Source organism: Pelodiscus sinensis, chromosome 2 (genome assembly GCF_049634645.1).
Source record: "Pelodiscus sinensis isolate JC-2024 chromosome 2, ASM4963464v1, whole genome shotgun sequence".
Lineage (NCBI taxonomy): Eukaryota > Metazoa > Chordata > Testudines > Trionychidae > Pelodiscus > Pelodiscus sinensis.
Window position 1 is genome coordinate 46,100,517 of NC_134712.1, and position 1,153,433 is coordinate 47,253,949.

A 1,153,433-nucleotide genomic window follows, 5' to 3' on the forward strand; every position below is an offset into this window, starting at 1 on the left:
CAACCTCACAGGATTGACTGAATACCAATCTATGTCCTTAGTGCAATGAAGCTATTCATTCCATTCTTAAAAGTTTAGGTTTGTGTTCTGTAAAGTATGGAGATGAAGTAGTGGCAAAGAGGAAATTTCAGTGACCCAACAGTCCAGCTGGTTATATCATGTGGTTCCTTGCAGGAAATTAGAGTTCACTTATAATAGCATTATTAGAAATGAGTCAGATCAGTTCAGAAAAGTTTAAGCAGAATACTTCTGAATATATGGGTTTGGTGGGATCAAGGATAGTACATGTTCAAAAGAGAAGTAAATGCTATTAGGAATGAGGCTTTTCCTGGAACAAAAGGACCCCAGGTGCCAATTGGTACTACCCTGATGAAGTACCATATCTTTGAGGTACTATTGGAGTCACAAATCTCTCCACCATGATTGTATCTTTAAGATCAAGCAAATAGCTAAATACATTGGGTATTGCATTCTTTGTCCATTTCTAAGTTATACAGGCATGTGGTGAGGAGCTGTACTGGGCATTTGCTACCCTCTGTTAGAAGCTCTGCCCAATGGAGACAGTGCCCTTTTGTGGAAAATAATGGCAGAGAAGTTAGTCCTCCAGGAACTGCTTCAAGAGGATGTCCAGCATCAACTATAGAGGGAACCAATGAGAACTGGACCTACATCAGTTGGAAGGGCTTGGAGCAGACAAAAGTCAAGAAGGCCCCATGGCACTGTAAACTAGCCTGCAAGAAGCAATTCTGTCCAGAGTTAGAGGAAGTATTTTTCCTATCTTAACCCCCAAACTCAGTTGTTCAGCCAAAGATTGTTTTTGTTTACTTTGTGGAATGTAAAGCCCAGGTGGTTACATTGAGTTGAATATCAGTTTGACTGCTGTAAAATTATAAGGAGTTTGTTTGTGAGATGGTCCACTGGCTTAGAGAAACCCATAACAGATGCATTATGGAAGACATTGACAAGTCTGTCTGTTAAATTTGTGTCTGTTATTTTTCTTGTCACTCAACATTAGAAATGAAATCAAAACCAGCATCTCTGATTTAAGTATATTTATTAATATTGGGTCTGCTAAGGCAGAAGTGGTGTTACTTCAAGTGCAGTTATGCAGTTCTTTTTCATTGCTCTCGCTACCATAATTCCGACAGCAAAGGAAGAGACCATCATAATCAATTGCTTTTAGATACCGAGTTAAATTCTGGTCTCAAACATTTACACACAAATGTCAGAGACATTATGATCAAATGCATATGTGGCAAAATTTGGCCTTGATATACGTAAGGAAAATGGTATAGTATTAAAAATGGAAATGACATTACTTTTAGGATGCTAAAGGGCTTTCTACCAATTCTATGCTCTTAGTTTGATCTAACAACTTGATTTCAATTTTCAGAATAAAATTGAACAATATTAATATTTCAGTTTTTAAAATCTTAACTTGCTTTAATTATCAGTGGGAATTTAATGAGTCTCTATACCCTCCAGAGTTTTATATGAATGCAATGATTAAAAATCTGTTCCCAGTTACAGACAGGAGTCCCCACTGGATTACGTTAGTACAATTGATAATTTAACCCATATTGCCCATTTTAAATTCAGATGACATTGTTTCTATTAGTTGGAAACCTTTATAGTCTTCAAAACATGAGCACTGAAGAAAATAAGGATACTAGGGAAATGCCTTTTGTAGCTATTAGTAATTACACCTTTTTTCTTCCATAGAAATATCCATACAAATACAATTATTAAAACTAACATGGTTGCTATTGAGATCCAAACATTTTCATGCTAAGGTTAGATTCCACATTTTCATGCTAAGGTTAGAATTTGCCTCAAGTTTGATTATTTTTAAATACTTCTCAAAACTAAATTAATAGATCCATGACATTTCATTACTCAGAATTTCAAAATGAGAAACAGAGATCTGCCTCTAGAGGAAGAGCAGTAGAGGGCACAAAGCTAACTAGACTTCGGGATGTAGGAATTTCTTCACTTGAAGACACCCATTTTTAGTATAGACTTTATTGGAATGAGGCTTTCACCACCCTTCCTTTCACAGGCTGAGGAGGGCGCCAGTTATCCACCATGGGGCGCACAGGTTCTGTATCAGCATTGATGGAGAGGCTTCGGAGCTTTGTCATCTGCAAAAAAGCAAAATAACAATATCAGCATGGAATTCACTTAGGGGTAATTTAAGGCGTGATGCCTAGACCGACTAGCTGGGCCAACCACTGGGCTAATGTATGGAGACTACTGAAGGCTAATGGCTGGAATAGTCTCCGGGGATTCTTACACAGTAGATCCGTTAAGCTGTGGAAACCTTTGAACATGCCTAGCCTCTTCATGACAGATCCCCACATGTCCTTGCACTGAGGAGCTCTGTGATGTGCCAAGGATAGGCAGCCTTTGTATGCCCCTTGTGCTGTGGAACTTCAAGGGAATTTTTCTTCATGATCAGGGAGGCAGGATAAGAGTACAAAGGCTGACAGAAATCAGAGCGACAGCTGGCCTGTAGAGTACTTAATTTTGAAAAGCAGTAAAAAAGTCATCTGAATTAGTAATCTGAAAAATAATAATAAATCCATAACGAACCTCATGGCTCACTGTATGCCATGTTCAGAATGTAAGGCTGTCTTATTAGGCTAGAGAAAGAGTAAGAGTGATTTAACAAAATTGTATTAAATGAAATAATGTAATTCTGTTGTAGAGAACACAGACACGTGGAGTGACTAGGCTCTGAGGCTCTCATCAGGGCTGGGGAGAAGAAATTCTTCCTTAAACCCAGAGAGTGACTGCAATAACCTTTGTGGCCAGTATGCTACCATCTGTGGGGTAAAAATAGCCTGGGGGTCCATTGCCTTGAGCCATCCACAGGCTCAAGGTGATGGGGTGCAGAGAGCACTGGTTTGCAAAGTTCTGTGACATGCAAGAGATGTGGACAATCTATGCAGGGGCCCCAAACCCTGTCCCCTTCCATTCGGCACAAGAAATGCAGCATTTGGTCCTACCAATAGAGGCTACAGAGGAGGTGTCAGGATTTGGTCCTGTAAGAAGCCCTTAAACGGCTGGATTTTCCAATACATTTTTTGCTTCACTAACATGCTAAGGCACAGACTGTATCTTGTTGTCATGTAGCAGGAAGACTCAATACCCATGGCAGCAAATATTACTAAATGGGATGCTCCCTCCTGCAATACTTTGAATGGGTTTGGAGCAGGCCATTCAGTTTGTTTCTTTTATGCTGAAAAAATTAAAAATAAAAAAGTCCGGGTTAACTTCTCCTTGTGTGATACCACAAGCAGCATTTTCCAGGTCCTTTTATGACTTGATAACATGCTCTGGCTCTGCACCAGATAGCCAATGTATCCAACTGCTGCTGTACCCCCATTTGCCCTATATATGAATTTGCTGTAAAAATCCAGGCAGGCCACAGGGGTTGTAGAAATAATACAACAAAAAGTGGATTGCGTAATGATGCACAGCCTAATGTATATCGGGAGAGCACATCTTTCCAAGTGCACCAGTTGCACATTGGACAATTTGGCCTTCAATGTCCCAGTCATACAGACGAAGAACAAACTTGACCTCTTTGGCAAAGGGACTAGTACTTACAATTACTGTCAGCAAGCCTAAACGTTAGCAGGCTTCTAAGATTAGCGAGCTTTAAGGGTCTGATCCTGTGAAGTTCTCTGAGATGATTGTCACTTACACAGCGTCAGCTCTTTGGGGCAGAGACTGTCATTTTTTTCAGTGTTTGTACTGGGCCCAGCTCACTGTGGCCTTGATCCATGACTGGGGCTCTTTGGCAGCATAACCACAAATAAACAACAAAGCACGGGCTACAAGTATAATTATTTTTTAAATGATCAGGCTCTCTGTTTGAACTGACTGAAGTGTTCACAAGTTACACACAAGCTCTGTTGGTTACTGGAAGAACAATTAATGCCTGGATGTAGCAGTTATTGGAAATATATCAGATGAAGTTAGATCAATGATTCAGCACATAGCTGTTGCATTAATTTCACAGTAAAATAAACCCATAAAGTAGGGGAGAGGGAGAGAAGAAGTTGATATTTTTATTGCTAATGCAACACAGAGCTGTTTGTTAACAACTATGCCTTCATGAAAGTTCCAAATAAACCCATATCTGATACCCTGTTATGCAAATAGCTGAGTCAGTAAACACTAACAAGAGTTGTGTTGTTGAGTCAAGAAAGCTGACCAGAGCCAATTTGCATTTTGCATGCTAGGAGAAGCTTCCAAATATCTAATACCTTTATATTTAGGTGCAAACAAAGGGAAATAGGGAAATGACCTCCAGACCAGTGCTGTCTTTGAATGAGCTATGAAAATACAGCTCTGAGATATGTAAATATAGTCATTCAGGAGCTTTTGTTAGCTTTCACCTTTTGGCCTAGGTTTAAATCAGCCCTCAGTTCTAGTGATCTCACTGTATTCATTTACTTCATTTTTCAGATAATAAGCAGCAACAAAAGTATGGGTCAGAATTTGGAAAACAAATTATTTTGTGATATATTCATGCCAACAGAATATGTACGCAGTGTCAAAAATGCCTGCCAGGGTTTATTTGTATCACATTATAAAACACTTTGAGATCCTGGGTGAGAAGTTACACATATGTAAGTACATACCGGTATATATAATCTAATAGATACATAAACAGTCCCTTAAATTTTCATTTTCCTACTGAGTCATAATCTTGAAATTTGGGACACTCATACATTGTGGACTACTGAGTGTAGGAGCAATCCTATATTAGAAAATTGATCTTTACATCTGAGATTGCCAAAAAGACCTTTGGTCAATTTTATCAGCTTTCCACCATTAAAATTTACAGATATATTTATTTATCATCAAGGACTATCATCTTGGGTATGAAACCTTCAGATCAGTGAACTGAAGGTCATCCGAAATCACCACTTCTGCCTACTAGAATTTAGCCTAGAAATTAGGGATGCGAAGTTTTAACCAGATAACTGGTAACTGGCAGGGCTGGAACAGCTCCCCACTTGTCGCAGGCAGGGATGGGGAGAGGGTGCCGTGGACAGGCGCTACTTCAGCATCCCAGACAATGCAGCCCCTGGCCGTGATGGGGTGGGACACAGGCAGGGGATGCTCTGGCCTGTTAGAGCAGCCCCTGCATATGGGAGAGGAGGGAGGACGTCCCAGCCCAGCAGCAGGGGTGGGGAGATGCTTGGCCCCTTTTTATAAGTTAACTGATCAAACAATATGTTTAACTGGTTAGCCAATTAAACAGGATTTTACATCCCTACTAGAAATGTAATTTTTACATAGAAATTATTGCAAGTTTCACAGTTGTCTTTATTTTCCACTGCTTCCTAGAATGTGGGGCAGGTCATTAAAGGTCACATTTCTTTGGAAAACAGTATTTCAAATAGACTGATATTAGGGAAGAATCTTTCAAAATATTAAATAAAAAGTAAATGTAAAGGAAATTATGGCTGTAAAATGAATCCCTGAGAAATGCCAATCATAAGGTTGCATTTATGATACAGTTTTTAATTAGATTATCATAAGAACCTTTGTTTCTTTCAGTGCGTAGTGAATGAAACAACAGTTCACTGTTTAGTATTAGTCTCACTCATCCTGCCCTCATTTGCTGCATTCCACAGTAAAAGTGTAATTTTTTTCCTCAGTCTTCATTCAAGAGTAAATGGTGATTTTGCTCAAACTTTAAAGAGGAAAAAAATTGACCTGGGAAATGTTCTGCCTGAAAGATGAACGCTGGAGATGAATGCCAGAAGTGGACATTTCATGGAGATATGCTGAAATTTGCTTTAGTTCAAATTCAAAATAAAAACAAAACATTTAAAAATACTCTGGAGCATGGGTTCTGGGGCCATCCCTTTGGGACACTGCCAAGGGGGTCACAGATGCTAGAAGCCCTGATGTCCCCAACCCTGAGGAGATCCTGTCCCTGAATAGGGGACAATGGGCTTTTGAGGAGCTGTGAGCCTGACAGCCAGGTGTCCCACTGATCCCAGGCTCTCAGCTCCCACTCAGCTCTCTAGGGGTTCTCAGGACAAATTTTGTATGGCCTCAGAGTGGGGCCACCAACTCTTGCTTGGGGCCACTCTCATACTTTTCCATAAAAAACTTCATTAGCTTTAGGAAAATAAATATGCACATATACATGTCCAAATCATTGCAGTTTATTTACTGCTAGCTAATAAGCCTATTGTGAAAAGTGATATTAACAATTATACAAGTATCACTTTTCACAGATGTACTCGGCCTGGACAAGCCTGGGGACAAATTAAGCCATGAATGGAGGGAGGAGTGGCCTGAATCTTCATAGCTGGAGGATGGAGCCCAAAACTGCCCAAAGCCAGAGCCAGCCTCCTCACAGTCAGAGCCTGTCCCTGCCACCCCAGGACTGAAGTCCAAAGCCTAAGCCCCACCACTCCTGGGAAGGTGGGTAACTTGCCTGCCACCTGCTTCTCCAGCATTAAACCCCAGATGTCTCCAAAGCCAGGAGTGGGCCCAAGCCCTGTTGTTGCCCCAGCAACCAACACCAAGCCCATACATCCAGGAGCACCAGGGAGGGAAAGAGGCTTCTGTTTGTTTCCTACCCTCTCCTCCCTGCCATAACACCCAGGAGGCCGTGTCACAGGAAAAGCCCCTGTGAGAAAAGCCCCTTTGAGAAACGTGGGCTGTTGAGGAAAAAAGAACCTAGAAGCTTGGGCTCTCCAGATGTGACCAGGCAGGCTGCCAAGAAGCCAGGCAAGCAAGCTGGCTGAAAACCAAGCAGGGCAGGCAGGACTCCATTAGAACCCTGCCTGGGTTCTGTTAGAACATCATCCAAGTCAAACTATCTCTGCCATTAATTTAGATTGCAACAAAATGGCAAATTCCAACAAAAAGTTTAATTTTATTTCTTCCAACCAGCTCTAACTGAAAATCCTTTAAAATTTAAATGGTTTAAACATCCATAACTTTAACTTTTGCTACATGCATCAAGTGTTCTGCTGATTTATCTTGCTGTGGAAGTATCTAGGTTAGTGGCTTAAACGTTGATAAGCTTGATGTGTGAGCAGTACAGGCTTTAGCTTCAGCAAGACCCCATGTGAAGTTGGGTAAGCCACGTTCAGCTCCATCTACTGCATTCAGGGGTTAAAGTAAGAGGAGAGCAAACAGAGAGGAAAGGGAAAGGTACTACTTCTCCTTGCCGATGTGGTGAGAGCTCCTTCTTCTCTTTCAATCTACTGCACCTTGCCTTATAATCATTCCCCTCCACATAGCCCTAAACTCTCACATTCACTTCCTGGTCACCTCCTACCTCCCTGTGACTACACCCCTCCCCCAGCCTATCACAACTGATTTATGATACTCTGTCCATGGTATCTGGTGGCTTGATCCCTCCCCACTGACATGGCCTAAGTAGCCAAGAAGGGGATCCAAAAATTTTCCAAAATGATTTTCCAATTGAGGAATTTAACTAGAGATTTAGATCTCTTCTGCCACCTGCTGCCACTGGCATTATATAATGACTGGGAAGTAGGGCACTTGGGTTGGGTGGCTATGGAACAGCTGGCCCAGGGAAAAGTGGAGTCCTATACAACTCTTTTCAGAGTCCCAGTGGTGTTCCTAATAAAGCCAGATGAGTAGTTTCTAATTGAAGAACCCAATCCTGTAATTCAAAGCTCTCACTTTGTTTTAACTCAATTACTCATGCAACTTCCCACTGACTCCAGTGGGAGCTTTCCTTATTGAAAGATTAAGGTCAGGGAGGCACATAAATAAATCATTTTAAATTGTGAAAGAATGATGACACTAGGGAGGTTAATGTCCAGTTGAAGTTTACCTGGTCTGAGCTGACAATAATAGGCTCCCTCAGAAGAATCCAGGTAATGCACTCTTCACACGGTGGTGTAGTGAAGGAGCCGTGGTACGTCCAATAGTCCCGAGATTTAGGGAAAAGAATTGACGGATCAAAGTTCTGAAAAGGAGCCTCTTTCCCCTTAAATAAATAAAAAGAAATATTGTTACTAACACTAATAGAGAGAGGAATCTTGCTTAAAGAGAGACCCAAGTTTCCATGCAATAATGGGCAAGGATGATATGTAATGGATTAATCGTCTCCTCCTTATATGCCCTGCAATTTACTGTTCTAAAAATGAGCACTAACCCAAGGCTGAGATTACCCATGTAAATAAAATAAGATGTACTTTATCACACTGTCCACCGCTGCAAATAAAGTTTGAAACATCTGACAAACTCATATCACCATAATGTACATTTACCTAACAATTAGGACTGTACATGAAATATTTAGGTCCAAGACATTTTTAGTAACTTGTCTTATACATAAATAAGTAGAGTTAAAGAGCTTTATCATCTACCAAGAAAAAATAAGTGTAATAAATATAATACTTCAAAATAAATACACAGTATCTTGTAATTCCTTGTCCCATGCTTTCTCTGCTTTACTTGAACTGTTTCAATAGCTACAGCACAATTCTACACTGCTTTGAAATATGTGTGGTGGCTAGCTTTCACTATCCAAACCTGAACATCTTCCTTTCCATTATTACTAAAACAAGGTGTAAAATCTGATAAAGTTAAGGAATCTCAGGTGCCATTTAAGGAGGCTAGCTTCACTGCTGTTTTTTTTACCATATTAGATTACTGTGTTCACCTATTTTCTTAAGAACTTTTGGTTATGGTTATGGTATTGAAGCTGTTGTTTATAAAGGTGTTTGCAAGAGTAAGAAATGAGTGGAATTTTAAGGGCTGTTGTCTTTGGCAGAGCAGAGAGTATAGGAGAGGGTGATAAATGACTCAGGATTGGATAAGTAGGAAGAAGTAGAGTTATATAGGGACTAGAGCAGAGGTGGGGAATTTACATTGCCTGGATCCAGCCCCTGAAGTTTTGGTCGGGGACTGAAGAGCCAGTGTTGGTGCTCCCGCCCTGAACCTCCCCATCTTGCCCAGACCTTCCACCCCTACCTCACAGACTGACCTCTTAACTCCAGCCCATTCCTGCACCCACCTTCCCAACTAGTCTCCACACCACAAATCCACTCCTGCACCCTATCATCCTTCCAGACTCACCAACCCCCAACCCACTTCTGCATCCTCCTTCCTGCCCTGGTCCCACATCCTTAGCCTGCTTTCCAGGAGTCCCCTCCCACACATTGAACCTCTTATTTTTGGCCAGACCCAAAGCCTATGGGGAACCACAACATCTACTAACCTGTCCCCACCCCAGGCTCTGCTATGCAAGGAGAATGTGTAGAGTGTCTTTCTTCTTCTCATTTGGGGGCCACATCAATGAGGGTTTTTTATTTTTTTTTTTTTTTGCTTCGCACTTTTGCACAGCCCCCAACTGATTTTTTTGTGGGTCAGTGGCCCCTGGCCCAAGAAAGGTTCCCCAGCCCTGGACTGGAGGATAAAAAGAGAGAAAGAAGTTTAAAGTTGAGGTGACAGAGAGTAGGGAGCTAGTGGAGAGCTTGAGGACTGGATCCCACATATCAACTGCAGTACTCATGTGCTTAAAGGCAAGCACACACAGACTAATATTTTTAGGAAACATCCAGTAGTTGCATTCACTTCCAGTGTTAAATAAATCTAGACCTAATACTATAATTCTTATGCAAACTAAGCTGCCTTCTGTGGGAATTCTGCCTATGGAAGGCCCTTAGGTAACTATCTCATTAATTTGAAAAACAGTTCAGGATAGGCTTTGCTGTCATATTTGTGCTGCTCTCAATGATGGCAGATCCAGAGCTCATTGAAGTCAATGGAGGATCTTAGAGAAGTGAGAGGAGGAATTACATTTCTCCTTAAAGAAAAGAACATACTCTGGGGCTGCTTTGTGTTGCTGGAACACTGCAAAGCACACCAAACAGACTTGCAAATCTAGCCTTCTGGATTTTGTTACTGCATCCACCTAGCTACCTTTATACAATAAAATTGTTTGGTTACCTTCGTCTTAATATTATCTATTTCTTCAAGAATTCTCTTCATCTCTGGTTTGGGAGTTTTTCCTACCTATAATGGAGAAAGCATGAGTTGAATAGTAGTTACAGCAGCTGAATTTGTTTTCCATATCTCACGACTGCATGAAAATTCAATTTGACCCATCCCATCTGTCAGTTAACATTCTTTAACCATTTTGTACTGAAAAACAACAAAATGTTACTTCTGATAGAAGAAAAAAAACTGTCTAGAAGGCTCAGTCATTCTCCAGTTGAAATGACTAGTATAATTCCCACTGATTTAAGTGAGGCAAGATGGCATGTACACTATCTTATAAACTTGATGCAAAAGAAGAAATTCTGATGATTACAAGTAAATTAGTTTTACATCTTACACAATTTTTACTTATAACAAACAGAAAATGTATTCTTCCATTAGCATGTATATGCACCATGTTAATTTTCCTACCAAATGCATGCTTTAGTTTTTGTGAGTTTTATATAAAGGCAATAAGATGTTCTCTGTCTTATTCTCTATCCCTTTTTTAATGATTCCTAACATTCTCTCTGCTTTTTTAACTACCACTGCTCATTGAGTGGATATTATCAGAGAACTATCCACAATGACTCCAAGATCTCTCTCTTGAGTAGTTATATCTAAATTAGCCCCCATCATATTGTATGTATAGTAGGGATTATTTTTTCCAATGTGCATTAGTTTACATTTATCAACATTAAATTTCACTTGCCATTTTGTTGCCCAATTACTTAGTTTTGTGAGATTTTTTTGAAGCTCTTCACAGTCTGCTATGATCTTGACTATCTTGAGCAGTTTAGTATCATCTGAAAATGTTGCCACCTCACTGTTTACCCCTTTCTCCAGATCATTTATAAATAGGTTGAACAGGATGGGTCCCAGAACAGACTCTTGGGGGACACCACTAGTTAACTCTCTCTATTCAGAAAATTTACCATTTATTCCGACCCTTTGTTTCCTGTCTTTGAACCAGGTTTCAGTACATGAAAGGACCTTCCCTCTTATCCCGTGAAAACTTACTTTACTTAAGAGCCTTTGGTGAGGGAATTTGTCAAAGGCTTTCTGGAAATCTAAGTACACTATATCTACTAGATCCCTCTTGTCCACATATTTGTTGACCTCCTCAAAGAATTCTAGGGCTGCGTCTAGACTGGCATGATTTTGCGGAAATACTTTTAATGGAAAAGTTTTTCCGTTGAAAGTATTTCCGCAAAAGAGCGTCTAGATTGGCACGGATGCTTTTGCGCAAAAAGAGCTTTTGTGCAAAAGCATCCGTGCCCAGTTTAGACATGCTTTTGTGCAAGAAAGCTCCGATGGCCATTTTAGCCATCGGGCTTTCTTGCGCAAAAAATTAAGGTGCCTGTCTACACTGGCCCTCTTCTGCAAGTATTCTTGCGCAAGAGGGCTTATCCCTGAGGGGGAGCGTCAAAGTATTTGCGCAAGAAGCACTGAATTCTTACATTAGAACGTCAGCGCTCTTGCGCAAATTCAAGCAGCCAGTGTAGATAGCTGGCAAGTTTTGTGCAAAATCTTGCCAGTCTGAATGCACCCTAGTAGATTAGTAAGGCATGATTTCCCTTTACAGAAACCATGTTGACTTTTCCCCAACAAATTGTGTTCATCTATGTCTAACAATTTTATTCTTTACTATAGTTTCAACTAATTTGCCCAGTATTGACATTACACTTACTGATCTGAAATTGCCAGGATCACCTCTAGAGACCTTTTTAAATGTTGACGTCACGTTAGCTAACTTCCAGTTATTAGGTACATAAGCTGATTAAAGGATAGGTTACAAACCACAGTTAACAGTTCCACAATTTCACATTTGAGTTCTTCCAGAACTCTTGGGTGAATAACAACATCTGGTCCTGGTGACTTGTTACTGTTAAGTTTACCAATTTGTTCTAAAACCTCCTCTAATGACACCTCAAATGACACCTGGGACAATTCCTTACCAGGATTTAACTTCCACTTTTTAAACTATGTTTTTTTGTCTCTCACTATTTCTTTTCCTTTGTTGTTTACCCATGTATTTTTTTGTTTGCTTACTATATGTTTGGGTTTGTTTTTTTTAATTTGGGGTATAAATTTAAATATGGTGTCTTTGAAAAGTTTCCATGCAGCTTGCAGAGATTTTACTTTTGTCACAGTATCTTTTAATTTCTGTTTAACCAACCTCCCTATTTTTGTGTAGTTCCCTTTTCTGAAATGAAACAGTGTTGGGTTGCTGAGGAGTTTTATCCACCGCAGGGATGTTAAATTTTATTACATTATGGCCACTATTTCCAAGTGATCAAGTTATATTTACCCCTTGGGCCAGAACCTGTGTTCCACTTAAGACTAAATCAAGAATTGCCTCTCCCCTTGTGGGTTCCAGAATCAGCTGTTCCAAGAAGCAGTCATTTAAGGTATTAAGAAATTGTATCTTCGCATCCTGTCCTGAGGTGATTAATAAAGACTTAAAGGGTGATAATATAATGAAGGCCATCAGCATGGGTTTATGGAAAACAGATCCTGTCAAACTAATTTGGTATCTTTTTTCATAAGATTACAAGTAATAGTGCTGATATAACATACTTAAACTTTTATAAGGCATTTGACTCAATTCCCCATGACAATTTGATTAAGATACTAAAAATACAAAATCAACATAGTGCATACTAAATGAATTAACAGCTGGCTAACTGACAGGTCTCAAAAGGTAACAGAAAATCATCATCAAGCAGATGTATTTCTAGTGGGGTATTGCAGGGATACCCCTGGAAGACAACATAAAATCATTGAAAAAAATTTACATCTTCCACAAAGACAGGGGAAGTGCAAAATAATAAAGAGGAGAGATCACTGATCAAGCAAAAGCTCAATTGCTAAATTCAACAGGATTCTTATTCAGATACATGTATGACACTCACATGTATGAATGTTATGGATGGTGCTAAAAGTCTATTTTATCGGTGAGAGTGCACTAAATTTATATGGATTTAGGCCTAATATAATCCCAATTTATGCTTCATTCTGAATATTATCCTCTCAATAGGTATACAGCTGACAAGTAAAGCAGGCTAGCAGAAGAATAGAGGTGTGCAACAGAATAAAGAATGAAAATTTCCAAACTCACTTGAAGAAAAATGCCCACGACAGCCACTCCATCAGGTTGTTTCAAAGCTCCAGCAAAATTACTATATTTCGGATTCCAGTGTACCATATGTAGCTTGAACCAAAGAAATGTAAATGTTATAAATCCTGTTATAAAATAAAAAGCCATTACTGGCCCAGACCTGCATTCCTTGTGAATCCAGGTGAGAGCTTTGAATGCATAGGGAATACAGAATTGGGCCCCACAAAATCCTGCAAATGAAGGCAAAGTAAAAGATTTTTCTTGATAGAACAGAAGTTTGGAAGGACAGAATGCTCCCACTCAACCCCCTAGTAATAAATGAGATACCCATGAAACTGGACCATGGCTGATACTACAAAGCGTAAGGGGGAAAGAAGAAAATCACCCACAGCCTGCATGCCTTCCCCTGCCCCCAAGTTTTTGGCCATAGGATATATGATATTTATCTTGCCTGCCACCATTTCTTCCAGATGGGAGTTGTTGTAGAGCCACAATATATATTGGAAGAAACACTAGCAGGCTACTACATGAATCCACATAGAGAGTAAACATGCTATTTCTATGGTAGTTTGAGACTTACATGTCCTCCTATATATGAGATGGAAAGAAGGCAGAATTTGTTATTAATTTATTGTGAACAGAGCTTAAGCCCACACTGATTACACACTGGGTCAAATTCAGCCATTAACTACAATGAGTTTGTCCCATAACAGTTTGTGTGTTTACACCAAAATATCAACAAATATTTATTTAAAACAATTCTTGAGAATACACTAATACATTTTAAAAAACATATTTAGAATATGAAGGATATTCTCCACTCCACCACTTTTAAGGTAGATTTTGGACCTCAACTAATTGAAATGTCCTTGTAATAAAGTCCTCCCTTCAACTGGTAATGCATCTGAAAAAATAAATCCTGGGGCTCTAATTTTACAAATAATGAAATATATACCAAAACCTACTAGGTTATGTCTACACAGCAACATTATTGTTAAATAAATAGCATTATTTCAAAATAGCATAGTCTAGGTCTACACAGCCAGCAGTTGTTTCAACATAATGTCAAAATATCGTCAAGCTGGAGGACTTCTTGCTCTAAATTCTATAACCCTCATTTTGTGAGAAGTAAGGGCAGTTGGAGGAAGATTGCTCTATTTTGAAATCAATGCTGTGTAGACAGCACCTAAACTCTAAATAAGCTATTCTGAAATAATCTACGCAAGTGACAAAGCTCAATATGCGTAGCTTATTTTGAGTTAAGCCCTGCTGTGTAGATATGCCCCCTAGTGACCCATAAAATCCAGAAAAAAATTACATTATTATAAGTTTGAGAAAACATAAAATACTGCTACCAAAGTTTTGTTTGCTGCAAAAAGATCTCACTGAAAATGGTGATTTTAAGGCAGGGGCATGTTTACAAATATTTATAGTTCTGGTAGGAGGCAGGCTTGGGATTGTATTTTTGTTTATGAAAAGCTGTTTTTGTTGGCAGCAATGATTGACCACAGGACTAATTTATGAGTAGTAACAGCAATAACATATTTCATGCATAAATCAATAACTACAAATAAATACTTGAAAAGGAAAGTAGTAAATGTTGCCCAACTGCCCAGTGCACTAGAATAGACAAAACTAGGTCCCACCTCAGCTGCATATTTCACTCCATCTACAACATGCTCAGAGCCGTGGTCATCAGAAGAACCCCAATGAAAGTGAAGCTGACGCAGCCTGTAGGGTCCTGGGAGTGGTCCACCTCGCAGAACTGCAATTGATAATTTACATTTAACATTAGGAACAGACCTTTTTAAGGAAACTTTGATTCAGTACAAGAGGACAAACTTTTAAGGTCATAGTTTTCCAAAACTGAAGAAACTGAAGAAATTCATACCCTTTGAGATATTTCATCTTCCAGGGTTCCCTCAGTTTTAAGAAATGCAATGCAATTCTACTACTCTGATAGCAGTAGGATATATACCAGTTTTACAGATGTTTTTCTGATATTTCCTTAGACTTTGTCCATAGAGGCTAAGCGATTTAGTAAAAGACTCAGATCGCCACAATATTTTTATTAAACTGTATTAATCTGGATAGGGCAGTCAGCATTCCAAATTCCCTGGTCCTACTTACTTCAGAGAAAACAGAGGCAACGAGACATATTTTGACAATACCAGTAGAGGTCCCTTCTGACCATTTCTAGATAAGGATATAATCTCGCAAGGGTAGTTTTACCTTATACTACCTTTCAATTCTGGGCCTGTTTTGATCAGTCACTAGCATAAAATAAGCTCCCAGCACCATTTTCATTTTGACTTAAGGCATGAATGCAACCCATGACTCCAGAAGCAGAAAACTAATAACCCAAGCTAGTGCTGCAGTCCCAGAAGACCTTGTCTGCAGAACACTGAAGTTCTGACCTCCAACAATATTATGGAGGCTCAACGTTAACATTAATACAATTCTTAAATCCTCTAGTGCATAAGCACTATTGGTCTCAAATTAATACTAAATACCAGACATGCTGGAATACCTAGGGATAAAAATTGTGCTAAGTACAAACTGACAGGCTTAACTTTGCAGTTTGTCTTTACCTGGCATGTGCCTTATCCACTAGGGTACGTAAGAAAAACATTGTACTGGCCTTTAGCTGTATAATTCTTATGCGTCTTATTGACTTCAGTAACATATAAATAAACCATCATAAATAATTTGCAGATACATAAAGCCTTTTATAAAAGGATATCAAAATGCTATGCAAAGATAAATAAATATTTATCTGTACATAATATAGTGCCTAGAAACCCAAGACATGGACCAGGCTAAGCGCTGTACAAACACAGAACAAAAAGATGGCCCCTGTCCCAAGGAGCTTTCAGGCTAAATATGGCAAGAGACAACAGATGGATGCAGAGAAAAGGGGGAATGCAAGGAAATCATGAGGCAGGCAGTGGTGTCATCATACCAGCAGACTAACCGTTTTAAGTTTTTGGTAGTCATCACGTCAAAGAAGCATTTGGAGGAGAATTTTGAAGGTGGATAATGAATTAGCTTTGTGGATGTTTATGGTGAGCACCTCTTAAGCATAAGGGGCAGCATGAGAGAAAGTTTGAAGGTGCTGGCTTAAAAACGGAACAAAAGGGCAATGGAAATAAGTGTCTTAGTCATTTGGCAGCAAGTACTAACAGTTTGATGGTGAAAGAGAGATAACAGATATGGTGGAATTATGTCATAAAAGGCCTTGAAAGTTAAGATAACATATTTTATGAGAGAGAGAAGGGGGAGCCAGTGAAAAGATGCAAAGATAAGGAAGACATGATTAAAACAACAGACTAGGAAAACAATCCTTGCTGCAACTTTCTGAATGCATTTGAGGAGGGCAAGAGTGTATCTGTGAAGGCCTAAGAGAAGGATATTGCAGTAGTCAAGACAAAAGATGATGAGAGCTTGGATGAGTGGTTCTGCTTAAGGATGTTAAAGATCGATTAATTTACTAGTTGACTAGTTGATAGGCACTTCTGCATTCCTCCTCTGAAATATACAAGAGCCCCAGTGGGGGCTATTATGTATTTCAAAGTTGGGACTCTGCGTGCAGCCCAGGCCAGCGGGAAGTCCCTCTGACCCTGGGCTCCACACACTTGGAAATGCACAAGAGCTTGGGGGAGTCCTCCAAGCTCTTGTGCATTTCAAAGAGGAAGCACTCACGTGGAGTCCACAGTCAGCAGGACTTCCCGCTGGCCCCGAGCTGCACATGGCATGTCAGCTTTGAAATGTACAAGAGTCTCCAGCGGGGGTGCTTGTGCACTTCAAAGCAGCAGCACTGCATTGACCCTGGGATCAGCTGGGGACTTCCCAGCAGACTCCGGGTTCCGGGGAAATGCCACACGGTGCTCGGGTTCAGCAAGGGAATCCCCAGCTGACCCCAGGCTCCACGCGGTGCTGCTGCTTTGAAATGCTGTGACAGCATTTCAAAGGGGCAACACAGCACAGCTGATCCCAGGCTCAGCTGATCCAGGCTCAGCTCAATGCAGTACTGTTGCTTTGAAATACCGCAGCAGAGCTTCAAAGGAGTAGAGCTGCACAGAGCTCAGGATCAGCTGTGCAATGCTGCTCCTTTGAAACACTGCCATGGTTTGAAGCCCATACCCTGGGTTCCATGAAGCACTGCCACTTTGAAGTACACCCTCTTCCCCCCCCTTTGCTGTCTCTATCTGATAGACTATCTTACTGGATAATCGACTAGTCCTTAACGTCCTTAGTTCTGCTGTGTGGATGGATAAGAACAACTGCACATAAGAGATGTTATGCAGGAAGAACTGACCAGACTTAGACCTAGCCTGGATGTGAGGATCTAGATAAGGGTGTGAATCAAAGATGGAACCCAGGTCATGTGTCTGAATGACAGGCAAAATAATGATGTTGTCCACACTGCCTGAGAAAGCAGGTAATAGGGAGATCTAAGGTTAAGGGGAGAAGAAGGTGAAGATTAGTAGTTCTGTTTGTGCCTTGTTGAGTTTGAATTAATAGCTATGAATCCATGAGATGGTTGAGAGACAGGCCAGATTTTAATCTCAACAGGAAAAGAGAGGAAGATATGTAGGTCACCAGCATAGAGATGGTAGCTGAATTAGTGGTATAGATTAAATTAACTATGGATAAAATGTAGAGGGAGAAGAGACAAGGACAAGGACATATCTCAATGGAACACCCACAGGAAGTTGGAAAGCAGATTCAAAGGATCCTCTGAAGGATCCCATTTCAATTTTGCATACGGGGAAACTGTGACAAAGGCTAAATGGCTTACCAAAGTCAGACAGCAAATCACTGGCAGAGCAGGAAAATCAGTTAACAACTAGATAATGTTGTATCCCTGTAATGTGAGATGTGGGTCTAGAATAGACTGTAGCACTTTAAAAAAGTATCTTTTGATTTTTGGTTCTCTCTAACTTACAAATGGTTTGGTTAACGTTCTAAAGGATTAGAACAAAATCAAAGCTGTTCTTATGCCAGATTTTTTTCAGGTTAAAAACAGAGTTTCTAATTATTATTTTTATCCTTATTTTTTCTATAACTTCAGAACTCAACAAGTGAACATTCATTTATCAAAAGTTGTAAAATATTCCTCATGAAATGCATATACAATTTTTACTTTAAAATTCAGTTGCTATCAGGATTATGCATGGACTTCTTCTAAAGAGAAACATTCCTATGAAGAGCTATAATGCAACAGTGGAAAGTCATGCAGGAACACAGAGGAAGTTTGCAGGAAAATATGTCTGAACTGTGAAGCTCCATGCTCCTGTCCTGCAGCTGGCAGAAAGTCAACAGCAAGAGGATGGCAGTGCAGATGGCCAGAGAATTTGCACATGGAGGCTCAGGGGAGACACTGGTGCCTTCCTGGGGTAACTTTAACCTTGGAACAATCAAGGTCTATTTCCAAGAGAATGTACTGTACATAACCACTCCTGCAATAACCTGACTAGCTCTAGCGTACCACAGCTCAGGAAAGATGCTGATAGACTGTAGAGAGTTCAGAGGAGTCAGAGAATGACTAAAGCATTAGCAAACATGCCTTACAGTGATAGACTCAAGGAACTAAATTTATTAATACTAAAAACCAGATGATCAAGGGGTGACTTGATCACAGTCAGTATGTACCTACATGGAAAACAAATACTTATTTATGGGCTTTTCAATCCAGATGAGAAAGATGATCCAGTGGCTGGGAGTTGAAGCAAGACAAATTCAAAATGCAAGCAAAGTATATAAACTGTAACAATCAGGATATTCCTTATTTTAAACACAAATTGTTCAGGACTTTTTCTCCAAGCCCCTCACATCGTTGCCCATTAATTGTAACTGTTCTTTAACCAACAAAACTCTCAATCCCAAAATTCAAATTTTGAATAGCACGTAGTTCTGATCTAAAGCTTAATTGATCCGATTCTGTGGATCCAACCTAGGAATGTAAAAATTTGTTTAAAATGGTAACCATGTAACCAATAAAATTCCTATCGGTTACATGTTAACTGTTTTACCTGGTGATATACAGCCCGCTGTGGGCTCTGCATTCCCAGAAAACGCCAGATCCTGGAAGCTGGCTACCCCTGCTGAAGGCTCTACTCCTAATGCATAGCCCACAACAAAAGCAGTCAGCTCCCTGAGAGTGGGGCCCTGGTCCTGGGAGTGGAGCTGGCAGAGCCCTTGATGCCATTGTAGATATACTCTGGGATTTATTTTGGGGGTGCTTTGTAGCCTGTGCTACACAACAGGTCAGAGTAGATGATCACAATGGGTCTTTCTGGCCTTGAAATCTATGAACCTGTGAATCTATGAGTACTTCCACTGCTGTCTTTCACTTAGTTTGGGCTTTAAAAAAGTTGTTTAGAAACTGGCACATTAGAAGTATTGCTGGCAGAGATGGCATAATGCAGGAGAGGTACTAAAAAGTACATAAAAATATACTTTTTTACATATCAGAAGGGTAGCCGTGTTAGTGTGAATCTGCAAAAGCAAAGAGGAGTATATTTATACCTATATATGCCTGTATATTTATAACTGCATCTGGAATTTCCACTACATGCACCTGACGAAGTGGGTCTTTGACCACGAAAGCTTATGCTCCAATAAATCTGTTAGTCTATAAGGTGCCACAGGACTCCTCATCACTTTTTTTACATGTATTTGCAATGTACTGTCTCGTCCTGATATGTATACCATAGAAAGCTTCATCAGATGCCATTTATGTGTGGCTATAAATGGTCATAGATATGGGCATGGCCATGTTTACTGGAAAATTTAAGAAAATGAAACAATATCTAAATGTTGTGATTTGAACTTATTTATATTATAAGAATTATATTGTTATTTTGGGTAAAATCCTGAGGTCTTAATTTATTATTGTTGTTATTTAACATTTATATATTGTTCCTTAGGTGGAGAATGAAGACTGAGCTCCTGTTCTAAGGAATTCAGAATGGAGGCTGAATTCAATAGGAAGAAGGACATCTGGATCTGTCCTATTATTAACATTATTATACCCTGAACCCCATCCACAGATGCATCTGCAAACACAGATCTGATAAGCAGTGTGAAATGAGCATTTTTCTGCCCATACAATGTTCTAAAGTTGACCTTCTTTAACCTGTCACTTTTTCTCTCTCAGATCAGAATCAAATACATTGGCCTGGTCTACACTACATGGAAAGGTAGAAATAACATACACAACTCCAGCTACATAAATTACGTAGCTGATGTCAACATAGCTTACATCGCGTTTCCATGCCATCCATACAGTAAGGGTACATCTACACAGCAACATTATTTTGAAATAACTAGCGTTATTTTGAAATCATTTAGTCCACGTCTATACAGCAGGCAGTTATTTCATAAAAATGTTAAAATACTGTCAAGCTGGAGGGCTTCTTACTCTGACTCCTGTAACCCTCATTGTATGAGGAGTAAGAGAAATCAGAGAAAGAGTGCTTTATTTTGAAATAAGTGCTATGTAGATGCTCCCAATTTTGAAATAAGCTATGTAGCTCAATTTGTATAGTTTATTTCGAGTTAAGCCCTGCTGTGTAGATGCACCCCAAGAGACTGATGGGAGCAAATGATCCCATTGGCTTCCCTTATTCCTCTTGAGATGCAGGAGTACCAGAGCCCTTTGAGTTCGATCTAGTGGGTCTTTACTAGACCCGCTAAATCAAACCCCGGAAGTTCGATCCTGGCAGTGTCGATCTTCTGCATAGTGTACCCTTAGAGAACAGTTAATCTGTGTGAAATTCAGACTATCATCAAAATCTCTTTACACCACCAAGTATGGCATCAACGCTGTATATTGCTTGTGGCTAGGTATTTTATATATTAACTAAAGTTATTGTTAATAAGTAGTAGTATTTATTTGTATGACAATACTGTCTCAGGACTGCAGTCATAAATCAAGGCTTGGCAGTACTAGACAATGTACAAATACATAAATGAAGAGCCCTGAAGAGTTTAACACCAAATAAAAAATGAGAGACAATGACAAGTGGATGCAATGTACAGATGGATACATGTGGCTCATCAAGAATAGAATTCCAATGCAAATGCCACCAAAAGTAATCTAATGCAAATAAATAAATAATACGTTAGGTAGAAATTATAAATGATCTTCAGGAAGTAGATGTTTTCCATATTGCTAGAGAACTAATCAAAGTTCTGCTTCAACTGTTCCCAGTCTTTTGTATAGTTATGTTTTTTATTTTATTGGATAACTTCATATTTAGACATATTTAGACTTTGGATTTGTGTTCATTGAAAGAAAATCAAAATTAAGATGCACTCTGCACTTAAATACATAAGAACATTGAGTCTCTTAGCAAAATTCCTCTCACTAAGTATGACTATCCCTATTAACAATACAGTAACAGTAGCTGAAATTTACTATAGTTTAGAAACAACACCATACATCTAGACTACAAGCTTCTTTCGAGAGAGGCTTTTTAGAAAGAGCTCTTTTGAAAGAGATCGGCCAGACAGCCACAAGAATTTCGAAAAAGCCATCTAATTTTTCGAAAGAGAGCACCCAGCCAATCTGGACGCTCTCTTTTGAAAAAGCCCTTTTTGCGTTCAAGAATGCTTTTTTTCGAAAGAGCTCTTTTGAAAAAAGGCTTCTTCCTCATAAAAGCAGGTTTACTGCTGTCGAAAAAAACGCCACATTCTTTCGATTTAATTTCAAAAGAACATGATGGCAGTCTAGATGCAGGTGAAGTTTTTTTGAAAAAAGACACTTTTTTCAAAAAAACTCTGTAGTCTAGACATAGCCCATATGTTATACTACTATATGGTTGGTCTTTCACCCCATAAAATGTGCATACTTGCTCTTCCTTGCTGTTGCTTGGCACGTATTACAAATACATGGCAAAATCCTGCAGACTTTACATACAAGTATGAAGACTGCAGCCTTGTGTCCAAATATTGTATATCTTTTCCAAAGCTGGCTGAGGCATTGGTAATTATTGCTAGTCTGCCTTCAGGACTACGCACTAAAAGCTTTGCAACGATGGAAATTTAGAACCATTTGATTTCTAGAGATGCGAAAATTTAAGTTGCAATATTATTCATCTGATTCCTTTTTAGTACAGTAGTTAAGAAATTTCACAGCTTCTTGCAAGTTACTTTTTTCTATGAAGTGCTGAATCAATCTGAAATTTCAGTGGTTTAGTCAACAGATGCTAAATATTTCTAGCACTTGTTAAGCAGCAGTAGTATCTCTAGTCAAAATGTATGGCCACTCCAACAATTAAGAGTCACAGAATAAATATGCAGCATATTGCATGCAGTGGTAAAGTATTTGTGGATGACCAGGTTAGTAAGAGTAATGATTAATAACAGTGCTAATGTTTGCTTTAAAGAAGCTCATTTTAAACTGAAAATTTTCAGCCTTTTCCTTTTGTTCTTGCAGTCTAATTTAGCAGAAACAGCATGGGCTTAATCCTGCTATCCTATCAAGTAAAAATCTCATTTATGTCAATGGGCATCTTGCTTAAGCAAGGACAGTGGAATTTGAGGTTTATCTATGTAACTGCATTGCTTTACACTTTTCAGAAATGGTACCTTGCCTTTCCAAAGCATTCCAGCTGTGCACCTGAACACCCTTCATTGAAAGCCTAAGGATTTGGCTCAATATTAAGTGCAGAGTGACAGAGAAGGGGAAATTCATCTTCAAACCCAGGGCCAAGATTCCATACCTGCCCATACCAAACTCCCCCCCCCCCCTGAAACTGTAGGTAAGCACTGCTATAAGAGTCACAATCTTCCTGCTCCAGTTGTGTTGAGAACTGGGGCAACTGGATCTTCTCAAATGCAGGTCATAGTTTATCCCCCATTCTAGCCCTAATGTGGCCTTCTCTGCTGGTCTTTGTAGAGACCCTTCGGCAGTAATTAGCAAGCAATACACAGGCTGTCTTCCAAGCACTTTGTAACCATTAACTAATTCAGAATAACTTCTTAAGATACAAGTAAAACTAACCTGATCTATCAAAGGTGTCATCAAACACAACTCGGCAGGTTCGCCCGTTGTTCAGTATGGTCTTCGCTGCACCGGGATCATACCCAACAAACCAAGGGGGCAAAGAGGGGTCGTGCTGGACCTCTTTGGAATTGATTTCAATAGGTGATTGATGGTCTCCACTGGCAATAGGGTAATATTTGTGCCAGTGTTCCGGTCCTAGGAAGAAGGCAAAGGAATGTCATGAAAATGTCTTCCGCTTGGCCCCAAAGCTGACATCTGCTCAACACAAAGCCACTGAGTGACACGCAGTTCTCCTGCATTTACACCCCGCCTCACCGCTGTGCTATTCGCTCCCGGGTGGGTTTTTCCCGCCTGCGGCATTCGCGGCGCTGGCCGTGATGCCAGTCAGAAGGAACTGCCCCCCCGCACAGGCGATGAATGCGGGCTCAGCCCTAGGGCTGCGCTGGCCCTGCCCCTGCTCCTCGCCCGGGCTGCCGCGCTCCCTGCGCCGCGCGGGGCGGAAATCTGGCTGGGACCGGGGGCCGAGCTGCCCGTAAAGCCCTGCCCCGGTTTATTCCCAGGGCAGCAGACGCTGCAGGAGGCAGGAACCTACGGAGCAGCGGGCCGGGCACGTGCGTGACAGCGCCGAGACCGGCTGCGCGCGGCGCTGCAGCTCCCGCCCAGGGGCAGAGCAGGCACCGGACCGCAGCGGCCGCGGGGCGACTCGCCCTGCCCCGACCTCACCCACCGTTGTCAGTGTCGTAGCCCCACTGGCAGGATTGCTGGGCCATGCTCGCGGCGCGGGGTCTCAGCGCTTCGTGCCCGGGCTGCAGCGCTGTGGCGCCGGCTCCGGCTGGGGCTTTTATAGGCTCCTGCCAGCTCCATGCCCCCCGGGAGCCGGCAGAGGTGGAGAGGGACCGGGGCCCGGGGGAGGTGGGTCTGGCCGGCGAGCAGGGGGCGGAGAGAGCGATCCCCTGGAGTCCCCTGCTGGCCCCACCCACCGCCCCGCGGGATGGGATACAACTGATGCTCAATCGGCGGCATCGGCATTTCCCCCGCCCGCTCGCTGGGCTGCCCCGGGCTGGGAAATCAGGGACCGCGCTGAGCGATCTCGTGGGATCGATTCTTTAAGTGGAATTAACTGTCCATGGGAGCTGCAAAGAGCGGGGTGATGGTGGGAGCCCTGCTCATGACCCGGACTGTGGGGCGGGGTAACGTGCATCGCCCTTGCTGCTTGGTTAGTGCCTGAGAGCAGGATTGATCGCCCTGGCTGGCTTCGCTTGTTCCTTCGTGGCGTTTCACAAATCACTGCACAGAGCTGTGTGCGGGAGGGAAGGGAGACTCAAGTACATTGAAACAATGATCCTGCAGTAGAAGGTGATCGCAGAAATGTCCACAGTAGCCGTGGCTTTTGCTTAGGTTATTTAACTGCCAGAACAAATGGCAAAGGGGACTGGGCTGGAATCCCTGTGGCATATATTTAAACTTCAAAAGTACAACTCTCCTTTCCACCCTACTGATTCCAATCAGTTTAAACCCACAGTACAAATAAATTGAAATATAAATATATGCATCAGGAGCAGTGCAGAGCCCACATAATTCATTCCATGAGTTATGCCATTAAGGGGTTGTCCTTGGCTTACTCACTAGCTTTAGCCAATACTCTCAATTTCACTATTCTTATTTAGTGTTTCATGTTTCACCATTCATTAGTAAATGTTGCACTAATTTTAAAAAAAAGTTTCTATTTTTTTTTAAATTCATCAGGTGGGAAAATGGTCCTTTAGAAACAGGGGCAATCTTAATGTATTCCTTATAGTGAACTTAAGGGAGAAAATGCTAGAGGGAATTTGAGAAAAGGAAACAGACTTCTTAAAGCTACTGTCTCCCTCTCCCCCTACCACTACCTCTACCCCTGCATGCATGTGACAAGATAGACATCTTTTTCATTTCTAAAGGATTTAAAAATATATGTGGAAAGCATAAATTTGTCATTTCCATTTTTGAATAAAATAATCTTTCTTCCCACCTCTGCTCCAGCTGTCAATGTAAATTGGTCAAATTGTTTGGCTGGTTGAAAAAATGCAGAGAATTGATATGTCACATTGGGTAGACACTGTCACATCACTGCAGCTGTCCAACTGTACAGGCTGAGATATAGAAGTTACTCTATGTTATTAACTTCTCTCCACAGCACAAAAATTAGGGTACGCTGTTCCTCTTTTACCATATTTGACAGCTGCTTCCATTCCTCTCTAGGTTCTGGTAGGAGGAGATAGATGGCTGTCTGCAGTATGGAGATGGCCAGTGGAGGGCCAGTTTGCAATGGTAGGAGTGCCCAGATGGGAACAGTACTTCATAGAGACACAGATTCAGCAACATACCGCCCCTCTCTTTCTCCCCCCCCCCTCCCACACAGACAGGTATGAGTTTGCTTTAATCCATACATAGACTCTACAGTGTCCTATTGACTTCACAAACAGCCTATCTAAATCAAAACAACATTGAAAGTGAATATCCACTTTTCTAGCTTTTTAAAAATCACTACTTCCTATGAAGAGGAATCTGATTAAGCTGCAAAATCATTACATTGTAAGAAAGGAAGTCTCCAAGAACTCCTGAGCCCTCAGTGTGTTGCTGTGTCCAAAGGGGCTAATGTGATCCTTTGTATGTGTAAACAGGAAAATATTGAATAAGAGTAGGAAGGTTATGTGAGCTTTGTATTGGCCGACCGCTACCTAAATACTGTGTTGTAGTCTGTTAATCGCAGTTCAAGGAATATGTTGATAAATTTGAAGAGGGTTCATAGAAGAGCCATGAGAATGATGAAAGAACTGGAAAACATGGCATACAATGAAAGACTCAAGGAGCCCAATCTGTTTAGTTTAACCAAAAGAAAACTCTGGGGTTATCTGATCATAATCTACAAGTGTCTATATGGGGAGCAGAAATTTAATAATAGCAGGATTTACAATCTAGTAGTCAAATGTATGACAAGATCCAGTGGCTGGAAGTTGAAGCAACATAAATTCAGACTACAAATAAGATTACATTTTTAAGCTTGAGAGTCAGACCTGTCAATGGGTGAAAGGGGAGGAGGAAGGAGCAACTGCCCTAAAGCCTGGCGATTCAAAAGTGTCTGGGGGCCCCAGTCACTTTTACTGTGGCAGTGATGGTGGCTGGAGCCCCAGGCCCTTTAAATCACCACTGAAGTGCCATGGAGCACTCTGGGGCTATGTTTACAAAGCAACATGTTTTTGAAATAATTAGTTCTTTTCCAAAATAACTTTAGTCTGCATCTACAGAGCAGGCAGTTATTTTGAAATAGTGTCAAAATACTGTCAAGCTGCAGGACTTCTTATTCCAACTCCTGTAACCCTCAGGCTGCGTCTAGACTGGCGAGATTTTGAACAAAAGTAGCCGCTTTTGCGCAAAATCTTGCCGCCTGTCTACACTGGCCACGAGTATTTGCGCAAGAACACTGATTTTGTACTATACATAATCAGTGGTTCTTGCGCAAATACTCCGATGCTCCCGTTCAGGGATAAGCCCTTTTGCACAAGTATTCTTGCGCAAGAGGGCCAGTGTAGACAGCCAAGTTAATTTCTTGCGCAAGAAAGCCATCAGAGCTTTTTTGGCCATCAGAGCTTTTTTGCGCAAAAGAGCGTCTACACTGGCACGGATGCTTTTGTGCAAAAGATGTCTTTTGCGCAAAAGCATCCGTGCCAGCGTAGACGCTCTCTTGCGCAAATATTTTTAATGGAAAAACTTTTCCGTTAAAAGTATTTGCGCAAAATCATTCCAATCTAGACGCAGCCTCATTGTATTAGGAATAAGGGAAGTCAGAGAAAGAGTGCTCTATTTTGAAAGTGCTGTGTAGATGCTCCTGATTTCGAAATAAGCTATTTTGAAATAAGATATGCAATTGACGTTGCTCAGTTTACATAGCATATTTTGAGTTAAGCCTGGCAGTGTAGATGCATCCAGGATGGCTTTGTGGGGGATTCTCCATCTCTGAACTTTTTGAAATCAACATTGGATATTTGAATTTAAATATGAATTAATTTAGGAAAGCCTGTGGCCTGTGATATTCAGGAAGTCAGACTACATAGTCACAATAATCCCTTCTGTCTTTAATTAAGCTATTAATTTACTCTGCAAGAGGGGCCTTTGACTTTGGAATTAATTTCATCCACCATTCAGTCTGAAAGAGCCCAAATCTGTTGACCTTGAGGGCACATTGCAAAACTTATCTGTTTTCTCAGACGTTTGGATAGCGGGAGGATAGAGTATGATGAGACTGATGTGGGATGAGTGGATTTATTTGTTCAGTTGCTACAACTGGATGAGTTCTTTCTTTCTGAGCATATACTGATTGTACTGGCTTCTTGTATGTTTTGCATTTGGAAATATATTTAAGATGGTGTGATACCTACTGCTGTTTGGCAGGGTGTTCTTTATTGGTATTTACAAAAAAAATAATTAAAAAAAATATTCCATTACAGCAGATGTGATGTTTATATGGAAGAAAGTTTCACAAGTTATATATCCCTCATATTAAAAAGGATTCTCTTCTGGTTTCTATATGTTTCCACTTACTTTCAAAGATCATATTGTTAATGTGCTCATTAGCAACGGATCACCACAAATGGCGGTAATATGTCCTGATTGTGAGGATTGGAAAGGTGCCCCATAAACGATAATACATGTTCTTTATTTATGCATGATTTTTATTTATGCATGATTTTTCTTTGGAGAAAGTATACTCTTTGTGTACTTCTCAGAATTAAGTTTAAGCTTTTTTTCTTCCAAAGAAATACACCCAATAGAGAATTTATTAATCCAATGTATACAGCAGCATGTATGTCCACAATGTTTTACAAATAGTTACTGATGCTATTCAATGACAGAATCTTACATCAAAGATTTTTCAGTGATGGAATATACGTAGACAAATGTTCCTAAAACCTAACACTTTAACTATTGCTTGAGATGACAATAATAAGATATCAATTGTGTTAAAAAGAAAGTCAATTAAACCTGTTCAGTGTTATATATTAAACAATGTTAGAAAGGGGGCATTTTAAAAAAGAAAATGTAAAAGGAAAACCAAACTGGATACAATATTTTACAAGATATCAATAATTGCTAAGGAACAAATTCTGTCAAATATAATATCTAGGGCATGATACAAAGCCCACTGAAGTTAAAGAAAAGACTCCCTTTGATTTCAATGAATTTTGGTTCAATCCCAGAAATAAGATGGCAATACAAGCTTTATAAATATTGATAGATTAGATTAGATTAGATTAGATTAGATTAGATTAGATTAGATAGATGCATCTTTTATGGATTTAAAGTCAATCAGTCTATGTACATATAACGAAGATTTTGGCATTAAGCTCTATGTAAGAAATTAGATATTTTTCCTGGAGTGTTGCAATTTTGTTGAAATTTCAGTGATTCAAAAGTTCAGCTGTTTATCTTCTCTGTAGATATCTAATAGAGTGCACAGGAGAGTCTGTAGTGTCTGGATACCTATATCAAAGGTGAAATAAAAAAAATACAGATTGATTTTTGCCCTTGAAAGCAACATCACATGAATTCAACACAAAGCACCCATAATTTCTCTAACTAGTTGACTACCATAGTTTTGCAACAGGCATTCACTTACACAGCATGCACACTGAAATCCAAGTCTCAATACAAAAATGAAAATATGAGCTGAGCTATCACAGTCTGATCTCAGAATAATCCAGGAATGAAAATCTGATCTAAGCTGTTTGCTTTTATAAACTTTGGACGTGTCTGCTTTTAACTTCCAGCAGATTGGTGGCTCTTCTCTACAAAAACAAAGCTTTATGTCTCTTGTTGACCTTGAATTTTACAGTTTAAGGTGAATATTCGGCCAACTGGGAACAGATAAAACTGAAGGATATCAGAACAGTTTGGGGGAAAAAAGCAGCTGACTAAAGGGAAAACCAGTATTTTTCTGCAGTCATCAACCCTAATTGTCTTGCCAGAAATATTAATGTGAATACCAAAACACATATACACAAAAGATGGAACTAATGGAGAAATCTCCCTAATTAAACCATAAAAATGGTCCCAACTCCCAATCTATTTGTATCTCTTACAATGTTGACACTTCTGTGTGAGGTGAACGGATCACGTCGGGCATGATCTTTATTAGAAAGTTGTTTAGGAATAGATGCTCATGTGCACATGTATTGTTCATCTGTGTGCTTTCAGAACAACTATGAGACACATCCTGCTGCTCCCATCTTGCACAGTTGCTCAAGGTCCACAGAGTATTAGAACTTACTGCCATGGTTTTGCTGCATGGGGATTGATGGGCAGGTTGTGAAGAGGCTTCACAGAAAGAATTCACGGCCCTTACATGTCAATGAGAAGTGCTCAACCGAGGCACCCTCCAATAGAGTGCACAGGAGAGTCTGAGTATGGGGGAGTGCAGAAGATTGGATCTGCAGCCATGAGGATCCACTGTCCTAAACCCCTTTGGTGTTGGTGATGACGGCTATAATCTATAGCAGCGGCTATACTTATGTTTCATAAATCACCACCAGATAGCAGAAGAGAATTCCATTCATATCAGCCCTTACATAGCTTCCTTGCAAAGTCCTTTTACTTGCACTTTGCTTAGGGGACCCAAAATTAGCACTGTCATTGATTGATTACCAGAATATCACTTCTATCTTTTGCCTCTCTTTTTCATTATTTAAAGTGCAGCATAAATATATGCCTCCCTGTACAGGCACATGAAAGACAAGATCCTTAACCCAGGAGCCAGCAGTCTAATTTGGACAAGTACACTAACAGTTCCAGTGTAAGTGACCAAGGGATATTGCTGGCTAGGAGATCAAAGTTGGAAGGGTGTGTTTCCTTCTCACACACATTCTATTTAGACTTACAGTTATGGATAGATATTCTTCTCTGCAATGCTAATCACTGTTAGAATGAAGACCATGACAGAACCAGTGAAGAAAGAGCCAGAAAACTCATACCGCTTTGGCCAGCCAGAAAAAAGACATAAAGAGAGCCCAAATGGCTAAATTCACAAAGTCTCAGGTGCCTAGCCTCCCTGTGCAATGAATGGGGAGAGATTCACAAAAACCAGCAAGCCAAGTGGCTCCCTGCCTAAGTTAGCTAGTGGACTATGCCAAGATCAGGGGTATGTCCTAAGGTCTGCCCATCTCAAGCATTTTGGTGCCCAAGTCTGGACTGAAGGTAGGTGCCACTCTCTGTTTCTCTGATTCTCAGCTGCTAGCCATCTCTTTCATTCGGTGCCTACACTGTCTGTGAAAGAAGCTGGGAAAATGAGAGGGATACCAGAGTGAGCAAGCATGCACTTACTTTTAGCATGAATGCGTAAGACCTGGGATCCAGTCCTCCTGCTCCAATGCCTTTTTCATTACTGGGTGATAGCAGAACCATTTTAACAGATAAGCCTGCTATCTGACTAGCCCATGGCTCACAGGGGTGGGCACTCACAAGAAAGGTGGCAAATTACTGTTCAAATCCCTTCTCCCCTTCAAGGGAAGGGGAGACTGGAATGAGTAATCTCTCACATCCAAGGGGACTACCAAAACTATTGGGCTAAAAACTATGATGAGGGTTCCATTCCATATCCGTTTTTTGTGAGCTTTCTTTTGGGGCCCAATTCAGGAAGTGAATTCTCCGTATACATCCTGGATTGGGTCTTGCAGGGCGAGATAGCAATGCCCATCTTCCCACAGTTTGCACATTGCCTTGTTGTTTTTGTCTCCCAGACACCTAGGGTACGTTTACACAGCAGTGTTAATTTCAGAATAACTGATGTTATTCTGAAATAACATAGTGTACATCTATATTACAAGTCATTATTTTGAAATAACGGCGAGCTAGAGGATATCTTACTCCAACTCATGGTAACAGTCATTTTAGGAGGAATAAGGGAAGTCAAAGGAAGAGTTTTCTTCCTTCGACTTCCTGCTGTGTGGACAGCACCAAAACTCAAGTTAAGGTATTTCGACTTAATATATGCAATTGACGTAGCTAAAGTTACATAGCTTAATTCGACTTTAGCCCTGCTGTGTACACATACCTTTAGACTGAGGCTGCAGCATGTATGAGCAGAAACATAGGTACCTTGGGAACTTTGATGGCAAAATAAGGAATGGCAGTTGCTAAGAGAGGTTTTGTGAATACCAGTAGGGCCTGAGGGATTTAGGCATCCAAAGTATCAATTAGGCACCTAAATCCTTTAGTGAAGCAAGCCCCAAAATGCCTAAGTTGAAAGCCATATACTTTCCTAGATACCTGATTATTATATTTGGCAATAACAAAGACATAGAAACCCCGTTCACTGCCAGATTTGCACCCACACATCTGCCAAAACAAACAAAGGATTATATGTAAGCTATGTTGCCCTTATAGAGTGCAGAGATACACTTAATATTCCAAGGTACTCACTTTTTTTTTTTTTACAGAGATCAGAAATGAGCCCAACAAAACAGCTGCTCAGACCTTTTCATCTCTGGCCTCAGAAATTTCCTACTACTATGTTTGATTGAGAACATGAGTAAGAGGCTATCAAAGCATTGTTCAGCCAGGTTGGTGGGTCAAATTGCAGCCTGTAAAGATTTTTAACATGGGACTATGTAGCTATATAAATTCATCGCAATACCTCACTCAAACTATGTGAGAGCTTCAACCTAGGACTCCTCATATTTCTTTTATTAATTAGCAAAGGATAGTTGTCCTTCTGATATTAATGTATTATTATTACCATCACTTCATACATTACACGTTGCTGGGATCTGGTCTTCTGCTGACAATGTATACTGCTTTGGTGATTTCTATTATGAAAATGTCACAGGAGAAGCATCAACTCCCCGTAATATTGAGCTAGAAAGATCAGGTAATTGTAAGACTGGCCTCTACGGAATCTCATTCCTTGTCTGTTCCTTTGAAAACTCACAATTGAAAAAGAGATATATATGTTTTTGGTTTCACAAAGAAATCGCTGGTTTCATCTTCCCCTTTGTTATATGCCATCAGTTAATTTATTATCTCACTTTTGTTTTTAGCACAACATGCATATAAAACTGACTCCTACTGCAATTTTAATTCATAAATCTTAGCACAGGCGTTAATCCCTCAGAAATGGTTTCTTCCTCACCTACTGAGGGACAGAAACATTTATGAGATCATCAAATTCCATTTGGAACAACTCATAGTTGTTTAGTAATTGTAAACAGGTGGTGTTAGCAGTCTTGCTTAGAGGCACATTTAATCTACTTCACACAGAAAAAGAACACATAACAAAGCCATTTATGGAAATAAGAGATGCATTTTTAGTACAAAAAGGAGAGCTATACCTACTCCCCTTCTAAATTGGTTTCTTCCATTTCATTCTTTTTTAAATGAGCAATTACTTCCATTTAAGAATTACTACAAACCACAAGACAACTTTTACAATTTTAGCTTTCCCATGAACTTTACCAGATTCCATTGCAAAACAAGAAAAGTTCACTGTGAACTACAGAATATGGTAATATTTCAGCACCGAATGAAAAATGTAGAATCTAGGGGGAAAAAGTCATGTGGAATCAGTCACAGTTGGTAAACTGCCTCACATTGTATGGTTTTGATGTATTATTGTCACCCTTTTGCCTTTGCATTTTATCATGAAATGAAGTGAGCAAGTAGAGAATGTGATATCTTTAACTGGATACTTGCAAATTGTCATACTAAAATGTTTTGGCCTTCTCCCCAAATATCCTTTCTTTAAATATTGGCAATTAAGGACCTTTTTGATTCATAAGCTTGTTATGGTTAATTGTCAACACAAGAGCCATCTTGTCCTCTTCCCCTTTTTCTTGGGAGCAAACATTTTCTGCAAGTAATGAAATTAAGATAGTCACCCAGCAGCCATCATTGATTATTTAAGACATGACACCTTGAAAGCTTAAGAAAAAGGTAAATATCTAAAGAATTTACAACTGTGCGCAGCAAATATTTATTCTGTTAAATCTCTCCAGTGCTTACACCAGTGCACTAACAGGGCAGTTTCCAGAAGACATAAAATATCAAAGGTCAGCAAAACAAGCTCAGTTTGAATCACTGCCAAGTGATTTTAAGAACTTGTAAGTATGTAGGTATATGAAAACCTCCTCAAATCCTAAATCACTGCAGTATCTGGAGAGACCACAACTATTAATAAATGGACCCATTTTATATATGGGGAAATGAGACACAGAATGTATAAAAGGTAACATCTTTAAATTCCTAATGAGATTTGTGCTCCTAAATCACTACCCCCTGCCTCCCCTAAACCCTGTGGCGATGGTGCTGGGGGGAACCAACTTTTAAGCTCTCCCTAGCACCAGCTCCTGCTGTATATCAGAGGCAGCAAGGGGGGCTTTTGCTTATCAGACAGTCGACTAGTCGCTTACATCCCTAATCCTGGCCTCCTTCCCTCAGCAGCACAGAAGCTTCCTGGCTCCCTCCCTGTCCACATTGCATTGGGCCGCATGCGAGGTTCTCCCCACCCCATGTTGCATTGGGCTCCTGGATCCCCCTACATCCCACAGAGTGCTGCAACTCTCTGATCCTGGAACATCCGTGGTCTGGCAGACCAGAGAGTCCCTGTTTGTAGAACAGCAACCTGTACGAATACAAGCATTGGTGCTAAACTGCTTCTCTGCTACAATACTACAGTCACCCATAAAAGTGTGTTTCAATAGGTCAAACAAATACACAGATCATGCACCCCTGCATTTCGGAAAAACAAGATGATGTGTAGTATAGTCAGTGTGGATAGGTTTTAGCTACATTCTCATTATATATACATGTATATCTGAGTATGAGGAACCCATTTTAGGATCACAATATATTTCAAGAGTCTACTGAATATCTGTCATCTAAGTGAAAAATCAAAACAGAAGAGTCAGCACTAGTTAACAGTACATAGATGTGAAACACTTATTGGTGGATTTTGAATCAATAGGCAACTTTCCCTCTTAGTGGGATGCAATAGGCAAAATCCTGCTCAACTTATCAAAGTAACCCAACTGAGGACAATGGGGCTTTTTTCACTTGAATAAGGTGAGCAGGATTTGATACAATATGGATATTGGCCCTGACCCTTGGCTGCACCCCAAATGAGCGCAGTGCAATTAGAGGAGAGGGATATGCAAAGGTAGCTTGTAGCCACTAATCATGGGTCAATTGCACACTGAGGCCAGTCCCTAAGCATAAATTAAAACAGACCAAAGGCTGCTGTGATCAAATTTATATCAATTGTCAACAGCTTCCAGGGGGTCAAAATGGCAGCGGAGGCTGGATGATTTACAGAGAAGTCCTGGTTGCACCTCTTACAACAACCAGGAGAGGGGAGATCTCAGTTACAACACTGCAGCTACGTCTACTTCTAGAAATGCTTTTAACGGAAAAGTTTTCCGTTAAAAGCATTTTCGGAATAGAGCGTCTAGATTGGCACGGATGCTTTTCCGCAAAAGCACTTTTTGCGGAAAAGCGTCCGTGCCAATCTAGACGCGCTTTTCCGCAAAAAAGCCCCGATCGCCATTTTCGCGATTGGGGCTTTTTTGTGGAAAACAAATCTGAGCTGTCTACATTGGCCCTTTTGCGCAAAAGTTTTGCGTAAAAGGACTTTTGCCTGAACGGGGAGCAGCCTAGTATTTCCGCAAGAACACTGACAATCTTACATGAGATCGTCAGTGCTTTTGCGGAAATTCAAGTGGCCAGTGTAAACAGCTGGCAAGTTTTTCCGGAAAAGTGGCTGATTTTCTGGAAAATTGGCCAGTCTAGACACAGCCTGCCTGTATACCCTTTGAGGCTCCCTTTACACTGGTGTGAGCTTGCCTTGCGTACTTGTTTTAAGGCTACTTTGCAAAGTGAATGTACTACAGTGCAGAATATAGCCCAATATTCTCATAAAATAATCTAGACGTAATTATTCAAAATGTATTACAAAGATAAAGTATCCATTTTATGTGACAGCTTTTGAGAGAGAAAAGAACATAACAGAATGGAAAATGATTACGCAAAATAGGAGTGGGACTGTGATAGTTCATGGCATGTTGCACATAGCATGCCGGCAGTTCGAGAAAGGCATGTCACGCTGTGTTTTTGATTGAGGAATGCCATAGTTAGGAGGCATGTCAGAGCCAAAGAGCCAGATTGTCATTGCCTTTAACTTCACTGAGGTGCATGCCTGGATATGGAAAGCATGGTAGGCGTGGATGGAAATCCCGTTAACAGTCAGAGCATGGTAGGAAGAGCTGCCAAACCAGAAAGGGCAGGATACGAGGATAAGTTCTTCTGCCTTCATAACCCATGGAGCTTGGCCAATTTATTCACTTTTTTTTTTTTTTTTTTGATGAACAGCAGAATCTACCACACATAGACAAAGATTAGACAAGCCTTTTCTATCCCTTTTTATTTCAATAGGCATAGAGTGATATATTGTCAGCACAGTATGTAGCAGCTGTCATGCCAAATCCCATCAGAATTATACTAGTTCAGCAATCAGTCCATCATCTCCGTTAATTTTTACTCAATGTAAGGTAAATTAGCCTGAAAAAAACAAACTTTGGAGTTTACTTAGCACCTGCAATTAAGAGGCAAATAAGAGCGTTTTCCCTGTGAAATTTGATTAAGTGAACATATAATAAAGAGAATATTAGAATCAATGTATACATCTAAGCAATGAATCAATTAGTACATATGGGACTTCCACAACATAAGCTTTTTGTCCATTTAAGGCATAACTTCCACATTTGACACATTGAACAACATAATCTCTGTAAGTAGGTGACTATTACACATTTATCATTGGGATTTGCTTGCATGACATGCACTCTGAAATACAAATCTCTATTCAAGAATGAAAATCCGAGATGAGCTATCTACTTTTATACACTCTGGCACAGTCTGACTCCAAATAATCCAAGAATGAAAATCTGACCTTTCATAAGATCCAGGCGTCTGCTCTGAAATTCCAACAGACTGGCAACTCTTCTCTACCAAGGTACAACTTTATGTCTCTTATTGACCTTGAATGCTACAGTCTGACAAGAACATTCAAATAGGTGAGAACAGTTCAACTGAAACAACAGAAATGTTCAATTAATGCCAGAAAGACTAATAAGCTATGGAACCAGAACTGTCAAAACACACTGATGACATTATCCGGTGGAAATAAGGGGGAAAAATTACTTTGCAGCATATATATTGATACAGCAGATTAGAAACTTTTGCCTTTTCCACCCACCTCAGTAAGGGGATGGTAAATGAAAAGAGAATGCCCCAATAAAGGCAAAGCTGTATAAAGAATGTCACAACAAAATCCAGTCGAGATACATGTGAGATGGAGCAAACAACCAGGTTCTTCTCTAGCTAAGATATTTATGGGGAGGCTTTCCCAATGCTCTCTAGAGAGAACAATATTGTGGGGGGGAGGTCAGTAGTGGTCCCTTAAACTCTCCTTCATGTTCATTCTCCCTATGAGATAAATGCTCATCCATAAGTAACCTTTAAGAGATTCAAACTCCATACATGTTCCCAGTTCATGGGACACCCATTTCTCCATGAAATGCCTGATATGCAACATATGCATGTTAACTCTTAACTGATCACAAACATCTGTCTACAGACTCAGCAGGAGACCCGTGCATCTCTAATCACTCCTTCGGCGTGTCCTTTAGAAGATACTCTTCATTCCCCTCTAACTTTCTGTGCAGGCTGCACATGGCTCTGTCCTTGATTACATTTCCCTCCTTTTTTCTACTTTATCTCTGGGTAATCTCATCTGTAAACACAAATTCAACTCTATGCTGACAACTCACATCTCTTTCTCTCTATCTTCCAGACATGTCTCTTTCTGTCCAGACTAAAATCTCTGCTTATCTCTGCACATTCCTATGAATGACCTATGGATGTCTCAAACTCAGCAGGGCTAACACAGAGTTCTTAATCTCGCCCATCTCCATCAAAGCATCCTACCAGTAGACAAAATCTTGATTACTGTAGACAAAATCTTCAAGCCTACTGTTCACTCAGCCCCATAATCTGGGAATTGTTTTTGCTTTATACTTTTCTCTAGATCCTTATATTCAGGCTATGTTTAAATGCAGTCTTGCTCTTCTGATATCCATTCATAATGCTTTTGCAAAAATCATTCTCCTAGCTTCTCCAGAGTTTACATTTATGTAAATGAACTGATGTCAGTGGAATTACTACCAATTTATTCCCAGCAGGATTAGATTGTGGATTTAGGGCATATCTGCATTATAGATGCATAATGTAGATGTCTTAATACATGCCATTGGAATAAAGGTTAATATGGTTCAATATATCCAGTACAGCAGTGTTTGTTGTCTGTTCTCTCCCTTATTCCTACTCTCCTATGATTTTTCCCCGTCTATCCTCATTTCCTCATCTTGCTTTTCCTTTCTGAACATTTTTTCCTTTTGCTCTGTGATGGACACCATTTTGTCGTCCTCCCAGCCCTCCATTTTATATAAATTACATACACACACACATACACACCAGCCAGAATTGGTACTTGGCACTAGCTATGCCTGAAGGCTGTTCCAACATAGGTTTTCCTTGGATGCCTACCAGCATCTCTCTCTTTGAAGGCTGAAGAGCTTTGGGTGGAGTAACACGTGTTCAAAAGAAATTTGCAACACTCTGGAAACTGGCAGCCCTACCAATTTGGCTGAGAAGGGAAAAAGACTATCAACACTGTCTTTAAACTTTATCTAATCTCAGATGTGACCTTGGCATATCGGACTTACTAGGCAGACACCCACATTTAATAATGTTCATATATGTTTATTTCCTTGCCATCTCTCTGGCAAGTTTCAGTGAACACTAGTCAATCAGATGTCTGTCACCGTAAATATTGTAATTTCAGTGGCACTGCCCACATGCTTAAAGTGAAGCATGTGAAGTATTTTGGGGAGTGGACCAAAGCACCCAGGACCTTGCAGGATTGAACCCTGAAAGCATAAGAACACTGATAAACTTTTTTACACTTTCATTGTTTTACATTTGGTCATGGGACTGTTTCAGACAATGGAGTATTTTCTGAGTGCATCACCACATTTCCTGGTAGATGGTTGCTTCACCCTAAGAATATGGGTGGCCTTGATGTGCTGAACCATTGTGGAGCTAGGAAATTTGGGCTAGTCACTGTAGTTGGAGTCACTATAGTTGGGGCACTCTTTGTGTAGCATTTGCACAGAGTAACAGGGAGAGGAAAATTTGAGTAGGCAGCAGCAATGTGCCAAGGAATGACATCAACAGAGTCCCTCGGTTATTAGCTGTTATTACTAGGCCAATGACAACAGAGATAGGACTATGCTATGTTGTAATTAAGGGTAGATATGTTTTATATAGGCAGCAACTTGAAATATATACTGGTACTGCTTTTGCATGGCTATCTTCACTATTAATTTTTCTTCTGTGCACTTCTAATGGCATTTTCTAAATTTCCACTTTCATATACAATAGGCATGCCTTTCTTATACTACTCAGCAGAAACTATAGCAAACTACCCCAATACACTAGGCATAGAAGGTATTCTTTCTGAACTTACACCACTGTACTTTTTACTAGAGCTGCCATTAAATCAGTGTTTCAATTATAGATCTTACACACATTGTTGGGCAATAGGTCAACAACTTTCCTTTGTTTTTTCCAGGACCAGCAGCATTTGTCTAGCTGTAACTTTAGAGAGGCTGAAGATACTGATAGCCACACTAAACTCCACTGAGACAGAGAAAAGTATGTGTTTTGTTGATCTGCTCTCATTAGCAAGAAAGGAAACTTCACAGGATAAAAGCTCATAAAGTTTGGGATTTAGATGTGGAAGTCAGGACCATTAAAATGACTACATACTTGGGCTATGAAAGAAGGGAGGTTCATGGTACTTTAATACATATCCTTCCTTCTCTAATGATTGCACAGTGGCATTAACTTCAGTCTTATGATGCTAGCCAAAAGAATGTAGTTGGAATGGAGAAGAGGGATATATAGGAATAAAACAGTGGTCACATAACTATGTCCCATCTCTCTTGGATCATTTATAGTTAGGGTAAATAAAGCACTAGTAGAAATATTGCCGAATAATCCTGCATTGGCAGGGAGATGGACTAGCTGACTTTTCCAGCTCTAGCTTCTATTACTTTACACTGTGATTCTATGAATCACGAAGAGCAGCACCATGGACTCCAGCTGGACTATACTTTAGTCTCTAGTAATATAAACTGCACACACAAAACCACACGGGCACATGCAAACAAGTGTATGAGAAAAATATATACTTTCTGTATGCAAATGGATATGAGACTTGTGCTACAACAAAAAATTAAATGTGAAGATTTTGGATATCAAGTATATATTTAGATACACCCCTTTCAAACACATATTGAATTACAGTTGAGTTTTCCAGGCTGCATGGTAAGTAGAGGCCACCAGAAGTCTGGCCCTGCAGTAGCCTCCGGTAACTAGGAGAAGCTGGTTCAATTTCCTATCCACAGTTCTGCATAATGCAAGTGCTTGTGGTTGGGATGGGGCAGGAGTTTCCTAGATAGATGAGTCTCACACTAGATGAATGACACTTGCAGGCATTTTCACCACTGCTGGTGAATATTTTTCTCTGCACCTGAACTCTTGCGTATCTCTCTGCCTAAAAGCTCCATCTTTCAAATATAAATGTTACTCAGGCTTTGGCCCTGAGCCCCAGCAAGTCTCAGCTAGCCCTGGTGACAACATTAAAATGAGGTTGCAACCCTTTTTGGGGTCCTGACCTATAGTTTGAGAACTGCTGGTCTAGAATATTCTGTGATGTGGTGACTAGCATGTGAACATTGTTCAGATTTGGTTTGCAAATTCGAGCCCACCAACATTTCATGGACCTCATTTTGACATGCACAAATAGAATAACGGAAGTAGTGGCTGCCATGAGACCCACCAGACCTAAAAAGAAGATTAATTTTTGGCTTTCATAATGATGACTCTCTGAAATAGATTACACTATCGTCAGAAATCTTTCCTCTATAAGGAAAGCCCTTGAAGCTACTGAATCCATTACCAATCCCATAAAAAAGAATTATTTGCATCAAATAGAGATTTGGAATCTTCACGTTTAGAATTAGTCCTAAATACATAAGGGTACGTCTACACTAGCCCCCTAGTTCGAACTAGGGAGGCTAAGGAGGGTGACCGAAATTGCAAGTGAAGTGCGGGATTTAAATATCCCGCGCTTCATTAGCATGTTCCAGGGTGGTCGCCCTTTTGGAAACTGACTAGCCTGGAATAACTTCCTGCGTCTACATCCTCGTGGAATGAGGTTTAACAGCTAATTTGAGTTAAGGGGTTTACTTTGAACTCCTGTGTCACTGCCGCATATAGATGTGGGCAGTTATTCCGGGCTAGTCAGTTTCCAAAATGGCGACCGCCCGGAAACATGCTAATGAAGCGCAGGATATTTAAATCCCGTGCTTCATTTACAATTTCAGTCACCCTCATTAGCCTCCATAGTTTGAACTAGGGGGCTAGTGTAAACGTACCCTAAGAAAGGAAGCTAGAAAACTGAATGCAAGTCAACATATCCTCACACAAACTGACACCACCAGTCAAATATCTAAGTATAGGTAAATACATACTTTTGCCAACCAATCTATGCATGAGAGTGAGGAAATAAGGAAGAGGGATAGATTTAACTTTCAAAACCAAAGCTTCTGGATGAACATGTTGAACTTCCTTACATCTAAAACTGAATGGAAACCTTCATGTTTTCTATGCACCAGGAAATATCATAAATAAGAGCCTTCACCACAGATTCTGGCTACGTCAACACTGCTTCCCTCTTTTGCAAAAGCCTGTGCAAATGAAGCACAGATTAGCATATTGCCGCAATTCATTTGCATAATTAATTAGGAGACGTTTCTGTGCAAGAGGTTTTTGTGCAAGAGCCATTCTTCTTGAAAAAATGAGGAAGGAACAGCTCTTGCACAAGAGGGTGTTTTTTGTGCAAAAAAGCACTGTGTAGATGGTGGGAATCAAACAAGGCTTCCTGCCTTATGGAAATGTTATATAAAAAAGGAAAGGAAAAATTATTGTCTTCATCTTGCTTCACTGCTGCCTTCCCAACCCAAAGAGATACTTGAAAACACATGGAAACAAAAGGATTATGACTGAATAGGTGGAGGAAGAACTGCTGGACTCAAGCCAAGAAACACATGGCCTGTGAAGGACTTAATCTGAAACAATAACTAGGATGAGAAGTTATTATTTGTAACCTGTTTTTTTAATGAATCTTGTTTAGATTGTATGCTTTGTATTGTTTTCTTAGTAATCTGCTTTGTGCTGTTGACTGCCTTTTTGACTACTTAAAATACACCTTTTCATAGTTTAGTTAATGAAGTTATTTCTGGTTTATAATATAATGGAGATAATGTAATTTCTAACTGGGGGAGGCAAGACACTGTGGCTACATCTACACTGCAGGCTTTTTGTGCAAGAACGGCCATTCTTGTGCAAAAACTTGCAGAGCATCTACACTGTACGCGCATTCTTGCTCAAGTTAATTTACAGTAAAGTGTCGGAAAAGAGGCTTCTTGCGCAAGAGTTATTCCTCTCCCCGTGAGGAATAAGACCTCTTGTGCAAGAGCTCATGTGCAAGAAGGCAGTGTGGACGGGCAACAGGGGTTTCTTGCGCAAGAAACCCCTATGGCTAAAATTGCCATCAGAACTTTCTTACGCAAGAGAATGTCCACACTTCCATGGATGCTCTTGTGCAAATGCACATCTTTTGCGCAAAAGCACATGGCAGTGTGGACGCGCTCTTGTGCAAGACCTTTTGCGCAAGAACTCATGCACAAAACAGTTCTTGAACAAGAAGCCTGCAGTGTAGACATAGCCTTTGTGTACCTTCCTTCTCATTGAGGAAGGAAGTAAACTTCATTTAACTGTACCCCAAAGTGAAGAGGAAACATACATGACCACAGTGTCAATATTTTCTTGTCTGAATCTGGTTCTGCATGGCTGAAATATCATTCACTGACATTGTTTGGAACACGTATGGATGCACAAACCTGCACAGTATGTGAATATATAATAAAAGACATTATACTGTAGTGAACATTTCTATAGGAGTGTAAAACTCCACAAAACTTCATTACGATTTAGGTTCTTTTATCAAAAATTTCAAATCTACAGAATTTGGGGTAGCACAGATGAAACAATATATTTCAGAACTCATGGAGAGTAAAAATGATTGCCAATCTCTTGGTAGCTATAGATATTTAGCACCACTAAAGATGAGATTTAAGCTCTTCTATGGTTGTCTCAGTTTTTTTAGTGGGAAACCCGGTAACCTTTATGAGTATCCAAATGAGATTATCACCCTAATGCCCAAGAAGTGAAGGAATATATCTGAGAAATGAAAGAATGCACAGTCGGATTATGAGAATCATATCCTTCAAGTTAACAGTATAAATCTAGAATAAGGGAGATCAGATATGGAAAGACTTTCCTAATCACTTCCTCTGAGTATTTTAACCGAAAGTGTTCTAGAATATGACCAATGAACTACGTGAACTCTGTATTATCTTCCTCTTTCCGGTTTCTGTTAACAGGAAACATTTCTCAGCTGTCTTTTCATGAAAATAGCATCCCCGTCTACACCTTTGATTGAGAAACCATGTGAGTACAGCAGAAAAGACTTTGCAGAAGCACAGATGACACAGTATAATTCAGATACCAGAGCATGAACTCATGGACCCTTGAGTTCTGTTTTTATTGTGACAGAAAAATCCAGTGAATCCAGGAGGAGTTGAAATGAATACCTCCCCCCCCCCCCCCGCCGCCTTTTCTAGCTGCTGGCAGAAATGAGGTGATAAGTGAATGCTCAGCACCATGCCATGAGAATCATAGAATAATAGACTCATAGGGCTGGAAGAGACCTCAGGAGGTCATCTTGAGTCCAGCCCCCTGCCCAAAGTAGGACCAATCCCAACTAAATCATCCCAGCCAGGGCTTTGTCAAGCAGAGACTTAAAAACCTCTAGGGATGGAGATTCCACCACTTCCCTAGGTAACCCATTCCAGTACTTCACCACCTTCCTAGTGAAATAGGTGGGGGAGGTCTAATATCTAAACTAGACCTCCCCCACTGTAACTTGAGACCATTGCTCCTTGTTCTGCCATCCGTCACTACTGAGATCAGCCTCTCTCCATCCTCTTTGGAACCTACCTTCAGAAACTTCCTTTGGGAAGGTGAAGGTTGCTATCAAATCCCCCCTCACTCTTCTCTTCAGCAGACCAAATAAGCCCAAATCCCGCAGCCTCTCCTCATAGGTCATATGCTCCAGCCCCCTAATCATTTTGGTTGCCCTCCGCTGGACCCTCTCCAATGCATCCACATCCTTTCTGTAGTGGGGGGCCCAGAACTGGGCATAATACTCCAGATGTGGCCTCACCAGTGATGAATAAAGGGGAATAATCACTTCTCTAGATCGGTTGGCAATGCTCCTCCTAATGCAATCTAATATGCCATTAGCCTTCTTGGCTACAAGGGCACACTGTTGACTCATATCCAGTTTCACATCCACTGTAATCCCCAGGTCCTTTTCTGCCGAACTGCTATTTAACCATTTGGTCCCCAGCCTGTAACAATGCTTGGGATTCTTCTGTCCCAAGTGCAGGATTCTACACTTGTCCTTGCTGTAAGATATTTTAACACTTTGGGGTTTTTTGATTGTAAAATAAAAATCTTAAGTGTAATAATGAACTATGAGATGGGACTTGGTCTCACAAACTAAGTTTCAGATTCTCCTTCTCTATCTGCTCCATACTGTGACTCAGCAGGGCCAGAGAGCTGCAGGTGAGTGATTGATGGGAGATATTTAAGTCCCTGGATGATCAGGGCTTTATTTTCTGTGGACTGAGGAGATGTTAACACAGGATAATTAGAGCAGCTGGGGCCAATTAAGACCCTACCAGAGACCTAATAAAACACCCCTGTTCTAATCAGACAGGAGGAGGGGAAGGACAGCTGACTGTAGTTTGGAGGGGCACTGTCTTGACCAGAGCTCAGAGTACCAGGAGAAGGAAAACCCTGTCCAAGCAGAGCAGCAGTTCTCCCCAGCACAAAGGATATAAAGAAACCCTGCCCAATGGGAAAGAGGGTAAGAAGCCAATGAAGCTAAAGAGGTTGGGTCCTGAAGTAGGGGGTGGATCCAGATTTCTTTCCTGTTCCCTTTCTCTCCCTCCCCAGGGTACTGGTGGAGCCCAAGAATAGGAGCACGTGTGGCACCCTCATCCTCTACACTAAAAAAGACCACGGGATTCTTCACAATAGCATCAGCCATTTTCCACAATACACCATAATAATCAGAAAGGCATTTGGAATTATCACTACAACACAGGAAGGAATTTAGTCATAAATTTAGCTATCTGGTATGCAAGAATGGAAGCCAAATCTACAGGTTTGTATAGTGCTGCAGTGAGTTCTTTACCCAGACTGCTTCCCCTTCCACTATGCAGATTTCGTCAGGGTCAGGACTTCTCTGATCTTTACTATGCCTCCTTTGCACCAACATCTGTAACTTAAAAAGTTCTTTCTCTGTGACAACTGCTCTTCCAAGTGATCCTATAGTGTCTGGGGGTATGTCTACACTACAGCGCTAATTCGAACTAACTTAGTTCGAATTAGTTAATTTGAACTAAGCTAATTCGAACTAACTCATTCAGACTAAAAAACTAGTTCGAATTAGCGTTTTGCTAATTCGAACTAGCTTGTCCACACAGAGTGGACCCTGAACCGGGATTAAGGATGGCCGGAAGCAGTGCCGGCAGGGCATCAGATGAGGACTTAGAGCATGGAGCTGCTGTCTCAGGCTAGCCGAGGGCTGTGCTTAAAGGGACCTGACCCCCACCCCGGACGGACAGTTCTCAGGGGTGCCCTGCTTGCAAAGCAGTCCTGGCTTGGATTGCCCGGAGTACCCACACTGGGCACATCACAGCACACGGCCATCAGCACAGCTGCACTTGCCGCAGGCTGCCATCTGGGGAGAGGGGGCAATCGGGGGGCTGCAGGAGAGGTTCCACCCCCAGAAGCCCACAGAGCCACCCTAGTCCTCCCCATCGGGAGCTTGTACTCCATTCCTCCCTCACTTCCTTCCACTTACCCCTCACTAGTCCCCCTTCCTGATGTACAAAATAAAGGACACGTGTGTTCAAAAATAGAATCTGTCTTTATTGAACAAAACTGGGGGAAACTGGGAAAAGGAGGTGGGAGAGGGGAAGAGAGAGGGTGGGAGAGGGGAGGGCAACTACAATGATGAGGGGTTTGGAACCGGTCCCATAGGAAGAGAGGCTAAAGAGACTAGGAATTTTCAGCTTAGAAAAGAGGAGATGGAGGGGGGATATGATAGAGGTCTATAAAAGCATGAGTGGGGTGGAGAGGGTGCCTCCAGAAAAGTTCTTCATTAGTTCCCATAATAGAAGGACTAGAGGACACCAAAGGAAAGGAATGTGTAGCAGGCTTCAAATTAGTAACAGAAAGTTGTTCTTCACAAAGCAAAGAGTCAACCTGTGGAACTCCTTGCTGCAGGAGGCTGTGAAGGCTACAACTAGAACAGAGTTTAAAGAGAAGTGATATAACGTCATGGAGGTTGGGTCTATGGAGTGGTATTAGCCAGGGGGTAGGAGTGGTGTCCCTGCCCAAAGTTTGTGGAAGGCTGGAGAGGGATGGCACAAGACAAATGGCTTGGTCACTGTCATCGGTCCATCCCTTCCAGGGTCCCTAGGGTTGGCCGCTGTCAGCAGACAGGCTACTGGGCTAGATGGACCTTTGGTCTGACCCAGTATGGCCATTGTAAGCTCAGGGCTCAGGGTCGGGGGTCTCAGTGAACCACCTTGCTTTTCATGCACACCTGCTCCTGGGTGGCCAGGCTGGCAGCTCTCCTGCCCTAGATGGCCACTTTCCTGTGCCTAGAGCGGAGGTCATGGACAAGGTCCACGATGTCCGCACTAGACCAGGCGGGTGCCCGCCTCTTGCGGTCCCAGGCAAGCTCCCAGGAGCCGCCAGCCTGGTCCCGGGAAGAGGGGGAGAGCTGGGGGGCATCGGGTGGCTGGCTCGAGCCGTGCCAGGTGCAGAGTCTGCTGGCTGGGTGGTGGCAGGCTTGCACCTGGCATGGGCACCATAGCCAGCCCGTGCCCCTTTAATGGGTCCGGGGCCAGGAGGGGGGCAATAGAGTTTCCCTGGTGGTGCCCAGAGTGGCCACCAGGGAAAGCTGGGGAGGGCTAACCTCCCACTAGTTCGAATTAAGGGGCTACAAAGCCCTTAATTCGAACTAGTAAGTTCGAACTAGGCTTAGTCCTCGTAGAATGAGGTTTACCTAGTTCAAACTAAGCGCTCCGCTAGTTCGAATTAAATTTGAACTAGCGGAGCGCTTGTGTAGCGCCTGTCAAAGTTAATTCGAACTAACGCCTGTTAGTTCGAATTAACTTTGTAGTGTAGACATACCCTGTGACTATTTGAGGAAGCTATGTACAACTTATGAATTCAAATTGATTTTATGAAATTGCTATATCAATGAATTTCCTGGAGCTGTGATACCAAGCCTGATGATGTATGGCTGATGCTACAACTCCCTTCCAGGCCAGGGACAATGGAGAGTCATTAACTGTGTTTCAAAGGGGTAGCCATTAATCTGTTTCAGCAAAAACAACATGGAAGCCTGTGGCAACTTAAAGACTAACAAATTCATTAGGGGATGAGCTTTCATTGGCTGGAAGCCACTTTGTCAGATATGTCTGACTTCTCATTGTTTTTATTAACCTGAGTGGATCCCATGCAGACACCTTGGGACAATGGCATGGCTGTTTCAGCTGGTGAGATAAAAATAACAGTTGTGGATCATGCAGCATAGGCAGTGATGCTAAGAAGCTTGATATCCAGGGTCAGAGTTTGTGTGGCTAACCCAAGCTACCACTTGTGCCACAACATCCACACTGCTATTGATAACTTGCTAGCATGGGTGGCTGTTATGCTAAGCGGGGAAAGGCATCGCCTTCCCAAACCACCAGTCTGGCCCCGCCCACACTCTGCCTCAGAACACCTACTGAGAGTGGAGTGTTGCTGCCCCCAGGACCCACTCTCCCCATGCTCCAGGGCCAGGAAAGTTGGGGTCACACATTTCCCCACCTCCCTGTGGTGTGGGGAGGGTAGGGAGTGGTGAGATGGCCTGGCTCCCATAGGAGGTGGGGTCTTGGCAGAAGGGGTGGTGATAAAGGTGCCTCCCCCAGCCTGACCTTCACCCACTGCCCCTGCTTGTTAGTGAAGTGGAGCTACCTACCCAGGCTAGGAGGCATTCTTCCCACCTGCAGTTTAGGCATGCCCTGGAAGTCTGACTGAGTTAGGCGTACATCAAAACTGACAGCATGATCATGCAAGGTACTGACTGCCTCCTGTGATATTTTGAGCATATGCTACTCTTGCTGAAATAACAGGAGTAGAGGTTGCGCAGCACCCTGCAGGATCAGCTCCTCTGAAAGGAGTTCAGGACTTGGCCAGCTGGGGTCATACTGGGCAACCACTAGACAACTAGTTAGAGAGGGCATGGAACCCAAAGGCTAGGAAGTCAGTGCTGCCATTTTCTTCTCTTGTGCTCTGTATGCATAACAGAAAGGATTGTGGAGAGAATTCCCCTAAAACAACCTATTTATTTGTTCATGCTAAACTCCTGTGGATACTTTATTTTGGTACTTAGAAATTCCCGGAGCACGGGTCTTTCACAGTTGCTGGAGATGGCAACAGAAACAATGTAAGTAGGGTCTGAACCAGAGAATATTGGGAGATTGAGACCAGAACTTCTCTAATGCTGGTTTTAATGTACATTTAATGGGAGTGTGTATGGCATTTAGTTAGTAGACGGGGCCAGCCCGAGCCATTCGTGCACCTCAGGCCTCAGGAGCGTGGCGCCGGCCCCGGGAGTGAGACGCATGCGCAGTCCCGCCCCCGGGCACATGGCACCCCCGCCCCCCGGGTGCCCGGCACATGCGTGGCGCCACCCCGGTCGCACGGAGCATGCGCAGTGCCACCCCCACCCGGGCCAGCAGCCCCGCGCAACGCCCCCTACAATGGGGCGCCCCGGGCAGTAGCCCGGTTGGACCGTACCTTGGGCTGGCTCTGTTAATAGACAATAGGCTCTTGTACTGGTCTGGTAGAGTAGCGGTGAGCAACAAATGAACATATACCAGGCAACAGATACTGGAATATTTTTACAAGTCTGGGTTTCACTTATTCATTACTCAGAGTATCAACCTCATAAACAATAAATTAATTTCCTTTAAAAAGGCTTTATTAGTGAAGGGCTACAATTAAAACCCCAGTTCTGAATATTTCTCATTTGTGCTTCTTACATCCTTTTGTGTTACTTACGAGTAACATAAAATATTTCTAGTAATAGAGATGTAGCTGTGTTAGTCTGATCTTGCTGAAACAAAAGAAAGGACTATGCAGCACTTTAAAGACTAACAAGATGGTTTATTAGGTGATGAGCTTTTGTGGGCCAGACCCACTTCCTCAGATCAAATTCTGGAAGAGAATATTTCCATATTGAAGAACTGGCTCCCTCCAGTGGTGTGTGGGCATTAAACATTTTTGAACCATTAGCAGACAATCTTCCAGGAGAATTAGAAAACTAATGACATTAAATAAATTTCCTTTGAATAACTCAGCCAAGATTGTAAACCTCTAACTACTGTGTTGCTCTTCTAATGTGAGCAGTAACATGTGCTTTAAAACGGATATCCTTAGCGAAGAAAGCAGGAAACGGGGATTATAAAGGAATATTGAAAAGGTACTGAGCAGCCACTTGTCCTAGTATACTTAAGATGGGAGTTATAGTACGGTATGTAAATACTTCAGTTAAATCACACTGTTCTTGCATATTCATTTGCATTCATCTAAACAAAGAATTCATGCTGACTTGGCAATGACCCAGAAGGGCTGGGGTTGCTGTCAGCAGAAATCTACTCAGAGCAATTTCATCTTCCTCCCAAATAATTACAGCTTTCAGTAAATTAATTTGCTCACAAGGATGACATGAGGTGGATGGATCACAGTAATCACAGTGCCACGGCAGAAGTGACATACTTGTTCTGAGGAAAAGGATATGCATGGTGCTCTAGGATTATTCCCAGAATGGTCCTGCCATCCACATTTTCCTTCCAGGCAAAGAGACTCAGTGAGGTTGATTTCACATGATGCATATATGCAGTAACACACTTAAAATTATGTATAATTGTAAGCATCTGAGTAGTCTTTGACACTTTAGCAGGACTGCTCACATACTTAATGTTACAGGAATGCTGAAGGGCTTTGCTAGGTTGGAGATGTAGTTCTGGACCAGCTAGTCATATAAGCATTTATAGCAATCGAAATTTGGAATTTCACTCTTAATTAAATTCCATATCTAAATTCTCTTACCATAAAGTTTGGGAGAGATTGCTGAATGTTGCTTCCTATGCTTCCTAAAATTACCCCTAAGTGAGCATATTAAGGAAATTGTAGAAGTGAGTAGCCATCAAATGGAAAAGAAAGGATGAAATATAACATGTAAATATAAAGCACATATCAATACTGGAGAAAATTCCAACTCTGCCTAATCAAAGAGGATGCCTAGAATGTTACTTCTAGGGCAAGTCACTTATTGTACTAATTTCAAAACATGTCATTTTAAAGCTTTAGTCTTTTACAAAACACAATTAAGATGCAATCTACAATACAAATAAGCATCATGTCTGTAATTGGATTAGAGAGAAATTGAGTCTACACAACACCCTTGCTGTTATTGTATTTACAGCTTAAACAGGGCATCAGACTACATTGTGAGCTCAAAAGTCCCAGACTCCTTTTACAACATTTGAAATAGCTACCAGTGTCATCCCACTCAATTGCAATACCAATGCCCTTTATTCAACTACTTGTGCCCAAGAGGATAAAGAACATCTCACCCAAATTTCTCTCTTGTCAAAGTCATGCTGACTTGGCTCACCCTTTCAGTTCTATTTAAAAGAAGAAATCCTCAAAAATATGTAAACAGTACTGAGCTAGTTTTAAATGTCAGGCTTAATCACTGTGCTATTGATTCCTATGTAATCATATCCTTCACTGTCCTGTACTAGCCATGTTTTTGCTTTGTTTACTGAATAGAAAGTTAAACTACAAGATTATGCCGAAAATCATTCGGTGTGAAAAATTATTTCCTGAGAACCCATCCTAGTCCATCCTAAACTAATGCTCTTCACTCCACACATACCTCATGACCAGGGAGCCTAGTTTTCTGTGTTAAACCCAAATTCCGATAAAAATATAAAAAACCTGTGATTTTTCTGTGATTAAAATAAAACACTCAACTCTAATTTCCCTAAAGTTATGGGTGTGTGTGTGTGTGTGTGTGTGTGTATGTATACTGTATATATATGTCAGCTGAACACAATGTTTTATTGATATATTTACAATTTTTAAGCAAGTCCAAAGCCTACCTGTTTAGCACTTCCCATGTGTTCTACAGGTGTCTGTCTTTGATCATAATCTACAGCTTTGCTGTATACAGTACAGACCAGCACATTACTATCAACATGACGTCTGTCCTTGCCAGTCGGTGATACAGTCTCCAGGTGTGATTTTTCTAAAAGCATCTTTTAAAAATGAATGAAATTTAGCATCTTCTCTTAATGTTGAAAACTTTTTAAAAAAATCACCCCTGGAGACTGTATCACCGACAGGCAAGGACAGATGTCATGTTGATAGTAATGTGCTGTTCTGTACTTTATACAGCAAAGCTGTAGATTATGATCAAAGACAGACACCTGTAGAACACATGGGAAGTGCTAAACAGGTAGGTCTTGGACTTGCTTAAAAATTAATCACCTTTTGAGGCGGAAAGTAAATTTGACATACATTAAAACATGGACCCCCCTTACTGGTGTTTCATAAACTTTATAGGCTGGGAGCAGTTTATTGGAGTTTGTTTAGCTATGTAAATTTAAAGTGCATTCAAAAATTAACCACAGGAGTGGAAGGGTGTGCACATTAAATAACTAACACCAGTACTTTCAGTAAAATGTAGTTAATATGTGTTCATTTTTTTTTTACAACATATAAAAGCTAAATGACATATTAGGTCACAGAGATCCCCTTGAGACTGTCATTTGATAGGCTGATAGTTCCACTGAGCCTGCCTACCTCCCCTCCAGGGCACCCCCCACCAGGCTGTTCTGCTGAGCCAAAAGCTCTGGTCTCCCCCAGCAAGGCACAGAATTGGGATTATAGCCCCCGCCAGAACAACACAGACACTGAGAACAGCTCAGCTCTGGGAAGGCTCAATCAAAGGGATTTGACATGGCACCAGGTGCATTGCCCCACTGAGTTCAAAACCACAGATAGATCCATATGACTCTGCATAAAAGTTTTCCACCCAGCAAGATCATATATTCTCCCCCTTTATCAATGAGAGAAAAGCACAACTGTTGTCCCCCTGATAACAGTTATTTATATTGGGTTCATTAATAAACAAAAGTGATTGTATTAAGTACAAAAAGTTGGATTTCAGTGATTATAAGTGATGAGACAGATCAAAGTAAGTTACTAAGCAAAATAAAACCAAATATGTCAGCTAGGCTTAATATGCTAAGAAACTAGTTACCTGCAATTTCTCATCCTAACAGTAGTTTTAATCATTTTTCTCACAGACTAGGCAGCCTCCTAGTTCAGGCTAGATCCTTACCTCTATTCAGTCTTACTTGTTTCCAGGAGTCATTATGGTAGTAAGCAGGGAGTGTCTTGGTGTCTCACAATTGCCAAATCCTCTATTGTCTGATTCCCTAGATTTTGTCCAACGCAGGAATACTTTGTGTTCATCTTCAACCCTTTCACATCCCAATGGAAAAGTACCATATTCAAAATGGGTTCCAATATCCAGTGATCTGGCCACATCTTGACAGGCCCAACCATAGTCCAGGCTTACAGGAAATACAAGAAATACCGATCATTTTATTGAACAGCAGGTAATTAAGTTCCTTAAGTACACTTGCACACAGATTAATAAACAGGTTTACATTTCTTATTTCTAACTTCAAATACAGGAATGATACATGCACATAGATAGAATATACACATTCAGGGGATTACAAGTTCTTTAATGAGAGGCTACATACCCCATTTTTCATAAAGCATATTTGAGTTATTCCATAAAAATATGGAGTGCAAGTCATACTACAATTCTATGTAAAATGAAAATTCCACATTATTCAGTGGCAAGAAGATTCCTGGGATCTCTGCTCATCACTAAATGTTCCCTTTGCATTCTTATCCAACTTTAATATTTGTGAAATTATTTCATGAGGTCCTTCTTTCAAGCTCCCTATCAATTGCTGGCATTGATCTCATGTTCTGTAATACCTTATTAATATCAGTATTTCTTCTGCAAGCTTCTCAGGGTTAATCCACCACTCAAGAAATGCTAGTCACACAGTATGGCACAAGCATGCTGGGCCTTTATGTAATGAATCCAACCCACCCTTCACTCACACATCTGTTGTTTGTTTCTATTTAGATTGGAAGCTCCTTGGGGAGAGGGAAGATGTCTTTCCAAAGATCTGTGCAGCATCAAGTACACTGCCAGCCTCTATCAGATAGAAAATAAGTATGATAAAATACAAATAGTAAATACTAATGAGAGAAGAAGAAATCATCTCAGAGTAAGAAAAAAAAATTAGTCAGAGAACTGTCTTGTTGAGCAAATCACTCTACTTTCAGATTAAGCTTTTTTAGAAACTCACCATACAGACAGAAACATTTAAGAACAAAGTATAATCCGCAAATGTGTATATAAAATAATCAAATACCAAACATTTCAGTGTTGAGTCTTTTTTCTAGCCCAAGAGTAGATGTAAGCAGCCCTCAGAAATCAAGGCGTCATTGAAAGAAGATTCTCTTTCAGTCAATCAATAAAAATGTCCATCTAAACTAATGCCACGTATACTGTTTGCTTTTAAGTTTTATTACGGTATTTGTAGTAATATAAATTACATTAATTTAGAGCTCACTGTGGTGTTGGGCAGAGGACTAGTGAGGTCCGTACAAGCTGCTAATGTGGCCCTTAGTAAAAAAATAAATGTCTTACTACTCTGGGCAAATAGCCATTTAATTCCTTAGTAGTAGCAAATAAACATAAGAAAACAAGTTTCAGAGGGGTGGGTTGTGCCCATGAAAGCTCATGACACCATCTACATTTTGTGTTAGGGTACGTCTAGACTACATGCCTCTGTCGCCAGAGGCATGTAGATTAGGCTACCAGACATAGTAAAATGAAGCGGCGATTTAAATAATCACCGCTTCATTTAAATTTACATGGCTGCCGCGCTGAGCTGACAAACAGCTGATCAGCTGTTTGTCGGCTCAGCGCGATAGTCTGGACGCGCGGGTGTCGACATCAAAGGTATTTATCGACCACCCAGGTAAACCTCATTCCAGGAGGCATACCTGGGTGGTCGACAAATACCTTTGATGTCGACACCCGCGCGTCCAGACTATCGCGCTGAGCCGACAAACAGCTGATCAGCTGTTTGTCGGCTCAGCGCGGCAGCCATGTAAATTTAAATGAAGCGGCGATTATTTAAATCGCCGCTTCATTTTACTATGTCTGGTAGCCTAATCTACATGCCTCTGGCGACAGAGGCATGTAGTCTAGACGTACCCTTAGTCTCTGAGGTGCTGCAAGACTATTCCTTGTTTTATAAGAAAATAAGAGTGACCAGAAATGAGGGATTCAGATTGTGGGAGTGGACTGAGGTCTGGGACAGGGGGTTGGAGTGAAGAAGGAGGTGTGGGCTTTGGCTGTAGATGTGGGCTCAGGGTAAGGGTCACATACCATTCTCTCAATGACTTTAAAACAATGCATATTGCTTCAGAGAGATTTTTACTCCAGACTTCAAAGAGAAGCTTCAGAATTGTCATTCATGCTTAAATTTGACACTTTATGTACTGGTCTCAACAAAGATGCTAATTATCTCACCCATTACAAAGATACCTTCCCCAATTATCACCCCTAATGTCATTACCTCACAGACACTAAACTTCCCACTCTGTTCAAAAATTTGATTTGTCAATTTTATATAATTTAGCTAGGCCAGACTAACATGGCTGCATCTCTATCACTTTCCAATACAGACACCCTGCCCCCTGCTGCTGAAGTGGAGACCAACCCAGTTGTTTGTTCCTTTCATTCCTTTACATTATTTCAAGGCTGTCTACACAAGGAATAGGGCTGAATTTTTTTTATTGACAATTAAGTTCAGACCAATAGTCTGCCCTATGAACATGGACTCAGACAACATTCTGTGATCCACAGCCAGCTCACGTGTTTTACTCTTTTAAATCTATGAGTGAAGTAGCATAACTTGATGTTACAGATTATGATTTGAATATAAGAAGGGTAGATACCATTTTCCATTTCTAGAACTGCAGCAATCTGGGGAAAGCAAGTAGTTTTCATTCCTGGCATGAACACCAGTTTAGGGTTTTCTGGATTGTCAGAACTGCATGACCCACTGTTGCCATGAGAAAGGAATAGATATAGTGATTTAAAATATTAAAACATTGCAATAGTTCTTACATGTAATGTTTGCTCCTGGCTAGGTATTCATTAGTTACATGCCATTCATGAGTTACTTCCAACGGTAGAGAGTCTTCTTGGATGGTGTGAGAATCAATGAATGCCTTCATTTCCTTCCAACAATTTGTATTGCATTAATTCCTAATAGTCCATCACATTTCTGCATCTTGGTAGGCAGAGTAGTAAACCGTTCATCAGCACCATATTTGCAAAAACAGTAAACAGAACTACTACATGTTTTGGTCAGACACAAACAGATCAGGGCATGGTATCTTTTACAAATGGCAGAGGTGATTTAATGCTGTTCCTATGAACTGCTTCAGAGTCCAGCAGCTATTTATGTTTGCTAAGGAACAGTGATTGTTAAATTACTGTTGCCCTTTTCCAAATTAATAGATTTTGAATGAGCCCCTGCAAAAACAGGAAGACTATTGAAAGACAGCCTTTGTATGAAAGGTGTGTTGGTGAGGGCCACAAACCATCAGATGAGTACAGTGGATACACCGTTATAGTTTATTATTCCTGTAGAGATAGTATAAGTTTTAGAGATTCCCATATTTGACATGGGGAACAGCTGACTAGGACTGATAATCGCTCTATTGCTGGTATAAATGTAATCTGCCCAATGCACACTCATGCTCAGGAATATGTGCGCATATTTGTACTATGCAGTTGTGAGTCATACACATACACATTTTTTTCCAGTACCATTTAAAACTGACCCCCTACCATAACAATGTTACAGTTAAGTTTGAATTGATACTCTGTCTAAACTTCATTTTCAACACATCTTTTATTTGGGGGCTTTTTGGTAGAAGTTTGAAACATTTAAGACAATTGAAATAGGAATCTCTTGCTCTGTCTCTAAGGCTGTGTCCAGACTCAGGGTTTTTTTCGAAAAAAGTAGCCTTTTTTCGAAAAAACTTCCCCTGCGTCCAGACTCAAGCCGCGTTCTTTCGAAATTAATTCGAAAGAACGCGGCTTTTCTTTCGATGGCAGTAAACCTCAATTTACGAGGAAGAACGCCTTCTTTCGAAAGTTCCTCTTTCGAAAGAAGGCGTTCTTCAATGTAAATAGGGCTTCTTCAAAAGAGAGCATCCAGACTCACAGGATGCTTTCTTTCGAAAAAGCAAGTCGCTTTTTCGAAATTTCTCCGTGCAGTCTAGACGCTCTCTTTCGAAAGAGGCTCTTTCGAAAGATGCTTTCGAAAGAGCCTCTTTCGAAAGAGGCTTGCAGTCTAGACATAGCCTAACACACAAACAGGCACTATATTTGATGAATGAAACTGGTTTGGGTAATATAATTAAAAGGTGCAGCAAATAAATATGAAAGGCAGAGTGACCTGACTGAAAAAGTCTAGCATGATACAAGGCCTTCTGCAGATATTCATGAAATAATGGCCCAGAAAAGCACACATCCACACAAATTTCTCTGTGTGTATGCGCGTGTGCATATGCATTGCAACAAATGGGATTTGGGGGTTTGTTTCACAGATAGCATACAATTTCCATCCTTTTACGGACAAAAAAGATCCCAGAAACAAAATCATTTAACATAGGTGACCAATCACAACCAAAAGGTAGAGCTTAAAATGTGAAAAAGAAACATGAAAATAAGCTGTACATTTTTGCAGACATCTTAAAAGCAATATTTTTCCATGCAAAATGTAACCCCAAAAAGCAGTAGTAATGTCATAGGGTTGTTTCAATTGCACAGATGTTTTAGGGATTTGCAATCAGATATACATGCCAAGTAAACAACATTTTATTCTCAATAGTTCACCCATTTCAAGCAAGCAGCAGGGGGCAGAGTTTGCTGCTGAAAAACCTTCAAGTACTAGTATTTCTGAATCTGCCTCATAATGAGACACACTAACATAGGATTTGCACACCCAATATCTCTATTTTCCTTCAACACTGATGTCCAGCTGTGGCTTCTGAAGATGAAAACATACGTGACCTGGCAAATTATCTGGCACTGTAAATGAGGGGCAATATCCTTCCTGGCACATGTAACAATCAGCTTACACATTAACACTTCAATAACTACAAGGTTATCATTGAACATAAAGGCAAATAGTTTATATAAGCTCCTTTAACACTGAATTTCATAGTTTGTATATGGATACCTTCTATTGGCCAAATCATGTAGTTATTTGGACTGAATAAAATAAAACATTTATTGACTCATATGCTATGTGCGCCATATTAGGTTATTTTCTGTGACTAGAAATCTGCTGTAGCATTTAAGTATGTTTAGGTTAAATTTAATAAGTTCCATTAAATAGACACGAGATACACATTGACATTAGATATATCATGTTGCTGCTTGCTCGAAAATAAATGGGATATCATGTAGCCAATAAAAGATCTGATCAGACAAATGCATGAATGCTTACTATTTTCACATAGGTTTTATTTTTCTTTGCTTCAAATTCTGGCTGTCCAGCGAGGGGCATATGAATAGGACAGGGAACAACTGTGGGGATCAATATTCTATGTGTGTCCCCCTATATAAAAATGAAAAGAGGCAAGGACTTGCTGTGTTGTTGCAGTCAAATGCCCAGATAATAAGGGGCAAGTGCTTCTGTCCTTAACAAAAGCAAAACTCCTTAGTGAAATCAATAGCTTTACTTTCAGAATGAGCTGCAAGATTTGGCTCTATACATATTTTCATTTGTGGCTTATTTTATTATTCAGAAACAAATTTTATTTTTTGTACAGAATCCCTCTCACTCCCCACTATATTATGTTGAAATATGCTGAGTACTCTCAACTTTTTGATGCAAGGCCCAGAAAGTCAGTGGAAGGTGATGATGCTGAGCAATTTGCAGGGGGCAGGATCAGGAAGGTTGTGTCAAAAGTTTGAACAGGGCCTGATCCTGCTTCAGTGAAAGTTAACGTCCATTAGCAGCTAGGGAGCAGGAGCATATGCCACATAATAGAAGGGGAGCTGAAGTTTCTGTCGCCTTGTCATTTTACAGTAGCTTTAGAGGAAGGATCATCTGACATCCCCTAGGGTATGTCTACACTACCCCGCTAGTTCGAACTAGCGGGGTAATGTATGCATACCGAACTTGCTAATGAAGCCCGGGATTTGAATTTCCCGGGCTTCATTAGCATAAAGCCGGCGCCGCCATTTTTAAAAGCCGGCTAGTGCGAACCCCGTGCCGCGCGGCTACACGCGGCACAGGCTAGATAGTTCGAACTACGTAGCCATTCCGAACTATCTGTACTCCTCGTGGAACAGGGGGAGTACAGATAGTTCGGAATGGCTACGTAGTTCGAACTATCTAGCCCGTGCCGCGTGTAGCCGCGCGGCACGGGGTTCGCACTAGCCGGCTTTTAAAAATGGCGGCGCCGGCTTTATGCTAATGAAGCCCGGGAAATTCAAATCCCGGGCTTCATTAGCAAGTTCGGTATGCATACATTACCCCGCTAGTTCGAACTAGCGGGGTAGTGTAGACATACCCCCATTTACTTTGAGCAGAACAATATAAATAATAAAAAAACTGTTATTTTATTGTAAATATAAACAAAAATTAAACAATACAAGCTGGTCATGACTTTTTTGTAATTTTGATGAAGATTTTTGGTGGCAATTTCTCAAAAAAATATGGTTTTTTATCCGGTACATGAAACAGCCATTCTACTTAGTACTCTACTATTTTTATCTAATTTTTATGCTTCTAGGCCCCAGCACTACAAGCACACATGCATATGTCTAACTTTATGTGTGTGAATGTCCCATTAAAGACAATGGGTGTATTCATATGAACATAGTTAAACACATGCATAATTGTTTGCAGGATCAAGATCTCAGCTGTTAAGATTTTGTCCACACTGGTCTAGGTAGCATGGGTCTGCTTCTGCTACTGTCAATGGTTTATTTGCCAAAATGTTATATTTCTTAAATCTTAGTTTGCTGAAAAAGTGCTAACATGTTCCTTGACCCACAAAGATAGGCCCAAAAGTTGAGGTATTAATTTATGGTGGATGGAATCTAAGCTTGTATTCTAGAAAGTTCCCTAGGAATAGCAGTTCTTCTGCTTTTGAGTCCAATACCTTTTTCAAAGAGTGCCTTTAAACATCTGGGGTACTTCTAGACTACATGCCTCTGATGACAGAGGCATGTAAAATAGGCTATCCGACATAGTCAATGAAGCGGGGATTTAAATATTCCCGGCTTCATTAAAATAAAAATGGCTGCCGCGCTGTGCCGGCTCAGCTGATCGTCGGCACAGCGCATGAGTCAAGATGTGGATCGGCTGACAAGGGAAGCCTTTGTCGACCGCTCCTGTAAACCTCGTTTCACGAGGCATAAGGGAGCGGTCGACAAAGGCTTCCCTTGTCGACCGATCCGTGTCTTGACTCACGCACTGTGCTGATGATCAGCTGAACCAGCACAACGTGGCGGCCATTTTTATTTTAATGAAGCCAGGGATATTTAAATCCCCGCTTCATTTACTATGTCGGGTAGCCTATTTTACATGCCTCTATTGGCAGAGGTATGTAGTCTAGACGTACCCCTGATGTCTTGTGTGCATTAAGAGAAAGAACTACTTTTTATAAATGCTATTTTTCTATTATATTTTCTTCTTATCCTACTGCTGGCTATTTTTCCTAGTGGAATGGTAAATGTCTTTCATTTGCTCCATAGATTATCATTAATACCAGGTTATTAAAAAATGGACAAAAAAACCTGTAGATCTGACTCAGTCCTTATCTAAGTTGCCATAGAGTCCATACTTTGAAAGAGGTTTCAAAACTGGATGCACTTTTCACTATTTATATTGCTTCTACTACAGTATTTGTATTTCTCAGTTTGTTTGTAGCCAGCTTCTTCTCATTTTCTTTTCCTGATTTTCATACAATAATACAATACTGCAATGTTTGGACAGTGAACAACACGATAAAACATAAAACAGCCTCTTTAAAAATATGATATTTGACTGTATATTATTTAAATAATGTATTGTTTACAATTTGTATTACGTTTTGTAAAACCTTTTTAATTTGGGGTAAAGTATATGGCACTGTCCCTTTAATTCAACTCTCTTTACTCACATTACTATCATCATCATTACAAATAATTTGTGGTATAGATAATGAGTTAGACTGGGTACCCATTCTGGGCTCCTCAAAGAATAAGAGCTCTCCTTTGCACTCCTGTGTAGGTTAAATGGACCATAGGTCCACGAGCTCAGCAGAAACTGTGTCTGCTACTTCCCCTTCCTGCAGCCTAGGGTGACATGTACAAGGGAAAGAGTGGAACTTTGGTTCTGCCTGCCTGACAAAAGGGCTAGCACATATTGAGTTGATATCATCATTAAATGTTTGCATAGGCCAGAGAAAATTACTTCCCTCTACCCAGAACAAGGTAGAACCCGGGAGGGAACTGTGCCTTTCAGGCAATTCTTTCCTTTTACTGCTCCTGGTGCATCACATACACATACACTTTAGCCCTTAGTTATCTGTAATCTGAGGCGCTACATCTGTATCCAAAAAAGCTTTCATTCATCATTACTTTTTATAATGATCATTTTTCCATAGATTTTCCTAAGAACATGGTGGTATGAATAAGCTATCAGAAAGTATCTTCCATTGTTTTCAGTCATTCTTGCATGTACTTTGGTTACCTAATAGGAAATATCATCAACAAATAAACAGGAAAACCCTGATAAAATTAAAAACAACCATTTGTTACCAGTTACTGTCTTTAAGCAATTCTTTAACAACATCGCTGCAATTACCAAGGCTTTGACTTAAACCAAATACAGTTTCTTACTCATGTGTAGACATTTTGGCTGTAGGTCAATATTGCCAACCACAAAAGTTCAAAAAGCATAAATGAGATTTCCCCCCAAAATTATTAGGTTGGCTTAAAAATCATGAGATTCTTTAAGATGATACATTTATTGAATCATAGAAGGTTAGTACTGAAAGAGACCAATTTTTGTTTGCTTTCTGGTTTCTGACCCTTTAGGGTGCACTTGCTTCAAATATTAAAGTTTTTTTTCTTTAGCCATGAGGGCTAATAACTTACTTAAAAAAAATAAAAGCTGAGATTCCCAGCAACTGGGGAAGTAAGAATGTTAATATGAACAACAATATCACAAAACTAGTGATAAAATCGCAAGAGTTGACAAGACTGATAGAAATAAATTTTGAAGTTCACTGAGAGGGTGTAAAAGGGCATGCACCAGTCGGGGGAATATGAACCAGTTGTTTTGGATTTCAACAGACAAAACAGTTGTCCTGTCAGTCATGAATGGCCCATAGCATTAAATGGGTGTTCTAAGATTACTTCAAAGATTGGCAGATGAGACATGGAAAGATCAGACCTCACTGAAAGTTGGCTGCTCCACTAAGGAGATCTTTTTACTGAGTGTCTGCCATGCTCACCTCGCACAGAAAGAATATTTTTCATAGCCAGAAAATTGTCGTTAATTATCTGATATAGTAAAAGATACCTTAACATGCTTTTCCAGGTTGTATATCCCCCTGTATCTGTCAATTAGAGTAAGATCTATGTTTCTGGTGGCTCTAATTCCTACTAATGTGTTTCTTTAGCTGTTAAAGAATTAGAGAAAATTTCACCCAAAACTCTTCCATTCTTATTTAATTTCTTAAGATGTGGTTGCTCTGATATCCTATTAGAGCAGAAGACTGTTTCATAGATAGAGCCAGCAAAATTGGCAGATCAAAATGGGTTTCAGAACTCTCTATAGGAGAATACTATAAAGTTGGTTGTCTGCTTTTTCAATGATCTATTATTTTACTAGAGAGACTCTGGGTTTTCAACCTCTGGTACAGTGGATTTGCTATAAATCTCTCCATATACATATTTCGCATTGGCCATCTTAGCATACAGGTAACATGCAACACAGGAAGAGTTTGGGTGTGAAATGGAAGTCTATATTTTATACATATAGTGCGAGTGAATAATTTTTTCATTTCTTCCATTATTTAAGGGAATTATATTGATTTTCACCTATTACAATATACGACATAGACAATCTTGGAATCAACATGACAAATTCTGCAGGCTATGCAAAGAAAAATAACACAACAGTATCTTGTGTGCCTGTCTTCAGTTCTGGACAGCTGCATGATTCTGATATCAGCAGTTTACTACCAAAAATGGTTTGCAGCAGTAACAGAAAAACATAAACAGGTTCATGTTTTTGCAACGCAGGATGACAGGGCAATGTTTAAATATGTTATGTTGAACCTTATTTTACGTAGAAATTGTTACCTTGAAATTCTGTGCTTATTAACAACTGGAAATAAATAAACAGCACAACTATTTAATTATACTGTGGTATGGTGAAGTGCAAGTTTATTATACGTGAAATCCTACAGATAGGCATTTAAAAGCCGGATCCTGCAACTTTTACTCAAGCAAAATCCAACTGGTTTAGCTTTAATAAAAAAAGCAGGATCAGGCCCAAATATTTTATTATAAAAAAAGAGCTTCACTTTTATTGATCTGAAACCACTTGATAGATGGTAGGTTGACACTATAAGCCCATGTTCAGAAAAGCAGTTTAAATTCCATCCCAATTCAGCCCCCCCTTAGCTTGAGTGCTGTCCAGAATAAGGGACAGGATCTTGAATTAGGACCATAATGACTAGATTAATGTTTGAGAGAAATATCTAGATTGTTTATGAATAAACATTTATGGTACAGATTTTCTTGCAGAAAATCCATACAAAGTGGGTCTTGAGAAGGATATCTCAGTGAGGACCTCCCCTCCCTAGAAAACACTACAGACCCTATCCCTAAAATTATTCCCCCACATGTTCAAGTCTGGGACCATCCCTGCTATATTTGGATCCACGAGAGTTGGTCTGGACCTGAATTATTATTAAGAAGAATATTATTTTGCATTATAATTAACACATTTGTTAAACTATTTCAACTGTCTGAGTTATGTATTTTACATTACTCAAAGGTACCAAAGCCAATATTTTAAAAAATAAATGCCTAAAGTTAGGTTCCTGAGTCTATATTTAAGACATCTAAATAAATGTCTGGGATTTTTAAAAATGAAGAACTCTCAGCTGCTCCCACTGAATTCAAAGACAAATTTTGGCCTTGGAGGTTTAATGTGTCAGATACCTTTTGCCAACCTTTAAACAAATACAAGGGTCTAACTTTTAAAATCTTATTGGTCTCTTATAATTTAACATGTTCACTGAATCAAAATGGTAAGGATACATAGACTGTAAACCTCTGTTCTTTTTCTTCCAACCCCCTCTCTCTCTCTCTTTTTCCCTCTTTCTCTTTACCCATTTCTAGTGTCATGAGATCAGGTGACTCTATAAAATCTGATTATAATGTATTGCCAAATCCCTTACTTGGTGATGTATATAAACACCCCAGCCTAACGCAGAAATTCTGTAGTGAAGAAAAGCACTGGCCTCATCCCAGAATCAGCAACTACAGGCACCACCAATTTCTCTTTGAAGACAATATCTTGCAGTTAGAAGAACATGGCAAGTCTAAACTGGAGTTATGAAGGTGACAATGGTAAGAATAACTTTCCCTAATAGCAAACTAATTTAACTGACCAAGATGGGCTCTTTCTTTTCTTTTTTGATAAAAGGAGACATAAATCAGTGATCAGACCATATAGAGTGATACATTTTTTTATATTTAAAGAGGACTAATCTACAACTTAGACAGGGCTACTATAAGATTGGTGCATAACTCACTGGATAACCATTCCGAGAGTAGTTATTAATGGTTCTCAGTCATGCTAGAAGGGCATAACAAGTGAAGTTCTGCAGGGGTCAGTTTTGGGACTGGTTCTGTTCAGTATCTTCATCAATGCTTTAGATATTGGCATAGAGAGTACGCTTATTACATTTGTAGATGATACCAAGCAGGGAGGGGTTGCAAGTGCTTTAGAGGATAGGGTCATAATTCAAAATGATCTGGACAAACTGGAAAAATGGTCTGAGGCAAATAAGATGAAGTTTAATACGGAGATATGCAAAGTACTCCACTAATGAAGGAACAATCAGTTTTGCATATATAAAATGGGAAGTGACTGTCTAGGAAGGAGTACTGCAGAAAGGGATCTAGACGTCATAGTGGATCACGAGCTAAATATGACACTGTGGCAAAAAGCAAACATGATTCTGGGATGCATCAACAGGAGTGTTGTGAGCAAGACATGAGAAGTCATTCTTCCGCTCTACTCTGGGCTGTTTAGGCCTCATTTGGAGTATGGTGTCCAGTTCCGGGCACCACATTTCAAGAAAGATGTGGAGAAATTGGAGAAGGTCCGGAGATGAGCAACAAAAATTATTAAAGATCTAGAAAACATGAGCTATGAGGGAAGGCTGAAAGAATTCAGTTTGTTTAGTTTAGAAAGAGAATACTGATAGGGGACTTGATAGCAGTTTTCAAGTATCTAAAAGGGTGTTACAAGGAGGAGGGAGAAAATTGTTCTCTGTGGCCTCTGATGATAGGACAAGAAGCAATGGGCTTAAACTGCAGCAAGGGAGGTTTAGCTTGAAAATTTGGAAAAACTTCCTAACTGTCAGGGTGGTTAAATACTAGAATAAATTCCCTAGAGAGGTTGTGGAATCTCCAAGACTGGAGATATTTAAGAGCATGTTAGATAGTCATCTGTCAGCAATGATCTAGATGGTGCTTGGTCCTGCCCTGAGGGCAGGGACCGGACTTGATAACCTCTTGAGGTCCCTTCCAGTTCTAGTATTCCATGAGTCTATGATTATTTTTACAACTATTCAAGAAGAAACCACCACAATTTGGGAATTATATATTAAAGCTAAAGTAGCAATTAAGAACTAAATGAGATTATTTGTGTCTGTCTAGGACCTGACCAGTGGCACAAATTATACCCAGTTGCCAATGGAAACCTTCAGTCTCCTATTGACATTAAAACCAAGAATGTAAAAAAAGATCCCTCTCTGGGGCATCTCCATGTCACTTGGAATTTGAGCACCTGCAAAGAGATTGTCAACATTGGACACTCCTTCCATGTGAACTTTGAGGACAAGGATAACCGATCAGGTTAGTGAACAGGGTTCTTTTGTTTGTTTTTACACATTCTTTTTTCTTACCCTTGCCTAGAAACAAAAGCAAATGGACGTTCAGCTCCATAAATACCCATTCAAATGTGCTCCCAGATTTAGAATACTAATGCAGTGATATAACTTTACACTCCATGGAGGATCTGAAATACATCATTTTAAAATTAGGATTTGTTGGCAAGGGCTCTATTATTATAAGCAAATTTAAAATTGGCCAGATTGATCAGATTTTTCCAGGTAGTAAAATATCCACAGCCATGGCTGTGTTCTGGTGAGTTTCCTATGGACAAGACTCTACTCAGATTTGAATTACAGAGTTAGCCTTGCTTTATAAAGGGAAAATAAGGTACTATTTGACTATTCTAATTTGCAAATACTAATACAATTCCCTGAAAGAATTTTCAGGCAAGAAATTCTTAGTGTGATGGTTAAGCAACTGCAGATTTCTATCTGCCAGTAGGACTGAACACACCTTTGTATTTTGGTAATGTACATATCATTGACGGTGACCTACAACATCACTAACAAGAACATTTTAGCTTAGCTTTAAAATATGGGTAAAACTAATATGTTAGACTCAGAGTATCTTATGTGCATTACTAGTTTTTCTTCTTGCACAGAAAGGCAATTAAGATCTATAGTGGCAGAGTCTCTTCTGCCCGCAGAAGGAATGGATTGGGTGATCTAATAGGTTGTTTCCATCTCTCACTCTTGGAATACTAATCCTGTATCTAGTGAACTGCTGCTACTGTATGTTTCCCTGGTTTTTGTTTCCTTGCTTAAGGAATTAATAGTCTCTGTTCATGTATGGTTTACATAAATGTTTGGGTTGAATTTGACAGGCATGCTGTTTTACTATAACTAAGCCATAATATGTACATATCACAGTTTTTATTTCTAAAGGCTTGCATTAAATCATGAACAATCTTATTTTTAATTTTCAAATAAAAATTACATGTTACGGTAGATTAATAATAGAGCTAATATTCTGATTGTCTATATGTTGGTAAGAAAGTTTTTTGATGTGATGATACCTGTGCTGTCTGTCTCCAAACTTGATCTTAACAAGTTATTTCATTTCTGTGCAGTGGTGACTGGTGGACCTCTCACTGGAAACTACAGGCTGCAACAGTTTCACTTCCATTGGGGCCGGACTGATGATTATGGCTCTGAGCACACTGTGGATGGTAGAAAATATGCCTCAGAGGTAGAGTCAATGAAACAAAAAGGAAAGGTCACATTTTCAAAGCTTGAGTCCTAAATGGATATATGCACATGTCAAATTTTCTTGAAACATCTGTATCTGTGTTTTCTGCTTGGGTAGTTACATCTATTTGCACAAGCAACAACCTGCTCTGCATATGCAAAGGGGATTTTGCAGGTGAAAGTTAGGGCTTGAAGCCAACATTTTCAAACTTGTTTGCCTAAATATCCACCAGCACCAAAAAGAGGGCCCAGTGTTTCAACTGTGTGAGTTTTCTTGTGAGCAGTCCTATTGGCATTAGTGGAGCTAACGAACCACATGCATAACTCTTTACAGAATCAGACTCCAGCTGCTTTGCACGGGGTCTGATTACCCAGAGCCCCCACTGAAGACAGTGGGAGCTGGACATGCTCAGCAGCTCATATATCAAGCCTAATGCTGGTTGCTGGACTTCCTGTGGCTTTCTGTTAGTTCTTAAGGAGAATAGCAGTAAGAGGGCAAAGCTGGAAGAAAATAAGGGAAGGAAGGGAACTGAGACCCACTTTTCAAGGAATGAAAGGCTCTTGTGATGTGACTGCTTGTGTTTGCTTTCCCTTATCAATATGCCAAGAACAACTTATTCAGTGTTATCTTTAGCAAATCTTTAGATTTTAGACGATTATTGCATATAATGAATATAATGAGAAGACTAGAGCATTTGTTTATAATTTAGGCATCATCGCACAACAATCTTCGTTAGGAAAAATTTCCACTGTTAACGGTGCTATAGCTATCTCACGTATGCAGCCCAGATATGAAAGGGGCCTCCCTTTAGAACTGCTTCCTGCTATAATTAGATAATGAATTTGGACTGTGTTTGAGCAATACAGTCCCTATACAAATATGTTTTACAGATTACTTTGAATCAGACATTTAAAATATTTTTTTTTAAATAAAGCTGTTGCAGTTGAAAAAAGATGGCAATTTAGCTTAAAATCATAGCTGGGAAAAACTTTCCCATTTTTACTTCTTTAAACCAAAAAAAGTATTCATTGCATAATTTCTGTTACTGATCTTCCACTGCCATTTTTAATTAAACATACCACTTGTTCTGATTTATTGATGGAAGATACTATACAAGAGACGGACAATAAAATGGCAGCAATTTGCCCTGGTTAGTCCCTGGCAGACTGCCGCTGCTATATTTCCCTGGATCTCCACAGGGATGGGTGATTGCAGCTCCCATTGGTCACAGATCACCATTCCCAGCCAATGGGAGCTGTGGGAAGTAGCACAGACTGGGACACCACTCCCCACAGCTCCCATTGCCAGGAACAATGATCCACAACCAATGGGAGCTTCAAGTGCCTGTACCTGCAGAGTCACAGGTAAATATAGCAGTGGCGGCCCACTAACCCTGGGGGTTAACCCTGGTTTTATCACCCAGAGTGGGCAAATACTGGCCCGTGGATGGGATCCAGTGATCTAGATCACGAGAAAGTTATTTGCCCACCCCTGTGCAATAAAACCAGGTTAAACTGCTATAGTTACACAGTTGCTAACTTATTCTAAAATAATTTCATGTGAATTAAGAACTTCAGCATATAATTTCTAAGACTTCCAGATTTCTAAATATGTTATTATCATGTGAAAGATGCAACACTCAATAACAAGGTATTATAGGCAAAAACATTGGTGTTGAACAGAAGGTACCATAAGCCCCTTTTCAGCTGATATTTAAAGGAAAAGACACTAAAATATCTGCTTCTTGTATGTACTAGCCTCTAAATATGCCTGCATAAATCACAAGCATAACTGTTTGTCACGCCACTAGCTCCACTGCTCTCCATGATGGACCAGTAGTTCATACGCACACTGCCAATTGCAGATTCAAGCCCTAAGAATGTAGTTTTGGTTTGCCTCTAATGTTGTTGGCTTTGGTCACTATTTCTCCTTCATTTGCTTTTTAGCTTCACTTGGTTCACTGGAATTCAGACAAATATTCAAGTTTTGCTGAGGCTTCTGATAAGCCTGATGGCTTGGCAATCATTGCTGTTTTTCTGCAGGTCAGTTACACGATATATTGAAACCCCCTTTTATCTCTTTTGTTTCCCCTTTTATCAATGCTTTATATATTATCTGATCCACAAACCACAGTCCATTCAGAAAGGGGACAAGACAAAGCAATATTATCTCTATTTAGAGACCCACAGCCATGTTGACTTTCCTTTGATTTCAGTAGTCTGGTTATTTTTTTTCAACCCCAAATAGTGAAATGGGCAACTCATTATTAAACTCATTTTATCATGCTTCCTCTGAAGGATAAAAAACAATTTTGCACTGCGGAACCTCTGAGTTTATATTTCTGAATACAGGCAGTCCCCGGGTTACGTACAAGATAGGGACTATAGGTTTGTTCTTAAGTTGAATCTGTATGTAAGTCGGAACTGGCGTCCAGATTCAGCCGCTGCTGAGCAGCGTCTGGGCTGTCCGCTGCCCGCGTGCTCTGCCGCTTTGCTTCCTCTCCCTGATCTGCTGGAGACCAGGGAGACGGCCCCGTTCATAACTGCGGATCTGACTTAAGTCAGATCTGTGTAACTCGGGGACTGCCTGTATTTGGCCTACTCTTTGTTTTACTTTAGTTATAAGTAACTAACTATAGCTTTAGCCTAAAAAGTTACACAAGACACATCCCATTTATTGCTGTTTTCCAAAATTTTCTCTTCCAGAGCATGGGAAGACATTGTATTGCTATGTGTAACTCAAACTGAACTCAAGTAATTCACAATAAATCTAAAAAAATAACTGAGCCAAAATTATATTCAGCTTTTATGAGAGGAACCATGATCTTATGGTTAAGGCATTGAATGAGGCATCAGAAGACCAAGGTTCTGTTCCCAGTTTTACCACTGTTGCCTTGAAAAAAAATTCTTAAGTATGCCCTGCCTCAATTTCCTTATCTGTGAAAAGGGATGTAATTATACTTAGTAGAGCTGAGCTAACAGGATTTACTTAAGTAAATTGCCCTTACTCACCCTTTTGTTTTTCCTTTCCATACTAATTTGTGAGATCAGCTTTTATTGACATAAACCTTCATGGAAAGTAACTTTCAAGTCAATCACATGTGCAGGTATTACTGGAAAACAAACATTAAACTCAGATGCATAGATATCCAGGCCTGACATGAAAAGAACAGTTCACAATAAATCCAAAAAAGTTAAAATTAAATTAGCAAAAAAAAGTATTGAATACTTTCAAAGAAAGAAGGAAATTGAAATCACAATAACAAGAGGGTATGCTTGATAGATACATTAATAATTACTGACTAGATTCTGTTGCCATTACTCAGACTCTGGGCTCTGCTTGGGTCCATCAGCAGACTGGGCTGTGCTCCCCTCCTAACCGGTGGGCTCTGCTGCCAGCCCCGCCTCTGGGATCCCTGCTCTTGGGCCGCCAGGCTCTGCTGCCCCGAAGCTAGCAGGCTTCCAGCTCCACATTCCTGCCATGGGGCCCTAGTCCTGGCTGTCAGACTCCACTGCCCCCCAGCCGCAGGGTTCCGCAGCCAGCCCTGCACTACCAGGCCCCTTCATTGCTGGGCTCCGCTGCCCCAGGGCCTCCAGACTCTGCAGCCAACCCATGGCCATTGGGCTCCCTGCTCCCAGCCACCAAGCTCCTGGCTCCACTCCCAGCTGTAAGCCTTCTGGTCCTCTCTGGTCCAGGGGCTCTCTGGTCAAGCAACATCCATGGTCCTGCTGGACCACTGTTGTTACCAGACCCAGAAAGTCCCAGATTAGAGAGGTTCAACTTATGGTTCCACTTATTTCAGTGGGACTACTTGGGAATTAACACATTACTCCACACAAATAATGGTGTCATCCTGATTTTATGAATGATTTGCTTAGCTTTAAATCAGGGGTGGGGAGCCTTTTTTGGATTGGGGGCCATTGACCCACAGAAAAATCAGCACACAAGTGAGAAGCTAAAAAAAAAAAAAAAACCAACCTCACTGACCTGATTCCCGACTGAGGGGAAATACACACCCCACATTCCTTTCACATACCAGAGCCTCAGAGACAGGATCCTGGCAAGTCGGGGGCTGCATTTGGCCCTAGGGTCTTAGGTTCCCCCAACCCCAGCTCTAAATTTTTGCTTTCAGAAGAGGCTTGCTAATTTATAGTGGGTTTGTGAGGCTAAACTAATTTATATTTGTAAATCATATTGAGATCTTTGAGTAGAAGGCGGAATGTTAATATAAAATAATTATATGTTTACGATTCAACAATTTTCTCACTATGTTTATATTTGAAGGTTGGTCCTCCTCATGAATGTGTACAGAAAATTGTGACGGCATTAGGTTCGATAAAGACTAAGGTAAACATCACTGCATGGTCACAATACTTTAGAGTAGGATACTGATTTAGAACTCTGGAAAATGTTAGTTGTGTTCCTTACCTTATGCCAGTCTGAAATGTGATGAGATTGCTTTGCATAGCAGTTCCATCTGTATACTTGCCATATAAATTCAGAGATCAACTGATCATCTAGGGGCAATATTGAATGTCCAGCTTAAATTGCCTTTCTGAGTCTAGGAGTAGACACACACATTATGACCTTTATAAAATTGCAAAAGAATAATTTATAGTCTTAGTGCTCAGCATATAAGCTGCCAAAGGCCTCCTGTAAAATAAGAGTTGTCAGTTCCCATTAACTTATTTTAAGTGTATCCATCCACTTAAAGTTCATCTTTAGCATTTAGCACCATATATCCATCTACTGACTGGATTTAGTTTTACCTCATCTCTACAGTTTATCACATAAATACATGCTGTTCAAATGTTCAAGTAAAACAGACTATGAATGTCAACACAGTTAAGATATAGCATGTATGTCCCATACAGTATTTGTGGAAGGCTATGGCTTTGATCTTGGGAGGAAGTCAGCAATCAGATCCCAAGCAAAGCACTTATGTATATAAGTAGTCCTGTTAAATTCAGGACCACGGTGTTCATCACCTTGCAGGTTTGGTCCCATAGAACACCTGTATTTTAAAATGAACCCCCCTCTTTCTTATAATGCAAAAAATCTCCACTCTTACTCTCAACTATTATATAAACAACTAGCCAATTAGCCCATCATAAGACAGGATTTTCAGGTCTCTTCTCCACGTCGGTCTTCTCTCCTGAGCCTCCGGTCTTTCACTCCATCTCTCTCTCTCTCTCCTCCTCCTCCTACTGCCTCCCCCTCTCTCTAAGCTCTTCTCTGTCTTCTGCCTCTCTCTCCATCACTCTCTTTCTCTTCTCCCCCTCCTGCCTCTCACTCTCTCTCCGCTCTCTTCTGTCTCCATCAGGGATACACGCTCGTCCAGGCCCCGCCCCCTGGGCGTGTACGTCACTGCCTGCCCCACTTCTCCTCCCACCATGGCGCTCAGCTGACTTCTGCACCACTCAGCTGGGCCGCCGCACAGGAGCAAGCAGCACAAACGGCCTCTTTCTCTCTTCTCTTCCTACTGCCTCACCCTCTCTCTCTCTCAGCTCTCATCCGCCTCCTGCCTCTCTCTCCCTCTTCTCCCCCTCCCACCTCTCACTCTGTGTTTCTCTTCTCCTCCTCCTGCTGCGTGTCTCTCACTCTCTCTCTTGCTGTCCTCTGCCTCCTCCATTCTCCTCTCTGTCTCCTCCGCGTCCTCTGTGTCTGCTCTGCTTTCCTCCTTTTGAATCCAGTGCCCTTTCCTGATGTCAGAGATGCACACTTATCCAGGCCCCGCCCCCTGGCTGTTCCCTCTGGGTGGCGCTGTTGCCTCCCACCAAGGTGCTCGGCTGACTTCTGTGCCGCTCAGCTGGGCCACCGCGCGGGAGCAAGCGGCGCAAGTGGCCATTTAGGCCCTGCGCTCCCCGTGCAGCACCTCCATGCTGCATGGGGAGTGCAGACCCCAAACAGCCACTTGCGCCGCTTGCTCCTATGCGGCGACTCGGCTGAGCAGCGCAGAAGTCAGCCGAGCGCCACGGCAGGAGTCAACAGCGCCGCCCAGAGGGAATAGCCAGTGTTTCAGAGTTACAGAGTCACAGACACTGGGCTGCTATATATATGATAACTGATTGACATATACTCTTACTACCATTCTCATTAAATGAAATACATTTTCCACAGGGTAAAAAAGCTCCATTTACTAATTTTGACCCATCAACTTTACTTCCTGGATCCTTGGATTACTGGACCTATCCTGGCTCTCTGACTCATCCTCCTCTTCTTGAGAGTGTCACCTGGATTATCTATAAGGAACCTATTACTGTCAGTTCAGAGCAGGTATAGTACTACAAAGAAAACAAGATTTTTCTTCATAGAGAACACAGAGGATAGTATAATCTAATTGTGCACCATGATTTGTTTATTTTTATTTTTCTCATTTTCAACATCTAAGACATGAAAAACCTTATGTTATTTTTCACTTTATTTCCTATATGTCTGTGTAACTTTATGCCATGAAAGTGTTGCCACTTATTATTCTAGAGGTGGGTGCATGTCACCATGAACAAAGTCCTTTCTGTGTAAGTTTTGTATACAATTTTATAAAGAGCTTTTGGATCTTTTGGGATAAAAAGTACTGAGAGCTCATTTATTAACAACTCATTAATACATAGTAAGAGATCTTGACACTGAGGCCATTAACGTGTATGCTTGATAGAAACCTGACACAGTTTGAACCCCTCTAGTCCAGAATTCTCTGGTCTGGCAATATCCATGGTCTAGCATGATTTTAGCTAGCTGGATGTCCGCTTATCATGGGTGTGGCCAAGTTTCCCACAGTCCCATACATTTTTACAGCCACCAGTTCTGGCTCTCAGTGTTCTGTGCCGTTATTGAGCTCAGTAAACATTTGTCTTATTTACTCCTAAATGTCTCCTAAGAGCCCAGCAAGCAGTGTAAGTGTTGGTAATGCTGCTAGACAATATTGACCTCCCATAGCCTGGCAAATTCTCTGGTTTAGCACCAGTCAGGTCTTGAGGGTACCGGACTAGAGAGGTTCAGCCTGTGTTGCTATTTTAAGGGAAAATATACTATTTGCTTATTTCATTTATTTTCACTTGTCTTATTAGACCATCACTGAAACAGAAAGGTAGCCAGTGAGATAGAGTGCCAGAGTAGAAAAGTTCAACCTGTACAAGGAGTTTTGGCTAAAAAAGCAGTTTTGTAAACCAATATTGGGGCAAAGTAGTAAGGAAACTCACAAAAAGTTGTTTTCTTTATAGAACTGATTTATTACACAGATGCACCAGCACCATCACTGAATATCTGATAGATGTGTATACTTTCCAGTGACAAAGGTGATAAAATGCACTAAGTGATCAAACAATTTGAATGGGTATCTAAAAGTATAGATCCTAATTCATAACTGTGTCACTCCAATGTAATGCTGTCAGAATTCCGCTGATAGCAGTGGACTTCTTATTTCCATTTGTTGATGATTGCTTTAATTATAAGATTTTGGATTAAGTGCATGAACAGAAAATACTAACTATAGAGCCAGCCTAAGAAATATTACTTCTTTTTAATACAAGGCATTTAAGTTGGAAGCTAACTGTGTCTCTTTTCTCCTCATTTAGTTGGCCCAATTCCGTAGCCTCACAGTGACCAATCACCGACTTCCCCAGCCACTGAAGGGCAGACAAGTGAGAACCTAATTCCAGGCAATTAAGAATTACGCAGAAGTGAAGATATTTTATTAAAACCAATATATCTAAACAGAAGGCCATGTAACAATTCACAAAAATGATTTTAAAAAATGAATCTCTGTTTAAGATAGAATGTTCATATGTGTTGCCATTGACTGTAATGTATTTGCTGGAATAAATTTGTGTCTTATACATTGTGAAGCAAATACATTTTAATGTGTGGTTTTTACCTTGAGTATTTTAAAATATTTTGGAATAATCTTCATATTTTTACTACTTGTTTTAAATAGCCTAGATATTATGGTGATGAATAGCAAAATAATGCTTGGAATAAAATAATAAAATAAGTCAGTATTCAGACATTGCTAACTAATCAAAGATTTTATTTAACTATAGTAAAATCTATTAATTTTTGCAAAGAAGTGCTGTAAAAGTGCTAAGTACACGTTGAAACTCCGGAAAAGGGCTTATTTTCCGGAGAATTACGTCTAGACTGGCACTTTTCTCCGGCTTATTCCCAAGCCGGAAAAAAGCGTCGGCCATGTAAATGCAAATGCCGCGGGGGATATTTAAATCCCCCGTGGATTTTGCTATTCCAAAGTGTCTCATTAGCATCCCTTTTCCGGAAAGGGATGCCAATGTAGACACAGCCATGAAGTATACATCTTCTGAGAAAAAGAAAGCACTGATAGCTTTCAGCTTGGACATACTGAACTTCATTTCTATCTTCCTTTTTTTTTATTTTTTGAGCAGGCAAATGTCATTTTAGCGTAGCCCTGTTCAGTTCTCCCAAAATACACCTGTTTGTTTAACGGAAAAAATGACATGGCAAAGGCCATCATATTCACTGGATTGCCTACCTATCCTTTTGGGAAGGGGTTATCTTTGTGATAGTAAAACAGCTTTGTGGTGTTTATTGTATTTTATAAATGCACACAAGGATTGTGATGGATGTATATTTCAGAAATAAAAACAAATCCAGTAAAGAACTCTAATGCACACCATTAAAACTTGTTTTGATCATCCTCTGTTTACATTTTCGTGAAATAAACATGACTACTTTCTTCAAAACTCCATACAAATCAGAGCCATGGAGTTTGGACCTGGATTTGGATCACAGTTTAAATTTTCCCAAAATGTGAACATGAGAACATAAGAACATAAGAACATAAGAACAGCCATACTGGGTCAGACCAAAGGTCCATCTAGCCCAGTATCCTGCCTACCGACAGTGGCCAGCACCAGGTGCCCCAGAGAGGGTGGACCGAAGACAATGATCAAGCGATTTGTCTCCTGCCATTCCTCTCCAGCCTCTGACAGACAGAGGCCAAGGACACAATTTTATCCCCTGGTTAATAGCCTTTTATGGACCTAACCTCCATGAAATTATCTAGCTTTTCTTTAAACTCTGATATAGTCCTAGCCTTCACAGCCTCCTCTGGCAAGGAGTTCCACAGATTGACTACACGCTGTGTGAAGAAGAACTTTCTTTTATTAGTTTTAAACCTGCTCCCCATTAACTTCATTTGGTGTCCTCTAGTTCTTCTATTTAGGGAACTAATAAATAACTTTTCTTTATCGGCCCTCTCCACACCACTCATGATTTTATAAACCTCTATCATATCCCCCCTCAGTCTCCTCTTTTCTAAACTGAAAAGTCCCAGATGCTTTAACCTTTCCTCATATGGGACCCGTTCCAAACCCCTAATCATTTTAGTTGCCCTTTTCTGAACCCTTTGTAGGTGCATTTGGACTTTAGTTTCTGGCTCATGGTAGCGATATGTCCAAGCTATAAAGTTTGGCTCTATATCCAGATCCAAATTTTCCTAAGGTTTGGCTCTGATCCTGCAACTGGCTTCCCGTAAGTGAAATTTTATATCAATATAGAGTTCTATGGAAATCATAGATGTTCTGCATAAGTGCAAAGGTCCAGTCAGCTGGATCCAGTTACAGGCTGGGCACCTGTGTGTGTCTATGGTTGCATCTACACTTTACCGTTATTTCGAGATAACTAGCGTTATTTTGAAATAACAATGTGAGTGTCTACTCAGCCATTCCGTTATTTCGAAATAACAGATGGCTTATTCTGAAATCTGTAAACCTCGTTCTACAAGAAATAGCACCTATTCCAAAATAGCTATTTTGAAATAAGGCACGTGGAGACACTCAACTGCTGCTGTTTTGAAATAGCCCCTCACTAGGGCCAGTCTGAGTTATTCCTCCCCATTGCCTTCTGGGACTCTAAATGAAGATAACACATCTACATTAGGGAAGCCTGCTTTGGACCAATTTTAAGGGTCCCCTGCAGTGTACACATGCTATTTCAAAATAAGCTATGTCGGAATAAATATTCTGGAATAGTTTATTTCAAAATACCCGTGCAATGTAGACATACCTATAATATATGTGGCGATAAGCAGGGGAGAAAATCAAGTCACTGTTCACTTCAGGCCCAGCTCCAACATAAATTGCACCATCCTGTATTTCCTATGGAAGGGGACATGGATCAGCATTGACATTGAACTCCCAGTCTGTACCCGGCCCTACCCAGGGAACCTAATGATACAATCAGTGAACCAGATTCAGTGATGAATCCTGATCATGTGCCCCCTCCCCCATGGCACATTGAACATATGCTAAGAAGTTCCTTCGAGTGAATTCTTCCAAAAAAACAAAACCAAGCAAACATAAAACAGATGGGAAATACTAAATGGGACTACATATGAAAACCAAAGGAACTAATGATGACAACCAAAAATGACACTTACTCTTATAACGTATGTTTTACTCTCATAAAATGTAAAGAAGACTAAATAATCTTGATAATGTAATCTACCTGGCAAATGGCAAACCACTTTGTCTCAATACTGCAATCACTAGTGACATGTCAATCTGTTATCCTTATAGCAAAGGAAGAAAGCAATGTATCGGACTCAGGGATCATATTCCAAGACATTCAATTCACATAATAAGATGTATAATGATATATTTTGCAATCATATACATATCATATACATATACAATATGACATTTGAAGTAGAGCTTTTTTTTTTTTTTAATCCACTGCTCCACTGCTCCACTCATCTGAAGAAGCTCCACAAAAACTCATGATATTATATATACATTTTTTTAGCCTCTAATATACTACAGGACTACACATTTTTTTAAGGTTACAAACTCACACAGCTGCCCCTCTGAGACTTCTAAGATAGAGATCATTATTCAACCTGTTCTTGTCTGAACCCAAACATAAAATTCACTTCTCCTGTGAATTAGGTAAAGAGGTGGTTAGGAGAGTTTGCAGAAATGACAAGTATTATTGCATAAGAACATAAAACCAGCCATCCTGGGTGAGACCAAAGGTCCACCTAGCCCAGTATCCTGTCTTCTGACACTGGCCAATGGCAGGTACTTCAGAGAAAATGAATGAAACAAGACTCATCAAGTGATCCATCCTCTGTATTAAAATACATGAAACTATCAAGACATATGCCAGTTATCACTGCCACCACTTTGCTTGTATATTGCACCCTTTTTCTGACACAATCATGTTGTCTGTCTTTTTCTATTGTAAGCTCTTTGGGGCAGAGACTGTTTCTTGCAATATGGCTGTTCTGTGCCTAACATCCTGTGGGTGTTAATGTAATATTAGTAATAATAATTTATAAAATGCATATTTTCCTCAATATCTCTGTTAAGACCAAATAACATTTAATAAAATTATATGATTTCTGAGATTAAACATCTTGGATGCAGGATACAGTCTGCATGCTCCTAGGAAGCAAAAATCATAAGGCGGGGATCATTATTATTATTCCTAGATTTAAAATCCAAAGACACCATTAGATGATTAGATAGGGCCACGATAACGTGGGTGCATAATTGGCTGGACAACCGTAGTCAGAGAGTTGTTGTTAACGGTGCTAAATCCTGCTGGAAAGGGATAACAAGTGGAATTCCGCAAGGGTCTGTTTTGGGACCCGTACTGTTCAATATCTTCATCAATGATGTAGATATTGGGATAGAGAGTACGCTTATTAAGTTTGCAGATGATACCAAACTGGGTGGGGTTGCAACTTCTTTGGAGGATAGGGACATAATTCAAAATGACCTTAGCAAGTTAGAGAAATGGTCAGAGGTAAACAGGATGAAGTTTAATAAAGAGAAATGCAAAGTGCTCCACTTAGGAAGGAACAATCAGTTCCATACATACAAGATGGGAAGCGACTGTCTAGGAAGAAGCATGGCGGAAAGGGATCTAGGGGTCATAGTGGACCACAAGTTGAATATGAGTCAACAGTGTGATGCTGTTGCAAAAAAAGCAAATATGATTCTAGGTTGTATCAACAGGTGTGTTGTAAGCAAAACTCATGAAGTCATTCTGCCGCTCTACTCTGCACTAGTTAGGCCTCAGCTGGAGTACTGTGTCCAGTTCTGGGCGCCACATTTCAAGAAAGATGTGGAGAAATTGGAAAGGGTACAGAGAAGAGCGACAAGAATGATTAAAGGTCTAGAGAACATGACCTATGAAGCCAGGCTTCATGAACTGGGCTTGTTTAGTTTGGAAAAAAGAAGATTAAGGGGGGACATGATAGCAGTTTTCAAATATCTAAAAGGGTGTCACAAGGAGGAAGGAGAAAATTTGTTCCTCTTGGTTTCTGAGGACAGGACAAGGAGTAATGGGCGTAAAGTGCAGCAAGGGAGGTTTAGATTGGACATTAGGAAAAAATTCCTAACTGTCAGGGTGGTCAAATATTGGAATAAATTGCCAAGGGAGGTGGTGGAATCTCCCTCTCTGGAGATATTTAAGAACAGGTTAGATAGACATCTGTCAGGGATGGTGTAGGCGGAGCTTGGTCCTGCCTTGAGGGCGGGGGGCTGGACTCGGTGACCGCTCGAGGTCCCTTCCAGTCCTATGATTCTATGGTTCTATGATCATCTAGTTTGATCTCCTGTATACCACAGGACTTAGAATTGTATCCAGATATTTGTGTGCTACGCCCAGTAATTTGTTTCTGACTAAGGATATCTTCCAGAAAGGCACCAGTCTTTATTTGAAGACTTTAACAGATGGAGATTAACTACTTCCATTGGTAGCTTTTTGTAGTAGTTAAATCAAAACTAGTGAGTTTTGAATTCACAACATCAGTTTACAAGACTAATATTCCAATCCCCTGAATTTATTATTATTTTCATATTAAGAACTTAGAGAACACTGATGCAAAAGAGACTTTGCAACCCATGTTTGGATTCTGCAGAGAAAAGCTCTGAACACAGCACTGTGTGGCATGGCACAGCTGATCATATGGAGAATGAGTCAAAAAGAGGTGTCACTTCACACATTAGTCATCTCTTTCTGCCTGATGATTGCTGCTCAAAAAACCAGTATAAATCACTTGTTTGTGACCATCTGCATCCCCAGATGGTTAATCCTTAGGGGTTAAGTATTTTTCAATCCAGCAAGTAATAAACACTTTAAAATCAGCACAAATGAAACAATACCAAAAGGTTCACTAGATATACAGTAACTGTAATCAAATGTATTACCATAATAAATCCATTGGATAGATAAATCTACCTGCTTTAGTTTATGTCACCACAATATATGATGACCCCTCCTTTTTTTTTAGAGACCATCAGTGACAAAAGAATATCATTCTTGTTCAGCAAAGTGCTAAAGAGATCACCTCACTGGCAACAAAAGGCCTGATCCTGTAAGGTGTCCAGTGCCCTGAGTTACCATTGACTTCAGTGAAAGTTAAGCATGCTCAGTACCTGGAGGATTGGGCTTACAGAGAATGAGCTCCCAGCATAGTGGCTGGGTCTCACATTGCAAGCCTGTCCAGACAATCTGAAACCTAAAAAAAATTTCAGAATGCTAATGCCATGTGGAGGTCAGTGACAGCAGCAGCACTTTCTGGTCTTGTATCCTGGAACAAAAACTTTCATCACTGCTAAACTATCTATACCCGACTCACTTTTTATGCCTGTTAGAGTCACTTCCTATTGTGTCTAGAAAGCACCATTATTATTTATTAATAATAGAACAAATATAGTATATTTGTAAAAAAAAAATTTCATAGTAAAAAAAATACTATGAAAGGCACAGTGATGGGCTGCCAATATTTTAACAGATGACACCTACAAAAATATCCTCCCTTTGCTTGTGATAGGACCCTTTCACTGCAGTCAAGTTTGCTTCCAGAGGAGAGGACTGGAGAATCTATTCATTTTATTTCCTTTTTAAAAAACAATGCTTTCTCATAATCATAAGGAGGCAACACAGCATGGCAAATAAGACTTTGTTCAGGGTCTCAGGGCCTCCTTCAGGTGCAAGCGCCTTTCCTGGCCCATAGAGGTGTTATTCTTTGCTCCTTGTGCCACCACTAAGGAAACTCACCTAATACACTTTTCAGGAATCATCCCGGGAAAGAGCAAACAGTGCAATCATTGCTGTGTGTCCTCTGAATTTTCAGCTGAGGGAAAGAAAATCTTTCCATCATAATCAGGCTCCACTGGCTTCTTCTTATGGAAAATGAATCAGCTCATTCCCCAACTCCCCTGGCCGGGCTTATTAATGGCAGTATGCTCGCTGTCTCTGATTCTAGTTGCTTTGACAAGTAGCCTAACTTTACACCATCAGGCAAGGAATGGAATTTATTTCCTGAATATCTTAAGAGGCCATGTTGGGATGAATTATCTAGTTCGCCTGCATGAGATCAGATCTGATTACGTAATAGCTCAATTATATCTCCTCTTTGAAGGGAAAGCATGCAGGAGAAATGCCATCACACCTGGAACAGAGCTTCCACTTTGTGGTTACTATTACCTTGTGATCTTTACACAGTTGCCAGACAATTTCAAATTGAGTCTGTTTCCATTACATCACCCAGGGTAAAGCTTGCAACTTGGATTCCTGTGTCACTTGGTCAAGGAAAAGAAAGGCTAAGGGCAGGGGGGAGACTTCAGCCTGCTTTCAATACTTCTTGCCACTGAAAGACTTGCCGACCCACACAAAATTGTTTCCTATTTCATTAAATCATAGGATTGGAAGAGACCTCAAGAGGTCATCTAGTCCAGTCCACTGCACTCATGACAGAGCTAAGCACCATCTAGACCCGTGGTTTTCAAACTACAGATCATGACCCAGTACTGGGTCATGTTGCTGCACTGGGATCAGATGACCAGTAGGGGTGCTAAGGCAGGCTACCTGCCTGTCCTGGCATTGCAGACTGCGCTGCGTCCCAGAAGCAGCTGGCAACAGGCCCAGCTTCTAGGTGGGGATGGGGGTGGAGAGTGCACAGGGCTTTCCACACTGCCCTACTCCAAGCACTAGCACTCCCATTAGCTGGGAACCTGCTGCTGGCTGCTCTGGGGCGCAGCATGGTCTGTGGTGCTGGGAGAGGCAGGAAATCTGACTTAGCACCCTCACTGCACCATGGACCAGGAGCTGCTGAATGTAAACCTCTGATGCCCCAGCCCTGACACCCCCCCTCACAAAACCAGAGCTCCCTTCTACATTTCAAAGCTCTCATCCTCAGCTCCACCCTGGAGCCTACACTCTAGTCAAATTAGGTCACAGACATCAACAATTTTCTTCAACTGGTTCATGAGAAAAAAAGTTTGAAAAGCCACTGATATAGACCATCCCTGACAGGTGCCGGTCAAACCCCGTCTTCAAAATCTCCAGAGATGGAGATTCTACAACCTCCCTAGGCAGTTTATTCCAGTGTTTAACCACCCTGACAGGACATTTTTTCTAATGTCCAACCTAAACCTCCCTTGCTGCAATATAAGCCCACTGCTTCTCATCCAATCCTTAAAGATCAAGAACAATTTTTTTCCCTCTTCCTTGTAACAACCTTTTATGTACTTGAAAATTGTTACATGCGACCCCTGACATATGACCGCCCGACTTATGAGCCCCGCATTTACAACCGCCCTGTTCCAGCCGCCGCCTACACCTGGCACTGGCCCCAGCTGGATCTGCAAGCAGCTTGTGCTGTACCGCACCGCCTCCACCTGGCACAGTCCCCGGCTGGCTCTGGGCACAGTGCACTGGGGACTACAACTCCCAGGAGGCAAAGCGGGCCAGGAACAGAACCCTCATTTTACCATTATGCCTATGGGAAATAAGGGTTCAACTTATGACAGCTCGGCGTACAATGGTTTTCCAGGGATCAATTAGGTTGTAAGTGCGGGGATCACCTGTATCATGTTCCCTCTCAGTCTTCTCTTCTCCACATTAAACAAACTTAGTTCTTTCAGTCTTCCCCCACAGGTCATGTTTTCTAGACAGATTATTTTTGTTGCTTTTCTTTGGATTTTTCTCAATTTGTCCATATTTTTCCTGAAATGTGGTGCCCAGACCTGGACATAATTCTCCAGTTGAGGCCTAATCAGTGCAGAGTAGAGTGGAAGAATTCTTGTGTCTTACTTAAAATAGTCCTGCTATACAACTCAGGATGATGTTTATTTTATTCGCAACAGTGTTACACTGTTCACTCATATTTAACTTGTGGTCCACTATGATTAAGGCTGCAATTTAATCACAGAGGTCATGGAAGTCACAGAATCAGTGACTGCCAACAGCTTCCATGACTTCAGCCTGCAGTGGTAGGGAGCTGCAGCATATCCCCGCAGCCCACTGGGGCAAGAAACAGTGGGGTGTCCCCTCTGTCTCTTGCAGACACCAGAGCTACAAGCACCTGAGGAGGGTGGGACTACCTCTCAGCTCCCAGCCATCCCGGGTGGCAGGGGAACCCCTGGACTCTTGATCACCAGGTATGGTGCAGCATTGGAAACCTGAGCTCCAAACAGGTGGTGGTGGGGATACTCCCCCTGCAGCTTCCTGATGCCATGGGGAATGGGTGAAATCCCCTAGCTCCAGACACCAGAAGGCCATGAGGAAATCCCCCAGTTTCTGGCCACCAGGAGCAGTGGGGATATCCACTGCTCCTAGCCACTGTGGCTGCCAGAGATGGTGGGCAGCTCCAGGCTGCTGTAGAGGAACCCAAGGTTCTAGCCCCTCTAGATGGCGGGGAACTCCCACACTCCCAGTCCCCCTGGGCAATGGGGGATTCCCGGAGGTGTAGGTAGCCAGGGTATCCCACAGCCATCAACTGCTACAGGAAGCTCCTACTCCCTGAAGCAGCCCCTCTTGAAGTAGTGTGGGGATCAATCGAACCCAACTTGGTCAGGGATATTTTTAGTAAAAGTTAGCGACAGGTCAGAGCTTCTGTGAATTTGACCTGTCCATGACTTTTACTAAAAATATCTGCAACAAAATCTATGACCCTTATATCTCTTTCTACAGTACTCCTTCCTAGACAGTCATTTCCCATTTTTATGTGGGCAACTGATTTCTCTCATTGTACCTTGCCTAGTCTCCCAGCTCTACTGGTAGGACTGCTGCTGGACCTATCCTCCCATCCCTTTGTGATGGTCCTGCCTCCAAGCTACATGCACATTTTCTCTGGGGTGACATTTTAACATTTTATCTCATTTGGGCATATCTGATTTACACACGGAGAATGGAGATCTGATGCCTGGCTCAGGAAATCACAATACCTGAAGATCTAGTTCTAGAACGGTCCCTGGATCTCCAGTCCTAAACATCTACAGCAGGATTAGAAGAGATGGGTCAACATAATTTTGTTATAGAATACATATTATTATTGATGCCATGGCCACAGGGTGTGACATGCCTAGCATTATAAAGCTCTTTTAATATGTAAGTCTTAAAACACAAAGGTGGGTATGTATAATTATTCTAAGTTTATAGGTGGGAAAATGAAGGCATGAGATGTTAAGCTAATATTCTCAAACCTGGGTGCCTAATGCTGAGCTCCTAAATCTGCATTTAGTCATTTATAGAAGAATGGCCTGGTTCCCAAAGTGAGCCCCTGCAGCTACCGTGGTTTCAGTGGTAAGTTGGGCTGAGCTCCTGTGGAAGTCAGGCCTCTTCCTTTTTAAATGCCTAAATACAGATTCCAGAGCTTAACTTTGGGCACCTCGGTTGGAAAATGTTGGCCCCATGTGCCTTGGCCAAGACCACAGAGTTCGTTGGAAAGCTCAGAAGAGATTGCAGGCTCCCTGCTCTGTGTTTCACTGAGACCATACTTCCATCTGCTATCTCACTGTCCTGGGCAACCTTATGAAATCATCCTAGTTAAGGATGGACTTTTTCCTGTTTACTCGGAATGCAATACACTACTACACCGTGGGTTTTTTTCTGGAAGTGGAAATGCAAATGGAGTGCTCATTTGCATATCTTCTTAGGATTTTTTTTGCAGAAGAGGATTTTGTGATAAAAAGCCATGTGTAGTTGGGGCTATTTGTCAGAAAAAAAACCTTTTGCGCAAGATCCCTTATTCCTCAAAAAATGAGTTTTACAGGCTCTTGAGCAAAAGACAAATTTTCTGACAAATGGCCCCGTCTACACAGGCTTTTTATCGCAAAAACCTCTTCCGCAAAAAGGATTGGAAGAAGATATGCAAATGAGAATGTGAAATATGCAAATGAGTGCTCTATTTGCATTTCCCCGTCCACAAAAAACCCACAGTGTAGATGTAACCTGAGAGCCGCACCTTTGGTAATCCTTGTTAAAGACAGATTTAAGTAACGAATTCAACATTTAACACCACTTGCTGTCATTTTTACTCACGACTAGTACACTGAAGAACCCTCATGAAACTTCTGGGTTTTTTTTACTGTTATCAGATATGTGGAGTGTCCATGAAGTACTTCTCATTTTGTTATCACGCTTGCTTCTGCCCTGCACTTTGATGTCTATGTTGCAAAGTCAGATTGGTTCCTATTGGCTATATTGTGCCCTCACAATTCACATGCAACTGACACAAAGAGTGAAACCCTGGCCTCACTGAAGTCAATGGCAAAACTCTCATTGACTTCATTTGGGCCAGAATTTTACCTTATGAGTAATAGAATTCGGGTCTCAAACGTAGCTCTTTACTAGTCAAACAAAAAGGTATGGTGTACAATCAGCCCTGTCAGGTGCACTGTTTAGAGGAAAAATCTTAACCAGTCCATATGTGATTCCTGGTTTAAAAGTGAACTGCAGTTTATGAGTGTGCTGCTCTGGAGGGATCCCAGGTTTAAATGCCTGTATTTCATTATTTACCCTCAAAACAAAACAAGCCTGGCAAATAGGGTGAGGCACTGTGATGCGAGTGTACGAGAACATTTGCCCATTGTTCACACATCTACAGTTAACAGATCAGTTAATAGAGGTGCACAGTTCACTTTCAAGCAAGGAGTCGCATGAACCAGTGATGATTTTTCTTTTCCTCTGTACATTGGACAGTTCTGCCTACTCAGAATGTCCTTGTGTTTGTCTCACGAGCAGGATACTAAAATATCTTCATAAGGTTCTTTGGGCCAGATCCATGTAAATGGAAGTTCTGTTGACTTCAGTAGAGCTGCACAAATTTATAACAGCTGAGGATATGATGCAGCTTCATGTGGGTATTGGAGACAAAATATGACCCTTAGTCTACTTTCACGTTACAATAACCAGGAAATAATCCATCTTTGCAACATGGACATATGATTGCAAGGCATGAGCACTCATGATATCAGGACTGAGCAGTGCTCCAGGATGCACACCACACCTATTTGATAGTGTAAACAGTGTAGAGAGACAGCTCAGTGTTCTCTGCTGATAGCCCCAGGAGGCTTGTATCGTGCCTCTGCTAACCTGGATAACATTTTAAACAAAATATCCTCCTCCTCCTGCTCAGTTAGTTCCTGAAAGATTCTCATCTTGTCACTTATCACTGTGAAACCTGATTGAAGAGGTTTGCCCAGATGTGAGCAAGGTGTTGGGGCATGAAGTTGCACGGTTTAATGAGGAGAGCGTGGTTCACTGAGGTCTATGAAAACAACACAGCTTGTGTACAATAAACAGGTTTTACATCATCTGAAATCCATGAGTTATTTCTAACTTACACTGGTGTAGCTGAGAGGAGAAAGACGTCTTTTGCTTGCTTTAAAAGGGCGGGATTCTGCCACCCTTCCTGACTGTGAACTTTGCTTACTGCATAAGAAGTTAGAGTGTAGTCAATGATGCAACACTTTTGTAAAAGGAGAGCCAGATCCAGAACATGAAAACATTTTTTTAACTTACTTGTCAATACCCGTGTTCAATATCTGATGTCTCCTTTTCTAATCCTTTTGGCCCTTTGAAGTTTTACAACTGTTGCAGAGGAAATATGAAAACCTGAGTTCCAGATTGCATGTTAATCCTGTCAAACCTACAGCTGCAAGTCAAGAAAACACACAAATGTCATTGCTGACTCTTCATATTCCAGTGTTTTATGGTGTTAGATATACACTGTTTCCTGCTGGCTGAAATGGTAACAACTTGTGGCTTCCGAAGAAGAAGGATTGCTCCTCTTTTATCATGAGACACAGGCAGATAGCAGGTTTATTTAAATGAAATCTCCATTCTCAATTTTGCTAATTCTCTCCACAGAAGCACTAATCATTGTGGACTCATTGCTTATTCTCTTCCACCTTCAGTTGCAACAATATCCAAGCTCAAGCAAAATATGGGGCTTAAGCATGTGGCAGGTGGAGAAGACGTGCACACTCTGACTTTAGGGTCTTGCAGACGTGCACCCCAGCTAGAGGACTTTGCAGGGACACTTCAGATGTGTCTGAATTCTTTATCTAGGGTTTGTTAGGAAATATGTTGTAATCTCAACCAAATTCTGTAAATGATATATTAGAGGTGCATGTACATAAAAGTGTGTGCAGTTGTTTGCCTAACTTTTTGTGTGTGTGTGTGTGTGTGCACGCACATTTACTGCAACTTCAAATTGGGGATTTGCACTTGCAAAAGGCCAATCGGGGTCTAAATGGGCAATTATGTGGGAAAACAGCTGATACTAATTGTTCTTGCAAAGTAGGTGAGCAGTTGCATTCACATTCTGCACAAAGAATCATCCATAACGCAGCCCATCAAACCTGCACATATATTCTTACAATCTGAGATCTCATTTGTTCCTGTCTTTTTAAAAGGTGAAGCAAAATGCAGGACAATGTAGCACTTTAAAGACTAACAAGATGGTTTATTAGATGATGAGCTTTCGTGGGCCAGACCCACTTCCTCAGATCAAATAGTGAGGAAGTGGGTCTGGCCCACGAAAGCTCATCATCTAATAAACCATCTTGTTAGTCTTTAAAGTGCTACATTGTCCTGCATTTTGCTTCAACTACCCCAGACTAACACGGCTACATTTCTATCACTATTTTTAAAAGGTCTCGCAATTCACCTTTAAGAAAGGAAATAACCCATAAGCACAGGCACATCCTTAGTCCTTACATCATTTTACACTATTTCTCCCCATGAGATTAAACTTAATGTAGTGCATATATTTTCCCAGACATTGTTACAAGTCTGACACACTGACCACTACTTTGTTTGCAGTGACACCTACTGGTAGAAACAGGCTGCAAAGACTAAGAACTGCCCGCTACCTATTGTGTTTTTTCCCTCTCCATGGGAACTCTTCTGTCAGGCATTTATGCCCAGTTGAAGTCTCTCACTCACTGAGTTAATATAAAGCTATTCATTATACTTTTTGCAGATTCATTGTCTTCCCTATCATGGAAAAGATGGGTGATCCTGCCACAAGAATATGCATCACAAAATCTTGTTCAGATAGTAATAATAATGTAATACTCAAAAGTGTGGTAGGCACTTCCCACAAATAAGCAGATATGGTCCCTTCCCTGAGTAACATTCTGTCTACTTACCTACCTGCCTGTCATGGTCTTGGTTTCCTATAGGCCAGTGTCAGATACCTGCAGTCACCACCAAAGTTCTCACTTGGAAGTTTTGCCTCTGGGTATCCTTCCCTCCATTTCCTGGTACAAGGACCCTGGCTTTAGGAGTGGCAGGGGGGCGGGTCTCTGATAGGTATGGTCAGTGTTCTTCAAAGGCTGTTGCAGAAAGTCCCATTCACCACAGCCCCACTTCAGACTGAATTAACAAACTTAGCCCATTATCCTGGTTTCTACATCACCCCCTAGCAGCCCATATCACCATCCTCCCTAATGGACCAGTGCCTGGAATCTGAGAGGCCTCTCTTGGCAACTTTCACAAGACCAGACCAAAGCATATGCAGCTGGAAGTTGTCCACACTCACACCTCCAAATTGTCTTCTTCCCACCGCTGGCTTTTGAACTAACATTCTGAAGTGGGTCATAGCAACACAATGGGCGTCACTGAGTCTTTAGATTTCAAGTCACTCTGGGTATGTCTACACTGCAGGCTAAAGTTGAATTAAGATACACAACTTTGGCTAGGTTAATTGCATAGCTGAAGTTGAAGTACCTTAACTCAACTTTTGGTGCTGTTTATGTAACCACCACCAGGCGGATTTGAACCTGGGACCTCTGGAGCGGAGTATAGGAGCCAGGGCCAGCTTTAGGAAGTCCCAGTCTCTTTAGCCTCTCTTCAGATGGGACCTGTTCCAAACCCCTGATCATTTTAATTGCCTTCCCCTCTCCCACCCTCTCTTCCCCTCTCCCACCTCCTTTTCCCAGTCTCCCTGAGTTTTGTTCAATGAAGAGAGTTTCTATTTTTGAACACACGTGTCCTTTATTTTGTACATCAGGAAGGGGGAATTAGGACTGGGCTCCTACATCTCATGTTCAGAACTGACTAGGACACTTATGACCAAATTTTCAAAGGTGTGTAAAGATCAGATAGATATCTTTGAAGATCCGAGTTGGCAACTGTCTCTTTAGGAGCTGAATTACCTTTGAAAATCTGAGCTTAGATTTCCAAGTCCAATTTTCAAAAATGACTTTAGTCACTCAAGTGCTTTTGAAAATGTTAACTGGGGTCCTAAAGAGACAAAAATAGACAAAAGGCAAGAGATATGGTATTCCTTTTAAAAATGTGTGACATCTATTTTTAACTACATTTTATATTATTTTTCCTCCCAGAGGCAACTGACACCTCCGACCCCCTCACTATGCCACTGCCTGCCCCCTGCAGATCTATCATCTTATGCATGTGCAAGATCTGTGAGAGCCGTCCCATGAATCTGAAGTTAGTGTCTGTGGCACCTGCTTTTGGGTGGTGTCTCAATACTGCCACATTCACCTCCAAAGAGGGGGCTTCCCAAAGAAGGCCCATGCTGCAGACCCCCCAAGGCATCCACAGGTCCAGTCTCCTTTCAATGGGCCCACTTCCCAGGGCTCATTGATCTTGGATCTGGCTTCCATCCCCTCTCCAACCTTTGCAACTGCCCAGAGGTGCTCACCTTCCACCTTATCCATTCCCACCTCATTCACCCCACAAGGACAGTTTTTGCCTCACTTGTCCTAGGGACTATTTTACCAAGATGTAATACAAAGTTTCCATGTAAAAGGACTCACTACAAAGCTAAAAACTTCAATGAGAGAATGATTAATACAGAGACATGTCTACATCTGCTGCAGGGAGACACCTCTGCCTGCCTCCACCCCTCTCCCCCAGGGTCTACAGCCCCTTTGCAAAGCGGGCGAGTGAAAGGAAAGAGGCTGAGGCCCATCAACGGTACTGAAGCAGTCATGAGCAAGCCATGCCCGGGAATCATTGTCCTGTCCATTGCTAGTGCAGTGTTGCTTCAGGCACGCTGAAATGCAGTCACCTCTAGGGTGGGCTGGAGGGCTGTTTAACACCTGCACAAGGTTTCAGGCAGGGGGCAGTGCAGGCTACCTTCCTGCAGAGCCCCTATCAGAACTACCGTGCCCTCTGGCTTAGGAAAAGAATAAACAGGAGGATTGGAAATTAACCCACCCAGTCTCACTTCCCCTAGGCAGAGAATGAGCCTACGTTAGGCCCCAGCTGGAGTATCATGTCCAGTTCTGGGTGCCACATTTCAGGAAATGTGGAGAAACTGGAGAAAGTCAACACAAATGATGAAAGGTCTAGAGAACATGAGATATAAGGCAAGACTGAAGAAATTGGCCTTGTTTACCTTGGAAAAGAGAAGACCGAAAAGGGACATGAGAGCAGCTTTCAAGTATCTAAAGGTATGTCTACACTACCCCCCTAGTTCGAACTAGGGGGAGGTAATGTAGTCATACGGAGTTGCAAATGAAGCCTGGGATTTGAATTTCCTGGGCTTCATTTGCATAAAGCCGGTCGGCGCCATTTTTAAATGCCGGCTAGGTCGGACCCGTGCCGTGCGGCTACACACGGCACAGACTAGCTAGTTCGGATTAGGCTGCCTAATCCGAACTAGCTGTACACCTCCTTCCCTTAAAGAGTATCATAAGGAAGAGGAAGAAAAATTGTTCTGCTTGGCCTCTGAGGTTAGGATGAGAAGCAATGGGCTTAAATTGTGGCAAGGGAGGTTTAGGTTGGATATTAGGGAAAACTTCCTGCCTGTCAGGGTGGTTAAACACTTGAATAAATTGCCTAGTGAAATTGTGGAATCTCCATCACTGGAGATATTTAAGACCAGGTTAGACAGACACCTGTCAGGGGTGAGCTAGGGCAACTCAACTTTGGAAGCCCCAGGGGCCACACTGATACCTATAGAACATGCTGAGGGCCTCAACTTAAGTGTGGTTGCATATACAAGCAAATATATACAAATAGTTTCTCTCACACTGACAGGTATGAATACAAAGATTAAGGCAAGACTACGCAACACACAGGCCCCATTTCAGTCAGTTCTGCTGATATTAATAAAATGCAATATTTACCCGATTTCTACCCATGTGACAGCACTTTTCATGAGCAATGACAGTCCAAGAATTTAACTACTAAAACACATATCAACAGAAGATCATTACACTGACTACCTTTTTGTTTCGGCTCCCACTCGCCGGCCACGTGTTGATTCCCACATAAACCCAAACTGCACCGCGGGGCACAAACAAACTGGCTGTGGGCAGCATACCAAGTTATTAATAAATATTTTTAAACCTTTCCCTTTTCTCTCTGCTGCCATGTCTCCTCTCCTTGCTCCATCATCACCCCTGGTGCCTACTGCCCCCCAACTCCTCACCCTCCTCTGCTGTCTTGACTCCTGCCCTTCTCACTGCCCTCAGCCCTCCTGCAACCTGCCCCCCTCCACCAGCCCTTCTCTCCCCCCTGTGCCCGCTCCTCCAGTAGCCCCACTCTGATCATGGGAGCTACTCCTCTTCTAACACCTCCCTCTACACACCTGCCCTGCCTCTCTCCTCTGGTGCTGGTCCCTCCCCTACAGGTGTCTGCCCTTCTGCTTCACCCCAGAATCCCCTGGCACCTGCACCTTCCCTTAGCCCTGCACCCTCCTGGTGCCTCCCCCTTCCCTTCCTGCCCCTGCTCCCTTTGCCCTCTTTTTCCCTGATGCCCATCCCCTCACCACTCTCTGCCCTGTTCCCCTCCTGCCCCTCTGTGTCCTCACACATGACTTGCTCCATCCCTACCTTTCTCATGCCCACCGCTTCTTTCAAGCCCACTCCTCTCCTCTCCCAGCATCACCCTGTCCCCCCCTCCCATTGACACCTCCCCTCCTGCCCTTTCCCTCATTGTCTGCACTTGGCCCCCTGACATTTGTCTCTCTTGCACCCTGTCTCTTGATGCCTTCCCCTTTCTTACCCTCCCCCCAAGCACCTTCCCCCAAGCACCTTCACCTTCTCCTTTCCCTCCCCCTCAGCCCTTTCTTTTCTCTTCCCTTCCCCACCCCTCCGCCCCCACCCCCGCCCCTTCCCTTTCCCCTTCCCTACCTTCTGCCTTCCACATTGCGGGGCCAAAGTCTGCACTCAGGCCCCAGAGGCCGAACACGGAGGCAACCCCGTAACATGCCTCCGAAGAGTTTTAAAATCCCGGGTCATGACGTCACGTCATGCCCGGGCGTCCTCCCCGCCCACCTGCAACATGCATGGAAGCAGCAGCCAGTGAGGGGGAGCTGCGCTGAGCCACGCATGGCAGGGATGGTCCAGGGCCAAGGGGGACGCTCTGGGGGCGGGGTGGGAGGACGCGCGGGGGGGGGGGGGGGTTGGCGGGGCCCGCTCCAGGCAGAGCCGGGAGAGAGACCCAGCTCCACATATTGGTGGAGCAGGGCCTCCAGCTCTGTAATTCGCCGGCACTTCCGGGTTCAGGGGCGCGGGGCCCCTTTAGGCATGGGGCCTGATTCGGCCGAATAGGCTTGAGGGCCGGCCCTGATAGGAGCCTCTTCCCTCTGAGCTAAAAGCCAGCTGGCTCCCAGTCCATACTGTAGAGGTCTCTTAGTCTTAACTGTTGCTGTGCTCTAGGTACCACTTGCATTGCTCAGTAACCACACTAGGGCTATGTCTACACTGGCGCGATCTTGCGCCAGAGATATGCAAATGAGGCTAAGCGTGGACTATCACCGAGCCTCATTTGCATATCTAATGAGCTGCCATTTTTGCGGAAGAGGATCTTGCGCCAGAATGAGCTGTCTATACTGCCCCTTCTTGCGCAAGAGGGTTTTTCTTGTGCAAGAAGGAGTAGTGTAGACAGTTCCTTCTAGTACAAGAGCCTCTTCCACAAAAAAGGTGGCTCATTAGGTATGCAAATGAGGCTCGGCGATATTCCATGCTGAGCCTCATTTGTATACTTCTGGCGCAACAGCCTGCCAGTGTAGACATAGCCTAGGTGGGTTACATCGACACTGCAGGAAGTCAAAGGGAGAACACTCTTTCTTTGACTTCCCTTACTCCTTGTAAAATGAGAGTTATAGAAGTTGAAGTAAGAAAACCATTATTTTAAAATTATTTTGAAATAACAGGCTTGCTGTGTAGATGCACACTCTGTTATTTAAAAATACGGTGAGTTATTTCAAAATAATGTTGCTGTGTAGACATGCCTCTGACCCTTTACCCATATTTTTTTACTTCCACATACTTCTCACTTAAAAATAATAATACCCTAACATTCTACACACTGTTTGGCTAAGAAATCTTATGAATTCTAACGCAATCATCATTATAGCACCAAAACTCCTCTGGGATCGAGGTCCATGCCATCAGAGGACAAAACAGCCAACAAAATTTCAGTTTAATTTTATTGACCTAACAAACGATACAATTGTTTTCAATGTATAAACACCAAACAGAAAAGTTCAATTATTTGCCCTGCCTTGCTAATAAGAATACTGTGTGTTATTTTTACTATCTACCATGCAGACTAACAACAATTATTAAGTATCAATGACAATGACACAACATGCAGTCATTGCCTACTCATCATATCAGAATAACCGGACAACCAGAAATGAGCCTTTTTGGTCAAAAATACAGCAATTTAAAACAATATTGTTTTGATAAATAAGCTGTTTTCTGATAGGCTTAATCACAAAAAACCATTCATTCCCTATAAAATGAGTAATTGTCACAGTAGTGTAATGCATTCTTAAATTATCTTTCTCCTATTGTTATTTTAATCAACAGGTAAAGTGGAAAGGAAGTCATAGTTATAGAATGCTATCAGTGAATAAATATATCTCACTTTGCTTTTCTTCTTCCTCAGTTTTACCGGTAAGTTGGCTGTGTCCTCTTTGCATTGGCATTGATCCAGTAGTGAGGGAGGATGACTGATCCCATATCCTACTGCACTGACATAATTCCTGCTTAAGGTTTATTTATTTATCCATCCATTCAGGTTTATTGTAAGAGAATAGTATTCAAACACGGTCCCAATAACTGACAGCAGACATCTCTGCAGACTTCCCTAGCTTTCGATTTTTTTCTTGTTATTACCAAGGTCCCATGTATTCTGTTGCAAACCGGACCTAAATTATATAGGAAGGTCCTAGTTTTCTGCAGATAACTAGTGCAACATACTGGAAATTCTGCAGTAGATTTAAATATTTTAAAGCAAGTGTTTTGATTAAAGAAATATGATACTGAACAATCAACTTTCTTCAATAAGCCTTATATTACTTTGACCTTTGACATGGGAGGCATTTAGGATTGTGGGATGCAGTTGCATATTTGTTGGCTAATGTTAAAATGATCCACAGTTCAATAGCTAACTGAGGCTACCTCTACACAGCTTCCCTCTTCCACAAAAGCTTATGCAAATGAAGTGTGGATTGGCATATTGCTGTGCTTCATTTGCATAATTAATTAGGAGCCATTTTTGCGCCAGAGGCTTTTGTGCAAAAAGGCGCCATGTACACAGTGCCTTTTTGCGCAAAAAAACCCTTTTGCGCAAGAGCCATTCTTCCTCATTTTTTCAGGATAGACTGTCGGGCCCAATGGGCAGTGATCAATGGCTTGATGTTAGGTTGGCAGTCGGTTTCAAGTGTAGTGGCCCAAGGATTGCTTCCAGGGCCGGTTTTGTTCATGACCTGGATGAGGAGATAGATTACACTCTGAGAAAATTTTCAGATGACACTAAGCTAGGGGGGACAGGTAGATATGTTGGAGGGCAGGACAGGTTCCAGAGTGACCTAGACAAATCAGAGGATCGGGCCAAAAGAAATATGATGAGGTTCAACAAGGACAAGTGCAGAGTCCTGCACTTGGGACAGAAGAATCCCAAGCATTGTTACAGGCTGGGGACCGACTGGCTAAGTAGCAGTTTGGCAGAAAAGGATCTGGGGATTACAGTGGATGATCAACCAAAATGATTAGGGGGCTGGAGCAGATGACCTATGAGAAGAGGCTGAGGGATTTGGTCTTATTTAATCTGCAGAAGAGAAGAGTGAGGAGGGATTTGATAGCAGCCTTCAACTTTCTGAAGGTAGGTTCCAAAGAGGATTGAGAGAGGCTATTCTCAGTAGTGACAGATGGCAGAACAAGGAGCAATGGTCTCAAGTTGTGGTGGGAGAGGTCTAGGTTGGATATTAGGAAAAACTATTTCATTTGGAGGATGGTGAAGTACTGGAATGGGTTACCTAGGGAGGTGGTGGAATCTCTATCCCTAGAGGTTTTTAAGTCTCGGTTTGACAAAGCCCTGGCTGGGTTGATTTAGTTGGGGTTGGTCCTGCTTTGGGCAGGGGGCTGGAGTTGACGACCTCCTGAGGTCTCTTCCAGCCCTAGGATTCTATGATTTGATGAACCCAAAGTTCCTTTTCTATGCCACCTTCTGCTCCCTCACTACAGTGGTTGTCTTTGGTCAGTGAGAACCCAGGACTCAGACATGAATCCTGTGAGTTCTCTTCCCACTTGAGGAAGAAGCCACTTGGCTTTCTCTGCCATCTGAGCAATTGCTCTGGGTGGTCATCTCACCAGCCACTCTTCCTCACCACCCACGCTCTCTCCAGCAGTTCTTCCTCACTGTCCCCAGCCAACTGCTTACCACTTTCATCAGCCACTTCTGTCAGTCCCCTTTTGCTGTCAGCTGGTTCTCCACTAGAACCTCTGTAGGTCAGTATCCTCATTTTTTTAAAGCTCTCAGCAGGTTGGACAGAAACACTGCCCCCATCAGAAGTGATTTCAGCTGTTATTGAGTACTTAAAATCACAAATGGCTCCCAATGAAGCCTATTTAGCTGTGTCTTTGAACAGTAGGGAGGAACTAAGGACCCTTACGGACAGTCCACTCCTTTTGGCTGGGACACCTGTCCCTACCCCTCTTAATTTTATAGGGGTCTGGCATTTGAGCCCCTGGTTTAATAAGGATCTTTCAGAAAAGGGTAAATCCCCTTATTTGGAATAGGCTAAGCACAGTTCTGCTTTCCTCTATTCATACAATAAAGACAACGCTGATAACATTTCTTTAGACCTGCAATCAGTACTAACATGATTTGAAACCCAACCCCTGCCAAAGTTGATCACTTTGAGCATTACTGCTATATCTGCTGGATCTCTTGGCAGAGTAGGTGTGTTCATGTAAATGCAGTTGGGTCCTGAAATCTCTCCCATCCCAGCCTGCACATTCAAACCCTGTTTGCAAGTGGGCACAAGGATGTTTTTCTGAGAGTCATGCTCTCCAGATCATCATATAAACCACATATTAGCTTACAGTAGTCTTATAATAGCGTACTAACAACATTTTCAGCCAAAATTACTTGCTAGTCCATGGTTTTAGTGAACACAATTTCGGTGGTGATGGTTATTGTTTATCAAAGTGTCTAAGAGCCCCGGTCATAAATGGTCACTGCCCCCAAACAGCTTACACTCAACATATAAGAAAACAGACCACAGATGGCTAGAGCCAGACAAAGAATGACAAGGAAACAATGCAACAGTACTGGCTAGCATGATAGGCAGCGGAATCAGGGCACCAATGTCAAGTTTTTTGGAGGGATCAAAGAGAAGTTTGGGGAGCATTTTGAAGAGGGACAATGAATTAGTTTCATGGAAGTTTATGGGGAGCTCCTCACTTAAGCGAGAGCAGCATGGTAGAAAGCACAAAGGTACTTGTTTGGAATTTAAGAAGCAGACAACAGAGGCCGGCATTAAGCCAGTCAGAGCAAGTGACAAATGATAAGCATGGTGGGAATAAACCATAAAAGGGCAGCTTATGTTTGATGGGCTAGAGAAGGGGAAGACAATGGAAGCATACAAAGACAGGGGTGACAAGATCAAAGTGATGGCTACCAACTTATTTGTAGCAGCACTGTGAATGGACATGAATGGGGCAAAACTGCACTTGTCCAGGCCAGAGAGAAGGATTTTACCACAAGATGATCAAAGGTTGCCCAAGTGTTTTAACTGAGTGGAGGGATAAGAAAGGCCGTATCTTAAAAAACGTTATGCAGAAAGAATCAACAAGATTTACAACTAGACTGGAGGTGAGGATCTAGAGAGAGGTCCAAGTCGAAGATGATGCTCAGAATATGGGCCTCATTTACATACAGGATGAAAGTGCTGTCTACAATGACAGAGAAAGGAAGAGTGTGGGAAGAGGCTGGGGGATGGAGTGGGGCTACCGATGTTGCTGGGCCCTTGTGACAGACCCCATGGGATAGGAAAAGTCCAATACCTGGGCCCTGACAGGGGGCAGCTCCCAGCCTCTGGGGTGATGGTTAATAGGAAGCACAGAAACTCTGTCCTGCATGAAGCCACCTGGGCTGGGACTGCTGGTCCCCCTCACATAAGCAGCAGTGGGGTCCTCTCCACTGGACAGAATGGGAGTGCCCTCACCTTGGCCCCTGAGCTTCAGCCAGTCCTTCCCTCGCACCTTGGCCCTTCTACCAGTAGTCCTAGCCCATGTACTCCACACTCCCAGTCAACTCCAGGCTGCACATCCTGCCTCACACCACTCACACCCCCAATCCATCCCAACCTGTATCACTCAGCCAGTCTCCACACCCTCAGCTCTGCCCGTAAACACCCGCCCTCCCCAGCATAGTCTGCACCTCCAGCCCACACCCCTCACCCACAGTCCAGACACCACCCCACCCCATACATTCCATACCTCCAGCCTGCACCTCCCCCGTCCCCCGACCTTTCTGGATGTGCTCTTTGCTGTCAGACTCACAGCAGTCCTGGTGGTAGCACCTCCCGATCCTGGAGACAGTAGAACCGAAGTGGCAGCCAGGGCCGACGTGGAGTTGAGTGGGTGGCTGCACTTGTGACCAAAGCCCTTGCAATGCCACTAGGAGTATCTCTGAGTCACCCAGCACTGAGTTATGGCCATGGCAATGAACTTAGCTGTGCTGGGGGTGGGGAGTGGGAGCGCTTCCTCAGCAGCCTGGGCGGGGGGGGGGGGGGGCTGTTTCTCAGAATCCTGGCTACCTCCTCCCCTAGCCACTCTTGCCAGCCCCATGCCTTGTCAATCACAATCTGTCATTCTGGGCAACTGCCTAGTCTGCCTATAGCTGCATTCTTGATTCAGTATCTCGCACTGTTCAAACAGCTTCTGGGAGTTGGGCAGCCAGAACCAAGTAATAACAGTCCCGGGGCTGCTCTAAATTGTGCCAGTGTTGGAACTGGCCTCTGACAGCCATGAGAATCATGAAGCTCCCTTGTCTCACTGAGGTCCCGTGCCAAGCACAGCTGAGCTGGAGCCAAGGGCCTGTTTAATTCTGAAAATAAGTCTTGTGACAACCAGCCACCCAGCTATGTGTCACTTCTGACAACTCCAGTTCTCAGCAAATGCCTTTCATCTTCTGGGAAACCACATTTCACACTTCTTGGTATCAAGTGGCAAACACATATGGAGACAAACACAAATAACATCTCTAACAAAGCCAATGCTACAAGGCAGAGAAGATCTCAGTTGCTGTATGTCTCAGCAACAAATAGGGCATCACAATATTTTAAACACATTGTATTAAAATAAAAAGTGCCAATGACTGGATGACCTAAGATTGCCCAAGACATTTCACAACTTATTTTCACCTAATCTGTCTTTGGACAGAACACAAACTAGAGGGGCATGTCTACGCTGGGGAGTTATTTCAAAAAAACAAGGTGAGCATCCACACTACCAAGCCTGTTATTTTGAAATAAAGGGCTTGTTATTTCGAAACAATAACTCCTACTTGTGAAGAGGAATAAGCTTATTTTCAAATAGTTATTTTGGGACTTATTATTTTGAAGTAACGTATTTCGAAATAACCTGGTAGTGTAGACATAGCCAAGTTGAAAAGCAAATGCTGACTCTGAACCACAAGCTTGGCTGTAGGCATCTAGGCAAAACTGTAGGTTATCAGCAAACTCCAAGACACATTAACAACATTGGTTTTTATTTGATAAAATCCTTACAAATATCAAACCAGTGTATTGACTCCACTATTTATTTTAAATGCAGGAAAAAACAAACTAAAAGATTTTTTATTTCTAATAAGAACACACACAGCAGTAGCCTTGTTATTCCTGTCCTCAGGCAAATCATTTAATCAGCGCCCTTTACACCACGTTTAAACTTCATTCGTGACATTCTGCAGCTACTCACACAATAGGGAAACATACCAAATGCAACATCAGGTCAAAAAAGGAAGTGAAGAGACATACACGCCAGCAATTAAACTCCACACACACACTTGTCATTGTCTTTTGATATCTATCTGTGTCCTCCTGCCTATCCTGGTTAGCGGGGACTGAAAAAAAAAGTGCCTGCAGGTTTTACATTTGGCCATTCTTGTCCACAACTCCTGCTGTTGCATTGACTGTATTGCTTCTCCCATGATGCGTTTTCTTTTTCTCACTGCTGAAATACTGTATTACAGTGAAAGGACTTGCAGCAACAGAAGCAACATGCTCCCCTGGTTGGAAGCACTCTACTAGAGTGGAGGAGAGGACAATAAGACACATCTATCTATCTATCTATCTATCTATCTATCTAACCTAACCTAACCTAACCTAACCTAACCTAACCTAACCTAACCTAACCTAACCTAACCTAACCTAACCTAACCTAAATCTACTTATTTATGGAGGAATACAAGCAACTCAGGAACCTCTGCTAGGTTGGCTTTGCTCGTACGATATCCCCTCAATTTTCTCCTCCTGGAGAATGGATCAAAGGACCAATGGAAGAGGCAGCTTACAAAATCCACAGTCCTAGAAGTCTTGGAGAAAGAAATGCTCTGTTGCATAGAAGGGTGGCTTTCTTGCTATGTGGCTGCTCTGACACTTCCTCCCAGCAGTCCTGCACGAACTGTGTGACCACTGGCTGATTCTCCCTTGACTTCACAGTTGCAGCCCCAGACAGAGTCAGGGGAGTTACTACCGCTTTGTGTGCCATTAAATCCTGACTAGATTTTTTTAGAAGAAATCCACAAGGGCAACCAGCAGGTTGCAGTAGAAAGTGGGTGGTCCCTAGTTCCACTCCCGTTAGCTTCCAGTTCTGTTCTCAAAACAAGACACGGCACCAACTCTGCAGAAGACCAGTGTAGAAGTGCTGAAGGAAAAGGGTTGAGAACAAATAGCTACTGAGATCTGGTTCCCTTTGCTAGCAGAAGGGACAGTTTAGGCCATATTTTTTATATTTTTAGGGAAATTTTACATAAACTGCTTTCTACAGCTAATTTCTTAAAAACAAAAGAAGAAAACTGACAATCAAAAGCTTAAGCTTCCTGTTCATGGGCATTATGGAACATGATCACCTTAATGTGCCCTGTTAACTGGGAATTGTGAATGTGGGAGTTCCTTAACTTTATCTAAAAGTAGGTTTTTTTGTCATGTGAATGAAATGTAATCTGACATCTGACAGAGAGCCCTGATAATGGAGCAGTGCTCCAGCAGGTACATGGGAGCATTACACACCAGAGAAACACAATATCTTCAGCAGCATGGGGTAAGAAGCGGCAGGGCTGTCTTCTGAAGTGACTAGTGCACACCTAAATGTTAGGGAGTGCACTTCAAGCAATATGGGATCACATCAAATCCGTTCTACAGACCTGTGCTCCAGACCAGATAATGGAGAGAGGTTTCATGCATCCTTCTCTCTTGCATGCCCCTGTAACTTCCAGGAACTGTCTGGCTTACATGAGATGGAACTTGGGCATGCAGAATCCATATGATATGATTGCATAGTGCATATTAGCATCATATTTCTAAACCATGCTGCAATATACTATATCCTATCACACAGTCAAAACAAAGGGATTGTAATACATTCATAAGCGCCAACCCTCTGGATGCTCCAGGGTTGGAACACCCATAGAAAAATATTAGCGGGTGCTTAGCACCCACTGGCTGCCAGTTCCTCTCCTCCTGTCCACTGCACCTCTTTCCCACTGTACCCTGCTGATCAACTTCTCTCCCTTCTTCCCAAAGCCTCCTGCCCACTGCAGTCAACTGTACTGCAGCATATAGGAAGTGCTGGGGGGGGGGGGAGGAATGAGGCAGGGCAGAACTTAGTGGGAAAAGTCATGGTGGGTGTGGAGCAGGGATAGGAAGAGGCAGGAAGAGGGGGCACCTCGGGAAAAGGGGTTTGAAAACCCAGGGGCCAGTGCCTATAAATATATTTATATCCTTTATGTATGGTTAAATGTCATTGTGGATCCTATATTTTTTGGTAAATCCATCAGCTTAAACAGGATCGCTTTGCTTATGATCAATAAAGAAATCCCACCAACTTTGAAATACTAAGTTCTCCTTCAAAATTAAAGGAAGATACCAGTCTAGACCCTGGCCTAAAGAAAGATGAAGGTGATAAACAAAACAGCTTAGTCCTTCAGGGAGCTATGTATCCTCAATTGTCACTGACATCACAAGGAGCTGAGGGTGTCTAGCATCTTGCAGAAGTTGCTCAGCACTCAGAGTCAATATGTATGACTGCATTCACATGCACAGCTGGAAACAAAGTTGTTCAGTAAGCTCTGCTACAAACACCAGCACCACCAGGCATACGTACCAACAAGGGCAAAATCCATTCAAACCAGTTAAAATTTCCCCAACTGCTACCAATCAGCACTTCTTTGTCCTGTTGAAATAACTGCATGGTAACTAAATACTTAAATAATACTTATTCATTAGACACAAAACATATTATTATTATTAAAAACTAATGCAGCCTCCTAAAGGGTCTCAGCAGTGGCTGATTCTTGCTTTACTCCTTTAATTCCTTCTGACTTCCCGTCCCTTTAAAGGTTGTGGTGGCCGGTAGTTTCTCAGCATACAGCAGGCTGCCTCCCCCTCAGCAGTACACAGAAGGCTGCGGAATTTGGCTAGCTGCAGATGAAAAGAGGTATAAAGTTCAGCAGAGAATTGCCATGCTAATACTAAATGAAGGATTCTAATGAATAAACATGAACACACTTGTCACTTTTATTTCACCAAGACGTATGGGGATCATATTTTCTAGAGCACATGTAGAATGGCAATTTTGTCAGATTAGCCCTTATTCCTGTTAGCTACTATTTTTCATTTACACTTTGTGAGTGTTATTTCGGGCATTATCTGAATATAACATGGTATTCGCTCTATTTTGAGATCCAAAGGCCAACATAATTCCCACTGATTTATTTGTTCTTAAGGATTGCCTGGGAATCAACATGAATAGGCAAATAAAATCTTGTTATATGCCCTCATGGTGCAAGAAATATCACAATCAGTGAAGAATGATGGATGCTGTACTTAAAAACACTGCTCCGGTTACCATTTTTATGTTATTCACCCTAGCACACGATAAAAAGCAAATAATAATACTAGACATGTGCCCAAACTGATATCTGATTCAAATTTTCTCTCACAGAAATTCAGGATTAGGAATTTTTTAAATCTCAGTCCAAACTTCACAACGTGGATTTATTTCCACAATAAAGCAAACTGGAATGCCCAGCGCAAATTACTATCTGTCTTTGATTCCAGATTTGAACCTTTGTAATCTGTCCTTCTGTGGATAGTTATTAGTACTAGCTTGCTTCAGATTTATTTTCCTTATGTAGATAACATTAGTAGGGCAGCACAAAAGTCATTATTCTTCTATTGGCTATGTGGTATGTTATGGCAGGATCACTGTTTGAGGGAAAACAAACATCCCTCAGAAAACAGGCATTAAAAATAAAGTGGGTATTAAGAAAGTTATCTGGGATAGGCAACAGAGGGAAGAAAAAAATCACTGATGACTAGATTCTGTCACCTTTCTTCACATATCAAGTAGAACCTTCCTCCTCAGTACTCCCACTGATTTCAATAACCATAGGTCACTGTCCTTTGCTTTAGGCTGTATCTCAGAAGTACAATTTAGCCCTAAGACTATAGAGTGCCCATAGGGCATTGGGTCTGGCCAGGAGTGTCCCATTTGGGGGGTATTACTATGCTTCAGAGACTATGCCAGCACAGTCATGTTATCAAAGCTATGTTGGCATAATCACTTAGCACAGATGTAGCCTACACCAAAAGGAAGAGATTTTCCCAGTGCTATAGGAAAACCTCCCCTCCAGCAATGGAAATATTCTTCTGTCAGCATAGATATGTCTACACTAGGGGAGGAAGGCCAGGAGAGAAGTTTTTTTTCCCATATCCCTGATCACCATAGCTATGCCCACCTAACTTTTAAGTGTGAACCAGGCCTTCATGTCTCATCTCAGGCTTGTGAGCTCCACACTCCCAAGTAGGCAAGGGTATGTCTACACTACCCCGCTAGTTCGAACTAGCGGGGTAATGTATGCATACCGCACTTGCTAATGAAGCCCGGGATTTGAATTTCCCGGGCTTCATTAGCATAAGCAGGGAGCCGCCATTTTTAAATCCCCGCTGCTTCGAACCCCGTGCAGCGCGGCTACACAGGGCTCGAACTAGGTAGTTCGGACTAGGGTGCCTATTCCGAACTACCGGTACACCTCGTTTCACGAGGAGTAACGGTAGTTCGGAATAGGAACCTAGTCCGAACTACCTAGTTCGAGCCCCGTGTAGCCGCGCTGCACGGGGTTCGAAGCAGCGGGGATTTAAAAATGGCGGCTCCCCGCTTATGCTAATGAAGCCCGGGAAATTCAAATCCCGGGCTTCATTAGCAAGTGCGGTATGCATACATTACCCCGCTAGTTCGAACTAGCGGGGTAGTGTAGACATACCCCAAGAGAGAGTGGCATGCTAGGCTGCTTTTCTATGGTTACAGTCTGGATTCTAAGCACAGAGAGCCACCTGCAGATGCATCCTCCTCATGGAGCTCTCTAGAATTAAGCTGCCTGTCTGTGACCCTAGAAATATGACTAGAACAACAGCACTAGGAGGGGATACAGAATGAGAGTCACTGTACCCACACCTCTAGGGCACAGACAGGACACAGACCAATCTCTAAGTTGGGGTGGAGAGAAGTTCCAGGTACAGGTGAAAACCAGAGAGGGTTGGAAGGGGTTATACTGGAGAAATTCAAAGTGGGGGAGGAGACAGATGGGTAACTTAAGAGGGGAAGGGAAGGGGAAATGGAGGAACTCCAGAGGGAAGTTAGCCCAGGAGGATGGGGTAGGGATGGAAAGGCAAGGAAAAACTTGAGCCAAAGTAGATGAAAATGATTGATTGACAGTGGCAGGGAAGGGAAATGTATAGAAACAGTGTGGAGATATTTATACATTACTTATGTAAATCAGTATAATTTACATAATACATCCAGATTTCCAAACTCACATCTTTTATCATATCTGTCAGTGTCTCAGTCCACAGAATAAAAACAGAAACTACTTGACTCATACTTGTAAATCATTGGCTAGACACATCACTGACAAAACCCACAGGTAAGGATCCGCAATGTTATGTTAATTGAAGTGTTTAAGTAACTAATAACATGGCACACTCAATTAAGAAAACATATCTTGGAATAAATACATTTTCATTAAGTAATTAGTTAACAAAAAAGTAAAAAAAAACAACAACAACAAAACTCTTCCTTTGAAATTAATATTAAAAAGTAAGCATTTTTTCCCCATAATGTTGTTTCTGGTATTTCACTGGAAGCGTGAAACTGACAATTGTTTCTTTATTTTAAAAATATTTCCCAACTGGAAAAGGATAACATCAATAGAAGAAGAAATTGTATTTTAAGCTTCTAAGCAAAAAATATAAAAATGAAGGGTTAACAAGAAAATTGAAAAGTAGTACCAGTCAGGGGATGAACTGTGACTTCCCTTATGTTTCTATAGCACAGGGCATGCTTTGGGCACTACTGGAAACAAACAATAGGTAATAATGATTTTTGTATTTAAATACAGAACATTAAAATATTACACATTGAATAAGAGAGATAGAATTTGAAATAATGCATAGTAAGAAATGAAGTAATTTGGTGCATCACAGACTGATGCTTCATTCCCTAAAAATGATATATACATTCCTTGTTCCATGCAACATTTTACTTTTAAAATGTCTTAGCTAGAAGATTCAGTCAAATTGAAATTCTGGATCTCGGAAGTTCAGATCTGCTTTTGAACTTGAACAGATATAATAATCATCATACTGAATATTTATATAGTGTCTCTTCATTTTAAAGAGCTTTACAAAGTCCAATATGCATTATGCCTATTTTACACATGGGGGAGGTGAAACACTGAGTGGGTAAGTGACTTGCTCATAATCAGTTGTTCCCAGAGCTCAACATCTCTTGATTTCCTTACAGGAGTCTTATGCACTGAAACAATGGTTTGCATTTTGATCAGAGATTCAGGCCAGTTCTTATTTCTTCTGAACTGGTTCTTTCATTTCTAGTAAAATGCTACTTCAAGAAAATGTTACACATGAAGGGTTACTTTTCAAATGTCCTTTAGACTTCCCAGCTCTTCTTTTAAGTACTTGAACTCTCCTGAGAGACAATGCTTCTAGGTTGAGATCCTGTCCCACTGAAGTCAATGGGAGTTTTCCTTCTGACTTCAGTGGGTCCAGGATTACAATTCTAGAATCACCAGCAAAGAGATTCCAACCAAACTACACCATTTAAAACTCAGCTGCCAGTCATAGGGGGTCACACATTCTATCCATCTTAATCACACTAAGAAGTAAAACAGTCTTATTCTCCTTTATATGACTGCTGGGGGGTTAGTCTGAGCTACAGTCTGGCTCAGTGAGGCTATTCGTTGGCAAGGCTGGTCATGAGAGTAAGGGTGGCATTATCTGGCCAAGAACAATTAATTTTCCTTAGTTATCTATAACACAGCACAGGTAAATATTGAGATGTGATAAGCCACAGGGTTTTAATGTGGCAACTGGAGTAATGATACCAACAGCAGCACGGGTTACCAATTTCTCGTAGTAGAAACTGGAAAATCACATTCCCTTTAGCAATTGCACTACGTAAGAGTATTAAACTCAGTAACCATTGGGTGTCACTGTTGGTCTACAAATATACAGCCAGAAGGTCAATTTTACAACTGTAAGCAATAGGAGAAATATAAAGGGTTGTTTCAAGTGATGTGCTCATCTTTCTCCTACATTCATTTAGCCTGACTGTTAGGAAACACGCTATTAGCTGTAACTACAGTATTTCGATTCACAAATGTTATACTCTTGTAATCTAGGAAAGGATCTGTATTTATTTGCCCATTTACTGACATGGTATTCTATAATGAATGAGTTAAATACAAAAAAAGAATAGTGATGATTTGGAGATGGTAAAAACTATGGAATGAAATGCAAGTGCTTCCTCTTCTCATCAGACCCCTCATATGAAATTAACTGTCAGCTTCTTTAATGCATCTTTCCTAAGTTGTTGCTCCCAAAGCATTTTTAAGCTTTCAAAACATTTTATCAATAATAGTAATAATAATAATACTTGATCATTCTGATTCCTAAGGAAATCAACAAAAATTCATAGTAATTTCAAATTTCTCTAGAAACTCAAGACAACAATGTAAAGCAAAAAGTTTGGTAGAGTAAGAAATGTCACAATTAATTAAATATATAACGCTATAAATAAAACATCCTTCAAAGTATCATTTTGAACCATAGTTTAGTTCTTAAAACATTATATGTGAAGGGTTGGGGAGATCAAAGTGTACCTGCTCAGAGGAAACACTTATAGGCTCTCTGACAATTATCCAGATGACACTTTCAAGAAGAGGTGGAACAGTAAGAGAGCCAAGGTAAGTCCAGTAGTCCAGAGAGTGAGGAAGCAAACAGGAAGGGTCAAAATTTGTGAACAGTGCTTGTTTACCCTGGAAAAAGAAGCATGCACATTCTAACCCAGTACCACCACATTTAGTAACCACTTATTATGCAGTCTTGTTAATTTCTTTATGGTGTCATAAAATTTTGTTTCTTTAAAAGTGTCAAGCAGCATCTTCCCCACTAATCTTACCAAATTAGAATTATGGGGTAAATATTAAGATACTGTTCCATTTGTGGGGGCAAGGTTTGCATGGCTCTGGAGGATCAAGGGAATATATCTACACAGTTCATGGCAGTGAGCTTCTCATCAAAGGTTGGCTCTGGCCAACCCTCCTCCAAAGATATCAGAACCTGAGCTGCTACACCTACACAGTTCTATTTACCATAGTAGCATGAGCCCAAGTCTGATGACCTCGGATGCAATATTCCCTCTATTTTGTCCCTCCATGTGTGGAATAAATGGTATGTGCACCAAGGTACGTGCAAATGTGCACCACCAGTAGAAACACATGCTGTCAGCTGTGGGTGCTCTGCTAATCAGCTGGGAGGCACTTGCATCTCTCCAGGGTGCCCACCTGCGTGCACAGCTTACAGGGAACACTGGGTGTCACATAAATATAATATATTCGGATGTATCCACCTTTGCTTGCAATGTTGGAAGAGCTGGTGGGATAGCAAGCTGTGTTTTCTTCATCTGACATCAGCTCACTCACTCTTCCCTGGCCCATCTATGCTCTCCCTCACCATGTAGATTTCTGGACCATGAGAGAGACTCCTCACAGAGATAACTACCCCCCTCAGATTAAGAAGGGCCGATTAGTGTATGCGAGGCCACTCCATATCATGATCAAAAGGGACATGAGCCTCTTCTTCCCCCATAAAACAAAACTCTCCATATTCTTAAAAAATTCCACAAAATGCGCAATTATCCAGCAGTACTGATCTTGGTGCAAATAGGATTTGTCAGGAATTAAATTGTTACAGCTAATTAAGGATCTTCTCCCCTCCTCCCACATTGTACAACAAAACAATTATAATGTGCTGGCTTGTTTCTGATTTTATCCAACAAAAGTGCCACTAAATTGCCCCCAAATAGGGTGAGCCCTTCTTTACCAGCTATAAGGTCTGAAAGAATGTGACTGTCAAGCATGGAAGAAAAAGAACAGCAGCAGAAGTAGTGGAGAGTTTTAGGAGAGTTACTTTACCTTGGCTCTAATGGCATCCAAACGGTCAGTAATTTTCTTCAGCTGAGAGTTACATTCACCAATCTGTAAAGGCAAGAAGACAAAAATCATACTTTCAAGGGAAGAATCGTAATTCACTTTTTTCTTTACTAATGTTTATTTTCAAGTTTTTCACATAGGGTCTGATCCTGCACTCCCAGGAAGTTAATGGTAAAATTCTGATAAACCTCAATGGATACAGTCAGGCCATTATTAATTCAAACAACCTGACACAAACACTGATTATTCAACAAGAGGGATGTCATTGACTTTGCTGACACTATCTTTTTGTTAGCTGTTTCAGTCTTGAAAGTTAATTTTATTTTTACTTCACTTTTTTGCACCAGTAGAATAAAAGTTATTTTTCTGACCAATGTTTTATAGAGGAACATAAGAACCTCAGGCTATATACATATGAATAAATTAGTCACAACCCTTTTAATCTTAAGTTCCATTAAGCACACTGGAAAATTCACGAATTCATTAATCAACACCCTTTTTAAGCTTAAGTTCCTTAAAGCACACTGGAAAATTCATGAGCATGACATTTCTGTATAACTTGGGCAGAATCATGGTTTCTTAACACACAGGAGATGTTCATTGGGTCAGGAGCACGTACACTGGGAAGGTGACAACATGTATAAAGAGTAGGATAGGTTCAACATGAATAAGCGGCATAACATATCAAAGATCTCTGCTGACACTGCTCTCTGCAGCATGACAGCTAGAATATAGTCACAGAGGTGAAATTCACCAGTCACCACAGCGACAGAAGACTCCAGGTGAAGCAGAACCATTGTAGTTACAATGTGGGAGGAAAGTGGGGAAAAGGCAGCAGGCCTCCAGGCTCCTGATACCAAGCAAAGCTTAGTTTGAATTTGCTTTGCAAAGACAGGGTGTGTGCCTTTTGCTTAGCTTAAGGTCCTGCAATTATATGCATGCAAAGGTCACAAAATTCTTGAACAGCAGGTCATAAGCACTTCTCCAGACCAGAGCTTTAGTATTTTTTAAGTGGCCATCACCGTATCAACTTGACATTGAAGTAGGGGCCACAATGCTGCCAAGCATCCTGTCCTCTAATCACAGGTTAGGGTTTTGTGTTCTCTATGAGGTTCCTTGCACAGAGTCAGTAAGGCTCGGAGATGGGGTGATTTAATTTATACTGAAATGAGCAGCTTATCAAGTGTAAGAGGCACAATTTTGCTCAGAGATTTTAAGGAAATCCTTTAATGTTTGTTTTCCTCTTTAGACAGAAAAGATGCAATTCACCATTGGCACAAACAGCTAAGAGAAGTGGTGAGTTCTCCATCTCTTGATGTCTTCAAATCAAGACTAGTGATTTCTGGAAGATATTCCTTGGAAAAACACAAGGGCTGAGTCTACATTGGCACCACTTTCCGTAAAAGGGATGCTAATGAAACCAGTAGGAATTGCAAATGCCGCGGGGGATTTAAATATCCCCCACGGCATTTGCATGAACATGGCTGCCGCTTTTTTCTGGCTTGGGGTTTTGCCGGAGAAAAGCGCCAGTCTAGACGGGATCTTGCGGAAAATAAGCCCTTTTCCAGAAGATCCCTTATTCCTACTTTCAAGTAGGAATACTTTCAAGTAGGAATAAGGGATCTTCCAGAAAAGGGCTTATTTTCCGCAAGATCCCGTCTAGACTGGCGCTTTTCTCCGGCAAAACCCCGAGCCGGAAAAAAGCGGCAGCCATGTTCATGCAAATGCCACAGGGGATATTTAAATCCCCCGCGGAATTTGCAATTCTGAAGTGTCTCATTAGCATCCCTTTTCCGGAAAGGGGTGCCAATGTAGACACAGCCAAGTTCTTGGATCATACAGAAGTGCTTGGGTGAAATTTAATGGCCTATCATTATAGAGAAAGTCAAACTAGATGATCTAATGATCCCTGCTGGTCTTAAACTCTATGGCTTAAACTCTGTTTTTGTGCAAAACCCCCCTCTTGCGCAAGAGCCGTTCTTCCTGAAAAAAAGAGGAAGAACGGCTCTTGTGCAAGAGGAGGTTTTTGCGCAAAAAGGAGCTGTGTAGACAGCTCCTTTTTGCGCAAAAGCCTCTTGCACAAAAATGGAGCCTCATTAATTATGCAAATGACGCATGACAATAGTCCATGCTTCGCCTCATTTGCATTTTTTTTGTGCAAGAGGGGGCAGTGTAGACATAGCCTATGACTTTGGTGTCTTCCAGGTAGTGCCGCAATCTATTATTACAAACACATTAAAAAATAGACATGTGGGTTTTGCCTTCTTATTTTTGCTGCTGCAGAATTATGGGTAAAGAGATTTTTGTTGCAGAATAACAGTTTTGTTGTTTAAGCTTACAACAGAGATTTGTTAAAAGGGACAAAGCAATCTTTGCTTACCCTTAGAAACACCGCCATGACAGCTAGTCCATCCCGCTGCCGAGCAGCCTCAACAAAACTGGAATATTTGTCCGAGTTCCAATGAACCACATGAAGCTAAAAGGCAAAAGCACAAGTACTGTCAATTCCCACTGTACTGGTGCAGTTACAATTAACATCCAATTGTACTAGTGCTGAGGTTTCTACTTCACCTGTTTATATTCAGACGCATTCAATTTTCCAGCTGCAAATATTTATGTTTATTGAAATCTGGAAATATATAATCATACAAAGGGCAACAACAAACACTGATATGGCTGAGATTTGAAAAAGTATGAGAACGGCAAAATTAACGGGGTTTTTTACATTGCAAATACAGCAGTTACTTTTAAAAATCAAAATTTAGCAACACTTTGGGTTGAAATACTGTGGGTACTCACTGTTCAAAATTGGGAAACACGGCAATTTCATAGGCCAAAACTTTCAAACATCAAAGGCTAAAGTTAGGCTCTTAAATCCACAAATAGTAAAGCTGGTAAAAAAATAAGTGGTGGAATAAAACCATACAAATTTCATTAACATTTTCTTTTCCCCTGCCCTCATTTTCTCAGTCATAATTTCAGCAAAATATGGATCAGTTGTCCAGCTGGTCATGAAATGAGAAGGGATATGGGGAAATGATTTTTTCACAATCTCTCTTTTTTCTCAAAATTTTTATGATTTTTTTTTACCAGCTTTTGTATTTAGCATCAAGTGGCCTGATCTTCAAAGGTGCTGAGCACCTGCAATTCCAATTGATTTCTGACTGGGACTATTTTGTGATAGATTTGTAATGAGCAATTCAACAACACAACACTTGCTTAATGTGTAATTGCTTGGAAGGTCCACGAAGACTAGACCAAAGGTTGGAAGATACACTCTGACCAGTCCTAGGACTGCCATGATATGGCTAAGTAGAAAAAACAAAGCGATTTCTGACCCAGTGCCTCCCAGCCTCTCCCACCAAGCCATGCTCCCTTCAGTCATGCCCATACTCCCCTGTCAGGAGTTCTCAAGTCTCTATTTAAGGAACTAAGTCAGAGTCAGAGGTCTCTTCTCTTGTGCAGAGTACTGCTGTTCTCTGCACTGCCATGCTGTTGAGTGCACATACAGTAATTGTTAAAGAGCATTTATTAGTATTGTACAAACTTTATCTAATTCATCTCATAAGACTTATTTTCACCCAGAGTCTATCTTCCCTATTTTTCAAAGACGGAAATTCAGCGTAGTTGAAGATCAACTTTTTTAAAGGAGGCTTTTAATTTTGGCCTTGTCTTAAGCATTTCAGACACTGATTTTCAGAGATGATGAGAATCTCTTGCTCCCAGTGACTTCACTTGGATTCACGCCTGTTGAGCACTTTTGAAAGTAAGGCTCTAGGTAGACACACAGAAACTGGGAATTCCAAAAGTAAAGGCCTCCTTAGAAATTGTGAGTCTTAATAGCTTGCCTGAATAAACTGCACAGAAGGCTGTGGGGTCTTCTGGATAAAACAGGAGTCTGGAAGATCTTGGTTCTAGATCCTGCCTCAGACATGGACTTGGTTTTTCGCACGTTGCTTAATCTCTATGGCCTTATGGTCTCCCTATTTGTAAAATGGGTATAATAATACTTGGTGTTGTGAGGCATAATTAATGTTTGCCAAGCTCTTAAGCCTCAAACCAGCAAAGTAAATAAGCATGGGTATGTCTACACTACCCCGCTAGTTCGAACTAGAAGGGTAATGTAGGCATACCGCACTTGCAAATGAAGCCCGGGATTTGAATTTCCCAGGCTTCATTTGCATAAGCGGGGCGCCGCCATTTTTAAAACCCCGCTCGTTCGAACCCCGTGCAGCGCGGCTACACGGGGCACGAACTAGGTAGTTCGAACTAGGCTTCCTAGTTCGAACTACCGTTACTCCTTGTGGAATAAGGAGTAACGGTAGTTCGAACTAGGAAGCCTAGTTCGAACTACCTAGTTCGTGCCCCGTGTAGCCGCGCTGCACGGGGTTCGAACGAGCGGGGTTTTAAAAATGGCGGCGCCCCGCTTATGCAAATGAAGCCCGGGAAATTCAAATCCCGGGCTTCATTTGCAAGTGCGGTATGCCTACATTACCCTCCTAGTTCGAACTAGGAGGGTAGTGTAGACATACCCCATGTGTTTAACTTAAGCATGTGAAAAGTCCCATTAAAGTAAATGGAAATACCCCCATGCTTACAATTAAACACATGCTTAAGTGTGTTTCTGGATTGTGGCCTTATGACTTGTCTACATGGGGAAATAGCACAGTATAGCTACTACAGAATAGCTCCTGTGTGGACAATCTTATTCCACATGGAGAGTAAGAGTGCCCAGTTGGGGAGTTAGTACAGAATAGCTATTATGCTTTAAATTCATACTCCAGCTTATTTAGCAATAGTTTCCCTGCATAGACAAGCTCTTAGGAAAGCTGCCGCAGAAGTCCAAAGTATTATTATTAAGACCAGAAATAGAATATAGGAATTCATACCTCACTTCTCAGTCCAACAGACCATTCTGTGTGCACATGAATGCATATTAGTATTCTGGAGCTTACAATGTCTGCATCAGACCATTCACGATTTTAGATTCACAAAAGCTAGATTGAATAACTTTTAAAACGTTATATTTTGCATACACAAAGAGGAAACAGATACTTTCAGTCGAAATGACTTTTATTGTGAATTAAAAAACAACAAACAAGAAAAGACAAAGTAAAATCCCCACAGATAAAATAACCGCACTACTCCCTATGATTTTGCAAAAACAAACAAAACAAAAAAAAAACAAAAAACAAAACAGAAACAAACAAGAGTTGTGAGACATTTTGGGGTACAGCCCCATTCTCAATGGCTTGTGACTTCTCTTTTAAGGGATGTATCCCATCTTACCACCGCTCCTGCACTGCAGCTTGCTGGAGAGAACTTGGTTTGGTCAATGCGATGTCACAACACAACTGGATGGTGGTGCCCTCCTGTTTCCAGATGTCCTCTGACTTGGGGCAAGCCATGTCGTCTTCTTTGCTTGTGAATGCTCTTTCTTCGAGCATATGCCAATTTGGCAGAGGTGCTTTCTTGATTTGTTAGAGCATTTCTTCAGGGATTTCATGACTTGAAACTGCATTCTCATCTCCTTCCGGCGTATTTCTTCTGCATGAATAGTGCTCAGCAGCCTCACTCTTTAATTCTGGGTTCCTTATCCCAAAACCAAAACGATGTATAAAGCGCTTCTTGCAGAAGGTTATCAAAATGACAAGTAGGGGGAAGCTTTTTTAGACTGGCTAGAAATTCAGAGATATTTTCTCCTTCCATTTGGTTTCTGAGAGGGAACTTATTTTTTTTTTCAGCTAGCAATTTGGTTTTGGTACATAATGTTTTTAAGCACCTCTATTAATTCTTTATACTCCATCTCACCTGGTTCCTGTGGAAAACATAAGCCTTTAAACACTGCAAATGTCACTTTCCCCACCAGTGGTAGAAAATTTGATTTTTTTCTTACCACTGTCTTCTATAGCATTTCCAATAAAATACCAACCAGAACTTTCTCTATATATGTCAGATTCTTCCTCTTTTGCATCATAGTAAAAATCTTCCATATTTCGGTAAAATTTAATTTTTATATTTTCTATTTTTTTTACCCAGGAAAACTCTCACTTCTCTGAATTATTGGTTGTTTGAGATCCCATTTTCCTCACTAAAATACTTGTTTTGTTTTTCCCATATGCAAAGAGGAAACCAATACTTTCAGTCTGAATTATTTTTATTGTAGATTAATCAAAAGCAAGGAACAAGAAAGCAAAAAAAAAAAAAAAAAAAAGACTCCTCAAGAGAGCACACACTGCATTTCTCCTCTGTGACACTCTGCACTGAATGGAACACACATAATGACTGCCTGTCTTTGCAGGCAGCATAGGCCTTAGAGATTTAAAGGTGCAGTACACAGAAAACAAAGGCATAACTATCGCATTGCTAAATACACCACAAAGAAAACCCACCCAACTCTTCTGCAAATGGTAGAATCCACAGGTCCTAAGTAAAGGTGATTAACAAAACAACTTTGTAGCTTCTAGGCCAGGCTTATTTTGAGATATAACAATCCCCAAGGAAAAGTTAAAAAATAAAAATAAATGATTAAAACAATTCTCAAAAATTGAAGTCCTCTAAATGTTCCACTTATAATAGCTTCTCATCTTATCTTTTACCAAGGTCTCCAAATACATTCTCCTTTGGCATAGGATCACACATGATTTCAGGCACGCTGCTCATGTTTTGAAAAAGTTAGGGGTCCAAAATCTGTCTTATACTGGAACATTAGTTATGGCCTTAACTACAGAGAGACTATGGCCTCCATATAATTCATTGCAATGCCTTACCTCTGCTGCATATTTCTTTCCATCCACTGCGTGCTCAGAGCCAACATCATCACTTGCCCCCCAATGAAAGTGAATTTGGCGCAGCCTATAGCGTCCAGTGAGTGGTCCCCCTCTCAGCACTATAAATCAGATAAGAAGAGATTTTTAACCAAGGGAACGAGCATTATAATAAAATCTTATGTTCTAAACTTTCATATATAGAGTACTATTCTAGGGTCCACACTTCTCTGTTTGGATTCTGATGTAGAAATCATGAGGGTGTATTACCTCTATATTTGGCACGGATACGACTACTACTGGAATACTGTGTCCACACTTCAGGAAGGATGTTGACAAAGTGAAGAGGGTTCAGAAAAGAGCCTACAAGAATGACTAAAGCAGGGGTTCTCAACCAGAGATTCAAGGCTTCCTGGAGGGCTGCAAGCAGGTTTTGGAGGGGGCTGCCCAACATGTCTGGCATTATATATTCTCTGGCTCTGGGCAGAAAGCCAAAACCCCACCACATGAGGCTGAACCTTGGGACTCAATCCTTGCCTCCTGGAACTGAAGCCAAAGCCTTAGCAACTTAGCTTTGTGAGGTGCCCAGGCATGGGGCCATGCACAATTTTCCTCCTTGCTATCCCCTAACACTGGCCCTGGGAGGGGGTGAGATGCTGGGGGGATGCAGAGAGAAGGGTGGGGTGTGGTACATACTTGGGGCATCCCCCTCTGGCAGCAATTCCTAGGCAAGGCAGGAAGAGGTCTCCATGTACTGCTTCCCAGAGGCACTTACCCTGCAGCTTTCCATTGGTATCAGAGGTTCTCAGGGTAGAAGCAGCATAAGGACACACACACGCATATCCAGGGCTGTAGGACATACAGGCAGTCCCCGGGTTACGTATAAGATAGGGACTGTAGGTTTGTTCTTAAGTTGAATCTGTATGTAAGTCGGAACTGGCGTCCAGATTCAGCCGCTGCTGAAACTGATCAGTTTCAACAGTGGCTGAATCTGGACGCCAGTTCCGACTTACATACAGATTCAACTTAAGAACCCCAGGCATCCCAAGTCAGCTGCTGCTGAAACTGATCAGCGGCTGATTCCAGGAAGCCCGGGGCAGGGGCTTCCTGTAGTCAGCCACTGGTCAGTTTCAGCAGCGGCTGAATCAGGACGCCTGGGGCAGAGCAGCTTGGGTGCTGCTGGGTTGGTCCAGTAGTGCCGAGGAGCGGCGGCACTACTGGACCAACCCAGCAGCACCCCAGCTACTCTGCCCCAGGCGTCCCCAAGTCAGCCGCTGCTGAAACTGACCAGCAGTGGCTGAATCAGGATGCCTGGGGCAGAGCAGCTGAGGTGCCGCTACGGGACCAACCGGCAGCGCCCCAGCTGCTGTACCACAGGCGTCTGGAGCAAAGCCGTGGAGCACGGGGGCAGCAGGACAGCCCAGACGCGCCGTGGCTGTCCTGCTGCCCTCGGGCTCCGCGGCTTTGCTCTGCTTTGCTCCCCGTCTCCCTGGTCTGCAGACCAGGGGGACAGGGAGCAAAGCCACGGAGCATGAGGGCAGCGGACAGCCCAGACGCGTCTGGGCTGTCCGCTGCCCGCATGCTCCGCCGCTTTGCTTCCTCTCCCTGGTCTGCTGGAGACCAGGGAGACGGGCCCCGTTCGTAACTGCGGATCCGACATAAGTCGGATCCGCGTAACTCGGGGACCGCCTGTATTGGCACCTAGCAGGAAGCTACTTTAGCCCCACTGTGCTACTGGTGGTACTGGCAGGGGCTCCAGGACATTTAAAATAAACTGGGGATGGCAGGAGGCTGGGGGAATATGGGAAAGGGAGTGTGCAAGGGTGTCAGGTGGAGCTAGTGTTACCTACCAGTCCTGTGCTCTTGGGGAGCCAGGGAGTGATATGCATGGAAAACCTTCCCCTAGGCCTTTGCTAGAATCAGACAAAGCAATGAAAAGGCCAGGGAAGACACACCTCAACTAATTAATGAAACACCCCAGCCTCCTCTGCAGTGAAGATAGAACTCATTAGCATACAGAATGGAGAACAGATCTTCCAAGGCAGGAACCGCAGTGAACTATGGGATACAGAAAGTAGAGAAGCAGTGCCTGATGGGAAAACTCTACTACCCTGCTCACACCCAAATTAGTCATTTTCAAACCAATAATTCTAGTAACAATCCTATTGACATCCAAAATACTGAAACTGCCCAGTTGCATTGTGAGCTCCTTCAAGGAACATCACCTATAACCAGGTGTGATCAGTCTCTATTGTCTCACCTCTTTCTCTTTGAACTATTGTCCTATCCCTATAAAAACTCCTATCCTTGCCCCAAGGAAAACTGTTCTGATACCTGGATTTAAACTGCATCAGTTCCACTGAGACTTCATCATCTCCTGTCTGATCGTGCTGGGGGCTCTGCTCTGCTTGTCTCTTGCCCTCTGGACCCCCGGCTAGCATCATCATCTGGGAACCCCGATCAGTGCAAGCTCTGTGGAGTGGTGAGGTCTCTCTCTCTCTCAATCTCTCTCTCTCTCTCTCTCTCTCTCTCTATCTCCTACTACCTATCTTTAAGCCTAGCCTCCTGACTCTGCCCTATGTAAACTGTCATATGGTTAGCTAGCCCTAACATTTGCAATCAGTTCTAATTAGATTTAATAATGTAACTGTTAGATGTAATATTGTAACTGTTTTATGTGTTTGGCTCCCTATACATATATAATAAATAACTTTCATTGTTAAGCTGGTTGCTTCTCTCTCTTTCTTTCTCTTTTTCTCACTCTTCCTCAAGGGGTGTTGTTTTGGCTTCCCCATTCGCTCTGCAACAACGCTTCTTGTACCCAAGCTAAAGATCCCTGGATTGCCCAAAATCCTGTGGGGTGAGATTGTGTGGTTTACCAGTGAATGACTGTGGTGGGAAAGTGGGGATAGGGGGTACTGAACCTGGGGGCTTTTGAGGATGGCAGTTTAAAGTGCTGTTTAATTCAGCCCAATGAGTCCAAAGGCTCATGAGGGTTCAGTGTGGCATTGCTGTTAACCCAGCCTGCTGAATGCAGGGACTTATGAGGGGTCAGTTTGTGAGTGCTAATTACCCAGTCCTCTCAGATGTGCTCTGTTAGTGGGTGTGAGTGTCTGTGTGTTGCTAAGGTGGGAAGAACCCCATCCTGAGGAACCTAGTTCCTGCAGGAGAGCTCCAGTGGGAGGGGGAATTGGCAGCAGGGAGAGAATTCAACTCCATATGAGAGCACACGTAAGCACAAGCAGCACACTGATAGAATTGTTAACCTCCTCCCAGTCCCATAAGAGTAACCCTGATAAATGAGCATACCCCAGAGTATTGGGCAAATCTGGTAACACTAAGGGAGAGGCCCAGCCCTGAACTTTAGTGGAGTTGGGCACTGAACCAGGAATATTTCTGGTACCCAGGTATAACGGGCCCATAGAACTCGCCACCCATATCAGACACTGTCAGTTCTCCTTTTAGTTTGTGCACTTTCTAGCAACAAAGTAGGCAACTAGTTTGATTTGGGCCCATTTTGAATTGTTGTCATGACACTGTTATTTATATAAATAAGTTAGGTGAAGAGAGTTCAGCAAAGATATTCAATATAGATGTACAGCCAACCCTAAACATGTTGATCCTTGTATCTCAGAATGAATTATTTGAATACACACATGTAAACGACAAAAATACAATATCTAAATTAAATAAACAAACAAAAATATTAATAACTCATTAAAAAGATTTACTAATAATTTTATTGGGACCTTTTGATAAGATATTACTGTTCCATTTCTGTTTCCAAAATTTTCATTCAAAATAATGTCCACTGTGCCAAAACTTTCATATAATCATGCTTCTGCTTTGTGAATATTGCACATAGGAAAAAGTATAACAAAGTTACAAGAAGTTTAGAGCAGAACTTTTAAAAATCAACAAGATATAGTAAATGCAAGGAAATGAAACTGTTACCTAAAGAAACTCCTTACATAAGGAGGCTAGATTCTCTTACTCGATTACTTTGTAAATCTTATTTTGTCCATGCTTACATTTTCTAAGGGCATGTCTAGACTACATGGCTCCATCGATGGAGCCATATAGATGAGTTTACTAGACACAGGAAAATGAAGCGGCGATTTAAATAATTGTCACTTCATTTGCATCAAAATGGCCACCGCGCTGTGCCATTCAGCTGTTTGGCGGCACAACGGGGCAATCTGGACATGCCACGGTCGACAAGGGAAGCCTTTGTCGACTGCTCCGGTAAACCTAATTTCATGAGAAGAAAGAAAGAAAGAAAGAAAGAAAGAAAGAAAGAAAGAAAGAAAGAAAGAAAGAAAGAAAGAAAGAAAGAAAGAAAGAAAGAAAGAAAGAAAGAAAGAAAGAAAGAAAGAAAGAAAGGGTGCCTTCGACGGAGGCATGTAGATTAGCCAGATCGGAAGAGGGAAATGAAGCCGCGATTAAAATAATCGCGGCTTCATTTAAATTTAAATGGCTGCCCCGATCTGCCGATCAGCTGTTTGTCGGCAGATCGGGGGAGTCTGGACGCGATGCCCCGACAAAGAAGCCTTTCTTCATCGACACAGGTAAGCCTCGTGAAACCAGGTTTACCTGTGTCGATGAAGAAAGGCTTCTTTGTCGGGGCATCGCGTCCAGACTCTCCCGATCTGCCGACAAACAGCTGATCGGCAGATCGGGGCAGCCATTTAAATTTAAATGAAGCCGCGATTATTTTAATCGCGGCTTCATTTCCCTCTTCCGATCTGGCTAATCTACATGCCTCCGTCGAAGGAGGCATGTAGTCTAGACACACCCAAAGAAAGAAAGAAAGAAAGAAAGAAAGAAAGAAAGAAAGAAAGAAAGAAAGAAAGAAAGAAAGAAAGAAAGAAAGAAAGAAAGAAAGAAAGAAAGAAACAAACCTGATTTATTTTCTGTGTCATCAAATTCAACACTAGTGGAATGTCCGTTGTTGAGGATGACTTTAGCAGACGTTGGATCATAGTTAGGACTAATAGGCGGAAGACCGGGGTCATATTTGGTTTCTTCAGTTTTGATGTCAATGGGAGACTGACGGTTTCCGTTAGCAACAGGAAAAACCTCTTTCCAGTGAGCAGGCCCTAAAATGCATCAGAAGAAAGTGGGGAAGAAAGGGAGAGAAGGTATTTTTAAATGAATGAATGAATGAATGAAATTGTGTTTGCTATTTTCATAGAAACAAAGGAATTGTCATATGAGAAAAATCAAAAAGAACTCACCTGTATTATCTTAATTAAGTTTGTTTATTTATTTTAAATTTAAAATGATTCTCCACAGAATATATCATATGGCTGTCTTTCCTGGGTCATCGGACAGCTTTCTGTTCTCAACACAGATCCTTCTCTAGTCTAATTGACTAAACATAGATGCAGATTAGAATATTAGTTTGGCACTTTTTTGCTTCTTTCCAGGTACTTCTAGCCAACAGGAATACAGCAGGCACCAGTACATTCAGAAAGTGCAGACGTGTTTAACTCTTCATCTGATGAAATAAAATTCCTTGATGATATCCCGAGAGGCAGAAGCCCTAACAGTGTGAGCCCAATAGATCTACACTGACAGAGAGTGGGGAGGATGCTAAGAGAGCATTCTGCACAGAATTTTCATGTGGGGAGGCTGGGGTTTGAGCCTGACTACTACTATCAATTCTAGTACCAAAGTACCCTTCCCACCTCACCGCAGACACAGACCATCACAGTTCTCACATGACATGTAACAGTAAAAGCCAGAAGAAAAATGGATCCAATTTGTGGTTAAAACAAACACCCCCATACCCAAACCTAGCGTTTGATACAGACACTGTCAGACTCAAGGAATGGCAACACTCCTGGCAATTAAGGCCCGTGACTCCAACGCCAGCCTGTCCTGGATGATAAAAGAGGAAGAGAGAACAACTGGTTGAGATTAACGCCATCCCCTTTCAGAGAAATGCACCAGAAGTCCGATGAATATTAAAGGAACTATCACTCAACAGTAGTGGAGGCTCAAACTAACCTCCCTTTTCTAAGCAAGTTAATTAAAAAATTACCAAAATAAAACTCTCTTTAATGTCACTTATCTGCTGCAAGTATTCTAACAGGATAGGGCAGGGGTTCTCAAACTTTGTAATACCGCGACACCCTAAAATTCTAAATGAATTTGTGACCCCCCCCCCACCCTCACTGCTCCACGAGTAAAGGGGGAGTTGGGGGCAGTGGAGCTGGCCGGGGGAGATCGGGCAGGGGAACGGGCCGGTGGGAAGTAGGGCTGGCGGGGTGGGGGGGGGAGGCGGGTTGGGTGCAGCGGGGTTGGCTGGGGGACATTGGGAGGAGGAGGGGAGGACTGGCCACCAGAAGCAGGGCTGGAGGGGGCAGCAGGGCTGGCTTGGCAAGATTGGGAGGAGAAGTGGAGGAGAACCGGCCGGCCAGGAGGGGATTGGGGGAGTGCGAAGTGGCCAGCGGTGAGCGGGACTGACCCGGGCATGTGCAGATCCCAGGGGGCTGCCCGTCTTGCGCATAGTCCCGGCGAAGCGCGAGTGAGTTCTGCTGTGGCTCCACCACACACTTGACCAGCGTTCAGAAGCACGGACAGGGCTTCCCCTCCTCCCCAAGGTGTCACTGCAACCAGAGGCTCTCAGCGCTGATAGCGCCCTGCCTCCCAGCCACTCCCCCTACCTCTGACAGGCTTCCGTCGGGCGCCCAGCTAGAAATCTAGAAAATACCGGACACTGCACATGTCTGGTATTTTCTCAATTTTTTTACTAGACTGTCCCAACCCCCCAAAAAAACAGACTGTCCTGCGACCCCCATGGGGGTCACGACCCACAGTTTGATAGGGTATAAGGTGGCTTTGGCTAAAACATGGTAGAGTAACACTTGTTGCTTTGGCGGATGACGCTTATGCAGAGACAAGCGAAGTACTTCCCTTCTCATTCTTCAGGATACCTCTCTCCAGCATTTGTTACCTTGGATCAAATTCTCTTATCCCACCAGCTGCAGAGGTGGACAGAGATTCCTTGAAATAGCTCAGCTTATACTTCTGTGGTCAGGGGAAATTATGGGCCATCCATCCTTAGAGCCCTCACGAGTGGAATCCCATGACAGTCAGTCCTCCATTCCCTCCCCTATTTTATTCAGTGACGAGCCAATGGATGAGATGGTGGGGCTACACAGGTTAAAGTGTCAACAATATACAGAAGACATTACACTCTTTATCTCCTTTATGAACAGCATCATCTCTCAGTATTCTCTGTGGTTAGCCAATATCTGCATATGGAAGGAGCACAAATGGCTTAAAATTAATCCAGGAAAGACTAAGGTGATGTACTAAGAGGAAATCATTTTGAGGAACTTGTTTCCTCTGTAACCGCATTCTACGTCTATTATTACAGGCATCTGCTCTCAAAGGGTATGTCTATGCTGCACCATAACTTGAAATAAGATACACAATTTGAATTACACAAATTGCGTATCTTATTTTAATGCTATTTTGAAATAGTTTATTTTGTCAGACAGCGCCAAATTTTGAAATAGGGCGCTATTCCCAAACATCCCTTACTCCTTGTAGAATGAGGGTTATAGGGACATCGGAATGGCGAGCCCAAAATAATGGGCTTGTTGTGAAGACGCAGGATAGCTATTTCCATTAAATAGTGTTGCAGTGTAGACATACCCAAGTTGTTAAGTCTGTCTATTGCTTGAGGTCCTTTAGGACTCCTCAGTGCTACCATAAGCCCAAGCTGAGACTGGGAGCAGTCTCACACAAACAAACAATAAAGACCAGAATTTTATATCCCATCCTGTCACTATCAGAATTAGGCACAACAATACAATCATTTATAACTTTTTGATATTACAGTTTGTTATACAGGCTTGATAGAATTTGATTTTACATATTATTTTGACAGATAATACCAATGTTTAATTTTAAGCTTAACAATTTTTATCTATTTAAATGTTCACAGTTGCATAAAACTGTGGACTCAACATCAGACGTAAAATATATACAAAGTAAACATATTTAAATCGAACTCTAATTCTCAACCAGAATTTTTCTTATGTGCCTATCTGTAAATTTCAGTTATTATACATGAAAATATTTTTCAGCAATTTGTCTATGTATTGTGAAAACAGATATTTACTAACATTAGTGATAAAAATACAAGCCTTCCCAAACTATATATAGGAATAAAGCCACACACACTGGAAAAGTTCCAACTGGTATAAAAAGCAGCAGCCCATCTATATAATAACACAGGTTATGATACACTTGATGCACTGTTGCCTATTCAATAGAGAGGCCAGTATGAGATTTCTGTCCCAATAATCAAAGTTCTCTTCATGCCTGGTCTTAGCTACTTAGAAATACCCCCTTTCATTCAAAATGATTAATCAGTGGGGCAGATGCATGCATACTAGGGATGTTAAATATCAGTTAATTGAATAGTCAATTAACCTCATGAAATCTTATCACTCACTCGACTATTCTATAGTTCCCAGGGGTGAGGCTGGCAGTCAGTATACGCCAGCCCCACTTCCTAGGAACCCCCTGCCACTCCGTGCTGCTGTTTCTGTATCAAGGCAGCAGCATGGGGTGCCAGGCTGGAGCTGGTGCAGGAGGAGAGCCAATTTAAAAACCAGCTCCCCTTCCAGACCAGCTGCCTGTTGCCCCATGCTGCTGCCTCTGATACAGAGGCAGCAGCGCAGGGTGGCAGCATCCCCTGTCCAGGGGAGTAGGTCTGAGCTTCAGAACACGGTGCAATCCAGAACTGAGCTGGGCTGCCTGCCCACCTCGCTCCTAACAGACTTTAAATGCAGAGCCACAGCAGGGGTAGGTCCTGGCCCCGGTGCAAGCCAGAACTGAGTCGGACTGCTGGTCAGCCTACTAAAAAATTCACTAACTAGTGGAGGGGGAAATGTGTGTAGTCTAGCATTAACTAATAAATTTTGCTTATTGGTTAATCAACTATATTATTACTTCCCCAATGCATAGTGGAGACAATATGTTCCTAGGAGCTGGAGCTAGACTGCAGAATTTGTGGTTAAGAAAACTAACCACGGATTTCACAGAATTCACAATTAAACATCAAGCTCATCTTTTAAATTTGTCTTTCCTTCAATAACAGCTTCGTATATCCACATAAAAAACAAACACACAAAACTATTTCTCTTTCAGACTAGAAACAAATGTTGCTGCAGCTCCAGCAGGCACAGCGGAGGGAGGGGTGTATGTCCCCCCGGCTGGGGCAGATCTAGGTTTGTCTGCCCCCTGCAGCCCTCAGCCAGAGTGAGGAATACAGAAAACTGTGCACTTTTCCCTTGCTCCCTGACATAGAACAGCCAACAATGTTCCCCTATCAGTAGGGGGACGGAGGGGCTTCAGCTCCCCCTGCCTTCTCTAAAGGATACCTGGGGTGAAGGAATGGGGCAGGAGTAATCTCAGGGGGGCTCATCCCCAGCCAGCCCCTTTCACCTGCCTGGTGACTGTCTCTTTTTTATATAGCTTTATGAAAAGCAATCCTGTTCCAGGCACATCCCATTTTCCTAGCACAACGAAACCCTTACTTACCCTGCTGTAAATTATAAGAGGAAGCTGCATACCAAATTTGGTGATCCTACTTCTTACTGTGTAGGAGGAGTTCTTGAACAAACAGAAGAACACATTCACCGACACACGGACTCTGTCAAATATATAACAGACTCTCTCTAATATATATAGTAAATATTAATAATTTCTAATTTGTAAATAGTTTTAGGCATTTGACTACAAACATAACAAAACTAGATTAATAATTTATTTTGAAATTCTTTACTTACAACTACTTAATCCTTATGTGGGAAAGAATTTCCTTGTGAATTATTGGACCTCTCTGGGCTTGTGACAAATAAATAGGTGTATTACTTATGTATTTGGCACTGTGCAAGCACTTTTGAAAAACTGTGTTTAGTCCTTGTGTGCAAAATTCAAGAACAAAGCTGATAAATTGGAGAGGGGTCAGAGAAGAACCATGAAAATGTGAGGGAGATTGGAAATCATGTCCTGTAGTGAGAGGAGCTCAATGTATGTAATTTAACAAAGAGAAGATTAAGGAGAAACTAGTTCACAATCTGTAGGTACACTCATTGGAAGCAAAAATTTGATAACTAGCTCTTTAATCTAGCAAACAAATATAAAACAAAATCCAAAAATGGCTAAAAGTTGAAGCTAGACAAATTCAGAGTGGAAACAAGGCATATATTTTCAGAGTAACTCGCCAAGGATTGTGGTGAATTCTCCATCACTGGCAATCCAGATTGGATGCTTTTCTAAAAGATAGGTCATAGTTCAAACAGAAATTCTTTCAGGAAATCATACAGCCTGTACTATGCAGGAGTTCAGATTAGATGTTACAGAAGTACCTTCTGGCTTTAGAAAATATGAAAGGGTTTGATCCTGCAATTCTTATTAAAAATAGGTTTGATACAATAAATAAATGGAACAGTGCAAGGCTTTAGCTCAGGGAGGGCCAACCCATTAAACAAAGAGAGCCAAAACAGTGGCGGAAAAAAATGCGAAGTCTCCCCAGAATTATCAAGCACAAAAAAAAAAAAAAAGAGGCTGCCTCTTTAAGACAGCCGCCATCTTGGGCACCATTTTTAAAACCCCGCAGCTCCAACCTGGGGTGCGGAGCCAGCGGGGACTATTTTGGAGGGGTGCAGGAGTGGCTTCGCGAGCCGCACTTTTGGGGGGCAAGAGCCGCATGCGGCTCACGAGCCGCGGGTTGACCACAGCTGCTTTAGCTAGTTGTGCATAGGGTTGCCAGATGGTTGAAACAAAAATACGGAACCCCCCTCCCCAAAAAAAACACAGAGAAAAAATTCTGTTGAAGGAAAAAAAAGGGGGGAGAGACCAAAGTTGCTGAGGAAAAAAAAAAGACTCCAAGACCATTTTGTGCTGGCAGCCTTGCAGAACCAGGTAAGCATGGAGGCTGGGAGCTGGGGGTGTTGGGAGCCAGGGGGGGCTCAAGGGAGGGGGAGGCAAGTTGCTGCTCAGTTTAAAACTCTGTGGTAATCACAGGGATAGGATCACTGCTAGAGTTACCAGGTAGTCATTTTAAAAAAAAATACCAGACACACTTTATGGGGGGAGGAGGGAGAAGGACTGGCTGGGAGGGGAGTGGTGCTGGCCGGGAAGAGGGACCAGAAAACAGAGCTAACGGGAGGCAACGGGGCTAGCTCGAGGATATGGGGGCCTGACGGAAAGCAGGGCTGGTTGGTGGGGAGGAGGGGTCGGGGGGAATGGGGCTGGCCACGGGATATCAGGGGAGAGGGGGCGGCTGGGGGAGCTCAGGAGAAGGGGAGAACTGGCCACGAGAAGCAGGGCTGGCGGGGGGTGCAGCAGTGCTGGCCGGGGAAGATCCAGAGCAGGAACCGGCCAGCGGGACGCAAAGCTGGCAGTGGGGATGAGTGGGGGGACTGACCAGGGAAGATCCGGAGCAGGAACCGGCCAGCGGGACGCAGAGCTGGCGGAGGGGGCAGGGGAGCGAATCAGCTAGCGGGGAGCAGGACTGACCCGGGTTGTGCAGTTCCTAGGGCACTCCTGTCCTGTGCGAATCATTCTGGCAGCAGCTCCACCACGCGCTTGACCAGCGCACAGGAGCATGGACTGGGCTGCCCCTCCTCCTCCTCACATGCAACCAGGGCTCCCAACGCTGATCGCGCCCCGCCTCCCAGTCACTCCCCCTGCCCCCGCCAGGTTTCCGTCTGGCACCCAGCCAGAAAACCGGGAAAATCTGGATTTTTTTACCGGACAGAGGGCCCCAAAAGCAGACTGTCCGGTCGAAAACTGGACACCTGGCAGCCCGTGCAGCCAAAAGTTTACTTTGGTTTACAAGAAAATGTGAAGACATATGTAACAGATAGGCATCTGCTTTTGTACTTTTCATAAATCCAGATTTTATTTGTTTGCTTCAGCTGCTTTTACACCACTCCAAGTGACACAAAGCAACCATAAACTTGGGCTTTTCAGTGAATCTGGCTAGAAGGTCAAAATGTTTTAGCCTTTATTTTTTCTTATTTTTACAATTTTGTAAGCCATTTACATTAGGGATGTTAAATATTGATTCATTGAATAGTCGAGTAACCTCACAAATTCTTATCGGTTAGTCGATTATTCTATAGTACCCAGGGACAGGCCCAGCAGCCAGCGTGCTCCATCCCCACTCTGGGGAGCTCCCTGCCACTTAGCGTACCAGAGGCAGCTCTCTCACTGTATCAGAGGCAGCAGCCACTCACTCATCTTATCAGCCACTCACTCGCTCACTGTATCAGAGGCAGCAGCATGGGATGCCAGGTGGGAGATGGGTTTGCGAGGGGAGCCAGTTTAAAAACCAGCTTCCCTCACGGGATCCAGCACGAGCTGCAACCAAGCCAGGCTTCCTGCCTGCCCAGCTCTTAATACACTTTAAATGCAGAGCTACAGCAGGGATAGGTCCCAGACCCATCGCAAGCCAGGACTGAGCCAGGGTTCTGGTCAGCCTGCTAAAAATTTACTTGCAAGGGTGGGGGAAAGGGGCCCGAAATGCATGTAGTCTGTATTAACCTATACGCTTTTGCTTACTGATTAATCGACTACACTTTTACATCCCTAATTTAAATGGTCTGTCAATATATTTACATAACTGCTATGGATATCGTGCCTGATAAGCCTACAACTGAATCACATATGAAATGATGGAATAGATATACATGATGGCCAAAGTCATTGCTCAGTGCAAGTAGGTGGGATTACCTTGCAGTTACTTCATTCTTTTCTGAGGCTTGGTCTTGGTCTACACAAAGAACTTATGTGGATATAACTATGTTGCCGAAGGATGTGGAAAATCTGCACCCCTGAATGATGCACTTAGACTGACCTAATCCCCAGGGGACACAGCACTGTATCGACAGGAAGGTTTCTCCCATTGACATAACTACGGCCTTTCAGGGAAGTGGATTAACTACAGCAATAGGAGAAGAACTCATGTTGGCGTAACTAGCATCTTCTGTAGGTGCCACACCGGAGCAGCTGCAACCGTGCAGTGTTGTAAGTATAGTCAAGCCCTGTCAGAGAAATCCCAGAGAGCATTTTGTTAAGAATCCCAGAGACTGTTAAACAAGCAGATAGCAACAGTGGCCAAGATGTTTCCCCCTCAATCTGAAGGTTTCATTCCTTTATCTCGGATGCAGAGCTCACTATACGTCCCCCATGTCTTTGTCACTTCAAGACTAGGCTATTGCAATTCTCCAATCCGTACAGGGCTACACCCTGTATCAACTTGGAAACTGCAACTCGTGAAGAGGGCAGCCATGCACTTGTTAAGAGATTTTGCTCACCCTGATGAATTCATGATACCAGTGCTCCAAAATCTCCTCTGGCTCCCTGCTGGTTTTTAGATGGAGTTAAATGTGGTAGCTTTCACCTATTAAGCCCTAACTGATGAGGGACTTAACTATCAGAGATATAGGCATTTGGGGGGCAAGGTCCAGACGAGGGTATAGATTTATATTTATTGACATGGATTAGTGCTTTGCAGGAGCTGAGTTCAGGATATTCAGTGTGTGAACTGGCTTATTTTATACAGAGTAAGACCATTGGTTAGTACTGGGTTTACATCTTCGATTATTTGTACAAAGCAACTATGGCTTGGTTTTCTCTCCCACAAAAACTTAACTATTGAAGTTACAGAATATCACAGTGCTCTGAAAAAATATCATTTTGAAGGAATGCTAGCACTAAACAAAATAAATTGTTAAAAATGCAGAGTTTAGCATGTACTTTTCAAACAAGATACTGAAATTAACTTATGTTATGGGGGCACTGAAAAACTCAAACACTCTTATTACTTTATTCACAACAGTTTCATTTTAACTGTGACGCCCAAACCTCTTTAATCCTAAAATGGCTTCAATGACTTTATAACTTACACTACACATACAAACATATTCCAAATTAAAGAAATAGCACAGTAAAGGTAACCAGGCCCCATTTGTCAGTAAGGCCCAAATCCTGTCAAAAGCTGAGACCACCTTATTTATGTAGGGTGTGCTTAGCATCTTACAGGACTGAGCCTTATTAAGTATCACTACTGTGCCTCCCTATATTAACCAGATGCCTACATCATCAAATAAGAACTCTTACAAGAAAAAAACAAAGATTAGTGTGATAAAGTGACACTCCCAGTATTACTGATATATGTATATTGGGTAATCTGTGCTGACCATTTTATCCACCTGGATATAGTGTATATCTGTAGCTATATAGCATAGCAATGAGTATATTGTATCTGTTTATTTATATACTGAAACATGTAATGCTTAAAAAAATTCATTTGCTCTCCCAAGCTATGTCAACACTGCACACTTATTTCAAAATAACAGAGTGCACGTCTACATAGCAAGCCTGTTATTTCAAAATAATTTTGAAATAATGGGATTCTTACTCTGATTTCTGTAACCCTCATTTCACGAGGAGTCAGGGAAGTTGAATGAAAAGTGTTCTTCCTTTGACTGCCTGCTGTGTAGACAGCGCCAAAAGCCGAGTTAAGCTATTTCAACTTCAGCTATGCAATTAACATAGCTGAAGTTGCATATCTTAACTCAACTTTAACCTGCAGTGTAGAAGTACCCTCAGTGATGAGCAAAAACCTTCCCCGGCAGGTGGCACCTGAGCCATCAATTTGTTCAGACAGAAACTTTCACTTTTTAAAAAAAGCTTTCATCATTATGGTTGCAAGGATTTCATTCAAAATGTGAACTGAATGTAAACCACTGCAGTAAACCTTCCTGAATCTGCAGGGAGACAGCTCTTTGCTGCTCTTCAAACAGAAACTTTGGCAAGTAGCAGCACGCTGCTATTTGAAAAGCAGCAAAAACACTAAAGCTGGCTCCTTGCAGAATCAGGAATATAAAGCTGCAGTAGCAGAATGAAAAGACAACCAGTTTATAGAAAATACTCAGACTCGTATAGAGCAGTGAAATGGTCAAGAATCATATCAATTTCATACTTCCTCTGCTTAGCAAAGCTCTGAGCAAGAGCAGAGACGGGCAAAGAAGAATCATAAAAAGATGGGGAATTAGAAAGTGTTGCTAGGGCAGAATAGATTAGAAGTACGTAGTTGCTAGGGCAGAGTAGATCAGTGGATATCACCTCTGCTCCCACTGAGGCTGAATGGATGAATTAATGAAGATCTGCCTGTGTAGCAAGAGTGGGGAGCTTTCAAGGGGGGTAGAAGAGAGAGAATCTTGAAGGGGCAAAGGGTGTGTGGAGTTTCAAGTTTATCAGTCCTCAACAGAGCCGGATAGGAGAAACTGGTGCCTCCACAGGTTCCAGGGTCAGAAACCTGAGAGAAATTCCAACACCCTCCCTTTTTCCCAGAAACTGTGAGGGTGGAGGGGGAGGAGAATGAGGGTATCTTATCTGGACCTAGCAGGTGGGGCCCAGAACCTTGTTTTTCAGATCTGATGCTTCAGCAAGGAGGTGTTGTCATTCGTTATTCAATGGGGCATGAGGAAAGAGCGGGAGAATATAGAGTATAATATATAACAATAACAAAACTAATAATTTTTAAATTGCCACATTTCAACATCTCCCAACTATTCTGAAAAGTATATTCCCACAAAAGTTTCAGAAGCGTAGCCATGTTAGTCTGTAACTGAAAAAAAAAACAACCTTAAAAACAATGACTATTTCCACAAATACAGAGAAAAAAAAAGAGGCAGGGAAAGAAGACAGAGACTTGCATAGCAATTCCTCCTGACTGCCTATCTATAAAAGATATAATAGCCAGATAGCTACACTTTTATACTCCTCATTTTACCTATTAGCAGGGGACCATTTTCAGGATTTTTAAAGTTTTATTTATTTTATTAGGGCTGCCTCTCTTCATGAATTCACTGAAAAAATCTTGAATTCTCCTTTCACTTATGCTTGTGTCAGTCAGAAGTCCACTGAAGTCATTTGCCATTACAGATGGGAGAAAAAACAATCCCCCAAGATTAACAAATGAACCTTGATAGTTCAAAAAAGAATGATAATATTGAGAGAAATCTGAAAATGTTTGAAAAAATCACAAGCCCATTCACCAGTGGTAAGCTGAAAGAGGTCAAATTTCACTCTTAGTTACAAAAGGTGTAAATACTGAGCAACTCTGATTTCAATGGAAGCATTTGGGATTTACATCTCTGTAACTGGAGAACTTATCTGATAGCTACAATTAACTCGTCACTTTAAAAATATAGCTGATGTTGACTGTCCCTATTCAAATTAAAGAAGCATCATTCTAGCAGGAATATGTTTGAATACTTTTGTAGGAACAATTGTATTACTTAGCCATTAACCAATAACACTTTCTCATGGATCACAGTACAGGCAGTCCCCGACTTACGCGGATCGGACTTATGTCGGATCCGCACTTACGAACGGGGCTTTTCTCGCCCCGGAGCTCATGGGCGGCGGATCGCCACCCGTGTCCTCCGGGGCAAGAAAAGCTTCTCCCGGTCTCCCTAGTCTGCTGGGGGGGTCCAGCAAAGCCGCTGGACCCCCCCAGCAGACCAGGGGGACATGAGCAAAGCCGCCCAGGCGGCGGGGGTCCCGCCGCCTGGGCAGTTTTGCTCGGGTCTCCCTGGTCTGCTGGGGGGAGGGGCCGCAGCTAGTGCGCCCCCCCCCCCAGCAGACCAGGCTTTTGTTGCGGGACACCTCGGGTAGAGCAGCTGGGGTGCTGCCGGGTTGGTCCTGTGGGAACCTACCAGGCAGCGCCCCGGCTGTTCTGTCCCAGGCTCCAGATTCAGCAGCTGTTGAAACTGATCAGGCTGATTCCAGGAAGCTGGGGGCAGAGCAACTCTGCCTCTGGCTTCCTGTAGTCAGCCCCTGGTCAGTTTCAGTGGCAGCAGCTGAATCTGGAGCCAGTTCCGACTTACATACAAATTCAACTTAAGAACAAACCTATAGTCCCTATCTTGTACGTAACCCGGGGACTGCCTGTATACACTAAAACAGTCCCAACTTTCAATGTTCTGTCATTTATCTGCACATGCAACTCAGCCTGCTACATATTCTTTTGAGTTATGCTCCATGTAGCAAAACCTTCTTACAAACACAGCAGTTGCCAAAATCATTTTTGAAGTATAAAGTTCTGTAAGAGATCAAAGAACATCTTCACTGTTTGTGTATCTAGTTTTGACAACCATCAGCCACTCGCAATCTGTCAGTGCATCATCTGGATAACTCTTCTCATATGAAAGAAACAGTTACTGTCACCGAATCACTGCACAATATATTTTTTTCTTTTTATAGGGGTATATTTTGCCATGCCTCACTCAACAAGTAGCGGAAATTGTTTTAGTGGATTTTAGTGGAGATCTTCACAGAGTAAAACATTGCTCATCTCCACTAAAGAGGGCAGATTCTGGCTTTTAGAGTTTTGGTGCTTTGATACCACATTCATAACAAATATGAACCAATGATTGACTGACTGATAGATGTAGAAGCAAAAAGCAGACTGCTGGGAAGCTGGCATTTCTTTTACAAGCACTTTCTTAGCAGTGCTAAATAGGAAAAAACAAAAATTAATGCTGCAAAAATATGAGGGGGAATCAAAATTCCTACTGAATAGATTCTAAAGGTATTTAAAGTTATAATTTAGCAGCTATAAATATATACTTCCAAGTGCAAACGTTTGCAATTGACCATTAACATGAAGAACTATTCTAAATAAAGCCAGTTGGTATATTTCCACTAACAGTTTTAACAGCGCTTGATAACAAGACAATATTTCTTATCAAGGGATGAAACCCCTTATCTCCCAAGAGCAACAATGCTCGTTTGCTAAGAAAAAAACCCTGCCTAAGTCCCACTTTAAAGCCTAATTGTTTGAGCCAAAGGTTCTGTTGCACTAACACTGCCTGGCACTAGGATCGGCCTCTCTCCCGTGGCATAAAAGAAACCCTCCCATAGGGAGCCGCTCCCAAGCGGGACATCTGTTTGCTGCTAATAGCCAGAACAGCGATCGACTCAAGGACCATTAGTGGGGCAGACCCAGGAAAGCTTTTCAACCTGCTAACTAAGCTCAGGCACCACATTTCCTCTGCTCTCACCGGCAGCTTCCCCACAGCTTCGTCCCCTACACTTCCCAGCGCTCGCACCCCCCACTGGAGAGGGCGAAAAGTTGGAGCAAACTCTTGATGCAACCCCGACTGCTGCCCATCCAAGGTTGGCTCCTCTCACTTGGGCTCGTCCCCTACCCCCCTCAGGAGCTGTCCCCTCACCATTGTGCTCGTCGTAGCCCCAGTGCAGCATGGCCACGTCCCTGCTAGTTGGCGAGGAGCAGAAGGTCTGGCTGGCCGGAGCGAGGCGCGGGACGCTCTTGAAAGAGGCAGGCGGCTCCCAGACGCGCAGGGACTGATAAAGGCTGGTTGAGCCCGGGGAGTGGCCACGCGCCGCTTGGGGGGGTAGGGCCCCAACCAGCGCACAGTCACGCTCACATTGCTCGTCACTAGGATTGGGATTCCAACCACTGATGGGATCATTTGTTCCTATTCATCAGAGACGGGCCTGAACACAAACCCAGGACCTGAAAAAGGCCAACCTTGGGACGAGTTCAGATCTGGCTCCAAACCTTGCGGCTCCCGTCTCCACCATTAATAGTGGCACTTTTGACAGAGGAGATTTGCTTGCTGTCTAATGTTGTTAGGGGATAAGTGTCAGCACATGGTGCTCAGCATTTGGCCTGTTCAGGCTCCTCACTCATGCATCCAGATAAGCCCCAGTCCTTCAACTGTATCCAGGTAGGTGCAGAGCTCTGCCTGCATAGCTCCAATTGCAGACCTGGGCTTCAAACAGAACAGAACGAGTAGCAAACTGATCTCAACTCAGTCAAAGGCTCGAAAGCCTCGAAAGCCTCTCCTGTCAAAAACGAGAGTCAAGAAAACACCTAGGCTATGTCTACACTGGCGCGATCTTGCGCCAAAGCGGCCGCTCTTGTGCAAAAACTTGCTGCCTGTCTACACTGGTCATGTATTCTTGCGCAAGTAAATTGCTGTTCTACTGTATAAAATCAGGGCTTCTTGCGCAAGAACTATGATGTTCCTGCTCGGGAATAAGCCCTCTTGTGCAACTGTTCTTGCGCAAGAGGCCAGTGTAGACAGGCAACATTAATTTCTTGCACAAGAAAGCCCTATGGTTAAAATGGCCATCAGAGCTTTCTTGCACAAAAGAATGTCCACACTGGCATGGATGCTCTTGCGCAAAAGCACATCTCCTGTGCAAAAGCACATGCCAGTGTAGACGCTCTCTTCTGGAAGAGTTTTTGCACAAGAACTCTTCCGCAAAAGAGTTCTTGCACAAGAAGCTGCTAGTGTAGATGTAGTCCTAAATTATAACACTGGCAAAAGGCGTTGTAACTATCTATGAATGTTATGACCCTAATCACCAGAGTATCTGAGCATACCTCAAGTATTTAAAAATAGAAGTAATTTGTCTGTCTTCCTTTTCAGGCCAGTAAAGGGGCAGTGTGGGGTGTATCTTATAAGGGGTTAGGTGTTAGTTTTTAGCAAGTGTGTAGTGCTGTTCTGCTGAGGGGAGGAAAAGTGAGGCAGCAGCTTTTAGTAAATATGTGGCATAGACATTTCTCAGTTGTTAAGGGCCAAAATGTGCTATTAACACATCTGACAGCATGTTCCCAAGTTTTCAGAAATCTGTTTATTCATATAATACACCATGAACACCTGGCCCTGCCAGGTGCAGCTTCATCTCTTATGCCACCTCCATGGTTCAAGACAATGACATAAATAAAATTGCTGAATAAATTGAGGATAAATAACTAAAGGATATTTTACTATACCCAAAAATGCACATTAGCAAACACTAACTATAGAAATAAGGCATCATACCTGTGAATTACAAAATGTACTGTAAAGACTGGCTGCTCTTGTCTTATGTCAACATTGACTGGTTGGACAGCCATCAAACTAGTATACTAGAATATTACATTGGGGAATACCTGTGGTGCCTGAAATGGAACACATGGAACCTATGCATATTGCTCCAACTGTTCTCTTTGAGCCCCAGCGATTTTCACATACAATTTCCATTAATAGTAGTCAGCATGAGTTCGGAGTGAGTCAAGATTGTAGAAACAAGCCCAGGACAATCAGCAGAGGCATTAGCCATACCTCTTGCCTTTTATCAGCACAATGGCAGGTATTGTGGGCCTCCACTGTTTGTAATAGTGTGGCTGTGCCTGTGCTAAGTTGTATTTTCTAGAAATCATCTGTTTTACAGCAGCCAAAAGTGTGCTAGGAACTTTACAATAACAAAGATTAGAAGATGTCAGCCTTGAAGAGCATACATTAAAATAGAAATCCTTTCTGCCAAATGAACATAAGAAATGCTGTCTATAAATGAGGTGGCACTCTGTAGTGTATGACATTGTATATCATTTTGCTTCATCACAAACAAACTTGTGCAAAAGCCTGCTGGAACAGCTGTTTAGTTGCTATGCACAACTACAGGTGCGGATTATGGATGACAGAGTAGGGATATCATATGCCCCTACTTTACCCCACATTTTGTAGCTTGTCCAATCCTCATCACTTACTTTTGTTAAATATGGTTCTGTAGGCTGCTGCTGCTACTGACCATAGAATTAGTTTTCACACTAGACAACACAGTTGATTTGTTAGTAGAAACACTGAACATCATCTTTTCCTAGAGGTTGTATAGCCATTGTAACTGTATAAATGGGACTATATTAGAGCCAAAGATACAGCCCAATCCTGAGCAGTGAGGTAAACACACAATTCTGTTGAGAGCAATGGTAGCTGAAGGTTGCTGGGTGCCAGGAAGTGCAAAATTGGCCTTATGTTCACACTACTCAAGTAAGTTCAATTTTAAGCAAGCTAAACATTCCTGTTCAAGCACTTAATCATACACATAGCTAGAACAGGTGATGCATACAGGATGGAAAATGGAACCAGAAATAAACTCAAGTGAGGCCTGACATGTAGGTATTGCTGATAATGTTTTTCACGTTTTTTAAGCAAAAGACATTCATTTTTGAGAAACATAAACCAAAATGGGACCTGAGCCTGCAGAACAATGATTGCAGTGGGACTTGAGAGAGTTCAATATCCTACAATCTCACCCTCTTTTTAGCGCTGTGTGTGGTTGCATATCCAAACAGACCTGTATCTTTATAGAGCGCTCTAAAGATTATTTTCCTCACTTTGATGAATAACATTCTTAAATTGGAAATCTTTCATCTGGGAAGTAGCAAAAGGCATGAGAATTGCACCAGTTAAACAGGAGGTGTCCTGCATTTCAATTCAGATACTTCTAAATGAATGTGTGGTTACAGAGTGGGCAGGAAGGCAGGGCACCACCACAGAAATCATATTTATCACTAGGATGCTGGATTGAGTCAATATGCAAGCACTGTCCATTACCATGTGCTCTCCAAGTGCTGGTCACACCCACACAGCTGATTGATCTCAAGGTAAGGTGACCACCAGATGTCTCATTTTTAAAAGGGCAGTTCTGTATTTAAGCTCTCCTGCAGGTCTGCAAGTGTCCCAACCTTTTCTTAAAAACGGGCAAATTGTTCCATATTTTCTGTTTGCCCTTCATGAGCCTGGTAGGTCCTGCTGTTGGCCAGATCCCTGCATGCCATCCACTTGCCCACCAGCAGCGAGTGGGGGATTGAGTTGCCAACAATGGCGATGGGTGTGCAAAGGGCAAAGCTGCACCGTACAGGGCCAAATGCTTTTCTACTGATTTATCAGCACAGCCCCTTCCATGTGCCAGCTCTTATCCAGCAGTGCCCCATCCCTTATGTCGTTTCTGGCCAGCAGTGACTATGTATTGTGAGCAGCAGTGAGCAGGTGCCAGATGGTGCTGTTATTACTTATGCCTCCTACCATCATCCTTTGCTTGCTCCCCTTCTTGCTCTCTTCTCCCTGCTAGGCCCTTCATTTCTCCCAGCCCCATTGCTTCTCCACATCCCTCTTCATGGAGCAGGGCCCTTCCCAGCGATCCACGTGTACCAGGAGAGATGGGTCTGTCCTGGGAGGCCAGTCCAGTAAGGAGGGTGGAGAGCATCCACCAGGTAGGATCAGGTCTGTTGGTTACCGGGTGAGTGAGGAAGGAGTAGAGGAGTATGTATGGTGCTCTCCCCTGTGAACACTAAAGCCTTCAGAACGAGAAGGTAAATAAACTAATCCAGCTAGGCAGTAGTTATGTTTAGCAGGGATTCAGGCAAGGGGATGTTACACTGAACATCTGGAATGCAAAGTTCTGGTGGCTGTTGACCTCGCTTGACCATAAGGGCTACGTCTAGACTGGCATGATTTTCTGCAAATGCTTTTAATGGAAAAGTTTTCCATTAAAAGCATTTGCAGAAAAGAGCGTCTAGATTGGCACGGATGTTTTTCCGCAAAAGCACTTTTTGTGGAAAAGCGTCCGTGCCAATCTAGATGCGGTTTTGCGCAAGAAAGCCTTGATCACCATTTTCGCCATCGGGGCTTTTGTGCACAAAACAATACCACGTTGTCTACACTGGCAACGGGAGCAGCATAGCATTTGCGCAAGAAGCACTGATTTCAGACAGTAGGAAGTCAGTGGTCTTGCGGAAATTCAAGCGGCCAGTGTAGACAGCTGGCAAGTTTTTTCACAAAAGCAGCTGCTTTGGCGGAAAAACTTGCCAGTCTAGACACAGCCAAGTAGTTTTACCTGGAGTGCTGTGTTGAGCAGAAGGCAAGATAGTCACCCTGCCCTTGGGGGTGCCTGTAGAGGGCACTTGTTTGGTAACTGAAGCAAGGCGTCCCCGGCAGCAGCACCCCCCACTGAAACACGCGGGGCAACACCGCCCCCTTGCGCTCGCTCCCGGTGTGTCGGCTTGGAGCCAGCCCCGTGAATAATCTGGGGACGGGAGCCACTGATTAGCGCGCCAGGATTCGCCCTCGCTGCTCGCGCCCCTCCCAGCCTCAGGGCCTCCTTGTGTCACAGCGGCCGCTTCATGCCCGCCAGGCGCGCGCCGGGGGAAGGAGCAGGCTGCCCGAGGCGGCCGAAACCCCCATTGCCCAGCCGCTGCCTGGGAACGCAGGGGCGGGGCTTGCAGGAGCGCTCCTGTGATGACGCGGGGCCGCTGGCGCAGAAGCTGTGCGAGCGGAGCGCTGGGCGGCGGTAAGTGCCCCGCGGGGTCACGTGGCGGGCGGGCGCCCCTCGTGCGCCAGCTGAGTCGTCGGCCGCTTTCGCTGGGGGAGCGGGGCGTTGCCATGGAGCAGCCCGGCCCGGCTGCCGAGCAGCCTTTGCGCCGCCGGCCCGGCCCCGCGCTCTAGCTGCGGCGCGGCAAGAGGCCGGCTGCGCCCGCCCATTAGTCATGTCTCGGCCGGTCCGGGGGCGGAAACGAAGCCTCGTCCCCGCCTTCCAGAAGGAGTCGTGGGGAAGCGCGGGCCGGACTTCGCAGCGCCGCTCCGCTGCGGCCGGGCGAGGAGGGCTCCTGGTCTTTTACCCCTAAGCGCCCGGTCCCGGTTTGCTCACTGGGGCAGCAGGCCCAGAAACCGATTTGATCGCAGAAACCGCTGGCAGGCGCCGCTGCTCCTGCCCGTAGTTACAAAGCGAACAACATTGTTCCCCCCCCAGGCCATGGGCAAGAGCAAAGCAAAGGGGCCAAAGGCGAAGAGCGTGTTCCACGTGGCCAAGACCAAATCCCTGAAAGCCAGGAATAAAGCGAAACCCGTCACAACAAGTCTGAAGAAGGTTAGTACAGCCCCTGCAATCCACATGTGCACTGTGGATTCATTCCTCCTTGGTGTTTTTTAAAACTTTCCTCCACACTGTGTAGTAAAGAAAACAGGAAGGGCTGCTGTCCATGCTGCAGTCCCTAATTCACAGCCTTGAAAAACACATTGTGGGCTATGAACTCTGATATTGTGTGTGATTTTATACTTGTGACAGTTCGATCCATGTTTCTCAAATTGGGGGCTAGGGTTGCCAGATGGTTTCAACAAAAATACTGGACACATTTGACATTACATCACAATCTACATTACATCTTATTTAGAAAATACCGGACATTTATATTTTCTCAATTTGTTTCCTGAACAGAAAGCTTAAATACTAGACTGTCCGGTTCAAAACCAGACACTTGGCAACCCTATTGGGGGGTCCTGACCAAAAAAGGGAGTTGCAAGATTATTTGGGGGCAGGCACAGTATTGCAACGCTTTCTTGCACTGCTGCTTTCAGAGTTGGGTGGCCAGAGTGGCAGCTACAGGCCTAGCAGTGCAAACATTAGCACATAGGGACATGTTGGGAAGGGACAAGAGGATATGAGCTGTGACCATTTCCTCATGTGGCTCCTCACCTGTACCTTCTCTATCCTGGAGGACTGTCGCTAGAAGGATGCAGGGCCCAGAATCACCCCTTCCTCCAATTCAGGCCCCAACTTTTCCTCCAAATCCCCCTCTGCCCACAGGTCCATGGCACTAGTAGCAGGGGTTCCCCACCCCTGGTGCTCACTGCTGGTAGCAGGAAGCAGAGTGATCCAGCCCACTCTGCTCCTCTAGCTCCCAACCACATTGCTCCACTAGTAAGTGCTGGAGTCAGTGTCACCCCTTCCTGCAAGCTGTCAAACAAAACCTGACAAATAATATAGGTTACTGCAATAATTGTTACTAGAGCTGGTTGGACATTTCAAAGCTAGAAAAATGAGCCTGGAGTAAATTTTTGCCAAAAGTTTTTTAGAATGCAGTTTGTTACATTAGTAAGTACAAGAAGCTTCCAGATAGGAATATAAATTTCTAAATGTACTAGTTAACACTGTTCATTAAGGTAACTTGAAGGCAAGTCCAAGAAATTGTTCTAAATAGGTCCAATACAAGCATTTCATACTGCTTTATCTTGTAGGTAGTTATTATGAAAGTCATTTTGCAGCATGTTATTGATTATTGGGGAACATGGTAAGGATGTTAACTAGTGATTAATTGACTAGTCAAACAGTCAATGGAATTTCCATCAACTAGTGCATAGGCACTTCCACATTCCTCCTTTGAAATGTACAAGAGCCCCCTAGTGGGGCTCTTGTATATTTCAAAGGAGGAATGCGGTATCAGCTGGGGAGTCTCTAGCTGACCCCAGCTTCTGGGAAAATGCTGTGCGGAACCCATGGTCAGCTGAGGAGTCCCCAGCTGATTCCGGATTTCGTTCAAATGCCTCAGCATTTCAAAGGGGCAGTGCTACACAGCTAAGCCCCTGAGCTCAGGATCAGCTGTGCAGTGCTGCATGTGGAGCCTGGGGTCAGCCTGTGATTCCCCAGCTGACCCAGGGTTCCATGGAAATGCCATGCTGGAGCCTGATATCAGCTGGGGACTCCTCCCACTGACCCAGGGGCTCCACTGTGCAGCACCGCAGTGCTGATCCTGGGCTCAGCTGTTCAGTGCTGCCTCTTTGAAATGCTGAGGCATTTCAGCAGAACCTAGAATCAGCTGGGGAGTCCCCAGTTGACCCTGATTCCACGCTCGTAACTGAATGAGGCAGCAAGAGGGAATCGACTAGTCTTTATCACTAGAACATGGAACTAAACAAGACTTAATAGTGATCCCTGGTTTAATGGGCTTTCATTTTAAAATTAGACTATTGTACTGGTGATGCACTAGACCTTGTAAATCACTGCACAACTTGGCTTTGTTTTCCAAAAGTGTGCATCACTCTCCCGAACTGCATAATCTGCCACAATTAAACTTCTACAAATATAATAAAGCAATAGCAAAGAATTTTCCAGTACATATTTTCAAACGGTTGAAAAATGTATGGCTAAGCCAAAGGTCATCACATTTTACTTTGAGGAGGGTGTTTAAGGGAAGAGGCCTCTAAACTTTCCGGCTACAAGTTATAGACAAAAAAAACCAAATTACTCAAAGTGGGAAAATTACCAAAGATATTGAATTAAACAGTGATTCTAAAGGAAAATGTCTTGTGTCACTGGCACCTGAGGATGTTACCAGATACAAAGATAACTTTCAGTGATAAACAGCAGGGAGTTTATATTCAGGAATATCTACAGGTAGAGCCTAATCTCCATTGTTTATAGTACTTTTGTATGTAACAGTAGAACAGATTTGAGAATGCTGTTACAGAAAAATGGCCCATTAATTCAAGTTAAGATCAGATTAGCAGCTACAAATGACAAGTACATACCTGTTTACCTTCCTGCTGGTAGAAATAACTTTCCTGGACTGGTTGCCTCTTCATATTGGCTAAAATAAACTGAAGGAGTGACAGTTTGTCTGAAACATTCTTCTGTTATGTGTGTTACATTTCGAGAAGGAAATCTTTCTTCCCCTTTTATCCTCAATATAACAAGTTACATTTACCAAATAGGTTAAAGCTCTCTGCTAGTGACCCCCATTCATATTAAATTGTATTAAACATTCTATTAAATTCATTCTTTAATTTTACACATTCAAACAAGTTCGACTTCCCTGGTCTAGCACCTTCGGGACTTGAGTCCCGAACCAGGGAGTTTACCAGACCAAGGAAAGTTAATGCTCCCCTGCTGGCACTCCACTTCTGGACTCCTCTCCTTCCAAAGCTGGGCTCCCACGCTGCTGCCCACTCTGCTGCAAAAGTTCCTGGGGATACTGGCTAGGACTGTCTGGCCACTGCCAGCTCTGCTGTCTCTGGGTAATCCCTGGGGCTCCCCGGCCAAGGCTCCCTTGCAGCCACTGGGCCCTGCCAGAGGTTCCCTTGCTGGGGCCCTCCAGCTATGCTGCCACTAGGATTGCCCAGGTTCTCCGTCTGGGGCTCCTCAGCTGCCTGGTCCTGCTGCTGCCAGGAGTTCCCCATCTGGAGCCACCCACTTGCTGCTGGCCAACTGCCAGAGCCAGTCCTGCTTCCACCAGGCATTCCCCAGGGTTCCTTAGATCGCCCAGCTGCTGCCTGGCCCATTGCTACAGGGGGTTCCTCAGTTGGGGAAGGGACTCCCCAGTGGATGCCTGACCCAGATGTCGGGTTCCCAGGGCAGGGCTCCCCCTGCAAACCCTGCTGACATCAGGGTTTCCCTAGCCTGGCTGGGGCTCTGCACCTGCCTCCTGGCCCAGTCACTGCTGGCCCAGCCAGGGCTCCCCAGTCTTGCATTCTTCCAGCTGCTTCTGGCTTCCCACGCATGGCTCTGTCAGACCAGAGAATCCAAGATTTGGGAGGTTCAGCCTGTAAAATTATAGTCCTCCCATTCCTCACTCTTAAGTTGAACAACCCCTTCCCCCACCCCCAAAAATCAATTTGCACAAATGGAAATCAACCTCAGGAAAAATTCCCCGCTTTTAAGTTATCTTGGACTTATAGCAAGGACGGCCTGTATATATATTTAAGCTATGAATAAGTCTTATTAAAATATCTTACTGCATTTGACTAACTTGTGCATTTTTTCTCCTCTAAAGATAAACATTGTGAATGATGAAAAAGTTAGAATGATAAATAAAGCATTTACTGAAGTACAGAAAGAAGTCAAACAACTATCAAAAAGCATTTCATCAAAACTGGAAGAAAGGCATCGGGTAATAATTATATGGGTCCTATTTAATACATCTTTGGTTGTGAGGGTGGCTGCAATCTCAGGTTAGAAAAATTCCAAATTTAGTGTGTAATTTTAGTAAGTTTTTAGCTCTTTACTGGAAAAAAAACCTTCCATGACTCCTTCATTCAGAGGGATCTCAAGTCTGCATGCAACCTTAACAGTTCTGAGGGAGCATACTTCCTCTAATCAGAACAGAAGAGATGATTGAGCATCTCTAGGTTGTTGCCAGAATGAATTTTTCATTTAAGATCTGGATGTTTTGGTTGATTTTTTTATTGGAGAGCTTAGAAATCTATTTTATTAATTTTTAAACTGGAGACCTTGATTCATCGAGTGGACCCTTAACACAAATAGGCATAGAAAATGAAGGTAGTTGTTTTTGCAAGACATCCTGGATCTCTTGGCTGAACCATTTGATAACCACATCAATATTCTCTTTGTAAAAACATCAGCCTCCCCACTTCTGCTCCAATTACAACTTCCTCATCAAAATATAACATTTGGAAACAATTTCTCTCTTTCTGGAGCACTAGGAGGGACCCAGTAATAATTCTATTGATTTCTGTGAAATAAGATAGCATATTAGTCTATGTACAGTAATTACTTCCTTTACAATTTTAGATTTTGTTGACTAGAGCTTTCAAGCCTATCTCCATTTTAGCCATTTATATTATGGACACAGATTTTTGGTTCCTCTAAAGCAGTGTTTCCTGATTTTATTTGGCCACGGAACCCTTTTCAGCTTAAAATAATTTCAAGGAACCCCTAGGGTTCTCAGACTTGGTTGAGCAAAAAAACCTGCAAAATACTCTGTCTTTTTAAGAGGGGGTGGGGCAATGCCGCATTCTCGTGGAACCCTTACTTTCACTCTGCGGAACCATGGGGTTCCACGGAGCACCAATTGGGAAACACTGCTCTAAAGCATGAAGTATTGACCACTAGTACATCTAGTTCGGCAAATCACATTCCCATTGAGGGTACATGTACACCACAGCGTTATTTTGGAATAACTGATGTTATTTTGAAATAAAGTGCTTGTCTACACAGCAAGCTGTTATTTTGAAATAATTTTGAGATGGAGGACTTCTTACTCCAACTCCTGAAATCCTCATTTCACAAGGGGTAACGGAATTAGAAGGAAGAGTGTTCTTCCTTCTACTTCCTGCTGTATAGATAGCCTAATTCAGCTTTTAGCACTATTTTGATTTCAGCTACGCAATTGATGTAGCTGAAGTTGTTCATCTTAATTGGACTTTTGCCCTCCAGTGTAGGTCTGCCCAAAGTGAATTAGTTATAAGAAATAGAGGATGTCTTGCACTTCAATATACCAAGCAAATCAATTGAACAGACAGCAAGTATTTGTAAGCTTTATATCCTCCCTCAACGCATCTTTTTATACAATCTCAGCTTCCTTCTTTGTAATTTTTTAAAATTATTTTCAGGTTTCTACACACCTGGAGGTTGAACCAGTGAACGTGGATGCAGCTGCAAGTTTATTATCTCAGTTGTAAAGCATAATGAAACATCTATGAATTCCAAAAGCAAAACTTACTGGAAAAAATCTGTGGATGGCACATTGAATATTCTGTTTGTACAGTTTTATTAAAAAATCTTGTTAATATACAAGCATTGGCACACTTTTAATATGAACTACAAACAGATCTTTCCTATAACTTAGGAAAGTGGAATGTCAGAAGTCAAATGTGAGAAACTTAAAGTGCTAAAACAGAAGGCACTTCACAAAATTGGTTCACTGAAACAATTTAACAAAACCCATTTAATGCCCTTCACTTCACAATTTGGCAGTGAAAGCTTTAAAAAAATTGGAGTGAAAGGTTACAAAACATACAGAAATCTGCTTGGCAGTAAAGCTTCAGAAAGAAAATTAAGTGAGAAGGTGGGGTGGGGAGAGGAGGTTGTAACTGATCAGAAGGCTACAAAACATTTTTCACTTTCCTTCTAAAGGAAAAATTGTGGGGTAGTTTAGGATCTGAACTCTGAGTTACATTAATGTAACTTGTGAAAGAATATCAGAGAATATTCTGATAAAAGCCCCTTTTCTTCTGGTATGGAATTTGTGGTGTTTTGTGAAGTAGTTAAGGAAGCAAAAGGAAATACACTCCCAGAGTCAGTGAACTAAGAGGTTATACATTCATTATTTAAAATACTTAGATTATGAAGAAGTCTAGAATGTTATAAAGTTAGAGGTAGATATGACAGCCTGGTTTCTGCAGAATCTAATAATTTAGTATCTGCACATCAAAAAGATCACAGACTCCTTCACTATCATCCAGGTTAAAGTTGTAGTCATCTCCAGGAGTAGGAGAGAGTCGTAAGAGAGGAAAAACTGTAAAACAAGAACAGTACTGTTAATCATAGAATCACAGAAGTTATTACAATTGAAATTTTGCCTTGCAACATTCCGTACATTTCAGATCATTTCTAGCAGAGGCTAAATAAATATTGATGCCCAGTTTCAGTAGTCCAAAATATTACAATTTGCTTTGTTTTGGCACTAGCGGTCTGCAAGCACTGGACTTTACATTGGGGAGGCTTGTGCAACTACAAAGTAAGATTTAAAATAAATAGTGCCTATATATTTAAATTACTTACTATGCTTTAAATGAATTTCCTTTACCATCTTACCTGCAGCAATGCCAGTGCAGTATAACAGAGGTTGGTCTTCTCTGCTACAGCAAAGCAATACTTAAGCAGCCTTTGTGATTGCTACCTAGCAGAGGATCTATTGTATGATATAGCATCTGCTAGTCTAGTAGTTGTCCCTCCCAATCTTCATATGTATTTGTCTTGTGAGGCAGGGTCATGTTGTTATCCCCTTTTACAGACTGGAAATTAAGGCATGAAAAGACTAGGTGACTTGCCCAAATTCAGAGGGGAAGCCTGCAGCAGGGCAGGCTTGTCCCTGACTCAGTCATTCTTTCTTTCTCTCTCAACCAGATACTAAATTTGGCCCTGAGCCTGCAAAAAATTAACACACTAGCATCACTTCATGCATGTATAACATTACTCATGTGTGTTTGCAGAATTATCTTGACAGTGGCAGCCAACATGGAAAGTAAAAAGGGAGAGTTGCAGCAGGAAAAAGGCGGGAGTGAAATAGGTCATGCTTAAAATGGTGCTGGCAGGTCATAGGTACCCACTGCTTGGGTGCTTCAGGCTGGAGCACCCATGAAAAAAAAAATAACCTGAGTGCTCTGCACTGACAGGCAGCCCTGCCAATCTGCTCCCTCACCCAGTACCTCCTGCCACGGCCCCGCCAATCAGCTCCCAGATCCTTCTGCTGGCTGCAGATTAGCTGTTCAGAAGCATACAGGTGGTACTAGGGCAGGGGTGGGCAAAAGGGCCTCTGTGGGCCAAATCTGGCCCGCTAAGCGGTTTGATCCAGCCCGTGGAGACCCTGCCACTCCCTCGCCCCCAGGTCCTAAACTGGCCTGGGGGTGGGGGACTGTGTGAAGCCTCTTCCCGCCCTGCCAGGGGCATGGGTGCTTAGTGGGAAGGGGGGAACAAAGGGGCTCCCCACCCCCAGACCAATCATGGTCGGTGGGTGGGGAAACCCAGAAGCATCCTGGCCCCGTCCTTTCTGTTTTAGGCCCTGCTTCTTTTGAAGTGGCTCCTGGCCAAAAATTAGTGCCACCCCTGCACTAGGAAGAGGAGACAGGGCAAGGGCAGGGTGCAAACAGGGGAGGGGAAGACAGGGAGTGGGGGGAAGCCTTGGAGGAAGGGGGGGGAAGAGTGAGGCCTGGGTCTGGCATGGAGTGGGGGTCTAGCACCCCCAGGGAAATGAGAAAGCTTATGCCTATGTGACAACTGTTTTAAGATCAGATATTTGTAATTAATTTTAAGATCAGATTTGAACAAACATCTAGGGAAGTGAGGAGTTCAGATATGAATGACATTTGCTTGAAATAGCAGAGAACTAAATTTACTGAGTCAGGACTGGAAGGGATCTCCTATGTTCCTATGAATGAATCACATTCTTAAAATTTAACTGCTTATTAAAAAAAAATAGGGCTGCTGCATGCTTACCATCTGAAGACATCAGTTCGTCAATGATATCACTACTAATAGTTCCTGTTAAACGCAAAAGCACATATTAATGAAAGTCAGCCTGGATTCCATGCATTAAACAGCTATTGAAATGGAGCAGGTTAGCTGTTAGGCTACCACATTTGGAACTTTAAAGTTTGCAAGAGCTGTAGATATAGTCAGCCAAGCCAGCATCCTACTGGGTTAAAAATAAATCAACCTCCTTTTCCGCCTGGACAGTTTCTGGTCCTAGTCTTAGATTGCAAAAACACTTATAACTATAAAAGGGAATGTAAGTGTAACGCTGACAAGCAACCAAACCTGGGACCTCTGAAACTCAGTGCATGAGCCTCTACTGCTTGAGCTAAAAGCCAGCTGGCTCTCGGCTAAGGCTGTAGAGCACACTCATTCTTGCTCTCTAAGTGGTCTAAGTGCTACTAGGTGGAGCAGTGTACCACACCCAGAAGGCAATGTGAAGGACAACATCTTTGTGAGGGATGTACTTTACTGGAAACCAGACAGCAACCACAGCCAAAATGGTAAAGAGAGGCAGGAGGGAGAAGGCAAAGGCTGCAATTCATTCTAAGAAACTGCTGGTCTCTTTTTTCCCTGGGAAATCTGCTGCTAGCTTTGTCAGGAAGGAATAAATCAAAGAGAGTCTGCCTACCTGTGGGCTCGTCCATCTTTGCCATATCTAATGAGTTCGGCTTGAGAATACAATTAACATCCAAGGGTAGCAAGGCCTGATAGTCATTTGAGTTAACAGTAGTCTGTGTTGTATCTGTTGCAAGGGTTGTATACAGCAAGGAGTCTGGAAGATTTGAATAAGGGGTTTCTGGAGTAGTGTTCTCCTGTGCACTGTTGTCTACAAAGGCAGGAAAGTGCATATTACAAAGTCTGTTATGGTAAGCTATATGCAGTGACACCTGAATATGGCTGAGTTTTATTGGTAAAACATGGCCAGTATGTGAGATGAGCTGTCTCCTCTCAAGAACCAGGCACTGTTTCTTAAGGGCCTTCAGAAATTTGGCTCACCATGTCTGTAGTAGAGGCAGCAATTACCTTGAGAATCAGCCCAGAACCCTGCTGAAGGCTGCTTCCTAAATCACTTCTGAAGTGTTTCCAGTACAAGATGATAAACTGCAAGTGGAACAATCCTTTTCAACATAAATCTGAACAGAACAGGAAGAGGCTAGTGACCTCTCCCTGCAATTTCCAGCCAGCTGATAGGAAACCCATTGTGGTCAGATCTCAGGCTGGCAGCTGCTAAATTATGCCAACATTTGATTCCCCTTTTCTACCCTGTTTTCTCTAAATAGATCTCTTTTTTGGGGGTGGGTGAGAACAAGCGGGACCCACCTGATGGTGTATCTGTAGTACGTGGTAAGTGCTGCCCCTCATTAACGCTGTGCTGCTCTGATGTATTCTCAGTAGTTGCAGTAGGTTTGGGGGGAGTCACTGGTGTGGCAAGTTGAGATGGGGGCTGTGCAATGTCATCAGGTGGAGGAACTGGAAATACCACAGGTGTGGAGGAACTTGATTCTTTATTAATAAGCAGCACCTGGATGGGTCCTGAACTACTCTTTAGACTGATCTGGTATTTCTTTTGTCCATTTTGTCCCTTAAAAGGAGACAGAGGTAAGCAACAGAATTTCTTGTGATTGACAATTAAGCCAAAACATATGCAGGCAGTGACTGACTTTGAAACGTAATGGAAACGTATATTTGCATAGTACAATACTTCTATTTAAAAATAAAATTCTCAAGGTGACATACAATTTTCTAGTCATAAGACCATGCTCAGAGAGTTTTATACAAAATTAATGATCACATACCAGATAGAAAAAACTAATTTAAAACCACTACAAAACACCCTTAAACAATAAGATTACATCACTTCTATATTCTCACAGGCAACAACTGTCACATGGCACTCAAACACAGAGTTCTGTGCAATGGTCCTGTAATTGAATTCAAGCTTTGCTGCAAATCATAGCAGGGTTCTCACTGAAAACTGACCACAGGAACACACAGTAGCCTCTTTATGATATTTTCTCATCTGCAAAACTGACTTAATTGGAACTAATTGTCTCACCACAGCCAAATCCTTTCCCCCTTGATTCAGTGAACACGGGACAATTAATGTTAATGGAGATATTTTTCCTGCAGAATAGTGAACATGTTAAAGAGCTAATTCTTGTGATGCAATGTAGTATGTGCAGGGCTGCTACCATTTGTTATTTCATGAGATTAAGTCATTATCCTTCTATTTTGGGAACAAGCGAGAAGGAGTAAGGAAATGTCCAGTTTGAAGTTAAAATGAAGTGTGTTTCATAAAACTAACCTCAAACCATTTTAGAAGAAAATTCAGGGAGGGGGAAGAAACCCAACAATGCTTTTTATTTGGCAGATACAGGCAGTCCCCGGGTTACGTACAAGATAGGGACTGTAGATTTGTTCTTAAGTTGAATTTGTATGTAAGTCGGAACTGGTACATATTGTAGGGGAAACTCTAGCCAGACATTTCTCCAGAGCTCAGTTTTATTCTCCCACACCTCACTTCCCTCAGTCCTTTATTCTCAAGCTGAGGTGTCTGCTGAGAAAAGCCGCTCCGCGTCTCCCTGGTCTGCTGGAGAGGGGGGCGCTAGTTTCGCGTCTCCCTGGTCTGCTGGGGGGAAGCAGCTAGTGTGAGGTTGCCTCACCCCGTTTGTAAGTAGGGATCCGATGTAAGTCGGATCCATGTAACGCGGGGACTGCCTGTATAAGAAATCTGTGTTCCCCAGTACAAGGGACAGTCTCCATAGATTAGCACTGCAGTTCACATTGTGGTTTTTTATTATAACCACATTGTTTATTTACTGTGCTTTTACTCATTCCTTGTTCAAATTAAAATATGGAAAATCAAATGGACTCACTAGTCTCTTGCAACTCCACAAAATTATTTGCCATCTTTTCCATTTATGTAGCCAGCATGAAAAACTGGCACAGAAATTGAAGATGGCAGAAGGTAAAAACAAGAAACTAAATAGTATATCTTTGCTATCCACCTTTCCTGGCTAAAGTTCTGTTACATTATATGGTTTCTCTCAATGACATACCATATATACTCACCATATAAGCCAAATGTTTTTGGTAAGAACGTGAAGGATCAAAGAGCAAGGGCTGGCTTATCAACAGATCTATGTTGTCATTGTGGATCTGGGATCAGCACACTTTGGCTCCTGGTCCATCAGGGTAAGCAACACGCACATCAGGACATTTTGTTTACCTAGAGTCAGGGGCGGCCCGTCCATCAGGCGAACTAGGAGGTCGCCTAGGACACCAAGTTAAATGGGGTGCCAAATGGTGGTGCAATATTGAGGGGCTTGGAGGTGGGGACGCCAATTGAATGGTTCGCCCAGGGTGCCAGTTGCTGCCAGCTAGTCTAGGGTTGCCCCTGCCTGGAACATCTGCAGACACACAGCCCCTTTGCTTGTATTGCCAACTGAAGCAGCAGGAAGTGGTGGCCAGCATGTCCCTTAGCTTGCACCACTTCCCACAGCTCCGATTGGCTAGGAATGGCGAACTACAAGAACAGGAAGCTGAGGCGTAATCTAATTTAATGTAATCTAACAAAAAAATCCTGTTATAATATTAACAGAGTACGTATTCACATACCTTCAAAACTGCAGTTAATGTTTGAAATATCTATTTACTGATTTTAAAGTCTCATATAATTCTAATGTACTCATGTTTTTTAAAAAAAATCTTAAAAATCCTTTCAAGTCCGAATCAGTCTTCAGTTCACCAACCAGTGCATTAACTTTGCTTCAGTTATAGCCGCTGCTGCATTGTTATTGTATAAGTCAGCAGTGTCATCTTCAGACACAGATTCCACATCAGCCTTTGTTGTGCCATCAGCAAATATAGTGCCATTTTCTGACCCATCAAACATATTGCTGATGCATCATTTCCTAAATGATGTTTCTGTCATTTTCAAGGCAAGGGACTCTCATACATCCATGACCCAATGGACAACCAGATTAATTTTGGGTTTCATAAGATTCCTGCCTTTTGCCAACTTCGCCATGCCTGAATACATGCAGTCAGACTACATTTTGCATAGCCTGTCTTCAAATAGTTTGTTTAGGAAGAAATCATCTGGTTGTATAACAGAAGTTAAGCCTCCAGGTTCTACAGCTAAAGTGGTTTTCATTACTTTGGCCACATTTTACCTCATCTGTCTTGTGTGCCCTGAACACGTCCCAAATGAGCATAGCAGATTTCCTGAAGTGCTCACGGTCTCTTACTCCACACTTTTTCCAGCTGTCCCATAGTCCCACTTTCATTCATCCATCCCTTTCCATGTGCACATAGGATGACATAAGCAGCAAATGTCATGATTTTAGGCAAGGTTTTTCTTTTAACAACAGGAGGGAACTTTGATCCATTGGCCAAACATGATGAAACTACTGTAAAATGGATTTTTTTCATGGCTAGTGGTTTTAATTAAAGCTCTTTTTTCACCAACACCAGTTCTTAGTGTTTTGTCCATATTGCACGTCTTTTAGAATTTAGTACGCCGGCCAGCCCTTCTCACTGTGCCATTGAACGGAAGCTGCAGAGCTTCATGCCTGCGGACGCTACAGGTGAACAAAACATCCCAGCATGGCAGAGACTTATACCAATGGACCAGGAGCTGAAGTTTTCCAATCCCTGAAATATAGGGTCGGCTTATGAAAGAGAGATAGGGTTTTCCCATTTTTACCTATCCATCTTGTGGGTCGACTTATAAACAAATGGGCTAATGAATATGTAAACTATTTTTCCTATAGCTTCCTTTGTTGTTCTATGGAAATCTGATTTGGGCTTCAAATTCCTTGACCCAGCCAGGGTTGGGAAGAGAGGAGCTTGTCACTAAAAGACCAGCATTGACAGATTCTGAAAGAAACATCATTGCTTTTTCCCCAAGAGAAAACAACAGCTATTGGGCTTCTGTGAATGGAAGAGAAGCTGGAAGGGGAAAACCCAGTGAATCTTAGTTTCACTGAAAGGCCCAATCACGTTTAGTCTGTGTAGATGTGCAAAAATGCTGTTTACCCAATCCAAACAGTCCCCATCCAATTAAGTCAATCGTAATTTTTTCCTTGTACACAAAGACACAAACTTTGCTAGCTGCAACACATACATCCTTTACCCTCCCTCATGACACATATATAAACAAACAGTTTGTACATACCATTTCAGGTATAGGTACTTCTAATTGAGTACCACAGGGTGCTTGAATTGCTAGAAGTGTGTCTCCTAGTGAAGTAGTAATTTAAGAAAATGTTAATCATATATAATTTTACACATTGTTGGATTGCATGTATTCAAATGGAATACAGTTCTTCTCTAATGCCACTTCAGCATTAGCTTGATACAAACCCTGCACATTCTGATGTGCTTCAGGAATAAACAGGAATGACAGCAAAGCTTGAAGAAAACATTTCTATCTATGTATTCATAACCACTGTATCCAAGGTCTTAGCTTATGCACCCCCAGAACTCCAGCCTCTGAAGCAGTAACAATGTGGGTGTGGTTGCCTTTCATAGTGAATTTAGACATCACTGGTTTTTTTGTAGCTTACTGTTTGTAATACCCAGGGAAGTCACTTCACTTTTCTGTACCCCCGTTTCCCCATCTATACAATTAAGATAGTGCTTCTTTCTCTCACAGGGTATTATGAGACAGATGGTATGTAAAGTACTGCAGCTATACAGTGACAGAGAAGTGCTAAGTGTTTCTATATTTTTGAACTCTTGTGGGGGGAAGGGTTCACTCCATAGGATATAAGTATATGATGATAAACATTATCTTGAAGTTCTTCCTTAGGCAAAACTCTTAGAAGAGTTAAAATAAAAAGGCATTTTGTTACTTAGTGTTGTTTTCTCAACTTCAGACTGCAGTGGCCCCCTCTTGTTGAAAAACTAGGAGAACCTGAAGGGGAAATCTCTACTAGAAATCTTTGCCGAGTCCCCTGCATCCTTGGGGGGGGGGAGGGGAAGGGAGGGCAAGAGGTTCCAGTTTTTCACTATCCCCAAGCTTCGTGTAATATGAGGAATCCATGGAAAGACCAAGAGCCATCTGTACAAGATGAAAGGTGACCTAGTCTGACCTAGTCTCAGCCCCCCCCCCACACACACACGTTATGACTTAACAGGAATTATGCCATTTTTTGGTGACAGGACACTCCATTAGGGCCCATGCTTCCTCCATTGCATTTCTGGCGCACATTCCCATTCAAGATATATGCAGGGCAGCAAGGTGGTCATCAATACACGTTTACACTATGCTACTGGTAAGTTCTCAAGGGCTGGTGCAACTGTTGGTAGCGCAGTGTTCCAATCAGTGATTCCTAACTCTGATCCCAGCTCCATGGTATAGCAGCTTGGAGTCACCTGATTGGAATCAACATGAACAAGCACTCGAAGAAGAAAAGACAGTTACAGGCTGAACTGCTCTAGTCCGGCACTCTCGGGACCTGACCAATTCTGAACCAGATAATTTTCTGGACCACAGGAGGAGACTATGGTCAAGCACCATTACCAACAGGGTTTGACGAACGGCGGCGAAAACCACTCGCCAGCCCCGTACTGTGCATGTGCACGCTGCAAATGAATTCTTTGTTGAGCCCTGATTACCAACACTTCCTCTGCTTACTAGGCTGTTAGAGAACATAGGGAAATTAGAGGTAAATAACAGCACAGAACACTGAGAACTAGGACTGATGGCTGTAAACAAACTTTATGAGACCAGAGGAAACTTGACCACACCCATGAAAAGTGGACATTCAGCTAACTACAATCATTCCAGACCACGGATGTTTCTGGACCAGAGTGTTGTGGAATAGAGAGGTTCAACCTGTACCTTTCTTCTCATGACTGGTGTTCTTTGAGATGTGTTATTCACATCCATTCCAATACCAACCCTCCTTCCCCACAGTTGGAGTAACTGGCAAGAAGCAACCAGTGGAGGGATCGGGTCGACAGTGGTATATAAGGACTGAAATAATGGTGCCACTCTAAGGGTCTCTACAGCCGACCCTACATGAACTGCTAAGAGAAAAAAAAGTTTCCAATGCTCATGCATGTGACACGTGCACACTTGATTGGAACTGATATGAAAAAGCACTGGAAGAAGAACTCGAGTCAATATCATCTGGGCCTCATGACTTATAACTGCTTAATGAATCACTGTTCCAAAACCATCTCTACTGACACCTCAGATCTGCCACCTAAAAAGAATGGTTCAGGTATTAAAATCTCCCTCACAACCTTTGCAGTGATAATCAATGAAAAGACTTCATTTAGCTTCTCCACTATGGCTTGGTCTTCCTCAATTAAACCACCTGCTTCAAATATCTTACAAAAATACAGTCTAACAAAAACTTACCATTGAAGCAATTACAGATGTCTTCATGAGTGACGTATGAAAATGTGATTTATGTCAAGAAAATGTTCAAGTAACAAGCTGACATTTTTGCCTAAGCAATATGAAATTGATACTTAGTGTACTTTACAAGAAAAATTGGTGTTCCTACTATGTGTTGTTTAAGCCAGGTCTACATTTTAATTTTTTTTACTGTTATAGTTAATGCTGGTCAAGTGTGAGATCTATGTCTGACATAATGGTGGCAACAGCCCAAAGCCCATAAGGTTGCTGAAATGATATAAAATGCAGAATGTTGCCAATATTATCTATGTCCACATTATAAATGCATTGCTAGTATAGCATTCCAGTATAACTAGTCCAGCAAAGCCTTTCCAGCTTAACCTGGGTCTCAGACTATCATTAGAACATTTCCAAAATGTTACTTAAATGTATTTCTCACAGAATACTAGAATATCCTTTTTACTGATAAGTATGGTTAATGTATCACTATGATACAGAATGTTCAAAGCCATCAGGGATCAGCAGCACTTTCTCCATAGGATTCCCCAGGATGAATTCTGCCAGTGACAATACACTCATCAAGGAACCAGATCAGGGGTGGGCAATCATTTTTGACTGGGGGCAGAAGAGACAGGGCAGGGCCAGGACACTTCCATGCTTCCCCACCGACAGACCCTGATTGGTCTGCAAACCTCCCTATATGTGCCCACACCCCTGGCAGTGGGAGGAGACTTTGCTCATGTCCCATCCCAGTCCCCAGGTCAATCAGGACCTGGGGGAGGATAAGCATGGGAAATCTCTTGCTCCGTGCCCCCGCCCTGCAAGAGAGAGCCACTCTTAGAGTCAACCACCAGTTGAGCCCCTTGCAGTGGGGGAGAAGACTTTGCACACTCCTCCCACCCCCAAGCTCTGATTAGCCTAGGGGGAGTGCACAAAGTCTCTCACTCCCTGCCTTCTGGCACGTGGAGCTTAGAGTCAACCGCCAGGATTGACCAAGCGCTACATGCTTCCGTCCCTATGCCCTGATTGGCCTGGGGTGGGGGAGAGGCAGAACTGCCGTGGGCTGGATTCGGCCCATAGAGGCCCTTTTGTCCACCTCTGAACCAGATGCATTTTAGAATAGGTGAGGCAAGCAGTTTTGGAAAAAACCCACAACATCCTGTGTTTATCTCCTGGATTTAATTTCCTAGATTTAATTCACAGTCTATGGGAATTTCTCATAATACAGGTTTAATGATTTTTTTCTGATGCAATGTGGTGCTGTCAGATGATAGTTGTTAACTCTGCCACCATTAACATAAAAGTTATTTTGTAATAAATGTAAGCCACTGAAAACTAACCACCAAATAGTCACCTGCTGATATTGAGAGACAGGACAGAGCACTCTGGAAATATCTCATTGGAAGGGCATAGTAGAGTTTCCAAAAGTACAAAGCAAGTTCTGTTTTAAATATATGTATGTACTTCCATATCCCCAGGGCTTGACAAACCGTGGCAAAATCCACTCGCCAGCCCCACACCGCGCATGAACCAGACCCGCACTGCGCATGTGTGCGCCGCCGGTGAATGGGGCGACTGGCTGAAATCTACTTGCCTGTGGCGAGATACACTGATTTGTCGAGCCCTGCATATCCCCATACACTTACAACATCCTGGAAACTACTTGCTTTCCCTTTCAAATGGGTCCTAGTCAAATTCTTCCTGAAAAATAAAATTTTGGATTTAATCCTTTAACCCCGTCACATACCAGTAATAATGATTTCAAACTGAGTACTCCACATGGCAGTCTTTTAGGACTAGACTTCACTGCGAGACCATTCACAGAGAGAGAGAGAAAGAAAGAGAGAGAGAGGCAGAGACAGTGCCATATATTTTTATAAACTACTGGTGGGACCACCTGACACCATCAGGACCTGAATGATCCCAAACCACAGAGTTTGCGGACCAGGGAAGGTCAAGACTCCCTTCTTGTGCCTGCTCCCTGCTGCAGGCCCAGCAGAGGCTGTAGCCTCACCTGGAGCTATGGCTGTGTTCCTCACCACCGGGGGCCACCACCCATACCCTACTGCCTCTGGCCTGGCAGGGGCTGTGCTCCCTGCCCCTGACAGCTGCTCTGGCCCCACTGCCTTTGACCTGGATGAGGCTGTGCTCCCTGCTGTTCCCACCTGGCTGGAACTGTGCTCTTGGGCACCGACACTGCTGCCTTTAGCCTGGCCAGAGCTGTGCTCCCTGCCACCAGCCCAACCCCGGAACCTGGCCAGCCGGGGATCTCTCGACCAGCAATATCTGTGGTTCTGCCAGACCACAGATGTTGCAGGACCAGAGAGTCCCTGATTTTAGAGGTTTAACCTATATTTTGAAATTTCTTATACTAGTCAATATTTCAACTATTTTATAACTAATCACCATAGTTTCCCTTTCAAATCTACCCTTTTTCAAATGTAAAAGTTGGTTTGTGAAAGTCGCTTTATGGTAGTGTTTAGAAGTAGAGGCCAACCACTCGAGTTTTTTGTTTCGGGTTTGGAATTTTTTTTGGTTTATTTTGCGTACATTATTTGCGTTTATTTATTATTCAGTTTGCAGTATCACACAAGAATAAAATAGCCCTACATTGCTTTAGATGTTTAATTGCATTCCAATTACTAAATTATTTTGTTAACAATATTGACTATTAAACCACTGTGGAAGAAAACATTGTCCTCACTCTGCGTTTGTAAGCAACAAGTAGCCAGAGGCAGTTTTATTACAAGCTGCAGCGAGGGGAAAACTGATTCAGACGAGGGGGAGGCGGGTGGTGGCGGCAGATCTTCTAATACAACCAATTATGAAGCAGTTTATATACTGTCCATTAGATATAATAACCAGGGCTCAGCGAGCCCTGCCTGCCAGCCGCACGGAACCGCACGCTGCACATGCGCAGACAGCACCGCGTGGCCGTGCCGAGCTAAAATCTACTCGCCACGGGCGAGTAGATTGCCTTAATTGTTGAGCCCTGATAATAACAATTAGTCTCCTTCCCATTACAAACACCAATGGCTAACAGTTATTTTAGTTCCACCCTGATGCTCCTTATCTCAAGGTCCCTGCCAGAGTCAGCATTCTATCCTTATCTCTGTATGGAGGTAAGAGGCAAAGGCAGCATCTTATTACCGCTCTCACGTTGTGAAGAGTCAGAATTAGCCTTACTCTTGCTCTCTTGCTAACAAGACCAAGGTGGCTGCACGCAAATTCCCTTATTCCCTTTTTCCTGCCTCCACACCTCCACAGGTGGTTTGGTGTGCCCAATCCCACTCTGTTACCAGCAGTCTCAGCAAACAGACTCCATTCAGGTCTTTGCGAAACGACTCAACCTGTGCCTTCACAATTAATAATTCATTTTAAAATGGAATTTTTGCACATGTAGAGTAATTTATTTTCATTCAATGGAAAATTTAAAATTTCACAGCTCATTTGGGCCTTAATTCATCATAGCACTTAAATACATATTTAATTGCTCTGCTGATTAGAAGCCTTATCTGTTATGTTATCTGTACTGAACCAGATTCACTTCATTAATCTGACAGACTACAGCTCTTCTAATCTGTGTATTTAAGCAGGCCCTGGCTTGATAAAAATCACTGATCTGATTATAGCAGTTTCTGTTGAACACCAGAATACAGTGTTAAGTGCTTCAGAATTTCTTATAGACAAGACTGCATGATCCCCTCCCCAAATTCTCTAATAACCTATTTTGTTCAGTATCCTGTAAGAATGCTAGACACATGATTAACAAAGTAATGAGCAAACACTTTAAACAATATACTCGTTACCTGTTTACAGAGAAGATAATTTCAGTTCCAGTTCAAAAGATTTAGATAACCTATCCTATGAACATCTAAAGAAATGCAAACCAGAGAAGAGTATCCTGGAGTATCCTAAATCTAATTTAAATCCACAAACGCAATGAATTTCACCGTTAATGCTCAAAAGCTTCAGAGGGGTTGTGCCCATGAAAGCTCATGATACCATCTACATGTTTTGTTAGTCTTTAAGGTGCTACTAAACTGTTAATGCTAAATGTTTGGATTTTCTGTGTTAAATATTACCCCTGTGTACATTTCTCATGGTTTATTTCCAGATTACCACTGATAAAGGTCACAGAGATTAAAACTTGCAATGATCTATTAAACCAGTGGATTTCAACCTTTTTTCATTTGCAGACCTGTAAACATTTTCAAACGGATCCCTTTGGAAATCTTAGGCATAGAGTGCAGACTCCTCAAGGATCCATGGATCACAGTTGAAAACCACCGTATTAGACCATTCAATGCCTCTTTCTACCAATACCAGATTTTTTAAAAAAATATCTTTCAGTACTTTGTCTACCATGGTTTTAAAATGTCACAAGCAAAGTTTCTTCTCCGTTAACTCTCACCATGTATTCCACAGCCTAATGAATGGTGCTGTTGTCTCATAGCACTGCAAGCTAATTTCACCAACAGTGAAAAAGAAAATTAAAATCACATTGTAACAGAAAATGCCTGAGACCAGTACCATTTCTTCTAGAGTTAGTAAAACCCCTTGGTCACCCAATTCAAGTTTCTTGTCCTTGTTTCTAGAGCAGGTCATATTACATGTATGACTGGTGCTTTTAATGTATGCCTGGTGCTTTAATTCTATTTCACAAATGCACACAATGTATGTCACAAAGGATATTGGTTGTTCGTGGTGTCATCCATAACATTTTTGATGCTTTGCTGCAGCCACAATTTTTGCTGATCCAGCTCTTTTTCTTTTAATTCCAAATCTTCAATTTCTGCTTCAAGATACCTCAGTCTGTCTATGACTTCTTTTGTATTGCAGCCTGCACCTACACCTCTTTAAAAAACGTACAATATTTTATGCAATCATAATATGTGCAATAATCATGTAAAATACATTATAGTCTGAAGCACGAGTCTTGCTTTAAAAAAAACATATGAATTATATTAAATACTAAGAAGTAGTATAATCCCTGCTTTCTTTAGTAGAAAATTCTGAAAATTGTATTAAATGTGGGGTCAATGTTAGGCTTCCTCTGTCCCTGTTTTCCATTTTCAAGGCACATGGTGTTTTCTGTGTTAGGGCTAGGTTGTGTATAAGGATGTGAATGATTAAACAGTTACTGATCGATAAGCACTACTCTTATTGGGTTAACCCACAACTCAGAGCAGATTACGGATGTTAAGGACTAGTTGACTATCCGACAAGCAAATGCTTATCAGACAGTCAGTCGACTAGCTGACTAGTCAATTCCCTTGCCCTTGCTGCCTCTATCATATAGAGGCAGCAAAAGGGTGGGGGAGAGATGGGATACTTCAAAGCGGCAGCGCTGCACATCTTCAAAGGGGCAGAGCCGCACAACTGATCCCCGGATAAGCTGTATCTAAGCTAACTGCCCCTCTGAAATGCTGCCTCAGTGTTTCAAAGCTGCAGCGCTGCATAGCTGAGCCCAGGGTTAGTTGTGCCACTTTGCAACACTAAAAAAAAAAAAAAAAAAAAAATTGAGATTGCCTATCTCCTAGAACTGGAAGGGACCTTGAAAGGTCATTGAGTCCAGTCCCCTGCCTACACAGCAGGACCAAGTACCACCCCTGATGAATTTTTGCCCCAAATCCCTAAATGGCCTCCACAAGGATTGAACTCACAACCCTCGGTTTAGCAGACCAATGCTCAAACCACTGAGCTATCCCTCCCCCCTAAGGCAGCATTTCAAAGTGGCAGCAACAGGTGGAGACTGGGGTCAGCTGGAGACTTTTCAGCTGATACCAGGCTCCAGGTGACATTTCCACATAGTCCCCAGCTGAACCCGGGTTCTGGGGAAATGTCATGCAGAGCCCAGGATCAGCTGGGGAGTCCCCCACTGACCCTGGGTTCCATGAGGGCGCTTCTGCTTTGAAGTGCACAAGAGCCTCCACTGGGGACTCTTGTACATTTCAAAGCTGGACGCCTGCATGCAGCCTGGAATCAGCGGGACTTCCCGCTGGCCCCGGGCTGCATGCAGAGTTCTCCTTTGAAAAGTAGAAGAGCTCCAGCGGAGGCAGGGGGCCACTTCAGTCCACATGGGCTGGAGCAGCCCCAAATCACTCCTGTTTAAGCAGTTAACCAGCTAAACATAACTTTTAATCGGTTAACTGATTAAATGGGATTTTACATCCCTAGTTACAAGTAGTCCTGTAGCACCTTATAGACTAACAGAAGTATTGGAGCATAAGCTTTCGTGGGCAAAGACCCACTTCATCAGATGCATCTGAAGAAGTGGATCCTTGCCCACGAAAGCTTATGCTCCAATATATCTATTAGCCTATAAGGTGCTACAGGACTATTTGTCGCTTTTGCAGATCCAGACTAACATGGCTACCCCTCTGATACATAACTAGGGATTTAAAGTATCCAGTTCAGTTCTCCAAAGTTAGCTCTTCACTGGGGTGATGGGAGAATGAAACATGTTTTCTCTTAGGCTGAATCTTAGGCTAAGACACTGCCTGCCTGCTTGCTTCTTGGCACTGCTCTGTTGAACTCTGCCACACACATTAGAGCCACATCTCCAATCCCTGCCCAAATTCACCCTGAAATTCAAAGATTTATTTCTTTTAAGTTGCACTTTATAAAGCTGTATAAATTCTAGTGCTCATGAAAATCGACAGATTGAAAATCCTGAAAAGTGAACATTTTAATCTAGACACGATACATCAGTGCTAGATTCCCAAATTGCCCCTCCAGTATGCTGAAAACCTCACACTTCACAGCTCAGAATATTTCAGTTCTTGGCCTTTCTGAAAACAAAGATACCAACTGCAGTGAAGACACTTGGTCATTATGAATTGGACTGAGACCACTGACATAATCACATAGACTACCACTGATTACAAAATAAAAAGGAATGAGGCCAACTTTTTTTCCCCACGAGAATGTGAAAATATGCAGAACTGACACTTCTTACTTCCATTGGATGCTGTTTTTTGACTTTTTCTCAATTAAATCTATGCCTTCCAAAACATTAGTGATGTCATAGATTCTTCTTTTTTGTCTTACAGCAAGAGTATCAGCAGCCTGTTAAAAAAAGAGAGGTAAGTGTCAGCAATCTGCACAAGGCAAAAGACTAGCTCATTAGGCTTCTCAATTGAAACTCAATGAGCTTCTTGGGTACTACAGATTCTAGGTATATGGTTTCTCGAGCAGCAGGTTGCTACCCAAAAGTGGATTGCCAGAACATGTTAAAGAGTCATAAGGTTGGCTGGGCTTGGTTCCTTACTCCATGTTGTGTCCTTGTATGCAGGGTTACTGCACCACTTAGATTTCACCCAGCTATCCCTCTATCATAAGGACAGGGGGCCAGCTGGGCCAAATGTAAGTGGTGCTACAATCCTATGTGCAAGGTTACACTGTCACTCACAAAAATTAGCCACCCCTGCCCTGCCAGAAGGGAGACGTGGCTAAATCTGATCACTTCAGTACACTTCAGCACTGGTGTATATGCAACACCCAGTGTGGAGAACCAAGTCCAGCTGGCTAAAAGGACAGGAAGCAAGAGGGAATAGTTGGTGTCACATTCTTCAATAAGTACTGGCCTCTCAATGTGCATCCTGCCCCCAAGTTGTGCAACATCCCATCTTCTGCTTCTGCCCCTCCCACCAAGTTTGCCCCCCAATGTTCCCCTCTTATAAAGCCAGGTGACTTCCTCTCTGTCAGACTACCTTATCCTGGCCCCAGTGACCAAGATCTTCCCCTACCTGTATGTCCTGCCTATTCTGTTCCCGAACTAATTCCTTCCTCCTTTTTTCCTACTTTACCTCCAGGACTTCAAATTCCCCTCTCCCCTTTATCTTCTGCTTCCTATGGGCAGTGCATGAAGGCTATGGTTTTGGGGGTAATATAAGCTCACTATCCCTCTCCAAGACTGCTTTGCCTCCATATCCTTCTACACCCCTCCGTCCCTCCACCCCAATTTCATCACCAGCCTTCCCAGGACACTTCCCTTCCACCTCTGACACAGGCCATGTAGGGGAGACTATTTTTTGGGTAACATCTTAACTCATCCACCCCAGTTGCTGGTAGGGGATGTTTCCAGCTGTTCATATCTGCTTGGAACATCTGGCATCATAGCTCCAAGCCCCACTCTTCCCCTGCATGAAGCCTGGAGGGGGCACCACTAAGTTGCAACAGGTCATCAGGGGTTTACTAATGGTCCTGAACTTGAAAACATTGAGAAACACTGCTCTAGGCATAATTTTGAAGGGAGAAGCTTACTATTCAACAATCAGATACCCAATTACACATTTTTAAGGCCCTTAGTTTTCAGTTTTTACCAGTTTAAAAAAAATCCCCAATTTTACAAAACCTATTATTCAGCCTTTGCAGGCCAAATGTGTACCATGTAAGTACACAAAAAGTACCGATTATGTTAAAACACATCTACTGAACGAACTGGATATTCTTATGTTAACAAATTATGTCTAAGTGTAAATGCAAGGCTGTCTGTTAAAGTAAAGCAATGTACTGGAAAAATACACACATGCACATGCATGCATATACATATGTACAGCTAGTGAAATGAATCAGTATTAAACTGCTTTTACTTTCAAAACTCTTACCTATTTGTTTTTTCTTTCCTTGCATCCCTCATTATTAACTGCTGATATTTACCCAAAAGTATGAAATTGAGTTTATGCATCTGTTTTCACCCATATTTTAAAGTTTTGTAACAAACACTGATACATTCTTGAGAAATTGTAAACAAAATATAAACCAAACCAAAAGGCTTTGCACATTCTGCACCACTGTCCTTTAAATCAGAGTCGTTGGCTAAAAGTGCAGCCAAAGTCCATATGAAAATGGCAGGCAGAGCTCTACAAACTATGCTCAGAGAGCATAGGTGCCAGTTCTTCCATAGGTAACTGGGTAATGCCAGGCACGAAAGAGTACAAATGCTGTTCACATCCCAAATATTAAATAACCAAATCCATTAAAAGTCTAAAATTTTCTTTTTGAAAGGTGGAGAATGAGAAAGGCGGTATTTCTCTATAATGACCAAATAAACCCTCAGAGAAGAGAGGGCTAGAAGGGAGTCTACCTCTTCTGGTGACTGAAAAGTTAATCTAGTTCTATGCTGTATTAACTCATTTGTTTTAGAACCACACATCACAGTATAGTTAAAGCTTCAATAAACCAGGGATAGTCTAGCCTCCTCCCCTTCCCCCGCAAAAAATCCGTATGTCTTGTATGATATAAACAGAGCAGCTACCTCTGTCAATAAATGTCTGGACCCCACCACTGGCTCTTCTCTCCAAACTTTAAATCATTGAGGAAACATAGAACAACAAAACAGATTGATTCTTCGCGTGTTCCAATAGAACTGTAGAAATCATAAGACATAACAGAGTGTACTAACTTTATAAGCAGGAAAACTTTTAATCTAGTCCCTTCTATTAAGAATGTAATACAGAATTAGAATTGGGTGTACAATTTATTTTGCTTTCATATCCACATTTGTGCAAAAAGTTGCTGTACAGTATTTCTATCTCATTAGTTTCTATGGCTATGTCTAAACTACGTAGAATTTTTGAACCACCGGAAATTTGCATATCTTCTTCTGCTCACACTTTTGAAAGAGGATCTTTCGAAAGTAAAAGTAGTTTGGACGCAGGTTTTTTGGTAAAAAACTCCTTTTTTGAAAAAAACTGCACAAACCTCCTTTTTAAAGGAAGAGTGGTTTTTACAAAAAAGGTTTTTTTTCCAGAAAAAATGCATCCAGACTACTTACACTTTAGAAAGATCCTCTTTTGAAAATTCTGCATAGTTTAGACATAGCCATAGAAACTAATGAGATAGAAATACTGTACTGCAACTTTTTGCACAAATGTGGAAGCCAATAAACACTTAGCAATAGTTCACAGCTTTGAACAGTTGAAATGTTTCACTAGAGAAATGAAATGTTTATTAAATCTCCAGAATTATCCCCTTCCTTTTAAAGAAGGTTCAATGAGCTTAACGTCTACCTAGACGTCCAGCAAAGACAGAAAGAATGAATCTCATTTTGGAAACTCTCTCTCATTTATGGAATACAACTAAATGCAACAACATTCAGCACTTAATACTACACTAGTTCTATTCCAGAAGACGAATCTGCCAACTAATATTAAAAAAAAAAATCCACAATTTTCCTCCTCTGAGACTGAGGTATTAAGAATAAATGAAAGTAATGAAAAAAAACCCACCATAGGGCTCCCATTCTACTATTGTTTTACTTCAAGTAATGCTGCATGTATTACATATCCTGCTTTTTAAGTCATCTCTAAAAATAGGGAAGGATACTAAACTGCAACAGGTGTGAGGAAGATTTAAAAATAAATCTCAATATAGTCTTCAAACTATTTAGTGAGCGTGCAGAAGACACGAAACTATTTAAATGAATAAAACACTTATACATAAGGATTATGGCAGGTAGGAGGGATCAATAATGATTCAAATGAGTAATTTGATTGAATACTATGATAGTAAATTTTGACCATAATGTACAAGTGAGTTTCATAATTAGAAATACAAAGTTACTAACAAATACATTCAGTATATCAATCTGTGTAAACACATATTAAAAATGGCAAACATTAGAATAAAAAATAAGTCTATTGTACAGCAAAGGCCATACATTTCACTGCAATATCTTTTCCAAAACATAACCAACTCACTGACTTGTCAAAGCAATTGTCCTCCTAGCAGGAAACAAGTTGTAAGGAATTTCAATTAGAGCAAACTGTACTGATTAGTGTTTTAATGAACAAGAAGAAGATATAGTATAAAAAGGAAAACGGGGAAGACAATTTTCAGTCAGGCAGTGTAAGTAAAGGAATGCTATTTCCATATCTTATTCAATACCTATCAAATGAGGGTATTTATGGTAAGCAGGAGTTACTACAGACAATACAAAAAAGAGCATATTGTACTTCCCTGGCTTATTAAACAACTGTGCAACCTTAATTTTGTCACTTCATGCACAACATTGTTTTACAATCTTTACTTATATAAATACAGTATGCACAATTTCTTTCATGAGACCTCTGCCTCATTCAGTACACAAAATGGACTGTGCACACTTGGGGCTGTTATTCCGAAATAACTATGAGACCATCTACACAGCAATTCGGTTGTTTCAAAATAATTTTGAAATAACGGACAGCTTATTCCGACTTCTGTAAACCTTATTCTATGAAGAATAATACCTATTCCAAAATAGCTATTTCAAAATAAGCCGTGTGTAGATGCTCCACTTCTGATATTTCAAAATAGCCCCTCAGTAGGGCCATTCTAAGTTATTTCTCCTGGGGCTCTAAATCAAGATAGCACATCTACATTAGGGAAGCCTACCTCAGACTAATTTTGAGGCTTCCCTACGGTGTAGATGTGCTATTTCGAATTAAGCTATTTCAGAATAACTATTCCAGAATAGTTTATTACGAAATAACTGTGCAGGGTAAACATAGCCTATAAGTATATCCAGTGCTTTTTTTGTGATGGTATTGCCTAGTACACATTATCGGCACCTCCAGATGCAGTACCAGCACCTCCAGTCAGAGTTCAACAACTTTTCCTCTGGATTACTGGCACCTTAAAAAAAAAAAAAAAAAAGCACTGGATATATCTCTATACCAGCATTTCCCAAACTATGGGCTGCGGCCTGCTACTGGGCCGCAGCAAAAATACTGGGCCTCAGTATGGCTGCTGGGGCGCCGCGTCCCGGAGCCTTGGCCCGGGCTTCCCGCAGGATGCAGCCGGGAGTTCCCACCTCCCAGCTGGCCCGTGCGGCGCCGCGGCTCCGAGCCCTGTCCTGGGCTGCCTGCAGCCGGGAGTTCCCCCCTCCCAGCTGGCCCGTGCGACACCGCGGCCCCCAGCCCTGGCCCGGGCTGCACGGAGGATGTAGCTGGGAGTTCCTCCTCCCAGCTGGCCTGTGCGGCACCGCAGCCCCAAGCCCTGGCCTGGGCTGCACGGAGGATGCAGCTGGGAGTTATGGGCTCCCGGACTGCCCATGCGGCGCTGTGTCCCCAAGCCCTGGCCCGGGCTGCACGGAGGATACGGCTGGGAATTATGGGCTCCCAGACTGCCCATGTGGCGCCCCCAAGCCCTGGTCAGGGCTGGATGGAGGATGCAGCCAGGGTTGCTGGACGGTGGTCTCCATGGGTAAGTGGCGGACTACTTCCTATGGGATTTCAGTGTCTCCTCCAGGGGGCGGGCTCTCTGGGGCAGCACAGTGCTTTGGCAGTGCCAGGGAGCGCAGGCCACCTGACAAGGGCAGGGAAAGGGCTTTGTCTCCCTGGAACCACGTGTATTTTCATGCAGCCAAGCTTGTGTCATTGGTTTTCCTGTCACCTGATACGGCAGCCTCAGCTTGTTTCTGCATAGTGGTGCACGTCCTCTTAGGTTTACTGCTTAAGCTTTCTTCATTTATTTTCAATAACATACCCTTTCATTTTCATCTTCAGTATGGATAAATGGCTGAAGAATGTAACTGTAAATACAACTAAAAAATGTTTGCATGATGTGCAGCCTAGTACAAGTGAGAATAAGAAGATAAAAACTCCTTGGATCTGAAATTATTCTGATGAGTATTTGAAATTTGGTTTTATAAGTGCTGGTAGTGATAATCACTTGCCTTTATGCCTAATCTGTCACACACAGCTATCCAACGAGTGCATGAAACCATCAAAACTGAAACGCCATTTGGAATGCAAACATCCAGAATACGCGAGTAAGCCCATAGATTTTTTCATAAATAAGAGAATGAATTAGCTTTTGCTAAAAAAAGCATAAAAATTGCACTTTCAATTGGCTCTTCAAATGAAAACTTTGTGTTGGCTTCATATGAAGTTTCAAAACTAATAGCCGAGACAGGTTACCCGCATACTGTTGGTGAAAGGTTATTACTTCCTGCATTGAATATTATTACATCCCGCATTTATGGAGGAAAAAAGGGAAATCAGTTGGGATCTCTGTCTTTATCCAACAATACAGTGAAACGTAAAATTGAAGAAATGCTCATTCATCGACTACAGAATAGTCAGTTTTTTGCATTACAAGTGGATGAAAGCACTGATATAGCTGACGCTGCCAATTTGATGTGTTTTGTTAGATATGATTATAAAAGCTCCATTCAAGAAGATTTCTTATTTTGTAAACCACTTCCAACAAGAACAACGGCTGCCGAAATCTGTAAGTTATCAATGATTTTATTATTCAAAGCGATATTGACTGGAAAAAGTGTGTTGGACTGAGCAGTGATGGGGCTTGAGCAATGGCAGGGTCTCATACTGGGCTTGTCTCGCGGATTCGAACTGCAGCGCTAGACTGTGTATGGGTGCACTGTAGTATTCACAGAGAGGCACTAGCTGTGAAAACTATGCCATCACGTTTGAGTTCCACTCTTCAAGAATGTGTGAAGTTTATAAATTATATAAAAGCTCGTCCTTTGAATTCCAGAATCTTTACTTTGTGCAACGAATTAGGAAGTGAACATGAGCATCTCTTACTACACTATGAGATTCGATGGCTGTCGAAAGGAAACATTTTGAAACGACTCTTTGAAATGAAGGATGAAGTTTTATTGTTCTTGGAGCGACCCCCTCCATCAACAAAAGATGTTATATTTACATTTAAAGACAGGTTTCATGAGTTTGATTGGTTAACAATGGTAGCTTACTTATGTGACATATTTCGTCTTTTAAATGATTTAAGTTTGAATTTACAAGGCACTAAAATTAATATTTTCAAAGTTCACAAAAAAGTTGAGGCAACAATTAAAAAACTTCGTTTATGGGCACAGCGAGTTAACAAGAGAAACTTTAAGTCTTTTTGTATTTTAACTGAATTACAAGAAAAATATGCTCAAACTAGTATCTCAGATGCGATTTCTGTAGCAATCCAAGAACACCTCTTGGGGCTAACATCAAGTTTACATGAATATTTTCCTCCAATTGGTGCCAATAAAATGTGGATTAAGAACCCGTTTACTATTGACACCGAAAATGAAGAAATACTACAATTGAGTGCATCAGAAGTGGATTCATTAATTGAACTTTCCTGTGACTCTGCCTTAAAAGTGAACTTTGATAAACTCTCCTTGATTGATTTTTGGTTGAGCTGTAGAAATGAATATTCACATTTATCTGAGAAAGCAGTCAAATTCTTAATACCTGTCGTCACGCCATATATGCGTGAATCTAGTTTCTCATCTTTGGTTTTCTTCAAAAATAACTATAGAAATAGATTGAATGTTGAACCAAATTTGAGGATAAAGCTTTCTTCTTTTGCTATGTGATGCAAAACAACATCACCCTTCCCATTAGTTCTCTTTTTAGTTATTTAAAAGTTATAAAGTGCACACAAATGATTTATATTCAACTCATTCAATTATAAATAAACTTTACAACTGTTAAAATTCTACTGGTTAAATTGTAATTAAGATTTATGTTATGTACTGTTATTATTGTGAATAAATAATACACAGTGAAAATGTATTCATTTTTCATTCTTTTTCTTAATATGCATTTATATTTTGGGGCTGCAAAAAACAGTACTAAAAAAATGGATTCCAACTAAAGTAAAAAGTTTGGAAAACCCTGGTCTAGCCAGCTTTCTATCCATCTTACGGTCCACTTATCCAATCCATATTCCCTTAACTTTCTGGCAAGAATATTGTAGGTGACTGTATCAAAAGTTTTGTTAAAGCTGGCACTGACGGCTTAGGGAGGACCAGAAAGTTATTTGCATATTCATCATTTGCTTAATGAATATGCAAATGAATGTTACCGGTCCTCCAAAAGCTTATGAATGGATTTACTGGTCCCCGTCTCAAAAAGTTTGGAAACCGCTGATCTATACTACTAGCCAGATCAATGGGCGGTGATTGATCCAAAAGGGTCGATTTATTGAGGCTACTAAAGATATGATAAATCGATCACTGATCACCTTAGCTTCAACTCCGGTATGCCAATTCAACAAGAACTGCAAGGGGAGTCAATGAAGATACGTCTATACAGCATTATTATTTCGGAATAACTCACATTATTCTGAAACAACACAGTGAGTGTCTATACTACAAGCCTTTATTTTGAAATAATGTCAAGCTGGAGGATTTCTTACTCTGATTCACAATAAACCCTCATTTCATGAGGAGTAAGGGAAGTCGAAGGAAGTGTTGTTCTTCCTTCGACTTGCTGTTGTGTAGACAGCGCCAAAAGCCAAATTAAGCTATTTCGACTTAAGCTACACAATTGACATAGCTGAAGTTGCATAGCTTGATTCAACTTTAGCCTTGCTGTGTAGACATACCTTGAGAGCATATCCTGTCAACATTAAGTAGATATAAGTATGTTGCCTTCCGTAACATTATTCACGTATCTGAAGTTGTATAACTTAGAGTGATCTTCCCCTAGTAGTGTAGACTAGAGATGTCAAAATGTGCGCACACATGGAGCAGGAGGTGGCTCCCCAAGAGCTAGTGTGTGCGGGGAGACAACTTTTAAGCAGGCTCCAAACATGTACCAGCTCCTGCCTACCTCTCCCCCCCACCTGACCTCCCCCACCCTCAGCTGCTCCATCTGTATCAGATGCAGTCACAGCAGGAGAGGGGAGGGAGACAGAGGGGGCTGGTAGCTCCCTGGGAGTTGGTGCACACTGGTAGCCGGTTTTTAAGCCAGCTCCCCAGACATACCAAGCCCCGTGTGGAACCATGAACTTTAAGGGACAAGTTAGCCATGTACATGGTTACACTTTCACATCTGTTCTGTGGGGCTAGCTAACTCCCTGAAAACATAGCTATGGTATGCCACTTGGTTTCTACTTTTCTTAATAGAGAAATCTGTAACTACTTTACAGTAGCTACTGAGCTAAACAGATGTTTAGTTTGATTGACTGGTCATTACAGTACTAGTTAGTTATTCACTACAGACTGCTCTAACAAAGTTTGCCACAATTTTCTACTCATACTTAACTACTCAGATAGCAAAATGTATAAGAAACCAGTTGCTGACTTAAATCTAGAAAACCTGCCAGGATGTAGTGAAAGAAGTAATAAAAATTAAACCTGAGCCTTAATTTTCATTCTTCAAATTTTCTTTGCTTTTCTATGTAGGAATCTTGCAGCTTTAAATATCAATCATCACTATTACTACACTACCATGCCACTAAGAGATGCTACATACCAATGAAAAAGTGGACAACATGCAGGCAACTCAGCAACAATACAAGCCAGCCCCAAACCTACAGAAGAACAGGAAAGGAAAAAAAAATTCATGCCCTCACCCCTGTCCCTTGGGAGAGGATCCTGTTTTTGATTCAGTCCCTGCCGACTATAGCCCATTGTTACTGAAAAAGGCGTCTTAACACACTTTTTAGTTTCTCTTTGGAAAGCGAAGGGGGAAAGTCATAGTTGCATGGCTATAGGAAATAGAATGTGTCCATGAGAAAAACTCGTACACTCTCTGGGCGTCAGATCCCCAAGCGTTTTTCGCGTTCAATCCCGACACAGAGACAAGCTTCAGACTCCCTACCCCCAAAACATAAGCCCTCCAATGATGTACATCTCCACTACAAAGACCACCCAGATCTACCACACACAGGGACTTCCCTTCCACATACCCCCCTTACAGGTGGGCCCACCCATGCAAGGACCCTCCCACGCACCAGACCAGCAAGCTACACAGGTCCGGCCTCCCCCAGCCCCTTCACCGCTCCGCCCCCGCCAACCTCCTCACGCCCCCCGGACAGGTGAGCCCCCCCCCCAAGTCGTCCGGGACTTCCCCCCCGGCCCGGCCGGCCACGCACCGCTTTCAGGTCCAGCACGCCGTCTTTGGCCTCCTGCAGCAGCGACACGAACTTGGTCGTGAGCAGCCCCAGGCTCTTCTCGTGCCGGCTGCTGCCGCCTGCCGCCGGGACCCCGGCGCTGCTGCTCACCGCCTCTGCCAGAGCGGCCATGCTGCTGCCCGCGCTCCCCGCGGCCGGCCGGCCAGCGAGCCGGGCTTCTCCGGCGGCGGCTGCCTGCGGCACCACGTGTCCCGGGCGGCCCGGCCACAACAATCCGAGCCCCAGGGCCGGGGAGGCCGCAAGAGGGAGGAAGTGACGCTGCCCGCCGCGGTTGCCTGGAGACGGGCTGGGGGGGGGTGTGGGGGAGGGACGGGGGCTGCCCCACGGCTGGAGAGGGCGGGGAGGGAAGGGGCAGTCCTCCCACGAGCGCTCTGCGCCGGCCGTCCAGCGGGCGAGCAGCCCCCGGCTCCCTAGCGCAGGCCTGGCCCGCTGCCGCAGAGATGGGGCAAGGCGAGGTCCGTGCTGTCCGGGCGGGGGTCACGCAGCGCTCACCTGGGCTGCTGGAACCATTTTTAGAGAGCAGGGGCTGATGCTGGGACTCATGTATTTGGGGGCTGTTATTCGTGCTTCAAGATGGGTGGGGTGGGGGGAGTGCATTGTGCCCTTGTAGCCAAAAAGGCTAATGGTATACTGGTGTGCATTAGGAGAAGCATTTCCAGCAGATCCAAAGTAGTAATTATTCCCCTTTATTCAACACTGATGAAGCCACATTTGGGCTATGGCTACACTATAGCCTCTTGCGCAAAAATATATGCAAATGAGGTGAAGCATGGAATATCGCCACACCTCATTTGCATAATTAATGAGGCTCGGTTTTTTGCACAGTAGCCTACATGGCTCCTTTTTGCACAAAAGCCTGTTGTGCAAAAATCGAGCCTCATTAACGAGGCGTGGCGATATTCCACCCTTTGCCTCATTTGCATACGTTTTTGTGCAAGAGGCTATAGAGTAGACGTAACCCTGGAGTATTGTGTCCAGTTCTGGGCCCCTTACTACAGAAAGGATGTGGACACATTGGAGAGAGTCCACTGGAGGGCAACCAAAATGATTAGGGGGCTGGAGCACATGACCTATAGGGAGAGGCTGAGGGATTTGGGTTTATTTAGTCTACAGAAGAGAAGACTGAGGGGGGATTTGATAGCAGCTTTTTAACTACCTGACGAGGTTCCAAAGAGGAGGGAGAGAGGCTTTTCTCAGTAGTGACAGATGGCAAAATGAGGAGCAATGGTTTCAAGTTGCAGTGGGGGAGGTCTAGGGTGGATATTAGCAAAAACTATTTCACTAGGGCTGCATCTAGACTGGCATGATTTTGCGCAAAAGCAATTGCTTTTGCGCAAAATCTTGGCGCCTAGCTACACTGGGCAGTATTTGCACAAGAACGCTGACTTTGTAATGTACAAAATCAGTGCTTCTTGTGCAAAAACTCCAACGCTCCACTCAGGGATAAGCCCTCTTGTGCAAGTATTCTTGCACAAGAGGGCCAGTGTAGACAGCCAACTTGATTTTTTGCGCAAGAAAGCCTGATGGCTAAAATGGCCATTGGAGCTTTCTTGCACAGGAAAGCGTCTACACTGGCACGGATGCTTTCCCTAACCCTAACCCTAGGCATATGCCAGTGTAGATGCTCTCTTGAGCAAATACTTTTAACGGAAAAACTTTTCCGTTAAAAGTATTTGCGCAAAATCATGCCAGTGTAGAGACAGCCTAGGAGAGTGGTGAAGCACTGGAATGGGTTACCTAGGAAGGTGGTAGATGCTGCATCCCTAGAGGTTTTTAAGTCCCGGCTTGACAAAGCCCTGTCTAGGATGATTTAGTTGAGGTTGATCCTGCTTTGGGCAGGAGGCTGGTCTCAATGACCTCCTGAGGTCTCTTCCAACCCTATGATTCTATTCTGTGATTCTATGAAGGTGATTTGGTGCCACAGTGGGGATGTGTGTGCCATCTATTGTCTCACTGCAGTCCAGAAACCGCACTGCTGCAAATCCATCCACTGTAAAGTAATGCACATTGGAAAAAATAATCGCAACTATACATACAATATAACGGGGACTAATTTAGCTACAACTACTCAAGAAAGAGATCTTGGAGTCATTGTGGATAGTTCTCTGAAAACATCTACTCACTGTGCAGCAGCAGTCAAAAAAGCAAATAGAATGTTAGGAACCATTAAAAAGGGGGTTAAGAATAAGACAGAAAACATCTTATTGCCTCTACCTAAAACCATGGTACAGCCACGTCTTGAATACTGCATACTGGTCGTTTCATCTCTAAACATTTATATCGGAATTGGAAAAGGTTCAGGAACGGGCAACAAAAATGATTAGGGGTTTGGAACGGGTCTCATATGAAGAGAGATTAAAAAGACTTGGACTTTTCACCTTAGAAGGGAAGAGACTACGAGGGAATATGACAGAGGTCTATAAAATCATGACTGGTATGAACAAAGTGAATAAGGAAGAGTTACTTATTCCCACAATATAAGAACTAGGGGTCACCAAATGAAAATAATAAGCAGCAGGTTTAAAACAAACAAGGAAGTTTTTCTTCACTCAACACACAGTCAATCTCTGGAATTCCTTGCCAGAGGATGTGGTGAAGGCTATGCCTTTACCAGGATTCAAAAAAGAGGTAGATAGATTTATGGAGATTAGGTCCATCAATGGCTGTTAGCCAGGATGGGTGGGAATGGTATCCCCTAGCCACTCTTTCTCTGAAGGTGGGTGACAGTTGGAGGGATCATGTGAGGATTACCTCTTGTGATCCTTCCTTCTGGGCATCTGGTATTGGCCACTGTCAGCCGACAGGATGCTCAGCTGGATGGACTGTTTGTCTGACTCAGTATGGCCATTCTTATGTTCTATGTCCTGTGTATTGTTGAGTGTCACAGCCCTGTGCAACAAGAAATGATTAATGGCCCTACACACTTGAAGGAGAATGTCCTCTCCCCCCCACCCCCGCCCCCGCCCCCGTGGATTTTCCAAATCCAAAATGATTTCCCATTGATCACTAACAATCTGGTGTTCCAATTTACAGAGTATGATCACTACTTGCTTCTCTATTATCAATGCAAATCTCATTCTAGTGCCCCTCTGGTGTAGTGTTGGGGTGAACTTGGCACATAGATCCAGAAATACAGCCTTTTGCATCCAAACGTTCTGCAGCATCTATTCATCACCCCAAACCTGCTTTAGGATGCAATCTCATTAGTAAATGTTAATTTATTGGGTCCTGAAGCAGTGGTCCATCACCTGTAGCTGTTCTGTGCATGCCACCAACAGGAGCAATGCATGGGGGATATGAGAGGGCATATGCCTCCCCAAATGCCATGGGCAGGAGGGCAAGGGGCCAGCAGCGTGAGAGCCTCTGGGCAACCCAGAGGCCTAGCCAGAGGCCTGGCATTGGCAGCAGGGGTCCCCTTCTTCCGCACTCACTGGCAGCAGTAGGGGAAAATGGAGTGACACAGCCCCAGCTGGCTCTGTTCCCCTGCTCCCAGCCATGTTGCTCAAGGGAGGGGGTGGGACTGCTCCTGCACTAACAGGAAGGAACAGAGAGACAGGAATTGCGGGGAGCAAAGTGGGCTGGAGCTAGGTTGCTCTATTTCCCCCTTCCACCAAGTGCAGGGCCGGGGGCGAAAGGCCTTCACTAATCTCTCAGGCCATGTTGCACAGGGAAGGGGTTGGGAAGAGGCAGGGCAGGAGTGAAGGGATGTGTGTCCTGGGAAGGAATCTCATTGGGGAGCGGGGGCTGTCACATGGGTGGTGCCCCTCGATATCCATCTTCAACAGTTGCCCTTGGCCACCAACATGTCCCTTAGTAAACTGTCCTTGAAAGAATTGTCATGTCCCTTGTTGTAATATTTCCTGTGGGGGCTGCAAATACAAAAGGATCATAGGTTCTATATTTGCATAATTAATTAACAGTGCAAAATACAGCAGACTCCATACTTCTGTAATTAATGGTAGACATTGAGAAGTACCACTAGGGTTTGTGAAAATTAAAAAAAGGTACAAAAATTATGGGATATAGTTGCATACTGAGAACTTAACCCGTAGCTCCCTCACTGATCCATTTCTATCCACTGCAATGTACTGTGAAAAATTCCCAAAAGGCATTGTGCCAGCTGACAGCATGTGGCACCTGGAATAAACTATTCATGATTCAACAAAAGCACTCCTGGTGAATATTTATAGTGCTGATGACAGCATGGTTGCTGTCCACTGATGATAATCTGCATTTGTAGTATAGGCACAGTCTTTGATAAAGGTGAGGTAGGCCTATAGGATGGAATCTTCCCCATCTCATTCCCTTAATGGAGAAGCTGATTTGAGGAGGGGTCAACTGATGGGTGATCAGATGTTAACCTCAGACAATCCTCTAAGACAGGGGTCTCCAAACTACGGCCCGCGGGCCGGATGCGGCCCGCGAGGCCCTCTCATCCGGCCCGTGGAGACCTTTTTGTCTACAAAACTTTTGCATCAAGGTACCTTTCAATCTCTGGAACAACATACCTGTGTGAACAAACATTTTCAAGAATGAAATACGTGAAGAACAATTTGAGAACAAACTTGTCCGATGATAATCTCAGGTCACTGTTGATGTTAGGGACAACAAATCTAAAGCCAGAAATGTCTGCTATTATGGCATCCAGGAAACAATTTCACCATTCACACTAATACAGGTGTTCATGTGTAGTGTATCAATGTGTTATTAAATAATAACTGAATAAAATAATCTTAAATAAATAATTAAAAACAACATCCATGTTTTGATTGTTTTTTATTTGGACCTCAAGTGTGTAGTCGGCCCCCGAACTGCTGTTTGATAGTTAATGCGGCCCTCGGGCTGAAAAGTTTGGAGACCCCTGCTCTAAGAGAAGACAAAGAAAACTGACCGTTCACAGAAAACATCACTCAGACTAGCTGTGGGAAGTTAAATGTAGATTAATCAAATAGTTGATGGAATTTCCATTGACTACTTGATTAGTTGATAAGGGTGCCTCCACCTTTGAAATGTATCAGGAGCCCCACTGGCTCTTATTACATTTCAAAGGCAGAAGCGCTGTGGGGAGCATGGGGCTAGCAGGGGACTGCTTGTGTACTCCACTCGCCTAGTGTTCTCTGTGGTGCTTCTGCTTTTGAAATAAAGCAAGAGCCTCCTCTTGCTACTTTCAAAGGCAGAAGTGCCACCAGTTCTCCACTCCTTCCCCTGCCTCCCTCCCCCCCAAGAAAGTGGTGCACGGGAGGAACCGGCTTTTAAACCGTTACCCCCCTAGCACCAGCTCCTGCTCTCCTGCTCCCTCCCTGCTGCCTCTCTCTGATGGAGGCAGCAAGGGGAGGGGGAAGCAACTAGTCAAGTCACTAGGCGACTATCCGAAAAGCATATGCTTATTGGATAGTTGACTAGTCGCTTACATACCCAGAGATGTATAGAACCTTTTCTTCTAGCACTATTTCCAAAACTTAGTCCAACCAAAGGGTAAAGTAAGGGGAGGAAAGTCATGGAAACCATAACAAATTAGCTTTAAATGAAGCAGATTTTATGGCCACAAAATTCTATTTGTGAATGATGCAACCTCTACTAGGATCAAGAAAAAACCTTGCACATTGGGAATATCTCCACAGCTGCATACCTACATAAAAAATAAGGACAGCCATAGATTGTGTTCTAGAATGCCATGGGCTTGACTTTGGCCACCCCTTTTTCTGTCCAGGAACTTTTTCTTAGGACCTCCAATCCTGCCAGAACTAGGGATGTGAAGGACTAGTTGAATAGTCGCTTCCCCCCACCTTGCTGCCTCTGTCAGAAAGAGGCAGCAAAGGGGGTGGGGGAAGGAGGGAGTACTTCAAAGCAACAGTGCCGCATGGAGTCTGGTGCGAGACCCTGGGCTCCACGCGGCGCTGCCGCTTTGAAACGTTGCATGCAGCCTGGGACTAGCTGGGGTGTCCCCAGGCTGCACACGGCATTTCAAAGTGGCAGTGCCCTGCGGAGCCTGGGATCAGCTGGGGACTCTGCTGCTGACCCCAAGCTCCATGCGATGCTGCCACTTTGAAATGCTGCATGGAACCTGATGCTAGGCTCCCCATGGCGTTTCAAAGCAGCGGCACCGCATGGAGCCCGGGGTCAACAAGCAAGTCCCCCAGCCTATCCCGGGCTCCACGCAGCACTGCCACTTTGAAATGCTGCGAGGAGCCTGATGCTGCACTCCCTGCAGTGTTTCAAAGCAGCAGGGCCGCAGGGAGCTTGGAGTGTGAAGGGGAGTCCCCAGCTGATCCCAGGCTCCACACTGCGCTTTTGCCTTTGAAGTGTAGCAACAGCCATAGATCTGTTGATACAAAGGCAGCGGTGCTCTATCGATTAATCGATTAGTCGATGCAAAATGTATCGACTATTTGGATAATCAATTACTTGCAATTTAAACTCCTAGCCAGAATGTAAGCACTTGTACAACTTTATTCACACATGCAGTCACACTGAACACTATGCATGTCCTTAAGTGTTTGCAGAATCCGGATCAAAGTTTCCAATAAGCTAAGGAGCCAGATACAAAGACTAGCAATTAGCATTAATGTAAAATATTGCAACACAATATTTAAAAAAAACAAAACAAAAAAAAGAAACCTAAGAGGAAATACAGACTCCCTCTCCTGGTTGCTTACGGCAACCACTTCTCTTTCAGTTACAAAGTTTAAAGTCCAAATCAAAAGGAGGTGTAGACAATGCCTCCAACAAATCAGGCCTCTGTTATTATGCTGTTACTCATTAGAATTGACCATTGAAGTTTTGCTTTGAAGAGTGTAACCTTAAATAAAAAATAAAATAAAATAAAATAAAATAAAAGCCCCAAAAACACCAGAGCCTTTTCTTGTGGATTAAAAAGTGATATGACATACTTTTTAATCAGAGGAAAACATCTTACATAATGATCCTAAAGCGAGTGTTAGATTTATGGAATTAAAATCTAAATATATTTATAATGCTGTGAAAAATAAAATTTTATTTATCTTACCTGCCAAGACCATCTGGAATTGAAATTTGTGCTTTCTTTGCAGTTTCTTCAGTTGGCTCAATTTTGGTGATGACAGTGTTCACCCCCTTTTGTAATGCACAGAGATCCGTTAATCAAAAATGCTAATTTTTAGTTACTTTCAGGAAAGCTGAAAGATTCTGCTTGACTAACATTGTAAGGAATTAGATAGAAAATACTGTGATGGGTCTGGGTCTGTCCCATTCAGCATTTCTCTCTTCATTACCTCATCACACCAAAGAGCAATGCCTTGGGAGTGCAGTTAAGTGGCTGGGATTCCTGCTGCACTGCTGTCTGGTGCACTCTGGCAACTACAATGTAAAGAGTAGATCTATTGTAATGTACATGTCCAATTCCCCTCAATAACAGTCTGGGGTCTTCCACCTCAAAGGTGGGTGCCCTGACCACTGGATTTTAGAATCACACTCTCTGGCCTCACTTTCTCAGATACATTACTTCATTTTTTTATTGTATCCCTTTGGTATAGATGGCCATGCCAATTTTCTTCCACAATTTGATCTGAGGAAGTGGGTCTGGCCCACGAAAGCTCATCACCTAATAAACCATCTTTATTAGTCTTTAAAGTGCTACATGGTCCTGTCTTTTGTTTCACTCTCTGGCCTAAGAGCTAAGTATGTATTTACAGTGGAACGGCTTTAACAGAAGAAAATGAGAGAGCTGCCCCCAGTACCATACACACAGCAGAATATCCCATTGCTCAGTGATTAGAACACACCCCTGAAAGGTGGAAGGCCCCTCGAGGGGCTCAGTGTTCCACCTTTGCCAAATGGACCCAGCAGAAGGGTACTGATTGTCCTGGCTACTTGGATCACAGCAACCTCTATGGTAGATTTACCCACCCCAAACTGATTCACAATAGCAGTCTAGCATTGCAAGCTTCCACAGGTCTATTGCCTGCTTCTCGGCTGTCAGAGTGGGTCTCATTTTGGTATTACTGCACTTCAGGTAGGGAAAGCAATTTGCAAGTGGCCTTATGCATGCAAAAGTTTTGCAGCCACTGATCACGGCATCTGCATGGATAACCAGGGAGAGAAAGGTGTGAAATGATTGTTTGCCATTACTCTTATGGACAGAGGGAGGACATAAGCAAGAAAGACTCCGAAGTGGGGAGGAGGGCGGGTCGTGGAGCACCCACGGGGACACACACCTTTAAGAACCATCGTTACTGCACAGGGTGAGTAACTTCTTCTTCTTCGGGTAGTGTCCCCGTGGGTGCTCCACTGTGAGTAACTTCACAGCAGTAGCCTGATCTAGGCAGCAGGTTCGGAATTAGTGGTTCTGTGCTGACATTAACACCGCTGTGGCTACCGTTGTATCAGTCATGATAATATTTTGTAGAGTGTAATGCTTCGCAAATGTCGAGCTCGAAGACCAGGTTGCTGATCGGCAAATGTCTTTAAGGGGGACTCCCTTAAGGAAAGCAGTTTGAAGCCGCTATCGCTCTGGCGGAATGAGCTGTAACGGTGTGAGGAACGGTGTTGTTTATTTCTCAGTTCATAACATCGAGTTATGCAGGAAACGATTATTTTGGAGATTCTTTGCGAGGAAAGAGGGGACCCCCCTAGAATGGGTGTCCATAGAAATAAGTAAGTGGTGGGAACATCGTATTTCTCTAGATGGGTTGAATGTGAAAAGCAAGGGCCGTGCGTACATCCAGAGAGTGCAATCTTGCTTGCTGCTCAGAGGTATGGGGTTTCGAGTAGAACACTGGTAGAATGATGGGTTCATTTATGTGAAATGGAGAGTTAACCTTTGGCAGGATGGATGGTTGGGGGCAAAGGATATCTGCCTGAGGGGTAAAAATAGTATACGAGGGTTTGGCCGATAGAGCTGCCAACTCGCCAACCCATCTAGCGGATGGCCACAAGGAAAATGACTTTCATGTTGAGAGTATTAAAGTCACATGTAGCTAAGGGTTCAAACGGAGGATGCATTAGCATGTCTAATATGAGCTCTAAATTCCAGGAGTCCGCTGGTCGCTAGTGCTCAGGAAAGAGGTTAGTGAGTCCTTTTAGAAATCTCCTCATAATTGGATGAGGAGTTGGGAACCTCTTGAGCAAGAGGTTCATGAGAAGTGTCCCTGAAAAGGGAGGGGGCGGGGAGGTTGGCAGAAGGGAAAGGAATGGTATCACATAACCCGATGTTATTAGTTGTGTGACCCATCGATCTGAGGTAATGGTGACCCAGCGATGTTGGAAGGGCCTTAAACGATGGTGAAACAATGGTTTGGTAACGTTGGCCTCGGGTATCATTGGGATGGTACGCAATCCCTCGATATTCGCGTCAAACTTGCTGTTTGCTTCCCTGTTGTTGAGTTGGCTTGTGTTTTTGGGGGCGACACCTCTGGGGTCGTTGACGACCTCTCTGGGCCTCATAGTGCCTGCTCTGATACGGCACGTAAGGGAAAGGTCTCTGCCTCTGGTAGGGCATGAAACGCTTGCACTTAAAGGGTGGGGTATACATCCCCAGAGTCCTTAACTTAGTGCGCGTGTCCTTTCTGGAGTGCATAACTTGGTCCATCTTGTCTGCAAACAGGTTTTGCCGATCAAAGGGCAAATCCTCCACTTTTGTCTGGAGCTCTTTGGGAGTCGCCGCCATGTGGAGCCATGACACTCGCCTCATAACAGCCATCGCTGAGGTACGTGCCGCTGTGTCCGCTGCATCCAAGGCAAAGTGAATTACTGACCGTGAGGATGTAAAACCTTCTTGTATGACAACCTTTAAAACCTGTCGCTTTGCTTTTGGGAGATGCTCTAGGAGAGGGACCAGTTTGGCGAAGTTGTCAAAGGAATGGTTTGCTAACAAAGCGGAGTAATTAGCCATGCACAGCGACAGGGTGGTGGAGGAATAGACTTTCCTGCCAAAAAGGTCCAAACGCTTGACGTCTTTATCCATTGCGGTGGTCTTATATTGAGGCGCTTTCGCTCTCTGTTGGGCTGCATCAAGGATGAGAGAATTGGGTCCAGGATGGTTGAATAAGAATTCCATGCCGGAAGCAGGAACATAATATTTTCTGTCTGCTTTTTTGTTCGTGGGCAGAGCAGAGGCCGGTTTGCCAGATGGAATCAGCTATTTCTAATATTGCATCATCCAATGGCAATGCTATTTTTGCAGACTGAGAAGGGTGTAGATTTCTCAGCAAATGATGCTGCTTATGTTGACCTCACCCACTTTGACGTTTTGCGATTCGGCAACCCTTTTAAAGAGATCTTGAAAGTCTTTTATATCATCCGTAGGGGAGGCATCACCCTGGAATATAGCGTCATCAGGGGACGATGATGCGACCTCCGTTGGGGACTGACAATGAGAGTCCTCTGTATCAGGAGGGAGAGGTACCTCCTGTTGCGTGGAGTCAAGCAGCATGTGTTGATCATCTGAGGGAGTCGGTGGTCTGTCAGGCTGCAGAGAGATGGAGACAGCTGTAGGTGGCACTGGAGACGATGCGGCTGGTGATAATGATCTAGCCGCTGAGTGGGAGTGTGACCTGGGTGATCAATCCCTGGGATCATACGGACGGTACCATCGGTCATCGTGGTAAGGTGCATAGTCATAGTGCCTCACATAATGTGACGACCTGTGATATGATGGTGACCGAGGCGACCTGGAATGCCATCTGGAATATAAAGGCGATGGAGAATAACAACGGCGGTAATAATACCGTGGAGGCGAGGTGTGAGAAGAACGCCGCGTGGTGGGTGACTTGTGGTGAGGCACCCTGGGCGAGTATGGCAGTGGAGAAGGCGACTCTGGTGAAAATGTCTCTGGTCCTGGGCTGGGGGACAGAGAAGGGAGGCGCTGAGCTCTCTCTCTAAGACTACTGGACCTCTGGATAGGTGACACAGAGTGGAGTTGATCTTCAGGATGGCCCCGGTGCATCACTGAGTGCAGTAGTTGAAGGTGTTACAAGTCTCAGTGCCGGAGACGGCATTGGTGCCTTAGCTCTCGGTGCCAGAGGCGGCATTGGTGCCCTGGCTCTCGGTGCCGGAGGCGGCGTAGGTGCCTTTGCTCTTGGTGCCGAGTAGGGCGTAGGCACCGTGGCTGTTGGTACCGACTGTGTTCTCGGTGCCGGGGGCGAGGACGGTGCCCTGACTCTTGTTGTGTCTAAAGAAGGTTTCAGCACCATGTGTTCCGGTGCCGGAGACGGCGTTGGCAGGATTGCCTTGTCCCGATGTGATGGGTGCTTAGATGAGCTCGGCACCGACACACTTCAGGCATGTTTTTCTTTCTCTGGCCTACAGGACCCCACTGAACCTGAGGTGCCTGGCTTGTCCACTGAACTCACTCTTGCTGGTAATGAGTAAGACGGGGAGGAAGGTCTTTTCTTATAGGCTGCCTTTGTAAGGACATGACCGGCGGGCTCTGTCAGAGGATCAGGCTGCGGTGCAAGAGCCTTGTAAAAAAGCAGCATTTTCAGCCGCATTTTGCGGTCTCTTCTGTGGAATGTGCCCTTCACCTAAGCATTTGATGCATGCCGAGTGCCCGTCCAAAACGGGGATTGAGTCCCTACAGAGAGCGCACCTCTTAAAGCCTGGGGATCCAGGCATTATGAACTGCTAAGAATAACTAGAACTATGATGATTTTTTTTTTTAACTTTTAAAACTGTACAACTAACTAACTACTAGAATAACTATAACTATGAACACTAACTAACAAAACGAACTCAATCCTGACAGGAATCAAAACCAGCAGGAGAGGGAGCAGTTTTTCTGTCTGTGTCCGTGGACGGTTGAGAGAAACTGGCGAGCTGGACTGCACGATGCAGAAACAGAACGAAAAGCTGCAAGATGGCCACCGCGCACGTGCGGTCCGGCAAACAACAGCTAAAAGATCTCCGATCTGCGGTGCCGGGATGGGACCCGACACCCACAGTGGAGCACCCACGGGGACACTACCTGAAGAACCTTTTTTGGGTTAGGGAACACTGTCCCACAGAAAAATCAGTTGGGGACCACACAAGTGAGAAGCAAAAAACCAGCCCCTTCAGAAACCTCCAACTCTCTCTGATGTGGCCCCCCAACTGAGACACCTCCTCCTCTGGTACTCCAGCCTTGTTGTGTGGGGGGAGGGTAGGTAGGGCTGAGGTTCAAGGTCTCAGGTCAGATTAACTCTCCTGGGGTTCCAAGGTTGGATTTTGTGGGGCCCCCATGCTCTTGGGGTGGGGCCAAAAATGAGGGATTCAGTGTGGACAGAGCAACCAGTGAGCGGGATCGGGGTGCAGAATCAGGGTGGGAGACAGCGTGCAGGAGCAAACTGGGAGTGTCTGGCCAGGGGGGAGGAGGCAGGAGCAGGGTACTAGTGGGTGTGGGAGGGAAGGGCTGGGATGCCAGAGGCAGACTCTGGCCAAGACACTTACTAGTGAGACTTGCAGCTCAGCCCATTTCTTCATCAGGAGACTGCCCTGCCATGTGCTTGGTGACTAAGAGCCTGAGGGTGGGGAGTTGCTTCCAGCACTGCCTGTTCTTGAAACAGGCAACTTCCCTGGGCCAGAACCAGCCAATGGGATTACGCTGGGGGCGGGAACAGCCATGAGGCACTCCTCCCTCCTCCCTCCTCCCTCACAGTGTGTGGAAAACAAACAGGCCCACAGCAGTTTTTCTGTGCTCATAGTGTAGACCAGTGGTCCCCAACCTTTTGAGGTTGTCGGGCGCCAGGGGGCGTGGCCGTTCGCCCGCCGGGCGCCAGGGGATGGGAACACTTGCGCGCCCGGGGGCGCCCCCCCCATAGCTGCATGCCTGGGGGCGGGGCACCCCCAGTCACACGCCCGGGGCCAGTGCCCCCTCCAAGGGCCACGCGCCCGGGGCCGGCGCCCCTACCCTCAAGCACCGCATGCCCGGGGCCGGCGCTCCCCCTGCCAAGTGCCACGCGCCCAGGGCCGGCGCTCCCTCCCCCCGCCGCGCGCCCGGGGCCGGCGCTCCCCCCCGCCAAGCGCCGCGTGCCCGGGGCCGGCGCTCCCCCCCGCCAAGCGCCGCGTACCCGGGGCCGGCGCTCCCCACGCCAAGCGCCGCGCGCCCGGGGCCGGCGCTCACCATGCGCCATGTGCCCGGGTCCAGGCCAGCCCCGAGCACCTGGCGGGCGCATGCAAATGTCCCCGCGGGCACCATGGCGCCCGCGGGCACTGTGTTGGGGACCACGGGTGTAGACATAGCAAGGGAGGCTGCCCAGAGGCTCCCTGCTGGCTCTGCAGGCCCAATCCAGCCATCAGAGGGTGTTATGCCCAGGCCTGCTGTAACACCAGCACAGGCTGCCTGCTGCAGGGGAAGCACTGGAGGGGAAGCGGGGGGGGGGGGGGGGGGGGGGGCGCGGAGGGGGCTGGGCTTTAGGTTCTAAAGAGCCATTTCTGGCTCCTTAGTAAGCCATATTTGGCTCGCAAGCCGTATGTTGCTGACCCCTGTATTAGCAAATGCCTCTGCAATAAATTTCCCTTTGCTCATCCCCAGTAAAGCATGGCCCTGCTGTGCCCTGCATTTGCTTAACTCAAATGCTTCACAGAAGAGTATGTTCATGGCCTTCAGAGATTCGTCCTCATTCCTGTGGATCTTGGATCCACTTTGGACATACTTCAGCATTAGGTACACCAAGGTTAAAATCATCATCATCATCATCATGTTTGATGCTCAATGAGATCCAGGAGGAGATCCATGTTTAAGCTGCTATGGCATCTGCGTGGATAACCAAGGGAAAAATGGGCATGAAAAGACTGTTTGCCATTCCTCTTGAGCAGGGGAGAAGCGAGAAAATGAGTGCAGTATGGAACACTGACAACATGTACCCAGACCCACCCGCTGCACAGTTTTGGTCCCAGGCACTAAGAACATAACCCAGAATGCAAAGGTATGTAGGCACTATGCACTGTGCATTGTTCTTAAAGTCACTTTGCTGGGGACACGCAACTTAGAACTATCACAAATTCTTGCATACAGTGGGGACATGCACCAACGATGTTACAAAATCTGGTGCTAAAAAGTCAACATTAATAAATTCAACCTTATCTCATAGTGTAGACATGGCTATAGTGAATGGTAGTAGGGATACACTCTGTTGACTGAACAGGTTTAGTGCAGACATGCACCTTTGATTTTATAAAATCTGATGCTAATTTCATAGTGTAGACATACCTTAAGTGAAAGATTTTTGTGTAGGCAGGTTTCTTACCTCTTTTCAGATATTTAACTCCACGTCACCTTTGACTGAAGGGGCTCTCTCAACTCACAAGAGCTCTGCTCCCTGTTGTGTTTCTAGTAATGAATGCCAAAGACAGTTTCTGTCTTTATCTTCCAAAGTTCAGTGACTTAGTTTCAAGAGGTAGGGTGACCTAGGACTGTTCTTCCCTTCCTGAGGGCTTCCCCATCCCCTTGCTGACTTCCTATGTAAATGGGGCTTAGGCTTCTATTAGTTTTGGTCATCATTTTGCTTAATCACATAGACAACATGTGTGTGTGGGGGGGGAGGGAGGGCTTTACAAGGGGTAAAGTCCCTCAAAAGTGGGAGGGGCAAAGGGATGGCCAGCAATCAGTAGGTAGGGTGTCTGGTGCCCACAACAGGGGGTCAATCCCCCCTCGCTGTGCTCCTCTGGCCAGATTGCTCAGAGGAGGACTTTATTGTGAGTATACAATAGTGTCCAAACAAAAAAATCAAGTCTCTGTAGTATAAAATCCTAAGCCTGTTTATGAAAAGGAATTTTTGTACAGTTCTTAACAGTAAATGTTTAATGAGGGCATCAACCATACTTTAGCTGTGCAGGTCATAGCACACTACCTTAGCACTTTATTCTGTTCCTTACGACACTATCCAAACTGAACCTCTTTTAGATCTGTTAGTTCTTCCTATCCATCACAATAGGCCTTCTTATGGCAAATATCCCCAGTCAGGTGAGCTCTTTTTTGAAGCTGGAGCTTTCTGTAATGAGAACTTGGGAAAATAGAAATATGAAAATATGCATCCTTCAAGTGAGGCAGCATACTAGATTCCCAGATCCAGGGAGGGGATAATGGACAGAAAGCTCATGCAAAACTTCAACTTGAGAGACTTGTTAAGGCAATACAGGTCCAAAAATGGCACTGGAGGCCCCCTTTTTGCTTTTGGGATTAGGAAGTAGAATCCTTTTCCTTTCATGCCCAAGGGACCTTCACAACCACCCCCAAGTGCAAGAGGTTCTTAACTTATTGAATGAGAAACTGCTTGGGAGAAAGGTTGCTGCAGAGGGACAGGGAAAGGCTGGGCGGGAGGATCAGCAATGAACTGCAAGGTGTAACCCAAAAATATTATGTTGAACACCTGATGAGCTAAGGTCAGCCATGACTAGGCTGACTGAAATAGTGCAGGCGGTTGAGGAAAGAGGAGGGTGGATCCTGAGATGTAACTGGAGTGTCATCCTTGAGTGTACCCTCAAAATGCCTCCTTCTGGCCTCCTTGGCTCCTACAAGGGCAAGGTTGAGCAGATGGAAGGGAGGACGATGAGCGATGCTGATTAGACCCCTTGTCTCTATCCTTTTTCCTATAGCTGCTCAACTGGACCTAGATTGGGGAGGTGGAAGTAGCAGAGGATAGGCACCTTTCCCCTGGCCTAAAACCAGCTGCAGCTCTGAGCTACTGTGTCCGGGAGAGAGGCACCCCTCCCATGACTGCGGGGGGACGCACCTCTGCCTTGGTTCCACCCAGCCTGAGCCCAGATTGGCAATGGTTGGGGAACAGACACTTATCCTACAGTATATCAAGTATGTTTTTAGTAGTACCTGTTTGTTAAGCCTCAGTATAATTGAGCTCATATTTACAACTGTAAATTCCTGATCTTAAGAACTTTATTTAGACCTTTAAGCTATAAGCTGTTCCATCAGTGTGGACCACGGAATGGCAACAAGAATGCATCCTTTGAACAAACAGCATAGTGTATGAAAGACATCAACGACCAGCATCAGGTTTGAAAAGTAATGTTTAGGAGAAATTACAGAACATATTCAGAAACTGATGAGGTAAACAAGATTTCTCTTTTCTCTGAGAGAACAGTAATAACTCATGCTATCTCTGAATGTTAGTGTTAACTCCAGATATGCAAAACGGTCATATACAATATGTGTTATTAAAAAGTCTCTCAACTGATTATGGGTGCAATCTGTGTTTTATTAAAAGGACATGAGCATCATGATTGCTTAACTTAAAGAACCCAACTACACGAAGGACAAGCCTAATTCTTTTTCATATCCTTACTTCATACTTACTCCATCTGCTCTTTCTTAAAAATAATTTTTAACTCATACAGTGCTTTTCATTTGTTGATTTGGTTGACCTATTTCTTAGACAGCTCTGACACAAATACTAAGACGTGTACACCACCAGTATGAAAATACTATATAAATCTTTAATACATCTTTGATTCTTGAACTCTTCAAATAAGATTACACAAATAAAAATTCCTCTCTGGGAATCAGTTTTAAAGGAAACTAAAAAGCACAGCAAGTAGTTTGACAAACTATATAAACAATCTATACAATGTCTTTGTTTATGTATATATTTTACATTACTTCAACTCCTTTTATTAAGAGAAGCACAACAGTCAGATTTAATGCATTACACATTTCAGAGATCTTGCTGAATGTCACTCAGTGCACTTGTAAGTCGTCTTATTTTCTCTTCCATTACCTTTTTACTGTTTGCTGTTTCTTGCAGAAGCTGACGCATTTCTTCTTCAACATGGTAAACCTGAAATGATAAAAAGACAAATATAAAAATTCAACCCTCGTGTTAGAATTATATAGGAAATCTATCAGATAGAGGCAGCAAAGGAGGTAGAAGGGAGAGAAAGTACTTTGAAGTGGCAACCTTGGCAGCGTTTCAAAGCAGCAGCGCTGCATGGAGCCCGGTGTCAACTGGGGCCATTTCCGCAGAACCCAGAATCAGCTAAGGAGTCCATGGGCTCCTTGCGCTTTTCAAAGCGGAAGCACCTGCGTGGAGCCTGGAGTCAGCAGGACTTCCTGCTGGCCCGGGCTTCACCTGGAGTTCTGCATTCCTCCTTTGAAATGTACAAGGTCCCCTGTAGGGGCCCTTGTACATTTCAAAGGAGGAATGTGAAAGTGCCTATTGACTAGTTGATGGAAATTCCATTGACTACTCAACTAGTAAATTAACCGGTATTTATCATTCTGAAGGAAAAGTAATCTTGCTTATATTTAACTAGAAGATTTACCCAGCTCGGATCCTCAACTCAAATAATCTTTGTTTTTCTTCATTTAAATAATTGTTCTGGGATTGGTCTGGGGATGAGGGCTGCTCCAGGGAGACAGGACAAACCTGGGCCTCTCTCACTGCAGCAGCTTGGGGCCAGGTGAGAAGTGCCTGTCCATGGCTGCTGCAGCAGGCACAGCTGGGGAACCAATATTAGGGATATTGGTCGACAATCCAATAAGCATAAATGTGTTGGATAGTTGAGTAGTGACACGACCAGTCGCTTCCTCCTCCTTGCTGCCTCTTAAAAGTTGGCTCTCCGCAGCACCATCTCTGTGGGGTGGCCAGGGGCGCAGAAGAGAAAACGGTGTAAGTAGGGGCTGAAACAGTCCCCTGTTCGCGCCGGTTCCTACTGAGGCCACTTTAGCCGCTGAAATGTACAAGAGCCCCATAGTTCCCCAGCTACCCTGTGTTCCCATTGTGGCTGCTTCGGCCCCGTGCTCCCTGCAGCGGCACCCCCCACCTCCTTTGGTGCTTAAAAGCTGGTTCCCCCCCACCACCGTCTCCAGGGTGCTGCTGAGGGGGGTTTAGGGAAACTGCTGTGAAGCAGCCCCTGTCTGCGAACACAGGCTACTGCCGCCATGCAGCCACTGTTCGCAGCAGCCAGGTATGGCCTCAGCCAGGGGCCACTCCACTCCAGTGGCTGCTGCGAATAAGTGGTGGTGCCAGAGCAGCTTCTGTTTGCAGCAGCCAGCCTCGTCTACTATGAACAGAGACTGCTCCAGCACCACCCCGTTTGCGATGGACACAGGAACTGTTTAACTCAGCATGAGCTGGTATGCAGCAATCCACACTAGGTGCGACTGCCCAGTGGCTCTTACCACATTTAAAATGCAGAGCCGCAGCACAGGTGGCTTCCAGAGCTGGCATGGGCAGGGACTGCTCAGTCCCAGCTCAAGCCGGCTCCTGGAGCTACCCCCTGCTATGGCTCTGCGGAACGGTCCTACTGACTAATCATATAGGTGATACAATTAGCCTGATAACCACATATTAACATCCTGAACTGATATATATGACCAATATGGCAACAGCAGTAGTATGAGGAAAAGGAACTTTTATGAACAATTGTGCAACATGAAAACAGGTTATAAAAGACGACAAGACTGGGTAAAGCCAGGGAGTTCTCAAAATTTAATTGCACTATGTCCCCCTTCTGACAACAAAAATGACTACACAAGCCCAGGAGGAGGATCAAAGCCAGAGCCTGCTAGAGCCCCACCATCTTGCAGGAGACAGAGCACAATGTTGAAAATTAAGGGCTTCAGCCCCAGGCAAGGGGCGTTACCTGAGCCCTGCTGCCCAGGGATGAAGCCCTCAGGATTTGGGCTTGGGGCTTCGGACCCCCACAAGTCTCTGCCATGCATTGGGCTACTTGGGATTGTGGAAGGCGAAGAGGAGTGCAGGGTCTTGAGCATTCCTTAGCTTGAAGGATTTAGCCTGGTTCAGGTGCCAAAAAGAAGCTCCCAATGGCTTTACAAATCTTAAGTAAAAAAAATTATCTAGTAAGTATATACTGCATTAGTCACCATTTTAACATACAATGTAAATAGAAGCTGAATAAATTTAAAGTTGAACTACAAAACTGCTTAAATGTGTATCCTCTTCGGCTGTGTCTACACTGCACCCCTTTTTCTGATTTTAAGAGGAATAAGGGACCTTTCGGAAAAGGCTTTATTTTCCGAAAGATCCCTGTCTAGACTGGCGCTTTTTTCCAGCAAAGCCCCGAGCCGGAAGAAAAGCGGCAGCCATGTTCATGCAAATGCAGCAGGGAAAATTTAAATCCCCGCTGCATTTGCAAGTCCGACTTGTCTCATCTGTATCCTTTTTCCGGAAAAGGGGTGCAGTGTAGACACAGCCTTCCTGTTTAGCAAAAAGCATAAAATTTAGTGTAAAGGCTACATGTAGTTTAAAGTCAATGGCTACGTCTACATTGGCATGATCTTGCGCAAATACTCTTTAACGCAAGTGCCTTTGTGCAAGAGATGTGCTTTTGCGCAAGAGCATCCATGCAAGTGTAGACGCTCTCTTGCGCAAGAAAGCTCCAATGACAATTTGAGCCATCGGGGCTTTCTTGCGCAAGAAATTCATGTTTCTTCACTGGCCTCTTGCGCAAGAACAGTTGCGCAAGAGGGCTTAGTCCTGAGCGGGAGCATCATAGTTCTTGTGCAAGAAGCACTGATTTCACACATTAGAACGTCAGTGTTCTTGCGCAAGAACTCACGGCCAGTGTAGACAGGCAGCATGTTTTTGCACAAAAGCAGACGCTTTGGCGCAAGATCGCGCCAATGTAGACACAGCCAATATGTTTTAATGATTACCAACCATGAGAATCAACCCGACTTTAGGAAAACAATTAAAAAGTACAAACTGAAAACAAGTCAAAAATAAATGTAATGCAAGTTCCTGCTTCAAACCACTATTGAAGACCAAGATTTAAATCAACCCATCCTGCTCCCAAATGATTTTTGTTCTTGGAGGAAAATCAGTAAACCTCCACCAGGGAGCAAGAACGCAATCCCTAGCTCATGAAAATACAAGTAACATTTGTAGGAAAGTTTATGACTAATGCACTGGCACAGTTCAACATAGCAGTCTTTTGTAGTTTGCATGCTTCCAATGTCTCATATCTATCACCAGAATTATAAAAGCTATAAAAAAAGGTTCAGTGTCATATAAAATACTTGAGCACCATTTTTCTTGCCTCTCTAATAATTAAGGGATGTTCATGCACTGGATAGTGATTGCATGTTCCTTGAATAAAAGAATATTCCAAGTCAGCCTATTGTCTACGCACTTGTAGGTAATCCATTATTAGGCAAAGGTTAAAAGTTCAACGTCAGTAATGCTTTTGTCAATGGTTAGCCAACACAGACACCCAAAAAGATTACAGGCAGTCCCCGGGTTACGTACAAGATAGGGACTGTAGGTTTGTTCTTAAGTTAAATCTGTATGTAAGTCGGAACTGGCGTCCAGATTCAGCCGCTGCTGAAACTGAAGCAGCAGTGGCTGAATCAGGATGCCTGGGGCAGAGCAGCTGGGGTGCTGCCGGGTTGGTCCAGTAGCGCCCAGAGCAGCGCTATGGGACCAACCGACAGCGTCCCAGCTGCTGTACCACAGGCATCCGGAGCAAAGCCGCGGAGCACGGGGGCAGCGGGACAGCCCAGACGCGCCGTGGCTGTCCTGCTGCCCTCGGGCTCCGCGGCTTTGCTCTGCGTTGCTCCCCGTCTCCCTGGTCTGCATAAGTCGGATCCGCGTAACTCGGGGACTGCCTGTATAGCATATAACAATATTGGGACAGAAAATACAGATTGGAAGCCCAATAACATTTTATTAAAATACAATACCTTTTCATTTGCTGCTTCAATTTGCCTTTGTTTTTCATTTGCTAGCCGCAGTAATTCTGCCTGATGAGCTGCTAACGTTGACTCAAGCTGTCTTCTAAAAGCATCATCCATTGAATGAAGTTTTTCTATTGCAACCCTATGATCATATGAAATATATTAATCCTTAAGAAAGCCAGAACTAACTAGTATTAGCTATCCTTCTTAAGATTGTGTGTGCTTTGCCTATTTCTATATTCTTTATTGCTTTATGTAACATGGACATCCAGAAAGATTAAAATTATTTCGCTTCAGTTCTTAGTTCCAATGCTATCTTGTAACAAATCGATGTCCTAGTTCTGTGCTCCATGGAAAGCATGGAAAGCTCTGAAAGCACTCTTGATAGAGAATTGAAATCATATACTGAAACATTAAATGGGTCCAAATGCAAAAACAACACTCCAATATTTCAGTAACAATGTGGGAGAAGAAAAGGAAATTGAAATTCTTACTTATTCTTTTCCCCTCAAATGTACTAGGCATTAAAAGGAAAACCTAAATGCTGGCAATTAATGATAGCTGCTTGTCTGGTGCTGCAACAACACAAATGCAAAGTTACACAAACAGGAATACACATTTAACTCTGAATTAATTTATGCCAAATGGGCCTCGTATCTGTAGATTACAAAATAATGTCTAAAAAAAAATCTTAACTCCTATATAAATTCAGTGTGGTCACAGATCTAATCTCCAATAGGTAGTAACTTCAGCTGAGTAATAAACACTGGGGATGTCAATGTGTAGTTAAATACCCAATCAACTGATAAGCTTAGGCTTATCTGTTAATCTTATGGACTACAAACATTCCTTCTCTTACTTTATCAGATAGAAAGGGGGAGGCGGCAAAGAGGGCCCAGTACAATGGGGAGCTGGCTGTTAAGCTGGTTCCCCACGAGCACAGGATCTGAGAAGCTGCCTTTCCCCTCCCTCCAGTGCTGCTGCTTCTGCTAGAGGCAGCAGTGCAGAGGGTGAGAGGGGACAAGTTGGAGCTGGTATATGCAGGAGCTGACTTTCAAGCCAGCTCCCCATACATGTCGGCTCATGCGGAGCCGCCTGCCCTATTCCCAGCACTGCCGAAGAACAGTCTAGCCATGAAGGGCCCAGGCTCACCACAAACAGAGGCTGCTCTGTGGGATGTAGGCACAGCCTGTCTGTAGGGAGCTCTGCCCTCCTGCAGACAGGGGCTGCTGCTGTGGAGAAGCCTCAGTCCATGGTGAGCTTGGGCCTGCTGCAGACAGAGGCTGCTCCACGGGATGCCGGAGAGCTCAGGCCCCCCAGGCAAACAGAGGCTGCTGCCACCACTCACTGCTGCCTCTGATCCAGCATCCCTGTTGACCACAGAACTCCATGGCGTCACAAGTAGTAAGAGAAGTCAATAGAAGAGTTTCCCCCCATCAACCTCCTGCAGCCTCGACTTAAGGTACTTTAACTCCAGCTACGTTATTTTTGTAACTGGAGTTATACATCTTAAGTAGACTTTCTCCCTAAGTGTAAACCTGACCAGAGGGCAAGATTCTGCCAATTATCTCCTTCACAGAAGAAGTCCTTACTCATATAAGAAATTCTTGTGTACATAAAAGCATGTTTGGGATTAGACCAGGCCCAGCAAAACATGGCCTGCAGGTCAAATCCAGACCGACAAGCCACTGGATCCGGCCTGCAAATGCAGCGGGGAGCCCCAGGCAGGCTGCCCTGCTTGCCCTGCAGTCTGCTCAGAAAAGCAGCTGCGGGGCTGTTTCTCTTTCAAAACTGTGATCCTGGGAGATGGTGGGGAGGCTTCAGGCGCTGCGCTCACCTCCAGGATAATCCAAAAACTTGGAGTGCCCCCCCCCCCCCCAAAAAAAATTATTGCCCAACCCTGGATCAGACCGATAGAAAGTACTTATAACTTCATTATGAACTCTAGTACTATGTACCAAAGTTTCACCTGTCTTGTATGGTGGAATGTGTACAAGTTTAACAAGGAAACCATTATTAGTATTGTGTCTTTACTTCTGAGTTTGAAGGCTTTTGTTTTTCTCTTCAATCAACTTCTTTTCCTTAATATCAAAGGATTCTTTCATTTGTTTAACTTGTGTCTCCAAATGGCTTAAAAGTTCTCCTTTATCTTGCCACTTCTTATTCATTGTACTGAAAATAAAACACACATGTTCAGGGTGCTTACAGATTCTATCATCTTTTAAAACTGTAAGGGAAAGTGATATATCGATACTTCCCCATTTTCGAGTTCTAATGATCAAAAGTTAGGCTGTGGCCTGCCTACTGAAGTGCTCTTCTCCTAACCAATTTGAAATTTCGGTGTGTCATAACATTTCATTATGCTTATTTACTATATATTTTAGAGAGTTTATGAATCTGTCTGTCCATTTGAGAGTACATTTGTTCAAGAACTCCTCCTAAACCCATGGCATCCAACCAGTTCTGAAGCGGTAGCCACTACTGCAATAGTAAACTAGCCACACTCAACCTGCCAAATAGCTACATGTGGTTAGTGGCTAAACTGTTGGGACACCGTGTTCCTAAACAGTAAGAGTAAGGATCACTAAATTTGGTATGAAGCTTCCTCTTAAAGCAATGTCAGAGTGTGGGTGCGCCAGGACAGCGGGATGTGCCTGGAATTCTATTGTTTTGCATGAAATAGAAAGGAAGGGGTGTAATAGCAGGGAGAAACTGGCAGAAAGCCTGTGCAGCCTGGAAAGAAGCCGCGTGGACAGGCTGCTCAGCCCACATCACCCGAGGCCAGACCCAGACTAAAGGCTGGGTAAGTCTTCTAGTATTATCTATTATACATTACCTGTATGCTTTCCTAATATCTTCCAGTTCTGCTTCTTTTTCTTCTAGCAGTTGTTTTAATTCCTCTTTTCTTTCATTTTGCCTTTCTAATTTTTCCATTATCTCTTCCAACTGCGCAGTTTTTTCATCCAATTGTACCTGAAAAGTCTTTTTGATTTCAACATTTTCTTCATGCTGTTTTCTGATCTGTTCATCTCTTTCCTGTAAACCCTATAAAAAGACAAAAACATCTGCTTTGGTATAAATGAGTATAAACTAGCTATAAATAAATGTAGGTTGAAAATTAGATGAAAGTTTCTAGCCATCAGAGCAGTTAAGTTCGGAACAGGATTTCCAATACAAGAAATGAGGGCTGAAAGATTTGCTATGATAAATGAGGAAAAGATTTGAGCCTCAATGGAATTTGTAATAGTAGTTTAAGTATTACCCTATTGCTTCCTGAATGCAAAAGGAACAGAATAAAGGAGAAAATACCTTATATTGGAATATAAGATTTCAATCAAATTTAAACAACAATTTGTAGTGTTTGCTTCATTAAAACATATTCCATGAGACCCTGCCCTACGTTGTTCTTCTACATTTCTGGTGAAGTACATAAACAAGTTTCAATGACATGATCACAATCATGTCCTACACCCAATGAAGTGTATGAGAGAGTACCCTTGTTAGACTACTATGGCACTGTCTTTCTAATTTTATTCAAGTCATTGCCATAATTTTCATTCCAACTCTGTTTTTGCATACATACATATGTGCGCGCGCACGCACGCGCACACACACACACGCACACACACAACTTACTTCTTTTAATTTCTTAATTGTTTCTGTTTGATCTTCCACTATCTTGGTCTTAATTCTTAGGATATCATTGTCACGTTCACTTTGTTTTTTCAGAATCTCACATTCATTGGCTAGAACTTCAATTTTTGCTTCTAGTTTTCCACGATCTTGAGCAAGAGAAGCTCCTGGACAAACATATCAACGTATGACACTGGAGATCATGAAAGCATTTTTCACACAAATTTCAGAAAAGTGAACATTTTATGCCAGTTTAGACATGCTTATAAGACCTGTGTAGAACAAACTACAGATGGAGAGCTTAATACCATTAAATTATGTTCTTATAAGTTAAGCAACACTTACTGTTTATATCTCTGGGAACTTCTATAATAAATTAACAAAAATACTTCTAGATCTAAACAAATTTCAAGAGACCACCAGATGGTGCTAATCTGTGCTGCTAGTACAGTGCAGCAAAACAAGCAAGATGATAAAAGCCACACATTTTACTCCAACATTTTAAGTTAGCTATCTTCAAGGACATCTGCAACTTATGGGGGACAAATGGCATTATATGAGACAGATATCAATGCAGTAAGTAATGCTATTTAGAACTGAGTGAATTCCCTCAAATCCAATGCAATTCTTCATCATTTTATGTGTTACCCTTTTCTCTGAATTATCAACAAGAGTCAATTAAAGTAACAGGTGAGTGCTAACTGGGGATATGTCTACACTACCCTGCTAGTTCGAACTAGGGGGGTAATGTAGGCATACCGCACTTGCAAATGAAGCCCGGGATTTGAATTTCCCGGGCTTCATTTGCATAAGCGGGGAGCCGCCATTTTTAAAACCCCGCTGGTTCGAACCCCGTGCAGCGCGGCTACACGGGGCTCGAACTAGGTAGTTCGAACTAGGATTCCTATTCCGAGGTGTACCGGTAGTTCGGAATAGGAATCCTAGTTCGAACTACCTAGTTCGAACCCCGTGTAGCCGCGCTGCACGGGGTTCGAACCAGCGGGGTTTTAAAAATGGCGGCTCCCCGCTTATGCAAATGAAGCCCGGGAAATTCAAATCCCGGGCTTCATTTGCAAGTGCGGTATGCCTACATTACCCCCCTAGTTCGAACTAGCAGGGTAGTGTAGACATACCCAGGGAGTTTAGAGAGGGAGTTCTCCAGGTAAAGGAGAAGCAGATACAGGACTCTTGAGGGAAGTGTGTTTTGTTGTTGGGGCTTTCTTACTGTGTGCTGAGCTTGTGTTTGTTGGTGTGTGATGGTGTGGTGGTTTTTTTTTTTATTGTCTGTTTGAGTGAAGCTTTAGAGAGGGAGTTCTCCAGGTAGAGGAGAAGCAGATACAGGAGTCTTGAGGGAAGTGTGTGTTGTATATGGGGCTTTCTTGCTGTGTGGTGAGCTTGTGTTTGTGAGTGAGGGTTGGTGTGTGTTCTTTTTTGTGTATTGCTTATTTATTTATTTGTTTCCCCCTGTGTTTGAGAGTGAAGCTTTTTTTTCTTTTTTCCCCTCCCCACTTCCCCTTTGCCCTCCCCCTCCCCTTGATGGAGATTGTGCTGTGATTGGTAGGTGGAAACTGTTGGCTTCTAATTAAAGTTTGAATTCTAGAAGCCTCTGCTGATTGGCTGAGCCTTGGTAGGGGGAGGGGCTTTATAAGGCAGTGGGCAAGCGACCAAGGAGCTTGCGAACAGGTGAGTGCTAACAGGGAGTTTAGAGAGGGAGTTGGGAAGGGGAGAGAGAAGGGTGTGAGGTTCTCTTGCCTTTCTTTTTAAATCCCTTCTCTAAGACAGCAGCGATGGATGGTTATAGGTCTGCTGTTGTTATCTGCACAGTGTGTAAAATGTTTGTCTTCTTCCCGGAAGAAAGAAGGGATTTCATCTGCACTAAGTGCAAGCTGGTCACAATTTTGGAAGAAAAAAATTAGAGGACTGGAGGTCCAAGTGTCAACCCTACGCTCGATCAGAAAGGATGAAGACTTCCTCGATAGAAGGCAGCGTTTAATCCTTCAAGCACGGAAGGCAGAGGAATCAGAGAGGGCAGTACGTGACCAAGAAGGGAACTGGCAGCATGTAACTTCTAGAAGGGGAAAAAGGCCAGCATGGGAATCCCCCGATGCTATAGAGGTAAGTAATCGCTTTCAAGCTCTCTCCACAGGCTCTGCAGAGGTGAATTCTTTGGAAGGGACCTCACAAGGAAGAAACCAGAAGCGAACACCATCTACTGGAAGGCATGGGATGCGTAGTTCTAGGGATTGGGGTTCCACGGTCACCACCCCCAAAAGAAAACTACGGGCGGTGGTGGTCGGGTACTCCCTCCTAAGAGGGACTGAACCATCCCTCTGCCGTCCGGACCTGGAATCTCGAGAGGTGTGCTGCTTACCGGGAGCTCACATTCAGGATGTGACTAAGAGGCTTACCAAGCTGATCAAACCTTCCAATTGCTACCCCTTCCTGCTTCTCCACGTAGGAACTAATGATACGGCAAAGAATGACGTTGAGCGGGTTACTGCGGATTATGTAGCGCTGGGAAGAAGGATCCAAGAATTCGGAGCGCAAGTGGTGTTCTTGTCCATCCTCCCTGTTGAAGGGAAAGGACTGGGCAGGGATCGTCGAATTGAGGACGTAAATGCGTGGTTGCGCAGGTGGTGTCACAAAGAGGGCATTGGTTTCTTCGACCATGGGACTCTGTTCCGGGCACAAGGATTGTTAGGAAGAGATAGGATCCACCTAATGAAGAGAGGAAGGAGCATATTCGCGGGAAGGCTTGCAAACCTAGTGAGGAGGGCTTTAAACTAGGTTCGTCGGGGGATGGTGACCAAAACTCTGAGGGGAGAGGGAAAGTCGGATACCGGGAAGAAATTCAGAGAGGAAGGAGCAAGAAAGGAGGACCTCTGTCTCGAATGGAGAAGATAGGGCAATCAACTGGTTACCTGAAGTACACTAATGCTAGAAGCCTGGGCAACAAACAGGAAGAACTGGAGGCCCTGGCCCAGTCCAAGAAATATGACTCGCATGACTGGAGCCCTGTCATGGAAGGGTATAGACTGTTCAGGAAGAACAGGTAGGAGAGAAAAGGAGGAGGAGTTGCGCTATATGTAAGAGAGCACTACGATTGCTCTGAACTCCAGTATAAAGAGGGAGAAAAACCTGTTGAGAGTCTATGGGTTAAGTTTAAAGGAGCAAACAGCAGTGATGTTGTGGTTGGTGTCTGCTACAGGCCACCGAATCAGGTGGATGAGGTAGATAAGGTTTTCTTTGGACAACTGAGCGAAGCTTCCAGATCGCAGGCCCTGGTTCTCGTGGGGGACTTTAATCACCCTGACATCTGTTGGGAAACCAATATGGCAGTACACAGGCAATCCAGGAAGTTTTTGGAGAATGTTGGGGATAACTTCTTGACACAAGTGCTGAAGGATCCGACCAGGGGCTGTGTGCAGCTTGACCTTCTGCTCACAAACAGGGAGGAACTAATAGGGGAAGTAGAGGTGGGTGACAACCTGAGAAGCAGTGATCATGAGATGGTAGATTTCAGGATCCTGACCAAAGGAAGAAAAGAGAGTAGTAAAATACACACCTTGGACTTCAGAAAAGCAGATTTTTACTCCCTCAGAGATCTGATGGGCAGAATCCCATGGGATGCTAACATGAAGGGGAAAGGAGTCCAAGATAGCTGGCAGTATTTTAAAGAATCCTTATTGAAGGCACAGAAAGAAACCATCCCGACACGTAGCAAGAGAGGCAAACATGGTAGGAGACCGGATTGGCTTACAGGGGAAACCCTTGGTGAACTTAAGCACAAAAAGGAAGCTTACAAAAAGTGGAAACTTGGACAAATGACCAGGGAGAAGTTTAAAGGTATAGCTCGAGAATGCCGGGGGGTTATCAGGAAGGCGAAAGCACAAATGGAATTGCGACTGGCTAAGGATGTGAAGAATAACAAGAAAGGTTTCTACAGGCATGTTAACAAGAAGAAGGTGATCAGAGAGGGTGTGCGGTCCCTAATGGATGAAGGAGGTAACCTAGTGACAGATGATGTGGGGAAAGCTGAAGTACTCAATGTATTCACGGACAAGGTCGGCTCCTGGACTTCTGCGCTAAGTGATGCAAGATGGGATGAAGATGGACAGCCCGTGGTGGGTAAAGAACAGGTTAGGAACTATTTAGAAAAGCTAAACGTACATAAATCCATGGGTCCGGACTTAGTGCACCCGAGGGTACTGAGGGAGTTGGCAAATGTCATTGAGGAGCCTTTGGCCATTATCTTTGAAAAGTCATGGAGATCGGGAGAAATCCCGGATGATTGGAAAAAGGCAAATGTAGTGCCCATCTTCAAAAAAGGGAAGAAGGATGATCCAGGGAACTATAGGCTGGTCAGTCTTACCTCAGTTCCTGGAAAAATCATGGAAGGGATCCTTAAGGAATCCATTTTAAGGCACTTGGATGAGAGGAAAGTGATTAGGAATAGTCAGCATGGATTCACAAAGGGAAAATCGTGCCTGACCAATCTGATTAGCTTCTATGATGAGGTAACTGGCTCGGTGGACATGGGGAAGTCAGTGGATGTTATATACCTTGACTTTAGCAAGGCTTTTGATACCGTCTCCCACAATATTCTTGCCAGCAAGTTAAAGGAATGTGGATTGGATAAATGGACGGTAAGATGGCTAGAAGGTTGGGCCCAGCGGGTAGTGATCAATGGCTCGATGTCAGGATGGCGGTCGGTTTCTAGTGGAGTGCCCCAAGGTTCGGTTCTAGGACCAGTTTTGTTCAATATCTTTATTAATGATCTGGATAAGGGGATGGATTGCACCTCAGCAAGTTTGCGGATGACACTAAGCTGGGGGGAGAGGTAGATATGCTTAAGGGCAGAGATAGGGTACAGAATGACTTACACAAATTGGAGGATTGGGCCACAAGAAATCTGATGAGGTTCAACAAGGACAAGTGTAGAGTTCTGCACTTGGGACGGAAGAATCCCAAGCATAGTTACAAGCTGGGGACCAACCAGCTAAGTAGTAGTTCTGCAGAAAAGGACCTGGGGGTTACAGTGGATGAGAAGCTGGATATGAGTCAACAGTGTGCCCTTGTAGCTAAGAAGGCTAATGGCATATTAGGTTGCATTAAGAGGAGCATTGCCAGCAGATCCAGAGATGTCATTATTCCCCTTTCTTCGGCATTGGTGAGGCCCCATCTGGAGTACTGTGTCCAGTTCTGGGCCCCCCACTACAAAAAGGATGTGGACGCATTGGAGAGGGTCCAGCGGAGGGCAACCAAAATGATTAGGGGGCTGGAGCGCATGACTTATGAGGAGAGGCTGAGGGAGTTGGGTCTGTTTAGTCTGGAGAAGCGAAGAGCGAGGGGGGATATTATAGCAGCCTTCAACATCCTGAAGGGAGGTTCCAAAGAGGATGGAGAGAGGCTGTTCTCAGTAGTGACAGATGGCAGAACAAGGAGCAATGGTCTCAAGTTATGGTGGGAGAGGTCCAGGTTGGATATTAGGAAAAACTATTTCACTAGGAGGGTGGTGAAGCACTGGAATGGGTTACCTAGGGAAGTAGTGGAGTCTCCATCCCTAGAGGTGTTTAAGTCCCTGCTTGACAAAGCCCTGGCCGGGTTGATTTAGATGGGATTGGTTCTGCCTAGAGCAGGGGGCTGGACTTGATGACCTTCTGATGTCTCTTCCAGTTCTATGATAAGGGGATGGTTTGAGAACATGATCTTGGTAACTAATTGACCATTCATTATCAGTGGGAAATAGGTCAACGGAGTTACTATAGAGAACTTTCTGGGTGTCTGGCTGGTGGGTCTTGCCCACATGCTCAGGATTTAGCTGATCGCCATATTTGGGGTCGGGAAGGAATTTTCCTCCAGGGTAGATTGGCACAGACCGTGGAGGTTTTTTGCCTTCCTCTGTAGCATGGGGCACAGATCACAGCTGGAGGATTCTCTGCATCTTGGGGCCTTCAAAGTATTTGAAGGCTTCAATATCTGAGACATAGGTGAGAGGATTATTCTAAGAGGGGTGGGTGAGATTCTGTGGCCTGCACTGTGCAGGGGGTCAGACTAGATGATCATAATGGTCCCTTCTGACCTTAAAGTCTATGAGTCTATGAAAGTAGGTTGCACAGTTGTTCCAGCTACCATATGAGATGAGATGTATATTACCCAATACATTAGGAGTACTAGCAAGGCCAATTTTGAATCACCACGCCTGTTCCATAACAACGCTTCTGGCATTGTGTCTGAAACTTAAATTAAATAGATTTAAAAAAGCCACCCAAATTTCATTCCGGCAAGCATAACATTTTGCCAAATATATAAACACACCTGAATGAAAAAGGAGGGCATATTTCTTCTTCTGCAAAGTGAGAACAGGATACATAGAATATTTGTTGAGTTAACATCTTTGAATATACTGAGATACTATGATTGGTTTTATGGATATCTTTACACCATTTTTCTAAGTGTTAATGAACTGTTGCTGTGACATCAAGTAATCGCTTGCACAAAGTAATGGCCTGCACAAAGTAATATCTAGCAAATTATCACCACCACTATGTAAAAAAGGAGAGAGAGAGAGAGAGAGAGAGAGAGAGAGAGAGAGAGAGAAGATTGTGACAATATTTTTTCCTGTTGCAATTCATAATTAATGTGCGTTGGAGCATTACATAAAAGATAATCACAAGTGTCCTTCCTAACAGACATATATCATATATAAGTAAAAACAAAATAAAAAAGTCACATGGTCAGGTAATCTGAAGTATCCCTTATTGGATTTACACACTAAAATAAATAAATAAAATATAAAAACCAAGTCAGTTCATTGAGTGAACAGAATACCTCACAAAATTATAATTAGTAACAACTTATTTTTTTTATCTTGGATCTCATATTCTGATGAATTTTAACATTTAACTATGGTATCCTGATGGGTTTATTTTATTTTTCACATAACCAGAATAAGCAACATTGTGTTTAGTGAAAATTATAAACTCAAAAAGTTAACTGTTTATGATTTTTCTGCAAGGTTCCTGTTCCCTGGGATTTTATTACTCATTTGTTGTATATCTTCAATCTGTCCTTCTATTTAAAAAAAAACATACAGTAGTAAATATTTATGCCACTCCTATAAAAAGTAGTCCTTTCTGTGTCAAATAAGAAATTAGGGAGGGTTTGTCTCAGGTAGAGCTATGGTCCACTGTGGCACTATAACTGGTGAGGGAAGAAATGCAAGTGAAATATCTATAAAATTGTTCTTTATGCTGATATATTACACAAAAAACTGTTGAATTTTTACCCTGTTGCGCCAATTCTTGTCCCCATATTTTTCTTTCCATTTTTAATCCTTCAATTACAGATTCTTGGGCTGTCAGTTGAGAAATAAGTTTTGATTTTTCCTGTTTAAGGAGTTCAATTTGAATAGTTTTTTGTTTGTCCTCCTCAACCATACTTTCAAGTGTTCGGATTCGATTCTATATATAAGAGTAAATAATAGAGGAAAAACAATAAGTTTCTGTAAGATAAATAGTCAGAAATTCAGTACTATTAACACCATTCAACTATGACCGTTAATTCTAATTAGCTATATTTAAGTGGCTATTCTATTGCACAGGTGTTGTCTGATAAAAATTGGCATCTTTTACCAGCAATGAAGCACAGACGCTTCATCTGTCAACATTGTTTACACATTTCCCCCCCACAAACCTAATTATATAAAGTTTTCTTGTAAATATATATTTATATAATTTAAAGGAAGGTAGGATAACTTTGTAATTAAAAGAAGTTCCAAAAATTCTGAAAAGAGGAAGTGGAAAATTTAGGTTGCACAGCAGAAGTTAATTCAAAGGAAACAAATGAAGGCTGCACTGAGGTGAGCTGTCATCCCTTGAGACATTGCATATAACATGAAACATGCCATGTCCATTTTTCCCATCTTATGAATATGCTTTTATAAAAAAGTATTATGTACTTTTAAAATAATTTCTAAGAATCATCAAGTCTTCAGCAGTTATTCTCTGACAAATTCCATTTGGCATAATACTACAATAAATTTGAGAACCTATCTTCTTTTTGAAAGCAGACTTAATTCAAGTTACTTATTTAGTGTCAAGAGACTGCAGATTGCTATGCATATCTTTTCACTGGCTTCTTGGAAAAAGCTACAAGAAAAAGTTCATGATAGATAGACTTATATTTAACAGCTGGAAGGCCTGGTCATAATATTGTTATGGCCATTTGTGATTATAATATTGTAGATAATATTTACAGAGTGTGCTGCATACTAGAGATATAAGCGACTAGTCAACTATCTGATAAGCAAAAGCTTATTGGATAGTTGACTAGTCGCTTCTCCCCGTGCTGGGGGAAACAGGGGGAACGAGGGGAGCAGGAGCTGATGCTGGGGAGGGCCAGCTTAAAAGCCAGTTCCCCCAAGCACCGTCTCTGCAGGGGTAAGGGGGTAGCGGGGACCAGGTGTGAGTTAGGAATCAGCTGATTCCCAGTTTGCGCCCAGTCCCAAACACTGCACTTCTGTTGATTCCTGGCTCGCTCTGGGTCCATCCTCCACCCCCCGCACTGCGCTTTAGCTTTTTAAATGCCAACAGGCTCTTAATACAGTTAAAAGGCAGTGCCACAGCTAACCCTGCTGCAGCTCCCTCGCTTATCAACTAATCGACTAGTTGATTAAACTGCATTTAACATCCCTACTAATGTAAATTACATGTAGTTGCTATTATATCATTATGTAATTACTGTAATAATGTTCGTTATATAAATCCTAGTAACAGTACTTTATGCAGTACTTAGCAAGTAAATGAACTAATTTGTGTCCAACCATTTTAAAATAACTGTTCTGCAGCTAAAACACAGTCATTTCTGAGTTTACAAAAAAAAAAAAAAAAAAAAAAAAATCACAGTATTAGATATTCTCTGAATCTCAGTTTCCAGTAGTTACTGTCATGTACAATTTGTTAACATTGCAAAATAGGAGTGCAATTGTGAGGAATTGTATGAGTGTGTATTTGGCTATAACTGTGCACCTGAGACGTCAATGTGTGACTGTTAAGGACACAAGAATTGAGTTTGTTATGAATACTAATATTGGCTAAAAATGGAATAAGGAAATGCGTAATGTTAATTTTAAGCTGAAATATATCTAGTATAGATAGGTTCGACACCCTCGAGACTTGACTGGTCCTGGATGAGGGATTTTTCTGAAACAGGGAGGTCTTTTCTCACCCTTCTGCTGCCAGCACCACAGGGCTTCCTGGCTCGCCTAGCAAGGTCATAAACTGGGCTTCCTACTCCCCCTCTGCTGCTGCTCCCCACATGCCAGACTCAGTTGAGCTGCGTGGGGAGCTACGCACTGGCTCCAGCACCTCATCAGGCCAAGATCCTGCCTCCTTTTTCCCCCTGGAATATCTGTAGTCTGGCCAAACCAGCGAGTCATAGTTTATAGAGATGCAACCTGTATTGTTAATGTTGCAATTTCTTGTCTAAAATACTTTATAATTTTAAAAAAAGGCTTAAAAACATATACCTTTAGATTTGCTGTTGTTTCTTGTTTTGATTTTACTACCTCCGCAATCCTTGTTTTCTGTTCTTTCACCATGGATGTCAGCTCTTGAATCAGAGCTGCTGACTGCTTTTCCTTTTGCTGAGATTGAAACAGGGCACACTTATGTTCTGCTAACTCAGCAGTAACATTTTCAAAACCATCCTTTACCTGTATGATGAAAAGATGTTAATAAAAAGATTAGCTTTCCAAATGTGTCGGAGTTGGGTAGATTGGAAATACAATCTGGTAATCTGAAATAATGGAAGTGAGACTAATTCCATACATTCCGAAAGGCATTTTATATTACTTGATGTATGTTAAATTATGAATGCATGGAATTTACTAAGTCAAACTAAATGAAAAATGTTTGAAATACCATTATCACAAGATTAAATTAAAGCCAATGTTAATCTCTCTCTCTCATATATATAAAAAAACTTTTTCTGCGGGATGAGAGAGTGATGTCATAACATCACTCTGCGTCCTGCAGCCCCTCCTTCCCTGGTGCTCTGTGGCTGGAGGGAAGAGTGAGGGCCCAGCAAGGCCACGGAGAGGCCTCCATCTCCCCTGCAGGCTAGGGGGAATAGTGTGTGGCCTGCGTGGCCCAAAGCCATCAATTGCATGGCCTTCCCCCGTCATGGGGGGGAGGCAGCAGCCGGAGGTAGAGATCTGGGGCAGCTGCTGCCTCAGTTCAGCTCAGCCTGGCTCCCCCCAGAAGCTGGGCAGGGGGGAGGAGGGGAGAAGAGAGGACGAGCTGGGGTTGTGTATCCCCAAACAGGGAGGTTCATGAGCGTAGTGAGCAGGTGGCATTGTCCCCTAATAACTTACTCATTGTTGATTAACGAGCAAGGCAAGAAAAGGGTTTTTTTGTTTTTGTTTAAGAGTACAGAATTTTACAATCTCCATGACACTACACATTTTGCAATACACTATCTTAATCTTACCTCTTTAAACCTTTTGGCTTCAATAGTTAAAGCAACACGAAATTCATTTTCTAGCTCCATATACTGCTGGTTTAACATACTTATTTTCTCTTGAAATTCTTTAATACGTTCTTCATGCCTCTGCTTTTCTTTAGCCATTTCTTTTGACAATGCATCTTGGAATTCAGATCCATTCAAAGCAACTCGGGTTTCAAGTTCTCTCCTGGAGTTACCAAACATATGTATATTACATTTAGAATTACAGTATCTTTCAATACTAGGTTTATTATAAAAAATTAAAAACTATGTAATAAGATAAAATCCACGTATTTTCATTATTGTCCTTCAAGTAACACTCAGTTTTTATGAAGGTCAAAGAACAGTGAGCAGATAATCCATGTTTCATACTTCAGTATAACAGCACAATTCCAATAAAGAGGGAAAAACAAACTATTTAGTGGGGAGGGGAACCCCACAGTTGTAATTGCCTAAGGATGCTGATGGATGTTTCCCTTAGCATCAAGCATCAGTTAACATACCTTCATTCTCAGGGCTTGACAAACGGCTGAATTTCAGCCAGTTGCTCCGTGTGCCCCATTCACCGGTGCTTCGCGCATGTGCAGTGCCAGTCTGGCGCATGCGTGGTGCGGGGCTGGCGAGTAGCTCTTGTAATTTCTTGAAACTTTAAAAGACTGCTTCTTGGAGCAGCTGGTTCTGGAACCCACAAGGGGGAGAGGCTATTCTTGATTTAGTCCTAACTGAAGTGCAGGATCTGATTCAAGAGGTAAATGTAACTGGATTGCTTGGAAATAGTGACCATAATATAATAAAATTTAACATCCCTGTGGTGAGAAAAACCTCAGCAGCCTAACACTGTGGCATTTAATTTCAGAAAGGGAAACTACACAAAAATGAGGAAGTTAAACAAATTAAAAGGTACAGTGACAAAAGTAAAATCCCTTCAAGATGCATGGAAACTTTTCAAAGACACCATGATAGAGGCCCAACTTAAATGTATACCCCAAATTAAAAAATACAATAAGAGAACAAAAAAAGTGTCACCATGGCTTAACAACCAACTAAAAGAAGCAGTAAGAGATAAAAAGGTCTCTTTTTAAAAGTGGAAGTCAAATCCTAGTGAAGAAAATAGAAAGGACCATAAACTTTGTCAAATTAAATGTAAAAATATAATAAAGAAAAGCCAAAAAGGATTTTGAAGAACAGCTAGCCAAAAACTAAAAAAGTAATAGCAAAATGTTTTTTAATTACATCAGAAGCAGGAAGCCGTCTAAACAACCATTGGGGCCCTTGGATAATCGAGATGCTAAAGGAGCCCTCAAAGATGATAAAGCCAGAGTGGAGAAGCTAAATGAATTCTTTGCTTCACTCTTCATGGTGGAGGATATTGGAGACATTCCCAAACCTGAGCCATTCTTTTTAGGTGACAAATCTGGGGAAATGTCCCAGATTGAGGTGTCATTAACAGAGGTTTTGGGACAAATTGATAAACTTAACAGTAAGAAATCACTGCATCCGATGGCATTCACCCAAGAGTTCTGAAAGAACTCAAATGGGAAATTGCAGAACTACTAACGGTGGTTTGTAACCTATCCTTTATATCGGTTTCCGTACCTAATGATTGGAAGATAGCTAAAGTGACGCCAATATTTAAAAAGGGCTCTAGAGGTGATCCTGGCAATTACAGACTGCTAAGTCTAACGTCAGTACTGGGCAAATTAGTTGAAACTATAGTAAAGAATGAAATTGTCAGAACATGGATGAATATAATTTATTGGGGGAAGTCAACATGGTTTCTGTAAAGGGAAATCACACATTACTAATCTGCTAGAGTTCTTTGGGGGGCAAAAGAGGGGGTCAACACACATGTGGACAAGAGGGATCCAGTGGATATAGTATAGTTAGATTTCCAGAAATCCTTTGACAAGGTCCCACAATAAAGGTTCTTAAGTAAAGTAAGCTGTCATGGGATAAGAGCGAAGGTCCTTATGTGGATTGATAACTGGTTAAAAGACAGGAAAAAGAGAGTTACTCACCTGGTGCAGTAACGTCTGTTCTTCGAGATGTGTCCCCCCGTGGGTGCTCCACTCGAGGTGCTGGGCTCGTCCCGGCACTGCAAACCGGAGGAATTTTCACTAGCAGTAGCCCCCTGCCGGACCGCGCATGCGCGAGTGTCCCCTTCGCGCCTTTCATCTGAGCGCGGTCCGGTCTCGTCAGTTTCCTCCCAACCGGAAGCATCTGAAAGACATAAATAGAGGCTCCGAAGCAGGGAGGAGGGTGGGACGTGGAGCACCCACGGGGACACACATCTCGAAGAACAGACGTTACTGCACCAGGTGAGTAACTCTCTTTTCTTCATCGAGTAGTGTCCCCGAGGGTGCTCCACTCGAAGTGAGTACACAGCAGTGGTCCAGCGTGACCTGAGTGCTTCGGACCTATCGCTTTCGGGCTGTAGACAAGACAGCCTGAGCTACCCTCGAATCGGAGTTAAGTATGTTCGCACGGGCATAGTGTTTAGCGAATGTGAGGGTGGACGACCAGGTTGCTGCACGGCATATGTCCTGCAATGGTACTCCACGAAGATAGGCAATGGATGTAGCTATGCCCCGGGTGGAATGAGCACGAAGACCGCTCGGAAGAGACTTGTTGCGCAAGGCGTAACATTGCGTGATGCAAGCAACAACCAAACGGGAAATGCGCTGTGCAGAAAGCAGTTTGCCTTTGGAGCGTTCGGCTGTAGAAAGGAAAAGCCGTTGAGATTTTCTAAAGACTCGAGTTCTGTCAAGGTAAAAGGCCAGTGCTCGCCTGACATCTGGGGTGTGTAGACGTACTTCTTCCAATGAGGAGTGAGGCTTCGGGTAGAAAGTCGGTAGAATTATAGGCTCATTTATATGGAAAGCAGAGTTGACCTTTGGCAAAAACGCTGGTTGGACACGCAGTACTGCCGCATGACTGAAGAATTGCGTATACGGTGGATCGGCGGAAATAGCTGCTAATTCACTTACTCGACGCGCCGACGTGATGGCAAGCAGAAACACAGTTTTCATCGTGAGCATCCGTAGACCACACGTTGCAAGCGGCTCAAAGGGTGTGCGAGTCAGAGCGTCCAATACCAGAGGTAAGTCCCAAGGCTCTGGTGGGATCCTGTGGGCCGGATACAAGTTGCCTAGCCCCTTCAGGAATCTCTTGGTGATAGGGTGGGCGAACACTGAATAGCCGTCAACGGGAAGACGGAAGGCTGAAATTGCCGCTAGATGCACCCTCAGGGACGAAATAGTTAGCCCCGTCGTCTTTAGATGCATCACATAATCCAGTATCTGTTGTATAGACGACAAGTGTGGGTCAAGATCCTTTGCCAAACACCACGAATGGAAACGGCGCCATTTGTATAGAGATAGGATTTACGCGTTGTACTGCGTCTACTGTTAACCAATACGCGTCTCACTTCTTAGGAACATAAAAGTTCCGAAGCTTGGAGCCAACTAGGAGCCATGCTGTGAGGTGCAAGCGGTCGATGGCTGGGTGAAGAACCGTGCCGTGTTTCTGGGATAGCAAGTTGGACAGTTGCGGTAGTCGTTGTGGATAGGCTGCTGACATTCTTGACAGCTGTGTTAACCAAATCTGTCTGGGCCAGAAAGGTGCTATCAGAATCACTGTTGCGCCATCCAGTGCTATCTTCTCCAAAACCCTTGGAATGAGTGGAAGAGGAGGAAAGGCGTACAGTAATTGGTGGTGATCCCAGTCCAGAAGGAAGGCATCGCCGAGAGAGTTCGTGCCGATGCCTGCTCGTGAGCAATACTGAGGACATTTCCTGTTGTGTTGAGTGGCGAACAAGTCCACCTTGGGAAAACCCCATTGCAAGAAGATGTCGCGGAGCACTTCGGGATGCAATTCCCACTCGTGCTGTGAGAGGAAATGCCTGCTCAGAGTATCGGCAATTACATTGTCCTTGCCAGGGAGGTATGCTGCAGTTATGGTGATACCTTGTTGAATAGCCCAATTCCACAGGCGCACAGCCTCCGCACACAGGGAGCGGGAGCGTGACCCCCCCTGCTTGTTGATATAATACACCGTGCATATGTTGTCGGTGAGAATCTGTATGGAATGTCCTCGGATGATGGGCAGAAAGTGCTTGCAAGCCTTGAAGACTGCTCTTAGTTCGAGAAAATTTATATGCTGAAGCGATTCCTGGGGCGTCCATAGACCCTGCGCACGGAGCTCCCGAAGGTGGGCGCCCCAGCCGAGTAGAGAGGCATCTGTAGTGATTTGTAGAGCCGGTTTCTGGGCATGAAAGGGGACCCCTGTTAGCATGTTGAAGGGGTTGTCCCACCATGCCAGGGAAGATCGCACCTGACTGGGCAGAGAAACCACCCTGTTCGTACTGCGCACCCGGGGCGTGTACACAGTGAACAGCCAATGTTGAAGACTTCGCATATGGAGTCTGGCATGCGGAACCACATATGTGGTGGCTGCCATGTGTCCCAGTAGTTGCAGACAGGTAAGTATTCGGGACTTCGGAGAAATTGATATTGATTGTACCAGGTCCTGTATGAGTTGAAACCTCTTTATCGGCAAGTATGCCTTCGCGGTTAGGGAGTTGAGTCTTGCGCCGATAAACTCCAGGTCACGAGTAGGTGTTAGGAAGGACTTCTCGACATTGATTATGAGCCCGAGGGCTGTGAACAAAGCGGTAGTTATAGACACTGCCCTTGTGGCCTCGTCGAGTGTGGGAGCCTTTAGCAGGTAATCGTCCAGGTATGGGAAGATTGTAATATCGAGACGTCGCAGGTAGGCCGCCACTACCGCCAGGGTCTTGGAGAAAACCCGTGGGGCCGCCGATAGTCCGAAAGGCAGCACGCGATATTGATAGTGGTCGGACCCCACTGTGAACCGAAGGAATCTTCTGTGCGCCGGGTGTATGGTTATGTGGAAGTAGGCGTCCTGAAGATCGAGGGACGCGAACCAATCCCCTTTGTCGAGAGCCGGGATAATTGAAGATAACATGACCATCTTGAATTTTTGCCTTCTCAGATGTCGGTTGAACCGACGTAGGTCCAGGATAGGCCTCCAACCCCCTGATTTCTTCTGGGTGAGGAAATAGCGAGAGTAGAACCCTCTCCCCAAAAAGGGTGTCGGCACCCTTTCCACTGCCCCTAATATGAGAAGGCGTGACACCTCTTGATGTAGAAGCGTCTCGGGAGAGGGGTCCCTGAAAAGGGACGGGGCAGGAGGGGAGGGAGGGGGAAGAGAGGTGAAGGGGATGACATATCCTGAAGTAATTATGTCGTGAACCCACCGGTCGGTGGATATGACAGCCCAATGATGCTGATAAGGTCTGAGACGATGATGGAATACGCCTTTTGTGATATCCGGAGTCTCTTAACAGGGGTGGTCCGAAGTCCCTCGATCAACCCATCAAACCTGCTGTCGGCCCTGCTGCTGGACAGGCGTCTTGTTGGGTTGCTGGCGACGCTTCTGGGGCCGTTGTATGGCCTGGCGCGTGGTGTCGCATATGAGAATGGTCTTTGTCTATTGTAGGATATGTATCTCCTACGTCTGTGGGGGGGTGTACATCCCTAGCGTCTTCAAAGTCGTACCTGTGTCCTTGCCCGAGTGGAAGACCTGATCTGTCGACTGAGCAAATAGCGATTTGCGATCGAAGGGCAAATCCTCCACCTTGGCCTGCATCTCCTTCTGGACAGTGGCTTGGTGCAGCCAAAACGCCCGACGCATGACTATGGCCGAAGCTGCGGATCTAGCAGCTACGTCAGCCGTGTCAAGGGCGATCTGCAAGGCTGTTCGGGCGACTGTGTAGCCCTCTTGTATCACTGCCTTAAGCATCTGACGTTTGGAATCCAGCAAGTGCTCAAATAGAGGGATCAGCTTTGAATAGTTATCGAAATCGTGGTTTGCTAGCTGTGCCGCAAAGTTACACATCCTCAGAGCAGAAGTAGAGGAGGAATATACTTTCTTGCCCAAGATATCCAGTTGTTTGGCCTCCTTGTCATTTGAGGGATTCTTGGTCTGAGATGATCTTGTTCTCTGTTGTGCGGCGTCCATGACAAGGGAGTTAGGCTGAGGATGTGTAAAGAGAAACTCCATATCTTTCTGAGAGATGAAGTACTTCTTATCCGACCGCTTATTAGTCGGTAGCGAAGTGGCCGGGGTCTGCCAGATGTCGTTGGTAATCTCCAGTATAGCTTCATCAAAGGGAAAAGCGAGCTTTGACTTTTGGGAAGGTTGTAAATTTTTAAGCAATCGATGTTGTTTCTGTTGCACGTCCGCGGTCTGAACGTCCTGGGATTGTGCAACTCTCTTGAAGAGCTCCTGGAACTGCTTGTGGTCCTCCGTAGTAGACAAGTCTGCAGGGACCACTGCGTCATCCGGCGAGGATGAGGAACGCTGCGCCGGGGAATCAGGGCTTTGCTGTCCTTGAAGAGAAGTGTGTTCCTGCTTATCCTCCTGATATTGCGAATCCAAATCCCCAGCCGAGGATGGTGGCGCTACATAAGGAGCAGACTCGTCCAGACCGTGTGGAGATTGATGCTGAGAAGAATGCGGTGATCGCGATCGCGAATACCTTCTGCGGCAAGATGAATGAGAAGAGTACTCGTGATAATAGCGGTCCTCCCTCCGACTGCGGCAGGGAGAACGGCTGTATCTTCTCAATGTGTCATATCGCCGATGGCAGTCTGTACGGCTTGGGGATCTCGGTGAAAGGGATCTCCTATAGTAGCGTGAGGGCGACCTCGAGTAGCGATCCCGATAGTACCGACGTGGCGATGAACGACGAGGTGACCTATAGTAGGGTTCCCTGGAGGTCGAGTAACGGTGACTGTGACGACGGTAATCAGCATGGGACGAGGTAGGTGAGTCAGGTCCAGGTGAGAAGGTGACACTGTCCGGAGTTATTGATGGTGTCCGGACTCTTGCAGTCTTTTGCTGCGCTTTGGTTGGCACCGAGGGATTGCAGGCAGGCCGAAGAGGTGCTTGTGTCAGAACAGCAAACAGTGGAGAAGCCTCTGCCACTTGAACGTCTGCCACATGAACGGCAGAGTAAAGGCTCGGTGCAGCTTGATCCCCCGAAAGGGTGAAAGCAGGAGGCTGGGCTGGCAGAGACTCATGCGGTGAAGGTGCATCCGGTGCCGATATGCCCGGCACCGAGGAGCCCAGGGCGGCACCTAAGGAAGGCGCTGCGGGTGCCGTCATGGCTGGCTGCGAGCGCGCATGCGCCGGAACTCCCGGTGCCGGGGCTTCCCTTGCCGGCTCCGCAATCGCCGTTAAAGCCGTTGTTGGCACCAACTCCGCTCTCGATCCCTTCTTGGGTGTCGGATCGGAGCTTTTGGGGCAGGCTGTAGTTGGGGCAGAAGAGCTACGGCCCTTGCCTGCCTTGCCCGCGGGGAGTCTCGGCGCATAGCCAGAGCTCCCCGGCTTGCCTGCAGTGGCGCTTGGTGTCCCGTGGATCCTGGGGGCTTGCCCGGGTTGCTCAGGAGATGCAGAGTGCGGCTCGGAGACCCCCGGAGCTTGGAAAGCCTTATTGAACAGAAGGACTCTCAACCTAAGCTCCCGATCCTTTCTAGCGCGAGCTGTCATCTTCGCGCAGTGACTGCACTTGGCTGGGACATGAGTGTCCCCGAGACATTGGACACACCGGGAGTGTCCATCTGAGATGGGGATAGCCTCCTGGCACTGGAGGCACTTCTTGAAGCCGGGTGATCCTGGCATTTTTGAGTCCTTTGTTCTTGTCAATTTCAGTCAGGGAAGCCCTGACCGCCCGCTGAAGAAAAGCGGCTTTTCTTTTCTTTTTTCTTTTTTTTAAAGGGGGAACTACAACTAGAACAGATAACTACCTATCACTAACCAAACAACAACTAGGAAGGTTTTTCCCTTTCCCCTCAGAGAGGAGAAGGGAGCCTAAACTAACTCCGTCTGCGGCTGCGGACGGTTGGAGAGAAACTGACGAGACCGGACCGCGCTCAGATGAAAGGCGCGAAGGGGACACTCGCGCATGCGAGGTCCGGCAGGGGGCTACTGCTAGTGAAAATTCCTCCGGTTTGCAGCGCCGGGACGAGTCCAGCACCTCGAGTGGAGCACCCTCGGGGACGCTACTCGATGAAGAACAAAGGGTAGGAATAAATGGTAAGTTTTCAGAGTGGAGAGAGGTAACTAGTGGGGTCCCCCCAAAGGTCTGTCTGTCCTAGTCAACCTATTTATAAATTATCTAGAGAAAGGGGTAAACAATGAGGTCGCAAAATTTGCAGATGATACCTAACTGTTCAAGATAGTTAAGACTAAAGCAGACTTTGAAGAGCTTCAGAAAGATCTCACCAAACTAAGTGATTGGGCAACAAAATGGCAAATGAAATTTAATGTTGATAAATGTAAAGTAATGCACATTAAAAAACATAATCCCAACTATATATACACAATACGATGGGGACTAATTTGGCTACAACAACTCAAGAGAGATCTTGGAGTCATTGTGGATAGTTAAACAGAATGTTAGGAATCAATAACAAAGGGATAGAGATAAGACAGAAGATACCTTATTGCCTCTGTATAAAACCATGGTACACCCACATCTTGAATACTGAGTACAGATGTCGTTGCCTCATCTCCAAAAAGATATATTGGCATTGGAAAAGGTTCAGAAAAGAGCAACAAAAATTATTAGGGGCTTGGAACAGGTCCCATATGAAGAGAGATTAAAAAGACTTAGTCTTCTCTTCTCTAAGATGAAAAGTCCAAGGGGGAATATGATAGAGGTCTATAAAATCATGACTGGTATGGAAAGAGTGAATAAGGAAAAGTTATTTACTTACTCCCACAATATACTCCCACAATATAAGAACTAAGGGTCACCAAATGAAATTAACTGGCAGCAGGTTTAAAAACAAACAAAAAAGTTTTTCTTCATTCAGCACACAGTCGACCTGTAGAACTCCTTGCCAGAGGATGCGGGGAAGGCTAGAACTTTAACAGGGTTCAAAAAAGAGCTAAATAGATTAATGGTTTCTAGGTCCATCAATGGCTATTAGTTAGCATGGGTAGGAATGGTATGCCTAGCCTGTTTCTCTGGAGGTGGGTGACAGGGGAGGGATCACGTGAGGATTACCTGTTGTGATCCTGCCCTCTGGGGCATCTGGTATTGGCCACTGTCGGCAGACAGGATACTAGGCTAGATGGACCTTTGGTCTGATCCAGTATGGTCATTTTATGTTCTATATTTCTCAACACTCTGTTGGTTGCTTTTCTATTGGTTGCTTTTCTGACTATAAATTACATACGGGTAAAAAAATAATAAAAAAAATACAGAACTTCTAAATTTGTCCCCCAATACATACAACCATAATTCTGTTTACAAAACATTGCAACAGAATGGAGAAGAAAAGTGAATGTTAAGTATCAGAAGTGATATGAATAAGACATTTTCAGAAAGATATATATGAGGAATATTAGTCCACTACTTGAATGTTCTAGAACTAAGAAAATGTTATTTTAAAAGAAAATGCCAGGATAGAACCAATTAAAACTCTGAGAGCATATGACAATATTCAGCTAATTTCCAGGAAGAATCCTGCACAACATTGCTTGTATTTCACTGACGTATGCTACAATTAGAGTATACAACTGCAATCTCTTTTAAAGCTATTTTATAAAACTATACTATTCAGCAAAAGTTTAATCACAAATCAAGATGAGGATAAAAATTAGTACTGCTTCTTGCACATAATTTGTCTTGTTTTCCGTGCTGAGCTAGCCAAACTGCATATAACAATGTGTGTTAAAACCTACTTTCCCCAAAGGCCAACACAACTGCAATCACTGACAAAGGACTCATCTGCTAGGATTATTCCTGAAGTGAGATGCTACAGGATTTGTCTAATTTTCAATATTTTACAAAATGAAAGACATTTTGTATAGAAACAATTTAAGTTTTGATATGCATTTACCCAGGGCAGAATATATGGTATCTTTTATTCAAGTCTTTTTGACAGTTTTGAACAGTGTCATTGCCTTAACAAATCAAAGACACATTTGAGGAATAAGTATATCCGTAGGGAAGTTTCAGATGAGGGAAAACTGCTGCTCAATATTTCCTTCTCAGCACCTCCTATGGAGCGGATGACAAAATGGAAGCAACTCCCTCTGCTATTGTCCCTAAATCCCCTCAAATCTGCCATTTTAATAGAAGGGCAGAAACAGGACATGACTTCTCAAAATATATTTTTTAAATAAAATGGCTTAGATACAAAACAAGCACATCTTTCCTGGATTCTGCAGTATTTACATGTCCTTTCTGGATTGTGGTAAAGAAACAAACCTGTGCTCTTGGTCTCTTAACATGAGAAGCTCATGTAGATGTTGCACCTTCTCTTTCTGTTGTCGAAGAGATAAGCGAAGTAACTGTACTTCTCTCTCGGTTGCTGAAGCTTTTAATTCTGCCTCTTGAATCCGCTTCATCTGTATAAAATTTATAAAAACAGAGTAACAAGTCTTAAAACTGCCCCCTTTTCCTAAAGTTTTCAATTAGGATAAAAAATAAACACACTGCTTTAATAAGACTGTTACCAGGGCTATTATTTCTGTGGCAAATGCCATGACTGTTATGATATTTTCATAAAAGGCCATAATTTTTGTTACTCCACTAGTCCAATACAGAGCAAGACTTCTCTATGTAATACTAATTTCATATTCAAAGTTGAAAATTTGTACCCCATATCAAATGCAACAATGTTAACTGAGAATCTTCAAAGGGTTTTTAGTACTTTTCTAAAAGCAAAGCAATGTTTATTTACCAATTTACAGAGTAAGGATTAAGAAGAATTAAAGAAACAAAACAAAAAAACCCTACACCTTGATAGACTTATTTACCTCAATTCACAATTTCAGGCAGAACATCGGAGAAATGCCACAATCTTTAGAATACTTGGTGCAGTCTCTAGTAATGTGGACCAATAAAGTCTGTAGTTTACTGATTTGAGTTAAAGTTATTGTCACCAAAAGTCAACTACATTCCATTGTGGATAAGTAAGTCAAGAGTCATTAAGCCAGAGAGAGAACAAGCATGAGAATAAATGATGGATGGAGCACTCACTAAAGATAAAGTCCTCCTGCTCCAATGATTCTTTACTTATTTATCCACAGCAGAACAATTTCAACAGGAGAAACTGAGGGAATCCTTTATGAGGATATCCCATAGCCCACTGGTTAGGTCAATCACCTAAGAACTGACAGATTCTCTTCTTCAAATCCCTTCTCCCCTTCAACCAATGGAGTGGAAGAGAGACTTGAATCAGGTGTCTCCTTTATCCTAGGTTAGCAGCCTAAAATCTCTAGGCTAGAAATTATGAGAGGTAAGTCCCACCCACTAATAGGTCCTAACTGCAAGTGAATGTTTGCAGCTGAGACTCTGAAACAGAGAGAAATGCTTCCCTGCAGCATGGATTTAGGGATTTATTTAGGTGAGGAGGAAGGGCTTAGGACCATCTGCCCCTCTCCCCAGCATTTCCTATTGGCTAGTTTAGGCAGGGAGCCACCTAAACTTTATGGCTTTTGTGAATCCTGTTCTGAGGCACCTATCTCCCTGCGGTCATTATATGGGAAGCCTGAGTACTTAACCCTAGTTGTGGGAATCACAGTGATTTTCTAGTCACCAAGAAGTTACATTTGACAAAGCTGAGCCAGGAATACTAGAACTAAGGGGTGCTGAAAGCTGCAGTAGCACCCCTTGGTTTGAAGTAACAACAGCAACAGAAAATTCAGCTTCCATCCTATACAGGGCTTACAGTTTTGTTTAATGAATTTCAGAAGCCCCACAACAAAATTGTTCTAGACCCACCGTGCTGAATATTGCTAAGCTCCTTTCTAGCCCAAGTTGGAAAACTTTCATTTGATATCATAAGCTTTTGTGGTGAATTCCTTTTCTCTATGTAGTTGAAAATAGTTTTTTCCATATATCACAATATACCCTTTATACCCTTTGATAAGAGGGAAAGATTGGATTATAACCAAAAAAAAAAAAAAAGAGTAAAAAAGTAAAACAAACCCCACCTTGATTTTATATAAATAATACACTCAAGACAATATCTTCCTACAACACTGTCTGAAGATTCAGGTCAGGATATGGAAGAGACCGTATAGGTGCTTTTAATGGATGATTTCATTATTTATCACTGGTCTAAGGTGGTGCCTACTTCCAAGATATACAACAGTATCAACTTCTATATTGGATGTCCCCTTTTAAAAAGATTCTTCCTCCAGGTCATTGTAGACACTACCCAGCAGCAGATGCTAAATCCTTCCCTCTCTCTACAGAGCAGAATACTCTGGCAGATCTCTCCTTCAGCTCTTGTACTTTATTCAACTCTAATCTCTGAAGCTTTGTTTTCTGGGGTGCCAAAGCTGTTAATAGTTGATCAACAGACAAAGCACTTTCTTCGATTATCATTTTAAAAAGGAATAATAATTAAAGCAATATGACTTAAAGCATAGAGATGGAAGGGAAACAAAAAAAAAAAAAAGTAATTTACTTTCCTGCTCTCAGAAACGCAAAGCAGAGCAGTTTACTCTGGCATTATTTTCTCCATCTTCCCAACTGACACTGGATTTTCATATCAATCAGAAGGTCAAAGGACATTTGTGATATCAAGCAAGTAAGTAATTTGAGATGATATTGTTTTGGGGAAGATAATCTCCCTAACAGATGCCCCATGCCAATATATAAAATCCCTGCATTTTCAAATGGCACACGATCTCCTGCATGCAAACTTTAAAAAAAGAGGCACAGGATCATCTTGGTTAAAGTTTAATTGGCAATGTGTTCCAAAATTACCTAAGAAAGTGTCTAAAGACCAAGTTGCTCAAGCTAATCAAGTTTTGTGGATATATTTATTCTCCGTAATAAAGGCATTATTTCTAGTTCTTCATTTTTGAAAGGATATGCTTCCTCATAGGTCACATCTAACAAATCTATTTGTTATCATTGTTATTGGAAACCAAACAAAGCACAATCGACTTTTGTTGTTGTTCTTTAAATTCTCGCTACATCTCGATTTCTTTCACAAAAAGAACCTTGATAAAGACTCTATAATCTAAATGGGGAAATGCTTTTTGGGTGTGTCTAAACTACACCCCTCTGTCGGCATCCTGCACTTCATTTGCATAATGGCAGCCGTCGATTTCTTCAAAATGGGGCTTTAAAAAAAAAAAACCCCGGCAGTTTAGACAGGGCATTTTCGACAGAAATGCCCCGTGTCGAAAGATCCTATATTCCTCAAAACATTAGGAGTACAGGATCTTTCGACACGGGGCATTTCTGTCGAAAATGCCCGGTCTAAACTGCCGGGGGTTTTTTTAAAGCCCCGTTTGAAAAAAGCGGCGGCCGCCATTATGCAAATTAAGCACGGGATATTTAAATCCCTGCTTCATTTGCACTTTCGATGTTTAATATACATCCCTCTGCCGACACAGGGGTGTAGTTTAGACATACCCTTTGAGATAAGTTAACCATACAATGAAAACACAAAATTAGATTAATTTACAATATGTCATAAATGTCTTAAATTCACATTAACAAAACAAATAACTCTTCAGGAACTTATACCAAAATAATTACCTTTATCAGTGATAATTAGGTTCTCAACCATCGTATTAACCCCCTCAAAACTGAGGCAATGCCACGCTGCATTACAGAAAAGAACTCTATAAATATTCTAGAAAATAATATTCTAGAAAACAAAATGATGTCATTGCTACCAAATAGCAAGAGATTTATTCCAGGATCTTCCCTCCACCAAGGAATTCAAGGGCTTTATGCACCACTAAAATAATTACCTTTCTAAAACAAAAAGAACCGCCACACCAATACATAGGGGAAGAGTACAGGCAGTCCCCGACTTACGCGGATCCGACTTATGTCGGATCCGCAGTTACGAACGGGGCTGCCCCAGAGTACACGGACTGCGGGACCTCGCGGTCCTGCCGCCCGGGTACTCTGGGGCTTTGCTCTGCGTCTCCCTGCTCTGCCCCGGGCTTCCTGGAATCAGCTGCTGATCAGTTTCAGCAGCAGCTGACTTGGGGACGCTTGGGGTTCTTAAGTTGATTCTGTATGTAAGTCAGAACTGGCAGTCAGTTTCAGCAGCGGCTGAATCTGGACGCCAGTTCCGACTTATATACAGATTCAACTTAAGAACAAACCTACGGTCCCTATCTTGTACGTAACCCGGGGACTGCCTGTATTTAGATTTGGTCTCTCTCTTCCTAAAAGGCAGGATTCATACTGGGGACTTGGAGATAATTTCCAGATTCTCAGTAATCCCAGACTGCTTGTAAAATAGTTTGATGAACAGTATTATATAATATATGCTCTTTATGCTGTATAAAAGCCAAAAAGATACCAATGCCTCCTTTGGCCATAGCATCACCATGCTTTTCCACTTCAAGAATGAAAAGCATCTAACACATTATTGTTTTGTTGTGTGTAAACTTACAGAGAGGCATGCAATTCATTTCTTCTGACAATAGATACAGGATAACGTCAAAAAATGTGTAAGTATTGCAGTATGCCTAAAACCAGTTTGCCAATTTAAAGAATAACTATTTCAGGTTGCTTACAAGCCTTTTTTAATTATATACTGCAGAAAAATCCCACTAAGTCTAACAAGTAATTGACCCTAAACTATGTTTCTTATACACACACACACACACACACACACACGTTTAATACTTTATTGCCTCCCATTCTTTAAATTTGAAAGAACTGCAATTAAAATTAAATATTTGATCAAATATGCATTTTCACTGTAAATGCTAATTTTTTTTTTTTTAAAAAGTGAGGCTTGTGACATTTTAAGAGCTCATTAATATCTATATTGGCTTATTAGAGACAATCTGCAAAATATATACCCCTGTTGCTTCTTGTTGTATTCTGTGTGTCTCCATCTTGGATAATGTTTCTTCTAAAATTTGAAGAGCCTTTTGTTGATCTTCCTCTTTATTTCTTGCTTGATTTAACTCATTGGTAAGTCTTTCAGTTTCATTTTTCAGTTGCTGGATATCAGCTTGCAGTCTTGTTTTTGTATTTCTCTCTCTCAAAATCAGTTCCTTTAACCTAAACATTGGTGCAGTAACAAATACATTCCTTTCAATTATATTTACTAAAATATATAATGTATTTATAACAATGTATCCCATCCTATACAAGAAAACTTCAAATATTTTTAATAAGTTTAATTCTGGCAAATAATAAAACACCATGCTGAGCTTTATTAGGCATGTTGATAAGGTTCACTACGGTAATGTTACAATTTCTAAAAAAAATTAACTTGATTTTTCTTTAATTTGATTTAACAAAAGACAGAATCACATCTCACTCTGAAATTCTGGAATAAAGGTTAGTCATCTTAGGTACATTTGTACCAGAGTGAACATCTATTAATGGAAAGAAGAATTGATTCTGTAACCAAAAGAAAAAAATGTGAGGGAAAAAAAAATCTTCCAAATTCAACATGGATGTTTCAACTTGGGAAATATTTTTGCCTCATTTTTCTTGTGAAGCACGGCCCACCCAAGGCAAAATGACTGATCGACAACTCTAATATTACTCAAGACTCCATTAGGAAATAGAATTTATGAAAATGAGTCCAGCAAGAATATTAAGAGGTTTATTGACTTTTGCTAGTCTGAATGTTAAAAATGGTGTACTTTGTAATGGTTGGGTGTTTTCTTTCATTCAGGGCTGGCACAGGGAGGCAAGAGAATTGAATGCATGTAACTCATTAGAGCCGCATTTCTCAAACTGTGGGTCCCGACCCACCGGGGGTTCGCAAGTAACTTAGAGGGGGGTTGCGGTATCACAAAGTTCGAGAACCCCTGCATTAGAGAGCTAACACTTTGTCCATTTGGAAGACAGTAAAAATGGAGGAACAAACTTTGAAAGAGAGGATTTTACTAAACCAATCAGCGGAATAAACATTTTTCCTTTACCTTTCTGTAGTATACACAGCCATACTCTGAATATCCTTTTCTTCTTTTGACTGTTTCTGCAATTCTTTGATATGTTCTTTCAATTTCTTTTCAGCTTGTTCAGCTTTCCATCTCTTCTCTTTCTCCTGATCCAGTTCTTGAACTAGTGCCTGAACATAAAAATATTAAAAACCAACATTCTGAAAACTTCAGGTTTAGATAAAATAGTTAGCTCTTCTGCTTAATAGCTCTGATAAAAACTGCTTGTACTTTTAGAAAGCTGATGGAAAACCAGGTTAAGTAAAAGAATATTGGGTAAATAAAACATCTACTTCCATCAACAGGAGGAAATGCATTCATCTGCTCAGGGTAGGAAAGCTTAACAGAATCACCTGTCCAACCAACTGGCTCATAAAGAAGGGTTATACAGGTTGCACCTCTATAAACCGGAAAACTCTGGTCCAGCAAGACCACAGATGTTCCAGGGTCAGAATATCCTAGTGCGCTTCAGGGGATGAGAGTGGTGATAGCCCCGTACAATGCAGGTGGGTGGGGGGAAGGAGGGGATGTGGCGACGCATGGCCTAGCTGGGCTTCCCAGGGGAGCTAGGAAATTGGGGGGGGGGGGAGAAGAGAGGGAGAAGGGGAGAGAGGCAGGGCAGGGGATAGGGCCAGCAGTACGGGGGCCTGAAGGTGTTAGATCAGGGAGGACCAACCTGTATCATTACAACTTACTTTTTCTTCTCTTCTACTTATTTGTTTACGCTGCCATAGCGTAAATTTGTAAAAGTCTTAGTAGGAAAAGTGAACATTAACAATTTGCTATGACAAAAAGTGCATAATAATATATTGCTGAAAAGTTTATGTTTTGAGCTTTTTTAATTATTGAAACTTCACTACTTTACAGAACAGTTTAGCAAAATGATCCTATTCAAAAATAATTTTTAAATTTTCCTTGGACAACCTTTGTATTTATTCTTGCTCTACTACCGGTGAAGACTAAATTTTTCCATTTCCTATATTGCAAGTAAGAACATACTCTGTAAGTGGATTCCTCTGCAGTACTTGAATTCACACCTTCTGTTTTTCTTATTTGACTCTTTGGTCTTCCCATCAATTTCTTGGCTGATTTTCCCACCACTTCTAAGTCTGGTGTTTCTGAAGCTGAATTTACACAAGAAGAGTTCTCTTTCATTTGAGAATGCAGACACTTTGACTTCAAGAAATTCTGCTCCTCTCCTCTGAAATAATAGTAAAGTTAATATACTTAAAATGTGTACAAAGTTAAATCTCTCTTTACACACTGAAGACATCAAATATCAGCTGCTCCTACAGAGCATCAGAAAACAACATCTGTTGATATTAGAAGCTGGAAAAGTCAATTATACTGAACTGCACATCTAAATTTAAGGGAACAAGTTGTAAACAGAGTGGAAATTGACAATAATTAGATTAACTGTAAAAACATGCCATCCCCTTAGATATATATTTTGAAAACTATTTAATGCTCATCTACAGAAATTCTCTCCTTATCCAAATGTAGCAAGAGAATTTCAGGCATTTGGTTTTAAGATCAAATCACTGGTATCAACTGTAGTAAAAATTAAAATTGTCAGACACATGGATGAATATAATTAGTTGGGGGAAGTCAACATGGTTTCTGTAAAGGGAAATCATGACTTATAATTTGCTACAGTTCTTTGATGGGGTCAACAAACATGTTGACATGTGGGATCCAGTGGATATAGGATACTTAGATTTCCAGAAAGCCTTTGACAAGGTCCCTTAAGCAAAGGTTTTTAAGTAAAGTAAGTTGTCATGGGATAAGAGGGAAGGTCCTTTCATGGATTCATAACTGGCTAAAAGTCAGGAAACAAAGGGTAGGAATAAATGGTACATTTTCTGAATGGAGAAAGGTAACTAGTGGGGTCCTCCAAGAGTCTGTCCTGGGACCCATCCTATTCAACTTATTTATAAATGATCTAGAGAAAAGGGTAAACAGTGAGGTAGCAAAATTTGCAGATGATACCAAGCTGTTCAAGATAGTTAAGACTAAAGCAGACTGTGAAGAACTTCAAAAAGATCTCACCAAACTAAGTGATTGAGCAACAAAATGGCAAATGAAATTTAGTGTTGATAAATGTAAAGTAATGCACATGGGAAAACATAATCCCAACTATATATAAAATATGAGGGGGACTAATTTGGCTATAACTACTCGAGAGAGATCTGGGTAGTTCTCTAAAAATATCTACTCAGGGTATGTCTAGACTGCATCCCTTTGTCGGCAGAGGGATGCAGATTAGGCAGGTCGACACTGCAAATGAGGCAGGGATTTAAATATTCCGTGCCTAATTTACATAAAAATGGCCACTGCATTTTGCCAGCTCAGCACTTTGTTGGCAAAAAGCGGCAGTCTAGAGGAGGATCTGTCAAGAAAGAAAGCCTTTTTCGACAGATCCTGTAAACCTCTTTGTAGGAGGCATAAGGGATCTGTCGAAAAAGGCTTTATTTCCCGACAGAACCCCCTCTAGACTGCCCCTTTTTGACAACAAAGCGCTGAGCTGGCAAAACGTGGCAGCCATTTTATGCAAATTAGGCACAGGATATTTAAATCCTTGCCTCATTTGCAATGTTGACCTGCCTAATCTGCATTCCTCTGTCGACAGAGGGATGCAGTCTAGACATACCCTCAGTGTACAGCAGCAGCCAAAAAAGCAAATAGAATGCCAGGAGACATTAAAAAAGGGATAGAGAATAAGACAGAAAATATCTTATTGCCTTTATATAAAACCATGGTACGCCCACATCTTGAATACTGCATACAGATGTGGTCGCCTCATCTCTAAAAAGATATATTGGCATTGGAAAAGGTTCAGAAAAGGGCAACAATTATTAGGGGTTTGGAACAGGTCTCATATGAAGAGAGATTTAAAAGACTTGGACTTTTCAACTTAGAAAAGAGGAGACTAAGGCGGGATATAATAGAGGTCTATAAAAATCATGACTGGTATGGAAAGAGTGACTAAGGAAAATGTATTTACTTACTCCCACAATATAAGAACTAAGGGTCACCAAATGAAATTAATTGGCAGTAGGTTTAAAAACAACAAAAAGAAGTTTTTCTTCACTTAACACACTTTCAACCTGTGGAAATCCTTGCCAGAGGAGTTCTGGTGAAGGCTAGAACTTTAACAGGGTTCAAAAATGAACTAGATAGATTCATGGAGGTTAGGTCCATCAATGGCTATTAGCCAGGATGTGTAGGAATGTTATTCCTAGCCTCTGTTTCTCTGGAGGTGGGTGACAGGGGATGGATCATGTGAGGATTACCTGTTGTGTTCCCTCCCTCTGGGGCATCTGATATTGGCCACTGTCGGTAGACAGGATACTGGCCCAGATGAACTTTTGGTCTGATCCAGTATGGCTATTCTTATGAGGATTACCTTCTAAAATTTCACCTTTTACATCTCACACTTCACATGTAAAGGAAACTAAGACATAATTAAAAAGCAGGCAAGCACAACCATGAAGAAAAGTGATCATCAGACCTGAAAAGTAGTTATCCAAGGCAGGGGTGGGCAATCATTTTTGAATGGGGGCCACTTAAAAAAAAATGTTTGGAGTGGTTGCGGGCTGCACCAGAGGGGATGGGGCCTTGGGCGTAAGGGGCAGATCTTTTAAATAACAGCAATTGAAAGGGCTCGAACCTCCCCTGAAGCTCCCAGGCATCATGTTAGTGGGGAACAGGAGCTGCAAGCCCTTTCAATTTCTGCTATTTAAAAGGGCTCATTGCTTTCAGCCTCACTATTGGGGATGCTAGAGTATTCTAGTCTTGGGCGGGCTGAATTTTCTTTTCGGCAAGTTGAAATTTCTTATGTGCAACACCAACATTGATGTAGTGTATGGACTCACCAGTTGTTTATGTGCACCCACCAGTATATACAAAAACCCTATATTAATATATATTAAGTAGTCCATAGGTGTGGAAGAAAATATATTAATATGAGGAATAACTGACAAGGAGCAGTGCTTATGATTATTTAATATGAAATCAAATAAAAAATTAACACTATCCTGAAAGAGTGGACCGTGCCACATCCCTTTGAGTAATGCATTACTCAAAGTTCCAATGATCACAGGCAGCGCTGAAAGGAAGATTCTTTACCTGCATTTGGGGTCACTGCAGAAGTACTGCTTAACCAAAATACTAGTACACTTGTTACTTCTCATCTAAGTAGCACTCTGGTCTCAGGGTTTTATTTTTAAAGGGAAACTACCTGCACGTATTGAGGGAAGAACAGAGTTCAATCTCGTGTATCATCACAACCATCTACTATCACATTTCCCACAGTATGGAGCATGACCCTATGTGGGAGTGTGGACGGACCACATTTGTTTGTTCAGAGTCTGAGCTTTCATTAAGAAGTCTTTATTTATTTTTATGATTATGGAAAGACTCTTCAAAAACATGGCAAGTATAATCAATGCTTGAGTTTGCATGGAACCTAAAGCAATATGTGAGATAAACAGTCCTGTCCATTTAAATGGGAATTAACTCAGATGCCAGTGAGGGTATTTCAGATGTCAGCACTGTTAATTAACCCATCACTATGCAAAGTATGTTGGAAAAGAAAGTAAACATTAAAATCTGTACCGATTTACTCTACCATTTCTCAAAGAGGGGCCCATGAAAGACTAATACTAGGGAAAAAGAGGCATAAGAGAAGAGCTCAAAAAAAAAAAATCCACAAAACCCTACACCAATCCCAACCATGGATACAGGAGTAACATAAAAATGGGTTAACTGACTGCACTAATCAATAAAGATAACACGAAATTTCTAAAAACTGGAAACTTCATTACTGCTATAAAAATCATCAGGCATCAAGCAGCACTCTTAGTACAAAATTTCAAGTCCGAGTTAAATTAATTCAGGAAATACTCGACCTTTTAATATGAACTTTGGGTTTTCATTGTGGCAGAACTCAAAGTACCTGTCTGTTATTTTGCCTTTAAAATGATTAGCATGATGTTTAGTAGACAAAGTAGATTTACGATAATTAGGGATCTTGCTTCTTTTAGCCACCTTTCTGTTGTTTTCTTTTCCGCTTTCACACTCACTCTCAGAAGTCAGATCAGTGTCTCTCTTTGCTTTGAGAACTTTCAGAGGAGTGCCTGTTCTTGAATAATTAGAGACCTAAGAACAAAAGCAAGTAAAAAGTTGTTAGCCTAAAAAAATTACATAAGTAATTTCTACAAGGATTTTTTTCATGTTATATTTGAAGGATTAGGGTTTATGAAATGGCTTTGATAGACGTAGATTAACTAATGAAGATGCCACAGACTGTAGCTAATTAGTTAATATTTCTTGACCGTTGCCAGCCAACCATTTCAACCCTTCCTTTCATGCAGGAAACTTAGCTATACTGGCAGAACACTGTGTTAGATAATGTGTAATTGCTTACTCATTATTCCTTGAACTTCTGAAGTTATCACGGAAGGATGTTAATGTTGTTTCTCATAAAGAATAGTTAAAATTCTTGACAATTTTCAGTTCACATGAAAGGAAAAAAATTCTCCAGTATAGATCTCTGACAACAGGGTTATAAAGGTGGGGGGAAAGTATATTCATAATTTGTTCCCACATCAGATGAAGGATCTACAAAACTGAAGACCCTCTATCTTAGTTCAGCTGGTCCTCTGAGGATTAGGGCCCAGCACTGCACGAAGTTTTGTGCCCCTAAATCATGCCCCCTTCTGCCTAGTGAAATTATACTGATTCAACTCCCACAGACTTATGTATTTATTTTACCAAGTTTGTTAATAACCAGAGATCACAGAAACTTAAGACTTGAAGTTCCTTCTAGAGGTAATCTACTCCATCCTCTCCAAAGGAGGCAGAATTAAATATACTTAGAAAAACATTTTGTCTAGCATTGGTCTAACTTATTTTTAAAAACCATGACTGACAGCTTGTTTCATTGCTAAATTATCCTTATAGTTAGGAAAGCATTCCTAACACCTACTATAAATCTCCCTTGCTGCAAATTAGTTCGAGTTCTATTCTTGGTGAAGTGGAAAATAACTGTGTCTATTGCTTTTGTGCATTTAGTCAAGATATTGTAAATACAGGCAGTCCCCGAGTTACGTGGATCCGACTTATGTCAGATCCGCAGTTACGAACGGGGTTTTTCTTGCCCCGGAGGACAGGAGCGGCGGGACGCCCAGATGCGCCGCGGTCCCACCGCCCGCGTCCTCTGGGGCGAGAAAAGCTGCTATGCATCTCCCTGGTCTGCTGGTGGGGGAGCCCCCCCCAGCAGACCAGGGAGACGCTGAGCAAAGCCGCGGAGTACACGGGCAGCGGGACAGTGGTTACCAGCAGACCAGGGAGACGGGGAGCAAAGCCTCGGAGGACGCTGGCAGTGGGACAGCAGCGGCGCGTCTGGGCTGTCCCGCTGCCCGCGTGCTCCGCGTCTTTGCTCTGCGTCTCCCTGGTCTGCTGGAGACCAGCAGACCAGGGAGACGTGGAGCAAAGCCGCGGAGGACCTGGCAGTGGGACCGCGGTGCGTCTCGGTCCGCCACCCGCATCTCCCTGGTCTGCTGGGGGAGAGGGAAAAAGGGGGGCGCAGCTAGTGCGCCCCTCCCCGCAGCAGACCAGGCTTTTCTTCGGACGCCTATGGTAGAGCAGCTGGGGCGCTGCCGGTTGGTCCCGTAGCACCGCTCTGGGCGCTACTGGACCAACCCGGCAGCACCCCAGCTGCTCTGCCCCAGGCGTCCTGATTCAGCCGCTGCTGGTCAGTTTCAGCAGCGGCTGAATCAGGACGCCTGGGGCAGAGCAGCTTTGGTGCTGCCGGGTTGGTCTAGTAGCGCCGAGGAGCGGCGCTACTGGAGCAACCCAGCAGCACCCCAGCTGCTTTGCCCCAGGCGTCCCCAAGTCAGCCGCTGCTGAAACTGACCAGCGCTGACTACAGGAAGCCCGAGGCAGAGTTGCTCTGCCCCGGGCTTCCTGGAATCAGCCGCCGCTGATCAGCTTCAGCAGCAGCTGATTTGGGGTTGCCTGGGGTTCTTAAGTTGAATCTGTATGTAAGAACTGGCGTCCAGATTCAGCCTGTTGAAACTGATCAGCGGCTGATTCCAGGAAGCCCGGGGCAGAGCAACTCTGCCTCGGGCTTCCTGTAGTCAGCCGCAGGTCAGTTTCAGCCGCTGCTGAATCTGGATGCCAGTTCCGACTTACATATAGATTCAACTTAAGAACAAACCTACAGTCCCTATCTTGTACGTAACCCGGGGACTGCCTGTATACCAGGGACACTATGTACTGTCCTTAACAAAAAAAACAAAACAAAACAAAAAAAACACACCATCACATAAGAGTTGTAAACAACTAGTCGACTATCTGATAAGCAAAAGCTTATTGGATAGCTGACTAGTCCCTCAACTAGTTGCTTCCCCCCTCCCTTGCTGCCTCTATGAGAAACAGCAAGGAGGAGGGCGGGGGAGGGAGAGCAGGAGCCGGTGCTTTGGGGAGCCAGCTTAAAAGACTGTTTCCCCCTGCACCATCTCCGTGAGGGGTGGAGAGTAGTGGAGACCAGGCGCAAGCTGAGAATCAGCTGATTCCCAGCTTGTGCCCAATCCCAGACGCTGCACCTCTGCTTTTTAAATGTATTAAGAGCAGGCAGGCTCTTAAAACATTTAAAAGGCTGGTGCGCAGTGGGGGAGATCGACGTGAGCCAGGAATCAGCTGTCCCGGCTCACACCAGGTCACCCCTGCTGTACTTCAGCCTTTTAAATGTATTAAGAGCCTACACACTCTTAATAAATGTAAAAGGCAGAGCCACAGCAGGGTTAGCTCCCGAGGCTAGGAGTTAACCCCACTGCAGCTTCCCCGCTTATCGAACAGTCGATTAGTTGATTAAACTAAATTTAACATCCCTATACCACATATACTCTAGAAAATATTGTCCTCCCAGCCCCTATGAGAAGGTAGAGTAAAACTCCATTGGTCCAGCATCCAATGCTCTGGCACTCCTGATGGAACCCGGAAGTACTCTGGCTGCTGGACAATTGGAGCTGCTCTGCACCCAGCTTCCCCGATTCAGCCGCTGCTGAAACTGACCAGCGGCTGATTCCAGGAAGCCCGGGGCAGAGCAGTTCTGTCCCAGGCTTCCTGGAGTCAGCCGCTGATCAGTTTCAGCAGTGGCTGACTTGGGGACGCCTGGGGCAGAGCAGCTGGGGTGCTGCAGGGTTGGTCCCGTAGTGCCTGCCCCTCAGCGCTGCGGGACCAACCCGGCAGCACCCCAGCTGCTCTGTCCCAGGCGTCCCCAAGAGCAGCTAGGGTGCTGCCAGGCTGGTCTCGCAGTGCCGGGGGGGGCGGGTGCTATGGGACCAACTCGGCAGCACCCCAGCTGCTCTGCCCCAGGCATCCCCGATTCAGCTGCTGCTGAAACTGACCAGCAGCAGCTCAATCAGGGACACTTGGGGCAGAGCCGGACTATCAGAAGGGGGAGCTATGAGGGGTCTGGGGCAGGGGGGGGATGCCACCCCAGACCCCTCATAGCTCCCCCTTCTGATAGTCTGGCACATCTGATAATCCAGCACCCCCGGGTCCTAAAGGTGCCGGGTTATCGGAAGTTTATTGTAGATTCAAACTGATTGGGCCATTATTTTGTATCATTAACAACTTCCACAATTCTAGGATTTTATCACTTTTTGTATTTCTGACTGGTTTGTCAAATGTGTCAAAGGATTACAATTAACCTCCCCCCCCAACTTAATAACCAAAAGAGAATTAAGACAGTATAATGGACCAAAAGCACCACACATTTAATTCTGTATTCAAATTTCTATTATCAGATGTATTATCTACAGTTTTTTAAGTTTATGAATAGTCTTACATTGGCCCATCATCACTCGTGGCATCTGATTTCCTTCAAAATTAGTGTACACATGTTAACATACACATTTCTGTCCTCACTCTGTCACACCATCATCAGCCAGCAAGGATTGACTTTTTGTTACCACAGATGCACATCTCAAACATAAAAAAGGCCTTTTTGTGTATACCTTAAAACTAGTTACCTTCTGCAAGAGCTGTGAAATTTGATCCTCTAGTTTTTTTATCCTTATTTCACTGTGTAACTCATTATCTACTTTAGCCTTTTCTGGTTCTGAAGAGGATATTGCTTCTGAAGAATCAAAGGTGCTTTGTGTTGCACGTTGTCGAAACTGAGTTAACACCTTATCAATATGAGGAGTGATCACTCGCAAGTTAACACAACTCTTAAAAAAATACATATAAAAAGATTCAAAAATTATATCCAACACAACAATAATTAAATTTGTACACTGTTTTTACACTTGAAAATAACAGTGAGTACCTGTTCTTCATGGCAGGGAGAACTGGATGAAGCCAAACAATCCAAGAGGCCTTCCAAACACTGCAAATCTGATGAATTCTCTTCTATCAAGTTTATTGGTTCACCAAATACATTCCTTCCATCTAGGACTGTAAGCTGAGGCAAAGTCTGAAGAATAATCTCTCTGTAACCTTTAGGGATGAATTATTTATAAACTTATTTCAATTAAACGTAAAAGATGTCTGCCAGATTCTAGGCATGCTACCATCTTAGAAGTAAAATATATAATACTAAGTTAGACGACCCAGCCAGGAAACATTACAGAACAAAATCCTCCTGGAGGATGATGGTTGAAGCCTTAACTAGACTGGGCTTTTGTGTACTGTTGTAGCTACAGTGAGGTACCTGCACTGAACAAATCCCAGTGTGTGCATGCTACACTAATGTTTGCATGAGAATTGAAAAAAAAAAAAAAATTACCTACCTTGTACGTACTGGATATGTTACAAAAAAAAGATGTATTTGATAAACCAATTGATTTATTTAAAAAATGAAGTATTATCTGTTGTTAAGGAACTGAAGTGATGTGACTAGAAACAATCTCTTAAGATTTCAGATCCAGAGAATCTCATCCTCTCATATGAAGTTTTTATTCGTATATTGGAAGAGGAAAACAAGTTTTCCTGCTTTTTTTCCCCAACTCCCAATACATTTCTTAACTTTCATTGACTTGAACTACAGTAAAACTCCAATTGTCTGGCATCCAGTTGTCCGGCACTCTGACGAGTCCAGCATCAACTGGAACCCAGAAGTGCTCCGGTCAGCTACTCCACGGCCGGGCCACTGTGAACCGCATACGTGTTCGCGGCCTTGCGCCCTTCCGTCATGGTCTCCAGCGCACACCGCGTCCAGCCTGCACTTGCTAGCAGCTGGCCACTGAGCACAGGCAGCTGCCTTGGGACCCGGACATAAGGTTGGGGGAGAAGAGGGACTGGGTTACTGCAGGGACAGGAAGTGTTTGGCTCTGGAAAAGAGGAGGGGAGAGGGATCGGGTTGGGAGTATTCTCCCCTATAGTACCTCCTGGTTCTCTGGCATATCCGATAATCCGGCACGACCTAGGTCTCAAAAGGTGCCGGATTATAGGAAGTCTACTGTATTTAAACAAAAATGAAGAAAATAATTGTTGTGTGGCAGATGCAAAGATAGTATACCTGGTTGCAGTATTAAGTGTATGACTACAGTATTCTGTGAACCACTGTGGGCTAGGAATTTCATTTCACTCTAAAGGGAAATGTTAACATAGCTCTTCCAGGAACTAAAAACAGTGTGGGATGATTACTGCAGTCCCTGGGATTGTACATAGCTCCAGAGAATTGATCACTCCTGGGTGGTTGATGTATACTAGTCAAACAGGTACCAGAGGAACAAGAAAAAAGTTATTTTGGGAAAAAAAGGTTTCATTTAATCTGACAGAGGCCTTCTTTTTGTATTCAACAAACAGACTGGACTGATGGTCTCAGGGTGACCTAGCCCTACTGAAGAGTGGAAAGAATTAAACCTGTCATGTTCCCCATAAGACTTATGAGTGACTTATGGTATGTTTAGGTTTTGGCTCAGATCATTTGTCTACATCTCGTTTTGTTAATTTTCTTTGGATTCTTTTGTCCTTTAATAATGCACTCTACTCTGAAAGAGCAGTTACAAGTAATCAAATGACTGTCATAGCCTTGGGAGATAAACTAAAGAAAAGGGGCTGGATGTTTGTCAACCCTGTCTGGAAAAAAAACAGTTTTGGGAAAGTGGACTGCAACCTCAAACCCCTGCTCAGAAAGGAGCTGGACATAAGTGACACAAAGAGTAACTTTAGGATTATTCCTTGAGCAGACCACAGAAGGAGGAATATTTGTTAAAGCTCTAATATTAAGTATGTATTTAAAATTATTTTAACATACTTTGAAATTAAAACAAGCTATTTGTTTTTAAAAGCAAAAACTAATTTAAATCCATTTTTTTGCCTTTTTTGTTTGTTTGTATTTAAATAACTTATTTTTATAATGGAACCTGAGCACAGGGCTCAAGCTTTCCAAACACTAACATTCCTATTCTGCACAGAGTTAAAGCGAATAGTCGACTAGCTTAGGCTTATTGGGTAGTTGAATGATCTACTTTCATTCTGCCCCTCCTTGCTGCCTCTGTACTGGGGGGGGGGGGGGGGGGGGGCACGCTGCCCGGCTCATACTGTCTTTTAAATTGCAGAGCTACAGTGGGGTTTGGGTCCTGGTGTGAGTTGGGACTGAGTCGGTTGCCTTCCCATATCAACTACTCAATAAAATTCTACTGACTACTCAATTAGTAAATTAACCTAATTTTCACATCCCCAGTGCAGAAACCAAACATGGATCACAGTTTAGACTAAAGTTTTTGGACAATATGAACCTGCAGTTCCAAAAGGATACTACAGAAACTGTTTCTTCACCATTAACTACTGACAACTGCTGTGAACACCTTCATGCTAAAGATAATTTAAATATGACTCCAATAAAATGTTCAATATAATATTTATCTAAGACAGTCTTTCTATACTAAGATTTTCAGTTTAAACATGTCATTTTATTATACTACGTATTAAGTTTAATTATTTCTTTTAAGTAATAATTTCAGTTAAGGCTCATCATGTTCTGGACTAGCACCACTAAATATACTGGGACAAACTTAGCTCTTGGTGGATCATAGCTCATTCCTTATGAGATGCATGCACAACTGATAACTCAAGTATTTTTTCTCTCATCCCCAGCATGCAGAACATACAGTATTTTAGGTATGCCATGATACTTCTTTAAGCATGCTGAGAGTACCCCTGGTACAATTTAAGGAGCAGAATTTTTTTTTCCAGTTCTCAAATTGTCTGTATTAAAATGTGAACACTGTTTCATAAAACTTCTCTCTGTCCATTTGCAACTGACTAAAATCCCTGCCCCAGCAATTAGTATGTTAAAATGTCTTAATCCTATTTAGTAGCAGGAAACAAAGAGGCAACATCAGATGGCCCGCCAGTTCTCAGCTGACTTTTCACAACTGCTGCTCTTCTTTGACAAAGAAACAGTTTGTTTTTGATCAAGCCTTAATATTTAAATAAAGCAATAAATAATAATAGAAAAAATACTTTCAACATGCATGGTACACTGTACAGGAAGAAAGGAAGAAAACTTCAAGATTCTGAGAGCATGAATCTGGTAGTAGAGAGGTCACTACAGTATGACAAAATTTAGGTTTCTGATGGCTGGCCATTTATAAATCAAGCTACAGATTGGACCTCACTGGTCCAGCACCCACAGGTCCTAAGTGGCCCCAAACAAGGGGATTTGCCAGACATGGGGTGGCCCCTCCACTTGTAGCCATGTTGCCACCAGACTAGGGCTCTAGCCTGCCCACACGGCTCCCTCAGCCCTGCTGCTGCCAGGCTAAAGCACCATAGCCAGAGTTCCACACAGCTGGGGTAGAGCTCTGCAGCCACCTGGCCCTGCAGCTGGGACTGCAGCTCCATGCCCAGTGCAGAAGGACGGGGTCGAAGCTCCCTGGCTGAGGCTTGAAGTCCATGGCCGCGGCCAGGTTAGAGTTCCCCAGTCACTGGGGCCAGGGAGCGCCACTGGGGCCAGAACTCCCCACCCTGCCCTCCCCTCCCCCACACACGGCTCCCAGCTGAGTTGCTGGTGCTCCTTACCACACTCCTGCCCCAGACCTCCCTCTTCCCTCTGCCACAGTGGGCTCTGTGGTCCATGAAGATCCATGATCCAGATGTTGCCAGACCAGGGAATCCCGCATAAGGGAGGTGCAACCCTTACTAGTTGCAGAAACTAGATCACGGGTTTATAAGACACAGAAGCCACAGATATCTGGACAGTAACTAGAGTTCAAAGTAATTATCTATTATATTATTCATACCTGTTATGTCACAGACTGCATTGCTCTTTCCATTTTTTTCTAAAGTAAGATTGGTCAAGTAATGCAGTCCCATCATACACTGGAGTAAATGGTTAATACTACTTATGCAGTTGCTGTGGAGATCAATGTGATTAATTTTATGACTGGCTCCACGAAGATCCAAAAATCCTGTAAAATTTAGAAAAATACACAGCAGTGACTTTTGTTACAGACAAGAACAAACATTTTCCAGATTGGTAAATGATAGCAGAGCTATTTACAATAAAAATAAATTAAAATATTTTACATCCTGAAATTATCCAATATTTGATCCACTTTCCTTCCACTGTTTATTCATTATAAGACAATACTGCTTCAATGTTAACTGTAGAAATGTGAAATGTTAATTGTTAACCTTAATGGGTGATTGGCTCAAATTAACTGTTAACCTGTGCCGTGGACAGGGAGCTGCTCCAGCTCTGCAGGGGGCACGCTATGGCTGGGGGCTGCTGCTGCTCCCAGAGCAACCTCAAAGAGCTCAGGAGCACTGCAGGTAAAGGGGCTGCTCCCACCAGCAGGAAGGAACACTCCACCCCAGCGGAGCTCAAGCAGCCCCCCCTTTAATTAAACATAATGTTTAATTGGTTAACCGATTAAATGGGATTTTACATCCTTAGTTAAACTGTGAGAAATAAGTCAAAAGCGATATTGTCAGTTGATTTTTTTCCCCCAAAATCAACTTAAACATAAGAGAATATTCTCATGGCAGATTTATTGTAGTAAATGCAAAGTACACCACTAATATTGAAGTTTATACTCTATTCAAGTACAGTAAAAACTCCAATGGTCTGGTATCCAGTTGTTTGACTCCCCCAATAGTCCAACAGCAACTGGAACCCAGAAGTGCTCCGGTCAGCCACTCTCACGGTCGAGCCACTGTGAGCCACATGCGGGCTCCTGGCCCACACCGTTCTGCTCATGGTCCCCAGTTCACAGAGCGTCCAGCCTGCACTTGCTAGCAGCCAGCCGCTGAGCGCAGGCAGCTGTATTGGTACCCGTACATAAGGTTGGGGGAGAAAAGCTGGGTTACAGCAAGGAAGGGAGGTGTTTGACTCTGGCAGGGGTTGGGAGTATGCCCCCTTATAGCACCTTCCGGTACTCCAACATATCCGATAATCCGGCACCACCTAGGTCCCAAAGGTGCCGGATTATCAGAAGTCTACTGTAGTTAGGGTCAGCTCTAAGAATAAAAGTTATATTTTTGGTGTACAGGCAGTCCCCGGGTTACATGGATCCGACTTACATCGGATCCCTACTTACAAACGGGGTGAGGCAACCCTGCACTAGCTGCTTCCCCCCAGCAAACCAGGGAGATGCGAAGCTAGCGCCCCCCCCCAGCAGACTAGGGAGACGCGGAGTGGCTTTTCTCAGCAGACACCTCAGCTTGAGAATAAAGGACTGAGGGAAGTGAGGTGTGGGAGAATAAAACTGAGCTCTGGAGAAATGTTTGGCTAGAGTTTCCCCTACAATATGTACCAGTTCCGACTTACATACAAATTCAACTTAAGAACAAACCTACAGTCCCTATCTTGTACGTAACCTGGGGACTGCCTGTAAATCAATCCCCTTAAAGAGGGGATTTAAAAATATGACAAAAAAGAATTATTGAAAAAAAAAATCAAGCAGAAGATACAGATTCCTGAATAAGGTTAATCACACTTCCTATTTGGAAACAGTTCATTAATAAAGTTTTACTTTAAAAAGCTTATTGTATATTGATGGACATTGTAAGAAGTACAATAATAGAGCAGCTCCTGGGAGGCTACTTTAGTGGATTCAATCCTTCCGAAATTTACATAGTGGTAGATCTTCCTATTCCACCTCTACCAACTCCTCCTGCTGCTGACCTCGCTCCTGTAAGCATTATCACACAAAGAACCTTACACAAAACAAGGCTCATCACTGTGGAAATAGTGCTCCCTCATGTCTAGTTCTCACCACCCACAATTCTGTAATATGTATATTCTTTGCAGCCACCCAGGGAACAGGGAGTTGAAGGAGGAATAAGTAGGCTGCATAGGAGCCTGGGAATCTGTTGGGCACCTGGGATCTCAGGAAGGAGCTTTGCCAATGGATAAAAAGACCAGGCTCTTCGATCCTCACACTCCATCTTGTAGGCCAGTGAAAGTGCCCCTTTGTTGCTCAGATCAGTGCTGAGGACACTCACCACCAATCTGAGCAAGGGAGTGGACATACTCCACCACAGTAATCACTGCATTGTTGTAAATTGACCTAATATAGTTCAGCTTAACTTTATATAAACACATTTTCTTAGACTTTATTTCTCAAGGTCTAAATCGGGGTGGGGAACCTCAGGCCAAGGGGCCAAATGTGGGCCCCGGCTTGCCTGGATCTAGCCCCCTAGGCTTAGGGGCCCCCAGCATTGGGGAGCCCATACTGGGCCCCCCTAAGGTGGTGTGCAAGGGAAATGTGGGCAGTGTCTCTCTCAGTCAGGGGCCACGTCAGTGAATGGTTTTTGGGGGTTTTGCTTTTTTTAAACATCTTACTTCTGTAAGGCCCAGACTGACTTTTTTGTGGGTCAGTGGTCCCTGGTTTCAATAATTCCCATTAGTAAGAACACACATCACAGATAATCGACTACTGTGCTTATGTTGCTGCCTAGTAATACCTCAGCTGCTGCTGGCTTGTTGAAAGAAGACAAACCGATTCCTAGTTGTTGAAAGTTGACAAAAATCATTATGCTAATGTGATGGGATGGCCAGTCCAATTGACAGGGCCACAATGTCTGCTATTTCCATATACAATGGCACTGCACCAGCACAGAATACATCATTGCAGACAAAAACGCAAAGATTTCATAACGGTGCTTTTACAATGACAATGGCCACACTAATACCTTGTGTTTTGATGTCAGAGTGGATGCTTTGTAGATGATAAATATTGCAAGCACCACTTGAAACATCTTCTTTATTTAGTGCCAAAATCATTGTGTACTACTGTTTATTAGGGATGTAATAGTGTACTCAACAAAATGATGAACCAATACATGGGTGCTTATTGGTTAACGTTATTGACTACATGCAACACTCCCCCTATTCTCTCCCCCACAAGAACATTTTTGAGCCAGTGCTTGGGCAGGCTGGCTCTGTCCTGGCTCGTGCTGGGACCCAGCATCAATCCCCTCGTTGGCTTAGTACTTGTAGTGCAGAGCCGCAGTGGGGGTTGATGCCAGGTCCCAGCACGAGCCAGGACTGAGCCAGCCTGCCCATGCACCGGCTCTTAGTGCTTATACTGCAGAGCTGCAGCATGGGTTGATGCCAGTCCCGGCAATAAAAGCAGACACACAGGCAGCCTGGCTCATGGCGGGACCTGGCATCAACCCCTGCTGCAGCTCTGAACTACATAAGCTTATAGTGCAGAGATGCAGTGGGGATAGTTGCCAGACCCGGGAGAAGCAGGGCTTGAGTGGTAGCTCTACCCCTTTATTGACTAATTGTGTAGCTGACAATTAAGAAATTACTTGTTTCTTAACATCCCTACTGTTAATAGCACACACTTTGAATTAGTTGCCTACATGCTGTGACCAAAGTAAGATGTGATGACTACTCCAGGAAGTTAGCCTAAAGATTCATTTTCAAAGAAGCTTTTCTCTTGCATTCAAAAAGTATCTATAGTACATAAAATACAGGACACAATACTCATGGGCTACTGTGAGGGCAAGTGATTAAAACTGTTATTTGGGACCTTCAAATGAAAGATTTTACAGAACAAAACTATTATGATAATACTCTCCCTAATAACATTCTGTATCTGGATATACAATTCAGACGTTCTCAAGTTGGGGAGATTTTGCACTTTACAAACGTAGCAAGACATTGGCAGAACTGAAAATAAAACCCAGGTCTCCTTCCTGCTGTACTATTTTTGAACTCCTCCTTGTTTAAAACATTTTGGATTTTTTTAAGTGAATATAGTGCTCATTGTACAGGACCGATTGACAACACTGTTACAGTACAATGCAACTCAAGATTCTCACTCTGCTTCAGCAAAAGTATCTAAACATGTCCACTAGGGATGTAGAATCCCATTTAATTAGTTAACCAGTTGAACATTAATTTTAACTGGTTGACTGATTAAATGGGAGTGGGCAGGCTGGAGCGGCTCCCAATCCTGTGCTAGACTGCTAGCTCCTAGCCTACATAGGGCCGGAAACAGCAGTGGGAGTGGATAGAGGGCTATCAGCTCTTAGTCTGTGTGAGCTCATGGGCTGGAAGTGGTAGCCCCCTCCCTCACTCTCCCAGATGCCACTTTTGGCTCTATGTGAGACTGCAGACTCCCAGCCTGTGAGCCCACATGGGCTGGGAGCCAGCAGCCTGAGGAGCTGGAGCAGCCCTCTGCCTGCAACAGGCCGCAGGTGGGAAGCTGCTCCCAGGTAACCCGCATTACCCATTCACATCCATAATCTTTACAATCTTTGATTGCTCTTCTGATACTACCAACATGAGAAAAATAGGCTCATTGCAAATGGTGGTTCAAATGACAGTGCATCTTTCTTTTAAGATTTTTAATGTATTTCACATTCATTACCATTTAACAGTGAGGTGGTTAGTTTCAGCCATTATTGACCTGGTCAGGATTTTTACCCACGATCTAAACAGATTAAAAGCATCACTTTCCAGTGGTAATAAATTCTTGAGCCATCCAACCTCATACATTTCTTATATTTTAGTTCTTAGTATAAAGCATCTGACCAAATGTCTTTGCAAAGTGTGACAATATCACTGCCAGACCCACTTACCAGTAAGATCATGTATCCGGTTGTATGACAAATTCAATTTAGTTAAATTATGTAGCTTTCCTAGTCCTAAACAAAACGGGGAAGGGGAAAGTTAGTGTAAAAGCTTTAAAAAAATACTCAAAGATAAGCATGTTTGGTAAAATAAGAAAAACTATCAGACTAGACACTATCAATGACAAATTACTATTTTTTTAAATTTAATCCAATACATAATATGGGATTGACTTCAAGAGGTTTAAACACATAATAAAGATTTTTCTTGAATCAAAGCTCAACATAACTTTCAAGAGGCTCATAAACTGTCAAAGGGAAAGAAAACAAAAATATGCTAACCCTCTACTTTTGTTATCAAGTTACAGGATAAATTTAAAGTGCGAAGATTAGTCAGGGTACTTAGTCCTTCAATTTGATTTATTTGATTAGATGACAGGTCTAAATGCTGCAAACTCCGGATATGACCAAGCCCTTCAATCTTGGAGATCTGGTTACAATGTAGGTTGACTGTGTGAAGTTCTGAACTGAGAGTTATCTCCAACAAGCTATAAATGAAAATACCCAGTATTAATTAAGATGAAAGATCATTTACTTATTAAACTTGTCTAAATCTCAAATTAACCAATATTTTAAGGGGAGCAAATCACAATTTGTATTCATCACTAGTTAAAAAATGTTTTTATTCAAGTAGAATAGTTTACTATAGCAAATCAAAATAATGTGCCTTACATTTAAGGTTCTCAATATTTAAATTTGAAAAAAAAATCACTATACTTATCAGTATCTTTAGTCCTCCTTCTCTAAAAAGTTAGTAGGCCTTTTTTATATTTCTGACTAGAAGTGTCACTTTTCTCACAGTACAGAGTATAACACCAGGGAGGCACGAGTACATACCAAAAAACACTTCAGAACAATAATTAACTGAAAGGCATCTTTTGGAAATGATATTTAACAGAGGACACTTAGAATAATGTCTGCCAGATGTTAAATCCCCTTCCTCCCCACTGCATCTTCAAAGAAGACATGATCACAGTCTCAAGTATAGGCTAGTTGACATGCCACACTTACAACACTACAGCTGCACTACTTTTATATGGACACTAGCTTTGTCAACAGAAGGGATTTTCCCATTAGGGTAGGTAAACCACGCTCTGAGTGCAGAAGCTAGATTGATAGAAGAACTCTCCTAAAATTCTGTTTAGGCAGAGATCGACCAATTAACTTAACTACTCTGCTATGGGATGTGAATTTTTCACAACCAACTCCTGTAGTCAAATCAAACTAATACACTGTATTTTATAAATACCACGATTAAAACAAAGATTCTCTTCTAGCCACCTACATTTACTACAATGCTGTCATTTGAAATGTGGGGGACAATTGGGGGAAATCAGAGTTTAATAGAGTAATTAAAGGGTTTTTGTCCCCAGAGCAAATTTCTGTCTCTATTTAAAAGCTTCTGTTTGGCTTCAGCCAGGTTATTGCCCAGGATCAGATAAGTATAAATATTTAGTGCTTTTAAAATTGAAGATTTCTAAAAAACAAAATAAATAAAAAAAGAACATTAAGTTAGAAAAGCAAAGAACTAGGCTGTGTCTACATTGGCATGATTTTGCGCAAAAACATGCTGCCTGTCTACACTGGAGGGGAGTTCTTGCACAAGAACACGGACGTTCTAATGTATGAAATCAGTGCTTCTTGTGCAAGAACTATGATGCTCCCGCTCAGGGATAAGACCCCTTGCACAACTGTTCTTGCACAAGAGGCCAGTGTAGACAGGCAATGTTAATTTCTTGCACAAGAAAGCCCGATGGCTAAAATGGCCATCGGAGCTTTCTTGCGCAAAAGAGCATTACTGGCACGGATGCTTTTGCACAAAAGCACATCTCTTGCAGAAAGGCACATCCCAGTGTAGACGCTCTCTTGCGCAAATACTTTAACGCAAAAACTCTTGCGTTAAAAGTATTTGCGCAAAATCTTGCCAATGTAGACGTAGCCCTATTGTTTAGGCCCTTTAATATGGGCTTGATACCCACGTCTGAAGGCAAAATTTATTGAAGGTTTACTGATCTGCTTACTTTTAAAAGCTGGTTTAGATAACACGCCACTATAAAAGATATGGAGGAGCTCAAGTAACCTTGACAACAGTATCTACGCTTGGTCACATACGGTCTGGAGCTAAAGCGTTAAACAGAAAGTACCGCCTCTCTCCTACACCCCTTAGTTTCTGGCGGTCCCACATTCAGCACTAGGGAAAACTCTTTAACATACATCGCTATGGACGACAGCCCCCTGTAGCCACAGAACATGGCAGGGGGCGTGAAGCGGCTGCGAGGAGAACCCACCAGGCAGAGTCACACAGCTCGGCCCCGCGCGCGACTCTGCTCTGAAGGCGGCGAGCTCGGCTCTGCGTGAGCACCGGCTACAGCGGCTCCCGGTCCGGCCTTCCCACGCGCGCCCGCCTGCGCCAAGTGGGCAACGCCACCCCGCGCGCTCTCCTGCGGGCAGTGCCCCTCGCTCCCCAGCAGCGGCTCCGCCCTCACCTCCCAATGCCTTTGTCCATGAGGCTGAGCTCCCCAGGCACGGCGCCAGCCCCCGCCATGCTACCGCCGGCCCAGGGCCCCGCCGCGGAGTCTGGCGCCTTTCACTTTAAATCTCCCACACCCAACGGCATCCGTGAGTGCGACACTTCACTGCTAGTTCAGGGAGCGTTACGACACACTGCCGTAAAGCAACAACCCCCCCCCCCGCCACCGACTGTGTGCGATTCCTCCTCCCTTCCCAGTTGGGCGCGTGCCGAGGCCTTTATTTCTGAGCATGCGCGTTAACAAGCGGGATGTGGCTCTGCCCTTGTGTTGGTCACTGGTCGGGGAGCTGCGGCGTGATTGGGAGCCCTGAGGGCTCCTAGTGTAGCGGTGGCCGCTGTAGCCCCTGGTTTGATCCCTGTAATCAGGGAGCTCGTGCGAGGCGGCGCTGTGGTGCCCCGGGTGTAACAGATGAGCATTGCTAATCCTCTGCCTTCACCCGCCAGACCCCTAAATCAGGAGTTTGTTATAGTGACTGTGTAGCAGGAAATGAAACCAGTTTCCTGCTTGAGTAAGAATGTAGATCTATATTTCACTGGTGACAGGGTCAAGCAGGCAAGTAGGAAGTGTAACCCCCTATTGTTCAGCAAGCAAATAAATGTAACAAACAATTGTAACCTCGGAGTCAGCAGGTTTGCATAGTGCAGCTAACCTTATTTGGAGATAAACCTGACTTCCAAGGATATTAGAAGCAAAATAAGGTAACCAATCATGTTAAGGCACATAAACCAGGAAGGATGCTAACCCTATAAGACCCCTTGCTTACCCGATGCTGGGGGTCGGCTTTGCTTTGAGCACTGAGCTTCTTAGCCGAACCTTGTTTGCAAACAATAAAATTGAGTTGGACCCAGCCTAAAAGTGTGACTCTCTTCTGTGGGCAAATTAGACTAGCCTCCAGGGGATGAACCTTGCAATTTATGCAACATCTGGGGGGGATTTTCCATTTGCATTTAGTTTCTGGAGGCTTTAGGACCAGAGCTCACACTGTCTAGCTTTCCTGTACAATTACAAAGAGGTAGATTCTTAGGGCATGTTTACACAGGGCAAAAGTCGACTTAAGCTAAGTGACTAGAGCTATGTCAATTGCATAGCTTAGTCGAAATAGCTTAATTTAGCTTTTGGTGCTGTCTTCACAGCAGAAAGTCAACTTTCCTTACTCCACATAAAATAATAAGGGTTACAGATGTCGGAGTGATTTGCAGTGTAGACATGCTCTTCGTTATAATTTCAGTTATTCCAAAAGAAAGCTACTGTGTAGACATAGCCTTACTCTCCTCCTGTGCCCCCACCCGTAAATTCTTATGTCACTTGAATCCAAGAGCTGAACTACTTGATAACTCTGGCACCTGAGTCATGCCCATACCTGAATATTGCACATTTCAAAGATTCATGCTCACACGAGTTTTTTAATACTCTGGGGCTACGTCTACACAGGCAGCTTCTTGCACAAGAACTCTTTTGCAGAAGAGTTCTTGTGCAAAAACTCTTCTGGAAGAGAGCGTCTACGCTGGCATGTGCTTTTACACAAGAGATGTGCTTTTGCACAAGAGCATCCCTGCCAGTGTAGACGCTCTCTTGCGCAAGAAAGCTCTGATGGCCATTTTAACCATAGGGCTTTCTTGTGTAAGAAATTCATGTTGCCTGTCTACACTGGCCTCTTGCATAAGAACAGTTGCGCAAGAGAGCTTATTCCTGAGCGGGAGCATCATAGTTCTTGCGCAAGAAGCCCTGATTTTATACAGTAGAACGTCAGTTTACTTGCGCAAGAACACACGGCCCGTGTAGACAGGCAGCGAGTTTTTGCACAAGAGCGGCCACTTTGGTGCAAGATTGCGCCAATGTAGACACAGCCCTTAAGGCTTGTAATCTGAAATACTAGTACAACCACACATCTATTCAAAGAGTTCCCTACCAACCCACAAATTGTCAGGACCCTCTTCGTTGCTTGGAATGCTAAGTTCAAAGGCTGCTAGCCAGTTCCCCCAATTTCTATGCATGCTAGCTGCCTTGTTTAGGCCAGGACATACCTGGGGCAGGGATGCATTTTGGGAATCCCGGAGTTCAGTTGACAAATAGTGGACATTATAAAAGCTTCATAGGGGTAGCTGAGTTAGTCTGTAACTGGGAAAACTTAAAAAACAACAAATATTCTTGTAGCACCTTAGAGACTAATATCCACATGTTTTCTTAATCTCTAAAATGCTACAAGATTATTTGTTGTTTTTTTTATGTTTTTCCAGTGGGCATTATTGTACAGCTATGGGGCATAAGGAGAAAAATGGTTAAAAGTGAATTTTGATTAACCAGCAGTTCAGCAAGTTTGGGTTGTAGTTACTACCAGGCTCTTTATTTGCAAGGCCTGTGGCTTTTTTTTTTTTTTTTTTTTTTTTTAAACAATATCAGTGCGTTGTTAGTGCCCTTTTAAAATACTTTCCTGGGCAGATATTTGACCACACATTTTTTTCACTTGGAAATCTTCACTACATCCTTACTGTGCAACGGAAATACCTGGTGCAGAAAGTGTACAACAGACTTGTGGAGAGGTTCATGAGCCATATTTTCTCATTTTCCTTCTGACTTGACACAGCATGACATAACAAGAAAGGTTTGATATGGCTCTTGTTTATAGCAGTTTATGCAAATTTTCTTTGATAGTCTATGTAATATGAAGGGATATGCTCCAGGATGACAAAACATCGAGATATCCTTTAGGGTTGGCTGTTTGAACTCTGTGGGATGCTGGTTTTGTAGATGTTCTCTGATTTAGCTATTAAGCTAATGACCTATATTTCCTTAGCAGCAATAATACAGAATGACACAGCTGGTATTTGCCAAGATAAATATAGGTTAAGTCACTTAGTAAAAAGGCAGATGTACACTAATTTTGGCAGAGCTCCAGAAAAGAAGCAAATTGCCATGACACTAGTTTAAATGACAATTCCATTTTTTAAATAAAACAGTCTTTAATACACCATGGAGCCCAATATGGCAGATAGCAAACTGACTTCTTTACAGTGGGGACTTAACGAAATTGTGGAAGTGCTGGTGAGCTCCTTTGAGGTCATTCACTAAATGAAAGGAAATTGTAAAGCTTTAGCACTGTATATTACTCATAAGAAATGAACTGAAAAGGTGAAATAGATGGGATGTATTCTTTTTTGACAGATTACTAGAGAACTAACTGCCCATGAGTCTGCATTGAAGACTGAACATTTTCTTCTATCTACATTCTTTCTTCAGTCCTTTCTCATTCCTCGTGCTCTTGTATCTCCATTGAATTACAATAACAAATACAAAAACTTCTTTAAAGAAACACTGCACAAAAAGAAATATTCACTACAGCTTTGGAACTGGATTCTGCCCTGATTTACATCCAGCCACTTCCAATATAATCAATGGGATTGCTTAGGAGATAAGTGATCACAAAATTTGGCCCATAATTCTGAAGAGAGAGAGAGAGAGAGAAAGTGTGTGTGTGTGTGTGTGAGTGAGTGAGTAAGTAAGTAATACAGGAATGTCCCATTATATACATGCCATACATATTTATTAAAAACTATAAAGTTGGTCAAAGTGGATTGAAACAAAAGTACATAAAACTAGGGCATAGTACCTATGCTTCTCTTTGGGTGACTAAAATAGTTACCCCTTCCACACACATCTTTAAGAAAGAGTAAGTCCTGTACATTAATGTAATTAAAACTATACTATTAGAAGGATACAATTATTTCAAGAAACCAGAACTTGATAGTGAGGAATTTCAAACGTAAGCTTTAAATACATTTGAAGGTCAAGAAATTAGAAGGCTGTGGTTCTCAAAACATAAAATCCAGGAAAACTGAAATTGCTCAGTTAAGGTTCCAACATAAATCTTAACTATTACATAAAGTACCCATGGGCTCAATTTATTGGCAGAAGCAGCTTACTAGTTGGCACTCAAATAAATATAGTTGTTGCCCGTTGAACACTTTGTTTTAATGATGATATAACCTTTCAACCTACATAAAGTACTAGGGAATACTCAGGCTTAGAAACATCCACTGGATTATTTATTATAGTTTCTTATCTTTATCCTGTATCTGGAGCCAGAGCATGAAGTCTCTAGAGAATGGGTGCCCAAACTGGGGGGCATGAAGAAATTCCAGAGGGAGCACGAGGCGACCCAGCCTCTCCGCCCCTCCCCCCCATCAGGTTTTGCTGCCCCGGTCAATTCTTTTTTTTTTTTCTCAATAAGTTTTGCTGCTATTTTTTTTGTGGGGGGGAGGCGTGAGGGTTTTTCAAAACTTAGAAAGGGGGCATAATGCCGAAAAGTTTGGGAACCACTGCTCTAGAGTCTAGACGGAGGTGGGAAGGTCATGTGATAGAGCTGGGTATCCAGTGCAGGATCAGGTCTTGTGTGTATAATGCGGAAAGGGTAATATGAGACGTTGAGTTAATGTTACAAATAATCATTTTTGGCAGTCAGGTTTGTTTTTTCAGTCGGGACAAGATGTTACATAATCACAACATGCTGTAGAACTGGAATCTTGGCATAAGTAAATTTTAATAAAGATTCTACTTTTATATACTGAGAAAAAGGCAATTTAGTCTTTAATATGTAATGATTCTGCTTTTATATACTAAGAAAAAGGCAATTTAGTCTTTAATAGATAATGATTCTGCTTTTATGTACTGAGGAAAAATGCAATTTACTTGCTGGATCCTTTAAAAACGAATTTTATTTTCTAATTGTACACTCACTGAGGTCCTCTAGTGTTCTGGTTTGTAGCTTCTGAAGTCAACAGTCTCCAGAAGTTTAATTTTCATCAGTTTTGTAGACACATTCTGATTGTTCTCTACCTCCTACTATGACAACACACAAAAATAAAAAGATGTACTTTTCATAAAACTTAAAAAGTTTCATTAAAAATATAGTAAAAATGTAACAAGATAATCTCATTGGGGTTTTCTGAAGCCAGTTAGGAGCATAAATTATTAAATGAAATCTAAATTAATTGTTTTTTTTTCTGTAAATTGTAGACACACCAATACTGTACAGGAAATTAACATAATTTAAGATGAACAGCAAAACACATTAAAAAAGGCAGCATATTGAGATAGTGTCCACCACTGACTTCCCTATTTGTTTGTTACTAGCCTTTAAAACAGCTCCCCATGGGTATGTCTACACAGCAGGGCTAAACTCAAATTAAGCTATGTAACTTCAGCTTAACTCAGCTTTTGGCGCTGTCTATACAGCAGGAAGTCAAAGGAAGAGCACTCGTCCTTCGACTTCCCTTGCTCCTTATGAAATGAGGGTTACAGGAGTTGGAGTAAAAAGTCCTCCAGCTCGACATTATTTTGAAAAAAAGCTTATAGTATAGATATGCAAAAAATGCTGCTATATAGACATACCCTGAGTTCTCTTCACTCTTACTCACAGATTACAGGTCTAATTCTATTCTTTGATCATAGCTCAGTCATACTATCACCAAAGCTAACTCCATCTCCATCTCCTCTTTGGTCTCTTGTGTGTATTCCACTTATGGGTTACCTGGATTAATTGTCCTAACCTTCTATAGCATTCTTTACTGGGAGTGGATGCTTTCCACCTTTTGACCAAGATGACAGTGGGGTCTTTAAATTTTAGAAGTTTTTTTTCTGTGATCCATGAGGTTACATATGTATTTTCTCTTCAGAGATGGGACTGGGTGAAAGTTAAGAATTATACTGCACCACTTCTCTAAAACGAGATTTATTAAATACTAGACAGAAAATAATTTAGCACAAAATAAACAGTTCTCTCAACATATCCAGATTTATCTTCTTCATTGACTATTCCCTGATGCAAGAATAGTATCTTTCAGGGGGGGTTCATTCATGGATTTTTAGGTGGCTGTAGAGCCCAATTAGTGCCCTGAAGATTTTGCCACATAAGTGACAACTGTAATCCTAAAGGAGATATAGTTGTTGGCTGCAGTGTAGTGCCCTTTCTTTCCTCCGTCACTTCTCTGTCTTATGAGCATGTTTGTTCTCCTTAAAGTGAGCTGTAACTTGGTGTATGGAGTGGCACCTCTGCGTTGTGTTCTATGCCGAGTCCCCCCAGTTTATTGAGCTGATGCCTTCCTTTTAAAGGTGTACTTTCAGCATATCTTTGAAGTGCCTCCATTGCTCAGTTTGCCTGGCCACCACAACTGCAATTTCAAATATAGCTTGTAAAATTCAAGCTCAGTTATGGATGCAGTGGTTTTGATGATAGCTCTGCCATTTTGTTTTAACGGCTACAGGGTCTGCCCACAATATATTGGCACTTGAGGCTGGGAGCTCAAATGACACCTCCATGCCACCTTTTCTCCTGCCTGCTTGTTATGTCTCTTGTACCCTCCTTCCTCCAGCACAGCACTCCACCATCTCTGTGCATCTAGAGCAGAGAGAATACATATGCACAAGCAACAGACACAATTTTCTACACTCTGGATCCTAAGGGCACCCCCCCACATAGTCTGGCACCTGAAGTGGCCGTCTCAGTTTGCCTCATGGTAAGGCCAGCCCTGCATGGCTCTATTCAGTGTGCTTGGGAAATGTGTTTACTCCATGTGTTGTGTCAATTTGTGTTTAGTTGCTTTCTAAAACATTCATCCATCGACTATCATTTTTGGTGCTGCCGGCAGTACAGCCTATTATAAAGGTCTCCCATCACTTCCCACTAGAAGAACCCATAACTTTGCTAAATTTAAACTATTTGTGTTGCAATTTTTAATGCTGTATGTATATCACTGGCTGAATTTTTTGAGAAAATTTCAGTTAAGATGTTTCAACCATCAATCAATGCTAGGGAAAAATATGTTGTTTTTTCCATGTTAAGATACTGTGGTAATTTTTTCCTCTCTAGACTGTTTAGAGCAGGGACTTGAAATAGGCAAAAGGGTGGCATTAGGGCAGGGACATGTCTTTTGAAGTCTCCTGGAAAAATCAGCACAAATTTAATTAAATTATAAAAACTGAAGTTTGCATATCCTCAATAGAAGTTGTGCAGCAAATGAGACAGGGATCCTGCCGTTGGAAAAATGTAAGTGATGATGCATTTAAAAACAATCATAAAGCATATGCAGAAGGTGGTTCCACGGACAATCTTTATTCTGGAATTTCTTAGCTTTTGAGTGCTTGACTTTTCATCCATAGTATAATTTTTCAATGTAGTTGATGTGCATAAATGGGGGACAGACTTTCATTTTCTGTCACAGGAACACTTCACATTTGACACCGGGTAACTTATTTAACCACTCTGTTTCAGTTTTCTCATTTGTAAAAACGTATTTACCTACTACACAGAGTAGTTTTACTATTAATAGCCGTTAAATGTTTTAAGACCCTTTGATGGAAGGCATTACAGAAGAAAGTATTTATTGTTCATTTATAATGGTGCCAGTTGCTTAATAAAAACCCTCACAACCTGTGAAGTACAAGGTTATACTGCCATTTGATACAAAGTTCTTCTTGCAACACTTAGTTAATCATCATAACACATTAAACATAAAAAATCCCAAAGAAGGCTTTGTCTTCTGAATGATTAAGCCAATCTTCCTGAAGCATTTCACTAGCGTATAAGGTTGGGTTAACTTAATAACACCTCCACAGATAAGATAAATGAATGCTTCTCAAGCCCCTATGATCAGCTGAGAACAGAGAGAGAAAATGGGAAAAGGAAAGCATGACCATCTCAAAGAAGGAGTGAGAAGTACTGAAAATGACAAGATGCAGCTCAAAAAAACTATAGGGTATTTTGATGGGGTAAATTTTATTATAGGCACCATAGTAGGTGCAGGGATCTTTGTGTCTCCCACAGGAGTGCTAAAATACTCCTTACTTAATGTGGGTGTTGCACTAAGCATCTGGACTGCTTGTGGAGTAATATCACTGATGGGGTCCCTCTGTTATGCAGAACTGGGAACTGCTCTACCTCTATCTGGAGGAGAATACAGTCACATAAAAAGAGCACTTGGATCGTTACCTGCTTTCATTTTTATCTGGACAGCAGTGTTTACCAAACCAGCATCAAATGCTACTCGAGCCTTGTTGTTCGCTGAATATGCTACCCGACCTTTCTATGGTACATGCCCTGTACCAGAGCTGCTAAAGAAATGCATGGCTTTGGCAGTTCTTTGGTCTCTGGGGATTCTGAATGGCCGAAGTGTCAAAATGGCTACTTGGGTTCAAACTGTTTTCACCATACTGAAGATGATGGCACTATCTGTAATCGCCATAGGTGGCATTGTCCTGCTGGTTAGAGGAAGAAAGGAGAATTTAGCAAGGTTTGAAAACGCATTCAGTTCAGAGATTCCTGATGCTTCACAGATTGCAGAAGCTTTCTTCCAGGGATTATATGCATATGGCGGTTGGTGGTCCCTCAATTACATGGCAGGTATATCTCCAGTTTTTTACATTTAATGTTGTGGCCAACATTCTTAAGTTTCTCAGATAATGTTATTAGAGCTTGTTTCTGAATGGGAACAATTTAGTCTATTAAGACAAACACTGGCTATATCCAAGGCTTGTTTCTGCATGTGTTCTAAAGATGTGTTGTCCTCTTTCATGCAGTTTATTTGCTTAATGTTCATTTAATTCATTGGTGACAGTAACTTAAAATTTCTTACAGGTACTGTCCTATTGTAACTCAGCTCCCTGCCTGCTCTTTAGATAGCTCCCTGCTGGCTTTTGCTGCAGCTCAGCCAGCTCTTGCTGGAGCTGCGCACAGGGCGCACCTGATTACTTTCACCTCTGATTTAATGTCTCCAGAACTAGATGCATATTTAAAAAGGACAAATGTGGAAAATGAAAGGTTTAATTTAAATCTATATGCAAATACAAATTGAGGACCTAACCCAGTGATATTTCCCTCTCCCAATGCTACTGCAATTATTTACAAGTGGGTATGCAAAGCAGAGTATGAATGTCAAGACTGAGTGTCTTCAGCCACCCAGGGTGCATACCGAAAGCATACTCATGTACACCCTTGAATCATGGGCACCAACTTCATGGGTTTTCTGGGGCTGGAGCACCCATGGAAAAAAATAGTGGGTGCTTAGCATCCACTGACAGTCAGCTCCCTACCACTCTCTTAGCACCTCCTGCCTGTCAGTGATCCTGCTGATTGACTCCTTTCTCTCCCTCCCAATGCCTAATGTCTGTTGCAGTCAGATGTTTTGTAGCATGCAGGTGGTTCTGGGAGGAAGTGGGAGGAGTAGGCAAAGGGCTTGCTTAGGAGAGAGGGCAGAAAGAGGTGGGGAAGAAGTGGGACAGGGTCTGGTGCTAAATGGAACAGGTTCAGCACACTTTCCAAGCCCAGAGGAAGCCAGTTCCTGTGCCTTGATTGGCTTATTTTCATGAGTGCATGGCCTATTTCATTTTGCATTGCATTCAGAAACAATTCTTTTAATCATATCCATTTTGATTTGCATAAGAACTGATCATTTCTCTGGGAAAATAATTCTTAAAAAAAGTAAAGGAAAAGAGTTAGGGAAATGTTATAAACATCATTTCTGTGCTATTGATATCTATATCTATAGATATATTCATAGAATCATAGAATAATAGGACTGGAAGGGACCTCGAGAGGTCATCGAGTCCAGCCCCCCGCCCTCAAGGCAGGATCAAGCTCCGTCTACACCATCCCTGACAGATGTCTATCTAACCTGTTCTTAAATATCTCCAGAGAGGGAGATTCCACCACCTCCCTTGGCAATTTATTCCAATATTTGACCACCCTGACAGTTAGGAATTTTTTCCTAATGTCCAATCTAAACCTCCCCTGCTGCACTTTAAGCCCATTACTCCTTGTCCTGTCCTCAGAAACCAAGAGGAACAAATTTTCTCCTTCCTCCTTGTGACACCCTTTTAGATATTTGAAAACCGCTATCATGTCCCCCCTTAATCTTCTTTTTTCCAAACTAAACAAGCCCAGTTCATGAAGCCTGGCTTCATAGGTCATGTTCTCTAGACCTTTAATCATTCTTGTCGCTCTTCTCTGTACCCTTTCCAATTTCTCCACATCTTTCTTGAAATGTGGCGCCCAGAACTGGACACAGTTCATTTTAAAACATTAAAGAAGCCCTTGTTTTTGGTTAGACATTTGGGGTATGTCTAGACTACATGCCTCTGCTGACAGAGACATGTAAAATAGGCTACCCGACATAGTCAATGAAGCTGGGATTTAAATATCCCCGGCTTCATTAAAATAAAAATGGCCACCACACAGTGTCGGCTCAGCTGATCATTGGCACAGCGTGCAAGTCAAGATGCGGATCGGTCGACAAGGGAAGCTTTTGTCGACCGCTCCATTATGCCTTGTAAAACGAGGTTTACAGGAGCGGTTGACAAAGGCTTCCTTTGTCAACCGATCCACATTTTGACTCGCGTGTTGTGCCGATGATCAGCTGAGCTGGCACAGCGCGGCAGCCATTTTTATTTTAATGAAGCCGGGGATATTTAAATCCCGGCTTCATTGAGTATGTTGGGTAGCCTATTTTACATGCCTCTGTCAGCAGAGGCATGTAGTCTAGACATACCGTTGGTTATTCCACTTTCCAGTAATATCTTATAATATGAGCAATGATCACAAACGTACATGATAGGTGTTCATGATATTATAGTTAATCATGAACACTGGAACTACTCACATGAATTAGAGTTTTGCAGAATCAAACCATGTACTTCAGTTTTTGTTCTTTAGTCTTTAACATTCCTTGTTAGCTTTGTCCTTTCCTATGAGTCAAATGTTAAACAAACTACTGTATGACAAAGGTTAGTAGAAAGAGGAACATGAAAAATTAGTTAATGTTTTAAAAATAACAGTGTAGAAACTCTTATTTTAATGAGAATATGCTGTAGGCAAAAGCTTTTCTCTCTCCTCTTTTAAAAAAAGTTAAAATTTTAATTTTGAAGTCACATTAGGATTTTTTTTTGCACTACAGACAACTATTTATTTTAACACAATTCAACACAGGTTTTTTTTTTTCATAATGTTCTAATTTGTTTGGATTCATTTACTGTTGCTTCCATACAAAATATTTGATAACAGTTAGAAGCTGCAACTGTTGTCAACCTACATCTGAAATAATTTCTTACAGTGAATTCTCTTCTTTTTAAACAATGGTTTCTACCCTTATCTGCCATGAGCCAATGTATTCAAACTAAAATTAATGCCAGGCATGTTGCTGATGAAACAAAAGTTGGGAGACAAAAATTAAAACTGGGGTTCTAAGTATTCTGCCTTTTGATAGTTTAAAATACCAAAAGCAATTTGCTACATATTAGATGGTTTTTAACTAAAGCCCAAATCCTCCAATTGATGTTGCTTGAGATTTGCCTTTAAGCTCATTAAAATCAATGGGGCTTTGTGGCAGGTAGAATTGTGTGCAGTTTTGGGTGTAAGATTTTATACAAAAACAGAGAAGATTTTGGGGGGAGGTGGGGAAGAATCTCCCACCACAGCTAGTAATAGGCCACTTCCACATCTCTTAGGGTACGTCTAGACTACAGGCTTTTGTCGACAGAAGTTTTGTCGACAGATACGGTCGACAAAGCTTCGGTCGACAAAGAGCGTCTAGACTACATTCGGTTCTGTCGACAAAGCAAGCTGCTTTGTCAACAAAACCCCGTAGTTTAGACACAACCCTAGATGCAATAACACCTTCTGTTGACAGAACTCTGTCGACAAAAGGCGTTATGCCTCGTAAAATGAGATTTACCAGTGTTGACAAAACTGCTGAGTTCTGTCGACGTTATGTCGACAGAACTCAGCGGTAGTGTAGATGCAGGTATAGTTTTGTCGACAAAAGTCCACTTTTGTTGACAAAACTCTGTAGTCTAGACACACCCTTAGGCTGTTTGGTCCTTGAGAGCTGCCTATGAACATGCTTTATGCAACCTTTCAGTCTATGCTCTTTTGACTGAGATGAGAATAAAAGTGTCTAGGGTCCAGAAAGTCTTTACACGTTAAGACCTTCTTGACTACTTTGCCTGAGTGATGGTTGTTTCAAAAATGGAGCAGGATGTAGAGAGCATGTATTTCAACAAAACAAGATTTATTAAAAATAAATGGCTGTCTCAACATATACTTGGTTAGGGCTTTGTAAAGCTTTTCCGTTTGTTTGCTTTGTGCATTTAAGAACACTTCATATATACTGTATTTCTGACCAACTCTTATTAAAAGCAGTTACAAGTTTCACCAAGTACTACCTCTGCCAATTTTCATGGTTTCACAGTCATCGTTTTCTTTCTCCTCTGTTACCTTGTGAAGCATACCAGAAATTTGCTCCTTATTTCTATCAAGCTTGTCAGGGAAGTGTGCTTTCAAAAGCTATCTTGTGAGTATATTGTTTTATTAAATAAATTATATTTTTCAGAAGAGATGATAAATCCTAGTAGAAATATCCCCTTGACTGTGATGACTGCACTTCCTGCAGTGACTTTGTTTTATTTACTGGTTAACATCTCATACCTGACAGTTCTGACACCTAAGGAAATTGTCTCCTCAGGTAAGGATATATGTCTGTTTGGCTGATGGAAGAGGTAATTATTATAACTATTAATCTGTGTCCATTCTATTGGGGTTTCTAGGGTTCAGCTGAATTCAGGGTTTACATATAGTAAGACACAGGACTTTTCAGTCAGGAGATTTGGCTTCTGTTTTAAGCCCTAAGGGTGCATCTAGACTGGCAAAAACTTGCCAGCTGTCTACATTGGCTGCTTGAATTTGCGCAAGAGCAGTGTCTTTGTAATGTACAAAATCAGTGCTTCTTGCGCAAATACTTTCATGCTCCCGCTCAGGGATAAGCCCTCTTGCGCACGAATACTTGCGCAAGAGGGCTAGTGTAGACAGGCACCTTAATTTTTTGCGCAAGAAAGCCCGATGGCTAAAATGGCCATTGGCGCTTTCTTGCGCAAAAACGCATCTAGATTGACATGGATGATTTTGCGCAAAAGCACTTTTTGTGCAAAAGCATCCTTGCCAATCTAGACGCTCTTTTGCGGAAATACTTTTAATGGAAAAACTTTTCTGTTAAAAAAGTATTTCTGCAAAATCATGCCAGTCTAGACGTAGCCTAAGAGTATAGCTACATGACAGCTGGATGCAAGCCTCTAGCCAGAGCAGACAGACTTGTGCTAGTGGGTGTCAAGCTAACATGCTACCATTTACATGTTTTGTTAGTCTATAAAGTGCTACCAGACCATTTGTTGTTTTTTCAGTATACGTGTACAGACTAACTCAGCTACCCCTTGAAGCTTATGCTACAAATAGCAATACAGGTGCTGCTGCTTGGGCTTTCAAGCCTAGGGTTTTGGGTGAGCTTGAGAGCCTGAGCTCCAGCCTGAGCTGCAATGTGAATAGCTAATGCTATTTTTGTGCACTAGCTCTAGCCACTGTAGCGTGAGTGTGCCTGGCTGGGCTGGGACACTTGCTTACAGCTTTCAAATAGACATTCTTTAACGGAGACTTCGTATGTGACTTTTGTTATGCTTATAAGAAGCACACGGGATCTTTTTCAGGGGGATAAGGCAACACGCCACATTTATTGATAATATAGCAAAGTAGCATATTCATTTACACACACACACACACACACACACACACACACACACACACACACACACACACACACACACACACACACATATATCCTGCTGATAGAATAGTTACCAGTCTGTTGCTCGGCCCAACCTATTGGCCAGATAGGTCAGGTGCGAGGAAGGAGCTGGCTTCTTGTTAGTCTGTACTGATGCTCCATAGTCTTAGCAGGATGGGAACCCGAAGAACCATACAAGATGCCCGATCCTATATAGGATTTTCCTTCCATGCAAGTCTATGCATTTTGCCTGGTCAGGCCTTAATAAATCATTCAGCATCACAATCAGTTTTTCTGCAACATATGTTTATCTGGAGGTTGTTCTCTCAGTCATCTGCTATCAGTATGCTGATGACCCCTCCTAGGTGTTGTCTTCTGGCGAGACTTGTTATCGGTTCCCTATCAAAGGGTGCTTGCCACTAACTTCAGGGTCCATCAGTCTGCCCCGGTAGTCTGCGTCTTTAGTGTGCTTTCACTTAGTTGATAATTATTTGGTGCTTCTGAGTCTCCAGTCCCTCTTCTGACTATTTGAGCATGCAGTGGCCTTCACACTTATCTCTCCTAAAACATTCTCTCTCTCATTCACACAAACAATACATATAGGCTGTGTCTAGACTGGCCAGTTTTTCCGGAAAATCAGCCGCTTTTCCGGAAAAACTGGCCAGCTGTCTACACTGGCCGCTTGAATTTCCGCAAAAGCACTGACTTCCTACTGTAAGAAATCAGAGCTTCTTGCGGAAATACTATGCTGCTCCCGTTCGGGCAAAAGTCCTTTTGCGCAAAACTTTTGTGCAAAAGGGCCAGTGTAGACAGCTTAGATTTGTTTTCCGCAAAAAAGCCCCGATCACAAAAATGGCGATCGGGGCTTTTTTGCGGAAAAGCGTGTCTAGATTGGCATGGACGTTTTTCCGCAAAAAGTGCTTTTGCGGAAAAGCGTCCGTGCCAATCTAGACGCTCTGTTCCGAAAATGCTTTTAAGGGAAAACTTTTCCGTTAAAAGCATTTCCGGAAAATCATGCCAGTCATACAGAATTGCAGCATGGAACAAGGAGGTACTTCTAGTCACTTTAACAAACTTACAAAGTCTTTCAACATTAAACTTCTTTTTATCTATTACAAGGCCTTGCCTAATATTAACATCACTATGTATTACAATATTCCGTCTCTTCACTTCAATATGCTAACATCAAACAGAGCTGGAGTAGATTAACAAAGTTGCCTGTCCTGTCAACATTTTGTATTTAAGTTTAATCCAAACCTTTTGCTATAAAATACATTCATTATAACGAACTGACTTATTAGTTACAAAATTCCAGGGCTACACTTTGAGGAAACTTCTTGGGGCTTGTCTATGCAGAGACATTGCCATCATTTAATTTAAATATGCTTAGTAAAACTGGCATGGTTGCAGCCATGTCCCTTCCAAGATAGAGAGAGAAGGAGGGTGAGACAGTATCTTTTATTGGACTTACCTCTGTTGGTGAGAGAGGAAAACTTTTGAGCTTATTCAGAGCTCTTTTTTAAGAAGGGCCAGGCCTTTACATCTAGACTGCAGCACTTTTCCAGAAAAGCAATGCCGCAACCAAGGAACGTGTCCGCTTTTCTGAAAAAAAAAAATATTGGAAAAGTGGATGCATTCTTTCGCCATCCCTGTAAACCTCGTTTTACGAGGAAGAAGGGATGGCTTGAAAGAGTAGGTTTTCCCAAAATTTGGCGCTATGTAGACATGCCAAATTTTAGAAAAGCCTCTTTTGAAAGAAAAGCAGAAAAAGATATGCAAATTGCAAACTGCAATTTGCGTATCTTTTTCCAACCTTTCTTTGTAGTGTAGACGTAGCCTCTGTGCTTTAGCTCACTACCTCCCTCTTTCACAGGCAAAACTCATTAACGTTTAAAAGTTTCAGAGGGGTTGTGTCCACGAAAGCTCATGATGCCAGCCACATTTTTTGTTAGTCTTTAAGGTGCTGCAGAATTATTCATAAATGTTTGTAATCAGGGAGCACCATAGAAAAAGCCTAAAAATACATAAAACAAAATTGTCTTATTACAGGCCTATTTAGGGGTTAACTTTCACAATAAATGTCCTCATTCTATAGGAGGCTCTATACTAAAAGTGTCATGCACCTAGTCTTTTCCTCTTCTGCAAAAGTAATTCAGTAACTGTGCTGTGAGTGGGGTAGCTATCACTTAGCAAGCCAGAGCTTCTAATCTGCATGTTCTCAGGCCATTTTCTGATTTAAAAAAGCGGACAACTACAAAGCAAGTCTAAAACCTAAGAGAAAAAAACAGTATTCAAAATTATATACTGAGCACCAGTAAATGGGAGCAATTCCTGTGATGACAAACTATGCCAACTGTTGCTCTGGTCCCAAAATTTTTAGTCCATCTCTCAAACTTGACTATGCATTTCTGCAATTCTTGCAAATTCACTCAATGCCTTTTTCTGTTCAAATCAACTTTTTATACTGTGCACATCGCTGTAGTATTGAATACCTTATGCACTTTGGTTGTTGGCCCAGTAAATAACAGTCAGTTTGCAAAAGGTGCTGCTGGGAAGTAGCCCTTCACATTTCTTTGTGGAATTTCACCATGGGATAGAGTAAGAGTTCTCAACCTTGTTCTTTCTGAGGCCTTGTCAGCATGCTATAAAAAGTCCACTGCACATCTGTGCCACAACTGGTTTTCTGACTATTAAAGCCAGATCCAATGCTATGGGGTAGCAAACACGGCAATTACTCGGGGTCCTATGCTATAGGAGGTCCTGCGCAGCTAAGTTGCTCAGGCTTTGGCTTCAGTCCTGGATGGCAGGGCTCAGGGTCCTAGGCTTCAGCACTTGCCTCATTGTTTTAGCATTCTGCCCCGGACCCCACCAAATCTAAGACTAGCCCTGCACGATAAATCCCCTGAAACTTGTTTGCAGCCCCCCAGGTACCTCTGTATCCCTAACTGAGAACTGCGGAGATAAAGTACTAGATGATTTGTATGCTGATGAAACACCTGTTCTGTCCCTGCCCCCTGCATACTGGGAGAGTTCCCCAATAGTAGTAATCTCATGTTATATAGAGGGTAACACATTTGTTCTCCCCACTGTATTCTGAACTCATCTCCTGCTTCTGCCCACTTTCACTGTACAGTACCAAGAAACCCTCTCTACCCACCAGTTCTTACTCTGACAAAGCAATTCCATTGAATTGTCATCAGTAGTAAAATGCCTACTGTTTTAATAACATTTTGTTTCCTTGCAGTTGCTGTGGCAGTCACTTGGGCTGACAGAGTGATCCCCTCCGTTGCTTGGGTTATTCCTCTCTCTGTTGCTATCTCAATATTTGGTGCTCTGAACAGCAGCATGTTTACACTGGGCAGATTAAGTTATGCCGGAAGTCAGTCAGGACACTTGCCTGTTTTAATATCCATGCTTAATGTCCACTATTTGACTCCAGCACCAGCCATGATTTTTTCAACCACCATTGCATCAATTTTTATTATCCCTGCTGATCTAATTACTTTGACAAATTATTTTGGGTTTTCTGTATGGCTTATGATTGGACTGACTTGTGCCAGCCTGATTGTACTCCGATACCGGGAACCTAACCTACCGCGACCATACAAGGTAAATGGGAAAAGAGTTAAAAATTGTAACGTTTTATCTTGGGTTATGTTTAACATTGGGGGAAAATTCCTGAACATCTAGTTTGTGAACAGCAATTGTAAATGGATAGTTCACAATTCATTTTTAGATGAAGCTTTGAGTTATTCTTTTGCTGACATAACCCCAGGCAAAGGGACGATAGGGTAATTAATTGTGCTTGCAATGTGGCAAAGAGTTTTTAGTTCTCTTGCCTATAATGCATAAAATGGCAACTGTCTATGTTTGCTTCTTCTAACAATTTGTTTCTTTCACAGGTTTTTTTACCAGTTGCATTTGGGATGGTGGCAGTTTCTTTGTTTTTAGTTTTGGCTCCTATAGTCTGGTCTCCCAAGGTGCAATATATCTACGCCCTTCTCTTTATGTTGGGGGGCCTTCTGATTTACCTGCCTTTTGTACATTTTAAATTACATTTTGATTTTGTTGACAGACTGACTTGTTACTTACAGCTACTGTTGGAAGTTTCTCCTGCTGATGTATATGCTGATGGGAAATATGAATAATAGCAAATGTTTAAACCCTATATTGCTTCCAAGCAATAGACATTCTTCTTGAATTCAAGTGTTCACAGTCATGGAGTTAAGACTCTGATTCAGGAAAACACTTAGGCCCAGATTTTTAAAGGTATTTGGGGAATGCAAACTACATGAACATGTAAATCCCCTTTACAAAAGGGATTTAGGTACTTAGGAGTCTAAATCCCATTGACTATCAATGAGATTTAAGTTCCCAAGTGCCCAAATCTCTTTTGAAAATAAGAGTTAGGGCTTGCCTACATGGTGAGTTAGTCCACCTAGACTAAATTATAGAGCGCAGTAGGGATGTTAAAAATCATGTAATAGAGTAACCATGTCACTGCTGAAAATCTCAGCAGTTACAGGGTTACCTGCACTGTGGGTTCTGCAGTATAAAGCTTAGCTTTAAAGTACTGCAGAGCCCACAGCAAAGCCTTCCCGGGAGCAGGGCCGCTAGCCCTGCAGACCCAACTCCTGGGGAGGAAGCTTTGCTGCAGCAGTGAAGTCTCCTCCCCGGGAGCAGAGGAGGAATCCTTTGCCCACCTGACTCCCAGGGAGGCAGCTTCGCTGAATGTAACCAACACCATTAGCCAATAAGCATCCAATTATCAGTTAAACAGTTAGCCATTTCCACTCAAACATCCCTAGTGTGCACTTGTGTGTTGTGCATTAATGGGCCACATGGACCTCTTAGCATGCATTAAAAGTTCCCAACTATTTGTTAACATTGTCCCCTTTGAAATGGAATTCACATCCTTCTCCTGTGGCTTAACTCAAACTCTAGTCAAGCCCTTAGACCATGGTGGGGAATAACTTTTTGCAGAGGAGCCACTTCACCATTTTGGGTAGTGGTTGCGGGCCAGGTCCACCCCTGGAAAAGACGTGGGCTCAGGCAGAAGGGGTGGTTCCCTCCAGGCTCTGCGTGCCCCTGGTGGGGAAAGGAGATTTCTCACCCTCCAGTGGTACCAGACTCCATTGGCCTGGGGGTGGGGGAGTGTGCAAAGTCTCTCACCCTCACCCTGCTAGGGGTGCGCAGCACCTAAAGGGAACTGGCAGCTTCCTTGAACAGCTGGCACTTCCCTCTGGTGCCTCACACCCCCGGAGTGGGGAGGAGACTTTGCACACCCCCACTCCCTCAGGACAATCGGGGCGAGGGAGTGGGGGAGTGCGCAAAGTTATTTGCTGTTCAAAACTGCTCGAGGCTCCCTCTAAGTACCGTGCCTAGATTGGGATGAGAGCAGTCAGCACCTCACATGATTAAGTCCTTTTATGTATATAGAATCTCTTTCAAAGTGGTAGAATCTGTAAAATCAGGAAAAAGTGTGTTTGCCCATTGTAACAGTAGCAAATGTAAATACACTATTAACTGAATACATGCCAGTACAGGTTGTATCTCCAAAATCCAGCACGCTCTGGTCCAGCAACATCCCTGGTCCAGCAGGACCATGGATGCTCCTGGACCAGAGAGCCTGGAGCCTAAGGGCAGGAGGGCCGCTTGGGCTGGGCATCAGAGTCAGCAGCCCAGCTGGGCAGGATGGGACCGGGGCCGGAGCCCCACAGTAGTGTGTGGGGCAGAAGCCAGAGCCTCATAGGAGTGAGGGATCAGTGTCCCTGCAGCAACCCCCGGAGCCCTGGGGCTTCCCCTGGCTGTGTGAGGTCGGGGCTGGGAGGCCAGATCTGGGGCTGCATGGGGCCAGGGTCAGAGCCCCATGGCTTTCCCCAGCTGTGCAGGACCGGGGCTGGGGCTGTGCGGAGATGGGGTTGGAGTCCCAGCACTGAGGCTTCCCCTGGCTGCGTGGGGCCAGAGCCCCGTGGCAGAAGCTGGAGCCTGGGCAGCTCAGGGAGTCAGCAGTAATTGGGCAGGGTGGAGGGGAGGGCAAGGTAGGGTTGCCTTCTGGGGCAGCCTGCCAGCAGCGGGGGATGGGCTTGGGGGTTAGTAGCAGGTCCAGCAAATTCTCTCGTGTCTCGACAATGCTGGACCAGGGAGGTCCAGCTTGTATGATCATAAATACTTTAGGGACCCAATGTAAAGTAAATTGTAGAATAAATTGATGTTTTGATTTTTTTTTTTTTTTTTTTTTAGTATTAAGTAGTTTGTATTCTATGGCTTCTGGGTTTGAATGCTTTGTAATTTTTGTTTTTTCTGTTTGCCTGACTTGATAAAACCTTTAAAAAACCTAACCTTCTTGCCCAACATTTTTTTTTTAAATTCCAGAAAGAATCCACAGGGAGTGCTTGACTGTTTTAAAACAATACACCCAAATGTTGAAATGATATTGTGACAGTCCGGGCCGTGTCTGGGCACAGCTGCGGGCATCCGCTCAGGGCGAATTGCTCAAATCCGGGGTTCCTTACAGCCCCCGACTGGCGACCTCTCCACACAGGCCACAAACCAGTCTCACAGAGCGCTTCAGCTGCCTGCCTGAAGCCTCCCGAGCAAAACCCCTCTGACACCCCAGCAATATCCGTGCCCCAGATGGCCCCGGGCCTATACACGGGTGGGGGGTCCTAGCACCCAATCCCACCTACCCCGAACAAGTTCTGTCCGGTTCCAAGAAACCAGCCACAGATCCCTGGTCAATTTACCCTCTGGACCTTACCCACAAATCACGCTGGGCCAATCCTTTAGAATCTATATCTAAAGGTTTATTATTACAAGAAAGAAAAGCCTGAGAGTAAGGTTATTAAAGTACAGTACGTTACATGCACCGAATCTCCCAGTCCTCGATGCAGGCTCTAGCAGAGATGTTGCAGCTGCTGGTTAAAAGTCCTTATTGCACATCCTACGATCAGGATGGGTTCACAGGTCTTCCGGGCTCTTCAATCCCTGCAGTGCTGCCTCTGGGATGAAGTGCTGAGCTGAGAACAAAATGTCATCGACCACATGGCCTCTTTATACTCCTTCCTGGCCTCTTCTTGTATGCAGCCAGTCACCTGGTCAGAGGCCAATCTCTATGTTTCCTGCTGGCTGCCCTCAGGTGACAAATCCCATTCTTTGGGTGTGTCCATAGCCTATTGAGAGTCATTGTTCTACAGGGCTTTGCTACTCAGCCTGTCCATAGCCATGCTTAACCACATTCACAGAAATATTCAGCTTCCACACAGATTACAGATTCCTACCTACACACACAGACATTATACACTCACATAAATAGTGTACATAAGATTAACAAACAATAAGCTCCCATTCAATACCCCACATGGCTCCCCCCATATCAATTTCTGGGGCCAACACCCCCACCTAGGGGTGCAGCAGCGATCTGGCTGCTTCCCTCCAATTTGGTAATGTGACAGATATCTTACTAAATATCAGAAGGTAATAAAAGAGTTGTTTATACTGTTCAATAAATATACACAGGCCACCCCAGGGATGGACCAGGGTTCTTGCTCCATCCAAGACTCCATCGACCAAAAGCTAGAAGTGTGCTACTTGCTACCAACTCATATTTCATGGGAAAAAAGGAACACTTTTCCGTGATTATTTCTTAGGCCCTAAGCATATGAGTCCAGGAATTTACTCTAATAAATGAGCCATTATGCACCACAGTCTCCGCATCATGGTGAAATGAAGTGGTTGCATCATGAGGGTCCCTGGCTCAGAGTGATGGTGATGCATCATCTTGGGTGATGTAGTCCAGCTGGGGAAACTGGGTCAGATGGGGACATGAGGCAATCAAAATGCAATTATCATGAGTCCTAGCAGGAGGATATCCAAATCAAAGCATTCAGATTTTGGAAGTTTTCACTCCCGCCCCCCCAATATTTTCAATCAAAAGCAGACTCTTCACACACAAAAATTGTCAAAAAAACAAATATTCTGTCAAAAACAGTTTTGACAGAAAAAATTTCAACTGTAACTATACAAAATACATACCACAGCAAGTGTAAAACTCTGCTTTAATGTCCAAATAGAGGAAAAAATTCCAATAACAAGGTATAAAATAGCTTAGATATTAATGTAACTACTGGGAAAGCAACATGAAAAAGAGACTATTGCCCTTGGCTAAACGGTAATAGATTAGGGGGCTATGTACATTAGTTTCCCATTAGAGTATAATCAGTGGAATGGAATCAGGGTATCTTCTCAGTGTATCTTGTTCATTTTCAGAATGTTCAGACCTCCTGTTTCCTGGAACAGAAGTGTTCACAAATGACAGACAGGCAATGCTTTTTTGCAGAATCACCAGCTAAGGTACCACTGCCAATCATCAAGAAACATCTGTCTTGGGTTTCTGTCTCTCTTGGACTTAACTGGAATCTGATTTTTGCTTACATACACTGTTCCCCTTTCCTGCCTCAGCTGCTGGTATTACTCCTGAGAAACCCTCTAATCCACAGCTCCTGCCCTAGGGTCACATTTAAGATTCCCTGAAAGTTGAGTGCTTGGGCAGCCACCCAGGAAAAAGTCAAATTCTGCCCAGCTAATTATCAGAGTGCATGTGTTTCTTCTGCTAATGCACATCGGCACATGCTTCAGTGCACATAACAAAATTTATTCTGCACATGGATGGAAAAAATTACAGGAAACATCTGTCACATGGCTACAAATTCACTTTTTATCCACTTTTTCTGCAGTGCAAGGGAACCTTAGGAAACATGTATTTGCCTATCCAGAGAGCACTTTATATCCATAGAATCCCTATCATGATCATCTGGGTTTGATTACTGCATGGAGTTCCTTTAATTCTTTCTAAGAAGAGTTTAATCATGAGTGCTTATACATGAATGACTCATAACATTCATGACACTAGCCTCTGTTGTCACAATTCTTTTCTTTCTTACATAGAAAAATCAATAAAAGTATTCCCAGAGACTAGAGAAAACAAAGTGAAATTTACTTTAACGATACAAATTCAAGTCCCCACAATAAAGAGGCACTTGTCAGCATTTCCTGAAAGAAGCTAAGATCACCATCTTCCATGGGCCTTGGTTCTGATTCCTGATCTCTCTAAGGATGTTCACTTTTTGTCAAAGAAATAAAATGTGTCTAGAAAATCTCAAAGATCAAATAAGAAGCACCCAAACAAATATGAGCAGGGAAGATCTATCTGCTGAATATCTGAGAAACTGGGGAAGACAAAATGTCATAACTTCCCTCAGACAGAGTTACCTGTACTTAAAATCAAATGTAATATATTAAAATCAGGGCATAATGCTATATTTTCTACATTTGGGAAGGTGCATCTAATGCCTGGGATTTAAAGCAGCCATATTGTTCTTTTTCACCAATTTGCACAAAGACAATACCACAGTATTGGCAGTAAACTTACTACTACATATAAATTTCTTCTCATTATTAAAACCTTTGCAATGGCTTCCATTTTCCATGTTGTAAAAACAACAGGGGGTTTGACATTCATAGTCAGAGTTTTTCCCTAATCAAACCAGTAAAACCAAAGACATCTTTGGGATTCTTTGCTGACTCATATTGCTGTAACTAACAACTCCTTTTGGAGTGTTCCTTACTTTGCTTCTGGAGACAAATATTAGCTTTGTAAAAGAAAATACTGAAGCCTGTACAAGGTCTTACTGATGGTGGTGGGAAGGATTGTTTTCAACCATATTTATAAATAGTTTGTTATTGGGATATATTCAGTCCATACACATTCTAGTAATAATTTGGAATTTCAAATCCTTTGAAGAGTAATTCATTACATATTTAAGCACATGCATTGTGTGTGTATGTGTGTGCGCTCAAGTGCATGTACATGTGCATCCAGTAGATGGCTCCATGCTAACATAGCTCTCATTACAGGAAGTGTTGGATTCTGTAAAGTCAGGTTACCTAAGATAAATAGTTTTAGACAGTATTCTATTACAAAACTTATAGTAGTATAAGAAATTCAGTTCTCCAGCAAAAAAAGGAATAAGCTAAATTTGTCTGAGGATAGTGAAACCTGCTGCAAACCTAAAAATACTATGGGAACAAACCATGTAATTCACTGGAGCCCTCAGAAGAGTATTTGGGTCAGTCCTGGGACCAATCCTTTTCAACTTATTCATAAATGATCTGGAGAAAGGGGTAAGCAGTGAGGTAGTAAAGTTTGCAGATGATACAAAACTGTTTAGGATAGTCAAGACAGAAGGCAGACTGTGAGGGACTCCAAGATCTCACCAAACTGAGTGATTGGGCAACAAAATGGCAAATGAAATTTAATGTGGGTAAGTGTAAAGTAATGCACATCAGGAAAAATAACCCCAACTATACGTACAGTATGATGGGGGCTAATTTGGCTACGACAAATCAGGAAAGAGATCTTGGAGTTATCGTGGACAGTTCTCTGAGAACTTCCATGCAGTGTGCAGCGGCGGTCAAAAAGGCAAATAGGATGCTAGGAATTATTAGGAAAGGGATAGAAAATAAGACCCAGAATATCTTACTGCCCCTGTATAAAACTATGGTACGCCCACATCTTGAATACTGTGTACAGATGTGGTCTCCTCACCTCAAAAAAGATATTTTGGCTTTGGAAAGGGTTCAGAAAAGGGCAACTAAAATGATTAGGGGTTTGGAACGGGTCCCATATGAGGAGAGGTTAAAACGACTGGGACTTTTCAGTTTAGAAAAGAGGAGACTGAGGGGGGGATATGATAGAGGTCTATAAAATCATGAGTGGTGTGGAGAGGGCCGATAAAGAAAAGTTATTTATTAGTTCCCTAAATAGAAGTACTAGAGGACACCAAATGAAATTAATGGGGAGCAGGTTTAAAACTAATAAAAGAAAGTTCTTCTTCACACAGCGTGTAGTCAACCTGTGGAACTCCTTGCCAGAGGAGGCTGTGAAGGCTAGGACTATAATAGAGTTTAAAGAGAAGCTAGATAATTTCATGGAGGTTAGGTCCATAAAAGGCTACTAGCCAAGGGATAAAATGGTGTCCTTGGCCTCTGTTTGTCAGAGGCTGGAGAGAGAGGGCAGGAGACAAATTGCTTGATCATTGTCTTCAGTCCACCCTCTCTGGGGCAGCTGGTGCTGGCCACTGTCGGCAGACAGGATACTGGGCTAGATGGACCTTTGGTCTGACCCAGTACGGCTGTTCTTATGTTCTTATGTTCTTATGTTATTATTTAATAAGAAAATGTATTTCACAGACTCAGCTACATTTTAGTTTGGGTAATTTTTAGAATTAAACACTGGCAAGTATTAAAGGAAAGCATGGATGGTCTTGTGATCAAAGCAATGATGGGGCAGTTTAAAACTGTGTTTGGTGATTGACTGCACTATAGAGGTCCATTGTGTCTTTGTGCATTTAACTCTGTGCCTCAATTCCCAATCTATAAATTTGGGTGTTGTAAGAGGAAAGAAAAATAATCCTTATGAGGTGCTTTGGGTCTATGTCAATGGGAGCCATATAAGTGCAAAACCAGAAGTTAAGGAAACAGTTCATCCAAATACTTAAAGCAAATGTATAATTTTAAGCATATAAAGAGACTCTTCTTAATTATTGGAGATATTTCTGTGCTTAGGACTTATATTCATACTTAAATACCATAATGGATAGGGAATTAAGCTTGTAGATATTCTATCCAGTCCATTTCTGGGTGACAATATAATGTGTCAGCATTACAAAGCATGAGTCTGTAGGCTGAATGATTTCAACCACCTAAAAAGTACAGCATTCATTCCGAAATCCTGTGACTGCAGTTTATTGCTGCTAGTATGAAACAGAAAACAGACATAAATATAAAAATTGCACCATCCCAAGCATTCTTAATGTTATTTATTGATAGCCCTGTGTGTGACTCTCATCACTAACCTTGGCATCCACACAGCTTTATTTGTAGCCAAGGCACACTAGGTCCACCTAATCCCATCTTTGTGTTTGTTTACATCCCTTGTTCTGTATTGTTTTACATACTGATATCGACACTGACTCTGTGTAGGTGGATGTCTATGACCTTAATCGGGTCTGTTGTAGTTGCAAGGTCAGAGTCGTAGGGTACATCTACACTGCATGCTTATTTTGAAATAAACTATTCTGGAATAGTTATTCCAAAATAGCTTATTTTGAAATAGCATGTCTACACTGCAGGGAAGCCTCAAAATTACTCTGTGGCAGGCTTCCCTCATGTAGACGTGCTATCTCAATTTAGAGCCCCAGGAGGCACTGGGGAGGAATAACTTAGAATGTCCCTGGTGAGGGGCTATTTCGAAATAGCAGCAGCAGAGCATCTACACATGCCTTATTTCAAAATAGCTATTTCAGAATAGGCATTATTCCTCGTAGAATGACATTTACAGATTTCAGAATAAGCCATCTGTTATTTTTAAATTATTTAGAAAAAGAGGAATGGCTGTGTAGACGGCCATTTCTGACAAAACCTGAGTTACGTCCACACTGTAATCTCATTCTTCTGAAAGTAAATCGAAAGAACAGAGGGGTTTTCCTGGCATTGGTAATCCTTTTTCGACAAGGAAGAAGCCTTTTTGCAAAAGAGCTCTTTCGGAAAAAGGTATGTGAGGATGGGGAAAAGGGAGTTCTTTCGAAAGAGGAAAGAGGAAAAACCACAGGTGCCCTGATGGCCACTCTGTCCATAGTAATCACAGCTTAAATGCGAGATAGCGTCCATTCAGTGTGGGCGCTATCTTTTGAAAAAAGCAGATCGCTTTTTTGATGCGCTTCTGTGTGCGAATGCTCTCTTTAGGAAGAAAAATGGTTCTTCTGAAAGAAGCCTGCAGTCTAGACATAGGAGGAACCTGCCTCATATTAATTTCGAAGCTTCCCTGTAGTTTGGATCCACTATTTCAAAATAGTTATTTAGGGAGTTATTATTTCAAAATAAGTTATTTCAAAATAATTTCCTACTTAGCCCATAAGCCCAGATCCTTCAAAAGGTGTTTAGGTGTCTTAATCTCGTTAAAATAAATAGGAGCTTGATTTTTGAGAATCTGGGCCCCACAATTTCCATTGGTTTTATTTGGAGTTACAAGTGGCCCAACATCTCTGAAAGCCAAGTCACTCGTGCATTTGAAATAGGAAGATTTGAATTCTAGCCTTGCTTTCTCAGAACTTCAGAGTGACCATGGCATGCAGCACAATAATTGACATATCTTGGTTAGCTGTGGGTTTATTTCAAGAATTACCACCTCCTAGAGCGATTATAAGGTTTATGGTCTCAAATTCTTCAGGATCCTTGGGAGAAAAAGGCACTATATAAATGTGACACAGTCATCTTATTCTGTGGCTTTGCAGTTGCCCAGAACGTTTGGGGTTCATCTTTGGAATTACATGATTTAGCTTATAAGAAGATTTCAATTTTCCTTCTCACAAAAGAGGCTGAAATTCGCTGGACTATTTAGTTCTTGTGCAGCCATGAAACAATTGTGAGAGTGGCTACATTTCTGGGCAAAGCTTAAATTAATCAGACAATTTCATTTCAGCTTGTTAAATATATTTTCTCCACAAAGGAAGAATGCATAACTTCTATTCCTGCTGCCATTGCTTCTGAATCTCTTTGTGAATTACAGAGCTTCAGTATTTTCCACACATTCTGCAAGGATTTGCTGTAAAAGTAATTCCTATTAGTATTTCAGAGTTTCCCTTCTAGCTCTTTTTGTGAGTTCTCCCTTCTCAAAATCACCTAATCATTTCACACAGTAGTCTTGAGCCATTTCTAAGCCAAAATGGTTATGGGCTCATTCTGAATTTACTGCTGAAAGCTAGTGAAGATAAACAATACATTAGCCAAAACATGTCAGCTGAATTTTATCATATTTCTTCCATGTCTTGTAAATTCTGACTTTCTTATCTACAGTTTATCCTCATTGCAATGTCAATGGCTGGAATTATTTGGCAGACCAGGCCAAAAGGACCAGAATAGAGTCATGTGTAGGTAGATCTGGTCTCCTAACTATTCTCTAAGGGTATGTCTACACTACCACCCTAGTTCCACGAGGAGTAACGGTAGTTTGGAATAGGAAGCCTAAATCGAACTACCTAGTCCGTGCCACGTGTAGCTGCGGGGCACGGAGTCCGCACTAGCGGACATTTAAAAATGGCGGCGCCTGGCACTATGCAAATGAAGCCCGGGAAATTCAAATCCCAGGCTTCATTTGCAACTCCGGTTGCCTACATTACCACCCTAGTTCGAACTAGGGTGGTAGTGTAGACATACCCCAAGATCTGTACTGATCTTGGGGAATCCATAGGTATGTGTAAGCTACGAGTCTCAAACTCAATTTATTTTGGGCACATTGCCAGTAGTCAAATCCTCCTAGTGTGCCTGCAGGCACCTCCACTCTGGCAGGGCTCTGGAGGGAGCTCCTCCATTCATCCCCTTTTCTGTGTCTTCCGGCCGCACCTCTTCCCCCACATACTTCCTCCCTGTGCTGTCCCCACATAACTTGAAATCTGCCAGGAGCTCTGGCCTCCACCATCAGTGAATGGGCAAGTGACACAGCTCCCAACTCCAGGTGGGTGGGTGTTGTGGTCCACGCCCTGGAGTGCTGGGTGGGTGGGCATTGGTAGCCTGGAGGCCCAAAGCACTGGGAGAGTGGCATGGCCCTATACCAGGCAGAGTGACCATTGGCCAGCATAAGCCCTGGCCCCAGCAGCCTGGAGTTTCTGGCTGCTCTTACTAGTTGTGCACAATCAAAGGGGGATGGGAGCTGAGGAACAGCTGCAGCCCCAAGCACCAGGCTGTGGAGACATGGGAGCACCAAAGTCACCAGCTCCATGGCACCAGCCAGAGCAGCAGCCTCTCTGCACTGTCCAGCTCTGCCTCCTCATCTCCAACCTGGCCAAGGGCAGGGCTTTGGGAGGGAGAGGAGAAGGTGGAGGGGTGTTTGGTACTGTCCCCAGGAGTGCCAAGCTGTAGTTAATAAGCTGCAGTTTAGGGGCGGGAGCCTCCCTACTCCACTCATGAGCTTAGGCTTCTGCTCTACTGCCAAGCCCCACCAATTAGCACCTCGCCCTTCTCCTCAATGCCTCCTGCCAACCACAATCAGCTGTTCTGTAGTGTGTAGAAAATGCTTGGGGGTGGGGTGAGGCCCCGAAGAGGAAATACAGGATGTCATGGCCAAATCCCCACTGTGGTATGATAAATGCAGAAGTGGGGGCCTGGAAAAGTACTCTAAAACCTTATCTTTCCAGGCTTTGGTATAAAACTTCCCCCCCCAAACCTTCATTGTTTACAATATAAGTGCTTTCTTAGCCACCCACCACCTGAGTGGGAGAGAGTGGTAGGAATCAGGAAGAGAATAGAAGAGCAAGTTCCAGGTGCAGTCTTGTAGATTTTGTGTGTTCCAGCCCTGTGGTGGGGCAGCAGAGGGGCTGGAACAAGTGCAGGTTCCAACCTCATACAGCAGTGTAAGTTCCAAGCCTCACATAGATTCTCTGCTCATATCAAGAAGGGGGATCTTGAACATAATAACAGCTATTAAATAAAACTATCTATATATTGTTCATGGCTACATACTCTGTAATTCACTTTCAGAACACTTTTCTAGTGTTTCATAGGGGGAGAAGGAGAAAATACATTTTGGCTTTCTACAAATATTTGGTATAAACCATAATTTGATATCCCTTTAGTACAAATACACAGAATTGTAAATAATACCCTCCATCCTAACAGCAGGGTAAAACAATCTACAGCAATTCTCGCATATTAGAAACATGTTTTGTTTCAGTGTCATGGGACACCTCTGTCACTCTCCAGCGTGCTGCGCTGCCTGGCTTTCTTCTTGATCACATAACCACAAACACACACTAGGTTGTTACCCTTACACCACATGTGTATTTATTTTTCAGTTACATAGTATAACAGAATGCATTGCAGACTGACAGTCAGAGGAGTCTTCCATGCAAATTTCTTTCCTCAGTGCAGGCTCATGCTCTCTGTGCATGCCCTCCCGTGTTCCTCCCATGTGTAACCTCTTAATTAATGAAACAGTTGCCAGCCCTGTGTCAGTATTCTCCCACAGAAACTGATTGTTTGGCTTCAGATAAGCCTGTACTCTTAGTGCAGTGGCAGTCTCAGTGACCAGGGTGCTCCTGATTAGTACCGTGTCAAAATTCAAGAGAATCTTTATAAGAGTTTCGAAGATAAAGCAGAATACTCAGAGATATCACTAGGTCTAGTTAAAACACCTTTATGCAGAACATTACCCAGGTTCTAAGAAGGAAGGCCTGCCTGGGACCAAGTAATGGCCAGCTTTTGCAGTAGAAAGCTGTACGTCCTGGATTGCTGAAAGCTCTCTGCATAGGAATGCTGGAGGAAGAGAGGGGAGAAATCTGTGGGTGGGCTGGAGGGAGGCTGAACTGTAACTCAATACATAATTTGGATCCACTGGCCCAGAATATACGTAGAGGAGACAGTAAGCTTTGATCACTGTGCCACTCCATAGCCTTCATTGGAAGACTCAGCCTGATTGTATGGTGGCTACTGAAGTCATGAAACTAATTGATCTGTTCCTCAGCCCTGCATTTGTTTGGCAGAATTCATAGTTAATCTGTTTACTTGGCCCTGGCTCTCTCTCCTTGGAGTTAGCTCATAATACATCTGATTTCATTGGATTACTCCTGGGATATTTTCAAACTCTCTTACACTTTTGCCCTTCCCAAGTACCCTTGTTCTGTCCTACATTTCTGCAAAAACAACAACCTCTCTTCCCCCCAAAAACCAAAACAACAAAAAACATATCAAAACCCACAAAACTTAATGATAATCTGGGGAGATAGAGAGGGGAATAAGAAAAATGAGCACATAGCTAGAAACCCTGTTCAGCGCACTTAACCATGAGAAGTACCGTATAAGCCGAGTTTTTCAGCACAGTTTTTGTGCTGAAAAATGCCCCCCTCGGCTTATACTCGAGTCAGCCTCCTGCTCGCGGGCGGGCTCAGCGCGTCTCTGCCACCGGCCGGGTCTAGACGCGTGAGCCTGGAGCTCCGGCGCCCCTACCCCTGCCCTCCTGGCCCTTCCGGCCCCTGCCCTCCTGACCCTCTCAGCCCCCAGGTCCCCTTGTCCCCCCCAGCCCCTGTCTCCTCGTCCCCCCCAGCCCCTGCCCTCCTGGCCCTCCCGGCCCCCCTGTCCCCTTGTCCCCCCGAGCCCCTGCCCTCCTGGCCCACCCAGTCCCTGCCCCCTCGGCCCCCCAGCCCCTGCCTGCCCGGCACCACGGGCCCTTGCCGCATGGGAGGAAGGGCGTTTGGGGCCGTTCGCCATGACGCTCGGGTGCAGCGCTGAGCTCGGGAACAGCTGGGCCAGGAGCCGACTCGGCACCGTGGGCGTCTGTTCTGGAAGCGCCCGGGAGCCCTCATCACGAGCTTGGGCCCGATTCTGGGGCAGGTGCACAAGGACCAGCCACTGCTCCCTGCTCCCCCTCCCCTCCCCTCCCCTCCCGTGGTAAAATCCAGCCAGCACCGGCACCCCCCCCCCCCCGCTGGCTCGTTTAGAGGGGGCTCGTTGGCAGGCGAGGGGGCCGGAACGTGGGGGCTGCGGGGCGGGGGCGGGGGCGGCGGGGGCTGAGCTGTGGCCGTGCCTGCAGAACCATATTCTTTTTGTTGACCCCCTTTTCCACTTACAGAGCTAGGTTATTGTTTTTCTTTGAAATAAATATTCATGTAATTTTATTGGTATCTATCTTCATTTTTTACATTTACCAGTAGCTGCCTCATTTCCTACCCTAGGCTTATACTCGAGTCAATAGTTTTTCCCAGTTCTTTGGGGTAAAATTAGGTGCCTCGGCTTATATTCGGGTCGACTTATACTCGAGTATATAGGTAATAAATCTGACATCATTTATCAGCATAACACCAGTGTATTTTTCTCTCTCAACTTTTTTTTCTCACTAATGGGCCATTCTACAGAGTGTCCCCAAGTAGAATGGTGCTATTCGAATAGACATTTATTAACATTGGTGGACACTCATAACAGGTAGAAGAGGAAAACATGTATTAGATCATTCAATACATCTACTGTCTATCCGGGATCATCCCCAACAGCTTGTTTTCTGGTCTAGCTTTATATTACATTATGATTTTTGTTTCAGGTTCAGTAAAAAGCTGATGTATTTCAAGCTGGAGATTCTGTAAAATGCCTACCATTTTTTTTCTTCAAAAGGAAATCAGTGCTAAAGAAGTGATCAGAGGGGGCATTCAATATAATTCAAGGGTAGATAATTCAAAACTGATACAAGGAAGGATTTCTTCAGTTCCCCCCATTTCCAGCTGACCAAAGCCATTGGGAGGAGAAGAGGGACAGTGATGCTGAAAGCTGCTCTAACTCCAAGAGTTGGCTTTGTCATGTAAAGACATTCTGCACTCCAATTATCTATTTCACACTTAAGCAGTTCTAATCTCTTTTACAAGAACAATTGTAATTGCAATGCTTTTCTTGGCTGCTCCAGGAACAGCTTTTGCCAAGGAAGAAAGGCTGGTTAGATGTGCAGCAAACATTAAAGCTGAAACGGATCCTGAGGCTGGGTTGATGAACAGAATGAGTTCACGTAATAGTGAAAGAAGGAATAGGGAGATGATTATTTCTTTTTCTTTTCATGAATAGGCCCAATCTCATTTACAATCATGCTAATTCATCACTTTCAATTTCCTGGTTGTAAATGAGCTCAGATTTCAGCACAGTAGAATGATACCTGATAAAAGGATATTTTTAAGTAGAAATATAACAGGAAAAAGAAAAAATACAGTGTGTTCAGGCTGAAACTCTACAGAAATTCTACAGGCTAAATGCAATTATATGTGGAACATTTATTAAGCAAGCAAAGTACTGTGATTTTCATTCACTCACATACACTAAAGTTTCCCTTTACTGATATCATGCTGCAAGAAAACCCCTTAAAGTTAATAAAGTTGCAGCCTTTCCCTTTAAAAGACATCCTCTGTCTGTTTCATTTTTTCTGTGTATTGTGTATGCAGCATCAGTGTTAAGTACACAGTCTTTTGCCCCTCAAAACACAGATCTCTCTCTTTTAAGCTAACAGATGCTAAAAGTAGCAGTATTGGATTGCGCACACCAGCCGAGAAAAAATTTAATTACAAACATGATGAAATAAAATTTGAAAATAGTAAAAAGCCCACTGATATTTAACCATCTTTATGCAAAATCACTGCTCAGGGGGCTTGAACCAGGTTAACAACATCCTTTCAATTTACCCCCTAATTTTAAAGAGGTATCAGTGAAACTCTTCTAATTCTTCCTGATGTTTGACTTGGATCCGGTATTCTTTACTTGTGAAGCTATCAGAGGAAAGGCAATTCTTGATTTATTCCTGAGTGGTGCCCAGGATCTGGTCCCAGAGGTGAATAGCAGCTAAACCACTTGCTAATATGACCCCCTTGGTATTCACTATTATAATTAGGTCAATGTAAGCTGCTTTATATCAAATAATGTAATAAATAATAATAAAGCAGCTTACATTGACCTAATTATGACAGTGAATACCAAGTGTGTGTGTGTGTGTGTGTGTGTGTGTGTGTGTGTGTGTGTGAAAAAATTACTGTCTGGGAAGCCTAAATTAAGTACTAGGCAAGTTGGTTGAAATTATAGTAAAGAACAGATTTATCAGACACATGAACATGACTTGCTGGGGAAGAGTCACTATGGTTTTTGTAAAGGGAAATCATGCTTCACCAATCTATTAGAATTCTTTGAGAGGCCTTTCATTGATCAGTAACTAGTTAAAGGATAGGAAAAGAGACATTATTAGGGCACAGGAGCAAACTATACCACTGGATAGGAAAGATAGGCAGTATAGCTAGAGACAAACCTGGCTTAACAAGATCTTTAATGAACCTCAAGAAAAATCTTACAAAAAGTGGAAACTAGGTTAAATTACAAAGGATAAATATAAATAAGTATATAGGAGCAAAATTAGAAAGGCTAAGACGCACAACAAGATCAAATTACTTCGAGACAAAGGGTAAAAAGAAAATATTCTACAAATACATTAGAAACAAGAGGAAGACTGAAGTAGGGCCATCACTCAGTGAAGAATGAAAAACAGTAATAGAAAATATCAGTGACAGAGGCACTTAATGACTTCTTTGTTTTCATCAAGAAAACAGGTGGGAATTGGATGCCTAACCTACTGAATTTCAGTGAAAATGAGGTAGGATCTGAAGTTAAAATAGGGAAAGAAAAAGTTAAAAATACTTAGACAAGTTAGCTGTATACATGTCATCAGGGCCTGATGAAATACAGCCTAGAATATTCATGAAGCAGACTGACGAGATACCTGAGCCATTAACTTTTATCTTTGAAAAGATATATTAGAAGACAGGAGAGATTCCAGAAGACTGGAAAAGGGCAAATATAATGCTCATCTATAAAAAGGGAAATAAGAACAAGCCAGGGTGCACCTACACAGCACCCTAAATTTGAAATAAGATACACAATTGTGTTTTGAAATAGCTTATTTCAAAATTTGTTGTCTACATAGTGCCAGATTTTGAAATAATGTCGAGACATTTTGAGACATGCCTTAAACCTCATGGAACGATGGTTCAGGGATGCAGAAATAGCATGCCTGTTATTTCTAAAAATATTTTAAAATTACAGACACATTTTAAAGATGTGGGGTAGCTATTTCATGATACATTCAGTATCTCAAAATAGCCCCGCTGTCTAGAGGTACCTCAGAGAATTATAGACCACTCAGCTTAATTTCTGTACTAGAAAGATAATGCAGCAAATAATTACCAAATCAATTTGCAAGCATCTAACAGATAATATGATGATAAATAACAATAAGCATGGGATTTGCCAGATACAAATCATGTCAAATCAATCTGATAGCTTGCTTTGATAGGGTAACAAGCTATGTAAATGGGGGAAAGCAGTAGATGTGGTATAGCTAGACTGTAGTATGGTTTTTGATATAGTCTTGCATGATGTTCCCATTAGTAACCTAGGGAAATACAGTCTAGATGGAGCCCAATAAGGTGGGTTTATAACTGGTTGTCTCCCAGAATCAATGGTTCACAGTCATGCTGCAAAGACATAATGAGAGGGGTTTTTCAGGAATCAGTTTCTGGTTCTGGTTCTGTTCAATATCTTCCTCAATGATTTAGATAATAGCATAGAGAGTACACTTACAAAGTTTGTGGATGAAAACAAGTTGGGAGAGGTTGCAAGTGCCTTAGAGCAGCAATGCTCAACCTTTTTTAATTCATGACCCCCGTGGCCGGGAAAATTTTGGTTGAACAACAACAAAAAAAGGCACCAGGAACATTTTGTTGCAGCCCCTTTAATTTAAAGTGCTTGTCCACTCCCCTGCCACTCCCCCCACCCCCACCACGTGTATGTAAGGATCCACGCTGGGAAAACAAAATGGCAGCCGGCCCAGCACTGCGGCCCCCCAGGAAGACAGCTGCGACCCCCACATGCACCACTGCCTTAGAGGACAGGATTATAATTCAAAATTTTTAGACAAACTAGAGAAATGATCTGAGGTAAATAGGGTGAAATTAACTACGGACAAATGTACATAGGAAGGACAGATCAGTTGCACACATACAAAATGGGAGATGACTACGTAGGAATGATTATTGTGGAAAGGGGTTTAGTGGTCATAGTGGACCACAAACTAAATATGAGTCAACAGTGTGACACTGCTGCAAATAAAGCTAACATCATTCTGGGTTGTATTAACAGGAGTGTTTTAAGTAAGACAGGAAAAATAATTCTTCTGTTCTACTTTGCACTGATTAGGCCTCAACTGGAGTTTTGTGTCCTGGTCTGGGCACCACATTTCAGGAAAGATGTGAATGAATTGGAACAAATCCAAAGAAGAGGAACAAAAATGATTAAAGGTTTGGAAAACATGACCTATAAGGGAAGAAGGAAACAATTGGGTTTATTTAATTTGGAAAAAGAGAAGACTGAGAGGAGACATGATAACAGCTTTTAAGTACCCAAATGAGTCTTACAAGGAGGAGTGAGAAAAATGATTGCCCTTAATGCCTGATGATGGAACAAGAGTCATTGGCTTTAAACTGCAGCAAGGGAGGTTTAGGTTGGCCATTAGGAAAAACTTCCAAACTGTCTGGGTGATTAAGCACTGGAATAAATTGCTCAGGGGAGTTGTGAAAGATCCATCATTGGAGATTTTTAAGAGCAGCTTAAATAAACACCGATCTGAGATGGGCTAGATGAGCTTCGTCCTGCTGTGAATGCAGGGGATTGGACTAGATGCCGTCTTGAGGTCCCTTTCAGTCCTACGATTCTATAAAACAAAGGGTCAGAATAAATTGTTTGTTTTCAGAATGGAGAGAGGCAAATAGTGGAGTCCCCCAGAGAGCTGTATTGGAATCAGTACTGGGGAACATATTCAAAAATGGTCAGTCCTGAGACCAATCGTTTTCATAAATGATCTGGAGAAAGGGGTAAGCAGTGAGGTAGTAAAGTTTGCAGATGATACCAAACTGTTTAGGATAGTCAAGACAGAAGCAGACTGTGAGGGACTCCAAGAAGATCTCACCAAACTGAGTGATTGGACAACAAAATGGCAAATGAAATTTAATGTGGATAAGTGTAAAATAATGCACATCGGGAAAAATAACCCCAACTATACGTACAGTATGATGGGGGCTAATTTGGCTACGACAAATCAGGAAAGAGATCTTGGGAGTTATCGTGGACAGTTCTCTGAAAACTTCCACACAGAGTGCAGCGGCGGTCAAAAAGGCAAATAGGATGCTAGGAATTATTAGGAAAGGGATAGAAAATAAGACCCAGAATATCTTACTGCCCCTGTATAAAACTATGGTACGCCCACATCTTGAATACTATGTACAGATGTGGTCTCCTCACCTCAAAAAAAGATATTTTGGCCTTGGAAAGGGTTCAGAAAAGGGCAACTAAAATGATTAGGGGTTTGGAACGGGTCCCATATGAGGAGAGGCTAAAGCGACTGGGACTTTTCAGTTTAGAAAAGAGGAGACTGAGGGGGGGATATGATAGAGGTCTATAAAATCATGAGTTGTGTGGAGAGGGCTGATAAAGAAAAGTAATTTATTAGTTCCCTAAATAGAAGAACTAGAGGACACCAAATGAAATTAATGGGTAGCAGGTTTAAAACTAATAAAATAATGTTCTTCTTCACACAGCGTGTAGTCAACCTGTGGAACTCCTTGCCAGAGGAGGCTGTGAAGGCTAGGACTATAATAGAGTTTAAAGAGAAGCTTGATAATTTCATGGAGGTTAGGTCCATAAAAGGCTATTAGCCAGGGGATAAAATGGTGTCCTTGGCCTCTGTTTGTCAGAGGCTGGAGAGAGAGGGCAGGAGACAAATTGTTTGATCATTTTCTTTGGTCCACCCTCTCTGGGGAACCTGGTGCTGGCCACTGTTGGCAGACAGGATACTGGGCTAGAAGGACCTTTGGTCTGACCCAGTACGGCTGTTCTTATGTCTGGAAAAAGGGATAAAGTGAGGTGTCAAAATTTGCAGATGATGCAAAATTTCTCAAGATAGTTAAGTCCAAAGCAGATTGTGAAGCCTTACAAAGAAGTTTCACAAAATTTGATGACAGGACTACAAACTGGCAGGTGAAATTCAGTTTTGATAAAGGCAAAGTAAAGAGCATGAGAAACATAATCCCAACTATACATACAAAATTATGGGGTCTCAATTAGCTGTTGCCACTCAAGAAAGAAATCTTAGAATCATTGTGGTTAGTTTTCTGAAAACATTTGCTCAATGTTCAGTGGCTGTCCAAAAAGCTAACAATGTTAGGAATCATTAGGAAAGAGATAGATAATAAGACAGAAAATATTATAATACTGCTTTATAAATCTATGATACACCCAAATGTGTACCATGTGGCAAATGTGGTCACCCCAGTTCAAAAAAGATACATTGGAATCGGAAAAGATACAAAAATGAGCAAGGGTATGGAACAGCTTCCTATGAGGAAAGCTTAGAAATTAGAAAGACTGCGATTTTTCAGTTTAGAAAACAGATGACTAAAGGGAGATATTAGAGAAATATATAAAATCTTTACTGGTATGGAGAAAGTGAATATTAAACAGTGTTTTACTCCTTCACATAACAAAAGAATTAGGGGTCACCCAATGAAATTAATAGGCGGTAGATTTAAAACAAAAGGAAATACTTCATGAAACGCAGTCAGTCTGTGGAACTCTTTGTCAGGGAATGTAGTGAAGGTTAAAACTGTAACAGGATTCAAAAAAGAATTAGATATGTTAACAAAGGATAGGGTCATTAATGGCTATTTATCAGGATGTGAAGGGAGACAACATCATGCTCTGAGTGTCCCTTGCCTCTGTTTGCCAGAAGCTGAGAGTGGACAGCAGGGGAAAGGTCACTTGATGATTGCTTGCTCTATTCATTCCCTTTAAAGCAGTGGCCCTCAACTTTACTAGACTAGAGTACCCCTTTTCAATAGTCTGATTTGTTGTGCGTACCCCACAGATTCAAATTAAAAAATGATGTGCTTACAAATCTGTCATAAAAATACAAAAGTGTCCCTCCACACTGTCATAAAAATACAAAAGTGTCCCTCCCAGCTTGTGCCTTCTTGGTCTGGCACGCCTGGGACCTGAGAGGTCCCGAACAAGGGAGTTTGCTGGATCAGGGGAAGGACAAGCCTTGGGCTCTCCTAGGGCTCGTCCCCTGCTTGCCTCCTCTGGCTGCCAGCATGTTGACAGGGCTCCACTCCAGGCCACTGACTCCGCTCTAGCTGGTGGTGCTACCTTCTCTCAGCTGGCAGGGTTCGGCTCCTGGCTGGCAGGGTACTCCCTGCTCTCAGCCACGAACCCTGCTCTGGCCACTGGCCAGATCGGCTCCACTCCCAGCCACTGGGACTCTCTGGTCCAGGGTATTTCAACCTGTATTACTAAAAATGGCTGAATTTCTCATTTTAATCATAATGCTATAAAGAATTTGGAATATAAATATTGTACTTGTTTTTTCAGTGTATAGGATATAGAACAGAATCAATTTTAATTTGTATTGACTTTGCTAGTACTTGTTATGTAGCCTGTTATAAAGCTAGGCAAATACCTAGATAGGTTAATATACCCCCTAAAAAACCTCTGTGTACCCCAGGAGTATACATACCCCTGGTTGAGGACCACTCTGCTGAAGCACCTGTTGGCCACAGTCAGAAGATGGGATACTGGACTAGATGGACATTGGTCTGACCCAGTGTGGCTGTTCTTATGTACTTCCTAGTCTAAACTATTGTGTAGTGTCAGCATGTGCTGTTTAATAGCAGTTCTGCTTCGTCCTAGCAGTGGCTATACTTTGCTGATGAGTCCTATAGCTATATAATGAGGCATACAGTTTGTACCAGTAGTTTAAGAATTACAATTGCTATGGTAAATATAATATATTAGAAGATTTACCTGTCATTGCCCAGATCCTTAACTCAATTAATTTTTATATTTTGGAAAATAAAATGAAAATGTACATGCCTCAACCATTGCTAGGAGGTAGGGCTGGGGATGAGAGGTTCAGTATGCAGGCTGCATCAGAGACAGAGGACTACTCTAGCCCTTTCTCACCATAGCAGGTTGGGACCAGGTGAGAAGCACCTCTACATGATCACTGAAGGTCCAGAGGGCATAGCCAGGGGAGGTGTGTATGTCCTGTGGCTGAAGCAGGTCCAGGTTCATCTGTCCCCTGTGCTTCATAGCCAAAATTAGGAACTCAGCAAACCGTGCACTTTCCCCTCACTCCCTGACAAAGAGGAGCAGCCAGCAATGTTCCCATACCAATCTGGAGAGGGAAGTTTCAGCCTACCTCCACCATCCCTAAAGGGTGCCTGAGGAGTGAGGAGCTCAGGATTGGGGCAGTCCCAAATGGAGAGGGGAGAGCCCCCAGCCAGCCCCTTTCATTTTTCTGGTGATTGTCTCTTTTCTGTTTGGTTTTATGAAAAGCAATCCCTTTCCAGGCACATCCCATTTTCTGGGACAACCAAACCCTGACATTGCTTTAAGTTATGATAAGAGGAAGCTGCCTACCAAATTTGGTGGTCCTAGCTCTTATCATTTAGGAGGACTTCTTGAACAGACAGACAAACTCTCTCAAATATATCGTAGATTAGTTATTGTGTATAAGATATATTGTCTTTTACAACTTCATGCTACAACTGTGTTTGAGAGCTTGTATTATAGGAAATACATAGCAATTGCTGATATGAGACTAGAGAACAATTACATTTACAATTAAAAACCAATCACCTTCAAAAAATTCAAAGAGGTGAGTGAAATTTTGGAGGTAGTTGAAACAGACTCTGGCTGATTTCACACATCAGCACTTAGAAAAATTCATTGTCCTATTTACTTTGCATGCTGAGGTTTTTTCTGACTAATGTTGCCTTTTCAGCATTCCAGAAAAGAAGATTGGGAGTTCATATTTAATTGCTTCATCTTGGATTCCCATGTTTTAAAAGACTGCTATCAGAAGGCAAAGACCAGTACCCCATTGCACTATAGAAAGGCCTTTTCCTTTGCCAAAATGCTGATTAAATGTGTTCTGACCTATATTGCTTTTCACATCAGTGCCCTTTCGCTGAAAAATGGAAATAGCCATAATTAACCTCAATGAAGCATGACTTTAAATAGGAATCAGATTTGTATAGAATACTGAGCTAAATATTCTTTTAAATATTTAAAATTCTGGTGGCTGCTGCAACGCAACATGTTGTGTTGTATACTCAGTGTCCCAAAGTAGAAATTAAAGAGATTTTTTTCATGGAGAAAATTGAGGCAAGAGGGAAAATATTTTATTCAATAGTTCAAAGATTTATCTTTAGGTACCAAATGTTTCAAGCACCTTAGGTTAGCTTTTCTTGTACTATAGTCTAAAGATATATTCACTATGCATGGACTCATATTAAAATACCAAATCTTTATTAAAACCCTACTACAGGGAGATTAGAATCTGAGCCCATGCCTGAATTTTGCAAATGCTCCTTATCTTTATTATATAAACCCCCATACTCCTGAACACTACTAAACTGGATCTGGGTTATTATGATCCAGATCTGAATTTTGCAGCTTTGGCACCATCATTAGTATTTATGGTTGGCTAGTGAAAGCACCAGCTGGAGACAATTAAAAAATAATAATGATTTGTTTTCTCTATTCTGTTGAAGAGTAAACAGCTTACTGCAGTTGTTTTGGCAGCTTGTCCATGCCAATGTATTTTGGAGGAGCTGACTCTGGGAATGAGTGTATCAGATCAATTCTTAACTCATATTGGCTCTGCCAATGGTCTGCTGCGAAGGCACCATTTATGGCATAGTAGCCCCTCCTCCTCCTGGATTTGAATCCCCTAGATTTCATACTTGAGGTCTGCTTTAAGTTGCATGCTCTGGCTCTAACTGCAACAAAGTTTGAGCTGCTTGCGGGTTGGCCTTTGGGGCAGGGAGTTTGTTATAAAAAGAGGAAGAGGTGATTAAAAATAACAAAAGGTTGAGCATTCCAGTAACTGAAGGATTGTTCGATCATCATGAAATCATTGCTGGGTACTTCAGGAGGAGAAAAGATAGGGGGAGCCAAAAGTAGAAATGAGTGTTGTGCTGCTGGGATTTGCATGTTGATTACTGTGTTAAATTTACAAATGTTGTAGAAAAAGGGATGAACAGGGACCAATTCAAAGCTGACTGCAAAGAGCTACAAAGGGATTTCAAAAAATTAGGTAACTGGGCAACAAAAAGGCAGATGGAATTCAGGATTGATAAGTGCAAAGTAATGCACATGGGAAAATATAATCCTAACTGTAGGTACATAATGGTTGTTACCAGTCAAGAAAGAGATCTTGGAATCATTGTGGATAGTTCTCTAAAAATATCTATTTAATGTGCAATGAAAGTTAAAAAACTAAAAAGCTAACAGAATATTATGAATCATTAGGAAAAGAATGCATAATAAGACAAAACACCATATTGCCTCTACATGAAGTCATTGTATGCTCACATCTTAAATACCTTATGCAGCTCTGGTCAACCTACCTAAAAAAAGATTGTTTTTGGAAAAGGTGTTGAAAGGGCAATGAAAATTATTAAGAGTTGGGAACAGCTTCCATATGAGGAGAGATTAACAAGATGGAGATATTTCATCTTCAAAATAAATGATTAAAGGATAGGGGAATAGGTTACAGGTCTAGAAAATCATGAATGGTGTGGAAAAATAGAATAAGGAAATGTCATTCATTGCTTCACTAACATAACACAAGAAGATGACCTGATTCAATTTATAGGCAGCAGATTTAAAATAAAAACTTTTTTTTCTACAACCAGCTTGTGGAACTCTTTGCCAGGAGATGATGGAAAAGCCCAGACTATAACAGGGTTCTAATAAGAACAAAAATTTGAGGAGGATTGGTCCACCTATGGCTACTAGCCAGAACAGGCAGGGATGGTGTCCCTAGCTTCTGCTTGCCAGAAGCTGGGATTAGGCAACAGGGGATGGATCACAATGATTGCCTCTTCTGTTTATTCCTTCTGAAGTACCTGTCATTGGCCACTGTCGGCAGACAGGATACTGGTCTAGAAGGACCTTTGGTCTGACCCAGTATGGCCATTCTGATGTTCTTATATAGAGCTAAAATGTATCTGCCCCCCTGCTGTAACCCACTAGACCCCACTCCCGTTTCAGAGCTGAGAGAGCTCCCAGGAGTTCTGATGGACTCTGTCTCTCTCTACAGAGTTAGTAACAAAATAAGAATATACATTAAACTTTTAAAGCTAACCAAAGTCCCTTAAGTAAGTTGCCACAAAATGTCAGAATATGTTAGTGTTAGAGCTGAGTGAGTGTAATATTTATTTAATTTTCTTTCTTTTATATAGGAATTAGATACAGTGCTCCGGTCAGCTAACTGCTAAGTTATCTGCCAAAAAAAGTAGAATTTTCCAGCAACTTGGTATCTCTTGGATAGAGGTGATGCGTGTAGGGGAAAGGGCAGATGGGGTTGGTTCCACCCTGCCCCATTTGGTGCATGGCTTGTACTGCACATGCTCAGTAACACTGCTGAAGCTTCTGTCCTCAGTGCCCCCCCATGATTTCACTCTCTTCCCCCCCCCCCCATCATGATATGCACAGGTCACACACCCCCTCATCTGAAATGGCACCCCTGGTCTGCTGGATGACTTTTCTCAAGTCATTTCATGTCCCTGTATCTCAGTTCCCTGTCAGTACAACAAGCAATAATACTGTACTCCTTTGTAAAGTGGTTTGAGCTCTACAGATGAAAAGTGCTATATAAGAAATGTTTATTAGTAACATGGAAAGTGCAGAAAATATGGAACTACTCAAGAGTGCATAGAAAACACTGCTGTTCCAAGGTTTCAGTCTGTTGAAAAGGAATTCTTAAATCAACCTGAGAACAAGTAAAGAGGGAATAGGGTGAGAGCTGGACTAAAAAAAAAAAAAAAAAAAAGTGGCATATGAACATACATAAGAACACAGCCTCCCCTGGCAAGGAGTTCCACAGGTTGACTACACGCTGTGTGAAGAAGAACTTTCTTTTATTAGTTTTAAACCTGCTACCCATTAATTTCATTTGGTGTCCTCTAGTTCTTCTATTATGGGAACTAATAAATAACTTTTCTTTATTCACCCTCTCCACACCACTCATGATTTTATATACCTTTATCATATCCCCCGTCAGTCTCCTCTTTTCTAAACTGAAAAGTCCCAGTCGCTTTAACCTCTCTTCATATGGGACCCATTCCAAATCCCTAATCATTTTAGTTGCCCTTTTCTGAACCCTTTCCAAGGCCAAAATATCTTTTTTGAGGTGAGGAGACCACATCTGTACACAGTATTCAAGATGTGGGCGTACCATAGTTTTATACAGTGGCAGTAAGATATTCTGTGTTTTATTTTCTATCCGTTTCTTAATAATTCCTAACATCCTATTTGCCTTTTTGACTGCTGCTGCACACTGTGTGGAAGTTTTCAGAGAACTATCCACGATAATGCCAAGATCTCTTTCCTGATTTGTCATAGCCAAATCATACTGTACGTATAGTTGGGGTTATTTTTTCCAACGTGCATTACTTTACACTTATCCACATTAAATTTCATTTGCCATTTTGTTGCCCAATCACTAAGGTTGGTGAGATCTTTTTGAAGTTCTTCACAGTCTGCTTCTGTCTTGACTATCCTAAACAGTTTAGTATCATCCGCAAACTTTAGTACCTCACTGCTTACCCCTTTCTCCAGATCATTTATAAATTAGTTGAACAGGATTGGTCCCAGGACTGACCACTGGGGGACACCACTAGTTACTCCTCTCCATTCTGAAAACTTACCACTTATTCCTACCTTTTGTTTCCTGTCTTTTAACCAATTCTCAATCCATGAAAGGACCTTCCCTCTTATCCCATGACAATGTAATTTTCACAAGAGCCTTTGGTGAGGGACCTTGTCATAGGCTTTCTGAATATCTAAGTATACTATATCTACTGGATCCCCCTTGTCTGCATGTTTGTTAACCCCTTCAAAGAACTCTAATAGACTAGTAAGACATGATTTCCCTTTACAGAAACCATGTTGACTATCGTCCAACAAATTATGTTCTTCTATGTGCCTGATAATTTTATTCTTTACTATTGTTTCGACTAATTTGCCTGGAACTGAAGTTAGACTTACTGGTCTGTAATTGCCAGGATCACCTCTAGAGCCCTTTTTAAATATTGGTGTCACATTAGCTACCTTCCAGTCATTAGGTACGGAAGCCAATTTAAAGGATACGAACCACAGATAATAGTTCAGCAATTTCCCATTTGAGTTCTTTTAGGACCCTTGGATGAATGCCATCCGGTCCCGGTGATTTGTTAACATTAAGTTTTTCTATTTGTTCCAAAACCTCCTCTAATGACACTTCAACGTAGGACGATATGACCTTTGAAAAGGCTGGGGCAAAGCAAGGTTGGGAATGGAGGAGGAGTAAGTGCCTCCTCCACTCCTTAGCAAGTGATGATTGATGTCTAAAACATAATCTCTGGATAATTTAGCTACCAAATTTGAACAACCCTCAACTAAGCATGTGCAAATTGAGATTTAGCATAGGGTTATAACTTGGTCAAATTTGTGCATTTTTCATTAACCAATTTAACAAAGCCCATCCCTGACCAACACCCCTCCCCGCCAAACAAACAAGGTTTTAAAGTTCCTGTCCAAAGCCTATAGATGCAGTGTTTTGGTTTTTTTTTTTTTTTGAAGGGGGGAGGATTGGGAAGGGGGGGGAGATTTTAAAAATGGGGAAATGTATTTTCCCCAATATCATTATTGGTAGAGAAGGAACTATTTTTGCTGAAACATTCTAAAAATAAACATAGCCTTAGGCAGACACCTGGCATGGAAAAAAAATCAGCCCCAATGGTTCAAGTTTGGAAAAGTGACAAGCAACTGTCAAAGGATCTTGTAATTGGATGTGCCATTGGGAGGTGGGGTGGAAACTCTCCTTGACTGGGGTGAGGCAGAGAAGAGGAGGGGAAAAAAGGAGAGATACTGAGGATACAGCTAGACTGCGGGGTGGGGTGGGGTGGGGAGGCGTTCGGGATACTGGAGGTATCCTGAAAAAAAACACTCTGCCACGTCCAGTGAATGCATTTGCTCTTCCGCTTTTTTTTTGTGCAGAAGATCAAATATGCTCTTTCGGAAGCCCCTGTATTCCACGTTTAACGAGGAAGAAGGGGGCTTTCCAAAGAGGGCTTTTTTCCAAAATTTGGCCCAGTCTAGATGGGCCAAATTTTGGAAAAGCCTCTTCCAACAAAAGTATCAGAAAAAGACTTGCAAAATACGGAGCACATTTTGCATATATTTTTCCAATAGATCCTTGCAGTCTAGATCAGTGTTTCCCAACCAGGGTTCCGTAGAACCCTGGGGTTCCGCAGACCTTCATCAGGGGTTCTGTGAGAAATCATGGAATAAATAAATACATTTTTTTTCTTACAATGTAAGCTGACATGTACACACACACACACACACACACACACACACACACACACACACACACACACACACACCAGCTCTTTACAAATAAATTTTCTTGACAATAATTTAGCAGTAATTGAATTGCGCTCCCCACTGTAAACTTTTTCTGGCCAAGCAAACATTTTCATAGGTAGGTGTTCCCCGGGATATGAAAAATTATTTTAGGGGTTCCTCCATGGGAAAAAGGTTGGGAATCACTGGTCTAGATGTACCCTGAGAGACTAGCAGGAGGTAGTGGTCAGGGCTGGTTCCAAGTTTGGTAAGGATACACTAATAGTTCCTATTGCCATTTCTGGATGATTGGTGCCCGGTGAGTCTCTGCATCTTGACACATGGCAGAAAAAAGTTTCTCCAATAGCGTGCAGTTTTCCAGATTTCACTATCCAGTGTGACACAGCAAAAGATGCCTCAAGAGAACTTTCATGTGTTATAGCTGCTGTTCTCTGTACTATTTTCTGGCTCTTTAGCTCTCTCAGCTTTCACCGAAAAAAACAGCAACCCATGAGCAGTTTTGTTGGACGAGAACTGTGCTATGTCTGCAAGTACTGCAGTATTTTAGATGGTTTTAAGCTCTCCTTTGCCAGAATCTCATGACATGCCGTGACCAGGGAACAGCATGAAAACCAGGCCACGTTAATCTGTTTTCCAAATATTTTGGATTTTATTTGTGGTTTATTGATTTTTTTATGGCTAATTTTAAAATGCTTGATTTTTGTTTAATGCTGTTAGGACACTTGTTGTCAGTCCTCCTTTTCTTGCAAGTGGCAACCAACTCCCCTTTTCTTTGGAAAATAGTCCACTGCTCAAATTATTTCTACAGCAGCTTTTCAAGCTAGTTTCAACACAACATATAGTGAGTGGGCTGCTAGGTAAATACATGTGCCTGAGTACAGGAAGTGATGAACAGGGTCTACAAAGGACAGAAAACAAGGCAATTGCAGAAGCCCCATGGCGCAGGTGGTACCTTCAAGCTAATTGCCCAGGTGGGGTTTGAGTTTCAACCCCCCAGCCACTGGTGGATCTCCTATTTGTGGGTTGGGTTTCTGCCCCAGTGACTCTGGCCAAATGGAATTATGACCCACTTTGAGGTCATGGCCCATAGTTTGAGAACCACTGGCTTATATGAATTTCATAGAGTGGGATTTAGCTCTGTGTTCCTTAAGTTCTCTGCTATGTTTGAATTTATTCTTGTGGTTTTGCATTTTATTTTACAAAGGCACTGTTACTGGACAACCTCAAAATGTCATTCCATATGATAATGAATAGTGACATTGTTGTAATGATGTATGGTATAAATCATTTATCCTTTATTAAAGTTGCTACCCATTGCCAAAACCAGTAAGTGCTTCTTTCGTAAGTAGTGTGTCTTATGATGGAGTTGCCAGTACTATAATGAGCAATTGATGGCAAGTTTATTCTCTGTCTCTTCATATGTTGTTAAGAATCATTTTATAAAAGTTCAAATTTTTTTTATGGTGAATCTTGATCTTTTGCAGAGAAACCATTTCTGTAGAAACCAGAAATGTGTAAGAAATCATTGTTACAAATGACAGTATTCTACTTAGAGAAGATAGTACATGGAATTCTTTATTAAATAAACGAATGTTTTAAAAGCTGTCATGAGGTAGCAATAGACTGTGTTATTTTTCTATACATTTATCTTAAATGATGACAACAGCTAACTCGATAGCCCATCTTCCGATGGTCTTGATGTCACTGTAGTGGAGCTAAGCACTTATTTTATTCTCCAGCAGTTAGATTATGGCATCTTTCATTACCTTACTTTTAAAAAAATATGATCTGTTTTGAATTAAACCCATTTTTTATCTATTTTCATGCCTTTATGAATTTTGGAAAAGGAATTTTTCCTTTTAAAATATGAAAGCATCATCACTCAGGTAAAGCATAGTGTGTGCAGTAAGACAAGAAGCAGAAACTTTATTAAGACCACAGTGTTCATCTTATATTGGACATAAGTGCTACATATTTTAGAAACTTAGTGACATTTTATACTTACTGTGTATAGCACCTTTCCAAAGTGAAATGCTTCTGAGAGGGAAGCAGCTAAATTGCAATGCAGTATGCCCTGAAGCAGTTGAAAGTGAGGGGAACAGGACATTTAATTACTGACTCTTTTGGAAAGCAATGGCTATCCAGAGCAAACTGGACAATGGCTTTTAAGATCTCATCCGAAAGATCTCTAGAGAGAGCTACATGGAAGTCAGTTGATCTGCCTTACACCTAGTAAATATGGGCAGTTTTAACCCTCCCTCCCCCCAATGGACCAACGATACCACATTTTGGGACTTCCATCTCTCTCTGAGAAATTCCACTATAGAAAGAAGCCATCCAAGTCATAAGGCCACCTCCCATTCACCCAACTATTCTAAGATCCAGAGCAGTAGGCCCTCTTGCAGATTAGAACTATTGCAGCACAAACATGAGGCTCCTGTTGTACCTTCAGAACTCACCAAAAACAAGATTAAAATCCCAGAACCCTCTATGGACCCACATCTAAGATTCTTAGGGTATGTCTATACTCCAACACTATTTCAAAATAACTAGCACTATTCCGAAATACATCTACACAGCAGGTAGTTATTTTGAAATGACAAAATACCATCAAGTTGGAGGACTTCTTACTCTGACTCCTGTAAACTTCATTGTATGAGGAGTAAGGAAAGTCGGAGGAAGAGTACTCTATTTCAAAAGTGCTGTGTAGACACTCCCTATTTTGAAATAAACTATTTTGAAATAATCTACGCAATTGATGTAGCTCAATTTGTGTATCTTATTTCAAGGTAAGCCCTGCAGCGTAGACACACCCTTACATGTAACTTAGGGTACGTCTAGACTACATGCCTCTGTCGCCAGAGGCATGTAGATTAGGCTACCCGACAGAGTAAAATGAAGCGGCGATTTAAATAATCGCCGCTTCATTTAAATTTACATGGCTGCCGCTTTGAGCCGACAAACAGCTGATCAGCTGTTTGTCGGCTCAGCGCGATAGTCTGGACGCTCCCCTGCCGACATCAAAGGGAGCTGTCGACAACCCAGGTATGCCTCATCCCAGGAGGCATACCTGGGTTGTCGACAGCTCCCTTTGATGTCGGCAGGGGAGCGTCCAGACTATCGCGCTGAGCCGACAAACAGCTGATCAGCTGTTTGTCGGCTCAAAGCGGCAGCCATGTAAATTTAAATGAAGCGGCGATTATTTAAATCGCCGCTTCATTTTACTCTGTCGGGTAGCCTAATCTACATGCCTCTGGCGACAGAGGCATGTAGTCTAGACGTACCCTTAGATGCTGAGGCTCTGGGGAGAACCCTATGGAGCATTTTAACTACTCAAAACAAACAGCTTGTCAGTGACCCTGTTGAGCAACCACTGATATCTGTCAGAAAGACAGACACAGATTGAATCAGAGCATCTCATAAGAGATGTGAACAAACCCTTTTTAGATGGAAAATGTGACAAATACCTGCATGTGACTGGTCACCAGCCACAAATGATGGAGCCCATCATATCTGAGTGTTTCTTTCATTCTTTCACCATGGACCTGAAGGACATTCACTAGCTCATTCTTGCGATGATCTGTTGGGGTATGTCTACACTACCCCGCTAGTTCGAACTAGCGGGGTAATGTATGCATACCGCACTTGCTAATGAAGCCCGGGATTTGAATTTCCCGGGCTTCATTAGCATAAGCGGGGAGCCGCCATTTTTAAATCCCCGCTGCTTCGAACCCCGTGTAGCGCGGCTACACGGGGCTCGAACTAGGTAGTTCGGACTAGGGTCCTATTCCGAACTACCGTTACTCCTCGTGAAACGAGGTGTACCGGTAGTTCGGAATAGGCACCCTAGTCCGAACTACCTAGTTCGAGCCCCGTGTAGCCGCGCTACACGGGGTTCGAAGCAGCGGGGATTTAAAAATGGCGGCTCCCCGCTTATGCTAATGAAGCCCGGGAAATTCAAATCCCGGGCTTCATTAGCAAGTGCGGTATGCATACATTACCCTCCTAGTTCGAACTAGGAGGGTAGTGTAGACATACCCTCAGTTATCAAATCCAGATATACATTTGTGCTCATTGTTGCCTACCAAAGTGGGGGTGATGGTGTTGGTGGCGGCAGCAGCAGCGAAGGAGAAGGTGGAAGAATTTGCAGGAGCTGGATAAGATATAGAAGTAGGTTTGCCACTTCTGAGGTACAAAAAACAGGACATCCATGATGATTCTAAGCTCATAAAACTGGATAGCTGGCAGTGTTAGGTTTCCTGGTGCAGCTCCCTCAAAAACAGGAATGATACTGGGAAAGTCTGGACAGATGGCATCCCTACATTGAAGTGCCATTTCATTCCCTAAAATCCAAAAGAACTATCATGAGGGAAGCCTTTTCTTTTTCACACATTCCACTTTCCTATGATGTGCTGACCTGTGTTCCCTCTTTCCAGTGATTCTCTCAGATCTCCAACCCTCCCTCTTTTACATGGCTTATGGGTTTTTTCTCCACTCACAAAGAAAACTTGTGGAGTTCTCTCATCTGTTCTTTAGTCTATTTTTAAACCCATGTGTTTTATTTTCCATTGTCACATTTTATCTTATGCCCCTGAGGTGGATGAGGCAGAGGCAGTCAGCAGAATAGGCTCGTGTAGTTCATGAGTGTGACCACCTCTCCTCCCCCGTTTCCAGGAAATAGAGAGACAGAGTATCAAGTCTGCGGGGTGTGGTGGGGGGCAGAAAGGGGTATGATTTTTGGCTACAGGCATTCTGATGTGTTAGCTGAGGTTTCCATAAGCAGCAGCCACCCTGGATAATGTCCTGGACACATCAGAGTCAAAGGAACTGTTGTTAAAACAATTGCCAGAAATCCCATTGAGCATCATGGGTTCAAGATGTCACCTCTTCCGTATAATCTTGTTTTTGTCTGCCTTGAGTAGTGATAACAAAGCTTGTGTAAATATTGTGAATGAAGCAAACTTTGTGTGTCTGACTCCTCTTCTAGAAAGAAACTAGCACACTCCAAACTGCCATAAACTATTGCTCAGCTAACAAGCAATAAGAGGCATAGAATCAGGAGGCCATCAAATCCAACCTCCTGCCCAAAGCAGGACGAACCCCAACTACATCAAGACATTGCAGTGAAAGGCAATCCACAGGCCTTTGTTATTCACAGCTGTTTTCTTTTATTTTTCAGAGACTATTTTAACATAAATTATTTGTTTGCTGTTGCTAGCTATTTTAATAGATTGGAGTATTATATTCCAGCTTTAAGAGCATTCATGATTGTTTGAGCAGCACTTTCAAAAGTTCTCATTAAAATATATGAACTATGCTCTATCCAGAACTAAATTATGAAGCAGAGAATGTCAATGAAACAGAGTCTCTTGACAGTTGATGGGCATTTTTTAAACTAATTGCTAAAACTTAAACTATTCAAAACATGTTTTAAAGCCCTGAGCAGCAAACTTCACCATGGGTTTCATATGAGAAAACTGTCCATCATTTTTTAGAAACATAAAGAGCTCATTCTTTCAGGGTCTTAATCTGCTGGCTATGTTATGCACTCTAATTCTACTGAATGTTGCAGTACCTTGACTCAGGTACACCGAAAAGTCTTTTGTCATATTGTTATTGTTCTGTTATCTCTCTCATTCATTGTTGCCAACAACTGTGATTTTGTTGAGAATCTATTGTTTAATGTTTTACTTAAAGCCCCAAGTCATAAAGAAGAAAAGATTGTGATAAGCTAGGTTTGCTTTCTTTAAAGATAAGTTACTAGCTCACAAAGTTGCAGAGAAAAACAAGAAAATGGGCCTGAGTATACTCTGAGCTCAGGAAAAAAAAGATGACAAATCCCCCCCTCCCAATATTTTTAATTATAAATTTCAAGACAATCTTTTTAGAGATCTTACTCATGATTTCTGAACATTTGGAGCTGGCACTACTGTGCAGAGCTTGAATCCCATCACTTTTCTTTGATTCCTTACACTGGGTCACCCTCACCTACTAATATGAATGGAATATGCTTATCCTTGCTCTCGCTGTGAAGAGCTGCCCCATCGTTTTTTACTGTATCCTATCTCACCTCCTTCACTGGAACATTCACATCTGCCTAACCTTTATCTTTGTGAGCCAGTCCACTAGAAAAGAGACTTTGTAGTTTGATCCACTCCTAATTTAACACCCTCATTCCTTATCTATTGTTTTCAAGAAACATTATTTTCTGTGATAGAATTCAGATCAATCTTAGATGTCTTCAACTTACCTAATTGATAAGTGAAAGATGTCTGTAACTAAATCATTACCAAAACTCTCCATGAAAACAACTTAACCCTTATTGACTTATCAATCAATGGTTAATTATTCCATCACTTACAGAACATATGTGGATGATAAGGGAATTTGTCAACAACATCATCTGTTAACTGCAGTGAACATCTGTAGCAACAGGCATTCTTTGTTAATAACCTGTATCTCAAACACAGAACATGTGTTATAAGCAGGGCTCCACAAACTATAGAAAACCCTACTCGCCAGACAAAAAAGGGACTCACCACCCTCCCCCAAAAAAGTGTTTTTTTTAATTGTATAAATTCCTAATAAGAATAAGGACAGTAATTACTAATACGTTCTTAATAAACATCACCCAAGTTATTAATAAATATCTTATAAACTTCTACCTTTTCCTTGTGCTGCCATGTCTCCTCTCCTTGCTCCATCAGCTCCCCTGGTGCCTGCTGCCCCCCAACCCCTCACCCTCCTCTGATGTCCTGACTCCTGCCCTTCTTGCTGCCCTCAGCCTTCCTGAGACCTGCCCCCTCTACCAGCCCTTCTCTCCCCCCTGTACCCACTCCTCCAGTAGCCCCACTCTGATCAAGTGAGCTACCCTTCCTCATCCCCTCTCCTAACACCTCCCTCTACACACCTGCCCTGCCTCTCTCCTCTGATACTGGTCCCTCCCCTGCAGGTGTCTGCCCTTCTGCTTCATCCCCAGAATCTGCTGGCACCTGCATCCTCCTGGTTCCTCCCCCTTCCCTCACTGCCCCTACTCCCTTTGCCCTCTTTTTCCCTGATACCCACCCCCTCAGCACCCTCTGCCCCCATTCCCCTCATGACCCTGTGCCCTCACACATGCCTTGCTCCATCCCCACCTTCCTCATGCCCACCCCTTCTGTCAAGCCTTCTCCCAGCACCTCCCCCTCCTCCCTCTAGCCCCCAGTGCCCTCACCCTCTCCTCTCCCAGCATCACCCTGTCCCCTCTCCCACCGACACCTCCCCTCCTGCCCTTTTCCTCATTGTCTGCACTTGGCCCCCTGGGATTTGTCTCTCCTGCACCCCTGTCCCTTGGTGCCTTCCCCTTTCTTCTTCTTCTCCTGACCTCCTCCCTTCCCCTCAGCACAAGTCCCTTCCCCATATTTTTCCCCTCCCCACAGCCCAGCCCAGCTGCTTCCCCTCCCTCAGGGCCAGCTCTCGGTTTTTTGCTACCCCAAGCAAAACATTTCCTCCCCCCCCTTTTTTGTTATCTTTTACACATTTGCATTTTGCAATGGTTTGTATTTTTTGTTTTCATTTTTGTCCCAGCATTTTAGCCCTATAAATAGCAAATACCATTTTCATTCATATTTTTTTCCATAAAGGCAAAGGTGCTTCAAGTGAACTTCCCCTTTCATTTGCTGCTGGGTCACAGCAGCCTTTCCCCTGCCCTGTCCAGCCCCTCCCTCTGGACAAGCACCCCTCACTCCCGACCCACAGGGGAAACAGGGTGCAGGGACAGCACAGAGCCAGAGGGGTGCAGGGAACAGTGTGTGTGTGTGTGGGGGGGGTGAACAGGGGTGGCTCGGGGAACAGGAGGCACAGAGCCAGAGGGATGCAGGTATTGGGGGGAGCAGTATGCGGGGTGTGGTGGAGGCATGGGGAATGGGAGGGGCAGAGGGATTGGGGTCTAGGGGCAGAGCAGGGAACAGGCAGCACAGAGCTGGGGGGGGAGCAGGGATCGGGGGGAACAGGGTGCGGCATGCAAGGGTGGCACAGAGCCAGAGGGAGAGCAGGGGATCCGGGGTACAGGGGCGGCATGGGGAATGGACGGTGGAAGCCAGATGGGATGCGGGGCAGGCGCAGCAAGCTGGGCGGTTGGCAGGGAGCAGTCTCTCGCCGGTGAGGGGCTGGGGCCGTGGCAGGACTGGAGCCGATGGGGCGGGGCCTGGCTCCTCCGTGTGCTGCAGCCAGCTGCCGGGAACACGCAGCCAGAGCCAAGCTGCTTTAAAATCCCTTTAAAAACCCTTTAAAATCGGCGGAGCCACGTCACACCAGCATCCTGGTGTCTGCCGGCACTTCGCCTCCTCGCGCCGCAGCTGTACACAGGCAGCCCATTGCTGAGACTCACTGCAGTTCCCCCTCCCCGGCAGCGCTCTGCTCCTCCGCCGGCTGGCGGATTGGATGGGGCCGCGCTGCCAGTAGTGCGGGCTTTGGCCAGCCTGTTACAACGGCCCACCGGGCCAATCCACCCCTGCACTCGCCAGCTGACAAAATCTACTCGCCCCGGGTGAGTGGGTGAGTATTTGTCGAGCCCTGGTTATAAGAAACATATAGTTAATTACGCATGTTCCCTCTCTGAAAACAATTCTCCACAGGTCAATAAAATCAGAGTAAAAGATTATATCTAGTCCATTATTGATTACATAGAAAAACGACGAATAGTCTAACGCTTCAGGGAGTAGCTGAGTTAGTCTGTTATAGAAAAAAACAGCAAGCAAATGGTCTGATAGCACTTTATAGACTAACAAAACATGTAGATGGTATCATGAGCTTTCATGGGTACAACCCACTTCTTTAGATGAATGGAGTATTAAAGTCCAGAACCAAAAATAAATAGGGTATGGTGGAAAGGAAGGGGAAAAAATTGTGAATTAGAGCAATGTTTCTCAACCAGTGGTACAAGTACCCTTAGGGGTACTTTGGAGGATACGTCAACACAACTGAAATTTGGAGAAAACTGAATTTGTTTTAAGTTTAATAGTGCTTTATTATTTTTGTACTTTCAACACCAAAAATTTCATCACCCTCCCGGCTACAATTAAGTTGTTTAAACAAAGGTGTTGCAATGGTAGAAAAAAAATGTGTGTCTGAAAACTACAGGTATTGGGGGTACTTCATAAAAAAAGGTTTAACACTAATTCAGTGTTTCTCAAGTTACAGAAGCTGATAGAGGAGGTGCAAATTGTTCTTAAGTACCCATTGTTTACTTGGTTTTAGTTGATGGCATAGATTACATCACATCAGGGGCTCATTTAACTACACATCCACTAAGGCTGTGGTTCTCAACAGGAACATTGTCCAAAGTCACATGGTATGAGCAGGTGCCACCGTTAGGCTTTTTAATGCTGTGTTTACAAGCACATGGCTTGTCATCCATAGTGTCACCTAGGACGCAACCACATTGTGTTGCCAGAAACTTCTGTCTGAGGCTCTGAGTGTCAGTGTAGCTGCCGCCATCATGCTGAGCGGTTGCTGCGTCATTCGTCCTGTGCTACATGTGCTGGAGGTGGTCCACAAAAATTTTGATTGGCCTGGTGGTCTGTGGACTGAAACGAGTTAAGAAACACTGCACTATAATGTGATCTATGCCATCAAATGCCAGAAATGCCCTTCTAACATGTATATTGGCCAAACTCGACAGTCTCTATGGGAAAGAATGAATGGATACAAATTAACTCCAGATTTCAACGAGAAGCTTCAGAATTGACATTCATGCTTAAATTTGACACTTTATGTATGGGTTTAAACAAAGACTCTAATTATCTCATCCATTACAAAGATAGCTTCCCCAATTATCACCCCTAATGTCATTACCTCACAGAAACTTACCTTCCCCCCTTACCCCCACTCTGTTCTAAAATTTTATTTGTCAGTTTCACATGCATTCATTTTTTTTTGATTGTATCACTTTGGTATATATGGTCGTGCCGATTTTCTTCCACATATTGATCTAAGGAAGTGGGTCTGGCCCACGAAAGCTCATCACCTAATAAACCATCTTGTTAGTCTTTAAAGTGCTACATAGTTTTGTCTTTTGTTTGGATACAAATTAGATATCCAAAAAAGCAACACACAAAAACCTGTTGGAGAACAGTTTAACCTGCCCGGGCACTCATTAATGGATCTCAAAGTCGCTGTGTTGTTTGAGGCCAATTCCACAAGACAAATACACAGAGAAGGATTGGAACTTAGCTTCATTTGCAAGTTTGGGAGCCATCAAAAATATATGAATAAAGATATTACCTGGCTAGCACACTATCTTCTACACCCTAATGACTTAAGCAGAATTTGCACCTCCTCTATCAGCTTCTTGTAACTTGAACACTCTAATTCACTATTTCCCCCCTTCCTTTCTACCCCCATCCCTATTTATTTTTGCATCTGGACTTTTAATACTCCATTCATCTGTACCCACGAAAACTCATGATACCAGCTACATGTTTTGTTAGTCTTGCAACACCTTACAGACTATTTGCTGTTTTTCAAGTTTTTCCAGTTACAGACTAACTTGGCTGCCCCTCTGAAGCTTTTGATTAGAGCTCTTCATTTGGTATCTCTGTCAACCTAAGTACAAAGAATAAAATTTTCAGTTAGATAGATACAAAGAACTAGATTTGTTGATTTAAAAAAAAAAACTTAGGTTTATACTCATTAACTATATTTGTAAACACACTCTCTTTCCCTACTCCCACACAGAGCTTGGTAACAGGTCACCAAATAATCAAATGGGGCACTGGGTTTTGCTCCCTGAGCTGCTGCAAAGCCAGGGACCCTATTAACCCTGGGATTCCAAGTTTTTTGGGTTTTTTTAAGGCAGAATTACCAGTGTATACGGTTGAATCTGGCCCTGTATTTTTCTCCTATTGGTGTAAGACAGCTGAGGAAAAGTGTATGTTCTATGGATTTAATCTATATCACACTGAATGCAAAAGGAACTATTCTATTGACTTCATCTGGTTTTGTATCCACGTCACTGCTATTTCTCATTTAAGCCACCAGTTTGCTGCTGCTTTGGGAATACAGAAGAGTCACCAAGAATGTTATATAAACTCAGGCATAAATGTCATCTGACAATCAAACAGCTAATCCATTTTAATAGCCCCAAAGGCAAAAGAATAAGGTAAATCATTTCATTTGTAGCTGAGTGCCACTCAGCTGTAAATAAATACTTTTATAGTTTGTAGGAATTGTCTCTAGAGCTTAATTATGATTGACCCGCCTTAGCATTAAACTGACTAAGAAGAAGAATGTGTTTTGCCTTAGCTAGGTGGAGAACTTTGGACACATTTGTATGATAAAGGTTTTGTATATAGCAATTATTAAGATGTAATTCTCAAAACGAATTTTGTCAAAATCAGCTGAGTCCCCTTTGCTCAAATTTCCTCTATGCTCAATCATTTTTAAGGACTTTTAGAAGCCAGTATTTTCAGAAACTGAAGTCCAATGTGCAGAAGACCATAATAATTTAAATAGATTTCTTCTTGATGATGCAGGGTGCCCATCTTGAGAGAAAAATTGATCTACCAAACTGCAAGTGCTTCATCCATATTTACAGCCTGCATACATTTAGCAGCATGTTTTGATATTGCCTTTCATTACAGTACTTTTACTAGGATTACAGCAGAAACAGACTTGGTATAAAATACAAGGCAAGATGTAACATGGATGTCATGAATAATGATTGGCGGAGCCATTTCTAGGTACTTTGGACACAGTAGAACCTGAAGGCATCTGCAAGCTCCTGGATAAGCCTACTTTATATTATTTTGCCACCCACTATATTTAAATTCAGACCAGCAGTATAATTTCTCTGAATTGGTCATGGATGAATTATCACAGGGAAATTAATGCTCCACTAAATATTTTCTTAGAAGCCCCTTCTTTGTTGTAACTACTTGAGCAAACAACTTCCTGTCAAGTGAAGCGTTTTGAAATACTAAAAACAAATCCTCATATTAATACAGCATAGTGAAGAAGATTTGAAGGTGGCCTATAGGAAAGATGAGGTTCTATAGGGGACTGGGATTCAGTACTCTGGGATTCTATTTGCAGTTCTTTGACTGATTTTTGATACCACACAATGAAGTCATTTAAATTCTGCCTCCATTTGCCCATCTTTCGACTAGAAATAATATTGAACATCTGTATCTCTCATGATTGTCGATGCTTATATTTTATGAGGTGCTTTCTTGAAATATACTAAGAGTTCCAGCATGGTTTCTGGATTATGTTATTTTGTATGTATAGTTATTTCATGAGTTAAAGACAGGGTATTCTATTAAGTGATGTCAGAGTAGTGGAAATTACCAAAATAAAAAATAGATACAATAAGAATGGCACTTATCTTGAATACAAGTTGTCAATACTCCTCATTAATCTGTTTTAAAAATGTGTTTTCCAGTCAGGAAGCAGGACTAGTATTGTGATTTTGGTAATTCATCACATACCATAAATAGTTAATATAGATAGAGCTCTAGCTTGCTATAATATTATTTGTCCAAACTATTTCGCAAATACAGTACAACTAAATTAATACTTTCAACAAGATCAACATCTATTTATGTATGATACCTGAATAGTAAAAGGGTTACATTTTTCAGTTTACTCACAATTCATATTTAAACCAACACTGTTGTATATTTATTTTATATGCTCCTTTAAATTACAACCAAGTGCAACTCTCCATTGGCTACAAAGGAAGAGGTCATCTGTTATAGTGGATAAATCAAGTGATCTGTCCTTTGTCACTGTTTGAGAGAAGGTTTCAGATGGAGAACTCTTAAAAACCTTAATGGAGCAATTGTGAAATATGACTGAATATCAGTTTAGGAGACAAATCCTCTCGAGAAAAGAGCAAGTACAATAGCATGAAGCTTCCTGACAGTGCCCTTCTGAAATGTGACACTATTTATCTGTATTTGGAAGGATTCACTTCTGAGAGTGAGAGGTTAATTCATTCAGTGTCCAACCCTCAAACGTCACAAATCCCTTCAACTCCCTCTAATGGGAGGAAAGAATACTAATCACTTCTTAGGATCAGGCCTCGAGAAAGAACTTTAACAGTAGATCCAAGTCACTGTGTAAGGAAATATTCTGTTGAAATATACTCAGGCTTCAGTGAACTGAAACGATTACTATATCAATAACCAAATTCCTTGACTCAGAATCCCTTAGTAAATGAATGAATTTCCTTTTATCCAAGTGCCTCAAGTGCTTTATAATTAAATGATGTTAGAAAAAAGAATTACGAATGTATGATTAATTATATAGCACTAATAGTTTTAAACCAGTGAACAATGGATCTTTTCCATACTGCTCTATGGCCTCATACAAAACAATGTATAATTTGACAGCGTCTGAATTTTTGGAAATTATTTTAGGCAGCATTCAATTAAAAGTGCAGAAAATTTACCATAATTTTACAGTTCATCTCACTCCTTTTTCTAATGAACTTGTTTCACTGTGCTAGCTATATTGATAGCATTCTAAAATAAAGTGTCAACAAGGAATCCTTAACAGAGGAGGAAATCATTGTTGTTCAATTCGTTTCTCCCCCGCGATTCTTAGATGTATTACATTATTAGTGGAATATAAAACATGTCTGACAATAAAATTCTGTAACATTGCAAACCATATTGAGTAAAATACATTAGTCATTAAAGGCAAGAATTGACTTTTCTCCATTCAGAACCAAAAATTATCAATTTATATATGAATTGGCTTGCTATTTTGTTATACTGAAAACATTCAGTGTAAAAGATTTGAATTCATAACATTCCTGATTTTATATGAAACCTACTCAAGGAAGAAGCTAGTCTACCATAATGTGAAATTTATTTTAATTTTTCTTATGTATCAAATAATGTAATTTATCAGCACCGCTGGGGTTGGTCCTAGGGCCAGTTTCATTCAACATCTTTACTCATTATCCGGATGATGGGTTGGATTGCAAGTTTGCATATTACACTAAGCTGGGGAGGTGGAGAGTGGGAAGAGGAGGTAGATATGCTGGAGAGTAGGGATAGAGTCCAGAGTGACCTAGAAAAATTGGAGACTTGGACTAAAAGAAATCTGGGGAAGTTCAACTAGGACTAGTGCAGAGACTAGCACTTAAGATGAAAGAATCCCATGCACTGCTATAGACTGGAGACCTGGGCATTACAGTGAATGAGAAGCTGGATATGAGTCAACAGGGTGCCTTTTTTTTGACAAGAAGGCTAACAATATATTGGGATGCACTGGTAGGGTATGTCTACACTTGCACCCTATTTCAAAATAGGGATGCAAATGAAGACATTTGAAATTGCAAATGAAGCAGAGATTTAAATATCCTGTGCTTCATTTGTATATTCATGTTATGGTGCTATTTTGAAATAAAACGCACTGTGTAGATGCGTTATTTCGAGAAAATATCCTTCTCTAGAAATAAGTCTTATTCTTCATAAAATGAGGTTTACCAGTTATTTTTCTCTTGAAATAACACATCTATACAGCACGTTTTGTTTTGACATGGTGCCACAAGGTGAATATGCAAATGAAGCACAGGATATTTAAATCCCAGCTTCATTTGCAATTTTGAATGTCTTCATTTGCATCCCTATTTCAAAATAGGGTACAAGTGTAGACATACCCATAGAGCATTACCAGCAGATTGAGGGAAGTGATCATTCCTCTCTATTTGGTCCTGATGAGGCCACAACTGGAGTACTGTGTCCAGTTCCCCACCTCCCCGCTCCACACACACTATAGAAAGGATGTGGACAAATGAAGAGAGTCTAGTGGAGATCACTGGCAATTATTAAAAGACTGGGACACATGACTTATGGGGAGAGGCTGAGGTACTGGGCTTATTTAGTCTGGAAAAGAGAATAAGGGGGGGATTTGACTACCTAAAGGGGGTTTCCAAAGAGAAAGGAACCAGGCTTTTCTCAGTCATTGCAGATGACAGAGCCAGGAGCAATGGTCTTAAGCTGCAGTAGGGAGAGGTCTAGATTGTAGATTAGGAAAATACAGTTTCACTAGGAGTGTGGTGAAGCACTGGAATGAGTTTCCTAGGCAGGTGGTGGAATCTTCATCCTTAGAGGTGTTAGACAAAGCCCCGGCTGGGATGACTTAATTGGAGTTGGTCCTGCTACAAACGAGATTGGAGTAGGTGATCTCCTGAGGTCTTTTCCAACCCATATTTTTTATTATTCTATGATACAAGTGTTATGATACAGAAGCTTGACTAACATTAAGTAAGGCCCTCACTAAATAGGCTTTTTTATGTTTCTTGCCAGCCATTGACATACCTGGCAAAATTAAATAGACTGAAGGAAGAAGCTATGCTTTCACTGGAGTTACATAAAAGTATTAAAACACTAGCAGTGGTTTACTAGGAGAAGAGACAGATTTAGTAGGAAAAAAGTCCAGCCTAATTTGTGTCTTTGATATGCTTTGAAAGGAAGTTATAGGCAACAAAACATATTACCTTTATTTTTCAGCATCATTTTTATGAAGTTATATACATTTTGAAGATTGCTTGTAGAGGGAAGACAGGTGTACAAGGAAGTGGCTAAAGAGAAATATGAAGTAACTTTCCAAAAGTCCCTGTCCACATGCTATTTTTTAATCATACTTCCTAACCTAAGCAGGGAGAGCGAGACATGAAGATTTAAAACATGTCCCTTTTGTGATGCTGCTGTGTTGCTCAGTGATGGACATTCTAAGTCTCTTTTCATCTTTTGCAATGGACACATTCCTGATAAATGGTTCATCTGCTGCTCCTTTTCCAAAAAAATATATAAAGAAAGGAAAGCCCATCTCAAACTCTTCCTTCTGGATTACCCAGTGAGAGCTTCAAGATTCAAAATCCTGCCAAGATGACTCAGTTTTTCAACCTGTAGTGGAAAGTCTCTCTTATCTGGCACTCTCTGGACCTGACTCGTGCTGAACCAGAGAATTTACTGAAGCATGGGAAGTCAATATTGTCTAGCAGCATTACCAACACTTCCACTGTTTACTGGGCTCCTAGGAGACATTTAGGGGGTAAATTAGAGCTAAATAACAGCATTGAACACTGAGAAGCAGGACTGGTGGCTGTAAACAAACTTTATGGGACTGTGGAAAACTTGGCCACATCCATGATAAGTGGACATCCAGCTAACTAAAATCATGCCGGACCATGGATGTTGCCAGACCAGAGTGTCAGACTAGAGGTTCAACCTGTACTGCTCTGATGAGTCATAGCCCATCCTGGGCTATTGGGCTTATTCTTCACTAGTTGAGGAGTTTGATGAATCAGGTACAGCAGCCACCTAGCTATCATCAGAAAGAAGAAGAAAGGAATATTGTTCCCGGGGTAAGCTGTTCAAAGGTCACCCTCTCCAATGCTGAGTAAGATGGAGACAGAAGACCCATCATATTTCAGTACCATTTCATGCCCTTCAGCCAAAAGAGAGTTCATGGCCCAGATTGGTACTTTGGCACTGGCTGGTCACCAAATAGCCATGGACCCAGCTGGTCTGTACTATCCTTGGTACTGACTCCTCAGTACTAATGCCAGCACCAGGGCACTTTGTACAGACAACTTTGTCACCAAGGTTGGCTTCCATAATGCAAAAGTTTTCAGTGCCAACTTTCTCAGTGCCCAACACATGCTTGATATCAAATGATCTAAGATAATGCAGTAACAGTCAACCTTACCTTCTTCATCTGCTTTCCAGGTGCTACTGCCATGGGACCAGTTACTAATACTACTACAGTACCCATAATGCCTTCTGTTAAGATGGAGAGGATTTTGGAAGTTTCCTAGGACACCTGGCAGGGTACACCCTGCTCACACCCTTCTAATACTTGTGCAACTTGAAAAATGCAATGCTAACCAGAGAGGATGGTAGTACAGTTAATGGCTGGTTTTCCATTTCTTTACCGTACCAAAATGGACATTACTGTAGCTGTGGACCTATCAACAATTATCACTAAGGTTGCCTAAGTAATTCCATTCACTCAGTTTTTTAAAAAATTTCTCCTTTCAGGCTGAAATTTTCCCAAATTGGTCTTTGCCTGAATATTTTTTGTTTTGAAAGTATGAGCAAAGATGTAGGATTATTCAATCTAGCTTTAAGTATTATACATGATACAATTCAATACGCAGGCATGAAAACACACCTCAGTGAATGCATTAAAGTCCAAGTAAAACAGCTTACCTCTCAATGCAAAAGACTGAGTCATCCAGTCCTTTCCTCAGAAATAAATATACTCTGGCCTGGAGCCAACTGAATAATGAAAGTTATTCACGAATAATTATAGCATGAAAAATTGCCAAAGTTTGCAATAAATTTTATTCACAATGGATTATTTGACTAGCTCTGCTGTCTACTGCTATGAATAATTTTTTCCAAGCAGTCAAATCACATCATATATGAAACACACATCTCAATTTTATTAAATTAAATTAAGCATTTCTGCAGTACTGTTCATGATTCACTATAGCAAAAGAAATACTTTATTCTCTGAAGCAGCTTTTTATGGTGTTATAAAATATTCTGAACACCTTTAAAACTATCAAAGGATTGCCTTGGGATTTGTCCACCATTAAATCCTCTCTTTTCTGCATCTCCATTTTTTGTGCTTGTGTTTTATGGCATCCAAGTGACAGTAGTCAATATATTGCTAGATCTGTAAATCATGTAGCTTGTACAGGCAGTCCCCGGGTTACGTACAAGATAAGGACTGTAGGTTTGTTCTGAAGTTGAATTTGTATGTAAGTCGGAACTGGTACATATTGTAGGGGAAACTCTAGCCAAACATTTCTCCAGAGCTCAGTTTTATTCTCCCACACCTCACTTCCCTCAGTCCTTTATTCTCAAGCTGAGGTATCTGCTGAGAAAAGCCGCTCTGTGTCTCCCTAGTCTGCTGGGGGGGGGGGGGGGCGCTAGCTTCGCGTCTCCCTGGTCTGCTGGGGGGAAGCAGCTAGTGCGGGGTTGCCTCACCCCGTTTGTAAGTAGGGATCTGATGTAAGTTGGATCCATGTAACCCGGGGACTGCCTGTATATTGTTCCCGGATGGAATATCTTTTGGAATCAGGGTTTGTTTTACTTTGGACATATGTAGTATAGCTTTTTTGTTTATTAATATGTTCTAATCTAACACCTTTCAGTCTGGAGGATCCCAAAGTACTCTAGTAGTGTGAGAAAAGTTTTCAGTCTATATAATATAGTGAGGGTTTCCAGAAGCACCTCTGTGACTTAAAAGTGCCAGTCCCATTGAAATCAGTGAAACTGAATCTGAGAAAAATTAGGTAATTTAAATGACCAGATTTTGATAAATGTATTGATACCAAAGAGCTCCTAATTCTGCAAAAGACCTCTTTAAATCAATGAATAAGGTGCTCTTAAATCCACCTACAGGACATTGATGATTTGGGGCCCCTGGGAAGGCAAATGAGGTGCTGAATATAGTACTGAGCCCACCTTCTATGCTAGCCTGGGTTCCCTTTATCTGGTCTTGCAGAGCCACATACTAATTCCTACTCCTGCAAAAATCACAGGCAGGGTCACACTGAGCTGCAGAAGTTACAGACACTGATATGACCTCTGGGAAGACTCAGTTTAAGTAACTTGTCCCAGCATCTAGGTGTTCACCCCTTTTTGGTGGTACAAATACAAAATTATATGAAATTTACCTCTTTCCTCAATGTGGAGGGAAGCATGAATAGCTTCCTGCTTTTCTAGTTAGAAAATACATAAATTGGGCTATATTATAAATTAGAAGTAAGTTTATTAGCTGTAAAAAGATGTATTTTAAGTTGTCAAAGAGATAGTAAACTGAGCAAAGCAGATTCTAAGAAAATATGAAATGTGCAAACTAAGTTAGATTCACTGAAGAGATTGGTTACAAAGAATAATTCCTCACCCTAGAAAATGTTTCAGATAGAGTCATGCACAAGCCAGATATCTTTTTAGCTTGTGTTTAGCAATTCTCTCTCCCCCCCCAGTTCAAGTCCTTTTCTGGTGTTTTCAAGTATCAATTTGGGTGGGCATAGGAGAAGCAAACTAAAGACAATCATTAATTTCTTCCCCACCTTGTATAGGCTTTCCATAAGGTGAAGATACTTTGTTTGATTTCTGTACCTTCCAGTGGAACAGTTTGGCAATCCAAGATGAAGGTTAGTATCGGGTGAGCAAGACTCTTTAGCATCTCAGACTATATCTACACTACAAGGTTTTTGTGCAAAAAAACCCAGCAGAGCGTCCATACCTCAAGCACATTTTTGAACAAGAAAAAATACAGTAAATCGACAGGACAAAGCCCAGGAAGAATGACTCTTTGCACTACAGCTCTTGCACAGAAAGGCAAGTGTGGGTGCTGTATAGGGGTTTTGTGCAAGAACTGGCCTCCCGGAAAAAGCACAAATGGCCTCTTGGACACTCCACAGCAGGCAGTCACAACTCTACAGTTCAGTGGTCCCCAACATTTTGGGGCTGTCGGATGCTTGCGGGCGGGGCCACTCGTGCACCACATGTCCAGTGGCAGGGCCGCTCACGTGCTGTGCGTCTGGGGTGGCACAGCACATGTGCTGCATGCCCGGGACAGGGACCACTGATGCACCATGCACACGAGGCCAGCACCACACACCCAGGGCAGGAGCCTCCCATGCGCCGCGCGCCTGGGGCTGCCACCGCACATGTGCCACACGCCTGGGGCAGGGGCTGCCCATATGCCATGCACCTGGGGCTGGCACCACACATGCACCACGCACCGGGGGTGGGGCCAGCCCAGATCATTTGGCGGGCACACAAATGCTCCGGTGGGTGCCATGGCACCCATGGGCACCGCGTTGGGGACCACTGCTATAGTTCCTGTCTGCTGGCCCCCTTAAAGCTGCAGGCACCCTGCACAAACATTGTGGCAGGAAATTTGCCCACATGGCTCTGTTTGCAGAGCAGCAAGGTGCCCGAGACCCCCCTGGCCCTGCCAGGGAGCAGCCACAGAGCTCTCAGGACTTTCCCCAGAGGCAGCAAGCACCACACCCCAGCCTGGTCATCTGAAGAAATAACGACCCTCCTCAAATTGTAGAGCAAGGAGTTGCTGCTCCAGGAACCCCGGGCCAAGTGCCATAATGCGGACATCTTCACCAACACGGCCACATCTCTGACACAGCGAGGTCACCCTGCTCGGACCATGGAAGAGATCCGGGTGAAGGTGAAGGCGCTCCATCAGCAACGGAGGGGATGGCTCGCTCGGGCAGGACCCCACACCTACCCCAACTACAGGGAGCTCCACTACATGGGGGGGTAAGAGAACCCTCTTCCCCCTCCATCGTGGTGGACTCCAGGCCAGAGCAGCCCATAGTCTTGCAGCCAGAGCTCATCCCTGAGGAGACAGAGGGGCAGGTCCAGCCCCACACAGAGGAGGAGAAGCAGTCTGGACATCTCAGGCCTCCGAAGAGGCCTGGGAGGGATCTTTAGGTACATTGGCACGCACGCGCGCGCGCACACACACACACGGCATGGGAGGTGGGCGCACAGGGTATAATGTCGCACTGGCTGGTCAGCCAGCACATTCTGCTGCAGTCTGTGCACATGCAACCACATGCAGCAGGAGGGTGCAGCAGACGGGCACAGCAGCCAGCCCCTCAACGTGGCTGGGAGCCTGCTGCCAGCCTCATGCATGGCAACACAAATCCTGCCCCCAGGAGGAGAGGGGGTGTAGCCAGCTGCAAACAGGCTAGCCTCAAGGGCATAGGTATGACCCTACACATGCCCTGGAGTGCTGCACACAGCCACATTGGCATACTTGCACATGTGAGGAAGCAACCGCTCCCCCCCACAGCACAGCAAGCCAGGAAGAGGCAGGCTGCACACGGATCCTCTGCTGCTCATCAGAAAATCCCACTCTGGCCACATCTCCCTTGCCTGCCTGGCCATGGTGTGTGCGCACATGCGTGGGGGGGGAGGGGGGTGGAGAGGAGGGAAAGGGCAGCACGGTCCTCTGGCCACCTCGGGTTCCCTGAGACACAGGGCGTGCTGTGCTGTGCCAGCCACACGGGGCCTTGCAGTGCAGACTGGTGCAGTCTCTGCTCCTACAGGAGGGCACAGTCACAGGGAATGTGTGCAGGGAGGACTGTCCACCCCTCCCTCTCGTGTCTTCTCTGCAGCCAGACCAGCCTGGACAGAGCCGTGCCACACCAGTGCAGCCACCTGCTACAGTCTGGGGGATGCAGACACAAGCCAGGCATGCCGAAGATCTCATGCACCATCACATTGGCATCACATGGGACATCCACGGCACCCTGTCATGCAGGCTGACCACTGACCTGGAGTGGCAGCAGCAGGCCTGAAATGACCTGATGGCATGCTGCGACATCATGTGCGGCATCCTTTCCCACATGGGGGGGGGGGGGGGAGGAGAAGAACAGCTGTCTGCTGCTGCAGCTCCTGCATTCCATCCTCCTGTCCTCTTTCCTATGTTTACCCATCTGCCACTCTTGCCATGCCTGTCCTCCCTCTCCATGCCATGCTTCTGCTCCCTCCCTTCCCCTTGGCCATGCCTCCTCCCCTAGTCATGCCTATGGCCCCTCCTCCTGCCCCCCGCTGACCCTGAACCTGCTCCAGCAGCCAGACATGCCCGATCCCGACAAGGCCCTTGCACCTGAGGGGGCTCTAAGCCACCCCAGTACTCCTCCCAGTCCTGATCTCACCTCCTAGTTCAGACAATCCCCTTCTCCCTGTGCCCACTTTCTCTTTGTTTAATAAAGACTCATTTTGTTGTGAAACCAGCCAGGTGTATTTATTGGGAGGTCAGGGGAGGGGCAAGAGCAGGGATCAAGTGGGGGGGGGGGGGGGGGCGCGCAGAAGAGAAGATTGAAGAAAGGCCAAAGCCCCTGTTGTGGAGTCCCTGGGAGAATTACTGTGGGTCCTGAGAGATCCTGTCCCTCAGGGCCTCTTGGATGCACATCCCCCCGACTGATGGGCCTGGTGGATAGCAGATGCCTTGGGCTGCTCAAAGCCATAGGCCTCACGAGCAGCAAGAACTCCCCTTTGCTCTCCACTAGATTGTGGAGCACGCAGCAGGCCAGTACCTGCTCAGGGATATTCTGCTCCCTGATGTCCAGGCGGGGGGCAGGAGACAGTGGAAGTGTCCTTTGAGGCACCTGAACGCACACTCCACCTGCATGTGGGCTCTGTTGAGACAGGCATTGAAAATGTCCTTGGATGCATCTAGCTGGCAGGTGTAGGGGTGCATCAGCCAGAGAATTAGGGGGTATGCAGCATCCCCCACTATGCACACTGGCATCATGTGTTCACCCACTGGAAACTCCCTGCGAGGAAAAAAGGTGCCCACCTACAGCTGGGCACACAGGTTCCTGAAAATGAGGGCATCATGTGCCCTGTCCAACCACCATGAATATTTGTGGGAAGTGGCCATGGCTGTCCATCAGGGTGTGCAGGACTATGAGAAATAGCCCTTCCGGTTCACAAACTGGGCCACTTGATGGTCCAGGGCCTGGATGGGGATGCACGTGCAGTCAAGGCCTCCATCGCAGTTAGAAAACCCCAGGACAGCAAAGCTGCCTATGGTGGCATCCAGGTGCTCAACACGGACAACTCTGCACAACAGCAGGGAGTTGATGGTCTGGATGACCTACAGAAGGAGACAAAAGCCCCCCCACAAAACATAGAATGAGAGAGGTTGTGTGATCCCAGTGGGGTGTGCGTGTCCCCCCCACCCCGGGGCTGTGTGAGGCTGAGAAGGCACAAGCCCCTGGGGCCAGAGCTCTCCTCCCACACTGTACAGTTCCCAACCACCCTGTCCTGAGGCTCCCCCTCATGCAACACCCTCCCTGGGCAGGGGCTGCAGCCCATGGTCTTACCTGCATCAGGATGGTCCCGATGGACTTCCCCACCACAAACTGGTTAGCCACCAAGTGGTAGCTGTTTGGGGTGGCCAGCTTCCACAGGGTGATTGTGACCTGCTTCTGGAGTGGAATGGCAGGCTGCAGGTGGGTGTTGCATCATTGGAGGGTGGGTGTGAGCCAGGCAGAGCTCCTGGAAGATGGCCTTCCATATGCGGAAGTTCTGCACCCATGGCTGGTCGTCCCACCTCTCCATGACCAGCCGGTTCCACCACCCCAAGCTGGTGTTCAGTCTCCAGAATCCTCTCTATATGGTGGGCTGGGGCAGCCAGAGTGGAGAGGCTGATGAAGAGGATCTCAGGGTCCACCTCCAGCTGGAAAAGTAATGCTGCTTGAAGCAGGTGATGCAGGGAGTGCAGCATGGTCCTGAGGGTCCATCACATGCCTGGGGCAACTCTGGCTCCATAGCACACAAAGGAGAAGAGGGAAAAAGCTGTGGAGTCCCCCCAAAAAAGCAAAGGGCAAACAGGCGGAACTGCTGAAGCTTTGCTTTCCCAAAGAGGCTAGCAAGCAGGCAGCAGAAATAGAAGTGGTTGTCCAGGGGGTCCCTTTAAGCACACATCTCTGGAGGGCTCTGACAATAGCACTCAAGAGCAACTGGTGACCTAAAGCCTGGCTAGATTGGTTCCAGGGGGCTTTATATGTGAGAGCATCCAATAGTGCGGATGCTTTCTTGCACAAAAAGCGCATCACCTTTGCGATGCGCTTTTGAAGTGTGGATGCACTTTTCCACAAAAGCTCCTTGCGCAAGATCTCTTTTGCAAAATGCTTCCTGTGCTAAAACCTTGTAGTGTGGGTATAGCCTCAGTACCAGTGTGGAGTGTTCCAGGAAGACCAAGTCTGTTCAAAGTTCATTGTCCTTGCTGATGGCCATCAGCCTTGTCTAGTTTTTCCATTGTAGTCCCCAAAGTGTCAGGAGTAGGACTGACCCAAAGCAGCAAATATGAAATAGATACATAACTCAATATTCCTAACTTCATGCATACAGATGGGATAACATTCAACATATAACCTTCCCAGTGATATCTTACATGACCCATATTGCATTAAGGACACTGCAGTTATGTCATCGTCATATCATAAGCATATTTTCATAAACATTGGATTATAATGCCACTGGTATTAATATCTAGCCCTCAGTTGAATGTTTCCCAGAACAGCAGAACTAACATATGTACTGCCATGAAAAGTGCCAGCAGCTCTTCAGTAACAAATATAATCAGAAGGTTTTAGTGAAATCTGAAAGAATGTGACTCTCCTCAGTGCTGACTAGAAAACACAGTGGCTTCCAGTTCTATCTGGTTTAGCAAGAGTGAGCTTAGCTGGAGATTGAACTGTGTGTTAGCTCTCTTTATCGCCAATCTGCCTGCTTCGTCAGCAAATGTCTCAAGCCTCAGTCTTTGATTGGTACCTGAACCAAAGTAATGAGCCCCAGTTCCTAACTTCCCCAGAGTGTCTAGTCCTGAGTTCCCTCTGTAGTGTTTTGTCCCTCTTACTGGACACTCACACAAATTTGTTAAGTTTGTTGCCTCTAATGCTAGTACACACACCAGCCCATTGGTTTAACTGAGGATTCACACTTATTTCAATATAACAGCACTGAGATAGTTTATAGTAAAATTAAAAATAAATGTAAGTGGAGATAATGTGGTTGCAAACAAAGTAAATTACACTCTGGTATCTAATACTTAATTTTATCAAAATGCAGGACAATGTAGCACTTTAAAGACTAACAAGATGGTTTATTAGATGATGAGCTTTCGTGGGCCAGACCCACTTCCTCAGATCAAATAGTGGAAGAAAGTAGTCACAACCATATATACCAAAGGATACAATTAAAAAAAATGAACAAATATGAAAAGGACAAATCACATTGCAGAACAGAAGGGGGATGCGGGGGGGTGGGAAGGGGGACCTTCCTTCCTCCCCCTTCCCACCCCCCCGCATCCCCCTTCTGTTCTGCAATGTGATTTGTCCTTTTCATATTTGTTCATTTTTTTTAATTGTATCCTTTGGTATATATGGTTGTGACTACTTTCTTCCACTATTTGATCTGAGGAAGTGGGTCTGGCCCACGAAAGCTCATCATCTAATAAACCATCTTGTTAGTCTTTAAAGTGCTACATTGTCCTGCATTTTGCTTCAACTACCCCAGACTAACACGGCTACATTTCTATCACTATTCTTAATTTTATCAAGTTACAATCCTTGCCTAACCACATTTCTCAGTTACATTAAGCCACTCGCATTGCCAGCCTTTTAGCAAGAGGATCCAACATTCATGAAATCAGAGGGTGCTGTTCCACTTGTTCCCTAAGAGATGGACAGCTAGAGTGTCTTTGTCCTCTTATAGCTTCCAAACTCCAGAAAGACTTCCTGGCAGTGCTATCTGTCCCCCACACTGTGCGTACTAAACTGTTTCATCCACCACCAATTAGCTTAATTACTTTGTTTACCTAATATGTAAGTGTTCTTTCGTTTCATTGCCAGTAAACAAGTTACTTCAACAGGAAAAAAAAAACCCAGAAAAACACCACATACTTTAAGAATGTATTTCCAGCTTGTACTTACATCACAGTGATATTCCTGTCCAGAGCATGAGAAGTTACCTTTTGGATACATATTATGCCAATAGTGGGTTGGAGGTAGTGCATGTGTCAGCCTCATATGAGTTACAGTATAGAGGGCCTCTGCCACTGGGCACTGAGGGACTCTGAGGAACTGTAAAGCTAACACTTCCCCTCTTACAATGGTGCAGAAGAGTCAGCCACTTGCCAAACTGTAGGCAGATGATCAAAAATGTATTTCTTGCACAGGACATCTGCCACTAGACCATCCCTTTAACACGCACAAATTCCAAGTCATATTCCTGCATTGTGTTCCACTGCAGCTGTTTGGAATCAGCACCTTCATTTGTGCATAATCCAACCAATTGAGAATGCTCAGTTAGAATCCTAACTTTTCTGAACTAGGGCCTTGGCTACTTGATTGCCCATATAGTATGGGCATTGGGTATGTCTACACTACAGCACTAATGTGAACTAACTTAGTTCGACTTAATTCGAACTAAGCTAATTCAAATTAGCACATCTAGGACTTAAAAACTAGTTCAAATTAGCGTTTTGCTAATTCGAACTAGCATGTCCACACTGAGTGGACCCTGAACTGAGGTTAAGGCTGGCCGGAAGCAGTGCCAGCAGGGCATCAGGTTAGGACTTAGAGCGTGGAGCTGCTGTCTCAGGCTAGCCGAGGGCTGTGCTTAAAGGGACCTGACCCCCACCCCGGACAGACAGTTCTCAGGGGTTCTCCGCTTGCAAAGCAGTCCTGGCTTGGAGTGCCCTGAGTGCCCACACTGGGCACATCACAGCACTCGGACATCAGCCCAGCTGCACTTGCCGCAGGCTGCCATCCGGAGGGGGCGTTAATCAAGGGGCTTCAGGAGAGCTTCCACCCCGAGAAGCCCGCAGAGCCACCCCAGTCCTCCCCATTGAGGGCTCGTACTCCATTCCTCTCTCACCTCCTTCCACTTACCCCTCCCTAGCCCCCCTTCCTGATGTACAAAATAAAGGACACATGTGTTCAAAAATAGAAACTCTTTATTGAACAAAACTCGGGGAGACTGGGAAAAGGAGGTGGGAGAGGGGAGGGCAACTAAAATGATCAGGGGTTTGGAACAGGTCCCATATGAAGAGAGGCTAAAGAGACTGGGACTTCTCAGCTTAGAAAAGAGGAGACTGAGGGGGGATAAGATAGAGGACTATAAAAGCATGAGTGGTGTGAAGAGGGTGCATAAATAAAAGTTCTTCATTAGTTCCCATAATAGAAGGACTAGAGGACACCAAATGAAATGAATGGGAAGCAGGCTTCAAACTAATAAGAGAAAGTTCTTCTTCACAAAGCAAATAGTCAATCTGTGGAACTCCTTGCTGCAGGAGGTTGTGAAGGCTAGAACTAGAACAGAGTTTAAAGAGAAGTGAGATCAAGTCATGGAAGTTGGGTCCATGGAGTGGTATTAGCCAGGGGGTAGAAATGGTGTCCCTGGCCTCTGTTTGTAGAAGGCTGGAGATGGAAGGCACGAGACAAATGGCTTGGTCATTGTTTCGGTCCATCCCCTCCAGGGTCCCTAGTGTTGGCCACTGTCAGCAGACAGGCTATTGGGCTAGATGGACCTTTGGTCTGACCCAGTACGGCCATTCTAAGCTCAGGGCTCAGGGTTGGGGGTCTCACTGGACCACTCTGGTTTTCATGCAAACCTGATCCTGGGTGGCCAGGCTGGCAGCTCTCCTGCCCTAGACGGCCACTTTCCTGTGCCTAGTGCGGAGGTCGTGGATGAGGTCCATTATGTCCGCACTAGACCATGCAGGCACCCACCTCTTGCGGACCTGTGCAGGCTCCCGGGAGCCGGCAGCCTGGTCCCAGGAAGAGGCGGAGGGCTGGGTGGCAGCGGGTGGCTAGCTCGAGCCGTGCCAGGTGCAGGGTCTGCTGGCTGGGTGCTGGCAGGCTTGCACCTGGCACGGGCACCGTAGCCAGACCGTGCCCCTTTAAGGGCTCCGGGGCTGGGAGGGGGGCAGACGAGTTTCCCTGGTGGTGCCCAGAGTGGCCACCAGGGAAAGCTGGGGAGGGCTAGCCTCCCACTAGTTTGAATTAAGTGGCCACACAGCCCTTAATTCGAACTGATTAATTCGAACTACGCGTTAGTCCTCATAGAATGAGGTTTACGTAGTTCAAATTAAGCGCTCCGCTAGTTCGAATTAAGTTCGAACTAGCGGTTTGTATGTGTAGCGCCTATCAAAGTTAATTCAAACTAACGTCTGTTAGTTCGAATTACCTTTATGGGTATGTCTACACTACAGAGTGTTATGCCAGAGTAATTCTGTTCAGTGTCAGTTTCTAGCTCAAGAATGCAACAAGGTGTATTAAAACTGCACCCAAAATGAAGTTCCATGCGTCTGTGCAAAATTTAAGGGGTCTGTGAAAGTCTAGGCTGTCCAGAACAGGCTTTACTCACAAGATGTTCTTTACCTTATCAAAGCCATCTTGACAAGCCACTCTGCTTGGCTTCCTCTTCTTGCACAAAACTGTAATAGACAGCAGTGGACCTGCACAAATGGTCAGTAATTGTTTACCAAACCTTGAAAGATTGGACTTGCTTTTTTTTCGTCTGGTGTACTGGCCAGTTAATAACATCTACTTTTATGGCCAACTCCCACCAATGCAATTTTTGTTTCTATTTTCCATTTAGTTGTCAAAATCAGAAGTGAGGTCTTCTAGTCGAGGCAATACAACCCACAAGTGTTTGTGATCTGATCACAAAATGCTGAATATTGCTATATTGTAGCTATAAAATCATGCAGTCTTGTAATCTTTTTAACACCTGGCTGGCAAGCCTCTGAAAAGTGTCTGCTGCATTAATCAATCCAAAAAGTAACATAACATCAGTAACACTTTTTTTTTTCCTGGGCATCATCATAAAGGAATCTTCCAATGACCATTCACCAGGTCAGTTGACCTCAGATATTTTGCTTTGTCTAAAGTTTTCAGCTTATTTTTAATTCTGGGCAAAATTAATAAGCATCAGGAACTGTGACAGCATTACTTTTGTATAATCCACAAAACCTAGGAGTGTTGGTTCCTAAGAAAAGTACACAACAGGTGAGGTCCAGTAGCTGTCATACTCTGACTATCCTCATATCTTGCATAGTTTGCATTTTGTCATGAATCCGATCCTGCACTTTGCCAGTGGTGTGGTATGCCCTGCTACGTTCAGTCTAGGATCCCACAGTATTGATCCTATGAACCATTTTATGAGTCATCCCCTGAGCATGGTAAAAAATATCTTCTGGGGACTTTGTAACAGCCAACATTTCTACCCTCTCAGTCTGGATAACTCTACATAACTCAGTGCTCCCAAGTAATGAATTATAATGACATTCAGTTATCAAATCAACGAGTTGTGATGTCTCCTACTCCCCTTCAATTCAAATCAATGAGTTGTGATGTCTCCTACTCCCCTTCAGTTCAACAAATCATATTCACTAAGGTGTCTGTTGTGAAGCCTATTTCCATGCACTGTCAGGGAGATAACTTTGCTGGGAATCCTTTTATATCGTATTCTTCTTCCTTAAACCTCATAAGATGCATCTCATAAGTTTTGCAGTTCTGTGCCATTTTACAGGGAGTAGCACTAATACTAAATCCTTCAGCTCAAATGAGTGTTACAAGCATTCCTATCATACCATGCCTTGTGCGCTTTGACTTTGGTGGGGTTAGTTGGAACCACTTCCATCATGTACATAAAAAGTTACAAGGTGGAGGGAGAAAAATTCTTATAGAATAGTACAAGCAGCAATGGGCTTAAATTGCAGCAAGGGACATTAGTAGGGCTCGCCAAGCCATGGCGAGCCCTGCTCGCCAGCTGTGCTGTCCGGTTTTCTGCACATGCGCAGATCATTCTGCACATGACCAGATCACCAGAACCTGGCTCTTCCGGGTTGTAATCTACTCGCCACGGTAGAGTAGAAATTCCTTGAAAGTAGGAATAAGGGATCTTCCAGAGAAGGGCTTATTTTCCGGAAAATCGCGTCTAGACTGGTGCTTTTCTCCAGCAAAAACCCCGAGCCGGAAAAAAGCAGCAGCCATGTAAATGCAAATGCCGCGGGGGATATTTAAATCCCCTGCAGATTTGCAATTCCGACTCGTCTCATTAGCATCCCTTTTCCGGAAAGGGATGCCAATGTAGACGTAGCCATTGACTGGTTCCCTTTCTGATTCAGTGTTTGCATCCCAGGACTCCCTGATGGGACCTCTGGATCTATCACCTTTCTCCATACAGGAGATCAAATAGAGCAAACCCTGAGGACCCTTGGGCAATGTACCTATAATATTTGATCCTAGTCTCTTGCCCATTTGCATACATTCCAAGCACAGATTTACTGTCCATTGAACCATTCTGTGAATCCTTTTCTGACATTGGGCAGCCTTCAGCTATTTTATACCACACACTTTCTAAATAGGTAGGATATAAAATTTAAACCTGTGATCTGTCAAGACCCTCATTAGGCTCTGATACAGGGGCTGCTTCTGGATATCTAAGTGGCATAATCCATTATCACCAAAATATATTTTTCCTGTTTGCAAAATTGATAAGGAGGAAATGGGGATGCTAATGACCATGTAACCCCCCCAGCTCAGAGAAAGGCCAGGGCATCTCCCCTCCCCAGCTCTGCCCTCTTTCTGCCTTTCCTCCCCACAACTAAGTCAGCCTGGGGGACTAGCAGGAGGGGTGCCTGGAACCTGCAGCAGGGATCCACCCTCCTCCCCACTCATGGGTGTCAGTAGGGGAAGTGGAGCAAGGCAGCTCCAGCTTGCTTCTCACTGGGCAGTGCGGGGGCGGCCTTGCTTCCTCCCATGGCCTAGCCATCAGCTTATCGGTTTCCATTACTGTTACATTCAGGCCAGGAGCAGCTCTGGCAGGGGCTGCTGGCCCTGCTCCTGGGTAGGCTTTGCTGCAGGATCTGTAGTATAACTTTTAATAATTCTACTGCAGGGCCTGCAGCTCATGTAACTACTAGGATTTTTAACAGTTATATGGTTATATTTTTACATGATTTTTTTATATCCCTAATATAGATCAAAAGAAGGGAGTTACTCTTATGAAGTGTTGGACCAGAATTAATGAGGACTGACTGAATCAGCCTCATTAACACCGGTCCTACTCTTGATAAGTAACTCCCTTCCTTTGATATGCTAATCTATATATACATACACATATATCCCTACGTCTGATTTCCACTGCATGCATTCGATGAAGTGGTTTTACCCATGAAAGCTCATGCCCACATATATGTGTTAGCCTTTAAAGTACCACAGGACTTACTTTTGTTTCTGCAGATACACAGTAACATGGCTACCTTTCTGAGAATTTCTATTGGGGTTACAATGACTCTGCACCATGAAGAAAGGGAGACAGGCATGATGCCAGTGTTAAAATTAATATTTTGTCAGCACAAATTATACTCCTTTTAAAACTTCAAGTCTATGTAAGTTCCTTGGTGCTTTTAATATTAATTATACCTAGCACAGTATCACCATTTCTACACATCTCACTCCCAAGGAAAGCAGAAAGACTTAAGTCTACTAATGCTTCTCCATCTGATAGTTGCTTTAGGGACATTGACAGCCATGTTTTATCTTCCCATTGCTGATGAACAACCCAATTTGTTTTGCTAAGTCTGCCCAAAGCTGTGTGTTCCATTAAGTGGCGTGTTTAACTTATCAGGACAGGATCATTAGCAAAAACATGGTAATCCATTTATGATTTCTTAATTCCTTAGTTACCTTCTATGGTTACTTTCCTCATGCCATATTAAGTGACCAGTGCAAATAGTGGGGACATAATATACGCTTGCTTTACTCCTGTTGTCACTGCATGCCATTGGCTCATGTTTCCACCACGTATGAACACACATTCAGCATCATATTATAGGGCTTTCACTATTGTTTTTGCTGTTATTTTGCTGGCATTTGTACTATGCCATAATTTTCAGAAGACCGTCTTTGTGTATACTGTTAAAAGCCTTCTGGAAATTTTAAGCTTTATCACAAGATGTGTCTGCCTCAATACTGTTCTCAGACATTATAGAACAATATTCATTGTATTCTCTCAATGGACTAAAACCTGCATCTTCCTTTCTACACTGGAGATTTGTTTCTTCTTGTATACTAGGCTGATGTTGCACCTGATCTTCCCAAGCACAGAGAAGAATGTGATTCCTTTCCAGATATTGCAATTGGTAAGGTCATCCTTCTTTGGCAAATTTATATTCAAGCTGTGCCCATTTTCTTCACTCCATATTTTATCCAAAACTCAATGTCAAAGCAGCACGGCAGACATTCGTTAAGTTAAGCATTTCTCTAGTACTGTCATCCTCTCCAGTTGAATTGCCATTTAAGTTTACTTGCTGATGACTTTCTATTTTCTTCTGTTTCAGTATCTCCCAAATCAATATCAAGTCATCAGTAGGCCTTTATCATATATTTCCAGTAGTTCATCTGGCTTTGGTTTATTTGAAACAGACAGAAAAGGTTCTACCCATCTTTGCCTGTACTAAGAGTCTTTCTATTTGCATCTTTAATAGGGCACTCAGAACTGTTAAAGTTTAATCTTAGCTGTTTGATTGGCTTCTAGAGGTTATAAGGTGGCATTTTTGGCTAATGTCTTTAGCCTCTCAACATTTTCTAATATATGCCCCTTTCTCTCTTCTAGCATTAATTTTACCTATTAATGTAGAGCTCTGTGTTTGTCTTGCCATTTGCTTGTCTATTCATGTCTTCGCATTAATGAGATTTTGCTTTACAGTTCTTCTTTCCCCACAGTTGCCAAACTACCATTGCTAATGCATTATTCCTTCTCATATCATTAGTATGACTGTTTCCTCCCTTTCTAGTTTCCATCAGATACCCAAAGACGCCCTCCACCACCATGCAGGCCCTGCTGAGTCTGGCGTTGAAGCATTCCTTGGTGTGGTCAAGGTGTCCAGTGTCTCATTAGCCAGGGCAACAGAGGGTAAGTGATATCCCCTACAATGCACACTGGTATTTCCACATCCCCGACCCCCTGGAAGGTCCCCTTCCCCTCACACACCAGGAACAACCCCCAACTTCCTCCTTTACAAAGCCCTGCAAGGGGATGGGGTGACTGAAATACCTCCTTGGGAGGGGGCTTCTTCCACCACCACCAGCCACCCCTTGCCTATTGTACCCCTTTCCAGCACTCCACCACTCTCCTGGGACAATAGCCAAGAGCACCATACCTGCATGATGAGGGCCCAGATGGTTGTTCTCCCCATGCTGAAGTGATTCCTGATGGATCAGTAGCTAACCTGTGTGGCAGGCTTCCAAATGCATGGCGACCCACTTCTCAAGGGAAGTGGCAGGTCATATGTAGGTGTCTTGTCACCTGAAGGCAGGAGTGAGCCAGGCACACAGCTCCAGAAAGGTCTCCTTCCGCATGCAGAAGTTCTGGAGCAGCTGCTGGTCATCTCACTGCTCCATAACAAGCTGATCCACAAGTCGGAACTGGTGTCCAGATGCCAGAAGCAGTGCCCTCAGAGAGACGATGAGATTCTCTGCGATGAGATGGGGGTTGCATTCCTGCAAGGCCAGGAAGGCAGCCTGCAGAAACTGCTGCAGGAGCTGCTGTACTATAGATAAGAGCTGTTGAGTGCTCGGAGGCTCGGAGCTCCATGTCTAGAGAGCTGAAGTGTCCACAAGTGCAGCCACAGCAGGCAAAGTAATAGGTTTGCTGTCCTTCATGGGAGGTAGGCAAAAGAGAGGAACTTGAGACATAACAGTCCCGGGGGTGGAGGTGAGGGGGTCCTTTTAAGTTCAAGCTTCAGGCAGCAGCTCCAGGAAGGGACTGCTGTCCTGATGCCCTGCCTGAAATGCTTCTGGGTGGTCTTAAATGTGATTCAGCATCCACTGAGTGTGGACTCTTCATTTTGAAATGCTCAGTGCTATTTTGACGGGCATTTGTTGTGTAGATGCGCTATTTCAAAATAAGCTACTTCGGAGTACAGGCATTCCTCGACTTACGCGGATCCGACTTATGTCGGATCCACACTTATGAATGGGGCTTTTCTCGCCCCGGAGCTCGCGGACGGCGGGACCGCCCAGAGCGCAGCGGTCCCGCCACCGCATCTTCCGGGGTGAGAAAAGCTGCTCCGGGTCTCTCTGGTGTGCTGGGGGGTAGATGTATAGAGCAGTGTTGCTCAAAGTAGCTAGCTGCTCTCCACAGTGCAGAGAGCCACAGAGAAGGGGAGAAGCCAGCCCATGTGAGCTAAGAAATTTTGCTGGGAGCAGGGGCAGTGTGCAAAGTGTCCTCTCCCTGCAGCACAGAGAGCCACATGGAACAACCAGCCAGGGGCTACTGGCAGGTAAGGAAGGGTGCTGTTGGCTGGGAACTGTTTAGGGAAGCACCTCCTGGCCAGAATCTGTCTCTGGCACCCCCACCCCTTCCTTTATCCACCTCCCTCCTAGACCCTGCACTCTTCTATACCCCTCCCTCAGGACAGAATCCTTCTCCTGCATCCACAGCCCCTCCTGGATCTTGCACCCCAGTCTCCTGCCCCAGGTCACCACCTAAACCCCCTGCACCCTCCTCCCCCAGATCACAACTCCCTTCCAGACCCTGTACCCGCTTCTACATCCCTCCCCAAAGCCAGAATCTTCCTGAACCCATACCCCACCTCAAACCTTATCCCTGCCTCAGGTCACAATCCCTTCCTTCACCTAAACTCCCACTTAGAACCCACGCCTTCTCCTGCACCCCAGTCTCCTATCCCAGGCACCCTTCTGCACCTAACCATCCCAGACCCTCTACCCACTCTGTAGAAAAGTGCAGCCCTCACCTTCTCCTGCACCCCAGTCTCCTATCCCAGGCACCCTTCTGCACCTAACCATCCCAGACCCTCTACCCACTCTGTAGAAAAGTGCAGCCCTCGACCACTTACCACTTACCAAAATCTTGGAGTGACCCGCCCATCAAAAATGATTGCCCACCCTGATCTAACTCATAGTTGTTAACCTAAAGATTGGAAGTAACTCCTGAACAGTCACTATGATACCATGTTTAGCGACCTTGATTAGCACATCTTGTAACAAATAGTGAAAAACATTTTCCTCCTTTTCACTGAGGAGTGCACAGAGTTGTAGAGTGTTATATTGAAGCATTTAGTCTGAAAGAGAGCTCTAATAATTCTTTCAATGACTGATTCCCAGTCAGTGCCTATTATGTGTCATTTGACATTAGAAATGCTGTGCCTGCTTCATATCATCCACAGTCCCAGGACAAATGGTCATGTTTGTTTCTCTATAGTATAGTTTGTTTGAACCTGCCCTTCTATATTCACTGTCTACACAAGGATATTAGGATGGCCCATTTCTTTAATTTGAGTGATTTTAGTGGTTTCATACATTATTCTCACATTCCAAAATGCCAGTTTTCATTACTGATCTGGCCTTGAGTAAGGGACTTTTTTGGGATATGGACTTTGACCAATGTCCATCATATTGCTCACATGGGGTATGTGTAGACTACATCCCTGTCATTAGAGAGATGTAAATTAGACATACCAACATTGCAGATGAAGCAGGGATTTAAATTTCCCATGCTTCATTTGAATAAAAATGGCTGCCACATTTTGCTGAGTCAACAGTTTATCGGAAAAAAGTGGCTGTCAAGACGGGGATCGGGTGACAAAAAAAGCCTTTGTCGCCCGATCCCTTATGCCTCATAAAACGAGGTTTACAGGACTGGCCAACAAAGGCTTTCTTTATTGCCTGATCCCCGCCTTGACAGCCACATTTTGTTGACAATGCTGACTCAGCAAAATGTGGTGGCCATTTTGATTCAAATGAAGCATGGGAGATTTAAATCCCTGCTTCATTTGCAATGTCAGAATGTCTAATTTACATCACTCTGGTGACAGAGGGATGTAGTCTACACATACCCATGCAGTTGATTTCTTGTTCAAGCCAGATGCATACCAGTATGACCGCTAGTCTTCATTTCTAGAGTCAGTTTGATTTACACAGTGAGGTTACCAACCCTATGCACAATCTTAGCTCCAAGACTCCTTAACTCTTTATTAGGAGCTGCCCACATGTGGACACTAACTCATTCACCATGCGAGAGACATGCATGATAGGCACTCATTACTCCAAATTAATTAGACATAACATAATAAGTTGACCAGGTATGACCATGCTGGGTAGTTTATACACACTATTACATACATCTGGTTGGAAAATTTTGATAAGATTAATTTTAATATGGAAAGAAAGCCTAGAAAGTTTTGAATTTTCAGGTTCACCAACACTACACTACTTTATTTCATGCAAGACCTTATTTTATTCTGCAATATTAGTTTGCTATGCTCTAGCAAATTTCTGAGCTATGAAAATATCTGTAGTACACAAGGATAAATTCACAATATAATGTCAACAGTGCAGAAAAACATATACGTAACCCAAACATCTCCTCTACAAAATGAGACCCTGTTGTATAATTAGATCATTAATAGTTGTGCATTAGATATATTTATTGGAAGAAGGAACAACAACAGGTTTTATCATTTCTCATAATGTGCCCTGTCACAGGGCAGACTCACCACCATGGCACCTCCAGCTGGTTGCTCTGGGAATTAGCTTGTTGACTCACTGGACACCTCCCTCCAGCTGGTGTCTCCCTGTGTTCCTCTTTGTCCATGGTGTCCTCTTCAGGACACTGCCCTCCAGTAGTGCCCACTCCAGTCTCTCTGCACCCCCTTTCAGGGGAGTGTTGTCTACCCAACTGTGCACTCGAGGGTCCTCCCCTCCCAAGGGGCACCCAGTTCTTCTCCTAGGGAACCCCCAGTTCCCCTGTACCCACCTTGCCTCAGTGACCCACTGTCACTCTTCATCTAACCCTGGCCTCAGGGGCAAGCTGCACTCTGTAATAGCCACTCAATACTGGCAGAGGAGTGTGGACCTGCTGTCCCTGCCTATCATGGCTGCCCCTTGTAGCCTGGGGGTTTACTTGGCCAGAACTTCCCCAGCACTGCTCTATCTCCAGGAAGCTGCCTGCTTCCCAGCAACCTAATCCCTCCTACTCTCTAGCTAAGGAGGAGTAACCTTTCTCCTCTCCTTCCACGAGTCCCTCTTTATATAGCCCCCAGCTGGGCCCTCATTAACCAGAACTGCCTCAGCTGGGGCTTCGCTTTCAGCCCTTGCTCAGGGCTGGCGTTCTGCCCTTAAAGGGCCAGTGCAGGGCAAACGCCCTGTCACATGCCCTATTGCAAATTTACAATTTTAAAAGCAGATTTCCGTACAATAAATGCCCTTGAAACTCCTCGAGTTACCTCGATATGTCTTGTCATTTCAAGTCTCTTGAAACTGTTCATAATCATCATGTTTGTTTTACATGAAAAAATATCCTGGTAGAATTCTGTTTCTAATTTTCTTCTATTTCTTTATAGTTTATTTTCTTACTTAACGCTATGTATACAGTTCACAGCCAAGGCTGAATAGGGTCAATACAAGTACAACTCCCTCCAACCCATCCAAAATCATCCCTTTCTCTTCCCTATCCTCCTATGCATTGTCTTTCTGAAGCTGGGGTCTGGCCATGTAAGAGTAAGCAAGCTCCATGTACCATGGAAAGGGTTCAGAAAAGGGCAACTAAAATGATCAGGGGTTTGGAACAGGTCCCATATGAGGAGAGGTTAAAGCAACTGGAACTTTTCAGTTTGGAAAAGAGGAGACTGAGTGGGGATATGATAGAAGTATATAAAATCAGGAGTGGTATGGAGAGGGTGAATAAAGAAAAGTCCTTCATTAGTTCACCTAATATAAGGACTAGAGGACACCAAATGAAATTAATGGGTAACAGGTTTAAAACTAACAAGCGAAAGTTCTTCTTCACACCGTGCATAGTCAACCTGTGGAACTCCTTGCCAGAGGAGGCTGTGAAGGCTAGAACTATAACAGAGTTTAACTGTTCCAAAGACCTATAATATAAAGAGCTTGATACAAAGTTTTGTAATACAAGGGATTCTATAAGAAGGCTTAACATAAAGATATACAGGCAGTCCCCGGGTTTCGTACAAGATAGGGACTGTAGGTTTGTTCTTAAGTTGAATCTGTATGTAAGTCGGAACTGGCATCCAGATTCAGCCACTGCTGAAACTGACCAGCGGCTGACTACAGGAAGCTCGAGGCAGAGTTGCTCTGCCCCAGGCTTCCTGGAATCAGCCGCTGATCAGTTTCAACAGGCTGAATCTGGATGCCAGTTCTTACATACAGATTCAACGTAAGAACCCCAGGCGTCCCCAAGTCAGCCGCTGCTGAAACTGATCAGCGGCTGATTCCAGGAAGTCCGGGGCAGAGCAACTCTGCCTCGGGCTTCCTGTAGTCAGCGCTCGTCAGTTTCAGCAGCGGCTGACTTGGGGACGCCTGGGGCAGAGCAGCTTGGGTGCTGCTGGGTTGGTCCAGTAGCGCCAAGGAGCGGCGCTACTGGAGCAACCCAGCAGCACCCAAGCTGCTCTGCCCCAGGCGTCCTGATTCAGCCGCTGCTGAAACTGACCAGCAGTGGCTGAATCAGGATGCCTGGGGCAGAGCAGCTGGGGTGCTGCCAGGTTGGTCCAGTAGCGCCCAGAGCGGTGCTACGGGACCAACCGGTAGTGCCCCAGCTGGTGTACCACAGGCGTCCAAAGCAAAGCCGCGGAGCACGGGGGTCTATTTGAAAAACCATGGGAATGTGGGCAGGCAAAGCCCGCCCACATTCTAAAAGCCCCTCCTCAGCCTTACGGGAGGGACAACTGAACCCATGTTCAACTAATTACTTGGGACAAATAATGACAAAAGGCACAAGGGGTGCAGGCTAAAGGTTTATAACTAGGGAACCGGATGCGGAGCACGGGGGCAGTGGGACAGCCCAGACGCACCGGCTGTCCTGCTGCCCACGTGCTCCACGGCTTTGCTTCCCGTCTCCCTGGTCCGCTGGTCTCCAGCAGACCAGCAGACCAGGGAGACGGGAACAAAGCGGAGCAAAGCCGTGGAGCATGCTGGCAGCGGGACAGCCGCGGTGCATCTGGGCTGTCCGCTGCCCTCGTGCTCTGCGGCTTTGCTCTGCTTTGCTCCCCGTCTCCCTGGTCTGTTGGTCTCCAGCAGACCAGGGAGACGGGGAGCAATGCCGCAGAACACGCCGGCAGCGGGACAGCCATGACGCGTCTGGGCTGTCTGCTGCCCGCGTGCTCCGCGGCTTTGCTCCCCGTCTCCCTGGTCTGGGGAGACTTGGAGCAAAGCCACGGAGCACGCGGGCTGCGGACAGCCCAGACGCGCCACGGCTGTCCCGCTGCCGGCGTGTTCTGCGGCATTGCTCCCCGTCTCCCTGGTCTGCTAGTCTCCAGGAGACCAGGAAGACGGGCAGCAAACCCCGTTCGTAATTGCGTCAGATCCGCGTAACTCGGGGACTGCCTGTGTCTAAAAAGGACAAGATCTATATCAAGTATCAGAGGGGTAGCCGTGTTAGTCTGAATCTGCAAAAGTGACGAGGAGTCCTGTGGCACCTTATAGACTAACTGAAGTGTAGGATCTATATCTATATCTATATCTATATCTATATCTATATCTAAGGAAAGTTTCTTCCAATACAAAGCCATATGAGAATGACACATGACCATATGGAAATGTTACAGAGATTCTACAAGAACACTTAACACAAAGATATGTCCAAAAGGACAAGATCTCAATATAAAATTATATGAGGGTGATACATGGTTATGTGGGAATATTACAGGGATTTATCCACATACTGGCAGGCAGTGAATTGCATACACATTGCCATGAGTGGAGCACATAATGCAAAATATAGGATAGTGCAAGCTTCCCAAGAGCATTCCACCACTACACTTCAGTTCTTGCAACCTTTACTGTTCTAACACTTGACCTGTCTTGGAAGGAAGTGTCTGGGACTCAGATCCAGAAGAGTGCACGTTTTGGGATGGGATTAACGGTGGCAGGGTAAATGTAACCCACACACATAGTGGATGTGGTTCACTGTCCCCTGTACTGACACTTAGACCATTTTCAGCAGAGAGATAAGAATGAGTGAGGGCTACAGCCTAAGTTGAGAGGCAGCTGGCTTTATAGTTCAAGCTGTAGGAGCTCCTACACTAAGTTCCAGAGGTCCAAAGTTTAAATCTGCTTCATGGTGGTTATATAAATGCCAGTTAGATAAGCTTTATTTATTTCTGTGTGCTTTGTTAATTGATTTTATTCACTTTTAGTCTGGTAAACCCTATTTCTTTAAGTGGTTAAGTAAAGATGTGTTACTTCTAATTTAATCAATTAGATGTGCATTATTTATAATTGTTGTTTTGGAGTTAGATCCAGAATATACTGGAATAAGTTTATTCATGGAGCCCTCCAAGACACACTATTAAGTGTGCACAGGGCCAGCCAAGTGGAGGCATCACCACTGTATATTCCTTTAGAAGAAAGGGACTGCAGCAACGGGGTGGATAGTGGATCCCCAACTATCCAACATCACCACTAGGATACTCAGGATCTCCTTTAATGTTAAAACCAACAGGCATCCAGGCACTCAGGTGAGCATGGCCTGCTCCCAAGTAACCCAGGGAGGAAAGAGCGAATTACAAATACAGTTATAGGCTGGGCTTGCTGAGCCGTGGTGAGCCCCATTCACCAGCCGTGCTGTCCGGCGATCTGAGCATGCGCAGATCGCCTGAACCCGGCTCTTCCAGGTTGTAATCTACTCGCCACAGGCGAGTAGATTACATAGTTTGTCAAGCCCTGGTTATAGGGATGTGTTTTGAGATAGACAAGACATTTAATTGAGGCCAAACAGATTTCACTTTTGAAATGACCATACATCATTAACTAACTCTGACCTCCAAATCAGTCATTTAGTTTCAGTACAAAACAAACCATGATCAGCAATGTGGATAAGCATTATAGCCAATGTACTGTACAGCATATCCTTCATTCAGAGCAATTTGGAGTTGATGGGCCTCAAGAGATTATTTGCCTGATGTATGGTTAACCTGACTCAAAGAAAAGCAAGTACCATGATCAAACAGCTAAAAAATGAATAAATTCTTATATTCTTGAAAGTATGCTATAAATATCTCTTCCAGACAAGAACATGTACCTGCAGAGTCAAGAATTTTAATAAGAAAGCTTCATCCTTTTAAAAATAGTCAAATGCAACTCAGAACTAGCAAGGGAAATTGGATTACTTGAACTTTGATGCTGAGCATCTTCTGAAGGTCAAAACTTGTTTCTGTTAAATATCTTTAAAAATTAACTATATTGTTTCATTTCTCCCATCTGCTCTATGAGTTTATTTAAAAACTAATTAGTCATATTATGGAAGAAGTTATTTACTAAATTGAAGGAATCAGAATGTATTAGAATATGACACACATTTTAGTATGTTTCATAGTGAAGCAGTTACTTTTGCTGTGTATTGTTTGAAGTTTTGTGAAATGCAAGTAATGTAACATTTTAAGGAAATTCGAAAATAAAAACAAAACAAAACAAAATTTTTTTTACATTTCAGATTACAGCCGAGTAAATAATTATTCAGTATGGGATATAAAAATCTGGAAAAAAATGTATTTCAGTTCATCCTCATATGCTCCCCTTCCTCTGTATTTCTTTCATTTAGTTCCATGTTGTTTGGGGGCAATTTTTCACCCTTCTATATTTTTTAAAGAAATATTTAGCTACATTTAAAAATAAAACATCATTTTGAAATTATGTATTACAAAAAGGCCCAGATAAAACTGTTTTGACATGTTTCTGTTTTTTTCTTTTTGGCTGAAATTATTGACTGAATTCAGTTTAAACTTTCACGTTGTATCAGTGCCCCCATAGAATGTATTTTTGATAACTTTAGTATTTGCTATTTTTTTTAATGAGACTGAGTCAGACACTGGTTACAATACAGTTGTTACCATAAGTCATTGTGGAACTTTCAGGTACATTTGAATACTGTTTTCTCATTTACCCCAAAGACCCTCAATGTTCTCCCTCAGATCCAGAACTTTTTGGAAAACTGGGCATGGTGACTTCTCAGAGCTAGCTAACAATACCAGCCTCAGAAGGCTTAGTGAGGTCAGCCTTCCCAGACACTGAACTGTTTACTTGGAGTGAAAAATGGTCATGTAGGAAGGATCAAAAGACAGGACTATGAAGCACTTTAAAAACTAACAAGATGGTTTATTAGGTGATGAGCTTTCGTGGGCCAGACCCGCTTCCTCAGATCAAATTGTGGAAGAAAATTGGCATGACCATATATACTAAGGGGATACACTCAAAAAAAGTGTATCCCTTTGGTATATATGGTCATGCCAATTTTCCTCCACAATTTTATCTGAGGAAGGGGGTCTGGCCCATGGAAGCTCATCACCTAATAAACCATCTTGTTAGTCTTTAAAGTGCTGCATAGTCCTGTCTTTTGTTTCAGCAAGACCAGACTAACACAGCTACATCTCTATTACTGTTCTCTATGTAGGAAGGATGACATAGTAGGGATCTGGTATGCAAAAAACATGGTGACTCATTGAGCCTGCATTGACATCAGAGTTTGTGCTCTATAACTAATCCAGCTGATTTTCTGCTCTTTTGCATCAGTCTCCTGCAGGGACCTAATGCATAACAGCAAGAGCTGGAGAAACTCAGTGTATGCATGGCCTCCTAGCCCCATACGGGTCAGAAACTCCAAAGAGAAGAGGAGAGAGTTTACATAAACAGAAGGAGCCAGCCAGCTGAGGGAGCTGTAGGGACTATGGCTACGTCTAGACTGGCCCCTATTACGAAATAGCTATGCTAATTTACAATTTTGGAATAGGGAAATCCGCACGGGATTTAAATATCCCCCGCGGGATTTAAATAAACATGGCCGCCGCTTTTTTTCCAGCTTGGGGAAAAGCCGGAAAAGAGCGTCTAGACTGGCGCGATCCTCCGGAATAAAGCCCTTTTCCGGAGGATCTCTTATTCTTACTTTGAAGTAGGAATAAGAGATCGTTTCGGAATAGGGCTTTATTCCGGAGGATCGCGCCAGTCTAGACGCTCTTTTCCAGCTTTTCCCCAAGCTGGAAAAAAAGCGGCGGCCATGTTTATTTAAATCCCGCGGTGGATATTTAAATCCCCCGCGGATTTCCCTATTCCAAAGTTGTAAATTAGCATGCCTCTTCCGGAGAAGGGGCCAGTGTAGACGTAGCCTATGTGTATAGAAAAGGGGGCAAAAAATTATGAACATCTTCCATAGAGTTAAAATAAGTTCTCAAGTGAGTGTAACTAATTGAATAATGAACATGTTGAAGGAAGTCATCCCACAGTTATTCTGTAAGGTTAAATTCCTTGGATAAATTATTCACTTTTAATTACTTAGCCTTAGCTCATCTACACATTGAACAAGAATGAGAAGATGGAAACCTAAAGGAATTTACATGTGGCAGAACTCAGGTAGTTGACCATCCTTTCTATCTTAAATGTTTAGATTCTGCCTGAAAGACACACCTGAGGATACAGGAAAGCAACCCTAACCAAGAATGACAGGTCCTACGGATGGATCAATAGCACCTCCTGGTTAACTATACAGACTGCTCAAACAGATCATTAAATCATTATGGCTAACTGACCTCTATTTTTTTGCCCACAACCAACCCAATCAGCCCTTAAAGTGCAATTTCCACACACCTTCACCTGAAATATTTAGTGCTGGCCACTGTCAAAGGCAGGATGCCAAATTAGAGGAACTACTGGTCTGACGTGGTTTAGCAATTGCAATGTTCAGACCTCACTGCCACTTTTTTTTCCTGAACAATTTCATTCATCTTAGTTACATTAAATCACACTAGTTTTAATAGAGCACTTTGGGAAATCTGATCTTCAAAGTGATTTCATAAGGACAGGGCGTTGGAAAAGTTCGCTCCTTTACAGATAAAAACAGAATCAGGCTGTCTTATCATCTTCTTACTGTCCCGTAGGTTACAGGAGTATTTTAACTTCTTCTAAAGGTTCTCTAAAAGCTCCATAATGGAGACATCACTCATCCAGCGCAGGCTTAAATATAGGGTGAGTCCGTTTCCACACTCTTTTTTGATTTTTCCTAGGTGAAGTTCAATTTTTTACAATTGATGCAGGTTGTGGAGGAGTAAGTACACCAAAGGAAAAGAAACTCTAAAGTATCTGTCTGACTGGGAACTCTAAAGCAAATGGCTTTTGCAATCTTACTGAGAAAAAAAAACCACTCCAAACTTTCTAAATTAACTCTTTATTGAACATGCTGGCACAATCTAGTTTGCACACCAAAACCCACACTTTTTTTATACATTTGTATTTATCTGACAAGCACTTACCACATAGGTTTTGGAGAACCTACAGTTTGTAAAATAAGCCATAGACTGTGCTCATGTTAATTGGTGTAGGTCCACTGAAATCTATGGATTGTGTCAATCTACATCAGCAAAGAATTTGGCTCAGCAAATGGGGAAAATAGATCCACTTTCCCTTTGAAGACTGGGTCGCCAATGGCTTGTATTCCATGGCTACTATCTGCCCAATGAGGGAAAGACCTTATGTTGAACTCTGAAGGTCAACAGTCTGAGACTAGGGCTACATACCGGGCTTACTGCTATAGTGCTGTTAGTGCAGATGCTCTAAGATGACAGGAAAGAGCTAATCCATCAGCTTACTCACTCCATTCCCCCGTGAATGGTGGTAGTTATGTCAGCAGGTGCATTTCTCCCACCAACATAACACTGTGCATATCAGCGCTTAGGTGGGTATAATTATGTTGCCTGGGGGTGACTTATTCACATCCTTGAGTGATGTAGCTTATACTACATAAATTGTATATAGCCTAAAATGCCAATGAACTTCAAGAGGAAATATTCCAGAGCTGGCAGCTCTCCACTGAGAAAGTCCTGCCTCTAAATTCTAGATGATCAAATGCAGAGAATGGCAGCAAATCACACAAAAGCTGATCTCAGCTGCCATGGCTAGCTAGGATCTGGACCGTACAGCTTTATAGTTCAAGGTGTTAAAGGAATTGTCGTTGAACTGCATTCTGAAGCAAATAAAAAACCAAAGCTATCTTGGGGAAACTGAAATAACATCAAGCAGCAACAATATGAAATGGTTTGCCTCCTTCGGTCAGGGGTGTGAAAAATCCACACCCTCATCAGCATAGTTAAGCAAATCTACATTGCAGTATTGCTAGTGAGTGAGATCTTCAGGTTTTACCTTGTCACTTTAAAATGTTTCTTTTTGCCATTTTAGAACCTTCACATTTGTGGAATCTGAGAAGTTATTGTGACAAAAGGAGTGGGAAAAAAGCCAAACAACCCACTCACCCAAACCCGGACATCACTTATTGTATGCTAAATGGAAAATGATAAAAGAACAGGCAAAAGGTGGGGGAGGAAGGGGAACCAGAAGAATCTTTATAATTATCCTCCAATGTTTTGTGAAAAATTTAGAAAAGACAAAACCAATTGTATTTTAACTTGAAAGTGACAAAATTCTTACAACATATTTTTTCAAAACTATTTCCTTTTTTGAGCAGTTCTAATTAATATTTTTAGTAGCAGGAGAAGGCACCATATTTGCCATGCTCTCTAAATACTTTCTCAGTCCCTCAGTGTCATCACAATTTTGCCTGAATTCAGCCTCACTCACACCATAATCTTGACTAGGCACAGGGAAAGCAAAGACAATAATAAGCAAAGGGCATATCTATACAGCAGCGTTATTTTGGAGTAACTGGCATTATTCCGAAATAACAAAGAGCACATCTACACAGCAAGTCATTCTTTCAAAATAATGACAAGCTGGAGGACCTCTTACTCTGACTCCTGTAACCCTTATTTCACAAGGAGTAAGGGAAGTTGAAGGAAGAGTGTTCTTCTTTTGACTTCCTGCTGTGTAGACAGCACCAAAAGACGAAATAAGCTATTTCGACTTCACCTACGCAATTGATATAGCTGAAGTGGCATAGCATAATTCAGCTTTTGCCCTGCTATGTAGATGTCCCCTAGGAGTTAGATTACAAGGGAGATCTGAGAACTGAAAGGTGTGAGAATCGCTATGGAGGTGTGAGAACTACAAACTGCTTCACTATCTCCTCCATCACCTTCATGAACACACTGAGGTGACACATTGATCTGAGGAAGTGGGTCTGGCCCATGAATGCTCATCACCTAATAAACCATCTTGTTAGTCTTTAAAGTGCTACATAGTCCTGTTTTTTGTTTCAGCTACACCAGACTAACACGGCTACATTTCTATCACTATTGAGGTGACAGAATGTGATGCCTGTGATGAAAGTAGGATAAAGTAATTCAGAGCATCTGCCACAGAATGTAGGTTTGATGTGCTACCTAATAAATAGTGCTATTTGACCAGTACAATGACCCAGGGAAAAGCAAGAATATCTTACAGGAGAAAAAAATGAAATTTTTCTTTGATGTAAAGGAAGACCAGCGGATCCTGTCTTGTTAGCAGTGGATGTGTCCTCAGCTGTATCAAAGCTACGAGTGCTGCACGTAAAGCAAAGCAAAATGAATATGCTGTGGAAATGAAAGGGCTGTTATCTGAATATATTTAGGATATCTGTAGCATTTAAGTGAGCAAGGATTCAAGGTTTACAATACTGGCAGAGCCTCAAAGGAGCTAGGCTCCATGAAGAGCACAGTGGCAATGATATGCCTCAAGGAAGAACACAGTCAAAGACAACTACAAGGTCTCTATAGTGTGCAACATCATGTGTTATGTTGTCATTGGAGGCTCTGCAGTTTTAAAGCACTGGATTGTGTATTGGAACAGGGAGTCGGGTATTTATTAAAAATCCAGTGGGCGCTTTGCCAACTATATAGGAAGAATCATGAGAACCCAAATGACTGGTGAAATATATGTCTTATGGGCTGGATTGGTTCATTATTGTGAATCAAACAAATCTTTTCTTAAACCTCATTGCATATGTAATAATTAGAGTGGAACAAATATTTATAACCCAAACAGAGCAGAACCACCAGAAAATAAATGACTGACTATGGCAGGTTAGGTGAAGCAGAATCAATGAACCACAGGAGGAAAGGGCTTCACTTAATGTTTATGAAATGTGATGGGTTACTAAGCAACTGGGAACAATTCACCTTTGTGGCCATGCATTCCCTTTTCTGTAAGTGATAGGGTGCACATGAATTGATGAGCCAAGGTTTCTATAGCAGTCCGTTGTGTGAGGGCTTTTATAAAATTTCTTCCAAGTGTTCACTCAACATGGAGGGAAATAAAGCTCACCATGTGAAGTTGTTGTTTAATAGTTGTACAGAATACATTAGAAATGCAAAAAGTGACCCTTTTTTGGCTTACACATCATCCATACCTTTTTTCCAGAAAGTAAATTTTCAAAATGTAGTATGAGGCTTTAAGCTAGATGACCTTACTATCAGACTCAGTAACTGAGTGCTTTTCTAAAGAAACGCATAACAAAAAGCAGATTAAGACAAAGGGGATGTGAAAACGAATTAGCAACAACAGGAGTCTAAGCTTTGAGAGTCCTCTAAGAGGGAACAAAATGGAAACCTGCTAATAGAACATTTGAAGGGCTAATCAAATGTTACCTACTGATATAAAAATACATGCTATTTTTAGCATGTGCTAAATTATTCTTTTATCACTTGAGAAAAAAATCAGACTTTGGCACCTATTATTGCCATTAGATGGCCTATTCTTTAGACACAGAGGCTCAATTATTGCAACAGTGATATCTTCAGCAGTCTACAAAATAGATGCTCCCAATTAAAAGAAAATTACAGTACACTCATTTTCTTAGCCTAACTGTCCCTCTCCCCAGTTTCCCCCTCCATCTCCAGTCTCTTTATAGATTCTTGCTTGTGTCACTTGTTTTTTTCTGATCTCCATTAGCTCCAAATATACCTCCCTTCAGGCAAGAGGAGAAAGTGTCATCTTCCATCTAAGGGCAGGTATATACTATATTGGAAGGTCGGCTTAAGATACACAACTCTAGCTATGTAAATAATGTAGCAGGAGGTCAAAGGGAAAAACTCTCCCATTGACTTCTCTTACTCCTTGCAACTGCAAGAAGTTCCAGAGTCTATGTGGGTATCCTCAGAGTTTGATATAGAGGGTCTTTACTAGACCCACTAAATCAAGCACCAGAAGATGGACCTCTGCAGCATTGATCCTCCATTTAGTATAGACATGGCCTAAAACAATCATTGTCCCAAGGCATTTTGAATAGTATTTTGAATAGTGCTAATCACCCACCATTGTCTTTAGCCGGGCAGAAGTATGATACAGCCCTTCACTTTGAATGGTCCTTTGAAACAGGCCTTAACTAACTATGCTAAACAATCTCTTCCACTGTGTATTTGGCTGTGACGTGTTTCCCAGAACAGAAGAAGGGCTCTGTGTAAACTTAAAAGCTTGTCTCTCTCCTCAATAGAAAGTTGGTCCAATAAAGTGTACTGCCAAACCCACCTTCTCACAACACTGATAACTCATGGAGCTACATACACAGAAATATTTCCACGACACAATATCATGATATACAATTTCATAACATCGTCCACAATTCAGAAGTGGTACAGACAGACCCACCCAAATCATCACAGGAGCTATTATGAAGTAATGAACCAATTTCAGCCCTTTTTTTCTGAAGAGACCTTAGGAGAGCATCGGTTCAGCCCCCTGCTTGACGCAGGACCAACCCCAGAAAGTGGCAGCTGTTGGTCAGGAGTCCAGTTCTGGAGGCAGAGCCACTGCCAGCAGCAGCACAGAAGTAAGGATGGCATGATATAGTATTACCACCCTTATTTCTGCACTGCTGGGCCCTTGGCCAGCAGTCACCATTCTCTAGCCAACCAACTCTGAAGGCAGGGCAGAAGGAAGTGCAGCAAATATCACAACTCCTCTACAACATCTCTAGCCTTGTGACCCATCCTGCAATTCTCTTTTGGTTTGGGATCCTCAGTTTGAGAAATGCTCATCTTCCCTCTGAGTCTGTATAGTATTAGTAAAAGTACACAGAAGACCAGATTTCACAATCCTTAAAATGTTTTTCACAGCCATGAATTGGTAGGGCCGTAGGTATCTAAAAGCTATTTTTATTACTAAAAATAATCTTAATGCTCTTTAACAAGAAGGTACAATAATTCCCTCCATTACAGGAATTAGTGGGCAAAATTCTATGTGTTGTGTTCTGTATAAGGCCAGAATAAATTATAGTAGTGTAAAATAAAACAATTTCATCTGGGTTCAAGGATAACAACTTGTTTTCCATTTTTTGCCCTCCCCCCATATGAGTTGGCTTAAATATCTCTCTCTTTCTCACATACACACAAAATTAGAATAGTGAAACAAATACTTTTAATATTAATAGAGTAGTGGTTGTGCTTAAATATATATCACGTTGCAAAAAATACTCGGGTATTTCTTCAGTGAGGCTATCTGCAGTATAATAGTTGATTCTTATTAAATTATAGTGACATGATTTACAAGCAGTATGTCCTATTCTTTTCAGTGCAAAACAAATATCTACTTCACTGTTCTTAGCTTTTCTGAAAATCAAGCTTCAGTTGGATACATTTATAAATAATACATGTTATATGTTTTCTCTTGGATCCTTTGTGAGTTTTTAAAATTTTATCTGCCCTTCTGCAAAGATCACTAAATTTGATTTTGGTTGGGAAGGTTTCTATTATATATTATCATTTTCAGTTTGGGGGATTACATTATTTTGTAACAGTAAACCACATTGGGTCAAAAACTGGCAACAATTTGTCAGCCTGAAACTCAGATGAAACTGTTCTATTTCAATAAGTTTTGCTTAAAAAAATCAGTGGTGCAAAAAGGAGACTACCTGTTTCTGTGTATGTTGGAAGGAGAGTTTATTTCCAACACAATGGTGAAATATGTGACATAGGCATATGTGTCCATAAATTAACTCTTTCCTGACCTAAGTCACTATCCTTACATCACTAACCTTGAAATAAAATGGGAGTTTTGTTTAGTATAGATTGACAATTACTTTGCTTCTTTGTGCTTCAGATTCTCCACCTATAAACAAACACCTATAAACAAAGGATAAGCTAAATTCATTAACCAAATTCAGCTCTGGAACAATCCAACTGAAATGAATTAAGGTTTATCCTCAAAGTCTGAATTTGTCCCTGGTGAACAGAAGTGAAAGGCTTTATACCTTGGACTAACAGCCTGAGAAATACATTTTCTTAGTAGAAAATTTTGCTGCATTCTGTACTCTGAAAAAAGCTAATACTTAACAGATGAGACAAATCACCAAACAAATGGTGATGAAGATGGGGGAAGGAGGGGAATGGTTTTAGCCTGTCCCCTTTAAACAAAACATTTTTGAAAAGCACTTTCTGAAAAAAACAATTGGACATATCTAATATCCATTCAAGTTCTTTGTTCCATTTAGAAGCCAGGAGAAATATTCTCTTTTGGTTCATACATTGAATGTGTTTTTTAACAGTGATGCTGCACTTAAATTGTACATTTTCTAGAGCAGTCAGCCCTGTGATTTGTCTACATGGCTGCCCACATGTAATTACATGGATAGTGATTTTTAACATATTTCTTCTTGCTATTATTGATTGTCTTTCTCATCACGCTACATTGTGACATCTTTGGGTCCTTGGAAACCAAATTTGAACTAAATTGTTCAGAATGAGCAGCATTTTAACTGATAGCAATGCTGGATTATTGTTTTTCCATTTTGTCAGTCTCTCACGAAAAAGCACCGAGAAGGCACAATTCACTTACAAATGATCTTTAAGTAAATGGAGAGGTATCCAAATCTAAAAGGTCAGTCATCCTTGAAATCACAACAATTGATTTTATGTAGCTTGCTGTCAAAAACTACTTTTGTGTTCTCAAGAGGTGATCTGATACAATTGCTCTCTGAAGCCTTGTCCTTTAAATAACAGTGCTTGATTAAATAGATATGTAAAATAGCATTGCATAAAATGATTGATATTATATTGCTTCAAATCAATGTAATCTGGCATTAGAAGTGAACCAAAGCACAGAGACTTCAATGATGATTTCCTAACAAATGCAGCTGACACTGGCATACTCAGGACCAAGGAGACAATAGTGTTTTGAGTATAGTTGTTTTATAAGAACATAAGAACAGCCACACTGGGTCAGACCAAAGGTCTATCTAGCCCAGTATCCTGTCTGCTGACTATGGCCAATGCCAGATGCCCCAGAGGGAGTGAACAGAACAGGGAATCTTCAAGCAATCTCTCTCCTGTCACCCTTTCCCAGCCTCTGACAGAGGCTAAGGACACCATCCTACTTATCCTGGCTAATAGACATTGGTGGACCTAACCTCCATGCATTTATCTAGTTCTTTCTTAAATCCTGTTAATGTCTGGTCTTCACAGCCTCTTTTGGCAAGGAGTTCCACAGGAAAACCATGTGCTGTGTGAAGAGAAACATCCTTTTCTTTGTTTTAAACCTGCTACTTATTAATTTCATGTGGTGACCCCTAGTTCTTATGTTATGGGAACAAGTAAACAACTTTCTTTATTCACTTGTTCCATACCAGTCATGACTTTATAGACCCTTAACTGTCTCCTCTTTTCTAAATTGAAAAGTCCCAGTCTTTTTAATCTCTCTTCATGTGGGACCCGTTCCAAACCTCTAATCATTTTTCTTATCCTTTTTTTCTGAAGCTTTTCCAATGTGCAGCTAGAGTGACAGCTATATGATTTTTATCTCTTTAATGTTAAGAACAGAATGGTAGATTTTATTGTAATATGTTGTTGCATAACTGTTGGTTAAAAAAATTCCATATTTTCTTTCAGACATACTGTTATGTGTGTTTTATGTAGTCATGGTAGTCTAACTATTCTGGAAGTCAAATTTTTTATTGATTAAACCATCTGACTCCATCTCCTGAAGTGGGAGGGAGCATAACTGTTAGAAGTTGGTTTTCAGTGAATATTTGTTTTCACAAGTTCAAAATTCTGTTTTTGCAAACACTCCCCAAATAGTGTATTTGTTTAAAACTCACTCTTTTGGTGCCAGTTTAACCCGTTTATGAGAGGAAGCAAGTCACTTACGCAGGCCCTCTGACAAGGATGAGTGGTACAGCAAAGGGGGCAGTTGCTCTAGGGCCCACTATTCTAAAAAGGCCTAGTGCTCCGGTCACCATTGCTGTTGCCCTCCCAGCCCAGCCTCTTCTGCCTGAGTCCCTGCCCCTTTTGGGAGCAAAGAGCCCCCCTTACCTTGCCCAGAGGCCCAGTGAGGCTGTCGGCTCTACTGCTGGTACATTGCTGTATAAAACAGTAGTGTAAACAGTGAGGGTATGTCTAGACTGCATCCCTCTGTCGGCAGAGAGATGCAGATTAGGCAGGTCAACATTGCAAATGGGGCAGGGATTGAAATATCCTGTGCCTAATTTGCATAAAAATGGCCATCGCGTTTTGCCAACTCAGCACTTTGTCGGCAAAAAGCGGCAGTCTAGAGGGGGATCTGTCAAGAAAGAAAGCCTTTTTCGACAGATCCCTTATGCGTCCTGCAAGGAGGTTTACAGGATCTGTCGAAAAAGGCTTTCTTTCTTGACAGATCCCCCTCTAGACTGCCGCTTTTTGCCGACAAAGTGCTGGTCATAGAGGGGACACTTATGTGCTGATGCAGGGACATCTACTATCTCCCTTTTCTCAGGACCCTAAAGAGAACCACTCTGCCAAACTGAAAAAGGGGATTGATATTGATTGGGCTGTGAGTAATCTCTTATTGAAAGGGGGGGAACATAGGAACAGAAAAATATAAGAATGGCCGTACTGGGTCAGACCAAAGGTCCATCTAGCCCAGTATCCTGTCTGCCGATAGTGGCCAGCACCATGTGTCCCGGAGGGGGTGGACTGAAGACAATGATCAAGCGATTTGTCTCCTGCCATCCCTCTCCAGCCTCTGACAAACAGAGGCCAGGGACACCATTCCTACCCCTGGCTAATAGCCTTTTATGGACCTAACCTCCATGAATCTATCTAGAGTCTTTTTAACCTCTGTTATAGTTGAACAAAGTTGAACAACTAACAACTAAGGGTATGTCTACACTACCCCGCTAGTTCGAACTAGCGGGGAAATATAGGCATACCGCACTTGCAAATGAAGCCCGGGATTTGAATTTCCCGGGCTTCATTTGCATAAGCGGGGAGCCGCCATTTTTAAAACCCCGCTGGTTTGAACCCCGTGCAGCGCGGCTACACGGGGCACGAACTAGGTAGTTCGAACTAGGCTTCCTAGTTCGAACTACTGTTACTCCTCATGAAATGAGGGACAAAATAAAGGACACGTGTGTTCAAAAATAGAAACTCTCTTTATTGAACAAAACTCGGGGAGACTGGGAAAAGGAGGTGGGAGAGGGGAAGAGAGAGGGTGGGAAAGGGGAGGGCAACTAAAATGATCAGGGGTTTGGAACAGGTCCCATATGAAGAGAGGCTAAAGAGACTGGGACTTTTCAGCTTAGAAAAGAGGAGACTGAGGGGGGATATGATAGAGGTCTATAAAAGCATGAGTGGTGTGGAAAGGGTGCATAAAGAAAAGTTCTTCATTAGTTCCCATAATAGAAGGACTAGAGGACACCAAATGAAATGAATGGGTAGCAGGCTTCAAACTAATAAGAGAAAGTTCTTCTTCACAAAGCAAATAGTCAACCTGTGGAACTCCTTGCTGCAGGAGGCTGTAAAGGCTAGAACTATAACAGAATTTAAAGAGAAGTGAGATAAAGTCATGGAGGTTGGGTCCATGGAGTGCTATTAGCCAGGGGGTAGAAATGGTGTCCCTGCCCAAGGTTTGTGGAAGGCTGGAGAGGGATGGCACGAGACAAGTGGCTTGGTCATTGTTTCGGTCCATCCCCTCCAGAGTACCTAGTGTTGGCCGCTGTTGGCAGACAGGCTATTGGGCTAGATGGACCTTTGGTCTGACCCAGTACGGCCATTCTAAGCTCAGGGCTCAGAGTCGGGGATCTCACTGGACCACCTTGATTTTCATGCAAACCTGATCCTGGGTGGCCAGGCTGGCAGCTATCCTGCCCTAGACGGCCACTTTCCTGTGCCTACTGCGGACGTCGTGGATGAGGTCCACAATCTCCGCACTAGACCAGGTGGGTACCCGCCTCTTGCGGACCAGGGCAGGCTCCCGGGAGCTGCCAGCCTGGTCCTGGGAAGAGGCGGAGGGCTGGGTGGCAGCGGGTAGCTGGTTTGTGCCATGTCAGGTGCAGGGTCTGCTGGTTGGGTGCTGGCAGGCTTGCAACTGGCACGGGAACCGTAGCCAGACCATGCCCCTTTAAGGGCTCTGGGGCCAGGAGGGGGGCAGACGAGTTTCCCTGGTGGTGCCCAGAGTGGCCATCAGGGAAAGTTGGGGATGGCTAGCCTCCCACTAGTTCGAATTAAGTGGCTACATAGCCCTTAATTCGAACTGCTTAATTCGAACTAGGCATTAGTCCTCATAGAATGAGGTTTGTATGTGTAGCGCTTATCAAAGTTAATTCGAACTAACGTCTGTTAGTTTGAATTAACTTTGTAGTGTAGACATACCCCCTGATATTTGTGCCTAAGATTAAGACAACAGAAACATAGTAGACTGATGTGCACAGAAATTATCTTTGCATACAGCAATGGCAATTGCTGGCTAATGTAGAAAATATTTAGAATTAAATATTATGGCCAAAATCTCTACACATCCACTCATTTTGAGCTCTGTGATTCTGATAGTTAGGGCCTGATTTTCAAAGATGCTGAGTACTCAACCAGTTTAATTGGAGCTGTGCATGCTCAACACCTCTGAAAATCAAGCTCTAGCTGTCATTAACTGAGCATCTAAAATGGAGACATCAGAACTGATGGACACTTTTCAAAATGTTGAGCAAAGTACTCAGAGAAACTTCAAAAGTATTGGATGGGTAAGGAGTACAGTTCCTATACATCCCATTAAATGTGGGCTCTTCGGCTACGTCAACACTGGCATGATTTTCTGGAAATGCTTTTAACAGAAAAGTTTTCCGTTAAAAGCATTTTCGGAAAAGCGCGTCTAGATTGGCAGGACGCTTTTTCGCAAAAGCACTTTTTGCGGAAAAGCGTCTGTGGCCAATCTAGACGCGCTTTTCTGCAAAAAAGCCCTGATCGCCATTTTCACGATCGGGGCTTTTTTGCGGAAAACAAATCTCTGCTGTCTACACTGGCCCTTTTGCACAAAAGTTTTTTCGGAAAAAGACTTTTGCCCGAACGGGAACAGCATAGTATTTCCGCAAAAGCACTGACAATCTTACATGAGATCATCAGTGCTTTTGCGGAAATTCAAGCGGCTAGTGTAAACAGCTGGCAAGATTTTCCGCAAAAGCAGATGATTTTGCGGAAAAACTTGCCAGTCTAGACACAGCCTTCTTGTTTTTCAGGTTGACACAAGTTCAGCAACTTGCTTTGGGTCACTCAGTCACAAGCATGATCACAACATATACTGAGTTGCATATCCACTACTTCTTCAGCTATACTGTAAAAAAGGCATCCCCTTAGCATCCTCTTCCATTGCCCCTCTCTTTCTCAGCCATTTAAATTTCTGTGGTTCAGAATCCCCTACAACCTCTGTGGTTCAGTACCACCTGAGTTGGTGGCCACAATATTCTTTCAGAAACCTTTGCCAGCAAAAATCCTTCTTCCTGGGAATCTCTGCAGGGGTAAAGTCTTTCTGCCTTCCTCCATAACCTCATGGTTAGGTGTCACAACTATAATGACAAGTATCAGAGGGGTAGCCGTATTAGTCTGAATCTGCTTAAACAATGAGAAGTCCTGTGGCACTTTGTAAACTATGAGATTTATTGGCGCATAAGCTTTCATGGGCAAAGAATTCAGTATATCATTTCTTTGTCTTACCTTGGCTGGGGCAGAGCAATTGGTAACTAATCTCTCCCGTAACAGTGACTTCTCATAGTGAAAGCGGGAAGCTTTTTGTGTGGTTTCTTCCCCCAAACCTTCCTCAACCCACAGCAACTTTGTCTTTTGATTGAATAGAGGAGCCTTACCCCACCCTACACTCCAAGGGTACTGGGTCTGGTCCTTAAAGAAACGGCAATATTTTCCTCAAGACTGGCTTTCCCCAGGACTATTTCTGCTCTACTCACATCTGCCCCTATTGTCCCCTCAGGGTCTTTGTGGAGTTGGAGCTACTTAGAATGGGGTAATCTCCTTCCCTACAGCCCTCTTTTTCCTTAAAGGGCCAATATATCCCATGTGCTTATAAAAAGAAATATGGAACCAGCTATTTTTCTCTGAATGTATAAGTGGGTAAGAAATCACTATAGCCCCCATGGAATACCTCAGTGAAAATCATTCAGCTTTATTGAAACTAACAAATTAGCAGCACCAAAATCCACAAATGTTTATTTTCTGATGCTCTCGGTGATTTTTTAAGCATTTCCTCCAGGGGGTTTCATATCAATTTTCCAGAACTGCTTAGTATGAAGGCAAGGATCAGCAGCATTAAATATATTGCTGCAGGCACTCTGCTTTTTTCTGTTTCCCTGTCTCCATGGAACTCATATACACATGGGGAAGAAATGCTCAGAATTGCACTATTTAGTCCAGGGTCAGTCCTTGCTGGTTTTACTTTGTTTGTGAAACCCTTTCCTGTCATTGACCCTGGGGCAGACTGGCTGAGACATAGATAAAAAGCCCTGAGATAAATGTAGGGCAAAGCAGGCGCACATTCCCAAAGCTGAAGACAGTTGACTTTCACTTACTCACAGGAAGTAAGACAGCACCCTCCTCAATGAAGGAAGAGAACAGAATCAAATACTGCATAGCGCTGGTAGCTATAGTGCCTGTGTGTATGAGAATTACATTGCTTAGCTTCACCTATGGGCACATCCCATAGAATTTAGCAGGGATGAAACCAATGAGGTTCAATAAAAACAGTCAGAAATGATTTTGGAACAGCATAGAATTTAAGAAAGATTGAAATCCTTTCAATAATTGTTGAGCTACCTCATAGAATTTTACAGCCAAGATTAATGCTTTTATGACATTCTGTAGAAGAGCTCAGGAGGGTTATTATTTTCTGTCAACTGTTATAGCACATTTCTACAAAGACCAGGGATCCAAAATGTTTTTTTCCATTGAAGTCAAAGGACATTGGCTCAGGCCCAAAATGTTTCTTTTCCTAAGAACGTCACAAAAGATTGGACTTTAAGGCCTGGCCATTATTTTTAAAATGAGGATCTCAATTTTTTGTTATTAAATGTTAATTATAGAAAAATCCAGTCATTTCATCATCTTAAAACATCTTATTGTTGATGTTTGTTCTTGTTTTTAGCAAATGATAAAACACAGCACTATTTCACAAAACTATAAGGTGTTTCCCTTTAAGAAATAAAATATATTAGTTGTGTCTGTAAATGTTTTTTTCTCTAAGCTTACAATTTACCAGCAGAAATTACAAAACTGAATTATTGCATAAATAAAAGAAAATATGTATTTACAGACAAGTAGAAACTATGCTACGGCATTTTAAGGAAAGCTGTCATTACACAAGTGTACATGGGCAAAACACTGAACACTTTTAATTTTAGTTACCTTTCAATAGTGCCTATTCAAATGAGCATTGCTTACAAGGCTGGAGCTATCTACATAGTTTTAGTACAATGATTATTTTTTCAGAACTAAGTAATATTCTATGACTCTAAACAGGCTCCTTCCCCCGCCCCCTGAAGCAATGGTAAAACAAGAATTTATAGTACTAAAAATAGTTCCTTCTGGATCAAACGGTAAATTTTCCATTTTTTCAACAGCACAAGTTGAAAAAGTAACATGATGGAACAGCAAACAACTCACGTTTAAGACAATCAAGGAGCAGCAGGATGGAATAGATGAAACAATGGTTTCTTAAACAGAGGGTGAAAACCTATGTAGAAAATGTTTTATATTATTTTAATATGCTATTCCAGAATTTTACTATATAATTTAGAAATGTGCATTTGTCTGTCTGCCCATCTGTCCATCTGTGAATCCATTTGTTCAAGAATTCCTCCTAAATGGGAAGAGATAGGACTACCAAATGTGGTATGCAGCTTCTTTTAATCATAAAAAGTTGGATTTGATTGTGCAAGGTAAGGATTTGATTGTGCCAGGACAATGGGACATGTATTTAATTTGATTGTTTTTATAAAATGGGAAGGGAGAGGTCTGGCAGGAGGGACAGTTATATTGTAATGACCACAGGGGGCAGCAAGGAGCTAGAAGGGGACCCGGACAGTTATAACACCATTGGGCCAGGAAGGGGCAGGGGTGGAGAAAGGGACAGCTGTCTACTATATATTTCAGAGAATTTGTCTCTGTATGTGTGTCTGTCTGTCTGTCCCCCAGATGGGGAGAGGGAGGAGATATGCACCCCTCTGCTGGCTGTGCTTGCTGTAGCAGCCATGGACAGGTGCTTCTCACCTGGCCCCAAGCTGCTGAGGAGAGTGAGAGCCGGGGATGTCCTCTCTTCTCAGGGCAGCCTGCATACTGAACGCCCCTCATCATAAGCTCCACCCCAGAGCAATGATTTAAATGAAGAAAAAACAAAACTTATTTGAGTTAAGGACCTGAGCAATGCCAGGTAAATAAGCTGAGCAACCTGAATATTCAATAGCCAAATTGATTTTTCCTAACAGTGTTATACAACAGAAGTAGGTACCTGAAATGGTCACTGGGTGTTACTGTGGCTCTAGAGAATTACAGCCACAAATGTCCCTTTTTAATAGCTATCATGTAATTTAAAATGTTTTAAATGATCATTTCGGACACTTGGTTCCTTACTAGGGTAAAGTGATGCTTATGCTGAATGCTATGGATCTCATTCTACTTTACACTGAGGTTCCTGTGCATCTGACAATATAAAGGTTCCGTAAAATGTTTGTAATTTATATTTACACTGCCAAAGTGGTGTAAAAGGGGCACTAGCATAAATGAGAATCAGGTTCTAAACACTTAGGGTATGTCAACACTGTGATTCCGTTTCGGGATACTTCTGATATCCCGAAATAGCTATTCCACTTCTTTTAAACAAGCCCATTATTTCGAAATAGCTTTTGAAAAAACAGGATCAGTATTCTGACATCTCTGTAACCCTCATCCCACAAGGATTAAGGGACATTTCAGAATAGCGGTTTATTTTGAAACACACTCGAAATAAGCTATGCCATTAGCATAGCTCAAAGTGGTAGCTTATTTTGAGCTACGGGTGGAATGTCGATGCACCCTTAAGGTATGCATACACTAGCCCCCTAGTTCGAACTAGGGAGGCTAATTTAGGCATTCGAAGTTGCAAATGAAGCCCGGGATTTAAATATCCCGGGCTTCATTTGCATCTTCCCGTGGAACGAGGTGTACCGGTAGTTCGAATTAGAGATCCTAATTCGAACTAGCTACTCCGTGCCGCATGTAGCTGCGGGCACGGAGTTTGGACTAAGGGGAATTTTAAAATGGCTACGCCCGGGAAGATGCAAATGAAGCCCGGGATATTTAAATCCCGGGCTTCATTTGCAACTTCGAATGCCTACATTAGCCTCCCTAGTTCAAACTAGGGGGCTAGTGTAGACATACCCTTACTGCTTTCTCTGTGCTGCAAAGAATATGTAACCCCAAAAAGCTAGTAATCAAGTGTGTGTGACAATGGCAAGCAACTCTATACTGAATGTGTGACAGGCAACATAGAACCAACTCCTAGTTAAAGCTCCCTTCTGTGTTCTGAATCTAATGTGTCATTAAGAAATTTATATTATACAGTACGGCAAAGCCATAGCTTTCAAATCGAATAGTATCAATAGGCCCCATCTTAGCTGTTGTTATGCCAGAAAAAAATACTTTCAGGAATAAGCTCATGGTGTAGAATAGTATTGTTGACTGTTGAGATTGTACTCATTCTTGTAACCACCAAATATGGATGATACATTAATGTAAAAACTTTATATTAGTATTACACAGTGGTGCAATACTTTACAGTTCATAGTATCCATTTAACTGTGGCTTAGTCGGCACTGAGCTTGATCAGGGATTGCTTATTCAGACCACCAGCAATATAGAATCATGAAATTATTTTAACTACTAGCACAGTAACCATAACTGACCTATTAAGAGGACCTTCTCCATGATTTCAAAAAGATATCAGTTCAAATCTCATAAGCCTTTAATAACTCCTGAGGTAAAAGTTCCACTGAATTGATAGGATTTGGATTGACTATTTATTTTTAAGTGTAAATCAAATAGGAACCATGAGAATGCTGAACATTGGTATTAATTTTTGTGGCTACAAACTATGCATATGATGGAATATTTCCAGTTTTTAGTAAGTTTATAGAACAACAAAAAGAACAATTATATCTTGAAAATTCTTCCCTGGTATTTCAGTGATTACCAGACTATTTGGTATTATTGGGGCTGACATTACTGATCATAATACTTTGTTTTAGTTTGCTGTGATTGTAAAACAAAATGAGCCACAGTGTTAATCTTTTATGTTGAGCAATAGTCACTCATAGCATTGTTCTCATTCAAGTAAATAAGCAAAAGTCTGCCTTCAGTGAAACTGGTATAATTCCACTAACTTCAGTTGAATGATTCCCAATTTATATCACTGTAACTGACAGCCAAAATATCTTTTCTTCATTTTCCGATTGACTTAATTTCCCTATACATTCAAGTGGAACCTGGTGCACATGTAGTGCCGACAAGCAGAATAGAACCTGGGATCTCTGGAGTTTAGTGCATGAGCATCTAAAGCTTGCAAAATCTTGCTAGCTCTCAGCTAAGGCTGTAGAGCAGGCATGTCAAGCTTGAAGCCTACTGCGGGCCGCAAAACGAAAACTGATAGATTTCAGGGCCACCTAGGATTCCCAGATGGTTTGTTGAGCAAACAAATTGTAGGTGCCAGGCAGACGGAACCAATACAGGACACCTGGCTTTTAGGTATATTTTATAAAATTACAATAATTTGATGTATAAAATTGACATTTGCTCATATTAAATAATTTTTAAATTAATTTTACATAATTTTGAATTTAAATATAAATTTAAGGTGCTTTTAAATTTTGTATATGGTACATAACTTGTTTTGTTGAAATAAAAACAAGTATAGACCATAGTTAATCAAATAGAACAGGTTACTATGAAAATTTCAGATACTTTGTCAGTTTGAGATTTTGCATAAAGATATAATTATTCATGCAATTGCAAAAAAAATTGACATTTATTGATATAAAATTAATATACATTTTGGCTACGTCTACACTGGCCCCTTTTTCGGAAGGGGCATGCTAATTTTGAAAGTGGGAATAGGGAAATCCCTTGAAAGTAGGAATAAGAGATCCTCCGGAATAGGGCTTTATTCCAGAGCATTGGGCCAGTCTAGACGCTTTTTTTCCGGCTTTTCCCCAAGCCGGAAAAAAAGCGGCGGACATGTTTATTTAAATCCGCGGGGGATATTTAAATCTCCCGCGGATTTCCCTATTCCCACTTTCAAAATTAGCATGCCCCTTCCGAAAAAGGGGCCAGTGTAGACGTAGCCTTTGTGATTTTTATTTGGGAATAAATAAATAAAAAACAAAATATTAACAAAATAACCCCTTCCACTCCCCCAGAGCCAGCCCCTCCAACCTAATGCCTCCCCTTCCAGAGCCAGGCACTCCTAGCCCCCCACAACCTAACGCCTCTCCCCTGCCCCAGAGCCAGGCACTCTCAGCTCCCCTCAACCTAATGCCTCCTTCCTCCTCCAGAGCCAGCCCCCCTCAACCTAATGCCTCCCTCCTCCTCCAGAGCCAGCCCCCCCCAACCTAATGCCTCCTCCATCCCCCACAGCCAGGCTCTCCCAGCCCCCCTCCCAAATTAATACCTGGGTTCTGGAGTCGACGTTGATGCCTGAGGCGCTAGGGCGGCTTGAACACAGCGACCAGCTGTGAGCGCCTTCTGAAGCACCCAGCGCAGAGCACCCAGCCAATCATGAGTCTGCGCAAAGTGGCCTGCCCAGCTGTGAGTGCCTGCTGGAAAGCATAGAACAGAGCGCCCAGCTGGCCATGAGCATGGGCACAGAGCAGCCCAGCAGGCCGAGAGTAGGCATTTGGCCATGTGCTCCGCGCGGCCAGTGGGCTGCACTTCATTATTTTATAAAAATGTTCTGGCAGGCCACAAAAAGTTTCGATCGGGATGCATGTGGCCCTCCAATCACCAGTTTGACATGCCTGTTGTAGAGCAAACTCATTCTTTCTCTCTTTGTTAAGTGATCTCGATACTACTAGATGGGATAATACACCCACCCAGTAGGTGTGTGGGTTACATATACTCTCCTTCACATACTTTTAAAGGGCATTATTCTCCATTATACTTGTTCTTGAGTAGAACAAGAAGCCAGTATAGACACAATCTTTGGGTCTTCTCCCATTTTTTCATAGTAAGGTCTTCATCATTTATGTTCTGCTTCTCTATCACATGCAGCCAATATTATCAGGTCTAGTCCAGAGCTCATTGCACTATAACAGAAAACTTTTCATTGACTTCAGTATGCTTTGGATCAGGTCCCATAGGCTACGTCTAGACTGCAAGCCTCTTTTGAAAGAAGCTTTTTCGTACGATACTTTAGAAACAGCCTCTTTCTAAAAAGAGAGTCTAGACTACAACCAGTACTTTCGAAAAAGCAAGCCGCTTTTTGAAAGAAAGCACCTAAGCAGTCTGGATGCTATCTTTTGAAAAAGCACAGTTTGCATTACATAGCGCCTTTTTTGAAAGAGCGCTTTTGAAAAAAGGCGTTATTCCTCGTAAAATGAGGTTTTCTGCAGTCAAAAAAAACCTGCCGCGTTCTTTTGATTTACTTTCAAAAGAATGCAGTAGCAGTCTAGACGCAGGAGAAGCTATTTTCGAAAAAAGGCCACTTTTTTTGAAACCCACTCCCTGTAGTCAAGACATATCCTGGGTGTGCCTGGGTGCTCTCTTTTGAAAAAGTGGCTTGCTTTTTTGAAAGTACTGATTGTAGTCTACATTTCTATCATGATTGTAGTCTAGATACTCTTTTTCAAAAGAGGCTTGCAGCTAGATGTAGCTCCACAGAGAAAGGTTGAAGGAACAGGACACAAATTTGTCTTTAGAAATGCTGTCCATTTTGTTCAATGAAACATCAAGTACTGTAAGACAAGTGTGGCAATGCAAGTCACATCTCTCTAGTTCAGTAGATGGAAACTTACTGCATCATAGCTCCAGTTACTTGGATGAGATCTCTCTCTCGGCAACATAGTCTAAATGTTGCTACCTCTCAGTTATCCAGCCAATAAGACTTTCCTTTTTAACTCTAGGTATGCTTTTTGACTCAGCTGGAAGTCATGTCTCTTACTTGCATAACATGTTTTCTGAATATACTCATACTAAGATGTGGACATCTCTTGAATGTCATCTGAACTGGTTCTCTGGAACCATGAAGAGGCCTTTCATCAGAACTGAGAACAAGTCAGCACTTTCTTTCAAGAAGAATAAGTCACATCAGCGGTTTATATAGCTTAAGTGTATTAAACATACTTGAGTATCACATAAGAGAAATAATGAATCCATTTTGTTTGAAAAGAAGCATGATTTATTAAGAAATTATATACTGAATTCCCCTACAGCTTCTGTGAGAATGGGTTATGCCAACTTCAAGCATGTGGAGAGTGCTTGAGAGGTTGAGGAATGGAAAGAGCCTGTTGACTGAAAGTGAAACAAAACATTTGGTAATCTAATGTCATGTTTCAAATATTGGAAATATATAAAACATTCACCTGTCTGGAATACAATTTGGATAGGACATTCACTGATATGTAAACTTTTCCATAAGGTAACAACAAACTGCTTTGAGAGAGTAACGGATACAGATGAAATAACCGTGCTAATCTGTGGCATCACAGAGAGTGCTTGTTTGAAAAAAGGGATTAACAAGTGAGTTTAATTGACAGTTTATCAATTGATCCAATAGTTGACATATTTGCACTTTTTAGCAATTACAGTGAAATAGTGCATGAACAGAGCAATTACTTTGCCTTTCAATATTATCCCTACTAGTAAACATAATTATTTTAAACTATCAATATAATGAAAATTAATGAAAAATACCATACAACATGATTGATCATAAGTCTTTGATCATAACATGAACATGTTTGAATTAAACTGTAAACATAGAAATGCAATATCAAGTGACTTTAAATATGATAAACAGTAAAACATGCTAATCATAAAAATAGCTTTTACAAATATACATTTGTATACAGTGTCTCTCTCGCCTGTTAAATACGTCCTTCGTATTGTTATCATACAGTACCTTGGCCTTTAACACATCAAAATTAAAAACAAATAATACCAATAATTAGCCAGAGGAAAACACATTTACAATCTAAACCATAAAAATCTGACAGTTGTACAGCTTAGAACATATAAGAAATGAAATTTCTAAGGTTTGAACAATAATGTCCATTTTAATAAGTAAAGTGAGTTTTCATACAAATTGAATCAAAGGTGTTGCTAGCCAGTAAGAAACCGCAGTTCACATTTCTGTGGGGGAGTGGAAAGGGGAAGTCACAGTTTCTCTTCTCAGACTCCAGGGGGCTCACTCATCACTTGATCTGTAGAAACTGAAAAATGAAACATTTGCTTTAGTATGAAAACTTGGGCTTTGTTTCAGCAGCACATGGAAAAGACGCTAGGCTAAACTGTAGGGGAAAGGGAACAGGACCACTTTATTTGCATTACATAATCAGATCATACAGTGCAACCATCTGACTTTGACACTGAATTGATTAATTCTGTAGGCTAAAAGGAATGTCATGTAACTGCTACAATGGATAGCCAGTACCCTACATACTCCTATATTAGAAAGCTCTACCCAGAATTAACTGTGCTGACTTACATCACCACTCATTCACATCACCACCCACCGCTCCTTGGTGAAGTATACCACTCAGTAGTAGTTTATATTTGTAAAAACAGGGAATGGGAGAATGTATCCCAGCTACTTTGTGAGATAATGTAGAATGTGTTGACTTGCATAATTATATTTATTCTAAATACACTACATACATATACTCTATTCTCCTATCTTATTCCATGCCATTTGTGTTGATCGCAAGCTTTAACACAGGGGCTGGGGAGAAAAGGAGAGCTCCTGCTATCTGGTTCATGAGTCTTTTCCCAGTTGCTTTCTAATAGTTTTAATATTATTATTGTGTGCACCCACTAGGCCTGTCCTGTTTATTAATGATTAGTTTTATTTGTTTGAATTAAATACCATCACTCTTTGGCTTCTATTGTGGTTTTCAGCATCATTATTTTAGAGTGGGAAAGCAGTGGGATTTCTAAAGCACAAGACACTATAGTCCTGGTAAATACATCCACAGAAGGCCAGAGGAAGCATTTTATTGACTTCAAATGGGCATTGGATCATGCCCCATGGGAGCATCTAACCATTAGACAGCTCTAACACCCATTAAAAGAGCACAGCAAGTGCTTCCTTCTATAAGGGTTGGAGAAGAGAAGTCCATTCGTGTGCAGAAAATTTTCATCAAGACAAGAATTTTTCATTTTTGTTGAAATTTTTAACAGGATCTTTTGAGATTTCATTGCAAAACCAAAAATCCTAAAATATTTTTTTACAGTTTTTAGCAAAACTGAAAACTTCTGATCAAAAGTTGAAAAAATTCAGACAAAACCAGAATATATTTCAGCAAACTTTTTTGTTTACAGCAGAAAAGTTTCAGGCATAGGGATTTTCTGCTGAAAAATCTGAAATGTAAAAAATAGGTGATACCTGCAAACATTTATGTTGTATGGAAACCCTCCCCCCAACTTTTCTGCTGAAAAGATCAGATGGAATTTTTTTGACCTATCCTACTCTCAATGGCACTGGCCCAATCTTGTTAGAGGTGCATAGCACAACTATACATTTTCATTCCCTCCTTGCTCTCAAGAAGGAAGGTTCCCATGTCCCGCATCCTTGTACAATAGAACCTACCATCTGCTACTCTGTTTTAAGTTAAAATGATGTTTAAAATATTATTCTCCACATGCATGGAGAAGATTTTCTTATCTTCCTATTTTTAGCACTGTATCCCTAGACAGACTTAGCTACATGAAAAGGATTTTCAATCCTCCCCTTAAGTCAGAGAAAGGCCTAATGGTTGTTAAGTAGCTATTCATCTTCTGAAAGGAAAAAGCCTATGGTTCCACACTGTGCACCCCATTAGCTCCAGAGGCAATTCTAATTTTCTAGCCTCTTCTTCACTGTTGTATCGCTGCTACATTATGTATGCAGAAAAGACAATAATTATCCAAGGAAGAAGAGAGACAGATTTTCAAATTATTTATTGAAGCTTTTTCCTTGCCATAAACCTTCCAGGCATTTACCTGTCGCTAGTACTAAAAAGCTTCATTAGGTTACTATTATGAAGCATTGCTGCTAACCATCTGGATCCAAATTGTGAATGTTGCTTTGCTGTCATTTAGAAACAATGGTAAAAATTTACCAGTCCCACAAGCAAAAAAATCTTGTTTTCTTTCAGTACATGGGCTTGTTATTTGTCTGTTGTTCTTAAAGGCTGAGAAGGAAGGTTAAAATGTTAGATTTTCAAGCTTCTATTTTCTCCAGAATGACAGTCACCCTAGGCTATGATTAATCTAGTGCAATATAATACTAATTTTATTCTACTTCTTTCTGCTGAATAGCGTGTAATTTATCTACTGGTTTTATAGTAGCTCTGATGATATTAAAAACACACATGATGATTAATGTTTTTTTAATCTTTTTATTTCCTTCCCGTTATGTATAAAAAAAATCCCGACACAACAAAGAGGAAAATGAATTACATTCAAGCAAGCAATATGGCGTTCATTTGGTGTGGTTATAAAGAAACATATCACCCCAAAAAGCAAGGTTCGAATATATTACGTTAAAAATTAGATAATCTAACTGAACATATAGCAGCTGCAGTGATAAATAATATCAAACAGACAGTAAATACTGCCCTGATTGTAATAGCATCTCTTGGAAAAATACAGAGCTGTTACAGCTTATTTATTCATTCATTTCCCACCTGAAATAATTTGCATTTGATATTTTCTTCCTATATTGTTGACTTCTTGAGCATGACTGCAGGAACTCTAGTCAGTCATGTACTGCATATCTTAGTTTTCCAGAACTATTGTTGCTCCTACAATTCCAATATGAGCCCTCTAGCTTTTGACCATGTGCAGGTCAATACCAAACCATAGCCAACTAATTTAAACTTTACATTGCTACAGTATCATGTACAGATTTGGAAGACCTAAATTAAATGCTGGGATAACGTAAGAGCTGATTTCTATGGCAGTATTCACTAGCCACAACCTATACTCAACTAAAAACTTTGCAGTTATCTGCTCTATATCTGTGGCTATCCGAATCTGCACATGCGGGTATCCACCATTCATTCTGTGGATATTGGAGTGTATGTGCCTACTACAAAAAGGCTCTACTAACCTGCCATGCTGCTGCCTCCATTGATTTTAGAATGCTGAGCAGCTGAGTTGCAGTGCCCATTACGCGCCGTGCCCAGCCTCTTCAGTCTCTGTTCCCCGTCAGACCCTGCTCCCCTCTCACGTCTGTTCCCCGTCAGACCCTGCCTCCCATCTCCTCCTGCACATACCCCCCCATCACTAGTCCTTAGGACTTTTAAAAGTGTGTGTGGCTGGGACAGGGTTGCTTGTTCTGCTCTGCCCTACCAGGCGCTCCTAATGAGGATCAGGACAAGCACCCCTGTCCCAGTCGTGCTCCTCAGCAAATGTCTCAATCCCCACACTCCTGTAAGTGCTGAGGAGTGGGGAGAGCGGGACAAGCTCCTCGGTAGGAGCACCTAGCAGGCAAAGCAGGGTAGGCAACCACCCATGCCCTGACCATGCTCCTCAGCAGGATAAAGGTGTGGTAGTGCAGGTCTCAGGCCATAAACCCCTATTATGTCTCTGGCTTCCTTGTCCCCTCCCCACAATCTCCTACCCCGGGGGAATTCAAATGGCAGCTTCCCTATGTGCAGGTCGTGGCACCTGCGGTGTATTATGCATCCCAATACAAGACAGAGTCTGAGACAGTCAACTTTAGCCCTTGCATTATGGCACTTGCCCTGTGCAACTGCAAAGACAAAATTAGAGGACGAGCCTTTACGTAGGCATAGTTAATGATGCTTCCCGTTACTAGTGCACAGCAGAAGGATACGTGTGGAGAAACACAACACATTTGCTATGACTCCGCTGCCATGTCCACTGCCTCACCCCCCTGGCATCTACATTTTAGGCAATTCACTTTGCATGCTGCACTCTGCATCATGCATCCTAAGGTTTGTACCATAAACTTTGCCCTCTGGTCTGTACCATGCACCCCATTTATTCACATTCAGCTCATACCACGAGGCAAAAGACCACTTTTTAAATGCATCAGCATGAACTGACATCCTGCATCTCTCTCTTGTCAATTGCCACTAGAAAACTTTCTAAACAGTATGTATTTGAAAAGCCAGTGGTCAATGGAGAATGAAATTGAAAAGAAATTAAGTGCTGGTGCATACAGTTTGAAGGGAAATGAGAAAGGCAAATCACCAATTTGGAATACATTCAGATTTTTTATTGATGAAAAGAGAGATACTGTGACCAGAGATATTGCATGTGTCAAATGCAAAAATGTCTGTACTTATAGTTAACCATAAAAACTGGGACTTCAAATTCACTGAAACACAAATGTAGACCAGAATCAGGATACAGTTTGTTGAAGAGATATTCACCAAGAAATGTGACACTGTCACACAAGACACGAAGACAACTGTAACTCATGCATTATTGAAATTTATCACACAAGACATAAGGCCTTTTGAGGTAGTTGGGATGAGAGATTCCTTGCATGTTTGGGTGCCAAAATGTGATGAAGTGGATGGACGTGTACTAATGACACTTTCCACAACATTAGCCCAGTATGCTGCACTTGTGGCAGAAGAAAAAAGAAATCAAATCTCCACAGAACTGAAAAAGATGTTTGGGCACAGTAGCTGGAGGGATTACCCTTGATCTGTGGATAGATGATTACAGAAGGGTTGCCCTCAAGTCCTATGTGCAAATAAGCTGCTCAGCACACATTATAAATAGTATTCTTCAGCACACTACCAAACCAGGAAGCTAGAAAGAAGAGCAGGGCTGGCCTTACCATGAGGAGAACTGAGGCAGCTGCCTCAGGTGCCAGACTGTGTGTAGGGGGCACCACTAGGACTCAGAGTATAGAAAATTGTGTCTGTTGCTTGTGCATATGTATTCTCTCTGCTCTAGATGCACAGAGATGGTGGAGTGCTGTGCTGGAGGAAGGAGGGTACAAGAGACATAACAGGAGGCAGGAGAAAAGGTGGCATGGGGGCATTATTTGAGCTCCCCACCTCAGGTGCCAAAATGTTGTGGGCTGGCCCTGAAGAAGAGTGTGACGGACCCGGCGGGGCTCCCCCCCCGACCGGGGAAACAGCAGCCGCGGGCGGTGGCAGCGGGGCTGGCTCTACACCGCCGGAGCCCGGATGCAGGGCAGCGCGGGTGTGCGCAGGCCGAGGGAAGCGGGGGCGGGCTTGGACCGCGGGGCAGTGTTCAGCATCCACCCTGGCATCCAGAGGTACCAAGCCTCTGGGCCCCCGCACCACCAAGGACAGCGTCAGTGGCTGGCGGGCCATGTTGGGATGGACCCGGCGCCTCCGACAGGGTGAGTGACTTGGAACGCACCCAGCCGAGGGAACCGGTGGGCGGGGAGTGGAAGGAGCCCGGGGTGGGGCCTTTCTGGTGCCTGTGGGCAGACGAGTTTAGGGCGCCGGCCCCGTCTGCCGTGGAGAGCAGCCTATAGGTGCCACACTCCACTTAGGGCCCCGACTGGGACCCGGAGGAGAGGGTGGGCCTGGGTCCCCCACTCTCCACACAACCCAACCCCGAATCAATCCCCAGGAACCCCAAAACCCACGCGACGAGGGCATTGTGAGGACAGGGTCACAACCCAGCCCGACGGACGCCCGCCCCTTGAGGGGCGAGACAAGGGGCCGGGACCCCAAGGCCCATGGTTGGGCCAGGCCCCTCTCAGCCCATTGGGAAGGGGGAGCGACGTGGTGGCAGGTCCGCTGAACCCCCCCTGCCGCCTAGGGCAGAGGGGTGATGGCACCCAGCCTTCGCACCATGAACAGACCCTGATAGGGACTCACTGGGCAGACATAAGGCGGAGGGTTCGCAGAGCCTCCTCTACTCCCCGAGGAGGGGGGGTAGGGGAGCAGTGCTCGCACCCTAAACCCCGCTACAAAGAGGCAGTAGCTGAAGTGATCAATGCATGCAGAAATCTAATTACCTACTTCAGGAGATCTGGACTTCAAAGCAGACTGCAAAAGTCTCTGAAAAGAGACGTGGAAACATTATGGAACAGCGAACTAATGTTTACGACAATCAAGGAGCAGGTGTGTAGAATATATGAAATTTTGACAGAAAAGAGAGATACTCTGCTCACTGGTAGCATTGACCACCATATACTGAGCATCTTATTAGAGTTCCTACAGCCCTTCAAGGAGGCATCAGATGCACTGGAACAGTTATCACAGTCCACTCTCTATTTGGTGCCCATTTGGTATGAAAGGCTGGAAAAGCATTTCCATTCTTCTTAACTGATGTGGATCATCTAAGTCAACTCAAATCCAAAGTTTTGCAATATGTCATGGAAAAGTTTGAAATCAAGCCTATGCATAGAGCAGTGGTTTTATTGCACTCACAAATGAAGGGAATGAAAGATGAGAGACAAGGAGTTATTCAAGAAACCAAGAAGCTTGTCTCATTGCAAGAAAAAAATAACTCTAATTCTACACAGACATCATCATCACCATCAAAGGACACACAATGGTCAGATACAGTTTGAGGATTTACTCCCCCATCGACTTCCCTTACTTTCTTGTCCGGGGTAGAGTAATAGGGTCAATGAGAGAGAAATCTGCAGTCAGTCTTGTGGGTCTTAACTATGTTCACTAAACTGACCACCAGTGGATCAAATCACAGAGTATCAATCTGGGCTGTGACAGCGATGAAGTGTCAAAGTGTATCACCCGGAAGCTGACAAAGAATGAAGATGTGCAATGTTGGAGACCCTTTCACACTCCAGTTGCATGGTTTATGCATTCCAGCCCTGCTCCCAGGGTGCCCTCTGAGAGAGTTTTTTCAGTCTCTGGTTGCACAATTAATGAGACTCATACTTCACTTAAACCAGAAACTGTGGATGATTTAATGTAGACTCAAGTTCAGCAATTAAGAACAGGCGAGGTAGAAACTAGCCCTGCAGTGCTTAATTTGTACTGAAAAAGTTAAGGGCTCTCTCAAAACCTAGCACAATAGCACTTGGGGGGCAGACAAAGAGTGCCTTCACCCCTAGACAAGCCCTGTGCTCCCCCCTGTGCACCCTTGCACCACCCTCCCCTCTTAGTGGGGAAACTGACCTCCTGAAGTCACACAGAGGGGAAGTGTCTGCTGTCATTGTTCCTGGTCCCCCCCCCCCCCACAATTCCCATAGGACCACAAGCCCCCTAGGAGGATAACCCATGAAGTGAAAAGTGCCAGTGGGGGGTGTTCAGTCAGGCAAGCCCCTATAATACTAGCTGGGCAACTGGCTCGAGAGCACCTTCTTTGGTTCACTCCCCACTGCCTCCCACCCCTACACCTCTCATCCCTACAACCACCCCAGTGGGGAAACTGATCGGAAGTCTCATGGTCTGGATTGAAGTGCTTGCTGTCAATGCTCATGGTCCCCTCCTCCCTTACAGCCCTCCTAGGAGGATAACTTGTGAAGATGAGTTGCCAGACAGCCACATTTCAACTGAAGCAGCAGCATGCCCTGGGAAAAATTATCAGTAGCTTGGCAGCCAGCTGGAGAACACCTGCCCCTTCTCTTGTGCCTCCCCCCTGCAGCCTCCTCCTGCACCCCTCACCCCTGCCTATGCTCCCCCGCCTGCAGCAGCAAACTGACAGCCATGGAGCGAACTGTCGTCTTCTGTCCTTGCTCCAGGCTCCCCACACAAGCACCCTAGAAGCCCAGAGATGAGGTGCCCTGGGACTCCCACAGGCAGAAGAAATTCCGGAATATTGTGGGTGGAGTTACCAAACTCCCTGCCCAACTCTATTTGGAACTGTAGTAATCTTCTCTGTGGTTCTGTAACAAAGCATGAGTTGTGGCCATTTTGTACTGCTTCACACCCCTCCCCTGATTCCCCCAGGCTCCTTTTTGGTTAGATTTTCTGCTGATGGAGGCCTTGAGTCATACTTGCATCCCTGTGACCAAATCCTGCACTCCGTCTGCACTTACTGTACTGTGTCTAAGAGGTGTGGGGGGACGGAGAATCCACTGGAGGGAGACCAGTCAGCATGACCTCCTAAGGTGCCAACTTTGTAGGACAAATTTCTGGAGATTTCATCATTTGACAATGTTTAAAGAATAATCTTTAATTCTTGGAGACTTCAGAACAATCCTGCGACATGCCCACTTCCCTCTGGTGGGGCTCCCACAGGCCTGAGGGGAAGTCAGACTGCCGAAGCTGCACTCGCTTTTCTGTGCCCATCCTTCAACCTTAAACCATTAGATGTAAGCTTTGCTACAAATGCATAATCACTGAGCATATGCCTTTGTTGGGAAAATTTTTGCACATTGACGAGTTGCACAGGTTGACCATGCTTTGGATGAAGTACCTCCTTTTGTTTGTTTGTTGCCCAGTCACCTTACTTGTGGGATCCCACTGTAATTCTCTGCAGTCTGTTTTGGACATAATTATCTTGAGCAATTTTATATAATCTGAAAACTTAGCCACCTCACCATTTACTCCTTTTTCCAGATCACTTAGGAATATGTTGAAAAGCACTGGTCCCAGTTCTGATCCTTTGGCGATGTCACCATTTACCATACACTCCATTCCAACAATGTGGCCATTCCTGTCAAGTGGGCATTCCATATTCTTTATGGAAATATGGCTTATGAATATGACATAACTGGAACATTCGTTAAACAAGATAATTCATTACACATATCATTGGAAAGGTTATGAGCTGCTAAATGTATGTATCCTATTTGTAAGTGTGCATGCTTCCTGTTTTTGGAATTAGAAATATGAAGTATAAATCTGTATTACTAATGTAGTCATGCTAAGTGAGGATGCGTAGTAGTACTCACGGAACTTAAGGGCCCAGTACTCAGAACACTGATCTGTGAATACACTTGTTTTTCCTGGAAGCTGGGGAGGAGGGACTATGGTTTGTCCTACCAAGACATGTCGCTGATGCCGGACTCATTCTGGATGCCGTACTTTTACACAGAAAATGAGCAAACTTTAAACCCAACACAAAGGATTCCTGCTTTTTGCAAAACCTATATAAAGGTGGGAAGCCAAACAATAAGGATTACTACCAGTTGTCAGGACACCCTGGCTGCATCTATACTGGTATGATTTTGTGCAAATACTTTTAACGGAAAAGTTTTTTCGTTAAAAGTATTTGTGCAAGAGAGTGTCTACACTGGCATGTGCTTTTGCACAAAAGATGTGCTTTTGCACAAAAGCATCCATGCCAGTGTAGATGCTCTCTTGCGCAAGAAAGCTCCGATGGCCATAGTCATCGGGCTTTCTTGCGCAAGAAATTAACATTGCCTGTCTACACTGGCCACTTGCGCAAGAGGGCTTATCCCTGAGTGGGAACATCAGAGTATTTGCGCAAGAAGCACTAATTTCGTACATTAGAACGTCAGTGTTCTTGCTCAAATACTCGCGGCCAGTGTAGACAGGTGGCAAGATTTTGCGCAAAAGCGGCCTCTCTTGCGCGAAATCTTGCCAATGTAGACACAGCCCCCGACAATAAATCTTTGGCAATACACAGGAGTATTCAGGCCTGCATTTCATTATGATGTCCAAATAGTTAGGTTTGAGTCACCTGATTCTCTGTGTTCGACTACACTAATTATGGGCTAGATCTTTGGCTTGTATAAATTGACACACCTCTATTGACTTCAGAGCTTCTACACTAACTGAGGATCTGGCCCCAACTAGAAAACATGGGTTTGTGGTTTACTACTTGTGATATATCAATATCATATATATAAATTGCTACATTTTTCTATTTTTTTAATTCAGATTCTTTTTCTTGAGAAGACTGAAGCCAAGAAGCGGGAGACACAGTAGTTCATCTGGCACAGACCAAAATCAGTGCAGTATGGGCTCAATTCTGCCATGGGTTAAGCACCCTTAGCACCATTGAAACAAGAAGTGGAAAATGCTTAGCACATCAGGTCCAGCATCTATGGAGCAGTAACTGTCCAAATGCCCCTGTGTTTCTTGAACCCCACCTATAAACAGATATTGTGCTAAATGCTAAGAGATGCTGTGACTTACACTGAAGGCAATCATAATTCCATTTAATCAAGTCTCAGGATCTAGCCCATTCTAGCACTGTGAAATGGAAACCAGTGTTTTTATTGGCATTCCAGTCAACTCGCTTTTAAGCATGAGCCCTGATAATACTCATGGTGCAGAAGAGATGCTTTTGGGATTCTGAGTGCTGTCAAAAATCTGTAAAAGAAAACTGTAGCTATTTTAACCTCTACTTGATATGTGGAGTGGGGATTCCCCAGTGTGAACCGGTAATCCAATTAGCATTAACGCTAAAGGCAAGAAATTCTGTCCTACCAGTGGCAGGGGAACAAGACTGAATTAAGGATTTAAACTTGAAAGTATTGCTGAAAATTCTACTGTAAGGCCCCTCAACATGTCTCAGCTTTTAATTTTATTTTTTAATGTTTGACTAATGTTTGGTTTAGGAAAGTGAAAAAACTGAGAGAACTTGTTTTAATTAAGGAAATATCTGTCAAACTTGTCCAATTTTGTTCAAAAGTTTGGGAAGGAATCAGAGAGGGGAAAAATGTAACTAGCAGTAGACATTGTAGGTAATGTAAACAGCAAAGCAAAACCAAATTATTAGGGCCCTGCAGGGATACAAAATTTGTATCCCCAACTGCACCTGTGTCTGCAAAAATGAGCCACAGATATCTACATTGATATCTGAAGGTGTGGATACCACAAATTTGCAGGGTTCCATATCTATAAGAGTGAGCTACTGCTATCTGCATTCACATCCGCGGATGCAGATACCCATGGATATAAAGTGGCTATCTATGGATTTGCAGGCTCTACACATGATAAGAGAAGGAAAGGGATGTTAATTGGAAAGAAAGTTGAAAGAGGATGGAATGAAGTTACAGAGTCCAAGATTAGGTGCAGGGGAAGGGAGAAGGATGAACGGGGATGAAGAAATATGGGATAGTAACAGTAATGAGCCATAGAAAGGAATTGCAAATGGTGCTTATATGGTCTTGAATGAGGGCACTCAAAAAAAAAAAAAAGAGGGACAGAGATGAACAGCTGCTTGCTCCCTCCCCCTGGAACAATTATTTACACTGGGTTTATTAATACGCAAAAGTGACTTTATTAAATATAAAAAGTAGGATTTAAGTGGTTGTAAGTAATAGCACACTGCACAAAGTAAGTTACTAAGCAAAATAAAACACAACATGTCAGCAAAGCTTAGTACACTAAGGCTATGTCTAGAGTACGCTCTATCTTTGGAAAGAAGATCTTTCGAAAGTGAAAGTAGTCTGGACACGGTTTTTCAGAAAAAAAGCCCTTTTTTCCGAAAAAAACCCCGCTCTTTCTTAAAAAATGAGGTTTACATGTTTTTTTCAGAAAAGTGTCTTTTCCCCTAAAAACTATGTCTGGACTACTTTCACTTTAAAAAACAGAACATAGTTTAGACATACCCTAAGAAACTGGTCACATAGAATATCTTCCCCTCAGTTATTCTGATAAGCTTCTTTCATAGACTGGACAGCCTTTTACTCTGGGCTTGAGCCTTTCTTCTGTTCAGTCTTGTTGAGTGATAAGCAGGAGTATCCTGACAACTGGCAACTGCTTCTATTGTTTGGCTACTCACCTTTATACAGATTTTGGGAAAAGTGGAAATCCTTTGTGTTCAGTTTAAACTTTTCTCACTTTCAGTGGAAAAGTACAAAGTCCAAGATGAGTCCTAGCATCAGGTGACCTAAACACATATCCTTGTGGGGATTCGCAGCCCTTCCTAAAGACTGACCACACACATTTACAGATCATTGACTTTATCAGCAAGCCATCATATTTTTGATATACCCTCCATTGCCCTCACTTAGCATGTCTGTATTAGTAAAATGGGTTACCATATACAGGAATAGCACATGCACACAAATAGAATATTAATATTCAGCAGTTAACATTTCAAATGATACCTTACAAGAAGCATTTTGCATAAAACATCTTCCAGTTATGCATATTTATATTCATAAGCATATTTCCATAAAGCATATGGATAGCCTCATGACACAAGGCTTACCAGAACATTTGGAAATGAGAATAGAAGCAAGACATAATTTTAATTTTATGTTTTAAATAGCTTCCTTTAGGCACTTCCCTCATTAACACATGACAGTGCATAATAGCATTTATCAATTTTCTTCTATGAGATTTTCAAGATTTTGTTTTAAATGCTATGCTGGATTAAGGATTGTATTGTGCTATATACGTGTAGAATCACCCAATATTTGAGTATATTCTTTCTTCTTCAAACACAAGTCTTCCAGGAACTGACCCATCTTTCCCTCATAACTAATAATTTCCACAGATAACTTTCTGGCCAGAAAGAGGCATTCTATCTCTGGAGGCAAAATAGCTCAGAAGGGCACTAGGATAATATTTCTGCTCCTGCAGTCTCAGTGCTGGAGTTATTTTTTATATACCTGTCCACCTTTATATTCAGGTGGGGAGGAACATTCACAGATGGGCAAAGAAAAAAATTCAAAAACATCTTGGGATCTGATCCAAAGCCTAATGAAGTCAACTGAAATATAATGATGTAAATCAAGAATAACTCCACTGAAATCAAAGAAGTTACACCAGTGTCTTAGTCAAGCAGAAGATTGACTAAAGATATGAAACTCCAAGATGTTAATTATGGGGGCACTGTCTGAGTTCAAATTAGCAGGTCTTCACTAGGCCCACTATATTGAACCCCGGAAGATCGACTGTGGCTGTGCTGCTCTTCTGTGTAGTGTAGACATGGCTTTAGTGACTACAGAATTGGGTCTATTTAAAGTAATTTTATCCTAATATAAGAAAATTATTTAAAAGTTTGTTACCTTCCCAAGTTAAAGTTACAAACACAGAACCTATTTTTGACTACCTGGCAGGCTAACAAACAGCACATGGGGATAACCGAGCTATCCTTCTCAATTACATTCCACAGAAGAAGAACAAAAGGGCTAGGCACAAGTTATTTAGACAATTTCTGAAAAAACATTAACAGCATTCTGAAACAGCATAGCAGTAATCAGAAATGCTTTAACTTATCACATATATTTTCAAAATGTCATCCATGTTAACATTTCAAAAAAGGCTAATGGCCAAAACACTGTCAGGCCTACAATACCTGTTGACATTTGGTATACAAGTGTTTCCCCCAAAGCAAGCTTTATTGTAATAGCAGCTATACTGGTAATATGAGTAGTTTTAATTTGGATTGCCCTAGTGTTGTTGGGTTTTAGCAGTTTATTCATACTTTTGAGAAGTGATCTAAATACTTGTAGGTTGTACCAAGTTCTTTTGTTACTCCTCTCTGAAAAAACACTAATTCAACCTTAAGTGTAAATGTCTTTTCTCAGAAATGGTGTGTCTGATTTAACCAGTGAAGAACACACATGACTTCAATGGGATACATATCTTGCAGTAAGAGAATAGGGCCCAGTATGTTTTTGGATTCTGTTATGCATAGGTGGGCTCTTCACTGCGATTACAGATGTTATTCCTATTGGGCATTATAGGATGCGTCCAGCAACTTCACTTCAAGGAACAGACTTCAAAAAGAGATTAAATGCTGAAGGGTCTGATTTTTATTCACTGAATTTCTGGTATTAATTTTATAAATTCAGGGCCTGATGCTGCACTGGTGTAAATCAGCATAGCACCAATTACTTCAACAGAGTTACACTGCTTGACTGCCGAGAATCTGGTTCACACAGATTTAAAACAGGAGTAATTTCAGTGATGTCAAGAGAAGTATAACAGAGCAAACCATGCTATAAGGTAAATGATCTTTGAAAATTGAAGAGACACGGGATTGTTGGGCATATTATTTCTGAGAAAAGAAATTAAAAGACAAGGACTTTTTGTTGTTGTTGAAGGGTATAATTGTTAGTTCCACTAGCAAAGACTTAAATGTTTTCCTACTGATTCAGAAAGATTTAGTTTTATGACATCTTGGGGCTCTTGCTGACAAAGTATGTAATTATGCAGCATATATTATGTAGGAAAGCAGCTCTGCCCTGGGCTTCCTGGAATCATCCGCTGATCTGTTTCAGCAGCGGCTGAATCGGGGACCCCTGGGGCAGAGCAGCTGGGGTCCTGCCGGGTTGGTCCCGCAGCCCCGAGGGGCGGCGCTACAAGACCAACCCGGCAGCACCCCAGCTGCTCTGCTCCCGGCTTCCCCGATTCAGATGCTGGTCAGTTTCAGCAGCAGCTGAATGGGGGAAGCCTGTCTGGCTGCCCCAGCACTTCCGGGTTCCTGATGGTGCCGAACCATCAGGAGTCCCGGAGCACTGGATGCCGGACTAATGGAGTTTTACTGTAAATCCTTGGTCTGAAATGAGTAGTTGAACAGTTTTGTTTAGAAAATCTTGTAATAAAATGATTTTTGAAAAGTCAAAATGTTGTAAGTTTTTTTTCATGGCCAAAACTATTTGCTGAGTTTGACTCAAATTTATGGATAATTTTGGTTAATCAAAAATCATATATACTATTCATCTAAAAAGTCCTGCCCACTTCTATTCCTGACTCCTAGCTACCTGTTCGAACCACTAGATCTGAACAATAAAATAGCCCACACTCATAAGCACAACCTTTTAAGATGCTCGGGGAGCATCTATACTACACCTGATGTTCAAAATAAGTTATGCAATTTAAGCTATGCAAATTGCGTAGATTATTTCAAGTTAATTTTTAAATAACTTATTTCGAAATTTGGCACTGTCTGTACAATACTTATTTCAGAATAAATCACTATTCCAAAACGTCTCCTTGTGCAATGAGGTTTACAGGGACATTGGAATAGCGAGCCCGTTATATTTTGAAATAACGAGCACGCTCAAAAGATATGAAATAGCTATTTCAGGATACTGGAAGTATCCCAAAATAGCACGATAGTGTGGACGTAGCCCAAAAGCCTGTAATTTAGTCATGTAAGTTATGCATGTTGTTAAAACTGATGTTGTAAAAGAGTGTTTTTGCTGGATACTAAATAGTAAAGCAGGTTAAGAGGGATAAATTTATTAAAAATGATGGGCAAGTTTTTCTGCCTGCTTAGCATTTTTTTCAAATATGCAATTTCAGATACCCAGAAAATAACTGAATTGCTAAAGGGTTTTTTTTTAGCATAGATATGAAGCAAGTGATGAAAATGTTCTCATCTTGTACAAATTCTTAAAGCAACAGTGGATTTAGATGCTAAAAAATCATATTACAGTAAGTGAGAGCAACATGCTTAAAACACTGCACTCTACTTAGAAAATCTACATCTCAGTTACTGACTGACAGAAAAATGCAGGATGGCAAGGCATTTCCAATGATTCATTTATACAACAATGTGAACAAAAACCGTGTCTACTGTGACACTGCATTCATTAAATATAAAAAAGGGCATGTCGGAAAGTTTCTTGCAATTTCTGATTTCAAGACATGCTTTTATTACTTTTTCCATTTTTTTTCAGTCACAGGTTATTAGATTCACTGCAGCTTTAGAAGGTATAACACATTAGTATCTGTCAGATATGCTTCTGCTAATGACTTTCTTAGCTTGCTCAAGTAAAAGTACCATGCACTGATATCCATCAAGTGAACACAACCTTTTACCTATTCATTTGTCTTGGGAATGAAGAACTCCATGTTTTCACTACTGTTGAGTAAAAGCTTAGTGAAATCTAAAGTGTCCAGTGCACCAGGAAAATTGTTCAACTGCGTTTCTCTTGACATTAAAAACATCCAGACCCATCAAAACAAAATTTTGGCCGAGCATCCCTTCAACAGATAAAATATATTTACCATCAACTAGAAGGTCCAGTTTCTTCTCTGTAACATAATAGAGGTCAAACCTCTCTAGTCTGACACCCTCAGGAACTGACTGGTGTTGAACCAAAGAATTTGCCAAACCATGGGAGGTCAATATGGTAGTGAGTAGGTCTCTATTTTTATTTCACCAAGATGAATAAATGGAACAGCACTTGCAATGTTGCTTACTAATGAACGACTGTACTGATACACCATATATAAGCCTATGCCTAGCTAAGGTTTATTAGCTCTGGGTATGTCTACACTACCCTCCTAATTCGAACTAGGAGGGTAATGTAGGCATACCGCACTTGCAAATGAAGCCCGGGATTTGAATTTCCCGGGCTTCATTTGCATAAGCTGGGTGCCGCCATTTTTAAATCCCGGCTAGTTCGAACCCCGTGCCGCGTGGCTACACGCGGCACAGAGTAGCTAGTTTGGATTAGGCTTGCTAATCCGCACTAGCTGTACTCCTCATTCCATGAGGAGTACAGCTAGTTCGGATTAGAAGCCTAATCCGAACTAGCTACTCCGTGCCGCGTGTAGCTGCGAGGCACAGGGTTCGAACTAGCCGGGATTTAAAAATGGCGGCGCCCGGCTTATGCAAATGAAGCCCGGGAAATTCAAATCCCGGGCTTCATTTGCAAGTGCGGTATGCCTACATTACCCCGCTAGTTCGAACTAGTGGGGTAGTGTAGACATACCCTCTCTTCCTAACAAAGTGTTAGTGTTATACAATTTTACTGTATTGGCACATGGAAATAAGTAGGTAAAGAGTAAAAACATGCTTATGTTTAGCAGGATTACCAGCACTACCACTGCTTTCTGGGCCCTTAGAAGGCATTTAGAATTAGTTTAGAGATAAATAAAAGCACAGAATACTGAGAGCCAGGGCTAGTAAACAACCTTTATGGGACTGTGGGAAACTTGGCCACACCCATGATAAACGGACAGCCGACTAAAATCATACCAGACCATGGATGTTGTGAGACCAGAGAATGCCGTTCTAAAGAGGTTCAAACTGTACAATGTAAATATGTGCAACATACAAAACATATTGCAAGCTACTAATTTTGCAAGGCCAAATCAGACTGTTGAGTAGAGTGGAGTTACTCTGGCTTACATTAATGCAACTGAAAGCATAATTTGGCTCAAATTGTAAAGCATATCTGGTGTTAGAAAGCCAATTTAGAGAACTGGAATGTGAAATACACTAGATAAAATTTATCATGTATTGCTTGAGATATGTAGGACTTGGCTACAGCAGTACTTGCTTGAGCAAGATATGTATGGTCCAGGAGAATGATTCTTTTATTTCTTTTCAGTGCAATTTATTTTACTACCTGTTTAATACTTGTCATTCTTTGTAAGAAAAAAACCCAAGTCAATTTAAATCTTGTTCCATGAAGATTTGCTATTTCACCAAAAGTAATTTCTTGTTACTTACTAGTAGGGATAAAAATTTTCACAATGGGTCTGATTCAAAGTTAACTGTAGTCATTCTATAGACTTAAATACACTATGTATCAGGCTCTTTAGTGGTAGGAATTGCAAGGAATATTTATTTTTTGAAAGGGAATTTGTATTTGTAGATACTAATTGGTCGGAAAGTTGAAATTCAGTGATATAGTCCAAGGTACGTGGGGTGTTCTAGTGTGCTGAGATGAAGGTACAGAAGATACCTTGTTATTATCAAATGTTATAGCAGTGATTTAATTTTTTCATAATACAGCAAGAAAATGAACTCTGAGTTCTGTCTGTATGTTTCATTTACTGGTGTCCTTTATGTCTGACACATGATTCTCCATCTTAAAGACATGAAAAATAAAAAATAAAAGCATGAAAAATGACAAAAAATAGGCTAGCCTGGATACCTACGTCACAGAGGGCTATAAAGGACAATGTAGACAAATGAAATATCTCTGTGAGGTAAACGTAACAGAAATATAGTTAATAGATAAGGAATAAATTCTGGTCTCAGCTGCACCAGTATACACGGGCAATAACTGCATAGATTTAACACAATTACATAGTGTAAAATCAGTGGGAGATCAGAATCAGGCCCAAAACGTATTCTCTATCCTTACAGATAATTTAGCAGAATTAAAATACCTCTCAAAAGCCATCACAATAAAGGCCAGACTCACAACTGCATTACTCATATAAATTAGGAAAATTAGGTTTAGATGAAATTATTTAGTGTGGGTGCACAACTGGTTGAAAGAGCACTCTCCTGTTATTCTTATCAATGATTTGCAGGCAAGTGGAGTGGATTTATCTAGTGAGGTCCTGCAAAGTTGTGCTATGGGTCCAGTACTATTCAGTATTTTCACTAATCACTTAGGCCAGCAGTTTTCAAACTTTTTTTTTATTGTGACCCAGTTGAAGAAAATTGATGCCCATGACCCAACATAATTTGACTAGAGTGTGGGCTTTGGGGTAGGGCTGAGGATGACAGCTTTGGAGCGTAGGATGGGGCTCCAGTTTTGGAAGTGTCAGGGCTGAGGCAGGAGGGTCTTACTGTGAGCAGCTCCTGGTTAATGGCACACCCCAGAAGCATCCAACAAGGTCAGAATTTTGTGAGGAGAGGGGGCTAGCAGCCATGCACTCTGGGATGTGGCTTGCTTTACTTCCCATGCCCCAGATCCTAAGGGAGTGAGGGGAAAGTGCTTGCATTCCATGCATGCCTCTCACACTTAGATGTTGAAGGGAGCTCACCAGTCCATTGAACTTCCAAGGCTATTCATAACAACTGTATACATAGACACGGCCTGTTAATTTCTTACCAGCTCATTGCTGCAATCCTCATCAAAATCCTCCTCTATTCCATCAGTCATATCTTCTCCATCCCCATCTGCATCTGGCCCTACTTCAATTGGCTCTTCTGTAGAGTTATCTGCATTCTCTGATATGCATTCCTCTTGGATCAACTCAGCATGATCTTCCATTTGCTTCTTTTGAGCTTCTGTAAGGAAAGCATACTCTGTAGCAATTCAGCAACCTTTTCTGCTGCTTGGAATGAAAAGTGCTCTCAGGAAGACTTCATGCTCCTATTCTCCATATGGAGCTAGGTTTATGAAATATGGTATGTTAGTAACATCCAGGTAAATATTATCAATTTCCCTAAATTCTAAAATTACTAAATACATAATCTTCAAACACTGGCACACTTAGTCGATAAAATTGAATGGACCAAATACAATTATTGGTTCAAAAATATAGTTTTACACCAGTCTTGCAATATTCTGTACTTTGCTTATTGTGGGAACCCAGTTCACACAATCACTGTGCAGGTATGTATCAGTGTAAATTCCTGTGCTCTAACTTGCTGACTGAGGATAATGGTCAATAAGTGTCCAGGGATTTGAATGATCATGGTGTGATTACGTCTCTAAAGTATAGTTAAAGTCTACTAGTTGAACAGGCCCAATTACTAACAGCACCTCTCACTCTCTTCATTTCCATCATGTGCTGAGATAATGGCCTCTACTCTTGGCTCAAACTCATTGCTCTTTTCCATTCCTGCAAAAGTGGAATCAACATGAAGACCATTTTTAAAGCCCCTAGGGCTCACGGAAGCTCCCCCTGCATGGTCCACCGTGATCAGTTCCGGTGTGGAACTTAAGTGATGGAGATGACCTTGTATTTGTCCTTTATACCTGGAAGAATTCCACCCAGGCAGGAGAAGGCCACAGCAGAGATGGGAGAGAATTGACAAAATGGCTTATAGATTGGTTGGAGGAGCAGCAGAGCTGGAGTCTTAAAGGGCCACAGACTCATTCCAATGTACATCAGGAGCTCATAATTGAAACTTTTATGGAGAACAGCAGATTAGGGGACTATTTTCCTGTAGCTGGGATAGCAATATCATTTCAATCTCAAAGTGACAATACCTATTAGTGATGGAATCTTCAAAACAAAAGAAATATTTCTTTCTTTTCGATACTGACTGTTTTATATTACCCAGAAGCTCATCTCATATCTCATTAGGCAGTGAATGAATCTGAAATTGGCTATGACATTACATATCTTTCAGATTTATGAATACATTATGGTTTTTACTTTAAATTATTACATGCCTTAGCTAGTACTAAACTCACGACACTATTCTGTATCAGAGTCACAAAGACCGCACTAGTTTCTCTTCTACATATATATTTGTTACATATCTTCAGTCCTGCTAGCCTTTGACCACTTGCTGATTGTGCTTGCTAAGACTTGAGAGAAAAAATGGTTTTGTTTCCTTGCACCTTACATCTTTACAGAAAGAATCTTGGACTCAAAAATTAAGGACCATGATGGGTATCCTTCTTTGAAATCAATGTGCTTGTACAGATTGTTAGTGCAAAATGCACCCCACAGAGCCATATCTTAAACTATTCAATGTTTATCAATATAACAACTTCACAGTTATAAGCAGTGATGTTAGCACACACTACTGAATCAACCCAATGTCTGCTATGGCATTTGATTTAAGAGTCGTTTGGTACACACTTGTAGTGCAACTAACAGAAGGTAACCACTTAAAACCTTTTTTAATTTGCTTATGTCTTGATGCTACTCTTCCTCATTTCACAATCTAGTCTAAGGAGGAGAATTTCTTGAAAGGTTGGAAATTTTGCAAGACAAACTTTTTGAATAAGATATAAAGTAGCATGAACAAGCAGCATGAGCTCCTGCTCAGAATGGACAATGGGAATTGTAAACACAGACAGCAGCTAAAATGCAGTGGAAAATTTAATCCTTTTTATATGCAGCACAGTGCAGTCTGTCTCCCTGCCTTTATGAAAGTAATATTGAACTTTTCCTCTGCTTACTTATTGTAGTGTTTCAGCATTACAAACAGCATATATAAGATGCTGGAAAATGATAAAAATGTATTCTTAAATTTAACAAAAATCAATTGGATATATATGTATAAAAGAAGGACAGAACTTTATAAAATGAGTTGAACGCCAGTATATACACAATAAAAGAGACAGGAAAAACACATTTTGGTCAAGATTTTCAAGAATGCACGCTAAAGTTATGTTCTTGATATATTTTGATGAAATTATTCAGGCCTTAGCACTTTTGAAAATCAAGTCACTTTTTAAAGAGTCTAAGTATGAATTTATGCCTAGGATTTTTAATGATGTCCAAAGATTTAGGTGTCCAACTCCCATTAGAATGCATACCTAAAACTTTTAGGATCCTTGACAATCCACACCTCAGAATCTATGTTCCCCTCTAATCTTTTCCATCCACACGCAGAATAATTATTTTTCTGTGCACCAAGGCATATGTGAATGTGCATCATCAGTACAAACAAACAAACAATCTAGCTATGGATGCTCTGCTAATCAGCTGGGCAGTATTTAAATCTCTCCTGAGCAGTTGCACAAGTGCACAGCTTACAGGGAACGCTGCTTAGAACCTAGCATTAGGCACCCATTATTGAAAATTTGGTCATTGTATATACAGAAAAAAATATTCTCCCACTGACATCTTAGGGCTTAGGACACTGCAGGACAAAAGCTGAATTAAGAGATGTAACTTCAGCAATGTTAATTGCATAGTTGAAGTCAAAATAGCTCAATTCAGTTTCGGTGCCATCTACAGAGCAGGAAGTCAAAGGAAACTCTTCCTTCGACTTCCCTTACTTCTTGTGAAATGTGGGTTATAGGAGTCAGAGGAAGAAGTCCTCCATCTTGAAATTATTTCAAAATAACAGTTTGCTGTGTAGACACACACTTTGTTATTTCAAAAAAATGTCAGTTATTCCGAAATAACGCTGCTGTGTAGACATACCCTTACTGAACCAGAACAGCTAACCACTGCTCTGTTGTATCTTCCTGTTCCCAATTTCCACCGACAAATTAAACCCACCAAACATCCTAAAAATCCAGTTTTCCTCTGTATAAACTTTAGCTACTGAACAAGCAAAGTTATTTGTACTAGTAAAAAGATCCAGCTTTAAAAAACTTTCAAATAAGTATTATTTATTAGGGACACAATTTGCAGGCATCCGCAGTCTTAAAACACAACATTCATCACTTGTAGAGTTTGAGTTTCCAACCTGCACCCATAGCTGAGACAAAAGAAGCGTGAAGTACAATACATTGTTTCTTGGTTGAAAGACTACTGAATAAACACTTCCTTCTCTCTTACTCTATTTGTATTTAAAGTGAATCTAAAGCCCTTGTGTAAAAGGGAGCATAAACAGTGCACAACCATTAGGGACACAAACCCACAAGGCAATCTTTCACTCTCAGGTTCTCTTTTCTGCTATCATCCTATAAAAAATGCCAGAAATGATGGCAATAAAGAAAAGAACACTAGCGAAAATTGTAAGGTGAGTTTCTCCCCCGAGCTTTTACTGGTTACTCAGAAAATAAGTTCAATAAAAACACTGAGTTCAGACTCTAATGTATCAGTCCCCAAAAAGGAGTAACTTCAAATCCTTAGAATAATAGCCTTCTGAATGTCAATGTATGTTCATGAAAAAAATTAAAAAATTGCAGCCAGATTAGTATGCTCTCACTCCCTGTTTCGTTTCTTCTTCTTTTTTCAAATTAAGTTATGCACCAGCTCGCATCCCCGCATGCAGCCAGGAGACACCATCTTTGTACTGGCTAGTTCTGCCTGGGACAAGGGAAGGAATTCTCTCATCAGACAACACAACAGCAGTGGAATCATTCTGCAGGTCTCTTGGTAGGATCCAAAAATCTTCCTCACCTCCTACCTTCCTGATAAAAGGAAGGGAGAGTAAGGGGACTAGATTTTCACTTCTGTCCTAAATACTGATTTTGATATTAATTATATCCATGTAAATCCAGAATAATTCCACAGAATTTAACAGAAAATCTAGATCACTGCATACATTTCCTATCTTCTTATTAAGAGACCTCTGTGAAGGATATTCATTTCAGTCCTTTGAGCTAATTTATATTTAAATGAATACATTACAATTCTTTTAGCAAAAGTGCAAACTGGTTCTCAAAGTCCAATGATGTGACTTATTTTGCATAATAATGGGTTTTATGTAAAAGCTCTCTAAAGTGGGGATATGCCATCTTAATTCATTTCTGTAGAACTAGTAATTCATTCGGGTTCAGTACAACTATACATTCCTTGAATATATTGCCAACTCTTATCTAATTTGCTTAACATTTTAATGAGACAAGGTGGGTGAGTTAATATTTTTTATTGGACCAATTTCTGTTGGTGAGAGAGACAAGCTTTCAAGCTTACACAGAACTCTTTATTGGGTCTGGGAATGGACTCAGAATGTCACTGCTGAGTACAAGGTGGAACAGATTGTTTAGCTGAAACAGTTAACACATATTTCACGGGATCAAGGTAACGTCGTCCATTAACACTTCTCCAGTCAAAGAGTGTGGGGTGAGATGGGGAATGTTTTATAGTTTCATGAATGTATGGTGGTTATAGATTCCATACAGACTATTATCCACCAATACTTACTATCAAGGTTCCCTGCAAACTGTGTGCATGCACGGGCACGCAGCCCTTTTCTGAGCCCCACGCAGAGGTTCAGAGCTCCCCACACAGGAAGGGAGCTCAGCTGATTGGTTGGAGAAGTAGAGGCAGGGAACCCTCGGTGGTGCAGAAGCTATAAATGGAGAAGCTGGCTCCAGCTTCTGCTCTAGGGCTGGGCAAAAGTTGATCTGCTGGCTGGATGCAGCTGCGAGAGCCTCAGCCAGCTCTCAGCCTGCTCGCACTTGCTCAGTGCTCCGGAAAATTGGGTGCAGGGCCACTTGTGTGTTTGTGAGTGCTGAGAGCCTGGAGGACAGAGACACAGGCTTCCCATACTGCCCCTGCCCCCAGTAGCTCCCATTGACTGGTTTCCACCAATAGCAGCTGCTTGTTTGTAGGTAGCATGTGAAGTGCACCCCTCCCTCATCCCCCTAGCTCACAGCATTCAGTTCAGAACAATAAACATGGCTCCTGCAGCTCCCCTGAGCACATACTGGGGCTGGAAAGCAGGGACCCTGGCTAAGGAACCTGCTAAGCTGCTGTCTGGGAACCAGGTAAGGTCTCCCAGCCACAGCCTCTCTCTAGCACTCTCTTCTGCCCCCCTATCCCATGTAATCCAAAGCTTCTGCACTCCTTCTCCAGCTGCCATATACCTTCCCAGACACTGCATCCCCTCCAACACCCCTTCTAAGGTCACAACTCCCTCTCAGTCCTTGCACCCCAATCCACTATCCCTGGTTGCAGTCGAAATCCCTGCACCCCTTCCTGCATTCCTGCCCCAGATCACAACCCTCTCCCAGACTCCAGACCCCATCCTCACCACAATCTATTGCCCCAGGTCATTATTCCCTACTTCACCCAAACTTCCTCCCAGATCCCATACCCCAATCCCTTACCCTAAACTCCCTTCCGCACCCAACCTCCATCCGAGACCCCCGCACCTCTTCTATTGATATAATGGAAGAGTGTGGCCCTCGACCTCTTACCAAATTCTTGAAGTGGCCCCCCATCAAGAGGCCCCGCCCCTGCATTAATGGCTTAAGGTAAGAAAGTAAAAGATTCTTTTAACAGAGTTTTTAGAGTGTTGCAGATATATAAAACTCCAATCTTAATGATTTTTTTAAAATCCAGTGTTACTAATTACTACATGGTAAACTGTATTGCATTAAGGCCAGATCTTTTCTATCTGGTAGAGTTCTGGCTCTTATGAGTCAGAAGTAGCAAGTACCAGGTGTGATGCTAGCTGCTTTCTAGGATGAAACCTTATTGGAAAGATCTTTGAAACATGCATCTGTCTGTTAGAAAGGATGATGATACATGTACTCCAAGGTTTCAGAGGGATAGTCGTGTTAGTTAGTCTGTAACTAAAAAAAACGTAAAAGACAACAATGGTCCTGTAGCACCTTAGGGTAACAAAAATATATAGATAGTATCATGAGCTTTCGTGGGCACAACCCACTTCTTTAGTCAAGGGCAGTGTTAATTTTCTTTTTATTGGACTTCACATTAAGTATTCAAGCATTGCTCCTTGTTAATTATCTCTTCTTTTAATATATTTTCTTCCACACCAATGAACTATTTAAAATATATATTTATATCTATGGTTTTTATTTGTATTGGGGGGTGCACATCCAGACACTACCCCAATATTGGTGTTGCACGTAAGACATTTCAACCTGCCCAAAAGAAAATTAAACACGCCCAAGGATGGAAAATCTTAGAGGGACCAATGCTTACTATCCATAATAAAGATAAAGATCGCATCTGAAATTTTTTTTCCTGAACCCCCTCTTCTGGCCTTTAAGTAACCCCCCAACCTTTCCAAGTTCATCATCAGAAGTAAGCGCCCCATAAAACAGGACATGCCAACACCAGACACTGCCAAACTCTGCCAGAACAACAAATGCAAAACCTGTAGACATATCTCCAATATTACAATGATCAACATCCCCATTACACTTTCATAATTTGTGCATTTTACACGTCTATCACAAGTGAGGTACCTCATCCAAAGCATTACATGCCTCAGTCATAAGTATGTAGGTGAAACAAAACTATGCTCTTGAATGAACTCACATAGAAAAATTATAAAAGACAAAAGCATTTCACCTATGGGTAAACACTTTGGACAAAGTGATGACTCTATATCTAACCTCTGAGTCATCATCCTCAATGGAAATCTGCACAACATCTTCAAAAGACAACCTTGGGAGCTTATATTCATAACTTTGCTAAGTACTAATAATCATGGACTGAATTAAGACACTGGATTTATAGTTTATTATAACAATCTATTGCCAACTTAATCCCCCCCTCCAAACTTCTTTCCCTTCCTTTATTCCACCATGCCTGGAGAGATGTTAGTTGGCCATTTCACCTTCAGTGTTTCCTTGAAGTATGCTAAGAAAAACCTTAAAAACAACTATATTTGTCTTCTGAAGAAGTGAGTTGTGTCCACAAAAACTCATGACACTATCTATATTTTTGTTAGTCTCTAAGGGTATGTCTACACTACCACCCTAGTTCGAACTAGGGTGGTTAATGTAGGCAACCGAAGTTGCAAATGAAGCCCGGGATTTGAATTTCCCGGGCTTCATTTGCATCTTGCCGGGCACCACCATTCTTAAAGCCCCGCTAGTTCGGACTCCGTGCCCGCGGCTACATGCGGCACGGAGTAGGTAGTTCGGATTAGGCTTCCTATTCCGAACTACCGGTACACCTCGTTCCACGAGGAGTAATGGTAGTTCGGAATAGGAAGCCTAATCCGAACTACCTACCCTGTGCTGCGTGTAGCCGTGGGCATGGAGTCCGAACTAGCGGGGCTTTAAAAATGGCGGCACCCGGCAAGATGCAAATGAAGCCTGGGAAATTCAAATCCCTAGCTTCATTTGCAACTTCGGTTGCCTACATTAACCACCCTAGTTCAAACTAGGGTGGTAGTGTAGACATACCCTAAGGTGCTACATGATCACTCATATTTAAGGGTTTTTTTAAAGTTACAAACTAACATGGCTCCCCCTCTGATCTTTGACGTATGGGTTATTTACTTATGCTAAACACAGAGGCAGCCCGTGGATATAGGCAACCTCAGCAGTTGCCTAGAGAGCCGCGTTAAACACGCCGCCCAATGATGACATCACTCAATTGAGTACTATGGAGGCAAGAGCGCTGATCGTGCATTCCGCCTAGGGCGCCAGTTGCTGACAGCCCTCCTCGAGACACTCCTGGCTAAACAATATGTTCCACTTTATATTTAATACCAAGACACTCTGGCTACGTCTTCACTTCGAGTTTTTCCAGTAGAAAACATACTAATGAGGGACTCATTAGCATAAGTCACAACATCATTAGCATATTTTTGCCATTTCTTTTTGCGCAAGGGGTTTTTGTATAAAAAGAAGCAGTGTGGGATTTTTTTTTGCACAAAACCCCCGTTTTGCGCAAGATCCTTATGCCTTTTGGGGTTTAATTTACCTTTATTCTGACCCCATGTGATGTAGCAAAATGTCTATAAAGCTTTTATTTTCTCTCTGTGTCAGTTTGACTAATAATTATGCCTTGGTTTAATTAATCTCTTGATGAGTTGTCTGGGACTTAAAAAATCATTTTCACCTACCTGCTTCAGCCTTCTGCTGTTTTTCAATCTTCTCCAGCCTCCCTAGCAAAGAGTCAATTTTTGTTTTGATTTGGGTTAATTCCTTCTTGATTGTTTGCAACTCATCTGATTTCACTGAGGAAGGAGAACAAAAAAAAGCACAAAACATGAGAGAAACAACAATTTCACTCCAAAGATTCATCTGAACATATTCTGTCCCTTTCAAGGTATACTTTCTAATATCACTACATTCTAATTTATTTCAGTTCTTTTGCTGAATGAGTGTGAAATTTTTGTCCATTTCAGATGAGCAATCCCAGTAGAATTCCAGTAAATATTGAGTGATAGCAGGTCATGTGAGGGATATAGCTCAGTAATAAATGTTTGCAACAAAACATTTAAGGCCATAACAGATTCAGTCTTAGCAAATGTAAGTAATGTCTGGTGACAAAAAACCTATGATGTGAAGTGAATTAAAATTCAGGGAATGATTCAAACAAGACAGGCAATTTACAGTTTAGTAATGGTATTTTGCAGTGCAATTTTTAAATAATAATAATAATAATAATAATAATACATTAGGGGGCTGCACCCCCTGCTTGCTATGCTCATCATCCCTCCTCTCTCTGCGGGTAGGCAGCCCTGGCTCTCCCCCCACTGGCTGCCAGGACAAAGCGGAGGCAATGCCAGCTTGGGCTTCCCTGCCCCCAGCACCTGGGAAGAGCCGGGCCAAAGCCGTGACCGCTCTGGCTCTCTCCCTCTCTCAGCCACTGGAGAGGGCTGGGCTGAGGCTGCATCAACCATGGCTCCTTCCCCAGCCACCAGGGAGAGCTGGGCCAAAGCCATGGCAGCTCCAGCTTTCCCTTCGGCTGCTGGGGAGGGCGAAACCAAGGCGATGGCATGGAAGTCCGAGTTCTCCCCCCAGCTGCCGGGGAGGGCTGAGCTGAGGCCATGCAAGATGCAGCTCATCCCCGGCTGCTGGGGAGGGCCGGGCTGAGGCATCTCTGGCTCTCCTCCCAGGCACCGGGGAGAGTGGGATCAAAACCATGGCATGGAGGCCTTGGCTCTCTCCCAGCCACCTGGGAAGGCCCAGCTGAGGCTGCCCCCACCCCCAACAGCTGCTGGGGAGGGGAGGAGAAGGCTGGGCCAGGGCCGGAGCTCTGGCTCTCCACCTGGTCCCTAGGGAGGGCCAGGCTTGGGTTGGAGGGAGCGGGGGGCTTAGCTCCTGTGGATGCAGATGATGTGATAGAATCATTCTGTCATCCCGCAGGAAGTTTTGTTTGATATAAATAGAGATAAAAGAATCCTTCCACAGCAATAGGTATTTTTTTCACGGGACCAAATAGTGACAAATGCTGGAGCAGCCAGGAAAACAGGTGTTCCCAGCCAATGCCTTCATTGCTGAAAAAATTCTTGAGTAATAGTGCTTTTTAAAGCTTTCAATCCACAGTAATTTCTTGTACTTTTTTCAGCTGCAGATAAAATACAAACATATTTTTGTGATCATGTCTAAGAACAGACAAGCTAGTTCCAATAAATGATCGTCTCAAGGGAAGTTAAAAAATGTTTTCCGTACTTTATTCTTCATTTATATACACATTTGCACTTCCTGCTTCCAGCTGGGCTTGGAAGAAGTACTGAGCTAATAGGGAGGACTGTTCATGGAGGTATTCTGGCTTCATCAGAAACAGGAACAATTGAGACCTTGTAAACATAATTCTCATGGAATTTCCAGCCTAATTTTGTAGACTCAGGGGAAGATCCAACTATGAGTTCCATTGTCCCTCTCCTAGGAAGAAATCATATGGTGTCTCTAAAGAGAACTCATTCTTCCATGAAGGCTCTGGATCTCTGATGACCTCTCTCTACCTTTGCCACATAGCTCCAAAGGAGTCATATTGTTCAGGCTTTTGAAGGCAAAAGAAGGTTCTTAGTCCAAGAGTGAGAGGGTGGTGGTGCAAGGTAGTTATAGTCATAATATTGTTAAAATTGGACTAGATTACCCTTTCAGCCCTTGCTCCATGGGACTCGAGGGAGAATGATGTACATTTGTCTGACCCCGCCCCTTTTCCACACAAAATCTGGAACACTGAAGAGCTCATTAAGGGTCTGGGGAAGGGGGGAACACCATCATGGAGGAGGAGCTTTCCTGTGCAAACTTCCTCTCCGTGACTGGCTCCTGGAAGAACAATCAGGCCATATTACTACTGGGTACCTATCTGACCTAAACCTCTTAGCCTTCTGAGCTTTGTTCAGCAATTAATTAAATCCATAATAAGGACAAAACACAGCATATTACTATTATAGTAGAGGCTTCAGCAGATGTGACTTTGTTTTAATCTATGGGTTTTCAGGCCATGTTATTCAGTCAGCTGAAAATGTTGCAATTACCTGAATTGTGGTCTTTCCCATTACTCTTCCCATTTTTTGCAGAGCTTAAAACATTTTCTGAGAAGAATGGGGCTTGCATTTGCCATTGCCCAATGCCCAGATATTGTAACAAAATGTTATGGCTCTGAAAATAGAGGAAAGCAGAAGTCCAGCGTCCTGTTAGCTTATACTACCAGAAAGCCCAATCCCTGAAAGAGTCTAATTTGTGGTTCTACTTCTAGTGCGGCTGAAATGCTCAGGAACAGTTTCTCCTGGGAGATTTCTGCCCAAGATGGTAAAAGTCTGTTAGGGCATCTGATTTAATGAGATTTCTGAAATTATGTGATGAAGCCCCACAAGAACAATTGATATGATTTTGACGTAATTGGTTCCTCACCTTAGGCCTGACTTGTCTTAGAATTCGAAAAAAAAAGCAAAAAAAAAAAAAAAAAAAGATGACACTCACTAGCAGAGAGATCTGCCACTGAAATAGTAATAAAATAAATATATAATAAAATTGGAAATAATAAATGAATTCTAGTGCATGGATTAAATTACCAGAACTAGTGGGAATAAAGCAATGAACTGCTTTATCCTAAATGTCAATCTGATAAAAATTTTCTGTAAAGGGAAAAAATAAGCAACTTATTCTGTGCTTTCAAATTTGTAACCCCTGAGGGAACTGCTTGGATATTTTTCTGATAAACACCTTACAATAAGCTGATTACATTCCTGTCCAAGTCAACAAAATTATATCTCCACTTTTATGATGTACTGGTTGGACCTGGAAAAGGGGGAAGAAATTCTAAGGGGAAATCAAGCATGAAAGTCTATATAATATACACCTGTCTCCTTTATTTCCCCTGTTTATTTTCATGTGTACTGCATAAAAAAGAATATTTTCTGTTATTTATTCAAGCATGTGAAATGAATTTTGCAACTGTAATCTATATCTAACTGTGAGAAAGTGAAAATCTAATATAGGAATTACAAAAATGCAGCACAATATTTTTATAAAGGCAGACTATTGCTTCTTTTAAGGGCCCAATCTAAAGCTCGTTGAAATCAATGGGGGCCCTTTCATAGATTTTTGTGGGATTTGCTCATGCCCTAACACATACGTGTAGGTCTCCAAAGGCCACTTAAATCAAGATGGAGCACGGCATGGGCCTCAGACTCATAGCAAGTTGCTAAAGTAGCCCATAACTGGATGAAGTTTAGGTGCCCTGATCTATATTGGGAGCTATTAATATCTTGATTTTTGCCACAATGCACTATTTCCTGGAACGTAATTTATTGGAATGGGGAATACAGCAATGCTGTGGTGACTAAATACTATGATCAGTAGATGTCAAGGTCATAATGGTTCACATTGTACCATATGTACTACAACAAAAATCCATGTTCATATGTGAGAAAGGTCATCAGCAATCTATTCGGAATTGCTAATCTTCCCTTTTCTGCAGAATGAGTTTCAGTGAAATCACAAGATTGTGTTTTGGGATATTCCTAGTCTGCCTACAATGGCTAAAAAATCAACATGTAGAAAAAAATTGGCTAAAATAATTTATACTCTCGAGGAAAAGCAAACCCAAGAAGCCAATTCATATTAGACAAGCAGTGCAGGCAAGTAAGGAATTGCATGCTCCTATACTAACTTCGCATAATATACACTTACAGCAATGAAAAACGAAATGAACTCACTAAAGGAGATCTCCTCTATCTGCACTTTGATTCATTACAGAAAAACCCATAGATTCAAAGGCTGGAAAAGACTACAAAACACACAAACAAAACCCAATCACATTGAATTGGGAGTTTCCCTGCTCAGTCTTCATAAATACATAGATTCTCAACAATACTAAGGTGAAAAAGAACATTGTGAGGCATGTGTTGGTTTAACAAAATGGTTCTAAGAATTTGGTACATTGATGAGAGGAATGAGCAAAAAAAAAAAAAAAATAGAATCATCAGGGAGAGGGGGAATATTTAAAAAAAGAATATTCAAATGATTAAGACATTCAGCCCTGTTTGTGTCCCTACTAAAGGGAACAAAGACAAAAAGATATACCTCTAGAGGTACATTCAGAAAACACTTCATACCTGTGATAGAATCATAGAAATGTAGGGAGAGAAGAGACACCCCCAAAAGTCATTAAATCCATCCCTCATGCAGAGGCAGGACCAACTAAATCTAAACTATCCCCAACATGTGTTTGCCCAACATGTTTTTAAAAACCTCAAATGATGAGGATTTTAAAAGTTGTTCCTAATATCTAACCTAATCTCCCTTGCTGAAACTTAAGCTCATTAATTTTCGTTCTATATTCAGTGGACATAGAGAACAATTGTTCACCATCCTCTTCATAATAGTCCTTAGCTTATTTGAAGACTTATCAGTTCCCTCCCACAGCTTCTTTTCTCAAAATTAAACAGTCACAGTTTTTTAAATGTCCTCATAGATCAGGTTTTCTTAACCCTTTTGCTAAATCCAAAACAAAACTTAGTACATCAGCAAAGATCATACCACTGTCAAGTAAGAGTGGGACAATTTCCTTCCATGTCCTACATGCAACATTCCTGTTAATAGACCCAAGAATGATATTAACCTTTTTAGTATCACTTGTTGACTCATATTCAATTTGCGTTCTATGGTAACCCCTTTTCAGTACTATCACCTGGCCATTTATTCCCCATTTTGTAGTTGTGCATGTCATTTATTTCCTTCCTAAATAAAAAAATTTGCATTTGTCATTAATTAATTTCATTTTGTTTAATTCAGACCAATTCTCCAATTGTGCTTGCAACCCCTCTCAGTTTGGTGTCACCTGGAAATTTTATAATCATCCTCTCCACTCCATTATCCAAGTCACATCAATGAAACTCAAGAACATAAGAATGGCCATACTGGGTCAGATCAAAGGTCCATCTAGCCCAGTATCCTGTCTTCTGACAGTGGCTAATGCCAGATGCCCCAGAGGGAGTGAACAGAACAGGTAATCATCAAGTGATCCCTCTCCTGTCATCCATTTCCAGCCCCTGACAAACAGAGGCTAGGTACACCATTCCTACTCACAATGAGGAGAACGGTAGTTCGAGTTAGGAGCTTTAATTCGAACTACCTAGTCCGTGCCACGTGTAGCTGTGGGCAGGTAGATCGAACTACGGGGCATTTAAAAATGGCGATGCCCGGGAACATTCAAATAAAGCCCGGGATATTTAAATCCTGGGCTTCATTTGCAAGTTCGAATGCCTACATTAGCCACCCTAGTTCGAACTATGATGGCAGTGTAGACATACAGAAGAGGGTGTGTGTGGACATTCCATTACTGCTATGTCAAAATAGATCCTCACCAGGGCCATTCTAAAGTTATTCCTCCCCAGTGCCTCCTGGGGCTCTAAATCGATGAAACGCATCCCCATTAAGGGAACCTCCCTCAGACTAATTTGGAGGCTTCCCGGTAGTGAGGACAATCTATTGTGAAATAAGCTATTCTGGAAGATAGCTTCTGGAATAGCTTTTTCTGAAATAAGCTTGCAGTGTAGATGTACCATTAGTATCATTAGTTATTAGCTTTCCTTCCCCGCTAAGTGGAGGACCTACACTTTCCTTCATCTTTCTCTTGCTTCTGATGCATTTAAAGAATCTTTTCTTACTGTCTTTTACTCCCCTTGATAAGTGTACCTCATTGTGTGCCTTAGCGTTTCTGGTTTTGTCCCTACATGCTTTGTGCTATTCTTCTATAAATAAATGAATGGAGGGGCCTATCTCCTAGAACTGGAAGGGACCTTGAAAGGTCATTGAATCCAGTCCCCTGCCTTCACAGCAAGACCAAGTACCATCCCTGACAGATTTTGCCCCAGATCCCTAAATGGCCTTCTCAAGGATTGAACTCACCACCCTGGGTTTAGCAGGGCAATGCTCAAACCACTGAGCTATCCCTCTTTTCATCTTAGTAATTTATTCCACTTTAGTAATTTGTCCATATTTTCACTTTCTGTAGAATTCTTTTTTGATTTTTCAGGTCATTAAAGAACTCCTGGTGGACCTATATTGTTTTTTTCTTCTTCTTCTTATCTTTCCTTCATATCTGAATAATTTGCCGTTGTGACTTTAATATTGTCCTTCAGATACTGCCAATAATCCTCCACTCCTTTTCCCCCTAGATGTTCTTCCATAGGATCTTACTTATCAATTTTCTGAGTTTGTTAAAGTCTATGTCTACACTACAAAGAAAAGTCAGAAGAAGATACACAAATTGCGAACCACAATTTGTGTATCTTTTTCTGCTTTTCTTCCGAAATAAGCTTTTCCAACATTCGGCCCTGTCTATATGGGGCCAAATGTTAGGGAAAAAACCACTCTTTTGGAACATTTCTTCTTCCTCGTAGAATGAGGTTTACAGAGATGCCAAAAAAATATGTCTGCTTTTTTTTCGAATATCCAAGGCCCGCAGCTGTAGTTTACCCCCTCACTTGAGAATAATAAATTCTTCCATTTCATGATCCTTATCTGAATGACCTTAGTCCAATTTTCCAAGCCAAATAATAAAGGGACTAAAGCAGGGGGTGCAGTATAAAATGGAAGCAACCTTAACCTGATAACATTTATAAAGAATTTCTTCTTATCAAAGCCAGTATACAGTTTCCAGGATAAGGTAATTGATATAAGCCACTTACATTTGGATCCTGAAGAGGAAGCCCCACTAGATGTAGATCGTGATCCCCCTTTCATGGAAAAAACTCCTTTCCCTCGACGAGTTGCTGTCATGGTCACACGAGGGCGCTTCAAGGGTATCACTGCACGAGGTGGTGGTGGGACACGACCATGGTAATCAAACAATCTGAGAAAATTGAAAACAGGGTTTTAGAAATGCAGAGATGTGTTTTCCTATCAGCTAAACTTTCATGTTATTTTAGAGGAAATTTCTTTTTGAAATCAATCAATTCCTATCACACTGAAATTGGATTTCAAGGACCTCTGCACATTAAACACCATATCTGGATTTCAGTCACATCCCAGTGTGCATAGCTCAGATTTTGTGCAATTTAAATAAGGAATGCTTTATGGAGCTCTGCTATTTGCAGCATGGAAAATCTATCTAGTGCTCTCTGCAGATCCATTGCATTTCATTGATCCACATTTTGTTGTGATGTTAGACATTTTGGCTCCTTTATTACATGAATGGTTTGGATTTTAGCTTTCCAACTTTAGACTGCCCATACGCTATAAGGGATGAACAGTCCTGAGACCAAACATTGCCTTAAATAAATATAGTGCAATAGTGTCACACTGCCAAAGGATGGATTTCATCACCCATATAATTGCATAAGAGACATTTCAGAGAGAGATGTGCATCCTTTAGAAGAAGGCATTAAAAGAATGGAACCTATCCAACACAGAGTGACATGTATTTTTTTTAATAAAAATTGGAACACTTTTGAAGCAACAAAACTCCGGAAACAACTTTAATGGATGCTTCTGGTAGGTGCCCTCTGCATTATGGTAACTATGAATTCAAAAAATTTCCATTCAAGTAAATGAAAATACTCCCTAAATCCCCACAATGGATATTCTCCAACTAAATTCCTCGAATCCTAAACATAGTTTACTAATTTGTGCACAACTCAAGAGACAAGGGAAGAGAGAGAAAAAAAGTGACAGAAAGCTATGAAAACACATTTGGAACATAAAAGCTGTGGGGATAAAAGATGGAGAATCTGGGCGGGGGGGTTTCACTACTTTATTGATATTAATTCCCCACGTTTTGCAAGTCCCTTTGTATTTACATGGTGATCAGTTTCTGAGGCCATCTAGACTACCGCTTTTTGCTGGAAAAAGGTATACAAATTGCACTCTGCAATTTACGTACCTTTTCCCAATTGTTTTTTCAAAAGAGGCATTATTGAAATTTGGTCCATCTACACTGGGCCAAATTTCGGAAAAACTTCCTCTTTCAGAAGAACAGGGAAGATGGGGCTTCTGAATGAGTGCTTCTGCTTTTCTGCAAAAAATGTTGGAAGAGCAGACACGTTCCGTGGATGTGACGGAGTTTTCCAGGATACCTCTGGTATCTCGGAAAAACTCCATAGTCTAGACATAGCCTGAGAGTTGGAAGGGGCAGCAAGGGGTGGTGGTGAGTGGACATCTCTGCTTCTGGACCCAAGGAAGATTTGATGTTTCCCTAGTGTGGTAATGCCCCAGGGTAGGGTTTTGGGGCTAGCTGCTGATGCTAGGTGAGCCAGGCTGCCAATGGCACAGAGGGAGATGAAAGTAGTCGTCAGGAGCTGGAATGGAGACATAATTTACAAACTGTCCTGGCTTATGGTGGATCTCAGCATATACCATAAAACTCCAATAGTCTGGCTTCCAATAGTCCGGCACTCCTGATAGTCTGGCATCAAAATGGCAAGAGCCTAGTGAGTGAGCTTCGGCAAAAAATGAGTCACAAGGTAACAGCAGCAGCAGCTGAACTGAGCAAAAAGGGTAAAAAAGGCTTTAAAAAACTAAAACATTACAGTACTGTATACTGTATACAGTATGTACAATAAAAAGGGTTAAGAACACTTTATATACAGTATATAATGTATACAGTATATATATAACCAGTTTATAGTACCTCCTGATAGTCCGGCATATCTGATAATCTGGTACCACCTAGGTCCCATAGGTTCCAGATTATTGGAAGTCTACTGTATATGGTATCTTTGTGCTCAACTGGCCTTTCTGTTCCTCAGGCAGGGACTCATCAAACTTGATAGGAGATTGAGGAGGAAACTCTGCTAAAGAAAACTCAGTTTCCAGTCCTCTGTGCAGAAGCAGCAGGAAGGTCAATTTCTCTCTCTGCGTGGTTCTATGTAGCCCCTTTTAACTGGAGTGATACCTAATAAAGATGCTTACATATTGTTTTATTTTCCGACCAACCCTGACACAACTGCTGTGACTCAGGAAGTTAAATATGTGGAAACAGAGGCACAGAAGTAGTAAAGACTTGCTCAGAGCATCAAACATCAAATCAGACCCAGACCCAGACTTAGAACTCAGGATTCCTAATCTATGTTCTGCCTGAAACATGCCTAATCCACTAGATCAGAGTGCCTGTACTTGTCTGTGCCTTAATTCCACAGCCATTTAATCCTGATGTAGATTAACTAATAATATTCTCTTCTTACAGCTCTGAGCCACATGCCTTACAGTGGCTCCATGAATTCCCTACATAGCTAACTAACTGTATGCACTGAGTCCACAACTGAGTCGCTACTATATATATATATATATATATATATATATATATATATATATATATATATATATATATATAACATGCTTCTAAGTGGAGCTTTATAGGGCACTTATTCCTTCATTTGCTTTTTTCCCTAAAATTTCAAGGCCCCATTTTGTCCCTGCGATGTCCCTTGTCCCTGCAGGTGTAGCATAGCAGAGCAGTCCCACACTACTCGCCTCTGCTACCCTACTGCAGGTGTGCGCTGGAGGCAGGCTTATAAATGGGAGGGAACTAAGAGGTGTGAAAAAGGACCGTGCTCTGGCTGTTGTAGGCCCCACTGTGTCCAACAGGCAGCTATGCTGGGAGTAGCACTTGGTGCTGCTCTGACTCAAAGCAAGGGATGGGAAGATCCCAGACCAAGAAAGGAATTCAGAGGAAGCATAAAGTTGACATTAAGTCCTCCCCACTCACTGTTGCTTTGTTCCTCTTACAGGGTACTGTAAAAAAATGGCCCGTCTCTGTTCTGCATACCCTGTCTGAATCTATGTTGCTGCAGTTGCTGCAAAATGGTGTCTGCAAATGATTACATGATGGCAGATCTCATCAGCTTTCTAGGGGGAGGCCTGAAAGAACACATTTCTTAGGAGACATTTCACATCAGGACAATTTCTCAAACTCTCATACTTAAAGAACTTCCACATCTGCAATAGATCCCAGTGAAATCATACTGGGGAAGAACTCGGCAGTGATAAGAAACCACAGACTTTTCTTTTTTACACAATTTAGTTTTTCAGTAAAGGAAAAGCTCAAAAAGGGCTTTCAGAGATTCAGAATACCAACAGAACTGCTTAACATGCAGAAATGGGAGGACACGGGAGTTAGGGGATGTATCTTCAAGTTTTGCTGTATGTTGAATCTATCATTATTCCATATTGAGGAAAAAACTCTCTAGGAATAATTAAATATGAATATTGTGTAAAATTAAAACCCAAACCCTCTCTAAGTATTTGATGTGACATCATTACCAATAAATAGTGGAAACTGTGTAGGACGTGTAGTAAAGTACACATACCGGTTGTAGAAGTCATCTCTGTAGTAATCATAATCAAAGACATAACCTCTGTGGAAAGAATACAAAAAGTAATAATGAACTGGCATATAGGAAAATTACATTCATTAAAATATTTGTGGTATTATTGTAATGCTAATTTATTTTCATAGTTGAAGCATTTGAAGACTTTTTACTTCCTAATGAATATAGCAGAGGCCCGAAAAGGATATAGCAAGGTTATTTTTAAATCTGAAATTATGTTATTTTGCATACTACCATGGTGTGGTAGATTCAGGAATCTGAATTTTTATTAACAGTTCTTGCACACACAGCTATGAAAGAACCTGGCAGCACATACGGAAATAAATTAATACAGCATAACCACTCTGTTATTAGATGACTATTAGTATAATTCTCAGGGATCAAGTGAAGCAAGGAGTCCAAATCAGTGGCCTTCCTCTTTCTGTGTTCATAGGTTATCTAGTATCCTGGGAAGACCAAAAAACAAGTGGCAGAGTCAAAAAGGCCTGTAACTAAGAATAACAAGCAGAGCATGAAAATATTTGATCCATGAGAACATGAGGTGGTAGAACTGTTATTTACTGAGCCTTTTTGCTGAAAAACTCTAAACTTGTATAAAAAGAAAAAGAAGCAACTCTAGGAAAACAGATGGGCTGCGTCTAGACTGGCATGATTTTGCGGAAATACTTTTAATGGAAAAGTTTTTCCGTTAAAAGTATTTCCGCAAAAGCACGTCTAGATTTGCACGGATGCTTTTGCGCAAAAAGTGCTTTTGCACAAAAGCATCCGTGGCCACTCTAGACGCGATTTTGCGCAAGAAAGCCCCGATCGCCATTTTAGCCATCGGGGCTTTTTTGCGCCAAACAGTTCTTCCCTGTCTACACTGGCCCTCTTGAGCAAGTATTCTTGTGCAAGAGGGCTTTTTCCAGAGTGGGAGCATGAAAGTATTTGCGCAAGAAGCACTGATTTTGTACATTACAAAGTCAGTGCTCTTGCGCAAATTCAAGCGGCCAGTGTAGACAGCTGGCAAGTTTTTGCACAAAAGCTTTTGCGCAAAATCTTGCCAGTCTAGACACACCCATGATGTATATCTTACAAAACACTGACTTCTCCCGGAGGAGTGTTTCAATGCTGATCCTAGGGCTGCCAGGTGTTCGGTTTTGAACTGGACAGTCCAGTATTTGAGCTTTCCGTTTGGGAAACAAATTGAGAAAATATAAATGTCTGGTATTTTCTAAATAAGATGTAATGTAGATTGTGATGTAATGTCAAGTATGTCCAGTATTTTTGTTGAAACCATCTGGCAACCCTAGCTGTTCCTTTAGGTTTTGAAAGGGAAATGCAGGCCACTTTGAGAGAGAGGAGAAGAAACTGTCTGGAGGCAAACTGAGTAAGGAGATATCAAGGGAACAAAATGCAGGAGGGAACTGGAAAGGCCTAGAGAACAACCATGTTTGATATGGGAAATGCAAAGTCAATTTAGTATGTTTATTCTTGTATGTCCCAGTCTCAATCATCACCTCTTGCCACTGTAGCAAGTGCCAGTAAATAAGTCTATCACAAGCAGCCAGAAAAAGAGGACAAGGGAGCCAATTAAAGGTCTGCACATTTTAAAATGAGCTGTTGGGGATTTTCACTCTCGCAGCTATGGCAAATATTTCATCAAGGTCAGGGAAGAGAAAACATACATTGCTTCAGCCACCTGAGACGATAAACTGTTGTAAGAGGAGGTGGAACCTGGTTATTGAAATGATCCAGGAGAGAAAGAATAAAGGAGAAGATGATACAGCAATTATCAAAGGAAAAATTAAAGGATTTAGTCAAGAAACTAAAAAAGTAAAAGGATTGTGGGTGGGATTTAGAAAGGATGAAGAAATAGAAGAAAGTGTACAAAGGAAAATAGAGTGGAAATGAACAATAGTAAGTGTCTTATCAGGGATGGTTATTCCCCATGATAGAGGAATGTATTTTGGACAACCATTGTTTGCAGAGCTGGTCAGGAATATAAAACCCAACAGATTTTTTTCTTCACATTTTATTTTAATTTTTTTGAATATAACCTGTTTCTCTATTTTCATTTTTCTAAAATGTGTATGTGCAATTTAACTGAAAATGTTTGGCTTTCCCTTCCTAGGCCCTGCTTCTTTCTTCCTCTAAAAAATTTTGTAAGGCCTAGAGCTGGGAAGCTGAAAGGAAAACAAACAAACAAACAAACCCCTCTCTTGGAGAAAAAAAGACGGAAAAGCTGGCTTAGACATGTATAATTTAGTTTGATTGTAATGCTACCCTTATGCAGTTCTTTACCAATGTTTTGTTGCATTGTTTAGTGGGTTGTTTGTGTGCTTGTTTATGGAAATATATTAAATGATTAATGTAACTGTATTTGCGAAATGGGGAAGAAATTACAAAAGATATACTCTGGAGAAGGAGTGTAACCCTGAACTAACAGGACATGGACTGAAGTTGAGTAGTGATTCCCAAACAGCTCAAAAGATACAGGTGTACTGCCTTGGAAGAGGTCTTGTCTGCTTATAAGTTCTGTTTTGCTATGAGTTTCCCACTTAGGAATTCTGGACCCTGTATGAAACTGACTTTGTGCAAACAGCCATGCAGATATTGGGGATTTCATTGAAACAGAACTTGGAAGTAACAGGTCTGACAGAGCTTACTTACTACAGATCAAGACCAGGAATCCACAGATTGGAGTGGAACCAGATGTCATGAGACTGAAGCAGACGGGCTAAAGAGAAACCACTGCCTGGTATCTATTTGACAGCTCCTGAGTCTAATCATGAGTGAAGGTTACTGAGGGCGTGTCTATGCTGCACTCAGGGCTCGAAATAAACTATTCAGTTTGAGCTATGCAAATTGCATAGCTTAATTCAAGTCAATTTTGAAACAGCTTATTTTGTAATTTGGCACTATATACACAGTGCCAAATTTCAAATAACCTGCTATTCTGAAATGTTCCCTTACTCCTCATGGAATGAGGTTTACAGGGACGTCAGAATAGTGAACCTGTTATATTTCGAAATAACAGGTGTGCTGTTCAGACGTTGGATAGCTATTTCGGGATGGACGTAGCCTGAGTGAACAAAGAATTCTGAGTCCCAACATATTGGTTAATAAATAAGAGAACTGAGAATTGCCCATGCTTCTCAATCACTGCTTAGGCTTTATAATTTTGTTTTATTATATAAATAGATGTTTATAGTGTTTTCCCCAAATAAAAAAGTACTTGTGGTTTCATATTTCTAAAAACTCCTTCTGAGTGCTTGTGATTGTGGAAGAAGCACCTATAAAGGAGATGGGTGCATGTGTTTGTGCATAACATTTTATATTTCTAAAGCCTGGGAGTGGATACATTTTTGAGGGGGAATTGATCTAAACATTTTAGATTTTTACATACCTGTACCTGGTCCTTGTTGCTGCTAATGACATGTGTGCTCCTATCAGCCTCCTGCAATGTGGATACTGCCGTGGCTTGGCTTCAGGTAAACCGAATCCAGCTACATGTTTTGTGTAGCTGGATGGTGTACCTTAAGCCGAACTGCCTGATCAAGTATAGACCACGGCTCTGTAAGGCTTCTGTGGGCCAGGGAAGAGAAGCAGTGTATGGTGAAGATAGTGGCTCCATGAATAGGACTTGTGCACTGGCCCAGAGCCCCATGAAAAAGAGTGCTTAGCAAGCCACAGCATAATTATCATAATTGACCATAATCTAATTGTAAAAACCACCCACACCCATAGTATGGGCTGAGAGAGAATTCCTTCTCTTTAGTCCATTGATGGCCTCTGTGCAATTTTGTTCAGGCTTTGTACAGAGACCCAGGGTCCACATTTTGCCCATTTTAGACAAAACAGCGGGTGCTGGTTTGCTACTGGTTTTTGCCAACCAGATGCCATCGTTATTTACAATACAGCTAATGCATAGAATTATAGTATGTTTCTGAAGTACTTTGCTGTGGGCAGGGATCACATTGTTTAAGCTCTTCTGTGCAAGTAAAGCAATATGCTCAGCTAAGGCCATGCACTAGTGTTTCTAAACATAACCCCCATCTTTTATTTTGTCTTACAGTCTGTAGCCATTTTATAAGATATGGGGCACGTGGAAATCAGAGATTGCAAAGTTCTTTTATTTACAACCATTCCCTAGCATAACATTTTGATTTGGCTACATGATGAACAGCCAAGATAAGTCTGGAATTTAATTGTATTGTGGTTTTAAGTGGAAGACAGAAGATAATTTAATGAGAGAGAGAGAAAAAGGTAAAAAAGGCATTTCCAAACCCTCACGAAAACTTACCACTTGGGATGAAATAAACTTTACCTTTATAAAAACTAGATAGCTGAGTTTTGCCTGGATGAACTGCAGTGGAGCTGATGAGGCAAAATCCACTCCTACAAACCAAGACTAAGGCAAAGATGTGCAGCTCTGCTCCCGAGGCAGTTTCTGCTTTAGACTAAGGGAACATTTTTTGAGAGAAGCTTTCCCTGAAGATGTAGTGGTCTATGTATGGTAGTAGAAGTAGGTTATTAAATTGGGCCTCTGGTGCATATTTTATGCTCTCACTTAACAGCCATGCCTTTCTTTATATAACGGTTTTTAGCATACTATGTTTTGGTGTGTTCACTGGCTTGAGTTTCTAGAAATACAGCCGGTCCCCAAGTTGCGAATGGTCGAGTTATGACCGTTCGCATTTATGACCAAAGCTTCCATGGAGAGGTCATATAGGCGATCCCCGAGTTACAAACGTGACCTGTGCTTACAAACAGCGCAGTCACTATGTAACTCAATGGGGTCCGAGTTATGAACAGATCGAGTTATGGCCAAGTATTCGGTCTGTAACTCGTTCGTAACTCGGGGAGAGGCTGTACATGTACTTCAAAGGCAGTGTTAATTTTATTTTTATTTGAGTTCATATTAAATAACTTAAGCAGTGACCTTATTAATTATGATGTACTTTAATATTCTTTCATATCTATTAACTTTTAAAAAGATATAGGTTTTGTGTTTGTACTGGTGGTGCATATCTGCACATTATAAGAACATAAGAATGGCCATACTGAGTCAGACCAAAGGTCCATCTAGCTCAGTATCCTGTCTGCTGACTGTGGCTAATACCAGATGCCCCAGAGATAGGGATCATAACAGGTAATCCTCACGTGATCCCTCCCCTGTCACCCACCTCCAGAGAAACAGAGGCTGGGGATACCATTCCTACCCATATTGGCTAATAGCCATTGATGGACCTAACCTCCATGAATCTATCTAGCTCTTTTTTGAACCCTGTTAAGTTCTAGCCTTCACCGCATCCTCTGGCAAGGGGCTCCACAAGTTGACTGTGCACTCAGTGAAGAAAAACGTTCTTTTGTTCGTTTTAAACCTGCTGCCTATTAATTTCATTTGGTGACCCCTAGTTCTTATATTGTGGGAATAAGTAAATAACTTTTCCTTATTCACTTTTTACCAGTCATGATTTTAGAGACCTCTATCATATCCCACCTTAGACTCCTCTTTTCTAAGCTGAAAAGTCCAAGTTTTTTTAATCTCTCTTCATATGGGACCCATGCCAAACCCCTAATAATTTTTGTTGACATTTTCTGAACCTTTTCCAATGCCAATATATCTTTTTTGAGATGAGGAGGCCATATCTGCAAGCAGTATTCAATATGTGGACATGCCAAAGTTTTATATAGAGGCAATAAGATATTTTCTGTCTTATTGTTGATCCCTTTTTTAATGACTCCTAACATTCTATTGGCTTTTTTGACTGCCGCTGCACACTGAGTGGATGTTTTCAGAGAACTATCCACAATGACTCCAAGATCTCTCTCTTGAGTAGTTGTAGCCAAATTAGTCCCCATCATATTGTATATATAATTGGGATTATTTTTTCCAATGTGCATTACTTTACATTTATCAACAGTAAATTTCATTTGCCATTTTGTTGCCTAATCTCTTAGTTTGGTGAGATCTTATCATAGAATCATAGAATACTACAACTGGAAGGGACCTTGAGAGGTCATCGAGTCCAGTCCCCTGCCCTCATGGCAGGACCAAATACTGTGTAGACCATCCCTGATAGACATTTATCTAACCTACTCTTAAATATCTCCAGAGATGGGGATTCCGCAACCTCCCTGGGCAATTTATTCCAGTGTTTGACCACCCTGACAGTTAGGAACTTTTTCCTAATGTCCAACCTAAACCTCCCTTGCTGCAGTTTAAGCTCATTGCTTCTTGTTCTATCTTCAGAGGCCAAGATGAAAAAGTTTTCTCCCTCCTTCTTATGACACCTTTTTAGATATCTGAAATCTTTTTGAAGTTCTTCACTCTGCTTTGGTCTTAACTATCTTGAGCAGATTTTGCGTTCTCACTGTTTACCCCTTTCTTTAGATCAGAGGTTCCCAACCCGGGGTATGCATATCCCCAGGGGGTACGAGAAGCTTGTCAAAGGGGGTATGGGGAATATTAGGTAAATAACTAGATTATCGTAATTGAATTATTCCAAAAGTAGTTGTGTTAGTGAAAAAAGTTGTGGATTCTAGATTCTAGAATTTATTTACTAAAAGCCAAGGGGCTACGGGTATCGAAAAAGGTTGAGAACCCCCGCTCTAGATCATTTATAAATAAATTGAATAGGAAGGGTCCCAGAACAGACTCTTGGGAGACCCCACTAGCTACCTCTCCCCACTTGGAAAACGTAACCATTTATTCCTACCCTTTGTTTCCTGTCTTTTAACCAGTTATCAATCCAGGAAAGGACCTTCCCTCTTATTCCATGACAACTTACTTTACTTAAGAGCCTTTGGTGAGGGACCTTGTCAAAGGCTTTCTGGAAATCTAACTATGCTATATCCACTGGATCCCCCCTTGTCCACATGTTTGTTGACTCTCTCAAAGAACTCTAACAGATTAGTAAGGCATGATTTCCATTTACAGAAACCATGTTGACTTTCCTCCAACAAATTATATTCAACCATGTGTCTGATAATTTTATTCTTTACTATAGTTCAACTAATTTGCCTGGTGCTGATGTTAGACTTATTGGTCTGTAATTGCCAGGATCACCTCTAGAGCCCTTTTAAAATATTAGTTTCACATTAGCTATCTTCCAATCATTAGGTACAGAAGCCGATTTAAAGAATAGGTTACAAATTACAGTTAGTAGTTCCACCATTTCCCATCTGATTTTTTTCAGAACTCTTGGGTGAATGCCATCTGGTCCCGGTGACTTGTTAGTGTTAAGTTTATCAATTTGTTCCAAAACCTCCTCTAATTTGTCACCTAAAAAGAATGGCACAGGTTTGGGAATCTTCCCAATATCCTCAGCCGTGAAGACTGAAGCAAAGAATTCATTTATCTCAATATTGGTGCACACAGAAAATTCAATCCACCCATGGATGGAAAAAATTAGAGGACCCTGAAGATAAACACATCCCCGTGGCAAAACTCTACCCAAAGGTGTGAAGCTTCTGGCATAAAGGGTAAAGCTATTCTCAGAGGCATATGGAAAATTGTGAAGCATCAGATCCCCATTTTGTTCAGAAGCTGACACATTAGTGTTCTTTTTCTTAATCACATAAAGCACAGGAAAATATGGATCAAACAAAACAATAGATGCCTAGAACTGTTTATGCAGGGTTGCCCTTAGGTGTACACAGCATACACGGCTGCATAGGGCACCCAACAATTTGGGACCTCATTTATTTTGCACACAGCAGTTCTCCATGCTGTGGATAGGAGGTCCTGAACTTTGTTGGACTGGCCGTGCAAGTGGTAGCTCACAGTGAACAGGGAAGGTCTACGTGCATCCCTTGCTTGCGGGTGCCATCCTGCAGCCCCCACTGGTTGAGAATCGCAGCCAATGGGAGCTGTGGGGATGGGATCTGCAGGTGAGGGTAGTGTGCAGAGCCACTTCCCTCCCACCCAGGGGTTGGTAGGGTGTCTCCACCTCATGCATTATATACGGGGGATGGGGAGACATGTGGTTACATGTGGGTTGACCTCTCTCCCTCATTAAATCCCTTCCCCATTCTGTATGATCTTGCTTTCTCCTGTTCCACAGTTGTTCTTTGTGTCTGGCTTCCTCCATTTCCATGTGGCTTGCTATTTAACCTCCTCCTGGCCTCTTTTGTTCTGTCTTTTGGATAGCGTAGATCCTTCCTTCCACTATCACTTCAGAGGTGTCAGCTACGCTGGTTTTCTAAGAATGCTGTTCACCATTCTTTAGGTGTTTGCACCTGAATAGGGTCCTTGAGACTGAAACACCACCCCATTGTATCTCTGTGGTGGGTCTGCACTGGCGAGGTGGAAGATCCAAATACATGTAGGCACTCATACAGAAATCTTTTATAATACCATGTCACACTATCAATAAGAATGTGTAAGTTGTGTTGACATAGCCCCAATTCACGATAGAAACTTGCTAGCCCTCATAGTTGTCAATAAGAGACTGAAAACATGAACCATATGTCCCAGAAAAGGCTCAAAACAAAAGAATTCAAAATGTGTTATTTAAACACCCTTCTGATCTTTAAGTCAATGTCACTATTTTGGGGGAAGCTGATTCATGTTTTTTCAATGTTTGATAATATTGAAATGAGAGGGCTCTGTAAAAGACCAAAATATTCACCCAGCTATAGCCTTAATTGCTCACACTTTTCCATGCCAGTAGTCAGTCACAATGATTTAGCCAGCACTACACTATAGAACATGAAACTGCAAATTCACAGATGATCATTGGCCCACAGATCAAGGTGACTGCAGGGCTCTTAACCTCTTGAGAGTTATTCCTTAGCAACCAAGCAAGCTGTGTTACAGATGCTGCAGGCATCCGCTTGTATTGTCTAGCATACCAAATGTACCGCAAGCTACAAGCAGAAAAAGGTTTAAACCATCCTGTGCACTGGTGGAATCAGCAGTTTTATAATAGCATTGAAAACTGGCTGATAATCTACCCACACACATAAGCCATCCCTGCAGCATTAATAATAGCATTGTACACATGACGCTACTAACAAAAGGAAAGATACAGTAAAACATTCTTAATGCTCACTGTGGGCCCACAGAAAATACATTAATGAAAAACTAAGATGAATTCTTGTTAAACTCAATACCACTAAAAAAGAAAAAAAATGCACTTGAGTTGATTGGCTCCTGCTTGGGATACTGTATTTTTTTTAATCACATTTAACTTTAAATTCTGTTGTCTTTAAGAATAAAGGATTCCCTCAAGGCCACATTTTCAGAGATATAATTTTGAACACAGGCACATTAAAGTGGAATTCTATGTGTGTTAGTCAAAAAAGGCAAAATTGTGCCTCTTTGTGTAACTTTGAAATAATATTAGATATTAATTTTAAGCTTTTATTTATATTAGGACTTTATTCTTTTTCGTGATCAACATTTTATAAACCAAGGATTCAATTCTGCTCTAATTTATTTGAAAACTTAGATAACTCAATTGACTTCAGAGGAATAATGGAGAGCAGAATTTATTTTCAATATTTTTATTGCAATAAAAGATTAACACTTGCATGTGATTTACCCTGTGGTTAATATCTCCTTTGCTTTCTTCAGTATAGAGATTTGTAAATTGAATAAATGTTTATAAACCAGACACAATACATCTTAATTCTACTAACACCGCCAATTGCTCCTTTGTTGTCAATGCGGGATAAAAATATTCAATACTAAAGCAATATTCTTTCAACCCAACTCTCTTTAGGAGGTACAGGCAGTCCCCGACTTACGCGGATCTGACTTATGTCGGATCTGCACTTACGAACGGGGCTTTTCTCACCCCCGCGCTCACGGGCGGCGGGTTGCCACCCGTGTCCTCTGGGGCGAGAAAAGCTTCTCCCGGTCTCCCTGGTCTGCTGGGGGGGGGGGTCCAGCAAAGCCGCTGGACCCCCCCCAGCAGACCAGGGACACCCGAGTAAAGCCGCCGCCTGGGCGGCTTTGCTCGTTTGCCCGGGAGCAAAGCCGCCTAGGAAGTGGGGACCCCCGCCACCTGGGCGGCTTTGCTCCTGTCCCCCTGGTCTGCTGGGGGGGGGGGTCCAGCGGCTTTGCTGGACCCCCGCTGCCTGGGCGGCTTTGCTCGGGTGTCCCTGGTCTGCTGGACCCTGCGGCTTTGCTGGACCCCCCCAGCAGACCAGGGAGACAGGAGCAAAGCCACACGGGCGGCAGGGTCCCTCCGCCTGTGCGGCTTTGCTCGGGTCTCCCTGGTCTGCTGGGGGGGAGGGGGCGCAGCTAGTGCCCCCCTCCCCAGTAGACCAGGCTTTTGTTGCGGGACGCCTTGGGTAGAGCCGCTGGGGTGCTGCTGGGTTGGTCCTGTGGGAACGTACCGGGCAGCGCCCCAGCTGTTCTGTCCCAGGCTCCAGATTCAGCAGCTGTTGAAACTGATCAGGCTGATTCCAGGAAGCTGGGGGCAGAGCAACTCTGCCTCCGGCTTCCTGTAGTCAGCCCCTGGTCAGTTTCAGTGGCAGCAGCTGAATCTGGAGCCAGTTCCGACTTACATACAAATTCAACTTAAGAACAAACCTATAGTCCCTATCTTGTACGTAACCCGGGGACTGCCTGTACTTGTCAACATAATGATTTAAACTAGTAATCCAGTTATTTGTAAAATCATTTCTTCTCTCAAATAGAATGGTTGCAAAAATGTATCCTTTTCAACACAAGTTAAACTGACACAGAATCATAGAAGATTAAAGTTGCAAGAGACCTCAGGAGGTCTTCTAGTCCAACCCTCTGCTCAAAGTACAATAAACCTCAACTAAATCATTCCAGTCAATGCTTTGTCAACCCTGAACTTAAAAATCTCTTAAAGATGGAGATTCCACGATTTCCCTATGTTACCCACTCCAGTGCTTTACCAGCCTCATAGTGAAATAGCTTTTCCTAATATCTGAGCTAGACCTCCCATGCTGCAGCTTGAGACCATTGCGTCTTGTTTTGTTATCTACCAACACTAAGAATAGTCTGGCTCCAACTCTTTGCACCTGTTGTAGGTTGTATCAAATCCTCTCTCATTCTTCTCTTCTGTAGACTACAGAAACCCAGTTCTCTCAGTCTCTCCTAATAAGTCATGTGTTGCAATCCTCTAATCATTTTGGTGCCCTCTGCTGGATTTGCTCCAACATCCTATCTGTAGCGGGAACCCCAAAACTGGACACAATATTCCAGATGTGGTCTCACCAGTGCTGAATAGAGGTGAATAATTACTTCCTTCGATCTACTGGCTATACTTCTACTAATGCACCCCAATATACCATTAGTCTTCTTGACAACAAGGGCACACTGTTGACTCATATCCAGCTTTTCCTCTACTGTAATCCCCAGGACATTTTTCTGCAGAACTGCTGTTAACCAATCAGTTCCCAGCCTGTAACAGTGCATGAGATTCTTCCAGCCTAATTGCAGGACTCTGTACTTGTCCTTGTTGGACCCCAGATTTCTTCTGGCCCAGTCATTTGATTTGTCTACATCACTCTGCACCCTACCCCTACCCTCCAGTGTATCTAACTCTCCCCCTAGCTTAGTGTCATCCATGCAATCCATCCTCTCATCCAGGTCAATAATGAAGATGTTGAACAAAATTGGCTTAGGGACCAGCTCTTGGGCACTCTGCTTGATACCGGATGCCAACTAGACAGCATGTCATTGATTGCTACATGTTGAGCCTGATAATCTAGCACGATTTCCATCCACCTTATACCCCATTCATTAAAGCCATACTTCTTCAACTAACTGGCAGGAATACAGCGGGAGACCATATCAAAAGTTTTTCTAAAGAAAAGGTGTACCATGCTCTCAGCTTTCCCCATATCAACAGAGCCAGTTATCTTCTCATAGAAGGCAGTTAAGTTGGTCACACATCACTTGCCCTTGGTGAATCCATGATGACTGTTCCTGATCACTTTTCTCTCCTTCGGGTATTTAAAAAAGGATTCCTAAACAGTGGATGTTTAAATATTAAAAATTGAAGAGTGAAAAATTTGAAATTGGGAAATTGCTTCACCTATGTAGGAATTTAATAATGGTATATGTAGCCTTTCATTTCTGAAGAGTTAAGCTGAATCCATCTTGGGCTGGTAATTACTAAAAGCTGTTGTCAGACTGATTTTCTGTGGTCTATTTGAAGTAAACAGGAGATCTCAGTCCAGTTCTTAATGGATCCCACAAATCAACACCACAATTGGCAATTATTAGCATGTTAGTTGACAAGCTCCCCACTAATGCCAAAGATTGAAGGATCAGGGGGACTCAACTACCATCTCTGTAGTAGAGATGCTCCCATTTAAGTCAGGGCTGAGACTCATTGGAAGAAACTTATTTTGCGGCCTATGCTACATCTGCATTGGAGACAAACAGAAAACAGTCTAGAGTCTGCTTTTTGCTGGCATACTTACCATCAAGGGACAAATGTCATTAATTATTTCTTAAATTAACACATTATGGAAGCTTTCTAGGAAACCAGAAAGTGACAGAAAGCAGAAAGGAATGATAGAAAACGTAAGTTTTAACTTATTTCTGTGGTGCAGTTCACCTTTTCAAGTAGGCAAGGTCACCTCTCCACATCCTTTTTCTAAGTAAAGGTGCTTGGCAGATTGTATGGTCTCAATATATCTGATTGCAATGTAAGGATAAGGCCTTTCTCTGTAGCCATATTTTAAAGCCTGTAGCAATATTGTGAGGCCTGAAACCTAAGGATTTATCTGCAGCCAGATTGAAAGAGAGGCAGCTAGTAGCTGAAAAGCAAGGAGTCACATACTCTCATTCCATCTAAATTGCATTAAAATAGTGTGATATCAGGCTGTGAAGAAAGAGACCCAGTCCTAACACCATCCAATATCACCAGACACAGAAACAGATCTCAAGATGGTTAAAGAAAATTGAGTTTGATAGCATTTTAATCTGGCAAGAAACTACTTATAGTTGGGATTGTGAAATCCTCAGTTCCACGAGGCGTACAGATAGTTCAGAATAACTACGTAGTTCGAACTATCTAGCCTGTGCCGCGTGTAGCCGCGCGGCACGGGGTTCGCACTAGCCGGCTTTTAAAAATGGCGGAGCCGGCTTTATGCTAATGAAGCCTGGGAAATTCAAATCCCGGGCTTCGTTAGCAAGTTCGGTATGCATACATTACCCCGCTAGTTCGAACTAGCGGGGTAGTGTAGACATACCCTCTTTCTATTATTATGGTCCACGCTTTCCAATTGTTTGTTTGTATGCTGTCTGTCTTGCTTTTTAATTATTTGCCCACTGTAGAATTAATTTTGCTAGGTATAAATCAATTAATGTTTTGGGATATAATTGGTCAGGGAATTATATTAAAAGAAATTAGGATTGGTTAGTAAAATTTTAGTAAAATAGTTGTTTAAGGTATAGTTAAGGAGGTATAGCTATATAAAGTGGGCTCCAAGAAGGAGACCAGCAGAAAAAGAAAGGAAGTAAGAAAAGGAACAGAAGGAAGGAAAGACCTGGAAGAAGAACTCATCTCCAAGATATAGTTTAAGATCAGAGCTGCCAGGAATCCTCTGGATGTCAGTGACCTGTAGCAACCAGAATCTAGACAAGACTGATCCTACATGGACAACAGGGAATTTCGCCTGCCTTGTTCAGGATTGGTGAGCATGGCACTGTTTGTTGGATTTTCCAGAAATCTTTTTGATTTTCCCACAGAAATCAGAAATAGTCTATGTAAACTGTATCTCAAGAAAGTTTTGAGACAATAGCGTGGGTATTTTGCACCTTAATTTTATAGACACAGATTGGTACTTACATGTTGGACCCTCTGATTTGACTAAATGTGCATAAACACAATTGAAATATCCCGCCCTTTTGCACCAGTCATGCACCCTGTGCAGCTCTAACAGCTAATAATAAAGCATTTCCCCCTTGTCTTCATATCTTCACAGGCACAATTCAGTCTGTTCTACCTTTCAGATAAATAGCTGCCATTGAAGCTATGTATAAATTTGATAAGGGCCTCATTCCTGTATTCAGTAGAATAAAAGAGTTTCTCCAGGAACTAGTCTTAATCCACCGGTTGCATCTGTCATTAGGAAATATTTAAACTTCATATTCAAATACACATTCACAAGATGAAAATAGTTTGCCACTAAAATGTTATTGGGGGGAAGCCAGGAGCCTGGTAACCAGCCTGAATATTGAAAAAGCCACTTATGCTCCATTTTTCAAAGTGACATATGTGATGTAAGGCACTTCCCTGGGATGTGCGAGGATCAGTTTAAGCTTGTAAAGCACGCTGCAGGACACATTCTCCTCAGCAGAGGTGCTCCAGTCAGGGAAAGAGGGGATGTCAAGGACATCAGGGCTAAAGCTCTGATTCTGAGAAACAACTGGCTCTGCTGTTAGAGCTGCACAGGGTGCATGACTGGTGCAAAAGGGTGGGATCTGCAATGGAAATGTCGCCTAGAGAATGTCACATACTGCATAACTGCTAAGTATTATTATTGCTCCTATTGTGGGTATGTGCAAAATGCATGCAACAGTAGGTGACTCAGTGCTTTTAGAAACCAAGCTCTGATATGACCTGTTACCTTTCTTGTTCAAGAATCCTAAATAAATCTACTTAATGTTTCCATTCATTTTCCCCCTCCCCCTACCGGTAAACTATTTTTTCCATCTTTGATGTAATCTCCAATTTCTTACATTTTTCCCTTGGAGAATATTAAACTAAAGAAACAAAATTTTCCAGGAGCATGTGGCCTTACCATTTCCCAAGGTGTCCTTTGACTTTACAGAGCACATGAGCCCAGCCTTGATGCCTCTACAGTATTTTTATCTCAAGAGTGATGAGGTTCTGACTCTTAAAAATCTGTCCTGAATTCAGTGTATTCAGGACACTCCTGTCAAACTGTACACATACATGACTGATTATCCAATTTATTAGTAATATTGTATATGTCACAGGAGTGCCATTTACCTCGGTTTGACAAGTGCAGAAGAGGGTCATTGACAGGTGTAGGGATAAATGATGGAATTTTAGCTTTTCAAATGTTGCTACAGCAGTTCACTCAATGGCAGATTGATAAATTAAAATTATAGTTGCAGCATGAGACTTGGAAGAATAATCACCTTAGATTACAAAAATAGAAGTTCAGGAAACTTTATATGCTCTCAAGAGAAGTAGCCTGAGGGGCAATGAATGCAACCAAAAAGTACAGTTTATAAAGGATTCATTAATTGCAAGGTGACAATTTCAAAGTTTATAAAAATAACAACAAAAATCAAGAGCAGGCTCTTTCTCCCTTTATACAGTCAGAAAATGCTGATGGTAAACCATTGCAATTAAGTGGAATTTTGATCTCAGTTACACAGTGGTTACACTAATGTAGTTTTCTTGAGTTTGATGGAGGTACTTCTGATTTAAGACAGCATAATGGAGACTGGAAATAGGCTTACCATTGCTGGACAATCATAGAACTAGGAGGGACCTTGACAGGTCATCTAGTTCAGTTCCTCACACTCATGGAAGGACTAAGAATTGTTTAGACCATCCCTGACAGGTGTTTGTCTAACCTGCTCTCAAAAATCTCCAATGATGGAGATTCCATGACTTCACTAGGAAATTAATCCCAGTGTTTAGTCATCCTGACAGGAAATTTTTCCTAATGTCCAACCAAAACCTCGCTTGCTGCAATCTTTCTCATTTTAGCTTCAGAGATTAAAAAGAACAATTCTTCTGTCTCCTCCTTATAACAACCATTTATATACTTGAAAATGGTTATCATATCCCCCCTCAGCCTTCTCATTTTCAAACCTAATTTCTTAAGTCTTGCCTCAGTCATGTTTTTAGACAATATTTGGTTGTCCAATATTTTATCCTATACTATAGCACTTGTATTTTCAAAAGTGCTGTTTGCAAACAGCATACAAAATATCAACATTTATCAGCAGATAAGACTTGTTAATCCTTATTCTTAAAGAAAACCTGCACAACACCTTCAAAAGCTGAGTGTTGGGAGCTCAAATTCATAACTTTGCTATATACTAAAAATCATGGACTGAATAAGAAAAAAATCAAATCTATGGATTATTATAACAGTCTTTAACCACTTACATCCCAGTCCCCAGCATTTTGTTTTGTTTAGTTTTTCCTTCCTCCTTCCCCATGACTGCAGAGGTTTTAATAGGCCATTTCACCTTGAATAGCCTCATTGGAATATGGATTCAGTGGCATTATAGCATGCTGGTCCCAGGATATTATATAGACAAGGTAGGTGAAGTAATATCCTTTATTGGAATAATTTCTGTTGGTGAGAGAGAAACCTTCTAGCTTACAATAAGCTCAAAAGCTTGTCTCTCTCACCAGCAAAAGATGGTCTCATAAACAATATTACCCCACTCACCATTCACTCACTCAGAATATGTGTTAACTACTTATGCTAAACAACATAGTCTGCCTAATATGTAGCTATGATACTATGATGCTCTGAGTACATTTCCCAGGCCTAAAGAAGAGCTCGATCTGAGTTTGAAAGTTTCTCCCCCTCAGCAGCAGAAGTTGGTCCAGTACAAGATGTTTTCTTTCTAATATGCTGGGAACAACATGACTGCAACACTGCTTATGAGATCTTCATTGTCTAACAGTGCTATGCCATCCCTCCTTCTGAAATCTTCCACTGGCTCGCCTTCTAGTCTATCAAACCTTGTCACTGCATTCAAATCTCTGTCTTACACTTCCCCAATGTACTTTTCTGCTCTTATTTTTTCACATGAATAGCCTTTGTGTTGTCCTCCAATATATGGCAAATATAACTATGTTGTCTAATTTACAATGTAAATTGCACCTGGTAGGGAGTAAGTGTATATATGATTTATAAAATAAAGTAGTAATTGATAGCTCTTAATAATTACTGATTAATACAAAATCGTAACCACATACAATTCTTAGCTACCTCTGTGTAAAGCCAGAATAATTCAGTTGAAGTCAATAGGTCAAACTTTGTTATTTACAGACATACCTGGTTTTTTTTTTTAAGCAAAATACTCATGGGGAAAAATGTCATAATATTTTCCCATAATTCTTATCCATTAAGAACATAATATTAATACACTTTTATAATGTGCTTTATACAACAGCTGTCACACCCAGTAATATTTTAATAAATATTTTCTTCTGTTTTAATAAAGCATTCATAAATGGTATCTGGGTATACAGTGTTACCTGCTCCAGAAAAAGTGAAGATATGTCCATTATTATTAAATGCTAATAAATTCAATCTCACAATTGGAAAGACACCTTTGTCACTGTTGCTGTTTTCTGAGACATTAATCATCATGTTTCTAAGACAATCAGCCAGCCCTTCCTTGCCTGAGAAACAAAATTATGTTAACAACACTGAACACTATTGCTTGAGAAGATTAATGTACTAATATGTATATGACAATATAAGTTAGAGAAGGTTGCATTTATAATGTTTATAGCACTACAAATAAACCACACTATACTTCAGCAGTACAAAAACATCATAGAGTACATTTGCTTTTGTATAGTTTATTGAATTAAGCTATTATAATAATTTACTTCTCAGTTTTGCCTATAGCATACTGTCCTATAATCCACAAGACTCTGAAGGAAGTGAAACTATTAACGTGTCACTCTCTATTTATATATGCTCGCTGATCTTAACTCCAGTATTTTCTGTTTTCTCCACGGAAAAACACATTACCATTACTCATCAATATTGGATTTCATGGTTGTGATGTTATTTTTCTTTGAATGCTCTACACAGCAGGACAGTTTTATGGCCTATAAAGCATCAGCCAGAACATGAAATGTGTCTACCTATTGATGCCTAGATAAGGTCTAGATGAAATCAAATGGCATTTGAGCACAGATTTAAAGTATGATTATGATTAATATTTTTTATTGACTACACAAGAGAGCTTACAAGGAAACAAAGCAACTACTTCTATCAGTGTAATAGAGACAGGAACAGTTTGACTCAGAATGATGCAAAGGACCTTTGCTAATGAAGTCTGATTCTTTTTGATACATTGACTTTAGTATCCCAAAAGCTGCAGTTTAATTTCTCCTGCTTCATATCTTCCAATAACACAAAGTTCAATAGCACTAGTCAAATTATTAATTTCAAATAAATTATCCAACAGATTTAGTCCTTTTTTTCTGTTTGTGAATTGATCCTTGTTTCTGTGAATATATTCACTGTTCCTAGATATTTGACAAATAAATTATGCGAAAAAACATCAGCTTCTAGGTGGTTTGTGAACTTCTGATTGTTGTGTGTTTATTATTCAGAGGTTGTCTATGATTTGGAAATGTAACTGTTGTTTGAGCTCCCTGATTAGATGATAGGAATGAAGAGCAATTGGCACTGCTCCGGTATGAAGATTTTTACAAATAATTACTCATCCTAAAACGCATGAAAATGTTGGGTTTCACCAACACTTTTACCAATTAGTTGGTGGTTGTCTGAAGACTATGATGCCATGAGAAGCCTTGGAATGAATTTGCCACATTCAATTTCTTGCAGTATGTACACCAGTTTTTAGACCAATTCAACCAGTTCTAAAACCTAACTTCACTAGAACCAAGCCTTGGTTAACTGTAATCATGACCTTTAATAAACAAAAATGTGCTTAATGGTCTCTAAACAATATCTGCTGTTGATACCAGAGATGAAAGGTGGAGGGATCTGAAAAAATGATTTGTGTTCTGACAAGTGCCTGGCTACTAGAGGAATGATCATACATCCTTTAATTACCTATGTGAGCAAGGGCTGTAGGATCCCTGTGATGAAGTTGAGAAACCTCACACAAGCACCAAAAGGGTAAAAGAGAGCCACCTATCTGTATGTACAGTCAATTCCAAGACTGGGAGGAGAAGAAAAGGAGAGGACTTGGCTCGGTTCTGGGCTGACTGGCCTAGAGGCAGGAGTTAGGTGCCTCAGAGATGAAGGGAGCATTGCTAGTAGCTTGATGGCCAGGACAACCACTGGAGAAGATACCACTGAGTCCCTGACCAAGGGAGACTGCTACAGGGATGGAGGTGCATACAGGTTCGGTGTGAACTGTATGATTGAGACACTGTGGGGTTAGGCCCCATCAATCTCACCACTGCCCTGCACAGAGGGCAAAACACTGCTCAATGTCCACAAATGGCCACTATCTGAACTGAGCCATTATAGTCCAAACAGTCGTAAGGGCCATGTTGCAAACAGAAGGACGTAGGTAGGAAGTCACCCAGAGCAATGGACATATGCTTTTTGCAGTGAGAATCTGGCCCTTTGAGCACCGTCTTTTATATAAAGAATTTACAATGATTGTCGCTGTCTGGTGTTGACATTGAAGCACGGTTGTCAGTGAATCTGAAAAGCTAAAAGGATATCTGTGCTGTTCACACACAACAGCTGCTGCCTAGATGGATGTCTAAGAGAAGGAGAGTAAGGACACCAAAACTTAATAGAGAATCATAGCACTGGGAGGGACCTTGAGAGGCCATATAGTATAGTCATTGCACTCATGGCATGACTAAGTATTATTTAGACCAGCAGTGGGCAACCTGAAGCCCGTTGAAGTTTTATGTGTGGCCCACGAGACATTTTGTTTACTGTTGCTCACATGCAGAATTTCCATATGCCACTGATTTCCATCCACATTTTTTTCCCTAAAGTGACATGCACATAAAGCCAGGGCACACAAAGAGATGCATGCTGATTGCACACAGCAGTGACTATGGAAGCTGTGTGCTCCCTCTGCATTCAATGAAAGTACTGCAAATTCTAGGTACGCAAGCACAGTTAGTAAAACTACTCTAACCTGAGAGACTGTCTTGATTAAGACAATCTTGTGGCCCACTGAGATGAAGGAGGGACACTCATGCAACTGCCTCACTAACTTAGGTTGCCCATTGCTGACCTAGACCATCCCTGACATTAATTTATATAACCAGATTTTTAAGAGTAGGAATGATGGAGACACCAGAACTTCTTTAGGCAATTTATTCCCCTGTGTAACAACTTTGATAGTTAGGAAGTTTTTCCTAATATCCAACTGAAATGGCCCTTGCTGGAGTATAAGACCGTTGCTTTTTCTCCTATCCTTAGAGGTTAAAGAGAACAATTCTCCTTTCCCCCTTAAACTTTTCTGTGCTTGAAAACTGTTATCATGTTGCCCTTAATTCTTCTCTTCTCCAGACTAAAAACACATTTTTTCAATTGTCTCCTGTAGGTAATGTTTTCTAAACCTTTAATAATTTTTGCTGCTATTCTCTGGACTTTTTCCAATTTATCAACATCTTTCCTGAAATGTGGCTCTTATAATTGGACACAATACTCTTGCTGAGGCCTAATCAGTGCGGAATGGAGCAGAAGAATTACTTCTGGGCTGCGTCTAGACTGGCATGATTTTGCGCAAAATCTTGCCGCCTGTTTACACTGGCAACTAGTATTTGTGCAGGAACACTGACTTCGTAATGTACAACATCAGTGGTTCTTGCACAAATATCCTGACGCTCCCGCTCAGGGATAAGCCCTTTTGTACAAGTATTCTTGCGCAAGAGGGTCAGTGTAGACAGCAATGTTAATTTCTTGCCCAAGAAAACCCGATGGCTAAAATGGCCATCGGCGCTTTCTTGCGCAAGAGAGCGTCTACATTGGCACGGATGCTTTTGTGCAAAAGCAAATCTTTTGCACAAAGGTACATGCCAGTATAGACGCTCTCTTGCGCAAATACTTTTAACGGAAAATTTTTTCCGTTAAAAGTATTTGCGCAAAATCATGCCAGTCTAGATGCAGCCCTGATGTCTTGCTTACACCACTTAGGCTAATACATTCCAAAATGACATTTGTTTTTTTATAACAATGTTATACTGTTGACTAATATTTAGCTTGTGATTCACTATGACGCCCAGGTCCCTTTCTCCGTCCAAAGCTATCATTTCCCTGAATGTGCACAAATGATTGTTCCTTTCCAAGTGGAGTATTTGCATTTGTCCTAATTAGAGATTTCATGTGCACTCCATCCTGAAGTTCTGATTCTGAACAAAAGGCCTCTTATTAAAATCAGTGAGAGTTTTGCCTCAGTCAGGACTGTGTGATAAGGCTCTAAATATAATTGCTGTTGCTTGTTGAATAAAGGTGAGGGGTGGGCTTATGTTAACTGAATTGTAAAACATTCAACAATTTCCCTGCAACTGATCATTTAAATAAATGGTGCTCCATCTCATTAGTTAAAATATTGGCATCATGGCATATCCTAATTGTTTTTAAAATTTTAATTAGCGTAATCCTACAGTGTGTATAGTTACTGCAATTAAACAATAAGATAATGCAGGATATGAATTTCTATATAGGTGTTCTAAATGTTCATCATGAGGCTACTGAGAGAGTGTAATTAAATACAACGTGTGGCTTGTTACACCAGAACACTCAAGCTACAGTTTATAAAATGGCACAGAGTAAATGTCATAAAAATTATTCTTGTAAAGATGTAACACATTCTACAAAGGGAAAGCTCTGACTTATTCAGACTGTAACAATCTGGCTAATCGGCAACACAAGCCACCAACCACCCATCATCCATTGTGTAACTCTCTGCCCTGCCTGTTCATTCAGCACAGAAGCCCAATTTCCAGGTGATCATCCGGATTCAAAAGTGATTCACTTTTTTTGATTGTATCCCTTTGGTATTTATGGTCGTGCCAATTTTCTTCCACAGTTTGATCTGAGGAAGTGGGTCTGGCCCACGAAAGCTCATCATCTAATAAACCATCTTATTAGTTTTTAAAGTGCTGCATAGTCCTGTCTTTTTTTTCAGCAAGACCAGACTAACACGGCTACATCTCTATTACTATTCTAAATGTTAATACAGTACTATATACTGAAAAAATGAAAATACAGATGAAAATCTGAATGTGTATTTACTGTGTGTCCAAACCTGAAAGTGCAGGCTCTTGTCTTACAAGGCTGGGTCCAGATCCAGCCTTGTGCAGTCCAGGTGCAGGGGGTCATAGCACTGCTCCAGTTTGCTGAAAGGTCCCTGTATGACAGAAGGACCGACAGGCCTATTTTCAAAGAGTGGCCCTGTGACCTCATGTGCCTGTTTGCACACTACTTAGGTTGAGAGCCCTTTCAAATGGGGGCCTGGAACAAACTGCTCTGGCCCCCAAATGCTATCCTTGCTAGTGGTGCACAGCTGAAGGTGCTGCTTTGCTCCTAAATTCTCTCCTCCCCTGGGTTTTCCTTCAGAAACTCCACACACATTGCAGTTTCCCCTCCCCAGATTTCATTCCCTGCCTCAGCTCTGCCATCATCTTCTGACATTCATCTTATGGTACTTGTTTAGGTACTAGTAACAGACACCCCCAACCATGGGTCTCTGTATCCTGTGAAACTGTGTTCCCTCAGCCACTGCATTTGTGGTATCTGTCTGTATGTGAATCTGGGGAACCCTAAATGTGTCCTCACAGAGCACCCTGTGTAAAGATGTTTTACTTCCTGTGAAGCCCAGAAAGCTTGATAGGTAGCAGGAGATATTCAATAAGTTTTCCAATGTCTGCAACAAAATAGGCTGCGTCAAGGCCAGTGGGCAGAAAAGATGAAGCAAGAAACCCTCCTGCATAGGTGGTTCTAGGATCCATACATCTAGCATGTTACTGTGCAACAGATTAGACATTAACCAAGAGTTTAAAAAAGCAACTTCCCTACTGCTTCCAGAGAAACCGTGATGGTGGTATTGGGTAACAGAAGCGAACGAGACAGAACAAAAGAAGGGGGGGAAAAAGAGAAAGGCAAATGGAATAAAACCAGGAGAGGGAAAAGAGATCTCATGGTCTATTGCTTCTCTCAATTAAAGTGCAACACAACTAATGATTTTAAGGTCAGAGCTGAAAAGGGATTTCTTAGGGCAGTGGTTCTCCCAAAGGGAGTCATCATCCTCTTTGAACAGGGTTGCTGAGGCTGGCTTCAGTTTGATGGGGCTCGGAGCTGAAACTCATCCTCTTTACCCAGGGTTGAAGCCAAAGCTCAAGGGCTTCAGCCCTGGGTGGCTGGTCTAAGATTGCAAGTCTCCTGCCTGGAGTTGAAGCTCTTGAGCATCAGGTTTGTCTCCCGACCCACAGTGGTGGGGCTTGGACTTCTTCCCCACCTGGGTAGTGCTGCTAGAGCAGGCTCAGGCTTTGGTTCCCCCTCTTTTGGTTGGAAAGTAATTTGTATTGTCATAGTGGCAGAGCAATGAAGTTTGAGAACCCCTTTCTTAGGGTGCATATTCGGTCGCTAATAAACATTGACGGAATTAGAAAAAGGTCATCTTGCCCAAAGTATTAGTCTTTTCTCTCTCTGACGAAAACATTGGGGCAATATCAGTATTCAGGGCTGCTAACGGAGTCGGGGAGGCAAGGGGGGATAGCTACAAAAGAGCCCAGCAATTTAAAGGGCTCAGGGCTCCAGCTGCTGCTGCTGTGATGAAGCGGTGACTGCCAGGAGCTCTGGGCCCTTTAAACCACTGCTGGAGCCCTGGGCATTCTGAAGGGCTGTTTAGGGGAATCTAGCCCCAACACTTCCACCAAATCCATGCCCCTTCCAGGGACCCAGAGCCGGCCCGCCTGCGCCTAGTCTATCTTCACCCCTGCTATGGTTATTCAGACTGTGGCTGAGTAACAATAAATAAGCTGGAGTCTCTACGGAGAGATGAGATGAGATGAGAATACCTGAAGACTGACAGAGGCAGTAATTGGAAATGGAGCTGCACCCTTTCTATCTGCTTCTCAGTAATCTCAGATTTGCAGGAAGCTCTTCGAGCAAAGAGTGATAGGAACCAGTATGAGTATGACAGTTAGGGTGGTGTGTGGATTAGATGATTATTTAAGAATCTTAATTAGCCTGATAGGAAACAGAGAATATTAAATCTTGTGAAAAGCTAAGGGGAAAGTTGTCTATCCATTAAAACTCTTTAAAAGTATAGCATAGTGGTTTGCACATTTTTCCATTCAAGGACCTTCCTTCTGTATTAGCCCCCAACCCAGCTTTCTGGGATCTAGCTATACCTCCTTCTTATCTTTTAATAGATATTTTAGAAACGTACATCTGTCTGTCTGTTCATCCATATATGAGTCTGTTTGTTCAAGAACTCTTCCTAAATGGTAAGAGCTAGGACTGCCAAATTTGTGGCTTCCTCTTATCCTAACAAAGCAAGGTCAGGGTTTGGTTGTGCCAGGATAATGGGATGTGCATGGAATTTGATTGTTTCTCATAAAATGGAAAAGGTAGGGGTATGGTAGGAAGGACAGTTATACAGCAAGAATGACTACAGGAGGCAGCAAGGGAACAGGGACAGTTATAACCCCATTGGGCCAGCAGGGAGCAAGGGAGGAGAAATGGACAGCTATCTACTAAATATTATTATATTCAAGCATGTGCTCCCTCCTCTCACCACACCAATGGCCCTGAGAACATTACTCAGACAGAGCAGATGCCCCCAGGTAAGAATGTGAGAAAGGGCTGTAGAATTTGCTAAGTTTTTAACTCTTACGTTTAAAAGCTGCCAACCCCTACTGTTTTCCCCTCTTCTCATGGGAAGTAGTTTCCCCATTCACAGTTAAAAGCTAAAGTGGAGCACCATGGATAGCCCCCATGGACTAACCCCTACCATCAGCAAGTCAGGGGTTAGGTCTTTGTGACATTGCTATTGAATAATCTTGCTATTCTGCCATGGCATTCTTATTCTGCTCCATGCTGTCTGTATTAACACTTGTTTAAAGAATTAATGAACCTGAACAAAAGAACCTGTATGGAAAAATAGAAAGATCTGGCTGGAATACTAATCAAAGAAAATGTTTTATTCATAAAGGGACTGGTTGCTCTTTGAGATGGGAATTAAAAATACACAATGTTTCCTCTGGAAGAGTTTTCTCCAAATATTTCTGAGGGGTGAGATTTGAGTCCTGGTTGATTATAGGATGACTATGAGCTGCCATTGTGACATGGCCGTGAAAAAGGCTAATACGGTCTTGGGATGTATTAGGCGAGGTATTTCCAGTAGGGATAAGGAGGTGTTAGTGCCATTATACAAGGCATTGGTGAGACCCCATTTGGAATACTGTGTGCAGTTCTGGTCTCCCATGTTTAAGAAGGATGAATTCAAACTGTAACAGGTACAAAAAAGGGCCACTAGGATGATCCGAGGAATGGAAAACCTGTCTTATGAAAGGAGACTTAAGGAGCGTGGCTTGTTTACCTTAACCAAAAGAAGGCTGAGGGGGGACATGATTGCACTCTTTAAATATATTAGAGGGATAAATACCAGGGAGGGAGAGGAATTATTTAAGCTTAATACCAATGTGGACACAAGAACAAATGGATATAAGCTGGCTAGTAGGAAGTTTAGACTTGAGATTAGACGAAGGTTTCTAACCATTAGAGGAGTGAAGTTCTGGAACGGCCTTCCAAGGGAAGTAGTGGGGGCAAAAGATCTATCTGGTTTCAAGATTAAACTAGATGGGTTTATGAAGGGGATGGTTTGATGAGATAACATGATCTTGGTAACTAATTGACCATTCATTATCAGTGGGAAATAGGTCAATGGAGGGATGATAGGAGTTACTATAGAGAACTTTCTGGGTGTCCGGCTGGTGAGTCTTGCCCACATGCTCAGGGTTTAGCTGATCACCATATTTGGGGTCGGGAAGGAATTTTCCTCCAGGGTAGATTGGCAGAGACCCTGGGGCTACGTCTACACTGGCCCCTCTTCCGGAAGGGGCATGTAAATTTCACGAGTCGTCGTAGGGAAATCCGCGGGGGATTTAAATATCCCCCGCGGCATTTAAATAAAAATGTCCGCCGCTTTTTTCCGGCTTTTAAAAAAGCCGGAAAAGAGCGTCTAGACTGGCCCCGATCCTCCGGAAAAAGTGCCCTTTGAAGTAGGAATAAGACCCTCCGGAAAAGGGCACTTTTTCCGGAGGATCGGGGCCAGTCTAGACGCTCTTTTCCGGCTTTTTTAAAAGCCGGAAAAAAGCGGCGGACATTTTTATTTAAATGCCGCGGGGGATATTTAAATCCCCCGCGGATTTCCCTACGACGACTCGTGAAATTTACATGCCCCTTCCGGAAGAGGGGCCAGTGTAGACGTAGCCTGGAGGTTTTACGCCTTCCTCTGTAGCATGGGGTACAGATCACATCTGGAGTATTCTCTGCATCTTGTGGTCTTCAAAGTATTTGAAGGCTTCAATATCTGAGATATAGGTGAGAGGATTATTCTAGGAGGGGTGGGTGAGAGTCTGTGGCCTGCACTGTGCAGGGGGTCGGACTTGATGATCATAATGGTCCCTTCTGACCTTAAAGTCTATGAGTCTATGAGTTCCTCAGAACTCAAGAATCCATGGGGCACCTAGATGATCTACAGAAGACCGTGTACTTCAAAACAGGTTTTGGAATCCTTCCTTTTAAGGTCCTTTGTAAAATATCTCCAGATGGGCTGAATTGCAGCCCGGGCTTCCTCTGCTGAGGGTGCATAACATAGAGGCAAGCTGCAAAAAGTTAACACTAAGGCTCACACTTCATTAATTCTTATCTGAATTCCCAGTGGGCTCAAGTTTGTGAAGTTGAGGATAATTAACATGTGTCTCAGCCTTCCTTTCTCCTGTTCCTTACCCATGTGTAGATCCCTGGATTCCCAGAGCTTCCTCCATGGACTCTTTAATGGGATAAAATGATGCAAGACAGAAAATTAAGTCCCTGATCCATGCAGCTAAGAGCAGACCTATGCTAAAATACCAGAGACACATTCTCTACTAGGTTGGGTTTTGTTTTTGTTATTGTTTAGCAATATTTGCAAAAGTCACTAGAGAAGGAAATGCAAAATTAAAATAAAGATTATTTAGTAGGACTGTCTGTTGATACAATAAATGAATAAGCAGGTTACATTAGCCAACACTAAACATGCTACTTACATTTCAGCACAGATTATTATATATCACTCTAGTCTAAAGCAAATGGGCAGGATGTATAATTCCATTTCTGAGTTGTGTTCTATAGCTAAACTACAGATTGGAGATGAAATATATATGTCTTAGAAATGTGCAAAAATTGCAAAGGCATGGTTTCAAATTATGCAGTATATGCAGGACTTGTAGTGGATTTATTTAATTCAGAAGCATGCATTATAAATAACGCTGAAAGATTTTATATTAAACAAGCATCAAATAAAACCTTTAGAAACTGCTCTGTCAGTAGCAAGACTGAGGATTTTATGTAGCTTGACAGTACTGTAAGGAAATATAGATATGTGAAGGAGTGGGGGGAGGGAGCAAAAACCTCTATTGGCCCTTAGGCAAGGTAGGAGCATGCCAGCTCTGTGCTCCCAGAAGGGGCAAAGCAAAGGAAAAGGGAAAGGGCTGAGAGCAGCCAGTCCTCAGTGCACTGTCATGGCCCCCAGACAGACCTCAGTGCTGTTTGGAGCGTGGCGCCTGCCCCTGCAGCCCTTAGCCCAGCCCGGAGCATGGTGCTCTAGCAGCAGTTTAAAGACCCAGGGCTCCAGCCACCAGTGCTGCTACTACTGTGGCAGTGGTGGCAGCCGGAGTCCTTGGCCCCTTTTAATCACCAGGCTCGGAAGCAACTCCCCCCCTTTTCCCTCTCCCTGTTGGTAGACCTGTGAGGGAGCAAGTTTACAGCAGGAATTGGCACTGCTTGTTTAAAAGTATCTTAAAACAATTCCAATTTTTGTATTATGAACTGTAGTAGGGTTGCCAGATGACTTAAAAAAAATACCGGACTCACTTGATCTCAGATGGGGGGGCTGGCCAGGCGGGGAGCGGGGCTGGCCAGGAGGAGGTCGGGGGGAGTGAGGCTGGTCAGGGAAGATTGGGGGAGAGGGGAGGGAATGGCTGACAGGAAGCAGGGCTGGCTGGGAGGGGATTGCGGAGGGAGCGGGGCTGGCCACGGGAGTTCGGGTTAGGGGGGGAGAACTGGCTGGGAGGGAGTTGGGGGGGAGCGGGGCTGGCCGGGGCATATTGGGGGTGGGGAACCGGACGACAGGAAGCAGGGCTGGCTGGGAGGAGGCTGGGGAGAGTGGGGCTGGCTGGGGGGAATGAGCCAGAGGGGAGGGGGGGGAGAAACCAGCTGGTGGGGAGCGTGGCTGGCCCAGGCACATGCAGATCCCGGGGTGTTGCCCATCCTGCGCATGGTACCGGCAGGGCACACTGGCGAGTCCGGCCCCAGGGAGTCCATTGCACTCCGGCTCCGCCCCCACCACCCTCCTCTCTACTGTGTAGTTGCGTACTGCTTGGCTGGTAGACACAGTCACGCAGTGTGAACGTGTCTACCAGCCAGGCAGTATGCAACTACGTATTGATATTCATGATAATAATAACATGTAATTAGAAAATACCGGACGTTTATATGTCCGGTATTTTCTCAATTTGTTTCCCGGACAGAAAGCTCAAATACTGGACTGTCCGGTTCAAAACCAGACACCTGGCAACCCTAAATTGTAGTCACCTACACTGGGGGGTAGCAAGGTGATTATGCTAAAGCAGAACAAGGCTCTCTTCTATTTCTGGAATATGGTGTCTACGCATGGAGTTATTCAGGAATAATTACTTTGCACCTCGTACATATCTTGATCCTAATTAACTGTCAGGTGTAAACAATGCCTAACAAATTCTGACCACTAACTCAATTCACATCCCATTTCATCCCACCCCTTGTCCACTTTCCCCATCCTCTGATCATTCCTCTTCCAAATTTGTAACATTTAGCATACATGACTTAGCTTGAAAAAAGATCTGAAATATCAGCAGTTTGGATTTGATTTTTTTAACCATCTACACAAAAGGAGGAGAAATAGCTTGAATCTTAGCTGACAAGATATTTAAAGCAAATGGATTTGCAAAGCCAAGCACAGTGAAAAGCTACTGCCTACTTATCAAGGAACAAACCTATTCTGTGCAGCTGGCAGGGGCTGAAAGTCATAAAAAAATATCAGCTGTATTTCTCACTCTTCCTTTCATATTCCTTCTGAATGGTAGCCAAATGTGACTTATTAAATGGCAGCAAATGAGGCACAATTTTTTGGCAGTAGGGGAATTAATCATTGTAACAATTTACCCAGAGTTGTGAAGGAATTTTTTTAATCAAGACTGGATGTTTTTCTAAGAAAATATGCTCTAGATCAAGCAAGGATTAATTCAGGGAAGTTCAATGGTCTCAGTAATAAAGGAGATCAGGCTAGATGATCACAGTGTCCCTTCTGATTGGAATAATCACAGCTCCTTTGTTCAGGAGATGTAGGGACTATTGACCACATGTACTCCAGCTTGCAAACTGCCTCAGGAGGGAGGTGAGGGGATGGAGGAAATGGGCATCATTCTCCTTCACATTTGCCCATGGAAAAGGCCATGCTGGGAAATGGGAATAAACATCACACCATGTTAAGGGCTTGTCTGCATGGAGACACTCAGGAAAGTTAATCCAAATTAATTTTCAAAGTGGATTAAAATAAACAGAAAAAAGAGTTTGCCTACATTGTGTGGTAATGTATACTGCAGGTGTATGATTTCTAAAGCAAACTATATATAGCTGGCTAATAGGAAACATACTGGCACATGCTAAAAGTTCTCGAGGGCTTGAAACAATGACGTGTAGTCCAAACTTCTAGTGCATGCCAACAGGATTTACACAGACCAATTAATGCTCAACATATCAGAGCATTTTAAAAGTCAGATCCTGTAGTGCACGTTGCTGCACTATGTAACACGTCCTATGGCTACTGTTATTTTGAATAAGAATTGGTCGACATTAAGAAATTAGCTCACTAAGAATAGATACCTCACTCAGGGGTGTGAACAATCCACTCCCCCTAATGACACAGTTAAACCAATCTAGGCCCTGGTATATACAGTGCTAGGTTGATGGAAAAACTCTCAAATTGATGCAGCTGCCATCTCCCAGAGAGGTGGATTACCTATGCCTACAGGAGAAGCCCTCCTGTATCAATATAAAACGTATCTTCACTGAAACACTACAACAGCACAGCTGCAGCATTTTAACTGTAGACAAGCCCTAAATTCCTCATGGGGGCTTAAAGTGGCATAACTACACTTCTCTAAATTCACACCATTACTTAATTCAGATTAATTTTTCTGACTGCCCCCATTGTAGATAAGCATATGAGACAAGTTCTATGCTCACCATAGCTCCCATTGGGGCAGTACAGCTCCTCATCACTTTTACACTCATCTCCAGGAAAGTGCCACCATTAGCCTTGGCATGTAGGCTGCTACATTTAATATTGCTTTGCACTAGCATGTGCAGACACACACACACAATCATGAAGAACCTTACTGGTCCTTAGCCTAGACTCTGCAATAATAATATTAACAATACAAATGTATAATTATCATCTGCTACCAGTCAAATGAAAAGGTGCGAGCAAGTCTCCACTGCATCAGGGAGATAAATGAAAAGCTGACTTGCAGAACAAATCATGTGTTGGCATCCACAGTTAATTTAGATAGCTGCTTTGGCCTACTCTAAATGTAAGGGACATTATAGGGGTGCACATGTGCTATTCTAATTAAGATTGAACAAGCAGTTCTGTGACAAGCACTTAATGTAATTTCAAGGGTTTATAGCAGCAATGGGAAACCTAGAGTAGTGCATGGGCCACATGAGTTGCCCCCCTTCATCTCACTCACTAGGCCTCAAGATTGTCTTAATCAAGACAGACTCTTGGGATAGCTTTGCTAACAGTACCGGTGTACCTAGAATTTGTGGGGTGTGCTGATTAAATCATAGCAATGTTTTGACTGAATGCAAAGGGAGTATGCGGCTCTCACGGTCAATGTGTGCAATCAGGAAGCACCTCACTTCATGTGCCCTGGCTTTATGTGCATGTCACTTCAGTAATATCTGTAGGAAAAAACCCGATGTGGATGGAAATCAGTGGAATCTGGCAACCCTGCGAATGAGCAACAGTAAACAAAATGTCTCACGTGCCACAATAGAACTTTGATGAGCTGCATGTGGCCTACTGGCTACAGGTTGCCCACCACTGGTTTAGAGCATTAACTATCATTCTGGGTTGAAACCTGCAATCGAAGGTCTCAACAGAGGAACAAAATATGAGCAAGTTAAAACAAAAATCATTTTGCAATTCGGTGGAGTAAATCCATGATTCGGCACTAAGGAGAACTACTTGCTCAGGCCAATGGGTCAACAAGTCTGCTTCTTCCTGGTTACACAGGGAAAGGCAAAAGGCAAATACATAGGCAAGGATGTTTCAGATGAGGGAAGTGTTTGCATTTTGACACAGGCTAATTACAATGGAGCAAGACAATGCCTTATTAACAGACATGCCCCAGACAACCCACTGCACAGGTCTGCACAGAGCCTGGGTTTCCTCGGAGGTAGCTAGTTTGGGCAACAAAATCATAGACCCACTATGTTGTGTTGTGGGGTGGGGGGCAAATGAACTCTGCAGAGTGGTGGCTAAAATAAATGCAGTATTGTCAACTTCAAGCATCCAAAATAATGAGATTGGCTCCCAAAATAATGAGATTCAAAATAATTAATTATAAGATATTTTTCTTTATCTTCCTTCTGATTTTTAAGCCTCTGTGGCACACTTGTGCCAAGTTTCATTTTTTTAATACAACCACAAGGGATATAAACATATTTTTAAACGAAAATAGAGATTTTTATGTAATCACCTGTCTTCAGGAGCAGGACTTTGAGAAAAATTCCAAATATTGTAATAATTGATAAACTGTGAGAATTAGCAACACAAGTTGATGACATAATTCATTTAGTCATTTCAAATTATGTTAGTGCAAGAGAAAACACAAAAATTAAAAAATATTTTAGTCACTTAGGGTGTCTACACTGCACCTGTAGCTTGAAATAAGCTATGCAATTTGAGCTACACAAATTGTATAGCTTATTTCGAGTTAATTTCGAAATAAAGCACTATTCCAAAACAACCCTTACTCCTCATGGAATGAAGTTTACAGGGATGTCGGAATAACGAGCCCGTTATATTTTGAAATATCAGTCTTGCTCAAAATACACAGAATAGCTATTTAGGGATACCGGAAGTATCCTACAATAGCTCTGCAGTGTAGATGTAGCCTTAGATTATGTCTACACAGCAGGGCTAAAGTCGAATTAAGCTATACAACTTTAGCTATGTCAATTGCGTAGTTTAAGTTGAAATAGCTTAATTCGGCTTTTTGTGCTGTTTTATACAGCAGGAAGTCGAAGGAAGAACACTCTTCCTTCAACTTCCCTTACTTCTCGAGAGATGAGGGTTACATGAGTCGGAGTAAGAATTCCTTCAGTTCGACATTATTTCAGAATAAAGGGTTGGAGTGTAGACACGCATTTTGTTATTTCAGAACAACATCAGTTATTCCAAAATAATGCAGTGTAGACGTACTGTTAGACATTTCTGAGCACCTACAAAAAATTATTAAAAGAAAAAAAAGTATGCAATTAATTCAAGATATGACCAACAAATCTTTACTTTATATGACAGGCACAAAGAAAGATTAGGCATAATCTTGCATACATTCATGTATGTAACTTTATTCCTGCAATACTGCTATTTTCATAATTGATGCTCACATGAGTTTGGCTACTCATGGAGAGAAATGTTTGCAAATTCTGGTCCCTTTTTTCATTAAACTTTTGACTCCATAACTAACATGTTACTCTTGTTTGCTTTTACATATACAGGTTATATGGAACATTCTTTAATCCTTGGTTTTATACTATGGTTTGTAGGCTATGGATCATTTATTTTCCCAGATAAGCTTTTACCAGACTATTTTTCATCAGGACCCTTTCTCTGTGGTATATATTCTTAGCAGTATACAATACTACAGTTTTGAGGACTGAGAAATGAGGAAAAAGCATGAGGGAATGTGAGGAGTCCAAGAACACAGAACAGGATAGAAAAAAACAAGAAGAGTGAAGTGGAAATAAGAAAGAGAAACAGTGTGTTACAGTAGATTTAGGGAAAAGTGACAATGATACAGAGAAGAGTTCAGCTGTGACTCAAAAATAAAATATTAATGCGTACCTTTGTGATATACAAACATAGGTGCATTTACCATGTGAGTACTCTTTTCCAGAATACAACATATTTCAACAGATGAATTAATAGCTTGAATTAACAAAATATGAAAATTGGTGACAATGTATGTGAAGTTACAAGTTTTATAACTGTTTTAATAGACAAACCCATATATACATGCTTCATAAGCTTGAAAAGATCTGATTTTATATTTTATAAATCTGAATGAAAAATACCAAGTTGATAAAAATATTTGTAAATTTTTGCATTAGCAGTGACATTTTAAAAACAGCATGTTCATTGTACTGAAAATACTGTCAACATTCATATTAAATTAATACACTTTGATAATATGCAATTCATATTAACTGAAAGAACAAAAACAACTACTAATACAACTGTGCAGCAACTAACATATATGTAAATTTTCCTCTGTTCATTTCAGTTAATCAACAAAGACAAAACATTTATTGTTATTTTTGGGTGGAAGGAGAAATAAATAATTGCTGACATTTATAGATTAAAATTGATGCTTTCGAAGCTTAGATACATAATGAATGACATTTACGTGAGGGAACTTAGCATTTCAACACTGTATATTTTACAGGGTCTAATAGGGTCAACAATATTGCATAATGGTTAAAAAATATATATGTACATATACACACATATAAACTTACTCACCCAACAGACAGGAAAGGTTCCTTTGAATCAAGTCTGTTAAGAAAATAACAGATATGTAAATATAAACACATATAATTTATAACATTTAAATTATGGAATTAAAAGGCTCCATTGGATCTACTGCCCTTTTTTTTTTTTTTTTTTTTTTGGTGATAATGCACAATTTGGCAGCTATACCAGAACATCAAGGGCTTGATCCAACTTACAATGACTTCAGTTGGCATTGGAGCACAATGTTTATACAGCAGCAAACCTCAGGCCTGATTCAAACTAAACTAACTTCAGGGTGCATTTCTCAGGAAGGCCACTTGTCTTTTCAACCCTTTCATATGTTCCCACTTTATGCTCCCTATTTGCATGGGAAGTCTCTCTTCTATGCTCCTGTTAAGCATGTTCTAAATTTTAATATTAAAATTAAGCATATATTTAATTTAGGTTTAGGGATGTAAACGACTAGTCGAGGGACCAAACAAATTCTATTAAAACATTTGTCAGTGACTTTTTAATGAGAGTGATAACCAAACAGAAATGGTGGCATGTGTCTGGAATTTTCACTACCACAAAACCCCATAAAAAAAAATCACACTAAACAAAAATTCTGCAAAATAATGGATTTAAAAAGTCCCCACCCCACAATTTTATGATGTAGAAAATATAGTAAAATTTATTCAAAACAAAATTATATTTAGTACAAACATTTATAATAATGTTACCAAAGTTTGTTTTAAAAGATGTATTCCTCATAGCACTTTCTAAAGACAGTCAAGTATTACTTTTACTTCAAGTATTATGTCCACTTTTAATAATGTTCCTCAACTTTTGCAAAGCACTTAATTCTCAGGAAGAGGTTTTTAAGATTACTGGTGGGAATGCTTAAGTGTCTATCTTGCTCTTGACACTTAGATGCATTATACCTGAAAGATGCATTATACCTGAAATATAGTTTCCTGGGACTGAAACCGGAGATTTTTATGCAATTTTTACCCATTTGCCTTAAGTAAGGGTTGAGTAAATGCCAGAAAACCTTCACAATGTACTTTCTGTGCACATTTCTTCCTCCTTTCCAGCACTTAAGAATAGAGTCATCTATCTCCATGGTAGTGTATTGCACTTTTCAGGTCTCTTTGGGGTTGGGATTCATTGTAGAGGGAGGAAGAAGGCACTGAGTGACCCTCTGTTGATGTATTTTTGAGTAGATATATCATATCCCAGGAAAGGTACTACAGCCTAACCCTATATATATTACTTTTACTGCAGAACACCTGGACAGTCACTAGCAATGTAATTCTATGCCAAATTGGCATGAACTAGGATGAGCACTGGGGGCCTCCAAATAAATGGCCTTGGCTTCCTCCTATAGCATCTGTATTTTGGGGGCATGGTCCATCTGTATGGTGCAGTTCTATTCCCATTGATAATAACACAGATAGAAGCTCTGATGATTTCACCATTTCCCTTTTCCTTATCATCCCTCTGGAGGGTTTTACCACAAGAGGGGAGTTATCCACCCTCATAAGAATCTCAATATTTTGCCTCTGATATTTTCTTCAGAGCTATAAAGAAGAAAGAGAACTGAAAGCACGGCTGTGTTTTTGTGCAGTCTTACAGCACCAATTTTGTCATGAGAAGTGCTATGGCACATCAGTGTTCCAATGAGGGACATAAATCTGATGAGTACAATATTTGATGCAACACTCTCTGGATAAAATACTGCACTTAAAATCTATTTCAAATTAATTCTCAAGATGGAATTCAATTGTCTTTAAACTATGCTGGCCTAAGTTTGACTCCCTCTATATATTTGACTCTTAGGTAATATGCAGCATTATTTTAAATTAACTGAAATGTTCCAAGTACTAAGGGAATATAATGATCCATCGGCCTTTTATTTAAACTGCTAGTTCACAGCATACCAAATTAATATAAAGGATTTAAAACTGCAACTCCATGTAAAAGAATATACTACATCTCCTTTAGTGGCAGTATTTATCTATCCATGTTATCAATTAAAGATGTTAAGAAGCGGGTAATCGACTAATGGTATAGTCAATACAATTAGTATCAACTATACGATTAGTCAATAGGGGAAGGCGGGGTCCTGGACCTACCCCCGCTGTTTAAATGTAGTAGGAGCTGGGCACGCAGGCAGCCTGGCTCCTACTACATTTAAACTGCAGAGCCACGGTGGGGTTTGGTCTAGGACCTGGCACAAGCCGAGACTACTCTACTTTGTAGCTCCCCCCCCCAGTGATACAAGGTAGGACATATCCTTGGACCAAACCCAGTCTCTTTCTAGTCCTGAACTTGGGAGTTGGTTGTGGGCAGAACCCAGGCCCGTCCTCTACTCCAAGTTCCACTCCAGAGACCCTATAATAGCAGCTATTTGTAATGTTTCTAACAACAGCTGTGTGACAACCACAAATCCCTGGTCCACTTCTCCACAGCCTTTGCCAGCACCTTCCTTACCAGAGGTTCTTCCTCTTGGTATCTGCTTGCACTTTTGTCTCCCAGACTGTCCACCACACTTACTCTCATCAGCTCCTTCCTCACACACTGAGCAAACAGAGGGGGAAGCCTTTTTAAACCATTCTCAACTGACTTTTAATTGATCCCCAGGTATTCTAATTAGTCTGGTTTCCTTGAATCTGTAAGCCTCTTAATTGGTTTCAGGTGTTTTAATTGGACTGATTGCTCTGACTGATTCTAGTAGGTTCCTGCTGGTTCTGGATTAGCCCTTTCAGTCTACCCTGGGAACAGAGACCGATTTAATCTGGGGCTCATATATTTTCTCTCCACTACTTTTCTATAGCCCTCTGGCCTGTCTCTGTCACAAATGACATAATGAAATTATTTTTTTATAACCTAGGGCATATTGCTATGTCTAAAATCTGGGTGCTAGAGCATCTCTGATTTGCAATGTTTTTATCACCCATAAGCTGCATTACTCACAGGGGAAAATGTCTTATGGGGGAATCTCAACAGCACATATACACTTTTTAACATGTTGTATAGTCCTTGGCCTCTTTTCGGTAGACCTAGTAGCACAACAAACTTGATCCCATGTTCATCCTCTGATACCTTTGTCATGAAGTAGATGTATTTCTGTTTCAAAGTTTCTAAAACAAATTCATTTTATACTATAAAAACTAGATGTCAACAGTCTCTACAACAACTATCTCTATAGTCTATTAAGAATTCATAGATAGGAGACTAGAAAAGCCTCAGGTATATCCTAAACCTTTAACCTTAGCATAATTATTCAAGTCTAGATTACAGGAAAGAGGCCTTTTTTATATCTGGGACACAACCCAACATACATAAATCAATTTCATTTCAGGCTAAACCAGCCCATCTCTCTTTCCCAAAATCTATTTAAAGGAAATCTGGATGCATCATTGACAACATCATTATTATACATAGGCAAACAGAATCAGCTAAATGGTTTTCTAAGATAACTCATTTAGAATCAATAATTGCTTAGTGCTGATGATTCAACATTCATAGCTAAGGAAAGGATAAAAAACACTAATATTGTATTTCTATTTGCTAGTTATTCTGCTTCCTCAAGTATGACAAAACAGTTTACTATAGCCCAAACAAAGCAAAGTTCAGAAATTAAGGCTTACAAAAATGACTCCTGTTTCTGTACACCAAACTTGAGAACAAATTTCTGAAAGTAGAGAACTCAGCATTTTTTGAAAATGAGGTCCCTTTCAAGGTTTACTGTCTTTGGAAATGGAGTTTGAATTTAGTATTGATTTCAGCTTGTTAGGATTTCCAGACTAAAAATATTGATTCCATTATACTTACTGAAAGCAGCTACATTGAAGTTGGCATGCATACTTTCCTGCTGCTTTGGTAGTGTCTCTTATATTCTTGAGGTGTCCAAAAGGCTTCTAAGGCTATGTCTAGACTTCAGGCTTCTTTCGGAAGAAGCTTTTCTGGAAGAGATCTTGTGAAAAAACTTCTTCCGAAAGAGAGCGTCCACACTGCGAAAGCGCATCAAAAAAGTGATCTGCTTTTTCTACAGATAGCGTCCACACTGAATGGATGCTATCTCGCATGTAAACTGTGATTACTATAGGCAGAATGGCCACAAGGGCACCTGTGCTTTTTCCTCTTTCATGTCCACACATGCCTTTTTCTGAAAGAGCTCTTTCGGAAAAAGGCTTCTTCCTCATAAAAAGAGGTTTACCAATGTCGGAAAAAACCCTGAGTTCTTTTGATTTTTTTTCAAAAGAATGCAATTGCAGTGTGGATGTAAGTGAAGTTTATTTGGACTAACTGCCGTTTTTCCAAAAAATCTCTGTCATGTAGACATACAATAAGAGACTGACTGTTCATGCTACTTCCATGGAATGTCTAGTAGCACAGGAAACAGTATACTCAAGGGTTATGTCTAGACTGGCATGATTTTCCGCAAAGGCTTTTAATGGAAAAGTTTTTCCGTTAAAAGCATTTGCAGAAAAGAGCGTCTAGATTGGCATGGATGCTTTTGCACAAAAGCACTTTTTTGCGAAAAAGCGTCCGTGCCAATCTACATGCGGTTTTGCGCAAGAAAGCCCCAATCACCATTTTTGCAAAATACATTTGCACAAGAGGGCTTTTTCCCGAACAGGAGCAGCATAGTATTTGCTCAAGAACACTGACAATCTTACATTTGATCGTCAGAGTCCTTGTGCAAATTCAAGCGGCCAGTGTAGACAGCTAGCAAGTTTTTCCGCAAAAGCAATTGCTTTTGCGGAAAAACTTGCCAGTCTAGACACAGCCAAGAAGAACAAGAGCTTCTTTAAAAATCATGGAGGATACTCTAAAATACATCATTGAGTGGAACATACTTACAGTTACATCATGCTCCAACTGAATTTATAAATAATAATATGCAAAATGGCCAAGAGAAAGCGAAAAATATGTCACTTGCTGATATTTGGTATCTGTTGATGTGCAGAACCAGGCAAATGGCTTTTAGCACTGTGATAGGCAATACAGGGTTGAATTTAGTTCTTCCTCCTCCTTTTGTTTTAGGGCCACTGTTACACTGGAAGAATCTTAACAGTTCAGCTTTATATTATAGTAATGTAAGGAAGATTTCCTAGTTGAAGTTGGTAGTTGAAGTTAATGAAGTGGCCATGTAGTTTTATGGTATATTTCTTATGATTGATTTGGTTGACCTATATTCATGTAAAACTGTTCTGTCCTTGTGTCCTCTGTCTCTTTTAGAAACAGAGATTTAACAAAAATACATGTTAACTCACAGAAAATAAAGCATAGCAAGCATAGTTCTTTGTTCATCATTGACCCTTTAAATAAGTTGATGGTTGATGTTCAAGGACAAGTTGGAATTTTTTTGTGTACATTTTTTAAAATAAAAAATGCAATTTAAAAAAAATCAATATATTTAGGAAAACATGTTGACTTTGACGAAACTTTCCAAGGTGAAAAGATTTTCGAAGTATAATATTTTTGTATTGGAATTTTTTCTTAAGACTAACTTAAAAACAACTATATCATACCAAAGGTTTGTCTAGCCTAGCATCCTATTTTCCAACAGTAGTCAATGCCAGGTGCCTCAGGGGGAATGAATAGAACAGGTAATCATTTTAATTTACATTTTATGTTATTTGAGGACCATTTTTACTATTCTACATTATTTCATGTGTATATTGCACCACTACTACTAACATGCCACAATGTAAAATAACATAAAAGATTAAAAAACTAAAATTAAATTTCAAAATGAAAAACTATAATTCTAATATGGAAATCTGAAACTTTCCAGAATGAAAATTTTTTTAAATTGAAAATTTTCAGAAATTCTATTTTACAAAGCATTTTGAAAACAGTATATTTTTTCCTTCATTTCTATTTAGAAGAAAAACAAATTTCAGAAAGTCAAAATTTCATGCAAAATGTAAATTCCAAGTTGTGACCATCTCTAGTTACCATTCAAATGGCCAGTCAAAATATATTTTGAATTAGTGCGCCATTCATGGTTAATAACTTGGATTGTACAATTAACCTGAAATCTTCCTCTCCCCTGGACCTGAGAAGCATTCGCCATGAAAGTTTTGTCAAATCCGATACGTTTTTTCTAAAAATTTTATTTCTGACAAATCAGCATTTTCTGATAAAAAATTGTAATTGAAAAATTCCTGCCTAGCCCTAATCTAGAAGTTTAGATACTATCCTAGGGTTCCATAACCAGCACTATAATATATGCATCTTTTATTATAAAGCATTTTCATATTCCTTGAAGCATTAACTACTGCCCTGTACTATAAGCAGAATACTGAACTACCTGAATTCAAGGGATGATCTAGTATAGCTAAATTTTTCAATATGAAGATGAAAGCGATACGTGGAATGTGGCAGCCACAACATTTTTTCCAATAATTTTAAATCATTTAAAAATCTTTCCCTTTGTGCTTTAGGTAAAACTCTCAGGCTGTGTCTATATTGGCAAGATTTTGCGCAAAAGCGGCCACTTTTGCGCAAAATCTTGCCACCTGTCTACACTGGCTGCGAGTATTTGTGCAAGAACACTGACGTTCTAATGTACGAAATCAGTGCTTCTTGCGCAAATACTCTGACGCTCCTGCTCAGGGATAAGCCCTCATGCGCAAATATTCTTGTGCCAGAGGCCAGTGTAGACAGGCCACGTTAATTTCTTGCGCAAGAAAGCCCAATGGCTAAAATGGCCATCAGAGCTTTCTTGCACAAGAGGGCATCTATACTGGCACGGATGTTTTTGCGCAAAAGCACATCTTTTGCGCAAAAGCATCCGTGCCAGTGTAGACACTCTCTTGTGCAAATACTTTTAACGGAAAAACTCTTCTGTTAAAAGTATTTGCGCAAAATCATGCCAGTGTAGATGTAGCCTCGAAGAAATAAACAACTGCAATATTTAGTCTCTGTTTATTTTTGTCTGTGCTGTGTATCATGAGGGAGAATTGAAGGTGGTGACATTGTTTTATAAAACAAAGACATAAAGTATAATATTCTTTTCTCCATTAACATAATAAAACAAATATTTTATTTAAACATACACAAATCAAACATAAAAAAGCACCTTTTCAGGGACATGGGCAACTTTGCCACATATTGAAAATACAAATGCTAATGCAAAATAAAGGAAGCCAAACAGCTTCCCTAAAACAGGAAAGAAAACAAAAAAACAAAACAAAAATCAGCCAATACTCAAGCCCAAAATAGCATCCTTCAATGCAATTTCTTCTAATGGGCAGTGTCATTGCAACCTTTCATTGACTGTATTACCCGAGGTTAAAAGTGTATGTACATTTTTAACAGAGAGAGTAATGCTCCACAGGGGAGTAACTTACTAAGGAGTGTGTCTGATTCACCATCACTTGAGGTATTTAAATCAAGACTCGGTATCTTTTTACAAGATATGTTATAATTCAAGGTTATGGGCTTGATACCGAAATTACTAGGTGATGTTCTATGGCCTGTGCTATACAGGTCAGGCAAGATAATAATTGTGGTCCCTTCTGACCCTAGAATCACAGAACCATAGAATCCTAGAACTGGAAGGGACCTCGACTGGTCATCGAGTCCAGTCCTCTACCCCCACAGCAGGACCAAGCACTGTCTTGCTCATCCCTGATAGATGTCTATCCAACCTTCCCTTAAATATCTCCAGTAATGGAGATTCCACCGCCTCACTAGGCAACTTATTCCAGTGTTTAACCACCCTGACAGTTAGAAAGATTTTCCTAATGTCCAACTTAACCCCCCCCCCTTGCTGCAGTTTGAGCCCATTGCTTCTTATCCTGTGATCAGAGGCCAAGAATAACAATTTTTCTCCCTCCTTGTAACACCCCTTTAGATACTTGAAAACTGCTATCATGTCCCCTCTTAGTCTTCTCTTTTCCAAACTAAATAAGCCCAATTCTTTCAGTCTTCCCTCAGAGCTCATATTTTCTAGACCTTTAATCATTTTTTTGCTCTTCTTTAGACTTTCTCCAATTTCTCCCTTTCTTTCCTGAAATGTGGTGACCAGAACTGGACACAATAGTCCAGCTGAGGTCTAATCAGTGCAGAGTAGAGTGGAAGAATGACTTCTCGTGTCTTGCTCATAACACGCCTGTTAATACATCCCAGAATCATGTTTGCTTTTTTTGTAACAGTCACATTGCTAACTCATATTTAGCTTGTGGTCTGCTATGACTCCTAGTTCCTTTCCTGACCTTAAAAATCTGTGAATCAAGAAAGCATGAATGGAGGGAAAGTGCAGCTCTTCCTTCTCTCTTGGGCTTGGAAGAACAGTTCTGGCCCTATATCTCCCCTTCCTCTTTAGCTACTGCAGTGAGAGCTCCACTTCCTGTTGCAACCTACATTAATTATGGAGTGCACCTAATGCATTCCAAAGAAGGATTTGGGGACAGAGTGGTTGGGACAGGAGTAATTATATGAGGAACATTGAATTTGTTTTGTACTTTCAATAATAGAGGTTGGCAGATGCTTCATCTTACATGGAAATAATAAGTTGATCTGGCCCATGGAAAGTTTCCACACCGAGGGCTAGAACCCCTGAACCTTGGTGCCCTCATGTGGGGCAAGAGCATCTCAGCTGTAGGGAAAATCTTCAAGATTCAGGCTGGAGTGTGTCACATGCCGAGTTCAGTGTGAGTGAGGTATGGGCTTGTTTTTTTTTTCTTTTTTTTTGCTTCCCATCTTGGGAGAATTGGGAGTAGATGAGGTTTGGGTTTTTGGTTCTGTGTGAGCCCCGACTGTTTTTTTTTCTGTGGGTCAGTGGCAAGAGACCGAAAAAAGTTTCATTTTTTAGATTTTTCATGTCTAAACAATTCATAATTGTTTCAGTATATTAAATAACATTTACAACCAATCTGATGCATTTAGTTGTGAAATATGTATTGATTTTTTAAAAATAAAACCCCTCTCTTTATTCCTAGATACATTTTAAAATAATAAAATTATCCTTTCACTACCAGATATTATTTACAGGGATTCCAAGCATTTCCTGGATGTGATTATGGTAAATTGTTGTCTAATCTTTGGCAGGTGAGGAGTAATAAATTATACTTTTACTCATATCATTCACTTCCTCGCACATCAAAGTAAACTATGCAAAAGAAAAAATAGCTAAGTTGTTTACTATCAACAGCACAAAACTGGGATTTTCATCTCAGTTCTTGGGACAAATTTTGCCCACAAGAGAATAATCTTACATTATATTCTAAATTGTTAAGTCTCCAGCTCTGACTGATTTTTCAGTGATGGTGAATACAATGATAGAAAGCACTAGAGACTGATAATGACCTAGTTAGTCCCACAAGGGGAAGCAAATAACATACCATTTTTTTCCTATTAGCAAATGCCCATTTTTGCAGCCACCATACTGGGAGACAGATGAAAAGATGTATAAAGGCCCTTCCCATTTTAGAGTTTTGAAAATAAAAGGGAGAGAGATGGGTGAATTCATAACATTCTTCAAATAATCCATTCTAAAAAGGACAGGACATTCTCTGAAAGCATTCCTAGTGAATTTTTATGCCTATGCTAAACCAGACTATACAGCTGGGTGAATATTTTAAAAATATCACAAAATTCACTGATTAAATTATTCAGCAAGTATTTTTTGACAAGGTCTAGATGCCTGTCTTAGGCTTTTTTCTGCAGGACTCCTCTTTGTGGTAACTTATCACTCAAAACAGGACCAAGTTTTAAAAACAGATCTTATATATTGGACATAGTATGGTGTGCACAGTATTCATGTCATATACCGTGTCATACTGTGTTTTGAACTGGATGTAGTACTGGGTTTTAGAGGTCAACTGAGGATAAAGATAGTTACATGCCCTTTTTAGCATCTCCTGTCACACTCTATACATGTGAGTTTGTGACAGTTATATCAATCATATATCCAGATATAGCTAATTTTGTTATTGAACCTTTGAATCTACATATACAATTTATAAACATCAAACCCTTGACTTCAGTATAAGTTGCAGGCACCCAACTCTTCTTGGGACTTTGCTCAACATGAATAAATGTTAGATGTTCTTCAGTTATGAGCAATTTATCCAATACTATCTCCAAAGTAAGGGGCTGAGAACTGTAAAGGTAGCTAGAGAATGATATAACATTTTCAGGAAAGTAGAACTAAACATAGCTTAAGCTCAAGAGCTACCTACCTACCTGGGGGTATGTCTACACTACCCCGCTAGTTCGAACTAGCGGGGTAATGTAGGCATACCGCAATTGCAAATGAAGCCCGGGATTTGAATTTCCCAGGCTTCATTTGCATAAGCCGGGCGCCGCCATTTTTAAATCCCCGCTCGTTTGAACCCCGTGCCGTGTGGCTACACGCGGCACGAACTAGGTAGTTCGAACTAGGCTTCCTAGTTCGAACTACCGTTACTCCTCGTGGAATGAGGAGTAATGGTAGTTTGAACTAGGAAGCCTAGTTCGAACTACCTAGTTCGTGCCACGTGTAGCCGCGCGGCACGGGGTTTGAACGAGCGGGGATTTAAAAATGGCGGCTCCCCGCTTATGCAAATGAAGCCTGGGAAATTCAAATCCCGGGCTTCATTTGCAATTGGGGTATGCCTACATTACCCTCCTATTTCGAAATAGGAGGGTAGTGTAGACATACCCTGGGCTATTTGGCAAGAAGAGCACAGTTCATACCTGGTCTTTAATATTATTTCCTTTATAAACCTATATACAAACAATAACATTTGCTTTTATTTAAGACAATATGAACTGAGAGGTGGAGTCTACTATGTGAAGATGAGCACTGATCAATGCCTCAGAGGAAAACAGGACTCTGAACTCAGGGGAGGCAAGCTCTGATTTTTATGGATGATGGTCTGGTCACATGGGCATGGTTGAAGGATTGCCAACCATTTACCCTATCTTTCCACAAAGGAGTATTATAAAAGTTAGTAAGACCGGGCAGAGACAAAGGACCTATAACAAATTTGCTCTGCAAACCATAAATGTACAGTATTCTGCTCCACCCATAGCAAAATGTGTCCCACCCTCTATTAAAAAAAGGCATTCATAAGCTGAAAGGGTGTTTTTTTTTCCTTCTGAAGATGATAACATCAACTTCAGCTTCAATCATCTTTCTGTAAATAGAACATTTGCTCATTTAAGTGTTCTCATTCATGTAGCTAAAGGAAACAAACTCTAGAAGAAAAAGGCAACCTCATGCCACTTGTCATTTTCAGTCTTTTTACCTTGTCTGGTAATAGTTGCTGAATCCTGTAAAAAATTATCTTCCCACCAACAGTAACATTGTGGGAATAAATATATACAGTCATCCTTTTCTCTCAGAGGTCCGTCCCTTCACCATTACAATCATTCTTTGAAGAAAGTGGACATCAATTGATCATCTTCTACACTGAATCAGAGTATGACAAAGTCATCATGTACCTGTCTACAAATTTCTGGAATGAGTTCATGCGAGTAGGTTGAAGAAAATAGTGGTGATTGAGCTGCTAATATGTACTATCACTACTACTTTGTTGCATGCATGTTTATAGTCACAGATTGATGAAGATTAATATCTACATGCCTTTTGAGAATTTCCCAGGGTAGAGGGTTAATCTTTCTTTCCCCCAGTGATACTGTGACAAATGCTATGGACCGATGGAGTACTGAAACACCATTTTTTTCTCCATTTGATGTATTCTTATAGGCTAGTGGTTGTGTTCCCAATTCTGTGTGAGTGTGCATAGCTGGGTGGGATGGGTTCACAGGGTTTTCTGCTGGAACTAAAATCATGGGGGTGGGGTGCATGGGGGCAGGGAAGTGGGTATAACTGCAAATCCTAAGGCATGAACCAAGTGTGGTCTCACAACCTGGGGGAAATGGCTTATACTAATTTAGTTTGATTGCAAAGGCCAGTAAACAAAGAATTCAAAACGGTATATGCTGACCATTGTGATATCTGAAGAGAGATCACCCTCCCCTGATCCAAAAATTGATATGGAGCATTAGACCCTGTGGATAAGGCTTGTGGTTCTTTAAAACCTATCATGGAAGATGTGTGACACCTGGTAAGATCATATACTCTTAAGAGGTGTCATTCATCTTCCATGATAGGTTTTAAAGAACCACAAATCCTATTCACAGGGTCTATCTATTCTCTGTAATGCTTTTATGCTGAATAAGTGGTACTTTGCTTTATGTGAGCTGATTGGTCACTAGTTAAGTCAGCCATTATTCCTGAGAGTACCAGACTGCAGCTGCGGAACTAAAGTTAGACCTGCTGAAATAGACACAGTGAATTGCAGGTGGCCTACATCCCTGTTCTACCATCCCCATTGGAGAAATGGTCTGAGGTAAACAGGATGAAGTTTAATAAAGACAAATGCAAAGTGCTCCACTTAGCAAGGAACAATCAGTTTCACACATACAGAATGGGAAGTGACTGTCTAGGAAGGCGTACGGCAGAAAGGGATCTAGGGGTTATAGTGGACCACAAGCTGAATATGAGTCAGCAGTGTGATGCTGTTGCAAAAAAAGCAAACATGATTCTGGGATTCATTAAGAGGTGTGTTGTGAGCAAGACACGAGAAGTCATTCTTCCTCTCTACTTTGCGCTGGTTAGGCCTCAGTTGGAGTATTGTGTCCAGTTCTGGGCACCACATTTCAAGAAAGATGTGGAGAAATTGGAGAGGGTCCAGAGAAGAGCAACAAGAATGATTAAAGGTCTAGAGAATATGACCTATGAAGGAAGGCTGAAAGTATTGGGTTTGTTTAGTTTAGAAAAGAGGAGACTAAGGGGGGGACATGATAGCTGTTTTCAAGTATCTAAAAGGGTGTCATAAGGAGGAGGGAGAAAACTTGTTCATCTTGGCCTCTGAGGATAGAACAAGAAGCAATGGGCTTAAACTACAGCAAGGGAAGTTTAGGTTGGACATTAGGAAAAGGTTCCTAACTGTCAGGGTAGTCAAACACTGGAATAAATTTCCCAGCGAGGTTGTGGAATCCCCATCTCTGGAGATATCTAAGAGTAGGTTAGATAAATGTCTATCAGGGATGGTCTAGACAGTATTTGGTTCTGCCATGGGGGCAGGGGACTGGACTCAATGACCTCTCGAGGTCCCTTCCAGTCCTAGTATTCTATGATTCTATGATTCTATAGTGAGAGAATTGAAGAATCCTGTCCCTAGAAAGGTCAAGGCTAGATGCCTGAAACATAAGTGGGGTTCCCTGAAGGAGGCCATGAAAGGTTCAGTTACTTCAGGAACTGTGACAGATACACTCAATAACTAGTGACATACTGCATTGTCAAAATATGAATCATGTTTATTATGCTAAACCTTTGAATAATCTCACTTTGTAGGACTGAATAGCATAATACATACATTTTGATTCCAGTGGATATTTTTAAACTGTTAATTGCCCAGAAGTCCTGTCACTACATAACTCATCTTTACGAATCCACTTCCTACATCTGTTAGTAAATATTAATCTTTCATTATCCTTTTTATATTAAATTCACACTATTTTTTGACCAAACATCCCCAAGACTTTCCTTTACAAGCCAGAGATGTTGGCTTTTGTGTAATGTTAAAGAGGGTTTTATTCTGGAGAAATGAATGTCTTTGTCTTAGTAGGCCCATACTTTATTATCCTCCCTGTTTTATGCAGAACTTTAACTGAACCTAGTGTGTTATCAACAAACCAAATTTTAGCTGAACTTTAATATGCTATTAAATGATGGACTGTCTATCATTTTGTGATCAAATGCACCCCTAAATTCAAACCCTACACTCTGCTATAAACATATTTGTACTAAATATACGTTCTGATGTATTATTTAAACACTAATAACTTTCAGTCAATAGTATCTTGGTGACGTACAGACAACCCCCTAACCTCAAACAAATCCAGGAACCCACCCTTGCAATCAGCCCTGGTGCCAATTCTGCCCACACATCTATACCAGCAATTTAATCACTGAACCCAACCACATCAGACACTACATCGGGGGGTTCATTTAACTGCATATCCAGTAATGTGATCTATGCCATCAAATGTCAGCAATGCCCCACTGCAATGTATATTGGCCAAAATGGGCAGTCTCTATGGGAAAGAATTAACACACAGAAATCAGATATCCAAAAAGGCAATATACAAAAACCTGTTGGAGACCACTTTAATCTGCCTGGACATTCATTAATGGACCTCTAAATCACCGTTTTGTTTCAGGCCAATTCCACAAGCCAAATACACAAAGAATGGCTGGAACTTAACTTCATTCACAAGTTTAATTCTTATGAAAATGGCATGAACCGGGATATCGGCTGGCTCATACACTATCTTCCACATCCTAATGACTTATCCAACCAACCTAACAATGGAGATGCTAATTGTTCTTATCAGCCTCTTGTAACTATTTGAAATATCTACTCAGTGTCTCTCTTTTTCCACCCCTCCTTTTTTCTCTCTTTTTTCTTTTTTTCTCCTCCCCCCCTCTCTCCTTTACTTATTTATTCTTGGATCTGAACTTCTAATATTCCTGTCATCTGAAGAAGTGGACTGTGCCCACAAAAGCTCATGATACCATCTACATGTTTTGTTAGTCTTTAAGGTGCTACTAGACTATTTGTTGTATTTTAAGTTTTACCTGTCAAGTAGCCATTCTTTGACAAAGAAGGTGCGGCAGGAAGAAACAGATCTGCACCTTAGCAAACCATAGCACTACAGCTCTTTCTCCTTTAGACTCCATAACTCCAACCTCACAGCTGGAATGAAGTTTATCTAGGAGTAAACTTCAGAAAAGTGAAGTTCAAAGCAGGACTGGACTATAAAGCGAGATGCAATTCTCTCGCCTCTCATTCAGACTATGTCTAGGATGCACAGCTTTTCCGGGTTACAGTTTCCGAAAAAGTGGATGTATTCTTTCGGCATCCCTGTATTCCTCTCGGTGAGAGGAATAAGGGATGTTCTGAAAGAAGAGTTTTTTCCGAAATTTGGCCCTGTGTAGAAGGGCCACATTTTGGAAAAGTCTCCTTCAGAAAAAAAGCAGAAAAAGATACATAAATTGTGGTACTCAATGAGGAGTAATGGTAGTTCGAATTAGGAGCTTTAATTCGAACTACCTAGCCCGTGACACGTGTAGCCGCGAGCAGGTAGTTTGAACTACAGGACATTTAAAAATGGCAGTGCCTGGGAAAATGCAAATGAAGCCTGAGATATTTAAATCCCGGGCTTCATTTGCAAGTTCGAATGACTACACTGGCCACCCTAGTTCGAACTAGGGTGGCTAGTGTAGACATACTCTAGGGGTGTTAACAGCATGTTGAAAGACTATTTGTGAGAGGCCCCAGTGGGAGCTATTACAGCAAAGCATGGGAGGCACTCCAGTTTGTAGGGTCATGGTGACACATCCCTTCACTGTTCTGGACTACCCCTTGGAATGTAACATTTGTTTTATACTAAAGTCTTGGCATTTAGGGAAATGTCAGAAAGTACCTGCTTGAAACCTATAATGGGGGAGATGTTTTCTGTAATTAATAAAATATAAATGATTTTAGCTTAATAGGAATTTATTTAACTGATAGTTCTATGATAATGACTTGGTTTTAGATATCCTTGAATTGATAAAATAGTGGATGGTTCAACAGATGCCATTAGCTCATCAGTTGTATAAACCAGAGATCAGAAAAAGTAATCTGTGTAAAACATTTCATTTGTGAATACCTCTCCTGCTTTTAACATCTGCATTTCCACATCAAAAGTTATGTATGGGACACATCCATCACACTTAATTAGGCTCCTTAACACAGGTGCTGCAATTGACAGGTACTTCTTCAGCTGTTATCTATATCTTTTGGTTTCTGTTATTTCCACTCCAATTCATCTGGTGAAGTGGGTTTTACCTAAAAAAGCTCACGATTCTATATATTTGGTTAGTCTCTGAGGTGCCACAGGACTACTCATTGTTTTTAAAGTTACAGACTAACACAGCTACCCCTCTAGAAGATGAATCACCACGGATTTACCCAGGACAAATCATGCCAAACTACCTTGATTTCCTTCTTTGGCAGGGTGACTGATTTGGTGGATGGGCGACTGCGGTCGGCATAATGTAACTAGATTTCAGCATGGCTTTTGACACAATCCTGCAAGACATTAAGTAAACTGGAGAAATGCAAGCATTAAAGAATTACCGTTTCTCAATTATGTAGACACATAATAGGTTAAATAATTGCAAACAAAGAATAGCTATTAATGGAATGATCTCAGATTGGACGGAGATCTCAGGTGAGCAATGGTGCCAGTAGAATTAATTTCTTACTGCTATGGTGGGGCATCAGCGAATAGGGGAGGCACAATATCTCACCACATGGCCCTTCAAATGACTCTGCCCCACCCCCAGGCTGGGCCTGTTTGCTACCCACAATCCATCCCACATTACCTGGGGATTTGGGGGGAGGGGGCGGCGGAGATTTCGGAACTGCAGCAGCAAAGGGTGCTCCAACATTTCCATTCAACTGTGTCTGCCTGGGGTCTGTACAGCAGCCCTGCTGGAGGACAGGCCTGGGGACAGTATAGCCCTTCCAGAGAAATTGCCAATGTTCTGCTCCTTTCCTCCTAGGGCTCTCTTGGGAAGCACAGTAGAGAAGCACATGGGGCCACTGAGCATCCCCGCATTGGCATCTTATCCAGCAGTAGCTGTACCACCCTGAATACCACCCCCAGCCCTGTCCTCTGGTGGGGCTGCAGTAAACACAAAGGAGACATCAACTGCATGGAAGTGCTAGGGCAGGTCCCAGCTCCTTCACTTGCCATCTCTGAGCCCTGTGGTGACTTCTGAGCTTCTGAGGGTCATACCTCCCAGTATAAATAGTGCTCACGCAGATGAGTAGTATAGGGCAGTAATCAGCGAGCCAAATGATCCTTGACAATCCCTCCTTAATGTCTTGGATACAGGTTCCTGGTAGGCAGCATATCTCTTGGGATGCCATGTCAGAGTGACAGACAGGGGCTCCCTCTCCCTCTCCCTCTGAAAAGAGTCTCTCGCCACCACTACCTTTTGTTTCCTTCTGCAGACCTCCCAGTCTTGGGGGTACATGGATTCTCCTCCTCCATTTTAGGGGGTGATTCATCGTACCTTGTTGCCAGGGCAGTGTAATGGTTCTCTATCGCCATGGCATGTGGGATGGGAGTAGGAGTGGATCACTGCCTGCTGCCAGAAGAAACCAGCTGCCAGTATCCCTCCTGTAACAGAGCCATCTCCTCCTCCCCCGGTGATGTGCCAGCCGTCCTCTGTAGCTGGATAGCTTGCTCTACAGGCAAGAGCTATAATCCAGTTTCACATTTCTGCAGACTTTTGTAGTCCCCTTGAATTGTACCCTTCCCTGAATTACAGCCTAGTATACAATTAGGAAATGTTATTATTATGGGGGATCCAGTGTCTAATTATGGATCATAAATCTGTGCTCAGAAGCAAATCACTCCTTTGCATCCGTGATTGCCTGTTGAACTGCACCACTGAAGGCCTCATAAATTTTATTTTTTCTAATTTTAGGACAAGGAGTCAATGTATGTTTCATGCTAGTGTAACCCACGCTAGCACAAGCATTCACTGTTTTGTTCCAAGGTCCATTGTTTTGGCCCTATTTTTAAAGGATCCTATAATGTAAGTATGATTAATCTACTGTAAATACAGTTTCAAGCAGCATACTCTTGCTACAACTAATAGAAATTCATGACAGGAGGATGAATACCTGCTTCTAATTTTGCTGTATATATATTGTAGATTCTACTTTTCCATTCAACCTAGCAAAAGCATAGCAGAGCTACTGAAGGAGCCAACTTTACTTCTTGAATTTGATGAGTAAGTCTATGTCTGCACTGCCAGGAAAAGGTGGAAAAAGATATGCAAATTGCAAGTTGCAATTTGCAAATCTTTTTCAGCTTTTTTCCCAAAAGAGGGCCCGTCTACAGAGGGCCAAATTTCGGAAAAATCTCCTCTTTCGGAACATCCCTTATTCCTCTCTCTAAGAGGAATACTGGGATGCCGAATGAACACGTCCACTTTTTTGGGAACTGTTCCAAAAAAGCAGACACATTCCTTGGACGCAGTAGAGCTTTTCCGGGATACCTCTAGTATCCTGGAAAAGCTCTGCTGTCTAGACATAGCGTAGGTTCCAGTTTCTCTTTTTTATTTATTTTTTAATTTCTTGAGAGGGTTGTGAGAAACCAGGAAGTAAAAATAATTGGCATTTTTATAATGGAAATATACTCTCTCAGACTACTTCTCCAATATCACTAAATGAAATAATTTATATACAATATTAGCTCATTTTTGGGCTCTGATTCTGTAAAAATGTCACATGTAGAAACTCCAGTTGTAATCAATATGAATTCCATGTATATAGGACTTATAGGGTTGGGCTTTTTTACTGACTTGCAAGGAAAAGATCGATTGCCTGTCTAGCTATATGACTACTGTATATGGATGGAAATTTAAGGACATCATTTATGTGTAACTCACTTTTCCAAATACATTAGGCCTTTCTAAAATTTTTGGATTAGAAGCCAAAGAAGACTCCTTGGAAACTTCCTTCAGTCTCATTATTAGCACAGATTTGAAAAAGATGGCAGCCAGATGTGCTTTTAGTGGAATCAGAATTTTTTCTGTTCCATTGAGATACAAACAACCAGAGAGATCAAAAAATTATGATTTGTAATTTCTTAGCTGTTTTTAAGCAGGTGCTGTATTCCACTTTAGAATCAGCAGGAGACAAAAAGGGAGACCTACTAGGTTATAAATTGAAGAACGCAGCTGGAGAAGGAAAAATTATAGGTAAATAGGATGCATGCTTTCATAAAACATCCTTAGAAACTACCTACTCTCCCAGCATGTGTGTGACATGGAGGCCAGGTGCTAGGATGTTGTGGAGAAAAATTCTAGCCTTCTTCTGCAAGCGGGGAAAAAAACATCACCTATCTGGGTGGAGGAGCAGAACTATTTTGACTCAGATAGGAGGGTCTTAATAGCTCTGTTTCAGCAGAACTAAATGGTAGAGACTTCCCCTTACCCCCAGAAGGTGTGTAGAAACCTAGTCCTGTTTCAAGGAGTTGTGGAGTAAGTTGCTTTTGAAGCTCAATAAATGGAAACAGGGGAGCTGTATAAGAATGTAATGTGCACACAGTCCATTGTAAAGAAATGGAGAACCACACCTTACTAGGGCTACATCTACTCTGCAGAGTTTTTGTGCAAAAATCACCATTTTTGCACAAAAAATTGCAGAGCGGTCACACTACAAGTGCATTCTTGCACAAGAAAAAGTACAGTAAATCATAAGAACACAGGGGTTTTGTGCAAGAGTTATTCCTTTCTAAGAGGAATAAACCTTTTTGTGCAAGAGCTCTTACGCAAAAAGGCACGTGTGGACAGGCAACAGGGGTTTCTTGCACAAGAAATGGCCATCTTGTGCTAAAATGGCTAAAATGGCCATCAGAGCTTTCTTGTGCAAGAGAGCATCCACACTGCCATGGACGCTCTTGCACAAAAGCACATGGTGGTGTGGATGTGCTCTTGCACAAGAACTTTTTGTGCAAGAACTCTTGCGCGGAAGCCTGCAGTGTAGACGTAGCCAAAGGGTGATATCTAATTCTAGTTCTAGGGATGTGCTGTCTGTCCAGGCACAAAGCATCATCGTTTCACACTGTGCATATGAGAGCTGATCAGGTAGGTCTGTGTTTAGGAAGTGAGCTGCACAACCTGAGCCTCTGAAGGGGCTGGTTGTTTGCATGGGGTCTGAGCTTCGAGTGCTCACTGTGTAGCCTGAGTTGGTAGTACGAGGTTCTCCACCTTCAAGTGAACAATTTGATCTTGCAGGCCCAAGGGGAGCTGCTGGTTGGAGAGTGCCTCACCCCTTCCATCATCTGTGAAGAGGTTGCAAGATTTGGAGATTGGAGGCGAACGTGTTCTGAGGAAACTGTCACAAGGGAGACATGGAAGGTCAGACCTACTGGTTGGAGCAGGAGTCTCACTGAGTCAGGTACCAGGAGGTCAGAATCTAAGACAAAGCCAATGAGCATATCAAGAGTCAGGCAGTATCAGGTTGTCAGGAGACTGGGATTAGGTGGCAGATTACAGACAGCAATGAAATAGTGAAATCAAGGACAAACCAGGATCAGAAGCCTGAGTCTAAGGCAGGACTGGACAATAATTTTTGATGGGTGGGGGTGGGAGGGAAGATTTTGATAAGACATCCAGAGTTGACTTTTCCATTGGGGAGGAAGGCACTTTGATCAAAGTTAGGTGCAGAAGGGAGCTTAGGGTAAAGGACTGCTGCTCCATGTTGCAGGAGCAGACAGGTCAGATTAAAAGGCTTGGTGGGACAGATCTGGTCCACAAGTCAGATCTTATCCACCCCTCGTTTAGTGTCTACTGGAAGCTAGGTCTGGAGCAGAGGCAGGCACTGTGTAGTTGCTCAGATAACAAATCTTCACAGATATTTAGGTTAAGTACTGGTACCAGGCAATCAATTTGGATGCGAGGGGTTGTCCTGTGAGTCTTGCTGGGTGGTACTTCCTATGGAGCCCAGCCAAAATCTCCCATGGTCATTTGGAAGCAGCAGTGGCCTAAAATCTCCATAATCCCAGATCCCAGCACTGGAGGTTCTAATACACTTTGATTGCCTAGGCCTATGTCAAACAGTTTAGCATCCTCTTCAATCCTATTGTGTGGTGTTCATAATTGGTCACCATGCCTCCACTCATTCCTCCTTCCCCGGTAGCTGTGCACTACAGTTCTCATAGCCTAGCTATGTGGTTTCCTGCAAGCAGAATAGGCTGATGTGTCTTTGGACCATTATCTTGACCAGTTCCATGACTTTATCTGGTAAGGACGACACAGAGTACTATCTTACAAAGAACTGATAGACATTCTTATCAATAAACTAGGGAAATACAACCTATATGGAGCTACTATAGGAGGGTGCATAACTCGCTGGATAACTGTTCTCAGAGAGTAGTTATTAATGGTTATGCTGGAAGGGCATAACAAGTTGGGTTCCACAGGGGTTTTGAAACTAGTTCTGTACAATATCTTCATCAACGATTTAGATGATGGCACAGAGAGTATGCTTATCAAGTTTTCAGATGATACCAAGCTGGGTGGGGTTGTAAGTGCTTTGGAGGATAGGGTCATAATTCAAAATGATCAAGCCAAACTGGAGAAATGGTCTGAGTTAAATAGGATGAAGTCTAATATGAACAAATGCAAAGTACACTTAGGAAGGAACAATCAGTTTCATGCACACAAAATGGGAAGTGACTATCTTGGTGGAGTACTGCAGAAAGGGATCATAGGGTTATAGTGGACCACAAGCTAAATATGAGCCAACAGTGTGACAATGTTGAAAAAAAAAGCAAATATGATTCTGGCATACATTAACAAGAATGTTGTTAGCAAGACACAAGAAGTCATTCTTCCGCTCTACTCTGCACTGATTAGGCCTCAGTTGGAGAAAGATGTGGAGAAATTGGAGAGAGTCTAGAGAAGAGCAACAAAAATGATTAAAGGTCTAGAAAACATGACCTGTGAGGGAAGACTGAAAGAATTGGGTTTGTTTAATTAGGAATAGAAAAGACAAAGAGGGGTCATGATATTAGCTTTCAAGTAATTTCAGCAAGAGAGGTTTAGGGTGGATATTAGGGAAAACTTCCTAATTTTTAGGGTGATTAAACACAGGAATAAATTGCCTAGAGTGGTTGTGGAATCTCCATCATTGAAGATATTTAAGAGCAGGTTAGATAGACAACCAATAGGGATGATCTAGGTGGTGCTTGGTCCTGCCATGAGGAAAGGGGACTAGATTTGTTGACCTGTCAAGGTCCCTTCCAGTTCTAGTATTCTATGACTCTATGATTATGTACTAACCACTGTTAACCTGAGTAGAGGGTCCCCATATACTTCAACCAAAACACACTAGTTTGGATAAAACAATAAACTAGAAAAGGGATGGATTTTAAGTGATATATAAGTGATAAGGAATAAAAAGTCAGAATGGGTCACAGATGAATTAAAAAGATAAAACCATAACATCATTCTTAAACTTTTCCAACACAAATAAAATTTGAAGCAATTAGCTTTCTTATCCCATAAGATACTATATACTGTTCTCAGTTCATAGTCTGGATTTCCTTTCAGCCTGGGAACAATACCCTTATTTCAATGCTTTTTACTTACTCGTTGATGCAATGATCAAAGCAACATAAGACGGAGAAGAGAGGGTGGCCAAAGGTCCTTTCCCCCTTAGTCTTATGTCCTGTTCCTTTTTACTAGAAAACTCCTTCCTGAATTATGGTTAGGAAGCTACCTGGCAAATGTGAGCTGCTAATTGTTCCTCAAAGGAATTGTAAGTTTAATACTCCTCTCCTGGTGAATGTTCAATTAAATAGGTAATAGCTTTTTAGTAGACCCCTGTAAATCCATTGATATCTGCTTTATATCCGCAGCTTATTTTTGCAGCTATAGATGCAGATACAAATTTTGTATCTGTGCCTGGTCCTACTTTTTTGTACCTAACTGGTTTTCCACTTGTCCTTAAAAAAATGATCTGAGGGCTCTACCCAGACTGTTATTTCAGTAACAGTCATAAATAAAATCTCATAGGTCCAGATACAACACTGATACACACATTTTAACGGGACAACGATATTCAGTAGATTATGAGTTTTCAAATGATACTCGCAATGCATATATAGTACAAAATACAGCCATATAAAAAGCAATGAATATGAAGAACAGAGTGTCATATGGGTACAGCGTATCACAGGTATACTAAGCCATAAAGTTGGGTCTCAGGAGTGCATATGAAGCGTCTACATGTCTTTCCACAGTCACCAAGTACTCTAAAAGTTTTCTCCCCCCTCAAAAGTATTGAACTGGAATTTTCCTTCTCCCAAGTTTCTTACCATTTCTAGAGGTCTGTACCTGGCCTGAAATTATTTTCACTAACTGCCAGCAGGGTTACAGAATATTGTTAATATACAACCAATGATACATTAAAGAAAGAATTATCTAGAATTCTGCAACTTTCAAATGGAAAAGAAATTCTAGTTTTGCGCTGATCTGCCATTATCCTTTCTATACAGTGGAGTGACCTTTGGAATTTTTCACAGTAACAGAAATGCTCGCTATGCCTTTCATGCTTTCTCCTGAAATGAACAAAAATCCCCAGATTCTTCAGAACAACAATGGATAGCTCTGACAATTGGAAGGCAAAACACAACAAAACAAACTCCGTAACAGCTATCTGAAAATGAATCTGAGGAGATGGCAAGAACAGAAGGAATATAAGCAGTTGTTTAAGCCTGATATACAGTATAAAGTTTCAAAACCAAAAGGAATTATGATGGAAAATATATTCCAATCAACCCTGACCGTTTTGTCAAATAAAAATAAATAAAACTTCAATATAAAAATATAAACATGTAAGAGAGTATCCTGAGCACAGTACATAGCAACGGACACCCACCAGTAACGCAACTAAATGTGGGTGTTTAAAATAGACTGATTTAATCTTGTTCTTGAGAATATCTGTTAAACAGTTATGGGATTTAATACATTGTAATGCACTTGCTATTTTATGTGGATAATTGATACCATGCTAAATCAAGTGTCCTAAATATACCTCACAATTCATAACAACTGGATTACTTAGAAAAGTCATTGTATATTTAGGAAGTTGATGGGAAGTTGCTAAATAATCTTATGATAGTCAACAGATGCCAATAGGTAGATTTTTCAAGTTAGAAAGAGAGTGGAAAAACTGGCAGTCTGACTCTGAGAGGAACCTTTCATATGAGTGCAGTGTGTTATTACATCAAGCAGTACTGTAAGTACCATAAGAATGTGGTGTGGCAGACAGGCCAGCTAAGGAGGCAAAGAAAGCTTATGGCCTCAAAGTGATAGATCTTACTGATTAGTAAAGGCCTCATTTCCTCATTATCTATGTCAGTTGGGGTATGTCTACACTACAATGTTAGTTCGAACTAACGGACGTTAGTTCGAATTAACATTCATAGCCGCTACACTAGCGCTCCGCTAGTTCGAATTTTAATCGAACTAGCGGAAAGCTTAGTTCGAACTAGGAAAACCTCATTTTACGAGGATTAAGCCTAGTTCGAACTTACTAGTTCGAATTAAGGGGTGTGTAGCCCCTTAATTCGAACTAGTGGGAGGCTAGCCCTCCCCAGGTTTCCCTGGTGGCCACTCTGGCCAACACCAGGGAAACTCTATGCCCCCCTCCCGGCCCCGGACCCCTTAAAGGGGCACGGGCTGGCTACGGTGCCCGTGCCAGGTGCAAGCCTGCCAGCACCCAGCCAGCAGACCCTGCACCTGGCACGGCACAGAGCCACCCACCCGATGACCCCCAGACTACCCCCTCTTCCCGGGACCAGGCTGGCAGCTCCCGGGAGCTTGCCCTGGACCGCAAGAGGCGGGCACCTTCCTGGGCTAGTGTGGACATCGTGGACCTCGTCCACGATCTCCGCACTAGGCACAGGAAAGTGGCCGTCTAGGGCAGGAGAGCTGCCAGCCCGGCCACCCAGGAGCAGGTGTGCACGAAAATCAAGGGGGTCCACTGAGACCCCCGACCCTGAGCCCTGAGCTTACAATGGCCGTCCTGGGTCAGACCAAAGGTCCATCTAGCCCAGTAGCCTGTCTGCCGACAGCGGCCAACCCTAGGGACCCTGGAGGGGATGGACCGGAGACAGTGACCAAGCCATTTGTCTCGTGCCATCCCTCTCCAGCCTTCCACAAACCTTGGGCAGGGACACCACTCCTACCCCCTGGCTAAGACTACTCCATGGACCCAACCTCCATGACTTGATCTCACTTCCCTTTAAACTGTTCTAGTTGTAGCCTTCACAGCCTCCTGCAGCAAGGAGTTCCACAGGTTAACTATTTGCTTTGTGAAGAACAACAACTTTCTCTTACTAGTTTGAAGCCTGCTACCCAGTCCTTTCCTTTGGTGTCCTCTAGTCCTTCTTTATGGGAACTCATGAAGAACTTTTCTGAATGCACCCTCTCACCCAATCCCTGCTTTTAGAGATCTCTATCCTGTCCCCCCTCCGTCTCCTCTTTTCTAAGCTGAACAGTCCCAGTCTCTGTAGCCTCTCTTCATCTGGGACCTGTTCCCAACCCCTGATCATGTTAGTTGCCCTCCCCTCTCCCAGCCTTTCTCTTCCCCTCTCCCACCTCCTTTTCCCAGTCTCCCCCAGTTTTGTTCAATACAGACAGAGTCAATGTTGGAAGAAACGTTATCTTTATTTTGTACATCAATAAGAAGGGGGGCTAGGGAAGGGTAAGTGGAAGGAGGTGAGGGAGGAATGGGGTACGAGCCCCCGATGGGGAGGACTGGGCTGGCTCTGAGGGCTTCTGGGGGTGGAAGCTCTCCTGAAGCCCCCCGATTGCCCCCTCTCCCCACATGGCAGCCTGTGGCAAGTGCAGCCGGGCTGATGGCCAAGTGGTGTGATGTGCCCAGTGTGGGTACTCTGGGCAATCCAAGCCAGGACTGCTTTGCAAGCGGGGCACCCCTTAGAACTGTCTGTCCGGGGTGGGGGTCGGGACCCTTTAAGCGCAGCCCTCGGCTAGCCTGAGACAGCATCTCCACGCTCTAAGTCCTCCTCTGATGCCCTGCCGGCACTGCTTCCGGCCATCCTTAAGCCCTGTTCAGAGTCCACTCAATGTGGACTTGCTAGTTCGAATTAGCAAAACGCTAATTCGAACTAGTTTTTAGTTCTAGACGCGTTAGTTCGAATTAGCTTAGTTCGAATTAACTAATTCGAACTAAGTTAGTTCGAATTAGCGCTGTAGTGTAGACGTACCCTTAGTTATTTGTCTCACTCTAAATACAGTCTCTTGTTATCAGCATGACAAAGGTTAGATATAATATTCTGCATCATGTGAGCCACTGGGTAGAAAGAGCAGAAGTATGGGCTGTACAGCTCAGCATTAGATAATTAAGGAGTGACTGTGAGGTGAGTCTGTCCTGCCTACCTGAGCTCTGAAGGGATGTTAAATGGTGAACTCCTCCAGGGAAGAAAGAAAATACATGTGGGAGGGAGAACATGTAACATGCAATATTACATCTCTCATTAATGTTTGATATACAGGCAGTCCCCGGGTTACATGGATCCGACTTACATCGGATCCCTACTTACAAATGGGGTGAGGCAACCCCGCACTAGCTGCTTCCCCCCAGCAGACCAGAGAGACGCGAAGCTAGCGCCCTCCCGCCCCAGCAGACCAGGGAGACGCGGAGCGGCTTTTCTCAGCAGACACCTCAGCTTGAGAATAAAGGACTGAGGGAAGTGAGGTGTGGGAGAATAAAACTGAGCTCTGGAGAAATGTTTGGCTAGCGTTTCCCCTACAATATGTACCAGTTCCGACTTACATACAAATTCAACTTAAGAACAAACCTACAGTCCCTATCTATTACGTAACCCGGGGACTGCCTGTACTCAATTTAAAGGCCAATTTATACAATACAGAATGACAAGTAATTTACAGAATTAAAAAATATCATCACTCTAAAACCTGACTTTATTTGTTCTTTTCAAAACTATACAAAATGTTCACAGTTGATGGGAACCTTTCAGTTCTTAGATTCACTGTCTAGTTTAGCAAATTCCAGGAAATTTGGAAGAAAAGTGCATCCTTCATAATAACAGAAAACAGACTGCAACTCTATCAAAACTCTTGGGGTTGATTCTACTTCCTTATGTCAGTCCATGTCGTTGACATCCAAGAAATTCACAAATATACTTTCGCTTTCTTCTGAGCAGTTGATGAAATGAGAAACATTGAAATATTGGTAGACTGAGACTACAGCATGTGACCATTGTGCTAAGCCAGTGCTCAAAAGCTTCAGTTGTGTAGTCATATCAGCACGTCTATTCTTTCACTTGTCATTCAAAGATCTGCAAGTTAGCCTTTAAAATTAAGATTTGCTTCAGGCTAGAGCAAGGTGAAGAGCTATTTAAAATAGATTTCTCTAGTTTGGATTTCTGCAGATATACTGTACTAAAATATGATGTTTATATCAATCTGGGGTTTATGTTCCTTTGTGTGACTGAACATTTATGTCACTGATTTCAGAAATTACACCAGTCATAAAACCAGGCATAAGGTACTTAAGCACATGCCTAGTTTTAGGCATGTGACTGCTTCTAGTATACAGGACTATCTACATTTTTAAAATCAGATAGGGTATGTCTACACTACCCTCCTAGTTCGAACTAGGAGGGTAATGTATGCATACCGCACTTGCTAATGAAGCCCGGGATTTGAATTTCCCGGGCTTCATTAGCATAAGCGGGGAGCCACCATTTTTAAATCCCCGCTGCTTCGAACCCCATGTAGCGCGGCTACACGGGGCTCGAACTAGGTAGTTCGGACTAGGGTGCCTATTCCGAACTACCGGTACACCTCGTTTCAAATCCCGGGCTTCATTAGCAAGTGCGGTATGCATACATTACCCCGCTAGTTCGAACTAGCGGGGTAGTGTAGACATACCCATATGTACTTAGCTCCTTGAATCAAGGCTTAAGCCCTTTAGTCTCACAATGGCTTTTAGAGCCCATACAATATAAGAAAGGTCTACCAAAAGGGAGTTCTATGTTTGTAGAGCTACGATCAGGCACTTAATCTGGAATAAGATATTAGGAAAGTGGTTAGTCATCAATATAGATTCTGGACCTTTAAAAGTCTCTGTTTTTCACACTTTGTAAAAAGCATTTACTTGGCACGTAACAAAATACATTTTCATATGAATGTTTTCCACGCGTCTTCTACAATTCAGGACCTGACCCTGAGCTACGTTGAGCACCCTAAGTTCCTACTGCTATCAATGGGCATAGAGATGTTCAGTAACTCATAGAATTGGACCCTAAATTAGGCATAGAATTAAGTATAGCCCACAGTAAGGAGAGGTGGATAGCTGTCCCACCTAAGAGATATCTGTGCAGACATTCTTTTCTCAAGTCAGTGGATTGCCTCCTAGAACTAAGGTAGCAAGCCCACTCCTAGGGGAGGTGAAATTTACTTCCCCATGCACAGCTAGAGTGGGTGTCTGGGGTGGAGACATGATGGACATCCCTCATTACTTAAGGGTATGTCTACACAGCAGTGTTATTTTAGAATAATGTTAGTTAACAGACTAACGTTATTCCAAAATAACGTAGTCTGCGTCTACCCTACAAACAGATATTTCAACATAATGTCAAAATTATGTCAAGATGGAGGACTTCCTACTCCAACTTCTGTAACCCTCATTTCATGAGGGGCTCGTCTACACTGGCCCCTTTTCCGGAAGGGGCATGTAAATTTCACCAGTCGTAGTAGGGAAATGCGCGGGGGATTTAAATATCCCCCGCGGCATTTAAATAAAAATGTCCGCCGCTTTTTTCCGGCTTTTAAAAAAGCCAGAAAAGAGCGTCTACACTGGCCCCGATCCTCCGGAAAAAGCGCCCTTTTCCGGAGGCTCTTATTCCTACTTTTACTAGGAATAAGAGCCTCCGGAAAAGGGCGCTTTTTCCGGAGGATCGGGGCCAGTGTAGACGCTCTTTTCCGGCTTTTTTAAAAGCCGGAAAAAAGCGGCGGACATTTTTATTTAAATGCCGCGGGGGATATTTAAATCCCCCGCGCATTTCCCTACTTCGACTGGTGAAATTTACATGCCCCTTCCGGAAAAGGGGCCAGTGTAGACGTAGCCGAGGAGTAAGGGAAGTCGGAGGAAGAGTGCTCTTTCTTGGACTTCTTTCTATTTTGACTTAAGCTATTCAATTGACATAGCTCAAGTTGCGTAGCTTATTTCGGCTATAGTCCTGCTGTGTAGACATCCCGTTAGAGTTCTGTGTTCCCCAAAGAAAGGCATGAAGCACACAGGCTACAGTTCTGCCTGGTTTTTATATGGCCAGTGCAGACAGTGTTGGGAGATGCCTCTATTGTGCATCCACATAGGGATCAGGCAATATCTGGCCCTTAGAAATTAAGCTACTACTAGCTCCTATTAAAGTAAATGGCAAAACATCCATGATCTCCAGTAGCAGCAGGACCAGGTCCAATATAGAAGAGGAAAGTAAGATTTATTAGAGGCTATTTGTTTGTGTGTGTTCTACACTGAACAGCAACATGTGGTGTTTATCATCTCATCTCTGTCTGGGTACGTCTACACTACAGCGCTAGTTCGAACTAACTTAGTTCGAATTAGTTAATTCGAACTAAGCTAGTTCGAACTAGCGCATCTAGAACTAAAAACTAGTTCGAACTAGCGTTTTGCTAGTTCGAACTAGCGCGTCCACACTGATTGGACGCAGGGGGGCATTTAAGGGCAGCTGAAACCGGTTCTGGCAGGGCATCAGGTCAGCAGTTGCTTTGTGTGGCTGCTGTCTGAGGCTATCTGAGGCTCGTGCTTAAAGGGACCCCCCCTGGACAGCCGGTTCTCAGCTTTTCCTGCTTGCTTGCCAACCTCGCCGAGGGACAGCAAAGCGTCGGTCTCTGTGCCCGTCTGTGTCGGTGCTTCCCTTCGGGGGGGACCGCCGCAGGTGGCAACATGGAGCCACGGCTCGCCCTGCACCTTCTGGTGCACGTTCTGGACTTGCTGCTGCAAGCCTGCCAGCAATGGCTCGAGGCTGCCTGGCACCACCTGGGGAACGTCAGCCCCCTGCCTCTCCGCCTGGCCGCCCTGGGGGCCGTGGAGGAGCCGCGGCGGCGCCCCGGCACCGGTGTGCCCCGCCGCATCTGGCGTCTGGACACCAGCAGCGACTGGTGGGACCGCATCGTCCTGGAGCGCTGGGACGACCGACAGTGGACCCAGAACTTTAGGATGAGGAGGGACACCTTCCTGGAGCTCTGCGAGTGGCTCGCCCCTGCCCTGCAAAGAAGGGACACTCGCATGAGGCCCGCCATCCCCCTCCAGAAGCGGGTGGCCATCGCCCTCTGGAAGCTCTCCACGCCGGACAGCTACCGATCCGTCGGGAACCAGTTCGGCGTGGGGAGATCCACTGTCGGAGCAGTGCTCATGCAGGTACGGCGCTCGTCGGCCACCGAGCCGGGGGGGAGGGGGGCTGCGAGGAGGGGATGGGCCGCCCCAGGGACAAAGGGGGGGGCGGGAGGAGGCGAAAGCGCCCCGCACCGGAGGGGTCGGGCTGTCCCGGCCGTACTACACGCCGCCAGGGGGGTTGCTTCCGGGAGTGGGGCGCGGGGCACTGCCAGGGCACGCACGCTCCCAGCCACCCGGGCGCCCCACTGATTGACGCTTTGCTGTGTCTCTCTCCGCAGGTGGTCAAGGCCATCAACCGGGTGCTGCTCCGCAGGGTGGTCCGCCTCGCCAACCCGGATGCCGTCATCCGGGGATTCGGCGCCCTCGGCTTCCCCAACTGCGGGGGGGCCATCGACGGGACGCACATCCCCATCCGTGCCCCGGAACACCAGGCGTCCCGGTACGTGAACCGCAAGGGGTACTTCTCCGTCATCCTGCAGGCCGTGTGTGACCACCGGGGACAGTTGACGGACATAAATGTGGGCTGGTCCGGCAAAGCACACGACGCCCGGGTGTACCGGAACTCCTCCGTGTGCCAGCGGCTGCAGGACGGGACCTTCTTCCCCGACCGCCACATCAGGGTCGGGGACGTGGACATGCCCGTCTGCCTGGTGGGGGATGCCGCCTACCCACTGCAGCCCTGGCTCATGAAGCCCTACACGGGACACCTCAATCCCTCCCGCCAGGCCTTCAATAACAGGCTGAGCAGGGCCCGCATCGTGGTGGAGGGGGCCTTCGGGCGACTGAAAGCCCGCTTTCGATGCCTCCTCACCCGTCTGGACCTGGCCGAGCACAACATCCCTCCCGTGGTGGCGGCATGTTGTGTGCTCCACAATTTGTGTGAGCGGAAGGGGGAGGCTTTCTTGCCAGCCTGGATGGCTGAGGCTGACCGCATGGCTGGACACTACGGTCAGCCCCGCACCGCCGCCGTCCGGGAAGCCCAGCGGGGGGCCATCCGGATCCGGGAAGCCCTGCGGGAGAGCTTCCAGGTGGAGGAGGAGGAGGACTGACCTCTCCCTGCATGCCCCACCGGGGCCTTCTTCCACCCTACCCCCCCCTTCCCCTTTCCCCTCCCTACCTACTGTCAAATAAAGACACCTGTTTTTCCAACAAAAACGTCTGTTTATTTCACAGAACTGGGGTGGGGGAGGGAGGAATGAAGGTGGGAGAAGGGAGGGGGAAACCTGGGACGAGGGAGCTGGAAGGGGAGGGGAGGGAAGGGAGGAAGGGAAAGGAAAGCTCAGGGGTGGGAGTCTGGGTGCCTCTCCCGTCTCGCCACACTGCGGGTCCGGGGGCGTCGGTGGGGAATGGTTGTGGAGGGGGCGGCAGAGAGGACAGGGGGTGTGGAGGAAGCAGGAGCGGAAGCAGGAGGAGCAGGAGGAGCAGGAGGAGCAAGAGGGGGAGCAGGAGGAGCAAGAGGGGGAGCAGGAGGAGCAAGAGGGGGAGCAGGAGGAGCAAGAGGGGGAGCAAGAGGGGGAGCAGGGGGAGGAGGAAATGGAAAGCGGTCTAGCAGGCTCTGGAGGTGGCCTCGCAGGGCACGGCCCTGCTCCTCCAGGGCCTCCAGACTCCTCTGGCGCAGCCTGAGGTCCTCCTGGACCCAGTGGTCCTGGAGACGGAGCTGTCGGTCCAGGAACCGGAGATGCCGCCTCTGGTAGTCCTCCTGGTTCCTGGCTGTCCTGCTTGCCCGGGCGCGGGCGGCTGCTGCAGGCGGTGTGGTGCGCCCTGCAGTCCCCGGTGCTGCAGCTGTGGTGCAAGAAGACCAGCGGTCAATTACCCCAGGGGCCCAGGTGTGTGAAACCCAGCTCCCCTCTGCAAGGCCAGGGCCCCTGCAGGATCCCCAGCTGCTGCTCCGTGGTGGGCAAGGCCCAGGCGCACGGTCCCGGGGCTCCCTCTCGCCCCAGCCCCCCGTACACATAAGGGGAACACGAGGGTACTCACAGGTGGACGCCTCCCCGGCCTCTGATGATGCAGGCGAGCGGCTCTGTGGGGTGCCTCGGGGGTCCCGGGTCCTGGGAAGGCTGGCAGCAGGCTCCTGGCTCTCAGAGCCCTCTTGCTCCTCCTCGGTGTCCAGGAGCGGTCCATCTGCCCCGGGGTCAATCACGTCCCGGGGGGCAGGGACGGCATGAGCCCCCAGGAGGCGGTCCAGGGCATGGAAGTGGGGGCAGGCCTCCGGGTCAGCCCCTGGCTGGCAGGCCCGGGAGTAGGACTGCCGCAAGTCCTTTATTTTGCAGCGCACCTGCTCCCGGCTGCGCTGGTGGCCCCTGGCGGCCAGGCTGGCAGCCATGCGTCCATAGACGGCCGCATTCCGGTGGCTAGTGCGGAGATCGTGGACATTGGAGGCTTCCCCCCAAACCTCGATGAGGTCCACGATCTCCGCACTTGACCAGGCGGGCGCCCGCCTTTTGCGCCCCCGGGCAGGCTCCTGGGAGCCGCCAGGCTGATCGTGGGGAGCAGTGGAGGGCTGGGAGCCCTCGGATGGCTGGCTCATTGTGTGGCAGGTGCAGGCTGTGCAGGCACGGGTGCTTGCAGCCTTGCAACTGGCACAAAGTGAGTAGCCAGCCCGTGGCCCTTTAAGGGCTCCGGGGCCGGGAGGGGGGCAATAGAGTTTCCCTGGTGTTGGCCAGAGTGGCCACCAGGGAAACCTGGGAAGCCTTAGCCTCCCACTAGTTCGAACTAAAGGGCTACACAGCCCTTAGTTCGAACTAGCTAGTTCGAACTAGGCGTTAGTCCTCGTAAAATGAGGTTTACCTAGTTCGAACTAAGCGCTCCGTTAGTTCGAATTAAGTTCGAACTAACGGAGCGCTAGTGTAGCGCATAGGAAAGTTAGTTCGAACTAACGTCCGTTAGTTCGAACTAACTTTCTAGTGTAGACATACCCTCTTTTAGATATACTGTGAATTCATTAATTGTGACTTGTATTATGAGCCACAATGAAGAACTAAAGGAAACAGCATCAGAGAGAATACATCATACACTGTGAAAGTGCTCTTTGTAAAGCCATAGGATGTACTCTGTTATTTGTATTCATCAGTGTCCTTCACCAAGTAAATATGTAAGCTTTTAATTGTCAGCAAATGTAAACCAGACACATTTGAAGCGAGCAGTATAAAGCCTATAGAACTCAGTTGTCTAGTCCCAGAGAACAGCACTGATTTGATTACTTAGAACAAATGTCTTTGTAGGTGGGCAGCCCGTCTGTCCCTACAACTTACTCAGAACAGATGGAAACAGCACTTCTCAAAACACTAGCAAGACCTGCTGCATACATATGTGGTGGAATGTCAGAACACTAAAGCTTTTGATAAATTATTGCACATTACATGTGAAGAGGACTTTGAAAGAAAGAGAGATAATAAAAGTAAATAAGGTACAGTCAGCAGAAGCAGAGAAGATAGATAGGAAATGAGCTAGCAGTTCAATAGTGCTAAACAATATCCTGAGTTGGCAGTAGTTTAGAATCATTGAAGAGATTGTATCTCAGCTCTTAGAGGAAGGCGGTTCATGTTACTTAATATTTGCTGGTTGATCAGCGCTCAGTTATTGCTCTTTCTGAAGATGGATGAACAATTCAGCTCCCTCTTCCTACCAGACAGTAGTCTTCCTGTAAGGAAGCATACTTACAGGGAAGCAATTAAAGTATTCTTGAGGATGAAATACTGGCAACACTCCCACTGACTTCAGGGGGCCCAGAATTTCACCCAGAGTCTCTAAACTTTGGCCTTCTCAAGCAGTAGTCCCAGATAAAAGATGTGTAAAAATGGGCAAGTCAGTGCAGCAGAAGTGTAGTAAAATCAAGGCATATAGACATGAATGTGTGTGTGAGAGAAAGTGACAACATACCCATGGTCTAGGAACCTTCCATTTCACTAGTTCCTTGACTGAGACGACTTTATGATCATTGTTATGGTTGCTTATTATTATCTCCTGTCTCTATTACCTAATGTGAATTAAGTGGGAAATATGTCTGAAAATGAGTAATATACTTTGTTAGAGAAAAATATACATATAGTACAATTACAGAAACATCTACATATAGTTTGCCTTTAATGTACTAAGATGTGGGGATTCTGCTTTCTTATATAATTCTCAAACTTTGCATATGAATCCTTCTTGAGTGGAAAAAATAAAGCCAGTGAGATGCCATTGTCCATATACACATAATATTTTGATAAAATGATAACTATCATTACATAATGTGCGCAAAATACTGGTTGTCAATTAGTGATAAGTTCACTTCAACCTTTTAAACACAACAGCCATACATTCCAAAGTAAAGGTCTTAGCTTTCAAAATAAAACGCTAGACACCAGAATGCCTTGTTAACATTTAGATACATAGGTTCTTCAGGTTAGCTTCTTGTTAAAACAGTAACACAAAGCTATAATAATTCCATAGCTGTACAGAAATACTTCACTAAACCGTAGTTTCAAAACTCAGTTGTCATTAGTGATTAAAAACTCAGGACCTTCTGCGCCAAAAGTAGAATTCTCCACCACTTATTCTAAAGGAGAATTTATAATGCTTAGCACTTAAACTGTGTGATGCTTTTTATGTTTACAAGGTCCTAACATTAGTAGTCACAGTAATTCAAAGCATATTCATACAATGCATCCTAGAGATTTGAAATAAAAACAGCAGACAAACTTTTAAAAATAACTGCTGATTTTCTTTGCCTTAGATGTTGAGTATCCAACCTGAAACACATTAAAGCTGTTTTTTTGAGTAAAGTGCTATGCATTTTCTGAAAATCACATCCATTCAAGAGGTTTCCAAACTAAGTATCCTGAAATGGACACATCCCAAACCAACAATCTCTTTTGAACATGTTGCCCAATATGATTATTAAACTATCAATATATAATTTTATCTAACATGTGTGTGCACACATAGACACATAAAAATGTTTATTAAAAGGGCTCGTCTACATTGGCCCCTTTTCTGGAAGGGGCATGTTAATTTCAGCCATCGTAGTAGGGAAATGCGCGGGGGATTTAAATATCCCCCGCGGCATTTAAATAAAAATGTAGGAAGTAGGAATAAGACCCTCCGGAAAAGGGTGCTTTTTCCGGAAGATCGGGGCCAGTGTAGATGCTCTTTTCCGGCTTTTCTAAAAGCCGGAAAAAAGCGGCGGACATTTTTATTTAAATGCCGCGGGGGATATTTAAATCCCCCGCGCATTTCCCTACTACGATGGCTGAAATTAACATGCCCCTTCCGGAAAAGGGGCCAATGTAGACGTAGCCAAAGTGTTTTAAAATATTAGCACCATCATTTCCATTACTGCTAATACTATCGCAAACCTCTCAAACAAACAAAACAAACTCCCTGCAACCCTTCCACACATTCTCCAGCTAGCATGTTAAAAATTGTTAAATGTTAGCATGTTAAAATAGCAGTATATTTGGGGGGCACCATGATTGGTGGCTCAGGCTAGCCATATCCAGCGGGGGTTATGGGGCAGGTTTGACATTGGCAAATAACTTGTAAATAGCTTGTTAATATTCTAATGCTCTCTAGATATATTATGCATTCAAACAAATTTGAAGTTAATTGTAGTTTCTCAGATTTTTTTCTGTTCCAGTCACCATACAAAGGCTATGGTCTTTGAGTATCAAAAGAAGCAATGGGTGACATCTCGGACCCAGGATTTCACTCAATTGCTGATTTTTTTGTTTTTTGTTTCTTTTGTGTGTCTGTTCACAATCATCGCTAATGATCTGAGAAGGCATTTTAACACCTCCTGGGAATATTTATTTGAAGGGAAAGTCTCACCATTTGGTTTTTGATGTTCTATCAAATCAGGGATATTATTTGTACTTTTTTGACATTGCATGTAGGGCAGGAATTCTGCTTTTTCCACTTGCTTCTTGTGTTTGTGTCAATTAAGTATGCAATACAGACACTAGATGGGCAGCCTTAACCTGTGAAGTCAAAGGTAATTGTTCTGGAGTAGATCTCTTGACAAGTATGAAATCTAATAGTGCCCCTTTCTCGTGTACATTGACTGTAGGCTAGTATAATTTTCCCATTAAAACTGCAGCTATTTCCCAGCTATTGTAACAAACAACCCACCTGTAAAGGGCTGAAAGAGGCCGCTTGTTTCCAGGTTTTGGTCTGTATGGTTTTGGTTCTCCTGCCATGTTGATGTCTGAAAGCAAATATTTGGTACATGTAAGTCAAAGGTTAGTTGGTAAGAGTGAATCTGTACACACAAAGGATGCTGTGAAGATAAATAATAAAAACGTAGAACATGAATTTATAACAAACATTCTGATTAAGTTTTAACTACTTTTAAGTTGATGCCATAAAAGTGTCCTTTTAAAAATATTTTGCTAGATTGCATATGTGTTTAATCATCAAGGATAATATACAAAATTCATATTTTTCATAGTGCTATGCTGTGGTTCATGGAGATATTGTTAAGTTTAGGTTAATAATGTCTCTCTGTTCTAGAAATGATATAAACAGACGAAGGGGTAGATAGTCACACCACTATTTTTTCAGAGAAGAAGCTGTCAAATACTATTGTGAAAGCAAATGGTGATTCAGCCAGAATTCTTTCTTGAGATTAAACCAATGTTTGAGGCAATGCAGCATCAGCTGCTTCCACTATATGCCAGCTATCACAGCTCTCAGCATTTCAGTGTGGTAATGCCCTGACAGACAACAGGTTCGTGTCCCCCATCTTCTGGTATGCGGTTTAGAGTTACGAATACATTTGTGGTGCTAGATTGAAGTGGCTCTTATACTCAAGGAGCACACACTGTGTGATTCTGACTAGTTCCTATGCCCCCACAATCTCATCCAGAGATACCTTCCCCAGAAAAGGAATGTGACATAAAACTACTTTCCCCAAACACAACCCTTTCAAGGAAGCAGACAAAGTTCCGCAGGCAAGTTATCTTCAGAAAATGTACTCTACTGTTTTAAATATTTGAAATTGATAAAGGGCGAAGCACATGTAACTTCCACATATAATTTCATCCTAACAGCTACTTTCTCAAATATCCTCTGTGCATTTCGGTGAAATGATGCATGCCTTGTATACTTAATAGTGTAAATGCATTTCCTTACCCCAACAGTTTACACTGGTCTTGAAAACATTCTAACATCTGATATGTGAGCAATCATTACTCACCCTGGATCTATTTACTGTAGTGTCCTTGAAGTTATACAACAAGGACAGAGCTAATCTGATGAGGGCATAATAGAAATGTTCATAAATCCATGTGAAGTTCTAGTGATAGCAACCAATGAAGGAAAAATCACAGTCTGTTCTAATGACAATTTTCTTCCACTATTTGATCTGAGGAAGTGGGTCTGGCCCACGAAAGCTCATCACCTAATAAACCATCTTGTTAGTCTTTAAAGTGCTACATAGTCCTGTTTTTTGTTTCAGCTACACCACACTAACACGGCTACATTTCTATCACTGTTCTGATGAGATTGCCTTGACTCAAATGACTATACCCATACTTAGAAAAAACAGCCGTGGAAATAGAGGGCTACTGCAATTTAATGCACAGACTCTAACACTGCTTTAACCCAAAGCAGTTTAGGCTATTTTATATAAATAAAGTATTTTTGTTGGAGATTGGACATCATATAGTAGTTTACACTGCAACATTATTTCAAAATAACTAACGTTATTCTGAAATAACTTAGCCCATGTCTTCACAGCCGGCAGTTATTTCTAAATAGTGTCAAAATACTGTCAAGCTGGAGGACTTGTTACTCTGACTCCTCTAACTTTCATTGTATGAGGAGTAAGGGAAGTCAGAGGAAGAGTGTTCTATTTTGAAATAAGTGCAGTATAGATGCTAACTATTTCGAAATAAGTTATTTTGAAATAAGCTATGCAATTGACGTAGCTCAATTGGCATAGATTATTTCAAATTAAGCCCTGTAGTGTAGACGCACCCATAGTGTCTACACCATGGGAGTCAAAGAAATAACCTTTGCACCTCAGTAAATAGATTTTGTGGCATCTTTATAGATACTGGCACTTATTCTCCTGATATTTACACCAGTATAGATAAAGAATAATGCCAATGAAGTCAGTGGAGTTACTGAAATGTCAAAGCTTTTATGGAGTCAGATTGTCCTGGAAAGGACCTTGTTGTCTATTTAAACTGAAGCAGAGTGGAAAACAGCAGTTTGGGCAGAACACTATCAGGATTTGGTCTCTGGCATATAGCCCAGAAAACATTAGGCATCAAATGTCCCTTGGTAAATTCAGAAGTTAAAATAAAACTCTTTATATCTTTGATCACTTCCCCCTCAGGGATTTGTTTACTTTCAGCATAAGCTGGTAAGGAAACTGATTCCCCCAAGAGAAATCGTGAATGAAAAATATTTATTTGAAATTTTTTAGTTGAAAATGATGGATTTCTCACTGGATGTTTCATATAATTTCAATCATACTGTAAGATGCTGCCTCTATCCAATAAGTTTGTTTTATGATGTCATTAAATATATTACAATTGAACGCTGTGCAGCATCCCCAGTACCTCACTCTGGATTGAGAATGGAGTGTGGTAAACAGCCTGAGAAAGTTAGTGTAGCTTTTTCACATTCCATTGTTTCTCATTTCTGTGTGCTTTGACTTCCAGTTCTGTTGAAGATTAGCAGTGAATTTGTTAACATTTCTCAGGAAAGATCATTTCATGCTGTTTCTAGACCAACTGGAAAACTTATGAGATAACATTGCTTATCCTTCATTAAATTTCACAGTAGCCATTTATATTTATTAGGCCATAAATGGTATGTGAAATAAAATTGTTGTGAACAGTGTGAAAATGTACCTACTGTCAATGATTTCCCTCTCAGGAATGTGGATAAATAGAACCCTGCAAATTCATAGATATTTGTGGACCATGTTTACAAATCGCGGGTTGGGATACAGATAGATGCAAACTTTGTGGCCATGCAGGACTCTACAAACATCACTTCTTACACTGTAAAATGAATTGACACATTTGTATTTAAATATAAAGAAGACAATTTGACAAGAGACATAGTGATGCATGTTTGCTTCTCTGAGGAAATGACCAAGCCCATAGGCTCCTGAATCCTATGTGTTTACTACCTTCTACTGTAGGGGTACGTCTAAACTACATTGCTCCGTCGACGGAGCCATGTAGATTTGTTTTTTTGGCAAAGGCAAATGAATACGTGATTTAAATGATCACGGCTTCATTTAAATTTACATGGCTGCCGCGCTGAGCCGACAAACAGCTGATCAGCTGTTTGTCCGCTCAGCGCGCTAGTCTGGACGCTCCCCTGCTGACATCAAAGCCCTTTGTCGGCAGCCCCGGTAAACCTCATCCCATGAGGAATAATGGGGCTGCCGACAAAGGGCTTTAATGTCAGCAGGGGAGCGTCCAGACTAGCGCGCTGAGCGGACAAACAGCTGATCAGCTGTTTGTCGGCTCAACGTGGCAGCCATGTAAATTTAAATGAAGCCGTGATCATTTAAATCGCGGCTTCATTTGCCTTTGCCTATCTGTCTAATCTACATGGCTCCATTGATGGAGCCATGTAGTCTAGACACAGCCTAGAAGAGCAGTGCTAATAAAGCTATGAGACTAGGACTAAGACTATTTTCTGTCTTATGCACCATCGGCAAACTTGATAACTAATTTTGAATATGGAATCTTTGTTGCTAATATTTCCCACATTCCTGAGATTGTATGGCTAGCAAATTACATATAAAAGAGGGAAATTTGATATGTAAATCACTGAGAGACAATATGCAGAACCATTACTAACTGCATAGCATGTTCACTTCAAAACAATATTTAATTACAGGGATTGAAACCAATCAATGTCATAAAAATCAGAACACTCAAAATGTGAGGAACTTCAAGCAGTGGCTAGACTATCAAAAGGAATTTTAACCAAATCTTGTTACATTTAGCAGTTATCTACCTTACAAAATGTAGACAGTATGTCAGTTGTTTGTGTCCCTTAGCAATAAGAGTAAACTATATACAGTAAAACTCCAGTTGTCCGGCATCAAGTGTCCGACACTCCTGCTAGTTCGGCACCACCTGGAACCTGGAAGTGCTCCAGGCAGCTGGACAATTGGAGCTGCTCTGCCCCGGGCTTCCCGGAATCAGTTGCTGGTCAGTTTCAGCAGTGGCTGACTTGGGGACGCCTGGGGCAGAGCAGCTGGGGTGCTGGGTTGGTCCCGTTGCGCCGCCCCTCAGCATACCGGAGCAGTCGACAAAGGCTTCCCTTGTCAACCGCACCTTGTCTAGACTGCTGCGCTGTGCCAGATCAGCTGATTGTCCACACAGCGCGGCAGCCATTTTTATTTTAATGAAGCTGGGATTATTTAAATCCTCGCTTCATTGACTATGCTGAGTAAACTATTTTACATGGCTCCATCTACGGAGCCATGTAGTATAGATGTACCCTCAGAGAGCAGTAAAACTGCTTTGGCTGTCATGCCCTAAAACAGTTATGTGGGGACTGTCACACACTACTAATGTTCCCTTTGCATTGTGACTTGACATTGCTCTTATTAACTGAAACCATAGACTTGGCATTAGTGAGGCAGTACTAGTGCATAAGTGAGTGATGTGCCTCAACAGTGGTCATAGGATCTTTCTGAAACGTGGAGCTGTGGGAGTTATCTTTTATCTCATAACCTCGGCCAGAGGTGGGCAATAAGTGGCCTATGAGTTGGATGCTATTTGCCAGGATTGATGCTGGCTGGGCACCAGTCACTTTATTTATCTGACCGTCCACAGGTATGAACACTCACAGCTCCCATAGGCTCCCTCGCTATGCCTCTGCTCTGTGCCAGGCCCCGCCCACAGTCCACCTCTTTCACAAAACCCCCACTTTGTCCCCACAAGTATCCCTGCTCCTTCCCAGAGCTTCTTGAACACTGCAGAAAAGCTGTTTGTGGTGGGCAGTAAGCCCTTGGAGTGAGAAGGGGGAGCTAGTCAGTGGGAATGCCAGTGGGAAAGAGGTGCTGTAGGGAAGAGGGCTGAGTGGGTAGCTTGGCTTTCAGTGGGAGCTGAGCACCTGCTAATTTTTCCTTGTGGATATTCCAGCCCCAGAACATCCATGTAATCTGCGCTCATATCTCATAGAAGATTCAAGCCACGTTTGCAGCTTTTTCATGTATGGTAGTGAGGAACTGAATGAACTCCTGAAGAAGTGAGCTGTGCCCACGAAAGCTTACGATACCATCTACATTGTTGTTAGTCTTCTAAGGTGCTGCAGAACTATTTGTTGTTTTTAAAGTTTTTTTCTATTACAGACTAACACAGCTACTCCTCTGAAACTTTTGTTTCTTTGCCTTCTCTTGACAGCAATAAAGATACTGTTTACAAAAAAGAAGATAGAACGCTTGCTTTCTGATCAAGAACAATTGTTACAGGGCAGCAGCTATCAAATTACGTTGCACTCCTCTTTGGTAATCACAAATAATTATTTTAACAAGCCTCTGGTAAATCTAAATGCCCCCAGCAGTGACTTTCAATATTGTAGTGGGGATGTGTTAAAAGACACTCATTTTAACTCCTTCAGAACTTCCAAACTGACAAATTTCAGTAATTTTTTCCTATTCCCCCCAAATATTCTCTTTTCTACACTGATCTAGATGCCTTGTGTGCCCCACATCCATGTCATTTAACTCCTCATTCTGTGAGGATTACCTCTCCATGCCAAGCCCTAGTCCTGAGATTTCATGCGGGGGCGGGCGTTCTACGGAGTCATAGGGTTTCCTGTCTCATGCTATTCCGTGCATGTGGCCTGGCACTTCTTGTTATTATTACAGGCAGTCAATATTATTCTAGAAGGAAGCTCTTCACAAAACAAGTTTGCAAAAATGTATTGACAGTCTGGTCTTTTCTGTTTTTTGCACACTTTTCTTGTGACATTTTAAATTGATATTTCAATCAAAATTTCATCTACATTTCCAACCTTATTGAGAGTTTTCCATTTAGTGGACTATCTTAGTGAAAACTAAGATTTTGCTTTAAAAAGTCACAGATAATTTCACCAAACAAAAGAAAAACCAAAAAAGAGGCCTGTTTTGAACCCTGTATGATGGAAACAACATCACCGTTTTCACAGAATTGTTTTCCCGTATTTCAATCAATGATTTGCATTTCGGTTGCACTTATGGATAGCACATTCAACTGTGGTCCTCTTATTCTTGATGCAGCACAAAGACCTAAGAAGAGAATCCCTGCCTCCAGGAGCTTCCTGCTTAACTAGACAGCCAATACAGGCAAAGGAATTGTCATCCTGATTTTATAGAGAGGGAATTGGAGACTGCAGTGCACAGATGATGCAGGAGCCTATGGCAGGGACCTGAACACAGATCCCTATTTTAGTGCTTAAACCACAAGATAATTATTCTCAGATAGATTGTTCTTATTTTGGATCAATTATTCTCAGCTGTCAAATATCTCCTTGAGAACCACTTATTTTGCCTTGGTTGTATGTTTTAGTTATCCACCATTGCCTGCAGTGAGCTACTCCTTCATTTTGATCCCACCTTATTTCCTTAAACAGATAAATTAAAACAAGAAAAATCAGAATATGTAAAATCTGTTCACTGCACAATAGGATTAATGACATTTCCATAGATTTTAACCCTTCTTACTCCTTCCTATATCACGTGCCTTTTGCTTGTTATCATCATATTGTAGGAATATCATTTTTAGATTTTATATGTATATTTGTATGTAAACTAAGGCCACACAATGGACAGTATATACATATTAAAGTGCATAATAATATTAGCAATACAAAGCTATAAGAGATCCAACTGAAATTTGCTATTTCAAGTACATGGAAATACTGCACTATTCCAGATACTATGTGGTAGCTGTTGATGCATTTTGTTTGTAATGTGATTGCTGTAAAGTATATATGAAGTACTGTCGCAGTATTGGAAGGGCTCATATTTTTACAACAAAATTTATAATCCCCATTTTCTCTAGCCTATGTAAGCATTTCAGAGTAGCCCATTCTGTGACACTCACTGATCTAATGTGTGCCATTTTCCTGAACACTTCAAGGTTGAATAAAATGACAGCACGGGGAGGTATACATTCCCCCAAAGACTGACACAGGAGTGATACCATTATTTATTAGCCTATTTTCAAATAAACAGCATGCCAAATTGTAGTACAATTAACACTTATGATAATTGCCAGTTACTAATTCTCTGTCACTTCCAATGCACACATTTCCCTGAGTGGATTCCATTTATACTGATACCTAAACCATAACAATGCAGCTTATTACAAGCAGGAGCTACAGTAAACTGAAAGCACAGGCAAGCTTCAGAATAAATGACATACAGTGGGTCTGTTCTCTTTAGCACTAAATATAATTTGTGTTTCTCCAGAGGGAAGTGTAAATGGATGGTGGTAGGAAGAAACCCAAGAATTGCCAGACCGACTTAGACTCTCCAGCATGACACTCTTCAGAGGAAAATGCAAGATCCCTGCAATAGACAGATGTGGGAAAACATTCCCCTACAAAAGTCTCATCCTAAGTCTTAACAGTTAATGATGTAATAAGTCCCAAAATATGAGTTTTTATCTTTGTCTCCAATAATCATTTTGTTGGCATTAAATAGCATTGCCCTAGATCGGGGTGGACAGTATTTTTTGCAAGGGGAGCCACTCCAAGAATTTTGGTAAGTGGTTCCAGGCCACACTTTTCTATTCTGTTTATGGAGGGGTGTGAAGTCTAGGGTGGAGTTTGTGTCCAGAAGGGAGCTCTAGGCAATGGATCGGTGTGCAGGAGGGAGTGCGGAGTTTGGGGGAAGGAAGGGGAGTTTGCGTGCAAGCGGGATTCTGATGTGGGGCAGAGATATGGGAGGGGGTCAGGCCTGACCTTTGGGCAAAGTGTGCAAGGCAGTTGCTTTGGGCCCTGCGCATTCAGGGCCCCACGCTGCCCAGCTCCTGGCCCCGCTCACCCGGCCACTCACTTGCTGCCCTGAGTAGGAGCCGTGTGGCTGTGCAGCTCAGCCAAGCACAGCATGCTGCCTTGGGCCCCGCAAACTCTTTGGTGGGCCTGGGGTTACAGCATCTGGAAGGGAGTTTGGGTCCAGGTGGAGGTTCTCACCTGGGTCAAGGCTGCGGAATGGCATTGAAAGTGCATGCTCTGGCCCTGCCTGGGAGGCACTTATCATAGGTGGTTCCAGGCTAGTGGTGCAGCAAGGCACTCAGGTAGACAACCTGCATGCCATGGGGACTCCATGCTACTCAAAGTTGCCAGCTACTCCTGGCAAAAATGTCTCTGCATGCCCCTTGGAGGGAGGGGAGCAGCAGGTTTCTGCATGCTGCCTGCACTCACGAGCACTCCCCTTGCATCTCCCATTGGCTGGCAATGTGTGGAGACCTGATTCCCCCACCAAGGAGAGCACAGAGAACTGCAAGCTACCGGCAGCCAGCTGCTTCCAGGAGTTGTATGGCCAGGGCGGAGCAGGCAGGTAGCCTACCTGAGTGCCCTGCTGTGTCATAGGACTTTTTGCAGCTTGGAGGGACGTGGCAGGCCTGAGGGAAATGTTTGACGTGCTGGATCTGGACTGTGAGCCATATAATGCCCAACTCTGCTCTAGACATTTTATTATTCATATAAGCAAGTCATCACTCTGTGGCTCTTACTTTCCCTCTCATCCTACTACCACTGAAGTGAACGTTAGATATTGACTTCCAAAGATTCAGCTTTGGTCTTGTGTGCAAAGATTTCTTAATATTCAATTCATAACCTACTCTTCACAAGTTCTCTGTTGAGCAGCTTGAAGTATAGTCTATGTTATAAGCCAATATTTTGTATAATGTTTGTATTTCTTAATTAAGTTAACTCCACCTTTAGTAGGTTGGTGTCTAGACATCATTAATTCAAGATTTTTCAATGTTTGTATTATAAATCTGTATTTTCAGAGGATTAGGAATCAGAAGAAAAAAATAATTGCAGGATGTGGGAAAAAATGTGTTTTGTTGTAGTTTTCAAATGATATTTTATTTATTTTTATATTGTATATGCACTCACACACACATACACTTTTCTGTATGAATTTGTAATATATACAAAATATACACATAATATATATGTAAAATTCAAATGCTATATATAAGAATGTGTGTGTAAAAACAGACTGATTTTGGAATTAATTTTTAGTACTGACTCCTAATCCTTTGAAAATACAGATTTATAATTCAAACATTGAGAAACCTTGAATTAGAGATGTCCTAGACACCAGGCTCTAAACTGAGAATTAAACTAATATTATTACAAGAATGAATTGCTTGAATATACAGCAAATAAAACACTAATCAATTATAGAAATTTTCTTTTTGAAAACTGCTATTTATCTCAATTTTTAAATGGACCAATAATGACATAAATCTGATACGGAACTTCTACCAGCAGCTTTCAAAACTGTCAGATTTTCTGCAGTGCAATGAACAACTCCCACAGGCTGACCAAATGAAACAGTTCCCTAAGCTCGCCTGGAAACATTAATCTTTTGGACACACATAGAATCAACTGCTAATCTCATGTCTGTCATTTAAAAGGAAATAAAAGTTTTAAAGTCTTCAAGTTCTTTACTTTTAAAGTATGCTTATAGTCAAAAGGAAGATTGTTTTGTAATTTATTTATTTTTCACACTCAGTTATAAATTTTATGACAGAGTGGTCCCATTAAATATAAGGGGATAAAACTCTGACAGAATCAGAACAGCATATTAACTCCTAATGTTTGGACTGTTCAAGTGGAGATTCCCATCTGGAAACATTTTGTACTATTAAGAGTGTTATTGGATAGTGCTACATTTAAAATATATTTATTCTGGACTAATAGCCATAGCACTATTATCTTGAAGTTCAGTATCAATACTTAAATTCTGTTGAGAAATAAAATTACAATCCTTGTCTTCAATAGCCCATATTGCTGCTTTGCCAAACTCTATATTTATAAACCTGTGGATAGAAATATTTGTGCTAATTGTTTCATTAGTAATTATTATTAGGTGACAAAAGTAGCAGTTGGCTATATTCTGGTGAACACTTTGACATTTTCACAAGTGCTCAACGTAAGTGCAACTTTGCTCTCATTGAAGTTGAAACTGCCTTCAGCAAGAGCCAATGTAGATCAGTGCTGATGGCTTTGGAATGTCCCATGCATGCTTATCTCTATATTAAAAAAAACATCATCACATCACTCTGCGTCCTGCCTGCCACCACCCTCCATACCTCCCTCCCTCTGCCCTCCCCTTTCCCTAGTGCTTGGATGCCGTGTGGTGCTCCGGGGTGGGGTGAAGCTGCAAGCCATGTGGCCCTGGGAGCCGCATGGCCTTTCTTCTCCCCTCCTCCCTGGTGCTGGAGGCGGGAGGCAGAAGCCACACATCCTTTCCTCTCTCCCCCCCCCTAGTGTTCCAGAGGGCCTCCCCCTCTCTCGGGCCTCCCTCCCTTCGGTGATCCAGGAGGGCGGGAGCCGTGCCCACTCCCTGCACTCCAGCCCCATCATAACCCCCTAGGTCAAGGGAGAGCCAAGCCAGCCTTGCCCTGAACCCCCTTCCTGGCAGTCAACAGGGAGAAAAGAGCCAGAGCTGTTGGGTGGGGGGGAGGAGGGGGAGGAAGCATCTGGGTGGGACAAGAGCAGGGGCGGCCTCAGGTCTGGGAGAAGGAGGGGAAAAGCTGGGGATAGTGGTTGGGGGGGAGTAATGGGGGTAGAGCCGGGGCCGGGGAGGCCTTGGACCCTCAGTGGAGGGAGAAAAGCCTTGGCCTCAGCCCAACTTCCCCCCAGACAGAGGGAGAGAGCCAGGCCAGATTCAGCCCAGCCCAACCTCCAACTCCCCTGGCAGCAGCTGGGAGGAGTGAGAGCTGGGGCTGGCCTGCCTCAGGTGGGTCCAGCGGCCAGGGGGAAAGAGCCAGGGCAGGCCAGGACTGCCATGCCTTGGCCTGGCCCCCTCTGGTGGCTGGGGAGTGAGCCGGGGCTGCCTACCCCCAGAGAGGGGAGTTGGCAAACATAACGAGTAGGGGGCACCACCCCCTAGGATCACATAATACCACAAATTCCATCTGGTTTAAGCATCTTCGATAAGAGATTGCAAAAGAAGGTCTTAATTGTTTTTTAGAAAGTGCTGAAATCAAAATGGGAAACATTCAATGGGTGGCTAAAATGGGTGCAGCCTTTCATACTTCTGCCTACCTCACTCAACACTTCATAGTCACTGCCAACTTAAGCATGTGGGCTTTCTTCAAGAAAAAGGAATGAACAATGGATGCAAATGAGCTCACAGTTCCTGAGTGGTTTTATTTCTGGATATATTGCTGCCATTGCCTTTTATGAAGAAGACCCATATAATCCCCTGCAAAAGTGATCCAAATAACAGTGAGAAATTACAGCCGGGTTTGCATGTTCTCAGCTGTTCATGTTCATAGAACATGGATATATAGTGAATGACCCATTATTTTAGTATCTATTGTCTGTAGTTAACTGGGTATTAACCCAGATCTTCTGACTGCAAGACCAGTGCCTCACTAATTGGACTACATTGGTTCACATACTGTATTTGTCACATACTATATTTGTTGTGCTGGAAGAAATACGCTGAAACAGCTTATTTCAAAATAGCATGTCTACACTACAAGGAAGCCTCAAAATTACTCTGAGGCAGCCTTCCCTAATGTGGATGTGTTACATCGATTTAGGGACCTAGGAGGCATCGGGGCATAATTACTTTGAATGGCCCTGGGGAAGAACTATTTCAAGATAGCAGCAGTGGAGCATCCATGCTACTGCTATTCTGAAATAGCTAATTCGGAATAGGCATTATTCCTCGTGGAATGAGGTTTACAGAAGTTGGAATAAACTGTGTATTACTTCAAATTTATTTTGAAATAACAGAACTGCTTTAGAAGTGCTCACATTGTTATTCGGAATAATGGCCATTATTCTGAAATAACGCTGCTGTGTAGATGCATTTAGAGTCATTAGGAACAACCTCTGTAACTAATATAGGATCAACAATAGCAATTAACTTCTCATTTTTCTGTACCTTTTTCTCTACCTTTCTTTTTTCTTGCTCCCTAGAAGCTTTTGTTTAGCAGAATAAAGTATTCCAAAGCCTGAGGTTAATAAAGAGAGATCATAAACTGCACAACACAAACATTTCCTCTTTTTTCAAGCTGACATAAATATGGGAAATTGCGAAGACCAAACATCAGTAAACTAGCAGAAACAAATGTTTACTGCAGGAAATTTACAAGCTATAATCTTGGAGGAATCAGTTACTCATTTTGAGTAACTGATTTTGGAAACTCATGTTTCCATTATTTATCCAGGTTTGCTTGGCAAAATTATATACTAACTGTAATTCTGTACATCAGGGCTACTCAACTTTGGAAGCCCCCAGGGCCATAATGATACTGACAGCACATACAGAGGGATGCAACTTAAGTGTAGTTGCATATACATATATATGCAAATGTATGCAAATAGCTTCTTTCACACTGACGGGCATAAATACAAAGATTAAGGCCATACTACACAACAAGCAGGCTCCATTTAAATTAGTTCTCCTGATATTAATAAAATGCAGTATTTACCCAATTTCCACCTATGTGACAGCACTTTTAATGAGTAATGACAGTCCAGGAATTTAACTACTAAAACACATATCCATTATGTTGACTACTTATTTGTTTTGGCTTCACAACAATCCAGGAATGTAAAACACGTAACAACCCAAACTGTGCCATAAAACCAAACAATACCATGGGCCGCAAACAAATGAGCCGCACGGGCTGTTTGTTAAGTAGCCCTGCTATACATAGTATGTAGCCCAGAGATCTCCATCTTTGTATTATACTTATATTCAGAGGACAAATTAATTTGTCTGAAAATGTATCTTAAATTGAAATGTTACTCAAACCTTCTGCCCCTACAACATACTGTATAAAAATAGCTCCCCAAACCTTGTGTGAATGCTGAAAAGTGTGTGAATCTTTTTCTACAATGAACTAAATAAACATACACAGAGTATACTATACACAGAGTATAGAAAAGGCTATAAAATATGTGTCTTTTCAATAATGTTATAGGTTACATAGCTTATTTTTGGGGGGTTAGTATCTGTGGATCAGGCCAAATGAGGAAAATGCACCATACCCTCACTGGTAGATGACTAACACCTTAAAAAAAGTGTGTGGGGGGGAGGATTTTCACTGAATATTTTATCAATTTCATTCATTTCTTGGATAACCTGGTTAACAATAATTGACACCATGGCATTAAAATATACATAGACTGGGCCAGGTTTTCTAAAAGGCTCAGTACACACAGTCCCATGTGGACAACCATATAAATGGCCAGATTTTCAAAAGAGCTCAGCTTTTACTCGGGGACCTAAATGAATTGGACAGTTTTTAAAAAATGCTCATTGACCAACACTGTTCTCAAGAACATGGAATATAATGAGCCAAGCTCTTTTGAAGCTCTGTCAGCTTATTCTAATTGTCTAACTAAAAGCTGTGGTTTCTTGACAATCTGGCACTGATTGTGGGTCCTGAACTCTTTTAACAATCTGGTCTGTTAAGTGTATATAACTAAACCTGTTGGGGTCAGGTTTTCTGAGATACACTTAAACAGTAGGAGTTGGTTCATCAGACAAAGTCTTTGTGCTGTGGTATTTTGACATTAGTTCACTACTGATAACACTGCTCTCCATAAATACACCAGGGGGGCTAAATAATAGGGACAGTAAAGAGCTATTTAAGCTCAAGAATAATGTTGGCACTACAATAAATAGATATAAACAGGCCATGAGCAAATTCTGGCTGGAAATTAGAAGAAGGTTGTTAAGCATGGGAAGATTGAAGTTCCAGAACACTGCACAATAAGAATTGTGGGGCAAATAAGTTTATTAATTTTAAGAGTAAGCTGGACAAATTTATGTGTGTGTCTGTGTGACAGGGTTGCTTGTGATGGTTGAGGGCAGGGCTCAGCAGTCCTGGGACTCGCTTCCAGTTTGTTTTATGAGTCTAAAAGCTCATGCTTCAGGATTTCAGCTGGCTGTTTGCAGTGTCCAGGAAGGATTTTCCTCTGTCTCTGCCCTCCCCTTCAATATTTTGTGTTTTATTTTTTCTTTATGGCCATCCTCTGAAGCATCAGGGATGGCAATGACTGAAGATTCAATGTTGGATGGGGAGGTCCAGGACTCCCAGATGACAAGTATCCTCTCTCTCTCTCTCTCTCTCTCGTGCTTAGCTAGCTATTTTGTGCTTCTATCTCAGGGTTACCTGACTGAGCTATGAGGGATTGGGGGGGTATTTCCCCCAAGGATTTAAGAATAAAGAGGTCCAGTAGGTGAACAGCATGTGGGAGCCCTGTGATGGATTGCATTAGAGATGATTGAGGAAACTTTATTCAGATAATGCATTTTATGTATTTTATGTAAGTTGTAAATAGATGTACATTTAGTAAATCATTTTTTAAAAATTATTCACCTACTTCTAGTAAGAGTCATATGTGAGAGATACACTCCATCAGGTAAGGGACTAAGAAAAACTCACTTCAAAGTGGTCCCGTTGTTTGTTATTTGAATGTCACCTTGCTGAAGTTAACATTGTAAGGTGGATCCAGAAATAGACCTGCTTAGAAATGCTTTAGAAACAAAACCACGGGCAGAGGGCTTTCTAGAAATGGAATAAAGATGTACAAATACAGTTTAAAAGACTGGCCTGAGCAGACACACCGAAAGCATAGTGCATCTGATTTATCAATGTTGTACTGACTTACTCTCAAGTCTGGTCATAGTAATTTTGTTGCAGATGGAAGATATTTTTAGTTTCTTGATTACTGTAGTCTGTACTTTGCATTTTCACTTTACTTGTAATACTAGATAACTGTGGCTAGCAATGTGGGTGAGTAATAGCACCATAGCTTCTGAAACTGCTTATTAAGCACAACAGCAGCTACCAATAAATATATTTTAAATTGGAAGCTTGTATTCTGGGTTGAAATTCAGTTGGATTAAATGCATAGGAAGAACATATACATGCCTAGTCTACCACATTATCTAACGTGTCAATATTTATAAAACAGAGATTCTACCACTGGAAAGCTTGCTGTTGCTTTAGTTAATGAAATCTAGATACTTGCATTTGTTCCTGTTTTAATGACACCAGTAGTTCAGTTTAAAATGTGTAGTTGCATGACATCTTGTGGTGACACTATAGTGCTATATAATTAAGTATTCCATTGTTGTTTGCAGCATTGTGGTCCCACAACATGAGAAAGACAAGATGGGTGTCATAATATCTTTTGTGGGACCAGCTTCTGCTGGTGAGAGAAATAAGCTGTCAAACTCCATTCTCTACATAGAGCTTGTCTCCTTCACTAACAGAAGTTGGTCCCACAAAATATATCATCTAATGTACTTTGTCTCTCTCATATGACCAAGAATAATGTTATCTTCAGCAGCTAGGAAAAAGCATATTGATCCAGGATTCAAAATCTACTTACACTATTGAATGCCCAACAAAATAAATATGAGAACAATAAATCATTTTGATAAATGTAATTCAAAAATCACAGTTTAATTACATCTTTAGACAAGTTTAAGATGCATCTTACATACATTTTATTTCATGGACAGCAAAATGTCAGGCAGATGAAAAGAGTGGTCCTTTTAATTCTTTGTATTCCTCAGGAATGGAATATTTATTGTCCTGCCATACATCTTTTCAGAGCAAGTGATTAAATTAAGTAAATTACAAGTGCAGTCAATACAATATTTTAAAATTATAACAAGACTATCTTTGTAAGGAAGATGAAATGGTTGGAGCTGCAAAGTTCCAAGGTAAGGATACATCTGCACAGCAGAATTATTTTGGAATAACTACATTACTTTGAAATAACAAAATGTTCATCTACACTGCACGCCATTATTTCAAAATAATGTTGAGCTGGAGGACTTCTTACTTGGACTTCTGTAACCCTCATTTCACGAGGAGTAAGGGAAGTCAAAGGAAGAGTGTTCTTCCTTTGACTTCCTGCTGTATTGACAGCACCAAAAGATGAATTAAGCTATTTTGACTTCAGCTACGCAACTGACGTAGCTGAAGTTGAGTATCTTAATAAAGCTTTTGCTCTGCAGTGTAGACTTTTGCCCTCTCAACGTGGAGAGAAATATGGGAAAAATGGGTCATGGTCCATGCATACATACTAAATTTTAATCTGGTTACTGAAGTCTACTTGCTTATTCACAAAATTAAGCAATGAGTATTTAACCCTTAATGAACAGCTGAATTTTTAAAATTGCATTTATATCAGGAATTTTTCAGGCTGCACTTTCCCTACTTATTTTCATTCTGTTACTTTTAGTTGTGCATCCACATATCACCTTAAACAAATGCTTTCTTATTTAAATATTATTTATCAGTATTCTTTATTATTCTTAATTATGTCACTTGTGCAAAGCACTGTACCAAACAAATAGTAAGAAACAATCCTGGCCCCACAGAATTTGTAATCTTGGGCTCTGATTCAGGAAAGCAATTCAGCAATCCATTCGGAATATAAGTACATTCTCAATTGGGATTGACTTGCTTTAGTGGTTTCCTGAATAGGGATGCATACCTAAATGCATTCCTAGTGCTTTCCTGAAGAGGGATGAATTCCTGTACACAAGGAGTAAGAGAAAGAAAGTAGTATTGTCCCCATTTCAGAGATGGAGAAGTAAAGGCACAGAGAGCTGAAATGAATCATCCAAGATTGCTCAGGAAATATTTGGTAGAACTAGAATAAAATCCAGATTTCTTGAGTACCAATTTCCCACAGCACTAAATTTCCTTCCTAGTAGTGCACACATCTAGAATCACTGTTGACATAATGATTGCTACCTGCAGGGGCATAGCCCAGGGGCAAATCATGGATCATATTGGGGCAGTTGGAATAACTGAGAAAAAAACTGGAATAATCTCCCGGTCACTGATACTCTGCAGAAACCAGGTGAGTGCAAGGAAATTAGCGTTGCCAACTCTTTGATTTTATTGCAAATTTCACAGTATTTGGAGGTTTTTTGATTCACGTCTTAGCTCTTGGAACCAACGTGTGAAAATATGAATTTCAGATTTCATTACCAGCCATTTTATATGTGAAGAAAAGCTTAAAAAAGAGAACTCAAAGATTTAAACACCAGAAGACAAATGAAAAGAACCAACTAAAAATAAGTATGTTTTTCAAACTATTGTGATCTCTGGGGGCTGGACCAGGTGTGGGCAAAAGGGCCTCCGTGGGCTGGATCTGGCCTGCCAAGTGGGTGGATCCAGCCTACAGAGGCCCTGCTGCTCCCTCACCCCCAAGCCAATTGGGACCTGGGGGCGGGAGAGCGCGGGAAGCCTCTTCCTGCCCTGCTAGGAGCACATGGTGCTTTGAAGTGCTGATTGCTGCTCGCAGGGCGGGGGTGGGAGGGAGAGTGGAGGACATTTTGCGTGCTCCCCCAAACCCAGGCCAATTAGGGCCTGGGGGCGGGGGAGCTGCATGAAGCTTCCTTCACCTGCCCCAGCCTAAGAGTAGCCAACGGCACTTCAAAGTGCCAAGTGCTCCTCGCAGAGTGAGAGGAGGCTTCCTGCACTTCCCTGCCCCTAGACCAGGAATGGCCTGGGGGTGGGGGAGTGTGCCAAGTCTCTTCCAGGGCATAGGTGCCTAGTGGGAAGGGGGGGCAAAAGGGCTCTCCCACTCCCAGACCAATCATTATCTGGGGGTGGGGTAGCCCTGCTCCTTCCTGTTTAGGCCCCACCTCTTCCGGGGTGGCCTGGGACTACTGAAATTTTTTTTGAATTGGCCATACTGTATCAATTACTCTGTCCTCTTTCACTTCCCTTTGTTTCTGAGCTCAGTAACAATAATTCCCTTCTGACCAAGCTCACACTGTGCCCATGTCACAACTCTTAAAGCAGCACAGTCCCAGAGCAGAGTACTATGTCTACTGCAGGTCATGTGGTAGTGTAGGGGAAGAAAAGAATCCCCAGAGGCCAACAATGAGCCTCAAAGTAGGGTGGAATTTGATGGTGCTGAAATTTTGTGAATCATTTTTACAAAATGTTTGCACCAATATGAAAACTTCACAAGATCTTGCAAGAAGTCATGGGTGTCATGGTGGATTGCATCTGAACGGGTTCTGGAAAAATCAGGCCTGTTGTGGTTTTAAACACAAAACCATTTCATTCCTCTCCCAACTCACTCCTACAAAGGTTCGGTATTAAAATTCTGATTCATGCCCACCTCTAGCTGCAAAGTATGAGGGGATAGGAAATGAGAATATGCTTCAAACACACTGATGCCCTAATTATCTGTGTTTAGGGCTTATTCTTGGAAGTGCAGAGCCCACTCCCATACATGTCTTATATAACTTCATTCTTGTTCCAAGGAATGGAGTAAACAGCACATTTGTTTGCTGAAACCATGTTTTGAATGTTAACTTTTTCTTCAGAGGAGATAAACACAGAACTAAGTATTCCTGGGCAAGCAATTAAAAATAAATCCGTAATTGTTCCTAAGCACCATAGTGACTATAGGCTTAAAAAATATTGATATTTCACATAGTGGAGGAAGGCAATCTCTGTCTCAGGAGAAAAATAGTTGGTAGTAGCTTATTGTTTGCGTTGTGGAAACCCTCATAACTTGCTAGATGTTATCCAGCAAAAAGGAAGAAAGAGCAAAGAACTGATGATGGCAAGCAACTTACAAAATGTGTGAGAGAAAGGATCAGAATATGCACATTTTTTATTAAATACCCATAAACTATATCCTCTGCTGTCACTCGGCCTTCGAATTACTAGTTAGCCAATTTGTTGTAGACTAAATGGAAAATGGAAAAAGATAGAATAAGATCTGAATAAGATGTAGGTAGTGACTTTGCAGATAAATTAGGGTATGTCCACACTACCCCCCTAGTTTGAACTAGGGGGGTAATGTATGCATACCGAACTTGCTAATGAAGCCCGGGATTTGAATTTCCTGGGCTTCATTAGCATAAAGCCGGCTCCGCCATTTTTAAAAGCCGGCTTGTTCGAACCTCGTGCCGCGCAGCTACACGCGGCACGGGCTAGATAGTTCGAACTACGTAATTATTCTGAACTATCTGTACGCCTCATGGAACGAGGTGTACAGATAGATCGGAATGGCTACATAGTTCGAACTATCTAGCCCGTGCCGCGTGTAGCTGCGCGGCACGGGGTTCGAACAAGCCGGCTTTTAAAAATGGCGGAGCCGGCTTTATGCTAATGAAGCCCGGGAAATTCAAATCCCGGGCTTCATTAGCAAGTTCGGTATGCATACATTACCCCCCTAGTTCGAACTAGGGGGGTAGTGTAGACATACCCTTAGGGAGCACAGAAAAAGACACAATGAAGTTGTTTAAGAAATAGGTAATACTTCTCCATTCTTCTTTGTGCTATAACAGAGGATCTCTGTCTTAGCTCATTTCAAACTCTATCTATGTGAGCCTTTTTGGATACTCCCTGAAGAAAATGTATACTATTAATCCTCCAGTCAGATTTATCAGGTTATAATTCTAAATTGTCAAAAGAGCTAAGAAATAATAAAAATGTCCCCCACACCAGCATATACTGTAATTGTGTATCATTATATAATTATATATGATTGCAATTACTGCACAAAAACCTGGAATGCTACTATTTGAGACACAACAAAAGAAACGAAAGACAGTTATTTTGTAAATGGAATATAGTTTTGCCATCAGTTTCTGTTTCATATCTATATCATCATAGGGCACGATAATACCCAGGGAATCAGCTTTTCCTTTTTGCTACTCATTGCATTTTTCACCAAATCACTGGTATCTTTAAATGATGCTTCTTATTATAACAAGCAAAAATGCACAGCGATTTCTTCTCTAAGTGAGTGGGCAGAGGCTTGACTTAAACAAGTACTTTAAAAAATACTTCAAATGTTTGTCTAACCAATTCTATAAAAATCTCCATGATGGAGATTCCACAGCCTCTGGAGCCATGCTGGTTAGACCTCAACTAGACACAATACTTCAACTGAGGCCTAACCAGCACGAAGTGGAGTGGAATAATTGCTTCTTATGTCTTGCTTACAATATTCCTGCTGATAAATCCCAAAATAATATTCAGGGGTTCTTTGCAACAGTTTTATACGCTGTTCACTCACATTTAGTGTGTGGATTCCCAGATCACTTTCCACGGTACTCCTTGCTAGGTAGTCATTTCCCATTTTTCATGTGTGTAACTGATTGTTCCTTCCTAAGTGGAGCACTTTGCATTTGTCCTTACTGAATTTTATCTTATTTACTTTTGAACATATCTCCGATTGTTCCAGCTAATTTTGAATTATCATTCTATCCTCCAATGCACATGCAATGCCACACAGCTTTGTATCATCTGCAAACTTTACAAGTATAGTCACTATGCCATTATCTAAATCACTGATGAAGATATTGAATAGAAACCGGTCCCAGAACTTACCCTTGCAAATTGACTGTTTCATTATTTGCTACAATATCTTTCTAAGTGTTTAAATTCAAATTGATATTTACATTGAAAGTGTAAAAATGCATTTACAATGCTCTATGGAGCTCTACTGAGCTCTACATAATTGGAATCCTGAAAGGGAGAACTCCCCACAAGTATGCTGTGTAGCAGCTACTTGCTAACATATCTCTTTTGGGAAGAGAATCAATTACTCTGACCCCCCTGTCCAAGGCTCTGGGCCTCTCCCACTATCATATGTGTGTCTCTCTGTGTGATAGACTATTTATTAAGATTAAAAAATCAACAGAAATTAGCCTAAGCATAGGGGACTATGGGAATTTGACATTGTTAGTATGAGGAAAGTAAGCTATAAATTGGAGATAGTGAGGGGGAAAGCAAAATTCAGCAAGGACATGACCCAGGGCCAGGGCTCTGTTACCATTATGGTGTAGTTATAATTAGTTTAAGCATAGTTTTAAATGAGTGTTTTTGAGAACTGTGAATGTTTTATTAAAATGCTATCTATACTGATAGTATGGGAAAGACATTGGTATAGATGTTAATTAAATGTGTAATGTAAAAAGCCATAAGGAGATGGTAGAAATATAATTATGATACAGACCATTTAGTGTTTAATTAGTATTATACTGGAATCTAAAAGGAGTAATTTTGCTGATTTGGGGAGCTCTCCAATTATCTTCAAAAGGGCACCGTTAGGTTATAGGATAATAAGATTGTACAGCCTGCTGTCCAGGTGATACACTGTTTCCTCTTGGATGTTGTTATTGTATAAATGGTAATTGCATGCCTGTTTGCTTAACTAATTATTTTTTCTTTGAACAAAGTTTGGTTTTATCATTCTAAATTATCCTAATTATTCTCTACTAAATTCATTTTCTGTTATTGACCTGGAGACTTTAACCTGAAAAGTAAGTTGGGTTTTATTGCACCCTTATTTTTAACAACTTAGTATTAACTGGAGACATTTCAACACAAAGGCTCTAAAAGGTGACATAATGCATTGGAGGGAATTAAAGGAGACACATATATTCACAGAGTAGTTCAGCCTAACAGCTCTGGCTGAGGTATATTTCATGGAAGCAGGGCTAGCTCTAGGTTTTTTGCCGCCCCAAGCAAAAAAATTTTTGGCCGCACCCTGCTTTTTTGTTTGCTGTTACACATATTTGCACTTTGCAATTTTTTTGACTGTTTAAAATAAAAAAAAAGAAAACAGAAAATTTGTAGTTAGTGAAATAAAACAATTTCCTACTAGTGTACTCATTTAATTTTAACAAAATCACAATTACAAACAATTTGGGTTCAACTATACACTGTAATGAAAAACGTTACTGTCTTCCGGTGCGCTCAGTTTCTCATAAATTAAAAGAATTTATATGAACTGAATTTTTCTGGTTTTTATACTTGCATAGCCTTTTAATAATTCAGGTATTATTGCAAAAATGGTACTTTCAATTGAAATTAATGCAAGTCCTCACAAACGATTTTGAGACATGGTGGACCTCAAATAATTTTTTAGTAATTTCAGTTTTGAGAAACTGTGCTCACCAGAAGCCACTGATACTGGTAATGTTAAAAGAATGAGTAATGGTCTGGCTGTTGGAGTGAAAAAAATCATTTCTTGCTATAAATTCTAATACTTTTAGAGGGGAAATTTTAGAACTTGTTAGCTCCAATAAAGTTATTAATACATCATACAAATATAATTTTTTTTTTCAATAAAGGCAAAGGCACTTCAGGTAAACTCCCCCTCCCCTTTCACTCACTGCTGGGTCACAACAGCCTTTTCCCTGCCCTGTCCAGCCCCTCCCTATGTACAAGTACCCCTCACTCCCGACCCACAGCTCCCACAGCCAGCCCAGCTCTGCCCCCCACCTGCTGGTGCCCCTCACTCCTGACCCACAGCCAGGCCAGCCATGGGGTCCCCCCACCAGCTGCCGGTGCCCCTCACTCCCTGAACCACAGCCTCCACAGCCCCCACAGCTAACCCAGCCCAGCCCCGCCAGTGCCCCTCAGTCCTGACCCACATCTCTACCAGTGTCCCTCACTTCCAACCCACAGCCCTCGGCATCCCCGCCTTCCCCCGCCCCCACTGTCCGGGGGCCAGTACTGGAGGCCGACCCCTCCTGACAAATTCCCTCAGGGTCTTCCGTGAAGAGCTTGGTGGCCTGCTTGGCCTTGTGCTGGAGGTTGCTGATGAAGACGGGGAAGTAGCCGGCCTCCCAGAGGTAGCTCAGGCTGGGCCCAGGCTGGTCCTGGATCAGCAGCAGGTGCTGGCATGTCTGGGGCAGGAGCTGGGGCAGGCAGGGAGCATTGTTTATCAGCCCCAGGCCCGGCTTCTCCACCAGAACCTGCAGCTTCCAGTGCCTGCAGGGCCTTGTCCAGCACGGTCTGCATGGCTGTGCCCAGGGAGCAGGGGCCCTGGCAGGTGCCCAGCCCCCCTGCAGCCGCCATGGCCCTGGCTGGAGGGGAGACAGCACTTCCTGCACTGGGGGCATCCCCCCTCGAACCCACCCTACCCCCCCCGTGGGCAGGTCTGACCCGAAGTAGGTGGCGGAGCCAGGCAGCAGCAGGTGGCAGAGGGCAGCCAGCAGACTCCAGGTGCATGGTGCCAGCTCTGCGCAGCAGGTAGTGGTGTCTCCCATGGCCCTTTAAAATTGGCAGGGCAGGGCCGGGCATTGCCGGGGGCAGCTGCTTACTTGGAAATGCCGCCCCTGGAAATGCGCCGCCCCAAACACGTACTTGATTTGCTGGTGCCTAGAGCTGGCTCTGTGTAGAGGGGCCAGACAGTGCCGGATCAAGCCATACTTGCATCCCGGGCAGTGGGCATGTGGAACATGCGTGGCCCCGCACCTGGGCATGCAGCGCCTGATTGACATGATAAGGGGTGCCGCAGCCCCGGGCACGCGGCGCATGTGCGGGCACGCCCCCAGGCGCATGGCACCCCTTACCACTTCAATCAGGAGCCCCCCACAGGCTGGCACACCGGGCAGCTGTCCGGCTAGCCCCCCCCCTTTAATCCGGCCCTGGGCCCAGAGAGACAGAGGGAAGAAAAACCATTAATCACTTTAATGCCACTCCTCACTCTAGAACCTCAAGCTGCTCTCAGCCACACCCTCTCTTTCCTGGGCATAGCCCCTCATCAATGGGATTGGGAGAGAGGCAGGAAAGAGTGGCATAGAGCCAGATATGTGACCCTACCTCTCTATGGTAGATGTCTCAGGTAACTGGGAAATCTAGTATTGTAGCCCCTTTCTAATACCAATGAAAAGTAGTCATTGGAAGGCCCAAGAGGATTCATTCATACATATTCTCTTGCTGTTGTTAAAATAGCTGTTATTTTATATAATAAAAGTGTAGTGATTGCAAAAATGAAGCATTTTTGTTTCTAAACTAGTATTCTTCATGTGCATATTGAATAATATATTGCTCAGTGAATAACATAAAATGAAAACATATACCAATGCTACCTTTTTCTGTTTCAGAGCTATTTGTATTTGGGTACTGTCGCTGCTTCCATCAGTGCTTAATTCATGAGTTTGCTCTCATTGCTTTGCTCTGTGAACATTACTCCTCGCCACACACAAATACACAGAAGCCTCACTATAGAGCTCTGCAGGTCCACAGATCTCTGCTTTATATGGGTGGGTATCTGCATCAGCAGATGTGGATGCGGATATCTGGGAATCATTTTTGCAGACACAGATATGGATCTAGATACAAATTTTGTATCTGTGCAGGATTCCACTTCTCTGAACTCTAGTGTGTTCACTATCTTTCTTTCAATGGCATTCAGGATTAAGCCAAAAACAACAAACACCAGGAGTTATGTTCTCATGATTGAGATTTTACTCAATTTTATATTGGCTAATAATATTGTAGTAGTAAATGGATAGCTAATTACTTCACTCTTGCAAGTATTATCATTGATGTTAGTCAGAAGCTAAATACAGCTGCAAGAATATTCAAATTAATCGTACTATACACATAACAATTATGGAATATCTCAGACCTGTCTGCATCAATTGTCTTCTGCAATTGTTTCATGTTAACATGTTTTCATAATGTTACTTGAAGAATCTTTACATGTTAATTAATTTTCTCATCTAGTGGCAGTAGTATGTGTGAATGTTCCATTAAGCAAGAGCAACAAAGAATGCTGTTCATCTATCAATGATTCATTTTTAACATAGGGTAGAATAAAGTTAAGATGGAGTTGTAAGAAAATAATTGACCTTTAAAATAGTGGCTTAAAATAGGTCTCTCGCTGAGACCATGAAAAGGTAAAATGGTCATTAGCATGGAAGAAAAGAGCAGAATTCTATTACAGAAGGGGATGGTTATTTAATGGCACTTAGGCTATGTATACACAGCAACATTATTTCAAAATAACTAGAATTATTTCTAAATAACTTAGTCAACTTAGTATTGAATGTCAAAATACTGTCAAGCTGGAGGACTTCTTACTCTGACTCCTGTAACTTTCATTGTACTAGGAGTAAGGGAAGTCGGAGGAAGAGTGCTCTATTTCAAAATAAGTGCTGTTTAGATGCTCCCAATTTCAAAATAAGCTATTTTGAAATAAGCTACGCAACTGACGTAGCTCAATTTGTGCCTTAGATGCAAGGCAAGACCAAAGGGGAATTTGAAATGGTAGATGTTGAGCAAGTGAATAAGCAAATAACTCTCGAGCTGGATGGTCTTCATGGGGAAGTCAGCAGACATAGAGGACAGCAGCTGTTTTATGGAAGAGGTGAGAAGCCACTTTTATCTTTCAAAGAAAGATAGTGAATGGATATTTCCAGATTATTAGTGCAAGGCCATCACTAATGAGCTCTCCCATAAGGTGTATTGCTTGCAGGGTTGTATATTCCAGATGCACAGGAAACAACTAAGGATCGTGATGACACATCAAGTTTAAAGGATCAAAATGACAGTTTAAAAAGACAAAATGGCACTACCTACAGCATATTTCACCATCAGTGGTGGCAGCTGTGGTAAAACACCTATCTTGTTGCTACTACTAGTATTGTTACATGAGTATATGGCCAATGCCTACAGTATGGAAAGAACCCTGGCCCTAACAATATAGCCTTTAATTATGTTTGCATATTAAAGCATAGAACATTTTATAAACCATATGCAAGCTACTTACTGCTGAGCTTGAATTTCAGACATGGTGGTTAATTATAAAAATTGTATCTTATTATTTTATACATAAAATTCTATTCTGAAATAGACTGATAATTCATCTAGTCCAGTATCCTGATCGCAGAAGTGGGTATTGATCTGTCAAATGAAGATATAAATTCTCATGACTCCAAAATTTGTAATACTATGCTATGGGACAGTGATAACTAAAAAGTCTAAGAAGTCACTAATTAAAATTCTGCCATCAAACTAAAGGAATGCCATGGGATAATGTTTCCCCTCTACCAAGGAACATCCCTTCTTTGGCAAAATTCAAGTCAGTTACAGAGAACATATCCCTAGAGTTCATAAAAGTATTAGAAAGGGCACATTTATTGTTTTTTTGAATAGGGAAGACTAAAACTAAAAAGCAAATATCTTTAAAAAAATTGCTAGAGAGGACCCTTAAAGTACCAGCCCCCCTCTTTACCAACCTTTGGTATCTCATATATGTAGTGTATATTTTCAGGAATAATTCCTGAAGATTTCCATTAAATGCACTTAACATAGTCATTTGTCAAGTGCAGTTGCCTCATGTCTTAGTTACATTTATGAGAAAATGGCTGTATTTACAAAGGACAATTAAAACAATCCCCAGTCCCTTTGGTTGACAAATATTTTGTACTAGCAGACTTACCCAGCATTGCCTGGGTCCAGCCTGGGGGGAAGGGATCACGGAGTGCAGGCTGGCCCGGGACAGGAAGGGGTGGACTAGCCCGGAGTTTGGGGAGAGGTCTGGCCTCGAGCTCGTGTTGGAGGGACCAACCCAGGGTTTGGGAAGGGTGGCCACCCGAGGCTTGAGTTTGGGAGTGGAGGGGCTGGTGATTTTTTTGGGTGGGTGGGATCTACCTCCCTGGGCTCAGCCCATGGAGCTGGCAGAGTGGAAGGTCAGGCAGGCCTCCCCTGCCAACACAGGGGCCTTAGGGCCGGGGGGAAGGGTTTGAAGTAGGGAGGACACTTACATGAGCTGGTGACAGGTAAGATGGCAAGTCCCATCCCCAACTGGCCACTCCATTGGTGTTGTGGGCTGCAGGATAGCTCTGCATTTCACTCGCTGCCCTCAGTGGTGATTGTGAGGCTCACGTCCCTCCTCTCCCTGCCCTCTCCCTTTCCATGTTATGGAAAACAATCACATACCAGGCACATCCTATTTTCCTGGCACAACTAAACCCTGACCTTGTTTTAAGTTAGGATAAGAGGAAGCTGCATACCAAATTTGGTGGTCCTAGTTCTTACTGTTAAGGAGGAGTTCTTGAAGAAACTGACTTGCAGACAGACACACAAATCTCAAATTTATATTTATAGACCAGAGAGGTAACAGGGAAATTTTATAGGAGCCACTTTAGAAGATACTGCCAACACAAGACATGTGATGGAGATATCTTTCTGCCGCTCAATTTAATAGCCACACTCATCAGGATTATGGTAAGCATCTTTTATCCTAAAACAAGAAGATGTTATATCAGATACTGTAAGTACAGATTTAGGTAACTTTATAAATCAAGAATTAAATATTGGATTTGTTAATATATGCACAGTAGTTCATTTGAAGATTTAAAAACAAACAAAGCACTGGATATTTTCTTTTGTATTACCCAATATTCAGGCCTGTTGGTTTTAAAATATCTTAGGAAATTTGCTTTTGGACTGTTTAAAGAAGCATTGAATGATTTAGAAGAAACAACAAAGAATTCCTTCAGGAACTTTAAGAAGTTTTAGACATTTATCTAAGTTGTTTTTAGTCATCTAGGTGTCAATTCTTTGAAGACCATAGTTTAGTGTGAACCAATTACTCTAAGCACTGCATACAAATGTCAGAACTCCCAATTTACAGTGAAACTGCAGTAATGTCATGCCTTTGTTGTTAAAGTTTAAGAATGTTACTCATGATCATTTTTACAACTAGGAGAGGCTTAAAGAGTGTTTATGTGGGCTGTTTATCAAGCAGATTAGACTTTCCCTCACAGTTAATGTTTATGAGTCCAACACACAAGCTTCAGCACATTTGTTATGAGCTTCACACATTCGGAGTCTGACAGTTTTAGGATTCATCATGGTGACTTGCATTCCTAAATTAGGCGGCTTCAAGTTATATTTCAGTGAGAATTTAATGGCCACACTCATCAGGGTTATGGTAAGCATCAAAATTACACTTCTTAGAGGAGTTTGAAATTAAAATGGTTGAAGCAAGGAATTTCTTTTGTGTATGACCAGAAGTAATATCTGGCAAAAGCTACATGCATACTGCTTTGATTAAAACATGTATCAAACTAATTACTCTTTCACACAGGCACATTCCCACCTTATCAACATCCTTGTTTAACATTCCATTTTCGCCGGTGAACTGATTAGGCTGCGAAGATTCATTGATCAAAATAATTAACTAGCATTGTTGCAAATCAAATTTGCACAGTTGTGGAAATAGAACAGGTGTGACCTGCAAGCATTCGTGGTTGGTCTTTTGTCATGAGATTGAAGTCTCAATTTTTATTTAAGGACTTTGCCACTAGTTATACATCACAAAACAAAGCAAAACTACATGTGGCAAATGCAGAGGGGGAAATGATGCCTATAATGCATCACACCTGAACAACAGCAGCATACATAATGAAAGTAAGGTGCCAGAAGGAATGGCTCATATGATGAAATCAGGGAGTATTAATTAGACACACACTATTTAAGACTATGTAGAAGTCTAACATGCCATAAAATTAAAAGGATGATACACAGCAGGTTTATTGCACATCAGGAAATACCGAAGAAGTTATGTTCCCTAATTAATGGATGCTTTCAGAATACAGCATTTCTAGGGATTATAATATCACCTGAAATATTGAAATAGCTTTGAAATGGTTCCATTGAGGAAACGAATTAAAGTTAATGAAATACATAGAGGCACTGAGTATCTTGAGTATTTCTGGCCTCGTGGTAACATGCGGTTGAGCTTCTAGCTGCTTGAAGTTCAGTTATGAGAGAGAATTTCTTGTCCTTGCAGGTAAAGTTATGGCGCCATAAAGGAAGGATCCATCTGTACTACTGTTTTAGCATCTTTCACTAAGTAATCTATCAGTCTTTACTGGAACAAATTCTGCAAAGACCTAGAACTATTTTTCCTCTAAGAAGTGTTAGGATAGGAGAATAGCAGCTTTTTAATTAGGGTTCAATGGGTTACTCCAAATAATATGTCTCTGAGTGTGAGAGAAGTTTTTTCCAACATAACATGATCGTTACTGCTTATCCTACTATGACTGGGATCATTCTCATTTTGAATTTTCTAGGACTGTTTAGCAATTATGAAAATTAATCACAATTAATTGTGTGATTGAGCTTTTAAACAATAATAGAATATCATTTATTTATTTTGGATGTTTTCTACATTTTTGAATATATTGATTTCAATTATAGAATAGAAAATGTACAATGTTCATTTTCTGTTTATTTTTATTACAAATGTTTGCATTGTAAAAAAAAAGAAAGAGTAATTTTCTATTCCCTTCATACAAGTCCCATTGTGCAAACTTTTTATAATGGAAGTTGAACTTACAAAATGTAGAATTATGCACAAAAATAGCTACATTCAAAAATAAAACCACATAAAACTTTAGAGCCTTTAAGTCCATTCAGTCTTATTTCTCATTCAGCCAATCCAACCAAATGACTTCATTTGTATTTTTAGGAGATAATGTTTTCTGCTTCTTGTTTCAAATGTCACCAGAAAGTGATAACTGGCATTTGAATGGCACTGTGTAGCTTCTATCTTTAGAAATCTCAAATTGGAATCTTCTTTTAATTTTGTTAAATCTGCACTGAATGCGTTCTTAAATGGGTCATTATCATGAGACTGATATAACATGAAATATATGGAAGACTGTGAGTAAAACAGAGCAGGAGACATACAGTTCTCTCCCAAGGAGTCCAGTTAAAATTTAAGTCACACTTTCTTTTAATAAGTGTTATCAGCATGGAAGCATGTACTTTGGAAAGGTGGCCGAAGCATAAAGACACATATAAATATTGATCATATCTGGCATGTAAATACTTTGCAATATTTACTACAAAAATGTCATGCACACACCTGAAGAAATGTGACAAAGTAGGGCTATGTCTACACTGGCATGATTTTCCGAAAATGCTTTTAACGGAAAAGTTTTCCATTAAAAGCATTTTTGGAAAAGCGCGTCTAGATTGGCAGGATGAGGTTTTCCGCAAAAAAGCCCCGATCGCCTTTTTCACGATCGGGGCTTTTTTGCGGAAAACAGTACTATGCTGTCTACACTGGCCCTTTTGCGCAAAAGTCTTTCGGAAAAAGACTTTTGCCCAAACGGGAGCAGCATAGTTTTTCTGGAAAAGCACTGATGATTTTATATGAGATCATCAGTGCTTTTCCGAAAATTCAAGCGGCCAGTGTAGACAGCTGGCAAGTTTTTCCGGAAAAGCAGATGATTTTCCTGAAAAACTTTCCAGTCTAGACACAGCCGAGATGTATGGTTAAAATAATGCAAGAGATAGGTTATTCTAAAAGAAAGTATGTCTGTGAGATGATGACATTTCTCATACAAGCATTATGAAAATGCTGAGAATAATTCAGTTGGAATGGCATAGTACCATGTTTCTTCTGATGATTTTTAATTATTGTGTAAGTTGAAACTCTCTAGTCTAGTACCCATGGGACTTGTCTGGTGCCAAACCAAAGGATTTGCCCAACCATAGGAGGCCAATATTGTCTAGCAGCATTATCAATACTTCCACTGTTTCCTGGGCTCTTAGGATACATTTAGGCGTAAATTAGAGCTAAATAACAGCACAGAACACTGAGTGACAAGACTATACACAAACTTTATGGGACTATGAGAAACTTGGCCACACCAATGATAACTGGACCTCTGGCTAACTAAAATCATGCCAGACCACGGATATTGCTGGACTAGACAGTGCCGGACTGGAGAGGCTCAACCTGTACAATCATCATCAATGACAAAAAGTCCAGAGATCACAAATAGTACCCCCTTGTGGTTATTTAGAAAATCACACTGAACGTTATTACAGGCAGTCCCCGACTTACGCGGATCCGACTTACTAACGGGGCTTTTCTCGCCCCAGAGCTCATGGGCGGCGGGACCACCCAGAGCGCAGCGGTCCCGCCACCGTGTCCTCCGGGGCGAGAAAAGCTGCTCCGGGTCTCCCTGGTGTGCTGGGGGGGACTTCCCAGCACAGCAGGGAGACCCGAGCAAAGCTGCACAGGCGGCGGACCCCGCTGCCAATGCGGCTTTGCTCCTTTGCCCCGGAGCAAAGCCGCACAGGCTGCGGGGTCCCCCGCCTCTGCGGCTTTGCTCCTGTCTCCCTGCTGTGCTGGGGGGAACTCCCCCCCAGCACAGCAGGGAGACAGGAGCAAAGCCGCAGAGGCGGGGGACCCCGCCGCCTCTGCAGCTTTGCTCCGGGTCTCCGTGGTCTTCTGGGGGGGGGAGGCGCAGCTAGTGCGCCCCCCGCCCAGCAGACCAGGCTTTTGTTGTGGATGCCTGGGGTAGAGCAGCTGGTGTGCTGCCCGGCTGGTCCTGGGGGGACCTACTCGGCAGCGCCCCAGCTGTTCTGTCCCAGGCTCCAGATTCAGCCGCTGTTGAAACTGATCAGTGGCTGATTCCAGGAAGCTGGGGGCAGAGCAACTCTGCCTCGGGCTTCCTGTAGTCAGCCCCTGGTCAGTTTCAGCAGCAGCGGCTGAATCTGGAGCCAGTTCCGAGTTACGTACAAATTCAACTTAAGAACAAACCTATAGTCCCTATCTTGTACGTAACCCGGGGACTGCCTGTATCTGTAATCTAAGGATACTCATCAACTGCTTACTTTTAACCGGCTACCAAACACACAATTAGAATTGGAGAATACTTAAAATTTCCACTAACACTTCACCGATGCTTCTTCAGTACATCATATTAACTCAAAAAGGAAAGCACTAAATGGAAGATAAAGTCATTATCACAATTTGACTCGTCCCAATAAAAGGCTACCAAACTTTAAAACCCCTGAATACTGATATGATTCTAACAGATCTTTTGGTCTTCCTCAACACAGGCAAGCTCAAGAACTCAAGATTCCTGTCATGTGTTTCCCAGAGGGTACATCAGCACATTCGCACCAGCAGGTCATATGAAGTGTTAAATTGCATTCATGTTCCAAAGGTTTTGAATTATTTAAATTTGGAAGATTATACTAACACTGAGCAGTGTGAGTATATTCAAGAATGGTGATGGCCTCACTTACAAAACCTGTTATTGCTGGGATTATAAATTGCCTACTTAATTTGCATTTGCTTGAAGTATGGCCAAATACATGGTTAGTCAAAAAGCATTTATTTTACAGAGTTTAATTTAAATTGGACTGTCTGAAAGTTCCTTTCCGATCACAGAAAAGCAGAAATAGAATAAAAGATTTTTTGTTACTTTTGAAGACTGTTTTACTAAAGGACATACAGTAGGGACAATTTTGCCTTACATCAATAGAAAAGGGAGAGGGATAAACTGTCAGACACAAATAGTGCTTAGTTACCCAGCAGCTATTTGTACCTTTAAAAAAACCTTCCAGTACCAGTATTAGTTGCTTTTCCTTACCTCTACTGCAAAGAATATCTAAAATACTACAATCTAAGAGATAAAGTTATTTGATGACCAATGGAATTATCCAGCAATTGGCAAGCATTTTAGGGTGATCATTGTAAGATCCAACCTTGTTTCTGCTGAAGTCAGTAGCAAAACACTTAGGCTATGTCTACACTGCAGGCTTCTTGTGCAAGAAGCTTTCTGCGCAAGAATTTTTGAGCAAAAATTCCTTTGCAAGAGCATGTCCTCGCCTCAAAGTGAATCACAAAAGTGATTTGCGCAAGAGAGCATCCACACTGCATGGACGCTCTTGTGCAAGAAAGCTCCAATGGATATTCACAGAATGGTCATCAGAGCACTTGTGCTTTTTCTCTTGCACAAGAAAACCCTCTGGATCATCCACACTTGCCTTTTTGCTCAATAACTGTAGCGCAAAAGGGAGTTATGCCTCGTAGAAGGAGGTTTACCTACACCGACAAAAGCCTTCTGTTCTGCCATTTTACTGCTGATTTACACATGATGAAGCACATTTAAGCACATTTAAGGTGTGGACGCTCCATAGGTTTTTGTGCAAAAATGGCCGTCTTGGCGCAAAAACCTTGCAGTGTAGACGTAGCCTTATTGACTTCAGTGGGATCACAATCAAGTACATAGCACTTATATATATATATATATATGCTGAAGAAGTGTTACTGTGCAATGTGGATTCAGCACTTTTGGGAGTAACATAAGCAAAATGAAAGTAGACAAATTGTGGGGCACAGACCTGTGTTCTAACCAACCATCAGCTCAAAAGAGTTGTCCTCAATGGGAATACTATTCAGGGCTAATGCTGCAGACTGTAGCTCTGGGGCCAGTTCTTAATATGTTAACACTTTTTAAAAGACTATGAACTGATTCTTGTCTCCTGAAAGATAATAGGAGGCCCTGTATTCATGCCTAAGATTGAGAGGTCAGCTAGATTACCGTTTGTTTGTTTGTTTGTTTGTTTGTTTTATTAAGTTTTTTGTGTGTGTGGTAAAAGAACTTGGGTTACCCCTCTAAAAGAAGTTTCCAAGTGACTCTTCCTGGATTCAAGAAAAAAGTTTTTTTTTCCATTTGGGTGGTGGCAACATACCTCCCAAGCTCAGGGAATCTGTGACCTTGCGGTGTTTTTAAGCAGAAGCCTATGTAGGAAAGGTATTTTTAAGGTCTGTTGTGCCTCCCCTCCCATTTTGAACTCAAAGTGTCCGAGTGGGGAACAGCCATGACAGCCTGTCATTTGTTCAGGAAATCCCCTACACGATCAGGCCACTTAGAAAGGCCTTCAGCTAAAATAGAGACATGCAAGAGAAGAATCTGGTTTTATCCCGGTATCCAGGGTATTGCCCACCAGTATTTCAGTAATCTTCTTACACCAGCAATTCAACTGTAGGTTCAGCTTAATCATTTTGATTGTATCTTTGTGGATAACAGTTCATAAAGTATGCAGATAATATTTAGGAAGGTAAGACCTTCCTGCAACTGTCAAAGAACAAAAATTCTCGGAAATTGTTTGAATCTTATACACAGCTTTAGGCATTAAGACAGGTGATATGCACAGATGCCTGATGGAACCAAACAACACAGAGATGATTAGTAGTATTAATCATGAACATAAATTACTGCTTATATCACATCTAATTCTAATAATAATAATAATAATGGGTCTATTGGCAAAGGGCATTAATTCATTTGAGGACCAATTCCAAGCCCCATTTAAATCAACAGGAGGACTCTTTGATGAGCTTTGGTCGTTAATCCCTTGGAACTGCCACGGTTGCTGTTATGAGCCAAATAAGTGGATATATTTTTTAATATTGAAAAGGAACCTGCTATTGACTCATATGTTGTTATTGTCATTAGTGATGAACTTGAGAACATTCTAAGGAGAAAGAAAATAAGCTGAAAAGGACAACATACAAGTCCCTGTACTCAATCTGCACAATCCATAAAGTTTGGGTCGGCTATAGCTAAGGTACATCTTATTTCCTGATGAACAGCACTGACTAAGAATGGAGCCATCATATTTATTCTAGTTAAACATTGGAATAATTTGTCCAGGGAGATTGTGGAATCTCCATCATTGGAGATATTTAAAAGCAGGTTAGATAAACATCTATCAGGAATTATCCAAATGGTGCTTGGTCCTGCCGTGAGGGCAGGGGATGAGACTTGATGATCTCTTGAGGTCTCTTCCAGTTCAAGTATTCTATGATCCTACAACAGCCTAGTCTGATCGCAGTCCATAGACCCAGAGCAGCAGTGTCTTCAAGAAGAAAGCCTTCAAAACTCCCAAGGAGTAAGCAGGTAGATCCATAAAGACCATTCCCATCATTAAGGCCAGTCTGAAATTTAATCCCTATACCCCAAAGTACTTATCTTAGATGGAGAAATGTTTACCAAAATGTCAGCATTTTTATTGTAATGTAATTAATGCTGGGAACATTCTAGCACCAATGTAACCCATTTCAGTGTGGGAAAGGAAATCCTGTATGTTCAACGTTAATTTCTGCAAAATTCTGAATTCCACAATAGCACAGAATTCTCCCTGGAGCATGTACTGTAATGGGCCAGATATATCAATATATTCAGGACACGTCTAGATAATTTAGACAGGAGGTATCCTGAAATAGCTACGCCATGTCTTTTAAACACTCCTCATTCCACGAGGAGTACAGCTAGTTCAGATTAGAAGCCTAATCCGAACTAGCTACTCCATGCCACGTGTAGCCGCGCGGCACGGGGTTCGAACTAGCTGGGATTTAAAAATGGCGGCGTCCGGCTTATGCAAATGAAGCCCAGGAAATTCAAATCCCGGGCTTCATTTGCCAGTGCGGTATGCCTACACTACCCGCCTAGTTCGAATTAGGAGGGTAGTGTAGACATACCCTAATATGTCTCATTAGTGTCTTTTTATTACTACCAATCTGTCATCAAGAATAACGTCTATGTTTTACTTCCTTGAAAGTGTTCAAGAAAATCTGACAGGAAATTTAATCCTTGACTTCTCCTATATTCTCCTATATAGTCTAATTAGTACTTATATTTTTCTGTCATATTTCAAAATAATAATTTATATACATTGTAACCTTCAAATAGCTTTTGAGTTGTAAGATAAGGAAAAGTATCAGAAAATCTCCTAAATTACTCATATACGGTATCTGCTGAGATTTTATATAGCCATTTTGCAGACTCTAATGAAATAGAAGGTATTTAAAAAGTGCCTGCTGTACTATAGCAGATGTTTGACACAATGGAAACAGTTATAACTGCAGTTTAACAACATTTACAATTACAAACCAACTATTACTTTAGTTTTCCTGCAAAATCATTCCAACAGTCACTGTAGTAATTATATTTCCAATTCCTCTCATTTGCAATTCATAATTTCCACCTATTGGCAAATCAGATTTTCCTTCATCAAAACAAAATGTGACTCCACTTCACAAAAACATCCTTACTTGGATCTCATTCAGTGTTTTCATGAATACCTTGGAATACCTTCCTTCCCATACACAAACTATCTCTCCACCGATTTTTGACTGTGCTCATAGAAAAACTGACAACCTGGCCAATCACACAGACACATTCATATGGTCAGAGTCCAGTTACGCACTGAAATTAAAAAGGAGCCCAAGGGAACAAAAAACAATGACTGGCTACAGAAGGACTTTTCAGCTATTCCTGTTGAAATGTGTACTAGTCTTTACATAATAACTCAAATGAAATCATTACTGGTGTCCCACAGCAAATATTAAACAGTGACAAGGAAATTTGTCAAAGACAGTCTGTTCCCTGCATCCACTACTTCTATCTTCTTTTAATGTAATTGTCTACTTTTTAAAACCTATGTCATAAAATATACACCTGTTCAAGCTATGGAGAGGGGATAAGTGAATGAATTAAAAAATTAATGAACATTAATTTTATGAATCTTTGTGATTCACATAGTCTTTTAAAAGCACATAGTTCATCTGACATATTGGGAGACTTTGTATTTTCATGAAAACACGTCTGATCTTGTGATAAACATATTTGTGTTTAACTAGCACACTAAATGAGAAAGAAAAGAAATTGGAAACTATGTTATGGTTGCAGTACACCAAACTCAGTTACACACAGTTATCTATTTTGTTGCTGGTGAGTTACCATGATTAAGTTAAAGGAGGAGGGGAGGTCTTTTCATGTGAATGTGAAAAGTGGGAGACAGATTTTATAAGCCACAGACAGGTGTCTCTCTGAAACTTTTTACATGCAGCATCTGCATGTCATTTGGTATGGAAATCAAGAAAAATTACCAGGCCTGTACAGAGTTTAAGCTCTGAGAGCCAAAAACTGGTCCCACTGAGATCAGTGGAAAAAGTGGAAACAGCCTTAAGCACTCAATGGCAACAATGCTCCTCTTTGAGTAGCCTCTGGATTTGCCTTGTTTTTTATTGTTGCTTTTCCCACACCCCTTCTACACATTTTCTAAATGGAATATCTCCCTCCAATCCCCAAACTACTTCTTTACCTATTTATGTCTCACTTTACTTTGTACTTACAGTGGTAAATACCATTGACATCACATTTTGACTTGGCTCAGCTTCTCCAGAACATTATGCAAGGCTGTCTAATGTAGTTATTAATATTCCTTAGCTAGTGCCATATTTTAAAAAACCAAACAGGCTATTAGCTGGAAATTTTGACCTTTAGCATTATGTTGAGAATTCAGGATGCTTTTACTTTTAAATACATTATACTTATGACTGACCCTCCCCCAGTATTTGTTGTTTAAGCTTCACTAGCTTCTTCTCACAAAATATTGTAATTATGGAAAATGTTAAGTTTTAGTGCCTCTAACTTCCCAAAGCTTGTCAAGTCAATATACAAAATGAATGTCACAAGGTGAAAAAGTGCTAACCCTGTCAAGGTGAAGGATATAACTACCCAACCTTATGCCCCGAATAAAGGATGTTGAGGCTAGACCCAACTTACATTTATTATCTATTTCTTTGTTGATTTTATAAAGCAATCACTTACTGAGGGTTTCCATAGTAACAAATGAGCTAATTTTTAATTTCTAGGATCCTTCATGCACTTAACAATTAGATACCTTAGTATAAAGAGTAAATACCACACTTGCTGTTCTGGTGTTATTTAACTACGGTGCAGAAAAGTAATACATAGTTTTCAATAAAACTGGAGGTTTTTTTCTCTCCCCTCAGTGTCTAAAGATAAAAAAAAAAAGTTCAGGTTTTACTTACATCTTTGGTTTCTGCGTTTGCTCTTGTACATGGTCATTGTGAAGAAAACGTACTCTCTGAGAAGTAACTTCCTTGAACACAGACACAAATGAAAAAGAGATTGTGCTTCTGCTTTGCAGTGAGACAGTTGCTCACTGACAGAAGGTAACCAGCAATGTCTCAGTGAAAGCCAGGGTAATACCATTTTTGTAAAATCCAGGGGAGATGCTACTGGCTCTAACTATTTTCTCTAATGCAAACCCTAGAGAGGAAATGCATTTCTGCCTTTATTTTCCCTAACATTGGAGAACCTCAAATACGATCCATACAGCATAAGGTATACTAAGAAGTACTGCATTAAGAATGCAGTAATTTATGATTTAACAGTTTGACAATAAAGATTCTCTGAAATAGCTGGGGTAAATGGAAAATGTCTTGCATAAGTACCTGTTTGCATAATTAAAAACTAATTTTTCATTGAGGGGCTGCAAAACCTACATGTAAATATTATGCACCCAAACTTCAACTGCTGACTCTGCAAAACTACCATTAGGCTAAATTAACAGAATTTTTGCTTAAGGAATACGGACAACAAAACTGGGCCCTTCATGAACACAAATACGTTTCATAACAGTTACTATCCTAACTAAATAGATATGAGCAGAATCTAAAAATCTCATCTTGCTTTAGGTACTCATTTCTGAATTATTATTATTATTATTTCTGAATTATTTTCTCATAAAATCAAGACAAGAAGGGATCACTATGATCATCTACTCTGACCTGCACAATGCAGACCACAGAACCTCACCCATTGTCTCCCCACCCATAAATGCTGTCTAAGTTACTGAAGTTCTCAAATCATGTTTTAAAAACATTGTTACTTTAGTTTAATCATGCAAGTGACCCATGCCTCATGCTACAGAGGAACCCAATCCATAACTCCATACTTTGAAGTAAGAATAAGAGCCTCCGGAAAAGGGCACTTTTTCCGGAGGATCGGGGCCAGTCTAGACGCTCATTTCCGGCTTTTTTAAAAGCCGGAAAAAAGCGGCGGACATTTTTATTTAAATGCCGCGGGGGATATTTAAATCCCCTGCGGATTTCCCTACGACGACTCATGAAATTTACATGCCCCTTCCGGAAAAGGGGCCAGTGTAGACGTAGCCTTATTGTATTTTAGCACAATTTCCATTTACCTCTATATCTGTAACAACTTTTTCTTTCAAAAGTTGTCCACTAACTTGTATACAACTGAAGTCAAACTAATAGGCCTGTAGTTTTGTGGGTCACCTTTTTCCTTTTTGTAAAAATATGTATTCTTTTACAAATTCTCCAGTCATAGGGTACAACCCCAGAATTTACAGATAATAATTCTTGCTACTGGGCTTAATTTCATGTGCAATTTTCTTTAATATTCTTGGATGGGGGTTATCCAGCTCTCTGGGATTTGGTCTCTTTGTGGTTTAACTTCAACCTCAGATGTGGCAATTTCTATTTCCATATCCTTGTTTCCATCAATTAACCTTCCACTACCAATACACTTTCCATTGCACTTATTAAAAATGGAAGCAAAGTATTTGTATAGGTGTTGGGCCATGCCTATGTTATTTCTAATCTTAACTCCACCTCATTATTTAGTGATCCCACTTCTTTCCTTGCTTTCTTTTTATTTATATGGTGATAGTACCTTTTACTACTGCTTTTAATTTACTTTGCAAGGTCCAACTCTGACTGGCTTTTGGAAGTTTTCACTTTTTTCCTATGCTGTTTGACTTTCAAGAGGTAGCTTTCCTTGCTGATCCTTCCCATTTTTATGTTCCTTGTAGGACTTTTGCTTTCTTTTTAGTAGTGAGTTTAAGATGCTTGCTCATCCAGTTTGCTCTGCAATCCTTCCCCATGACATAATTCCCCTTCTTTGGGATGCAGGCTTTACATTGGACTTCAAATTACTAAAAATAATTCCAAGAATCCTCCACATTCAAATCCTTGAGTTTTTCAATCCACTTCTTGAACTAATTCCCTTAAATTGTTAAATCTTGCCCCTTTGAAACCAAAGATTCTATTTACAGACCTTCTTTTGTGCTTAGCTTTCCACCTAGTTTAAACTAAATTAGCTCATGATCACTCAAACCACGTCTGTACTCTACAACCCATTCTTCTAAGAGATCCTAACTACTTACCAACACAAAATCTAAATTGGCATCACCTCTTGCTGGTGCAGTCACTATTTGGGGAAGAAATCTTTCAGCTCTCCCGACCCGGAATAGCTTGACCCAAGATTAATAGTAGCACTTGTACTCCAATCTATATCTGAGAAATTAAAGTCTCCCATAATCACATAATTCCCCGTATTATTTATTTCATTAAAATATTAATGAAATAAATACCCAAATCATCTCTGAGGGTCAAGGAGTCTATAGCAAACCTCAAATACTATCCCAGTGGAGCCCATGTTACCTTTCTTGACCCAAACAGATTCTGTTTTATCTATTTATTTTTTCTAATTTATTCACAATCTAGCTCATCATTAATATAAAATGCGTTGGCACCAGCACTCAAACTACCATGTTTCCAGCTCAGTTTGCTGGCTCCTGTGCTGATGGTTGGTCACTTTCAAATATATGTATTTGGGAAAAGTTCTTTGAACTGAATTTCACAAAACTCTCCATTTTTAATAAGAAGCTTTGTCGTAACCACTTCACTGTCTTTTCACATAATGATTCTATGGAGCTAAGGCAGCATCTACACTACAAAGAAAAGTTGGAAAAAGATACGCAAACTGCAATTTGCATATCTTTTTCCACTTTTCCTCCGAAAAGGGCTTTTCTGATATTTGGCCCTTTTACATGGGCCAAATATTGGGAAAAAAGCCTCTTTTGGAACAGCCCTTCTTCCTCATAGAATGAAGTTTACAAGGATGCTGAAAAAATGCATCTGCTTTCCCAATTTTTTTTCAGAAAAGCAGACGTGTTCCTTGTTGCGGCAGAGCTTTTCCAGGATACCTCCTAAGGAAGAGAGGAAGCAGTGCTATATGATATTTTAGATGTATGGTATGCTTTACAAAAGTTCAAGCATTTTCCTGATAGGAGAACTTGGTTTCAAAAATCATAATTTTCCACACAGATGAAACAAGATCATTGCTGCCAAAGGGGCAGAAGAGAGGCTTTGAAAACAGACATGAATTCTGCTTTGGAGTGCACATATAAGTAATCTTTGACTACAATGGGATTAGTCACATGAGTAAAGAGTTCCATGATCAACCCCTTGATGGTCTGAGAGAATGTTCACAAATATCACAAATGCAAAGGCATCAAGGAGTTGGAGGCAGAAACCAATGTGCTGTCATTAGAGACAGAGCTAAGCATACCACTGCAATCTTAGCCAAAGTGGTTAAAACCAAATGAATTTAGCATAGCTCTGAACTATTGAAAGAAATCTGAACTCAACTTAAAAACTCATGGTTAGAATTTCCAAACACAAGTACCTAAAATGTATCCTTATTTTCATAAATAAATTACATAACTTCCAAAAGGGGTGACCATGAGTAGCATCCATTGTTTAAAAATGTTGTCCCATCATAATTTTTTTTTCTGCTTAATGAAAAAAAAACACTTACAATTTAAGCCCAACTGTGTGAGACTATATTATTGCGTATAATTATACTTTCCATCACACTCAAAGCTTTGTTTGTATCTCCAATAAAAACATTTTAGAGTTTCTTGTGGCACTTCCCTGACATTTTTCTTTTCCCATTCTTTTCTTTAATATTTCACTTAGGCTACATCTAGACTGCAGGCTTTTTGTGAAAGAGCGCGTCCACACACAAAAGCGCATCAAAAAATGATGCACTTTTGCGAAAGAGAGCATCCAGACTGATTGGACTGTCTCTCGCATAAAAGGCCACCCAGAACTACTTCATGCAGGGCTTTAGGTCACCAGTTGCTTCTGAATGCTGGTGCTGGTGCCTTGCAGGTACACGGGCTTAAAGGGACCACTTTCTCTACTTCTGCTGCAATGCTTGCCTACCTCTTTGAGGGACAGCAAAGTTCTCGAAGTGCCTACTGTGGTTTCTCTCTTCTTTTTTTGATGCCACAGCTTTGTTCTTTAGTGCCATGGAGCCAGAGCTGGCCCTGGGTATATGATGGACCCACACAGCCATGCTGCAGTTTTTGCAGCATTGTGTGTCAGCTGCCTTTCTGGTCCTGCAGGGGACCCTTTCCATGGCTGTGGCTGCTCCTCTCTGACAACTGCATCCCACAGTGGGGAAGCATTTCTAGAGGCTTGACACCAGTTTGGACTGGTGGGACCAGTTGGGCATGAAGCAGTGGGACAACCAGCAGCGGCTCCAAAACTTCCGCATGCAGGACACCTTTTTGGAGCTACGTGCCTGGCTCACGCCCACCCTCCGAACACCCACCTGTGTCCTGCCATCCCTCTGGAGAAGTGCGTCACGATTGCCCTCTGGAAGCTCACCACCCCTGACAGCTACTGGTTGGTGGGCAATAGTTTGCTGTGAGGAAGTCCACCATCAGGGCCCTCCTCATGGAGGTAAGGTACTCTGGGGCTGCAGTCCTGCTGGGAGTCAGGGGAGAGTGTTGCATAAGGTGGACCCTTGGGAAAGGGAGGTTGGGGACTATGGGGGGATGGAGTGTGGGGGGGAAGCCCCATCCCTGGGGCTTGAGACGTCCCGCCCACACACAGCCCTGCTGCTGTGGGGGTACCTCATTGGGGGTGGCTCCTGGGGTATTTGGGGGTAGGGGAGGAGAGCAGGGTGGCCATCTCCCAAGGACTCAGGCACCCCCCCCTTTCATTCTGTTTTTTGTGTTTCTTTGTCTCCTTCTGCAGGTGGTGAGGGCTGTCAACTCCCTCCTGCTGTGGAGGGTCGTCCATCTGGGAGACCTGAATGTGACCATGGCTGGATTTGCTGCCCTGGGATTCCCCAACTCGGGGGGAATGATAGATGAGACACACATCCATATCCAAGCACCAGACCATTGAGCAGCCCAGAACATCAACCAGAAGGGCTACTTTACTGTTGTCCTGTAGGCCCTAGTTGATTACAAGGAACAATTTACTGACATTTTTGTCGGGTGGTCGGGCAGGGTACACGATGCCCGAGTCTTTCACACCTCAAGCCTGTACAGGAAGCTGGAGGTGGGCACATTCTTCCCCTGCTGGGACTTTGCAGTTGGGGATGTGACATGCCTCTGTGCATAGTGGGGGACATGGCAGACCCCCTCATGCCATGGTTCATGAAGCCATACACCAGCCACCTGGATCCCAGCAGGGACCTGTTTAATGCCCACCTGAACCGAGCCAGGATCCAGGTGGAGTGCGCCTTTGACTGCCTCAAGGCACTTTTCCGGTGCCTCCTCACCCTCCTGGATGTAGGGGAACACAACATCCCAGAGGCGGTGGCAGCATGTTGCGTTTCCACAATATTGTGTAGCGTAAGGTGAAAGCCTTCCTCCTGGGGTGCGGGGTAGATGCTGGTCACGAGGGCTGTGCGTTTGAGCAGCCACAGACAGCTGCCATCTGGTAGGCCCATCAGGCCGGGGTGCGCATCTGGGAGGTCCTGAGGGAGAGGTTCTGTAAAGCATCCCAGTTTCTCTCCCCAGGGCCTCCACTCAGGGGCCTCTGGCTTGCTACTTTATCCATTCCCCACCACAGCCCCTCCCTTCACCCTTTCCTTGACCTCCCAGTAAACACACCTGTTTGGTTTTACAAACCATGAACTCTGTTTTAATGAAACTTTGGGAAAAGGTGGGTAGGGGGATGAGGGCTCTGAACTGTAGGGAGAACTCTGAACTTGGAGGAAGGCTCAGAACTGGGAGGGGGATGAGGGTGGCTCAAAGTGCCCCCTTGGGTTGTGAGGGTCTGGCGACCACAAGCGGTTGACAGGAGGGGGGACTGGAGCAGAGTTAGAGTTGGCAGGAGGGCAGGGGGAGTGGTGCCCATCTCCTCCTCCTACTCTTCCTCTTCCAGCATGGCCGGCTGGCCCTGGCCCTCCTGTTCCTCCTCCAACGTGACCTCTGTCTGGACAATGATGTGGGGTCTCAACCCCGGAGTCCTCCAGGATGGGTGGGGAAGATGTTTTCCCAGCCCCCAGGATCACATGCAGCTCCCTGAAGTAGGAGCAGGTGTGGGATCCTGCCCCTGAGTGGGAGCTGTGCTCTGTGGCCCGGACATATCCCTGGTAGAGTTCTTTCACATTACTCCAGACCACGGTCCGGGGTGGGTGTCTGCAGTCTGCCAGGGAGGTGGCCATTCAGCCACAAATTTCAGCATTGCACCAGCTGGCCCAGGATCCTGGAGCATCTCCTCCTCACCCCACAGCTCCAGGAGGGACTGTATGTCTGGGCCTGTCCAGGATGGGGCACACGTCTTGCTCCCTCTGCGTAGGTCCTCCGACCCCAGGGGCTACTCCCTGTGAGGACCAGCAGGGTTGCGGGGGGACTCAGGGGTGGACATGGTTGTGGCAGGGAGAGCCTCACGGTGAAGTGCTGCTCTCAGACCAGCTTCCTGCCACAAGGCTTGTCCAGGGTGCCTGCAGCTTTAAGACGGGCCCAGAGACAGGAACTGTAGAGCTGTGATTAGCTGGTATGGAGTAGCCACCAGAGCACCTGTGCTTGTTCCTAGAGACCTCTTATTGTGCAAAAAGCCCCTCCTCCCCGTCCACACACGCCTTTTTGTGAAAGAGCTCTTTCTCAAAAAAGGCTTCTTTCTCGTAGAAAGAGGAATACCAATTGCACAAAAACTCTGTTCTTTCAATTTACTATCGAAAGAATGCACTTGCGGTGCAGACATTCTGAAAGTTTTGTTGGAAAAACTCTGTAGAGCACACATATACTCTGTCTCAGAGTGAGAGAACTCTTTTGACTGTCAAAACTTATACAAACTTCACCTCCTGTCTATGACTAAAAAAAGCTGCAAGAGAGAATTGCTAAGGCTGTTAATCATATCCTATGCTTGTCAATTTGACCCAGCAGTCTGGCTTTTGAATATTTTATTTTCTTCTGTTGGGGCCTTACCAAAATAGTACTTTAGATTTTACCTTTCCTACTATTCTGAATTTGCACCAGTGTTACTGAGGATAACATTTGGCTCAGAGAAAGAAGATGAAAGAAATTAATAATAATCTCTCATGTTTATGTCGCAGCATTCACAGTGAGAACCTCAAAGTGCTCCACAAAGTGTACATGGTACAAATGAAGTGCAGCCATATCTATTGTGGTTAGCATCAAGGTGGAAAACTGTCAAACACCGCAACAAGGAGGCAAAATGGAAAGTTCAGTTAAGGAAACTAGCACAAATTATAATACCACCACAGGAAATTTATTGTTTACCCAGAGTAAAAAGTTGCTAAGGGCCAGACAATCAATCAATATAAATCAGCTAACTTCCACTAATTCAACAGAGCAAGGAGTTCATATTCTGTTCTCTCTCTGGTCAAATGTGTTTGATTCTCAGTTCCAAAATGATTCATTAATATAGCTACAAATCCTGCCTGCTTCTAACCAACTGCTGTAAACAATAAGTGCTGCTACTTTTAGACTGGCAACGATACAGAGTACTTTATTATCCACAGTGTATTTGTTCATGTATCCATTATTTAATCTAGGGATAGTGCACTTCTGCAAGTCATTTCCTCTGGACAATGGCTGATTAACCAAATCAATAGTTGTGGGTTCTTATCTTATCGTAGACACTTGGTGGTAGCATCTATGATGGAATGAACATTCTAACTTTTGCTTTGCAGGTAGAAAGGTCTGTAAATTCTAGGTCAGCCACAAATGACTTATTCCTAATTTTTTCATTTGTCTTCAGTGTTCCAAAAATGTTGTGTTTATTCTTCCCAATCTTAGACCTGTCTCTTCACTAACCCTACTAAATTCTTGATAAGTTTGTTTGTGACAAGAGACAAGGTAGATGAGGTAATATTTTTTATTGAACCAACTTCCGTTTCTGAAAGGGTTGAGATTCTGATCATCATCAAGCTCTTCTTCAGGTCTGGAGAAAACAACTACTGCTGTTTATAAACATTATGCTTGTAGGAAACTAGGTCATATAGCAATTCACTATCCTAACATTGAGGAACCAATCTGAGTAATATTGAAAGTCTATGTGTCATAAACAACCTGATAGGAGTCTCTATGACTCCACATAGATATACATGGCTAGTCAGAATGTATGGTACAGAGACTATGACTTTAGCTGAGTTAGGAAGTATAGTCATGCTGCTGTCTACAAATCTGGTGAGGTTTAACCAGTCAGCTCAAGCCAATTGTACATGAATAAATTGCACACATGGGATAGTTAATTGCTACTCGTCCTTTCTTGAAAAATCTCACAGCCAAATGAACCACAGGGCTAACTGAAGCTAAATACCACAGGTATTTTATAGGGAGAGGCACAGTGAAACCACAGTTGAACAATTTGGAGGCAACACAAAGTTGCCCTTGGTTGGTCATGAAGAAGCATTTACTGGGATGCACAATCTTTTCATGGGTGGTGGTGAATCTAGGGTCAGGAAGGCAAGCACCCAGACCCAACCCTTCTGCCCAAAACCCCAGCTCTGCTGCCCATGGTCCTGTGGGAGCAAGCCCCCCCCCACACACACTATAAGGGCAGCCTCCCCCCCCCAACATGGCTGGTCCAGCCTGCAGCCTTCCTCAGCCCCCAGAAGGCTGCCCCAGAGCATAGGAAGTGCAGACCTCCACCCTGAAGCATGAGCAGTATGCGGCTCTAGCTTTCCTCAGCCCCAACACTCATACCTCCCCATCCTGTAGCTCAGGGAGAACTGGCCCCACTCACACACCACTCCCAGTCCTCCCTCATTCAGTGCCCAGGCAACCCCGGGAGACCTGGGGGAGCCACATTGAATGAGGGGTGGGCTGGAGGCAGAGTGTGGGTAGGGCCAGCCTAGCAATTTGGGAAGGCACAGCCTTTCCCTACCTTTATACTTGCTACTCATTATCTCTTCCCCATATTACCACAAGGGCCTGTCCTCTGACAGATCTGACAAAGCTCAGAGGCTCATATGTGGTTAAAAAGATCCCATGGCTGATGAAACTTTTCTGGTTCTAAGGATAGCCCTCTACAGTCGCTCAGTGCATTAGTCCCAGACATGGAGGAGGAGTTCATACTTCAAATGGGTATCACTGAAATATGGCTGATAGTACTTTCCCAAATGTTATGCAAAGATGACATGGACTTATACACCTCAGTAGAAAATGGTTTCTCAGAGAACAAAAACACACCTTGGTGGAAAATGTCTTCTTAGGGCATGTCTAAACGACTTTTTTTTCCGAAAGACGATATGCAAATGTCATGGGAATTTGCATATCTTCTCCTGATCTCACTTTTGAAAGAGGATCTTTCGAAAGTGAAAGTAGCCCAGATGTGTTTTTTGGGGGAAAAAAACCCTTTTTCGGGAAACAAAAGCCCGTCTGCGTAAACCTCCTTTTTTAAGGAAGAGCATTTTTTTTTAGGAAAGGGTTTTTTTCCCCCAAAACCCCCTTCCCCCCAAATCCAGACTACTTTCACTTTCGAAAGATCCTCTTTCAAAAGTGAGAGCGGAAGAAGATATGCAAATTCTGCAGGAATTTGCATATCCTCTTTCGAAAATTCTACGTAGTCTAGACATAGCTTTAGAGAATATGAACATGCCATAGAGGAGAAGGAATGCCCACCAGGAAAGTGAACCGTGGAAACCCTACTACTTTCTTGGAGGGGAGTTTTGCCCTCCTTCTGAACCATGGTCCCCTGAAGTAAATGCACCAAATAAAGAGAAAAATTCAAGGGTAATAAGATGGTTCCTATCCTTCCACTCCAAGGTGCAGCATAAGGTTGTAATCAGGCATGGCAACACTGATGATCCAGCAAGGACACACCCTTTCTCAGTTCAAGAAGCCCAACTCCATACAATTGTGTCTGTGTGCAAGTAGAGGAAGGGATATGTGAGAAAGTCACATCAGGCAGTTTTGGAAGGATGGCTGAAGGTTTATCGGTCTTGAAACGGTTAAAGCCATTTTTCCTAAGAACTGAAAGAAACCTCTGGTTAATTATGCACAGCAAGTATGGACACCTAAGGGTAATTAATGGCAGCCTAAGACCTTTAAAATCCTCTTCCTATGAGAGAGAGAGGTGGTAGGTAAAAAGCAAGCTGCAGAGGGGTTGCGTACAGCCAGGGAAAAGGTGAGTGCTAACAGGAAGTTCTGAGAGGGAGTTCTCCAGGTGAAGGAGAAGCAGATACAGGACTCTTGAGGTAAGTGTGTTTTGTTATTGGGGCTTTCTTACTGTGTGCTGAGCTTGTGTTTGTTTGGTGTGTGGTGGTGTTGGTTTTTTTTTTTTTTTTCTTGTTTGTTTAAGTGAAGCTTTAGAGAGGGAGTTCTCCAGGTAGAGGAGAAGCAGATACAGGACTCTTGAGGGAAGTGTGTTTTGTTATTGGGGCTTTCTTGCTGTGTGGTGAGCTTGTGTTTGTGAGTGAGGGTTGGTGTGTGTTCTTTTTTGTTTTTTGTTTATTTATTTATTTATTTTCCCCTGTGTTTGAGAGTGACGCTCCCCCCCCCCTGCCCTCCCCCTCCCCTTGATGGAGTTTGTGCTGTGATTGGCTGTGATTGGCAGGTGGAAACTGTTGGCTTCTAATTAAAGTTTGAATTCTAGAAGCCTCTGCTGATTGGCTGAGCCTTGGTAGGGGGAGGGGCTTTATAAAGCAGTGGGCAAGCGACCAAGGAGTTTGTGAACAGGTGAGTGCTAACAGGGAGTTTTGAGAGGGAGTGGAGAAGGGCGGGAGGTTCTCTTGCCTTTCTTTTTAAATCCCTTTTCCAGGACAGCAGCAATGGTTGGTGATGGGTCGGCTGTTGTTACCTGCACAGCGTTTGCCATTTTTGTCTTCCTCCCGGAAGAAAGAACGGATTTCATCTGCACCAAGTGCAAGCTGGTCGACATTTTGGAAGAAAAAATTAGAGGACTGGAGGTCCAAGTGTTGACGCTACGCTTGATCAGAGAGGATGAAGATTTCCTCGATAGAAGGCAGCATTTAATCCTTCAAGCACGGCAGGCAGAAGAGCCAGAGAGGGCAGTACGTGACCAAGAAGAGAACTGGCAGCATGTAACTTCTAGAAGGGGAAAAAGGCCAGCACGGGAATCCCCTGATGCTATAGAGGTAAGCAATTGCTTTCAAGCTCTCTCCACAGGCTCTGCAGTGCTGAAAGCTCTGTAAGGGACCTCACAAGGAAGAAACCAGAAGGGAACACCATCTACTGGAAGGCATGGGATGTGTAGTCCTACGGATGGGGGTTCCACGGCCACCACCCCCAAAAGGAAACGACGGGTGGTGGTGGTCGGGGACTCCCTCCTAAGAGGGACTGAGCCATCCCTCTGCCATCCGGACCTGGAATCTCGAGAGGTGTGCTGCTTACCGGGAGCTCGCATTCAGGATGTCACTGAGAGGCTTACCAAGCTGATCAAACCTTCGGATCGCTACCCCTTCCTGCTTCTCCACGTAGGAACTAATGATACGGCCAAGAATGATCTTGAGCGTGTTACTGTGGATTATGTAGTGCTAGGAAGAAGGATCCAAGAATTCGGAGCGCAAGTAGTATTCTCCTCCATCCTCCCTGTTGAAGGGAAAGGACTGGGCAGGGATCGTCGAATAGAGGATGTAAATGCGTGGTTGCACAGATGGTGTCGCAGAGAGAGCTTTGGTTTCTTCGACCATGGGACTCTGTTCCGGGCACAAGGATTGTTAGGAAGAGATGGGATCCACCTAACGAAGAGAGGAAGGAGCATCTTCGCGGGCAGGCTTGCAAACCTAGTGAGGAGGGCTTTAAACTAGGTTCGTCGGGGGACGGTGACCAAAACCCTGAGGGGAGTGGGGAAGTCGGATACCGGGAAGAAATGCAGAGAGGAAGGGGCAAGAAAGGAGGACCCATGTTTCAAATGGAGAAGATAGGACGATCAACTGGTTACCTGAAGTGTTTGTACACTAATGCGAGAAGCCTGGGCAACAAACAGGAAGAACGGGAGGCCCTGGCCCAGACCAAGAAATATGATTTAATTGGGATAACAGAGACTTGGTGGGATGACTCGCATGACTGGAGCCCTGTCATGGAAGGGTATAGACTGTTCAGGAACAACAGGCAGGGAAGAAAAGGAGGAGTTGCACTATATGTAAGAGAGCACTACGATTGCTCTGAACTCCAGTATAAAGAGGGAGAAAAACCTGTTGAGAGTCTATGGTTAAGTTTAAAGGAGCAAACAACAGCATTGATGTTGTGGTTGGTGTTTGCTACAGGCCACCGAATCAGGTGGATGAGGTAGATGAGGCTTTCTTCGGACAACTGAGCGAAGCTTCCAGATCGCAGGCCCTGGTTCTCGTGGGGGACTTTAATCACCCTGACATCTGCTGGGAAACCTATACGGCAGTACACAGGCAATCCAGGAAGTTTTTGGAGAATGTTGGGGATAACTTCTTGACACAGGTGCTGAAGGATCCGACCAGGGGCCATGCGCAGCTTGACCTTCTGCTCACAAACAGGGAGAAACTAATAGGGGAAGTAGAGGTGGGTGACAACCTGGGAAGCAGTGATCATGAGATGGTAGATTTCAGGATCCTGACCAAAGGAAGAAAAGAGAGTAGTAAAATACACACCTTGGACTTCAAAAAAGCAGATTTTGACTCCCTCCGAGATCTGATGGGCAGAATCCCCTGGGATGTTAACATGAAGGGGAAAGGAGTCCAGGACAGCTGGCAGTATTTTAAAGAAGCCTTATTGAAGGCACAGAAAGAAACCATGCCGACCCGTAGCAAGAGAGGCAAACATGGTAGGAGTCCGGACTGGCTTACAGGGGAAATCCTTGGTGAACTTAAGCACAAAAAGGAAGCTTACAAAGAGTGGAAACTTGGACAAATGACCAGGGAGGAGTTTAAAGGTATAGCTCGAGAATGCCGGGGGGTTATCAGGAAGGCGAAAGCGCAAATGGAATTGTGACTGGCTAAGGATGTGAAGGATAACAAGAAAGGTTTCTACAGGCATGTTAACAAGAAGAAGGTGATCAGAGAGGGAGTGCGGCCACTACTGGATGAAGGAGGTAACCTAGTGACAGATGATGTGGGGAAAGCTGAAGTACTCAATGTTTTCTTTGCCTCTGTATTCACGGACAAGGTCGGCTCCTGGACTTCTGCGCCAAGTGATGCAAGATGGGATGAAGATGGACAGCCCATGGTAGGTAAAGAACAGGTTAGGAACTATTTAGAAAAGCTAAACGTAAATAAATCCATGGGTCCGGACTTAATGCATCTGAGGGTACTGAGGGAGTTGGCAAATGTCATTGTGGAGCCTTTGGCTAATATCTTTGAAAAGTCGTGGAGATCGGGAGAAATCCCGGATGACTGGAAAAAAGCAAATTTAGTGCCCATCTTCAAAAAAGGGAAGAAAGATGATCCAGGGAACTATCGGCCAGTCAGTCTTACCTCGGTTCCTGGAAAAATCATGGAAGGGATCCTTAAGGATCCATATTGAGGCACTTGGATGAGAGGAAAGTGATTAGGAATAGTCAGCATGGATTCACAAAGGGCAAGTCGTGCCTGACCAATCTGATTATGATGAGGTAACTGGCTCGGTGGACATGGGGAAGTCAGTGGATGTTATATACCTTGACTTTAGCAAGGCTTTTGATACGGTCTCCCACAATATTCTTGCCAGCAAGTTAAGGGATTGTGGATTGGATAAATGGATGGTAAGATGGATAGAAAGATGGCTAGAAGGCCGGACCCAGTGGGTAGTGATCAATGGCTCGATGTCAGGATGGTGGTCGGTTTCTAGCAGAGTGCCCCAAGGTTCAGATCTAGGACTGGTTTTGTTCAATATCTTTATTAATGATCTGGATGAGGGGATGGATTGCACCTCAGCAAGTTTGCAGATGACACTAAGCTGGGGGGAGAGGTAGATATGCTTAAGGGCAGAGATAGGGTACAGAATGACTTAGACAAATTGGAGGATTGGGCCACAAGAAATCTGATGAGGTTCAACAAGGACAAGTATAGAGTCCTGCACTTGGGATGGAAGAATCCCAGGCATAGTTACAAGCTGGGGACCAACCGGGTAAGTAGTAGTTCTGCAGAAAAGAACCTGGGGGTTACAGTGGATGAGAAGCTAGATATGAGTCAACAGTGTGCCCTTGTAGCCAAGAAGGCTAATGGCATATTAGGTTGCATTAAGAGGAGCATTGCCAGCAGATCCAGAGATGTCATCATTCCCCTTTATTCGGCTTTGGTGAGGCCGCATCTGGAGTATTGTGTCCAGTTCTGGGCCCCCCACTACAAAAAGGATGTGGACACATTGGAGAGGGTCCAGAAGAGGGCAACCAAAATGATTAGGGGGCTGGAGCATATGACTTATGAGGAGAGGCTGAGGGACTTAGGTCTGTTTAGTCTGCAGAAGCGAAGAGTGAGGGGGGATTTGATAGCAGCCTTCAACTTCCTGAAGGGAGCTTCCAAAGAGGATGGAGAGAGGCTGTTCTCAGTAGTGACAGATGGCAGAACAAGGAGCAATGGTCTCAAGTTGTGGTGGGAGAGGTCCAGGTTGGATATTAGGAAAAACTATTTCACTAGGAGGGTGGTGAAGCACTGGAATGGGTTACCTAGGGAAGTAGTGGAGTCTCCATCCCTAGAGGTGTTTAAGACTCGGCTTGACAAAGCCCTGGCCAGGTTGATTTAGTTGGAATTGGTCCTGCCTAGAGCAGGGGGCTGGACTTGATGACCTTCTGAGGTCTCTTCCAGTTCTATGATTCTATGAGGGAAAAGGCTGCTCTTAGGTACAGTGCTGTTTTTCTTTAGAAGGGAAATAGTGTGTTTATTTCTTGTTAGAAAAGGGCTTTGGTTCCCAACATAGTTGTGTCCAAAGACAGTTAATCTACATCTACACTGTGGAGTTCTTTTGAGGGCCTCTGTTATTTTGAAATATTCCAATGTCTCTGTAAACTTCATTCCATGAGGGCTACGGGACATCTTGGAATAGTGCTTTATTTTGAAATTTGGTGCTGTAAATTATGAAATCAACTATTTTGAAATTAACTTGAAATAAGCTATGTAATTTGCATAGCAAAAATTGAGTAGGTTATTTTGAGCTAAGAGTGCATTATAGATGTACTCAAGTGGCTGGAGATTGGTAGATGGCATAAGATCTGTGTCTAGTGGGAGATAGGAAAAAGTTTTTTTTGTTTTTGTTTAAATAAGTATCTTGAGCCAATCCTAAGGCCTACCCTTTAAAAAACAAACAAAAACCCCAAAAGTCAAAATCAAAAACCATAACCAAGGTAAATAACTAAACCTTAGGAGTAGGAACTGATGTACCCTAAGCCTCCTCTTCTCTACCTCCCACTACCCCGTCTCAACGTCAGAGGGAGAAATGCTGAGCCACAATGTGACAAAAGAGGTGTTTGTCACAATTTGTAAAGCTCTCTGTCAGATTCTGATCAGAAATGGAATATAGCCACATTTTTTTTCTTTGAAATCTAACTTCAATGATGAACTTTGGTGGTTCAGATTGAACAGGTCCCAGATTCAAATAAGGAAAAACCCAACTTTTAAAACCAAAAGCATAATTGTTTTATGGACATAGCCAAAATCTTTTGTCCAAAGCTGAAGAAGTGGGTTGTGCCCACAAAAGCTCATCTACATGTTTTGGTAGTCCTTAAGGTGCTCCTAGGCTATTTGTTATTTTTTAAGTATTTTGGCGTTTCAGATTAACTGCCTCTGAAGCTTTTAAACATTCACAGTTAGGATAGAAAAGAACTCATATTCAAAGCAACCCACATTTTCCTTTTGCAAAACCACACAGATACTGTTTTACAAAGCTAAAATCCAGCTTCCTCTCTCCCACGCCCAGTTAAAATAAACTAAATACATCTTTGGAATGTTCTCTTTACTGTGAAAATTCTGACTGAAGCATGAAAAATTAGGAAAATCCAATGTTGTTCAAAAGTCTGCTTGGAAAATACTTAGCAGATGTCAAAGGAATCAGTTTGCCAATTTTAGGAGGGTAAATGGATGAACACAGGAGTCATGCACTGCAGGAATGACATTGATTCTGTTGTCTATGGCTACAAAACCAAAGGGGAGGGCTTCTCCTCTTTGATGGCATCATGCCAGCTACTGCTGCAGATGTAATCATCCTTCTCCTTCAGAGCTAACCCACTGGGAACTTATATATATATATATATATATATATATATATATATATATATATATAATTTCTCACTGATTTTATATTTGCTCTTTACTCTTGTTGATTATGGGGTGAATTATCTTTTCTATTCAAATGAGAATACCAGTAATTGAAATGCCAGCATTTCCAACAGATGAATAGGTCTCCTCAGTTAAATAAGATGGCTGCAGAGTGGCTATGCTATAGCTTAGATAGGAAGGCAAGCAGCAATGCCAGCCCCTTGCAGAAAACAGCTATAGCAGTCTCAAGAGATGCAGCACGTTTAACTCAAATCTACCTCTAGCCCGTTTAACTCAGGCCTTTATCACACTCTTGATTCTGCTAATATGAATTGCACATTAATTTGAATCTGACTCGTGCAGTGGAAAGCCAGAGGACAGAAGATGAGGGTGGCTCTCTCTCCATGCTTTGATTCACTGGTGTCATAATATCAGTGATCCAAATGAACAAGCAGCAAATAGAGAGTTATAGCTTCTGCTGCTACTACTGATTGTCCTTTCCTTACTTATGACTGCTTCTCACTGTGATCGTGAATGCAGCCCCTGCTTTGCCATTGGATTAAGGGGAGCATTTGCCCTGACACAATGCACTGCAGTAAGGAGAGTGGGTATTCATCAGTTCTCATCACTAACATTTGTTCATTGCCACTCATCTGTAATCTCCTGCCTTATGTCCTCCCTGCTTTCATAAATGTGGGGCTGGAGGGTCAACTCTTTTGGGAAGTGACAAATCAGAAGATGTCTTTATTTCAAACCTTACCTCAGCCTCTGCCTCTCTGGGGCAACATGTACTGTTGTTCCAGTAGAAGAAATGAACTCATTTTAAAGGAGAACCTTTTCTCTGCTCAAGCTGGGGAGAATGGAATCCTTATCCTCATTTTCCATAAAATCTTGTGGTGCTTTATTACAATTATCTGTTATCACTGGTAATCCAGAGATTTGAGCAAGTGAGGTTTGGCTAATCAAAATTCTGCTGTATTTAGAATTACAATTCCAGAAAAAATAAGAAACACATAAGGATGTTTTTTTTTTCCTGACTGGCTCAGAGATTCAGAATCTCATTCTTTTCTCTCATTGGTTTTACACTTTCACTCTGACTTTAATGGATTTACCTCAGATTTACACAGGGCTAAGTGAGACCAAAATCAATCCCTCAGACTTTACCACTGAGTTAATGAGACAAAATGAATCTCTGATGACCTATGTAGGTACATGGAAGCAGAGAATAAGAAGAAATGCCTGGTAGTTTCAACCATGTGAAACTCAAACATGCACAGTGAAAAGTGGCATTTGAAGTGGCATGCACAGTGAAAAGTGGCATCCGGTAAAGAGAAAAATACAGCTCTGTGCTAATTTGTAAATCTGCGACTATCAGCTTTATATTGATGGACCATTTTTGTGGATTGTACACTGGATCCAGATACAAATTTTGTACACGTGCAGGGCTCTGCGAGGTGCACATTTTTATAGCAATATTGCATTTTCACTGAAATGCCTGGAGAATATGAAGGGGGCTAATCTGAATTACTTCTAATTCAGAATCAATTTTTGGTGCAATTCTTGTCATAAGCAGACAGTAATACGATTTGAAGCCTGAAGAGACTCTCAGATCACGTAGTCTGACCACCTGTAAATCGCAGGCCACTCCAGTCACTTAGAACCCTCACAGTAAATCCATTAACTGAAATTAGACCGAAGTATTATAGCCCACAGTAGACAATTACATGCCACAAACAGAGAACAGGAAAGATGAAAAGTACACTGCAAATCCAAACTGGGAAAAAATTCCTTCCCTGACCCATATATTGCTATCCGACCCTGAGCTTGTCAGCCAGCCGAACATCTGAAAGAGAGAATGCTTGAAACCATCTCAGAATTCTCTCCTACCCCACCTAGGCTATGTCTAGACTGCAAGCCTCTTTCGAAAGAGGCTCTTTCGAAAGATACTTTCGAAAGAGCCTCTTTCGAAAGAGCGCGTCTAGACTGCACGCGGAATTTCGAAAAAGCAAGCCGCTTTTTCGAAAGAAAGCACCCAGTGAGTCTGGATGCTCTCTTTCTAAAAAGCCTGTTTGCTGTCAAGAACGCCTTCTTTCGAAAGAGCACTTTCGAAAGAAGGCGTTCTTCCTCGTGGAATTAGGTTTACCACCGTCGAAAGAAAAGCCGCATTCTTTCGATTTAATTTCGAAAGAACGCGGCTGCAGTCTAGACGCAGGTGAAGTTTTTTCGAAAAAAGGCTACTTTTTTCGAAAAAACCCCTGAGTCTGGACACAGCCCTAGTGTCCTATTTCCAGCCATGACTATCTGTGATGCTTCAGGGGAAGAAAATAAAAACAAAAAAATCAAATGCTACATAGAATACTTTGGGGAAAATCTCTCCCTGACCTCTTCAGGTGGCCAGCTGGAACCCTGGCATGCATTTTTAAGAATATAAGTCTAACTGGAAAACCCTCTAATATCACATGCAACCCCTTTATACATCACCTCCATTTTTTCTGACTGAAAATCAAAACTCTAATAATATGTGTAACTCAGGAAAAAAACCTGAATCTTTTCATCAGAGTCCAATGTGCAAATGTAATGTTATCAATCAGATTTTCTAATTTAGATGAGCTTTCTTCCATGCAGGCACAGTATCACCTACAGAACAATGCTACAGCTCTATGATGAGTGCTTTGCATATTCATGTTCTTTATAGTGATACCATATGTAATATGAATCTTAACTTACAGTACATTAGAAGAACCCAGGCCTATCCAACATGCATCTACCAGACCAGGAAATTACAATCAATTTGTTTTTCTAAATGGTAACAAAATATTGTTGATTATACCAATTTGTTTCAACAAATATTTAAAATACCTTAAGACCACCTTGTTCACATCTTTGTTATTCAGTGACACATGGAAAGAATGTCTTGATATTCAAGAACCTAGTTGTTACTGTGATGAGTGTAATGGATTGGATCACAAAGATCCCCTTGAGACTGTCATGCAGTGTGATGATCATGCCACTGAGCCTAACTACTTGCACCACCTTGTCCTGTTGGGCCAGAAGCTGTGGTCTCCCCCAGAAAAAGTAAAGAGTTGGGGTAACTGCTCCCGAGGAGACTAACTAACACTGACACTGATAACAGCTCAGCTCTGGAAAGGCTCAGTTGCAGGGATGGCCCCCAGAAGCCCAGCCCCAAATGGGATCAAAACCACAAAAAATCTGTCTTATGCTGTATAAAAGTTTTATACCAGGAAAGCTCTTTTATCAATAAAAGAGAGCGATGTATAGCTTTTGCTTCTTCCCACCCCCACCTCCCTACAGGTAACAATTATTTACACTGGGTTTGATAACAAACATGTATGGTTTTATTAAGTATAAAAAGTAAGATTTAAGTGATTGCAAATAAAAACAGACAGCTCAAAGTGAAAAACCAAGCAGAAATAAAACAAAACATTGCCAGCTAATCCTAATGCACACAGGGTATGTCTACACTAGCCCCCTAGCTCGAACTAGGGAGGCTAATGTAGGCATTCAAAGTTGCAAATGAAGCCCGGGATTTAAATATCCCAGGCTTTATTTGCATCTTCCCATCCGGGTGCCATTTTTAAATGCCACTAGTCAGGACTAACCGCCCGCGGCTACACGCGGCAGTCAAACGTTAACTCGAACTAAGTCCTTAGTTCAAGTTAACTGTTATACCTCACTCCACGAGGTATAACAGTTAACTCAAAAATCCCAGGCTTCATTTGCAAATTTGAATGCCTACATTAGCTTCCCTAGTTCGAACTAGAGGGCTAGTGTAGACATACCCTAAGAGAAGTTGTTAGAAATCATATATCTCACCCTAGCTCTTATTTCAGGTGCAGTTTTTCACAAGCCAGAGCTGATCTTTTCTCTGATGTGGGCCCAGCAAGGGTCCTCCAACCCCTCTTATTACAGTTCTGTTTTTTTTCATGTGTTCTTGTGTATCCTTTTAGGGTGAGGTGGCAGTTTCAAAAGTCAGTTAAGACCATCATTCTTTGCTTCCCATCCTGTAAATAGAATTTCTCCAGGGGGAATCTCTTGTTCAGTTCTCCCCAACCTCTGGAACAATACAAAATTCAAGATGGATTCCAGTACTAGATGGCATGGTCACATGTCTTTGTAGGACCAACCACTGTTTAAGCTTACAGGAAAAACAACACCATTGTTTTGAGCACTAGGCCAGTAAGCTCCTTAAGTACCATTAATGACTTTCACTAGAAGAGCTAGATGAATTTCCACTTAATATTTCTAACTTCACATGTGAGAATGATACATGCTCACAATTAGAATGTACACATTCAGGGAGTTACGAGCTTTTGAATGACAGGTTACTTGACCCATTTGGGATACGGTACATTCAACTGATGCATTTTCATATTCAAAAATGTATTTCCATTAAAATAAAGGGACATAATGTCACAATGGATTCTGAAGTTAAGAAAATATAGGACCAGAAATCCACAGGAGCCAAGAGAAGAGAACAGATGATCATTTGGAGCCATCCTCAGAAGGAATGCCCTGTATTGATCCATAGGGAGTTTGGTAAGCCCATAATTTAGTAGGTAAAGCTTGTGTGTGAACCCCCGTAGTTACAGTACTTACAAGACAGATATCTTTAGGATACAAGTGGACAGTGGATTGAGATATTGGTAGTATTGATAAATATCGAGCATTAGCAATTAAACAAGAGGAAAATATGAAAAAAATACTTTAAAATATTCGCAAGGAAGTAGAATCAGTTTAGCATAATGATTAACTCAGAGCTTTAAAGCAGTTTGAAAATGCAAACTCTGTCATTTTGTAAAATTACAGATAATTTAAAATAAAAAAGGATTTTTAGCCGTTTAGAGGAAATAATGCCAAGTGAAACATCAGCATTGTAGCTCTTATTGTGCATTAAAACTGTTTGATTCCACCTAAACTATGTCTTTGCATTTTAATGCCTCACCACTCTAAAAGCTTCTACCATTTCATTATAATCCTATTTTAAGATATAGCAATTTAAAAGATAAATATCAAAATTAGCCTATATCAACAGATTTAATTTTATTCAACTTTCTGACAGTAAATGTTAATTCTTAGTAGTTTAAACAAATGAAACTTGACCAGTTAAGAATATTTTCCATTTTTAAATACACTGTCAGAGCAGTGCCTGATTGACATGCTCTCCAATAACAAGAAGAATCTGTTAGCTCTCAGTAGGCCTGATTCTGATCTAGGCTTCCCAAGCATAAATCCAGCCTAATTTAGATTTCAGCGGGCTGCACAGGAAGTAATTTTATGCTGAATTTGCCCAATAATGTTTGCACATAAGGAGATAATTATTCAGATGCAGAACATACTATGGAATGGGACCACCTTAGCACTGACTGGCTTAATCCTCCACTTTAGAAAGTTAAGTCCCATCACGGGAAGGAAGCGAGCTCAAATGGAGGAACTGACTCCTTTATTTGAGCCAGAACTTTTCACAGAGGTAGGATTAAAAAGAGAAGGATTAGACATTTATACATGAATAATAAGAACAGCCACAATTATAGTAGATAGAGTTATTATTTTTTAAGAAGGAATATGAATATAATGCTTTAGGAGGTCACAAAGCCATGATGTCAATTAACTCCAATTCAGCATTTCTTCTGTTCGTCAGCCAGCTAATGTGTTTGTTTATGCCCAGAGTAATAATGTCAAATGTGTAAATAAATTCCAGCTCTGCAGATTCTCTCTGTAACTGCTTAGTGAAATTCCTTTTTAGAAGAATGACTACTTTTAAATCCATGACTGAGTGACCAGGAAGGTTAAAATGTTCCCCTTCAGGTTTATGTGTGTTTCCATTTCTGATGTCTGATCTGTATCCATTTATCCTTTCAGTTTAAAGTTTCTTTTTTTTGGGGGGGGGAGGCTGCGGATCATTACATCTTTTGCTTCCTATCCCGTTGAGAAGTTATACACCTTTTAATTCATCTGCATTTGCAGGCTGCAGTTCAATCCTAGAACACAAGGGACTTCCTGTTCCATTATTTCAGATTCTCATTGATATTCATTATGCTGACATGCCAATATGGATTAGTCACATGAGTTCCTTTGCATCCACTGTAGGAAGCAATTTTACTTTTTGGTTTTAATCTGGAGTGGTCACTGATCTTTTTGTAGGATTTCAAGTTTAAGTTTTATTCAGCTTTAGTACATATTTTTAATTTTTTTTGTTCATTTATTTCTAATATTAAAAACAAAATTTGCTGCAAAAACTTGCTTTGTAAATTTATAAAGAAATCCAAGAAAACTGTTTCTACATTTTCAAGAAACTGTCCATCAGTTTCCAAAACACATTTAGCTTTTGTGTTTCCTTGCAATTTGTATTGCAAGTGAATTTCTTCAAAACAATTACTTGCTTTTCTTTTGTATAAAAGATTATGTATTTCTTTGTGATAAACACCTTTGTTTCATATTGCTTATTGCCATATATATTGCAAACAAATCTAGAATCTACCATTTATTTTCTCATTTTCTGTCACTATGTTTTAATGTGCATTTCACAACTTTCATGGCTTATTAACAGTTTCATCTAGGAAGCACTTCTCAGTAGTCCTGCGTATATCAAATGTCAAGTCCATTTCTCACAATAAACTTATTTGGATCTAATCATCAGTTATGCAAAATTATTCAGTCTCCAATCAATCTGTCTGTTGACTAATCAACTTCACATGACTTGGCTTTGTTACATAATGATGAATAGATATTTTGTGGCAGCTACTTGTTTAGAAAGCATATGTGCCTTTCCCAAGCATCAAACTTGAATGGATTAAAGTATTCCAGAAGTTTTAAAATGATAAAATGATAGACTTATGTTTCCACTGGAAAGTAATATAGACCTCCAGTGTCTCTGGACTGGTTACTGATAGCAAAATTAAACATTTTGTCCTTTAACTTCCAGGAAAACATGGACACAATGCAATCAATTCTGCATTTCTCTTTCGGGGATTCAGGTGTCTTTGTTTACTTTTTGCAATAGATTTACTTTAATTCTAATGGCACACAGAAAAAGACGCAGCACCCTAGATTGCTGTCTGTAGTATGGTTATTATTCCTGAGTTCCAAGCACTTGATGTAATAGGTCAGGATTTTAATAGGCTAATGCCCCTGTCATGTAACAGGAGTATAACCACTGGCTGGCAGTACACACATTTTCACTTATGGAAAAATTATAAAAAGCAATAATACATTCACAGAACTGCATCAGTTGGACCCATAATGGCACTGATTTAATATCACAGAGACAGATCTCATGTCAGATGAGATAACTTGCTGTGATTAGTGGAATATATACATTCATCATTAAAAACATTGCAAAAAATAATATTTGTTTCTATTTTTCTTTCAGATAAAACAAAATCTATTTCTAATAATATAGTCTATAACTCAACAGCTGTCATGACTGAAGCATCATCTTGTTACAGCTGTCTGTCTAGCGCCACCTACTGGCAGCACTACTTCAATTTTAAATCCACATACGAACTAGAAATAAGTGCCATAAGAAACTAAAAACAAGACAGTGATAGAAATGTAGCCGTGTTAGTCTGGTGTAGCTGAGACAAAATACAGGACTATGTAGCACTTTAAAGACTAACAAGATGGTTTATTAGATGATGAGCTTTCGTGGGCCAGACCCACTTCCTCAGATCAAATAGTGGAAGAAAATAGTCACAACCATATATCCTTTGGTATACAGGCAGTCTCCGGGTTACGTACAAGATAGGGACTGTAGGTTTGTTCTTAAGTTGAATCTGTATGTAAGTCGGAACAGGCGTCCAGATTCAGCCGTTGCTGAAACTGATCAGTTTCAACAGCGGCTGAATCTGGATGCCAGTTCTGACTTACAGACAGATTCAACTTAAGAACCCCAGGCGTCCCCAAGTCAGCTGCTGCTGAAACTGATCAGCGGCTGATTCCAAGAAGCCCGGGCAGGGGCTTCCTGTAATCAGCCACTGGTCAGTTTCAGCAGCGGCTGACTTGGGGACGCCTGGGGCAGAGCAGCTGGGGTGCTGCTGGGTTGGTTCAGTAGCGCCGCCACTCCTCGGCGCTACTGGACCAACCCAGCAGCACCCCAGCTGCTCTGCCCCAGGTGTCCTGATTCAGCCGCTGCTGAAACTGATCAGCAGCGGCTGAATCAGGACTCCTGCGGCAGAGCAGCTGGGGTGCTGCCGGGTTGGTCCAGTAGCGCTAAAGAGTGGTGCTGCGGGACCAACCGGCAGCGCCCCACCTGCTCTACCACAGGCCCGGGGCTTTGCTCCACGTCTCCCTGGTCTGCTGGGTGGGGCCCACTAGCCCCCCCCCCAGCAGACCAGGGGCACCGGGAGCAAAGCGGCAGTGGCAGCGGAGTCCCGCGCCTCCCCAACTTTGCCAGATCAAAGCCTCAGAGGCGCGGGACCCCTCGCCTCCCCGGCTTTGCTCCAGGTGTCCCTGGTCTGCTGGAGACAGTCCCCAGCAGACCAGAGGCACCGGGAGCAAAGCAGCAGCGGCTCCACTACATTTAAGCCTATGTAGTTCGAACTAGGCTTCCTATTCCTTGTGGAACGAGGTGTACCGGTAGTTCGGAATAGGAAGCCTAGTTCGAACTACCTAGTTCGAGCCCCGTGTAGCCGCGCTGCACGGGGTTCGAACCAGCGGGGTTTTAAAAATGGCGGCTCCCCGCTTATGCAAATGAATCCTGGGAAATTCAAATCCCGGGCTTCATTTGCAAGTGTGGTATGCCTACATTACCCTCCTAGTTCGAACTAGGAGGGTAGTGTAGACATACCCTTAGATATTTTCATATACATTTATATGCACACAGAACTACTGTTCTCTAGGAAACCCACTTCAAATTCCCTTTTATGATAGTAAGCTTTCATCAATTCCTTTTGACTTTTTTTGTGAGAAATTTGGCATTTGGCAAATGTGGCATTAAGATGAATATTCATATTCCATGAGTTTATGATTGATTATGTAGTATATAATTCTGGGGCAGATATAAAACTATAGGTTGAACCTCTAAAATCTGGGGTTCTCTGGTCCGGCAACATCTGTGGTGTGGCAGGACCATGGATATTGCTGGACCAGAGAGCCCTAGCTGGTGAGGTTAAGAAGCATAGCCCATGCTGGGCTGGCAGTGGGAAACCCAGCCCCAGTCCCAGCCAAGCCAGTGAAGTGGAAAGCACAACCCTGGCTAAGGTTGGTAGCAAGGAGCTTAACCCTAGCTGGAGCTGGCATGGTGAGAAGCACAGTCTCAGTTGAGACTGGTGCAATGGGAAGCACAGCCCCAACCAGGGCTGTAGTCAGATGGGCATACAGCCCGGGCCTGTGCCGTGAGGAGGCTGGAGGCGGTGGAACCGGTCCCTGTCCAGGGCTGGCATGGTGGGGGATGCAGCCCCAGTCAGGCCTGACACAGTATGAGGGGGGTGGGGGAGCAGGTGGCGCAGTCCCAGCCAGTAGCAGCACTGACAGCCAGGTAGGGAGCTTTGATCTCCCCTCGTCTGGCAGACTCCATGATTGGGGACCATTCAGATCTCCAAGGTGCTGGACAAGGGAAGTTCAACCTGTACTATGTTTTAAGAAGAAAAACAGAAATATAAAAACTGTCACAAAACCACAGAGCTGTCACACAGCCTTGGTAATATATTTCCTCCTCTGATTATTTCTATAGTCATTGGATTATCTACTTTTATGCACCCAAAGAGGACTACCTCTACTGACATATAATACTGAATATTACATACTAAAATATGCTGTGCCCCAAACCAGTAATTATTGTTTGCACTAACATCTCTTTATCTAGAAGCAGGTTACAGTTTTATAAATATTCATCAGCAACTAAGAGCAATAGATGGGTTAGGGTTCCCCAATGCTTTAACCATAATTGCTTCTTAGTAAGATACATGTAAACTCTAACAAACTGGTTACATTTAATAATGTAAATTTGTTTTGTTCATCTTCATACACTCTCTGATGAATGAGAGAAAGCCAAATTGTGTGAGAGAAATTTCAAAATCACTTTTGAAAAAATTCCCTTCATTAATTCTCTATATTTCCACCTGACTAGACTTGTTTTCCTGAAAATAAGGCTCATTTGATACCAATGTGAAGAAACCCTACCATCTTGTGGTCAGATGTAGGCATGACAGTGAACAATATCATCTGGTTAAATAGACTGCATCACAAAAATTGCAGATAAACACTGGCACTGGAGATGGAGCTTTGAGGAACTTAAAGAAATTTAAATAAGAGTATTAACACATGAAAACTTGTTCTTTTACCTTAGATAATATTGCTTCAAGATCTGTAACATCCTCATGTTCACTAAAGAAAATACCTAGAATACTGCAGACAAGGAGGTAATTATTTAGTTAGGGTGTGTATACACGGTGCCCTAAACTTGAAATAAGATGCGCAATTTGTGCTACACAAATTGAGTATCTTATTTCAAAATAGCTTATTTCAAAATTTGTTGCATATACCCATGTCCAATTTCGAAATAACTTGCTATTTCGAGACATCCCTTATCCTTCATGGAATGAGGGTTACAGGGATGCTGAAGTAGTGCACCCATTATTTTGAAAATATTTTGAAATAACGGGCATGTTTAAAATACATGGGGTCTCCTGAAATAGTCCCACCATCTACATGTTTACCTAGGAAAACGGTTAAATTTTGAAGGATGACAATCATATATATGATTTCAATGATATTCTTCTTATTATTTTAAACCCAGCCCAGAACTCCTTCTCCAAAACTTTGGACCTATGCCACCTGAGATAAACCAGTTGGTTGCTAAGCAACAATATATTTACCAATCACATCATTTGCAACCCCAAATATTTACAAGCAAAGAAACAGAAGTGGCTGGCACATCCCTATGGCCCAAGGCTGGGAAGGGATGATCAGGGGGTCTCTGAGCAGTATCCACGTCGCAATGCTGACTCCACAGCTCACATTTAGCTGGGAAAAGTAGAATGCAAGCACTTGCCCCCTGACTCCCTCCTGCATCCAATCCCCTTTCCCAGCCCAGCCCCAGCTCCTAAATTCCCTCTTAGACCTGACCCTCCACCCCTTTCCACCCAAGCTCCCTCCCAGACCTGACATCTCATCCCTTCCCACACTGAAACTCCTTCCCAGAGCCTGCACCCTAGCCCCCTCACACGTCCCAACTGCCTGCCCCAGCCTGGTGAAAATGATCGAGAGTGGGGGACAGCAAGTCATGGAGGGAGGGAGGATGAACTGAGCATGGTGGAACCCCAGTGAAGAGGCATGGCAAAGGTCATTAGGTTTGCACAGTTACATGGTTTCAACCCTCCTGGGAAGTCATGTGGAAGCCTGGGCCATGTGCACCCAGCAGCACAGCTGGCATCACCAGCTAGCACTGGCACAGCACTGCCAGGTGGACCATACCCATGAAGGTGTAGCTTGTGCATGAATGGGACCCACTGACTGTACTGACCTGGGGCCCAGAATTACAGTTGGAGAGCATGTATATACATCTGTATGTTTCTACATACACACATACATAATCGAATAAGGTTTTTGATACTATCACCCATGAACTTACAAATAAACCAGAGAAATGTAACCTAAGCAGAAGCACTTAAGGTGGATGAACATCTGATAATAGTACTCAGAGAGTCGTTACCAATGGTTCACAGTCAAGGAAGGACTAATCAAGTAGGATACCATTCGGGCCTCTCCTGGGTCTGGCTCTATTCAGTATCTTCATAAACATTTTTGATTGTAGCATGGAGAGCATACTTAAAAAGTTTGTAGACTATATTAAGCAGGAGTTTGCAAAGTCTTTACAGGACAGAGGAGTGGCAATTCTTGATTTAGTATTAAGTAGGAAGTGGTCTAAGAGGTAAATATAACTGGACCACTTGGAAATAGTGACCATAATTTAATAAAATGTAACATCCCTGTGGTGGGAAAAACACCTCAGCAGCCTAATACTTTGACATTTAATTTCAGAAAGGAGACCTACATAAAAATGAGGAGATTACATAAACAGAAATTAAGAGGTACAGTGACCAAAGTAAAATCCCTGCAAGCTGTATGGAAACTTTTCAAATACACCCTATCAGGGGTCCAACTTAAATATATATTCTAAACTAAAAAACACAGAAAGAGAACCAAAAAAGTACCACCATGGTTTCACAACCAAGTAAAAGAAGCAGAGAAAGATAAAAAGATATCTTTTAAAAAGTGGAAGTCAAATCCTAGAGTGTGTCTACACAGCAAAGTTATTTTGGAATAACAGCCGTTATTCTGAAATAACTATGCAAGTGTTTACACAGCAATTCCCTTATTTCAAAATCATTTCAAAATAATGGACGGGGCTTATTCCAGCATCTTTAAACCTCATTCTACAAAGAACAATGCCTATTCCTAAATAGCTATTTTGAAATAAGGCATGTGTAGACACTCCATTTCTGCTATTTCAAAATAGCCCCTCACCAGGGCCATTCTAAGTTATTCCTTCTGGGGCACATGTACATCAGGGAAGCCTGCCTTGGACTAATTTTGAGGCTTCCTTACACTGTAGATGTGCTATTTCAAAATAAGTTATTTCAGACTATTCTGGAATAGCTTATTCCAAAATAATTGTGCAGTGTAGACATAGCCCTAGTGAGGAAAATAGAAAGGAGCATAAACTCCATCAAATTAATTGTAAAAATATAATAAGAAAAGCCAAAAATGAGTTTGAAGAACAGCTAGCCAAAACCTCAAAAAGGAATAGCAAAATATTTTTAAGTACATCAAAAGCAGGAAGCCAGCTAAACAACCAGTGGGGCCCTTGGATGATCAAGATACTAAAAGAGCATTCAAAGATGATAAAGTAATTGTGGAGAAATTTAATGAATTCTTTGCTTCAGTCTTCATAGCTGAGGATGTAAGGGAGATTCCCAAATTTGAGCCTTTCTTTTTAGGTGAGAAACCTGAGGAGTTGTCCCTGTTTGAGGTGTCATTAGAGGAAGTTTTGGAACAAATTGATAAACTTAACAGTAACAAGTCAGCAGACAGCATTCACCCAAGAGTTCTGAAAGAACTCAAATGTGAAATTATGGAATTATTAACTATGGTTTGTAACTTATCCTTTAAATCGGCTTCTGTACTTAATGACTAGAAGATTGCTAATGTGATGTCAATATTTAAAAAGGCCTCTAGAAGTGATCCTGGCAATTACAGATTGGTAAGTCTAACAACAGTACTGGGCAAATTACTTGAAACTATAGTAAAGAATAAAATTGTCAGACACATAGATGAACATAATTTGTTGGGGGAAAGTCAATATAGTTTCTGTAAAGGGAAATCATGCCTTACTAATCTGCTTGAATTCTTTGAGGGGGTCAACAAGCATGTCGACAAGGGGGATCTAGTGGATATAGTGGACTTAGATTTCCAGAAAGCCTCTGACAAGGTCCCTCACCAAAGGCTCTTAAATAAAATCAGTTGTCATGGAATAAGAGGGAAGGTCCTTTCGTGGACTGATAACTGGTTAAAAGACAGGAAACAAAGGGTAGGAATAAATGGTAAATTTTCTGAATGGAGAGAAGTAACTAGTAGGGTGCCCCAAGGGTCTGTCCTGTGACCAATCCTATTCAAATTCTTTATAAATGATTTCGATAAGGAGTAAACAGTGAGGTGCCAAAATTTGTAGGTGATACCAAACTGCTCAAGATAGTTAAGACGAAAGTAGACTGTGAAGAGCTTCAAAAAGATCTCACCAAACTAAAGGTATGTCTACACTACCACCCTAGTTCGAACTAGGGTGGTTAATGTAGGCAACCGGAGTTGCAAATGAAGCCCGGGATTTGAATTTCCCGGGCTTCATTTGTATATTGCCGGGTGCCGCCATTTTTAAATGTCCGCTAGTTCGGACTCCGTGCCCGCGGCTACACGCGGCACGCACTAGGTAGTTCAGATTAGGGTTCCTATTCCGAACTACCGGTACACCTTGTTCCATGAGGAGTAACGGTAGTTTGGAATAGGAAGCCTAATCCGAACTACCTAGTTCGTGCCACGTGTAGCTGCGGGCACGGAGTCCGAACTAGCGGACATTTAAAAATGGCGGCGCCCGGCAATATGCAAATGAAGCCCGGGAAATTCAAATCCCGGGATTCATTTGCAACTCTGGTTGCCTACATTAACCACCCTAGTTCGAACTAGGGTGGTAGTGTAGACATAGCCTAAGTGATTAGACAACAAAATGGCAAATGAAATTTAACGTTGATAAATTTAAAGTAATGAACATTAGAAAAAATAATACCAATTATACATACAATATAATTTAGCTATAACTACTCAAGAGAGATATCTTGGAATCTTTGTGGATAGTTCTTTGAAAACATCCACTCAATGTGCAGCAACAGACAAAAAAGCCAAAAGAATGTTAAAAATTATTAAAAAAGGAACAGAGAATAAGACAGAGAATATCTTATTGCCTCCATATAAAACCATGGTACACCCACATCTTGAATACTGCATGTAGATGTGGTTACCTCATCTGAAAAAGGATATATCGGCATTGGAAAAGGTTCAGAAAAGGGCAACAAAAAAGATCAGGGATTTGGAACGGGCCCATATGAAGAGAGATTAAAAAGACTTGGAATTTTCATCTTAGAAAAGAGGAGACTAATAGGGGATAGGATAGAGGTATATAAAATCATAACTGGTATGGAAAAAGTGAATAAGGAAAAGTAATTTACTTATTCCCACAATATAAGAACTAGGGGTCACCAAATGAAATTAATAGGCAGCAGGTTTAAAACAAACAAAAGGAGGTTTTTCTTCACACAGTACACAGTCAACCTCTGGAACTCCTTGCCAGAGGCTATTATGAAGATCAGGACATTAACAGGATGTTAGTTTCATCAATGGCTATTAGCCAGGATGGGTAGGAATGGTATCTCTAGCCTCTGTTCGTTTGGAAATGGATGACAGGAGTGGATCATGTGATGATTACCTATTGTGTTTACTCTCTCTGGGGCATCTGGCATTGGCCACTGTACGCAGATGGATACTGAGCTAGATGGACCTTTTAGTCTGACTCAGTATGGCTGTTCTTATAACAGGAATAGAATTCAAAATCATCTTGAAAAACTGGAGTAGTTACCTGAAATAAATGGTGAATTTCATCCTAAGGACATATTCAAAGTACTACCCTTGGGAAGGAATAATGAATGAATTGAACTATTCCATAATAGGAAATGACTTCCTAGGAAGGAGCACTGCACAAAAAGGACCTGGGAGTTACAGTGGATCAAAAGCTAAATATGATTCATTAATGCAATTCTTCCACTTTCCTCAACACTGATAAAGCCTCAAATGATGTTCAGTTCTGATCCCCACACTTTGGGAAACATTTGGACAAACTGGAGAAAGTCCTGTGGAGAACAAAAAAAAATTATTAATGGTCTACAAAATGTGACCTACACAGAAAGATATTTTTAAAGGGGTTTATTTAGTCTGGAGACCAGATGAATAAGGAAGGCATGATAACTGTTATGGCAAAGGCCCTTCTTTTCCTTGCCAACATCGGCACTTTTTCTTATACTGCACCCTTCTTCTGCAAAAGCTTATGCAAATAAAGCGTAGAGTAGAATATTATTGCACTTCATTTGCATAAATAATTAGGGGTCACTTTTGCTCAAGAGGCTTTTGCTCAAAAAGGAACTATGTAGGCAGCTCCTTTTTGCGCAAAACCCCCCTCTTACATAAGAGCCATTCTTCCTGAAAAAATGGATCATATTCTGATCTGTGCTGCTTCTGCTTTGCATGGTGATCCCTGGCTGCTGGAGAAGGGATGTATATTCACTCTGTTTCTTCAAACACAGCCCAGTTATTTTCATTACCGCTTAGGTGAGACATCACTATCAGCTAGCATCTCTGTTGACAATCTCAGATAATATGTCAAAGGGTAGAAAGGCTATGGAACAGCTTTCTCAAACAGAGATGCCCAAGTCAAGTCATAGCTGTAAGGGGCAATGTGAAGAGAATTATTATTAATTCTTTCTTTTCATGAAGAGATGATTTAGTCTCCAGTTTTGTCATTCTGGCACTTTTTTGAGCCCTGTAGCCAAATTATATCTTTAAAGCATACTATTTACTGGTTTGGTTTAAAAACTGGAGATTGCTTGTTTTTGTATACCATTACGTTGCTGTTTTTTCTCTGTCATATCAAAGGAAGAAAATTGTATCTGCTCAAAAAAAATTCAGAGCAATTGTCATACACTTTTCTTACAACCTGCAAACAAATGACAGGTTATCATCTAAAATCTGAGAAGTAACAATAATTATAGACTTCTCTGGGCAAATAATTTTTCAGTTCAACCAACAAACTGAGATATCCTTTGAAAATCCAGACACATATTCAAATTCTGAAAGATGGATTTAGAAGTCTAACTTTGGGTATCCATTTTGGAAAATCTTGGCTTAGGTTCTTAACTGGGCTCTCAGGAATGAATATTGTTATGCAAAAAAGCATTACAACTATTACAGATAAGGAAAAGATAAAATCAGTTGGATTTTTTCGTCCTCCACGTTCACTTTACATCATTGCTCCTGCTGCAGTGTCTACCCTGGTATAAAGAGGAAGAAGGTCAGGGTGTGCCATTAGTCAGGGTGGATTAAGAGCTTGTCAGAAGTGGAGACCGGAAAAGGGGACTGCAGATGAATTCCACCAGGCTTCTCACTTTGCTGGCATTATGGAGTTTGTTAGAGTAGCCCTCTTGCTGCTCCAATTTCTGCAAATTAGAAGCAGCTAAGAACCAGGAGCCTACAGCAAAACAGCCTCTCCCTGGCCTTCACCAGTATTGGTTACTACTTGAAGAGGTGACGCCAACTCACTTCCACTCCAAAATTTCACCATACTTGTCTAGTAGTATCCAGCCTTCCCCAGAATCCTCAGAGAAATAATAAGGTTCATTGTTCCTTCAAGAGGCAAAAGCCCGCTTCTCACTTCAATTGAAATAGCACTGGGTTGGTTTCAGTTAAAAATAAAACAAGTTCATTAACAAAAAGAAAGATTTTAAGCGAGTTTAAGTACAAAAGATAAAGGCAAGAATGATTACAAGCAAATAAAGGAAAAATATGTTTTTTAGTAGTTAATACTTAACTAGCTAAAGTTTGTTCAAGGTAGTCTCCCTGACAGGATCTTCAACAAAAGAAAAGAGTGCTGGTGTCTTTCTTTGTAAAAGATGCAAAAAAATTTCTTTCCTCTTATATCTCAGTTCTTTGACCTTGCTTTAAGAGGCAGGATGAAATTCTGCTGTTCTTTTCTTTCCGTAAACATTCTATACTTCTACTGATCCATATGTAAATGGGGATCTCCTTGTTTTGATTCTATCATGCTACTTTCCTTCCTTCTGAAAGAAAACCTGTTTCTCTCTGGCTGTGTCTAGACTGGCCAGTTTTTCTGGAAAATCAGCCACTTTTCCGGAAAAACTTGCCAGCTGTCTACACTGGCTGCTTGAATTTCCACAAAAGCACTGACTTCCTACTGTAAAAAATCAGCGCTTCTTGCGGAAATACTATTCTGCTCCCGTTCAGGCAAAAGTCCCTTTTGCGCAAAGCTTTTGTGTAAAAGGGCCAGTGTAGACAGCTCAGATTTGTTTTCCACAAAAAGGCCCCAATCGCAAAAATGGTAATTGGGGCTTTTTTGAGGAAAGGTGCGTCTAGATTGGCACGGATGCTTTTCCGCAAAAAGTGCTTTTGCGGAAAAGTGTCTGTGCCAATCTAGAATATTGAAAGAAATGTAGCCGTGTTAGTCTGGTGTAGCTGAAACAAAATACCATTAAAAACAGCATACCATTAAAAAATCATACATGTCCTCTACTCCATATGCTGGCTTCCCAAAGAATTCCAAATCAAGTTTAATGACTTTAAAGTCCCTATCTTCAAAGTGCTTTCTTTGACCTAGGACAAGTTTAGCTAAATGATCATCTAACACTCCAAGATGAAGACAAATTCTCTGGGCTATATCTACATGAGTTTTTTTTTTTTTTTTTTTTTTTTTTTTTGCGGAAGAGGCAATGCAAATGAAGTGCTCATTAGCATTTTCTCATGCTTCATTTGCATAATCACTTCCTATGCTTTTTGCGCAAGAGGTTTTTGCGCAAAAACTAGCACTGTAGATGGATCCATTTTGGGCAAAAAAAATCTTTTGCGCAAGATCTGTATACTTCCTTTTTTGAGGCATAAGGATCTTGAGCAAAAGGGGGGTTGCGCAAAAGCTCTTGGTTTCTGATCCTTTGATTACATGTTAAGACAAAAGTTTTGTATCCAGAGAGAAAGTTGCTGCTGTGGTGAACAAGTCCATGTAGTTCAGAATATTCTTAGGACTAAAACAGGCTTGTGTCAGATAATTCATCTCCGAGAGGGATTGAAGATGATTGTAAGTCCCTTCTGAGATGACAATTACATCTGCTACTAAGTCAAATTTTAAAGTCAATAATCTTTCCATGAATATTCAGTTTCATTCTCCAGGCAGGCTCTGTGTAATCACATGTGCAAGAGTCCAGAAACAATGGCTCTTGATTGTAATATTAATCAACTCTCTGATTACTTTGGTATGCTAAGCAGCTACAAAATATCTATATTTTGTGCATTCATTACCTTTTGTGCCTTTGGCTGGTATAGTGGACTCATGGTTGTGCCTCCTCTCTCTGGGTTGGAGGGAGGTCACACTAGGGTCACTGGGCTCACAGTCTACTATCGGGGGAATCAGCAACTCAGTGGGTAAAGTTCCAACCTCTTTAGTGGAGGGATCCAATAAGTAGCCTCTGTGCTCCAGAGAAGAGCAGACAAACTGCCTATTACTCTACTCTGAGGCAGGAGAGAGCTGGCAGGAGTCTATAGCACTACAGTAAAGTGGCAGGGGAGGGGAATGCAGGACTGCCCGACTCCACTGCATTCCAATTTAGGGCCATTAAGGTGATGGTGTGCCCTATCGCCAGGGGTCCTCCTATATGTAAGCGGGGGAATGGTCCCGCTCTTGTGGGGAACTTTCCTGGCTTCTATACACCCCGGTGAAATGAACCAGCGAAAGGATCTGAGTCCCCGCTCCCACTTCCTTTACCCCACGGCTCCCTGATCCTGAGGGCTCCCCCTCCACTCTCCTGAGTAGCAGAGCCCTTGAAACCCCAACAAGGCTGGGCCCAGGTTTCCTGGGGCTTAATCCCTGACCTTGTAGTCACTAGGGGCAGGAGTTAGGGTGTCCCCACTCCGAGGTGCTCTCTTTACACTGCAGGCCTTCTTGGCCCAGTGACCACTTCATAAGGTTCAAAGCAAATACAATTTATTAAACATCAACTGATTAAAGAGAATAGAATAAGAAACAATGAGAATGGTTAAATGGGAACACACAGCCCTGCTCTGTAGCACAGGGACATCAACACAGCAGTCTGCAGAGTGTAAGGACAGTTCACAGTCTCTTCCTTAGAAGCCCTGGATGTGCTGCAAGGGGCTGCAGGCTGGACACGCTTTCACTGGCAGTGACCACACAGCCTCAGTCTCTAAGTGGCCAGACCCCTCTCCCAGTCCAGAGCCTTTCCCCACACTTTGCAGGTCCCAGTAGCTCACCACATCCAGCTGCAGGCTGTGCTGCTTGGCCAGTTCCAGCTCCTTGTGTTGTTTCTCTGTTCCTTTTGGCTTTCTGAGCACTGCCAGTCTGCTGCTCAACACAGGGTCTGCACTGCTTGGCCTGTCTGTGTCTGGTTCTGTCGCTGCAGGACTTCTTCTTGTACTCCTCTTTCAGCTCTCTGTCTTTGCAGGACCTCTTCTGCACACAGCTTGTTTGTTCAGAGACAGAGCCAGAACAATCCCCACTTACAACCTGTCAGTCAGGCTGAGCTGGAGTGTTGACTGCTTTCCATTGTCTCTGGGGTCTGTCAGTCTCATGAACCCTTCCCCTTCTGAAGCTGGTAAACCAAAAAACTCCCACAGAGTTTTAGTAAGGGGTAACAGTCCCCTTACATATAACATCCTGTCTGGCTGTTAAGCCACAACACAATCAAAATAACCTCCTAGGTTACCTCCTACACAAGTTCCAGATCAGGCTCTATGGTCTTAGAATCCACCAGCTCCAGCTACTCCTCAGCCTTGGGCCTCTCTAGGTTAGGGTGGTGCCTTGCTCAGCAGCAGGGCTAGCATGCAGCAGAAAGCAGGAAACATCTGTCTCCATCCATGACTTTGCCACAGCTGAACTGGGGGTTCTGCCTTTTATACTTCCTGCTCCAGTTCTCAGCTCTGGTTACAAAATCATGTTCCAGCCAAATGAATTGCGTTTGTCTATTTTAATTGAGAGACCATTCCATTCTTTACCCATTGGTTTTAATGTGTGCCGTTATCTGCCCCAACCTGTTCCTTCAGCCCTATGGACACCCATTAAAATGTTTCTCTCCTGAGTTCAGTACATGTTTTCAGGGTTATATATGCCAAGCACCCAGAAAATTCTCTGGGACCTTCTCCTTCAATGCTTCAAAGATTGTAATTATTTATGATAGCATGCATTGTGGTCTAGGGGCTTTTCAAGAAATTTAAGAGGATCTGGTCCCTGCTCCAAGGTTTTCAAGTGCCTAAAAGGTTGTTACAAAGAGAAGGAGGGAGAAAAATTGTTCTTCTTAATCTCTAATGACAGGACAAAAAGCAAGGGAAGTTTAGGGTGGACATTAGAAAAAACTTCCTGTCAGGGTGGTTAAGCACTGGAATAAATTGAGAAGGGAGGTTGTAGAATCTCCATGGGTGAGATCGATCTAGGGAGGCTAGATCGATCTAGGGAGGCTAATGAGGGAGACCGAAATTGCAAATCAAGCCCGGGATTTAAATATCGTGCGCTTGATTTGCATGTTCCTGGCCGGTTGCCATTTTAGAAATTGACTAGCCCGAGGTAACTGCCCGCTCTACACGTGGCAGTGAAACGGGATTCCGATTTAAAACCCCTAAATCAAATTAGCTGGTAAACCTCACTGCAGGAGGAATACCAGCTAATTCGAGTGTCAGTCCCCCACCTCTTAGAGCTCCCCAGTACTAGCCCTGCCCCTACAGCCCCCAATACTTGTCTCACCTCCCTCTCCTAGCCCGTGTTGCCTACCAGCTGCTGGCTGAGCACTGCTGCTCAGGTCGCAGTTGCTCTAAGGCTCCACGCCAGGCTTTGTGCAGCCCTTCCACCACACAGTGAACTGCTCTTCTGCGGCTGGGAGGAGACCCCGCCCCTGTCCAGCACTGGTTGGCTGAGAGGCAAGGCAGGACACAGCTCTCCAAACAGCCATAGCAGGAGGGGAGGCACCGGGCAGTGTATCCCAGGCCCAGTCTCCAGAGCTGCCATGGCCTGGCAGCCAGTGGTACACAGTCTGGGGCCGGTCCGCGGACTGGTGGTTAGGAATCGCTGGGTTATACACTTATCAGAGATTGTTTAGACAATACTTATTCCTTCTAAGAGTGCAGCAGACTAGACTGGATAACCTCACCAGGTCCCTTACCGTCCTATGATTCTATATGTTACTTCCCCTGTGATATCTCTCTCTGGTGGGCCCTTCACCCTTAAAAGTGCTTCCCCCTCTTAGGTAGAATCAAGTCTGTTTACCCTCAGGACAGAGTGAGCAACCAATCTACTTTTTGCTGACTTTGTAAAACAGTGTAAATGGATTAAGAGTAGAGAGAAAAATGATGACAATGTTATAAATTCTCTCTGGCAGGGCAGGTGGAAATGACATAGGAATTTTGTAATGGATACTGGCCTAGTCTGTCCCACTGGAAAGTATTCTTTGTACTAAATCATTTGTTTGTTCTCGCATGGAATGCAATAGGTGCATTTTATAACTTTAAAGGGATAAATGCATTGGCTGGATGAGGCTAATACAACTCAGGAAACCAACCACAAGGGAGTGATAGGTAAAGGATGAAGGACAGATACAAGGCTAAACTAATAACAGACTAGAGAGACAAGAGGGATATTTCATGTTAAACTGTACGTCAGAGGCAAAGGACAAGAAGCAAAAACAGATGAGTTCAGCAAAATGACAGTTGTCCTAAAATAGCACATTGACCTTTTAGTCCTCAGGACAAAAAGTTAGTGTGCAGGGTTTGGATATTTTCTTGTTGCATCTCTAATCGTCCTTATTTGGGCTGTAATTTCTGGTTCTTGTTTTGAAGTTTCTATATAATAAACATGAAGGCTGTGTCTACACTGGGCCACTTATTCCGGAAAATCAGCCGCTTTTCCGGAATAAGCTGTGAGCTGTCTACACTGACCCTTGAATTTCCGGAAAAGTAATGATGCTCTACTGTACAAAATCAGCCGCTATTCCAGAAAAACTATTCTGCTCCCGCTCGGGCATAAGTCCTTATTCCGGAACACTGTTCCGGAAAAGGGCCAGTGTAGACAGCCCTGTAGTCTTTTCCGGAAAAAAGCCCCGATCACGAAAATGTCGATCGGGGGTCTTTTCCGGAAAAGCGCGTCTACATTGGCCACAGACACTTTTCTGGAAAAGCAGCCTGCCAATGTAGACGCTCCTTTTCCGGAAAAACTGAAAACGGAATAGTATTCCGTTTTAAGCAGTTCCGGAAATTCATGCCAGTGTAGACACAGCCGAACAGCGGAGGAAAGGATTGCCGTTGAAGGTTAAAGAGAAAATTGACAAGGAAACAGTTAATTTTCCCTCTTTTTCCTTTGTTAGTCTCGTATGGATTTTCCATAGAATTAATTCACCCTTTGTCCCAGAACTAAGTTCTAGAATCTCATTTTAGTACAAAAAGAGAAAAAAATATTTCTAGCATTAAGATTCTAAAGAAAACCTGGAAAGTGTCAACTGAGTCTAACTGATGCCCAGGAGCTTGACACAATGGTTCTCAGAGACATGAATTGCCTCAGTTACCTCATACAAGGTTCTATGGACCCCAGGATTCTGCAGTTTTCCAGGATATCACATAATTAATTATTTTGCTGCAGCCAGGCACCCAACATTTTGTTGTGTCTTCCTGCCCTGCTGGGACCTGTCTGCAGATGCTGCATGTTCTGTACAAGAAGCAATTCACTGAATTACAATTAACCCCCAAGGGAATTCTGCATCGAAAAATTAAAAATTCTGCACGATATTTTAAAAATTTTCAAAACTTCTGCATATGTGTAAAAACGACAACATCGTTACACTATTTTCAATTATTGGCTGACAAATATTTTGAAATAAATTACAATAATTGAAAATGCTGTGATTACATTTTTATTGTGTTACTGTGTTATTTTGACAAATAAAATGAGCATAACTTTGCAGAATTCTAAAACTTTTAAGCTCAGTGGGAGTTCTAGGTGTGTGTGTGTGTTTGTGTGTGTGTGTGTGTGAATTATCTGGATGTACAGGGGATCTGTGCAGGGTTCTGGGTACAGGTGAAAGTGGGTAGGGCTTGGCAGGGTGTTGGGGTACAGGATGCAGCTGACTGGGGCTCAGTGGTGTGGAGGTCCTGGTGTGGAGGACTCCTGATGCAGGGGGTGAGACTCAGCAGAATAGAGGCTTAGTGGCTTGGTAGGGAATTCTTGGTGCAAGGGGCTCCTGATGCAGATTTGGGGTCTTGGCAGGTGGCTCTGGATGTGAGGGGCTCCCAATGCAGGGGATAAGGGCTTGGGGGCTTGAGGTTTGGGTACAAGGGAACTCAGGAGGGGATGTACTCAGGATGGGTAGGTGGAGGTCTTGGATGGGGATTCCAGGTGTGGAAGTTGGGGGCAGGATCACTGTAGAAGGAACTGCTCCCCCATCTGCCCAATCTTCATGCATCTGGAACCTCCACTTATTGAGCCTCATCCACCCCCCCCCCCCCCATTTCTCCACTAGCAAATCCTTCCCCCTGTGGCACAGAACTTCCTGCAGCCAGAGGAAGTTTCTGGAGGCTGATCTGACCCTGACCCAGCTGCTCTGTGCAGGGAATGGAAAGGGAAAGGGAAAGGGATAGGGAAGGGAAACCTCTGCCTCCACCTTTCTCGTCCCTCCCTTGCCCAGCCAGGAATAACATTCCTGGGAAGCCAGGGCATCCCCAAACCTCTTCTCTGGCTGCCCAAACAGACACATCTGACCATGGAGCACTGGTATATCTTCTCTTTTGCGGGGGTGGGGGCGCATTTTTCTTCTGCACTGCAGTAGCGTATAGTTCCCCCAGGAGTAACAGTTTGCTCTCCCTTCTCTCTTCTATAGAAACAAGCAAAAGTATGTGGGTAGAGAGCCAAAGCTAGGATCCTGCTTACAACCAAGGGGCAGTAGGAGCCAGACATGCAGGTGGGGCAGCTAGGCTGAATAAAGAACAGAGCAGCAGCTGAGGCTTGGGGAGCTGAGAAAATAAAACTCCTGAATGAATGACTATATTCTCTCTGCTTCTTTGGGATGCACAAAACAGGAAGGAGACAGTCACAGAACCTGTGCTATGGGCTACACAGTATCCTGGTTGCAATAGAATATATACTTACTGGAGTTTTTTACATTTACAGGGAAAACTGTTGCCATTTGAATTGAAAAAGTAATCTCTGGTGGACATTAATGCTTTGCGCTGTGGGTATTGCAATCCACTCTGGACACAATTCATAGGGCAACAATGTAGTCAGCAGTTGCTACTAGTAAACACACATCATCAAGCTAATTTCCATTTCTGAAAACTGGAATTCCGGGTAAAATCAAAACTAAGGTGAGATTTCCAAAAGTACATAATGTTATGACCGACTTGAACGAGAACAGAATACATATTTTCAATCATTCCATCACACATCACTGAAACACAGACACCAAGATTTTAAGATATCAAGACCAAGTCAGGCTCCTAAATTCAGTCACAGCCAATTGCCTTAATCTGAGTCCTGAATATTTATAGTAAGGGTTTCATATGAGGTGTCAAATTCAAAGTAATACCAGTAATTGCACAAGCCAACTCCACAGGGAAGCCTTAGAACTTAACTTAATTTACAAATTTGATTCCTATCATAGAGGTATGACTAAAGAAATTGGCTGGATGGCCTGCTGCATTCCACATCCTAATGACATAAAAACCAAACATATGCGTACTAAAGAACAATTGGTACCTTCTCTATCTGCTTCATTAAGCATGGACTCTCTAATTGGCTATTTCTCCCCCCCTTTTCTTTTTTTTCCCTTCTTTTTTCCTTCTCCTCCTTCCCCACCCCATTTATTTAGAAACTGGACCTTGAATAACACCATTCATCTGAAGAAGTGGATTGTGTCCATGAAAGTTCATGATACCATCTACATGTTTTCTTAGTCTCTAAGGTGCTGAAAGACTATTCATTGTTTTTTAAGTTTACCAGTCAGGTTAAAATGAAGTGTGAGCAAATGCACTTCCAGCTTGTGCCACATGGTGGTAGCAAAGGCTTGGTCAGAACTCATGCATTCCACAGCTTCCATACAGTATCTTGACTGTTCAGGGTATATTTTCCTTTAGAGTATCAAATATGATTAGGAATAAACATTACATTGCATTTTGTGCTGAAGGAAGAAATTATGAGTACAGGCTTTACAGGTTATTTCTGGCAAAAGATGCTGAAAATGGACAGATCCTTCATAATATGGTCAAAATAAATGATGAAAAAAAATCCAACCTGGAAAAAAATCATGAATAAAGGCCAACAGAAATCCAGTGATCCTTTTCTTTGATGTGTTTGCCTAATAATTAAACATCAACTGAACATATAATAACAAACAGGTGTAGGAGTAGGATTTTATATTTATATTTCAGGTTTAATAATGTAGTAATGTATGACTTAATTTCATCCTGCCAGCCACCCTCTTCATGACCATCTGGGGCATTGGTAGAAACGCATCTGACAATCTGCCAGTGTCTGTACCAATGTTAAGGCAGGGACAGACCATTAGGCCCTTTAGTTAAATATACATTTCTTTGTTTTAAGATTTAGTAAGTAAGCTTTCTTTGTTTTAAGGTGTAGTAAGTGAGAGACAGGATCCTGTATTGTGTCTATGGGTATGTCTACACTGCATTCCTCCTTCAAGAGAGGAATGCAAATGCAGCTGAGCAAAATTGCAAATGAAGCGCAGATTTGAATTTCCCATGCTTCATTTGCATAATTGCGTCCGGCTACTATTTCGAAATACCCCATTATGACATAAAAAACGCTGTGTAGACATGGTTATTTTGAGAAAAAACCCATATTTCAAAATAACCGTTACTTCTTTAAGGGTTATTTCAAAAGATGAGTTTTTTCTCAAAATAACCATGTCTACACAGTGTTTTTTATGTCAAAATAAAGTATTTCGAATTAGTGGCCGGACGCGATTATGCAAATGAAGCACAGGAAATTCAAATCCGCGCTTCATTTGCAATTTTGCTCAGCTGCATTTGCATTCCTCTCTTGAAAGAGGAATGCAGTGTTGACATACCCTACATTAATAAGATTAGAGGAATGTTGAAGGCCCGGCCACAATGTAAACTGTTTTGATTACAAGATTTAGTAAGGTTTAATTTACAATCCTTTTTTTTTATTGCTCGATATAAAACATTACTGTTTGTATACCTGTGAAGGTATCTGTAAAAGACTATTTGTGTGAATGAGGAATGTATGCATCAGAAAAAGATAAGGTATGAAGGCCATTGTTAAAACCAGATGGTCAAGAGAGGAGGGGGGATTTAATGAGACTTACCGATGCCATAGAACCATCAGAACATGCTCATCCATGACTAAGGAAGGGCAGATCGACAACTCTAAGGTGGAGCTGGCACCCCTAAAGACAATTGATTAACTCAATCCAGGACTGGATAACCCTCTAGGAGATGTTTTGGAATGTTAACATAAAAAAATAACACCAATTAAGGAGTAACCGGTCACAAAATCACACAGCAAAATCCATAGACTTCAACAGAGAAAAGAGGATTATAAGAGCAGGGTGCTTTGCCATGGGACTTTGGGTTCGTCTTTCCACCAATTCCGGGAGCATTGGATCGAGACCAACAGAGCCTGGCTCCCCTTCAGATCAATCTGGCTGGCCACTAGACTGATCCAGACTCTGGACTGGTAACTATAAGATTGACTGGCGGGACTGTGTGCATGGTGTGTGTGTGTGTGTGTGTGTGTGTGTGTGTGTGACTGAAAAGCATATGCTAACTGCGGCGTACTGCCTTCTTTGTATGGGCATAACACAGGAAAGTCACTCCTGAGAAAAGTGCCTTTACCAATGTGCTGTGCTCCTCTGAGAAGTGCATCAAGATATTTGTTGTTTGTTCAAGCTGGCTTAGTTCACAGCAATGCAAACCTAACAAAAGTACTAGCACCAGCAGAGAGGCTGATGTGTATTACAGTTTGTCAATCAGCCCACACGCTTTCCATTCATGGCTGACTCTTGCCCTCAGTGCTGAAGCTCCTGTGTCTCTCAATATGCTGGTTTTAGACTCCCAGGAGTTGCTGTAATAAAGGGGGGAAAAGAAGGAGAATGGAAATAAGAGGTTTGATTGACACAATAAGCTTTGGACCTCTCTCTATGCCCTTGTCAGGTTTCCACTGCAACTCAGAAATCAAGAACTTGTAAGGCATGGAAGATTTTCATTATTCATAAGTGTGCCTTCAGATTTTAAAAGGTTGAAGATGGGCTGCCCCATGCAACAGCGTTGCTCTTGCTTGTGGTATAGCTTTAGCAGCATAACTTGAATAATTAAAGATAAGAAAATTCACTTTTCCTGATTTTAAACCTACCAGAACATTATGAGTTGAAATGTTATACTCAAAATGTATTTGGATCAGATTCCCCTTTTGAGAAACCGGGGGAAATGAAAACATGGAGAGAGCGAGGGGAAAAAAAGGTAATGAAATCTAGGGTTAAAATAGACGAGAAAAAGAGTAAAAAGAAAAAAGGGTATATAGGCAATGAAAAGGGGGGGGGGGAATGAGTAATAGAAAAATAATTAAGTGAGAAAAAAATCAGACTATACATGATAGTGCACCTATTTATGCCAGACGAGATTTGAGTTGTGTTTTCCAATTACTAATACAGATCACTAGTTTCCCTATAGCAGAAAAAACAAATCTGCTTTTAATGGATTCTCCATTGAGACTGTGGATGAAACCTGGGTTTAAATTTCAGAGGAAAAGCTTTATAAAGTCAAATTGAAGCCCTTTTCTGCAAATTTCTTGCCTGCCACTGGACAAGAGTGCCAGCTTGAAGTCTTGCTGACTTCAGTGAGACATCGTGTCGGAGCAGCAATCTGTTTGTGCACACGTTGCAGGATAAAGGTTACCACCATGCCATGAAGTCCACTTTTTATACTTATCCTTCCCAGTTATAAGGGATGTGCTTATGCACTGTGTCAAATTCTGCTCTCACTTATGCTAGAGATTCACACACACTCCTTCTGTTGGCTGAGAGCATTGCACACCCTAAGTGACTTCTTGTATCCCTTCACTCCACCCCAATATCACTGTGTCACTCTCTCATCCACTTCTATTTGAGGGGTTTCTGGTAACCCTCTAATCTCCTCCTTTAAGCCACAATACACCAATGTTCTCCATTTGACACTCCCCCACTAATTCTGGGGTGCTGTGTGCCTGTTGCCACCTCTCTCCCCCTACCCTATTGCTCCTTCTCTCAATGTTAGGGACTCTACATGCAACCCCATTCCCTTCTTCAGCAAACACCACTTGCTCAGTGTGTCCCTCCATTCAAACCTTCTCTCAATATCAGGTTCCCCCATTAGGCCACCCTCAGCCCAGGTTTCTATGCCATTTGCCTAATTCTCCTCTGAATCTCACTATTCATATTTGTTTTTCTTTCTGTCAGGTCTGGTGTCAACTCTCAACAATGTGGGGGGATGGGAAAGCTGAGGAGGGGAGACTGTTGTGCTATAAGATGTTAATGGCTCCCATTAGTCCTTCTTTGATCTCTAAACTTTTACAGGGGAGCTTAAAGGTGCTGGGTCTGTTAACGAGGTGCAAGATAGTCCATGCATGTGCCCCCACCATTTCCCCTTTCTTATTCACTGATTTTTTTACCACAAACCAATAGAATTCTGAGGCTTAGAACATTCCCAGAAGTTTTGAAATTGATCTGGGGAGATATTTAAATATTGCAGCATAACTTCAAAATGGAGAAATGTCACTGTGGAGTTTAGGACCTTGTTTCATTTGGCCAGTGACATAGCCCTAAGGGGTGTGTGTATATAAAATTGAAGAGGGCCTGGTTCCATCACTATCTTAGTCCATGACTTTGGACTGGATTAGCACCATGCACTGCACTCTGAGTAAAGGGTGGTGTGTAATTGTGGCACCTAAGAACAGAGCACTTCTTTATGGGGAAGTAGGGTGTATGAGCCCTTTTTCCTGATGTAGCTTATTTACTTTTCCTCAACAACTCACTTGCACTGAACAGTGGTTGGAGACTTCCTTGCCCCTCTTCACAGACTTGCATAGGAAGAGCAGCAGCTACGTGGTGGCAGCTTCTCTGTCCATGTATTGTACAAGAGTGAGGAGGCCAGCTGATAATGAAATATTTTTTTGTGAGCAGTCCTGCTGAAATCCACAGGAGTTCAACATGAGCAAGGGCCATGGTGATATCATGTGGCATCTCTTCCTTCATTATAGTAATACATATGTTTGTGTGTGGCTTCTTAAAAATAAACTTGTAATCTCTGGATTTAACTCAGTTTCTTGAGAGACTAAAGAAAGCTGCCTGCCTCCCCATGTAACAAATAGTACACCGTAATTAATAAATAAAGATCTTATGGAAGTTAAGAACATTAAATAGCAAATATTAAATACCATTAAATAGCACCAAGATTGTAAGGCTTATGCAACCAAGGAAATGCTAAGCAACAGCTGATATTTTGTTCAGTTGAACACAGTGAAATGGCAGAATCCAGAACATCTTTCACTTTGAATACATAATGTGTCAGGTAGTTTTTGTTAGAAACCATGCAGTATTTACTCCATATATTGTAAAACCAAAGTTCAAATTCACTATATAGTGGCTAAAGTGTCTCTTCATGGCAATAATGTCTAAAAAAAAAATCTAAATCAGACAGAAAGATGCAACAGCCTGTAATACAGAGAAGCCAGAAATGGAAGGGAGGTGTCATGCCTCATCTATGGTTCAGCTCAGACTGAAAAGAACCAGAGTGATTCAGATGGCTACAGCTGAAATATTTCACATCCTCTGAAGAAATCCCCAGACCACAGACCCAGTTAATGGGACCCAATGGTACAAAATCACATGGGTCAAATAACATGTCACCTTTTAGGAATCTCTGAAGTCTCTCACACACACTAGAGGAGGCAATGTGACCCATTCTCATACTAGCATTTATATTTATCGTAGGGGAGAAATTATGTTTTCAAGCTAATAGAAATCTAAATATAGAGCTAATCTAGAGTCTTTAAATTAGGCCATATGGCTTTAGAAATAATTAGGTCAAATTGTATCATAAACCATTATAGGGAACAGACAAGTCTCTGTGTGTCACTAACAATTCTCAACAGAAATTGGCAAAGATTTTCAAAGTAATAATTAAATTCCAACCTAAAAATGACCTGCAAATCACTAAACTCTATAACACTGTATACTGCTGAGAGCCTTTGAAGATGGGCATGAATGTGGGGGAGAGAACAACTCGGCAAAACTCTATGATTCTTTCAAGCAGCACATGACAGGAGAGAGAGAAACAAAGGAACAGCTTCATTTTTTTATAATGTTCTTATGGTCTCAGGAAACAACTTTCTTTCTGAGGTCTGAATCAGCCGTATTTCTAAAGTCTACTAAACATTACTGCCAAGTCAATACAAAAAGGGTTATCTTCACATAAAGGTTTATTTGCTGTTGGGAAAGTCCAACCATTCAGTGGCAACTCATGAATAAAACCTGGTCACCTCAATGTAGAAGGTTTAAAGGTCAATATTAACTATTGTCATAGGCCCATGGCAGTTTTCCCAATGGTATATATGCAATAAGCTCACATGACTCTTAAATATCACCTGCCAAATCTTGCTGAGGGCTCCCAGGTCATATGATTTTAGCTACATCTTTTATTATGCTTCTGACACAATATTAATGTATGCAGGGCAGTAAGATTCATATAGTTAGTTGTATCTATGTATTCATAAATAATACCACCCAGCTCCTATAGCATTTGTTATCAGTAGATCTCAAAGAACTTTTCAAAGGAGGTCAGGATGATTGGTCAGAATTAATAACATCTGGTATAGTAAGAAACATGTCTATTGTTCTTTGCTGAGGGGATTAAATGAGTTTACATTACTCTCTTCAGCATCTTTATCTCTGTCTCTCTCCCTGCTGCACCCTTCACTTTATAAAACCAAGAGCCAGTGTTGTCATTCTTACAATTTTTTGAAAGAGTCTTCCAATATTTGGTGTTTTTCTTGAAGCCGAATGTCTCAGAGTTATGTGATTACAAGAGAGTCTCAGCTATTTCTAGTCCTCATGGCTGAAAAGTTTGAAAATATGAATCCTGAATGCAAATAAAAGACCCCACAGTTATTATTTCTAAATTCTTATAGTTTTCAGCACCTGTCTCCTGATTTTGCGAGGTCTTGGAATTTGCAGTAAAGGTCATTTTAAGCATCCTATCCAGTCCCTTGTCTCCTACAAATTGCTGTATTCTTTGGCTTCACTCAAGCTTGAATAATAAACTCAAGAGTTATGGAAAATGTCAGATAAATGCTGTATCCAAAGACAGTCTTCCCTATGTTTCATTTAATGTAATTCACCTATAAACAGATTGTGACACACTTGTTTCATTATATATACATATCTGAACTTTTGTGTGAACATACAGTGTCCCTCTTACTACCTTGTAAGGTTGTTGTGTCTCTATCCTATTCAGGGTTTCAGAAAAGAGCTTGCAGAATTAGTCTTTGAACTACCTGAGCGCAAGACCCATACAAACCTAAAAATACTAACTTCTCTAAAGGAAGAAGATGGCTGGTCACAGAGGACATCTCGATATATTGACCCTTCTTGCAGGGGCAGCATACCCTTCCATGTGCTAGGGAGCTTCCTCAGACACAATTCCTCCAAGACCTCCTGTTGAGTTGGCGTCGCTATGTACTGCTTGAAATTCAAGGCCATAGGTGTAAGTCATGACAGAAAACTACATTAGTAATAATAATAATTAAAAGAAAAGAGGTTATCCTGATATGAAGTGACAAAGTGTTTCATCAGAGTGAGATAGCTAAAATATATTGTTGTGAATTGATCAGGCTGTGTTTCTATTTTTGGCACCATTAGCTGGGTTGAGCACTGCCATTATTCTAATTAATTAAACAAATGTCTCCATTGTAGCTATTATTCGTGAGGAGAAGAGAGTGGGCTGAAAAAGCAAGAGAGTATTTTTTAGATTGCTTAAAAGTAAGCATTACCGTGGCTCTTCTGAAAGGATGCAACTCTCTCTAGGCCAACTACCATAATCTTTTTGTAGCTGGGACAAATGAATATTCTTGGATGGCCAGTAAGAAGTCTTAACACTGTATGCAACTGAAAAACAGCGTCCTTTGCAGTATTGTACACATAAGTAATAAAGGAAATGTGTACTATCAGACATTGTTTCATGCAGTTACTCAATTTAGAGTCTATGGAACACAACAAACTCTTTATTAGTTATCACTAAAAGATACATTTGGAAAACAGCTTCTCTCTTAGAAGTTGATTTTTTCACCTTTCAACTACTCGTAGTGGAAGGCACTATTCACATTGCATCTTTGGAGAGAATACCATAATACAGAATCCGATGGAGTGAAGAACCTCTGGAAGCATATTTTATACCAAACTGGAGTTTGCACCTTTAACATTATATATGAAGTTTATTCTTTTTTTTTTTCAAAATTTTTAAGACTACCTTCTCACTCCTCAGCATACCTGGCTCTGTTCCTTTCTACTACAACCTTCAACTCTTCTGAAACCCTCATTTGATTGCCATAGCTGCTTTCCTGGTGCTTTCCTTTATATCAGGCCCCCAAATATTCCTCCTCTCTCTACAATCTCTTCTAAATTAACACAGCTTTCAGCTATTGCATGTTGAACAAACTGCATGTCTTGCAGCAATTCTACTGGGCTCTAGATAACTCTATATTCACATTTTCTGTACTCTGGAGCACCTGTAAGAAACTCGAAATAGCAAAGTGTGCCACAGAAAACATGACTGGAATGTAATAGGTCTAGAAGTGAAAATATCAGACCTAATGGACTTCATGATCAATTCCTCAAATGTACGGGGAGACGTTAGGGTTGCGAGGAGGCACAGAATAAGTAAAGTATTGTATAGAGGTAGGGTCCTACTTACAGGGCAACACAGAGGGAGTGTTCTCCATCCTTATCTTCAAGGCTCCAATGACTTGAGTTCAGGATTCATAAAACATTTCCTCAAATGCCAGATGAAGGACCACAGTTAATAACTCTCCTCTTTTCAGGCACAATGTAACTTTCAACCAGAAGAGTAAAGTAGGAGCACAAGAAACAGCTTTCTTAGAGCTATTTCAAGACACAGGAATGAACTCCCACAGGAACTAAGGCTGTGACAAACTTCTCAACTTTCCATTATAGCATTTCCTTCTATAACATAAACCTACATCTCCAAGTATAAAACTAAACAACACCCACTTCCTCAAGAACACAACAGCACACACACAATTCTGTTTCGGGGAGGCAGGGAGGAAAATGAGAGAAATCCATTATGCAAGATTCGTTCTATTAGTCACATCACTTAAATGAACTACTGGAAGGCAATGAGATGCTGCGATCCTGAAGGTGATATAAAAATCTCTGATCAGAATTACCCCCAATTCTTTAAAGTGACACATATTGACAATTCCCAAATCCCATTGATTTCAGCCAGAGTTATAGATACTCAGCATGTTTTAGGATTGGCACCATTTAATGAAATGGGGAGCCAAATATGGAGGAGAGAAAATTTTGAAAGACACTGCTCATCCCAACAGAAACCTGAATCTTAAATCCAAAATCACTGACAAAATAATGACCCTCTTGATACACTGGACTCTGGAATCTTCAAGAATAATTTAGGAAAATGTAGTTACAGGTTTCATAGGTCTGTTTCATACACTAGTTAACACAGCCTTATCATTAATAGGTTATTGCGTTGAGCACCACTGAACTGCATTTGACTGGTTTTGACATGAAGAAAATTAAATTGTCTTGCTATTTGTTAACCCTCCAAATCACTGTGAAGTTGTAAGTGAACATTATTTAAATTATTTTATTCTTCGTAAACCATGTTCTTTGTCTGAATTCATTTTAGATTAGGGCTTTTCAAACACACAGAGCTGATCAAATTTTCACAACTTCTTTCCCACTGCTAAACTTACAAGCATACAAGAAGCTAATATTGTAAAGATGCCACTCAATATTTTAGTTGTACAACTGTCCTCCATCTGTAAACATCAAGGGCAATAAAATGAAGTGTGCATTAAGGGTGACTTTTTCAAAGCAGAGATAGTTTTGTTCGATTTGAAAGCCTAGTTTAATGATTTAGCTGGCTTACATTTCAATAAACTATGTATTAATTTCAGTCCAAATTTTTGGATTTGGCGTCAAATAGGCAGGAAACATTCATATATAAAAAGGTTACAGGAGCAATCAATAAAGTCACATAATTTATTCTTCAGTGTGACCTAGCAGCCATATTGGTGTCACAGTCCCTTGCTGGAACTGATACCTATCACAGACCTGAAGAGGTGTGGTTTGGTGACAAGTATTATCTTCTGTTTCAAACTCTACTCCCATTGACAAATTGGTTTTGGCTAATAACTTACAGAGCCATACACTTTAAGGAGACAGAAAATTACAATGTGTACTTCAGTATTAAATGTAAAAGTTATTTTCATATGAAGTCATATTTTCATATTGAGAGTTAGGCTGAATGTGAAACCTTAGTCTCTAACTATGGCATTTTAAAAATGTCTATAATCCCAGTGAGTGCCTACACATGTATATTATGCAAGAACATAGCATTTCTCAAACACAATATACTGTTATAGAATACAATGGTTTCCTACAAGGTTAGACCCATAGACGTATCAAAATAACCATGATCCCAGATTGAAATTCTAAAGCATATCTCCAAAGCAGAATAAAACATAAATATTTTTCTTTAATACTAGATGTAAGGAGTTATGAGTATTGATTGTGTGATATCTACATTGCATTATTGTATCTTTGACATTTAACTTCTTAGACTTTTAAAATGAAAAAAGTTCCCCATTATGTAGCTAACAGGTAAAATAGCTTGCCAAAGCCAAATGGTTTTGATCAAGTGGATATACTCCGCTATTTTTTTGTTTTAAAGGAGAACTCCTATTATGGCTTAATGCCATTAGTGTACTGTGCTGAATTTAAAAGATACCATCCAGTCCAGAAAAGATTATTTTGGGTCAGGATTGCAGGCGGAGCATGCAGACACATGCTGAGTGGACACTGTTCAAAAATTCCCCAGAATGTCAGCGGGAGTAGGATGAGAAGTCTAAATAGTCAGGGTTATTAAACTTTGAATGAGACAAATTATTTTGCGGGTGCAGCAAAAGTCTCAGACCAGCTCCCTGCCTGCCTAACCCCCACATACTTCTCAGAGCAGCTTTCTGAATGCTGTGAATCTGGGGAAGGAGGGAGGAGTCTTTGCACACTGCTCACACCCCCAATCTTGCAACTGCCTATTTGCAGGACAGGTAAGTACCTCTCCTCCCAGGCTCACAGCCTTCAGAGCAGCACGTGGCCCCTCCTGGCTGAGGAACCTGACAGATCTACTTTGTGTATTTTTTTTTTATCAGAATGGCTACAAGCGTTGTCTTTGGAGTCAGATTAAGGTGGTAGGTGACGGGTCCTTTGGGGCTGCTAGTGAGCTTAATATTGCTGAGACTCTTGATGCAAGGGACCATCTCTCACACAGGCAGGCCTGACGAGTATCCAGACATGGGCATCTCCTGGTTAGAGCCTGCCTCTGGCATCCCAACTCCTTTCCCCAACCCTCTGCACCCCTCTTGCACACCTACCCTACACAACTCAAGCCCTCTGCACCCCTGTGCCTGCACCCATACCCCCTCCTATATCCTGCAGCCCCTATACATCCCTCCTCCAGGTCACAGCCCCCTCCCAGACCATGCACCCCAATATCATATCCCCAATCAAAGTCCAAATCCCTGCACCCTCTCCTGTACTTCTGTCCCCAGTCACAACTCCTTCCTAGACCCAGCATTTCCTTGTACACTGTTGCTCCAGGACACAACCCCCTCTCAGACCCTGCACACCTCCCACTCTCCTCCTCCAGTCAGAATACTCTCTGGCACCCACACCTCCTCTTGGACCATGCATCTCTCCTTCACCTAAATTCCCTCCCAGATCTCACACTCCTTCCTACATCCAAATCCCTTACCTTAAGCTCCCTTCTTTACCCATCCATCCCAGATCTGCACCTCCTTCATTAATATCATGGAAAAGTGCGGTCCTTGAACACATACCAATTCATGGAGTGCCCCCCATCAAAATTATTGCCCAGCCCCGGTCTAGATTAAAGACCCTCTTCCCCCAAAATAGTGTCATCTTTGATTTCTCTTTCCATACCAGCATATTTTTCACTTATCTTTAGGATTCTCAAGCATCGTCCCTCAACCTCCTTATCTCTCCCTTGTGTTTGCCTCACAGTTGAACATCTTTCTTGAGTCAGACAACACATGCCAGATTCTATCTCCTGTATTTAAGTGCTGCAAACAAGAAGTGTTTAAAGGGCAGTACAGTTTTTTCCCTTATCCTGTCTCACTTGGACATAATGCATGCACTATACACATGGCTTCTTGTGATAGGGTGTACTTACCTCGCACAGGTATTGCAAGGGTTAATACCACTCTGGGCTGAGGAGACCATGCAACCGCAGCCCTGCTGGGCATGCTCCAGCTGGACACTAGACATAAAAGGGAGCAGTTCAGCTCATTCCGGGCTGACCACCGGAGGGGAAGGACCTTGATCTGAGGCTTCAACTGTCACAGCCTTTGTCTGTGGAAGACCCTGAGAGCCAGACTGGAGAGCTATGGCTGATGGAGATGCAGGGAAGCACTTACGCTGATGAGTCCACAAACCCTGGTGCTCAATGAATGACAATGTAAGGAAGTGTGTTAGGAAGTGACCTAGGAAGGATTTGCGAGTGGTACCTTGTTACTAAAGAAAGGTCAGTGTGTTTTGGTGAAATCCCTGCTCACCCAGTGGTGGACCACTCCATGACTGCCAGGGCCCTGAGTCATTGCCCAGCAGAGTCGGGTAGGCCTGGGCCTCCTTATACAGGCCTGGCCATCCTGACCCCTGATGGTGATCCCTTTCTCTCCCCTGAGTACTGGCCATTGGGTCAAACTGCCTTGCATCTAGGGGCACGCCTAAACTATATCCCTCTTTCAAAAGAGGGATGTAAATTAGACATATCAAAATTGAAAATGAAACTGGGATTTGAATTTCCTGTGCTTCATTAGCATAATGGAGGCCACGCGTTCTTTTGAAAACAGGTATTTTGAAAGTGAAACTGCTGCCTAGCCAAATATTTCACTGATTTCTCCCTCCTTCAGCAAAGTTGTTGGCTAGACAGACAAGGTGCCTTGAAGATGAGAGTATGAAAAATGAGAGTTCTTTATTTGTTTTCTGAAAGGTCTTTGGCTGCCCATCACTAAAAATGTCTTGGTCTAGAAACTTCACATTTTTAACATTTTATTGTCTTCTAAGAGAACCAATGACTTAGCATTTATATGTATGAGAGTTTATCGGTTCGTTCAAGAACTCTTTCTAAATGGTAAGAGCTAGAATCACCAAATTCAGTATACAGCTTCTTCTTCTCATAACTTAAACCAAGGTAAGGGTTTGAGTGAGCCAGGAAAATGTAATGTGCCAGTATAACCCACACAATTACGCCACATCTACGCTAGGAGCCTCTTGCACAAGAGGAAATGCAAATGGAGCACTCATTTGTATATGTTGTGCTCTCATTTGCATTTCCTCCTCAGATCCCCTTTGCGCAAAAAAGCGCTGTGTAGATGGCTCCTTTTTGCACAAAACTCCCCCTTTTGTTCAAGAGCTGTTCTTCCTCAAATGACAAAAAAAAGAGAGACAAAAACAAACAAAAAAACCCTTCAAATAGGAACATCTTACATTGCATGGGCTACTTTATTTCTGGAATTTCCCAACTTTCGGGTGCTTTACTTTGCAACCTTTTCTTTTAACAATTTTTAGATGCAATTTCCTAATGTTTTATTTTTGCTTTGGAGAACAAAGGTAAAATAAATTCCATTATGTGCAACCCCCCCCTAACATGCATAATCATTAGTAGGATCTGAAACCTGAACCCCTAGTACTGTAGCACATATAACTTACCCCTCATGCAGAACAGCTGGCAGTGGGAGAAGGCTGTTCTGCATGAGGGGTACGCTATATGGGAATGTTGTGTGGAATGGACCTTTGGGTATAGGTTCTGAGTCCTGGGGATGTTGTGTGGAGCTAAGCAGTGATCCTCCTTCTTCTTTGTTATGCCTTTGGGGACAATTGTCCAGTGGGTCCATGCACTGAATCCAGGTGTTATTTACAAGGAGAGAGGACAACCTGGTTTCTGCTCTTGGTGGTATTCCCAGGAAGGGGTGCTATCAGCCTTTATAGGCCTCTGGACAAGGTGGAGGGGGCCCGGCACTGCACTCCCAGAAGGGGTGGGGGAAGAGCAGCTGGAGCTCCAGCAGCAATTTAAAGGGCCCCGGGCTCCAGCCACTACTGCTGCTGCAGTACCAGTGGTAGTGGCGGGGAGTCCCAGACCCCTTTGATTTTCTGGGTCCTGGGACAACTGCTGCCTTTGCCTCTCCCCACCCCTACCAGCAGGCTTGCCCCGAGAGTATGACATGGGCTGTGTTCAAATACCCCATCCAGAGCTGAGGAAGATACACAGATGAGGCCATCACTAAGACTACTCCCCTTTCAGCTCTCTGCTCTCCACACATCTTTAATTTTTTCCCTTTATCCGGGTTCATCTCTTCTCTGTTTGAAACTGCATCCCTCTAAACATTAACACTCAACATTATAAACACACACTTCCCATTGTTTTTTTTAAACACAATCCACTAAACATAGTGTAATTTATAAAACCAAACCAAACTCTTCACTGTTTCAAGACTGTATCTGCCTCTCAACTTTTTAGTACATGAAGGCTGTGTCTACATTGGCATCCCTTTCCGGAAAAGGGATGCTAATGAGACACATCGCAATTGCAAATCCACGGGGGATTTAAATATCCCCCGCGGCATTTGCATTTACATGGCTGCCGCTTTTTTCCGGCTTGGGGATAAGCTGGAGGAAAGCGCCAGTCTAGACGTGATTCTCCGGAAAATAAGCCCTTTTCCAGAGGATCTCTTATTCCTTACCTGTGCCGATCAAGAAAGGCTTCTTTGTCGATGCGGCGCGTCCAGACTGCCCCGATCTGCCGATAAACAGCTGATCGGCAGAGCGGGGCAGCCATTTAAATTTAAATGAAGCCGTGATTATTTTAATCACGGCTTCATTTCCCTCTGCTGATTTGTCTAATCTACATGCCTCTGTCGACGGAGGCATGTAGTTTAGACACACCCATATAGTCTACCTTTTTAACATTTTTCTGTTTGAGCTGCCATTTTGCTACAGTAGAGAAATTAGTGACCTGACCTTTTCCTAAAGCTATAACTGTAGTAAAGCATGTATACAAATGAACAGTGGAGCAGAGATTTTAAAGCCATACAAAGCTATATATTATTAATGATAACATATAACCACTGGAGCTGAAGCATTTATACTGTGTGCCCTCTTGATTTCTGCATCTGATTAGATTCTTTCATTAGAATGAAACCCATTTATCATCCTTACTGTATAGATAATATAATGATTGATGGTTTTGCAACCAGCTGTATAATATGCAAATATATGACTTTTTAATATTTTCAGAAAACGTAGCATGCCTGCATACTTGTTTTAATCCCCTAACACTTCTATTATAAGTATGCCATGGAATACAATCACAGCAGGACCACAGGACCCTCTCATCAGAATGGATACAATTTAAACAGCAATCAGGCTTGCAGCTTTGGTATCTTAATACACATGGGTATTAGTTTTTGAAATACAAACATTGCTCATCTCCAGCACTTTCTGATGCAATACATTGTCTTTACTAAGAGCTGACTCATTAATATGTCCCATGATAAAAGCACTCTACACATTTACATTTCCTATATGTTAGTAAAGTTGTCCTATCAGCTAGTGAGGAAGCCATATTTTCTCCCAAGGGACTTGATCCTGCCTACATGTATTACTGATTTCATTGTCTCAGAGGGGTAGCCGTGTTAGTCTGTAACTAAAAAACTTAAACAACAAATGGTCCTGTAGTACGTTAGGATATGTCTACACAGCAAAGTTATTTCGAAATAACTTTACCAGCATCTACACAGCCAAATCGCTGTTTTGAAATTAATTTGAAATAGCAGAGCGCTTATTTCAAATTTGGTAAACCTCATTCCATATAATGCCAAATTCAAAATAGCTAAATCAAAATAAGTGTTGTGTAGATGCTTATTTCGAATAAGGGGCCTCCAGCCCTTCCCAGGGTGCCCTGGTGGCCACTCTGGGCCAAACCAGGAAAACTCCTCTGTTTCCGCCCGAGCCCCAGAGCCCTTGAAGGGGTAGACTCTGGCCACAGTGCCTGTGCCAGCTGCAAGCCTGCCCCTGGCCCAGCATGAGCCAGCAACCCACTGACACCCAGACCTTCACCGCTCCCCAGAAGCAGGCTGGCAGCTCCCAGGAGCCTGCCAGGGGCTGCAAAAGGCGGGCGCCTTCCTTGTCCAGTGCAGAGATCATTGACCTGATTGAGGTTTGGGGGGAGGCCTCCAATGTCCATGATCTCCGCACTAGATGCAGGAATGTGGACATCTACAGACAGATGGCTGACAGCCTGGGCCACATGCGCACCCAGGAGCAGGAGCGCATGAAGATAAAGGAGCTGTGGCAGGCCTATGCCAGGGCCACAGGGGGCAGCTCCCAAACAAAAGGCTGACCAGACCTCTGCCCCTAGTATGATGTCCTGGACCGCATCCTGGGGGGGGGAGGCAGATGGTCCATGCCCCCAGGTGGTCATCAACCCTGGGGTAGCGGGCCCTGACCAGGGCACGGAGGAGCAGGAGGACGACAGCCAGGAGCTGGAGGGATCGTGGAGCTGGGAGTGGCAGGAGCATGGAGGGAGCGTGGCACTCACCCAGGACCCCTGAGGTGTCACAGCAGCCATGTCACTCGTGTCATCCGAGGCTGGGGAGGCCTCAACATGTGAGTGCCATCACTGTCCCCTTATGCAGGGCGGGGTGGAGGGAGACAAGAGGGAGACCAGGGATCGCACATGTGGGCCTTGCTGACCACAGAGCACCCAGCAACCTGTGCATGTGCTGTGCCACCCTGGGCATGTGGCCATGTCTGGCTGCCACACAGGGGCCCTGGCCTGTTACCCACACATGTGTATGTATGAAGGCACATAACATACTCCTGACCCCGGGGAGGGACATTGAACGATGCCCTCCCCCCACAAGCCCCCTCTACATAGAGGCAGGGCACATCTCCCCCTCTCCTCACCCCCACACTATATACAGAATAGGGGCATGGGTGCAGTCCCGAGCCAGCTCAAACTCCCAGGGATAGCAGGACGTGCCAAACATGGCCTGTGTGCAAGCACATCGGCTCTGATGATGCAGAGACCTGCCATCCTCGCCTTGCAGAGGGGGGCTGGGCTTCACCCACTGTGTTCCCAGGGAGAACTGACCACTTCTCTTATTTCTCCACAGCCACAGCAGCTACAAGTGCAGGGCGCACCACCCCGCCCAGGACATCCACTCGCAGAGCTCCAGGAAGGTGTCCCTTCTTCATTCTGAAGTTCTGGGTCTGTTGTTGGTCTCCCCAGTGCTCCAGGATGATGTGGTTTCAGCAGTCGCTGCTGGTGTCTAGATGCCAGATGCAGTGGGTCACTCTGGCATCCAGGTGCTGCTGCTGCTCCTCCTTGTCCTCCAGGAGGGTCCAGAAGAGGGCCAGGGGGTCGGGCTGCAGCAGTTGCTGCGAGGCAGACTCCAGTAATTGCTACCAGGCTTGCAGCAAGACATCCAAAAATGAGCACTAGAGTGCCCAGGGGCAGCTCTGGCTCCATGGTGCCGAGTGCTGTATAATTCCAAGTCAGGGCAACCAAAGCAGGCAGAGACAAAAATACTTTGCTGTCCCTCAGAGAGATAGGCAAGCAAGCAGGGAAAGCTGAGATAGCCTCAGGCAGCAGCCACACAAAATAACTACTGATCTGATGCCCTGGTGGAACCGTTTTCACCTGGCCTTAAATGAAACTCAGTTCCACGAGGAGTACAGATAGTTCGGAATGGCTACGTAGTTCGAACTATCTAGCCCGTGCCGCGTGTAGCCGCGCGGCACGGGGTTAGCACTAGCCGGCTTTTAAAAATGGCGGCGCCGGCTTTATGCTAATGAAGCCCGGGAACTTCAAATCCCGGGCTTCATTAGCAAGTTCGGTATGCATACATTACCCCGCTAGTTCGAACTAGCGGGGTAGTGTAGACATACCCTTAGAGACTAACAAAAAATATAGGTCATGAGCTTTCCTGAGTACAATCCATTCCTTCTAGTGAATGGAAAGAGATGTCCAGACTGTGAAAGACCCAGATCAGCCATCTGCCGCTCACTGCCGGAGGGAATACATGCTGGAGCTTGCATAAACAGTGTTCTCTTCGTGAGTAAAAAAAAAAAGACCAAAGTCTAAAACCAGAATAATCAGAGAGGAACCTGGGGTCAACTGGAACTTGCTAGAAGCCATGGGCTAATTAAACACCTGCAGCCAATTAAAGCCTGTGGTGTTGCTTTAACAGATCTCCTCCCCCAGGCAAGGAAGGGGGAAGGAAAAGAGCGAAGGATAGGAAGGAGAAAGTGCTGTGTGCAGGAGCTGTGTGCAGGGGTGTAAGTGGAGGATTGACAAGCAGGTACCAAAGGAAAGGTACTGAGAGGGAGTTTTTGGGGAAGTGGCCTAGGGAAAAGTTGCCCGATTGAGAGTGGTAGTAACAGTTAATGAGGAGTAACAGTTAATTCGAACTAAGGACTTAGTTTGAATTACCGTTTCACTGCTGCGTGTAGCTGCGGGCAGTTACTTTGGACTAGTAGAATTTAAAAATGGTGACCAGACGGGAACATGCAAATAAAGCCCAGAATATTTAAATCCCGGGCTTCATTTGCAACTTCGAATGCCTACATTAGCCACCCTAGTTCGAGCAAGGGGGCTAGTGTAGACATATCCTTAGGGCCTAGCTGTAAACAATTGATTGGGTAATGTGTTTTGGATGGTAGCCAGAAGTGTAACGGTAGGTAGGTTTCCTGTATACGGTGGTGGAAATGTGACCATCATTTAATTGTACTGTAGTGTCAAGGAAGTGGATCTCTTGTGTGGACTGGTCCAGGCTGAGGTTGATGGTGGGGTGGAAGTTGTTAAAATCCCTGTGGAATTGACTCAGTAAGTCCTACGCCTAGTGGAAAGTGTTTACAAGATTGGACCACATGGGCAGTCTCTCTCTCAGCTGGATGCAGAATATTAAAGTCATAAAATGTACTTTGAAAACTACAGGAATTGCCTCTGGTGTTTCTCTTCATATACGAGCTGATAGAAATCCCATCTATCAATATACTGAAGTCATTTATAGGCTGATTAGCTGAGCCATCCCTGACATAACAAGAAAAACAAATGCCTTTGCAGTCCAGGAAACATCTGCACTACTCAGATCTTTTTTTTCTTCTACCCTTCTCCAGGCACAAGATTGCACAAATATTTCAAAAACAAAATTCAGAAAAGCTGAAAATGAATCATAGAACTGTAAGGAACATTAAGAAGTCATCAAATCCAGTCCTCTGAACTCATGACAGGGCCAAGTACCATCGAGACCATCCCTGGCAGTTATATATCTAACGTGCTCTTAAAAAATCTCTAGTGATGGAGATTCTACAATCTCCCTAGGCAATTTATTTCACTGATTACTCTGGAAGTTAGGAAGTGTTTCCTAATGTCCAACCTAACCTCCCTTGCTGACATTTAAGCCCATTGCTTCTTGTCCTATCATCAGAGGTCAAGGTGAACAATTTTTCTCCCTCCTCCTTGTAATACCCTTTTAGGTACTTGAAAGCTGCTATCATGTCCCCTCTCAGTCTTCTCTTTTTCAGAAAAAAAACCCTAATTCTTTCAGTTGTCCCTCATAGGTCATAGACCTTTAATCCTTTTTGTTACTCTTCTGAGCACCTTCAGTTTATCCGCATGTTCCTGAAGGCTGTGTCTACACTGGCATGAATTTCCGGAAATGCTTAAAACGGAATACTATTCCGTTTTCAGTTTTTCCGGAAAAGGAGCGTCTACATTGGCAGGCTGCTTTTCCGGAAAAGCCCTTTTTCCGGAAAAGCGTCTGTGGCCAATGTAGACGTGCTTTTCCAGAAAAGAGCCCTGATCACCATTTTCGCAATCGGGACTTTTTTCCGGAAAAGACTACTGGGCTGTCTACACTGGCCCTTTTCCAGAACAGTGTTCCAGAATAAGGACTTATGCCTGAGCGGGAGCAGAATAGTTTTTCCGGAATAGCGGCTGATTTTGTACAGTAGAGCATGGTTGCTTTTCCGGAAATTCAAGGGCCAGTGTAGACAGCTCGCAGCTTATTCCGGAAAAGCGGCTGATTTTCTGGAATAAGTGGCCAAGTGTAGACACAGCTGAAATGTGGTGCTCAGAAATGGATACAATACTCCAGTTGAGGCCTAATCAATGAAGAGTAGAACAGAATTACTTCTCATGTATTATTTATAATACTCCTCTTAATATAGCCCATAATTATGTTTGATTTTTTTTCCATCGTTGTCATGCTATTGACTCAGATTTAGCTTGTGGTCCACTATGATACCTAGTTCCCTTTCTGCAGTACTCCTTCTTAGATAGTCATTTCCCATTTTGCATGTGTGAAACTGTTCCCTCCTATGTGGAGTACTTTGCATTTTTCCTTATTAAATTTCATCCTATTTACCTCAGACCATTTTTCCAGTTTGTCCACATCATTTTGAATTATGATCCTATACTCCAAAGCACTGGCAACCCCTCCCAGCTTGGCATCATCTGTAAACTTTGTAAATGTAATTTCTATAACATTATCTAAATTACTGATGAAGATACTGAAGAGAACTGGTCCCAAAACTGATCCCTGCAGAACCCCGCTTGTTATGTCCTTCCAGCATGACTGTGAACCATTGATAACTACTCTCTGAGAACAGTTATCCAACAAGTTGGCTACATCTAGACTGGCCCCTATTACGAAATAGCCATGCTAATTTCCAACTTTGGAATAGGGAAATCCGCGGGGGATTTAAATAAACATGTCCGCCGCTTTTTTTCCGGCTTGGGGAAAAGCTGGAAAAAAGCATCTAGACTGGCGTGATCCTCCGGAATAAAGCCCTTTTCCGGTGGATCTCTTATTCCTACCTGAAAGTAGGAATAAGAGATCCTCCGGAAAAGGGCTTTATTCTGGAGGATCGTGCCAGTCTAGACGCTTTTTTCCGGCTTTTCCCCAAGCCGGAAAAAAAGCGGCGGACATGTTTATTTAAATCCCGTGGGGGATATTTAAATCCCCTGCGGATTTCCCTATTCCAAAGTTGGAAATTAGCATGGCTATTTCGTAATAGGGGCCAGTCTAGACGTAGCCATTATGTATCCCTCTGATAGTAGCCCCATCTAGGTTTTATTTCTCCAGTTTATTAATGCGAATGTCAAGCAAGACTGTATCCAATACTTTACTAAATCTAGGTAAACCACATCTTCCACTTTCCTCTTATATGCAAGACTTGCTATCTTGTCAAAGAAAACTATCACTTGGTTTGACATGATTTGTTCTTGACAAATTGATGCTGTTACTTATCACCTTACTATCTTCTACATGTTTGCAAATGGATTCTTTAATTATTTGCTCCATTATTTTTCCTTTTACAAAAGAAAAGCCTACTGGTTTGTAGTTTCCTAGGCTGTTTTTATTTCCCTTTTTATAGATGGGCACCATATTTGCCCTTTTTACAGTCTTCTCGGGGTCTCTCCAGGCTTCCATGACTTTTCAAAGGTAATTAAATGGCTCAGATATCTCCTCAATCACTTCCTTGAATATTCTAGGGTGTATTTTATCAGGTCCTATTGACCTGAAGACATCTAACTTTTCTATATAATTTTTAGCTGGTTCATTTCCTACTTTAACTTCTGAGCCTGCTTCATTATCACAGGCATTCACTATGCTAGGCATCCAACCAATCTAATAGTACAAAGACAGACAGGTTAATTCATAGTGAATATGGATAAACTTAATTATTTCAGATCAAATTGGACAGAATTTGATCAAAAGGAGTATTTTATGTGATTTCAAACATGAGAATGTCAGTTTCCTTTTCTGAGAATACCAAAATGATCCAGACTGATTTTCCCTGGTGATTTTCTAGATGCCTCAGAGCTCTATGGACTCCCTTTCCAGCTTTTACTCTTATAGCATACCCAATCCTTGCCAGCATAGGAAACCAATAAACTGGAAATTAGAAGAGAATGGAAGAGGTCAGGAGTGAGTCTTCTGCATGGCAGAACACTGCCATCATGCCCACTGACCTAACCCAAACATCAGATGACATTCTGCCATAAACATTTTTCCATATCCACAATGCCAAAGAGTTTCAGTTCCTTCAGTGTAGCGTAAGCATGATTTTCAAAACACTGCCTATTACACTGGGAGAAATGGAACAATCTCCATATACTCGATTGGTGCTTCTGCCAAAATATACATTGTGATATATGTGAACGATACACTTTCAATCATCTCATTCATAGATATGCTTAATCAGACCTCTCCATTCTCTTCTTTTATCCAGTGGCTGACAGCTGTGTCTTTCCATGTCACTTCAGAAGACAGTGCCCTGGTATGAGCTGGCATCAGAAATGACTTGTGGGTATGGCTTCTCCTGAGATAGGGCTAAGACCAATCTCATCACCATACCAAGAAGCAGCTCTTCATAGAAGCATCTTCCTGATGGCTACAAAGACTGAATGTGGAAGAAATGCCTATGATAAACCTTGCAGAGATTGCTCAAGGACTTAGAGAATGTGTGTGGAGAAATGATTGATAAGCCTTGTCTCTCTCTGATCCCTGGTGTCACAGTCCCTTCCTCATCTGCATCAAGGAGAGAGGGAAAGATGGAAGAAAATGATGAAAGGAAGGAAAAAAGGAAGGAAAAAAGGAAGGGGAGAAGAGAAAAAAAATATAAAGGGAAGAATATAAGAATCCAGTCTGAATTGTAAATATCAGAGCCAGAGCTGTCAAAGGAGTGCTTTTCTCCTTCTCCACCCGCTGTTTAATGTACACTTTTTTAATAACAGGTTTATTGCACAGAGATATTAACCTTAGACACCCTATCTGCAGTAGAATTAGTTCTCTATTTCAACATTTTATAGAAGCTCAAATGTTATAAAAGGCAGGCACAAGTTTTGTAGACCTGATAATAATCCTTTAGCTCTAAAAGCTAATGATTTGACCAATGTGGATAAGCACTTTCTCAACCTCAGAATGATTAACAACATTGATAGATACACTGGCAAACTCCTATGCTCAGTCAGGAAAACTGATGCATCAAGAAAACTCATGCATATAATTTGATGACACACATAGTAAAAACATTTACTATTTTATCTCATCCCTGTAAACATTTTCCTTAACCCTTTGTTGTCAGTATGCCCATGCCTCAGTTTACCTGCACTGTCTGAGATGACCCTCCACTGGTTGGTAATGAATGTATTTCATTACCTGTAGATATTAGTCTTCTTGGGTATGTCTACACTACCCCGCTAGTTCGAACTAGCGGGGTAATGTAGGCATACCGCACTTGCAAATGAAGCCCGGGATTTGAATTTCCCGGGCTTCATTTGCATAAGCGGGGAGCCGCCATTTTTAAATCCCCGCTGCTTCGAACCCCGCGGCTACACGGGGCTCGAACTAGGTAGTTCGGACTAGGATTCCTATTCTGAACTACCGGTACACCTTGTTCCACGAGGTGTACCGGTAGTTCGGAATAGGAACCTAGTCCGAACTACCTAGTTCGAGGGGTTTGTGGGGTTCGAAGCAGCGGGGATTTAAAAATGGTGGCTCCCCGCTTATGCAAATGAAGCCCGGGAAATTCAAATCCCGGGCTTCATTTGCAAGTGCGGTATGCCTACATTACCCTCCTAGTTCAAACTAGGAGGGTAGTGTAGACATACCCCTTAGAGGGTGGCTTAGCTTTGCATCCAAAGTTAAAAGTCCACGCCTGCTGGCATAATTAGAACTCTTAAGTGTTTTGTTCTAGGTCCACCTTGATCTCTTCTCTTGATGTGGGAGTGAAGGGAATTTTTCTCCCACCCTCTTTGGAAGACTCAAAAATGGAGTGCTAAAAGAGAACAAATGCATGCACCATGTATCAAATTCATATTTCTTCTCTAATATAGGCTGTGTACTTCTGCTTTTGCCATGGGTCTAAATCTTCACTCATCAGCAGAGGGTTCAACATTTTTTAATACACTGAACGTTTCCTTTTTGTACCTCTTAGGGTCTCCTTCTCCCTGGTTCTTCACAGGGCTCTTCCTACCCGTTTTCAACTGGGTGAACTACTTCAGGTATTACATTTTCCCTAGTCATTCCTCTCCACAATCATTCTTGCCTTTCTCCGTTCTGAGGAAAGACTTCCTCCTCATCTTTTGGCACTGCTTCTCAACATGCGTTGCTTTATTCTACAGAATATCACTTGAGCCTACACCTCCCAGAAATCCTTTGTTCTATACCAAACAGGGACAAGCAGGGAGTGGATGACAGGGGGTGGATCACTTGATAATTGTCTGTTTCTGTACATTCCCTGTGAAATACCTAGCATTGCCCAATGTCAGCAGACAGGATACTGGGCTAGATGGACCACTGGTCTCACTCAGTATGGTTGTTCGTATTCTCTCCAGCTCTGAGAGCAGGTGGGCGTCTCTGTACTCTATTGGTCTCAGGCTCCAGCTATCTCCAGCCTTGGCTCTCAAGGCCAACAAGATAGTCCCTTCATTGGCTTCCTGATAATCTCTTCCTCTTTCCAAAGAGGGCCTGCAGAGAGTTTCCTGCTCTCCACAGCTTTCCCCAGAGACCTCCTCCACATTCCTGACTTTTTTCTGGTTGACCGTCATGAGGAATCTCCCCATCTCAGCATCCCTGAATCCAAATTAAGAACAGCTGTTCTGACACAGGTTAGCTAGACTTTATTCACAGGGGCCAGTTACCCCGTGATCCACTCCCGAAACTTGCTAATTATTACCTAATATCCTGAACTTTTTATTTTGTGACTGATTACTAAAATAGAAGGTAACATTATCTCCAATTTAGAACTCCATATTTATTATCTAATGGTTGATATTGTATCTCCAATAAAGTATCTCTCTAAAAAGCTTTTAGTATGGATATCATAGGTTTCTGGTTCTTCCTCCCAGTGTTTAAATTGTAATGAGAGTGGTGCTAGGGCTCAAGCGATCTATGTTTTGTTTTGTTTTTAAACACTTTTTATAACTGATGCAGTAAGCTCAGAAGTGCTGGAACCATGAACTGCCAAGCCCAGAGAGGCTGAGGTTCAGAACTTGGCAAGCTCAGGCACAAATTACGCCCCGCATCCTCTTCCTTTTTCCATGCTTTTATTCACATGATAAAGCTTTAGTCTGCAAAATGGTGAACTATGAAGAACCTTTCCTTAGTGGCTTGAAGAGCTACGTAAGAGAAGGACTGCATGACCTCATTGGATAAATGCTTTTCTGCAGTCTGTTCTGTGTACAAATGGCACCAGATCTCAAGCAGATGTGCACAAGAGAAATCTATAATCACAATCTGGAACAGAAAAGACTGACTCAAACTCCAGAGGGGGGAAAAGATAAAAGACACTGTCTTTTAAGGTATGTCTACACTCCAGAAGTAGATCGAAGCTGCCGCTGTCATTCAGGGTTCAAATTAGTGGTCTAGTTACGACAGCAAATTCTAAGTGTGTGGGGCACTCCGGTTGATGCCGGTAACCCTGCTTTCGCAAGGAGTAAGGGAAGTTGAAGGAAGAGTGCTCTTCCTTTCACTTGTAATGTAGACAGCACCAAAAGCCGAGTTAAGCTACTTCAACTTCAGCTACACAATTAATGTAGCTGAAGTTGCATATCTTAATTTGACTTTGTCCTATAATGTAGACGTATCCCTACTGTACATCTTCATTTTGGAATTAATGTCCAAACTCCACCATAGAGGAGGGAAAAAAACCAAAGGGAATAGGGTCCTGCATTAACATTGTCTCCATTCACAATACAATTCAATTATTATTATAACTTGTTGACATTAGACATTCAGGGAAAGAGGAAAAAATAGAAAAATAATACAACGTAACAAACTACAAATAAGCAATGTTGGCAAATCTAGCTAATGGATCAAAAGCACCCTTTCTCCAAGGTAAATGAAATAATTCAGGAATCGATAATTGCTTTTTGTCCTTGAATATTGTTATATAACAAATGAGAAAGAGTGCCGATGCAGTGAGGAGATCTGGAAAAAGCAGGGGCTAGATGTTCCTTTGTTTTGCATCATTTGAATCAAATTTAAAAAAAAAAAAACGTTCAGGACTAAAATCAACAGTATGTTCTGAGAAGGGAATGTAGTAAGGTTTCCATATCCAAACAGTCAACAGTTTTATCTTTCTGATACCACTGGGACTTCCCATGCTCCATGGGGAAGTGGTCACCCTTCCCAGCAGGAATACTTCTCCAATTAATTTAAATACATCACAACAGGACTCATCTCTGACACAACAGGAGCTGGCCAATGTTCATGGATATTTTAAAGCAGGAGTGGAGAACCTTTGGCCTGCCACTTAATTTCACTTAGCTTGAGGTATATCTCCAAGCTACAGGCCCAAAGCCCTGGCATGTCCCAGCAGCCCATAGGTGCAGGGGAGATCATGGAAGCTCACCCCCAGTGCCGGCTCCACAGCTCCCAGTACTCTAGCCACCTGCTACAGCCCAGAGCCCTCTCCTGCACTCTGAGCACCTCATTTCTGAGTCTAATCTGAGTCTCTATGTCTCCACCCTCGTGAGGTGGGAGCTATGAACACTGGCTCACCTACCTACAAGGGGAAGCCCCAGACCTCTTCACCCGACAGGGCTGTGTGTGACCCGTGATTGATTGTTTTCTGTGGGACAGTGGCTCCGATAGAAAAAAGTTCCCCACGTCTACTTTAAAGGGCAGTGACAGTCATGTCATCTCCCAACAAGAGTTTTTGACACATTATATATAACCTCCAATGCCTGAACAGCCAATATAATGTTTGGTAAACCTCTTCTACCCTTCATGCCAGTTTTAAATTGTACAATCTGAAATTCCACATTTTTTAAAGTAAATTATTCCTCTTCAGGAAGTCTTTTTTATACACAGTCTCTCTGAGACTGAGTTGCTGCAACCCATACTTACATGAGCAAAAAATTCACTGAAGTCAATCGTATTACTGACAAGAGTAAGAGTTACTGTTCTAAGGAAGGGTTGCAAGCTCAGCTTCCTAAATTGTTGCATCACAGATAAATCAAGATACTATGATAGCTTCAACCCTTCCTGGTTACAATAATGTTTGTATATAGTACTTTCAAATTGGGTCACTAAAACATGCACATTTTTGAAAGTCTCTGTGGATATGGAGAAAGTGATAGACATGATATACCCTGACTTTAGCAAAGATTTGTATATGGTCTCCCACAGTATTGTTGCCAGCAAGTTAAAGAAATACCGTTTGGATGAATGGACTATAAGATAGATAGAAAGCTAGCTAGGTCGTCGGGATCGACAGGTAGTAAGCAAAGGTTTGACTTCTAGTTGGCAGCCAGTATCAAGAGGAATGCTCCAAAGATCAGTCTTGGGGCTGGTTTAGTTCAACATCTTCAATAATGACCTGGATGAGGGAATAGATTGCACCCTCAGCAAATTTGTATATGACAATAAACTGGAGTGAGAAGTAGATATGCTGGATGGTAGGGAAAAGGTAATGTAGAGAAAATGGAGCACTGGGTCAAAAAAAATCTGATGAGATTCAGTGAGGACAAGTGCAGAGTCCTGCACATAGGACAGAAGAATCCCATATACTGCTATAGGCTGGGGATTGATCAACTAAGGGATTACAGTGGATGAGAAGCTGGATATGAATCAACAGCGTGCCCTTGTTCCCAAGAAATCTAATAGCATATTGGATTGTATTAGTAGAAAAATTGCCAGACGATCGGGAGAAGTGATTACTTTCCTTTATTTGGCACTGGTGATGCCACATCTTGAATATTGCATCCAGTTTTGGGCCCCCCACTACAGAAAGGATGTAGATAAACTGGAAGGAGTCCAGCAGAGGGCAACAAAAATGATTAGGGGGTTCAGGCACATGACTTATGAGGAGAGGCTGAGGGAACTGGATTTAATTAGTTTGCAGAAGACAAGAATGGGATTGGATAGAAGCCTTCAACAACCTGAAGGGGAATTCCAAAGAGGATGGAGCTACGCTATTCTTAGTGGTGGCAGATAACAGAGCAAGAAGCAATTGCCTCAAGCAGTGGAGGAGGTGTAGATTGGATATTAAGAAAGTATTTCACTGGAGGTAGTGGGATTTCAGTCCTTAGAGATTTTTAAGGCCTGGTTTGACAAAGCCCTGGCTTTGATGATTCAGTTGGGGTTGGTTCTGCTCTGAGCAGGGGGTTGGACTAGTTGAGGTCTCTTCAAATGCTAATCTTTTGTGAAAGCACAATAGCAGTAGGAACGAACATGGAAACAAATACAAGACTGAACTGGAATAAAGGATAATGATTATGATAGACTAATATTCAGAGGTTCCAAACCCTCATAATTGTCATTTAACTCAAAAGAAGGCTCAGGTGCTCAGAAACAATGAAAAGCAGACAAACTGCTTACATTATCACCACTAGAACTCATTGGATAAAACACTACTATCTTTTAAAAGTAAGTATATATATTTAATATACTGAAACACATGCCCATTATGAACCAGCTGGGGAAAATCCCTTGCTAACTTTGTATCCAGAAGCCTCCTACTACAAGACAAGCCCAACAAAGAAACCAACAGAACACCACTGACCATCACCTACAGTCCTCAGCTAAAACCTCTCCAACGCATCACCAGTGATCTACAACCCATCCTGGACAATGATCCCTCACTTTCACAGGCCTTGGGAAGCAGGCCAGTCCTCACCCACAAACAACCTGCCAAGCTAAAGCAAATTCTCACTAACAACTATACATCACACCACAGTAACTCTAACTCAGGAACCAATCCCTGCAACAAACCTCGGTGCCAACTCTGCCCACATATCTACACCAGCGACACCATCCCAGGACCTAACCACATCAGCCACACCATCACGGGTTCATTCACCTGCACATCTACCAATGTAATATATGCCATCATGTGCCAGCAATGCCCCTCTGCTATATATATTGGCCAAACTGAACAGTCCCTACGTAAAAGAATAAACAGGCACAAATTAGATATTAGGAATGGTAATATAAAAAAAAATTGTAGGAGAACACTTCAATATCCCTGGACACACAGTAGCAGATTTAAAGGTAGCCATCCTGCAACAAAAACACTTCAAGAACAGACTTCAAAGAGAAACTGCTGATCTACTGTTCATCCGCAAATTTGACACCATCAGTTTAGGATTAAACAAAGACTTTGAATGGCTAGCCAACTACAAAAGCAGTTTCTCCTCTCTTGGGGTATGTCTACACTACCACCCTAGTTCGAACTAGGGTGGTAATGTAGTCAGCCGGAGTTGCAAATGAAGCCCGGGATTTGAATTTCCCAGGCTTCATTTGCATCTTGCCGGGCGCTGCCATTTTTAAATGTCCGCTAGTTCGGACTCCATGCCGCGCGGCGACACGTGGCATGAACTAGGTAGTTAGGACTAGGCTTCCGAAACGAGGAGTAACGGTATTTCGGAATAGGAAGCCTAGTCCGAACTACCTAGTTCGTGCCGCGTTTAGCCGTGCGGCACGTAGTCCGAACTAATGGACATTTAAAAATGGCGGCGCCCGGCAAGATGCAAATGAAGCCCGGGAAATTCAAATCCCGGGCTTCATTTGCAACTCCGGTTAACTACATTACCACCCTAGTTCGAACTAGGGTGGTAGTGTAGACATACCCTTGGTGTGCACACCTTCATATCAGTTGCTAGAAGTGGGCCTCATCCTCCCTGACTGAATTGACCTTGTTATCTCTAGCCTTACTCTTGATTGGTACTCTTTCCTTATGCTTGTATATTTTATACCTGCCTCCAGAATTTCCACGACATGCATCTGACGAAGTGGGTTTTTGCCCACAAAAGCTTGTGCTCCAATAAATCTGTTAGTCTATAAGGTGCCACAGGACTCTTCATCACTTTAGCAGATTCAGACTAACATGGCTACCCCTCTGATACTTGATAAATTTGGCAAGTGCAGTACAATTTATCATCCTATAAAAACAGTACTGCTTCCAAAGTTGATCATGTCAACTAGAAAATCAGTGTAATGCAGTTGGCAGTTTTCTTCTTATAACTGAGAAGTTGACAGGACATCTTTTCTTCCACTACATTCTGCACAGCAGGACAGTACGATGAGGGATTGTGCAATGCACCTTAGGCAAGTTTCTAGACACCTACTGTTCAACAGTAAAATCCCTCATGAAATGTGTGCTCTGCACTAGACAGGAGTACATCTGTTCAGCAGCTCCTCTTTTCACTTCTCCAACTTTCTCTCATTTGGAAAAATGAGTCTCCTAGGCTTCTGGTTTGTTTGCTTATCTGTTTGTCTGTCTTAAGGTTTTTGCACCTTAGAATGCAGTCACCTTCTGCTACTACAACTTGCATTGCCAGTTTAAATACGTTTAGACAGCAGTGACCCTGTTCTTTTAGAACAGTGGTTCTCAATCTGTATTGTATGGACCCCTGGCGGTCTGCAACAGTGCTGCAGGGGGTTAGTAGACAATTTTAAAATAATAATTATTTTCTTTTTTCCTTTTTCTTTTTCTCTCTCCCTTTCTCTTTTTTGCTTGTTTCCATCTTTTTTCTTTTTTCTCTTTTTTCTCTCCTCTTTCTCTTTTCTTTTTTAAACTCTTTTTTCTCTCCATCCCCCCTTTTTCTTATCTCTCTCTTTTTCCTTTCCTCTCTCTCTTTTTTCTTTTTTTTCCCTCCCACAGGGTGAGCAGGGGTCCATGAAATTTTAATACATTGAAAAGGGGTCTATATGCTTGAAAAGATTGGGAACCACTGCTCTAGAAATAGTATAAAGTTCTAAATACTTAAATCTTGTTTGTTTTGGGAGAGAGAATAAAACACAAACATTTCCTTTAATTTTTAAAGGACTTATTCTGTTCTCCTATTTAGCGTATTTTCTTACTTTATTTATTTCTTGCCTATTTACTTCTATCAGTTGGCTTGAGTATCTTTCTTCCTTTTGTTTTAATTCTTTTAATGCTACTCTCCATCATTATTTTTTCCTATGGTCAGTTCTGAAAACTTTGTCACATTTTTCATCCGACCAGCTTCCTGATACTTCAGAGAGGTCAGTGAAACTAACTTGAGTGCTTCAAACTTTACAAGAGAGAAATTTCACTGGGAGAAGCTTAATAAACAAGAACAGATCCCAGTCTCTGCAACAATGCACAAATCTGGACACAGCATAAAGTGCTTTAATTTTAATTATGTTCAACAATTTAATCTGGTAAAAGTGGTTATGTTAATGAAAAGTTCACTATTTTTGTCTTTTCAGTGTTGAGATAATTGTGCTCATTGATATCAATATTAAAGGCTTAAAAATAACCCACATCACAGAACCATTGTTTTTAAGCACTAACAAAATTTCTCTCTTTACCACCTGCCATTTTTCTGTCACTCTTCATTCCACACTTCACTCCACCTGCCAGGCTGAGAGAGAGCTGCCACAAGTTTAGTGTTAAAAGGCTGACATTTAGCCTCTTCTCCTTAGCTTTAGTCAATCAACGGTATTCCCTGTCTGTACTTTCTGAATGCACTTTGCTAAATAGTTGGATAGTGTCAGGCAGACTAAAACCGGGAGATTGACTGTTCCTTTCCCTTCAGGAAATGTGCAGTTGTGCCAAGCGCAACTGTTTGCCTGCTTGTCTGATAGCCTACCTATCATTTGCTTGGTATGGGAAGACCTGAAAACTGTCAAATAATGGCTGAGCGAGGGAGTTTGTATCACCTCTGGGAAAACACCTGTCAGCTTCTATGAGCAGCCCCAAGTTCAATAAGAAAGACAATGACTAAAGCGGCAGAATCAAGGGAAGGAAACTAGTATGTGGCTGCCGGACAGCTGATTGGCTGGAAATCATCACTATATATGCCAATCACCGTCTGAATTGGCAGTTATTCGGTGTTTGAATTGTTCAGAGGAATGTTGTTGATAGACTGGGATATGTTTTGCAGCTAGATTGATTTCAATCACATTTTTACTACTGAACAGTCATTTGCAGAAATACTATTTCCTAGGGCGGGATGTTGTGAGATGACAATGCACCACTGGGCAGTCTGGAAATACGGATGAGCAGATGGGTGTTTTATTATCTGCACATCTGAGCGCTCAGTCTGTTAGCAAAAGGGAGGTGAGAATAACTTGGACCAGAATATGTGGCATGGTTATTTATACTAAATCTATACTATTATAAAAGAAGAGGCGTCTGTCACGCTGTCTATCACAGAAAACATTTGAAAAGACACGAAAAGACTTGAGAAGTTTCTATGGGGATGCAGGTCCTCCAGCCCCAACCAAAGCCCTGCCTCTTCCGCTGAGGGTACCATAGGGAGAGGAGGAGGAGGAGCAGCATGCTGAGTGTGCGCACCCTACCCCTACCACGGAGAGGGGAAGAACACGTGCATGCATGACCTAGCATCCCGGACCAATGGGGAGGGAAAAGGATGCACGACTCAAGCCTCCTTGCACCCAGGAGCAGCAGGGAAAGAGGAGGCCCCACGGCCTGAGCCGGTCCAAGCCTCCCCAGCCGTGGGAGCAGTGGGGAGGGAAGAGACCACATGCATCCCCCCTTCCATGGGGATGGGAAGAGCATGCGCACCAGGGAGGGAAGAGGCCACACAGCCCAAGCCTCCCTGCTCCTGGGAGCAGTGGTGAGGGAGGACGCTACATGGCTCCATCCTCTGCAGTCCTGGAGCAGCAGGAATAGAGGTGGTTGCATGGACTGAGCCTCTCCACCCCCAGGAACAGTGGGGAGGGAGGGGGTCTCATACACATCTATCGTCACAATGGGATGGGTTATGCTAGTAATAATAATACAAGCTACTTATTCACAGTACTCAAAAGACACCAGAGGATGTTGTTTTCTGGAAAGAAAGAAAAAAAACTCACATTGAATTTAGAGACAGTTTCTTTCAAATGTCCTCTCTTATAGTTTAAGAAAAAGTAGAGAGGGGATTAAAAAAACAGTGTGGAACTGAATATCCATGAACTCTTGGGTAAATTTGGGTCTAGGACAATCTGGCTTTGGAACAGTGATAGAGAAGACTTTCAGCATTTTCCTGCCTTTTTTCACAGTAACATTCTGCTGTGGGCAGCCCAGAGCTATTAGTCACTATTATTCTCTGCCTAGGCATGAAGAACCTTTGCTGGAGATTACACTGTGTCTCTTCTCCCTACCACATCCGTCTCTCTTCTTCCATAGACAACTCCTTCAGGCTCTCCCAGCCAAAACTCCACCTAACCCGTAACAATGAATTCTAGCCCTTGAGTGCCTCAGAGTGTTTCTCTGCAGTGCACAACCAAAATGACTGTTCATTTAAAGAAGATATTACATTCTCTACTCTTTAAAAGAGTCATTATACTAAACTTAGTGGAGGTAAACACACTCCTCCCTTCAGACACAGCACTGTGTTGATGTAGAGTAAAATTTATTAACAAAAGGAAATAGAATCCTAGAACTGGAAGGGACCTCGAGAGATCATTGAGTCCATTCCCCTGCCTTCATGGCAGGACCAAGCATTGTCAAAATCATCCCTGAGAGACGTCTATCCAACCTGCTCTCAAATATCTCCAATGATGGAGATCCCACAATCTCCTTAGGTAATTTATTCCAGTGTTTAACTGGACATGAAGATTTTCCTAATGTCCAATCTAAATCTCCCATGCTGCAGTTTAAGACCATTGCTTCTTGTCCTATCATCAGAGGCCAAGGAGAACAATTTTTCTCCTTCCTTCTTGTAACACCTTTATAGGTACTTGAAAACATCTATCATGTCCCCTCTCAGTCTTCTGTTTTCTAAACTAAACAAGCCCAGTTCTTTCAGTCTTCCTGGTTGCTAGACCTTTATTCATTTTTATTGCTCTTCTCTGGATCTTCATCAATTTATCCACATCTTTCTTGAAATGTGGTACCCAGAACTGGACACAATACTCCAACGGAGGCCAAATCAGTTCAGAGTAGAGAGGAAGAATGACTTCTCCTGACTTGCTCACAACACTCCTGTTAATACAACCCAGAATCACGTTTGCTTTTTTGCAATAGTGTCACACTGTTGACTCATATTTAGCTTGTGGTTCACTATGACCCCTAGATCCCTTTCTGCAGTACGCCTTCCTAGACAGTCACTTCCCATTCTCTATGTATGAAACTGATTGTTTCTTCCTAAGTGGAGTACTTTGCATTTGTCTGTCTTAAACTTCATCCTATTTACCTCAGACCATTTTTCTAACTTGTCCAGATTGTTTTGAATTATGACCCTATCCTTCAAAGCACTTGCAACCCCTCCCAGCTTGGTATCATCTGCAAACTTAATAAGATACTCTCTATGCCATCATCTAAATTGTTAAGACATTGAACAGAATCTGTCCCAAAACCAAGCACTGTGGAACCATTAATAACTACTCTCTGAGAATGGTTATCCAGCTAGTTATGCGCCCACCTAATAGTAGCCATCTAGGTTGCATGTCCTTAGTTTATTGATGAGAAGGTCATGCAGGACGTGTCAAATACCCTACTAAAATCTAGTGTATCACGTCCACTACTTTTCCCTTATCCACAAGGCTTGATGTCCTATCAAAGAAATTCATCAGATTGGTTTGATATGATTTGTTCTTTACAAATCTATGTTGGCTGTTTCTTATCATCTTATTTGCTTCCAGATGTCTGCAAATTAATTTCTTAATTACTCGTTTCATTGTCTTCCCTGGCATAGAAGTTAAACTGACTGGTCTGTAGTTTCCTGGGTTGTTTTTATTTCCCATTAAGTATTGGGCATTATTTAGGTGACATCAAGCAGAAGGAATATAGAAATGGTTGCAAACAAATACAAATAAAAATATGCTTTCTGATGGCTAAGACCTAACAAACTGACTTTGGTAAAAGTAGTTTCCTCATCAATCTTTCCTTTGCAGCAATAGCTAACTAGCTTTTAGCCAGGATCTCTGCAGAGTCCAAGGTACTTATTTTCCTTGTCACCTCAGGTGAAGGAGAATCCAAAGTCTTTCTGTGTGTCTTTAGGTCTGTAGCCAGACAGGCCCCCCTGTCACATCCATCTTGTTTGACCCTCTGAGGTGCCTGTATACAGGGCAGAGAAGGAGCAATAAAAATCAGCATAGTCTTTGAAGCCTCGATGCGAGGCCAGGATATGCCGGATCATCTGACCCTGGGTAAGCTGAAAACATAGATATGAGAAAGAATGATCAAGGCAATAAGCTGACCTCAAGGCTGCGAGAACTGTCCTGGCTGGCACCTATATTGATACGATCACACACAGTCGTCCTTGGGAGAAGAATCTCCCACTGAGAAAAGAATGCCCAGTACTCCCAATTTAGTTCTCTCTCTTACAAATGTAAATCAAGTTCACAACTCCCTTGTAAGAACTGGCATCACAAAGATGGACTAGGACCATTTGGCATCACAGATAATAATGAGAAATACGTGACTCCATGGGTATAAAGATGGGTCCAGCAGCACACTCACTCTGAGCATCAATCTACCATCTATCTGCTGGTCAGGTTAGGTGATTGACCTCCCGAGGTCCACGGGGATGCCCACCTCATATTTCGTCTTTCCGAGGAATTGAGGGACCGATCCTGGCCTGACACGCTGGGACCGAGCGATGCAGAAGGGGGTAAAAATTGTACCTGTATGTGTCCTTTTGATTTTAATGCATGCATAGAATAGAGCTCTTTAAAGATTAAGCTGTCACTTGGTACCATTATTTTCTATCTTCCTTCTTCCTGTGTAACCATTTAAGATCTGTATTTGCTAGCAATTAAGAAATAGAGCAATAGCCATTGTAACCATATGATTTATAAGCTTCTTTAATAAACCTGTAACTGTTTAAGCTTTAACCTTTAAACCTTTAAACCTTTAACTGACTTCGTCAGTTGCTGTAACAGAACCAAGCACAATTTAAAAGAACTTCAGCTGGTCATAAGGGACACATATAGGAAGAGCTGGGGTATTTGGATTGTGTCACTTCCAGAGGACAGATCCGTAGGGGCATCTCTCAGTCTTCCCTAGGCTGCCCGCTGCGAAGGGATCCTGTATCCTAGCAGTTAAAATCTGAGATGTAATAAGTTCTTCCTATAAACTCTGGGGTGTGTCAACCTGTTGGCTGCCCTCCACGAAGGGATTCCGATCTTAGTGGACAAGACACGGATGTTAAACTCCTCGAGGCACCCATCAGTCTCTCCTAGACTGCCCACTGAGACAGGGCCTTGTGTCCCAGCAGTTGAAGACTCGGGTGTAACACACATATACACACATACTGCCGTGACCATCGGCTGACAAGGTCTCTCAGTCTTCATTTCCTCTGGGGTTCAAACTTCTGCCCCTTCAGCTGAATATGGTGTTTCTAGCATACAAGCCAGCACACAAACCAGTAAGGTGAAGTAAACTGAAAGAAGCAGGTGGTATAGAAGACTGTAATATTAGTCAAGAGGTACTCAGTTGCTCTTGGTTAGAAATCTTTGTATATTTTTAATACTTGTATGCCAAACACAAAACAAAATTAAAAATACAAGTGAGCAATCCCCAGAAAAGGTGAGAGTAGAGATTTACTTGTTTTAAATCTTATGCCCCAATCTTAGCATATGCGGTGCCCACATATTATAATTAAAGGGGTTATTTACATCAGAGACAAAGTGTGGTATTTTAAAGTAAGTCTGCATATTCTTAGAGGTCAGACTATAAGTAGAAAATATTGAAGTTCAACTATCTCTTCATTTGGGAGTAGTTGGGGGCATAATACTATTTAGAAGTTTTAGCTGATAGAAGGGAAAAAGCACCTCCCACAGATCTTTTAGAACAGTTTGAAAACATATTAAAGGAATGGATATAATCAACATTTGTATAAATAGTACATTTAAGGTTTTAAAACAAAGGTGTAGCCGGCCAGAGTAAGTCTCAGGTCCGATACTGGGCTCTCAAAGTACAAAGGACGCCACACAGGTATCTGTCAAACACAAGTAGTTTATTTCCTGACAGCTAACAGCTGTGCCCCATAACTGGAAGAACAACATAACAAAGAAGCGGCATATCTTATGTCCCTTCCTGCAAGCCTGGAACCCCAGGTAGGCTGCGGACGAAGTGGGAGGTTGTCTCAGCTTCCAAGGCGCCGGTACCCAAAGCCCATTGGTGAGGTTCAATTTGCTAGGCTCTGAGGCAGCCTTAAATACAGTTTCCCTGCCTTGTTTTGCAGTTTGGAAATTTCCACGGGTTACTCATTACGTGCTGATGTAGGGCTTAGCTGTTAGTTATCAATCTGGCTCTGATGTAGTTCTACTTGTTCTGTGGCCCTGTTTACGTGATCCGTATGTTAGGGTAAACAGAATTGTTTATGCATTCTTGCCCTTTCCCCTTATCCTATACTTGTTCTTGCTATACTGGCAACAATGCTTATCTTTAATGGTGTATGTTCCCAAAGACTTGCTTCTGGCCCATCAGATATAGGGAAAGGGGGGAAAAAATGCAGGCCTCACCACCCCTAAACTAGCACGTACAAAGTTCTTCTAAAATTGACCACTACAAAAGGTCAGACACTTTGGAATTTAGGTATTATAAACATATATAGGTGAGCACATCTCTTTGTATTTATTTCTGTGACCAGGTTTCAGTGCATGGCTTTGATTTTTTTTAACACTTGCAGAGAAGCCAAGCAATAAAACAGCTTGCACCAACAGGCACAAAATAAATATAATAAAATAATAATAATAATAAGTAATAATTAGTTTAAAAAACCACAACCATCTTCCAGGCCCAGGACTATTTTGTGCTGAGCTGCTTCCTGTCTCTAATGAAATGGAGCTTATTCTTATAAAAAACTAGCACACACATGAAATTCCCAGTGGAAATTTTTGGCACATCCGTAGATGAGGAGAGTGGGAAAGCAACAAATTGTCTCAATAAAAGGGTTGATTTCTGGTTATCTTATAAACAGGAATAGATACAAAGACATCCTCTTTGCCCCTTGGTACTGTTTTTCAGATGCACCACACAATCCTTTGCATTGTGCTTTCAATGGAATCCACACAGTTTTTTGAGAGATGTTTATGGCATTTGCAAGTGGCTAAGGAAATTAACATCATAAGAGCGGAGACAGAAGAGGGGGAACAGGTTTTTTAATCAGTCTCCCCCAAACAACTGCTGACACCCCCTTTTTTCTCCACTCAACCACATCTGACGAAGTGGGTTTTGCCCATGAAAGCTCAAGATACTATATATATTTTAGACAGACGTTAGTTCGAATTAACTTTGATAGGCGCTACACAGGCAAACCTCTAGTTCGAACTTAATTCGAACTAGCGGAGCACTTAATTCGAACTAGGTAAACCTCATTCTATGAGGACTAATGCCTAGTTTGAATTAAGTAGTTCGAATTAAGGGCTGTGTAGCCACTTAATTCGAACTAGTGGGAGGCTAGCCCTCCCCAGCTTTCCCTGGTGGCCACTCTGGGCACCGCCAGGGAAACTCTTCTGCCTCCCTCCCGGCCCCAGAGCCCTTAAAGGGGCACGGTCTGGCTACAGTGCCCGTGCCAGGTGCAAGCCTGCCTACACCCAGCCAGCAGACCCTGCACCTGGCACGGCACGAGCCAGCCACCTGCTGCCACCCAGTCCTCCGCCTCTTCCCAGGACCAGGCTGGCGGCTCCTAGGAGCCTGCCCGGGTCCGCAAGAGGCGGGCGCCCGCCTGGTCTAGTGCAGACATCATGGACCTCATCCACGACGTCCGCAGTAGGCACAGGAAAGTGGCCGTCTAGGGCAGGATAGCTGCCAGCCTGGCCACCCAGGAGCAGGTTTGCATGAAAATCAGGGTGGTCCAGTGAGACCCTGACCCTGAGCATAGAACACAAGAACATAAGAATGGCCGTACTGGGTCAGACCAAAGGTCCATCTAGCCCAGTAGCCTGTCTGCCAACAGTGGCCAACCCTAGGTACCCTGGAGGGGATGGACCGAAGACAATGACCAAGCCATTTGTCTAGTGCCATCCATCTCCAGCCTTCCACAAACAGAGGCCAGGGACACCATTTCTACCCCCTGGCTAATAGCACTCCATGGACCCAACCTCCATGAATTTATCTAACTTTTCTTTAAACACTGTTCTAGTTCTAGCCTTCACAGCCTCCTGCAGCAAGGAGTTCCACAGGTTGACTATTTGCTTTGTGAAGAAGAACTTTCTGTTATTAGTTTGAAGTCTGCTACCCATTCATTTCATTTGGTGTACTCTAGTCCTTCTATTATGGGAATTAATGAATAATTTTTCTTTATTCACCCTCTCCACACCACTAATGCTTTTATAGATCTTTATCATATCCCCCTCAGTGTCCTCTTTTCTAAGCTGAAAAGTCCCAGTCTCTTTAGCCTCTCTTCATATGGGACCTGTTCCAAACCCCTGATCATTTTAGTTGCCCACCCCTCTCCTACCCCCTTTTCCCAGTCTCCCCGAGTTTTGTTCAATAAAGAGAGTTTCTATTTTTGAACACACATGTCCTTTATTTTGTACATCAGGAAGGGAGGCTAGGGAGGAGTAAGTGGAAGGAGGTGAGGGAGGAATGGGGTACGAGCCCCCGATGGGGAGGACTGGTGTGGCTCTGCGGTCTCCTCGGGGTGGAAGCTCTCCTGCAGCCCCCCAATTGACCCTCCCCCGGATGGCAGCCTGCGGCAAGTGCAGCCGGGCTGATGGCCGAGTGCTGTGCTGTGCCGAGTGTGGGCATTCAGGGCACTCCAAGCCAGGACTGCTTTGCTGTCACTCATCGAGTTAGACAAGCGAGCGGGGAACCCCCGAGAACTGTCTATCTGGGGTGGAGGTCGGGTCCCTTTAAGCACAGCCCTCGGCTAGCCTGAGACAGCAGCTCCACGCTCTAAGTCCTAACTTGATGCCCTGCCGGCACTGGTTCCGGCCAGCCTTAATCTCGGTTCAGGGTCCACTCAATGTGGACATGCTAATTCAAATTAGCAAAATGCTAATTCGAACTAGTTTTTAAATCTAGATGCACTAGTTCGAATTAGTGCTGTAGTGTAGACATACCCTAAGACGGGTCTTGACAACCTTTTCAAATCAAAGGGCCAAATTACATCCAAATTCAGAACAAGTGGTCAACAAAGAGCCAGTATAAGAATGCCCATTTGCATGACTGAAAACATACAACTTAATATTATTGGTAACTGACAAAATGATTATTAATAGTATAACTGAAACACTACTCACAGACTTTATTTAATGGGTCTTCTGCTGCTGTGGGTGGTGCAGTTTGTGGATATGAGGGTGCAGGAGTCAAGTTTGGGATTCTTGAGGGGCTCAGGGCAGAGGATTGGGGTGTGGGAGAGGTGCAGGCAGAGCAGGACACTAGGAGATGGGAAGCAGAGTGTGTGTGTGTGTGTGTGTAAGGGGAGGGGGCTAGAGCTGGATTACCTTCCCTGGCCAGGGCTGGGCTGATGCATCTGAGCAGCAGTGGCTGGACAAGGGGTCAGGCTGGGATTTCCACAGCTAGATTGTGGCCTCCCCTTCTACCCACACCTCAGCAAGAGGGGGACCACCACCAGTCCTTCCTGTGGCCTCAAAGCAAGGAGTGCAGTCAAAAGATACCAAGTGGTGTTCAATTTGTGAAATTCTATGTGGCTCATTTTCTCTTGTCCAGTCTGGGAAAGAAAGAGAACGAGACCATGCAAACGAGAGCACGAGCTCCAGCATATTTCAGGCTGCAGAGCTCATTTCATCTTTCCTCAAATGTAAACCTGTGGACAGTCTTGTCACAAATTTCCTTGTCAATTCCTGAGCCTGATTAATGGGAAGGAGCAGATGTCCAAGTCTTTTATCTATCATGCCAGACAGTTTTCTTTGTGATTTACTTATGTGTCACGAATGACCCTTCCTTGTTCTGAAGATACCAGCACTAGAAAGGATAGCCTTTTATTGACTGAGCTGTCCACCTACATCTGGGTGTTGAAAGCATACATTCAGTTCTGCAGTTGTGGTACAGTGACTAATTATAGACTAGCACTAGTATCTGAAAAAGCACAGAACAACTGCCATCATTGTGATAAAGGGCGAGAGGTTTCAATTATTCTCTAGCAAGAGATTTAGGTATTGTTGAAAAGGAGGAGAAACAATACATTTAAGTATGTGTGCACATTTCAATGTAAAATGGGCTCTATCAGTGAGTGCCTGCACTTTGTTTCCTGTCAATTAAATAATAAGTAGTAGGGAATTTATGGCAAATTGGGGAGGAAAGTGGAAATAGGTGAGTGGGAAGAGCAGCAGATAAAAGAAGCCAAGTAAAAGCGAGTGAGGAAGCAAAATGAAAATTAAGAGAGTGGGAGCAAGGAAAAGGGGAAGCAGAAGGCATGAAAATAGAAATTGTTGCAAATACAAGTGAAAATATTTTGCTGTTGGAACAAAAAGAGAAATGGGATTGTTTTCTGACCACTGCTTGCGTGTATAAGGGGAGCTATGAGAATTTATATCAGCTGAGGGTGTGGATGTATATATCTAGAGCTAGATCTATGGACTCAGAAGAAGTGGGGACAGTACACAAGAAACAATCCACATGTTTAATTTACCATCACTTCTTTCCCAGATTTTAACATTCTAACATCTGTCTTATCATAACTTGGAGCATTACTGTTCTTAAGTGGCCTTATAGCAGCAGTTCTCAATCTGTGGCTTGGAACCCAAAGTGGGTTGCAACCTGGTGGTAATGAAGTTGCCAGGTCTGTCATTAGACTTGCTAGGGGCTGAGGCTGAAGATTGAGGGCTTCAGCCCTGTGGGGTAGGGCTCAGCTACATGGTGGGGCTCAATGTTTACATCTACCCTCCAAAACATATATTTCTGGTTTTAACTGAAATAAACAAACACGCAAAATATGCTATACAACATTCATTCGGTAAGTATTCTAACATTGCAAACCTGGATGTATGGATGTGGTACAATTATTTATCTTGGGCTTAGAATGGAGATGATTGGTTGGCTCATAGCAAGCAATTCTTCTGGCTAAAGCAGAGTAAGCGTCTTGACTGATGTTTGCCAATATTGCTTTGGGAACTTGCTGAGTTTTATATAATTTAGCTCTGTCTGTGAAAATGAATAATTTGAATATGTACAACCCACTCCTAATATAGGCCAATGGAAGGAGCAATTCTGGCAGAACATTTCTGCTCTCCTATAGCTGATGAGAATGTTGTTGATTAATCCACAACTGAAAGGAAACGGTTTGCATACATTTGGCAGCTTCTTGGTTATTTTCAAGCTGGTGAGCTTTACAGTTTTGTTAGCTGGCAGAACCGTGAGCATGAAAAGCAGCAATCTAGCTCACTGTTCCCCTTCTCCCCCAGGTTATCATCTAGGATGTATATCTCTTTGCTGTCTCTTTTGAATCCAGAAAATAGGAGTCAGACTTTTCATCACCAACTGTCTGTTCTTTACGTTGTGGCCTCATCATAGATTATAGCCCAAATTCATGCTTGAATAGCTATATTTATTGGTGAATGTTCAAAGAAAAAAGAACTTGTAGAGAAGAGATCAGCTCTTGCTACTTCAATTTGATCACATGAGGTATATAAAACACAACTTATCCAGACTGTTTGCCAATCACTGCTAGTTACCATTTGTTTGATCATATTGTTAAAAAAAAGGTTGACTAGTACATTTACAGCAGGGGTTCCAAACTCCAGGCCATCCCTGGCCACAGCAATAGCAGAATCTGGCCTGGCTGTCCCAGTGGGCCTGAAAGAGGGGACCTATTCATGATCATTCCCCAAGTCCCACCCTGTCTTGCCATTGCCTGTCCTCTCACCGCCCACAGTACCCCATCCACAAGGACCTGGCTTTAGTGATTACTGGGGAGGGGGTTTAGCGCAGAATAGCAGCAGCAGTTGGAGCTGAGGGGAAGCAGAGTGCACTTGGTGGGTGCAGTCACTCAGCTGTGTTTCTACTCCCGATACCACAGGAAGTGAGGGCTGAACTGCTGCTGCCAACCTGTACCAGGCCCCTCAGTAATCCCTAAAGCCAGGTCCTGGGCCATGGGGGATAAGAGGGAGAGGCCATGGCAGGCAGGGATGGGGTTTGGGAAACAGTCATGGACATGCCCCCTGCCCAGGCAAGATTGCAGAATTGCTCCTGCAGGCAGCGAGTTTGAGACCCCAGATATATAGTTTCTAAGAGAGAACTTTATTTGATATTTGTAGGTAAAACAAATTTCAAAAGGATTCTTGAATAATTACACATTATTAAAATCATATGTTTGAGATGTGCTTACTTGTTCTTTGAAGTTTGATTATATTTAGTTCCTACATCAGAATAAGTGTTTTTTTCCTTTCCCTACTCAAACCCACTATGACAGACCTAATCTGTAGTGAATTCTGTAGATATAGTATGTTTATCCTGTATAGTGGCCTAAAACTTATTTAAACCAGCTGACAGAGGACCATCCTTGTGTTAAGGGGATACTTCATTGAATACCTGATGACATAAGAGCTCTTACTCTACTCACTCGCTATCCAATACTGCTCAGATAGTAGTGGAAAGAAAGCATGGTCAGAGGAAAGGGGTTTCACCAAGATGCCTCCATGCTATACTGATCCTTGGCTATATTTTTGGGCACACAAGCTATTACAGTCTGGAGCAGCTCTCACATGATGTACAGGGTCTGGTCTATACAGAACTCAGTTGGCACGTTCAGCAATGAGAACTGCACTTTGTGCAGTGTAGCTCCAACCCAGGAGCTGGTTTATACTATCCAACAGAAACGTGATCATTTCCTTACGAGTTCAAACACCCCAAATCTGCTTTAGAGAATAGGCCTGTGATCCTTGGGATGAGCCTATCAATGACAAAGGGCTTCTTTCTTGGTTCTAATTCTGGCATGTACAAGTTGACATTAATTTAATCCATACAGTAATTCATAATGTGTTTGGCAATGGGTTTTCAAAGTATCAATTTCACCAGAATAGTTTCTTCATAATTGTCTTACTAATATTAACAATGCCAATACTGTTTGTTCATCACTTTCTGTCCCCTCCAAATTCTTTCTATTCCCAAACTGGCCGAGTGTAGGCAATAATATGGTGGAAATTCACCATTCATGTGTTATGCTGATGCCAGAAGTGAAACACTCCCTTCTCCAGAATTCTTCTCTTTATTCCCCTGCAGTATCTGTACTGACACTCTGTGCTGTGTCTGCCTACAGAGCAGCAATTAGAAGAAGCACTTCAGGAGAAGACGCATTGGATTAGAACACCATGAAGAATATCCTTAACCCAGGGAGAGAGTCAGGATTTAGATTAGAGCTCCTCCTTCCCCCTGCAGGATAGTGTTCCAATCCCACTGGCAACACTATGTGACATATACAATGCAATTCAATTTATCGGATGCTTCTGCTACTGCATTATGGTGCTGACAGACCCTGAAAGCAAAATGGCTGAACTCTTTAAAGTGACCTTTCTCAATTAATGATTTGCTGTTCATTGATCAGATACAGTTATTGAATTCAATTAGTTTTCAATCATTTGCTAATGTATCTGTGTCCTTTTAGAAGTTCTAATGTTATTCAGGATTAGATTACAGGCATTTAGGGGTTAGCTTAGTTTGGAAACACTTTAAAATAAGTGCCCAGTTCTCATTAATTCATGTGGCTGCTACTGTATCATTAATCATGATGAATTAATTCACTTTGTTAGGTGGATGTGATATGTAATTTAATCGACAAGAATTGCTAAGTAATTTTGTAATTAAAGTACTATTATCTTATAGTATTACCTACCATCTAGTTTCTAGAGTTTTTATGCCTTATTTATTACATTTTTGGCATAAGTTATAGAGAGATCAGCAAAATTCATAGCAGAAAAACACCATGTAAGCAGAAGTACTGATACAATGGAATGTTAATCAAGTCCCTGGAGCAGCTGCCAAAGAAACAGGCATCCTGGCAAAAGGGACTTTACTTAACGTAGGTATAAAAGCATTTAAGGAAATCACTCCACCCCCACCTTTCACTTGTGCATGTTTGTACACTGCAGACCTCTCCTAGAAGGAAAAAGAATACAGTCCAAAATGTACTGAAATGCTTCTTGCAAAATATTTCAGCTAATATTCCAGGCCTCATACAAAACCCATTGTATTAAGTGAATGTCATTACATTGACTAGAGTTTACTTTAGATCAGGCCCACAGCCAACTTTCCATGGAATTCTTTAGCTTAATAAAACTAAGATATTAAGAACAGTAAAACGGAGTAATAGTCAAAGTTAGTCCTAGGTTTACCCTGAATAGTGCCAGGGTTTGGTGTGAAAATTCTTACTGGCTCCTTCTGTGCATATATTCTATGCATCTTAACCTTAGCAGAGTAATACAATATGAAAAACAGGAAAAAGGAAAAAAAATAGAACACAATTTTATGCACTATGTATCTGTTTGTGTATTTGAGCTACAGTTACATATGTAGATTGTAAATCTTCATGCATACGCAGAACGATGAAGTGACATAAGAATGAATACAAACACAATCAGCTTCAAGAGTAAATCAACAAAGAGATAGACATTCTCTTATCTCAAAAAAAGAGCAACTGTGTTGAAGTCTTTAAAGAAAGAAGTTCTTTTCAACAGAGGCAATGTACTCCTACATAAAGCAACAAAAGACACACACCAAACAATTGTTTTTCATTGTATAAAGAGAATAAAGTATAGATTAATGTGAAACTAACAGAGTGACCTTAGACTGAAAGCTATTATAACCATTGTCACTAACATCAGAAAGATTTGTTAGTCTCTTTGCTCTGGTCTACATTAAGATTTTATTTCAAAATACCTGCATGCCCAAAGTGGAATTTATAAGCAGAGCGTTCACACTACCAAGCCCATTATTTAAAAATAACAGGCTGTGGAATTAGAAATCTGTACTCCTGCTTTTCATCAGGAGTAACACTAATGCCAAAATAGTTATTTCAAAATAATAGTAGTGTGGATGCTTTGGTGCCACTGTTTCTAACGAATTACTCTCCAGAGTAATTCGATCTAATTACTCCTGAGTGCTTCTTGGGGCTCTAAGTTGGAGGTAGTGTGCCCACCTTAACAGAGCTTGCTTTGGACTAATTTTGAGGCTCCCCTGTAGTGTGGACACACTAGTTCGAATGTGTTAAATCGGGAGTTATTAAGTTGAATTTAGTAATTTCGAAATACTTTCCTACTGTACAGATGGCCTAAGGTATCACAGGACAACTTGTTGTTTTTAAAGATACAAACTAACATGTCTATCACTCTGAGACACCAGAAAGATTGTTATCTTTTATGAAGGCTGTGAAGACAATGATTCAAGTCTACAGAAAGGAAAAATGATGTCTACATATATAAAGAAAATGGAAAAAAAGGATTCACTTCATATAGAGCAACGAGAGGACTTAATGCTATACGTTGCTCTGCATGCAGAAATTCCTCTGTGTTCCTCCTGGTAAGTGAAATTCTCATTTGTGTAGAGGACTCCTACAAGCCTTATGCATCATTTGGTCCTATTTAAGATACCACTTTAGGGCTTAAGAGGAGCGTAAGTAGTACACAGGCCTGTACTGACCCTCTACATCCACTTAATAGTCACAATTAAACCTGGACTATCAGGTTTAAAAAAAAACTTAGAAGAAAACTTCTAGTAGATCAATTCTCCATTCATTCAAAGAAACTAGCTTTTGAAGCCCAAAAGTAACCAACAAACACAACCCCCCTCAAAAACTCAAGAAAGCAATGATAATAAAAAACAACCTACCAACAGATATGAAATCTAGAGCTTCAGAGGAGACATTTTCATGTGATTGGCTAAATTTATGCACATACATTTATAACAAGGCACTCAGTGAATGTTTGATTCAGTAAGGTATTTAAGCATGTGCTTGAATCCTTTTCTATCCAGAAAGACACTTAAGTAATTTCTCAAGTCTCTGTATTGTAAATCAGATTTTAAGATATGTCCTCGGTGCCTCACTGACTTCTTTTTCAGAGGCACTGACCACTTCTAACTTCCATAGTCTCCAAATACCCACAATTTAAAATTTTGGCATAGTGATGTACAAACAATTTTGCAAGGATCCAGGTGACATCATCTGATTTGTTTTTTTTCCCCAGGAATATACTTGAATTCAGCAACGAGCATAGAAGCCACTAGATGGTAAGAGCAACACAATGTCAATGTAGATGCTACATTGCTTACATCCCCCTAAGTGGTCTCTGAGAGGTGTCTCGCAATGCCCACTATGACTGCTCTGCTTTCAACTATGCTGCCCTGCTGCCAGGTACTCCGGTGAACTCCCCAGTTAAATTTACTCTTTCTGGGTATATTTATATTGCAGCGTTTTTTCTGGGAAAATATTCGTTTTTCTGGAAAAACTATACTTAAGTCCACACTGCTATTGTGTTCTTTTGACAGAAAGTCAAAAGAACAGAGAGGTATTTCCAACAGTAGTAAACCTCTTTCTATGAGGAAGAAGCCTTTTTCCAAAAAAGCTTTTTCAGAAAAACGCATGTGTGGATGCAGAAGAGGGTGTTCTTTTGAAAGAAGTGGCCTCCAGGAAATAACACAGATGCCCTGGTGGCCACTTCGTCCATACTAATCACAATTTAAATGTGAGATAGCGTCAAAGCAATGTAGATGCTATCTTTCAAAAAACACCTCACTTTTTTGTTGCGCTTTTGCTGTGTAGGTGCTCTCTTTTGAAATAAGCTTTTCCAGAATATCTCTTCAAGGAAAGCTTCTTCCAAAAGAAGCTTGCAGTGTAGACAGCCTCTGTTTGGTCAGCATGGAGAGCAACTGCCCAGCTGATCATGCCAACTCCATGCAGCAAATACATTCTTGCCTGGAGTACATGGGAGATGGTAGGCCTCCTAGGTCTGTGGGAAGAGAAGACTGTGCAGTCACAGCTCTGTTCCAGGCACAGGAACTTCAGTATCTACACAGCATGATGGAGAAGGGCTATCACAGGGACGTGTTGCACTGCTGTAAAAATCAAGGAGCTGAGACACATATACCAGAAGGCAAAGGAACCAAATAGACTCTCTGATGTGGAGCAGCAGACATGCCGCTTCCTCAAGGAACTGTGTACCATCCTTGGTGGCAACCTTATCTCCACCACCAAAAGCCCTCCTCAAGATACTTTGGTGGGAGAGGGGGTTGGTGTCAATGGCCACAGGAGAGAACCCAGAAGATGACATTGCTGGATGAAGAAGTAGAGGCCCTTCCCCTTCCAGAAGCACTGAGCTCCCCGTCCCTCCCCCGCACACACATACTTTGCCCAGGGGCCTGCTCGGGCTGTCAGATCCCCAGACTACAACTATTGGTTTTAAAGGAATTAATTCAAGGAAGGCCTATGATAGGTATTTTACTGAAGAACAGACTCGACAATCCCAGGTGTTGCTTCTGGCCTTAAAAATCTATTAACCTATACATCTAAAAAACCCACAGAATTAATCTTCTAAGCTGTTATTAGACTATCACATTGATTCTATAATTTCTACAGTACACTAAACTCTCCAGGAAACTACAGTAATTCATTCATACTTAGCAACTATTTCCACCATTTATTCAAACGGCAACAATAGAATGCAAAACTCTACAGGAAATAGGCGCTCCCCCCAAAATATCTGAGTGTCTCTCTATACATCTGTAGCTAAATTATCTATGCAACAAAAGAATAAATATTTTGAATCTATGATTACTCATTAAAATATTAGAAGATACACTTTCCATTAAACGAGGAAAGTTATTCCCAACACATAATTATTCAAATAATTGAATCTCTTTTCTTATTCAAACAATTGAATATTCATGGACAGATTGTGATTTTGGTAACTGATAGCTGTTTCAAAATTGTTCACTGAATGGATTTTATTACAAACATTTAAAATTCAAGATTTGTTGGTTACTTTTTGGCCATATAAATCACATAAGGAAGTTCACCCTTATGAAGAAGGTCAATTCGGGGTCTTATGAACCTTTTAAATTTCACTTAAGCTATGGTTTGATGGCTAATATGCACTATTTAAATATTAATGGCACAATGCTGCTGTAACCAGTGTCAATGACAAAACACTAATTTACTGAAAGAGGGAGCAGGGTCAATGTTTCAGTAAATCGCCCAAGTTCATACAAAGCTGAAAAAAGACCCAACTCATGTTCTGTACCACAAGATTCTCTTCCCCCACTTATAGAATCTCAGAATACTAGAATTGGAAGGGACCTCGAGAGGATATCAAGTCCAGTCCCTGCTCACATAGCAGACCAAGCACTTGATAGATCATCCTTGACAGATGTCTATCCGACCTTCTCTTAAATATCTACAGTGCTAGAGATTTCACAACATCCCTAGGCAATTTATTCCAGTTTTTAAACACGCTGACCATTAGAAAGCTTTTCCTAATGTTCAACCTAAATCTCCCTTGCTGCAATTTAAGACTATTGCTTCTTCTTCTATAATCAGAGGCCAAAGAGAACAATTTTTCTCCCTCTTCCTTGTAACACCCTTTCAGGTACCTGAAAACTACTATCATGTCCCCTCTCAATCATCTCTTTTCTAAACTAAACAAGCCCAATTCTTTCAGTCTTCCCTCATAGCTCATATTTTCTAGGCTTTTAATCATTTTTGTTTTTCTTCTCTGGACCTTCTTCAGTTTCACCACATCTTTCTTGAAATGCGGTGCCCAGAACTGGAAACAATACTCCATCTGAGGCCTAATCAGTGCAGAGTAGAGCAGAAGAATGACTTTTCATGTCTTGCTCACAACACTCCTGTTAATGCATCCTAGAATCATGTTTACTTTTTTTACAACAGTGCTACACTGTTGACTCATATTTAACCTGCGGTCCACTATGACCCCTAGAACCTTTTCTGCAGTATACCTGCCTAGACAATCTCTTCCCATTCTGTATGCATGAAACTGTTTGGTCCTTCCTAAGTGGAGTACTTTGCATATGTCCTTATTAAACTTCATCCTATTTACTTCAGACCATTTCTCTAGTTTGCCCAGATCATTTTGAATTGTGACCCTATCCTCCAAAGCACTTGCAACTCTTCCCAGCTTGGTATCATCTGCCAACTTAATAATCAAAATCTCTATGCCATCATCTAAATCTTTGATGAAGATATTGAATAGAGCCAGTCCCAAAACAGACCTCTGCTGAACCCCACTTCTTATGCCCTTCCAGCATGTTTGTGAATGGTTAATAACTCTCTGAGAATCATTATCCAGCTAGTTATGCACCCACTTTATGGGAGCCTCATCTAGGTCGTAGTTTATTGATAAGAAGGTCAAACGAGACCATGTCAAATGCCTTACTAAAGTCTAGGTATACCATGTCTACTGCTTTGCCCTTGTCCACAAGGTTTGTTATGCTATCAAAGAAAGCTATTAGACTGGTTTGACATGATTTGTTCTTCACAAATCCATGCTGGCTGTTACCTATCACTTATTTTCTTCCAGATGTTTGCAAATTAATTCCTTAATTTTTTGCTCCGTTTTTTTCCCTGGCACAGAAGTTAAACTGTCTGGTCTATAGTTTCCAGGGTTTTTTTTTTAATAGGTGAGCACTATATTTCCCCTTTTCCAGTCATCTGGAATCTCTCCCAACTTCCATGACTTTTCAAAGATGATAGCTAAAGGCTCAGATACCTCCCCTCTGAGCTCCTTGAGTGTACTAGGATGCATTTTATCAGGACCTGGTGACTTGAAGACGTCTAACTTTTCTAAGTATTTTTAGCTTGTTCTTTATAGTCTGCATTGTAGGGGAATGAGTTGTAACTTAAACTTAATTGATCTTTAACCATGATCATCTTACTTAGGCATCTCTCGGGCAAAATTCTAATTGATGCCTAAAAGAGAATATTGAAAGTGGCCCTTTTATATGAGTAAACTCATTGCTGGAATTCCCCCTTGTGACTAGGTGTGGCGTAGCAGGCTTTCTTCTCTAATGCTTGTCCATGCTTATTCCAGGTTCACAGAGGCCTGCTTCTTCCTGGGACTCAGTCTTCTGGCCAAGTCACAATTTAGTTTCACCCTTTACAAGGTTACAAAAGTATAATTAAAAGTCCAAAAACATCCCAAAGCAAACGATTCTTCTACCCCGTTCCTTGGCTATTCATCAGCCCATTTTTGAAACTTTGTCTTCACCCCTAACCTGAAATAATAAGTCCTTATCCTGTGTTTCATTGTGGATGGTAGGTGCTACCCAGGCCCAAACTATGCTCTGGGTTCTGGTCCTGGTGGTATTACACTGCAGGATCTTCTACTTCAGATATGCTGCTATTTGCCTATGCCGCTTCCTACTTCAGACCTTCTTGTGCTGCCAGCCTTCAGTCTGTGCTTAACTCAGCTCCCTTCTCTCGGTTCCCAGGACACTGGCTTCTTCCCAAGTCCTGCCAGTTCATTCTGTCTGTTGGAATACTGAGCCTTTCTAACTGCCTCTCAATGTCTTATCAACTTCCCAGGGCACAAAATAGAGATTATTTCCATGACCATGGTCTTCTTCAGTTTGCCTTCCCAGAGTGCATGAATATTGTACATTCTGTGCCCCAGGTTTCTCTGTTTTGGGTTCCTCTCCTGGATTTTGTTCCATTTTCACTTCCCAGCTAGGTTTGTTAACAAGTCAAGCCTCAAATCCCTTCCAGGTGTGAACTAAGTTCTCAGATTCCTGTTAACTCTTTAGTCACCTGCATGGGCTAGATTCTCTGTCATAGATCTTTGTTAAATCAACCTTACTTACTGTAAACAGCCTGCAACTCGGTTTTCTCTTGTGTGTATGCCTGTTTTCTGTTAGTATTTTGGTTTTATCTTTTCATCTTCTGTCTCATTTGCTCACATTCAAATATCTAAACAGAACTAGATTTAAACACAAATGTATTTTGCTGATGAGCATAGAATAGATTATTACTTCAACCATATTTAAAATCAAATGAAATGTATCCTCTATTCTATCTTAAATCCTAATCCTTTTTTGAAAGTCATTGACTGAGTAGAGTTAACATAAATCTATCATATGCACTGAATTAGTCCTCTCTCCTCATAGGAAATGAAATATAAAACTAAAAACCATTAATCCTAGAATCTCTAATGTCTTTCAGGATTTTGCAATAAATTTATTGATAGAACAGATGGTCAGAGAAGGAGATTTGGACATTTCCCTCTGCCCCTTCAAATGTTCAACTAATTGGTAGATAAATTATCTGGAATTCATTCTAGCTTCTCCCAATTAATGCAGGAGATAAATTTGTACTATTTATTCTTTTTTTGCCTGCTCCAGAGATATTACATCTATAAATGTGAACATTTTTGCAAGCTAAGGGATTAAAAAAGGGCACATATTATTATCCATTTGCTACGCAATTGTAAATGCCACCATCATTAATGGGAGTTGAGTACTTGTATCTAACAGAAAGGAGTCTCTAATGTTGTGTAGAGACAAATTGTAATAGCTATAGTGTTTACCAGATCTGTAAAAAAAATGATGCCATTTGACTTTCCTCCTTTGCATTTAAACATTCACTAGGCCCATTTCATTTCTATTTCTTTATCTGAAGATGCTGATAAACAAGAAGGAAAATATCATCTCAGAGCTTCCCAGAAATGGCCTTGAAATGAAAGGTATTCTGGCCACAGCTAATAAGAAGTGTATCATTGTGCTACCCAGAGAGAAAAAAAAATAGCACTTGTTTTTGTTCTCTATTGTACTCTCATGTTGCATGGTTCTTTGTTGTTATTAAGGCTGTCTCAAAAACAAGAATTCTGTTTTCTGAAAAAAAATGAGAGTTTGGAATTTGTTTTTGTTCTACATCAGAACAAAACAAGATCCTTTGAATTTTTTCTTATAAAAATGACACACTCCACCGACAGGTCAGGGCACTTTTTTGTGGTGCCCATTTCAAGTCCCTGCTCAGCCTGATTTGGTGCAAGAATTGAACATAGATTTTCCATGTTCACCCAGGAATTAGCCACCAGCCTGTTGTCTATTCTGGGGTGGAGTATCACTCTCTTCTTGATTTAGTCAAATTTCATTCTGGACTTGACAAATCTTCCAACTGAAAGTTCAGTCATGACCAATCTCTCTCTGTGGAAAGATTTAGTTTTGATGACTTCATATTTTTCAACAAAAGAATGTTGTGTTGTGTACTGATCCACTCTAGTTGCAACTTCTGTCTTGGAAGGAGGCTGATGCATTTTAACTAAACCTAGCCCCTGTCCTAATGAGGATTAAAAGTAAACCAAAGTAAATACGAAAATAAATGAAAGAAGAGCCTTTACTCTAAAATACCTTCTTAACATTTGCAACCCTTTTCCCCTAAATATTTTCGGGTTAGGATCATCAGCCACTGTTCCTGGAAATTAAAAAAATACTTTTATGGTAAATATAGGTCAGTGTGAAACTGCATAAGGAACAAACAAAGGATAGTTGATTTAGAGATTTAAAAAAAAAATTTAAGCAAAAAAAATTCAGGTTCACAGAGAAATAAAAGTCCAGTTTGAAAATTCTCTTTTCTAGTGCTATCAACTTGTGAATAACTTGACTATTATAATATTTGGCAATTTCCCAATCAACAAGTACAATAAAAAAAAACGTAAGTGAGACTGGCGGCAATCCATTTTCCCTGAATCCTAGAAAATAGCTGCTTGGCATCCTTTAAATATGAGCCCTGCAGAGTAGTAGCTTTTAGTACAGAAGGAAAATACTAAGCAACAGCAGTAAATTTCAGACTAAATGAGACATAAAGGTCACAAGGAACAAAAAATGTAAAGCTGCTTTTATCTAAATAAAGATCTGAATCAATTGTAATCAAATGACATATTGTTCAGCTGTATAGGTACAGTAAACTGTTTCTCAATGAATTACTTTGGAAAGTATTTGCTTTAACTCTGAAGACTGTCATTATTTTGGCCTAATCATGTCCAAAAAAGTTTCAAGTCGGTGCCTCCGTTTAACTGCAATAACATTGAAAACTAGCCTCAACTCAGTGGTAGCATCATTTTGTACACCACACACTAAGAAATGACCAGGCTGCGCATAATAATTGAGCTACTAACTGTTGACTACAAACATCATGTGGCTGAAGCTTAAGAAATATATTTCTGTGCTAATATTGTTAATGCTTAAAGTAACCAGGCAGTAGTTAAATCTTGGTGCAGAGCTTTTCATCTGACTTCCTGCATCTAGTACTTTCAATGAGAAGTAGAGGTGCATTAACGTTAGTCTATTTGTGCAGTCTGCAAAACAACATCTAGAAAACTGATGTCATGTTATTTTCTACACTATTTCGCACTACTTTGATAGCAGTGAAAGAAATTGTAATACCTGTATTCAGGTGTAAAGGGACAGCTGACTGGGCTTATAAAATCTCACAAAGATAACACTGATAAATGGGCTATTGAAAAGTTTCAGAACACCAGGAAATCAATTCCAACCTTGCCCAATCCAATTTTTTATAAATGAGAAAATGTTTCCTGCCCTAGTCAGTAACAAATTGGAATCAGTCCAATTTGTATTTTCTAAAAAGACATTATTGAGTATATGTCAATATGAGTTTTACAATAGATTTTAAAACCATAGTTAAACTACCACTACAATAGTTGATAAGACAATAGAAATCTAAACGGTATCCAAAATATGAGTTATTTCCATTAAACTAACCAGGCATCTGACGTGGAAAAAACCCACACATTTTCTTACAGATATAGTACTTATTCTCTCAATAGCTTCAATAAACTTTATACACATTTTCAACAGAGTAACCACTGTGGGTCGAATGCAGTGCTCACTGAACTACATTGAAATGTTGTGCTATCTCCTGCCAGTTGCAGACGGAGAGGATGGAAGTCTTATTCCCTTCCGGTGCTGAGGTGTTCTACAGGTTGGAGAGGTCCCAGCATTACTTTCCCTCACCAGGCCACCCTATGCACTACACACGCAATATGGCCCTTATGTCAAAGCTTGTGAGGAGGAATCATCACAAGGATAGCCTTGATCTGTCTTCAGTAATGCCTGTAGTGGAGTATTCCTCCTCCAGGTAGAACTTAGGGTATGTCTACACTACAATGTTAGTTCGAACTAACAGACGTTAGTTCGAACTAACATTCATAGGCGCTACACTAGCGCTCCGCTAGTTCGAATTTAAATCGAACTAGCGGAGCACTTAGTTCGAACTAGGAAAACCTCATTTTACGAGGATTAAGCCTAGTTCGAACTAGCTAGTTCGAATTAAGGGGTGTGTAGCCCCTTAATTCGAACTAGTGGGAGGCTAGCCCTCCCCAGGTTTCCCTGGTGGCCACTCTGGCCAACACCAGGGAAACTCGTCTGCCCCCCTCCCGGCCCCGGGCCCCTTAAAGGGGCACGGGCTGGCTACGGTGCCCGTGCCAGGTGCAAGCCTGCCAGCACCCAGCCAGCAGACCCTGCACCTGGCACAGCACAGAGCCACCCACCCGATGTCCCCCAGCCCACCCCCTCTTCCCGGGACCAGGCTGGCGGCTCCCGGGAGCTTGCCCGGGACTGCAAGAGGCGGGCAACTTCCTGGGCTAGTGCGGACATTGTGGACCTCGTCCACGATGTCCGCACTAGGCACAGGAAAGTGGCCGGCTAGGGCAGAAGAGCTGCCAGCCTGGCCACCCAGGAGCAGGTGTGCATGAAAATCAAGGGGGTCCACAGAGGCCCCTGACCCTGAGCCCTGAGCTTACAATGGCCGTCCTGGGTCAGACCAAAGGTCCATCTAGCCCAGTAGCCTGTCTGCCGACAGCGGCCAACCCTAGGGACCCTGAAGGGGATGGACCAATGACAGTGACCAAGCCATTTGTCTCATGCCATCCCTCTCCAGCCTTCCACAAACCTTGGGCAGGGACACCACTCCTACCCCCTGGCTAAGACTACTCCATGGACCCAACCTCCATGATTTGATCTCACTTCCCTTTAAACTCTGTTCTAGTTGTAGCCTTCACAGCCTCCTGCAGCAAGGAGTTCCACAGGTTAACTATTTGCTTTGGGAAGAAGAACAACTTTCTCTTACTAGTTTCAAGCCTGCTACCCATTCCTTTCCTTTGGTGTCCTCTAGTCCTTCTTTATGGGAACTCAGGAAGAACTTTTCTGAATGCACCCTCTCCACCCAACCCCTGCTTTTAGAGACCTCTATCCTGTCCCCCCTCCGTCTCCTCTTTTCTAAGCTGAACAGTCCCAGTCTCTGTAGCCTCTCTTCATCTGGGACCTGTTCCCAACCCCTGATCATGTTAGTTGCCCTCCCCTCTCCCAGCCTTTCTCTTCCCCTCTCCCACCTCCTTTTCCCAGTCTCCCCCAGTTTTGTTCAATAAAGACAGCGTCAATGTTGGAAGAAACGTTATCTTTATTTTGTACATCAATAAGAAGGGGGGCTAGGGAAGGGTAAGTGGAAGGAGGTGAGGGAGGAATGGGGTACGAGCCCCCGATGGGGAGGACTGGGCTGGCTCTGCGGGCTTCTGGGGGTGGAAGCTCTCCTGCAGCCCCCCGATTGCCCCCTCTCCCCAGATGGCAGCCTGCGGCAAGTGCAGCCGGGCTGATGGCCGAGTGGTGTGATGTGCCCAGTGTGGGTACTCCTGGCACTCCAAGCCAGATCTTCTTTGCAAGCGGGGCACCCCTTAGAACTGTCTGTCCGGGCTGGGGGTCGGGACCCTTTAAGTGCAGCCCTCGGCTAGCCTGAGACAGCATCTCCATGCTCTAAGTCCTCCTCTGATGCCCTGCCAGCACTGCTTCCGGCCATCCTTAAGCCCTGTTCAGAGTCCACTCAATGTGGACTTGCTAGTTCGAATTAGCAAAATACTAATTCGAACTAGTTTTTAGTTCTAGACGCGTTAGTTCGAATTAGCTTAGTTCGAATTAACTAATTCGAACTAAGCTAGTTCGAACTAGCGCTGTAGTGTAGACATACCCTTAGAGACTAACAATATATATAGGATCACAAGCTTTTGTGGGCAAAACCCACTTATCCAGCTCATCTGTGCCACAGGACTACTCATTGTTTTTTAAAGTTAGAGACTAAAGCAGCTAGTCCTCCAAAACTTAAAACTGTTATGCATAAACAAAATCAACTCAAAACACAGGATAAAGATCAGTATTTCATCAAGATTCCAAATGAGAGAATAAAAAAGTAATTAAAGGCATTAGCAAAATTTTGTTGCACGGCCACATTATTTTAAGATATCATTTTAATATCATAGCTACTATAACCACATACATGTCCAGTGTAGAATTAGCTCTCTCCTTTATCTATATTCTAGCTGAGTTATGCAGACCCTCGGGAATGATATTAGTGCTCAAATATGTAGGAAAAGCTTTTCAGATTAGTTACTATAGACCCCAGTTAAAGAAGAAAAGCTCATTTAATGTGATATCATTATTAAAAATAATAAATTAGCATCAGGACAAGAACAATTTTGACAAAATTCGCAGATGTGTACAAAGTAGAGGTAATATTACTGCACAGTATCAACATTAGTGTAGTAGAAGAACTAATTCAAGTCAAAATTCCCTAACAATGGACTTAGGCTATTTCGGCATATACATGCATTGTTTGCTTTTACTGGTGTTATGTTTTATTTGCATTTTTTTATAAAAGGAAGAGCTAACACTATCTACAGGAGTCAGTGGAAACTGATCTCTGTCATGAGAAAGAAATACTGTAATTATTAATATATTTTTCCTGTGAAATGGGATAAGTTAGCAACAGTAATGAGAAGGTAGGAAAAATGTTTCGGGGAACCAGGAGAAACTAGGTTTTTGTTCTGTTTGACCTGCTGGGAGGACATCCATAGTATGTGAAAAAGACTGTCAGACATGGTACACTGGATAACAGGAGAGAGATCAGGGATGAAGCAGGTGATTTATGACTAGTGTCCCAGCAAATTCATGGCCATGAAAAATGTGTGTCAGATTGAAATCTGGTCTGCCCCCATGATATCTAGCCTTTTGTGTGCTTTTATTTTATACTATACAGATTTCACAGGAGAGACCAGCATTTCTCAAACTCGAGATCCTAAGCCAAAAAGTCACAAGGTTATTTTAGGGGGGTTGTGGTATTGCGAACCTTACTTCTGCACTGTCCTCAGAGCTGAGCAACGGAAGAGTGGAGAGTGTTGGCTGGATGCCCAGCTCTAAAGGCAGCACCCCACCAGCAGCAGGACAAATTGAACTGGAACAAAAAGAAATTATATTAAAAAAGGTTTGGGTCATGTTCAAACTCTATTTTTTTATTTCTTGAAATTATTTTAACGATTAGGGTTTAATCATTTTAAAATAATACAATCTAAAGTACGGTGGACTTCCCTTGTCCAGCACCCTGAGGACCTGACCCGACCTGAATGAGGCAATTAGCCAGATATAGAGATGTTCCCTGCCACCAGCCCCCTATGATGCTCCCCCAGCCTGTGGCTGGCTCTGCTCCAGCCCCACTGCCACTGGGCTCCAGCCTGCAGTGCTTGGAATTGGGCTCAGGCCCACAGGGGCTCCCAAGGGATGGAACTCCCCAGCCACCATGGCCCCGCTTCTCCCCCGCCCAACCGGGAATCCCCAGAGATGGGGCTTGCTGGCTGCCTCGCTTCTGCCACGCTACACTGGGGATCCCCAGGGACGGGGCTTGCTCGCCGGTCCCGCTGCTGCCCTTGCTGGCTGGGGCTCTCCAGGGACAGGGATCGCTGGTTCTGCTGGCTGGTTCACACTCCTGGGCACCAGGGCTCTCTGATCCAGCAATATCCATGGTCCTGGATGAGAGAGTTCCGGATTTTGGAAGTTCAACCTCTAATACATAATAATCAGTTCCTGGCTTTCTAAGTGGTATTATAACTGGTAATAACTTTGTTATGGTATTATAATATGGATTATATTCTAAATGATTTGGAAATGCAAATTGACAATTCATTCAATAACTGGTACTATGACTGGTTGTTTTAATGTCATATTCCAATAAGAGTGATAATTGTTACTGCTATTATTCTAGCAAAAATGTAAAATAATAAAATTCATATTACAAAATAAATAATAAATATATAAAATAAAATTTGAAACCAAATTCAAAATATTCTATTACAATATATTTGGTATTAAACATTTTGATGATATACAAATGCTTTATTTCCTTTTTTAAAATCGTATTTTGAGAAAACCAACATGTTCCCACCCAGCATTTCGGTGTCAATGAATCAGCATTTTCTGTTAAAAACTCATTCCATCAGAAGATGAAATTTCATTGATAATACTAATTTCACATAGCTTTAGGAGCTCTTAAATTATCATCTATAATATTTAGAAATTACTACTTTGTTTTAGCATTGGCAGTAGGTAGACTCCAGAATGTATGTGTCACTAATGGGCATTCCCCATGATCATGAAGCTGTTTATGTTCATGAAGTTACTGCTGGCGGTGCCTTCAGAGCTCAGCTAGTGGCCAACAACCACCATTTTCCAGCTACCCAAGTCTGAAGATAGTAACACTGCCAACAGCTGTACAGAAGTAAGGGTAGCAGTACCACAATCCCCATACAATAACCATGTGACTGTAACTGGACGTGGCTTCTTCCCCCGCACTGGAGTGTAGCTGGTTAGATACCGCTATCCCCTAGTTCTTCCCCCTTCTCTTGTATTTCTAGCTCTTTCAGCTGTGGTTTGAACAAAGTTTCCTGTTATGGTCTAGGTAGTTCCTCTTTAGGAAGTCCCCAATAATATTATATGTTGTTAAAAGCCATGTCACTTTAATATAATCATTTGTATTTCTGCTTATGAATATGTATGAGTGCGTGAGGAAGTGTGAATGAGAAACACCCAATTATAAGGCAGTTCAGCATGTGTTGTCTTTTATGACTAAGGAAAACTCCTGCAAAGTGCTTAATTGTATGTAAAAGGCAGCCAGGTGACTCTCTCTTGGATAAGATGAAGCAGCCCCAAGCCTGGGAATGGATAGGAAGCAGTAGACCTCCTGTGGATCTGAAGGGACCCCAGGGAATTATCGTCACCTCATGACCAAGTCTCTGGGGAGCTGTCATCTGGCTAGTTGCAGCCACCTCTGAAATCAAAACTAACTCTCGGTGCCTGCAGCCTTCCGCTAAACTACCAGCATGAATGTGATGTGTGTGTGAGTATCACTGTACCTTTAAAAATCTATGCCAATAAACAAACCCTGTCTGCTACAGTTCACCCTTTGTCTGGGTTTATTCCTTGGCTAATTCCATGGACAAGTAACAGTGACCACTACACAACTCCTTTTTAGATCAGGACCCTTGCAATTACCATGAAATTTCAGATTTAAATATCTGAAATAATTAAATATACCATTTAAAAAATCCTATGACCATGAAATTTACCAAAGTGGACCAAGAATTTGGTAGGACCCCATTCATAAGCGAGCAATTCCAGTTCCTCTTGCTTGTTAGCCAGTCTCTTAGCTTTGGTGTATAAGCAATTAAGGATTTTTTGTGTGTCCTTTAGTTCCTTGATTTATATTATTCTCAACATATCTCATTTTAACCCTCCTCTCTTGTTATTAATTTAACAGACTCCTAACTACCTAGCCAGCCTATCCCTCAGAAGATTAGTCTCCTTTCTACTCAGGTGGAAGTCATCCAACTTTACAGTTCATTCTCCTTTGAGAAATGGTCCATTGCTCACAAAACTCTACACTGCTTACCTAGATATTGGTTCGCTTCCAGAATCATTTCCTTTGTGCCTCTCTTTGCTTGTTAGACAACAAGAAACTTAGAAAAGATCACATGGACATTTTTCTTCAGCATGCTTCAGAGTTCGCTTAAGTCATCTATTATCTGTGAGATGTCAAATGAGCTGTGTCTTTAGTGCTGATATGAATCATCACCAACAGATCCTTACCAATTGACTTCAAATGCCTAACTGGTCTTGGAGTGATGTCTCATGTCTTAGCTCCAGAAAGGCTGTCCCTTGCAGAATTTTCTTTTAATTCTTCTAAGTACTAAGTCCCAGCAAGGATTGTGTCTTCTTAAGATGATTGGAAAACTCTTTGTGGACAACTTGATTACTGCAGGTTGGGCTGAGCTGCCACTCACAGAAGGTAGCCAGTTGAAAACAAACATTCTTCAGACCACACACAGTCAACTGGTAGAATTCAATTCCAGGGAATGTTGCAAAGGCCAAAATTAGAACTAGGTTAAAAAAAGAATTACATACATGCATGGAAGATAGGTGCATAGAATGACTATTAAACAAGATGGTCTAGGATGGAACCCCATGCTTTGGCTATTCTGTTACAGCTGTCTACCAGAAGCTAGTTCTGGATTACAGGGGATGAATAACTTGATAATCTTCCTGTTCTGATCATTCCCACTGAATCATCTGGCATTGACCTCTGTTGGAAGACAGGATAATGGGCTAAATAGACCACTGATCTAATGCAGTTTGGCCATCCTTGTTTGTCCTGTACAAGCCACTGGTACCTTGGACCAGCTAGATCATGAGAGATTTTCACTTTAAGGACCTGGCATCAATTGGAAATTTTTAACTGTGATGAATTCTTCATAGTCCTCTTCTCTCTGGTGAACACAATCTATTCTCATCTAGCTATAATCATGTAGGGTACGTCTACACAGCACCATAACTCAAAACAACATACTCAACTTGAGCTAAGCAAATTGTGTATAATAATTCAATGCTATTTTGAAATAGCATATTTCATCATTTGGTGCTGTCTACACAGTGCCAAATTTCAAAATAAAGTGCTATTCCGAAACGTCCCTCACTCTTCATAGAATGAGGTTTACAGGAATGTCGGAACAGCGAGCCTGAAATATTGGGCTTGTTGTGAAGACGCACGATAGCTATGTCGGGATACTCCGGTATCCCAAAATAGCACTGCAGTGTAGACGTACCCATAGAATGCTGCTGTGAGCTCTTGAATTTGGTAGTTACATGCTGCCTGCTATACCTTTCAACTTCCTCTTTCTCCATCTCCTCCATCCAGCTACTATCTTTATTGAAACTAAAACACGGATGTTTCCTGGACTTGGCAGTCTAGCAGCTCCTCAGCTTCTCTGATTCTCTGTAGCATTTTCACTTGTCCATCGAATCTAGCACAGCCACCAACTTGCACTTCATGCACAGGAGATGCCTTCTGGTTTCATACATAGGAAGAAAAAAAGCATGGCACGTCACTATTCCATCACTGGGCATCTTGAAATATTCCGCAGAACTGAAGCTAAAAAGAAAGAAAGGCACACTCCCTCTCTAAACAACCCCCAAGACTCTCTTGCTAGCCGCCTCTGTTCACAGCTCTTGACCTCAGCTAGCATGTAATTTTCTATACCAAGTCTTTCTACGGCAAAACTCCAATAGTCCGGCATCCAATAGTCCGGCACTCCTGATAGTCTGGCATCAAAATGGCAAGAGCCTAGTGAGCGAGCTTCGGCAAAGAAAAGAGTCACAAGGTAACAGCAGCAGCAGCTGAACTGAGCGAAAAGAGTAAAAAAGGGTTAAAAAACCTAAAACCTTTCAGTATACTGTATACAGTATGTACAATAAAAAGGGTTAAGAACACTTTATATATAGCATATACTGTATACAGTATATACATAACCAGCTTATAGTACCTCCTGATATTCCGGCATATCTGATAATCCGGCACCATCTAGGTCCCATAGGTTCCAGATTATTGGAAGTCTACTGTACTTACTTCAGTTCAACTCTACCACTCAAGCTGGAAAAAAGCGGCAGCCATGTAAATGCAAATGCCGCGGGGGATATTTAAATCCCCCGCGGAATTTGCAATTCCGAAGTCTACATTAGCACCTCTTTTCTGGAAAGGGGTGCCAATGTAGACACAGCCTCAGAGTTTTCGAACAGATGAAGAATGAAATGTTGACTTCCACTTACTTTCAACACAAAACCAGTGAAGAGAGCAGAGCAATGCTGTGCTGTGCCCTTGGTTTTCTCTCTGGTTCAGAAGATGTCCTGCTGTGTTTGGAAAAAGCCAGAACATATATTTTAGCATGGTGGTTTCATTCTTAGGTGCAGCACTTTATTATAATTATGCCTGCAGGTCACACGTGTAGCTCACTGTGAACAAGTATAAATCTGATATATTGGGGCAGTGTTTTTCTAAACACAGTTGGAAATAAGTGGCTTTAGGAGTCCTATTTGAGTACTGTATCTAGAAACAACAACGATACTGGCAGAATAGGAAGACTGTGGATCATCTTTATGGTGTGAGGGCAGATGCTGTCTGTGAAGAGTCAAATTTTACAGGTGGTGATTTTTCCCTCAAGAGTCTTTTCTCCTTGCCAACCTCTGTTTTTCCTATATTCAGGCCCAGAGACTTTCTCCTCATCTAGTCGCTGTTTTTGGCTTTGAATCATTAAAATATGTAACTGTTTGCCTTTGTTTAAATGCTGCTAAGAGTGTAGCTGACATTTTAATCCATCCTAACACAGAATTTCCTTTAGAATTTTCACACAGGTTTTGAGAAGTGTGGTGGCAGGTGTGGGTGGATCAGAGGACAGAATCACACTCAAAACAAGCTAAGTGAGGGTGTTGGAGGCAAACACATGCCCATCATAGGTCTTTGGTGCAGTTGAAGAGGATTAGTTGAAGGAATCTCAGCAATCACATTAAATTATGTGCTGTGTGACCCTACATTTGCCTGAAACCCAGCAGAGAAAGGAGAAAGAGAGCAACATTATGTAGATACAGTTAGAGGTAACTACTAGAAAGCTTTTCAATTGGCTTTTTGAGGAATTGGAGGCAACATACCAGGTAGTAGTTAGACATGTCAGTTACATCAGATGCCTTAAAGTTCTGGCTGTTGATTATCTGCTAGCAGGTGACCCAGATGCTTGTGAATCTGTTCCACAGTTGGCAGGGCAGATGGTAGTTTGACAGGATTTGAAGCTCAGATTCACATCACTGAATCCCACCTTTTTTTAATTGTAACTCTACTGCTGTAAAGCATCAATTACAGAAAATATTTTTAAGTCCAACTATCTGTTGACATTCCATTTACAAAAAAAAAAAAAAAAAAATCAGAGAAATAGCTTAAATGTTTGAGATTATTGTGGATATCTGAAATTTCCAGAATTATTTTCTCCCTTAAAGAAATCAGTACCAACGAGGAGGAGGAAGATTCTTTATGATGGCTCTTGATTAATGATATCCAGTAGCAAGACCATCAAACACTACTTCATGAACTGGAAGAGGGACAGCTTTTCTTTTTCCTTCTTTATTATTATTGATTTATTTTGTGAAAAGTGCATCTTTTGCAAACTCAGTTGCTGCACTAAGTAATATTATTGATTCTGCAGTACCTGAATATTCATATTTACATGTCATTTTATATTATGCCTTTTAGCTGTGTACAAACTCTTGTACCAGGAAGTAAATAGGGGTGAAGAAGAGGTGAAGAGACAGATTGAGGTAGAACAATCACAATTTTTCAAGGCTTTTCAGGGGTACAATTTTAATATATTCTTTTATCCCTCTTCAAAATAACTATTTGTGTCATCTGCCCATCAGTGCTTGCCACAACTTTATGCAGCTCTGTTTCTGCTGTGCTACATCAGTGCCCATGGGAGGAAAAAAGTTCTCTCTCTAGTTGATTGAAAAATACTTTGAAGGTGCCGATCCAGACATGGAGGCAGGAGGGCAATGCAATAATGATGGGCGGTGGCTAATAAAAACATGGTGAACCCAGATTAGATTTAAGGGGAAAAAATCCAAGTGAGGTTACAATCATAAGGGGACCCACATTGGAATTGTCTTCTACCTGTTAGAATAAGCATAAATAAGCAATACAGGTGATACTTAACATTATATAATATGGCAAAGATACATGCAAAATTTGCTTTGCATAGCCAGAGAGTCAAAAAAACTCAAAACTACATGCCCTCCCCACATCTCTCTGCCCCTTCTGCATAGCCTGGAACCCAGAGCCAGAATCTGCTACTAATATACTCAGAGACCTTAAAGTAAAGGATAGTAACAGAAGTGACCATCTTGAGCACTAATAAGCAGTGATCTGAACTAGAACACTGTATTTGCCACAAACGAATCCATTCTGGCCCTTTACATGAAGAGACATTTCAGTGAAAAAGCAAATGTTTACAGCATTAAGATGGCCTTGAATTAATGACAATTCTATTTTTAAGATGGCAGTGCTAAGTCAGAAACTTGGCACAACTATGGGTCTATGGATTTGAGATAAGCAAATATAATATTATAGAGAAGTCATAGGCTTGATGCAGACATGATTGGGTGAGGTTCTATTGTCTGTGCTATGCTGGAGACTAGATGACCATAAAGCTCCCGTCTGGTCTTAAGAAAAAAAATCTGTGCAAAACACACAAAAGCAAGAGAGTGATTTCATTAACATTTTTGCCTGATTTCAAATTCTTATAAATCTTGTTAATATCTATGTAACCCTTTCCTGGTGTAATGAAATCACAGTCGAAAGATATCAGTACCATTATTACTATGAGCTGTAGTAAGTTAGTATATTAGCTTCCCCCACCCCCAATCTTTCACTTCACTCTAACATCCACTGAAACAGCATATACAGAAGAGGGTTGAAATAGGCCCAGTTTGTTCCCATGTGGCTATTGCTAATATAATTTGAAAAGTTGCTGACATAAGACATTTGTGTAAAGTTTACAGATTAAAATTTTATTACTAAAATGCTGAAGTCATTTGCCACCCTAATGGGATTAACTGCCTTTATTTTGTTATTAATTGTTATATTTTGCTTCTACAACAATTTAGTGATAAGAAACCAATCAGGATGTTACAAAAAAGCCAATACACAAATCATATCATGTTCTCATACTTCCTCCTAATGCTCATGACCTTATAAAAAATTAACATCTGTCACAAAAGTAATTTTCATTCATTAGGTTGCATTTTTGTAAAACAGTAGAGTTACCCACAGAATCATGTCAACATTCTCAAATACTCTGGTGTAATTGAAGTTCCTCCACTGATTTTTAATGATCTCACTTTGGATTTACCTGTGTGTAATTGCAAGCAGAATTTAGTTATTGGGGTACATCATAAAGTATCAGCAAAGAGACAGGTATTAACAGGGTCTACTATATTGGCATAGTTATCCATCAAGTAAGCAAATTCAATCCTGGTCTATACTATTTATTTCGAAATGTCCACACTCACAAGCCCATTATTTTGAAATAATAATCTCTGCTTTCCATGAGGAATAACACTTTTTTGAAAATTGTTATTTTGAAATAGCAGTAGTGTGGACCACTGCTGCTTTTTCAAAATAACTACTCACCAGAGTCATTCAAAATAATTACTCCCCAGTGCTTCCTGGGGCTCTAAGTCGAGGTCGTGCACCCACATTAAGGGAGCCTGCCTCAGACTAATTTCGAGGCTCCCTGTAGTGTGGACATGCTATTTTGAAATTGTTATTTTGGGAGTTATTATTTTGAAATAAGTTATTTCAAAATAATCTCCTAGTATAGACATGCCCTAAGACAGTGTTTCTAAGCCTTTGAAAATAAAGTACCCCTTTAAACAATTATAAGTACCCCCCAGTACCTACAGTTTTCAGACACACAATTTTTTTCCTACCATTGCAACACATTTGTTTAAACAAGTTAATCGTAGCCAGGCAGGCGATGAAAATTTTGTGTAAAAAGTACAAAAATAGTAAAGCACTGTAAAACTAAAAACAAAAATTCAGTTTTCTCCAAATTTTAGTTGTGTTGATATGCCCCGCAGACTTCTCTCAATTACCCCTAAAGGTACTCATACCACTGGTTGAGAAACACTGCCCTAAGATACTACTAACCGCTTAAGAAAAAAGGGACAGCTAATTCCTAGTTCATAGGCCCTGATTCTGCAACTGGTCCATATGGCAGACTCCTGTGCCTGCGTGAAGCCTCACTAATGTCAGTGATTGGAGTTTGAAACTATGAAGGGCAGAAAAATATACAAATTTTATACATGTACACACGTGTAGCCGTGCGGCAGTGAGTTTGGGCTAGTGAAATTTCATAATGGCGACCGGACAGGGACATGCAAATAAAGCCCAGGATATTTAAATCCTGGGCTTCATTTGCAACTCTGGTCGCCTCATTTGCCTACCTAGCTCGAATTAACGAGCTAGTGTAGACATACCCTCACAGTGATGCACTACAACAGAAGGATGCTAGGCAGCCCTCTGACAATAACTCACTTCAACTGTTTTCAATAGCTCAAGCAGAGAGAATCTGGATGACATGTGTGGGGTGGAGATTCTGCCTACCTCAACACAGATGTTCCTCAAAGGCCTCCCAAGGGAAAGGTAAGCTAAAGTGAGGGGCATTGTTTAGGAATTTGTTCTTCTTGTATGTTTCATGGTTAAATTAAAAGAAATAGTGTGTAGAAGGTTACACAAAGTGCCCGTGTCTTACATCTATTACCACCACATGCCCCTTATGAATATGCACCCCAGGAGTGTGCTTTGGGACCCTAAGACAGAGACATGGCTTGGGCTCTGCTCAGACTCTGGGGATTAAAACAAATGGCACCCAGCAGCTGGATGGCTTCACATGAATCTGGTATGCCACCAGCAAGAGAAGCCTAACCAAATTGGTGCTTGCCTAACTCTAGGTTCATCAACTAATAGAAGATTCCAGTTAAGGTTGCATAAACAGAAAAGGAATTAAGTAAAGCAGTTTCATGTTAAGTTTCATGTAATTTTCTAACTTTCTGTATTCATTTTTTACTTCCCCCCTTTCTTGTCACCTGCTTTGCACCCCACATCTACTTAACTTCAGGGACATAGCCATTGGTGGGCTGCAGATGATCCACTTAGCATCCATGTCCACCCAAATCAGGGGTGGAGTGCTGCCATAGTGTCCCAAAGTGTTACTCAGGTACCTGAAATCCAGGATGGAGCTGAATGTCCACCCTTCAGAAAGTTATGCTCTGGCAGCTTTGCCTTGCCATTTTCTGCCCAGCTTTGCAGGTGTCTGCCCCCTGTATCTGGGAGCACCCAGGCTAGGAAAAGGGTGAAGCTGGCCTAGCACAGCCTGTCACAGTCTGCCTGTCCACCCAAAAGTCAGAGCTCACCAAAACTTCCAATTCTAGTTACACCATTGTTTCACTTACTTGATAGCTGCTACACTGCTCTCTAGCTATCAGTGTATATACATATATATAAAGCTATCAAAATTAAACAAGGACAAAAGAATATTTTGCTCACTCCAGTGCCTTTAGTGCATACATTCTGGAGGAAGGCTCTATCCAAGTAAATATACCATGATCTGAACACTTTATTGGACTCTGTCTGGTCCATTTCACATTTGACTTTTCCTCTTCTTCTTTCATCTAATTTTAAATGTGGTGAGGATGGTGCCACACCATCATTAATCAACAGTATACAAATCTCTTGGCTTTCCTGAAATATTGATTGAGAAGAAAGCTAGGGTAACCAGCTTTCATTCTTTTAGGCACTGAAAAGAGAACATAAAAAATACATTATGAAATGGGTGGCCGCCATAATTTTATTTCGTCTAAGATTTTTTACTATCTCAGCTGATGAATTTTATAAGGTCTTATACATTTTTAAGACAGTCTGACACTTTTTTGCTAATATCTCACAGTACAGTGGTCTCCAATGAATGCCAATGAACTTTTATTGGATTGAATGTATTAATAATGTATAATGGTGATGCAATTTCCCTGTAAAGGTAATTCCGTATGGCTAAATTTTGTATCAACAAGAATTACAGTGGGTCTCGTGGAGTGCTATTGGTATTTGTACCCAGCCACATAAAGTAAAGACACTCCCTAATGATTAACATCACTAGTCTGCTCTTTCGTTGACTTGTACATGTACCATGCAAAGACATCAGCAGACATAGCTTTATTCTTGTGACCACTGAAACCAAAAACATGTTGTGCAACAAAGCTACAAACAGGCTTTGGATAAGGCTTTGAATGTCTTCCTTGCTCTCTCTCTCTTTGTATTCTTTCCCATGCGGTGTACAATTTCAGAAGGAACAGCCATGAAATTACAATAAATTATGACGTTTCAAATTTCTGAACTGTGCACTGTACCAATTAACTGAACGTGAATCATTGCTGAGATGTACCCTTCATATTTAGGCTTCTTACAAAACATCCCTGCCTACAAGCATATCAGGTTTTAGTCTACTTCCCACACCATCCTGCAGTGATTCATTGATTTAAACATTTTATCATGAGACTACAACACTTATTATACAGTTTCTAAAAATACTCCGAGAATCTTTCAGTTAGCTTTTCTTGTGTCATATCCAAGGTGAATATTTGTGCCAATGAATGTAAGGGAATGCAAGACATTAAGTCTGCATGCCTCTGTCACGTAGAGTGACCATAACTGTTGGATGAAGGAAAAGGAAACAATATAACAATAAAGGATAATGTTCTAATTTATGTGACATTTTAGGGAAATACCATTTCCCTTAGCATAACATGCACAGTATACAGTTCTACTGCCCTCACACATAAATTCTAATGACCATAACATTCAGTTTAGTGTTAAAATTGTATCTATTTTAACACATTTTAAAATAAAGGATGTGTCGGTGCCCACAGGGAAACATCAATGAAATAAGGAGTGATCCCTTTAAGAGAGGGGTGGGTGATCACTCTAGTCTCATACAGTGTGCAAGGGGAGCCTGGGTCAGAGCTCTAGCACAACACTGTACCTGAGATCAGGCAGGCAATCCCCATCTCTCCATGCACCATCAGATCTGGTCAGGCTGTACCTGCTGAAAACTCAGACTGCTATGAGAGGATGCAGACCTTGAATCCTCCAAGTGTTCTAAGCTTCCCTGAGTCTCAGCAGGTTGCAGCGTGGTTTCCTTCTTTGCCCTCTCTGGAACATTTCCTGGGCACTCAGGAACTTAGACTGTTATCTCCTTCGGTGAAATGGGGACCTACAGGCTAACAGCCTTAGACGTCCAGCACAGATCCTCAAGGTTCCTCAGTGTCATAAACACACTCTCTCCCTGGACACCACCCAAAGATGTGAGTTTTCTTGTTCCCCTCTTCATGGGGTTGTATGTAGGTATGACATAAAACATGCAGACACCTTGCACATCATATTTCTCTTCAGGCATACAAGAAATACTCACATCTATACTAAAATAAACACTACCGGCATTTCCCTGCCTCCATTTCATCAAGTTGGAGTGTCAAGTACTTCAGACCTAATAAAACTTCGGTGTAAGGGTTACACAGTTTAATTTTTCATACATATTGTTGTAAATATCAAGACATCATTCAATAGATGGTTAGAGTTTTAATATATTGTCAGTGTCATTTGTGTTGAGACCCTCCAGAAAAGTAAATTTCAAAAAGAAAAATGACATTTCAGATTTGAATAAGTATTTGCAAAAAGATGGGTTTTTTTTCTTTTTTAAATTCACTTCTCCAGCTCACATGTCTTTGAAGGACCTAAGAATTGATTCTGGTCTCACTCTCACTGGTGTAAACTAAGAATAGCTCATTTAATACCAATGACTTAACACTGGTTTAAGTAAAGTTAGAAATCAAGCCCATTCAATTTGGGTATATTCAATATTTAAGTCAAAATTTTGTACAATTTTAAATGTACTCAGTGGAAACTCTGCTTTTTATCTCATCAAGGGTTAGTAGGAAACAATTATTTGAAGTTTGTTAATCATTTAAGGATAAATTCTCCCTAATTTACTCCCTATGCAACCTTATTGAGAGGTCTGTGGGGCTGATCAGAGTGTAAGGTAAAGAAGCATTAGACATTCAGATACTGTAAACTCTGTGTTCAAAGAAAGAAGCAATTCAAAGTAGTCAAGGAATAAACTGGATACTTGGAATAGTGCATGACATAAAACTTTTCCCCAATCAAGCTGTAACAATACATTCAGAATTGCATAATATTACATTTCCATATAATTTGATTTTTAGCATTCTGAAGGGAGAATAATAATCATGTCATTCACTGGGGCTACTACAGTACACCATCAGAATAATAAATAGCTTAAGAAAACTCTTTAAAGAACCTTCTGACACTGTGAAATGAATCAGTACAAGAGACACAGCTTAATGCATTTTATCATTAGTTAATGGGTTATCAAAAGGATAGAATACCCCCTGCATTCTCAAAATAATGCATATGGTCCCTTTCTTTTCTGGTTCCCGTTAACAAAACAGTAGTTTCTCATTTAAAAATGCACAACGCTCATTAAAAATATGTCTTCCCCACCGAAAGTCAGGCATTTTTTAAAAGTACACTTTTTTTATTACAAAAGTTTTAAACAATTTGTGGTGAGCAATCTCTCATATATATTTTAGCCATACAGAGTATCTTCTTCCACCTGGATCCTCTGCTCAGATCTCATTCTTCTGCTTCACAATCTAACCATCAGCATTCCTAGCTGTAGGCCTGCCTCTATATACTCTCTCAAAGCTAGCATTTACAGCAGACTCCTTTCTATGTAGTCACTCGATCTGGTTGTGGCTTCTTTTCTTCCCTGATTCTGCATCTTCAGAGTTCGATAGCATGGAATGTTCAGTCCCCTCCTTATTTAATTACTTATTACTTCATTACATAAATTCTGATCTCTTGAATGACATCTCATGATCACGTTTTCTCCTCACACACATTCATGGTTTTATCTTAGCTTGGTTCAGCTGACTTTTGTCTGGTTTTGTTTTGTTGTGCAAGGAGCAGCATGCCTTAAAATGGTTTGCTTCTCTATTCCTTTCCTCATCTCGTACCCTTTGTTTGCCTCCATTTTTTTAACAACTTTGGCATCCTCTTTGACCATGAATTTCTCCCACCTACAAATCTGCTTACCAATATTTTCTGTATACATCGTCTTGATTCTACTTCTGATGAATTCCTCATCAACTGCCTCTTGATTGGACTATTGTCATTTCCTTTTATATAATTTTCCCAAATCACAGCTCTCCAGATTCTTGCCTGCTCACAATGCTGATGTTCACCTTTAGATAAAAAGCCAAATAATTCCCATCTTCAAAAAATATCATTAGGGAAACACATTCACTTTAGAACCCATTTAAAATTGTTCCTGATGTTTTAAACAGTGGTTCTAGAATCCTTATAACACCTGGTTTTCATACTCATGTACAGGCAAATAATTGGAAGTACAATAGATATGGTATTATTTCATATGCACTTTTTGTCAGTTAATTTTCATATTTAGCTGAGTAGGTGTGCTATCTAGCCATGTGCCCAGTAAGTATTTGAGTAAGATGGATGTGTTCAGCTATTTGCTAATTAAAAGCTTTAAAAAACCACCCTATAATGGACTTTCACTTCATATGTGATCAGCATTTTTAACACTAAAGGAATTTTCAAACAATTTCTGAGATCATTAATACGATGTGAAAGGTTAATCCCATCCCATTAACTTACATAACTCTGGAATAGACCTTTGATTACTGGCTTCATTTGTAGCTCTTTACCTCCAATGCTATAAATAAGTTTCACGGGCTACTAGAATAGACTTCAGAAACAAGAGAGACAGAAATATATAGCACAAATGCCATAATTTTTTTGAAAAGTCTCTTTAAATAAATACATTGGAAGTTCGAACTCCTGTTGCCTTTTATTCTTGAAATCTGATTCTTCTCTCATACCTATTTTACATCCGTTAAATTCCATGGACATCAGTGAATTTACTTTTGACTTAAACCAGCATAAATGAGAGAAGAATCAGTCCCATGGATTTTAAAATGCTGCATAAACAGCAAAAGAATCACTTCATACCTGAGCCTTAAAAGATGTGCAAGAGAGATTGGGGGCTAAAGGCACAAAAAAGCCCTCAACTCCAAAGACAATCACAGTGCTTGATAAATACATTTCCAAGTCTCACCCTAATAAATTACGGTAGTCCATCACTGTCTCAGTGAGCTCTCTTTACTATATTTATTTTATGGCCCATTTCTCAACTGGTGTAAACTTATGTGTCCACTTAGAACTTATTCTTAAAGTTTTTGGAAGAAAGGGGGACTTCCATTACTGCTGAATCCATTCCAATCTCCCTATCTCCTATTAAAAGACTGGTTGAATTCCTAAAACAGAAAAAACTGAACGTTTATTTTATGCAGACAGTACACCAAAGTGCAAAAATTCCCAATTTCATTTCAGAGAAATGTTCACTTTCCTAAAATATTTTCCCCCAAACCACATCTTATTTCCTCCAGCCTTTCGGGGGAAAGGATCCTGCTTCCTTTAGTCCAGTTCCTCACTTTGCTCAGCTCTATGATCAGGAAAAGTACTATTTCATTTATACAACTCAAGTGTGAAAAACATTTTTCTTCTACATTTTGAGTGCCCAAAGTGCTGCTTCTTAAAACACTGAGCAGAGCCCTCGAGTGAAATTTAAGGCAAGACAACTAAGTCTTTAAAAAACATGAACAAACAAAATTATCACCCTTCCTCAGGCTACTGATTTCTGAAGTCCAGAGAGCTCCAGTATTATAATGTCTTATGGCACTCCCATCCCTGTAAGTTCTCACTATCACTATCATATGTAGGTGGGAAACCTTCGCTGCTACAGCTGCTATCTAGAACAATTTCCTGTGTCCCTCCATCTCATTAGTTCTCCACGATTCACATTTTCATAATTCACACTACTTCCTCCTCAAAAAAGCTCTTTGCAAGAAGGATATCACTTCATAGGGGAGAATAAACCTAAAATTACATTTAAAAATATCATCCCTTCTCCAAACAGAAAAAGGAAGACATTCTAAAGACTCCATGAGGTCCACTAAGGATTTTGATATTGACATGGGAGGCACTCAGCTACTATGGTGATGGGCAGGATTTTTTTTTGTTTTTTTTTTTTTGTTTTTTTTAAGACAAACCAATAACCACTGCTAGAAATATATTTCATTCTTCCCTATACCTTTTCATCTTTCCTCTGATGTTATTTACCCCTTTAACTGTAATTAAATCGTTTACAGTGTTTTGAGATGCAATTTGTATGAAATTTGTAGTTGTATTTGACACTCTCCCTTCAGTTGATGAAGTCCCTCAAATAGAAAGCACACATGGAGCTAGCTAGAAGGTAGTAAGGTTAATTAATCCTGTTTATGGTTTTTTTAAAGATCATGTGGTTTTCCAAGTTTCTGTATTACTATTTTGAGAGATAGAGTGAGAGAAGAGACAAAATATGCATATTGAATCAAATGAAGTTTCTGTAAGCCAGTTGCTAGGTAACTGCTAATATGAGCAACAACAACAAATAGGGCTTGAATCAGGAAATTTCAACAATGTAGTTAGCTACATATTGATTCAAAATTTTTGACATCTCACAGTTCTCATGGTTTATGTGGTACAGCAAGTGACAGATGATTCTGAGGTTTCAGGCCCTTAACCATTGTCGTTTTCCTTGGCAGTTGAGCTCCGCTGATGTCTGATTAACTGCTTTAAAAGGCTGTTTGGTTGAGGGCAGTGACTGATATTTGGCAATCCCCCCACCCAAATCGAGTCAGGAACCTGTGTTGGAATATGTGCAAATTAGCTGGTTTATTAATATACCTCATTAAAATATATATTGAAATTCTAAAATGTTCCCAGATATTCATTTGACACAAGCAGTCTCTGAAGTTTCACTGAGGCTGTTACTCTCCATTGTTTAGATTGATTTATCATGGGTCAAAAAAAAAAAAAAAAGTTTCATACACTTAAACTGAACCAAAATGTGAGAAAATATCTCCTAGATAATGCCTTTTCCCCAAGATATTATGAGTGTTTATATCATGATCATACAGACATGATTTCCTAATTTAGGGCCTGATCGTGCACATCCACAACACTATTACTGAATTAAATGGGAGACAGATGGATAAGAGCAGCAGGATCAGGACCACAGTAGAACCATAAGCTCTGGTTCTGGATTTGCTAGTGCAGATGCAAACTGCTTCACAGACATAATATCAGTTCCAGGACTGAGGCCAAAGGTAGGTCACTGAGGCTATGTCTAGACTGCAAGCCTCTTTCGAAAGAGGGTCTTTCGAAAGATACTTTCGAAAGAGCCTCTTTCGAAAGAGAGCGTCTAGACTGCACGTTGAACTTTCGAAAAAGCGGCTTGCTTTTTCGAAAGAAAGCATCCAGTGAGTCTGGATGCTCTCTTTCGAAGAAGCCCTATTTACATTGAAGAACGCCTTCTTTCGAAAGAGGAACTTTCGAAAGAAAGCGTTCTTCCTCGTGAAATGAGGTTTACCGCCATCGAAAGAAAAGCCGCGTTCTTTCGATTTAATTTCGAAAGAACGCGGCTTGAGTCTGGACGCAGGGGAAGTTTTTTCGGAAAAAGGCTACTTTTCCCGAAAAAAACCCTGAGTCTGGACACAGCCTCAAGGTGTGTCAATAGAGCACCCTAAACTTGCATTAAGATACACAATTTGCGCTATGCAAATTGTGTATCTTATTTCAAATCTATTTAGAAATAGATTATTTTGAAATATGGAGCATCTACATACTGCCATTTTTTTTAAATAACCTACTATTTTGAGAGATCCCTTAACTTACGTGGAACGAGGGTTACCAGGATGCTGAAATAGCATGCTCGTTATTTTGAAAAATATTTCAAAATAACGGGTGTCTTGTGTAGAGATGGGGTAGCTATTTCAGGATACTGAAATAGACATGCAGTGTAGATGTACTGTGACTGACCAGTAATTCAGTTCTGGATTTCCTTTCTGAATCTACCACTGAGCTAAATATGTTTCTGATTGTTTTTTAAAAAAAGCTTTAGTCCTTGCATTACTTCTAAGTTTCTAAGGGCATACATTTTGCATAAAGGAGTTAATGTCTCTGCTGTAGAAGTAGGGAAGTAACTTTTATGAACACTAGTGACATTACTAATGTTCTCTAGGACACACAAGCATCAGTCAATAATTGGATCACTTGGATTACTGGCTGCAGTTAAGCATGTTTAAGAGTATCTCACTTCTGTGAAGCAAAATGCAGGACAATGTAGCACTTTAAAGACTAACAAGATGGTTTATTAGATGATGAGCTTTCGTGGGCCAGACCCACTTCCTCAGATCAAATAGTGGAAGAAAGTAGTCACAACCATATATACCAAAGGATACAATTAAAAAAAATGAACAAATATGAAAAGGACAAATCACATTGCAGAACAGAAGGGGGATGCGGGGGGGTGGGAAGGGGGAGGAAGGAAGGTAAGTGTCTGTGAATTGCTGATATTAAAGGTAGGGAGAGTGGGATGTTTGTGAGTTAATGGTATTACAGGTGATAATTGGGGAAACTGTCTTGGTAATGGGTGAGAAAGTTCAAAGTCTTGTTAAGTCCTTGGTGGTAAGTGTCGAATTTAACATGAATGACAGTTCAGAGGATTCCCTTTCAAGTGCAGATGTAAAAGGTCTTTGTAGCAGAATGCAGGTGGCTAAGTCATTTAGAGAGTGTCCTTTCTGGTTAAAGTGGCAAGAAACTGTTTTCTCTTTGTGATCTTGTCTGATATCTGTTTTGTGGGCATTAATCCTTTGGCGAAGTGTCTGAGATGTTTGTCCAATGTACATAGCAGACGGACACTTTCGGCACATGATAGCATAGATTATATTTCTGGATGCGCAGGAATATGTGTTCTTGATCTTATAACTCACTTGGTTAGGTCCAATAATCATGTTCTGCAATGTGATTTGTCCTTTTCATATTTGTTCATTTTTTTTAATTGTATCCTTTGGTATATATGGTTGTGACTACTTTCTTCCACTATTTGATCTGAGGAAGTGGGTCTGGCCCACGAAAGCTCATCATCTAATAAACCATCTTGTTAGTCTTTAAAGTGCTACATTGTCCTGCATTTTGCTTCAACTACCCCAGACTAACACGGCTACATTTCTATCACTTCTGTGACATATTAAAAAACACAAGATACCAAAGATCTGTTTTGAGCAGAGACACAAGAAAAGAGCAGATAAACAGTTATATTGTTACATCAATTCAATTTCCAACAAAGGTGTATGTCAAAAGCTCTCAAAAGGGACTCTTTATTACTGATCCTACTCTTTGGATATTTTCCACTGTCTTGCCATGATTTAGAAAAGCCCCCAAAGGGCTTCTGTGCTTCTGAAGAGGATATGCAATAGAGTGTGTTGTCCAAAATAATTAGTTGTAACCACCACCTTTCCTTAGGCTGTATGTAAGTCTGTGCTCACTAGATACTCACAGACTGTATCTAATTTGGACCCAAGGGCAGATGCAGGTGAATAATACTTACAGATATGAAATAGGATTGAAGCCACAATGGAAATAATTTATTAGTTAAAGAGGAAATCAACCAAAGAAGCTGTAGGTCTTTTAACTCTTAATAAGTATAAAGTTTATGGTATTGTATATGTTAGCAATTTTTTTCTTGTAGCATCCAATAATGAATATTCACAAAGGCATGAAAAAAACCCATGTTTTTAGTCATATATAAGCTTGGAAATTATTATAATTGTATTAGAAAATGTTGGTAAACATTGATGTCACTGTACACACACAAAGCAACACAATATATTTCCAGCAATAATTAACATTTACAAATAAGCAAAAAAAAAAAAAAATGCTGCTTGAGAACTGGAGTCCAAAGACAATCATTTAGATTTTTTAATACCGCTGAATTAATAATAAGAGGTATGAGTTGTTGATTTAAGGATAGTTACTTTGTATATTTTCACAGGTGATGTTAAAACTGTGTTAACAGCTTGCTCAGCTTTTTGAATCACCACAGACTGTCATTATATAATGGAAAATTTAAATCAATACAAAAGCATGAAAATAATGTAGATATCTGTCAAAACTATAGGAATTGAACTCTGTCAAGCCAATTGTGTGCACTTCTTTTTTTTCTCTCTCTATCAATAAGGCGGTGCTCTCTGAGTCTGACCTTGTAAATCAGGAATAAGTCCTGGCAGTGTTACATTAGTGTAGGAATAATGTGATGCAGTGAAAAATCAGGCGTTATGACTATACCCCTACCACCATTCTCAAAATACAATATGATATAGGAACGGCTGCAATAACTGCCTGCCTTGAAAAGGAAATTTACCCCTCTACACATGTCCTTTAAGGCCTGATTGTGAGGCTTAAGAAACCTTTAGGGCACATCTACACAACAGGGCTAAACTCGAAATAAGCTACACAACTTGAGCTATGTTAATAGCATAGCGTAAATCAAAAATACAGGTTGGACCTCTCTGGTCCAGCACCCTCAGAACCTGACTGGTTCTGAATGAAGAAATTTGCCAGACGAGAGGAGGTCCCCTGCTACTGGCTCCCCAGACCACCCTCACTCCCTGCTGCTGGCCCCAGCCACCCTCCACGCTGGGTTATTGGACTGCCCGAGCCCCAGTCTCACTATTGGGGCTTCCATATTCCAGGCCCCGGCCCTGCTATCCAGACTGCTGCAACCTGGGTTCTGGCCCCGCTATAAGGGCTGCTGCATCGCTGGCCCTGGTCCCGTTATTGGAGTCTCCGCATCTCTGATCCCAGCCCTGCTATTAGGGCTGCCACATCTTTGGCCCCAGTCCTGCTATTGGGACTGCCATGTCTTTGGCCCTGATTGTGCTATCGGGGTTTCTGTGTCTCTGGCCCTGCACCGCTACCGCAGCTACCACAACTGCCATGTCTCCAGATCTGCTACTGAGGATGCCGCAACCCCTGCTAAGCTACCAGGACTCCAGCGCTGACCCCTGCTGCAGCCTCTCCAGGCTCCGAGCCGCCAGCCCTCTTGCCACTGGGTCTCTCAGACAGGATTCCCTGGCACAGGAACACCCATGTTAGTGCTGGACCATGGATGTTGCCGGATGAGGGAGTCCTGGTTTTGGGAGGTCCAACCTCGGGATGTAAAGGACTAGTCGACTATCTGATAAGCAAATGCTTATCAGATATTCGACAAGATAGTCGACTAGTCACTCCCTCCCCCATCAGATAGTGGCAGCAAGGAGGAGGAGAGAAGAGGGGGGTTCTTAACAGTGGCAGCCATACACAGAGCCTGGGGTCAGCTGCTCCATGTGGCACGGCCACTTTGAATGCTGTGGGGAGCCCAGGGTCAGGATCCTCATGGCCTTTCAAAGCAGCAGCACTATGTGAAACCTGGGAGCTGATCACAGGCACTGTGTTCCCCACTTGAGCTGCCCAGCTTCGCAGATTGGCATGGAGGAGGGCAAGATACATGTTCCAGCTCCTTCACCACTCTCTGTGAAGCAAATGAAGGAGTCCCTTTGCAGTTCCATGTGCAATGTCTCTAGCCCTTCTGCAAAGTACATGGAAGGGAAATAAATGGCACTTATTGCAATACAGAAGCCTCTTCAAACTGTTCCTTGGCTAAATGTCAGAGATGAGTAAAGCCAGTTGTTTACTGACCTGAAGATGCAACTTGATGGACAGAAATAGAGCTGTGATCCTCAGGTAGTCTGGAGGTCATTGGCCATGTTTATGCTGTGTTTACTGGCTTCTGAGTTTTTGCCTTAGGCAAATTAGACATTTCCTCCATTCCCACCCTCCTCTCACATTAAGCAACACAAAATTTATGGCTATGCTTGGTATTTTGTTGTCCTATGGCTTGTTTTACTTGTACAGTAGAGCTGGGAAATATCACAATAGCAGTTCAAATAATTTGCCTTGATGCTTGATTGCAGTAATGCTGTTTCAGTTCTCCTACTCTTTCTTCCTCATTTATTTAAACTGCAAGCACTTTGGTTAGGCATATGTCTTACCATGCACTTTTACAAGCACCTAAAACACTAAGGCCTTAGGTTAGATCTCAGTTAGACTCTCAAGGTACTACCACAATACATAACATGGCAACACCATTAATAATTCTCATATTTCTTCAGTATTTTCAGATAATTATATAAACACCTTGTACCATCTTGTAAAATTAAAGGACCAAACTCTGATATCCATTACATTAATGTAGGTCCAGTAATTTCATTGATTTGAATTATGCTGCTGTAAATGAGAGAAGAATTTAGCACAAAGTACTCAAAGAAATCTATAAAGTCAGGAGCTGGAATAAATTGACAATCAGTTTAGAACATAAATAATCCAATGGAATTTATGAAAACACTACAACATAATTTGTAGAAGTATTGCTTACTAGTCACACACAGTGCATAACCACATCTATAAATCCATCCAGCTCTCATCCATTCTCAAATACGATTTTGTTTAGTTAGTCTTCTACCACTGACCTCCATCCAGCTTTCATTCCATTGTTCATATATTTAAATTTTATTTTAAAAAGAATAATTAACTATGTTAATGTAATATGGAAATCACAGTACATTTCACTCACAATCTGTCCATTCATCACAACTATTTTCTTGGTATAAAATATTATGGTTTATTTAATTTCAACCATAAGAGCCTCAAGCCATGGACCTGTAATATTTTTTATCTACAAAGCATCATATACCTCTTCGTAATGCTAACTACTGCTCCATTAACTTTATTCTCTTCAAATGCCCTGTTTACAACCATTGCCCCAAATTCTCATACCGGATCCCCTCCATTTGAAGTCAGTCTGTTCTGACTTCTCTTCTCAATTACATCTCTAATGACCTCTCTCTTTTTTTGCCATGTCTCAGAGCCTCTACTAGTTCCTCATCCTTCATCACCTCCCTACTACTTTTACCATTACACTATTTAATTTTATTTTATTATCAGTGTCCTGGAACAAAAAAAACCAATCATTACTGATTAAGTTTGCAGATGTCACAAAAACTTGTGGGGAGGGATAAAGAATGAAGAGGACAGGTCACTGATTTAGACTGTACCATTTTACCATGCCATCTATGTCAAACAAATAATGTATGTTTTAATAGTGCAAAATGTAAATTATACATTTAAAAAGAAAGAATGTAGGCCATACTTGCAGGACTATCCTGGGAAAAATATTTGGGGGTAATAGCAGATAATCACCTGACAATGAGCTCCAAATGTGAACAATGCTGTGGTCAAAAGAGCCACTATGGTCCTGGGATGCATGAATATTTTGGGGAACTTCTATGGCCTGTGTTATACAAGTGACCGGACTAGATGGCCACAATGATCTCTTCAGGTATTCAAATCAATTAATCCTTTTTCTGTACATCTTATCTACCTTGGCTTTTATTATTACAGCTTCCTTTTTCTCCTGACACCCTTCTGGATGCTTACACAGCATCTCTTTGGTCAATCCTCCTCCTCTGAATTCAAATCCTGTGCTTCTTCCTACAAAGATCAAGGATCATACTGCCTCCATATTTAAATGCCTCCAAGAGACACACACATTCAGGAAAATAACTGGCAAATTGTAGATAATTTCAGTCATCTCAATTTAATAATCTAAAAACCAATTGTGATATTAATATCTTTTATTATACAGAATGGAACTTCACCTGCCCTTTTTGCAGCTTTCAGACTTGTTGTCTTATGAGAGTGTCTAGCCCATATTAGACATTACCAGAAACAAACAAACAAAAAAAGAAGCAGCAGTGATGGCAGTGATACTGGATTTAGAGAGATACCATTTCAAAACAATACCTAGTGTCTGGGTAGATAGGAAAGGAGCTGTATGCAATTCACAGATTGCACTCCTTACTCACTGTACACATATTATAGAGTCAAGATCCACACGCTAAAACTGCCATCTCATGTAGCCAACACAGGTTCTGTAGCTAAGCACCCATGCCAAAAAACTTCTCCTCTCTACAAATCTGTAGCTTCTCATGCTTTATTTACATGCAGCCCACATTATTCTCTTTCTTTTCTCTTCTTTTCCTCATCTTTTTTATATAAAACTAAACAAAAAAATCAAATTGAATTTTATATCAGCTATTTTTCTATTTCTTTTGGAGAAAGAAATATTTTCTTTCTATGTGTATCAATCATGCATTATAAAGTTGAGGAAAACCAGTTGCTCTAAACAGTGGTTACCAATAAAAGGTCAGTTCTACAAACATCATCAAAGGTCAGTTCTACAAATATTTTGCAAAGTAGCTACCACAGGCTTAAGAAATTTGTGATGAATTAGTCATCCAGCCAACTAACCATTCTCCACAGTTTGTTACAACAACTCTTTAAGCTTCTGTGTTATGGTAGGCCATAGATAGCTTCTGCTGAATCGGGACATTAATGGTTTTATTTACCTGAGTGTTATTTAACTGTCACTCTTTTAAAGTAGTTTATAACTTTTAAAATGTGCTAAAAGAATGTCTTATGTTTTGTGTCAACAGCTAAGCAGCACTGAGATTTCACACCGAATTAGTAAGAATGCACAAAGGATATATAAAATTTAGGTCAAAGTTAGCCAGTAATCATTGTAGCTAACCCTGACATTTTTCCTAGCCTAGAAATACATACTATGGATTCAATAAAGCAGCTTTGATGTTCTAATTAAAGCTGTCCAGATCCAACCAATATTTCCTAAACAAAAAAACAACAAAAAAAGTGTCCTGTGGCACATTAATGATTAACAGATTTATTTGAGCATAATTTTTTTGAATAAAAACCACTCCATTGATGTATATGATGAAGTGGTTTTTACCTATAAAAACTTATGCCCTAATAAATCTGTTTTCATTAAGGTGCCACTCCTCATTGTTTTTGCAGATACAGACTCATATGGCTACCCCTCTGAGCCTTGTCACCAAAATACTCTGTAATTTTTTCCAGTTATCTAATAGCAATTAAGTGACTGATGGAAATCAGCTCCCATGAGAAATATCCAGACTATGTATAAGAACATATAAAAACTCAAGCAAATAAAAACTCCATTTATGTTTAGGTTCAGTTCATAGGGGCCAAATTCTTATTTTTTTTTCAGGTAAGTGCAGAACCAACTGATATTAAGTGGCATTGTGCAGATTTGCATGAGGGAACAACTTTAGCCTACATTTTCAATATAACATCTCTCTAGACACATGGCTTGGCACCATTTAAACAATTAGGCTACATCTGTGCTATGAGTTCTGCTGGATTAGCATTTTTTTTCACGCTTCATTTGCATACTCTCTTTCATTCTGTTTTTGTGCTAGGGTTTTCTGCGCAAAAAATGACAGTGTGGACATTTCCTTTTTTTGCAAAAAACCCTTTTTGTTCTTACACAAAAGGGGGTTTTGCGCAAAAAGGAAACGTCCACACTGCTGGTTTTGTGCAAAAACCCCTAGCGCAAAAACCGAACGAAAGAGAGTATGCAAATGAAGCGTGAAAAAATGCGAATCTGCGCTTCATTGGCATGGGCTCTTGTGGCTAAAATCATAGTGTAGACATAGCCTAATATAGCTTATCCTCTTACTTCTGCTATCTAAGATCTGATATGATACTGGAGAATGAACCGGGCACAGATTTAAAATCAGTATAATAAATGGGGTTTCTATGCATGCGCTAAGACTTAGTTGTGAAAGTCAGATATTAAAATCATTTGTTGGAGTTCTTGTCAATTTCAAGAGGCATGGCCATTTGAAAAGTGGGGAAAAGCTGTTCTGTATAGCATGCTTCTCTAGGGAGTTTGCATAATGTACAATCAATAACCTTCTTCCATGCAGCATGAAGTTCTGACCTGTGAATGCTATTGTTTTGGGGTCTGACTACAGGAAAGGGTGCATAACCACCATGTTGTTCATTTATGTGGGATGAGAGTGAAGTGGAAATCATTTTAAAGGAACATTGTGGAGGAATTGATTGTCTAGGCAGATATACCAGATCCACAGGCCTGGGAACAAGATATCTTATTGGTCTACTTGTACATGTGGTTAGTAGCTCACACATTACATCCCCTACACAAAAGTGCTAATTCTTCCCCTCAGTATGGTCACATACCTAGAGATTCTGCGCAACTCTCAGCTCTGCCCCATGTTGTTCTGCAGAGGAATACTATATGGCCCCTGAAAATTATAACATGTTATAGCAATGACCTAAGTTGGATATTAGCAAGTAGTTGACTGCTCAGTTCCTGCTCAAGTCAGCTCCTGGAGCTACCCCTGCTGTGGCTCTGCAGAGTGGCCCTTATCGACTAATCGTGTAGTCAATACAAATTGTATCGACTACACGATTAGCCAGATAACCGCAATTTAACATCCTTAGAACTAGGGCCTGATCCTGCATACACATGTGTAATTTTCCTCGCATTCATTGTCCTACTGACTTCAGCCGGATGGTTTTTACAAATTAGGCATGTGCATAAATGTTGGCAGGCTTGGAGCCTTATTAATTATATACTGGGATGTAATCATTATACATATTCAGAAAAAACATATTTAAGCACACAATACGTAATAACATTGAACAGCCGTCTTATTAAATCTAGATGACATTTCAAAAACACTTTTGTCAGTTCAGTTTCCTAGGGAGCTATGCTTGAAACTAACACACACACACAAAACAACCACATTCAACACCGAGGATAGTTACTAAACAGGGGGAAAAGAAAAGAAAAGAAATTAACACAAACTTTCTATTAAAAATATCCTGTGAACACTTACCGAGGGGCTGTCCTGCAATGATCCTGGCATTTTCTCCTGCCACTGCAGCCCTCGCATGCCTCTCACTCATGTACTGTACAAATGCATAACCTTTGTGCACTGAGCAGCCAACTATTTTTCCATACTTTGCAAAGATTGCCTCTATGTCACCTTTTTTGACAATAGCGGTGTTCAGATTGCCAATGAAGACTCTGGAGTTGATTGACTTGGGGTCGTTCTTATTGGTGACATTGCTGGTCTGTGTTTTGCCAGTCATGGTTGGCTCACTTAGCTTTAACCCTTAAACAAAAGAAGAGAAAAAAGTATATTTCAGAGCACACCGTTACCACTGGCTTCACAGAGCTTTTCCTTGATAGTAACCCACCTTAGCTAAATCCAAACTCATCACTACTCTATTTCCTAAAAAATGAATAGCAATAAAACCAGCACTGTTAGTTTTTAAATATTAGCATGAAGTCGATTCCAAATCTTTCTTTTTTTATAGATTTAAATATACCCATATTTCAGTTAAACTAATGTTCTGCTGTTCAAAAATGGAGCTTTACTGCAATTGTACGTGGATTTGGACTTGGAAATTCAGCTTTGACTTGTTAAACGTCTAGCTATCTAGAGCTGCAAAGAAAGAAAATGAATCATTACCTTGTTTTAATGAAACAAACATTCAAGCATAGGCAGACAACAAACTATAACAATAAAAGACTTCTATGCCTTTGTTTGTGTCAGCCAGTGAACATTATCTTTTCAGTCCCATTAAATGCCATTGACCATTGTGAGCAATACAGAGCAGGCTACATATAGTTCACACAGTTTTGTACCTAATCAATGCATTTATTAAAAACGAACAATTTTCTCCCATTAGAAATAGCGCAGGAGAAAAAAAATGCAGAAAACACAAATGGCTAATTCATCTAGAATGACAAACAGATCATCTTTATGGAATACAAACTGTTTTTTTTTCTGTGAAGAAGCAATAAACCAAATTCAGCCATGATGTAATAAGACTACAATCATTGGAGTTACTGAAATTCAAAGAGTAAGAATAATATTAACATTCGTATAATTGTCATTGGCTTGACTTTCTGGGCTATGTATAATAAAACTTTATTTCATAAAATCAAAGACACACAGGATTCTCCATTACACTGATAAAGAACTTATGATAATTTTTACATCCTACTAACAATATGCACTAGTGAACACTGAATTGTACTTAGCACATCTGTATCCTTATCTATAGAATCACAAATATAATATAGCTAAGCTCTGAGAAATCAAGAAAAAGAAAACCATTTACTTTATGCAATTATTGGAGTACCTAAAATAGTATTTGAATGGATCTAATTTCTTGAGAGAGATGTATTTAAGAGGACAGTTTAACAATAAATACACAACTTTTTTATGAAATGAATTGATTCATTTTGTTATGTTGAAAATGACTCAAAATTTTACTGGTAATAAAAAACCCACCACAACCCTGAAATCTTGACCGAACAGAACAGTTTGACACATTTTCTAATGTATTGATTCCCTATCAAAATTTAAGTTCACTTCCTCTGGCGTTTGACACCTGAAGTTTCTTTGTTTATAAAAAATAACAACTTCCCTAGTATAGAAAAAATAAACAAGAATGTAGTACCTTGAAATACATTTGATTTATAGGACTGAAACTGAAGTTGTCTACATGTGCATTGCACAAATTGTAGCAGTATATGAATCTGCACACCTCATTAACATGCCTCGGTGTTTCCTAAAGGGAGCACCTTCAGTTTCTATGTAGCAATATTTTATTTTGATGATAAGAAATCAGCTAACTACACTTAACTACTAGTGGTTGATTATTTAGATTTGGTTCATGGATATCACATCCCCTAAAAGACTCGGTCAGATAATCAGAATACATATTTTATCAACTGGGGCCAAAGTTCTCCTTGGTTTAAGTCCATGGAAGTAATCATTTTGACTTTGATGGAGATACACTCTGGATAAGTATCGTCTTTCCTGGCAATAGCTACAGTTGATGTTTGTTTTGAAAGATTGTGGTATCGGGTCACTTAAGCTTTGTCTTTGTGCAATTGCTGTCTGTTGTAAGAGTGTGTGGGGCTCTGCCAGATCAGCTTTTAAAGTTCTACAGAATGTTGATAAAAGTAAAACTTCTGCTTTCTGAAGCTGAAGCTGCCCTTATTCACTACGCTATGCTCACTAGGCCTCTGCCATCAATCAATAACAATCCAGTTACACCTAATTACGGGCTCAATAAAACACCATTGGAAGTCTGTGGAAAGATTTCCACTAAGGCTGCATCATGCCCTAGATCTTTTTATAAGTAAGGAAATTTCTAGCGTCACAAACAATTTTTTCATCCTGTCTTTACTATTTTTAGCACACATTTCCACAAGCTTCCACCCTCTGGCTTGATACATCTTTGACTTATTTTCTTTGTAAGAAAAGCTTATTTCTGCTTGTTGTAAATAGCAGGCAAAACTTGAATTCAACAAAAAGAGAATTATGTTCATTGTAGAAATTAAGGAAGGAAGGAAAATTTACAAACACTTTTGAAAATAGGTTAAAAACTATAAAATGCAAAATAAAATTAGTAAAATTACTTCCACGTATAATTGTGATTATATTACAAAAGAAAGTAGTTGAAAGTAAGTACCCCTTCCCCTATCAAAGTCCTGAGTTCCATCTGAGGTCAAATAACTACTAGCAAGCACACAGGGAATACTCTGTAATAGCTCTATGGAACGAAGACACCAATGTTTGCATGTGCAACATAAAACCTTAAAGCCAGGTCTTGGTAGCTAAGTGGGGAAGAGGCATATTTTTTTTAAATCTGTGTAAATCTGTGGTGTCCGATGTGCTCAAAACACATATTTAACAAGCTCAAATCTTAAGTGAATATTTTAGTACAGTATATTTGAAAATAAATGCACTATTGTTTATACAAGCACAAACAGGAATGAATGGCAAAGACGACAGTGGTTTAAACACTGGCCCCACTGATATCAGTGGGAGTTTGCCATGGACTTTATTGAGGTCAGGATTTTACTCTCTGTTCTTTGTCCCAGATAAATTACGATATGAGGTTCCAATCCTGTAAATTTACCTACATGCTTTACCGTGAACACATGATCTACTCACCTGCTCAAAATTAAGCATGTAAGTAAGAATTTCATAGAATACTAGAATTAGAAGGGACCTCAAGTGGTTATCAATTCCAGTCCCCTGTCCTCATGGCAGGACCAGACATCATCTAGATCATCCCTGATAGATGTCTATCCAACCAGCTCTTAATATCTCCAGTGTTGGAGGTTCCACAATCTCCCTAGGAAATGTATTCCAGTATTTAATCACCCTGACAGTTAGGAAGTTTGTTCTAATGTCCAACCTAAACTTCCCTTGCTGCAATTTAAGCCTGTTGCTTCTTCTCTTGTCATCAGAGGCAAAGGAGAACATATTTTCTCCCTCCTCCTTGTAACACCCTTATACAGTAAAATTCCGATAATCCGGCACCTTTATGACCCAAGGGGTCCCGGATTATCAGATTTGCCGGACTATCGGAAGGGGGGGGCTATGAGGGGTCTGGGATGTGGGGGGATGCCACCCCAGACCCCTCATAACCCCCCCTTCCGATAGTCCGGCTCTGCCCCAGGTGTCCCTGATTCAGCCGCTGCTGGTCAGTTTCAGCAGCGGTTGAATCAGGGACGCCTGCAGCAGAGCAGCTGGGGTGCCGCCAGGTTGGGTCGGCAAAACGCTGTGGCCATTTTTATGCCAATTAGATGTGGGATATTTAAATCCCTGCCTCATTTGCAATGTTGACCTGTCTAATCTGCATCTCTCTGCCGACAGAGGGATGCAGTCTAGACATACCCCTACTGTCTGCATAGATATGTCTCTCAGAGGTGTCAAAAATTCACACACTTAAGGTTATGTCTCCATTTGCTGCACCAGAGATTTATCTTCTGGCATTAGATTTATCAGGTTTAATAAGGACCTGCTAAATGAAATTCTGAGAGTGGCCTCCACTTTGCACTGGTACTCCAATTCCTTGCAAGGAGTAAGGGAAGCGAACAGGAGCATTTACTCATGTTGACCTCTTGCTGTGGAGATGACATCAGCTCTGCTTAAGGTATGTTGACCCCTTCTGGATCTGGTATAGACCTGCCTTGAGAGGGGTAGTTATGCAGACCTAACTCCTGATGTAGACAGTGCTAGCGCAATGGAAGGATTCTTCCATTGACCTAGCTACTTCCTCTTGAGGAGGGGTTAATTACAGCAATGGGCAAACCCTTCCTACTGCTGTTATATATCTACACTGAAGTACTACAGCTACACAGCTACAGTTCTACTACTGTGTTTTTGTAGCATTTTAAATGTGGACCTAACCTCAAGAAAACAAACAAATAGGAAATGTGGTTGGTGGTGTTTGTGAGTTTTCCAAACATATTTCATTCTAAGGCACCTGATTTTTCAGACGTGAAATGTCATGGCTTATTGAATGAACCAAAACCACAGAAATACAATTATTTTAATAAAGATTTACATAATTTCTATAATTTCTGGTTGCCAGTTTCATTAAAACTTTAGCTACTACACAATATTAACTATCAATACTAACTCTTGAGAAACACAATGACCAAGCATTTTCTTTTTTAGGACTTGTGTGGATTTCCATAGCATGGAAACTAGACAATATGTTTGTGAACTCTTGTCCTTCCCATTCTTAAATTGGCAAAAGGTAGCCCTTCCCCACATGTTCCCAGTTTCTAAAAATAAATTACCAGTGTGATGGCCAGTCAACATATTTATCTGAATATTCTCTAGAATCTATTCTGCTTTCAAAGACTGAAATTCATGGCCCCTTAAAACCTGCCATGCTAGCAGTTTACTAATGGTCAATGGTTTGTCATGATTCATAGCACATATCCATTGTCACAAAAGGTCCATAAAGGCTAAGAATACATTTATCACTGAATAGCAAAAGCATTTAGCAAAACATTTCAGGTTTTATCCTATATGAAATTTGCTTCCATTGCAAATGTCTGAAGATGTGCATTTAAGCAGGAGCAATAAGGACAATATTAACATACATTTCTTAGTGATTCAAATTGGAATCTAAAATTTAAAATGTAGTCTGAAATGTTCTTTAGAATGGATTTACCATACAATGGCAGTAACATTTTAAGAACAAAATTCAGTGTTCATGTTAATTCACTTTAGTCATGAAAATAGTTTTCTCTCAGCTAAAGCCAGTCAGGCTACGTCTAGATTACATCCCTCTGTCGACAGAGAGATGTAAATGAGGCACTTCAAAAGTGAAATTGAAGCGGGGATTTAAATATCCTGTGTTTCATTTGCATAATCACGTCATGGCACTCTTTTGAACAAGTGCCATTTTGAAAGTAAAACCACAGTCTAAATGCGGTTCTTTTGAAAATGGCAAGCTTTTTCGAAAGATCCTGTAAACCTCCACACTGCAATCACATTCTTTCAGAAAAAAATCAAAAGAAGAGAGGGGTTTTTCTGACACTGGTAAACCTCTTTCTACGAGAAAGAAGCCTTTTTGTGGAAGAGCTCTTTTGGAAAAAGGTGTGTGTGGCTCAGGAAGAGAGAGTTCTTTTGAAAGAAGAGGAAAGAGGAAAAATCACAGGTGCCTTGGTGGCCACTCTGTCCATAGTAATCACAGCTGAAATGCGAGACAGCATCCATTCAGTGTGGACGCTATCTTTCAAAAAAGCAGATTACTTTTTTGATGTGCTTTGGCAGTGCGGATGCTCTCTTTCGGAAGAAGTTTTTTCAGAAGATCTCTTCTGGAAAAGCTTCTTCCAAAAGAAGCCTTCAGTCTAGATGTAGCCTAAATGTCTATTACCCAGGCAGAAAAAAAAACAGGATTGATCCCATAGCCTGTGTTTCAGTGCAAGCCCAGAGATCTACCCAGCAATGAAACACCCCCTGCAGTCGGAGCTGGCTGATGCAAGGCCAGCTGCAGGCTTTTCTTTGCTTTGTAGAAACATTCTCAGTATCAAAATATTTTGGGTCTGATATAATGCTTATTAAAAACCAGTGAAAAGCTTTCCAATGTGCTCAATGATCTTTGGATCAGGCCTTTTTAGTATAGGTTGTTTGTTTTGGTTTTACAGCTTTTTCTTTCAATTATTTTTAAGAAGTGCTTGACACATTGTGTCTGTAACATGGGCAAAGCTCCCTTCATGCTGACAGTTCTGAGAATCATACCAATAAAAAATATATCAACTCTTGCCAAGCTTGGAAGAAAATGAAGGGGTTTAAAAGACTTAGTAGATTGCACTTCTTGGTCTGCTGCTGCTGCTGTTCTTCTCAAGGAGCTAAGCAGTTTATCATTCTCTGGATAAGGTGAATAAAAACATCCATTCTAATAAATCTTGGTTTTATGTAATGCAGGCTGATTTGCCATAGCACACAGAAAAATATTCTAGGCTATTTCTATTCCAAAAAATGGAGGACAATAGAAGAGTCAACCCCTAAGGTCCAGAGAATATACCAAGCATGATCAGGGAGCTGCAAAAGGCCATCAGGATAGGGGGAAGTATCCTTCTGCTCCATATATCCCTGGATCCAGATATCAGCAGGTTCCTCTTTCCCCAGCCACATTGGCCAGGAAGAAAGAGAGGAAGTTTTGTAGGGTCAACCACCAGTTTACCAATTAGACCCACACATTATTTTTTCCAGTTTGGAGTCTGAACATTCATTCGTCTCTGATGACGGGTTGGTTGTTCTATCATTTCCCAACTTCTTCTTCAGACATGGGGTGCTACCCCACTGGGGGCCTAAAGCAGGAATATTTTTGCCACCACTTCACATAGCACATGATAATAAGCAAATAGCACCTCCATCCCAAGCTGCTCAAGTCCCTAAGTAATTGCTTACTCTGCTTATGTCTAGCTCCAGCTCTGCTCTTTCCTCATAGTTCCCCTCAATGTCAGACTCTCACCCTCTGTCCTCTCCCACTTTTTACCCCTCTTTTCCATCCATTCTTGCCTTTCCTGTTCCATTTTTCTTTCAGTTTCTTTTCTCCTACCTTCACTATACCAGACACCCCTAAAATACGGAAAGCAACAAACACCCCAAACTATATGATCAAAACAATGTTTGCCAACCACAGCCCTGAAACCTTTCCTTTATTTAGATGATAAATATCTCCAAAGGAGGGATCACCTCTTCTTAGGAGTTAGTACAGTACCTAGAACAATGAAACCCTGATTCTGTCTCTAGCTCTTCATGCTATCACAGTAAAATCTACTATATATTTGAGAGTTTTATATTGTCTGTCCATGCATCTCTCTATCTGTGTGTGTTTTTTCAAGAACTACTCCTAAACAGTAAGAGCTAGGACCACCAAATAAAGAACTAGGGTCACCAAATGAAATTAATAGGTAGCAGGTTTAAAACAAACAAAAAAGTTTTTCTTCACACAGTGCACAGTCAACCTGTGGAACTCCTTGCTAGAGGATGTTGTGAAGACTAGGACTCTAGCAGGGTTTAAAAAAAGCTAGATAAATTCATGGAGGTCAGGTCCATCAATGGCTATTGGCCAGATGGGTAGGAATGATTTCCTTAGACTCTGTTTGTCTGAAAATGGATGACAGGAGAGGGATCATGTGATGACTACCTATTGTGTTCACTCCCTCTGGAGCATCTGGCATTGGCCACTGTCAGCAGACAGGATACTGGGTTGGATAGACCTTTGATCTGACCCAGCGTGGCCGTTCTTATGTTCTTATATTCACCAAATTTGGTATACAGCTTCCTCCTATCATAATTAAAAGCAAGGATTTGGTTGTGCCAGGAAATTGGGATGTGTCTGAAATGGGATTGCTTCATATAAAACCATGCAGAAAAGAGATAGAATCACCAGTCAGGTGAAAGGGTCTATCTGGGGGCATGCCTACCCCTGTTTGAGACTGCTCCAGCTCCGAGCCTCATGCCCTCAGGCACCTTTTAAGGGAGAGCGGTGGAAGAGGCTGAAGCTTCTACTCTCCCCACAGTTCATATGGGAACATTTCTGGCTGTTCCCCTTTATCAGGGACTGAGGGGAATTGCACAGTTTGCTGCATTCCTCACTCTGGCTGGGGAGTGCTGGGAGTAAAAGAACCTGGACTTGCCCAGCTGGGGGACATGCACCCCTCCCCAGGCTGAAGCTGCAATGACCATGGAACGGTACTTCTCACCTGGCCTCAAACTAGTGAGAGGGGGTTAGTTTTGTCCTCTGTCCCTGGGGTAGCCTTCATAATGAACTCCATCTGCAGCCACACCCCAAAGCAATAATTCAAATGAATCATGTACAATTTTGTTTTATTTTTCAAAAGACAAACATTAATTGACTTAAGGACCCCAGCAACGCTGGGTAAATCTTCTAGTAAATAACAAAAACATAATGTGGTTGTGTAAGAAGTACAGCTCCAGAAACTCAGTCAAGGCCAGAAAACTTGGGCCTTGTCAGTTACAACAGAATGAATAGTCACGGAGAATGACAAGAGATCCATCACTTTACTACATATCTGACCCACTGAGGTGTTGCATACCTTTCTAGGGTACCTGAATGCCTTGGAATTTGAGGCCACTGAGGGTACATCTACACAGCATCATTATTTCTGAATAACTAACATTACAGTAATTCTTCATTTAACACTATAGATGCATTTTTGAAAATGTTCATGCTAACCGAAAACGTGCTATGCAGGGTCAATTTTCCCATTAAAAATAATAGAAAAGGTGGGGGTTGTATTTCAGATGGTAGTGGCAAAGTCAATTTTTTGTTACTGCTGGGTAGTCAACATCAACATTAGATGTCTAGCAACACAAGTCGCCACGGTTTGTTAAAACACAAAGATAAACACGAGTGAGCGGAGGAGTGCGGTGACCACGTGTATTCATCCACTCACGCGTATTACCACTGTTTTCTCCAACTTATATCACTGCATGAAGAAGTCCACCACTTGATTATTTTCGTGTTATTTCGGGGATGGTCGTGTTGTTCGAAAAACGGTCCCTAAAAAAAATCGTGCTATTGCGAAAACGTGTTAAGCAGGAACGTGTTAAATGAGTAATTACTGTATTGCAAAATAACTAAATGTGCATCTGCACTACAAGCCTTTATGCCAAATAATGTCGAGCTGGAGGACTTCTTACTCTGACTCATGGTAACCCTCATTTCACGAGGAGTAAGGGAGATTGAAGGAAGAGTGTTCTTCCTTTGACTTCCTGCTGTGTAGATAGCGGCAAAATCTGAATTGAGCTATTTCAACATGAGATATGGAATTGATATAGCTGAAGTTGTGTCGCTTAATTCGACTTTAGCCCTGCTGCGTAGATGTACCCTCAGCAACTTGCAAGCTTGGCACTGATCCCATAGTCAGGTCAATGTAAGTTTGATCCTTGTAGCATGTTTCTGACTGCTTCATGCAGGTTAGTTTAAAATGTCTCAAGGAACAATAACTCACTTGGGAAATAGTTTCATAGTATCGTAGAATACTAGGACTGGAAGGGACCTCGAGAGGTCATTGAGTCCAGTCCCCTACCCTCATGGCAGGACCTAGTACTGTCTACACCATCCCTGATAGACATTTATCTAACCTACTCTTAAATAGCTCCAGAGATGGAGATTCCACAGCCTTCCTAGGCAATTTATTCCAGTATTTAAGCACCCTGACAGTTAGGAACATTTTCCTAATGTGCAACCTAAACCTTCCTTGTTGAAGTTTAAGCCCATTGCTTCTTGTTCTATCCTCAGATGCCAGGAAGAACAATTTTCTCCATCCTCCGTGTGACACCCTTTTAGATACCTGAAAACTGCTATCATGTCCCTTCTCAATCTTCTCTTTTTCCAAACTAAACAAGCCCAATTCTTTCAGTTTTCCTTTATAGGTCATGTTCTCTAGACCTTTAATCATTCTTGTTGTTCTTCTCTGGACTTTCTCCAATTTCTCCACATCTTTCTTGAAATGTGGTACCCAGAACTGGACACAATATTCCAACTGAGGCTTAATCAGTGCAGAGTAGATTGGAAGAATGACTTCTCATGTCTTGCTCACAACACACCTGTTAATGCATCCCAGAATCATGTTTGCTTTTTTTGCAACAGTGTCAAACTGTTGACTCATATTTAGCTTATGGTCCACGATAGCCCCTAGATCCCTTGCTGCATTACTCCTTCCTAGACAGTTGCTTCCCATTCTGTATGTGTGAAACTGATTGTTCCTTCCTAAGTGGAGCACTTTGCATTTGTTCGTATTAAACTTCATCCTGTTTACCTCAGACCATTTCTCTAATTTGTCCAAATCATTTTGAATTATGACCCTATCCTCCAAAGCACTTGCAATACTTCCCAGTTTGGTATCATCTGCAAACTTAATAAATGTACTCTCTATGCTGATAGCTAAATAGTTGATGAAGATATTGAACCGAACCGGTCCCAGAACAGACTCCTGTAGATCTCCACTTGTTATACCTTTCCAGCAGGATTGTGAACCATTAATAACTACACTCTGAGAATGGTTATCCAGCCAGTTATGCACCCACCTTATAGTAGCCCCATCTAAGTTGTATCTTCCTAGTTTATTGATAAGAATATCATGTGAGACCGTATCAAATGCCTTACTAAAGTTTAGGTATACCAAATCCACCGCTTCTCCCTTATCCACAAGACTCATTATCCTGACCAAGAAAGGTATCATTGGTTTGACATGATTTGACAAATATTCATATTCTAATAAATCCCATACTAGGCATAGAAGGCACCCAGGAAAGCATTAATGAGCTTTCATAGTTGCTTGGAGAGGTCCTATTATGTAGGATTCTATATCTGAATATTTCTGTCCTGATATTAGTTTGGGATAGAATTGCTTGAAAAATCTAAAAGAAAAAAAATCTCAACAAAAAAAATAGTGATTTGGGGGGGGCAATCTCTAATTTGTAACCCTTTTTGGAGGTTACATCCATTATATTTGTAGCCAGTTATCTTGTCTCCTATTAGTTATCATTTAGTAAGATGATATATAGTTTGCTCTTTTAATTCTTCCTACTCATTCATTCCTTCTAGCCTCTTTATCCCTTTTGTTGTATTTCTCTGAATTTCCTATTTAATAAAAGCTTTGACACTGAGATAATCAAAACTGAATGCTGTTACTGGCTGTAGGTGCAGTATGGGGGTGGGGAGGAGGGAGGTTGGCAAGTGTGTCTCTCCCTCTTTAGCGACTTGGCGCTTCTGCAAATTGCATCCAATGTGTCATTAGCTCTTTTGGTGTCATATCACATGGCAAATTCCTATCAAATTTGCTGTTCCAATTTTTGGTCTCTTTTGACATTACTGCTTTCCCTGCAGTTAAATATCTGTATTTAGTGTTAATTGTCCTTAACTATGTTAGCTTAACTAAGTCAAGGCTCAATCTCACTCTGATTTCTTATTTCTAACTTTCAAAGATCTTTTACTTTATTTCTCTGCTCTCAAAAGTATTTGGAACCTCTACGTTTAGTAAGACATGCAAATATAACTCTGCCAAATAATTAATGACATTAAATAAAAACAGATTTAATGATGATCCCTGTGGCGTCCTGCTAGACAACTCTCTGACAGCTCAATAACTTGTCATTCCTCATTCTTTGCTCTCTCCTACAATTGATTGCCCATTGATGTGACAATGCTCATACCCAAGCCAATTTGAATTTATTTTTCAACTAACATTTTCTAAAACATTACATCAAATTCTTCATTGAAATATATATTTTTTTCTTCTAAGAACCTGTTTTTTTAATTGCTCATGGATCATCTACCTATTAGCTGTTTACAAAGCATCTAATTAGGCCAGTTTCTTCCCACTAAGGTCAAAGACAAAATTTCCACTAGCTATAACTGAGGCAGGATTTGGCCCTTAACATTTGCCATGTTATTTTACTAGGGAATGAACTTAGATTAAAGAGTCATCATGGTCCATGGTACCAAACAGGAAATTAGCATCTTCTGAGTTCTAAATGGCATTTACTAGTTAGATGGCCTTGGACAGCCCATTTAATCTCTCTACCTTAGCCTCTTCCTCTTGAAGTGAGGATAATAATACAGGTTGGACCTTCCGTAGACTGACAGTATCTGTGACCTTGTATCCCCAAGAGTGCTCCCAGGTTGGCGCACTCACAGGAAAAAGCTAGGTCCTGAGCTCAGCAAGCTCACGAGAGAGAAGCAGGAATGGGGGGACACTTGGGGATAGAGGACGTGTAGCTGTGGAGCCTTGTGTTGGGCCAGGAACACAGGCCTGCGACCAACAGCGGGTGCTGAGACTGACCACAGGCCGGTGTCCGTGGGGCTTGCTCCACTTCCAGGGGACTGTGCTCCTGGTCCCCAGCAACTGGGCTCCGGAGCCACCCTACTTCTCCCCCTGAGCATCCCTCCCCCATTCCCTGAAACGTCAATTTCAGCTCCTTGGTTTCCCCTGGAAGGGAGGGCTGCAGCCAGCAGCAGCAGAGGGGCCAGCATTGATCTCCCCCGGTCTTGGCAATTTCCCAGGGTCAGCTCCTAAGTGTGCTGGACCAACCTGTACCCACAATCACTTACCTAACAAGGCTATTGTGAAGATTAACTAGTTGCTTGTAAAGTACAGTGCTCTGGCACTAGAAGGTTGATGGATAATGAATAGCTAGGGTTCCTTTTTGAAGCTCAGCATAAGGATGCAGGGACTAGGTCCTGATCTTGTAGCCTGGGATCTAGTCACTGCATCCTTATGCTAAGGTTCAAAAAGCCTGGGACAGCAAATGTTCCCATGCAAAGGACATGCAAAGCCACAGTCAGGGAACATTGGGAGAAAAGGCGCTGCAGGAATAGGCCTGGGACCTAGGGACCCAGCAAGACAGTAACCTGCAGCCCTTTGATTGGCCAAACATCCTCCTCAATCCTAAAGGGTGCTTCAGAAAGTTGTCTGAGCAACACGACAAATGTCGGGTTTGTTGCAACTCCCGACCTCATCTCACTTCATCACCTGATTTCTGGTCTCTGATCCCAGCCCGACTCTGATTCTTGTCTCCTGATTCCAGCCTGGTACTATCTCTGGTTTCCGTCTCTGACCCAAGTCTGTTTTTGATTCCAGTTCTTGATTATTGAACCTCTGATCCCTGCTCACTGCCTGCCATCCCAGATGTGCGGACCCTGTGATTTCTAGACCAGACCACCTGCTTCCAGTCCCTTACACTCAGTGCTCTATTTACTTTCATCTTACCCACTCTTATCCTCAGTTCTTCACAACTCTCCTGAAATAATTGTCATTATCTCCTTTAATATATTAGCCTGCACATCAGCCACCCATCCCTTAGTTTATGAATTCACAATTGTTTCAAGTATTTTATGAGTTTGTAGATCTGGGGATGAATTTATAAAGACTTCCTTATAGATTCATTGTTTCAACTTACATTTTTCATATTAAATACAGATACTTAAAAGTATTTCAGTATGATAGCTTAGAATCAACAGTAACATCATCCCCCTCCTTGCTTACTTTCTTCCTCTTTGTTCTACTTTCTCTTCAGTGTTTTGTTTTCCCCGATTTATTTTGAAATGTTCCTGGTTCCTTCAGTCCCTTTGGCTAATAACACAGGGTATGTCTACACTAGCCCCCTAGTTTGAACTAGGGAGGCTAATGTAGGCATTCGAAGTTGCAAATCAAGCCCGGGATTTAAATATCCCACGCTTGATTTGCATCTTCCCGGCCGGTCGCCATTTTTGAAATTCACAAGTCCGGACTAACTGCCCGCGTCTACATGCGGCAGGGATGCGGTAGTTCAAACTAAAGCCCTAGTTCGAACTACCTGTTATTCCTCCTGCAAGGAGGTTTAGACATACCCCCATAGACATGAGACACAGTATAAAAGACAAGAAAAGTTCTGGGAGCCGAGTATGTCTGAATTCTTATCACAGTTCTACCGCCTATTTACAGCATAATTTTGGGAAAGTTGCTAAATGTGGGGTTGTGACATTGTTTTACTCAGTTGAGCTGAGGAGGAAGGCCAACTCCTTATTAAACCTGCCTGGATCTTGGTCTATGGTGTATTGCAAACAGATCAAGAATGACAAACTATCACTTTAAATGGGAAGGATTTTGTGGTGGGATTATGGGCTATGGAGCTCTGAGGGAAGCCATGTGATCAGGGTTGTCTCACCAGTCTGGAGACAACTTGGATCAAGCCAGGGTGAGGATTGCTTCTCTGCATGCTTTGAAGTTTGTCTGTTATCAATGGGCATATCTACAAAGTAGAGTTATTTTAGAATAACATCAGTTATTCTGTAGTAACGTAGTGCGTGTCTACACAGCAAGCCCGTTATTTTGAAATACATTTGAAATGGGGACCTTACTCTGACTTTGGTAAACCTCATTGTATGACGAATAAGGGAAGAAAAGGGAAGAGTGCTCTGTTTCAAAGTAAGTGATGTGTAGACATGCCCAAAGTCAAAATAAGTTATTTTGTCTTAAGCTACACAATGGACATAGGTCAAGTTGAGTATTTTATTTCCAGCTTGGCCCTGCTGTGTAGACATGCCCATTCTGAATTTTAAAGAAAACTAAAGTACTGTTAGATTACACTTTCCATCAAGAGTACTTGTTTTACATATAATGCATATCTGCTGTGAATACAACAGGGTACAGGACCGATATGGACTTCAGACCTTTACCATTCTGACATTCTTTGTAAGCAAACGGGTAGGAATGGCCACAAAGAGGAAGATTTGGCTCTGCCCTCTACTACCTGGTCAGAGTAGACAGCCAGATAGGAGGAGGAAAGCAAGTGGTGTAGTAAATTCCTTCCACCTCAAAGCAAGAAGAGAGAGGGGGGAAAAAGAAAGGAGTACCAGTGTCATGGAATATGGGGGAGTCATTGTGCCCTGCACCCCTATCTGCAGCCAGATGTGACTCTCAGGGCTCAAAAAATAGGTTTACGTGGCTTTTTGAAAAAGAGGGAGTTCGCCGAAAAAGCCACATCCAAACTACTTTCACTTTTGAAAGTGAGATCGGAAGAAGATATGAAAATTCCCGCAGAATTTGTATAGCCTCTTTTGACACTTTAGCGTAGTCTAGATGAGCCCTCAGCCAGCAAGGAGAACAGAAGGTTTATTGATTCACAAAGATACAGCATAGCACAGACTTTTTAACATAGGAACCAGAGCAGTCAGTACTATCCATCCTGGGGAGAATATGGGCCCAGAGCCAGTGTGCCCTGGGCCCCCTTCCTGCATCCTACACTAGCCAAGACTAACTCACACACTCACTCACAAGACTAACTCTCAGGCAGCCCCATCTCCTGCTTTGTCCCTTTCCTGGGCAAAAGGTGTCACTTGATGTCACCTGATTGCATCTCCCACCTAGGCTCAGGTTACAAGACAGCCTGAGCCATTGTGTACATGCTGGGCTGGGCAGCCTCCCTCAGTGAGAATCACACCCAAAACTCCCACCTCAGCCAGGCACCAGGGTAGTGCCCAGGGAAACTGAGGCAGACACACACACACACACACACACACACACACACACACACACACACACACACACACACAGAGTTACTACAGAACAGCACCGGGCATCAGGAATCACATACAACATAACAAAGCAAGCAGAGTGAACACAATTCCCACTACATCATATTCCACATTCCTGTGTTACCTGAATTTTGAGGCTGCTGAAGGATTAAGTAAATTCTTCTCCAACAATTTCTTTGAATGGCATTCCCTCATCAATAATTGTATACAGTAGCCATCTGCAATTACTCACCTGCAGAAACTATTGCAAATTGCACACTTTATTAAGCCAACCTTACCTATCCATAGAGAATTTGCTGCTTGGTCACACAAAATAACCATTACCACTTATAAATATAATGCATCACCTACTGGTGACAGTAAAAAAAGGCAAGAAATGTAAATTGAAGGATGGATCTGGTAGGGGTTTAAGAGAACTAAATGGACTTCGTCAAGCTGAAATCCAACGAATGCTAGAGAGGAAGGAAGATCTACTGGTAGGGTTCTAGCATGAGCTTCAGAAGAACTGACAATCTCCCTGCACTCCAAAGATTTTTGTGATCTAAGTAACAGATTATTAAAGATATTTAGGTGCTGAAAGAATCAGACAGGCAATTTTGAAAATCCCAGTAACCATTATGTGCCTAACTCCCATTGATTTCAAAGCAGTTAGATGCATTTGAAAATCCCATTAGGAACTTATCTGCATCATTAGGTACTTAAATACCTTTGCAAATGTGGCCCTTAGTCTCTCAATTTCTCACCTGTAAAATGGAGATAGTAGCCCTTCTCTACTTCACAGGAGTGGGGAGGGGACTGTGAGAAATTCAGAACTTACAATAATAAAGGCCATATAAGGACCCAAGATAACTAGGTTAACATAAAACAAGCTGTTAAAAGCAGTTTCAGGTAGTACATGTGCTCTAAATCCCTTGAAATATGTGTGGTTTTACAATCATTTTCCTACTTCAAAAAATAAAAAAAAGTTTCTCTCCCTGTTGTTTTGTGAAAAACCTACACAAGCAAAAAGTAAAAATTATCTAACCGGACAAGAAAATGGTAAAAACTGACCATAGACAAAGTGTGGTTGCCAAATGCAAAAAGCAAGCAACCTGAAAAAGAATTATTTTGCACAGTTTTCTTTCAGTCTCCATAATCATAGCTATTACTTCTACCTAAAGCAGGTCTATTTTTTTTTGAGATAGGTGTTATTTTTAATTTAAGGATATGCCTTTATGAAAACTGAATCATAAGGTTCAGTGAAGCTGGAATTTCACACAGATTTTATATTTTCCTAACTAGATGGTGCATCTCTCATGCCACAGCATAGTGGCTCAAGTAATTTCTATTAATTATATGCTCGTGTAATCATTTTAGACTTGACAGAAACAAAGCAGCTAGAAATTGACTTTCCCAAGGCTATTCAGATATGGTAGAATATCCAAATTAATAAACACAGCATTACTTATAAACATTAATAAAAGTCTTTGACAACACTGTTTCAATACAATCTCTACCAGTTTGGATTAAGGTTTTTTTTGTTCTGATAGAAAATGCTGGACAAGAGGAAAAAAGATGCAGGACTCTACATTTGAAAGAGATACACATTTTTTTCCTGAAGAATATTAAAGCTTCTGATCTTACAGTTTTAATGCAAGCAAAACTACTAAAATAGAGGGAATGTGTCTGTACTGGATTTAATGGATAAAGTTTATAGTAGATACAGGTTGGACTTCCCAAAACTAGGACTCCATCTGGCAACATCCATGGTCTGGCAGGATTATAGGTGTTCCAGAACCAGGGAGTCCTGGCTGGGAGCCCCAGTGGCAAAAGGGCTGGCAACTCAGAGCATGGTGTGGCTGGAGCCCCGGAGGCACAGCAGGGGCTGCGGCAGCACTAGTGGTAGGGCTGGGGATGGAGATGCAGCAGCCCCGATAGCAGGGGCAGGGCTGGAGATGCAGCAGCCTCAGAAGGCCTAGTACTAGGGCTGGGACCAAGGACATAGTAGCCCCAATAGCAGGGCTAGGACAGTCCGGGTTGCCAGTGCCACGGTAGCCTGGCGGGGGGCGGCTGGTGCTGGCAGCAGGGAGGGAAGGTGTTCTGATGAGCCGGTAGCAGGTGGCCTCCTGGTCTGGCAAATTCCCTCATTTGGGACCTGTCAGGTCCGGAGTGTGCTGGACCAGAGAAGTCCAACCTATACTATTAGAAGTGCATCTAGCCATCTAAGAGCACAATTTTCTCAGAGGACAAGCATCTACTCATCTTATACAGATGAGTAGCCCCTCTGAAGTGGAAATGATCAATTTAACTGAGTAATGTCAGGTCTACTGCAGACCTCTGCCACCAGAGCCGTGCTGGTCAGGGGTGTGAAGTGCGGGAAGTGCTCTGAGCTGTTTGTTTTCCTTTCAGGGCACGGTGGGTGCAGTTTTACTATATTTGTGCACAGGCCTGCTGACGGGGCACGGAGGATCTAAGGGAACAACTACCATGTCGTCTGTTGATTCAAAAGGGCCTGGAGCTCCCAGCCACCACCACTGTTGCTCTTGCTGCAGCAGTGGCACCTGGAGCTCTGGGCCCTTTAAATTGTCCTTGGAGTGCCCCTTCCATTCAGGACCACAACCCTTTGGAGGGCACAAAGCTGGCCACCCCACCACCTGGCCCAGGGCCCAGCAATTCTGTAGCCTCCCCCCACCCTGTACAAAGTTCAGATTTGTCCATATAACTGTGTCCACACTAGGACCATTTTGTCAGTGTAGCACACCAGTATTCCCATACCAGAAATATGTTCTTAGTGTAGACAGGCCTAAGTCTAAGCAGTTTTTCATTTGTAACTCCCATTACTTTTAATAATATGGTTGTGACAATTTTCTTCCACTATTTGATCTGAGGAAGTGGGTCTGGCCCATGAAATCTCATCACCTAATAAGCCATCTTGTTAGTCTTTAAAGTGCTACATAGTCTTGTTTTTTGTTTCAGTTACACCAGACTAACACGGCTACATTTCTACCATCATTACTTTTAATAGGCTGTAACACCCTGGTCATTCTCTCCCATGTGGTAAATATCTGTTTCACCTAACCCCTCATAATTAATTATCATCTCAGCCACCTGATCTCCATCTTCACTCCTCCTTCCCTTCCCTCTTCTCCACTGCCCTGTTTCCTTCTCCTCTATGTCTTCTCGTCTCCTAACTAAACACAACCCTCTCCTTCACACACCAAAATACCTGTAACATTAACATGAGGTTTGCTATAATGCCACTGTTAGCTCTCCTTGTTTGTTTTCTGTCTTGACTATTTAGTTTGTAAATTCTTATGGGCATAGACTGTGTCTGTACAGTGCATAACATAATGGTCCCATTCTTGGATAGTCTCTAGGCACTACCACACTATTAACTGGTGTGTAATGACATTGATTCTTAAGCAAACCACCCTATTAATAAGTCTCAGAGGGGTAGCTCTGTTAGTCTGTAACTTTAAAAACAATGAGCAGTCCTGTGGCACCACGAGGCGTACAGCTAGTTCGGATTAGAAGCCTAATCCAAACTAGCTAGTCCGTGCCGCGTGTAGTCGCGCGGCACGGGGTCCGAACTAGCCGGCATTTAAAAATGAAGCCCAGGAAATTCAAATCCCGGGCTTCATTTGCAACTGCGGATGACTACATTACCCCCGCTAGTTCGAACTAGCGGGGTAGTGTAGACATACCCTAAGACTATGTTTATACTGCATGCTTATTTTGAAATAAGCAATTTGGGAATAAAAATTCCAAAACAGCTTATGTTGAAATAGCACATCCACACTACAATTGCCCATTGAAAAAATACTGAGCTATTTCGAAATAGAATGTCCATATTTATTGGAGCCCCAATCATATTAAAGTCCCCCAGAAGCACTTCAGGAAGGGCATCAGGACAGCAGTCACTTCCTGGAGCTGCTGCCTGAGGCTAGCTAAGGCTCATGCTTAAAGGGACCCCCCCCCCCACCATGTCTCAGCCTCTCCACCTTTGCCTACCTCCTTGAGGGACAGCAAACTTTTCTCACTGTGTGCTCTGCTTGCCTGTGCAGACACCCCAGCACTCCATCTATGGAAAGCAGTCACCAGCTCTTGGACCTCCTGCTGCACCTCCTGGTGCAGTTCCTGCTGGCTGCCCTCGTGGCACTGCAGGAACAGGACCCTCCGCTCCTTGCAGGGCACCTCCTCTTCTCTCACCTTGTGTTGCTTATGCAGCACAGCTCCTCCTGCCCTTCCCTGCACTTTGTGTGCTGCTGCATCTGGTGATGGGTCACCAGTCCCGACTGGTGGGACCACATCATCTTGGAGGGGTGGGATGATCAGCAGTGGCTCCAGAACTTCCACTTCAACTTTATTGCTACTGTGTGCTCCAGACTGGTGCTCCATGTGCACCCACGTGAACAGGCTGCTGTGCGATTCCCAGGCAAAGATGGCAGGGCAAGGAGCACATAGCCTCTTGCTGCCCATCACTTCCCCCCAAGTGTGTCTTGGGAAAGTAATGAAGCTCACCTGATGGACCTTCCCCTGACTTCGTCCAAGCCCTGGGATACATCCAGGGGGTAGGGAAATGGCTCCAGGGATAAGCTGAACTCCTGGCTGGAGGGTATGGTATCAGTGCTGGCCTCCTCATCTTCCTCCTCCTCCACTTTCACAGCCCAACCCTATGGGAGGCTGACGATGGGTGTCTCCCACCCAGAGTCCACAACAAGGCGGGAGAGGAAGGGACCAACTGCCCTCCCAGGATGCAGTGGAGCTGACAGATGTACTGGAACGTCTGGGTGCCACCCCAGTGCAGGAGCTGTGCTCCTTGACCTTGGTATAGGCCTGTCTCAGCTCTGTCGCCTTCATCCTGACCTGCTCCTGGATGCAGCTGTGGCCCTTCTGGCCCAGCCTCTCAGCCACATGGCATATATATCAGCATTTCTGCATCTGGTGTGGAGATCCTGGAGGTTCACCTACTCTCCCCAGATCGCAATGAGATCCAAGATCTGTGCACCAGAGTAGGATGGTGACTTCCTCTTTTGTCCCTGGGCAGGGGCTTCAGAAGTAGCTTCTGGCTCCCTTGCAGCCATAGAGGGCTTGGTGGGAGCAGGAGGGTTGCTCATGGTGGTGTGGAAGGCAGAACAGGCTGCTGGTGTGTGGAAGAATAATGGCAGGGCTTTCCTTGTGCCACAAGCCCTTTCTCTGAGGCTTTAAGGGCTACTGGGGAAGGGGAACTATAGAGTTCTGATGAGTGAGGACAGAGTGGCTACCAGGGCACCTGTGGGAAATCCTGGAGGCCAGTTTTTCAAAATAACCATAGCTGTGCTGTCTACACACACCCTATTTCAAAATAACTATTTCAAAATAGGTGTTATTCCTCATAAAATGAGGGTAACAGATTTTGAAATGAAATAGCCCATTATTTCAAAATAATTTTGAAATAATAGGCTTGCTGTGTAGATGCTCACTTTGTTATTTCGAAATAATGCTGCGGTGTAGACATGCCCTAAGATGCCATTGAACTGCTCACTTCATTAAAGTCAAGAGGGAATTCTTTTCAAAAACAGATGGCACAATCTGGCTTGTTTTAGTTAGAGAATGATCCTTTTCTCAGGGAAGTCAATAGAGATGATTCCTGGCCACATTTAAAGAAATTGCAAAAGCATCACTGAAGTCATAGCACCAGGATTTCACTCTTGCAGATTTTCTTTCCCTTCACCATTTGCTACAATGGGAATGGAATCGGGCCCTTACGTTGTATTATGTTTTTAAAAGTTGGAAAATAAGTTGAAGCTGTAATACTGATGGAGTTTGTGCTACATTCCATCCCTCTGCCCCCAAATTGCAATGTTTTTTAAAAAGTGTTTCCACTGCTTTTCTAAAATACAAAGTGGATTTTGATTTATATTGAAGGAGAAAAAAAACCAACCAGATTTTACAAGAAGCAATAGAACACAAAACATTAAAACCCAGCACATTTTACATACACTCCACAAAATTTATGAAGCTAAAATTATTTATTAGGTATTGAAAAATGGCACTACGGTCCTCATAAATTAATGTATTTAGAAGACACGTATTCACAGGTTCTCTCTGTACTGCAGTATCTCTCACAATTTTGGAACTCATGAAAGGATGTTGGGAAGGCCAAAAATGTAATTGGATTTAAAAAAAGAATTAAATATGTTCATGGAGGTCCATCAATGGCTATAAAACAAATTGGTCAGGCATGCAATCCCATGCTGTGGGTATCTCTAAGCCTCTGACTGCCAGATGCTGGAAGTGGATGACAGTAAATGGATCACTTGATAATTGCCCTTTGACACATGTGACACTGGTCACTGGACGAAGACAAGATACTGGGTAGATGGAACATAGATCTGAACCAGTATAGGCCTCCATATGTTCTTATGCAGTTGTATGCCACATATTACTATTTGTTTCCTCACTGGATGAGTGTGTAAGTGTTTTAAAATTAGTTTGTTTGTGAATAATCCTTCAGGCAGCTTTGAAGTTTAGTTTCCAGAAACATTTATGCCAGTAAAACTTGTATCCTCACAGACAATGAACATAAAAAGGTGTCAGATACAGAGACATAGAAGGTTAGACCAGATGCCATGGTGGCAGCAGGCTAGGAATTGCAATCAGGAATTGGATCTGGTATTAGGAATCAAAAGCGTGTTTGGAAAAAAGCAAGACTAGGACTAGGAGCTAGGGTGGAGCTGGTACAGGACTGGAAATAAGTCACAGTCAGAATTGAGCAGGATCAGGAAGATTAGGCTGAGATCTGTGGAGGCTGTCAATACCATTAGGATCAGTTGCAAGCAGACTGAGCTGCTATTTCTCCAGTGAGGCTTATATACCTGCCCTGAAAGTCACCAGACCAGTTCCTGGTTTCTGGGTTGACTGGAGCCTGTACAGGAAAGGCTCATCACTGCATGTGGCTTATTGAAGAGCAAAAAAACAGCAATACTGGATGAGATCTAAGGTCCATCTAGCCCAGTATCCTGTCTTCTGTCAGTGACTAATACCAAGCATTCCAGAAGGAGTGAACAGAACAGGTAATCATAGGTAACAGGTAATCCAGAGACATATGTCCTAGATCTAGTTCCGGGAGGACTCTTCGCCTCCCAAAGGTTTGTTCACAAACAAAGACAAAGCTAATTTCTATACAAGTCTGTACAAACATTCATAACAAAAAAGTTTGCATTATTCACCCAGCCATCTCATAAACTATGGCAACCTGAATTGCTTAAATTCATTTCATATCATCATATCATCTCCACTAATTATAATACACATGTGATGTTGTATGCTCTCAACTTGGCCTTGTCAACAAAAATTAATTATCTGACAGAACTAATTATTTCAAGACTTCTGAACATACTCAGCAGGGATCAACGTTGCCCTTTTAACATGCAAGTCTCAGTTCCCCAACCACGTTGCATGCAACATACAATATTTGATTTCCATTAGTACCACCAGTTACTGCTCTAATGTGATTACATTCTTGCTAAATCTCTCCATTTAAAAAAATCATTTTCCTTTCCTTTTAAAGAATTGCATTCTTTCTAAAAATTACATTTGCTATATTACTAATTAAAAGAACACATTGCTTACCTTACTTATGCTAGTAATACCATTGATTTCAACAGAAGTCTTGGGTGAGTAATATGAGCAAGATATGACTGATTTATGTTAAGAGAAAGCATTGTCGCAATGATTTTTAACACAGATGAGGGGCCGTAATTTCAGAATGCTAATATCAGCACTATTAAGTGGCAGTACTTAAAATAGTGCTGGTAAATATTTTTTGCCTGGGAAATGCAGGAAGCATGTCTGAATGTTTCCATCAAATTTGATTACATGCTGATTGCAGATGTTCTTGTAAGTTATTCAACTCTTGATTATCAGGAAAGTTTACCAGATGTCATGCAGTAAGAAACTAGAATGGTGGATCCAAATGTACATACTATAGCACTATGAAAAAATTGAAATGGCACTCACTTATGAATTTTATAAATTAGATCTTTTACGTTATCAGGATTTCAAATCACGGAAGAAGCTACATCTCAAATTATCTGCATATATATAGTAAAAAGATAGTCTGATTGCTTTCTATTTTTATAAGCTAGTTTCAAAAGTACAAAGTGCCCTGTCCCTGTGAAATATTGGACAGTGACCTAAAAAGTGATTATTAGCCTCCCATTTCTTCAAGTTTTAGCACTAAACAGTAGGAGCTCAGGCTGAAATGTGCTCCCTATTTTGAGGACTTAAAATGGTGCATAGGCTTTGTGCTGTCCGGTTCTGTAGATGGGTGAATTTCACTTCAAGAAAGCTGAAAGTACAAATGGCAGTGGCTCAAATCCACAACACAGATGAGTGTTAAAGGCAAAAAGATATTTTGACATTGCCATTACACTAATTCGGTGCTACCATAGCAGTAGTACCTCCTGCCTCTATAATACTGTCCCTGAGGACTGGTGTGACAGCTGTTTCTTTCCCTCTGTTTCATCTTTGTTGAAGGGCAAAATTAAAAATTTGCATAAAGTCACCAGCAGTAGGGGTCTGTGCATGAGCATGTTAAAAGGCAAGAGCATTACTACACACTTGTTGACATTTAACCCTGTCATGTGACCCGGCTTGGAACAACTCTAGATGACGTGGGAATCAAAAGTGTCACTGACAATTTTGCTACACTATTGCTCCTCTCCCCGCTTTGATGCTACTAGAGGAGCTATAGTGGTGTTAGCAGAGGTTGGAATTTTTTTAAAGAAATGCCTAGTATAAAAAAGTTTACATTTTTAATAAATAGTGGGGGTAACTGACAATTGGAACTGTCACAATTCAGGGCAGTTGTGCTTGTATTCTCCTTCTCCTTCATGGTCCCTGAAGCTCCTTGCTCCTGAGTCATCAACTCTCTTTGGTAGAGACCCATGTCTCTCTCCCTCTTGTCAAGGGGTTTTCAAAGCTGTCCAATTCCCTGCCTACTCTGGGATATCCCCAGCAAGCCAGACCATCATAAAAGCCTATCCTTTGCTTTCTCTCTAGAGATTATGAATGATTTAATTGTCAGGAGTAGCAAGTAACCACAGGGCTCTTTATAAGTAAGAATATTTGTTTGGTGAAAGCATCATATTGAAAACAATGCAAGAAGCTTCACAATACAAAGCTTACCATAGGTCACCACTGTAACATTCTTTTCACTAAAGACCAACCCAATACACTTAGATTGCTTTTATTAAATGCCACTGTTGAATTAAATGCAAAAGGGATTGAACCTGATCACACATATATATCCAAACATTCATAAACAAACAAAGAAACAAAGAAAGAAACAAACAAATCCTGTCTTGCTTTTGCTTAAGGGTTGCTCACACTAACTCACTGGCCGGGTGAGTTAAATGTGAGGGGAAGGAGCAGGGATTGATGCAAGATGTCCCATCTTTTATAGGACTTTTCTCCCATTGAAGTTTATACATTTTGCCGTGTCAGTTCTTAATCAATCACCATCCATTCTGTTTAACATCTGTTTATCTGGGAGTTATTCTTTATTCTGACATCAGTATGTTGGTGGTTTCTTCCCAGTGTTATTTCAAGGCTGTTTTATTTGTAAAGGGATGGTTGCTCTTAACACTGCAAGGTTGTCCATAAAGTCCTGCATTGGTCTGCTTTGTTTTGGGTCTCAATTTATAGTACCTTGATGCCTCTGAGTCTTCCATCCCTTTCTCTCCCTTCTTCCACCATCTGGACTCTGAGGCTAGGTCTAGACTGCAGGCTTTTTGTGCAAGAAGCTTTAGTCAGAAGAGATCTTCCGCAAAAACTTCTTGTGTAAGAGCATGTCCACACTGCAAAAGTGCATTGAAAAAGCAATGTACTTTTGTGAAAGAGAGTGTCTAGACTGCATGGATGCTTTCTCAAAAGTAAGCACTGATTGGTATGCACAGAATGGCCACCAGGGCACCTGTACTTTTTCCTCTTTTTGCGCAAAAAAACCCTCTTCCCCGTCCACACTCGCCTTTTTGCAAAATAACTCTTTTGCAAAAAGGCTTCTTCCTCGTAGAAAAAGGAATACCAATTGTGTAAAAACCCCTCTTTTCTTTTGATTCTCTTACACAAAAACATGCTCGAAGTGTGGAAAAATGGCCATTTTTCTGCAAAAACTATGTAGTGTAGACATAGCCTGAAACTTCTGAACCTACAAGTTGTTGTCTCTCCGAACAATCACATTCCAAACTCATTCACTCCTCTTCCCCAGGAACTACACAATTATACAAAAAGTATTAATCTGTTTCAATACAGGGCTCCTATTAGTACAATCTTTTAATTATTTATTATATTTTCTTTATAACACAACCTATATTCTAATTACTTCTAAGAGCAGCAGTGTGATCATGCTGAATCACAGGGATTCTTCTGATCTCCCTCTCTCATAATGGAAGATTACAGAGCTCAAAAGATTACAAAACTTATTCACATTAAACTGAAACTTACATTTACATTATACTGTATTGGGCGAAGCCTTTACACAGCAACCACAGTTCCAAACTTGAGCTCTGAGAGGTGTCAGTCTTTCAGAACTGACAGCTAGGTTAACCGTGTCTCACTTTCACAACCAAAGCCACCATGAACAGTTCAGTCATTTCTTTAAAGAGCTCAGGCCTGAGATTTGGCCTCATGGAACAGGTGAGAAGTAGACCATAGCCTATTCCCCTGGGCATAACTCTGAAAAGCTGAATTTTTGCATATCCAGAGGCGGCAAATTTGTACTTGCCACCCTCTAGATATTTTCTGGGAAAGCCACATTATACCTTTTGTTCCAAAAGTTCATTCTTGTGTGGCACATTGTTCAATACAGTTCTTTTAACACTCAAGTCTCCCATCCATCACATCTCCCTTGAGGGGTTACATACAATCTGGACCCACAATAATACATACATCATTCATTAAATACAATGGGCTTCAAAGATACCCAGTAAAGGCTCCCAAGGATATGGCAGGAAACTGCTATATCTATCACAGGTTATGATGGATCCTCATTACTGGCAAATTTAAAATCAAATCATAGAATCATAGAACACTAGAACTGGAAGGGACTTTGAGAGGTCATCGAGTTCAGTCCCTTGGGTTCTAAGTAGTACGGCAGGACCCAGTACTACTTAGACCATCCCTGATAGATGTCTATCTAACCTGCTCTTAAATATCTCCAGAGATGGAGATTCTACAATCTCTCTAGGCAATGTATTTAATCACTCTGACAGTTAGGAAATTTTTCCTAATGTCCAACCTAAGCCTCCCTTTCTGAAGTTTAAGCCCATTGCTTCTTGTCCTATCTTCAGAGGCCAAGGAGAACAATATTTCTCTCTCCTCCTTGTGACACTTTTTTGTGTATGGATATTCTCAGAGATGCACTCTAATTCAAACAAATTATTTCAGGGAAGTTCTACAGCCTGTATTATGAAGGTCTGACTAGCTTAGAATCTTTGAAAAGAAACGTTTACTCCTTAATGTGTTTTCTTCATTTTTGAGCACTTAGGAAATGCTTTATGCTCAACACACAAATTAAAAGTGGAGGACTTGATCCTTGGATGCTCCTCTGAGATGGTCTGTTGACTTGTGAGGGAGGGCAGAGTTCTGTTGCAAGAGAAAATCCTTCTACAAGAAGTCTACAGCCCAGCATCAATTCTTCCTTCTTTCTCTTCTATCTGCCCCATTGCAGTAGTACCTCAGATATAGAACTGTGAAATGCTGTGACTGATATCTTCTGAAAGCGGAGTGTAGACTGCAGAATCTGAAGAGTAAAAATGTCTGAGAATGTGAAATAATCTTTTTCTTCCTTTGGTTATTACTGTCTGACCAGTAAATCGTCATGTGTGCATCATATACATCTGGGCTGCTGGATGTGAATGTGCAATCAATCTGCAGAGTTGTGAGTAATACAGGCAGTCTAGTTACAATAGCTAAGAGAGGAATTTGAAATAACCTTGTCCAAAAGAATAACTGCTTTCCAAAGCATAAATATTTAGCAGTGTTCCTGCACAGTTCAGTCTCACAGACAGTGTTGATAGTCACCCCAACAAGAGAAGACCTCTAATAAGAATATACCTAATGTATATGTAATATAACAGTGTTGATATATTAATATCTCTGACTGCGTGGAATTCTCTTCAAACAAGATTATGCTTGGACTGGAGGTATAGGGCAGTATGGGGAGATTTATTTTATTCTTTACATAGGATGTTACAATGCCGCTTACTCAGCATGGTCATGGACTATTGTTTTACTCTCTACAATAATGTGCTGTGAAATATGGTCTCACGTTGATATGATGCAAAAGACACTAGAGTAAATGCTGTGGTTCATAAAAGGTCTTTATGACACACTCAGTGAAACTTTATGAAAATGTAGTATGATTCCTAGTCTTGTTTATCCTATCCATTTACCCTCCCTCCCTTTACTTGTCTCCCCAGCCAGCAGGAGCAGAGAGTTGAATATATAACATGCATTCAGACTCAAGTAGTTAAGGAATGCTAGATAACTCTTAACAATGCCTACTGTAGTTTACTAACAAGTGGGGCATCAGAAGTATGATGATACCAATTGGGGGCCTCAGAACTAATTAAAAAGGACTAATGCTCTAAATCATGGTATTTCATCAGCTAATATATAATAACTCAATTGGTATACAAGTATTACTGTAGATTCTACTTTTGTGAAGGGATATTATATTGTCATTAGCACCACTTGTAATTTTTGTATATGTGTATGTATTATTAAGGCAACTTGAGCATAGGATAGGTGCCATTTTCTAATAAAATATAAACATTGTGTTAAAAGTTTACATTTGTCTCTAAAGGCAACACCAGTTCAGTAATAAGACATGAGTGAAAATGCATAGACTACAATGCAAGATGTTATAGTATTATTTTGTAAAGCACCCCTTAGATCACATCTGACATATTATGTGCAGTGGTGGTTACTGTACGAGAAGGAGGATACTGTCTCACTGGAGAAGATGAGGCTTACTGCAATATAGATTTCGGGTTATTAAGTATTCCAGTTATGAAGGACAGTTACGGTAATTTGGTTTATTTTCATTTGAGGAGACTTCAAAGTCACTCACTTTATGCTTCCAAAGGTTCAAAAACCAGGAAATATAGTTTTTAAATTAAGGAGCCTTGATATTAAAGGAAAAGAAAATTCAGGCAGAACAACTTTATGCTAAGTTTAATAAAAATATTGAACAAGTGTCTGAAGAAATGACTGAAGAAAGGAGAATGGGTGTGCAGCAAAGTAACCTAGATTTGTTTCTGTAAAATTAAGGATAGAAGGATACGACAAAGATGAAGGAAAATAAGAAAGATAAGCCAGAAGCAGACAGGATCAATGGTTTCTTGCAAGTGGGAGCTATTCAACTTTATCTGCTTCAAGAAAAAAAGAAGAAAAAAATATTTTTAATCCTGGAAGAGTTGCCAGTCTGAATTGTGTGTTCCTAAAAGAAACAGGAACAAAATTTAAAGTCCAGGACATGTTTTGGTTTTTGTGTAATGTCAGATTGAATTTTCAACCTGAAATATGTGCAAACACACACAGACACACACACATATGGTTGTAAGCTATATTAATTTGAAAGTCCATACAAAGTAAAAAATGATTTTGGGGGAAAACACTTATTTTGGCTTTTCTGATTTTGGTTTTGGGAAGAGGGATAAATTTCAAAACCTTCACCACCAATCGTTAACTTTAAGCACTCAGCAACTGACCTTCCAATAGTTTTCTCTTAGGGTACGTCTAGACTACATGCCTCTGTCGCCAGAGGCATGTAGATTAGGCTACCAGGCATAGGAAAATGAAGCAGCGATTTAAATAATCGCTGCTTCATTTAAATTTACATGGCTGCTGTGCTGAGCTGACAAACAGCTAATCAGCTGTTTGTCAGCTCAGCGCTGTAGTCTGGACGCACAGGTGTCGACATCAAAGGCATTTGTCGACCTCCCAGGTATACCTCATCCCAGGAGGCAAATAAGTTAATTCGAAATAACGCATCTATATACAAAAACTAATTGGAAATAGCATTTTGCTATTTCGAAATAGTGTGTCCACTTTGATTGGATGCTGGATCGCATTTAAGGGCAGCTGAAACCGATTCTAGCAGGGCATCAGATCAGTAGTTGCTTTGGGTATGTCTACACTAGCCCCCTAGTTTGAACTAGGGAGGCTAATGTAGGCATTCAAAATTGCAAATCAAGATCAGGATTTAAATATCCCGCGCTTGATTTGCAAGTTCCTGGCCAGTCGCCATTTTTGAAATTTGCAAGCCCGGACTAACTGCCCGCGTCTACACGTGGCAGGGAAACGGGTGTTCTAAATAAAGCCCCTAAATCGAACTACCTGTTAAACCTCCTTGAAGCTGGCCCAGGACTGCACCCCAGCCCCTGTGCTGCCTATAGTGTGGTGTGGGGAGGGAGGGGAGATGTGCCTTGCCTCTGTGTAGAGGGGGCATCTGGAGGGAGGGCAGTGTGCAGTATCTCTCCCTGGGGTTAGGAGACTGTTATGTGCCTTCACACCTAGACGCATGTGGGGAACAGGCCAGGGCCCCTGAATGGCACCCAGCTGGGGCCACATGTCCTGGATAGCATGGCAGATGCACAGGTTGTCAAGGCCGATGCGCACGGTCCCTGGGCTTCCCCTACCTTCCCCTTCCCCTCCCGCCCCGCATATGGGGACCGGGACGGCACTCACATGTAGAGGCCTCGGGGGTCCTGGGTGCTGGACACGTGCCCTGCAGGCTCCTGACTGCTGTCATCCTCCTCTTCCTTCTCTTCCCCAGTGTCAGGGGCAGGGCCCTCTGCCCCGGGGTTGATGATGACCAGGGGGGCACGGACCGTCTGACCCCCCAGGATGCAGTCCAGGGTCTCATAATGCGGACAGGCCTCTGGGTCAGCCCCTGGTTGGGAGGCCCTGGCATAGGCCTGCCGCAGTTCTTTAATTTTGCTGCACACCTGCTCCTGGCTGAGCATGTGGTCTCTGGTGGCCAGGCTGGCAGCCAAGCGGCTGTAGACGGCCGCATTCCTACGCCTAGTGCAGAGATCATGGGCATTGGAGGCCTCCCCCCAAACCTCAATGAGGCCCACGATCTCCGCAGTAGACCAGGAAGCACCCACCTTTTGCGGCCCCTGGCAGGCTCCTGAGAGCTGCTAGCCTGGTCCTGGGGAGCGGTGGAGGGCTGGGTGGCAGCGGGTTGCTGGCTCATGCTGTGCCAGGTGAATGGTCTGCTGGCTGTGTGCTGGCAGGCTTGCAACTGGCACAGGCACTGTGGCCAGAGTCTGCCCCTTTAAAGGCTCCGGGGCTGGAGAGGGGAAGCAGACAAGTTTTCCTGGTTGTGCCCAGAGTATCCACCAGGGCTCCCTGGGAAGGGCTAGAGGCCCCCTAATTTGAAATAAGTGTCTACATTTCACTTATTTTGAATTAGCTATTTCCAATTTGGTGTTATTCCTCGTAGAATGAGGTTTACCAAATTTGAAATAAGGCCTCCACTATACTTTGAATTTATTTCAAAATAGTGGTTTGTATGTGTAGACGCTATTAAAGTTAATTCAAAATAACAGCTGTTATTTTGAATTAACTTTGTAATGTAGACATACCGTTATAGGTCATGTTTTCTAGAACTTTAATCATTTTTGTTGCCTTTCTCTGGACCTTCCTCAATTTCTCCACATCTTTCTTGAAATGTGGTGCCCAGAACTGAACACAATATTCCAACTGAGGCTTAATCAGTGCAGAGTAGAGCAGAATACTTCTCGTTTCTTGCTCACAAGATATGTGTTAATGCATTCCAGAATCATATTTGCTTTTTTTGCAACAGTGTCATACTGTTGACTCATATTTAGCTCATGGTCCACTATAACCCTAGATCCCTTTCTGCAGTACTCCTTCCTAGACAGTCACTTCTCATTCTGTAAGCGTGAAATTGACTGTTCCTTCCTAAGTGGAGTACTTTGCATTTGTCCTTATAAAACTTCATCCTATTTACCTCAGACCATTTCTTGAGTTTGTCCAGATCATTTTGAATTATGACCCTATCCCTCAAAGCACTTGCGACCCCTCTCAGCTTGGTATCATCCACAAACTTAATAAACATACTCTCTATGCCATATCTAATTATATTGATTAAGATATTGATCAGAACTGGTCCCAAAACAGGCCCTTATGGAACCCCACTTGTTAAGCCCTTCCAGCATGACTCTGAGTCATTAATAACTACTCTGTGAGAATGGTTATCCTGCCAGTTACCTTACCATAGCCCTATCTAGGTTACATTTCCCTAGTTTATTGATAAGAAGGTCATGTGAGAACATATCAGATGTTTTACTGAAGTCTACTGTATTCCACGTCCACCACTTCTCCCTTATCTGCAAGACTGATCATATCAAAGAAAGTTATCAGATTGGTTTGACATTATTCATTCTTTACAAATCCATGCTGACAATTGCCTATCACCTTATTATCTTATGGTCTTAAGTTTATTAATTCTCGAGCTCCATACATTTTGTCTCTATATATTTGCTCTGCTCTCACCTATTCTGCTCTCACCTATTTATGCTATCATGTGCCGAAAGTGTCCGTCTGCTATGTACATTGGACAAATATCTCAGACACTTCGCCAAAGGATTAATGCCCACGAAACAGATATCAGACAAGATCACAAAGAAAAAACAGTTTCTTGCCATTTTAACCAGAAAGGACACTCTCTCAATGACTTAACCACCTGCATTCTGCTACAAAGACCTTTTACACCTGCACTTGAAAGGGAATCCTCTGAACTGTCATTCATGTTAAAATTCGACACTCTCCGGGAAGGAATGAACAAACACTCAAACTATCTTACCCATTACCAAGATAGCTTCCCCAATTATCACCTCTAATACCAGTAGCTCACAGACATCCCACTCTCCCCACCTCTAATATCATCAATTCACAGACACTTACCTTCCTTCCTTCCCCCCCCCCCCCCGTGCATCCCCCTCCTGTTCTGAAATGTGATTTGTCCTTTTCATATGTGTTCATTTTTTTTAATTGTATCCTTTGGTATATATGGTTGTGACTATTTTCTTCCACTATTTGATCTGAGGAAGTGGGTCTGGCCCACGAAAGCTCATCATCTAATAAACCAGCTTGTTAGTCTTGAAAGTGCTACATTGTCCTGCATTTTGCTTCAGCTACCCTAGACTTACACGGCTACATTTCTATCACTATTCTGCCTGTATATCTGTCTGCTCAGTTCCTTCTATTGTCAACAAATCTGCTGTCTCCAACCCATTATTTTTTATTGTGTTGTTTTTCTGCTAGCACAAACACTGTCTGTTAAGTATGGTTTGGTTTGATGCTGTCTTTTCATAATCATGAGTTAGCAGTTTCTAGCAGAATAGTTTTCCATTGATTCTTAACTTTGTTGAAACTGTTTGCCTCTTTCACCTAAGCCAACATTTCAAACTCATTTTGGACAAAAGTTATATACTCTCAATTGATTCTGTACAAGTCTAAATGCAGTGGACCTGCTGAACACTGTATCTTTTTATGTTTGAGGTTAACAGTTCAACTAGGGGGATAAAAATCAGGCTGATGCATGTGACAGTGTATATAATGCAAGATGAAAGTTACTATGAAGAATTCAGGGTCCATTTAACTGAAGTTTATGAAACATTTTATAGGATTTAAAGGGAGTCTTTTAAAATGTACATTTATTACAAACACTAGGGTTATTAAATTGCATTATATATTTAGCTTTTTACCATTGATTTTTTTTGTACAAGCCAGAAACACTCTGTAGGTGCAACTCAGAAGTACTTCGCATTAGTTCCAGATGTGCTGATACCAAAATTTATTCCTTGAATTTATGAACCATCATTGCACATCTTCTGCTAATGAATTCATAACTCCTGACCTGTAAGTGAACTGAGTTATCACACTGTTGGTCATCATTTATACACAAACATAAAACTCTTTTTCCTTTAAGGTTAAGGTTGCTAAATTAACACTCAGTTCGGAAATATTCCTAATATACATAGAAATAAATTAAGGGATGGCATATGAACACTCCATTTAAAGTATAAGAGTGTGTGTGTGTGTGTGTGAGAGAGTGTGTGTATAAAAGATATCACTTTAGACATTCCAAAAAAACCCTCTACCCAGCACTTGTGCATAGCTTTGTTTTACAGTTCCATAAAAATTTCCAATACATATACACCCACTCTATCATAAATATTTTAAATAGGAACTTCAGACTCTTACAAACCACCATTCCCATTACAGTCACAGCCACATACTGTCTTCCTTCCAAATACCCTCTTTGATAGGGATTTACCTTAAAGTGTAGGTTAAAGAAGACTGTACTCTGAAGTAGTTCTCCATAATCACACTTTCAAGCTTTGTCCAAAGACAGCTTACTCCCAGGATGTCTCCCTGAAAGCATAAACTCCTTGTACCTGTCACCTCAGAAAACCACTCCATCTTTCCTCACCATTTTTTTCTTATGAGACTAATGCACCTATTCCAGCTATTAGGGAAAATCAGGAGAAGAGCTCTGTGCCTCAACATGGTATCCTAAAAGCTTGGCATTATCTCAGACTCTTAAATTGTAATGGTTATAAAATAACTGTTAACAGCTTGCTCAATTACAATCTAATTTCAAATACAGTTTATGCACATCTTTTAAAGGTGATTTAGCTATATGAAAAGTTTAAAGGGAATATAACAAGCTGTTCTTCAACAGAACCAAAAGAACATTAGGTGCTATGACAGATTTCAAATCCATCTACCACCTAATTTTTTTCTATGAACTGTAACTATACATTAAGCAGTTGATACTAGCAGGGGCAGTGCACACATAGCAACAATTATAAGTCCAAAGACCGGAGATGTGGTAAGACCTTCCTCAAACAGTACACAAATGCTTCACAAACAATCCTGAATTTTCCCTCAAAATTCCTTTGAGAAGAGAAGTACTATTTACCTCAATTTAACCATAGAGAACTGAGGAACTGAAGGATTATGTGTCTTGCTCAAGATCACACATGAAAACTGTGGCAAGCCTCGGAACTGACCTGGGATTCTCCTGCAGCCCAATCTAATATCTTCAATACAAGGCAGTCTTGAAAAATAATTCAGTGAATTTTCAGCTTTGTAAGTATGGAAATTTTCAGTGAAACAGGTACACTAGCAGTTGAATCATGGGGTAGCTAAAAGTTCCACTTACAATGGCACAATATCTATTATTCCATTAAGTGTTTCTAGTGCAACAATTTTTATGTATTTATTTTTATTTCATTCCACTTTGAAGTTAAAAATTCTACAACATTTCTTGTTCATTTCACTTTTCCTCTCACTGTAAATTTCTCTCTCTTACTGTGTGTGGACATATATTACTTTTAAAAAGATGCACCACAATGTAGCCCACCTTATTTCATTTTACTCTTGCCTCCTATGCATGGTTCAACAAAAAAAATATTTTATAGAAATGTCAATTCTTTCCCCTCTGCCATTTATATAGTTTATAAGTTGCTGTGGGTATTTTCAGACATTGTGACATACAGTATTTCACATTAAATGGCTAGACTGCAGGATTCATGCGAAATGGAAGCTTACAGATGGCTGATTGTGAAAACATCTGAATACATAAGGCAGCAGCTTCATACTGCAATAGTGCAATTAATTGTATCTGCTGCTTCCTATTTCAGTATATATAAGACTTTTATAAAAAAAATTACTTATGAACGTATTCATCACAGGAAACAATTCAACAATTACAAGTAATACAAGAGGGAAAACGATCACACAATTTACCAAATAAATAAATATTGTTTCTTAAAGTTAAGCTGAATGGTGAATTCTAAGTTTAATTTATTTACAGAACAATCTTCCTGATAATGATTTCAGTGAATGTTTATTTTTAACTTACAGTAGAATTAGAGAGATAGAATGAATAATATCAGCATGTCCAGAATTACCACAAATATATGGAAAATGACAGTGAAAGTGAGTCAGGTAGAAGTATATTTTAAAGGGAATTTAGAAGAAAGAGGCAGCAAAATTTCCTATCAAAGGTCACCAGTAACATCTGCTTTTTCTTTCTCTACTTCCATGCAGTGCACTCCCATTTTATGTCAGTGGGAGTTCTTCACATGTCTAAGAGAGAAATATCACTCAAGATCAGCTATGAGAATCTGAAAAGATAAAACTAACCCTTTGAAATCCTGATGATGCTTTCCTTTTACATCCCAAATTCCTAATGATTTCCAAGAAAGGTTGGGACTTAAAAGGAATCCAGGCTCCTAGAGTCTGAGTCAAAAGGGTGTACATAGATGTGTAGAAATCATAAGCTAAATATTTTATTCTAGAAGATTTTCAAAAGTGATGTTTTTGAGAGAAACATTTTCATTTTTTAAATCAGTCCTTTATTCTCACAACCCACTTACCCCATCATTTGCAATATATGATGGCACCTTTCCTGAGCTTTCTACCCTGACAGCTTCTAATATCAGCATGTCCATAATTACATAAATTTAACTCTTAGTTGACTATTAGTCCTGCAGCCAACAAAATCATGTATTTAGCGAGAAGGGGAGCAACATTTACAGGAATTTGCAGTCCAATGGTTATTTTTACTAAATAGCAGATTAGTGCCATTATAGCACACATAAAACTTGAACTGCTGCCTATGAAAGCTGTGTAAGACTCAGTAGGTCTATCAGCAACTCCACTGGTTGCCAGCAGTAATAACTGTGCACCTCAAGCAAGTCACTGCAAAAACATAATACACTGAGTACAAGCTTTGAAACACACAGTCTAACTTTGAAAGGGAAAAAAATTATAATGTATAGAGCATTTGAACAATGAAAATGCACAGTAAAAAAAAAGAGTACTAATGCAGGAAAAATCTTCTGATCTTAGGAGGGAGAGGGAAAATGTGAATTTCACATCTGATGTTTAATATTTCAGTAACAAAGGTTTTTTTGCCTTTTTAAAGTGTGGCATATTCAAAATTTCAAATGGAAAATTCAAAACAGTCTACATACATACAACATGACAAACCTCTGTTAAAGGGTAGAGATGATCTGTGACGGCTAAGAGTGGGGGGAGGGAGGAGAGTGAGGGCAGCTTGCTTTAGCAGTGTTACTGAGCATGCTTGGTCCATGTGAGCATGCTCAGTACAAGCCAATCAGTAATTCTTGGGTTTATGGGCATGTGACATTGCATGCTCCCTAGATAATGCATCTGTTAAAAAAATTAATAAAATTGTGAAATCACATTCTTCAAAGTTAGGAAATACTAGAATTAAGATTGTGCTCACACTGGAGTGTTTAAACAAAAGTGCACTTAGGAAATGTTAGTGTATTGCAGTGGGATCCACATGGACACTTAGCGCCCGGAAGGCTTGCTATAGATAGATTTACCCCACAGCTTGCCATGAAATGAGTTTATACAGGCAAACCTTGAATCAGCTTTTTTTTCCAAGAAACAGCTCCCTTGTTCTCTGTCCACTTTTCACCTGTAAAACCATTCAACTCAAAGATCCTAGTGCTAGACCATATGGGATAGTGGAGAGAACATATTTTCCTTTTGTGCATTTGCTCTGCAACACAATGGAATGGTTTGTTTAGGGATCACAGCTGCAGATTAAAATAGGTTTGTATCATTAAATGAACAAAACATGAGTAATATCCACTGCAACAAGTTTCTCGGTAAGAAATTGCTTCTGCACCATTGAAGTCAAATGAAGTATTGCCATCAACTTCAGTGGTGTGGGGTTAGTCATCTAGTCCATATTCAGACAGGATAGAGCAATGCTGTGAACCAAGAGGCCAGAAATCTTGAGTATGCCTTCAAAAATCATGACATTTAAAAAACAATACATTTGTAGTTGCCTCCTGGATTTTGAGTCCTTAGAGTTCATGTTTCAAGCTCTTCTCCATAACCAAGACAGCCAGAGATTATATTTCATTTTTAAAGAAACTGAAAGTGGATGTTGTGATATATTCACATTACTCTAGAAGGTGGAGATTTCAGAAAAAATATTGGAGAGATCTGCAGTAAAATTGTAAGAGTTGGCAATATTGAATTCACACATTCTGCCTAGTCACTGTATTGGTGCAGTTACTGCAGCCAGCTCTATGGAATCTCCAGGACAAAGCCTGCAGAGAATTATTTCACTCTTTCTATAATTATATGACAGTAATTACAATATAGCATTACATTAGAAGCTTACATAGAATTGATCATGAAACGTCTAATGGAATTTTTAAAAAATTACCTTTAGAAAAATGGATAAAAAATGGTTTAGATCAGTAGAGACCAAAAGGGCATGTCTATATTATGGAGAAGATCAACCCTCTGGAGGTCAATCTTTTAGCACTCAACTTAGCAGATCTAATATAGACTCCCAAATCAAATGCTGAGGGTAGTTCCTGCCACAGTCCTGTGGTCCTCATTCTGTGAGGAGTAAGGGAAGCTGACGGGAGCTGAGAATGTAGACACAAAGGACAGTGTAGATGCAATAACGTCCTCTATCAACAGAACTCTGTCGACAAAAGGTGTTATTCCTCACAGAATGAGGTTTACCACCGGTGACAAAACTGCCGAGTTCTGTCGACGTAATCGCAGGTATAGTTTTGTTGACAAAAGGCCATTTTTGTTGACAAAACCCTGTAGTCTAGACATCCCCCCCACAGTGTAGACGCATTAGTGGCTCAGCTTAAGGTAAGCCGAATCCAGCTATGCATTTTGCCAGTTTAGATCAGGGCCATATGTTTAACATCTCATGCAATAGGACCTGCAGATCTCATTAGTTTCCTAATGTATGAGCTACCACATTAGAAAACCCAATACACCATTGTCCCCCACTCCTTGAGGCTAAGCATTGATTGGTTCTTGAAGAATGAACCTTCCAGATCAAAGTTTAGTCATATTGGTGAACTTTGCACTCTTATCTCAATTCTTTTTGGTAGATGCATAGAAAACTAATTGTAGGCTTCTCAATCTGGCGTGTTCCATAAGCACTACAGTTACTCAGAAAATGCTTTAAAACAACAAATATCTTGAAATTTCATTAATGTTAATTTTTATCAAAATGCAAATAAACTGAACAGCTGTCAGTGCTGGGGTTGGAAACCCTGTTTGTTCAGTAAAGAGTTAGCTTTATCTTTCATATAAATTGAACCCAAATATTTTTTGTAGGTTTCAAACAAGGGTTTTTGCGTATTCCTTTTTAATCTTTATTTTACCATTTCATTGTTTCATCTGGAAATAATGCAGTCTTGACATAAGCAAGTTCTAGAAATCTGACCTGTATATCCACATCAGAATCATCTGGATGAAATCTATTTATTGGATAAACATCCAATATTATTTGCTCACTGGACGCTCTTCCAATTTTGACCATATTTTTCTAAGTTTATCACAGTGATGGGCATTACTGGGAATACTTTTCTTCTATCTGGGGTTCTGCTAGTCCGACTTTGGATCCCTTAGTATGGAGTATGTGTCCTTGAATCTAAAGCACCACAGAAAACTCATTTTCACAGACTTATCATATGAAAGAGCTAGAGTTTGAACAGTAACAGTTAAATAACAGTAACAGTTTAGCATAGTACACAGAATTGGGATTGGAGTATATTTATTTATTTAATTCAGGATTTTATTGTTATTTGAGGAGAGCATTGTTTTAGGCTGCCTATTGGTAGAATTACCAGTGGTAGGCAAATATATCCATTGAGGTAATAATGAATTTCACCAATACGAGTATAAGATTGTGTTAAACAGTACAAATTTGAAACAGAGCAAAACCAAACACAAAAGAATGTACTGGGATAAAATGTGTATTAATAAATTGGGCTAGCAAGTGACTGAGTCTGGTACCTTTTTCTGAAAGTAGAACTAATGACATCAGAATGACTATTCATTGGGTAAGCCGCTACTCAGTGAGAGTGATGTAATCAGTATCTGGCTCAGAGTCATTTGCTCACCTTAATTTAAAAATACTATGACAAAACATGTCACTTCACAGCAGGAGATTTTAAAGAGCAAAGTCTAGGTGGGATAATGACTGCTTTGATGTTTTACCCAGACAAATAAGTGGCTCTTTGGAAGACTGTGTCTTCTAAATTGATGATTAGGATAATTCTTTTCAGAGTTCAGACTCCATTTTTGTTTGTGTTTTTAGTTTTAGCAAAATGAAAAATGTTGAGATCCAGTTCTGCAATCCTTACTCATGCCATAAGAACAGCCATACTGAGTCAGACCAAAGGTCCATTAAGCCCAATACCCTGTCTGCCGCCTGTGGCCAATACCAGATGCCCCAGAGGGAGGGATCACAACAGGTAATCCTCACGTGATCCCTCCTCTGTCACCCACCTCCAGAAAAACAGAGGCCAGGGATACCATTCCTACCTGTCCTGGCTAATAGCCACTAATAGACCTAACCTCCATGAATGTATCTAGCTCTTTTTTGAACCCTGTTAAAATTCTAGCCTTCACCGCATCTTTTGGCAAGATGTTCCACAGGTTGACTGTGCTCTGAATGAAGAAAAACCTATTTTTGTTTGTTTTAAACCTGCTGCCTCTTAATTTCATTTGATGACCCCTAGTTCTTATATTATGGGAATAAGTAAATAATTTTTCCTCATTCACTTTTTACATACCAGTCATGATTTTATAGACCTCTATCATATCCCCCCTTAGGCTCCTCCTTTCTAAGCTGAAAAGTCCAAGTCTTTTTAATCTCTCTTCATATGGGACCCATTCCAAACCACTAATCATTTTTGTTGCCCTTTTCTGAACCTTTTCCAATGTCAATACATCTTTTTTGGGATGAGGCGACCACATCAGTATGCAATATTCAAGATGCCATGTATCACTTATTCAAGTGATTAACTCTAGATTACTTCTAAAGGTGATGAACAAAATAATTAAAAGTTTTAATGATTAAGAGTTAACAAAATCAGGTCCAAAATTAGTGTCCACTTTTGAATCCAGGCACAAACATGTTTTGTTTTCTTAATGTATTTCTCATTTCTAATCTACAAAACTTGACCTTTTTAAATTATACAGTTCCACTTCCCAGGCTTGCTTCTCTCTTGCCTGGAAGCTTATTCTGAATGCTGTTAAAATTAATAAAATACACTGTTAGTTTTAGAACAGAACAACATGTGGGCACTGTAGGGCACTACTTATTATGGACCTGTGGTTTTAGTATGGGCATTTGAACAAATTCTACTACTTATTCCTAAAACAGTTATGCATTTGTATTTAAATTATGTAAAGCCCATCTATTTAGCTTGATGATAAAACTAAAACTTCCCAGGTACTTTCAAGCATCAAAAGAAAAGTTATTTCTCACCATCAGTGTGGGGTTTGGGGGTTTTTTGGTCTTTTTGTTTGGTTTGGTTGATTTTTTTTTTGCATTCCATCAGTCCTAATCTTACATTCAAATGAGAGTTGAGAGTAAAATATGTTTTCCTTTATTTATATGGATTAATATTAGAAGTGACCACACAAAACCAATTTACTTTTAAATAAATGTGTTAAAACATTTAATACACATACGCGTGTAATACAAGTGCTTGTAGACATTATTTTGACTCATGATAATGGATTCTTGCAATTCTTGCATTGAATTATCAGAGTACTAGAAATAAATGGCAGAATAATTCAATAATACAGCTACAGACATGGGACAAGAGTTGCATCACCTATACTTCCTGAAATTTTATTTTGATGAGGTTTCCATAGCAAATGTAAGATTAAATTAGTATTATCATGTGATAATATACAACAACCACTAACCCCACAACTGCCACATCAAAATGATACTCATTCATTTGGTTTAGCCAAGTACCCTAAAGACTAGCAGATTTATTTGAGCATAAGATTTTGAAGGTAAAAACCACTTAATCAAATGCCTGTTATTTCAAGGGAATGTTTGTGGAATATAACGACACTTCTTAACATGACTAAGGGCAGCAGAATCTGACCAACTCTACCGAGAAGTTAATTTTGCATTGAATCCTAGAATGCTAGTGCTTGAAGAGACCTCAGGAAGTCATCAAGTTCAGTCCCCTGCCCAAAACAGGACTAATCCCAAATAAATCATCCCAGCCAGGGCTTTGTCAAGATGGGACGTAAAAACCTCCATAGATGGAGATTCCACCACTACCCCAGGTAATCCATTCCAGTACTTCACCACTCTCCTAGTGAAATAGTTTTTCCTAATATCCAACCTAGACCCCCTCACAGTAACCTGAGACCATTGCTCCTTGTTCTGCCATCCATCACTACTGAGAACAGCCTCGCTCCATCTTCTCTGGAACCTCCCTTCAGGAAGTTGAAGGCTGCTATCAAATCCCCCTCACTCTTCACTTCTGCAGACTGACTAATCCCAAATACCTCAGTCTCTCCTCGTAGGTCAAGTGCTCTAGCCCTCTAATCATTTTGGTTGCCCTCCGCTGGACCCTCTCCACATCCTTTCTATAACAGGGGCCTAGAACTGGACACAATACTCGAGATGTGGCCTCACCAATGCCAAATAAAGGGGAATAATAACTTCTCTAGATCTAATAGAAAAGCTCCTCCTAATGCACCCCAATATTAGCCTTCTTGCTACGAGGAATACTGTTGACTCATATCATGTTTGTCATCCACTGTAACCCCCAGGTCCTTTTCTGCTGAACTGCTACTTAGCCAGTTGGTCTCCAACCTGTAATAGTGGATTATAAAGTAAAAGACAAATATGTAGACATATATATTGGAGTAAAATTAATTTTATGTTACAATGTGTCATATAATAACATAGGACATGTCATCTAGCAACTTCAGTAAGTAAAAATGAAGTATGTGGCTTGTTATACTTAGCACTTAACTGAGCATTTTACATCTTTGATGAACTGTTCAAACACAAGAGCTAGAATCTGACTAGTTCTGCACATGTATGCAAGGAGAAATAATGGTGTAAGCCATGACAAAAAGATGAGACAATCACCATTGCTCTGAACCTCTTTACTCACTGTCCAACTCAACAGGTTCAGCACAGAAGAGCACTTCTTCAAAAGCTGTCACAATGATTGTTCTAATGCATGTTCCTTTCTGCATTCCTGAAGGTATTCTGGCTATATTACACAGAATTTCTTTTTGGGACTACTGCTTGCAGATAGCACCTGTGCTGGAGGCTGACTATGAAAGACATCCTAATCATGGCCACTGACAGGAGTAGTGGGAAAGGGAGCAGTTGTCACAGTGGCTGGTGATTTAAAGGGGCCTGGAGTTCTGGATCACCACTGATGCTCCTGTGGGAGCATCAGAAGCTGGAGCCTTGGGCACTTTAAAGAGCCACTGGATCCCTGGATGGTACTGAAAGGGTGGCTGGGAAGGCTATCTCCAGCCATGCCTCTTCTGCCTAAGGCCCTGCCCCTTTTGGGAGGCCCAGAACTGAGGGCCCTTCCCACCTTGCCCAGGGCCTGGTGAAGTCTGTTGCCACTACTGGTCCTATTTAATCCTGTGAGGTAAATTTAGAGATGAGGATTGATCTTTATAAAACAATCCTACAGGATTAATAAGAATGAAGTCAGTCTTAAATTTAATATCATTTTATAGAAGCCATTCTAAAAAACCCCAAAGATAGAAATATAATATATAGCATACCATTTCTGTATTTTAAGCCACCCTAGAGCTGGGATCTAATTCTCCTACAGAGAAAGATATAACCTGGTCCAGAAGTTGGAAGCTAAAGGTCAGCAAGTTTGGACTGGAAATAAGATGCATGATTTTAACAGTGAGAGTAATGAACAGTTTACCAAGATTCATGGTGGAATTTCTGGCAATTTTAAAAACAAGACAAGATGTTTTTCCTAAAGCTCTACTCTAGATATTGTTTTGGGAAAGTTCTATGGTGTGTGTTACACAGGAGGTCAAATAGGATGATAACAACAATACTGTCTAGCCTTGGAATCCATGAAAGCGTCTATAAAATTGAAAAAGAACTTACAGAAAGATCAACCATTTCTATGACGCCTCCATAAGAGGAAACCGAGATAAAGCAAAGCAGCAGGACATGTTTAAAATCCGTCTGCAAATCAACAACAAACCCAGGATTCCTGTTTGTTTCCAGCCCTAAAATATTCAGACTGTCTGCATCGCTTGCAAAGTTAATTTAAACCACAAATGGAAGGGGAAATGGAAGGGGATCCAGGACTCCAGGAGTCAGGGTAGAGGGCGAGAGGCCCACAGCAGAAATTTGGGGGGTGGAGGAGTCAGGGTGGGAGTTTGAGTGTGGGGAAGGGATGGAAATGTGAGGGTACAGGATTCAGGGCTGGGGTTTGGGCGGTATGGGGAGCTTAGGGCAGGATGTCAGGATATAGAAGTCAGGGAATGGGTTTGGTAGGTGTGTGGGACTTAGGGTAGGGGCAGAAGGGTAGGGGTGACTGACAGCTGCTCCTCAGGGCTGGCCCAGGATGATGAGGGCTGCACTGTTCACTGGTCAGCTGGCCAGTGGCTGCCCCACAGAGTCACCCCACAGAGCCAGGCCAAGGCAACAGAGGGCCGTACTGCCTGGACTATTGGCTGCTGCTGCCGGGCTGGGGCTGTGCTGCCCAACCTAGCACTGACTGCTCCTGGGGGTGGGGCAGGGCTGGGACAACCATGGGCTGTGATAGTGGAGGCTGCTCCTCAAGGCTGCTCCAGGGGTTGTGCTGCTCAGCCTGCTGATGACTACTCTCCGGCCCAGGCTGAGGCAGCAAGAGCTATGGTTGTTCCCTGGGACCAAGCCAGGCAATGGGACCCTTGCCGATAGGCCAGCCGCTGCTCCCTGGGGCTGGCATGCTTGCTGCCTCCTGTAGTCATTCCAGAGTATAACTGTCCATCCAGCAGAGCCCTCCCTTTCCAATGATGAGAAGCAATCAGTTTCCAGGCATAACCTATTGCTCTGGCACAACCAAATATTGACCTTGCTTTACGTTATGATAAGAGGAAGCTGCATACCAAATATGGTGGTCCTACCTCTTACTATTTAGGAGGAGTTCTTGAACAGACCTACGGAGGGATGCAAAGGCAGACAGACAGACAGACAGACAGACAGACAGACAAACTCTCTCAGATATATAGTAGATAATTTGAAATTCTTTTTACAAAGAATGTACTTTCATGTTGGTAGGAGACAGACATGCAGAATTGCTACTACTGCGTTTTAGTCCGTGTATTCTCTCTCACCAAGAGGCCCCAGTTAAGCTAACATTTCCTTTCAATATCTGTTCTGATTTTTCTGGTTAAAGGCCACAACTCCCTATTCACAACTTCCCTCCCAAATGGAGGTCTGCTTTCGAGTCTGGCATCATGTTAATTTCTGTCACTAAAGATAACGTTATTAAAATAAAACAAACAAAAAACTAAAATAAAAAAAATCATCCTGCTCCCAAAACCAATTCAAGGCTGAGGCTAGGACTACAAACATAACTATATTTCAGCCTGGGGCACTGATCTCTCATCTGTATTTTCAGAACCATCTTGAGAATCAGAAAATTATTTGAAACCCAGCATCTGAAAACTTTTAACCAACACTTGCAGGAAAATAGTATGTACCAAAAATTAAGATCATCATTATCTCTTGACATCTTCTCTAATATTGCCCAGTTTCGCTTTCTATGCTACAGTAATTCTGATTTTGAACACAATCAAACTGAGAAGCTTGTGGGTTGTGGCTACAGGCATTCCTTTCTTTAAGAGCTATTTCTGCTTTCTAATTATATCATCATTAGAAAATAACCAGTAGCAAATCTTCTGGAGGGGTATCCATTCATTAATGCAGACAGATAAGGCTCTATTCCATTGGAAGTAATGAAGTGGAAACATCTACATTAGCTCTAAAACTCTTGAGACCATGCCCACAACACCCTCCATAGTCATAAAGTACTGACGGCCATCTTTTACCCTAAGAGTGTGTCATGTAAGTGAAACAATTATCAGCCCAGTTTTATTAGCTAGGTAAATAAACTTTTAGTAATGTTATGTTCTTGCTCTAAAATATCTAAACTGTTTCCTCCATCCCCATTAAGAATTCACTCTTCTCAAGTCTCTTACATTTGAGATTTATCTAATCTCTACATAGACTTCTTATTTTGTGTACTACAGTAGCTTCTGGAGCCTTCCAATAAGATTAAATACCTTGTGTTAATAGCTGAACAAACTTGAGACATACCATGCCCTGAAGAATTTACAATCTAATTTAAGACACAATACCAATGAATGTAACTATTGAAAAGAATGTAGTGGGTATATTACAGGTTTTTTGAAGCACAATTGTGTGTGTATGTGTCCATAGGGCTGTATTAAGGAGGGGGGAGGCTATCCGGGCAGCTGTCCGGGTGCCAACCTATGGGGGGCCCCTTACAGCTGCCATCAGGTGCCGCACGCCCGGGGCCGGGGGCCGCACGGCACCTCTTAGAGCTGCAATTAGACACCGCGTGCCCGACTGCAGCTGTAAGGTGCGCAGCATGCTGGGGAGCAGGGCTGCACATGCGCTATCAGCCCGGGGGCAGAGCAGTGCATGTGTCGCATGCCTGCTGCCCAGGGTGCAGAAATGGCTCGAGCCAGCCCTGTGTGTCCGTGTGTGTAAAAATGTTTCAATAAGATGAACAGTCCTGCTGTTCACCTAACTAGCTATTATCATCTTTCATAAAGCCTTCCAAATATGATAGCTCAAACTTGCAAACCTGTCTTACTTTCAGCTGAAGTAACTAGTAACTTCTGGAGGGAATGGACTAGAACCCACCACCCTATGCATCCCAGGTGAATACCCTGTCCAAAGTAACTTGTACCTCACATACTTAATGGCGGAAGGATCAAATCCTATATTAGATATGTTATGCCACTAATGTCGCGTTCCTTATTTTAAAATAGGCTTAGATACCTCCTGAAAAATAAACATCTCCCCTGAGTGAACATTGCTAGTAATTCAGTTTTCAGTGCTTTTCAAGTTTTGATAGAAAAGGAACTTTTATTTCACAGGTTACGAGTAATTTAAAGTCATGAATGGTACATTTTGCTACGACAATTACAGGCAGTCACCGACTTACGCGGATCCAACTTACGTCGGATCCGCACTTACGAACGGGGCTTTCTCGCCCCGGAGGTCGAGGTGGCGGATTGCTACCTGCGAGCTCCGGGGCGAGAAAGCCCCGTTCGTAAGCTGCTCCGGTGCCCCTGGTCTGCTGGAGACCGTCTCCAGCAGACCAGGGGCACCGGGCGGGTTCCTGCGCTTCTGAGGCTTTGCCAGAGCAAAGCCTCAGAAGCGCGGGAACCCGCCGCGGCTGCGGCTTCAGTCCCGGTGCCTGTGGTCTGCTGGGGACCGTCCCCAGCAGACCACAGGCACCGGGACTGAAGCCGCAGCCGCAGCGGGGTCCCTCGCCTTTGAGACTTTGCCAGAGCAAAGCCTCAGAGGCGCGGCACCCCGCTGCCGCTGCGGCTCTGCTCCCCGTGTCCCTGGTCTGCTGGGGGGGGGGGCGCAGCTAGTGTGCCCCCCCCCCAGCAGACCAGGTTTTTGTTTTGGACCCTGGGGCAGAGCAGCTGGGGCGCTGCCGATTGGTCCTGCAGTGCCGCTCTGGGCACTACTGGACCAACCCGGCAGCACCCCAGCTGCTCTGCCCCAGGTCCTGATTCAGCCGCTGCTGGTCAGTTTCAGCAGCGGCTGAATCAAGACGCCTGGGGCAGAGCAGATGGGGTGCTGCTGGGTTGGTCCAGTAGCACCGAGGAGCGGCGCTACTGGAGCAACCCAGCAGCACCCCAGCTGCTCTGCCCCAGGCGTCCCCAAGTCAGCTTCTGTTGAAACTGACCAGCGCTGACTACAGGAAGCCCGAGGCAGAGTTGTTCTGCCCCGGGCTTCCTGGAATCAGCTGCTGATCAGTTTCAGCAGCAGCTGACTTGGGGACGCCTGGGGTTCTTAAGTTGATTCTGTATGTAAGTCAGAACTGGCGGTCAGTTTCAGCAGCGGCTGAATCTGGACGCCAGTTCCGAATTACATACAGATTCAACTTAAGAACAAACCTACAGTCCCTATCTTGTATGTAACCCGGGGACTGCCTGTACACACTTTTATTTAGCAACAGTCTACTGAAATTCGAGTTTGCTGCAAGGCAACTGTTCAAACTTTTCATCCAGCTTCCACATGTTTGAGTGCAATATAACAAGTACAGGTCGGTGATTTCACACCAAAACAAAGGGAGGCTGGCCTGTGAGAATTTTGCTGCAATGCCTTCCACTAGCTAAATATGTGCATACTAAAAACATAAATTGGTAGCAATAGTTTACTTTATTTACCAGAAAACTACACTCTGTAACTAATCAAAGCATTTCATTAAGTAAATTTATCTTTTTATTTCCCTCCCTCAAAACAAACTACCTAGTATTGAGATGGAAAAGGCTTTCTTTATAGAGATTGTGGAAGCACAAGGATTTTGACCATTTGTTGCAAAAAACATGACCTTTTCAAATCACTGGCATGACACTATTGAGGTAGGAGAGTTATATGTACTGTTAACATTTGGTTCCCAGCTGTGCTAGAATTTCTCCATTGAAATTCTCTTTAGCTAAAAGCTCATTTCACTACACAACCAGCATTTTCTCAGCTTCAACTCTATTACTGAACCTTGTGGTTACACTGGTAGAGTGGACAATAATCCAATTAGCCAGGAATCAAGTAAAGCCATCCTTCATTCTGCTTAAGTCACTCACAATAAAGCATATCCTACTGATACACTCCTCAACGTATCAGAACATTTAATTGCCTGAAATAGGTTAGTCACCTGTAATGACAGCAACAAGAATTTCTTGTGACAAGATCCAATTCTTGTTCATTCTGCCTGACATCAGACCTTTACATTAATCATTTTTGCTTAATATATTTTTAAAAGCCCACAAAGTTTCCTAGGGAATGGACTGGTTTGCATAATATACAGATTATTTCAGTTGCTTGATCACTGTAATAAATGCCAGGGAAGACAAACAAACATTGCTTGCAAATGAAGCACTGCATGCAAATTTCATTTTTATTGGAATGACATTTGGTGATCTCCTCTGGAACTTTAAATTGATGAGATTTCCTCAAATAGACATTGTTTGCAATAGCTGGTTAATGAATACCCAAAAGACATGATTTTTGTTTGAAAACAAATACATATATAAGCAACCTTATTAAAAATATAGGCTGGAAAATCTCTTATTGAAAATGCTGCAATAGACAGAGGCCATTTCAAAGCACAGGAGAGCAACATTTCATGAATAAATCAGAAGGCACCAAGATTAAACAAACATGTAAAGTTTGAAAATTAATCTAAAGGAGGATGATTAATGAAAGCAACAAATTAATTTAATTTGCATTTGAACATTTCACATTATACTCGCTGCCGTTTGCATGAACTCAATTTCAAAGAGTTTGATTATACAAATGCATATTGTTAAAAGGTCAGAAAATAGTCCAGAACTTTAATTCCCTGATAGTGAGGATTAAGCAGGTTACAGAATGTTATGTGTCTTTGCTACTTGTTAGTGGTAATAAGCTAGATTTACAGATGTTTAATTCAGATGGAGAAAATTGCTCCTTTTCCCAGACAAAGGAAAATGTGATAAGCAAAATCGCCAGATTACTATGAGAAAAAGAAAGTGCCTGCTCATACATGGTCAGAGAGGTTTTTATAACTAACACTTGCTACGCCTTTCCCAGACCTACATGTGATGATGATACCAATTTGAGGTTCAGCTTGAGTTTTGCCTGGCATTGGGAGCAATCAGTCCTGGGCCATACAGCAAACAGTGACATGACCAAGATTCAAACTGTGGTGTTCTCGCTCATGCCACTACTCAACTATATGGACTCTCAAAAGATCTCACTTCCTTTTCCACAGTTTATATCCTTGCCTCATTATGTTTTTGTAGCAATGCAGGGTGTTTGGAAGTGGATTGTAGTGCTATATCATGTATTTCATAATTCTTTTTAAACATCTTTGTTTAATGGATTGACACTGACACTATGATTTGTTCTAGTGCCCGACGTACAGTAGCTGGGTTTTATTTAGGTCAGTAGCATTGAAAAAAGACAACAGGCAGCTACTTACTTTATGGTATACTGAAACTCACCAGACCTTAGCATTCTCAAAGCATGAGGATGAGGAAGCTTTTCAAACTCTCATTACTACTCAAGCTTGAAAAAGGGTTTCTACAGTGCAGTATGCATGTATCTGTAACATTCTTTTTTAGTGATTTTAATCAAAGTAAACAGAAAGTGGTCTTGATTGTTCTGTAAATTATTTCTTTTTTGTCTGGGCTGAGTGGCTAGACTCCTTTCCAGTGCAAGAAATGTGGATTTTATTTGAATGAGATACTACAGCTGTACAAAATTCATATGTTTATCCTAAGTAACTGAAACGCTATCAAACCCAACTGATATTATCTACTGTTACAGAATGGAAGCAGTACTGAAAGACATAACTGTGAAGTCCTGTTTGGGATACGGCAACAGTGTCTGATTTGGGTAGCTCTAAATGATAACAACATGCCATCTGTGTTTTAGTGAAGGTTAGCTACTGCTTAAATGATTGTGATTAACAGCCAGAGCTTTATACACTAACAAGCCAACTTTGATTGTAATTCTTTGGAGTGTAATCATGTCTCTACCCTGCAATTAGACACAATGAATGTTGAATTAGAAGCAAAGAAAAAGGATGTGAAATAACTTTCAGAGTTGGAGAAGCAGCCTATTGAACACACGCCAAAGGTGAGTTGATTGGTGAGAATTTTAATAGTTTGGAATACTGCTGATAAACCACGAGACCAAAGAAAATGATAATTTGAAGAGTCACTGGGAAAAATAAACAGCATTCACTGCTTATGTCCTTCACATCAGGCAGGCAGGCTATAATATCAGTGAAACATTGAACATCTGATGTTGCCACAGAAATCTGAACCAAGCTATTATTTTAATTTCAGACCATTCTTGTTTCTTTTGCTGACAGGAGATACCCACAAAATCAGTACCTTTACCTTGTCTACAAATGGCTTTGTTGGAGATGACCTCCTGCTTTTGTTTTCTATTTGATCAGAAAGTACAATATAATTCTGGCTTTAAAACTTTTGCAAGAGTGTGTTGTATATCTATCCACAGGAAACTTTTAAATAAAAAAGGGATTATGGAACTGCAGAAAAAACGATAATATGGGGTGATGCATGGAAATTTACAAAAGCACTGAAAAAACTAACCTTAGATTGTGCATATACAATCTTTAAAAAGAAGCAAATTGAACTATAACCTAAATAGCTGTTAACTCATTGTCCTCAGAGGGGAAAAAAAGTACATAACATGCAGAATTATGGATAAACCCATCACAAAACAAAGATCATGCAAGCATCACTTAAGAATGATCTGGCTCCCATAACACATAGTAAGAATAATACTTTGTACTCATATACCAGGACCTTAGCAAATTCATGGTTCCTTTTTGCTCAATTTCCGAACAACCAGCACTGAAGGTGGAGTAATTATGGCAAGTCCATGATATCCCCTACAATAATCTTGCATCCCCCTGAAACTCGTTTTTGGAACCCAATTTGAAAAAAAATATTGGTATCTCCCATGATATCAGTATAGTATAGGGTAAAAAACAACAAAAGATCAGATTTCACAGGAGAAGACTAGATTTTACAGTCTGACACACATTTTTCATGGCCCTAAACATAGCAGGTTCCATTAAAGGATCTTAAACTTTCCAAACAACAGACTAAAAGGGTCAACATTCACATGACGTAGAGACAAAGTGGATTGCTAACTACTGGAGTGGTACTGATTTCCTTGGATTCCCACATGCTCTAACATTCACAAAATATGGACACCTCACATTGGTAAGGGAATATGTCATTCTTTCTTTGTAGTGTTGTTTTGGCTTCTTGACCTCCAGGCCATTTACACTCTACATTCTGTGTTCCCTTTTTTCCTCTCCTTCCCCTCATGCTATGTTTAGACAACATCCGTCTTTTCAAGAGGGATATAAATTAGGAAGATTGCAAGTGCAAATGAAGTGGGGATCTAAATATCCCACACTTCATTTGCATAATCGTGTCACAGCGGTCTTTTGAAAAAGGGTATTTCAAAAGTGAAACCGCTGTCTAGACGCGGTTCTTTTGGAAAAACAAACAAACCCTTTTTCAAAAGATCCTGTACAGTTTTTTTCCCCAAAAGAACCACGTCTAGATGGCAGTTTCACTTTCAAAATACCCCTTTTCAAAAGACCACTCTGATGCAATTATGCAAATGAAGCGCTGGATATTTAAATCCCTGCTTCATTTATGCTATTGATCTGCCTAATTTACATCCCTCTTTCGAAAGAGGGATGTAGTCTACACATGCCCTCAGTGTTCTCATATTCTCTTTCCTCAATCTGCTTTGACTGTGCACACTAAATCCTGTGAAATATGCACCCTACTCATCTCTAGATACACACTGCACTACAGTTACTCACAGCCCTCTTGCTCTTGACTTCACATTCATCCATAACTGAATCTTCAGTTTCTGCTCCTACCAGTGTCATGCTTTTCTCAAGCTCCTGTGCTCCTTAATATCTCTGCTCCTCTATGGCCTTCACCTCCTCCAGCAGACTGTGGAGGAAAGAAGGAATTTGCACTGTTCTGTGCAATCAAGAGAAAAGCAGGTCTGTTCAAATTTCGTATGCCTCCAGGTTGAGGAGGATAATGAAGCTTTGAACATGTCTCCAAAAAACAACCCACTGTTTCACAAAATGCCCATATCCCTGTTTAGTAACATAAAGCAAAAAGTTCTGCAACTGGTTCCTGTTGATGTCCAGGATATACCTCGGCATGTATGCCCTTGACAGAGAAGGTCCTGACTACTCCTTTCAAGTTTCTGATGTGGGATAGCCAGTCATTCCAATTCTACCAGTCTTAATTGCTATTGAAGAACAGTGCGCAATCAGACAGAATGGTTCTACATAAAAGACATACTGAAAATATGCTGGCATTTGGAGCATATTTCATTCACATACTAATTTACATACAATAACCAGATATTTTAAAAACTGTCAAAGCCTACTGAGAAGCAAAGTAAAAAAAAAAAAAAAAAAAAGGACTGTGTGCCAGCATGTGATTTTTACAGCCCTACCAGCTAACTCACAAACTCCCCTGCAGAATCCAGTACCTAGTTTTGTGAATAGCACGTTGGGTGCTGGCTCTCCACTGGAGCTACACTAGTATCAAGCATTTGCTGGCTGCTCCTTGATATCACTCACAGGGGATGGAGGGTTCTACAACATGAAGAATGTTGACAAAACAATGAGGCGGTAGAGCATACTCCTTAGGTCTTGAATAGCACTCCTACTGCCACCCATCTCCAGCCATGCACTCCCCCTTTCTTGTGTCTGAGGGGTATAACTGGAGTCATCATTATTCACCTTTGACAGATAGATAGAACAACTAATCCAACACAACTGAGTATAAGTCATTGCTATACATTTGCAACTGTTCATCCCATGCAACTGTTTTAGACCATTCTGTGTAGGAAAAAACAACTGAATGGAAATGCGACTGCAGCTTTTAGTGACATGTAATTTCAGTTCTACACTCATGTGGCTCTGACATTAGAACAGATCCCTGTATTCTGCTTCTATATTGTATTTTCCTCATTGATATTGTTGTTAACAATGAACATTTCAAGTTATTTAGGACCAGCCACAATATATAAAGGAGAAACTGACAATAACAGAGACCAGACAGGAAATTAAGCCCAAAGTCCTTAAAAAGCATGTACTGAAAACTACATGGGTTTCTAATAAGTTTTTACTCTATTAATTATGTATATCACTGTCATAGCTAGGAGCCTCATTCCTTATCCAGGACCCCACTATGTTAGGAGCTGTAGAAAAACAAAACAAGACGACAGACCCTATCCCAAGACAAAAGATAGATCGGGAAGTATAAAGAAGCAATGAGACAATATTGGTCAATGTGATATGCAGATGTATCAGTACCTCAGCAGCCTAACTTAAGTTATTTATGTAGGTATTAATAGGAATATTTGCAACAGTGTTGGCAAAATATTAGTTAATGTTGTTTGCATTATTTTTCATTTCATTTAGCAAAGACAAAATTGTGATGAATCTGTTAAGCAGGGAACTACAACTGTCATCAGTCTCCTCCCCCCTGCACTTCCCTTTCTCCTGGCCAGTGGCCAGACAGGAGAAAGAACCCTGAAGAAATGGCTGGGATTTTGGGGGGAAGCAGCTCCTGCATGATGAGTCTGGAGCTGCAGGGAAGTGACATGCAAAGAACAACCCCCAAGACCATAAATGGGAATGCAGGTAGAACAGGATATGGCTGAGGGAAAATACAAGTAGATGCAGATCTGTCTGAGTCCTATGGAGGAGCAACAGTAGCCAGTGCAGAGAAGCCACATACTACTAAGTCTTCCTGGTCTGGAAATCTGCAAGCTCCTCTTTACTTTATTAGAGGCTGGACTGGAGAAAGCCCTTGACTTAAAGATTCCATAACCCTCAACTAGATTAGAACAGTGGCCCGAGCAAGAAATCTTGTTGCTCTCTTTGGGTATGTCTACACTACAAAGTTAGTTCAAACTAACGGACGTTAGTTCGAACTAACTTTCATAGGCGCTACACTAGCGCTCCGTTAGTTCGAATTTAATTCCAACTAACGGAGTGCTTAGTTCGAACTAGGTAATCTTCATTCCATGAGGATTAAGCCTAGTTCGAACTTACTAGTTCGAATTAAGGGCTGTGTAGCCCCTTAACTCGAACTAGTGGAAGGCTAGCCCTCTCCAGGTTTCCCTGGTGGCCACTCTGGCCAACACCAGGGAAACTCGTCTGCCCCCCACCCGGCCCCGGACCCCTTAAAGGGGCACTGCCTGGCTATGGTGCCCGTGCCAGGTGAAAGCCTGCCAGCACCCAGCTAGCAGACCCTGCACCTGGCATGGCTCGAGCCACCCACCCGATGCCCCCCAGCCCTCCCCCTCTCCCCGGGACCAGGCTGGCAGCTCCCGGGAGCTTGCCCGGGACCGCAAGAGGCGGGCACCCGCCTGGGCTAGTGCGGACATCGTGGTCCTCGTCCACGACCTCCGCACTAGGCACAGGAAAGTGGCTGTCTAGGGCAGGAGAGCTGCCAGCCTGGCCACCCAGGAGCAGGTTTGCATGAAAACCAAGGTGGTCCACTGAGACCCCCGACCCTGAGCTCTGAACTTACAATGGCTGTACTGGGTCAGACCAAAGGTCCATCTAGCCCAGTAGCCTGTCTGCCGACAGCGGCCAACCCTAGGGACCCTGGAGGGGATGGACCGAAGACAGTGACCAAGCCATTTGTCTCGTGCCATCCCTCTCCAGCTTTCCACAAACCTTGGGCAGGGACACCACTCCTACCCCCTGGCTAATACCACTCCATGGACCCAACTTCCATGACTTGATCTCATTTCTCTTTAAACTCTGTTCTAGTTCTAGCCTTCACAGCCTCCTGCAGCAAGGAGTTCCACAGGTTGATTCTTTGCTTTGTGAAGAACAACTTTCTCTTACTAGTTTGAAGCCTGCTACCCATTCCTTTCCTTTGGTGTCCTCTAGTCCTTCTTTATGGGAACTAATGAAGAACTTTTCTGGATGCACCCTCTCCACCCAACTCCTGTCCCCCCTCCGTCTCCTCTTTTCTAAGCTGAGAAGTCCCAGTCTCTTTAGCCTCTCTTCATATGGGACCTGTTCCCAACCCCTGATTATTGTAGTTGCCCTCCCCTCTCCCAGCCTCTCTCTTCCCCTCTCCCACCTCCTTTTCCCAGTCTCCCCCAGTTTTGTTCAATAAAGACAGATTCTATTTTTGAACACAATTGTCCTTTATTTTGTACATCAGGAAGGGGGGCTAGGGAGGGGTAAGTGAAAGGAGGTGAGGGAGGAATGGGGTACGAGCCCCCGATGGGGAGGACTGGGCTGGCTCTGCGGGCTTCTGGGGGTGGAAGCTCTCCTGCAGCCCCCCAATTGCCCCCTCTCCCCAGATGGCAGCCTGTGGCAAGTGCAGCCGGTCCGATGTCCGAGTGCTGTGATGTGCCCAGTGTGGGTAGTCCGGGCACTCCAAGCCAGGACTGCTTTGCAAGCGGGGCACCCCTGAGAACTTTCTGTCCGGGGTGGGGGTTGGGACCCTTTAAACACAGCCCTCGGCTAGCCTGAGACAGCATCTCCACGCTCTAAGTCCTCCTCTGATGCCCTGCCGGCACTGCTTCCAGCCATCCTTAAGCCTGGTTCAGGGTCCACTCTGTGTGGACATGCTAGTTCGAATTAGCAAAATGCTATTTCGAACTAGTTTTTTAGTCTAGATCCGTTAGTTCGAATTAGCTTAGTTCGAATTAACTAATTCGAACTAAGTTAGTTCAAATTAACGTTGTAGTGTAGACGTACCCTTTGAAATGTAAGTCTCTAAGCCCCCTGTCTAGTACAGAGGTGGGCAATAATTTCAGACAGTTTTTAGACAAAAATTCAGAAATTTTGGAAGTGGCCCTGGGCCACCCCAGAAGGGGTGGGGCCTTTGGCAGAAGGGGGAGGGGCTTGACACTTCTGTGCTTCCTCACCCACAGACCCTGATGGGCTTGGGGCAGTGTTCCTTCTAAGCTGTGCGGCAGCACAACTTCACAGGTGATTACTTAGCCCCGCCCACTCAGTCAGCTCTATGCACAGAGCCCTGAACCTCTGATTGGGCGGGGCTGATTAATCACCTGTGAAGCTGTGCTACCACGCAGCTGAGGGAACACTGGCCTGGGGATAAGGGGAGTGCCTGAAGTCTTTGCCCTCCTCCCGAGAATACCACCAGTTCTTCTGAATGTCTGGAGGTTCCCTGTGGTTGCCCACACCCCTGGCAGCGGAAGGAGATTTCACGAGCTATTCAACCCCCAGGTCAGGGTCTGGGGGCAGGAGAACCACAGGAAGTCTCTCATTCCCTGAACCCACCCTGCAACGGGGCGCTGTACTTAGAGTCAATTGCCAGCTGAATAGCCCCTTGTACAGCGGGAGGAGACTTCGCACGCTACCCTGGCCCCCAGATCAATCAGGACCTGGGAGCGGGGGGAGGGGGGGAATGAAGTCTCCTCCTGCCCTGTCTACATCCTACAACGGTCATGTAGTGCTTAGAGTCAAGAAAGATGATTTTCTGAGGCACTATAAAAAAAGAAACTTCAATTAATCAAAGCTCTGGCCTCTCTCTCTATTCCAGAAAGCACTTATATCTAAGTAAATGTTTTAGTTCCACTGAAGGAAACAGGATTTAAGAACTTACACATGTTCCCAAGTAAAGAAGCTTTCCTGAATCACTATGTTCATGGAAAGTTTCATCCCAAATCTCAACTCTGGTGGTATTTCTTTACTAAAATATTTTCACTTCATTTCAACCCTTCTGTGATAAACTATAATGTATGAATTAGAGATGGAGATTCAGATTCTCAGTCACAAATCCTATTAAATGTCTGTTAAGCCCACTGGCTTAATTATTACTGAATTCTCCAGAGACATCAGTTCTGATTTTTAGCAGAAGCTAGTAGGTCTGAGTGTGTGACCCAGTCTACAGATTAGAGTGCGCAAAATACAGAATTTTCATCTATTACACAGTTCATCTACAGAGTTATTTGGAGAAGGTCCTGTTTAAGCTACAGTTTAGGGATTGACTTTGAGGTTGTAGTAAAGTTAGTTTATATATCAATTTCATAGAAAGCTCATGGGAACCCAAAATGGCATGTGGTAACGCAATTAGCTGCTCCAATAAAATTCCGGGCATCCAAATCAGAGCAGAAGAAAATAAGTTCTCTTCCAATGAGGGTTCAGATCCATAGACTCCAAGGCAGTCCAGTTCCCTGAAATTTTCAAGTATTTGAATTTGAGCTACTGACTTGGGCCTCACTAGGAAAAAGGAAGATTGGATTTCAAAGTTGAAAATAGGAAAAGGATTTATGGGTAGGAATAGACTGTAAAATGCATTTGGAAATAAAGATTATGATGGGGCAATTGGCATTAAAAACTATTTTCAAATACAGTATATTTGATGGTCTTTTTGTACTAAGAAGCATGACTGTTCCTTTTAACTTTCAGGTTACTGATCTGAATAATATGGGCATACTTTTGCTTTAATCTTTTCAGAATGACATATATGCAGGCGGCTATCAGAACAAGATGGTTGAATAAAGCATTTTATTGGATAAGAGTGGGAATAAAACATTTTATAACTTCAGTTATGGAATTCATGAAAACAGATACACAAGATTTCATGGAAAGACTATCATTGATTTAAATAGGCTTTGGACCACCCCTTAGATCAATTAGATAAATTACAGAATGTTAAATTTAAAAAAATATGAATATGGGAAGATAGATGGGAATAAAGTAAAAAGAGTGATAAGTATGAGGCAGCAGTACTTTCTTCTTAAGATTTTTTCTTTGCTATCCATCACTATCAGCTCTGGCATAAACATTAGGGAATTGTGTTTAGCCTTTGATAACTTAATCTCTCACTTCCTTTAGAGGCATACCACAAAAAAGTCAGGTTACAATTTATGTCATGTACAGATTATTAAAATGACACATTACAAAAGGCTCAACTATTTAAAGGGTCAAATTAAAAAAAGGGACAACTCCCCACTCAAGTGTCAAGTAAAAAACAGTTTTGTGCGGGGACCAGAGCAGGAAGGTAGAATAATTCTCAATCCCAATGGCAGGGCATGAAGTACCTGTGTACCAAGGTTATGACTACAAACTGCAATCCATGGATAACTGTAGCAACCAAAAACCTCTAGAACAATAAGCGCAGACCATGTGATTTCTGAGGGGGTTCCTCTACCCCTATTCATCTCCAAGCAGCCCTCTCCCTAGCCTCTCTACTCCACTTCTTCCTGCACTCCCCAAGCATGTCCGGCCCTGTTCCTTTCCCTCCAAGTTGCTGAACAGCTGTTTACCTGCACACAGGAAGCACTGAGGAGGAGAGAGAGAGAGAGAGAAGCTGATTATCAAGGCTACTCATGGGCAATGAGTACCACTATTGTCTTTCCACGAGTCTCCAGACCTGGAATACCCATCTATGGAGTCTGCACCTATATCTGGAACTCTCTACACAGGACTAATTAGATGTTCATTCAGCTTGCTTAGCATGCACAGTGCCTCTGTGTCCAAGCAGACATTAGAATTTAAAAATTTGCTACTGAATATGCTAATAATTATTCAAAGTTTTATCTTTGTTCAGTCAATAGCAATATTTTTCAACCCCAGCAAAGACAGTCCAGGTTGAATCTCTCTAGTCTAGCACTCTCTGGTCTGGCAATATCTGTGGTCTGGCATGATTTAGTTAGCCAGATGTCCACTTACCATGCATGAGGCCAACTTTCCTGAGGTCCCATAAAGTTTGTTTACAGCCACCAGTTCTGGCTCTCAGTCTTCTGTGCTGTTATTTAGCTCTAATGTACCCCTACATGTCTTCTAAGAGCCCCGTAAGCAGGAGAAGTGTTTGGTAATGCTCTAGACAATATTGACCTCCTGTGGTTCAGCAATTTCTCTGGTTTGGTGCTGGCCAGGTCCCGAGGATGACAGACTAGAGACCTTCAATCTGTATTCTTTAACAACAAGCTTTAGACCAAGCTTCATACTTCAGCTGTTTTTGCTACAGCTCTGCATAAAGCAATATGGCTTGAACAGTATTAACATCATAAAGTGTCCAAAATCATGAGTCAAAACACACCAAAATCATGAAGTTATCTTAAAAATAATGAGATTTTTTTTAAAAAGTGTTTAGGTTATTTACCTCAATATCTAACACGTTGAGCGCACTCAAGTCAGAATTTCAAGCTTTTCACAACAACTCTGAAGACAAGAGACTATCTTTTTTTATGTAAGGTGACTGAGAACCTCATGTCTTCACATGCGTCCAGTAGCTGGGGTTATATGAAATACACCAAACGTTCCGAGATTCACAATAAAAACATGAGAGCTGTCAAGACTACTAGAATTTACTCAGATAAAATCCTTCCTGATGGTATTCATGCTAACTTTTCTAATAAGTTAACCTATAAGCAGTAAACAAGCACACAAAAAAATCCACACCCAAACCTGAACATCTTGGAAAGTTATGATAACATGGAAACAAAAGGTCTATAATTATAGTATATTGTAGGCTTTTCAGTGGGCACTCCCAAAATGTCAGCAACAGTACTGACAAAGACCAATTAATATTTGCTTCACTCTTTGGACAGTAATGTATAGTGAGTGCCCTTAAAAACTTGAAACTCAGATTCAACTAACATTTTTCCTATTTGTGTCTAAAATGTACAATGTTACTATTGGCTTATGAGCTGATAATTAATATCCAGTAAACAATCCTTAACTTGCAATATAGTTTTCTCACTATAAAACTGTTATGCCTGCCTTTTAAATTTTTCCCCATGTCAATAATGCATGATTTTTTTTAAATCACAAAGCAGTTTTACTCTGGGGCTTTATTTGCAAAAATTAAAATTTTACCCTTTTGCATGCTTCATCAATAAAATATATACAAGCAAAGCCATGCATTCCTCTACACAGGCATTTGACAGACAAGTCAATATGTTTTGAATGCAGCATTTGAACAGGATAATAGGACACACCAAGACTTGAAATTGGTACATTTTCTGCTAACACAATTCCATTTTTTTCCAAAATGTAAACAGGTAGACTTAGTGTTTAAAAAAATTCCCGATATTGTCAATGACATATGAAGCCATTTTCCGCCAGGTCATTAACTGGAATGTGGCCCAGTTAGTAACCCCAAAGCTCATTGCAATCTGAAGGGTGTTAAGAGATGTACTTTACCTGGAATGAGTTTGTGGTCTCAGTCCAATGCCCAGCCAACAGATTTCCACATCAGAATTTATATTAATGGGCACCCTTGTAAGAGTCTTAGCAGAGAGGCCAAGGACTGATCAGACAAACAAATCACAATGAATTGTGTCTTGTCAGGTGTCATAAGCCAAGAGGGTTTTGGACTGCTAATACTGAGTAGGAGACTTCCAATAATTCCACAGGATGCTATTGTTAGGGGCACTGGTAATTTTATTGGTTGACCCTATGTTTCTCTGGTGACTGTGTAAGGGGACAACGTGCAAATGCTCATGCAGATTTCATCCTAGAAATCCACTAGGCTTGGAAGGGGAGCATGCTGAGCTCTGACTTCATTGGGTCTGGCCTGCCACCCTCTCTAAAACTGATTACCATCCTTAACTGTAGTTTTTTTCCCACAGCCTTGTGGGATGAGATAGAATTACAACCCATGAAGCTTCTCCTCTTCTCTTATACTGTTATTGTACCTTCCTTCCCCCATCTCCTCATTTTTGCTCCATTCCATGTGATATATAGAATAAGGTTAAACTGTGCCAATTAATCCCCAACATCAAGTGTCAGCTCAAGATGTGCTTCTACTCAAACTTACTCATCCAGTAATCAATTCCTACTAATTTAAAATAGCTCTATTTTATATTACAAACAGATTTTTGGCTGTTCTGTTTTTTTTCCTAGCAAAGCTCCTTTAACAAAATATAATTGCACTATAAGATGTCTTTTTTTCTATCTCTTTTACCCACACAGATACACAAACTATCACTACATAAAACTATGGGCAGTAAAAATGTAATAGAAATAAATGTAAAATCTTCTCCCCAGTACACGTTCATTTTTTTCAAAAGGCCGGTCTGCTGACAGACTGACAGTAAAAATTTTTATTTTACATTAGAAATAACTTGTATTCACCTACCTAAATTAAATGAATATTGGACAGATAGTGTTACAAGTTAAATATAATGAAGAATAATGTAAGGTGAGGAAAATCAGGTTTGAAATATTCATGGCATAAAAAGAATGATAATTTCATTTTATATTCTCAGTATAATTGTCTTTGAAAAACAAATGCCCTTAAGAGTTGAACTAATGAATGAAATCTTTGGATCATTCTTAAAAGTACCTCTGTTGTAACTGTTCAGAGGTTACATAATATGCAGAGAACATACTGTGTTTGGACCGTAACAAAAGCATCAATTAATTTCACATATTTCTTTATTGTATTGCTGCATTGCTCTGGCAGACTCAGCTGAATTTGCATGATTCCCAGGTCAGTGGAAATAATAACGAAAGAGGACAGTTGTAAAGGGATGGAAAAGTCTATTACTCACTTGTGAATCTAACCGTCCTAAACACCCCTTAATCTCAGAAGCCTTTTTTGTCATCAATTGTTTTCCACCTATTTTCAACATATTGTAGAACAAAGGTTCTGTAAATATGCTGTGTCCCTCAGGCCCCACAGAGAATTAATTCATTGAACAAAGAGGGAAACATGCATTAATGCAGCAATGAAGAGATGTAACAAAGGGTCTTTTTATATGGGCTTTTGAGACTGAAGGGGCCACATTTTGGGAATTAAGCAGGACATATCTCCAGTTTCTCTTACATCCATTTTTTAACATTATTTCCTATCATCTCTCTCCTCAGGCCCTGATCTTTTTTTAGTCCAATAATTGGCCTGCTCCTTTCAGTGATCAGGTAGTGGTGTGATATGCTCTATGTAACCCTTCTGCCTGTAGCAGTTGGCAGCCAGAAGGGCTAGATTCAGTATATGGGGAGGGGGGTTCCTTGACCAATGTAACCAGCTAGCTCCAGTCCCCACCCAGTAAATTGGGAAATTTTCAACCTACCCACTGGGCATCTTTAGAGGCACTCCTTCCCCTCTCAGAAGCATTGAGTTGGAGATAGGAACAGTCTGTTTAATAACAGTAATCTAGTATTAATCTATGCAAACACATATAAACAAAGTAAACCCCAAAGCAAAATACCATCCCCGGAGTCCGCAGGACAATGCCATTTGCTTCAAGATCGTTAGTTCAACCCCCAACTCAGATAGTGTGCTTTCCCCCCTACTTCAAACACCCCACTCATGGTTTTGCCCACAGTCAGTGCAGATCCAGAGTTAATAGGTACATCATCATCACATCTGCCTTCATTAAGCATGTGGTAAAGTCACCCACTTGCTGCTCCTGCCAGCCACCCTGCTGGCCACCTGACACTTTTCCCACCAGCTGCTCCCGTTGGTTGCTGCTCTCATTGGCCTTGTGATGGATTTGGCTCTGGGCCGAACCAAGTGATTTCAGCTCTTGGCCCAAAGCACAGTGCAGCCAAAAAAAAAACCCTCTAGCATCCACTGGAACACATTTTAAAATAAAGAGACTCCTTGTAGAGTCTGTTCTAATTCTAACATTAGAATGGGGAAAAGGAGGAGAAAGAGGTTGAACCAGTCTTATAGCTCATGCTTGGAGGGCATGTAGCCTGCTTGTCCAGAGTTCTGCCCTCTTCTCAGTTGACTTCATAGAGTTTTGGCAGAAGAAGCCTTGTCCATCCAATATTTTGTACACTGAGAGTTTTTCCCTCCTTTGAACTGAGTTAAACTCAGTCTGACCTTTCTGCATTCCCCCAATAACTGCAAGCATTGGTGGTCATTTCTTAAAATTTCTGCATTTAGGGTTAACACAGTTTGTGACCCCACAATAGCCAAATTAGTTACAACCAGACAAACAGCATTCTAACTGTTGAATATCTAGCAGACCTAAGCAAACTGAGTGAACTGCATTTATATAATCACATACTGGATTTCTTTTCCATTCCTGAGTGAATTGTATTTACATAACAGCTATTGAATATCTAGGAGGCCTAAGCAAACTGAGTGAACATAACCACACTCAGGATTCCTTTCCCATTTCAGCTGGTTGTAATGGAAGCGTTGATTCAGATCCTGCTTACACCTAGATAGATGTAGTAAGCAGGGACACTAAGGATACGTCTACACTAGGTTTTTTTTAAGGAGATATGCAAATTCTGTGTTAATTTGCATATCTTCTTCTGATCGCTTTTTCGAAAGTGGGTTTTTCAAAAGCGAAAGTAGTCTGGACGCTTTTTTTCGGGGAAAAAACCCTTTAAAAAAAACCCTTGACGTACCTTGAAAGACTAGAATTAAGTCTATTTTCTTGTTCTGCAGTCTCCCCTAGCACCTAGCTGCTATAGTGATTAGATGTCAGCAAGTTTCTAGCTCTAGATAGGAGTCTCTGAATCACAATTAAGAATGGGAAAAGTATTTCTCCAAAATAAGAGTTTAAAACATTTTCAACATATTTATTCAGCAAAGACTAGTTAACTTATTAGGATAATCTATAATAACCCTTTCAATCTTCAGCTGGCATTTTTCCTACATAGTAAAGAACCTTTTCTAAAAATGCACCACTACATTCACCCAATTTAGCTTCCTTTAAAAAGAAAATGTCTTATTCATCTCCTACAGTAAACAAACCAACAACAGATAAAAATAAAGTGAAATTTTAAATCTATATCTACTCTATTACTCTGCATTCTGGTTTATGCTATTTCATTAGTGAAATGTGCCTATTATATTCAGGCACCCGTTTAGGGCATTGTGGCTTTATGAAAAATGATTAGTAACAGAAAGACCTCAAAACATACTTATCTATATTGATATATTACAGTCTGGAGATTTAAAAGTTAATAGGCCTTCATTTAGACCTACTTTTCCCTTTTATGCTTGAAAAGTTCATAATGCTATATGAGAATTCACGTTTGGTTTTTCGAAACAAATGCTTCAGTGTTTTTTTGCACACACATGTATTTTTCCATAAGAAAAATAATGCCACACTTCTATGCTCATGAAATAAATTTCACTTTTTTGCCTTGTGAAGATTTGCATAAAAGTGACAGTGATCAAAAGCTTAAGTTTATTAAAGAGGAAAAAAATTATCCAGACACACACACACACACACACAAATAAAATAAAAAACGTACAGGACAGGAGACACTTGACAGAGGTTTAAGCAGTCCACAACTTTATAATTAGTATTTGGTTCTACCTGGCAGATAAAAACATACAGTGCAGGTAATTCCATTTTAATTCAATATCTACCAGAGAGGTTTCTACAAGCCTGCCTCTTTTTCTATCCAGGTCCCTCAGCCACCTCACTGCTGGGACCTTACCATTCCTCCCTTGAACAAGGGTTAAAGTGGGCTTTAAGAACAGTTGCCATTAGTGCTGGATTAAGAAAGGGGGTTTAGGAGCTGCAGCCCATGTCCCCGGGCTAAAGTGGGGGATAAGGATGGGAGGGCGCAAAAAATAAATAAATAAATAAAAAAGATCACCGGGCCACCAAAAATCCAGCACTTTTTGTGAGTCACCCTTCTGACTGGGAGCAGTGAAGCAGCTCCAAGGACTGCTGTCCTCACCTTGCTGGGCAGGATCTGCATCACCACATCTCCCCTCACCTGCAGACTCTGCCCCCGCAGCTCTCATTGGCCAGGAATCCTAGCCCAAAGGAGCTGTGGGGCGGTGCCTGAAGGAGAGCACAGGGCAATGCAGGTGGCACTGAAATGTCTGCTTTCTCCCCACCTCTTGCCAAAAGACAGCTTCCCTAGGTTAGTGCCTGACACTCCAAACCCCTGTCTCAGACCTCTGCCCAAAGTCCCTCAGTTGCCCCCCTCCAACTCTGAACCCCTACCCTAAGCCTATTGCAGCACTCTCACTCCTGCCCAGAATCTGCATTCACATCCCAACTTCCTAGCCTGAGCTCCCTCCTGCACTGTAAATCCTTTGGCCCCAGCCTGGAGCCCCCTCCTGGCTAGCATACACCTATATCTGAGTCACTGGAAGATAACATGCTCTGGAGTGATCCTTCTGTGGCTTGTTATGCTGGCTTTGGAATTGTTTTTGCTTCTGGCAGCACAGTGCAGAGCATTCCAAATATAGGAGAAAATCTGAGCTCCTGGTGTATAGTATATGTTTATTCTTCTATAATAATTATTGCCAGTAGTTGAAACTCATATTAAGGGGTGGGGGACAGACAGCTAGGGGGTCACAGCTTTAGAAATATAAACTTCTGCCAAGATCCAGTTAGCAGGTAAAAATACCCAAACCTGTCAATCTGAACAAAGTTGGAAAGATCAAGATGATGCTTAGCTATCCTGCCTTATGGGGAGCAGTGTGTTTTTGTGTGTGTACGTAGTAAAGGAGAAGCGTCACTGTGTCCAACCTGGAGGGAAACATTTATTAAATGGGTCAGAGAACACATATTTCAAGCAAGACTGTTGGCTATAAAGGGCATAGTTTCATTCTGTAATAAACACAAGCGTGCTGTTCACAGAAATAACATTGTCAGGTTTGCCCTTTAGAACATTGATCCAGGGCTGGTAAATATTGGGTAAGAGGACAGTACAGCTTGCTGCAAGCACAAACCATAGACATTATGTTATTGGATTGCAGTGAAAACAAAACAACAAGAATAAAGCAAGCTTGATAACCTCATAATACCAATTTTTTTCTCACAATAATACTGTACCTCCAAACAATCTGCACTGCTGCCCACAAGGAAAAACTCATTTCGATAATCTAAATATTTGCCTGCTAGTCCCAACTGATTTGTAAGCAACAGCGTTAATGTGGTAGGAATGGTAATGCAAAGATTTTGAGAGTCCTTATTCTTGCTTTGATATTCCAAGCATCTCTGTTGCTGTCCCCGAACAAGAAAATTACATAATTACTTCTGCAAAGAGGCTTGTCATAATCCAATGTTCAGTGCACAGCTTCTTTTTCTTTGGAATATAAAAGCTGAAATGCTAAACACTAAAGGAGATAGCCAAGAAATAAACAATATATTTTAAGCAAAAATTGTTTCATGCTTACAGTGTTTTAGGATTTTAAAATGTGCCTTTTCGGATGATTAGGGTATGAGAATAAGAGATTTCCACCTTTTACAGACTCCTGGCTACTTGTTCATTTATGTAAATTACCCAAGGTCAGAAAGCGTTTGTCTCTTACTAGTGCTCTTTGCAATCCACATTGTCCAATTCTTGAGCATTCACTGTTATTTTTCAGAACTCAGCCTGACAAGGTCCAAACATTGTGCAATGATGAGTGACCTTGCCATTGTAAGAGAGAAGGAAGGAAAGACTCAACAAAAAGGAGAACAGCAGAAGAGGAAGCCTGAAATGATGTGGGATGAATTAGTTTATTTCTCATTCTTCTCATGATTGGACAATTTGCACTAAGAAAAGCTGAGATGAAACATAGCGGCTGCGTCTAGACTGGCATAATTTTGTGCGAATGCTTTTGATGGAAAAGTTTTTCCATTAAAAGTATTTGCGCAAGAGAGCATCTATATTGGCACGTGCCTTTGTGCAAAAGATTTGCTTTTGCGCAAAAGCATCCATGCCAGTGTAGACGCTCTCTTGCGCAAGAAAGCTCCGATGGCCATTTTAGCCATCGGGATTTCTTGCACAAGAAATTAACTTGGCTGTCTACACTGGCCCTCTTGCGCAAGTATTCTTGCGCAAGAGGGCTTATCCCTGAGTGGGAGCGTCGGAGTATTTGCACAAGAACCACTGATTTTGTACAGTACAAAGTTAGCGTTCTTGAACAAATACTCACGGCCAATGTAGACAAGCCGCAAGTTTTTGCACAAAAGCAGCTGCTTTTGTGCAAAATCTTGCCACTCTAGATGCACCCAGCAAGTCTCTATGGGACACAGGAAGTGGAGAAAGTGGGGATGAAAAGTTAAGCTGTGGAAAACAGAAATTGGGGTCTCACCCTTTTTTTCCTTTTTTAAAGGAAATGTCCGAATCTCGCATTTCCACTCACCACGTGACATCACAGGATGCAAGTAAATTAAGAACTTGAGACTGAAATTAAAGTCATTTCTCATATAGACATAAATGGCAGGTTTATGTTAAAATACGCAGGACTGAAGAAAATCCCATTTTTACACGTAGTAGAAAAATATATTGGTAAATCTCACTAGGAAAGATTTCATTCTGGCAAATTCACTCGTACGTGTGGATTTCTGGGTGGGTGCTCAAGCTGGTACTGTATTGTAATGTTAACAAGAACCCCTAGCTATTGAACACGGCCCTTGTTGCTATTGACACCACTCTGAAAAAGGGTTAAAATAGTTTCGTTACACAGATTATTTCATATTGTTCTATAGCTTGCATGACTATCTACTTGAAATAATGGCTATCAGGATGGTTCTGGGTGCCTAGATAGTGTTTTCCCTCCAATGATCTTCAAACACTTTCCAAACATTGGTGAATTAAATTGCACAGTACACTCTGTGTGGGCTCTTATATTGCATCATCTCCATAGTGGACAACACCTAAGTATTGCCCCGTACTAGTGAAACCTCCAGTACTGACTCCATTTTAGTAAATATGCTGTGTTCATTATATATTTCCTCTCTCTTCCGTACTGCATGTCCACACAACAGCGTGGTAGAATTAATTCCCTTCCCTGCCCCTAAGAAAACAAGAATTCTCCCTTATTTTTTCCCTAGAAGAATGTGGTGCCCCAAAAGAACAGGAAGTTGCGGAGCCACGAGTCTCTCTTGTCACTTTATGCCAGATAGTAGAGTTCTCCAGCCATGATGATGAGTAGATTACTGTAGAGGTCTGAATTAGGGATGTTAGCTATAGGTTAATTGAATAGTCAACTAACTGCATACATCCTTATAGTCCTGGGGGCAGGATTGGCAGCCAGTGCAATCCAGCCCCACTCCCAGAGAGCCCCATGCCACCCCACATTCTGCCTCTCTATCAGAGGCAGGCACCGGCTCCCTTCACAGACTGGCTTTCTGTCACCCCCTGCAGGATATCAGCAGTTACCGTTCTCAGGGAGTCTGAGTTCCCCATGGACAGAGGCTTCGGGGTTGAGGGGAGAGGGAACGAGGGAGGCTGCCCCAAAGCAGCCTCTGCCCATAGCAGCCTAGGCTGGCTGTGGAGAAAGACTGCTCCAGGGCTGCATGGCTCTACATCTTCTCCCACTATAGGCTGCATGCCACTTGCACAGAGTGTTTCCAAATGGAGGCAGAGATCTCTATCGGAAAAACCAACTGCATGATTAGGCCTTTACTTAATTGTTTTTCAATGAAAACTGGGATGGAGATTATTTACTTGGGGAATGGCCCACTGAGGAAACCCTACCAAAAGGGCTCTTGGGGTCAAAAGGCTAATTTAAACAAAAATCGTCAATATTTACCATATTAAATATTTGACAAAATTAAGTTTATTCAGCCTTGCAAGAAAGGAGCATTTAACTTCTATATGTTAACCTCTGACCCTTTAACTAATGTAGAATAAGGATGTGTAAAAAAAAAAATGGTCACAAGAAGAAATGATCTAAAATTTTACCCCGGACTCACACTGTACCCTGACCTATAATGCAGATTCAAAATTTGTTTGAATCAGGTTTCCATTATTTGTGGGCCTCTGTCTCTTCTTCAAGCTGGGCCATATGCAGAAGAGCTGAAATAATACAAATAAGCTGTTTCTAGGTAATATTTCCAACTCAAGTTTGAATGAGGTTCAATACACATCTGGACTTTTTCATGCTGGCACAAACCGAACCAACTATTACAATCCTCTGAGATTCACCCACCACTACTTCAGAACATTATACCAAATTGGCAATGCAAGTGCATTGTTCAGCTTGTCCAAATTACCAGGTTTCAACTTCACTACTGAAAAATATGGTTCTCAAATTACTCAATACATGGCTCTGAATAACTTTGTAAAATTACCTAATGCCTAGCTCACTCAAACCTGGAAGCTGATTTTGTAATAAATAAAAGGACTGATTACACAGAGTGCTCAATTCCACTGACCAGCACCTCCCACAATGCACACAAGTACCCACACAGTGTTCATCATGACAGACTTCTATATGTAATAGGAAAGACTGATCTCTGCATATAGAATTGGCACATCAGGGCGTACAGAGAAATATCAGTGCAATTATACAGACAATCCAAAACCCCCAAACTATTAATTTGCTGCTATGGTCCAATCTGGAAACACATACATGACTCATTTGATTCAAGTGACTAGTCCCAGTACAAGCAATGCAAATACTCACTGGAGTAAAACGCATCATGCGAGTAAAGGTTTGCAGGATCGGGTCTAAAATCTCTAAATAACCATAGTCAAAGTAGAACATAAAGATATTTGCTACCTTTGTATAGTTTTGGTTTGAATAAAATTCCATAAAAGCACATAATTTAACATTAAAGCTATGATAGAAAATTGAAAGAATTGATGTTTTTTCCATAGGCTATCAAAAAAGCAATTTAAAATTGAATAAAAAAAAGGAGGTATTATCTGAACTGTAGGTGTTGTGAAAACTGTGCAGTGAAAATTAAAATACTAGTTTGTGCTGCAGCCATAAATTACTAAACTAATTATCTAGTAGCAGGCATAACTGAATCATTCAAAGGGGTAATTAGCAATCAGACATAATGAGTACTGCTACTATTTCTTGTCATACTGTATTTAGCTTCCGTGCAGCCTAGAGGAACTGAATTATTTCCTATCCTTCTCGGAGGGCATTACTGCTATATTGAGTGCATCAGCCCATATTATTACTCCCAGTAGTTTAATTCTTCACCGGACTGCACACTTCTGATTTCTCCTGTCAAAGTTTCTCCAAATCTCCTGGGCTCTTTTAAGCAGACATCTTCCTAACCATCTTCTTTCAGTGTAAATGTAAACTGCAGCATAATCAAATTACGTAGTCCTTTTATTAGCTTTACTGTATTTCTGGCCATTAACATCTGCTGAGTGTATGTTATAGACAGTTTAGGTTTTCCATAACACTTTTGATATTATACACACTACAAAACTTCTCGCCTCCTATACCTCACTACCAAGTATTTTAGTTTTTCAAGATTAAAAAATTATCTGCGATAAATATATGTATTTTAACCATGTTTTTGCACAACTAAAATGAAATGCTGAATTAGCCACAGTAGGGAGCCTTGCCACCTACGGCTAACAGTCTGAGGCCCCACTGCCCGGAACTTGGGCTAACTTTCCCAATTTAGTTAATGAGAACAGCTGAATAATGAGGACTTGGATAAACAGGGTTCTATTGTATATGGGGTTTTGTTGTTTCACAAAATGTAAAAAACGGAAAATTCTCTGTTAAAATGCAAATTCTGCAGTTTTCCATGGTAAATAGATTTATAAGATCTCTCCTCACCACAGACTTTAGATATACAGGGGTTCCACCAGTAACATTGAGCTCTTAGCAGAGCTGAAAGTAATCGGGTGCAGCCTTGTGCATAGCTCCAGCAAGAGTTGGTTGACAGGGGTGTAGCAAGTGGGGATGCAAAGGAGGGAAGTTGCTTCCGAGAGCCACGCTAGGGTGAGCGCAGGGAGAAAGGCATGGGCAAGTCTGGGACCTCCCAGCCCCATCGCAGCAGCCGCAACACATGTCAGACCCGCCCGTGCTGTCCTCCCTGTGCTTGCCCTAGCGTGGCACCCGGGTGCAATTGCCTCTGCTACCCCCCTTACTACACCCCTGCTGGTTGAGCTGCAACAAAAGCCAGCAGGAAGCTGTTTAAAGAGTGGGCAGGGACATGGGTTTGCAATAGACACTACCTGTAAGAAATGTTAATTTACTTTTACCACTGGCTCTTAGGAATGTGCAAAACTGGAATGGTTTGTTGCTGAGGTGCCACTCAGATGAAAATGCAGGATCAGATTCTTCTGAAGAGCTCAGCATCCTGCAAATGGGTGCAGCACACTTTTAAAAATATGACTTCCAGCCTTTGAATTATTGGTTTCTCAAGTTATCATTCTCGTGTTTTTTAGGAGAGATTTGTGATAAAAGCTAATTTATTCTCAGCCACCACTTTTCTTAAAGATTGCTGTAACTTCTGATTTCTGATGACCATCATATTCTTCATTCTCATTCTAGGAGTGTCATGAGCAAGACACGATAAGTCATTCTTCTGCTCTACTCTGCGCTGATAGGCCTCAACTGGAGTATTGTGTCCGGTGCTGGATACCACATTTCAAGAAAGATGTGGAAAAATTGGAGAAGGTCCAAAGAAGAGCAACAAAAATGATTAAAAATCTAGAAAACATGAGCTATGAGGAAAGACTGAAAAAATTGGGCTTGTTTACTTTGGAAAGAAGACTGCGAGGGAACATGATAGCTGTTTTCAAATATCTAAAAGGGTGTTACAAGGGGAAGGAAGAAAATCTAATACTTATTTTTAACCCAGTTATACTTCTGGCCTTCACAACATTCCCTAACAACAAATTCCACATGTTGACTTTGCAATGGGTGAAGAAGTGCTTCCTTTTGTTTGTTTTAGGCCTCCTCCCTATAAATTTCATCAGGTGAAATTCTTGTGTTGTGAGGAGTAAATAACACTGCCTTATTTACTTGCTCTACATCATTAATGAGTTTTTAGACTCCTAGTTGTCTTCTTTTAGATGAATAGTAACAGACTTTTTAATCTCTCCTCATACAGACACTATTCCATATCCTTAATCATTGTTGTTGACCTTCTCTTTATCTTTTCCAGTTCTAACATATCTGTTTTTGAGATCGAGTGACTACAACTGTACATAATATTCCAGGTGTGGTTGTACCATGGATTATATAGTGATGTCATGATAATTTTCTCTCTATTCCATCACTTCCCTAACTGTTGGTTTTTTTGACTGACAGTGCACATTAAACAGATGTTTTCAGAGAACTACCCACAATGACTCCAAGATCTCTTTTTTGAGTACTAGCAGCTAATTCAGATCCCATCATTTTTGCACATCTATTTCAGATTACGATCTACAATAAACATTACTGTATGTATATAAACATTGAGTTTCACCTGCCATTTAGTTGCTCTGTTTTCTGAGATCCCTATGTCAGTCTTCATAGGCTTTGGCCATAATTATTTTGAGTAAAGTTCATCATCTGCAAATTTTGCCACCTCACCATTCACCTTTTTTTCCAAATTACTTACAAATATGTCGAACAGCACTGGTCCCAGGACAGATCTCTGGGAGTCCCTTCCATTTACCCTCTCTGCTGTGAAAACTGTTTATTTCTTCCCTTTGTTGCTTATCTTTTAGCCAGTTACTGATCCATGAAAGGATTTTCCCTGTCATGTGTATATAGTGTGTCTATACTACAAGGCTACATCTACACTGGCATGATTTTCCGAAAATGCTTTGAACGGAAAAGTTTTCTGTTAAAAGCATTTTCGGAAAAGCGCATCTAGATTGGCAGGATGCTTTTCTACAAAAGCACTTTTTGCAGAAAAGTGTCCGTGGCCAATCTAGACGCGGTATTCTGCAAAAACAGCCCCAATCGCCATTTTTGCGATCGGGGCTTTTTTGTGGAAAACAGTACTGTGCAGTCTACACTGGCCCTTTTGCGCAAAAGTCTTTCGGAAAAAGACTTTTGCCTGAATGGGAGCAGCATGGTATTTCTGGAAAAGCACTGATGATCTTACATGAGATCATCAGTGCTTTTCCGGAAATTCAAGCGGCCAGTGTAGACAGCTGGCAAGTTTTTCCAGAAAAGTGTCTAGCCCAAGAGTTCTTATTTTCTTTTTCTTCCTATTCCTTGCTCCCTCCTTTTTCCTGTGGCTATAATGCCAGTTACATTGTGCTTTAAGGTAGGTCCTTCTCTTAGAAGTTACTCTCTAGAGGCTCCTAAATCCACACAGTGCAACCAAGAGTATCAAGGCTTTAGATTATAAATTCTTTGGCACAGGGAATGTGTCATTCTGTCTTTAAATAGCACCTTGCACAATGGGGCTCTAATATTGACTTGAGTTTCAAGGACTAATGTAATTCATTAACAAATTATAAATAACTTCGGAGTTTCTGAAGAGATTACTACTGATTTTCCTAGTTGATCAACCATATGCTATAGATTTTACAAAGCAGTTAGATGTAATAGTTGGTTTAAATATCTTTGCATTAGTGACTGAACACTGTCTCATTTGAAATTCCAATAATTTTATTTAGTATCATTTGTACATGGTACCAATATGGAGGTTTCAGCAAATTAATGAGATGACATTTCAGTTGTCTATAAGAGGTTGCATTAGTAAATTATACCTTTGGCTGTATATTTAACCTTATGCAGCACCACTACCATAAGTGCCACCTTTAATTGGAATAATATTTTAATTCATTGTGATAAACACCCTGCACTTTTTAGAGGGCAGTCAGAGTAGGATTTTTAAATCTAATACCTTGTGATGATTGCATTTTCACAGTCAAACCTGGCTCAACTATATGAAAAACATTAAGAAGGCAGAGTTAGAAATTGGCGGATTTCTAATTATGATATTCTTCTTATATTCATAATTCACATTGATTATATGTATATTAAAACCAGGTTGTTTCTTACCAACTGCAATTTCAACTTTAGGTAATTCTTCTATTGAAGAGAACATCCCTGGTGTTAAATAGTTACTATGCAGCATCTTCTTTTAAGGAATATGAAATGGCCTGCTTTCCTTTTCCTTCACCCCCAACCATTGAATTTCCTTGTGTTGTGATAAGGGGAATTAAAACCAGGTTGGTTCTTAGGAAACATACTCCAGGCTTGGGGGTAAAGTTTTTCTCCTCTAGTCTCCTGAATATCCCTCAACTCTTCCGATTAAAAAGTAATTCTTTCCAAAGATTCCAGTCCTGCAGCCATTCTTTGGTAAGCAGTACCGCTGAAATCAATGAGGCTATTTACATAAAAATAACTCATGTAAATAAGTATTGCAAAAGTGGGCCTTGCATAAGTGGAAGAAGAAGGTTGCCTTCAATTTACCCCAGCCATATATTTCTCATTCTAAGCACTCAATGATTTCATATCTTTGTAATTTATATATCTTTTGATACTCAGGGGAAAGGGTAATTCTTGGGAATAAGTCTGGATGCTCTGGATGTGGTGAAAGCCATGGACTGCCCCAATTTACTGTACAGTAATATATTGGGATTGTGTGTCCCTAGGATTCACTAATAAACAGCGGGACAAAAGTTTTGCTAGTCTAGCATGAAGTTGTTCAGCAAATATTTCCAGACATCATATTTATATGTAATGTGTTCTGGAGCTGGTACCTGTTACATGATTTCAACCAAGTTTTAGGGGGATGTAAGACGGGATCATATGCTAGGGTCAAGCAGAGGCCTTCCTGGACATAGGAGCAAGTTACTGTAGCTTCAGGGCTACTCTAAGAGTACGTCTACACTACAGCGCTATTTCAAATTAACTTAATATGGAATAGTTAATTCGAATTAAGCTAACTCGAAATAACGCATCAACACACAAAAATTATTTCGAATTAGCGTTTTGCTATTTCAAAATAGCACGTCCACACTGAAGCTAAGGCTGGCCGGAACCAGTGCTGGCAGGGCATCAGGTTAGGATTTAGGTTGTGGGGATGCTGCCTGAGGCTAACTGAGCTCCGTGCTTAAAGGGATACTATCCCCATCCCGGACAGACAGTTCTCAGGGTTCCCCGCTTGCTTGTCTACCTCGATAAGGAACAGCAAAGTAATCTTGTCTTGGAGTGCCCTGAGTGCCCACAATTGGGACACCACAGTACTCGGCCATATGGAGCCAGAGCTGCCCCTGAGCACACCAGTGTATCTCATGGGGTCGTTGCTATCAGCCCGGCTGCACTTGCTGCAGGCTGCCATCCAGAGGGGTCCATCAGGAGGCTGTCCGGATCCAGGAGGCCCTGCGGGAAAGCATTCACCCCGAGGAGCTCTCAGAGCCACCCTGGTCCTCCCCACCAGGGGCTTGTGCCCCATTCCTCCCTCACGTCTTTCCACTTACCCCTTCCTAGCCCCCCTTCCTGATGTCAAATAAAAGACATCTATGTTCAAAAATAGAAACTGGGTTTATTGAACAAAGCTGGGGGTGGGGAAGGATGAATCTCTGGGGAGACTGGGAAAAGGAGGTGGGAGGGGGAAGAAAGAGGGTAGGAGAGGGGAGGGGGAAACCTGGAAGGAGGGAGCTGGAAGGGGGAAGCAAGGGGAAGAAGGGGGAGGGGTAGCTCAGGGCCCAGAGTTGGGGGTCTCGCTGGACCAACTTGATTTTCATGCAAACCTGCTCCTGGGTTCGCATGTGGCCTTTGGTGACCAGGCTGGCAGCTATCCTGCCATAGACGGCAGCATTCCTCCATCTAGCATGGAGATTATGGATGTTGGGGTCATCCCCCCCAAACCTGAATAATGTCCATGATCTCCATCCTGGATCAGGAAGGCGCCCACCTTCTCCAGCCCCTGTCAGTGGCTTGCTGGCTCATGTTTTGAGGCCACTGGGTAAGGGGCCCTGGTGGCCACTGCTGGCTCTCGGCTGGCAGGCTTGGAGCTGGCACAGACACTGTGACCAGAGTCTACCCCTTTAATGGCTCTGGGGTTGGGGGAGAGGAGAGGAGTTTTCTAGTTGTGCCCAGAGTGGCCGCCAGGGCTCCCTGGGAAGGGCTGGAGGCCCCCTATTTCGAATTAAATGTCTACACTGCACTTAATTCAAAATAGCTATTTTGAATTTGGCATTACTCTTCGTAGAATGAGGTTTACCAAATTTGAATTAAGCGCTCCGCTATTTCGAATTAATTTCGAAATAGAGGTTTGCATGTATAGACACTATTAAAGTTAATTCGAAATAATGGCTGTTATAATAATGCCACAGAGGGCCTCAGCAGAGAAATATTGTAAGAGAGCCATTTCCACCTATTTCAAGGCATTAATCCATGCACATGTGTTTGAGGGGATCATACTTGATGATACATAAACAAGGCATCTTGCATACTCAGCTTCTTGGACAGTTATGAATGACATGATCAGCCTTCCACCTCGAGCTATTATCATTGGCACAACATTGATCATCAGCTGCTGTGACAAGTCTGGCAAACTGTTATACTACGGTGCTAATACACTCTTCACTAGAGCTAATTCAAACTTGGAAATTCTGTTCCTTGGGAAATCCTACATTTCTGGAAATAAACTGTTCCATTTGGGGAGGAAATAGCATCATTACCCCCCCCCCCCCAAAATTGTAACAAAATGATAATTTGCCCCAGCCCATCCTTTCTGTCAGAAGCCCCAACCCTTCTGGGAGTGTGGAGCCAGCACCCTCACCTTGCTTAGGGTCCTAACCAGTCGGTCATTCCCTCTTTCTGTTGGTGAAAGACAAACTTTCTAGTTTATACAGAGTTTGTCTTCATGCACATTTAGTCTCATAGAAAACCTATATAGAACCCTATAAACACCTGACCTTGTATAGGTTGGACCTCCCAAAACCGGGACTCTCTGGTCCAGGAACAGCAAGAGAACAAGCAGCTGGGAGCCCAGCAGGGCTGGGACTGAGTTGGAGACCCACCAGTAGTGTCAAGTATGCGGCACCTCGGCAGCCCTGAGAGCAGGGCCATAACCTCAGCAGTCTGGGATGCTGGGGCCACAGAAGCACAGCAGCCCAGCATGGGGAGGGGGCAGAGGCAGCTGGGACCAGCAGCAGGGAGGGGCGGTGAGCTGGAGGGGGGTCAGTAGCAGAGGATCTCCCCTAGTTTGGCAAATTCTCTCATTTGGGACAGGTCACATCTCAAGGGTGCCAGATCAGAGTGGTCTAACCTATAACTCATGGATTGGAATACTAGATTTCTATTTAAAAAAACTTGAAAATGTCAGTCTAAAAACAGAGCACACCAGCTACAAATGTCATTATGACATGTCAAAAGACATTGTGACGTCAGAAGATAGAGAAGGCTTACATTTGAAGGCCTGTTTTTGTGTGTGTTCACAATAAGTGCATGCATCTGTTTATATACATGGACAAACTAGCTAACTGCAAACAAAGCTTCTTTATTTTATCAACGCATATAGCTGTCCGAGAAAATGAATTGCATGCAAATGTTAAAGCTCTTTGAAAACTTAGTTTCCTCTCAAACTGTACTTTAACCTGAACATTAATGGTAAAAATACTGCTATAATTCAGGCTCAGATTAAGATATGTTTTATAGTACATACAGTAGGGCTGTGTATAGACTGGCCAGTTTTTCCGGATAAATCAGCCACTGGCCGCTTGAATTTCCTCAAAAGCACTGATGATCTCATGTAAGATTGTCAATGTTCTTGTGGAAATACTATGCTGCTCCCGTTCGGGCAAAAGTCCTTTTGCGCAAAACTTTTGCGCTAAAGTGCCAGTGTAGACAGCTCAGATTTGTTTTCCACAAAAAAGCACTGATCGGGGCTTTTTTGTGGAAAAGCGCGTCTAGATTGGCACGGACACTTTTCCGCAAAAAGTGCTTTTGCGGAAAAGCGTCTGTGCCAATCTAGACGCTCTGTTCCGAAAATGCTTTTAACAGAAAACTTTTCTGTTAAATGCATTTCCAGAAAATCATGCCAGTCTAGACATAGGCTAGTTGTGCATAAGAAGTTATGGGTCTGATTAGCTATAGGTTGGCACCTTGTAGAATAACTGTTACCTGTACAAAGTGAATATAAAATGTTACCATACAAGATAATGATATCATCTACCCACTATGCACATGTGTAAATGATCACATAAGGTGCAAGGCAATGGAAAAATCAGTCATCAAATTCATAAAGAAGCTTACATTTTTGCATTGTTGTCATCTGTATAACTATAGGTAGAAGATCTACAAGTCAAATTGGTATTTCTTGCCTTAGCACTTAAAATTAAAGAGGTTTTATATGATTTATTTGTGTGTATAAATATGTTTCTAAAGCAAATATTAGTGGAGTAAATAATAAGAATTGATTTATTTTAATTCTGGCATAAAAAGGAGCATTCTTACAGTGCTGTAATACATAGAGAAATTGTGCTTGTGTGCAAAAGGTACAGAATCGTACATACAATATATTGTATTCTAATGCTAGAGATTCAAAAGCATGCTAGCATAGTAGTAATTGGATTTTTTGGTATTCCTTTTTGAGAATAGGCTGCTTAAATCATTCAAAAGCAAATCATAGCAGAAAAGAATTGTTGAAGAAATGCACTGTAACATGCTGTTTCAGAGCTTACAAAGTAAGCATCACAAAGTACAATGATCAGTTATAGTATTCAGCAGTTGAGATATCACAGATCTAGTTTTCAGCTTTGTAGCTCTGCAGAGGCTCATAGAAATACACAACAGTACACTATGACAATACAAATGCAATTTTTTCCTCTCTCTCCTGAGATGGTTATGTTAAAATGGCATTGATTTTTCTAGAAAAGTTGAGAAAATCAGATTTTTTTGTTTTCTTGCATACGCTATGGATACATATTTAGCCTTTATCCTTTGTGAGCAAGATTTGAATCTAGTGTACAAAGGAGTGTACAAAGGAACAGCTCTCTTGACTTCAGTAGAATTATCCCCTCCTCCCCCCTCACACCAGATCTGAGTTGGGTCCCATGGCCACAGATTATGAAGAGTCCTTCATGAGGAAATTCTGTGCTCAAATACTGGCACAGGGTGCCAGATGAATTTGTGCACATGAGGACATATTTCGGCTTTATGCGTTTCTCAATGCAACTATACATTTAAAAACAACAGGAGAAATTCTGCTTTAAGCTACACTGGTGTCACTGAAAGAAGAGAGACTTGCAGAGGACTTTGAAAACTCATGGAGATCGGGTGAGATCCTGGATGATTTAAAAAAGGGAAGAAGGACAATCCAGAGAACTATAGATCAGTCAGCTTTACCTTAGTCCCTGGAACAATCATGGAGGGGATCCTCAAGGAATCCCTTTTGATGCACTTGGAAGAGGGGAAAGAGATCAGGAATAGTCAACATGGATTCATCAAGGGCAAGTCATGCCTGACCAATCTGATTAGCTTCTATGATGAAATAACTGGCTCTGTGGATATGGGAAAGTTGGTGGATGCGATATACCTTGACTTTAGCAAAGCTTTTGATATGGTCTCCCACAATATTCTTGCCAGCAAATTAAGGAAGTATGGATTGGATAAATGGACTGTAAGATGGACAGAAAGCTGACTAGACTGTCAGGCCCAATGGGTAGTGATTAACGGCTCGATGTCAGATTGGTGGTCAGTTTCTAGAGGAGTGCCCCAAGGATCGGTTCTAGGGATGGTTTTGTTCAACACCTTGATTAATGACCTGGGTGAGGGGATGAATTGCACCCTCAGCAAGTTTGTGGATGACACTAAGCTAGGGGGAGAGGTAAAATGTTGGAGGGCAGGGATAGGGTCCAGAGTGACCTAGACAGATTAAAGGATTGGGCCAAAAGAAATCTGATGAGGTTCAACAAAGACAAGTGCAGAGTACTGCACTTGGGATGGAAGAATCCCAAGCATTGTTACAGGCTGGGGACTGACTGGCTAAGTAGCAATTCTGCAGAAAAGGACCTGGGGGTTACAGTGGATGAGAAGCTGGATATGAGTCAGCAGTGTGCCCTTGTAGCCAAGAAGGCAAATGGAATATTAGGTTCCATTAGGAGGAGCTTTGCCAACCGATCTAAAGAAGTGATTATTCCCCTTTATTTGGCTCTGGTGAGGCCACATCTCGGCTGTCTCTACATTGGTACCCTTTTCCGGAAAAGGGATGCTAATGAGACAAGTCGGAATTGCAAATTCCACGGGGGATTTAAATATCCCCCGCGGCATTTGCATGAACATGTCTGCCGCTTTTTTCCGGCTTGGGGCTTTGCTGGAGAAAAGTGCCAGTCTAGATGGGATCTTTCAGAAAATAAAGCCTTTTCCGGAAGATCCCTTATTCCTGATTTTAAGAGGAATAAGGGATCTTCCGGAAAAGGCTTTATTTTCCGAAAGATACCGTCTAGACTGGCGCTTTTCTCCGGCAAAGCCCCGAGCCGGAAAAAAGTGGCAGCCATGTTCATGCAAATGCCGCGGGGGATATTTAAATCCCCCGAGGCATTTGCAATTCCGACTTGTCTCATTAGCATCCCTTTTCCGGAAAAGGGTGCCAATGTAGACATAGTCCTTGTGTATTGCATCCAGTTCTGGGGTTCCCACTATAGAAAGGATGTGGATAGACTGGAGAGGGTCCAGCAAAATGATTAGAGGGCTGGAGCACGTGACCCAGGAGGAGAGGCTGAGGGATTTGGGTTTGTTTAGTTTGCAGAAAAGAAGAGTAAGGGAGGATTTGATAGCAGCCTTCAACTTCCAGTTGGGAGGTTCCAAAGAGGATGGAGAGATGCTGTTCTCAGTAGTGACGGATATTAGAACAAGGAGCAATGGTCTCAAGTTATAGTGGGGGAGATCTAGGTTGGAAATTAGGAAAAACTTTTTCACTAGGAGGATAATGGAATGGGTTACCTATGGAAGTTTTTCAGTCTCGGCTTGACAAAGCCTTGGTTGGGTTGATTTAGTTGCGATTGGTCCTGCTTTGGGCAGGGGCCTGAACTTGATGGACTCCTGAGATCTCTTCTAGCTCTAGGATTCTATGATTCAATGACTATAGAGCTGCAGGTGCTTTTAGCAGGCAGTCACATGTGTGTTTTGTTTTTAAAAAGCATGTTGCTTTCATTGTCTGTTTCATTATGCTTCGTTATTAATTAGATACGACATGTACCAGTAACAGACCTAGGGCTAGATTTAGAAAATGAATGATAGCAAATATTTTCCACAAAAGCATATTTTGAAATGGTATTCAGAAAAAAGTTAAGCAAAATGAACATTTTTTACAATAATTTTAGCTTTAAAAAACAAGATGGTCAATTTTATGTTTCTTTGTGAAAAACAGACACTGGTTCTTCTTTGCCTACATTGCTCTAGGACACATTCATGGGGATGAGGCCCCTTCCTCCATTTTCTTCTTTTACTACACAAGGTGCTCCTGGACCCACATATGTGCTTCTATAACCACCTGTGAGCAGATTTGAACCTGTGAGTTTTGGAGCTTAGTGTAGGAGCCTCCACTGCTTGAACTATAAAGCCAGCTGCATCTCAGTTCAGGATGTAGAGCTCCCTTGTTCTTATCTCTCACTGTAAGCAGTGTAAGTGCCACTACATGGGACAGTGAATCACACTCACTAGGTGTGTGGGTTACACATGAGTGCACGGAAAGCAAGGCTCTGTCCCCAACCCATTGAAAGCAAGCTGGTTGGAGAGCAGGTTATGATATGGCCTCATTTTTTTCTCCTTTTCTGCTACCAACATGTCAGCAAACATATAGGGCTGATTCAGGAAGCAGAGGTATATTGCATCTTACAAAGGGCTGCCAGCACTGCATTTTCCTAAGCAGAAAAAGAGAGCTTAACTGCAACTAAGTTTCACAGCATTATCTGTGCCTTACTAGTGCTGCTTCTAGGGCAGCAAAATAGAGAATGGCCATACATAAAGTATTTAAAGGACTCTGAAGTGGGCAAAATTTAAAATTGGTGAATGTCTAGAGGTCTGAAGATTCAGTGGAAGAGATACAAATGATCATCCAAAATGTGATGAGAAAAACGGAGGACCTTTAAAAATGGCGGCGCACGGCTTTATGCAAATGAAGCCCAGGAAATTCAAATCCCGGGCTTCATTTGCAACTCCGATTGCCTACATTACCACCCTAGTTCGAACTAGGGTGGTAGTGTAGACATACCAAGAGAGTGTAAAAGCTATCAGAGTTACTGGGCTAGAGTGCTCTCTGGATAGGTCTACACAGCCCACAAGAAGCAAGTCTCTCAGTCTCATGCTACCACTCTAAATTTAGCATTCAGGCTCTGAAGCTGCCAGAGACAGCAAGGATTCAGAACCAGCTTGAGCCACAATTTCAAGGTGCAGATACTTTTAGTGTGAGGAATGCTAGCTTGGTCCATTGATCCATGTTCAGAGGCCTGTTACTGTGGGCTATGGTGCATACCCTCTGAGCACAGTACCTCCACGTCTCAGGCTGTCATCTCTTTCCTGTAGTGGAAACAGGTGTCTTTCGCTCTGAGACCAGGTGCTGGGTTTCCACTGTGATCCCCTCCACAGGCCTGAGTTGGGCTTAGAGCCTGCTGTTCTATTCCCTCTGGGGCAACAACAGTGATAATTAGTAATCAAACTACTTGTTTAGAACAAAATCATGTCAGAGAGCAAATAAAGCAATGATGAATACTGCATTCATATCTAGCTTTTCCCTACAGCTCACCATTCCCTGGATGTGGAAGGCCTAATTTCTTTAGATTCCTCCACTGAGATTGTCTGTGCCAGCCTGTCTGGACAGCTGTTCAACTCTTTAGTCTTCTTTTGATCTCTAGTTCATATACTGGCAAAACAAGGTTTACTGTGTCAGACACAAGTGCAGCACTCTCCAAGGTTACCTGAAGAGTAACCAGGTGTCCAGGATAAATCACTACCACCTGCTTACAATGTCAGAGAGACTTGTCTATGACTACTAGGATAAATCTTCCCTGCTCTGTTGGTTGCTGGCACTTACTTTCCTAGATGCTTCTCTTCTGGACACCCAAAACAAACCTGTGTGCAAGCAGTGCACCCTAGGCTGCTGGCATCAGTTCAACATCTTAATAGCACAAAGCATTTAGATCTAACTGAAGCTTATTTAACACAATTTTATACATACATGCAAGTAAAAAGATCTGGAAACATACGGTAAAAGGAAATTGTAAAATATTCTATAGTCTTTACATATTAACAAGTTACTTTTCTGCCTAACAGGCTATTTTTCACCCACTGCTCAGTTCTTTTAGTGCTTGTCTAGTCCAGACAGCTGGAATCCCCTTTGCTCAAGTCATTGTTACTGACGGAATGTTACTTCTGTAATAAATAACATTTGTGCCATCTTTTCTGGTCATATCCAGTCCCAGAACTTTAGTCATTGATGCTCAAGTCTGCATCTGCACCAGATTGTGTACATAATCTGAATAAGTGGATGCTGATCGAGTTCAGTGATGGCTGTATCTCAGAGCTGAGATTCATCCAATTTTTGGTGACCTATTTCACCTGCATCAATTTTGAAAACCAATATTCCACCTGCTCAGGCCTGCTGACTGGGGATGGAGGCTACAAAGGGGGCAATTGCCCTGGGGCCCAACAACTCAAAGGCTACTGTGGCAGTGGTGCTACCTGGAGACCCAGGTCCTTTATATGACCATTGGAGTCCCAGCTCCTAGGGCTGCCTGAGGAGGTGAGGACACCATGCCATGTGTGCCAAGCAGTGCTGAGGACTGGTTGTCCCTGTTCCCGCCCCTCCCACACACCTAGTCCAAAGGCCCACAGAGCCTGTCAGCTTCTCTGCACATGCTTCTTAATTCAAAAAATGTTTCCTGGACAAACATTCTTCAATAACTCCAATAACTAGCTGCTATTATTTTTTGATAGAAGACCAAATATGACATTTTCCACTTTTGGTGAAATATCAGAATGATGATTGGACACAGATATATTTATCAAGGCATATACGTGTTTCACAAGTTGCAGGATCTTTGACACTGTCTTTCTAGTGTATAACTAGTTAGTAGTTAGAATCATAGAATATTAGGGTTAGAAGAGACTCCAGGAGGCTATCAAGCCTAATCCCCTGCTCAAAGCAGGACAAAACCCCACAAAATAATTCCAGCCAGTGCTTTGTCAAGCCTGGCCTTAAAAGCCTTAAAGGATAGAGATTCTACCATCTCTCTGAGCAACTAATTCCACCCTCCTAGTGAAAAGAGTTTTTCTTAATATCCAACCTAACCCTCTCCCACTACAATTTGAGAATATTTCTTCTTGTTCATTTATCTCCCACCACCGGAAGAGCCTCTCTCCACCCTCTTTTGACCTCTTCCCCCCTCACCCCCCCTCGCCCCGCTTCAGGTAGTTGAAGGATGCAATTAAATCCCTCCTCATTCTTCTCTTTTACAGACTAAAATATGCACATTACAGGCAAATATGCCTCTCCTCATAAGTCATGTGCCCCAGGCCCCTAATTGTTTTGTTGCCCTTTGCTAGACTCTGTCCAATTTGTCCAGAACCTTTCTGTAGTGGGAGAAGACAGCAAAACTGGATGGAATACTAGAGATGTGGCCTCACCACTGCTGAATAGATGGGATTAACCATTTCCCTGGATCTGCTGGCAATGTTCTTAGTAATACAACCCAATGTGCCACTTAATCTTCTTGGCAACAAGGGCACACTGCTGACTCATAACTAGCCTCTCAACTACTGTAATCCCCAGATCCTTTTCTGCAGTTATATGGAAAGCCATTGTGTTTCCTTCCTGTACTGTTTAACATTGACTTCAAGCATTGTAGGTATTTAATAGCCATTCCACTAGCCCCAATATGTTTGATCAATATACTCACATGGGAAATTCTAATCTAACATATAACAACTAATTGACTTACTCATGAATGGTGTTCATACCATTATTGCATGCATATATTAGTAAACAGTGATCCATACAACACTCAGAACTTTATTAAGCACCAGCAATACTTCTGTCTTACTTGCAATGAATATTTATGTTATAGATGTATTATACAGAAAAATAAATCACCAAAGCTACGTCTAGACTACATCCCTTTTTCGTAAAAGGGATGTAAATTAGACGTATCGCAATTGCTAATGAAGGGGGGATTTAAATTTCCCCCGCTTCATTAGCATAAAAATGGCTGCCGCTTTTTTTCGGCACGGAGCTTTGCCGTAAAAAAGCGCCAGTCTAGATGCTGATCTTCTGGAAAATAAAGCCTTTGCTGAAAGATCCCTTATCCCTCTATGAAATAAGGGATCTTTTGGAAAAGGCTTTATTTTCCACAAGATCAGTGTCTAGACTGGCGCTTTTTTCCGGCAGAGCTCCGTGCCGAAAAAAGCGGCAGCCATTTTTATGCTAATGAAGCAGGGGAGATTTAAATCCCCGCTTCATTAGCAATTGCGATATGTCTAATTTACATCCCTTTTACGAAAAAGGGATGTAGTCTAGACGTAGCCCAAGAGTGGAGAATCATTGTAAGTGAAGGGAGTTTGCATACTCTGATACCATACCAAGAAACATAGAGTAAAAATAATTATTCTGATGCTATGGAGGATGAACCTAATATCACAGACATGAAGCCTGGTAAACTGGATTGAAGACAGATCTAGGGGTTCAAATTTCTCAATGGGAGTTAGGAACGACAGTGCTAGTGATTCGATGTCAATATTTGTACTGTATAATTTTAGAGACTGTTCATATTCCAAAAGTTAGAACTGCAAATTGTTATGGAGGAAATAGTTAAGAATCATTACAAATTCGCAAAAATAAAAAAAAAAATAAAAATCTTCCCTGAGTATCATACGGATGTTAAATATCGGTTAATTGAATAGTTGAGTAACCTAATGAATTCTTATTGATTAGTCAACTATTCTATAGTCCCCCAAGGCAGGGCCAGCAGCAGCACAGGTGCTAGGCGGGAGCTAGTCTGCAAGGGGAGCCAGTTTAAAAACCAGTTCCTCTTGTGGACTGGCTTTTTGTTGCCCTGTGCTGCTGCCTCTGATAAAGAGGCAGAAGTGGGGGACCAGCGCAAACCGGAACTGAGCCAGGCTGACTGCCCACCCGGCTCCTAATACACTTTAAATGGATACATCCCAAACCCAACGTGAGCCAGAATTGAGGTGGGCTACTGGCATGCCTGCTAAAAAATTTACTGGTTGTGGGGGAAGGGGCGGGGGGGAAGGGAAAGGCATGTAGTCTATAGCATTAACCTATAAGCTTTTCTTATTGGTTAATCAGTTACTCGACTACACTATTACATCCTAGAGTATCAGATCTCCTGAAGTAGCAGTGGTGGTGGTGGCTGGGAGGCCATTTGAATTGCCAGACTTGGGGGGGCAACTGCCTCATATGTCTGCCCCCCCTACTCCCTCCCCCGCATCAGCAGGACTTCCAATATGTTCATACTATTTTGAAATAAAGTCAGATCACCAGATACCTCAGATTCCTACCAGGAAGTAATAGATACATATCTCCTTGCCAGTCAATTCTGTATTTTATGTCACACAGTGTATATATGTAGCCCAAGGTCCAGTGTGTTTCAGCAGCAGCCCTGGGAACTACAAGCTGTGGACTACAAACTGTGGCATGTTGGGAGACTTCCTGGTTCCTGCCAGGGTGTGCCCTCTGCCTCCAGCAGGGTCTCAGCAAGGACTGTGCTAGAAGCAGCACACAGGCTGTATGCTGAGAGAAGGGGCTGCTGAACTGTTTTCCTGTTCTATGTTTTTTTGCAGAATAAAGCCTATTCCTGGTGATTTGTCGGAGTGGGTCTGGTCTGAGGTGCACTCACACATACACAGCACAGAGCATATCAAGCAGCCTCAGGCCTAGCCTTTCCCTCTCCCCCCTCCCCCACAAAGTGGTGTAAGAAGTCACAAGCTTCCCCTATTCTGAATAACCTCACACTGGGCTAGCCAACAGGAGCGGTTACATATATATTTGAATAGTGAGTGTGGGGGGTGTGGAAGGCGGATACTGAATAAGCAATAGCAAAATCTACGAGAAAGAATATTTACAGGAGTAAACAAACAGCAGGGCAGGTCCTTTTTATTAATAAAGACAAAGGGTTGTTCTGATTTATCTTAGGGAACAAAGAAACACACTGAATCCCTCACATGAGAGACAAGGTGAGAGCATACTTGTTTCATGAAAGGAGGATCACACTCAGCTGGGCTATAAAGCACTGTGAGGATGTAAGGTAAGCAATATTCTACAAAATGTGAGAGCAGCCTGTGACTTAAATATAGGTTTTAGAATGCATGGCAGGATTTTTCCTATATGCAACCATTTGTTTCCAGTAGTCATACTTGCTACTGTGACTCTCTACACATTAATATTAGATACGTTTATAGTAAAATTAATGTGCTGTGTATTAAGCTGAATGGTGATCGGAGGTAGAATTGGTAAGCAGGGGGACCAATGGCTGCATGTTCCAGGGCAAAACTCAGCAGGATCATGGGTTGCAGTGTGGCTGTGTTGCCTCCCTCGGTGACCCCAACAGCTGTCATACAGGGCTTCCTCATACTTCCACAGGGTCTCTGATTTAGACTATATTAAATTTGGTGGTTTAGGAAAATTTAAAGTTTCTCATTCAAACTTTATGAGACCCACTGTCACTCTGGAAACATGTCTATCCATAATGCTATCCTCTCACAGTGCCAATGACACCCTCCACAGAACTATTTGCACAAGCAAATAAGCTCCAGAAATGCCAATAAGGCATAATCAAGAAACAAGACGCACAGGGTAATAGCCTTCTTGACAGGGACAGCGGTCTCATCTTCTATCTCTTACAGAAGTATCTCCAAATACTTCACTATCTGGAGTATTGACCACCCAGGTGATATTTAGCTATTCAACTCAAGGTTTAAGGTTTAAGAATCTGACATGACTTCCAAAATCTTAGAAAAAGGAACTGTGGAACATTCTTTCAGAAGTTTTAAAAAGAGTAACACTCCGAGACAGAAGCTACCAGAAAAGAAAATTAACCTTCTGCTGGTAGTATCTGACTCAAATGATGAAAGTGAACATGCTTGGTCCATAAAGCTTTGGACTGTCATCAGCAAAGACACATGTCCTCTCAAATAGTGTTTGACGGATGAAGGGACATATGGATGCTTAGCACGATCTGGCATGTAAATATCTTAAGATGTCGGTTAAATAGTTTCATGTGAATGCCTCTTCTCACTTTCAGATTACACTGTAAACAAGAAGAGTGCAGCATTATCTCTTCCAAATGTAAACAAAATTGTCTGAACAAGTAGTAAAACTGAGTGGATTTGTAGGCTCTAAAAGTTATAGATTGCTTTATTTTTTGAATGCATTATTCTACATAATTCTACATTTCTATGGTAAACTTTCATGATAAAGAGATTGCACTGCAGTACATGTAATGGGGAGACTGAAAAATATAATTTCCTTTGTTTATTTACAGTGTACGTATTTGTAATAAAAACAAATATAAAGTGAGCTCTGTACATTTTGTATTCGATGTAGTAATTTAAAACAATGTGAAAATATAGAAAACATCCAAAATATTTAAATACATGCTATTATGGTATTCTATAATTGTGTAAAAGCATGATTAATCAAAACTATTTTTTTTGCATCATTAATCCCAACCAATTTTTAATGATTTGACAGCCTATATATATATGTGTATATAATACATTTGTGACTTGACTCATGTCTTCTAAATTCATGAGAGTGGCAACACTGCATTTCCCCTGTGGATTAATCAAACTGCAGTAGGATTTGGGGATCCTTCCTGCCACCAGCAGACACACCTCTACTAGCTGTTCAGATATAAACATGTGTCTAAATAGGTCAATATAACACTAATTTACTCTTCATAGGAAATAGGTAGTCGAGGTCACAGACAAGTTCAAGGTAATTAAAATACATATAGAGAGTAAATCATCTTTATCTCTCTCATATGTGTCAGGCTGGAAAGAAAGTGAAAATTAGCAACTCCCTCCCCCCCTCACCAGGAGACCATATTGCAAGCCCTGTGCTGACAAGGTGAAAAGTATTCAGGTCACTTTCCCTGGTTCAAGGAGAAAAAAAAAAGTTCATATTCAACACTTTGCCTCTCACAAGCCCTGGGGATGTTACATCGCCCTCTCTAGATGTTTGAAATCTGCAGTCCTGCTTATGTTTGAAGGTTGCAGAAGCTATAACAAATTACTGTCACTGTAAAACTAGTGTTCATTTATGTGGATTTTTTTATTGTAGCTTCATCTTAACCTTCCACAACGTTTATGCATTAAGTTCAATAACTCAAAGAAAGATGATGCATTCAACTCAATTAGCTGGATCTTGCAGTACTTTTTCAAGAAAGATTCCCAAATGACATCAATGAGAGTATAGCCTAAAAAAGAGATTGAAGGACTAGATATAACTGCATGTGTTTCAATAGCTGCTGCTAGCAGAATCAGGAATGAACTTGAGTTACTCTAGGCACTATCTAAAAATAGATTGAAAATAAGCATTGAAAATTAACATTACAGAATTTTCGAAGTTATAGTTCAAGCTGCAAGGATGGTTAATATTGCCAGCCTCATCAGATGAAAAGTCATCAATCTCATCCCCCAAAATCATGGCATATTTTTAAACCTAAGTTTTTAGGCAGTCTTGATTTTTTAAACTTTCCTCGACTCCCATTCCAGTGTCTGTATGTGACACTTTCAGCTTAAGAACAACTTTAAAGTACTCATCTATGCATTCCTCTCCTCTTAGCTTCACTTACCCTCTCTTCACTCCTTAGATAGGGGAACTGCCATTCATTCCTAGTTACTGTCTTGACCAAGCACCAACACCTCTTTGCCTGGGATAAGTGGCATCACTTCCCCAACTTCCATTCCTTTGCCTCCCATTACTCCAAGATATTTCTCTGCTATAGGGCCATACACGAAGGCAGTGTTGATCTGCTTCCCTCGTCTCCTAGTTCTCACAGAGCTCTGCCCACATGCCTAACCCTGAAGTCTGTGGAATCAGGGGAGCTTCTTGCATCAACACAATGGCTCCTTCTGCAGACCCCAAAAATTCTATGACACACAACCAATTTATGACAGCAATTCTCTCTCCACCCCGCCCAGCTATTTGGAAGCTTCCCCTTACCTCCAACTTAGGGAAGCTGCTATTTTATCCCCCACTTGCCACCACCACGAGCTTCCTGAACTCCCTAGCCTCCCTCCTCACCACACATTTTATCTATCCACCCTTTTCAGTGTTTTTGCTGCTCCTCCCAGTCCCTGTGACCAGTGCAGTCCCCTGAACCAAAGAGTAGCAGCCATTTTGCATATAGGCTTCAATTTCACTGAAAAAAGAGATAAGTAGCCCCCAGATTTATTAATGGCACTACTGCATTTTTTCCAAAATACTATGCTCCTAAAAGTGGTTTGTGCAATATATATGATATATACAACATATGATGGTGCCAAGTACTGAAGATTTTATTGATTCGCACAGCTTGTTACTCCAGTATTTTGAGGAATGCAGCAATCACACACAAGTTTTTATACTATGTCATATCACATGTGTGCATGGCACAAATTAACATTCACACACACTATGCTGAAGCAATCTTAAGTTTGCAAAATAAAATTTGTTTAATGGGTATATGTAATTTCTCCTTACAGAAGGATTTATCTATTACTCTATGAATGGATTTTTTTTATTTTACTGTATAAAGTGCAATCTGCCATTAACACCCATTGCAGTTCATGTTTCATATGGCATGTTTGTGAATTTTGTACTGAACTATACTTTGATTAATATTAGTGGGTACTGCATCTAGAAATTGGATATTCCAAGTAGGAGGTGAAACATAATTGATAGCCTGTGGCTGGGGTAAATGAAAAGGAAATGTACAAACAACTTCAGCAGCTGAATCTGATCATTAAAATATTGTTTAATTAAGAAGCCTTCTCTAGTAATCATAATTATAAAAGGCAACAATTATATAGGCCAATTTAAATATTTACATGTTCATTTAATCACTACCACATCTTTTAGTTCAGGGTTTTAAAAGAGTGGCAGTCATCAGATCTTTTATTCAAAGTATATTTCAGCATCATGCCTGGAAGAGAAACCCATGATACAGAGACAGACCTAAGCATTTGTCCCATTTCTACACTAGACTGCTGAAAAATACATTGTGTATTTTATTGTAGAGATGTTATGGATTTGTTTATGATTCATCAACTCATGTACATTTATGTGAGTTTTCACACTGCTCTCAGCAGAATACACACACACTAAATATGTTCTAGTGTGGGCAAAATACAGCCCATGCGCCAATCTGGTCCATCATCCAGCAGGAGCCTCAGTTGGGCTCCCTGGCTGTCCCACTCCCACAGACTGCTCAGAACAGCTTTGTGCACTGCCCCCACTGCCAGCTCAATCTCACAACTCCTGTTGGCCAGAACCAGCTAATGTGAACTTCCTGTTACAGGAAAGGCAGCACGTGAAGTACCTTTCCCACCCTCTTTTCAGGTCACCAGCTTTCAGAGAAACACAGGGCCCCAGCTGCTGCTTCTAGTGGCATGTGGGGCATGAAAGGAAGGGAGCCTGGTTGAGGAACCTGCTGGGCTGGTAGCCGGAAGCCACCCAGGTAAGTGCCTTCTGGCAAGAGCCTGTCTCTGACATCCCAGCACCTCTCTCCCTGCAACCTTCTGACCCTCCTGCATTTATACCCCATGTAACCCACACCTTCTACACCCTCACTCCTGTACTCAAATCCCATCTCTGACCCTGAACCCTAAACCCTTGTTACAACCCAAGTCCCTGCCCCTCATACACTCCTCCTTCAGTCACAATCCCCTCCCAAACCCTGCAACCCTCCTCCAGGTCAGAATCCTCTCCAGAACTCATCCCCCCTTCCAGACCCTGCACCTCTTTTTGCACCCCAGTCCCCTATCCTAGGTCAAAAAAATCCTTCACCCAAACTCCCTCCCAGATCCCAGTACCTTACCTCAAGATTCTTCTGCACCGAACATCACATGAGGAATACCTGTTGTGTTCCCTCCCTCTGGGGCATCTAGTATTGGCCACTGTTGGCAGACAGGATACTGGGCTAGATGGACCATTGGTTTGACCAAGTATGGCCGTTCTTATGTTCTAACCTCCTAGAGCCTGCATCTCCTCCGTTAATATCATGCAAGAGTGTGTTCCTTGATCACTTTACCACATTCTTGAAGTGGCTCCCCACCAAAAATAATTGACCACTCCTAATATAATTCAAACTAACCCCCTTCCACAGAGATGGCTTTATTAACAACTCAAACCATGTTTTTTCTAATGCAAGATTTATGTTCACATCCAGGATTCATTGTGCCAGAAATAATGGATCAATGAACTTCATTTATCCCACTGAAGTGGTCTAGGTTGAATTAGTATCCCAGAGCAGAATTTGACCCTTTATACCTTTTTAAGAGACTGGTGATTTTGAGCAGATGTGGGAAGAAACACTCAGTGCTAGGTGCAAAAAATTAATAAAAAGACAGTTCTTAGAAATAGAATATGTGTACACTTTGTCCACCTTGGGATTTCAGGTCATTCAGCTGTTGACTTCCCTTTGATCTGAGAACAGATGACACCAGAAAGGCAGAGGACCAGACTCTTAGCTGGTATAAATCTGCATAATTAATTAACTTAAATGGAGACACAGATTTATGCCAGCTGAGCATCTGTCTCAGAACCTATTTGCTCATATGTGAAGTCCCTTTGTCATCAATGAAACAACCTGGGTGAGTAATTGGGAATATGCTCCAACCCTTACAGATGCTGTACACTGACATCAGAGATATGTAATTAGACTTCAATTTGGGGGTCTGTTCCTCAATAAAAGATAGGACTATGTATCACTTTAAAGACTAACAAGATGATTTATTAGGTGATGAGCTTTTGTGGGCCAGACCCACTTCCTCAGATTGATTTGTGGAAGAAATTTGTCACGACCATATATATACCAAAGCGATAAAATAAAAAAAAGTGAACACATCTAAAATCTAATTTGTCAATTTTATAACAGAGGGAGAGGAAGGGGGGAAGGTTAGTGTCTGTGAGGTAATGATATTAGGGGTGATAATTGGGGAAGCTATCTTTGTAATGGATGAGATAATTAGCATCTTTGTTAAGGCCCATGCTTAAATTTGACACTTTATGTATGGGCCTTAACAAAGGTGCTAATTATCTCACCCATTACAAAGATAGCTTCCCCAATTATCACCCCTAATATCATTACTTCACAGACACTAACCTTCCCCCCTCACCCCGCCTCTGTTCTAAAATCTGATTTGTCAATTTTACATGTGTTCAATTTTTTTTTAAATTGTATCACTTTGGTATATACGGTCATGCCAATTTTCTTCCACAAATCGATCTGAGGAAGTGGGTCTGGCCCACGAAAGCGCATCACCTAATAAACCATCCTGTTAAGTCTTTAAAGTGCTTCATAGTCCTGTCTTTTGTTTCAACTAGACCAGACTAACACGGCTGCATCTCTATCATTGTTCCCCAATAAGACTGCATAAGTTTTATTTATATTTGTATTAACATTAAAATGAAATATGAATGACCAAGAAGGGTAAACCTGTTATTCAAGTAGAGGTTGAGCAAATATTTTGTAACCCAAATTGGTTCGTTTGGCATCTTTTTGATCAATAGAAAAACAAGAAAGGTGAGGGAGTATCTTTTATTGGACCAAATTTCTGTCAGGGGAGACAGACATATTCAAGCTTACAGAGAGCTTTTGTTCAAGTCTAGAAAACTAACTCAAAGTATCACTGCTAAAAATCTGATCATGGCATAGGTGGAAGCAGATTTCAAATCTCCTAGAATTTTTTAATGTAGTTGATGAATTAATTCTGGATACTCATGGCTGATGTGATGTTCTTAGATGTGATCAGTCACTGTCAGACACAATAATGGGTCTGTATTCTTGCTGGAGCAGCACAAGAGCACATCTGGATCAAACATGCATATGTGAAATTTGTTTTTTGTAAACATTTGATAACTTACTGTGAACATTAACATGAACACAAAAGCAGCAGGATAAAGACCAAACCAAGCAGAATAAAATATTTGGGTGAACATTCATACAGCTTTTTTTTTTCTTTTGGATTATTCACCTCCCTCTATACTAAAGAGTTAAAAATGGTGAAGATATGGCATGAAAGACACTTTTCCTTGAGATTCAACACAAAGGCCTGTGTTGAAGTGGAAACCAACGTTCTATAAAGGACTAATCACCATCATCATAACTGAACCAAAACATTAATTATTGGAAGGCTTTCACTTAGACTAATAAATAACATTTTTCAGGATATGTTTCTAGCATAGGACTGGGTCACAATCTCATTTGCACTACTATAAATTAGAAATAGTACCACTAAAGTCAGGGTTAATCAGTGTAAAAACTATGTAAGTGATATCAGAATTATATTCAGAGAATTAGAAAAATGTGTTGTCAATTAACCAAGACAAATTGGAAGATTGGGCCAATAGACATCTGATGAGGTTCAACAAGGACAAGTACAGAGTTCTGCACTTGGGATGGAAGAATCCCAAGCACTATTACAGACTGGCGACAGACTGTCTAATAGTAGTTCGGCAGAAAAGAACCTGGGGATTACAATGGATAAGAAGTTGGCTATGAGTCAATAGTGTGCCCTTGTAGCCAAGAAATCGAACGACATATTGGGGTGCATTAGTAAGAATATTACCTTCAGATTCAGGGAAGTGATTATTCTCCTTTTTTTGGCACTGATGAGGCCACATCTGGAGCATTGCAACTTTTCCACTGCTTACTAGGGTCTTAGAAGACATTTTAGGGTTTATTAGAGCTAAATAATAGCACAGAACACTGACATCTAGGAGAGGTGGCTGCAAACAAACTTTACAGGACCATGGGAAATTTGGACACATTCATGATAAGTGGACATCTGGCTAACTAAAATCATGCTGGACCATGGATGTCACCAGACTAGAGAGGTTCAACCTGTATCACAATAAAAGAAAGGCTACCTCACAAAGGCATTTTCCAAATAACATAAAAAGACAGAATTCCATAGCCAACCAAGTAAAATATTTCTCCTCATAAAAAACAAAATAAATGCTGATGAATGGTTGTTATCCTTCAGAGCATCAGAATTTAGGAATCTGCCAAGAGGTTAGTCCAATAATCTAAAGATTTGAGCAACCCTTTAGTTGCTGGTCTATTAAAGTGCTGAATATTCTCTGTTGATTTTCTTTAGTGGATATTTAAGAAAAAAAACAATTTGACCAACTTTAAATATCTATACATTTCTGGGTTTCCGCTTGGCTGAAAAAAAAAATAAAAATGCCTCCTACAATTCTCCCCTGCAAATGAAGGACATCTGACCTTCTGAACTTGTCTCCACATGCTTACCTTAGCTAACACACTGTTCATAATTTCAGCAGATGGTTACAGGCTTTATATGCACATGTGAACTTTATACAATCTGTCCTCCTCTATTCAGAAGAGAGCTGGAAATGTATCAAGGTCATTGGTAACCCACTCTCCTTCCCCCCAAACTTGAGTGGAGAAATTTGGCATGGTATTCCAGAGTCTTCTGGTAGCCAGCACAGATACAACACTACCCCCAGGTAATAGCAACTGTTAGCTCTAAACCACATAATCCAATTCACAGTAAATTCTCTACACTGGTTTCAATTCCCTCATTTGTTTATTGCATTGAGACTCTCTCCTTCCATGATAGTTCATGTGTAAGTTTTATCATGAAAGTGAATAATATATAATGTCATTATTATCAATAACTGTTCCTTCCCATCTACTCAAAGGATTCCTTTGATTTAGGACATATAAATACCAAACGTAGTTCACATCTCAGACTGATGTGGTTTACATTCTTTCAAAAGAAAAACATTTTAAATTGTTTTATTCCTCTCCCCTGACCCCCGACAGGTTATCTTTCCTAATAGTTTATTTTTTAAATTATTTAATTTGTTCACTTACTTCTACCAGTCGTGGAGATGTTAGAATATGAATCTGTGCATATACTAATGAATACAAATCACTCATTACACTAGATAATGAGCATTGTACTGACTATTGCAGTATGCCTCATAATTACAGTGAATGATTAAATACCCACTTACTGTCAGCATTAATGTTTCTTGATTTTTTTCTTCCAGTTCAAAGCTATGTTAAACAGAATCTAGCCTATGCATGATGCCACCCAGCAACAAGTTTAGGAAACTAAAGGCACATTTGAAGCAGTTGATTCTCTCAGATATCTTTAGTGCCAGAGGCAAATGAAGACAAGAAAAGACTGATATTGCACTGATATGCAATGGTGTGTTGATGTAGATAAAATGTAGGTAGGTTCATGAAGGAACACAAATTTTCATGGCAGACTTTATCAAGGCTTGTATTCTGTCTTTCAGAGTGGCTAGTATTATACGTTTGAAGGTTAATCTAAAACATTCATATTAGAACATTCCATAATGCACATATTAGAGAGGTGTATTCCTAACCCCAAACAGTTACCAGATGTCTAGACATAAGAGAGCAGATATTTATTCCATTGTTTAAATTGTATTTAATGTAGTTGATTTCACTAAATCACTCATTTATGATGGGGAACTTCAACTACCCAAACAGATGTTGGGAAAATAGCACAGCAGGGAACAGATTATCCAACAAGTTCTTGGAATGTATTTGAGAATCTGTTATTTCAAAAGTTGGAGAAATCTGCTGTGAGGGATTGTCTGGTAGATCTGATTTGACAAATAGGGAGGAAATGGTTAAGAATTTCAAAGTGAAAGGCAGCTTGGGTAAAAGAGAATCATGGTCTCATTTCCTGATTAAGGGAATGGTAGGAGGGACAACAGCAAAGAAGACAGACATTAGCAAATTCAGGTAGTTGGTAGATAAGGTCCTTCACAAAGCAAATCTAAAAGGCAAAACAGTTGAAGACAGGTGTCAAGTTGGAACGAGGTGTACAGGTAGTTCGGAATAGGAAGCCTAGTCCGAACTACCTAGTTCGTGCCGCGTGTAGCCGTGGGCACGGAGTCCGCACTAGCGGACATTTAAAAATGGCGGCACCCAGCAACATGCAAATGAAGCCCGGGAAATTCAAATCCCGGGCTTCATTTGCCAGTTCGTATGACTACATTAACCACCCTAGTTCGAACTAGGGTGATAGTGTAGACATACCCTTACTGTCTCCCTACCTGGCTAACTACAGCCTTTGTTTCTTAACTTTTCCTGGCATGCTATAAAGACAATTTCTGTTTTGTGATTAGAGGAAGAGGATGGATGATGGAACTGATCTCACTATCTATGCAACTCTGTGTATTAAGGGCTTTTGGATGTGTGTGTTGAATTTAGTATTATTTTGATAAACAAGGGTCTCCTCGTTATCAAAAAGTGCAAAATCTTTCCTGTTCCTGCTGCAGTCTGTTGGAAAGGCCTTTCACACAACTTAATGTACTTGAAACTGGATAGTATTAACAAGTCAAAGATTTCCTATTCCTCAAATGGCTATACCCGAAGAAACAAATTTATCATTCACTAGGATTGGAGAAGCAGTCAATATTTTGGTCATTTTTATACCAAATTGCCTAGGAAAGGGCTGTTGTGGCCAGTGGAACTGACAGACTTGCCAGTCCCCATGAAAAAGGTGGGAAGCTGTTCCATGCCGCTGCAAGGGACAGGATTTCAGAAGGAAGGGGTGAGGTTCAGGCTAGGCACCCCTCAGCACTGCCCAGAGAATTTCGTGCTTTTCCCAAGCATCCCTTGGTGTTGCCCAGAGCACATGGTGCAGCACACTGGCAGTGATTTAAATAGATACAGGGCTCCAGCTGCCATGGGCCCTGGGCAACTGCCCTCTTTGTACCTCCTCTCCTCGCTAGCAAGGAACAGCTCTACCACCTGTCACCAATAGCTGCAATTCTCAATGTCGATAATGAAAAGCACTGGGTGCTATAGCTGTGTAACATTTTGGAGCTTCTATTTTCCATTTCCATGAAGTCTAGCATCTTAAAACTCTACTGACAAGCCATTAAATATGTTTATGGAAGTTTGGCACCAAATACTGAGCACAAACTCAATGCCAGCAACATGACAGATTTATTGAAAAAAATCTCATCAGCTGCTGACTTCTCTCTATAAGAGTGTTTAATAAACAAGTGGACCAGATGTGCAAACTCCCCCCTCAGAATAGTTAGTTTACACTATTCTCTGACTCATGGGGAAGATAACTCTCTCTGTGTTGGGATTTACAAATGAGAATTCTCTTGTACTCATGACAAAAGCCATCATAACTCACTACACTGTTGTTCATGCAATATTTTCTTTGTTCTCTCAGTTTGTATATATGGTATAAAATGGGAATTCAAGCAGCAAACTACTTTACAATCTTTCTCTATGTTTTATTTTACACTCACCAACACATTCATCTGTGTTTCTTTCTAAAGCCTTAAATGAAATATTTAAGTGATATTCTAAAAAGTCCTGGGTCAAGAAGGAAAGTAAAAAAATCAATAGTGAAGAGGTATTTGTTTTAGTTGACAAGAAACATCAGTTTAATAAGTAAGTCTTATCTTTCCATTCATTTTGAAAGATTATCTAGAAAGTGAGAGATTCTACCATTATGTACAATTGAAGATGGATTGTTTTTCCTGATTTGGAAAGCTTGTCCCAGAAAAAATATTACACACATTAAAGAAAGATAGCAGGGTGACAGACATTAAAAATAATGACTTTTGATGCCATTATGATCAGTTACAGCAACAGTAGCTCAGATGAGAGAGATTTGAAACAACACCAGGCAAGGAAAAAAGAACTCTGTTGCACTGTATGATAGCAAATACAATAAAATGGAATGGCTGCTTTTCACTGAAAAAGTGTCTCCTGACTTTGGAAAGGGAGGTTGGGAAAACAAAACTGATACAGTAATATATTAAAGCCAATGAGTAACCGAACTACTAAGTAATTTGTTATCAGGACAAGCTTATTGAAATTATTAGTGGTGTTATCAATACTCACAAAAAGAGGTGAAGGTGATGAAACAATGAGGACTGGTCTCTCCCTTCCCATCTTTCAAGAAAAGCAACACATTGGCTGCGTCTAGACTGACATGCTCTTTTCCGCAAATGCTTTTAACGGAAAAACTTTTCCGTTAAAAGCATTTGCGGAAAATCGGCTAGATCGGCAAGGACGTTTTTCCGCAAAAGCAGTTTTTGTGCGCAAGAAAGCCCCGCTCATCATTTTCACCATCGGGGCTTTTTTGTGCAAAACAGTATTTACCTGTCTACACTGGCCCTCTTGCGCAAAAGCATTTGCGCAAGAGGGCTTATCCCAGAGCGGGAGCATCATAGTATTTACGCAAGAACACTGACAATCTTACATTAGATCGTCAGTGTTCTTGCGCAAATTCAAGCGGCCAGTGTAGACAGCTGACAAGTTTTTCCGCAAAAGCGGCTTGCCAGTCTAGACGCAGCCATTGAGTTCAGGTAAGATAGCTGTCATTTTCTAGCAGGCCTCATATGGCATATCTACGTAGTCCACAACAGTGAGCCTCTGGACACACATTGGAGGGCTTGTGCTAAAAATATCTTTGTAAGGGTACATCTACACCAGTGGTTCCTAATATTTTTATGCTGTGGACCAGCAAACTCATTCTCAAACTTTTAGAAGACTGCATACTTATTGTACAAATAATGAATATGCAAATAAAATGTTTCCTGTCCACTTAGCCACAACCCAGCTCCTTGTTCCCCAGTCCCTAACACTCTTTGACCTGACCCCTAAAGCCCATGCCAACACCCTCTTACCCATGACCCCACCACACCCTCACCCAAAACCCTTTTGCCCACCCCCGCACTTTCTAGAGAAAGAGGCTGTCCCTTGTAGGGAGAGTGGCCATTACTGCCATGCAATCAGGGAGTGCAGATAATGGTGGCACGCATGCTTTCTCCTCCTTTGCGCCCTCTCCCTCCCCACGTGTCTTGCATCCTCATTGGTGGGAGGGGGAGGGTGGAGCCCCAGCAGGCCACCATCTTACCTAGGTGAGAGGAGAAGGTAAGGAGGTGCCACTGGCAAAATCAGCCATACAGGTGGGGGAGGGGAGCATGGAGCCCTGGCCGGATCGCTATTGCCAAGGAGGGAGGGAGGTGCCTCCTTCTGCTGCCACCTCAGCCCCAGTGGCATAGTTGGCAAAATCGGATGCATGGGTGGCAGTGGGGAGGGGGCACGGCACCTCTGCCAGGCCACTATTACTGAGAGGGGAAGGAGGCATTTCCTGCTCTAGCTCCTCCTGCTGCCACCTCAATTTCAGTACAAAAATCAGCCATCATGGCTGCCGAAGCTGAGCCACCACAAACAGCCAGCTTCAGCTCTGGCAACTACCATCGCCCAGCAGCCAGTGGATTGTGAAGTGGAAGTTATGTACCACTGGTCTACACTACAGATAAGACTGAAGCTGCTGTTGTTGATCTTCCAGGGTTCAAATTAGTGGGTCTAGTAAAGACAGCCAATTTAAACTGAAAGGGGTACTCCTGTCGATGCCAGTAGTTCTGCTTCCACAAGGAGTAAGGGAAGTTGAAGGGCTTCCTGCAGTGTGGACAGCGCTAAACATGAGTTAAGGTACTTCAACTTCAGCTAAACAATTAATGTAGCTGAAGTTGTGTTTCTTAATTCAACCTTGTCCTGTAGTGTAGACATACCTGAATGTTGAGGTTTGGGATGCAATTTATGCTCTGAAATCGAGGACTCTGAGTTACTACTTAAAAGTAATGTCTACATAGCTAATGTTAGTTTGAGAATATAAGTCCAAATTTGTCACTACAACCCTGGGCTGCCACTCATACAGGAATGGTGATACTCGACTGGTTCATCTGTTTCAATATTCTGTGTTGGGGTGTGATTGGTGCCAGCTGTCTTGGAAACAGATGCAAAATTCCTTACAGGGGACAATTATGAACTAACCTTCTTAATCCTCACAATTTAGCGAATGGCTCATAGCCGGAATAACCTCTCAAGTTTTAGTCATTCTAATTATGGATATTTTCAATATCTCTATATACTATCTATTTTTAAACTAATTTATTTAAAATCCTCAAAAAGCTCCTGAATTGAATGCACTCTTGTGGCAGTGAATTACACATCTTAATTATGTGCCTTAATTCACTTTCAATTAAAGATGAATGTGGATCTCCCCTGACAGATGGTAAATAAAATCTAGGATTCAGATATATCTATATCTTGTTGTTGTCCTAGTTATTTTCTAGCTCGCTATCACATCTATCTTCTCTAAAAGTGACAAGAGTCAAAATATTTCCCATTTCTTTTCATGGAGAAGCTGTCCATTTCTGATGCTCATTTCTGGACCCAGTCCATTTCTGCTATATCTTTCCGACATAGGATGACCTAACCTGATCATAATACAATAAATGAGGGCATAATTTCAGTATTTTCTACCCCATTTATGCATTTTAATATTTCATTTGCTTTTTGTCAGTCACTGTGCATTCAGAAGAATCTGCCATGGAAACATCTACAATAGAGCCTAGGTTACAGGTAATTTTTAATATATTTATATGTGTAAGTAGTTCAAATAATTCTTTCCACTTGCATTAATCAGCCTGGATATTTGCATTTGCCATAGTGCTATTTGCTCTTCTTTAGTGTTGATTAACCACTCATATTATGTAATGTTCCATTATTATTTAGTGTTCCATTGTGACAAACACTGTACAAATTCATAAATGGTCCTTGCCCCAAGATTCATTGCCCCTATTATCATCTAGGTGTTTTATAATTCTATTTGTAATTATTTCTTGGCTTCACTTAAGTGCTATATTCACTTTTGAGAGTTGTTTCTGAATAACCTCTTGAATCTTGTCCTTTAATTCTAAAAACAAAAGGCCAAAAGTCCAGGAGGGAACAGTGTGATTAGTTATACCTGATGATCTTAAATAGCTACTCTAGAGAGTCTAACGTTTTTAAATTACCTTTCCACGTTTAGTTTCCCCAATACTACACAAGCAATCTCCAGCTTTTAAACAGACGACTTGAGACCAGTCATATTCTTTTTTTATGTGAAGCCTTATCCTTCAAACCATTGCTTATCTGAGTGATCCAATTACTTCTACAGGGTAACTCACTTAAGTCAATATTTGCAGATCCTGTTTGTCTTGCATAGGAAATAAGAGAACGGACAAATAATCAGTTGGAATGTCTGAGGAAAAGCCTTAGTTTTGTCCCTTGACTGAGATGGGCACTGAAGTTACATGGCATGGCGGGGGAGAGAAGGAAGAATGGATGGAGTACTTTCTCTGTGGAAAGAGGAGCTATATTCAACTACACATCTTCAGATTGTAGTTTTTAAAAGACAAGTGTGAACTACTCAACTTAGGAAAAAAATCCAACAAACAAATACAAAATGGGGGAATAACTGGGATCTAGGAGTTATAATAGATCACAAATTGCATATGAGCCAACAATGGGACGGTGCAGCGGCAAAAAAAAAAAAAAAAAAAAAAAAAAAAGCTAATTTTCTAGGTTGGATGTACTATGCTGTACGTAAGAGATAAGAAAAGTTGGTCATGTTTAGACTTGAGAAAAGATGACCGTCTCCAAATATGTTAAGAGCTGTTAGAAAGACAGTAGCAATTAATTCTCCATTTTCCCTTAGGTTAGAGACTAAAGTAATCAGCTTCATCCAGCAGTTCTCAAATTTTAGCAACCCAAGAAACTCCATTTTGATTTAAAAATTTCCCAGGACCCTAAGGCCATGTCTACACTGCAGAGCTTTTCTGGGATGCTGGAGATATCCCGGAAAAACTCTGCAGCGTCCAAGGAACGCATCCACTTTTTTGAAACAGTTTCCAAAAAAGCGGACACGATCTTTTGGCATCCCTGTATTCCTCATTGTATGAGGAACCAGGGATGTTCTGAAAGAGGAGGTTTTTCCAAAATTTGGCCCAGCATAGATGGGCCAAATTTCAGAAAAGCCTCTTCTGAAAAAAAAAAAAAAAAAAAGCGGAAAAAGAAACTCAAATTGCATTTCACAATTTGTGTATCTTTTTCTGATATAACTCTGCAGTCTAGACATAGCCTAAAATGCTGTCTAATTTTCTCCAGAGGTACTCGACCCTGTTCAGCCCCAGTGCTGCCCCCCCTCCATCCCTTCCAATCCTCTTCTCACCCTATTCCTGCCACAACTCCTCCCATGAGCATGCTTTCTTCCCACTCTTCTCCCTCCTCACCTCTCCCCTTCGCTCCCCCCCCCCACACCTCCTTCACACCACTGAACAGCTATGCAGGAAGCACTAGGAGGGGCAGGGGAGAAGTTGATCAGCAGAGCCAGCAGCCACAACCTTGAATCATGGACTCTCTGGAGCATCCCTTGCAGACTCCAGTTTAAGAACTGCTGTTTTAATCTTCAGCAAAGGCTATATGTGAGGACTTAATTCTGGAATAAGATTAAGGTGGGGGGGAGGGAGTTGTGGAATTCCCATGCCTGGAGTTTTGTAAGAACAGGTGGACAAATATCTATCAGGATGGTCTATGTTTATTTGGCTCTATTTTAGCTCATGGGACTGGATTTGATGTCCTCTCAATGTTCTTTCCAGCCCTACATTTCACGTTTTTGTGTTGCTCTTGCCTGATGCATGCTTCTGCACACAAGGCAGACCCCTCAGCATTCAGTTCTGCCCCTATCATTTATATAACAGGTGCAGAGATCCTTTGCAGCCATGGAGGATATGGATTTGCTATTTTCTATTTGTATTTGAGCCTTAACACAGAGAGACATACACAGGTAATTACTGCTTTTGATTAATATATAAAGGTCTAAAAAAAAGGTTTTAAAAAAACAAAACCCACCGCCCTGGAGTTCATACTGGAGCTGACCAAAAATGCTGACAATATTTTTCTGTTGGAAAATTTTGATTCAACAAAATGCAAATACTGTGGGAAGGCAGTGATTTTATTAAAATGCTCATGGGAAATAAGTTTTGCTTTGGTTTTCAAATTAATATATATTCAAAACAGAACATTTTGTTCTTCCAAAAATGAAATATTTTCAAAATATTTCATTGCACAAAACAATTCCACAATTTTGCCTTTTCATTCCAATTTGAGATGGAATCAGAGTTTGAAATCTGAACCACCTCCTCTTAGAAATTACGTACAGAAAATACTTTCTGGAAAATGTCTGCAGTCAGATCCATACAAAACATTTTAGCTACAATATTCTACCATCCGTGCTCAGGCAAGTTATCTTGCTCATCACTAAAGGATACCAGTTCTTGTGTCACTGCCATTGCACATAACTGCAGCAGCAAGAAGGAAGAAAAGGCGAGAAAAAACAGGAAAAAAGAACAAAAGAATACTGAGTGTGTGTGGTTGTATAAGAATTTAACAATGCAGTAGCCTCCTACTGAAAATTACTTCACGCATTTTCTGACACAGGGCAATGGACCACACTGAAAATTTAAATATTTCCAGAATTATTTCCTCTTACATGTAGAGGAGTGGGTGCAATATTATATACAAGCGCACAAAGCCATCACTAAAGCTGTGACACATTATCAGTTTTTCCTTACCAAGTAGTTATAAACTGCAGAATAAAACCAAGATTTTTGTATGTATGATCTTGATCCAGAATGAGGCATTACTTTTTCTGTCAACAAATGAAGCTTCTTGCTAATCTTCATCCTTTCAGTATAATCCATTGCTCTAGTAAACAAGTGCTTCCAAAGTAAATTCCTTCACCTAGCAAAATCCCTATTAAGTTGTCTGTTTTTTAATGTCTTCCCTGGTTATAGGTCAATAGGCACCTTGCTGAACTGGAGTCCAAATCCTTAGCTTTAAGGACATGAGCAGTCCAGAGAAGTCAATAAAAATGACTCACTTTTGTCAGATTAAGCACATATTTAAGAAGTTTTCCATAATGGGCCTGATGTATTTTACAGTGATCCTGAAACTATTTCTTTCTAATTTCATCTGTGCAAAATTTCAACATTTTTAGAGAGAATCTGCATATTTAAGGCAAAGTGGGAGTTTGCAATAGTGGAAAACCTTTCATTGCTATAGATGCATGATGAAAAAGGTACCTAAAAGGGTTTTGGTTTCCATTGGGACTTTTTAATATTTCTAAAGTATAAAAATTCATCTACCAGTACCACAGCTGCATGCATGTTAGATAAGATTTTATTAAAATCAACAGTGAAGCACCAAACATGGAAAATGAAATTCTCTGAATCAGAAAAGGCAATTCCCTCTCAATCTGCCCAATTCAGTAAAAGCCTGGGCAAATAGGCTTTTAAGAATACTTAAAGGGTCAACAGGTATTACACTAATAAACACTGAAATACTATACACACAAATAAATCCTCTAAATAAATTTGTGTCAAGGCCTTCCAATGGGATTGTCCAGAGCTAGTCCCACTCTGTATAAATCTATGGATTATTAATTCAATTTTCCATCCGTTCTCAGTTTCTGAACTACCACCTGAAAGAAAGTGTGACTAATATATCCAGGACCCAAACCACATGAGGCTTAACACATTAAGCCCAAATATTTTGACTTATACCCAGAAATTATAGGGAAGATTTTGAGGTCTATACAACAGTAGTGTACTGAAATATCACTATATTAAGTGTACAGCTGCCTATAGCTCTATATAAATTTCACAGTGGTCTTTTAGTGTAGCCATATTTAGAATGCATTACTGTCTGGAAGTTACAAAGCAACGTCAGTATGTGAAAGGAAACAATGAAATCTAAAACCAGGGCTGTCGTTAGGATTTATGGGGCCTTATGCAATACCATTAAACTGCTACCTCTATGCCTGATGGCAGCTGGGGAAGGGAGGTTTTTTTACCGATGTGATTTTATAATCTTCAGCAACACACTAATGAAATATTTTAAAGCAAATTTTAAACTAAAACCCTTAGACTAACATAGTGAATTCAGAGACTGAGGGTATGTCTATACTACCACCCTAGTTCGAACTAGGGTGGTTAATGTAGGCAACCAAAGTTGCAAATGAAGCCCGGGATGTGAATTTCCTGGGCTTCATTTGCCTCTTGCCGGGCGCCGCCATTTTTAAAGCCCCGCTAGTTCGGACTCCATGCCTGCAGCTACACGCAGCATGGAGTAGGTAGTTTGGATTAGACTTCCTATTCCATGAGGAGTAATGGTAGTTCGGAATAGGAAGTCTAATCCGAACTACCTACTCCGTGCCGTGTGTAGCCGTGGGCACGGAGTCGGAACTAGCAGGGCTTTAAAAATGGCGGCACTCGGCAAGATGCAAATGAAGCCCGGGAAATTCAAATCCCGGGCTTCATTTGCAACTTTGGTTGCCTACATTAACCACCCTAGTTCAAACTAGGGTGGTAGTGAAGACATACCCTGACAGTGTACACCTGGGGTTGGTAAATGCCTGTTAAATGGTTTAATTACTACTTAAATGGCTTTTTCACAGGTTCCGTGTTCTGCTAATAGGTCTGGCAGGATTTTTCCCTTTTAAGTTAACTATATCTTCTCCCCAGAAAGCGAAGCCATGGAAGAGGTGGATGGGTGGACATTAAGATTCAGTAGTTCCCCACATTTTTGGATGCCCTACTCAGCTGCATGTTCTGTGTATTGGTAAGGACAGCCCTGATCAAAACAAAAACATGTACACACCAGGGGTCCCAGGAGCAGTGTAGAATCTTGTATATCTCCCACATCTCAAATGTGAACAGAGGGCAAGCATGTCCCCTGAATTATAATGGGTGTCGATCTCTGCAGACTAAAACTGGTGGATAGGCAGGCAAATAGGCATGAGGATGGGAGAGTTTTACTTTAGGCTCTGACACTCACGAGGAGTAAGGAAAGCCAATGGGAGTGTTTGCTCCCATTGACCTCCCACTGTTTGGAAGGTGATTTAAGATGTTGACTGAGTTGCATATTAAGGTTGTTAAGTGCCTGTATTTCACTAATCAAATAGTCGATGCATTTTTTGCATCAACTGTTCGATTAGTTGATAGGGGGGTGCTGCCCCCTTTGAAATGCTGTTACGGCATTTCAAAGGGGGCAGTGCCACATGGAGCCTGCGATCATCTGGGGAATCCCCAGCTGACCCGGGGCTCTGCGGCAGTGCCCCTTTGAAATGCCATGGCAGTGTTTCAAAGGAGCAGCGCCACACAGCTGAACCTGGGCTTAGTGCCATAAGGAGCTGGGGTCAGCTGGGAACCCCAGCTGACCCCAGGCTCTGTGTGGTGCTGCCACTTTGAAGTACCCCCCGTTTCCTCACCCTTGCTGCCTGGGGGGGGGGGGAGAAGCAACTAGTCAATTATTCTGTCGACTAGTCTTTAACATCCTTATTGCATATCTTAAGTCAACCATCCCTTTAGTGTAGATGTGCCCTGGCAGAATCAAGAAGCTCAAACTATTTTCCTTAATAAAGAGAAGGTTAAGTGGAGACTTGATTATAGTGTATATCTATTAGGGAACTAATCAATACATAAACAGAAGAATTTGAGAGTGTCTGCGAGTCCGTTTGATCAAGTCCATTTAAGAATCCTCCTAAATGGTAACTGGCAGGACCACCTAATGCCCCTTCTCGTCCACTTATGCCCCTTCTCTACCTACGCTACATAGATGACATCTTCATCATCTGGAACCATGGGAAGGAGACTCTAGAAGAATTTCACCACGATTTCAACAGCTTCCACCCCACCATCAACCTCAGCATGGACCAGTCTACACAGGAGGTCCATTTCCTGGACACCACAGTACAAATAAGTGACGGTCACATCAATACCACCCTATACCGAAAACCTACCAACCGCTATGCTTACCTGCATGCCTCCAGCTTCCATCCCAGACACACCACATGATCCAATGTTTACAGCCAAGCACTGAGGTACAACCGCATATGCTCCAACCCCTCAGACAGAGACCTACACCTACAAGATCTTCAACAAGCATTCTGTAAACTACGATACTCACACGAGGAAGTGAGGAGACAGATTGACAGAGCGAGACGTGTACCCAGAAGCGTCCTGCTACGGGACAAGCCCAAGAAAGAAACCAAGAGAACACCACTGGCCATCACCTACAGTCCTCAGCTAAAACCTCTCCAATGCATCATTTGTGATCTACAACCCATCCTGGACAAAGATCCTTAGCACAGGACCTAACCACATCAGCCATACTGTCACTGGTACATTCTCCTGCACATCTGCTAACATAATATATGCCATCATGTGCCAGCAATGTCCCTCTGCTATATACATTGGCCGAACTGGACAGTCCCTACGTAAAAGAATCAATGGACACAAATCAGATATTAGGAATGGCAACATACAAAAACCTGTAGGGGAACACTTCAATCTCCCTGGACACACAATTGCAGATCTAAAGGTAGCCATCCTGCAGCAAAAAAACTTCAGGACCAGACTTCAAAAAGAAACTGCTGAGCTACAGCTCATCTTCAAGTTTGACACAATCAACTCTGGATTAAACAAAGACTGTGAATGGCTTGCTAACTACAAAAGCAGCTTCTCCTCTCTTGGAATTCACACGTCCAGACAGGGGCAGATGACAGTTTTGTGGGGCCCCGGGCAGCGTAATTCTGCGGGGCCCCCCCTTTGCCACGGCGCATGTGCAGTGATGCCATGCGCATGCGCAGCGGCGCCACGGTGCATGCGCGGGGCTTTTTGAAGCGCGGGGCCCGGGGCGGCCGCCCCATTCGCCCTGCCCTATATCCGCCCCTGCCTCCAGATGAGCTACTAGAAGTGGGCCTCATCCTCCTTGATTGGATTCACCTCGTCATCTCCAGCCTGATTCTGGCCTGCATATTTATACCTGCTTCTGGAAATTTCCACTACATGCATCTGACGAAGTGGGTCTTTGCCCACGAAAACTTGCGCTCCAACACTTCAGTTAGTCTATAAGGTGCCACAGGACTCCTTGCCACTTTTGCAGATTCAGACTAACACAGCTGCCTCTGATCTATGGCTTGTATTATACGAGTATAGATGATCACAGTGGTTCCTTCTGGCCTTATAATCTATAAATACTGTCGATCAAAAAAATACTGTCAAAGAAAAAAAAAAACAGACAAGTTGGGGGGTTTACTTTACATTGAAAATAAGAAGTTTCTTGATTAAAAAAAACAATAAATTATAACTAAAGAAAGCATTTAAAACAAATTAATAGTCATTTAACATTCTGACTGTTAGCACTACAAATGCATGTGACTACAAGTTATTTCTCACAGAACTAAAATTAAGGAAAAGAAGAAAGCAAAGTGAATGAAAATACCTTCCAATTTTGGGGGTGATTTTAATTCTTTACACTTGCATTTCCATGACAACTCTCAATCTAGAAGGTCATTGTATTTACTGAATGAATGCTTTTTTGCCAAGAATACATCCCTTGATTTTGATGAGCAAATATTTGAGTCAATAGCAGCTGTACAGATTGTAGAAATAAATGTTGTGCTTAATATTTTAGCTCACTGGGTGAGATTCAAATCACTGAATACTCCACTTCCAGAATTACTCCAGTTTTAATTTCAAAGGAGGGGGGAAGGAAGCTTGTCTCAGAGTGAAAATTTAATTATTGCTTAGTGCTATTCCAGGAGCCCTTTACTCTCCCCTATAGTAAGAAAAAAATACCCCCCCCCAAAAAAAAAGAGAAGTCAGAAAATTTCAGTATGAAAATCTCATTTTTTTGGTAATGCTGTGAGTCTTTATTATAGATGTCTATTTAAAAATTCATTACACTGAACTATGGAAGAGAGTTAGAAATGTTGAACAAAGGCATGTATAAACCCATGTTGACAGTTCCAAGACAGTCACCATGTGAATCTAAGATTTTCTATTTTAATAAAAGCTTATGGCTCAAATGCACAGTCTGACTCAAAATGAGAAATAATGTAGCAAGCTTTAAAAGCTGACTGGGAAATGATGAGATACTGGAGAAAATAGCCTGTAGCAACATAATCTTGGTCTGTGAGCTCATTATAGCTCATAAATTAAGCAGAGATAGATTTTGTCAATACTGGGGCAGAAGGCCTATAATGAAAAACAATTCAGATTCTGCAGCAGTGGTACTGGCAATTTAGGAAGAGGTTCAATGTCTTTGGATGAAACAAACTGAGGATCTAACTGTAATGTAAATGTTCCACCAAATGCAGCAGAACCAGCTGTGAGTCTGTATTTTAAAGCCACTGCTCACAAATCTTTTTATTTATTGCCAGTAAATATGGTACGCCCCCTCTCCTCTACACTTGCAACAACAACCGATCACTTATACTGGTTTTTGGACTGTTGGTAAATGGCAGGCATTACTGTGGTGGATCCCACACTTTTCCTTGGGCAGGATGCTACCGCTTGTCCCAGTATTCTTGCACTTTATGCACTCTACTCATACCCTGGAGGGAAAGTGCTCTGGGTCTGAGCCCTAGCCCCTCTCAACACCTGGGGCATTCTTACCCTCTCTCCCCTCCAGGTGGATTATCCTCAGTCCTTGATGCTGGGGGAGGGGAGTCTCCCTTCCTCCAATACACTGCTCTTTAAGTAACACACATCAAAACTCCAGCCTTCTCTCCTTTCTCACTCTGCCTGAAGCAGGAGGTTTTATTGGGTTCCTGACAGGACCTTAATTGGCTACAGGTATATTTCTATTAACTTGTAGTAACTTTCCCTAGTCTGTAAGGAACCACACCTTAATTAGCCTAGGGCTTATATAGCTCCCCCTTCTGCTGTTTTCTGACTCTGCTATATCACAGACTGATAAAGGACAGATTTAAGGTCTGATACCTCACAAAGCAAGTGAATTGAGGGAGATTTATACCACTGGAATGGGGATTTCCATATTCCCAGAGGGGGACACAGCCAGTGTTTCTCTCTCTCTGGATAATGTGATATCTCAGGATCTCCAAACAGTGATACTGGGCAAAAGGGTTATTTTAGGTAATGTTTAGAGATTTAAAATTTATACTTTAGAATTGTGCATTTTAATGTGAGGCATGTACAGATAGATTCATAGAAATTAAGGGAGCCTATTTTCATAGGAAGGAGGATGTGAAAAATACTAATATTCTATTTTTTCTGAAAAATGTGACATGCACATATTACATGAGGTTGATGCACAAAACACACTAATTTTGAAAAGAAAACTCTGACTTGAATGTGAAAAACAATAAAAAATAGAAATGCCACTTTTTACTAAGCCGGGTGGGTTGAATTCCATTCATTAATTTCATAGTTCTATCACAAGAGACTACAAGCAAGTAAATAAGTCACTTCGAGGTAACACCGATGTCTATTTGTTAACATGACAATGCTGCAGTTTCTTATGAACAACATGATACACTATAATTCAACCAGACAGAAAACACAAATGATAAAAACCCAATTACTAGCTGTTGGATACGATAAAAATATGTAAATATTCCCTTCATACTGACAGTCCATAAAACTGCATTACAACTAACCCCCAAGAGGAAGCTTAGGCCTCAGCCATCAGAAGAATTTTAGAAAACTTTCTTGTCATGTAGCAAGCCTGAGCCTGCTAATGATTTCTCCAAGGCTGCAGCCTTTGTACCTGACATGACATTGTTCCAGATTTACATTCAGTGGTGGCAATTTTCTTTAATCAGAACAGTAAACAAATACTTCTAGAGGCATGTAACAGTACAACATACTTCATGTCTGCTTGTTATTATCATATGCACTGGACTTAAATGTGCCTATAGCAGACCTGTCCAATCCCAGAAGCAACACAGATAAGCAGTTTCCTCCCACCCCTTGGCTATGTCTACACTCGTGGCTTCTTGCATGAGTAATATGCAAATGAGGCTAAGCGTGGAATATCACCGAGCCTCATTTGCATACCTAATGAGCCACCATTTTTTTCAGAAGAAGCTCTTGCGCAAGAAGGAACGTCTACACTGCCTCTTCTTGTGCAAGAAAAACCCTCTTGCACAATGCCATTCTTTCTGAAAATTAATAGGTGTAACGGCATTGAGCAAGAGGGTTTTTCTTGTGCAAGAAGGGGCAGTGTAAATGTTCCTTCTTGCGCAAGAGCCTCTTCTGAAAAAAAATGGTGGCTCATTAGGTATGCAAGTGAGGCTCGGACATATTCCACGCTTAGCCTCATTTGCATATTACTCACGCAAGAAGCCGCAAGTGTAGACATAGCCCTTGGCTGTGTCTACACTGGGCACTTATTCCGGAAAATCAGCCGCTTTTCTGGAATAACTTGCCAGCTGTATACACTGGCCCCTTGAATTTCCAGAAAAACACTGACAATCTACTGTAAGAAATCAGCCACCTTTCCAGAAATACTATGCTGCTCCCGTTTGGGCAAAAGTCCTTTTTCCAGAAAACTGTTCCAGAAAAGGGCCAGTGTAGAGAGCACAGTAGTGTTTTCTGCAAAAAATCCCCGATCGCGAAATTGACGATCGGGGCTTTTTTTGCGGAAAAGCGCGTCTAGATTGGCCACAGACGCTTTTCTGGGAAAAGTGCTTTTCTGGAAAAGCATCCTGCCAATGTAGACACGCTTTTTCCAGAAATACTTATAACGGAAAACTGTTCCGTTTTAAGCATTTCTTGAAAAGGGTGCCAGAGTAGACGTAGCCCTTGTGTGTAAGAGCCAAGAAATAGTGCTATTGTAACCTGCACACCTACTGGGTGTGGTTCACTGTTCCATGGTCTCTCTCTCTCTGAGGAAGGATGAGTTTGCTTTACAGCCTTAGTTAAGCACCAGCTGTCTTGTAGCTCAAGCTGTAGAGGCTCATGCACTAAGCTCCAGAAGTCCCAGGTTTGGTTCTGCTTGTCAGCATTATGCAATCAGTGTGCTCATGGGAGTGAAGAACTGTGCCCCAAATGGGACAGGAAGTAGGCAATAATTGATTCAGTTCCTATATCCAGTCACAAGCTAACTACCCCCACACAGGCAGAAGGAGGTAAGCTTGTCCAGCAAGGGTGTAGCAATATGCATCCTCATTCTGCAAGCAAGACAAATCTTTGAGGGCATGTCTGCCATAGGAAATTATTTGAAATAATGTCTGAAATAGCTATTTTGAAATAAGCTTATTCCCCCAAACAGCAAGAGTAGTTATTTCAAAATAACCAGCCCGTTATTTCAAAATAATGTGCTTGGTAGTGTGGACTCTCCACCGCTTGTTATTTTGAAATAATGGTGTATACCAGGGATGAGTGTCCTCCCAAGGAGTATATGAATGCATTGGGCCAGATTCTTATTCTTTTGTGAGGTCCAGAGTGGCTGCAGGTCCCAGGAGAGAATTATGCTGAATAGGGAAGCTTTCTCCTGGAGCTGGACCTTGTTCTTATTACTCCTTCCCTTCATGCCTACACCCATCTTTTTTTTATGTCAGAGCAGGGAAGGTAGATGTCTGAGATCTGCTCTCTTGCCAATTTTCCAAAGGCATATGGTCCATGAAGGTCATTAAGCCAGTGGGAGAACTTAAGTCAATTCTGAGTGGTATCTAGGCTGAGGCTGGTCCTGAGAATCACACAGCAAAAGTGATTCCGTGACACAGCTCTGGCACATGGCAGAAATATCCTCATTATTTCTTATGACAATGAAAAACTTGGTTCCAATCCTACAAGAGTGTCTGCGTGGCACAAAGGTCTGCCGGTGTGCAGTCCAACGCAAGATTTCGGCCCTTTGATGTATTACCTTTACTAGGCAAGAAAAGTTATTGGGCTAATTTGAGCAACAGCTAGGCACAGAAATACTTCCAGGAGAAATAGTTTGGTTAAGAAAAACCTTTTACCCATTATCTCATTTAAAATGAAAAGCAGAAAAATACTTCCTATTTTTCTAATATGGAAAACTATTATTGCACAAGATATTAAACTCATGTCAACCCCTCACTTTAGAAAATGGAAAAAAAAACATTTAAATCCAATTATGGTATGCGAAAGGACCCTAAATGATTAAAAAATAGAGGATAAAGATGGTTAAATGAGTACACAGGGAAAATTCTAAGAAAACCACTAAAAATTCAAACGTGCAAGCATACCATGCACACAGTTCCCACAGACATCTGTAGGAGTTTCATACACAGCATTGAAAAGGGACTTTGCCCTTAGCTTGAATTAATTTAATGGGAGATAAAAGACTGATTTGGATCCCATTAATACAGGCTGTACATTGGTGTAAATGGTGTTAGTCTTAAACAGATATCTTAAGTGTAGGGTTGCCAGATGGTTTCAACAAAAATACTGGACACACTTGATATTACATCACAATCGACATGACATCTTATTTCGAAAATTCTGACATGTATATTTTCTCATTTATATTTACTCAATTTTTTTCCCGAACAGAAAGCTCAAATACTGGACCATCTGGTTCAAAGCAGACACCTGGCAAGCCTACTTAAGTATCAGAGTTTCTGTGGTGTGCTTCAAATTCCTGTTCCACCGTTTCAGATATTCTGTTGAGCTGACTGAGCTTCAATAATGTGGCATTTGTGTTATCCTCTCCTTTTCCCCATTCTCCCTTCAATAAGCAGAGGTCTTTAAAGGAGGCCCCTGAAAAATTCCAGCGTCTTTGGTTGTTTCTGAAGGGAGGAGGGAGATAGAGGAAGGAGGAGACAACTGGAGCCAATGTATTTTCCTAAAATGGTGCAGTGCACAATGTTCCCTCTAATCTTTTCCAATCTTGTGCAGATTTTTCCATCCATGCCCAGAATAATTTTTTATGTGCATCACCTGTAAAAACAGAAAACCTACCGGTGGGACCTCTGTTAATCTGGCATTTGAATATCTCCTGAGTGGTTCTTTATGACTGTTCTTTTCATAGGCTGGCATTCAGGGAGCCTTGCCTCCACAATATTGAGACCTCAATTCTGCACTAAGGATCACATGGGAAGTTCAGGCACTGGGGTAGGCTCACATTTCTCAATGTAGGCTCAGGACCTACACTGGTATGTGTAGTGCCTATGCAAAATGAGTTTTTCATTGTACTGATCACATTTAATTGCAGAACAAATTTCAGTTCAGTTGCAAAACTATTCAGTACATCAGCAACATTATTTGTTTTTCAGCCTTTGTAAATGTCTCCTAAAAATTACTGTCAACTTAATCCTTTTATTCAAAACCATACCAGCATTTTAAAATGGAAAAAGTCATTACTATTTTGTAGCATTTTCAAAGAAACTGTTTCCAAAGATTTTAAACAAACAAAGCCCTTTAAATCCATTTTGTATTGCTATAACTAGCTAATCTCATTTAAGAAGTAGGAGCTCAAACCGCAATATTTTGGTGGGTTGCAGAATGTTAAGCATTCAAAAATGCAGGGCGGTGGCAACTCCTCTGGCAGCTTCCAAATTTACACATGGTTAGTCCTGAATAGGATGCTATTTTGTAGCAGCAAAAAGAAGAAAATCTGTGGGCAATGCTTCTAGGAAAAAAAAAGAACTTTCAAAATCAAGACCCACCCTCTCTTTTGCTACATTTATAGTGTACTACAACCTCTGAGAAAAAATTGCACCCCAGACAGAATACAGATCATGTATGTTAAAGCACAGCTCAAGTTACAAGCTTTCTAGCTGTGGGATCTTAGATAAAGCTGCAACTTAGAACAGATAATGTCCTCACAAGCAGACTCAAGGGTTTGATTCTTCACAGCTTTGCACTTTGTGTAGACATGTGCACTTGTACAAAGTGTATGAGTAAACATTAAGACTGAGTTAGCATGTATGGTATGCAGAGAATTATGATATCAAAAACACTGCAATTGAATGATTAATTATTTTTTACATGTTCCACAGCTTTCAGTAGTGATCATGGCCAGTGACAGTTTTATTTGCTCTAAACATCTCTAACATTTATCAGTCTAAGATATCTCAAAACTCAAGGCAATTATTGCTCTATTACCATAATGCAGGCTAAAAAAGTATATAACTTAAAGTGCATTTCATTGAAAAGTGAGTAGGTAAAAATGGCTAATATGTACTCCACAGACCTGTTCTCTGTTTGTAATCTGAGTTATAGGCCCTGAGAAAATAAACTTTTATTGCTGTTTACTCCTGTTAGCACAGAAGATCCAAGACAGCTACAAAGGAATTAGATGGATTCCAGTCCTTCTCATGCATTATATGAAGAATTATACACTCTTACACACCTGAAAAAACCCAGCAAAGAAAGTAGGGTTATCTGGTGGTCACTGAGGACATCATCTGAGTAAAATGGGATTTCAGGTATAACAATCTTATGACATTTAAGAAGAAAACCATACATCTTGGTTCTCAGAACCAGGGTGATTTGTTGGAGCTTTCATTTGGAAAAGACACGTTTCCCTTGCTTGTTAAATACACTCAGTGTGCATCTAGACTGGCAAGATTTTGCGCAAAAGCAAATGCTTTTGCGCAAAAACTTGCCAGCTGTCTACACTGGTCGCTTGAATTTGCGCAAGAGCACTGACTTTGTAATGTACAAAATCAGTGCTTCTTGCACAAATGCTTTCACGCTCCCACTTGGGAAAAAGCCTTCTTGTTGAAGAATACTTGTGCAAGAGGGCCAGTGTAGACAGGGAAGAACTGTTTTGAGCAAAAAAGCCCTGATGGCTAAAATGTCAATCGGGGCTATCTTGCACAAAATCGCATCTAGACTGGCCATGGATGCTTTTGTGCAAAAGCAAATCTTTTGCGCAAAGGCACTTGCCAATCTAGGCGCGATTTTGCAGAAATACTTTTAACAAAAAAACTTTTCTGTTAAAAGTATTTCCACAAAATCATGCCGGTCTAGATGCAGCCTCAATGAACAAGAGTCGGTGAGACACAACACACTTTTAAGATGAGAGCTGCCCTTCTACAGTCTCCCAAGAAACATCCATTGAGCTTTCTCCATGAATTAATCTGAGCATTTGTTATATTATAGAATACTAATAATCTTGAAAGAACCACTGTGCACATTCAGAAATTCAGGGCTATCAAGGATGCCAGATCAACGCTCTAAGGGACAAAGTTCTCTTGTTTAGCCAAATAAGTACAACATGGACAGGGTAAATACGAGCTTCCAACATGACTCTGCAATAATTAAAGACCATCTCACTGAGTGGAAAGATAATGGCTATTAGCAAGGATAGGCAGGGATGGTGTCACTAGCCTCTGTCAGGGTATGTTCGAACTAGGAGGGTAATGTAGGCATACCGCACAAGCAAATGAAGCCCAGGAGGAGTACAGCTAGTTCAGATTAGGAAGCCTAATCCAAACTAGCTACTCCGTGCCGCGTGTAGCCGTGCAGCACGGGGTTCAAAGTAGCCGGGATTTAAAAATGGTGGCACCCGGCTTATGCAAATGAAGCCCGGGAAATTCAAATCCCGGGCTTCATTTGCAAGTGCAGTATGCCAACATTACCCTCCTAGTTCAAATTAGGAGGGTAGTGTAGACATACCCTCAGAAACTGGGAATGGGTGACAGGGGAGGGATCGCTTGATGATTACCTGTTCTGTTCACTTCCTTCTGAGAGTGGCATTGGCCACACTCAGAACACATGATTCTGGGATAGATGGACCTTTGGTCTGATCCCCACCAAAGCTCCTCCCCGCCACCCCCTTCTGCCTAAGCTCCTTCCCCAAGACTCTAAGAGGCAATTTTGGTGAGGGAGGGAGTGCAGGATCTGGGCTTGGGCTGAAGGAGGGGGTGAGGATCCCAATTTCTGGAAGAGAGTATGGGGACTCAAGGGAGCTGCAGGAGGGAGTAGAGGGTTCAGAGGTGTAAGGGGAAGGAATTTGTGCAGCACTTAGCTGAGGCACCCGTGTGGGGAACCAAGGGTCTCCATGAGCTGCTGCCCACAGACAGCTTCACATTGTCTACAGGGGGTGGTCGGGCGGGGACAGTTCACAGAGACTTGGCAGATTTCTGCGGCCCCATGGGGGAAGCAGCAGCATGGCGATAGTGGCAGGAAGCTGCTCTAGTTCTGCTGCTGGTAGTGGCAATGGGGGCCCTCAGACCCTTTTAAATCACCCAGGGACAGTAGGTGGGGCCAGGGTCCCAGGTCAGGAAGATTCCTGGTGCCTAGGCACCGTGGGCTCATATAGCTCACTGACTATTTGAGGGGTCCACCAATGGTACCACTTTTTGGACACCGCTAATCTGAACTTAACATTGTACTTAGTTATTAAATGACTCAAAGATGGGTAATAGATCCCAAAATATAATTCTCAGTGGGAAATTATCCAGTTTCTAGTAGGGTTAGTCAGAGGTTACTACTTGGCCCAGTGCTATTCAATTATTTTACCAGTGGATTTGGAGGAAAATATAAAGTTACTGATATTTGCAAAGAATATAAAGACTGGTTGCATGGGGAACAAATGAAGGAATCTGGATCCCTTAATAAACTTAGTGCAAACAATTATGTGTTTTTAAAGAGTTAAACTGAAGAAAATTGCATGTCAAGGAACTAAGTATATAGGTAGGGCAGACTTACAGGATGAGGGACTGTATCCTAGAAAGCAGACTCCAAAAAAGATTTAAGATTCATTGTTGATAACCACGCATCATGAATTCCTAGGGTGATGATGTGACAAAAAAGAGCTATCATGGTTCCTTTGATATTATCCTGTTTATACAAATAGGAGGAAGCAGGCAATATTATTTTTGTATGCAGCATTTGTAAGACTTCTTCAGCGATACTGTATTTAGTTTAGGTCTCTATACTTTAAAAAGGATGTTGAAATATTGGATAGGGATCAAAGAATAGCAGTAGGAATGATCTGTGGACTGGGAAACATGTCTTACAATGACAGACTAAAATAATTCATTTTATTTAACTGATGAGAAGTTTCAGAGGTCCATAATATATTTAATGATGGAAGATGCTAGAAGAGTCTTTAAAGTAGCAAACAAAGACATAATACAAGTTAATAAAGTTCATAATGGACACATGATATAAATGATTAACCAGTGAAGGTTACAGGACACAAACAATTCTCCATCAATTGGAGATTTAAAGGCAAAATAGGCTGAAAAGTTGGAAAAGAGAGGATGTCTCTTTACACAATTCCAACTTCATGCAGAAATCACAGGGGAAATTATGTGCTTTGTGTTATTTTAATTATCTTGTATGGCCCCAGGTACAATATAATAAATGCAAAATGGGGCACAGACCAAAGTGGCTCCCCTGCTAAGTAAGAGTTCAGTTTTGCTGCTCAAAGCATGAGTGTGTTGCTGTGTGCAGAGTGGAGGAGGGTGGAAGAGGGAGGGAGATTAGGAGAAAAAGACCACACAGAATGCACAATCTTCATAGCGTGGAGTACAGAAGCAAAACAGAGTGAGAACTGGCTGGACGATCCTCTGTTATGGACTCACCCACTACGCCCACTATAGAGGGACAAGTTACTGCCTCCGGGATGCAGCTGCTGAATATCCTGGTAATGAAGATTTCTTTCTGCACAGTTCCCCCAAAGAGCAACTCAATTCACAGCCCAGTATTTGATTAGTTTACACTGAATTAGGTTATAATTAAACATAACATTGATACTTATCATTGAAACCCATTTTCTTGCCCTCCTTCCACTCGCTCACGTTGTTTATCTTCAACTCATTGCAATGCATCTAAAATAAACTGTGAGCACTTTGAGCAAGAACCAATTGTTTCCTTTATTAAATCTTTAAAGTGCATTCGTTTAATGTAAATAGCCAATGCCAAAAAAGGATTCAATTAAATAGATCTCACTACTTCAGGAGATCATGATTTCAATTCCATTGCTGTATAAAGTTAAAAGGATCCAGTGGAAGTTAGTACAACATTATACACATCCTCTGGGTGTTCAATCATTTAATCACTGCAAACAAAAAAAGACCAATTGGGAACTGCAAACACATACACACACAAATTGGATTATATGATATCCACCCAATTGACAGACAATAAGGATTTAAAAGTGTTTGTTATCCTCCAATTAACCAAAACTGGCTGCTGGACCACAGGCCAATGCTAATGACAGTCACTGGAAATTGCTGCTCTCCAACTGCCCCTGGATTTCTTTAGGAAAAGAAGTTAAAAAAAGGATTACTTGTATCAAAACTATTTCCAGTGGAAGACCAAAAACAAAGCTTGTATCGCAGTGTCACCGCAGCTTTCAAGTAAGCAATGAGAATTTTATTTGGTTATGAGATACATAAACATCCAAAAACTAATAATGATTAATAAAACACTGACAGGGTTAAATAGTAAAGGAAACTTTAAAGCTTGTAAAACCAAAAATGTTCTGTTAACTCAGAAGTGGATTAGAATGTTCAAAGTGCTTCGGGACTTGACACCATGTAAAGGCTGATTTATACTCCAGGCATCATAATGCCTACCTACTTCAGAATGACAAATAGCACTGAGCTGAAATCTCAATGGCAGCCCCTGAGCACTAACAGCAAATGTCTTCCATCTTAATAGCTGGGCCTCTGCAATTCTAGTCACTTAAAATTCTGAACATTTAACACTTCTTGTTGCATCTAAATCCAGATACAAAAACCATCAAATCAAACTATTTACCACAAGTGAAATCTGCCTTGAATAATTCATAAGCAGCAAGGAAGCTAGAAGAGAAAACGCTGAAGAGGGTTTTAATGAAGTCTAGAGTTTCAAAAATTGTGGCATAAAAGCCATTATGGATCTTTTCTAACTTTATGAAAAGGAATATCAGTCTCTGTAACAATGAAAGATCCTGATGAACAGGAAAAGAAACAGTTCAAGTTTCTTCTTGTCAGTGACTGATGCTGCTAACAGAATCATGCAGATTATTGCTGAGAAAAGGGCTCTATTTGAAGATGTAATACCTGATGAAGGATCTGAAGTGTTCAAATTGATTTTTATTCTTCCTGGCTCTGTGAAGAAGTATTGATCCTTAAAATTGCCATACTAAGCTGCAATTCAATTAAAATAAAATATGAAAGTCAAGTAAACACACTAAGCTCAAGACTAGCTTTATAGCACCTGTCTGGCAAAGCTGCTACTATTCACGTAGAGTGGAATATTAGACACTATCAGCTATTGTGTATCATAATTAGCTATTTCACTGAGAGAAGTGAGGTTGTATACTTTGATGTTTCAAACAAATCATTTCTGCACAGCAGTTATTTGGTTGATTTCTCTAGGATTTCTACTGAGTACTTGTGCCAGAGAAAATGGAAAAGTAGTAGATTTTGCCTGGCAAAAACAATGTGCCATGGACTGAACTACAATTCAAAATGGAAAGAAAAAAATGAAGTATTTATATTTAAAATATGAAAGGGAGATGGAGTTAGAAATGGGACAAAAGAACGAACTTTTGGAAATTTAAATAACAATAAACAATTTTGTTTTAAAGTATTAATATTAGTATTTATTAATACATCACATAGAACCAGTCTATGGATGATCTTTTTACCCTAGCCAACAGAAGCCATCTTACAAAAATACTTTATACATTAAGAAAATTACTTCACATGTAATCATAAGTAAAACTTTCTTTCGTCCCACTCATAAGATACTTTGGGCTCTAGAATTAAAATCCACCTCTAGTTTAATAAGTAGAGGATAAGTCTTGCTTTTGAAGATGGTAAAAGATCTTGTCCACACAGTCTCCCAGGCAGTGCTAATGAAATCACAGAAATATAGCGCTAATAAAGAAGGCTCATGGGTGAGGAAGAGGTGATTATTTTTTTTAACTTTTAAAAACACGTATTTGCTGCTGAGTCCAATACAAAATAAATCAGGAAAGCACTTTCTGTAACCTTTTACAGTGTTAAGGTTAACTTGGGAAGCCCTACTGCTGATCTTTGTCACAGCTCATTTAAAGTTTATTAAAAGTTTAAGTACAGTACAGTATGATAAACTGACACATTCCACTTCACACACTTGAAAGGAAGGATATTACAGTGGATACAGTACCTGCCAAGGGCTCTGGAGACCTGAATTAATTCTCTGCTGTATCAAGGAATTCCTATATCACCTCAGGCCAGTTAACTTATTCTATTCATTCTTTATTTTCATCCCCATCTCTAAGATTGGGGAGATCTGTTCTTCCTTACCTCACAAGAGTATTGTTAAAGATAAAGACATTCAAAATTTTGTACGGATAAAGACATTCAAAATTTTGAGGCTCTCACATACTAAAATCAGTGTGTGTGTGTGTGGAGAGGGGGAGACAGAGGGTTCTATGAAAACCACACACACAGACTGGAAATTTCCATGGAGAACTGTACAAGGCATTCTGAATGAAAGAAGCCTTGGAACCCACATCTGCCCAATACAAATTCAGAGGTAGGCTACTAGACTTGCTCAAGGCTTCACACCTTATAATACGAACATCCAAAAATATAATGGATTGAACAGAGAACCAGACTAAATTAACCACCCAGTGCAGGGAAAGATAAATTAGGGTAAGAAAGGGATACTGCAAATAGGAAAAGAGTTATCATAATGGTGCTAACCCTTTTGTAACAACATTTTCTCAAGTCCTAAAGTGCCGAGGTTTGGTCCTATTTCTCTTTCTAGGGAAAATCAGATCACAGAACCATTCTGCGTGCCTGTTGGTTTGTATCCAAGGAATAAAATAGCAAAGGTATTGGTCAGGAATACTTGTAATTGCCAGAACATACCTGGGCAGCTTCTTTTACATCAAGTATTGCTTCTGGGAGATAAGACATGAGTTTATAACAACCAATTTGTTCATAGTTTTAAAGAAAAATAAATAAATGAAAATAGACTTCTCTTAAAGCGTTTCTTCTTATCCACTTTAGTTCCTTCAGCATATTACACACAGTAAAAACAGGCACTCTCTGAATATGGGAATACCCAAAAGTCTGCCAAAGGAGACTGCATTCTTTCTGCATCTTACTTGTTATAGGGATTTTGGAGTGAAATCATTTTAAAGTGATCCCAAGTAGAATCTTTTAGAAACTAGTGTATGAAGCCTGAGCAGGGAAATCACAGCATACAATGTTCACTTTAATGGTGGTGTAATTTCAGTGGAATGACATACCTCGTTTGTACCTCAAAAGATACAAATATTTTTTGGTTTTAATAATTCTGCTCTAGAGACATGGTCTTGTCTTTTTGAAAAATGTAGAGGACTTCATAGGTCCAGCCGGCCTCTGCATTGATAGAATTCATAGACTTGGTAGAACTGATGATCTGAAGAAATATCTTACTCATACTCCCTGTCAGATGTTGGCATACAAAATGTTTTTGTAGCCAATATATCAAAGGAGAGATTTAGACTAGTCTGCATGCTTCACTGTAGAGAGGCAATAATCTGATCAGTCTCTCCCATACCCTCATACAAAGAGCTATGCCAGACACCAAACAGCCAAAGGACCAAACCTATCAGTCACTAAAGTCCAATGAGGAAGATAGGTGGGCCTCCCTGAGTAGAGGCATATTCCCAGACGAAGAGCTATCATTCCCTAGATGTAGCAAAAGGAAAGGTGCTGAAGCTCTTTGGATTTGGACTTTCATATCAGGTTTTAATTAATAAACATCTTGAAGGGTTTCAAGATGTCCCTCAAACTCAAAAAATGTGTGTGTGTGTGTGTGTGTGTGTGCCTGTGTGAGGGAGGGGGGAACTAGAGAGAAATAACTGCACGGCCTTTTACTGTATGTAGTGCTGAGCTGTACTGCTTAAAAAAACACAAGGAGACATTCCTTGGGTGGAGCATATTCACCCACACACTCTTCCCCACAATCTGAGGTACTCTGAAGATCGGCTGAGATCAAGGTGGTAGAACTATGGTATTAATGACTCGTATGCCTTTCATGTCCTCTTTATAATGCCAGAATCCTTGTGAAAGTAAAGTCAGGGTAGCCTCTGTGCTTCCCTGAGCACAGGAACCACACAAGTCCACAAAGCACAGAAAGAGGCTCCCTGCAGTCTTCTCCCCAGTTCCTTTCTCTCTTCTCCCTCCCTTACCACACACATCAAGGACTCGCCATAACCACATCCCTGAATAGCTAAATACTAAAGTTCATGGACAGCAATTTCCCTGCCAAGATTCATTGTGTGAATTTATTAAAAGGCATTTTATGATAGTTAAAATTAAAATACATGAACAAAAGGCTAGAGTGAAGTTAATAAATATAGACTGGTGATACTAGTACAGCTATCATTCATGTCTCTTCCTACCTTCCTATTGGGAAATTAGAGAAAAAAAATCACGTTGCAAGGGGATGAGAATTGCTAATGCCAGCACTTTCTTGATTGCGCTCTACTTTGTCTCTTTGTAAGTGGTTGCATGCTGATGAAATTTTCAACTCTTTCACTAACAACCTATTTGCAAAGCAGGAGTTCCTTCTTTCAATGAGTAACCAAGTACAATTGCCTCTAAAACCCACTGAAATAATTTTGTTGACTGTTAGTACTTACCATTTTCCACTCCTTAGTAGCATTGCTTTTATTGTACGTGCAGAGTTAAAAACTGCATGATAGTCAAACAGCCTCTCCTTACCGTAATACTGATGGGCCCAGGCTACCGGCAGGCGAGATTGAACCTGGAACCTTGGGGCTCAAGCCTTGAGCCTCTAGCGCAGCAGCTAAAATCCAACTGGGTCTTAGCTAAGGTTGTAGCACAAACTTCACTCTCCCTCTCAGTGCCTCTGGGTTACACTAGTAAAGGTGTAGAAAAGCACCATTGTACTTTGCAGACTTTGGCTAACTTGGACCATAGTAAACTGCCATTTCAACTTGATGTTAAAAATGAAAGCCACCTAAAGAAATGTTTTTTTCAATAGAATGTTATAGCATTTTCATCGCTTGCTAAGTAGGAAGCTAAGTTTCTTTAGCACCTTATATAAATAAAACAAAAACAAAACTATATTGATATACACATCCCACACAAATAGTATTAACATCCAGGCCCATTTAACCTATACTGTGCCCACTAATCTGTCTCCCAAAGAACTACTACAAGATTGCCAACAGTCTAGTTTTACAGTCCATTGTCAAATAATTCTTCCTCATCCATGTGACTGGCTCCTGAACCTTTTATACACAAGTGCTTGCATGCTTTGAGACATACTCAAAGAGGAGCGAACAGCCAAGCCCGACCCCAGGACAATGAAGGGACGGTTCCCTGATCCTGAAAGGGACGAGGCCTTGGGAGAAAGAGGCAGGAAAGGGGAAGCCTGCCCTCAATGCCACCTGGAGAACACCACTCCAGCCTCTCCCTCCCAGCCCAGAGTGCTTAAAGAACACTCTGTGTACTCCAGTAGCCATTTCAAGGGCCTGGGGTTCTGGGCCCTTTAGAATTAGTGAGTCACAGGGCAGTTGCCCCCTTTCACATACACCCCCATCACAAGCCTACATACTTGGTACTGGTTACTTAGTGGCAGAAGTAGTAGTGGGGCACTGTTGCAATTCTCCTGCAATAGCCCTTTGATGTACCTATGGCATCTTTTTAAGCATATTATGCAACTAACAAAAGGAGTGTGCAACATGAAATTTCATGTGGGGCTGCAGAGTAAGCCTGTCCCACACTTACCCAGTATCAGCAGCTCCTATTCTGCAAGGGTGGGACCACATTGCTGTTCCAGGCATTAACATGGCACACAGGGTGCTCCAGGGCTGGGGCACGCATGGGGAAAAATAGTGGGTGCTCAGCCAAGCTCCTCCCTCTGCCCACTCTCCTCCTCCCCCTGTAACTCCCATGTGCCGTGAAACTCCTATTTGGCAGCATTCAGAGCTCAGGAGAGAGGAGGAGGAGTGAGGATGTAGCATGCTTGGGGAGAGGGTAGAAAGCAGTGGAGTAGGGGGCGGGAGAAAGGATGGCAAGGGAAGGGGAAGGGACAGGGCTGTGGAAGAGGGGAAGTCAAGAATATAGAAATCCTATCTAGATTCTGATAACGTTATTTGTGATCACTCTAAGGATGATAAATACCAATACCTAGGAAGATGAGACAATGTACCAGCTAAAAATTATCCCATTTTAAAATAAAAAATGTACTATAGCAATACAGCATAATCTATTTATAAAAATGCACCTATTAGGGATTCCACTTGGTGCTGATTATTGTATAAGGCTTATTTCCTCTAAAGGCCCACAACAGAATTTACAATCACTGAATAAAGTCTCACTATCACACACATTTTATAGAGGGGTAAATTGAGGCTCAGACATTTAAATCACATCCTGTGTGGAAATATGGCAGATTAGGATCTCAGAGTTCTAAATCCCATGCCACATAACAAGCAATGATTAACTAATTAGCTAAATTACCAGTATAATTTACACTGCATCCAAATACAACAGCCTACAGAGAACATAACAAATGTTAAAAAAAAATTACAACTCAACCAATCTCTTAAATACCATGAAAAATGCAAAATAAGGCATTATTAACTTGATTAAAAAGTAAATGAAAAATGCCTTGAAATAATATATGAGATCATTGTTTTTAATATTAAATTCCTTACATATTTTATGGGTTAGCATCATGTGAAGTAGAGATGTATATACGAAGTAAACATTGCATAGTTAGTAGTCCTAGTTTTGACTCATTAACTACAACTTTAATCTGTTCTCATTTAATTGGCTATTTGACCCTAGAATCCAGGAAATGCCCATAAGTTTTGAAGTAAAAATGAAAGGACATTTCACCTGATAAATACATAAAATTTTATTTTAGGTTAACTTTATCCCAGCTTTTAATTATTCACTACGGGCATGATATGCAAATTCTGAATCATTCTTCAAATTTGTTCACAGAGATATTGAATTTAACTTGCAAATGTTGATATTTCAACCCATCTCAGAGTGATCTGCCTAATTAATGTATTTTCTCTATGCATCTGTATATATTACATATGGAGCTTTGCAAATTGAAAACTTCTTTTGAAGTGCTAAATTGTGAAATAGCAGAGAATCCTTTGAATCTTACTAACAGAGCTTTGTAAGGTATTTTCAGTCTCTAAAACTCTTCAGCTCTATCTCATTTTTCCTTAATACTCATTTGCTACTGATACCAATTTATGGCTAATTTAAGCAGGAAAAATTAGATAATTAATCTGTTATTTTGTGCACTGCATGATGTTATTACAAATGAGAATCTAATCTCCCAAGGAGAATAAAAAGAATGTAGGAGCCCAATTATTAGTAATAAAGCCTTTGATTTCACCAATCATATTATTTGGTTATATTTTGGACCAGAAAAAAGCATATGGCCAATCCATGTCTATGTACAGTGATAATACTTTGAGAGGATTTTTCTTCTTTCTAAATGCTGTTTTAACTCCTTCAGTGCATTCAAGATGGCAGATTCTATTGCTGCTTTTGATGATTAGTATATGCCACAGACTAACAGCTGTGATAGGAAAGATCTTCTAAATATCCTTAAGATCTGATCCAAAATCAACCCAGTTGAGTGAGTTTTTCCTTTGACTTCAAGGATCTTTGATTCAAAATGGTAAGGCCAAATTTTTGCTGAGTGTTTAAAATTGCTGATCACCAATCCTCTAAAAATCAGTGGTCTCCACTTAGACATCTTACACGTGACAGTTACTAGTCACTTTTGAAAATCTTTGCTACCACACACACAGAGACACACATTCCATAATTAAAGAAAAAACAACTAAGTTTGCACAGTTAACAACTGAAGTGAAACAGAATCTGTAGCTTTATTTTTGTCTCCTTATGCATATGTGTTAAATCAAAGCTAGTTCGATTTTTTCATTCAAAAACCTGCTTAAAAAGCTGGGTATTTATTCTGATTTTATTGGGTTGGTGTTTTTTATCAAAGAAGACTTTTAATATTAATTTATTTTTAATTTTTTTACCACCTATCTCATGTCTTTCATGTTACTCATCCAACCCCTTTCCTGTGGGGAAAGAAAGAAGGGGATGAGGGGGATGTTTGTCAGAACCTTATGCTATCATTTTCTTGACAACCACTGGAAACACTTGTGTGAGATGTAATTCAGGGGATTATAGTGTGTGAGCATTCTCTATTCCATGTCCACTTAGTCCAAGCTATGACATAGATAAACCATATGTAGCAACATTAAGTAGCAATGATTACAAAAGTCAAGGAGAATAATTAAGGCTCCCTCATTCTCATAACCTCAGTAAAGAATCTTTGCATACTCCTAACAATCAATGACTTGTCTGTTTTCTAACCCAAGATACATTATGGGGATGAGACAGTTAACTACACAGTTAATATAGCTGACGATGTAAGTGTTCTATTTCATTATTAGTCTGTACTACTTAGGTGCTAATATGTTTTGTGCATTTGGTTTACTACAGGTTGGATCTCCCTGTTCTGGCACCCCTGGAATCTGAAGGAGGGAGTTTGCCAGACTAAGGAAGGTTGGCTTCTCTTCTGACAGACTCCAGGCTCTCCAGGGATCTGTCAGAAAATCGCCAGGCTCCCCAGCCACTGGGCTATTGGCTCCTGCCTGCCCTGGAGTTGCTGGGGCTCCACTACTCCAAGGCTGCCAGACTCCTAATCCCCAGGGCCACCAGGCTCCACTGCTCCTGGGCTCTGCTGCCCCAGGGCCACCAGAACTCAGCTGTTTGGGCGAGCTGGAAGGCGACAAGAGTCCTAGGTCTGGTTATGCTCATTCAGTTGTTTAGCCTTGTAAGGTAGTCAACTGTTGTTATGTAAATACAGTTCATGCCGGAATGGGAAAGAAATCCTGTGTGGTCTTATGTAAATCCAGTTCAGCCAGTGCTCTAGGCCTGATGGATGCTCAAGTGTTAGAATGGTATTTTGCCTGTTATGACTAATTTTACCACCGGTTTGTGTGGGGTCACAACCATGTTAACCCTAAATGCAGGAATTGTAAAATATGACACCAGTGCTTGCAGTGATTGTAAAGAATATTGGATGGACAAGCCTTTCCCTTCCAGACTCAAGTGGATTGGATTGGAGCAGGGGAGCATAGCAGAGCTTAGCTCATCTCTGCTCTCAACCAACAGGCTACATACACTCTAGGCATAAACCCTAAGACTGGTTCAACCTGTTTCTCTCCCCCCGACACCTGTTCTAATAATAGAACTAAAACAGACTCCATAAGAGGTCTATTTTCTTCTGGCCTGCACTGTAGGTCAAGAGCTGAAATCACAAAGAAGCTGAAAACACTAGGTTTGGCCTGGATCCAAACCCATCTGCAGCAGGCAGCCAGCAAGACGGGTGGCAGGAGCACGTTGCTGGCGGGCGGTTGGTGGGAGTGGCAGCAGATAGCCAGCAGGGTGGCTGGCAGGGTAGCTCTGAAAATCACCTCTGAGCTCTGGTCTACCCTGACCAACGGCAGCAACTGCGAGTGGGGTATGGAGAAAGGTTGGGCATGTGAATGGGATACTTACATTTCTGGATTTGTGAGCCTGAGAGGCAAAGGACATTGCTCAATCCACTTGGGACGTTTACTCGTGGTTTGGTTATGAACACTGTTTGTGATATTTTCCCAGGCTAATGCCATATTACTTCTCTCCCTCTTTCATTAAAAGCTTCTTTTCTATGCTCAGACTCTGTGCTTGCGAGTGGGGTAGCATTGCCTCTTAGAGGCACCCAGGAGGGTGTTTGAATTTCCCAAGCTACTGTGTGGGATGGATGAAAAGGAACCCTTAGATATTGAATCCATCTCTGGCTGCTGCTGGCCCTACCTGGCAGAAGAGTTATGCATGTCTGGAGAAGAGAAAACTAAGTCCAGGATTTGACTCAGGTCTGAGTCCAATCCCGCCCTCCACACTTCCATCTGCACACAGATCAGTTTCATTCAAATCAGCAAACACTCAGGGGCTGGGGCTAGGTAGCTAGTAGAGGAGGTGGGTTGGAGACCAAGTCCCACGGTGGCTGCCCAGGTCATCTGTTGGTCCCAGACCAAGCCACCCACCAGCCTCAGACACCTGTTGTTTTTCAACCAGAATTGAGCCCCTGCTTGGTTCAAGGGAGAGGAGCCTAGGTTAGAGGAAGCTTTGCTTCCCCTGGCTTATGATGTCCACCTCACACATTAGTCAACATAGACACTAGTTAGCAAAATGTTTAGGTTGAGCTGAATTTGCATTATTTAACTGACAAACATTTCAGCTGAAAAACTCCTGCTCCCATTGCAGTTAGTGGGAGTTTTGCCATTGTCTTCACTGGAATTCTGATTTCATCCAAAATGTCTGTTGTACATGGAGTAATGCTGAATATTCCAAGACATAACACAACACACACACACACACACACATCTAAAAACGGTAAGAAAAAAAGTGTATCTATAGTGCAACCAAGACCACTTTCTCTCTCAGGTTTCAAGATGTTTTAAGAACACCACTCCTTTGCTGGCTGAGAACATCTAGCTAAAGTAGGGTATGTCTACACTACCCCGCTAGTTCGAACTAGCGGGGTAATGTAGGCATACCGCACTTGCAAATGAAGCCCGGGATTTGAATTTCCCGGGCTTCATTTGCATAAGCCAGCCGGCGCCATTTTTAAATGCCGGCTTGTTCGAACCCCGTGCCACGCGGCTACACGCGGCACGGGCTAGATAGTTCGAACTAGCAAGCCATTCCGAACTATCTATACGCCTCGTGGAACGCCTCGTGGAACGAGGTGTACAGATAGTTCGGAATGGCTTGCTAGTTCGAACTATCTAGCCCGTGCCGCGTGTAGCCGCGCGGCACGGGGTTTGAACAAGCCGGCATTTAAAAATGGACCCGGCCGGCTTATGCAAATGAAGCCCGGGAAATTCAAATTCCGGGCTTCATTTGCAAGTGCGGTATGCCTACATTACCCCGCTAGTTCGAACTAGCGGGGTAGTGTAGACATACCCGTAGTGACAAAGGAAGAAACAGCTGGAACTTCTCTGGTAGAAGATTTTGTCATAATGAGGGAGAATACTCAGGGTACGTTTATATGCATGAACGTACCCCAGAGGTACCCCAAAATAGCTATCCTATGTCTACACAAGCCACCCATTATTTTGAAATATTTTTCAAAATAACAAGCGTGCTATTTCACCATCCTAGTAAACCTTGTTGCACAAGGGATAAGGGATGACTCGAAATAGTGTGTTATTTCAAAATTTGGCACTGTGTAGACGTGCCAAATTTCAAAATAAGCTATTTCAAAATAGATTCCAGATAAGATACACAATTTGCGTAGCGCAAATTGTATATCTTATTTTGAGTTTTGGATGCTGTGTAGATGCACCCTCAGGGACAAATAGCCTCAAAAGGTTTCAATATTTAAAATAAAACTTTCCCCAGCTTTTGGGTGTCTAGTAGCTAAAATGCAATGAACCACAGGTTCACATCCTTCTATTTTTGTTGTAAAAACATAGCTAGCTTTAGTTCAGAATCTCAGGATTCTGACCTCTGTTAGTTATATGTTCCTCAGACACTAATCAAGCGTTTTGACTCAAAGTGGGAAAACAGAATTACATTAAGGTTTTTTTTTTGTTTGTTTTTTTGGTAGTCATCTTTGTGCAGACGTCTAAAAGGCTATGTCCCTGGCACAAATGCTTCAGTATTGGTTGGTATATTCTACTCACTCAGCATGAATTATTTTAACAGGCTAACTTTATTGTAGAATATCTTTATTATTCTTTTGAAAAGCTACAGTTCCTTTTAATTGGAGAAAAAGATAGTCACATCATCATTATACACTTCTGTGAATTCTTTTCATTTTATTTTCTCCCTTTAGATAGAATCACTGTAGGTAGCAGATGAAACAGTCATCTAAGGAGGCAGGACAAAAGATAAATACTTCCTTTCTGTTTCACAGTAGAGAGATAATGCTGTAGATAAAATTTGCAAAGGGAGATATCAGATAAGTTTTTGTGCTATGAAAAAAAAAAATCCCTTAATACACATTCTCTTTCAGTCAAAACTTTCTATTATTTGTTATCAACTGTTCTGTAAGAGAGTTAAAAGGGTATGATATTCCAACTCATGTGGTAATTGACCAGCCCCTTTTGAACATGTTACTGGAATCAATTTACAATATGTAGATGAAACCTGAATAGATTTAAATGATGGTCAACTGAATTGTTTTCAGATTTGTTGTTATAAATAGGTCTGGAAAGATTGTTAAATTAAAAGTGATTCTGACATATGGTCAAAACTATAAAGATCATAATGGTAAGAGCCATATGGTAAAAGACAAAACACAATACTTGGCTGTGCATAGTAAAAACGTGATGCTAGGTTTTCATGATAAACCTCATATTGTCCACCTGCCCCACAAACCTAACTTTTATAATGCTAAACTAATCCACTCGAAATTGCACATGTGAAGTCTTATGTACAGATTTTTTCTGATAAGATGAATCAGGCCAGGCAGAACGATTTTCTAGGTTGCCAAAAACACAAGAATTGCTGGCATGAAACACTCCGAAAATTATAAGCTGGCCTTGGTAAGGACTATCACCTTTCACTAACCAGGCTTTATTTTCCCTTTTTTTTTTTTTTTTTTTGAAAGGAGGTATTTAATGATAGAATTTAGTTAGAGATTTTTGTATACATTGGGACACAGAAAGGCCAAAGTGCAATTGGAATTGCAGCTAACGAGGGATGTGAAGGGTAACAAGAAAAAAACAACAAATACTCTGGTAGCACTTTATAGACGAACGAAACATGTAGATGGTATCATGAGCTTTCAGGCCGTGCCCACGAAAGCTCATGATACCATCTACATGTTTTATTAGTCTATAAAGTGCTACCAGAGCATTTGTTGTTTTTTATGTAACAGACTAACTCTGCTACCCCCTGAAGCTCGGTAACAAGAAAGGTTTCCACAAGCATGTTATCAATAGGAAAGTAGTTAGGGAAGGTGTGGGACCCTTATTGGATGAGGGAAGTAACCTAGTGAAAGATGATGTGGGAAAAGCTGAAGCACTCAATGCTTTTTCTGCCTTTATCTTCACAGACAAGGTCAACCCCGAGACTACTGCACTAGGCAACACTGTATGGGAAAGAGATGGCTAGCCCTCAGTGGAGAAAGAACAGGCTAAGAAATATTTAGAAAAGTTGGACATGCACAAATCCATGAGGCCAGATCTAATTCATCTGAGGGTGCTGAGGGAGTTGGCTGAGGTGCTTGTAGAGCCATTAGTCGTTAACTTTGAAAACTCATAGTGATCAGGGAGGTCCCAGATAACTGAAAAAAGGCAAATGTTGTGCCCATCTTCAAAAAAGGGAAGAAGGACAATGCAGAGAACTATAGACCCATCAGCCTCACTACAGTCCCCGGAAAAAACATGGAGGGGATCCTCAAGGAATCCATTTGGGATCACTTCGAAGAGAAGAAAGTGATCAAGAATTGTCAACATGAATTCACCAAGGGCAAGTCATGCTTGACTAACCTGATTGCCATCTATCACAAGGTAACTGGCTCTGTGGATATGGGGAAGGTGGTGGACATGATATACCTTGACTTTACAAAGCTTTTGATATGGTTTTCCATAGTATTCTTGATAGCAAGTTAAGAAAGCATGTATTGCATATATGAACTGTAAAGTGGACAGAAAACTGTTTGACTGTTGGGCTCAATGGGTAGTGACCAATGGCTTGATGTCTCGTTGGTGATAGGTGTCAAGTGGAGTGTCCAAGGGGTCAGTTCTGGTGCTGGTTGTGTTCAACATATTTATTAATGATCTGGATGAGGGGATGGATTGCACCCTCAGCAAGTTCGCAGATGACACTAAGCTAGGGGGAGAGGTAGATATGTTGGAGAGTAGAGATAGGGTCCAGAGTAACCTAGATAAATTGGAAGATTGGGCCAAAAGAAATCTGATGATGTTCAACACAGACAAGTGCAGAGTCCTGCAATTGGGATGCAAGAATCCCAAGCACTGCTACAGGCTGGGGACCAACTGGCTAAGTAGTGGTTTAGAAGAAAAAGACCTGGGGGATTAAAGTGGATGAGAAGCTAGATATGAATCAACAGTGTGCCCTTGTAGCCAAGAAGGCTAATGGCATATTAGGGTGCATTAGGAGGAGCATTTCCAGCAGATCTAGAGATGTGATTATTCCCCTTTATTCAGCACTGGTGAGGCCAAATCTGGAGTATTGCATCCAATTCAGGATCCCCTGTTACAGAAAATATGTGGATATATTGGAGAAGGTCCAGCAGAGGGCAACAAAAATGATTAGGGGGCTGGAGCACATGACTTACAAGGAGAGACTGAGGGATTTGGTCTTATTTAGTCTACAGAAGAGAAAATTGAGGTGGGATTTGATAGCAGCTTTAATTACCTCAAGGGGGGTTCCAGAGAGGATGGAGAGAGACTGTTCCCAGTGGTGACAGATGATAGAATGAGGAGCAGTAAGGGAGGGGGTCTAGATTGGATATTAGGAAAAACTATTTTACTAGAGGGTGAAAAGACTATTTTTGCACCGCTAATAAATATGTTCCAATGGTTATTGGTCAGTGACAATGGATGTGTCTTTAGGAAGGTTATTAAAAATGTAAATGAAAAGCAAGCTTAAAATCAAGTATTTAAACCAAGCTTTCCTGCTTATCAATTTCAGTAATGATTAACACGATGATTTAAAATGCAACCACCTTGTACCAGGTGTCTCAGGAGAGAGTGGTCAGTGTAAATGGGAATGTCTGAGTCATATCTCTGATTCATAGCCACAGAAGAGGTTTCAAAACAGGGAAGGCTAGCTCTGCATTTTTTCACCCAGACACAGAAGCAGCAGCAGAAGGAAACAGCTACCAGTTGAGAAGACAAACAAGAATAAAATGTGAAATCCCTATTTTGTGGTCTTGATAATGGCGGTAGTGGGGGAAGAGGAAAGGGCCATTTTGTTTACCCATTGCCTGACAGCTTCTAAACATACCCCAACTGAAGCACTCAATCTCTAAATATTTCAGATTCTACATCAGGAAAAAAACAACAGAAAACTGAAGTACTGTGGCTTATTCGTTGCAAGTTCATGCAAGCAATATTCAGTGAAACTGAAAAACTTCCATGTTACTTTTGAGAAACAGAAACAAAAATCTCTTGTGGCCAAACAGCAGAGAACTCTAAGATCTACATAAGTTTTTGTGTGTGTGTTTTGTTTTTGTTTTGTGTGTGTGTGTGTGTGTGTGCGTTTTAGGTTTCAGTTTAGTGTATCACTGTTGACTTCATATGTCCTTACCCAGTTAATTAAAGTTAGTTAGACGGAGGAGAAGCTAACCATGAATGCTTGCTGAAATTCCAGACTGTGATGAATGCTCAGGATAGAAATGAGCCCCTAAAATCCTTCTGTTTGAAACTGTGCCATAATAACAATGTTCTATTTTCTATCTATTATTTTAATTTCTTGAATGCTGAGACTGTTTGCTTGGGTAGGAGAAGGATCCATAGGGATTTATTTTTCATGAATTGCTTTGGGTAAAACTACCAAAATGTGACAGTACTTATCTATATGTACTTAAAGCAAAGCCCAGCTTTGTGCTCCTCACTGACATAATAGTCTATTGGCCCTTTCCATAGGACTGCCTCTGGGAGAGGAATTGGGTAAAATCCTCAAAGTCTCCTCAAAGAGATTTCTACATGTTGTTAAATGAGCTAGTGGTCCCTTAAGCTTCAGCTGTAACTATGTTCTTCATAGGGAGGTTATGCCACAGAAAAAGAGGTGAGTTTTCTTCCTCCACAGAAAAAACAATGGCTTGCTCTTCAAGATCTCACATATCCTTAAAGGGTCAGGGCCTGTATCAGCTGTCTATCAGGCTTTCAATCACACAAAGGGTGCATCTACACTGCACCGTTATTTCACAATAATTAGTGTTATTTAAAAATAACAATGTGAGTGTCTACACAGCCATTCCATTATTTCGAAATAATTTTGACATTTTATTCAGAAATCTGTAAACCTCATTCTACAAAGAATAATGCCTATTCCAAAATAGCTATTTCAAAATAAGGTATACGTAGATGCTCCACTGCTGCTATTTTGAAATAGTCTCTCACCAGGGCCATTCTAATTTATCCTCCCCAGTGCCCCCTGGGGCTATAAATTGAGATAGCATGTCTACATTAGGGAAGCCTGTGTCGGATTAATTTTGGGGCTTCCCTACAGTATAGATGCGCTATTTCAAAATAAGCTATTTTGGAATAACTGTTCCGGAATAGCTTATTTTGAAATAGCCGTGCAGTGTAGATGTACCCAAAGTGTCTTTTCTCATATTAGCAGTACCACTGGAGTTACTCACTGGTAAAAGAAAAACATTTCACATGAGTGATGTCTGAAGAATTGTATTTATAATTGGTGAAGACACCCATATTATTACTCCCTAAAACTCTAGAAGAGACTAAAATCAATCAATGGATCTTTTCTAAAACTGAAGAGTTATCCATTTTTTAAGAGATCGTCTTAATCTCATGCATTGGACCTTTACAGCAGAACATGAATGGAAAAAACAGGTAGCAGAGATGAGATAGTTCTATAAAATCTTGGGCATCTCCTATTTTGACCATGTCACCAATGAAAAAGTTCGCAAATCATCCCATGAGCTGGGTCATAGGAAGACCTCCTGATGACTGTGAAGAAGCACAAGCTGAAGTGGTACAGCCATGTAACAAGATCATCTGCCCTACCTCAGATCATCCTCCAAAGGACAATACAAGGGAAGAGAAGAACAGATAGAAAAAGAAGAGGTGGTCTTACATCATAATATAGAGTGGATAGGATGGACTTTTTGAACACTCAAGCACTGGCACATAATCATCAGTGGTGGAGACAACTAGTTGACTGCTCATAATTAATGATGGCCCAATGACCAATGTGGTTATGGGAGTGATGATGATGATACCAACAAAGGAAAGTCCATTGTTCAGGGCCATAAATTTGCTCTTGTACAGGCAGTCCCTGAGTTACGCGGATCCGACTTATGTCGGATCCGCACTTACGAACGGGGCTTTCTCGCCCCGGAGCTCGCAGGCAGCAGGACCGCCCAGAGCGCAGCGGTCCCGCTGCCTGCGAGCTCCGGGGCGAAAAAAGCTGCTCCGGGTGCCCCAGGTCTGCTGGGGACTGTCTCCAGAAGACCAGGGACACCTGGAGCAAAACGGGGAGGCGGAGGGGTCCGGGGCCTCTGAGGCTTTGCTGTGGCAAAGCCGGGGAGGCGCGGGACTCTGCCGCCGCTGCCACTTTGCTCCCAGTGCCTCTGGTCTGCTGGGGACTGTCTCCAGCAGACCAGGGACACCTGGAGCAAAGCCGGGAGGTGGAGGGGTCCCGCGCCTCTGAGGCTTTGCCAGAGCAAAGCCTCAGAGGCGCGGCACCCCGCCACCGCTGCGGCTTTGCTCCCCATGTCCCTGGTCTGCTGCGGGGGGGGGGGTCGCAGCTAGTGGCCCCCCCCAGCAGATTAGGGAGACATGGAGCAAAGACCCGGGCCTGTGGTAGAGCAGGTGGGGCGCTGCCAGTTGGTCCCACAGCACCGCTTCTTGGCGCTACTGGACCAACCCGGCAGCACCCCAGCTGCTCTGCCCCAGGCGTCCCCAAGTCAGCCGCTGCTGAAACTGACCAGTGGCTGACTACAAGAAGCCCCTGCCCCGGGCTTCCTGGAATCAGCCGCTGATCAGTTTCAGCAGCAGCTGACTTGGGGATGCCTGTGGTTCTTAAGTTGAATCTGTATGTAAGTCAGAACTGGCGTCCAAATTCAGCCGCTGTTGAAACTGATCAGTTTCAGCAGTGGCTGAATCTGGACGCCAGTTCCGACTTACATACAGATTCAACTTAAGAACAAACCTACGGTCCCTATCTTGTATGTAACCCGGGGACGGCCTGTATGCTGATATCACCCAGGCTAAATCGGAAAAAATATGAAAGGTTCTTCCTCGATGGGACATTTATAGTCTGTGTGGGGGATAAAAATGTACAGTCCATATTTTAGGTCCTGTCTGTTTAATTTTATTCATGCAAGTAGTGCTGTTGATTTAGGGCAAAATACTCAAATGAGTATTTGCAAGAATGAGGACGTAATCCTTTCTTTTAGGTCAGGGTTTTAAACTTATTAGTTACTTCAGCTGTTTGGAAGATGCCCCATTATCATCAGTGTCTCATATTGAATGTCAAGGATGGATTAGCTCTGAAAAAACATTAGAGGCTTCAATTTTTGTAGAGAACTTACTAAGTTTTAAGGGTGAAATAGTTAAGAACATTATGCACATTACTTTGCTGGGGTTAATGTGAAGAAGTGCTTTAGAAACTTGGCCTACTTGAGAAACTGCCCAATCCCCAGGTTACCACTGTGCAACATCATTCTTTTTGATGGTGAAGCATATTTCCTGCTTTGAGTCTGGCCAACGCATGGGCCAGTAGAAGTTTGAGGGACAGGACTAAGCCATGCCTCTACTCTCTTCCCTTTGGGATGATTTAGGGATTTATGTTTCATCTTGCCTTGCACAGTGGTACAAACTTCTTATTCCCTCCCTTGATTGCACACCCATACTAAGACCTGCCACTATCTAGGCCTGAATCTATGTAGCAGCACACAATATCTAATTAGTATCACTGGCAATGTCTTTGCAGTAACAATTTCTGACTGACAAACATTAGATCTACTTGATAATTTTTCATTTTCCTTCAAGTGCATCAAATCTCTCTCCACGTTTGATCTTATCTATGTTCAAGAGAATCTACTGCAGAATCAAGTGTAACGTCTAAATATTTGTTTGAAGCAAAGTATGTTGTCAATCTTCTTTAAACTGCTCTTTGAAATGGTGTTTAAAGTATCAGAAGCCCCTCCTACCAAATTAATGTTTGTGATGCAAACATATGCAATCCTTGAACTGAACAATTAGTCCCCCTTCTTTCTATGATCACTATATCTTTGTCTCTCCCTGATAAATAAAATAAATTCTTGTTCCACGCATTCTTTAGAAAGGTCTCTATCCTTTTCACTTTTAGGAGCCATAAAAATTATGTATTAATTTTGTATACATACTTATAATGTGTTCTGATTCATGACTTAGGATGCGTCTACACAGCAGGGCTAAATTCGAAATAACCTATGCAAATTGAGCTACATCAATTGCATAGCTTATTTCAAAATAGCTTATTTCAAAATTGGGAGCATCTACATGGCACTCATTTCAAAATAGAGCACTCTTCCTCTGACTTCCCTTACGCCCCATACAATGAGGGATACAGGAGTTGAAGAAGTCCTCCAGCTTGACAGTATTTCAATATTATTTCGAAATAACTGCCTGCTGTGTAGTCACGGACTAAGTTATTTTGAAATAATGCTAGTTATTTTGAAATAATGTTGCTGTGTAGACTCCCGGTGCCTATAGTAATACAAATACAATAAATACATAAATAAATAATGTAACACACTCATAGACATAACATATATATGTTACAGAGCAATAAATGAGACAATTTACCTTTCTGGTTCAAACAAGTATGAATGCCAATCCATTCAAAATAAAATAAAAGTAAAATAAAATCAATGTATCAAGAGAATTCCCCATGTTCTCTAAAGTCAGCATGTATTCTCAGTTATACTGTATAGCATATCAATGAAGCCTAGCCAAATCAGTTAAAAGGGCAAAATCAAACAAAAATCACTGACCTTCTTACAGTTAATTTAATGGATCCTTAAACAGCACTCAAATTATATACAGAAACAATATTGATTCCAATGAAACTACTCATGTGAGCATGGGTGTCGGCAAGAAGTATCTTATTAAAATCAATCACAAACACAAACAGCATCTACTGCAGCTAGGAGTCCAGTGGCACTTTAAAGACTAACACATTTATTAGGTTATTAGAGAATAAGTTTTCCTGAACAATAACTCACTTGAAAGAAAGAAAGAAAGAAAGAAAGAAAGAAAGAAAGAAAGAAAGAAAGAAAGAAAGAAAGAAAGAAAGAAAGAAAGAAAGAAAGAAAGAAAGAAAGAAAGAAAGAAAGAATCTAATACCCTAATAAATGTGTTAGTCTTTAAAGTGCCACTAGACTCCTTGGCTATGTATAGACTGGCCCCAAATTCCGGAAAAGGGATGCAAAGCAGGTAAGTCAGGATAGGGAAATCCGCGGGGGATTTAAATATCCCCCGCGGATTTAAATAAACATGTCCGCCGCTTTTTTTCCGGCGTGGGGAAAAGCCGGAAAAAAAGCATCTAGACTGGCGCGATCCTCCGGAATAAAGCCCTTTTCCGGAGGATCTCTTATTCCTACTTTCAGGTAGGAATAAGAGATCCTCCGGAAAAGGGCTTTATTCCGGAGGATCGGGCCAGTCTAGATGCTTTTTTCCGGCTTTTCCCCACGCCGGAAAAAAAGCGGGGCCATGTTTATTTAAATCCCGCAGGGGATATTTAAATCCCCCGTGGATTTCCCTATTCTGACTTTCAAAATTAGCATGCCCCTTCCGAAGAAGGGGCCAGTGTAGACCTAGCCAGGTTGTGTCTAGACTACAGGGTTTTGTCGACAAAAGTGGACTTTTGTCGACAAAACTATACCTGTGTCTACACTACCGCTGAATTCTGTCGACATAACGTCGACAGAACTCAGCAGTTTTGTCGACACTGGTATACCTCATTTTACGAGGCATAACGCCTTATGTCGACAGAGTTTCTGTCGACAGAAGGTGTTATTGCATGTAAACTCTCCTTTGCGTCTATACTACCATGTCGACAAAGCAGCTTGCTTTGTCGACAGAACTGAATGTAGTGTAGATGCTCTTTGTCGACAGAAGTTTTGTTGACAGTATCTGTCGACAAAAGCCTGTAGTCTAGACGTACCCTGAGTCAAATATTGGAAAAAAACCCTCTTTTGGAAACCCCCTTCTTCCTCAAGGAAGGAGGAATACAGGGGCTTCCAAAAGAGCATGTTTACACTTCCGCAAAAAAAGTGGAAGTGCAAACACATTCCTCCGGTATCCCAAAACCCCCTCACAGTGTAGACATAGCCTTAGTATGGTTCACTGTCCCATGCAGTGACACTTAGACCACAGCAAAAGATAAGAACAAGAAACCACTACAGCATGGGTACAGTGAGTTGGCTATTAGCTCAAAAGGTAGAGGCTGCTATACTAGGTTCCAGAGGTCCCAGATTCATACCTGCCTAGTGGTGGTTACACAAGCCAAATCATGTTATATTCTGTCTTCTGAATCTGGGGAACTAAGTAACTAACAAAACAAAAACCACAAGGAAAAAAATGTTAGAGCAACAGAGCACCTCTGTAGACATTGTAATGTTAAAGTTCTTCAGAACAGCAACATCAGTGGCTAGGTCCTCAGCTTTTGTGAGTTTGTTATTTCACTGTAGTCAGTGGCACCTTCATTATACCAGCTGAAGCTCTGCATCAGTCTGAGTCTTACTGAGGCAGCTGACTTTTATGAAAAACTACTTTATCACACAGACAGAGATCAGCTGGAGCAGCGACACAGAGACCTCAGTAGCTTAGGAGCCAAACTGTTGATCAATATTATCTAAAAGACCCACAGTAGTGAGAAATCATTGTTTCATTTACTACGCTACCATATATATATACTGGAAGATTTACCAGCATTGCTCGGGTTCTTCAGGGAAGGGGGCTACAGGTGTGGAGGATGCAAAAATCAGGGCAGGGAGGGCTCAGACAAGGGGGCTTAGGGCAAGTGGCTGAGAGGTTGGGAGAGACTTATTGTGACCACCCATGGCAGCAAGGTTGGCACCACTCTGATGGCAACTCCTTCCAGGAGGCCAGGGCTGTGATGCCCTTACAGATCTTCCTAGAGGAGGGCTGACTGCAAACACACACACACACACACACACACACACACACACACACACACACACACACCAGCTGATGACTACTTATGGAGGGGCTGTGAGGAATCCTCAGTGGGGTTGTCCCCAGATAGCTGGGCTGTCCAGCCCCTCTCAGCAGCTCCTCACTGACCTTGCATTGTTAGGATAAGAGAAAGCTGCACACCAAACTACCATTTCGGAGAAGTTCTAGAACAAATTCAATCACAGATAGATGGATGGACTCATGGACAGACAGATACACAAACTCTAATAAATACACACACACACACACACACACACACATACACACACAGGCTGTGTCTACATTGGCGTGATCTTGAGCCAAAGCGGCCGCTTTTGTGCAAAAACATGCTGCCTGTCTACATTAGCGGGGAGTTCTTGCACAAGAACACTGACGTTCTAATGTATAAAATCAGTGCTTCTTGCGCAAGGACTATGATGCTCCCGCTCAGGAATAAGCCATCTTGCGCAACTGTTCTTGCGCAAGAGGCCAGTGTAGACAGGCAACATGAATTTCGTTAAAATGGCCATTGGAGCTTTCTTGCACAAGAGACCATCTACACTGGCATGGATGCTCTTGTGCAAAAGCACATCTCTTGAGCAAAGGCACAAGCCAGTGTAGACACTCTCTTGCACAAATACTTTAACGCAAGAACTCTTGCATTAAAGAGTATTTGCACAAGATCATGCCAATGTAGACACAGCCACACAGTATGATGGTGAAATATTTATATCCAGAGATAGATATAGATATTATCACAGCAAAATAACTGGTCAAGTAATGTCTTTTGCCAACTACAATTGGTTAATAACACAGTAAAAGCATCCTCACTGGTTAATTAAATCAGACAGTGTTTTAATATATGCTGCAAAGAGCTGCAGGAGCGGCATAGAAGAGCTTCCATCTGAGGAACACTGTTCTGGAGACTGGAGGCAAATCACCTTTGAAACCAAAAGCAGCACTCAGCTGGCACCTCAAAACATTATCCTGTATCTTGGGATTGGCTACCAAGCAACAGCAGCCAAGGGAATGATGAAGATGGCTTTTCTTTAAATGATAGGAGTTGTAATTTATCTCTGTAGCTTGGCTGCTAACAATGCCCTTGGAAACTTAAAACAAAGTTCTATTTTCATATCACATTTTTCTCCATTTCTGCATCCTCCCTCAAATTCCATCTCCCCCTGGACTGGGAGATCTTTGGAAGAGTTGCTTATCCTATCCTCCCTTCAGGCAATATGGATTGCCATCCCATCCAGTATTAGATTGGAACCGTATAGTCTGTATCACGTTTGAGATTATTCACGATTAGAGACATTTTATGCAAGCATCTGCATATCAGCCTCTATTATTTTGGCTCACTTATATTTTTTAATTAGTTGTATTGCCTAATCATTTCAGAAAATATTTGGGTCTAATCAACACTAATGTGTGTCTAAAAATAGATTCGGGCAACAATACATCTAAAACAATATATTTTCTGACTAGAAAATTTACCTAGCATTGCTCAGGTCCTTAACTCAAATAAGTCTCCTCTCATGAACTGAATTTTACACACAAATGCTCATGATATAATATATTTGTTAATCTCTAAAGTGCCACAGGACTGCTATTTTCAAATAAGTTTTGTTTTTCTTCATTAAATCATTGCCCTGGGGTGGAACTGGAGATGAGGGGATCAGGATGAAGGCTACCCTAGGGAGAGAGGACAACTCTAGCCCTCTCTCACTGCAGCAGCTTGGGACCAAGTGAGAAGCTCTTGTCCATGGCTACTACAGCTCCAGCGGGGATAGCTGGGGGGAGGTGCATATCCCTCAGCTAGGAAACAGACACACACAGATAAATAGACACACAAACAGACAAACTCTCTGACATATAGAGTAGATAGCAGTTATTTTCTCCATCCCTGCCCCTCTGCTAGCCCAATGGGGTTATAGCTGTCCTGGTCCCCATCCCTGGCCTTTTCTTCCCCACTGTGGTCATTCTACAGTATAACTCTTTCCTGCCAGACCCTTCCCCCCTTTCCATTTTGTGAGAAACAATCAAATTCCACACACATCCTATTATCCTAGCATAACAAATCCCTAGCTTAGCTTTAAGTTATGAGAAGAGGCATCAGCATTCCAATTTCATAGTTCTAGCTCTTACTATTTAGGAGGAGTTCTTGAACAAATGGACTCAGAGACATACCAACAGACATTTCTAAAATATATAGTAAGATAAAAAGCTAAGGAATGATGGCTACTGTATAGATGCCTGATTCATTTCTCATTTAAGTTAAAGATATCCACCAATTTCAATTGGGCATTGTATCACACCTATTAAATGAAGAGTTTCTTGTGATTTTAGCTTTTACTTACTTATTAGAATGGTTAAAACTTTCTGTTGAGCCATTACTGCTGTAGACACTTGTTATATTTGTGACTATTTAATAATTGCCTTATAAGTGGAAATTATTCTGTCTACTGCATTACTCATGCACATTGAGATAACTATCACTGAAAATATATGAGTGGGAATTCATATAGGTACTGCATGCTTTGGATTTTACAATAACTATTACTCGAGATTGTTTGTAAGAAACAGAAATACTTGGTAAGGGTTTTTTTTCTGCTTTAAAGCCAATGAAATTTAAATTTGCCCCTTTCCAGAAAATGTGCTTAGCTAGTCTTTTCTCACAAGAAGAAGAATATGCTTTTATTGCTTGAGAGAAAAAAAAAACTTTTCATAGCTGAGATTTCTTCCAACTGCCTCTTCCATACCCAGTATATCAAGAAAAGTCAAGCTCAACGTTTGTCATAGAAGAACAGAGAAATAAATAACTGGCAGATATGTGTAAGTTGAGTACATATATAATGCTAACAATGTCTAGTCAGCACATCACTCACATACCTATAAATGTGCCCCCACAGAAAAGGTTTTTCTGTTTACTTTAAAACTCTCTTATTAAAAAACACCCTAGAGAATAAAATATGTTATTTTACAAAAATAAGTGCTAAACAATACAGTTATGAACTAGGGGAATCTGTGTGTACTAATTAAACTAAAGTGAAGATACATGAAAATGTGATTTGTATTTACAGAAGTTATCTCCAACAGGATGGGAAGCCACAGACTATTCATTTTCTGTGAAAACTGTATCCCATTCCAGGTACACTGAAGGGGCTACCTATGCCTCCCTCTCTTCCTGCCTGAAGGAGACATGCAGTTAAAAGAATTCCTCTCAGTGAATTTGTACCTGAACTTGAGGGACTGCTCATCACCATGGCTACATCTACACTACAAGTTTTGCCACAAGAGCCTATGCAAATGAAGCGTAGATCAGCATTCTCCCGCGCTTTATTTGCATACTCTCTTTCAGTCTGTTTTTGCGCTACGGGGTTTTGTGCATAACCAGGCAGTGTGTCTGTGGTCATTTTGCACAAAACCCCCTTTCTCTGCAATATCCTTGTGCCTCAAAAAATGAGGTATACCAATCTTGCGCAAAAAGGAGGGTTTGCGCAAAAAGGAAATGTCCACACTGCCTGTTTATGCGCAAAAAACTCTAATGCAAAAATGGATCAGAAGAGAGTATGCAAATGAAGCACAAAAATGCTAATCCATGTTTCATTTGCATAGGCTGTTGCAGCAAAACTCATAGTGTAGACGTAGCCCTTAACTAGAACTTGATAAGGACATACCTATTGTGATGATCATGAGGGTTAGCCAGCATCCTAGGGACTAGGTGGTTAAATATGTCCCTTACCTAAACCAGGTGGCAGGCAGCCATTAGAAATGTAGGTAGAAATCTCAAACTGAGACAAAAAATTTTGGAGTTTTTTCCCTCCTTTTGTCCCTGAGTAGTTTCTCTCCAGCTATTGAAGGGGACAGGATGTCTCCCGCTAAGAAAATGCTCTTCACAGTCTGTAAGTAGGATAAAGTTTAGATAAATCCATTAGGTTTTATGGTTTGCGAAATAGGATCTGGTGTCTGTGCATTTAAAAATGGGTTTTGCTCTCCTTTGTACTAAGTTCGTGGTCCATGGTGTATTTCTTCTCCATGAGTATATTATTTTGTTACTGTTCTATCCAGTCATTATGCTTGCAACCGGAATATTGTGGTGATAATACAAGTTATTTCTCTTTTCTTTTTATTAACCTGATAGGGGTTAATTTTTGTGTCCTGGTTTGTACTTTAGGGGTGAGATTTCCCAAGTAGTCTCTCACTGCTTGCTTTATTCATATTTGGGTGGTGGCAGCAGAGATTTTATCCCCAAAATCTAGGTTGTTAAGATTTTGGGGAAGAAGTTTTAAACCAAAGCCTGGTAGATAAGGTTTTGGGCTACTTTTGCTGGCCCCCACTTCTGCATTTATCATGCCAGAGTGGGGAAGGAGCCATAACACCTGTACGTTTGAAATGTACAAAAAAAACCCCAACAACCCAGCATTTGTAGTAAAACTGAGTGATTTCTTTTCATTTGAATTCTGTAAATAATTATTATGGAAAATGCCACAGGCTGTGTTCAGTGGAATATTAGTTTTTCCTCTTTTTATCAAAAGATGAATTGACGTTTCTGCCTGCTTTATACTGGGGGGATTAAGAACATGCTACAATCCATCTCAGGCTGTGCCATTTTTTTAAAAAAAATTACAGCTTAAAAACAGTGTTAAGCTTAAAGGAGCTATTACTTTCTTCCTTTCTTTCCTTAGAAAAGGCCTCGTAGAGATAATTAAAGGCCAAAGAACAAAGAAATTAATCAGTGGAATCAGCACTTTCTGTGAATAATGCAATATAGCATTGGCAAGAATAACCTTTCCATTTTTTAAATTCTTTCTTTCACACTTCTCTTTTGCAGCCACTACAAAAGAGGCCAATCATGATGATGATCAATGGACATGGATAAGCAAGACCTCTTCTCACCCAACCAATTCCAAACAAGCCTCCAGATGCTCAGTCCAACTGATGTCACCCCTTCTGGGATTTGCTTTTTTCCCCACACAAAACTGCATTCTGAAAGCCAGCCAGCTCTCATGAGTTCTTATGTGTTCACCCAGATAATTTCCCACACGTGTAGTCACTCTTCATCAGACGTTATGGCCACTGTTTACATTACACACACTTCCACAAGAAACTTTTTGTCCACACTCCAGGCTTGGTCCTGTTTAGGGATGCTGTGACCAGATTTCTCTGATGCAGACTGCTAGCATTGCCTCCTCAGACCTGACTGTTCTAGTCCCATCTGAATCCATTTAATTTCCTTATTTTAGGTGGCTGCAGCAATTAGACAATGGCTTAGTTCACCTTTCTTACCCAACTTCAAACTGGGTAGATATGTTAAAGGAAGTTCTGCCAGCCTAAGACAGATTCCCACATCAAGGTTCTGTAAATCATTAAAGTCATACTGATTACAGAGCTAAACTAAGGCAACCTTAGTGGACCACAGCAGAATATGAGTCAGCAGTGTGATGCTGTTGCAAAAAAAAAGCAAACATGATTCTGGGATGCATTAACAGGTGTGTTGTGAGCAAGACACGAGAAGTCATTCTTCCGCTCTACTCTGCGCTGGTTAGGCCTCAGCTGGAGTATTGTGTCTAGTTCTGGGCACCACATTTCAAGAAAGATGTGGAGAAATTGGAGAGGGTCCAGAGAAGAGCAACAAGAATGATTAAAGGTCTAGAGAACATGACCTATGAAGGAAGGCTGAAAGAAATGGGTTTGTTTAGTTTTGAAAAGAGAAGACTGAGGGGGGACATGATAGCAGTTTTCAGGTATCTAAAAGGGTGTCATAAGGAGAAGGGAGAAAACTTGTTCATCTTGGCCTCTGAGGACAGAACTAGAAGCAATGGGCTTAAACTGCAGCAAGGGAGGTTTAGGTTGGACATTAGGAAAAACTTCCTAACTGTGAGAATGGTCAAACACTGGAATAAATTGCCCAGGGAGGTTGTGGAATCTCCATCTCTGGAGATATTTAAGAGTAGGCTAGATAAATGTCTATCAGGGATGGTCTAGACAATATTTGGTCCTGCCATGAGGGCAGGGGACTGGACTCGATGACCTCTTGAGGTCCCTTCCAGTCCTAGTATTCTATGATTCTATGAACCTAGGGCCCTAGGCATATAACAAGGTTTTTCCCCACCTGGAGTGGAAGCAGAAGATACTTTTCCTCTCCACTTCCAAATACACAGGGTCAGATTTTCATTAATACTCCCACCAACCCACAGGAAACAAAAGAACCCCCCACCAGCACACACACAATTTACAATTTCAGGAGCATTAAGTATGGAAGCAGACCCCTACTCTTAACCCTGTAGTAGAAGTGCATCTTTGTGAATGATTAGGCCAGGTTCCCTTCAAGCTTTTCCACATGTAGTATAATTTATGTTATAATAGTTCTATAGGTATTGGATAGGTTGTCTATGATTATAATATTAGCAGTTAAGGAAGAAATAGAATGTTTAAGAAGAATATTGTGTTTTGCTTTATATGCTGTGACCTGCCAGCCATGCATTCTGACTAGGCAGAAAGAATGACCTGGTGCCATTGGTAGATATGCATTGCATAAGCTGTCAATGCCTACTCCAATTCTGAAGCAGGAAAAACCAGGAGAATCTTTGTGACTTAGGTTGCTCATGCATTACATTTAGGATAATGTTTTATTTCCCTTTAGTTTGTAGAAATTTCTACAGTGATTACCTCAGATTCTTAGAAGATTCTTATTGTTCTTTGTTACACAGAAGCTGTGTAATTCTTGTTTGTGTGAGTGAGGAATTCATGCTGAGAAAGAGATAGATGTGAAGGCCATAACCAGATCTAGATGGCCAAGGGAGGAGAGAGAGAGAGAGATTTAGAGGCACTACAAGACTATAAATGTGCCCAATATACCTGATGCCTGATGGGCAGATTGATGACCCTGGTCTAAGACAAGCACCTCCTGAGAACAAAACAACAGATCCCAGAATGTGGCAACCCCCCGGGACATTCAATGAAGTTGCTGATGAAAGATAACAATTAAAACAATCTCTTGTTATTAAGGAATAACTGGTTGCAACATGATAGTGCAAAATCCATAGACTTGAATGGGGAAGAACTACCATAAAGGATGGAGTGCTTTGCTATGTTTTTTTGTGTTCGTCCTGCAAAGCCTTAGAGCACCAAACTGCGACCAACAGAACCCAGCTCTTCCACTCGGGCCCGATCTCACTGGGTATTAGACTGGTCCAAGCTACAGACTGGAGTGTGTCTGTGTGTGATTAAGAAAGCGAGAGAGAAAGAGAGAATGTGTATGCTGCTTTTTGTGTTGTATTCTCAACAAATGTAGCGTATTGCCACAGAGTCCTCTGTTGGGGCAGTTTGAGCAAGGCTCCCTAAGTCAGAAGTTACTTCACCATTGAGAGAGACAGGATATTTCACACACAAAGAACTATTGATTTAGGCTTTCTGAAGGTTCAGGACCATGTCCCTTTATCAGTAGTTACACCTGGCATACATTTTCAAGTTCTCACTACAACCATGAAGAGAAAGGAAAGCTATAAAGCTGATATAAATGTCTTGAGAAAAGACACCGAAAGGCCCTTGCCTTAATCCAGCACTGTAGCATTATCCTTGTTTTTGTAATTCGATATGATTCAATTGAATCTAATTCTCATTCAAAAAGTCTTGATTTTGTTAAAAACACAAAATTTACTAGAGAACGTACAAACAAATTAGATAATAGTAGTGCAGAACTTCAGGAACAGAATATACCTTAATGTCTTCATCTGCTATTATCACTAAAGATGGTTCCGTTTTTAAAGCCTAGTAATTTGCAAATACTGCCACAGTATGGATTTCGGATTACCTGAAGATCTGGGAATAGATTCTTCTAATAAATTATATATCTTTATTAATAGCCATAATAAGTTAATTCCTATTTTCCAGATTCCTTGCTATCTCAACATCCAGTTGAACAAGCTGCTGAATGCCACACCTGTTTTCTTTGAAGTATAATTTAATTATGATTTTTATCCCCATTATTGGCAAAGATAATATAATGTAGATAGCATGGAAGAGCAAAAGTATTCTGAAGGCAGTCAATGTGGGAGGGGGAGGAGATATGAGAGAAGTGGGGTAGACCTGGCAAAATATATTTAATAATATTAGCAAATTTAAAATATTTTCCCTCTCCAATTAGAGCTTCAGTTATTTCCCCAGCAAATTCCACAATATTTATCTACTATATATATTGAAGAGTTTGTTTACAGATTTGTTTGTGAAAAATAAAGTCATACTTTATGATTACCTATAGATACCAAATTTTGCATAAGCAATCCTGCCTCTTAAATTAGCTGAAGATACTACTCTTTACACTGGAATATGCTGGGTGAAAGGTTTAAACAATTATTTTTGTTTTTCATTGGAAAAAAGTTATAACTATTATGATTAGAATTAATAAAAAATATTTGCTAACAAAATTAAAATCATTCCACCTATTCAACTGTCATTTTAGTTCAAAGAAATTTTTTACTTTTACAAATCACAAAATAATTCAAATTAGTTATGGAAAGAGTAATGGAAGCTTTATGTGTTTCTGATTAAAATGTACTATGTATGGTAATTATTCAATAAAATGAATAATGTTTGAAGTTGAAATCCTACAGATTTAAAACTGTTCTTTTACTTCCCTTTTGGAAGAACATTAATAAAAAATTTTGTTACATAAATTTCATTTGTTAAACTTTCCGATAAGTGTAATCTATACAAAATGACTTTGCCTGTTCAACGATGGGTCTGACCTGCTAGTATGTGTGGCTACGGCTATACTACAATCTTTTTCTGGCAGAGGAAATGCAAATGCAGTGCTCATTTGCCTATGTCATGCTCTCATTTGCATTTTATCTTCTGATCCTTTTTGCGGAAGAGGTTTTTGCGCAAAAAAGCACTGTGTAACTTCCTCATGGGGAAGAAGAGCTCTTGTGCAAAAGGTTTTTTGTGTGCAAAAAGGCGTCATCTACACAGCGTTTTTTTGCGCAAAAACCTCTTTCGCAAAAAGGATCAGAACGGAAAATGCAAATGAGAGCACAACATATGCAAATGAGTGCTTCATTTGCATTTCCTCTTCTGGAAATAACGTATAGTGTAGCCATAGCATGTGTGTTTGTGTATTTCCTTATGAATTTAACTGACTTTGTTTTTGTAAAAAATGAAGGGGATGTACCAGCCTCAATGCTTCAGTGGATGCTTTCAGAATATGAATAGTTTAATGTCTAGAAAAGCAGTACTGGGAATGTTTAAGGTCCTGATCCAAAGTCCACTGAAGTTATAGAAATTGTCCTATTTAATTCATTGATCTTTCATTAAGGCCCTATGCCACAATTTCTACCTTCATGACAAATTTTGTTTTTGAAATCATTTAAAAATGATTCTACAACTTGGCTATGAAGAGGAAATACTGTAGATTTTGTGGCAATGCCACAGTCAACAAAATGCTTTCTGAAGAATGTGAACACTTTCATATCAATCTTTATTTAATAGTGACAGCTTTCAAAATGAAATGGTTTTTTCAAGTATATCCACTTCCAGTGTCTGCTAAGATTTGTTGTTAACTTCTGTCAGACAGTCAACACTACAGCTTCCCTGGCAAAAAGTTATCTGTAGACCAGAGGGCAGCATATATAGAGCAATTCCTGAGGAAACAAGACAAAGCACTTGTGGGCTGTGTCTACATTGGCACCCTTTTCCGGAAAAGGGATGCTAATGAGAAAAGTCGGAATTGCAAATGCCGCGGGGGATTTAAATATCCTCCGCGGCATTTGCATGAACAAGGCTGCCGCTTTTTTCCGGCTCGGGGCTTTGCCAGAGAAAAGCGCCAGTCTAGATGGGATCTAGATTTTAAGAGGAATAAGGGATCTTCCAGAAAAGGCTTTATTTTCCGAAAGATCCCGTATAGACTGGCGCTTTTCTCTGGCAAAGCCCCGAGCCGGAAAAAAGCGGCAGCCATGTTCATGCAAATGCCGTGGGGGATATTTAAATCCCCCGCGGCATTTGCAATTCCGACTTGTCTCATTAGCATCCCTTTTCTGGAAAAGGGTGCCAATGTAGACACAGCCTCAAATGTCTGGATCATTTTAGAATAGTGATAGAAATGTAGCTGTGTTAGTCTGGTGTAGCTGAAACAAAATATAGGACTATGTAGCACTTTAAAGACTAACAAGATGGTTAATTAGATGATGAGCTTTCGTTGGCCAGACCCACTTCCTCAGATCAAATAGTGGAAGAAAATAGTCACAACCATATATACCAAAGGATACAATTAAAAAAAATGAACACATATGAAAAGGACAAATCACATTTCAGAACAGAAGGAGGATGCGAGGGGGGGGGAAGGAAGGTAAATGTCTGTGAGCTAATGGTATTAGAGGTGATAATTGAGGAAGCTATCTTTGTAATGGGTAAGGTAGTTGGTGTCTTTGTTGAGCCCAATACGTAGAGTGCCGAATCTTAGCATGAATGACAGTTCAGAGGATTCCCTTTCAAGTACAGTTCAGAGGATTCCCATTCAAGTAGGATGTAGGTAATTAAGTCGTTGAGACAGTGTCCTTTCTGGTTGAAATGGCAAGAAACTGTTTTTTCTTTATGATCCTGTCTAATATCTGTCCCTCTTCTGTTCTGAAATGTGATTTGTCCTTTTCATATGTGTTCATTTTTTTAAATTGTATCCTTTGGTATATATGGTTGTGACTATTTTCTTCCACTATTTGCTCTGAGGAAGTGGGTCTGGCCCACGAAAGCTCATCACCTAATAAACCATCTTGTTAGTCTTTAAAGTGCTACATAGTCCTGTATTTTGGATCATTTTAGTCTATTTGCCCCATCTTTGAAATATAGTATGCACACATGACTTAATGGAACTAATAGACATATAATACATTCTAGAATTAAATGACAATAATAAATTGTGATTAAGCATTAGTCTGAGCAGAACGTTCTTCAGCTAAACAGGAGAAAGTGATGAGAGAATTCAAACTTGTCGTAAAAGAATCAAAAGGCAGATGAATACAGGTTAGAAGCTTCTGATTGCCAGTTGTAAGAAATGCAAGGAACAATGAAAATGCTGACAAAAGAAGAATTTTCAGGATCGTATCCATTACAATTTCTTCAACTCTGGATGCCCTTATTCCAAACCACGATAAAAAAGGCTTTTTCCTTGTTGTGTCCTGAAAGACACTTGCTACGTTCTCAGGGCAAAGAGACATGGGAATGTAAAAATACTGGAGGTACTGACAAGGCAAGAGGCTGCATTGATATATATGATGTCAAATTATGTAATAATGAGAGAAAGAATGGATGGAGGTTAACACAGTGAAGAAGAATGAGCAATTGAAGGAAATGCTCATCACACAGTATTATATTGTCCTGGCACAAGTTATTTACTAAGCTACTCTGATAAAAGAATTGATCGCAGCAACAGTATCTCTTGCTTTCAAAACCTGTGCAGCCGATTCACTGTACACAATACAACGTACTCAGGCATTGTAGTAATAATACAGATTGCAACTCCCTTTTCTAGAACCCAACTGGTCCTGAACCAGGGTATTTGCCAGACCAGGACAGGTCATTGCTGGTCCCTCAGCTGCCACTGGCTGCCTGTGGGCCCCACTTCAGTGGCAGCAGAGGGACCAGTATTGAGTAATCAGGGAATAGGGAGGGGACACTCAGGGAAGAGATAGGGTGGCTGAGAATCCCCCCGGATAGAGGCTAAGAGCATAGCTCTACAGCAGTGCACTGAACCCCATAGCTGCTGAGCTGTGCTTTTAGATCCTGGCGTGGCGCAGCCACTCTGCCTCTTCTCTTGAGCATCTGCTGTCCCTCCTTCTCACCCTCCTTCTTTCTTCCCTCCCTGAGCTTGTGGAGCTCTGGAAGCCTTGGGAGGGTGGTGGAGGAGTTGCTGAGTTTGCTTTTCCCCTATGAGTGCTTCAGAAGCCTGGACTATACATTTTCCTGAACACTCATTACAGATTGTTCTCATAGCCTCTCTCTCTCTCTCTCTCTCTCTCTCTCATATTGTGTCATTAGTCACCCAGTGCAATTTAGTTATGGGCAAATCTAGAGAGTTTTACACTAATTGTATCAAAGTGAAAATCATACAGAAGAGAGACATCAATCATGCCAGCAATGCTAACCAAATATTACATCTGGCTAATATGAAAGCCAATAGGCAGAGCCTAACCACACTTCTTTCACTGAATAATAATACTTTAGCACATTGCTAGTGACATAAAAGTTGTTCATCTTTCACAAGAAAAGCATTTCGATAAAAAGCCAAATCTGCCACTGAGTTAAGCAGGCACCGATCCACTGAATTCAGTGGGGCAGCACCTCTTTATGCCAGCAGTAAATTTTTTCCCATGTTGCCATATGAACAATATGAGAAACAATTTACAATAAAAGGAGAAAGCAAAACTATTCCTGTATCTAGATAGGCACAATACAACCCACATGGGACACTTATCTAAACATACACATTTCACTCCATGTAATTTTAATCAGATACGTCCTCATAGCAAGAGAAATGACTAAGATAACACACACACACACACACACACACACACACACACACACAAAAGTTTTTGAGACAGTTATAAGATAAAGAAACAGGGGGGTGGAATTAAATGATTATTGCAGTTTATACTTACAATGCCAGTGATAGTACACACTCCAGCTCAAAAACACCTCAGACAAAAACCCAAACATTTGCAAATCAGATTGCTGCGTCTGAGGAAATATAGGACTTTGTCTCAAAGTTTTGTCAAAATACAGTCATTTTTTGTGCCTCCAAACATAAAAACCCATGATTCTAAAAGGGAAAAATGTATGAATAGGTTTTTAATAAAAGCACCATGAATGACAATCATTTCAACTCTGCACAATGAGATAATTGTTATGAAACAACACAAGCCACAGGAAAGTCACTCACAGCAGCAACACTCAGACAAAAGCTTTATAGGAATATAAATAAAAAAATATAAACAAGACTATTTACAAAACATATTGTTTTTAATTCTGCCATAACATCACTTGATTACATCCAGTCTTTGGGATAATAGTGAAACTAATGTGGCTCGCCAGTCTGTCATCACTGCAAAAAACTTTCCATTGCTTGAGCTCTTCCAGCACAATCAGGACTGGTCTTAAGAAAAATAGCACCCTGGGCAAACTTGTATTTTGCTCCTTCCCCATTACCCTTGACTGCTAAGGACTCCCTGGGCTTCCACTGCTCCCATGGTCTCTGAGCACTACTGCTCAGTGTTTAATCTTTCATAGAATCATAGAATACTAGGACTGGAAGGGACCTCAAGAGGTCATCGACTCCAGTCCCCTGCCCTCATGGCAGGACCAAATACTGTCTAGACCATCCCTCATAGACATTTATCTAACCTACTCTTAAATATCTCCAGAGATGGGGATTCCACAACCTCTCTGGGCAATTTATTCCAGTGTTTGACCATTCTCACAGTTAGGAAGTTTTTCCTAATGTCCAACCTAAACCTCCCTTGCTGCAGTTTAAGCCCATTGCTTCTTGTTCTGTCCTCAGAGGCCAAGATGAACAAGTTTTCTCCCTTCTCCTTATGACACCCTTTTAGATACCTGAAAACTGCTATCATGTCCCCCCTCAGTCTTCTCTTTTCGAAACTAAACAAACCCATTTCTTTCAGCCTTCCTTCATAGGTCATGTTCTCTAGACCTTTAATCATTCTTGTTGCCCTTCTCTGGACCCTCTCCAATTTTTCCACATCTTTCTTGAAATGTGGTGCCCAGAACTGGACACAATACTCCAATTGAGGCCTAATCAGCGCAGAGTAGAGCGCAAGAAAGACTTCTCGTGTCTTGCTCACAACACACCTGTTAATAATCTTTATTGAAAGAGATTCCAGCGCTCAGACCTGGCACAAATATGATACATAGTATATTGCCCCTCTTATTTCAGTGCCGATGCTGTGGTGTGTGGTGTTGGTATGTGGTTTCACACTGTTACACGGGAGCTGCATCTTGCCAGAATCTAGGGTCCTCCCACAGCCCTCTAGCAATTTGGCTTACTTCAGGTGCCATTTCAGATTTTTGAGTGAGGGGGAAGGCAACCATGATTCTAGAGGATACTTAAGAACCTAAAAACTCCAGGTTTTTTGTTTTTTCCAAATAACTTAGAAACTAGCTGTTGATTTCAACATACACACCCAACTCCACAAGCATATTTCCATCAATATGAATTGAAGTTTACAGCAAGGAAATTGAATTGAATATGAATTGAAATTTAGGGAACGGAAAAATAATGCTGCTACAAACTTGTTAGAATCCAAATTCAGTGATCTAAACTTCTGAATTGGGCTTGTTACAAATCGACTAGTGAACGAATAGTTAAAACAACAAGTTATGTCTGGTTTCAACATATTTATTTTGTATGCCTTGACGTGATATTGACAGGGATTTTTGCTTAGTTGCCGTTGTGTTGTGCTAGGATGGGACCCACAAAGTAGATGAGGTGATATCTTTCATTGGATCAAATATGGTTGGTGAAAGATACAAGCTTTGTGACCCAACAGAGCTCTTCTCTGGGTCTCTGGAGCTCAAAAGGGCTTAACTCTTTCACCAGCCAAAGTTGGTCCCAAACCAAAAAAGATATTACAGTTTAAAAGAGAGAGAGAGCCTGAGTCTGTGGATTAGAAATCAGGCATGGAATGAAAGGTAAATGTGTTTCAAGAAACTAACAGCAGGCAGGCACTACCTCTTTCCACTCCTGTTCAAATGGGGGCTGAGGAGCCAGTGAAGCTTATTGGTGCAGGTGTTTGTTTACATCTCACGTCCTGGTCCCAGGCAGCCTTGAGCAAAGGAGGGGAGTGGAGATCTGAAGGAAGCTCTGGGAGAAAACTGGAAGAGGTGTAATGTGACCTAGTTCATGATGCCCCATGTGTCTCTGCAGGTAAGGGATGAGATGGATGGGCTAGGATTAGGCAGTCTGCAAGCAGAGCTCTAGTTAGTGGTGCTAACTGTACAGAGTTAAATGTGTGTCCCAATGATGTTGGCAGTGCCCAGGAAAAGAGCAAGCTCTTTCCTGGACAAGTGGGATGGGGAAAAGAAGAGTGGCAGACCTGGACATGCTACACTTAACACACACCCAGATAGCAAGGCTTCTCCTAGCCCCCAGCCAGCCAGAACACAGACACAAATTAAAATGTACATCTAATGCCAACAGGCGGAACCAAATCTACTTCTTCAGCTTAGTGCATGAGCTGGGGGTGTAAAAATACATTTATTTAGGTCTTCTGCTTTTAACCAGAAGCAAGGAAAATATTAAAACATCAAGATATATATAAAAATGCTACTGTACATAGAGTAGTTAGTATTTTAAAGGCTCGCCCTGTCTCTAGTGCAGTACACTGATCTTGGTTTCCAAATGCTAGCAGGAAAGAATCTGTTGTAGAACAATGCAACACTGAAGCTCTTATTTTATTTAACACATGAAGCACAGTTTCACAATCTAGTTACTGGAACTGAAAAAGCCAATGTGCAGCAAACTTTGTCTATTGCACTGACCTGTCACTGGAAAAATCTTCCACTTGACACATCACAGAATAACACTTAAGAACATAATCATACTGGATCAGACCAAAAGTACATCTTGCTTAGTATCCTGTCTTTCAATAGTGACCAATACTAGGTGCCTCAGAGGAAAAGAACCAAACAAGTTATCCTTCACATCACCCATTCCCAGCCTCTGGCAAACAGTGCTTAGGGACACCATTTCTACCTATCCTGATTAATAGCCATCAATGGACCTATTCTCCATAAACCTATCTAAGACTTTTTAAAATTCTAAAACCCTGACATTTTTTAGAATCTTGGCCTTCACAACACTTGTATACTCTAGCTGGTCAAAACATGCCACTTTTATGCTCCATCTGATCAATGCTGTCTATATGTATATATATATATATATATATATATATATATATAATGTTCCAGGTGAATAAGAAATTCAGTATAAATTTGTAACGGTCTATGACATATTGAAACATTCATGTGTTGCTATGAAATCTCTAAGTAAATAAAAAACACATTAAGGAATTCAGACAGATGATAGGTAGGGACATGCACAAGGACAATAGAACTAAATGCAAGTTGTCAAAATTAAGGCTGACTCTAAAGTCACCCTATTAATATCCACAGGACAGGTCTTAATGCCTGTCTCAGCATCCAATATTCTGCAGCTCCCTGACTGAGGATCATAGTAATGGCAATGCTCAGAAGCAACTAAGTCATTTCAAAGCATATATGTGAATATCTGAGAAAGGAGGTCACATATGTAGATAAATAGTACTACATACATGTTCTGTAGTACAGAAATATCACACAAGGCAACTGGGTAATCCTCATAAGTGAACAGAAACCTAGATGTGATTATAAACTTACATACATTCTGGAGAGTCTGACTAAGAGGAATGAGGTAATCTCCAGGCAGAGTTAACTAACTACATTAAGAATTTATAAGCTTCTGATTCACATTTCAAACCAGTTTTTATTTTATTATAATCAGAATAAATGGGTGCTCATACTTCCCTTCAGTACAGTGCACATTTAAAATTATGCATAAATCTTTCTAAAGAGGGCAGCTAACGCTTCATTTGTCCACTGTATTGGGTTCCCAAGGATGTACGGTTAATATAATGTTTCTATGCTGACATAGAAGAGGACTGCAAGAAAGTAGTATTAGATTATGGAAATTTCATAGCAGAGTTTGTTTTCAACAACTTCTTAAGAGAATTCAAGCACCTATAGCTTATTTGGAGGGAAAATCCTCACCTTAGAAAATATCTCTTGAGAAAATTAGTAAAAATAATGGAAATGTTGAATTCTGTTGTGAGGTGACTAATAAGTCAAAATAGCTCTCTCCTCCTTCCCCAGTACATAATTCTTCACACAAAATTTTAGTCTCCCTAATACAACAATGTTAAGGTTGCAAAGTGCAGCCTTGAAGAGTATGGAAATGGAAAATTAGTCTTACCCACAATACCTTAATCTTGCCCTCTTTGTGTGTCAATTCAGCCTTTAATCAAATACTATTTTTGTAATTCTCCTGCATTCAGTAAACAGGTTGGAAAGTGCTCAGTGCCTGCAGTACCTATTCAGTATTTATAGTTTCTCCTCAGTGTTCAATAGGAGCTTCATCAGCTGCCTCTCATCTAATCCTTACACTAAATGACATGGTTTTCTGCCTCCATAAAAATGTGCAGCCCTAACACAGCTATACCATGAATTTACTATTCTCACCTAACTCTTTCAGTGAAGATTTTGGTCATGCTAGCTCTCATGTTAGCATGGCAGGGGCTTCTGCAGCCCTACTCAGTAATGGTTGTCATGGAGCTACCTACACTAGGGAGACAATTAAGTTGGCAATAAGAGGTCTCAGAAATGAGTCTCCTCATCTGAAAAGAAAAGCAGCTGTTAGGCAAGGGGAGGAGACTCTGATCCCTAGCCCTTGTGTCTCCCTAATACAGATAGCTGCATGGAGCAGAGGAAGGAATAAAGATACATCTCAGATGCTCTGATGTGTTTACCTTCAACTGTTCTTGAGGGGCTAATGGTGATAGTGTCTTATGGTCCATCACACACCTTTTCAGCCACCTGCTGCATCTCCAGGATAGTGAACTGTGTAATCCCATCCATGTTTCCCTCATAGTGCTCTGTCCACTTGTGAGATCCCCGCTTTGGGGCATTCAGGTTACCTCCACCCCTTCTCTTTCCACTGTATTTCAAGTGCCATATCATGAATTATGCATTTAGTCTGGATGGCCATCAAGAAGCTCAGGACCCTCACTGTACTATGGGCATGGCTGTAGACCCCAGACAGGACACTGCACCTGCTAAGATTGTGGATCAGGATCTTGCTTAGTGTAGTCATGTAAAAGTGAATTTACAGTAACTGCAGTAATGAAGAATGTCTTTAAATGTTTAGTTATATAAGTGTGTGTTTAAATATAAAAAAAGATTTACTAATCTACTCTGTGCTAATCTATGGTAATAAATTCACAACAAATAACAGAGCAGAAGCCAAACTACTAGAGACCATATTAGAGCAACAACCTGTCACAGGAAATATACTATGAGAAGAAGATACATCTGTGTTTATTTAAACATATCCTCAGCTGTAGCGGGACCACTTTGTGCATAGCTGGCAGTGGAACCTGGATGTGGACATTTCTCTAAGCCAGGGCTGGAGCACCATAGTACCAGCCCAGTGTCATTTTTGCAGTCCTCCCCAGTTCTTTAAAAAGAATACAGTATCTGATTTTAGTACACACACTTGGTACAGTACGTATACCACATCCACCTGATACAGTATATACTTAATTGGAAGCTGCATGCCTCCTCCTTATTAACATGTTATCTTTCCTGACACAGAAACACATTCTATATGTATGGTAGTGCATTATTAAACAAGCTTTGCAAACACTGAACATTTCTTAGACAAATCTTAAAAGAGTTCCGCAAGCTTGAAATGAAAAGGTCACTCCAGCTGTAAATTCTGACAGTGGAAGTTTCCAGATGGCAGTAGCCAATTTCCAATAAATTTTAATTGGTTTAATTGACTTTCTTGTTTACTAATTGATAGGGTGATGTAGTTCATTTAAATTAACCTCAATTACTGCCATAATTAAGCAAAGTTAAGCAATGCAAGAATATTTTTAAAGGGGGGGAGGTGGAAGGAATGTTTCACATTTAATATGATATCCCCTAAAGTGCCAGACAAGAATGGCTATTTTAATTTCTGTTCAGTCAAAGCAGAATCAAAAAATAATCTTGATGATTAGGTTTAGTAGTGGAAAGAAGATGGTACATGCACACAGCATCATTTCATTACTGGGCCATGTTAGAAGCACCAAGACTGGTGAGATGGTAAAAGGGACTCTGGAGACATAAATAAGGCACTGATCCCAATTTGCAGGGCTTCCCTGTTCTCTTATAATGGGAAGATTGGGGAGGTATACACAATACTGTATGTTCTGAGGATCTAACAAAGAAGAGAATCCACAATTTTAAGGGTTACTCTTTCAGTACTGAGGTCTACTACTCTGAAGTAGCCATCCTCATGGAGTGCAATAAAGTCACAAAAGAGCTAGTAGTATCTACTCAATGGGTAACAGGCAACAGTAATATGGCCACCACAGTCCTGATTCTGAAACTGGCTCTAAATTATGCCTCGCTTGTAATTATCATCAAAAATTATCATCGGTCAGTTACTATGCTTCTTTCACTCAAGCCATTCCTGACATGCCCCTGAAGCAGGGGCTGGGAGGGGCATAGAGTTGTCTATATTCTCTGGCTGTTTACATCAGTCATGAGTAATAACTAAATCAGTTTTACCACTGAGGCAGAACAAAAGGATTCAGGATTGAGCCTCATTTCTTCACTATTGCCAACTCGAAACTTTCATCAATCATGCACCGAGACCCTCAAAATTACAATACTGACTTAAAAACCATAGAATTTAAAAATAAGGATGACTGAGGGTTTGAGTCTTTAGGGTGACTGTAGGCCCATTTTTAAGCTTTACTCTGAAACCAGGAATTTTTGTTTAGTTTTGTTTTTTAAACAAAAGCCAAGATTTTCTTGAAATAACATACCTCCAGGAGATGGGGCTTTCAGAAAAAAGCTAAATATGGTAAAATTGATGAGAAAAAAATTCACAAAAGTTGGCAGTACTGTATCTTTTGAAAGATCCATGTTATGACTTGCCTTTCCTCCCATCTACACAAAACCTCTCAATGTAGTCTAATGATAACTCTGTATAATGCAACTATCAGTGTTGTACCTGGGCACTTATTCAATAGGGTCTGATATACTCCCACTCCAGCATGCTGCTTCCAACTGGAGCATTTCATTGAAATGTAAGCAAGAAATGTACACACTACTTACAAAAACCAACTGGCAAGGCACCTTCCAGGAGCACCAAACTTGGATGTGTCCACACTCTGCTCACCAGGGCGGTGTTCTTTTAACATTCCATCAGCATCTCAAACCTTAAAGAGAAAGGGTACTGAAAAAATATAGCCGTGGCATTCCATCGAGTTTTATGTAAACTAGAGACTATACAGCCCAAAGAAAAAGACTATGTTCACATAACTGTATACCTTGTAAATTCCATGTGCTAAAAGTGCAACCGCAGAAATGCTAATAAGCTAATTCATTCCAGGTTCTGCCAGGTACTGAACATCTAGGCGGGTGGTGAGGGAAAGGAAGAGGGAGGAGAGGGTTGTGACTTTGCATTTCCTCAATACTCCCCACATGAATGGTCTCCAGCATAGCTGTAAAAAGACTAGAGGTCTCAGGAACTGTTTTTAAGTGAACTGTGCAATGGGAGACAAAGCCTATATAAAGGCCCAATTTAAAATGCCTAGTTCATTTACAGATAAATATATACTTTTCCTCTTCATACAGATTTGTTGTCTTATTTTCAACTAATAACCCTGTAGCAAAAAAAATCATAGCTAATATTTAATGTCCTAACTGCCAAGCTGTCATGCAGGAAAAGGACTTCTAGGGTGCATTAATTCCCTGTTGAGGGAGAAATGACTGGACACAGCCTAAGGATATTCTTCCTCAATCTCTCTGTATTTACAAAATACATATATTTCCTATCTTCTGAACAAACACGGACAAAACAACAACAATGATAATAAATATACAGAGAAAGAGTAACACTTTAAGAGCAATTGTTTTCCAGTTGTCTGAAACATACACTTGTCCCCATCTCTTGCACATAAATCGTGTTGCCTCAACAGCATCCCAAACACATTACAGGCAGTCCCCGAGTTACGTACAAGATAGGGACTGTAGGTTTGTTCTTAAGTTGAATCTGTATGTAAGTCAGAACTGGCATCCAGATTCAGCCGCTGCTGAAATTGACCAGCGGCTGACTACAGGAAGCCCGAGGCAGAGTTGCTCTGCCCCAGGCTTCCTGGAATCAGCCGCTGATCAGTTTCAACAGGCTGAATCTGGATGCCAGATTACATACAGATTCAACTTAAGAACCCCTGGCGTCCCCAAGTCAGCTGCGGCTGAAACTGATCAGTGGCTGATTCCAGGAAGCCCAGGGCAGAGCAACTCTGCCTCGGGCTTCCTGTAGTCAGCGCTGGTCAGTTTCAGCAGCGGCTGACTTGGGGATGCCTGGGGCAGAGCAGCTGGGGTGCTGCCGGGTTGCTCCAGTAGCGCCCAGAACGGCGCTATGGGACCAACCGGCAGCGCCCCAGCTGCTGTACCACAGGCGCCCGGAGCAAAGCCGCGGAGCACGGGGGCAGCGGGACAGCCCAGACGCGCCGCGGCTGTCCTGCTGCCCACATGCTCCGCGGCTTTGCTCCCCGTCTCCCTGGTCTGTTGGTCTCCAGCAGACCAGCAGACCAGGGAGACGGGGAGCAAAGCCTCGGAGGACGCCGGCAGTGGGACAGCCGCGGCGCATCTGGGCTGTCAGCTGCCCGTGTGCTCTGTGGCTTTTCTCCCCGTCTCCCTGGTCTGTTGGAGACCAGCAGACCAGGGAGATGCGGAGCAAACCCCGTTTGTAACTGCGGATCCGACGTAAGTCGGATCCGCGTAACTCGGGGACTGCCTGTACAGTTCTTTTTGCTAGTGCTTGGGGGTATGTCTCCTGCCAAACCACCTGGGACATGGAATTGCTAGGTCTGTACATATGGTTAATATATACTACAATAAATTTAATCAGAGTGTTTTGAAAAGAACTTGTGCATGTGTGTCTAAAGTGAGCCAGTGAGGGTAACTTATTTAATACTTGATTATATCTTTGACTCCAATGATTATACCTTTGATTCAGCTTTGTTCACTGACGATAGTATCTGGGTGCATCTGCTTTTTCAATATTTTATTTTCTTCATTTTGTCATTTTTGTTACATGATAGTATCCTAGGAGAGCCTAATTTAAGGAACTTGCTACAACATAACACCATCTTAATTTGTTTTGCAGAAAAATGTCCATAATATGACTAATGTGACAATGGCTATGACTACACTACAGAGTTTTGAAGGGAACACATCCGCTTTTTCAGATCAGTTTCCGAAAAAGCAGGTGCGCTCTTTCGGCTCTTCTGAAAGAGGACGTTTTCCCCACATTTGACCCCGTGTAGACAATCCAAATGTTGGAAAAGCCTGTTCCGAAAAAAAAAGAATTGGAAAAAAAAATGCAGTGTAGACATACCCTAAGAATGAAGGGCACTGATATTATTGGTATTAGCACAAGAAACTAGTACACCTGTTGTGTCACCAGGAAAAGTGATTGATTGTAGCTTCTGAAAAAGTGTTGTAGGAATTCTCCTGTTACCACTTGATCCACGATTATGTAAGTGTAAAACATGTCTCAGTACTCTAATAGATTTTTATTCAGTGCCTTTTACTAAGACTCGGAATTAATTCTTCCTTCACTCTTGCATCTATCTGGTCCTGTCATGACAGATGCTCAGATCACATAATTTATTGCCAGCACCACCTTTAACATCTCATTTACCTAAATTCCAGTAGCAGTTTGTATTGGGAAACAGTAAAGGCCAAAATTGTCAAAAACGGCTTGTGATGTTAATTGTCTCAATTCTGGGGTGCTCAAATTGAGATACCTTATCGGGACCTGAAATGTGCTCGGTACTTTTTCAAATTAAGACTCCTCTAAAGTACTCAAAAAATTGAGCCACTTACAGTCTTGAAAATCACGGTCTGTTTTGAGTGTAAATTTAACTGTTTCCTAACCTCCAACAGCAATATTTTATGCCTGCCATCTTTGTTCTAAGTTCTCTTTTCACTGTTCTTCTATTCTGCAACTTTATTCTGAAGTCTCAAACCCACAGGAGCAGTAATTTCATTTTATTAATTATTATATGTTTGTTAAGCAATGGCATTGTACAAGACATGAGAACAAACACACCACGATAAATCACCTCCCATCTGGCCCATAGATTGCCTGAATGCAAGTGCCTCAATATATCCTGATGCTGAATACAGAGGCAGCTCTCCTGGTCTCACTTCTCCCCAGACTCATTTATTCTTCATCATTTTGACACTATCTGCTCCTGCTCCTTCCTCATCCTTCAGTTCCCCTTTTGTCCAATTCCATTCCACAATCATTTTTGTTAAAACTCCTAGCCCTCACACTTCAAACATTCCCCTGGTCTGCTCTGCTCCTTTTTCTTGTCTTATCCCTTTCTACTCCTTTTTTCTTTCCTCAGCTCAATCACTGTGTGTGGGTTTTTTTTTTATTCTCAATGCCTCTCTTTAGCCTCAATGCCTCTCTTTGTGTTAAGATTGCCACAATTCCTTCCAATTTCCTGTCATGCCTCCTTGTCTTTCCAGGCTCTTCCTTTGCTAAGGATAGAATTGGGAACTGAAATCACTCTTGTCCTATCCACTCAACAGAATTTTGCAATACCTCCATCACTTCTGTGCCATCTATCCCCCCCCCCCTTCCACTTGCATCTCCCAATCCTCTTCTTACGTTCTCTTATACTCCCCCTTATTTTTAGTCATTGGTGATTGATTTCCTGTACTAAAACCTCTCCTTTCTGGAGCACCTTAAGACTAATTTCTCGAATCTCTACTCTTTTTTGTTCACTTTTCTTTCGACATCTTGGGTGAAATCCTGGACCAAATGAAATCAATGACAATGACTTCATTAGGGCCAGGATTTCATCCCTTGAGCCCAGGCCTTGCATATACCAGGTAGGAATTAGTTCTTTAACTTGAACGTCAACGATCTATAATCTTAATCGTCACAATAATTTTATGTAAATACTATTCATATATATACACACATACACACATACCTTTCAGAAAAGTTTAAAGATCAACTGATCAAGTACAATTTATAACTATGCTTCACCTCTTTTCAGTTAAATATTTCAAAGACATAAATGCATTTCTTGGGAAGAGAAGTTTCACTGAATATGAAACCTCTTCTTTCTCAGATTTCCTAGTGGCCTGTGTAGTCCAGAATTTTGGCCACCTCTTGTCCCTGAACTTCTCTCTTATTTATATTAGTAAGCCTGAAAATTAGCCTGTCACAATCTCCATGACTACTTTACATTCATCACTGACTTATTAATTAATTTTTGGCACTCTACATTGTTATCAGTCTTTCCTATGCTAAGTTATCCCTATTCACTCTTTTGCCCTCAGAAGTAGTTATAAATTATGATACATCTTCAGTGAATCAGCACTTGAATAGTTTTACATGCATCCAGAGATGGTGATGCAAATACAGGACATAACATCATCCTCACTGGTAAAATGTTCCTTCTATAACAAGGCTGCAAGGTAACATGGATGAACACAAAGATCCAATTTCCACCTTATTTTTTTATCATTTACTTATATTGGCTTCCTTCAAATAAATAGTAATACTAATAATGATGAAGCCAATACTAATTTTATTGATAAAGAAACTATCAGGGACATAAATGCTTGACAAGAAACAGGCTCTGTTCCTGTACTCATTGATTGTAATGGATGTAGGATTGGGATTTTTAAAGACAAAATTATGTTTAGAACTCCATGGCAGATAATCTCCAGTTTCCTGCAGAATTCAACTGAAGAATTACTCTAATGTATTAAACTTTAATCCCCGTTTAAATGAGCATAAGAAGACTAGCTCACAAGATTGCATCAAAGAAGATACTAGATCACCATCAATTCCTACTCCCAAATGGAATATCCACATACACCCCAAACTTTGATTAAAAGTAACCAATAAAGGAGTAATTTTTCAAGCATAGTTACAATTAAGTCTTCTTTTAATTTGTATTACTATTTATATCGTAGTGGCACTCAGAGACTTTAATCAGGTTGGGACAGCATTGTGCTAGATACTGCACAAACATCTAGTAAATGCCATTCCCTATCCCCAAAAGCTGATAGTTATGTCCCAGTCTTAACTGGGGAATGAAACAAACAAACAGGTAAAGGGAAGGCAGGGGTAAACAAAGCTAGGAAACTTTACTGTGGGCTATCACTGCACAGTTCACATCATTCTTTGATCATCTTTCATAAAGTATGTTATGGCTCATCTTTGAGGACCTAATCTGAAGCACATCAAAGTCTTTGGGAGTCTTTTCAATTTACTACAATGGACTGTGGATCATTTCTCATTAGCGCAAAGCAATTATGCACAAGGAATGAAATGGTTCTTCTGTGGGTAGTCAATGTGCTAGGATTTTAATTAAAGTTTGGAATTTCTCTTTAGGATATGGACGTTCCAAATGTAATGAAACCACAACTTGTTATAAATGCAAGTGTACATGTGAATATAAACCTATCCCAAAATTCAACATATTACTTTAAAATGTTAGCATAAGGGCAGGTATTTCTATGTTACTAGAAATTGGAACATATGGTAAACCAAAAAGTGCTCCAGAAACTATATGCATGCTTTACCCATATAATCCTAAATGTGTTTTAATCCCTCTAGAAAAACCATAGCTCCATTCCAACAAACACCAAGTGGGGGTGTAATACAGGCAGTCCCCGAGTTACGCGGATCCGACTTATGTGGGATCCGCAGTTACGAACGGGGCTTTTCTCGCCCCGGAAGACGGAAGCGGCGGGATGCGAGAAAAGCTGCTCCCCGTCTCCCTGGTCTGCTGGTCAGACCAGGGAGACGGGGAGCAAAGCCGCGGAGGACGCCCGCAGTGGAACAGCCCAGGCGCGCCGCAGACCAGCAGACCAGGTAGACGGGGAGCAAAGCCTTGGAGGCCGCCCACAGCGGGACAGCCGCGGCGCGCCTGGGCTGTCCCACTGCGGGTGTCCTCCGCGGCTTTGCTCCCCGTCTCCCTGGTCTGACCAGGAGACCAGGGGGACGGGGAGCAGCTTTTCTCGCCCCGGAGAACGTGACCAGCAGACCAGGTAGACGGGTAGCAAAGCCTCGGAGGCCGCCCGCAGCGGGACAGCTGCGGCACGCCTGGGCTGTCCCACTGCGGGCATCCTCCGCGGCTTTGCTCCCTGTCTCCCTGGTCTGACCAGCAGACCAGGTAGACGGGGAGCAAAGCCTCGGAGGCCGCCCGCAGCTGTGTGTGTGTCTGGGCTGTCCCGCTGTGAGCGTCCTCCGTGGCTTTGCTCCGCGTCTCTCTGGTCTGCTACGGGGTGGGGGGGGCGCAGCTAGTGCCCCCTCCCCTCCAGCAGACCAGGCTTTTCTGCCCACGACGCCTGGGGTACAGCAGCTGGGGCGCTGCTGGGTTGGTCCTGCAGCGCCGCTCCTCGGCGCTACTGGACCAACCGGCAGCACCCCAGCTGCTCTGCCCCAGGCATCCTGATTCAGCCGCTGCTGGTCAGTTTCAGCAGCGGCTGAATCAGGACGCCTGGGGCAGAGCAGCTGGGGTGCTGCTGGGTTTGCTCCAGTAGCGCCAAGGAGCACCCCGAGCAGCACCCCAGCTGCTCTGCCCCAGGCGTCCCCAAGTCAGCCGCTGCTGAAACTGACCAGCGGCTGACTACGGTAAGCCCGAGGCAGTGTTGCTCTGCCCTGGGCTTCCTGGAATCAGCCGCTGATCAGTTTCAGAAGCAGCTGACTTGGGGAAGCCTGGGGTTCTTAAGTTGAATCTGTATGTAAGTCAGAACTGGCATCCAGATTCAGCCGCTGTTGAAACTGATCAGTTTCAGCAGCGGCTGAATCTGGACGCCAGTTCCGACTTACATACAGATTCAACTTAAGAACAAACCTACAGTCCCTATCTTGTACGTAACCCGGGGACTGCCTGTAGTATAGTTGACTAACCGATTAAATACTAAGTGTATTAGTTAATGCTGTAGACTACATGTTTTTCTTTCGCCCTCCCTCTCCGCCCCGCCTTGCCAGTAAATTTTTTAGTAGGCTGGCAAGCAGCCCAGCTCAGTCCTGACTTGAGCCGGGTCCGGGACCTACACCACTACGGCTCTTCATTTAAAGTGTATTAGGAGCTGGCCAGGCAGGCAGCACATCTGAGTTCCAGCTCACACAAGTCCAGGAGCTCAGACCCCGACCCTGGACAGGGGCTGTTGCCATCCTATGCTGCTGCCTCTATATCAGAGGTAGCAGCGTGGGGCAAAAGGCAGCCAGTCTGCAAGAGGAGATCATTTTTAAACTGGTTCCCCTCTCAGACCAACCCCTACCTGGCATCCCATGCTGCTGCCTCTAAGGGTACATCTACACTACAACACTATTCCAAAATAATTTAGTCCCCGTCTACACAGCAGGCAGTTATTTCAAAATAGTGTGAAAATACTGTCCAATTGAAGGACAGTCTTACACTGACTCATTGTACAAGGAATAAGGGAAGTCAGAGGAAGAGTGTTCTATTTCGAAATAAGTGCTGTGTAGTCACTCCCTATTTTGAAATAAGCTATTTCAAACTAAAATACACAATTGACATAGCCTAATTTACATAGCTTATTTCGAGTTAAACTCTGCAGTGTAGACACACCCTAAGAGAGGCAACAGCACGGAGTGGCAGAGGGCCCCTCAGGAGTGGGGCTGGAGGGCACTGGCTGCCATCCCTGCCCTTGGGGACTATAGAATAGTCAAGTAACTGATAAGAATTCATTAGGTTAATTGACTATTCAATTAACTGATATTTAACATCTCTAACTTTGACTACTGTATTCTAAATTTTAGTGTTCTGTATAGAACACTGAAGATTTTTCAAGTATTTCTAGTTATGAACATTTTTTTTTGTAACTTGAAGACCAGCCCTGAGAAAAGAAATTCCTTCAAGCTTTCTTTGTAGATGTTTTTCATCTTTGTCTCCATTAAGACTCTCATAAATTGGCAGGAACAGGAGGGTGCCTGGTAACTTGGGAAAATAGAACAATATTCCTGCCCTGCTTGAAATTTACAAACTGTCAAACTGCTAAGCCTCAATATATTTTATTCTGCTATGTGGGGAAAAAAATCTTCTAAATGTTGGGGTGATGGACGTGCTGGTTTTATTCAAGCAACAAAACACTGTGAATAGCTTCTCCACACCTCCCCTTTAATTACTTTCATAATTTAAACTGTAGGAAGTCAAGGATCATACCATTTTGAAGTTACTACAGAAAAAGAAAAAGAAATAGAAATGGCCACAGCATATATTTTTGCAGTTAGAAGCAATATTCCAAAAGCTCCAAGGCCATCAACTTTGCCTGGCAAGGATTCTTTTGTCATTGCAAGGAATTTTTGTTTAACACCCACCACAATGTTATTTCTGAAGGGCTTTAATAAAAAATCTGTTCTCACTCAAGCAATAATTGCTAGAGTGGATCCAAAATTAGGCCGGCTATTCTCACAAATGGATTATTAAGAGGCATAAGAGGTAGTGGTGATTTAGTGTGGTATGGATAGAGTTAGAATCCTATAATCCATGATCATGTATCATATTCCTTAGACAATTCTAAAGAAAACAGAACTCTATAATTAAAGACAAAGTCTAAAACATAAACCTCATTCTCTCACACTCAAAGTATTATAATCCTGGCTCTGATGACCAACAAAGAGGAGAAGGACCCTGCTTTTTTACAGCTAATGTGGGTGAAAACATTGCATATATAAAGCAGATAGTTTTCCTGTGATAGAAATCTGTGTCTCTACCTGCATTTTATGCTTAGCACAAAAATGGGTGTTTTGGATTGTAGTACATTGCATTAGCAATAGACCACCTGCTAGGAAAATCCAGAGGAGAATTCATTTTTCCATTGGGAAAACAAGCAGTAATTAATTCAAGAAACTGGAGTGAGGCAAAAACAACATAATAAATTTTCGTTTTCACATAACACATATAACACGATAAATGGGAAGATAAAGGGATTGTATTATAGTTCTAGCTACCTTTTCAGCAACATATGACCCCATTTGAAAAATATCCAATCAAACCAAAAACTGCATGAGTGTCCAAAATTCACCCCTGCACGAAAATATAAGAAAAATATGCTGGTATAACACTTTTTGGGGAGTAAATCAGCAGAATGATGGCTCGACTGGAAAAAAAAAAAGGCCATGGCAGATTCTGTTTCAGACTTTCCTATAGCTGTATAAGGATGAGTAGCTCCATATTTAAAATACTTAGTGAGTCTATTAAAGTTACTGAATCTTTTTTGTTTTGTTTATTTATTGGTATAATCATTTTCTCTTCATGGACCACTAAGTTTCACATTTAGTTCTTTCTAGAATGGCAATACCATTGTTGTTTTCTCTGAAAATATAACCAGATGAATAGATTCCTCTCAAGAGAGGTAGGTGCATAACTAGTTGGAAAACTGTTCCCAGAGAGTGGTTATCAATGGTTCACAGTCATGCTGGAAGGGCATAATGAGTGAGGTCCCATAGGGATCAGTTCTGGGTCCAAATCTGTTCAATATCTTCATCAATGATTTAGAGAGTACATTTACAAAGTTTGCAGATGAGTAAATTCTTTGGATTATAATTCAAAATTATGTAGACAAACTGGAGAAACAGTCTGAAATAAACTTCCTAGCTGTAAGAGTAGTTAAGCACTGGAATAAATTACCTAGGGAGGTTGTTGAATCTCCATCCCTGGAAGATTTTAGGAGCAGATTAGACAAACACCTGTCTGGGATGGTCTATATAATACTTAGTGAATGCAGGGGCATGAATGCCATGAATGCAGCGGCTAAACTAGATGATCTCTCAAGATTCCTTCCAATACTCTGATTCAAATATAAACATTCCAAATTATTATTTTTGTCAAATTCTGAGATTCATCTTTCACTTTTGGATGTCAAGAGGATGGAACACATGGCATTGAGGATATTGCATTGTTGACTGTTTTTATGATTTTTTTCTCGATGTAGTGCTCTCAGATTTGATCTGATCCTCTGTTTAAACATTAAGAAACACAGGAGGAGGTAAGATAAAACACAGGAGGAAGTAAGATAAAAAGGTGATTTAACATTGCATGAGGGGTTTTAACATATCTGGGAGTTATATTATCTGTTCATTTGGAGCTTGGTTCTGCAAGATGTCAAGTATCTCTACCACAAAAACCTGGCAGGATTGGATTCATACAGTCTCTTTCAAGAATTAATACCATTTCCCGATTAAACAGTTCACATCTTCTATGATTTCACATTTTCACACTAAGTAAATTGAGAAAGGTTGTCTTCTATGTACTTTGAAATGCTCAATGTAATGATTTTGAGGGACAAATTTCATGGTTTCTGAAAAAATTGGTATTGACAATCTGATGATAAAATTTAATATCAGATTACTGGACTTCATTAACCCCATGGTGGCAAATGAGGATTATTTTAGGATTATATTAGGGCATGCGTATACACCCACCTGTCTCAATAGGCATACCTGAATATTCTGAATCCTGCTGAGGCCTCCACACACAGCAGGCTCAGAAACAGAGTGTGCCCTAACTTCAAAACCAGGCTTGGATTAACCAATGCGCACAGGGTCCCCATCTCAGGAGCAGCCCTTGATCACTGGAAAACAAAACACAACAGACCAATGCTACAACCCTGCATGCCACACAACTGTGAAAGTCCTGGGTGGGCAATGAACAGAACAGGCAGCTAGGATCAGGAGGATTCACCCTAACCCAGGAGCAAAGTATTGAGTGGAGGGTGGTTCCGGTGAGTCACCAGGAAGCTGCAGAGAGTCACAGGTGATGGGCTAAAAGCGAGGTGTCAGTGCGTATGGGGGGGCTGGAAAATATGGGGGGCAAATGGAGGATGTTTGGGTAAAGCATGTCATCAGATGTTGGTGGATAGTGAAATTGGTAGGCAGGATGTTGGAGGCTGTGGTTGTAGTGAGCAAGATGTACAGTAAGAATGCTGGGTTGTATATATGGGATAAGTATTAGGAGCTAGTGGAAGGCTTCTGGGTTATATGTGTGGTGGGTTATATTTGAAATAGGGATACTTTAAAGGTAGGGGGAGTCCCAATTTCCATAAGGCACAGGACCCCAAAATTCTTTGATCTAAGACCCACATTTGGTGGGGCAACTACTTTGCTGTCATCTCTTACCAGTTCTGTCATGAACAGGAGGAATGCTGACCAGCACCTGGTGACCAAGGGGTTAACTCAGGTAGCTAGCAAAGCTGCTGGCAAAGAGCCAGAGAATCAATGGGCATACAGTGTTGAAATCTGAATTGGATATAAGTTCCCCGCCTGCTTTCTTTGTGTGGCAGAGATAAACCAGGAGTTGAGAGACACAGAATGATTTAAAACCAGGCAGGACTACCATGCCCCATGGAATTCAGGTCATGGGAATGGACTGAACAAAGAGAAAATCAGAAATAAGTAACAGGGAAATGTGAATCCAGTTGCGTTAAGGGTAATTTTTCTTTATTTTTTTGGTTTGGTTTGAACTGCTCTGTGTGATTCTGTGCCTTCCCTCCCCCTTTACCATCTAAGCATTGCACTGGAGGTATTTTTTTAAATCTGTTTTAATTTGTTTTCCTTAGTTGCTCTGTAACATCTAGCAACCAAGCATGCTTTATCAATTTTATCTTTTGTTTTGTAATAAAAATCACTTATTTTAAGGTGATGATTTCATTCTTGTGTCTGTGTGGATCTGCAGGCCTCTGACTGAGGGGGTCAGCTACCAAATACTGCAGCTTGTTTTTCTCTTTTATTTTTCAAGCTCCTTTGGGTCAAAAGAACTTGGAGCACCCCTGGGGGGTGATTTCAGGTGTTCACCCCTGGTTTTTTAGGGATCAAAAACACTTGATGGTGGCAGCAAATTCCCCAAAATCTGTGTGGTGATCCTGGGAGTGGGGAGAGGGAGGAGAGTTTTGGTTTCTAGTGCTTGTAGAGGCAAAGGGGTTTTGTTTTCTTTTGAGCTCTTTGCGGGCCCCCATCTTCTGCACTCTGAGGCCGTGTCTGGATTTCAGCCCTTTTTTGATAAAGGGATGTAAATTAGGTACATCAATATTGCAAATGAAGCTGGGATTTGAATTTCCTGCATTTCATTTGCATAGTGGCAGCCGCCATTTTTTTCCACATTTTGAAGGGTCAGTGAATGAAACGTGAAGTCTTTCAGCACTTTCCACAGGACAGACAGAGAAGAAGTAGACCTCCTGGCTCTGATAGCTCTGAATACATCCAGTGCCTAGGAACGGACTGTGCTGCTTATTCAGTTGGTGTTATACTTTGCCTGTATTTGTTTGTCAAAGTGAATGTCTGTCCATCCACTGGGATATCTGTTTGATAGGACTGTCCCTTTGGGTGAATATGAGTTCTATTCAGCTAGTCAGCTTTGGATGTGAAGTGGTCTCCAAGACCTGCTGAGATTTTTTTCAGACCAAACACAACAGAAGAGAGGCTTCTTTCAGATAGGACTTACTGCTTTTGATGACCTCCCACCAACCAGTTGGTGTACGTCTACAGAGCTGCGTTATTTCGGAATAACTGACATTATTTTGAAATAACAAAATGCATGTTTACACAGCAAGTCATTATTTTGAAATACTGTTGAGATGGAGGACTGCTTACTTTGACTCCTGTAACTTTCATTTCATGAGGATTAGGGGAAGTCAAAGGAAGAGTGTTCTTCCTTCAACTTCTGGTTGTGTGAACAGCGCCAAAAGCCGAATTAAGCTATTTCGACTTCAGCTACACAATTGACATAGCTGAAGATACATATCTTAATTCTACTTTTGCCCTGCAGTGTAGACATGCCCTTAATGTGCTACTTCTGGTGGACTGTTGGCTTTGATTTGAATCTGGAACTAGGGGTAAGCATGTTAGGTGGAATGAATTAGATGCCTTCTCTTTGACTAAGACTGAAGACAATATACACCCATTTTCTGCATGCATATCAGGCACTTTTCAGGAAAGCGCTATTTTAAAATGATTTAAAATGTGTCAATAAACCTATGTTGTACCAATCTCACAAGAAAATGAAAACATAATGCATCAGTTATTCACAAGAGGCCCAAATGCTCTCATACTAGTGTATGGGCAAGGAACTTCCTCAGCACTCAAGGGATTTGAATTTTCCCCTGTATGTCCACTTGACAATTGCCTACTTCCACTCACACAGTAGCTTTATTCTGATGCACAAGATCCCTTCCACAGTCACAGAAACCTAAGATGCCAGTTCCAGTAGAGTATGTGAGTAACTTTAAACATGTGAATAATCCCACTGAAGTCCAGAAAACTGAACAAAAGCCTTAAAGTTATGAATGTGCTTACATTCCTTGCTGAACTGGTTCCTTTGTGAATTTCACCCTAAGTTATGAAAATAATTAGCACAATTAGAAGTTAATATATTCAATTTAATACTTTAAATATAGAACAGAATTCACTAAGCCATCAGTAAAAGAATGGTACAGTATTTTTTTAGTCTAACAGTGTCTCAGAAGCATGATGGTTCAGTAATATATTTAGTTTATCAATTCCAATTAAGTTATTATAAGAAAGAAAGAAATTTGAACTTACTGATCTGTCTGCATAAGCTCTAGGGATACCAGTTCAAGTCCGTCATAATTGTTTTAATAGGTTCAATTTCAGAATATCTATTTATACCAAGCCTAACAGCTTTCCTTTGTACAGTCTCTAATTTATTAATTAGCATCAACTTCACAGGTTCCCAAATGGAAAGATTGTTTTATTATGAAATGAGAGATTAAAATGCCTGATTTTAACTATTTTATAACCAATTTTACAATCTTATTTTAACTCGGTTGAGAGTTGTTCTAGGAATGCTAATGCTGACTATTCTAAACCAGCTATCAGAAGGATCAAACATTTATGGTCCCAGTCTTCTCTATTTAAACCTTTTAGTATTTCCCTTTGTCTAATTAATCTGACTGTGACTGATATTCAGGAATCTTCTGTGGCTTAGTATGAAGCTTAGAAATGCTAGCATAGAGTCACAGAAAAACAATTACTAGCACTCATGGACACATGTAAAAGTTGCAGAGTCAATCAATGTTAGGATGGACTTATGTCAGGGCTTCATGTGATGGCATTGTAACTTGCCTTCGCTCTAAATATACTGATTAATTTAGGACATATTGAAAGGGTTTTTGTGTAGTGTTTTGTGTAGTGGCCCTGTTTCTAACCTTCAAACCAGTTCTCCCGCCTTGCTTGCACAGACATTTAGTCTCTCTCTAAATTCAATTAAAATTATGCTCCACTTCCATTAAGACAATCTAGTTTTTTGAAAAAAAAAACCAGACACAAAAATTTGCAAGTAGAAAACACTTTAAAATTTCAGTAAATGCAACTTGGAGTTAAGCAAATAAAATGCCAGAAAATACATCTTTTCTATTTATTGCCACTAGTGTGTCTTCTGTGATATGGAGCAAATATTGCAGAGCATCTCTGTTTAGGTATCCTCACTATTATATTTTCATTCCTGTAACTAGACCTTTTCTGCTTTAAGAAATGAAGGGAGCAGAAAAGAGCCATGTTCATCTTATACTTGGGTTCTTAAACTGTCTTCTTATCGAACCATTGTATTTTATTTTTGAATTTCTGCTTATTGGTTATCAGACAGTCATACATTGTATTGTTCTTGAAAAAATGAATGAAGACAAACACTATATTTCGTACAAATACATTATTATCAGCTGTGAACTATATATTTGCTCGCTAAAGTTAGACAAAAACAGATCCTACAAATTAGTGAAAGTAGCACTTGTTTATCTGCATTACTAAAAATCTAAAAACATATTTTTTCCTTAAAAATCAATTGTAGATTTGATTTTAGTGCTGCATCAGAAAGAAAAAATTCAAAGCCTTTTTCCCCTGCAAAATGTCATTATTGTATTTTTGGCTAGCCCTAGTTCTAACCTTCTGAAACATTTTTCCCATTTCAGACTGTTAAGAGGGGAAAGTTCATACACTTTCCCTTTAGTACCAATTCCTAGCTACTACAGTCACATGCACACTAAAGCTTCCTTGATCTCGGGCCTCCCATGCCTACTATCTCTGAAGAAGGTTCAGGAAGCAGGTTTCTTGGAGGTCAAATGCTTGTTCCTGGTCATGTCTGTGACTACAGCTTTTAGTTTCAAAGACCCCAAAGAGCTGTAGCCAGCAAATAGAGAACTAAACTTATTCATGATCAGAGCCTTTTATTCAGTGACAAAAACCACAAGAAAATTGCAAAATAAATAATGCCAAACAAGTTTTGTAATAAGTTTCAGTCACGAAGCAAAAGTGAAATTCTGAGGGTTTTCTTTCTAAGTTATTTTAAATAGGTTCATAAGTACTTTTCAAATGTATTTTTGGAGGGCTTTTAATACTTCTATTCTACATACCTGCTCAAAGTTTTTTCTCATTGATAATATTGAATATGTGGTTCCACTTTGTTTCTTTGTTTACCTTCTTATTTGTGTGCTCAGCTTCTTGATAGAAAGCCCTTGTTATTGTTAGGTAGTGAAACTAAGAAATTGTTCTTGTCTTTACAGGTAAGTGTATCCATTAACAAGTGCTCTGAAAAAATGTATCACGTGTTCATCAAAAAAAAGTAACTGTCAATTTGATGAAGTACAACTCACATCTCATTAGTGTTGAGCACAGAAGCAATATTCCACATCAAAAATGACTGCTAAAATATTCACAATTACCAGCTGTTCAGAATCCATTTTATATAGATAAAAAACATGTCAAATTTAATTTATCAGATGCTTTCTGCTGTCATACTTTTCTTTCGTTCAATGTACTGAAAAGTTATAAAACAACCTCAGTGTTATTCTAGACGTGTATCGTATGGGCAAAAAGAATAACAAAATCTATTATGCACCAAGATATAATGAAAGCTACATGGATGAATAATCTTTTGTAGGTTCTCTTACTCTGAAGGCTGAATAAATTATCCATTTCATCATAAATTGTGATTTTTCAGAACACAGACTTGGTCTTCCAATATGTTTGAATATAGTCTGCACATTTTGATGCTATCACAATATAAATAAGTAATAATAATGTAACTATCTTTGGATATACAATAGCTGGCATCTTTTAAAATAAATTTCATATCTGCCATAGTCCTAATTAAGATTGCTACCCTATAACTGTGTGCACTGTTGTAGTTATGCTGCTTCCATGATATTGGAGTGACAGTGTGAGTGAGGTAACATCTTTTATTGGACCAACTTCTGTGGGTGAAAGGGAAAGGTCTGTCTTGACTCTCTCACCCACAGAATTTAGTCTTATAAAAAATATTGTGACAGAGACAGGCTAGATGGCTACAGGAGAGTAATTGAAGGCAAGTACATTAGCCCCAGAATAAATACGTTTTCTTTCTCTGTGTAAGGTAAAAAGGGTTAATTCAGAACAATAAGGAACTTGCCAGAATCAATTAAGGCAGACAGGGCTATTGAGACACCTGAAATCAATCAGGAAGTTTGTAGAACAGGCTGATAAGACACCTGGAGCCGATTAAGAACCAGTTAGTACTAGTTAAAAAGTACTCCCCTTCAGTTAGCTCATTATGCACAAGGGGCTGGGCCATGGGCACTTGGTGCAACTAGGGCTGGGGGAGGCAGGTCCTCAGCCCCACCTACAGCCCTACTCTCTCTGGTGAGGTTCCCCACCACCACCACAGACAGGGGAGGAGGTGGGGCAGTGGGCTTAGCATGTACGTCCTTCCCCCCCTTCCCCCAGCTCCAACCACAGGGAGAAGACAGGGAATGAGGCGAGTGCGTGTGTGCATGTACACCTAGCCTCCCCGGTCCCATAGCACCGGAGCACCGGGGAGGGAGGAGAGCATGTGGCTCCACCCTCCCTGGCCTGGGAGCACTGGGAAGGGAAGAGGGTGCGTGGCCCCAGCATCCCTGACCCTGGAGCTCTGGGGAGCGGGGAGGCCGCATGGCTCCAGCCTCCCCAGACCTAGAGCACCAGGGAGGGATGAGGATGCATGGTTCCAGCCTCCTTGGCCCCCAGAACACTGGGGAGGGAGGAGGGTATGCAGCCTGAGCTCCAGGCCCTGGAGCACCAGCAAGGGAGGAGGCCATGCGGCTCCAGCCTCCCCAGCCTGCAGAACACCGGGCAGGGCAAAGGGAAAATGGCCGGAACCTCCCTGATTCTGGAGCACTGGGGAGGGAATAAGCCACATGGTTCCAGCATCCCTGGCCCTGGAACACTGGGGAGAGAGAAGGATGTGTGGCTCCAGCCTTCCAGGCCTCAGAAGACCAAGGAAGGAGGAGGCCACACTGCTTGAGTCTCCCCACCATTGAAGCAATGGAGCACTAGGGAGGGAGTAGGCCATGCGGCTCAAGCCTGTCTGGCCCCAGAACATAGAAAGGGTGGGCACTGGGCGCAGCAGTACTCTGATCCCAGAATATCTACAGTAGGCATTATGGGGGTGCAGTGTGAGCAGGCCATACCTGTTGGTTTGGGAAGGCTGTGCCTTCCCCCTCCTAGGCTACCAAAAGGCTCTGACCTGAGGGTAAGAAGGCATTACGGAAAGTCTGGAGTTACAAATGCTATCAGAAAGAAGGACCTGTGCTGAGTAAGATACTGGGAGAGGCTGTGAGGAAATGGCCCTAATATCCTCCAGTTGCGTACTCGCCATGGGAGAGTTGACCCAGACAGTGTGTCACACTACAGGGGAAGGACTAATATGGTGAAAAGTCTGACTTCTCCCCAAACCACTTGGAGGGCAGCAGAGAGTTTGGTCTCTTCTTTTCCCCACACTGGCCAATGATGAGAGTGGCTAAATAAACAGAAAATTTGTACCCCTAGGAAAATCTAAATCAAGGGCTACTATGAGCCTCTGAAGAGAGCTGTCTGCCTGAAAGCACCAGACCCACCAAGGCAGAGAAAGAGCTTTGACTCAATATTAACTCACCCCCTTGTGTCTTTTTTCTGAAATAGCTACAAAATTAAAAATAGAATGCAGTATTAATTCACTCACAAGAAAGTAAATCTGAAATATTTATGAAGATAAAAATTTCCAGATATTAAAAAACAGAGAACAGCAATAAGTATTAGAGAAAGTCAACTACACTGTAGGAGTCAACTTAATGGGTTACTTTTAGATGCTATGCAATTAATTGATGAGGTCTGATGGGTTTTAGAAATTTCTAAGAAATGATTTGCCTATTTTACTACTACTTTGCCTAAGGTGAAGCAAGTGTGGGGATCTTTGGGCTTAAATATTACTTTAGAAAATGAGGCTGAAGTCCTTTATACACTGGGACGAAGAACACTATTTTGAACTGTAGATCAATAGTACACAGCATCAACACAAGAGTGATCACTTTTCCCCCCAGGTTACTCAAGAATCGATTGACAGCAGTTAGATATGGTTTATTAGAGATGACTGATTCTATATAGAAATCTGATATAGTTATGGGACAATAACTATCTAAGTAAAGGAACAAAATATCTAAACTATTCTTACAAAATTTTATTTAATTTATCCTTATACAATTTTAGTTTTATGTATAAATTTTATAAATAACTATATATCAGATGTTATAATTTTATAGATGTGTGCATGTATAACATCTTACATTGTAAATTTATATATATTTTATATAAAAACCTATAATTTTATAGAGATACACACATACACACACACAGCTTTGCAAGGAAATTTTCAAAGGTCTCAATCCTGCAACCATTTATATAGCTACACACGTTCCTTGGCTAACTACTGTACTACTATATAATAACATTGTTCTTATATACTTCCATGGCCTATGAATATCAGTGCTGAACTTAGAGTAATCTTTATATACAGAGATTATTACAGGAGAAGGAATGGGAATAAATGGGATTTGACTATCATACTAGTTTTTTAACGCTAATTTAGGAGGTATCTGGAACCTTACCTCCTTTTTATACAAGGCACATGAGAGTATATTTTAAAAGTTTTTGACTAATTCCAAGATGGGAGGTATTGCAAGTCCTTTGAAGGATAGGATTATAATTCAGAATGATCTAGACAAAGTGGAAAAATGGTCTGAGGTAAATAGGATGAAATTCAATAAGGACAAATGTACTCCACTTAGGGTGTGTCTAGACTACATGCCTCCTTCGACGGAGGCATGTAGATTAGCCAGATCGGAAGAGGGAAATGAAGCCGCGATTAAAATAATCGCGGCTTCATTTAAATTTAAATGGCTGCCCCGATCTGCCGATCAGCTGTTTGTCGGCAGATCGGGGGAGCCTCGTGAAACCAGGTTTACCTGTGTCGATGAAGAAAGGCTTCTTTGTCGGGGCATCGCGTCCAGACTCCCCCGATCTGCCGACAAACAGCTGATCGGCAGATCGGGGCAGCCATTTAAATTTAAATGAAGCCGCGATTATTTTAATCGCGGCTTCATTTCCCTCTTCCGATCTGGCTAATCTACATGCCTCTGTCGAAGGAGGCATGTAGTCTAGACACACCCTTAGGAAGGAACAATCAGTTTTACACAAGCAAAATAGGAAATGACTATCCAAGGAAGAGTACAGCAGAAGTGATCTGGGGGTCATAGTGGACCCACATGCTAAATATGAATCAACAGTGTTTAAAAACAGACAAACAAAAAATCCAAAAAAATCCAAACATAATTCTGGGATATATTAACGGAAGCATTTAGAGCAAGACATAAGAAGTGATTCTTCCACTCTATTCTGTACTAATTAAGTCTCAATTGGAGTATTGTGTTCAGTTCTGAGTGCTGCATTTCAGGAAAGATGTAGACAAACTGGAGAAGGTCCAGAGAAGAACAACAAAAATAATTAAAGGCTAGAAAACAACCTGTGAGGGAAGATTGAAAGAAGTGAGTTTGTTTAGTCTGGAAACAGTTTGTTGCAAGCTACATGTTGTAGGCATCTATTTGAAAGAGCTGGCTGTGAAACAGCATCTTTGCTATCTAGTGTCTTCATTTGTAGCATGCTGATCAGATTTGGGGAGGGAAGAAGGGAGATAGTAGGGTTGTCAGGTGTCTAGTTTTGAACCGGATAGTCCAGTATTTGAGCTTTCTGTTCAGGAAACAAACTGAGAAAATATAAACCAGAAAACATAAATGTCCGGTATTTTCTAAATAAGATGTAATGTAGATTATGATGTAATGTCAAGTGTGTTGGGTATTTTTGCTGAAACCATCTGGCAACCCTAGGAGGGAAGAACTGTGGACTTGTGCACGAAAAGCCTGAAGTCTGCCACAGTCTTACGGCAAGACCTAATAAAGATTTGTAGATGTGGGGAATCATCAACCGATGCCTGTGACAACCATTTTAACAGCACTGTAAAAATGAGCAAATTTTGTTGTTTTATTGTTAGACATACAAGGCATATATTCTTGGTTTTGCTTCAATGTAATCTTAAACTTGGTACAAGGACACATTTGTACTACTCTTATTTGCCAACATCGTCTTGTCAGAATTTAAATCACATTTCTCTGTTTTCTTTAAGATTATACTTTTGTTGTATGAAAACTGTTCGTTGATTGGGTAATTTTAACTGTACAATGTAACAAAAGATGCGAAATTACTATTGGGTATTAGTAGTGCTTCAAATATGTAAAAAATATACAAGCTTTTTGGTGGACCTGAATCTCAGAGACACCCCATTCCACTACTGACTGGGGCATCTGTGTGCTTTGGCAGAAAGAGACAGGGGCAGAGTTGATTAATCCAACAGAAATAAAAAGAAATCATGTAGGATATAGCTATCAAACTCCAGCAGAGAGTATCAGATGTTTCCATATACTGAATGCACTTCCCTTGTCCATAGACATTTGTAGATTATATTATACTGTTAGTATTAAAAATGACTTTCAACAAGAATGATTGATATTGGCACAAATCCTGCTACATCAACATTAACAGGACCACATTTAAAAGGCTTGAGAATAAAAAAAAACCATCACCCTGAAGGATTTCAGAGGAAACACACACAATTATGTGACCTACACAAAGACCTTCCAGAAAAAGAAGCATGCCCTATTTCATTAGAAAACCTCCATGAAGCTTCTATAATCAGCATAGACAGTTGAGTTGCAAAGGCGAATTAGCACTTACTTCCAAAACTAACTGCAGGTACTTAATCGTGCAAAGGGCAAAGTATCATGAAAGATGTTTGATGGCTTGCTACAACAAAGTCAGGGGAAAAAACTGAGAAAAGTAAACAGATGATGTTGCAGTGGGAAAGAGTTCATGACCTACAGAATTACAATCTAAATATAAATTTTATTCATCGTAAAAAATATTAACTGACAATGTAAGCCTTTTGTTCTGTCAATAAAATATGAAACGTCACAATTTCTGTGTATCTTATTTGTCATTAGTAACACTGAGTGAATAATGTGGACAAATATCAATTCTTATTGAATATTTTTGAATTCAGGTATTTGCTATTCTTTTTTTTGTACTCTGTGATTGGCCCCTTTAGTTGCATAATATGTTTGTGCTCAGATTAGAGGATTAAAACTTTTTGAAAAAAAGATAACAAATGATGAATATTGAAGAATGAATGGCAAATATTTTGGCTTAAATATGTATATATATTTGCATGCAGAATAGGGTATGAACACAAATAGCGTATATTCCTGCGTACAAGATGACTTTTGATGTTAAAAAACATCCCCCAAAAATTGGGGGTCATCTTGTATGCCGGGTATACATCCCAGGCACGCCTGGGCTGCCCTCCCCGCCCGAGCCCCTCCACGGCTTTGCAAAGCCTCGGGGGAAGCCGGCGGCGGGGCATCCCAGGCGCGCCTGGGCTGCCCCCCCCCGCCAGCTTCCCCCAAGGCTTTGCAAAGCTGCTGCGGCTTTGCTCCCGGTGCCTCTGGTCTGCTGGGGACCGTCTCCAGCAGACCAGAGACACCGGGAGCAAAGGAGGCGGAGGGGCGCTGGGGTATAAGATGAAACCCTATCTTTTAATTAAGAAATTAGGGGGTCGTCTTATACGCCCAGTCGCCCTATACGCCGGAAAATACGGTAGCCTTTCTTCAAAAGCTTGTGCAAGCCAAATCTAATTTGTATGAATAGTTTGGGGAATGAACTCAACAGACATTTGAGACTCAAATGAATGTTCACAAACATTGTTTTAGCAATATGTAACTTACAACTAAATGTTTGGAGTGTTGAAAAAAATCATCCCCTGTTTATTAAAAAAAAATCTAGTTGTTTAGAATTTTGGCTCCAAACTCAAACTTGTAATTGGGCTTATCCACCTTATCCTGACACTCAAGAAGCTACATTGGGTTTCCCTCCTTCCATACAATGACAGTCCCCTATGCTTCTACCAACCCATAAAGAAGGAAGTATACATAGGAATAGCACAAACATGTAAGGACAAAAACTAGGAAGGTCAAGACAAGAAATATTAGGGACCATAAGAAAGGGGTTCTTCAAATATATCATACAAAAAAGTCAGATCAAGGATAGTATGAATGCATTGCTCAATGGTGAAGGTGAGCTGGAATGGAAGATGATCGGAAAGCAGAGATGTTCACTGCTTTCTTTGCTTCCGATTTCACACAAAATATATTGTGACCAGATGACTAGTGAATTACTATACACAATAAAGGGGACGGATAAAGTAAACACTACTTCAGAAATCTTCTGACCAATCTAAATATAAAATCAGTGGGGCTGGATGCTGTTCTCCCAAGTGTACTGAAGGAATCAGCTGAAGGAGTCTTGGAGCTACTGGCAATAATATTTACAAACTCCTGAATGATGAAAGATGCTACTAGAACAATGTATAAAACATTCCATTTTAAAATACCAGGAGGATGAAGGCATCATCACTAACAGCCAGCATGGAATTACCAAGAACAAATCATGCCAAACTACCTTGATTTCTTTCTTCAACAAGGTAACTGATTTGCTGGTTAGAAGAATGTGATGGACATAATACGCCTTGACATCAGCAAAGTTTTTGACACAATACCCCAAGAACTTCTGATAAGTAAGCAGAAGAAATGTGGGCTTGAGAGAACTACCATTAAGTGACTTTATAATTGGCTGAACAACTGAAAAAAGTAACTATTAATGGAATGATAGTGGATTGGAGAGAGGTCTTAAGTAAAGCTGGTTTTGGTTAGCACCTTAATTAGTGATCTGGATACAGGTATAGAGAAAAGACTGATCAAGTTTGCAGATGACACAAAGTAGGGAGGCAGGGATTGCCAGTACTTTGAGGATAGTGTTAAAATTCAGAAATATCTTGATAACTTGGAGAACTGAACTACACACAATAAAATTAAATTCAACAAGACAAATGTAACATGCTACACGATGGCTGTGTCTAGACTGGCCAGTTTTTTCGGAAAATCAGCCACTTTTCTGGAAAAACTTGCCAGCTGTCTACACTGGCCGCTTGAATTTCCGCAAAAGCACTGACAATCTCATGTAAGATTGTCAGTATTCTTGAGGAAATACTATGCTGCTCCCGTTCGTGCAAAAGTCCTTTTGTGCAAAACTTTTGTGCAAAAGGGCCAGTGTAGACAGCTCAGATTTGTTTTCCGCAAAAAAATCCCGATCACGAAAATGGCGATCGGGGCTTTTTTGCAGAAAAGCGCGTCTAGATTGGCATATACGCTTTTCTGCAAAAAGTGCCAATCTAGACGCTCTGTTCCGAAAATGCTTTTAATGGAAACTTTTCCGTTAAAAGCATTTCCGGAAACTCATGCCAGTCTAGACGTAGCCTTAGGGAATTAAACCAAAAGTAGAAATTCAGAATGGTGGGAAACTGACTTGATATCAGAACTGCTGAGAAGAATCTGGGAGATCTGGTGGATCACAACCTCAACCTGAGTCAGCAATGTTAAAAATTCAAATAAATATTTAGGTTATATCAACAGAGGCATAGCATGCAAGTCACTAGAGGTGATAACACTGCTTCATTGAGCACTGCTGGTTTAGAGGTGAGCGACAAAAAAGATCAAAGGAATGGAATGCAAAGCATATGAGCAAAGGCTGAAGGAAAAGGGTATGTTTATTTTGAAAAAGAGGAGATTAAGGGAGACATGAAAGCAGTCTTCACACATTTGAAATGATATAAAAAAGATGGAGAAAAGTTGTTCTTTTTCTACCATAGAGAACAAGACTAGAGGCAATGGGTTCAAAATACAGCATAGCAGATTTAGATTATATCTCAGGAAAAATGTTAAAAACAACAAATAGTCTGGTAGCACTTTAGGGACTAACAAAACATGTATATGGTATCATGAGCTGTGCCCACGAAAGCTCATGATACCATCTGCATGTTTTGTTAGTCTTTAAAGTGCTACCAGACTATTTGCTGTTTTTTAAGTTTACTCTGTACAGACTAACTCGGCTACCCCCTGAACTTTGTAACTGTAAGAATAGTAGGGCAATAGTACTGACTGCCTTGGGAGGTTGTGAGAGCTACTTCACTGGAGGTTCTTAAAAGAAGACTTGGTAGCCATCTGTCTTGGATATTTTAGGCACAACAACTCTTACGTCTTGGCAGAAGGTTAGACTCCATGTCCTTTATGGCCTCTTCTGATACTCTGATTTTATGATTTTAAGAACTTAAAGGAAAACAGCATTGAAACCATAGATGTTACCACTTATTTTCTAACCCTTGTTCACTTAGAGACTCATAACCAGTCCTCTATGTGGAGCACACCATGTAAAAATGTGCTGCACCTATTCACACTGAAGCTTTACGGAAAACACAAGAATGTAATTAGCCAAAATGTCAGGGGACTGGGAGTGTGGAGAAATGGTATGTCCATCAAGATGGCTCTTCTAGAAGATTCTTATGCACGGATCTTATAGGTTGGGAACATCAAAGGTCATTTTTTTAGAACAGGCAACCTGTGCGTATTTTCAGAATTTTGCTGATTACAGATATAGCCTTGAAAACATCACTACTTACAGCCTCCACTTCCACTCCCCAAAAAAACTGCATCAAGTTGAAAATGAATAAACATAACAGATCATAATTTTCCAGTTACGTAAGTATACTCTTACACATTTAAAACCAGATTCAGAAAAATATATAGTTGAATGAAACATATTATTCAGAACTGGAATGCTGGGGAAGGAATCATGCCATATTTTCTGTTCTTGTCCTTAAAGTTACAAATAAAAACAAAAACAAGTAAAACTAAGTTTAATTTATTGTACTCTTTCTGAAAATGTGTAGGCCATAAACTTCCTTACTAAAGATTTTATCAAAGTTGATATTGTCTAGACAGGAATTTGATATAACTACTTCATACCATGAGGCACAAAATAACCAACGATTTTGGCACAGAAATATAAAGTTGGCTGCAACAAAATCAATAATGGCATGAATCATCATGCCCTAGTTATCCTAATTATGCTTCTAACTCTAACTTAATATTATCTGAATAAAATACAAGATAAAAATACAGCTGCCATTAGTTAAGTGCTCACAACTAATTATCAACCTTTTAAAAAAGTACTAGATGTTTTATTAATGCACTGAATCGGTAGATAACTTTGGGAGATAAAAGTAATTTTTCCTTAAGAATCCCCCCATAACTTTAAAACTTACAAAGATTGTAACTTAAGATTTTACACTTTCATAAGTTCTGAACAAATTTAAATTAATTATATAAAATGTTACCATTCATTTTAGTTTAATTGATAGTGTCTCCTTTTGGTATTTCATGAGCTGAATTGGGATATTTCAACAGTTTAAATAAATGTTGAGAAGTGGCGTAAATAGGCTTTTTCATTTGCTCAGACCATGTGAATAAGCATGTAGATTCTGTTATCCATTGCACAGTTAATGTTTTAATCAAACAGGCAAGGAAAAAGTTTATTCTGTGGCAGCCTTTTACAAAAAGGTGCACACAAAGGAAGTTTAATTGACTAACACCAACATGAGGTTCAAATAGTCACGGATGGAGTCTCTGAACAGGACTTGGCAAAAACCCATCCCCCATCCTCACTTAGCATTCAGGCCAGGAAAAGAACTTTGGAAGTTTAGTTAGTATCACAACTTCAATAAAGCCCATAGTTTTGTACCTCAATGCATGATGTCTTAGAGCTTTTACTGAAGAAGCTCACAGAAATCTATGACAACGCAGATTTGTTTTAAAACTGCCAAGTAGCAGTTGCACATTTTCCTGTACTAGAGTGCAAATGGCTGAGTTGAACAAGAGGAGCCAATTAGCAAAGTAGTGGGGACTGTCTCAGGGAATCGATCCACTGAAAAAAAACAGAAGTGGGAATATTATTTTTATTTTCAGGGTCAGGTGCAGGCCAGAAAAAATTTTTAAGTGTGGGTTATATGGCTAGCTTCTCTTCAATAGAAGGATTGATTACAAATTATAGCCAAATTTGAAATCCAGGATACTCTGGAATAACACATAAAACCCATAAGAAAACCTAATAGATGACCAGCAGCCCATAAAGTACAAACTGAAGGTATTGTTAGCCTCCTCTGAACCAATTGGCTGGCACTGGAAAATCTTCCATAAACTGTTGCAAATTAGACAATTTGAACTTCATCTAATGAAAGAGTAACAGAATTCAATAAAATTCATTCCATGTATGAAACTCATTGGTGATAGTCAAACACACCAGAACAAAAAGTGCGCTAAACATCTATATAAAGTTTGTAAAAATGTTTCTCCCTAAAAATGAACAAGTATCTGAATGTTAATTATTTAAAAAATCAGAATCCTTTATCTAGGGGCACAAAACTTGAGCAGGACATTTCATTTCATTAATGTATTTAAGCCTGAGGGACCCCACTACAAACTAAAATGAAGCTCCTGAAGCAAATAAAACTGTAAGAGTATGAAGACATTATCTTTCAAGTACATATTTGCTAAGAGTAACCTTTTTTCCATACCTGCAATTATCTTACTCTAAACTGATTGTTGTTGACATATGTAATTAATGCTTACAAAAGGACAAACCAGGAATTAAGGCAGGCAGCAATTATTTGAAGTGTAATGTCTGCCAGATTAGTGCTGACATAATGAATGCTCATTGTGTATTAACAGTCCATGAGAACTACATGAAGAGCCCTTGAAAGGCTGCTTTAAAAGAAAAATTTAACAGAAAACAGTTTTTAATAGAAAACTGACACGTTCACAGGTCTGATGATGCTGGACCATCCTCAGAGCCCTCAGGTTTATATTAATGGCATCTTTGAATTACTCAACGTTCCCTTCTGCCTACACATTTTCCTTCTAGCTTTAGGACACAATCCACACCTTCTGAAGTCAATGGAAAGACGCAGTGACTTCTATGGGCCTTTGTTGAGGCTCTTAGTTGATTACTCCTAATCCCATATAAAATTACATCCTTGTCTCGATTACCTTACCTTTTTTGTTTGGTTTTAAGTGCATCCTGCCTTTCCGGGCCAGTACTGTTGTTACCACTAGGGCTGTGTCTAGATTATATCCCTCTTTCGACATTGCAAATGAAGCCAGGATTTGAATTTCCCGCGCTTCATTGCATAATCACATAAAGGCACTCTTTCGAAAAAGCACCATTTTGAAAGTAAAACTGCGGTCTAGATGCAGTTCTTTTGAAAAGGGAAGGCTTTTTCAAAAGATCTTGTAAACCTCAAAAAATGTTTACGGGATCTTTCGAAAAAGCCTTCCCTTTTTGAAAGAACTGCTTCTAGATCGCGGTTTTACTTTCGAAATGGCGCTTTTTCGAAAGAGTGCCTTTACGTGATTATGCAAATGAAGTGCAGGAAATTCAAATCCTGGCTTCATTTGCAATGTCGAAGTGCCTAATTTACATCTCTCTGTCGAAAGAGGGATGTAATCGAGACACAGCCTACATGATTTCCCCTTCAAGAATTTTATGAAACACAGAGAGGCTGCTTTTGGAAAACACTCAAAGATTTTACAACATGCCCAATCACATACCCTTCCTTTAGTTGAAGACAATGTACTTCAAACTCAAAAGGTCAAGGTACAGGACATTTTTCTTAATTATAGGACCACTACAGGAATCCCAATAGTAAGGGAAAGATTGCAGCCTTACAGCATGTGAAGCCACTATATTGCATATACATTAAGTTGAGGATTTCAGAAGAACACACAAAGGATAATTATATTGCTGCTGTAGTAAAACTGTAGTCTCTGCAAAAGCTTTCTGGTAATTTACCCTAGTGATTAAACCATAATAGTTACTGTGACGTGAGTCATAACCTAGCATTTATATCTGGTGCGGAGTTGCAAGTGCAACAGTCAAAATTACATTATACATAATTAAATCATGTCCTGAGATTCAAATTTCCCATTGTAATCAATGCTCTATAGGTTGCTACTGACTAGCATTTCTAGCTCTGTTCAGGTAGCTTACTGAGGGCTGAAGGCACAAGCCACGTAAGCCAGCTATTATTTTTGTTATTTGATGAGTGTCAATCCTGTGCCCACCTCTGTGTATGATAAAAATGGGGATGACTCCTGCACTGAGAAGCTAGGAGGGCCATGCTGGGAAGGGAAGCCAAAATATATATGTATTAAGTGTAGTGCCTTGTCATTTCCTCCCTGTCCCAGTCCTACCCCTCCATGTAGTTTCCTTTCACAGAACTATAGGGCACAGCAGGGCTTCCTTTTACCAGATGGCACAGCTGCTTTCCTATCCCTACTACTTCTCAAGGGAACAACACAAAACAAAAATGGCTAATTTTCTGCCAAATCCTGATATTCAGTTTGTGAACTAAACATAATAAAAACTCTACAGGGATTAAGCACCTCTTCCCAAGGTATACTCTGGATCATGTTCTGCCAAAGAAAGACGGCAAAATCCCCTATCTCATTGCAAACATACATTTCCAATACTGGCCAGCATTACCGCAGCTCAACATTACTCAATACAAAAATGGGAATCACTTGGTTTTGTCAAGGTTCCGGTTGCTTTGTCAGGGCATAGTCAAGGTCCAATCTCCAGAGAAAATAATAATAATAATAATAATAATAATAATAATAATAATAACCACCAATATTTCACAGACCTTTCAAAAGCATTTGGAGGTCCAGATTTGGCCCGTGGTCTACCTCTGCATTACAGGAAATACTAGCTGTGACACAATATAGCTAACCATAACCTTGGAAGATCTATATATATTCAGACAAACTGGATATAAGGTTTACACTTAAGCAGATATAAATCGGACACTTAATATGTTCAAGATATTATATAGCTCAAACAAAAATATTTTTACTCCTCTAACGTATTAAACCCTGACAGCCAGCAATAGTATTGCTTTTTATATATTTGCTAGACACAAATAGCATATAAATATACAATCAACATATTTTCATGACACACAAAAACAAATGGTAAAGTTCAGGTAGTTGAATCTAAATCAAGGTACATGATTCAGAGTGATGGACTGATGTATCCACATGTTCTGACAAAGCATCTATGCATATCTTTTAGGTCATTTGACAACATTAAAAATAACTAAAAAATAATATTAAAACTTAAGCACAGTGCAGCAGTCCAATTCAATATAACATCATCACTGGACAACTCTAAGTCTCAAATCATTCTTTTCTCAAGCAATAATTACTTTTTCAATATCTACCATTTTCAAATCCCTGGGGAAAATGTATATGATTTGCAACATGTTCTGTAGATAATCAGGTTCAGATTATTTCCGACAAATGGTGGAAGTGAATTCCAAGCCTGTGGAATATCAGTGAGCAGCGTAACAGCAGTCCCTTCTCATTTATGCTGATGATGTTTCACCTCAAGTACCTACTCTGACCTCAGCTGGTAGCATGGTAGGGGGAAACAGGTGGTTTCCTCGAAAAGTAGGTACTAAGCCATTGATGGCTTTGTAAGTTGAAACCAAAAATGCCCGTGAACAGCCACTGAAGATCAAGGCTGCTCACAGTAAGTAAGATACCCCACTTTCCAAGAAGGCCACAAAATTCTGTATCATTTTTGGTTCTGGAGTGGTTGCAAGCTGTTGCTAGATTTAATAATCTCGTCTTGAAGCAATTGGAACTTGATTTGATCCCTTATTTGTTTCCAGAAACAATTTTTGTATTAAATTTTAGAATAATTGTGAAGACATTATCTTTGAGTGTTAGCTGGATCCCACTTAAAAATGATCTGTCAAGCTTAATGCCTTTTTAATGATTTTTTTCTTGTAAATACTTTTTTATTGAACTGAGCACTGTTTGATCTGTAAAGATATAGCTGAAAGGGAAGCACGATTATAGGGGACAACCTACAGCTTAACAGCCCAATCTTCAGATAGCATACACAGCAATAGTCCAGTGGTACCAACTTACTGAATTAACATTAAGAACTGATGACAGAAAAAGAGACAGAAAATAAGATTTAAAAAATATTTCCATGACCAGAATATTATCTGTATATTTTTAAAAATAGTACAAGACCAGATCCTCTGTCTGTTACGCAGTCTTTACTCACAAGGAACTCCCACTTTGTCAGTCTTGCCTTAAGTAAGGATGCATGGGTGGAAAATATAATATGCTGAAAATACACCAGCAAAAAGTAGAGACCGATAGACAACAGAAATTATTGTGACTATTTGAAGGGGCTGTCAAGCAACCCAAGCTAAGATGAGAATGCCCATTGGTTCCAGGCTGGCCAAATAAAGAGTGCGGACTGGCCCAAAAAAATATTAGAGATGGTGAAAATGTCTCATCCAGCAATTTCATCTTTTCTTTTTCAACAATATTCGTTAGTCAAAAGACAGTTTCTCAGAAATCAGTAGACAAGAAAAGTGAAGATAAAAAGGCAGAAAAGATCCTTATTCATGTTATTTTCAGCTATACTTACATTCTGTAAATAGATATAAACAAATGAGTAATATCTCTGAATCCTATCACGCAAAGCAATATATCTCCCTTTGAAATATGTGTACATTTAGTATTATCTGTACTTCCTGATGTACCTTTCAGTTAGTCACTGTCACACCAAACTCCTTTCCTATGAGCACCTGTCGCATTAACTCAGGATTAATCAGGATTGAGCCTATTACATCAGCATGTGTAATAGCAGCTGCCTCTTCTGGATGAAAGGCTTCCATGTTTATTTTTAAGAATGTCAGTCATTTCAGATGCCCTCATTGGTTTGTAACTGCATTCCCAGATGCACTACAAACATTCTTTTAATGAATACCACAAAAAAAAGATAACTATTTGACAGTAGTCATAGCAAGGCGGAGTCTATATTCCCATTGCAGAAATCAGCATTTAAAAGACTATTTCATTGCTAGTGTGAGAATTAACTAGACTTTACTTCCACGCTAGTAGTCCAGCCAAAGCCTAACAGTGGCAACCTATGAGAAATCTCAGGGGAACATGAAATGTGCCTAAAATGGCAATGGTATAACACAATAGTGTGATATATGTAGCTTAAGGTCTCATGGCTCATGGTTCTATTCTGGTGGAAATAAGGGCTGATAAACTGTCTTGACCAGGATTCATGAACTTTGGATCAAAAGCGTGTTTGGACTGATACCAGAGTTGCTGGAAGTGGTACTCTGTCCTAAAGGTTATATGATTATTTCATACATTCCCACTGTTCAAAATCAAAACATGTTCCATGTCTACCTATTGTACACACTTCTCTATTTAAATAAATGTGATCCACTAGATAGTCCAACCTTTCCGGCAAACAAAAAACAATTCCACTGAGTGTGCATTGCCCAATGCCATCTGATGTTGTGCACAGGTTATTAAAAACTCTGTGCTTCTCTGGATGTAGAAATGGATTACGTGATGTAACCACTTATACTCATGCCTTAGGAAATATTTGAATGTTTTATGCAGGTGGGTGCTCAACTGAGTTCCTCAGGAGCTCCTGAGTTAAACTTGTTTCCATAGGAGGGTAACAGACCGCAGGCATTCAACAAAAGCAGTGTGGTGACAAAAGGCCAAACTAAGCTTTCACTAAGAATGAATTGAATTCCTCTTAGATATTTCTCCCTTTACCAGGGTATGAAAAATGCCTTAAAATTAAAAACCCCTTTCATAAACAAAGAAATGAAACAATAATCTATAGGTTGATCCTCTCTGGTGTGGGATTCTCTAATCTGGCAAAATCTGTTGTCTGGCAGGACCACGGATGTTTCCAGACCAGATAGCTACTGGATCAGAAAGCTCCAGCTTGGGGTAGAGGAGTTCTGGTACCCAGGGGCAGCCTTGGGGCTGTGGAGTGCTGGTGGCCGTGGAGCTGGCTGCGGAGCTCCAGTTGCCCAGGGGAAAAGAGCCCTGGTAGCCCGTGGCTGATCATGGAGCCCCAGCAGCCCCGGAGCAGCTAAGCCCTGATGGTCCCAGGCAGCTGAGCTCTGGCAGTCCCAGAGCAGCAGAGCCCCAAGTCAGCAGAGCTTTGGTGACTCTGGGGCAGTGGAGTCGGGCAGCCTGGGGGCTGTAAAGCCCCAGCAGCCCTGGGGCTGACCGAGGAGCTGGGAACCTGGTGGCCCAGGGGCAGGGAAGCCTGGCAGAGGGGCCAACCTTCCCTGGTCCGGCAAACTCCATCCTTCAGGAGCAGTCATGACCTGAGGGTGCCAGACCAGGGAGGTCCAACCTGGACAGTTGAGAGGGTTGGTTTTGGCACCATAAACATTCCAATGTTAGTAAAATAAAAGCTACCTACACCATTATAGCAAAGTAAAGATTATTTGGAGTACTAGACAATGCTCATGCCTTTGGGGGGGGGGGCTATAATTTCCAGATTTGCCCTTGTCAGGTTTAACTGCCTCCTACTCCCATTTTGCAGAACGGGGCTGGGATTATTTATGTAGTTAAAGTTGAGTACATACTTAAATATGCTGCTGAATCAGAACTAATGATTTTTAAGACATTTTGCTTTTACTGATTTATTTATACCATATGTAGAAAATGCCATGTGTTACAGGGTGTCTAATAAATGAATAAATAAAAATAATACTTCTACCATTTTGAGAAAATCCATGCATGAATAAATTCAGTGTATAAAAGAAGGTACTGATATGATTTAACCATTTTAACCACCCGTCAACAGTGTAGCCATTGTCCTGGACAGGAAAAACAGGGAAGACCTGAAATCATGTCTGTAAACCTTACAAATTTTAATTTGTGATAGGATTTGCAAATGAGACCCCTCAGCCAGGTTCTCTGGGACCAGAAATGGATTAACATGAAGTTGTAGCTGAAGCTTTATTTTCAAGGAACTTGAATCACAGTTTCCTCACATTTCCCCTGTTGACACCAGTCTATCTCTTCAGCAAGCAAAGAGATAACCATTATTTTGGGGACTCCTGGGACTGTTCTTTTTACTGATATTAGGGTTTCCTATAGCATCTATTATGTAGCATCTGAGTGCTTATTGGGTATAGATGTTAAGATTATCAAGGGAATAGCAGTTTATAGCCTTCCCAGATGTCGTGACATCTTTATCCCACAACTGTAGAATCTTCATATGTTGAAGAACACACTGAACACATCATGTCAGAGTGAGAGAAGTTGAGGTGTGATGCAAACAAATGCTACCGTTTTACTCAAAAGGTAACCCAGAAATTTATTAATGTTGGGCTGGGATTCTCAAAGTTCTCCAAGGAAGTTAGGTGAGCCATTGACTTTCATTGGGTTTGGACATAAGGCACTTCTGATAAACCCAGATTCAGTGTCCCACATTCTAAGGAGAGTTATAAAAATGTTATAGGGAGAAGCAAGGTCTCCACCTCATTACCCACAGGCATGTCACCTCTCCATACACCTTTTAGTTTGTGATCTGCATTACCCTCAGAGGGATACACAGAGCAATTATTTGTTGAAAATAATTGCAATGACCAAAAGGCATGCTTTCTGGAACATAATCAGTGAGCTGTGACAATAACATGATCAAGTGTTTGTCCTCATCCCAATTGCTATTTTGAACATGTTTATGCTTTCTTTGTTTCAAGAGTTGAGCATAGCGTGGAGTACACAAATATCCATAAATTGATATATTAATCCTTTGGAACCAGTGGACTTTGGAGATCCTAATGCTAATACAAAATGTGTTCACACAGTGAAAGGAAACTCATGGTTCCAAAGGTAAACAATAATTTCACAATGGAAATACTTTGTACAGAGACAATAGCCAGCTACCACAAGTCATATTTTTTACTCCTGCAACAATGTGCTGTCAGAATGGTTATAATGGCACTTCACTGTTCTTTCTATGGTATCTCTCAAAATAAGCTCCATTGTATGGGTGCGTAACTGACACAGACATAGTCAAACAGCTTCCATAGTCCAATAATTTACATTCTTGTATGTTCACTGTGTTTCCTGTGGGAGTCCTCCACGCTGTTGTAATTTCAAAGCAGGTCACTTAGAATTTTCACTTTTGAAAATGTGGACCTCAATGAACTGAAAATAATTCTTTTGGTACTGGACTCCATTTTACCATACAGTATTATTCTGTTCTATTCTATTCTGGTCATTTGAAACTTATTTAATGCATTTTTAGTGTGAAACAGCCAAAATCTCCTTTTTTCTCGAAATGTTCCCTTATTGGAGATTTCAGCTGCCCATGATCAGACTTCTCACATCTAGTGCCCTGGGGTGGAAAGCCTTTTAAAAACTAAATATAAGAATTGCTAACTCTCCTAATGGGTATCATAAAAAAGCTCTTAGTGAACTAGCAATGATGTGCTATCATAGATTCATCTCCCCATTCTACCAGAGACATCCTGCATAACCTCGGCCAAGTCACAGTCTGTCTGGGCCTCCTAGCTGTAAAATTTGGGTTCCTAATGCTTGACTACCTCATAGGGGAGTTGTAAGAATAAATACATTACCAACTGTGAAACACTCAGTTGCTTCAGTGCTGGGAGCTATTCGAGTGCCTTAGAGAGAGGGAACACATATTCTAGGAGACATGATTATGGGAAGCTAGGGCATTGTTTGATAATCTTGAATGATTCCATCAAATCTTTCAAAGGAGACATTAACTTTTCTCTTGTCACTCTTCAATTACATGCCAATCACAATCACACATTGTTGGTACAGCAAACTGAATTAAATATAAGGATAGAGCACTGGCAAACCCCAAAATAATAAATTTCCTGGCTTTTATTAAATAAAATCTCCTAGATTTATCCAGATTCCTTTGAATCAGAGAAGCATTTCACATTATTCTGGATGTATAACATGAGATCTGTCCACAAAATTATTTACAAATAGATGGGGAGAAAAAACATGCAAAAATATTCAATGGAAAGGTCTTGATGTAAGTTAAAAGTGAATAGGATTGAGCCAGTATCTTTGTTCTAAGAGCAGTCACATCCATTCCAGTAGATTTTCTTAAGTTTCATTTGAGATTCAAAGACTACTTCTCTCCTAGGGTTTCTACCAACTTGTGGCAGCTACCACTCCCCAGGTAATGGTCTTAGCAGAAATGCTAAGCTAACTGGTTAATCATCACACAAGGCATAGAAATAGCAAATAGCCACTACTATAAAATACTTTAATACAAAAGTAACAAAGGAGAATTAAATCACCCAGTGGTACCAACAGCACAGGCAGCCTGAGGCAAATGAAACTCACAGGGAACAAAATATGGCAAGCCACCAACAGAAGCCTATGGTGTCCTTAATTATCTGGATTTGAATTTGCCATTGGTTCAGAGTCCTATGCCATTTATAGGTGTTGGATCAGTGGCAAGTGTAGGATCTTTCAGGTGATAAATTCTAAATTTTTCCCAATAGTATTGAAAAAGTAACTGCCTGTGGTGATCACATAAATGACAGAGTTATAGACAAATTAAATTTGTATAAAATCAAGGTAAGTACATGTTAAACTTTTAGAAGATGTTGTATAGTTGGACCTGACTGAGGGACCTGACTGATCCCGAAGGAGGGAGTTTGCCGGACCAGGGGAGGTCGGCCCCTCTGCCAAGGTTCCCTGCCTCTAATCCACTGACTCCCAGCTCCTTGACAAGCCCCGTGGGCTCCACTGCCCCAGTGCTGCCAGACTCAGCTGTCCCGGGCCTCCGGGGCTCTGCAGGTCTCGTTTCGCCTGAGCTTCCCTGCCCTCAGGGCTCCACTGATCTCGGAGATGCTTGGAATTTGCTGAAAGTCACCCGAGCTTCGCTGCCTTGGGGCTCCGGGGCTCTGGAGTCGCTGGGGCTCAGCTGTCCCGGGCCGCTGTGTCTCAGCTGCTCCAGGGCCACCGGAGCTCCACTGACTTCTGTTACTCTCTCTTGGCTCATGTACTTTGTGTTTAAAAAGTGAAGTTACTTGCCAAGCATGGTTTACTGCCTCCCATGTCTCTACTCACAACAGCACACTTACAAACAGGTGTCCTGGGGACTGAAAGGTTAAACAGCTGTGGTAGCATGCTGTAACAATATTTCAGGTAACTGAGAGCCTCTTTTCAGCACTGGAGTACTCAGCTCTCATGAGGAAGTAGTTAGAAAAAAAAGTGCTAAACCTTGTCAGCTTTATGCTGAACTAGACAGATTGCTGGAGTTGGCTGATCCCCAGCCTTATGGTCAAAGGACTGACAATAGCACAAGAGTTATATAATAAAGATGTTGAGCTTATTGTGAAAGACCCTCATAATTCTTTCAAAGCTAATAAAAAGTCTATATTCCTTATGAATGCTGATCATGCCTAATGCAGAGCCAGATGAATGTATGTATGTGTATAAACATAAAAATGTTGAATACTTTTTTTGATATCTGCTAATTATTGTTCTTGAGAGCTCTGTTAGACAAATAATATCCCATTTTACAGATAATGAAACTAAAGAAGTGAGTTTCAGGGACTTTCTCATGGACATGGAGTAACAATCAGGATTATAGAGCTGGAATGCCAAGCTCTTATTTGTGCACTGAGAATGTTGGAGTACACTTTCATAATATAGTACCATGAAAGATGTACCCTGTTGTCAATGTTTACATGTGTTTGATTATTCTTCAAAAGTTTAAAGTGACAGGCAAAAAAACAGATGTGAGTATGGAGTAGATTGAAAGAGCTCTTCTTTCTAAAAAATGAGGTGTGCAGGGTTCTTTCAAAAAAGGTTTTTTTTTTCTGAAAGAACCACATTTACACTGCTTTCTTTTTTGACAAAACCTCTTCCGATAATGCAATCGGAAGAAGATGTGCAAATTAGGTCACAATTTGTATATCTTCTTTCGGCAGAAGAAAGCAGTCTAGATGTAGCCTTTGTCAAGCATCAGGGAAAAGCATGTTGAAGAGCACTTGCCCTATCTTTTGATTTAGAAAGTCCTCCTATCTTTTTGTTCCAGAAAGCCACATGATGAGTCAGAATGCTACTTTCTCACTGTATTCTTTATGTCCATGATAAAATGAACATGCTCCTGTGACAACATTGCAACCTTAGCATGATTCATGCCAGTGGAGTACATTAAAATTCATCTGATTTGTTTAGGTCTCACACTGGCTCCAAAATTTTGAGCTTTGAATAGTTTAGGTGTCACAAGTCTACACATTTATTTGTCCCTGATTAGCTATCTTACAAAGTAATTAAGTAAATCAATAAACAGAATGAGCATAAGTCAATGGAAGCTCTGATAAGCATATGTGATCTTCAATCTATAATTACACAGTCATCGGCAAAACAGCCATACCGTGTCTTAAGGTTTTTTTGGATACATTTTATAGCTATAACATTTTCATCTGCTAACAATATTTGTTATATTCCTAGAATGGTTTTTCAGCTCTGATCGTACATAGATGCACAGGGTTACTTTCATGTAATCATCGGTAAATATCAGATGTACTTAAACACCAGTTAAATTTGAAGTATAAGCAAAAGAACTATTTCATATTCATATATTATGTCAAAAGCTCTGCAATGTGTCCATTTGTTTGAATTTTAACATTTATCATATAACTAATAAATTGTAGCTATTGCCAAAATACTGAATTTTGTTCAGCTATCCAAACTGCAGTCTGGAACAGATAGATCTCTGACTTCAATGGGGATCTGCATGAGTAGGTAGCTCCAAACATGGATCTGACTGTAGACTTATAGCTTATTTCATTTTATTTTCAAAAAAATATATAATCCTTATTAGTTTCATGCTCACAAAATGAGCAGAATTTAGCATATTATTTAATTCAATTCTGATCAAACATGATAGTCTCAATTAGAAGATGCAACAAGGAAGAAAACAATCCCTTCCTAATTGGATCCCTATTACTAAAGTGATGATAATGATCTTACATTTATACTGTGCCTTTCATCCTGAGGGATGCCAGAGTGCTTGACAAACTAGTATAACGGTTGCCTGGTAGTGATTGCTATAGTTAATGTTACATTACATTCCCATGCTCATTGTATTTTTCTCTGAAATTTACTTCTTAGCCTGAAATATTTTTATCTCAACCTGAGGGTGATTTTTTTTAAAAAAATAAAAATTTAAGTATTCCCCATTTGCCTGTCTTTGAGTTATGTAATAGTAAGGCGATCAGAGAATTGTTGAATGTCATTCTTACTGTGCTCCAATGGAAGTCAAGTGGCAATTTACTATGAACTGGGGATGTACTTAAACACCAGTTAAATTTGAAATGTAAGCAAAAGAACTATTAAGCAAGGCAGAATTGGGCCAATACTGTAAAATTCTCACCCTTTAATCTTTGCTCCAAGAAAAGTATGATGTTATTTAATATGTGCATACATAAGTTAAAGTCAACTGGACTACTCAAATGAGTTAAGCTCTCTGTGTACTTGTTTCATGGATAAAGGTCTTCACTTTATGCTATTAAATCTGTATCAGAATTAGGGCCCTACCAAATTTATGGACTATTTTCATCAAGTTCATGGCCATAAGATTTTTTAAAAATCATAAAATTTCATTATTTCAGCTATTAATATCTGAAATTTCACACCATTGTAATTGTAGGGTCTTGATTCATGTTCCTTGTAAGCTGTGCACTTGTGTGGCTGTTCAGCAGAGATTCACATGCTGCGCAGCTGATTAGTAGAAGGCCCACAACTAGTTTTTTTATTTCTATTGGTGGTGCACATTTGCACATGCTTCATTTCATATAAAATTATTTGGCACATGGATCAAAAAGATTAGAAGGAACATTGGTCTTGATCCAAAGAAGAGTCGTGAGAGGTCTCAAGGTTATAGGTGGGGTGATGTGGTACGGCTAACCCTTACTTCTGTGCTATGGCAGCGGAACTATCTTCAAAGTTGGCAGTAAGGAAGTGGTAACTGCTGGCAGGAGCCCAGCTCTGAAGGCAGAACCACCAGGAGCAGCAGTGCAAGAGTAAGAACGGCATAGCACAGTATTGCTACATTTATTTCTGTGCTGGTGCCTGCAAAGCTAAGCCCTCCGTTAGCAACTGCCACTCTCCATCTGCTAACTCTGAAGGCAGCAATGCCGAAGTAAGGGTGGCACCAGGACAAGTTAGGATTTGGCAAATTAGGATGACCACTCTGGACCTTGCGCTCTAGGGGCCTATGCAGTCTTGAAGGCTGGTGCGATTGGCCAGTGTAGTTGGTCCTGGAAATGAAAGGTTGGCCCCAGACGTGACAGATTTTTTGCTTCTGCCCTAAGTCCTGCACCACCTTAAAGTTGGCCCTAGGTGGTATGGCATGGTATTACTGCTGTAGTGTTGCTGGTGAGGGTACTGCCTTCAGACCTGGTTGCCCGACCAACTGCCACTACTCTTCGGCTTTCCAGTGCTGCAGTCAGTGCAGAAGTTAAGGTGGCATTACCACGACTCACCTAAAATAACTTTGCAACCTCCCCAAAACCTCCCTTTGGGTCAGGACTTGCAACTTACAAACCTTCAAATGGCATTTGGTAACTGAAAAGTTTGAAGTTACCTACTTCTTTTTCCATTTTTCACCCAAATTGCTCACTCCTTGTCCTACGTTCTACCATCTTGCTTTATATTCTCCCACTCCTTCCTCCCAACATCCTTGCTCCCAGTTTTTTTCTGTTGATGATTATTGTGAACACGCTATTCAAATCTAACCAAGTGGCCAAAAAGGAAAGGAAATAAATAGACACCATTAAGTATTGCTGTAGGGTTCTACTTCTTGAAGCTGATCTAAATTTTATCTGCAGTTTATCTGATGAGTGAGTTTTACCCATAAAAACTCATGATTCTAGATATTCTGGTTAACCTTTAAGGTGGCACCAGGACTACTTGTTGTTTCTTAAATTTATGGTATTTGATATGAGTGTATAGTTCATTAGACTACGGGCCCTAAATATAAACTATTAATGTGTCATTTTGTCCAGAATTAATATGATTGTTATTCTTTTTACAGTACAGGTTGAACCTCTATAATCCAGACTTCCCTTGTCCAGCAACATTGTTTTTTGGCAATTGCTTTCGGTTATATGGTTTGCCAGTTAGCTGCTATCATCCCTAGTATGAAACAGACTTTTTGGGAGGTAGGGAGAGAGGAACTGTTGGGAAGTATCCCCCATATAGGCCCTGGTTGACCCCTAGCATTTCCCATTCAGTCAGGCACATTGGCCCTTTTTCCTACACCCTCATGTGTCCTTGCATCCTCTGCCCACATATATCCCATCACTCACATTCAACATCTACATCCCCTACCATGTGCTCATTCACCCCTCAGACAACTCGCTCCCCTTATCTCCATGTTTTCCTGCAATGACTCTGTGCTCCCACTCAGCCATCCTTACCCCTGTAGCTCTGCATTCCTCCCCCTCTACTCACGTGGTCCTACACTGCCCTCCCCCTTGTGGTCCTACTCCAAAACTCCCATTCAGCATCTGCCCCAGTCTGTCCTCTCCACACCAGCCCGAGGCCTTATCTGACTCCTTACTAGCCCAGTGCTGTCTGTCTCTCCACTTGGCTCAGTTGAGCTATGGGGGAGCGCCAGGAGCCGGTGCATGGTTCAACTGGGCTGGGGAGGGGCCAGGATCTGGTGCACTGCTCAGCTGCGCTGTGGTGGGGGAGAGGGGGGAGCCAGGAAGCAGGGAAAGGGGCAGCAGGGGGCAACCACTGAAGTAACCTCCGTTGGTCCAGAAATATCCCTCATCCGGGACCAGTCAGTTCCTGAGGCTGCTGGACCAGGGAGGTCCAACCTGTTGTAGATAGCTGTGCCTTTCTCCACACCTGCTCCTGCTTGCCCCATGGGGTTATAATGGTCCCGGTCCCCATCTCTGGCCCCCTGTTGCCCTCCTGTGGTCATTCTGCAGTATAACTCCTTCTTGACAGACCTGTCCCTTTCCATTTTATGAGAAACAATCAAATTACCCACACATTTCATTGTCCTGGCACAACCAATCCTTGATCTTGCTTTACGTTATGATAAGAAGAAGCTGCAGGCCAAATTTGGTGGTTTTAGATTTTACAGTTTAGGAGGAGTTCTTGAACAAGCTGACTCACAGATAGACAGATAGACAAACAGATAGATATTTCTAAAAAATATAGTAAGATTTTTTTCATAAGGAAAGTTACTTTGCTGAGCACGGTGCCAAAGTAATTATAAAAACATTCATACAACACTATAAAATGTTTATGAGGCTTTATATACAGAAATGGGGCTGAATTGCCTGTTTTGGTTTTTTCCTTTGGCATTTATAGAATTTGAGATTCATTTAACTTAGATTAAAAGGGAATTGCTAGTTCCTGAAAACTTAATATTGAGGGTAAATCTTGAGCATAAAGAGGGGCCTGGGATTTAATAAGAGTCTCTTTAATTTAGGAGCCAGAAAGGAGAATATTTTGATTACAATAGTGAGTTCTAGTCAATAAAAGCCAGTACAAAACTAGAAAGCTTTGGAAAATGGCTTCTCAAGAACAAGTTTAAATCTAAACCCACATATTTACAAGCCAAGCAAAGCTCACTTTCACAGCTTTTAAAAGTGTATTTGTATGAAAAAAGCAATAATTCATGTAGCCAGCATACTTTACATTCAGTAACAGACACATGAGTCAGTGACACCATATAAATCAATAAACACTTTGAACATGGGAAATTCTGTGAGGACCTTAGCTATTTAATCCATGCAACACCCATAGGTGGTAACTAGTTAAGGACTATTATCTTCACTTTAAAAGTGGGGCACTGAGACAGAGAGGTGACATGACTCCACAAGGTGCTAATGCATCAGTGGGACAGTTTAGGATTAGGCTCTGCACTCACACACACACCAGTCCTTTTTTCTGCATGTTCTCTACAGTTTATATTACTCATTATCCTATTATCATAGTGGACACAATATTGTGCATAACTGACACCCCTTATTGTTTTAGAATACTCAGTCAAATCTCTAATCAAAGTAAGTTGTGAATAAAATGAGTAAACATAGTTACATATGCACAATGGGGAGGTGCAAAAGTGATAGGGAGCCCCTCATAGTGTGTCACCACACAGACTGTACAATATTTCATCAATGAACATAGATACTACTCATTGCTAGTGCCTGCAGGGGATGGTGGGACTACAGCACTTCCTGGCTCTCTACAATGTTATTCCACTTGGCTAGCGTGGAATTGGAGGTGCATGACAGGCTGCTTGCTTTGGTTTTCCAAGGAGACACCAAGACTAATTCTGTTGGCATTAGCCCTTTGTCCTTGGAACTTCTCCTGCTAGAACATGACTTCTCTGAAGTCTTTTTCCAGTGAGCATCTGCTGGTAAATAGCTACGATACAGCCTTAAATAGACCTAGCTCAACTTTTTCTATTCATCAATCAAAATCCAGAGCATTTTATATCCAGAAAAAAATTGTCATAAAATAGTAATAAAAACAATCCACAGTACTTAGGGAAAGAGTACTTGCTATTTGATAGAACATTTCTTTCAAGCATTAACCCTTTCAATTTTTTTGCATAGATCATGCAAAGTCAAGGAACATTTCAGTCTTTGTTCAAAAAAAGAAGACTCTTTTCTGTCTCGTTATGTTCACAAATACTTATGTTCTTGCATAAAAAGGTCTCAATTAAAATCCTACCTATATCGTTTAGTCTCTAAAACCATTTGAATTTCTACCTCTGTCAGGACTGATAGAGAAAAGATAGAGTAATAGAAGTTCATATTCAAAATATCTAACAATAGAAAGAACACACAAAGATGTGACTTGTACAGTTCCATCCTTAATACCCAATAGCCATATCTGTTTTTCAACATGATTTTTAGCACTTCAATTTTTCAGATAAAACAAGATTCTCTTTAATGGAGATTGAAAAAACAACTTTAATTGATTCAACTTCAGTATTTAATCCTTCAATTAAATAATTCAACTTGTAAGTATCTTTGAAAACAATCAAATTGATCTTCTCTCATGTCTGGTTTACAGTAGGAATTTAGGTATATCTTAGCAATAGTAGGTCAATTGTCTAAACATTGAGTCCACGCCACTAAGACCATTTCTCTGTGTTTAAGGGCTATTAAAGTCTATTTCTATACTCCTGATTTTCACAAGGAGTAATGATAAATTCAACCTTGCATAGTCAACCTTAGGGAAGTGTATGTGTCAATATGAAAGTTAACATTATTGGTCTCCAGGAGGTATCCCACAGTGCTCCAGTGTGACCACTCTGTCCAGGACTTTCAACTCTGCAGCGCTCCAGGTACACAGGAAAAGGCCCAAGAAAGTTTGAATTTCATTTCCAGTTTGGCCAGCATGGCAAGCAGACCTCAGAGCAGGCAGCACAGCTCAGCAGCACACCTGACAATGAAAGCCCAGGGTCACAAATGAGTTCCAGCATGGAGTGTGCATGACATCCTGGACCTAATTATTGTGTGGGGAGAGGAATCAGTTCAGGCAGAACTATGAAGAAGCAAAGGAAATGTTGCTATTTATGCCATGATCGCACAGTGCATGTTGGAAAAAGGATATTCCAGGGATGCCCAGCAGTGTTGCATGAAAATAAAGGAGCTCAGGGAGGAATACAAAAAGATAAAGGAGGCAAGCAGATGGTCTTGGTTATCACCTAAACATGTTGCTTCTATGAGCAGCTGCATAGGATTCACCCAACCAGTGTCCCAACCCAGTCCATAGATACCTTCCAAGAGATTCTTCAGGCAGACTCAAGCAACAGTGGAGAGGACTTTGAAGATGAGGAAGAGGAGGAGGAGGAGAATGGTTAGAGGCAAATAGAGTATGCGATCTCACCAACAAGCCAAGACCTTTTTATATTTTGGAGACAATCCCTCTTCCCTGGATATATTGTTGCCAGGCTCTGATGGCAGGAAAGGCATTTCTGGTGAGTTCACATTTTTGATCATGCTACAAAGTGGGTTAAGGCCATTGGATCTATCTGTGGCAGCCACTGAACCTCTACTTCAGGGGCTCCCTAGAATAGTTTGTTAATATATCTGGAGATGGAGAGGGAATCCTTCTTGAACATCTCCATAAAGCTCTCTTAGGCTGTGTCCAGACTCAGGGGTTTTTTTAGGGAAAAGTAGCCTTTTCCCGAAAAAACTTCCCCTGCGTCCAGACTCAAGCCGCGTTCTTTCAAAATAATTTCGAAAGAACGCGGCTTTTCTTTCGATGGCGGTAAACCTCGTTTCACGAGGAAGAACGCCTTCTTTCGAAAGTTCCTCTTTCGAAAGAAGGCGTTCTTCAATGTAAATAGGGCTTCCTCGAAAGAGAGCATCCAGACTCGCTGGGTGTTCTCTTTCGAAAAAGCAGATTGCTCTTTCGAAAGATCCGCCTGCAGTCTAGACGCGATCTTTCGAAAGAGGCTCTTTCGAAAGATGCTTTCGAAAGAGCCTCTTTCGAAAGAAGCCTGCAGTCTAGACATAGCCTTAGAGATACTGTACTCTTTTATCCTTCCTACAAGGTTTCTGAGGAGGTTTGCCTTATTCCATCCTCCACGGTAGGATGCCAAGCCAGGAATAAGTGATCTGGTATCATTATAGCACAAAGCACTGTACCATAAGATCCAGGTTTCTGGCCACATTTAGTCACCACCCACGCCCTATCATTTTGTGTGATTCAGAGAAGACTGGAGGCAACCTCTCACTCAAGGCAACCTGGATGAAGCAGAGGAAAGCTATGTAACTGTTACCATCGAGGTAATACACATCCATTTGCTAATCCCCAACAAAGTGTGGTTTGAGCCCCTGCCCTTCCGCTACACCTGGACTGTGCCCCTCTCATTGCCCATGTGGGAAAGGAAAGTTGCACTCTCCTAGCACACAAAGGGGTTCCGAACACATGGTGACTGCATGAGGCCTTGCACTACTGGATCCCCTTCTTCCCACAGGCTCTTGTGCAAAGGGAAAGTTGCATTCTCCCAACAAATGGGAGGCATTGAACACACATGACCACAAGAACCTCTGCCCTGTTGCCCTGCCTCCGTGGCCCTCTCTTTGAAAATGCAGACACTTGCCTATCTGTGGGAGCTGCTATTTGTAGCCACTGTGTCACACATGCGTTCTCCTTATGCCCTGGTGTCTGGCTGCTCATAATTAGTGGGTCGGCAATTTGCCTTGACACCCCCCACCCCCCAGCATAAAATTTCCCATTTTATCTTCACAGATATTATGGAACACACAGCAGGCTGACACAAAAAATGGGAATGTTGCTTTCGCTGATGTGTAACTTAGACTATAAACTGCAAAACTTTCCCTTTAAAGGTCCAAATGCATGATTCTACCACCATTCTGCACTTGCTCAGCTTGTACTTCAACTCCTCCTTGATGACAGTGAAATGGCCCTTGTGATCCACCAGTGCCTGCAACACCATTGAGAAATACCCTCTTGTGGTTTATGTATTCTTTGTGAAGGTGGTCAGGTTCCAAGATAGGGATGTGAATTCCATCTATCACTGAAATCCATCATGGCAATGGTCTCCACAACATCCTGCATATTTCTCAGTCATTATCCTTCACAGCAGAAGGATATTGATTGACTTGGCTACTTGGATCACAGCAGCCCCACTGTAGATTTACCCACTCCAAATTGAATCCCAACTGATCGGTAGCTATCTGGTATTGCAAGCTTCCACAGGGAAATTGCCACTCTCTCCTCTACTGTTAGAGTAGGTCTCATTGTGGTATTGCTGTGCTTCAAGGCGGGAGAAAGCCATTTGTACAGTTCTAAGAAAGTGGCATCACACATGTGAAAGTTTTCCAGCCACTGCTGATCATCTCAGACCTGCATAACTAGGCAGTCCCATTAGGCTGTGCTAGTTTGATGGAACCAGAACCAGAGCTCCACTGTGCCAAAAGGATCGACTTCTACCAGTATCTGCCCATTGCTCTACTCAAGTATCTCATACATATGTCTTGTGTTTGTGGCCATCTCACATTCTTCCTCACTCTGGCTAACCTTTTGATAAACCACAGCATAAGGCTGAATGGGGTCTATGCTTGCTCTGCTATGGCACCTGCATGGATCGTTAAGGAAAAAAGAGCATGAAAATATTGTTTGCCATTGCTTTCAAGCAGGGAGGAAGGGGGGAAATGAGTGTATTGGCAACTGAATATAAAGAGAACAGAAACAGAGTATTCATAGAGACAACCCACAAAAGAAACTTTAAGGAAGGATTTCTATATTTTGGTCTAAACTTGGTTCTCAGGTACACAGTACACATCCCCTCATATCTCAGAAAAAAAAATCCAGTAGTAGGTGTGGGGGTAACAAATACAGTATCAGGATGTATTACTCAAACTGCTTGAACTTGGACAGTACTTGGATGGGATATTGTTAGGAACACCAATGTTCTTTGGGAAGAGCCATGGAGATTCAGTAGACAGCGCTAGAAGGCCTTGCCACTGAAGATATCATCTTTAGGAGGTGACATGAAAGTAACTTCCTGGCTGCCTGGAAACAACAAAATTCCTGAGGAATTTTTGCCAGTTTGTCTACTTGGATGCCCACTACAGGTTCAAGAGATATTATATTTACCTCAAGTCCTCAAGAGTCAAAGAGGTGATTACAAGAGGTAAATTGCACTACAGCATTGCATGAAAGGATTCTTACACTTGTTTGTATAGCATACAGTTTGTAGGCCTTCTTAGGATACATCTGTATAAAGGGAGTTTTGATTTTTCTGGAACGAATAAGCACCGTTTAATGGGTAAAAATGTTATTAATTGCCTTCTATGTGAAACATGTCACTATTCATAACAATTAATCAGTTTTGCACAAAGTACTCTAACCGTGACTAATAAACTTACCATTGGAGATGTGCTTCAAATGAAATCCCATATTCTTTTAAACATGCAGGCTACGTCTACACTGGCACCCTTTTCCAGAAGTGCTTAAAATGGAACAGTTTTCCGTTATAAGTATTTCTGGAAGAAGCGCGTCTACATTGGCAGGATGCTTTTCCGGAAAAGCACTTTTTCCGGAAAAGCATCCGTGGCCAATGTAGATGCGCTTTTCCAGAAAAAAGCCCCAATCGTCATTTTCACGTCATTTTAGTGTGCTGTCTACACTGGCCCTTTTCTGGAACAGTTTTTCCAGAAAAGGACTTTTGCCCGAACGGGAGCAGCATAGTTTTTACGGTAGATCATAATTGCTTTTCCGGAAAAGCAAGCGGCCAGTGTAGACAGCTGGCAAGTTATTCCAGAAATGCGGCTGCTTATCCTGAATAAGTGGCCCAGTGTAGACACAGCCGATGGCTATGTATACACTGGCAGCTTCTTGCGCAAGAACAGCTGTTCCTGTGCAAAAACTTGCCTGCTGTCTATACTTCACGAGCATTCTTGTGCAAGTAAATTTACATTATAGTGTTGTAAAACAGGGCTTCTTCTGGAAGAATTATTCCTCTCCCCATGAGGAATAAGCCCTCTTGCATAAGAGTTCTTCCACAAGAGGGCAGTGTAGACAGGCAACAGGAATTTCTTGCTCAAGAAGCCCCTATGGTTAAGATGGCCATCAGGGCTTTCTTGTATAAGAGGGCATCCATACTACCATGGATGCTCTTGTGCAAAAGCACATCTCTTGCGCAAAAGCACATGCCATTGTGGACATGCTCTTGTGGAAGATTTTTTGTACAAGAACTCTTCCGCAAAAGAGTTCTTGCACATGAAGCTGCCAGTGTAGATGTAGACACCATGTTTTTTTCTATGTAATAGGACAGGGGCTCAAGTGAAGATTAAGATACACAGGTTGGTCCTTCATTTTAAGTCCTAATGAAGCACACAAAGTTATCTGAATTATATGGTCATTAGTCAAATAGAATAAAATCACCGATTTTCCCTTTACCTGGAGAAAACATTCCTTTGTAAATGTGGAGAGCAGTGAGTGTTTTAAAAGTGTTTTGTTTTGTTTTACTCATTTGGATTGTTATTATCTGATCTATAAAATCAACAATAAAAACACCCTATAGAATGCTCTAATTTGTAGCTTCCTGACATTTACATTCCTTGCCTAACTATACACACACACACACACACACACACACACGCTACATCTAGACTGCAGTGCTTTTCCAGGGTACCACAGGTGTCCTGAAAAAGCAATGCCACATCCAAGGAATGCATTCACTTTTTCAAAAATGTGTTTGAAAAAGCAGATGCGCTCTGTAAACCTCCTTTTGCAAGGAAGAAGGGATGGGTCGAAAAAGCACTTTTTCCAAAATTTGGCACCGTGTAAACATGCCAAATTTCAGATAAGCCTCTTTCGACAGTAAAGTGGGAAAAGATACACAATTTGCATACCACGAATTGCATTTGTTTTTCCGATTTATCTTTGAACTGTAGACATAGCCCCACATACACACATTTTTCTCCTACAGAATTCTACACCTGACATTATCCCTCTACTCTTGAAAGAGAGAATACATTCTTGTGCAGATGGCTAGAACAAGATGCCTGATCCAATTCAGTCCTTCTTATTTCCTCAAAATAAGATTTTAGTACTCTATAGGCCTTCTTCTGGCCCTCTGCAAATTTCAGTGAAATGAATAAATAAAATCAATGCTTATAATGTTTATCACATAAGGTACAGTGCTTTACCTATAATATATTATCATACAACAATATATTTCCTCCCTCTGGTTTTATACAAAATATCAATGGGAGGAAAAACATTTAGAATATTCTGTATTCAGTCTCAGTTTTTCCATATTTACTTTAATAAGTAGTGGGACAAAGGAATGTGTTCAAGAGCCCTGTCCATTCCTTCTCTCATTGAAGACAAGGATCCTGCCTCAATACATCAAATTCAAGACTCTGGGAACTTTAGGTGATCAACTTTGAGGCCAAGAAGCAAGGGAAGCCAAAAGTTCCAGTTGTTATGGAGAGGAAAAGGTAACGAGACCTATGATTAGACCACAATGCCTAAATACAGGAAAGGTAACCACAATGGTTTCAGGCTATGAAAAATAAAAACTGTAAGTAGGTACAGAGTTTGCATTTTAAGAGCATAACAACTGAGGTTGCACAAAAACACCAAACACCCCATCACATCCCTTTTAAAGTGAAGTGGTACATTTCAAGGGCCCATTCCTACTCCCTAATAAATCAGAGGGAAATTTTCCTTTTATGTTAAATGAAGCAGCAGTTTCAATCCTAGATCTCTTGACTTTATCTTCTTCACTTTAATCTTGTGGACCCCTTCCTGGGAAAAAAATGACCATTCAGGCCAGCAAACGACTTCTGAATAATACACATTTTATGTTGCCACCTTCTTCTGTCTCCATATGAGAGAGAGATTAATGTACAGTTCTTAAATGGCTGTGTCCTCTTGTGAAGTTCTGGGGTGTAATCCAGACTAGGGATGTTAAAATGTGCTTAATTAAATAATGGTGTAACCACTGAAAATTTCAGTGGTTACACAGTTATGTGCAGGGCGGAAGTTGGCAGCTTGGGAGTCAGCATGCGTAAGTACGTGAGAAATATCCCAATGGAGTCACAGCATCCAGAGTTTAGTCTACTGATGTCATAAAAGCTAACATGTTTTTAGGTTTCTGCAATACCTTGTTGTACTTAAATTAATTTTAAAATAATCTTTAAAAACTGTGAAATTGCATAGAGCTTTCCTTATACTATTTTTCTCTTGCCTTTTTTAATGGTGGATATGAGAGTGTTGTGGCTGATGATTTTACCCATGATTTGGTTTGATGCACCATCATCATGATCTGCTTTCTTCATAAAATCTCCAGTGTCTATCTCTGTTGTCTATAATAAGGTAAGAGAGAGTTAGCTTATGTTCTTCAAATGCAATGCATATGAAATTCTCAGTAGGTGCCTCCAATGCTATACTTCAAAATTCAATTTCTAAGATAGCAAACAAAAGGAAATTAGAGTTCTTATAACTGGTCCCTCTATATCAATTCAGAGTTTGTTTCCTTATCTGAACAGTTCATTTCTTTTGTTCATTTTTGCTATTTTTAAATGCAGGGTTGTTTTACAAAATGCAAGGTCAGCATTATGATAATAAGAAGAAATTAGTTTTATAGCTTCTATAAACCCTCTACTTCCATACTCAGAGAATGACATTATGAGCTTTAAAAGAATTCTCATTCAAAACAGACATTCTCATTTAATGCTTGACTTTTTGTGAGTGAATAACCTTTAACACAGTGAAAAAATCTTGTGGTAAATTATATTGTTAAATCAAGAGATTTTCTGTTTTATTATGCATATGAATACTTATCATGCTACAAAGAGAGATACCTTTCCTACAAAGTTTTACCATTACAAAAAACAAATCTGATATTTGTTGTTATAGTTCATTACTCCCACTTATTTGATACTGTATCATGCCCCTTTTTAAGAATCAACAATCTCCCTAAATCAGATGCTAATTCATGTACAACACATCCGGAGAGATAAAGTGGTAAGGCCAAAAACTATTATAAAAATCAATCAGTGATAAAAATAATACAAGTGCAAGTAATAAAAATGTAAGAATAGTATCCTAATGTCTTAAACCTTAAAATGTTCTTACAGGTATTATGTCTTCGGCACTTTACAGCTTCAATTAAATGGCAAGGAATTAATCTCAAGAAATGATGTATTTTTTCCCGCAGAGTGCATTTCAATTTCTACAAAACGTCAAATAGCTCCAAGTTGTGAATTCCTAATAATTGAATCCAATATTTTTCAATCATAAGCATAAATGGGAATTAAGATCTTTTGCACTGGCTATAATACACAGTGTTGCAGGGTACACATTCATAACAGGAAAGGTCCGTTTATGCTCTAGGTCTGAATTATAATATAATTATTTCAAAGGAAACATGTTCACTACCATTAGAGTTGTTTTCTCTTCCCCTTTATATACTGGATTGTATGGTGGAACTGTTAATCAATCAGGTTGCAGAATTCTAGATCTATCTTAGTAGAAACTAAAAAGTGTTACTAGCTAACTAAATTAGTCAAGTATTCTATAAAATCCAGTTTTCCTACATTTAGATTTGCTGTAAACTTAACAGGCTTCCCCATACTTCTCACAGAAGCAAGCTAAAATAGGAGAAAAGGAGGAGGCACAAAGTAGCAGAGACAGTTTTATTATTGCTTTTATGTGGCCATAAAATTATAATATTACTTCCTTATTAATATACTTTGCAGTAAATAGCTTCCACAAATGTGCTGAGTAAGAGCAATGGCTATATGCAACAGCTATTAATATCTAAACATAGCGAAAGATACTTGAACAATCATACATCAGATTTATAACAGAAAATAAGATTTTTCCCACATGTTACTCTCTGTGTATTCGGACTGGTAATGTATGACAGCTCATTTTAGATAAGTTAATTATAAACCATACACCTTGCTTTGTTCTTAGATAATGGTTTGATCAAGCCTTTTCAGGCAACCCTCTGCTTACCTAACTCACAGAAATTAACAAGCTTTCCAAATGGCTCACAAAGTGTCTACTTGGTGAGAGTCTAATAATTTAAATTAATGTATACTATCACTTTTTTACATCAGGAAAAGTAGGAGTGGTTCTACACAGCTTTTAGGCCACAATCTTGCACAGATGTATGTGTATGCTTTGCTTTACATTATAATGAACTATTCACGTGCTTAACGTTAAGCACATGTCTAGTCGCACTGAAGTCAGCTATTCCCATGCTTAAATTATATTGACTTCACAGGCTCGATTTTTAGCCTGTGAAGTCAATGTAATTAAAGTTAAGCACCAGCATAAATCTTTGTAGGGATCTGAACAAATCTTTGTAGGATTGGGAGCTTCTCTTAATGCTTCAGCAGCTAGATAGCCTTGTAACAGCAGTGTGAAACCAGCAGCAACATTTATTGTATATTTATGCTTTTCGTTTTGTCTAATTTCCTCTTAGCACAATTTTTAAATGAATATCATTTGACTTTATTAGAAAAAAAGTGTCTCCACTGCAGTCATATTTTAAGTTACTGAGGCAATGATAATCAATAACTGTATGGCAATGAACAAAATATGTATGTTAATACACAGTTGACTATCTATATTTTTTTTCAAATAATGTTATAAAGATACAAAACTGGTGAAAAACTAATATTGCTAATAGTAATAACATTCTTTTAAAAAAATTAGATGGTTTGGTTACATTAAATAGATTTTAAAAGTCACTGTGATAATTTTCATCAACTTCTAATCAGTCTGTGCTATTAATTAAAACATAATGACCTGGATCTTTCTGTCACTGACAACTGTGGTTTATAATTACAAAGGAATTTAAATTAACGTGGCTACAGTAATAGGGAAAGGGCAGATACTCAAGAGAAAATATGTTTACTTAGAGAATGATGAAATCTTATTTAATAGCATAGCTATTATTTATTTTAATAAATAATAAAATAAGTAAACCTCTCCTTAGCTGTGTGCATTAATGAACACTATGCTGCTTTCTGCAGCTTAGTCAGTCTGTCTTGCCTCAAATACTTCTGTTGAATTTTTTAGTGTATAGAATGCTGATGCTACTAAAACATTTAATGATGTCATAGTAATAATCACCACCAGTTCATTAATTACAAATTAATTTGTTTTTTAATCTAAAAGTAATCAATGCTACCATTCTAGGCTTCATAAACAATTGCAAAACTATTTTCAATATAAATTATATTATTTCTATTGAGTCGTTAACAGGAGATATTGTCCTTAAAAATGATGTCACAGTGAGGGAAATAAAAGAGTGTATAATAATAAAAGACTTCCCAAAAATCAATAATAGCAACCATTTCTAAACATAATCATAAGCAATGGACTTTAATTATAGCAAGGTTGGTTTAAATTGGACATTAGGAAAATCTTCTTGTGCTTAAGCGCTGTAATAAATTGCCTAGGGAGACTGTGGTTCTCCAACATCCAAGATTTTAAAGAGCACATTAGACAAACACCTGTCAGGGATGGCCTAGATAATACTTAGTCCTGCCATGTGTGCAGTGGACTGAAGTAGATGACCTCTCAAGGTCCCTTCCAGTCCTATGATTCTGCTCTTTAACCTCAAACTTAGTTAATTACTCTACTGTGTTCTATGGATGTATTAAGGAAGTGAAAAGGCATTTCCCATTAAACAACTACTACCATGGTTGTTTGGTTTTTAGTATGGGGGTTGCAGTTAACAACTTCAAATAATGCTTTAGTTTTACTGTTATGCTAACTTCAAAATAGCAAAGCAAAGTAGTTTCAATAATTCCTCCTTCTTCCTCACCAACTTTTAGGGAGGCTTGAACCAGTGAAATACACAGTAGCCTTTTTCAAGCTGTTGAGCAACTTCAGCTACCATTCACTTCACTGCATCAGTTTACAGGATCAAGAACTCTGTGATATTTTCAGGATAAAGTATTCATTTTAAAGAAAAAAGTCCAGGTATTGGAGCAGTGAAGTTGGTAGTTGTGTCATCTTTCCCACCCACTATAGTGTCACAGACAACAGTTATGAGAAGTAGTATCTTTTAGATGGGATTTCAAGCCAAGCCCTTCAATGATATCTTGGCACTCAGGCTATGTGTTCACTATGTGGGAAGATCAAATTAAGATAGGTAGCTGGAGTCAACATACCTTAATTTGAGTTTCCATGCAGTCTGCACAGTGGGAGGTTGGCTTCCCTTACTCCTCTAGAGGAGCAGGAATACTGGCATTGATAAGAGTGCCCTCTCAGTTTGATTTAATGGGTCTTTACTAGACCCACTAAATCAAACTCCGCAAGATTGATCGTGGCAAAGTCAATCTTCCACATAGTGAAGACATGGACACAGTGATTTTGAACAATACCTGTGCTTTCATAGTCACTAATGATTTTTTTGCCACATATTTTCCATAATTCCTCAGGCACACAGAATACACAGCTGCTGCTAACTCTATGACAGACAAGCTGGAGTTCTGCTGCTGAATAAGTATGACAGAGCACTAATGTGGTTGCAATACAGAACAACAAGTGAATGCTTAGTATGGACACAAACAATCTTTAAACCACATATGAGGAAAACCAAACACTGCAGCTCTATTGAAAAGAAAGCCTTCAAAGTATTTGGTCTATTGCCTTTCCAAATTACCAATGGAGTAATGATATTTGCCTCTATACATTTTTACTGCAGTTTCAATTGTATATGATACTTTTCTTCTGTTTCTCTACTTTCTCTCAACTGTTTGGGAGTTTGTAAGTGTTGCTGTGTATTATGGGTACTTCAATGTATTGCACAAGTGGCTACATTTCTCTGACTGGTGAAATGACTCTAGTCCATGTTACAAGCGGCTTGTAAAGCAGTCTGTATACAGGCAGTCCCCGGGTTACATCAATCTGACTTACGTCGGATCCCTAGTTACAAACGGGGAGGGGGCGCAGCTAGTGCGGGGTGCCTCCCCCACTGTCGCAGCCTCTGGCAGCGCGGGGACACTTCCCCCCAGCAGACCAGGGAGACGCAGAGCGGCTTTTCTCGCCGCGGAGGATGCGGGTCTGCTGGGGGGAACAAGACACCAGCCAAAAGGGGACACTCCAGAGCGGAAAAATTAATTTCCTAGGGAACAGCAGGAGCAGCAGGCAGTGAGACCCATTGTGTTACAGTCCCCACCGTGGGAGCAACAGCTCTTTCCCTCTTCAGCACTAGAGCTGCAAGTATCTTGTTAGCATCACGTGAAATTAACAAGTCCCTTCCAGCCTGGCAGAGGTGAAGCTGAAAAATTACCCAGTGGTGTGGGTGGGAAAGAATGGGGAGGAGCAGGACAGAAGGGAAGAGGGGATAAGCCTCAACCCCACACCCTGGCTGGAGCAGAGCAGGGTAAGCCCCGAGGGGATGGGTCTGGTTGCAAAGTGGGTGAGTGGACAATGAGGACCCACCTGTGGCTAAACTCCTGTTCCCAACACAGAATTTTTCTTTAAAATTAATCCTGTGGATAAATTCACACACACACTTCACAGGAAGGGATTTCCATTTTCTGCTCAGCAGAATACAACAACAGCTTTGATTGTATCAATATTTCACTGTGCTCTCCAATGACTATTGATTACACTTAATACCCATTTCACTGAACCATCTGTAGCAAATTCTATTTGGAACAGTAATATGCATTGAATAAATTTTTTTTAGTTATAAAAAACAAAGATTCTGACTATTAAATGAATAACTGGGATCTTTCAGGTACCCCAAAAGGAAGATTTGGATATAGCATGAAACACTGAAACTTATGATCAATTTTTAATTAAAATATCAACCAAAAAAACCTTCATATCAAAACAGTATGTGTTTTTCTTAGAATAAGGAAGTTGTATGAGAATCAGGGTCTTTTCCACCTAACTCCAGCTCCCCGCCCCCTCCCCCAAAATATGTACCAGTTCCGACTTACATACAAATTCAACTTAAGAACAAACCTACAGTCCCTATCTTGTACGTAACCTGGGGACTGCCTGTATATAAGATACTGTTAGTGACCAGTCTCTTTGTGTAGAAGGTCCATAGGATCAGAGACTTGGTCCATAGGATCCAGCCAAGTTTTTTTTAAATAGGCAACAAAATTGGATGAGAATATGACCAATATGTCTACTATTTCAACATAAGGAATGAAAAACAAGAAACAATACTACAAAATGAATGAGAAACCCAACTCTCACATTTAAAGGCAGGAAAGAAAATCCTTCTAGGAAACAAAGCAATAGCTAATAGGTGGTAGTACTCTGACAAAGCAAATTAAAAAACAATGAAAGACTCAAGCTTTTCCTAGCAGATGCTAGAAAGTCTCAGTTGTTGAAATGCCATCAGTTACCTGTGGATCAAATCTTATGCTTTTCTTCTTGTTAATTAATACTAAAAGGCTCAACTAAATGAGTATTTTAATCTATGATAGTATTCTCCTTAAAGAATTTTCTTTTGTAAAGAATGCTTGAAGACCTGTTTTCAAAAAGTAATTTTTCTATAGAAAGCAGTTTTCCAATTAGGTTCAGGAATGGAGCTAAGAAAAAATCCTTTAATTCTTAAGAGACATTTTCCTATTGGATGTCACCAGAATTCAATCTTTGTCCATTGCCACCAGTTACATTAAGATTACAATTACTTGTAAACAAAAGACAACTCTCTCTCACACACAAAAACCTTGAACAACTACATTTTAATGTACACATCATACTTACAAACAAGAGCATGTTTAATTATCAATAATATTTTATTATCATAAAGAAAGGAGAACCCAAATCACATGCTTGGTTCAGAATATCCTTGAAATTTGTGGATGTATGAGAGGCACAGACAGATCTGTGCCCACAATTTGCAAATTTTCCCAACATTTAAAATAAATTTAACTAAACTTGACAGAAGAAAACTACTGAAAAATGAGGGATTGGAAATCTGGAATGGGGTCCAGGATTGTGACTCAGACCCAATTCTATTATAAAACAAGTGAGTCCAAGTTGTCATACAAAAAAAAAATTAGTGTATTACTCAAATCCAAGGTGTCCTGTTCTATTGTCTATATTTTCTAACTTTAGTATAAAACTAAGAAAATAGAGCAACACCAATGATCTGAATGTAAAAAAAAGACTAATTTGCCCTATGTTACTTTTCAATATAAACATCTCAATAACAAAAATGAAGTTATACATTTAAATTACCTTCTGTAATAAAATTTTAATATTATTATTAAAACTGTAAAATCCAATAAATCAATACTTTATTACCAATTAATGGGCAACAAAGAAAAACCAGGGAGAAGAAGTGTGGGCAGTTGAGTCTTGAGTCTTGAAGTTATTACTAAAGTATTTTCCGAGGCATAACGCCTTTTGTCGACAGAGTTCTGTCGACAGAAGGTGTTATTGCATCTAGGGTGGTGTCTAGACTATAGGGTTTTGTCGACAAAGCAGCTTGCTTTGTCGACAGAACTGAATGTAGTCTAGACGCTCTTTGTCGACAGAAGTGTCCACACTACCAAGCATGTTATTTCAAAATAATGGGCTTGTTATTTCGAAATAATAACTCCTGCTTGTGAAGAGGAGTAAGCTTATTTAAAAATAGTTATTTCTGGAGTTATTATTTTGAAATAATTTATTTCAAAATAAGCTGGTAGTGTAGACATAGCTTGTGACTCCAAGGATCAAGGTTCTAGGTTATTGTCCCACAATGAACTACAGTCAATATGTTGGAACCCTTAACTAGACATGAGCATTTCTTAAGGTGAAGTAGAACAGTTTTCCCAAACTGGAGTGCATGGACCCTACTCTAGAGGGATTACTGCCCCTGCTGATCCACTCCTCCTGCTTTCTCCCAGGCCCTTCTGCACCCTTCAGAACAGCTGAATCCTGGTGTGCAGGAGATGCTGGGAGGGAAGGGGAGGAGCAGTGATGAGGCATAGAGTTGTCAGGTGTCTGTTATTGACCCGGACAATCCAGTATTTTCACCTCCTGTCCGGTAAAAAATTCAGAAAATACCAGACACCTAAAATGTGTCTCCCAAAGTTTTTTTTAACAGAATTTTTTCACCAGTGTTTTTTTTTTGGGGGGGGGGGGTGTTTGGTATTTTTAGTTAAACCATCTGGCAACCCTAATGAGGCACACTTAAGGGAGAGGACAGAAAGAAGCAGGGAAGAGGTGGATTCGGGTGGAGCAGGGACAGGAAGAGTCAGAATGGGGGTGGAGGGCTAGGAGAAGGGATGGAGGAGGGTGAGGGCTAGGCCTCAGAGAGAGAGTTGGGGGTCCACAAAAATTTTAAATAAAAATGGGGGTCCTCGGGTTGCTAAAATTTGAGAACTGTTGGAATTGAGTATTCTGCGATCTCCACAAAAGAAACCAAACATGTCGAGTAACGGGGGGGGGGGGGGGGGGCTCTCTCACATTTGCACAACCTTTGAATTTATCCTTCTCTTCCCCTTGGACTAGCTATTCAAAGAAAGAGAGCCAAGCTTGAAGAACAACTAAGAGTTAAAAAGACTAGCTGTCTTCTTCATCCATGAGAGTACATACATTACATGTAAACAACAAAGATGCCGGTAAATGGCAATTTGGATCCACGATAAGGCCAACCATGTATGCTGAAGACTGAAAAATTGCAAAAATTTCTTCCATAGATTATTCTGCATCTGTGCTAAATGCCAGAAAGATGCAGGCACTATGTTAGAGTGAGAAGGAAAATGCATTAAGAAAACCAAGCTTAAAAATATTCTCTGCAGACTGTACAGCTGATATGAAAGTAAAGTAGCCATTAAAACAAAAGCAATCTACCAAGAAACTATTTTGAGAGTGTTATTTACTTAAAATTAAGGCATATGGCAGCTTCTGCCTTTGAGTAAGTATTGACTAAATGGCTCAAATTAAAAATGTATTGAATTCTCCCATTTACCTTTTTAAAAACTGTTTTTCTTAACTTACTCATAATTAATTGCTAAGGAGAAAACTAGATAAGCTGAACAATTGATTTATTTATTATAAGTCACTTTGTAACCTCAATTTAACCATTGCAGTATACCTTGTAAATTAAGTTAGGAAAACTATAAGTTAATAGTTAGCTAGTGAAATTGAACTTAGACAGATTTTTATAGTGGATTGGTTAATGTTTTACAAAAATTATAAAAGTTATGCTGAACTGGTTTATTTCCAAAAACTTCAACATATCAATACAAAGTATTGTATTCAGTTAAAAAAAATCATTACAATCATTCCTTAGACCAGTGTTTCCCAAATGGTGCTTCAATGAAATGTAAGTTTTTTGCTCGACAAATTTTCCTGGTGGTGGGGTGGGTTTTTTTGGGTTTTTTGGTTTTTTTGCTTGACAAATTTCCCCTGCCCCCTACTGTAGAGGTTCCTTGACATTCTTCCGAGTTTAAAAGGGTTCTGTGGCCAAATACAATTGGGAAACACTGCCTTAGGCCATCCCATATTTTAATTATTTACAAAAGTGTCTTGCTATGCCTACATTTAGTTGTAAGTTCAATTATGTATTTGAGTAAAATCAGCAAATTCTCACTGGTGATGTGTGTTGAGTGTTTCAGCCACCTGCCTCTTATTCCCCCCTTCTTCTCTCAGATTTGCTGGTTGAAGAGAAAATCTCCATTCCTGCTTGAGCTTCCAGTCTACACCAACATCATTTTCCGTATGAGCTTTTTGTCTTGGGGGTGAAAAGGAAGGGATCTCTGGATGCTGGAAGGTGTCCTCAAAGTCCTCATGAGCACATTTTATCAATGTTCTGTGCCTCCTGCACATGTTCTGTGTCCTCTTGCAGGACAATTTTATTGGCACTTTTATGGCCATATCTACAACTTTCCTGTGTTTAATCTAGTAAGTGATCCATAGAAATTTTAAAAATAAATACTAACATTAGCAAATCTACATTACTTTTCAAGTTTTATACTGCTATGTGAATCTCATTGGTGTATCTGCACAGGAGTTTGTGCAAAACATTTAATTCTCTTTGAATCTCCATGGGTTTGTATCATACAAATATAGCTGGAAAATGTCAACGAAACCCAAAGCCAGGTGGTTTTCATAGGGTTTAGGGGTTTCAATTAAAACAATTAGGCAGTTTTAGTATTTTAAGAATTTGTTCTACCAAAAAAAAGGTGTGGAGGGTGGGGGGGCGGAGGGGTGTTACCAATGTCAACTTCATGTGATAAGTAAGTACTATAGTTGGCTAATTCTGGCCAGATCATTTTAATACTAGTTAATACCACTCTCACAGTATGAAAAAAAAAAAGTAGCATAGCAACACATTTAATAGTATTATGTAGATTTCACCATGTTTCAATTTAACCCTCTAAATAAAAAAATATCTCTACTGCCCATGATTTATATAAGCTTGCTAGCAAAGAGACACATTTTGTTTTGTTTTTAAATTTAAGTAATTTAAATTTAAGTAATTTAATCTACGAGCAGTAGAGCTGGGAATGTTAGCATTTACCAAGATATTGATAAGATTATTCAAGTTTGAATATATTACTACTAATTCATAAAAACCAGAAAAAAATATTTCTGGATAAAGCAATTGCTGTATCTAAAATGATGCCTGCTTGGATAATAGCATTATCTGAAAAGGCCTTAGAACTGCCAACATACTTTTTTCAACCAATCCTTGCTGTATCAGGAATCAGAAAAAGAAAACAAATCTCATACACAACTTACTGAACAAACTTGTGTACTCAACCCACATCTATTAAATGACTTTTTAAAATTACATATTAGACCCAGATACAGTACATAGTATGACCTACAGCACAAAGCAGCCCAGACAGGATATTGTATATGTGAAGTCAAGGTCTTAAGTACACTACACATCTTAATATTACATTGAGACTCAGTCAGGATCCCATTCTGCCAGATAGTGTACAAATGTATTTAATTTGTAGAAACCATTTACGTGGCAGTTCTATACTTCATCAAGAATACAGTTAAAAATCTAGAATGAAATTCTAGTTCCAGGCTAAATCTAAACTGCAGGCTTCCTTCAGACAAAGTTTTTTTCGGAACAGATCTTCTGAAAAACTTCTTCCGAAAGACAGCGTCCACATACAAAAATGCATCAAAAAAGCAATCTGCTTTTTTGAAAGAGAGCATGCAAACTGATTGGATGCTCTCTCACATAAAAGGCCACCCGGAACCACTTCAGCCAGGGCTTTAGGTCACCAGTTGCTTCCGAGTGCTGGTACTGGAGCCTTGAAGAGACACGTGCTTAAAGGGACCCCCGGGACAATTGTTTCTGTTTGCCTACCTCTTCGAGACTGTCTACACTACAGAGGAGTTTTTTCAGAAAAACAAAACCCCTCTGTTCTTTCAATTTACTTTTGCAGTGTGGTAATAACTCAGGTTTTGTTGGAAAAACATCAGGTTTTCTGTAGTGTAGACATACCCCTGTGAAGTCAAGGTCATTTTGGCAGTGATTTCAAAGGGCAAGGATTTTACCATGTAAAAAGAAGAGCTCATTGCAAAGTAGAATGCTAATAACAGGTTTCACAACCAAATTGGCTACACCCTAAGTTCCCAGGATAGCAGCATGTTGGTTCCAGAACTTGGCACAGATTTTTTTTTTTACATTTTCAATTGCCCTTCCGGTCAGAGTGTAATGGAACAGCCAACTGAATCCTCCACTGCATAACAGTACGTCTCTTCTAGCAAAAAGGAGCGGGACTATTCCAGTCTCTAGCACCGACTGGCAGTACCTTCCCAGGTACACATCATTTTCTTGTGCAGGATTCATGATTTTTTCAAGGTTCAGTCTAAGAGGATGGAATGATTTTTCACAGGCACTATGGCCAATCACAAATTTCATCACTTGCTTCTCCAAGTGAAAGGTGCACTTCTTCAACCTGGCCTTCTCTTATATAAACATAGAGTAAATGAAAGAAAATATTTCACTCTGTGTGTGTACATGTGTGAGCAGGCTTTGTCAACAGGGAGAGGCAAAGGAGTTAACTGCCCTGGGTCCAGTAATTCAGAGCGCTTAGGGTCTCCGGTCTCCTTTAAATCACCAGTGGAATGCCATGCAGCATGCTCTGGAAGGCCTGATCCAGGAGACATGCTCCAGACAGCACTGAGGGCTCAGTATATTACTACAAGGTACTCCGATGTTACCAGGATGAAGACTAAGAATCTGTATAGTACAGAATTCATGATGCATATTAACATTCCATCTCACCAACCCTTTCTGTAGTCCAGTGACTTTGATTAGGTCAATCAAATATTAATCATTTGTGCAGTGTTACATTAAGATGCCAGGCAATTTTGTTTAACTCTCTTTTGTTAAAAAAACGCCCTTTAATATCTTTGTGTGACAAAATACAAACCGGATCACCTAAAGCATTTTCCTCATGACTGACAAGCAGATGCAGGTAACAGATGTTTAAAAAAAAGCACGCCAAATAATGAGGAATAATATTGTTCTTGATCAACAACATTTATCAAAACTCATTAAGCAACCAGGTAGGCATGTAATTGTAGCTTCAGACAGGTTTGAGTGATCTAAGCAGTCAGAAAGGCTAGACATGAATAATAAAATCAAGTGTAAAGTATTATGTGTTTTACAAGGAAAAGACCAGTTTGTCCCAAGCCTAAAGTAGGTGTGAAAGGGAAAGGACACAAGAAGCTTCTCCTCTAACCTGAGAATGCCCCATGAAAGGGCCAAAAAGGAAAGCTAAAGGAGTACTTTAAAAAGAGGTTGAGATATAAGGGTATGTTTACACAGCAACATTATTTCAAAATAACTAGTGTCATTTCAAAATAACAGTCTGAATCTACACAACAGGCAGTTATTTTGAAATAATGTCAAAATACTGTCAAGCTGGAGGACTTCTTACTCAGGCTGTGTCTAGACTACACCTCTCTGTCGACAGAGAGATGTAGATTAGGCACATGGAAATTGCTAATGAAGCAGGGATTTATATATTCTGCACTTCATTAGCATAAACATGGCCGCTGCTTTTTTTCAAAATGGAGCTTTTTAGAAAAAAAACACAGTCTAGATGCATCTGTCGAAAATAAACCCTTTTTCGACTGTTCCTGTAAACCTAATTTTTTGAGGGAACATCTAGACTGCTTTCGAAAAAGCTCCATTTAGAAAAAAAGCGGCAGCCATGTTTATGCTAATGAAGCGTGGGATATTTAAATCCCCACTTAATTAGCAATTTCGACGTGCTTGATTTACATCCCTCTATCGACAGAGGGATGCAGTCTAGACATAGCCTCAGACTCCTCTAACCCTTGTTGTACAAGAAGTAAGGGAAGTCAGAGGAAGAGTGCTCTATTTCAAGACAACTGCTGTGTAGACGCTCCCAATTTCGAAATATGCAACTTTGAAAGAAGCTACGCAATTGACTTTGCTCAATTTGAGTAGCTTACGTAGAGTTAAGCCCTGCTGTGTAGATGCACCCTAGGTGATTAAAGACTGGATCATAAATGAATAGACAGATAGGGAGGTGCATGAATTAAAGTTGCACGGGCAACCTCAGTTCACACACTGCTGGACTTTTGAGTAATTGGTTCTTCAACCTTAACATTCTTTAACATAGCAAGTGACACCCCATGACAACTAAGTTTAAAAAATGAGAAAAGATACAGTCCTGTGGGAACCTAATAACTCCCTAGATGGATCAACAGTATGGCTGGGATTTTTAGATCCCCCATGCAAACCTCTCTACCATTTGAGCTAAGGCTACTATATTTTTTGGAACAGCTATTATAGGGGCTATAGATACATACTTTGCCAATGGCTTTGCTTTCTAGCAAATAGCTACGAAAGTATGAAAGGGAAGTGGACCCTAAGAAATAATGGGCTCAATTTAAGGCTCTTTAGGGGAGTATTCTAAAATGGTTACACTCTTCTGCCCCCATCCTTAAGCTACTACTGTCCTCTTCTGGTCCTGTACTCCCAGACGTTTCCCTCTCCTCCTGTTAGTCCTAAATGTGGTCATCCCTACCCACTCCTATCTTACCTCCCAGCTCGTCTCTGCCTGCTCTCCCTATGCTCCTTCCATTGCTCCCCCCACAACCTCTTCTTTTCCCTGCTCTCCACAGTTCCCACCCTGCACCTCATCCATCCTTCTGTATTCCTGGTTCTTCCCCTTTCTTCCTCATTCCTGTTCTCTCCATGCTCCAAGTTCTCCCACCCTAACCTCTAGCACCTGTCCCCACTCCTGCTTTTGTTTCCATTACCACAACCCCTTCATCTCCCCTCACCCCAGATTCCTCATCCCTCTGCACCTGAGTCACCAATTTCTTCCTTCTTCATGCTTCCTGAGCTTCAGCACAGGGAATATCGTCTCTCCTGTACTCTTTGTCTTCCTCTTCTCAGTTCTGGTGCCCAACACCACAGAGGAAGCTAGAAGGAGCAACTTCTAGGAGAGTTCTGTCAGCTTTTGCATTCCCAGTATGGTACATAATCAGTTACTCTGAGAGAATAGAGTGAGTCAGTATTTAGGAGCTGTGGGAATGAAGCATGCTCAGTGAAGATAAATACTTCAGATAATCTAACTCTGATGACAATAGTTAAAGTTGCCACACTTTAACAAGTCTCCACTAAGCACATGCTAGCATTTTTCAGAGGCCATATGTTAGAGAAATATGGCTGGATTTTTACAGGGATGAAAAAGGGCACATACCTGATCCTAGGGTGATCCTGTGCCAAATTTCAAGTCCCCGCCCAAAAGTATGGAGGAAGTAAAGCTTCCCTACTACACAGTCATTAAAAAAGCATTTTTTAATGAATCACTATTTGTAAAATTTGTAAAATTAACCCTAAAATATGGGTCCTCCAAGGTCTCTAAATACTTAAAACTTGATTAAAATATCTATTCTTAAATTATCAAAAGTGCTATTAATAAAAACCAAAGGTAAAAATGATAAATCATGTACTTGATCCTCACCTAACACTTGACATTCCACAAATCCCATATTCGGTCTAATAGGGAGGTCCTCCATTTTAGTCTGTGAGGTACTCATTCATGTAAAAACATTTTATTAATATTAAACTCCTAATATTTTACAATAGATATTACATATAAAAAGTCCAAAGTACTTATTTTAATTGATGTACATAAATTCTAGTTCAATGAGGGAATGCTGCTGCATTTTCATCAGTATAATAGATTTAAGTGGAAACTTTGTATGTTGTATGTATTGAAAATATCAGACAGGAAACAGAAAAAATAGATATTGTTTAGTCAGACAAATAAATCAGGTAATTCTGTGAAGCTTTATAAAATGAGAAGGAAATCTATATTATAAAAAGGAAATTTAAAAAAATCATTATTCCATAGACAATGATTATAGCTTTAATGCAGACTCACCTTCTTTGACATGTGTCAATGTTAGAAGAAATGCTTAAAACTGAATCTGAATCTCCTCTCATTTACACCATTAAAAAGTAATAGTGATGTCAATGAAGTCAGGGGAGATTCACTTCTAGCAGGGTAAAATTGGTGTAAGAAGAATCAAACCCTACTCATTTAAGTGAAGAAAAATATTTTAGGCAAAATCCTGCAGTTTTTGTGAAGAAACAGTAACCAGTATGAAAGATCTGGTTGATCACCATGTGTTAACATTACTAAATTGTTCCTTGCACAGGTTATCAATATGGCAACGTAGATCTTGACTCTAAAAGTAATACTTGTACAAGTAAATTATAAATAAATAAAAGGAGGATATTCCCTTATGCTATGTCTATGTTGCAGCATTATTTCAGAATAAATGATATTATTCTGAAATAACATAGTCCACATTTACACAGCAAGCAGTTATCATATAATAGTAGTCCAATGTCTGTGACTCTGTAACACTGTAGCAAGCGGGGGAGCAAGCGGCTGTTTAGGCTCTGCGGTCCCCGTGCTGCATGGGGAGCATGGAGCCAAAACAGCCATTTGGGCTCCGCGGTCCCCCGAGTGAGAGGCAAGAGGGGAAGGTGAAGAGAAAGAGAGAGTGAGAGGCAGGAGGGGAAGAAGAGAAAGAGAGCTGAGAGAGAGGGGGGGAAGGCAGAAGGAGGAGGAGAGAGAGACGAACACGGAGGAGAGATCCGAAAAATCTCGTTCTATGACAGGCTATTGGCTAGTTTAGACATGTCTAAATAATGTTGAGCTGGAAGACTTCTTACTCTGACTCCTATAACCCTCATTTAATGAGGAGTAAGGGAAGTTGGTGGAAGAGTGGTCTAACTCAGGGTACGTCTAGACTACCGCGTTTTGTCGACGGAAGTTTTGTCGACAGATACTGTCGACAGATACTGTCGACAAAACTTCCGTCGACAAAGAGCGTCCAGACACATTGAGTTCTGTCGACAAAGCAAACTGCTTTGTCGACAGAACTCCGTAGTCTGGACGCAATGTTACAGGCAATAACACCTTCTGTCGACAGAGTTCTGTCGACAGAAGGTTTTATGCCTCGTAAAATGAGGTATACCAGCGTCGACAAAACTGCTGAGTTCTGTCGACATTATGTCGACAGAACTCAGCAGTAGTGTAGATGCTGGTATAGTTTTGTCGACAAAAGTCTAGACACACCCTCAGACTTCCTGCTGTGTAGACAGAGCCAAAAAACGAATTAAGCTATTTCGACTTAAGCTACACAATTGACGTAGCTCAAGTTGTTTAGCTTATTTTGGCTTTAGCCTTGACATGTCCTTAAAGTCCTCTAAAGCCCTGCCCTAATGCCGGTATAAAAGAGTTACACTTTTTTGGGATGATTATTAAGAGTTTGACGGGTGTTGAATGTTCCATAGGTGCTCTTTTACTGAATGTACCTAGTATGTCCAAATATGCCACTGATTTAAGGGACTATTAGTGGATAACAGAAACACAAGCGGTATAGAGGGTAGACTAAAGGCAAAAAGGTTAATGATATATAGACTTGCAGTAAGGTTGCTGGCTCTGTCATTTTTGTTAAGAGTAAGATTGTTCAGTATAAAATGCTTTTTCCTTTGCTCTTTTATCAAAAGCATCGATATATATTTGATGATCTCACACGCTGAACTCAGTTTAAAGAGGGCTGTTACACTGACAACATATAATACAGAGCCCTTGTATTGCTCCTTTTTCCAGAAATTATTTTCTCCCCAAACTTACAAATGTGTCCATATAGAAAGACCTTCGACTTTATGAGTTTTAGTTAAAGATTACAAATCACATGAAATGGTAAAAGGAGAAAGGAAAGACAAGTGAAAATAATCATTTTCAAAAATGTGTATTTCAGGTGCATGCTTTCCAAAATCCAAAGGTAATAACTGGAATTGCTCAGACAATATTTAGTATATTCACCCTGGTCTACACTCGGGAGTTATTTTGAAATAACCCCCCTTATTTCAAAATAATAAGAGGCGCATCCATATTACCAGCCCCATTATTTCAAAATAATGGGCTTGTTATTTTGAAATCTGTACTCCTGCTTTCTTTGGGGAATAAGAAGCTTATTTTGAAATAGGTATTTTGGGAGTTGTTATTTCAAATTTAGTTATTTTGAAATAATATCCTAGTGTAGACATGACCTTCTTTATCTCCAGAATAAAAACAAATAGAAAATGGTAAAGTAAGGCTGTGGCAACACTGTAGCTCAGTGCTGACCACCAGGGTATGAATTGCAATGCTCAATAAAATATTTCACGGTAATTTCATAAAGTGGACTCTGCTGGCATAAATTAAAAGGTAGCTAGTTTGCATTAACAGTGTTCACAAAGGAATGTTACAGAACAGCATTTTAGCACGTGCTGCAATCCATGGGTATGTCTACACTACCCCCCTAGTTCGAACTAGGGGGGTAATGTATGCATACCGAACTTGCTAATGAAGCCCGGGATTTGAATTTCCCGGGCTTCATTAGCATAAAGCCGGCGCCGCCATTTTTAAAAGCCGGCTAGTGCGAACCCCGTGCCGCGCGGCTACACGTGGCACGGACTAGATAGTTCGGATTAGGATTCCTAATCCGAACTATCTGTACACCTCATTCCACGAGGCGTACAGATAGTTCGGATTAGAAGCCTAATCCGAACTATCTAGTCCGTGCCGCGTGTAGCCGCGCGGCACAGGGTTCGCACTAGCCGGCTTTTAAAAATGGCGGCGCCGGCTTTATGCTAATGAAGCCCGGGAAATTCAAATCCCGGGCTTCATTAGCAAGTTCGGTATGCATACATTACCCCCCTAGTTCGAACTACGGGGGTAGTGTAGACATACCCCATGTTCTGGTAGTCCAGTCTCTGGACCTACGTAGACAAATCCTAAACTATGTTTGAAAACCTAATGAAGCAACTACCATATTCCATACTTGTCCATCAGACAGCCGAATAAAAATTCAATTGTTTCCACAAACCATATATTCTCTCTTAACCCAATACCCAGGCAAAGTTCTGACTCTGTTGTGAATGTTTGTATGCAGAGATGGCATGAACCTTTGTGTGAAAAAACAGATCTCATTCTCCCCACACATATGTAGAGTTGCCAGATGGTTTCAACAAAAATACCGGACACACTTGACATTACATCACAATCTACATTACATCTTATTTAGAAAATACTGGACTCTTATATTTTCTCATTTATATTTTCTCAATTTGTTTCCTGAACAGAAAGCTCAAATACTGGACTGTCTGGTTCAAAACTGGACACCTGGCAACCCTACGCATATGGCCTTGTCCTCCCAGCTATAGTGTGGCATTTATGCCACAGCCCTGAGTGCAGAACAGTAGACAGGGTCTGGGGAAATTCATGTCTTAAGCAATCCCTATCTTATATATTAGCCACCAAAGTATTCTTCCTCTCTAACGTCATTTTTGATGATATCCTTTACTTACCCTAAAACTCAGTTTGCCCAATCCTAGAGAAAGAGTCCAAGTAACCAGTCTTAGTAGAGGGACTAGAGAGGTGGTTTGTATGAGAAAATGGGTTTCCCTGGTAGAGGTTACTGATACTTATATCTAAATCAGGTCTAATAATAGAAATATATCTTTAATCTACCTTTGCAATTACCCTTTCCTTGTTTTTGTTGTTGGAGCCATGACGTTACCCAGAATTTGTAATAATTACAAGTGATATTATTAAAAAAAAATTGTAGTATAAGTACATGCAGAGAATTAAAAAGAAAGGTTTTACAGAAAAGCATAAACAAAACAGTATCTTACCACTTTGCACTTATGTTTATTTTAAATATATTTTGCAATTATCCCTGCTTTATAGTTTTAATGCTTATAAATGATTTTCTAAAATATTCCCAGCATTTTCTTTTCTTAAAAGTAATTATTTGACAAGTTAAAGATTCTAATGAATATAGATCTAGTTTGACAACTAACACAAGTGTTCCTGCAAGCTCTCTGTCAAATACACTTAACATTGACAATTATTTCTACTGATGAGCCCACTAAATGATATCAATGTGCTATTTTTATATCATATCCTTCATTCCTAGATGGCTCTAGGAAAAAAGACCCTCCAAAATTAATTAAAATATTAAAAAAGCTAAGGTTATGATGACATAAACCCACAGAAGCAATGGGAAATGAGCTAATGGCAGAATTACAAACTTAACGATTGTAAGAATTCCAAGGGATTTCAACAACTTGCATCCTACCACCATCAACTTTAGCTTAGACCAGTCCACACAAGAGATCCACTTCCTTGACACTATAGTAGGGATTATAGGAAGTGAATAATAAGCTATTCATGTACTTTTTAGAATTTCTATCGACTACATGATTACTCAATGAGGGAGGAAGCCCCCAGGAGCTACCCCCTGCTGTGGCTCTGCAGTTTAAATGGAGTAATACAGGCCCGTACGTAGGAATTTCTGTGTGTGGGGAGGTGCTTTCTGTGTAAATGTGGAGAGCAAGGGTGTGCTTGCACCCCCCATGAACCCTCTAGTAAACAAGGAAATCAGCCCCAGCCTTCCCCCAGCTGGTCAGAGTATGGGGGGGGGGGAAGGCTTGGGCAGTGTGCTACTCATGTTTTCCAATGGCTGGCTGGAGTATGCTTACTTGGGGGGACCATTGCAGGGTGCTTTCGCACCCTTAGGGTTGCCAGATGGTTTCAACAAAAATACCGGACACACTTGACATTACATCACAATTGACATTACATCTTATTTAGAAAATACCGGATATTTATATTTTCTCATTTATATTTTCTCAATTTGTTTCCCAAAGAGAAAACTCAATTACTGGACTGTCTGGTTCAAAACCGGATACCTGGCAACTCTACCATTTGTGTACACACCCCAGCGTATGGGCCTGTAAGAGCTAGATGGGCAGGCAGCCCTATTCTTACTCCATTTAAACTGCAGAGCCTCAGTGGGGATAGCTCCTGGACCCGGCATGAGCCAGAACTGAGCTGGTCTTGCTCAGTCCTGGCTTGCGCTGGGTCCAGCAGCCTCTGTTAATGTGGGGGCTGCCCACAATGAGAGGCTGCTCTGGCAGCAGCCGCTGTCAGTGAGGGGTCCCAGCTCCTTGCTGGGACCTCCCGTGGCTAGGGGCTGCTCCACGGGATGCAGAGCAGCCTCTGCCCACAGTGAGCCTGGGCCTGCCCCAGGTGGAGGCTCCTTCACAGCAGTCCCTCCCCCAACTGCTGCCTGCCCCCAGCACCGGCGCCTGCTCCCCCCCAACCTGCTGCCTCTGTATGGGGGAATGCCTAGGCTTATTGAGTAGTCAACTACTTGCTTACATACCTATAGTACAGTACAGTTAAACGACGGACACATTTCCACCACTTTATACCAGAAACTTACTGACCATTACACTTGCCTACATGCCTTTAGCTTCCATCCAAGACACATTTCCCAATCCTGTGGAACTTGCCTCCATTAGCGAATTTGACACTTTTAATCAAAATATGAACAAAGACCTGAACTGGATGGTCCACTACATTCAAGATCCTAATGACATCAAAAGCTAAGCAGGCACTTTCAGCCTGCTCAATTAGCTTTGTTTAGCACGGCCACTCTAACTGACAAGATTTTTTTCACTTTCCTTCTTGATCCCCTCTTTTTCTGCTATTTATTTGTACCCTTTGCTTCATTTATCTGAGGAAGTGGCTTGTGCCCACAAAAGCTCATGATACCATCTATATTTTTTGTTAGTCTCTAAGATGCTGCAGGACCATTCATTATTTTTTAAGTTTTTTTTTCAGTTACAGACTAAAACAGATGCCCCTCTAAACTTTAACTATGGTATTCCTTGTTCTGAATATTTACAGTGTATTGGTGACTCTGGTCTGACTGACTTTGCAAACTACACTGTGCATCCCCTCTCTACTAACATTTCAAAATAAAAAGTCTCAAAAGGGTAGCCATGTTAGGGTATGTCTAGACTATATGCCTCTGCTGACAGAAGAATGTAAATTAGACATTCCAACATAATGAATGAAGTGGGGATTTAAATATCCCCCGCTTCATTAGAATAAAAATGGCCACCGCATTGTGCCAGCTCAGTTGTTTGTCGGCAGAAAGCGGCAGTCAAGACGGGGATCAGTCGGCAAGGAAATCTTCTGTTGACTGATCCTGTAAACTTCATTTCATGAGGCATAAGGGACTTGCAGACCGATCCCCGTCTTCACTGCAGCTTTGTGCCGACAAACAGCTGAGCCTGCACAACGCAGCCGCCATTTTTATTCTAATGAAGCGGGGGATATTTAAATCCCTGCTTCACTGACTATGTCAGGTAGTCTAATTTACTTGCCTCTGTCGGCAGAGGCATGTAGTCTAGACATACCCTTGGTCTCTAACTTTAAAAAGTTAGGACGAGTAGTCCTGTGACACTTTAGAGACTAACAAATATATTAGATCATCAGCTTTGTGGGTAAATTCCACTTCATTAGATTTGATTAAGTGGGTGTTACCCATGAAAGCTCATGATATAATATATTTGTTAGTCTCTAAGGTACCATAGGACAGCTCTTTGATTTCCAAATAGTCTCTCCCACTAACATTTTGGAGCTTTCCCCATCACATTTGCAAAATTAGTGCAGAGGGAGAAGCTCATCATATCGGATGTGAGTGCAGGTACTCCATAGAGAAGAGATGGCTTGGTAAAGGATTTAAAACAGAGGTGTTTCTTAATGTAGCAGGGGAGGGGAAGGAGTGGGGAACCAACCACTCTTCTTTATCGCCCACCTTATCCCTCATTTGAATGGGGGATGATAAGGTCTCAAGAGTGGCTTGGCTTAAGATCTGGATGAAAAAAGCCCCCAGTATACATTGAATTATCATGGAGTTACCTGCAATGTACACTTTTATTTACCAGGTAGTGCCAAACGTATAACGATAAAGTTGCAGCCTGATTAAAACCATATCAAGTGTCTCTTGTCCTCCTTTTGGTATATCTGAAAAACAGATTATGAAGGGAATGTCGAGAATTGCAGTAGCACTTTATGTACTGAGGTTTTCCTGTAGGTAAAAGAAGAATTCAGTTTCCAATGTGTTGTCAATCTGACTTTTCACAAGCACTAAGTTAGCTCAGAACAAAACCTTCCAAGGAAAATAAAGCTATCGTGACCTTGTTTGGCAAGTTTCAGCTTGCAATGACACTTTACAGTTGAAAGTGGCAAAGACACATTCTGGTTCAGAGAACACAAAAGAATATGGTCTGTAAGTAGAAAACAACGTATTCTTAACATTAAAACAAATTTTAAAAACATGTCAATACAACTCTTAACCTAAGACAGAGAAATAGCATAATTCACAAGAAAAAAAATTAATTCTTGTGTAATTCTGTTTAATATAGTTCAACAACTTTATAAACAGACCTTCAGAGATACAGGCATTCCCCGGGTTACGTACAAGATAGGGACTGTAGGTTTGTTCTTAAGTTGAATCTGTATGTAAGTCAGAACTGGCATCCAGATTCAGCCGCTGCTGAAACTGATCAGCGGCTGATTCCAGGAAACCCGGGGCAAGGGCTTCCTGGAGTCAGCCGCTGGTCAGTTTCAGCAGCGGCTGACTTGGGGACGCCTGGGGCAGAGCAGCTGGGGTGCTGCTGGGTTGGTCCAGTAGCGCCAATGAGCGGTGCTGCGGGACCAACCGGCAGCGCCTCACCTGCTCTACCATAGGCCCGGGGCTTTGCTCCACGTCTCCCTGGTCTGCTGGGAGGGGGGCGCACTAGCTGCGTCCCCCCCCCCAGCAGACCAGGGAGTCGCTGAGCAAAGCGGCGGAGGACCCGGGCGGGACCGCGGCGCTGATCTGGCTCCTCTCCCCCCCCAGCAGACCATGGAGACACAGAGCAGCTTTTCTTGCCCCGGAGGATGTGGGCAGCGGGACCAAGCGTCCCGCCACTCCCGTCGTCCGGGGCAAGAAAATCCCCGTTCGTAACTGCGGATCCGACATAAGTCAGATCCGCGTAACTCGGGGACTGCCTGTAATCCACTTTCAGAAGCTCACTCATTAAACTGCTAGGATACAAGACAGGATGGGATCCTCTTCAAATTGTCATTCATAAACTATTTCATTATGATTAATTTAATAATCCTCCCCTTTGGATTTTTGACTTCCAAACTACAAAGTTATAGTAAAATATCCAATACAATGAAATATCCAAACAAAAGGTTTTTATTCTTATTGCAGTTTAGACTGTGACCCTATTAGATAGCTATAGTATCTCTTAACTGTACATGAATCTTGCTCATTAATGAGCAGATCAGTAAGGAATTCTGACAGTCAATATACATGAATAAAGACAAATGTAGCAATTAAGTATAGATAAAATAGATAAGGACAAGTGTCAGAATATAGTTAGGCAACTGCCCCCTCCCACAAGAGCAACTAATAAAAGACATAAATACAGCAATTTTTTAAAGAACATCAGAAGCAAGATTCCTACCAAACAATCAATAGGACCATGGGACAATCAAGGTACTAGAGGAGCACTCAAAGAAAACAAGGCTGGTATAAAGAAGCTAAATTATTTTTTTGCATTGGTCTTTACTGAAGAAGATACGAGGGGGATTCCCAAACATAAGCCATTCTTTTTTAATAGACAAATCTGAAGAACTATTCAAATTGAAGTTTCAGTAGAAGTAGATTTGGATTAAGTTGAAAAAAAAAACCCAGTAATAAATCACCAGGATTAGATGGTATTTACCTTAGAATTATGGAGGACATCAAATATAAAATTTCAGAATTGCTAACTTTAGTACAGTGGTGCTAGAATAATTTTTCTAGAGATGATGCAGAATGCTGAAACCATGTACTTGGGTTTTTATTACTACATCATTACTACATCAATCACCCCAGCACTTCTAATTCCAGCACCTATGCTTTGGTGTGTAATCTATCACTTAAAACAGCCTCTGTACCAGATAGCTAATGTGATGCCAATTTTTTAAAAGGTTTCAGAAATGATCCTGATAGTTATAAGACAGTAAGCTTAACCTCAGTACCAGGCAAATTGGTTGAAACTATAGTAAAGAAGAGAATCACTAGACACATAGCTGAATATGATTTGTTGATGAAGAGTCAACATGGCTTCTGTAAAGGAAAATCATAGACTCATAGGGTTGGAAGAAACCTCAGGAGGTCATCGAGTCCAATGCCCTGCTAAAAGCAGGACCTAAATAATTCCAATCAGAGCTTTGTCAAGCTGGGACTTAAAAGCCTGTAGGGATGGAGATTCTACTACCTCCCTAGTTAACCCATTCCAGTGCTCCACCGCTAAGTACCCTTAGGAAAGGGATAGATAATAAGATAGCAAACACCATAATGCCATTATATAAAATCATGGTACACCCACACCTTGAATACTGCATGCAATTCTGATAAACCCCATCGAAAAAAAAGATATGCTAGAACTGGAAAAGGTATAGAGCAAGGCAACAAAAATTATTAGGAGTATGGAACAGCTTTAACCTGGGAATAAGGAAGCATCACTTACCCCTTCCAGTAAAACAAGAACCAGGGGGGCACTCAATTTGTTAATAAGTAGCAGGTTTAAAAATAAACACAAGGGAATACTTTTCAACTCAACACACAGTCGACCTGTGAAACTCACTGCCATGGGATACTGTGAAGGCCAAAATGATAGAATTTGATAAATTCATGGAGCATACATCTATCAGTGGCTACCAGCCAAAATGATCAGGGATGCAACTCCATCTTTTGTGTGTCCCTAAATTTCTGCCTGCCAGAAGTTGGGACTGGGTGACAGGGGATTGATTGCTTGGCAAATGTACCTGCCACTGTCAGAAGGCAGGATACTGGGCTAGATAGATCTGATCCAACATGGCCATTCTTATGTCCTTATTGCAGTTTATAGAAAAGGAAAAGCAGAAGAATTGTACAAATAAATCTAAAAAAGGGAACATAGCTAATCAGCTAGAAGTATCACATATTTACTATAATGAGAGGGAGAAAGATATACCACATTTAAGATGTACATTATTTCTGTACATAACAGGGATGTGAGGTCCTATGGAAAACCTATCCTCATGATAGGTATTGACAGAGCCCATCTTAGGGGCAGGCCACAACTGCATTTCGGCACAACTTCCTGAATCCTCCCCCAGATTTCCCTGGTTACTCCCCAACCTTTTTTTTTTGTTTGTGACAGATTTTCCCCAGCTTTGCTTTTTTTTTTTTTTTTTTGCTTGACAAACTTTTACCTGGCATTTTTTTTAAACCATCTGGCAACCCTACAAGCGAACCGGGAGGTCACCCGTGGCTGCCAATTGGTTAGGACTGGCCCTGGGTATTGATACCCAGCAGAGAAATGGTATTTCCTAAACACTCACTGGGTTTGTCTTGTGTATGATAAAATTGTAGGGCTGTGTCTAGATTGGCAAGTTTTTCCGCAAAAGCAAACGCTTTTGCAGAAAAACTTGCCAGCTGTCTACACTGGCCACTTGATTTTGCGCAAAAGCACTGATGTTCTACTGTCCGAAATCAGTGCTTCTTGTGCAAATGCTTTGACGTTTCCATTCAGGCAAAAGCCCTTTTCCGGAAATGTTTTTGCGCAAGAGGGCCAGTGTAGACAGCTAATGGTGAAAATGGCAATTGGGGCTTTCTTGAGCAAAACCGTGTCTAGATTTGCACGGACGCTTTTCCACAAAAAGTGCTTTTGCAGAAAAGCATCCATGCCAATCTAGACACTCTTTTCCACAAATGCTTTTAACGGAAAAACTTTTCCGTTAAAAGCATTTGCGGAAAATCATGCCAGTCTAGACATAGCCTATGGCTTTTATTGAGATGGGTTAGCTAACACATTTTAAGAATACAGGTATGACAAACCAACTTGTACTTTAGCATATGTTAACTGCTAGACTTCAGAATGAACTAAGCTAGCATGTGTCCAAATACAAACTACTTTGTCCACACTAGCATTTGAAAATATGTTTGTTAGAACATGCTAGCTAACTATGTCAAAACCCCATCATATTTAAATTCAGTCTTGACATAACAATTGTGTCAGGTGACTCATTAGCTCCATCCTGCACATAAGTAAGTTTGGAACATCTGTGTACAGGGAAAGAGCTATGATCAGGGAAAGGTATAATAATAAGAAACTTGGGGATAGCCATGCCAGAGGGAGGAAGGACTGAGCTAGCATTTCTAAGTATCATTGTTTATGTCACTAAAGCCAAACTCGAGGAGGGAATGGGTTTGCTCTACATTTGGAATATGTGAACTTTTTTCAGATACAGGTGAAAATACCTCCTGCTTACTCTGCCCTAGTAAAATCTGGGATAATAGTCTGTTCACTAGTGAACAAGTGGAGCAGAAGACAAATCACTAAACTAAAAATTTTCCATCGCTAAAACTATTTCATGAAGCAAATTATTACTAAAAAGACACACAGATTTTCTACACCTCCTCTTATCATGGGGTGATTCAAAAATACTCACATAAAGCAACACTGAAAAGAAATAAAGTGTTCACAAAACAGAGAACAAACATCATTTCATCAGAGGCTTCTATTTTGGAGAGTTCCACATCTTAGCTCAGATTTCTAGCTATCTGTGAAAGATTAAGCCTCTAGAGAGCTGTTGGGTCTACTGTTTGGCAGACACACATTTTCTTCTATTTTATCAGTGTGTGTGATAGGATAAATCACCACCACAAATCCCTGAAACAGTCTATTTTTTCACATGTTCTCACTGTTTCAAAATCTTATTTTGTTTTGCTTGATGAACCTTGTATATGCCAAGGACAGTACAAGGACTAGAGAGTTAGACCTTGTTCTTAGACTGTCTCCTACATGAGCCATCTGTGTAAATCAGAAAATTCCACTGAAATCAATGGAGTGATGATGATTTTCACCAACTAAAATATGCTCCTTACCTTAATAAATCCAAAAGATAAATGTATGGGGCAGACAAAGACACTTCGGCTGCATCTAGACTAGCATGATTTTACGGAAATAGTTTTAACAGAAAAGTTTTTCCGTTAAAAGTCTTTCCACAAAAGTGCATCTAGATTGACACGGATGCTTTTGTGCAAAAAGTGCTTTTGTGTAAAAGTGCTTTTGCACAAAAGCATCCGTGGCCAGTCTAGATGCGATTTTGCACAAGAAATCCCCGATAGCCATTTTAGCCATCGGGGCTATTTTGCGCAAAACAGTTCTTCCCTGTCTACATTGGCCCTCTTGCACAAGTATTCTTGCGCAAGAGGGCTTTTTCCCGAATGGAAGCGTGAAAGTATTTGTACAAGAAGAACTGATTTTGTACATTATGCAAATGTACTCTTTTGTACTCTTGCACAAATTCAAGTGGCCAGTGTAGACAGCTGGCAAGTTTTTGTGCAAAACCTTGCCAGTCTAGACACACCCTCCAGGTTAAGTTTAATTTTTGACAGACTTCTGATATTGTGTATAGATAGGGTTCTCTATTGGAAGTGTATTTGTGTACTCATGTATGTGTGCCTTATTTTTCAGGTTATCTATAGGAAGAGCTCTTGTTTTTACTTAATGCATCTTATGCTCAGAGTCCAAACCTTGGGTGCTGCAGCACAGCTAGTGGTCTAAAGTGGAAGGTCTAGGATGGGTGGCAAAATACTTCCAAGATTCAGGGACCTGATTATTTCACCAGTTTTTTTATATTCAGCTTCCACTAAAGTCAGAAGAAGTTGCACATTGCAAATGCCAAAGAATCAGAACCCTGCATGTAGACCTAAAAGAATCAGATTTTAATTGTCAATTGTCAATTACATGATACATGCAAACCAATGAAAAATATTTCTATTAATAATAATTTAAACATACAGATAATCAAAATTAGGAAACTGCTGCTTGAGAACTCAGCTTGATTTAGGGTTAAAATTTGATATATTATGTTAATAATTTATATTGTAACAGTTATAAAGCTTTAACTGTGGAAATCGCTGTGATTGTTAAATAATTATTGTCTGAGACACACATCCCAATTTTCTGCAAGTGAGAAAATAAAAAAATTAAAAAATTATCTGTCAAATAATAAAAAATTGAATTCTGCCAAGCCTGCATATAGTAATACCAATAGTATCAACAAATGGGTCACACCCAAACCTGCCAGCTATAAGAAGTCTGTGAGTTATCTTTTGAAGAGAGTTATTTCCAGACATAATTATCACATTAGTTCAAAGATAAAATTTAAATTGGTAGTTATCATTGGGCAAGGAAATTGAGCAGGATCAATTACATGAAAATCAAGATGTTTTCTTGAATCTGTGTACCATACCCACTCTCCTACACTGAACCCTTAAACTAACTTATAACAAAACTATCATGTTAGAGTCTTTTTTTAAAATCTCATCCTTCCTGTTAGAAGGAAGCAAGACAAAGGTAAAAGGTTAGAACAGTGAGAGTACATTCATAGAACTCTTCACAATCTGAGCTACTTATGAGGCCTCTCCATCACTCCATTATATGAGCATAAAGCCATCTTTAACATACTTGGCATTAAAAATTCTCTGGAAGATAGGACAGTGCTATCATCCCCATTTTACAGATGTAGAGCTAAGACACCAAGAAGCTTAGTAAACTACCTGACCTCATACAGGAAGTCTATGCTCTAGCAGTGATCTGAACTCAGATATTCCTCCCCAGTAGGAAACTGTGTTATGATCAATACATATGTGTATTAATATTTTGTCCCTGAACAGTCAAGTTTTACTCTTCTGTTTCCTTAAGCTACTTTCTTGGAGAGAAACACACCACATTAAAGAGGGCATGCAAAAGGCCCGGTTGTAACACATTGTACCTCACAATGGTCTCCAGTAATACTCATGTTCATCATTCACAAACTGGTTGTGACAATTCATACAAAGCATGCCATCTAAGAATTCTTATGGAAGGTCATGATCTGCTGAAACCCACTGTTCTGTCCAAATATGTATATTATTAATATGTGTGAAAATATGATATTTTGTTATAGGGTTATTACTGAAATATGCTGCAAGTTTGAGAGTTGTTACTCCTAACAACTACCAAGAGGGTGTTAAATCACCATTAATCAGCAGGAAAATTGTAATCAAAGGATTTACAATTCAATGACAGTTGAGGAACACCACACAATGGGGGCAACTCAATTCTGACTCACATGCATAAGACCACAAAGGGGAATGCTTAGTCCTGTGACTCAGCAAAGCCTATGAGGACACGTCTGGGCAAGTCTTTTCTAGGCACCTAGACTAAATATATAAAAAAGAAGACAATGCATCAGGCTTTTGCCTTCTCCTCCCTGATCTACACAGGAAGCAACAAGAACACCGAGAAGATGAAAACTTCAAACGAGAAGTCTGGTCCAAATGTAAGGGAGATATCTATGTATTATGAATTTTGTAACATCTAATAGGGTGAGAAAATTGCTTGATCTAAATACTGCCTAGAGTAATAAGATTTAGCATTCGCTTACGTAGTCTTTTGACTAGTCGACTAGTCAATATCCCCCCCCCCCTTGCCTCTACGTGACAGAGGCAGCAAAGGAGGGGAAAGAGGTACTTCAAAGTGGCAGCAATCCTGTGTGGCACTGCCACTTTGAAACCCTAAAGCAGCAGCTGCATAGGCTGCCCCTTTAAAATGCTGCCTCTGTGAATTTCAAAGGGGCAGCTGCCGTGAAGCCCAGGGTCATCTGCTCCCCGCGGCATTTCTCCAGAACCTGGGATCAGCTGTGGATTCCCCAGCTGACCCTAGGTTCCTAGCGGCATGGAGCATAGCATGGAACCCGGGGTCAGCAAGGGACTATGAGTCCCCCGCTAACCTCGGGCTACATGGCTCTGAAATGCACAAGTGTCCCCACTGAGGACTCTTGTGAATTTCAAAGCAGGACACTGCATGCAGCCCAGAGTTAGCGGGACTTTCCACTGGCTCCAGGCTGTATGCAAAGTTCCACATTTCTCCTTTGAAATGTACAAGTGCTCCAGCAGGGGCATTTGTACATTTTAAAGGAGGAATGCAGAAGTGCCTATTGACTAGTCGATGGAAATTCTATCGACTTGTTGACTAATCCATTAGCCGCATTTTAACGTCCTTAGTTAAAAGAGCACAGTTGTACTCTTGTTTCAGGTTGTACCCTGAGAGTTTCACACATGTATGTAACTTTAATTTTCCAGTTCAATCCTTAATATGGAATTTCCGTGGAGCATTCTCAATCCAAAGGGATTTACAGAAGTCCATTAATTGGGATAAGTTTCATCATATATAAGTTTCAGTTTTTAATTTGTTCAATGATTCAGTATTATAAAACACTATTGATGTCAAACTTACCTGCTACAAAGCAAACCCCAGGTAAATCCCGCGCGTCATTTGCAATTTCGGTTGCCCTCATTAGCCTCCCTAATTCGAACTAGAGAGCTAGTGTAGACATACCCCTATTTCTATAGCCATCTGTAAACCCAAAAGTCTTGCATCACTGCAAACTTCCTTCCCATACCAGCATTAAGGATCTGATGCCAACCCCAATAGAGTCAGTGGAGTCTTGAACTTCAACGGTTTTTGGTCAGACCATTATTACGGTATGTTAACATAAAATATGTAAACAACATAGACTTAATCTGGTTTATGCCATACACTGCTTTTCCATCTTTTTTATATGTAAGTGTGAATGGCTGAATCCCAGTTAATATGCACTGCATAGACCCAAATAATTTTGTAAGGAGCTCCTGACTCTCTTTGCAGGACTGAACTCATGTATTGCACATGTATAATTAGAAAACCATTTATGCAACTACAATTAAATGTTCTTGTTTTTAACTACTGCAGACAGGCTTAGACTGTGTAATTTAGTAAACAGATGTGTACAATTCTATTTATTCTAAAGCCTGCATGGGACGGAACTCAATACAGATTATTTGTATAAGAAAAAAGTATTACCACTACTAGAAAACTCCCCCTTCCCATTATACATGCTGAATTGCTTTATCCAGATTGATAAAATATTAGAATTTATATCAAAACTATAGAGATTTCACAATATTTTACAAACCTCAAGGATTTATTAAGGCAATCTGCATTAAAAAGCCTTGAGGATTCTACTTAATTTATTAATATAATTAATAAAGTTTTATTCAGACTTTTAGGGAGTACATGAACTCTATTTAATTTGCTGTATAGATAAGGTTGCCATTCTGCAAATTCCTAATGCAAATAATGATCAGAAAGGCAACATCTGTTATAATTCTTTCATTTCCTCCATTTTGGCTAATCAGGATTTACTAAAATGTCTACACAGTCCTTGACCCTAGCCCGGGGAGCCTACTCCTGTTGGAGAATAACTTCCACATTAGAGGTTTGATATAACAGAATTACAACTACATCATTACATAAAACATTTATATTTGATAACTGATTTTTTAAAAAGCTAGTTACAGTGAACAGTAATCAACATGGCATATACTGTAAATGCAGTTAGTGTTTTAAATGATACCAATATGTAGAAATACTTGTATATACTGTTAAAGTGTTTTACAGTTCTGACACTAAGAACAGACAAGTGTAATTATAAATATCTGATCACTGATATCTTTACTCAGGGTCTTAATTTACAATATACAATTTAAAATTAAGTATACACAAAACCTTGCCCTATTAAAGTCAGTGGTACTTTTGTTGCTTACTGACAGCAGGAATGGATTTTCTAGAAGCACATATAAACATGAAAAAGTTTATTTGTATTGTACACACTGTTATAAATATTTACATTACAAAACTATAAGCAAGGAATTGAAAAAGTTAGAGTGCACTTGAAGCTCTAATGATCGTTTAGACTTTGACTTTCATATGTGTACATTAAACTATACTTTCATTAAAAAATATTTATGTTGGACTCAAAAATATCATCCCCTCTACTGATCAGGATGTCCTGCAGAAAGAATGTTCTTTTTCATTATTCTAAAGATTTACTACAGTGAGCAAAGACAGAGGGTATGTCTACACTACAGTGTTATTTCGAAATAGTTATTTTGAAATAGCTTATTTCGAAATAATGCATTGGCACACAAAATGCATTTTGAAATAGCATTTTGCTATTTTGAAATAGCGCGTCCACACTGAGTGTACTCTGAATCACATTTAAGGCTGGCCAAAACCAGTTCCGGCAGGGCACCAGGGCAGGACTTACTGTGTGGGGCTGCTGCCTGAGGCTATCTGAGGTCTGTGCTTAAAGGGACTCCCCACCCTCCACCCCCGAACAGTCAGTTCTCAGGTCTCCCTAGATGAGGGACAGCAAAGCATTTTGTCTCTGTGTGCTCTGGTTACCCTCACTCGGGACACCACAGCACTCTGCAAATGGAGCCAGAGCTGCCCCTGGGCACTCTGGAGCTTCTCTTGGACATGTTGCTGTGAGCCTGGTTACACTTTCTGCAGGCTGCCATCCAGGAGCTCCATCGGGGGGCTGTCAGTATCCAGGAGGCCCTGCGGGAGAGCTTCCACCCTGAGGAACACTAAGAGCCTCCCTGGTCTGCCCCACTGAGGGCTTGTGCCTCATTCCTCCCTCATAACCTTACACTTACCCCTCCCTAGCCCCCCTTCCTGATGTCAAATAAAAGACATGTATTTTCATGAACATAAACTCTCTTTAACAAAACTGGTGGGGGGGAGGGAATGAAACTCTGGTGAGACTGGGGAAAGGAGGTGGGAGAGGGGAGAAAGAGGGTGGTAGAGGGGAGGGGGAAACCTGGGAGGAGGGAGCTGGAAGGGGGAAGCAAGGGGAAAAAGGGGGAGGGGAAGCTCAGGGTTGGGGGTCTTGCCGGACCAACTTGATTGTCATGTAAATCTGCTCCTGGGTTCATATGTGGCCTTTGGTGGCCAGGGTGGCAGCTATCCTGCCATAGATGGCCGCATTCCTCCATCTAGTGCAGAGATCATGGACGTTGGGGGCATCCCCCTCAAACCTGAATAAGGTCCATGATCTCCACCCTGGATCAGGAAGGCACTCACCTTCTCCGGGCCCTGAAAGGCTCCTAGGAGCTGGCAGACTGCTCTGGGGGGTGGTGGAGGGCTGGCCGCCAGTGGCTTGCTGGCTCATGTTTTGGGGCTACTGGGTCAGGGGCAGTGACTGCTGGTTCTGGGCTGGCAGGCTTGGAGCTGGCACAGGCACTGTGGCCAGAGTCTACCCCTTTAAGGGCTCTGGGAGAGGGGGAGGGATAAAAGTGTTCTTGGTTGAGGCTGGAGTGTCCACCAGGGCACCCTGGGAAGGCTGGAGGCCCCCTATTTCGCAATAAGTGTATACACAGCATTTATTTCGAAATAGCTATGTCAAATTTGTCGTTATTCCTCGTAGAATGAGGTTTACCAAATTCAAAATAAGTGCTCCGCTATTTCAATTTTATTTCAAAATAGCGTCTTGGCTGTGTAGACGCTAGGAAAGTTATTTTGAAATAAGGGCTGTTATTTTGAAAGAACTTTGCTGTGTAGACATACCCTAAAAGAGTAAAACAAGTTGAACCTCTCTCCTCTTGCACTCTCTAATCCAGCAATATCCATGATCCAGCATGATTTTAGTTAGTACAATGGCCACTAATCAAGGGTGTGGACAAATTTTCCACAAGTCCTTGCTTTAAGTGTTCTATGCTGTTATTTAGTTCTGATGTACCCCAAATGTCTTCTAAGAGCCGAGTATGCAGTGGAAGTATTGGTAATGTTGCTAGACAACACTGACTCCTGTAGTTTTGGTTTGGCCCCAGTCAGGTCCTGAGGGTGCAGGACCAACGAGGTACAACCTGTAGTGCAAAAAGTATGACTTTTTAATTAGTGTATGATAGATATAACCATGCAAAATTATCTTTTGTTACACATGCTTTCCAGTATTACTTATATTTTTAAATAAAGTGTATTATATATTGCCTAGAAGATTAATTTATGAAGACATATTATGGTTGATGATGGCAGCAGAATCCCTGAATGGAATTAAGGGATAATCTTCATTACTTTTAAGTATTCAAACCAATAAATGGCTTCTGAGTTTATAGTTTAAGCAAAGCTAAAGCATTTAATGAATTTTAAACCTTATTTATTACACATGTTACAAAGCAAGAGAGATTATATTTACACAACAGACCAGAACATGAAAAAGAAAAAAACAAGGAAAACAATTTCTTGTGAGCATCTGAAAGTGCTGCCTCTTGTTTGACATTTCTGTGGCATACGCATGAACTTGGCTAACATGAAAAACCGTAAGGGGTAATGTTAAAGATGGTGTTAACTGCTCTGATGGTGGGTTAAAAATAATGCAAGAGTCCAAGGTAACTGTTTTAATGGAAATGGAGTGTTGTGCACTCATAATTTCAAAAGCACATATGTCGGCAAAACCCTCATATTTTCATGCTAAAATCAGTATTTGCAAGTGCAAGTCAGGGAGCTGAAAGACTTACTGGGTGTTTAAGAATGCCTGACTTGAGAGTGGCTTCTAGTTTAGGGGCCTTGGCTCAGGGTCTCTTTGCCTTCACTGCTAGGGTTGTTAGATAACATGTAAGGGTACGTCTAGACTACAGGGTTTTGTTGACAGAAGTTTTGTCGACAGATACTGTCGACAAAGCTTCTGTCGACAAAGAGTGTATAGATTACATTCAGTTCTGTCGACAAAGCAAGGTGCTTTGTCGACAAAACCCTGTAGTCTAGACACAACCCTACATACAATAACACCTTCTGTCGACAGAACTCTGTCGACAGAAGGTGTTATGCCTCATAAAATGAGGTTTACCAGCGTCGACAAAACTGCTGAGTTCTGTCGACGTTATGTCGACAGAACTCAGCGGTAGTGTAGACGCAGGTATAGTTTTGTCGACAAAAGGCCACTTTTGTCGACAAAACTCTGTAGTCTAGACACACCCTAACTGAATAGTCATGTAACCACATCAAATTTATGCAGTTACAAGACTATTCGATAGTCCCCGGGGACAAGGACAGCAGCCCGTGCATTCCCGGCCCCACTGTCAGGGAGACTCCCACACTACTGCCTCTCTATCAGAGACAGTAGTGCAGGGTGACAGCCTGTCCATGAGGGGAGCCATTAAATAACCAGAGGCAGCAGCATGGGGAGGGGGATAGGCACCTCTGTGGAGCCAGAGCTGGGGGAGCCAGCGTTTAAGCCAGCTCCGCGCCCCTTCCCCACCACCAGCACCCACCCCCCACAGCCTCTGTAGGTTTAAAAGTCAGCTCCAGCCTTCCTGTTTCACCCTCCATGATGCTGCCTCTCTATCAGTGCTCCCCATGGGTACTGACTGCCGCCCCTCCACTTGCTACCACTGATAAAGAGGCAGTGGGGGGAGGGGGAGAATGGTGTAGTTGCTGGCTTATTCGTTAATCGTGCAGTCATCTACACATTGACATACCTATTCACTGCACTGCATAAATTGGCTTAATTGGAATTAAAGTGATATATAGGTCTTGTCCTGACCCTTGTGGGAGCAACAGGTACATGGGGGTGTGCACATGCTCAGCCATTATGCTCTTGTTTGAAAATTTGCCTACAAGATAACTAGGAACTTTTAGTGCCAGAAAGGATGGCAATTCTTCTTCTCTTGTAAAATCCATCAAATTCACTGAAGTTAATTTGCTCTGATTCATAATATATGAATCCAAGGCTGTTTTAGGCATCAAAATAATCTACTGGATTCTGCATTTGTTGCACATCCAATACTTCTATGCAAAACATGAGGGATTCTATTAAATAGCAACTGTGAGCACCTTTATTTTAACTCGATTCTGTATTGCATTCTTTTGAAAATGAGAGCAAACATAAAAATCTCCAACTAAAGTCGCCATATGAAGGGATTTTTTTCAATTTTTTCTTACAATTTGATTTTGATGAAGTTTGAAATTAAGGGAAGAGTTATACTTCTTTGTACTCTTGGAACTTCTTAATTGTCATTTGAAGACAGAGTTATTACAGGAGAACAAATATATTTAAGAGCAAGGGAAAAAAACCAAAGGAAATTCATCACTGCCTGCTACTCTAATATCTGATCTGGCTTTTAAGTCTGGTATATCTGATAAACCTGCTTCTTTACAGACTCAGGGCCTCCCCTCTGTCTCTCCTCATACATCCATTTATGTGAGACAGCAAGAGGGGGGATAGTCTGATGGGATGTGTGGCTGCTTTATGATTTCTCCTGGGCTTAGCTCTTCATTGAACTATATGAATCCACTATTCCGATGAAGAAGAAACAATCTAAAACTCAAAGAGCCTGATAGTTCTCTAATTTAAACCAGTAAATAAATCAGATTATGAGACTGATGCACTTCCCACTGTACCAAGGAGGTTTCTTCGACCAGGAGTAGTTTACTGAGGTCAATAAGTTACACTGGTTTACTGAGAGAAGGATTAGCACCAAAGACTCAGGATTTATTTGCCTTATGTCCAAAATTTAAGCAGCACCCTGCTCAGCTTCTGGCTAGCCTGGTAGGTGCCTAAAATCCCTCAGTGCCTACATTTTCACCATGCAAGTCCCTTTGGTGTCTAAGTTTCTGACATGCACGCAAACTCTGGACTAGAGATGTGGATGACTAGTTAACTATTTGATAAACAAATGCTTATTGGATAGTCGACACACTAGTTGACTAGTTGCTTCCCACCCTTGCTGCCGCTATCTGAAAGAGGCAGGAAAGAGGGGGAAAATGAGGGGATGCTTCAAAGCAGCAGCACCACGTGCAGCCCGGAGCCAGCTGTGGACTCCTCCGCTGATCTATGTAGTACTGCCACTTTGAAACAGCGTGGGGAGCACGGGACCAGTGAGGGACTGCTTGAGTCCCCCACTGGCCCCGTGCTCCCTGCAGCACTTTTGCTTTTGAAAGCACCTTACTGACTAATCTGCAAACTGCACTGACTATTCAATTAGCCTATCAATCTAAATTTAATATCCCTACTCTGGACATGCACGTAACACCTCACTTTTAGGCATCTGCACATAAATTTCATGCCTACGCCCCAGCAAAATCCTCAGACCAGCTGGCGATAGATATTGTCCCACCCATCTCATCTGCAGGATCCAATCAGGTAGACATGCTTTAAGTGAGTGTTGGGCAACCTGCAGCCTACATGCAGCCCCATGGTTTTCTATGTATGACCTGTGAGACATTTTTTTTACCATTGCCCATGTGCAGGGTTGTCAGATTTCACTAGTTTTCATCTACATAGTTTTTTTTCACTATTGGTATTACTGATATGACACATGTAAAGCAGGAGCATATGAAATGAGGTGCATGCTGATTGTACACAACATTGACTGTGAGAGCCTTGCATTCCCTCTGCATCCAATCTAAAGGCTGCTAAGGTTCAATAGGCACAACCCTGCAAATTCCGGGTACCCAAGAGCAGTTAGAAAAAACACCCTATCCCGGGAAACCGTTTCGACTAGGATAATCTTGTGGCCCAAAGAAATGAAGGAGGGCCACTCATGAGGCCCAGTCACTAGCCTACTTTGCCCATCACTGCTTTTAGCTGAGTATCCCAGTGCCTAAATTCCTTTGCAGATATAGACCAAAGTTATTAGAATGGCTTCCACATTGTGGGCTACTGTTGAGTCAAAATGACAGCTGAATTTGCCTAAATATCCACTCAACTCCCTGCACCAACTTCAGATGTCAACTTTGAGGCTTCTTTTTCAATCTCCATACAATTACATGAGTGAATCTCCTACATACATGCCTCATGAAGGTAAAGTCTTGTAGATTCTCTTAGAATCACTAACCTTCATTTGTAGCATGGTCTCATGATTGCGGGTGACTCAAATTTTTAACACTTCGGTTGGCTATCCTGAGGTTTGAGAGTCATAACTTTAAGACAGTCACTTTGATTTTAAATTTTACCTTACTATAGGATTTTCCCATAAGAGCATCGGCTACCTTGCCACTCCCTTAGGGATCATTTCTGTGAGGTATGGAGCACCCGATTCAGCTTCATTCACTTCAATAGGAACTGAAACTTTTTTACATCTCACAACCTTGGGGCCGCTACACTAAGATCCTATTAGATTCCAGATTAGATTCCAGCCTGCGAGCCAGAACAGGTCTGCAGGGTTAGTCCCTGGTGGGTCCCCACCTCAATGTTTGCCTGTGTCTCCACAGGTTTTGGAGGATCACAAAATACTAGAACTGAAGGAGACCTGGAGAGATCATCAAGTCCAGTCCCCTACCCTCCCAGCAGGACCAAGCACCATCTAGATAATCCCTGATAGATGTCTATCTAATCTTCTCTTAAATATCTCAATGATGGAGATTCCACAACACCCCCTAGGCAACTTATTCAAGTGTTTAACCACCCTGACAGTTAGGAAGTTTTTCCTAATATCCAACCTAAACCTCCCTTGCTGCTGGTTAAACCCATTGCTTCTTGTCCTATCATCAGAGGCCAAGAAGAACAATTTCCCTCGTCCTCCCTTTGACACCCTTTTAGATACCTTAAAACCGTGATCATGTCCCCTCTCACTCTTATCTTTTTCCAAACTAAACAAGCCCAATTCCTTCAGCCGTCCTTCATAGCTCATGTTTTCTAGACCTTTAATCATTTTAATCATTTTATTTCTCCTGGTCTGTGATGCTTCCTGACACTTGCACTGGCCACAAATGGCGATTCACGGCCAACCAGAGCTACGATCATCCAATACCTGTGGAGGCGCAGGTAAACATAGCGGTGGCATCAAACTACGGACTAACCCTGCAGGCTACCACTTTTTTTATTACTCACACACATTTAACTGCACATCCAGTAATTTGATCTTTGCCATCAAATGCCAGCAATGCCCCACTGCTAGATATATTGGACAAACTGCACAGTCCCTACGGGAAAGAATCAATGGATACAAATCAGATATACATAATGGGAACATACAGAAACCTGTTGGAGAACACTTCAATCTACCTAATCACTCTTTAAAAGATCTCCAGGTGGCTGTCTTGTCACAAACCAATTCTACAAGCCAAATACACATAGAGGCATTGGAATTACAATCCATCCACAAATTCAATTCTTACACTGATGACCTCCTCAATCATGATAATAGATGGCTGGGACATTATCAACCTAACATTCAATGAAGGTGCCAACAGCTCTTTGTCTGTGCAGATTCTTGAGTTAGTACCCTTCCTATCTAATTGCTATCCTATGATCCTTATCTGCTTCTTTTAGCTATCCAATCTTTAGGTGCTTTTAGGTTACCAGTTCTGCCTACTTGTTTTTCCCTTTGATATTTTCATACCCTCTGCTCCTTGTTCCCCTTCCTTTTTTTTCCTTCCCCACTCTCCCTCCTGCCCTATTTATTTTGGGTTTGCACATCCTAAACTCAAAACTCTGGTCATCTGAAGAAGTGGGCTGTTCCCACGAAAGCTCATGATACCATCTACCTTTTTTGTTAGTCTATAAAGTGCTACCAGATCATTAGTTGTTTTTTAACTTTACCTCTGTATTAGATTATCTTATTTTTCACTTCACATATATCCCCTAACTAGGGATGTAAAAACTAGGGATATAAAAGTATAATTGTTTAAATGGTTAATTGATAAGCCTAGGTTTATCGGTTACTGTTAATGGTTATACACAGACTACTACCCCACTCCCAGTAGTCTGCCTCCCGCCCCCATGCACCTCTCATGTACTGGGGCACTGGAGCCCTGTACTTTCTACTGTTCCCCCGTCTATCCAGAACTATTGGAGAACCATGAATCTACTCATTCATACTTCTCCCCACTCCTTCCCCTGCCTCCCAGAGCCTAAATGCTGCAAATCAGCCATCTGCAGTTGTTCAAGCTCTGGGAGACAGGAAGAGAAGCAGGGATGGAGCCTGAATCAGTGGATTCATGGTGCTCCAATAGTGCTGGGAGGGACGGAGGAAGAAAGAGAAGCAAGTAAGTGTGAGGTTCCAGTTCCCTAGTCTACAAGAGGCATGTGGGGGACAGAAAGAAGGTGCACAGGCTGCATGCAACTCACTCAGTTGAAGGAGAGCCACTTATGCTGCCCACTCACTGATCTTGGTTGCCCATGGCTGCATGGATACACAGTTTCCTACAGTTTCACAGATGGGATGTAACAGTGAAGCTAATTAATCGATTAACTGATAAGCAAAGCTTATAGGTTAATGTTATAGACTACACGCATTTCCCCCTCCCCCGACAGTAAATTTTTTGACCAGCAGCACAGCTCAGTCCTGGCTCATGTCGGGTCAGGGACCTACCCCACTGCAGTTCTGCATTTAAAGTATATTAGGAGCCAGGTGGGAAGGCAGCCCAGATCATGCTTGGTCTGGGAGCTCAGCCCCTGTTCTCTCCTCCCACGCCGGACAGAGGCTGCTGCCACTCCACAGAAGGGCAAGAGGCAGCCAGTCTGCAAGGGGAGCTGGTTTTTAAACTGGTTCCCCTCATAGACCAGTTCTCGCTTGGCACCCCATGTTGCTGCCTCTGATACAGGCGGCAGTGCAGAGTGGCAGGGAGCTCCTCAGGAGTGCTGCTGGCCCCAACCCCGGGGACTATAGAATAGTTGACTAACCAATAAAAATTCATGAGGTTAATCAATTATTCAATTAACTGATATTTAACATCCCTACTTCACAGAGCATGCACTATTTTTTATTCCAGTTGAAGACAGGAGTCGATCAAGAATCCTAGCAAACGCAAGTGCATTGTTGATACTTTCCTATCCCAAATCCTAAATACAGTACCAAGTCCTGGACCACAATTCCTCATATGAAAGGCTCTCTCCTATTTTGCTATTGTGGGATTCTCTTTTCCCCATAATTCACCTTCAACCTATTTCATTTTCTATTTCTCTGACAGCTTCATTAACCAGGGAGTGGCATTTTTTTATTTATGAGAAACTGCTCGCTTCAGCAATTGGATATAACAAAGTTGCAGACTCAACTTCAAGGGTGAATTAAAATATGATTTTATAACAAAATTTAAAAAAACTAATTGATGTATTTAGATTGGATTTTATTTTCTAATTAAATAAAGTTTATTTTTTCAAAATAAGCCTATTTATAATTTTAATTTGTCAATTCATGTTCAAAAGCTATTTTACTGTTTAATTAAATTCAAAAAATATCAAGTAGTACATATTTGCTGCCAAGTTTTAATGAAAGTTAAAGCACTGAACTGATGGAAGTCATAGATTCAGCATCCGGAACCAGCATTTGTTGAATTGTTAAACCAGCTTTTGATAGCAGTCACTTCATTGTAAGAGCAGAAAGAGTATTTTCTTCATTTCTGTTTATTCAACTAGTTCAGTTCAATGACTAGTTCATTCAAAGTTAAGAAATTAGTTGGGAGATGAAAAAGCAGGAAAGTTTGTTTTTCCTCTTTCAATCTCTGAATAACAACTGGTTGTGAAGAACTGAGATCTATGATTACTAAACTAATGAAGAACATGGTGACCAGAAACACTCAGCTCAATTCACAAACTATAAACTAGGTTTTTGTTTTGCTTTTAATATAGATGTTTTGGTAAGCATTTTTTCTTCTGTATCCAGTATTCTTTATTCAAGTAATATTAAATAAAAATGAATAAAATGCTGTTTTGTGAATTTTTAATTAAATTTGAATTTCTATCCCAATGGAGATTGATATAGAATCATAGAACACTAGAACTGAAAGGGACCTTGAGGTCATTGAGTCCAGTTTTTCCTAATGTCCAGCCTAAACTTCCCTTGCTACAGTTGAAGCCCATTGCTTTTTGTCCTATCTTCAGATGCAAAGGAGAACAATTTTTCTCCCTCCTCCTTGTGACATCCTTTTAGATACCTGAAAACCCCTATCATGTCCCTTCTCAGTCTTCTCCTTTCCAAACTAAAAAGCCCAATTCTTTCAGTCTTCCTTCAGTCATGTTCTTTAGACCTTTATCATTCTTATTGCTCTTCTCTGCACCTTCTCCTGTTTCTCCACATCGTTCTTGAAATGTGGTGCCCAGAACTGGACACAATACTCCAATTGAGGCCTAATCAATGCAGAGCAGAGCGGAAGAATGACTTCTCATATCTTGCTCATAACACTCCTGTTAACGTATCCCAGAATCATGTTTGTTTCTTTTGCAATAGCTTCACACTGTTGACTCATATTTAGCTTATGGTCCACTATGACCCTTAGATCCCTTTCTGCAGTACTCATTCTTAAATGGTCACTTCCCATTCTGAATGTATGAAACGGATTGTTCCTTCCTAAGTGGAGTACTTCACATTTGTCCTTATTAAACTTCATCCTATTTACCTCAGACCATTTCTCCAGTTCGTCCAGATCATTTTGAATTATGACCCTATCCTCCAAACCAGTTGCAACCCCTCCCAGCTTGGTATCATCTGCAAACTTAATAAGCATACTCTCTATGCCAATATCTAAATTGTTAATGAAGATATTGAATAAAACCAGTCCCAAAAAAGACCCCTGCAGAACCTCACTTGTTATACCCTTCCAGCAGGATTGTGAACCATTAATAACTACTCTCTGAGAATGGTCATCCAGCCAGTTATGCACCCACCTTATAGTAGCCCCATCTAAGTTGTATTTGCCTCTTTTATTGATAAGACGATCACGCGAGACTGTATCATATGCCTTACTGAAGTCTAGGTATACCATGTCCACCACTTCTCCCTTATCCACAAGATTCGTTATCCTATCAAAGAAAGCTAGCAGATTGGTTTGACATGATCTGTTCTTTACAAATCCATGCTGGCTGTTACCTATCACCCTATTATGTTCCAGGTGACTGCAGATTAATTCCCTAATTACTTATTCCATTATCTTTCCTGGCACAGAAGTTAAACTGACTGGTCTGTAGTTTCCTGGGTTGTTCTTATTTCCTTTTTTATAGATCGGCATTATATTTGTCTTTTTCTAGTCTTCTGGAATCTCTCCCATCTTCCATGATTTTTTAAAGATAACAGCTAAAGGCTCTGATACCTTCAATATCAGCTCCTTGAGTATTCCAGGATACATTTCATCAGGCCCTGGTGACTTGCAGACATCTAACTTTTCCAAGTAATTTTTAACTTATTCATTTTTTATTTTATCTTCTAAACCTACCCCATTCTTACTAGTATTCACTATGTTAGACAATCGTTCATCAGACTTCTTGGTGAAGACCGAAACAAAGAAGTCATTAAGCAACTCTGCTGTTTCCAAATTTACAGTTACTATTTCTCCCTCCTCACTGAGTAATGGGCCTACCCTGTCTTGGTCTTACTCTTGCTTCAAATATATCTATTGAAAATCTTCTTGTTTCCCTTTATGTCTGTAGCTAGTTTGAGCTCATTTTGTGCCTTTGCCTTTCTAATCTTGCCCCTGCATAACTGTATTGTTTTCTTATATTCATCCTTTGTAATTTGTCCTTGTTTTCACTTTTTATATGAATCCTTTTTTATTTTTAGATCAAGCAAGATCTCCTGGTTAAGCCTGGTTAAATCATCACTAACAAATTCAATAAGAAAGAAATGCATTTCTCGCCATTTTCTTGTACAAAATATAATACTTAAAAATCTGAATAAATGTAAATTCAGCCATTCGATTACTCAAATAAACTTTTATAGACATAGTGTATCTCTCTAGTTAGGATAAAGAAGCACCAACATTAGTATAAAAGCTATACTTAATTACAAATGAACAGGAGAATCAACCGCTTTTTAGGAAAATAACTAAAAAATACAAATGTAAAACATGATTAAAATAACATAATTAAGTCAAGGGTTTTTGTATACTGATTTAAATTACTTAAATTTAAGTCAGTCCACCCTGTTTTCTCCAATATACTGAATTTGTATTGGGAAGTCTCATAAAGCAATAATAAAGATTCTAAGATTACCTTTGCAGGAAGCATATTTTCCAAAATACTCCCTGCAAAAACGTTCACAGAGGCAATATCTCAACAGAGCTCTAACAGTCAGACAAACACATCAAAAATAATGGTAGACATTAAATATGTTTTTGCAGTATTTTTTCTACCATCCCTTTTGCATATTATTTGTATAAATACTCAGGACAAATTTCTTGATTCTGATAAGCACTGCAAATCTCTGCAGTATAAAATGCATGTATTCCATGAAAAACTACCAGTAGCCAAGAAGAAAACAGCAATAATGGTTTGCACTTTCATCTGAAAGTCTCCCAGGCACTGCACACTCACTTTTACAAGATTATCTCCATTTTACAGACAGGGAAACTAAAGCCCAGTCAGAATGTGTGATTTATGCAAGATCACAAATGCGAGCTACTGGAAAAATGAGAAATAAATGGAAGGTCTCGTCAATTCAATGCTCTAAGTATGAAAACAGGCTAAAATGGGAATTTCGTATACACAATAAATTAAATGTATATGAAACAGAGACCATCAGAGAATAAATATGTCCCTGATATGTGAATCTGATTTCATATGAGGACTGATATGAAATACATCGAAGAGTGCTCATTGCCTCACAGAAATAAGGGCATCGGTGATTATTACTCATACTCACAACATCATACAATAGAAGGTTGCCTGTTGCAAGTAGGCATTTGTTAAATTAATATATTAATAAGTATATAGATATATGGTATAATCCCACAGTTTTCATGTGGGAATAACAGACATTTAATTTATTTGGGAATTATTATATTTCTTATTTAGCATTTTTTTAAAAAATTATGTCCTAAAATAGCACAGCAGATTTTGAAAATGACAAGGTTTGCAGTAAACTGGTATGCAAAATAATTCTCCTGGGCAAGATTACTCACAGGGAAACAAGGAAACACTGGATGGCTCATAGTTTTAGAAAGAGTAAGAACCCTAGAGCAGGTCAGATTTGCATACTAATGATATAAAAAATTTGCTTGGGCTCAGAGGCTAATCTGTCTTCAGTCATAAGCAGGCATCTGTTTTAAAAGAGTCTAGCTCTTTTTTAAAAAGCTTTGACTTCTAATATTGCAATAGCTAAGATATACCAGAACTTCTATTGATTTTTTTTTATTTTGGAGTTAGCAGTTCAGCAATTGCTTTTTCCCATGCTTAAAGTAACTGATTTTGGGGTGTAAAAACAATGTAGCTGTTTTTCACTTGCACTGCAAGAGAAAAAAAATACCTACTGGGCATGATTTGCAAAATAGGCAATAAACTATCTAACTTATATGAGCATAAAAGCTATCCCAAACCAATAAGCAGATGTTTATATGTACTTTTGACATTAACATTATATTTTTAAATATTCGAAAGTCATTAATTCCTACATTTTCAAAAATATTCACTAAAATGTGGTATTGAGATGCTTCCACTACCCCCACCATCTGCCCTTACAGTTCATCTAATCAGTGCCTGTACTGGATCAGGTCCCTGAAAACATGAGCCTCTGCCTTTCAGGCCCAGCTCTCTCTATACAGGTTAGCAATAGGCCCACACCAGCCTCCTTACCTCTCCCCCAAGTCTCCCTCTGGAGTGCTTAGCTCCCCATTCCACTGAACACTAACAGAACTCTTAGCTCCAATATTCTTAAATGAATAGTACAAACAATGGCTGTATACTCCTAAGCAACAGAAACTATTGGGTTATTTCTTAGGCTATATCTAGATTGCCGCTTTCTATCAGAAAAAGTTACTCAAATTGTGCTCCACAATTTGTATACCTTTTTCCGATAGATTTGTCGGAAGAGGCTTTTCTGAAATTTGGTCCGTTTACACTGGGCTAAATTTTGGAAAACGCTCTTCTTTCAGAGAGCCCTTCTTTCTCATGGATGAGGAAGACAGGGCTTCTGAAAGACTTCTGCTCTTCCGCAAAAAATGTCGGAATTCCACCCTGGATGTGGTGGAGTTTTTCCGGATACCTCTGGTATCCCGGAAAAAGCTCTGTAGTCTAGACATAGCCACAATCAAAAGAATAATATTTCCTCATATATTAGCAGACTGTCCGTTGACTGACCCAAGTTTTGCTTTTCCAGTAAATCAGAAATTAAGTGCAAAAACCTGTCTTAATTAAATGAAAATTTGGATTTATTCCTTCCTTTAGTATATGGTGATCTATCTTCAGAAATTCTAGTTCTATTATTCCAAATGTAATGAAGGATTATGTTCCACAAACATAAGATATCATTAGGAAACCACAATGCATACATTCATCTATTTATTAATACTGTAATAATGTTGGAACGTATAACTAAATCCCATTTTTGTCACTGTCATTGACCTTTCAGACCTTGGAGTTGCATCATTTTAATCAAAACCCAATTTCTCCTCCAAGTGCATAGAGGCTTAGCACTGGCTCTTGATATGATTTAACTGACACAGTGCTCTGGATGTGGGTGTAATGTTGATTGGTGTTGTCTTTACTATGAATACAAATAATCTACAATGATAATCTTGTATAGATATGGTGAAAATCTAAAGCAGTAGTTGGTAAAAACTACCAGACACAAACCAATCAAATACACATGTTAAAAATCTAAAATTAAAACTAAAATCTGTAGTTTTATTTAGTCTTTGTCTTTTAAACTGAACTCACCTTCTCTTTTTATGAATAGGAGAATAAGGAATGTGCCCTACTAACAATTATTTTAATATAATTACACATGTGAATGAAGTCTGATCTGAAGATTAGTCACAATACCTAATCCATCCAATATATTTATTTAAATTCAAGCAATGACTGTAGATTGGCAGAATATTCTTTATGTTACTTGCAAAAATCTGCCTCAGAAAGGTATCTGACTATAGGACACCTTATAGGAAGTCATATTGATTGTATATAAACTATAGCTGATCATGATTCAAAGTTAATTTGTATGCTGCATAATTTATGTTCTTCATCTTTTTCAACCACGGGTACAAACTGCTGTGTGACCTAATCTGGTATATACTCTGCACAGTAATTTGTGAAAGTACTAGATACAGGTTGTAGCAATTGGTAATAAATGACGTGTCACAGATAGACTAGAGCAAATTAGCTAAAGACAAAGCAAAACAGAGAAGTGTTACCTGTTTGAAGAGAGAAATATAAAAGTAAGGTCATTCTAGAAGCAACAGTAGCCAGGTTATTTACCTTAGAAGAGAAAGATACACTAATTGAGGGCACAAACCTGCACTTTTTACTCAAGCAAAACTATCATTATCTCTAATGGGAGTGTTCCCTGATTAAGGACTGCAGGATCAGACTGGATATATTCTAAATGCAAAGAATTACATTAATTAAATATAAAGACTACAATTTCATATGTATGAAGCCAGGAGAAAGTAGAAGTACTCATAATAACATTAATATGATAATATAATGTAAAATATGTGAATTACCTATTTGCAAATCAGGACATAATAGCGTAAGGTGCTGAGCATCCTCCACTTCAGTTCAAGTAAATACAAGATGCAGATACTCAGTATTTCTGAAAATACAACCCCACTGTGTAACCCTCACAAAGATTGTCATTTAGGCCATGTCTACACTAAGGATACGTCTAGACTACAGGCTTCTGTCGACAAAGAGCGTCTAGACTACATTGAGTTCTGTCGACAAAGCAAGCTGCTTTGTCGACATGGTAGTGTAGACGCAAAGGACAGTTTACATGCAATAACACCTTCTGTCGACAGAAGCTCTGTCGACAGAAGGTGTTATGCCTCGTAAAATGAGGTTTACCAGCGTCGACAAAACTGCTGAGTTCTGTCGACATTATGTCGACAGAACTCAGTGGAAGTGTGGACGCAGGTATAGTTTTGTCGACAAAAGTCCACTTTTGTCGACAAAACCCTGTAGTCTAGACACACCCTAGGAGATTATTTTGAATTTACTAAGTTTGACTTCTGGGCATCCAATTTTACAAATTTGAAGTTCTGTGTCCTCATTACAGGAAAGAATTGAATGTAGTCCAAGCCCCATTAATGTGGATGCGCTATCTCAGACTCAGAGCCCCAGAGCGCTCTAGGGAGCTGTGGGAGGCCTCCCAGAGGCCAATTAGTTCAAATTAACAGCACTGTAGAGTCCACATTAATGTTATTTTGGACTTACAAGTTTGGTAATAATGTTATTTCTCATAAAAAGCAAGACTACAGAGTTCGAATTCTGAAGCCTCCTTATGCCAGAATAATGGGCCTGTTAGTGTGGATGCATCACTTGCAAATTTGACCTTGGGGGATAATTTCGGACTAAGGTTCTACTGTAGATCAGGCCTTATACAAATAAGTAATTCCACTAATTTATAATGACACTACTTAATATAAGTAAGTACTCTACATATTCAGTAAGCTTTAGATAAATGCCTCCAATAATTACTACAGCCAAAATAGTTCTCTCCTCTTATTAGCAAAATTTTAGGAGCAGAACCCTGCACTAATATCTAAAACTACGTACTAAGATTTTGTACTTTTCACAAAATATTCTTCAGAACATTTACCCAGATGAAGTTCTATCATGAATCATTAAAACTGAACTGCACACATTAAATCAATGCATACAGCATATTTGGGAAGTTATGTTTTAGCTTTATTTCTTTTAAAGTAATTGTGTGCATGTTCACTAATTCACTAAGACCTGGTCTACCCTAGGAAATTAGGTCGGTTTAACTACATTACAGGTGTTTCAAATATCAACATAAGCCCAAGTGTGTACAGTGTTAGGTCAATGGGAAAGTGTCCCATAAACCTAGCTACAGGGGCAGATGACCGTTTTGGGGGGCCCCGGGCAGCATAATTCCGCGGGGCCCCCCCTTTGCCACGGCGCATGCGCAGTGACGCCACGGCGCATGCGCGGGGCTTTCTGAAGCATGGGGCCCGGGGCGGCCGCCCCGTTCGCCCTGCCCTATATCCGCCCCTGCCTAGCTACCACATCTTGGGGAGATGGATTGCCAACATTGATGTGAACATTCTTCTAATTGGTGTAGGTGTTGTATTGCACAGCTGCAGCATTTTAAGTATAGATAAATCCACAGAGTCACCCAGTAAAGAATTCACTGTACACATGATCCACTAAAGAGATTTTGGAAAATATTCTGCACCAATATGTAACTGCATAGTTGAAACAATATTAAATGTAATTTCATAGTTTATTGGTGAACGTAGTGGGCCAGATCTAGAGGAAGGTGTAAACCAGTGTAATTCCACTGAAACCAATGGATCTGTGCCAATTTTCTCCACTCAGATCTGGTCCATTATGTCTCACTGAAATCATCTTAAAAGATTAAGCAAAGTACAACGCATACAAATATTGATTTTTTGTTATTGATTCTGTGCCGGCATATGGAGTCAGACCTCAAAGCTTGAACACTTTATGTATTTACAGCTGTCTCTTCTTCAAGGGTCATTCATCTACTCCAAGTAAAACGTACTCCTGATGCTTATAAAAAATAGCATTTGTGTGGATTAGATTAAAAAACACCTTAGAATAAAGAGAAAATGTATTTTTAAAAACACACAAATAAAAATAATTGGGTTCTCTAAAATGTACTTAACTCATCACACTAAGACAGAAACAGATTATGTTTCTCTCCCAGAACAACTGTTCCATAGATAGAGAGCAACGATCAGTGATGAGTCATCATCTCATAAAGAATGATCTCCAGGGACAAAATAGAGTGTATTGTTTGTTTAGCAGTTCAGCTTAATTATGTATCTACGAAAATTTTGATTGCCTACCATTTCCTTTTCTCTAATCAACTAAATCCATTGATCTTTCCATGCTGATAGCATCCTCTTTGTGATGACTGAAGGGTGATCAGAGCCAAGGTCAGCTACAGGACCAGTAGCAACCAAATTCACTCTCAGATTCTTAGTAGAATGATTAATTCCAAACTGAACACTAAACTGAAAACTTCATTCAGAAATATTACATTCCAGTGTAATATTTTAAACATTATCCTCCATATAAAATGTCAAAATAACTACACTCACTTTCATAAAAAAATCAGCTGAATCTGGGTTCAGCCTATTCTGTTTCTGGGAAAATAACTGACAAACAGGCAAATTTTTCTCTCTTTTTCACTGATGCTAACATGTGGAAGAATACAGCTATCTCTGAGTACTTTGCTAAAAAGAAGGAAGAAGAAGATAATAATAATAAAAAAAGAAAGATGTCCCTCATGCTCAGACCATATATTTTTCTCTTGCCTTGCAAAGATTGCCCTTCAACTGAATACAGTAACCAAAACAGGTTGAAATATAGGAAAATAATTTGTAATGTTTAATGCATACTAGCTTTGATTGTTACCTTAGAGATCTTTTTGCCCTGACACTAAGTGGCAATGAAAAAAGCCACAGCTGTTGCAACAAGTTTCTTCTTAAGCTCTGGGGAGATGGAAGATAATTAAATATACAAATCATCATCTTAACTACTCTGCAGATATGAACTGTGAGGAGTTCCTTTTACATTATTCCTATTTTACATTTTTGAAAACTGAGGCACAAAGAATGCAGTTGTTCATGAGAAGAACCAGAAAGGTTTTTAAACTTGTTCCAAGTTTCAGACCTGGTCATTCTATAGTTTCACAGTTAAACCTAACAAAATTAGGAGATGTGAATGAACCACACTTTGAATTTGGGTGGCTTATCAGAATCCACAATTCAAAATGTAATTCTGAGGTTATGAACTCATTAAAATAAGGCCTGAACAAAATATTTGCAGGAATTCTTAGGGTACATCTACCCAGCAACATTATTTCGAAATACCTAGCATTATTCCATAGACTCTCAACAGGCTTTTCTTCTTCCATATCCCGGAGCTCCGAGCAATCATACTGCTCTCTTACATACAGTGTACCTCCTCTTTCTTTTCTCCCCTGTCTGTTCTTCCTGAACCATTTATACCCTTCCATGACAGTGCTCCAGTCATGTGGGTCATCCCACCAAATCTCCATTATTCCAATCAAATCATAGTTCAGTGACTGTGCCAGAGCTTCTAATTCTTCCTGTTTGTTTCCCAGGCTTCTTTCATTCCTGTACAAACACCTTAGATTATGTTTCTCTCCCACAATATTCTTGCCAGCAAGTTAAGGGAATGTGGATTGGATAAATGGACGGTAAGATAGATAGAAAGATGGCTAGAAGGCCAGGCCCAGTGGGTAGTGATCAACAGCTCGATGTCAGGATGGCGGACGGTTTCTAGCGGAGTGCCCCCAAGGTTCGGTTCTAGGACCGGTTTTGTTCAATATCTTTATTAATGACCTGGATGAGGGGATGGATTGCACCCTCAGCAAGTTTGCAGATGACACTAAGCTAGGGGGAAAGGTAGATGTGCTTGAGGGCAGAGATAGGGTCCAGAGTGACTTAGACAAATTGGAGGATTGGGCCACAAGAAATCTGATGAGGTTCAACAAGGACAAGTGCAGAGTCCGGCACTTGGGACGGAAGAATCCCAAGCATAGTTACAAGCTGGGGACCAACCAGTTAAGTAGTAGTTCTGCAGAAAAGGACCTGGGGGTTACAGTGGATGAGAAGCTGGATGAGTCAACAGTGTGCCCTTGTAGCCAAGAAGGCTAATGGCATATTAGGTTGCATTAAGAGGAGCATTGCCAGCAGATCCAGAGATGTCATTATTCCCCTTTATTCGGCTCTGGTGAGGCCACATCTGGAGTATTGTGTCCAGTTCTGGGCCCCCCACTACAAAAAGGATGTGGACGCATTGGAGAGGGTCCAGTGGAGGGCAACCAAAATGATTAGGGGGCTGCAGAATATGACTTATGAGGAGAGGCTGAGGGAGTTGGGTCTGTTTAGTCTGCAGAAGCAAAGTGTGAGGGGGGATTTGATAGCAGCCTTCAACTTCCTGAAAGGAGGTTTCAAAGAGGATGGAGAGAGGCTGTTCTCAGTAGTGACAGATGGCAGAACAAGGAGCAATGGTCTCAAGTTGTGGTGGGAGAGGTCCAAGTTGGATATTAGGAAAAACTATTTCACTAGGAGGGTAGTGAAGTACTGGAATGGGTTACCTAGGGAAGTAGTGGAGTCTCCATCCCTAGAGGTGTTTAAGTCTCGGCTTGACAAAGCCCTGGCTGGGTTGATTTAGTTGGGATTGGTCCTGCCTTGGGCAGGGGGCTGGACTTGATGACCTTCTGAGGTTTCTTCCAGCTCTATGATTCTATTATTCTATGATTACTAGTTGATTATCCTACCTTCTCCATTAGAATCAGGGGTCCTCCTTTGTTGCTCCCTCCTCTTTGTGATTCTTCCCGGTATCCCACTTCCCCACTTACCTCAGGGCTTAGGTCACCGTTCCCCAACAAACCTAGTTTCGAAGTCTGTGTCTACCACAGCAGGCAGTTATTTCAACATAATGTCAAAATACTGTCAGGCTGGAGGACTTCTTACTCCAACTCCTGTTACCCTCATTGTATGAGGAGTAAGGGAAGTTGGAGGAAGAGTGCTTTATTTCAAAATAAGTGCTGTGAAGATGCTCCCAATTTCAAAATAAGATATTTTGAAATAAGCTTTGCAATTGACATAGCTCAATTTGGGTAGCTTATTTCGAGGTAAACCCTGCAGTGTAGATCCACCCTTATAGACAAAGAATACCATGTATTAGGTTACTCTTTCCAGCATTGCTTTTCTTGTGAATCAAATTAGCAATCACTACTGGAGCTATGTACACTAGGGATATTTTGTGCATTGTGCATCTCATAAGGCTTCTCATGAGAAACAAGCAATGTTTAACCTACACTTTTGTGACAACCCATAGTTACAGTATTAGACAGCAATTCAAAAGGTTTTCTTTGAATTAAAACTAGTTAATATTTGGCACATATGTCATTTCTGAGTCAAGCTTCAGACAGATTATTCCTGTAATATTTTAACATATCTGTCTTACAATTTTAGAACTATTTGAACGTTATTCTGAGCCAGATACTGCCCATGAGCCAGCCCTTTTGAACCATTCAGGCAATGGAAAGAGGATAGAAAGATGCCATAACCATTTGAGGATTCCTCCAGCAGAGTTGATTTCTGGCTGACAATTTATTCTGTATCACCAACTTTGGTATAGGCACACCAGAGGCAGAGGGAGGTATGTGTGGAGTATGCTGCACGTTGGCAATTCCCAGCTAATATGAAATGATTCCCTGGGGCTTTTATAAGCTGAGACAAGCTGTATCAGCTTCTTATAGCCCTGAAAAATCAGGGGAATGCAAACCTTTGTCCTCACGCCAACCCTCTTGGGTCCTGCAATAACCAGAGGTCATCTGGCTCTAAGAACTTTTTAATGCTTATTAATCAAGTTGAATGAAATACTCATAGTGAAAATGTTTCTTAATGCAATTTCCCTATTTTTCAAGTTCACTGCATTTCTATTAAACAGGAGCACTTTTACTAGATTTTACACATTTTTTTCACTGGACGATTTCAAAAACATGGAAAAATTGTTTTCTTTGAACATTCACATTTATAATTTTTTTTGAATTTTTTTCCAGAGAAGGAGGTGCACCTTAGAGATGTATGAATACAGCACGAGGAGGCATGTAGTTTGAGAATTTTCACAACTGTTTCTCAGTATTAAATATCTTTTACAGATATATAAAGGAATAATAATAGTGATTGATTGATTAATAATAATAGTAATCATACAGTATGATGGGGGCTAATTTGGCTATGACAAATCAGGAAAGAGATCTTGGAGTTATCGTGGACAGTTCTCTGAAAACTTCCACACACTGTGCAGCGGCAGTCAAAAAGGCAAATAGGGTGCTAGGAATTATTAAGAAAGGGATAGAAAATAAGACCCAGAATATCTTACTGCCCCTGTATAAAACTATGGTACGCCCACATCTTGAATACTGTGTACAGATGTGGTCTCCTCACCTCAAAAAAGATATTTTGGCCTTGGAAAGGGTTCAGAAAAGGGCAACTAAAATGATTAGGGGTTTGGAACGGGTCCCATATGAGGAACGATTAAAGCGACTGGGACTTTTCAGTTTAGAAAAGAGGAGACTGAGGGGGGAAAAAATAGAGGTCTATAAAATCATGAGTGGTGTGGAGAGGGCCGATAAAGAAAAGTTATTTATTAGTTCCCATAATAGAAGAACTAGAGGACACCAAATGAAATTAATGGGTAGCAGGTTTAAAACTAATACAAGAAAGTTCTTCTTCACACAGCGTGTAGTCAACCTGTGGAACTCCTTGCCAGAGGAGGCTGTGAAGGCTAGGACTATAATAGAGTTTAAAGAGAAGCTAGATAATTTCATGGAGGTTAGGTCCATAAAAGGCTATTAGTCAGGGGATAAAATGGTGTCCTTGGCCTCTGTTTGTCAGAGGCTGGAGAGGGATGGCAGGAGACAAATCACTTGATCATTGTCTTTTGTCCACCCTCTCTGGGGCAGCTGGTGCTGGCCACTGTCGGCAGACAGGATACTGGGCTAGATGAACCTTTGGTATGACCTAGTATGTCCGTTCTTATGTTCTTATGTTCTTATTTTCTTGTCCTCAACCAAGAAGAAAGTACCATTATTTGTTTGAGTGCACACAGGTTCAGAAAGGCTAAGATAATTGTCCAAACTGACACAACCAATAGCATGGCCATGGTGGTTTACTTCCTTGTCCTATCCTTCATCGATGGAATCAGAATTTTCTCCTCTCTCTAAATAACATACTTTAGCTTGTTGTGCAGTGCACATATCTTGAATATATTGTTAATTTACTCCATTTTACAAAATGGAAAGCAAATTTTCAAAGATGGTAAGCAAAATGACATACCGTATTTTCCGGCGTATAAGACGACATTTTATGCTAAAAAACATCCCCCAAAAATCGGGAATCGTCTTAGACGCCGGGAAAAAAGGCAGTCCCCGACTTGCAGGTACGAACGGGGCTTTTCTCGCCCTGGAGGACACAGACTGCGGGACCTCGCGGTCCCGCCACCTGTGTACTCCGGGGCGAGAAAAGCTGCTCTGCGTCTCCCTGGTCCGCAGACCAGGAAGACGCGGAGCAAAGCCGCGGAGGGGCTCTGGCAGCAGGGTAGCCCAGGCGTGCCTGGGCTGCCCGAGCCCCTCCGCGGCTTTGCGAAGCCTCGGGGGAAGCCGGCAGTGGGACAGCCCAGACGTGCTGTGGCTGTCCCGCTGCCGGCGTCCTCAGAGGCTTTGCTCCCGGTGTCCCTGGTCTGCTGGAGACGGTCCCCAGCAGACCAGAGGCACCGGGAGCAAAGCCGAAGTGGTGGCGGGGTACTACGCTTCTGAGGCTTTGCTCTGGCAAAGCCAGGGCGGCGCGGGACCCCGCCACGGCTGTGGCTTTGCTCCCGGTGCCCCTGGTCTGCTGGGGACCGTCTCCAGCAGACCAGGGACACCGGGAGCAAAGCCGGGGAGGTGGAGGGGTGCTGGGGCGCTGCCGGTTGGCCTCTTAAGGGGGGGGTAGTCTTTTAACTAGAAAATTAGGGGGTTGTCTTATACGCCCAGTCGCCTTATACGCCGGAAAATATGGTACGATTCATCCAGCTCATTACACATAGTTTTAAAACATGGAACAGAAAAAAACATGCTGTTATAATATTATTTCTACTTTACTCTTTTTTAAAATTTTTTAAAAATATGTAATGCTCAATATTCGTGTTTTGGTAGTTTTCTATTTATCATAGTGCAAAAAAACCCAAGGTTTTTTTTAATATTCGTAATATTTATCATCCTATAGCTGGGAATATTACTCTATGAGGCTTGATCCTTCATCCCATACACAAAGAAGTTTGTTGGCTTTGAGGCTTACTTATAATGTGTGCCTTAAGTGTAATCATTGGGGAAAAAGCAGAATACATACTGGCAATTGGACACCTATGTTTCTTGTGTAATTTAACCCATCCTAAGAATTAACATTATAAATTGTGATACTGGAAAATTGTCATAAAATTATACTACCAAGTGACTGAATTAAAACAGTTTACTTTTGTGAAGAAAACAAGCCACACAGGACTTCCTGTTATATATAGGTGTTCTAATCAAATGCTAACAATCTCTAGAAACAATTAATATACTCTCTTTTGTCAATGGAGCTCCTGCTAGGGAGGGTAAACCTTAGCCTATGTAAAATGTGTTAGTAGCCTATGTAAAATGTGTTATTGATTATAATCAATACATCACTCAAGCCTCAAGATGGATTTTTCTGCAATGAAATGTAGCAGAATGGACATAAAAATGTGCAAGTTGGTGCCCTCTAACCTCTTCAGAAGCAACTGACATTTTGACGATTCTATCACCATAAATGATGCACTTTCCTGAAAATAATTTTCAAACTACACAAGAAGGCAGGCTATGTAACTGGATGGATTTAGTTGAAAAGATATCTTTCTAGACCCTATAAGCATTTTGTGGTCACTGCATTAATCTCTCTCTCTCTCTCCCTCCTCTTTCTCTCACTCTCTTTTTCTGTCAGTATGACGTTTTGTACTAATAGTTGTTATTATACAGCAGAAGTAGCCACTTCATAGTTAAGATTGAAACTAGCTCCCCATTATAAGTCTAAACAGCCCATCCCTCAAATCTTCCCCACTGAAAAAAGCAATCCCCAAGAAATGTCATGTGCCTAAGTTATGAGGATGGATCCTCAGCTGTTGTAAATCAATATAGCTATGATGAAATTAATAAAAATATGCTGATTTGCACCAGCTTAGGATCTGACAATGGTGTTTAAAAATGTCTTGTAGCCTTGACTTTTGATGGGGGAAACAGGCAGAGTTTACTGAAGCAAGCTTCACCATCATGGCTGCAACTATCTCTCAGGATCCCAGGGCCTTCAGTATTCCAATTCTGAGAAATGTCCTGATAAAACCGGAGGGGGAACCAGACAACATCCCAAACTCTGACAGCTCAATCAGAATCCCAAATATCACGAGATAAAAATAGGGATGCCAACATGTAGGCAACGACACGATTAACCAATAAACCCGGGCTTATTGGTTAATCCTGTCAATTACACACATTTCTCCTCATGAGCACCAGATCCGCCTACCCTACCCATTCCTGTGCTGCTGCCTCTGATAGAGGGGCAGCAGCCTGGAGGGTGAGGGGGGCAGGCAGGAGCCAATACGCATGGGGAGCCGGCTTTTAAGCCAACTCTCCACGTGTGCTGGCTCTGTGGACCCACCTGTGTCAGAGGCAGAAGTGAAGGGCAGCAGGCGGGAGCCAGTCTGCACAGCAAGCTGGTTTACAGAGCTGGTCTGTGTGGGAATCTGATAGAGAGGCAGCAGCATGGCGTGTCAGGGGGTTCCCAGGGAGTGTACTGGCTGCTGACCCCACCTCTGGGGACTATCAAATAGTTGTGAAATGGCTAAAATGTGATGCAGTTACATGACTATTCAATTACACACTATCTAACATCCCTAGATAAAATGGGATCAGGTTTTAACAGCAACAATCTGCTTCCATGAACTTCTGATATCCGGAAAAACCCCGTAGTCTAGACATAGGCGCCAAGAAACGCTTGTAGCTTGATCCAGAGAAAAAGCTAAGAGAGGAAGATTTTAGGCACAGTGCTGGCTCAAAGAAGCTTAGAACTACATAAAAAGAAACTGTGCCCCATTGTTTCTATTCCTACTGGCTACGTCTACACTGGCCCCTTTTTCGAAAGGGGCATGCTAATTTTCAACTTCAGAATAAGGAAATCCGCGGGGGATTTAAATATCCCCTGCGGGATTTAAATAAAGATGTCCGCCACTTTTTTCTGGCTTGGGGAAAAGCCGGAAAAAAGTGTCTAGACTGGCCCGATCCTCCGGAATAAAGCCCTATTCCGGAGGATCTCTTATTCCTACTTCAAAGAGATCCTCCGGAATAGGGCTTTATTCCGGAGGATCGGGCCAGTCTAGACGCTTTTTTTCCAGCTTTTCCCCAAGCCGGAAAAAAGCGGCGGACATCTTTATTTAAATCCCGCGGGGGATATTTAAATCCCCCGCGGATTTCCCTATTCTGAAGTTGAAAATTAGCATGCCCCTTTCGAAAAAGGGGCCAGTGTAGCCACTATGTTCAGGACAACAAGCCTGTGTAAACTGTTTGTGTAAATAACTAGGATTGTATAAGTATAGTACCTGACTCCATCATTAATTTCTCCTCCTAACAGAAACAATCTGCAGGGCTCCAGATTTTGGATAATCGCTTGGTAAAAATAAACTTTTTTGCACTTTAATAGCTAATTTATAAAACATTCTTTCAGTGACTTTCCATCCCATTATAAATACACAACATCACTATGTTATAAATTAAACAAATTTCTGAATTGCTTTGAACAATAAGATACGGAAGAAATTTTGTAAGGGGATTTGTCACATGATCACACAAGCTTTTCACATTTGCAAAAAAATCAGTGAAGGTATCATTATTATTTTATTATTGTTTCTTTTGAATAAAATAGCTAATACAACATTTTAGCTTGATTTACTTAGCAGCATGGTTCTATTTTAAAATGCAGTTTGGATTCTGGGAAATTCTAACTATTCCTGCCAAACACATTTGCACATAAGTGTAGGTTGCTAGGTGGTTATATTTGCCAGCCAATTCTGACTATAATCTCAAAAGATGTCACCAGCTATTTAAGGCTGACCTTGGTTAAAAATTGGATGTTTTTGTTGAAATACAGGAAGTAGTTATGTTGATTTAGTTGAGGTCACTCTTTCTTTTGAATAAGTACCAAAGCCATTCTTCAATACATAGAGACCATGCTATTGTTGGAGAAATTAACTTTCATGGGAGTTTCAATACCACTGGTATTTATTCAGCTGGATAGTTATTCTTCACTTCTTTCCCTCAAGTGTTGTATAGTTCTGTGGTCTCCTAAATAATAACCATGTTATATCCTAGAAAGAGTGGTGATTTGTGATATTTGTTCAAGATTTAATTATGTGATCATATACTACACCTGCTCACTATAGTCACGTCTTAGAAAATCTGTAGCAGAGAGTATTGCTCTCATGTATTTTAGAAGGTTTGCAGCAGAGAGCTTCACAAATATGAACTGAAATTAGGTCACATCTGAGAATAATGTTTTTGTGCCTTTCCAACAGCAGAGTCTCTAAGGGTATGTCTACACTACAATGTTAGTTCGAACTAACAGACGTTAGTTCGAACTAACTTTCATAGGCGCTACACTAGCGCTCCGTTAGTTCGAACTTAATTCGAACTAACGGAGCGCTTAGTTCCAACTAGGTAATCCTCATTCCGTGATGATTAAGCCTAGTTCGAACTAGCTAGTTCGAATTAAGGGGTGTGTAGCCCCTTAATTCGAACTAGTGGGAGGCTAGCCCTCCCCAGGTTTCCCTGGTGGCCACTCTGGCCAACACCAGGGAAACTCTACTGCGCCCCTCACGGCCCCGGACCCCTTAAAGGGGCACGGGCTGGCTACGGTGCCCATGCCAGGTGCAAGCCTGCCAGCACCTAGCCAGCAGACCCTGCACCTGGCATGGATCAAGCCACCCACCCGATGCCCCCCAGCCCTCCCCCTCTTCCCGGGACCAGGCTGGCGGCTCCCAGGAGCTTGCCCGGGACCACAAGAGGCGGGCACCCGCCTGGGCTAGTGCGGACATCGTGGACTTCATCCACGACCTCCGCACTAGGCACAGGAAAGTGGCCGACTAGGGCAGGAGAGCTGCCAGCCTGGCCACCCAGGAGCAGATGTGCAAGAGAATCAAGGGGGTCCACTGAGACCCCCGACTCTGAGCCCTGAGCTTACAATGGCCGTACTGGGTCAGACCAAAGGTCCATCTAGCCCAGTAGCCTGTCTGCCAACAGCAGCCAACCCTAGGGACCCTGGAGGGGATGGACCGAAGACAGTGACCAAGCCATTTGTCTCGTGCCATCCCTCTCCAGCCTTCCACAAACCTTGGGCAGAAACACCACTCCTCCCCCCTGGCTAATACCACTCCATGGACCCAACCTCCATGACTTAATCTCACTTCCCTTTAAACTCTGTTCCAGTTCTAGGCTTCACAGCCTCCTGCAGCAAGGAGTTCCACAGGTTGACTCTTTGCTTTGTGAAGAACAGCTTTCTGTTACTAGTTTGAAGCCTGCTACCCATTCCTTTCCTTTGGTGTCCTCTAGTCCTTCTTTATGGGAACTAATGAAGAACTTTTCTGTATGCACCCTCTCCACCCAACTCCTGCTTTTAGAGACCTCTATCTTGTCCCCCCTCCGTCTCTTCTTTTCTAAGCTGAAAAGTCCCAGTCTCTTTAGCCTCTCTTCATATGGGACCTGTTCCCAACCCCTGATCATTTTAGTTGCTCTCCCCTCTCCCAGCCTCTCTCTTCCCCTCTCCCACCTCCTTTTCTCAGTCTCCCCCAGTTTTGTTCAATAAAGATAGATTCCATTTTGGAAGACACGTTATCTTTATTTTGTACATCAGGAAGAGGGGCTAGGGAAGGGTAAGTGGAAGGAGGTGAGGGAGGAATGGGGCACGAGCCCCCGATGGGGAGGACTGGGCTGGCTTTGTGGGCTTCTGGGGGTGGAAGCTCTCCTGCAGCCCCCCAATTGCCCCCTCTCCCCAGATGGCAGCCTGCGGCAAGTGCAGCCGGGCTGATGGCCGAGTGCTGTGATGTGCCCAGTGTGGGCACTCAGGGAACTCCAAGCCAGGACTGCTTTGCAAGCGGGGCACCCCTGAGAACTGTCTGTCCAGGGTGGGGGTCGGGTCCCTTTAAGCACAGCCCTCAGCTAGCCTGAGACAGCATCTCCATGCTCTAAGTCCTCCTCTGATGCCCTGCCGGCACTGCTTCCGGCCATTCTTAACCCTGGTTCAGGGTCCACTTAATGTGGACATGCTAGTTCGAATTAGCAAAACGCTAATTCGAACTCGTTTTTTAGTCTGGATCCGTTAGTTCGAATTATCTTATTTCGAATTAACGAATTCGACGTTGTAGTGTAGACATACCCTAAGGTGCATAGGCACAAGGCTCTCAGTTCTAATTGTTATAATTTACAAATTTTGTAGAAGCCCTCTCCAGTCTTCCAATTTATGAGGTCTTGAGGTGTTCATATTATATTCCCAGATATCCTGACTAATTTACAGCTTGACTAGACTCTTCACTATGCTGCTAAAGTCATGCATGAAAAGAAAATAGTTCCTATCAATTTAGTAAGAATTAATTTTAATTACTACATGTACTCAGTATATCTAAATATAGGTCTACTTGCTGAAAGATTGCAAATTTGTTGTTATTTTTAATAATGGAGAAAAGTGAATTTTTCAAATAATGCATTTCCAGGATGAGACTCATCATTATGTCATATAGAAAGTTTAGTGGTTTCTCAATGCTATGAATACTGGGGAAGAATGCAGATTGTTATGTAGTCTTATCTCTCACCATCACTAGGATCATATCAAATTCATGATTATGAAACATGTCATGAACCATGACATCAGGTCTCTCCCCCATGAAATGTGACCTTTGAGATCACATTTCTCAAACTGAGATCTTGACCCAAAAGGAAGTTGCAGGGGGACCACAAGGTTATTTTTTGGGGGGTGGATGGCCGTATTGCCAAATCTCTGAGCTGACTTTACAGATGGACAGCCAGAGATCACCAGCTGTTGGCTGGCACACAGCTCTAAAGGCAGTGCCCTGCCAGCAGTAGTGAAGAAGTAAGAGTGGCAATACCATACCATGTCATTCTCCCTTCTATACTGCTGCATTCCGAGCAGGGTAGCTAGGGAGTGGGACTGCTGACTGAGGACCCAGCTCTGAAAGCAGCAACACAGACATAAGGGTGGCAATGCCACACCACGTCATCTTTGCCTCTTCAATTCTGTTGGTGGCAGTTCTGCCTTCAGAGCTAGTCTTCGGCCAGAAACCACCACTCTCCAGCTCCTCAACTCTGGCAGCAGCAGCACAGAAGTAAAAATACTTTGAAATTACATAACTAAAAATCATGACATTTACAATTTTTAAAATCATATGACCGTGAAATTGACCAAAATGGAGAGTGACTGGTAGAGCCCTAGCTACCAATAGAGCACTCCCTACATATGGAAGGCATATATTGCAGGGAGTGCTACAGTGCTATACATGAAGGATTCCAAAACATTTTGGGATCCTTTGGAGGTAAAGTAGACATGGAAATGAAAGGTATTTTTAAGCCAGACATAAAACAATATAGAAGATATTTTTTAAAAAAAGGTTGAACTGAGCTCAAAGGTATTGAAGAACACACTAACCCGTTTATAAGATGTTTACCATTACCACTTAAAATACATTGGTATTGTTCATATTTTCACATATAGCGGTGTCCCAATATTTGTATTAGAAGCTTACTATTTGGCTGTAAAATTATATTTTGGGATGAATCTTCAAATCTACGCTCTAGAATCATTCTTGGGGATTCTTAACTAAATTTGGCTTTGATTCAAATCTCAGTGATTTTTGGACCCCAGAAGGTTCTGGTGGCTCTGACACTCATCATTAATCTCAGTAACTTGGGTGACATTGTTTCTGTTTGGTAACAGTAGAATATAATCTTTTAGTTCCCTCTCAGAGATGCTGAATCTGTGCAGCACCACTTTCACATACAGCATAGCTAACTGTAGACCCACTGGCAGAAGAACTTATATGCTTAAGACTTTTTCAATAACTCAAAAAAAATAGAGAACTTTTCTTTTCCTTCAAATTTACAGGTCTTGTCTTGATGTTTGTCACCCTGGGACAGATACAGTGTCATAGAATCATCAGATACTTTGTTGTAAATCCTATATTATTGGCTGGGATTTTTGACCCTTCCTCTGAATACATTCCATGGCCCCCAAGAGACACATCCCCCAGTTTGAGAACATCTGATTTGCAGCTTGCTACTGAAATGAATAAATATAACTTCGGCTATATCTACACTACAGAGTTTTTCCGGGATACTGGAGGTATCCCAGAAAAACTCTGCCACATTCAGGGAATGCGTCTGCTCTTCCGAAATTTTTTTCCAGAAGAGCAGACACACTTTTTCAGCATCCCTGTAAACCTCATTTTACGAGAAAGAAGGGATGTTCTGAAAAAGGGAATAAGTATTCACCTAGTCGGAGTCTTTGGCAAAGTTGTAAGTTAATCTTTTGTTTATAATTTTTCTCTTTGTTAAATGCAAATGATAACTCTTCTCTATATCTCAGAGGGATTGTGATTACTGTTTGTTAGGAATTCAAAAATTTCAGTAGAGCATTTTATAAAAAGTATATAAGTCAAATTTTATAATATTTAATTATATATCATATCGTTAGCAGTATATATGGTCAGTATAGCTACTCATTTAGATATTATATAAAGATGTTAAAAGGACATTATTAAGATTGCAAGGTCAAGCGCTCAAAAGTTACCAAATGCCAGTACAATATTAATTAAACCCCTTGTGCATATGCATTACAATACAGCCTTTATTTATATTATCACATGAGAACAATGAAATAAAGGAATCCTAGCTTTCATTGCAGATTTTGAACAGGAATGTGTTTTAGTGGTCAGACTCTTCTGCCTGTTCCCCCAAAGCTTTATCCTTTCTGCCCTGCCCTCTCCAACCTGTCCCTGCCTCAGTCCTATCTGTCCCTCACCTTGACTTCTCATCCAAGTCCTAGTCTCCTAACTTTGCCAGCTCCTTTCTTCAGGCTTTTTATCCTAGTTCCAATCTCCTCACCCAGCCAGGCCCCGTTCTCCTCTTCCTAGCTTCTTGTGAAATCTGTCTTTCTTTTCAGTCTCCAGTTATCACCTCTTTTCTGCCTCTATTTCCCATTCCAGTCAACTTCCTGGGTCCTTGTCCAACTTTATTCCCATTCCTTACAAGACTTGTCCCAGTCTCTTTCCCTGACTGAACAAATTCTTTCCTCACACCACTGATCCTTGTCAGTCCCTCCTCTTCTCCACATCTTCTCATTTGCCACACTGGTTCCCAGTCTCTGCCCCCATTCCTCCAACTCCCAGTATCAGTTTCCTTTTCTCTCAGTGAAGAACAAACCCCAGTGCCACCTACTCAGGATCTTTGTCCAAATCTACTTCTCCCTAACTAATGGAAGTCTTTGACCTCTCTGCATTCAAATGAGGCAGCTTCCAACTGCTGACTGGGCCCAGCATAGATGACACTGAGAACATGGGAGATAAGAGGTTTCCTTCTCTCAGGGTATGTCTACACTACCCCGCTAGTTCGAACTAGCGGGGTAATGTAGGCATACCGCACTTGCTAATGAAGCCCGGGATTTGAATTTCCCGGGCTTCATTTGCATAAGCGGGGAGCCGCCATTTTTAAATCCCCACTGCTTCGAACCCCGTGCAGCGCGGCTACACGGGGCTCGAACTAGGTAGTTCGGACTAGGGTGCCTATTCCGAACTACCGGTACACCTCATTTCACGAGGAGTAACGGTAGTTCGGAATAGGAACCTAGTCCGAACTACCTAGTTCGAGCCCCGTGTAGCCGCGCTGCACGGGGTTCGAAGCAGCGGGGATTTAAAAATGGCGGCTCCCCGCTTATGCAAATTAAGCCCGAGAAATTCAAATCCCGGGCTTCATTTGCAAGTGCGGTATGCCTACATTACCCTCCTAGTTCGAACTAGGAGGGTAGTGTAGACATACCCTCAGTCTCCCCCACCCTCTTTGGCTCTTTCCTGACCTGCAGTTGTGAAAAGCTTCCATTTCAGAACAACTCTACTGGGCTGGAGCATGCTCAGTAAAAATGGAATCTTTTTTGTTTTGAGCTAAGATGCTGTAGCAAATCTCTACTTAGCATATAAAAACTTACATTTTTTGAATCTTGTAATTTGACAAAGTTTAGGTAAATTTTCATGGAATAGCAAAATACAACTCTGTCAGAAAAAGACAAATTTCAAGTCCTTTCACCAAAGAACAGAAACATTTTAAAGTTTCTCAAAAAAAGTTACCAGATTTTTTTTAAATGATCAAAAGAGTATATTTTTCACTAGCTTCGTTGTGAGAAATTAACAATTTCCATACTGTATTGGCTGAAATGTTCTAAAACACTTCAGCCTACACTAGACTCCTGGCAGGCAAATAAATTGTTTGCAAAGTTACAAGCAACTGAAAATGTTATCCTTTTTTACAGCATATTAAGACACTGTATGGTAGGTTCCTTTCTATGATGTTAATTATGACTATTAATAAATATTACTCAGTGTTTCATAGAACTACGTGATTTGGGCTAATATGAATCTTACTGATCAGAGAACTGATCTTATAGTATTAAGCCACACTGACTAAACACACTTTACTTTTATTGATTAGCAAATAGCACTGTATTCACACTGTACTTTTAGCATATTAGACAAAACTTGCACCATATCATTAACTAGCAACAACAGCAGTTTGTATTTTTAATTAAATCTCATTTCTATTTTTCTACCTAGGGAACTACCGAGTCATCCAATATCATATTGTCTATTCTACTGAAGTAGTACATTATGCCATATTTGTATGCGAACCATATCTTTCCATATTGGAAAACTGATGCCTGATCTTCTTCCCAGTGCAATCAATAACAAAATTCTCATAGACATCACTGGAAATAGCATCATCTGCTTGGATACTGTTATTTAGACACTTCTACCATGTTGTGTTTATGCTACAAAATAATGCACCATACTGAGGCAACACTGACTCTTATAGGAGGTATAATAGACATATTTTATTTATTTATTATATTTTTTACATTCACAGCATGTAATACCATATTGAGAAATGACCAACAGCAAGCCATACTACATAATGACTTCAGGCCAAATAGTGTTCTGAGTAAAAACCCCACTGAGGTCAATTCATTGATGTCAAAGTGTTGCACAACTATAAGTGAGAGCAGCATCTGGCCCCTATAGTCTATGTAATGTAAAGAGAATCACACACACTAAAATGAAATTTTACCAATTCTATAAATTTCAAATTCAGAGTACACTAGGATCTGATTCACTTTTTGGTCTAGTCTAACTTCCAATTCAAAACAGTAAAAAGAAAGAATTTTTCTTCAGTTGGAGAGGATATATTACTAAAGAAAAAAATATATTAAAACCTTTTCAAACTGGAATTTTTAAAGTGAGGCATAGTTAATAGAACTGGTTAGAAAAATTCAGCTTTTTGGAAAATGTAAAGTTTTCAGAAAATAGTTTTTTGATTAGTTCCAACCTTTAAGTGTCTAAATATACATAATAGGATTTTATGTAGAGGTGCTGACCACTGATAATTCCCACTGGTCAGTGTGAGCTGTGAATGATTAGCGCTTCTGAAATTCAAACTGCTTTTATGTAAGTGCTTATTTATGGATTTATAGTGGATGCCTGGCTTTGTTAATGTTAATTGTTTAAACATGTTATATTTGAGACCATCTAACTGTTTCAATTACAAATTCCAATGGCAATAACAGCACTTGATATGAAGTATAAATTTAACACCCCAAAAATGAACTGTCCTATCAGAAGTTGTAGCCTTTCAAAGATGTTATCAAAAGTCCATATCTTGAGGGTGTCAACACCATTTCCCCAAAGCAATAAAATGTCTTTTCCGAAGGCTCTGGAGGTAGTAAAACATTATACTAAACATTTGGTCATAAAAATAATTGATGATTATGTATGAAAGGTACATTTTAAAGTGAAATGGCAACTACTGTATTTAGCAATCTTGCTACATTTTGAAATAAATGTTGAAAGTTGTAATATGCTATTCTACAATACTGTGGATCAGGGGTTGGAAACCCTTTTTGGGTCAGGGATTGCTGCCCCACAGAAAAATCAGTCGGGGGCTGCACACAAATGAGAAGTAGAAAAAAATCCAAACCATCACTGAGATGGCCCATGAGTAAGAAGAAGAAAGACACTGCCCACATCCGCTCACACAAGAGCCAAGGGAGGCTCAGCCTAAAAGATTTTGTGTATTCTAGCCCTGCGATAGGCACTGGGGCAGCTGGAACGCCAACACGGGCTCCCCAATGCTGCGGGTGGGAAGCCCTGATCCTCAGGGTTCGGATCTAGACAAGCCAGGGCTGCATCCAGCCCCTAGGCCTCCCCTGGTGTGGATACTGCATGGGGACATTAAGACCAAGGTCTACTCAAGTCAATGGGATTTTCAGCACTGACTTTAAAAGGTTTTGCATTGGGCCTGTGAGGGAATGGAGAAAGGAGGGCCTGGCATCACAGCAATTAAAGAGAGACAGACCCAGCTAGCCCCATCTTACCTGCAGCCAATGCCAGGTCTGGATGGAGAAGAAAAGGAAGGATCCTGGTTCAATTTGGAACTGACTATGAAGGAGGCAGGAGCCTGGTTCAGCAGTCAACAGGACACGAACCAGAGCCTGTCTGCTTAGCAGCCATGGGAGCAAAAGGTAAGTCCCCAACCTCACCCCTTTGGGAAAAGGGGGGAACAAACTGAGAAGACCCAGTTAAAGGAAATCTGGACTCTTGGGGACTACACCCCTAATTTAAGGACTAGACTAGGTAGTGGTTTGGAGTTCCAGGGCCAGGAGCATTGATGGTTTTTGTTGGCTTACTCGATGACCTAGGTACTAGATTACAGCTGCTAGGGACTCAACCACAGGGCACTATGAATCAAATCTTTATTTTACTTACATGGGCAGTCACACTGATTTCAATAAGATTACTGACTTCAAAACAAACTACTTATATGTATGAAGCAGGTAAAAATTTGCCAATTCTATGTATCATACTGAACTACCAACAATGACATTTAGTAATACCACATATCATTTAGGAAACAATTCAGCACCAACACCAGTACATTATATCTATAGAGGATATATTACCAATCACTATTATAAATATGGAGTCATGTATGATACAAGAGTCCATGTTTACACTATAAATGAAAAAGTTTATTTAAATATTAATATTTTAACAAGTTCACCAAAGGAAGTTACTGTTCTCACAAACTTTTATTTAACATGTGTGTGTTTGCATGCATATATGCACATTAAACAGATTGTTTGCTTAGATCATAACCATTCCTTTTAGGCTGTTATACCTGACCACTCTGCTCTGGACCTGTTCCACCAGCACTGTTCAGCTAGATGTAAAGAAAAAAAAACTTCACTAACAACTATATTCATTTTTAAAAATGCAACATCAAGATTTTTTTTTACCACTTCCAGAATAAAAGCTTAAGCCTTCAAACTTGCCACTGTACGTTGTTTTGGGACCTGTTCAATGCCTGCCCTATGGCACCTGTATGCTAGATAGGTTGGTGCAAAGGGGCTATACCCATTTTTGGAGTACTCTAGATGAAGTACTATCCTCCACCAACATTTTGATCCCTCCAGCTGCAGTCCAGCTATGCAGAAAGTATTCCAGACTGAGGTGGGCTTGAAGAGGAACATGTGTGTGTAATCCTTTCAGCCCAGCAGTTCTACACCCCTTCAGTGATACATATGGGGCCATTGTAAGAGTTATGAAAGTAAAGACAGCACTATGGGCTGCCCAAGACAAGCCTGTTTGCGGCTCTCCTGAAAGAGTGATGGGACAACCTAAGTCCCTATGCCAGCCCCAGTACTGGTGCAAGAATAAATTGTTCTGTTCTGTTCTTTCCCTTTGGAGTATCGGCACTGAATACTACCTCAAGTCAGGATACCTGGCTAGATGCACCACTGGTCTGACCCACTGTGACTTTCTTACATTTTTTATGTATCTGTCCCTTTGACTTCAGTGGGACTACTTATGCTAGTAGCAATATGCTAAGTAGTCAATTGCAAATCTGGGTCCATCTTATCTCACAGTCCTTAATCATGCCAGTACCTCTGTTGACTTTTGTACTTAACAGTATAGCAGTATTTCATTTAAAAACAATTAAAAACTCCACCCTCCTGGAAGTTATATCTGTGAGTAGGATGCTGCATTCTGGAGTTTTTTGTTTGTTTTATTCCTGATAATTTTAAAAACAGAAAGTTAAAAGTGAGGCTTCTATGACTGAAGTACTGATGACTGCCTCAAATAGCTAAAATGACAGAGAGGGAGAGGGTAATGACCCAGAAAGAAAAGGCATTCCTTTATTTGAGCCTTAACTGAAATTCTGCTGATTTTTTCTCCATTTCAATTGCTGCCCTCCTCCTCCTTTTACTCCTCTCCCCTCTTCCATCCCTCTCCTATTGCTTCTTTTTCTTTCATCCTTCTGAGTTGTGCCGACACCAGGGGAGAGGTCCAGAGCAGGAGGGAAGGTCCAGCAAGTCTGAAACAAAAAAAAAATTACAAAGAAAAGATAAAATGGGTTCAGAAATACAGTTAAATAAAACAAATGTTATGGTATTTTTCCCCTTCTGAAAAATGGAACTTTCTATACAGTGAAAATAGTTTCTACTCTAACTCTGTGGTTATGTGATAGAGATGTAGCCATGTTAGTCTGGTCTAGCTGAAACAAAAGACAAAACAATGGAGCACTTTAAAGACTAACAAGATGGTGTATTGGGTGATGAGCTTTCGTGGGCCAGACCCATTCCTCAGATCAATATGTGGAAGAAAATCGGCACCACAATATATACCAAAGTGATACAATCAAAAAAATGAACGCATGTGAAATTGACAAATCAAATTTTAGAACAGAGTACGGGTGAGGAGGGAAGGTTAGCGTCTGTGAGATACGGGTGATAATAGGGGAAGTTTCTGTGAGGTAATGACATTAGGGATGATAATTGGGGAAGCTATCTCACCCATTACAAAGAAACTTCCCCTATTTTCACCCCTATGTCATTACCTCACAGACACTAACCTTCCCCCCTCACCCCACTCTGTTCTAAAATTTGATTTGTCAATTTCACATGCGTTCATTTTTTTGATTGTATCACTTTGGTATATATGGTGGTGCCGATTTTCTTCCACAAATTGATCTGAGGAAGTTGGTCTGGCCCACGAAAGCTCATCACCTAATAAACCATCTTGTTAGTCTTTAAAGTGCTACATAGTTCTGTCTTTTGTTTCTGTGGTTATGGTTAGTGTTACAAGATTCATTATTATTTTGACCAAGTAGCAGGAATTTATGAACCCATTTTAAAATTTCTGTTGTAATATACCCTACCATGCTGCTTTGGCTCCAGTTCAAGAAAACTTCCTATTTCAGAACAGCACTTAATCTTTTTGCTCTAACTACTGTCCTGAATCAGAGCATTAGCACTTATTCTGCAAGCTTCTCTGCACAGGCAGACCCCTTACATCCACTGGGAACTCTATTACCTACCCACCCAGAGTCAGCTTGCAGAACTGGGGCCTTATGACATACCATGGCAAAATTTGTCTCATATGGCATATTATCTAGTAGTTCAGTCAGCAGTTGTATACTTTCATATACTAAAAATGCATTATGAAACATTTTCCTTATATTCCAATGACAACCACTCTGCTTGTCACTAATGATGATATTAGATGTTTAAATGTCTCAGAGGGGTAGCCTTGTTAGTCTGTAACTAAAAAAAATTAAAAAACAACAGCGATCCTTTAGCACTTTAGAGACTAAGGGTACATCTACACTGCAAGCTTATTTTGGAAAAAAACTATTCTGCAAGATATTTTCCAGAATATTTTGAAATAGCGTGTCCACACTACAGAAAAGCCTCAAAATTAGTTCAAGGCAAGCTCCCCTAATGTGGATGCACTCTCTCAAGTGGGAGGCACTTGAGAGAAACAACTTTAGAATGGCCCTGGTGAGGAGCTATTTTGACATAGCAGCAGTGGAGCGTCCACACACACCATCTTCCAAAATAGCTTTTTTGGAAGAGGTGTTATTGCTTGTGGAATGAGGTTTACCAACGTTTGAAAAAACCCGCCGTTATTTTGATTTTCTTTCGAAATAACACAATTGCTGTGTGGATGCTAATACTGTTTTTCTGGAATAATGACTGTTGTTCCGGAAAAACGGTGCAGTGTTGATGCACCTTAACAAAAATATATAAATAGTATCATGAGCTTTTGCGGGCACAACCTACTTCTTCAGATGATAAATATGGAGCAAGGTGAACAGATTTTGAAATAGAAAGAAAGAAAGAAAGAAAGAAAGAAAGAAAGAAAGAAAGAAAGAAAGAAAGAAAGAAAGAAAGAAAGAAAGAAAGAAAGAAAGAAAGAAAGAAAGAAAGAAAGAAAGAAAGAAAGAAAGAAAGAAAGAAAGAAAGATCCTCTGATGTGGTGACTTATGTGGTTAGGTCCTGTGATGATGTTGCTTGTGTAGATGTGTAGACAGAGTTGGCACTGGGGTTTATTGCAAGGGTGAGTTCCTGGGTTAATATATTTGAGGCGTGATGTGTAACCAGAGGCTCATACAACTGTACATCCATTAATGTGATATATGCCCTCAAGTGCCATGTATATTGGCCAAACTGGACAGTCTCTACATGAAAGGATTAATGGACACAAATCAGATACTGAAAGTGGTAACACAGAGAAACCTGTTAGAGAACATTTTAACTTGCCAGGGCACTCATTAATGGATTTAAAGGTGGCTATACTGTTACAAAATAATTTCAGGGATCAACTAGAGAGAGAATCTGCAGAACTAGCATTCATATGCAACTTTGATACTATCCCGAAGGGTTTGGACAGGACATGAACTGGCTGGCTCATTATATTCAACACCCAAATGACATCAAAGACTAAATATCAGGCATTTACAGCCTACTCTATTAGCCTTGTTTAGTAATTGACGGGGCTTTCTTTCTTTCTTTCTTTCTTTCTTTCTTTCTTTCTTTCTTTCTTTCTTTCTTTCTTTCTTTCTTTCTTTCTTTCTTTCTTTCTTTCTTTCAGTTCTTTGTGATGTTAAATGTGTTAGCAATAGTTATATTAGTATGGTGTCCAGCCATGATGCATAGTGCATAATGCAAAAAGGGAGACAAGTCAGATACTCCATGAATTCTACCAAATATTCCACTATTACCAAGCTATTTTATGTGAGGGGTACTTCAGTTTTAATAGGCAATACAAAACCTTAAAGTAGATATATAGATAGACTACAGGGAATAAATATGAAGGCCAAGTGCCTCCTAATCTGGTGAAGTGTGTATATGATATTGTAACTATACAGCCTATTGCCCTTAGGAAATGGTTATTTGAATGTTTTACATTGTGAGCTCAAGCCTATATCTCATGAGTCTTATTAATCAATCAGATTTCTGACTTAATGCATACCATTTTAACATGGCTGTTACAATACCCTGGCTGTGCCTTATTTTAGAATGTGAATAACACCGTACTATTCTGGGAATTAACTGATGACATACTATTTTGTACTTATTCATATTATGCTGAACTATATATATTTACCACTCCTTGATGCTGGTTTCCTTTTTTAGTACTTTGGACTATATAGTATAATTTAAATTGCATAATTACATAATGGTGATGACAGCTAAAAGGTGTGACCAACTCAGGCATCTTAAAGGAAATTGCGTTGTATAATTCACAGAACTCTCTGTAAATCTCATTCTATTTACATGCTGTTACACCCTCCAAAACATTTTGCAGATACCCATAGAGCAATAGCCAAACCCTTGCAATCATACTCCATATTATCTATGATCTATAATAGCTCATTATTTTTCATCACACTTCATCTTACTGCTGATCTCACTGCTGTCTTTAATTTGATTCAATTCACACTGTGCTGCAATAGATTATGACATCATATGCTAGTTAGTGGTACTCATAGCAAAGCCACTGTACCATGACAGTAGTCTAGCTCTACTGTTCCTCCACTGGATACTGATCTAACCCCCCACTCACCAATGTACTTTGAAAGATCATTTACCAGTAATATTCTAGGAATTTATTTAAATGAGCATTTAAGGATGACTAAGTCTAGGGGATAATAGGGAATTTATCCATTTATTTTTATCTACTCGTTTATTTTAAAAATAGTGTATCAGTTTATCCATATTGTATATATTCAGTTGTACGGGTTGGACCTCTATGGTCCTGTACCCTTGGGATCTGACCGGTCCCAAACAAGAGAATTTGTTGGACCAGAGGAGGTCCCGTCAGTGGCCTTTCAGGCATCGCCAGCTCTGCTTCTGGCCCTAATTGTGCCCTCCAGCCAGCTGTTCTGCCAGCCTGGCTTGACCCCTCAGCCCCCTCTCTGACTGGGCCCCCTTGCCACTGCACTCCCCATGCCACCTGAGCCCCTGCTGCATCACAAGGCTAGCGACATTACAAGGCTCCCTGAGCTGCCTGAGCCCCTGCCACACTCCTGGTTGCACTGCCAGAGCTCCCCACTCCCTGACACAGGGCTCTTGGCTACGCCGCCGGTGTTCCCTGCACCATCTGAGATCCTGCCATGGGGGTCATAGCTGCATTATAGGACTTTCTCCCCTTCCTGAGCCCTCTGATGCTGTGCTCCCCACGTTGCCTGAGTCTCTACCCACCACTGGCCTTCTACCCTTGGGCTCTTTGGTGCAGCCTCATCTATGGTCTGTCAGGATGTTGCTGCACCAGAGAGTCCCAATTTAGGGAGGTGCACCCTGTAGTCTTCTCCACATCATCTTTGTACTTTGCTTTTTTTCTCAGCTACTGAGAGCACCCTACAGGTGGACCCTATGTATCCATTAGATGAAGTAAGTGGATTTTTGTGCAGTGGTGGAACTCACTGCAATATCCAGAGTCTTAGGTTATAAAAGCTTCAGAGGAGGAACAACGAATGAAACCCTGATTTCACTGAGCCAATGGGATTTTAGCCATTTGCTCAAGCTAGACTTATTACTCCCCTCTCTCATACAGAAATTTTCTTTTTTTCTCAAAATTTTCCACACCATTTTTTGAATTTTCACCAAAAACTAAAATCTGAAATCATTCTAATATTTGGCCAAAATATTTTGACAAATCCTGAAATTTTCCATAGAAAGAAGACATTTTTTGTGAAAGATTTTGAGTGAGGAGTTCAATTTTCAAAAGAGAGCTTTTCCAATACTGTACAGAGTATAAATACCACAAACTTTTCCAGTCAGCATGAAAAGTAGTATCCCCTCTTGTGCCCACCTTATTCCAACTGCTTCCTGATCTTCCTTGCTCCACCCTTGTACATTTTACCCCTCCTTCTCTTCTAATACACATTTATAAGAGAATTCCTTAAAGGGGCAACAATTCCTTTTAGGAACAGACAAGGAACCACAGAGCTCCAGTGAACACAGTTTATATGGAAAATTTTAAGATTTCCGTACCACTGACTTAAGTAGGGCTAGGATTTCACCCAACATTTATTTGTACAGCATCATGGTTTACCAGTCCTGATGATAGATGTGTGCTACTATAATGAAATAAAATAAATGATAAAAATAATTAATAACAGAAACTGCTACAATGAAGAATTATTCCCCCATGGAAAAAAATGAGACTGTAACATCAAAAAATAAGGATAAATTCTCTTTTCAAAGAGCATAACTCTCATTAATTGTTCATAAGATTTATGTGTATGCTATCTCAAGTATCCAGTCTTGCAGTTGTTTCACAGAGAATCCCATTTTAATCAATGGAAGTTTTGCATGCAGAAGGAAAACAGAATCAATAGTGAGGAAAATGATTCCCTTCCCCCACTCCAGCATTTTAAAAGGCTGACTTAAATGTATCCAATTTAGAGAATGGTGAAAACTGACATCACTAGCAGCATTCCTAAATTATGGTCTTAGCTTACTCATGGTTAAATCAATCTAAATTTCAACAGCAGAATTGGACCGTAAAGATGACTCATGATAAAATCCCTTCACAGGCACCTGAATGTAAGTGTTTTGTTTTTAATTGTATCCATATAGTATTATAACATGTGTACAAAGACTTTTTGCACAAAGTATTTTTTCAGTGTTAAACAGCTTACACCTTTTAATGGGTGATACTTATTGGTAACAGTTTACGAGTACCCAGGAGCAGGCTGGCCATGAGCAGAGGGCAGATCCAGCCCCAGCGGGCCCCCCGGTGGGACTGGAAAAGCCCTCCTGCCCACCTCCCCTTTGGCTGGAGTGCCCCCGCCACCACACTCAGGGTTTGCTCCAGCCTAGCCACAGAGGGGCACAGTTAGGGAGGCGCTCCAGCCCAGCCTAGCTGTATTGGTCCCTCCCACCCCCTTTTAATTGGTTAACTGGTTAAATGCTATGTTCAACCAGTTAATGAATTAAACGGGATTTTACATCCCTGATTAGAAACATGAAGCTCTACTTACTATACCATAGGATATATGGTGCTGAACAGCCATAACTCCTAGCCAAGCTCTTTGGATGAGGTTTTGAGTGATTGTCCAGGCATTTATAAACAGTTATGTCAAATTCATGACTTACTTTTTTGTAGATATAATTCATTGCTGAGATAAAACAAATGCTTAGTATTGTGCAAACATTGCAATATTTTAAATACTAGACTGTCATATCAAATAGCACAGTTAAAACAAATCAAAGTGGTTTTCACAACATTGGATTTATAAATCCAAAACACATTAAAGCACCAATAAAAACTACTGTATACATAGAAAGTCCTAAAAACATAATGCCACTATTTTAGAATTTACATAATCTCTGTTTCACTTGATATATCAGCCATTGAATATCTATGTGAAACGCCTAGCTAAGAGTGAAAGATCTTTGGCTTTGAGTGTCATGAATATGATATGCTGTTCTACAGACCAAATTCAGACTTCTTATAATCATGTAAAAATCCCACTAATATTTCATTTTGGCCAATTATCTCCTTTTTCTTGACCTTGCACTATACAAACACAGAGTCTGACCACTGTAATGATCTAGAGGAAAGAAAATAGAATTGATTAAAGCAAAATAAGATGGAAGTAATATTTCTGGGTTACAGAAACACTCAGGATATGTTTACATGGCAACTGAGCACAAGACTTCCAGTCCAAGGAGACAGATTTGTGCTAGCATGAGTTAACATGCTAAAAAATAACAGTATTGAGTTTGGATTCTCAAGTCCAACTGACACACTGGGCTCGGGAGTCTATACTACTGCGTTTAGCATGGTAGTGCAAGCCTTGCTAGTGTGGTCTGTTTCAAGGCTTGCTCCCAGGTGCAGTGTAAGCATACCTTCAGAGGGCTGGGGCTGGCTTTTCAACAAACTGGTTAATAGAATCAAGGTTCTAGTGGATCCACGTTACTTCATGATCCTCAGGAATGTTCTATACTGACTTTATACCAGCAGCAGGCAATAACTAGCCCAAGAGCCAGATACAGTTCTCCAAGGTAAGCTCCTGGCAGACTATCGCTGCTCTATTTGCCTGCACTCCACCAGTATGGGCACTTGTGGCTCCTGCTGGCTGTGCATCACTGTTCCCAGCCAATGGAAGCTGTGGGAAGTAGTAACTCTGTGGTTTGTCAAGAGGCTGTGACCAATTTTTCCCTGAGGGCCTAATTCTTGCTGATGCAGTGTTTCTGGTGCTCATAGTGCTACACTGATTCACTGGAATGCAATTTAATGGGGGTAGTAATAATCTTTAAAAAGCAAAGGTGGGAACCCTGGTATGGATCCATCCTGGTGCTTCATTTCATCCAGCCTTCAGCAAGTTTCCATATAGCAGTCCAGAACCCCTGTGGCTTGGAACCTTCTCCACCACTGCAGGGCTGGAGCTACTAGAGCCAGCTTTCCAGCATGTTCCTATGGCCTTTAGATGGAGGGGTGATCAAGGAAGCTTTGTGTGCTGCCCCCATCCTCACTATCGGCTAAGCAGACCCATTGACTGGAAACCACAGTCAATGGGAGCTGCGGGGTCAGTGGCTGTGGGCACGAGCAACATAGAAGCAGGACATGGTGGCTGCTTTCAGGAACTGCCCTGCCTTAGCCCCATTGTATTGTCAACAGGGAGCAGCCTGTGATAAATGCCACCCTGCCTGCACCCCTCATCACTTCCCACAGCACCATTGCCTGTCCCAGGTTGGAATCCCTTCCTTCACCCCAGCTCGATCCAAAATCTTCCACCCACACACAAACCCCAACACCTAGACTCCCTCCCAATGCCCTGATCCCAAACCTCATCGTATACCACACCCTCTTGTCCCATCCCGACTCACCCCAGAGCCCGCACGCTATCACACAACCCAACCCTCTCCTCAGCCCTGAGCCCCCACTTGCATTCCAAACCCCTCATCTCATAGCCCACTCCCCCACCTGGAGCACTCACCGATTCCTGCACCTCAGACCCTGGCCCTAGCCAGTACTCTCCTCCTGCATCCCAAGCCTTTCATTTCTGGCCCCAGCATGGAACCTAGGGGAAGCCCCGAGCCTTTGCCCCCTCCCCACACTGTGGGGTTGTGTTTGGCCCCTGACTGATTTTGTTCTGTGAATCAATATCCCCTGATAGAAATAAGGTCTCCCAACTCTCCCCTATGCAACATCATTTAATCAGGATTTCACAGATTTGGGGGAAAGCTCATGACTGGGTAATGAGAGAAAAGAGCTCAAAGAATGCCATTTTATTTAGTATCATCCCATAAAGAGGACTCTATCTGAATTATTTTTCAAGCATTCCACCTCTGCCTCTTCAAATGCTTCAGTGGCTATATTTGTGGCCAAATTATTATTTACATCACTGCAGCCCCTAGAGATCTCAAACCACTCAGGTGCCCTTGTGCTAGGCACTGACATGACCGAATAGCTCTAAAAGGAGCCTGTTAACAGAGAGGGCCAAGGGAATAAGATACCAGAGAGAGAAAGAGAGAGAGAGAGAATACCACAGAAGATCTGGTTTTCTGGCTGAATATCCTGATCCTCAGTAGAAATCTTGAGATCTATAATATAACCCACAGAGATTTTGTGTCTCCCAAGTTTGGAAATCTCAGCCCGTGTTTCTGCTGCAATCTGTACAAAACTCTCCAACCAAAGGGACCATATGGACTTAATATTCCAGAGTTTTCTATAAAACTTCAGCCATTAATCAGCTTTTCACACTAGAGAGTGTGCATTTGTACTATTCCTCTAAAAATAATTTTTTGGCATAACTAAGCAGGTTACTTGATTAGTTAAATATTTTACTAACTCTGTATCAGGCTGAATTCACCTGTAATTATATGCATATATTTTAAATACATTTCAGGCTTTTACAGTATTACAACAAATTAATTATATTAATGTCTAACAACCTGAAATTTGCTTAGTAATTTGAAAGGGCAATTTGATTATTTGTTTTAATTGCTGGTACATGACTCATCGAGTCAGAAAATCACACTCAATTGTGCAAAAATAATGCTTCCTAGAAAAGTGATCCAAAATCAAAGTCAAAGTGCTTCTAAAAGATTAAGTTAATTATTGAAATTAAAACTACATTTCTAAATGGCAAGAAAATAATCATAAATTAAAATGATGCAATCTATTCAGCTACATAAGAAAGATCAACAAAGAGGTGGAGTCTGAAATACTACCTCTACTTTTTTTAGAAAAACAAATAAGGAGATTGATTTAAATTTTACTGAACATTTATTCACTTATTTATTGAAAAATAACTGAATTTTACAGTGTTGAACAAAAGCACAAATAGAATCAGTGGTCACTCAAAGCATAAACCAAAACAGCAGAAAGCAAAAACAACAACTTGAGCAAGTATATTTTGAGTCTATATCTGTAACCTAACAAATCTATACAGCTGTCTAACCTCTCATACTATAATGCTGAGTTTTGCATCACCTCTAACATGCAGTGTTTTTCATTACAGATCCTAATCTTGCAAACATTCACACATGTGAGTAACTTCATGCACACAATTGACTATTCACACCTGTAATGGTACAACTGTTTTTTTCAGGATTATGGTTATAAAATTCTGAAAAATTAGTTGTTTATAGATACACTAAGCAATAAATAGGCATAAAGGTCTTTTATTTATGATATCATTTAGAAACTTTATTGAGTTTTTTATAATGTAATTGTATATTTTACAAATCATAACAAAAAAGTTATGGTCTATCAAATATCTCCCTTCAAACTTTCCTCACTTTTATATTATTCAACAGTGTTGAAGCGAAAAAGAATAAATTGGAAACTGTCTTCTTATAGTGATTGTTCAAAAATCATAAAAGGATTTCAGCAGATGAAAAAACTGGTGTCATAACACTAATGTCCATTTATTTAAATATTTTGTTTTATTATGATAAACCTATGCTGAAGAAGGCTTTGGGTCACAGTCCATTGCATTGGGATCCCACATGTCCAAGGTTGTGTATGACTGTTTTTTTCTTTATAAACAGGCCACTTTCAATCTGGATTCAGAAAATCTAATTGTAGTGAAAAACAAGAGGGACTCATCTTTTTCCTGGGGCAGTGTGAGTGCCAAAAATGTCAATGGGAACTACACATGCATACACGGGAGCAGAATCAAGCCCTTAAATACCTTGCACAATTTATACATAGTGTTGTGTTGATTATCTTGTGATGTTGTTTTTGATGGTTAGCCTGAGTTGAATGGGAGAAAAATTGCTATTAGGCAGAACTAGCCTGTTAATGGCTTATGGAAATTCATGCTTTTAGGATAATGACTTAGTAGACCAGAGTCTAGGAAATAAAGTACCTTGGGAAGAAACCGTAATTAGAAAAAACTGTTTTAAAAGGAAGTAGCAAACTTTCATTTTCATGCTAAACTGAAGGTGGCTATTATGGGAATATATACTGGCCAATTCAATATCCAAAGTGTCTTGATAGCATGAATAGAAAGAAAGAGAGAATGGAAAACTCTTAGATAATGGAAATTAACGAGTTGTGAGGGAGAAAAAACATTCCCCAGTGTTGGGATATGGGGATAGGATTATTTGTTTCTATCATCTGTTCAGGGCTCTGGGATAGCTAATAGCCTATGTGTTGTTTATTTATGATTCAGAGCTCATCCTGAGTTGAGGGCACCCAGCATCCTGTGTAGAGTCAGTCTGTGCACTAATCGGACTTCCATTCAGTAGGCATTGCAAATGTAAAAGCAAAACAACAACAATTGCTTTCCAATGTTTTCGGTTTACAAATTTCTGTTAAGGTTGATTAACTCTCCCACCTCTCTTAAAATATTAGAGATTTAAAATATAAAGTAGATCATATTCAAGCCTGGGCATGTACCACTTGCAGAAGTCAAAATTACTATGGTAGTAGCAGTATTCCCCATTAAAAATATAGAGAATGCCACAAATGTTATGGCAAAATTAATAACATAGTTCAGCAGATGTCCATTCTTAAATTTTCTCATTTATTATTTGTAAAATTTGATATATTGAAAATAATAGAATACTTACTAATCTTGTACAGTATTTATATTGGTGGCTTTCCAAACATGAATGCAAATTAACAAAATCCTGTTTTCAATAACATTTAATTAAAACATAAAGCAGCAGAAACAGGGAAATTTCAAGATGAGTCTGATAAAGCATTCTCAATTAAGTTGTTCTGTGCATAGATGTTGTAGCATATACAGAGTCAAATACTGTTCTCCTTACCAAAGTAAGCCGCTTGGCCCATGTTACTAAATGTGCATATGCAGTTTTGTGCATATAGAAGTGTACATGTAAAATACTCTTTACAACCTCAACTTGTGCACATGACAGATATGTGTGTATATCAGTTCCTGAGTTGTGCACATTCAGTGGGTATTTTGTACACTCCACTTTGGTGTCCATAATAAGTGTAATTCTAAAACTTTTTTATCATGGACTTCAAGGAAGGATTAAGTGACCAGGATTTGATACATCGTACCTATCTGTACAAATTACTAATATATGATATCTGCTCATAAAAACAGACAAGACAAAGGCATGTCTGTCCAGAAATTATTTGCCTGGTTTGGTTGTTTAAACATCTTACCAACACTAAGAATGCTAAGTATATTGTCTATTCTCCTCAACTTTACAAAAATATTGAGAAAAAGGAATTTAAAACTACAGGGAAAAGTAGTGCATGGAATGCTGAGCACTATTTTGTACTCACTGATTTCTTTCAGTCTGAATATATAAATAGGCTTAACGGATGCAATTTTAATATAACTTCAGTAGAGATATCTATATATATTTAGATGTTTTCAATGTTTATTTATTTAAATGTTTACAATTGCAGGAAATTGTGGGTGTGTCAAACAATGCAGGGATCAGACAATAATTATTTAATTAAAGTAATGCTGAGATTTAAAAAGTTAAAGTCATTATTATTATTAAGACAAAAATTGTCAATATCACATTTCAAAATATACAGAATAAATATAATTAAATCAAACTCTCAAAAGTTCTCATGCATTATTTTTCTTCCATTACAAATCTGCAGATATTTTTCATCAATATGTATGTGGATAATGAAAAGGACATTTATCAATAGTTACTGATACAAATCTAATCCTTACAAGCCTAAATCAAGGCAGAAGTCTGGGACTTCTTAAAATGTGAGTTATTGACTCTTAGTAGATTGTAACTACTCCAAAAACAGTATTATAATCTATCATGTAAATATAGTGATTTTTTGAAATATGGATTATTAACTCAATAGCAAATTAATTCTGTGTTGTTGTAAAAGCCCAGCAGGCATGTAGAATAGACACTTTTCTACACAATATAACTAAATTGCAGGGACGAGGGGGGGGAGAATCAGTTTAAAGAGCAAAGTATTTGCAAGTTCCAGGAAAGTAAATATGTATACAAAGTTTCTAACTTCCAAAGCATTTTAGTCTTATAAATGAAAAATAGACAGAATATTTCTTTTTACATCTACAAAAAAGTATTACGTAAAAGATGCTTTGTTTTCAATGCTTAAATGCTGAGGAAATTTTTCTGACCAAGTTTCCCTGAAATCTATTCATAGAGAATACACTCAACAGCATCATCACAATAAAGTGTATCACGCATAAGACTGCAGATTCAAGCATTCAGCACCTCAATTTTGATAAAATACTCAGCTCTCTCTTTCTGGAAAAAACTGAGATGGAAAACGCTTTCAATATCATATTTAGTATATCAACTTCTCTAAATCCAGAACAGTTTAGGAGCTTGTTAAGCAGCTAAGTCCTATTAAAGCAAAGTAACAGTTTCTTCCCTAATCTTGAACTTTCAGCGACAGTCAGAGAAAAAGTAGCTGATTCCTATGCCCTGTCAGACAGTAGCATTAATAATCACCAAAACAAAAGGAAACACCTCAAAATATGTATCTGCTTATAATTAATCACTACCCCAATGAGGTAAACCTGGCAGAAATGACCTGCTTTCTGCCTTGATTAGTCCTTGTTAATAAGGGGAGCATAAATTAGAAATAAGAGGATTGTTATCGTTATGGATTTGGAATATGTGTCAGACTCATATGGCAGTGAGCCAGTTTCTCTGACGGACTGCTGCTGCTGTATCTCTCACAGCCACCTATGATTTTATAATAGGCATTTTTTAAAACTCGAGTCTCTTTCTCTCTCTATTTCTCTCTCTTTTCTTCCTCACAATCCAGTCCAGTTATTTTTAAGCCCTAGACGCTCCCTGCTCATAACTTGCATCTCCCGGTTCAATTCAGGTTTGTCAGCTGGGTACCCGCATGTCTAGGATAGTACATAAACTATCACACACAGACTAACCGACCTGGGCTCAATTAGTGCAGCATTTTGGACACATTCGAGTAATCAAGAGGCAGAAATTTAGTTTCGTCTTCATTTAATTGAGAACACATATTTAGCGAGGGATCGAGAATTTTACATAATTATTATTAATAATTATTATTATTCTCGTAACGTAATTTACAAAAGAGTGGAAACGCCTACAAGGAGATGAAGTACCTGCACTGGGGAGATGTTCAGTTGTTCACTTCATCTTCCGTTGACAAGGAAACCAACCCGCACTTCATTCTCCAGGAAAACCTTCCACTGCCATCATTTTAAAATGTATTTATTTGTATATATGTGCATATCTATCATCATAATCATCATAATAAAATTATCTCGGTAAAAGAATAAAAAAGTCAAATGTGCAAAAGTAACGATCATTGCTTTGGCTTTTTTGTTTGTTTGGCTTTTTTAAGGAGGAAAAAGTATTAAAAAATGATCAACTCTAACAAGCTGCAAGAAAAGTTTCACGTTATAAACGGGCATCAAAGCAAAAAAGAACAAAAACTGCTGATTGCACCGAGTGTCAAAAAAAGGAAACAACCAAAAATAATAAAATTAACATCTTGCTCAGTGGCCTGCACCAGTATTGCAAGATCACAAACTCTTTGTAAACACTGCTGTAAAATGCATTTGCAATTCACATCTATATACAAAAAAAATAAAAATAAAAATGAAAAAACATCAAAACAACATTTGGAAAAATTCTCTGCAAAAGAGTTAGAAACATGCCTTTTCTCCTCATCTTTAAAAAAACGCACAATATTTCACATTGCTTTCTTTTTCTCGGGCCATAACAAAACCAGTTGCATATCTAGAGCTAGCGCTAATAATTGTATATATAGCTATATTTTTGCTGGACTGGTAAGTCTTAAATGTTATTGCATTGCTCAATTCCCAGTGACTCCCAGCCCCAGCAGCACCTTTTGCTCACAGTCTAGTAACCATCGCATGCTAAGAAGAAGAAGAAAAACAAAAACAAAAACAAAAAACTTGGCATCAGAAAAAGGATCAAATCCCTGGAAACAATAATCAAAGAGGAAGAAAAAAAGAAGAAAAATAAAAAAGGAAGAAAAAAACAGGACAAAAAAAGAGGACAAGAATGTCAGCGGAAAGGTACTCACCGAGCGGGAGTAAAAGAGAGGAATAAAAATGAGTTACTATAAAATACAGTATGGCGGTGGAAGAAGGAATGAGGCGCTTCCCCCCCCCCCCTCCTCTCTAGTCTCTGCCTCAGGCAGCGGACACGTGATTCGCAGCCAGGCTGACTCGCAGGCAGGGGGAAGGGGTTCGCCCCGCTGGAGCAGCCCAATTCACTCCCACGGCGGTGGCGGCGGCAGAAGCGAGCGGGAGGCTGGAGCCCGCAGCTAGCGGCAGGAGCTGGCGCCTCGGCTGCTTGCGCGGCGGCAGCAGCGCGAGCCAAGCAGGTGCCTCTCGCCCCAGCGCCACGCGCCGCACACACACCCACCCACACACACACACCCGCGCGGCTAAGTCAGGGGCGCGGGCGAGCGAGGCGGAGGGGAGTTGAAAGCGGAGACCGTGCGAGCGGGAGCAGCTGCCTGTGTGTGTATGTCGGAGCTACAACTTGCTGCCTCCTCACCTCAAAGTTATCGCTGCAGCTTCCGGTGCTCCCAAATTACCTGCTCCATAAATCTCCCCTTCTTTCTAGGTTGCCGAGGGCCGGACTGAGTGGCAAGTGTCAGTGCAAGTCAGCGCGTCTCCAGCGCCGCTCGCCACTGCACGGAGGCAGAGAGGCTGAGCGGTCGGTAGCTGTACTTTCTGCTGGGGATGGCTCGGCTCCGGCCAAGTGCAAGCCCCAAGCGATGCTTGTCCAGAGCGTGCTCACATGTTCACGTTTGCAGCTGGACAGAAATTAGAAAGTGCCGAGAGACGCGTTCATTATTTCTCTACTTTGTTTTTGCTTTCCTGGCCTCTGCTCAGTGTTTGCCTTGGTGCTGAGGGGGGCTCTTGTTTTTAATAACAAAGTTATTGGCAGAGGCAAGTCAAACAAGTGACTCCAGAAGAGCTGTTCTGGGAGAGCGCTTTGCAGGCAGCCTGTGCTAGGCAGGGAAGCAGCAATGCATCATCACGCAGACGGCTAGTTCCTCGGCAGGTTAACTCTTTCAGCTGGATGGTAGGTGAGCCTGTTGTTCCGCATCCTTGCTCATGTTTAACGGGATCCTGTGTTAGCTAAAGGGCATTCCCTATAATCAAGGATCCCTTCCTGTGCCCCTCGCTCTCCTGAGGTTTTATTCAAGAGTGACTAAAGCATGGTGTTCCAGACTATAAAGTAAGCAAGAACTATCCCAGGCTGTCACTCATACTTAAGACTGTGTGAGAGTTGTGTAGGTTTTTTGTTTACTTCAGAAGGGGCCATCATGATCATCTAGTCACAAAGCTATGTGCATTCAAACCAGGAATACACTGTGGGGGAAGTCTTCAAATCTAGGCTATATCTACTCTGGGAAAGATTGGCAACAAAAGTGTGGTCAACATGCAAAAGTGCCAAAAGTGAAAAATGGTCCAACTGGTTTTTCTGCTTCCCATTGTTGACATTCCATGGCCATATTGCTAGTACCTCCATGGACCCGCATCCCACAATGCAGTGTGTGGGAAGGCAGAGCTGATACCTGTGCTCCTTAGTTCTCCCACAACATTCTCAGATGCTGAGAGCAGCTCTGTGAATTCTCCATGCAGAGGAATGTCAAAGCAGCACAGCAGTCTCTCCAGTCTGCCCCCTGCAGTAGCAATCTGCCTGCTGCTGTGTTTCTAGCGGGACAGAACAGAAGCATTACAATGATTTGCTCTTTGTTTTTTCCCCAAACAAAGCAGCTCATTCAACTGTCGGATATTTCTCAGGGCTTTGAAAGATGAGGGGTGCATGCCTGCAGGGTAGCAGAGCTCACAAACCACAGCCATGGAAGCAGGCAGTGTGACAGAGGGAAGTCAGTTCTCTGGGGAAAAAAAGCAAACAACAGAGTCCACACTAGCTCTTTGTCGAAAATAAAAGGAGAGGAAAAGACAAAAATCTCTGGCAGGACTGGAAGTTTTTTGTTGCCAAAGCTAGATGTTTTCCCCAACAAACGTAGCACTGCAGTGTAAACACGCTTAATGTTTTGTTGCTAAAAGGCAGTTTTGAATGACAAAACATGCCAGTGAACACAAGACCCTAGATTTAAAGACTCTTAAGTTACCCACCATTTATTTTAGTTCAAACCAGCAAGTGATCTGTGTTCCATGCTGCAGAGGAAGGAGAACTTCCCTCCCCTCAGGTTTCTGTCAATCTGACTTAGGGAAAACAATCCTTCTCAACCCCAAATCAATTAGCTTAGGGGTGGGCAATAATTTTTGACAGGGGGCCACTCCAAGATTTTGGAAAGTGGTCAAGGGCCGCACTCTTCCATGATGTTAATGGAGGAGATGTGGAATCTGGGATGGAGGTAGGGTACAGAAGGGAGCTTGGGGTAATTGATTGGGATGCAGGAGGAGATTAGAGTCTGGGAGGGAGTTTGAGTGAAGGAGGCAGTTGTAACCTAGGGCAAGCAACTGAAGTGCAGGGCTTGGGGATGTGACCTAGAGTAGGAGGGTAATGTGATCTGGGAAAGAAGATTGGGGTGCCAGATCTGGAGAGGGTTTGGGTGTAAGAGGGGGACAGAGGGTTTGGGTATGTTGAGTGGGAGTCAGAGGGTTGGGGCAGGAAAGTGCTGGGGTGCTAGAAACAGGGTGTGGCCAAGAGACTTGCCTGTCAGCTGCCAAACTAGCCTGCCTGCCGAGCTTAAAACATTTCCCAGCCAGCCAGCCTGCTTCCCTGGCCATGTGCTTCATTGAATAACTGAGCCGAGAAGAGAGAGCATAGTTCTTCTTGGCTGCCTGTTATACTAACAAACAGCTCCCATTGGCTGGTTTCTAGCCAGAAACCAGCCAATGGCAGCTCCTGAAACTTCCCCCTTCCCTTCCTGTTTCAAAACAGAAATGGAGCCCTGAAGCCTCATTTGTAAATGGCACACGGGGCTGCAGGGCAAGCAGAGGAGCCTGCCTGGGGCTCCCTGCTCCCTCAGCGGGTCAGATCTGGTGGATTGGTGGGCCAGATCCATGCCACAGGCTGTATTTTGCCCAGGCCTGAGTAAATCCTCCACATTTGGGCAAGACCCACCAGCCAGATGCAGCCCTCCTTGTCTATTGTCTTCTTTCTGTCTTTTAGAGATATTTACTAATAGCAGTCATGAATGGGTCATGTGTCCTTGTGGGTAGTACAATGATTAACATCATCATCAACCATCCCCTCCATAAACTTGTCAAGTTCTGTCTTGGAACAATTTTTTTTGTTTTTTTGTTTTGTTTTGTTTTGTTTTGTTTTCCCCACAGTTTCCCTTAGAAGGCTCTTCCAAAATTTCACTCTTTGGATAGGCCTCAGAGGAGAAGTCATGCTAGTTTTTATCTGTAAAAATGTGGAGTCCTGTGGCATCTTAAAGATTTATTTGGGCATAATATTTCGTGGGTCAAAACCACTTTGTCTGATTTATGGAGTGGAAATCACAGAGGTAAGAAGTAGGGATGTAAAGGGCTAACCAGTTAACAGACAGCCCACCCGGGTTGGAGCAGACCCCCACCTGATGCAGCCTGGGGGGCGGATGCAGCCTTGTCATGGGCAGCGGTCATTTTAATCCAGCTGAGCCCACCATGCCATACCATGGCTGAGGAGTGGTCAGCCCAGCATGACAAGATAGGCCTGGCCAGGCTGGAGCAGCTCTCCAACCATGGCATGGTATGGCAGGCCTCGCCCAAGCAGCCGGTGGCATGGCAAGGGGCCACCCAGACCAGCTGGGCCCCCCGCCTGCAGGATCCTGGTTAACTGGTTAAATGTAACATATAAACCTCATATAACATATAAATGTTATGTGTAACATAAATGGCATTTTAGTCGGAAAATATATATCTTACAATAGATTTTAGAAATGTGTGTATGTCTGTCTATCTGCCTGTGAGTCTCTTCAAGAACTCCTACATAAGAACGGCCGTACTGGGTCAGACCAAAGGTCCATCTAGCCCAGTATCCTGTCTACCGACAGTGGCCAGCACCAGGTGCCCCAGAGAGGGTGGACCGAAGACAATGATCAAGCGATTTGTCTCCTGCCATCCCTCTCCAGCCTCTGACAAACAGAGGCCAAGGACACCATTTTATCCCCTGGCTAATAGCCTTTTATGGACCTAACTTCCATGAATTTATCCAGCTTCTCTTTAAACTCTATTATAGTCCTAGCCATCACAGCCTCCTCTGGCAAGGAGTTCCACAGGTTGACTACACGCTGTGTGAAGAAGAACTTTCTTTTATTAGTTTTAAACCTGCTACCCATTAATTTCATTTGGTGTCCTCTAGTTCTTCTATTATGGGAACTAATAAATAACGTTTCTTTATCAGCCCTCTCCATACCACTCATGATTTTATAGACCTCTATCATATCCCCCCTCAGTCTCCTCTTTTCTAAACTGAAAAGTTCCAGTCGCTTTAACCTCTCCTCATATGGGACCCGTTCCAAACCCCTAATCATTTTAGTTGCCCTTTTCTTAACCCTTTCCAAGGCCAAAATATCTTTTTTGAGGTGAGGAGACCACATCTGTACACAGTATTCAAGATGTGGGCGTACCATAGTTTTATACAGGGGCAGTAAGATATTCTGGGTCTTATTTTCTATCCCTTTCCTAATAATTCCTATTTGCCTTTTTGACAACCGCTGCACTCTGTGTGGAAGTTTTCAGAGAACTGTCCACGATAACTCCAAGATCTCTTTCCTGATTTGTCGTAGCCAAATTAGCCCCCATCGTACTGTATGTATAGTTGGGGTTATTTTTCCCGATGTGCATTACTTTACACTTATCCACATTAAATTTCATTTGCCATTTTGTTGCCCAATCACTCAGTTTGGTGAGATCTTCTTGGAGTCCTTCACAGTCTGCTTCTGTCTTGACTATCCTAGACAGTTTGGTATCATCTGCAAACTTTACTACCTCACTGCTTACCCCTTTCTCCAGATCATTTATGAATAAGTTGAAAAGGATTGGTCCCAGGACTGACCCTTGGGGTGCACCACTAGTTACCCCTCTCCAATCTGAAAATTTACCATTTATTCCTACCCTTTGTTTCCTGTCTTTTAACCAGTTCTCAATTCAAGAAAGGACTTTCCCTCTTATCCCATGGCCATGTAATTTACACAAGAGCCTTTGGTGAGGGACCTTGTCAAAGGCTTTCTGAAAATCCAAGTATACTATATCTACTGGATCCCCCTTGTCCGCATGTTTGTTAACTCCTTCAAAGAACTCTATGGGTATGTCTACACTACCCCGCTAGTTCGAACTAGCGGGGTAATGTAGGCATACTGCACTTGCAAATGAAGCCCGGGATTTGAATTTCCCAGGCTTAATTTGCATAAGCGGGGAGCCGCCATTTTTAAAACTCCGCTGGTTCGTACCCCGTGCAGCGCGGCTACACGGGGCACGAACTAGGTAGTTCGAACTAGGCTTCCTAGTTCGAACTACCGTTACTCCGCGTGAAATGAGGAGTAACGGTAGTTCGAACTAGGAAGCCTAGTTCGAACTACCTAGTTCGTGCCCCGTGTAGCCGCGCTGCACGGGGTTCGAACCAGCGGGGTTTTAAGAATGGCGGCTCCCCGCTTATGCAAATGAAGCCCGGGAAATTCAAATCCCGGGCTTCATTTTTAAGTGCGGTATGCCTACATTACCCTCCTAGTTCGAACTAGAAGGGTAGTGTAGACATACCCTAACGGTATGTCTACACTACCCCGCTAGTTCGAACTAGGGGGGTAATGTAGGCATACCGCACTTGCAAATGAAGCCCGGGATTTGAATTTCCCGGGCTTCATTTGCATAAGCCGGCCGGCGCCATTTTTAAATGCCGGCTTGTTCGAACCCCGTACCGCGCGGCTACATGCGGCACGGGCTAGATAGTTCGAACTAGCAAGCCATTTCGAACTATCTGTACACCTCGTTCCACTCTTGCCACCTGTCTACACTGGCCATGAGTATTTGTGCAAGAACACTGACCTTGTACTGTACAAAATCAGTGCTTCTTGCGCAAATACTCTGATGCTCCCGCTCAGGGATAAGCCCTCTTCCGCAAGTATTCTTGCGCAAGAGGGCCAGTGTAGACAGCTACATTAATTTCTTGCACAAGAAAGCCCGATGGCTAAAATGGCCATCAGAGTTTTCTTGCACAAGAGAGCGTCTACATTGGCACAGATGCTTTTGCACAAAATATGTGCTTTTGCGCAAAAGCATCCATGCCAGTGTAGACGCTCTCTGTGCAAATACTTTTAACAGAAAATTTTTTCCGTTAAAAGTATTTGCTCAAAATCATGCCAGTCTAGATGCAGCCATAAAGATTTCTAGTGATGGAGATTCCACAACTTCCCTAGGCAATTTATTCCAGTTGTTAACCACTATGACAGGAAGTTTTTCTTAATATCCAGCCAAATTCCCTCACAGCAATTTAAAAATCATTGCTTCTTGTCCTACCCTCAGAGGTTCGAAAATAATGTTTTACCCTCCTTCGTGTAACAACCTTTTAGAAACTTGAAAACTGTCAGCATCTCCCCAATTGGTCTTCTCTTTTCCATACTAAATAAACCTAATTCTTTCTATCTTCCCTCATAGTTCCTGTTTTCTAGACTTTTAATCATTTTTGTTGCTGTTCTCTGGACTTTCTCAAATTTTCCACATTTTTGCTGAAATGTGGCATCCAGAACTGGACACAGTACTGAAACTGAGGCCTAATCAATACATAGTAGAGTAGAAGAATTACTTCTTGTGTTTTGCTTCCAACACTCCTGCTATTGCATACAACAATGTCATGTGCTTGTTTTTTTTTCCCCTAACAGTGTTACACTGTTGACTTATATTTAGCTTGTGGCCCATTATGACCCATAGATGACTTTCCACAACACTTTCTGGACAGTCATTTCCCATTTTATATGTGTGTAATGGATTGTGTCTTCTGAAGTTAAGTATTTTACATTTCTCCCTTATTGGATTTCATCCTGTTTACTTCAGCCCTTTTGTCAAGTTTGTCCAGATTGTTTTGAATTTTTATCCTCTCCTCCAAAGTACTTGCAACTCCTCCCAACTTGGTATCATCCTCATGTATGTAAAAGTCAGAGGCTCCTACAGTAAGAGGACAACATATGCATGCATTTGATAAACAGTGGAAAAATATTTAAAGCTAACTACTTAATATCACTGAATATTTAGCTAATGAAGCTGTGGCCTTATTGCAGACACAGAAAGAGGAAAAATAATGAGATATTTGCATAAAATAAATTCATTTAAGACCATATATATCTCCATTAACAAGAAGTATAACTTGGACTACCCTTACCAGACAATTTTTCTGCCTCCTTTCCTTTTATTTTTTGCTCAGTATGTGCTTACTATTCTTGTATGATATAATTTAATCTTTCCCTCTCTTTTAGGGTATGTCTACACTACCCCGCTAGTTCGAACTAGCGGGGTAATGTAGGCATACCGCACTTGCTAATGAAGCCCGGGATTTGAATTTCCCGGGCTTCATTAGCATAAGCGGGGAGCCGCCATTTTTAAATCCCCGCTGCTTCGAACCCCATGTAGCGCGGCTACACGGGGCTCGAACTAGGTAGTTCGGACTAGGGTGCCTATTCCGAACTACCGTTACTCCTCGTGAAAGGAGGTGTACCGGTAGTTCGGAATAGGCACCCTAGTCCGAACTACCTAGTTCGAGCCCCGTGTAGCCGCGCTACACGGGGTTCGAAGCAGCGGGGATTTAAAAATGGCGGCTCCCCGCTTATGCTAATGAAGCCCGGGAAATTCAAATCCCGGGCTTCATTAGCAAGTGCGGTATGCCTACATTACCCTCCTAGTTTGAACTAGGAGGGTAGTGTAGACATACCCTTACTTCTTCACTCCTTTTCCAACCTCTCATTCTTCCATCTTCAGCCTTTGCTATTTCTTAGCTCTACTAGTTTAAGACAGAGCTGTCATATTTATCCACTATTTTATATTGTTAAACAGAATAAAGCATATCTGCCCTTACATCCTTTTCTTTGCTATTGTGTTGGATCCATTCAGTGAGAGGGCTACTGCCCCAGCTGTTCCACTAGAACAGAAGCAGTTCCACCCTTCCTGCTAGTCTGTGTAGAATTAATTTGAGCAACTGACATTTAATGAAGAACTTTGGAAAACTTTCTGTTTAGTCATACTACACATAGTCTCATCTCATAGCAAATCAGGATGCAGAAGTAACATCGAGTGTATTACTCAATAAAATCATGACCCTCACCTCTTGTACAAGTATAAATCACTCCAGTTTTTTCCTCCTATCCCTATACCTATCCCCCAGACTTTTTGGCAAACACAAATAAACTTTCCCTTTCTATTTCCTCTCTTCTCTTGACTTGTTTTAAAATTCCAGCTCTCCATAAGAAATGAGAAGAAAGAACAAAGGCTGTAGTTTAAAAAGGTAAAATAAAAAAAACTGTTAGTTTTGGTTATTTATTTTTATACTGTGCTTTGGATTTGTTCTGACTTTTCACACTGCTTCCAGCAACCCTTTATCACTGAATTTGGCTCTCAACAGTAGGGCTGTGCATCTCAGAATTCATAGGTAGGTATAAAATAGAAAAATATTAAGGGTTCCTTATGGATATAGAAAACCTTTAGGAAATAAAACCTGGTTTATATTGTATCTAACAAATCAACCATGGTTTGTACAAACTGTCAAAAGCCTTGATATTCAGCATGCATCAGATTTTTTGTGATGTACACCCTAAATTCTCAATATTAGGCACTACATGAAGAACTATGAACAAATTAACAACTAAGGTCCCAATCATTCATATGTATGCAGTGTTGAACTTTAAGCATTAGAATGCTTTTCTTTCCCTCTATTACTACTAATTGTTTATTAAACAGACATTTGAATATATATTTCTGTACAAATAAGAAAAACATTATTTCATATAAACAGGTTTCATAGGTAGTTGTGTTAGTCGGTTTCAGCAAAGAAAACAGAGAGCTTCTAGCACCTTAAATTGCAAAACCAGGATGCAATTCATATGCAAATTTAGCACCATCAGAATGGGTCTAAATAGGGACTTGGAATGGCTCCTTCATTGCATAAGTAATTTTCCAATTTAGATATCCTCGTCTTCTTGTCCTCATCCACCCTGATTGAATTAGCTCTGATATAATACTGCAGTCTCTGTATCCCTACTATCTGTTCCTTCTTTCACTTCATGCATCTGATGAAATGAGTTGCAGCTCACCAAAAGCTTATGTCATTATAAAATTGTTAATATTTAAGGTACCACTGGACTTAATTACATATAAAGTATAAGTTAATTTTTCAAGAAACCATTAGTATTCTCACTGATAAATCTGGATCACAAATACATATTTAGGAATTTGGTTAAATAGAGTACATCATTTTTAATAAATATTGTGATAGACCTAGACCAGCTGTATGCCATTCACTGGTTTTATTGGGGTCTGCGAGGTGGGTGTCACTCACTGGTGGAGGGAATATGTGCTGGAGCTTGGCTAAATAGCTTTCTCTTTCCTGAATAAAAAAGGCCAAGCCTAAGTCCAGCATAATAAGACAGGCACCTAGGGTCAATTGGTATTTGTTTGAAGCCACAAGCTAATTAAATACCTGCAGACAATTAAGGCCTGTGGTGCTACTTTTGAAGATCTCCCTCCAGGCAAGAAAGGGGGAAGGAAAAGAGTGAAGAACTGGAAGGAGGAAGTGCAGTGTAGAAGACCTATTTGGGTGTGAACTGAGGACTGACAAGTAGGTACCAAAGGAAAGGTACTGGGAGGGATCGTTTGGGGAAGTGGCCCAGGAAAAAGCTGCTGGATTGCGAGTGGCAGTAACCCTGCCTGTTGCCGCTGCCATAAATTCCCTGGGCCAGAACCTGGAGTAGTGGGCAGGCCCAAGTTTCCCCCAAACCTCCCCAATACATCTCAACTTCTTCCTCAAGAAGAGAGATCAGGACTCCAGAGGGGATTTTATCCTAAACTTTTGAACTAGCCTGTGATGAATGTGGCTCAGTAGGCTCCTGCCTCTAGAAAAGAGAAAGAGGCCAGTGCAGAGCCACAGCAAGCCTCTGAAGCGAACACTATTTGTCAGTAGCGCAAGACCCACGGGGAATAGCTGAAATTTTTCCACAATATTTTATGTATTTATAGTACACATTATTTATCAAGTGAATTACAAGACCTATGTATTTCATGCCTCTCCTCATTGTAGGGTTGCCAGATGGTTTAATAAAAAATACCCCTCCCCCCACACAAAAAAACAGGAAAAAATTCTATCGAGGAAAAAAAAGGGGGAGACCAAAGTTGTTAAGCAAAAGTTGCACCACTCCCTCCTGTTTGGGGCCACACACTAACCCCCAATGCACCCACCTCTCCACCTGAGCCAGGCCTCTCTGTCCCTCATCCCAATGCACTCACCCCTGCTTCAGACCCAGGCCCCCCACAGCATCCCCCATCCCAATGCGCTCACCCCTCCCCCTGAGCCAGGCATCCCCAGCACAAATCAAATCCCCCCCTGCTCCCCCACAGAGCCAAGCACGGGAGGAACAGGATGGCCGGGTACATTAATCTTTCTTTTAAAGTTGCTGTTCCTGCCACCCGGTCCAGCTGCCTCAGTTCACAGTGTGTAGAGCAGGGGTGGCCAATCCATTTAACAAAGAGAGCCAAAACAGCGGCGGGAAAAATGCGAAGAGATGCACCAGAATTGTCGAGCAAAACCAAAAGCATTATTTTTTTTTTAAAGGAGGCTGCCCTTTTAAGATGGTCACATTCTTGTACACCATTTTTAAAACCCCATAGCTCTGACCTGGTAAGCACAGGGGAACCGGGGTGGGAGTGGGATAGTGGGGAGTGGGGGCCTTTTGGGGGGCACAGGAGTGGCTTCAATAGATGCATTTTTGGGGGGGAAAGAGCCATATGTGGCTTGAGAGCCACGGGTTGGTCACGGCTGGTGTAGAAGGAGGCATCACATAGCCAGCTCCCAGGGCCCCCCTAGTGTAGCACCCAGTGAGTGCTTCCTCCTGCCTCCTTTCACTATGACTCTGCCGTGCTCCTCACTTCCCCCGCCAGACACTGCAGTGAAAAATTGTCCGCTTCCATCCGGTATTTCCTGGGTTTTTTACCAGACGGAGCCCGCAAATACTGGACTGTCCGGGTGAATACCGGACACCTGGCAACCCAACTTTATTGATATGCAGTAACTAATCCAAAAACTCATTATAATACATAGTGTAGGAATTGCATTTGAATACTATTAAAAAAAAACTTTATTGTCAAGGGATGATTTAATGGTCTAGGACAGAGGTTCCCAACCTGGGGTACCTGTACCCCCAGGGGGTACGAGAAGCTTGTCAAGGGGGTACGGGAAATATTTGGTAAATAACTAGATTATCCTAATTGAAATATTCCAAAAGTAGTAGTGTTAGTGAAAAAAGTTGTGGATTCTAGAGTCTAGAATTTATTTCCTTTCATATTGAATAGGGGGTACGGGAAGGTTTACTAAAAGCCAAGGGGGTACAGGGACCGAAAAAGGTTGGGAACCCCTGGCCTCAGGGCAGTGTTGTGCATAACAGTGTTCTTTTATCTTCTGTGGGAGAACAGAAATTAGAGCAAATATTTCACTTCTCAGGGTGCATCTACACAGCAGGATTTAACTGAAAATAAGCTATGCAAATTGAACTACATCAATTGCGTATCTTATTTCAAAATAGCTTATTCGAAATAGGGAGCATCTACACTGCACTTATTTAGAAAAAGAGCACTTCTCGTCCAACTTCCCATATTCCGCATTCCTGATTTTGAGAGGAATAAGGGATCTTCCGGAAAAGGCTTTATTTTCCGAAAGATCCCGTCTAGACTGGCGCTTTTCTCCGGCAAAGCCCCGAGCTGGAAAAAAGCGGCAGCCATGTTCATGCAAATGCCGCGGGGGATATTTAAATCCCCTGCGGCATTTGCAATTCCGACTTGTCTCATTAGCATCCCTTTTCTGGAAAAGGGTGCCAATGTAGACACAGTCGCAGTGAATAACCAGTTGGAAGAGAAAGACTAGAGGGGCATTACTGAAGTAATGGCCAGGGCATAGGTGTCTAAATACAATTCACTGCAAGCAAATTCTGTGTCTTGTGGCCATTTTTAGGATTTTCATTGACTCCTCTGATCCAGCCATAGAGCCACATAGAAGTACAATAAAAAGCTGCACTTAAAAGTAACTAAGAATAGGACCATGCATAAGCATTTGCACAGTGATGCCTTGACCACTGACAGAAATATTTCTGGAAGTTCCCATGAAACACTATTCCTCACAGTTTCTCAGTGCTTTTTAATGAATGTCCTTGTAAACCAGCTTGACTATACTACACTCAGCAGTTCTACTACTGATTCAGTACGATCTCTCTCTATTTTTACGTGTATCCCTGAATTCCCCCTTCCCCTGTCTGGGTATAGAAATAAGAGAATTTAGAGATTGCCAGTATGCTCATAGTATATATTCAAAGGATTGCATTTAAGACTTTGTGCTCTGTCTGTGTTCTACCGTATATCTATCCTGCCATAACAACTCTCTCGTCGTGCTGCAGATGCTATTGTTAGTGAGTGGCTACTGGCTAGAAGTTTGCTCACATTGCTCAGCATTGTGTATATATTTTTTCAATATTCAGCAGCTTCTCCAGCCAGCATTAACAATTTGGCTTTTATTATTTTGGAGAGCATTACTCAGCATCTTGGAGGACTACTCTGGATGGAAAGACATTGTCTAGAACCACATTTACACAGGCAGAATATCAAGATTTTTATTCAAATGTTTCCCTTCTGAGGCACAGATTTTAGGCCCAATCCTGTTTTAATTGTTAACTTGGCATATGCAAAGATTATGTGACCAGTCAACATAGCTAGAGGGTTGTAAGATCTGCCAGCATGATTTTCACAGCTACAGTAAAGACTGCGGATTGAAACTTGACAACATTGATTATTATTATTAATAATAATGGAGTTACCTAAGCAAAACTCTTATAATTGCACTTGTGAGTCAACATTTAAAGCACAAGAAATAACACAGGCTTCTCAAAAATCCACAAAATACAATTTTGAAAAGCAAGAGTACATTTCTGAGTTATGTGAGTGTAAAATCATTACAAACATATCCATCTTCTTTATGTGTTTTGGGTTTATTTGTTTCACTGCTGTAGCTTAGAGTCTGCTAGCTCATTTATTTCACATTTAAAAAGAACATTCTGATTGGAAGACAACAATGCTTCTTGAGGCATTACTGAAGCTTAAAAAACTAAAAATGTTAAGCATCTTCTTGAACTTTTCACTCTTCCTTTTTACTCCTCTCTCTTTCACATTAGTCTCCTTTTCTAAGATCTTTCTCTTTTTCTCCCTTTTCCAATTCTCTTTGGGTGAGTCTACAGTGCACCACTATAGGTCAAAATAAAATACGTAATTTGAGCTACGCAAATCGCATATCTTATTTTGAAATAGCTTATTTCAAAATTTGGCATTGTCTATACAACACTTATTTCAAAATAAATAGCTATTTCAAAATGTCCCTTACTTCTCATGAAATGAGGTTTACAGGGACATCGGAATAGTGAGCACATTATGTTTCGAAATAATGGGTGTGCTCAAAAGATGCAGAATAGCTATTTCGGGATACTTCCAGTATCCCGAAATAGTGCTACAGTGTAGATGTAGGCCTAATGTTTGAAGAATTTTTAGCACTCTTTCCCCTCCTACTTCCTTTCCAATGCTTTTTTAAAGACAATATTTTTTCATATACAGTGAGACTAGCTCACTTTTTCTATCGCCTCCCTTTCAAGTGAAATTTCCAAGAAGAGCACAATGTAGATTTAAAAAAATCTAATAATAGGTGATAGAAGAAATAAACGCAAAAGGTAACTCTTCTGTAAACTTAGGGCAAATTAAATATACAAATGCTACATCTTCAATACTAATAACACTTTAATAACATCTTCAATACCCTCTTTTCACTTTTTAACCATGATTTTTGGAGGGAAGGGGAAGGAAAGGAAAGTGTTATCTCCTAACTTTTTGCTTTCATTCTTTTTACTGCTCAAATATCATGACCTTTAAGGTAATCACATTACAATCTGAGTACATATGGTACAACATGCTTTATTAAAATTGTATATTGTACATGCCCCCACATTTGATTTCATACAGTATATAATCTTATAATAAACCAAAATTGACAAGTGACATCTATATTTTAATAAATAGAAAATAAGTCAACTTTTTTCAAGCCCCAAAAGAAGAGCATATACCTTGTGGTTCATTAATATTGTTGCATGTGCCCTCCTGGCTTCAAAACATTGTTTCTTGCTGCTTTTAATTGTTCTCTAGGTGAAGGGTTAATTAACAAATGGAACTATTAAATAAAGGTTGCATTTTTTTTGAGTTTTGCAATAAATAAGTCTGTACACAGTGTGCAATATAGCTGCATGTAAGAAAATTCACTGATCTGCACCATCTGCTATTATGCAGTAATTTCCTACACGACATGTCTCTCCATGTAAAGACAGTTCCAAACATGCTATTTTTTTAATTTTTAAAAGCTGCAGTATGTCAAGCAAGAAGTATCTGGTGGCTTGATGACTGTTGCTGTAAAAATGTGAAGACATCAAGAGAGACACAATAAAGCATTCAAAGGAACCCAGAGAGAGACAGTAGAGCATTCAAAGGACCAGTCAGGCATACAGCCCAAGAGTGCATCTGACAGGCCAAGGACTAGATCAAGAGAGAGCACATCTGCGAGTCCAGGAGAGCAGAAAGAATAAAAGATCATCTGAAGACTTTTTTTTCTAAAAGATATTCTCTTGCTCAAACAAGAATTAATTCAGGGAAGTTCTATGGCCTCTGTTATGGGGAGGGGAGGCAGGCTAGATGATCATAGAAGTTCCTTTTGGCCTTGCAATCTATGAATCTGTAAGGAGTTTGGATACATAAGTGAAAGGACTCTAAGATGACAGGGGGAGGAGAAAGAGAAAATATGCTCAACCTTTCCGAAAATCAGATTGCAGGGTCTCAAATTGGACACCTGGAAAATGAGGAACACACAATTAGAGACCACCTGTGAAAAGTTTTGTTTAAACGATTTCCTACCATCATAAAGATCTCTGTTGAGTAGGGATAAAATCTAAGCATTCATCTACACTGCATCATTATTTTGAGATAACTAGCGTTATTTTGAAATAATAACATGCGTATCACAGTCATTCTGTTATTTTGAAAAATTTTCGAAAAAAAGGATGGCTTATTCTGAAATCTGTAAGCCTAATTCTATGAGGAATAACACCTATTCCAAAATAGCTATTTTGAAATAAGGCATACATAGATGCTTCACTGCTGCTATTTCAAAATAGCCCCTCACCAAGGCTATTCTAAATTATTCTTCCTCCGTGCTTCTTTGGGGCTCTAAATCGAGATCACACATCTATATTAGGGAAGCCTGCCTTGGACTAATTTTGATGTTTCCCTGCAGTGTAGACATGCTATTTTGGAATAAGCTATTGTGGAATAACCATTCCGGAATAGCTTATTTTGAAATAAGTGTGCTGTGTAGATGTACCCTAACTCTCCAGCACAGCATTCTAATGACATACTTCCATTTCTTGAAGTTCCCTACCTCATTGACTATACATTTTTCAACTCCTGTAACAAATGAAATTGGGGCTGTAAATATAGCAGTTTCCTTCACTATGCAGCTTTCATTCGTCTGTGCATTCTGTGCACTGAATGAGTCAGGGATCCTATGGAAAAATAGCATGGAATCAAGTAATTAAAGACTGTCTCATAATGCATATGAACAAGGAGCCTCAAGTAAAGTTGCACAGGCAACCTGAATTCTGATATTTCTTAACTTTTGAGAGTTTAAAGTTTGAAATCTTAATTTTTTTAACAGAGGTTTGTGTGTATATGTTCTGTATAGTCATCCATACCTTGTGTATAATCACAAATTTTTTCTTTTATTTTTTCTTAGCTCTCCATTCTAATGGCTGGCAAGAGCCAATCTTGTTTATGTTTATGAGATTTGCTATGATCACAGTCTATGACAGTATGGTTGTGAGGGAGTGGATTTTTGTATATGTTGTTCAGTTCATGTGAAGCTCTTGAGATAAATGGGGACACACAGAACAAGGCAGAGTATCAAGTCTGGACCACTGGACAAAACATAGAACTGAAAGTCTTCCAAGTAAAATTATATTACTATATAATTTAATATAATAATACAATTTTATCTCTTGTTAGTTGAAAATATAATTTGTATTCAGTAGATTGAAAAGATAAATAGATGTCTTTGTTCTGACCCAGTATTGCCATTCTTATGTTTTTAGGCAGTGAAGTGAAAACAACATATCAATATTAGGTGAATAAAACATCCTTAGATAATTTGTACTTCTATTAAAAATGCACCACAAAGTATGAGTAGGGGTAGGAGTAAGGAAATAAGATCTTGCTAGGGAAGGCAGCTGCTTTATATTCCATTGGAGAAACATGGAGCAGCTCCAGTGCACCTTAAACAGTGTTTCCCAATTAGCGCATGTCTACACTAGGAAATTATTTTGAAATAACTAAATTCAACTTAATTCCCAATTTTACAAAATCGAAATAGCGTGTCCCCACTACTAAACACATAATATTTGAATTATGATTCAATCATTTTTTAACATGTATTTCCATAAGTTAATTTTAGCTGTTTGCCAATACAGGCCAAAGGAAGTGAGTCACTCCCAGTGATACTGACAATACCAACAGTATAGCAGTCTCTCTGTGCTAAAATAAATCAATATCAAGGAAATAGCAGACAGATGACATCAACTAAATTACAGGAAGGTTAAAAAGAAAGTAATTTAGTGGTTGATTTTGAGGGATGTTAACAGCTATGCTTTGGTAGTACTGAAATTTTATGAGATCAGACAAGGGATTTTTTCTGTTGACATTAGCCTCATATTTTCTCCCTTTCTATTCCACAAGACAATTGCAAGTTGTGGCAAAATGCATTTATAGTCATATATCCTTTTCATTTCTACAGTCTATTTATGCATCTGTTCAAAAAGCAGTATATACTTTTTGGTTTATCACAATAGTGGTAGATACTTGCATCGCAGCACAGAAGGACTAAAATAAAGTCAGCTGGAATCAGTGGATTCCAGTGATCATTTCTCTAAATGAAGATGACAAAAAGAAAAGAAATAACCAGTCTGAAAATTGCCAGATTGGGTATTAATGATATTTTAAACATGAAGCTAGAAGCCCAAATTATTGATTTCTAAGACTGTAATTAGAATATAACCATTCCCATAATTTGAGGCACCAGATAAATCTGTAAACTCTAAATATGATGCTCATTTGTCACAACAGAATAACATTTCTACCCCCTCTCAACACACTGTAATTGTCAGCCTATAAGGAGTACACAATGGATATTATCTGATATGAAAATATTTTCCACAATTAAAAAATCATGTACTTTTATTATACATAAGATATGGCATGATAAATTTCATTTTGCTGCATCAAACAAAAAGGATTTTAAAAAACATAAGTGAGCTTTTACATTTCCACATTATTTTATTTTGTGTCTTTAAAAGTAGTGATCAGAAAATAAATAAATTTATACTGATCAAATCTGTATGAATGAAAAATTCCTTGTGATAAAACAATTGGAGCTGGGGGAGGGGGGCTTTCCAGTCTTAAAAATATTCATATAAAGAGTCTTTACATAAAAGTGATTAAGCACTGGAATAAATTGCCTAGGAAGGTTTTGGAATCTCCATAACTGAAGATTTTTAAGAGCATGTTAAACAAATACCTGTCATGGATAGTGTAAAAGATAATACTTAGTCCCACCTTAGTCCTGGACTGGATTAGAAGACCTCTCATTATTCCTTTCACTCCTATAATTCTATGATTGTGTAAGTAGTAACTTTCAAATTCTAATAGAATATACTTGTGAGCAAAGCTCCCCAAGCAGTGGTGAGCCCCGCTCACCAGCAGCGCGCTTCTGCACTCTGCGCATGTGCAGGTCATTCTGCGCATGCGCAGATCGCTCTGCACCGGCTCTTCCATGTTGTAATTTACTGGAAGATTATATTGTTTGTCGAGCCCTGCTTGTGAGTAAATACTGTTCACATGATATAGACAAGGTATCTAGACTTGGGCATTTGCTGGTTCATCACTATGGATGATCACAAGATCCCTGCTCTGAAATGAGTGCACAGTTTTAACAGAAAAATACCAGACACAGAAGGAGGGGATAGGGTCAACATAAGAACAATGAAGGAGCCACTATGATAGGCACACCTTGTACATTCCACATTTTTTAAAAAAACTGATTTGTTTCTTTAAAAGGAGGACTAAGATTTATGGCTTTATGGAATGAGTAAATTTAAAAAGGAATTTGGAGGAAAAGGAGTAGATATTATAGTCATATCTTATATTGGACCATCAAGCTTCTTACTCACCAATACAAACTGGTTCAGTACAAAATATTATCTCATGCGCCTTGTTTCAGGAAAAAGAATGGCAGGAATGGGGAGCAACATGTAAAATGTAAAAATGCATACACCAGTTGGAAAGAAAGAAAGATGATGATTAGGCATGAAGTTTTGGTGGAATAAAAAAAAAGTGGGAAGGAAAAAGAGAGACGGTGATAACAGCAGGTAGGCTATACATTGTGACTGGCACTGGAGATGAGTACAAGGAGCTTGAGTTTGATGTGGCAGGCAAGCAGCAGCTAGTGCAGTGATTTGAAAGAGAGGTGTGAATATGGTCAGAGCATTAGGTGAGGTACATTTTAGTAACCCCATTCTGGAGGTATTTGAGGCTATATCTAGACTGCAGGCTTCTTTCAGAAGAAGCTTTTCCAGAAGAGATCTTCTGGAAAAACTTTTTTCCAAAAGAGAGCGTCCATGCAGCAAAAGCGCAACGAAAAAGTGATCTGCTTTTTTAGCATCCACATTGATTAGACGCTATCTTGCATTTAAGTTGTGATTAGTATGGATGGAGTGGCCACCAGGATGCCTGTGCTATTTCCTGGAGGCCTCTTCTTTCGAAAGAACTCTCTCTTCTGTGTCCACGCACAGCTTTTTTCTGAGGAAGCTTTTTCAGAAAAAGGCTTCTTCCTCATAGGAAGAAGTTTACCGCTGTTGGAAAACCCCCTCAGTTGTTTCGACTTTCTGTCGAAAGAACTCAATAGCAGTGTGGCCGTAAGTATAATTTTTCCAGAAAAACAGCTGTTTTTCCAGAAATCGCTGCAGTGTGGACATACGCAGAGAGGACAGATTGAGCCAAGTAACAGAGGTCAGAGAAAAGAATGCAAGGGAGAGTTCCAAGGGACACACATGGAGAGTAGGATCAAGAAGGAGAATTCCCCAAAGCAGACACCAAAGGAACAGTACAGTTAGAACCAAGTAAGTGGAAAGTATTAGAAGTTTGTGAAGAAAAATGTCTCTACTGGGAGAGAGAGTGGAAACAGACAGAACTTGTGAGAGTGTCAGCCAGGACATGTGGCCCAAGCTGGGTGCCATGCAGGGGCCCTGGCCTGTCCCCCACACATGTCTATGCGTGACGGCACATGACAGGCTCCTGACCCCAGGGAGAGACACTGCATACTACCCTCCCTCCAGATGCCCCCTTTACACAGGCAGGGCACACCTCCCTTCTCCGCCCCCCCCCCCCCCCCACTATAGACAGCACAGGAGCTTGGGTGCAGTCCTGGACCAGCTCACACCCCTGGGGATAGCAGGATGTGATGGTGCAGAGACCTGCTGTCCTCACCTTGCAGAGAGGGGCTGGGTTTCACCCACTGTGTCCCCAGGGAGAACTGACCACTTCTCTTGTTTCACCACAGTCAATCACCTGTGAGTGCAGGGCGCACCACCCCTCCTGGAACACCCGCACCCAGGCCAGCAAGTGCACCCGGAACCAGGAAGCATATCAGTGGCAGCACCTGGGGTTAGTGGGAAGGCAGGTCCACAGCCAGGAGCAGTGAGTGCAATACGACCTGCAGCTGTGGCGGGAAAGCTTGTGTGAGCTGCATGAGCAGGGCTGTGCCATCCGTGAGCACCTGCAGACCCTGGTGCAAAGATTGCTGCCTCCTACTGCTCCAGCCCCTGCGGCCGCCCCAGCTATCGCTCCCCCTCCCACCCCTGCTCCCCCCCCACTTCTTCCATCCCCCCAGCCCTCCTGCCCCACCCTCCATACCCACTCCCTCCGGAGATGCTGAGGCCCCCACACCTCCAGTGCTGGGAGACAGGAGGGCCAGCAAGACCCTCAACCCTGAGCTTCCCCTCCTCCTTCCTCCCCTTGCCTCCCCATTCCAGCTCCCTCCTCCCAGGTTTCCCCCTCCCCTCTCCCACCCTCATTCCCCCCCTCCTGCCACCCCAGTTATGTTAAATAAAGAGAGCTTTTCATGGCAACATGGGTATTTTTAGATTACATCAGGAAGGGGGGTTAGGGAGGGGAAAGGGGAAGGAGGTGGGGGTGGAATGTAAGGCACAAGGCCTCAGTGGGGAATGCCAGGGGACTTCACTCCTCCTTTGCCTGGAAGCTCTCCCGCAGAGCTTCCCGGATGTGGACAGCCCCCCGAAGTGCCTCCCGGATGGCAGCCATGCGGGGCTGTGCGTTCTGGCCAGCCAGGTGGTCAGCCTCTGCCATCCAGCCTGGCAGGAAAGCCTCCTCCTTCCTCACATAAATTGTAGAGCACACAGCACACTGCCACCATGTGCGGAATATTGTGCTCAGAGAGGTTGAGGCGCATGAGGAGGCATCTAAACCAGGCCTTCAGCTGACCGAAGGCACCCTCAACCACAATGTGGGCCCTGCTGAGCCTGGCATTGAAGGCCTGCCAGGAAGGGTTCAGGTGTCCTGTGTAGGGCTCATCAGCCAGGGCTGTAGGGGGTAGGCCGCATACCCCACCAGGCATACTGGTGTGTCCCGGCATACAGCCTCTGGCACACGGAGGAGTTGCGGTACACCTGTGTGTTGTGTGCTTTCCAGAGCAGCCCACATTGATGTCCATGAACTGGCCCCGGTGGTCAGACACAGCCTGCAGGATCACCGAGAAGTACCCCTTGTGGTTAATGTAGAGGGAGGCCTGGTGTTCTGGGGCACGGATGGGGATATTCATCCCATCAATTGCCCCCCTCCCCTGCAGTTGGGGAAGCCCAGGGCACCAAACCTCTCAATGACTGCATCCAGGTCAGTGAGGCAAATGACTCTATGGAGTAGCACCCTATTGATGGCCTTGACCTCCTGCAGAGAGACACACAAAACCGAGGGTCACTGGGGTACCTGGGAGTGTTCATTCCCTGCCACTGTCCCATGTTCCACTCCCAGGAGCAACCCCTGCTGCAATCCTGGCCACCGGGGGCGCTCTGTAGCGTGGCTGGGACAGACCGAACTCTCCCGGGGAGGGCACTTACACCACCTCCCCCCTGTTTTCCCTGGGGCAGCCCATCTCCTCCTTGCAGCCGCCCCTCCTGGCCCAGTGGCTGGTGACTGCTGTACCTGCATGAGCACTGCTCCAACAGTGGATCTCCCCACGCTGAACTGGTTCCCCACGGATCGGTAGCTATCCAGCGTGGAGAGCTTCCATAGGGCAATGGCCACCCGCTTGTGGAGGGGAAAAGTGGGCCTCATGCATGTGTCCTGTTGCTGCAGAGCAGGGGCGAGCCACTCGCAGAGCTCAAGGAAGGTGTCCTTCTTCATTCTGAAGTTCTGGGTCCACTGTTGGTCTCCCCAGTTCTCCAGGATGATGCGGTCCCACCAGCCGCTGCTGGTGTCCAGATGCCAGATGCGGCGGGGCATGCTGGCATCCGGGCACTGCTGCTGCTCCTCCACGGTCCCCGGGGACCAGAGGGAGGGTCAGGGGGCTGGCCTACAGCAGATGGTGCCAGGCAGCCTCCAGCAATTGCTGCCAGGCTTGTAGCAACACATCCAGAATGAGCACCAGAGTCCCCAGGGGCAGCTCTGGCTCCATGGTGCCAAGTGCTGTGGTGTCCCAAATGAGAGCGACCAAAGCACACAGAGAGGAAAATGTTTTGTCCCTCAGCGAGGTAGGCAAGCAAGGGGGAAAGCTGAGAACTGGCTGTCCAGAAGGGTCCCTTTAAGCACGAGCCTCAGATAGCCTCAGATAGCAACCACACAAAGGAACTACTGACCTGATGCCCTGCTGGAACTGGTTTCAGCTGGCCTTAAATGCTATCCAGCATCTGATCAGTGTGGCTGCGCTATTTTGAAATAGCAAAAGGCTATTTCAAAATAGATTTTGTGTGTAGATACGTTAATTCGAATTAGCTTAATTCAAATTAACTATTTCAAATTAAGATAACTCAAATTAACACTGTAGTGTAGACATACCCCAACTGAATACTAACAAGCCTGAGACATGGAGGAGATAGCTTCCACAGCAGCTATGCCTTTGCTTGCTCCCAGGAAGTGAGTCACTGGTGACACTAGAAAGGACAGTTTCTGTGCTGCACAAGGGGTAGAGTAGCGTGTATAATTGGGTAGAAGAGTACAAAAGTAAAAGGAAGTTCATTATGTTTATTCACTCTGTTTGCTTTGTCTATCAATACCCATTAATAATGCTCATTTCCACAGCATCTGAAAACCTTATAATATTACTTACATTCAATTTTGAGATATATACATATGCCAGAGTTTTCCTTTTTCTCCACCTTTCCAAGGGAAGATAGTATTTATATGCTTTAAACAGTGCCTTCAAGTATAACTGTAGCTCCCAGAGTTTAAGCCTGCATAAGTGATAATAAAAAAGGCTTCTGTAATCTGGTTGAATTCTCCCTGAATCAGTTGGTGAAATGTGAAGCTAACATTCATGGGAAATGCACCATTATTTTTCTGGCTTCTCCGTGGGGGTGGAGTTTTGGCTTGCACATCTTTTGGCTTCACAAGTAATTTTAGCTATTTATGCACAGATGAATACATCTTTGTAGAGCAACAGAAATATACAATTCCCCTATCTGCAGTGCATTTCCCATTTGTGTGAATAAATTCAATGGACGCATTTGGTAAATGTGTAATTCTTTAAGATTCTGTGTACTGTACCAAATGTTAGGCAACTCTTCTGTGTAACGTGTTTCTATACCCTGCTAGTCTATTCTGCCAAATGGAAGGAGGTGCAGAAGCTTGTTTGGGCTTTGGCACTTCCCTCCATTTCCACAATCAATTTTCCTTACTCAGATGGGTCAAAATAATCACCTCTGACAGCTATGGCTGTTGGTTAAAATTAATCTAGCCAAGAGCAATTTTATATTCAGTATTTTCTTCATGCTCTATTTTTTTGGGTCAGTGGCAGTGTAAAAATAAAGTTTTAACAGGAAAAGTTAGAAATAGCTTTCTAGTGTAGTGGTTCTTCATAAAGTACAATTGAAATATAAACTAATAGGGAAAAGTGGATACACAGAATTCAGGAAACTGCATTCCCCTTTAGCCATAAGCGTGTTTTCGCTACACTGCTGCCCTTCAAGGAGGCCTTTAATAACAACTGAGGAATCTCTCAGAAGGAAGGCTGGTATGGATGGGATCTGCTGTTGTTACCTACACAGCATGTGTCATGTTTGTCTTCCTCCCGGAAGAAAGAAGGGATTTCTTCTGCACTAAGTGCAAGCTGGTCATCATTTTGGAAGAAAAAATTAGAGGACTTGAAGCCCAAGTATCGACCTTACATTCTATCAGACAGAATTATAACCTCTAGAAGGAGAAGAAGGCCAACTCAGGTATCACCTGTGAAGGTAAGTAACCGCTATCAGGCTCTCTCCAAAGGTACTGCGGTGGAGAATGCTTTGGCAGGGTCCTCTCAGGGAAGAAATCAGAAGGGAATACCATCTACTGGGAGGCATAGTATGCGTAGTCCTAGGGATGGGAGTTCCACAACCACTACCCCCAAAAGAAGAAGATGGGTGGTGGTGGTCGGGGACTCCCTCCTAGGAGGGACTAAGTTATCCATCTGCCATCCAGACCCACAATCTCGAGAAGGATGCTGCTTACCAGGAGTTCGCATTCAGGATGTGTCTTCCGAATGTGTCTTCCGAAAGCGATTAAACCTTCAGATCGCTACCCCTTTCTGCTTCTTCATGTGGGAACTAACAATATGGCCAAGAATGACCTTGAGCAGATCACAGCAGATTATGTAGTGCTGGGAAGAAGGATCAAGGAATTTGAAGCACAAAGTGGTGTTCTTGTCCATCTTTCCGATTGAAGGAAAAGGTCCAGGTAGGGATCATCGAATAGAGGAAGTAAATGCATGGTTGCGCAGGTGGTGTCGGAGAGAGGGCTTTAGTTTCTTCAACCATGAGATTCTGTTCTGGGCAAAAGGATTGTTAGGAAGAGATGGGATACACCTAACCAAGAGAGGAAAGAGCATCTTCGCAGGCAGACTTGCAAACTGAGTGAGGAGGGCTTTAAACTAGGTTTGTTGGGGGATGGTGACCAAAGCCCTGAGGTAAGTGAGGAAGTCGGACACCATGAAGAATCACAAGAAGGAATGAGCAACAAAGGAGGACCCCTGATTTGAACGGAGAAGGTAGGGTGATCAACTGATTATCTAAGGTGTTTGTACACAAATGTGAGAAGCCTGGGAAACAGGAAGAATTAGAAGTCCTGGCCCAGTCAAAGAACTGTGATTTTATTGGAATAACGGAGACTTGGTGGGATGACTCACATGACTGCAGCACTGTCATGGAAGGGTATAAACTGTTCAGGAAGAACAGGCGGGGGGAGGAGGGGAAGTAGGAGGAGATGCATTGTATGTAAGAGAGCAGTATGATTGCGTGGAGCTCCAGTGTTTAGAGGGAGAAAAGACTGTTGAGAGTATTTGGGTTAAGTTTAGAGGTAGAAGCAACAGGGGTGATATTGTAGTTGGTGTCTGCTAGGGTACGTCTACACTACAACGTTAATTCGAACTAACAGTTAATTCGAACTAAGCTAATTCGAACTAACGGATCTAGACTAAAAAACTAGTTCGAATTAGCGTTTTGCTAATTCGAACTAGCATGTCCACATTAAGTGGACCCTGAACTGGGCTTAAGGATGGCCAGAAGCAGTGCCGGGAGGGCATCAGAGGAGGACTTAGAGCGTGGAGCTGCTGTCTCAGGCTAGCCGAGGGCTGTGCTCAAAGGGTCCAGACCCCCACCCCGGACAGACAGTTCTCAGGGGTGCCCCGCTTGCAAAGCAGTCCTGGCTTGGAGTGCCTGGAGTACCCACACTGGGCACATCACAGCACTCGGCCATCAGACCGGCTGCACTTGCCGCAGGCTGCCAGCTGGGGAGAGGGGGCAATTGGGGGGCTGCACGAGAGCTTCCACCCCAAAAGCCCGCAGAGCCAGCCCAGTCCTTCCCATCGGGGTCGCGTACCCCATTCCTCCCTCACCTCCTTCCACTTACCCTTCCCTAGCCCCTTTTCTTGATGTACAAAATAAAGGACAATTGTGTTCAAAAATGGAATCTGTCTTTATTGAACAAAACTGGGGGAGACTGGGAAAAGGAGGTGGGAGAGGGGAAGAGAGAGGCTGGGAGAGGGGAGGGCAACTAAAATGATCAGGGGTTGGGAACAGGTCCCATATGAAGAGAGGCTAAAGAGACTGGGACTTTTCAGCTTAGAAAAGAGGAGACGGAGGGGGGACAGGATAGAGGTCTCTAAAAGCAGGAGTTGGGTGGAGAGGGTGCATACAGAAAAGTTCTTCATTAGTTCCCATAAAGAAGGACTAGAGGACACCAAAGGAAAGGAATGAGTAACAGGCTTCAAACTAGTAACAGAAAGTTGTTCTTCACAAAGCAAAGAGTCAACCTGTGGAACTCCTTGCTGCAGTAGGCTGTGAAGGCTAGAACTAGAACAGAGTTTAAAGGGAAGTGAGATCAAGTCAAGGAGGTTGGGTCCATGGAGTGGTATTAGCCAGGGGGTAGGAGTGGTGTCCCTGCCCAAAGTTTGTGGACGGCTGGAGAGGGATGGCACGAGACAAATGTCTAGGTCACTGTCTTCGGTCCATCCCCTCCAGGGTCCCTAGGGTTGGCCACTGTCGGCAGACAGGCTACCGGGCTAGATGGACCTTTGGTCTGACCCAGTACGGCCATTGTAAGCTCAGGGCTCAGAGTCGGGAGTGTCAGTGGACCACCTTGATTTTCATGCACTCCTGCTCCTGGGTGGCCAGGCTGCTCTCCTGCTCTAGCCGGCCACCTTCCTGTGCCTAGTGCGGAGATCGTGGATGAGGTCCACAATGTCCGCACTAGCCCAGGCTGGTGCCCGCCTCTTGTGGTCCCGGGCAAGCTCCCGGGAGCCGCCAGCCTGGTCCCGGGAAGAGGGGGAGGGCTGGGGGGCATCGGGTGGGTGGCTCGATCCGTGCCAGGTTCAGGGTCTGCTGGCTGGGTGCTGGCAGGCTTGCACCTGGCACGGGCACCGTAGCCAGCCCGTGCCCCTTTAAGAGGTCCGGGGCCGGGAGGGGGGCAGACAAGTTTCCCTGGTGTTGGCCAGAGTGGCCACCAGGGAAAGCTGGGGAGGGCTAGCCTCCCACTAGTTCGAATTAAGGGTCTACACAGCCCTTAATTCGAACTAGTAAGTTCAAACTAGGCTTAATCCTCGTGGAATGAGGATTACCTAGTTCGAACTAAGCACTCCGTTAGTTCAAATTAAATTCGAACTAACGGAGCGCTAGTGTAGCACCTATGAAAGTTAGTTCAAACTAACGGACGTTAGTTCGAATTAACTTTGTAGTGTAGACATACCCCTATAGACCACCAGATCAGGTGAATTAGATGAATGAAGCTTTCTTTGGACAACTGAGAGAAGCTTTCAGATCGCAGGCCCTGGTTCTCATGGGTGACTTTAATCTTTATTGTCCTGCATTTTGCTTCAACTACCCCAGACTAACACGGCTACATTTCTATCACTTTAATCCCCCTGACATCTGTTGGGAGACCAATACAGCAGTACACAGACAATCCAGGAAGTTTTTGGAGAATGTTGGGGATAACTTCTTGGTATAAGTGCTGAAGGAATTGACCAGGGGCCACGCGCAGCTTGACCTGCTGCTCACAAACAGGGAGGAACTAGTAGGGGAATTATAGTTGGGTGACAACCTGAGAAGCAATGATCAAGAGATAGTAGATTTCAGGATCCTGACCAAAGGAAGAAAAGAGAGTAGCAAAATACACACCCTGGACTTCAGATGAACAGACGTTGACTCCCTCAGAGAACTGATGGGCAGGATTCCCTGGGATGTTAACATGAAGGGGAAAAGTGTCCAGGAGAGCTGGCAGTATTTTAAAGAAGCCTTATTAAAGTCACAGGAAGAAACCATCCTGATGCGCAGCAAGAAAAGCAAATATGTTAGGCGACCAGATTGGCTTACCAGGGACAACCTTTGTGAGCTTAAACACAAAAAGGAAGCTTACAAGAAGTGGAAACTTGGACAGATGACTAGAGAGGAGAATAAATATATTGCTCGAAAATGCAGGGGAGTTATCAGGAAGGCGAAAGCGCAATTGTAATTGCAGCTAGCAAGGGATGTGAAAGATAACAAGAAAAGTTTCTGCAGGCATGTTAGCAATAAGATAGTGATCAGAGAGGGTATGTCTACACTACCACCCTAGTTCGAACTAGGGTGGTAATGTAGGCAACTGGAGTTGCAAATGAAGCCTGGGATTTTAATTTCCCGGGCTTCATTTGCATCTTGCCGGGCGCCGCCATTTTTAAATGTCCGCTAGTGAAACAAGCTAGTGAAACAAGAAGTAATGGTAGTTTGGAATAGGAGGCGTAGTCCGAACTACCTAGTCCGTGCCGCATGTAGCCGCGCGGCACGGAGTCCACACTAGCGGACATTTAAAAATGGTGGCGCCCGGCAAGATGCAAATGAAGCCCGGGAAATTCAAACCCTGGGCTTCATTTGCAACTCCGGTTGCCTACATTACCACCCTTGTTCGAACTAGGGTGGTAGTGTAGACATACCCAGAGGTAACCTAGTGACAGATGATTTGGGGAAAACTGAAGTACTCAATGCTTTCTTTGCCTCTGTCTTCATGGACAAGGTCAACTCCCAGACAAATGCACTAAGCAATGCAGTATGGGAAGGAGGTGGACAGCCCTTGTGGGGAAAGAACAAGTTAGGAACTATTTAGAAAAGCTAAACATACACAAATCCATGGGCCCGGATTTAATGCATCTGAGGGTACTGAGGGATTTGGCAAATGTCATTGCGGAGCCTTTGGCCATTATCTTTGAAAACTCATGGAGATCAGGAGAGATCCTGGAAGATTGGAAAAAGGCAAATGTGCCCATTTTTAAAAAAAAGGGAAGAAAGACAATCCAGGGAACTACAGATCAATCAGCCTTACTTCTGTCCCCAGAAAAATCATGGAGGGGATCCTCAAGGAATCCATTCTGAAGCACTTGGAAGAGGGGAAAGTGATCAGAAATAGTCAATATGGATTCACGAAGGGCAAGTTGTGCCTGACCAATCTTATTAGCTTCCATGATGAGGTAATTGGCTCTGTGGATATGGGAAAGTCAGTGATATACCTTGACTTTAGCAAAGCTTTTGATACGGTCTCCCTCAGTATTCTTGCCAGCAAGTTAAGCAAATATGGATTTGATAAATGGACTGTAAGATGGATAGAAAGCTGGCTAGACTGTTGGGCCCAACGGGTAGTGATTAACAGCTCAACATCAGATTGGCAATCGGTTTCTAGCGGATTGCCCCAAGGATCTGTTCTTAGGCTGATTTTGTTCAACATCTTGATTAATGACTTGGGTGAGGGGATGGATTGCACTCTCAGCAAGTTCGCAGATGACACTAAGCTGGGGGAAAGGTAGATACAGTGGAGGGCAAGGGTAGGGTCCAGAGTGACCTGGACAGATTAGAGGATTGGGCCAAAAGAAATCTGATGACGTTCAACAAAGACAAATGTAGAGTCCTGCACTTGGGCCAGAAGAATCCCAAGCATTGTTACAGGCTGGGGACCTAATGGCTAAGTAGCTGTTCTGCAGAAAAGGACCTGGGGATTACAGGGGATGAGAAGTTGGATATGAGTCAACAGTGTTCCCTTGTAGCCAAGAAGGCTAATGGCATATTAGGGTGCATTGGGAGGAGCATTGCCAGCAGATCCAGAAAAGTGACTATTCCCCTTTATTCAGCACTGGTGAGGCCATATCTGGAGTATTGTGTCCAGTTCTGGGTCCCCCGCTATAGAAAGGAAGTGGACGCATTGGAGAGGGTCTAGCAGAGGGCGAGCAAAATGATTAGGGGACTGGAGCTCATGACCTATGAGGAAAGACTGAGGGATTTGGGTTTGTTTAGTCTGCAGAAGATAAGAATAAGGGGGGATTTGATAGCAGCCTTCAACTTCCTGAAGAGAGGTTCCAAAAAGGATGGAGAAAGGTTGTTCACAGTAGTGATGGATGGCAGAACAAGGAGCAATGGTCTCAAGATACAGTGGGAGAGTTCTAGGTTGGATATTAGGAAAAACTATTTTAGTAGGAGGGTGGTAAAGCACTGGAATGGGTTACCTAGGGAGGTGGTGGAATCTCCATCTCTAGAGGTTTTTAAGTCTCTGCTTGACAAAGCTCTGGCTGCGTTGATTTAGACGGGATTGGTCCTGCCTTGGGCAGGGAGCTAGATTTGATGACCTCCTGACGTCTCTTCCAGCTCTATGATTCTATGATTCTATGTTTGCCTTCAAGATTCTTGCCTTTGACATTCATGCTTGTGGTATGTAGAGTACATGGTTCTCTTTCCTAATGATATGGATGAATATGCGGGTGTAGTGTAAATAGTAGTTTTTATGCTTTTTCTTCACCTGGGAATGTAATCCCCTAAAAAAAAGTAATGCCATATTATTTTTTATTTACTAAAAACCTTAAGGAAGATGCAAAACTCATAGGAATGTTGGTTTTACTTTTAGTACGGTTGGCCATCGGTAAGCATCTTCATAATCTTCTAAGACCATAAACACAGATATTTATCGGTGGAAGCAACTTTGTGGTTCCTTTCACTGAGGAACAAATCAATTCAAAATACTATCAACTCTTTGGGTATGTCTACACTACAAAGTTAGTTCGAACTAACAGACGTTAGTTCGAACTAACTTTCCTAGGCGCTATACTAGCGCTCCGTTAGTTCGAACTTAATTCGAACTAACGGAGCACTTAGTTCGAACTAGGTAAACTTCATTTTACGAGGATTAAGCCTAGTTCGAACTAGCTAGTTTGAATTAAGGGCTGTGTAGCCCCTTAATTCGAACTAGTGGGAGGCTAGCCCTCCCCAGGTTTCCCTGGTGGCCACTCTGGCCAACACCAGGGAAACTCTATTGCCCTCCTCCCGGCCCCGGAGCCCTTAAAGGGCCACGGGCTGGCTACACAGTTTGTGCCAGTTGCAAGGCTGCAAGCACCCGTGCCAGCAGACCCTGCACCTGACACACAATGAGCCAGCCATCCGAGGGCTCCCAGCCCTCCACTGCTCCCCAGGACCAGCCTGGCGGCTCCCAGGAGCCTGCCCGGGGGCGCAAAAGGCAGGCGCCCGCCTGGTCAAGTGCGGAGATCGTGGACCTCATCGAGGTTTGGGGGGAAGCCTCCAATGTCCATGATCTCCGCACTAGCCACAGGAACGCGGCCGTCTACGGCCGCATGGCTGCCAGCCTGGCCGCCAGGGGCCACCAGCGCAGCCGGGAGCAGGTCCGCTGCAAAATTAAGGATTTGCGGCAGTCCTACTCCCGGGCCTGCCAGCCAGGCGCCGACCCGGAGGCCTGCCCCCACTTCCACGCCCTGGACCGCCTCCTGGGGGCTCATGCCGTCCCTGCCCCCCGGGACGTGATTGACCCCGGGCAGAGGGACTGCTCCTGGAGACGGAGGAGGAGGAAGAGGGCTCTGAGAGCCAGGAGCCTGCTGCCAGCCTGCCCAGGACCCGGGACCCCCGAGGCACGCCACAGAGCCGCTCGCCTGTGTCGTCTGAGGCCGGGGAGGAGTCCACCTGTGAGTACCCTCATGTTCCCCTTATGTGTACGGGGGGCTGGGGTGAGAGGGAGCCCCGGGACCGTGCGCCTGGGCCTTGCCCACCAAGGAGCAGCAGCTTGGGATCCTGCAGGGGCCCTGGCCTTGCAGAGGGGAGCTGGGTTTCACACACCTGGGCCCCTGGGGAAATTGACCGCTGGTCTTGTTGCACCACAGCCGCAGCACCTGGGACTGCAGGGCACACCACCTCGCCTGCAGCAGCCGCCCGCGCCCGGGCAAGCAGGACAGCCAGGAACCAGGAGGAGTACCAGAGGCGGCACCTCCGGTTCCTGGATCAACAGCTCCGTCTCCAGGACCACTGGATCCAGGAGGACCTGAGGCTGCGCCGGAGGAGTCTGGAGGCCCTGGAGGAGCAGGGCCGTACCCTGCGAGGCCACCTCCAGAGCCTGCTCGACCGCTTCCCATTTCCTCCCCCTGCTGCTCCCCCTGCTCTCCCTGCTCCTCCTGCTCCCCCTCCTGCTCCCGCTCCTGCTTCTGCTCCTGCTTCCTCCACACCCCCTGTCCCTCCTGCCCCCCCCTCCACAACCATTTCCCACCGACGCCCCCGGACCCGCAGTGTGGCGAGACGGGAGAGGCAGCCGGACTCCCACCCCTGAGCTTTCCTTTCCCTTCCTCCCTTCCCTCCCCTTCCAGCTCCCTCGTCCCAGGTTTCCCCCTCCCCTCTCCAACCCTCATTCCTCCCTTCCCGCACCCAGTTATGTTAAATAAACAGAAGTTTTTGTTTCAAAAACAGGTGTCTTTATTTTACAGTAGATAGGGAGGGGAAAGGGGAAGGGGGGGGTAGGGTGGAAGAAGGCCCCAGTGGGGCATGCAGGGAGAGGTCAGTCCTCCTCCTCCACCAGGAAGCTCTCCCGCAGGGCTTCCCGGATCCGGACGGCCCCCCACTGGGCTTCCCAGATGGCGGCGGTGCGGGGCTGACCGTAGTGTCCAGCCATGCGGTCAGCCTCAGCCATCCAGGCTGGCAGGAAAACCTCCCCCTTTCGCTCACACAAATTGTGGAGCACACAACATGCTGCCACCACGGGAGGGATGTTGTGCTCGGCCAGGTCCAGACGGGTGAGGAGGCATCGAAAGTGGGCTTTCAGTCGCCCGAAGGCCCCCTCCACCACGATGGGGGCCCTGGTCAGCCTGGCATTGAAGGCCTGGCGGGAGGGATTGAGGTGCCCCGTGTAGGGCTTCATCAGCCACGGCTGCAGTGGGTAGGCGGCATCCCCCACCAGGCACACGGGCATGTCCACGTCCCCGACCATGATGTGGCGGTCGGGGAAGAAGGTCCCGGCCTGCAGCCGCTGGCACACGGAGGAGTTGCGGTACACCCGTGCGTCGTGTGCTTTGCCGGACCAGCCCACATTAATGTCCGTGAACTGGCCCCGGTGGTCACACACGGCCTGCAGGATCACGGAGAAGTACCCCTTTCTGTTGATGTACCGGGACGCCTGGTGTTCCGGGGCACGGATGGGGATGTGCATCCCGTCGATGGCCCCCCCGCAGTTGGGGAAGCCGAGGGCGCCGAATCCCCGGATGACGGCGTCCAGGTCGGCGAAGCGGACCACCCTGCGGAGCAGCACCTGGTTGATGGCCTTGACCACCTGCGGAGAGAGACACAGCAAAGCGCCAATCAGTGGGGCGCCCGGGTGGCTGGGAGCGTGCGTGCCCTGGCAGTGCCCCGCGCCCCACTCCTGGAAGCAACTCCTTGGCAGCGTGTAGTACGGCCGGGACAGCCCGACCCCTCCAGTGCGGGGCGCTTTCGCCTCCTCCCGCCCCCCCCTTTGTCCCTGGGGCAGCCCATCCCCTCCTCGCAGCCCCCCTCTCCCCCGGCTCGGTGGCCGACGAGTGCCATACCTGCATGAGCACCGCTCCGATGGTGGATCTCCCCACGCCGAACTGGTTCCCGACGGATCGGTAGCTGTCCGGTGTGGAGAGCTTCCAGAGGGCGATGGCCACCCGCTTCTGGAGGGGGATGGCGGGCCTCATGCGAGTGTCCCTTCTGCGCAGGGCAGGGGCGAGCCACTCGCAGAGCTCCAGGAAGGTGTCCCTCCTCATCCTGAAGTTCTGGGTCCACTGTCGGTCCTCCCAGCACTCCAGGACGATGCGGTCCCACCAGTCGCTGCTGGTGTCCAGACGCCAGACGCGGCGGGGCACGCCAGTGCCGGGGCACCGCCGCGGCTCCTCCATGGCCCCCAGGGTGGCCAGGCGGAGAGGCAGGGGGCTGACGTTCACCAGGTGGTGCCAGGCAGCCTCGAGCCATTGCTGGCAGGCTTGCAGCAGCAAGTCCAGAACGTGCACCAGAAGGTGCAGGGTGAGCTGTGGCTCCATGTTGCCACCTGCGGCAGCCCCCCCGAAGGGAAGCACCGACACAGACGGGCACAGAGAACAACGCTTTGCTGTCCCTCGGCGAGGTTGGCAAGCAAGCAGGAAAAGCTGAGAACCGGCTGTCCGGGGGGGGGGTCCCTTTAAGCTCGAGCCTCAGATAGCCTCAGACAGCAGCCACACAAAGCAACTACTGACCTGATGCCCTGCCAGAACCGGTTTCAGCTGCCCTTAAATGCCCCCCTGCGTCCAATCAGTGTGGACGCGCTAGTTCGAATTAGCAAAACGCTAATTCGAACTAGTTTTTAGTTCTAGATGCGTTAGTTCGAATTAGCGCTGTAGTGTAGACATACCCTTTCTGACCTAAACAGCTCCCCACAATGCACTGGTCATAATCAATTTAATCTGCAGTCATTTATCTGACTTGTTGAGCCAAATCTTGTGAGTCCTATAATTCTCACTAGATTATATTGAATGTTGCCTATCATACTATAGAGTACACTGTGTACTCATAGCTCTGTTTTAGTCATATTAATGTTTCTCCCTTACATTGGATATGCTGCAAGGAAGTTTGTGAACTCTCTCTGTATTGGTTAACCTTACATATCTCCTTTATATGAACATGTTAATTTGGGCAAACTCTATGACATTTTCCATGTAAAGGTAAAGGGGAAGGTGTCACGTCTGACTTTTCACTAGTTCAATGTTTCTCAAACAGTGGGATGGGACCCCAAAGTGGGTCATGACCCCCTTTGAATGGGGGGTCAGGCCAGGACTGGGGGGCAGGGCGAGGCTGAATATCAAGCCCCACTGTCCAGGGCTAAGGTCAAAGATCAAAGGCTTCAGCCCTGGGTGCCATGTCTCAGGTTGCAGAACCCCTGCCTGGAGCTGAAGCCCTTGAGCTTCAGCTTCGGGTCCCTTGCCTAGAGCAGTGGGACTTGTGCTTTGGCTGCCTGTCAGGGGGTATGCCCCTGACAGGGGTTGCGGACCCCTTCTACTGGCTCTAGTCTCGGTCCTGGCCCTTCTCTCAGGGCGTATACAGTATCCAAAATCCCCAAAATCCCAGCCCCTCTCTCAGGGTATATACAGTACCCAAGGCCTAGTTCTGGGGAAAAAGCATCTCCTGGCCCGAGTGATTCCCCCGGTGCGGCAAGGGGTAGTAAGGGGACCCGGTCCCTCCTTCTCCACTGGGTCCCAGCCCAGGGCCCTGAAGGCAGGGACTCTGGGTCCTGCCGGCTTGGTAGGGAATTCAGCCGCTACACACCAAGCTGAATTAGGAAACCTCCGCCTTGGGCCGCTTCCTACCACCCTGGCACCCTCCCTAGTCTGTCCGTCGGGGCAGCGGTCCTTACCGGGGCTGGGTAGACTGGGTAGGTGTGCCCATTACTCTGCGGGGTTAGGGCTGGCTTCCCTCCCGGGGTCCAACGCTGGCCTTCAGTTGGGTCCGAGTAGTCGCAGGAACACCAGCTTTGCAGCCTGGCTCCTCCTAACCTCTAGTTGCCCTCCCTTCTGCTGGGCCACTGCCTGCTTTATATACTGGCCCTGCTGGAAGCATGCCCAGCAGGGCTGTAAGGGCGGGGCCCTTTCAGCCAGCTGGGCCTGGGCTACTCCCAGCCCTTTAGTGTGGGGCTTGTTCGCCCCATCACACTGCCGCATCTGGCTCAATGGGACTTGAGCAGTCTCTGTCTTCAGTCCTCCCCCATGGGGTTATGAAGTAATATTTGCTGTCAGATGAGGGAGATAGAGAAGTCATCCACAGTGCATTAGTCCAAAGGTGCTGTCAAAACTTGAAATTTAAGCTATTGAGATGAGTGCTAAAAAACCTACACCTCCAGAATCAGGATTTAGGCTCTGCAGCAGTCAAGTTTTATAATTATTTGAAAGCACAATGGTCAGAATCATAGAACTCTGATTTCAGCTCAATGCAGCCTTCAATAATGTGGACCTACCATATCTATTTATATACAACAAAATTAAAAATACAGTATTTAAAATTACAGTTACAATATCTCATGCATATTTCCCCTTTTAAAATTAACTGATAAATCAGTCACGTACAGTAGTCTGGCATCTTAAACCTTTGAAAGATGTTATTCATGAGGCAACTACTTAGCCTCTGTGTATAGAATATTACTGTGTCATGCAAAAAGTGATCAAAGAAAACTCTGATATGTTTAGATCAATGCTTGAAATTCCAGGTTCTGGCAAATAGTCTCTAGCTGACACAGCACAGGAAACAAATTAGTTTAGGCACATTTGTCTAAAGACATATTTGTTTATGTTTATTTTTTGTTAATAATATGCTCTGAAAGTGTTTTATTCAGGTTTCTTTTTAAATAAATTATCTTTATTAAGAGTTTGCTTCAAAAATGTACTAACATTTCTTCTGAAAAGAAGCAATCCACACTTCTTGAAGGAGGGGAGATTTTTTAAACAGGAGATGCCAAAAATGAGATATTTTGGGGTTTCATTAAAACACTTTCAGGGAACCTTTACAAATGCTTTTTTGATAATCTCTGGCATAGAGGTCAAAAAGGATAATATGAAAAGTAAAAGCTTGAATTGCAATCATCTTCCAGCTAGTGTGTATTACTATATATTTTAGGAATGTGTACCTGTCTGTCTGTCCATCCATCCATCTGTGAGTCTGTTTGATGGCAGGAGGGATAGTTATACTTCAGAATGACCAGGGGGGGCAGCAGGTGGCCAGGACAGCTATAACCCTATTGAGCCAGCAGGAAGCAAAGGTGGAGAAGGGGATAACTATCTACTATATATTTCAGAGAATTAGTCTGTTTGACTATCTGTTTGTGTGTCTATGGCCATGTCTTGGAGAAGATTGACACTGTGGCATTCCATCTGCTGGTATTCAGTTTAAGGGGGTCTAAAAATCACCTCCTAAATCAAATACTGAGGACACCCCCAAGGATGCTGGGATGCCTCCTCATAAGGAGCAAGGGAAGTCGATAGGAGAGTTTCTCCCATGTCCCACTATGATGATCGTGCCGATGCTTGACTTAAGATATGTCGATTCCAGCTATGTTTTTTATATAGTTGGAACTGACTACCTTAAGCCAAGTTTCAGCTATGGAGTAGACTTGTCCTGTCTGTCCACCACCGGGGAGACCTCTAACCCTCCCCTGGCTGTGCCCACTGCAGCTGCAGCAGCTATGGACAGGAATTTCTCACCTGGTCCCATGTTGCTGCAGTGAGAGAGTGCTGGGATTGTCCTCTCTGTCCAGGGCAGCCTGAATATTGAACCCCTGCTTCCCAATACCACCCCAGAATAATGATTTAAATGAAGAAAAACAAAGCAAATTCATGTTAATGACCTAAGCAAAGCTGGGTAAATCTTCTAGTACATATGTAAATCATCACTCTCTGCTGGTGGATTCAGACCTGCTGTACCTTTGTTTGGACACATTTGGAATACATGTGGACTGACTGGATACATTCTGAATAAGTTCCATTAAGACCAGTGTAACTTAAAATGATTTACTCTGGTTGATTTATATATATATATATATATATATATATATATATATATATATATATATATATATATATATATATATATATATATATATATATATATATCTTAAGTTTCTCTCAAGAAATTTACTTTGACCAAGCTTTGAATGCATTGGATTACTCTTAAATTTGAGATGTGTCAGAAAGAAAATATACGTATTTCTGCTCTACAGATTAATTTACTGGACTATCAACTCTTTATTTTATCAACTTTATTTTATCAATTACATCACTGCTGATCCATACATGCCATGGTTGTAAACTTCACCTTTGACTTACTGATTTTCTTAAAAAGCTCTATGTCACAAAAGAACAAAATTGAGTTATTCTGGATTTATATTAGTAAAACTGAGAGTAAAATTTGGGTTAGTACAACCCAATAAATGTCTTATTTAAATAGTATACCTGATCTATTAAATCTATGCAAAATATTATCTATCATTCGTACAGAGTTCACTTTTGTATACTATTAATTACTACATATCACTAATTATTAGAGCTTGGAGACGTTACTGGATATAGAAGGGGAAATATTGGGAGAGAAGATCAGCTTTATGATTTTAAATTTTTAGAACATTTTTCTGTTTTTGATTTCTTTAGATGTAGGTATATGAGCCAAAAAAATTAAAAATAGAGATCTAATTTTAGCCTCCTTAAATATATATTTAGGTGCTTGAATAAGTTATCTGATTTACAAAATTTATGAGTACCCAGTAAGTCCCGCACTGAGTTCAGTTAGTTCAACAGAAGTAGGATTGAGCTTATAGCTATTATTAATGCACTACATTCAGCTGCAAAATGAATCCCCTTCTTGCAGATTGCACTCTGCCTTAATAACTGTCACCATCTACAAAATAACAATTATTTTACATTGTACTATTATGTGCTGTTAAAATATCAGAAAATTCTTGTCTTTACCCTTCTCATTATTCTTCTGAAGGAGTAAACCACAATAAATTCAGCCTTGTTTTTGTGAGCAAGCTTCATTTGAACCCTATAACCTTTGGCATTCCTTATAATGCTCAATGTTTCTGTAGTTAATTTAATGTCTGTAAAGTCTCATATATCATCACCAAAATAGTGTGGCCTCTTGATATTTCGTGCTGCTGGGGTTTTATTCTTCATAACTTTTAATAGATTTCTTACATATATAAGCACTCAGTAAATAGGAGAGAGGCTATAAGAAAAACAGGAGAAAGAAAAGGTGCCAGAATGCAAGTAATATTAGAAATGCTTCTGTATGACCCAAGTTAAAACATAATAGACATCCAAGACTTGTGTTACATAAGGCATGCTGGCATGCAGCCTGGGCCTCGTGCCATGATGAGTCTTTCCCAAGAATGAAGTGTCTTTGAAGAATGCAAATTATAAAATATTATTTGTTATTAAATTCAAAGTGAAACATTTACACAAACATATTTTTCACAGGTGGATTAGTGAAAGAATGTCTTGCAGATGCTGTGGCCTATGAAGGTGTGTCTACACTGCACTCTTACCTCTAAATAAGCTATGCAATTTCTGCTACACAAATTGCATGGCTTATTTCAAGGTAGTTTGTAAATGAAGCGCTATTCCAACAAGTCCCTTTACCTTTGTTCCACAGGAGTTACAAGAACACTGGAATAGAGCACCTGTTATTTCAAAATATATTTTGAAATAATGGGTGCATTTAAAAACACAGAATAGCTATTTCAGGATACATCTGGTATCCTGAAATAGCGCCGCTGTCTAGACATAGGTCTAGAAAGAGCATGGGAGAGAAAAAGTCACTGGCTTTCGTTTTTTAGAAAAAAATCATAGATGCCATAAACATATACCTGTTAACAGTAGGTCACTCAAGAAATGAACAAAAGTAACACAATACTACTGAAATCTAATAAGTGTGATACTGGTTCCCTGAAGTCAATGGAAAATCTAGAAGGGACTTCAGTAGACACAAGAGCGCCCACATTATAAAGAAAAAAGAAAAGAAAAGAAAAGAAAAGAAAAGAAAAGAAAAGAAAAGAAAAGAAAAGAATAATTTATTTTGTCAGAAATAAGTTCTTTAAGTTCCAATAGAGCAACCTTCTTTGGATCTATATCTGTCCAGTATGCCTATCTCTCCTAGAATCTTCTTGTAGACTCAGTGCTGGACTATGTCCTCATTTAAACTTATGACATAGCAGAAGGGTATTCCAAATAAGGGAAATCAGGTAAACAATCTATAGTGGCCGATACACATTATGGAAAGCTCAACTACTTCCTAAGTCATTGTAAGGAAAGTGATGTTCAAGCTTACTTTTATCAACCAACTGATTATATCTGTTCTACTAATTAGTGTTCTTATTTTATTTTATTAAGTACAGTATACATTTCTAAAGTGTCCATCCCTATAGCAGCTGATGGCTTGTCTAACATAGATAACTTGAGATTCACATATTACAGAAAGGAGCTATGACATTTTAATCTATCATAAACAATTACAATTACAATTCCTTATGGTAATAAACACTAAATATTTGACATTGCTTAGAGCAGTTGAAATAGTGCCTGTAATTCATCAATAACACAAGTCTACTAGTGATTGTTAGTAGTAGTTTTTGCAGATCTATGAAAATAACATAGTGTGGGCAATGGAAGAAAGAACGATAAAGTTAAGGGAGTGGCAAACAATACAAACCTTGGTTCATAGCCATTACCCAATGTGATAAACATACTAATAGATGGAAACCATGCTGTGATTGTTCCCAGGGTACTTAGGACTGTGAGTCACCCTTTCCATTAGTGAGAGTGAGTGTTGCTTGTGTTCAGCTGAGTGTCAGTTCTCTGCTACTACCATTTCTCAGTCATTGAAGAATTTGCCTGAGCTATTCTAGCCCTCACCTTGCCTTGCAAGTTAACCATAGGTATACTCCAATCCCTGAGACTCTTATGGTTTGTTTACACAGCAAAGTTATTTTGGAATAGTGGCTATTATTCCGAAATAACTATGCGAGCATCTACACAGCAATTCCATTACTTTGAAATAATTTTGAAATAACGGACGGCTTATTCTGACTTCTGTAAATCTCAGTCTACGAAGAATAATACCTACTCTGTAATAGGTAATTCAAAATAGGGCATGTGTAAACACTCCACTTCTGCTACTTTGAAATAGCCCCTTACCAGAGCCATGCTAAGTTATTCCTCCTGGGGCTCTAAATTGAGATAGCACGTCTACATTAGGGAAGCCTCCCTCAAACTAATTTTGAGGGTTTCCTCCAGTGTAGACATGCTATTTTGAAATAAGCTATTTTGGAATAACTATTCCAGAATAGCGTATTCTGAAATAACTGTGCAGTGTAGAAGTAGCCTTAGAAGCCCCTTTGTCATGTTCATCACATTAGCTACTGAACACTCACAAAAGTACCAAGTGTGCTGTCCTCAAAAGAAATGTGTATACACAAGCTTTTGAGATTCAGTTCAGGAGCAGTACTTTGCTTAACACCACAGCACAGAACTATATTTATACTGAAAAGAATAATAAATTTATTAACAAAGACTCAAGATCCAAGTGACCAAGATCATTGGAAACAAATGGTTTCATATAAAACAAAATTATAACATGCTTTCTAGAAACTAACAGTTTAACTCCTGTCTACAGCAATTCATCTCGCACAATGTCCTCTGGAGTGTTTACAATCAAAACTGGTGCAGATCTCATTTTCATGAATGGCAATGTGTTGTCCATTTACTTCCTAGATGCAGGGAGTGTCTTCTTTGTTTTCCACATATACTCCCAGTCAGTACTCAGAGACAGGATAACTGCATGTGGCTTGTCTACCTGTGTGCTGCTTCCCTTTTGAGCCCACGTTTGTATTAGCAATTAATTTTGTATGTAAATGGATGTATATTGTTTTAGCTGACAATGCTTAATGTACTCCCATTAGAGGGTAAACATTTCTTACTTCTAGTCTGGAGGAAAATCTGTTTTTCATATCTGGTAGTGTCTAATATCTTGCATAGACTTTTAAAGTATATTTTCAATATTTATACATAACTTTACATAGTAGTCATAAATACAAGTTCACAACAATATTAACGATCGGGGTGACTCTGGTTATCATTTAAGAAATCACATGTCTGTACCAGAATCAAGATGCGAGGGGAATTCCCCAGCCAGACCTTGTGATGACTTATGCCTCAAAGTGAGCTGATTCATCCCTTGGGTGTTCTTCAGTAGCTAGTCCACGAGCCAGTACAAGATCAGATGACACCCAGGGAGAGCTATTTAATCTCACAAGAGGCGCAGCAAAATCCTATATGCAATGGTGCAATGCAAACATCTAGAAGATAATATGGTGGTAAGTAATAACACAGATTTATCAAGAACAAATTGAGTCAAAACAACTTGGTAGGTTTTTTTTTTTTTTTTTTTTGACAGGCTAATAAGCCTATGAGGGGAAAGAGGTAGGTATACCTCGAGTTTAATAAAACATTTGATAGTTTTGCATGACCTTCTCATTAACAAAGTAGGGAAATAAAATTTAAATGGAGCTACTATATGGTGGGTGCATAACCATTGGATATGGTTGGATAACCATTCCAAGAGAGTATTTATCAATGACTCACAGTCATGCTGGAAGGGCACAACAATTGGGGCTCCACAGGGATCAGTTATGTATCTGGTTCTGTTCAATATCTTCATCAATGATTTAGAAGATGGCATAGAGAGTACACTTATAAAGTTTTCAGAAGATACCAAGATGGGTGGGATTGCAAGTGCTTTGGAGGTTAGGATTATAATTCAAAATTATCTGAAGAAACTGGAGAAATGGTATGAGGTAAATAGGATGAAACACAATAAGGACAAATGCTAAGTACTCCACTTAGGAAAGAATAATCAGTTCCCCACATACAAAATGAGAAATGACTGCCTAGGAAGGAGTACTGCAGAAAGGGATCTAGGGGTCATAGTGGGCTATAAGCTAAATGTGAGTCAACAGTGTAACACTATTATAAAAAAGAAAATATCATTCTGTGATGTATTAGTAGGGGTGTTGTAAACAAGACATGAGAAATAATTTTTCTATTCTAATCTGTGTTGGTTAGGCCTCAACTGGAGTATTGTGTCTAGTCCTAGGAGCAACATCTCAGGAAAAATATGGACAAATTGGAGAAAGTGCAGAGAACAGCAACAAAAATGATGTAATGTCTAGAAAACATTTATTTATTTATTTATTTTTATTTAAATATTTTTACCCCACCTTTCTATTTAAAATATTCAAGGCGACTTACAAAAATAAAAACACGATACAAATATATATAAAAATGTAAAATGAGCTAAAACGGAGGATTGAAAGTGTTTGGTATGTTTATTCTGGAAAAGGGAAGACCAAGAGGGGACATATAACAGTTTTCAATTAAGCAAAATGTTAAAAGGAGGAGTGAGAAAAAATATCCTTAAAATCTGATGACAGGACAAGAAGCAATGAGCATAAATTGCAGCAAGGGAGTTTAGGGTAGACATTAGAAAAAACTTCCTAACTGTTAGGGCAGTTAAGAAGTGGAATAAATTGCCTAGGGAGGTTGTGGACTCTCCATCACTGGAGATTTTTAAGATCAGGTTAGACAAACACCTGCCAGGGAAGGTCTAGGTAAGGCTTGGTCCTGCCCTGAGTGATGACCTCACATGTTTCCTTTCAGTCCTGTGATTATACAGTCCCACTCATTTGGAAACTATCCTTTTGGCTCATGGCATTACAGACTGCCCCTGTCTCTGACTTTCAGCTTATTTCCACCCATTCTTGTCTCAGTCCTCTAGCTTTCCCTTTGTGCCCTATTCCTGTCTCATGCATACAGCATTCTCTTGCCCACACAGCCTGCCCCAGTATCTACCTACCTGAACTGGCTCCACCCATTCTGGGGAGTCACCCAATGTACGTCTACACATCAGCGTTATTTCGGAATAACTGCCAGCCTTCATTTCAAAATAATGTCAAGCTGGAGGACTTCTTACTTTGATTCCTGTAACCCTCATTTTATGAGGAGTAAGAGAAGTTGAGGGAAGAGTGTTTTTCCCTCAATGTCCTGCTGTGTAGACTGCATCAAAAGCTGAATTAAGCTATTTCGACTGAAGTTACACAATTGATGTAGCTCAAGTTGCATAGCTTAATTCAACTTTAGCCCAGCGTGTAGACTTGCCCTTAGTGACCCATCTGACACAAGCTATTCCTATAATCCCTTTGTTCCTCCCCTCCCCACTGAATTTGGATTTCAATGTACAGAAGAATTTGTAGGAAATTATTATAAATGCACAGTAAATATTGCAGTTAATTTAATGTCATAACATCCATGATAAACAGATGTTGTGATAAAACCAGGAAATGCTATAAAGGGAGAAAAGATGAAAATTAAGTCCAACATGCTTAATGAACCAAAGAAGCTTAGAAGGAATTTCCCCACTATTCTGTTCAGTCAGAATAAAAAAGAACACAATTATTCTTACCAGGTCTATTGGTTGTGCTTTGTATGTGTTTGTTTACTGTTGTGTCTTACTAAGATTACAAAGATTAAACTGCTATATTTTACGATTTTGGGTAAAATCCCTCCTAGCACTAAGTTTGAATAATCTCTGCACAAAGCCTTTTCCAGCTTGTCCATTATTTTGATATTTCCCTCTGAGAGCACTGGAAATGTTACTGGAAATGCATAATCACCTTTTTGAAATATTGCTGATTTCTGTGGTTCTGAGAGCTGGGAAAGAGTTTAAGCTCTGTAACTGCCTACCGAGAAAATAATTAGAGTAAAACCCCTAGGTTTTGGGATGTTTCTTCCCAAAAGTGTCTCCCCAAATCATAAGACAGACTAGTACAGGAAGCCTGCTATCTTCCTAATGAAACATGGCCAAATTGCTTCCCAGTTTACCAGTTAGATGCTTGCTACCTTCCAGTCAATAAACATACTCTGATGTACCTTTAGTTAAAAATATAGCCTAGGAAAAGGAAGACATTCTAATAAGAGCTAGTAGACATTCCAGTACCCTTGCTATGTACCTTTGGATGATTATCAGATTATGTCTATTCCCATATGTTTGCTATAAACATTTGGAATTTGAGCTGTGTCATCTATTTTAAATCCCAGAAAACATGGCATGCAATAGGTAATTAGATATTTACCAAAAGCCCTAAATTGTACAAAGCAGGTGCATTATGACTGAAATTTGTAGGTTTAGGAACTTTTCTGATTCTGCAGCTATTAAGATGTCATGAACAAAAATGAGCATTTTTACTCCTAGAAATCATAGCAGGTAAATTACTGATTTCATGACTTTTGTAAAAACCCTTGAGGCAAAGCACAGGTCAAAACCCATTACCCTCCACAGATACAAACCCCTTTCTAGCAGAGCCCTTATTATCTTGTGTAATTCAAATGCTTACAGATTATGAGAAATTATTTTCATTACTAGATTTTTTTCACAAAAGTGGGCCAGAAATATAAATATTACTGAAACTAACCATATAACGTTCTGTTCCAATGACAACCGAAAGTCAATATAAAAGAATAGTTGTGTACATCAATCATCATCTTCGCATTACCACAGAAAATACAAAAAATCATTGCAAATAAACCAAGGAATTCTGGATTATCTTTCATAAATGAAGTAGAAAGTCTAGTACATCCCAAGCCCTGAGGTGTTTGTACTGTCATTGTCACAATTAATCTTCAGAGAGATAGTTTCTCCTTTCCTAATGATTATATCTGTTGTATATATATTCCCAGTTATCATAACTTTCCACTCATGTGACACTAAATATCACAGTTGGATTTTGTTGCTTGGCAAATCAGAAACTTCCTTTTATTTCAATGGAAGCCTGTAATTACACACCCTTAAAACATGAGATATTGCTAGGGATTTACAACAATATTGTCTTCATGTTGCTATGCTTCAAATGGAAACTGATGTTGCTATGTAATGACTCACAACAAAAACCAACCTGTGTCATAGAATCATAGAAGATTAGTATTGAAAGAGGCCTCAGGAGGTCATCTAGTCCAACCCTCACTCAAAGCAGGATCAATCTCAACTAAATCATTCCAGCCATGACTTTGTCAAGGTTGGCTTTCAAAACCTCTAAAGATGGAGGTTCCACCTCCTCCTTAGCTAACTCATTCCAATGCTTCATCACCCTCATAAGTGAAATTGTTCTTCCAAGTATCCAACCTAGATCTTCCACATTGCAATTTGAGACCATTTATTCTAGTTCTGTCATCTGCCACCACTAAGAACAGTTTAGCTGCATTCTTTTCGGAACCCCCCGTTCAGGTAGTTGAAGACTGCTATCAAATCCCCCTTTGTTTTTTTCTTTTGCAGACTAAAGAAGCCCAATTTCTTCAGCCTTTCCTAATAACTCATGTGCTCTAGCCTCCTAATCATTTCGTTGCCCTCCCCTGAACAGTTTCTAATTTGTTCACATTCTTTCTGTTGTGGGGGGCCGAAAACTGGATGCAATACTCCAGATGTGGCCTCACCAGTGCTGAATAGAAGGGAATGGTCACTTCCCTTGTTCGGCTCCTATTAATGCAGCCTGATACGCCATGAGCCTTCTTGGCAAAAAGGACACACTGTTGACTCATATCCAGCTTCTCATTTACTGTAATCCCAAGTCCTTTCCTGCAGAACTGCTAGCTTCTGGGAGGAACCTAAATCACTTACAAAGCTTACATGTGAGATCTCCTCTATCCCCACATAATAGAGGCACAGTTATAATCAGGGAGATATCTGAGTCGCAACCCCTACAAGTGAAAACATGGCATGGACTTCTGAAGATCTCGCTGGAATTTACTTTGTACATTGGTGCAAAAGAGCTCAACTCTGTGGACTATAAAGGCACTCTGCAAGGACTGCTCACCCTCCAGGTTGTTAAAAAGTGGGAGGAAGAAGAATGAGTGTTAAGATGTGGGTGTTTTTGTTCACTTTCTTGCTTGGTTATCTCTGCTGTGAGGTTTGAAGTGAAATAACTGGATTAATAATTAATAATGGATTGTATACAAAGTATATGGCAAGGAAGCCCAGAGTCTGAGATAAGTGCTTTTTAATATTTGTATAAATCAACATAAAACAAACACATCCAATTCAGCATATCTGAGAGTACAAAGGTGTCTTGCATAAGATGGGGAGCAAAACACAGCTTTAGCTCTTCTGATAGTTGCTTCAAAATGTGAAATTTAACCTTTTCTACTCTTGAATACCAGACTAGAATTCCAAATGTGGCCTCAAAACAAGCACCGCCCTTAGCAAATTTTCACCTCCTACTGAAAGTCAATATTAACTGCAGGTGCTTACAGCGAGGCTAACTTTGGTGCATAGAAAGACTGGAGACTCTTTTAGTGATCTCAGGTGATTTCTCCACTGGTCTGAAAGCCTTGGAGTCACTAAATCAAATTATTCACTTCTGCCCGCAACAGAGAGGAGAGTCAGACAGTGTGGCTCATGTGCAGATATAACCCACCCACCTCATGTGGTTACCATACAGGGGCACCTAGACCCCAGCAACAATTAAGACCAAGACCTCTACAGCATGGGCTGGGAGCCAGCTGGCTTTTAGCTCAGAAGGTAGAGGCTCCTATAGTCAGTTCCAGAGGTCCTAAGTTCAAATCAGCCTGGTGGTGGTTACACAGAGATTCAGGAGACCTGGCACTACTTCCAACTCACTGGTGACACTGAGCTCTTTGTTGTGACTCTGCTTCCCCAATTTGTAAAATAAGGCTTATAAGTATTGCAAGGTGCTTTGAGTTCTATGGTTGGAAAATGAGCCTGGTGTCATGGATGTTGTTTGTGCCAGTGCTGGAACTGATGGGTCCTTTTGGCAGGAGGAGCTGAAGACCTTTCTGTTCAGTTTGGTGGACTAAATGTAGGACTATAAACAGGATGTCTGCAATGTTCCCTCTAATCTTGTCCATCCGTGTGTGGAATCATTTTGTACATACACAGAGGCATGTGTGATTGTGCATCACCCGTAGAAAAAAATTAATGTGTGAATACTCTGCTAGTGAGCTAGGCAGTATTTGAATCTCTCCTGAGTGTCCTGCACAAGCACACTGCTTACAGAAAATACTGGAGGCTTTCTCTTGCACTTCCCCATTGCAGTCTTTTCAACTTGTCTCTTCCCAGGAATGCTTCCTACAGCTCTCTCAGGGTTCCTTGCCATCACAGAAATGAGGCTCTTTTCAGTCACACTCTTTAATACAGCATAGGCATCTCTGTCCAGCATAGTAAGTACTCTCAAGTCCAGGCTGTTGTTTCTCCTGCTCCTTTATCACCATCATTTTTTCCTTTCTGTTCATGGCCCTGATTTTTTTCTTCACAGCCACTACTTGTTGATAAAGGGCAGAAATCTCCCCCAGAGCCAGGCACTCCCAGCTCCCCCTCCCCAATTCTAACCCAATACCAGTCGCCTCCCCCAGAGCCAGGCACCCCCTGTTCTAACCCAGTGCTTCACCCCTCCCTCGGAGCCAGGCAATCTCAGTACTCCCCCGCCCCACTCTAACCTAATGCCTGGGTCCCAGAGCCAGAGCCACAGCCACTGTCGCAGCCGCCACCACCAAGCACTTCTCCCTCCAGGCGCTGGGGTGTGTTCACAGAGCAGCCAGCTGTGAGCAGGTACAGGGACATGTATGCAGCACGGCCAGCCATGAGCAGTCCTGGCACATGGCTCAGAACCAGCAGGAGCCACATTTCTTTAATCAAAGAGCCGCATGTGGCTTGAGAGCCTTGGATTGGCCACCCCAGTTATAAACAATGTAACCGGTTGGGACGCACTTACATAATTTATAAAGATGTAGTTGCGGGCCGCATGTTTGACATGACTGGTCTAGACAGTCATGCTATTTTGACATATGTCCAGTATCATGAAATACTGTTTTCTGTGTCAACTGCACGCCCATTATTTCAAAATACAAAGGAAATAACAGACTTGCTATTTCAAAGTCCTGATAAGCCTCATTCCATGAGGATTAAGGGACTCGTCAGAATAGTGGTCTATTTTGAAATTTGGTGCTTTGAGCTAGCGTTGCTGTGTAGATGCACCCTGAGAATCTCCATTTCTTTTCCTCAGGATGGGAAGCAGCTAATTAATAATTGCACAGCTGTGGCTGGCTTCATCTCTCCTGAAAGGGGGCTGTGACAAAGACACATAAAAATGTGAATATTCCAAGTTCGGGGGACTTACAAGCCTAAGCCTTTCTGTCTGGCTCTGGAGAACTATGTGTCCAGATAAATATATCAACCACTCTAGACACTGAGAAGATGGCTTTGGTCTAGTATCACCCAGCTTAAGAATGTTGGGAGACTACTTTCACTATTAGTGGGACTGTATAGGACCACAGTGTCTTTTGGGCTCCTAAAGCTGCAGCCACCAAAGGCTGCTTCACATGTTAGTGAAGGCCAACCATCTGAATGTCTAAGAAGCAGAAAAGGAAAGGAACTGATCATAAGTGGAACAAGTTTAGGAGCAAAGACATACATAATAGGCAAGCAAGGAAGGAGAATTCTAGGACGCTTATGGCAATGTGGTACTTCCCAGAAGTCCCCTATTATATTCTTGAGGTAGAAGTTAAAACCTCAATCAGTGGCAACATGTCCAGTAGGAAAGAAACTCCTCTCAAGATAATATTTAAGTGTTTATGTGAAACAAGATGGGTGTAGTCACATAGGGTATGTCCACACTACAGCGCTAATTCGAACTAACTTAGTTCAAATTAGTTAATTCGAACTAAGCTAATTAGAACTAACGCATCCAGACTAAAAAACTAGTTCGAATTAGCATTTTGCTAATTCGAACTAGCATGTCCACACAGAGTGGACCCTGAACCGGGGTTAAGGATGGCCGGAAGCAGTGCCGGCAGGGCATCAGATGAGAACTTAGAGCGTGGAGCTGCTGTCACAGGCTAGCCGAGGGCTGTGCTTAAAAGGGACCCGACCCCCACCCCGGACAGACAGTTCTCAGGGGTGCCTCGCTTGCAAAGCAGTCCTGGCTTGGATTGCCCGGAGTACCCACACTGGGCACATCACAGCACTCGGCCATCAGACCGGCTGCACTTGCCGCAGGCTGCCAGCTGGGGAGAGGGGGCAACTGGGGGGCTGCAGGAGAGCTTCCACCCCCAGAAGCCCGCAGAGCCAGCCCAGTCCTCCCCATCGGGGGCTCGTACCCCATTCCTCCCTCACCTCCTTCCACTTACCCCTCCCTAGCCCCCCTTCCTGATGTACAAAATAAAGGACAATTGTGTTCAAAAATAGAATCTCTCTTTATTGAACAAAACTGGGGGAGACTGGGAAAAGGAGGTGGGAGAGGGGAAGAGAGAGGCTGGGAGAGGGGAGGGCAACTACAATGATGAGGGGTTTGGAACAGGTCCCATATGAAGAGAGGCTAAAGAGACTGGGACTTTTTAGCTTAGAAAAGAGGAGATGGAGGGGGGATATGATAGAGGTCTATAAAAGCACGAGTGGGGTGGAGAGGGTGCATACAGAAAAGTTCTTCATTAGTTCCCATAATAGAAGGACTAGAGGACACCAAAGGAAAGGAATGGGTAGCAGGCTTCAAACTAATAACAGAAAGTTCTTCTTTACAAAGCAAAGAGTCAATCTGTGGAACTCCTTGCTGCAGGAGGCTGTGAAGGCTAGAACTAGAACAGAGTTTAAAGAGAAGTGAGATCAATTCATGGAGGTTGGGTCCATGGAGTGGTATTAGCCAGGGGGTAGGAGTGGTGTCCCTGCCCGAAGTTTGTGGAAGGCTGGAGAGGGATGGCACGAGAAAAATGGCTTGGTTACTGTCTTTGGTCCATCCCCTTCAGGGTCCCTAGGGTTGGCCGCTGTCAGCAGACAGGCTACTGGGCTAGATGGACCTTTGGTCTGACCCAGTACGGCCATTGTAAGCTCAGGGCTCAGGGCCGGGGGTCTCACCTTGACCACCTTGATTTTCATGCAAACCTGCTCCTGGGTGGCCAGGCTGGCAGCTCTCCTGCCCTAGATGGCCACTTTCCTGTGCCTAGTGTGGAGGTCGTGGATGAGGTCCACAATGTCCGCACTAGACCAGGCGGACGCCCGCCTCTTGTGGATACGGGCAAGCTCCCGGGAGCCACCAGCCTGGTCCCGGGAAGAGGCAGAGGGCTGGGTGGCAGCGGGTGGCTGCCTCGAGCCGTGCCAGGTGCAGGGTCTGCTGGCTGGGTGCTGGCAGGCTTGCATCTGGCATGGGTACCGTACCAGCCCAGGGAAAGCTGGGGAGGGCTAGCCTCCCACTAGTTCGAATTAAGTGGCTACACAGCCCTTAATTCGAACTAGCTAATTCGAACTAGGAGTTAGTCCTCATAGAATGAGGTTTACCTAGTTTGAATTAAGTGCTCCGCTAGTTCGAATAAGTTCGAACTAGCGGAGCGCTAGTGTAGCGCCTATCAAAGTTAATTCGAACTAACGTCTGTTAGTTCGAATTAACTTTGTAGTGTAGACATACCATAACTGATAACCCATTGTAGTGAGGTGACTTCCCTGCTCTGTCCAGAATGGGTTAAAGCAGGCAGAAGGGACTCTGCACAGAGTCCAGGGCAATCAGAGAGAGACAATTAGGGGAGCCAATCACAGGGCAGTTTGCTAGGGCAGCTCTATTTATAAAGAGTTGTTCAATAGAGCAGTGAACAGTTGTTTCCTGGGCAATGAGGGTGTAGGACTGACTCCCAGTGAAAGAGAAGCACCCTCAATACTCAATAAAGCAGTGCTGGGCAGGCTCAGGGGAGCTAAAAAGAGAGGGTCCAGCCTGATACCTCCCAGACTGAGGCCTTGATATAATGGCCAGAAAGGTGCAAAGGGTCATGGGGAAGTGACCCATGAAACAAGAGGCCCTACAGGAGAGAGGATGAGGGCAGGACAAGACTGCTGCCAGAGGGTCCTTGTGCTGGGACCCAGAGTAGTGGACAGGCCTGGATTCCTCCCCATCCCTACCCCCTGCTCTTTCTCCCTTTACACCACATGTAGCCACCACTATAGTTTGGCCTATACAAGCTGCAGCTTGCCCCTGAGATGAGGGGCTACACCTTGGATGCAGTTGTCTACAGTGGGAGGTGTGAGATTGAGGACTGCTGGTACCCCTGGAAACTTCAGTAGTGGGCACTGCCAGAAGACACTGTCTTGAAAGGGACACTCTTGTCCTGGCAGTGACATGGATCTGGAGCAAAGGGTGGAGAGAGTGCCAAGTAATGATGGTCGAGACACTGGCTGAAAGGGGTGGGGGATGCCCTACTGAGGACTGAGCTAATTCCCAGTGTAACCAGCAGGAGGCCCCATCACAGTGAGTCCAGACCCCATTACACTCATATAGGCTATTAAACTGGTATGTCTGTTGGGTTTTTTAACTATTATTTTTTACCATTTCACAGGCTTAGTACAATAGTGATGACAAAGATCATAATGAGTTATGAAAAAAAATAGCATTGCTTGAGTATGCGGGTTTTACTGAGCTCTGTGCAGCTAGAACTCCTTTGCTTTCATGTTTTTAATACAGAATCTGTACTTTGCCTGAAGTATCTCTGCCATAGCTGTTGATAATAGATTTCAGAAACTTTTGAGCGGTTATTCTCCCAACAGATACATACAGAAAATGGTTTGTGTATTAATTCATTACATATCTTTGAGCTGTTCTTTAACTCCTAGCCTAATTTCTGAATTCTTAAAACACATTACATTGTATACTCTTATTCAGAGTAAAATGTTAACATAGATATATATAAATTCCTGGAGGAAATTATGGCTGTTTTGGAGATCCCAATTCCTTTCACTTTATCTTAATATTTTTGGTTCAGTTTTGCTTAGCTATATTAATATGAAAAGCAAGCACTGTAGTATGACACGTTTCTATATATAGTAAAATGGAAATCTTTTCCTGAAACCTTCTTTGTATTGCAGGGGCCTACGTTCATTTTGTCCATTGCCTTGTGTTTTAAATTTGGCAGTACCTCCATATTGTCATTGTAAATCTAATGATAACATGATTTAAAATAATATTCTGAGCACACAAGGGAAGATCATGTAAGTTGGCAAATCAGTTAGCATACAATTCTGCAGCTATTTTGTGACAATGTCAGAATGATCTCACTGCAGCTACTTGGAGGTTTTATTACAGTGGATTACTACAATAACAAAATGATGTAAATGTAAATTTATGGAGACTTCATTGCCGTGAAAGATTACAAAAGAATATAATGTCACTTGACATCTATGAAAACAACATAACAAGGGTAAATCAATTTTGATATAAATATAGTAAGAATGCATTATAATCACAAAAATGATTTCAGAATGAGACATTCGGAGCCAGTGACATTTTTCAGTTGCAATGTAAATAGAGTGACAGAGCAGGTCTCAGGGGATCTTTACATCATGTAATTGTAACAAAAACCAACACTGAAAGTTACAGCTTTCAAAAATTATATTGGCTTCTAAGTAGTCAAAAAACTTGAACTCTAGAAGGGATTATTTCCTCAGTTATGAGATAAACAAATTAATGTAGGACAGGAGATACTATACTATGATCTAATTTATGTAAAAATATGTGCACATTTGAATAAGGCTATTAGATGGCTAGAGCAGAGAAACTTGTAAATCACGGAAAGTCAACATAAAGCTTGATCCTGTTTCCCAGTTAGACTGATAGCAAAAATAACAGGAAGAGATTTATGATCCAGTAAACCAGAGACCATGTGCCTTGGGATGTGATCCTCAAAAGATAGGAGGCTAGATAGGGAGCTGCCTAAGCTAGCCAATGTAACAGCTGACCAGAGAAAGAAAAATGAGCCTATATCTGAGTTGGAGGGAGGTTCTTTCGGCTAGAGACTATTGTCCTCAGCCCACTGTTCCCACTGACTATTTATCCAAAGTACAACAAGAGAGACTGAGGGAACCCCACCTAGCTCAATGTTTAAAGCACTCTGAGAAGATTTGAAATGGGCCTCCCCACCTTTCTCCCTCTCATGCAGAGGGACTTAAACCCATGTCTTTCACATCCAAAGTGAGAGTACTAACCACTGAACTAATATTTGTTGTCTCTTCCTTTGACAAAATTTTGAATGGTGTCAGGTAAGTGGCCTCTGACTATACCCGCTGGTGAGAGATGTGCTCCTCCCTTCCTCCATCGTATCTTCCCCTCATTTGTGGATTGCTTTGGAGCTTAGATGGGATATACACATCTGGATGCCTGGAGTGAGGCAGCATGGTGCATGTCCAAAGGTAGAAACATAGAAGCTTAGGGAACTTGTATTGCAAAATCTTAGAGACTAGTAAGTTTAGGCACCTACAGGTTTCGCAACACCGGGAATTTTATTGATCACTGTGGGGCCTAAAACTGTGTCTTAAATGATTAAGTACCTTTGTGGATCTGGTCCTTATTTTCTGTTCCAAATGACTCAATAGGGGCACATCTACATAGCAGTCGGATACTGTTGGCACATGATGGCAGTGTCCGTCTGCTATGTATAATGGACAAACTTCTCAGACACTTCGCCAAAGAATCAATGCACACAAAACAGACATCAGACAGTTTCACAAAGAAAAAACAGTTTCTTGCCATTTCAACCAGAATGGGCATTGTCTCAACGACATGACTACCTGCATCCTGCTTCAAAGAGATTTTAACACAAGATTTCAAAGAGAAGCCTCTGAACTGTCATTCATGCTTAAATTTGATACTTTACAAATGGGCCTTAACAAAGATGCAAATTATCTTACCCATTACAAAGATAGCTTCCCCAATTATCACCTCTAATATCATTATCTCATAGCCATTAACCCCCGCCCCCCATCCTCCCTCTGTTCTAAAATCTGATTTGTCTATTTTATATGTGTTCACTTCTTTTTTGATTGTGTCCCTTTGGCATATATGGTCATGCCAATTTTCTTCCACAATTTAATCTGAGGAAGTGGGTCTGGCCCACAAAAGCTCATCAAAATAATAAACCATCTTGTTAGTTTTTAAAGTGCTGCATAGTCCTGTCTTTTGTTTCAGCAAAACCAGACTAACAGGGCTACATCTCTATTACTAGGGTAGGGCAGGTGAGAAGTGGTACTTGAGTGACAACGTGCATGGGTGCATAATGCCCTTTCAGCACCTGGTGAAGGATAGCAAAGAATACCTTGCCTTAAAAATGTATCAACGTGTTATCAACCTCATTGAGGGCCCAGAACTTGTGTCCCCCAAGACACACCACTTTGGGGATCAGCTAGTGTCATGTTCAACTCTTCTCCCAGACATATAGACATTAAGACTACTCTGTGAGTAGGTAGAGGAAGTATATGAAATTATTAAATAACTCTATGAATCCTCTCCCACTAAGACACACTGGTTAAGCCATAATTTGGCCCAAGGCTTCAATGTCATGGTTGGTTAAACACACATCAATAGACTATTCAGGGATGCACCATAGCTCTCAGTTGAGGTCAGTGAGAAAGAAGGAGGCAGAATGGTACTGTTATCATCTCGTCTTACCTTCTGCATTACACAGCTCATCGAATAACTTCTGTTTGAACAACTTTTAGAAAGACAGCTAGTGAATGTTGACTTAAAACAACTGATACATCATCACATCCATGTATAAGTTTTTTAATTGTTAAATACCCCATACGATTTTACCTTTATTTCTAATTGAAGTTTGTCTAGTTTTAGCTTTCAAATATTGAGATTGTTCAGTATTGAGCAAAGATTCTGACAACCCTTAGCCAGGTGGGCTTTCATATTAAATATTTAATATTTAAACATTTTAAAGTGCTTCTTTGTGTGTGCTTACTACTATTCAGACCTTTGACCACTTAACCATAGGATATTGCCAGACTTGCAACCTGGGGGAGAGGAGGCAGTTGCCACTGGGGTTGGTGATTCAATAGTGGCCAGAGCCTCCAGGCCCTTCAAGTCGCCACAGGAGGACCATGCAGCACACTCCCAGTAATTACGAGGACTGGCTGACGGTGGCAGTTTGTGGTTGCCCCCATCCCTTCTGAGAGCGTGGAGCTCCCCCACTGCCCTCACCTAGCCCAGTGGTCCTGTGATGGTGTTGCTTGTATAGATACAGTAAAACCTGTGTTATCTGGCAGGCTCGGGGATTAGAGTGTTCCGGTTATCTAAAAATTCCAGTTATCTCAGGGTCCCATCAATCTAGGAAAAACCAATGGAAATACTAGTAAAACTCAATTTTTTAATATTGTTAGTTTTGTAGTGTGAGGTATTTGGTCTCACATTTCTATTTTGAGTTAAAGATGATTAGTACTTCTTAAATAAAAAATTGTTAAGCCAATCATGGTAAACCAAGCCAGGCCTGCGTGCCTGAATATATGACAGTATTGTGGCTGGGAGCAATGCTGGTTAACAAAGTTTTCTGGTTAACAGAGTGTCGGATAACAAAGGTTTCACTGTATATGGACAGAATTGGCAACAGCTGGTCGCAGGGATAGGTTCTTGGGTGAGTGTATATCAGGTATGATATGTGGCTGCTGGTAAGTATTTGCTTCAGATTGAGGGGCTGTCTGTAGGCAAAGATTGTCTGTCTCCCAAGGTCTGTGAGTGTGAAATTATTTTCCAGGATAGATATAGATTGTCAATTGTAGATTGTGCTGAAGGGGTTTAAGTTGGTGGCTGTAGGGAATGACTAGTGATGTTCTGTTATTTTCCTTGTTGGGCCTGTCTTGAAGTAGGTGATTTCTGGGTTCTTACCTGGCTCTGTCAAGCTATTTCCTGTTTCCCCATGTAGGCATTTAAGTTTTAAGAATTCTCTGTCCACACATCTATACAACTGACACCGTCATAGGACCTAACCACATAAGTCACAACATAAGGGGCTCACATCTGCACATTCTCTAATGCGATATATGCCGCCAAGTGCCAGCAATGCCTCTCTGCTATGTATATTGGCCAAACCAGACAGTATCCATGCCAAAGGATAAATGAACACAAATCAGACATCAGGAATGGTAACACACATAAACCTGTAAGAGAACATGTTAACCTCTCTGGGCATTTAATAATGTATTTAAAAGTAGCTATTCTTCTACAAAATAATTGTATCACCCGATTACAGAGGAGGACATCTGAACTCGAATTAATTTACAAGTTCAACACTATTAACTTATGCTTGAATAAAGATCTTAATAGGCTAATGCACTACAAAGGCAATTTCCCTGCCTTTGATAATCACATTTCCACATCAAATGAGACACATCCAGTCTGACTTAACTAGCTTCATTGTCATTGGTCCTATAATTGACAGATAACTTCTTTTGCTGTTAAATATACCCTGGATTCTGTAATTTCCATTCCAACTCACCTGATGAAGTAGGTTTTACCCATCAAAATTCGTGACCTAATAAATTTGTTAGTCTCTAAGGTGCCACAGGACTGCTCATTGTTAATATGACTTGAGAACTTCTTTATCATATTAGAGGAGGACATATTTTGCTTTCTGAAAAAATATGAAAGTGTAATGTTTACATAATATCATAAGAATCTGTTTTTCAGAGAGGTAGGAGTGTTAGTCTGTTTCAGTAAAAACAACAAGGAGTCTGTTGGAACTTTAAAGACTAACAAATTTATTAGGGTATTAGAGCATAAGCTTTCATGAGCTACAATTAACTTCTTCATATGCTGAAGAGAAAAAGGATACCTTAATAAATTTTTTTAGTCACTGGACACCTTGTTATTTTCATAATGATCTTTGTAATTCTGGAACATTTTCTCTCACATTAAATTTCCAAACTGACATAATTTACAACATCGCTGACCCAATCAGTTAAAAAGAAACAATGAAAAAAAAAACCCCAAACCAAAATCAAACCAAAAAACCAGATGAATGCTACAACTTCTCTATCTTTTTGGTATTTGAATTCATGCTAAAAAGGTAACATCTCAGCTTTTTACATTTCTTATAAATAGAGAAGGCCCAAAACTAAATTGTCTGGTCTGAACAACTTTCAACTTTTGAAAATAATTGACTTTGTGACTGACTCCAAATACTAGAACAGGCCAAACCAACACCATGAACCTCATTTTGTGAGTCATTTTCAACACCTACCATCCATGCGATAGTATTAAAATACCTCATTAAATTATTAATTGAATGAACAGAAACATTTCCATCTCAAGAGACAAGACTTTTTTTTTCTTTTATTGGTTGGCTGTTTGTGGGTTTGTGGGAACATCGATTAAAAAAAGAGAGTCTGAATTTTGTTCTGACAACTAGTGTTCCCTCTAAGCTGGGTGGCACACAACTTCACAGGTGATTAATTGGTCTCACCCAGTCAGAAGCTCAAGGCTCCATGCATTGAACTGACTGGCTATGCGGGACTTATTAATAACCTGTGAAGCTGTGCTGCTGCACAGTTTAGAGGGAAAACTGTTGACAATACTGTGGTTCATGATAATCCTTACCATTTCTGGAAGTGAGTTCCAGATTCATGAGCACATCCTTGAAAAGCTCTCTCCTATAAACCTAAATCTGCCTCGTGTTTTGCAGGGTCATCATTGAAAAGAGGTTGTAGGATGCCACAACAATGAAGTATAAGGCAATCCTTGAAAACTTTGTTCCAATTTTATAAAGGGCCTTGATAGGAAAGACAGGACTCTTGAATTTAAAATGGTTTTCATAAAGACTAGAGCTGTGGTTTGATATGATCTCTAATGCTGAGTGGACAGGCTGTTGTATTAAACAAATGTCAACTCTTTTATTGTCACTGGATCAAAACAGAAGTCACAGTAATCCACACAATGCTTTATTTATCTCCAACTCAGAGAGGTGAGGGCACAGTCTACTTGCCATCCATAGAGGAAAAGGAATTTATGTGTGTGGCTATGCCCATGTTGTAGCTATCCAGAAGTAGAGAAAAATACTAGAGCTTCTTAAGGGTCTGTGGGCAAAGTTAGTAAGGTAGAAAGTTTCTTTGAAGTGCTTCATCTCCCAAGAACATCATTTGGCAGTAACTAAATTGCATTGGAAGAAAACTTTGGTGAGTTTGTTATGTAATTAAGTAATGAAAGATAGTTACACAGCTCTTCCAAGGGCAAATAATGGAATGGATTTGAGTCCCAAGTGATGACTCAGGTTTTTTGCATAGTCTGAAGCGCTTTAAATGGGCTCAATTGAGAGGAAAGATATAATGTTACTGGACTTGTCACCAAATGATGGTGACTGATTCCCTAGAGGCTGTCTTGGATGTGGGTGAATTTCTTTGAGAACCAAGCTGATAGCTCTTCATAATGGGGAATGCTGACTTATGGAGTTGAGTGAATATCTAACGTAAACAAAGATTCATAGTCCAGAAACATTTAGATGGGTATCACTTAGCTGCTGATATGTTGGAGGAGAGATGGGATTTATTTGATGACTACTCCATAGCCTCTCAAGAATTTCTCACACCAGAGCCTGAGTTTATTCTTGTTTTCTACTGCCAGTACTCAGTTTTTCCTGCTTTTCACTTCTGTCACAGGTAATCAGAGAACCTCATAGATGTTTTAGTGCTTAGACTGTCAAAAGTTGTTGTTACACAGAGTCCTTAATGACTCATTATATATTTTAATTCTATGGCCTTCTGGTGATCTGGTGCCACTTAACAAGAATTTGGAATTTAACTGACTCCGTGAGCTTCCAGACTTGAGCTATCCTGATTTACTTCTAGTAGCCTGGAAACAAGAAGGGTTTTGATCTCAATCTAAAGGAAGTGCTTAGTATAGGAAAGAGGTGGTGTTGGCATTCCTTATGGCTACGTCTACACTGGCCCCTTCAAAGTACTTTGAAGTAGGAATAAGACCCTCCGGAAAAGGGCGCTTTTTCCGGAGGATCGGGGCCAGTGTAGATGCTCTTTTCCGGCTTTTTTAAAAGCCGGAAAAAAGCGGCGGACATTTTTATTTAAATGCCGCAGGGGATATTTAAATCCCCCGCGGATTTCCCTACGACGACTGGTGAAATTTACATGCCCCTTCCGGAAAAGGGGCCAGTGTAGACGTAGCCTATATGTATAGTGACTGGCCATGTGTTCAGGTCAATCAATTATAGGAAAGAGAAAGTATTAAAGTGTAGAAAGGAGATTTGGGTCCATCGTATCAAAGGCACTATCAACATGGATGTTGAGGCCTCCTAGAACAATAAATCTTGGGAAGGTCAGCACCACATTTCACAGCATCTCAATCACCTGCTCTAGGAAATCTTTGTTTTTAGGACACCAGAATAAGCTCATGGACTGTTTCTGTTTTATAAAGACCCTTCCATACTAGAATTTCAAAACACTATCAATCTATGTATTGTCAATATGCAGCTCCAAATCTGAGCATTGTGGTTCAGGCCCATCCTTTATTATAACCCTTCTTCCCCATTTTCGAGAATTCTTGTATATTAAGAAAAAAATCTCAATCCTTTTCTTTCCCTAAACAATTTTTTGGATCATATTCAGTAGTTTCTATCTTCACAAATAGTTCAACTGAAGTCACTGTAAGTGCCTGTGTGAATAAAGACTAATATATTTTCACTGTGATATATTCTTTTGGTGCTTGTTCTGATAGGATTTTTAATTTAATTTGTGGTCATCTGTATGACCTCTTGTCATTATACACCATATAAACCATCCATTAGCAGTTGTAGAATTCATAGTTAGTTATCTTGTCCTTGAAAGTGTCATTTTCCTATAAAACTTCCATGATGTATGTCTTAGCTATTTCTTTAGCTCATGAATATCTTCCAACCTTTAGCGTATGACATAATACTCACTTATATTTATTTATTTCAATATATTAAAGGTTATGTAAATGCTACTGTTAAGTAATCCATCATCATCATTATTACAAAACCGTCCTATAACATTTTTTCACAACCTCATTCAATGTACCTTTTTTTGATTTCTGGCAATATACTTAACTGCACTAACTGATCAGATCATACCTCATCTTCCTTTTATGCTATTTCAGAAGTTTTTTTTTTCTCCAGCCGGATCTGTAGAGAATTTCAACTTGTTCTTAGAATTATACAGGTGCATCTTTAAACCTTATCCTGACAGAGCAGGGCTTCTCTCCAGCTTCCAGATATGCACTGCCAGATTCAGCCTTCTTTATTAAGTTTACTGTTCAAACACAAGCAAATGGAAAGCAAACAAAGGTGGTCCAAGGGTCTCTGATAATCCTGTATTTTGTAGTTTCTCAGTCCCAGCCAAATGACTTCTCAGCTATATCTTGGGCTACGTCTAGACTACATGCCTCTGTCACCAGAGGCATGTAGATGAGGCAACCAGGCATAGGAAAATGAAGCGGCGATTTAAATAATCGCCGCTTCATTTACATTTACATGGCTGCTGCGCTGAGCCGATCAGCTGTTTGTCAGTTCAGCGCGGTAGTCTGGACGCGCGGGTGTCGACATCAAAGGCATTTGTCGACCACCCAGGTATGCCTCCTGGAATGAGGTTTACCTGGGTGGTCAACAAATGCCTTTGATGTTGACACCCGCGCGTCCAGACTACCGCTCTGAGCCGACAAACAGCTGATTGGCTCAGCGCGGCAGCCATGTAAATTTAAATGAAGCGGCAATTATTTAAATCGCCGCTTCATTTTCCTATGCCTGGTAGCCTCATCTACATGCCTCTGGCGACAGAGGCATGTAGTCTAGACGTAGCCTTAGTTTCCTAGCTCTGATCCTTCCTTGGGACAGCAGCTGCAGGGTAATCTTCCTGGGCACCTGGTACCTTGCTTCAGGCACTTGCCATAGGAGTTAGCTCCACTCCTCTGTGGTTTATTTACCTACAATCTGCCCTAATAACTCCTCCTCTTTCTGTCCTCTATCTGGTCTTTATTGCCACAAGCATAACTCAGACCTCTTTGATTGGCTTCCCTGGCCATAGCTGCTCTGACACAGGAAGGTGGACCAATTTTGATTGCAGAAGTCAGCTACCCTGTGATATGCCTCCCCTCTTGCAGTAAAAAACAGCAACAACCCCTGTTTCTGTCAAAGGTATGTTCCTCTCACCCCTTACTTCTATTGACCTTGGAGGCTCAGCCTGGGTTATTGTCAGACTTCCAAACCAAAACATAACCATTCCCCACAAACATTTCACACAGCTTTCCATATAACATTTTACACAGGACATTTGCTGTATATTCATGCATGTCACAGAAGGATTACTCAGTCCCATCCCACTAACAATCCTTAAGACAGTACTTAAGTAAACAAGTTCCAAGTCCATGTCATACTGAGTCCTATACAATGTGGCTTCTTTTATAGACCAATTCCTCATCTTGGCAGAGCTAATACAGAGATTCATTTTCTTCTCTGGGACTTTGAGGTTCTTTCACACAAAGGCTTCCAGGTCTCTGCCCCCAGACTCTCTATTTCATTCTCAAATTTGCTGACTATGCAGTGCAGGAAAGTTTTTTTCTTCTTGAGTGAACTGATGGTCTGTTGCTAGTTGTTCTTTCTCTTGCCTAAGAATTTGTAACTCATGCTCTGAGTATTCTCCAGCCATCAGGGTGAGAGCCATAAAAGAGATGTTCTCCATGTCTCCACTCTTGCAATGCAACCACATGCTTCTTATCTGGATTTTGGCTTACTGGTGAACTCTTGTAAGGGTCTCAACAGTCCTTCATGTTTGAGCTCCAGTCTATATCCCTGTGGTAACCCTGCGCATTTGAGGCTCCCTTTCAGTCTCTAATGCATGTTCCAGAGCTTGTTTCTCAGTTGGAGTCGCCACTGCAGCCTGCTAGGTTTGAAGTTATGTCTACATCCCCACTAGTCTCCTTTTCCTGTTTTTTTCTCTACCTGGAGCTATACCAATTGTTGTACCAGTTTTTCCAACTGATCAATATTTTTTCCCATGAGGTGCTTATCTCCAACTTTTCTTGACAGTTTTCTAAAGCTGTTCCTGCAACCTTTGGGAGATGATTGAGAATTTACTCTCAGCCCCACTTAGTCATCTTTGCTTGCATTTCCAACCCACTTGCTTCATCTTCTACTCAGCCCTTGGACTTCCTTGTCCTGGGAGTTTTACTTTCTGGTATGTGAGGGCTAAAAACCCAACCAGTCTCTTCCCAGAATCCTGGCCACCACATGACTGCTGCTTTTAGGGAGGCCAGGTCTGAGCAGCAGAAGCTCCCTAGAAGGGCAAAATGCCAACACCTTAAAGCCTGCACCTGCTTGGCCTTCTTCCTGTGAGGCCCTATCCATTCTTCACCCCTACACTGCCCTAGGTCCTACTCCTGCTTAGCCCCCTTTCCCTGAGGGCTCCCCCATGCTTCCATGCCCCATTTTCCCAAGGGGACCATTGTCACACCTCTGAGTCTCAGAGGGCAGAGATACATTGGGGAAGTGGCAAAGAGAAGTGAGAGATGAGTGTGTGTGTGTGTGGTGGTGTGTGTGGGGGAGATGTGCAGTGTGGGGAAGCTGTGGGGGAATAGGCAAATGGGGGAGGGGCAGGAAGAGGAACAGTGTGAGCACTGAAAGGTAACAGCCAGGAAGGATGGCCACACATGGTAGAACTTAAGTAGCAGTAAGTAAGGAAATGTTATTTTCTTACCTGCCCCATGGGTCTCTCTGCACCCTCCCCCAAGTTGCCACAGAGGAAGAGTGAGAGACCTCAAAGTCGCCTCCTCTATACTCATTGCCGTGTCCAGAATGATCAGCCAGGGTACTTCAATTACCTTGATGTGCAGCTAGATCTTCAGATCTGGACTTCCAGCCATGGGACAGAAGCAGGTTTCACCATGGGTACATAAAATGTATGCCAGGAGATGTTGTCTGACTTCTCTATTCTCATTCCATTGTCATGGACAAAGGTGTACCTGCGACTGAGTCCACAAGTCCCTTGACCTTTGCTTCTCCCCGTTTAATTTGTGTCATTTATTGCTGAGATCACACGTCTTTCTGAATAGTCACCTGATCTGGCTGTGGTAGCTGTCTGGGCAATCACACTCCATGACCAGACATTTTCATCTAATATGCTCAGGCTTGCTATACCTGAAGCATACCACAGGGCTCCATCAGTCACCCTCACGAGCATTTCTACTAGACTAAGTAGCTTCCTGAGCCCCTTATAGTCATATGTATCTCCAGTTTAGGGACATTCATGGTCTTTCCCCCTTGACAGCTTCCCTTCCCCATTGAGTTTACCATATGTATCCCCCTCAGCCTCAAGAAAGGCCTGCACCGTCCATTACTGAGAATGACTCAAAGTACCTTATCCAGCTCTAGACTCCTAAGTATAGAAAGTTTAAAAACTTCTCCAAGACAATCTGGTCCATGATTCTATCTATTGAACTGGCCTTGGTGCAAAGACTCTGAGACACAATGTCCTGTGGCCACCATTCTGAGCCACCATCCATGGTCATGCTGTTTGTGAAAAGAGACCACATTCTCCACTGTGTGTGACATGAGAGGGTTGCTGTACAGCATTCAAGCATATACTGTCACACCAAGTCTCCTTTAAAATTGGTCTATTATCCAAATACAGACATTAAAAAGGCAGGCTTTCAGCTCACCTTTTTCCTGGGGGCTACATCTGCACTGCAGCCTTCTTGTGCAAGAACTTTTTGTGGATGAGATCTTCTGCCAAAAATGCTTATGCAAGAGCGCATCCATACTACCATGTGCTTTTGTGCAAGAGATGTGCTTTTGTGTAAGACAGTATCCACACTGCTCTTGTTTGTGGAAGAAAACGAGCTTTCACTCTGCATTGTATAAGCAACAAGTAGCCAGCGGCAGTTTTATTACGAGCTGCAGCAAGGGAAAAATTGGTTCGGACAGGTGGGGAACACCCTCCCCCCGAGGCAGATCTTCGAATACAAGCAATTATGAAGCAGTTTATATGCTGTCTATTAAATATAATAACAATAACAATTAGTCTCCTTCCCATTACAAACACCAATGGTTAACAGTTATTTAGTTCCACCCAGATGCTCCTTATCTCAAGGTCCCTGCCAGAGTCAGCGTTCTATCCTTTTCTCCGTATGGAGGCGAGAGGCAAAGGCAGCGTCTAATTACAGATCTTGCGTTGTCAGGCCACAGACTTAGCCTGACTCTTGCTCTCTTGTTAACAAGACCAAGATGGCTGCACACAAATTCCCTTATTCTCTTTTCCTGCCTCCACATGTTCAAGAAAGCTTTGATGGCCATTCACAGAATGTCCCTCAGATCATCTGTGCTTTTTCCATCCACACACGCCTTTTTGTGCAAGAACTCTTGCACAAAAAGGCTTTTTCCTCATAGAAAGAGGAATAACTCTTGCACAAAAAGTCCTGTCTTCTGATGATCTACTGTACTTTTTCTTGTGCAAAAATGCACTTGTAGTGTGGACACTCCATGAGTTTTTTCGCAAAACCGTCCGTTTTTGCGCAAAAACCCTGCAGAGTAAATGTTGCTCAGGATTTCACAACTTTCCTTCTATGAGTTAATCCTGATCCTTTCAGCTTCCCCATCCCAACAGCCCCTTTCACAGTCAATCATCACTCTGCCAGCTCTGATACTCTTCTGGAACAGCAGATGCAGTACAATCCTCCTCGGGCCCCGGCATCTTGCTCCAGTGACCTACAGCAGGAATTAGGTCTACTTCTGTGTGGTTCCTCTTCGCAGTCATAGCCTATCCAAGACCTTCGCCTCTCCTTGACCTCTGACAAGCCCTTCTTAGCCTGATATGTAGCATCTTCCTCCCCTTTGGATGGCTTAACTGGCAACAGCTGCTCTGATGTAGCCCCAGTGGACCAACTTTGCTTGCAAAGTTCAGCTAACCTTGACATACACTACTTTTTTTTAAAGTTATTTATATAAAAGCAGATTAGCAATAATGTCTGTATCTACTTCATTCTGCTGCTGAAAGCTTGATGGTTGTCCAGCTACTTAGCTATGTTTAATTTGACATTTTAAGGAACATTGAATATTACACATTTTCACATTGGATCAGCACAAAGCAACTGTGCATAATTCTTCATCTCTGAAACAAGATTGGGAAAATTCCATGGCTAACTCTGGAGGAATCTCAGATGTAGTTTCTATTTATGCAGTATTAAATGTAGCAATGCTGGATGGCTCAAAACTTGCTAATTTATATTTTTATCTAACCACTGGCTTGTCTTATTGGTTTATGTGCTTCAGCAACAATAATGGGAAATCATTTTAGGGGGCTCTCTAGAAGAGCCATTCCAGGATCTGTTCTTGTCCCGTTGCTATTCAGTGATTTGTATCATTAATATGGAAGAAAACACAAAATTGCTGATAAAATTTTCTAATGGCACAAAATTGGAATGGTTTATAATGTTGGGCAGTTACACAGACTTATCTGGATTGATTGCTAACGTAGGCTCATTTGGACAACCTGCAATTTAATATAAATCGGTTTGTTTTCTGATTCTCTTTTGCTTTGAGGAGGAAATAAATGCTGCCAGTCCTATTTCTAGCATATCTTACTCCCCCAAGATGCTAGCTTGACTCTATAGCTGGCACACTGTGAGAGGAAAATGAAGGCTCCACCAAATCCCTGGTCCCAGAAAGTCCATATAGGTGGAAGAGGAGTGATAGGAGATTATAATTGTCTCTATTTTTACCTGCTAAATCTTCTCCCTCCACTACCCCCCCCCCCCCCCCCCGTCCATTGTATACCTTCAACTATTCAGGGCCAGCATGTATAATGGACCATACATAAAATTGAGAGTAATGAGCTGGAGACCTGAGCCTAGTTCTGCCATTGACTCAAATGGAAGTCTTTGGTAAGTCAATTTAATTCTCCCTGCCTTCGTTTCCTTATCTAAGGAAAGGCAGTATTGATTACCAGTAAATAATGCTTCTCTCAGAGCAGTGCTACAAGATATAATTATTGCCTCTATAGTGCTTTGAATATGTTAAGATCTACATAAGTGATACTAGTTTTAATATTTTTAGACAATGAGATTTTATTTTTTATCTTATTTAATTTGTCTTTTTAGGTTGGACAGTGCACTTAAACTGTGGTTAAAGTGGGGGAGTTATAAATATATTTAGCTATTAATGAAAACACATCTGGGTCAGATGAAGTACCAGTGGATGTGCTGATGTCATTGGGAAGAAAAGCCATCAAGTATCTTATAAGTCTATTTCAAGATATTATTAAGAAAGAAACAATGTCAGATGAATATCATAAAATCTTTGTGGTACTTATTTTTAATACAAAGGAGATATTACACTACGTTCTGATTATCACCCAATTAAAGTGATGCCACATGCTATGAAAGTATGGGAAAAGATTGCTGAAAAGCATCTGCTTGGATTATTTGACATGTGGAAAGTCAATATGGATTCATGCCAGGAAGGAGCACAATTGATGGCATATTTGCACTACATATTCTCAGATGTTCAAAGAAGAGATAGGAACTGGGCATTGTCTTTGTGGATCTGGAAAACGCATATGATCATGTACCAAGAAAATTAGTTTAGAATTTCAACAGAGCTGTGAAAGAAGGATATGTCTGTCTTATCCAGGATACATATAATGGAACCACTGCCATAGTCAACACTAAGTAGGGTTACAGAAGAGAACTTCAACAAGAAATTCCCTTTTGTTTGAGGTTGTCATGGATGTGACAAGTTACAGTACATAATGGGAGAAATCTTGGAACCTGTTATTCATTTACTTAAACATACATGGCAATGTAGTTTTGAGTGAATGTTGGGAAGACCGAGACTATGATAACTGAAGAAGGACTCATCATATAGAATATCACAGGCAAAGAGCTTAGAATGAAAGAATTTAAATAACTGGGATCAGTGGTGTTTGACAAGGGCAGCACCATCCTTAGTGTGGCCCAGGACAACCCCCGCTCTTCCCACTTTGCCCCAGGCTCCTCCTCCATGCCTTTTTTCCAGGCCCTGCTCTGCCCACCTACTCCCACCTTCCCCCAAGTCCTGTTCCTGCTCCTCCCTTGCCTCACTCCCACTTCAATCCTTAGCCCAAATCCTGCCTCTCCTCCACCCCATTTCTCCCCACCCTTGTTCTGCCCCTATTCTGCCCCTTCTCCCAAACCCCCTCCACCAAGTGACATGACCCAGGAGATTACTAGAGAGTCTAGCACCAGCTGCAGTGATCACCCCAGTCTGCAATCACTGCATCAGCAAGAAGTGGAGCAATCCAGCTCCAGTCTGGTGCACTCCCCTGAGTCAGACTCCCAGCTGCATTGTTCAGGGGGGCAGAGCACTCCCCTTTCCACCCCCGTGGTGAAGCAGAGCAATCTCACTGGAAGATGACAGAGAGCAGAGCAGGCTGGGGCTGGTGTGTTCCACATTCCGTGCCTCCACTGACACTCCTGAGTATATGTGTGTGGGTGGGGGATGAAAAGGTAATCCTTGATGCCTATGTCAGGCCCTCCAGTAATCCTGCAGGACATTCTGGGCCCCAGTAGGTCTCTCACAGGGGACAGTGGTTGCCACCCTGAACCATCCTATGGACATGACAGCTCTGGAGAAGGTTTACCATGACCCAGCTCTTTGTAACAAAAAGATGCCAATAAAGTTAAAAGGTAGAATGTACAAAACTGTAATTCAACCCATCATAATGTACAGAACAGAGAGGTGGGCAGCTGTTTGCAGAGCCTTGAGAGTTATATTGGTAGGATGGTTCTTGCAATGATTGAGGATGAATGAAAACCAAGATGGATCAGATATTAGCTGATGTCAGAAAGACTAATCTATATGACAACCTGGAGTATGAGCATGAATTTTGGAAGAAAGCTATTAAAGCTGCTGACTCCGAATAGGGAAGTGACAAGGAGAAGAAACTATTCACAATTATTATTACCTTTCCATTCCCGAGTAGTGTGCAATGCCACAGGAAATCTATTTGGAAAACAGTTCTTAACATGTTTATAAGGTACTATCCCAAGATTTATTTCCTATAAATAGGCACAACCATTTCAGTTTAACAATTGCTTTAATTAGTATTTCAGAATGACAATTTAGCATTATCCTATTAATTTTGTTAATGCAACATTTATAGCCATTGTAATATAAAGCCATTTGGATACTATTACCATATAACATAATTCAAGGCAAAGTGTGAAAGGATATAAATGCACAGCTTTTGGTTCCTTTTATATAAAAATCCTTTTACATCTTACAAATGCCAATATATATAGGTAAATTCCTAATAAATTTACTGGTTGTTTAGAGAACACAGTACTATCTCTTTTTATCTCTGGAGATATTATTATTGTACCATTAATTAGAAAATAATGATACCTCTTTATTGCCAAAATAATGTTAAATCTTTATTTTTAGCTAAATAGAACCACTCACTATATTCAAACTAAAGCCAGTGAGATATTTTCTTATTAATTCCCCTTGACAACATTTATGCAACTATCTTCTCAGCTTTGCTTCTATATCAAAGCACAATGTCACGAGGAAACAGGAATACACTGGACTTCTGATACACCTTATCAAAATGTAAGATAACAATGTAAAAAAAAAATAGTCTCAGACAGATCCCTGAAGTAAATGTATTTTTTGCAGAATCTTTAACTATTGTTGTTTAGTGCCTATGCTTGCAGGAAATGATTGGAATTACAGGATAAGAATATATTCACAAGAAGCCTTTTAAACTGTAGCCAACAGAGGAAATCCCCCAACAAAAAGGCTAGAATTGGTTGAACTGTTAATCATAAATTTTCTTGTAAGAGGTAACCCCTTTTCCCCGCCTTCAAGTTTTTTGCCTACAGAGATTTGTTTGGTGAACAGTATTTGGTGCTTTTTCACTAAAAATTAATTGCAAGTAATCTTTAGAGTAGTCAAAAATATTAACTTCAGGAAGTGTTATAATTCAAATAAAATGGGTTTCCTTCTCTCTCCTTGTTAAATTGTGTGTTGAATGTTTCAGGGAAAAGGTGGGAGCACTTTAAGATGTGACACAAAGGAAATAACGAAAAATCCTGTGGCACCTTATAGACAAACAGATTTATTGGAGCATAAGCTTTTGTGGGTAATGACCCACTTCATCATATGCATGTAGTGGAAATTCCAGAGGCAAGTATAAATATACAGGCACATGAACAGAAAGGAGTACCAATCAAGAGGAAGGCCAGAGATAACAAGGTCAGGAAGGATGTGGCTCACTTCTAGCAGCTGATGTGGAGGTGTGAACACCAAGAGAGGAGAAACTGCTTTTGTAGTTGGCTAGCTATTGTCAGTCTTTGTTTAATCCTAAATTGATAGTGTCAAATTTGCACATGAATTGAAGCTCTGCAGTTTCTCTTTGAAGTCTGTTCTTTAAGTTTTTTTGTCGCAGGATGACTACTTTTAAATCTGCTACTCTGTGTCCAGGGAGGTTGAAGCGTTCTCCTACAGGTTTTTATATGTTACCATTCCTGATATCTGATTTGTATCCGTTTATTCTTTTACATAAGGACTGTCCAGTTTAGCCAATATATATGGCAGAGGGGCATTACTGGCACATGATGGCATATATTACATTGGTAGATCTGCAGGTGAATGAGCCCACGATGGTGTGGCTGATGTGGTAAGGTCCTGTGATGGTGTCGCTGGTGTAGATATGTGGACAGAGTTGGAATCGAGGTTTGTTGCAGGGATTGGTTCCTGAGTTGGAGTTACTGTGGTGAAGTGTATAGCTGCTGGTGAGAATTTGCTTCAGGTTGGTGGGCTGTCTGTAGGAGAGGACTGGCCTGCCTCCCAAGGTCTGTGAGAGTGAGCGATCATTATTCAGGATGTGTTGTAGATCATTGATGATGCATTGGAGAGGTTTTAGCTGTGGACTGTAGGTGATGGCCAGTGGTGTTCTGTTATTTTCTTTGTTGGGCCCGTCTTGTAGCAGGAGGCTTCCATTTACCCAAATGTTTGGTTAGTCGAAAGTTTTGGTCTCTCCCAGGCCATTTTGCACTGTGTGCACTGTATGCATTTTTCCACTCATTCCTTATCCCCTTTCTCAGTCCTTGTTTCTCCACTCGCCATCCTTACTGGTCCTTTTCTCCCCAGATCCCTGTCTTCACCTGACTGCCCAGGCTCCATGTCCCAGTCTTCCCCAGTTCCTCCACGTCTGGCTTTGTCAATCTGTTTCCTCACTTCCTTGGATGGGTATTGTAGTTTTAAGAATGCTTGGTGAAGATCTTATGGGTGTTTGTCTCTGTCTGAGGAGTTGGAGCAATTGTGCTTGTACATTAGTGCTTGGCTATAGACAATGGACTGTGTGGTATGTCCAGGATGGAAGCTGGGGGTATGTAGGTAAGTAAATGAGATAGTTTGGCCAAGGAAATGTTACATCTTTCCCTGTTTTTCTTTTGCTCTTGAAAAAGCATTCTATTTGGCTTCATACATTGAGCCCGGATTTAAGCATAGCTAGATTCCTTCCAATTAAGGGAAATAAAGATCTAAACAAGATTTATTAGCTGTCTAGCTAACTTTACATTTAAATTTCTCTTGCCACATTTTCACCGTGCAGCTATGCAAATGCATATATACATACAAAACAATGTTCAAAGAATATGAAAGTTGCAATATTAAGTACCCAGAAATTAAAAAGTTGCAGAATTAAGGTCATATATGCAACTTCAATTCAGCCGCTTTGTAGGATGTTATATAAATTGCCTTTATCCAAAAATTGTAGTTAGCTGAATCCAGAATGTTCCCCATATAGCCCTTTCAAATCACAAGCAAATCATTCACAAGGACAGAATACAGCAGTGATATCCTTCCTTAACAAGTCTAGTTCATTATATACCAGTGCAACACTAGATCCACTCCCAATGTAATTCCATGACTGCAAAATTGTGTCAAGTGCAAAGTACAACTTGTGTGACTAGTTGTATCTAGAGTTGCATCTGCAGTCAGCATTTCTCTCCCATTAGAGAGCATGGCAGCCCATCCAGGACACGGCCCCTCCCAATGTTCAGTGGGGAGGCGGGGGTAAGGAGGATTTCACCAATATAAAAACCTTCACTGACTGGCTATGTCCAGCCACAACCTGGGAAAGGCATCCTGAGCCCCAAGACAGAGCAGGTGGGGCAGGAACTGACACCCAGAGTGCTGCTATACATTCTCTCATAGCCTAAAATGGCAACAGCAGCATCCAGCCAGGTAAAGCAATGCCTCTGAATCTTCAGGATACCACTCCAAGCTATAACCAGACATTTGCTGTCATTTAGCCAGTAGCTGGCACCCAGATAAAAAAAGGACCATTTCCATTTACCCAAATGTTTGGTTAGTCGAAAGTTTTGGTCTCTCCCAGGCCATTTTGCACTGTGTGCACTGTATGCATTTTTTCACTAATTCCTTGTCCCCTTTCTCAGTCCTTGTTTCTCCACTCACCATCCTTACTGGTCCTTTTCTCCCCAGATCCCTGTCTTCACCTGACTGTCCAGGCTCCATGTCCCAGTCTTCCCCAGTTCCTCCCTCACTAACCCCATTGTCTCACCAGCCTCCAGTTCTAACCTCCATCTTGATTTCTTTTACTCAGTCTAGACCCTTACCTCTTGGTCTGTCTCTTACCTATTTGACCTTCACTTAAAGTGGCTTCTTCCTATATGCGGCCTGGTCACCAACAGGGGAACATTGAGAGCACAAGGAGATAGTCTTCTTGCTCTCAGTTCTGGTGAGACTGACAGAGGATGAAGCAATTGTAAGGGAAGTCTTTTTTCAGCTCCGGCAGCCCTGGGAAGCAGCGTGTTTAGTACAACTACAATTTTCAGAGAATTTAGCTGCAAAGTCTAGCAAGGCTCTACTGAGCACATGCAAGCTGATTTTTTTTTCAGAGGGTCATAACTTTGACAAATTTAGCAGATTTCTGTGGAGCCAGGACAAAGCACATCCCTGACATAAGCACAAACTCCCTGACAAGGTCAAGACTGAGGCTGCTCCATAGTATTTGGTAGCCAGAGCTCCTCAATGAAAAAGTCACCAGAGTTATTTTTGCTGTTGTTTTAAACATGGGAAAAACAGCATTTTTCTGTTTTCTCTCACCTGCAAACAACTGAATTATTTTAGTTTAAAATTGTTCTGAAGCAGACCCCTGGCAAGGAAAAATTTCATCCTAATGGTCAGTTTTTGGCAAAGGTATAATCAACTGAAAAGTGGAGACTTACAATATGAAATATCAGGCAGCCTTAATTATCAGTGACCCTACCAGCTCCTCCTGTAATGTACAGATATACTCATGCACAAAGAGCATATCTGGGCAAGCACAACTAATATAAAGTACTTTACATTTCCACAATAATGCCTGTATTCACATTAATAAAAGGTCCTCTTCAAACATTCAGACAGACAGAAATTGGTCTCTGACTGGGGAAAAGCAAATTTTAAAAGAAAGCATATGAATAAGATTAGATCAAATCATGATTACATTTTCTCACAGTTCACCTGGCTTTAGGCAAGACAATATTTTAGGTAAAATGGTTTATACAGAAGTACCTAGAGGAAAACTATCAATGAGTTTTGATTAGGGAACTCTACACAACTAACATACATACATCTAAAAATTAATTAAAATACAGCATAAATTGTTTTCAAGCAAGACCGTCATTTTCGTGAGTGCAGTGAACTATTGGAAAAGAACAGGAATGAATTTTGAGTACAATTAATTACAAGCACAAAAACATGCCTTCAGAAATCAAGGCACTATTTGAAAATCATGTGTACACATATTGAACTGTTTATACAGACAAATTCTGCTCCTATTAACAATAGAGTAAACCTGGAATAATGGATTTGAATTTATTGAGATGACTAGGGTAAACAAAAATAGAATTTGGCCACAGGAGTAAGAACTAGATGGAGGCACACTAAATAAATTAATTAGTTGATAGAGGTCTGATCTTGCCGTGGTATAAAACTACAAATCCTGTTTTCATTACATGGCACAGGTTGGACCTCCATGGTCTGGCACCCTTGGGACCTGACCAGTCCCAGATGAGGGATTTTGCCAGACCAGGGGAGGCGATATCTGGCTCCCCTGCATCTGGCTCCCCCCAGACTTGGACCAGCCACCGGCCTCCTGGATGACTCCCCCTTGCCACCAGCCTCGCTGCCCTGCCAGTCCCCTAACCTCTTTCCCTGTGGGCTGGATCCTGTGGGCTGCCCCTCTTGGCAGCCCTGCTATGGCTCTCTGAGTTCCTGGCCCTGCCATGCAACCCCACAATGCTCCTGGCCCCACTGGGCAGCCCCACTATGGCATGCCAGTTTCCTTTTCACTCCAGGCAGCCCCACAACACTGCACTGAGCTCCTGGCCTTGCTGGGCAGCCCCACTGAGTTATACCCAGTTACAGGCATGCGAGGCAACCCAGATGCAGAGAGCCCAGCCACCAGACTTCCACCAGGACTCTAGTCCTGAAACATCTGTGGTACTGCCAGCTGACAGAAGTTGCCAGACCAGGGAATCCCAGATTGCAAAGGTTAAACCTTTACTGACTGGTTTCAGTGGGTAGTTCTGTAAAAAGACTATAGGAATGGGCTCCTAGGAAACTATACTATGAAAACACCCTCTGAAATGTAATGTCTTTTTTATCATACTGTATAGCTTCAGCAACAAGCTCTGCACATGTTTCATAGAACATAATCCATTTTATAAATTCTAGGAAGTAATGGATCAGTGATTTAAATGTCTTACCAGTGTCCCATAGTGATGAATAATGGAGCCAAGATAATAATTTGGGTCCTGATTCACCAAAACACCTAAGGATATGCTTAAAGTTAAGTACATCCTTAAATGCATTGCTGAATGGGGCTTAAATATATTGTTCATTTGAGACCTCTTATTCTTGGAAATAAGGATGTGGTTTTGATGTAATGCTGTGGAATAAAATACATGTTTCTGATTATGTATATGTACAATAAAAGTTGTTATGTTGTATATTGATCTGTGATAGGGTGTACAAACCCTTTACTAGGACTGTACAAGTTAATCTGAAGACCCTGCCCCGTCAGGACTTCTGGGTATTCACCAGCTGGAGGCCAGGTATAAAAGTCAGTGGTGCAGCTCATTCTGGGCTGACTATGGATGGAAAAGGAAGGGCTGCAGCAGCTCCTGAAGAGGAACTGATGATATGCCAGGATGCTGATGCCTGCCAGAGGTAGGCGGATGTGGATGCCCCAGAGTGGGACACCGCTGAGTGGGGAGAAATGAAGAACACAGCCCTCCAGAGTTGGGCAGGAAGTAACCCAGGGGAATTTTGTGAAGAACAGCAGCCTGATTAGAACATATATGTGTGTTTTGGAGAGATCCCCACTTAGTTGGTGATGGAGAATGCCACCACTGACAGGGTCTTGGGTTGGGACCCAGTTGAGAAGGCAGGGCTGGGTCCTTCTACCCCACTACCTCTGCCTCCCAAGGTGGTGAACCTATGTCCAGTGTCACTGACTCTAGCTTCTAGACTACTTGGCCCTTCTAAGAGAAGGAAGTGTTACTGACCCTAGAAGAAGAGGGCTTTGTTACTGAGTCTTGCTGCCCAACCAGGTTATCTGGGTAGTCAAGACTGTGGATGAGGACCCAGACTAGCAAGTCTTATGGGGTTGAATACCACCCAGGGGTCCTTTCAGCATGTGGCCCACCTCTAGTCACATACAACTTGGTCCCTTTTTAAACATGTAAACTCTTTGACAGCATTTATGTGAAGTGTGTTCATTATATTAATGGATGAGTGTATGCTGACACATACAAAACAGTCACAAATGCAAACATGCTAGGGATTTTCCTAAGCAAATACATATTGCATTATCATGCACACACATTGCATGTCTTATGTTGGCTGTGTAGATATTAAGTTATCTCATCCACTGATGAGACACTATAAAACCCAACATAGTTCAGAAGCGCTGAACACCAATGAACCAGAGGCTTGTGAGGAGCATTGGTTATAGGAAGGAACCACATGGAAGGGCACCACAAAGTCAGTCTGTAGATGCCCATGGTTAGAGTGCTAGCTATAGTTTCTTCAAGTTCTTTTACATAATGGTCCACCACATGGGCTAGAAATGAGGTGCTTTGAAATTCCATCTTTGTCACAATGGCTACACTTCTTATGTGCTAGCACAGAATGCACATACGTAAGCCAATATGCAAAGTAAGCATGTGCTGAATCAGGGCCCCTATGTATATCAATTTCTCTCTTTATAAAGTACAGTTCATAATTCTTCACACCAAGCCTTTTTATAAAATGAGATGTGGATGAAAATGCAAGTATAGTTACCTATCAAATACCTCTTTTTCGTAATTATCGCTTTTAAAAAAATCCCAGTTAAGTATCTTCTTTAAGGTGGAATTACAGCTAAATACATATCAGCAACTGAAAGGTAAAAATATTACAGCAATATAAAGCTGTTAAAAAACTGCCATTAGAATCCTGGGAAATTTGGGGAGCTCATTCTCTTTCAGGGCTTTGGTGAATCTCAAGGAGTTTTTTTCAGCCTGGGAGCTTCATTGAGCCCAGGGCACTTGTTCTATCTTGGGGAACTTATTTTAGTTCTGACTGCCAGAATATTAACTTAGAAACCTCTTTGCCCTTCACAGGAAAAATTGATGAAGCGGTATTACTTTCTTATGAAGTTATACGGGTATGTTAGAAGTGGGATCTTAAAACAATTTATTGTATTAGATTTTTAATTACTCCTGATTTGGCCAGTCGTTCCTTTCACTGTATTTATAAATCTGCAACCCACAGCTCCATGTGCTAAAATCAAAGTAGAGAAAATGCAAACATTTCAAAAGAGATACTTAAGTAAAGTACTAAACTTCAATCCCAACTAGCAATGCCACTCCTCCCTCTTACCCTCTGTTCTTTTCACACCTGCTTTGGAAATGACTTAGTTTTTTAAGAAGATTTTAGGAAAAAATTCTAAATTTTGAGAAGCTTATGAGAGTTTTGCCCCCTGTTTCTTGTGTGGTGGGTATATTTGTAAAGAGACTTCCATGTATCCCCTCAGAGTGCTAGTTCAAAGATTCTGCTTCCACTTGTGATGGCTGTGCAGGGCAAGTACCATACCACAACATAGCCCCTGAGGGTGAGGAACTAGTCACTCCTCGAAATGAGAGAAGAGTAGAACAATATTCATCTTTAAGTCTCTAAAGTGACCCCTTTTGATACATGTCTGCTTCCAGGAGGAGGATGAAGTATGGCTTCTCAGATTTTAAGGTATGGAAGTAGGGGAGAGTCAGTAACTGAGGGCATGTCTATACTTACAGCAAGATCGATGCTCTGGAGGTTGATCTTCTGGTGTTCAATTTAGTGAGTCTAGTATAAACCCGTAAATTGAACACTGAGGGCAGCTCCCACCAGTGGGCATGTCTACACTGCAGAGTTTTTCCGGAAAAACTACACTTACGTCCACACTGCAATTATGTTCTTTCGACAGAAAGTCAAAAGAATTCAGGGGGTTTTCTGACAGCGGTAAACCTCTTCCTATGAGGAAGAAGCCTTTTTCTGAAAGAGCTCTTTCAGAAAAAGGCGGGTGTGGATGAGAAAGAGGAGGCCCCCAGGAAAAAGCACGGGTGTCCTGCAGGCCACTCCGTCCATAGTAATCACAACTTAAATGCGAGATAGCATTGTGGACGCTATCTTTTGAAAAAGCAGATTGCTTTTTCGATGCGCTTTTGCTGTGTGGACGCTCTTTTTCAGAAGAAGTTTTTCCTGAAGATACCTTCTGAAAAAGCTTCTTCCAAAAGAAGCCTGTAGTCTAGACATAGCCAGCATCTGTTACTCCTGCTTTTGTGCGGAGTAAGAGAAGTCAGCAGGAGCGTTTGCATCTGTTGGCCTCCCACAACATGGATTCCACCAAAGCTCGGTTTAAAGTAAGCTGACTCCAGCTCAGCATTTTGTGTAGCTAAACTTGTGTACTTTAAACCAATTTTCCTGTTCTAGTATAGACCAGGCCTGAATAAGTAACTCTGGTGACTGTAGTATGACATCAAGCAAGAGGACAGGTGGGATGAAGAGTGAGGAAGTGCTGTGATTCTCTCTCCTCCATTTAATTGTGGAGGGGAAAACACTTCTTGCATAACTAGTTCTTGCAATTATATCAGAATTTGAAGCCTGTCTTTGCCTGGATTCAGGATTTATTGTAAATGAAAGCATTGGTAACCCTTGGTCATTCTGTACCATGTTAAAGTCTGTCTGAGCTGAGCTAACCATTCTGATGTCCCTAATTCAGTAGTGAATAACTTCTCAAAGTGACTTCTTCACTCTCAGAATTACTCAGGATTTTCAAATAAATCTAACTTAAACCCTCTACTCTTTAAAACATCACAACACATCTTCTGGGTGTTGTCTCTCAAAAAGGGTTTTTTGAGTCTCTGCTAATTTGGGGGGACAAATTCTTCAGGCCACTACCTAAAATTAAAAATTTTGAGTGAAGCAGAAACAAATTCTGAAGATTTGAAAAGGTAGTAGATGTTTATTTTGAGAAAAGAACTAATTTTAATCATGGCTACTGTATACGGACTATCTTTAAATGGTCTCCAAAATCATCTGAAGAGTTGGTAGATGTTTATTTTGGGGAAATAATCAATTTTAATCATGGCTGCTGTAGATGGGCTATCTTTAAATGGTTCTAAAATCTTCATGACAAAAGATATGCTTGGTTGCTAATATATAGACCCTTACTAATCAATACTTCAATAGTCCTCAAAGCCACTAACTCCCATATGAAAATCATTGGTGTCTCTCCACTTCTGGGCAAAGATTTTATAGCAGAATGCTTTAGCGGGATTTCACAGTACTAAGACTTTATTTTACAAAGTATGCTACATTACAGTGACTGTAACTTGTAAAATATTAACATTAATAACTTAAACAAAACTATGTTTGTTAAAGTCAAAGAAACACATTTTGTGATAGTATCCATGTTTTCTTTATTGCTTATTCCCAGGTTTCCTAAGCTGCCAAATTTATAGCATAATGGTTGTTCTTACCTTTTATTTACTTTATGGAGTATTATTAGTTGCAAAGATTTTCTCCACTTTGGGTTATGTAGAATGTCACTCAAACTGTAGTGACCACCGTAGAAATACTGGATTTCTGTATATAATAATTTTCTTAGGGTATGTCAACACTACAAAGTTAATTCGAACTAACGGATGTTAGTGCCTTTGATAGGCACTACACAAGCGCTCTGCTAGTTCGAACTTAATTCGAACTAGCGGAGCGCTTAGTTCGAACTAGGTAAACCTCATTCTACGAGGACTAAGCCTAGTTCGAACTTACTAGTTTGAATTAAGGGGTGTGTAGCCCCTTAATTCGAACTAGTGGGAGGCTAGCCCTCCCCAGCTTTCCCTGGTGGCCACTCTGGCCAACACCAGGGAAACTCGTATGCCCCCCTCCCGGCCCCGGCCTCCTTAAAGGGGCACAGGCCGGCTACGGTGCCCGTGCCAGGTGCAAGCCTGCCAGCACCTAGCTAGCAGATCCTGCACCTGGCACGTCTCAAGCCAGCCACCCGATGTCCCCCAGCCCTCCCCCTCTTCCCGGGGCCAGTCTGGCGGCTCCCGGGAGCTTGCCCGGGACCGCAAGAGGTGGGCACCTGCCTGGTGTAGTGCAGACATCGTGGACCTTGTCCAGGATCTCCGCACTAGGCACAGGAAAGTGGCCGTCTAGGGCAGCAGAGCTGCCAGCCTGGCCACCCAGGAGCAGGTGTGCATGAAGATCAAGGTGGTCCACAGAGACCCCCGACCCTGAGCCCTGACCTTACAATGGCCGTACTAGGTCAGACCAAAGGTCCCTCTAGCCCAGTAGCCTGTCTGCCGACAGCGGCCAACCCTAGGGACCCTGGAGAGGATGGACCGAAGACAGTGACCAAGCCATTTGTCTCGTGCCATCCCTCTCCAGCCTTCCACAAACAGAGGCCAGGGACACCACTCCTACCCCCTGGCTAATACCACTCCATGGACCCAACCTCCATGAATTGATCTCACTTCTCTTTAAACTCTGTTCTAGTTCTAGCCTTCTCAGCCTCCTGCAGCAAGGAGTTCCACAGGTTGACTATTTGCTTTGTGAAGAACAACTTTCTGTTACTAGTTTGAAGCCTGCTAACCATTCCTGTCCTTTGGTGTCCTCTAGTCCTTCTATTATGGGAGCTAATGAAGAACTTTTCTGTATGCACTCTCTCCACCCCACTCATGCTTTTATAGACCTCTATCATATCCCCCCTCCGTCTCCTCTTTTCTAAGCTGAAAAGTCCCAGTCTCTTTAGCCTCTCTTCATATGGGACCTGTTCCAAACCCCTCATCATTGTAGTTGCTCTCCCCTCTCCCAGCCTCTCTCTTCCCCTCTCCCACCTCCTTTTCCCAGTCTCACCCAGTTTTGTTCAATAAAGAGAGATTCTATTTTTGAGCACAATTGTCCTTTATTTTGTACATCAGGAAGGGGGGCTAGGGAAGGGTAAGTGAAAGGAGGTGAGGGAAGAATGGGGTACGCGCCCCCGATGGGGAGGACTGGGCTGGCTCTGCGGGCTTCTGGGGGTGGAAGCTCTCCTGCAGCCCCCCAATTGCCCCCTCTCCCCAGATGGCAGCCTGTGGCAAGTGCAGCCGGTCTGATGGCCGAGTGCTATGATGTGCCCAGTGTGGGCACTCAGGGCACTCCAAGCCAGGACTGCTTTGCAAGCGGGGCACCCCTGAGAACTGTCTGTCCGGGGTGGGGGTCGGGTCCCTTTAAGCACAGCCCTCGGCTAGCCTGAGACAGCAGCTCCACGCTCTAAGACCTCCTCTGATGCCCTGCCGGCAATGCTTCCGGCCATCCTTAACCCCGGTTCAGGGTCCACTTAATGTGGACATGCTAGTTCGAATTAGCAAAGCGCTAATTCGAACTAGTTTTTTTGTCTGGATGCGTTAGTTCGAATTAGCTTAGTTTGAATTAACTAATTCGAATTAAGTTAGTTCGAACTAGCGCTGTAGTGTAGACATACCCTTAGTGTAATTGTAATAGTGTTTTTCTCAGGCTGTCAGAGACAATATGGGTGAGGTAGTATCTTTCTTTTGACCAGTTTCTGTTGCCTGTTTCACCAAGAGAAGTCAATCTGATAAAAGATACTGCCTCACTAGCCTTGTCTCTCTCATATACTATAATTGTCGCAATGGGCTTCACATCAGGGTGCTTCAGCAAAATGGCTATCATTTTCATGATCACACTGCTGGACATTCATTGCTCTCTCTACAGTGATAATATTTTAAAAGCTCTTCCATTCTAATAGATGCTACTGGTTTGTGAGAAATTCCCTCTAATTAAAATAAGTGATAGTCTGGTAATACTGGTACAGACTCTTTAAGTTTAACCACTGTAGGTTAGTAAAATAATTGGCCATTGCTTTATGTCCAAAACAGTCAGGTTTCTTAGGTGTAGAGTGTGTAGCTGCATTTCTTAAAAGGAAATTTGCCATTCTGTTTCCTAAGTTGTGCACTTTTAAATGTAGGGGTGTGACAGGCTGTTGGCTAAGAAACCTGAGCCAGAGTCCTGTCATGCCAGCTCCTTCAGAAAGGATTAATTGGAGCTGGCTCAGTAAACCTAAGACTAAGGGTATTTTTACATAACAAAGATGAAGTATAACGCCTATTCCAAAATAGCTATTTCGAAATACAGTGTGTGTAGACGCTCTACTGCTGCTATTTCAAAATAGCCCCTCAAGGGGGCCATTCTAAGTTATTGCTCCTGGGGCTCTAAATCAAGATAGCTTATTTTGAAATAGCACATCTGCACTGCAGGGAAGCCTCAAAATTAGTCTGAGGCAGGTTTCCCTAATGTAGATGTGCTATCTTGGAATAACTATTCTGGAATAACTTATTTCGAAGTATCTGTGCAGTGTAGACATAGCCTAACAGTTTGGGGAACAGCTGCTCACCACATTAGCCAAGGTGTTATATAATGCTGACAGGCAGGAAGCAGAAGGTGAGGAGCCAGGGAGTGGAAGGTTTGTGCTAGCTGCAGAAGCTAACGGCCACTGAGGCTGCAGTTTTGAGGCTTTGTAAATAGTAGGTGGTGGGAATGGGTACTGTCAAAGAACACAGGTGATTGCACCAGATAAGAGGTCTGTTTTGTGGGGGAATAAATGGCCAAAGTTGAGGGGTTTATGTGTGAGCCCTGTTACAAGTGGTGTCCATATTCCCAGGGGCTGAGATTTTTGCCATTTGTTGCTTCATTCAAAAGCAGAATGTTCAAGTGACAGATTGAGTGTTTGCATGTGCTCTCTCTAGAGAGCATGTCCAAACTACATTCCTTTTTCGAAAGAGGAATGTAAATTAGGCAAATGAAATGCTGATTCAAATATCCTGCACTTTATTTGCATATTCACATCTGAGTGCTTTTTCAAAAAAGGGTTTTTTGAAAGTGAAAGCACACCCTTTTTTGAAAGAACCCGCACTTATTCTTTCAAGAGTATGGATTCTTTTGAAAAAGAGGATTTTTTTCGAAATAACTGCATCTAGACTGCACTTTCACTTTCGAAAACCCTTTTTTGAAAAAGCACTTCGACGCAAATATGCAAATGAAGCATGGGATATTTAAATCCGCACTTCATTTGCACTTTCAATTTGCCTAATTTACATTCCTCTTTAGAAAGAGGAATGTAGTCTGGACATAGCTTCTTTCTCAGGCATAGTTGTATAGTATGTATTTCACTCTTTGTACATGCAAAACCTAAGAGTGAAAATTACTTACCATCTTTTGTCTGTTCTGAGGCTTGGAAGGATTAGATATTTACTGATTATTGACAGTAAATGTTAAAATTACTGTACACCCACAAACCAATGGAATAATTCCATCAATAATCAATGTACAGATAGACAAAGTATGAAAAATACTGCTTGAGAAACATCTTACAGTTTAATTTAAGGATATTTACTTGGGACCTTGACAATTTGTGTTTTAATGATTATTAAGCTTTAATATTTTGAACATTGAGCACCTGCTGCCAATAAGTAATCACCTGATCCTCCCCCCCTACTGCTGACCCCTGCTCATAATTTCCTGCAACTGTGAAAATTCAAATTGATTAAAAATGCTTAAAATAAGTATCCAAATCTGTTGCAATATAAAAGTCAAATTAATGCCAAGCTTATCTGTACCCCATTCTACAGAAGCCTTTGAGTTAAAAGTCTCTTGTCATATGAGTCAATGGACTGATTGAATCTTATCTTGAATTTGAAACTGAATTCCACATGAACCGTGGCACCTTATTACCAGACAGCTACTCATGTAGATAGTTGTATGTCTGTCAGTTGTAGTGCTTTGGGAATAGCCCTGTGATATGACAGCATTGGAACTGTGGTAATAAAAATGACTATATAAACTCAGGGACAATATTTTCCTCCTTGAATCAATTGGACACTGCATAAACACAGCTGCTTCCCCCCCCATACACTCTCTCTAAACCACAAAATCATTACATGTCCTCTGAAGGGTAGCTAAATAGAGGATTAAATGACTTTTTGAATAATCATTAATAGTGCATTTATTTTTGCATTGATGCAATCCCTAAAACACATGCTATTAGCATGATTTTTCCACAATTGAACTGGTGCAAATTGTTAGTAAATCAGGCCTATAATCTTCAAACATACTCCCTAGGCCTTGAGTCTAAAACCATCTGGACACTGTGACAGTGTTCTATTTATTATATACAAATGCTTGGATACTGTTGATGCATAAACAGTAATTAAGCACACAAGCCAACCATGCATGCCAGATTTGCTGGAGCTATCCTTTGAGTATCTTACAGTTTCCATGCCAGTGAGCTTATTGAAGCATTGGCTGGTGATTAAACATTAATGATTTATGGTGCAAGCAGGGTTCATTTACTGCTTACTGAAATATGTTTGACAGCATCTTTGTGATTTCCCAAGAATTAATACTTCATAGATAATTTTTTCAGTCATTTTCTAAATTACTTTCAGTAAAGAGATGATATAGCAACTAATACAATAATATCTCATATGTGTAAGTCTAATGTTTTTGTTCACTGATCAGTGCCAGGCAGAGAGGAAAAAACTCATACCAACAAACTCTTATGAATAGATAAATTAACTAGTGAGTGTAAGAGTAGTTTTGATACTTGGAAAATATTTATTGTGCAGATTTCAGGAAAAATTCTAAACTCAGATTCTCAAGGAAAACTATTAGACCAACATCAATTATTCATTGACTTTAGTGGCAGTTGGGTGAGGCCAGTACTGTTTTTGATTACTTCTAATTTGGGCCTCAATGTGTTAAAATGTTACATACATTTTATATTAGTTTAAACAGGGGTTCATTTAGATGTAAGCAGGGTCTGAAGGAATGTGTCCCTTACAGTTAGTTGAAAGGGAGGCGAGAACTTGAATGTGTCTATGTAATAGTTTGCTCCTGCTTTACTTAGATTTGTTACCTGTTCAGAAGATGGGGTGGTATTTTGCTCACTGTAATCAACTTAATTTGTGATCCAACATGAGTTATGTTTGTATTAAATGCAGAGATAGGTAAAATATGGTTACCTATGTTTGTCATTTTGTGGGAATACCAAAAAGTAGAACATTGCTAAATTGTTCCAAAGGAAAGGGTTCACAGTTAGCAGAAAGAATCTTGCTAATGCAGGGACCTTACTTTCAGAGTTCAATGAAAGAGGGAGAGGGGTTGAGGAAAAGTCATTCTTGTCATGAGATTATATGTTCTCCCCTGCCTGATCTGGTTTGACCTGTTCATCTCAAAGAAAAGAGCTTAAATAGACTTAATTAAGAGCCTATTTCTTATATTAATTGTACTGGAACAGTTTCTTCCATCCTGCTTGCTAAGAAATCATTTGAGACTGATGGGCAGAAGTCATAGCCAAAAGGTGGATAGCAATGGATGGGGTGGTGGAGATATGTGGCAAGAGGCCAGCAGGGCAATGGCAGTGTGCAGGTGGATGGCGAGTCACCAGAGGTTACCTCCCCCACCAGGATAAGAGGTTCACCTCTTCAGAGGCACCTCTGACCTGTGGGTCTGTACTGACCAAGGGCAGCAACTGTTCAAGGGATGCAGAGAAGGGTTGGACATGTGAAGGGGACATTTATATTCTTGGATGCAAAACTCTGAGAGGAAAAGGACATTGCTCAACCTACTTGGAGGGAACTTTTACTCATGGTTTATTAATCCTGTTTATAGTGTTTTCCCAAATTAATGCCAAGTCACTTTTGTCCCTTTTTACCATTGTTTTTTTCTACTCTGAGACTCTGTACTTGTGAGTGGGGAAGCATTGCCTTTCAGAGGCACCTAGGGATGGTGTGTGAATTTCCCAGGTTATTGGTTTGGGCTCAAGCTGGTTCTGTGTGGGACGCCTCCATGTGGAGGAAGTGCTAGATATAAATAAAAACTTCTGAGTTGGTAAGACTGATAGTTAGTAGGATAAAAAAAAAAACCCTGTGCTCCCATGAGTGAGAAACCTATTTTCAATTGCTTAATTACATATTAGGGGGTGCAAAACTTGTAGCATAAAACATTCTATGTCTATACACGCAAACATAGGCTTCTGTTGGAAGTCATATGAAAGCAGAAGGGTCTTAGTGACATAATATTAAGTTTGGAATTACACCTGCGACTTTTGGCAAGAACTGTCAGTCGGGAGAACCCTTATTGTTGAGTTTCAGCATTGATACAAGCTGATAATTGCTCTCATGTTGAATTTAATCTGATTATACATCCCATCTTTCACCGGTCTAAAAATCCCCACGTGGCATCAGAAAAATTAACTTTTCACTGAAAGTTAATCATGGAGGACAGAGTGCAAGTTAGGAATTCCCAAGTTTTGAATTTTAGCGGTGGCCCCAAAATCATCTGTGACCTGAACCTAATCAAAACCCCCAACTGTAAAATCTAAAATTTAGGTTCTCACCTACTACTAAGGTTGTTTGGAGGAGTCCTTGATCCTTGCTTGTTTACTTTCAGTGGCTGTCTTGAGCAATTTCCAGTTGCTTTAATACCAGCTCTTACTGATTTACTGCAATCCTATTTCAGTATCACTGTTGTGTTTCTCTTTCGAGCTAAGCATCATAAATGTGAAGTTCTTAGTACCACATACTTTACAGAATGTGGTGGCTGTGTACATCTTTCTCTTCCAGAAACCCCTGATTTGCCATTCAGGCCAAGGGAAGAGATAGAGCACGTATGGAATTCAATCTCCAAGCAAGTTATTAGAAGATATGAGGTCTAACCAGATAAGGTACTTGCAGCAAGAATAAGACCATGAGATGTCTAATCTACACACAAAGATAGGAGGACTTAGTCATAAGGGAGTCTGAATAGGGACCTGCCCAACGTATTGCACATAGGGTTGGCCTCAGTTTTCAAAGAGATCTAAATATGATTAGTTAACTGGTGTTGACAAAATAGGATCATTCTAAAGGCTATCTGAAGACAATAAGAGATGATTTCCAAATCCCCTCTAATCCCCACTGTTAATGTAGGTGTTTTGAATAATTCTGTTATTGTAAACTTCCTCATTTTGCAGGAACCAGCGTGTAATGTTGGCTATTGGTAGTGATTGTGGATTATCCTCCAGTCTTTATTTCTCATTCACTTACGTCTTTTCAAAAAAGCTCACTCTATTTGAGGCAAGTCTATAATACAACCAGTCACACACATTATTTGACAATCAGTTTTTGCTTTTAATAATGTAAGATTCCTCATGATGTTTTGTCACTCTGCTATCTCGTTCCTGATTTGCCATGACCATCTTGTTGGGTAAGAGAGTAGTTCAGTCTTCATATACATCCAATCTTAGTTCTTTGTTCTGAGAAAGAACAGACAAGTGGCAAAACGAGAGGTGATTCTGTAGTGCAAGTGCTTAATCACTACAAATTGAACTGAAATTACCAGTTTAATTTCACAGAAGCCTTCAAATAGTCTCTAACGGTGACACCTTCAGATCACTAAGGGTATGTCTACACAGCAAAGTTATTTTGGAATAATGGCCATTATTCCAGAATAACTATGCATCTACACAGCCATTCCGTTATTTCAAAATCATTTTGAAATAACAGGTAGCTTATTCTCAAATATGTAAACCTCATTCTATGAGGAATAACCCCTCCTCTGAAACAGCCGTTTTGAAATAGCTGCAGTGTGGATGCTCCACTGCTTCTATTTCAAAATAGCCCCTCACCAGGGTCATGCTAAGTTATTCCTCCCCAGTGCCTCCTGGGGCTCTAAATCACAATAGCATGTCTACATTAGGGAAGCCTTCCTTGGACTAATTTTGAGGCTTCCTTTCAGTGTAGACGTGTTATTTCGAAATAAGCTATTTCAGAATAACTATTCCAGAATAGCTTATTTAGAAATTGATATGCAGGGTAGCCATAGCCTAAGTGCCTGGTATTTCCTCACCTTTTGTTTTAGCTGATTTGGAGCAAAACAGTTCTTGCGCAAAATGCCTGCGGTGTAGATGTAGCTATGGTGTATTAAAAACCCAAGCCTTCTTCCTTCACTAGCTACTCAAAATGGGATTAGATGGGTAGTACAAATATTAAGCTAAGTGATACAACACTAGATTTGATATTGAATGACTTTTCAGCAACAGAAAACTCACTTAGGAAGAATGGGAAAATCAGGCCTTACTTATGTCACTTAAGCTATTTGAGGAGTAAATTACTGCTCAGCATGTGTAAACATAGCAGAATCTGCCCCTTGCTGATTTATATTTTAAGCGCACTAGAAAATCATTGATCTAATATAAAATTTGCATAAATAAGAGTACAGACACAATAAAGAATAGAAATCATTGTTAAAGAAAGACAGATTCCAAAACTTTAAAGCCATTTTGTGAAAACCATCAATTATCTTTGCTTGGAAAATGAAAGGTACTCACAGTAAAATGTGTATGAGTACCAACTGTGGTGTGAAATTTAAAGCTCTAAAATTTAATTAAAATCAGACTCTTAATGATGCAGCATAGGCACTGGTCTGCATTTGCCTCAGGACCTCCAACTTGGGGTTAATTTTCTTCTGTCACACCCTCTTTTTAAAAGGATGACTCAAAACTTTTTGATGAAGTGCTCAGAGGCCAACAGGTAGGATAGGTAGGCCTCATGGAAATCATCATTTGCTTCACTATACCCTTGTAGATTACAGGCATTTGCTATTTCTAGGACAAACTGAATTCCTTATTTCTAAAATTAACTACAAACATGAAACAAGGCTATTAGAACACATATTCAAAAATTACACTTTCAAAACCATAAACTATGCAGCCTCAAAAGGTAAGTGCTTTTTTTATTAAAAAAAAAAAGGATGAAACACATAATTCTTATCAAATCTTTTTTACAGAAATGGCTGATAATTTATTTGGGAAGTATGTTTTATGGGGACTGATGCATTAACCAGATTAAGCAGTTGATTAGACAACATAGGTGAAAGGTTGCATATCTCATTATTATCCCTTCACTCATACAGAATCCATACACTTGTTTTAATCTGAAACATTATTTGTTTTTTGTTTCCCTTTATAAATTATTCAGGACGGGTGCGTCTAGACTGGCAAGATTTTGCACAAAAGCTTTTGCGCAAAAACTTGCCAGCTGTCTACCCTGGCCGCTTGAATTTGCGCAAGAGCACTGACTTTGTAATGTACAAAATCAGTGCTTCTTGCTCAAATACTTTCACACTCCCACTCGGGAAAAAGCCCTCTTGCGCAAGAATACTTGCACAAGAGGGCCAGTGTAGACAGGGAAGAACTGTTTTGCACAAAAAAGCCCCGATGGCTAAAATGGCGATCGGGGCTTTCTTGCGCAAAATCACGTCTAGACTGGTCATGGATGCTTTTGTGCAAAAGCACTTTTTGCGCAAAAGCATCTGTGCCAGTCTAGACGTGCTTTTGTGGAAATACTTTTAATGGAAAAACTTTTCCATTAAAAGTATTTCCGCAAAATCATGCCAGTCTAGACGCAGCCGACCTGTTCTTTCAGTACATACAGTAATGCCAATGAACGTTATGGCTATGTGTGGAAAGTCAACCACTTTTGTGTGTATCTACAATCTATTAAAAGTACAAAAAAGTCAACATTAAGGTAATCATCTAAAATTTAAAAAGGTAGCAATGACAAAAAAATTAAAATTACCAAAGAAACCTTGACTAAACCCGATTCCACCTACATGGTACATACTATTCCTCCTTTTCTCATTCAGTGGGCTTGAATTTTTGTTGCTAAGCATGTGCCATAAGCTAGTAAGAATGCACAGCATGATGGAGTTAATATTATTCTAATAACTTTAACATATACATTTTCTAATTTTTAAATGTATTGTGCAACCTTATAACTGCGTTAACATAGGATGGACTGTACCTGTATACTGTGGAGGATCTCTTTGTTAAGTTGGGGAGTTCTCTTACCATATTTCCTATCTTTCCTTTACCTTAGGATAGTTGTTTTTTGTCCTTAATGTCTCTTTAAAAAACTACCAACTCTCCCAGCTTCCCCCCCCCCCCCACACACACACATACCCACCCACCCACAATACTTTCTTCCTGAGGGGTTTCTAGCTACTTTTTGGAGTTTGGTAAAATCTGACCTTTTGAAGTCCATTGTCTATTTTCTGTTGTTGCCCCTCCTACTATGCGTGAATTATGTTTTTCTCAGCATTCCTTACAACTTCCCATCTATGCTTGATAGAGAAGGAAACAAAAGATGGTATTGTGATTCTAACATGGGACTTGTTAGAAATCCAATATTGTCACTCATGGCAAATCACATGCACTATCTGTGCCACAATACCTCATCTGTAACTTGTGGTGAGAATAGTCAATTAATTAATGTTTGTAACGAGCCTTCAGGCTCTCAGGAGGAAGATGACATGAAAAAGGAATGCATTATCAGCCGCAAGTCCGTCTTTCTCTTTCTATTATCAGAATAATTAAATCTCACTTTGTACTTTTATTGCACTGTCTGAAGATTTCAAAGCATTGAAGGCATTTTAAAAGTAGTGTAGGAAATTTTTTCCAGGTTGTGTGTGACAGTTTCAATGAACAAAACTGAACTTCTATCAATTTTCATATTGGGGGTTTGAAGCTTTTTTGATCACATAAGAGGTACTGTAGTTAAATAAAAATGTCTTAAAGACTGGCACAGTCTGACTACTGTCTGAATTCATTCTTTGAACTGACAACCACCTACTGTATTGGTGTACCTGTAGTAAAATCTTATATTGCAAGATAAAGAATAATCATATGCTTTAGGGGGAATAAGCGGCTTCATTCCCAGTTATAGATTTTTTTTGCATGCTCAAAAAGTTCACTAGAAGGGAATAATTAAAAATTAATATCCCACTCATTCTGAAACGTTTTAATTAAACCTTTGGGTAGTTTTATACATCGCTATACCTTCAGTATTAGAGCATGCTTTGGAAAAATAATGAAAAGGTCACATAACTTTTATGTTTCATTAAAAAGTGTTTCCAAGCTATGTTGGAACAGATTTTACCTTTGACTCTTAACAGGACAGTAGAAAGTATAACAAGAGTTGGTCAAATAAGGAGAAAAAATAATAATGTACATTTCTGCTTTGACTGAGTATAAATCTCTTACAGTTCCCTTTTTGGGAATATTCAAGTAGCAGAAGTTCCAGTCACAGAAAAAATATAATGGGAAATTTCATCAGTCAAAACTAAAATTCAACTCAAAAGGGAAGTAGAAAAGATTGACAATGCTTAAGTCCTTCAGTTGGGAAAACAGTCAGCAGCAATGACTTTGACTAATCACATAGCTCAAATGCTGAATTGGATGTGTTGAATACTAAAAAAAAAATAATTGCAATGAATGCTTCAGGAGCAATCTATGGGCCCCAGTTTTCACATAAAACATTTGAAACAAGTTTGAATTGTCAACAAATTATTAAATCCACATCCATAAAAAAAATGGTTGTGTGCTGAAAAAAAAAATTCTAATTGTTCATTCAGCCATAGAAGTGAAAAGAAACCAATGCAACAGTGAACTTATAATTGATTAACACTCACATAACATACAAAGCTAAATGTTTTGGGTCCTGAGTAGTGTCTCTAGTGGGCTCTCTTCCAACACGATACTGAAATACCTGCAATCATGTTTGATGCTCAGCCTGGCAGCTGCCTCATTTAATTTCATAAGGGTGGGACAAGGTGTTTCCAATAAGCAGACATGCTCCCTCCCTGAGTTATGTACTTTAGAACAGTCATCTGTTCCCCCAATCTTTTCTTAATTGGTGGATATGAGTACACAGGGAGTATTTCCTGCATGCATAATCATCTAGGCAACCAATGGCTTCTTCAGTGGCATGATGCAGTAGAGTTGGGAAAGGCAAAAGCCAGGAGAGATTATTTTTTTGCTGTGAGGTTTATTAGAACTTCTCTTAAATGTTTCCACCTTGTGTAAAGTAATTTATCATAAGATTTGTGCCTAGGGTTTCTAACTTTAAAACTCCATTTCTTTTTTTTTTAATCTTTCTTTGTCTCTAAAGATGTTAAGACCACTGGGCATGATGGGTCATTTGTGAATCTTAAAGCTTAAACAAGCACATTTATCTCCCTCTGAAGCATGTGGTGATCTCCTCATTCAGAACCAGGATATTGGACTAATTGGACTGGAAGTGCAATGCAATATAGTATATCCTATGATCCCAAATCAATGGGATTACAAGAGCAAGATTAGTCAATTACTTACAAAGCTAGAACTCTGGAGCAAATTTTAAGGCTTGAAATGTCTTGAATGTCAGACTACTTTCTGAAAGAAAAGTGTGGTAGAATGGTTAAAATAAAAAATACAATATTACAGAACATTTTATTTTTGTTTCCCCCCTAATAGGACTGCACAAGTAAATAGATATTGAACCATTGAAAGTGTTCTTTTCCTAATGACTTAACATTCAGTTCCTAATAAACTGTATCATGACATTGTTTCTGTATTAAAAGCCTTGGTAATGTATGCTTTTATTTTATGAGTATGACTGAAAGGACTGCCCCTTAAATGGAAAATTACTAGAGGCTAGTTTTAATCACATTACGGGGGTCTTTTTCCAATCACTTAATGAATACATGTAAAATAGCTGATGTTTCTTAAATTAAGTACTTTTCAAGCGTGGGATCTATTTCTCATTAAATAGTACTAGGGTGTTATAGTGGTACTAATCTCACGGCTAAATATATTCTTGATAGCTATCATTCAGTTGTAGCATGACACTATATGAGACACTGATTGCATGATCTCAGCAGGGAAATAAAGTTAACTCATGTGTTCCCTGTAACTGTTTTAATTTTGATAGTGTCATTCAAACACAAGCTTAAGTTGCTAATGTCTGTATAGTATTTTGAGGATGTAGAACACTATAAAAAAGGAGAAATAGTCTTTTGAGATAGATGCTGCCATATTTCTAGGTGCTTTTTTTAATTGGGGGTATTCCTGTAGTACAGAAAGTAATTCACTGTGTAGTTCAATGTCGATGTGTGTTTGAAATTAGATGATTTGCCTTTGTGAGTTAGCTGTATGGATTGGTATATGGCAATACATGTCACTATCTCCATGATTTTCCTACTGTTATCAGGAAAACCTCTTGCTTAGAGGAGAAGTTATTAAATGCTACAGTCCTTTGACATTAGAGATGGGCTCAAGCTGCAAAGTTCAAGTCCAGATCTCCATCTCCCCAAAATTTCAGGACACTCAGCTCTGTGGTTTTGGCTTTGTTATACAGAGAGGAGCAAGCTGTGGAGTTTGAAGGTATTTCACATTAAAACTTCAAAGTTGTGGGATGTTTAGATCTAAGTCTTTTATTCATGGCCATTGGAAGTATAAAGTCAGCAGCCATTACCTCTTGGGGAAGTAGCATCACTTCAGAGCCTAGCATGAAATGCTGATGTTGCTCCTGCAGTGCATTAGTGTTTTTTGAGGCCAGCACAAGTCAGGCAATCAAAACATCTCTTTTCTGAAATGTAAAGGATAGACTCACATGTTGTTGTTATATGTAAGAAAACATGCAAGAAAAAAATGATAATTTAATAGCATGGATGATAACCAAGGGCAGAAATGTCTATGCATATTATCCTCAACATATTAGTAAGAATTGACTATCATCACTGAGCTTCAAACATTTACTGCCTCAAAACTAGACCCCAAATCACAGATATTAAAAAGCACTCATAGTCAAAGGCAAAAGGGACCCACTCCGACATCACCCACTCCAACCTCTTATATCATAGGCCATTACATTTTACCTAATTGCCTTTCTAGTGAGTCTAATGTGTGACTTTTGTGCTCTTCTAGAAAGGCATCCAGTTGAATTGAAGAAATCAAGAGGAAGAATCCATGACCTCCCTTACTAATATTTTTGCAATGGTTAATCATCCTCATGGTTAATGTGTACCTTATTTCTAATTTGAATGGTCTGGCTTCAGCTTCTACCCATTGATTTTTTTAAAAAACGTTTCTCATCTGTATGAAAGAGCCCTGCAGTACCCAGGATCTTCTTCCCTGGAAGTTACTTATACATTGTAAACAAGTTACTGTCCCCTCCCCCTTTCGGTGCACTATACATCTCACAATGGAAGGCATTTCTCTTGCCCTCAGACAATTTGAGGTTTTTTCCTGGATCTTGCATATTTTTTCAACATCCATTTTAAACAGTAAACCCCTTTTTCTGCAAGATCCTTATTTTTTGAGCAGGGTGGAACATGCCTTCTTTCCTTCCAAGACACACTGCACATTTGATAGAATAATATAGACACTAGAGTCCAATATGTGCTTGCAAAATCAGTGGGCTGTATTAATACCTCAGTCATGTGAAAGTACCCAGTATGCTGCATGTAAATGACACCACACCTTAAAAGCCTGACATTCTCACCCTCAATTTTTTCCACACATTTCTCATAAGCTTTGCAAATAGCACTTAAACAGATGAATCACTTACACTCCATTTATTCTGGAAGAAACTGCTTTTCTCTTCTTTCAAAACACAAAAGATGCTATATTCAGTTAACAAATTCAATGAACGTACATTTATAGCTAGAAAAAAAGGACTTTTTTATTGTGTTTTCCCAGACAAATTAAATTACTCTCCTTTGTTTCTAATGTGTTTCTAACCAACTGTATTTTGCAATGCCAACAACTTTGATTCAACTGGCCATTTCAATCTGAACTGGACATAAGACAGCACAGAGAATGAAAACTTTGTTCCCACATCTTTAAACATCATTTAAATCAATACCCATCCAATCACTTGTATGGTTCATGTAATGATTAAAATTCACAAACAAACTCCAGAAAAAAATTCAAATATAATCTTTCCCCAAACCTCAAGCTTCTTCTCTTAATCAAGGAGCTGGAGAAAAGATGTGGGGTGAGATTCTGTTGCATGACAGCTGGGGTACTTGAAGATGAGGAGAAGTTACTGCTAGTGGAACCAGTTACCACCCATACTATGCCCATAGCACAGGGGAAGGAAGGGATAAATCAGAGCTAGGGAAAATCTCTACAGCACCAGTCTTTAGCTAGCATAACTCCCCTAGGCTGCTGTAATGCATGTTGGTCCTAGAGAGATGCTCAAGGCTAGAGACAATGCAGACCACCCACGGAAATCCCTTAAAGTCACTTCGTTCTTCTGCACTGATCAGATTTTGAATGCATCAGAGAATGTACTAAATAAATTAGACCTAGAGAAATACAGACACAAATTTATTGTAATAGACAAGTAAGTAAGTTTGGTGAGGGTGTTCTATGTCCACCAAATGAGCTAATTACAGTAAAACCTGTGTTATCTGACACTCTTGGGGATTAGGGCATTCCAATTATCTAAAAATTCTGGTTATCTGAGGGTCCCATCAACCTAGAAAAAACCAATGGACAATAATAGTAAAACTCAAGTTTTTAATATTGGTAGTTTTGTAGTGTGAGGCAGTTGGTCTCACATTTCTAGTTTGAGTTAAAGATGATTAGTACTTCTTAAAAAAAAATTGTTAAGCCAATCATGGTAAACCAAGCCAGGCATGTGCACCTGAAGATGTGACAGTATTGTGGCTTGGGGCAATGCCGGTTAACAAAGTTTTCTGATTAACAGAGTGCTGGATAACAAAGATTTCACTGTATCTGGAATCTAGATGCTTAGTGTAGTTTATTCCATTCCAGTGCTATGACAGCCCCAATGTTCTCACAACAAAACATATCTCAGGTTAGATTTCAATTCTTAGATCACTGGTGAGGGGGGCTTTTTTATAAGCAGCATTGCCAAGTTCATTAGACTCAATCTTAAGAAATAAAAATACATTACAAGAGGTGCTACAAGGAACCAACGGGAAGAATATTTTTCAGTGGCCTGTGCTGCTCCATGTTTTTATGTAGATAAGTTGAAAAATTAGTAACTTGGAGACACATCATTGACACTTTTGGTGACAATTTAATTGGGGCCAGTAATTTGTCAAAGAGGTTGTTGCTAGTGTTGCTTAGTGGTATTATTTAACACAGGGCTAGGAAACTGTTCTCTTGTAAGTCTGAAAGGCAGTAGAGTTTTCCTACTTTTTTTGCCCTCCTCCCACTTTCCCAGGAGAAAGGCACAGAGCATCTCCTCCTAAACTTGTAAGTAATGGGACATCCACAAAAATCAAGTACCTCCCCAAGTGACCTCATAGGACATCTTCACTATGTCAGCAGGCACCTTCAGATGCTATGGACTGATGAATCCTGTTTGAAACTGCTCTCGACCTCTCCTTTTAGGAGCATTATTCAGCAGAAGAGCCACCACCTAAAGTAATGCAGAGAGGGATCAGATTATGCAAGGGAATCCCCCCAGATTTTTCAGATGGATGATGCGTGAATAGCACCCATGTCCCAGTTTTGCCCTCTCAGGATCTCGGATGCCCATCTCCAGATAGGCAGTAAAACTGAGTAGCAGGAGCTGTTCAGGACCTATGACAGGTTTTGAAGTGCTCACCTACTAGGCTTCCTCTAAAATTTTATTCAATGGCAGTAATAAAATTATTGCCTAGGAATAAGTGAAAAGGGGGCTTCATGAACCACACAGAGCCCTGTGAAAATAAACAAACCATCAAAACTGCAATAGGGATTGCTGACCCTGTAATCTTGCATGTCACTATCAGATTCACTGATCTGTAAACATAGTAACATTAATTTGGCATTGAGTTAATATGTTATGGCCATTCTAGCCTGTGCATAAAAATGCAATATGAAGTGAAGATGTTAATAGTTATTCACTATGTAAATGCTCCAGGCCATATTTCCTTAGCCACCATTCTTTCCCCAAACACATCTTGAGGAGACTCATTTAACTTTAAGGAAGTTGGTGTTAACAGGAATCCCAGTCCTGAAAACATCTTCATGTATAAATTTCTGCAGGATTACAGTTGTACATTGCCTTTGCATGCAAGTAGAACAGTCATTTGTTTAATTTGGTAAGGAAAACTAAAATTCTACCAGAACAAACAAAATATTTTATTTTCTCAACTCTTTCCATGTTGTTACCGGAACCTGAAAGTAAATCATAGCCCAAAACCAATTGAAAAAATGCTCTAAAGGAATAAGCAAAATTGGTATAAAAATGTGGCAGAGCATAGATGGGCAGGAATCATTCATAAAAGTTTTTGTTATTAAGAAATAATTTGTTCCAGGGTATTACTGAAATAAGTAATTAGATAATAAACAAGATAGACTAACATCTTCAGTTATTAGACAGGACACAGTTATTAGGGTTATCAAATCTAATGATATAGAGAACAAGCAGGGATCAGGAAGGACCTCACCCCCACAGAATAATACTGAGCATTGCATAAGAAAGGCATCGTATTTCATTCCACCCACTCAACTTGCTCTGAAGAATCTAATACTGGCTTTTCTTGATGATAGGAAGCACTACCTAGAAGGCATCGTATTTCATCCCACCCACTCAACTTGCTCTGAAGAATCTAATATAAGTTTTTCTCGACGATAGAGCACTGAGTGAGAAGGCCCACTGAATATTCTCTGCTCCCATATTTCAAAAGTTAAATTCCTGGTAGAAAATAATGTTGTCTCACTCTATTTTATTCAGAAATGTTTGATAAGAGTTGCTGCCGGCATGAGATTTAACAGGCTGTTCATAATGACTGACAAGATCCAGCTGGAATTCAGGGAAAGGGTAATGGAGCACAAATATAATAACCCTTAAGTAAATGAATAACTTCCCTTTATAAAGACTAAAGTGTATGAGGTGGCAAATACTTTGGAGATGAATGAAAGGGACACATAGGTTCTACTTGAACTTTTATATGTCATGACTAGAATATCTGGAGAAAATGGAAAGAAAAAAATAAATTCACATGTGTAATATTGGGTCTTCATATACAAAAATGACTCTGCTCAGGGTAAGTTTTACTGTTAGTCCTTTCAGACAATATTTTGAATCTTTTTCTCAAATATTAGAGACCTTTATTTCAATGACCATTCTTGGTGATAGATCATTATATTTACAATTCTCTTTCTTTATTTTGGCAGAGGAGTTCTCAAACCTTGGGAATTGAAGACTTATTTTATCCCTTTTATCCAGATTTTGCTGAAAAGAAGAAGCTCATTAGCTTCATCCATATGCCCTGCAGAACTGGAGAGTCCCATTGTCAGGAATTCAGCTGCAGAAAGAATTACAGGGAGATGGCATTATGTCAGCAGCATATACTACGTGTAGCACTTATGGCACAAAAAGCCTAACACACAACATCACAATTTACTATCTTTTTATTATAGTTGTTCTTAGAAGCTATGTTGTGCTTTGTTGTGCTAAGTTGTGCTTTGCTATGTTTGCTGTATACAAACATACAGCAAAGACAATCTGTGCCCTGAAGAGTTTCCAATATAAGGTAGCAGTCCTGCAAAGACTTATACACATGCTTAACTTTACGATGATGGGACTAGTGAAGTTAAGCACATGTGTAAGTGTTCGCAAAATTGGGGCAGAAGTCTAAGATGGGATGGATCAGGTAGGGACAGAGGAACATGAGGGAATACAAGGAAATAAGATGTAATGGATGATCATTAAGATGTGATCACAAGACACCAATTGTGTAATCATTGTCAATGTTTTTGTAGGCATTAGGGAGAAGAGTTTGAATGAAGGATTTGAAAGGCAAGAAGGAGGTGTTGGTCTGGCTATTTATGGGAAGCTTTGCCTAGGGTAGTATTTCTCACAGTGGTCCGCAGAGCCATTTTGAGAGAGCTGCGACTAGGCCACTCCAGTTTGTTTACTTACCGGCTCCAGAACCATGGAACCTTGCAGCTCCCATTGGCTGTGGTTCACCGTTTAAAGCCAAGAGGAGCCCTGGGAAGCAGTGGCCCAGGTCTACATCTGGTTAATATCTACATCTTAGCATTGATTAATGTCCACATTTTATTATTATATATTTTAGAAATGTGTATCTGTCCATCTGTGAGTTCATTTGTTCAAAAACTCCTCCTAAACAGTAAGAGGTTGGACCACCAAATTTGGTATGCAGCTCTTATAATAATTTAAAGCAAGATAAGGGTTTGGTTGTGCCAGGACAATGGGATGTGCCTGGAATTCAATTGTTTCTCATAAATGGAAAGGGATAGATCTGGTTGGAGGACAATTTTACTGTAGAATGACTACAGGGGGCAGCAAAGGTCCAGAGATGGAGATCTGGACAGCTATAATACCTGCAGGTCAGCAGGGGATGGGGTGGAGAAAGAGACAGCTATCTACTTTGTATTTTAGAAAATGTGTGTGTTTGAGTTAAGGACCAGAGCAACACTGAATACATTTTTTAGTGATTTATAATATGTAACAGATCGGACGGAGATAATCTGTGAAGGGCCTTCTCGGCGAAGACAGGTAGATACATTTGAAATGATGGAGAAAAGGGTGCTGGTGCAGAAGAGAGGGGTTTTATGGTCAAAGAAATGACTCAGACTTTTGCAGCAGAATTTGAATGTTTATAAGTGGCAGAACCGTGCAACTCATCAAAAGGCAGCAGTAATCAAGATAAGATTCCATTGTGTGCATCTGATTCTGACTGACAAATCCTCTCTTCAAATCCTCCCTTTCCTCTACTTTAGCCTCCTAAAAACTTATGCAGAATCCTGGTTGTGAGGATGGGTCCTCTACTGTTTCCTCTCTCTGTTGGAATAGAAAGACAAGGAGGGAGCCTAAGGAGGGACAAGGGGATTCCATTCTGTGGACTTAGAATCTCCTGCAGAACTTAAGGTTAATCAGTTGCTATGCCTCCAGCATTGCACAGAAAGCATCACAGTCACATTGCCCCAGACACAGACCAGGAATCTGACTGACCCCTCAAGGTATCAACCTCCAATCTTGCTGAGTGTGGGAGAAGGACAAGATGGCAACAGGCATGGTCTGTCAACACAGAGCACTGCCTTAAAGAGCTGGCTCAGCCTACTCCCTACTTTTCTCTGCTCACTCCTTTATCTCACAACATGTGAGCAAGCACTACTGTTGGCAAAAAAATACTTTGTGAAATGTATGTCCCCTCTTTCAAAGGTTTTTGAAACTTAGATTTTTTGGCTAGTCCTGCAACAGGCATGTCCTCAACTTCACCTTTACTGGTACAAACTCACAGCAGAGCGCACACACAAATTATACCAAAAATCCTCTGGCACGGTTCTTCCCTAAGGCAAATGGTGTAATTCTTGTCTTTTGTAGTCCATCTAATCAGTTAGGCTATGTCCACACTGCACTCACATTCTTGCGCAAGTTAATTTACAATACAGCGTCAGAAAACAGGCCTTCTTCCGGAAGAGTTGTTCCTCTCCCCATGAGGAATAAGCCCTCTTGCACAAGAGCTCTTCCACAAGAAGGCAACATGATTTTCTTGCGCAAGAAACCCCTATGACTCAAATGGCCATCAGAGCTTTCTTGCGCAAGAGAGCGTTTACGCTGCCATGGATGCTCTTGCACAAAAGCATATCTCTTGCACAAAACAGTTCTTCCACAAGAAGCCTGTAGTGTAGACGTAGCCTTAATGCATTACTGGATGGCCCTATGAAAAATGCAATGTAAGAGAAGCTCATGCCTAAAAAGAACAGAATGACAACCCCACAGAGGTGGGTCCTCCCAATATGGTAATCCAGTAAATGGGACTCTTTAACCTTTAATTATGCATAAGTGCATTGACTCATCACAGTTGGGTCCTCGGAGCATTTCAGATACCAGTGGGCGTTGTCTGATAAAGCAGCATTCTGTTGGTTCTGACAATCTCAGGTCATCTCTGAGATAGGGACACATGATGAGCCCCAGAAATGTAACCTCAGAGCAACAGGTTGAAGACCACTTATCTACTACCAAGGTAAATTGCAGTCAGATATAGGCATTATGTTATGGGATGCTCCATCTGGATGGTTCTGGAAATGCTGCATTCAATTCTTGGCACTCTAGTATGAGTTTTTTTTAAAAAAGACACCGATAGAATTCAGAAAAGAGAACAAACAAGATTAAGAGATTGGAGTGAGTAACTAGGAGGAAAGAATAAGAGGACTAAGGATGTCTGGCTTGGTTAAATGATGACACAGTGAAGGAACTTTGTAATTGCTTTTGTATTTGAAGGGTATAAACACCATGGAGAAAAAGAAACCGCCTAAAGTATTAAAGAGGTGATACAGTAACAAGGGTTAATAAAATTGAAAGAAGAGAAGGAAAATGTAGGCCAAATAGAAAGAAAAACTTATTTAAGAAGTCTCTTGGGTTGTGGAATAATCTCCCCAAGGAAGTCATGGAAGCACATTAGTCATTTAGAACTGGGCTATACAAAGCACTGAAAATATCGTCAGGAAAAAATGGAATTGGCAAGGAGCTAGACAAGAACCCTAGGGCATTCTCTATTATCTATGATTAATTGGGATTTAGGGGAAGAGATTCAAAATATATTTGAAAGAACATTTTTGCAAAGCTCCAAAGACAAAGGATGTAAATTCATGCTAATGTTGTTTCTGTAGTTTTATTTTTAAACAACCCTTGATCCTTTACAACATCTTGTATACATTTCTAAATATGCCTAGGAAGGAAAGAAGTCTGAAATGTTTCTTCATTCCTTATGATTATACCTATACTTTTCTAAATATTTGCAAGTGCAGTGCACAATCTGAGTCCACAAATCTCATGGATGTTGACAGAAATCTGGCATTAGCACATTGGCTGGATCTATACTATTAGTTTAATCTTAAACTGTTTTGATTTGTCTGACATTTTTGCTCTTGTTTTATTACATGGGCAATTTGAAGCTCAAAAGTAATGTCACAGGGAACACAATCAGACATTCAAAAAAGCTAATTAAGAGTCCAATCTTGCAGAGCACTTCCAGGTGCAACTTCACTCACATCTGCAGGACTGGGACTCTGACAGGCAGGAGGAGTGACAATCACATTTATGGCTCCACTCCGCCAGAGAGTGTACATTTGGGATAAACTGATTTTCCCCCTTAGTTGCTCAGGACAGAATCATGGATGTGACCATGAAGACTAAAATAGACAGCCACTACCATATAACATACTGAGGAAAGTAGAACAGGGGCAATATCCATGCTTCTTACCATAGTATTAGATTCTGACATGATTTTCAGAGAAAATGAAGAGATTTCCCCATCACGAACAGCATCTTATGGCATCATCATCTTAATTCAGCCAATCTTCTGCAGTACGAGGTGTCAAAGAAAAGAAATACACCTAGGGGAAGCATCACAGGGAAAGAAAAGAATGAAATCCTACTCCATTTAAATTAATGGGTATTTTGCCATTGACTACAGTGAAGCTGGGATTTCACTTACAGAGTATTAGAAAATTCACCCTGTGTTGATCAGGTCCTTAATTTTTTTTTTTTTTAAATAAAATGAAAATATACATGTTTCATTTAAATCATTGCTCTAAGGTGGAGCTGGGAATAAGGGCTTCAGTACTCAGGCTCCCCTGGGAAGAGAGCACTACACTAGCCCTCTCTCATTTAGCAGTTTGGAGCCAGGTGAGAAGTGTCTCTCCAAGGCCGCTGCAGCTCCAGCAGGCACAGGTAAGGGAGGGGTGCATGTCCCCTGCTGGGCCAGGTCCAGGTTTGCCTGCCCCCTCTGCTCCCCAGCCAGAGTGAGGAATGCAGCAAACTGTGCACTTTCACCTCACTCCCTGACAACGGGAAACAGCCAGCAATGTTCCCATATGAACTGGAGGGGGAGCTTCAGCCTTTCCCTCAGTTCTCCCTAAAGGATGCCCTGGGGCGTTGGAGGCTTAGGGTTGCGACAGTCCCGAATGGGGGCATGCCTTCATCCAGCCCTCTTCCCAGGCCCAGTGTTCCTGTCTCTTTTCAGTATGTTTTTTGAGAAGCAATCCCATTCCAGACACAACCATGGCACATCTCATTTTCCTGGCGCAACCATACCCTCACCTTGCTTTAAGTAATGATCAGAGGAAACTGTATACTGAATTTGGTGGCCCTAACTCTTACTTTTGAAGAGGTGTTCTTAAGCAAACAGTCAGACAAATAAACTCTGTCAAATATATAGTAGATAAGAGTGGTGAGTCCTTTGCATGCAGTGCTTTAGACTGAATCAGCCAGTATGATCTTTAGTAGCTTACCCATCTGCTTTTATGTTTAAAGGCCTAATTTTGGTCCCACAAAGTCCATGATAAAACTCCAGTTAAATATAGTGGGAGAAGGATTGGGGCCTGATTTTTAGTTTCAATTGCAGTGATTTTACACAGCTGTGATTCCACTGCTTTCAGTGGTGTTACCTCTGAATTGCAGTGGGGCTAGTGAGATCAGAATAAATCATAGGTGTATTCTTGTGTACAAGAGATTTATTTATAAGGTCAATACATTTTTCCTCATACTCTAGACCCACTCAGAACAGAAAGGATTTGTTTCTTTGCTAAGAAGACTTCAAAAGTTTAGGATCAATGATAACTTACAAATAAATCTATGCAAGAGGACTGGGTGTGTCTAAAAATTCTGATGATCTGAGGTTTTTTTAAGAGTGCAAGATTTAAAGATTTAATCAGGATTCAGATATTGCCCATTTTGGTAATAGTGTTAAGACATGACTATCCTAATTAGAGGGTTCTATAATAAACGTTGGTTCTTCTCTTTCAATTGTAGTGTCTCTGTTAATTATAAATACCTAAGAAATTCTAATGTGGAATGCTGGATAATTTTACTATTCAATTTCAATTGTTGATAACTGAGTTACAGAAATATGCATGCTAATTATTTCTCATCCCCCCCTTTCCTGTAGACTTATTTTGTAAATTAAGTTATGAACATTAGGTTGAAATTGATAGGTATTAGACTGTTTCTACTATTTCTACATCTTCTGTACATATTTCTTACTCATTTCAAGGACAAATACCTTGTTTTGGCAAACACTCAAATTAATAAAGAAACTTCAGTTGTTTAAAGACTAAATAAAAGGTGTTTTATACCTTTAAGTACTTGAGGGAGAGGTTTTTTTTCCATTAAGTGTGTGGTTGCTGTAGAACATGCTAGTTCTTTGCTTCTTTGGTCCCTGATTCGAAGGCCAGTGAGGTCAATGGAAAGACTCGCATGGCATGTCTACACTACGAAATTTTTTCAAAATAATAACTCCCAAAATAACTATTTTGAAATATCATGTCCACACTACAGGGAAGCCTCAAAATTAGTTTGAGGCAGGCTCCCTTAATGTGGACGCGCAACCTTGACTTAGAGCCCCAGGAAGCAATGGGGAGTAATTACTTTGAATGACTCTGAGTAGAAGTTATTTTGACATTGCAGCACTGGAGCTTCTACACTACCACTATTTTGAAATAATTATTTCAGAAATAAGTATTATTCCTCATGGAAAGCTGAAGTTATCATTTTGAAATAACCAGCCCCTTATTTTGAAATAACAGGGTTGGTAGGGTAGACACTCTGCTTATTATTTCGAAATAAGGGGGGTTATTTTAAAATAACTCCCTAGTGTAGGCCAGAGCCCATTGACTTCAGTTTGATCTCAGAACTGGCCTTTAAATGAAAGCTATTTAAAGTGAAGTTCACTTGAGTGCTGTAGGATTGTAATAGATAATTTCGTAAGTAGGGTTTTCTGGTCACACATTAGTCTAGAAAGACTTTTGAAGTATCATGCCTTCAAAGCTATTAACCTTCTAGGAACAATCTAAATTGAATACATCGCCCTCCTCCCTCCAAAAAACCTCACACCAAACAAACCCAGACAAAAAATGGAGATTCTGGTTTGAATACTTGCCTCTTCCTTGACTATAGCAAACACCTCCCCTACCCCACCCTACTGAACATCTACATAAGATTAACTCTATGTACCCAAAATGGGCCAAGAAATCATTCTGCTCCTGAATACATTTCATGTCTATTGTCTTTCTGATATAAGAAGATCATTGGATAAATTCAGCACAGGCAAGAAGAAGCACAAGTCAACTGAACTCAGTAGAATTTATTTTGGTTACAGCTATGCTGAATCTGGTTGTTTGCCCACAAAAGCACACTGGGTTTCTCCAGAATAACAAGGGTGTTTATATCTTTTGATTCACCACCATTAGAATAGTTCATTTGCAAGAGCAACTCCTGTCTTTTGAGGCCAGATTAAAATCCTACCTTTCTGAGGTTGTTTTTTCACTGGTGATAAGGCTGTTGATTATTTATGTCCTTTACAGACATTTGAAGAGCAGTGTGAAAACTGCTATCACATTTTGACTGCATTGAACCTGTCCATGTGCAAAACTGTGGCAAGGGTTGCATTAGCATTATTTTTATATCTGTTTTCAAGAAGTAAAAAAAGTAAAAAAGTCATTATCAGCTAAACAGTGTTACAAAATAATGTAGCTTCTACCTGCAAATGGATTTCTTGGCATTTTATATATGTGAAATATAAAACAACATGGAATGTATTGGAGTAAAGCTTTCTTGCATCTGCAAAGCTCTGTAGATGAACTGCTACTACCTCAGTTTAGAGAAAGAAATTTGGCAAACAATTAGTCCATAACATAATCTTCACATTATTCAATGCCAAAATGAAGAAAGGTGCATGAAGATGAAACCAAGGCTTCAAATACCTAACATTGTTCTTTGTGTGTGACTATAACAAAAGTTTTCAAAGTATAGTGTTCATGTAGACAAAATACCAAATGATTGACATAATGGAGAATGTACAGGATGAGGGACCCACTCATTGTAATAGTAAAACAGAGAATGGAAAAATAAGGCATTTGGGACCCAGTTCCTCTCCCAATGAAGTCCACAGCCAAATTTCTGTTGATTTCAAATGAAAGCAAGAACAGAACCTTAGGGATAAAGCTCATATTAGTGCCTTGCATAAATAGCCTGCTAGAATATGGGGAACATTTACTGGGAAAGAGAGAAAGGAAACCTTGTGGCTGCTCTAAAGAGACAATTGTAACATGCCCCCAATATCAGGTAATTAATTACTGGAGGATCAGAGGATCCTAGTCCAGTCCACTATGCTCTCACACACCTTCTAGAGAGAGCCTCAGTGTGAGGCTCAGTCATACACACAGTGCTAAGCCATTCCCTCTTTACACAGTGCAACTCAGCCAAGAACCCCTCTTCAGCCAGAAAGGTGGAGACAGGATTTCCCCCTTGCTGAGCAAATAGAATATATGAATTAATAGTGTGACATTGGGTGGTTTAAGTCATCGGGAGAGACGTTGAGAATGGAAGTGAGAAGAGATTTATCAAAGGAAAGTGTAGACTACTTTTGCAATAGCTGGGGACAAACTAATTGGAATTATAGCACAAAGATGGGCAACATGAATGAATAGTCACACCAGGAGAATAAGACCCTTTGAAGCATTCATTCCTGTATATAATGGACACAGTACTGGTTAGACAAGAGATAGAAAAAAAAGGAGGGCTTAAAAAAAAGACCTTTGGGCTTTTGGAAGCCCAAAACCTAACAGCACTGAAACTTGATATGTATTTTAGAAAGCCACATGAGTGAAAGCAGGGCAAATGAAAGAACTGAAATGCAGAAAAGAACTGTTTAGCAAATGGGAGTGAGGGGAGCTTGCAAGGAATAGAGAGAAGCAGGTTGTCAAGGAATACAGATTTAAAATACAGAATGCAAAGATGCAAGATTAAATTATGCCAGCTAATAGAAATGAAGGAAATAAGAAAGGGTTGTATTCAGAAAAAAGAAAAGAGCATTATAGAAAGATAAAACTGCTAGAAAAATGCAAAAGGTGAGCAAGTAAGTAATGACTCCAAAATGGCTGAAATTTAAATAACTATGCTTGGTTTTCTATTTGAAAACATGATAACAAGAAAATGAGAGTGTTATGCAAGAAGCAGAAAAAAAGAAGATTGACAATAATAGCTGAAGAGACTGAGAGCAAAGGATAAACAAAGAGAATATCGATCACACACTGTGAGCAGTGAATAATTCATCGAACACAGTCAAGGCCCCACTGCTTTAACATTTGTTGTAGAATCCCTCCCTTGCTGAAGGAATATGCAACACTCTTTAATGTTTTAAATCCATATTTCTAGTTTTCTTGGTTTCAAACAAAAGCCTTGAAGGTGGAAGTAGAGGGTAAAATCAGGCAGGCTTATCTTTTTGAGTCTGTAAGTAGTCAGAAATAATAGCCCTCAGAGGGTATGTCTACACTAGCCCCCTAGTTCGAACAAGGGAGGCTAATGTAGGCATTCGAAGTTGCAAATCAAGCCCGGGATTTAAATATCCCACTCTTGATTTGCATCTTCCCGGCTGGTCGCCATTTTTGAAATTTACAAGTCCGGACTAACTGCCTGCGTCTACACGTGGCAGGGACCTGGTAGTTTGAAATAAAGCCCTAGTTCAAACTACCTGTTATTTCTCCTGGAATGAAGTTTAACAGGTAGTTCGAACTAGGGCTTTATTTCGAACTACCGGGTCCCTGCCGCGTGTAGACACGGGCAGTTAGTCCAGACCTGTAATTTTCAAAAACTTTTAAGCACAGGCCTCAGATTGCCTTAGGCAAGAGCCACACAAAGTAACTCCTGACCTGATGCCCTGCCGGTTCCAGCAACTCTTAAATGCAATTCAGCATCCACTCAGTGTGGATGTGCTATTTTGAAATAGCTATTTCTAATGCATTTTGTGTGTAGATGTGTTATTTCTAAATAACTTATTTCAAAATAAGATATTTCAGAATAACGCTGTAGTGTATACATACCCTAACAGAACAGTATTGTAAAATTTTACAGATTTCTGTAAAATATTGCAAATCTCCTAAAAGGACAAACCTTGTCTGTCAATAATGTGTATATGATCAGAGGGAAGTCACTTGTGTTTTCTTAGTGGTGGGATAGGAAGGAAAAGGTTAAGTATTTCTGAAAGTGGCCCAGCAGGACAAATGTTGGTTGTACCACTTCTAGTACCTCTAATTAAACAGTTAATGGAGAATCATTCCTTCTGGTCTTATTCTTTTCTGTCATTCAGATTTCTATAGGGCCGTTACCACAGTATCTAAACAAGGAGACAAGAGGCACATTTTTGGCCACAGTTGAATTGGGCCTAATAATATATGGAAGAAAATACAATTTTAAATAAATGCAGAGTGTTGAAAATAGTGAATAAAAACAACTACTGTGCAGCATTATACAGCACAGTGGATGATTAACATTTAATCTGATTTCATTTTAAATAATTCATATAGATTAGTTTCTGTGACTTTCATTCACAACTTGCCCTTATGCTTATCATTATAAAAATAGCTTGCTGCTTGTCACTCTGCCTAACTAATGAATTCTCATCAGTTTGTTATTCCTTTGAGAGCTGTTTCAGTTATTTTGAAATGCAATCTGTTATGGGACATATACATTCCTGATTAAAACACCCACATACAAGCCACTATGAATTCCCAAAGGTTGGTGTCAATTATTGGACTCAAGGTCTGCAAAACTTCCACTGCCACCTGTGTCTAGCTAGAAGCTCCCGTCCCATGCCACTGGACTCAGACCTGGACACAGCGTGCTGCACATTCAGGATCTCTGTTAACTTTTGCAGTGCATTTTATCTAGGAATAAAGCCACTCGCCTGGAAAAGTTCCAGCTGATATAAAACCAGCAGCCTTTCTGCTTAGCAACACAGGTTGCTGAGAGCACATCATTCTAATGCTTCACTCTCCAGGATAGCTCCTCTTTGAAGACACAATCTAAGTCAAAGACTTTTCTCTTGTAGTCAAGGCCCCACTGGATTGGATCCAAGTATCTCAGGGCCTGCTGATACTTCAAGACAATTGTTACGTCAATCCATGATATTTAACAAATTGAAAATGCTAACAAAATGAGGTGGAATAATTGTTCAGTAGGTTGTAGGCTTCACTATGAACTGCTGAAGCAATTGTGTCCTTTTCTGCCTTAGAATTTTCAATTGTGTTAGTCAACAATTGTTAATTCAAGAGCAGTCCAGTACTGAGAGAGAACATCTCTCTCTAGGTGCTGCCCAACAGAAGAGAAGCAGCTGCAAGCAGCCCCGTATCAAGTATTCCAGCACCCTGCAGCAGTCAGGGCAAAACATTGCTTCTGTTGAAAGAAATTGCAATTAGCATCTGAGAGACCAACGGGGAGATCTCAGGACTGCAAGGCTGGGCACTACCACCCTTTGTTTAAACAACAAGCTGGAGAGCTCATTCAGAATTTAATAGAGGTGGTAAATAGAAGGGATTTAACTGAAAATGGGAAAGCCCAGAGATCAACCAGGTATCCAACCAAAATAAAGAGTAATTTCAGCAGTGTTCCATGTTTGTAAAGCTTTAACAACCTGATTTAGATTTAAGAAATAAAATAAATAAATATATACATTTACTAATTAAGAGTGAGGAAAACTGCAGATGATGAGGTTATTAAGGGCTTCCTCTTCACATTAGAACAGGGCTACTCAACATGGGGCCCATGGGCCACATGCGGCCCGGTGCCTATTTGTTTGCGGCCCTCTGCACAATTCGGGTTCATATGTGTTTTAGTAGTTAAATTCCTGGACTGTCATTGCTCATTAAAAATGCTGTCATATGGGTGGAAATCGGGTAAATATTGCATTTTATTAATATCAGCAGAACTGACTTAAAAGGGGCCTGCATATTGTGTAGTCTTGCCTTAGTCTTTGTATTCATGCCCATCAGTGTGGAAGAAGGTATTTGCATATATTTCCATGTACATGCAACCACACTTAAGTTGTGGCTCTTGGCATGTGCTGTGAGTATCATTGTGGCCCCTGGGCTTACAAAGTTGAGTATCCCTGCATTAGAATCTAGAATCACAGGAGTACTGGCCATAAAACTAGCCTTACGCTCTCTTTCTCTTTGATCATTTTAATGCTTCCCATTTTTATTTTGTGCTGTCTGATTCTAGGGGGTTCTGCTGGTCATTGCAGAGGTTCTGGACCTTGCACTTCTGACATAAGATGTTCAACCCCTTTGTATGGGCAGCATCTTGCAAACCTTGAGGAGCAGGTCTGAAATTCTTTGGCTTCTCTACAAGCAAGGTAATGTCAATCAGCATAGTCTTGGTCAGTGAACACATCCTGGCCAACCTCCAGTAGCCCTAATAAATTAGTAATACTATTTGGAAACAGCTGATTCCATTGTGCAATATTACCCTCATAATACTGCCTTTGAACATTGCAAATCCTCAAGGTATACCAGTGAAATGCTTGCATGGTGGATATGTTGTGTTCTTAAATGCCATTTCTATAAGAGAGTTCCATGGCAGGATTTTTCTTAACCAACTTAAAATTGTATTTAGAAAGGCACTAAGTCCTGGACTATAAAAAAAGATATTTCTGTATGTTACTGTACCTATCACATAGAGAAATGACAGCATCAACATTTTTAAAAATAATTTATTGCCAGAGAAATTTAAATCAGGAATGTTGATTTGAGACTGTGAGGCCAACTGGTTTTTCTAAAGAATCCCTGTAGCTAACATTTACATTTTTGCCTTCATGTAATCAATTAGAAAGTCATAGTCAGACAGATATATGGATGAACTGCCTCATATGGTTGTCTTGTGCTTTATGCAAGTCTATATTTAGCAGAATAAAGAGGTTATTAATGGATTCAATTTGGTTTTTGTTTCTTGGACCAAGTATCTCAGACATGATTTAAAGTTAAAAAAACCTTCTATAAATGCTACTTAAAGAAGGAAAATAAAAATCCTGAAAGTTGATCCTGGATACATTTGGACTGGAAATATGGCATAATTTTTAAGTGAGGGTAATTAGTCACTGCAACAATTTATCAAGGGTTGCAATGGATTATCCATCACTGGCAATTACTAAATCATTGCTGGATATTTTTCTACTAGATCTGCTTTAGTAATTATTTTGGAGAAGTTCTGTGGTCTGTGTTGTACGGGAGGTCAGACTAGATAATCACGGTCATCCATTCTGGCATTAGAATCTATGAAAAAAAAATAATTCACCAAACAAAATAAATGGAAACAACAGTTATTGTCAAAATCTTTTTTCATAAAATTTCTTTCAATAAAAAATTGGGCCATCCAGATACAAAGGAAAAAATAGGCACTGAACAATATTATTGTTTACTTTCAAGAAAAATGCAATTTTTTGGCTTCTAAACAAAAGGGAGAAAAAATTAATAATTAAAAAATCTTATTCTTTCTAAAAACACTACTGAACAAAAATGTAGAGCCAAATTATCTGTACTGTGCATGTAGGCACTAGTGTGGGGGTAACAGAAGCATCCATATTGCTACTGTTTGTGCTCTGTCAGAATATTTAGATGGATGGCTAATACTGCTGGAGGCATTTAATGCCCTAAAGATGGTAAGGAATGTGTCCAGGGTCATTCCAGCTACTTCTACATCTGATAAATACCCACAGATTGGCATGGTGGGAGCACTCATACTACACCATTTTAAAGATTCTGTAAATGCTGCTTCCACATAAATATTGTCGAAACAAAAAACAAGACTATGTAGCACTTTAAAGACTAACAGGATGGTTTAATAGGTGATGAGCTTTCGTGGGCCGGGCCTACTTCCTCAGATCAAATAGTGGAAGAAAATTGTCTCAAACATATATACCAAAGGATACAATTTTAAAAAAATGAACACATATGAAAAAGACAAATCAAATTTTCACGTGTTCATTTTTTTAAATTGTATCCTTTGGTATATATGGTTGTGACAATTTTCTTCCACTATTTGATCTGAGGAAGTGGGTCTGGCCCACGAAAGCTCATCACCTATTAAACCATCTTGTTAGTCTTTAAAGTGCTACGTAGTCCTGTTTTTTGTTTCAGCTATACCAGACTAACACGGCTACATTTCTATAAATATTGTCCTGACTCTGCCCTATTGATGTATAATACACTCTCTTCAGCATTACATTGTTATCCCTTGCAGTCCACTGTGCTTATACTACACAAGCGATGATATCACTTATGGATTGCAAAAAATACTATGTAAATGATGATATCTAGATCCCTGCTATATTTACAAAGCTATTGCTACATTATATGAACTAAAATCCTTGTGCAGAAATTTGAGTGTAATCAACACAACATGTGCAGCAAATGGTCAGTATAAATTAAACTAGGTGAATGACCTCATATAACAAAAACCTCACTTGCTAACTGATCCATTCTAGCATCATTTGGTTTAGCCAATCACCCTTCCTCGGTGCATTCCATCCTTAAAATTAAACTGCTGTGCAGGATGATTTAAGAGGGACTGATGAAACTAAACAGATATTAAGGCATGCTGTCATAACAGGATTAGTTTTATTTTCCAATCACAAAACTGGAAAAACCCCACAAACAACAAATGAAGTAGATTTCATTCTGAATTTAAAATGGGAGATTAGCTCTGCAGGTGGAAGAAGGTTTTTCGGAAAAAGCCATTAGCTTCTCACATTGGATTTCTATTGCCTAACAGAGTGAAATCTAAATGAAAAATACATATGGATAAACTGATGGTTTGATATCTTTATTTCATACAGAAACAGGTGGACAGAGATATGCACTAATTCAAGAGCTTTCAAGATTTTTTTTTTAATTTTGCTGTTTTGGTGCCTGCTGTCAACAGCCATAGCTAAGCAATCTGGATGATATTGATTGTATTAAAACATTTCAGGAACACATTGCAAAGAAATTCAGGATGACGCACACCCAACATTTCAAAAACTGATTTTGGGAATGCCTAAAAAACATAGATTAAACTTATACAAAAGACAAATTAAATAACACAGATAAAAGGGGTCAGTCCAAAGTGTTGAGCACTCTGGCTAAAATCATGCAATCCAGTTAAAGCATGCACTTATCTTTAAAGATCTGAATAGTCCCACTAAAACCAATGGACTATGCACAGGCCAGAAGTTAAGCATGTCCTTTAATGGCTTTGTCCAGCCAAGAATGAACTGCCCAGCACTTATCAGGATTGTGCTCATATTATTGAGTCTCTCCTTAAAGTTTTCATTGTCCTCAACAACTTCTACCAGAATAGTTTTGAGCAGCATGTAATGGAATACGAGATAAATAAAGCATAATGGTCTGGAAAACAGATTTAGGCTCCAATTTCCACAAATTGAGCTTTCATTATGTTTTCACTTTTCTTTTTTGTAACTGCATCAAACTGTGGGTCCATTTTATAACACATGGCAGGATTAGATTTTTATGAGTAAATGTTAGTAAATGTTGATTTTATCACGCACACACAAACCCACAGAGAACTATTTGTATTGATAAAAATAAAAATTTACAGATAGGCAATGTAAGAAAAATGCTGGTTGAGAATTTATTAGAGTTTTATTGAAGGATATTTACTTTGTATCTTTTGACAAATGATGTTGACAATTTCTGTTTTAATAAAGCTTTAACTTTTTGAATCTCAATATCTACTTTCATGAAATAATCATTTATCTTATCCCCCATTTCCAACCCCCCTAATTTTTCACAACAATGAACATTTAAATAACCAAAGAATAAAAATGCTGAATGCCCATAATTTCACAAAATTATGAAAATTTAAATTGATACAGTTAGAAAAAATGCTTACAAATGAACATAGATATTATCTACCAAAATTATAAAAAAAGTAAATTTTATTCTGCGAATCCTACACATGGATACATAAGTACATGTTTGTGAATGAGGCCACTTACATATACAGCAGTTTTTTGCATGCAGAAAATTGGATGCCATTTCTGCAAATCACTCTTTTTATGCACCTATTTACTATGAGATGCACTTATTTTTCAATGAGCAAGTTCTAGTCAAACACCATTAACATGGCATTTAATTTTTAAATGACCTTCAGCCATAGCCACATTCTTTTTCATAAATATTGCACATAATCTAATTAAAAGTCCTGAAAATACTGTTAAAATATATGATATTTTATTAGGATTGAGCAAATAACATGCCAATGGATTTCTTTTGCAGGCAGGTATATGTCAAATCCAGTTTATGAAAAGGGCTAAAGTGTATTCAAAATTATGTTATAAATATGGTTCAGACATGTTTGGGTAGAGTCCATGAAGTAAAAGCCCATTCTACTCTCCTTGATTTACAGTGGTTGTCCCATAGGGAACAAAGAGGTTTAATCCGGGATTGAGAACAGGAAGTATGTTCCTTCCTTGAGGGCTGCTACTTGACATGGTGGGATGGCTTGTGTGTTGTATTGATCATGAGATCATGGAAATATCCACTCAATGTGCAGCAGCAATCAAAAAAGCAAACAGAATTTTGGGAATCACTAAAAAAAGGTACAGAAAAAGACAGAGAATATTTTATTGCTTCTGTATAAATCCATTGGAAGCCTACATCTTGAATACTGTGAGCAGATGTGATTGCCTCTTCTCAAAAAAGATACCTTAGCATTGGAAAAAGTTCAGCAAAGGGCAACGAAAATGATTAGGGATTTGGAACGGCTGCCATATAAAGAGAGACTAAAAAGACTGGAGCTTTTCAGCTGAGAAAAGAGGAGACTTAGGGTCTATCTTCACAGCACCCACACTTTGAAATAAGCTACGCCATTTGCGCTATGCAAATGGCGTAGCTTATTTCGAGGTTATTTTGAAAAAAAGCACTGTTCCGATAAATCTCTTAACCCTTGTGGAATGGGTGCATTTAAAGATGTAGAATTGCTATTTTGGTATACTTCAAATATACCGAAATAGCCCTGCAGTCTAGACATAACCTAAGGGAGAAATATGATAGAGGTAAAAAATCATGACTGGTATGAACAAAGTAAATAAGGAAAAGTTATTTACTTGTTCCCATAACAAAAGAACTAGCCGTGACCACATGAAATTAATAGGCAGCAGGTTTAAAACAAACAAAAGGAAGTTTTTCTTCATGCAACGCATAATCAGCCTGTTGGAACTCCTTGCCAGAGGATGTTGTGAATGCCAGGACTTTGACAGGGTTCAAGAAAGAGCTAGATAAATTCATGGAGGATAGGTTCATTAATGGCTATTAGCCAGGTTGGGTAGAAATGGTGTCCCTAGTATCTGTTTGTCAGAAGCTGGGCATCAGGGTTGGGATCACTTGATGATTACCTGTTCTGTCCATTCTCTCTGAGGGGCACCTGGCATTGGCCACTGCTGAACAACAGGATACTGGGCTAGATGGACCTTTGGTCTGATCCAGTATAGCTGTTCTTATGTTCTATGCCAGTAGAAGCTTTAACTCCTGATAGGTCCACTTGAGTGGAAAGGGCAGAGATCAGAGATAAAGCAGTCCACTGGCCCTCCAGGTTGGGGGGTTGAGTAAGTAGGATTCAGACTGAGGTTATGATCATTAGGTAGGGTGCCCATATTTCCCTATGGTCAATATGGGATACCTGGTAAAATTACTTGTATTCAAGTGAGTTCAATGGCAATGAATCAGAATTATTCATATAAACATTCAAATTAATATAAAGTTGTCTGAGCTTCCATTAAAAAGAAATACTGTGGAGCTGGATTCTTATTTACTTTATCTCTAAGATTTTAGGGTTAACACAGGGTGGGGAGAGAAACATACAGACCACCCCCCAACACATACAGCTCTATCTCCCATAAACACCACACAGGAATAGGTAACACACATACCCTTCCATACTCCTCTATCACATGGGTGAGGAGGGGGACCAGCCGACCCAATCCTCCCTGTCTGGTGCTCTCCACCTTACCTGCCTGGCTGGTGGAGATGGACCTACCTCTCCTGGTACTGTGTTTTCAAGAGGGAACATGTAGGGGGCACATAGGGTCACATGCCTCCTCACTAGATTTCTGCCAGTGATCACTTGAGAATGTGGCCAGCAGCAGCTCTTTGGCAGAAAGCACTTGCAGAACTCATCTCTTCTCCCTCCCTTTCCACCACGTGGCTGGATACAGATTGTTCCTTCCTGCCAGCACTGTGTTGAAAGGCAGCTAATACTTCTAGACTGCTGCTGGCTACTAACATAACCAGCCACTTCTTGTCCACTGGATAAAGAACAGACAGGAAGAGATTAAGATCTAAGAATGTATTGTGCCTCGGGACCCAGGGAATCTGATAGCATGGGCTTCAGCAAACCTGGGCAGAGGGGTGGATCAGCAGGAAAGTGCCGAGGGGATGGAGCAGCCCCAGGCTCCCTGGGAAAGAGTGAGCATGGCAAATAATAGGGAGCAGATGAAAAGGATGTTAAATTAGAGGGTATGAACTTGGAAGTCCCCTATGCCAGTCTCTGTCAATGCATCCTTTATCTATCAGTGTTAAAGGTTGCAGCCAGATATGGGCCTCATGTTTTAGCTCATTACCACCTCTTTAGGTGAAAGGCCCCAGACATATGTATGGTAACTTTGCCTTAGTGCAACAGACAGTATGTGGCCTGTAGATTCCTTGCAATATGGCCAAACTACTTTAATATAAATGTATTATAATCTATTATAATAAAGCAAATAATTAAAATCATGGGGAAATAAGAAATCCATAAGAAAAGATATATAAGCAAGCAAGTAAGTTAGCCCTGTGGGCTACCCCATAATGATCCGTGAGGATGCCAGCAACTATAGCCTAGGCTGTGAGTGGAAACCAGTTGCACTTTGCTCTTGCACTTGTCAGAAGAAGAAAAGTAATGTGCAGACACTGAAAAGGAGTGCTTGCTAAGCATGGGGCTTATGAGAATGTTTACAGATATTTGTATGAACTATATTTGGTTACACTGATAACAGACCATAACCACTTCAAATCTTCATTAATGGAAAATAAGGGTATGTCTACACTACCCTCCCAGTTCGAACTAGGAGGGTAATTTAGGCATACCACACTTGCAAATGAAGCCCGGGATTTGAATTTCCCGGGCTTCATTTGCATAAGCGGGGAGCCGCCATTTTTAAAACCCCGCTGGTTCGAACCCCGTGCAGCGCGGCTACACGGGGCATGAACTAGGTAGTTCGAACTAGGCTTCCTAGTTCGAACTACCGTTACTCCTCGTGAAACATATGTTGCTTAGTATGTTGCTAAGTATTGGTAGCCATGACAACAGAGTTACCTGTAGAGCCCAGGTAACAATACTCACAGCCTTGTTAAACTGATCACTGAGGAGTCTCATGTGAAACAAACACCACCAAGGAAGAGCACCGTACTAAGCTGTTGTAAGCATCCAGGGTCTTGCTCTGCAGATTGAACTGGCCAATTTTCTGAGCAGGTGGTTCCAAGGGCTGACACACAAACATACTGACAGCAAGGATATTGGATGCTAACTCAACAGGTTATAGGCAGCAAGGACAGTGGATGGTAACTTCATAGGTTGCAGGAATCCTTTTTTGCTTTAAGAATGGCCATAATCTGCTTTATGCCAAGTCCACAGTAACGGCGTATTGATGACCCATACATAGAAATGAATAAGGTAATATGATGCCTTTGATCCAAGATACTTGAATTCCAGCAAGATTATTATCATAGCCCAATGCTGTGCCTAGTTTGGAGGGGTTAAGGGCCTTATCTAGCTCGTTGACTGCAAATAGCTCTGGTGGAGCTACATTTTGATGTCAAAGTTGGCACTATTCATCATATATTTTGCATTTTAATTGCTTCTCCAGTAGGAGATTTGCTATCCAGAGAAGATGTCTTGCAACCTCGCTGATCTTAATCAGAGGGCGATATTGAACTTGAGATTGTTGAGCAGTGCCTAACTGGTGGATTATATTTCAGTACTTACCGCTGAAATAGATGAAGACAAGCTTCTCTAGAGTCCTTCAATTGAATGAGCATGGAGGCTCAATCAGGTGAAGTTGCCAGATAATTCAAATTTTCTGAGCTAGGCTTGACATTCAGCATTTAGGCAGGGAGTATAACGTATACAACAATCCTGTAGCCACACCTGCACCTTTATAAATGATGGGAAGACAACTCATTTATACTGTTCAAACTTTGAAAAAGAATCTCTCTCCAAAGTGAGCAGTCATGAAAAGAGTAGCCAAGTCAGTTTAAAACAAAACATATGGAGATTTTTATACCACTCAAACAACTGTCATGTCGATAACCTGATTACCATGTTCATGTCTAAATGGATGGAGAAAAAGGATGGAGAAGTCCAGCTGTTGTAAAGAAAAAGAATTCAATGCCCAGACCACATGAGATTGAAACAGTGGATACTTCAACAGAAACTGTCAACATCTACAATTTATACCTCAGAAAGAACAGACAACAGAGCAAACTATAGATGGCAGAGGCAGAGCAAGAAGAAGAATTGTCTATAATCAGTCTTTGCAATTAATGGACAGCCAGATGACCAAGTTGTTACGTACTCTGGTCATGCAATTAGAAAACCAGAATTCTCTGAAACCAGTGTAATTCAGAAATACTTAGACTGATACATACTGCATTTCAAAGACAGAGTGATGGTATAAACATTGCAAATGGTAGGAATGTAGAAGTTAAAGGTAAGGATGTAATGACATTCTTAATTGCATTAAATGGCTCAGACTCTAGCTGGCACTGTGTGTAAAATACTTATTTAAATGAACCACAGCCACACTTGGGCTATGTCTAGACTGCATGCCTTTTTCGACAAAGGCTTTGTCGTCAGATACTGAGCATCTAGACTATGATCAGTAGTCTCAAAGAGCATCTAGACTACGATCAGTATTGTCAACAAAGCAAGCTGCTTTTTTGAAAGAGAGTCTAGATGCTCTTTTTCAAAAAAGCAGTTTGCATGCAATAGCACCTTTTTTTGAAAGAGTACTTTCAAAAAAAGGCATTATTCCTCATAAAATGAGGTTTACCACTGTCAACAAAACTGCCGCGTTCTGTCAACTTACTGTCAACAGAATGCAGCGGTAGTGTAGACGCAGGTATAGTTTTGTCAACAAAAGCTAAATTTTGTTGACAAAACCCTGTAGTCTAGTCACACCCCTTGGAGAACAGTAAAGAGTCTTTTGATGAAAGGTGTGTGTAAGCAAGCACTATAATCATTTCTGGAACAGAACTAAATGGTATCTGTGTACTGGATCTGCCCTTTCCTTTCTTTTACCATCTGCTTTGGGAGGAAGGGGGGAAATAGTATACAGTCTGCACCTGACAATCCCTTTATAGCTGGAGTTAGGTTCAGGTAGACCATACAACTGTGATTTATTCTGTGTAGGTGCATTTTCAATGAAACTGTCAACTCAATAGTTAATAAAATAATATACATTTCTAATCAGCATCACTCAGTGGGAAAACAGAATGCAGGTCACTTTAAAGCCCACTATTATGTCTGTCCTTTGTTGGACATTTATGAACAAAGATATCTAATTTGTACACATTGCAGTCAGAAGTCTCCAGGTATTATATCTTCTTCCTATCTGCTAACCAGATCAAGCCATATTGTTTTATACTGTGAAATTCTCTGCATGGCAGCAGGTATATATGACAAGTAGGCAGGAAAGGGGTTAAATTCAGAATGAGTAATGGTGTTTCAGAACTCCGCCATCTCATGTGCTCTCTTATCTGGTGATCTCAGTAACATTTCTCTAGTTTGTTTGTTTCCTTCTGTCCTCCTTTTAGTAATGGATGTCTGTAGGGCCGTGTCCAGACTCAGGGGTTTTTTCGGGAAAAGTAGCCTTTTCCCGAAAAAACTTCCCCTGCATCCAGACTCAAGCCACGTTCTTTTGAAATTATTTCGAAAGAACGCGGCTTTTCTTTCGATGGCGGTAAACCTCATTTCACGAGGAAGAACGCCTTCCTTCGAAAGTTCCTCTTTCGAAGGAAGGCGTTCTTCAATGTAAAGAGGCCGTCTTCGAAAGAGAGCATCCAGACTCGCTGGGTGCTCTCTTTCGAAAAAGCGGATTTCCTCTATCGAAAGATCCGCCTGCAGTCTAGACGCGATCTTTCGAAAGAGGCTCTTTCGAAAGATGCTTTCGAAAGAGCCTCTTTCGAAAGAAGCCTGCAGTCTAGACATAGCCTAGTAGACTGGCCTTTCAATGAATAGGTTGGCTTCCTAATCAGCCAGGTTGTGATCTTTTATGGATTCTGGATAAAAACACAGAAGACTTGGGTAATCAATGTAGTTATTCCTAGATCACTTGAACTTTTAATATCTTTATATGAATATGCACAAGGTACTTCATTCTGAAAAATAAGACAAGCAGAACAACATGAATTACCGAAGATTCTTTTAACTGCATATATATTCAAGAAGAATCTAGAAAATCTTGACTAAAACAGTGTAAATAAAATGAAGCTTCATAGGTATATGTGACTATTTGCTTTATCAGTGCAGAGTTTAGAGACATTATTCTTTCTTTATTTGGCACCAAGGCTATTTGAACTTTTTCTACCACTATTAATCATTCTCTTTCTCATCTTCAACTACTACAAAGATTTGACAAGGACTTACTTTCACCTTGAAACACACTAGTAAAAATTCAACTTGAGCTTTACTGAGAAGGGCTGCTGAAATATCTTTTGCTCTTCTCCAGAGATCAGTTTTATAGGAGAGAGGATTTTATGTCTGTTTTTTCCTGTAACTAAGAATAATATTTACTTATTTTTTATACAAATGAGCCCTTATGCAAAAATACCCCACCTAATAAATGGCACAAGATGTAGTAGTGCAATGTTAATGATTTTTTGCACAAAATAACCTTGGGAAGCCTTTGACTATAGTAAAGCAGGCAGGGATAGCTTTGGGAAAACTGAACTGGTGAGCAAGTGCTTTAGGACACAGGAACCAAAGGAGAACTTAATAAGAATAAGCTGCTGTTTCTTTAAACAGGCCTCTACCTGTTTTGGTGCTACTGCTAGGGGCACCCAAGGAGAACGTGAATATACTGGCTGGTGCTCTTTTGTGTTACCACTAGCATATTTCTTCCCATGGGACTTGTCCATTGAGTGGGTGCAGTTTCTTCCTTGCATTTTAGTATACATCTACCCTGCACACTCCTTTGGGCTCTGTGTACAGTACATAAACACATACCCCTTCTTTGGTTTAAATACTAGTGTAAATGGTGAATAAAGGCTCATGGCAAAGTTCCGGCAGTGGGGAGGGAGTGAAGAAATGTTCCAGCAGCTCTCCACCACCAGGGGCTGAAAAGATAACAGAGCAGGTAGGGTTGAGCCTTCCCTGGCTTTGCTGTTGCCACTGGATCCAGGGCTGTGAGGTTTGGTGGTTTCCACATCTGGGCTTTTGCTGAAGAAAGCTTTTAGTATTCACTATTGAGTTCCAGGAAGGCTGAGGAGACAATATATGCTACTCAGCATCCCAGGTTCTTCAGTATTCTCTCTTGTATCCAGGGACCTGCGAAGCTGAATATCAGTTACCACAAACTCAACCCTGTAGGTTTGAACATATAAAGCTCAGAGGCAGCTCCAACTGGTTCACCACTGCTTGACTGCTCCTTTTCTCTCCTGTAGGCCCCCCAGTGGCTGGTCCCTCCTCCTTAGGATATGGCACACTTTCCAGACAGGTACAGTGGGCTCTGGGTACCATACATACCCTCTTAATGTTTGTAGAAGATCCCCATGCCCATGGGATGTGGAGCCCCCAAGGGACAGAGTCTGGGGCAAAGGGACTGCAGTGCAGATCCTTACTAGGATCCAGGAGGAGCTGGCTGGGAAGAATGGCTGTACTCCCTGCAGCCCAGCAGAACCGTGAACTCCCTACCTCACTGCACTTCCTGCTGCAGTGCCTCTCGGTCCCACTCTTGCAAAGTCCTTAAGCCCCAGGGCTTCTGCTGAGGTACCTGGAGCACAGGTTGCAGCTGGGAGAGTTGACTCTTGAGCTGTACAATATTCCTTTCTAATACAATTTTACTGCTCCCCATATTGTGGAGTGTGGCTTTTTGGGGTTAGCTGAAGGAGGAGACTTTTCTAATTGAAGAGATTTTCTTTCCCACTTCTAGGTATCACATGTTTGCTGATGAGCCTTTCATTTCCTCCACCGCACCCACTTGCTCTGAAGCTAAACGATATTCTTGACTTTCTCCATTTATGGAGCTCATATCGTACTCGGTGTGCTCTGAAGCAGGGCAGCCTCCTGTACCTCTTGCAGGGACAATCCACATATCAGCTGTTAAGGGGTGTGGGAAAGAGGGAATTGAAGGGGAAACAGGACTGTGTGAAGGGGCCAGAGACAGGTGAAGGAAGATGTAGGAGCAGGATGGGATAGGGAACAAATGTGGTGAGTGCCATGGGGCAGTGTGGAGGATGGGGCAATGCTGGGAAATCAGAGGGTAGGCCAAGAATTGAGGAACTCAGGCAGGAGGAGGGATAGAGGGGACGAGCAGGGAGGAGGGAAAGAGAGGAGGAGTGTGGCAAAAGGGGAGGAAGTGGAACAGGTGCAGATTTTGGGAGGGGCTGCAGGTGGAAGAGGCAGCTTGGGAGCTAGCTTTCCTGAGGGAATTGTCACCTGCTGCCCAGGCCTACCACAGTGAAAAACTCTAGCCCTGGCAGGGGAGTTAGGGTATGTCTACTCTGCATTCCTCTTTCGAGAGAAGAATGGAAATGCAGATGAACAAAGTTGCAAATGAGGCGCGGATTTGAATTTCCCATACTTCATTTGCATAATCGCGTCTGGGCACTATTTCAAAATACCCTATTTCAAAAAAAGATACGCTGTCTAGACGTGGTCATTTAGAAAGAAAACCCTTCTTTCGAAATTACCCTTAAACCTCATTTTATAAGGAGTAAGGGTAATTTCAAAAGAAGGGTTTTCTTTCAAAATAACCACATCTAGACAGCGTTTCTTTTTTCGAAATAGGGTAATTCAAAATAGTACCTGGATATGATTATGCAAATGAAGTGCAGGAAATTCAAATCTGCGCTTCATTTGCAATTTCCTCGAAAGAGGAAAGCAATGTAGACATACCCTCAGTGGAGAAAGGCTCAAGCAGCTCTCACTCTTCTCCCCTACAGGGCCTTTCACTGTGTCATGTAGCTACACATCCAACTGAGGACATAGCTTGCTTTTCACTGAAGCATAAAACTACACATTCCTGACATCCCACTGCAAGTGGTGTGCAGTGGAGACATACCCTACAGTTAAAGACATTGGAGGAACTCAGTAAGGAAGAATTAAAGTGGCAAGCCGGTAAGGGTATATCTACACTACCCCGCTAGTTCGAACTAGCGGGGTAATGTATGCATACCGAACTTGCTAATGAAGCCCGGGATTTGAATTTCCCGGGCTTCATTAGCATAAAGCCGGCGCCGCCATTTTTAAAAGCCGGCTAGTGCGAACCCCGTGCCGCGCGGCTACACGCGGCACGGGCTAGATAGTTCAAACTATGTAGCCATTCCGAACTATCTGTACTCCTCGTTCCACGGGGAATGGCTACGTAGTTCGAACTATCTAGCCCATGCCGCGTGTAGCCGCGCGGCACGGGATTCGCACTAGCCGGCTTTTAAAAATGGCGGCGCCGGCTTTATGCTAATGAAGCCCGGAAAATTCAAATCCTGGGCTTCATTAGCAAGTTCGTTATGCATACATTACCCTGCTAGTTCGAACTAGCGGGGTAGTGTAGACATACCCACACTTGCTCCAAGTTCTTTCTTCAACAGACATCGTGCCACCTCCAAATTACTCCCTGTCTAGGTTTGTATATTAAGGAGCAAATTTTTTGAAATATATGATGAGGGCATGAAATCCTTAGCATGAGAGTATGTTTCATTTTTAAAAAATGCTAATAACATTCTTTTGAAAACTTTCATGTAACACACCCTTTCATAAAAGGTTTAGCGAAAGCCTGATTCATGATTCCTGAATTTAGTGAAAATATGGCAAAATATACTATCACTAACAATAGATAAATGCAACATTCAGTTTGGGTTAAAGCGAAAAAAAACCAAGTGGATATATAAAAATGGAAAACCTTTTATAAACATTAATAGAAAAATGAAAAAGACATAGCAGATCAGCAAATAAAGAGGCTTATGGAACAAATACACATTTAAATAATAGTTGGGATTTCAGGAGTGCTTTCTGAGTTGGCCTTACTCTGCTCCCACTGAAGTCAGTGATAAATATCCACTGATTTAAAAGGGAGCAGAATTAAGCCAACAATGAGTACTTTGGGAAAAAATAATAATCCCGTGCTTTGAGTATGAGCTAAACTTGAGTTAATACATGACACTCTTGTTACATTATTCTCTGAAAAACCAATAAGGTCAGAGATTATTTTAAAGTATATGTAATGCACAAAGAAGCAATTAAATCTATGTTTAAGTGAGTATAACAGCAAATTTTTATGATATGCTTTTGACCCAGCAGTGACGCAAAGAGTGACTTTGACAGCATGTGGAATGCTACTGCTGAGAATGATTGAAATCAACCATTATGGATGGGATTCAGTCAATTGACCATACCATCTTTTATCATTCCAGACTAGTGGTGGGCAACCTGTAGCCCACAGGTCAAACATGGCTCATCAGGGTAAGCCATTGTTAAGCCGCCAGACAAATTATTTACTTTTCATCCACAGTTATGGCTGTCCACAGCTCTCAATGGCTACAGTTCGCTGTTCCTGGCTGTGGGAAGTGGTGGCCAGCAAGTCCCTGCAGCTCCCATTAGCTGGGAAAGGCAAACTGTGACCAATAGAAGCTGTGGGCAGCTATATTTGTGGAGTCAAAGTAAACAACCTGTCTGGCAGCCTACCAGTGGCTTACTCTGAAGAGCCAAATGTTCTGGATGCTGTGGCAGAAATTCTGTCCTGTATGATTCTGGGCAAGACACTGAAATGGAAAAAGATGGAAGCTTGGGTTTACCTCCTTATCCTGGACAATTAAAAACTACAGGATGCTTATTATTTGGAAGGGTATCTTACCTGCTGTCATGAATAGGAGCTGCTAAGGAGAGTCTGACTTACCTGAAGAGTGAGAAAAGGGTTAAGCAACTTTGGAAAAGCACCTGAGGGAAGGGGCTTCAGGCATTCAGCCAATGAAATTTAGATAGGAATTTCAAACCAAGAGAGGGATTTTTTTAAATCTCTGCCTTTGTTTTAAGTGCAGAGCGGTTTGCCCGTGTATCAAGTGAGATGGGCTCTCCCAGGAATAGACCCCTTGAAATGTGTAAGTAGGGAAAAGTTAGATAGTTTGTAAGGTTTTATTGTTTTCCTTGTTTGAGGGATTGGAAATCACGTCTGATCTGGTTAATTGTACAACTCAGGGATTTCCCCTTTGTCTGTTTCATTCCATGGCTTTTAACACCCAGTCATTTACTATGCTTGTAATAGTAGTTATAAGAAAAGTGTTTTTCTTTTTATTTTGATTAACCAGTATTGGTTGATTGTTTTGTCCTTATACCTATGTGCCTATGGGTATGTCTACACTGCCACCCTAGTTTGAACTAGGGTGGCTAATGTAGGCATTCAAAGTTGCAAATGAAGCCCGGGATTTAAATATCCCAGGCTTCATTTGCATCTTGCCTGGCGCCGCCATTTTTAAATCCCCCTAAGTGCGGACTCCGTGCCTGTGGCTACACACGGCATGGAGTAGGTAGTTCGAATTAGGCTCTCTAATTTGAACTATCAGTACACCTCGTAGAGAGCCTAATTTGAACTACCTACTCCGTGCCCCGTGTAGCCACGGGCACGAAGTCCGCACTTCGGGGGATTTAAAAATGGCGGTGCCTGGCAAGATGCAAATGAAGCCTGGGATATTTAAATTCTGGGCTTTATTTGCAACTTCAAATGCCTACATTAGCCACCCTAGTTCGAACTAGGGTGGCAGTGTAGACATACCCTAGGTTACCTGGGAGAAGCAGAGCCCCATTGTTCTCTGTGGATTCCCTCTGTTTGTTTTCCCAACTCCAAGCAAAATGGAGGTTGAGGTAGGGGGGATAGCTTTGTCTCAGGGAGGGGATTCCCAAGTGATCTCTTCCCTGGAAAAGTGTTGTGGGTTTTTTTAATTTCACTTGGGTAATAGTAGTGATCAAGAATCTCTTTTGGGTCTCAGGTAAACTGAGACTAGACAAGTTCGTCTCTGGAAGTTCTAGAGATAGGTTTTTTACAGAGTTTATTCTGTTAGCCAGCCCCCATATCTACACTCGAAGTGCCAAGTTGGGGAATTGAGCCGTGACACCTGCATATGTAATAAGAGATAGGATTTCACTTGCAATCTTGATGCCTAATATTATTAATGACCACCACTCAGCTACCATACAGGAAAACAAAACACAGTCTCATACAGATTTGCTAGAACTTATCAGAACAAGGTTAAAGCTGTAGGAGAAGAAAGGCAGAGTCAGGACTCCAGCCAGAAAGTGTTGGCCCTTGCAGCTTTTGAGGGCAGGCTGATAGAGGAGCTCTGGGTGTGTCTGAAGAATATGAGCTAAAGATAAATGACTGAATTATGGTTATGGGCTTTATGTTGGGATCTCACTGAGGTGTATTTGCATTATTTTGTTGATTAAGGAGTCTGACTCGGTGATCTTTATTTGATATTAAACAACCCTGGCAAAGGGTATGGTAAGACATAACAATACCTCTTTTGTTATGGTCGAAAGTCGTCAAGGTACAAGGTGCTGGCAGAATGACCCCTGATCATGTGAAGGTGTTCAGTAAGCAGCCACCACACTACACTAATATTTCAGCATAGATAGTGTATCTTTCACCTTGAACTCTGTTCAATGTGCTCATCTCATGTTATAGTGAACCTGATCTCACTAACAGCTAGGAGTCTTTCCATTGACTTTTGTGGGGGGGGGTTCAGATCCTGAATGATCAAAAGCATATAAAAGGCATTCCCGAGGGGGAGAGACTGTAAATACTGGGGACATTTAGAGAGGAGATTAATAAGAGGTGACAGGACAAAGGTATATAAATAATGACTGCTTTAGAGAAGGGAAATTTGGAAAATCAGTTTTCCCCTCTCATAGCAAAGGAACTGGACAGTCAATGTAATTGAAAAGCAAATTTTTGATTTATACAATACATAACTGGGAGGCAGAGCTCACTGTCACAATACACTATCCAGTCCAAAGCTTAGCAAATTTAACAGGAATAGACATTTATAAGAATACTATGCGTATCCAGAGCTACTCTAGATAGGATAAAAGCCTAAAAGTTAACAACCCTCTTGCTTTAAGGCAAAAATCAAGCTTAACTGCTGGGGATTAAGAGGAAACATTCCTTTATAGAAAATTTACTATTCTGTAGTTGCCCATTACTGATATTCTTCTATCTTCTTCTGAATTTTGTTGTACTGACCACTGTCTGCGGCTGTGTCTACACTACAAAGAAAAGTTGGAAAAAGATATGCAAATTGCGAACTGAGAACAATGCGTCTCTGCTTCTCCCAGGGTATGTCTACACTTGCCCCCAGTTCAAACTAGGGAGGCAAATGAAGCATACCGAAGTTGCTAATGAAGCATGGGATATTTAAATATCTCGTGCTTGATTAGCATATTCACAGCCGGTTGCCATTTTAAAAAGCTGGTAGCCCAAATTAACTCACCGTGTTTGCATGAGGAGTAACAGTTAATTCGAGGGAAGGGTTTTGGATCAGACTACCGCATCTACACACGACAAGTTAATTCAGGCTACCGGCTTTTTTAAATGACGACCAGACGCAAATATGCTAATCAAGCATGGGATATTTAAATCCCGTGCTTCATTAGCAACTTTGGTATGCTTCATTTGCCTCGCTAGTTCGAACTAGGGGGAAAGTGTAGACATACTCCCAGGTAACTTAGGCACATAGGTTTAAGGACACAACAATCAATGATCTACATAGGGCTAAATGTCAGAAAAAAACCCTCTTTTGGAACATCTCTTCATCCTCATAAAATGAGATTTACAAGGATGCTGACAAAATGCCTCTGCTTTTTCGAATTTTTTTTTAGAAAATCAGAAACATTTCTTGGATGTGGCAGAGCTTTTCTGGAATATCTCTTGTATCCCAGAAAAGCTCTGTAATCTAGACGTATCCTGAGATGCAGTACTGTGGTAAATACGTGGTCTCATCCATACAATAATTTTATGCTGCAAAAGATGGAGATGGAATAAGAAATGGAACCATTCCCTTCCATATACAACATTTCTACAAGCACTCAATATGGAAATGAACACCTTCATGAATGGCACATCAGGGGAAAAGGAATGTCATCTTTTGGTTTGTAGCATCAGGATTCTGAACCTCCTTGAGTCTATGGTGGGCTTAGTATCAAGCAGTAAAGGTATCAGTTGCTTTTTGCAGAACTCAATTTCAGTGTAAAGAGTGCCTGCTCGAGCCAACCTGCCATTTAAGTATCGATTGCAGTACAGCTATTTGAAGCCAGTAACTTTTTTACTTCTACAGTCTGGCACCGCAATAAGCGTAGGTCTTCACTCCAATCAGATACACTGAAGGATAGTGAAAATGGTAAATACTGATATATTCTAAGGGGAATAAAATTTGCAATATAACCAGATTAGGAGTGCTTGGACTGACAGCACTTTTGATACATACAAATGAAAATAACAATTACAAATGATTGGTAGTAAATGGAAATTAGTAAATAATTGAAAAGTTACGTTGCTTGTTTTTAACATGAAGTGGGTGTATATTTGTCTAAATGAGAAAAATAAATAAATAAAAATAGATATAGAAACTGAGGAAACAGGTGTACAGATAACATCCATCAGGATTATTAAAAGTTCTTAGTGCACTGGATCCGTGTACATACATTTTGAATGCTGAAGTAATAGGAATACAAATTAAATGCAAAATTCAGATTATTGTAAAAAAATTAATGAATTCATAACAGACTTTGTATAGATTTTTGCCAGGTGGAAGTATATCATTGCATGAGCTGGAGATGGAATCAAAGAGTCATAGAATTATAGAAATATAGAACTGAAAGGAATCTTGAGAGATCATCAAGTCCAGTCCTGTGCACTCATGGCAGGACCAAGCATCATCTAGACCATCCCTGTCAGATGTTCGTCTAATCTGCTCTTAGAAATCTCCAATGATGAAGTTAGCATTACCTTCCTAGGCAATTTATGCCAGTGCTTAACCATCATGACAGTTAGGAAGGTTTTCCTCATGTCCAACCTAAACCTCCCTAGCTGCAGTTTAAGCCCATTGCTTCTTGTCCTATCAGTGGGTCTCGCACATGCGCAGTGCGGGGCTGGTGAGTGGTTTTCGCCGCAATCGTCGAGCCCTGCAGAAACAAATCTGCGCAAAACAAATCTGAGCTGTCTACACTGGCCCTTTTGCGCAAAAGCTTTGCGCAAAAAGACTTTTGTCCGAAAGGGAGCAGCATAGTATTTCCGCAAGAAGCACTGATTTCAGACAGTAGGAAGTCAGTGTTCTTGCAGAAATTCAAGCGGCCAGTGTAGACAGCTGGCAAGTTTTTCCGCAAAAGCACCTGCTTTTGCGGAAAAACTTGCCAGTCTAGAGATAGCATCAATGTGTAGATGACCAACTGTAAACAGCTTCTTTTGTCCTTTAAGTTTTAGCAGTGGTTGGCCCTATGAAGACATGTGACCTCCCTAACTGGTAGGGTTGGCCAGGTGATTTTTCCATGTAAGGTTGGAATGTAGAAACAGAATTCCCACCCAAAGGTGGAATCTATAAAACAATGGGAAGCTAGTAGTTTCTTTGTCTTTGGCTGACATAGCACCCCCAAGAAAGTGGTTTGGAGGCTTAGCTGCAATAAGAACAATTTTAGGATGAGTTTGTACTAAATTCGTACTGAGGCTTTAGTGTTAGAAATAACTATGTGTTTCCTGTAATCCACTATGCTCTCCCTGTTTTCACTTACAACTTAAATCTTTATACTTAATACAATAACTTTAATTTACTATCAAGACCATTGTAAACAATCATTATCTGGGGAAGCGATCAGTGTGCACATCTTCCTTTCATTATTCAAGAGGGCTTACCTAAATAATTCATTTGGGGTTCTGATCCCATTTGTGGAGTGATATCCCTGGAAGCTGGGCCAAAACCTGCATTTTCTTTGGACCCGAAGAGTTTCAGTGTTTGTACTGCTCCTTGGAGGGTGCAGTGATTTTGGCTCTGTCTTGGCTTGGGAGAGATCAAAGAGCTAGCCCAGTAGGACAGGGTAGTGAGAAACCCCAGAGAGCAGGAAGGCAAGTGACAGTGACCTTGTCAGCACTCTGGGAAGCACCACCAAGGGGGTCTCTGTGACTTCACCCCATCACAACTATTTCTCTAGTTTTTCTAGATAATTTTGAATTATAATCCTATCCTCCAAAGCACTTGCAACCTCTCCCAGCTCAGTGTCATCCACAAACTTTATAAACGTACTCTCCGTTTGGTTCTGCCGGGCGCCATGGGGAGGGGCTGCACACGTGCCCAGTGCCGGTGCCACCCATGCGCTGCACTCCCGTGGCTGGCGCCACTCCTGTGCCTCATGCCAAGGAGCCAGCATCACCTGCACGCTGCACGCCTGGGGCTGATGCCTCTCCTGCGCTGCATGCCCAGGGGCGGGGATGCCCATACGCTGCATGCCCGGTGCCGGCACAGCCCTTGCACTGTGCACCCGGGGGCGGGGCCGTCCATACGCTGCACGCCCAGGGGCCGGGGCTGCCCATACGCCACATGCCCAGTGCCGGCTCCACCCATGTGCCGCACTCCTGGGGCCTGCACCACTCCTGTGCCACATGCCCAGGGTCAGAGACACTCATACGCCACGCACCCGGGGCCGGCACAGCCCGGCTGTGTCTACATTGGCATCCCTTTCCGGAAAAGGGATGCTAATGAGACCAATTGCAAATACATGGGGGATTTAAATATCCCCCACGGCATTTGCATTTACATGGCTGCCGCTTTTTTCCGGCTTAGGGATAAGCCGGAGAAAAGCGCCAGACTAGATGTGATTCTCCGGAAAATAAACCCTTTTCCGGAGGATCTTTTATTCCTACTTGAAAGTCTACTTGAAAGTAGGAATAAAAGATCCTCCGGAAAAGAGTTTATTTTCCGGAGAATCATGTCTAGACTGGTGCTTTTCACTGGCTTATGCCCAAGCCAGAAAAAAGCAGCGGCCATGTAAATGCAAATGCCGCGGGGGATATTTAAATCCCCCGCGGATTTGCAATTGCGATGTGTCTCATTAGCATCCCTTTTCTGGAAAGGGATGCCAATGTAGACTCAGCCCCCATGTACCGCACGCCCACGGGCCGGCACCGCCCATACACCACATGCCCGGGGCTGGCACAGCCCTTACGCTGTGCCCCCAGGGGTGGGGCCACCCATATGCTGCACGCCCAGCGGCTGGCAAAGCCCATGCACCACGTGCCCAGGGGCAGGGCTGGCCCCGATCACTCGGCGGGCGCACAGAAATGGCCCGGCGGGCGCCATGGCACCTGCGAGCACCACGTTGGGGACCACTGCTCTATGCCATTATCTAAATAATTGATGAACACACTGAACAGAGCTGGTCCCAAAACTGATACCTAAGGAACCCCACTTGGTATGCCCTTCCAGAATGACTGAGTATCATTGATAACTAGTCTCTGAGATTGGTTATCCAACCAGTTACACACCCACCTTATAATAGCCCCATCTAGACTGTATTTCCCTAGTTAATTAATGAGAAGATCACTCAAGACTTTATCAAAAGCTTTACTAAAGTCTCAGTAATACTAAGTCTGCTGCTTCTCCCTTATCCACAAGGCTTGTTATCCTATTAAAGAAGGCTATCAGATTGGTTTGACATGATTTGTTCTTGACAAATCCATGCTGACTGTTACTTATCACCTTATTATCTTCCAGATTTTTGCAGATGGTTTCTTTATTTATTTGTCCCATTATCTTTCCTGGCACATAAATTAAGCTAACTGCTCTGTAGTTTTCTGGATTGACCTTATCTCCCTTTTTTATAGATATTTGCCCTTTTCCAGTCTTCCAGACTCCTCCTGTAGTCCATGGCTTTACAAAGGTAATCACTAATTGCTCAAATATTTCTTTAGTCAGCTCCTTGAGTATTCTGTGATGCATTTAATCATATTAAAGACATCTAACTCATGTACATAATTTTTAACTTGTGCTTTCCCTATTTTAGCTTCTGAACCTGCCCCATTTTCACTGGCATTCACTATGTTAGGTGTTCAGTCACCACCAACCTTCTTGGTGAAAACTAAAACAAAGAAGTCAGTACTCACCTCTGCCATTTCTGCATTTTCTGTTATTGCTTTCCTCTCTTCATTAAGTAATGGGCTTACCCTGTCCTTGGTCTTCCTCTGGCTTCTCATGTATTTGTAGATTATTTTTCTTGTTACCCTTCATGTGTTTGAGATCACTTTGTGCCTTGGCCTTTTTAATTTTGCCTCTACATTGTTGTGTTATTCGTTTATATTTATCCTTTTTAATTTGACTTACTTTTGTAGGACTCCTTTTTATTTTTAGATTATTCAAGATCTCCTGGTTAAGTCAGGGTGGTCTCTTGCCATACTTCCTGTCTCTTCTATGCAGTAAAATAGGCTGATTGGCTTGCAAGATTTTGCCTTGTTGCAAATGTATATATTGGGTGAGCAAATTATGTTGTGGAAGCTTGCCTGAAATGGTGAAATTGAACCCTCAAATACATTTTTAAATTACAGAAATTTGGAACCACTATTTTCAGGTGGAAATAATCAGAAGCTATATGCATAGCTTTTGGGGATGAATCTTTGTCTTATATTTGTTGTTATACAGGAATCATCCTGATAATTATGATAAACAAGAACTGTAATTTAGTCCTCCACAAACTCTGCTTCATTAAATAAACCTTTAATGGAGCAGCAGACTTCTCCAACACGTTGCTTCTTTTTTTATTGAAAGAAATGTATTATAGTTTTGTTTTTCTCTGGATCCGAAAGGAACAAGCACTTAGAACTACTAAAAATAACCATGTATACGGGCTTCAACATATTTCATTGGCTTTTCCCACAGACAAAGAGCAAAATATGTACTTTATGTCTTAAGGATGTTTGCTTGAGATTAGTAGAAATAGCTAAGAAAAAATATGTATTGTCTTGGAGGGAGCACAGAATGTTCAGCTCACTCTGTATCACCAGCTGTCTTGTAGCAATTCACAAACTGGGGGGTTCTATTTAATTTTAAAGGTAGCAGTACAGACAATGCTTTAAAGTTACATAGCTACATTCACTGTCCCCAGCTTTCACCATGTGGCTCCTGTTCCTGCATTCCATGATATTTTAGATGCATTCATGATTAAGGACTGAGTCTCTAAAGTACAGACAAGAGCAATGCTGAGAGCAAACAAAAAATAAATAAATAAAATAAAAAGGATCTTACAAATGTGAGACACAAATAACATAACAATATTGCCTTTTATCACCCTGTGACCCCTGGCCTGGTCGCGGTCCGTGACGGCCCTCAGGTCCCTTAGTTGCCCCTTATTGGTTCCGCCACTTCACCTATAGTCTAGACATACAATGGCCTCTTTAGCTGGCCAGCTAGAGAAGGATGAGGGAGACTTCTCCTCTGACTAGCTCTACACACCCATCTTCAAGAGTACAGCGGGGGAGGGGAACCTGGCCTCACCCTCACTCACAGGTCCTAGCCCAGGGCCCTAAGGACATGGACCTATAGTGGTCCCGTCCAGCTGGTGGGGCCTCTGCTGCAACTCGCCAACCCTGAGGCTCCGAAACGCCCTGCCCTGGGCTGCTTCCTCTCCCCCTCTGGCACTTTACCTCCCAACCTTCCTAGGTCACCGTCGCTCTCGCCGGCTCATGCTCCAGGGCCCGGTTCCCTCACTGGCACCCCTCTGGCCGCTTTCCATTCCCGGGCGAGCTGCGCCTCCTTGCCTGGCATCCAGCGGCTTTTGAATCTGGCGCCGCCATGGCATCCCATGTTACGCCGTTCTGACATCCTGCAGATGGCTCCACCTCCCCCCCCCTTCACATCGGAGCTGTGTCAGGGCCACGGCGCCTGCAACCGCAAGGCGCTCCATGACCCATGAGCACTCGGCACAATGCCAGTGCCCTGTTCTCTGTGCCACGAACTGAGCACTCGCGGTGGGGGTTACTGTGCGGGGCCGTACATTGCCTCACTACTGAGAATAAAATTTATCATACACCTCTCTTCCTAAACATCTGGATGAATATGTGAATTAGCCCAAAGTTGCCCAGAGGAAACAGAGTCATCCTTTGAAATTGATAGCAGAATCTGGCCCACTGACCATAAGATTTCATTAAGCTTTGTGATCAATAAAGCAGCTCTTTTACTAAAATTAATCAAGGGGTTTGGTTGTTTGTTTATATGTCTAGTGCACATACAGTGAGACTGAGCCTTTGTCATTTGCATTTTTAATTTCTGTGTTACTATGTTCAAAATTCATCTGTGTAATTAACATCAGCTATGTCTACAGCGCAGATGTTATTCCAAAATAACATAATCCTCGTCTACACACAAGCGGTTATTTTGACATAATGCTGAAACAGTGTTGAGCTGGAGGACTGCTTATTCTGACTCCTGTAACCCTCATTGTATGAGGAGTAAGGGAAGTCAGAGGAAGAGTGCTCTATCTCAAAATAACTGCTGTGTAGACAGTATCAAAAAGTCTAAATAAGCTATTTTGACTTAAGCTACGCAATTAGCATAGCTCAAATTGCATAGCTTATTTCGAGTTTAGCCCTGCTGTATAGATGTGCCCATCCATGTCTGCAGTAACATGACAGAAATAATATGCACAATGGTATCATACATTTTTATCTGATTATAGATTAGAGTTCTTGAATAACAAATGTCCACAGTTAAGGATGAACTTTGTCTTTTGAACGCAAGTAAATACCTGGATTAGGGTTTTTTAAGTGGATTTTTACTTTATAAATACATTGGGGCTATGTCTACACTACAAGGTTTTTGCGCAAAAACAGCTGTTTCGGCACAAAAGCCTGCGGAGCGTCCACACCTCAAGCATGTTTTTGCACAAGAAAATCTACAGTTAATTGACGGAACAATTAAACCTCCTTCTACAAGTCATAACTCCTTTTTGTGCTACAGCTCTTGCACAAAAACGCCTGCATGGACGCCTGAAAAAGCACAGGTGCTCTGATGGCCATTCACAGAATGGCCATCAGAGCTTTCTTGCACAAGAGCATCCATGCAGTGTGGATGCTCTCTTACGCAAAAGTGCATCACAAAAGTGATGTGCTTTGAGGTCTGGACGTGCATTTGCGCAAGGCGTTTTTGTGCAAGAACTATTGTGCAAAAGGCTTTTTGCATAAAAACCCTGCGGTGTAGACAGAGCCTAGCATATTTGTGGGAGCACTAAAGTGTTACCTTCTGAACAGAAAAAAAAAGCCTTTCTATATGTCCAGAGAACATTTGGGCTGTGTCTACATTGGCAAGATTTTGCGCAAAAGCGGCCACATTTGCGCAAAATCTTGCCACCTGTTTACACTGGCCACGAGTATTTATGCAAGAACACTGACGTTCTAATGTAAGAAATCAGTGCTTCTTCCGCAAATACTCTGATGCTCCTGCTCAGGGATAAGCCCTCTTGTGCAACTGTTCTTGCAACAGGCAACGTTAATTTCTTGCGCAAGAAAGCCCGATGGATAAAATGGCCATTGGAGCTTTCTTGCACAAGAGAGCATCTACACTGGCATGGATGCTTTTGCGCAAAAGCACATCTCTTGCACAAAGGCACATGCCAGTGTAGATGCTCTCTTGTGCAAATACTTTAACGCAAAAACTCTTGTGTTAAAAGTATTTGTGCAAAATCATGCCAGTGTAGACAGACGTAGCCTTACAGTTTTACTGAAATCCTATGACAGGAGAGAAAATTATATGCTAAAAAATCATTGAATTTTTAACTTGTCAATAATAGAGCAATTATGATGGTAATGCAGCCAGAGGAAAAGTATAAAAATGTTTGTTTATTATTAAAGAAAAATTGACACTGTGCTGCTTTTGCATATGCTCTGATAAAGAATCAGTAAATACATCATGGCTATACACTTTAACAAGTGTACACATTTGTTAATGGCTTTCTGTAAAAACACAAAATAAAACCTAAATTCAGAAGAGAGTATGACATATTTGAAGACTTTTTTTCTTTTGCACAGATGGTTTAGTTTTAATGGCAGTATGAAAATGAAAGCATTGGTTGGTTGCTCTAAAAGACTAACTCTTTGCTTTACTATTTTTATAGTAACTATTGAACTGTAAAGGCAACAATGGAAACAAGCAGCAACATAAAACAAACCTAGTTACTACTGTTGCACAGTCTGATTCACTTGCATGAAAACTTGATGAAGCGGGACATAGAAATACTAGAATACAACACTTATAGGGACGACAAGGTAGATCATACTAGTGGGGAAGCAGTACTATTTGTAAAGAATAAAGAGTCAAATGAATTAAAAATTGGAATAAATAAAAAAAGTTCTATAGAATCTCCCTGGATGGAAGTTCCATGCCTGAACAATAAGAGTACAGCAGTATAAATATACTACTGACCATCTGACCAGGAAGGTGATGTTGATTGTGAAATGCTCAAGGAGAGGAGCGTGCCTACATAGGCAAAAAATGGGGAACAACAGTGGGGAATGACAACTAACCTTATATTGATTGACTGGGTGTATATCACCTCAGGATGAGATGCAGAGATAAAACTTCTGCTGTTTGGAGCAGTTCATCCAGAAGGGGAGAGGCAATTCTTGATTTAGTCCTCAGTGGGGCACCAGATCTGGTCCAAAAAGTGAATTTAGCTGAATGGCTCAGTATAAGTGACCATGTGGAAACTAATGCCATTGTGAAGAAGCTAAATGAATAATTTACTACAGTCTTCAAAAGAGTATCTAGGCCGCATATCCCCAGACTCAAGCCATTCTTTTTAGCGATGGTCACTGATGAAGGTGTCCATAGAGAAGATTTTGAAACAAACTGATATATTAATAAGTTACTAGGACAGGGTTCACCCCATTTTGAAAGAGCTCCGGTATGATACTGTAGACTTATTAACTGCAATATATAACAATCTGTCACTTAAATCAGCTTCTGTATATGATGCCTGTAGGGTAGCAAATGTAACATCAATCTTTTTAAAAGGCTTAAGAGGGAATCCTAGCAATTACACATCAGTAAGCATTACTTCCCCCATCAAGCTGGATGAAACTACAATAGAGAACCTAACTATCAGACACACAGATCAAGATGACATTTTGGGGAAAAGTCAACATAGCTTTTGTATAGGGAAATTCTGTCTCACTAATCTATTAGAATTATTTGATGGTATCAACAAGCATTGGGACAAGGTATTTATGATCTGGTGTTTATGGTGTATTTAGACTTTCAGAAATCATTTGACAAAATGATCCCCCACCAAAAGTTCTTAAGCAAACTAGGCAATTATGGGCTAACATGAATCATAGAATCATAGGGCTGGAAGAGACACCAGAAGGTCATCGAGTCCAGCCCCCTGCCCAAAGCAGGACAAACCCCAACTAAATCATCCCAGTCAGGGCTTTGTCAAGCCGGGACTTAAAAACCTCTAGGGATGGAGATTCCACCACTTCCCTAGGTAAACAATTCTAATACTTTCCCACCCTCCTGGTGAAACAGTTTTTCCTAATATTAAACCTAGATCTCCCCCACTATAACTTGAGACCATTGCTCCTTGTTCTGCCATCCATCACTACTGAGAACAGCCTCTCTCCATCCTCTCTGGAACTTCCCTTCAGGAAGTTGAAGGCTGCTATCAAATCCCTCCTCACTCATCTCTTCTGCAGATTAAATAAGCCCAGATCCCTCAGTTGCTTCTCATAGGTCATGTGCTCCAGACCCCTAGTCATTTTGCTTGCTCTCCGCTGGACCCTCTCCAATACATCCTTTCTGTAGTGGGGGCCCCAGAATTGGATGCAGTATTTCAGGTGTGGAGGATCAGATCACAGATCAGTAACTGTTTAAAAGATAAGAAAGAAAAGATAGGAATAAATGATCATTTTTCACACTGTAGAGAGGTACAAGGTCCTCCTAAAGATCTGTACTGTCCATCCTATTAATAAATTATCTGTAAAAAGGGCTCAATGGTGAGATAGATGGCAGAGTTTCTAATGTCAAAGTAATGTACCTGGAGAAAAATAAACCCAACTATATATATAAAACATGATGAGGTCTAAATTACAGCCGGTCCCCGAGTTACAAACGAGTTATGGACCAAACACTTGGCCATAACTCGAAGTGTTCATAACTCAGATCCCATTGAGTTACATGGCGACCGTGCTGTTCATAAGCACGGATTGCGTTCATAACCCAGGGATCGCATTTACGACTGCTTTGGTGGTAAGTACAGGTGGTCGTAAGTGGAGGTGGTCATAAGTCAGAGACTGGCTGTATCTGTTATCACTCAAGAAATTTTAGAGACATTGGAATAGTCCTCTGAAAACATCTGCTCATAGTGCTTTGGCTGCCAAGAAAAGTAACAGAATTAGAAAAGAGATAGATAAGAAAAAAGAAAAGATAATAAAGATAACAAAAGTAATGTCACTCTGTGTTTCCATGGTATGCCTACACTTTGAATATGGCTTGCAGAGGCAACTACAGTGAGTTTATGATAGCCTCCAAAATCATGAATGGTATGGAGAAAATGAAATGTTATTTACCTCTTTACGTAACACAAGAATTAGGTGTTGCCTGATGAAATTAATAGGTAGTAATTTTTAAAAAAGACAAAGGAAATATTTCTTCACACAAAGCATAGTCAAGCTGTGGAACTTGCTGCCATGGGATGTTGAGAAGGCCAACAGTCTAACAGGATAAACTTAAAAAACAATGAAAGGTCTGGTATAACTTTATAGACTAACAAAACATGTAGATGATATCATGAGCTTTCGTGGGCACCGCCCACTTCTTCAGATGACTGGAGTTTTGAGTTTAGGATGTGCAGACCCAAAATAAATAGGGAAGAAGGGAGAAGGGGGAAGGAAAAAAAGGAAGGAGGTGGGAAACAAGGAGCAGAGGGTATGAAAATATCAAAGGGAAAAACAAGTAAGCAGAACCAGCAATTTATAAGCACCTGAAAACTGGATAGTTAAAAAGAAGCGGATAAGGATCAAAGTATAGCAGTTAGATAGGAAGGGTATTAATGCAAGAACAGGGTTCAAAAAACTGGGGCTATTAGCCAAGAGAGTCAAGGATGCAACCTCATACTCTCTAAACCTCCACCTGCCAGAACCTGGGACTGGATGACAGGAAATGCACCACTTGAAATTACCCTGCTCTGTCTATTCCTTCTGACTGGCCACTGTCACAAGGCAGGATTCTGGGATAAGTGGACCACTAATCTGATCCAATATGACCGTTATTAAGATATTCAGAACACACGTAATGAAGTCTCCAGTTCACTTAACATTGCCATCCTTCCACCTATGAGTTAGAGTCCTCAGTGACTGTTGCACACAAGGTTTAAAACTGCAGTGGTGTAGTCACAAATGTAATAGTATGCTCTTCAGTTGTGTGACCCTACAGCCCATTCAAAGCTGTCCAGACTACATTTTATACAAAATGTTCTGTTATATATCAGAAAGGCTTCTGGGCAGATAGATATATTCTTGCCAAATGGAGTTCATGTTTGAAAGAACCCGCAAATACATTTCAGCAGGCAGTCCACAGCTGATTGATGATTGTGAGTTGCTTATTGTGGACTCACACCCAATTGTCAGAGGAACAGGAAAATGCATATCCAGAGCTACTCCAAAACATGACATGGCTAGATGCAGCACGGATATGGCAAGTGACATGCCCAGTCATAAACCTAATGGAATCTGGCTCCTGTATCAGAGAACTGTAAGCTGCATCTTTCATTACCATATTTAAAGGCACATTACACAATGTGTTACATTCCGTAGGCTTATGTCTACTTCTGTCTTGTCTTACAGCATCTCCATTTGCTCACTTGCATCTTCAATTCCTAAAGCTCCTCACAGGGTATAGACCAAAATCAGGTGCTCATTGCACTCAGATACTAACCTGAGAAAGCAAAAATCATACAATGTTTCAAATGTATGCTTTTGCTTCTAGTCCTTAATGCTAGATTCTGCTTTATGTGGCTCCCGTAGCCATAGTATGTGTGCAGCTCTCAAATGTATAAAAATCATAATTAGTGTTTAATATATACCATATAAGATTACTAAGAACAGATTTGTATTTTAGTGATTTGAAATTGGTTAGCAGAAGTACCTCAAGACACTCACAGACATTACAAATCAGGTAATTTAACATCACTCAGATGGAAAGTTTTAAAAACTTCAGGATCAAAGAGGAAGAGATGCATAAGGAAAACAGTGTGATTAAGGGTTGTCAGTATGGTTCATGAAAGGATCATGCCTGACTAGCTTGATTATATTCTTTGAGACAATTACCACCAGGGTAGACAAGGTGACACAGTGGGAGCTCGTGCTCTTAAGTTTTCAGAAAATACTCTGCAGCTGCTTCACTGGGATCATGTTAAACATTTTAAAACTGCTGCCCAGACATACAAATAACACCAGCAGGAAAATGTGAAAATACACTACAGAAAATTACAGGAAATATTGGCAAAACACTGCGCTAGCAATTCATGCAGGGCTTGATCCTGAGATTTGTTCAGCTCCTTCCACTATCATTCATCAGGTGCTTATCTGGCTGTTAAGTGTTACATGGAAACAAAACTAACCTAGCACCTAACACTCTAATACACAGCTAGCACCAATCACCACAGACTAACTGCTGCTGAAATTTTACCTTCAAAATGGGTTGTTTTCAGTACATTAACCATTGCCAAAAGCTTCTGAGTCAGGAAGTCATTACTGTACTTTGGCCAGATATGCCTCTTTATTTCATTTATAATTCCCTGCAGTCTAGCAATCTTCCTGCAATGAACAAGTAGACACAATGTTTCTTCAGGATACCAAGAGGTGGAAAGAAGGACCATCCAGGAACTAGCTTGGGATACAAAGAACTCAGCCTGAATTACCTGCTGTGTCAGCGACTTCCTGTGTGACCTTGGTCAAGTCATGCTAGTTAGGGATTTAGGGTTGTGGAGTGACTAGAGCACTGAATGGGGGATTCAGGACACAGGACACTGGGCTCTATTCGTGGCTCTGTTTTTGATCCAGTGGATGATGTTGGGCAAGTTTCTCCATCTGTGAAATGGGGATAATGATACTGATTTCACTTGTAAAGTGTTTTAAGATCCATGGATGAAAAGAGAAATAAGACCTGTGTACGATAAAGATCTGTAAAAGGAGGAGAATTGTGCTTCCCTATCTCATGGGACTTTTGTGAGGATAAATAACAGCACTTAAGACGCTAAGTGGTCTTATGGTAGGATTCAACATGTGCCATGCTTATACAACTTTATGAGATGCTTTGTGAGCATGAGTGCATTGTTTAGTCTTTGAAGAAATGCAATTATTGTTATGAGGGTTTTTTTTACACTACTTCTTTTGGGAGGTGCTGTATCAAGAATCTCTAGTGGAAGTCAACTCTTGAGGCTGATTTGTTCCCTGGGTGAGTTGGCTGGGGAAAAATAAAAAAGAGATTGCATCTGGATTATTTGTAGCCATCTCTGCTCAAAAACTAGTGTATGCAGTGTAAAATAAACAAACTGCACTAAGAATAAACTGTGCCCAGAATTCACTGATTTCTTCTCCAGAAACTGAACTGAAAGTTCAGACATCTGCTACCTCTCAGCAGAGGGGCAACAGTATGCATAGAAAGAATTTCCTTTAGCACAGGCAGACAAACGAAGCAAGCTAATAGATACACACTAGCAACAAGTGCTGCCAAGTCAAATAGCTTTATGTTGTCAGATATAGTAGCAACAGCCAACATAATTAAACTAGTAAAATAACACCAGTTATGTGCAGGTTGCACTGGCCAAATGTAATGGAAGTTATTTAGGGTGATCAGAACAAATGAGGCTGCTATTCCTTGCTTCCTTCTAGCCTTGCAAGATTTTTTTAATGCTCTGGAACCACAGAGCAGTCCCAATATTGGCCTGTCTGTACTCTGTCAGTCATTTTGCTGCTGGTGGTGCTGGTAGGGAAATGAAATTCTACTATCTGTATTTTTTCCTATCCAAGTGTGGCAAGGATCTACTTGCTCTGGCTTCAGGCCCACCTCATACCCCAGTTTTCTTCAGATCATAAGGTTGTCAGCCCTCCAGGACAGCTCTGGAGTTTCCAGGGTTTAAAGAATAATTTTTAATTAAAGATGATGCCATGTGATGAAAACTCCAAGAATATGACCATCTTACTACCTCCGCCTTCACCATGCAGTCCTCCAGCTTCCACGGCTGTTAGGTCACAAAGATGATTTAGCTCTTTGGCCTAATTCCCAAAAGTCCGTATTTTCTGGAAAGTTTAAAAGTAAACAATACCATTTTCCACTTCTTGTTAGAGACTGCCATTCTTCAGGGGCTCCATCCCCTTTCATAACATACATTACCATATCTTTTGGGCTCAGCTGCCAGTTGTTCTGGTCTTCAGTCAGTCTCTTCTTCCCCTGGATAACTAGGCTGACTGTATCACCTCACAATATGACAGCGCAGGGAGAACTTACACCCATTCTCCACTTTGGGCACTTTGATGGTGGAACCCTGAGAGCTGTCTTCTCTTTCAGTTACCTCTTCTTATTTACTTTGCCTATTCATCCTCACCAATCCTCTCCTGGCTGTCCTTTTACCCTTTAACAGAGAACATCCACCTTTGACTGTTCAGTCTCCTACTGAATGGCCACAGGCTGCCTTTATGTCTCCCAGTAGATAGAGCTCTTAGGGTACGTCTAGACTACATGCCTCTGTCACCAGAGGCATGTAGACTAGGCTACCAGGCATAGGAAAATGAAGCGGCGATTTAAATAATCACCGCTTCATTTAAATTTACATGGCTGCCGCCCTGAGCTGATCAGCTGTTTGTCGGCTCAGCGCGGTAATCTGGACGTGCGGGTGTCGACATCAAAGGCATTTGTCTACCACCCAGGTATACCTCATCCCAGGAGCCATACCTGGGTAGTCAACAAATGCCTTTGATGTCGACACCCACGCGTCCAGACTACGGCGCTGAGCAGACAAACAGCTGATCAGCTGTTTGTCGGCTCAGCGCGGCAGCCATGTAAATTTAAATGAAGCGGTGATTATTTAAATGAACGCTTCATTTTCCTATGCCTGGTAGCCTAATCTACATGCCACTGGCGACAGAGGCATGTAGTCTAGACATATCTGCCCCAGTCACATAATACTTATATTTCCATTCCCTTCAGAGAGATAGGTGAGATAAACCTGGTTTAGGTAAGACTGATCCTTAATCCCTTTAAAGGGCTAGTGACATGGATGATTCTTTAAAAAATTCACTACCTTAGTATAAGTGATCTCAAATTAGGTGTACCCAATGAACTTGGAAAGAAGAACAGATATGTAAAGGTTAAAAAGAAATTAGTGAATCAGTGTTAGCAGTCTCTGCCTGTGATTTTTATTCCACTTGTTCCAAAATAAGTTACTGCATGGATTTTTCTTATTGAAAACCTCTACATTCTCTGTGTTTTCCTTCTATTCTTGATTGTAATTTGAAGTCAGGTTGTTTCACAGATCCTTTATGCCTTTTTAATCCCAGACAGTGGCATTCACTAAAGTAAGAAACTCAATATATTTTTGGAAGTGTGTCCCAAATTTTCCAAGCTGGACAGCTAAGTTGGCCCTCCCTCCCACATCCATGGAGACATTGTGCTTTCGAGGTTTGTCTGTGCACACCCAATTACCCATATGCATGTTTCCTCTGTTCAGGTAGTTTGGCAACTTGCAACATTCCCCTCCACACTTTCTTCCCTCAGATAGTCCTAGACAACATGCAGCAATAGCACAGGACGCCAACATTGCCAAGGAGATTAGTCAGATCAGCCATTTCCAGAGTGAAGGGATCCATTTCTGTATATTTCTCTGTCCAATTCAAAAATTAACCTGGAGCAGTTGCCACTTCTAAAAAGGACAAGCAACCCACCTGTTGGTTCTACCTTTGGAGATGTTGCTGGATTCTTTCCAGTTTCCAAACAGAGTATTAGGACACTGTATCACTGCATACAAATGTGTGTTTGTGCTCGTAGACTAGATAACTACATTGCTACATGAAAAAGTGGGGCATCTGTCATCACACACACTTTTGACCCTCTCCTCTCCAGCAATTAATTCTGCTCCGATCCCTAAATTGATCCTGACTCTGCACATCAATTTTGCCCCTACATCTGTTGTACCCCCTTCAGCCCCTGCATAAAATCTGTCACATTTGTTCTGTCTCCTCAGCTTCACCTACTCTCCCAGGCTAGGGGGAGCAGCAGGAGGGTCCTCTTCTCACTCTTCCCTGGTTGCAGGAAGAGAAGGAGAGAGGAGCAGTGAGCCATCCCATTGCTCAGCATGGGGGGGTGGGAGAGCAAGGAAGGAGTAAAATAATCCTGAGGTGCTGGGCCCTGGCTAGAGTCTTTCTGCTTCCTCCTTCCCCGACCCTCCTGGGATACTGACATTGGATCCTGAGGAGAAGATAGCACTCCAGGTTCTGATTAGCTGCTGTTACCTATAGGTAGGTCGTAGAGAAGGAAGCTAATAAGATGGGGATTTACTTCAAGCCAGAACCTGTTATCTTCTCAGCAACCTACCTAACTTGTTTCCAGGATGTGTGATGTGGCGCACTTTCAGCATTGTTACTAGTACAATTGAGTCGCTTGCCTTTGGAAATGTGTCCCATGGTATTTTTAAACTCATTCTTTCCTGAACTTTCAATTGTCTTTCACCCGTAATTTTAACTTTAAACATTGCAATGCACCCTGAGATGCTTGTAGAGATGACAGTACTGAAAAGCAGGAAATGTTAGTATTGTTTCTTGGGGAAGTGTACAAGGTAGATAACATAAGATTGAATCTTTCCTAGATATGTGGAACTCTATAGTGCTGCATATACAATTTTTATGAGTATGCAAGAAAAGCTTGGGCTTGTGATATGATTTAGTGGTTCCCTTAGATCTCAAGCTCAGAGCATCTGAAATGCTGGCCCAGGGGAGTGCTGCAGGCAGCAGGCTGATGGAAGATTATCTAAACTCAAGGGCTTTTAGGACACTTCCTTAAATGAAAAATAGACTTGAAATTGAGGATTTGCTTGTTCCTTTGATGCACCTGTATTTCAGACAATATATTTTGTATGCCTAAAACATAACTTGCATGTAATATCACAATATCCTCATTCCTCCTGGATAATTTGATTTAGAGCTTTAATTTGGAATCCTGTTTCACTACCCCATGTAGACACGGGCAGTTACTTCGGGCTAGTCAATTTCTAAAATGGTGACTGGCCAGAAACATGCTAATGAAGTGTGGGATATTTAAATCCCGTGCTTCATTTGCAATTTCGGTCACCCTCATTAGCCTCCCTAGATCAAACTAGTGGGCTAGTGTAGACATACCCTCAGCCAGTAATTTCTCAGATGACTACAATTCTGCCTCTTAATTGTTTAGGGTATGAAAACAATGTGAGTCAATGGCTCAAAGTTCAAAACAGCCTGGCTTCTCCAACCGATTGTCAGTTTCAGAGGGATAGTCATGTTAGTCTGTAACTTTAAAAACAACAAGTAGTCCTGTGGCAGCTTAGGGCATGTCTACATTAGGAAATTATTTACAAATAAATTATTTCAAAATAATAATCCCCAAAATAATAATTTCAAAATAGCACGTCCACACTACAAGGCAGCATCAAGATTGCTCCGAGTTATTTCGAAACAGCATGTCCACACTGATTGGTGCCTGCATTGGAATTAAAGCCCCTAGAAGCACCCTGGGAAGGGCACCAGGAGAGCGAACACTTCTTGTGGCTGCTTACTGAGGCTACCCGAGACATGTGCTTTCAAGGGCTCCTCTTTATAGCTGTGTCTCACATGCCACTTCAACACTGCCTACCCCCTCATAGGACACCAAATCCACACCATGTGCTCTGGTAGCCCTTGTGGATGCCACAGCACTTCCAATATAGAGCTGGAACTGCTGCAAACAATACCGTGCTAATGGGCAGTTTGTCCACCCTGCTCACATGCTGCTTCAGGATGACGATAACCAGCCTGAACTGCAGGACCCCTTCACCCAGACCTTCGCACTCCTGCTGCAGTAAATGATCTTTATACTCCTGCACACTATAGATCAGCACTTCTGGCGGAGGGAGACCAGTTTGGTGTGGTGGGACTGCAGTGATGGGATGACCAGCAGTGACTCCAGAACTTCTCCATGCAGAAGGCTACCTTCTTGGAACTCTATGAGTGGCTTGCCCTTGTCCTCAGGTGACAGGACACCCATATTAGACCTGCCATCTCCCTGCAGAAGTGCATCGCCATCACCCTATGGAAACTCACCACGCTGAACAGCTACTGCTCCAGTTCAGCATGGGGAACCAGTTCAGCATGAGAAAATCCATGGCTGAGGCCATGTTCCTGAAGATAGTCAAGGCCATCAATACCATGCTGCTACGGAGGGTTAGCACTCTGAGAAACGTTGCCCTCGATCGTGGATGGCTTTGCTGCCATGGGCTTCCCTAACTCCGGGGGTGGGGTGGCATTGATGGTGCACACATACTGATTCTGGCCTCAGACTGCATCACAGAAAGGGGTACTTCTTAATAGAACTGCAGGCCCTAGTGCACCACAAGGGTTGATTCATGGGCATTATTGTCAGGTGGTTGGGGAAGGCGCACGATGCTCGCATCTTCTGGAACTCCTGCCTGTTCCAGAAGATGCACACCGGCATTTTTTTCCCTGACTGCACCATCAGAGTCAGGGATGTGGACATGCCCATGTGCATCCTGGGTGATGCAGTCTACCCCTTGCACTCCTGGCTGATGAAGCCCTACACAGGCAGCCTGGATCCCACCAAGAAGAATGCCAGGTGCCAGGCTCAATGCCAGGCTCAGCAGGTGCTATATGGTGGTGTAGTGTGTCTTTGGCTGCCTAAAGGGGAGGTTTAGGAATCTCCTCATCTAGTGATCAAAACATCCTCTATGTGGTGGAGGCATGTTGGGTGCTCCACAACTTTTGTGAGAACAAAGGTGAAACTTTCCTAACAGGGTGGGAGCCAGAGGCTGAACAGCTGGCCAGAGTTTATGAGCAGCCAGACACCAGGGTCATCAGGAGAGCACATCAGGGAGCTGAACTCATCCAGGAGACCTTGAGAGAGAGTTTTAGTCAAGGCCACCTATGAGATTCTCCCTTGGGTTGCTCCACAAGGGGTCCCTATATTGCCCCTATATGCCTTTCCTGCCACCCTAACCCTTCCCCTGCCCTCCCCACTTACATTTACCTTCCCATCCAGAGCAAATAAAAAGCCTTTTTGTTTTGAAAACACAGCTCTGGTTTTTTTGGATGATATATGACAGGGGAGGGACTGGGAAAAGAACCTGGAACGGCAGAGGGAAGTAGATAGGGGAGGGTGGCTTAGGGATGCCTCCTGGTGTCAAGATCCTGGAGGCTGGTCTCCTTCCGCCAGACCTTGATGAGATCTAGGATCTCTGTGCCAGTCCAGGTCAGTGCTCTCTTTTGTCTCTGACCAGTGGCAAGCGAGGGTACTGAGGAGTTCTGGCAGCCATGGGGGGCTCAGAAGGAGCACCGGGGTTGGCCATGGCTACTGGGATGGGTATTGTATGGCATGGGGCTGGCAAAGCTCTCCTCATGCCACAAGCCCTTTCCTTTCTGCCTGCTGCTTTAAGCTCTGAAGGAGAAGGGGAGCATTGGAGTTGTCAGCAGTGTGGCCAGAGCAGCCACAAGGGCAGCTGTGAGAGGCCTCTGGAGGCCAATTATTTTGAAGTAGCAGCAGCTGAGCATCCACACTAACACTACTTCAAAATAACAATTTTGAAATAAGCGTTATTCCTCATGACAAATAGGAGTTATTATTTTGAAATAATCAACCCATTATTTTGAAGTAACAGGCTTGGTAGTATGGGTGCTCCACTTGTTATTTCAAAATAAAAAGAGTTATTTTGAAATGACTCCCTAGTTTACACCAGGGCTTAGAGACTAACAAAAATATATGTAGTATCATGAAGAAGTGCATTTTGTCCAGTCATACTATATATATATATATATATATATATATATATTATTAGTCTTTAAAGTGCCACAGGAAAACTCATTGATTGTCAGTTTTTGAGCTAAGTGTAGAGAGCAAATTACTACTATTAGGAAATTTGGTTACACTGATGTGTTTTATTTTCAGTGATTAATTGGTGATGCACTGGGTAGTGCCAGCAGCAGCCAGGGCCGGGTTCAATATCTAGGGGTCCATCTCACACAGAACCGGCTCGAGCCTCCACCGAGTAGCCTGGGAAATTCACACACCCCTGGGTGCCTCTGAGAGGCAGTGCTTCCCGACTCAAAAACACAGAGTATGAGCGTAGAAAAGAAACTTTTAATTAAAGAGAGAGAGAAGTGACATGGCATTAACTTGGGAAAATACCACAAACAGAGTTCATACCCCCACCACGAGTAACCGTCCCTGCTCAAATGGATTGAGTAATGCCTTTTGCCTCTCAGGATCACTAGTCCAACAAGGTAGCGGTTCCATTCTCTTACCCAGCTTTCTCCATACCACACTTCAAATGCCCCAATTACAGCTCTGTCCAGTCAGTGCGGACCCAGACACATCACCCTGGTGACTCCACTGATTGAGCCTGAGGCCATGCCACCTTTGTGCTACTCCTGTAGTCTTCTTGCTCCCCTGGCTGTGTGTCGCCACTCCTACCGGCTGCCCAGCATTCCCGCCAGCCGCTCCACTGGCCGCCTGCCGGTCGTTCCCACCAGCCACTCCGCTGGCCTCAATGGGTCTGGCTTCAGGCCAAACCAGTGACTTTAGCTTTTAGGCATGAAGCAGGCTGCTCAAACCCTTCCCCCCAAGCTCCATACACTCAACTCTGGAAGGGGGAGGCTTGTTCATCTGAGACCTCTTACAATGATGGTGTCTCTCCTGCAAGCACTGGTGTCATATTTTACAGTTCCCACATTTAGGGGTAGCATGATTTGTGACCCCCACAACAACTCAAATTAGTTACAATGCATCACATTCCAATCCAACAACTGAGCCTCCATCAGCCCTGGCTGAATTGGATTTACATAACCACACCTCGGATTCCTTCCCCATCCTGGCATGAGCTGTATTTACATATCAACAGTTAACAGTTAATTATCTTGCAGAGCTAACCAATTTGAGTGAGCATACCCACCCCCAGGGCAGCTCTCTTCTTTTAGCTGGCTGATAGCAAGCAGTAGTTCAGCCCCTGCTTACACACTATCAAGAAAAGTAAAATTAATACCACAGAGCAATGTGTATATGGTTCAGGTTTGGTCAGCTTTTAGATATTCTGTAAGTAGGAACCAGAGGGTATGTCTACACTACCCCCTAGTTCGAACTAGGGGGGGGGTAATGTAGTCATACGGAGTTGCAAATGAAGCCCAGGATTTGAATTTCTCGTGCTTCGTTTGCATAAAGCCGGCTGGCGCCATTTTTAAATGCCGGCTAGTTCGGACCCCATGCCACGTGGCTACACGCGGCACGGACTAGCTAGTTCAGATTAGGCTTCCTAATCCGAACTAGCTGTACACCTCCTGCCAGGTTTGTGACCTTTGGATTCCCGAACTGCAGAGGAGCCCTCGATGGGACACATCCCAATCCATGCACCGCCCCATCGAGCAGCCCAATTTATAAACCGGAAGAGCTACTATTTGATGGTGCTGCTGGCCCTGGTCGACCACCGGGGGCACTTTATAGACACTTGTGTCAGGTGGTTGGGGAGGGCACATGATGCTTGCATATTCCGGAACGCCTACCTGTACCGTAGGTTGCAGGCAGGAACATTTTTCCCCCACTGGCACCTTGCACTCGGGGACGTGCAGACCCCCTGATGCTGTGGCTAATGAAGCCCTACACCGGCCACCTGGATGCAAGCAAGGAGCTTTTCAACATGCATCTTAGCCAGGCTCACATCCAGGTGGAATGTGCCTTCGGCCGTCTGCCTCTTCACATGGCTGGAGATTGGTGAACGCAACATCGCAGAAGTGGTGGCCGCATGTTGTGCCCTCCACAACCTGGTAGAGAGGAAAGGGGAGTCCTTCCTGCCGGGGTGGGAGACAGGTGCAGATGGAAAGGACAGGCCATTTCAGCAGCTGCCATCTGCTAGGCTCACCAGGCTGGTGTCCAAATCTGAGAGGCCCTGAGGAAGAGATTCTCAGAAGGAGACCACTGACTCTCCCCAGGGCCTTCCCCATGGGGGGATTGACCTGGCCCACCCCTACCTGTCCCTCCACTACCCTCACCCTCTTCCCATAAAGAATACATACACACCCAGTTTTCTTTGTACACAGTCATTAGTTTTTTATTAGAAACAGTATCAGTGTACTGTTCAAATGTGTAAAGGTAAATCTTTTACTAAAAAATAAAGATTTTGTTATACAACTGAAATGACCTTTAACTGGGATGGTAGGGGACTGAAAACCTGGAGGGGGAGGGAGGATCAAGTAGGCTGCTGTTCTCATGATTGCAGGGTCCTGCCACCTTCCTGTGTCCTGGCATTGCCACAGCCTTGAGATCGGGTGGAGTGAGAGCTAGTCCTGGCCTGGGCAGGAGTGGGGGCAGCTATTGGGCCTGTGAGGGCTCAAGAGCAGGCAGAGTTTGGGAAGAAGGTGGGGTTGGGGGGAAGCGGGAGAAGGGCGAGTTGGGGAGGTTGGGAGGGTTGGGACAAATGGGAAAAGGGGGGGCTGGGGATGAAGAAGGGGCTGGAGGGGCTTGGGGAGCAGGCGCCTAGTGTGCAGGAGGAGCATTGACCATGACAGGGGCAGGCAAGGCGAAGACCTCCCTCACTGTGGCACAGATGACAGTGAGTTGCTGGACCAACTCATCTAGTAGCATCACTCAGCCTCTGCCTGCATCCTCTGCTGGAGGGTCCTGTTGAGGTCCTGCAAGGGCCACAACATGCTCCCTCAGCAGGTCTGTGTAGACCCGCCAATGCCTGTAAGTGCCACAGGTCATGGATGGTGGTGGGGCGGGTGGGGTGCTCCCCTGTTGGGTAGAGAGTCTGGCTGTGGAGGAAAAGAGGAGGAGACAGTCACTGTCTGTGTGCACCACTGCTGTCCCTGAGGGCATGCTCTGGCTGTCAGGGGCTCTCCTTTGGACAGGAGATGCAGGGGTGTTGCACATGACACCGCGTGTGAATTAGGCAGAGGCCTGAAAGCCTCACAGGGGCCCCACAGTGGAAATGGGGCTAGCTGGCCCCCCACACTGCCCATGTGTGGTGACCCCTCAAAGCACTCACCTGATGTTCCCTCCCCGCTGTCCATGGATGCCTGGGAGGCCTCTGGGGTCTGGGTCCCTGCTACCTCCTCTTCCTATTCCTCCTTCTCCTGGTGTAGCTCTCCGGCCTCTCCTGCCTGGTCTTCCTCCCTCAGGAGGGGTCAGTCCACGATGTAGTGGGGTAACCTGGACTCTACCACACGCAGTGGAGCCTGGGCTTCCCTGCCACCCAGGGAGTGCTCCAACTCCTCATAGTATGGGGAATGTCTTGGGGTCTGCCTCGGAGTGGGAGCTCTGGTCCCAGGCCCTGGCATATCCCTACAGTAGCTCCTTTACTTTGGCCATGACTTGTGCCATGGTGCGGGGGGGGATGCACTTTAGTGGCCAGTCCCTGGGCCAGGCGCTCATAAATGTCCACATTCCTGCAGCGTGTTTGTAGGGCCTGCAGGACTTCTTCCTGGGACCCGAGCTCCAGGATGTTTTTGATTTCTGGCCCTGACCAGGCTGGTGCCCTCCCTTTGGTGCCCCTGAGTGGATTGTCCTCACTGTCCTGAGAAGGGACAGGGGGGTCTTCAGGCTGGGACATGGTTGTCATGGGTGCTCTGGCTAGCTGCTGGACAGCAAGGCCTGTCTGAGTGCCTGTACGTTTAAGAGGCTGAGGCCAGGAACCATAGGTGCTGTACCTGTAAAGGCTAGACTGTCCACCGGGGCTTCTTCCTGAAGGCTGTTTTTGTCGACAGAACTGGCTCCTTGCATCTACACAGACCTTTTGTTGACAGATCTCTGCCGACAAAGGGTACGTCTAGACTACATGCCTCTGTCGCCAGAGGCATGTAGATTAGGCTACCAGGCATAGGAAAATGAAGCGTCCATTTAAATAATCACCACTTCATTTAAATTTACATGGCTGCCGCGCTGAGCCGACAAACAGCTGATCAGCTGTTTGTTGGCTCAGCGCGGTAGTCTGAACGCGCGGGTGTTGACATCAAAGGCATTTGTCGACCACCAAGGTATTGCTCCTGGGATGAGGTATACCTGGGTGGTCGACAAATGCCTTTGATGTCGACACTCACGCGTCCAGACTACCGCACTGAGCCAACAAACAGCTGATCAGCTGTTTGTTGGCTCAGCGCGGCAGCCATGTAAATTTAAATGAAGCAGCGATTATTTAAATCAACGCTTCATTTTCCTATGCCTGGTAGCCTAATCTACATGCCTCTGGTGACAGAGGCATGTAGTCTAGAAGTACCCAAAGGCATTCTTCTTCGTAAAAGGAGGTTTACCACTGTCGACAAAACTGCTGCGTTCTGTCGACTTACTATCGACAGAACACGGCGGTAGTGTAGATGCAGGTATAGTTTGGTAAACAAAAAGCCACTTTTGTTGATAAAACCCTGTAGTCTAGACACACCCACAGATGGTTTTTTAAATTAGCAATGATATTGTGAGATGAAATCTCCCTGGGTATGTCTACACTACCACCCTAGTTCGAGCTAGGGTGGTAATGTAGTCAACCAGAATTGCAAATGAAGCCTGGGATGTGAATTTCCCGGGATTCATTTGCATGTTGCCGGGCACTGCCATTTTTAAATGTCCGCTAGTTCGGACTCCGTGCCCGTGGCTACACGCGGCACGAACTAGGTGTACAGGTAGTTCGGAATAGGAAGCCGGCAACATGCAAATGAAGCCCGGGAAATTCAAATCCCGGGCTTCATTTGCAACTCCGGTTGACTACATTACCACCCTAGTTCGAACTAGGGTGGTAGTGTAGACATACCCTAGGATTACATCTAACCAAAACTGGCAACCTTAATCAGCAAGGAAGATAATGTCTCAGTGCATAGAAAATATGCACACAGTGGACAACATTGTACCATTGGGTTTTGTAGGAGGAGGCAGCTTTAAATTCTGCAGGGAATGTCATAGAAATCCCTTCAACAATAGGATTGTCAACATTCTAATGGCACAAAACCGAACACTTTTGTTCTGACCCCTGTTCTGATCCTTCCTGAAGGTCCCACCCCTTTCCTGAGGCTCCAGCCACTCACTCCAGACAGCCTCTGCTTCCCTTACTTTCACCTGGCTAGAGCAGAGGGTTGAGGTGAGGGAGGGAGTAAGGGTTCTTGTTCAGGGTGTTGCCTTTGAGTGAGGCTGGAGATGAGTGACTTGGGATGTGAGAGGGGGGTTTAGAGGTAGGGCAGAGGATCAGCGTGCACAGGGAAATGGGATCTAGGGTGGGGCCATGGATGAGGAATTTGAGGTCGAGGAAGGGGCTCTGGCCTGGGGCATTTACCTAAGGAAACAGCTGGAAGATTCCTGCAGCTCCTAGTTAGGAAGCCAGGAAGGCTCAGTGCACTCCCCATGCTTGCAAGCAACATCCCCCAATTCCCATTGGTTGTGATTCCTGACCAATGGGAGCTGTAGAAGTGGTGCTCAGGGCAGGGACAGTGCATGGAGCTTCCATGGCCCCTCCCCTGTATGCCTAGGAGCTGCAGGGACCGGTCAGCTCCTTTCCAGAAGCAGCACAAAGTTAGGGAAGGTAGGGAGCATTATCCTGCTGTAGCCCTGGGTCCCTGCTGCATCACTAATTGTGGTGCTGCCCGGAGCCACCATGGTCCCATTTCACCCAAGTGTTTCAGTTGAAAATTGGATGCCTGGCCAATCTATTTGAAAGAGAGCTCCTCACCGTGGCTACACCTGACCATGGCTAGCACTGCCCACTTTTGGGGCTGTGAAGAGCACACATGGGCCTCCTAGTAGATAGAAGGCTGCAATGACCTGCAGCTTTCCCCCTTCCTCAGACCCTATTTCCCTCTCTCTACCCATTGTCAAAACGTAAGTCCTCTCTCTGTTCCCTTTCCGCTTCCACTTTACCTACTAGTAGGCTTTCCTTTCAATAAGGTGCTGAATTATCAGTTCCCAGCCTCTAATATGAGTTATTCCCATCACTTACTTTCCTAGTTTAGATTTTTCCTCCTAGTGTTTTCCTTTGTAGCTGAATGGAGGAGTTCAAAGGAGCTGGAAGGCTACAGCTCAGTTTATGCACCCTTAGATCCTCATTCATACATTTGATTTCCCTTTTTTTTCTCACTGTGATACAGAGTCTTGTTTCTGCTTCTTTCTGACTCTTCTTTACTGAAGATTCTTTAGCCTTTCTTTTCCTCTCGACAGTTTTTTTTTAAATTTATATTCTGAACACAACCAGTTGGCACACAGAAATATGGGAATACCTTATCCAACATAAATGTGAATACAGATTTTCTTTTGCCTTCTGTAGGTATTTTACCAAATACATTTGTCTGATCTCTCTCCAGATCAGTATATTTCTTGTTCTTACAGGGAGTAACAAAGGAAACCTCTTACCAAGCCCATAGACAAATTCACTTCAGCTAACCAAACTAGGTTACATTGACCTTAATTTTATTAATTTAAAAGATGGATTCCTATACAGCTTTCCCCCTCCCTCAGTCTCTTCTTCAGTCCCTCTATCCATTGTCAAAATGATGTAAGTCCTCTCTCTGTGCCCCTTCCTTCCCTCACCCTTTTCAATATTCTGACAAGCCAGTAGTTGTAAGAAATATAGTGAGTTTAATATCATGTTCCAAATCATAAGGAATGGCCATTTTTATATTTGCAACTTTGCATGCACAAATAATCGAGTCCAAATTATTGCATGAACAAGTGTAAATATTCTACAGATAAATAGATAACTGCCTATATTATGCTCATAATTAATTTTATGCATACAGATATAGATGCAATTATTTGGAAGTACAAAATTGCATTTTTAAAAACAGAAGGGAGGTTGAGGCTTGTCAATTCAGCCCTGTGTTCAGTTAAGTTGATGCTGATTACTAGACTGTCAGGGCTCAATCCTGGAAGGTTCTAAATATTCCTAGGAACTGTTGAGGATCTACAACTCCAGTTTCAGGCATGATGGAGAAGAATGTGCTCAATACCTTGTGGAATTTCCCAGGAGCAGTGTTCCCTTTAATTTTTTATGTTCATGTGTGCAATGAATATTGTTATGTGCACCAATTTGGAGGTGAATTGTGACACATCACCTCCATATTCATGCACATAACAAAATTCATTCTGCACAAAGATAGTGTGTGCCAGGGGTGGAGCTAAGAGGTTCAAAGTGTGGGAGGAGACTCTTACAAAGAAGAGATATTTGCTCAGAAAACATTTGAGGGCTAAGCTATACTGAAAACTTACATAGGCATAGTTATATCTCTGGGTGTGAAAAATCCATATCTCTGAGACATGTAGTTTACCAACTTATCCTCCCAAGTAGTCAGTTCTAGGTTGATGGGAGAATTTTTCTGTCTACCTAGCTAGTGTCTCTCAAGGAAATGGATTAATGACAATGCTGGAAGAACCCCTCCCATACCTGTAGTGAGTGTCTACACAGAAGTACTATTGTGCTTTTCCACTGTAGCGTTTTAAATATAGACATACAAAAGGTGTCTGTCCTTTTAGTGTATGTTACCAAGCTATTACCAATAGTTTCACTTAAACATTCTTCTATTTTGGAAAATTCTATTTCAGTGAGCTATTCTCTATAATTAAAATATTGTTGGAACTGGTAATAAGAGAAACTTAAAATGTGACCACTGTTTGATGAAATTCTTTAGTTTCATATTTACCAGAAGATCAAAATAAGTCCCTGTAATAAGCCATAACCTTTGCTATGCCCAAATACAAATAAGGATAAATTTATGGACCAGGAACTTAATTAAAATGTTCTAATTGTAATTGTATAAGGATTTTGAATTAGAAGAATGTCACTGTGTTCCTTAACCTAAAGATGGGTTTTCACATATGAACCTAGTCCCCCTAAAGAGTATAAATGAAAGTTCTACAATTACCCAGAGTTTACTGACAGACATGCACTGACCCTAGACACATTCTGAGACAGTGTGCTACTAAGAAAAGAAAGACTGACCTTTCTGACATCTATACTTTTATTCCTGCTTAATAGATTTCTGCTAAGAGATGTATTCTAGTTTATGATGCTATTTCACAGTATATGGGATATTTATTTGTATGGCTATGTTTAGACTGCAGAGTTTTTCCGGGATACCTCCAGTATCCTGGAAAAGCTCTCTGGCGTCCAGGGAACACATCGACTTTTTCGGAACAGTTTCTGAAAAAGCAGGTGCATTCTTTTGGCATCCCTGTATTCCTCTCTGTGAGAGGAATAAGGGATGTTCTGAGAAAGGAGGTTTTTCCAAAATTTTGCCCCATGTAGATGGGCCAAATTTCAGAAAAGCCTCTTTCAAAAAAAGAAGAGGAAAAAGACACACAAATTGCGGTTCACAATTTGCATATCTTTTTCCAAAAAAAACCCTGCAGTCTAGACATAGCCTAAATGTAGGCTTCTCTCCTTCTTTCTCTAATAAACTGAGTTTTAATTATTATAAAACAGTCTAAATTTGTAATTGCTTGGGGTTGTTTCTTTTGTTTTTGGAAATGCTCACTCTCTGACACTTCTGAATATAAGGCATCTAATCTTGTTCTCATTTATGCCAGTATAAATCGGGAGTAATTTAACTCAAGTCAGCGGAGCAAAATCAGTAAAAAACTAGAGTGAGTGAGATGAATAGGAATGCATTATATATTCTGAATTCCAAGAAGGCAGGAGAGGGATAGATTCTCAGGCCCATATCAGAGATATTTGGTGACCTAAATTCCATCAATTAAAAAAAATATTTCCATGGAAAGAAGATTTTCAACTACATGTTTTCTCAGCAGAACATGCTAATTTGTGAAAACGAGGGGTTTTTTTTCTGTTTTTTTGTTTTTTTGCCAAAGCCTATCAGTTTTCAGCAAAATCTTCCCACAAGTTAGAATTTCTTTCTTATCAAAAAAGAGAAAGAGAGAACCAAAATTCAACTCCCTTCTCTTTTGATTCATATCTGGGATTTGTAACTGGGACTTCCCCATTCCATGTGAGTTTCATAAGACTATTATGCCTGACTCCCTCTTCACCAGTTTAGCCATCCTCCACTGGCTGCTCTGCCACCTTTTGGGTTCTAGGTATGACAGCTCAAGCTAGGCACCTCCACCCCACTTGGCCACTCACCACTCTGTTTTGAAGTGATTTAGCTTTCGAATCTCCAATAATTTTAAGCCTCAGAATCTGAATCAAACCCAACCATTGGTCCTATTTTAGGGCCTCTGAGCACACTCTTAAGGTCTAATTCTTCTATCTGGCATCCCTTCCTAAGGCTATGTCTACACTGCAGGCTTTTGCAGGCCAAGAGTATGCTAATGAAGCACTCATTAGCATTTGTTGCACTGTCATTTGCATATTCTCTGCTGATACTTTTTGTGCAAGAGGTTTTTGGGCAAAAACAAGCAGTGTAGATGGGTCCATTTTGCACAAAACCCCCTTTTTGCACAAGATCCTTATACCTTCTTTTTTGAGGCATAAGGATCTTGCACAAAAGGGTTTTTTATGGGTTGAACTCATGGTCTTGGGCTGTCAAGAGTTCTTCTGTTATAGGGTAGGGGTTGATTTCTGAAATATGGAGCCTTCTCCCATCATCTTACTTCCTTTGTTCTTGGCTGGCCTGTCTCTTCCTTCTTCTTGCTCACATGTCCTGTGTGATTCTCAGTCTTTCCACTGTGAGTCCTTTTATAAGCTTTCAATTCCACCATCAGGTGATTCCTAGATCACTGTTTCAGGTGATTCCAGACCTTTACTGTCTTTGTTGCTAAGCAATTTCCTCCATGACAAACAAGTTTTCTTGGGTGTGAGCCAGTCTATCATCTAGGATTCTCATATTCATAGAATCATAGGTTTGGAAAGGACCTCAGGAGGTCAAGTTCAACCCTCTGCTAAAAGCAGGACCAGTCCCAACTAAATCATCCTAGCCAGGGCTTTGCCAAGGTGGGACTTAAAAACCTCTAGGGATAGAGTTTCCACCACCTCCATAGGTAACCCATTCCAGTGTTCTACCATTCTCCGAGTGAAAGTTTTTCCTAATATCCAACCTAGATCTTCCCCACTGCAATTTGAGACCATTGCTCCTTGTTCTGTCATCTGTCATTACCGAGAACAGATTCCCTCCACTCTCTTTGGAATCCCCCTTCAGGTAGCTGAAGGTTGCTCTCAAATCCCCCCCTCACTCTTTTCTTCTGTAGACTAAATAAGACCAAACCCCTCAGTCTCTCCTCGTAAGTAATGTCCTCTAGCCCCCTAGTCATTTTTGTTGACCTCTACTGGACTCTTTCCAATGCATTCACATCTCTTCTTTAATGTTGGTCCCAGAATTGGATGCAGTACTCTAAATATGGCCTCACTAGTGATGAATAAATGGGAATAATCACTTCTCTAGATCTGCTGGAAATGCTCCTCCTAATTCACCCCTATGTTCCATTAGCCTTCTTGACTACCAGGGTACAATCTTGAATCATATTCAGCTCCTCATCTACTGTAATCCCCAGGTCCTTTTCTGAGTTAATGAGTCTGTACTGCCATCCCTGTATCATTACTCATTGGCATTTCAATCCAACACAGAGGTAGAAAAACAACAACGCAGACAGCAATCCTCCACAATCTAAACAGAGTTCACAGCTTGATAAAAACCCATAGGGAGAATTTATAATCAAGCACAAAATTCATAAATTGTACAGATTTGTTCCCCAAATTGTCCCATTAGCACTGCATGTTTTTAAATAGTTGTTATGGAATCCTGTCTGTTTCATCCTTGTTAAATCCTATAATGCTTTTGCATAAAGGTATTGTTGGAAAGGTGGGGAGATTGTGGGAGCATGTTTCTCTTCCTTATACCTGGGGACATACTAATAACTGGAAGATTCTAAAGGATATAAATTGCTCCTATACATGGGAAAAACTCATCTGACTATAGATCCAGTTTGTACAGTGTCTAAGGGACATTTGTACACAGTTTAGGTGAATCTAGATTTATATATAACATAATCTATCCTTATGCATTTATTTTACAAGAATAAATTCTATCGAAATATCAGTGTAAACAATGCATAACTAGGCCTACACTATTACTCATTTAATAATGTTTAAACTGACTATTGCCTTGACATTTTAGTGGTATATATTTTATCAATTTTACTGATTTATTGAGTGCCTATCAGTGCAGCAACTTAATTAAGAAACAAAGTATAGCAATGGGACAGCAATGGGTATCATGAACAAAGTGAATGCTGGGCCCATGACAAATATGTAAAGAAATAACACAAATCAAATAATGCTAATACTACAGTAAGGGAGTCTATTGTAGCAAGTGACAATCATTTTGCTCCATGCTTATAATCTGTTACTCTCATATACTATATATATTTGAGAGAGTTTGACTATCTGTGTGTTTGTGTGTCTGGCTGTTCCAGAATGCTTCCTAAATGACAAGAGCTAGGAACACCAAATTCAATGGACTGATTCTTCATATAATGATGTGAAGCAAGGTGAGGGTTTAGTTATGCCAGGAAAATGGAATTTGCCTGGAAAGGGGTTGCTTGTCATAAAACCATATAGAAAAGGTACGGGAAAAGGGGCTGGATGGGGTGTCCCCTCCCCCATGTGGAACTGCCCCAACCCCAGTTTCCCACCCCCAGGTGGGAAACTTTAAAAAGGGGGGGAGATGAAGCTTCTCCACTCCTCAGTTTGTATGGGAACATTACTGGCTGTTCCGCTTCATCAGGCAGCAAGGGGAAAGCACATAGTTTGCTGCATTCCTCACTCTGGCTAGTGAATGCAGAGGCCAGATAAACCTGGACCTGCACAGCCAGAAGACATGCACCCCTCCCCTAGATGTGCCTGCTGGAGCTGCAGTGGCCTTGGAGAGTGGCTCTTCTCACCTGGCCTCAAGGTGCTGGGGTGAAAGAGGGTTGGGGTAGTCCACTCTCCCTGGGACAGCTTGTATACTGAATACCTAAGCCTCAGCCCCACTCAAGAACAATGATTTAAATGAAGCATGCTCATTTTTATACCCCCCCACGAAAAAATTGAGTTAAGGACCCAAGTAAAGCTGGGTAAATCTAGTATTCCATATTTATAAATACATAATAGACATGCATTCTATTAAAGTTCAGGCATCAGCCCAGAATACAATGTAATTCTAGCTATGTCTAGACTACAGGCCTCTTGCACAAGAAACTTTTTTTGGAAGAGATCTTCTGAAAAAACTTCTTGTGAAAGAGAGCACGCACACTGCAAAAGCGCATCAGAAAAGCAATGCACTTTTTCGAAAGATAGCATAGAGACTGCCTGGACGCTATCTCACATGTAAGCTGTGATTGCTATGGAATCCACACATGCCTTTTTGTGAAAGAGCTCTGTGATTGCCCATTCCTGATTTATTTTCTGAAAGAACGTCAGCCTACGAACTGTATGTTCTATTTTTAATAGCTGTAAGAGACTGAGTGAAAGTAGGCTTTGTACTATTTGTATAAATAATGTAGGAAGCTGACCATAATGAGTTCTGAAAGTTTAGAATGACTTTGATAGTTTTGGTGCCTAACCATGTTAAAGAATGTTAATGTGACAGACAGGTGCATTACAAATTCTTCTGCTAAGAAGATAGTAGTTTTAAAAAAAACGTAATTTGAAAGTATGATTCTACAAAATTTCATTGCTCAAAATTCACACCTTTTAGTTTTCTGTGGGATATTTCCATTGTGTTACTACATTTTGTAAAGAGAAATTGCATAGTTTTTGTACATGATCCAGTACTGGTGAACATGAGCAACAAGATGGGATTGAACTAATTTTGATTTTGATTTAATTTGACATGTCAGAAACCTTGTAACAACATGTGTTTCTTTGTAATCTATTAACTAGTGTCAGTAGAATGTAAAAAGCAATTTTATACCTCTAGTAAAACTTTGACTATGTAATAGAACTTAAACACTGGTGCAATTATTTCATTTTTGTTTGAGTGACAAATTAAAACTGACAAAGGAGAAAGAAAATTAACAAGTTTTGGGATGGAAATGTACAGGGTAATGGATTAATCTTTATATTCATTTGCCATTGTTCTGTTTCGACATAATCAGACGGAAAAACATAATAAAGTAGGATGAACCCAAAAACTTTCACAGGACACAAGTATTATGCTGTTGTAATTAAGGCTCTATGTTTCAAGTACAATCTCATTTATAATTCAGACACAAAAATTCCAGTATGGGCTGAAATTTGGTGAACAAGGACTTTTAAAATATTTCTTAACTGGACATGGGCTTCTGTTGGATGAATGGTAACTGAAGTACGTATATGACATTGTTTGGGAACACTGCTAGTGCTTTCAAAACTATTAAGTGTTTAGTTGTTATTTATGTCAATGTGTATGGTGTCCCTTATGGTTTGTTTAGTCTGCCATGTTAACATTCATTGCCGTAAATTGTTTTTTTTAGGGGGGTGGCGGGGAGGGGTGATGGAGGGATCTTTTGGAAAAGGCTTTATTTTCCGCAAGATCAGCGTCTAGACTGGCGCTTTTTTCCGGCAAAGCTCCGTGCCGAAAAAAAGCGGCAGCCATTTTTATGCTAATGAAGCGGGGCAGATTTAAATCCCCGCTTCATTAGCAATTGCAATACGTCTAATTTACATCCCTTTTACGAAAAAGGGATGTAGTCTAGACGTAGCCATTGAGTCTTGGGGATATAGGTGTCCATTTGCTTGAGGCAAAATTAACAGTGGTTAGCAGAGGTAAACAACAAGGTGGTTAATTTTCTAGCCTCCTCTCTGAGACTCAATGCCTCATCTCCTTCATATACTCATATCCTGAGGACCTAATGGTGCATCTACACTGCACCATAGATCAAAATAAGATACACAATTGGAGCTATGCAAATTGCATATCTTATTTCAATGTTACTTCAAAATAGCTTATTTCAAAATTTGGCACTTTCTGCAAAGCACTTATTTGAAATAAATCACTATTCTGAAATGTCCCTTACTCCTTGGAGAATGAGGTTCACAGGGACATTGGAATAGTGAGCCTGTTATATTTAAAAAAATGAGCATACTCAAAAGACGCAGAATAGGTATTTCGGGATACCTCCAGTATCCCCAAATAGTGCTACATCATAGACATAGCCCAAGGCAGCTGAAATGGAGTTTTGCTTGGCTGTGCGTTGCTTTAACATTCAGTTACACGGATATTCTCTAACATTTATTTTAACATTTGTTTTTATGGTTTAATTATCTTCCAGACAGTGTGCTGCTTCAGTAGCTATAATCATGCAGATTACAGTCTAGATGATTTAGTGTTTACCTTTCCAAACAGATTTAGCAAAAAAACAAAAAAAAACAAAAAACCCCTTCATGTTCATTGAAGGAGTAACAAAGAGGACAGGTTTCAAAACAGGAAGGAAATCATGGCAAAAGTTATAAAGTGTGGGTTGTTTGATTAATTTTAACAGATGATTAAGTGTCTAGTAACCTTAAGTTTCCACATAATTAAATGTGCACATAAATTTGAGTTTCTGGATTTTGATCAGGTAGATATATAATGGTATGTTGTTACTATACTGTAGCATCTAGTGAGTGGTTGATTACAGCTTCAATCAGTGTACCATTTTAAAATTAATTTTATTGGTATTTCTGAATGTAAGCTGTTGTATTTTCACAGCATTCTGATTGGCTGGTATTTTCTTCTCTAGGGCAGTATCCTCTTTCGTAAAAAATAATGAAGTTGAACTAAAACCCAACTCATTTGTTAGTGCCAAGGCTTGTTAAAATTTTTGCTTTGTTTTCATTCTTGATTACACTAAGTATATGATTCAAAATTCATAATGGTAGCAGTTGATAGTTTTTCATTTAAAACAACAGCATTTTGCCTTAGAGCAAGCTGCACATTTTAATTACGTATCATTCTGGTGATTGAAAACATGAACAAAAATAAATCACGCTGCTGCTTAAACAAGACATTGTCATTTCTTGTAAAAATGCACAAATTAGTTATTTTGGGGTTTAAAATACAGATGAAATAATTATATTAGTGTAATCCCTTTCTGGATCTGTGGGCGGCCACATTGCCTCACTACGTCCTACTCAGGTGTTAGATGGAGGAATTAGCAGGGTGATGGGAGTCGTATGTATGGCTCTTTGCTGGGGGCCACACCACAAACGCAGTCAGTTAGCCCAGGCCCAAGGGTCAGAGCTGGGCAGCAAAGAGCAAAGAGTCCAGGTGCTCAGGCCTATTCTTCCATGCAAACAGTCAGTTAGCCCAGTCTCTGGTTCAGGGTGGAGCAGCAAAGAGTTTTCAGGAACTCAGGCCTATACCCAGGCTGATCCTTTAAATAGTCAAGAAGCATAGGCCCTAACTCAGGGTGGGGCAGCAAAGCAGTTGGGTCTCCTAGCTCTGGTGGAGAGTGGACAAGCACAGGCATTTTGCTAGGAAAAAGGGGAAGAATGCCACCCATGGGCTGAGGTGGCACAGGGGACGCAGGCCCAACCACTCCATTGTGTCCCAGCCCTGAACTCTAACACTGGGTCATCAGGAAACCTGGCTGCAACATGTGGACTAGTTCACTGGCAACATGTCAGCCAATCCAGGGTTGGCTACCCTGAGCTACTTCCTAACTGCCTCTCTGGGTATACCTGCCTTTGGAACAGGCCCTCTGGTGAATGGGGCCTTCATCAGGGCTCACATCTCCTTTGGGCTCAGATCCGTCTAGTGTCTTGGCAGTCCAGGTTGGTGCTCCACTTCCTTGAGGTCCAGAACAACTTCTCAGCTTGGGAGCTCAGGGGAGGTGTCTGACTCCTCCAATGTCTGGGGCCCAACTGAGCTCCTGGACCTGTCTTTTGTACTTCCCGTACAACCCACAGTCTTCTGGCAGGATGGTGGGGTGGGGTGGGACTCAACCTATCCACCAGGGCTCGGGGTCATGGGCAGCCGCTCTGCCTCACTACAAAGTGAGGCAAAATGACCAACTCTTGGGGTATCCTGAATTCCTTAATAGGTGACTGAGGCTTTGTCTACACTTAAGAGCTTACTGCACAGCCATGGCAGTGCTTTAAACTAAAAGTGTGACCATGGCATGAGTACTGGGAGAGAGCTCTTCCAGCACTCTGTGTAAACCATCTCTGCGAAGGGAGTAGCTAACAGTGCTGGGAGTACAGCTTCCAGTGCTGTAGCCTGATTCACACAGGTGATTTATGGTTGAACTCAGGGAGCAGGGGTGTTTTTTCACACCTCTGCTCTAGAAAGTGATAGTGCTGTAACTTGCCAGTGCAGACTTGACATAAGATTTTTACAATTACAATTGAGCAACAATTGTCATTCACAAGTGCTTACCCTCTTCCCATGAATGACAAAAGCTTTGCTGAGGCAAATACCAGGGATGGAATTTTTTTACGGGCAAAATTGCTGACAAAAAGTGTTTATGCTGCCTGAATTCTAGTGACATGGCTGTGTCGACTCAGCCATGTCTCTAAAAGCTGTGTAGTATAGACATACCCTAAACTTAAGGTCATATGAATGTATTCAGTTTTCAGTAGACACGTACTTCTGACCAAGGAATTATTTACATATATTGTAGATCTGATTCTTGCCTTGTTTTACCATCTTCCAAATTGGTAGGTGATCCCATCTTGTTTTCTGTCAACTTAGAAAGTCCCACCTCAGAAAAGGGTTATTTTATTTTAAATAGGTTATGTGGTAAGTGGCAATAATATTTTCTAGGGATAGTAATTTGGGGGACAACACATTAAATTCCCACTAATTTGGTGCATTCCCAGGTGTTTAAGAACTTGTCAGAGGCAGCAAGATAAAAATAATTCTACCCATTGCGTTAACTTTCAGTCATTTACAGAGACTGAAAATACCAATGTCTTTAATATAAAAGTCCATTTATCATCATCCATTTTCTATCATCTGTATAGTCAGCAATAAACAGGTGGAGAGACTATCACAAGTACCAGTTCAATTCCAATCCAATGGTCCATTAGTACTGGATGATAAAGTCACATTGCTAGAGTGGCTGAGGATTGTTTGGCTTCAGAAACTGAAGTTCTACTGAATATGTGTGTCTCTTTGTGAAACTGTAAAAATAAATTCAACATGAGCTTGTTCATTTTTCAAATAAGAAAGGTTAGCTCTCTGGGAGGGTATGGGATTTATAGCCCTGTACCCTTAATTTGATAAATATGACAAGGGCAGCTGCACGAGTTCTCTTGATGCATCCACAATGGTGGTTCAACCTGGAGCACAACTTCTTGTACAAGGATCATCCTTAGCTTCTCTGCCAACAAGGGTGGCAACTAGCGCATTAACAATAGCACTGAGTGCCCTGATTTATTCCTCACAACTAAGGAATTACATTTCTGTTGATGATCATCAGTTATTGCTGATCTGTCCCAGACTTGAACCAGCAAGATAGAGATGATGGGATCTATTCTGTACCTCTTTGCCATTCTCTTGAGCCATCCAGTCCCAACCATATTTTGCTTCCTTGATTTTTCCATTCATATATAGCACTTATTTCCCAAAATATTAAACCTAATATTTGTGTAACAGACTCACACGACTCCTAAATTCAAATGTACTGGTATCACATATGTCTGTCCACTTTTTGGCAGTTTATTCCATGTTTGTTAGTTCACGTTGAAAAAAATGTTGCCTTTTAAAAAAAACTTTCTTAATTGTGTTTGCCTCGACTATGCGTATTTCCTACGTCTGAAGGGTTCAGATGCATTAAGAAAGCACTAAGCAGCCTTTGCAGCATATAAAAATCACAGATCTCATCCCAATTAGATTTATTTTACAGTGAGTACAATTTCCTCAGTTATTTTCTAATGGAGTGTGTTTGAGAAATAATACTAGCATGATCATAAAATCATAGACATGTGGGGCTTGATGGAACCTTAACAGTTCATTAAATCCAGCCCCCTGCACTGAGGGAGGACCTAGTAAACATAGGCCAGTGCCCCTTCTTTACTCTAATGTATTCCCTCCATCTCCAGACAGTTAGCTGGTTTACATTTTTTCAGTGCAGCTGTGCCTCCCTGAAAAGCTTGCATATGGGATTTTCATAACATTGGTAACATATTTTGCATGGCCAGAACGACACTACATTTTCCCATTTATGTGACGTGACATTTGTGTGCCACCATAGCTGCTCGCTGAAAACCAAAGTGAGCTTTAGAATCTTTCCCAGCCTTTATTGTTCTTCATACTAGAGATGCACATTTTACTTCGGATGTAATTTACCAGCTTTTTTATTTGTCTTTTTTTAAATAGGTTGGCAGTCACAAACCCTGTGTTTGAGTAATGTCAGCCTAGCCTAGGAACATGCTACCATTTATTTCACGCATTGCATAAAAAACCCTTTGAAGCACAGGTTGCCCCCAACTCCCTGTGAAGAGAATATTGATATCAGAATATTTCAGCACTTAATAGGATTGGAATTTTAGTTTGTAATTCACTGAATCATCTTTTTACCTCAGCCCTATTGCACCTCTTCTGAAAAAAATACATTGCCGGAAAACACAGAAAAACACATTTCTTATATCTACAGTGATCTCCCCAGGCAATTAATTGTCTGCTCAAACAATGATCGCATATAACATTATACCAATTATGACTACTTGAGGGGACCAATACTGAATGCCTGACCTATTGGGGGGCCCGTGAGTACTTGTAAAAACCAAGATAGATTTCTGAGTGCATGGGCGGAGAGTCAGATGTCTCTGGGTATGTCTACACATGATTTTTATTTCAGGAGAAGGATGCAAATAGCACTGCGCATTTGCATACTTCCTCCATTTTTTTTTCCAGAAGACGCTTTTCTGGTATTTACACACATCTACACGTGGCCGAATTTTGAAATAAACCACTATTTCAAAAGACCCTTGTAAACCTCATTTTACAATGAGGAATAAGGGGTCTTTCAAAATAGGAGTTTATTTCGAAATTCTGCTGCTTGTAGACGCGGGTTAATACCAGAAGAGCGTCTTCCGGAAAAAAAACCTCAGAGGAAGTATGCAAATGCACAGAGCTCTTTGCATCCTTCTCCAGAAATAAAAATTGTGTGTAGACATCCTTTTGCTATTTCTGCTTCTCCAGTTTCTTTTCAACTGGATGTTCCTTCACCCCATCCCCAACAATTCTCACTGTGACTTGGAGGGTTTTATTGTGGTTGATTGGCACTTGTGAGTGGCTTTTTGCACATGGGTAATAGGGGGTGGGGGAGTAGGAGAGAGAGCCAGGCTTCTGAGATAACAATTAACTCTGACAAATATGAACATTTAGCTAAGTACTCCTTTTCCAAAGAAGAAGGGCTGCAAGGGCCTACCACTGAATAATGGCAAGGCCTTCAGGAGGCACTATTCCTGCTGCAAGGGAAGTCAGATGAGTAATGTAACAAACTTTGGAGTCAGAAAATACTAACTCCAGCCATGTGACAGAGGTATTAATATTATGTAACATTGTCTCATCTCTTGTGATGAAGGCGAGAAAATAAATCGACATTGCAGGCAGATTTTCTCACTTTTTTGAGAGAGAGAAATTAATTTTGGGGGGATTATTTTACTTAGGAATGTTGGATCACGTTTTTTATTTTTATTTTTATTTTTTTTGCTTACGAGGGACAGTGGATCTATCTGGAGTTTCTCATACTTTGCATCCAGATTCAAAGCTTTGTAAAATCTGTCAACATGTACAGAAAAGAAATATGGGAGAGTTAGATTATGTGCTAGAATCTGATATTAAAGATCTGAAATATAGTTCTAACGTGCAATGGATAAAATTCATTCCAGCTGAGGGGGAGTTCTGCATGGACAATTGGAAACAGAAATTGTCCCTAAGCATTATTATTTCAAGGGAAAAATTGTGGCCCTTTATGCTTGTAATCAAAGTAGAAATGCACACTGATGACATAGACAAGTGATAAAAGATAAATTGGTTCCAGACAGAAAACAGCATGTCGATAGATAGCAATACATGCAGTGAGAATGCAGAGGAAAACTTTTACCACCCATCTAGTTGCCAAAATTCCGGGGGAGCAAAAATCACTTTCCAGCCCAATGTCTCTGCTTCTCTTTTTTTTCCAGCTTCTGTTGGATCATTAACTTTCTTTTCTTTTTCTCTTTTATTCTTTCCCTTCCCCAAACATTAATTATACTTTATATTTGTTCTATATGGTGCATTTTATTTATAAAATGTTTACAACTAATTAATCCTCATGAACACTCTGTAAAAGAGTGGTGTGGGTCAGCAATTTGTCTCTGAAAGGTAAGACAAGCAGTACAGAAACCCAGTCCTGTAACAAATGGATGTGGATTGCCAACTTGTCCTGGGGGAATTCTGCAATTTTAGTATAGGTCCAAATGCAACAACTGCAGAATTCCCCTAGGACTAATCATTCCTATGAATTCGTAAGTGGTGCATAGCTCCTTTGCTGGGTGAATTCCAATCCTTTGTATCATGATCTTTCATGGGTACAACCCACTACTTCAGAAGACAAGTCTGAAGAAGTTTGTGGTGCTCACAAAATATCATGATATGATCTATATATTTTTGGTTAGTCTCGGAGGCATGTCTATACTAGGAAATTATTTCAAAATTACTTATTTAGAAATAATAACTCCTGAAACAATTATTTTGAAATAAGCTTATTGCCCAGGGAAAGCAGGAGTTATTATTTTGAAATAACCAGCCTCTTATTTTGAAATAACGGGCTTCATAATGTGGGCGCTCTGCTTGTTATTTCAAAATAAGGGGAGTTATTTCAAAATAACACTTAGGAAGAAACAATCAGTTTCATACATTTAGAATGGGAAGCGACTGTCTAGGAAGGAATACGGCAGAAAGGGATCTAGGGATTATAGTGAACCATAAGCTAAGTATGAGTCAACAGTGTGACGCTGTTGCAAAAAAAGCCAACGTGATTCTAGGATGCATTAACAGATGTGTTGTGAGCAAGACATGAGAAGTCATTCTTTCGCTCTACCCTGTGCTGATTAGGCCTCAGCTGGCGTATTGTGTCCAGTGTAGACAGCTCAGATTTGTTTTCCACAAAAAAGCCCCGATCGTGAAAATGGCGATTGGGGCTTTTTTGCGGAAAAGCGTGTCTAGATTGGCACGGATGCTTTTCCACAAAAAGTGCTTTTGCGGAAAAGTGTCCGTGCCAATCTAGACGCTCTTTTCCGGAAATGCTTGTAACGGAAAACTTTTCCGTTAAAAGCATTTTCAGAAAATCATGCCAGTCTAGACGTAGCCAGGATGTACTGATCATGGTTCCGTCATACCTAAAGCCAGTGTATTCTTTCATGTTGTTTAATTTAAACCTGGATCTCCTACATCATCCAGATGTGTACAGAAAATTTAAGCCTCCCAAAAATCAAATGAGTGTTCTAACCACTGAATTTAGGATATTCAGATCTGGGTCTCTCTCAATCTCTCCTGTTGATATTTATTCCAGTTTATATAAAATACTGTGACAAACATTGGGAAAGGTACTTGAACACAAGTCTCTGAACCCTAGTCTATAGTCAATCTCTTTCAAACCCAGTGAATATTTCATAATATTGCTATTCTAGCCATCTTGAAATACATGCACATGCTTTAGCAATATCAGTGAGCTGTCTGTGTATCCCTTGACATACTTATCTTTTTCCAGGTAACTGTTACATCTGTTTTGTTACCTATTTTAATGATATCAGAAAGCAATGTTAGAACTAACAGGATGGAATTCTTCCTTGTATGGAGAGGTCATTATAAGTAGAGATAGTGGTTACAATCAACATGTTTCTGTCCATAAAGAGATAGGAGGAAAATGTTCAAGGAAGGATTTCTATCACCAGATTGAGTTAATATATTTTAGAATCAGAAGTCTTTATAAGAATCATGGGCAATTTTAATGGGGTTAAGGGTCTCATTGCTTTTAAAAGTGCTTTGCAGCTTTATAGACACCTTAATGTCATTTTTCATTTGTGATGTATTATGTTCTCTTAGGAAGATGGAAGTTAACATTAAGGACTTAGGAAAGACATTTAATTTCACTCTGAGGAAAGACATTTCTTCCGTATATAGTTCCATTTCATTTTAGAAATATATTTATTGGTTTCTCACGATGATCTTCTGTATAGGATGGTTTCCTTATAAGAATATCGGCCCATTTTCTTGGGAAGTTTAACTATTTGTACTCCTAACCACCCACCCTTTTGAGTCCCCTCTCTAGGTTTTAGAATTTCTCTCCATTGAATAATGAAGTTATTATTTTAAACTATAAAGCCCATCTCAAGGACCAAACCCTTAAAACCTCTTTTTAAATATAAACCCTGCTTGTAGTTTAATTCTGAATTCGACATAACTATAGAATTGCTGTCTAATTTTCAATTAAACAATGGGAAAAGAATGAAAAATCAAATTTTCAATTATTTATTTTTTGCTCAATAATTCTTTTGCTCCCCCACAGACACTGGACATACTAAGTGTGTCCAACCTATTTTTGATTTCTGCAGTACTGATTTGGCACTTTGGAAAGCAAAAGACTTCAGGCACTATTTACATGCAAAAAACTTCACTAATTGGCATTTAGGATGTAAATGCTTAATGGTGATTTGTACGCCTGATGCCTTTCCAGAACATGAGAAGTAAGCCAACAAGGGATTGCAAACAAGGGAACTTGAGAGGGAGAGAAGGTGATCCCTCTGGTGAACGAACAAGGTATGAGTACAAACCTTGGGATGGGTGAATTTGCTTGGCTGTTTGTTTAAGTTTTTCTTTCTCTTCCAGGTTATTTAAGTTACTAGGTCAGTTGGAATTGTGTGTCTGGGGTCAGTGTGAGCCTTTAATCCCTTGATCACCGTTGATCAACTTTGAACAGTCTCAGTCAGCCTTGTGATCACCCTCTCCCTGTGTGGTTAACAAGGAGGCAGGGTTGCCTGAGGAGAGAAGGCCTTAGAAGTTAGAAAACCAGCAGGACAGCAGTGGAGAGATGCAACAGGTGTCAAGCAGGACAATGGCAGAGAGATGCAATGAACAGACAGCAGGGCAGCAGCAAAGAGATGTGATGAGTGGCCAGTAGGGCTTCAGCAGAGAGCAGTGAACAAGCAAAGTAAGATGTCTCCCCACCCGGGACCAGAGGAGAAATCTACAGATGCATGTCTGAACTTTGGGTCTGCAGCACCTGTGAGTGGGATGCAGAGAAGGGTTGGGCATGTGAAGGGGGCATTCAGATTGCTGACTCAAGATCCTGAAGGGAAGGGACACTGCTCAGTTTACTTGGGGGTGGGACTTTTTGCTCATGGTTTATGTTTATGAAGTCTGTGTGTTTTTCCCAAATTAATGCCAAGTGACTTCTCTCCCTTTTTTAAAAGTTTCTTTTTCTACACTCAGACTCTGTGCTGGTGAGTGGGGATGTATTGCCTCTCAGATGTGCCCAGGGGTGATACCTGCATGGAGGAAGCTGTTTGTGAGAGGCCCAGGTGGGAGCTACAGCAGCCAAGTATTGCGAAGTACTGAGGTTTTTAGGACAGGGGTGTCAGCCCCTTACTGGTCTGGATTGAACACAAATGCCATACTCCTTTGCTGCAGATTTAGCAAATTTCCATTTGTCCTGTCCTGAATGGAATCATAGATTCATAGAATACTAGAATCCAGTTTAAAGCCCTCCTCACTAGGTTAGCCAGAATGTATCCAAATACTCTCCTTCCCTTCCTTGATAAGTGGACCCCATTTTTGCTTAGCCTTCCTTCTTCCTAGAATAGAATCCCATGTCAAGAAAGCCAATGTCCTGCTGGTGACACCATTTTCATAGCCAGGGTGCACCTGTCTCTGCCTGGAACACTATCTTTCACTGGAAGGATAGAAAAGAATAATCCTGTGCCCCAAACTCCCTCACCCATACTCGCAGAGCCCTGTAGTCACTTTTAAACTGCTCAGGCTCACACCTTGCAGTATCATAAGTGTACACATGCATGAGTAGCATGAGGTTACTGCTGGGGCATGAGGCAGAGGGCTGGATGATCCTTGACAGTCCTTAACATCTCAGATATGGGCCCCAGAGACAGGTAGCATATCTCCCAGGATATCAGGGTGACAGAAGAAAGTCTCCAGCCACCACTACCCTATGTTTCTATGTTTTCTTCTTGCAGGCCCCCCAGTTTGGGGGGGTACATAGCTTCTCCTCCTCCTCCTTAGGGGGTGATTCCCTGTCTCTCATATCCAGGGCAGCATAATGGTTCTCCAGAACCACGGTGTGTGAGTTGGAGTGGGGTTGCAGAACTTTCTGCTGCCAGAAGTAATCGGCTGCCAGTATCCCCCCTGAGCCATCTCCTCTGCCCTCCAACAGTGGTGTGCCACCAGTCCTTTGTAGCTAGATAGCATCCTCAGATTTAGATGTCTCCACATGAATACTCTCAAAGAATTCCTCATGGGCACAGATGCTCCTCAATCTAGCCATCTCTTCCTCTAGTTCTGCCACTTCTTCCTCAGAGATTCCACCCACAGGTACCTTTCATGTTGGATGGTCTTCCCAACCTAGACCTCTGTAAGTGGGAAATGTGAGCCATAATCTCTGCCAAACCACACCAGGATCTGGGCAAAGACTTCCATGGTCATGTTATCTGTCTGACTACAGGTGAAGGAGACAAGAGCAGTGTTGACATAGGCGATGCAGCCCTTCCAAACCACATTGGTTGTGTTAGGACTCTCTTCTACAAACTCCCTCTCAAACAGCCTTGTTAGTGGCCCCCTATTCACGAGCTCATCTTGTCGCTTAGCCTCTGGCTTTTAAGGTCTTCTCTCCTAAGTCAGCCTTACTCCCTCATTAACTACACAGTCCGAACTAGGGTGGCTAGTGTAGACATAGCCCCCGACAGGAAGTTTTTTGTAATGTCCAACCTAAATTTCCCTTGTTGCATTTTAAACCCATTGCTTTATGTCCTATCATCAGAGGCCAAGGAGAATAATTCCCCGCCCTCCCCCCCCCACACACACCTCCTTGTGACACCTTTTTAGATACTTGAAAACCACTAACATGTCACCTCTCAGTTTTCTCTTTTCCAAACTAAACAAGCCAAGCTTCTTTAGTCTTCCCTCATAGCTCATGTTTTCTAGACCTTTAATCATTTTTGTTGCTCTTCTCTGGACCTTCTCCAATTTCTCTACATCTTTCTTGAAATGTGGTGACCAGAACTGGAAACAATACTCCAGTTGAGGCTTAATCAGTGCAGAGTAGAGCAGAAGAATGACTTCTCGTGTCTTGCTCACATCACTCCTATTAATGCATCCCAGAATGATGTTTGCTTTTTTTGCAACAGTGTTACACTGTTGACTCATATTTAGCTTATGGTCCACTATGAAACCTAGATTCTTTTCTGCAGTACTCCCTTCCTAAGACAGTCACTTCCCATTCTGTATGTGTGAAATGAATTGTTCCTTTCTAAGTGGAGTACTTCACATTTGTCCTTATTAAACTTCATCCTATTTACCTAAGACCATTTCTCCAGTTTGTCCAGATCATTTTGAATTATGAACCTAACTTCCAAAGCTTGGTATCATCTGCAAACTTAAGAAGTGTACTCTCTATGCCATCATCTAAACTTCTATTGAAGTTATTGAACAGAATTGGTCCCAAAACAGACCCCTGTGGATCCCCACTTGTTATGCCCTTCCATCATGACTGTGAACCATTAATAACTACTCTCTGAGAATGGTTATCCTGCCAGTTATGCACCTACCTTATAGTAGCCCCATCTAAGTTCTATTTGCCTAGTTTATTGATAAGAAGGTCATGTGCCTTTTCCAAATGTCCTGTTATTGTTTCTCCCTCTTCATTGAGCAATTAGTCTACCCTGTCCTTTGTCTTCCTCTTCCTTCTAATATATTTATAGAATGTCTTCTTGTTACCCTATATGTCTCTAGATAGATTGAGCTCATTTTGTGCCTTTGCCTTTCTGATCTTGCCCCTGCGTGGTCTGTAGTAGGCCCGTAACATAACATCACCCTTGTTTTTTATACCTCTTAACCTAACCCAGAGACTCTCAACAGGTCTGTCTCCTACTTTCATCTCCACTTCAGTCCAAGTATAAACATTTTTAATATAGAAGGTAACACCTCCCCCTTTTTTCCTGCTTAGCTTTCCTGAGTAAGCTGCACCCTTCCATACCAATATTCCAATCATTTGTATTATCCCACCATGTCTCTGTGATACCAACTATGTCGGAATTGTGTTTATTTATTAGCACTTCAAGTTCTTCCTTCTTATTACTCATACTTCATATATTAACATAAAGGCATCTAAGATACTGATTTGATTTGTCTCAAAGTTCTGCCTTGTCCCTCCTTTATCTCTGCTATTACAGTATAGCCCATGCTCCCTCACATTTACGACCCTGTGGTCTTTGGTCTTTGATTTTACTTTATTTAAGACAAGCAAATCTATCCAAAGACTTAACATAGTAGTGTGTTTGCTCCCTATTGCTAAATTCTGCTCAATTTACTTATATGAGGAAGCCCGTAAGTTAATATTATTACAATATACTGCATACTATGGCCCAGATCCTGCAACTGAATCTGTGTGTGATTCTTTCCCAGATTGACCTGGAACAAGGTTTTGTCATAGAATCATAGAATCATAGAATAATAGGACTGGAAGGGACCTCGAGAGGGTCATCGAGTCCAGCCCCCCGCCCTAAAGGCAGGACCAAGCTCCGTCTACACCATCCCTGACAGATGTCTATCTAACCTGTTCTTAAATATCTCCAGAGAGGGAGATTCCACCACCTCCCTTGGCAACTTATTCCAATATTTGACCACCCTGACAGTTAGGAATTTTTTCCTAATGTCCAATCTAAACCTCCCCTGCTGCACTTTAAGCCCATTACTCCTTGTCCTGTCCTCAGAAACCAAGAGGAACAAATTTTCTCCGTCCTCCTTGTTACACCCTTTTAGATATTTGAAAACCGCTATCATGTCCCCCCTTAATCTTCTTTTTTCCAAACTAAACAAGCCCAGTTCATGAAGCCTGGCTTCATAGGTCATGTTATCTACACCTTTAATCATTATTGTCGCTTTTCTCTGTACCCTTTCCAATTTCTCATTGTAGATCAAGCTTCAGGTTCAGAAATTCTGTCTATCACAATTGATGTTAAGTGACAACTGGCTACTGGGGGTGAAGATCCTTTGCTTAAACTCAGACTAGGATTCACAGTCCTTTATCCATGTTATTGGTTCTGCATGCTTATTGATTAAAAAAACCCTCAATGTTGCAGGCTTAATATATCATTTTGTCTCTTTGGGTATGTCTACACTACCCCTCTTGTTTGAACTAGCGGGGGTAATGTAGTCATCCACAGTTTCAAATGAAGCCTGGGATTTGAATTTCCTGGGCTTCATTTGCATGAAGCCGGCCGGCGCCATTTTTAAATGCCGGCTAGTTCGAACCCCGTGCAGCGCGGCTACACGCGGCACGGAGTAGCTAGTTCGGATTAGGCTTCCTAATCCAAACTAGCTGTACATCTTGTTCCACGAGAAGTACAGCTAGTTCGGATTAGAAGCCTAATCCGAACTAGCTACTCCGTGCCGCGTCTAGTCGCGCGGCACGGGGTTCGAACTAGCCGGCATTTAAAAATGGCGCTGGGCGGCTTCATGCAAATGAAGCCCGGGAAATTCAAATCCCGGGCTTCATTTGCAACTGTGGATGACTACATTACCCCCGCTAGTTCGAACTAGAGGGTAGTGTAGACATACCCTTAATGTCCAGTTAATACACAATCCTCCACTGCTCACAACAAAATTCACATCAGTTCAATAGCCTCGATTAAAGAATAAGGACTATGGATTCCGGTGGCATGCAATGAGACTCACTAACAGATTACAACTGAGGTCATGAAATTCATCTGATGAGAAACATTTTTGGGTAGTCTTATTAGTGCTAGATATAAAATTTAGCCCAAATTGTGAAAGATAAGAGCTTAATTTATTTAAGGCACCTAATTCCCTTTTCTGATAATGAATTTATTGTATAGATGTAGTGTTTAACATTATATCTCATTTGTAAACATATTGTGTACACTTAGCTGGAGTAAGTTTTAATATCTTTAATAAAATGCTCTATAAAGTTCATTGACAATATGCAAGTTTGACAGCAAATTAAGGAGAAAATATATCTGCTAGATAGGTCGCAATCTAAACAATTTATAACTGTTACAAATATTTTATATAGATGGCTATGTAGGCTTTGAGGAATTAGATTTATCACTAAAAAGTCGCAAACATTGATTTCACCATACACACACAAACCAGAAAAAAATATTTCCATCTACAGTAACTGAAATTTACAGTTAAGCTAAAAATGAAAAATGTTGCTTGGGAACTTATTAGACTAAAAAAATGGCGATTTAGACTTTTGAATGAAGCCCATTATAAATGAACTAGTAATTGAAAATGTAAAATATGTATGATTTGTTGATTTAGGGCTACATAAAGTGTTTATAAAGCTTTAAGTTATTGAATCTCATTGTCTGCTATTATGAAATTATCTGATCCACTACACCTCCATAATTTCCTGCAACCATGAAAATTTAAAAATCAGTAAAAATAGGAAAAATACTTAAAATATCAAAATGATTAAAAAAACCTAAATTCTGCTAAACTTACATATATGATGTGCTCTACTAAGCAGAAACTGTACAGATTAGTTTCAATATTTTAGTAGAATTTCTATAATACATATATAAGATTATATTTTAGGGGGATGGTTTGCACATACTGTGCTAAAGAGCAAATCCTCCAGAAGTGTAGAGAGCCCACACTTTAAACTGTCCCTTATAGATGTAGTGTTTGATTTCCTGTGATCTGCTTCCTGCTGTGCTACAAGCAAAGAAATCCAATACTGGCCAGTCAAAACACGCACCTATGGAGCATGTTTGCTCATAGCTATGGATTGCTTCTGATCATTAATAAAGGTTAATTTTGATACAAGAGTGCCAGAGCCTTCACAAAAGTGGCCCCCCTGTGGCCCTACCTCTCCTCACCTGCCCCCCTTCCGGCCCTGCTTCCAGCCAAGATGGAACCTGGAGAGGAGCTGGGAAGTCCATCCCTCTCCCCATGCACACCCTTGGGGTGGCTGGGGCCAAAATCAGTCCCCTGTCCATCCTTCCACTCCCCGGACCCTATGCCCAGGACATGTGAATGGACCCACTCTCCACAGCTGTCTGCACAGCATTATCTGACCTAGCTTCAGCTGTGGAGGGGCTCGGAATTGCAGCCCAGCCATGCTAAGAGCTATATGAGGTCAGGCAGCTGTAGAAGATCCTCCACCAGCCTACAATGTAGGGGGCCAGTGAAGAGCAACCTTTATGTCTCTACTTTCCAGACCCCCCACCCAGGTAAGGTGAATGGTCCATGACTCCTCTCAAATAGCCATGCCGATCTTACCATGACTGGGCTGTGGCTCCAAGTCTCCTTCACCCCAACTGGAGTTGGGTTGAATAGATCCAGGTGGACTATTGCGAAAGCTGGAGCAGAGTCATGAACCCCATTCACCTGCCTCCACCTGGCCTGGGCTGGAATCCTTAGGGGCAAAGACACATGCAGGGGGCTTCTCTGAGCCCCCTGAACCATGAGCAGATGGAAGGTCCACATGGATCCCACAACAGTGTGGACTTTGCAGCCTGGCTCCAGGCTCGCTTGACTGGGAGTGGGCCTCAGAGGGAAGAAGTGTGAAAGGGGGCAAGGTCCACCTGGGTGAAAAGTGAACAGACTTGAAAGTGTCCACTTTCAAAAAATGAGAAGGCCCGGGACATTTGGTTCTGGCTCAACTATCTTGATACTGCTGTGCTCATTAGGAAGATACTACCTGTCACCAGGAGTGGAAGCCACGGTGTGTTGGCAGGCGAGTGAGAGGTAACACTTAAATGGAATGTTCCAACCCCTGCCCATCTTTTGGTTTTTTAAAGAGTTCATGGTGTTTAGAGAAAGTCAACTGTTACAGAAATACTCCCCTTAAAACTAAAGATGATTGCACCTTTTTTTTTGTCACCATAGATATTGAACCCTAGCTTCTTGTGGGACAAATACTTTATCAATCATTAACCCTAAGCTATCCTCAAGTAATTTTTCACAGAACAAAAGGATCATAATGTCTGGTCTACCTGTCTGCATCTATGATGTTAGTCACTTCTTAGCACCTGTATAAATATATGCATTGCATCACCTATTTCCAGTTTCCTTCCTTAGAGTTTCTCTGATCTTAGTGTCAAGTGTTTGTAACCCACACTAAAACAGTTTGGCTCTGTGTCGCGTTGTCCATGCATAGAGGTTTCAATTAGAGACCTAGGTTTCAGAGGGGAAGCCATGTTAGTCTGTAACTGAAAGAACTTTAAAAAAAAAAAACAAATAGTCTTGCAGCACCTTTGTCTATGTCTAGACTGCAGGCTTCTTTCGGAAGAAGTTTTTCCAGAAGAGATCTTCCAAAAAATCTTCTTCCAAAAGAGAGCATCTACACAGCAAAATCCCATCAAGAAAGCGATCTGCTTTTTCGAAAGATAATGTCCACACTGAATAGACACTGTCTCACATTTAAGCTGTGAATTACAATGGACGGAGTAGCCACCAGAGCACCTGTGCTTTTTCCTCTTTCCTCATCTTTCGAAAGAATTCACTCTTCTCTGACCACATATGCCTTTTTCCTGAAAGGGCTTTCTTGGAGAAGGCTTCTTCTTCATAGAAAGAGATTTACCAATGTCAGAAAAACCCCTCTGTTCTTTCAATTTTTTCACTTAAGAATGCGATTGTAGTGTGCACCTAAGTGGAGTTTTTCGGAAAAACATCCATTTTTCCAATAAAACTCTGCAGTGCAGACATACTCCTAGAGACTAACAAAAATGTAGATGGTATCATGAACTTTTGAGGGCACAACCTGTTGTTCCCACGAAAGCACGATACCATTAACATTTTTTGTTAGTCTCTAAGGTGCTGCAAGACTATTTGTTGTTCTTTAAATTCAATCAGAGACCATTTCACATCTCGATTATACCTACCAAATGTGTTACTCTTTCCTCAGTCATTGTCTTTAGTAGCTGATCAGGAGAATCTACAATTTCTCTGGATTAAGAATCACTGACAGGCAATTCTTCACCCAGAGTAAATGCTATTAATCAGTTATAGTTTTGTTAGTGGAACAACTTTTGTACTTTGTCAGGTGCTTCAAACACATTGATTAAACATTTTAGCAATGTAAACCACTGCCCCCAAACTATTTTTTCTATTTGTGCATATTCATGTTCAGTATACACAAATAGACATAAAGCTTTAAAGGCATATTGAGCATCAAATTTGCACAAGGCAGACTCTGTATCATTACTGGAAGATGTAGGTTAATATACAATGGAAGTAGTTAATATATTCTTCATATATGCAGTCCCAGAACCTTGTTGTTACCACAGTGACCCCATAGTTTCTGTGTAAATTGGTGTACTGATATGATAGTTGAATGAATTGCTGGATTAAACACTTGATCATATCTAGCATTCACAGAAGAGCCTTTTTATATGCAGGAGAGAACCTTTGAGTTATAGCTTTAACCTTCAGTTGATCAGGTCCAGCTCCTTGTGAAATCAGTTCATCAGCCGAGTTCTTTTCCTCAGCTACTTCATTCTGTATATTTTCTATATTCAATCTAATGCTTTTTTCTTGTTCTCTGAATTGCATTTGTTTGTAGGCTATCAAGCTAAGTCTCATAAGCTTCAGCAATAATCATATCAGCAACTGTATGTATTCAAGGAACAACATAATATATTTAATTTGTCTTTTGTTGGTATGGAACATTGGAATATGTATTCCCAAATGGTAATCTATTGGACTGGTAGTAAACCTGTTTGCTATTCTATGTATATAACAAGGAGGAGTCTTTCATCAGTTTCACTTGCCAATATACATCTTTCTCACTTAGAAAAATAAAAATATGCCTCCCTGCAAATGCTGACGACTAGTAGGCTGTGTCTAGACTGGCATGATTTTGCGGAAATACTTTTAACGGAAAAGTTTTTCCATTAAAAGTATTTCCGGAAAAGAGCGTCTAGATTGGCATGGATGCTTTTGTGCAGAAAGTGCTTTTGCGCAAAAGCATCAGTGCCAAGTATAGATGCGCTTTTGCGCAAGAAAGCTCCGATGGCCATTTAAGCCATCGGGCTTTCTTGCGCAAAAAATTAAGGTGCCTGTCTACACTGGCCCTCTTGTGCAAGTATTCTTGTGCAAGAGGGCTTATCCCTGAGTGGGAGCGTCAAAATATTTGTGCAAGAAGCACTGATTTTGTACATTAGAAAGGCAGTGCTCTTGCGCAAATTCAAGCAGCCAGTGTAGACAGCTGACAAGTTTTTGTGCAAAAGCAGCCACTTTTGCACAAAATCTTGCCAGTCTAGATGCACCCATACTGATTCTAAATGTACTTAGCTCTCTAGTGCCCCATTTTCTGTGTTAGTTCCAAATTACTGACCTATTCAGTGGGAACATTCACTTTCTTATAGGTGACCAGTGGAAAAAAATAAATTGGATTGATCTCCTTTTCCACTTCTTTATAATGGCTCCGTCTAGACTGGCCCCTTCTTCGGAAGAGGCATGCTAATTTCTAACTTTGGAATAGGGAAATCCACGAGGGATTTAAATATCCCCCGCGGGATTTAAATAAACATGTCCGCCGCTTTTTTTCCGGCTTGGGGAAAAACCGGAAAAGAGCGTCCAGACTGGCGCGATCCTCCGGAATAAAGCCCTTTTCCGGAGGATCTCTTATTCCTACCTGAAGTAGGGTTTTATTGCGGAGGATCGCGCCAGTCTGGATGCTCTTTTCTGGCTTGGGGAAAAGCCGGAAAAAAAGCGGCGGCCATGTTTATTTAAATCCCGTGGGGGATATTTAAATCCCCCGCGGATTTCCCTATTCCAAAGTTAGAAATTAGCATGCCTCTTCCGAAGAAGGGGCCAGTGTAGACGTAGCCATATAGAGAGAAGGCCTGAAAAGTTTAAATAATGTAACGGGGAAGCAGTTGGAGTTTTGAGCTTGAAAATATCAAGAAAATCTAATTTAGGTTTTCCTGGTTTTTTTGAAGGTCTCGGCCATTTTGTCACAGCTTGGGAGCTTTCTAGCCTTTAGCTAAAGGAGGTAGGATAGTGTATCATGACCATAAGCAAGATTTTGAATTTTATATAACCGTAGTCTGGTTGCACCATCGGTCACAATCATAAGCTTTACTCAATTTATGTTCAACGAGTAGTCCATGGCACCTTACAAACTATCAAAAAAAGGGTTGGACCCCCTGATCTGGCAATCTTGGGACCTGATTGGTCCCGAATGTGGGATTGTGCTGGTCCAGGGGATGTCATATCTGGACCCCTTGTTACTGCCCCCTCCAGCCCTGGACCAGCCATTGGCCTCACTAACTGAATGTCCCCCTCTTCCCTGCTATGCTGGGCAGCCCAGCTCCAGCCCAGGTCTCTGTGTGTTGGTCTCCTGGCAATGCTGAGCAGCCTTGCTGTAGGGCACCATGTTCCTGCCCTTGCTGGGCAGCCCCACTAGGCGTACCTAGCAGCCCAGATGTGTACCGGGGGGGCCAGGTACGTATGTTACTGTGCAAGTGAGTCCTAGTTAACATCATCAGATGAGTTGGCGTGGAAGCCACTTCAATATATATTGGTAAAGTGCCAAGTATTTTGGCACACTGCCTTCTCAGATCAGGAGTCCACCTGCACACACTCATACCTATAAGTGTCACCCAACAAACACTGATAGACAGCCTGCAGCTGCATTTACTTTGCTTGCCACATCCTGTTGTTATGCTATTAGTGCAGCCTACTTTTCTGCTTCTTTTCTTTCCCTTCCCAATGACTGGACCTATCTTAGGTTGTCCCTGGTTTCTACTCATCATTGGCTCACTGGTTCTCAAGGGTGAATATTTCTTATGGTTATGATTCATTCCAGATCCTACTGATAATTTGTTTCACTGACTAATGCTTTATTTAATAAATTCATTTAAATTCCCATTTTGTTTTGAAGCTTTCACAATCTAAACTACATCCTTTAGATTCAACACACTGAAAGCCTAATTAATACATGAACAATTTGAATACTACATAATACAACTATAGAAATACATTCAGCATTCTCTTTATGGTACCTCAAAACTCAATCCCGCCAAATATGCTGTCCAACATTTTTAATGATTCCAACTTGCTTTAAAAATTTTCTGTTCACAATTGTTTTTTGTACTAATTCTATATCAAGTCATATAATATTTGTCACATTTTTAAATGAACTGGGACTTGATCAGACAATCCCATCTCTACCCCTTCGAGATGTTCTAAAATTTAATGCCATTTCTTGATTCTATAACGCAAAGATAGGTAGAGTATGCTTTGGTTAGTACACGGTTCCCACAAAAGTAATATTTTCAGTTTCAACATTAGCCAGCTCTCTAACATGAAAACAAACTCCCAAATAGTAGAAATGTTTACTATGGCAACAAACAATTCACAATCCTTTGCTGATTGTTATATTTGAGTTCATGAGTGTCCTGCTCCCCTTTTTGACAAATTCGTCTCTTTTGGACGTAATAGCATTAATCCATCTGCCCACCCACCCCACATGACAGAGAATGTATCCCCTTTAATGTACCAGTGCTAATCTTTAACAGGATACTACATTTTGGAGCTCTATTTCCAACCTTTATTAACAGTCAGCCCAGTTTATTTTGTGTAGGTCTTTATATATCAGTGGTACATTATTATGCCGTGCATTTTGTGCAATGCATATTAATATACTACCATTTCTAGTAATTACTTTTTGGAGCCAAATTATTTGCAATCCAGTCTCGTAGCAAGTCTGGCCATCAGGAATCATCTAGATGAGTATTATATTGTTTATATTATACATGATAGACTGTTTTTCTTGTTGGCAAGGCAAAGCTCATGCTACTTTTTGTGTAATTGTGCCCATGATTTGTGCTATGAATTGAATTTTACTTGCCCAAACATTATTGGAATTTGCTACAACTTGACTCAATATATGAGTCCCAATTTATTTTTTACAATGTTAGCTCCAATCCGTTATTTAAAATCACTGCTGGTGGCATCTGAAACCACGTCTAAGACAAGCACCTTCCCTATTGACCCAGAAGGCTAATACCAATAAAGTATTATTATGCCATGATGCCTTTGCAAGGGTTTTTTTCCCCATGTTATATCCACAGGTTAGTGAAGATAGTCATTCCCACAATTCACACCAGAATCAGAGTTACATCACTAAGAGCATGTTTACACAGCAGGGTTAAACCGAAATAAGCTATGCAACTTGAGCTATGTTAATTGTGTAGCTTAAGTTGAAATAACTTATTTTGGCTTTTGGTGCTGTCCACACAGCAGGAAGTCCAAGAAAGGGAACTCTTCCTCCAGCTTCCCTGCCTCCTTGTAAAATGAGGGTTACAGGAGTCGGAGTAAGAAGTCCTCCAGCTCAACATTATTTAACATTATGTCGAAATAATGGGTTGTCATGTAGATGCAGACTGTGTTATTTAGGAATAACGTCAGTTACACTGAAATTACACTGATGTGTAGACGTACCCTAACAGACCCTGCATGTTTGGTGGGCTTCCGTAGACTCTTTTAGAGTACGTCTACACTAGCCCCGTAGTTCGATCTAGGGAGGCTAATGAGTGTGACCAAAATTGCTAATGAAGCATGGGATTTAAATATCCTGCCCTTCATTAGCATGTTCCCGGGCGGTCGTCATTTTAGAAATTGATTAGCCCGAAGTAACTTCCCGTGTCTACACGCAACAGTGAAACAGGATTCCAAATTAAAGCCCTAAATCTAATTAGCTGTTATTCCTCCTGGAATGAGGTTTACCAGCTAATTCGATTTAAGGGCTTTAATTCGGAATCCTGTGCTTCATTGACTGTGCCAGTATGTCTAATGTTTAAGTCTTGGTTGGCAGAGGCATGTAGTCTAGACATACCCTTAGACTACGTCTACACTGGCATCCCTTCCGGAAAAGGGATGCTAATGTAGCACGTTGGAATAGGCAAATCCACGGGGGATTTAAATATCCCCCGTGGCATTTGCATTAACATGGCTGCTGCTTTTTTCTGGCTTGGGGAAAAGCCGGAGAAAAGCACCAGTCTAGATGTTAGTCTCCGGAAAATAAAGCCTTGAAAGTAGGAATAAAAAATCCTCCGGAAAAGGCTTTATTTTCCAGAGAATAACGTCTAGACTGGCGCTTTTCTCTGGCTTTTCCCCAAGCCAGAAAAAAGTGGCAGCCATGTTAATGCAAATGCTGCGGGGGATATTTAAATCCCCTGCGGATTTGCCTATTCCAAAGTCTACATTACCATCCCTTTTCCGGAAAGAGGTGCCAATGTAGACACAGCCTTAGAGTCTCCATGCTAATTGAAACTAATAGAGAAGTTGCAAATTGTTCTTAAGTTCCCATTGTTTGGTTTTTTTCTGTCATTAAAATGACATGTGGAATGTAGCGGGACATCCAACCAATGCCTTTATTGATACCTTTGTGATAGGAATCAAACCTATAAATGAAGTTAAGTTCCAAGGTTTCCCTGTGTATTTGGCTTGTGGAATTGGCTTGAAATAGTACAGTGACTTTGAGATCCATTAATGAGTGCCCTCCCGGGCAAGTTTAAATGTTCCACAACAAGTTTATGTGTGTTACCTTTTCGGATATTTGATTTGTGTCCATTAATTCTTTTCCATTTTGGCCAATATATGTGCATTGCTGGCATTTGATGGCACAGATCACATTAGTGGATGTGCAGTTTGCTGCACTTTGTGACGGAATCACATGATGTATTCAATGTAAGTTATACCAGGTATTTTTGGTGCACTGTCTTCTCCAAACCAATTGATCCAGGCTCAGACTCTTGCTGATGTGGGCCATTTATTTGAGATGTAGGTGTAGTCTGAGTGGCCAGGGAATCATATATATAGTAGCCCAATGTCTGTGACTCTGTAACTCTGAAATGCTGCTGTTCCCTCTGGGCAGTGCTGTTGCCTCTCTGGCTGTTCCCTCTCGGCAGCGCTGTTGCCTGAGTCACGTCCTTCAGTTCCTGCCGTGGCGCTCGGCTGACTTCTGCGCCGCTCAACTAGGCCACCGCGGGGGAGCCCAAACGGCCGCTTGCTCCCCCACGGCGGCCCGGCTGAGCCGCGCAGAAGTCAGCCAAGCACCATGCTGGTAGGTGAAGAGGGGCGGGGCGGTGACGTGTGACATGACAGCAGCTCCAAGCCCTGCTCCCTGGTCATGAACATCACCGCCCGCCCCCCTTCGCCTCCCACAGTGGGACTCGGCTGACTCCTGTGCTGCTCAGCCGGGCCGCCACATGGGAGCAGTGGCATAAGCGACCATTTGTGCTCAACTCTCCCCATGCAGCACGGGGAGCATGGTGCCCAAATGGCCATTTGGGCTCCGTGGTCCCCTGAGTAAGAGGCAGGAGGGGGAGGAGAACAGAAAGAGAGAGAGAGGTAGGAGGTGGAGGAGAGCTGAGGGGGGAGGAGGCAGTAGGAGGAGGAGAGAGAGAGAGAGTCACGGAGCAAGAGACCGGAGGCTCAGGAGATAAGACTGATGTGGAGAAGAGAAAATCCCGTCTTATGATGGGGTAATTGGCTAGTATGATGAGAGGATCCATAAAGGTCAGAAGGAACCTGTGACAGGATACTCTTAAGAGTTTCAAATTGGAATCTATGGAAGCCAGCACCTTGGTCCCTTAGAACACTGGTTAATAAAAAAGGGAGCACTTACATGTGCTGCAGCCTGATGGATGAATGAAGTTATTAGTTCACCAGCTGGAGACTCCAGGAAGGAAAGTGGGCAACATAAAAAACTAACCCAAGGAGCATTAAAGTGTTTCTCATTACTATTGCTATATGGTTGTATTGTATCTGAAATTTAAGAAGGAGAAAAACAATAAACACATGTGGTGAAAGAAGCTGTGTATGTTGCTTAATTCACTAAGGAGATTTACCAGCCAGGGTTTTCCTGGAAAGGTAGGGAGAGCTTGTACTCATCTACTCTACTCTACTCTACTCTACTCCAGTATACGAGCAATAGAATTTTCCAGTTACAGGTGAGGTTTATGGCATTTTCCCAAATTCCTTCACAGGGGATGGGACTTGCCCACATGTGTGTACACATACTCAGACAAAGGAATTCAACTCTCTATATCTTCAGATTCTGGCCTGATCAAGGCCATTCAAATGTAAGTTAAGTGACTTTGTGCTGCCTCCAACTCCTCTGCATTTCTTTTGGCATAGGCAGCCCACGGACCTCACCTTCAAGAATGTGTGTGACTTTGTGTGCGTGCAAGTGTGTGTGTTTAAGAGAAGTATCCTACTCATACCATGTGACAGAGACTGTATTTACTCCATAGTACATCCCACAAATGGCTGAGATTTAACTTGTGGTTCAGTGTCTCTCTTGACCGTACCTCTCTCCTGCCACTCTTCATTTCTGGATCTCTAGCTCTTTGGAGTGCCCTTCATGGGACCTGGAAGGGGTATAAAGTGTCTGCTTATGCCTTTTTAGGTGTGTTGAACTGATTCTAGGTGGCAAATCTGATTGGCTCTGTCTCAGTTTTTGACCACGTGGATCATACTCTGTGGAGTGTAAACTCAAAGTTAAAGTTCTACTTTTACATAAATGTGTAGTTTGGCTGTGGAAGTTGGAGAATTATGGCTTTATATTTTATTGCCAATTATTGATCCTCGCTGTAGAATTTATAGTACTGCATCTTCCAAATTATATAGAAATTGATTCGGTATTTCAGCATCATTACTCATTATATGGCAGATTTAATTGTTTTTTTCCTGAATTATACATACATATATATATATATACACTCTTATCATACAAAATTATTGTTAATCGTTTAGGCTTCTGTATTAAAATAACCAGAAGGAAAACAATTGGGCACAACTGGAATTGCAGCTAGCAAAGGATGTGAAGGGTAACAAAAAAGATTTCCACAGGCATGTTAGCAATAAGAGGGTGATCGGAGAGAATGGGGGGGCCCTTACTAGATGAGGGAGGTAACCTAGTGATAGATGATGTGGGAAAAGCTGAAGTACTCAACACTTTTTTTGCCTCTATCTTCACAGACAAGGTCAGCTCCCAGACTAATGCACTAGGCAACACAATATGGGAAGGAGGTGGAAAACCCTTTGTAGGGAAAGACCAGTTTAAGAACTATTTATAAAAGCTAGACATACACAGTTCCATAGGTCTAGATTTAAGACATCTGATGGTACTGAGGGAGTTGGGAAATGTCATTGCAGAGCCTTTGGCCATTATCTTTGAAAACTCATGAAGATTGGGAGAGGTCCCGGATGACTGGAAAAAGGCAAATGTAGTGCCCATCTTTAAAAAAGGAAGAAGGACAATCCAAGGAACTACATACTAGTTAGCCTTACCTGAGTTCCCAGAAAAATCATGGATGGGATCCTCAAGGAATCCATTTTGAAGCACTTGGAAGAGGGGAAAGTGATCAGGAATAGTCAACATGGCTTCACTAAGTGCAAGTCATGCCTGACCACTCTGATTAGCTTCTATGATGAAATAACTGGCTCTGTGGACATGGGGAAGTAAGTGGATGTGATGTACCTTGACTTTAGCAAAGCTTTTGATATGATCTCCCACAATATTCTTGCCAGCGAGTTAAGGAAATATGGATTGGAAAAATGGACTGTAAAGTGGATAGAAAGCTGGCTAGATTGTCGGGCCCAACAGGTAGTGATCAATGGCTCAATGTCTGGTTGGTGGTTGGTTTCAAGTAGAGTGCCCCAAGGATTGGTTCTAGGGCCAGTTTTGTTCAACACTTTATTAATGACTTGGATGATGGGATGGATTGCACTCAGCAAGTTTGCAGATGACACTAAACTAGGGGGAGATGTAGATACATTGGAGGGCAGGGATAAGGTCCAGTGTGATCTAGACAGATTAGAGGATTGGGCCAAAAGAAATCTGATGAGGTTCAACAAGAACAAGTACAGAGTCCTGTACTTGGGACAGAAGAATCCTAAGCATTGTTACAGGCTGGGGACTGAATGGATAGGTAGCAGTTCAGCAGAAAAGGATCTAGGGATTACATTGAATGAGAAGCTTGATATGAGTCAACAATGTGCTCTTATAGCCAAGAAGGCGAATGGCATATTAGGTTGCATTAGGAGGAACATTGCCAGCAGACCCAGAGAAGTCATTATTCCCCTTTATTCAGAACTGGTGAGGCCACAGCTGTAGTATTGCATCCAAATCTGGGATCCCCCCCTCCCCCACTAGAGAAAGGATGTGGACACATTGGAGAGGGACCAGCAACCAAAATAATTAGGGGGCTGGAGCACATGACCTACAAGAGAGACTGAGGGATTTGGGTTTGTTTAGTCTTCTGAAGAGAAGAGTGAGGGGGGATTTGATAGCAGCCTTCAACTTCCTGAAAGGAGGTTCCAAAGAGGATGGAGAAGAGCTGTTCTCAGTAGTGATGGATGGCAGAACAGGGAGCAATGGTCTCAAGTTACAGTGGAGGAGGTCTAGGTTGGGTATTAGGAAAAACTATTTCACTAGGAGAGTGGTGAAGCACTGGAATGGGTTACCTAGGGAGGTGGTGGCATCTCCATACTTAGAGGTTTTTATGTCTTGGCTGGGACGATTTAGTTGGGGTTGGTCCTGCTTTGGGTAGGGGGCTGGACTCAATGACCTGAGATCTCTTCCAGCCCTAGGATTCTATGATTCTATGAAAACACAAATGCAATCCTGCCATGGTGCAGAATAGTGAGATTTTATTCATTAATGTTTTAAAACAGATTAAATATCACAATTAGAAGGTGCTATGTGCATATTATTGTGAGGTGAGATACACTCCTGTAGAGAGGGACAAACCAAGGTCTAGCTACCATTAAATTACAACCAGAGCCTTCAAAAGGGGGCTTCTGTAGAGCTTAAGTTGCACAGAGGTTTTGTGCTAGGCCTTTGCATTTTACCACCTTCTCTGTGGTAAAATGTTGTCTGTTGGCTAATTCAGATGACAGAACAGTGAAGTGAACCTCAGTATTTCTCATCTGTGTCTATGATCATAATGAGATAAAAAGGCAGTTCTGCAGAACATATCACTCTGTTTATTAGGAAGAAATGCAAGGATAGTCAGGAATACACTTCTGAAATTACTGTGCAGAAACAAAACCCCTGATACCCTCAAGAGATTTACCATGCTCTTTTGGATATCAGCAGTCAGTAGGATGAAGGAACGTTGCCTTTAGTGAGGAATTATATTTGAAAGTACCTTGGTGCTCTAATGTTAGTGGCCTTATGTTCCAAAATATTATAGCCAGAAATAGAAACTTCTTTGATACATGTTTTTTTTTTATTATTATTATTATTATTCTGGTGTTTGTGGCTGCATAGCTCATATTAGAAGAGGGGATGCCCTTTGCAAAACAAGTACTTCTTGTAAGTGAAAATCCTCGTGCCAATACTCAAGAAGATCAGGGCAATTTGAGAGATTGCTGCCTCTACACACATTCAAGGTTTGAAGCAGTCCTAGTAAATGTGCATGATTGACATCTATTCTATTCTATTCTATTCTATTCTATTCTATTCTATTCTATTCTATTCTATTCTATTCTCATCCTGTGGTCATCACTGTAGAAACGGAGTGCCTTCCAGCATTGTATTATGTGATGTGACTAATATCTGTCATGTATTTGTTCTTTTATCACCTGCTCAAGGGGAAAAATGTGTGCATTGGAGTGTTTGTCTTGGCAGGAGTATTTTATTATCTAAAATAATTCATGTGTGAAATAAAACAAACTTTGCTAGATGTTGGTTAAAGAAGGGAAGGCCAAAGAAATGCTCCTGGCACTTAAGTGGAAGATGGTGATGCTTATAATGGCCCTTACTTCCTGTGGGAATTCATTCCACGGTGTTGAGCTGGCCCAAACTGTGTCCTCTTATATGGGCTTTATCCTTTTCATAAAAAGCTTCATTGAACCAGGTTATGTCTAGACTGCAGAGTTTTTCTGGGATACTATAGATATCCTGGAAAAACTCTGCTATGTCCAGGGAACGAGTCCACTTTTTTAGAACAGTTTTCGAAAAAGCGGGTGCATTCTTTCTGCATCTCTGTATTCCTCATTTTATGAGGAATAAAGTATGTTCTGAAAGAGGAGATTGCTCTGCCCCGGGATTCCTGGAATCAGCTGCTGATCAGTTTCAGCAGCAGCTGACTTGGGGACGCCTGGGGTTCTTAAGTTGAATCTGTATGTAAGTCGGAGCTGGTGTCCAGATTCAGCCGCTGTTGAAACTGATCAGTTTCAGCAGCGGCTGAATCTGGATGCCAGTTCCGACTTACATACAGATTCAACTTAAGAACAAACCTACAGTCCCTATCTTGTACGTAACTCGGGGACTGCCTGTATTGCATAGTATATTGCTATTGTCCATCAGAAACATGGCAAAGAGGACAGTAACCGATGAAGGTGTGAATACTTGTCATCAATCACTTTAAAATGGGATTTTGGGGATGATTCAACCTTATATAAACACTTAAATGTTTGTAAATGAGAGTAGAGTGAGTGCAAAATGTTTCTAAATCAGCCTAATAGAATTTTATGCGTAATTCTCACTCTACTTGCAGAGGAATAAATAAATGGCCAACATGCAAAGTGATGGACACTCTCACAATACAAAAATCGAGTAGAATAATATTAAAATATTTAACTAAAAGTTGTTCCACAACAAAATATTCCTTCAACATAAAATGAGTGTTCTTTTAAATAGCATTTTGTTTCCAGTGGGAATCCAGACAAATATAGCCACCAGTGACACCTCAAAGTAATCACTAACCTCTCAAATATAGAAACAGCCCCAGAAGGGTCAGGTGATGTTCTTGAATCATGTTTAACAAGTCTCTGATGTACAATAATCAGGGTGTTGGCCAATTTTCTCTAGTCTTCTAGCAGTGACTGGGCAGGAAATACTATTTACTGCCAGAAAGGATATACGTATTTGGGCATTGCTGCCTGATAGTTCACCACTCTAATGTTCATTGTGGTAGAGCAGAACATCTTACTACTAAGTGCATCAAGCTTCTTATCCATTCTGTCCAAAAGGGGTAGGGTAGATTTGTTGCACTGTAGCTCTGTGACCAGCAGCCACCATTATCAGTGAAACTAGGCATTGGAAGAACAAGAAGCCCTCAAGAGGCAGCTTTTTTTTTCTCTGTCCAGTAGCCACATTTAATGAGGAAATTTTAGCTGTCTGTAATAAATTGTCTAGATTGATTAAAGAAAAGCAGATTGTTCATTGGGCCCCATTAAGAGCAATGAGTACAGGTAAGATATTTCCCTCGAATCATTTAATGAGAAGTTGCAGCTGCATTTCTGCAGGCCTTTTAAATTCAAAGTAATATCTAAGGAAGGTCAATATGGGGATACTGGCTATGATGTTATTTCCCAGTCCTTAATCTTGTCATAGGCTTCTGAAAGCCTAAGAACACTACAGCTGTGTCTACACTGGCATCCCTTCCGGAAAAGGGATGCTAATGTAGTACGTTAGAATAGGCAAATCCGCGGGGGATTTAAATATCCCCCGCGGCACTTGCATTAACATGACAGCCGCTTTTTTCCGGCTTGGGGAAAAGCCGGAGAAAAGCGCCAGTCTAGACATTATTCTCTGGAAAATAAAGCCTTTTCCGGAGGATTTCTTATTCCTACTTTCAAGGGGAATCTTCCTGACATACTTTTCAGTGAAGACTGATGCAAAGAATTCATTTAATATCTCTGCAACAGTTTTATCTTCCTTAACTGCTCCTTTAGCACTTCAGTTGTTCCATAGGGTCACTGAGGTTACATCTACACTGCATGTGTATTCTTCTGCAAATAAATTTACAGTAAAGCATCAGAACAGAAAGCTTCTTGAGCAAGAGTTATTCTTCTCCCAACAAGAAGGCAGTGTGGACGGGCAAGAAGGGTTTCTTGTTCAAGAAACTGCTATGGCTAAAATGGCCATCAGAGCTTTCTTGCGCAAGAGAGCATCCACACTGCCATGGATTCTTGCACAAAACAGTTCTTGCACAAGAAGCCTGCAGTGTAGACGTAGCCTGATTGTTTAGAAGGCTTCCTGATTCTCATAGCTTGTTTTAAATTGCTGTTAGTTTTTGAGTCTTTGGCTAGTAATACTTCAAATCCTTATTTGCCTTGCCTAATTAAACTTTTATACTTTATGCTTCTTTCAATTTTCCTCAGAAGGATTTAACTTCTGATTTTTAAAGGATGCCTTTTTGCCTGTAACTGCTTCTTTTATTTTGCTGTTTAGCCATTATGGTGCTTTTTAGTCCTCTGAATATGTTTCACTTTTGGGTACATATTTAATTTAAGCCTCTGTTATGGGATTCTTAAGAATTTTCCATGAAGCTTCCAAGTATTTCACTTTTGGGATTGTACCTTTTCACTTCTATTTAATTAACTTCTTCATTTTTGTGTAGTTCCCCTTTCTGAAATTAAATGCTACTGCGGTGGGTGTCTTTAGTGTTACCTGCCCTCTTCTAGAGATGTTTCATTTAATTATATGATGGTCACTGTTTCCAAACAGTTCAATTATATTCAACTTTTGGACCACACCCTGTGTTCCGCTTAAGACTCAATCAAGAATTGCCTCTCCTTTTGTAGATTTCAGGACTAGCTGCTCCTAAAAACAATCATTTATGTTGTCAAGAAATGTTATCTTACATCCTATCCTGAGAAAACATGTACACAGTCAATAAAGGGATAGTTGAAATACCACATAAATATTGAGTTTTCTATTTTTATAGAGTCTCTAATCTCCCTGAGCATTTGACAGTGGGTTGGTATAATATACCTGTAAGCAGGTGCTGAACTACTGCTTGCTATCAGCCAGCTAAAAGGAGAGAGCTGCCCTGGGGGGCGGGTATGCTCACTCAAATTGGTTAGCTCTGCAAGATAATTAACTGTTAACTGTTGATATGTAAATACAGCTTATACTCCGATGGAGAAGGAATCCAAGGTGTGGTTATGTAAATCCAATTCAGCCAGGGCTGATGGAGGATTGGTTGTTAGTATGGAATGTGATGTATTGTAACTAATTTGGGCTGTTGTGGGTGTCACAAATCATGTTACCCCTAAATGTGGGAACTGTAAAATATGACACCAGTGCTTGCAGGAGAGACACCATCATTGTAAGAGATCTCAGATGAACAAGCCTTCCCCTTCCAGAGTGGCATGTATGGAGCTTGGGGGGGAGGGGCTTGAGTCAGTGTGCTTCATGCCTGCCAGGTGTGAGCTGTAAGACTGGTTCAACCTGCCTTTTCCCCCATTCTTTTAGGGTATGTCTACACTACCATGCTAATTTGAACTAACTTAGTTTGAATTAGTTAATTTGAACTAAGTTAATTTGAACTAATGCATCTAGAACTAAAAACTAGTTTGAATTAGCGTTTTGCTAATTTGAACTAGTGTGTCCGCATTAAGTGGACCCTGAAGTGGGGTTAAGGCTGGCCGGAAGCAGTGCCGGCAGGGCATCAGAGGAGGACTTAGAGTGTGGAGATGCTGTCTCAGGCTAGCTGAGGGCTGTGCTTAAAGGGTCCTGACCCCAGACAGACAGTTCTCAGGGGTGCCCTGCTTGAAAAGCAGTCCTGGCTTGGAGTGCCCTGAGTGCCCACACTGGGCACATCACAGCACTTGGCCATCAGCCCGGCTGCACTTGCCGCAGGCTGCCATCTGGGAAGAGGGGGCAATTGGGGGGCTGCAGGAGAGCTTCCACCCCCAGAAGCCCGCAGAGCCAGCCCAGTCCTCCCCATCGGGGGCTAGTGCCCCATTCCTCCCTCACCTCCCTCCACTTACCCTTCCCTAGCCCCCCTTCTTATTGATGTACAAAATAAAGATAACGTTTCTTCCAAAATGGAATCTGTCTTTATTGAACAAAACTGGGGGAGACTGGGAAAAGGAGGTGGGAGAGGGGAAGAGAGAGGCTGGGAGAGGGGAGGGCAACTAAAATGATCAGGGGTTGGGAACAGGTCCCATATGAAGAGAGGCTAAAGAGACTGGGACTTTTCAGCTTAGAAAAGAGGAGACGGAGGGGGGACAGGATAGAGGTCTCTAAATGCAGGAGTTGGGTGGAGACGGTGCATACAGAAAAGTTCTTCATTAGTTCCCATAAAGAAGGACTAGAGGACACCAAAGGAAAGGAATGGGTAGCAGGCTTCAAACTAGTAACAGAAAGTTGTTCTTCACAAAGCAAAGAGTCAACCTGTGGAACTCCTTGCTGCAGGAGGCTGTGAAGGCTAGAACTGGAACAGAGTTTAAAGGGAAGTGAGATCAAGTCATGGAGGTTGGGTCCATGGAGTGGTATTAGCCAGGGGGTAGGAGTGGTGTCCCTGCCCAAGGTTTGTGGAAGGCTGGAGAGAGATGGCACGAGACAAATGGCTTGGTCACTGTCTTCGGTCCATCCCCTCCAGGGTCCCTAGGGTTGGCCGCTGTTGGCAGACAGGCTACTGGGCTAGATGGACCTTTGGCCTGACTCAGTATGGCCATTGTAAGCTCAGGGTTCAGGGTCGGGGGTTTATTGTTGGTTTATTGTGCCTGAGGGGCAAAGGACATTGCTCAATCCATTTGTGCTGGGACAGTTACTTGTGGGGGGTTAGGAACTATGTTTGTGGTATTTTTCCAAGCTAATGCCATGTAACTTCTCTCCCTCTTTCATTAAGAATTTCTTTTCTATATTCAGATTCTGTGCTTGTGAGTGGGGAAGCATTGCCTCTCAGAGGAGACCAGAGGTGTGTGAATTTCCCCTGGGTGGGGGCTTGAGCCAGTTCTGTGTGAGATGGATGAAAAGGGACCCCTAGATATTGAACCCAGCCCTAGATGCCAATGGTACTATCTGGCAGAAGGGTTACATACCTACCGCTATATTCTTATTATTAATGCAGAGGTGGTGGAATAAACCCCAACTGGCTTCATGACTGAGCTTGATAAGTTTATGCAGAAGATAGTATGATGAATCTGTCTATTATGGCACGTGGCCCATCTGTGATTTCTGGTAGCAAATATCCTCAATGGCTGATGACATCACATGGGAAGGGCTGAATTCTGTCCTAGATGTTTGGCTGCTGGGTCTTTTCCACCTGATAGCCATCTCTGTGGCCTACAATGTGCAGGAGGCCAGACTAGATGTTCATGATTGTCCCTTCTGGTATTAAAGTCTGTGAATCAGAATTTCCTTTTCTAATCCATGGGTAAGGAATTGTGGTCTGTGTGTCTTAAGTTTAACAAATCCGTCTTCATAATGCTCCGTAGGGTCCCTGATGCACTCTCAGGGTGTCTACACTAGCCCCCTAGTTCGAACTAGGGTGGCTAATGTAGGCATTTGAAGTTGCAATTGAAGCCCAGGATTTAAATATCCCGGGCTTCATATGCATCTTCCCGGGCACCGCCATTTTTAAATGTCCCTTAGTCCGAACTCTGTGCCCGCGGCTACACGCGGCATGGAGTAGAAAGTTCAAATTAGGCTCTCTAATTCAAACTACCAGTATACCTCGTTCCACAAATAGTAACAGTAGTTCGAATTAGAGATCCTAATTCGAAGTACCTACTCTGTGCCACGTGTAGCCGCGGGCACGGAGTTCGGACTAAGAGACATTTAAAAATAGAGACGCCTGGGAAGATGCAAATGAAGCCCGGGATATTTAAATCCTGGGCTTCATTTGCAACTTCGAATGCCTACATTAGCCTCCCTAGTTCGAACTAGGGGGCTAGTGTAGACATACCCTCAGGAAGCGGAAGGATTTGGAAAGATATCAATCCTGTCATGATCCAATTCCACATCAGAATTCAGTTTCCAAAGGGTGACCACATTGACTTAGTTAAGTGAAAATAATAATAATGAAAACCATATTTCCCTGAGGAGACCAGTGAGGTTTCTATGGTGTAGGGCCTCCTGAGAGGTCTGCATACTTAGGGAAAGGGTTTAGCCTTGTAAGAGGGTTTTTTTTCTTAAAGAAGAAGGAAAGTCACCTTATACCTTATGCCTATGTCTGCACTGCAGGCTTCTTGCACAAGAACTGTTTTGCGCAGGAGTTCTTGCGCAAAAGGTCTTGCGCAAGAGCGCATCCACACTGCCATGTGCTTTTGCGCAAGAGTGTCCATTTTAGCCATAGGGTTTTCTTGCGCAAGAAACTCCTGTTGCCCATCCACACTGCCTTCTTGTGCAAGAGCTCTTGCACAAGAGGGCTTCATCCTCATGGGGAGAGGAATAACGCTTGCTCAAGAAGCCCTCTCTTCTGATGCTTTGCTGTAAATTTACTTGCGCAAGAACACGTGTGCAGTGTAGATGCTCCACAAGTTTTTGCACAAGAACGGCTGTTTTTGCACAAAAAGCCTGCACTGTAGACGTAGCCTATATGTCTTTCCTTTATCTTTAGCACGGAGGATTATGTATACAGTGCTGCATGAGAGACTTTCTGATCCAAATGAAATCCAAATGGATTATTCCAAGAGCTCAAGGAGATAAACCAATATGAACTCTGAGGAAACATCAGGGTCCTTTTCAGTCATGAAACTAATAATCTCAGACTCAGGCCAAGGTGTGGATCCCTGCCCTGGTGTTGGTCCTCTGACTTTCATGACCAAAGCCTTTGCTTTTCAGAAGCTGCAATGGGAAGTACCAGATTCTGAGGATTATGGTCTCTAGGATGGGCTATTCCAACTGAGGCAGAGGCCTATGAGGCTAGTTGTCTATTAGTCTGTCAGATCTGGTCTTCACTTATTCATTGATTCATAGTGACTGGTCCCTTAGGTATGACCCCAGTCAAGTACTTTGCTAGCTTTCTAACCTCCCCAGGGGTTGTATCTGAGGCTTATCTCCCAACACTTACGTTCCCTGTCTTATGGAACAAGAAGAGTTAGCCGCTAATACTTCTGGCAATAGCATAGCTAGGAGGTAATGCTGAAAAACATTTTTGGTCATGCAGATGAAGTTTCTGTATATGGAGTGATAAAAGGCACAGGACTTTCTCTCAAGCAGGCCAAATCATGTAAATATTCATCCAAAGCAGGAAAAATATCAGGACAAGAGGGTTACTTCTTGAAATTGTGTTTCTGTGACTTTGGTCCCCACACAGGAGAATCAACGATATGTGTTAAGGACCTAATATCCTTAGTCAAAGACAAACAACCAAACCAAACAAACAATGAAAAATCAAGAAATAAAAAAGAACTAACTACGCTAAAAGCGTGTGTAGACTACAGGGTTGTTTTTTTTAAAAAGTGGCCTATTTAAATCCCCCGCGGCATTTGCAATTCAGACTGGTCTCATTAGCATCCCTTTTCCGGAAAGGGGTGCCAATGTAGACACAGCCCTTAATTATACATATGGTGGGCTGTCTTTTTAAAAGATATGTTCTAGTTCAAACAAGAGTTATTTCAAGGAAATTCTATGGCCTGTGTAAGCAGGGAACTAGATTATATGATCATACTGGTCCCGTTTGGCCATATACTCTGACACATTAGTTTATGGTAGAATAAAACTCTTGAATGCAGATTCAATGAGACTAGAGCATGTTGACCACATAAGAGACTACCTTAATTATAGAGAACTGGAATGTATGGAAAAAACCCTGATATGTTCTTTTAAATAAATAGAAAACTGATTATTTCTCTAAATTACTTAGTAAATCACTACATGAGAAGTGTGTCTTTTTATGGATGATGAATATTCCAAATAAAAAAAATACTTGATAGAATTTAAACTCTGAGTGCCAATTCTCAAAGAACTAGGTTATAGAGCATTTTATAGGAAAGAAGAGCAAAATTAGAATTCATAAATGTAAAGCACTCAAGAAAAAGGGCTTATTAGTTTTAAACCCAAAGGGTGCAATAAATATAAGTAAAGTATAAGTTACCTTTCTTTTTGTGTCAATGAAATTGGATAGCATATTATCTTGTAGATATAACTCATTTTTTCTGTCAAACTCATTCTATCGTTTTATTTCAGGGCCACTATAATGCAGATGATATCCATGTGCTAATTTGATATACAATTAAATATTGTAATAGCAGGAACATTTAATACCTGATGCTCATGCTACCAAAATTCAGCTTGAAACTGGATGCCAGCTCTCTGTAACAACTCTGGTTATAATGCACATTTGAGTAATGGGGAATAAAAGGACCCTAGATTTTCTTCTGAAGTATCTCTGGATAGCAGCGCTAATCATCCTTATGGATAATAGCCCAAAAAGTAATAACTGGTGCAATATATAGAATGGTTTTCACTCAGAATATCAAACCACATCCTAAGGCATAACTACTTTGGAAGTTTTAGATGCACCCTGTAAAAGTAGAGATATAAATTAACCAAGTTACTCTGTCCACCACTTTGAAAGTTTGACAGACGAGACCATTAAGATAAAACAGAGACAACAGAATGACAGCAAGGACCTGATCCTGAAATGTAATGGTATTCCATGTTTGCAGCATTAGTGGATGGTTCAACAGACTTACTTTCAGGTGAATTCATATGTAGAAATTTAGCACAACTTGAATATAGTACAGGGCTGATTACATAAAAAAATTAAATCAGATTGAAATTGCTGCTTGGACAACTTCAACTTTTTAAAATTTTTCCATATTTGAAATGAAACAAAAAAAAAGTGTCCTGTCTGCTTTTGTTTAGCCAGTGCTACTACTGAACCATGAAGAGGTGCTGATGATAAGCATGACAGGATACACTGCAGTCAGGTCACATTTTTAATTATAAACACCAAATATCATGACTGTAATACTGGGGACCCAGGCTGTCCTTTAGCACAGTCAGCAGCTCCCTATGGTTGCTGTGTCTTAGGAGGCAGGTAAATGGGGAAAGGCAGGCAGAAAAGATTTTTCCATAGTGCAGCAGTCTTACCCACCAACATATCACCCATGCAAAAAACACTATAGGCTTGACAGGTTTGGGAACGGAACCCCTACATTTTCAAACTATCTATTAATTTCAACTAAAATTTCAGAAAAAGAAGCAAGAGTTAATAATTGTCCCTAGCTGTGAAAACAGCTAGGCTGCACACTTGTGTGTAACAATTATAAAATGCACATAAATTAATCAAATGGACATCTAAGTTAGGCACAAATATAAGAGCCCAATCAAATTATATATAATAATAACAACAATACAGCAAAAGCTGCAGGGTTTTTTTTCATTTGTCTAGGCTGGTCTTAAAATCCCTACCATACTGAAAGTGAAGGAATGAGAAGAGATCTCAGCATTACAGTAAATATCTCTAAGTAAATATTTTTCTTTGCATTCAAAGTATATTCCATCTGTTATTGCCAATTTTTCATTCTTCCACATCTCTTCACTGCTGAGCACATATGTCTGAATTTACACCCTTTTTCTTGTTTTTGGCAGCTACTAAAAAAGGGTTTTGAATAATGAGAGGACAAAAATACTTTCAGCCTGCAGGTGTAATTTACAGTTTTGCTGAGAGCTGTCAGGCCCTTTAAATATTATTGTAAGCGTTTGGGTCAGATTTTAAGAGCACATCATTCACATTTGGGACTATATTTTCAAGACAGAGCAGCTCTGCCTTATGCACCAAAATAAGAAGCAAGATTTTCAGTAGTTTGAGTACAGTGTTCTTTCACAAATTTAACCATAGGTATCAAATGAGAGCAGCTTGTGGTGAAAATTCAGTCCTTAATTTATGTGCTTATATGGGAACAGAGCTCTTTTGGAGATTTGACCCAGTTGTGAATGCTGAACATTTCAAAATCTAGTCATGATCCCTTTATGGTTTATATACTAAATTGAGCTCTTCCAAGAAATAAATCCCTTTAATGTATTCCCTTGGTCATTTATTTGTGCCTATGGCTGATGAATTTTCCAGTAGCATGCAAATTTCACACTATCTGATTTTTCTAGCCATACAATACTTGTCTTGTTCAATGGTGCAAAAAAGGAATTATTTAAATTTAGGAGTGGGAGGACTCAGCAAAACCATCATAGAACCAAGATTCAGCCATTAAAACTCAATATCTTAGTTTATTGTCATCTCCCAGACTTCATTTTCCATGGAGTTTCTTCAGACATCAAGTGGTTGCATACAGCTTTAATTTGACAGAACACTGCAGGTGGCCAACTTGTGGCCAACTTGTGGCTCATGAGCCACATGTGGCTGTTCACCTCCAAAAGTGCAGCATGTGATGCTGCTCCTGTTCCCACCCTCAAACAGCCCCTGCCTCCCCCCCAGTCCCCGGCTTCCCTGTGCTCACCAAGGTGGCGATTCAAGATGACACCCAAGATGGTGGCCATCGACGGGAGCCTGATATGTCCAAAAAGCCTAAGCTTGTTTCTTCAAGGGGCAGCATTCTTTTTTCTTTCTTTTTTTTGCTTGACAATTCTGGTGTGGTTCTTCGCATTTTTTCTGCTGCTGTTTTGGCTCTCTTTGTTAAATGGGTTGGTCACCCCTGCTGTAGGGCTATGTCTAAACTATGATCCTCTTGTGGAAGAGCAAATGCAAATGGAGTGCTTATTTGCATATGTCATGTTCTCATTTGCATTTCTTCCTTTTCCTTTTGCGCAAGAGGTTTTTGCGCAAAAAAGCACTTTGTAGATGTTGCCTTTTTGTGAAAAAAAACTCCTTTGCACAAGAGCTGTTCTTCCTAAAAGAAGGGAGGGGGGTTGCACAAAAAGGACCCATTTACACAGTGCTTTTTTACACAAAAACCTCTTATGCAAAAGGGAAAGGAAGAAGAAATGCAAATGAGAGCTCGACATATGCAAATGAGTGCTCCATTTGCATTTGCACTTCTGCAAGGGGATCATAGTTTAGATATAGCCTTGTAAAAACTTTTCTAGTAATTGCTCTATTATTACAAAAGTAGAGACAGTTTTTTCTCAAAGGTTGGTTGATGTTTGTAATTCTTTTAGTGAACCAGTGCTGAAATTCAAGTGAACTTGGGCTGGTATTTAATTTCCACTTGAAACCAGGCAAAAGTCATTAGTTCAGGGTCAGTTTCATCTTAAAATTTTGTGTATAAAAGAATCACAAAGCAACACTCAGTGCATGTGAACTCATTGGAACTGAGCTAAAAAATAAAGGTTTGTGCTCTGAGACCCAAAGGTATTGGGATTTTCTTTGCTTTTTCTGCAACTATTTTGTTAGAACCAGTCCAGTTATGGAAGAGCAAGATAAAGCAGATGGAAGAAATGAGATGGTATAAACATCTTCAAACTGTTATTTCAAAGTAATGGGATGAAACCGAGAGAAGAAATTTTGACTGAGTATTTATTGATTAGGAAAAAAAACCCCTAAATATATAGCAGAAGTTTAGGGAAAAAACCCCTAACAATAATATCTAACTGACACATTTTAAACACTACCAAAGGGATTGATAGCAGTACATTCAATTCAGACATTTAAATCTAAACAGGCTAACACATTAGACAGAATACACTTTAAGGGAAAAATCTGCATTGACAAGCAAATGGGGTGAATGACCTCATATAGGTTTATTCCATTTATAATTTCTATGATTAAGTACTTTCTACAAAAATTGCATGGTATTAAAGCTAATGTGCTATCACAATTCTTATAAATCAGAATTAAACATTGTTTCATTTTTTACATTCTGATGTGTAATACGGCTGATGCAACTAATATAATGTTGCAAATATTTTATGATGTGGATACGCTGGCCAAACCTGTTGTTCTATCCTATAGTGGTTATACAAGACATCCCCATAAACCAGGAATGCAGACTCAAGCTCTTTATTAAAGAACAAGTAAAAATTACTTAGACAAGATAGATGCCTTCAAGTTAGAAGGGCTTGATGAAATACATCATAGAATACTCAAGGAGCTAACTGAGGAGATATATGAGTCATCACCAATTATCTTTGAAAAATCATGAAACACAGGGAGATTACAGAAGACTAGAAAAGGGCAAACATAGTGCTCATCTGTAAAAAACAGAAATAAGGACATTCTGTGGGATTATAGACCAGTCAGCTCAATTTCTGTACCAGGAAAGATAATTGAGCAAATAATTAAGGAGTCAATTTGCAAATCTCTAGAAGATAATAAGGTGATAAGCAATAGTCAGCATGGATTTGTCAAGAACAAACTGTGTCAAACTAACCTGATAAGTTTCTTTCACAAGGGCTATGTCTAGATTGCATCCCTCTGTTGACAGAGGGATAAAAATCAAGAACATCGAAATTGCTAACGAAGCAGGGATTTAAATATCCCATGCTTCATTAGCATAAACATGGCCACTACTTTTTTCGAAACAGAGTTCTTTTTAAAAAAAGGGCAGTCTAGATGCAGATCTGTTGAAAATAAAGCCTTTTTCAACAGATCCTGTATTCCTCAAAAAATGAGGTTTACAGGATCTGTCGAAAAAGGTTTTTTTTTTGATGGATCCGCGTCTAGACTGCCGTTTTTTCAAAAAAACTCTGTTTCGAAAAAAAGTAGTGGCCAGGTTTATGCTAATGAAGCATGGGATATTGAAATCCCTGTTTCATTAGCAATTTTGATGTGCATAATCTACATCTCTCTGTCAACAGAGAGGTGTAGTCTAGACACACCCAATGTGAAAAACCTTATGGATAAGGGGAATATCTAGATTCAAATATATAAGGCATTTGATACAGTCTCACATGATGTTCTCCTAGGGAAATACAACCTAGATAGAAGTACTAAAAGGTGGGTACATAACTATTGGATAGCCATTCCCAGAGAGTATTTATGAATGGTTCACAGTCATGCTGGAAGGGTATAACAAGTTGGGTTCTACAGGGATCAGGTCTGGGACCAGTTCTGTTCAATAGCTGCATCAATGATTTAGATAATGGAGTAGAGAGGACATTTAAAAAGTTTACAGATGAACCCAAGCTGGAAGAGGTTGCAAGTGCTTTGCAGGATAAGATTATAATTCAAAATGATCTAGACAAACTGGAGAAATGGTGTGAGCAAACAGCATGATATTCATTAAGAACAAATGCAAAGTACTCCACTTATGAAGGAACAATCAGTTGTATAAATACAAATGGGAATGACTGTCTATGAAGAAGTATTGTGGAAAAGGAACAAGAGGACTACAAGCTAGTAGACTACCAGCTAGCTATGTGTCAACAGCAGGCTAAAAAAGCAAATAGCATTCTAGGATGTATTATTAGAAATGTTGTAAGCAACAGTCAAAAAGTAATTCTTCTACTCTACTCGATAGTGGTTAGCCATCAGCTGGAATAGTGTGTCCAGTTTTGGGCACCACGTTTCAAGAAAAATAAGGATGAATTGGAGAAAGTCCAGAGAAGAGCAACAAAAATGATTAAAGGTCTAGAAAGCATGACCCAGAAGGGAAGACTGAAAGAACTGGGTTTGTTTAGTCTGGAAAAGAGAAGACTGAAATGGGACATAAAGCTTTCAAGTACCTAACAGGTTGTTGCAAGCATGAGAAAGAAAATTATTCTCAACCAATGATGAAAGGACAAGAAGCAATGGGTTTAAATTGCAGCAAGGGAGGTTTAGGCTGAACATTAGGAAAAATTCCTTAACTAGCAGGGTGGATAAGTATTGGAATAAATTGCCTAGTGAAGTTGTGAAATCTTCATCTTTGGATATTTTTAGGAGCAGGTTAGACGGACACCTGCTAAGGATGAGTGCATGGGACTGGACTTGATAATTTCTTGAGGTTCCATGATTCTATGTTGTAGCACCCAAAAAAGTTTGTAAAGAATTAAAAGGGTTTTATAGGTCTTGCTGAACCCTAGGTATAGCTGATTGTGTGAACCAAAGTAGGTATGGCCTTGGCAGAACAGTAACATATCAGGTGTTAGCTAATAAAATAAACGCATTCTTGACCTGAAAGCGTGGATCAAGAACCATCAGAATTCTCAAGTAATTATGTAAATGAACTCCCAGGCCCACCAACAGGGAGCAATTGCCCCATGAGCTTGTGATTCTGAAGGATTCATGGCAACAATAAATCTGGCTGAATGACTTGCCCGCTGAACTGAACCTGTGTTCTTTCTGTATGATTAACATCAACTCTGCTGAATCATCACACTTCACTCTTTGTTAGTGCAACTAACGTTGGAGCTCCAAGAACTGGAACAATTAACCACACAGAAGCTCTAGCTGCACTAGCAATACAAACAATAGGTCTCTTGAAAAGAGTCTCCTAAATTGGAAAAGTGTTGTTTGTCTCAAGTAACTAAAGTGTGCAGCATGTTTCTAAGCAAAGAAAGAGTTAAGCAAAAAGACTATTATTTTGTCAAGTGCCTAAGTGACTTTAGAGCCTATTATTTTTTCAAATCTTTTAGTTGGCTAAATCCTTGTGATTTAGACTCCACTAATTCAAATTTTAAAATATCTTGAGGCACCTAACTCCCATCAAAATCAAAGGGACGTAGACACTTATATATCTAAAAATCTGGTCTTAAGTGCCTAAGAGACTTTTGAAAATAGGACTTGAGATATAACATCACTTAGGCCCTTATGATTTTCCTCCAAATTACTAATAGGATGAACTTGAAATTTCTGTTTTTGAAGAAATACAAAAGTCCTTGCCTAGTATAGAATGGGAAAGAAAGTATAGGTATGTTAAAGGTTTCAGAATCCTTAAATGCCCAGGTGAAGGAATGATAAATATAGTTCAAGTAAAATATTAGTTCAATACTACATTTTAGACTCAAAATTAAATGAGAAAGATATCTGTTTAGTAGAAAGATTCTTCAGAATACTTATTAGGAAAGGGATTAGGGAGCTATTATAGAAAAATCCATAAAGCTTTCAACCTAATATTCAGCTGTAGAGAAGAAGGCAAACTGGATGCTAAATTTTATTGGTAGAGGAATACTGTATAAATCAAAGAAGAGAATACTACTCTGCTGGTTATATCTCATGTCAAATACTTTGTAAAATACATTTCAAAATGCTTTATGAAGGTTAAAAGAAGTGCAGCATACAGCATCCAAAATATCAGGTTTTAAATTTGTAAGTTATGGAAAAAGATTGGGAAAAATACGAGTTCAAAAAAAGAAGCATTCAGAGTGACCTAACAGATATCTTAAAAGATAAAAAAACAACCACCAGGGGATTCATCCTGCATTCTTTTTAACAAAAGTGTTTACTAAAAGTAAAGACAGTTTTCAAGGAATAAGAACTGTAAAAAGTTTTAAATAGATTCTTTGATGGGTAATTTTTAGACCATGTCTTCTGTTCATGAATACTCGAAATTGCATAAGCAAAGAGTTTATGTTTTGAAAGAGCAAATAGAGTATGGGAGGAGCAAAAATCCTAACCTAATCTAATCTGGCATCAAAGATAATTGAAATGCCATAATTACATAGTTAATGCATGTTGCCGCTATAAGAAAGAGTTATGGATGTTTGAGTGTCTTACCTGTGTATTACCATGCCTTGTTTGTACTTTGTTTTAGCATAAATTTAACTCTATTTCCTGAATTTGAAATGTTTGTTTTGAAGATAATTATTTCACCCCAACATATATTTTATTCTAATTGCTGATGAATAATCTGAAATTTAGCTCCATTTTAAAGTAGTTTGGAGATTTTGAAAATATAAGAACAAACCTCAGAATCAATGTGCATCCATGTCCCAGAAAACACAGCTTTATTTCTCAAAAGGAAACTCAATGGAGGTTTTTTTCTTGAAATGTATCCCCATGACAATAAAAATCTACCACAAATTAAGGCTCTGATTCTGCAGACACTTATGCATGTATACGGTATTATTTGTGTGTGTAGTGTTATTGAACATTATAGGACTATTCATCTGTGCAATGTTCTGCACATTCTTAAGTGTTTGAGGAATCAAGACCTGTTTAACATTTAAACATTAGAACTTCAGCTAAGAAATGGGGAAGTTCAGGCCAGTAGGGTGCATGGAATTTATTTCACAGAAAGAGGTTTTTAAAATAGCATGTTAGATTACATGCACTACCCAGAGAATCCAAGACTACCAGGTGTATTCATGCGGCATAGTGAGAAAAGGAAAATGATGACGATGAATTCCTAATCAAAATGAGACTAAAGAAAGGCATGGAGGTGGGGAGAAAATGAACAAATGAAACAAAGAAAAAGAATGAGAGGTCTGGTGGCATATGTTATTTTGATTTCCATCATTTTAACTTTGATTGACTTTGATTGATTTACAGGTACTACATTTTATTAGGATTCTATTTTGGATTCATTATGTAACTAACCACCTGAAAGATGAAGAGAAGAGATGTATATCTAGATCAATGGGTATATATACATAGACAAGTGATACGGATATATACTTATTGATAAAAAGAATTGATTCTGAGTGAGAAAACAAAGGAATAATTGTAGTATGAGTTAATATTTGTAGATAGTAAGATGAATGAGGAAAAGACTACATGAGGATCTGAGTCATGTTTTTCATGTTAGAAGTCAATAGTTTAACCTTTTTTTTTTGTCTCATCGCTATCAATGAGATTTTTTCCATGGGTCCTAAATGGGTGAGTAGGGGAGAAATTTCCTCTACACTCGAATTTTTACCCCTCTGTAGTGCAGCTGTCTAACATCTCACCAGGTCTTGTGACCAAACCAGAGGTGGAGGTGGGAGGAGAGAGAAGATAGACTGAGGAAATACAACATATACATAATACTTCCTCACTCCCTAGGAGCAAATGGGTAGCTAGGGGACACAGAGTAGCGTAGCAATAGTTCTAATCCAGGGAAAATGTTTCTGGTAAAGGGATGATGCAGACTAGTTCCCCCCATACTTGATCTCTGGAGGAACTACATCTCAGAATGCTGTGTTGGAGTTGCAGTTATTAATGGTATTATTTTTGCAAAGTTCTTCGTCACACCATTCTGAAATGGAGGTTAGTTCTCATGGTGCAATCTAGATCTGATAGTAACAATATGACTTAACATTAAAAAATAAAATTTGGGTAGGTTTTTTTTGGTTAATGATGATGAACCTTGACATTGTTTAAAAAGTATTTTGTTTTAAAAAGTTTTTATCTCAGTTTGGGTGGGGGGTTTTTTTGGGTTTTTTTTTTTTTTTTTTTTTTTTTTGCTAATGGTGCTGCTTTTTTGTGCTAATGATGTCAGTTTGTAATAGAAAATATTAGAAAGCGGCAGTGTTTCTGTTGGTCTCAATATTATGAGCAAACTTACATGCGCAACACAGAACATCTGTCAACTGAGATGAAAGATTGTACAGTTGCCAAGTATCTAAAGGATACTTGATTTTGATTTTGTTACAGACAGGATTAATATTATTTGACTTAGAAGTTGAGAACTTATTTACAATTTTGTCCTAAATTTCACATTTTCCTATGAGCTCTTGCTGTTGTTAGAAAGCTGCAAATTCTAAATAATCTCATTTAATTTCTATCTTTAGAAGAAATTATGTAGTCTCACTTTTAGTTAAAAATATTAATTGTAGTCTCTATAAATGAATTGCAGATGTGTAGGCCAATATACATTGGACCTCGTATAAGGTCTTTAGATGTCATAGAATAGGTCTTTCAGTCTACTTAATGAGGTCTTAAAAATAAAGAAAATACTAGCTTTCTTCAAACCTCTAGCTACTTGATAGGTGACATAAGGAATATAGGGCACAGTGTCAAGCAGATATTTGAAGAGAGAGGTGGTGCAGAATTTCATCTAATTTTCAATAATTCTATTTATCAAATTTTAATTAGATCCTTTGCAGCTACATGTGCTTTCAACTGAGCTGATTGATCAATGCATTGTGTTTTTAATAGGTTTCATAATAATAATACTTGGCATTAATGTAGCAATTTACAATTTTCAAAGTACTGTATAAACATGAGCTAATTAATCCACTTAACATCCTTAGGAAGTAGGAACAGTAAGTATTATAGAATATAATACTTGTAGAAACAGAATCTGAAGCACAGAAAGGCTAAATGATTTGTCCAAGATCAGAAAATGAGTCAGCAGAAAAGCATCAAACAGTATTGAGCAGTTGCTAACTCCATTCCAAATTCACAAGAGCACAATTCCTCTAAAAAAAGAGACCACTGGCTGGAATTTGAGAGCAATGTAAGAAGCTTTACATTTTGTGGTAGGCTTGCTTTTGTCCAACTGTTTGCTCCTTCTTTGATTTCAACTTCAGCAGACCAAAAAATCCATGGAAGTCTGAATCCCAGATATTTGTCTTGAGAAGGGCCATGAAAATCAATGGATAATAGTATTGTGTCTATCTTGATGATTCATCAGTAGCTGCTGTTTGTCACGGTGAGACTAGAAGGACTGATGGTACTATTTTTCAGCCCCTGATATCTGCTTGACTTGATTAGCTAGTTAATGTCTCTTACTCTTTGTCCCATCTTGTGTCATGCAGTAGAACCTACTGGTGCAGAATAAATGCATAGTATACCACTTCAAACCTAACTGTAAATCCTTGATCTCCTATAACCTATATTTTAAAATAACTACTCTGCTTTTTAGGAGTGTCAGTAGTTTATCTTCAGTTCATGAAGAAGAACTGAAGACTTGATGAAGTCAACTATGGATCTCATGTTCAATTTTATGTGGAAGTTGCTCAGACAGTGTGATGATGGGTGACAATACAAAACAGTTAGGAAGACAAATGTATGCCCCAGAGCAAGAGGGGTATAAGAGAAAATAAGCTTTGTGCTCCCCCTACAGGAGATAAAGATAGTTATGATGAAGTATCATAACTGCATTATCAGAACATAAGTACTATGCAGTGTTTTGGTATCAAATTGGGTGGTATCAAATTAGGTGTTTTGGTATCAAATTTATTTATTTGCCATTCTTCTGGAAATATGAAATGATGCCTATAACTGTATTTATGAAAATATGAGTGTGATAGTATAAAGGTTACAATATCACACATACTCCCGTATCTGGTCTCCCTGATCTCGCAAGTGGTGGACTCTGATGGGTGCTGAGGCAAATGAAATAAGGTAACCAAAGACTTTGATGGGAAAAGTAGAGACTGTTCAGAAATCTTGCTTCATTCTAAGTTTCCTGCTTAGAGATTCTGAAAACTGCATGGATAGGCCTTTCCATGACTGGATCCAGGAATATCCAGCCTGGTGAAGCAGACCTAGAAGCAGTGGTTTGGCTGGTGGAGCTGATTTCTTTGAATCAGGACTGGCAGCATAAAATCTTCTTGAAATAACTGTATCAATTAACTTACTTGCCAGCCACAGGCCTGAGTGGTCTCTTTTAGGGTATACTTCACAGAACAAGAAGAGACAGGCTGAGGAGAGACATCAGGTGCCAGTTCATTACCTCAGGGCCCATATGGATTAATGAGTGAAGTGGATGATGGGGATATTAGGTACTGGGTAATTAAATAGTTGTGAAATCGCATGAAATCTTAGCTGCTACATGACTACTAGATAGTCCCTGGGGGCAGGGCCAATAGCCAGTGAGCTCCTGGTCCCAATCCCCGGGAGCCCTCTGTTACCTTGCTTCCTCTATATCAGAGGTAGTAGTTAAGGGCGGCAGGGGGAACCAGTCCATGAGGAGAGCCAGTTTAAAAACCAGCTTCCTGCGCAGACCAGCTGCCTGTAGCACAGGGTAGAAGCAGTCTCTGTCCATGGGGGTTCTGAGTAGGATGCAGGGCAGCCTCTGTCTGCAGGGAAGTCAGATGCCTCACGGAGAGGGGCTACTGCCACAAAGATAGAGGCAGCAGCAGTGTGTGTGTGTGGAGGGAGGGTGGGGGTGTCAGGAGGCAATGCGGAGCCATTGCTGCGGGGAACCGGCTTTTAAGCCAGCTCCCACCACCACCAGCTCCTGTTTCCCCCTTGCTGCCTCTGCTATAAAGGCAGCAAAAGGGGAGGAATGTGTGTAGTCAACAAGTTAAATCGTATAGTCAACTCCACATTGATGTCCCCAGCGGGTGAAGGTTCTTTTGTGAATACAATATCGCCCCATCAAAAATAGGCAATCACCTGTAAATCCTGAAAGTAGAAGGCAGCTTGGGAAAAAGTGATCATGAAATGTAGGAAGGAGAGCAGTAAAATAAAAGACAATAGATTTCAAGAAGGCAGAGTTTAGCAAATTCAGGGAGTAGGCAGGTAAGATCCCATGGGAAGCAATGAAATAACATTTGACGAAGGTTGGCAGTTTTTCAGAGAGACAGTATTAAGGGCATAAGAACAAACTATTCCACTGCATACAAAAGATAGGAATTAGGCAAGAGACTGCTCTGATTCATTAGTGATTACCTTTGAAAAGTCATAGAAGACAGTATAGATTCCAGAGGACTGGAAAAAAGTAGATATAATGTCCAGGTATTAAACGGGAAATAAGGGTAATCCAATGAATTACGGACCAGACATCTTAAGTTCTGTACCAGGAAAGATAATGGTGCAAATAATTAAAGAATCAATTTGTCAACATCTTCAAGATCATAAGGTACTAAGAAATAGTCAGTATGGACTTGTCAAAAACAAATTATGTCAAACCAACATGATAGCTTTCATTGACAAGCAAACAAGTCTTGCTGATGGGGGAAATGGTAGATGTGGTATATCTAAACCACATATATAATCTCGCCTGAACATCTCATTAACAAACTAGGAAAATACAAGCTAGATGGAGCTACCACAAGGTGGCTACTATAAGGGAGCTACCATAAGGTGGGTGCATAATTGGTGGGATAACTATTCCCAGAGAGTACTTATGAATGGTTCAAAGTCATGCTGGAAAGGCATAACAAGTGGGGTTCTGTAGCAATCAGTTCTGAGTCTGGTTCTTTTCTATATTTTCATTAATCATTTAATTAATGGCATAGTACACTTATAGAGTTTGCAAATGATACCAAGCTGAGAGGGATGCAAGTTCTTTGGAGGATAGGACTATAATTCAAAGTGATCTGGATAAAGTGGAGAAATGGGTTAATGTAAATAGGGATGAAATTCAATAAGAACAAATGAAATGCACTCCACTTAGAAAGAAAGAATCACTTGCATACATACAAAATGGAAAATGACTGCCTAGGAAAGAGTATTGTGGAAAAGGTTGTGAAGGTTATAGTGGACCACAAGCTAAATATGAGTCAAGAATGTGACACTTAGGTAGAAAAAGCAAACATAATTCTGGGATGTATTAGCAAGAGAGTTGTAAGTAAGAAATGAGAGGTAATTCTTATACTATACTCCAGATTGATTAGGTCTCCGCTGGAGTATTGTATCCAGTTCTGGTTGCCACATTTCAGGAAACACGTGGACAAATTAGAAGAAGTCCAAAGAACAACAAAAATGAGTAAAAGTCTAGACAACATGACCTATGAGGGAAGACTGGAATAACTGGGTTTGTCTAGAATGGAAAAAAGACTGATACAGGACATAATAACAGCTTTCGAGTACCTAAAACGTTGTTGCCAGGAGGAGGGAGAAAAAATATTTTCCTCAATGTCTCATAATAGGACAAGAAGAAATGGACTTAAATTTCAGCAAGGCAGGTTTAGGTTGGACATTTGGAAAAACTTCTTAATGATCAGGGTGTTTAAGCACTAGGATAAATGACTTAGGGAGGCTGTGAAATTGGCTATGGTACTTGGTCCTTCCATGAGTGCAGGGGACTGGACTTGATGACCTCTCGAAGTCCCTTCCAGATCTATGAATCTTTGACAATATACATTTAGATTTTACCAGTTTCATTTTATTCTATAGTTATTTATATTATTCTCCTAAGGTAAGGGTTATATATTTATATATCATGCAATCGGTGCTCATGTTGGTGAAATTCATCACTATACAGAGAACCAACACAAGGTTCATTCCCCACTTAAGTCTGCAATGGACATACACTTTCTGCTTTACAACTGAGCTGACAGAAAAGAAAATATTAAACTACATTTTAAATATTAACATTTATTTTGCTGTTGATTCTGAAATCTGAAAAACACTTTTAATCAATAAAAATTTTGACACATCTCATATCTGTTTCTGTCTTCTTGATTAGCAAGAAATAGTACCATTATAATTAGCTTTGTTTCCTCTTTGTAGTGGGCAACATATGATTTCTGATTACACATCGTATGTTGTGTTTGTCTTTTTATTTGACTTCAGGCATCCTATAATTAAAAGGAGAAAATCTGTTGGCATTTTAGCATGAAGCTTGGTAAAATGCTGCAAGACTCTTTAAAGACAAAGTCACCAAGAAGTTGAAAGATCAACTGATGGGAAGAAAATGGCTTAGTTTGCACTTTATTGCAGATCCCTTCATTAAGCATGCTGAGAGAATGCTGGTAGGTCATGAAAGATCAGCAGGCTGTATCATATCAAGCTGCATGATAATTCTGTTTACTGCTGCAGTTACAGTTATTATCCACTAGGTAACAGAAATAAATAAATACACCACAGGGTAATGTATGCCTTACTGGTCTGGAACAAAAGTAAAATCCATATTGAGGTGTGGTGTTTTATGCCACCCTCACTAAAATCGGCCAGCAACTTATAATGTAACAGTGTAAGTAAATTATATACTTCACATCAGTGTGTAGAGTAAATAAATCTTTTTATATGAAAATTAGTACCTTAGGCTATGTCTAGACTGCAAGCCTCTTTCGAAAGAGGCTTTTTCGAAAGTATCTTTCGAAAAAGCCTCTTTCGAAAAAGAGCGTCTAGACTGCAAGCAGTACTTTCGAAAAAGCAAGCCGCTTTTTTGAAAGAAAGCAGCGAATGAGTCTGGATGCTCTCTTTCTAAAAAGCCCTGTTGGCATTCAAGAATGCCTTTTTTCGAAAGAGCACTTTCGAAAAAAGGCGTTCTTCCTCGTGAAATGAGGTTTACCGCCATCGAAAATAAAGCCGCGTTCTTTCGATTTAATTTCAAAAGAACGCGGTTGCACTCTAGACGCAGGTGAAGTTTTTTCGAAAAAACCCCTGAGTCTGGACACAGCCTTAGAGGAACATGAAAGGCAGAAAGTGTAAAACTGTGCAACTTTCAATTCAACCTGGTATCTCCAGTGGCAGTTTAATGAGGGAATGTTTCATTTTGCAAGCAGGAAGCATGGCTCTACTTCCAGCAATCCTATTATTCTTAAATCAGAAAGAGCATTTTATGATGGTGTTTTATGTTACAGAAAATCAGAAATTTTGGGATTAATTCTTATTAATTCTATAAAACACAAATTCCAGACACTTGCCTTCTTCAATAGTTCATACCCTAAATACTATTTCAAAATGTAAGGAATTTGGGGTGTGGGGAAGGTGTGTGAGGGGAGTGATCAGTAGGTTGCTTGGTGGGTTTTAGAGGAGTCAAAGCTAAGCATCATTGAAATGGGTGCTAAAGTTTGGGAAAGAAAGGCATCTGTAGTTAAGAATGGATGGGTGGGTGAGGGTACAAAAAAGCAAAATGAGAGATTAGAGGAAACAGAATGACTACAAACCAGTTACAACTGCTGAAAACTGCTGGTGGGGACAGAGGAGGTCATAGGAAGAAGAAGAGAGATAGGCAGAAGCAGAAGCCAACTTTGTTCAGAGAGAAGTGTTTCAGTTGTGAGGTAAATAAATGTCTTCATGAAATGAATACCTCATGGCTCCGTCTAGACTGGCATGATTTTCCACAAATGCTTTTAACGGAAAAGTTTTCCATTAAAAGCATTTGCGGAAAAGAGGATCTTGATTGGCCCGGACGCTTTTCCGCAAAAGCACTTTTTGCATAAAAGCGTCTGTGCCAATCTAGACACGCTTTTCCGCAAAAAAGCCCTGATCGCCATTTTCACGCCATCATTGAACAGAAATGATGGGCCCAAATCTCCTTTTATTTTCACAGGCTAAATTAGGAGTAATTTCATTGAAGTTAATGGAATTACACTGGTGTGAAGATAATTAAGGTTTGTTTACATACAAACTTGCACTTGTTCAAACCTCAGAGTGGTTGCTCTGATTTGAGAGTAATTTATTTAGGTTTAAAGCCATTATCCTGGCTAAATCTTTAAAAAGATTGTCCAAATTTCACCGATTTCACTAAACAGGTTTAAAGCAATCACACTTTTAGTTAAACTCATGGACTTATATTTATGCAAGACTTGGGGCTCCATTATTTGCTCTGGAAGCAAACAGATGAACAGTGTGGAGGTGCGAATAAAGAGTGGTGTATAGCTTGTTATATCTACTGTCTCCATTCCCCCAAGAATAAGCCTATATATCTGGGAATCAACTAGCTCAGCAACATATGATTATTCTGGGATTGTGTTTACTCCTTCTCTTTCAACAAAGAATATTTTTCTCATTTTCCCGTGCTGAGGCTTTTTTGAAGTAGCAAGTTCTTTTTGACTAGTATCATTGATTGGGCTGCATATTTACACTGATGGGAATCTGAGCAATGTGATAAACCGCATCCTGTTAGTGCTCAGTTACATCTGTGGACGGAGACTACAACTATGGAAAGATACCACATTTTATAATAAAAGGGCACAATGATTCCTTTCACCTCAAAACTCAATTGTGCTGTCTAAAACCAGAGTCTTAAAAAAAATCTTTTACTCCTTGGACTTTCTTCAGTCTATTTGGTTTACCTTTGACCTTGTCTATTCCATCAAGTCTTTAGGTGGCGCCTTCTCTCGTTTTACACTTTCACCTGGAAACCCAGAAGGCTCTGTCCTACATATCTCTTTCCTCTTTTTCTGCACTCCGTGCATGGTCTCATCCACTTCAAATATGGCTTACAACTGCTATTTCAGCAATGAGGTCACACAAAGTCTACTTCTACTCCACACCTGGCTCCTTCTATCTGATCTTTCATTACCCTGTCAGATGTATTATCATCTGTTTAAACTTAGTGTGGCCAAATCTGGACTCCTTATCCTCTAGAACCCTCTTATCCTCTCTTTGGCTGCCTTCACCATCCTTCCAGTCACTCAAGCCCATCACTCAGTACCCTCTTCTCACATATTCAGTGTTGGCCTAATTTTGCAACTTCCTTTACACAACATAATGAAGATCACACTATTTCTGTATGTACAGCTAAAATTATCTTCCAGGCCCACAGTCTTATCTTGATTATGTAACCTGTTTCTCGCTGGCCATCCTGTCACCCACAAACACTCCCTACTCCAGCCCATATAAAACACAGTAATTAAGATTAATTTCCTTGCCTGTGTTTCAGTATGTGTCATCCTCTCCACACTTTAAATGGAATCCTCCCTGTCTGTGTATTTCTGGCAATGGACTGACACAGCATATTCTCCTTCCCAGCTGTAACAGGGCAGCTGCCCTGTACTGGCCCCTTAAGAGCCAAACCCCAGCCTGGAGCAGGCCCGGGGAGTTCAGCCCAGCTGGGCGGCATTGGCCAATTAAGGCCCAGCTGGGGGCTATAAAAGGGAAGGGCTGCTTCAGCCAAGGCAGTGTGAGCCTGGCTGCCGAGGGAGCAGGACACTCTCTGGAGCTAGGGCAGGGCTAGAGAGTCAGGCTGGGCCAGGACGCTTGGACAGCCAATCGGCCAGCCTGCTAGGCCTGCGGCAAGGCTGTGAGCCTGGCTGCCGAGGGAGCAGGACGCTCTCTGGAGCTAGGGCAGGGCTAGAGAGTTAGGCTGGGCCAGGGCGCTCGGACAGCCAACTGGCCAGCCTGCTAGGCCTGCGGACAGGCCTGCTGGAGAGACACCAAACCCCCAGAAGGGGGGCTCAGAGCGAGTGACTTGGGCACTGCCGGAGGGCAGTGTGGCGAAGAGAGCAACGCGACCAGAAGATTCCAGAGGGGAACCGCCATGTGAGCGGAGGCCTGTGAGGGCGGAATGGACTGATTCCGGGGACAGACGACGGACCCCCGCTACGGTGGTGAGTGACCCCCTCACAGATGGTGGAGAATGTGGGCACTTGAAGCTACGCGATCCTGGCCCTGACGTAAGGGCTCTGCGTGTGCCTCAGTGGACCCTAATCCAAAAAAAAAAAAAAAAAACCCTCACGCAAAAAGAGAGAAGTTGTGCGGGTTCCCTCCTCCCCTCTCGGCGAACTCGGGCGGGAGGGCCATGGAGGGAGAGGCAATGCCCGAAGGACTGACTAAGGGGCGACCGCCGCCAGTGAAGCTGCGAGCCCAACGATTGGCGGCGCAGCTCCGACAACAGCAGAGGCTGGTACAGCAGCTGGATGCCCAGTACCGCCAGGCTCTTCAGGAGGTGGCGGAGCAGGACCAGGCCGGTATGGGGGCTGCCCCGACTCCACCGGCTAGCTCCCCATCCCTGACCACGCGGGGACCCGCGGGGGACCCCGCGGTGTTTGCCCTCCTCGACTCGGGATGCAGCCAGACGCTTATCCGCCCCGATGCACTGCCTGACACCGCGGCGCCCGAGGGGGAGATGCAGCTGCGGTGCGTCCATGGGGATGTGAAGACCTACCCTCAAGTCCGGCTCCCCTTGAGGGTGCGGGGAGTCACCCGAATGATGCGAGTGGGCGTGGTGCCGCACCTACCATACCCTATGGTGCTGGGTCGCGACTGGCCAGGTCTTACAGCTCTCATTACCGACTCACCAGCGCCGACCGAGCCCCATATGGAACTCCTAGGGGAGGAGCTCCAGGCAGACCGACCGCAGGGGTCGCTCGACCGGGAAGGCCCCTCCAAGCGCGACGCATCTGACCCGGCCGACCCAGGGCGCTCAGACACGGAGGACGTGCCGATTGCGCTGGACTCGGCGGATTTTCCCCGCGACCAGCGGGAGGATCCCACCCTGCGGGAGGCCTACGTCCAGCTTGCTTGTGTGGATGGGACGGTGGTGGATCCACAGAGGGCGGCACACTGGCCCCGGTTTGAGCTACGAGCCGACCGGCTCTACCGGGTCGGGCGGAACCCGCAGACGCAGGAAGAAGAGGCCCAGTTGTTGGTACCCCGGGTCCATCGACGAACCGTGCTGAGGTTGGCGCACGACCTTCCAGCTTCCGGGCACCTCGGGCATGAGAAGACCCTGGCCCGAGTCTTGGCCCGCTTCTTCTGGCCCGGGGTGTACAAAGAGGTCAAAGACTATTGCCAGTCATGTCCAGCCTGCCAGCTCGCCGCAGCCCCCGGGGTGCCGAAGGCTCCCCTCGTCCCTTTGCCCGTGGTAGGGACCCCCTTCGAAAGGATTGCCTTGGACATAGTGGGGCCCTTTCTGCGGAGCGCGGCTGGATTTCGATATATTTTAACGATCATGGACTATGCAACCCGGTTCCCCGAGGCCATCCCCCTTCGAAACACCCGGGCCCGCACAATCGCGAATGAGTTGGTTCGGATTTTTGCCTGGGTGGGGCTACCTCGGGAATTACTGACAGACCAAGGAACGAACTTTACGTCCCGATTGCTGCGTCAGGTCTGCGACATCCTGGGCATTCATAAGCTGCAAACTTCCGTCTACCACCCCCAAACCGACGGGCTGGTCGAGCGGTTCAACCGCACCCTGAAGGGGATGCTGAGAAGATTTCCACCGGCGGACATGAAGCACTGGGACCAGCTCATCCCTCTGCTCTTGATGGCGATACGGGAGGTGCCACAGGCCTCCACGCAATTTTCCCCCTTCGAGCTCCTGTACGGCAGACGACCTCGGGGCGTCCTCGATCTGGTCAGAGAGACCTGGGAACGGACCCCCTCCTCCTCGGTCGGGCTTCTGCAGTACGTACTCCGGCTTCAGGAGAGACTCACGCAGGTGGGGGCCTTGGCTCAAGAAAACATACAGGCGGCCCAGGAAGCGCAGGAGCGAGCGTATAACCGGGGGGCCCAGGAAAGAGTGTTTGAACCCGGGGATCGGGTGTTGCTGTTACTCCCCTCAGAGGAGTCAAAATTGCTGGCCCGCTGGCAGGGGCCGTATGAGGTCTCCCGACGAGTGGGCCCGGTCACCTATGAAATTCATCAGCCAGACCGGCGAAGGAAAAACCAAATATACCACGTGAACCTCCTCAAACCTTGGCGAGGGCGAGAAGGCATGTTGGTCGCGCCCTACCCGTCGGAGCCCGTGTTAGGTCCTAGGGTCCCTGACGCCAAGGAGGAGGAGATACCCCAGCTCGCGGAGACCCTGTCTAAGGACCAACGGCGGGTAGCCCAGGTGCTCATCGAAACGTTCACCAGGACCTTTACTTCGCGTCCGGGCCGAACCTCGGTGATAACGCACACCATCCGAACCCCGCCCGGACAGGTTGTTCGCGAGGGAAACCGACCTCTTCCCCGACAGATGCGCGACGTCGTGGAACAAGAGGTTCGCACCATGTTGGAGCTGGGAGTGATCGAGCGATCCAGAAGTGAGTGGAGGAGCCCAGTCGTGTTGGTCCCTAAGCCAGATGGAAGCATTAGGTTTTGCATTGACTTTCGAAAGGTGAACGCGATATCGAAGTTTGACGCCTATCCGATGCCCCGGACGGATGAACTGCTGGAGCGCCTGGGAAAAGCCAAGTTCATAACAACCCTCGACTTGACCAAGGGCTATTGGCAGATCCCGCTGGATCGGGAGTCCCAGGAGAAGACAGCTTTCACCACCCCGTCCGGGCTCTTCCACTTCGTGCGCATGCCATTCGGCCTCCATGGGGCACCTGCCACCTTTCAGCGGATGATGGATCGCCTGCTCGCCCCTCATCTGAAATATGCCGCAGCTTACCTGGATGACGTGGTCATCTATGGTCGCGACTGGGAGGACCACATAAACCAAGTGGCGGCTGTGTTACGGACGCTCCGTGACGCGGGTCTCACGGCCAACCCCAACAAGTGTAAAATCGGCGCGCAAGAGACCACCTATCTGGGTTATCGTTTGGGGCGTGGGCTAGTCCGGCCCCTGGTGGGGAAGGTAGAGGCCATACGAAATTACCCCACACCGACCACGAAAAGGAAGGTCCGACAATTTCTGGGACTGGCGGGGTATTACCGCCGATTTGTTCCCCAATTTGCTAGCATAGCGGCGCTGCTCACCTCTCTGCTCACAAAGGACAAACCTCAGAGAGTGAGGTGGGACACAGAGTGTGACTCGGCCTTTCAACAACTTAAAGAAGTCCTGTGTAGCGAGCCCGTTTTGCTTAGCCCAGACTTCGATAAACCCTTTTGTCTACAGACAGATGCCTCCGCCACGGGGCTGGGCGCCGTACTCTCCCAGGAGGTCGACGGAGAAGAGCATCCGGTGGTCTTTATCAGCCGTAAGCTGTTTCCCCGAGAACGCCAGTACTCCGTAATAGAAAGAGAGGCCCTGGCGATCAAATGGGCGGTTGAAGCCCTAAGGTACTACCTGCTCGGGGGCGAGTTTACGCTATGGACAGACCATGCCCCGCTAAAGTGGCTACACACTATGCGGGACACCAATAGCCGCCGCATGAGGTGGTATTTAGCCCTTCAACCCTATGTGTTCTTCATATGCCACAGGGCAGGCAAGGCCAACGCCAATGCGGACGCATTGTCCCGCCTGGCCGAGGAGCTGGGATCCAATCCCGAGGTGGGGGACCTGGACTTGTGGGGGAGGGCAAGTAGCAGGGCCGACTGGCCGCCCACTGACCCAGAGGAGGAGGAACCCCTCAGGACACCCGGGTGGGCGGAGGCGGATCCCACCCCGTCACCTGACCGGAACCCAGAGGGCGGGGCAGGGAGGATAAGAAGACGGCGGGAGAGGGCAGTCAGGGCCCAGCCGCTGGAGGAGCTGGAGGCAGACCCCAAACTCCTGCCCGGGGAGGCCGAGGTCCGGGCTGGGCGGCACCCAGCTGAGTTCCTGGAGGCCGGCCGAAACGCCCCAGACTGGGGCACGGAGACCTGGCCCAGACCTGCGGCCGGAGCACCCCTGGATCCCGAGGATGACCCCGATGGGCTGGACCAGCTAGATCCCCGATGGGTGCTGGAACGCCGCGGCCGACCCACCGGCAGGACCTCGCAGGACCCAACCCTGGACCCCTGGAGTGGGCCACCCGGACCCTACTAGGATGACTGGGACAGCGCGACAGCCCGACGGCCCGACGAGCCCTCAGAGGAACAGGTACCCGGGAAGGGGGGGAGAAGAAGGGGCCCAGGGATCGCTCAGGCGGGAGAGCCGCCACGGCCAGCAAGGCCCGGACTGAGCCAATCGCAGCGACGCGGCTGCACTCAGGGTCCCTGGGCCGGGGCGCAGTGAGACGGGTGGGCCTGCGCCCCCTCACTCCCGGCCGGGCCGTCCCGGGTTCACTCCGGGAGGAGGACTTGATATGGACACGCCGGGAACTGTGGCCCCGCCTCATAGCGAGATGGGGGCTGGGGCTTGTGGAACAGGGCAGGCAGCAGGGAAACCCCCCCCCCCCCGGGAGATATTTAAGGGGGAGGGTGTGTAACAGGGCAGCTGCCCTGTACTGGCCCCTTAAGAGCCAAACCCCAGCCTGGAGCAGGCCCGGGGAGTTCAGCCCAGCTGGGCGGCATTGGCCAATTAAGGCCCAGCTGGGGGCTATAAAAGGGAAGGGCTGCTTCAGCCAAGGCAGTGTGAGCCTGGCTGCTGAGGGAGCAGGACGCTCTCTGGAGCTAGGGCAGGGCTAGAGAGTCAGGCTGGGCCAGGACGCTTGGACAGCCAATCGGCCAGCCTGCTAGGCCTGCGGCAAGGCTGTGAGCCTGGCTACCGAGGGAGCAGGACGCTCTCTGGAGCCAGGGCAGGGCTAGAGAGTTAGGCTGGGCCAGGGCGCTCGGACAGCCAACTGGCCAGCCTGCTAGGCCTGCGGACAGGCCTGCTGGAGAGACACCAAACCCCCAGAAGGGGGGCTCAGAGCGAGTGACTTGGGCACTGCCGGAGGGCAGTGTGGCGAAGAGAGCAACGCGACCAGAAGATTCCAGAGGGGAACCGCCACGTGAGCGGAGGCCTGTGAGGGCGGAATGGACTGATTCCGGGGACAGACGACGGACCCCCGCTACGGTGGTGAGTGACCCCCTCACACCAGCCCCACACAGGAGTGAAGAGTGAATTGTGGCTTAGAGCAGGGGTGCAGAACCATTTTGGGTTGGGGGGGCTGGTGACCCACTGAAAAATCAGTCAAGCAGAGAGCAGCAGGGGCTGGAGTGCCAGCGTGGGCTTCCCAGTGCTGGGTTGGTGAGGAGCCCTGAGTCCCTGGGCCTTAGGTTCCCTACCTCTGTCTCAGAGGGATGCTTCTGAGTCACAACCCTTTCACAGACCATTTTCTGAGGCACCACAGCCTGTGCCATCTTATACTGAGGGCTACAAAGAAATGTTCAGTCTTTCCATAGATGATGGTAATAATTAATAAATCAATTAATAGAATTCCACAAAATTAAACTAAGTGTGGAACAGTTGTTATGATGAATAGCTTTAAATAGGCAATGGGAATTTTAGGGTATGCAATTAAATGGTTGTTAGTGAAGAATACAAATAAAATGGATGAATTAACCAATAAAATATTCCTGTTAATAAATGATAAATTACTATTAGGGAAAAGAATGAAACAACTATGGCATGAGCTTGCCAATGGATCAGTGGAGGCAGAGTTCTAAATAAGCTCCATTGAAACTATGCTATAGCTGAAACAAAAGTTATGGGTTTGAAGCAGAAATTATTAATCTGCACAGGTGGGTATAGTTGTGTTATGCAGGAGGTCAGACTGGAAGTTCATAATGGTCCTTTCAGGCCTTAATATTGAATTAATCCATTTGTAGAATCCAGTTACAATTTTCTAGCAGTATACCAAACTATGCATATTATAGGGCATAATCCAATGTTCATTGAAGCTAGTAGATAGTCTCCCACTAACTTTAATGAGCCTTGCATTAGACTCTCATTTTCTAAAATTCACAGTTGTTACCCATCCTGGGAAAACATACTACTTTAGGGGCAGATTTATTGTGAGCCCCTAACAAGGCTTTTTGATTATTTTAATTAAATTTAAATTTTAAAATTACATTTTAATTTTATGTACTTGTTAAAGGAGTATGATGTAAGCATTTCTAAATGGTTGACTGCACTCGATATGTTACATTTTCCTACCAATATTCCTCATGATGAATATGTGAATGAACAGGGATTTTTCTCTCTCTAAAATATGCTAATCCATTTAGGAGACACTAGGAAACAAAATGAATATTTGATAATCACTTGTATATGAACAAACATTGGAAATGTTTTATTAACAATACCAAATCTTAAATGTATACAAAACATTGATCCTATTTCAGTCAATTTGGGGAAATGTGAACATTTCCAAAGATACTAGTACTTTCATTAACATGACTCATAGAAAATCTCAGTGATTTAAATACAATATTGGATTTATTAAAAAACATACAGTTAAAAGTGCCATAAGAGGCATTGTATGGATTGCTCTAATTTAACTGACTTTGAATTCAATCTAAGGAAGTGTTTGATAGATTTACAACATGAGGATATAAGAATGATACAGTCAATACTGTATTTAATAAAGAAACATGAGAAAAAACAGTTGGCATTTCAGCCTGCAACCTTGTAAAACACTACCATTCACAATGAAGACAAATCACCTGGAAGTAAAAAGATCAATTGATGGTAACGAAATGTCTTATATTCCACATTATCACAGGCCCCTTCATTACACATACTGTGAGAATGTGCCAAGTCATGATAGATTATTATGTTGGACCACATCAAGTTGCACAGTAAATCAGAATGCTGCACAGACATCAGACTACTAAGCACCATTTACTAGAGGGACATTATGTAACTTTACTAAACCACGCCTCCAATCTCACAACCCCTGGTTACAGATCTACTCTCATTTAATTCAGAGTGATTAGTCATATGATTAAAATTATCTGTATGCGTACAAATTGCATGATTAGGCTCTAAAACACCATTTTCAAACTTTGTTCCTACTATACAAACCTCAGGGAATGCATTTTCCATATAGGGTTGCCAGATGGTTTCAACAAAAATACCGGACACACTTGACATTACATCACAATCTTCATTACATCTTATTTAGAAAATACTGGACATTTATATTTTCTCAATTTGTTTCCTGAACAAAAAGCTCAAATACTGGACTGTCCGGTTGAAAACTGGACACCTGGCAACCCTATTTTCTAATGGTAAATTCTAGAATTCACCCAATTTCTGTGTTTTGAAACACAGAAATTGGAGGAGTGATGAGAAAAAAGCTTTTTATTTTATTTTAATTAATTATTTTACTTTCACGAGTCAGTTATTGTGGTGGTGTGTTCACATTCGTGTGTATTATGAAAGAGAAAGAATGTGGGTTTTTTATGTGCACGCCTGTTGTCTTGGTATGTTTATTGCTACCAAATTTTAAAACACACTTTAGTGAATGGACAACTATAGCACTCTACATAGCATGCTTTTAAACAAACCTAAATTATCAAAGCAAATCCTTTTGTAATATTACTAAAGCAATGTGCAGATTTTTATTGTAAAAAGAAATATCAGTTTTACAGTGTGCCAGCAAAAGAATTTAGTCTATTCCTGAACTGATTATAACTGGGATTACATATCTCATTCTATTATATTGAACTGAGTAACAACAGCTCCAGCCATTTTTAGGATATAGTTCTCTCTCTCTCTCTCTCTCTGTGGCTATGTCTAAACTGCAGACTTCTTTCGGAAGAAGCTTTTCCAGACGAGATCTTCCAGACAAACTTCTTTCAAAAGAGAGCATCTATACAGCAAAAGTGCATCGAAAAAGTGATGTGCTTTTTTGAAAGATAGTGTCCACACTGAATGGACGCTATCTTGCATTTAAGCTGTGATTAGTATGGATGAAGTAGCCACTAAGGGCACCTGTGCTTTTTTCTTTCCTCTTCTTTCGAAAGAACTCCCTCTTCCCCATCTACACATGCCTTTTTCCAAAAGAGCTCTTTTTTTTAAAAAAAAGAATGTGATTGCAGTGTGGATGTAAGAGAAGTTTATTTGGAAAAACGACATTTTTTTTTAAGACTCTATAGTGTAGATATACCCTGTTTATATGTGTGAGATATTCCAGCAGAAAACTCAAGTTTGTTGTCATCAGGTCCCCTTTGTGGTGACACTTTATTTCAAGACAAATGTTATCAGATTGTTTCTGTTATTCCATGGCAGCTATTTTGAAATTAGTTATATGCTTCATATTAAAAAATGAGAAAAAGAATGTCATTCTTTGATTGTTTTGCACCAGTCAGGAAGTACAATGCAGCATAAATCTTTTGGATCTGGCCACCAGAAGAAGGGAACAAGAATCTGACTACAAAAAAAAAGTGAAATTGACCAGTGTAGGCTCACTTTCCGTTGTGGATGAAATGCTAAAAGTAAAGAAAAATAACAAATAATAAAATTAAATGTTTTAAAATTACTTTTGTAATGATCTATGTGATTAGTAATATAGGTAAGGGGTTGTTAAATATATGGTTTCTGTCTTGACTGTGTCCTTTCAGATTAACAGTACGGCAGTTGGTGTCAGTAGGAAAATGATAGCTGAACAGACTGCCAGAGATAAAACAGAGCTCTAAATCCAAGATGAATTAATTGCCCATGGTGAAAATGTATTTTTCATTGGAGACACTTGTTGGAAATGCCATTCAAAATTCAATTGAAGAGACGATGTTTTCCTTCAGAAAAAGATAGACCTATATTTCTTAATTGACAAAAAATATATTCCACATGTCTAGAGAAAAAATAATTACCAAATATATTCAGCAAAAGAGAATAAAAAATTGGCAGATTGACAACCACTGCAAGTAAAACCTTCTTCATAGTCATTCCAATCTAATACTTTCCTTCCCCAACCCCCTCCTACCTCGATAGTCAATTTAAAAATTTAAGATGATATTTCTATGGCTCAAGGTTTTATAACTTGCTATGCTGCAAACATCTATCCTTCTAAGGATTTTGACAGCAAGTGACAGAAATATATTTAAAAGATGAATTTGTAAGATCAGATGCAAAATTGTTGGGCTGCCCATATAGCCCAACAATAAACAGTATAGCCCAATAATAAAGTGGTCATCATCAGTCATAAAATCTGAGATATACAGTACTCTCAAAGTAATGCATTTTGGAAAATGCATCCCAGCTATACATACTAAATGATGGGTTTTAAATTAGCTGCTAGTCCTGAAGAAAGATCTTGTAGTCACTATGGATCACCTCAATGTGCAGTGGCAATAAAAAAAAAAAGCTAACAATGTTAGGAACCACTAAAAAAGGGATAGATAATGTGACAGAAAATATCACAATGTCACTATATAAATCCATGGTACACCCATACCTTGAATACTGTTATTTATGTTATCCCATCTGAAAACAGACAGTTTTGAATTGGAAAAATACAAGACGAGCAACAAAAATTATTAGAGGCACAAACAACTTCCTTCTGGGGAGAGACAAAAAAAGACTCGGAATGCTCACCCTAGAAAATAGATGATTGAGGTGGAATATGATAGAGGTCTATAAAATCATGAATGGCCTGGAGAAAATGAATAGGATACTGTTATTTACCCCTTTAGATAAGATAAGAAACAAGAGCCATCCAATTAAATGAATAGGCATCAGGTTTAAAACAAACCAAAACAAAGTATTTTTAAGTAAAATACACAGTTAACCAGTGAAACTTGTTGCCAGAAGTTTTATGAGGACCAAAAGTATAAATGAGTTCAAAAAGGAATTAGAGGAGTTCTTGGAGAATAGGGCCATCAATGGCTATTCACCAAGATAGTCAGGGATACAACCCCATGCTCTGTTGGTCCCTAAGACTCTGACTTCCAGAAGCTGGGACTGGACAACATGCATTTCCTCAGAAGACAGGCTAGTGGACTTAATGGACCATTGGTCTGATTGGCTGTGTCTAGACTGCATCCCTTTTCTGTAAAAGGGATACAAATTAGACATATCGCAATTGCAAATGAAGCGGGGATTTAAATCCCCCCTCTCGCTTCATTAGCATAAAAATGGCTGCCGCTTTTTTCCAGCTCGGAGCTTTGCTGGAAAAAAGTGCCAGTCTAGACACGGATCTTTTGGAAAATAAAACCTTAAAATGAGGGATAAGGGATCTTTCGGAAAAGGCTTTATTTTTTGATTATGTGTTTAGGAATAGAATTATGATTCTTACCCTGCACAGTCACATATGCAATACAGAAATGGGAGCAACCTATTTTTGCCTCCTTTCCTGTGCTGAGTGTAATTGACCCTTCACCTGGGGTAGTCTCCAGTGGAAGCTATTCCTTGCTAGAATTCCACTCTTGCCTTGGGGTGGACACTACTCTTAGTGTCTGTACTGCTGTGGCCTCAGCTCTTCCTTTCACTTCTTGAAAGACCTTGCCATGGGAAGTTGGTGCAGCATTTCCTGCCAGCTTCCTGCCCAGCTCCTGGTGGCTCATCTCCCTGCTAATCAGGGCTTGAGAACCAGGGTAAATTTTCACAGTGCTGCTGCAGTTTTTGGGAAATGGGGCTTCACACTGCACAGCACCTAGAAGTTCTAAAATAGAAAATATGCTTCTGCTTTAAGGTTTATTTAATATAGGTAAAAATAAATCATGCACCTTCTATCCTGTTTTGGAAAAAAATTCACCAGCGCATGATAGTACGTGAAAGGAAAGGGAGCATGCACTTCAGAAAAGAATGGTCTATTGCTGATTAAGAGGTCTACCTGTAATGTGAGAACTGTTCATCCATACTGTACTCTTAGGGATACACACTTTATTTCCATGCAGTTCTCCTACAGCTAAATGAATATGTGATAACTACCATCTGGTTAACAGCAGCTTGAGCCAGAGGTCTCCAGAGCTTAAAGCATTCATCTCAACAGCTTGAGCTATAGAGCCAAGATCTGGAGGCAGGGAGTTATAAAATACCTTCATCCTCTGTGAACAGGCTATAACAAGGGACAGACAGCACACCCTGGTCATTGGGTTACAAGTACATTTGAGATGATTAGAAGTTCCAGACTGAGCTCTACTCCCAATTAGCGATGTCTCTCTGGGACCTCATTTAACTTCTTTGTGACATAGTTTAGTCCACCTGTAAGATAGATGTAATGCTGACCGTGCCTTACAGGTAGACTTTATTAATGAATGCTTAAAAGTACTCTGAAATACTTGGATGAGAGGTGTCATGGAAGGGCAATGCTTAATATTTCTATTATTGAATATTATTACTATTGGCAAACCATCAGAAGGCTCCCAAGTACTCCTTTCCATCATGAATACACAGCTGCCCAACAATTATTTACATGGCTCCCTTTATCCAGAATGATCTTCGAGTGCTTTAGAAAACTCAGACAGTTGATTGAACTTTACGTGACTAACTTCATCCAAACACTGAAATGCAGGCATAAAATACAGTAAGTGCTTAATTATACACACCAGGGCTGCAGAGTGGCTTAAGTTGAAAATGGCTGAACACTGCCTTAAGCAATACCTTATACAGATGTGATTTTTGGTATCTAATTTAGGCTGGGTGAGTACAAGGGTTTTTAAAGTTGAGTCAGCTGGTTCTGCTAAAGTTAATAGGACCTTTGCCACTGACTTCAATGAAACCAAGATCTGAGCCAGTAAGGATAACTAGCAATAGTCAAATTGGGCTAGTTCCCAGCCAAGCACAGATTTTAAAAAAATTGTAACCTTTGGAAAAGAGAGTTCTGACTCTTCAAAATGGTGAGGAAAATAATCAACCCAACAACCAAAACCAGATCTCTGCACATTTATTTCTAGTCAGGAGAGTATCTTGCAATGTTCTCTCCTTTTGGCTGCTTCTTTTTGATGGTGTTGTTGTTGAAGATCTTTCCAGAACACATTGTGAGTGCCAGCACCATGAAAGGGAGGCTAAGTGCAGCATTGTCTGTTCCATTGTGGGACAAAGTGTTTCCAGGCAAGGTAGTAAGTCTCTTCTGGGAGTAGCAGGTTATCATGTTCCATAGCAATAACAATCAATAGCGGGGTTCCATGCAACAAGCATCACAGGAGGAAGCAGCAGGAGGAGATACCTTTGCAAACCATACTTATGGTCCCAGAATGTAGACAGAGCTGTAGTGGCAGGCCCTTCACTCCAAGTCCTGAAGCAAGGGAGAAGATCTCTTTGATATCCACACTCCAATTCCTCCTATGCTGAAACCATAACTTAGGAGAAAGTAAGTAGGAACTGACTTGAACATTCACAGGAAACTTGATTAATGCTTAAATCTCTGCACTGTGCAGAGATTCAGTAAGTAGGCTTTGACTAGGGAACTGTGTGTGGGTAGAGGGGATTGACTTCTCCATATGACACAGAGTGACAATGGAATTGCTCCTCTGCAGGCTTCAGTAGCACTCAGGCCTCTCCGGTACAGATTTTAGGGCTGTTGGAACCCACAGACTGTGCAACCCTAATTTGAATACAGAAAGAACGAACAGACAGCTCAAGTATAAGATATACGGTGTATAGGAACATCATGCAGTTTCATCTTCATTATTCCCTTTATAAGAATAAGACCTTTAGTGGATTAGAAACTTAGAACATTTTTGATGACATATTGATTTCGTCAGAACTTTCAGCAGAAACTTGCTGGTGTTCTGCTAGCATGCTTCATGGATTCCCAGCTCTTTGGAATTCTCCCTGTTCTTCCCAGAGAGCTGGTTCCAGCTAGCTTCCTTTCTATGCTCCTGGAAAGCCTGGGAAATTGGATGGCTTGGGAGCTGGCCAGTTTGCTAATTCAGATGCTATCAAAATGAAGAATTTGCTTTCCATTCTCTTAAAATGCAGTTTTTCTGGAAGTCCTTTCACTCTGTCTGACTTTTTGCCCCAGTTCTGGATATATTTTTTTTCAAAAACACCAATCCCAAAACCCATGAGAAGGGATTTCCATTTTCTAGACAGCTCCAATCTGGACTAATTAATTCAGCTGTCTTTGAGGAACACTAATGTTAATGGGCATGAGTATGATGTGCTTTAGGGACAGGTCACACCAACCTGGAAGTGAAAAAGTGCCTTAGCATAAACAAAGATAAAGAATGCCCTAAGCACCTTTAGCCATTAGAGGGAATAAGGCTTCTATCTGTCTCCAGGTGGCCTCCATCACCTCAGTACTTGAATTCCTCACAAACATTAATTAATTTATTTTCACATTGCCTCATGTGATTGGAAAGTATAATTATCCCCATTGTACAGTTATGCAACTAATGCACAAAGAGCTTGATCTAAACTCTATTAAAGACTCCCATTGACTTCACAGGGCTTTTGACCATTCCCAAAGAGAGTAAGTAATTTGTTCAAGGACAGACAGGATGTTGACAGTGACAGAAATCAGAATCTAGATCTCATAAATCCCATCCCAGTGCTTTAACATATCTTTGTCCTTCTGGTACAACAGTTCTTAGTAGGCCTGAACCAGTAAATCTCCTGAAAGGTGAAATTTCTCTTTAAAAGCCTGTGGGAAATTTTGCCTGAGTAAAAAGTCCGTGATTTAGCTCAATCTGTGTTAATTTTCTTATATGTGGTTTATCCTACAGCTGGCTAATAAGTCCAGAAACATGTTATGACGTTGGATACCTCCAAAGTCAGAGCATCCATCAGTCAATCATATTTAATCCTGTGCTAATCAAGTATACTGATTTTAAAATGGTCAAACTGTGGAGCAATAAACTAGTAGTAATGTTTCCATCATTCAGTTTGGATTGCAAATAAAATAAATATATTCAAATTAAACCTTATATGTATGTCACTTAGCTTAATATCTGAGTGAATATGAAAGACTAAACAATTATTTTTGTAAAACATCTTTGACTACTGAAAATATAATAGCTATGATTCATTACAACAGACTTGCTCTTTATGATTTGGCTATACAGATACATTTTTAAATAATGTGTTTACCTCATCTATTCTTCTGATAGTACAATGGCTGAAGCATGTATTTTATCATCTCTTAATCATGACAATAAATAAAAGCTATTTTGGTTTACTTTGAAAGTTTGCCACAAAACAAATGTAGGGTCCAAATGATAAAAGGCAGAATGTGTATCTGATAGAAATTTTTCAAATTTTTCTTCTGCACAAACTCCAAATCCTACCTTTTAGTTTGCTATTATCCTCTTCGTTTTTGCCTGAAGATTTATTCTGTGTCATCATTGACTACTATATCACTGATACTATAGATAATAAAGCTTAGAGGACAATTTTCACTTCGTCTTATGGTGTGGAAAAAAATAGTGTACTATTAATTGCAGCGTGTATTGGAACTAAGTCAGCCCAGGGGTGTACCCACTTACACTAATGGTGAGTTTACCTTCATATTTATTTACAAATTAAAGTCCTAAAGTTGCAGGTTCACCTCCACAGATTTACTTAATGTTCAGTTCTTTGAAAATGTGTTTTTAGCAGGCCACTTGTGAGAAATAGTTCATCTGTTTCCTGATTTGTGATATTCACTGAAATAGGGGATAGGAGAAGGACTTTCTTCTCTAATAAGTTCATTTGAGTTTTGATATTAGGATCAAGCAGGTATATCTCACACACTTTCTGAGGATTGGAAGGGAGCAGAAATTGGTATATTTTAGTCTTTATGTTCCATATTTATTTTTTTCTTTTGAATGCATTCCTTACACATTTGCTGTTACAGATTAATAAAGACTGCTTGGCACATTTGTAAAGACCCTGTGTCCAGAGGGAGAACCTAACCATGAGTCCACCCAAAATCTGGTGTGGAATTGCAAAGATTGAGCCCTGGTTTTTCTCCACAGAAAACCCCACTTCTGCATTCATTATGCCAGAGTGGGGAATCAGACATGACATGGTGGCAGCGTGGTGGGATAATTTTGAAAAAACAGGATTTTTAAAAGGACACAGGTTTTTCTTTGAGTAGTTGCAAGCTTTAGAAGGGTTTTTTTTTCTCTCTTGTGTTTTTTTTCTTTTGGTGTCTTGGGGAAAGGCACACAGAGGGTATGTCTAGACTACATGGCTCTGTTGACGGAGCCATGTAAACTAGTTTACCCGACAGTTAAGGAAGTAGGGATTTAAACAATCCCCGCTTTAGTAAAATAAAAAAGGCCGCCGTGCTGTGCTGACAATCAGCTGATCTGGCACAGCACGGCAGTCTAGATGTGGATCGGTCGACAAGGGAAGCCTTTGTCGACCGCTCCTGTAAACCTCGTTTCACGAAAAGCCAGACACTTCAACCCAACCAATTTGTTTTTTTTTTTCTAGCTTTCAGAATAACTAGCCTAGCTATCCAGTTAAGTCATGATGTCCAGCTCTAGGACAGATTAATAACCCAAGGAGGGGAGACAGGAGCATGTCCTGGAGTCAGGGGGGAGTGACCTCCTGGGATGAGGCATACCTGGGAGGTCGACAAATGCCTTTGATGTCGACCGCGGAGCATCCAGACTACAACGCTGAGCCAACAAACAGCTGATCGGCTCAGCGTGGCAGCCATGTAAATTTAAATGAAGCAGCGATTATTTAAATCGCCGCTTCATTTTCCTATGCCGGGTAGTCTAATCTACATGCTTCTGTCGCCAGAGGCACGTAGTCTAGACGTACCCTGAGAAAGAGATGGCGTTCTTACTACAGTTGGAGCAAATAGAGGCTAAGGAGAAGCGTGCCCAACGAGAACATCTGGAAAGGCTAGCAGCAATAAAGGAAGGGACTGGGCGAATGGAAGTGGAAGCATAGGCAAGGATTGCCAAAGTGAAGGCCATACTTGAAGTAATGAAAGCTAAGAGGCAGGATACTCCATCTTCACCAACTAAGCACCCTGCTCCCACTAATGCTGCCATCATTATTCAACATCCCAAGGAACCCCAGACCCAGAGAGTGGAAGAACAACAGAGACTGTTTCCTCCTAGGAGTTCAGTGTATAACTATGTGGGGTTGGGGTCTGATTATGGTGGGGCAAATCTGTGTAATTGGGCTGGTACCTTAACCCAACCCCAGAACATGTATGAGTGTAAATCTTCTGTGCTGCCTGTAGCTAACAGGAAGGTTTGTGAAAGGGATGAGTGTGATTCTGAGGAGTTGTCTGCGGCTAGTCAGTCCTACTGGGAGCAAGGTAAAAGTTTCTCTCAATGTTTGCCTGAGGGAGAGAGCTGTGTGTCTGTGAGTAAGATTCCTGCATGTCTGTCTGATGTCTCAGAGGTGAGGCTGAAATCAGAAAGGGTATGTCTACACTAGCCACCCTAGTTTGAACTAGGGTGGCTAATGTAGTCATTTGAACTTGCAAATGAAGCCTGGGATTAAAATATCCTGGGTTTTATTTGCATGTTCCTGGGCGCCGCCATTTTTAAATGCCCGGTAGTTCGGACTCCCTGTCCACGGCTACTCACGGCACGGGCTAGGTAGTTCGAACTAAAGCCCCTAATTTGGACTACTGTTACTCCTCATTACCGGTACTCCTGCAATTTGCTTCATTTGCAAGTTTGAATGATTACATTACATTTGAATGATTACACCCTAGTTCGAACTAGGGTGGCTAGTGTAGACATACTCAAACAAGGCAAGGAGAGCCCAGTAATCAGGGGAGTGTTTCTCTGGAACAGTGTGGGGTGGCTGGCAAGAGTGGAGTTTTAGTTGAGGAAAAAGATAAAGTTCTGGAGGGTGATAGGTTGTTTGCTGGTGAGGTTTATAAAACTGAAACTGCACAAGCTGAAGGTGATTTATTTGAGGGTGCTCAGTGTGAGCAATCTCTCTGTATGGAAACTGACAATTTGGCTGCTGGGAGCGGGAGTATGCCTGTGGAGGAAGGGTTTCTTCCCAGTTCTTTGCTTCCTTCTGTAGACAATGTCAGGGCTGATTCTCCACTCTGGCACGATGAATGCAGAAAAGTACCTCAAAACCTGATCTTTCCAGGCTTTGATATAAAACTTCCCTCAAAAAATCCTAAAAACCTAGATTTTGGGGATAAAAATCTGCTGCCACCATCAAGTGCTTTGAACCCACAAGCAGTTGTGGGCACTTGAAACCAACCCGAGGGCACTCCAACCTCTTTTCCCCAAAGAGCTTGAAAAAGAAAGAGAAAATATAAACTGCAGTCTGTGAGTGCTATCCCCTAGTCAGAGGCATGCAGATCCCATAGACAGATTTTCCAGGACACAGAACTGAACCAATACCAGTATAATAAAAAAGAAAACTGTTGTTATCAAAACAATACTCCTGTTGCAAGCATAATGATTAGATGGAAAAAGTCACCAATTAATATACTCCTGGGGAATCCCATGGGCCAAAATTTAGTTACAAAAGAGAGGAAAACCCATTCTAACGGCACAGACATCAGATCCAAAGTCCCACAACAGAAAACAATAAAACCTAATTGATTTATCTAAACTTTACTCTACTTACGCATTATGAAGAGTCTTTTTCTTGGAGAGAGACATGTTTTCTGTCTCCCTCAGTATCTAGAGAAAACTGGCCCAGAGACAAAGGAGGGAAAACAAAACATTATTTTTCCCAGTTTGAAAGTCCTAGCGGCATTTCTATTGGCTGACTGCTACCTGGCTAGGTACAGTTAACCCCTTAGTCCCCAGGCTGCTGCCCAGCCCTCATGGTTATGACACCCTCTGAAGCACTTGGCATCGCCCACTGTCAGAAAACTGGGTATCAGGCTAAATGGACCTTTGGTCTGACCCAGTACAACCATTTTTCTGTTCTTAATTAAGGGTAAGGGTGCAGGCAAAGATGGACACTTCCTGGGGCTAAATACATAGCTGTGTAGATGGCGTCATCTGGAGGGTTTTGTTTTCTAGGACCACAGGATTCTAGAGGTGCACCACTCAAGGAAGAGGTAGTGTATCTTCAGATACAGGCTGGATAACCTAGTAAGGTGGGCTTTAAACAAGGTTTGATAAGAACAGGATACAAAAGCCCACAAGAAAATCCAAAACATAGAGACCTGTTTCAGGGTCAGAACTGACGGAGGGGAAGATATGGGTAACAACAGCATGGTCAAAAGAGAGACAGGAGGGAAAATAGAGAGGAAATCAATAAATGTCATAGATGTCTGTGTACTAATGCTAAAAGTATGGAAAATAAACAGCAGGAACTAAAAATATTGATAAACAACCACAATAAGAGAACCATTGGCATCAGAGAGAGATGGTAGGGTAGTTTACATAACTGGAATATTGGTATAAGAAGTGCATAGTTTGTTCTTGAAGGACATACAGAGAAAAAAGGAGGACATATTGCCTTGTATATCTATAATCTATAAATTTTGCATAGTGGTTGAGATAGAAATGGGAGGCAATCCCATTGAAAGTCTCTAGGTACAGACAAAAAGGGTAAAAAAAGAAACATAATGTTATCGTAGGTTCTGCTCAAAACCGCTGGATGAAGAAGAGATGGATGAATTGAGGACTTGGTGATGATGGGGGGGCTTCAGCTACCCAGACATAGGTTGGGTTGGGAAAACAATAGAACAAGGCACAGATTTTCAAGCTCTCAGATGTAATGAGGACAACTTTTAATTAAAGAAGGTGAAGAAAGTGACTAGGAGAGAGTCTTTCTGAATTTGATTCTGACAAACAGAGGAGCTACTGGAATCTCTGAAGATGTAAGGCAGCTTGAGTGAAAGTGATAATGAAATGATAGAATGATTCTAAGATAACGGCAAGAGGGAAAACACAAGAATAAAAACAACAGACTTCAAGAAGATAGAGTTTAACAATGCCAGAGAATTGGAAGGCAAAATCCCATGAGAAGAAAATCTAAACAAAAAGAGAGGTTAGGAGATTTGGCCATTTATTAAAGAGACATTATTAACAACACAAGAGCAAGCTATCCCAAGTGGTACATAAGCAGTTATTCTTCCACTCTATTGAGCACTGATAAGGCCTCAACTGAAGTACTGTATGTAGTTCTGGCCAACACACTTTCAGACAAATGTGGACAAACTAGAGAAAGTTCAGAAGAGAGCAACAAAATTGATTAAAGTTCTAGAAAACGTGGCCTTCTAGGAAATATTGAAAAAATTGGGTTTGTATGGTCTGAAGAAGAGACAACTGAGAGGGAACATGATAACACTTTTCCAATACATAAAAATTGTTCTTGTCCACTGCAAGTAGAAGAATAACAGCCTTGAACTGCAGCAGGAGAGATTTAGGTTAGACATTAGGCAAAATTTCCTTACTTTAAGAGCAGTTAAGCACTTGAATAGATTACATAGGGAGTTTATGGAATGTCCATCATTGGAGGGTTTTTTTAAGTGTAGGGTAGATAAACACCTATCAAAGATGAGCTAGATAATACTTAGTCTTGCCTTAGTGCAGGGGAATAGATTAATTGATCTATTGAGGTTCTTCGTTGCTATATTCCTATGAATTTCATTAATGGAAGTGATGCAATGCAGTCCAATGCTGATGGCTAAGCTCTACTATGTTCTGCTCTCAATGTCTATTGAGGATTCAGTGTCAGGAGTGACAATATCATACAGTTAAGTTCTTATTTTGGTCCCTAATATTCTTGTTCACAACATATTTTATGAGCTATTGACACTTGTTCCGATGTCAAAATTCAGAAGAGAATAATAAGATGGGTTGACCCTGAGGTTGGCAAGCCAAAGAAAGCCATTAAACTACATCTAGTGAAGATGTTACAGAAGGGCAAATGATGCATGGCTCAGATAGGACAAGAAGCAAAATCCATCAAATTTTACTACCTCTTTTAAAACACACTGAGGTATTTACAACACTCCACATGTCTTGGAGAGTGACCAAAAATTAAGAAAAAATAATAATTTTGGATAGTCTCCAAGCAAAAGTGCATTAGTTGAGTGCTCTAAATACTGCAGTGTTCTTTTAAAGAGGTAGTGAAAATAGGAAGGCATTACTGTATGCTCCTCTCTGAGCTATGCATCCTCTATCCTTCTGTCACATCACAATTAGGATACATTGTAACTGCTCACTTGTGACTTGCCAACCTTAGGGTCAGCTCAAGTTATAGTTTAGAATAGTATAATAATATTCCAGCAAGCAGTAAGAGGTATTAAATATATTATGTAATATGATACAGATATTAGAGAAATTAGCTATATATGTCAATCTTAATGTTTGAATCCTCTGTGACACAATTCTCAACCAGTGGAGTGCAACTTGAAATAGAATGTAAGGGGTGTCTCTATGGGTTGAGAAATAAAGCAAAAGCTTCTGACTGCTAGAACCTACCAGGAGCTGAGGAGGGGTGGGACAAAGCAAATTTCTCCTTCCTAGTATTACTGTTGTCCTCTGCTACCACTCCATCCATAACTAAGGCCTTGTCTGAGCAGATACTCAGCTCTCCCGACCTGTGCTCTACATAGGGGGGGAAGATAGAAAAGAGCTCAGATTAGGTGGAGGAGAATTCAGGATTCTGATTTTGAACCAGAAAGCCTTTTATAATTTGGGTCCTTTATATTATAAAGATCATGGGCCTTAACTGGTATAGTGGTATAGCATCAGGTTCTGTCTATACATAGTGTAACTTGTTAGGTGCAAGGAGTCAGGATGCTTGAAGTAGCAATCCTTAGGTCCATTCCCCTGAAGGTGAGGCAGGTCATTCTTAGTGGAGAGCTTTCAGCCCTGGAGTTGATTTCTCTTCTATTTCTCTTTGGCAGATACAGCTTTCTTCAACTTCACAACATAGAAGGCCTATCCATTTATTCATATTTTTCCTTAGGACTATTTTCAGTGGGTGGTTTGTGATTGGAATTGTTTATTATTTCTTAACATTGTATCAGTTGATTAATGTGTACATGTAGGTTTTATATCCTTCTGTACTTAGACCTACAGATAAATGAATTTTTATACATTGGAAAAATAAAGCAAATATCTGTACAATTTATTCGAGAAGCCTACTGATATTAGTTTGTTCTCATTACTGTAACCATGGATGATTTCTTATAATGATTTTGTGTATTCAGCTTTGTTAAGCTTAGTAAAATATCTAATGTGTGCAAGTCAGGATAAATCTGAAAATGAATATTTCCAAGCTTATATGAAAATACTACGAAAGATCCATGACTTTGACATAAGGATTTCTTTACTTCATCTTTAAAAATGTGTTTATTATACAGCAGTTTTGAGTTTAATAAAAGTGTGCTTAGATTTATGGAAATTGTCCAGGCTAGTATTAAAATACGGTCTGTTCCAAAGTAAAAATATTGGATTATATATAATTTCAATGTGATTTGAAATACAAATTCCATCATCCTGTTATGAAATACTTCATACACAAAAGAAAACTAATATCTAGATAGGGAATTCTGCACTTTAAAATGTGATAAAGTTTCACTTCATACTTTATAATACTTACCAAGAGATGGCAGAAAACATACATCTCTAGCTATAAATTAGTATTCATTTGTAAGCTGTATTTTTTCACACTTTGCAGGACTTCGTAAGGTACCACAATCAATGGTAAAAAATAACAGGAGAAGTTTAGTATTTCCACCTATCCAGGGATTTAGTAAACAGTCACCATCACAGTATTCATAGCATGGGTGTACTGTGGAAAAAATGAAAAATGCCTCCACACCATATAAATGTACAGCAGGTCTCTAGGAATTACATTTGTTAAGGTTATTGGGTGAAACCCTGACTCGGTTGATGTCAATGTTAAAACTTAGAGGAGCCAGGGTTTCCCCTATTATTTTAGAACTAGTAGAAACTGACATTGATTGTTCTGAATATAAACAATCAGGGTGAGTCTAGCCTTCAGAGTGTTTTCAAAAAAAGTAGACTTTTTTCGAAAAAACTTTACCTGCATCTAGACTACCACTGCGTTCTTTTGAAAGTAAATCCTACCTACAACCTGCCAAAAAAAAGTTAAGTGGAACTTGTGCCTTCAACATAAGATACCTACTGGTGGGACTGTCAGGAACAGAAATAGTGGATGGAGATCTGGGTAGAAAGACAAATATCTTACCAGAGGTTATGGCTGACATATGCATTGAAACCTGTCCTATGCTCCTTCCCACTCAATTGCTTCTCCCTAAAAGGCCAGCAGCCATTGTCCAATAGGTCACCTTATTCTACTCCCCGCCTTATTAAGAAGTCACATGCTTCTCACCCAGACATCCTATTAGATACATTAGGAGGAGGCCACAGATTTATATATGTGCTTGTGTACTGGTACTGGCATGTTTGTAGGTGGGACTGAGTTCCTGCTTGCTGCTCACTAACCATTAGCAAGGATCTCCATTCTTGATTTGTGGTTTTCTTTCTGAAGATTTTCTTTTTTTTTAAAGAAATCTTCCAGCTTTCTCCTGCCCCCCGAAGGCCCTTATATCATAACTCTCTCACTGTACCTGCTCTTTACCCAACAAAACTCCCAATCCCAAAATTTAAATTTCATATTGTGTGGGGTTCTGATCCAAAGCTCAACTGTCCTGATTCTGTAGCCAGACTATGCCACTGTTGCAGTTAACATTACTCGAAGTTTTCAGAAACCAAAGCAATGCTAATTCTACTGGTGGATTTTTCCATATTATGTGTTTGGTTTTCAACTGGCATTGGCTGAACATACAAACTTGCTGACTGCAGTACTACCAGTTTCCGAAGTAACATTGGAAGAATCAGCCAGACTTTGACTCAGGGTGTAGGAGTAGTTTTTTCTACCCACTGTGGGCCCTATTCCTGCCAGTGATATTGTAAGCAACCCCCATATGGGGAGATTTTTGTCTCAGAAACAATTATAATAATACCCAACTCTTCAGTACTATGCATCACTTGATGGAAAGACTCCCTTTGATTTAATAAGCTGCTGGATCAAGGCTTCAAAATCATTGTGCACCTCACTCTTCATTTGCATGCTAGCCAATTATACATTTAAAAAAAAAGTTTAAATTTAATTCTTTTGGATTCCTCTTTTCAAATGATGTAAATGACCCAGGAGCTAAATACTAGGAACCCATGAGTATA

General features: G+C 41.7%; 8 protein-coding genes and 3 long non-coding RNA genes across 36 annotated transcripts; 5 read left to right on the forward strand and 6 right to left on the reverse strand.

Moving 5' to 3' along the window:
- Positions 1 to 1,037: 1,037 nt before the first annotated feature.
- On the reverse strand, positions 1,038 to 24,020 carry LOC102453787 (carbonic anhydrase 3-like). Its single transcript, XM_075920442.1, has 7 exons — positions 23,863 to 24,020; positions 23,133 to 23,330; positions 14,767 to 14,885; positions 13,121 to 13,213; positions 9,970 to 10,035; positions 7,847 to 8,002; positions 1,038 to 2,141 (listed from the first exon to the last, which is right to left on the reverse strand). Exons 1-7 carry the CDS (start codon positions 23,903 to 23,905, stop codon positions 2,022 to 2,024), a joined length of 795 nt encoding a protein of 264 aa, XP_075776557.1. The 5' UTR covers positions 23,906 to 24,020; the 3' UTR covers positions 1,038 to 2,021.
- Positions 24,021 to 27,637: 3,617 nt separating this feature from the next.
- LOC102449488 (uncharacterized) lies at positions 27,638 to 66,067 on the reverse strand. Of its 2 annotated transcripts, none has more exons than XR_012901343.1 (4): positions 65,942 to 66,067; positions 52,752 to 52,848; positions 51,949 to 52,183; positions 27,638 to 28,652 (listed from the first exon to the last, which is right to left on the reverse strand). It is a non-coding gene; the product is annotated as an uncharacterized LOC102449488 (long non-coding RNA). The 2 variants fall into 2 exon arrangements; XR_012901342.1 differs by having other exon boundaries at positions 52,741 to 52,848.
- On the forward strand, positions 63,214 to 74,780 carry CA1 (carbonic anhydrase 1). 2 transcript variants are annotated; one of them, XR_012901341.1, is made up of 8 exons: positions 63,214 to 63,372; positions 64,690 to 64,887; positions 65,996 to 66,114; positions 68,061 to 68,156; positions 70,399 to 70,461; positions 72,235 to 72,390; positions 73,335 to 73,409; positions 73,689 to 74,780. XR_012901341.1 is itself a non-coding variant. In XM_006112983.4 (7 exons), exons 1-7 carry the CDS (start codon positions 63,336 to 63,338, stop codon positions 73,764 to 73,766), a joined length of 747 nt encoding a protein of 248 aa, XP_006113045.1. In that variant the 5' UTR covers positions 63,214 to 63,335; the 3' UTR covers positions 73,767 to 74,780. The 2 variants fall into 2 exon arrangements, 1 of the variants encoding a protein (XP_006113045.1); XM_006112983.4 differs by lacking the exon at positions 73,335 to 73,409.
- A 23,572-nt stretch (positions 74,781 to 98,352) lies between these two features.
- LOC102449893 (carbonic anhydrase 13) lies at positions 98,353 to 132,715 on the reverse strand. Of its 6 annotated transcripts, none has more exons than XR_012901345.1 (9): positions 132,440 to 132,592; positions 119,063 to 119,260; positions 114,165 to 114,283; positions 113,177 to 113,212; positions 109,775 to 109,870; positions 107,377 to 107,439; positions 106,063 to 106,218; positions 99,005 to 101,305; positions 98,353 to 98,969 (listed from the first exon to the last, which is right to left on the reverse strand). XR_012901345.1 is itself a non-coding variant. In XM_075920443.1 (8 exons), exons 1-8 carry the CDS (start codon positions 132,468 to 132,470, stop codon positions 101,192 to 101,194), a joined length of 813 nt encoding a protein of 270 aa, XP_075776558.1. In that variant the 5' UTR covers positions 132,471 to 132,592; the 3' UTR covers positions 98,353 to 101,191. The 6 variants fall into 6 exon arrangements, 4 of the variants coding, with proteins under 4 accessions (XP_075776558.1, XP_006113046.1, XP_075776560.1 ...); XR_012901344.1 differs by having other exon boundaries at positions 99,000 to 101,305; XM_075920443.1 differs by having other exon boundaries at positions 98,353 to 101,305.
- Positions 132,716 to 137,122: 4,407 nt separating this feature from the next.
- On the forward strand, positions 137,123 to 143,369 carry RBIS (ribosomal biogenesis factor). The gene is made up of 4 exons (XM_006112987.4): positions 137,123 to 137,351; positions 137,811 to 137,927; positions 141,607 to 141,723; positions 143,186 to 143,369. Exons 2-4 carry the CDS (start codon positions 137,814 to 137,816, stop codon positions 143,252 to 143,254), a joined length of 300 nt encoding a protein of 99 aa, XP_006113049.2. The 5' UTR covers positions 137,123 to 137,351; positions 137,811 to 137,813; the 3' UTR covers positions 143,255 to 143,369.
- Positions 143,325 to 177,115, reverse strand: E2F5 (E2F transcription factor 5). 2 transcript variants are annotated; one of them, XM_075920447.1, is made up of 9 exons: positions 177,083 to 177,115; positions 160,166 to 160,275; positions 157,898 to 158,061; positions 153,205 to 153,246; positions 151,009 to 151,073; positions 147,150 to 147,411; positions 146,458 to 146,655; positions 145,791 to 145,835; positions 143,325 to 144,090 (listed from the first exon to the last, which is right to left on the reverse strand). In XM_075920447.1, the coding sequence occupies exons 3-9, from the start codon at positions 157,920 to 157,922 to the stop codon at positions 143,981 to 143,983; spliced, it is 747 nt and encodes a 248-aa protein (XP_075776562.1). In that variant the 5' UTR covers positions 157,923 to 158,061; positions 160,166 to 160,275; positions 177,083 to 177,115; the 3' UTR covers positions 143,325 to 143,980. The 2 variants fall into 2 exon arrangements, with proteins under 2 accessions (XP_075776562.1, XP_075776561.1); XM_075920446.1 differs by lacking the exon at positions 177,083 to 177,115 and adding an exon at positions 170,038 to 170,352.
- Positions 177,116 to 186,455: 9,340 nt separating this feature from the next.
- On the reverse strand, positions 186,456 to 241,605 carry LRRCC1 (leucine rich repeat and coiled-coil centrosomal protein 1). Of its 6 annotated transcripts, XR_012901347.1 has the most exons (20): positions 241,402 to 241,605; positions 239,198 to 239,403; positions 238,865 to 238,930; positions 234,067 to 234,234; positions 230,145 to 230,314; positions 229,846 to 230,046; positions 225,762 to 225,964; positions 221,804 to 222,005; positions 220,787 to 220,935; positions 219,707 to 219,911; positions 215,124 to 215,263; positions 204,803 to 205,004; positions 203,841 to 204,026; positions 201,600 to 201,774; positions 194,315 to 194,478; positions 193,515 to 193,723; positions 192,713 to 192,850; positions 190,685 to 190,820; positions 188,626 to 188,820; positions 186,687 to 186,818 (listed from the first exon to the last, which is right to left on the reverse strand). XR_012901347.1 is itself a non-coding variant. In XM_075920448.1 (19 exons), the coding sequence occupies exons 1-19, from the start codon at positions 241,458 to 241,460 to the stop codon at positions 186,696 to 186,698; spliced, it is 3,102 nt and encodes a 1,033-aa protein (XP_075776563.1). In that variant the 5' UTR covers positions 241,461 to 241,604; the 3' UTR covers positions 186,456 to 186,695. The 6 variants fall into 6 exon arrangements, 5 of the variants coding, with proteins under 5 accessions (XP_075776563.1, XP_075776564.1, XP_075776565.1 ...); XM_075920448.1 differs by lacking the exon at positions 188,626 to 188,820 and having other exon boundaries at positions 186,456 to 186,818; positions 241,402 to 241,604; XM_075920449.1 differs by lacking the exons at positions 188,626 to 188,820; positions 241,402 to 241,605 and adding an exon at positions 241,130 to 241,359 and having other exon boundaries at positions 186,456 to 186,818.
- A 7,447-nt stretch (positions 241,606 to 249,052) lies between these two features.
- SLC7A13 (solute carrier family 7 member 13) lies at positions 249,053 to 261,385 on the forward strand. 2 transcript variants are annotated; one of them, XM_006112989.4, is made up of 4 exons: positions 249,054 to 249,841; positions 253,824 to 253,955; positions 258,289 to 258,653; positions 258,947 to 261,385. In XM_006112989.4, exons 1-4 carry the CDS (start codon positions 249,115 to 249,117, stop codon positions 259,190 to 259,192), a joined length of 1,470 nt encoding a protein of 489 aa, XP_006113051.1. In that variant the 5' UTR covers positions 249,054 to 249,114; the 3' UTR covers positions 259,193 to 261,385. The 2 variants fall into 2 exon arrangements, with proteins under 2 accessions (XP_075776568.1, XP_006113051.1); XM_075920453.1 differs by lacking the exon at positions 253,824 to 253,955 and having other exon boundaries at positions 249,053 to 249,841.
- Positions 261,386 to 350,126: 88,741 nt separating this feature from the next.
- RALYL (RALY RNA binding protein like) lies at positions 350,127 to 916,949 on the reverse strand. 12 transcript variants are annotated; one of them, XM_014581715.3, is made up of 13 exons: positions 916,334 to 916,623; positions 915,384 to 915,470; positions 793,213 to 793,343; positions 782,814 to 782,917; positions 621,351 to 621,629; positions 458,529 to 458,604; positions 438,414 to 438,509; positions 422,386 to 422,418; positions 388,635 to 388,682; positions 385,017 to 385,180; positions 377,988 to 378,101; positions 369,682 to 369,860; positions 350,130 to 351,301 (listed from the first exon to the last, which is right to left on the reverse strand). In XM_014581715.3, exons 5-13 carry the CDS (start codon positions 621,604 to 621,606, stop codon positions 351,284 to 351,286), a joined length of 984 nt encoding a protein of 327 aa, XP_014437201.1. In that variant the 5' UTR covers positions 621,607 to 621,629; positions 782,814 to 782,917; positions 793,213 to 793,343; positions 915,384 to 915,470; positions 916,334 to 916,623; the 3' UTR covers positions 350,130 to 351,283. The 12 variants fall into 12 exon arrangements, with proteins under 12 accessions (XP_025035317.1, XP_075776570.1, XP_075776571.1 ...); XM_006112990.4 differs by lacking the exon at positions 793,213 to 793,343; XM_075920455.1 differs by lacking the exons at positions 782,814 to 782,917; positions 793,213 to 793,343 and having other exon boundaries at positions 350,128 to 351,301; positions 916,334 to 916,624.
- Positions 655,835 to 692,916, forward strand: LOC112544055 (uncharacterized). The gene is made up of 3 exons (XR_012901348.1): positions 655,835 to 656,052; positions 671,589 to 671,677; positions 692,743 to 692,916. It is a non-coding gene; the product is annotated as an uncharacterized LOC112544055 (long non-coding RNA).
- Positions 916,494 to 936,647, forward strand: LOC142827011 (uncharacterized). Its single transcript, XR_012901349.1, has 3 exons — positions 916,494 to 916,636; positions 916,882 to 917,346; positions 936,163 to 936,647. It is a non-coding gene; the product is annotated as an uncharacterized LOC142827011 (long non-coding RNA).
- Positions 936,648 to 1,153,433: the final 216,786 nt, after the last annotated feature.

What these genes read in the sequence shown, in the direction of transcription:
- LOC102453787 (XM_075920442.1), bottom strand. Translation starts at nt 23,905, where the DNA reads ATGGCCCAGCAATCCTGCCAGTGGGGCTACGACACTGACAACG. An exon ending in GAGTGAAATATGCAGCTGAG is followed by an intron (nt 13,214 to 14,766) that starts GTGGGACCTAGT and finishes CTTTGGTTCAAG; the next exon opens with CTACATATGGTACACTGGAA. An exon ending in TTATTGTCAGCTCAGACCAG is followed by an intron (nt 2,142 to 7,846) that starts GTAAACTTCAAC and finishes GCTTTTTTGCAG; the next exon opens with ATGACAAAGCTCCGAAGCCT.
- RALYL (XM_075920455.1), bottom strand. Translation starts at nt 621,606, where the DNA reads ATGACTGGCAAAACACAGACCAGCAATGTCACCAATAAGAACGACCCC. An exon ending in CATTGCAGGACAGCCCCTCG is followed by an intron (nt 458,605 to 621,350) that starts GTAAGTGTTCAC and finishes ATTTGCTTTCAG; the next exon opens with ACATCAACATGGCAGGAGAA. An exon ending in GAACCTTTCCTGTCTGTTGG is followed by an intron (nt 388,683 to 422,385) that starts GTGAGTAAGTTT and finishes TTCTTTCCACAG; the next exon opens with AGGTTATGTCTTTGATTATG.
- LRRCC1 (XM_075920448.1), bottom strand. Translation starts at nt 241,460, where the DNA reads ATGGCGGGGGCTGGCGCCGTGCCTGGGGAGCTCAGCCTCATGGACAAA. An exon ending in TGCAGTCTGTGACATAACAG is followed by an intron (nt 230,315 to 234,066) that starts GTATGAATAATA and finishes TCATCCCTAAAG; the next exon opens with GTTACAGAGAGATTATTCTT. An exon ending in AAACAACAGCAAATCTAAAG is followed by an intron (nt 201,775 to 203,840) that starts GTATATGTTTTT and finishes TCTTATATATAG; the next exon opens with AATCGAATCCGAACACTTGA.
- E2F5 (XM_075920446.1), bottom strand. Translation starts at nt 170,187, where the DNA reads ATGGCCGCTCTGGCAGAGGCGGTGAGCAGCAGCGCCGGGGTCCCGGCG. An exon ending in GCGTGCTGGACCTGAAAGCG is followed by an intron (nt 160,276 to 170,037) that starts GTGCGTGGCCGG and finishes TTTTTTTAACAG; the next exon opens with GCTGCTGATACTCTTGCTGT. An exon ending in AAGTACCTATACCTGAAATG is followed by an intron (nt 147,412 to 151,008) that starts GTATGTACAAAC and finishes TCTCCTTTTAAG; the next exon opens with GGACAAAATGGACAAAAGAA.
- SLC7A13 (XM_006112989.4), top strand. Translation starts at nt 249,115, where the DNA reads ATGGGAAAAGGAAAGCATGACCATCTCAAAGAAGGAGTGAGAAGTACT. An exon ending in GTCCCTCAATTACATGGCAG is followed by an intron (nt 249,842 to 253,823) that starts GTATATCTCCAG and finishes TATATTTTTCAG; the next exon opens with AAGAGATGATAAATCCTAGT. An exon ending in ACCTACCGCGACCATACAAG is followed by an intron (nt 258,654 to 258,946) that starts GTAAATGGGAAA and finishes TTTCTTTCACAG; the next exon opens with GTTTTTTTACCAGTTGCATT.
- RBIS (XM_006112987.4), top strand. Translation starts at nt 137,814, where the DNA reads ATGGGCAAGAGCAAAGCAAAGGGGCCAAAGGCGAAGAGCGTGTTCCAC. An exon ending in TCACAACAAGTCTGAAGAAG is followed by an intron (nt 137,928 to 141,606) that starts GTTAGTACAGCC and finishes TCTCCTCTAAAG; the next exon opens with ATAAACATTGTGAATGATGA. An exon ending in AACTGGAAGAAAGGCATCGG is followed by an intron (nt 141,724 to 143,185) that starts GTAATAATTATA and finishes AATTATTTTCAG; the next exon opens with GTTTCTACACACCTGGAGGT.
- LOC102449893 (XM_075920443.1), bottom strand. Translation starts at nt 132,470, where the DNA reads ATGCTGCACTGGGGCTACGACGAGCACAATG. An exon ending in GAAAGAAATATGCAGCAGAG is followed by an intron (nt 113,213 to 114,164) that starts GTAAGGCATTGC and finishes TGTTTTCCACAG; the next exon opens with GAACCAGGTGAGATGGAGTA. An exon ending in TAAGTGTTTCCTCTGAGCAG is followed by an intron (nt 101,306 to 106,062) that starts GTACACTTTGAT and finishes TTTCATCTGCAG; the next exon opens with CTAGCCAAATTCCGCAGCCT.
- CA1 (XM_006112983.4), top strand. Translation starts at nt 63,336, where the DNA reads ATGGCAAGTCTAAACTGGAGTTATGAAGGTGACAATG. An exon ending in TCATTGCTGTTTTTCTGCAG is followed by an intron (nt 68,157 to 70,398) that starts GTCAGTTACACG and finishes TTATATTTGAAG; the next exon opens with GTTGGTCCTCCTCATGAATG. An exon ending in TTACTGTCAGTTCAGAGCAG is followed by an intron (nt 72,391 to 73,688) that starts GTATAGTACTAC and finishes CTCCTCATTTAG; the next exon opens with TTGGCCCAATTCCGTAGCCT.